Source organism: Phyllobates terribilis, unplaced genomic scaffold, assembly GCF_046119375.1.
Source record: "Phyllobates terribilis strain yellow unplaced genomic scaffold, ASM4611937v1 Scaffold_1__5_contigs__length_1240528914, whole genome shotgun sequence".
NCBI classification, from domain to species: domain Eukaryota; kingdom Metazoa; phylum Chordata; class Amphibia; order Anura; family Dendrobatidae; genus Phyllobates; species Phyllobates terribilis.
Genome location: NW_027362761.1, coordinates 770,766,238 through 771,919,670, shown reverse-complemented (window position 1 = coordinate 771,919,670; position 1,153,433 = coordinate 770,766,238). Strand labels below are relative to the sequence as shown.

The window sequence follows — 1,153,433 nt, the reverse complement described above, 5'->3', positions numbered from 1 at the left end:
TGAGTAAAGGCCCTGAACTGCATCACTGACTCCGTGTCGTTACTGCTGCTGCCCTGCACCATCACCCCCATCCTCCGCATACACTGCCCTGAGGCTATACTCCTCCCGTGGGGAGTTATGCTACGCTCTGCTGCACCCACAACACCAGCCTTAGCGGTCTGCCCTGTAGCGGCGGTTCACTCTGACCGCAATCCACGGGTGGCGTAGTCGGACATTTAAACATCAAAACCACATAAATAGTTCCGCCACTGGTTTGACCGCCCTGAGCCACGGAACCGGATCGCCGCCACGAAGACTACAACCACCAGCATCCACCAAAAAGGGTCCGGCTCCGGGTGTCCCAAGGCCCAGGGGGTGCGTCAGAACATTTTCATCACCTTTCACAATCACCAATGGGACAAGGCAGGGATGTCCTCTGTCCCCTCTCTTATACATCCTAGTGACGGAGCACCTGCTCTCATCAATTCGCCATAACCCCAATATTAGGTGGATTGAGGTGGGAGGCACCGAGTACAAGTGCTCTCTATTTGCTGATGATGTCCTAGTATATATCACTCAATCACATATATCCATCCCTGCTGTTATGGCTGAAATAGATCACTTTGTTACATGGTAAAATTTTAAAATCAATGCAGCGAAGTCTGAGGCCCTCGATGTCTCCCTCCCTAAATCCATATAGGATTCCATCCAGTCCAACTTTCCCTTTGCCTGGCCCTCACAGGGTATCAAATACTTAGGAATTCCTATTCATAGAGACCTCTCCCATCTATGTTATCTTAATTTTGGGCCCTTTATTGAACAATTCCATACAGACCACGGTTGGCAAGTTAGAACTGTAAGATTCACTACGTGAACCACTGGTGTTTTGTGGAAAAGCACATGTACACCGCGTTCCAAATTATTATGCAAAAAGTGTTTAGGAGTGATAAGGGAAGAATTTGTTTGTTTGTCAGTTAAACTCATTGATGGTGATGTGTGTCAGGGCTCTTTATATCACTGTAAGCAATTGCAGACACCTGTGCTAATTAGTTTGGCAGGTGTGTCCAATGAAAGGCAAGACTACTTAAGAAGGCTCTCTCACATTATTAAGCAGCCTACATTTTCTGCCAAAATGGGAAAGAAAAAGGATGTGTCGGCTGCTGAGAAGCAACAAATTGTGGAGTGTTTAGGTCAAGGCATGACTACAATCAACATTGTGCGATGATCAGGATGAAGTGTCTTGGCAATCAAGAAGTATGTAGCTGATTCACAGTACACACGTGTGCGTGCTGATAAGGGCAAATTGAGGACTCTTTCCTACAGGCAATTACGTCAGGTTGAAACAGCAGCGGCAAAAAAGCCTTGTCATAGCAGCAGACAAGTTTTTGAAGCTGCTTGTGCCTCCAACGTCCCCCGAACAACAAGATGCAGGGTCCTTCAGAGGTTTGCAGCTGTGCATATGCCATCCTGTCGACCTCCTCTATCCACTTCACACAAGCAGAAACGGCTCCAGTGGGCCAAACATTACATGAAGACTGATTTCAAAACTGTTTTGTTCACGGGTGAGTGCCGTGCAGCGCTCGATGGTCCAGATGAATGGAGTGGAGGATGGCTGGTTGATGGACACCCCACGCAAACACGGCTACAGCGCCAACAAGGAGGAGGTGGAGTAATGTTTTGGGCTGGAATCATGGGGAGAGAGATTGTCGGCCCCTTTAGGATCCCTGAAGGCGCTAAAGATGAACTCCATAATGTATGTGGATTTTCTCAAACAGCACTTCCTGCCATGGTTCAAGAAGAAGAACCGTGTATTTCACAGCAAGATCATTTTTCTGCATGATAATGCACCATCTCATGCTGCACATAAAACATCTGCATCTCTGGCTGATATGGGCATAAAAGGGGACAAACTTATGGTGTGACCCCCATGCTCCCCTGACCTCTGCCCCATTCAGAACCTTTGGAGCATCATTAAAAGGAGTGTCTATGATGGCGGGAGGCAGTTCACATCTAAGCAACAGCTCTGGGAGGGTATTCTGTCCTCATGCAAAACAATTGAAGCAGAAACCATCCAAAACCTGACAAATTCAATGGACGAGAGAGTTCAGAAGCTCCTTTCGAACAAGGGGTCCTATGTGAAAATGTAACATCACCTAGAATAAAGTTTTGAGTTGAAAACTGTTTGATTTCAGTTTCTAACAACCTGCTAATGCTTATAATTTCAAAAATGACCATTTTTTTGGTCTTTATTAAAATGAAAAGGTTGATCGAAAAGTTTGGGGGATCTAAGAGTGTGGCAACCCAGTAGTCATGATTACTTCGAATTCTGACAATATGAGGGTCATGCTGCAGGTAGTGCAGCAAGAAGGCACTTATGTGTCTTGCGCATCTCGGAGCCCCAAAATTATTTTCCGGGCTAGATGCAGCTAAAAATTATTTTTAATTTTAAATCTGGTGAAGCTTATTATAGATGGCCTAATAGGATCAGTGCTGCACACTGCTACAAAGCCCAAATTATTTTCCAGTCAAGATACAGATAAACATGATTAGTAATTTGAAAGCTTAAAACGGTTGGTAGGGTGATTTTAACCAATCATCAAGCTTTTACTCTCCCCAGGATGACACAGGGGTAGAAAAGTCGTTTCGGATCCATGATTTGTTCATCTTTATGAACGTGAGTCTGTCTACATTATCAGTGGAGAGCCGCGTGCGCTTATCTGTCAGCACACCACCAGCAGCGCTGAACACACGTTCAGACAGAACGCTGGCTGCGGGGCATGACAAGATCTCCAAGGCGTAAGTGGCTAGCTCCGGCCATTTATCCAGATTGGAAGCCCAAAAAGAGCAAGGGTCCAGTGACACAGTCGTGGCTTCAATGTTTACTTGGAGATACTCCTGTACCATCGTCTCTAGGCGTTGACTATGTGTCACACTTCTTGTCTCCTGTGGCCTTGCAAAGGATGGGCTAAAAAAGTGGTGAAATGATTCCGCAAAATTGATGTTACCAGCAGATACTGTGGTTCTGTTACGGTTTGAGTGCTGAACACTTGACGGTCCCACGGTTGGCAAGTTGGAACTGTGAGATTCACTACGTGCACCACTGGTATTTTGTGGAAAAGCACATGTAAGATTCTGCAACAGTCTCTGCTGATACTCCTGCATGCGTGCATCCCTTTCTATGGCAGGAATAATTTCTGCAAATTTACTTTTGTACCGGGGATCTAACAGTGTGGCAACCCAGTAGTCAGGATTATTTCTAATTCTCACAATTCGAGGGTCATGTTGCAGGTAGTGCAGCAAGAAGGCACTCATGTGTGTTGCGCATCCAGGAGCACCAAGTCCCTGTTGTGTTGGTGGCGAGGTAACAATCATGCTTCCTTCCTCTGTCCTCTCCCCCCAACCTCGCACAACAGAAATGTGATCAAGGTCTCCCTCATCTGATGAGTCTTCCATCAGTTCGTCCTCCACTTCTTCCTGGGCTCCTGCACCTTCCTCACTAGTTTGGCTGCTACCATGCGCCCTGGTAAAACCATCTCCCCCACCCTCACATGCCTGCCGCCTTGGTGCTGCCGACCGTCTGGACCTTGCAGATGTTAGCCCTTCCGCATACAACTCCTCCTCCTCTACTTCCTCCACCTCCTCTTGTGCCACCACCTGACTCTGAATTCTGTTTAACATGTGCTCCAGCATGTAAATCACCGGAATAGTCATGCTGATAATGGCATCGTCAGCACTAAACATCTTCGTCGCCATTTCAAAACTGTGCAGAAGGGTGCATAGGTCCCTGATCTGAGACCACTCCTCCAGCGTGATTTGCCCCACCTCTGAATCTCGTTGGCCCAGGCTATACGTCAGAACGTATTGCACCAGGGCTTGTCGGTGCTGCCACAGTCGCTGCAACATGTGCAGAGTTGAATTCCACCGGGTACGCACATCGCATTTTAGCCGGTGAAGTGGCAGGCCCAACGACTTCTGTAGAGATGTAAGTCGCTGAGCTGCGGGATGCGAACGGCGGAAGTGAGCACACAGCGACCGTGCCCTCTGCAGAAGGCCATCTAGTCTGGGATAGTGGGCTAAAAATTGCTGGACAACCAGGTTCAACACGTGAGCCATACAAGGCACGTGTGTGACATTGCCCCGGTGAAGGGCCGCACCCAGGTTTGCAGCATTGTCGCACACGGCCTTCCCTGGTTTCAGGTCCAGTGGAGACAACCATTCATGAAATTGGTTCTCCAGAGCTGACCACAACTCCTCAGCTGTGTGACTCACATTTCCCAGACATTTCAATGTAAAAACCGCCTGATGACGTTGAGCCCTACTGCCAGCATAGTAAGGAGGTGTGCAGGATCCCTTCTGCGCAGTTAGAAAGCTTGTGGCATGACCAGACAGGCTTTGGGTGCAGGTGGAAGACCGAGAGGAGGTTGAGGAGGCAGAAGCAGTGGAGGAACTTTGACATAAAGAGGATTGACGCACAACTCGTGGGGACGGCAAGACTTGGACAGCAGCCCCTTGTCCTGCTGTCACCATAGTTACCCAGTGCCCAGTCAGCGACATGTAACGCCCCTGTCCATGCCTACTCGTCCAAGTGTCTGTGGTGAAATGCACCCTGTCACACACAGAGTTTCTCAAAGAAGCGGTGATGTTGTGTGCGACATGCTGGTGGAGCGCAGGCACACCTTTCTTTGAGAAGTAGTGCTGACTGGGCATCTGGTACTGGGGCACTGCGACGGACATAAGGTCTCGAAAATCCTCTGTGTCCACCAGGCGGAAAGGCAGCATTTCTGTAGCCAAGAGCTTGCAGATGGTGAAATTCAACCTCTTAGCTTTCTCATGGCTAGGAGGAAATGGTCTTTTACTTGTCCACATCTGAGGGACCGAGGGCTGGCTATTGTGCTTAGACGGGGTTGATAAGGGTGTCCCCGGCAAACTGCCGGTCTGTGAGGAAGATGCCGGCGGACATGTTAGGTTGCCTTGATCCAAAGGTGGTGCTATCGATGTCGGACAGCGCTCAACACCAGCTGGTGTTACCACCTCCAAAGAAAATGATGACCTGCCAATCACGCTGGCTGTTGCGGGTAAAGAGGTGGCAGGTCTGCGCCCCAAAACAGGTGTGACTGCTGTCCCCCCAGTCACAGAGGATGAAGAGGCCGCGGATGCACAAGATATGGCAGACGGTGATTGGCCCGGCCGGCTAGGCCGCATTGTAGCACACTGAGCTTCCCACTGCAACTTATGCTTCATGTCCATGTGCCGGTTCATGCATGAAGTACTCAAACTATGTATTTTTTGGCCTCTACTTAGCTTTTGCTGACAAATGTTACAGATAACACGAGTTGGGTCATCTTTATCGATCTGAAAAAATGCCCAGGCTATGCAAGGCTTAGCACCCATGCGACCTGAAGAGCCACCACGACTTGTGGTGAGAGGCAGAGTTGTGTTTGAGGATGCAGTTGTTGACGTGCTTCCAGTACTACGTCTCTGTCCAGGAAGGCGCAACCTGACCTCGTCGTCACTAGCATCTTCCTCCACCTCCTCTGCTGACCTCATCTCTTGGCTGACTGTGGGTTGACAGTAAGTGGGATCTCCGACCTCATCATCATCACCCTGTGCGTTATCACACCCGTCGTCCTCAGAGCCAACCTGTTCCTGCCCTGACAAAAAACTAAAGTTGTCGCTCCAATCAGGTATTTGAGTCTTATCATCGTCTTCCTCATTGTCTCCACCAACAGGAGTTACAGTTTGGGAACGAGGGTCTACATTATGGTCAGAACCTTCTGCGTCTGGTCCTGGATCCGACTCCTAAAGATTCTGGGCATCAGTGCAGATCATTTCCTCGTCTGGATTCACAGAAGCGCTGGAGTCGACCTCTGATTCCCAGGCTATAGTATGAGTAAACAGCTCTGCAGACTCAACCATCTGTTCTACCTCATACTCAGACGGGCAGCTGGAGATTTGGGAGCTGTGAGGAAGCAAGTGCGATTTGGGTGACACCTTTGAGGACTGGAGTATTTGTGATGTTGAAGTTGATGTGGAGGAGAGCCCACTTAAAGGAGCACTTGATATCCGTTGAAGCACCTGCTGTTTTTGTGCCTCATCTGGAATTTGTAGCGATTGGCGTGGCCGTAAGAAAGGGATCTTATCACATTGTCCGCTAAAAGAAGTAGACATTTTAGTTTGGCTGGAAGATGGTCTTTCTTCTGCAGATGTTACTGTTGCTTTAACACCTACCCCACGGACACAACCTTTTTTCCCCTTCCCAACACGCCTATTCCCCTTTCCACCAGCAGCAGGCCTTTTTCCACTCATTTTGGTGGTTAACTAATTCACAACTCTGGAGTTGTTTGCACAAAAAAAACAATGGATGGTAACCGAGCAGAGCTGAGTGGCCAAACTGTGGTATTAGGCCAAAACTATTGGCTGGGTTAGATGCAGAAAAAAATTATTTTGAATTTGCAACCTGATGGAGGTCAGTATAGATGGACTAATACAAATAGTCCCACACACAGCTAGAAGCCCAAATATTTTTTCAGAGGTACTGTAGATGCAGATAAAAATTAGTTTTAATTTGCAACCTGATGGAGGTCAGTATAGATGGACTAATAGAGAAAGTCCGACACACTACTAGAAGGCCAAATATTTTTTCAGAGGTAGATGCAGAAAAAAATATATTCAGTTTGCAACCTGATGGAGGTCAGTATAGATGGACTAATACAAATAGTCCCACACACAGCTAGAAGCCCAAATATTTTTTCAGAGGTACTGTAGATGCAGATAAAAATTATTTTTAATTTGCAACCTGATGGAGGTCAGTATAGATGGACTAATAGACCAAGTCCCACACACTGCTAGAAGCCCAAATATTTTTTCAGAGCTAGATGCAGAAAAAAATTATTTTTAATTTGCAACCTGATGGAGGTCAGTATAGATGGACTAATAGACCAAGTCCCACACACTGCTAGAAGCCCAAATATTTTTTCAGAGCTAGATGCAGAAAAAAATTATTTTTAATTTGCAACCTGATGGAGGTCAGTATAGATGGACTAATAGACCAAGTCCCACACACTGCTAGAAGCCCAAATATTTTTTCAGAGCTAGATGCAGAAAAAAATTATTTTTAATTTGCAACCTGATGGAGGTCAGTATAGATGGACTAATAGACCAAGTCCCACACACTGCTAGAAGCCCAAATATTTTTTCAGAGCTAGATGCAGAAAAAAATTATTTTTAATTTGCAACCTGATGGAGGTCAGTATAGATGGACTAATAGACCAAGTCCCACACACCGCTAGAAGCCCAAATATTTTTTCAGAGCTAGATGCAGAAAAAAATTATTTTTAATTTGCAACCTGATGGAGGTCAGTATAGATGGACTAATAGACCAAGTCCCACACACTGCTAGAAGCCCAAATATTTTTTCAGAGCTAGATGCAGAAAAAAATTATTTTTAATTTGCAACCTGATGGAGGTCAGTATAGATGGACTAATAGACCAAGTCCCACACACCGCTAGAAGCCCAACTATTTTTTCAGAGCTAGATGCAGAAAAAAATTATATTCAATTTGCAACCTGCTGGAGGTCAGTATAGAAGGACTAATAGAACAAGTCCCACACACTGCTAGAAGCCCAAATATTTTTTCAGAGCTAAATGAAGAAAAAAATTATTTTTAATTTGCAACCTGATGGAGGTCAGTATAGATGGACTAATAGACCAAGTCCCACACACTGCTAGAAGCCCAAATATTTTTTCAGAGCTAGATGCAGAAAAAAATTATATTCAGTTTGCAACCTGATGGAGGTCAGTATAGATGGACTAATAGAATGATGCTATGCCCAAAAGATTTTACTTCACTAGGTGCAATAAAAAAATTGGTATTCTATACACAGGTGTTGTATCTTGCAACACAGATAGGCTACTCCACTGACTAACACACTCTGCAATAGGCCAAAAAGGATTAGCTTTGCTAGATTCAGCCAAATGCTGTGAAAAAAACTTGCACAGCACTGGCACAGACCTGCCTGGCAAAAACTGATAGGAACTCATGTAACCTAGTCCTGAAAAGGACTCCAATTACAATTAGTCTTTACTCCCACAACCTATCTATTTAAGAGCACAGACCTCCCTGATAAAAGTCGTAGGAAATGCTGTAACCTAGTCCTTAAAAGGACTGCAATCACAACTATTCCCTACTCCCAAGCTATCTGTATATTTGTGCGAAAATTGGCTTGAAATTAACAAGGTATAGCGCACACAGCAACAGCGGTGCCGTCTAACACGCAGCTGCAGCAGTGAGAAAATGGTGGCGACGGGGAAAATGGCTTGGTCTTATAGGGCAAGGACATGTGACATACACTGCCAATCACACATGCCCTTGCTTGTGTGAAAAAAAGCACTTCGCTCCGTGTGTGCGCTGCTGATAGGCTGACAGATTGCACCTCCCCACTGCAAATGCGGGAAAGAAAAAAAAAAATGGAGATCTTCATTGTTCCTGCAGAGATCCATCCCCTGCCCCTCCCCCCACCCCACTGTACACTCAAACTGCGTATTAACATTAATTTTCATCATTACTGAGAAAAAATCCAGTTATGATTTTGGTGCACGAACAGTTATCGAACATAACCTCGAACAGCCGAATTTTTCTCAAATTGTTCGTCCGGCTCGAACACCGCCCAAAACAGCTCGAATTTGAGATTGGCGAACAGTTCGAGTAGAACAACGCTCATCTCTAGTGATAAATGCAGAATTGGTGACTTGTTTCCCAATCCTGAGAAAAAATACTGACTGAATTATCAGTGGAGCCGTGGCCTTAGTGTCAGATAGTTGCGGGCGCTCAGTAATTTTTCTTCAAACACGACATCCGCTCTTGATTCCAGCCAATTTTGCGTTCAAAAAGTTAAATTGTGCACCTTCACTTTCGAGCCCTGCTGTGTGCCCAAACAGTGGTTTCCCCCACACATGGGGCATCAGTGTAATTAGATTTTTTTATTTTCAAGGCTCTATGATATAAACTTCTGTGAAGCATCTGAGGGTTCATGGTGCTCACCACGTGATCTATTTCAAGTGTTTATTTCTGTTAAGGTTGATGATTATTGCTTACAGACAATGAAAACACAAAAGTCATTATCTCAGTAAATTAGAATACTTTATAACAACAGCTTGAAAAATGTTTTTAAAATCCGAAATGTTGGCCTACTGAAATGTATGTTCAGTAAATGCACTCAATACTTGGCTGAGGCTCCATTTGCATCAATTACTGCATCAATTCGTCGTGGCATGGAGGCGATCATCCTGTGACACTGCGGAGGTGTTATGGAAGCCCAGGTTTCTTTAATAGCAGCCTTCAGCTTGTCTGCATTGTTGGGTCTGGTGTCTCTCATCTTCCTCTTGACAATACCCCATAGATTCTGTATGGGGTTAAGGTCAAGCAACTTTGCTGGCCAATCAAGCACAGTGATACTATTGTTTTAAAACCAGGTATTGGTACTTTTGGCAGTGTGGACAGGTGCCAAGTCCTGCTGGAGAATGAAATTTCCATCTCCAAAAAGCTTGTCCGTAGAGGGAAGCATGAAATGCTCTAAAATTTCCTGGTAGTTGGCGGCGCTGACTTTGGTCTTGATAAAACACAGTGGACCTACACCAGCAGATGACATGGCTCCCCAAACCATCACTGATTGTGAAAACTTCACACAAGACCTCAAGCAGCTTGGACTGTGAGCCTCTCCACTCTTCCTCCAGACTCTGGGACCTTGATTTCAAAATGAAATGCAAACTTTAATTTGCATTTACTTAGTGTCAATGACTGCCTTCTGCACATCTGTCAAGTCAGCAGTCTTTCCCATGATTGTGGAGCATACTGAAACAGACTAAGGGACCTTTTTAAACACTTCGGAAGCCTTTGCAGGTGTTTCTTGCTAATTATTCTAATTTACTGAGATAATGACTTTTGTGTTTTCATTGGCTGTAAGCTATAATTATCAACATTAACAGAAATAAACACTTGAAATAGATCACTCTGTTTATAATGACTCTGTATAATATATGAGCTTCATAGAACTGAAGAACTGAAATAAATTAACTTTTTGATGATATTCTAATTTTGTGAGAAGCACCTGTATATCTCTGATTTAAGAGCGTAAAAATTCAGAGTTTGAAAATTGCGAAATTTTCAACATTTTCATCACATTTCCTATTTTTGCACAAATAAACGTAAGTCATATAAAAGAAATTTTGCCACTATTATGAAGTACAATATGTCATGAAAAAACATTCTCAGAATCAGTGGGATCTATGAAAGTGTTCCAGAGATATTACCTCATAAAGTAACACTGGTCAGAATTGTAAAATTTGGCCTGGTCATAAAGGTGAAAACAGGATTGGGGGGTGAAGGGTGAAGGGAATGTGTCCCTAACAGCCACGGGTGAAATCGCGATCCACCCACGGCTGTTAACATGTTCAATGCCGCTGTCAAACTCCGTCGTCATAAGACCCGTCCAGCAGTGTTCACATGATCGCGGGCCGCCGATAGGTTGGCATGACAACCCAGGGTCTGCAGGAGGCCCCTGTGGTTGTCATAGATGATCTGCTATGAGCGCCACCCAGCGGTAGGTGTTCATAGCAGATGAGCATTTTTGTTACACATAGCCGGGCTGAAGCCCTGCTATGTGTAACACAAATGATCGGACGATCACAGCTTCAAGTCTCCTAAGGAAACTATTAAAACATTTAAAAAGTAAAAAAAAATGTTTTTAAAAATATAAAAAAAATTTAAAAAATATAGCTCACATCACCCCCCTTTTGCCCCATTCAAAATAAAACTATTTAAAAAAAAATCAAAAATACACATATTTGGTATCACCGCATTCAGAATCGCCCGTTCTATCAATGTATAAAAATAATTAATCAGATTGGTAAACGGCGTAATAAGAAATAATATCAAAACACCAGAATTACGTTTTTTTGGTCACCGCAACATTGTAATAAAATGCAATAACGGGTGATCAAAACATCGTATCTATCCCAAAATGGTATCAATAAAAACGTCAGCTCAGTGCACAAAAAATAATCCTTAGCCAGCTCCAGATCGTGAAAAATGGAGATGCTACGGGTCTCGGAAAATTGTGCCATTTCTTTTACAAACTGTGGATTTTTTTTCATCACTTACAGTTGAAACCAGAAGTTTACATACACTATATAAAAAGACACATATGCATGTTTTTCTCAACATCTGACATGGAATGAGAATAAACCTTTCCCGTTTTAGGTCAATTAGGATTACCATAATTTTTAATATTTTGCCAAATGCCAGAATAATGAGAGAGAAAGAATGTTTTAAGGCATTTTTATTACTTACTGCAAAGTCAAAAGTTGTAAGTAAGTGCACCTAATGTGCTGTCTTTGTCCGTTACATACCACTTGGTAATTTCATTAATGCACTTATACTTACAAGTATAGTCAGTTTTCCTGAATATAGGGAGAGAAATCTCTCTTATGCACTTGCACTTTATGTTTGGATAAGAATGGATTAGATCTAATTATTTACAGCACTTTATGGCCAGGAAGGGAGTGCAATAGAGTCACCTCTGACTTTTTTTGGGCATGTTTTATAAATGACATATCATTGTATGAAATTGTAGCCAGTATGGAGGTTTGAATTAATGAAATCTGAAGGCACCTGTTTTTTAAAAAAAAATATGTTTTTTTTAACTTTTGAAATAAAAATAATCTATTTTAATGAATTTGTATTTTATCTTCCTTTAAGCCGGGCCCATGTAGCTCGTGTTTGTGTGGTAAATATCTAATTGGGAGGTGTAATTGTTGACCTTTTTCATATACAAAGTCAAAAGTTTACATACAGTAAGATTACTATGCCTTTAAATAATTCTGTACTGCACATATGATGATGTCATGTGTTTGGAAGCTTCTGATAGTTTTTTTGGCAACATCTGAGTTAATTAGAGACACACCTGTCAATGTATTTTAATGCACACCTGAAACACACTGCTTTTTTGTGTAGCATCATGGGAAAGTCTAAAGAAATCAGCCAAGATATAAGGAAGAGAATTGTGGACTTCCACAAGTCTGGCTCATCCTTGGGTACAATTTCAAAATACCCGAAGGTGCCTTGTTCATCTGTACAAACAATTATACGCAAGTAAAAACAAGATGGGAATGTCCAGCCATCATACTGCTCAGGAAGGAGACGGGTTCTGTGTCCCAGAGATGAATGTGCTTTGGTCTGACATGTACATAGCAGCCCAAGGACAAAAGCAAAAGACCTTGTGAAGATGATGGTGGAAGCTGGTAAGACTGTGTCAATATCCACAGTGAAACGAGTACTATATCAACATGGGCTGAAAGGCCACTCTGCCAGGAAGAAGCCATTACTCCAAAAGAAACTTAAAAAAGCCAGATTAATGTTTGCAAACGCACACAGGAACACAGACCTTAATTTTTGGAGACATGCTCTGTGGTCTGATGAAACTAAAATGTAACTTTTTGGGCATAATGACCATCGTTACGCTTGGAGGAAAAAGGGAGAAGTTGGAAGCTTAAGAACACCATCCCAACTGTGAAACATGAGGGTGGCAGCATCATGTTGTGGGGTGGTTTTGCTGCAGGAGGGGCTGGTGCACTTCACAAAATAGATGGCATCACGAGAAAAGAAGATTATGTGGCAATACTGAAGCAACATCTCAAGACATCAGCCAGGAAGGTAAAGCTTGGATGGAAATGGGTCTTTCAAATCGACAATGACCTGACATACTGCCAAAATGGTAATAAAATGACTTAAGGATAACAAAGTCAATGTTTTGGAGTGGCCATCACAAAGCCCTGATCTCAATCCTATTGAAAATTTATGGGCAAAGCTGAAAAGGCAGGTGCAAGCAAGGCGACCTACAAACCTGGATCAGTTACACCAGTTTTGTCAGGAGGAATGGGCCCAAATTCCGTCTAACTATTGTGAGAAGCTTGTGGAAGGATATCCCAAACCTTTGACCCAAGTCATTCAATTTAAGGGCCATGGTACGAAATACTAATGAAATGTATGTAAACTTTTGACTTTGCAGTAAGTAATAAAAATGCCTTAAAACATTCTCTCTCATTATTCTGGCATTTGGCAAATATTAAAAATTATGGTAATCCTAATTGACCTAAAACGGGAAAGGTTTATTCTGATTCCATGTCAGATATTGAGAAAAACATGCAGATGTGTCTTTTTATATAGTGTATGTAAACTTCTGGCTTCAACTGTAAATAAAAAAGAACCTATACATGTTTGATATCTAGAAACTCGTAATGACCTGGAAAATCATAATGGCAAGTCAGTTTTAGCTCACTCTTTGAAGAAGCACATGTGAAATGCGCGTTGGAATGAGGGGTGGCGCGGATACATCTCCAGCATGAATTTGGGTCAGTATACTTTCAATACTCCCTCTTCATTTTTGCACATTTTGATGTTATATTTGACCTTTATGTAGGTATTCTCTTGATTAGGTGTATTTCAGGAATCTCATTCACTTTGCTTGTACTGTAAAATGCTGCATATTTTTCTCAATAAATCCGTGTGGAAAAAAATGCAACAAAAACGCAATGTGTGCACATAATCTTAAAGTGAATAGAGTGGAGAGTCACAGGTTTGTAAAACAACCTCCTTTAGACTATAATCTCACATTCGTGTGATATGTTTGTGTGCTGCGAGATTTTTTTATCATACAGCACTCAAACTCATAGAGTTTTATAGATCCATTCACATATCTGTGAAAATCACGAATCCGAGAATGAAATCTGCAAGTCTCTGAGCATATCCTGTTCTGATCAGAGAATCAGAATCAGAATACGACATTCTCAATGGGTCTGTGTGCTGTCCAAGAAAAAAATCAGGCAGCACACTAACACATCAAATGGATACAGGAATGTTGCCTTATTATGTATGGTACCGCTCCTTAGTACAGTCATATGAAAAAGTTTGGGCACCCCTATTAATCTTAAGCTTAATGTTCTATAAAAATTGGTGTTTTTGCAACAGCTATTTCAGTTTGATATATGTAGTAACTGTTGGACACAGTAATGTTTCTGCCTTGAAATGAGGTTCATTGTACTAACAGAAAATGTGCAATCTGCATTCAAACAAAATTTGACAGGTGCATAAGTATGGGCACCTCACCAGAAAAGTGACATTAATAGTTAGTAGATCCTCCTTTTGCAAAAATAACAGCCTCTAGTCGCTTCCTGTAGCTTTTAATGAGTTCCTGGATCCTGGATGAAGGTATTTTTGACCATTCCTCTTTACAAAACAATTCCAGTTCAGTTAAGTTTGATGGTCGCCGAGCATGGACAGCCCTCTTCAAATGATCCCACAGATGTTCAATGATATTCAGGTCTGGGGACTGGGATGACCATTCCAGAACATTGTAGTTGTTCCTCTGCATGAATGCCTGAGTAGATTTGGAGCGGTGTTTTGGATCATTGTCTTGCTGAAAGATCCATCCACTTTGTAACTTCATATTTATCACTGATTCTTGAACACTATTGTCAAGAATCTGCTGATACTGAGTGGAATCCATGCGTCCCTCAACTTTAACAAGATTCCCAGTGCCAGCATTGACCACACAGCCCCAAAGCATGATGGAACCTCCACCAAATTTTACTGTGGGTAGCAAGTGTTTTTCTTGGAATGCTGTGTTTTTTTGCCACCATGCATAACGCCTTTTTGTATGACCAAATAACTCAATCTTGATTTCATCAGTCCACAGGACCTTCTTCCAAAAATAAATTGGCTTCTCCAAATGTGCTTTTGCATACCTCAGCCAACTCTGTTTGTGGCGTGCTTGCAGAAACGGCTTCTTTCGCATCACTCTCCCATACAGCTTCTCCTTGTGCAAAGTGCCTTGTATAGTTGACCGATGCACAGTGACACCATCTGCAGCAAGTTGATGCAGCAGCTCTCTGGAGGTGGTCTGAGGATTGTCCTTGACTGATCTCACCATTCTTCTTCTCTGCCTTTCTGATGTTTTTCTTGGCCTGCCACTTCTGGCCTTAACAAGAACTGTCCCTGTGTTCTTCCATTTCCTTACTATGTTCCTCACAGTGGAAACTGACAGGTTAAATCTCTGAGACAGCTTTTTGTATGCTTCCCCTGAACAACTATGTTGAATAATCTTTGTTTTCAGATCATTTGACAGTTGTTTTGAGGAGCACATGATGCCACTCTTCAGAGGAGATTCAAACAGGAGATCAACTTGCAAGTGGCCACTTTAAGTAGCTTTTCTCATGATTGCATACACCTGGCTATAAAGTTCAAAGCTCCATGAGGTTACAAAACCAAAAAAAGTGCTTTAGTAAGTCAGTAAAAAGTAGGTAGGAGTATTTAAAACAAGAAAATGATAAGGGTGCCCATACTTATGCACCTTTCAAATTTTGTTTGAATGCAGATTGCACATTTTCTGTTAGTACAATAAACCTCATTTCAAGGCAGAAACATTACTGTGTCCAACAGTTATTACATATATCAAACTGAAATAGCTGTTGCAAAAACACCAATTTTTATAAAACATTTAGCTTAAGATTAATAGGGGTGCCCAAACTTTTTCATATGACTGTATATAGTGTACTTTCTTGTTATATATACAGTGGCATGTAAAAGTTTGGGCACCGCTGGTCAAAATTTCTATTATTGTGAACAGTTAACCCCTTTAAAGCCCATGACGTACTAATACGCGTCTGTGCCCTGGGACTTAAGAGCCTGACCAGTATTAGTAAGTCATCGCGATCGCGCGCGCACACAGGCTGTGCGGGCGCGATCACCGCCGAGTGTCAGCTGATTGTCACAGCTGACAACTGGTATTATGTGCAGGGAGCGGTCCCGCACTGCTCCCAGCACATTAACCCCTGCAATGCTGCGATCGAAGTTGATCGCAGCATTGCGGTGGCTAAGGGGAGGTGATTGCAATACTCACCTCCTCTTCCGGCCTCCAGCGCTGTCTGCCGCGGCTTCCCGGGTGTTGCCATGACGACCCGATGTCGTCATGACAACATCCGGGTCACCAGACAGCAGGAAGATTGTTTGGTCGTGCGCAGTGCATTACCAAACAATCTTATTACTGTGCAGCGCTGACTGCCTGCATAGCACAGGGATGGTGCTCCATCCCTATGCTATGCAGGCGATCAGAATAAAAAAAGTGAAAGTCCCACAGTGGGACAAAGGAAAAAAGTAAAAAAACTTTCAGAAAGTGAAAAAAAAATTGTAAAAATATTAAAAAAAAATAAAAATAAATAATCCATCAAAAATAAAAATATAATGTACCCATCAATAAATATTATTATGAAAAAAAAACCAAAACAATAAAAGTTCACATATTTGGTATCGCCGCGTCCGTAATGATTTGACCTATAAAACTGTCCCACTAGTTAACCCTTTCAGTGAACACGGTAAAAAAAAAAAAAAAAAAACAAAGCAAAAAACAATGCTTTATCATCATACCGCCAAACAAAAAATGGAATAACACGCGATCAAAAAGACTAATATAAATAAAAATGATACCACTGAAAACGTCATCTTGTCCCGCAAAAAACAAGCCACTATACAGCTCCATCATGCGAAAAATCAAAAAGTTATAGCTCTCAGAATAAAGTAATGCAAAAAAATATTTTTTTCTATAAAATAGCTTTTATTGTGTAAAAGCGCCAAAACATAGAAAAACTATATAAATGTGGTACCGCTGTAAACGTACTGACCCAAAGAATAAAGCTGCCTTATCAATTTTACTACACGCGGAGTAGAATAAAAATTAAAAAAAAAAAAAATTCCTGAATTGTTGGTTTTTGTTTATTCTGCCTCCCAAAAGCTGGAATAGAAAGCGATCAAAAAATGTCACGTGCCTGAAAATGGCACCAATAAAAACGTCAACTCATCCCACAATAAACAAGCCATCACATGACTCTGTCGGCCAAAATATGGAAAAATTATAGCTCTCAAATATGGCGATGCAAAAACTAGATTTTACAAAATGTGTATTTTAGTGTGTGACAGCTGTCAATCATAAAAACCCGATATCATTCTGGTATCTCTGTAGTCGCACCGACCCGAAAAATAAGGTCGTCTAATCACTTATACCGCACTAGGAACGGCGTAAAAATTAAACGCTAGGGCTGGGGTTGGGATTAGGGTTGTGTTTTTTTTCAAAAGTAAAAAAAAAAAAAGATGACGATATGGCAACTAGTGTTGAACGCAAGTGCTCGCTACTTGAGTTTGCATCGGGTGCTCGGGTATGCATTGAGTATCGCGGGTGCTCGAGTCTCTGCCCCATATGCTACGCGGCCAAAAAAACCTCATGGGGATTGCCTGCCATGCACGAGCGATCCCCGCATGTTTTTTTTGGGGTGTCTAATAACCGTGAAACATGCGGGCGGGGACTCAAGCATTTCACTTGAGTACCCGTGATACATGGTGCATACCTGAGTACCAAATGCAAACTCAAGTAGCGAGCACTTGCGCTCAAGACTAATGACAACTTATTCAATATGATGACCTAATGTCATCAAATTCTGTGTCGTACCTCTGGGTTCAAAATGTTCACTATACTCCTTGATAAAATCCTTGAGGGGTGTAGTTTCCAAAATGGGGTCACTTGTGGGGGGTTTCAACTATTTAGGCACTTCAGGGGCTCTCCAAACGCGACATGGCGACCGCTCTCGATTCCAGCTGATTTTGCGTTCAAAAAGTCACACAGTGCTCCTTCCCTTCTGAACTCTGCCGTGCGCCCAAACACTGTATTTTCCTCACATATGGGGTATTGGCGTACTCAGGAGAAATTGCACAAAGGTTTTGGGGTCCATTTTCTCCTCTTACCCTTGTGAAAATAAAAAAATTGGGGCTAAAACATCATTTTTGTGGAAACAGTTTGATTTTTTTATTTTCATGGCTCCATGTTATAAACTTCTGTAAAGGACTTGGGGGTTCAAGGTGCTCACCACACATCTAGATAAGTTCGTTGAGGGGTCTAGTTTCCAAAATGGTGTCACTTGTGGGGGTTTCCACTGTTTAGGCACATCAGGGGCACATCCGCTAATTATTCAAGCAAATTTTACATTCAAAAAGTCAAATGGCGCTCCTTCCCTTCCGAACCCTGCCGCGCGCCCAAACAGTGGTTTTCCCCCACATGTGGGATATCTGCTAACTCAGGAGAAATTGCACAACAAACTGCATAGTGCCATTTCTTCTGTTACCCTTCTAAAAATGCAAAAGTGGGGGCTAAAAAAATTTTTGTGGGAAAAATGTGAAAATTTTATTTTTACGGCTCAATGTTATAAACTTCTGTGAAGCACCTTGGGGTTCAAGGTGCTCACCACACATCTAGATAAGTTCCCTGAGGGGTCTAGTTTCCAAAATGGTGTCACTTGTGGGGTGTTTCCACTGTTTAGGCACATCAGGGGCTCCCCAAATGCAACATGGCGTCCGCTAATTATTCAAGCAAATTTTATATTCAAAAAGTCAAATGGCGCTCCTTCCCTTCCGAACCCTGCCGTGCACCCAAACAGTGGTTTTCCCCCACATATGGGGTATCTGCTTACTCAGGAGAAACTGCACAACAAATTTTGGGGTCCATTTTTTCCTGTTACCCCTGCGAAAATAAAAAAAATTGGGTCTAAAGTAACATTTTTGTGAAAAAAGTTAAATGTTAATTTTTTTCTTCCACATTCCAAAAATTCCTGTGAAGCACCTGAAGGGTTAATAAAATTCTTGAATGTGGTTTTGAGCACCTTGAGGGGTGCAGTTTTTAGAATGGTGTCACTTTCGGGTATTTTCTGTCATAAAGACTCCTCAAAGTGACTTTAAATATGATGTGGTCCCTAAAAAAATGGTTTTGTAAATTTTGTTGGAAAAATGAGAAATCGCTGGTCAACTTTTAACCCTTATAGCTCCCCAATAAAAAAAAATTTGGTTCCAAAATTGTGCTGATGTAAAGTAGTCATATGGGAAATGTTATTTATTAACTATTTTGTGTGACATATCTCTCTGATTTAAGGGCATAAAAATTCAAATTTTGAAAATTGCAAAATTTTTAACATTTTCGCCAAATTTCTTTGTTTTTCACAAATAAACGCAAGTGATATCGAAGAAATTTTACCACTATCATGAAGTACAATATATCGCGAAAAAACAGTCTCGGAATCAGGGGGATCCGTTGAAGCGTTCCAGAGTAATTACCTCATAAATTGACAGTGGCCAGAATTGTAAAAATTGGCCTGGTCATTAACGTGCAAACCACCTTGGGTTGTAAAGGGGTTAAGCAAGTTGAAGATGAAATGATCTCTAAAAAGGCCTAAAGTTAAAGATGAAATATTTCCTTTGTATTTTAGGAAAAAAATATATATATTGTTATTTTTTACATTTTAAAAAATACAAAAAAGGAAAATAAGCCGACGCAAATGTTTGCACACCCTTCGAGATTTGGGTGCTCAGATAACTTTGACCAAGGTTTCAGACCTTAATTAGCCTGTTAGGATTATAACTTGTTCACTATCATTGTTAGGAAAGCCAGGTGATGCAAATTTCCCAGCTTTATAAAAGCCTTCTCTAACCTTGTGCCAAAGAACAGCAGCCATAGATTCGTCTAAGCAGCTGTCTAGCACTCTGAAAAGGAAAATGGTGGAGGCACACAAAGCAGGAGAAGGCTATAAGAAGATAGCAAAGTATTTTCAAGTTGCTCTTTCCTCAGTTTGAAATGTAATTATGTAATTAAGAAATGTCAGTTAACAGAAACAGTGGAGGTCAAAATAAGGTCTGGAAGACCAAGCAAATTTTCAATGAGAGCTGCTTGTAGGATTGCTAGAAAGTCAAACCAAAATTCCCGCTTGACTGCAAAAGACCTTCAGAAAGATTTAGCAGACTCTGGAGTTGTGGTACATTGTTCTACTGTTCAGAGAGACCTGCACAAATATGGTCTTCATGGAAGAATCATCAGAAGAAAACCTCTTCTCACCATAAGATCCTGTGGAACGATAATAATTTTTATTTCTATAGCACTACCACTAACATATTCCGCAGCACTTTACATTTTAGAGGGGAATTGTAGAGACAATAAAAGACATTACAGAATAACAATCACATAAATCAACAGATACCAAGAGGAGTGAGGGCCCTGCTTGCAAGCTTACAATCTATGAGGAGATATGGGAAACACCAAAGGTGGATTGTAACAATTGTTTGTATTGCATGGTCAACCATCAATGTAATAAATAGGGTATTCACCTAATGCTGAATGAACTAGTCACAGTACAGTATAGACACAGAGGGCTATTAAGTGCATGAAGGGTGTGTGAACAGATGATATGAGGGTCCTGATTTGGAAGGAAATTTTGTATGGGAAAAACAGGGATAGTTAGATAAGTGTGGCGAGGCGATAGACCAATCTAAAGAAATGCATTTTTCGGGCATGCTTAAAACTGTGGGTATTGGGGATTAATCAAACTCTTTGGCTACAATGATCAAAAGTATGTGTGGAGAAAAAAGGGCACAGAATTTCGGGAAAAGAACATCTCGCAATTCATTAACCCTTTCACCCCGATGCCTGTTTTCACCTTCCTGACCAGGTCAATTTTTTTAATTCTGACCACTGTCACTTTATGAGGTAATAACTCTGGAACGCTTCAACAGATCCTGGTGATTCTGAGATTGTTTTTTCGTGACGTATTGTACTTCATGATAGTGGTAAAATTTATTTGATATAACTTATGTTTATTTTTTAAATAATCCGAAATTTGGCGAACATTTTCAATAGTTTAATTTTTATGCCCTTAAATCAGAGAGTCATGTGACACAAAATAGTTAATAAATAACATTTCCCACATGTCTACTTTACATCAGCACAATTTTGGAAACATTTTTTTTTTTTTGTTATGAAGTTATAAGGGTTAAAAGTTGACCAGCGATTTCTCAGTTTTACAACAAAATTTACAAGACCATTTTTTTAGGGACCACATCACATTTGAAGTGACTTTGAGGGGTCTATATGACGGAAAATACCCAAAAGTGACACCATTAAAAGAACTGCACCCCTCACAGTGCTCAAAACCACTTTCAAGAAGTGTATTAACCCTTCAGGTGTTTCACAGAAATTAATGAAATGTGGAAGGAAAAAATAAACATTTAACTTTTTTCACAAAAATTTTACTTTTAGACCCTTTTTTTTTTTTTTACTTTCACAATGATAACTGGAGAAAATGGACCCCAAAATTTGTTTTACAATTACTCCTGAACACACCGAAACCCAATATGTGGGGGAAAACCACTGTTTGGGCACACGGCAGGGCTCGGAGGGGAACGAGAACCATTTGATTTTTTGAATGTAAAATTTGCTGGAATAATTAGCGGACGCCATGTCATGTTTGGAGAGCCGCTGATGTGCCTAAAAAAACCCCACAAATGGCACTATTCTGGAAACTAGACCCCTCAGGGAACTTGTATAGATGTGTAGTGAGCACCTTGAATCCCCAGGTGCTTCACAGAAGTTCATAATGTTGAGTCACGAAAATAAAAAAACTCACAATTTTGCTCAAATATGATTTTTTAGCTCCATATTTTGCTTTTTCATAAGGGTAACGAGAAGTTGCACCATGCAATTTGATGTGTAATTTCTTCTGAGTACGTTGATACCCAATACCCAATATATGGAGGAAAACTACTGTTTGGGCACACGGCAGGGTTTGGAATTTAAGGAGCGCCATTTCACTTTTTGAATGCAAAATTTGCTCGAATAATTAGAGGATGCCATGTCGTGTTTGGAGAGCCCTTAATGTGCCTAAACAGTGAAAAAACCCACAAGTGACACCATTTTGGAAATTAGATCCCTCAGGGAACTTATCTAGATGTGTGTTGAGCACTTGTAAACCCCAGGTGCTTCACAGAAGTTTATAACATGGAGCCGTGAAAATAAAATATCACATTTTTCCCGCAAAAATATTTTTTAGCCCCAAATTTTGCATTTTTACTAGGGTAACGGGAAAAAATGGAACCCAAAATTTGTTGTGCAATTTCTCCTGAGTACAAAGATACCCTATATGTGGTTGAAAAGTACTTTTGAGACATAGTGCAAATCTCAGCATGGAAGAAGCACTATATTGGAGTTCAGATTCTGCTAGACTGGTTTGAGGGTGCCATGTCACATTGGTAGAGCCCCTAAGGTGCCAGATCAGCCGATCACCCCATAAGTGACCCCATTTTGCAAACTACACCTCTCAATGAATTCATCTAGGGGATTATATTGACACCACAGGTGAGTGACAGCATTTATACCATTGGACAGTGAAGAAAAAATAACTAAATTTTTACCACCAAAAATTTGTTTTAGCCCCAGATTTTACATTTTCACTCTGGGAAATGGGTAAAAATGGCACCAAAATTTGTCCCACAATTTCTGCTGAATTTAGAAATACCCCACATGTGGCTGTGCAGTACTGCTTAGCCATACTGTGAGACTCAGGAGGGATGGAGTGCTTTATGCCACCCGGAGCACAGATTTTCCTAGAATAGTTTGTGGACTCCATATACAGAGCCCCTATGTGCTAGAAGAGCAGAATCCCCCCTCAAGTAACCCAATTTTGGAAATTATACCCCTTTGTGAATTTATCTTCAGGTATAGTGACTATTTTGACTCCATGGGTGTTTTCCAGAAACAAGCAGTAGTGGATGTTGCTATGTGAAAATTGCAAACTGCCTTTGTAGTGACCAAAATGTTGTAGTGACCAGTAAGTTGTAGTGACCAGTACGTTATGCCCAGCTCGTGCTTCTGGAGACATGCTCCTGTAAATTAGGCAGGCTCTCATTGCTACAGGAATACCAAACATGTGGACCCTTTCTGTGGTTTAGGCACACTGTGGAGCTCAGAAGGGAGGGGGACATTTGGATTTGGGAGTGCAGAATTCGCTGGATTTCTTTTGGAGGGCAGGGTGCTATTTCATTTTTCTAGAGTCTTTGTGCTACCAGTAACGTGGAAACCCCCTATATTTACTTTAACAGATGACGGACCTGAGTGGGGGCTTTTTTTGTGAATGGAGTTGTAACTTTTATTGGGAATATTTTACATAACATTTGGGATTACATTTATCCTGCTTGCTACGCTGAGCACTTATATCGGGGTTTCTATCTAAATCTCTGAGTGACGTGATTCAAATGAAACCTCCGAGGGATCCATTCACTATAATGAGGCAGCAAAGTTACTCTGGATTCCGTCTGGCCTCTGTTCAGCGTTGTCCTTCTTTTCAGAAGTGCACAAAACTGTGGCTGACGTCACTTTTATGCACGCGTAATAAAAAGATGGACACCGCCGGATCATAGGCCAGACGGCATCCACAGTGTCTCCATTTGCCTCATTGTAGGGAATCTTCCGCCGGGGTTTATGTCTGAATCACGTACTTCAGAGATTTACACAGAAACCCCAGTATAAACGCTCAGCGTAGAGCACAGGATAAATGTGAGCTGAGCCTTACTGTGATCTTTGGGAGGCAGAATGAATAAATCAACATAAGGTGTAAAATGAGTTTTATTTTTTTTTACACAGTTCCTCGTATGATATAAGTAATTAGGCGACTTTATTCTTCGGGTCAGTGCGATTACAGCGCTTCCAGATTTAAATCAAGTTTTTATTACTGGCAGCTGTCACACACTAAAAGACGCTTTTTATTGTAAAAACAAGTTTTTGCATCGCCATATTTTGATGGCTATAATTTTTCCATATTTCTGCCGCCAGAGTCATGTGATGACTTATTTTTTTGCGGGTTGAGTTAATGTTTTTATTGGTTCCATTTTTAGGCAAATTACATATTTTGATCACTTTTTATTCGCTTTTTGGGAGGCAGAATGAACAAATAACAGCAATTCAGGAATTGTTTTTTTGGGATTTTTTTATGCCGTTTTGCGTGTGGTAAAATTGATAAGGCAGCTTTATTCTACAGGGCAGTACGATTACAGCGATATCACATTTATTTCTTTTTTATGTTTTGGTGCTTTTAGACAATAAAAACTATTTTATAGAAAAAATAATTATTTTTGCATTGCTTTGTTCTGAGAGCTGTAACTTTTTCACTTTTTCGCTGACGGAGCTGTATGGTGGCTTGTTTTTTGCAGGACAGGATGACATTTTCTATGATACTATTTTTATTTACATTCGTCTTTTTGATCACGTTTTATTCCTCTTTTTGTTTGGCGGTATAATGATAAAGCATAGTTTTTTGCCTTGTTTTTCATCTATTTTTTACGATTTTCACTGAAGGGGTTAACTAGTGGGACAGTTTTATAGGTCGGGTTGTTCTGGCGATACTAAATATGTGTACTTTTTTTTTTACACAGATAAATGTGTTTTATTGGATTAATATTTTTTTGTTTCTGTTTTTGTTCTTTATTTTGTGATTTTTTTTTAATATTTTTTAATTTTTATTAACTTTTTTTTAACTTTATTACATTGTCCCATTATGGGACATCAACTTTCCCTGCACTGGTCACTGATCTAATACTCTGCAGTGCATCTGCACTTCAGAGCATTAGATCAGGGTCTGACAGGCAGGAAGGAGGCGTCTCAGCTCCTGCTCTCTGAGCATGGGCTGAGTGGCCATCTTCCTGCAGGACCCTGAAGGACCCCACCGCCATCTTGGGACCGGGGGTCTCCATTGAGACCATCAGCACAACGCAAGGGAAGGCGACAGGGAGCTCATTCCTTGTGCGATGTCGGTGTCACTACTGACAGTGGCATTACAGGGGATAAACGCTCGCGATCAGTGATAGCATGCACTCGCATAGTGCTGACACCCACACCCGATCGTGGCGGCGCTCAGCGTGAGCCCACACGATCGAGTCATCATATATATACGGCGCTTTGCGGGATCGCAGCTCCCGCAGAGCAGTGTATACACGGCGCATGTTGGGAAGGGGTTAAGCATGGGGGGGATCAATCATGCTTTGGGCTTGTATTGCAACCAATGGCATGGGAAACATTTCATGGCTAGAGGAAAGAATGGATTCAATTTTTGATGCAAACATACAGTGGGTACGGAAAGTATTCAGACCCCTTTAAATTTTTTACTCTTTGTTTCATTGCAGGCATTTGGTAAATTCTAAAAAGTTCATTTCTTTTCTCATTAATTATTGGATTATGGAGGCCACTGGGCTCTTAGGAACCTTGAGTACTGCAGAAATTCTTTTGTAACCTTGGTCAGATCTGTGCCTTGCCACAATTCTGTCTCTGAGCTCCTTGGGCAGTTCCTTTGAGCTCATGATTCACATTTGGTCTGACATGCACTGTGAGCTGTGATGTCTTATATAGATAGGTGTGTGCCTTTCCAAATCAAGTTCTGTCAGTTTAATTAAACACAGCTGGACTCCAATGAAGAAGTAGAACCATCTCAAGGAGCATCACAAGGAAATGGACAGCATGTGACTTAAATATGAGTGTCTGAGCAAAGGGTCTGAATACTTATGACCATGTGATATTTCAGTTTTTATTTTTTTAAGAAATTTGCAAAAATTTCTACATTTCTGTTTTTTTTCAGTCAAGATGGGGTGCAGAGTGTACTTTAATGAGAAAAAAATGAACTTTTTAGAATTTACCGTGGCTGCAATGAAACAAAGAGTGAAAAATTTAAAGGGGTTTGAATACTTTCCATACCCGCTGTAACCTCATCTGTAAAAAATCTGAAGTTGAAAAGAATATTGGTTCTACGAATGGATAATGAATGATCCTAAACACAAGTCAAAATCCACAATAGACTACCTTAAAAGGCACAAGTTGAAACTTTTACAATGGTCCTCACAGAGCTCAAAATAGCAGTGCAAGCAAGACGACCCTGGAATCTCACAGAGCTAGAAGAATTTTCCAAGCAAGAATGGATGAAAATCCCTTAAACAAGAATTGAAAGACTCTTGCCTGGCTACTAAAATCATTTACAAGCTGTGATACTTGCAAAAGGGGGTGCTACTAGGTACTTACCATGCATGGTGCCCAGACATTTGTATCTGCCCATTTTCCTTTTTAGAATTTTTAAAATGTTAAAGATGAAAATATCTATATTTTTGCCTAAAATACAAAGAAAATGTGTCATCTTTAACTTTAGCTCTTTTACCGATAATTTCATCTTCAACTTGCTTAACTGTTCACAATAACAGTAATTTTGACCAGGGGTGCCCAAACTTTTACATGCCACTGTAATGCCATTCTTAATTACATAGTTTCCTCTTACCATCCCTTATAACATAGAATCCGCTCTAGTTATAAATGGCGCCATCCTTTATTATACCATGGTACCAAGAGGGCTTGTAAAAGACTTATGGGAATAGACAAAAGCTTAGAATAGTAACAGTCCGAGGTCAAAGTATAAGGAAAGTAGCGGATCAAGACAAAGGGGTAAGTCAAACAGAAGGTCAGCAACGGAGATCAGAATGCAACTTAGAGTACAGGGCAAGCACACACACACCTCTTCAGCAAAGGTATAATTGGCAAAGGTCTGGCATTTGTCAGAGTGCTAAATAGCCCTGTAATCACTCAGAACAGATGACACCTGCAGGAGATCCCCCAGACCCAGCCAGATAGGATGGCAGAGCTGTCAATCATTACCCAAACACCTCTTCATCAGATGGGGTAGCAGAGCTGTCACTCACAATCCTGACAGCTCAGCCAGCCCTCAATCTCGTGGGGCGGCAGAGCTGTCATTCACTGCGTCCCTCAGACACTGTGAATGGTGGAATCTTGACAAATAACAGGACAATCCGATATGTGTGGTACGGTGCTGTACATAACAAGGGAGGGCACTATGTAATAATGGATGGTAATATACATAATAAGAAATGAGACTATGATATTGAGTATTGAGATGTATATATGTAATATATATATATATATATATATATATATATATATATATATACAGTACAGACCAAAAGTTTGGACACACCTTCTCATTTAAAGATTTTTCTGTATTTTTATGACTTTGAAAATTGTACATTCACACTGAAGGCATCAAAACTATGAATTAACACATGTGGGATCATATACTTAACAAAAAAGTGTGAAACAACTGAAAATATGTCTTATATTCTAGGTTCTTCAAAGTAGCCACCTTTTGCTTTGATGACTGCTTTGCACACTCTTGGCGTTCTCTTGATGAGCTTCAAGAGGTAGTCACCGGAAATGGATTTCACTTCACAGGTGTGCCCTGTCAGGTTTAATAAGTGGGATTTCTTGCCTTATAAATGGGGTTGGGACCATCAGTTGTGTTGTGCAGAAGTCAGGTTGATACACAGCTAATAGTCCTACTGATTAGACTGTTAGAATTTGTATTATGGCAAGAAAAAAGCAGCTAAGTAAAGAAAAACAAGTGGCCTTCATTACTTTAAGAAATGAAGGTCAGTCAGTCTGAAAAATTGGGCAAACTTTGAAAGTGTCCCCAAGTGCAGTTGCAAAAACCATCAAGTGCTACAAAGAAACTGTCTCACATGAGGACTGCCCCAGGAAAGGAAGACCAAGAGTCACCTCTGCTTCTGAGGATAAGTTTATCCGAGTCACCAGCCTCAGAAATCGCAGGTTAACAGCAGCTCAGATTAGAGACCAGGTCAATGCCACGCAGAGTTCTAGAAGCAGACACATCTCTACAACAACTGTTAAGAGGAGACTTGGTGCAGCAGACCTTCATGGTAAAATAGCTGCTTGGAAACCACTGCTAAGGACAGGCAACAAGCAGAAGAGACTTGTTTGGGCTAAAGAACACAAGGAGTGGACATTAGACCAGTGGCAATCTGTGCTTTTGTCTGATGAGTCCAAATTTGAGATCTTTGGTTCCAACCACCGTGTCTTTGAAAAGGTGAATGGATGGACTCTACATGCCTGGTTCCCACTGTGAAACATGGAGGAGGAGGTGTGATGGTGTGGGGGTGCTTTGCTGGTGACACTGTTGGGGATTTATTCAAAATTGAAGGCATACTGAACCAGCATGGCTACCACAGCATCTTGCAGCGGCATGCCATTCCATCCGGTTTGCGTTTAGTTGGACCATTATTTATTTTTCAACAGGACAATGACCCCAAACACACCTCCAGGCTTTGCAAGGGCTGTTTGACCAAGTAGGAGAGTGATGGGGTGCTTCGCCAGATGACCTGGCCTCCACAGTCACCAGACCTGAACCCAATCGAGATGGTTTGGGGTGAGCTGGACCGCAGAGTGAAGGCAAAAGGGCCAACAAGTGCTAAGCATCTCTGGGAACTCCTTCAAGATTGTTGGAAGACCATTTCCGGTGACTACCTCTTGAAGTTCATCAAGAGAATGTCAAGAGTGTGCAAAGCAGTCATCAAATCAAAAGGTGGCTACTTTGAAGAACCTAGAATATAAGACATATTTTCAGTTGTTTCACACTTTTTTGTTAAGTATATAATTCCACATGTGTTAATTCATAGTTTTGATGCCTTCAGTATGAATGTACAATTTTCATAGTCATGAAAATAGAGAAAAATCTTTAAATGAGAAGGTGTGTCCAAACTTTTAGTCTGTACTGTACTGTATATATATATATATATATATATATATATATATATATATATACGCACAGTGGCTTGAGTAAATATTCAGCCTCCCCCCGCCCTCCGACTTATTACCTATTTTGTTACATCACAACCTTTGTTCAAAAATTTTTGCAATCAGATTTGTGTGTGAAATATGTGTGAGAAAAATATAGGCAGAAATTAAATTTATAGGATCAAACAACTACCAATTGGCATGTGCATATGTATTCACCCCTTTTGCTTTGAAGCCCCTAAAAATTTCTGGTGCAAACGATTACCTTTATAAGTTACATGCTTAGTAAAAGGAAGTCCACCTGTGTGCAATCTAAGTGTCACATGGTCTTTTCTGAAACGCCACAGAGGCTGCAACACCATTAAGCAAGAGGCACCACTAACCAAACAACACCATGATGACCAAGGAGATCTCCAAACAACAAGTCAGGGTTGGGTTATAAACAAATATTTCAATTTTTGATGATCCCCAAGAGCACCATCAAATTCATTATTATCAAATGGAAAGAAGATGGTACCACATCAAACCTTCCAAGAGAGGAGCGCCCACCAAAACTCTCAGCCTGGGCAATGAGGGCATTAATCAGAGATGCAGAACAGAGACCAAAGGTAACCCAGAAGGAGCTGCAGAGTTCCCAAGCCGAGACTGAAATATCTGTCTATACGACCATAATAAATCATACACTCCATGGAGGTGACCTTTATGGAAGAGTCAGCAGAAAAATGCCAATACTTTCACACAAAAATTGTAAGGCTCATTTTGAGTTTGTCCATAGACATGTGGGAGACTCCCCAAATGTGAGGAAGGAGCTGTGGTCAGATAAGACCAAAATTGAACTTTTTGGCCACCAAGGTGAACGCTATGTCTGGTGCCAAACCAACATAGCTCATCACCCCAAGAACACCATCCCCACAGTGAAACATGGTGCTGGCTACATCATGCTGTGGGGATGTTTTTTGGCAGCAGGGACAGGGAAAATGGTCTGAGTCTAGGGAAAGATGAATGGTGCGATATAGAGGGATATTCTTCAGCAAAACCTAAAGGTGCTTCTCACTAAATTAGAATATCAGCAAAAAGTTTATTTATTTCAGTTCTTCAATACAAAAAATGAAACTCATATATTGTTATGGATCCGGGTGGTGGAACCTCTGTGCTGCGGTGCAAGGAGGGACCCAGAGGGGCATAACTAAGTATCAACCCGGATCGACCCTGGTCGTACGGCGGCTAACGACTCCATGACCAGGGAGGGACCGAGCAGAGGGACCAGGTGCTACTCTGGGGACGACCTTGTAAGACAGCAGGTGACTCCCACGGTACAGATGGCAGGGACTGACCGGAATTGCAGATGGGCACAGCAGGCAGGCTGGCGAGCAGAAGCCTCCAGGTAGGCTATCAGGTAGACACGGCAAGTGACGGCAGGAGTCTCTAGGTAGGCTGGCAGGTGGTCATGGCAAGTGACGGCAGGAGCCTCCGGGTAGGCACGGCAGGTAACAAGCGGGTAACAGGCAGGTAACAGGCAGGTGCTCCCAGGTGAGCGGGCTGGCAGGCATGGCAGGTAACAGGCAGGTAACAGGCAAGTGCTCCCAAGTGAGCGGGCTGGCAGGCACGGCGGGTAACAGGCAGGTAACAGGCTGGCGGGCAGGACTGGTAGTCAGGCTAGCAGCGGGACCTGAGGGCTGAAGCAGAGGTAAGAAACACTGTGCAACAACTTTTGCTTGGGCACCTCCATTTTGGAAGAGGTGCCTTATATATGGGAGGGCCCTCGGCTATTGGCTGGGGACTCCTTAGGACGGCGCACGCGGCCCCTTTAAGAGGGGGGGAGCGCACGCGCCCTAAGCACAGTGCCCGGGGGAGCTGCGCGCGCCGACAGCAGGAAGAGGAGCGCTGGAGAACGCAGAGCGGGGAGCGCGGGGAGCGAGGAGGTGAGTGGGACGGCGTCTCTGCCTTGCGGGGGGCAGAGACGCTGATGCTACATATATTATATGTCTGTCCCTCTGTCTAAAACTGAATCTGTCAAAAACTGAACTACTTGTATTTCCTCCCTCCACTAACCTACCTGTGCCCGATATTGCCATTTCCATTTGTGGCTCAACCATTACTCCCCAGCAACAAGCCACTGTCTTGGGGTCATTTTTGATTAAGATCTTTCCTTCACTCCTCACATTAAATCACTCGCTCGTTCATGTCATCTACACCTCAAAAACATCTCAAGAATCAAGACTTTTCTCACCTTTGACTCGACAAAAACTCTTACTGTAGCTCTTATTCATTCTCGTCTTGACTATTGCAACTCTCTACTAATCGGTCTCCCTCTTACTAAACTCTCCCCTCTCCAATCCGTCCTTAACGCAGCAGCCAGGATCATATTCCTCGCCAACCGCTACACCGATGCCTCTTCCCTGTGCCAGTCATTGCATTGGTTGGCCATCCAATATAGAGTTCAATTTAAACTTATCACGCTTACCCACAAAGCACTCCATACTTCAGTACCCCCCTACATCTCCTCCCTTGTCTCAGTCTACCACCCTACACGTGCCCTCCGTTCTGCCAATGACTTAAAACTAAAATCCTCCATAATCCGAACTTCCCACTCCCGTCTCCAAGATTGTTGCGCCAATTCTTGGAATGCACTACCCAGGACAGTTCGATTAATTCCCAATACCCACAGTTTCAAGCGGACCCTAAAAACCCATTTCTTTAGACTGGCGTATCGCCTCAACACACTATCTGGCCGTCACAGTTTTCCCCCATATTAAAATCTTCTTCAATTTCAGGTTCATACCATCCATGCACTTAATAGCCTCGGTCAGGACTGTACACATATTGGCTGGTGACCAGTCCATGTATTATTATTTATCCTATTTAGTATATCAAGGCTGCAATATACAATATATGTACATTTTACCTTTTGTGTCTCCCCCATTTCCTCATAGACTTTGATTTGAGATATGCTTATTCTGTATTGTTTGTATAAGTCCCCCCTAAAATTTTAAAGTGCTGCGGAATAAGTTGGCACTATAAAAATAAAAATTATTATTATTATTATTATTATTATATACAGTCATTACAAACAGAGGGATCTATTTCAAGTGTTTATTTCTGTTAATGTTGATGATTATGGCTTACAGACAATGAAAACACAGAAGTCATTATCTCAGTAAATTAGAATACTTTATAACAACAGCTTGAAAAATGTTTTTAAAATCCGAAATGTTGGCCTACTGAAATGTATGTTCAGTAAATGCACTCAATACTTGATTGGGGCTCCTTTTGCATCAATTCCTGCATCAGTGCGGCGTGGCATGGAGGCGATCAGCCTGTGGCACTACTGAGGTGTTATGGAAGCCCAGATTGCTTTGATAGCAGCCTTCAGCTCGTCTGAATTGCTGGGTCTGGTGTCTCTCATCTTCCTCCTGACAATACCCCATAGATTCGGTATGGGGTTAAGGTCAGGTGAGTTTGCTGGCCAATCAAGCACAGTGATACTGTTGTTTATAAACCAGGTATTGGTACTTTTGGCAGTGTGGACTTTTTTCTACCACACTTTTTCCTTCCACTCAACTTTCCATTAATATGCTTGGATACTGCACTCTGTGGACAGCCAGATTCTTTAGCAATGACCTTTTGTGGCTTACCCTCCTTGTGGAGTCTGTCAATTACAGCCTTCTGGACATCTGTCAACTCAGCAGTCTTCCCCATTATTGTGGAGCCCACTGAAACAGACTAAGGGACCTTTTTAAACGCTTCGGAAGCCTTTGCAGGTTTTTTGGTAATTATTCTAATTTAATGAGATATTGACTTTTGTGTTTCCATTGGCTGTAAGCCATAATCATAAACATTAACAGAAATAAACACTTGAAATATATCACTCTGTTAGTAATAACTCTATATAATATATGAGTTTCACTTTTTGAATTGAAGAACTGAAATAAATTAACTTTTTGATGATATTCTAATTTAGTGAGAAGCATCTGTATTTCAGTCTGTCAGTGATTTGAGACTGGGATGGAGGTTCACCTTCCAACAAGACAATGACCCAAAGCATACTGATAAAGCAACACTCAGGTGGTTTAAGGGAAATGTGTGAATGTTTTGTAGTGTCCTAGTCAAGGTCCAGATCTTAATCCAATTGAGAATCTGTGGTCACAGTTGAAAATTGCTGTTCACCAGAGGAAACCATCTAACTTAAAGGTGCTGGAGCAGTTTTGCCTTGAGGAATGGGCAAAAATCTCAATGGCAAGATGTGGAAACCTCATAGAGACTTATACAAAGCGAATTGCAGCTGTAACTGCTGTAAAAGGAGGCTCTGCATTGGACTGACTTTAGGGAGGTGAATATTTATGCACAAGGAAGTTTTCACTTATTTTGTCCTATTTAATGTCTGCTTCACAAGAAAACCAAATGCTTACAGTTGTAGGCATGTTCTTTACATGAACTGATGCAATGTCTCAAAAAAAACTGTGAAATTCCAGGTTGTGATGTAGAAAAACACGAAAAATACCAAGGGCGGTGAATACTTTCACCAGCCACTGTAGTCCTCAGAAGAGGATGATGAAGAGCAGCCTCTGGTGTTGGGATCTTCTCTCTATTGGATGGTACTTGGTTCCACTCTGCGAAAGTGGGTAGGGGCATTTCCCTATTATTTTCAAGAAAAGCTACTATAAATCCATTGACTCTTCTCCCAGAGACCTGTATAACACCACCCAAGGTCTAAGGATAAGCATTTCCCTTCAAGTTGAACAGATTAAAGAGTTCTGACCTTGTAAGGCATCCTCACTTCCTGTTTCCTCCTCCCTGTCTCCTGTGCACAGTGCACAGGCTTCTGGCGGTGTGCCTAGTGCACGCACGCGCTAACCTGTTCTTAGAGGGACAGAATACCCTTTGAAAAATGCCCACAGGCAATAGCTGGGAGCCATTTAGTATAAAAGGCACCCTCCCCATTAGGGAGGTGCCTGAACAACCTCTGTAGTTTCCCTATATTGTGTTTGTGCAGCTGTATGTTGACAGGTCCCTCATCCTGTCTAGTTAAAGTTAGTTTGTTATCCTGACCTTGTTCCTGCAATCCCGTTTAGTGTGTACATACCCTGAAGAAGCTCCAGCAGGACCTGAACACTGAAGCTGCTCTAGCGGTACCTAAACTCTGACGCCGTTCCGGTGGTACCTGGACTCTGAAGCCACTCTGGCGGAAAGTAAACTCTGAAGCCACACCGGCGGACCCTGAACCCAAAGCCGCTCCGGCGGTACCCAAACCCTCAAGCCACACCTTTCTGAACAGGCTCCGAATCCAGCTTTGTCTGTGACTCCTAATCTAGTCCCTATCAACAGCTGCAGTACTGGGACTGCCTAGGAGTGGTACCTGTAGGCTACCAGGAGCTCAAATCTGACTCTACCATAAGGAGCTCCAGTGAAAACCATATAGCTGCTTAACTATGCCCCTCCTAGGCAAGCCCTGCACTGTGGCACAGTGGGTCCATGAATCACGTGCGCCACCTGTGAGTGTGATATAATTGATCAGTTGCTCTGATCATCGTGAATGTTGTACAACTTTACCGCTTTCTCTGGGTGACCCTTGGGACATACGTTTACCAGACATATCTTTACACAGTACTTCTCCACCGACTTCTCTGCATGAAGGTGATTCTGTGGTAAAACTTGCTGATTGTTCTGCATCCTCCCTGCCATGGCTTGTGGTGGTAGAAGCTGTAGGCAGGGTAGGGTTATGTTGGGATGGACGGAATGTGTTACGCGCACGTCGCCTAAGTTTAGATAGGGATGAGACAGGTTTCATGAATTCTTTGGAATCCTGGGGGAACCGTTACTCAGGGCGACCATAGACTGCAGCTCTCTCAGTCATACAGGGGTATTGACCCTCAGGCACAGACACGTAGATGGATTCACTTGCTGACCAGACAGATTTGACAAGAGTCCTCATGAACAGTGGAAAACTAGCATTTAATGAAGCCGCACGACCAGTGCAGTTTAAGTCTCTTGAGCAACAGGCTCAAGTAACAAACAGTTTCTTCTTAAAGGCACATTAATAAATAGTCTTTCTTAGTAGCACAGTACAGCACAGATTAAGTCTCTTTACAAGCACACTTCTGGCCACCCACAACCACAGGCTTTTCCTTCACAAAGGCACAGTAGTACACATCATTATTTATCCTGCCTTGAGATGGAGGGGGTGGAGGGTTTGATGAGGGAGATGATCCCTGTGACACAATTCCTTCTGCTCCTTATCTTCCTGCCCGATGATGATACCCTGCACTGCTAGTTCAGGAAGTCTATCTGACCTGTGCTCAGCTTCACGCTTGACTTGAATCCTGTTCCCTTGCCGGCAGTTCTGTGAGATACTGATCACAAGCACCACTTTTCCCTTCGGATGCAGCCGGACTAAACAACAAGTTCCCCACAATCCCCCTGGGGCTCTGCTAACCACTCCCTGTCTACTGTGACTGTGTTAACCCCTCTAGTTGCTGGATGCTTTTGAAGCAACAGCACTACTTTTGACTTTATATACAAATTGGCATTGTCAAATTTGTATAACATTTATAAACATTGATAACAACCTATTCTATGACCTTTTTCTTGTGGGACTCCTGTAAGTAATAAACAATTAACAAAATCAGCCTCTCTTCAGCTGGAGCTTTTCCTACGTCTTCAACCAGCTCTCTCTCTCACTAGGCCTTAACAGTTCTTTGTTTCTACAAAGTCTTTTAAGGAAAATCAAAGCATGAAAACAAGTCTTTACACCAGGCAACATCTTCCATACTGCCTCTCGGTGGTAAATACCACTCAAGTGGGCTTACCTGGTCCATAAGCAGAGATACCTGTTTCCAGTCGACAGTCCTTGGCACTTGACTCGGTTCACCAAGTGTCTCGTACGTCAGCATCACGGGCCTCCTCACTTCTCGAGTCAACGTCCTCCTGGTGGGTTGTTCCTCAGATACCACGGGTTCTTCGGTTACAGGAGTTTCTTCCGCCACACTAATTTCTCGTGTTTCCTCAGATGCTCTTGGAGCTGCCTCTGTCAGTTCCTGTACTTCTCCTGAATCGCCTGTTTCCACACGGTCTGGTAATTCCGCTCCTTCTGAGTGTCGATTGGTCTCTTCAATGACCGGTATTCCATCATCAGATCTGAATTGGACTTCATCTGTTCTCCTTGGTACAAACTCTGGAGCCTCGGGACTTAGTTCACTCTCCTGAGGATGGTACATGGCTCTCCTTGCCGGTCCGAGAAATACAACGGTGTGTTCTTCTCCATCGGAACTTTCAAGTTAACTATCCACCTCTGGAGCTTCAGTCTGTGGTGGTCCCTTAGTCGATCTCGGTCGATGTCGGTCTGCTTCTGGGAAGTCTTGTTGTGGTGGGAGATAATCACAGGGTAGTAATAAATTCCGATGGACTATTCTGGTTTTCTTGTCCCCTGTTTCCAATCGGATTTCATACACTGAACTGTCATCGGCTTTCCTCTTTATGACCACATACACCTTGTCTTCCCAGTACGAATAAAGTTTTCCTGGACCACCTTTTTCACGTACGTTCTTGATGTCAATTCTGCTCCATAACATTTTCGATCTTAGTACTCCTTACTCTTGCTCTGCCCTTGCGTAACTACTTCGGACGCTATGTTGTATGCCTCTGCCATCTGTTCCTTCCATTTCCGAACGTACTCTGGAAACGTTTTGTAAGTCTCTGACACCAGAGTATCGAACATGATGTCGATCGTCAGTCATGGCGGTCGTCCATATAATAGGAAGAAAGGTGAGTAACCCGTTGCCTCGCTCTTTGTACAGTTATAGGCATGTACCACTTTTGACAGAGAACTCTTCCAGTCTTTCTTCTCGTCAGCTGTTAAAGTGCGCAACATCGACAATAATGTCTGGTTAAAAGTTCCACTTGTTCATTACCCTCTGGGTGATAGCGTGTTGTGTGGGATCTCTGAATTCTACAGTACTTTCCTAACTTGGCAAAGAGCTGGTTCTCAAATTCTCTTCCTTGGTCATGGTGTAACCTCGTAGGGAACCCAAACTTCAAAGCAAAATCATTGAAGATCTTCCCTGCCGCTGTTCGACCTGATTTATTGGTAGTGGCATATGATTGAGCAAATCAAGTAAAATTGTCCTTCACCACCAATATGTATTCTTAACTGCCCTTGCATGTCTCGAGATGTAGAAAGTCTATTGAGACCATCTCAAACGGATACGTAGTTTGGATGTTGCCCATAGGTTCCCGGGTTGATGTGTTGGGACGTTTATTTTTCAGACACCCACACTCCCTGGTCATGTACCTCTTAATATCTCTCTGCATGTACGGCCAGAAGAAACGTTCACGGATCAAGATTGCTGTCCTTTCCACTCCCAGATGTCCCAGGTTTTCATGAAGTTCTTTGAAGACCAACCTACGGAATACTCTGGGTAGTGGCAACTGCCGATTTTGTCCTCCTTTACGATACAGGATACCGTCTTCACTGAGGTAGAGCTTTGTCCATTCTTTAACTAAAACCGATACTGCTGGTGACTCGTTATCTCTCTCCCATTTACTTGGAAACCGATTTTGGTCCACATAAGGTAGTATTCTGCCAATTATCTGATTTTCCCGTTGTGCTTTACGGATTGTTCCTTTTGGTACTTGTTGAATGGACAGGGGGTGATCTTGTTCTTTTGCTTTTACACTGGTTTCCACTGTCAACGGACACCACAATCGTGTGTCTTCCTCTTGATCAGCTTGTACTGCTTGGGTAGTGCTCTCAATAGCTTCCAGACTGACTTCCTCTGAGCATTCTTAAATGAACTCCTCAGGCTCTAGTGGCATTCTTGACAATCCGTCAGCATCCGAATTGCATTTTCCTGGCCTGTACTTGATACTGAAATTGAAGTCAGCTAGTTCAGCGACCCATCTCTGACCCGTTGCATTCTGTTTGGCTGTATTGAGGACATAGGTCAAAGGGTTGTTGTCAGTGTATGCCTCAAACTCCTTGCTGTAATAGAGATAATCTCTAAATCGTTCACAGATAGCCCATTTCAATGCCAGGAACTCCAATTTTCCGGAATGTAGATGGTAATTCTTCTTGGCGTCTGTCAACGTTCTGGAACCGTAACCGATGACTCTCAATTTCCCATCTTGATGCTGATACAGGGCGGCTCCCAGTCCAACTTGAGAAGCGTCACAATGAAGAACAAATGGTAAGTTGAAATCAGGATATCCCAAGATGGGTGGTATTACCAGGTAATCTACTAGTTCTTCCAATACCTCCTAGTGGTCTGCTGTCCTGAGAATGGGCTGCTGGGACTAAATGGCGTTGTTTATTTTAAGCCCAGTTCTGCCCAATTCTTCTGTTTCTCCATGGGTGTTATTGACTCTGTCGTTCCCCCCAAAAGGAGGTATAGTGGGGAGTCAATCCTGGAGAAGTTACGGACGTACTGTAAGTACGATAGTAGGAGAGGAATCACAAGATCTGCCTTAACTCCCCGACAGTAGAGAGCCGCTTGTCTTTTAAGGCCAGTACCGGAGCGATTTCTGCTGGGTCCATGGTATATCCTTCTCCTTTTCCCTAGAAATCGGACTTGACTTTTGAACAGTTCACACTTCTTTGAGGTCAACTTAACTCCGTGTTGTTGATACCGCTGGAGTACAGTCCTCACGTGTTCAACATGGTCCTGGAAGGTTTTGCTGTGTACCACATTGTCATCCAAGTACGGCTGGCAGATATCGTCCCTCAATCCTTCTAAACATGTCTCCATGCTCCTCTGGAATTCTGCTGGAGCTGAATGGTATGCGGATCCACTCATATAATCCCCATGGTGTGATGAATGCTGTCAAGGGTCTACTGGACTCTTTGACAAACCCTTGGTGGTATGCCTTACCCTGATCAAGGACAGAGAACCAGGTACTTCCAGATAGGCTATCCAGCATATCTTGGATTTTTGGTATCGGGTGTCGATCAGGTACTGACTTTCGTTTTAGTTTAGGAATAAAATGACTTTGATTTTTGGACCCAACCTCTGTTGATTAGATCTTGTAAATACTCTTTCACTTCACGGTGTAATGGTTTCGGCACAGACATGTAACTTCTGGCTACTGGGGTCGTGTCTTTCAAATTGATTTTCAAATGCAGCGACGGGATACAGCCTATATCAGAGTCATCTTTGGAGAATGCATGACACTCTTCTCTCAGCATCTGTTTTGCTGCCGCTAGATCTTCAGACAACAAGTGTTCCAGGGGTACTAGGGGATCCCATGACCCCGAGATGGGTTGTGCAATTTCCTCCCCTGGGAAACTCCTGTTCCTTGGTGGGGAGACTGAATTCACGGTAAACCCCTGGGCTGGTCTCACACTGGCTGGATATACCGTTTTAACGGTTTTGATGTGACCTAAAACTGTCTTTGGATCAAGTCTAATTTTGTGTTTCGTAGTATTTATCACCGGTACTGTCACTCGAGCAAACCCACCAGTAGGAATCATAAGCACAGTCTCACCTTGAACTAGGCAGTCCGGAAGTTCTGAGGAGTCTTTTGGAACGAACAGTCTTTTCTGGACTTTTCTTCCCGATTCTATCCGGACCCCACACTTCACCCCCACCATTTGGTTTGCAAGAATGATGGTTGGGCGCAAGCCTACCTTGACTTCTTTTAGGTCCATTGTATTCTGTGTTTTCTTTACTCTATGAATCATGTTTTCCGCCACGGCGTTGGGTATGGCGAGCAATATGGCAATTGCATCCACCACCAGCGTCCCTGACTTGTGTTTCGTGATTACATTATAACCCAGGATAGGATCCTCTGCCACGTTCTGATCACTGGTCACGAGAAAAGGTACCAAAAGCTTGATGGTGTTGCTGTTCATTGTGGCCCTTAGTTGGAAAGTCACTTCCACCCAGTCTATGAAAGGAATTCCGGTCTGGTTGACGGCTTTGCTGTGGAGTTCCACTGGACCTAAGAGTTCTTTGAGCGATCGAAGGCAGGTGTGTGGCAGGTAGCGCCTTCGCCATTCTTCATTTTAAAGGCTCGCTTGGGCTCCTGTGTCCCATAGTGCTTTTACCAGGAGTCCATCTAGCTGGCACTGTATAAAGCACCTTTCACCGATTAGGCTGATGAGTCTATTTTTACTGACCGAGGAATCCTCCTCCCAGGAGTACATCGTTTGACCTCCGCACTGGGCATTAAGTAACTGATGCGCCTGTCTCTCTTGCAGTAGTTGTAGACCGGAACATACTTGGGGATAGTGCTGACACAGCCGTTTTACCTCATGCGCTGTTCTGGGGGTTGGTGAGATTTGGGTTTGCATCTGGGGCCTCCTCCGTGTCGCGTCCGTGTCGCGGTTACTAGTCACCCCGCACTGGCAACCTCCTGTCTTTTAACCCAAACGACCATGACCATTGGCATTCTTTGCATAATGTCCTTCCTCATCACATCTTAAACAGTGGACACATACCGTACTCTGATTTGATGAACGACACGCCTCACAAGCTGGGTATCTTCTGTGTTGGAACACACTCCTGGGTCTGAGAGGTACAGATTCTGGCCAGGAACGAATCAGCTTTTTCACCTCAATCAACTCAGCTCGCAGTTCTCCTATTACTTCTTCCCAGTAAGCACTGGCTGTCCTCTCTTTTGTTGGTGATTTAAGGTTCTCTCTCGGAGAGGGTACTGGAGGGTCTCCATGATGATCTTCGGACTGGCCTCCAGGGGTCTCCAACTTCAGCTGACTCATTTTGGTGAATTTAGCAGCAGAGTCTTTCTTTAACTTCTGTTCGCTCTCTGACTCCAAACTAGCTGCCTCATTCATTTTTTCAATTAGGACTTCGCCCAGAATGCCAGGATCTTCTAGGTACTGTTTCAGCTGCAACTTAATATCTTTGCTGATTAACCCTGTTCCCAATGATCTCAAGAACTTCTTCTGGACTAACCCAGCATCAAACTTCTCCTCTGCTTCTACATCTCTGGATACAAACAACAGTCTATCCTTAAGTTCAATCCCTCTGAACAAGAAACTTTGGGGTGATTCGGTAGTGTTTCATGAGATGTTAATGAGTCAGTGGAACAATTCTGAAGTACTCTCTTCTTTATAGTGCCCTATTAAAATCATCTTCAGCTGTTGTAAAGTCAATTGACTTTTCATTTCTAGCATACTACGGAGGTTCAGTCCTGGGGTGATTGCTTTCAGCACCCCCTCAATGATCTCGTCTGGCTAGTAGCCTTTCTGTAATCCTGCATCGATCTGGTATAACAAGTTCATATAAGACAGTTTCTCTTTCTGCTCACACTCTCCAATCTGTCCCAGGATCAGATTCTTTTCCTAATGGTGATTTGTGGTGCTAGAGAGGACTGTCTTCCTGATTTATCTAACCTGAGCGGGTTAAATGTTCTGTCAGAGTCTGTCACCCGTTCAGAGATTTTGGTTGATTCCTGCAGGGCTGTTAAGGCTTTGAATTGTTCTTTCAATTCCTGTAGTTCTATCGGCGGACGGAGATTACTCCTCTTAGTAATTGGCGCCGCCCCTCCATTCTCCAACTTCAACCAGGTTAGAAATGTGTTAGCTCCTGGAGGAATGTCCCCATGACGTCTTCAGCTTCTTTCTCCCCCAGCTCATCCTTCTTTGCATTAATGGTGGCTAAAAGTTGTCTGCGGTTGCATGCTTTAGACTGATTGTAGGGTATTAACTATTGCCTAACAACATGTCAGAGCAGCTCCTATTAGGAAGCTCTATATAGGTTGACTAGGATCCCGTGTGTCTCTATTTTTCATTGTGATGCACATTTTATCACCTTGTTTATAGTGCCACTGCAGTTATTTCTCTCATTCCAAACTATTTTAAACTGATCTTCTCTCTATGATGTATATCGACTATATTTAATAAAATTTATTACTTTCTTACAAACTGATCCCACAGTTTGCTTTAATTCCCGTCAATCCCCAACAATATACTATATGCTGTATCTTCAGGTTGGTGATATTGATTTGGGAATGTTGTGTTTTTTGGTTCTTCATTCCATTTAGGACTGTTTTCACTTTTTAGTGAGACTTCTATAGGTTTATATGCTTTAGAAATCTGTTCTTCTGACATCTTTATATGTTCTGCTACTGTTCTCAGTTCTTCACAGGTTAACTGAAGAAGCAGCTCACTAATTCTGTCCATTTGTATTTCCACATCCATTGCTACTAGTGAGTTTTTTTTAGGGCTGGTCCCTTTTAACTGGTGTAGCAGAATTGGGTTGAATTGAGGTGCTGTGTTGCTGTGTTTTTCCAGACCCTTTGCCTCTTTTCCCTCTACACGCTGATTCCCGCTCAGGAGTTCCCGTATGGGCCACCAATGTTACGCGCACACCGCCTAAGTTTAGATAGGGGCGAGACAGGTTTCATGAATTCTTTGCAAACCTGGGGGAACCATTACTCAGGGTGACCATAGACTGCAGCTTTCTCAGTCATACAGGGGTATTGACCCTCAGGCACAGACACGTAGATGGTTTCACTTGCTGACCAGACACATTTGACAAGAGTCCTCATGAACCGTGGAACAGTAGAATTTGATGAAGCCGCACGGCCAGTGCAGTTTAAGTCTCTTGAGCAACAGGCTCGAGTAACAAACAGTTTCTTCTTAAAGGCACATTAATAAACAGGCTTTCTTAGTAGCACAGTACAGCACAGATCAAGTCTCTTCTATGCACCCACAGCCACAGGCTTTTCCTTCACAAAGGCACAGTAGTACACAGCATTATTTATCCTGCCTTGAGATGGAGGGGGGGGGGTTTAATGAGGGAGATAATCCCTGTGACACAATTTCTTCCAGTCCTTATCTTCCTGCCCAATGATTCCCTGCACTGTTAGTTCAGGAAGTCTATCTGACCTGTGCTCAGCTTCACTCTTAACTTGAAACCTGTTCCCTTGCTGGCACTTCTTTGAGATACAGATCACACACCACCTTTCCCTTTGGTTGCAACCAGACTAAACAACAAGTTCCCCACAATCCCCCTGGGGCTCTGCTAACCACTCCCTGTCTCCTGTGACAGTGTTAACCCCTCTAGTTGCTGGATGCTTTTGAAGAAACAGCACTACTTCAGCATGTCACAAATGCTTGTACATGGTCCTCACTTGCACACTCCAAACACCTAATCGTAATTTTACAGCCTTTAGCAAAGTGTTCAGTGGAAGCACAACATCTGTAACTTACTCCAAACTTCTTTAGTATCTCCTTGCGTTCCTGGAACAGTTTCTTTCTGAAGCCGATGCACTTCTTTAGCGGATGTGGTTTCTTATGAATGAGACACAGACAATCTTTTCAGCTATGTTGCTCTCAACTAGACCTGATGTAGGTCTGGCAAGAATATCAGTCTTTTTGACTGACACTGAACCTCTGTGGTTTCTGTTGATAGAATGTGGACTCACATATTTAGGAGGAGGTAAATTGAGGCCGCTGGGTTCTCCATAGGAAAATCTTGGGTCAGTCTTATACTCCGCAGTATTCTTGATAAACTCACAGAAGTAAGAAAACTGAGGAAAATAGGCTTGATTTTCTATTTTGTATCATTCTTAACCCAAGTGTGACCCACCTTTCTTGAATATTGTAGGGTAGCTTAAAAACTATTGGGTTTACCCCACAAGCAGTATCCAGCTAGTTGAGGCCAGGTAGGTTCGTGTGTGCCTTGGCCAGCTGGAACTCTAAAAGTAAGTCACTAAGCTCTTGGAATTTTGAACTGTCCTTACTGGATATTTTTGGAAAATCCTGTAGTTGTTTGAACAGTGCATTATCTATGGATTTAAGAGTAACAAAGCTTCATTCAAGTATCTCCAATGCAGCCATGATGCCAGCCATTGGATTATTGATGTGGACAGATTGGAGTCTCTAAACCCGGTCTATGGATTGTGGTCCGAGCCATCTGATCAGCAGATCCAGCTCTTAAGCAGCAGTGATGCTGAAGTCACTAATTGCAGTTCTAAAGGCACATTTTCAACCTCTATAATTCTCAGGTTGATCATCGAACCTTGTAAAACTGGTCTGTGAAGACTCGGGGTCGTCCGTGAGCATAACGCTACTCAGACAACACAGAGTGAGGGTAAAACAGTGTGGCATTACTTTATTGAACCAAAAAGCGGACAATAACACACAGAACAGTCACAGCAAATACCCAAGATGGTACAACATTACACAGTGTCACCCTTCTCTGGCCCCCACAGAGAGAAGGTAGTTGCAAGCTTAGGAAGCTATCATCGGGCCAGGTGACTTCTTTGTCCCAATCCTGGTCTCCCTAAAATGTATCCATGTCTCTCTGTTAATGGAGCAGATCCGTATCTTTCCAGTCAGGGCTGTACCCTTAGGCTAGAATCATATAGAATTCAAATCTGTGTCTCTTTGGGTAATGCCATGCAATCCATCTACTGTCCTGATGGATGTCTCTCATTCTCCTTGTAACGTCTTTCTCCAATCTCTGCTTCAAGTCTGACTGCTACAGAAGCACATGTCCTTTCTAAGTACACATCCACAGGTCAAGGGTCATCAGTCACATGTCAGAGGTAAAGGTACAGGGCTCAGCTATCATTGTTTTAGCTAATCTATTTACATAGTTGGTATCACAGGGGCTGCTGCAAACAAACATCTAGCTGACCCATAGTACAATTTGTCATTAGCATAGTAAACATGATTGTTTCCAAAGGAATATAATTCAACATTCAGAGTTATACAAATACTGGTCTGTTCTTATTGACCAGACACAAATACACAAAGATAATAGGTCCAAAAATGTCCAGCACATCTTCTTAATGTTTAAAAAATGTTTTTGCTTTATTCAAATCCTCATAAAAACATCTGTAGAGATCAAGACAGACAGGGATAACTAATCCCACATGAAACTTTACGCGTTTCGACCCATGCATGGGTCTTAATTATAAAGATTTAAAGATCATTAAACAAAAATAATAGGGTACTTCTCTTGGATTAACAAATCTAAATGTCTGGCTTATTAAGATTTTATGCTGTATCATCACATGGTCTTAGTAAGTTTACTGCAAACTATACACCTTGCAAAGTCAGACATGTCATGTCTGATTTTGGGAAGACAAATGTTGGCTGAGTAGTGTTATTCATATGGTCAGTAGCTTATTGACCTAGAAACACAGGAAAGATGGCGCAGCATAGGCATTTAGTCCAGTAACTAATATAATGTGCAAAGTTTTTGACTGTGTGGCTGTCCAGAATGTGATGACTTGCTGGCATATTGGCTTGCACGTGGACATCTGTGTATTGGGTTTGCTGCGATACAGAGGCCTTGTACGTTCTGGTGCATGAAGGAGGTTCAGGATAAGGTATTGGCAGCGCATTGTACTGACCTTTAATGCAGAGTGTTAAGAAAGGATTTACATCCTGTTACTTTGGAAAAATGTCTGTACTGTCAGGAACAATTGTAGCAACCAGGGGTGCATTATCCTGACTTAATACATAGTTTCTTGTGTGCTTAAAAGAGTATCTTCTGAATGAAAATCACTAAAACTGATGCTGTCTCTTTGACTCCCATTGATAGCTTGTTCCAGGACCTTTAAACTTCCCATGGCTGTGGCATGCTCACATTCCTTTTCTAGGACCTCTTTTTCTGCCCTACTGCATGTTGCGCTTGCTTCCATTTCTGCCTTCTTGCTCTCTGCTTCGACTTCCATCTCTGCTTTCTTTTGCACAAAGGGGGCTTGTATCTTAGTAGCCTGGGCTTCTCAACATGCTCTTATAAGTTGCTCACTGAGAGTTTAAGATTTTGAAGATCGTGACTTAGATGATCATCTTGACTGCTTGTTGGACCCAGAAATGCGAGATGACATCTCTCGTATTTGTACAATTCTTGCTTCTGTCGTAGACTTAATATCACATACTGTGTGGTCTCTCTCAAAATTAAGTTGCTGGAAACTTTGCAGTTCTTCTAGAGAATTCTGTGTATTAAGTCTTTTAAGGAGTTATAATGTATTCCTGACTTTTTCTTGTGTAATCCTCATATACTGCACACATTTTTCCTAGAGCTCCCACTAGTGGTGGTTTGCGAGAAGCAGGCTGAGAGATGGTGGAGATGTGACCCAGCAGTTTTTTCCATATGTCTGACACATTACAAGAAACTTCATGTTTAATACTTTCAAGGTTTTCTCTAACCTTCCATGTAAGCTTGACAGAGCATTTAGCTTTCTCACTGGACTGAGGATTAAGATCCCTACATTCTTAATCTGACTGTGGCTCTTGCAAAGACTGTGCAGTCTTCCTTTCAGCCATTGTACCTCACAGGCAGAGTGGATCTGTATAGAGATGTGAGCTGCAGGTTACTAGCAGGAAGTATGGTAAGGGAATTCTATAGTTCTATGTCTGTGCTGTATCTCTATAGAAGCTGTAAACTGGCTTTACAGATGTATCTGACAGATGTCTTTGTTACTATTCTGACTCCATAACTAAGCTATCTGATGAGATTGTTTTATTAAAAACTTGAAGGACATCTTCTTGATCACCAGCTGTGCCTGCCTCTTTTTATGCATACTACTAATAGCAGCAAATCATGCTGTCACTATGGGGCCATGAGTTGGGGGGGTCAATGGGGACAGATACAGCCCCCTTCCTCCAGCCGGTGTCTGGATTTCAACAATATCTGCAAATTCAAAGCAGCAGACCTGATGACATCATTAAATTGCGCCTTCTCCATGGAGCCTCAGTCCACACACTGGACAGGCTGGAGCAGTGCATCTGGGGAACGGGGTTAGGTGAGTATTTATTTTTATTTTGCCATCTTACTGTGTGGGAGAGGGAGCAGTGGAAGCATCATACTGTTTGGACCAATTGTGGGGTCCATCATACTGGGTGTGGGGGACTGTGGGTGCCATTAAACTGTATATGGGAGATTGAGGGACCATCATAGTCTGTGGGGATATCATACTCCGTGGGGAATGTGGGGGCACCATATGGCATGTGGAGGACTGTGGAGGCCACAATACTTTGTGTGTAGGGCTGTGGGGTTTATCATACTGTGTGTGGGTGGCTGTTTGGGCCATTATATTGTACGAGTGGCTGTAGGGACTATAATACTGTGGCTGGGGCCACCTTATTGTCTGTGGAATTATAATACTGTCTGTGGGCTGAGTGTAGTGACATCCAACTATGTGTGAGCGACTCTGGGGCCATCATGTTGTTTGGGGGAACTATGGGGACCATCATACTGTTTAGGGTTTGCGGGATTATTAGATTGTGTGGGGGACTGTGGAGGGAAGAGCTCTGAGGACATCATATTGTATGGGGAGGTAGCGGGAATTATACGTTTGGGGGGATAATACTGTGTAGGGTACTGTGGAGCATCATACTCTGGGAGGGTAACTAGGGGGATCATAATGTGAGGGCATAATAATCTAAGGGAGCCAGTGCAGAGACCTCATAATGTGTGTGGTGGAACTGTGGCAATATCATGCTGTGTGGGGAAAGCACTGTAGGGGCATCATAATGTGTTGGGGCACTGTGGGAACATTATACTGTGTTGTGGGCAATGTGGATGAATCATATGGTATGGGGGTACATTTTGGCGGTCATTATACTCTATGGAGGCCATGAAAGGGGTATTGCAGTGGTTGAGAACATTGAGGGGCCCTTGTAGAGGTACGACCTCTGCTCTTTCTATGTACTGTAAGGTGGCTAATGGTCGCATAGTCGATTGGAGGTATGTGTCACAGAGATGGCTGTCCTCTGTGATGTAGCCAGGAGTGTTTCTCTATTGAACGTAAGCACTAAGGGGTTTGTTTGGTGCACCTGGGACCGGGTTACCGGTAGCTGAGAGAGTTGTGCGGGTCTAGATGACCACATACCTCACCTCTGGGTGTGGTTAACAGCCTATAAAATGGATGCCGGCACATGGTCTGTGTGTCTGGAGGGAAAAGGCCTCCAGTGTGTGGTTGTCTCCAGACTGAGCCGTGTACTGGATGCTTGCCAGCCTGTGTGACCACAGTGCTGGTAAATCAGAGACTTTGCTCACAGGACTGTTTTCTTTTATTTTGCCTGCACTAAAGGCTGTTTATTGCATTTTACTTTTGGTTCTGTTTATGAAGCCAATAAACCGTTATGAACATTTAAAGGAACATGCCTCCTGTTTGCCTCCCATCGCAACCAAGTGAGTACGATCCATACAGTACGTATTGCAAGACATGGTCTTTCCCTTTCTTTAAAAGCTGAGAAGTATAATAATAATAATAATAATTATAAATTACTATAAGAGATTAAGTCAGAAATATTCTTTAGTTTTATAGATGAATATTGCAGTGTTGAATATGCAGATAAAATAAAAAGAACTTGCCACCTCATCTTTTTCATTCTCATGTAGCCTTATCAAAGCAGAGAAAAAAAATTACCAGACCATGCATAATCATTCTGACAGCTTGCTCTCTGTTAAAGCCCCGCATTATTATATTTGTAACTGCCAGCCGCTGAACTTCCTGCAATGTGCTTTTCATTGTACCTTCTAGCTGATAATTTTGTGACTATTTTCATTATTTTATATTCCATTACCAAATGACATGCAGAAAAATATAGGTTTAAATCCTAATAGCTATAATAATAATAGAATACATCAGAAGCTTGACAGACAGAAATTCTGAAAAAGAAGCACAAGGAATATGTCCGCCATCTAGTGGAGAAAGTAAGATGGACTGATGTAAATGGGATGACTTAAAAAGCCAAGGTGAGCACCATTGTATAATTTCACAACTTAATTTTGTTTTCAATAAATTGATGAACTGAAGATTGCATAAAATGTTTGGAACAAAAACTACAAAGACAATGTAAGTAGTTAAAGCCAGCATGACTGGTGGTGTATTGTATTTAACAGGTTAATATGGGAACCCTGGCTGTCTTCTTAAAGGGTGATGATAATGATGCCAGCATTACTAATTGTATATGTAAATGTGTTATTGATAGCATCAAGGATAGTAAGGGGACTACTGCAGAAATCTCTGCTGGTCTAAGGCTATGAGTAGGACAATGTCTGATACCTGGTGGGTTAAGTCACCTCTTCTAGCTATAGTGATATCTCTGCCTGAACCAGTTATGGGCACACTACCCGTTTACTCAAAAGTTTGCAGGGGCTTTACACTTCCAGTTAAACAAATCCAAGCCCGACCAATATAGATTGGGTAGCCACCCTTTTCTTATTTTGACACATATACCAATATATTGCACTCCAATAAATGTATTTAGGGAGCTTATGCAAGCACTTGTGAACATGCAGCAGTACAGAGGACATGGACCCAGTGGTTATAAGAGAACATATTATTATTTATTAAACTATTTATAAAATGAACAAGACCAGCAAAAATGTTAGAAAATGACAACTTTTGCGCTAATAACAGTTCATGTTATCTGGCATTATTACTACCTGTGGCTACCAGTCTTGCCCTACTCCTGGCCCTGGGTCCCTTAGGGCTGCCCTAGAAAACAACAAACCCAGAGCTACCGCACTTAAAAGTGTGACGCCGCTATCCTACTCGTGGACTACCAGTTCCTGTCTGACCCTTAAACAAGCAGCCACTGGCTTTTCGACACACTGAACTTTGTTCTGCTCAACCAACTCTGTTGACCTTACGCCAACTCACTATATGATGTACATTCAATATGAAACTAAGCTAAAACAGCAGTATTACCATAAGACAAATACAGTATACATGGGTTTGTCAATAACCGGGTTAATGCATATTAACATGTAGATATAAGGATACAGTAATCTGTCTTTTGACAATGTCCACGTTGAAACCGCAGGGTTTAAGTCAACCCACTCCAACTCCTATTGACAGTCATCACACCAGGACCCCAGCGGGAGTCTCTCAACTACTTATGCCACTAGCCGCAAGCCTCGGCCTGGCCTCACACTGCAGGCTGCAGGCTGTTCTAGTCGTTAACAGACCTTCTCTTTCTGTCTACATTCTTCGGGGAGATTAACTCACTTTTGGCACTGCTCACATGACCAAGCCCACTGCTCACACGATCGAAGCCACTGCTGTCTTGTATCTTAACTCTAGTACATAAGACGTCTTATCTTCTGGAAATGCTTTGCGTGCCTTGATTAGTCCATGGGAGCACTGAGACTTAACTATAAGCCTACACAGTCTTCTTCTCTCCACTGGTAACTGGTGTGACAGAGTCACTGGTGAGATATATGAGGGGAGGTATGTGTCACTCAGGTTGCTCTCCTGTGTGAACTGAAACCTACTAAATTTCTGCAAGCATGTTATATGCTGGGGGTTAACTCTCTTAAAGGGTGTGGTTTTATGGGAATGGCAAAGAGGGTGGGAGGCCATTCCCCTACCTCCCATCAGGGTGTGGCTGGGCAAGGTTTAAATGCTTAGTCCTGTTTTTTTTTCTGTTGTTGGTTTGGAGAGGCAAGTCCCCAGGCTGTGTAACTTCAGCTCAGAGAGGAGTTGAAGGTGCTGCAAACTGGTGCAGGGCAAACCTGCACACATATGGACTGTGTTACCATTTGTCTTTTGTTTTACCTTTATGTCAGCAAGACTGAGTTCTTTTTTGGTGAAGTCTGCAGTGCTTTATGCTGACATAATAAATCTGCAGATGAAACCATTCCTGTGTCTACTTCCGACTGCAGCTGAGTGAGTCATCTTGCCACACTGGGTACAAGTAAAGGCAGCAACTTACTGTCTCTGCTGATCATTGCAGTTTTTTATATTTCTGTCCTGCACCAAAGCTGTGTAACTTGTCTCTTGTGTGTCTGGACTCTTGTTGTTCCTCCTGCCACAAATCTCTTGTCTTTTAGTTCCGTTACTTCTCAAGTACCTACACCGTCTGTTTATGTCCACTAGATGGCAGCATCTACTGTACATAAAAATGCTTCATAGCACCATTCTATTGCATTGGTCTTTTCAGATCACTTACACTTATCTACCCGAGAGTCCTATGAACTGTGTGATGGAGTGGCAGTTTACATCAGTGCTGGTAACAACTAATCGATGGCCATACTCTGCGTCATACCCCAGCTGATCAGATATTGATGACTAGAGGATAGCAAATTGATTCAAAGCAAATTCATTACGAATTTCACAAAAAGTTTGGATTCCCCAGAATTATGCTATTTGTTTCACTTGAATCTATTTACTAGGCTCTTTTTCAGGCGACGAAAGGTGTTAATGACGCGCCCCCAGGGCCGTGGGGTACTCAGCAGCCGGGCCTCTATGGATGCCGGTGGGGGATATCACGGTGGCTGGCCTGGTCCGTGACCCAGGGCGGTCAATAAAAGGGGGGTTTCAATTTATAGGGGATTTGTAAAGTTTTTCGTGACGCCACCTGTGGAATGCGGCTAAAGGGTGCCGCCGCTGCGGAGCAGTCCTCTGGAGCTGGTGTTACGGCAGCAGGGATGGTGTGGCTCTCCACAGGTAGAGCTAGCTCCAGGGCAGTGTAGGATGTGTAAGTTGCGCTGGGCGTTGTAGTGCCGGGGAGGGGGCAAAAGGGGCGCAGATGAAAGAATGGACGGAGGCAGTACGGTGCAGTCATCCGAGTCTTTACTCACAGTTCTTATGACAGTTTCACTGGTGCACTGTACGGGTGCCGGCCTCCCACGTCGCACTGCATTCACCAGGCAGGGGTTCAGCTCTTCCTCAGGCAGATTAGGAGCACCTGACAGAACCCCACTTTCTTGTGTTCCTAGCTAGACCGTCTTCACGCTGGGTCTTCTCCCTCCTGCCCTACGCTTCCCCACTCTCAATCCCGCTCGGGTGCTCTGAGGTCCCTCCTGTCTTGCTGGAGTTCCCAGACCTGCTTGACCTTCACGGGGATTAGAATAAGGCTGCGGCAACTGATCTAAGAAAGCCAGAAGCCTCCGGTTTTTCCAGCCGAGGCTTGAAGTTACACGACTGGTCCAGGGGCCGGTCCCCTTCTTGCAGCCTATGATCCCTCTGTCTTCTGACAGATTCGGGGCGTACGGGTGCCGTCCTGCACTCGCCGTACCCCCTAGGATCCCTTCTCTATATCGGAGGCTACTCCTCTGATCCCCACCTGGGCCTCTAGGACTGGACCCTACTTGTGGAGCAGAGCTCCTAAAGAGACTCTGCTCCCTGACTGACTTCTTCCTCTTACTGACCTGCCACCCTAAGATGGCTTCCCTTTTTATATCTCACTCTATAGTGCTCCCCTAAACTGCTTCCTCCACCCACACCCACTACTGGTTCCCCCTACCTTTGGGTTCCCCCCACTCCAGCCAGGGACAGGGCTCAGCAGGAAAACACATTGCATCTTGCCCTTCCAGCCGGCCTGGAGCAGTGTAGTGTGCAACGGGGGTCAGGGTGGCAGTCGGTGGTGAGTGGCATGTCAGTTTCAGTGATTAAACCCTCACCCTGGCCCGCTACAGAAAAAGGGGACTTGGAGCATCCCTGGGTGTGTGTGTGTTGTGGTGTCTCCATGGAGGATACCTCCATACTCACTTCTGTGTCGCCGTCCCGGTTGTTGAGTCTTTTAGCCTTCAGAAGGAGTAAACCAGACCAGCTTAAAAACGTAGAAACTTCTTTACTTGCAGCCACAGTTACATACAGGGAGTAACAAGTAATACTGTCTCTTTGTGATCTCTTCACATACAGCGGCACTTTACAAGTGATGAAAGACACAGACACCGATTTGGATATGAAGAATAATGCCGAATGCGCCAGCTCTCTGGGTAACTCCATTCTCTGTCCCGCTGCCTGACCTTCTTGGATCCACCCCCCTGATGAGGCTGTCCTGTCTTGGCATGTAAGGTAAAGTTCCCACATTGACCTCTCCATGTACATCTGTTCTTGTTGTCCCCGCTGTTTAGACTGTTCGGATTCACCGTCCAAATAATGTTGTCCAAAAACTCCCAAACTGTGACACACACACACCTTTCTCCTGTACTTTCTCCTGTGTCCTCCTGACACTCTTCACTAGTCATTGTCCCTCACTCAACTCGAACTCTCTGCAATCAGGAAGTGTCTCAGTTCTTCACTGAACCTGCTCCTCCCACACTGAAGCAGCTCACAAGACTATTAACTGTTTCAACTACTATAGTGCCTAAATCTGTACTGTCATACCTAACCTCTAGCTGTCTCTTAACACAGATCTTAGGCACTAATCTCTACATGTGATACAAACACATTATGCATTTAGCAGAAGACATATTAAAGCAGTACTTTAACTGTGTAACTTTAGTGCTTATGAGATTCTATGCAGAAGGTATAATTCTATTTAACACACAATTTTATAACCATTTTTCCTGCTTAAGGAGGGAACCTGCGACCGCATCGGTCATTAGATCATATGAATGCTCATATATAAACATAAAACACAGCATTATGTGCATTAAGAGGGAAGAGGAGCATGACCGTCCTGGTCACCCTCTTACATAGTGTTGGGTGCAGGTGTTGGGGTTCCGGGGAGCACTCCCTCCTTACCTGAGACAAGGGGATACCACACCTCTGGGTGAGGTGCAGTACCTCTGAGGCGACTGAACCCTCAGGGGCGCCACATTAAAAAATAAAATATTATACTCACTTTGCGCCTCACCCTTCCTGCCGTCACAGCTCCCCCCTTGTGCTCCACTCGTTCCGTCTGGTCTTCCAGCGTTTACTCACAATCCTCTAATATGTTGCACCTCACACTGTTTAGGCCACAAACATGTCAATGACTTTTGTGATGTGTGTTACTCCACATCATTACATCATATATGTCATGTGCAGCCTAATCAGCTTGAGATGTGATAGAGGCAGAAGAGTCAGTATCGAAAAGGCCAGAGTGAACAAGCAGAGGACTGGTGGGAGCCATCATGGCAGGACAGGTGAGGGGTGAGTATAATATTTTATTTTTAAACCCTTCCGACCCTCCATTTATTAGAGATAATAGTAATCTTATTCAGCCAGATTAAAATTTTGGGTGATTTCATCATCTCTAGCCTAAGGAAAATGTGTAAGATTTCATACTGAAAAACAACCCCTTAAATTATTTCATAATTTATTAGAATACCAATAGCTCTCACATTACAAGATGCACTCACCAGAGCCTTAATATGTATGGCTGGGTCAAAGTTACTTACAATGCCATGCAAACTATTCTGGCATATGATTCATATTACCAAAATCATGAGACATTTTCTACTCAAATGAATTGATTGGAGAAGAATGCTAGCATTTTATGTAAGATAAGTACAGGAACAAAGTGACTAGTGTATTTATAATCTCACTAAATGATGCTTATTTGAACCTATAAGCCTGTAAAACGGAGTCTATAGACTTGAGATGACTCAGACTTGAGATGAATTAGTAGCATGTGATATTCATCACTCCGTGTAGGGGTGATACTCGAGTAGGGGGTCCAATCCTTGATGCAATATTATGAAAGACTATTGGTGCCATTAACACAGCGATGGTTGTCATATACCACGCGTACAAGTGTACCCTTCCTTTCTTTTGCAGTCCGCAACGTTTCTAATGAAGGTCTGGATGGTAGACCGAAACATCAATTGTTATATCACGTTCCACTATTTTGGATTGCACAAAATAAACTTTTCATCTTTTTAACTTGTATACTGACGAGTGCCGATTATGGTGAACAATCTAAGGTGGAACCGAATGGGTTAATTCCTGCGCTACCTGGACAGGGATAATGTTGACAGATGGAGTCAACGCATTTCGAAGAAGCACACTTCTCCCTCAGGACAAACCACAGTGACCAGGCAGCACAGAAAATATCCACCTATTCGGTTCCACCTTTGATTGTTCTTCATCCTGAGAGTCTGCAGCAGGGAATTAAGTGCATTAAGTGGCTGCGTGAACACAACCCTGCCAGGTGAGCAAATCTCCCTTTATTAACATTTTTCTACCCAGATAAGACCCTATTTGCATTATTGTCATTCCAGTTTACCTACCCATACTATTATGGTGGACATTAACTAGACATTCTATTGTCGCCACATTTGAAACTTGGTCTATGATATTTTTTATTGTGAGATGGGATTAATGTGTATATTGATAACACTTTCTCACTGTCAGCAGCAACCACTAGGGAAAGCTTACTTTACATAAATTTACTATTGAGTTAAAAAAAAAAGAAAAATCCCTGTAGAAATCCCTGAGCAGAATGCTCCTTCAAGAATTGGTTGCATGCAGCCGTATATTTTTTTTTAGTTTAAGAAGCAGTTCCAGAAAGATTTTTTCCCTTTCCCAAGTAATATACATAATGTGCGTACCGCCCATAGTGACAGACCACACAGCCGGTATGGGGTCGGTGAGTTGGGGGGCCTGCCCGTCATCACAATCTCAGCCATATCCGCATCATCAGGATACAGATACTGTTTAATAGAATAGTGGCTCCCTAATTTATGATTCAACCTGCACCTATGAATCTGAGATATCATCACTACGTCACGCCTCCTTTATATAGCCTACAGAAACACTTGGAGTTTTTTTCACTCAGTAAAATTTTATATTTATTGAAACTTAAAATAAAATAGCAATGAAAACAATAAAGATAAAAATATGGAGGTTAGATCAAGAAAAAATGAAATGCAGTCCCTAAAGGTTTGCCGACAATATAAACTTGGTTGCTGTATGATACATAGAGTAAGTCTAGCTATAGATACAATGGAAATCTGTTGCGAATACACACATGCATGTAAAGAGTTTCTCAATAGGTCTGAAGTATCAAAAATTAATTAGTTAAACTCACATCAGTACAGTGAAATACAATTCTAAAGCACGTCAAAAAATCTAAAGCGTCTCTACAGACTAATCCTATTATTATCATGTAAACATGCTAATTGGATTCACTGACCGAAAATCCAGTGTGAAGTTACACTAGAGATATAAAATCAGCCTACCCATATTAAGGTTGTGCTGAGGGAGAGAACACCTTGTTAATGCGCATTTCACGTGAGCTTTATCAAAGCAAGGTACCGACCTAGATATGTCTCTGCCTTTAAACAGTATTATACCTAATGGACACCAGGTGAGTTGCGCATGCGCGTCGCCGTGTACCGCGGAAGTGCAAAATTCATTCCCAGCATTCATTGATGGCGTACGTCATGGAGAAATCTCCGATTGACACACTCGTATATTGAAGCCGTTAAGGAAAATCACCAGCAGGAATTGTGAGGAGCATGCGCCATTTGGCGGCCGTTTTTTTTTTGAAGACTTACTACGGATTATAGAATGTTATACGGAAAAAGGTAAAAGAGAGGTCATATAAAAAACTCCCCAAGCATGTGAAGTGTAACACTATAAATCAAATAGCATCATATTTGGTCATTATGCACAAGCATAAGTGCAAACAAATGATAATACTATACATAGTACAGAGAAATTTAAAAGAGGATGAGGGATTTCCAAAGAAGTCTTCAGGCATTCAGGATGATACATTCTTCTCCAATAGTTCCGTTGGAAGGATATTATAGGGCAGAATTCCTATCAAGGAACCAGTACAGTCGGACTATTAAAGAATCTTCCCATTATAAAGCTAAAATAAAACCAGAGACATATATGTGGCGCCCCTGCGGGTTCAGTCTCCACAGAGGAACTGCATCTCACCCAGAGGTGTGGTATCTCACTCTCAGGTAAGGACGGAGTACTACCCGGGACCCACACACTTGCATCCATTACATCCCATTTCAGAGGGAAGGGCGAGATTGCTCCTAAGGAAGAGCACAGTCCCTGCTCCCTAGCTGGAGGGTGGAACCATGTAGTGGGTGTGGGTGGAGGAAGCTCGCAGGGGAGCACTTCAGCAGGATATAAAAAGGGGAAGCCATCTTAGGAGTTCAGTTCAGTGCAGTTCAGTCAGAGGAGGACAGTGAAAGGAGCAGGAGCTCTGCAGGAGCTCTGCTCGAGAGGAGCGGGCCTGAGTGAGAGAGGCCCAGGAAGAGAGACTGAAGGGAAAAGAGGAGCAGGGAGAAAGGCTCCAAAAGGAAAGAGTGGAAACTAGGGGTACGGGGAGTGCAGGAGGCCACCCGTATGCCTGAATCTACCAGGAGTGGAAGGATCAGGCCGCAAAGGGGACCGGCCCCTAACTAGTGGGAATTATAACATTCAGCTAGAAACCGGAGGCTTCTATATTTCCAGGGTGTAGTTGCCACAGCCGCAATTAATCGCCAAAAAGGTAGCCACACAGGATCCAGGGAACTCCAGGTTGCCCGCCAAGATATGAAGTTACCGGCTTGGGACACTGTTTGCGAGGTGCAGGGCAGGAGGGTGAGAGCCAGCGCAGGAAGACGACCAGGAGAGGCACACGGAAAGGGGTCCCGTTAAGTGCTCTTGAATTACCTGAGGGATTGCTGAACCCCTCCCTGAGTATTCACTGGACGACGTGGGTGGTTATGAACTGCAGTTGTAACCAGGAGCAACGTGATAATCGTGAGTAAACCCTGAAGACTGCACCCCACTGTCTCTGTGAATTATTGCTGCGCCATCATCCCCTGCACCACACTGCACAACAACATCTACCTCATCTATAATCACCACAGCAACGCCATGGAGCTTAGCTCTACCTGTGGAGAGCTGAACCAACTCTGCTGCATTACCAACAGCTCCAGAGGATCAGCACCGCAGTGGCAGCTCCATATAGCCGTATACCACAGGTGGCGTCATGAACATTAAACATAAAAACTATATTCCTTTTCTTTAAAACCCCTTTTCTTGACCGCTCTGGGTCACGGACCGGGTCACTACCACTGTGACATCTCCCCTAGCAACGACCGGACCGGCTACCGAGTACCCCATGGCCCAGGGGGCGCGTCATATACAGTACAAGTAAAAATAAAAAAGAAATTAGTATAATCAAAGACATGTAAGAATATCTTAGCATGATCACAAAAAAGGAACAAAACTAAATTTTTCATTGAGTCCTGTGGGAGACATGGTGCCCATAGTCACAATCCACTGGCACTCCATTTGTGAGATTTAAGTTACCTCCTATGATGCCGCACTGGAGGCAATCAATACCCCTGATCTGTAGATACTTCGGATCACAGTCATGAAAGATTCGGAAATGCTTTGGTAAGGTTTTTCATGTAGACACTTCTTCCACTTTCTGGGCGTTAATAATATCCTGAACGTGTTCACGAACGAGTACACAAAGCTATTTTGAAGTTAGTCTGATATAAAGCTTAGAACAGGGACACGTAGTGTAATATATGACGTGTGTGCTATTGCAAGAGATGTGATGAACAGTATCTAATTTTCTCTATCTGCAGATTCAAAGTTTGGACTTTTAATGATGTTTTTATTCTTGCAAGCCAAACAGTCACTACATGAGTAACATCCTCATTTAGATTTCCTGTTATCTGGGTTTAAAGGATTGTTTTGGCCATATAGTGACTATCCACTAGCAAGTCTCTAAGATTTTTACCTTTCTTTGCTGTAAATAGAGGTATATTAGACAAATGAACAGATAAAGTGGAATTGGTCATTAATATAGGCCAATGTTCCTGGATAATGTTCTAAACTCTGTTCCACTGACAGTTGTATGTTGAAATGAATCTGACATTGGGATTAGAATCAGCTCGACTCTTAGATTTAAATAACATATTCTGTCTAGGGGTATTTTTAACTCTTATATATCCTTTTGGATGGTATGATTTCCGTACTCTCCAGACCAGGGGTCTCAAACACGCGGCCCTCGGGCCGCATGCGGCCCCTCCGGCTGCTTCATGCTGCCCACAGACACCATAGACCCCGATCGCGGCCCGGTCCAGGAGCCGCCGACATCATCGCTGTAGTGCAGTGTATTGCCGTGCAGAGACCAGCTCTCTGCACAGAAATACCAATGCCAGCCGCCGGTCTATCAGAGGCCAGCAGCTGACATCTGCGTCCCAGCGCAGCGGCGTATGAAGTCACTGCCATGCGCAGATGTCAGCTGCTTGCCTCTGATAGGCCGGCGGCTGGCATTGGTATTGCTGTGCAGAGAGCCGGTCTCTGAGCGGCAATACACTGCACTACAGCGGTGATATCGGCGGCTCCTGGAACGGGCCGCGATCGTCAAGGGGTCTATGGTGCCTTCTGGCTGCAAGTGCAGAAGGACGCAGAGGGAACGGAGGACAGGTGAGAAGAATATTTTTATTTCTCTGTTATGTGCACTATGGGCACCTGGATAGGGACATATGGGCACCTGGGTGAGCACATATGGGCACTATGGGCACCTGGATGGGGACGTTTAGGCACCTGGATGGGGACGTATGTGCACCTGGATGGGGACATATGGGCACCTGGATGGGGACATATGGGCACCTCGATGGGGACAATCCTACAATATGGGGACCTGGATGGGGGACGTTACGACAAGATGAAGACCCGGATAGGACATTACCACAAGATGAGGACCAGGATGGGGCATTACTTCAAGATGAGGACCAGGATGGGGCATTACTTCAAGATGAGGATCAGGATGTGGCATTACTACAAGATGAGGACCAGGATGTAGCATTACTACAAGATGAGGACCAGGATGGGGCATTACTACAAGATGAGGACCAGGATGGGGCATTACTACAAGATGAGGACCAGGATGGGGCATTGCTACAAGATAAGGACCAATTCAAAAGGTGTATAGAAAAAAAATGATGTCACTAAAAATGTCACTTTGTCATGCAAAGAATGCTCAAACCTCTCATTAGTTGAACAGATCCGCTTCATCCTGAGAAACTGTCCAACTGGGACGGCCTTTACGGTATGATAGGTGTGTAAGGTATTAACAGAAGTTTCCTTTCTATATTCATCAGTCTGAATCATACCGTCATTATCTACTTCTAGGAGGATGTAAAGAAACTTAATCTTACTCTGATGTGCATTGAATGTCAATCTTATATTAAATGGATCACTCCTCCTTTGCGGAAGCCTCAGTACTCACACTACACTACACTTGAGAAGAGTGCTGGGAGAAGGGGGTGAGGTGAGTAGTGTTTATTTATTTTTTAAATGTGAGTAGTTGTGAGAGCCATTATACTGAGTGGTGGCAGTGGAAGTCATCATGCTGCATGGGGAACTGTAGGGGCCATTTTACTGAGTGTGGGACTGTAGGGGCCATCATACTGAGTGGGGGTGGGCTGTGGAGGCCATCATACTCAGTGAAGGACTGCGGGGATATCATACTGAGTAGGTTGCTGGAGGGGAGTCATCATACTGAGTGGGGAGATATAGGGCCCCCCATACTGAGTGGTGGGTTGTGGGGCCTCCATACCAAGTGGGGGACTGTGAAGGCCATCATACCAGTGCTGTGGGGGGCCATCACACTGCATGAGGGGTATCATACAGAGTGGGGGCATTATATTGTTTATAACGGTTGGGAGATATGACTTCGTTGAATGTATTTATACCAGCTCGGACTGGACAACAGGTTAACAGATGAATTTCCCGGTCGGCCCCTATGCAGGAGTAAGCTACTTACCCCCCAACATGATCTGTAGTTGGAACAATACATTTGATTCACTGTGTTCAGACAAAAGCAGCATCTCATCATTCATCCAAGTAAATACCCAGCATATTGTTATATAGAAGTAGAGGTAAATCTGTGAAAGTAATGTAAAATTTGCATGAAGATAAACTGTGGGCCATCAGAGTACATGTTACTGGTGGGCCCTTCCCACCCCAGTCTGACACTGTGTTTGTGTGTCTGTCCGCCTCCTGCTGGACCTGTCCTCTGCTTTTGACACATTGGACCATTCTCTATTACTACAGAATCTTTCATCTCTTGGCATCACAGACTTGGCCCTATTTTGGATCTCGTCATACCTAACAGACCGGACATTCAGCGTCTCCCACTCACACACCATATCCTCACCTCGCCCCCTATCTGTCGGGTTCCCGCAAGGTTCAGTCCTAGAGCCCCTGCTTTTCTCCATCTACACCTTCGGCCTGGGACAGGACATAGAGTCCCATGGCTTTCACTATCATCTCTATGCTAATGACATACAGATCTACCTCTCTGGACCTCATATGACCTCCTTACTAACCAGAATCCCACAATGACTGTCCGCTATTTCATCCTTCCTCTCTGCTAGATTTCTAAAACTTAACATGTACAAAGCAGAATTCATCTTTCTACCATCTCACTCAACCCCCCCAATGAACCTATCCATTAAAGTAAATGGCCGCTCACTCCCCCCAGTCCCGCAAGCCCTTTCCACTTCCTGCTGACTCCAGCTCAAAATATCTCCTGGATCTGCACATTCCTCAACCAAGAATCTGAAAATACCCTAGTCCATGCCCTCATCATCTCCTGCCTCTTCTACTGCAACCTCCTGCTCTGTGGCCTCCCTTCTAACAGTCTGGCACCCCTCCAAGCTATCCTAAACTCTGCTGCCCGACTAATCCACCTGTCCCCGCGCTATTCCTTGGCCTCTCCCCTCTGTCAATCCCTTCACTGGCTCCCCATTGCCCAGAGACTCCAGTTCAAAACCTTAACCATGGCATACAAAACCATCCACAACCTGTCTCCTCCATACATCTGTGACCTAGTCTCCCGGTACTTACCTGCACGTAACCTTCAATCCTCACAAGATCTCCTTCTCTACTCCCCTCTTATCTCCTCTTCCCACAATCATATACAAGATTTCTCCTGTGCATCCCCCTACTCAGACTCTCGCCTACTGTGGAAACCTTCAAAAGGAACCTGAAGACCTACCTCTTCCGACAAGCCTACAATCTGCAGTAACCACTGCTCCACCATTCCAGCTTTACACTCACCTACTGTATCCTCACCCATCTCTTGTAGATTGTGAGCCCTCGAGGGCAGGGTCCTCTCTCCTCCTGTACCAGTCGCTGACTTGTATTGTTTGAGATTATTGTACTTGTTTTTATTATGTATACCCCTTTCACATGTAAAGCACCATGAAAAAAATGATGGTATAATAATAAATAACAATATATGTATATATATTGTGACAAAGTCACTGGTATTGTGTACCACATAAACTTACTGAAGCCATGGCGAGACAGGGAGCTGGTGGAAGCTCCATCCCTAGGGGCAAATCCTGAAGCCAGGGTCGAGGACGTTACAGTGGCAGAGACACTGTCACCGGCCCAGAAACAACAGTGCCGAGAACTCTTGCAGAGAAACGGAGACCTGTTCTCAGAATTGCCTGGATGTACGCAAGTTGTGGAGCATGAGATACTGACGGAACCGCACGTAAAGGTGAACCACAGGCCGTATCGAATTCCCAAAGCCCGCCGTGAGGTGATCTACAAGGAGGTGAGGAGAATGTTAAGCCTGGGCGTTATCAAAGAATCTAAGAGCGGTTGGTCCTGTCTGATTGTTCTTGTGCCTAAGCCAGACGGAGAATGGCGGTTCTGCAACGATTACAGGAAGCTAAACGACGTGTCCAAGTTTGATGCCTACCCGATGCCCCGGGTCGAGGAGCTTATTGAGAGGCTGGGGCCTGCCATGTACATCAGTATCCTGGACCTAACAAAAGGGTACTGGCAGATTCGCCTGGCCCCATGGGCCAAGGAGAGAACGGCCTTCTCTACACCCGACGGATGTTTTCAATACACTAGGATGCCGTTCGGGCGAAAGGGAGCCTCAGCTACCTTCCAGAAGGCCATGGACCAGATTCTGGCTCACATAAAAAATACGCTGCCGCTTACTTGGACAACATCGTGATTTTCAGCCCAGATTGGGGAACCCACCTGCAGAAGGTCCAGGCAGTACTGGATGCATTCAGAAATTCCGGGTTTATCATAAACCCAAGAAAATGCACCATAGGAAAGGAAGAGGCGAAATACATGGGCTACATGTTTGGAAGGGGCAAAATAAAACCGCAAATGAACAGTGTGGAGGCAATCCAGAATTGCCCGCAACCGGCCTCCAAGAAACAGGTACGGGCCCTTCTAGGTATCGTGGGGTATTATCGGCGGTTTAGTCCGAAATTCACCACAATAGCTGTACTCCTAACTGACTTACTTAGAGCTACGAAGACGGCGATGGCTGAGTGGTCTTCTGAGGCAGAGATAGCGTTCCAGGAGCTGAAACGCGCCCTTTGTAATCAGCCGGTCTTAATAGCACCTGACTTCCGGAAAGAGTTTGTGCTTCAGGCGGACACCTCAGACGTCGGCATAGGAGCCATCTTATTGCAGGAGATAAATACGGAGGAACACCCCATTCCGTACCTGATCAGAAAACTCTCGGCCTGCGAAAAGAATTATGCAATCGTGGAAAAGGAGTGCCTGGCTGTCAAGTGGGCGGTTGATACCCTTAGGTACTACCTATTAGGCCGCAAATTCAGACTTGTCTCAGACCATGCACCCATGAGATGGATGAGGGATGAGGGAACGGTTGGGAAAAAATGCCCTGGTGACCAGGTGGTTCCTGGCCCTCCAGGACTTTAGTTTTTTGGTAGAGCACAGGCCCGGGAAACTGCATGCTAATGCCGATGCCCTGTCCAGACTTCCCTGTCTAGTGAGTAAAGGTGCCAAAACCCCCGGATTTGATGGTAGAGGGGGGGAATATGAGACAAAGTCACTGGAATTGTGTCAGAAGGGAGGTATGTGTTGCTGAGACTTTTAGCCTCAGTGATGTGAAAACATGCAAGTTCTCCTGCACAAGTGGGCGCAGAAAGAGTTAATAGAATCAGATTTACAAGGAAACGTTTTCAGTGGATAACGAAGTGCAGGGTTTTGTATTTTGTTTTGTCTCTTTAGCCGAATGGGCGGTGTTTTCTTTATGGACTCCAGGGTAGTTTATGACAGCTAAATAAACTAACTTGAAAATTTAAAGAGACAGTATCCCGTGTTTTACCTCCGCATACAGCCGAGCTTGTCAGAATTATACATTTTCTTCACTAGTGTCATAACTTGAAGCCCCAATGCAAAATCTCCAATAGGGTCCCCAACCATCACAGCTCTTTAGTATTTTTTGTCTTCTCATATGGGTCAAAGGAAGCTATTGGGTCCCCCTAGACTTCAGGGCACAGATGTGACTGGAGCATATGTACCCACTATAGTTATGCCCCTGGTTTTCATTATTGACCTTAAGTAATTGCCGCTATTCATTTCTATGACGGTCAAATCTCTCTTATGGGTAAGAGTGTTCTTGTTATGTACATGTGAATTGGTACATACAGTATGTGCAGAGTGGGACTGTCAATAAAAGTTCTTGGAAGTCATTACGGCTCACTCACTGTGTAGTGAGTGCTGGTTGTAAGGCTATGTGCCCACGATGCAGAAATGCTGCATATTTTTTACGCTTCTCCCTGGCAGGAAAAACGCATGCGTTTTTTACATGCGTTTTTCCTGCCAGGTAGAAGCGTTTGTCAAGCGTTTTTGCATGCATTACCGCATGCGGGTTATCAAGCACTTCTCCAAGCGATTTTAGCATCACTTGGAAAAGTGCTTGACAACTTGTTCACACTATATAAATCCATGCAACTGGCATGGATTTATAGTAGTGTGACCAAGTTACTTAAAAAAAAAGGAATAAGAATGGTAAAAAATAAAAAAATAAAGTTTTTACTCACCTTCCGGTGTCCTCCCGGTGTATTCTCCATTGCGTCCGGTGTGTTGGGCGGCTCGCGCTGCTGTGAAGGACCTGTGGTGACATTATTGAGCCATGTGATGGGTCACATTACTCAGTGACGTCATGGCAGGTCCTTCACAACAGCGTGAGCATTGCAAGAGACCGGACGGAGCAGACAAAACACTGGGAGGAAATCGGAAGGTGAGTATAAACTTTATTTTTTATTTTAAATTCTTTTTTTCACAGTTTCTATGGTACCCAGGTCTGGAGGAGAGTCTCCTCTCCTCCAGACTTGGGTACCATCCGCACATAGAAACGCATAATATCCGTGTGTACAAATGTACTGACATGGATATTATGCGTTTCAATGCAAGTCAATGGCGGCGATTACGCTGCGTGTCCGCAAAATTAATGGTCATGCTGTGGATTTTTGAGCGCAGCATAAACGCTGCGGAAAAATCCGCAGCATGGGCATTGACATTGCGGCTTGTCATTGGGGACCATGGGGGGCGGATTACCAAGCGTTTCCCAAGCGTTTATGCTGCGGAAATTCCGCAGCATAAATGCTTAGAAAACGCATAGTGGGCACACAGTCTAACAGCTCCTTGCACCGCCTCAATGGCTGGAAGTGAGTGGTGGCAGGAGAGAAAAAAAATTCATTTTCCCCTTGCCTCACTATCATTAAGCTGGTAAACTAGGCTTTAAACGCTATTTACCTTCAGATTTAAAGGGCATTTATACTGCAAGATAATCGTGAACAAGCGTTGTTAAAAATGCTCGCTTCACGTTTATCTTGCTGTGTAAACAATCTGCCGATCATCCGATGAACAATTGCTCATTCATTGGGTGAAATTATGCTTTGTGCAGCACAAAAAAGTAATCGTTCTTGGTAATGCATTGTCCTGTATAAACAAGACTCCACTGCTGAGAGCAATTGCAGCCTATACACACTGAGAATTCTATCTAATATAGATTACAATCAGTGTATGTTGTTTGCTTTGGTCTGCTTGTGTACCGAGGCATTCAAACTACTGCCAATCTGTAAAAGTTTACCGATCTGTGTAAATGGACCCTAGTCCTACAGTAAATAGCATTTCTCAAGGTTGACAGGTTCCCTTTACATACAGATAGGTGTCCAGAACATTTGTAGAATTTCACATTTATAGAATATTGAAAAAAAATGTTTACTTTCCCACTCTCTTCTTTAATTACATTTTTAAGACATTTTTAGAAATAATTACATGATTTGACAAAATATGTCTATATTTATATCAATGGATATAAATAAGAAGGACCTGGGCGTCTTGGTTAATAGCAAATTAAATTGGAGTGCCCAGTGTCAGGCAGCAGCTGCGAAGGCAAATAGAGTCATGGCATGCATCAGAAGAGGAATAGGGGCATATGATAAGAACATTGTTCTTCCTCTGTATAAAGCGCTGGTAAGGCCGCACTTAGAATATTGTGCACAGTTCTGGGCTCCGGTGCTCAGGAAAGACATATTGGAGCTACAGAGGGACCAAAGGAGGGCGACTAAGGTAATAAAGGGAATGGAGGGACTAGAATACCCAGAGAGGTTGTCAAAATTAGGCCTATTTACGTTGGAAAAGAGAAGGCTTAGGGGAGACCTCATAAACATGTATAAATACATCAGGGGGCAGTACAGAGATCTCTCCCATGACCTGTTTATACCAAGTATGGTGACAAAGACGAGGGGGCACACTATGCGTCTGGAGGAAAGGAGGTTCCTGCACCAGCATAGAAGGGGATTCTTTACGGTCAGAGCCGTGAGACTCTGGAACTCTCTGGGAGAGGCAGTGGTGATGTCCAACTCACTTAATGAGTTCAAGAGAGGCCTGGACGCCTTTCTTGAGAACAATAAAATTACATTTTATGCTTAATTAATTAATCCAGGGATTTAATCTGACTGCCAGATTGGTGTCAGGAAGTGAATTTTTCCTCAATGATGTAAATTGGTCTATACCGCATGGTTTTTTGTTGCCTTCCCCTGGATCAACGCTGCGGAATAGCTGCAGTGCACAAGAAATAGGCTGAACTGGATGGACGCTTGTCTTTTTTCGGCCTTATAAACTATGTAACTATGTAACTATGTAACTTTTCTTAGATGAGAACTCTAGAATTATATCACTTGTGCATTTTGTGCTCAATTAAGTAAAAGATCAAATTTTCTTTACAAACTTTAAAACCTCCCAACATTCAATATGAAGGTTTTTTCACTCAATCAGTCTAAACATAGTGAGGCCATTGTACAGTATGAAATACTTGGCTTTTTGGCTCCAGCTGGATACTATCTAAATCATAGCTCACTGCTTATCTGTCTTGTGTGATCCTTGAATCTTGGAAAGTTCCCAAGAACTGCAGAGAAAATACAAGGATGATTACAGAAAGTCATGTGAATGAAACCCTTGTAAATGTTTGAGGTGACGGATGAAGCTGAAATTCAGTCCTCTCTTCTTCTCCTGCACACACAGCTCTACCACAGACAAAAAGTGAGTCTGTTAGCTGTTAAGAGAGGTTCTGTCACCACCATTTGTCCCTATTAAACAAATAGGAGAGTGTAAAAATCCTCTATGCAATGCTAGGTGTTACTAGCTGGGCTCTGAAATCTTACCTGGAATAAGGATGCCTGTCTCTCAGAAAGGATAACACCTGCTGACAGATTCACTTTAAAGTTAATAATTGGTCTATTACGTTTTTATCTATTCCAAAACACCACATCTACTTTCCTTCTAAGTTTGCTTTGTTTTATCTGTATTATATATTTTTCTTTTCAGTGTTTTGCATCACTGAAAACATTACAGGAAAGACAGATATTTTTCTGAAAACTTACACTACTATGCTCCCCACTTTCACACAGCAAGTAAAAGTTAAAGTTCTTGGAAGTAGCAATTTGAATAATAGAAGCAATCCAGAGACGAGTGAGAACAGTCTGGTTAAGACAGTTCGCAGGAGCTAGACACTGTAGCGTCGGCGACTCTGCTTCCTACCTGGCAGAGACGCCGACCCCCTTAGCACCGCTGCTCTGCTCCGGCGTCCTCCGCTCCCCCAGCTGCGAGGGCCCGGGGTGCGCGCAATGCGCGCAGATCCCCAGACACTGTGCTTAGGGCACGCGCACTCCCTGCTTCTTAAAGGGGCCGCGTGCGCCGTCGTAATATGTCCCTAGCCAATAGCCAGAGGACAGCTGATATTTTAGGCACCTCCTCCAAAATGGAGGTGCCTGTGCAATGTTGTAGTTTGTGTGCTAACACTCTCTTCAGCCCTCAGGTCCCAGTCCTGTCCGCCAACCTGTCTATCAGCCGTTCCCGCCAACCGGTCTATTAGCCGTTCCCGCCAGCCTGTCTATCAGCCGTGCCCGCCAGCCTGCCTATCTGCCGTGCCCGCCAGCCTGCCTATCTGCCGTGCCCACCAGCATGTCTATCAGCCATGCCTGCCAATCAGCCTGCCAGCCGAGCCTGACCGTCAGTCAGCTCCGTCCGCCTGCCTACCAGACATGCACATCTGTCTGCCCACCTGTCCTGCCAGTCCGCTTCGGCTATCAGCCCCGTGAGAGTCGCCTGCTTTCACATGAGGTCGGTGCCAGAGTGGCACCTGGTTCACCTTCCCGGTCCCTCCTTGGTTCACTTAGTTGAATAAGCCACCGTGTAGCCAGGGCTGGTCCGGGTAGGCACTTAGTTACACCCCTCTGGTCCCTCCTTGTACCATGACACAGTGGTTCCACCATCCGGACCCGTAACAGTTTGCACAGGCCATGGAATCCGGTGGCTCCCAGGCTCCCTCGCTTTCAGACCTGTATCAAGAGGTCTCCCGCCAGAGATATCAACACTATACTATCCTGTCCTACCTACAGACTGTAAACTCTCGTCTAGATGCACTGTCCACCCCGGCTGCGTCCGCCTCTTAGCAAGCAGCATACGCTCCGGCGGCACCTCTTCCCAGCAGCAGTGTGGCACCCAGCGTTAGACCCCGACTATCTGCTCCTCCACGTTTTGGCTGTGATCCCGCTCTATCTTGGGGCTTCATCAACCAGTGCACGCTGCACTTTGAGCTCCTGGCTCATCAGTTTGCTTCTGACCGGGCTAAAGTGGCATTCATTATGTCTCATCTCACCAGAGAGGCGTTGGCGTGGCTTAACCCCCTGTGGGAGAGAGGGAATCCTCTGGTGTCCGATCTCCAGGCTTTTCTTGCGGCTTTCTGAAGGGTGGTCGATGAGCCCGGATGCACATCTTCGACTGCCTCCTCCCTCCTTCGACTCTGCCAAGCGAGTCTCACTATGGGCCAGTACGCTGTGCGTTTCCGCACCCTCACGTCAGAACTTGCCTGGAACAACGAGGCTTTGGTGTCTACCTTTTGGGAGGGCCTTTCTGGGTGGATCAAGGATGAGCTAGACGGTCGTGACATACCCACCTCTCTGGACGACCTGGTGTCATTGGCCACACTGATCGACATCTGGTTCCAGGGGCGTTCAAAGGAGGTGATCCATGAGAAAAAGCCTCTGCACCTTGCACCAACCTTCCAAAGGCCAGTCTTTCAACCTGCCTCCTCCCCAGAGTCTATGCAAATAGCCCAAGTAAAGATGGTCAAGTCTCGCCAGGAGGTCCGTCGCACCGAGGGAAGTTGCTTTTACTGTGGCAGTACTAAGCATCCAATCCGTTTTTGTCCAGTGAGACCGGGAAACTCTAGTGTTTAGGATCGCTTGGAGAGGTTTTCCTAGGCAAAAATTCTTCCTCTCCACCCCTGACTCTGTCTGTATCGATCACCTGCGGTAAGACACACTTCTTCGAGACTGCCTATCTGGATTCTGGTGCTTCTGGGAATCTCATCCAACAGGCCATTGTGGAGCAGTATCAGATCCCTATCCAATGTCTTGCGGATCCGTTAGCGATCTCCTCCGTGGATGGGAAGCTTTTTTCTGAATCCATCTTGTTCGGCACTGAGCCTGTAGTTCTTCAGGTAGGAATGCTACACTCTGAGAAAATCTCCTTCTACGTACTGTCCGGCCTCTCCCACTCATTACTGCTTGGTCTACCCTGGCTTCAAACACATGAGCCGGTCTTGAATTGGAGTTTGGGAGAGGTGCTCCATTGGGGTCAGGAGTGTCACAGGACCTGGCCGTACGCTGACGTCTTTGACAAGAAGAAGGCTGAGACACTACCACCACATAGGCCGTATGACTGTCCTATTGACCTCATTCCTGATGCTTCACCTCCCCGAGGTCGAATTTACCCCCTGTTGGTGGCCGAGACCCGAGCCATGTCCGAATACTTCGAGGAGAATCTTGCTAGGGGATTTATCCAGAAATCCACCTCTCCGGCTGGAGCAGGATTCTTCTTCGTCAAGAAGAAGGATGGCTCTCTTCCCCCATGTATCGACTATAGGGGCCTAAATCAAATCACTATCAAAAATAAGTATCCTCTGCCTCTCATCTCCGAGTTGTTTGACCGCCTCAAGGGCACCAAGGTCTTTACTAAGCTCGATCTCCGTGGCGCATACAATCTTATCCGAATTCGTCAAGGTGACGAGTGGAAGACGGCATTCAACACCCGGGATGGCCACTACGAGTACCACGTGATGCCCTTCGGACTCTGCAACGCACCAGCAGTCTTCCAGTAACTAGTGAATGATATATTCCGAGATCTTCTGTACTCATACGTGGTAGTGTATCTGGATGACATCCTGGTGTTCTCTTCTGATCTTCCCTCACATCGTAGAGATGTTCGATGGGTACTGCAGAGGCTCAGAATCGTCTATATGCAAAATTTGAGAAATACGTCTGTAAAGATGTACGGTTGTGGGTTGTAAGTAATCACCTAGGCAGATTAACGATGCAACAATATTTTATTAATCACATCCATGGTAATGCAGCAATTCCTGGTAAATGGCCAAAAAACAGTTCTCTCAGTCCTCAAATTCCCATTCTGGGTTCAGTAGTTCCACTGGCTTTGTATAAGGCCATACTCACTGTCTCCATCCTCTTCCTTTAATCCTTCCACCCAACTCTCCTAAAACATGTCTGTCCTTTCTTCCACTGGGCTCAGTCCCCTCCCAGGTCAGAAGTGATCACACCCTCCCCCTTAAACATTCACTGTTCACTAAACAATGAAGAATATTCTAGAAGCCTTCATCTGAGACTGCATGCAAGACCCCCTGTAGGGACGGCTCCACTGTGTCAACAATCTACACACACATAAGGAGATTATTGGCTATTGGAACAATGGTTAGATACTCCTGAGATACAGATTAGTGGAATGCTGGACATTTTACAAGTGAATCTAGTGCACATACTGACAGGTTAGCAGAACTATATAAAACATAACAAGTAAATCACTAATAAAACACAATAATAATATTAACAAAAATGGTGGTCCGTTGCTGGAAAAGTATCATAGTCTTTAGAAAATGGACAGGTCCTCACAGCGTCTTTGAACGGACATCTCTTCCCTTCCTGGGATACATAATCTCGGAGACCAGGTTTAAGATGGATCCTGAAAAGGTGTCTGCCATTCTAAAATGGCCCTGACCGGAGGGGTTGAAGGCTATTCAGTGGTTTTTGGGGTTTGCTAATTATTGCCGCCTGTTCATCCCTCACTTTTCCTCCCAGACAGCTCCCATCTCTGCTCTGATTCGCAAAGGGATTAACCCCAGGAAATGAACTCCTGAGGCGGAAAAAGCCTTTGTATCCTTGAAACAAGCTTTCTCCTCTGCTGCGGTGCTTCATCGTCCTGATGGTAAAAAGCAGTTCTTCCTGGAGGTTGACGCCTTTTCCTCTGGGGCCGGAGTAGTTCTCACCCAGAAATTCTTGTGCTTTTTTTAATTCTCTTTTGCCCTGCTATCTTGGATTTATGGATGAGTTTTAATACCCTTTAATCTCACAGTTTCTGGAATATAGATGCAATGATTTTGAGGTAATTTATTATGAAAGGCAAGAGATATATCATCTTATGGGTCTGTCTCGTATGCTTCCCATATAACGTCAAGTAAATCTTTGTTATGGATCATGCCTAGGAAGTTGGACTCAGACAGAATAGTTGTTGTTGGTGCTGTTGGAAGGGAATCTTTGGAGAACAAACTAGATATAGCATCAGCCTTATTATTACTGAAACCAGGTCTGAAAGAGATTACAAAGTTGAATCAATTAAGGAAAAGACTCCATCAAGCTTGGTGGGAGGACAAACACTTGGCAAAACTGACAAGTTTAAGGTTACTATGGTCAGTTAGAACAGCAATTTGTTGAGCTTCTCCTTCTGAATGGTGTCTCCAATCCTTGAAAGCTGCAATGACGGCTAGGAGCTCCTTGTTCCCCACATCATAGTTGCTTTCTGACATGGTCAAACTTTTGAAAAAATAAGCATAAGAATGTAATAAATCTTGTTCTCCTGTTCTTTGTGATAAAATGGCCCCAACTGTACCATCTGAAGCATCCACTTTTACAATGAAGGCATGTTTAGTATTGGGATGAATCAGTATAGGATCTGAAGTAAACTTCATCTTCAGGCAAGAAAAAGCATCTTGTGCTTGAGCAGAGCAAACGCCTTTCTTTGTTAATTGGATGATTGGTACAATAATGCCTAGAAAATTCTTAATTAAATGTCTGTATAAATTAGCAAAGTCCACAAACTGTTGGAAGTCTTCCATGTTTTTCGAGATTGGGCAGTCAATGATAGCTTGAATCTTGTTAAAGTCCATTTGTAACCATTGAATAGAGATTATATAACCCTGGAACTGGATCTCTGATTGATTAAATTTACGTTTCTCCAGCTTAATATAAAGATGGTGGGTTTTTAGATGCTCCAACACAGTTTTCACAGGATTCTGATGTTATTCTGCAGAACTACAAAAGATTAGTATGTCATCCAAATAAATGACCATAAAATTGTTCAAGCAAGTCTCTGAAAATGTTATTCACAAAATGCTGGTGTGGCACCCTGCTACAACAGGTACCACAGGACCCAAAAGGGTGCATGGATGAACTTCTCCACAAGAGGCCCTCATTACAAACAGACACCTTCACCCTTCCACCTCATACCACCAGAGGGAGCCCTGTTAGGGATATATATATGGAGGGTGGAGTCAGGCAGCTCAGTTCAGTCAGAGAGCGTGCTGGCGCTTAGACCAGTGAAGAAGCAGCACGTGACCTGCTGTGTTCTGAGGGAGCCGAGTGTGGCCGGAGGCAAAGAGGAGAAAGGAGTTAAGGGGGCAGAGGAGCATCACAGGCTCACCCCAAGACATAATCCGGACACCGGGTCCGCGCCTACAGGGTCCTCTATACCCAGTAGGAACTACCAGTATACCAGGAGGATTACAAATCCCTGGTCGACCTGAAGCTAAACCCTTTACAGGACTAGGAACCACGAAGGCCCCGGCATCCAGGGATAGTGGTTGCCAGAGAGAGGTCCTACTACCAAGCGACAGGTGAGAGAAAGACACAACACAGAAGCTAGGCCCAGTTGCAGGCTGGCCAGGTGTTAGAACTCTCCTGTTAGGTTTTTTCTACTATGCTGGTCACATGACCGTTTTTGCCTATTTAATCCTGCTCCGCCCTTCTGGCCTTGCTGGACTTCATTGTAATTTCTACTCTTAAGCTAGCCAGGTGCTTTGTTACCTTTCTCAGTCAGTTTAGCTAGGTCTTTTGACCTCTATGTTCTATGTTGTTTGTTTGTCTTTTTACTGCTACAATTTCTGCTAGGAGGTGTCCATCTTTCTCCCAGTCCCTAGTTCTTGTAGGGATCCCTCCCTCACATCTATAGGTCTTCGTTCAGACTAGCTGAGGACTTTAGCGGGTCTGATCGCAGGATCAGGTTTCATGTTACATCGTAGGGATCTAGCTTAGTTCTATTGTAGGGACAGATCTCCTGTCTTTCCTTAGTGCTTGTAACAAATCATAACAGTAAGTCCAGCCCAAAAAATTTCTCTTAGGAAAGACCTCCAGTTTCCATCATGGTGTCGGTTCAGGATTTGGCTCAACGCCTGCAGGGACTCTCTCTGGAGGTGGCCGAGCTCCAACAACACGTGTGTAGCTGTTCTGGAGCGCATTTTGTGGAGCCAAAGGTACGATTGCCTGATTTATTTTTTGGTGAACAACAAGATTTTTTTTCCTTTAAAAATGCTTGTTTATTGTATTTTCGTTTGAGACCCAGATCCTCTGGTGATGAATGTCACTTTTGCGCAAAGAACCTCAGGGATGGGCCTTTTCTCTCCAACCTAGTGATCCGTGCTTTAGATCAGTGGATAGTTTTTTTTCTGCTTTGGGGATGTTGTATGATGATCCTGATCGTGTCTCATCAGCTGAGACGGAATTGAGACATTTGAGGCAGGGATCAGGTAATGTGGAAAATTATTGTACTCACTTCCGTCGGTGGTCTGCTCAGGTAGGGTGGAACGATTCAGCTCTGAAAAGTTTGTTTCTTGCTGGGCTAGGTGAAAGGGTTAAGGATCTGCTGATTGCTTATCCTACACCTGGAAACTTGCAGGAGGCAATGCAATTAGCTATACGGGTGGACAGGAGACTGCGTGCAAGGGTTAATGAGAGTAAATCCTCTGCCATGTCAGCTCCGAGTCTTGAGAGGGTCTGTACTGACACTGGAGAGCCGATGGAGATTGGGGCGATGTCACCACGCTCTCAGGAAAAAGACCGCAGGTTTTCTGAAGGTTTGTGCTTTTATTGCGGCAAGTCTGACCATTTCATTAAGAACTGGGTGCTTCGTATGAACAAAGAAAAAAAAAAGGTCAGTTACGCCCGTATAGCCTGTTTAAACACTAAGGGTGTATTTCTTTCTGCTACTACCACAGCTCAGGAAGAATTAATTGAATTTCGGGTATTTGTGGATTGTGGTTCAACTCTGCATGTGATTGATGGGGGATTCTTGGTAAAACTTAATTTAAAACCCAAACCTTTGTCATCCCCTATTGCCGTGGTTTCTGTCGATGGCTCTCCCTTGAAATGTGTTACTCACAAGGTTTATGAATTTCCCCTCACTATTAATGGTATTCACCAAGAAAATTTGGATTTGGTGGTATTAAATAATTTGCCTTCTCCAGTAGTTTTGGGGTTGCCCTGGATAAAATTGCACAATCCTGTACTGGATTGGTCTACCAATGAAATTAAGTCCTGGAGCCCTAGACGTTATGATAAGTGTTGTAACGGGCGCATTGCTGCTGTGGATAAAGGGGAATTACCTGTACCTATTCAGGATTTTTGGAAAGTTTTTTCTGAGGAGGAGTCGCAAATTTTGCCTCCCCATAGAGACTGCGATTGTACCATTGAATTTGTCCCTGGAGCGACTCTTCCTAAAAGTCGTTTATTTAATCTGACTATTCCTGAGAGAAAGGCTTTGGAGGAATACATACAGACCAGCTTGGCCGCCGGTCATATCAGACCCTCTAAGTCACCTGTGGCTGTTGGATTTTTTTTTGTTAAAAAAAAGGACGGCGGTTTACGTCCTTGTTTGGACTTTCGCGAGATTAATAAAATTACTGTACGCAATCCCTACCCACTGCCATTGATTCCTGATTTGTTTAACCAGTTAGTGGGGGCCAAGTAGTTCTCTAAAATTGATCTCCGGGGGGCATACAATTTGTTGCGCATAAAGGAGGGTGATGAATGGAAGACTGCTTTTAACACTCCTGTGGGTCATTTTGAGAATTTGGTTATGCCTTTTTGTCTTACCAATGCACCAGCATTTTTTCAGAATCTTATTAATGACATCCTTAGACCTTTGATCAGCAAAAATGTGGTTGTGTATTTGGATTACATTTTGATTTATTCGCCTGACCTGGAGTCTCATTGGCGGAGCGTACGTGAGGTATTGCAGTTATTGATTGACAATTCGCTTTTTGCTAAGCTGGAGAAATGTGAGTTCGCTGTACAGAAAATTAGTTTTTTGGGCTACATTATCTCCAGCGAGGGCTTTGAGATGGACCCAGTGAAAGTTCAAGCTGTGCAGGAATGGCCTAGGCCTATTGGTTTGAAATCGATACAGAGGTTTTTGGGTTTCGCCAATTATTACATAAAATTCATTAAAAAATTTTCTATTATTGTTAAACCACTGACCGATCTCACCAGGAAAGGTTCTAATACGGTTCAGTGGACTACTGAGGCCATTGAAGCTTTTGTGTTTCTAAAGGAGAGGTTCAGCTCTGCCCCCATCCTTATGCAGCCTGATGTGACTAAGCCGTTTTTGGTTAAGGTTGATGCTTCTTCTGTGGGGGTCGGTGCGGTGTTGTCTCAGGAAAACAAGGATGGAGTACATCCCTGTGCCTTTTTTTCAAAAATTTTTTCTGAGACTGAACTTAATTACGATATTGGTAATCGGGAATTGCTGGCTATTAAACTCGCATTTGAACACTGGCGTCATCTCTTGGAAGGTGCTGAATTTCCCATTCAGGTTTTCACTGATCATAAAAATCTGATCTATCTTGATGCTGCCAAGCGCTTGAATGCCCGTCAGGCTAGGTGGGCACTTTTTTTTTCGCGGTTTAATTTTTCCGTTACTTACATCCCGGGTACCAAGAATGTTAAAGCTGATGCTTTGTCTCGCAGCTTTTCTCCCATGGTCGGTGCTGAGGAGGAGGAGAGTATTTTACAAGAAGGTGTTGTGATTGCTGCATTGGACTCCGTTTTGGAAGATGAGATTCTTAAAGCACAGGAGAATGCCCCATCTAACACTCCCCATGGGAGGTTGTTTGTGCCTAGGACCTTTAGGAGAGATTTGTTTGTTGAGTGTCATGAGTCTCGGTTGGCAGGTCATCCTGGAATTTCTGAGACCAAGAGACTTGTGGGTCGCAGTTTTTGGTGGCCTGGATGGCAGAAGGAGGTCATTAAGTGGGTGCGTCAATGTACTGTGTGTGCTAGATCTAAGTCTTCACATACTCCTGCTGCGGGGTTGCTTTGCCCTCTGGAGGTTCCTAGTGCACCTTGGACACATCTGGCTATGGACTTTATTACTGACCTTCCCCCCTCTGAGGGTTTCACGGTCATCTGGGTGGTCGTGGACCGTTTTAGCAAGATGTGTCACTTGGTTCCCTTCATCAAACTGCCCTGCGCTAAGACACTCGCTAAGGCCTTTGTCAAGGAGATTGTCAGACTCCATGGTGTTCCTACTGACATTGTTTCTGATAGGGGACCTCAGTTCGTGGCTCGTTTTTGGCGTGCCTTTTGTGACAGGTTGGGAGTTCATTTGTCATTTTCATCTGGATATCATCCTGAGTCTAATGGCCAGACAGAAAGGAAGAATCAGGATGTTGAGCAGTTCTTGCGTTGTTTTGTGGCAGACAATGAAGAGGGGTGGTCTGAGTTTCTGCCGCTTGCTGAATTTGCTCTTAACAACCATACATCCTCTTCTGCTGGGTGTTCGCCTTTTTTTTGTTGTTCTGGAAGACATCCGTCTTTTGGGTCATTCTCCAAATTGGTATCGGCTGTACCTGAGGAGGAGAGTTTTTCCGGTGATTTGGAAAGAGTTTGGACGGATGTGCGTGGTAATCTTCAGGAGGCTAACAAAAAATCTAAGAGGTACTTTGACAGGAAACGTCAAGAGGTTTTGTTTACGGTTGGTGACATGGTTTGTTTGTCCTCTAAGAATCTGCGGTTGAGGATTCCTTCTAAAAAATTGGGTCCCAAGTTTGTAGGGCCCTTTAAGGTGCTTCAGGTAGTTAACCAATCTGCTGTTAGGTTGGAGGTTCCTACCTCCTGGAAGATTAATCCGGTGTTTCATGTTTCTCTATTGAAAAAAGCTTATGTATCAGATAGAGACGCCACTGCCACTGTTCCTCCGGTGGTGGAGGACGGGGAATATGAAATTTCCCGCATCCTTAATTCGAGACGGTATAGAGGGAGTTTGCAGTATCTCATCGCTTGGAAGGGTTTTGGTCCCGAGGATAACTCATGGGTGAGGGCAGATGATATTTCTGCTTCCAGACTTGTCAGAGCGTTTCACAAGAGGTTTCCTGATAAGGCTGGGCCGAGGGGATCCGGAGGATCCTCTTAGAAGAGGGGGTACTGTTAGAACTCTCCTGTTAGGTTTTTTCTACTATGCTGGTCACATGACCGTTTTTGCCTATTTAATCCTGCTCCGCCCTTCTGGCCTTGCTGGACTTCATTGTAATTTCTACTCTTAAGCTAGCCAGGTGCTTTGTTACCTTTCTCAGTCAGTTTAGCTAGGTCTTTTGACCTCTATGTTCTATGTTGTTTGTTTGTCTTTTTACTGCTACAATTTCTGCTAGGAGGTGTCCATCTTTCTCCCAGTCCCTAGTTCTTGTAGGGATCCCTCCCTCACATCTATAGGTCTTCGTTCAGACTAGCTGAGGACTTTAGCGGGTCTGATCGCAGGATCAGGTTTCATGTTACATCGTAGGGATCTAGCTTAGTTCTATTGTAGGGACAGATCTCCTGTCTTTCTTTAGTGCTTGTAGCAGATCATAACACCAGGAGCTTAGAGAGAGAGGGAGAAACGGACCAGGAGGCCTTATACCTGCTCACTGGGGAGAGTCCAGAAGTGCACCCTTCCTACCGAGCGCCCTGGACCATACCTGACATCCGCACCAGTAAAGGTACTGAAGTGAATCTCCTGTCTCTGTCAGTTACTCCTGCTGCGCCATCTCTTCTGCACTGCAACGCCCAGCATCACCATCTGCACCTACACTGCCCCGGGGGCCCGCTCCACCTGTGGGGAGCAGAAGCATCCCAGCTGCCATCCTATCACCCCCGGAGGTCTGCAGCAGCGCCGGTAACTATTACCGGAAACCACAGGTGGCGTCACGAGACAAACTGTACACTAAAACCCCCTTTTCAAGAGAGACCCCAGAGTACGGGCCCAGGAGCCGACTGCCGTGACATCCTAAACAAGGTAAAAGGCCCGGGTACCGAGTCCCCTATATCCCCCTGGGCGAGACACTCTTCCTGGCGTCACAAACAGGATTTCGTGCCCGTTGCCACCGGGTACTGTGTGCCGTAATTGAACTGTGTTTAAACTGTGGTGAACATCGCCGCCATTACCGCGTCGCCGCACGGGAAGAAGAGGGGCATAACCGCGGGAACCAGAGAGGCGTGACTATTGGTAGCGCGCGAAGCCCAGGCCCCGCCTCGCGCCTCGACGTCAAACCAAGAAGCGTCAGGTCCTGGAAGGAGACCGTCGTCAAATGTACGCTCTGGCGTCAGCCGTGAGGGAGACGCAAGGTCCTGGAAAGAGACCGTCGCCTGCGGAGCTGCGGCCTACCCGATCAAAAGTAAAGGAGGTACGCTACGGTTTACTAGGGGGGCGCAACCATGGCCTACGACCAGCAAAACGCCGGACCACCGGTTAACGTGCCTGATGGTCAACTCGCGCCCGGCGCTGCTCAGGCCGGAGCAGCCGCCCCACCAGCAGGGGTCGCCATTCCAGTCATGCCCATGGCCTTGCCGTACATTTCCGGAACGAAATGGCTTCCCCAGTATGCTGGCAAACCAGACACCCTGTCTGGATTCAAAAGGAAAATATGCGGTGTACTGGATATGTACTCCATGACTGGTAAACAGAGAGCCGCTGTTGTGCTGGGGCAATTGACTGGTGCCGCAGAGCGGGAAGTTGAAACCTGGCCAGCCGCAGACCAGGAATCAGTATCCATTATATTTAAGAGACTGCAAACTGTCTTTGAAAACCGCACTGACACAGATCTCCGGATAAGGTTCTACCACTGTACCCAGAAATCTGAGGACAGTATTCGGAACTATGCCTGGCGTCTACAAGAGGCACTGCGGGCCCTGAAACAGGTAAGTACAGCCAGCATACAAGATGAGAACAAAATGCTGACAGAACAATTCATCTGGGGGTTGAGGTCCCCGGAGAAGAGCAGAACTGTACGGTGGTGGGCCTTAGATCATCCAAATGCCACCTTTGACACCCTGAAGGACATGGCTATTAAGGGTCTGCAGCCCCTGGAACCATCAGATACGGCTATCCAGCGTTACCAGGGTGGGGCCACCCCAGTGCCCGCACCACCCACTGCTCCTTCATTAACGCCTGAAACAAAAATGCAAACAGTGCCCCCTAGCGAGCTGGACAGCCTGCGCTCTGAAGTGCGTCAGCTGAGTAAAACCCTGGCCACTGTCCTGAGCACCCTGCAGCTACAGACGGAGCCCGAGCCGGAAGGAAGGATCCTACTTGCCGACTGTCCCGAGGATGTCCTCTGGATGAGGAGAAGAAGGAGGACAACGCCACACCGCAGGAGATCAACGCCACCCCGTGGGAGGACCAGCGACCAACGTCGCCCTCAAAGAGAATTCATCTGCTACCGTTGCCACAAGGCAGGCCATACCACCCGGATCTGTCCTTTAAACGGGCAAACCCTGGGGCCGAGGGCCGACACCCAGGAGTAGACCAACCAGGCCCATCAAGCTGGTACCACCGGTTTGTAGGAGGAAGGCCTTTCCTGTCCATCGTGCTGGACGGTATAGCAACACCTGCACTACTGGACACCGGGTCGCAGGTAACCATCATACCTGACATGCTCTACAAAAGGTACTGGTCCCTAGATGAACTCCATCTGCCAGCCCCAAATCTCTCTGTGTATGCATCCAATGGCCTTCCTCTTAACCTAGTAGGGGTTAAGGATGTGACAGTGAAGGTGGGGAGAGCGGAACTAAAGGACCAAGGGCTGATTGTAGTGGAGTCTAACCCTGGTGATACAGACTTGTATATGATACTTGGTACAAATGTAGTTGGTAACTGTTTGGGAGAAGTGTTGTTCTTACTCCAACAGATGGCTGACACTGCCAAACCGGGGCAGAGGAAGGTGCTCAAGAAGGAAATTCACGCCCTCCTGTACCAGCAACAGGTAAAACTAACAGGTGGTGAGATTGGTAATGTACGGGTGACAGACCCGATACCCATTGTGATTCCCCCAATGAGTGAAATGCTGATTTGGTGTAGGGCAGCAATCGGTCTCAAGGGACAGAACTACCAGGCGGTAGTGGAGCCCATCAGTTCAGAACACAGACCTACACTCCTAACTGCTAGAGGGGTAGTTGATGTACGCAATGGAAGGGTACCCGTACGCCTCCTAAATTGTGGGGAGGAGGAAGTTAAATTGCCATGATGCGCCACTGTTGCCAGATTATATACTGTGAATAATGATACCATACACACAGTGGAATCCTTGACCCCACCAGATACAGTGGAGGACAATGACTCCGAAGCTCAGCTGGAGGAATGGTGTCAACAGCTCCATGTTGGGACTGACGCCACTCCTGTCCATCAGAAACATGGTGTTTACAGAGTGGTTCAGGAATATGAACAGGTGTTTAGTAAACACCCACTTGATTTTGGAAGGGTTAAAGGGGGTACAACACCACATACCCACCGGTAACCATCCACCCATTAAGGAGCGTTACAGACCCGTACCACCAGCACATTACCAAAAAGCCAAAGAAATGTTGCATGATATGAAAAAGGCAGGGGTAGTAAGGGATAGCTGTAGCCCCTGGGCAGCTCCCCTGGTCCTGGTCAGGAAAAAGGACAGTAGCATGAGGATGTGTGTAGATTATAGACAAATTAATCGAATAACACATAAAGATGCATACCCTTTGCCCCATATAGAGGAATCCCTGGCTGCACTAAAATCTGCCAATTATTTCTCTACATTGGATCTCACTAGCGGGTACTGGCAAGTCTCTGTTGCTGAGGAAGACCGGGAGAAGACAGCCTTCACCACCCCGATGGGATTGTGCAAATTTAACAGCATGCCGTTTGGACTCTGCAACGCACCCGGAACGTTCCAGAGGTTGATGGAGTGTTGCTTGGGACACCGGAACTTTGAGACAGTGCTGCTATACCTGGATGACGTTATCGTGTACTCGAAGACGTATGAAGACCATCTAAAGCACCTGGCGGAGGTATTTGAGGCATTGTCCCGGTATGGGATGAAACTAAAACCTTCCAAGTGCCACCTGCTCAAGCAGAAGGTTCAGTGCCTGGGACATGTGGTCAGCTCAGAGGGAGTAGCACCAGACCCGGAGAAGGTCACTGCCATCCAGAAGTGGCCTGAATCGAGACACATCAAGGAAGTACGTCAGTTTCTGGGACTGGTCGGGTACTACAGGAGGTTCATAAAGGATTACACCAAAAAGGCAGCACCTTTACAAGATCTACTGGTAGGACAGTCCAAGAGAGGTAAAAATCCCCCATTCCAGTGGGGTAAGGAACAGGCTGAATCCTTTGCAGTAATGAAGGAAGTCCTAACTGCTGAAGAAATCCTGGCTTACCCTGACTACAGCCAGCCTTTCCTGTTGTATACCGACGCCAGCAACGAGGGACTGGGAGCTGTGTTGTCCCAGAAGCAAAACGGCAGAGAAAAGGTAATTGCCTATGCCAGTAGGAAGCTTCGCCCTACTGAGAGGAACCCAGAGAATTACAGTTCCTTCAAGCTGGAGTTCCTGGCCTTGGTCTGGGCTGTCACTGAAAGATTCAAGCATTACCTAGCCTCAACTAAGTTCACAGCCTTTACTGACAATAATCCCTTGACACACCTGGAGACAGCCAGGTTGGGAGCCATGGAACAGCGTTGGGTGGCCAGACTGTCGAATTATCAGTTCACAATCAAGTACCGGGCAGGTCACAAGAATACCAATGCTGATGCCTTGTCAAGGATGCCCCACTAGTCAGACACCGAGGATGAAGTGGATGATCTCGAAGAAATTGAACTACCTGCTTTCCACAGAAATGGAATGGTCCACGACGAGCGCGCCTCCAGAAGATGTCATGGTAGGACGCCAAACCCGCTACCTCATCACAGCTGGAAGGAGACCCAGGACAGTGACCCGGTTGTCAGCCTCATCAAAAGACTGATAACCCAAGAAGGTTCTCACCTGGAGAAGAATGCTCCCCCACAAGCCAAACACCTGTGGAATGAGAGAAGCCGACTGTTCATCTACAGAGAGAAGCTGTGCAGAAGGTATGTCAACCCCAAGACCCATGAAATGGTGTGGCAGATTGTTGTACCCAGGACGGATATCCAGATGGTGTTAGAGGCCTACCACGACCAAGCAGGTCACTTTGACTGGAAGAAGCTGGAAACCCTGCTGAAGGACCGATTCTATTGGGTTGGAATGCGGAGTTCCATAGAAAGGTGGTGCCGGAATTGTGGGCCCTGTAGCCTCAGAAGGAAAGACTATGGCAGCCAGAAAGCACCCTTGCAGTCCATCAAGACAACTCAACCCCTGGAGATTGTCGCTCTGGATCACGTCAAACTGTCACCTAGCAGATCAGGCTATTCCTATGCCTGACCATGGTGGATCACTATTCCTGGTGGTAGCCCCTGTCAAGGATCTGACAGCAGAAACTGCAGTAACAACGTTTCAAGCCTACTTCTGCAGACCCCATGGGTATCCAGACAAGGTGCTAATGGATCAAGGCCCTGCTTTTGAAGCTGAGCTATTCAAGGAATTCTGTCACCTGTATGGATGCAAAAAGATCCGGACTACGCCATATCATCCGCAAACCAACGGTATGTGCGAGAAAATGAATAACATCGTTATAGACATGTTAAAAACCCTACCTTTGGAAAGGAACCAGTGGCCAGAAAATCTACCTGACCTAATGGACCTGTATAACCACATACCCGTGAGTTCTACAAATTGTACCCCAGCGTACCTTAAAAGAGCAAGACCTGGAAAATTGCCCATGGACCTGGAGCTCGGAGTGGTAGAACCTGCTGCAGATACGTCCACTGAAGAATGGGACACAAGTCGGCAAGAGCAGTACAGGAAAGTACAGGCCTGTGTCGAAGACAGTCTAAACAGAGTAAGGGAAAGGCAAGAAGAACAGTACAATAAGCATGGCTAAGCAGAACCCTTGGCTCCTGGAGAAATAGTGCTAAAGCGGAAAAGAAGAGGTCACAAGCTCGATGACCAGTGGGAAAGAGCCCTACACCATGTTAAACTCCAGATTTGACAACAGTAAAACCTGCCTGATCAGTAAGGATGGAGGTAAGATGACCGCAACAGTCTCAAGAGACCACTTGAAATTGTGCCCAGGTCTACTGAAGACACCGGAAGAAGAAGCACCTCTTGTAATACTGGAGAAACCCGAGGAAGATCTACTTCATACAGTTCTAGGAGACTTCCCTGCGGACTGGCCTTAACTTGATGGAGCAGTTATCATACCAGTGATACACTTCTATCAGCAACCAGAAGAACCTCAACCACCAGTAGAACCTGTAAGTGCCCTAGAAGAACCTGCTCAGGAACAGGAAGAGTCCCCAGTAAGAGGAGGATCACCCGTTGAAGCAGAGCCTGAAGGCCCAGTAATCAGTGTACTTGCCAGTCCCATAGAGAGATTGAGGCAGTTTTATGACTTACCTACACGTAGACCTGAAAGGTTAGCGGATAGTGTATGCACAACCACCAGTACCACTCCAGTGCTACGAAGGTCCACACGCAGCACACAAGGCCAAATCCCTGCCAGGTATAGGGAATAAGTACAAAGTGCCTACATTGTAAATAGTTACCCAGTTGGGTATTGCCTACTGTTATTTATTATGTGAACTGCAAATAATGTACTCATTTAGTTACCCATAAGGGTATAAAGACTTGTAGGCTGAGGACTGTGAGCAGCCAAAAACTTTCATTGTAAATAGTTGCACTTATCAAAGTGCCTCCTTATTTTTTGCATATAAGAAGACCACAGAACAAAAACCCGTTTGGCGTGGCCGAAGATGTGGTCCAACACCTGGATCACTTATGCCCTGTAGCCACGCCCAGGGCCTACGTTGAGGGTTTTCAGGCGGGTCCCTCATGTTACCCTTGTTACACCTTCATCAGCGAAATGGACACCTGGTGACGGGACTTATTGTAAGATTGTTGCTGTAGTTATTATTGTTATTACTATTGTTATTGTTGTTACCTGTTTTAAAAAATGCTTCAGTCCAGGAGTACTGAATTGTACTAGGGGGGGAATGTGGCACCCTGCTACAACAGGTACCACAGGACCCATAAGGGTGCATGGTTGGACTTCTCCACAAGATGCCCTCATTACAAACAGACACCTCCACCCTTCCACCTCATACCACCAGAGGGAGCCCTGTTAGGGATATATATATGGAGGGTGGAGTCAGGCAGCTCAGTTCAGTCAGAGAGCGTGCTGGCGCTTAGACCAGTGAAAAAGCAGCACGTGAGCTGCTGTGTTCTGAGGGCCCCGAGTGTGGCCGGAGGCAAAGAGGAGAAAGGAGTTAAGGGGGCAGAGGAGCATCACAGGCTCACCCCAAGACATAATCCGGACACCGGGTCCGCGCCTACAGGGTCCTCTATACCCAGTAGGGACTACCGGCATACCAGGAGGATTACAAATCCCTGGTCGACCTGATGCTAAACCCTTTACAGGACTAGGAACCATGAAGGCCCCGGCGTCCAGGGATAGTGGTTGCCAGAGAAAGGTCCTACTACCAAGCGACAGGTGAGAACACGACACAACACAGAAGCTAGGCCCAGTTGCAGGCTGGCCAGGAGCTTAGAAAGAGAGGGAGAAACGGACCAGGAGGCCTTATACCCGCTCACTGGGGAGAGTCCAGAAGTACACCCTTCCTACCGAGCACCCTGGACCGTACCTGACATCCATACCAGTAAAGGTACTGAAGTGAATCTCCTGTCTCTGTCAGTTACTCCTGCTGCGCCATCTCTTCTGCACTGCAACGCCCAGCGTCACCATCTGCACCTACATTGCCCCGGGGGCCCGCTCCGCCTGTGGGGAGCAGAAACATCCCAGCTGCCATCCCATCACCCCCGGAGGTCTGCAGCAGCGCCGGTAACTATTACCGAAAACCACAGGTGGCGTCACGAGCCAAACTGTACACTAAAACCCCCTTTTCAAGGGAGACCCCAGAGTACGGGCCAGGGAGGCGACTGCCGTGACATCCTAAACAAGGTAAAAGGCCCGGGTACCGAGTCCCCTATATCCCCCTGGGCGAGACACTGGAATGTTGCAGGAGCATTGCTCAGTCTAAATGACATGACTAAGTACTCATAATGTCCATACTGTGATCTAAATGCTGTTTTACATTCATCACCTGATCTAACACAAACCAAGTTACAGTATATGCCCCTCGAAGATCCAGTTTAGTAAATACTGTATCTTTGCATGACAAACTCTGTCTAGCAACTCAGGGGTCAAAGGCAGAGGGTAACAATTCTTTATAGTAATTTTATTTAATCCTCTGTAATCAATGCTGGGTCTCAAGGAACCATGTTTCTTTTTGACAAAAAATATAAGTGCACCTGCTGGTGATGAGCATGGACGAATAAACCCTTAGGCTAAATTTTCAACAATGTATTTTTGAGGGTTTTGAATTTCTACTCGGCCAAAGGATAAAAGCTTCTAAAGGGTATAGCTGCTCCAGGCAGTAAATCAATTGGACAATCACATAGTCGATAAAGAGGAAATTTGTCAGCATGTTTCTTGTCCCATATATCATGAAATTCTTTATAAACAGGTGATAGTTTAGAAGATGCTTTAGGATCCTCTATAACCTCTTCAAGAGGTAATTTTGGTAAAGTCTGTACGGAGTGGACAACCAATGGAAAAGACACTTCTTTGGTTTTCCAGTTAATTGTGGGATTTTGAGCTTGTAGCCATGGCAACCACAGGATGACTGGGGAATGTGGATATGAGATTAACAAGAAAGATAACACCTCATTGTGATTAGATTCCATGATTATATCCAAGGATTCATTCTCTTGGTTAACTGGTCTTGAGCTCAGTGTCGATCCATCAACAGTTTTCATAGTTAGCCTAAGTACCCACGATGCAGAAATGCTGCATATTTTTTCCGCTTCTCCCTGGCAGGAAAAAGGCATGCGTTTTTACATGCGTTTTTCCTGCCAGGTAGAAGCATTTGTCAAGCGTTTTTGCATGCATTTCTGCATGCGGGTTATCAAGCGCTTTTCCAAGCGATTTTAGCATCACTTGGAAAAGTGCTTGACAACTTGGTCACACTATATAAATCCATGCAACCAGTATGGATTTATATAGTGTGACCAAGTTAATAGTTAAAAAAAAAGAACAAGAATAGTAAAAAATAAAAAATAAAGATTATACATACCTTCCGATGGCCCCCGGTGTTTTCTCTGCTACGTCCGGTCTGTTGTATGGGTCGCGGTGGTGTGAAGGACGTGCGGTGACATCATTCAGTCATGTGACAGGTCACGCGACCGCTGACGTCGGCGGTCGCGTGATCTGTCACAAGACTAAATGACGTCATGGAACGTCCTTTTAGACTATCGCGAGCCGTACAAGAGACCGAACGCAGCGCTGAGGAGACCGGGGGCCATCAGAAGGTAAGTATAATCTTTATTTTTTATTTTAATTCTTTTTTTTACAGGTACTATGGTACCCGGGTCTGGAGGAGAGTTTCCTCTTCTCCAAACCCGGGTACCATCCGCACATTGAATCGCAGAATATTCGCTTGTGCAAATGTGCTCATACGGATATTATGCGGTTCAATGCAAGTCAATGGCGGCAATTACGCTGCGTGTCTGCAAAATTAATGGACATGCTGCGTATTTTTCCACAATGATAATCCGCAGCGGAAATTTCCGCAGCATGTGCACAGCACATGCGGATTATCATTGGGGTCCATGGGGCACGTATTACCAAGTGTTTTTTAAGCGTTTTCGCTGCGGAAATTCCGCGGCAAAAAGGCTTGAAAAATGCATAGTGGGCACGCAGCCTAACATGTGCCTGTTATAAGAGGTGCCGCATGTCCTGGGTGAAGGCGGCCGTAAGCCAGCAAGTGACACCGAAAAACATGGAGGACCTGCTTAAGCATTTGTTGCAGGCACAGCAAACGTGGCACCAGCAGAGCATGCAGCAGCACCAGCAGAGCATGCAGCAGTACCAGTAAAGCATGCAGCAGCACCTGCAGAGCCAGCAGAACATACAGCAGCAGCAACGGGAGCAGTAGCAGGAGACAAATAAACTACTGATGCAACAACAGCAGCAGCAACAAGACCAGTTCTGTCAACAGCAGCAGCATCAACAAGACCAGTACAGACAGCAGCAGCAGATTGAGCTACTTGCAGAGGCGGTTCGTGGGATGCCGGCAGCCCCTGCCCCAAGTCCAGGTGATGATTCGTATGTCTGGAAAGCGGTAAGACGGGCCATGCAGAAGATGACCCCCTGGGATGATGTAGAAGCCTTTCTGACAGTCTTTGAGAAGATGGCTGATCAGGAGAGACTTCCACCAGAACCGGGGGGGGCTGAGGTTCTGGCTCCATATTTGTCGGGTGAACCCCAAAAGGCATATTATGACTTAGCACTGCAGGATGCGAAGGAATATGCCAAATTAAAGACAGAAATCTTTCGCGCCTGGGAGTGAATATGGCAATGAGAGCCCAACGAGTCCACCACTGGGCGGAAGCTGGTGACAAACCCCCTCGTTCACAGATGTTTGACCTGCTGCACCTCGTTCAGAAGTGGTTGCAGCCAGAGTCTTCCCCTCCTGCCCAGATGGTGGAGCGGGTGGTGATTGATAGGTTCATACACTCCCTTCCTAAGTCGGTACAGACTTGGGTCGCCCAAGGCGATTCCCGGAACTCAGACTACTTCATCGGCCTAGTAGAGAGGTACCAGGTCGTTGAGAAATCCCTCGGGAAACCGGGTATAGTCACTTCCCCATGCTGGGATACCCAAAAGGGGACGGGTTCACCACGGAAGGGGTTCAGAGGCACAACTGGGGGGCATCCCACTTTCTTTGAAAGTGTCGCAAAGACTGCTGTGAGGGATATCGTTTGTTGGCGGTGTCACAACCCTGAACACGTACCACCTGTTGTCATATGTCCCCTGATCCAATGGACTGCAGCCTAGGCAGACGGTATTCATATTATTCTTATCCAGCCTGCAGTGTGGACGGTCAACCTGGCGGGGGGCCGCAGTCTTGTGCCGTGTCCATTAATGGAGTAAGGGTGCTTGGACTATTGGACTCTGGGAGTCTGGTGACCCTAATCAGGGCCACCCTTCCCCACCAGCTGATTCCTACCAAAACTTTGGGCGTCCGCTGCATACATGGGGATGCCAAGAATTACCCAGTGGCCAGTGTGACAGTCGGAACAGACTGTGGCGCCCAATCCCATGAGGTTGGGGTGGTCAGGGACCTGATACATCCTGTCATATTGGGGTGCGATTTTCCTTTATTCTGGGACTTGTGGGGGAAGGGATTCAGACTGAATCATGTGGACAAAACCCACGACCCAAGAGAAATATCCCGATCGACATCCGAAGTAGATGAGTTCCCAATGTGTGTCCTTGCAGGTGACTAGGACGAGACTGTGACTGAGGTGGCCGACCTCCCTGAATTAGAGGTACCCGGAGAGAACTTTGGGACAGCTCAAGTTCAGGACTTGACCTTGAAAGGGGAGTGGAACAATGTTACTCTTTGTAATGATGTTGCTCAGGAGCCAGGGGCGGACACCAGGTACCCACACTTTGCAGTTCAAGGGGAGCTATTATAACAGGGAACTAAACTAAAAGGTGAAGAGGTAGTGGAACAGCTGTTGGTTCCAGGGCCATTGTTAGAACCCTCCTGTTTGTTTTTTCCATCTTGTGTTTTGCGGTCACGTGACCATCTGCCTTTATATTCCAGCTCCGCCCTTTTGGCTGTGCTGGACTTCAGTGTTTGACTGTTTCTCTAGCCTTTCTCTGTCAGTTCGTTTGGTCCTTCTGGGACCTCTAGTACCTTTTTGTCTTTTTGTGTTCTGCAACAACTTCTCTGTTTAGGAGGTGTCCCATTTTTTGTTCCAGTCCTTAGTTCTTCTAGGGACCCCTCCCCTAATGCTATAGGTCTTCGTTCAGACAAGCCGAGGACTAAGGCAGGTCTGTTCGCTAGGAACAGGCAGCCAGCTACATCGTAGGGATTCAGCTTAGTTTTACTGTAGGGACAGTTTTCCCTTATCTTTCCTTAGTTCATGTTGCAGATCATAACAGCCATACCGTCGGAGGGTGTTGGACATGACCCACTCATATATTCTGGGAGGACACCTAGGGGTTGAGAAAACCCAGGAGAGAATAATGAGGAGGTTCTATTGGCCAGGATGTTACCGGGAAATCTTAGACTATTGTAGGTCCTGCCACATCTGCAGTTAACCGCACCCACCTCCCATTTCCATAGTCGCTTAGTTCCACTACGGGTGATAGAGGTCCCCTTTGAGAGAATTGCTATGGACGTAGTGGGGCCCTTAGTCTAATCAGTCCGAGGCCACCAATACAGTCTGGTGGTCATGGACTATGCCACCCCGTATCCAGAAGTAAGTGCATCAAGTAAGTGCATAGCCAGGGAACTTGTCCATATATTTTCCAGGACCGATCTGCCGAAGGAGATACTAACTGATCAAGGTAATGAAGGAGCTGTGTAGGTTCCTCCAGATTACCCAGCTGCGAACTTCCGCTTACCATCCGCAGACAGATGGCTTAGTAGAGCGCTTTAATAAAACCCTAAAAGCGATGCTCAAGAAGGTCGTAGAGAAGGATGGACATGACTGGGACTACCTGCTGCCATTCCTGCTCTTTTCAATAAGTGAGGTTCCGCAAGCCTTCACTGTTTTTTCCCCGTTTGAATCATTGTATGGACGACATCCACGAGGGCTCCTGGATATTGCTAAGGAAACCTGGGAAGCCGAGCTTTCACCCCACCGAAGCATCATTGAACATGTCGCCCAGATGCAGGAAAATGGCGAAAGTGATGCCTATCATGATGTCGCATCTCCTCCAGGCGCAGGAGGCACAGGCAAGGGTCTATAACCATTCAGTGAGGCCGAGGCACTTCCAGCCTGGGGACCATGTTTTGGTCCTGATCCCTGTTGGCATATACAACAGATTAGAACTTATTATAAGTGAAAGGAGGACTTTATACTTACCAGACAGCAGATGGCGATAGTGTGTAAAGTTATATGCTTGCTGTATGGTGGGAGGAAAGCTCTCAATTGTTGGTTGTTTTTACTTCCTGTGTTTTTCTTTCTTTCCTGAATGTGCTATGTAAGCAGCACAGGGACTGTGTGACACTGAATTGTATCTCATGTTTAACCAGTATGAAGTAAATACTGTTTACTCAAGATATCTTGCTGATTGAAGCTCTTGTAAGTACAGTGGTGACTGTAAGAAGATGCACTCTGCGACAGGTTATGGGCCCAGGCCGGAACCCAGACACTAAAGCCCAGACACTACAGGCCCGCACTACAAGAGAATCCTGGTTTATAACCCCAGATAACGGAGCACACAGATAAGCTCTGTAAACAGAAGGAAATAAATCCAGATACAGAGTGACAAAGGAATTCATGATCCCAGGAGCTGGATATAATTACAGAGAATTCAACACAGGCAGGACATACAGGAACTATCAGCAAGAAGAAAAAACAGGAGAATATCTTCAGTGCAACTCTCTAAACAGGTAAGACTATATAAGGATGATGAGTAACACAGAACTGAAATTCACAGTAGCTAAACTGAATAGTGAAAATTATCAGTTATGGAAATTCAAAGTAGAGATGTTGTTATCGAAGGATGATTTATGGGAAGTAATTGTTACAGAAAGACCAGATCAAGATAATCAGACATGGGATAAGAAGAATAGACAAGCGAGAGCCACCATTAGCTTATTAGTGGATGATGCTCAATTAATACATATAAGAAATGAAAAAACAGCTAAAGGGATGTGGGAAGAATTAAGAAAACTGTATGAAAGACCTAGCTTGAATCACAAGTAGTGTTGAGCATTCCGATACTGAAATATCGGGTATCGGCCGATATTCGCGGTATCGGAATTCCGATACTTAATTCCGATACTTTTGCAATATCGTATACCGGAATCAGAAGTTCCCATAATGCAATGAGCCATTTTCATTTTATTCAGCCAATGAGGATCCTAAGAAGTGTGGGCACATCCTGTTAGGCATGTAGGCATCTTAACTAATGGCATGGCTGTGATTGGCTGCTGAAATGATGTCATGATGCACTATAAAAGCCGCCGCCGCCATTTTGAGCTCACTCTGCTGTGAATTCAGTTAGGGATAGGATGCTGTTGTTCTGAGGGACAGTTTTAGCTACCTATTTGGTCTATTCTGCTTTACCCAAGCTACTTTATAAATCGCTGTGCCTTGCAGTGCTAGTGCACAGTTCTCTGTGCTGTTCACCGCTGTCTGCAAGGTCTGGTGTGTGAGTGCAGCTCACCCCGTAGTGTGTGCTTCAACCACGTCTGGTTGTAGTGCACTCAGTGTGTGTCACTGCCTCATACATTGTCCTTTTTTGCCAATTCATAATTTTTCCTGATATGTCCTATTAGTGTGGTGGTTCCATCCGTATTCAGCTAAATTGGTTCCAAACACACTATATAGGAGTAGATAGAGAATTTTTTTGGTCTTGCAGCGCTAGTGCACAGTGCTCTGCATCTGTACTGTTCACCGCTGTCTGCAAGGTCTGGTGTGTGAGTGCAGCTCACCCCGTAGTGTGTGCTTCAACCACGTCTGGTTGTAGTGCACTCAGTGTGTGTCACTGCCTCATACATTGTCCTTTTTTGCCAATTCATAATTTTTCCTGATATCTCCTATTAGTGTGGTGGTTCCATCCGTATTCAGCTAAATTGATTCCAAACACACTATATAGGAATAGATAGAGAAATTTTTTTGGTCTTGCAGCGCTAGTGCACAGTGCTCTGCATCTGTACTGTTCACCGCTGTCTGCAAGGTCTGGTGTGTGAGTGCAGCTCACCCTGTAGTGTGTGCTTTAACCACGTCTGGTTGTAGTGCACTCAGTGTGTGTCACTGCCTCATACATTGTCCTTTTTTGCCAATTCATAATTTTTCCTGATTTCTCCTATTAGTGTGGTGGTTCCATCCGTATTCAGCTAAATTGGTTCCAAACACACTATATAGGAGTAGTTAGAGGAGCCTTTCTGCAGCATTGGGCCCTGCAGCCCCAGACATATTAGTATTAGCCTATTTTTTGTAGCCTCATCTATTGCATTGTAGGTTACCTTCCTACATTGTAATAGCCACAAAAAGTTTGTGATACTATCGTTATTACATCTTTAGGCACATCCAGTGACTTTTTGTGACATAAAAAACCTAAATAAAGTTCACCAAACACTCCACTTTACAGTTGTGTAGGCCACATTAGCTCATATTAAAGTCTAGTCCACACTTTATAAAATTAGTGTTTCTTATACTTGTTAGCAGCTGTTCAGGAATAAGCACACTAAGCCCTTAGTACTTTTCTGCCTATCTTTATCAGTCTACCAAGATGAAGAAGGCAGGGAGTAAGGCATGTGGTCGTGGGCGTGGGTGTAGAGTTTCTGCAGGGAGAGGACGTGAGGATTCTGTGCCTGCAGGGAGAGGACGTGGGGATTCTGTGCCTGCTGCGGGCACCAGTGACTCAGCATCCCCCAGTTTTACCAGGGAACAGTCCTTTATGCGCAGCTTTGTAGGAGCTAGCCGTACCCCACTGCTGCGGGAGGACCAAATTGAAGCCGTTGTCGGATGGATGGCAGCTAACGCATCGACTTCAATTAGTTCCAGATCCTCTCAGGTCCTGAGCACTGAAGAGCACCCATCTGTCTCTTCACCACCTGCCAAATTGCCCAGGCAGTCAGAGAGCCCTGGACAGGAGCCATCTCTACTTCTGTTCTCTGAATCTCTTGGCTTGGAAAGAGGGGGCCAGCCAAGCAGAATTCGAGAATTTGAAGAAGAGGTAGTATGCAGTTATACGCAACCGTTTTGTCTCTCTGAATCTGAAGAGGCGGGTGGGCCAGTGCCTATGGTCAGCAGCACACCTCAGTACGCATCTGATGATGAGACTCAGGTGCCACTTTCTGGTGCGTACTGTGCTGTCGAGACTACCCAGGAGAAACAGTTGTTTGAAGAGGGTGGTGTAGATGATGAGGTCCTTGACCCATCATGGCGTGAGGGACAGGAAGGTGGTGGGAGCAGCTCTGAGGAAGAGATTCCCCGAACAGCCCAAAAAGGAGGGAGAGGGAGGGGGCAGACTTGGTTGCCTGTAGCCTCCACTTCGGCACCCATTAGGAGCATGGCTCTTCCAAAATCCAAAGCGGGCGCTCCCAAGACTTGCAGTGCCTGGTCCTTTTTTGACACAGTTGCAGATGACATTTGCTTTGTCAAATGCAAGCTGTGTAATCAGAAGGTGAAAAGAGGGAAAAGTGTCAGCAACCTCAATACCACAAATATGTGGAAACATGTGCGGACCAAGCACGTGGTGGAGTTACAAAAACACACTGAAGACCTAGGCCAACCTACAGCGCCACCTACCACCTCTTCAGCTCGTGTTGTAGCCTCTTCCTCCAGCTCACACACAGCTGGTTCGGCTTCCTCACAGGATCGCCATGGAAGAATCTCTGGCACTGTTGTACAGAGACACAGTGTAATTCCACCCACAGCACCACTTTCCCAGTCATCCTCACACTCCCAGGCCAGTCTACAGCCATCGTTAGCACAGGCATGGGAGAAAAGGCGCCCATACTCGGCAAACCACCCCCGAGCACAGGCTCTGAATGCTGGCATTGCTAAACTACTGGCCCTTGAAATGCTATCATTCAGGCTGGTGGAGACTGACACATTCCGTAACTTTATGGCATTGGCAGTCCCACAATACAACATGCCCAGCCGCTTTTATTTCAGCAGGCAAGCCGTCCCTGCCCTGCAACATCATGTGGAGGGAAAAATTAAACATGCGCTACAAAACGCCGTCAGTAGCAAGGTCCACCTGACCACCGATGCGTGGACCAGTAAGCATGGACAGGGACGATACCTTTCCCTCACTGCCCATTGGGTAAATGTTGTGGAGCCGGGTACAGATCTTGAGAGTGGCGCTGTACGTGTTCTGCCAACTCCAAGGATTGCAGGAATCCAGTCTGTACACATTGACTCCTCCTCATACTCCAGTTCCTCTGAATCAGCGCTGCAGGAGCCGTCACGGTCTACCTCCACATCGACCCGTGAACGGTTACCTGTTATGATGACCAATATGAGCACAGCCGTGGCCAAACATCAACAGGCCGTATTAAAATTAATTTCTTTGGGGAATCGAAGTTACACAGCGCAGGAGCTCTGGAATGCCATCAAGCAGCAGAGCGACGTGTGGTTTGTGCCAGCGAATCTCCAGCCAGGCATGGTAGTGTGTGACAATGGCCGAAATCTGGTGGCAGCTCTGGGCCTAGGCAACCTCACTCACATCCCATGTCTGGCACATGTGCTCAACTTGGTCGTGCAGAGTTTTTTGAGGGACTATCCGGATCTTGATGCACTGCTTCACAAGGTCCGCATAGAGTGCGCTCACTTGCGGCGTTCCAGCAATGCAAGATCACGCATTGCAGCTCTGCAGCGCCGATTACGTCTTCCGGAACATCACATCATATGTGACCCACCCACCAGGTGGAATTCAATGTTACATATGTTGGAGAGGTTGTGTGAGCAGCAGGCAGCAGTAATGGAGTACCAGCTGCAGCAGGCGCAAGCAAGTCGCAGTGCGCGCCGTTCACACTTCACCACCACTGAGTGGGCCTCTATGAAGGACATTTGCCACGTTTTGCGTGCCTTCGATTATTCCACGCGGATGGCGAGTGCAGATGATGCACTAGTCAGCATGACTATCCCCCTTATCTGCCTGCTTGAAAAAACACTGCAAGCACTAAGGGACGAGGTTTTGGAAGAGGTGGAGGATGAGGAGTCACAAATGCCATCTGCTTCTCTACAGTCTGCGCAACGTGGTTCCTCACAAAGGCCTAGGCAGGGGACACTTTGTGAGGAGGATGAGGAGGAGTCAATGGATGAGGAAGACATCTGTCCAGAGGAGGGAGGTACACAATGCTCTAGTTTTCAGTATCTAGAGCGAGGGTGGGGTGATGCAGAGCAGGCAGAGATCACACCTCAAGCAGGGGACAGCGTTTCTTGGCCAGTTGGCAGTCTGCAGCACATAGTTGATTTCATGCTGCAGTGCCTGAGAAACGACCGCCGCATCGCCCACATTCTCAACACGGCTGATTATTGGGTGTCCACCCTCCTAGATCCTCGCTACCGGGACAACTTACAAAGCCTCATAACACCGTTGAACCGGGAGCGTAAAATGCGGGAGTACCAAGACGCACTGGTGCATTCCATCATGTTCTCCATTCCAACCGAGAGCAGTGCTGCTAGTGCTTTACAAAGCAGCTCAGTGCGTCGAGGCAGTGGAGGAAGCTCTGCACAAAGAGGGAGCAGAAGCAGCGCCTCAGCACAAGGCAAGACCAGTATGGCCGAAATGTGGCAAAGTTTTGTGTCCCCGCCGCCACAAATGTCTACACCATCACAGATGGCTCCAGTCAGCAGGAGGCAACGTTTCCGTCAGATGGTGACAGACTACATGTCTTGCCCTCTTAGTGTACTCCCAGACGGCTCTTCTCCCTTCAAGTTTTGGGTCTGTAAGCTGGATACATGGCCAGAGCTTAGTCAGTATGCATTGGAGGTGCTAGCTTGCCCTGCTGCTAGTGTATTATCGGAACGCGTCTTTAGTGCCGCAGGTGGTGTACTAACAGACCGTTGCATGCGACTATCCTCCGATAACGTTGACCGGCTTACTTTTCTCAAAATGAACAAGGCCTGGATCTCTCATGAATTTGCCAGTCCTCTTCCAGAATAAATAATTGATTGGCAACATTATCCGGGTCTCCTGTTCTGTTCATGTTTCTACCACCTGAACTGTAATCCCTGAGCTCCAACACCGCCAGTTGACGCTCGGAAGTGCCGTCTGCACAGTCAACACTTGCTGCCCTGTCATTGGGGTTCAGTAACGTCAGCTGTTCCCCGGCTGTGCGGACGGCAATTTCTCCTGCTCTGTCCACATTCTCACTACTACAGATTTTAAAGTTGCTCCAATTACACCTCTGGCTCCTCTGTTTTCAGTATTATCCCTGAGCTCCAACACCGCCAGTTGGCACTTGGAAGTGCCGTCTGCACAGTCAACACTTGCTGCCGTGTTATTGGGGTTCGGTAACGTCAGCTGTTCCCCTGCTGTGCGGACGGCAATTTCTCCTGCTTTGTCCACATCCACTGTACTACTGATTTAAAACGTCCTCCAAATACACCTCTGGCTCCTCTGTTTTTAGTATTCACCCTGGGCTCCAATACCGCTAGTTGCTGCTCAGAAGTGCCATCTGCACAGTCAACGCTTGCTCCAGTGTTATTGGGGTTCAGTAACGTCAGCTGTTCCCCTGCTGTGTGTCCGGCAAATTCTCCTGCTTTGTCCACATCCACTGTACTACTGATTTAAAACTTGCTCCAATTACACCTCTGGCTCCACTCTGTTTTTAGTATTTACCCTGGGTTCCAGCACCGCCAGCTGGTTCTCGGTAGTTCCATTTGCTCTTGTACCTTCTACTACCAATCCGGGTTCCAGTACCGTCAGCTGGTTCTCGGCAGTGCCTTTGGATTAGGTGCCTCCTTCTCGGTATCCAAGTTCCACCAACGTCTGCTGGTTCTTGGTAGTGCTTTCTGGCACAGGTACCTCCTGCTTAGTAACCGAGTTCCAGTACCGTCAGCTGGTCTTCGGCAGTTCCATTGGCTCTTTTACCTTCTGCTACCCATCCGGGTTCCAGTACCGTCAGCTGGTCCTCGGTAGTTCCATTTGCTCTTGTACCTTCTACTACCCATCCGGGTTCCAGTACCGTCAGCTGGTTCTCGGCAGTACCTTTGGATTAGGTGCCTCCTTCTCGGTATCCAAGTTCCACCAACGTCTGCTGGTTCTTGGTAGTGCTTTCTGGCACAGGTACCTCCTGCTTAGTAACCGAGTTCCAGTACCGTCAGCTGGTCTTCGGCAGTTCCATTGGCTCTTTTACCTTCTGCTACCCATCCGGGTTCCAGTACAGTCAGCTGGTTCTCGGCAGTGTCTTTGGCACGGGTACTCCCTCCTGCCCAGCCTGGTTCCAGCACGCCAGCTGTTTCCGGGTAGTATCAACGTCACTTTGCCTCCAATGCGTTGTCCTGTCGTGTTGCGGTCGGGTTAGCCGACTCTATGGTGCCTGCAGTTTAGGTGACTCCTATGTGGGCTGCGGGATCTGGCAATGAAGGCTGGTTCCATAGTGCCAATAGGACAAGCACCCCCTGTAGGACTGTGGGTTTTGGTAACTGCGGCCGGCTCGCGGCCTTGAACTTTTTTTTACATGGGTACCTTCTGCTACCCATCCGGGTTCCAGTACCGTCAGCTGGTTCTCGGCAGTGCCTTTGGATTAGGTGCCTCCTTCTCGGTATCCAAGTTCCACCAACATCTGCTGGTCCTTGGTAGTGCTTTCTGGCACAGGTACCTCCTGCTTAGTAACCGAGTTCCAGTACCGTCAGCTGGTCTTCGGCAGTTCCATTGGCTGTTGTACCTTCTACTACCCATCCGGGTTCCAGTACCGTCAGCTGGTTCTCGGCAGTGTCTTTGGCATGGGTACTCCCTCCTGCCCAGCCTGGTTCCAGCACGCCAGCTGTTTCCGGGTAGTGTCAACGTCACTTTGCCTCCAATGCGTTGTCCTGTCGTGTTGCGGTCGGGTTAGCCGACTCTATGGTGCCTGTAGTTTAGGTGACTCCTATGTGGGCTGCGGGATCTGGCAATGAAGGCTGGTTCCATAGTGCCAATAGGACAAGCACCCCCTGTAGGATTGTGGGTTTTGGTAACTGCGGCCGGCTCGCGGCCTTGAACTTTTTTTTACATGGGTACCTTCTGCTACCCATCCGGGTTCCAGTACCGTCAGCTGGTTCTCGGCAGTGCCTTTGGATTAGGTGCCTCCTTCTCGGTATCCAAGTTCCACCAACGTCTGCTGGTCCTTGGTAGTGCTTTCTGGCACAGGTACCTCCTGCTTAGTAACCGAGTTCCAGTACCGTCAGCTGGTCTTCGGCAGTTCCATTGGCTCTTGTACCTTCTGCTACCCATCCGGGTTCCAGTACCGTCAGCTGGTCTTCGGTAGTTCCATTTGCTCTTGTACCTTCTACTAACCATCCGGGTTCCAGTACCATCAGCTGGTCTTCGGCAGTTCCATTGGCTCTTGTACCTTCTGCTACCCATCTGGGTTCCTGTACCGTCAGCTGGTCCTCGGTAGTTCCTCAGCTTTCTTGTACCTTCTGCTACATTTCCAAGTTCAAGCTTTTTGAAATGGTTCTTTGTAATCACTCTGGATCTCCCTGACGAGGACCCTGAAGATGAGGACCCTGAAGACCAACCCTAAGAAGACGAGGACCCCGAAGACGACGACCCTGAAGACGAGGACCCTGAAGACCAACCCGAAGAAGACGATGACCCTGAAGACCACCCCGAAGAAGACGAGGACCCTGAAGACCACCCCGAAGAAGACGAGGACCCTGAAGACCACCCCAAAGAAGACGAGGACTCCAAAGACGAGGACCCAGAAGACCAACCCGAAGAAGTCGAGGACCCCGAAGACGAGGACCCCCGAAGACGACGACCCTGAAGACCACCCCGAAGATGACCAAGAAGATGACCCTAAAGAAGTTGACCAAGAGGACAAAGAAGAGAAGACAAGCACCAAGATACAGAAGAACAAGAGACAGAAAACCAAGAAGCAGAAATACAAGAAGCTGCAGAACAAAAAGCGGAAGAACATTAAGCATAAGACTAAAAATCACAGCAAAAGATAATATCTAAATTATAAGCAGAAGATGACTAAGCAGTGTATGGGGGTGAGTCCGTTCCTCCTCGTGGTGCCCCTGGAAAAGACCTGCTGCTGCAGGCCAAACTGAACGCGGACAAATCCTGTTGTAAATCTTTTGTGACGGGCAGAACAAAAGGTGTAATGTCCAACGTTTTATAGATAACAACTACAGGAATGCCTGTCACAAATAAGAATATGATGAAGAAGAAGAATATGAAGAAGATGAAGAAGTAGAATATGAAGAATGTAAAAAAAAAGAATAATACGAAGAAGGTGAAGAAGAAGTGGATGAAAAAGATGCTGAGGATGATGAAGGAGAAAGTGTGGGAGAAGTAAAAAAGAAGGTGAAGAGCATGGAAGTAGTGAAACATAAATATCTGACAAAATATAAAAATACTTAACATAGTCAATATTTCCGTAACTCAGAACATCTTAAAAAAAATATTAATTCCTGCTATTCCATTTGATTGGGCTAAACCTCTATGCCTTTATTGTCTCCCCCACCTCCCCCAATACATTCTACATTATTCTTAGTTGTTTTCCTTCATGTAGAATTAACCTACAACGAAAGAAAGGGTTTATTTTCATTCCGATATTTCTGTCCCATTGACTTGCATTGGTTTCCGGTATCGGAATCGGCGATATCCGATACTTTTTCGGTATCGGTCCGATCCAATCCGATCTGATATTTCCCGATATCGGAAGGTATCGCTCAACACTAATCACAAGTTATTTTTATTAAGAAAGCTTTACGGTATGAGATTGAGTGCAAATGACGACATGCAGAAGCACATATTCTCAATGATAGAAGTGATATCACAGCTAAGATCTATTGGTGAAGACATTAAAGAAAGTCATGTAGCAGCAATATTATTGTGCAGTTTACCAGATTCGTATACAGCTTTGATAAATGCCCTTGAGACGAGACCAGAAACTGACATTACATTAGATTTTGTGAAAACAAGACTAATAGATGAATATCAGAGAAGAAAAGAACAAAGAAATTATTCTTCTACTGAAAAGGACAGTGAAAACGCTCTTAAAGCTACAGAATTTAAAAAACCCTATAATAAAAGACAAGAGAATGCTTCAGATGTAAGGAAAAAGGTCATTTAAAGAAAGACTGTACCATATGGAAAGCAGAACAACAAAAATTACAACATAAAAAGCATACACAGAAAGTAAAAAACACAATTTCCGATTCATGTGAGAATAATTGGAATGGCACATTTAAAGTAACAGACAAGAAATCATCACTTGGTTGGTTTATTGATTCAGGAGCAACGAGTCATATGACAAGTGACAAGAGAATTTCTTTACTGATCTTGATTTAGAAAGAAGCCATTTATCTTGCAGATGGAAGCAAAATAACCGCAGAAGGTATCGGACAAGGTATGCTAAATTGTTCAAACAAGTTTGGACAAGATTCAAAAATACTTGTACAGGATGTGTTGCATGTTCCAAAATTGGAAGGCGGATTATTATCTGTGAAACGTTTAACAGCAAAAGTAAAATTCAAAGACAATGAGTGTGCAATTATTGCAGGAAACAAGGTGATCACCAAAGTCAAGGCAGATGAACAATTATATCATTTTGACACACCAAAGGAACAGATGAAGGTATGTACACATGATCACAAAAACTGTATTCACATGTGGAATAGATGTATAGGACATAGACACCCTGACAGTATAAGGGAACTACAGAGAAAAGAATTGACAAAAGATTCAAAGATATCAGATTGCTCAATTACTGTGAGATGTGAATGTTGTATAAAATCCAAAGCCACAAGGATATCTATTCCAAAAGAAAGTGAGATGAAAAGCGAAAGACCACTTGATTTGGTGCATACTGACGTATGTGGACCCATGAAAGTGACTACATCAGGAGGCAATAGATACATGTTGACTTTTATAGACGACTACTCAAGATACACAGTCACATACTTAATTAAGAACAAAAGTGATGTTTTTGATAAACTTGTAGACTATGTAACAAGATCAAGTAACAAATTTCAAAGGAAGCCAATTGTCATCAGAAGTGATAATGGAGGTGAATTTACAGGTCACAGAATAGAAGACTACTTAAGACAAAATGGAATAGAACATCAGAAAACTGTTCCATACACACCTGAACAAAATGGAGTAGCAGAAAGGAAAAACAGAACTCTAACAGAAATGATAAGATGTATGCTGACGGATTCCAAACTACCAGAGAAATATTGGGGTGAGGCAGCAATGACAGCTACATATCTACAGAACCGACTTTTTTCCAGAAAACTGATGAAAACTCCATATGAACTATGGCAAGGTATGAAACCAAGTGTCAATCATTTAAAAGTTTTTGGATGTAAAGTTTTTATATTCATTCCAACAGAAAAACGTTCCAAACTTCAAAACAGATCCATGGAAGGAATATTCGTTGGATATAGTGAAAATTGCAAAGAATATAGAATCCTAGATCCCAAAACAGACAGAGTTACGGTGAGTAACAGTGTGACATTCATTGAAGATTTAAATGAAGACATTATGATTTCAGTTAAAACAAAAAATGAGAAAAACAATAGTGACTTACAGTACAGACCAAAAGTTTGGACACATCTTCTCATTTAAAGATTTTTTTGTATTTTCATGACTTTGAAAATTGTACATTCACACTGAAGGCATCAAAACTATGAATTAACACATGTGGAATTATATACTTAACAAAAAAGTGTGAAACAACTGAAAATATGTCTTATATTCTATGTTCTTCAAAGTAGCCACCTTTTGCTTTGATGACTGCTTTGCAAACTCTTGGCATTCTCTTGATGAGCTTCAAGAGGTAGTCACTGGAAATGGTTTTCACTTCACAGGTGTGCCCTCTCAGGTTTAATAAGTGGGATTTCTTGCCTTATAAATGGGGTTGGGACCATCAGTTGTGTTGTGCAGAAGTCAGGTGGATACACAGCTGATAGTCCTACTGAATAAACTGTTAGAATTTGTATTATGGCAAGAAAAAAGCAGCTAAGTAAAGAAAAACGAGTGGCCATCATTACTTTAAGAAATGAAGGTCAGTCAATCCGAAAAATTGGGCAAACTTTGTTGCAAAAACCATCAAGCGCTACAAAGAAACTGGCTCACATGAGGACCGCCCCAGGAAAGGAAGACCAAGAGTTACCTTTGCTTCTGAGGATAAGTTTATCCGAGTCACCAGCCTCAGAAATCGCAGGTTAACAGCAGCTCAGATTAGAGACCAGGTCAATGCCACACAGAGTTCTAGCAGCAGACACATCTCTACAACAACTGTTAAGAGGAGACTTTGTGCAGCAGGCCTTCATGGTAAAATAGCTGCTAGGAAACCACTGCTAAGGACAGGCAACAAGCAGAAGAGACTTGTTTGGGCTAAAGAACACAAGGAATGGATATTAGACCAGTGGAAATCTGTGCTTTGGTCTGATGAGTCCAAATTTGAGATCTTTGGTTCCAACCACCATGTCTTTGTGCGACGCAGAAAAGGTGAACGGATGGACTCTACATGCCTGATTCCCACCGTGAAGCATGGAGGAGGAGGTGTGATGGTGTGGGGGTGCTTTGCTTGTGACACTGTTGGGGATTTATTCAAAATTGAAGGCATACTGAACCAGCATGGCTACCACAGCATCTTGCAGCGGCATGCTATTCCATCCGGTTTGCATTTAGTTGGACCATCATTTATTTTTCAACAGGACAATGACCCCAAACACACCTCCAGGCTGTGTAAGGGCTATTTGACCAAGAAGGCGAGTGATGGGGTGCTACGCCAGATGACCTGGCCTCCACAGTCACCAGACATGAACCCAATCGAGATGGTTTGGGGTGAGCTTGACCGCAGAGTGAAGGCAAAAGGGCCAACAATTGGTAAGCATCTCTGGGAACTCCTTCAAGATTGTTGGAATACCATTTCCGGTGACTACCTCTTGAAGCTCATCAAGAGAATGCCAAGAGTGTGCAAAGCAGTCATCAAAGCTAAAGGTGGCTACTTTGAAGAACCTAGAATGTAAGACATATTTTCAGTTGTTTCACACTTTTTTGTTAAGTATATAATTCCACATGTGTTAATTCACAGTTGTGATGCCTTCAGTGTGAATGTACAATTTTCAAAGTCAAGAAAATACAGAAAAATCTTTAAATGAGAAGGTGTGTCCAAACTTTTGGTCTGTACTGTAACTGAAGAAATATCTGATGAGAAAGAAGTAGAAATCAATGAAGAACAAAATACTGAAAGTGAAGAATCACAACTACAAACAGACACAGAACCAAGACGTTCAATGAGAGAGAACAAAGGAAAACCACCAAAACGTCTCTCATACAAGACAAGCATAAGAAAAATCTTGGGAAGACATATCTAAACTTCCTGAAGAAGAAGCTAATAAATGGATAGAAGCAACAGAAACAGAAATTAAATCCATGCATGATTCAAATACATGGACACTAACAGATTTACCAGAAAGAAGAAAAGCCATAGGATGTAAATGGATTTTTAAAGTAAAATACCAAACAGATGGCACAGCTGAAAGATACAGAGCAAGACTCGTAGCTAAATGGTATTCTCAAAAATATGGAGAAGACTATGATGAGACATTTGCTCCATTTGTCAAACACACTACAATAAGAATTTTACTTACAGTTGCAGCAATGAAACAGATGGAACTGAGACATCTGGATGTAAAGACAGCTTTTCTGAATGGAGATTTTACAGAAGACCTTTACATGGAACAACCTCCAGGATTCAAAGATGAAAGAAATCCAAACAAAGTTTGCAAACTACAGAAAAGCATATATGGTTTAAAGCAAGCAGCTAAAGCGTGGAATGACAAAATCAAGGAAGTACTTAGAAATGAAAAATTTCAAAGAAGCAAAGCTGATCCATGTTTGTACACAAAAAGACTGATTAATAGATGGATTTATGTACTCATATATGTAGACGACATTTTGATTTGTTTTAAACAAGAAAGGGATAAAGAAAACATTCTAAAAATCCTGAAGCAACATTTCGAAATCAAAGACTTGGGAAATGTGAAACAGTACCTAGGAATACAGGTAAAGAGAAGGAGACAGAAGTTTCCTACTGAATCAAAATCACATGATTCAAGACATAACAGAAAAATTTGGATTAAAGGATGCAAAAACAGTAAAGTCTCCAATGGAAACTAATTATCTCAAAGAGATGAACAGTGAAAAAAATATGCTACCAAATAATGAAGAATACAGAACAGCAATAGGAAAACTACTGTATCTAGCGACCGTTACAAGACCAGACATCGCAGCAGCAGTAGGAATCCTGAGTAGAAAGGTATCAAAACCAATTAAAGCTGATTGGAATGCCGTGAAGAGAGTAATGCGTTATTTGAAAGGAACTAGCAATGTTAAGCTGAAATTACCCACAAGTGATAATTGCATTTTAACAGGATATGTTGATGCAGATTGGACTGGAGATCCAACTGACAGAAGATCTACCAGTGGACATATTTTTTTCTCTCAGGTGGACCAATAAGTTGGACAAGTAAGAAACAGTCAATTGTGACACTGTCTTCAACAGAAGCAGAATATGTTGCCGCAGCACATGCGAGTCAAGAAGTACTGTGGTTAAGACAATTGTTGACAGAATTAGGACAACCACAGTTGGAACCAACAAAAGTGAAAGAGGACAATCAAGGATGTCTTGTTCTTGCTCAGATGGAAAGAGTCAATCCAAGAACCAAGCATATTGATGTGAAATATCATTTCTTGAGAGATCATCAGGAACAAGGAGTCTTGAAGTTAGAGTATTGTCCTACTGAAGAAATGACAGCAGACATCTCCATGAAGACGTTGAATGCTGATAAGCACCAGAGACTAATAAAAAAGTTGGGTTTGATTGAATAAGTCCTTACTGTTGAGAAAGGGTGTTGGCATATACAACAGATTAGAACTTATTATAAGTGAAAGGAGGACTTTATACTAACCAGACAGCAGATGGCGATAGTGTGTAAAGTTATTTGCTTGCTGTATGGTGGGAGGAAAGCTCTCAATTGTTAGTTGTTTTTATTTCCTGCGTTTTTCTTTCTTTTCTGAATGTGCTATGTAAGCAGCACAGGGACTGTGTGACACTGAATTGTATCTCATGTTTAACCAGTATGAAGTAAATACTGTTTTCTCAAGATATCTTGCTGTTTGAAGCTCTTGTAAGTACAGTGGTGACTGTAAGAAGATGTACTCTGCGACAATCCTTACCGTCGAGAGCAAGTTCCTGGCCAAATGGCAAGGCCCCTATGAGGTGGTGGAGAAAAATAAAGTCCACCAACCTAGGCCGAAGAAAGCCGCATCAAATGTACCATGTGAACCTGCTCAAGCCATGGCGAAACCGGGAACCTGTGGAAGCTCCTTGCCTGGGAGCCGCTCCCGAAGGCTAGGTGGAAGAGGTCATAATAGCAGAGACTCTATCACCGGCCCAGAAGCAACAATGTCGAGAACTGCTACAGCGGAATCGTGACCTGCTCTCAGAGTTGCTGGGGCATATTAAGGTGGTAGAGCATGACATGCTAACAGAGCCACATATACGAGTGAACCTGAAACCCTACAGGATTCCTGTAGCACACTGAGAGGTGATCTCAATCGAGGTGAAAAGGATGCAAGACCTCGGAGTGATAGAGGAGTCGAAGAGTGGATGGTCAAGTCCCATCGTCCTCGTGCAAAAACCCAGCGGGGAGTGGAGGTTTTGTAATGACTTCCGCCGGCTGAATGAGGTGGCCAAGTGTGACGCATACCTGATGCCCCGCGACGACGAACTCATCAAGAGGCTTGGACAGGTGTATGTGATACGTGTGACGGAAAATCACAGTTTTAAATAGCTGCCCTGTAGGTTACTATTTTTCACAGTGACCTGGTGTCAATAACTTCACTAACACACTGCAACAAAATTTACATGGAAGCCAGAAATGGCTGAATTTGAAGTGAACTTATATGTAATACTTGTGACGGAAAACAACAGTTTTAAACAGCTGGCCTGTAGGTTACTATTTTTCACAGCGACCTTGTGTCAATAACTTCACTGACACACTGCGACAGAATTTAAATGGAGGCCAGAAATGGCTGAATTTGGAGCACACTTATATGTGGTCCGTTTGACGGAAAACCACAGTTTTAAAAAGCTGGCCTGTAGGTTACTTTTTTTCACAGCGAATTCGTGTCAATAACTTCACTGACACACGGCAACAAAATTTAAATGGAGGCCAGAAATGGCTCAATTTGGAGTGCACTAATATGTGATACATGTGACGGAAAACCACAGTTTTAAAAAGCTGGTCTGTAGGTTACTATTTTTCACAGCGAATTCGTGTCAATAACTTCACTGACACACGGCAACAAAATTTAAATGGAGGCCAGAAATGGCTGAATTTGGAGCGCACTTATATGTGATACGTGTGATGGAAAACCACAGTTGTAAATAGCTGGCCTGTAGGTTACTATTTGTCACAGCGAGCTCGTGTCAATAACTTCACTGACACACTGCAACAAAATTTAAATGGAGGCCAGAAATGGCTGAATTTGGAGCGCACTAATATGTGATATGTGTGATGGTAAACCACAGTTTTAAATAGCTGGCCTGTAGGTTACTAACAGCGAGATCGTGTCAATAACTTCACTGACACACTGCAGCAAAATTTACATGGAGGCCAGAAATGGCTGAGTTTGGAGCGAACTTATATGTGATATGTGTGACGGAAAACCACAGTTTTACAAAGCTGGCCTGTGGGTTACTATTTTTTACAGCGACCTGATGTCAATAACTTCACTGACACACTGCAACAAAATTTAAATGGAGGCCAATATTTTCCACATTCACTACAAATTTCTGGATTTTTATTGCTGTAATATGGAAAGGATTTGGCTGTATTCTGAAATGGCAACAAGCAAATGGAGCAGAAAAACAGTGTTCTCTGGATTGCTTTTTAAGCAAATAATCAGGATTAAGATCAAAAATAAAATTATCCCTGGCCCCTGATACCTGAGGCTATTTCTAGAAATATCTGTAACAGCAGCAGCAGACTGAACTGAAATGGAGCCTCTTGTGCTGTATGTGTGGCACCCCAGGGGTCCGGTTGCCACAGTGGCATTGCCTCCCTCACAAGAGGTGATGCCATGCCTGAAAGCAAGCAGGGGTCCCCTAGTCAGGTATAATAGCATGCAACACTTTCCTGGCTCCAGACCAGCAAGGGGAGCTCCTCCTCTTAGCAACTGGGATCTGGAGGCGGGGTTAGTTAGAGTTAGTGAGAGAAGTTGAAGACAGGACAGCGAAGAGGAAAGACCTAGGGAGTGGAGCTGCACGGCAGTTCACCCCAGAGAGGAGCGTAGAAGAACCGGACACCGCAGTCAGAGGTTGTGGGGCACTGAAGGCCCAGCAGCAGAAACCGGAGGGCAGAAGACTGCAGGTCTCCTGGCCCCATCAGACGCCCAGGCTCAGCACATAGGGCCCAGCACCGCCACGTGGGAGCGACACTCCAGGAAGACCCAAGCTGCCTGCCATACGGGTGAGCACAAAGACGTTTTACTCAGGGACAAGGGCCACAGCACAGCTATAAGCAGCAGCCCTAAAGAGATTAGCGCAAAAGGGAAGGCCTCCAACTTCACCTGGCGAGGTGGATTCCCAACTTGCTTCCAGGCCGCCCGGATCTCTACTACCAGCTAGTACCCGTGCCCCGGTCTGCCTAACCACCGCAAGTAAAGATAAGAGGAAACCGCCATTAAGTTGTGGACTGGTTATTATCTGCGCTATCCCCTGCACTACACTTCACAGCAACATCTACAGTGCCTACAAGTAGTATTCAACCCCCTGCAGATTTAGCTGGTTTGATAAGATGCAAATAAGTTAGAGCCTTCAAACTGCAAACGAGAGTAGGTTTTATGAACAGAAGCATAAATCTTACAAACCAAAAAGTTATGTTGCTCAGTTGAATTTTATTAAATTTTAAACATAAAAGTGTGGGTCAATTATTATACAACCCCTATGTTTAATATTTTGTGGAATAACCCTTGTTTGCAATTACAGCTAATAATCGTCTTTTATAAGACCTGATCAGGCCGGCACAGGTCTGTGGAGTTATCTTGGCCCACTCCTCCATGCAGATCTTCTCCAAGTTATCGAGGTTCTTTGGGTGTCTCATGTGGACTTTATTCTTGAGCTCCTTCCACAAGTTTTCAATTGGGTTAAGGTCAGGAGACTGACTAGGCCACTCCAACACCTTGACTTTTTCCCTATTGAACCAGGCCTTGGTTTTCTTGGCTGTGTGCTTTGGGTCGTTGTCTTGTTGGAAGATGAAATTACGACCCATCTTAAGATCCTTGATGGAGGAGCAGAGGTTCTTGGCCAAAATCTCCAGGTAGGCCGTGCTATCCATCTTCCCATGGATGCGGACCAGATGGCCAGGCCCCTTGGCAGAGAAACAGCCCCACAGCATGATGCTGCCACCACCATACTTGACTGTAGGGATGGTATTCTTGGGGTTGTATGCAGTGCCATCCAGTCTCCAAACGTCACGTGTGTGGTTGGCACCAAAGATCTCGATCTTGGTCTCATCAGACCATAGAACCTTGAACCAGTCTGTCTCAGAGTCCTCCAAGTGATCATGAGCAAACTGTAGACGAGCCTTGACATGACGCTTTGAAAGTAAAGGTACCTTACGGGCTCGTCTGGAAAGGAGACCATTGCGGTGGAGTACGTTACTTATGGTATTGACTGAAACCAATGTCCCCACTGCCATGAGATCTTCCCGGAGCTCCTTCCTTGTTGTCCTTGGGTTAGCCTTGACTCTTCGGACAAGCCTGGCCTCGGCACGGGAGGACACTTTCAAAGGCTGTCCTGGCCGTGGAAGGCTAACAGTAGTTCCATAAGCCTTCCACTTACGGATGATGCTCCCAACAGTGGAGACAGGTAGGCCCAACTCCTTGGAAAGGGTTTTGTACCCCTTGCCAGCCTTGTGACCCTCCACGATCTTGTCTCTGATGGCCTTGGAATGCTCCTTTGTCTTTCCCATGTTGACCATGTCTGAGTGCTGTTCACAAGTTTGGGGAGCGTCTTAAATAGTCAGAAAAGGCTGGCAAAAGAGATCTTTAATCCACACATGTGAAGCTCATTATTCTTGGTGCCTGAACTACTTCTTAATACTTTAGGGGGACCAAACAGAATTCTTGTGGTTTGAGGGGTTGAATAATAAATGACACTCTGAATTAACTTTTTACGTTTAAAAAAAAAAAAAAAAAAATTTGCTGCAGTGCATTTCCCACTTCCAGGCTGATCTACAGTACAAATGTCACAATGCCAAGTTAATTCCGCATGTGTCAACCAGGTAAATCTGCAGGGGGTTGAATACTACTTGTAGGCACTGTATAACATCACCATTTCCTGCCCTGGAGCTAAGCTCTGCCTGTGGATAGCTGTTCCAACTCTGCTGAGTCATTATCAGCTCCAGAGGATCTGCACCGCAGCGGCGCCTTCATATAGCCGCATACCACAGGTGGCGTCACGAACATTATATAAAAACTATAATCCTCTTTTATTGACCGCCCTGGGTCACGGACCGGGTCACTGCCACTGTGACATCCCCTGCACCGACCGGCCTGGCACCGAGTACCCCACGGCCCTGGGGGCGCGTCATACTCACTGCAGTCTGCCACACACACTGCCTGCCTGCCTTGCTCTGATATATACACTGCTCAAAAAAATAAAAGGAACACTCAAATAACACATCCTAGATATGAATGAATGAAATATTCTCATTGAATACTTTGTTCTGTACAAAATTGAATGTGCTGACAACAAAATCACACAAAAATCATCAGTGGAAATCAAATTTATTAACCAATGGAGGCCTGGAATGGGAGTCACCCCCAAAATTTAAGTGGAAAAACACAGTACAGGCTGATCCAATTTTGATGTAATGTCCTTAAAGCAAGTCAAAATGAAACTCAGTATTGTGTGTGGCCTCCACGTGCCTGTATGACCTCCCTACAATGCCTGGGCATGCTCCTGATGAGGTTGCGGATGGTCTCCTGTGGGATCTCCTCCCAGACCTGGACTAAAGCATCCACCAACTCATGGACAGTGTGTGGTGCAACATGACGTTGGTGGAAGGATTGAGACATGATGTCCCAGATGTGCTCAATCGGATTCAGGTCTGGGGAACGGGCGGGCCAGTCCATAGCTTCAATGCCTTCATCTTGCAGGAACTGCTGACACACTCCAACCACATGAGGTCTGGCATTGTCCTGCATTAGGAGGAACCCAGGGCCAACCGCACCAGCATATGGTCTCACAAGGGGTCTGAGGATCTCATCTCGGTACCTAATGGCAGTCAGGCTACCTCTGGCGAGCACATGGAGGGCTGTTCGGCCCTCCAAAGAAATGCCACCCCACAACCTAACTGACCCACTGCCAAACCGGTCATGCTGAAGGATGTTGCAGGCAGCAGATTGTTCTCCACTGCGTCTCCAGACTCTGTCACGTCTGTCACATGTGCTCAGTGTGAACCTGCTTTCATCTGTGAAGAGCACAGGGTGCCAGTGGCGACGTTGCCTATCCTGGTGTCCTGTGGCAAATGCCAAGTGTCCTGCACGGTGTTGTGCTGTGAGCACAACCCCCATCTGTGGATATCAGGCCCTCATACCACCCTCATGGAGTCGGTTTCTAACCGTTTGTGCAGACACATGCACATTTGTGCCCTGCTGGAGGTCATTTTGCAGGGCTCTGGCAGTGCTCCTCCTGTTCCTCCATGCACAAAGGTGAAGGTAGCGGTCCTACTGCTGGGTTGTTGCTCTCCACCGGCCCCCTCCACATCTCCTGGTGTACTGGCCTGTCTCCTGATAGCGCCTCCAGCCTCTGGACAATTGTCTATTCTATTTGCACAACAGCATGTGAAATTGATTGTCAATCAGTGTTGCTTCCTAAGTGGACATTTTGATTTCACAGAAGTTTGATTTACTTGGAGTTATATTCTGTTGTTTAAGTGTTCCCTTTATTTTTTTGAGCAGTGTATATTGTGGAATACCTAGACGAACAGGACGTTCAATGAACCCTCTTGCTATATGCACTGCAGTCTGCCACATACACTGACTGCCTGCCTAACTCCTGCTGTCACCACTGAATAGATGCAGCTGGATTTGTCCTCAGAAGGACTATCAGTTCAGATGGATATACAGTACAGACCAAAAGTTTGGACACACCTTTTCATTTAAAGATTTTTCTGTATTTTCTTGACTATGAAAATTGTACATTCACACTGAAGGCATCAAAACTATGAATTAACACATGTGGAATTATATACTTAACAAAAAAGTGTGAAACAACTGAAAATATGTCTTATATTCTAGGTTCTTCAAAGTAGCCACCTTTTGCTTTGATGACTGCTTTGCACACTCTTGGCATTCTCTTGATGAGCTTCAAGAGGTAGTCACCGGAAATGGTCTTCCAACAATCTTGAAGGAGTTCCCAGAGATGCTTAGCACTTGTTGGTCCTTTTGCCTTCACTCTGCGGTCCAGCTCACCCCAAACCATCTCGATTGGGTTCAGGTCTGGTGACTGTGGAGGCCAGGTCATCTGGCGTAGCACCCCATCACTCTCCTTCTTGGATAAATAGCCCTTACACAGCCTGGAGGTGTGTTTGGGGTCATTGTCTTGTTGAAAAATAAATGATGGTCCAACTAAACGCAAACCGGATGAAATTGCATGTCGCTGCAAGATGCTGTGGTAGCCATGCTGGTTCAGTATGCCTTCAATTTTGAATAAATCCCCAACAGTGTCACCAGCAAAGCACCCCCACACCATCACACCTCCTCCTCCATGCTTCACGGTGGGAACCAGGCATGTAGAGTCCATCCGTTCACCTTTTCTGCGTCGCACAAAGACACGGTTGCTGGAACCAAAGATCTCAAATTTGGACTCATCAGACCAAAGCACAGATTTCCACTGGTCTAATGTCCATTCCTTGTGTTCCTTAGCCCAAACAAGTCTCTTCTGCTTGTTGCCTGTCCTTAGCAGTGGTTTCCTAGCAGCTATTTTACCATGAAGGCCTGCTGCACAAAGTCTCCTCTTAACAGTTGTTGAAGAGATGTGTCTGCTGCTAGAACTCTGTGTGGCATTGACCTGGTCTCTAATCTGAGCTGCTGTTAACCTGCGATTTCTGAGGCTGGTGACTCGGATAAACTTATCCTCAGAAGCAGAGGTGACTCTTGGTCTTCCTTTCCTGGGGCGGTCCTCATGTGAGCCAGTTTCTTTGTAGCGCTTGATGGTTTTTGCAACTGCACTTGGGGACACTTTCAAAGTTTTCCCAATTTTTCGCACTGACTGACCTTCATTTCTTAAAGTAATGATGGCCACTCGTTTTTCTTTACTTAGCTGCTGTTTTCTTGCCATAATATAAATTCTAACAGTTTATTCAGTAGGACTATCAGCTTTCAAACTTTGCCCAATTTTTTGGACTGACTGACCTTCATTTCTTAAAGTAATGATGGCCACTCATTTTTCTTTACTTAGAATTTGTATTATGGCAAGAAAAAAGCAGCTAACAGTCTATTCAGTAGGACTATCAGCTGTATATCCACCAGACTTCTGCACAACACAACTGATGGTCCCAACCCCATTTATAAGGCAAGAAATCCGACTTATTAAACCTGACAGGGCACACCTGTGAAGTGAAAACCTTTTCCGGTGACTACCTCTTGAAGCTCATCAAGAGAATGCCAAGAGTGTGCAAAGCAGTCATCAAAGCAAAAGGTGGCTACTTTGAAGAACCTAGAATATAAGACATATTTTCAGTTGTTTCACACTTTTTTGTTAAATATATAATTCCACATGTGTTCATTCATAGTTTTGATGCCTTCAGTGTGAATGTACAATTTTCATAGTCATCAAAAATACAGAAAAATCTTTAAATGAGAAGGTGTGTCCAAACTTTTGGTCTGTACTGTATATAGATGTTGTGTTATACCTCTACTAACTAATAAACCAGCAAATCTCCCCCTAGCTCAGTAGCATCTTTCCCTACACATCCTGTTTCCATGTTAGACTGTGACGAACATGTCAGCACCAGGTCTTATATAGACCTGATGATGCTATGCAGCCAGCCACTCACTGTAATGCCACAACCAACATGGCTACGGCATTACAGTGTGTGGCAGGCAATCCCTGCATGTTCATTGGCTCTCTATAGAGCACCAAACATGCAGGGAGGGGACCCGAGCTCCCGCCCGAGCAACCTGGAAATACTCGCAGAGCGCCGAGCATCTCGAGCAGTGAGATGCTCTGGCGAGTACCAAGCAGTGGCAAGCATGTTCGCTCATCACTAGTAGCATGGATTTATGTCTTTCTACATCAACTAAAGAATCTACATGAAGCAAAATGAAAATAAACCCTGCTGTAAATAAGTAAAAAACAAGTGCATTTAAATAAAATAGGGTTGTTAATAACACTGTTTTTGATCAAAAATAGTATATAAGCAATCTCACCATCGACAAGGTGAACCCGTTCGGGACGGTCCTACACTGTCTAATATTAAAAACCTTACCATATCAAAGTTGACCTCAATGTGTGAATAAGGGCAGACAAAGTACTGAGTCCCAAAATGTGAACACCAGACTAGGGAAGCTTTAAATGTATTATCTAGCTCTAGGAAGGGAGGCCACACCCATGTTTGCACTGAATGCAAAAAACTACAAAGAAAAAACACAAAATTTGAGCTTGGTTTAAGTTGGTATAAATGCAGCACATAAATGCATGTTTCACAAAGTCCATGAATCAAAAAAACCTACAAGAAGCAAAATGAACATAAACCCTGCTGCAAATAAATAAAAAGTAAGTGCATTTAAATAAAATAGGGTTATTAGTAACACTGTTTTTGATCAAAAATAGTATATCAGCCATCCTACCATCGAAAAGGTGAACCCTTTCGGGACGGTCCTACACTGTCTAATATTAAAAACCTTACTGACTCGCCCAGGGGTATATGGGGGGGACTCGGTACCCGGGCCTTTACCTTCTTGGGATGTCACGGCGGATGGCTCCCGGGCCCGTACCCTGGGGTCACTCTTAAAAAGGGGGTTGTTGCTTGAAGGGACGATAAACGGTTTTGTCTCGTGATGCCACCTGTGGTTCCTGGTAATGAGTACCAGCGCTGCTGCAGGCCTCTGGAGCAGATGTTAGGGCAGCTGGGTTGGTGCGGCTCTCCACAGGCAGAGCTCAGCTCCAGGGCAGTGTAGGTGCAGATGGTGATGCTGGGCGTTGTAGTGCAGGAGCGATAACATGGTAGAAATGACTGACAGAAAGAGTGGGGTGTAGTCATCCGAGTTTACTCACAGTTATTTAGGTTCCTCAGGTGGCACTATACAGGTGACCGTCTCCCACGTCGTGCTGCGTTTACCAGGCAGGGGTTCAGCACTCTCTCAAGTATCTCAAGAGCACTTAACGGGACCCCTCTCTGTATGTTCCTTTCTTACGGCCTGATCCCTCTACCGCCTGTCAGATTCGGGCGTACGGGTGCCGTCCTGCACTCACCGTACCCCCTGGGATCCCTTTTGTTCCTGGAGCCTTCCTCCCTTGCTCCCACTCCTCTGTCAGTCTTGGGCATGACAGGCCGAGCCTGCCTCCCGAGCAGAGCTCCTGAAGAGCCTCTGCTCCCTTCGTCCTCACACTCTCTCTCCCTCCGTACGACTCCCTAAAAAAATGGCTTCCCTATATATATATATTCTTTAAGTGCTCCCTTGGTCTGCGTCCTCCACCCACACCCACCACATGGTTCCCCCTCACTTTTGGTTCCCCCCACTCCAGCCAGGGACGGGGCAGAAGAAGAAGTGCATAATGCCCTTCCAGTTGGCCTGGAGTAGTGTAGTGTTGAGTGCAGGTGTTGGGGTCCCGGGCAGTGCTCCATCCTTACCTGAGAGAAGGAGATGCCACACCTCTGGGTGAGGTGCAGTACCTCTGTGGCGACTGAACCCTCAGGGGCGCCACATTCCCCCCTGGCAAAACACAGCACGTCCGCGGGCTGGAACAGAGTAAAACATGGTATATTACAGACATGCAATTTTTAGATCCATCACATATAAGAGTATAAACAAACGCTTTCTTCCCTTTATGGGAGGCACTTTTTCTTTAAACATTACTGGTTACTTTTATCAAAAACATTATAAAACTTTCTCCAAGTATAAAAAACATTTTCATATAAGACATTCTTCTTAAAGTTACAGTGAGTCCCATAACCAGGTGTCCATCTCACTGGTGAAGGTGCAACAGGAGTAGCATGAGGGACCCGTCTGAAAACCCTCAACGTAGGCCCTTGGCATGGCTACAGGGCATAAGTGATCCAGGTGTTGGACCACGTCTTCGGCCACGTCAAACGGGTTTTTGTTCAGTGGTCTCTTAATTTAAAACCAATAGGGGGCACTTTAATAAGTGCAACTATTTACAACAAACAGTTCTCGGCTGCTCACAGTCCTCAGCCTGCAAGTCTTTATACCCTTACGGGTAACTAAAGGCACACATTATTTTCCAGTTCACACACAAAAACAAATTTTCTTCTGTACCCTTACGGGTAACTATTTACAATGTTCAATCCCACTTACTGTTGCTTAGTAGTGGTGTCCCCGCCGGGGGGGGGGGTACTCCTGGTTTTTACCGACTGACCCAGCCGGGTCATCAGCCTCAGGCTGCAGGGGCATGTCCTCTTCCTCCTCGACCACACGATGTACTTGGAGGGCATACCACCCGCATTCCCCATGGTGTCTGGTGTAAGTGACACGATCACCGGGATACAGGTTTCGGTCGGGATGGCCCTGTTCAAGGTGGGGCTCGAGATCCCGCCGATTAACAAAGATGTCCCGGGCAAATTGTGGGTCCCGTACAAAGCCCCATCCGGCTTCCAGGTCAAATTTAATGATGAGCCCTTCCTCCTGGGGACTGGGCTTGATGGACTCGGCCTGGCGGACTTTAGCCTTGGCGGACTTATTCCGGGACTCCATTTGTTCCCAGCGCAGCCGCCGGGTGCGCCGTTTTTTCTCCAACTGCAGGAGTTCTTTCCAGCAGTAGTCCTCCCTCTAGAGAGCCTGGGCCTGGGTCTCCTGTGGGAACTCCATGAGGTCCCCCCCGGTTGTCCGACCTAAATACTTCTCCTTTCTGGCAGGCAACCAGGGATGCTGATGTAGGTGCTAGAGGGGGTCCCTGCTGGTCCTCGACTCTGGCGGACCATTCATAGGAGGGGGTCTCGTACACCCACTCGGGTGCGGGGACCGGCGGTTCCGGAAGGGGGCCGAGCAGCAGGTCTGTGGAGTAGGCGCCCGGGGTTAGAGATTCTGGGCTCAGAAGTTGCTCTATGGCGTGCGTGCCCGTGGATGGAGGGTTCTGCAGGAGTTCCAGGAGCAGGTCAGCGCTTTCAGCGCCTGGGAGAGGGGAACTTCTCCTACCTGCTCCTGTGCTGCACGCTGCCTCCTGGCACTCATCAGACTCCGCCGGGGCTGGGATGCTGCTGGTGACACGTAGCGCTTGCTGCCGCTGGGCTGAGATTTTCTCGAGCAGCTCCTCTTTCCACTTTGCCACCGCCACCCGCTGGGCCTCCTCCACTTTGCGACTCAGCTCCTGCACCTCTGCTTGGAGGAACTCGGTATCCTCCGGGGACAGCTTGGATATCTCTCCCTCCAGGGTGAGGGGGGTCTCGTGTCGCTGCAGGCCAGGGGCGGAGGCTCGGTCCTGGCTTCCGTCCATGCTGGCTGCCGGGTGCGTTCTGTCTAGACTGGTTAAGACCACACCCTGTCTCCACTGCTTCTCTCCTCCTCCTCTCCCCTTTCGGGAGCGGTTCCATGGCAGCCTGTTGTCGGTCACTCCTAGGGGCGGCCCCCCCACTTTGATAGACATATCTACATACATGGTCACTGTTGCTCGGGGTGGGCCTCGCTTTTGGCGCCACTCTGGGACCCGGCCCATGATGGGAGGTGATTCCTTGTTGTCTTTGAGAACACACATAATGGCGCCCGTTGTTCTGGGGTGGGCGCCACATTCAGTAAAGAAAAACAGTCTCTAGGCGCACAATACCCGGTGATAACGGGTTTTTTCGAATCCTGTTCGTGATGCCAGGAAGAGCATGACTCGCCCAGAGGGATATGGGGTGGACTCGGTACCCGGGCCTTTACCTTCTTGGGATGTCACGGCGGACGGCTCCCGGGCCCATACCCTGGGGTCACTCTTAAAAAGGGGGTTGTTGCTTGAAGGGACGATAAACGGTTGTGTCTCGTGACGCCACCTGTGGTTCCTGGTAATGAGTACCAGCGCTGCTGCAGGCCTCTGGAGCAGATGTTAGGGCAGCTAGGTTGGTGCGGCTCTCCACATGCAGAGCTCAGCTCCAGGGCAGTGTAGGTGCAGATGGTGATGCTGGGCGTTGTAGTGCAGGAGCGATAACATGGTAGAAATGACTGACAGAAAGAGTGGGGTGTAGTCATCCGAGTTTACTCACAGTTATTTAGGTTCCTCAGGTGGCACTATACAGGTGACCGTCTCCCACGTCGTACTGCGTTTACCAGGCAGGGGTTCAGCACTCCCTCAAGTATCTCAAGAGCACTTAACGGGACCCCTCTCTGTATGTTCCTTTCTTACGGCCTGATCCCTCTACCGCCTGTCAGATTCGGGCGTACGGATGCCGTCCTGCACTCACCATACCCCCTGGGATCCCTTCTGTTCCTGGAGCCTTCCTCCCTTGCTCCCACTCAGTCTTGGGCATGACAGGCCGAGCCTGCCTCCCGAGCAGAGCTCCTGAAGAGCCTCTGCTCCCTTCGTCCTCACACTCTCTCTCCCTCCGTACAACTCCCTAAAAAGATGGCTTCCCTATATATATATATTCTTTAAGTGCTCCCCTGGTCTGCGTCCTCCACCCACACCCACTACATGGTTCCCCCTCACTTTTGGTTCTCCCCACTCCAGCCAGGGACGGGTCAGCAGAAGAAGTGCATAATGCCCTTTCAGCCAGCCTGGAGTAGTGTAGTGTTGAGTGCAGGTGTTAGGGTCCCGGGCAGTGCTCCATCCTTACCTGAGAGAAGGAGATGCCACACCTCTGGTTGAGGTGCAGTACTTCTGTGGCGACTGAACCCTCAGGGGCGCCACATTACCATGTGTCAAAGTTGACTTCAATGTGTGAATAGATAAATAAAAATCAATAAAAGAAAAAAGAATAGATCTACCTGTGGCCAAACATTTTTGTATCCCTGATCACAGCATCATGGTATGAAAATACTGGTATTAAAAGGTAACTTCAAATCTCAGAGAGACAGAAAAATATGGGAGTATTAACTTATGGCAACCTTTGATACACTCAATGCAGGAATGAATGTGTGGCATGGATTTATGTCTTTTTATATCATCTAAAGAATGTGCTCCCTAGAACATTTGGGAGTATCACAACCATTGACCAGACCTCAATCACAGGACAATAAAACTTTCACACTCCTTATCTATGAACTGTTCCAATATTTAAGGCCACAACTGTTTCTCTCTTTCCCTTACTGATAGTTCAGCTTCATATCACTTGGCTTATCTATTGCATTATTCCAGTGTCCTGTTGTGCATAAATATGTGACTCTTCAGAGAGTAAAAATAGGGGTTAAAGGGCAAGCAGGTATGATCAGCTGCCCCTGATTTTTTGTAAGAATGTTCAGTGATCAAATGACATGGGAACAGCATGGGGAAAACCCTTGGAAGCATTTCTGACTCCCAGATCACTGCTGTCAACAATGTTGTCAGAGGTATTACGCCACTTTTACGGACTCACAATAAAACATACAAAAACAAAAACCAAAATGGATTTTCCTGGGAAATATGTTAAGGAAGGGTAATGACTTGTATGTAAGGCAAAATGAATATACAAAAACAAAAATGCTCCTCCACACGTTGGGCTCTGTTCACACGTAGTGTTTTTGATGCGTTTTTGCACTTTTGCATTGCTTTCAACCAAGACAAATGCATTCACCAGAAAATGTCATTTTAACATTTTACAACCTTATCTGGCCATGTGGTGTGTGACACATCATCAGACACATCCTGTTTCATTTATGATGGAAGGTCTCTGAAAGTCACAAAGCCTAATTTTATGGGGTCATCAGGCGGCCCTTACTATTCTTAAAGGGCCAGCAGTCGGCCCTAGCTATTGTTAGAGAGCCATCAGCCGGGTATGCTTTGTTGTTCCCATTATTAACGAGTGGGTCTCCTAAACTGTTATTGCATGTGCAGTGACTGCAAGGGCTGCCAAAAATTTAGACGCAACCCAATACCCCTTTGAAGAGACATAGAGGAGGGTCTCAGTAAAAAAAATGTTCCTACTATAAAGGAGCGGGTCTCCTATAGTGGTAATGCTGTGACTGCAAGGGCTGCCAAAATTTGGGAAAAACCCCACTAAGAATATAAAGACACATAGAGCAGGGCCACAGTAATGACAAATTCCATTTAGAAAGGAGAGAGTCTGCTATACAGTTATAGGGTATGCAGTGAGTCCAACGGCTGACCAATTTTAGGAAAAGCCCCACTAAGAATTTAAAGACACATAGAGCAGGGCCACAGTAACAAGGTACGACATGTTCCCATTAGAAAGGAAGGGGTCTGCTATACAGTTATAGGGTATGCAGTGAGTCCAACGGCTGACCAATTTTAGGAAAAACCCCACTAAGAATTTAAAGACACATAGAGCAGGGCCAAAGTAACAAGGTACGACATGTTCCCATTAGAAAAGAAAGAGTCTGCTATACAGTTATAGGGTATGCAGTGAGTCCAACGGCTGACCAAATTTAGGAAAAACCCCACTAACAATTTAAAGAGACATATAGCAGGGACACAGTAATGACAAATTCCTATTAGAAAGGAGAGTGTCTCCCATAGTGTTGGCCTATGCAGTGAATGCAAGGGCTGCCAAAAATTTGGAAGCACTTCAATGCCCCTTGGAAGAAACGTGGAGGAGGGCCTCATAAAAAAATGTTCCCATTAGAAAGGAGAGGGCCTCCCATACTTGTAATGTCCATGCACTAAGTGTATGGGCTGACAAACATTTAGCCCTGGGGGGTATACATGAACATATTGTATAAAAAAAATTTTTTTACGGGCATCATAAAGACCCTTTAAAAAACTTATGTGGGTGTTGCCTCACGGACCACAGTCACCCTGGTGAAATGGTGGTGGAGGATGAGGAGAAGGAGGAGGACAAGAGCAAATAGCCAAAATCAGGAAGCGTATACCCATGTGTGGGTGTCAAAAGGTGCATGGGAATACACCTCCCAAGAAAAGACACTGGATTTGAGTTTATTTTACGCTGCTATCATTCGGTGGTGTTGAGAAGTCTGTCAAGCATTTTCAGTTGACAGGCGGATGTTCTTATCAGTTATAATTCCACCACGCTGGCGGCAGGGCAGGCCAGGACCTCCAAGGCATAGAGAGCCAGTTCATTCCACGTATCCAGCTTGGATACCCAATAATTATAAGGCACAGCGGAATCACGGAGGACGTTGGTACGGTCGGCAAGGTACTCCCTCAGCATCTTCCCAAACTTTGCACTCCTTGTGAGAGTACCCTGCGCCTCAGGGTCTGAGAAAACTCTCCCAGAACTTTGACAGTGTTCCCATGCCTCTGCTGGATTGAAATTGTGTCTCTCTAGCCTATACTCCTTGGTTGTCCAATGAAGTGTGCCCTCTGCTGCCAGCATTTTCAGATGGGAATTTTTTTAGTAGTTCCGCAACAAGGGCCTTCTGGTACAGCCCCAATTTTGTAGACCTGTGCGCCTCAGGAATAAGAGATATAAAGTTCTCCTTTTAGCGTGGGTCTAGAAGTGTCACCAACCAGTAATGACTGTCACCCAAAATTTTGAGAACGCGAGGGTCATGGGAAAGGCAGCGTAACATAAACTCAGCCATGCGTGCCAGACTACTAACAGGCAAGACTTCCGTGTCCACACCAAGAGGATGACTGACCATGCTCTCCTCCTCCTCCTCTCTGTCCTCTGGCTATTCACGCTGAACAGACGGTATGACAGCTGTGCAGGTAGTACAATCTATAGTGCATGAAACTAGCTCCTGTCCTTCCTCCTCCTCCTCTTCCTCATTGTCACCCAATCCACGTTGGGATGAGATGAGGCTTGGCTGTGTGAAATCACCCTGTATGGTTCCTTGCTCCATCTCATCGTGCTCCGCCTGCAATGCATCCTCTTTGATGGTGATACTAATTATGGCGTCATCGCCGCTCACCATCTTGGTGGAGTCCTCAAAGTTTTGGAGGATGGTACATATGTCTGACATCCATGTCCACTCCTGAGGTCTTATGTGTGGAGTCTGAACTGAATACCGACGGCCTAGTTGATGCTGGTACTCAACAACTGCCCGCTTCTGCTCACAAATCCTTCCCAACATCTGCAGTGTAGAGTTCCAACGCTTGGGGACATCACACACCAGTCTGTGAGTCGGAAGCTGCAAATGCTGCTGAAACGGCAAGGGCTGCGGAAGCTGTAGCTGACTTTCTAAAATGGGCACACAGGTGGCATACTTTAACAAGCAGATCCGGCAGCTCCGGGTAGGATTTGAGAAACCACTGAACCAAGAGGTTAAGCACATGGGCCAGGCATAGTATGTGTGTGAGCTCTCCTCGCATCAGAGCCACCACCAGGTTCCGGCCATTGTCACACACGACTATGCCTGGCTGTAGGTTCAGCGGTGTGAGCCACAGATCTGCCTGCTCTTTCAGAGCTGTCCACAACTCTTCAGTATTGTGCGGTTTGCCACCTAAGCATATTAGCTTCAGCACAGCCTGTTGCCGCTTGGCCGAGGCAGTGCTGCAGTGCTTCCAGCTTGTGACTGATGTGGTCATTTCAGAGGCGGAGGCTGAAGAGGAGGACGAGGCTGAGGAGGGTGAGGTGCAGGAGCTGTAGACCACGGGGGCAACCCTGATTGACCTAGGGCCCGCAATCCTTGGCGTCGGGAGGACGTGTTCCGTCCCAAAGTCCGACTGGGTCCCGGCTTCCACTATGTTAACTCAGTGTGCCGTCAGCGAGATATACCGTCCCTGCCCACAAGCACTTGTCCACGTGTCCGTGGTTAGGTGGACTTTCCCCGTAACTGCGTTGTTGAGGGCACGGCTAATGTTTTGGGACATGTGCTTGTGTAATGCGGGGACGGCACACCGGGCGAAATAGTGGCGGCTGGGGACTGAGTACCGAGGGACGGCTGCTGCCATCAGGTTGCGGAATGCTTCCGTCTCCAAGAGCCTAAAAGGCAACATTTCAAGCGCAAGCAGTCGTGAAATGTGAGAATTTAGTAGTGTGGCCTGTGGGGCGTTGGCTGCATATTTGCGCTTGCGTTCCAAGGACTGGGGTATGGACAACTGAACGCTGAGCTGGGACAAGGACATGGATGTGCTTCCTGATGCTGCTACTTGAGAGTGCGCAACGACAGGTGCAGGGCAGGAGGCATCTTTGCATGCACCATGGACAGGGGATTGGCTTGCATGCACAACAGCGGAAGAAGCAATGGTGCCACCTGAAGACACTGTTCCTCGACCCTGGGGTTCGGCCCACAAAGTCGGGTGCTTTGCTGCCATGTGCCTGGTCATGCTGGTGGTGGTCAGGCTGGTCGTTTTGCCACCCCTGCTGATGCTGGCCTGGCAAGTGGTGCAAATGGCCTTTTTGGGGTTATCGGCAGAGTCTTTAAAAAACAACCAGACTCGGGAAGACCTAACAGTTGTACTGGCAACTTCCTTCGTGTTGGTGTTACAAGGAACGGTTGTCTGCCTTCTGTCTGCGGCCACCACACTGCTTCTTCCTGCCTCTTGGGGTGCTCTGCCTCCCTCCCCCTGTGTGCTGCTGTCCTCGCTATGCATATCCTCCTGCCAGGTTGAGTCAGTTACTATATCATCCACCACCTCGTCTTCCACTTCCGCACCCTGGTCCTCCTCCTGACTTTCTGGCAATTGTGTCTCATCATCGTCCACCTCTTGTGACACTTTCCCACAGTCGCCTTTGTGTGACCGTGGCTGCTCAAATATTTGGGCATCGCTACATGCAATCTCCTCTTGCCCCGCTTCAAGTGGACCGGGCGAGAGGCCCGAATCTATAAATGGAAAAGTGAACAGCTCTTCAGTGTGTCCTGCCTGTTGGGGTGCTCTGCCTCCCTCCCCCTGTGTGCTGCTGTCCTCGCTATGCATATCCTCCTGCCAGGTTGAGTCAGTTACTATATCATCCACCACCTCGTCTTCCACTTCCGCACCCTGGTCCTCCTCCTGACTTTCTGGCAATTGTGTCTCATCATCGTCCACCTCTTGTGACACTTTCCCACAGTCGCCTTTGTGTGACCGTGGCTGCTCAAATATTTGGGCATCGCTACATGCAATCTCCTCTTGCCCCGCTTCAAGTGGACCGGGCGAGAGGCCCGAATCTATAAATGGAAAAGTGAACAGCTCTTCAGTGTGTCCAAGTGTGGGATCATTTGTCTCCGGGCACTCGGCATGGTGGGAGGAAGGAGGATCAGGGTGAGGAATATGCGGGCCAGACTCACGGCTACTGAGACTTGACTGTGTGGAAGACAGGGTGGTGGTGGTGGTGGCGGCTAAGTGACTGGAAGCATTATCCGCTATCCAACCAACAACCTTTTGACACTGCTCTGGGTTCTATAGTGGTGTGCTGCGGTCCCCTAGGAATTGGGACAGGAAGGTCAGGCGAGAAGATGTGGGTGTTTGTTGTGGCACAATTTCAGCTTGCCCAAGGCCTTGTACTCGGCCTCTGCATGCACCATCACCATCACGTCCAGTTCCCCGTCCCTTGCCACATGCCTTGCCCATTTTAAATGGAGGACTGTATCTTCCACACTCACTACAAATGACTGAGTTTGGAGTGAATGTATATGTGATCCGTGTGACGGAGAAAACAGAGTCTTAAATACCTGGCCTGTAGATAAGTAGTTTGAACAGCAAACTGGTGTGAATTGCTTCACTGACACACTAAAGGAAATTTTTAATGGAGGCCAGAAATGGCAGTATTTTCTGACAACGTATATGTGATCCATGTGGCAGAGAAAACAGAGTTTTGAATACCTGGCCTGTAGGTAAGTAGTTTGAACAGCAACCTGGTGTGAATTGCTTCACTGACACACTAAAGGAAATTTTTAATGGAGACCAGAAATGGCAGTATTTTTTGTCAACGTATATGTGATCCATTTGACTGCGAAAACAGTTTTAAATAGCTGGATTTCTAGCGCTGTAATATGGAAAGGACCTGGCTGTATTCTGCAGTGCCAACAAGCAAATGGCGCAGAAAAACGGTGTTCTCTGGATTGCTTTTTAAGCAAATAATGAGGATTAAGATCCAAAAAAAATTATTCCTGGCCCCTGAGACCTGGGCCTTTGTATAGAATGTATAGAAATATCTAACAGCAGCAAAAGGCAGAATTGGAATGGAGCCTCTTGTGCTATATGCACTGCAGTCTGCTATATACCCTGCCTGCCTATATACAATGCCTGCCTGATATCTCTGCAGATGGATTAGTTAGTCCTCAAAAGGACTGTTTGTTAAGATGGATATGTGTAATGTACGGTTTTTCTCCCTACACTACCTAATACACAAGCAAATCTCTCTCTGACGCAGCAGCACCTCTCCCTACACTGTCTGATTCTGGAGTGACTGTGACGAGCATGGCGGCGCCAGGTCTGATATAGACCCGATGACGCTGTGCGGCCAGCCAATCACTGCAGTGCCACAATCAACATGGCTACGGCATTACAGTGAGTGGCAGGCAATCCCTGCATGTTGATTGGCGCTCTAAAGAGCACCAAACATGTAGGGAAGGGACCCAAGCTCCCGCCGAGCAACCCCGGAAATACTCGGCGAGCGCCGAGCATCTCGAGCAGTGAGATGCTCAGGCGAGCACCGAGCAGTAGCGAGTATGCTTGCTCATCACTAATTCCGAGGTGTCACCTTCAAGAGAACTGAAACTAACCGTATAGATGTTTTTTTTTTTTTTTGTTATCCTTCCTGTTTTTTCTCGTTAGTTTATACCTGGGAGTAGAATAATCTGATCTGATATTTTTACAGTTGTACACGAAATTATTTCTATAGTCCTCTAGATTCTTTCTGAAGTTTTTGTTTTTTGTTGCCATAATAGCTTCTTCCAACTTAGATACTTTTTCTTTAATAACTTTTTCCTGGTATAATGTCCTCCATCCTGTGCCCCTTCTTGGTGTAATGTCCCCAATCCTGGGCCCCTTCCTGATATATTATCCACCATCCTGGGTCCCTTCTTGGTATTATGTCTCCCATCCTGGGCCTATTCCTGGTATAATGTCTCCGATCCTGGGCCCCTTCCTGGTATAATGTCCCCCATCCTGGGCGCTTCCAGTAAAAATTTATCCCCATCCAGGGCTCCTTGAAATAAAAATGTCCCCCATCCTGGGCCCCTTTCAGTAATAATGTCCTCTATCCTGGGCCCCTTGCAGTAATAATGTCGCCCATCCTAGGCCCCTATGAGCAATAATGCCGCCCATGCTAAGCCCCTTGTTGGCATAAAGTCCCCATCCTGGGCCTGTTTCTGGTATAATATCCCCCATAATGGGCATCTTCCTTGTATAATGTCCCCAATCCTGGGCCCCTTCCTGATATAATATCCACCATTCTGGGCCCCTTCTTGGTGTTATGTCTCCCATCCTGGGCCTATTCCTGGTATAATGTCTCTGATCCTGGGCCCCTTCCTGGTATAATGTCCCCCATCCTGGGCGCTTCCAGTAAAAATGTATCCCTATCCAGGGCTCCTTGAAATAAAAATGTCCCCCACTCTGGGCCCCTTTCAGTAATAATGTCCTCTATCCTGGGCCCCTTGCAGTAATAATGTCGCCCATCCTAGGCCCCTATGAGCAATAATGCCGCCCATGCTAGGCCCCTTCCTGGCATAAAGTCCCCATCCTGGGCCTGTTTCTGGTATAATGTCCCCCAATGGGCCTCTTCCTTGTATAAAGTCCCCTATACTGGGCCTTTTACTTGTAAAAATGTCCCCATTCCAGGTTCCCTTCCAGTAAAAATGTCAGCCCATTATGGGCTACTTTCAGTAATATTGTCCCCCGTCCTGGGCCACTTCCTGGTATAATATTCCTAATCCTGGGCCCCTTCCTGGTATAATATCCCCCATCCTGGGCCCCTTCCTGGTATAATGCCTGGTCCTCAGATGCACATCCAGCTGAAATAGGCAATGGTGTCAATGGGCCAACTCCATGCCCCTGACCGATTGTGGTCGCATCCTCTGCACCAGCGATCATTAGGCCCATGATAGTGATTGGAAAGGAGTTGTTTGACAACCCCTTTAAATCGTAGTTGCTCTAGTTAGCTATAGGATTAAATAAATAAATCCTTTGAGCACAGAGAAACCCATTTCCTTATTTTGGAATGAATAACAGTATATGGATGCCAGTTTTTAGCTGACTATTAAGTCAATTGTACAATATTGAGATAGTAAAGACTAGACCAGAGGACACAATTGACCCCTGGATTATCAGCAATAGCTACATTTCTGAACCACCAGCAAAGAACACTAATCAACTTAACCAACTGTAAATTATGACCAATAGGTCATAACAGGAGCACACAAATAATCTACTGTGATACAAAGGGTAATAACTCCATAGATGTTGTTGGGAAAACAATAACTAATAGGCACCAAACCACGAGATTATAATGGATGAACTATCAGTCACGTGATGAACATCAAAAAGGAGTAAATGACTGGGCCACTAAGGAATCTCATAGAAAAAAACAGAGGATCTGCAAGGACACATTTTTTCTTGATTAGAGTGGAAGAACCTACACCACAGTGCATTAGTAATTCAATAGGAACGGAATGGCATTTCTTGGCAACAGCCACTAACAGTATACAGACCAGTGGTGTCCTGCTTCCAATACTGTTTCCACCAGAACTGATAGCAGTTGATCAGTGGGGGTGTCAGATATCAACTCCCCACTGGTCTGATATTGATGACGTGTCCTGGAGACCTGTCACCAATACCAATGTAGTAGACAATCACTTTAATGAATATAATGGAAGTTTCATACACATGGTTATAAATGTAGGGCCTTTCAAACAAAAAGGTTGAGGCATCTCTATGGTATATATAAGATATGGACAAAAGTATTGGGAAAACATTGTTAATCACTGAATCCTAGTGCAGTGCTATGATAGGATGCCACTGTTGTAACAAGTCAGTCAGTCCTTCCCTTTTTAAGTATTCCATGATGAATTGTGAGTGATATATTGAAAGTGGAAACGTTTAAAGGGAACCTGTCAACAGGTTTTTCCCATATAAAGTAGGACCAGCACTTGTAAGCACTCATATAAAATTCAAGAATGCTGTATATATGTCCCCAATGTGCTCTGCATAACACAAAAAAATTGCTTTTATTATACTCACCTACAACGCGGTCCAGTCAGATGGGCGTTGCTGGTCTTCTTCCTGCTCTACTGAGCAGAGCAAAATATTGTAGTGCGTATGTGCCGGTGCTCTTTGCACTTTCCCCACACATGCGCATTACAGTACTTTGCTCTGCCCTCGGCAGGGCAGAGAGAAGTGCGGCTGTGCAGGAGCGCGACGGGGAACACTGTGTGGATGACGTGGGACGCATCATCCACACGAAACCAGAAGGAGGACAGAGATCAGAAGAAGAAAGGAGGCGCCTGATAAAGACCAACAACGCCCATCGGACCGGACCGCGCCTTAGGTTAGTATAATAAAAGCTATTTTTTGTGTAATGCAGAGCGCATTGGGTACTTATACAGTGGTGGCCAAAAGTATTGGCACCCCTGCAATTCTGTCAGATAATACTCAGTTTCTTCCTGAAAATGATTGCAATCACAAATTCTTTGGTATTATTATCTTCATTTAATTTGCTTGCAACTAAAAAACACAAAAGAGAATGAAGCAAAAATCAAATCATTGATCATTTCACACAAAACTCCAAAAATGGGTCAGACAAAAGTATTGGCACCCTCAGCCTAATACTTGGTTGCACAACCTTTAGCCAAAATAACTGCGAACAACCGCTTCCGGTAACCATCAATGAGTTTCTTACAATGCTCTGCTGGAATTGTAGACCATTCTTCTTTGGCAAACTGCTCCAGGTCCCTGATATTTGAAGGGTACCTTCTCCAAACTGCCATTTTGAGATCTCTCCACAGGTGTTCTATGGGATTCAGGTCTGGACTCATTGCTGGCCACCTTAGAAGTCTCCAGTGCTTTCTCTCAAACCATTTTATAGTGCTTTTGGAAGTGTGTTTTGGGTCATTGTCCTGCTGGAAGACCCATGACCTCTGAGGGAGACCCAGCTTTCTCACACTGGGCCCTACATTATGCTGCAAAATTTGTTGGTAGTCTTCAGACTTCATAATGCCATGCACACGGTCAAGCAGTCCAGTGCCAGAGGCAGCAAAGCAACCCCAAAACATCAGGGAACCTCCGCCATGTTTGACTGTAGGGACCGTGTTCTTTTCTTTGAATGCCTCTTTTTTTTTCCTGTACACTCTATGCTGATGCTTTTTCCCAAAAAGCTCTACTTTTGTCTCATCTGACCAGAGAACATTCTTCCAAAACGTTTTAGGCTTTCTCAGGTAAGTTTTGGCAAACTCCAGCCTGGCTTTTTTATGTCTCGGGGTAAGAAGTGGGGTCTTCCTGGGTATCCTACCATACAGTCCTTTTTCATTCAGATGCCGACGGATAGTACGGGTTGACACTGTTGTACCCTCGGACTGCAGGGCAGCTTGAACTTGTTTGGATGTTAGTCGAGGTTCTTTATCCACCATCCGCACAATCTTGCGTTGAAATCTCTCGTCAATTTTTCTTTTCTGTCCACATCTAGGGAGGTTAGCCACAGTGCCATGGGCTTTAAACTTCTTGATGACACTGCACACGGAAGACACAGGAACATTCAGGTCTTTGGAGATGGACTTGTAGCCTTGAGAGTGCTCATGCTTCCTCACAATTTGGATTCTCAAGTCCTCAAACAGTTCTTTGGTCTTCTTTCTTTTCTCCATGCTCAATGTGGTACACACAAGGACACAGGACAGAGGTTGAGTCAACTTTAATCCATGTTAACTGGCTGCAAGTGTGATTTAGTTATTGCCGACACCTGTTAGGTGCCACAGGTAAGTTACAGGTGCTGTTAATTACACGAATTAGAGAAGCATCATATGATTTTTCAAACAGTGCCAATACTTTTGTCCACCCCCTTTTTTAGGTTTGGTGTGGAATTGTATCCAATTTGGCTTTAGGACAATTCTTTTTGTGTTTTTTCATGGAATACAAATTAAATGAAGATAATAATACCAAAGAATTTGTGATTGCAATCATTTTCAGGAAGAAACTGAGTATTATCTGACAGAATTGCAGGGGTGCCAATACTTTTGGCCACCACTGTATATACAGAATTCTAGAATGCTGTCACATAGCGCTTACAGGTGCTGGCCCTACTTTATATGGGAAAAACCTTGTGATATTTTTCCTTTAAAATCCATCGCAGCTCAAAGTGAAGACCAAAGATGGTTACAGAGGGGGATTGCCTGAACGATAAAGCACATAGTGCATAAAAGTCATCAAAACTCTGCGTTCTTCATATTTATTGGTATATACACTTGCCACTTTGTTGGTTCTATGGTCTATGCTTTATATATTTAGTCACTTTTCAATTTATTATACAGTGCTGGGAAAAAGTTTGGACATACCTGTTCATGCATTTGTTCTCCTTGTTTTTATTGAAATGTGAACATTGTAGATTTAGACTAAAGGCAGCAAATACATATGGAAACAGGGAGCAAAGGAACACGTGAGATACAAACTAAAATATTCGTTAAACCTTAGATTCCTCAATGTAACTGTTATGATCTGCAACATGTACTAAGGAAAGATAGGGGAAAGCTGTCCCTACAGTAAGACTAAGCTGAATCCCTATGATGTAGCGGGCTGCCTGTTCCTAGTGAACAGACCCGTCTTAGTCCTCGGCTAGTCTGAACGAAGACCTACAGAATTAAGGGAGGGGTCCCTAAAAGAACTGAGGACTGGGACAAAAATGGGACACCTCCTAAACAGAGAAGTTGTTGCAGAACACAAAAAGACAAACTGACAAAAATGTACTAGAGGTCCCAGAGGACCAAACGAACTTGACAGAGAAAGGCACCGAAGCACCAGGCTAGAGAAACAGTCAAACACTGAAGTCCAGCACAGCCAGAAGGGCGGAGCTGGAATATAAAGGCAGATGGTCACGTGACCGCAAAACACAAGATAGAAAAAACAAACAGGAGGGTTCTAACAGTAACCCCGGTTATCTGATAAAGCTGCTTAAAAGAATACCAAGGGGGTGTAACGTGGTCATCAGAGTTAGTCAATTGGAATGACTTTCCAACAGTCTTGAAGGAGTTTTCAAAGGTGCTGAGCACTTGTTGGCTGCTTTGCTTTTGTTGGGTATGTGGGCCTTTTATTTGGATTAAATCACCAACAGTGTCATCAGCAAAGCACCCCCACAAGATCACACCTTCCCCACCATACTTCACGGTGGGCATCACTTACATAGAGACCATCTTCTCACCTTTAAAGCATCTCTCAAAGACATCAAAAATCAAAAATTTTGACTCCTCAGACAACAGTACAGACTTGCACTGACCTAATCTCTAGTCCTTGTGTTGCTTCTTGTTAGTGATCTTAAGATTTCGCTTCTCTGTAGCAATTGCCAACTGCTTCTCTGAACAGTTGATGCTGAGTTATGTCTGCCACTTGATGTCAGTGCATCATTTTTGAGCGTTGTTATCTGAGAAGCTATCAATTTTCTTTTGCTGAGGCTGGTAACCCAGATGAACTTCTCCTCTGCAGCAGAGGTAATTTTCGGTCTTTCTTTCCAGGCACATCCTCATAACAGCTAGTTTCATCATAGCGATTGATTGTTTTCATGACTGCACTTGAAAATGCATTCAAGGTTCTAGCAATTTTCAGGATTGACTGATCTTCATATCTCATTACAAGTAATGATGGATAGTCATTTCTCTTACTTAGTTCTGTGGTTCTTGCCATATTCTGACTTAGAAAATTTTGGACTAGTACTAATTGTGTGGAATTGTGTACCATACACATAAGAACACATCTCAAGGTTGTAAATATTTCTGAAATGTCCTCTTGACACACCACATCTCTTCATTAAAACTCGTTCCAGGTGATCTCTTGGTGAAACATGAATACAATAGAACCGGACTGTATGGAAGGACACCATATTATATACACAGGGTATTCCTACTAAAATGCATAGCCTATAAAGATATATGGAGTATGACCCCCCAAAAAAAAGGGTATGGAACAATATTGAATAATATTAAAAAGACAAATTTTATTCAGTATAAATATTAAAATCAATATACTCTTAACAAATTAGTAGGTCACCGGGGATGGAAAACACAGATTGAAAGCGACAGTTCTGTATAGACATACACATGAGATCATCTGACAACATATGAACAGGGGTTACACTCTGATATAAGTGTGACTAGCCACATGAAAGGAACGTACATAGATAGTCTAACCAAATGGTAATATATATAGTCAAAAGAACCCAAGAGATGGCATGGAATCTATAGGTATACAGGTTCAGTAACCATTCCAGCCATTCTCATAGCAATGTAAGACAATCATAGTGGTGTGTTCAGTAAGTCAAATGACTCACCCATGTGCAATGTAAACTCCACTGTCGCGTTGAAGCCCCGACGCGCGTTTCGCGTGCTGCTTCCTTGGGGGGCTGATCTCTTGGTGAAGCAGCTTGAGAAAATTCCAAGGGTGTATAAAGCTTCAGTTTGAATCTACTGTGTGCATATTCCAATAAAAACAATGTTAATCATTACGTGAACAGGTGTGTCCAAACTTTTGACTGATCCTTTATATGTAACCAATATACCGCTTTTGTGTCATAAGTACTACGTTCCATACAATTAGACCCCCGGCTCTGTGTTTTCTGTCAGTTTTTCCACCTTTATATGTGTTTGTTTTATAATTTTTTTTAAACAAAACTATATTTAATAAAATTACTATTTTAACCTGCTGTAGTGTATGGGATCTAATTTGGGGTGTATTCCCAAATCCTTGAAAATTAAACTTAACACATATAAGACATTTTGAGACATTTGTTTATTTCTGCAAGAAATCGTCAGACATGTATCACAATTCCCATATGGAATTGCTTATCCCATTCCATAAACAAGCCTTTCCGTTGCTTTCTCCTTTTTCTTTGTAGGTTACATAAAGACAATATATCACAGACAGATCTCTAAAAATGTAAACTTATATCAGACATTAGGAATTAAGGTTAGACTAAATTCTTATGAGCAAAAAAAGTCTTATATTTAAGCACAGCTCTATGAAAAGTGTTGCTCGTCTTCAAGGACATTTTGTTTCTCCTTTATGACATTTAATTTGGGCTACTATTAATTTTTACAATTGGGTTTCATTAAAAAAAAATGTAATCGTCTGCCTCCAATAGTCTCTGTATTACACTGTCTATTGACGGCTACAGAAAGAGTTCATTGAGAATCTGTAAGTCAGCTGGTAACAATGGCCTGGTGAGGAGTTTGTAACTCTTTTATATCTTTTTATAAGTTCCTCTCAGCTGATTTATGACCACAGACCACATCAAAGTTTAACGTGCCACAAGACAAAAAGGACAACATTTTTTATAAAACCCAATTGCAAAAATGACATTTAGCCCCAAATACATACATTTTAGAAAATAAAATCCCAGAATGTTTAGAGGCGTGCAGTTTTTGTTTTTTTTGGGCATATACAGTGCCTACAAGTAGTATTCAACCCCCTGCAGATTTAGCTGGTTTGATAAGATGCAAATAAGTTAGAGCCTTCAAACTGCAAACGAGAGTAGGTTTTATGAACAGAAGCATAAATCTTACAAACCAAAAAGTTATGTTGCTCAGTTGAATTTTATTAAATTTTAAACATAAAAGTGTGGATCAATTATTATTCAACCCCTATGTTTAATATTTTGTGGAATAACCCTTGTTTGCAATTACAGCTATTAATCGTCTTTTATAAGACCTGATCAGGCCGGCACAGGTCTGTGGAGTTATCTTGGCCCACTCCTCCATGCAGATCTTCTCCAAGTTATCTAGGTTCTTTGGGTGTCTCATGTGGACTTTATTCTTGAGCTCCTTCCACAAGTTTTCAATTGGGTTAAGGTCAGGAGACTGACTAGGCCACTCCAACACCTTGACTTTTTCCCTCTTGAACCAGGCCTTGGTTTTCTTGGCTATGTGCTTTGGGTCGTTGTCTTGTTGGAAGATGAAATTACGACCCATCTTAAGATCCTTGATGGAGGAGCGGAGGTTCTTGGCCAAAATCTTCAGGTAGGCCGTGCTATCCATCTTCCCATGGATGCGGACCAGATGGCCAGGCCCCTTGGCAGAGAAACAGCCCCACAGCATGATGCTGCCACCACCATGCTTGACTGTAGAGATGGTATTCTTGGGGTCGTATGCAGTGCCATCCAGTCTCCAAACCTCACGTGTGTGGTTGGCACCAAAGATCTCGATCTTGGTCTCATCAGACCATAGAACCTTGAACCAGTCTGTCTCAGAGTCCTCCAAGTGATCATGAGCAAACTGTAGACGAGCCTTGACATGACGCTTTGAAAGTAAAGGTACCTTACGGGCTCGTCTGGAACGGAGACCATTGCGGTGGAGTACGTTACTTATGGTATTGACTGAAACCAATGTCCCCACTGCCATGAGATCTTCCCGGAGCTCCTTCCTTGTTGTCCTTGGGTTAGTCTTGACTCTTCGGACAAGCCTGGCCTCGGCACGGGAGGACACTTTCAAAGGCTGTCCTGGCCGTGGAAGGCTAACAGTAGTTCCATAAGCCTTCCACTTACGGATGATGCTCCCAACAGTGGAGACAGGTAGGCCCAACTCCTTGGAAAGGGTTTTGTACCCCTTGCCAGCCTTGTGACCCTCCACGATCTTGTCTCTGATGGCCTAGGAATGCTCCTTTGTCTTTCCCATGTTGACCATGTCTGAGTGCTGTTCACAAGTTTGGGGAGGGTCTTAAATAGTCAGAAAAGGCTGGCAAAAGAGATCTTTAATCCACACATGTGAAGCTCATTATTCTTGGTGCTTGAACCACTTCTTAATACTTTAGGGGGACCAAACAGAATTCTTGTGGTTTGAGGGGATGAATAATAAATGACACTCTGAATTAACTTTTAACGTTTTAAAAAAAACAAAAAAAAAAAAAACAAAAGCAAAATTTGCTGCAGTGCATTTCCCACTTCCAGGCTGATCTACAGTACAAATGTCACAATGCCAAGTTAATTCCGCATGTGTCAACCAGCTAAATCTGCAGGGGGTTGAATACTACTTGTAGGCACTGTAGACTTTCTTAGAATTTGTAAGTTTTGCTAAAAAAATGAAAAAATTTGCTAAACATTTTAACCATTCTAATTTCCTAACAATATAAAAGAGAGTTTCAAATATGATGCAGATGTACACTAGAAGGGCATAAAAATTAAAAGTTTGAAATTTGCTAATTTTATTTCAGTTTTGCCAGATTCCTAATATTGTTATAGATAAACACAAAGCTTATCAACGTAAATTCACCATTATCATAAAGTACAAAGTGTCACCAAAAAAAATCTCAGAATCACTGTGGTATAGGTGATTATGTGGATAGGTGATAACTTGTTTTCACTGGGGAACCCTAAGTGCATCTCTGCCATTATCTAATTGGATGTCACAGGACAGGGAGAAGTTAAACTTTTAAGATATCAAATCATAGATGTCCATAAATTAAGTTATGTGTAATAATGAGAAATGACACTGGGAAAAAGTATTGAACACTAGTGATGAGCGATCATACTCCAAGTACTCGGTACTTGCCCAGGCATCTCAGTACTTGAGATGCTCGGAGCTCGCTGAGTACTTGCATGATGCTTGTGCGGATGCTCGGGTCCCCTCCCTGCATGTTTGGTGCTCTTTACAGAGCCAATGAACATGCAGGGATTGCCTGCCACTCACTGTAATGCCGCAGCCATGTTGGTAGTGGCATTACAGTGATTGGCTGGCCGCACAGCGTCATCACGTCTATATCAGACCTGGCGCCGCTGTGCTCGTCAGTCTACTCCGCAATCAGACAGTGTAGGGAGAGGTGCTGCTGAGCTAAGCACAGATTCGCTAGTTTATTAGGTAGTGTAGGTAGAACAGAAGTATATTACACATATCAATCTCAACAAACAGTCCTTCTGGTGACTAATCCATCTGCAGAGATATCAGGCAGGCAGTGTATATAGGCTGGCAGGCAGGGTATATAGCAGACTGCAGTGCATATAGCACAAGAGGCTCCATTCCAGTTCTGTCTGCTGCTGCTGTTAGACATTTCTAGACATAGGCCCAGGTCTCAGGGGCCAGGAATAATTTTTTTTGTATCTTAATCCTCATTATTTGCTTAAAAAGCAATCCAGAAAACACAGTTTATCTGCGCCATTTGCTTGTTGGCACTGCAGAATACAGCCAGGTCCTTTCCATATTACAGCGCTAAAAATCCAGCTATGTAAAACTGTGGTTTGTCCGTCACACATGTAACAACCAGTGTGTCAGTGAAGCTATTGACACCAGTTTGCTGTTAAAAATAGTTACCTACAAGCCAGGTATTTAAAACTGTGGTTTCTCCGTCACACGGATCACATATAATTGAGCTGAAAATATTGCCATTTCTGGCCTCCATTGAAATTTTGTTGCAGTGTGTCAGTGAAGCTATTGACACCAGTTTGCTGTTAAAAATAGTTACCTACAGGCCAGGTATTTAAAACTGTGGTTTGTCTGTCACACAGATCATATATAACTTCGCTCCAAATTCAGTCAATTGTAGTGAGCGTGGAAGATATTGTCCTCCATTTAAAATGGGCAAGGCATGTGGCAAATGAAAGGGAACTGGACGGTGATGGTGCATGCAGAGGCCGAGGCCAAGGCCGTGGGCAAGTTGAAATTGTGCCACAACAAACACCCACATCTTCTCGCCCGACCTTCCTGTCCCAATTCCTAGGGGACCACAGCACACCACTATTGAACCCAGAGCAGTGTCAAAAGGTTGTTGGTTGGAATGCAGAAAATGCTTTCAGTCACTTTGCCACCACCACCACCACCCTGTCTTCCACAGGGTCAAGTCTCAGTAGCCGTGAGTCTGGACTGCATATTCCTCACCCTGATCCTCCTTCCTCCCACCATGCCAAGTGCCCGGAGACAACTGATCCAACACTTGGACACTCCGAAGAGCTGTTCACTTTTCCATTTATAGATTCGGGCTTCTCGTCCGGTCCACTTGAAGAGGGGCAAGAGGAGATTGCATGTAGCGATGCCCAAATATTTGAGCAGCCACGGTCACACGAAGCCGACGGTGGGAAAGTGTCACAAGAGGTGGACGATGATGAGACACAATTGCCAAAAAGTCAGGAGGAGGACCAGGGTGCGAAAGTGGAAGACGAGGTGGTGGATGATATAGTAACTGACCCAACCTGGCAGAAGGATATGCAGAGTGAGGACAGCAGCACACAGGAGGAAGGAGGCAGAGCACCCCAAGAGGCAGGAAGAAGCAGTGTGGTGGCTGCAGACAGAAGGCAGGCAACCGTTCCACGTAACACCAACACGAAGGAAGTTGCCAGTACAACTGTTAGGTCTTCCCGAGCCTGGTTGTTTTTTAAAGACTCTGCCAATAACCCCAAAAAAGGCCATTTGCACCACCTGCCAGACCAGCATCAGCAGGGGTGGCAAAACTACCAGCCTGACCACCACCAGCATGATCAGACACATGGCAGCACCCAACTTTGTGGGCCAAACCCCAGGGTCCAGGAACAGTGTCTGCGGGTGGCATCATTGCTTCTTCCGCTGTTGTGCACGCAAGCCAATCCCCTATCCATGGTGCATGCGAAGATGCCTCCTGCCCTGCACCTGTTGTTGCACACTCTCAAGCAGCAGCATCAGGAAGCAGGTCCATGTGTTTGTCCCAGCGCAGCATTCAGTTGTCCATACCCCAATCCTTGGAACGCAAGCGCAAATACACAGCCAATGCCCCACAGGCCACATTACTAAATTCCCACATTTCGCGACTGCTTGCGCTTGAAATATTGCCTTTTAGGCTCGTGGAGATGAAAGCATTCCACAACCTGATGGCGGCAGCCATCCCTCGGTACTCGGTCCCCAGCCGCCACTATTTCTCCCGGTGTGCCGTCCCCACTTTACACAAGCACGTATCCCAAAACATTAGCCGTGCCCTCAACAACGCCGTCCACCTAACCACGGAGACGTGGACATGTTTTTGTGGGCAGAGACGGTACATCTCACTAATGGCACACTGGGTCAACATAGTGGAAGCCGGGACCCAGTCGGACCTTGGGACGTAACACGTCCTCCCGACGCCAAGGATTGCTAGCCCTAGGTCAATCAGGGTTGACCCCACAGTCTATAGCTTCTGCACCTCATCCTCTTCAGCCTCCTCCTCCTCTTCAGCCTCCATCTCCGAAATGACCACATCAGTCACAAGCTGGAAGCAATGCAGCACTGCCTCAGTCAAGCAGCAACAGGCTGTGCTAAAGCTAATATGCTTAGGTGACAAACCACACAATGCCGAAGAGTTGTGGACAGCTCTGAAAAAGCAGGCAGATCTGTGGCTCACACCACTGAACCTACAGCCAGGCATGGTGGTGTGTGACAATGGCCGGAACCTGGTGGCGGCTCTGAGGCGAGGCGAGCTCACTCACGTACCATGCCCATGTGCTTAACCTCGTGGTTCAGTGGTTTCTCAAATCCTACCCGGAACTGCCGGATCTGCTTGTCAAAGTACGCTGCCTATGTGCTCATTTTAGAAAGCCACCTACAACTTCCGCCCCCCTTGCCATGTGTCAGCAGCGTTTGCAGCTTCCGGCTCACATACTGGTGTGTGATGTCCTCACACATTGGAACTCTACAGTCATCGCCGCTATAATTAGCATTACCATCCCGCTTCTCTGTCTTCTGAAACGCTCTCTGCTCACAATTAGAGGATGCAGTTCAGGCGGAGCACGATGAGATGGAGGAAGGAACCATACAGGGTGATTACACACAGCCCAGCCTCATCTCATCCCAATGTGGATTGGGTGACAATGAGGAAGAGGAGGAGGAGGAGGAAGAACAGGAGCTAGTTTCCTTTGCTATAGACGGTACTACCTGCACAACTGTCATACCATCTGTTCAGCGTGGATGGCCTGAGGACAGAGAGAAGGAGGAGGAGGGAGGAGGAGAGCATGGTCACTCATCCTCTGTCTTGCCTGTTAGTAGTCTGGCATGCATGGCTGAGCTTATGTTACGCTGCCTTTCCCATGACCCTCGTGTTCTCAAAATTTTGGGTGACAATCATTACTGGTTGGTGACACTTCTAGACCCACGCTACAAGGAGAACTTTATATCTCTTATTCCTGAGGCGGACAGGTCTACAAAAATGGGGCAGTACCAGAAGGCCCTTGTTGCAGAACTATTAAAAAACTTCTCATCTGAAAACGCTGGCGGCAGAGGTCACAGGTCGTTGGACAACCAAGGACTACAGGCGAGAGAGACACAACTCCAATTCAGCAGAGGCAGGGGAACACTGTTAAAGTTCTGGGAGAATTTTCTCAGCCCCTCTCATCGCACAGGCCCTGAGGCGCGGGGTACTCTCACAAGGAGTTAAAGGTTGGGAAGATGCTGAGGGAGTACCTTGCCGACCGTACCAACGTCCTCCGTGATTCCTCTGTGCCTTATAATTATTGGGTATCCAAGCTGGATATGTGGATTGAACTGGCTCTCTACGCCTTGGAGGTCCTGGCCTGCCCTGCCTCTAGCATTTTATCAGAGCGGGTTTTTACTGCCGCTCGTGGAATTATAACCGATAAGTGCATCTGCCTGTCAACTGAAAATGCTGACAGGCTGACTCTTATAAAAATGAACAAGTGCTGGATTGGGCCAGACTTCTCAACACCACCGAATGATAGCAGCGTAACATAAACTCAAATCTAGTGTCTATTTTTGGGAGGTGTATTCCCATGCACGTTTTCACACCCACACATGGGTATACGCTTCTTGATTTTGGCTATTTGCTCTTGTCCTCCTCCTTCTCCTCATCCTCCACCACCATATCACCACCATATGTACCATATCAACATATCTACGTCTCTTGCAAGGGGCATCCGTTATGCAACACCCACATAATTTTTTTAAAGGGTGTTTATGATGCCCGTAAAAATTTTTTTTTATACAATCTGTTCATGTATACCCCCCAGGGGTGAATGTTTGTCAGCCCATACACTTACTGCATGGTCGTTACAAGTATAGGAGACCCGCTCCTTTCTAATGGGAATTTTTTTTATGAGGTCCTCCTCCACGTCTCTTCCAAGGGGCATTGGAGTGCCTCCAAATTTTTGGCAACCCCTGCATTCACTGCATAGGTAAACACAATGGGAGACCCACTTCCTAATAATGGGAACATTGTTTTCAGGAAGCCCTCTGACCTCCACATCTCTTCCAAGGGGCATTGGAGTGCCTCCAAATTTTTGGCAACCCTTGCATTCACTGCATAGGCAAACACAATGGAAGACCCACTTTCTAATAATGGGAACATTGTTTTCAGGAGGCCCTCTGACCTCCACATCTCTTCCAAGTGGCATTGGAGTGCCTCCAAATTTTTGGCAACCCTTGCATTCACTGCATAGGCAAACACAATGGGAGACCCACTTTCTAATAATGGGAACATTGTTTTCAGGAGGCCCTCTGACCTTCACATCTCTTCCAAGTGGCATTGGAGGGCCTCCAAATTTTTGGCAACCCTTGCATTCACTGCATAGGCAAACACAATGGGAGACCCACTTTCTAATAATGGGAACATTGTTTTCAGGAGGCACTCTGACCTCCACATCTCTTCCAAGGGGCATTGGAGTGCCTCCAAATTTTTGGCAACCCTTGCATTCACTGCATAGGCAAACACAATGGGAGACCCACTTTCTAATAATGGGAACATTCTTTTCAGGAGGTCCTCTGACCTCCACATCTCTTTCAAGGGGCATTGGAGTGCCTCCAAATTTTTGGCAACCCTTGCATTCACTGCATAGGCAAACACAATGGGAGACCCACTTTCTAATAATGTGAACATTGTTTTCAGAAGGCCCTCTGACCTCCATGTCTCTTCCAAGGGGCATTGGAGTGTCTCCAAATTTTTGGCAACCCTTGCATTCACTGCATAGGCAAACACAATGGGAGACCCACTACCTAATAATGGGAACATTTTTTCATGAGGCCCTCCACGTCTCTTCCAAGGGGCATTGGAGTGCCTCCCAATTTTTGGCAACCCTTGCATTCACTGCATAGGCAAACACAATGGGAGACCCACTTCCTAATAATGGGAACATTTTGTTTTCAGTAGGCCCTCCTCTACGTCTCTTCCAAGGGGCTTTGGAGTAGTTCCAAATTTTTGGCAGCCCTGCCACTCACTGCATACGTGATAACAGTATAGGAGACCCTCTCTTTAGTAATGGGAACAACAAAGCATAGCCGGCTGATGGCTCTCTAAGAATAGCGAGGGCTGACTGCTGGCCCTTTAAGAATAGTAAATGCCACCTGATAGCCCTATAAAAATAGGCTTTGTGACTTTCAGAGTCCCTCCTTCATAAATGAAACAGGATGTGTCTGATCATGTCTCACACACCACATGGCCAGATAAGGTTGTAAAATGTTAAAATGACATTTCCTGGTGAATGCATTTGTCATGGTTGAAAGCAATGCAAAAGTGCAAAAACGCATCAAAACGCCACGTGTGAACATAGCCCAAGGTGTGGAGGAGTATTTTTGGTTTTTGGCTATTTATTTTGCCTTATATTTAAGGCATTACACTGGAAAGGATGTTCCTTAACATATTTCCCAGTAAAATCCATTTTGGTTTTGATTTTGTATGTGGCCGTAAAAGTGGCGTAATACCTCTGACAACATTGTTGACAGCAGTGACCTGGGAGTCACAAATGCTTCCAGAGGTCTTCCCCATGTTGTTCCCATGTCATTTGAGCACTGCTCCCATCGATTTGGGCAATTTTTAGACCCTCTGCAGACCACCGGGGGGGAGCCACCTGAAAAATGCTTGAGTTTCTCATAGACTTACATTGGGCTCGTTGCTCTGGTCGAGCACCCGAGTATTCCAATGTGCTCAACCTGAGCAATGAGCACCTGAGCATTTTAGTGCTTGCCCATCACTATTGAGCACATGAAAAAAGCAAAAAAGCTATGGAAAATCATGACTCCACCTGAAATCTACCAGTAATTAGAAAGCAATCCTGCCTCTTAGTGAAAAATAATATCAGCTAGTTCAACTGATGGCCTATAAAAGGTTTCTCATTACCAAGGTGTCACACAAGAAACATCTGGCTAAAAACAGTGAGCTGTCTCAAGACCTTTGGAACCTTATTGTTGCAAAACATAAGAATTTCTAAACTACTGAAGGCTCCAGTAAGCACTGTTGAGGCCATAATCCGGAAGAGGAAAGAACATAATTTCACCATGAACTGGCTACGACCAGGTGCTCCCCACAGGATTTCAGACAAAGGACTGAACAGAATTATCAGAAGAGTTGTCCAAGTGCAAAAAACCACTACCTGTGGAGACCTATAAAAAGACCAGAATGCTATAATACACACCATGTTTGGAGGCCAAAAGGCACAACATATCACCCCAAAAGCACCATACCAACAGTGAAGTTTTGAGGCGGGAACATCATGGTCTGGGGCTGTTTTTCAGCACATGCCACTGGAAAACTTCATACAATTGAAGGAAGGATGAATGGACAAATGTACCAAAACATTTTTGTTAAAAATCTGCAGCCATATACCAGGATGATAAAGATGAAACGTGTGTGGATATTTCAGCAAAACAATGATCTCAAACAAACAGCCAAGGAAACTCTCACTTGGTTTCAGAGAAAGAAAATAAAGCTGCTAGAATGGCCCAGCCAATCACCTGACCTGAATCCAATAGAAAATTTATGGAAGGAACTAAAGCTCAGAGTTCATAGAAGGAGCTCACAGAACCTTCAGGATTTGAAGAGTGTTTGTGTGGAAGAACGGGCCAAAATCACATCTGTGCAATGCATGCGACTAGTTTCTCCATACAGGAGGCGTTTTGCAGCTGCCATCACCTACATAGGCTTTTGTACAAAGTATTAATGAAATTTCAGTAAGAATTTTCAATACTTTTTTCTTGTGTCATTTCTCATTATTACGCATAACTTAATTTATGGACATCTATAGTTTGATTTCTCTGCCTGTGTGTATTGGATGGGCTTTTACTGCCATCTGGTGGGAATTTCAGGTCAATAGCACCTTTAGAAATATATTTCCTTAGAAAAATTGGTGACGTGTTCAATACTTATTTCACTCGCTGTATTACCACCACAGCCGAATAATATCACATACAAGGAACAAATATTGTCACAGCATTACTAGATTATATATTACCACCAACACATAGTGACCGAATAATACCACATATAAGGGACAAATACCATGACCAGACCACACCATAAGCAGACCATATACAGTGGCGACCAAAAGTTTTGCATTTTTTTAAAAGTGTGATTACTTCTGACTGGTTGTCGTGATGCCATTTTCCTGGTTATTTTAGTAAACCGGAAGCAAATGGTTGTCAGCTATATGGACAAAAACTGTTTGACATTGTTTTATCCCTTTATATGTTAGTTTTCAAAATTTGCTGGGCCAAATGTTTTGCATCTTTTGTCATGGGTAGTCAAATTTTGCCTAATTTTTTTTTTATGTGTGTGTGTTTTTAGTTTAAAACATGGCAAAGACAAAGCCAAATTTATTACCAGTTGTCAGGAAGATTAATATTCTGAGAGTGAAGTCAGGCAAAAGCCAAAAAGAAACAAGTGTCACGTACATTTAAGAAAGAAAAATAAGGTTATGGAACAGCTGACAAACCTAGTGGACGACCATGGAAAACTTCCTTCAGATTTGATCACATTATTAATAGTGTTGAGCGAGCACTAAAATGCTCGGGTGCTCGAAGCTCGGGCCGAGCTCATCGTGATACTTGGGTGCTCGACCGGAGCAACGAGCCCAATGTTAGTCTATGGGAGACCCGAGCATTTTTGCAGCGGCACCCCCGGCAGTCTGTAGAAAGCCTAAAAAGTGGCCAAAACGATAGTGACAGTGCTCAAAATGACATGGGGACAGCATGTGGATCGCCCCAGGAAGCATTTCTGACCCCCAGGTCACTGCTGTCAACAACATGGTCAGAGGTATTAAGCCACTTTTACGGGCTCACAATAAAACATACAAAAACAAAGCTGAAACTGTTTTCCTGTGAAATATGTTAAGGAACATCCTTTCCAGGGTAAAGACTTGTGTATAAGGTAAAATAAATAACCAAAAACAAAAATACTCCTCCACACCTTGGGCTATGTTCACAAGTAGCATTTTTTATGCGTTTTTGCACTTTTGTATTGCTTTCAACCATGACAAATGCATTCACCGGGAAATGTCATTTTAACATTTTACAACCTTATCTGGCCATTTGCTGTGTGACACATGCATACAGTGCTAAAAAAAGACCCCTGGAAGCATCTCTGACAACCAGGTCACTGCCTAAAAGTGTGCCCATCAGAAGTGATCCTTGCCGCATCAGAAGATGCAGACTTGCAACTATCCCCGTTCAAGTCCTTGTTCCAGAGCAGTGTTCAATTGTACCTACGCCATTCCTTGCAATGCAAGCGCAAGTATGCAGCCTGCCACCCACCCACCCCCAGGCTGCAATACCATACTGCTTGCTTGTACTTGAAATTGGGCCTTTTAGGCATGTGGAGGCGGAATCTGGCTACCACGTCATGGCTGCGTCGGCGGCCTGGTATCCATACTCAGTCCCCAGCCGCCCGGCGGCCGGGTGTCCACACTTGGTCCCCAGCTGCCCCGCTGCTGGGTGCCAACACATGGTCCCCAGCCGCCTGGGGGCAGCCGGGTGTCCATAAACGGTCCCCAGCAGCCTCTATTTGTCCCGGTGCGCCTTATACACAAGCGCGCATACCAAAATATTACCTGTGCCCTCCCCAGTGCATTTAGTGGGAGGGACAGCCTCGGTACAAACACGTGGACCAGTGAATGTGGCCAGGGATGGTCCATCTCACTGACGCCTTCACACTGGGTTAATATTGTGGAAGCCGGGACACAGTTGGACACTGGGATGCAACACGTCCTCCAGACATAGAGGATTGCGGGTCCTGGGTCAATAAGGCTTCAACGCAAAGTTCAGAAGGTAGACAGCAGCAGTGGTCGGTCTCGTACACAACGAGTAAATTATTCATGATCATGAGGCCATCCATCTACCTAGCTTTCTGTTCCTTGGAATGCAAGTGCATGTATGTAGTAGCGGCTAGGCCTGAGGTGGTCAGCCTTTTGGCGCATATCCTACCTCCTCGAGGATTGCTGGATGTTTTCCTGCTACTATCCCAGTTCTATGACTCCCATTAAAACAAAGCTTCAGGTGATGAATGATGGAAGAGGTGGTGGCAAAGGAGAAAGAGCAGGAGGAACAGGGACCATTCACATCAATATCAGGCCAGTCAACCACACATGTCTTGTAGGATATGTTTCTGTACCAAAAGGAGCAGTTCGGCTACACAGTTATAGGGCATATAGTTGAGGCACTCCAATGCCCATTGGAAGTGACATGGAGGTCAGAGGGCCTTAACTAAACCATTTTTTCCATTTATAGCAACTGGGTCTCCTGTACACTGTTGGCCTAAGCAGTGAATGGAAGGCTTTCCAAAAATTATGAGGAACAGCAATGCCCCTTGAAACAGACGTGGATTACAGCGTACTAAAAACCTTCTACCCATTCTTGGGGAGTGGGTCTCCCTTAGTGTTCACCTATGCATTGAAAAGCAAAAGCTGACTAAAATTAGGAGGAAATGCAATGCCCATTGGAAGAGTCATGGAGGTTAGAAGTAATTAAAAACAACATTTCAATGCCCCTTGGAAGAGCTGTGGAGTTCAGAGTGGTTTAACAAGACGATTTTAATGCCCCTTGGAAGAGACGTGGATGTCACAGTAAATTAACAAGACGGTTTTAATGCCCCTTGGAAGAGACGTGGAGTTCAGAGTGGTTTAACAAGACGGTTTCAATGCCCCTTGGAAGAGACGTGGAGGTCCCAGTGGAATAAAAAGACAATATCTATGCCCCTTGGAAGAGTGGTGGAGGTCCCAGTGGAATAAAAAGACAATATCAATGCTACTTGGAAGAGTGGTGGAGGTCGCAGTGGAATGAAAAGACAATATCAATGTCCCTTGGAAGAGACGTGGAGGTCACAGTAGCTTAAAAGACGATTTTAATGCTCCTTGGAAGAGACGTGGAGTTCAGAGTGGTTTAACAAGACGGTTTTAATGCCTCTTGGAAGAGACGTGGAGGTCACAGTAGCTTAACAAGACGATTTTAATACCCCTTGGAAGAGACGTGGAGTTCAGAGTGGTTTAACAAAATAGTTTTAATGCCCCTGGGAAGAGACAAGGAGGTAACAGTAGCTTAACAAGATGATTTTTATGCCACTTGGAAGAGTGGTGGAGGTTATAGTAGAATAAAAAGACAATATCAATGCCCCTTGGAATAGTGGTGGAGGTCGCAGTGGAATAAAAAGACAATATCAATGCCCCTTGGAAGAGACGTGGAGGTCACAGTAGCTTAACAAGACAATTTTAGTGCCCCTTGGAAGAGACGTGGAGTTCAGAGTGGTTTAACAAGACGGTTTTAATGCCCCTTGGAAGAGACGTGAAGGTCACAGTAGCTTAACAAGACGATTTTAATGCCCCTTGAAAGAGACGTGGAGTTCAAAGTGGTTTAACAAGACGGTTTTAATGCCCCTTGAAAGAGACGTGGAGGTCCCAGTGGAATAAAAAGATAATATCAATGCCCCTTGGAAGAGATGTGGGGGTCGCAGTAGCTTAACAAGACGGTTTTAATGCCCCTTGGAAGAGACGTGGAGTTCAGAGTGGTTTAACAAGATGGTTTTAATGCCCCTTGAAAGAGACGTGGAGGTCCCAGTGGAATAAAAAGACAATATCAATGCCCCTTGGAAAAGTGGTGGAGGTTACAGTGGAATGAAAAGACAATATCAATGCCCCTTGGAAGAGTGGTGGAGGTCGCAGTGTAATAAAAAGACAATATCAATGACCCTTGGAAGAGCTGTGGAGTTCAGAGTGGTTGAACAAGAAGGTTTTAATGCCCCTTGGAAGAGACGTGGAGGTCACAGTAGCTTAGCAAGACGATTTTAATGCCCCTTGGAAGAAAAATGGAGTTCAGAGTGGTTTAACAAAACGCTTTTAATGCCCCTTGGAAGAGACGTGGATGTCACAGTAGCTTAACAAGACGGTTTTAATGCCCCTTGGAAGAGACGTGGAGTTCAGAGTGGTTTAACAAGACGGTTTTAATGCCCCTTGGAAGAGACGTGGAGGTCCCAGTGGAATAAAAAGACAATATCAATGCCTCTTGGGAGAGTGGTGGAGGTTACAGTGGAATAAAAAGACAATATCAATGCCCCTTGGAAGAGTGGTGGAGGTCGAACTGGAATAATAAAACAATATCAATGCCCCTTGGAAGAGACGTGGAGGTCACAGTAGCTTAACAAGACGATTTTAATGCCCTTGCAAGAGACGTGGAGTTCAGAGTGGTTTAACAAGATGGTTTTAATGCCCCTTGGAAGAGACGTGGAGGTCACAGTAGCTTAACAAGACGGTTTTAATGCCCCTTGGAAGAGACGTGGAGTTCAGAGTGGTTTAACAAGACGGTTTTAATGCCCCTTGGAAGAGACGTGGAGGTCACAGTAGCTTAACAAGACGGTTTTAATGCCCCCTACAAGAGTTATGCAGTACAGCATATTAAAACATTATTCCCATTATTGGTGAGGGGGTCTCCCATAGTCTTTGCCTATGCCCTCCAAGCAAAAGCTGCCAAAAATTAGGACGGAGGAACTTGCAATGCCCCTTACAAGAGCCATGCAGTACAACATATTAAAAACATTATTCCCATTATTGGGAAGTGGGTCTCCCATAGTCTTTGCCTATGCCTTCGAAGCAAAAGCTGCCAAAAATAAGGACGGAGGAACTTGCAATGCCCCTTACAAGAGCCATGCAGTACAGCATATTAAAAACATTATTCCCATTATTGGGGAGTGGGTCTCCCATAGTTTTTGCCTATGCCTTCCAAGCAAAAGCTGCCAAAAATTAGGATGGAGGAACTTGCAATGCCCCTTACAAGAGCCATGCAGTACAGCATATTAAAAACATTATTCCCATTATTGGGGAGTGGGTCTCCCATAGTCTTTGCCTAGGCCATCCATGCAAAAGGTGCCAAAAATTAGGAACTTGTAATGCTGGCAACACGGACCACGGTCACCCTGGTGGTATAGTGGTGGTGGAGGCTGAGGATATGGAGAAGAGCAAAAAATAGCCGAAATGAGGAAGCATATACCCATGTGTGGGTGTGAAGCGGTGCATGGGAATACACCTCCCGAAATAACACAGTGGATTTGACTTTATGTTACTCTGCTGTCATTTGGTGGTGATGAGAAGTCTGGCCCAATCCAGCCCTTGTTCATTTTGATAAGGGTCAGCTTGTCAGCATTGTCAGTTGACAGGCGAGTGCGCTTATCAGTTATAATTCCCCCAGTGGCACTAAAAACACGCTCCGATAACATGCTAGCAGCAGGGCAGGCCAGGACCTCCAAGGCGTACAGAGCGAGTTCATTCCAAGTGTCCAGCTTGGATACCCAATAATTAAAAGGCACAGAGGAATCACGGAGGACGCTGGTAAGGTCGGCAAGATACTCCCTCACCATCTTTTGAAACTTTCCACTGCTTGTGAGAGTACCCCGCGACTCAGGGCCTGTAAGCTGGGTGGGTCTGAGAAAACTGTCCCAGAACGTTGACAGTGTTCCCCTGCCTCTGCTGGATTGGAGTTGCGTCTCTCTTGCCAGTACGCCTTGTGGGGCGTTGGCTGCGAATTTGCACTTTCGTTCAAAGGTCTGGGATATGGACAATTGAACGCTGCGGTGGGACGTTGACGTGGACATTGATGCTGTTTCTTGAGAAACTGCCATAACAAGTGAAGACTGAGAGGAGGGTGCATCTTTGCATGCAGTATGGACAGGGGATTGCCTTGCACGCACAAAAGGGGGTTCTGTGACATACACAACAGTGGAAGAAGCAGTGGTGACACCCGCTGACACTGGTCGTGGACCCTGGGGTTCGCCCCACAAAGTCGGGTGCTTTGCTGAAATGTGCCTGATCATGCTGGTGGTGGTCAGGCTGGTAGTTTTGTCACCCCTGCTGATGCTGGCCTGGCAGGTGGTACAAATGGCCTTTTTGGGGTTATCAGCAGAGTCTTTAAAAAAATTCCAGACTCTGGAAGACCTACCGGTTGTACTGGCAACGTCCCTCGTGGTGGTGTTACGGGGAACGGTTGCCCGCCTTCTGTCTGTGGCCACCACACTGCTTCTTCCTGCCTGTTGGGGTACTCTGCCTCCCTCCCCCTGTGTGCTGCTGGCCTCGCTCTGCGTGTCCTCCTGCCACGTTGGGTCAGTTACTAGATCATCCACCACCTCCTCCTTTTCCACTTCCGCACCACGGTCCTCCTCCTCACTTCGTGGCAATTGTGTCTCGTCATCGTCCACCTCTTGTGACAAATTGCCAGCGTCGCCTTCCTATGGCCGTGGCTGTTCAAATATTTGGCCATCGCTACATGTTATCTCATCTTCCACCACTTCAATTGGAGCAGGTGAGGGGCCCAAATATGGAAATGGACCAGTGATCAGCTCTTCAGAGTGTCCAACTGTGGGATCAGTTGCTGTCTGACGATACTCGGCATGGTGGGAGGAAGGAGCATCAGGGTGAGGAGGAGTATGAAGTCGAGACTCACGGCTACTAACACTTGACCATGTGGAAGACAGACCGGAGGTGATGGTGCCCAGGTGACTAGATGTATTATCTGCTATCCAATTAATAACCTGTTCACACTGATCAGTTCACAATAGTGGTGCTGTTGTGTGTTTCCCTAGTAATTCGGTCAAGAACTGGGAGCGAGAAGATGTTGGTTGTGGCACATTTTCACCTTGGCCATGGCCCCGTCCTCTGCACGCACCATCATGAGAAAGTCCAGTTCCACGTCCCTTGCCACGTGCCTTGCCCATTGTAAATGAAGTAAAATAGCTTACACTTGCACTATCAATGGCAAAAGGGTAATAAAAAGGAGATTTGAACCGTGGAAGAGGAAAAGCACAGTTCTATTTCTCTGGCCTACACCAGAATCTTTTAAACAGATATATTTGTGTCTGAACAGTCAGCGAGACACTGAAACTGTTTTTTTTTTATGCAAAAAGGTGGATAACACCCAGATTTGAAATGTGGAAGAGGAAAACGACAGTTCTATTTCTCTGACCTACACCAGAATATTTTAAACAGATATATTTGTGTCTGAACAGTCAGCGAGACAATCAAACTGGTTTTCTTTATGCAAAGAGGTGGATTACACCCAGATTTGAACCGTGGAAGAAGAAAACCACAGTTCTAGTTCTCTGACCTACACCAGATTCTTTTAAACAGATATATTTGTGTCTGAACAGTCAGCGAGACACTGAAACAGTTTTTTTTATGCAAAAAGGCGGATAACACCCAGATTTGAACCGTGAAGAGGAAAACCACAGTTCTATTTCTCTGGCCTACACCAGAATCTTTTAAACAGATATATTTGTGTCTGAACAGTCATCGAGACACTCAAACTGTTTTTTTAATGTAAAAAAGGCAAAAAGGTGGATTACACCCAGATTTGAACCGTGGAAGAGGAAAACCACAGTTCTAGTTCTCTGGACTACACGAGAATCTTTTAAACAGATATATTTGTGTCTGAACAGTCAGCGAGACACTGAAACTGTTTTTTTTTATGAAAAAAGGCGGATAACACCCAGATTTGAACCATACAAGAGGAAAACCACAGTTCTAGTTCTCTGGCCTACACCAGAATCTTTCAAACAGATATATTTGTGTCTGAAAAGTCAGCGAGACACTCAAACTGTTTTTTTTATGTAAAAAAGGCAAAAAGGTGGATTACTCCCAGATTTGAACCGTGGAAGAGGAAAACCACAGTTCTAGTTCTCTGGCCTACACCAGAATCTTTTAAACAGATATATTTCTGTCTGAACAGTCAGCGAGACACTCAAACTGTTTTTTTTTATGCTAAAAAGGCAAAAAGGTGGATTACACCCTGATTTGAACCGTGGAAGAGGAAAACCACAGTTCTAGTTCTCTGGCTTACACCAGAATCTTTTAAACAGATATATTTGTGTCTGAACAGTCAGCGAGACACTCAAACTGTTTTTTTTATGGAAGAAAGGCAAAAAGGCGGATAACACCCAGATTTAAACCGTGGAAGAGGAAAACCACAGTTCTAGTTCTCTGGCCTACACCAGAATCTTTTAAACAGATATATTTGTGTCTGAACAGTCAGCGAGACACTCAACCTGTTTTTATTATTTAAAAAAGGCAAAAAGGTGGATTACACCCAGATTTGAACCGTGGAAGAGGAAAACCACAGTTCTAGTTCTCTGGCCTACACCAGAATCTTTTAAACAGATATATATGTGTCTGAATAGTCAGCGAGACACTGAAACTGTTTTTTTTATGCAAAAAGGAGGATAACACCCAGATTTGAACCGTGGAAGAGGAAAACCACAGTAATATTTCTCTGGCCTACACCAGAATCTTTTAAACAGATATATTTGTGTCTGAACAGTCAGCGAGACACTCAAACTGTTTTTTTATGTAAAAAAGGCAAAAAGGTGGATTACACCCAGATTTTAACCGTGGAAGAGGAAAACCACAGTTCTAGTTCTCTGGCCTACACCCGAATCTTTTAAACAGACATATTTGTGTCTGAACAGTCAGCGAGACACTCAAACTGTTTTTTTTATGTAAAAAAAGGCAAAAAGGTGGATTACACCCAGATTTGAACCGTGAAAGAGGAAAACCACAGTTCTAATTCTCTGGCCTACACCAGAATCTTTTAAACAGATATATTTGTGTCTGAACAGTCAGTTAGACACTCAAAGTGTTTTTTTTATGGAAGAAAGGCAAAAAGGCAGATAACACCCAGATATGAACCATGGAAGAGGAAAACCGCAGTTCCATTTCTCTGGCCTACACCAAAATCTTTTAAACAGATATATTTTTGTCTGAACAGTCAGCGATACACTGAAACTGTGTTTTTTTTTTAGCAAAAAGGTGAATTACACCCAGATTTGAACCGTGGAAGAGGAAAACCACAGTTCTAGTTTTCTGGCCTACACGAGAATCTTTTAAACAGATATATTTGTGTCTGAACAGTCAACGATATACTGAAACTGTTTTTTTTTATGCCAAAAGGCGGATAACACCCAGATTTGAAACGTGGAAGAGGAAAACCACAGTTCTATTTCTCTGGCCTACACCAGAATCTTTTAAACAGATATATTTGTGTCTGAACAGTCAGCGAGACAATCAAACTGTTTATTTTTAAGCAAAGAGGCAGATAACACCCATATTTGAACCGTGGAAGAGGAACAGTCAGCGAGACACTCAAACTCTTTTTTTTATGTAAAAAAGGCAAAAAGATGGATTACACTCAGATTTGAACCGTGGAATAGGAAAACCACAGTTCTAGTTCTCTGGCCTACACCAGAATCTTTTAAACAGATTTATTTGTGTCTGAACAGTCAGCGAGACACTGAAATTGTTTTTTTTTTATGCAAAAAGGTGGATTACACCCAGATTTGTACCGTGGAAGAGGAAAACCACAGTTCTATTTCTCTGGCCTACACCAGAATCTTTTAAACTGATATATTTGTGTCTGAACAGTCATCGAGACACTCAAACTGTTTTTTTTATGTAAAAAAGGCAAAAAGGTGGATTACACCCAGATTTGAACCATGGAAGAGGAAAACCACAGTTCTAGTTCTCTGGCCTACACCAGAATCTTTCAAACAGATTTATTTGTGTCTGAACAGTCAGCGAGACACTGAAACTGTTTTTTTTTTATGCAAAAAGGTGGATTACACCCAGATTTGAACCGTGGAAGAGGAAAACCACAGTTCTATTTCTCTGGCCTACACCAGAATCTTTTAAACTGATATATTTGTGTCTGAACAGTCAGCGAGACACTCAAACTGTTTTTTTTTATGTAAAAAAGGCAAAAAGGTGGATTACACCCAGATTTGAACCGTGGAAGAGGAAAACCACAGTTCTAGTTCTCTGGCCTACACCAGAATCTTTCAAACAGATTTATTTGTGTCTGAACAGTCAGCAAGACACTCAAACTGTTTTTTTTTATGCAAAAAGGTGGATTACACCCAGATTTGAACCGTGGAAGAGGAAAACCACAGTTCTATTTCTCTGGCCTACACCAGAATCTTTTAAACTGATATATTTGTGTCTGAACAGTCAGCGAGACACTCAAACTGTTTTTTTTATGTAAAAAAGGCAAAAAGGTGGATTACACCCAGATTTGAACCGTGGAAGAGGAAAACCACAGTTCTAGTTCTCTGGCCTACACCAGAATCTTTTAAACTGATATATTTGTGTCTGAACAGTCAGCGAGACACTCAAACTGTTTTTTTTATGTAAAAAAGGCAAAAAGGTGGATTACACCCAGATTTGAACCGTGGAAGAGGAAAACCACAGTTCTAGTTCTCTGGCCTACACCAGAATCTTTCAAACAGATATATTTGTGTCTGAATAGTCAGCGATACACTGAAACTGTTTTTTTTTTATGCAAAAAGGTGGATTACACCCAGATTTGAACCGTGGAAGAGGAAAACCACAGTTCTATTTCTCTGGCCTACACCAGAATCTTTTAAACTGATATATTTGTGTCTGAACAGTCAGCGAGACACTCAAACTGTTTTTTTTTATGTAAAAAAGGCAAAAAGGTGGATTACACCCAGATTTGAACCGTGGAAGAGGAAAACCACAGTTCTAGTTCTCTGGCCTACACCAGAATCTTTCAAACAGATTTATTTGTGTCTGAACAGTCAGCGAGACACTCAAACTGTTTTTTTTTATGCAAAAAGGTGGATTACACCCAGATTTGAACCGTGGAAGAGGAAAACCACAGTTCTATTTCTCTGGCCTACACCAGAATCTTTTAAACTGATATATTTGTGTCTCAACAGTCAGCGAGACACTCAAACTGTTTTTTTTATGTAAAAAAGGCAAAAAGGTGGATTACACCCAGATTTGAACCGTGGAAGAGGAAAACCACAGTTCTATTTCTCTGGCCTACACCAGAATCTTTTAAACTGATATATTTGTGTCTGAACAGTCAGCGAGACACTCAAACTGTTTTTTTTATGTAAAAAAGGCAAAAAGGTGGATTACACCCAGATTTGAACCGTGGAAGAGGAAAACCACAGTTCTAGTTCTCTGGCCTACACCAGAATCTTTCAAACAGATATATTTGTGTCTGAATAGTCAGCGATACACTGAAACTGCTTTTTTTAGCAAAAAGGTGAATTACACCCAGATTTGAACCGTGGAAGAGGAAAACCACAGTTCTATTTCTCTGGCCTACACCAGAATCTTTTAAACAGATATATCTGTGTCTGAATAGTCAGCGATACACTGAAACTGTTTTTTTTTTATCAAAAAGTTGAATTACACCCAGATTTGAACCGTGGAAGAGGAAAACCACAGTTCTATTTCTCTGGCCTACACCAGAATCTTTCAAACTGATATATTTGTGTCTGAACAGTCAGCGAGACACTCAAACTGTTTTTTTTAATGAAAAAAAGGCAAAAAGGTGGATTACACCCAGATTTGAACCGTGGAAGAGGAAAACCACAATTCTATTTCTCTGGCCTAAGCCAGAATCTTTTAAACAGATTTATATGTGCATGAACAGACAGCGAGACACTAAAACTGTTTTTTTCATGCAAAAAGGTGGATTACACCCAGATTTGAACCGTGGAAGAGGAAAACCACAATTCTAGTTCTCTGGCCCACACCAGAATCTTTTAAACAGATATATTTGTGTCTGAACAGTCAGTGAGACACTGAAACAGTTTTTTCTTTATGCAAAATGGTGGATTACACCCAGATTTGAACCGTGGAAGAGGAAAACCACAGTTCTAGTTCTCTGGCCTACACGAGAATCTTTTAAACAGATATATTTGTGTCTGAACAGTCAGCGAGACACTCAAACTGTTTTTTTTTATGCAAAAAGGCAGATAACACCCAGATTTGAACCGTGGAAGAGGGAAACCACAGTTCTATTTCTCTGGCTTACACCAGAATATTTTTAACAGATATATTTGTGTCTGAACAGTCAGCAAAACTCTCAAACTGTTTTTTTTTATGGAAGAAAGGCAAAAAGGTGGGTAACACCCAGATTTGAACCGTGGAAGAGGAAAACCACAGTTCTATTTCTCTGGCCTACACCAGAATCTTTTAAACAGATATATTTGTGTCTGAACAGTCAGCAAGACACTCAAACTGTTTTTTTTTTATGTAAAATGGTGGATTACAGCCAGATTTGAACCGTGGAAGAGGAAAACCACAGTTCTAGTTCTCTGGCCTACACCAGAATCATTTAAAAAGATATATTTGTGTCTGAACAGTCAGTGAGACACTCAAACTGTTTTTTTTTATGTAAAAAAGGCAAAAAGGTGGATTACACCCAGATTTGAACCGTGGAAGAGGAAAACCACAGTTCTATTTCTCTGACCTTCACCAGAATCTTTTAAACAAATTTATTTGTGTCTGAACAGTCAGCGAGACACTGAAACTATTTATTTTTATGCAAGAAGGTGGATTACACCCAGATTTGAACCGTGGAAGAGTAAATCCACAGTTCTAGTTCTCTGGCCTACACCAGAATCTTATAAACAGATATATTTGTGTCTGAACAGTCAGCGAGACACTCAAACAGTTTTTTTTTTATGCAAAAAGGTGGATTACACCCAGATTTGAACCGTGGAAGAGGAAAACCACAGTTCTAGTTCTCTGGCCTACACGAGAATCTTTTAAACAGATATATTTGTGTCTGAACAGTCAGCGAGACACTCAAACTGTTGTTTTTTATGCAAAAATGTGGATAACACCCAGATTTGAACCGTGGAAGAGGGAAACCACAGTTCTATTTCTCTGGCCTACACCAGAATCTTTTGAACAGATTTATTTGTGTCTGAACAGTCAGCGATACACTGAAACTGTTTTTTTTAAGCAAAAAGGTGGATTACACCCAGATTTGAACCGTGGAAGAGGAAACCCACAGTTCTATTTCTCTTACCTACACCAGAATCTTTTAAACAGACATATTTGTGTTTGAACAGTCAGCGAGACACTCAAACTGCTTTTTTTTATCGAAGAAAGGAAAAAAGGCGGATAAAACCCAGATTTGAACCGTGGAAGAGGAAAACCACCGTTCTAGTTCTCTGGCCTACACCAGAATCTTTTAAACAGATATATTTGTGTCTGAACAGTCAGAAAGACACTCAAACTGTTCTTTTTTATGGAAGAAAGGCAAAAAGGCGGATAACACCCAGAGCTGAACCGTGGAAGAGGAAAACCACAGTTCTAGTTCTCTGGCCTACACCAGAATCTTTTAAACTGATATATTTGTGTCTGAACAGTCAGCGAGACACTCAAACTGTTTTTTTTTATGTAAAAAAGGCAAAAAGGTGGATTACACCCAGATTTGAACCGTGGAAGAGGAAAACCACAGTTCTAGTTCTCTGGCCTACACCAGAATCTTTCAAACAGATTTATTTGTGTCTGAACTGTCAGCGAGACACTCAAACTGTTTTTTTTTTATGCAAAAAGGTGGATTACACCCAGATTTGAACCGTGGAAGAGGAAAACCACAGTTCTATTTCTCTTGCCTACACCAGAATCTTTTAAACTGATATATTTGTGTCTGAACAGTCAGCGAGACACTCAAACTGTTTTTTTTATGTAAAAAAGGCAAAAAGGTGGATTACACCCAGATTTGAACCGTGGAAGAGGAAAACCACAGTTCTATTTCTCTGGCCTACACCAGAATCTTTTAAACTGATATATTTGTGTCTGAACAGTCAGCGAGACACTCAAACTGTTTTTTTTATGTAAAAAAGGCAAAAAGGTGGATTACACCCAGATTTGAACCGTGGAAGAGGAAAACCACAGTTCTAGTTCTCTGGCCTACACCAGAATCTTTCAAACAGATATATTTGTGTCTGAATAGTCAGCGATACACTGAAACTGCTTTTTTTAGCAAAAAGGTGAATTACACCCAGATTTGAACTGTGGAAGAGGAAAACCACAGTTCTATTTCTCTGGCCTACACCAGAATCTTTTAAACAGATATATCTGTGTCTGAATAGTCAGTGATACACTGAAACTGTTTTTTTTTTATCAAAAAGTTGAATTACACCCAGATTTGAACCGTGGAAGAGGAAAACCACAGTTCTATTTCTCTGGCCTACACCAGAATCTTTCAAACTGATATATTTGTGTCTGAACAGTCAGCGAGACAGTCAAACTGTTTTTTTTAATGTAAAAAAGGCAAAAAGGTGGATTACACCCACATTTGAACCGTGGAAGAGGAAAACCACAATTCTATTTCTCTGGCCTAAGCCAGAATCTTTTAAACAGATTTATATGTGCATGAACAGTCAGCGAGACACTAAAACTGTTTTTTTCATGCAAAAAGGTGGATTACACCCAGATTTGAACCGTGGAAGAGGAAAACCACAATTCTAGTTCTCTGGCCCACACCAGAATCTTTTAAACAGATATATTTGTGTCTGAACAGTCAGTGAGACACTGAAACAGTTTTTTCTTTATGCAAAATGGTGGATTACACCCAGATTTGAACCGTGGAAGAGGAAAACCACAGTTCTAGTTCTCTGGCCTACACGAGAATCTTTTAAACAGATATATTTGTGTCTGAACAGTCAGCGAGACACTCAAACTGTTTTTTTTTATGCAAAAAGGCAGATAACACCCAGATTTGAACTGTGGAAGAGGGAAACCACAGTTCTATTTCTCTGGCTTACACCAGAATATTTTTAACAGATATATTTGTGTCTGAACAGTCAGCAAAACTCTCAAACTGTTTTTTTTTATGGAAGAAAGGCAAAAAGGTGGGTAACACCCAGATTTGAACCGTGGAAGAGGAAAACCACAGTTCTATTTCTCTGGCCTACACCAGAATCTTTTAAACAGATATATTTGTGTCTGAACAGTCAGCGAGACACTCAAGCTGTTTTTTTTTAATGTAAAATGGTGGATTACAGCCAGATTTGAACCGTGGAAGAGGAAAACCACAGTTCTAGTTCTCTGGCCTACACCAGAATCATTTAAAAAGATATATTTGTGTCTGAACAGTCAGTGAGACACTCAAACTGTTTTTTTTTATGTAAAAAAGGCAAAAAGGTGGATTACACCCAGATTTGAACCGTGGAAGAGGAAAACCACAGTTCTATTTCTCTGACCTTCACCAGAATCTTTTAAACAGATTTATTTGTGTCTGAACAGTCAGCGAGACACTGAAACTATTTATTTTTATGCAAGAAGGTGGATTACACCCAGATTTGAACCGTGGAAGAGTAAATCCACAGTTCTAGTTCTCTGGCCTACACCAGAATCTTATAAACAGATATATTTGTGTCTGAACAGTCAGCGAGACACTCAAACAGTTTTTTTTTATGCAAAAAGGTGGATTACACCCAGATTTGAACCGTGGAATAGGAAAACCACAGTTCTATTTCTCTGGCCTACACCAGAATCTTTTGAACAGATTTATTTGTGTCTGAACAGTCAGCGATACACTGAAACTGTTTTTTTTAAGCAAAAAGGTGGATTACACCCAGATTTGAACCGTGGAAGAGGAAAACCACAGTTCTATTTCTCTTACCTACACCAGAATCTTTTAAACAGACATATTTGTGTCTGAACAGTCAGCGAGACACTCAAACTGCTTTTTTTTATCGAAGAAAGGAAAAAAGGCGGATAAAACCCAGATTTGAACGGTGGAAGAGGAAAACCACCGTTCTAGTTCTCTGGCCTACACCAGAATCTTTTAAACAGATATAATTGTGTCTGAACAGTCAGAAAGACACTCAAACTGTTCTTTTTTATGGAAGAAAGGCAAAAAGGCGGATAACACCCAGAGCTGAACCGTGGAAGAGGAAAACCACAGTTCTAGTTCTCTGGCCTACACCATAATCTTTTAAACAGATATATTTGTGTCTGAACAGTCAGCATGACACTCAAGCTGTTTTTTTTATGCAAAAATGTGGATCACACCCAGATTTGAACTGTGGAAGAGGAAAACCACAGTTCTAGTTCTCTGGCCTACACGAAAATCTTTTAAACAGATATATTTGTGTCTGAACCGTCAGCGAGACACTCAAACTGTTGTTTTTTATGCAAAAAGGTGGATAACACCCAGATTTGAACCGTGGAAGAGGGAAACCACAGTTCTATTTCTCTGGCCTACACCAGAATCTTTTGAACAGATATATTTGTGTCTGAACAGTCAGCGATACACTGAAACTGTTTTTTTTATGCAAAAAGGTGGATTACACCCAGATTTGAACCGTGGAAGAGGAAAACCACAGTTGTATTTCTATGGCCTACACCAGAATCTTTTAAACTGATATATTTGGGTCTGAACAGTCAGCGAGACACTCAAACTGTTTTTTTTTATGTAAAAAAGGCAAAAAGGTGGATTACACACAGATTTGAACCGTGGAAGAGGAAATCCACAGTTCTATTTCTCTGGCCTACACCAGAATCTTTTAAACAGATTTATATGTGCATGAACAGTCAGCGAGACACTCAAACTGTTTTTTTCATGCAAAAAGGTGGATTACACCCAGATTTGAACCGTGGAAGAGGAAAACCACAGTTCTAGTTCTCAGGCCTACATCAGAATCTTTTAAACAGACATATTTGTGTCTGAACAGTCAGCGAGACACTCAAACTGTTTTTTTTTTATGCAAAAAGGTGGATTACACCCAGATTTGAACCGTGGAAGAGGAAAACCACAGTTCTAGTTCTCTGGCCTATACCAGAATCTTTTAAACAGACATATTTGTGTTTGAACAGTCAGCGAGACACTCAAACTGTTTTTTTTTATATGTAAAATGGTGGATTGCACCTAGATTGGAACTGTGGAAGAGGAAAACCACAGTTCTAGTTCTCTGGTCTACACCAGAATCTTTTAAACAGATATATTTGTGTCTGAACAGTCTGCGAGACACTCAAACTGTTGTTTTTTTTATGGAAGAAAGGCAAAAAGGCGGTTAACACCCAGATTTGAAGCATGGAAGAGGAAAACCACAGTTCTATTTCTCTGGCCTACACGAAAATCTTTTAAACAGATATATTTGTATCTGAACAGTCTGCGAGACACTCAAACTGTTGTTTTTTTTTATGGAAGAAAGGCTAAAAGGCGGTTAACATCCAGATTTGAACTGTGGAAGAGGAAAACCACAGTTCTAGCTCTCTGGCCTACACGAAAATCTTTTAAACAGATATATTTGTGTCTGAACCGTCAGCGAGACACTCAAACTGTTGTTTTTTATGCAAAAAGGTGGATAACACCCAGATTTGGACCGTGGAAGAGGGAAACCACAGTTCCATTTCTCTGGCCTACACCAGAATCATTTGAACAGATATATTTGTGTCTGAACAGTCAGCGAGACACTCAAACTGTTGTTTTTTTTATGGAAGAAAGGCAAAAAGGCGGTTAACACCCAGATTTGAACGGTGGAATAGGAAAACCACAGTTCTATTTCTCTGGCCTACACCAAAATCTTTTAAACAGATTTATTTGTGTCTGAACAGTCAGCGAGACACTCAAACTGTTTTTTTTATGCAAAAATGTGGAATACATCCAGATTTGAACCGTGGAAGAGGAAAACCACAGTTATATTTCTCTGGCCTACACCAGAAAATTTTAAACAGATATATTTGTGTCTGAACAGTCAGCGACACACTCAAACTATTTTTTTTTATGCAAAAAGGTGGATTACACCCAGATTTGAACCGTTGAAGAGGAAAACCACAGTTCTAGTTCTCTGGCCTACACCAGAATCTTTTAAACAGATATATTTTTGTCTGAACAGTCAGCGAGACACTCAAACTGTTTTTTTTTATGCAAAAAGGCGCAAAACACCCAGATTTGTACCGTGGAAGAGGAAAACCACAGTTCTATTTCTCTGGCCTACACCAGAATCTTTTAAACAGATATATTTGTGTCTGAACAGTCAGCGAGACACTCAAACTGATTTTTTTTTATGGAAGAAAGACAAAAAGGCGAAAATAACACCCAGATTTGAACAATGGAAGAGGAAAACCACAGTTCTAGTTCTCTGGCCTACACGAAAATCTTTTAAACAGATATATTTGTGTCTGAACCGTCAGCGAGACACTCAAACTGTTGTTTTTTATGCAAAAAGGTGGATAACACCCAGATTTGAACCGTGGAAGAGGGAAACCACAGTTCTATTTCTCTGGCCTACACCAGAATCTTTTGAACAGATATATTTGTGTCTGAACAGTCAGTGATACACTGAAACTGTTTTTTTTATGCAAAAAGGTGGATTACGCCCAGATTTGAACCATGGAAGAGGAAACCACAGTTGTATTTCTCTGGCCTACACCAGAATCTTTTAAACTGATATATTTGGGTCTGAACAGTCAGCGAGACATTCAAACAGTTTTTTTTTATGTAAAAAAGGCAAAAAGGTGGATTACACACAGATTTGAACCGTGGAAGAGGAAATCCACAGTTCTATTTCTCTGGCCTACACCAGAAGCTTTTAAACAGATTTATATGTGCATGAACAGTCAGCGAGACACTCAAACTGTTTTTTTCATGCAAAAAGGTGGACTGCACCCACATTTGAACCGTGGAAGAGGAAAACCACAATTCTAGTTCTCTGGCCTACACCAGAATCTTTTAAACAGATTTATTTGTGTCTGAACAGTGAGCCAGACACTCAAACTGTTTTTTTTATGCAAAAAGGTGGATTACACCCAGATTTGAACCGTGGAAGAGAAAAACCACAGTTCTATTTCTCTGGCCTACACCAGAATCTTTTAAACAGATATATTTGTGTCTGAACAGTCAGCGAGACACTCAAACTGTTTTTTTTATGCAAAAAGGTGGGATACATCCAGATTTGAACCGTGGAAGAGGAAAACCAGAGTTCTATTTCTCTGGCCTACACCAGAAACTTTTAAACAGATATATTTGTGTCTGAACAGTCAGCGACACACTCAAACTATTTTTTTTATGCAAAAAGGTGGATTACACCCAGATTTGAACCGTTGAATAGGAAAACCACAGTTCTAGTTCTCTGGCCTACACCAGAATCTTTTAAACAGATATATTTGTGTCTGAACAGTCAGCAAGACACTCAAACTGTTTTTTTTTATGCAAAAAGGCTGAAAACACCCAGATTTGTACCGTGGAAGAGGAAAACCACAGTTCCATTTCTCTGGCCTACACGAAAATCTTTCAAACAGATATATTTGTGTCTGAACAGTTAGCGAGACACTCAAACTGTTGTTTTTTATGCAAAAAGGTGGATAACACCCAGATTTGAACCGTGGAAGAGGGAAACCACAGTTCTATTTCTCTGACCTACACCAGAATCTTTTAAACAGATATATTTGTGTCTGAACAGTCAGCGAGACACTCAAACTATTTTTTTTATGCAAAAAGGTGGATTACACCCAGATTTGAACCGTGGAAGAGGAAAACCACAGTTCTAGTTCTCTGGCCTACACCAGTATCTTTTAAACAGATATATTTGTGTATGAACAGTCAACGAGACACTCAAACTGTTTTTTTTATGTAAAAAAGGCAAAAAGGTGGATTACACCCAGATTTGAGCCGTGGAAGAGGAAAACCACAGTTTTAGTTCTCTGGCCTACACGAGAATCTTTTAAACAGATATATTTGTGTCTGAACAGTCAGCGAGACACTCAAACTGTTTTTTTTATGCAAAAATGTGGATAACACCCATATTTGAACCGTGGAAGAGTGAAACCACAGTTCTATTTCTCTAGCCTAGACCAGAAGCTTTTGAACAGATATATTTGTGTCTGAACAGTCAGCGAGACACTGAAACAGTTTTTTTTTATGCAAAAAGGTGGATTACACCCAGATTTGAACCGTGGTAGAGGAAAACCACAGTTCTATTTCTCTGGCCTACACCAGAATCTTTGAAACAGATATATTTGTGTCTGAACAGTCAGCAAGACACTCAAACTGTTGTTTTTTTTATGGAAGAAAGGCAAAAAGGCGGATAACACCCAGATTTGAACCATGGAAGAGGAAAACCACAGTTCTATTTCTCTGGCCTACACCAAAATCTTTTAAACAGATATATTTGTATCTGAACAGTCTGCGAGACACTCAAACTGTTGTTTTTTTTATGGAAGAAAGGCAAAAAGGCGGTTAACACCCAGATTTGAACCATGGATTAGGAAAACCACAGTTCTATTTCTCTGGCCCACACCAAAATCTTTTAAACAGATATATTTGTGTCTGAACAGTCAGCGAGACACTCAAACTGTTTTTTTTATGCAAAAAGGTGGGATACATCCAGATTTGAACCGTGGAAGAGGAAAACCAGAGTTCTATTTCTCTGGCCTACACCATAAACTTTTAAACAGATATATTTGTGTCTGAACAGTCAGCGACACACTCAAACTATTTTTTTTATGCAAAAAGGTGGATTACACCCAGATTTGAACCGTTGAATAGGAAAACCACAGTTCTAGTTCTCTGGCCTACACCAGAATCTTTTAAACAGATATATTTGTGTCTGAACAGTCAGCAAGACACTCAAACTGTTTTTTTTTATGCAAAAAGGCTGAAAACACCCAGATTTGTACCGTGGAAGAGGAAAACCACAGTTCTATTTCTCTGGCCTACACCAGAATCTTTTAAACTGATATATTTGTGTCTGAACAGTCAGCGAGACACTCAAACTGTTTTTTTTTATGTAAAAAAGGCAAAAAGGTGGATAACACCCAGATTTGAACCGTGGAAGAGTAAATCCACAGTTCTAGTTCTCTGGCCTACACCAGAATCTTATAAACAGATATATTTGTGTCTGAACAGTCAGCGAGACACTCAAACAGTTTTTTTTTATGCAAAAAGGTGGATTACACCCAGATTTGAACCGTGGAATAGGAAAACCACAGTTCTATTTCTCTGGCCTACACCAGAATCTTTTGAACAGATTTATTTGTGTCTGAACAGTCAGCGATACACTGAAACTGTTTTTTTTAAGCAAAAAGGTGGATTACACCCAGATTTGAACCGTGGAAGAGGAAAACCACAGTTCTATTTCTCTTACCTACACCAGAATCTTTTAAACAGACATATTTGTGTCTGAACAGTCAGCGAGACACTCAAACTGCTTTTTTTTATCGAAGAAAGGAAAAAAGGCGGATAAAACCCAGATTTGAACGGTGGAAGAGGAAAACCACCGTTCTAGTTCTCTGGCCTACACCAGAATCTTTTAAACAGATATAATTGTGTCTGAACAGTCAGAAAGACACTCAAACTGTTCTTTTTTATGGAAGAAAGGCAAAAAGGCGGATAACACCCAGAGCTGAACCGTGGAAGAGGAAAACCACAGTTCTAGTTCTCTGGCCTACACCATAATCTTTTAAACAGATATATTTGTGTCTGAACAGTCAGCATGACACTCAAGCTGTTTTTTTTATGCAAAAATGTGGATCACACCCAGATTTGAACTGTGGAAGAGGAAAACCACAGTTCTAGTTCTCTGGCCTACACGAAAATCTTTTAAACAGATATATTTGTGTCTGAACCGTCAGCGAGACACTCAAACTGTTGTTTTTTATGCAAAAAGGTGGATAACACCCAGATTTGAACCGTGGAAGAGGGAAACCACAGTTCTATTTCTCTGGCCTACACCAGAATCTTTTGAACAGATATATTTGTGTCTGAACAGTCAGCGATACACTGAAACTGTTTTTTTTATGCAAAAAGGTGTATTACACCCAGATTTGAACCGTGGAAGAGGAAAACCACAGTTGTATTTCTATGGCCTACACCAGAATCTTTTAAACTGATATATTTGGGTCTGAACAGTCAGCGAGACACTCAAACTGTTTTTTTTTATGTAAAAAAGGCAAAAAGGTGGATTACACACAGATTTGAACCGTGGAAGAGGAAATCCACAGTTCTATTTCTCTGGCCTACATCAGAATCTTTTAAACAGACATATTTGTGTCTGAACAGTCAGCGAGACACTCAAACTGTTTTTTTTTTATGCAAAAAGGTGGATTACACCCAGATTTGAACCGTGGAAGAGGAAAACCACAGTTCTAGTTCTCTGGCCTATACCAGAATCTTTTAAACAGACATATTTGTGTTTGAACAGTCAGCGAGACACTCAAACTGTTTTTTTTTATATGTAAAATGGTGGATTGCACCTAGATTGGAACTGTGGAAGAGGAAAACCACAGTTCTAGTTCTCTGGCCTACACCAGAATCTTTTAAACAGATATATTTGTGTCTGAACAGTCTGCGAGACACTCAAACTGTTGTTTTTTTTATGGAAGAAAGGCAAAAAGGCGGTTAACACCCAGATTTGAAGCATGGAAGAGGAAAACCACAGTTCTATTTCTCTGGCCTACACGAAAATCTTTTAAACAGATATATTTGTATCTGAACAGTCTGCGAGACACTCAAACTCTTGTTTTTTTTTATGGAAGAAAGGCTAAAAGGCGGTTAACATCCAGATTTGAACTGTGGAAGAGGAAAACCACAGTTCTAGCTCTCTGGCCTACACGAAAATCTTTTAAACAGATATATTTGTGTCTGAACCGTCAGCGAGACACTCAAACTGTTGTTTTTTATGCAAAAAGGTGGATAACACCCAGATTTGGACCGTGGAAGAGGGAAACCACAGTTCCATTTCTCTGGCCTACACCAGAATCATTTGAACAGATATATTTGTGTCTGAACAGTCAGCGAGACACTCAAACTGTTGTTTTTTTTATGGAAGAAAGGCAAAAAGGCGGTTAACACCCAGATTTGAACCGTGGAATAGGAAAACCACAGTTCTATTTCTCTGGCCTACACCAAAATCTTTTAAACAGATTTATTTGTGTCTGAACAGTCAGCGAGACACTCAAACTGTTTTTTTTATGCAAAAATGTGGAATACATCCAGATTTGAACCGTGGAAGAGGAAAACCACAGTTATATTTCTCTGGCCTACACCAGAAAATTTTAAACAGATATATTTGTGTCTGAACAGTCAGCGACACACTCAAACTATTTTTTTTTATGCAAAAAGGTGGATTACACCCAGATTTGAACCGTTGAAGAGGAAAACCACAGTTCTAGTTCTCTGGCCTACACCAGAATCTTTTAAACAGATATATTTTTGTCTGAACAGTCAGCGAGACACTCAAACTGTTTTTTTTTATGCAAAAAGGCGCAAAACACCCAGATTTGTACCGTGGAAGAGGAAAACCACAGTTCTATTTCTCTGGCCTACACCAGAATCTTTTAAACAGATATATTTGTGTCTGAACAGTCAGCGAGACACTCAAACTGATTTTTTTTTATGGAAGAAAGACAAAAAGGCGAAAATAACACCCAGATTTGAACAATGGAAGAGGAAAACCACAGTTCTAGTTCTCTGGCCTACACGAAAATCTTTTAAACAGATATATTTGTGTCTGAACCGTCAGCGAGACACTCAAACTGTTGTTTTTTATGCAAAAAGGTGGATAACACCCAGATTTGAACCGTGGAAGAGGGAAACCACAGTTCTATTTCTCTGGCCTACACCAGAATCTTTTGAACAGATATATTTGTGTCTGAACAGTCAGTGATACACTGAAACTGTTTTTTTTATGCAAAAAGGTGGATTACGCCCAGATTTGAACCATGGAAGAGGAAAACCACAGTTGTATTTCTCTGGCCTACACCAGAATCTTTTAAACTGATATATTTGGGTCTGAACAGTCAGCGAGACATTCAAACAGTTTTTTTTTATGTAAAAAAGGCAAAAAGGTGGATTACACACAGATTTGAACCGTGGAAGAGGAAATCCACAGTTCTATTTCTCTGGCCTACACCAGAAGCTTTTAAACAGATTTATATGTGCATGAACAGTCAGCGAGACACTCAAACTGTTTTTTTCATGCAAAAAGGTGGACTGCACCCACATTTGAACCGTGGAAGAGGAAAACCACAATTCTAGTTCTCTGGCCTACACCAGAATCTTTTAAACAGATTTATTTGTGTCTGAACAGTGAGCCAGACACTCAAACTGTTTTTTTTATGCAAAAAGGTGGATTACACCCAGATTTGAACCGTGGAAGAGAAAAACCACAGTTCTATTTCTCTGGCCTACACCAGAATCTTTTAAACAGATATATTTGTGTCTGAACAGTCAGCGAGACACTCAAACTGTTTTTTTTATGCAAAAAGGTGGGATACATCCAGATTTGAACCGTGGAAGAGGAAAACCAGAGTTCTATTTCTCTGGCCTACACCAGAAACTTTTAAACAGATATATTTGTGTCTGAACAGTCAGCGACACACTCAAACTATTTTTTTTATGCAAAAAGGTGGATTACACCCAGATTTGAACCGTTGAATAGGAAAACCACAGTTCTAGTTCTCTGGCCTACACCAGAATCTTTTAAACAGATATATTTGTGTCTGAACAGTCAGCAAGACACTCAAACTGTTTTTTTTTATGCAAAAAGGCTGAAAACACCCAGATTTGTACCGTGGAAGAGGAAAACCACAGTTCCATTTCTCTGGCCTACACGAAAATCTTTTAAACAGATATATTTGTGTCTGAACAGTTAGCGAGACACTCAAACTGTTGTTTTTTATGCAAAAAGGTGGATAACACCCAGATTTGAACCGTGGAAGAGGGAAACCACAGTTCTATTTCTCTGACCTACACCAGAATCTTTTAAACAGATATATTTGTGTCTGAACAGTCAGCGAGACACTCAAACTATTTTTTTTATGCAAAAAGGTGGATTACACCCAGATTTGAACCGTGGAAGAGGAAAACCACAGTTCTAGTTCTCTGGCCTACACCAGTATCTTTTAAACAGATATATTTGTGTATGAACAGTCAACGAGACACTCAAACTGTTTTTTTTATGTAAAAAAGGCAAAAAGGTGGATTACACCCAGATTTGAGCCGTGGAAGAGGAAAACCACAGTTTTAGTTCTCTGGCCTACACGAGAATCTTTTAAACAGATATATTTGTGTCTGAACAGTCAGCGAGACACTCAAACTGTTTTTTTTATGCAAAAATGTGGATAACACCCATATTTGAACCGTGGAAGAGTGAAACCACAGTTCTATTTCTCTAGCCTAGACCAGAAGCTTTTGAACAGATATATTTGTGTCTGAACAGTCAGCGAGACACTGAAACAGTTTTTTTTTATGCAAAAAGGTGGATTACACCCAGATTTGAACCGTGGTAGAGGAAAACCACAGTTCTATTTCTCTGGCCTACACCAGAATCTTTGAAACAGATATATTTGTGTCTGAACAGTCAGCAAGACACTCAAACTGTTGTTTTTTTTATGGAAGAAAGGCAAAAAGGCGGATAACACCCAGATTTGAACCATGGAAGAGGAAAACCACAGTTCTATTTCTCTGGCCTACACCAAAATCTTTTAAACAGATATATTTGTATCTGAACAGTCTGCGAGACACTCAAACTGTTGTTTTTTTTATGGAAGAAAGGCAAAAAGGCGGTTAACACCCAGATTTGAACCATGGATTAGGAAAACCACAGTTCTATTTCTCTGGCCCACACCAAAATCTTTTAAACAGATATATTTGTGTCTGAACAGTCAGCGAGACACTCAAACTGTTTTTTTTATGCAAAAAGGTGGGATACATCCAGATTTGAACCGTGGAAGAGGAAAACCAGAGTTCTATTTCTCTGGCCTACACCAGAAACTTTTAAACAGATATATTTGTGTCTGAACAGTCAGCGACACACTCAAACTATTTTTTTTATGCAAAAAGGTGGATTACACCCAGATTTGAACCGTTGAATAGGAAAACCACAGTTCTAGTTCTCTGGCCTACACCAGAATCTTTTAAACAGATATATTTGTGTCTGAACAGTCAGCAAGACACTCAAACTGTTTTTTTTTATGCAAAAAGGCTGAAAACACCCAGATTTGTACCGTGGAAGAGGAAAACCACAGTTCTATTTCTCTGGCCTACACCAGAATCTTTTAAACTGATATATTTGTGTCTGAACAGTCAGCGAGACACTCAAACTGTTTTTTTTTATGTAAAAAAGGCAAAAAGGTGGATTACACCCAGATTTGAACCGTGGAAGAGGAAAACCACAGTTCTAGTTCTCTGGCCTACACCAGAATCTTTCAAACAGATTTATTTGTGTCTGAACAGTCAGCAAGACACTCAAACTGTTTTTTTTTATGCAAAAAGGTGGATTACACCCAGATTTGAACCGTGGAAGAGGAAAACCACAGTTCTATTTCTCTGGCCTACACCAGAATCTTTTAAACTGATATATTTGTGTCTGAACAGTCAGCGAGACACTCAAACTGTTTTTTTTATGTAAAAAAGGCAAAAAGGTGGATTACACCCAGATTTGAACCGTGGAAGAGGAAAACCACAGTTCTAGTTCTCTGGCCTACACCAGAATCTTTTAAACTGATATATTTGTGTCTGAACAGTCAGCGAGACACTCAAACTGTTTTTTTTATGTAAAAAAGGCAAAAAGGTGGATTACACCCAGATTTGAACCGTGGAAGAGGAAAACCACAGTTCTAGTTCTCTGGCCTACACCAGCATCTTTCAAACAGATATATTTGTGTCTGAATAGTCAGCGATACACTGAAACTGTTTTTTTTTTATGCAAAAAGGTGGATTACACCCAGATTTGAACCGTGGAAGAGGAAAACCACAGTTCTATTTCTCTGGCCTACACCAGAATCTTTTAAACTGATATATTTGTGTCTGAACAGTCAGCGAGACACTCAAACTGTTTTTTTTTATGTAAAAAAGGCAAAAAGGTGGATTACACCCAGATTTGAACCGTGGAAGAGGAAAACCACAGTTCTAGTTCTCTGGCCTACACCAGAATCTTTCAAACAGATTTATTTGTGTCTGAACAGTCAGCGAGACACTCAAACTGTTTTTTTTTATGCAAAAAGGTGGATTACACCCAGATTTGAACCGTGGAAGAGGAAAACCACAGTTCTATTTCTCTGGCCTACACCAGAATCTTTTAAACTGATATATTTGTGTCTGAACAGTCAGCGAGACACTCAAACTGTTTTTTTTTATGTAAAAAAGGCAAAAAGGTGGATAACACCCAGATTTGAACCGTGGAAGAGTAAATCCACAGTTCTAGTTCTCTGGCCTACACCAGAATCTTATAAACAGATATATTTGTGTCTGAACAGTCAGCGAGACACTCAAACAGTTTTTTTTTATGCAAAAAGGTGGATTACACCCAGATTTGAACCGTGGAATAGGAAAACCACAGTTCTATTTCTCTGGCCTACACCAGAATCTTTTGAACAGATTTATTTGTGTCTGAACAGTCAGCGATACACTGAAACTGTTTTTTTTAAGCAAAAAGGTGGATTACACCCAGATTTGAACCGTGGAAGAGGAAAACCACAGTTCTATTTCTCTTACCTACACCAGAATCTTTTAAACAGACATATTTGTGTCTGAACAGTCAGCGAGACACTCAAACTGCTTTTTTTTATCGAAGAAAGGAAAAAAGGCGGATAAAACCCAGATTTGAACGGTGGAAGAGGAAAACCACCGTTCTAGTTCTCTGGCCTACACCAGAATCTTTTAAACAGATATAATTGTGTCTGAACAGTCAGAAAGACACTCAAACTGTTCTTTTTTATGGAAGAAAGGCAAAAAGGCGGATAACACCCAGAGCTGAACCGTGGAAGAGGAAAACCACAGTTCTAGTTCTCTGGCCTACACCATAATCTTTTAAACAGATATATTTGTGTCTGAACAGTCAGCATGACACTCAAGCTGTTTTTTTTATGCAAAAATATGGATCACACCCAGATTTGAACTGTGGAAGAGGAAAACCACAGTTCTAGTTCTCTGGCCTACACGAAAATCTTTTAAACAGATATATTTGTGTCTGAACCGTCAGCGAGACACTCAAACTGTTGTTTTTTATGCAAAAAGGTGGATAACACCCAGATTTGAACCGTGGAAGAGGGAAACCACAGTTCTATTTCTCTGGCCTACACCAGAATCTTTTGAACAGATATATTTGTGTCTGAACAGTCAGCGATACACTGAAACTGTTTTTTTTATGCAAAAAGGTGTATTACACCCAGATTTGAACCGTGGAAGAGGAAAACCACAGTTGTATTTCTATGGCCTACACCAGAATCTTTTAAACTGATATATTTGGGTCTGAACAGTCAGCGAGACACTCAAACTGTTTTTTTTTATGTAAAAAAGGCAAAAAGGTGGATTACACACAGATTTGAACCGTGGAAGAGGAAATCCACAGTTCTATTTCTCTGGCCTACATCAGAATCTTTTAAACAGACATATTTGTGTCTGAACAGTCAGCGAGACACTCAAACTGTTTTTTTTTTATGCAAAAAGGTGGATTACACCCAGATTTGAACCGTGGAAGAGGAAAACCACAGTTCTAGTTCTCTGGCCTATACCAGAATCTTTTAAACAGACATATTTGTGTTTGAACAGTCAGCGAGACACTCAAACTGTTTTTTTTTATATGTAAAATGGTGGATTGCACCTAGATTGGAACTGTGGAAGAGGAAAACCACAGTTCTAGTTCTCTGGCCTACACCAGAATCTTTTAAACAGATATATTTGTGTCTGAACAGTCTGCGAGACACTCAAACTGTTGTTTTTTTTATGGAAGAAAGGCAAAAAGGCGGTTAACACCCAGATTTGAAGCATGGAAGAGGAAAACCACAGTTCTATTTCTCTGGCCTACACGAAAATCTTTTAAACAGATATATTTGTATCTGAACAGTCTGCGAGACACTCAAACTCTTGTTTTTTTTTATGGAAGAAAGGCTAAAAGGCGGTTAACATCCAGATTTGAACTGTGGAAGAGGAAAACCACAGTTCTAGCTCTCTGGCCTACACGAAAATCTTTTAAACAGATATATTTGTGTCTGAACCGTCAGCGAGACACTCAAACTGTTGTTTTTTATGCAAAAAGGTGGATAACACCCAGATTTGGACCGTGGAAGAGGGAAACCACAGTTCCATTTCTCTGGCCTACACCAGAATCATTTGAACAGATATATTTGTGTCTGAACAGTCAGCGAGACACTCAAACTGTTGTTTTTTTTATGGAAGAAAGGCAAAAAGGCGGTTAACACCCAGATTTGAACCGTGGAATAGGAAAACCACAGTTCTATTTCTCTGGCCTACACCAAAATCTTTTAAACAGATTTATTTGTGTCTGAACAGTCAGCGAGACACTCAAACTGTTTTTTTTATGCAAAAATGTGGAATACATCCAGATTTGAACCGTGGAAGAGGAAAACCACAGTTATATTTCTCTGGCCTACACCAGAAAATTTTAAACAGATATATTTGTGTCTGAACAGTCAGCGACACACTCAAACTATTTTTTTTTATGCAAAAAGGTGGATTACACCCAGATTTGAACCGTTGAAGAGGAAAACCACAGTTCTAGTTCTCTGGCCTACACCAGAATCTTTTAAACAGATATATTTTTGTCTGAACAGTCAGCGAGACACTCAAACTGTTTTTTTTTATGCAAAAAGGCGCAAAACACCCAGATTTGTACCGTGGAAGAGGAAAACCACAGTTCTATTTCTCTGGCCTACACCAGAATCTTTTAAACAGATATATTTGTGTCTGAACAGTCAGCGAGACACTCAAACTGATTTTTTTTTATGGAAGAAAGACAAAAAGGCGAAAATAACACCCAGATTTGAACAATGGAAGAGGAAAACCACAGTTCTAGTTCTCTGGCCTACACGAAAATCTTTTAAACAGATATATTTGTGTCTGAACCGTCAGCGAGACACTCAAACTGTTGTTTTTTATGCAAAAAGGTGGATAACACCCAGATTTGAACCGTGGAAGAGGGAAACCACAGTTCTATTTCTCTGGCCTACACCAGAATCTTTTGAACAGATATATTTGTGTCTGAACAGTCAGTGATACACTGAAACTGTTTTTTTTATGCAAAAAGGTGGATTACGCCCAGATTTGAACCATGGAAGAGGAAAACCACAGTTGTATTTCTCTGGCCTACACCAGAATCTTTTAAACTGATATATTTGGGTCTGAACAGTCAGCGAGACATTCAAACAGTTTTTTTTTATGTAAAAAAGGCAAAAAGGTGGATTACACACAGATTTGAACCGTGGAAGAGGAAATCCACAGTTCTATTTCTCTGGCCTACACCAGAAGCTTTTAAACAGATTTATATGTGCATGAACAGTCAGCGAGACACTCAAACTGTTTTTTTCATGCAAAAAGGTGGACTGCACCCACATTTGAACCGTGGAAGAGGAAAACCACAATTCTAGTTCTCTGGCCTACACCAGAATCTTTTAAACAGATTTATTTGTGTCTGAACAGTGAGCCAGACACTCAAACTGTTTTTTTTATGCAAAAAGGTGGATTACACCCAGATTTGAACCGTGGAAGAGAAAAACCACAGTTCTATTTCTCTGGCCTACACCAGAATCTTTTAAACAGATATATTTGTGTCTGAACAGTCAGCGAGACACTCAAACTGTTTTTTTTATGCAAAAAGGTGGGATACATCCAGATTTGAACCGTGGAAGAGGAAAACCAGAGTTCTATTTCTCTGGCCTACACCAGAAACTTTTAAACAGATATATTTGTGTCTGAACAGTCAGCGACACACTCAAACTATTTTTTTTATGCAAAAAGGTGGATTACACCCAGATTTGAACCGTTGAATAGGAAAACCACAGTTCTAGTTCTCTGGCCTACACCAGAATCTTTTAAACAGATATATTTGTGTCTGAACAGTCAGCAAGACACTCAAACTGTTTTTTTTTATGCAAAAAGGCTGAAAACACCCAGATTTGTACCGTGGAAGAGGAAAACCACAGTTCCATTTCTCTGGCCTACACGAAAATCTTTTAAACAGATATATTTGTGTCTGAACAGTTAGCGAGACACTCAAACTGTTGTTTTTTATGCAAAAAGGTGGATAACACCCAGATTTGAACCGTGGAAGAGGGAAACCACAGTTCTATTTCTCTGACCTACACCAGAATCTTTTAAACAGATATATTTGTGTCTGAACAGTCAGCGAGACACTCAAACTATTTTTTTTATGCAAAAAGGTGGATTACACCCAGATTTGAACCGTGGAAGAGGAAAACCACAGTTCTAGTTCTCTGGCCTACACCAGTATCTTTTAAACAGATATATTTGTGTATGAACAGTCAACGAGACACTCAAACTGTTTTTTTTATGTAAAAAAGGCAAAAAGGTGGATTACACCCAGATTTGAGCCGTGGAAGAGGAAAACCACAGTTTTAGTTCTCTGGCCTACACGAGAATCTTTTAAACAGATATATTTGTGTCTGAACAGTCAGCGAGACACTCAAACTGTTTTTTTTATGCAAAAATGTGGATAACACCCATATTTGAACCGTGGAAGAGTGAAACCACAGTTCTATTTCTCTAGCCTAGACCAGAAGCTTTTGAACAGATATATTTGTGTCTGAACAGTCAGCGAGACACTGAAACAGTTTTTTTTTATGCAAAAAGGTGGATTACACCCAGATTTGAACCGTGGTAGAGGAAAACCACAGTTCTATTTCTCTGGCCTACACCAGAATCTTTGAAACAGATATATTTGTGTCTGAACAGTCAGCAAGACACTCAAACTGTTGTTTTTTTTATGGAAGAAAGGCAAAAAGGCGGATAACACCCAGATTTGAACCATGGAAGAGGAAAACCACAGTTCTATTTCTCTGGCCTACACCAAAATCTTTTAAACAGATATATTTGTATCTGAACAGTCTGCGAGACACTCAAACTGTTGTTTTTTTTATGGAAGAAAGGCAAAAAGGCGGTTAACACCCAGATTTGAACCATGGATTAGGAAAACCACAGTTCTATTTCTCTGGCCCACACCAAAATCTTTTAAACAGATATATTTGTGTCTGAACAGTCAGCGAGACACTCAAACTGTTTTTTTTATGCAAAAAGGTGGGATACATCCAGATTTGAACCGTGGAAGAGGAAAACCAGAGTTCTATTTCTCTGGCCTACACCAGAAACTTTTAAACAGATATATTTGTGTCTGAACAGTCAGCGACACACTCAAACTATTTTTTTTATGCAAAAAGGTGGATTACACCCAGATTTGAACCGTTGAATAGGAAAACCACAGTTCTAGTTCTCTGGCCTACACCAGAATCTTTTAAACAGATATATTTGTGTCTGAACAGTCAGCAAGACACTCAAACTGTTTTTTTTTATGCAAAAAGGCTGAAAACACCCAGATTTGTACCGTGGAAGAGGAAAACCACAGTTCTATTTCTCTGGCCTACACCAGAATCTTTTAAACTGATATATTTGTGTCTGAACAGTCAGCGAGACACTCAAACTGTTTTTTTTTATGTAAAAAAGGCAAAAAGGTGGATTACACCCAGATTTGAACCGTGGAAGAGGAAAACCACAGTTCTAGTTCTCTGGCCTACACCAGAATCTTTCAAACAGATTTATTTGTGTCTGAACAGTCAGCAAGACACTCAAACTGTTTTTTTTTATGCAAAAAGGTGGATTACACCCAGATTTGAACCGTGGAAGAGGAAAACCACAGTTCTATTTCTCTGGCCTACACCAGAATCTTTTAAACTGATATATTTGTGTCTGAACAGTCAGCGAGACACTCAAACTGTTTTTTTTATGTAAAAAAGGCAAAAAGGTGGATTACACCCAGATTTGAACCGTGGAAGAGGAAAACCACAGTTCTAGTTCTCTGGCCTACACCAGAATCTTTTAAACTGATATATTTGTGTCTGAACAGTCAGCGAGACACTCAAACTGTTTTTTTTATGTAAAAAAGGCAAAAAGGTGGATTACACCCAGATTTGAACCGTGGAAGAGGAAAACCACAGTTCTAGTTCTCTGGCCTACACCAGCATCTTTCAAACAGATATATTTGTGTCTGAATAGTCAGCGATACACTGAAACTGTTTTTTTTTTATGCAAAAAGGTGGATTACACCCAGATTTGAACCGTGGAAGAGGAAAACCACAGTTCTATTTCTCTGGCCTACACCAGAATCTTTTAAACTGATATATTTGTGTCTGAACAGTCAGCGAGACACTCAAACTGTTTTTTTTTATGTAAAAAAGGCAAAAAGGTGGATTACACCCAGATTTGAACCGTGGAAGAGGAAAACCACAGTTCTAGTTCTCTGGCCTACACCAGAATCTTTCAAACAGATTTATTTGTGTCTGAACAGTCAGCGAGACACTCAAACTGTTTTTTTTTATGCAAAAAGGTGGATTACACCCAGATTTGAACCGTGGAAGAGGAAAACCACAGTTCTATTTCTCTGGCCTACACCAGAATCTTTTAAACTGATATATTTGTGTCTCAACAGTCAGCGAGACACTCAAACTGTTTTTTTTATGTAAAAAAGGCAAAAAGGTGGATTACACCCAGATTTGAACCGTGGAAGAGGAAAACCACAGTTCTATTTCTCTGGCCTACACCAGAATCTTTTAAACTGATATATTTGTGTCTGAACAGTCAGCGAGACACTCAAACTGTTTTTTTATGTAAAAAAGGCAAAAAGGTGGATTACACCCAGATTTGAACCGTGGAAGAGGAAAACCACAGTTCTAGTTCTCTGGCCTACACCAGAATCTTTCAAACAGATATATTTGTGTCTGAGTAGTCAGCGATACACTGAAACTGCTTTTTTTAAGCAAAAAGGTGAATTACACCCAGATTTGAACCGTGGAAGAGGAAAACCACAGTTCTATTTCTCTGGCCTACACCAGAATCTTTTAAACGGATATATCTGTGTCTGAATAGTCAGCGATACACTGAAACTGTTTTTTTTTTATCAAAAAGTTGAATTACACCCAGATTTGAACCGTGGAAGAGGAAAACCACAGTTCTATTTCTCTGGCCTACACCAGAAACTTTTAAACAGATATATTTGTGTCTGAACAGTCAGCGAGACACTGAAACAGTTTTTTTTTTTATGTAAAATGGTGGATTACAGCCAGATTTGAACCGTGGAAGAGGAAAACCACAGTTCTAGTTCTCTGGCCTACACCAGAATCATTTAAAAAGATATATTTGTGTCTGAACAGTCAGTGAGACACTCAAACTGTTTTTTTTTATGTAAAAAAGGCAAAAAGGTGGATTACACCCAGATTTGAACCGTGGAAGAGGAAAACCACAGTTCTATTTCTCTGACCTTCACCAGAATCTTTTAAACAAATTTATTTGTGTCTGAACAGTCAGCGAGACACTGAAACTATTTATTTTTATGCAAGAAGGTGGATTACACCCAGATTTGAACCGTGGAAGAGTAAATCCACAGTTCTAGTTCTCTGGCCTACACCAGAATCTTATAAACAGATATATTTGTGTCTGAACAGTCAGCGAGACACTCAAACAGTTTTTTTTTTATGCAAAAAGGTGGATTACACCCAGATTTGAACCGTGGAAGAGGAAAACCACAGTTCTAGTTCTCTGGCCTACACGAGAATCTTTTAAACAGATATATTTGTGTCTGAACAGTCAGCGAGACACTCAAACTGTTGTTTTTTATGCAAAAATGTGGATAACACCCAGATTTGAACCGTGGAAGAGGGAAACCACAGTTCTATTTCTCTGGCCTACACCAGAATCTTTTGAACAGATTTATTTGTGTCTGAACAGTCAGCGATACACTGAAACTGTTTTTTTTAAGCAAAAAGGTGGATTACACCCAGATTTGAACCGTGGAAGAGGAAAACCACACTTCTATTTCTCTTACCTACACCAGAATCTTTTAAACAGACATATTTGTGTCTGAACAGTCAGCGAGACACTCAAACTGCTTTTTTTTATCGAAGAAAGGAAAAAAGGCGGATAAAACCCAGATTTGAACCGTGGAAGAGGAAAACCACCGTTCTAGTTCTCTGGCCTACACCAGAATCTTTTAAACAGATATATTTGTGTCTGAACAGTCAGAAAGACACTCAAACTGTTCTTTTTTATGGAAGAAAGGCAAAAAGGCGGATAACACCCAGAGCTGAACCGTGGAAGAGGAAAACCACAGTTCTAGTTCTCTGGCCTACACCAGAATCTTTTAAACTGATATATTTGTGTCTGAACAGTCAGCGAGACACTCAAACTGTTTTTTTTTATGTAAAAAAGGCAAAAAGGTGGATTACACCCAGATTTGAACCGTGGAAGAGGAAAACCACAGTTCTAGTTCTCTGGCCTACACCAGAATCTTTCAAACAGATTTATTTGTGTCTGAACTGTCAGCGAGACACTCAAACTGTTTTTTTTTTATGCAAAAAGGTGGATTACACCCAGATTTGAACCGTGGAAGAGGAAAACCACAGTTCTATTTCTCTTGCCTACACCAGAATCTTTTAAACTGATATATTTGTGTCTGAACAGTCAGCGAGACACTCAAACTGTTTTTTTTATGTAAAAAAGGCAAAAAGGTGGATTACACCCAGATTTGAACCGTGGAAGAGGAAAACCACAGTTCTATTTCTCTGGCCTACACCAGAATCTTTTAAACTGATATATTTGTGTCTCAACAGTCAGCGAGACACTCAAACTGTTTTTTTTATGTAAAAAAGGCAAAAAGGTGGATTACACCCAGATTTGAACCGTGGAAGAGGAAAACCACAGTTCTAGTTCTCTGGCCTACACCAGAATCTTTCAAACAGATATATTTGTGTCTGAATAGTCAGCGATACACTGAAACTGCTTTTTTTAGCAAAAAGGTGAATTACACCCAGATTTGAACCGTGGAAGAGGAAAACCACAGTTCTATTTCTCTGGCCTACACCAGAATCTTTTAAACAGATATATCTGTGTCTGAATAGTCAGTGATACACTGAAACTGTTTTTTTTTTATCAAAAAGTTGAATTACACCCAGATTTGAACCGTGGAAGAGGAAAACCACAGTTCTATTTCTCTGGCCTACACCAGAATCTTTCAAACTGATATATTTGTGTCTGAACAGTCAGCGAGACAGTCAAACTGTTTTTTTTAATGTAAAAAAGGCAAAAAGGTGGATTACACCCACATTTGAACCGTGGAAGAGGAAATCCACAATTCTATTTCTCTGGCCTAAGCCAGAATCTTTTAAACAGATTTATATGTGCATGAACAGTCAGCGAGACACTAAAACTGTTTTTTTCATGCAAAAAGGTGGATTACACCCAGATTTGAACCGTGGAAGAGGAAAACCACAATTCTAGTTCTCTGGCCCACACCAGAATCTTTTAAACAGATATATTTGTGTCTGAACAGTCAGTGAGACACTGAAACAGTTTTTTCTTTATGCAAAATGGTGGATTACACCCAGATTTGAACCGTGGAAGAGGAAAACCACAGTTCTAGTTCTCTGGCCTACACGAGAATCTTTTAAACAGATATATTTGTGTCTGAACAGTCAGCGAGACACTCAAACTGTTTTTTTTTATGCAAAAAGGCAGATAACACCCAGATTTGAACCGTGGAAGAGGGAAACCACAGTTCTATTTCTCTGGCTTACACCAGAATATTTTTAACAGATATATTTGTGTCTGAACAGTCAGCAAAACTCTCAAACTGTTTTTTTTTATGGAAGAAAGGCAAAAAGGTGGGTAACACCCAGATTTGAACCGTGGAAGAGGAAAACCACAGTTCTATTTCTCTGGCCTACACCAGAATCTTTTAAACAGATATATTTGTGTCTGAACAGTCATCGAGACACTCAAACTGTTTTTTTTTTATGTAAAATGGTGGATTACAGCCAGATTTGAACCGTGGAAGAGGAAAACCACAGTTCTAGTTCTCTGGCCTACACCAGAATCATTTAAAAAGATATATTTGTGTCTGAACAGTCAGTGAGACACTCAAACTGTTTTTTTTATGTAAAAAAGGCAAAAAGGTGGATTACACCCAGATTTGAACCGTGGAAGAGGAAAACCACAGTTCTATTTGTCTGACCTTCACCAGAATCTTTTAAACAGATTTATTTGTGTCTGAACAGTCAGCGAGACACTGAAACTATTTATTTTTATGCAAGAAGGTGGATTACACCCAGATTTGAACCGTGGAAGAGTAAATCCACAGTTCTAGTTCTCTGGCCTACACCAGAATCTTATAAACAGATATATTTGTGTCTGAACAGTCAGCGAGACACTCAAACAGTTTTTTTTTATGCAAAAAGGTGGATTACACCCAGATTTGAACCGTGGAAGAGGAAAACCACAGTTCTAGTTCTCTGGCCTACACGAGAATCTTTTAAACAGATATATTTGTGTCTGAACAGTCAGCGAGACACTCAAACTGTTGTTTTTTATGCAAAAATGTGGATAACACCCAGATTTGAATCGTGGAAGAGGGAAACCACAGTTCTATTTCTCTGGCCTACACCAGAATCTTTTGAACAGATTTATTTGTGTCTGAACAGTCAGCGATACACTGAAACTGTTTTTTTTAAGCAAAAAGGTGGATTACACCCAGATTTGAACCGTGGAAGAGGAAAACCACAGTTCTATTTCTCTTACCTACACCAGAATCTTTTAAACAGACATATTTGTGTCTGAACAGTCAGCGAGACACTCAAACTGCTTTTTTTTATCGAAGAAAGGAAAAAAGGCGGATAAAACCCAGATTTGAACGGTGGAAGAGGAAAACCACCGTTCTAGTTCTCTGGCCTACACCAGAATCTTTTAAACAGATATATTTGTGTCTGAACAGTCAGAAAGACACTCAAACTGTTCTTTTTTATGGAAGAAAGGTAAAAAGGCGGATAACACCCAGAGCTGAACCGTGGAAGAGGAAAACCACAGTTCTAGTTCTCTGGCCTACACCATAATCTTTTAAACAGATATATTTGTGTCTGAACAGTCAGCATGACACTCAAACTGTTTTTTTTATGCAAAAATGTGGATCACACCCAGATTTGAACTGTGGAAGAGGAAAACCACAGTTCTAGTTCTCTGGCCTACACGAAAATCTTTTAAACAGATATATTTGTGTCTGAACCGTCAGCGAGACACTCAAACTGTTGTTTTTTATGCAAAAAGGTGGATAACACCCAGATTTGAACCGTGGAAGAGGGAAACCACAGTTCTATTTCTCTGGCCTACACCAGAATCTTTTGAACAGATATATTTGTGTCTGAACAGTCAGCGATACACTGAAACTGTTTTTTTTATGCAAAAAGGTGGATTACACCCAGATTTGAACCGTGGAAGAGGAAAACCACAGTTGTATTTCTATGGCCTACACACGAATCTTTTAAACTGATATATTTGGGTCTGAACAGTCAGTGAGACACTCAAACTGTTTTTTTTTATGTAAGAAAGGCAAAAAGGTGGATTACACACAGATTTGAACCGTGGAAGAGGAAATCCACAGTTCTATTTCTCTGGCCTACACCAGAATCTTTTAAACAGATTTATATGTGCATGAACAGTCAGCGAGACACTCAAACTGTTTTTTTCATGCAAAAAGGTGGATTACACCCAGATTTGAACCGTGGAAGAGGAAAACCACAGTTCTAGTTCTCTGGCCTACATCAGAATCTTTTAAACAGACATATTTGTGTCTGAACAGTCAGCGAGACACTCAAACTGTTTTTTTTTTATGCAAAAAGGTGGATTACACCCAGATTTGAACCGTGGAAGAGGAAAGCCACAGTTCTAGTTCTCTGGCCTATACCAGAATCTTTTAAACAGACATATTTGTGTTTGAACAGTCAGCGAGACACTCAAACTGGTTTTTTTTGTATGTAAAATGGTGGATTGCACCTAGATTGGAACTGTGGAAGAGGAAAACCACAGTTCTAGTTCTCTGGCCTACACCAGAATCTTTTAAACAGATATATTTGTGTCTGAACAGTCTGCGAGACACTCAAAATGTTGTTTTTTTTATGGAAGAAAGGCAAAAAGGCGGTTAACACCCAGATTTGAAGCATGGAAGAGGAAAACCACAGTTCTATTTCTCTGGCCTACACGAAAATCTTTTCAACAGATATATTTGTATCTGAACAGTCTGCGAGACACTCAAACTGTTGTTTTTTTTTATGGAAGAAAGGCAAAAAGGCGGTTAACATCCAGATTTGAACTGTGGAAGAGGAAAACCACAGTTCTAGCTCTCTGGCCTACACGAAAATCTTTTAAACAGATATATTTGTGTCTGAACCGTCAGCGAGACACTCAAACTGTTGTTTTTTATGCAAAAAGGTGGATAACACCCAGATTTGGACCGTGGAAGAGGGAAACCACAGTTCCATTTCTCTGGCCTACACCAGAATCATTTGAACAGATATATTTGTGTCTGAACAGTCAGCGAGACACTCAAACTGTTGTTTTTTTTATGGAAGAAAGGCAAAAAGGCGGTTAACACCCAGATTTGAACCGTGGAATAGGAAAACCACAGTTCTATTTCTCTGGCCTACACCAAAATCTTTTAAACAGATTTATTTGTGTCTGAACAGTCAGCGAGACACTCAAACTGTTTTTTTTATGCAAAAATGTGGAATACATCCAGATTTGAACCGTGGAAGAGGAAAACCACAGTTATATTTCTCTGGCCTACACCAGAAACTTTTAAACAGATATATTTGTGTCTGAACAGTCAGCGACACACTCAAACTATTTTTTTTTATGCAAAAAGGTGGATTACACCCAGATTTGAACCGTTGAAGAGGAAAACCACAGTTCTAGTTCTCTGGCCTACACCAGAATCTTTTAAACAGATATATTTTTGTCTGAACAGTCAGCGAGACACTCAAACTGTTTTTTTTTATGCAAAAAGGCGCAAAACACCCAGATTTGTACCGTGGAAGAGGAAAACCACAGTTCTATTTCTCTGGCCTACACCAGAATCTTTTAAACAGATATATTTGTGTCTGAACAGTCAGCGAGACACTCAAACTGATTTTTTTTTATGGAAGAAAGACAAAAAGGCGAAAATAACACCCAGATTTGAACAATGGAAGAGGAAAACCACAGTTCTAGTTCTCTGGCCTACACGAAAATCTTTTAAACAGATATATTTGTGTCTGAACCGTCAGCGAGACACTCAAACTGTTGTTTTTTATGCAAAAAGGTGGATAACACCCAGATTTGAACCGTGGAAGAGGGAAACCACAGGTCTATTTCTCTGGCCTACACCAGAATCTTTTGAACAGATATATTTGTGTCTGAACAGTCAGTGATACACTGAAACTGTTTTTTTTATGCAAAAAGGTGGATTACGCCCAGATTTGAACCATGGAAGAGGAAAACCACAGTTGTATTTCTCTGGCCTACACCAGAATCTTTTAAACTGATATATTTGGGTCTGAACAGTCAGCGAGACATTCAAACAGTTTTTTTTTATGTAAAAAAGGCAAAAAGGTGGATTACACACAGATTTGAACCGTGGAAGAGGAAATCCACAGTTCTATTTCTCTGGCCTACACCAGAAGCTTTTAAACAGATTTATATGTGCATGAACAGTCAGCGAGACACTCAAACTGTTTTTTTCATGCAAAAAGGTGGACTGCACCCACATTTGAACCGTGGAAGAGGAAAACCACAATTCTAGTTCTCTGGCCTACACCAGAATCTTTTAAACAGATTTATTTGTGTCTGAACAGTCAGCCAGACACTCAAACTGTTTTTTTTATGCAAAAAGGTGGATTACACCCAGATTTGAACCGTGGAAGAGAAAAACCACAGTTCTATTTCTCTGGCCTACACCAGAATCTTTTAAACAGATATATTTGTGTCTGAACAGTCAGCGAGACACTCAAACTGTTTTTTTTATGCAAAAAGGTGGGATACATCCAGATTTGAACCGTGGAAGAGGAAAACCAGAGTTCTATTTCTCTGGCCTACACCAGAAACTTTTAAACAGATATATTTGTGTCTGAACAGTCAGCGACACACTCAAACAATTTTTTTTATGCAAAAAGGTGGATTACACCCAGATTTGAACCGTTGAATAGGAAAACCACAGTTCTAGTTCTCTGGCCTACACCAGAATCTTTTAAACAGATATATTTGTGTCTGAACAGTCAGCAAGACACTCAAACTGTTTTTTTTTATGCAAAAAGGCTGAAAACACCCAGATTTGTACCGTGGAAGAGGAAAACCACAGTTCCATTTCTCTGGCCTACACGAAAATCTTTTAAACAGATATATTTGTGTCTGAACAGTTAGCGAGACACTCAAACTGTTGTTTTTTATGCAAAAAGGTGGATAACACCCAGATTTGAACCGTGGAAGAGGGAAACCACAGTTCTATTTCTCTGACCTACACCAGAATCTTTTAAACAGATATATTTGTGTCTGAACAGTCAGCGAGACACTCAAACTATTTTTTTTATGCAAAAAGGTGGATTACACCCAGATTTGAACCGTGGAAGAGGAAAACCACAGTTCTAGTTCTCTGGCCTACACCAGAATCTTTTAAACAGATATATTTGTGTATGAACAGTCAACGAGACATTCAAACTGTTTTTTTTATGTAAAAAAGGCAAAAAGGTGGATAACACCCATATTTGAACCGTGGAAGAGTGAAACCACAGTTCTATTTCTCTAGCCTAGACCAGAAGCTTTTGAACAGATATATTTGTGTCTGAACAGTCAGCGAGACACTGAAACAGTTTTTTTTTATGCAAAAAGGTGGATTACACCCAGATTTGAACCGTGGTAGAGGAAAACCACAGTTCTATTTCTCTGGCCTACACCAGAATCTTTGAAACAGATATATTTGTGTCTGAACAGTCAGCAAGACACTCAAACTGTTGTTTTTTTTATGGAAGAAAGGCAAAAAGGCGGATAACACCCAGATTTGAACCATGGAAGAGGAAAACCACAGTTCTATTTCTCTGGCCTACACCAAAATCTTTTAAACAGATATATTTGTATCTGAACAGTCTGCGAGACACTCAAACTGTTGTTTTTTTTATGGAAGAAAGGCAAAAAGGCGGTTAACACCCAGATTTGAACCATGGATTAGGAAAACCACAGTTCTATTTCTCTGGCCCACACCAAAATCTTTTAAACAGATATATTTGTGTCTGAACAGTCAGCGAGACACTCAAACTGTTTTTTTTTTGCAAAAAGGTGGGATACATCCAGATTTGAACCGTGGAAGAGGAAAACCAGAGTTCTATTTCTCTGGCCTACACCAGAAACTTTTAAACAGATATATTTGTGTCTGAACAGTCAGCGACACACTCAAACTATTTTTTTTATGCAAAAAGGTGGATTACACCCAGATTTGAACCGTTGAATAGGAAAACCACAGTTCTAGTTCTCTGGCCTACACCAGAATCTTTTAAACAGATATATTTGTGTCTGAACAGTCAGCAAGACACTCAAACTGTTTTTTTTTATGCAAAAAGGCTGAAAACACCCAGATTTGTACCGTGGAAGAGGAAAACCACAGTTCTATTTCTCTGGCCTACACCAGAATATTTTAAACTGATATATTTGGGTCTGAACAGTCAGCGAGACACTCAAACTGTTTTTTTTTATGTAAAAAAGGCAAAAAGGTGGATTACACACAGATTTGAACCGTAGAAGAGGAAAACCACAATTCTAGTTCTCTGGTCTACACCAGAATCTTTTAAACAGATTTATTTGTGTCTGAACAGTCAGCGAGACACACAAACTGTTTTTTTTATGCGAAAAAGATGGATTACACCCAGTTTTGAACCGTGGAAGAGGAAAATCACAGTTCTAGTTCTCTGGCCTACACCAGAATCTTTTAAACAGATATATTTGTGTCTGAACAGTCAACGAGACACTCAAACTGTTTTTTTTATGTAAAAAAGGCAAAAAGGTGGATTACACCCAGATTTGAGCCGTGGAAGAGGAAAACCACAGTTCTAGTTCTCTGGCCTACACGAGCATCTTTTAAACAGATATATTTGTGTCTGAACAGTTAGCGAGACACTCAAACTGTTTTTTTTATGCAAAAAGGCGGATAACACCCATATTTGAACCGTGGAAGAGGGAAACCACAGTTCTATTTCTCTGGCCTACACCAGAATCTTTTGAACAGATATATTTGTGTCTGAACAGTCAGCGAGACACTGAAACAGTTTTTTTATGCAAAAAGGTGGATTACACCCAGATTTGAACTGTGGAAGAGGAAAACCACAGTTCTATTTCTCTGGCCTACACCAGAATCTTTTAAACTGATATATTTGTGTCTGAACAGTCAGCGAGACACTGAAACTGTTTTTTTTTATGCAAAAAGGTGGATTACACCCAGATTTGAATCGTGGAAGAGGAAAACCACAGTTCTAGTTCTCTGGCCTACACGAGAATCTTTTAAACAGATATATTTGCGTTTGAACAGTCAGCGAGACACTCAAACTGTTTTTTTTTATGCAAAAAGGCGGATAACACCCAGATTTGAACCGTGGAAGAGGGAAACCACAGTTCTATTTCTCTGGCCTACACCAGAATCTTTTTAACAGATATATTTGTGTCTGAACAGTCAGCGAGACACTCAAACTGTTTTTTTTTATGCAAGAAAGGCAAAAAGGCGGATAACACCCAGATTTGAACCGTGGAAGAGGAAAACCACAGTTCTATTTCTCTGACCTACACCAGAATCTTTTAAACAGATTTGTTTGTGTCTAAACAGTCAGCGAGACACTCAAACTATTTTTTTTTATGCAAAAAGGTGGATTACACCCTGATTTGAACCGTGGAAGAGGAAATCCACAGTTCTTGTTCTCTGGCCTACACCAGAATCTTTTAAACAGATATATTTGAGTTTGAACAGTCAGCGAGACACTCAAACTGTTTTTTTTAATGCAAAATGGTGGATTACACCCAGATTTGAACCGTGGAAGAGGAAAACCACAGTTCTAGTTCTCTTACCTACATCAGAATCTTTTAAACAGACATATTTCTATCTGAACAGTCAGCGAGACACTCAAACTGTTTTTTTTATGGAAGAAAGGAAAAAAGGCGGATAACACCCAGATTTGAGCCGTGGAAGAGGAAAACCACAGTTCTATTTCTGTGGCCTACACCAGAATCTTTTAAACAGATATATTTGTGTCTGAACGGTCAGCGAGACACTCAAACTGTTTTTTTTTATGTAAAATGGTGGATTACACCCAGATTTGAACCATGGAAGAGGAAAACCACAGTTCTAGTTCTCTGGCCTACACGAGAATCTTTTAAACAGATATATTTGTGTCTGAACAGTCAGCGAGACACTCAAACTGGTTATTTTTATGTAAAATGGTGGATTACACCCAGATTTGAACCGTGGAAGAGGAAAACCACAGTTCTAGTTCTCTGGCCTACACCAGAATCTTTTAAACAGATATATTTGTGTCTGAACAGTCAGCGAGACACTCAAACTGTTGTTTTTTTATGGAAGAAAGGCAAAAAGGTGGATAACACCCAAATTTGAACCATGGAAGAGGAAAACCACAGTTCTATTTCTCTGGCCTACACCAAAATCTTTTAAACAGATATATTTGTATCTGAACAGTCAGCGAGACACTCAAACTGTTGATTTTTTTATGGAAGAAAGGCAAAAAGGCAGTTAACACCCAGATTTGAACCGTGGAATAGGATAACCACAGTTCTATTTCTCTGGCCTACACCAGAATCTTTTAAACAGATTTGTTTGTGTCTAAAAAGTCAGCGAGACACTCAAACTATTTTTTTTTATGCAAAAAGGTGGATTATACCCTGATTTGAAGCGTGGAAGAGGAAATCCACAGTTCTAGTTCTCTGGCCTACAAGAGAATCTTTTAAACAGATATATTTGAGTCTGAACAGTCAGCGAGACACTCAAACTGTTTTTTTAATGCAAAATGGTGGATTACACCCAGATTTGAACCGTGGAAGAGGAAAACCACAGTTCTAGTTCTCTTACCTACATCAGAATCTTTTAAACAGACATATTTGTGTCTGAACAGTCAGCGAGACACTCAAACTGTTTTCTTTTATGGAAGAAAGGAAAAAAGGCGGATAACACCCAGATTTGAACCGTGGAAGAGGAAAACCACAGTTCTATTTCTCTGGCCTACACGAGAATCTTTTAAACAGATATATTTGTGTTTGAACAGTCAGCGAGACACTCAAACTGGTTATTTTTATGTAAAATGGTGGATTACACCCAGATTTGAACCGTGGAAGAGGAAAACCACAGTTCTAGTTCTCTGGCCTACACCAGAATCTTTTAAACAGATATATTTGTGTCTGAACAGTCAGCGAGACACTCAAACTGTTGTTTTTTTATGGAAGAAAGGCAAAAAGGTGGATAACACCCAAATTTGAACCATGGAAGAGGAAAACCACAGTTCTATTTCTCTGCCCTACACCAAAATCTTTTAAACAGATATATTTGTATCTGAACAGTCAGCGAGAAACTCAAACTGTTGTTTTTTTTATGGAAGAAAGGCAAAAAGGCGGTTAACACCCAGATTTGAACCGTGGAATAAACATCTTTATTTGTGTCTGAACAGTCAGCGAGACACTCAAACTGTTTTTTTTATGCAAAAAGGTGGATTACACCCAGATTTGAACCATGGAAGAGGAAAACCACAGTTCTATTTCTCTGGCCTACACCAGAAACTTTTAAACAGATATATTTGTGTCTGAACAGTCAGCGACACACTCAAACTTGTTTTTTTTATGCAAAAAGGCAGAAAACACCCAGATTTAAACCGTGGAAGAGGAAAACCACAGTTCTATTTCTCTGGCCTACACCAGAATCTTTTAAACAGATATATTTGTGTCTGAACAGTCAGCAAGACACTCAAACTGTTCTTTTTTATGGAAGAAAGGCAAAAAGGCGGATAACACCCAGATCTGAACCGTGGAAGAGGAAAACCACAGTTCTAGTTCTCTGGCCTACGCCAGAATCTTTTAAACAGATATATTTGTGTCTGAACAGTCAGCGAGACACTCAAACTGTTGTTTTTTTTATGGAAGAAAGGCAAAAAGGTGGATAACACCCAAATTTGAACCATGGAAGAGGAAAACCACAGTTCTATTTCTCTGGCCTACACCAAAATCTTGTAAACAGATATATTTGCATCTGAACAGTCAGCGAGACACTCAAACTGTTGTTTTTTTTATGGAAGAAAGGCAAAAAGGCGGTTAACACCCAGATTTGAACCGTGGAATAGGATAACCACAGTTCTATTTCTATGGCCTACACCAAAATCTTTTAAACATCTTTATTTGTGTCTGAACAGTCAGCGAGACACTCAAACTGTTTTTTTTATGCAAAAAGGTGGATTACACCCAGATTTGAACCATGGAAGAGGAAAACCGCAGTTCTATTTCTCTGGCCTACACCAGAAACTTTTAAACAGATATATTTCTGTCTGAACAGTCAGCGAGACACTCAAACTATTTTTTTTTATGCAAAAAGGTGGATTACACCCAGATTTGAACCGTGGAAGAAGAAAACCACAGTTCTAGTTCTCTGGCCTACACCAGAATCTTTTAAACAGATTTGTTTGTCTCTAAACAGTCAGCGAGACACTCAAACTATTTTTTTTTATGCAAAAAGGTGGATTACACCCTGATTTGAACCGTGGAAGAGGAAATCCACAGTTCTAGTTCTCTGGCCTACACCAGAATCTTTTAAACAGATATATTTGAGTCTGAACAGTCAGCGAGACACTCAAACTGTTTTTTTTAATGCAAAATGGTGGATTACACCCAGATTTGAACCGTGGAAGAGGAAAACCACAGTTCTAGTTCCCTGACCTACACGAGAATCTTTTAAACAGATATATTTGTGTCTGAACAGTCAGCGAGACACTCAAACTGGTTATTTTTATGTAAAATGGTGGATTACACCCAGATTTGAACCGTGGAAGAGGAAAACCACAGTTCTAGTTCTCTGGCCTACACCAGAATCTTTTAAACAGATATATTTGTGTCTGAACAGTCAACGAGACACTCAAACTGTTGTTTTTTTATGGAAGAAAGGCAAAAAGGTGGATAACACCCAAATTTGAACCATGGAAGAGGAAAACCACAGTTCTATTTCTCTGGCCTACACCAAAATCTTTTAAACAGATATATTTGTATCTGAACAGTCAGCGAGACACTCAAACTGTTGTTTTTTTTATGGAAGAAAGGCAAAAAGGCGGTTAACACCCAGATTTGAACCGTGGAATAGGATAACCACAGTTCTATTTCTCTGGCCTACACCAGAATCTTTTAAACAGATTTGTTTGTGTCTAAAAAGTCAGCGAGACACTCAAACTATTTTTTTTTATGCAAAAAGGTGGATTATACCCTGATTTGAAGCGTGGAAGAGGAAATCCACAGTTCTAGTTCTCTGGCCTACACCAGAATCTTTTAAACAGATATATTTGAGTCTGAACAGTCAGCGAGACACTCAAACTGTTTTTTTTAATGCAAAATGGTGGATTACACCCAGATTTGAACTGTGGAAGAGGAAAACCACAGTTCTAGTTCTCTTACCTACATCAGAATCTTTTAAACAGACATATTTGTGTCTGAACAGTCAGCGAGACACTCAAACTGTTTTCTTTTATGGAAGAAAGGAAAAAAGGCGTATAACACCCAGATTTGAACCGTGGAAGAGGAAAACCACAGTTCTATTTCTCTGGCCTACACGAGAATCTTTAAACAGATATATTTGTGTCTGAACAGTCAGCGAGACACTCAAACTGGTTATTTTTATGTAAAATGGTGGATTACACCCAGATTTGAACCGTCGAAGAGGAAAACCACAGTTCTAGTTCTCTGGCCTACACCAGAATCTTTTAAACAGATATATTTGTGTCTGAACAATCAGCGAGACACTCAAACTGTTGTTTTTTTATGGAAGAAAGGCAAAAAGGTGGATAACACCCAAATTTGAACCATGGAAGAGGAAAACCACAGTTCTATTTCTCTGGCCTACACCAAAATCTTTTAAACAGATATATTTGTATCTGAACAGTCAGCGAGACACTCAAACTGTTGTTTTTTTTATGGAAGAAAGGCAAAAAGGCGGTTAACACCCAGATTTGAACCGTGGAATAGGATAACCACAGTTCTATTTCTCTGGCCTACACCAAAATCTTTTAAACATCTTTATTTGTGTCTGAACAGTCAGCGAGACACTCAAACTGTTTTTTTTTTATGCAAAAAGGTGGATTACATCCAGATTTGAACCATGGAAGAGGAAAACCACAGTTCTAGTTCTCTGGCCTACACCAAAATCTTTTAAACAGATATATTTGTATCTGAACAGTCAGCGAGACACTCAAACTGTTGTTTTTTTTATGGAAGAAAGGCAAAAAGGCGGTTAACACCCAGATTTGAACCGTGGAATAGGATAACCACAGTTCTATTTCTCTGGCCTACACCAAAATCTTTTAAACATCTTTATTTGTGTCTTAACAGTCAGCGAGACACTCAAACTGTTTTTTTTTTATGCAAAAAGGTGGATTACATCCAGATTTGAACCATGGAAGAGGAAAACCACAGTTCTATTTCTCTGGCCTACACCAGAAACTTTTAAACAGATATATTTGTGTCTGAACAGTCAGCGAGACACTCAAACTATTTTTTTTTATGCAAAAAGGTGGATTACACCCAGATTTGAACCGTGGAAGAGGAAAACCACAGTTCTAGTTCTCTGGCCTACACAAGAATCTTTTAAACAGATATATTTGTGTCTGAACAGTCAGCGAGACACTCAAACTGTTCTTTTTATGCAAAAAGGCGGATAACACCCAGATTTGAACCGTGGAAGAGGGAAACCACAGTTCTATTTCTCTGGCCTACACCAGAATCTTTTTAACAGATATATTTGTGTCTGAACAGTCAGCGAGACACTCAAACTGTTTTTTTTTTATGGAAGAAAGGCAAAAAGGCGGATAACACCCAGATTTGAACTGTGGAAGAGGAAAACCACAGTTCTATTTCTCTGACCTACACCAGAATCTTTTAAACAGATTTATTTGTGTCTAAACAGTCACCGAGACACTCAAACTATTTTTTTTTATTCAAAAAGGTGGATTACACCCTGATTTGAACCGTGGAAGAGGAAATCCATAGTTCTAGTTCTCTGGCCTACACCAGAATCTTTTAAACAGATATATTTGTGTCTGAACAGTCAGCGAGACACTCAAACTGTTTTTTTTTATGCAAAATGGTGGATTACACCCAGATTTGAACCGTGGAAGAGGAAAACCACAGTTCTAGTTCTCTTACCTACACCAGAATCTTTTAAACAGACATATTTGTGTCTGAACAGTCAGCGAGACACTCAAACTGTTTTTTTTATGGAAGAAAGGAAAAAAGGCGGATAACACCCAGATTTGAACCGTGGAAGAGGAAAACCACAGTTCTATTTCTCTGGCCTAAACGAGAATCTTTTAAACAGATATATTTGTGTCTGAACAGTCAGCGAGACACTCAAACTGTTTTTTTTTATGTAAAATGGTGGATTACAGCCAGATTTGAACCGTGGAAGAGGAAAACCACAGTTCTAGTTCTCTGGCCTACACCAGAATCTTTTAAACAGATATATTTGTGTCTGAACAGTCAGCGAGACACTCAAACTGTTGTTTTTTTTATGGAAGAAAGGCAAAAAGGTGGATAACACCCAAATTTGAACCATGGAAGAGGAAAACCACAGTTCTATTTCTCTGGCCTACACCAAAATCTTTTAAACAGATATATTTGTATGTGAACAGTCAGCGAGACACTCAAACTGTTGTTTTTTTTATGGAAGAAAGGCAAAAAGGCGGTTAACACCCAGATTTGAACCGTGGAATAAACATCTTTATTTGTGTCTGAACAGTCAGCGAGACACTCAAACTGTTTTTTTTATGCAAAAAGGTGGATTACACCCAGATTTGAACCATGGAAGAGGAAAACCACAGTTCTATTTCTCTGGCCTACACCAGAAACTTTTAAACAGATATATTTGTGTCTGAACAGTCAGCGAGACACTCAAACTTGTTTTTTTTATGCAAAAAGGCAGAAAACACCCAGATTTAAACCGTGGAAGAGGAAAACCACAGTTCTATTTCTCTGGCCTACACCAGAATCTTTTAAACAGATATATTTGTGTCTGAACAGTCAGCGAGACACTCAAACTGTTTTTTTTTTTATGGAAGAAAGGCAAAAAGGCGGATAACACCCAGATTTGAACCATGGAAGAGGAAAACCACAGTTCTAGTTCTCTGGCCTACACCAGAATCTTTTAAACAGATATATTTGTGTCTGAACAGTCAGCAAGACACTCAAACTGTTCTTTTTTATGGAAGAAAGGCAAAAAGGCGGATAACACCCAGATCTGAACCGTGGAAGAGGAAAACCACAGTTCTATTTCTCTGGCCTACACCAAAATCTTTTAAACAGATATATTTGTGTCTGAACAGTCAGCGAGACACTCAAACTGCTCGCCCGAACAGTAGTGAGATGCTCGGGCGAGTACCGAACAGTGTCGAGCATGCTCGCTCAACACTAATTATTAAGAAAAAGTCAGTATCTGATGTCCATAAAAGTACTGTATAGATTTTGCAAGAAATGAATGAAGAATATGGGGTCAAAGTGAGTCGGCAAACTGTGGTGCGACGGCTAAGAGCAGTAGGGTTGAATGCACAAGTTCCAGTCAAGAAGCCTTTCATCTCTGCAAAGAACCGGAAGATCCGACTTGAGTTTGCCAAAGAATATAGCCAATGGAAAGAGACAAATTGGTCTAAGTCGTGGTCGGATGAATCCAAGTTCAATCTGTTTGGTAGTCATGGCAAGCACTATATATACTGCCCAATTATAAAACGTAATGATGTAAGGTACCAAACACCTACAGTGAAACATGGTGGTGGCAATTTCATGGTTTGGGTCTACTTTTCTGCACCTGCTATTGGCCCTTTAAAACCAAAGTAGGCAGGAGATGGAAATTCCAGCAAGACAATGATCCTAAGCACACTTCCAATTTAGTCAAAAATTGGTTAGCAAAGAAAAATGTTCGCCTGTTGCAATGGCCAAACCAATCACCTGATTTAAACCCTATAGAGCACCTTTGGGATGAGTTAGAGTGACGAGTTTGGGCCTGTACCCATAGTAATAAAGATGAATTGTTAGCAGATTTTCAAATGGAATGGAACAAGATCCCTCAAGATGTCTTGATTACCCTAGTGGCTTCAATGCCCCGTCGGTGTGGTGCAGTAAGCAAGAGGTTATGCTACAAAATACTAAGTTATGGCATTGTAAACAATGTATTACTCTCTATGTTGTGATCAATACATAGTATATGCAAAACTTTTGGCAGTCAGTTTTCTTTAATTAAATGACCATACCTATATTCCAAAGCATTTTGGTTAAAATTGATGACAACTTCATGCACTTTCAATTCATCCCCAGTAAAATGGCATCACAACAACCAGACAGAAGTAATCACGCTTTTAAAAACAAATGCAAAACTTTTGGTCACAACTAGTGATGAGCGAGCGTGCTCGTTTAGCCCTTTCGCCGAGCACGCTCGGGTGCTTTCCGAGTGTCTTTGGCGTGCTCGTATATTAAGTTCGAGTCCCTGCATCTGCAAGATTTATGACTGTTAGTCAGCCTCAACTCATGCAGTTTGCTTATTTGTTAGGGAATCCTCACATGTATTGAGGCTGACTAACAGTCATAAATCATGCAGACACAAGGACTTGAACTTAATATACGAGCACTCCGAAGATACTCGAAAGCACCCAAGTGTGCTGGGCAAAAGCGTTAAATGAGCACGCTTGCTCGTCATCACTAATCGACCACTGTATTACAGCAAAATGACAAAATAATAATATGGTGCTGATCATTACAAAAACCAGAGTACTAGCACTAATATTACCACCAGTGACATTATACGCATGAGTTCTGGAGATAGTATATAGTGTAAGTGTACAGGACTAGTACAGTGATCATAGGTGACATTACACACAGGAGGTCTGTAGATAGTATATAGTGTATAGTGTAAGTGTACAGGTAATACAGTGATCATCGTTGACATTAAACAAATGAGCTCTGTAGATAGTGTATAATGTAAGTGTACAGGTAATATATTGATCACCAGTGACATTATACACAGAAGCTCTATAGATAGTGTATTCACAGGACTTCTGTAGATAGAATATAGTATGTAGTGTATAGTGTACAGGTAATGCAGTGATCACTGATGACATTATACACAGGATCTCTGTATATAGAATATAGTGTAAGTGTAAATAGTACAGAAAAATTCAATGATTCACAGGCCATCTTTTTAGTTGAAGTTATTCATCTTCACTTTTCTTCTTTATTTGGTGCAGACTGCTCTGACTTCTTTCAGCCACTACTCATCTCTACTGTATAGATTGAAACACACAGACATACATGGCTGATCCCTTCTTGAGCATCCTTCCTACTTTCCCCCCACTTGTACACTGCAGCAGATGAAAATAAGTGACATATGCCTTCCTGCTCAGTAACAATACCTCCCTTTTATTTCCCTTATAGTAACAGCAGCACCAAAAATAAAATATATTACAGTTGTAATGATTCCCTTTGTGACGCTGACAGTAGAAATGTCTTACCTTCTGGGCATCATATACAGTATCATTGATACATATGTCTCCTTTTGTGGGTCCATTGCAATAATAAATCACTCATTCTGCCCCCATAGGCGCAATGCAATGATGACATTATGCCATCTGTGACTTCACTCGCTGCGGCTGGTGTTTAAAGCTAATGCAGAGCAGGATTTATTTGCTCACTGCTCCACAATTCATTTTAGCTGGATGTACATCTGAGAACATACACTCAGCTGAAACTAACGCTGATACCAGCAGGCCTCTTCTGTAGTGGGCCTGGTTGTGGTCACACCACCTGATTCCATTATCAGTATGCCCCAGCTTAGGAGTCAACCAAGGAGCCAGGGGCCCACCGGGGATTTCCCGGTCTCATGGCAGGCCAATCCGAGGTTCTGCAATGATGTGTACCTGCCTGGTGAATGCAAAAAGGACACGACCAGTGTAGTATATGGACATGTATAGCATATGCATCAGAAGTATTGTCCTGCATACATCTTGAACATGAATGCTGAATATAAGGTGAAAACTTCATAAATTGAAAGTTTTTTCTGATGTACAGAACATTTAGATTATTCATCATAGACATGATGTTGATTGACCTCGAGTTGCCAGGTCTAACTACTGCAGGATATAGATTAATTTTTGCATTTAGGATTATATCTAATAGTGATTTAACAAAATCCACTGTAAACACTTTCATCATTTGCTTTTATTTTAGCTCAAAACTTGCATTACATGGGATTATATTTCTAAAAAAGTTTTAAACTGTACCTCTCCAATTGGTGCAAATATCAGTCTAACATGTCACTATTATCATAGTCTGTAACTTTCTATTTCTTCTTTGAGTTATCAGCATTTTGCTAGCACTATAGGTGTTGAAACTTCTCTTCCCTTATTTCCCATCATGCATTGATCTTGGGATAGTCCAATGGATTGTCTGCCCTGAAGCAAAAGCTTGCCTCTCCGCTTGGCCTGTGTGCAGTTAGACAGGAGAACAGGAGCAGAGATACAAAGAAAAGACTCCATTTCCTGTAATCAATTTTGGTATCTCTGTTGCTAGAGACAGATTAAAGGTAATAAAAGGGAGAAAGTTAGAAAGAAGGGAGAAACCAAGTAGTCAGCACTTTGGAGTGATTTTTCAAGGGTAAGAATTGAGTTTGTACAGGGTTCCTTCTGGCATGCTGGTTTCTCCAACACCACAAAGACATACTAATAAGGAATTCAGATCATGAGCTCCACTGGCAACAGGGCATAATGACAATATCAGTAATGTTTGTGCATGCTATGTTGGTGCTAAATACACAACAAAAATGAATAACTCATTTTTAAATGAAATGATATGCATATTTCCTATTTTGCGTATTATCTATTGTCTGAAAGTGGAGTGACTACTTAAAGAAGCGCTCACATGAAATGTTTTATGCCCTAACCCTGAATAAAAGCGAATGTGTAAGTGTGGTAATATACAGTACTTACCAATTGCCATCTTTCCCAGGTTCCAGCGGCACACCAGTCCCCTTCTCCCCTTCTTACTCACATGACTGTAATTCTAACTCGCCGGATCACACAGCCAAAGCTTTCCCACAGAAATCACACTAAGGTAATATACCTACATCCATGGGTTCCCACCAGAAGCATAGCTAGAGTTTTGGTTCGGTGGGAGGAACGAAATTTCGAAGTGGGTCCTTAACCAGGTAACCCTGATTATAACTACGGTGGCGCAGCCTAATAGTGGACGTAGAAGATGATGGTGCTGTTACTAAAAAAAAATCTCTATGCAAAGACCAACACTGATATTACCGCCATATAGTGAACATATAGTGGTAGATACCAGTCTTGCAGAACATATAAGAGATCACAGTACAGTTATTGATGGTGATTTACAGCTGACATTCTTTCTTATGGAATTGTTCACTTTTCCCGTCTTTTCCATCTGGCCCAGACCATTTGATGCCCAACACTGTACCAAGGCCCCAACACTGTACAAAGGCCCGACATTAGCTCCCGTACTGTATGATGGCCCCATAAATAGCCTCCATATAGTATAATGCACTCCTCATAGGCTTCGACACAGTATAATGCACTCCTCATAGGCCTCTATACAGTATAATGCACTCCCTATCAGCCTCTATCCAGTATAATGCACTCCCCATAGGCCTCTATACAGTATAATGCACTCCCTATAAAAAAAATATATACAACACTCACCTCTCTGCTTTGTTCCCCATAGGTCTCTATACAGTATAATGCACTCCCTATAAAAAAAAAATATATACAACACTCGCCCACACATCTCAGCACAGCACGTGCCATGTAGTGACATCATCACTCCTGCTGTCAGTGTCTGTGTCAGTAATTCAACCGATACAGTTGAACTTGCGATGATGGGTGGGGGACCCGGTACTGGGCCCCCACCGTCTGGCTCAAGGGCCCCACGGCGGTTGCGTGGCAGTGCAGGGGGATCATGTCTCCCTGCTCTGTTGGACAGTTTAACTATATCAGAGAATGTTGATACAGTTTACAGTAGCATAGCTCTGGTAGGGCCCCTAAGAGTGCGGGGCCCCAGGTAACTTCTCCCTCTGCCCCTCTGGTAGCTACGCTACTGATTCCCACCTTACCTCCATTCAGTATTCTTGCATCAAGGGCTTCCACCGCACTGTCACATCCAGCTTCGACAGCTAGGATCATCCTTCTTCAGCTTACCATACGTAATTTATCTGTCCAACTTCAAGACCATTATATGTGCATTCAAATATGCTCTTCTGTGGGGGGCTACTCACAAAAGTCACCATCTGGAGACTGACTCTGCATAGCTGTTTGCTAGACCTGGTGCTAATGCATCAAGCTGACAGTTACCAGCCACAGATTATGGGCCCACGAGCCATATGTAGCTCCCGAGCCACAGGTAGGCAACCTCAGGTTTAGTTAAGAAAAATAACTCTTTGAGTTGAATATTTTCAGTTATTACTGTATAGTAAGTATAGTATATTACTGTGAGTAATGTGAGCTGTCACATGAACGCTTTCATAATCATACGGAATACGATTATATTGAGGCATAGTAACATGACCTTCATTTATAAGAACAGATTCTTTCAAAATTTTCTGAAACGTTTCATGTATCGTAACTGACTGACATTGTATTAAAGTGTGGGATATAATTAGAATGCATATTAATGTCAGTGTATGCCAGAAAAAAGAACAGGAAAGTATTCCAGACATATTTATCCTTGTCACGCTCCTGCCCATGAAAGGATATATTTTGTAAACTATAAATGCCAGGTATCTTAAATCTGCTTAAACTTGTTCAGGTGCCTGTATCATTGATCCGGTGTATGCATGATAACTATATAACTCTTGATTCATGACTCTTGACTGATTTATATAAAAATATACAGCAGTTATTAAGATTCTAGAGCAGTCATTGTAAGGCAGCTAATTCTTTACAGAGCAGATTTCGCAGTGACACTAACAGGCTCTTTCCTTCTATCAGAAGACAGAATTAATAGCAAGTGAACCTCATCAGATCGGCCCATGCATGTAGCTTGAAATATTCCATCATTGGCAACCTTTTATTATTCCTGATGATGAACATTAAACTTTTAGAAAGTTTGCCACAACCAATATATCTGCTCTTATCTTACTGGTGCTTCATATAGACGTATGTCATTTGATACCTGGTGTAAGTGGTATACAGTATATTTCTACATTTATGCCTACACATACAGTAGATACGGAAAGTATTCAGACCCCTTTACATTTTTCACTCTTTGTTTCATTGCAGCCATTTGGTATATTCTAAAAATTTCATTTTTTTTTCTCATTAAAGTACATGCTGCACCCCATCTTGACTGAAAAAAAACAGAAATGTAGAAATTTTTGCCAATCTATTAAAAAAGAAAAACACATGGTCATTCAGTATTCAGACCCTTTGCTCAGACACTCATATTTAAAGGGAACCTATCACTAAAATGTGTATTATTTATATTAAAAGCTGATGTAATATAATTAACAACTTCACAAAAATCTCCTAAGCAAAGTATATAACAAACCTGAGAAAAACCCCTCTTCATGGCACGAGCCCCTCAGTCAGATGAGACAACTCAGTTGAAGTCGCCTCCACACTGCCCTGCAATGCTGACGTCACTCTCCCATGATGATCAAGGAAAGTGACTATGTGCTGTAAGAGCAGCGATCTCTCCAGTGTGGCTGACAGGCCTAGTGCCCACGATGCAGAAATGCTGCGGATTTTTCCTGAGCATTTCTGCATCTCCAAAACGCATGTAAAATTCGCATGCGTTTTTTCTGCCAGGTAGAGGCGCTTGTGAAGCGTTTTGAACATGCAAATTCGCATGCGGGTTGTCAAGCGCTTTTCCAAGCGATTTTAGCATCACTTGGAAAAGTGCTTGACAACTTGGTCACACAACATAAATCCATGCAACCGGCATGGATTTATGTTGTGCGACCAAGTTACGATGCTGGAAATGAAGGATCAATAGTAAAAAAAAAGAATAAAAATTTTGAAAAATAAAAAAAAAATCATACTCACCTTCCGATGGCCCCCAGTCTCCTGTACGGTGCGTCCGGTGTCTTGGGTGGCTCGTAGTGCTCTAAAAAGGACCTTACATGACGTCATTTAGTCATGTGACAGGTCACGCGACCGCCGACATCAGCGGTCGCGTGACCTGTCACATGACTAAGTGATGTCATGGAAGGTCCTTTTACACCACCGCGAGCAGCCAAAGAGCCAGCAGCGCCGCCGGGAGCAGACAGGGGACCATCAGAAGGTACGTATATGTTTTTTTTTTTTTTTAAATTATTTTTTAACTACAGGTACTATGGTACCCGGGTCTGGAGGAGAGTCTCCTCATTTCCAGACCTGGGTACCATCCGTGCATTGAATCGCATAATATCCGCATGTGTACGTGTAGTCATGCGGGTGTTATGCAGTCCAATTCAAGTCAACGGCGGCGATTTCGCCGCGATTCCGCAAAATTAATGCTTGTGCTGTGGATTTTTCCGCAATGATAATCTGCAGCATGTGCACAGCACATGCGGTTTATCATTGGGAAACATGGCAGACAACTTAACAAGCGTTTTCAATGCGTTTTCCCGGTGGAAATGGCGCCGCGGAAACGCATTAAATCCGCATCGTGGGCACGCAGCCACACTCTGATTCTCAGCCCGCAGTCCTGCTCTGTAAACAGAGGCGCAAGATGTGTAATCAGCAGCCGGCTGATAAGAAGAGCTGGCAGAAGTGGGACAGGGAAGAGGTGATGGCTTCTACACAGATCTGCTCCACACATGTCTGAGAGCTGCTGCCTCCTCCACTGAACTCATACAGTGTACAGGGAGCAGGTATCTGGTGTACATGCAGGAGGATGGCTGTATGGGTGCAGTATGTGTTATCTAGGAGCAGGACTTCTATGGAGGGGGAGGCTGCAGCTCCTGCAAGACAGAAGAGCAATGAGTGGAGCAGAGCACTGCAGAAGTAATCACCTCTGCTGTGGAAGTCCTGCTGTGCTGCACTAGTTAATAGCTGTGCACTTTCAGAAGAGGATATACTGTACACAAAGACATCTATATAGATATCCATTGATTATATCTGCATTTATTAATATATATATAAACACACATATACATACAGACATATATATACAGTGCATTGTGAAAGTATTTGCCCCCCTTGAACTTTTCTACCTTTTGCCACATTTCTGGCTTCAAACATAAAGATATAAAATTCTTATTTTTTGGGGAAGAATCAACAACAAGTGGGACACAATCGTGAAGTGGAACGAAATTTATTGGATATTTTAAACTTTTTTAACAAATTAAAAACTGAAAAGTGGGGCGTGCAATATTATTCGGCCCCCTTGAGTTAATACTTTGTAGCGCCACCTTTTGCTGCGATTACAGCTGCAAGTCGCTTGGGGTATGTCTCTATCAGTTTTGCACATCGAGAGGCTGAAATTCTTTCCCATTCTTCCTTGCAAAACAGCACGAGCTGCCAAGAGTGTGCAAAGCAGTCATCAAAGCAAAGGTGGCTACTTTGAAGAACCTAGAATATAAGACATATTTTCAGTTGTTTCACACTTTTTTGTTAAGTATATAATTCCACATGTGTTAATTCATAGTTTTGATGCCTTCAGTGTGAATGTACAATTTTCAAAGTCATGAAAATACAGAGAAATCTTTAAATGAGAAGGTGTGTCCAAACTGTATATGTGCGTTTCTATATGTAATCTCAAGAAATGCAGCGTTAGCCACATTAATCAATCTATAAATAAACATACACTTTACATTTATTTCTATGTGTGCACTATTTGTGGTATTTATTAAAGAAGTTGCCAAGGATTTAACCCCTTCATGACATGGCTATTTTCCTCCCCTTTTCCCAGAGCCATAACGTTTTTAGTTTTTCGTCCACATAGCCGTATGAGGGCTTGTTTTTTTGCGAGATGAGTTGTACTCTTTAATGACACCATCCATTTTATCATTTGATGTACTGGAAAAAGTCCAAGTGCTTTAAAATTAAAAAAGAAGTGCAACTCCATAACTGTTTCTTGTTTTTTTTCTCTACCATGTTCACTTTACAGTAAGGCTATGTGCCCACGATGCAGAAATGCTCTGGATTTTTCCTGAGCGTTTCTGCATCTCTCTGGCAGAAAAAAAACGCATGCGGATTGTACATGCGGATTGTACATGTGTTTTTTCAGCCAGGGACAAGTGTTTGTGAAGCGTTTTGATCATGCGATTTCGCATGTGGGTTGACAAGCACTTTCCAAGCGATTTTAGCATCACTTGGAAAGTACTTGACAACTTGGTCACACTATATAAATCCATGCAACCGGCATGAATTTTATATACAGTGACCAAGTTAGTTAAAAAAAAGAATAAAAATAGTAAAAAAAAACATTATACTCACCTTCTGATGGCCCCCGGTCTCCTTATCCAATGCGTCCGGTCTCCCCGGTGTCTCACGGTGGTGTAAAAGGACCTTCCATGACGTCATTTGTTCATGTGACAGGTCACACGACCACCGACGTCAGCGGTCGCGTGACCCGTCACATGACTAAATTACATCATGGAAGGTCCTTTTAGACCATCGCGAGCTGCCGGGGAGCCAGGACGCATCACTATGGAGACCCGGGGCCATCAGAAGGTGAGTATAATGTATCTTTTTATTTTAAATTCTTTTTTTTTTACAGGTTCTATGGTACCCGGGTCTGGATAAGAGTCTCCTCTTCTCCAGACCCAGGTACCATCCGCACATTTAAACGCTTAATATCCACATGTGCACATGTAGTCAAGGGGATATTAAGCGACTCAATGCAAGTCAATGGCAGCAAAATAACGCGATTACGCAAAATAATTGGTAGTGCTGCAGATTTTTCCGCAATGATAATCCGCAGCGGAAATTTCCTCAGCATGTGCACAGCACATGCAGATTATCATTGGGGAACATGGCAGGCCTTCTACCAAGCGTTTTTTAAGCATTTCTGCTGCAGAATTGCCACTGCGGAAACGATTAAAAAACGCATAGTGGGCACACAGCCTAAAACTAACTTGGCAATATGACTGTCTAAGTTAGTACGAGTACACAGACAAACATGTATAGGTTTTTTTTATTTAAGTGTTGAAAAATAAATTCTGAAATGACGTTGTTATTGATACCATCTTGAGGTACATACAATGTTTTGATCGCCTCCTATTGCATTTTATTGCAATGTTGCAGTGGTTAAAAAAACATAATTCCGGTGTTGATTTTTTTTGTGTTACACATTTTCTGATTGGATTAATCTATTTTATATTGTGGTAGATCGGACTTTAACACTTTTAAGAAAGCAGCAATACCAAATATGTGGATTTTTTTTTTTTTTTTTTTAATGGGGCAAAAGGTGGGTGATTTGAACTTTTGTATTTTTTGTTTTTGTCATATTTTTAAAAACACTTTTTTTCACTTTTTATAGTATTTGTTAGCCCACTTAGGGAACTTGATGCTGCAATCATTCGATCACATGCACTATACATAGCAGTTCAAAATTACGGTCTCCTATAAATGGCAGCTAAACGCTGGCTTGCACAGGACAAGCAAGATTGACAAGAGATTGACAGCGGCATTTAACATGTTAACAGCCGTGGTCGGAGCTCCGCTCCTCCCACGACTGGTAGAGGCACGTGATGGCTGAATAATTCAGCCATCATCTGCAGGGAAAGATGCAGGTTCTGCTTACAAGCCTGCATCAAAGATCCGACATATGAAGTAACTGTACATCATATGTTTGGAAGGGGTTAAAAAAAAACTAGTAGCAGGAAAAAATATAAAATAGTTTTTAAAAAAAATCAATTCTCACCTGGCAAATCCATGCCATTCTAGCATTTCTACTTGTTGTTCTGAGTAGAGCTCAGCTGCATCAGTGAGTCAGTCTACGCTCTGGCCGGCACTGTGACATTGGTAATACTGTATATGCTGATTGCTTTTGATGTTCAGTTAGGGATATGTGGTGTTTACTGCACTGAGTAAGCTGCTCCACTCCCTATGGCTAGGGACATACTGACTAATGCATTGACTGCTGAGTACTAACCAGAGGAATAAGTAGCGCAGCCCTCAGTTCCCTGCACCAGGAGGCAGCGCCACTTATAATTTGGAGATGCCACTTATTCATGTCAGAAGCACTCACTATATACAGTTTTAGCGCTCTCACAGTGCCGACCAGTGCAGTGCAGTGCAGACTGACTGCTGTGTTGATAAGCACTCAGAACTGGACTGGTATAGAGATTCCCTCAGGGAATCCCTCCGCAAGCAAAGCACTGAGAAATGTTCATTAGCGCAGCAGTCAGTTTGCACCCTGACCAGCACTGGGTACCTATATTGCATATGCTGAGCAATGCTCAGCCCTTGTTACACTGATTAGCGGTGGGCTGGTAGACTGATTCCCTCTATCAGCCCAGCACTGAGTGCTCATCAGTATTGCAGCAGTCAATGCATAAGACTGGAATCACACAAGCATATAGCATCCGATGCGGTATGCTAATGACATTCGGCTCCAGCTCTGCTGTGAGCATGAGCTGAGAGTTTGTGCCCTGTGCTCCAAGAGAATGTGTTTGAGAGAAACGCAGCACAGGTGTGGAGAAGACGGAGAAAGTAATTTCTCCATCTCCTCCATAGTCTGTCTCAGCAAATATCGGGCTGCACAGTGATTACATCAGAGTGCAGTCAGATGTTTCACACACACCCATAGACTTGTATTGCTGCGTGTGAACCGAGTCACGCTGCAATTGTTCTCTCATGCCGAAATGGCATGAAAAAATAATGGCAGATTTGAGCTGCTCCATAGAATAACACTGGTCCGAGGGCTATGTGATGTTTTATCCCATAAGACTCGGCTGTGTTATACGGCAGTGTGACCCCGGCCGTAGTAAGGCTCTAGCCCCATGGATTGAACCACTTATGCCGTGCAGTAAACACCATTTATTCTTGTCAGTAGCGCTCAGCATATACAGTACAGTGCCAGCCAGGGCGCAGACCAACCAAATCCCTCTACAAGCCCAGCGCTGATCAGTCAGTGTGCTTCCTGACCGGCACTGTGATTGTACCTATACTTTATATGCTGAGCAATGCTGACAATAGTGCACAATAAATTGTAGGGATATTAATATATGTCTATCTCTACAAATAACTGCTCAGTGTACAGTATTTGTATAAGAATAAAAACAGAAAAATAGCAAAGCTGCACTAATCTACAAAATGCTGGTGATCATTGGATGTCAAAGTACAAAAATAAAAAAGTATCACTTGTTTCAGAGAAAGAAAAGTTATTTATTCCAAGCCAAAGTATGCAACATTTTGTCTCCAGCAATAAGCCCTTTATTAGTAAAAACTAAGGGGCTTCCGTATTGGCACTATTTCTGTGTACTTGATATATACAGTATGTGTGTGTCCTATCTATCTTCCTATTATCTATCTATCTATTTATCTATCTACCTATTATATATCTACCTCACAGTGCATGTCAGACCAAATGATAATCATGAGCTCAAAGGAACTGCCCAATTCTCAGAGACAGAATTGTGCCAAGGCACAGATCTGGCCAAGATGACAAAAGAATTTCTGCATTACTCAAGGTTCCTAAGAGCACAGTGGCCTCCATGATCCTTAAATGGAAGAAGTTTAGGACCACCAGAAGTCTTCCTAGACCTGGCCGTCCAGCCAAACTGAGCAATCGTGGGAGAAGAGCCTTGGTGAGAGAGGTAAAGAAGAACCCCAAGATCACTGTGGCTGAGCTCCAGAGATGCAGTAGGGAGATGGGAGAAAGTTCCACAAAGTCAACTATCACTGCAGCCCTCCACCAGTTGGGCCTCTATGGCAGAGTGGCCAGAAGCCTCTCCTCAGTGCAAGACATATGAAAGCCCGCATAGAGTTTGCTCAAAAACACATGAAGGACTCCCAGACTATGAGAAATAAAATTCTCTAGTCTGATGAGACGAAGATAGAACTTTTTGGTGATAATTCTAAGCGGTATGTGTGGAGAAAACCAGGCACTGCTCATCACCTGCCCAATACAATCCCAATAGTGAAACACGGTGGTGGCAGCATCATGCTATGGGGGTGTTTTTCAGCTGCAGGGACAGGACAACAGAGATATCCTGGATGAAAACCTCTTCCAGAGTGCTCTGGACCTCAGACTTGGCCGAAGGTTCACCTTCCAACAAGACAATGACCCTAAGCACACAGCTAAAATAACAAACAAGAGGTTTCAGAACAACTCTGTGACCATTCTTGACTGGCCCAGCCAGAGCCCTGACCTAAACCCAATTGAGCATCTCTGGAGAGAGCTGAAAATGGTTGTCCACCAACGTTGACCATCCAACCTGACGGAACTGGAGAGGATCTGCAAGGAAGAATGGCAGAAGATCCCCAAATCCAGGTGTGAAAAACTTGTTGCATTATTCCCAAGAAGACTCATGGCTGTACTAACTCAAAAGGGTGCTTCTACTCAATACTGAGCAAAGAGTCTGAATACTTATGACCATGTGATATTTCAGTTTTTCTTTTTCAATAAATTGGCAAAAATTTCTACATTTCTGTTTTTTTCAGTAAAGATGGGGTGCAGATTGTACTTTAATGAGAAAAAAAATGAACTTTTTAGAATTTACCCAATGCCTGCAATGAAACAAAGAGTGAAAAATGTAAAGGGGTCTGAATACTTTCCGCACCCACTGTATGCAACATTGTACAACTACCATTTAAAAAAATAATGCACTGTATGCTTTTTTTACATAGTAAATTATTATTTTCATTATGTTTGGTCAGATTCTGTAGTGTATACCAGCCAAACATAAGCCAAAAGGAAACCTTTCTGTCATAAAGGATGGGAGATTTTCTTGGCGTATACTCCAATAGGACACGACAAACATAGTGTGAAATGAGCCTTCACATGACATTATCATGCTATACATACATTCTGGATCCAATTCATCAAGACTTAAAGTGAATTTGTCCCTTCATCTGAGCTAGGTAAATCATTAATATGAGCATACAGGTTATAGAGTGAATAAAAAAGTGATACCTGTCTCTCTCATATCTTATGTCTTGTAACAGAAAAATCATGTTTTATGACTTTATGATAATGAGCTCTTTCAGGCTATTGGCAGACTGCTGTCAGGAAGAAATATCTTCTCTGCACTTCATTAGCATGTGTTTCTTCCCCCATCATTCTTCATATGTCCCTGTGAAGTTAAGTGCTTGCACCTGTGCATTCCATCTCCTGTTGTTCCTCCTCAATGTTCTGCCTTTCTAAGGGCATAGGCTTAACTTTCCTTCTAGGCAGGTGCCAGCAACTCACTGATACTTCCACTCCCAATGTCAGGAGTGTACCTTTTCTGCATGCCAGAGAACACTGGGAGCGGAAGTACCACTGACTCACTGGAAACTGAGCAGAAGGAAAGTGATGCCTATATCCTTAGAAGGGTGGGTCATTGAGGAGAAATGAAGGGAGATGGAATGTGCAGGCGCTATTTTATCTCAAGCACACAACGTCATAGGGATGCAGGAATGATGAGAGAAGGAGAAACATATGCTAATGAAGTGCGGAGGCCATGTTTTCTTCCGGACAGCTGCCTGCCCAAAGCCTGGAAGAGCTCATGAAAATAAACTCATAAAATATGATTTCTCTGCAACAAGAAATAAAATATGAGACAGACAGGTGTCACTTTTTTTATTCAGTCTATAACCTATATGCCCATATTAATGGTTTTCCTAGGTCAATTGTAGTGACAGATTCCTTTTAAAGGGGTTGCCCAGGCTTGAGGTTTAAGTCTGTAGTCACTTTGACTGCATTGTCATGAAACCCTCACAGCACGCTCTGTGCGCGCTGTCAGGATTTTCCACTACCGGCATCGGGAGCAGCTAGTCACATTACTGCAGGTATGTGATTTGCATACTTCCGGCCACATTCTGACTAGTCGACTATGCAAATCACATACCTGCGATCACACGCCCACCCCCAGAGACTCCTGACAGTGTGCACACCATGAGGATTCACACTTCTGCAGTTACTTAGAGTGGCTGCAGACTTGAACCCGAAGCCTGGACAACCCCTTTAATAAAAGGTGAATTGGTGTAAAATGTGGCAAATTCATTCACTGTGCAGCGCTAAAATAAGTGTACCCAAGTTAGGGAGATTTCTGCTTTAATGTTCGCCATGAAAGTGATACATTTATTGACTGTGCTTGGCCATGCCCCTCACAGATAAGCTCCACCCACTTAAAAAAATTGCCACAGCTGGCCAAGTCTGATCAACAATTTTACACCAGAAAAACTGTTTTGATTAATCCGGGCCTCCATTCAGTTGCATTTTTTTGGTCACCTCTATATTGTAGCTATTTTGGTTGTTACATATTGCAACTCAGTGCAAACTAAAAGTATCTGATATCCTCATACCATCTACTCTAGTTAAGAATTTTATTTTCCTGCTGTCTAATTATCAGTGAACTTCCTTTTTATAAGGGGTGATTCTACTAAAATCATTATATGAAGAACATATAAAGAAACCACTTTGCAATCTGTTTATAATTACTGTTTTACAGAAATGCTTGAAAGTTTATGAAGCGTTAATAATTTACCTTATTTCTGCGTAACTTTACCTAAAACTCCATCAGATTTTCACACAAATGCTAAAAATAGATAAAGAGAACCAAATCAAACAAATGAGTCAAAAACTTTGCTATTTTTTTTAATGAGGAAAATGATCCAATATCACATGTCTCTGAGTGTAGAAAGTATGTGAACCTTTAGGATTAGAAGATAATTTGAAGATAATATTACTGTAAACTCTGGTGTTTTCAATCCATGGTTTGACAAACAGTGATCAAAGTCTGATCTTCACAGCATGTTTGTGGAAGTGTATCAAGGTATGAACTAAAGAGATTACTGAGAACCTCAGAAGAAGAGTAGTTGATCTTCATCAGGTAAGAAAAAGATTATAAAACCATTTCTAAAGGGTGTGGACTCAACCAATCCACAGTCAGACAGATTCTGCACAAATGAAGGAGATTTAAGACCACTATTACCTTTCCCAAGACTGGTCGACCAAAAAAGATCACTCTAAGAGAATGGCATATAATAGTTCATGAGTAGAGATGAGCGAACCCAAACTTAAAAGTTCGGGGTTCGTACCAGACAGTTAGTGTACAATGTTTTTTTCCAGATCCAAAGTTCGGGTCGCCATTGTTTTCAATGGGGTTCAGGTTCTGGTTCAAGTTCGGGTACAGTTATGGTACCCGACCCGAACTTTGGACTAAAGTTCGGGTCGGGTACCAGAGCCCGAACTTCCACGGGTCTGCTCATCCCTAGTCATGAGGTCGCAAAATAACCCAAGGTAACCTCTAAGCAACTAAAGGCCTCTCTCACATTAGCTAATGTTAATGTTCATGAGTTCAACATTTGGAGGACAAAGGTGTGTGTGACAATGGTGGGTGTGGACCCACTGAGCCACTGGAAGGGCTTACCCTGGGGGGGGCGCAACTAAGTTACTACCTGGTCTTCACTAGAGTCTCTGATGGAGAGGATAGGTTTGGGCCTTTAGGGTAATCACCAGGTGCCACTCCAGGGCAGTCCCCGGACCTGCAACAGCTGACCAGCTGGTCAAAGGCATAAATACGAGGCACAGAAGGCAGAGACACAGGCATGTTAAGAAAGTGTGAGAACAGGGAGGGCAGCACAGGTTCAAAATATGAAGCCGGGTCAGGAGCAGAGAGGTCAGACAAAACAGGTAAACAAGCCAGATCAGTAAGAGGAGAGTCAAAGCAAAAATGCACTTAGACAGGGAACTAGTGACAAACTGCAGCTAGAAACTAAGCTCAAGCAAGGTGTGCAGGGAGGAGCTGCCTAATATATCCGCAGGGGATAGGCCAGAAACTCTGCAGAACACAGTGGTTTTAAATTCCTGCAGAATCTGGCCGCAATTCTCAATAGTCGGGTGGAGACTCTCCAGCAACAGGAGGATGTAACAGTGCTGGAAGTGTTTGCACAAGGCAGCTCAGCAAAATGGTCTGACACTGGGAGAAGCAGAGAAGTGCAAGCTGTGAGTAGGACCAACCCTGTGAGTCACCGGCATGACAGTGTGCAAGGCAGAATTGCAAATAGAAAGCCACTGCTGTCCAAAAAGTACATTGCTGCCCATCTGTAGTTTGCTAAGGATCCCTAAACTATTGAGTTTAAATGATGCATTATGTTTAGAGAAAGAAAAACACTGCATTACAATATAAAAAACACTTAGCATCTGTGAAACAAGATGGTGGTAGTTTATTAATTTGAATCTGCTCTGCTGCATTTGGGCCAAGTCGGCTTGCCATCATTGATGGAACAATTATTTCTGAATTACATCAGCAAATTCTAAAGTAATATGTCAGGACATCTGTCTATAACCTGAATCTAAAGAGAAAGTGGGTCAAGCAATAAGACAAAGACAACGAACCGAAGCACAAAAGTCATTCAGCAAAGAAATGGTAAAGAAAATAAAATTAAAGTTTTGAATTGGCCAAATCTGACTTTAATCATATACAGTTGAAACCAGAAGTTTACATACACTATATAAAAAGACACATATGCATGTTTTTCTCAATATGTGACATGAAATCAGAATAAACCTTTCCCGTTTTAGGTCAATTAGGATTACAGAATTTTTAATATTTACCAAATGCCAGAATAATGAGAGAGAAAATGTTATAAGGCATTTTTATTACTTACTGCAAAGTTTACATACATTTCATTAGTATTTGGTACCATTGCCCTTAAACTGAATGACTTGGGCCAAACGTTTGGGATATCCTTCCACAAGCTTCTCACAATAGTTGGTGGGAATTTGGGCCCATTCCTCCTGACAAAACTGGTGTAACTGATCCAGGTTTGTAGGTCGCCTTACTTGCACCTGCCTTTTCAGCTTTGCCCATAAATTTTCAATAGGATTGAGATCAGGGCTTTGTGATAGCCACTCCAAAACATTGACTTTGTTATCCTTAAGCCATTTTATTACCATTTTGGCAGTATGTCAGGTCATTGTCGATTTGGAAGACCCATTTCCATCCAAGCTTTACCTTCCTGGCTGATGTCTTGAGATGTTGCTTCAGTATTGCCACATAATCTTCTTTTCTCATGATGCCATCTATTTTGTGAAGTGCACCAGTCCCTCCTGTAGCAAAACAACCCCACAACATGATGCTGCCACCCCCGTGTTTCACAGTTGTGATGGTGTTCTTAGGCTTCCAAGGTTCTCCCTTTTTCCTCCAAACGTAACGATGGTCATTATGCCCAAAAAGTTATATTTTAGTTTCATCAGACCACAGGACATGTCTCCAAAAATTAAGGTCTTTGTTCCTTTGTGCATTTGCAAGCATTAATCTGGCTTTTTATGTTTCTTTTGGAGTAATTGCTTCTTCCTGGCAGAGTGGCCTTTCAGCCCATGCTGATACAGCACTCGTTTCACTGTGGATATTGACGCAATCTAACCAGCTTCCGCCATCATCTTCACAAGGTCTTTTGCTTTTGTCCTTGGGTTGATATGCACATGTCGGACCAAAGCACATTCATCTCTGGGACACAGAACCCGTCCCCTTCCTGAGCGGTATGATGGCTGGACATTCCCATCTTGTTTGTATTTGCGTATAAATGTTTGTACAGATGAACGAGGCACCTTCAGGTATCTTGAAATTGTACCCAAGGATGAGCCAGACTAGTGCAAGTCCACAATTCTCTTCCTGATATCTTGGCTGATTTCTTTAGACTTTCCCATGATGCTACACAAAAAAGCAGTGTGTTTCAGGTGTGCAATAAAATACATCCACAGGTGCGTCTCTAATTAACTCAGATGTTGCCAAAAAAACTATCAGAAGCTTCCAAACACATGACATCATCATATGCGCAGTCCAGAATTGTTTAAAGGCATAAGAATCTTAGTGTATGTAAACTTTTGACTTTGCAGTAAGTAATAAATATGCCTTAAAACATTCTCTCTCATTATTCTGGCATTCGGCAAATATTAAAAATTATAGTAATCCTAACTGACCTAAAACAGGAAACGTTTATTCAGATATTAAGAAAAACATGCGTATGTGTCTTTTTTATATAGTGTATGTAAAGTTATGGTTTCAACTGTAGAAATGTTGTGGAAGGACCTGAAGCGAGCAGTTAATGGGAGAAAACCCACCAAACATAACAGAGTTGAAGCTGTTTTGTATGGAGGAATGAGCTAAAATTCCACCAAGCTGATGTGCAGGAAAAATGAACAATTACCAAATACATTTAGATGCAGTCAGTGCAAAAGGGGGTCACACCAGATACTGAAAGCAATGGTTCACATACTATTGCCACTCATAGACATGTGAGATTGGATCATTTTCCTCAATAATAAATAATTGCAAAGTCTAATGTTTTTTAATAATTTGCTAGACTTGGTTCTGTTTATCTACTTTTAGGACTTGTGTGAAAATCTGAAGTAGTTTAAGTCAATTTTATGTAGAAATATGGAAAAATCTGACGGGTTCACAAACTTGCAAGGACCACTGTACATTCTGAAATATAGGTTGAGCAATTCACCGCACTCTCTTGGGAGTGAAGTAAGCAAAGTATTTTATTTGGTGTACAGCAAACATGCAGAAAAACCGTAAGTGGTGTTGGGAGGTGAACGACATAGGCTTAAGATGTTTTAACGTACAGCTAACATGCAGACGCCATTGACGCAGGCGCAGGAGCGCCACATATCCTCATCCACTAAAGTAACTATTGTGACAAAGACCGAGGAAGGGTCAAAACGTCTTAAGTCTATGTCGCTCACCTCCCAACACCACTTGCTGTACGCCAAATAAAGTACTTTGCTTACCTCACTCCCAAGAGTGTGCGGTGAATTACTCCACCTATGACTCTGGGATATACACCCTGCTCCACCATCGCCTCAACGCCTCGACCGAGTGCACTCAAATCTTGCTTCCTTCCATACTGAAAAATAGGTATATATTCCTGGGAATTAAAGTGGCAAGCTGTTTTCAGTTCTACTTTCCTTAAAATAGAGTTACAGATATACTAAATCAGTCCTCTTGCCCGAAAACAGAGCAGCTATTAATATCCAGCACATAACTGATATGCTGCTTGTAGGAGTACAGAAATTTTGAAGCACAGAAATAAGCCCTCCCACTCCTCATTGGGTTTCCTGACTCGTTCCACAGCCTAAGCTTCATTTAGTCTCTTTTCTACTTGGTCAGTCCCTATTGACTTGTTTCATTCATTATAAGAATGTGTGAAAGGACTCTTCTCTAAGGAAGATGTAGTCTGCAGTCCAACCACGAAAAAGGGATCGTATCAGGCGCTCCTCAACAAGTAAGTTTTTTTCTTCACTTTAATGGATATTCTTTTGGTGCCATATGAATGTTTAAACCATTTCCATGCCGCGGGAAGTCGACTGAAGAGAGTTTTTCAACTTGTGGGGGTTTCTTTGTATTTTGCTTAAATTCCAGATGTTTCCCATTTAGAAAAGTACCTAATAACCTTTAGCTGGACTCAGTACTGAGAGCTTATTCACACAGCATGTTTATGTCCAGGAGCCAGCACATGAATTATGAAGGAATATGATAATAAATGTGCATGTGATGTCTACAAAGAGAATAAACATGTTGTAAAAGATTCTAGTGGACCCCTAGGTAATAACGTATTTTATGTTTCCGCCTCGTTTGCAGCTTTTGTTTTGAAGGAATTGAAATTTAGCAATTTGTTGTTTTTGTAAGTTCGAAAAACTGTTGAAATGCTAATGTTGTTACATGACTTGTTAAAGTACATTCTGCTTTTGTAGGTACTTCGTTTTTACAGGCGAGATTTTACTGCAGAGTTTATATTAGGATATCATTCATAAAGCGCCTCATGATGCTTCATAGACCTCATAGCACTAAATAATATAATAATATTTATCCATATTCTATTTTTGTTTTAGAGACACTAAGTAGCATTTGGATTTCTATTTTAGGAGCAAAACTTGAAAAAGGAAGTCATGATTTATGCCTTTTTTTTTAATAATATGAATATGAATATCAAAAACCTATGTAAGGCAAATGAGATATTAAATTATGTTTGCGATATATCCAAAAGTATTTATGCCCTACAAGTATTTAATGATTCTTTCTTATCTTGCATATAAAAATGATCGTAATTACAAACACATAAATTCTCTGGTTTCTGCAGGAGCCAGAATTAAAGTATAAGTGAATGTGTACAAACCCCTTTCCGCTGAGACTTTCCTTCTTTTCAAGTCATAACTTTATTTTTCTGTAGAAAATTATTTATTATGCATTGCTTATATGGCGCCATCATATTCCGGAGCACTTTACAGGCATCATCGTTACTGTCCCCATTGGGGCTCACAATCTACATTCCCAATCAGTATGTCTTTAGGGTGTGGGAGGAAATAAGAGTACCTAAAGGAAACCTACGCAAACACGGGGAGAACTGCTTGCTGATTTTATCCTTGGTGAGATTTGAACCCAGGACCCCAGGGGTGCAAAGAAACAGTGCTAACCACTGAGCCACCATGCTGCCCCATGTAGACATATGAGGGCTTGTTTTTTTCACAGAATGACTGGGAGTAGTTTTGAATGACACCATTCATTTTTCCATACCGTAGGACAACGTGAGGCGAACAAAAAATGGCAATTAAGGCTTTTTTGTTGTTGTTGTTGCTTTAGAGATTTTGCCATTCGGGTTAAATAATTATATTATATTTTGCTTTTGATTTTACTTTTGCAGATATCAAATGTTTTTTTATTTCTTTATTCTCTTATTGGGGAACAGCGAGTGATTCAAATTTTTATTTATTAATGTTATTTATTTTTTAAAATGTTTGTTTTACTTTTTTTTAGTTTCCATAGGGGTATTAAACCTTAGGATTGCGTGATTGCTTATTCCAGTGGGGGACACAGACAGAATAGGACCCCTCTTTGTGTCTGTGACAAACGCTGCTTACTTCTTTAGAGGTGGAAGTGGGCCCCCTTACCTCTTGGGCCCCTGTGCGGCTGCTCAGGTTGCACCAATGCTGTGACTGGCCCTGGCTTGTTCTATTTACTGTAATACCATGGTGTTGCAGTGTATAGTGTAACATATAGCCTCTTATGAAGCCCAGGCACAGGGTGGTCTTGTTAGGAGGAAAAAGATGGCAATGACAGGGGCCATCAATAGGTCCTTGACTGCCATGGCATCCCACAATTGTATTGTAAAGGGGAATATCGTATTCATATTCCATGCAGAAGCGCTTCTGCAAGTAAGCTATTTAGGTGCTGCTGTCAGTGATTGACTGTGTGAACTAACAGCAATTTGAGCAAGCTTTACCTATAGCTAGGGAATAAACACATTAACACTGCCACCACCTGCCATATATGAAGCTCAGGTCCTGAGCTCACTCACTCACACCTGACATGCACCATACATATATGGCGGATGTTGGGAGGGGTTAAAGAGAATGTAGCGCCTATATTTTTGTTTTCCAAAATAAAACCAGATACTAATGCAAAGTCTTTTCTTTTTACTGATCAGTTTAATTTTCTGCTTGTAGATGTTTTATTTTCTGCTTGTAGTTATAAGCCATCTTGCATTTAGAGATATACATTACACCACACACATGGACTATACACTGCAATAGTCTGTAGATTTCTCATTGACTTGTAAATGAGAGATTTCTAGGCATGCTCTGTGATCTATGCAGAGGTCATTGTACAGGGAGGGAGAGGGGAGCTGTGTCCAATACCTATTTTGAATAGTGTGATACTGTGTAATCTATACTACTACTTGTAATCTATGTTTAATGATCTCCGCAGAATAGAATGAAAACTGTAAGATTTCAGGTTTCTTTTTAACATTAATAGTGACTTGAAAAATGCAAAGAAAAATCACCAAAATATTTTAGAAAAATATGGTCAATATAAATAAATATTCTGCTGTAGGAGTTTCTTGGTAGTTTTTAGGTATTTTGTATTTTTAATATATATAAATAGCTGGCAATTCACAATATTATGTCTATTATAGCATGTTGTGACGTGTCAGCTGATATTGGCGCAGTGTGGTACTACAATATATCTAGCTCTAGTCATCCTGCCATAAGGACAACCATGTATGAACTGAACTTTAATGGGATACCAAAAAAGATGTCTAGGACAGCAGCAGTTTGTGTCAGCAGCTCTTGACATAACTTGATTTTATTTTTTTACAATCAATTTTATTTTAGGATTCCTTCACCAGCAATACTACAGGATCAGACAGTAGTGCAGTACATCAAGTGCAAGTATTTCTGCCTCTCAAGGTCTAATCACTGGCACTGCTTCTGAGCTTTTGGGAGCCAAAAGTAGGAGGAAGGACACCAACTTGTACTAGAGCTGAAGAACTAAAGTCAGTAAATCCAAGGAAAACAGTCAACTGAGCTCTGTGTAAGCAGGATTCAAATAATGCTCAGATCCAGGGGTTAGACAAGGAGTATTTTTGGTAGAGGTGCATGGAACTGTATGCATACATTTGCATATTTATATATATACCGTATTTTCCAGAGTATAAGATGACTGGGTGTATAAGACGACCCCCAACTTTTCCAGTTAAAATACAGAGTTTGGAATATCCTCTCCGTATAAGACTACCCCTCTTCTAACGCACATATGGTAAAAATTTAAAAAAAATCAGATTTGTTTCAATATGGTAATTTTAAAGTGATGAACCTTACCGGCGATTGGCTGGTTGTTGTATACAAATCCTGCTTGGATTGGTCAGCTCTCCCTGCCTGCCCAGCCCTCCCTGTCTCCAAGACTATCAGAGCGGTAGCACATCCCTCTGGCCCGCTCTTGTATCCTATTACTGGTACCTCCTTCTCTGCCTCTCTGATCTCGCTCCTGAGGACTTCAGTGACGAGGTGAGAGGGCGCCTCACCGGGAAGGTGTAAGTGAAGCAAGCTGCAGGCATCTGGGATGCCCGGGGTATGGAAAAAAAAGAAAGAGCGGCGCTGTGCCCAGAAAAACAAGCCTCTTTCACTCGTCTGGCCCGCCCTTGTATTACCTCCTTCTCTGCCTCTCAGATGGAAAAACACACTACAGGCTGATCCAACTTTGATGTAATGTTCTTAAAACAAGTCAAAATGAGGCTCAGTATTGTGTGTGGCCTCCACATGCCTGTATGACCTCCCTACAATGCCTGGGCATGCTCCTGATAAGATTGCGGTTGGGCTCCTGTGGGATCTCCTCCCAGACCTGGACTAAAGCATCCGCCAACTCCTGGACAGTCTGTGATGCAACGTGACGTTGGTGGATGGAGCGAAAAATGATGTCCCAGATGTGCTCAATCGGATTCAGGTCTGGGGAATGGGTGGGCCAGTCCATAGCTTCAATGCCTTCATCTTGTAGGAACTGCTGACACATTCCAGCCACATGAGGTCTGGCATTGTCCTGCATTAGGAGGAACCCAGGGCCAACCGCACCTGCATATGGTCTCACAAGGGATCTGAGGATCTCATCTCGGTACCTAATGGCAGTCAGGCTACCTCTGGCGAGCACATGGAGGGCTGTGTGGCCCTCCAAAGAAATGACACCCCACACCATTACTGATCCACTGCCAAACCGGTCATGCTGAAGGATGTTGCAGACAGCAGATAGCTTTCCACAGCTTGTGCAGACTCTGTCACGTCTGTCACATGTGCTCAGTGTGAACCTGCTTTCATCTGTGAAGAGCACAAGGCGCCAGTGGCAACTTTGCCAATCCTAGTGTTCTGTGGCAAATGCAAAGTGTCCTGTACGGTGTTGGGCTGTGAGCACAACCCCCATCTGTGGACATCGGGCCCTCATACCACCCTCATGGAATCGGTTTCTAACCATTTGTGCAGACACATGCACATTTGTGGCCTGCTGGAGGTAATTTTTCAGGGCTGTGGCAGTGCTCCTCCTGTTCCTCCTTGCACAAAGGCGGAGGTAGCGGTCCTGCTGCCGGGTTGTTGCCCTCCTACGGCCCCCTCCAAGTCTCCTGGTGTACTGGTATGTCTCCTGGTAGCGCCTCCAGACTCTGGACACTACGCTGACAGACACAGCAAACCTTCTTGCCACAGCTCGCATTGATGTGCCATCCTGGATGAGCTGCACTACCAGAGCAACTTCTGTGGGTTGTAGAGTCCGTCTCATGCTACCACGAGTGTGAAAGCACAACCAACATTCAAAAGTGACCAAAACATCAGCCAGAAAGCATTGGTACTGAGATGTGGTCTGTGGTCCCCACCTGCAGAACCACTCCTTTATTGAGTGTGTCTTGATAATTGCCAATAATTTCCATCTATTGTCTATTCCATTTGCACAACAGCATGTGAAATTGATTGTCAATCAGTGTTGCTTCCTAAGTGGACTGTTTGATTTCACAGAAGTTTGATTTACTTGGAGTTATATTCTGTTGTTTGAGTGTTCCCTTTATTTTTTTGCAGCAGTGTAAATACAGCTTTGGCAAAAATTAGGAGACCACTGAACAGTTTTCTATTGGAAAGCATGGAAAGACTGGTGGAAAGCATGCCAAAATGAATGAAAGCTGTGATTAAAAATCATGGGTAGTCCACCAAATATTGATTTCTGAACTGTCCTGAGTTAAAACATGAGTAATTTGAGGTCTGAGAGCACTGTTTCTTTTTTAGTATTTTGACGCTTTATCATTTGCTGCAAATAAATACAAAATTTTTAGCTTTGAATTTCAGAGACATGTTGTCAGTAGTTTATAGACTAAAACAACAATGTACATTTTACTCAAAAATATACCTATAAAGAGAAACTGAAAATTTTGCAGTGGTCTCTTAATTTTTTCCAGAGCTGTATATAGATATATTTATATATATCTATATCTATATATATCTATCTCTTTCTCTCTCTATATATGTACAGTACAGACCAAAAGTTTGGACACACCTTCTCAGTTATAGATTTTTCTGTATTTTCATGACTATGAAAATTGTACATTCACACTGAAGGCATCAAAATTATGAATTAACACATGTGGAATTATATACTTAACAAAAAAAGTGTGAAACAACTGAAAATATGTCTTATATTCTAGGTTCTTCAAAATAGCCACCTTTTGCTTTGATGACTTCTTTGCACACTCTTGGCATTCTCTTGATGAGCTTCAAGAGGTAGTCACCAGAAATCGTCTTCCAACAATCTTGAAGGAGTTCCCAGAGATGCTTAGCACTTGTTGGCCCTTTTGCCTTCACTCTGCGGTCCAGCTCACCCCAAACCATCTCGATTGGGTTCAGGTCTGGTGACTGTGGAGGCCAGGTCATCTGGCGTAGCACCCCATCACTCTCCTTCTTGGTCAAATAGCCCTTACACAGCCTGGAGGTGTGTTTGGGGTCATTGTCCTGTTGAAAAATAAATGATGGTCCAACTAAACGCAAACCGGATGGAATAGCATGCCACTGCAAGATGCTGTGGTAGCCATGCTGGTTCAGTATGCCTTCAATTTTGAATAAATCCCCAACAGTGTCACCAGCAAAGCACCCCCACACCATCACACCTCCTCCTCCATGCTTCACGGTGGGAACCAGGCATGTAGAGTCCATCCGTTCACCTTTTCTGCGTCACACAAAGACACGGTGGTTGGAACCAAAGATCTCAAATTTGGACTCATCAGACCAAAGCACAGATTTCCACTGGTCTAATGTCCATTCCTTGTGTTCTTTAGCCCAAACAAGTCTCTTCTGCTTGTTGCCTGTCCTTAGCAGTGGTTTCCTAGCAGCTATTTTACCATGAAGGCCTGCTGCACAAAGTCTCCTCTTAACAGTTGTTGTAGAGATGGGTCTGCTGCTAGAACTCTGTGTGGCATTGACCTGGTCTCTAATCTGAGCTGCTGTTAACCTGCGATTTCTGAGGCTGGTGACTCGGATAAACTTATCCTCAGAAGCAGAGGTGACACTTGGTCTTCCTTTCCTGGGGCGGTCCTCATGTGAGCCAGTTTCTTTGTAGCACTTGATGATTTTTGCAACTGCACTTGGGGAAACATTCAAAGTTTGCCCAATTTTTCGGACTGACTGACCTTCATTTCTTAAAGTAATGATGGCCACTCATTTTTCTTTACTTAGCTGCTTTTTTCTTGCCATAATACAAATTCTAACAGTCTATTCAGTAGGACTATCAGCTGTGTATCCACCTGACTTCTGCATAACACAACTGATGGTCCCAACCCCATTTATAAGGCAAGAAATCCCACTTATTAAACCTGACAGGGCACACCTGTGAAGTGAAAACCCTTTCCGGTGACTACCTCTTGAAGCTCATCAAGAGAATGCCAAGAGTGTGCAAAGCAGTCATCAAAGCAAAAGGTGGCTACTTTGAAGAACCTAGAATATAAGACATATTTTCAGTTGTTTCACACTTTTTTGCTAAGTATATAATTCCACATGTGTTAATTCATAGTTTTGATGTCTTCAGTGTGAATGTACAATTTTCATAGTCATGAAAATACAGAAAAATCTTTAACTGAGAAGGTGTGTCCAAACTTTTGGTCTGTACTGTATATACATATACAGGGTGGTCCAAAAGTAGGTGGACAGAAAGTGTAATAAGGTTATGAAGGGGGAGATTTATCAAACATTGTGTAAAGTGAAACTGGCTCAGTTGCCCTTAGCAACCAATCAGATTCCACTTTTTATTCCTCACAGACTCTTTGGAAAATGAAAGGTGGAATCTGATTGGTTGCTAAGGGCAACTGAGTCAGTTTCACAGATCTAGTTTTCACAGATAGATCTCCCCCAAATTGTTTTCTTTTCAGATAACATAATGGCAAATAATTTAAATACAGATCAAAGAAAATAGATTTTAATTAGAGCATTGGAAATCTCAAAATGCTGAAACTGTTAGAGCAAATTGGGTTGAAACATTTGGTACTCAAGCCCCAAAGAGACAAACCATTTGCCGCATTCGTGACAAATTCAATGCCACTGGCTCAATCCTTAATTCTCCAAAAACTGGTCGACCCAAAACAGTCTGTACAGAAGATAATAAACAACTTGTTGCTGAAACATTTGTTCAGAGTCCAAGAAAGTCCACCAGAAGAGCCTCTGTGGAATTGGGAATTTCACGAGCTTCTATCATGCGAACCCTGAAATCTACACTGTGTTCCAAATTATTATGCAAACAATATTTTCTCAGATTTTCCCAAATTACCTATATGAATTGCAGTCATTGTAATTTTCCAGTCAAATAACTATTAGAGTACAATTGAAAGGTTTTTGTACAAACTGCCTATGATAACAGTATATTTTTAAAAAAATAAAAAACTCAAGCTGCACTCAAAATGCATGTTCCAAATTATTATGCACAGCAGAGTTTTCAACCTTTTCATTTTAATAAAGAACAAAAAAATGGTCATTTTTGAAATTATAAGCATTAGCAGGTTATTACAAACTGAAATCAAACAGTTTTCAACTCAAAACTTTATTCTAGGTGATGTTACATTTGCACATAGGACCGCTTGTTCGAAAGGAGCTTCTGAACTCTCACGTCCATTGAATTTGTCAGGTTTTGGATGGTTTCTGCTTCAATTATTTTGCATGAGGACAGAATACCCTCCCAGAGCTGTTGCTTAGATGTGAACTGCCTCCCGCCATCATAGACACTCCTTTTGATGATGCTCCAGAGGTTCTCAATGGGGTTGAGGTCAGGGGAGCATGGGTGCCACACCATAAGTTTGTCCCCTTTTATGCCCATAGCAGCCAGAGATGCAGATGTGTTATGTGCAGCATGAGACGGGGCATTATCATGCATGAAATGATCTCGATGGTCCAGATGGATGGCTTTCTAGGTCAGTGTTAGTACTTTGAACTAGATATGCAGGGAATTGGAAGCCAGCAGATAAATTTGAAGAGGGCAGAGGAGTAGCAAGTAGATTAATCACGCAACTGTGTCCAGGACAAACTGGAGAGGTGCGACAGTGTTAGTCGGAAGGTCATAGAGGAGGCAGCAGTCAAGCCGGGAGATGATGAGGGCATGCACTAATATTTTAGTAGATTCTGGGTTGAGGAAAGGACAGATTCTAGAAATATTTTTTTTGAGTTGGAGGCGCCTGTAGTTGGTAAGGTATTGGGTGTGTGGTTTGAAGGACAGGGAAGAGTCAAGGGTTACTCCGAGGTAGCGAACTTGTGATTCAGGATAACGTGTGATATCATTTAATGTAATATATAGATCAGGTTTGAATTGGATGGAGGAAAGATGACGAGGGACGAGTTGAGTTGTAATGTATAACTACTGTAAATACCTTTAAAGGGAATCTGTCAGATGATGATGTAGGGGCAAAGATCTTGATTCCACTTACTTTACTGGACTGCTTGGTGCAATTTTGATTTAAAACTGTTTTATCTGTGGCAGATCTACCAGTTCTCTGAATGCTGAGCTCTGTATAACCCCGCCCCACCGATTGGCAGCTTTCTGCATAGGCAGAATCAGTGTTGGGGGCATGGTTGGACTTCCTGACAGCTGGTTGACTAGTGCTCTAGTTATAATCTACTCTTGATAAGAAAAACATTTTTATAAAAATGACAGCAAGCAGCTCAGTAATTGACACATCACTGGAATCACAGTTGCTTACAGTATATGTGTATGTTCTTTGAAGTATTTGATCTCTTTCCTTAACTGCTTTCAGATTAGGTAGCAAAGACCTGGTGACAGCTTCCATTTAAGTAAATAAGTAAATTTAATGATAACATTGTGTATAAAGAGCCCCCTACTATGTAATGTATGTCTTAGAGGACTTACAATATAATGTTTTTAACATGTCTTAAAAGATTTACTAAAGATTGATCATATCTGTGTACACTTTGGGATGAGGACAAGTGAAACATTTATTTGGTGCCAACAAGCCATTTTGCCTTACTCAGCGTATTTTGACAGTAGGTTACGTCAAGTACCTGAATTAACAAAAGCCTAGTTACAAAACTGATCAATTAGGTTATACAACTGGACATGTCCCCGAATTGAGGCAGCTGGTTCTGACACATTCACACTGCAGTATGTTTAGTCTGTAATTTTTTGTTTTTCCAGTACTATTGTGTCTAGTACCCTGCTAGGATGAACTTTCAGTTCCTGTACAATATGTGGGCTTTTTTTAATTCTTCTTAGGGTTAAAGTGTCCAGTTTTTCCTGCAATAAGATAAAAAACTGACCACTTTTGACCTGGTGACAGGTCCTCTTTATTGCACACAGACTACAGACACCCTAGGATTATCTTTATGTTGTGTGAGGCACTGACCGGGATCGTATGCGAGGGACGTTATATATCCCCCAGAATGTGTGCAGAGACATATTAAACCCATTGGGGTGCATTGCAGTCACAAACTCACCTGTGGTTGCAATGCAGGAATGAAGGTGAGCATTGACCTGGTCAGGCTATCTGGCTAAGGCAGATTAGTAAAACCTGGCAGGGCCTTCATTTCTTGGGGGAGGCTACAGGAAGGCAGTGGGGCGGCCTCCTCCCTCCAACCCGGGTTTTCCAGTGGCTCTTGCCACAGGTCCTTTAAAAACCCTGCACTAAGGATTAGTGTTGTTCAGTGTTGGGACCTACTAGGAGGATAGCAGGAAAACTCGGCAGGACTGTGTATAGCTGAACCCACGCCTGGGAAGGCTCTGCACCCGTCAGGCTCTAAGCGGTCCGGCGCGGCCGTTACCCACGGCAACCATTGTGTATGGACTTTCTATTAACCCGGCTGCGAACTGGAGGACTTTCTGTTAACCCGTGAGCTGCTGAAATAAAAGCTGTTTATGTTGAACTTGCTTGGGTCACTGCCTCAGCTACTGCACGGTGTGAACACCGCCGCCTTACAGCTTGCTGGAGAATGCGGGCATAGTGACTGAGGCATACCCCACTGGCCGCTGCATGACCACAATCCGGCCGGCCACCTTTCCGCCTCACCCCGTGGACAAAATGGAGGAGCTCTTACAGCAGCTGGTACTTACCCAGCAGCAGCAGCTGCAGTCTCAGCGGCAACAGCAGGAGCAGCACCAGAGTCTCCAACGGCAACAGCAGGAGCGGGAACAGCAGCATAATCATCAGCAGCAGCTACTGCACCAGCAGCACCAAAAAACAAACAAACTGTTGCTGCAACAGATTGCTGCCCTGCGGGAGACGCCGACAGCACCAGCCCCGGAATGTCAAGAGGCCCGGGACAAGATTCGTTCAGCGTTGAGGAAGATGGGACCGGAAGGACGATGTGGAAGCCTTCCTGACCATTTATGAGCGCACAGCAGAGCGGGAAAACCTACCGGCCGGCCAGTGGGCAGAAGTGGTGGCTCCGTTTCTGGTCGGCGATGCCCAAAAGGCCTACTTCGACCTCAGTCGGGAGGACGCCCAGGACTACCAGAGGCTCAAAGGTGAGATCCTTGCCCGACTGGGAGTCAATATATACGTGAGGGCTCAGCGTGTATTTTCATGGGCCTATGTGGAGAACAGACCCGCCCAGTCTCAGGCTTATGACCTCTTGCAGCTGGTAAAGAGGTGGCTCCAGCCTGAGACTTTGTCTCCAGCCCAGGTGGTGGAGAGGGTGGTGGTTGACTGGCTGGTGAGGACTCTGCCAGCCACTATCCAACGTTGGTTGGGGCAAGGGGACCCCGGCACACTCGACCAGGTGGTCAGCCTGATCGAGCTCTACTCGGCCACTCGGGACTTTATCCGGGACTCTGCCCCCTCGCGGCTGTCACGCCAATCCCTGCCAACCCAGGAACCGGGAAAGGGGTCGCGTCCCTCTGCTGAGGACAGTCAGCACCATACCCGTGCTGAAGGGGTACCCCATAATGAGAGTGGCAGGAGACCGGTTCCCTCCCAAACAGTCATAAGACCTAACAGTACCTCCACCATTAGGTGCTGGCGGTGTCAGGGACATGTGGTTGCTAACTGCACACTGACTACGGAACCCATGGACTGCGGGTTTATCCGCCGGGTCTCAATGTACGCCCAGACTGTCTGCACTGCGAGCGCTGACCCCACGGACAGTGAACCCCAACTGTGCCAGGTACTGGTTAATGGGTACCCCACGGAGGCCCTCCTAGACTCAGGGAGCCTAGTGACTTTGGTGCATGGGTCGCTGGTGGCAGGAGACAACCCCAGTGGACGAATTGTCGGGGTTGTGTGTATCCATGGGGACCTCCGAGAGTACCCAACCGCGGAGGTAGTTTTGTCCACACCATGTGGAGACATAAAACGTGGTGGGGGAGGTAAAAACTCTTCCCTATGGGACAGTGTTGGAAAGAGACTTGCCCCTCTTCTGGACTCTGTGGAAAAACAAAATCCACTCTCCCCCGGTAAAATGTATTACTGGCGCTGTACCTGACGAACCCGAGTCAGGGGTACCTGCCGTAGGGGTGTCCAACCTAGGGACAGAGTGTGACCCCGATAGGTTTCCCCTAGAGGTGCTGGCAGGAGAGGTCAAGGAGACCCCATCGATCCCCGAGCTGGAAGTGTCCCGGGGCACGTTTGGGACAGCTCAGCTACAGGATCCCACTCTGACTCGTGCGCGGGAAAGGGTGTTAGAGGTAAATGGCGTAGGTCAACAGCCCGGTGCATATACTGTATTTCCACACATGGTAGTCAATGGTGAGTTGCTCTATAGGGTAGAAAAAATCAGAGACCAGGTCGTGGAACAGTTAGTTGTACTTCAGTCGTACCGTCGGGTGGTTCTGGAGTTGGCACACACACACCTGCTGGGTGGACACTTAGGGGTTAAAAAGACGCAAGAGCGTATCTTGCAGTGGTTCTTTTGGCCGGGGATTTACGCTGAGGTCCAAAATTACTGCGAATCCTGCCCCGAATGTCAGTTGACCACACCCACCCCAAGGTTCCGTAGCCCATTGGTACCCCTGCCAGTGATAGAGGTACCTTTAGAATGGATTGCAATGGACTTGGTAGGGCCCATTGTAAAATCCGCTCGTGGCCACCAACATATACTGGTGGTCGTCGACTATGCCACCCGGTGCCCGGAAGCTATACCGCTACGCCACACCTCGGCAAAACTGATTGCATGGGAGCTGTTTGCCCTGTTCTGTCGCCTTGGACTACCTAAGGAGATCCTGACGGATCAGGGGACCCCTTTTGAGTCCAAAGTGACAAGGGAACTGTGCAAACTGCTAAAAATTAAACAATTGCGCACCTCGGTGTACCACCCTCAAACCGACGGGCTAGTAGAATGGTTCAATAAAACCCTCAAGTCCATGTTAAAAAAGGTGGTTTCTAAGGATGGAAGGGATTGGGACATGTTGCTACCCTATTTGATGTTCGCCCTCCATGAGATACCCCAGGCTTCCACAGGGTTCTCTCCCTTTGAGTTATTGTACAGCAGACACCCTAGAGGTCTGTTGGACGTAGCCAAAGAGACGTGGGAACAAGAGCCGACTCCACATAGGAGTATAATTGAACACGTGGCTAGTATGCAGGACCGGATTGCGACGGTCATGCCCGTCGTGAAAGAACATCTGTTAGATGCCCAGGCAACCCAGAGGCGCACATATAACAAAAGAGCCAGAGTCAGGTATTTTAACAAGGGCGATCGGGTGTTAGTACTGGTACCCACAGCCGAGAGTAAGCTCATGGCCAAATGGCAAGGGCCATATGAGGTTCGAGAAAAGGTGGGGGAGGTAAATTACCGGGTGTATCAGCCCGGAAGGAGGAAACCTGAGCAGCTTTATCATGTAAACCTGCTAAAACCTTGGAAAGATCGAGAGTGTTTAATTACAGACGTCACTCCGGGCATATCACCAGAGAGTTCTCTACCTTCAGCCAGGGATGCATCCGGGGGAGAGGTCAGGATAAGTGATGCTCTCACTAAACAGCAGCGATGGGGGCTCGCTCACTGGTGCAGCAGAATACCGACGTGTTCTCAGAGCTACTGGGTAGGACTACAGTTCTCCAACATGACATTGTCACCAAACCTGGGGTAAGGGTGCGAATGAGACCGTACCGGGTACCCAAAGCCCGGAGGCAAGCCATCACGGCTGAGGTAAAACAGATGCTCCAGTTAGGCGTCATCGAGGAATCACGGAGTGAGTGGGCTAGCCCCATCGTACTGATTCCGAAACCAGATGGATCGTTACGCTTCTATAACGATTTCTGGAAACTAAATTAAGTGTCGAAGTTTGACCTTTATCCAATGCCCAGGGTGGATGAGAAAGCTGATTGAGAGACTGGGGCAGGCCCAGTACTTTACCACGCTCGATCTCACCAAGCTTTACTGGCAGGTACCTCTCACGAAATCGGCGAAGGAAAAGATCGCCTTCATAACTCCGGAGGGTCTATATCACTATGTGGTCTTACCTTATGGGTTACATGGGGCCCCGACTACATTCCAGAGGTTGATGGACCTAGTGCTCAAGCCTCATCAGGAGTACGCGTCCGCTTATCTAGATGATATTATCATCTTTAGCACCGACTGGCATACGCATCTATCCCAGGTACAAGCAGTGCTGGATTCTCTCAGAGCCGCGGGGTTTAACGGCAAACCCAAAAAATGTGCGATAGGGCTAGAGGAATCCCGATATTTGGGGTATGTGATTGGCCGAGGAGTTATCAAGCCCCAAATCAATAAAGCTGAGGCCATAAAAAAATTGTCCTAAACTGTCAAGTACAAAGCAGGTGAGGGTGTTCCTTGGCGTCTTTGGGTATTACCACCGGTTTATACCTAATTTTGCTGGGAGAACGGCGGCCCTGACCGATCTCTTAAAAGGAAAAAAATCGGTAATGGTTCGGTGGAACCCTCAGGCAGAAGAAGCCTTTCAGTCCATGAAGTTGGCACTGTGTGGACAGCCGGTCCTCATCAGCCCCAACTTCAAGGAAACCTTCATTGTACAGACAGATGCCTCGGAGGTAGGCCTAGGGGTGGTATTGTCACAAAAAGTGAATGGTGAAGAGCACCCGGTCACCTACTTGAGAAAAACTATAGCAAGGTAGAGAAACCGTGTTTGGCTATTAAGTGGGCCTTGGAATCGCTACGTTATTATTTACTCGGTCGCCAGTTCTGCTTGGTGATGGACCACTCACCCTTGGTATGGATGAGAAATGCCAAGGAGAGGAATGCGCGAGTCACCAGGTGGTTCCTGACACTGTAAAATTTCAGTTTCTCTGTAGAACATCGCCCTGGGAAGTCACAGGCAAACGCGGATGCCCTGTCCCGGGCACCCTGTATGGTGTCAAATGTTCAACCCCACAAGTTTGAACAGAGGGGAGGGATATGTGAGGCAGTGACCGGGATCGTATACGAGGGACTTTATATATCCCCCAGAATGTGTACAGAGACCTATTAAATCCATTGGAGTGCATTGCAGTCACAAACTCACCAGCGGCTGCAATGCAGGAATGAAGGTGAGCATTGACCTGGTCAGGCTATCTGGCTAAGGCAGTTTTAGTAAAACCTGGCAGGACCTTCATTTCTTGGGGGAGGCTACAGGAAGGCAGTGAGGTGGCCTCCTCCCTCCAGCCCAGGTTTTCCAGTGGCTCTTGCCACAGGTCCTCTAAAAACCCTGCACTAAGGACTAGTGTTGTTCAGTGTTGGGACCTGCTAGGAGGATAGCAGGAAAACTCAGCAGGACTGTGTATAGCTGAACCCACGCCTGGGAAGGCTCTGCACCCTTCAGGCTTTGAGCTGCTCGGCGCGGCCGTTACACACGGCAACCATTGTGTATGGACTTTCTGTTTACCCGGCGGTGAACCGGAGGACTTTCTGTTAACCCGGCTGCGAACCGGAGGACTTTCTGTTAACCCGTGAGTTGCTGAAATAAAAGCTGTTTATGTTGGACTTGCTTGGGTCACTGCCTCAGTTACTGCACGGTGTGAACACCGCCGCCTTACAGTTGTTACTCCCATTGAAGCAATACTTCACTGAGTTAATGATCTATGCAACTAAATATCTTTAACATAATTATATGCATGTTGTCTTCAGTTGAAATTTAATACAGTAGCTTGCAGAAGTATTCACCCCCTTGGTATTTTTTGAGTTTTGCTACCTCACAATCTGGAATTTCACTGTTTTTTTTAGGGTTTGCATCAGTTCATCTAAAGAACATGTCAACAACTGTGAACATTTGGTTTTCCTTTTTTTTGTATGAAACAAACAAGAAATAGGACAAAATAACTGAAAACTTCAGTGTGCATAACTATTCACCCCCCATAAAGTCAGTACTTTGTAGAGCCTCCTTTTGTGACAATTACAGCTGCAAGTCACTTTGGATAAGTCTCTATGAGCTTTCCACATCTTTCCACTGTGATTTCTGCCCATTCCTCAAGGCAAAATTGCTCCAGCTCCTTCAAGTTAGATAATTTCCTGTGGAGAACAGCAATCTTTAAGTCTAACTACCGATTCTCAATTGGATTAAGGTCTGAGTTTTGACTAGGCCACTACAAAACATTTACACAATTCCCCTTAAACAACTCGAGTGTTGCATTAGCAGTATGCTTTGGGTCATTGTCTTGTTGGAAGGTGAACCTCCATCCCAGTCTCAAACCACTGACAGACTGAAACAGGTTTTGCTCAAGAATATCCCTATATTTCGCACCATCCATCTTCCTCTCGACTTGGACCATTTCCTTGTCCTTGCTGTTGAAAAACATTTTCACAACATGATACTGCCACCACCATGTTTCACTGTGGGGATGGTGTTCTTGGGGTAATGAGCTGTGTTGGTTTGGCACCAGACATAGCGTTTACTTTGGTGGCCAAAAAGTTAAATTTTGGTCCCATCTGACCACAGCACCTTCCTCCATACATTTGGGGAGTCTTCCAAATGCTTTTTGGCAAACTCAAAACAAGTCTTACAATTTTTGTGCGGAAGTAAAGGCTTTTTTTCTGCCCACTCATCCATAAAGGCCACCTCTATGGAGTTTATGGCATATTGCGGTCGTATGGACAGATACTCCAGTCTCTGCTTGGGAACTCTGCAGCTCCTTCAAGGTTACCTTTGGTCACTGCGCTGCCTCTCTAATTAAGGCTGAGAGTTTTGGTAGGCAGCCCTCTCTTGGCAGGTTTGTTGTGGTACCATGTTCTTTCAATTTGATTATAATAGTTTTTATGGTGCTCTGGGGATCATCAGAGATTGGGATATTTTTTTATAAACCAACAATGACTTGTACTTCTCAACAACTTTGTTCATGACTTGTTTGGAGATCTGCTTGGTCTTCATGATGTTGTTTGATTAGTGGTGTCTCTTGCTTAATGGTGTTGCAGCCTCTGTGACCTTTCAGAAAAGGAGTGTACTGACAGAACATGTGAGACTTAGATTGCACACAGGTGGACTTCCTTTTACTAAGCATGTGACTTATGAAGGTAATTGCTTGCACCAGAAATTTTTAGGGGTTTCATAGCAAAAGGGGTGAATACATATGCACATGACATTTTTAGTTTTTTGATCCCATAAATTTAATTTATGCCTATATTTTTTTCACTTCACTGCCCCAGCTTAGACTATTTAGTGCTGATGCATGACACACAAATTGGATTAAAAAAAAATGTAAACACGGGTTGCAATGTAACAAAATAGATAAAAAGCTAAGGGGTTGAATACTTTCGCAAGCCACTGTATATGCTCATAGCTTGGATGATCTGCATTAAGCTCTGTACACACTGCGTTTCCCCTGCACATTTAGCAAAGACATCGGGAGACCTTGGGGCATACATAAAATGTGTCCGTAAGTTACTTCCCCTTTCACGCAATGACAAACAAAAAAAATTGTCAATTTGGCCAGCGACAAACTAGTATGTGTCTACATTACTTTTTTTATTTTGGGAGTGTTCTGTATTGGAAGGTAATGAAAAAAAAAAGAGGAAAGACACGTACAAAAGATCGGCTGCCCTTCCTAAATGTAAACAATGTAAATCTTTATTATGTAACAAGCACCAAAGCCTAGACAAGACAAATTAAAACATTTAAAATTGCACATATTGCACTAGACCCTCTTTCCTAGGACAAAAATTGGCACTGGGATACAACTCATATGACCAGCAAGATAACCAATAGAGCCGTGTAAACATGATGGATATCTGATATAAGTATGAATGGACAATAGCCCTAACATGATGTCAAGTAGGATTCAGTAAAGAAGAAAGGTGCAATGCACTTGCACAAGCAAATAATAATGGATTATCAAAAATATATACAGTACAGACCAAAAGTTTGGACACACCTTCTCATTTAAAGATTTTCTGTATTTTTATGACTGAAAATTGTACATTCACACTGAAGGCATCAAAACTATGAATTAACACATGTGGAATTATATACTTAACAAAAAAGTGTGAAACCACTGAAAATATGTCTTATAGTCTAGGTTCATCAAAGTAGCCACCTTTTGCTTTGATGACTGCTTTGCACACTCTTGGCATTCTCCTGATGAGCTTCAAGAGGTAGCTGTAGTACCCTGAGGATTCGGCTGCTACAGGGGTATTACACCTCAAGCCAGAGGTGTGGTATTCCACTCCCGGGTAAGGATGGAGTGTGGAACTGAGCTCAGTAGGCTGCATGCACTACACACATCCCATTTCCGGGGAACAGACCGATGGTACTCCCACTAGAGAAATGTGCAGGTACGACAGTGTCTGTTCCTGGCTGGAGTGGGAGGGGGGTGGAACATCCCAGTAGTGTAGGGGCAGATAGGGGGAGCAGTCTGGGTAGTGCTAGGAGCTCATTGGGTGCTGGTCACCTGAGCTCACACATAGAGGGAGTATATAAGGTGGGCACCATCTTAGATCAGGGTCAGTCAGTCAGTCTGAGAAGCAGAGCAGAGGAGAAGAGCAGCTCCAAGGCCAAGAGAGAGAGAGGAGAGAGAAAGACCCAGAGTGGGAGAAAGAAGGAACTCCAAGAGCCCAAATTAGACCAGAGGGTGAAGAGTTGGCAACAGGGTACCGGATCCCAAGCTGGCAGAGGCTACAGCACACCTTAGCCAGGAACCGGAGGTCGTGGGCAGGATCTGCCACGATCACCCACTAAATCCACCCGGAAGGCAGACCAGGAATAGGGTCAGGGAACCCAGAGACAAGGGTTTACCACCAAGAGGCCCGAGGGAGCCGGACATAGGTGGATCCCTGGTGGGGAAGGCCAGAGAAGAGGACAGGACAGAAAGGGAGCTCAGGACCACGCTCCAGAATCACCTGGGGGTTGGCTGAGTCCAGGACCTGGTGGACGCAGCACGGCTCGGGTGGTCACTTAAGGCCGGAGTGACCAGAACAACTGCAGTAAGTAAACAAACCCTGAACTGCACAGCCCGACTCTGAGTCTCATTTCCATCCTCGCTGCACCACCACAACCCCCATCCTCTGCAACTGACCCCCTGAGGCTATACCCCTCCCGTTGGGGGTTATACTACCTGAGCTGCACATACATCACCAGCCTCAGCGGACCCTGCTGCAGCAGCGGCCGTATTGACCGCAATTCAACGGGTGGCGTAGTCGACACAAAAGAACATCTAGTAACATCATAAGGACTGCCACACACTGAGCTTGACACCCTGGGCACGGACCGGGTCACAGCCACTCGGAGACTACAACCCCCATCTGATCCGGCTCCGGGTATCCCTAACAACACTAGCCCAGGGGGCGCGTCAACTTTGGCGTAGTCGGCAGGATTACGTGCCCGCAACAACCGGGTACTGCGTGCCTGAAGAGAAGTTCACCGTTACCTTAACAAGAAGTCTCCCGCCGGTTCCGGAGGGTCCCCGCCATCGGGCCCCATCACAGGTCGTTTCCCGCCGGTTGTCCGCCATTTGCAGATTTTTCCCGCCATCCATGGAGTTTCCCGCCACTGGGAGACGATTCCCGCCATTTCCAAGGATTTCCCGCCTTGGGGGAGCGGACGCCATTATGGGCGTGCCAGAGGGTGGCAAAAGGCCACCTCCCATCGTGGGCCAGGTCGAAGAATGGCGCCAAAAGCGGAAACCGCGCCCACCAACAGAGACTGTGATGCTGGAAGTGTCCATCAGCGTAAGAGAACTGCCCCTGGAACTGAAGTTGCCCCGGGACCACCCTCGATGTGGGCGGAGACAGAAGAAGAGAACAAAGATGGGTGTCGCCTGGAGCAGTCTGGAGAGAGCGCACCCGGAGACAAGACGTCTGGAAGAGAGTCCAGAGAGAGCCTACCCGGAGATGGAGGGAGAGTCAGGCAGCACCGACCCAGTGGTCAGGAGCCTGTTGCAGGTCGCCACTCCAGAAGGCCTGCTGGAGATCCTAGCACAGCTCCCCCGAGACCGGGAGTGTGCACAGACCGCGCTGGAGGGCCTCGCACGGAGGTTGGCCCGGGTGCAACGAGAGACGTTGGCGGAGTGGAGCCGAGAGATGGCCCAGCAGACCGAGACTCGTCAGCGGAGCACGCCACCCGAGACGAGGAGACAGACCGCCTCTGAGGATGGCGCAGGAGGACTGAAGGCCGGAGACGGCGCCAAGAAGGGAGCCGAACGAATGGAGGCAGGTAAAGGGGACGTCACTACCCCGAGCCGGGAAACCGCGTGCCTGCCCCAGCTCCCCGTCGCAGAGCCCGAAGTACCCCCTGCCGTGCCCGTCGCTGCAACGTCACCGCCGCAGACTAGGCCTCAAACGGAAGCCGCGACCCCTGTGACGTCACACGCCTCGACCCCGAGCGTGGCCAAGCAGGAAGTACCATCGGCCTGGTCGCAAGGCCTAGTACCCCCGGGCGCCGCAATACCAACAGCGCCCCCTACCTCCACGGAGCCCCCGGCCTGGTCGCAGGGCCGAATAACCACGGGCGCCGCCGTTCTTACGGTGCCCTTTTCCTTTAGCGTGCCCCAAGCCTGGTCGCAAGGCCTGGTTAACCCGGGCGCCGCTACCACCACGGCGCCCATAACACCTAAAGTACCGCACCTGGGTGAGGACCTGTTCGCCCAGCATACGTGCCCGGATGGGCAGCCCTTCGTATGGCCCCAGGAATACATCCAGCTGGAGCTGCAAAAAGCAAGGGCCATGTGCGAACCCCTGATCCCGGCTCCAAAGCCCATAAAGAGGATCTTGCCCCCGCTAGAAGAGACCCAGTTTGAGTGGGATCCCACCGGAGAAGACCTCATGGGGTTCACTCAGGAGACTCGGGCAGCCGCAGCGGAGCGTGCAGAGTGCTGCCGCCAGCAGCTCGAGGTCTTCGAGAGGGAGCGGAGAGAGAGGCGGGTCTGGGAACAACAAGCCCAAATAAGGAGCGCGGAGCAGAAGAGCCGGACCAGGAGAAACCCCCGTGCAGCGCATGGTCCCCGTACCATCGGGACTGTGATAAAGTTCAATCTGCAGCATGGGTGGGGTTTCATCAGGGATCACCGCACCCCAGGCGACGTCTTCGTGACCAGGAGAGACGTTGAGTCCCACCTACCGGAGGGACACAGAGGTCGTGACCTGTATTTAGGGGACGAGGTCACCTTCACCCGGCACAAGTGTGCCAAAGGACCCTACGCTTTCCATGTGCATCGCCTGACGGAGGAGGAGCTGCGGTGTGAGGAGGAGCAAGAGGACCCGGACGGGTCTGAAACTGAAACTGTCCACAAAGAAAGAGCAGGAGGACGCCGTCGTTGAGTACGGTAGAGAAGAGACTGTACATAGTTACCCGTCAGGGTATAAGAACTGTTCTAGTTAAAATTTAGTCCCCGTTGGGACCAGCCAAGAGTGAACTGTTAACCCCGTGTGTCCCTATTCCCACTGACCGAGGACTGAGAGCGGTCAATCCTCCCTAATACCTGGCCGAGGACTGGGAGCGGCCATATCCCCTTGTATATAGTTGCGCTTCCTAAAGCGCCCCCTACCGGTTTTATAGGAAACTGATTTCTTCCAAAAGAGACTGTCGCACTTTTCCCGGTCACAAGTTGCACCGTGGCCGGAGGAGCAAGAGTGTTGACAAGAATGTTTATATGAAAAGTTTATTGCTGCTGATGATGTTTTATATGTTTTCTATGTTTATGTTTATGAAAAAAAAATGTATGTTTGTGGATGTTTATATCTTACAGCCCGAGGGCGTGCTGTGATTTACCAGGGGGGAATGTAGCACCCTGAGGATTCGGCTGCTACAGGGGTATTACACCTCAAGCCAGAGGTGTGGTATTCCACTCCCGGGTAAGGATGGAGTGTGGAACTGAGCTCAGTAGGCTGCATGCACTACACACATCCCATTTCCGGGGAACAGACCGATGGTACTCCCACTAGAGAAATGTGCAGGTACGACAGTGTCTGTTCCTGGCTGGAGTGGGAGGGGGGTGGAACATCCCAGTAGTGTAGGGGCAGATAGGGGGAGCAGTCTGGGTAGTGCTAGGAGCTCATTGGGAGCTGGTCACCTGAGCTCACACATAGAGGGAGTATATAAGGTGGGCACCATCTTAGATCAGGGTCAGTCAGTCAGTCTGAGAAGCAGAGCAGAGGAGAAGAGCAGCTCCAAGGCCAAGAGAGAGAGAGGAGAGAGAAAGACCCAGAGGGGGAGAAAGAAGGAACTCCAAGAGCCCAAATTAGACCAGAGGGTGAAGAGTTGGCAACAGGGTACCGGATCCCAAGCTGGCAGAGGCTACAGCACACCTTAGCCAGGAACCGGAGGTCGTGGGCAGGATCTGCCACGATCACCCACTAAATCCACCCGGAAGGCAGACCAGGAATAGGGTCAGGGAACCCAGAGACAAGGGTTTACCACCAAGAGGCCCGAGGGAGCCGGACATAGGTGGATCCCTGGTGGGGAAGGCCAGAGAAGAGGACAGGACAGAAAGGGAGCTCAGGACCACGCTCCAGAATCACCTGGGGGTTGGCTGAGTCCAGGACCTGGTGGACGCAGCACGGCTCGGGTGGTCACTTAAGGCCGGAGTGACCAGAACAACTGCAGTAAGTAAACAAACCCTGAACTGCACAGCCCGACTCTGAGTCTCATTTCCATCCTCGCTGCACCACCACAACCCCCATCCTCTGCAACTGACCCCCTGAGGCTATACCCCTCCCGTTGGGGGTTATACTACCTGAGCTGCACATACATCACCAGCCTCAGCGGACCCTGCTGCAGCGGCGGCCGTATTGACCGCAATTCAACGGGTGGTGTAGTCGACACAAAAGAACATCTAGTAACATCATAAGGACTGCCACACACTGAGCTTGACACCCTGGGCACGGACCGGGTCACAGCCACTCGGAGACTACAACCCCCATCTGATCCGGCTCCGGGTATCCCTAACAACACTAGCCCAGGGGGCGCGTCATAGCCACCGGAAATGGTGTTCCAACAATCTTGAAGGAGTTCCCAGAGATGCTTAGCACTTGTTGGCCCTTTTGCCTTCACTCTGCGGTCCAGCTCACCCCAAACCATCTCGATTGGGTTCAGGTCTGTTGACTGTGAAGGCCAGGTCATCTGGCGTAGCACCCCATCACTCTCCTTCTTGGTCAAATAGCCCTTACACAGCCTAGAGGTGTGTTTGTGGTCATTGTCCTGTTGAAAAATAAATGATGGTCCAACTAAACGCAAACCGTATGGAATAGCATGCCGCTACAAGATGCTGTGGTAGCCATGCTGGTTCAGTATGCCTTCAATTTTGAATAAATCCCCAACAGTGTCACCAGCAAAGCACCCCCACACCATCACACCTCCTCCTCCATGCTTCACGGTGGGAACAAGGCATGTAGAGTCCATCCATTCACCTTTTCTGCTTCGCACAAAGACACGGTGGTTGGAACCAAAGATCTCAAATTTGGACTCATCAGACCAAAGCACAGATTTCCACTGGTCTAATGTCCATTCCTTGTGTTTTTTAGCCCAAACAAGTCTCTTCTGCTTGTTGCTTGTCCTTAACAGTGGTTTCCTAGCAGCTATTTTACCATGAAGGCCTGCTGCACAAAGTCTCTTCTTAACAGTTGTTGAAGAGATGTGTCTGCTGCTAGAACTCTGTGTGGCATTGACCTGGTCTCTAATCTGAGCTGCTGTTAACCTGCAATTTCTGAGGCTGGTGACTCGGATAAACTTATCCTCAGAAGCAGAGGTGACTCTTGGTCTTCCTTTCCTGGGGCGGTCCTCATGTGAGCCAGTTTCTTTGTAGCGCTTGATGGTTTTGGCAACTGCACTTGGGGACACTTTCAAAGTTTTCCCAATTTTTCGCACTGACTGACCTTCATTTCTTAAAGTAATGATGGGCAGTCATTTTTCTTTACTTAGCTGCTTTTTTCTTGCCATAATACAAATTCTAACAGTCTATTCAGTAGGACTATCAGCTGTGTATCCACCTGACTTCTGCATAACACAACTGATGGTCCCAACCCCATTTATAAGGCAAGAAATCCCACTTATTAAACCTGACAGGGCACACCTGTGAAGTGAAAACCATTTCCGGTGACTACCTCTTGAAGCTCATCAAGAGAATGCCAAGAGTATGCAAAGCAGTCATCAAAGCAAAAGTGGCTACTTTGAAGAACATAGAATATAAGACATATTTTCAGTTGACTCACACTTTTTTGTTAAGTATATAATTCCACATGTGTTACTTCATAGTTTTGATGCCTTCAATATGAATGTACAATTTTCATAGTCATGAAAATACAGAAAAATCTTTAAATGAGAAGGTGTGTCCAAACTTTTGGTCTGTACTGTATATAAAAGAAAATAAGCAATAACTATGTGCAATAACGTGCCATGTGCATAGTCACCATTTAAATTGGCTCATAGAAATAATATCATATGGGAAAGGGGACCCCAGGCATATCGTCACAAGAGGTGGCTTCCTCAGGGAAAATTGGAATGCATAGTTTTTAGCTTTTATATTTTTTCCATGAATCTGAGATTAGGCTCACCATTTTGAATAATTTTGAATACTTCTACTGTATCCTGAAAAATGACACCAGCTGCAGGTTAGAAATGCCCTTTTATATAGGCCGCTACCATTTTTGTAATGACCCACTGCTTGCGCATAACTTTTGTAAAAGATATCACTATAATTAACTAGGCACTTTTTCAGCCAAAAGGACACCAGTGAGGTCGGAGCAAGACAAAGTTCAATAAAGTGGTCCAACATGCTTCACAGTAAAAACAGATACAATTGACACATCAACAATCTTTAGAGGAGAATCCACATAATCCAGAATCCTTCTTCTTCATCACACTTCCATTGTCAGTGGATTCATTCAATGATGTTGCTATCAGTCCTGCTGAGACCAGTAGTTCCACAAGTGATCACAACCAACAATAATATCATGAATTTTCCTTAAAAAAACATCTGGATATAAACCAGTACTGCCAGACAATTAACTTCCAATTGAGTTTTTTTTGTATGCTTACAAGAATAAATTAGTTAAAAATGCATAAAGTATCTCAAATCCGTGCCCCTTTTTGTAAAACTGAATGACTCTGAATGTATTCCAAAGTGTATATACTATATTGAGCTAGAAGTTAGCAGACAAACAAGTTATTTGATCACAAAAACCATAATAATTACATAACAGATGCTGAATTATTCATGTATTTGATTCAAAGAATTAAGAGTCTTCTTAATGTTAATAACTGATTGCACCATTTTTACGCAGCTTTCTTTAACTACCGTACATTATGGGAATCATAGTCCAATTTTCTTTACAAACTGCTTTAATTCCAAAACACTTATTTCAGGTCTTGTGAAATCAACTCTATTAAGTTGTGGTTTCAGGCTTGGTTTGAGCCAATTTTAAACTTTCATAGGGATGTCTGAGTTTTAATACCTTATGAAGGAATACTATATAATTATAATGGGTAAGGTCCTCATTCTGGACCCTCATTTATTGTCCAGAGGAGGGAGTGGGTACAAAGAGTCTCTAAGTGTCACCCAACACTTCATACTGTATTGACTTCAGCGGGAACTGTGTAATGCTTCATTGCTCCTGTAGTGGCTCTATAGGGTGACTCAACACATAGTGCTAGATTCCCCCACAGACTGACTACAGTCGAACACTGGGGATAACAGTTTGATCCCCTGTGATCAGCTGATCATCAGGGTCATCTTGCTTCTTCCCGGACTTGCTTTTGTGCTTTGTATCAGTGTGTTTCTGAATACTCCATTTATGCTTTCAGAATCCTGTCTTTCAATCACAGCACATGCTCTCTTATAGTCAGAGCGATGGGTCTTCAGGCAGCCCACAGGGCTATCAGTCTTAATACAGTGCTGAAATTGCTGGTGTAATAGTGATGCTCCCGAACAACAGTGAACTATTGGCTCCCTTTTAACAGTCCCTGACACTCACCAGATTTTTCTCTATGGGTTAGTTCAGATGAACATGGTAATTTGCTGGCTAGCTCATCTGCATTGCAGAGGGATGAATGAGCTATGTGACATACAGCACATTTGAGACTAATACAAAACTAGTGCTAGGTGCTCATTGGAATTAGCACATCAATTTATATTGGTGAGTGTGGTGTCCTTGTGGGGTTTGTTGGGCACACAGACTGCACACTGAACACAACACGTTCATCTGAGTGTAGACTATCCTTCGGTGACCATTCTGTCTTCAACAACTGCAGCACATGGTATCACACAATAGGGCACATTGACACTTTCAATAGCACATTATAACACAACATAGCATATTGAACTGTAATATGAGCATATATGTATATGAGCTAATTAGAGATGAGCGGATCTGACAGAGTTCAAATTTGCCAAATTGCGGAGATTTTCCTGAGAAATTCAATTTGCACTAAAGTTATTCTCCTTATATTGAATGTCTCTTATTGTGCTCTAGGATTTCTCCGGACCCCAGAGCATAATAAACATGAGATGTAAAAAAATCCTATCATACTTAACTCACTGCTCAACTGTTCAGGACTTCCGCTACTGCCGTCCCACTGTCTGGTTCTCCGCGCCTCCGTCACACCGCATCTAGACCAGGACTACTGCCCCATGAGCAGGCACCAGGCATGTGCAGTGGCCTTACAGGGCCTTCCTTATGGTCAGAAGTGAACATCAGGCCGTAGATGTGCAAAAACAGACCACGGACAGGGAGAGAGGAGCGGTGAAGTGAGAATCTTTTTTGTTTTTTTACCTTTTAAAGAAAACTTGCACTTACTGCTCCCCTCTCCAGCCACCCCCGGTACTTCCTGCCCACTGGCAGGTTCTCAGCTCCTCTGTCATGCCGCATCTCCGGTCCAGTGCTTATTTAAGCCCGGGAAGTCCATCTGCGAATAGACTCCAGTGGTCATTGCACTTGCGCATTGACCTCACTGGGTTTTCTGAATTGGCCTTAGTAGGCCTTAGGTGATTATGAAATGTGAGCGAGGAACGGTCACAGGACGAGAGGTACAGCAACAATCAGCAGACATGCACAAATATTAAATAATATATTATAAATATTTACTGAACAGTTTATTAAAAAAAACAAAGGAAAGGATGGTAGGTAAACAGCGTATATATAACAAATACAATGACAGCAGTTACTCTAAATAACACCAACCAGGAGTATACACAGGTACAGTTAACAGAATTAACAGTTATATGCCAGTAAAAATATATGCGATTAACCCTTTCTATGCATAAAGCCATAAAACAACAGTGTTGTGCCAGTACTCTAGTAATCGCCTACTCGAATCAGTGTTTGAAGTGTCTCTTACAGAAGAGGCCTTTTTTCCTAACTAACTAGACCTCCAAAAGTTATTTATATATGTGCATATATATATATTCAGATGTAAGATGGTACCTGTACGTTCTGAGACTGAAGTGGACGGTTCCTTGCTGGGCTGAGTCCCAAATCATCAGAAACACTGACTGGAATCTCTTAGAGAATGCAGATCTCACTAATGCAGGGCTTCTCTAATTCCTTAGAAATAAGGCCTCACGTGGCCTAGCCCAAGATGCTGTGTCCTTGATTGTCCTCACCAAGTCGGCTCATGTCAAGCCGAACAACGAGTCCCAGAGTCACCAAAAACAGATCCAGAGTCGCACCGTTCTATACAGACCTTTTTCCACTGATGCGTAGCTTCACTGTCCTTGAACTCTCCTAGCGACAGTCACCAACTGCCAAACCCCTGCGCTGCAACTCTGGCCTCACTGCTGCCCTCTACTGGCCAGATCATATATTACATCACAAATCTTCAACAATACAGTAAACTGTGATTAACTCTTCCATTCCACTAACATTTTGACATCTCGGCAGAAACAGCACCAACTGAGATCTGGTCCCACTCCAAGTTGTTTTGGAGGTATCTTTGTGGGGGGGGGGGTCACATGCTGTGAGACTCTATGATCTACACAAGCCAGCAGGGTCAAAGGACTCTATAGGGCCCTGTCACGGGTGTGTCAGAGGTGACAGACAGTCACCCTACAGTGGGTTGCAGGAGAGCTCTATGTTTGGCATTGCAGACAGCCTCTTAGATAAGAGGCTATCTTTAGGACCGAGCGGCTACCTCTCTCTTGCTAATTATCTCTCTGCCTGGGTGTATATATACCTTGTGTGTCTGAGAAGGAGTCGCCGGCTATATCCATTTCTACTTGTGAAGCTTAGCAGAAGCAGTACTTCGTCCTCTCTGGAGCTTGAGGCCGTGTGCTTATTTGGAGTTCATCTAAAGCTAAGCCGTTTCCCCTGTTTTTTCCACCCTTGTTGTCTATAGAGTTTAGTGGAGATTGACTAGTGCTCATCTCCTTCCATCCCTAGCCATAGCCTTACGCCAGGGAGAGTAGGGCGAGGCACGAGTGTGGCAATTGCTGAGGAGGCAATATAGGGACATTAGGGGAGACAGGGTGATGCTAGACCAGACTAGGAGGTCTCCACTTCCCCCTTTCCCTAGTGTCTGGGCTCCCTTTCCCTTTTCCCTCTGTGTTGCACTAAGTCTTTCCCACACCTGGCGTGACAGGCCCTCAGCTTCTCTCTCCCTTTGTAGCTAAGGCTCTGGTTCAAGTGCGAGATCTGTACTGTCCGTTAAGATCGGCGTCACTGGTACAGTCCACCATTCGTCATCGTCAAAATCTTCCACTAGGGGTATGTTGTTCCTGCTGGACTCAGGCCGAGGTTGTCCCGGGGGGTTCATGGAATGACAGAGGTTAAGCATGTTCCGCTGTAGTTGGTGTACCAGACCGGATATGTCTTCTCGCTTTACATCGTACACTGGTCCATTCGGAATTATCTGCTTCAACACCTTGCAGGGGTACGACTCCAAGCGAACATCCAGCTTTCTAATGGTAGTTTTTACACAGACCAGCATTCTGTCTCCAGGTTTGAACGGTTCAGTTTGGACTAGACTACGGTCTTGGGGTAACTGATTTTGTTGCTTGTCTCCTACGAACTGGTTAATAATTTTCAGTCTGATTCGGTGCTCCTGCACCCATGAGTCTGGAGTGCGGTGTTTTTCTTCAGTTTGAGTACTCAAGTTAAGCTTGGACACTTCTCTTACTGACTGTCTGAATAATAACATGTAGGGAGTGTAACCAGTACTGCTTTGTACTAGGTTATTGTAGGCCCAGACAGTTAAGGCAAATATTCCAGCCACCGCAATTTATTGTCTCCCTCTAACGTTTGAAGCATCTGCAGGTGTTTCGAATAAAAGCGCTCACAGGCGCCATTTCCCTGTGGGTGATACGGTGTTGTTTGGGCAGATAATTCTGAGTCCAAAGGTTGCCAAAATTTAGGAAAAACCCCAATAACAATTTAAAGAAACATAGAGGTGGACCACAGTAATGACATGTTCCCATTAGAAAGGAGTGGGTCTGCTATACAGTTATAGGGCATGCAGTGAGTCCAACGGCTGCCAAAATTTAGGAAAAACCCCAATAACAATTTAAAGACACATAGAACTGCGCCACAGTAACGACATGTTCCCATTAGAAAGGAGCGGATCTGCTATACAGTTATAGGGCATGCAGTGAGTCCAACGGCTGCCAAAATTTAGGAAAAACACCAATAACTATTTAAAGACACATAGAGGTAGGCCACAGTAACAACATGTTAATGACTCGCCCCCTGGGCCGTGGGCACGCGGATCCGGGCGATAGGGGAACGATGGGGGTAGTAGTGGCGGCCCGGTCCCGCGGCTCAGGGTGGTCAGACCAATGGTAGTCTGCTATGCACTTTAGACAATGTCCGACTACGCCACCCGTGGATTGCGGCTATTAGGAACCGCCGCTGCAAGGCAGTCCGCTGGGGCTGATGATGAATGCAGCTGGGATGGTGTGACTCCCCACGGGAAGAGTGCGGCCCCAGGGCAGTGTAGTGGATGGTGGGAGTGATGGTGGTGAGAGTCCCAGTACCGGTAGTGCTGGAGGCGCGAAGGAGCACACAGACAACAAGTTACAGTCCAGGGTCTTTACTCACAGTTCATTTGTTCCGGGTCACTTCTGTCAGCAGTGACCGCCCGAGCCGTGCTGCGTCCACCAGGTGTGGGGCTCGGTCAACTCCCAGGCAGGTCAGGAGCATGGCACAGGACCCCCTTTAATCCCTTCTCTGGCCTGCCTCACCAGTGACCCACTTTTGTCCAGCTGCCACGGACTTGTGCGGTTAAACGTGGGCCCCATCCTCCGCTGTCCTATATGGTGCCTTCCTAGCAGGTTTGATGAGGTGTCGCACCAATAGATGATCACGACGACCGGTCTTTGGCTGAGGGTAGTTTCTACTCCACCAACTTGGGATCCGGTACCCTTAATCTGCCTGACCCTTCACCCTGGATTCTCGTGGGTTGTTAGGGTCCCTTCCACCTTCTTGTTCCTGAGCCCTTCTGTTTCTCTGTCTCTTCTTCTCTTTCTCTGTTCCTTTCTGTTCCTTTCTCGTGGAGCTGGGATGAGACTTAATCACAGCTCCCTTTCACTCCCTCTCTCTCTTCTCCGGCCTCTCTCTAGGCCCGCTCCTGAGTGGAGCTCCTACAGAGCCTCCACTCCCGGTCTTCTCCTCTGACTGAACGAACGAACCTATATCTAAGATGGTGCCCACCTTTTATACCTCCCTCTGACCATGAGCCCAGGTGACCAGCAACCAATGGGCTCCTTCCTACGCTCAGGAACCAACCCCTATCTGCCCCTACAGCACTGGGTGTTCCACCCCCCTCCCCACTCCAGACAGGGACATAGTCGGTCGTGCCTGCACTTCTGTCTAGTGGGAGCACCGTTGAGCTGTCCCTCGGAAATGGGGTGTGTGTGCTGTATGCAGCTAACTGAGCCCTGGTCCATACTCCATCCTTACCTGGGAGTGGAATATCACACCTCTGGTCTGAGGTGCAATACCCCTGTAGCGGCCGAACCCTCGGGGCGCTACATTAACATTAGAAAGGAGCGGGTCTCCCATATTGTTCTTGCGTATGCAGTGAATGCAATGGCTGCCAAAAATTGGTAGGCACTCCAATGCCCCTTGCAAGAGACGTAGAGGAGGGCCTCTTGAAAACAATGTTCCCATCATTAGGAAGTGGGTCTACCATACTGTTTGCCTATGCAGTGAATGCAACGGCTGCCAAAAATTTGGAGGAACTCCAATACCCCTTGCAAGAGACGTAGATATGATGATATGGTAGATATAGTGTTAATATGGTGGTAGAGGGTGAGGAGGAGGAGGAAAAAAGCAAATAGACAAAATCAGGAAGCGTACACCCATGTCTGGGTGTGAAGACAGAGGTGCATGGGAATATAGTTAGACCTCCCAAAAAGACACTGTATTTGAGTTTGTTATGCTGCTATGATTCGGTGGTGTTGAGAAGTCTGGCCCAATCCAGCCCGTGTTCATTTTTATAAGAGTCAGCCTGTCAGCATTTTCAGTTGACAGGCGGTTGCGCCTATCGGTTATAATTCCACTAGCGGCACTAAAAACCCGCTCTGACAAAACGCTAGCGGCAGGGCAGGCCAGGACATCCAAGGCGTACAGAGCCTGTTCATGCCACGTGTCCAGCTTCGATACCCAATAATTCTAAGGCACAGAGGAATCACGAAGGATGTTGGTACTGTCGGCAAGGTACTTCCTCAGCATCTTCCGAAACTTTTCCCTTCTTGTGAGAGTACCTCTCGCCTCAGGGCCTGTGCGATGGGAGGGTCTGAGAAAACTGTCCCAGAACTTTGACAGTGTTTCCCTGCATCTGCTGGATTGCATTTGTGTCTCTCTCGCCTGTACTCCTTGGTTGTCGAACAAACTGTGACCTCTTCAGCCAGCGTTTTCAGATGGGAATATTTTTAATAATTCCGCAGCAAAGGTCTTCTTGTACTGCCCCATTTTATTAGACCTGTCCAGCATGGGAGTAAGAGACGGAAAGTTCTCATTATAGCGTGGGTCTAGAGGTGTCACCAACCAGTAATGACTGTCACCCAAACTTTGGACAACGCAAGAGTCACGGGAAAGGCAGCATAACATAAATTCAGCCATGTGTGCCACACTGCTAAAAGGCAAGACTTCCGTGTCCTCATCAAGAGGAAGACTGACTATGCTCTCCTCCTCATCCCCCTCCTCCTCCTCCTCCCTGTCCTCAGGCCATCCAGGCTGAACAGACGATATGACAGTTGTGCAGGTAGTACCATCTATAGCGCAGAAAACTAGCTCCTGTTCTTCCTTCTCCTCCTCTTCGTCATTATCACCCAATCCACATTGGGATGAGATGAGGCTGGGCTGTGTGGAATCACCCTGTATGGTTACTTGCTCCATCTCATCATGCTCCACCTGCAATGCATCCTCTTCAATTGTGAGCAGAGAGCGTTTCAGAAGACAGAGAAGCAGGATGGTGACACTAATTATGGCGTCATCGCCGCTCACCATCTTGGTGGAGTCCTCAAAGTTTTGGAGGATGATACATATGTCTGACATCAATGTCCACTCCTGAGGTTTTATGTGTGGAGTCTGACCTGAATACCGAAGGCCTTGATGCTCATAGTCAACAACTGCCCTCTTCTGCTCACAAATCCTTCCCAACATCTGCAATGTAGAGTTCCAACATGTGGGGACATTGCACACCAGATGGTGAGCTGGAAGCGGCAAATGCTGCTGAAGCATGGCAAGGGCGGCGGAAGCTGTAGCTGACTTTCTAAAATGGGCACACACGCGGCATACTTTGACAAGCAGATCCGGCAGATCTGGGTAGGTTTTGATAAACCGCTGAACCACGAGGTTAAGCACATGGGCCAGGCATGGTACGTGTGTCAGCTCACCTCGCTTCAGAGCCACCACCAGGTTCTAGCCATTGTCACACATGACCATGCCTGGCTGTAGTTTCAGCTGTATCAGCTACAGATCTGCCTGCTCTTTCAGAGCTGTCCACAACTCTTCAGCATTGTGCGGTTTGTCACTTAAGCATATTAGCTTCAGCACAGCCTGTTGCTGCTTGGCCGAGGCAGTGCTGCAGTGCTTCCAGCTTGTGACTGATGAGGTCATTTCGGAGATGAAGGCTGAAGAGGAAGAGGAGGAGGAGGTGCAGGAGCTGTAGAATGTGGGGGCAACACTGATTGACCCAGGGCCCACAATCCTCAGCATCGGGAGGACATGTTCTGGGTCCTGGTTTCCACTATATTAACCCAGTGTGCCGTCAGCGAGATGTACCGTCCCTGCCCACAAGCTCTTGTCCACATGTCCGTGGTTAGTTGGACTTTCCCAGTAACTGCATTGTTGAGAGCACGGCTAATGTTGTGGGACACGTGCTTGTGTAATGCGGCGACGGCACAACGGAAGATAGTGGCGGCTGGGGACCGAGTACCGAGGGACAGCCGCCGCCATCAGGTTGCGGAAAGCTTCCATCTCCACGAACCTAAAAGGCAACATTTCGCAAAATGTGGGAATTTATTAGTGTGGCCTGTGGGGCGTTGGCAGCCTGCACAACAGCGGAAGAAGCAGTGATGTCACCCGCAGGCACTGTTTCTGGACCGTTCTGTTCAGCCCACTTAGTCGGGTACTTTGCTGCCATGTGCCTGATCATGCTGGTGGTGGTCAGGCTGCTAGTTTTGCTACCCCTGCTGATGCTGGCCTGGCAGGTGGTGCAAATGGCCTTTTTGGGGTTATCTGGAGAGTCGTTAAAAAACAACCAGACTCGGAAAGACATAACAGTTGTACTGGCAACTTCCGTTGTGTTGGTGTTACGGGAAATGCTTTCCCACCTTCTGTCTGCGGCCACCACACTGCTTTTTCCTGCCTGTTGTGGTGCTCTGCCTCCCTCCACCTGTGTGCTGCTGTCCTCCCTCTGCATGTCCCCCTGCCAGGTTGGGTCAGTTACTATATCATCCATCACCTCATCTTCCACTTCCACACCCTGGTCCTCCTCCTGACTTTCTGGCAATTGTGTCTCATCATCATCCACCTCCTGCTACAGTAATTGCACTTTCCCACCGTCGCCTTCGTGTGACCGTGGCTGCTCAAATATTTGGGCATCGCTACACGCATTCTCCTCTTGACTCACTTGAAGTTGGCTGGGCGAGAGGCCCGAATCTACAAATGGAAAAGTGAACAGCTCTTCTGAGTGTCCGAGTGTGGGATCAGTTGTCTCTGGGCACTCAACATGATAGGAGGAAGGAGGATCAGGGTGAGGAACATGCGGTCCAGACTCACGGCTACTGAGACTTGACCATGTGGAAGACAGGGTGGTGGTGGTGGTGGCAAAGTGACTGGAAGCACTTTCTGCTATCCAACCAACAACCCTTTGACACTGCTCTGTGTTCAATAGTGGTGTTCTATGGTCCTCTAGTAATTGGGACAGGAAGCTGGAGCGACAAGATGTGGGTGTTTGTTGTGGCACAATTTCAGCTTGCCCACGGCCTCGGCCTCTGCATGCACCATCACCATCACGTCCACTTCCCCGTCCCTTGCCAGGCACCTTGCCCATTTTAAATGTAGGACAATATTTTCCACGCTCAGTACAAATGACTGGATTTGAAACGCTGTTATATGTGATACGTCTGATGGAAAACCACGGTTTTAAATAGTGGGCCTGTAGGTTACTATTCTTCACAGCGACCTCGTGTGAACAGCTTCGCTGACACACTGCAACAAAATGGAGATGGAGGCCAGAAATGGCTGATTTTGGAAAGCAGTTATGTGATACGTCTAAAGGAGAACCACGGTTTTAAATTGCATCCCTGTAGTTTACTAATACTATTCTTCATATCAACCTCATGTGATCAGCTTCGCTGACACACTGCAACAAAATGGAAATGGAAGCCAGAAATGGCTGATTTTAGAACGCAGTTATATGTGATCTGTCTGACGGAGAACCACGGTTTTAAATTGCAGGCCTGTAGTTTACTAATACTATTCTTCACAGCGACTTCATGTGAATAGCTTTGCTGACACACTGCAACAAAATGGAAATGGAAGCCAGAAATGGGTGATTTTGGAATGCAGTTATATGTGATACGTCTGATGGAAAACCACAGTTTTAAATTGCAGGCCTGTAGTTTACTAATACTATTCTTCACAGCAACCTCTTGTGAATAGCTTCGCTGACACACTGCAACAAAATGGAAATGGAGGCCAATATTTTCTCTGCTCACTACAAATTACTGGATTTTTAGCACTGTAATATGGAAAAGATCTGGCTGTATTCTGCAGTGCTAACAAGCAAATGGAGCAGAAAAATTGAGTACTCTGGATTGCTTTTTAAGCAAATGATCAAGATTAGGATAAAAAAAAATTAGCCTTGACCCCTGATACCTGGGGCTATGTCTACAAATATCGGTAATAGCAGGATCAGTCAGAACGTGCAATGGACCCTCTTGCACTATATGCACTGCAGTCTGCCACATACACTGCCTGCTTGTCTAACTACTGCTATCACCACTGGATATATGCAGCTGGATTAGTCCTCAGAAGGACTGTTAGTTCAGATGGATATATATATATATACATGTTGTGGAATACCTATACTAACTATAAACAAGCAAATCTCTCCTTATCTCAGTAGCATCTGTCTCTACACAGCCTGTTTCCGGGGTAGACTGTGACGAGCATAGTAGCGCCAGGTCTTATATAGACCTGATGATGCTGTGCGGCCAGCCAATCACTGTAATGCCCACAACCAACATGGCTACGGCATTACAGTGTGTGGCAAGCAATCCCTGCATGTTCATTGGTTCTCTAAAGAGCACCAAACATGCAGGGCGGCGACCTGAGCTCCTGCCCGAGCAACCCGGAAATACTCGCCGAGCGCCGAGCTTGTCGAGAGTGATGCTCGGGCGAATATCGAGTAATGACGGCACGTTCGCTCATCACAAGATATTATATATGGGATATTTTTCTATCATAAAAATTCAAAAATAATTTAATGTTTTAAAAAAAAAATTACATGAACCCTTTTCTAATCAAGCACTTGCTTACATAAAACAATAGATAACATGATGCAAATATTTGCAAGTAAACATTTTACATAAGGGGGAATTCATTAGAGTTTATACATACAGCGTTTTTGTGAAAACATGTGACTGACATGTTTTGCTTTTTAAAAGTGACAAGAAAAATAGGTGGAGTTGACAAAAAGGTACTTCCTTTCAAAATGTGCAAAGGGGAGTGACATCATATTTTCGGATAAAAGTGCTTTCTACTTTTATGCGCTTCAATAAATCACATCTTCCCAGTTTCCTTTTTAGGGTATGTCCACTCGACTTCTCCTTCAGGTGGATACGCGCTGTAATCTGCCTAAAAAATGCTAAATAGACACTAAAAAGACTGAACATATTCATTTATATGTAAAAACATCTTGTGTACATATAATCCATTCTTTTGAGCTTCTTTTAACAGCTTCAGGTTTCCAAAGAAGCGAAGCAGTTAAAAAAATTGGACTAACCCTTCTTCCGACTGTGTCTGCTTAGTTTATACAAGTAAAAAAAAAACGGCACCGGCCAAAGACATTGCAAAAAGCGCTAAAGAAATGGCCGAAAAGACGCATAAATAGAAGATTCAAGACAAAAGACACCAGCGAGTCCTGAAGCATCCTCCTCCTGAAAAACTTGGTGGTTTCGCACACATCTAAAAGACATCATGTGTACATACTGTACCCTTATAGTGCAGTCATAATGAATGAGCCTAGAATGGTCACGAGTGCTATGGATGTTCTTCTGAGATGGTTTTAATGTCTCAGCACTCTTGAAGTAATTCTGGCAGGTCAGCGCCTCTTGTGACTATTCCAAATCTTCTTAATTTGAAAATGATGTCTCTCACTGTGTCTTAATTGACTCCTGAGACATTTCTATGTCTTTGAAACCCTTTCAACCCCTTTTTTTCTTAACTCATCTGGTGTGGTGACTACGTCCTCTGAGGGTTCATGTTCAAGTTAAGTGAAGTTTTGGATTGAACAGGATTGACGGCAATCAAGTCTGACTAAATTATATGTTACTCCGGTTCATTACATCTAATAATACCAATGAAACCATTCATTATGATATTTTTTTCTAAATAAATCCAAGATATATGAAAAGGGTAAAAACATTTTGCTATTGTAATACTGAAACTGTTTTTCCAAGTGATCTTTCCTGTTTTATTGTAAATGCACAGATTAAGTCAAACCAGTTGATATTCATATCTTTTCATACAATAATATACCGTAAGTGAACCATAAAGATTTGTGTATCCATATTCTATTACAATGAAACCAAAAGCAGAAGAACAAGAACAGTTTCATATGATAAAGGAAAAACTGCTACATAATTGTAATATAAAAGTGTACAAAGTGTGCACAAAGCTTGAGCAGCTTGCCTTTCTTCATTTATTGAAGTCCAACTGGAAGTTCAGCTGTTGCAGTATGATAAGATGCCATAAAAGAAGTAAACCCCAACAAAAATTTGGGTGGTATCATTCATATGTTCAAAGTAACACTGTTATCTCATGAATTAATTGCATTGTTCTTCATATTGGAAAATTAAATAGACTAATAAAATCCACAAAATTCTACCATACATGGTCACTCTCAACCAGTAAACCACTGGAACCATAATAGTTGAATTTGATTTCCAAGAAATCTGTTTGTGTTGCTGTGTAATACGCTATAATCGCGGACCTATAATAGTAGTAATAAAAAGGAAGTGTTTAGCAAATGTTATTTTTTGAGGCATGGAATGATACTTCCATGTCAAGCAGACAGTGGTATTTAGATTGGCATTTATGTTACGTTCATATGTTGTAAATGTGGTTAGATGGGTCATGTGCTTGGATGGTTTTAAAACTGGTGTTGTCTTTGGATGTGGTTCAAAAATTCTGTTCTTAACAGAGACCCTTATTCTCCTAAGGTTCCTGCAAATAGGATAGACAGGGTAGGATTGTATACTTTCAGTCTGTGCACACCTTCAGAAAGTTAGAAATGTAGTCTGAAGCTTAGAAGATGCTCAGGTGAAGTTTCATGCAATATGAAAGCAGGGTTGTACAAACAGTACTAAGATGACGCACATTTTTATATCTTTAGTTGCAATCATTTGCATACTCTGTATGAGGCTTAGATATAAAGCAATTAATAAATCCAATCTTTTAAATGCAATATATTTTGTTGATCTTTATCTATTCAGGGAACATGTTCAGTATTTTATTACTTTTGTCAGAGCACTAAAGATAAGGCCTCATGTATTGGTCGCTGCAGGCCCATGAAGCTACTTGATCAGATTTCAAATGGATCTTTAGAAAATCAATGTAAATTGATTGCTTATTGGTAATGATCACACGGTTCTCCACTGGAATGCAGATGTGAAAATCAGCCCACGCTACGCCTACATACAGAGCCGGCCTTAGGTTGAATAGTGCACCATGCAAAATTGCTCCCACCCATTATATTTTGCTAAGTTTCGCCAGGACATGTGCATAGACAGTACGCTATCATCCATCCACAGGATATACTATAAATGTATGGTAGATGCTGATCCCACTAGTGGTCCAACATCTCAAAGATGAACCTTGTTGTATGCTGTTTTTGTGGAGAGATGGTGGGAATTTTTATACACGTGAATGGGAATTCTTGCCATCTCTTGGCTGAGATCATCACACATCAGGGCCCCATTCTTGAGATACATGCAGGTCCCACTGGTGGGATCAGCATGTAAACTGTACCATAAATGTATGAGATGGGAATAAATGTACAAGGTAGAAATACCCATTGTGAGGCTGACCTAGTGAAGTGGACCCACTAAGCCCTAGGTCTGGGTGGGTACAATTGCACGTGGGGAGCAAGGATGTGACACACTGAGGAATTTTGGTAGCAGCGGGACTGAAGAAGTCAGCAGGGAATGAAGCAAGTTAAATCACAGTGGTGCACATAAAGTGCAGAACACCAAACTGAAGGCTTAAATCTCAATCCTAGGATACAGGTGTGTGTCCTAATGGGCCTTAAATAGGATCATAGAGATGACATCACTGATCCACCCTGGGCAACCTGCAAAACCCAATGTGGAGCACAACAGTGGGCATTGGACCAAGTGAAGGAAGCAGAGCCTGGGCTACCCAGGATATGTGTGTAACACCCGTTAAAGCTGCTCATGTATGATGTAACTGCCTAGAGACCCCCCTATGCATTTCCTCAATATCAACAAGTCAAACATCAAAATGCTCCCTTTCCCTTTCATCAATTAATGCAGATGTTGAATTATAAACAGCACCATAACTGTCCTTGGGTTATATTTGGTATTACCTTTAAGCTTGATTGACCTGAACAGGGATGAGGTACACAAGTGTAGCAGGCACCGGAGCACAGGATGGATGGGAACCCTCCAGTATGCCAGGCATGGGTCAGATCCTCTCTGTTGTTCATGGTAATATGGTCGGTGGTGGCCGTGCACGGCAACTGGCGTTTCGAAAGTCACTATTAAGGATACACGGCTGCGGGTGTGTCGGGGATAAACGCCGTTGTTATTGTTCACTCTGGGCTGTGAGATGTTGGTGGCGTTCCCCGTGATGCTAGGTGCAGAGGGACAACATGAGATGAGGTGAGTTGAGAGAGTCACAGAGGCAGGTTAACGTTGAACTGGTTAACGCTTTACTTCACACAGCCTTAAACGGTGACAGCCATAGATGGTACAGTATAAAGCACATAGTAAATCCAATTTCATGCCAACAAATATGTACCAAATTGTAGAAATTATGTAAGTAGGCACCCAAGCAAATGATAAGTCATGGCTAAAAATCAGAACAAACCCAAAAGATGCAAAGCCAATAAGACAATAAAGTAAAGTTTATTAATAACTTCAAAGTAACAAATGATACAAGGGAACAGAGAGCAAACACTAAAACGTCAGGAACAAACAGGAGGAGATGGAATACATATGTGTAATAATGTTAAGCCATGGACTCATAAGTGTGTGGGGGATAGGACTATATAAGTGCTTATTCTCAGATAAATATAGCACACCAATCCTAAATGTAGCAAAAGTAGTGATAGAACCATGGTGAAAGAAATCATAAACATACCTGTGGCCACCTCTTCCTGCTGCTGAACCGACGCCAAACAGCCCCACAGACAGGTATGGCGCTGTTTTTGGAAGAAAGCAGATATAATAATCCTAAATAACCCCTTTTTAAAAAAAAAATGTAGGTTCAAACGAGTTAGAATTGCTGCAGAAAATTTTGCAACAATTTAGACCAACAGTTAGCAGGGAAATGTATTAAGCAATTCCACATCAAGTCAAGGTGCAGATTTGACGCTTTTGATATTCTTGTGTGAAAAGAAAAAATTATTTTAGAATCCACAGTAAAATATACAACAAAACATAATGGTACATAATACACATGTCATTTACTGCAGAGCCTCATATTATACATGTTAGCTGCTGCAAAACCTCAAAGTACACTCCTCAGCTGCTGCAGAACCACATAAAACACACCTTAGCTGCTGCACAATAGCATATTATGCAACTTAGCTGCTGCACAACATCATAATACCCACTTCAGCTGCTGGAGAATCTCATAATATAAAATTCAGAGAATCTCAAGATCCAGTGCTCAGATGCTGTAGAACATCACAATGTACCTTTCAAAGTCTGCCGAACCATATAATACACACCACAGCTGCTGCATAATATCATAATGCACGCTTCAGAGGTTGCATTGTAAGAAGATGAACAAATTAGAGTACACATACAGTATAACAGTGTTTAAAGCCAAGTACAACCTCTGGCAAAAATTATGGAATCACCGGGCTCGGAAGATGTTCATTCAGTTGTTTAATGTTGTTGAAAAAAAGCAGATCACAGACATGGCACAAAACTAAGCTCATTTCATAGTTACATACATAGTTACATAGTTTATAAGGCCGAAAAAAGACAAGCGTCCATCCAGTTCAGCCTATTTCTTGTGCACTGCAGCTATTCCGCAGCGTTGATCCAGGGGAAGGCAAAAAAAAACAAAAAACCATGCAGTATAGGCCAATTTACATCATTGAGGAAAAATTCACTTCCCGACACCAATCTGGCAGTCAGATTAAATCCCTGGATTAATTAACTAAGCATAAGATGTAATTTTATTGTTCTCAAGAAAGGCGTCCAGGCCTCTCTTGAACTCATTAAGTGAGTTGGACATCACCACTTCCTCTCCCAGAGAGTTCCAGAGTCTCACGGCTCTGACCGTAAAGAATCCCCTTCTATGCTGGTGCAGGAACCTCCTTTCCTCCAGACGCATAGTGTGCCCCCTCGTCTTTGTCACCATCCTTGGTATAAACAGGTCATGGGAGAGACTCTGTACTGCCCCCTGATGTATTTATACATGTTTATGAGGTCTCCCCTAAGCCTTCTCTTTTCCAACGTAAATAGGCCTAATTTTGACAACCTCTCTGGGTATTCTAGTCCCTCCATTCCCTTTATTACCTTAGTCGCCCTCCTTTGTACCCTCTCTAGCTCCAATATGTCTTTCCTGAGCACCGGAGCCCAGAACTGTGCACAATATTCTAAGTGCGGCCTTACCAGCGCTTTATACAGAGGAAGAACAATGTTCTTATCATATGCCCCTATTCCTCTTCTGATGCATGCCATGACTCTATTTGCCTTCGCAGCTGCTGCCTGACACTGGGCACTCCAATTTAATTTGCTATTAACCAAGACGCCCAGGTCCTTCTCCATGTCAGATTTCCCCAACGGTTTCCCATTTAATATGTATGGGTGACTGCTGTTTTTCTTTCCCATGTGCATGACCTTACATTTATCGGCATTGAACCCCATTTGCCATTTTTTGGCCCAACTCCCCAATTTATCTAAATCCTCCTGTAGCTGTGCCCTATCCTCATCTGTATTAACTACTTTACAAAGTTTAGTATCATCTGCAAATATTGCTATTTTACTATGCAACCCTTCCACTAGATCATTAATAAATATATTAAATAATATAGGGCCCAAGACAGACCCTTGAGGCACCCCGCTAGTAACCCTGACACACCCTGAGCTTACTCCATTGATAACCACCCTCTGCTTTCTATCACTCAGCCAGCTATTTACCCACTTGCACACATTATCCCCCAGACCAAGCATTCTCATTTTATATACCAACCTTTTGTGTGGCACGGTATCAAACGCTTTGGAGAAGTCAAGTCAAGTAAAGTTGCCATTTCAAATGGCAACTTTAGGGCTTTAAGAAACACTAAAAGAAATCAAGAAAAAAAAATGTGGTACTCAGTAAGGGTAATTTTTTTCAGACAAAACAGAGGGAAAAAAATATGGAATCTGCTTTTTTTCAACAACATTAAACAACTGAATGAACATCCTCCGAGCCCGGTGATTCCATAATTTTTGCCAGGGGTTGTATCTGTGGGCAAAAACCACCAACCAGTGAACAAGGACAAAAGAGAAAGAGAAAGCAAAATGAAATGTAATAGACGGCCAGTGTGACGAGCACACTGTATACACAGTGACGCACATATCTAGGACTTGCGGCCTAGTGGGAAATACTGGTGACCCCCGATAGGGCCAGTGTAACTATAAGAAATGCTTAAAGAGACTACGATGGAGACGGGCCTAGTATTGACAGTGGCGCCCGTTAAGCTGAGACATAAAGGCTAAGCATTACTCATCAACCGTCATTTAACTATTAGATAATGAGGACAGTGTACATAAATAGGACGATGAATAGATATTGTATTTAGTCGCATAGCTGTGTTATGACAGTGTCATAAGATACCGTATTGACCTTGCTATCGTTAACCCCAATATAGTGCTTAATTTTATATATATACTGATAGATAGATTTTCTTTGTGTGTTTCTCAAATAAATAGTGTTGATTAAGTACCACAGTCTCCTCATTGTCTGCACTGTTGCATCCAAGTAACCTCTTTACAGCATCACCTCTCGAGACAGGCCAATGTCACTGATGCAAGACATGCAATGTATAAGAACAGACTTACAAGTATTTTATGCAATTTACATTTGCTAAAGGAATTTAATTTTTTCAATTTTTTTTTTTTTTTTTCAAATTTATTTAAGTGGTGACAGATTCTTTGTAGGATTTTCCCCTTTCATCTTTTTTCACAAATTTGTTGAAGCTGTATTAAAAATAATATAATCATCTGGTACTTGTCTTCCCCATGACCAGCACTGCATCTCCACTTGCTGCTCTGGCTTTAATGATTGTTTACATCCCAGGTGCATAAACAGAACCCTGGTGAGAACCTAGAGGGGTCTGATTTGGGGATCAGTGTAATTTTTAAACCACCATGTGATGTATGAAACTATTTGGAAGGATTCTAAGACCCTAAGAGTGTCACGATTCCACCCCTCAGTGTGTCTGAGATGCAGTTACTAACAGCTCAGCAGTCCAATCTGGTGCAGGGGTGTAAGGAGCTGTCGGAGTTTTGATTGACAGTTCGGCCATCCAATCTGAAACTGGGAGGTGCTATGTAGCCTTGAGGTGTTCCCTGTCCCAGGTGATTGCCCTGCTACTTAGCTGGGCTGTCAGTCCCAGATCTCTGCCAGACATAGTTTCTCTGTGGCTAGTGCTTAGCTTGTGGATCTTTTTGCTTTCGGACTTCGGACCATTACCTGACTATGTCTTTGTCTTTTCACTTTGTGTACTTATGATGTACCCTCCTCGCTCTTAACCTTGGACTCCTTGACTACCCTGACTCATGGCTTATCCGTGAGAAGTAACTCAGCGTAACATTACGTCTGGCAGATATGTTTTTCTTTTTCACCAGTATGGATCCTGTTGACATACTCTGTGACCAAGTTGCAAATTTTACACAGATGATGCAGGATCTGGCTAAGGAATGGTAGAATCTGGAATCATCAATATATCAGTTGCAGGATCATATAATTAGTTTTATGAAAGCTTCCTATAGCCCTCCACTGCCCGCAGTGGCTGTGACGTCAATATCCTCTGACTTACCGCTGTTTTTCCCCGAACCTGAAATGGCCCTCCATGATAAATTTTCAGGAGAGAAAAAACAGTTTTGGGTGTTCAGGGAGAGCTGTAAGCTATATTTTACCCTGTAACCCCGGTCATCAGGGGATGAGTGCCATTGGGGGGAATAATCATGTCCTTACTGCGAGGGGGGCATTTTTTTTGTCCCCACAAGAACGGTCTTCTGTAGACACTAGTGTTGAGCGAGCATGCTCGACACTGCTTGGTACTCGCCCGAGCATCTCACTACTCGGGATGTTCGGCGACCACCGAGCATTTTCGGGTTACTCGGGCGGGAGCTCGGGTCTCCGCCCTGCATGTTTGGCGCTCTTTACAGAGCCAATGAACATACAGGGATTGCCAGCCAGTCACTGTAATGCCACAGCCATGTTGGTTGTGGGCATTACAGTGATTGGCTGGCCGCACAGTGTCACCTCGAGTATTTAAAACTGGGCGCCGCCATCTTGGACACAGTCGCTCCAGATCAGACAGTGTAGGGAGAGTGCTGCTGAGCTAGGGAGAGATTTATACTGCGAAATAGGTAGTGTAGGGTATCTAAAGCCTGCAAAATCAAGCAAACAGTCCTTCTGAGGACTAATATCCATCCCTAATATCAGGCAGGCAGGCAGGCTGTATAGGAGACGCAGTGGTTATACCAACAAACACTGCATTACAGTCCTGTGTGCTGCTGCTCCTCAAATTGCTAGACTTAGCCCCAGGTCTCAGGGGCCAGGAAAAATCCTTTTTTTTTCATCTGAATCCTCTCTTTTTTTTTTTCTTCAGTCAGACTGTACAAATACCCATCTTATTAACCTTTTGGTATTTTTTCCTCAAAAAAAAAAAAATTGAGTGTGTCTGTGAGTGTTCAGACACAAATATATTTGTTTAAAAGAGTCTGGTTTCGGCCAGATAACTAGAACTGTGGTTTTGCAGTTTTACGGTTCAAATCTCTGTATTATCCACTTTTTTGCCTTTTTTCGATAAAAAAAAACAGTTTGAGTGTCTCGCTGACTGTTCAGACACAAATATATCTATTTAAAAAAGTCTGGTATAAGCCAGGAAATTAGAACTGTGATTTTCCTCTTCCATGGTGCAAATCTGGGTGTTATCCACCTTTTTGCCTTTTTTCCATAAAAAAAAAACAGTTTGAGTGTCTCGGTGACTGTTCAGACACAAATATATCTATTTAAAAAAGTCTGGTATACGCCAGGAAATTAGAACTGTGGTTTTCCTCTTCCACGATTCAAATCTGGGTGTTATCCACCTTTTTGCCTTTTGTCCATAAAAAAAACAGTTTGAGTGTCTCGCTGACTGTTCAGACACAAATATATCTGTTTAAAAGATTCTGGTGTAGGCCAGAGAAATAGAACTGTAGTTTTCCTCTTCCACGGTTCAAATCTGGGTGTAATCCACCTTTTTGCCTTTTTTCTATAAAAAAAAACAGTTTGAGTGTCTCGCTGACTGTTCAGACACAAATAAAAGATTCTGGTGTAGGCCAGAGAAATAGAACTGTGGTTTTCCTCTTCCACGGTTCAAATCTGTGTGAAATCCACCTTTTTGCCTTTTTTACATAAAAAAAAACAGTTTGAGTGTCTCGCTGACTGTTCAGACACAAATATATCTGTTTAAAAGATTCTGGTGTAGGCCAGAGAAATGGAACTGTGGTTTTCCTCTTCCACGGTTCAAATCTGGGTGTTATCCACCTTTTTGCCTTTGTTATCCACCTTTTTGCCTTTTTTCTATAAAAAAAAATGGTTGAGTGTCTCGCTGACTGTTTAGACACAAATATATCTGTTTAAACGATTCTGGTGTAGGCCAGATAACTAGAACTGTGGTTTTCCTCTTCCACGGCTCAATTCTGGGTGTAATCCACCTTTTTGCCTTTTTACATAAAAAAAAAACAGTTTGAGTGTCTCGCTGACTGTTCAGACACAAATATATCTGTTTAAAATATTCTGGTGTAGGCCAGAGAAATAGAACTGTGGTTTTCCTCTTCCACGGTTCAAATCTGGGTGTAATCCACCTTTTTGCCTTTTTTACATAAAAAAAACAGTTTGAGTGTCTTGCTGACTGTTCAGACACAAATATATCTGTTTAAAAGATTCTGGTGTAGGCCAGAGAACTAGAACTGTGGTTTTCCTCTTCCACAGTTCTCAGTCCGGGAAGAGAAATGAGGAATGAAGAGGCAGTAATAGTTAGCGAATCCCAGGAACCGCTGAATAGCCTTCAGCCCCTCAGGTCGGGGTCATTTTAGGACGGCAGACACTTTTTCGGGATCCATCCTTAGTCCTGTCTCCGAGATTATGTATCCCAAAAATGGGAGAGAAGTCTGTTCAAAGACGCATTCCTCAAATTTGGCATACAGACGATTCTTCCTGAGCCTCAGCAATACCTGTCAAACGTCCCTCCGATGTGAAGGCAAATCAGGGGAGAACACCAGGATATCTTCCAGGTACACTACCACGCATGAGTATAGGAGATCTCGGAAGATGTCGTTCACCAGCTCCTGAAAGACAGCTGGAGAATTGCAGAGACCGAAGGGCATCACGCAGTACTCGTAGTGGCCATCTCGAGTGTTGAATGCCATCTTCCACTCGTCTCCCTGGCGAATCCGGATCAAATTGTATGCGCAACAGAGATAGAGTTTAGTGAAGATCTTTGTGCTTTTTAGGTGGTCAAACAACTCCGAGATGAGAGGCAAGGGATACTTATTTTTGATCGTAATCTGATTTAGACCCCTTTGGTCGTTACAAGGGTGAAGAGAGTCGTCCTTCTTCTTGACGAAGAAGAATCCTGCTCCAGCCGGAGGGGTGGATTTCTGGATAAATCCCCTAGCAAGATTCTCTTCAATGTACTCAGACATGGCACTGGTCTCAGCCAGTGACAGGAGATAGATTCGACCATCAGGAGGTGAAGCACCACGGATGAGGTCGATGGGGCAATCATACGGCCTATGAGGAGTTAGTGTCTCAGCCTCCTTTTTGTCAAAGACATCCGCATATGACCAGTAAGGTGCCGGCAAGCCAGGTAAGTTAGCTGGAGTGGACGGAGGTCGAGCAGGACGGACAGGAACCAATCAGGTCTTATAACATTCTTGACCCCAGCGGAGCACCTCACTCGAGCTCCAATTCAAGACTAGCTTGTCTCTCTGTAGCCAAGGCAGTCTTAGCAGCAAAGGATGAGAGAGTGTAGCATTCCCATCTGAGGAGCTACAGGATTGGTGACGAACAAGATGGACTCTGAAAGAAGCTTCCCATCCACGGAGGAAACTGATAACAGATACGAAAGACGTTGAATAGGGATCTCATACTGCTCCACAATGGCCTGTTGGATGAGATTCCCGGCGGCACCGAAATCCAGATAGGCAGTCTCGAAGAAGTGTATCTTCCCAGGTTATCAATACCGACAGAGTCAGGGATGGAGAGGAAGAATTTTTGCCCAGAACGACCTCTCCAAGCAATCCTAGGCACTGGAGTTTTCCGGTCTCTCCAGACAAGAGCGGATTAGATGTTCCGGGCTGCCACAGTAAAAACATCTGCCCTCAGCGTGGCGGATCTCCTGGCGAGACTTGCCCATCTTAACCTGGTCTACCTGCATAGCTTCAGGAGAGGATGCCGAGGTAGGGGCCTGTAGGGAGACTGGCCTTTGGAAGGTTGGTGCAAGGTGCATAGATTTTTTCTCACGGATCACCTCCTTAGAACGCTCCTGGAACCGGATGTCGATCCGTGTGGCCAAAGACACCAGGTCGTCCAGAGAGGAGGGTATGTCACGACCGGCTAGTTTGTCTTTGATCTATCCAGAAAGGCCCTCCCAAAAGTTAGACACCAGGGCCTTGTTATTCCAGGCCAGTTCAGACGCCAGGGTCCGGAGCCGCACCGCATACTGGCCCACATTGAGACTCCCTTGGTGTAGACGAAGAAGAGAGGAGGCAGACAAGGATTTCCAGTCGGGTCCATCAAAAACCCCGCGGAAGGCTGCAAGAAAAGCCTGAAAATTCGTCACCTGGGAATCCCCTCTCTCCCCTCTCCGGTGAAATGAGACATGATAAATGTCACTTTAGCCCGGTGAGAAGCAAACTGATGAGGCAAGAGCTCAAAGTGCAATGTGCACTAGTTGATGAAGCCCTGACATAGAGCGGGATCACCGCCAAAACGTGATGGAGCAGATAGGCAAGGTCCTAAGCCGGGTGCCACAGTGCCACTGGGTTGAGGTTCCACTGAAGCGGATGCCGCTTGGTTAGAGGCGGACACAGCCGGGGTGGACACTGCATCCAGGCGGGAGTTAACAGTCCACAGATAGGACAGGATTGTATCCTGTTCAGATCTCTGATGGGAGACCTCTTGGTACAGGTCTGAGAGCGAAGGAGCCTGGGAGCCACTGGATTCCATGGCCTGTGCAAACTGTTACAGGTCCGGGTGGTGGAACCTCTGTGCTGAGATACAAGGAGGGACCAGAGGGAGTAACTAAGTGCCTACCCAGACCGACCCTGGCTACACGGCGGCTTAATCAACTCTGTGAACCAATGAGTGACTGGGAAGGTGGACCAGGTGCCATTCTGGGACCGACCTCGTGTGAGAGCAGGCGACTCCCACGGGACTGATGGCCGAAGCCACAGGCATGACAGATGAGCATGGCTGGTAGGAAATGCAGGTAGACAGGCAGACTTGGCGTGCAGACTGGCAGGCGGACACGGCTGATAGACAGGCTGGTGGGCACGGCTGATAGACAGGCTGGTGGGCACGGCTGACAGACGGCTGGCAGGCACGGCTGACAGACAGGCTGGTGGGCACGGCTGGTAGACAGGCTGGCGGACACGGCTACGGCTGGTAGACAGGCTGGCGGGCACGGCTGGTAAACAGGCAGGCAGAACTGGGACCTGAGGGCTGGAGAGAGTGTTCAGAACATAAACAGCAACTTTGCACAGGCACCTCCAATTTGGAGGAGGTGCCTTAAATAGGGGCAGTCATCATTGGCCGGGGACTTTTTAGAACGGCGCACGCAGCCCCTTTAAGAGGGAGGGAGCGCGCACATGCGCCCTAAGTGCAGTGCCCAGGGATCTGCGCTCTGTGGCGGGCAAACACTGCAGTGAAGCCAGAGGGAAGAACGGGGTGTGCCAGACCGGTGCCACAGCGGTGAGTGGATCGGCGTCTCTGCCGAGCAGGAGGCAGAGACGCCGACACTACAGAAATCTCAATCCCTCTTCCCAGATGGCCAGCCAATGCTATGTGCCAAGGAACAGTGGGAGATATGCATCCCAGGGGGAACACAATTCTTAACCTCCTTTAGTAAGACGACTCACTCGGCTGTTTTCAGAAGTAGGCTCTGGACACGGTCGCCTCTGCAGGTTTATTGTATGGCATAAAGCTCTGCAGATTCAGCAAAATAAACATGGCCTTCCTGGCATAACGGCAAAACAAAAGATAAATTATAGCACAGTCCACAGGAGTGTGGGGTTTGCCCACAGAGGTTGTAGCACAGCCTTCAGCTACTCCTGACCTATGGCTTAACAGTCTGGAGACCTTGCCTCTCCAAACACACAACAATGGAAAGAAAAATAGTGACTGAGCATTTAACCTAGCTCAGCCACACCCTGAGGGGAGGTAGGGTGAATGACTTCCCACCTTATCTCTATGCCATTCACACAAAACCACTCCCTTCACAATGATGATTACACCCCCAACACATAACATGCTGGGGAAAAGTTATAGGTTCAGTTCAAACAGGCTAGCAGCCATAGTGACACATACTTCCCCTCACATATAACACCAGTGACTCTGTCACACTCCGTTTCCAATTGGATAAAGTATCCACAGTTTTAGCCTTCGCAGACCCATATTCACAGAGTATACATTCATCCCCTGCAAGTTATATCCAAGAATTTTTTGAGAGAGCCATGATATACAAAATAAGAGAAAAACATGAAAAAAATAATAAGAATTTTATATATATACAGTGAAGGAAATAATTATTTGATCCCTTGCTGTTTTTGTAAGTTTGCCCACTGACAAAGACATGAACAGTCTATAATTTTAAGGGTAAGTTAATTTTAACATTGAGAGATAGAATGTCCAAAAAAAAATCAAGAAAATCACATTGTATAAATTAGATACATTTATTTGCATTTTTCAGTGAGAAATAAGTATTTGATTCCTATGGCAAACAACACTTAATGCTTGGCAAAACCCTTGTTGGTTGGCCAGCACAGCAGTAAGACTTTTTTTGTAGTTGATGATGAGGGTTGCGCACATGTCATGAGTAGTGTTGAGCGAGCATGCTCGACACTGCTCGGTACTCGCCCGAGCATCACGCTACTCGGGATGTTCGGCGAGCACCGAGCATTTCCGGGTTACTCGGGCGGGAGCTTGGTTCTCCGTCCTGCATGTTTGGCGCTCTTTACAGAGCCAATGAACATGCAGGGATTGCCAGCCAGTCACTGTAATGCCACAGTCATGTTGGTTGTGGGCATTACAGTGATTGGCTGGCCGCACAGCGTCACCTCGAGTATTTGAAAACGGGCGTCGCCATCTTGGACACAGTCACTCCGGATCAGACAGTGTAGGGACAGCACTGCTGATTTAGGGAGAGATATATCCTGCGAAATAGTTAGTGTAGGGTCTGTAAAGGCTGCCAGATCAGGCAGATATCAGGCAGGCATGCGGGCAGGCTGTATAGGAGATGCAGTGGTTATACCAGCAAACGCTGCATTACAGTCCTGTGTGCTCCTGTTGCTGAAATTGCTGGACTTAGCTCCAGGTCTCGGGGGCCAGGAAAAATCCTTTTTTTTTCATCTAAATCCTCTTTTTTTTTTTTTCCTTCACACTGTACAAATACCCGTCTTATTAACCTTTTGGTGTCCCCCCCCCCCCTAAAAAAAAAAAAGTGTGTCTCTGATTTTTCAGACACAAATATATCTGTTGAAAATAGTCTGGTGTAGGCCAGAGATATAGAAGTGTGGTTTTGCAGTTCCATGGGCCATTTGTATCTAAAAAAAACAGTTTGAGTGTGTCGCTCACTGTTCAGCCGCAAATATATATATTTAAAAAAGTCTGGTATACACTAGTAAATTATAACTGTGCTTTTGCTGTTCCACGGTAAAAAATCTCTATTATCCTGCTCTTGGCATTTTTTGCCGTAAAAAAAAAAATAATAGTGTCTCCCTGATTTTTCAGACACAAATATATCTGTTGAACTAGTCTGGTGTAGGCCAGAGAGACAGAAGTGTGCTTTTGCTGTTCCATGGTAAAAAATCTCTATTATCCTGCTCTTGGCATTTTTTGCCGTAAAAAAAAAAATAATAGTGTCTCCCTGATTTTTCAGACACAAATATATCTGTTGAAAATAGTCTGGTGTAGGCCAGAGAGACAGAAGGGTGCTTTTGCTGTTCCACGGTAAAAAATCTGTATTATCCTGCTCTTGGCATTTTTTGCTGTAAAAAAAAAAATAATAGTGTCTCCCTGATTTTTCAGACACAAATATATCTGTTGAAAATAGTCTGGTGTAGGCCAGAGAGACAGAAGTGTGCTTTTGCTGTTCCACGGTAAAAAATCTTTATTATCCTGCTTTTTGCATTTTTTGCCGTAAAAAAAAAATAATAGTGTCTCCCTCATTTTTCAGACACAAATATATCTGTTGAAAATAGTCTGGTGTAGGCCCGAGAAATACAAGTGTGGTTTTGCAGTTCCACGGTTCAAACCTCTGTATTATCCACTTTTGGGCCATTTGTATCTAAAAAAAACAGTTTGAGTGTGTCGCTCACTTTTCAGCCGCAAATATATATATATTTTAAAAAGTCTGTTATACACCAGTAAATTATAACTGTGGTTTTGCTGTTCCACGGTAAAAAATCTCTATTATCCTGCTTTTAGCATTTTTTGCCGTAAAAAATAAATAGTGTCTCCTGATTGTTCAGACACAAATATATCTGTTGAAAATAGTCTGGTGTAGGCCCGAGAAATACAAGTGTGGTTTTGCAGCTCCACAGGTCAAATCTCTGTATTATCCTGCTTTTCGCAATTTTTGGCCGTAAAAAATAAATAATAGTGTCTCCTGATTGTTCAGACACAAATATATCTGTTGAAAATAGTCTGGTGTAAGCCCAAGAAATACAAGTGTGGTTTTGCAGTTCCACGGTTCAAACCTCTGTATTATCCACTTTTGGGCCATTTGTATCTAAAAAAAACAGTTTGAATGTGTCGCTCACTGTTCAGACGCAAATATATATATATTTAAAAAAGTCTGATATACACCAGTAAATTATAACTGTGGTTTTGCTGTTCCACGGTAAAAAATCTCTATCCTGCTTTTAGCATTTTTTGCCGTAAAAAATAGTGTCTCCTGATTGTTCAGACACAAATATACCTGTTGAAAATAGTCTGGTGTAGGCCCGAGAAATACAAGTGTGGTTTTGCAGTTCCACGGGTCAAATCTCTGTATTATCCTGCTTTTCGCAATTTTTGGCCGTAAACAATAAATAATCAAATATATCTGTTGAAAATAGTCTGGTGTAGGCCCGAGAAACAGAAGTGTGGTTTTGCAGTTCCACGGCTCAAACCTCTGTATTATCCACTTTTGGGCCATTTGTATCTAAAAAAAACAGTTTGAGTGTGTCGCTCACTGTTCAGCCACAAATATATATATATTTTAAAAAGTCTGGTATACACCAGTAAATTATAACTGTGGTTTTGCTGTTCCACAGTAAGAAATCTCTATTATTCAGCTTTTGGTATTTTTTCCGTAAAGAAAAACAGTAATATTTTCTCCCTGATTGTTCAGATTGTTTAAAAGAGATGGGTGTAGGCCAGAGCAATAGAACTGTGGTTTTCCTCTTCCACGGTTCTAATCTACTTTTTATTACCCTTTTTCCATTGATAGTGCAAGTGTAGGCTATTTTACTTACTTTACAATGGGCAAGGGGCGTGGCAAGGGACGTGGAAGTGGACGTTCTGGTGATGGTGCGTGCATAGGACGGGGCCGTGGCCAAGGTGAAAATGTGCCACAACCAACAGCCACATCTTCTCGCTCCCACTTCTTGACCGAATTACTAGGGAAGCACAGAACAACACCAGTATTGCGAACTGATCAGTGTGAACAGGTTATTAATTGGATAGCAGATAATACTTCCAGTTATCTGGGCACCACCACCTCCGGCCTGTCTTCCACATGGTCGACTCTTAGTAGCCGTGAGTCTCGACCGCATACTCCTCCTCACCCTGATGCTCCTTCCTCCCACCATGCCGAGTGTCATCAGACAGCAACTGATCCCACACTTGGACACTCTGAAGAGCTGTTCACTGGTCCATTTCCAGATTTGGGCCCCTCGCCTGCTCCGCTTGAAGTGGTGGAAGAGGAGATCCCATGTAGCGATGCCCAAATATTTGAACAGCCATGGCCACAGGAAGTCGACGCTGGCAATTTGTCACAAGAGGTGGACGATGACGAGACACAATTGCCAGGAAGTGAGGAGGAGGATCGTGGTGCGCAAGTGGAAGAGGAGGAGGTGGTGGATGATCTAGAAACTGACCCAACGTGGCAGGAGGACATGCAGAGTGAGGCCAGCAGCACACAGCAGGAGGGAGGCAGAGTACCCCAACAGGCAGGAAGAAGCAGTGTGGCGGCCGCAGACAGAAGGCGGGCAACAGTTTCCCGTAACACCAACACGAGGGACGTTGCCAGTGCAACCGGTAGGGCTTCCAGAGTCTGGTATTTTTTTAAAGACTCTGCTGATAACCCCAAAAAGGACATTTGTACCACCTGCCATGCCAGCATCAGCAGGGGTGACAAAACTACCAGCCTGACCACCACCAGCATGATCAGGCACATGGCAGCAAAGCACCCGACTTTGTGGGGCGAACCCCAGGGTTCACGACCAGTGTCAGCTGGTGTCACCACTGCTTCTTCCACTGTTGTGCATGCAATAGAACCCCCTGTTGTGTGTGCAAGGCAATCCCCTGTCCATACTGCATGCAAAGATGCCCCCCTTTCACTTGTTATGGCAGTTTCTCAAGAAACAGCATCAACGTCCACGTCCACGTCCCACCGCAGCGTTCAATTGTCCATATCCCAGACCTTTGAACGAAAGCGGAAATTCGCAGCTAACGCCCCACAGGCCACAGTCCTAAATTCGAACATTTCATGACTGCTTGCGTTGGAAATTCTGCCTTTTAGGCTGGAGGAGACGGAATCCTTCCACAACCTTATGGCGGTGGCCGTCCCTCGGTACCCGGTCCCCAGCCGACACTATTTTGCCCGGTGTGCCATCCCCGCACTACACAAGCAGGTGTCCCAAAACATCTACCGTGCCCTCAACAACGCAGTTACTGGGAGAGTCCACCTGACAACGGACACGTGGACAAGTGCTTGTGGCCAGGGATGGTACATCTCCCTGACGGCACACTGGGTAAACATAGTGGAAGCCGGGACCCAGTCGGACCTTGGGACGGAACACATCCTCCCTACACCAAGGATTGCGGGCCCTATGTCAGTCAGAGTTGCCCCCACAGTGTACAGCTCCTGCGCATCATCCTCCTCCTCCTCCTCATGTTCAGCCTCCATCTCAGATATCACCACATCAGTTACAAGCTGGAAGCACTGCAGTACTGCCTCCGCCAAGCGGCAACAGGCTGTGCTGAAACTCCTAAGCTTAGGTGAGAAATCTCACACTGCTTGTGAGTTGTAGACAGCTGTGAAAGAGCAGGCAGATCTGTGGCTGAGACCGCTGAACCTACATCCAGGCATGGTCGTGTGTGACAATGGCCGTAACCTGGTGGCGGCTCTGAGGCGAGGCGAGATCACACACGTACCATGCCTGGCTCATGTGCTTAACCTCGTGGTTCAGCGGTTTCTTAAATCGTACCCCGAGTTGACAGATCTGCTCGTCAAAGTACGCTGCCTGTCAGCTCATTTTCACAAGTCGGCTACAGCTTCAACCGCCCTTGCTGTGTTGCAGCAGCATTTGCAGCTTCCGTCACACCGACTGGTGTGCGATGTCCCCACACGTTGGAACTCTACCCTACAAATGTTGCAAAGGATTTGTGAGCAGAAGAGAGCAGTTGTGGAGTACCAGCTGCAACAAGGCAGTCAATATTCAGGTCAGACTCCACACATAAGACCTTAGGAGTGGACCTGGATGTCTGACATATGTACCATCCTGACAAACTTTGAGGAGGCCACCAAGATGGTGAGTGGCGATGACGCCATCATTAGCGTCAGCATTCCACTTGTCTGTCTTTTGCAACGCTCTCTGCAGAGAATTAAAGAGGAGGCATTGCAGCCAGAGTATGATGAGATGGATCAAGAAGCCGTAGCGGTCGATTACACACAGCCCAGCCTCATCTCATCCCAACGTGCATTGTGGGACGATGAGGGAGAGGAGGAGGAGGAGGAAGAACAGGAGCTTGTATCATGCGCTGTAGAGGGTAGTACCTGTACAACTGTCATACAGTCGGTTCAGCGTGGGTGGCCTGAGGACAGGGGGGGGAGGAGGAGGAGGAGAGCATGGTCAGTCGTCATCTTGGTGAGGACACGGAAGTCTTGCCCGTTACCAGTCTGGCACGCATGGCTGACTTTATGTTACGCTGCCTTAACCATGACCCTCGCGTTGTCAAAATGTTGGGTGACAGTCATTACTGGTTGGTGACACTTTTAGACCCCCGCTACAAGGAGACCTTTCACTCTCTTATTCCTGAGGTGGAGAGGTCTACAAAAATGGGGCAGTACCAGAAGGCCCTTGCTGCAGAACTGTTAAAAAAATTCCCATCTGAACACGCTAGCGGCAGAGGTCACAGTTCGTTGACCAACCAAGGCGTACAAGCGAGAGAGAGGCAACTCCAATCCAGCAGAGGCAGGGGAACACTGTCAACGTTCTGGGACAGTTTTCTGAGACCCGCCCAGCTTACAGGCCCTGAGGCACGGGGTACTCTCACAAGGAGTGGAAACTTTCAAAAGATGGTGAGGGAGTACCTTGCCGACCGTACCAGCGTCCTCCGTGATTCCTCTGTGCCTTTTAATTATTGGGTATCCAAGCTGGACGCTTGGAATGAACTCGCTCTGTACGCCTTGGAGGTCCTGGCCTGCCCTGCCGCTAGCGTGTTATCGGAGCGTGTTTTTAGTGCCGCTGGGGGAATTCTAATTGATAAGCGCATTCGCCTGTCAACTGACAATGCTGACAAGCTGACCCTTATCAAAATGAACAAGGGCTGGATTGGGCCAGACTTCTCATCACCACCAAATGACAGCAGAGTAACATAAAGTCAAATCCACTGTGTTATTTCGGGAGGTGTATTCAGATGCACCGCTTCACACCCACACATGGGTATACGCTTCCTCATTTTGGCTGTTTTATGTTCTTCTCCTTATCCTCAGCCTCCACCACCACTATACCACCAGGGTGACCGTGGTCCGTGTTGCCACTATTGAAAGTTCCTCCGTCCTTATGTTTGTCAGCTTTTGCTTGGAAGGCATAAGCAAAGACTGTGGGAGACCCACTCCCCAATAATGGGAATAATATTTTTAAGATGCTGTACTGTATGGCTCTTGTAAGGGGCATTAAAAGCGTCTTGTTAAGCTACTGCAACCTCCACCACTTTTCCGAGGGGCATTAAAAGCATCTTGTTAAGCTACTGTGACCTCCACCACTTTTCCGAGGGGCATTAAAAGCGTCTTGTTAAGCTACTGGGACCTCCGCCACTTTTCCGAGGGGCATTAAAAGCGTCTTGTTAAGCTACTGTGACCTCCGCCACTTTTCCGAGGGGCATTAAAACCGTCTTGTTAAGCTACTGTGACCTCCACCACTTTTCCGAGGGGCATTAAAAGTGTCTTGTTAAGCTACTGGGACCTGCACCACTTTTCCGAGGGGCATTAAAAGCGTCTTGTTAAGCTACTGTGACCTCCACCACTTTTCCGAGGGGCATTAAAAGCGTCTTGTTAAGCTACTGTGACCTCCACCTCTCTTCCAAGGGGCATTAAAACCGTCTTGTTAAACCACTGTGAACTCCACGTCTCTTCCAAGTGGCATTAAAAGCGTCTTGTTAAGCTACTGTGACCTCCACGTCTCTTCCAAGGGGCATTAAAATCGTCTTGTTAAACCACTCTGAACTCCACGTCTCTTCCAAGGGGCATTAAAAGCATCTTGTTAAGCTACTACGACCTCCACCACTTTTCCGAGGGGCATTAAAAGCGTCTTGTTAAGCTACTGTGACCTCCACCACTTTTCCGAGGGGCATTAAAAGCGTCTTGATAAGCTACTGTGACCTCCACCACTTTTCCGAGGGGCATTAAAAGCGTCTTGTTAAACCACTCTGAACTCCACAGCTCTTCCAAGGGGCATTGAAATGTTGTTTTTAATTAACTCTAACCTCCACGACTCTTCGAACGGGCATTGCATTTCCTCCTAATTTTTGTCAGCTTTTGTTTGGAAGGCATAAGCAAAGACTATGGGAGACCCACTCCCCAATAATGGGAATAATGTTTGTAATATGCTGTACTGCATGGCTCTTGTAAGGGGCATTGCAAGTTCCTCCGTCTAAATTTTTGGCAGCTTTTGCTTGGAAGGCATAAGCAAAGACTATGGGAGACACACTCCCCAATAATGCGAATAATGTTTGTAATATGCTGTACTGCATGGCTCTTGTAAGGGGCATTGCAATTTCCTCCATCCTAATTTTTGGCAGCTTTTGCTTGGAAGGCATAAGCAAAGACTATGGGAGACACACTCCCCAATAATGCGAATAATGTTTGTAATATGCTGTACTGCATGGCTCTTCTAAGGGGCATTGCAAGTTCCTCCGTCCTAATTTTTGGCAGCTTTTGCTTGGAAGGCATAAGCAAATACTATGGGAGACCCACTCCCCAATAATGGGAATAATGTTTGTAACATGCTGTACTGCATGGCTCTTGTAAGGGGCATTGCAAGTTCCTCCGTCCTAATTTTTTGCAGCTTTTGCTTGGAAGGCATAAGCAAAGACTATGGGAGACACACTCCCCAATAATGCGAATAATGTTTGTAATATGCTGTACTGTATGGCTCTTGTAAGGGGTATTGCAAGTTCCTCCGTCCTAATTTTTGGCAGCTTTTGCTTGGAAGGCATAAGCAAATACTATGGGAGACCCACTCCCCAATAATGGGAATAATGTTTGTAATATGCTGTACTGCATGGCTCTTGTAAGGGGCATTGCAAGTTCCTCCGTCCTAATTTTTGCCAGCTTTTGCTTGGAAGGCATAAGCAAAGACTATGGGAGACACACTGCCCAATAATGCGAATAATGTTTGTAATATGCTGTATTGCATGGCTCTTGTAAGGGGCATTGCAATTTCCTCCATCCTAATTTTTGGCAGCTTTTGTTTGGAAGGCATAAGCAAATACTATGGGAGACCCACTCCCCAATAATGGGAATAATGTTTGTAATATGCTGTACTGCATGGCTCTTGTAAGGGGCATTGCAAGTTCCTCCGTCCTAATTTTTGACAGCTTTTGGTTGGAAGGCATAACCAAAGACTATGGGAGACACACTCCCCAATAATGCGAATAATGTTTGTAATATGCTGTACTGCATGGCTCTTGTAAGGGGCACTGCAAGTTCCTCCGTCATAATTTTTGGCAGCTTTTGCTTGGAAGGCATAAGCAAAGACTATGGGAGACCCACTCCCCAATAATGGGAATAATGTTTGTAATATGCTGTACTGCATGGCTCTTGTAAGGGGCATTGCAAGTTCCTCCGTTCTAATTTTTGGCAGCTTTTGCTTGGAAGGCATAAGCAAAGACTATGGGAGACCCACTCCCCAATAATGGGAATAATGTTTTTAAGATGCTGTACTGTATGGCTCTTGTAAGGGGCATTAAAACCGTATTGTTAAGCTACTGCGACCTCAACCACTTTTCCGAGGGGCATTAAAACCGTCTTGTTAAGCTACTGTGATCTCCACGTCTCTTCAAAGGGGCATTAAAAGAGTCTTCTTAAGCCACTTTGAACTCCACAGCTCTTCCAAGGGGCATTGAAATGTTGTTTTTAATTACCTCTAACCTCCATGACTCTTCCAACAGGCATTGCATTTCCTCCTAATTTTAGTCAGCTTTTGCTTTTCAATGCAAAGGCGAAAACTAAGGGAGACCCACTCCCCAATAATGGGTAGAAGGTTTTTAGTACGCTGTAATCCACGTCTGTTTCAAGGGGCATTGCTGTTCCTCATAATTTTTGGAAAGCCTTCCATTCACTGCTTAGGCCAACAGTGTACAGGAGACCCAGTAGCTATAAATGCAAAAAACGGTTTAATTAAGGCCCTCTGACCTCCATGTCATTTCCAAGGGGCATTGGAGTGCCTCAAAATTTTTGGTAGGCATTGCACTCACTTTATGCCCTACAACTGTGTAGCCGAACGGCTCCTTTTGTTAGAGAAACATATCCTACAAGACATATGGCCTGATATTGATGTGAATGGTCCCTGTTCCTCCTGCTCTTTCTCCTTTGCCACTGCTTCATCCATCATTTATCACCTGAAGCTTTGTTTTAACGGAGGTCATAGAACTGGGATAGTAGCAGGAAAACATCCAGCAATCCTCGGAGGAGGTAGGATATGCGCCAAAACTCTGACCACCTCAGGCCTAGCCGCTACTACATACACACACTTGCATTCCAAGAAAACAAAGCAGATGCTAACTTCTATCATCATCATCATGCTCCTCACCTTGGCACTCTCAACTCCCCTGATGGAGAAGCCAGGGTCCACCGGAGGAGTCTGGTTCTCTGGTGGGCTCGTCCAATGCTGCCCTAAAGCAGGCCGGGCTAAGAAAAGTGTGTGGGGGGAAGTTCCAAGGAGAAATAGGGGCAGCTGGGGACCATTTATGGACACCTGGCTGCCCCCAGGCGGCTGGGGACCGTGTGTGGACACCCGGCCACGGGGCGGCTGGGGACCGAGTTTGGACACCTGGCCACCCCCTTGCAGCTGAGGACCGAGTGTGGACACCCGGCCGCCGGGTGGCTGGGGACTGAGTATGGATTCCAGGCCGCCAACGCAGCCATGACGTGGTGGCCAGATTCCGCCTCCACATGCCTAAAAGGCCCAATTTCAAGTGCAAGCAAGCAGTATGGTATTGCAGCCTGGGGGTGGGTGGGTGGTTGGCTGCATATTTGCGCTTGCATTGCAAGGAATGGGGGAGGTACAATTGAACACTGCCCTGGGACAAGAACTTGCACGGGGATAGTTGCAAGTCTGCATCTTCTGATGCGGCAAGGATCACTTCTGATGGGCACACTTTTAGGCAGTGACCTGGGTGTCAGAGATGCTTCCAGGGGTCTTCCTCATGCTGTTCCCATGTCTTTTCAGCACTCTATGCATGTGTCACAGCACATGGCCAGATAAGGTTGTAAAATGTTAAAATGACATTTCCCAGTGAATGCATTTGTCACGGTTGAAAGCAATACAAAAGTGCAAAAACGCATAAAAAATGCTACTTGTGAACATAGCCCAAGGTGTGGAGGAGTATTTTTTTGGGGGGTTATTTATTTTACCTTATACACAAGTCTTTACCCTGGAAAGGAACTTCCTTAACATATTTCACAGGAAAGCAGTTTCAGTTTCGTTTTTGAACGTTTTATGGTGAACCCTTAAAAGTGGCTTAATACCTCTGACCACGTTGTTGACAGCAGTGACCTGGGGGTCAGAAATGCTTCCTGGGGCGATCCCCATGCTGTTCCCATGTCATTTGAGCACTGTCACTATCGTTTCGGGCACTTGTTAGGCTTTTAAAAGACTGCCGGGGGTGCGGCCGCAAAAATGCTCGGGTCTCCCATAGACTAACATTGGGCTCGTTGCTCGGGTCGAGCACCCGAGTATCACGGCGAGCTCAGCCCGAGCTTCGAGCACCCGAGCATTTTAGTGCTCGCTCAACACTAGTCATGAGGAATTTTGGTCCACTCCTGTTTGCAGATCATCTCTAAATCATTAAGATTTTGAGGCTGTCGCTTGGCAACTTGGAGCTTCAACTCCCTCCATAAGTTTTCTATGTGATTAAGGTCTGGAGACTGGCTAGGCCACTCCATGATCTTACTGTGCTTCTTTTTGAGCCATTCCTTTGTTGCCTTGCTGTATGTTTTGGGTCATTGTCTTGCTGGAAGACCCAGACACGACCCATTTTTAATGTCTTGGCAGAGGGAAGGAGGTTGTCACTCAGGATTTTATGGTACATGGCTCCATCCATTCTCCCATTGATGTGGTGAAGTAGTCCTGTGCCTTTAGCAGAAACACCCCCAAAACATAATGTTTACACCTCCATGCTTGACAGTGGGGACGGTGTTCTTTGGGTCATAGGCAGCATTTCTCTTCCTCCAAACACGGCGAGTTGAGTTAATGCCAAAGAGCTCAATTTTTGTCTCATCTGACCACAGCACCTTCTCCCAATAACTCACACAATCATCCAGGTGTTCATTGGCAAACTTCAGACGGGCCTGCACATGTACCTTCTTGAGCAGGGGGACCTTGCGGGCACTGCAGGATTTTAAACCTTTAAGGCATAATGTGTTACCAATGGTTTTCTTGGTGACTGTGGTCCCAGCTGCCTTAAGATCATTAACAAGTTCCCCCATGTAGTTTTAGGTTGATCTCTCACCTTCCTCATGATCAAGGATACCCCACGAGGTGAGATGTTGCATGGTGCCCCAGATCGATGTCGATTGACAGTCATTTTGTATTTCTTCCATTTTCTTACTATTGCACCAACAGTTGTCACCTTCTCATCCAGCGTCTTACTTATGGTTTTGTTGCCCATTCCAGCTTTGTGTAGGTCTATGATCTTGTCCCTGACATCCTTAGAAAGATCTTTCGTTTTGCCCATGTTGTAGAGGTTAGAATCTGACTAATTAATTGAGTCTGCGGACAGGAGTCTTTTATACAGGTGACTATGTAAGACAGCTGTCTTTAATGCAGGTAACGAGTTGATTAGGAGCGTCTAACTAGTTTGTAGAAGCCAGAACTCATAATGGTTTGTAGGGGATCAAATACTTATTTCTGACTGCAAAATGCAAATAAATGTATCTATTTTATACAATGTGATTTTCTTGATTTTTTTTCCTATTCTATCTCTCAATGTTAAAATTAACCTACCCTTAAAATTATAGACTGTTCAAAAACAGCAAGGGATCAAATAATTATTTCCTTCACTGTATAAAAATGAAAAAGACATGCAGATATGAATATCTTTGAATCTTCAGTGATGGGATGAGTCATATATCCCAGATAACTCCACGGCAGTCGTGTTACCTGGAAAAAATAAAATAAAAAAGTAAAGAAAATTAATACCTAATTGCTATGTCATAAAAGAAGAGAAAGTTCTATGTTAGTAATCAGGGGCAAACAGAATTACCTATAAAGTAGCTTCCAATTTAAATTCTACATTTAGTCCGTATGGTTTCAGTGTGTTTAATCTTCTGATCCATTGAAGTTCTTTTATTTTTAAGTACCTGATTCTGTCCCCACTAACTGATATAGTTATCAAAAGTCTTCTGAAGAGCCCCAAAAAGAAAGTACATGTAAATATTCTATAAATATAAAGTGATGAGGGGTCACTAAAAACTTTTTTAACCCCTTAACAACCACTGATATGTATAAAAATGGCGGCGGCTAAGGGGCCTTATTCTCTCATTGCCGTTTTAAAACTTCGATTGGGAATAAGGTAATAGCGCCCCCCAGAGTCTGAAAATCTCCAGGGTCTCACCTACCAGATGTAGCTGAGACCCAGGAAAACATGATCTTGTGATCGCCGTTATTCAGCAAATAACGGCAATCACATAAACAAAAAGTGTGATCCGGTATAAAAATCATTTCTCTCTCCTCTGACATGATATAACATGTCAGAGGAGAGAGAAATGATGTCCCCAAGCCCCTCACAGTACCTCGGTATCGGTGACGCCATCACACGGCTCTCCTCCTCTTCATGAAGCAAAATGGCAGGAGCTCTGCGCGCCTGCCGAAACCTGCCTGCCTACACCCAACAACCGTAGGGATTTTTCTATTGGTTAATGGCTTTGCAGACTAGTAAATAGGAGTATTTGGGCTGTGCCTCGCTGTGCACCCCTTTGATCACCTTCCACCCGCGTCATTACACTAGTCAAATTAAAAAAAATATTTTTAAATCTGTATTTCTTTCATTCTCTGTCATTAGGGTTAGGCTTAGGGTTGGGGTTGGGTTAGGGATTTTTAAGAAGTTAAAAAAAAAGATGATGATATGACAACATATTCAATATGACGAACTAATGTTATCAAATTCTGTGCAGTACCTGAATTTTCAAAATGCTCACTATACCCCTGGATAAAACCCTTGAGTGGTCTAGTTTCCAAAATGGGGTGACTTGTGGGGAGTTTCTGCTGTTTAGGCACCTTAGAGGCCCTGCAAATGCGACACGGTGCCCTCCGTCTCTTTCCGCCAAATTTGTGTCCCAAAATTCAAATATTGCTCCTTCCGTTCCGAGCTCTGCTATTTGTCCAAACAGAACTTTTTGACTACATGTGGGGTATCGCTGCACTCATAAAAAAGTGGGTAACAAACTCTGGGGTCCACTTTTTGGTGTTACCTCTTGCAAAAGAGAAAAAATTGGGGCTAAAGCAACATTTTTTAAGTAAAATTTAAATGTATTTATTTTTCATTCCACTTTGCATTAATTCCTGTGAAACACCTAAAGGGTTAAAAAAAAATCCTGACAGTTTTGAGGTTTTTGAGGGGTGCAGTTTTACAATGTTATCACTTTTGGGGCGTTTCCAATATATAGGCCCCTCAAGGTCCATTGAAATCTGAATAGGTCCCTAAAGAAACAGGTTTTGTAAATTTGTTGAAAAAATTAGAAATTGCTGCTCAATTTTTAACCCCTCAAACATCCTAACAAAATAAAATGACATTTGAAAAATGATGCAGATGGAAAGTAGAGTTTTGGGAAATGTTATTTATTAATTATTTTGCACAGCATGACTAACTGGTTTAAGGATATAAAGATTGAAAGTTTAAAAATTGCAATTTTTTGCAAAATTTTGACCAAATTGCGATATTTTTACAAATAAAGTAATATCGAACAAATTTTACCACTATCATGAAGTACAATATGTCACGAAAAAACTTTTTCAAAATTATTGGATTATGCTGAAGAGTTTCAGAGTTATTATCACATAAAGTGACAGTGGTCAGATTTCTAAAACTTGGCCTGATCATTAAGGTCAATATTAGTTCAGTCACTAAGGGGTTAAAGCCATCATGACCTATTTTTCGTTTTTCTTCTCCCTCTTCCAAGAGCAATAATTTCTTCTGCCGAGATAGCCGTTGTTTTTTTGTAAGAAAAGTTGTAGTTTTGAATAATACCATGATGCATATAAAAAAATTCAAGTTGGGAGGAATGGTGAAAAAAATGCAATTACACCATTGTTTTTTGTGGTTGTCTTTATAGCATCTATTGTGCAGTAGAAAATACCTGGCAACATGATTCTCCAAGTCAGTATTATTACGGCAATACACAATTTATACGTTTATACAGTACAGACCAAAAGCTTGGACACACCTTCTCATTTAAAGATTTCTCTGTATTTTCATAACTATGAAAATTGTATATTCACACTGAAGGCATCGAAACTATGAATTAACACATGTGGAATTATATACTTAACAAAAAAGTGTGAAACAACTGAAAATATGTCTTATATTCTAGCTTCTTCAAAGTAGCCACCTTTTGCTTTGATGACTGCTTTGCACACTCTTGGCATTCTCTTGATGAGCTTCAAGAGGTAGTCACCAGAAATGGTCTTCCAACAATCTTGAAGGAGTTCCCAGAGATGCTTAGCACTTGTTGGCCCTTTTGCCTTCACTCTGCGGTCCAGCTCACCCCAAACCATCTCGATTGGGTTCAGGTCTGGTGACTGTGGAGGCCAGGTCATCTGGCGTAGCACCCCATCACTCTTCTTCTTGGTCAAATAGCCCTTACACAGCCTGAAGGTGTGTTTGGGGTCATTGTCCTGTTGAAAAATAAATGATGGTCCAACTAAATGCAAACCAGATGGAATAGCATGCCGCTGCAAGATGCTGCGGTAGCCATGCCTTAAATTTTGAATAAATCCCCAACAGTGTCACCAGCAAAGCACCCCCACACAATCACACCTCCTCCATGCTTCACGGTGGTAACCAGGCATGTAGAGTCCATCCGTTCACCTTTTCTGCGTCGCACAAAGACACGATGGTTGGAACCAAAGATCTCAAATTTTGACTCATCAGACCAAAGCACAGATTTCCACTGGTCTAATGTCCATCCCTTGTGTTCTTTAGCCCAAACAAGTCTCTTCTGCTTGCTGCCTGTCCTTAGCAGTGGTTTCCTAGCAGCTATTTTACCATGAAGGCCTGCTGCACAAAGTCTCCTCTTAACAGTTGTTGTAGAGATGTGTCTGCTGCTAGAACTCTGTGTGGCATTGTCCTGGTCTCTAATCTGAGCTGCTGTTAACCTGCGATTTCTGAGGCTGGTGACTCGGATAAACTTATCCTCAGAAGCAGAGGTGACTCTTGGTCTTCCTTTCCTGGGACGGTCCTCATGTGAGCCAGTTTCTTTGTAGCGCTTGATGGTTTTTGCACCTCACTTGGGGACACTTTCAAAGTTTTACCAATTTTTCGGACTGACTGACCTTCATTTCTTAAAGTACTGATGGCCACTCGTTTTTCTTTACTTACCTGCTTTTTTCTTTCCATAATACAAATTCTAACAGTCTATTCAGCAGGACTATCAGCTGTGTATCCACCAGACTTCTGCACAACACAACTGATGGTCCCAACCCCATTTATAAGGCAAGAAATCCCACTTATTAAACCTGACAGGGCACACCTGTGAAGTGAAAACCATTTCCAGTGACTACCTCTTGAAGCTCATAAAGAGAATGGCAAGAGTGTGCAAAGCAGTCACCAAAGCAAAAGGTGGCTACTTTGAAGAACCTAGAATATAAGACATATTTTCAGTTGTTTCACACTTTTTTATTAAGTATATAATTCCACATGTGTTAACCGCTTCCCGACCGCCCACTGTACATAAGCGTAGGCGCTTGCTGGGCTCTGTGCAGCGCCGACGTTTATAAACGGTCAGTGGTCCCGCAGCCCTCGGGACCCCCAGGGTCCTGCAAGAACTGCGGGTGCAGTGCAGAGAAACAGTTCTGACAGGGGACATCATCGGGACCTGATTGGATCAGGTCCCAATGATGTTAACACTTTGCTATCTTCTATATGCCGCAATCTATAGTGAACGCGGCATTTAGAAGATAGTGAGAGGAGAGGGGGTCGTCCACTTACCTCTCCGACTGCCCCCTGATGTCTGACAGGACCTGCCGTTGTCATGGCAGCCGGAGGTCACAAGACCGCCTCCGGGTCTGCCATCTACAGTGTCCTGCTAGGCTCAGCCTGCAGCTGAAGTCTAGCAGGAGACACAGACAGTGTGAAACTGTCAGCAAAGCTCTCATGCAATGCAATACATGTCTATTGCATTGCATGAGAACAGTGATTAGAAAAATAAAAATTAATGTCCCATACAGGACTAAGTAAAAATGTAAAAAAAAAGTCTAAAAAATGTTTTCAAACTGTTAAAAAAAATCACAAAATAGATAAAAATAAATAAATAAAATATTAAACCAATAAATCCGTATATTTATGCAAAAACAAAAAAAGTACACATAATTGGTATCGCCGCGTCCGAAACAACCCGATATATAAAACTGTCACACTAATTAACTCCTTCTGTGCACACCGTAATAAAAATAAATAAAAAACGGAGCAAAAAACTATGCTTTTTTATCATATCGCCAAACATAAAGTGGAATAAAATGCGATCAAAAAGCAAAATGGAAATAAAAATGGTACCGCTGAAAACATCATCTTGTTCCGCAAAAAGAAAGCTGCCACACAGCTCCATCAGCCGAAAAATAAAAAAGTTATAGCTTTCAGAATAAAGCAATGTAAACAAAATATTTTTTCTATAAAATTGTTTTGTGTAAAAGCGCCAAAACATTAAAAAAAAATATACGGTAAGTGTAGTATCGCTGTAAACGTACTGACCCAAAGAATAACGCTGCCTTATCACTTTTACCACACGCAGAACGGCATAAAAAAACCCTCAAAAAACAATTCCTGAATTGTTGTTTTTTGTTCATTTTACCTCCCAAAAAACGGAATAGAAAGCGATCAAAAAATGTCACGTACCCAAAAATGGTACCAATAAAAACTCGTCCCGCAAAAAACAAGTCCTCGCATGACTCTGTCGGCCGAAATATGGAAAAATTACAGCTCTCAAAATATGGCGATGCAAAAACTAGATTTTGCAAAAAAAAAAACGTCTTTTAGTGTGTGACAGCTGTCAGTCATAAAAACCCGATATAAATCTGCTATCGCTGTAATCGCACCGATCCGAAGAATAAAGTAATCTCATCACTTATACTGCACGAGGAACGACGTAAAAAATAAATAAAATAAATAAAACCAATTCTTCACCTGCTACTGATTTGTTTATTATGTCTCCCAAAGATCGCAGTATGGCTCTGCGCTGAGCACTTACACCAGAGTTTCCGTGTAAATCTCTGAAATATGTGATTCAGACGGAACCCATGACGGAAGATTCCCTGTAATGAGAAATTGCACAACAAACTTCATGGTGCAAACTTCATGGGGGGTTTCCACTGTTTAGGCACATCAGGGGCTCCCAAATGAGACATGGCGTCCGCTAATTATTCAAGTAAATTTTACATTCAAAAAGTCAAATGGCGCTCCTTTCCTTCCGAACCCTGCCGTGCGCCCAAACAGTGGTTTTCCTCCACATATGCGGTATCAGCTTACTCAGGAGAAATTGCACAACAAATTTCATGGTGCAATTTCTCCTATTACCCTTATGATAATGCAAAATTAAGGGATGAAAAACGTTTTTGTGAGAAAAATGTGAAAATTTTATTTTTACAGCTCAATATTATAAACTTCTGTGAAGCACCTGGGGGTTCAAGGTGCTCACCACACATCTAGATAAGTTCCCTAAGGGATATAGTTTCCAAAATGGTGTCACTTGTGGGTGGTTTCCACTGTTTAGGCACATCAGGAGCTCTCCAAACGCAACATGGCGTCCGCTAATTATTCAAACAAATTTTACAATCAAAAAGTCTAATGGCGCTCCTTCCCTTCCGAACCCTGCCGTGCGCCCAAACAGTTGTTTTCCCTCATATATTGGGTATTAGCGCGCTCATGAGAAATTGCACTACAAATTGTGTAGTCCATTTTTTCCTGTTACCCTTGTTAAAATAAAAAAATTGGGTCTAAAGTAACATTTTTGTGAAAAAAGTTAAATGTGCATTGTTTTCTTCCACATTCCAAAAATTCCCGTGAAACACCTGAAGGGTTAATAAACTTCTTGAATGTGGTTTTGAGCACCTTGAGGGGTGCAATTTTTAGAATGGTGTCACTTTTGGGTATTTTCTGTCATAAAGGCCCCTCAAAGTCACTTCAAATAAGATGTGGTCCCTAAAAAAAGTTTTTGTAAATTTTGTTAGAAAAATGAGAAATCGCTGGTCAACTTTTAACCCTTATAGCTTCCTAACAAAAAAAAATTGGGTTCCAAAATTGTGCTGATGTAAAGTAGACATGTGGGAAATGTTATTTATTAACTATATTGTATAACATATCTCTCTGATTTAAGGGCAGGAAAATTCAAAGTTTGAAAATTGCAAAATTTTCTAAATTTTCGCCAAATTTCCGATTTTTTTCACAAATAAACGCAAGTGATATCGAAGAAATTTTACCACTATCATGAAGTACAATATGTCACGAAAAAAAATCTCAGAATCAGGGGAATCCGCTGAAGCGTTCCAGAGTAATTACTCCATAAAGTGACAGTGGTCAGAGCTGAAAAAATTGGCCTGGTCACGAAGGTAAAAACAGGCTCTGGCACGAAGTGGTTAATTCATAGTTTTGATGCCTTCAGTGTGAATGTACAATTTTCATAGTCAGGAAAATACAGAAAAATCTTTAAATGAGAAGGTGTGTCCAAACTTTTGGTCTGTACTGTATATACACAAATTAAAAAAATGAGAACTTTCTAAAAAAAATAGTTTTGTGTCAACTTGATTTATGAAACTTTTTTATTTTCCATTGATTGTGCTGTTTAAGGTCTTTGTTTGCTCTCTGAGCTGACTTTTTTATTTATACAATTTTGAGGAAACGTACAACATTTTGATTGCATTTGATTGCATTCATTGGAAAAAAATGGAAATTCAGGCACCTTGATTTTTTTTTTCTCTTCGGTGTTGAAATAACTTTGATTGACCGGGCTTTTATGAACACAACAATACCAATTTATGTTTTGGGGATTTTTATTTCTATATTTTTGAACTGGGAAAAAGGGTGAGATTTAAACTTTTATATTTTTTTAATCTTTTAATATAAAAAAACAAGATTTTTTTATTTCTACTTTTTCTTTTAGCTCCTTTGGGGACTTGAATCTGTGATCATTTTATCGTTTATACTTTATACTCTATTATAGTATTGCAGTATATGGTTCAATTGACATTCTCCTATGAAGACTAGCCTAAGGAGCTGGTCCCCAGGTGCCATGGTGATCCATTGTCACCTCGCAAGCGTCATTTAAATGCTGCGGTCAGTGAAGTGATTGACATCTAAACGGTAAAACACAAGTCATCAGAGCTAGCTTAGGGCTAGTGTTACAGGTAGATGCTGACTGTGTAACACAGCCAGCATCTGATTTGTATGGAGCAGGCTCAGCTCAGCCATACACACTCATTATTTTTGTGATGTACAGATACATCATGGAGCACAAAAGGGTTAAGAGGGAAAGCTAGATCGTTCTTGATTAAATAGTCATGCGATTGGGGAAGCTTTAATTTGTATTCATTTTTATTAATATTTGACAAGATAGAGCTAAGAAGAGAAAGAGAAAAGAATAAAAAAAATATGAAGATGGAGGGGCACTAGTTTTAGGAGTGGAATTTTAGGAAAAGTAGGAAGGCATGAATGTTAAAGTAATGAGTTCTTTATTTCCAGTTCAAATTGGAAAGATCTTATAACCACGTAGTGATTTTGGGGCTGACAAACTAATTGACCAGGTTCTTCAATATTTGACATATTTGTCATTGTCCCTTGCTACCACCTGTTCTATGAGCAATAAATGGTTCATCTCCAGAGCCCACTCCTGAATTGTGGGAACTGTTGAGGTTTCAGTGTATAATCCGCTCTTGGTTACAAATAAGGGTCCAGGAGTAGCAGAGTGCAAGACAGTTTGCAAGTACTTATCACCAAAGTCTTAAAATCATGTCCACATATTTCAAAGATTTCATCCCAAAATGAGCAAAAGAGAAAACAACTTCAGTAAATATATAGCCTAAACAAATTTTGGTTCCAAAGCATCTACAGAGTTCAGAAAGTATTATCGTATAACCCCAAAGGCAATTTTTCATTTTTGAGCTTTCGTTTTTCTCCCCATCTTCCAAGAGCCACAATGTTTTATTTTTCAGTTTACATAGCCAAATTAGGGCTTGTTTTATTGCGGGATGAGTTGTAGTTTTCAATTACATGATCCATTTTACCATAAAATGAACTGGAAAAAGGGAAACAAATTCTAAGTGAGGTAAAATTGCAAAAAAATCCCAATTCAATCATTATTTTTGGAGTTTCATTTTTACGGAGTTCATTGATTGGTAAAAATGACCTGGTATCATGACTCTCCACCTCAGTACAATTACGGCAATTCGAAACATGACTTTTTTATTATTATTATTTAAAGGGATTGTCCATCTTTGGGGACATTTTTTTTTCTTTAATGCATGTTATTGGAGTGAAAAATCATTTTTGCAATTGGGTTTCATTAAAAATGTTGCACTATTTGCCACCTATAACCGCCATATTATACTGTGTATTGCTGGCTGCAGAATGAGATAATGAGGTTGGCCACATTATGTTTATTTTAGCAAAATTGAGTTTGTGAATACCGCAGCCGATCCCGATGAAACAGCTCATCACTAAGGAGTTAATAAGTGGGGGTTAGTCACAGATTTATTCCAGTTTACCAATACAACTTTTTTCAACCGTTAGAGATACCATGGGTCGAATGCTCATATCCAAGATACCAGTGGCATGGAACCCATTGTAAACTATAACTACCATACCAAAAACAGCAATAGCCGCCAGCTGTGGCTTGGATAAAAATCTGGGTAAATATATATTAAACATAATATTCATCTGTCTGATTGAATATTATTAATTTTATAATTACATTTTTTTTATGATTCAGATCTATACCATCAGGCCTCATTAGGCAACTATTGTACATTTGAGCTGCTTGTGCCGCACCACCACACTTCTCCTGCCTCTCACGAAATGGGAATTGTAGATATTCACCTCATATGCACCACCACCCCAGCATCCGTGGCACCTTGATATACAAGCCTCGGGATGACTTTTGATGATACAAGGAGTAGCTTTAGGAAAATACAGCTAAAGCGCTCAATATCTATCTTCATTAAAGACAGAAGCTACCCCAAAGAGACAAAACATCTTGTTGCCCCCTGTGTGCAAAACTATGATCACCAGGCCTTTTGAGCCCTGCTGACATTCACCACCTCCGGGAGCATCTATAACTACTGGAGGCCCCAGATTCCTCTTCAAAGGATTTCCGCTTATTGGAAGCTGAGTCTCCTTCCATCTGAGTAACATTTACCCATCTGTGCAGACTAAAATATGTAGGAGTATCCAGTGACCCAAGCATTAGGTAGACCTATAAAAGAATTGCTAAGATCTGGACTTATATATTAAGTGTAGCAATGGGACCATCATCTGCCTTTGCGCATCGAGGGTGATTCCAAAAGGCCTCCATTCCCACACCAGTCCAAAAACATTTAGTACTATATTTGCTGGGGTCTACGCCTACCATGGAAAAGCACTTTGAAAATATCTCTGAAAACTGGTGTAGCGTTGTCCAAAGAACACCGGAAGTCAGGATTCAAGTTACAAAAATATGCTCCAGCTATGGCAATGAAAGCTCAATAGAACAGTACCCATCAAGTTTCACAAACTACTCTAAGCTAATTCTCTAGCTGGCTCTCCGCTATTCGGGCCACGCTGATACAACGTCCTTACTAAGGGAAAACTACTAGTGATGAGTGAGCATGCTCGCTATTGCTCGGTGCTCGCCCGAGCATCTCACTGCTCGAGATGCTCGGCGCTCGCCGACTATTTCCGGGGTTGTACGGCGGGAGCTCAGGTCCCCTCCCTGCATGTTTGGCGCTCTTTACAGAGCCAATGAACATGCAGGGATTGTCTGCCACTCACTGTAATGCCACAGCCATGTTGGTTGTGGCATTACTGTGATTGGCTGGCCACACATCGTCATCAGGTCTATATCAGACCTGGCGCCGCCATGCTCGTCACAGTCACTCCGGAATCAGACAGTGTAGGGAGAGGTGCTGCTGAGCTAGGGAGAGATTTGCTTGTTTCTAGTTAGTGTAGATATATCAAACTATATTAGAGACACATATCCATCTGAACAAACAGTCCTTCTGAGGACTAATCCATCTGCAAAGATATCAGGCAAGCAGTGTATATAGGCAGGCAGGCAGTATATTTAGCAGACTGCAGTGCATATAGCACAAGAGGCTCGATTCCAGTTTTGTCTGCTGCTGTTAGATATTTCTAGAAATAGGCACAGGTCTCAGGGGCCAGGAATAATTTTTTTGGGGGGGATCTTAACCCTCATTATTTGCTTAAAAAGCAATCCAGAGAACACAGTTTTTCTGCGCCATTTGCTTGTTGGCACTACAGAATACAACCAGGTCCTTTCCATATTACAGCACTAAAAATCCAGCTATTTAAAACTGTGGTTTGTCCGTCACATGGATCACATATAATTGCGCTGAAAATACTACCATTTCTGGCCTCCATTAAAAATTTGCTTCAGTGTGTCAGTGAAGCTATTGACACCGGTTTGCTGTTCAAAATAGTTACCTACAGGCCAGGTATTTAATACTGTGTTTTCTCCGTCACACGGATCACATATACGTTTTCAGAAAATACTGCCATTTCTGGCCTCCATTAAACATTTGTTTCAGTGTGTCAGTGAAGCTATTGACACCAGTTTGGTGTTCAAAATAGTTACCTACAGGTCAGGTATTTAATACTGTGTTTTTTTTCATCACACGGATCACATATACGTTTTCAGAAAATAATGCGATTTCTGGCCTCCATTAAAAATTTGTTTCAGTGTGTCAGTGAAACTATATTGACACCAGTTTGCTGTTCAAAATAGTTACCTACAGGCCAGGTATTTAAAACTGTGTTTTTTCCGTCACACAGATCACATATATGTTTTCAGAAAATGCTGCTATTTCTGGACTCCATTAAACATTTGTTTCAGTGTGTCAGTGAAGCTATTGACACCAGTTTGCTGTTCAAAATAGTTACCTACAGGCCAGGTATTTAAAACTGTGTTTTCTCCGTCACACGGATCACATATACGTTTTCAGAAAATACTGCGATTTCTGACCTCCATTAAAAATTTGTTTCAGTGTGTCAATGAACCTATTGACACCAGTTTGCTGTTCAAAATAGTTACCTACAGGCCAGTTATTTAAAACTGTGGTTTGTCCGTCACATGCATCACCTATAAGTTCGCTCCAAATTCAGCCATTTGTAGTGAGCGTGGAAGATATTGTCCTCCATTTAAAATGGGCAAAGCACGTGGCAAGGGACGGGGAACTGGACGTGATGGTGATGGTGCATGCAGAGGCCAAGGCTGTGGGCAAGCTGAAATTGTGCCACAACAAACACCCACATCTTCTCACTCGACCTTACTGTCCCAGGTAATAGAGGAAAGCAGAACACCACTATTGAACACAGAGCAGTGTGAAAAGGTTATTGGTTGGATAGCAGATAATGCTTCCAGTCACTTAGCCACTACCACCCTGTCTTCCACATTGTCAAGTCTCAGTAGCCGTGAGTCTGGACTGCATATTCCTCACCCTGAAGCACCTTCCTCCCACCATGCCGAGTGCCCAGATACAAATGATCCCACACATGGACACTCCGAAGAGCTGTTCACTTTTCCATTTATAGATTCGGGCCTATCGCCCGGTCCACTTGAAGCAGGGCAAGAGGAGATTGCATGTAGCCATGCCCAAATATTTGAGCAGCCACGGTCACACGAAGTCGATGGTGTGAAAGTGTCACAAGAGGTGGACGATGATGAGACACAATTGCCAGAAAGTCAGGAGGAGGACCAGGGTGCGGAAGTGTAAGACGAGGTGGTGGATGATATAGTAACTGACCCAACCTGGCAGGAGGACATGCAGAGCGAGGAGAGCAGCAAACAAGGGGAGGGAGGCAGAGCACCCCAACAGGCAGGAAGAAGCAGTGTGGTGGCCGCAGACAGAAGACAGGCAACCGTTCCCAGTAACACCAACACGAAGGAAGTTGCCAGTACAACTGTTAGGTCTTCCCGAGTCTGGTTGTTATTTTAAAGACTCTGCCGATAACCCCAAAAAGGTCATTTGCACCACCTGCCAGGCCTGCATCAGCAGGGGTGGCAAAACTACCAGCCTGACCGCCACCAGCATGATCAGGCACATGGCAGCAGAACACGCGACTTTGTGGGCCGAACCCCAAGGTCCAGGAACAGTGTCTGCGGGTGGCACCACTGCTTCTTCCGCTGTTGTGCATGCAAGCCAATCCCCTGTCCATGGTGCATGCAAAGATGCCTCCTGCCCTGCACCTGTCATTGCACACTCTCAAGTAGCAGCATCAGGAAGCACGTCCATGTCCTTGTCCCAGCGCAGCGTTCAGTTGTCCATACCCCAGTCCTTGGAATGCAAGCACAAATATGCAGCCAATGCCCCACAGGCCACACTACTAATTTCCCACATTTCTCAACTGCTTGCTCTTGAAATATTGCCTTTTAGGCTTGTGGAGACGGAAGCATTCCGCAACCTGATGGCGGCGGCCGTTCTTCGGTACTCGGTCCCCAGCCGCCGCTATTTCTCCCGGTGTGCCGTCCCCGCATTACACAAGCACGTGTCCCAAAACATTAGCCGTGCCCTCATAAAATCAGTTACCAGGAAAGTCCACCTAACCACGGACACGTGGACAAGTGCTTGTGGGCAGGGGCGGTACATCTCGCTGACGGCACACTGGGTTAACATAGTGGAAGCTGGGACCCAGTCGGACATTGGGACGGAACACGTCCTCCCGACGCCAAGGGTTGCAGGCCCTAGGTCAATCAGGGTTGCCCTCACAGTCTACAGCTCCTGTACCTCATCCTCCTCAGCCTCCTCCTCCTCTTCAGCCTCCATCTCCGAAATGACCACATCAGTCACAAGCTGGAAGCACTGCAGCACTGCCTCGGCCAAGCGGCAACAGGCTGTGCTGAAGATAATACGCTTAGGTGACAAACTGCACAATGCTGAAGAGTTGTGGACAGCTCCGAAAGACCAGGCAGATCTGTGGCTCACACCACTGAATCTACAGCCAGGCATGGTCGTGTTTGACAATGGCCGGAACCTGGTGGCGGCTCTGAGGCGAGGCGAGCTCACACATGTACCATGCCTGGCCCATGTGCTTAACCTCGTGGTTCAGCAGTTTCTCAAATCCTACCCGGAGCTGCCGGATCTGCTTGTTAAAGTACACCGCCTGTGTGCCCATTTTAGAAAGTCACCTACAGCTTCCGCCGCCCTTGCTGTGTTTCAGCAGTGTTTGCAGCTTCCGGCTTACAGACTGGTGTGTGATGTCCCCACGCATTGGAACTCTACACTGCAGATGTTGGGAAGGATTTGTGAGCAGAAGAGGGCAGTTGTTGAGTACCAGCATCAACAAGGCCGTCGGTATTCAGTTCAGAGACCACACATAAGACCTCAGGAGTGGACATGGATGTCAGACATATGTACCATCCTCCAAAACTTTGAGGACTCCACCAAGATGGTGAGCGGCAATGACGCCATAATTAGCATCACCATCCCGCTTCTCTGTCTTCTGAAACGCTCTCTGCTCACAATCAAAGAGGATGCATTGCAGGCGGAGCACGATGAGATGGAGCAAGGAACCATACAGGGTGATTACACACAGCCCAGCCTCATCTCATCCCAACGTGGATTGGGTGACACTGAGGAAGAGGAGGAGGAGCACTATAGATGGTATTACCTGCACAACTGTCATACCGTCTGTTTAGCGTGGATGGCCTGAGGACAGAGAGGAGGAGGAGAGCATGATCACTCGTCCTCTTGGTGAGGACACGGAAGTCTTGCCTGTTAGAAGTCGGGCACGCATGGCTGAGTTTATGTTACGCTACCTTTCCCGTGACCCTCGCGTTCTCAAAATTTTGGGTGACAGTCATTACTGGTTGGTGACACTTCTAGACCGACGCTACAAGGAGAACTTTATATCTCTTATTTCTGAGGTGGACAGGTCTACAAAAATGGGGCAGTACCAGAAGGCCTTTGTTGCGGAACTATTAAAAAAATTCCCATCTGAAAACGCTGGCGGCAGAGGTCATAGTTCGTTGGACAACCAAGGAGTATAGGCGAGAGAGACACAACTGTCTGTGGGTGAATTTTCTCAGCCCCTCCCATCACACAGACCCTGAGGCGCGGGGAACTCTCACAAGGAGTGTAAAGCTTGGGAAGATGCTGAGGGAGTACCTTGCTGACCGTACCAACATCCTCCATGATTCCTCTGTACCTTATAATTATTGGGTATCCAAGCTGGATACGTGGAATGAACTTGCTCTCTACGCCTTGGAGGTCCTGGCCTGCCCTGCCGCTAGCGTTTTATCAGAGCGGGTTTTTAGTGCCGCTGGTGGAATTATAACTGATAAGTGCATCCGTCTGTCAACTGAAAATGCTGACAGGCTGACTCTTATAAAAATGAACAAGGGCTGGATTGGGCCAGACTTCTCAACACCACCGAAAGATAGCAGCGTAACATAAACTCAAATCCAGTGTCTTTTTTTGGGAGGTGTATTCCCATGCACCTTTTCACACCAACACATGGGTATACGCTTCCTGATTTTGGCTATTTGCTCTTGTCCTCCTCCTTCTCCTCATCCTCATCCTCCTCCACCATATCACCAGGGTGACCATGGTCCGTTATGCAACACCCACATATTTTTTTTAAAAGGTCTTTATGATGCCCGTAAAGAAAATTTTATACAGTATGTTCATGTATACCCACCAGGGCTAAATGTTTGTCAGCCCATACACTTAGTGCATGGGCATTACAAGTATAGGAGACCCGCTCCTTTCTAATGGGAACATTTTTTTATGAGGCCCTCCTCCAAATCTCTTCCAATGGACATTGGAGTGCCTCTCAATTTTTGGCAGCCCTTGCATTCACTGCATAGGCCAACACTATGGGAGACCCACTTACTAATAATGGGAACATTTTTTCACGAGGCCCTCTACGTCTCTTCCAAGGGGCATTGGAGTGCCTCCAAATTTTTGGCAGCTTTTGCATTCACTAGGCAAACAGTATGGGAGACCCTCTCCTTTCTAATGGGAATTTGTCATTACTGTGGCCCTGCTCTATGTGTCTTTAAATTGTTAGTGGGGTTTTTCCTGAATTTTGTCAGCCGTTGGACTCACTGCATACCCTATAACTGTATAGCACACCCGCTCCTTTTTAATGGAAACATGTCATTTCTGTGGCCTTGCTCTATGTGTCTTTAAATTGCTAGTGGGGTTTTTCCCAAATTTTGGCAGCCCTTGCAGTCACAGCATGGGCATTACCACTATAGGAGACCCGCTCTTTTATAATGGGAACATTTATTTTACTGAGACCCTCCTCTATGTCTCTTTAGAGGGGTATTGGCTAATGGCTCTCTAACAATAGTGAGGGCCGACTGCTGGCCCTTTAAGAATAGTAAATGGACCTATAAAAATAAGCTTTGTGACTTTCAGAGTCCCTCCATCATAAATGAAACAGGATGTGTCTGATGATGTGTCACACACCACATGGCCAGATGAGGTTGTAAAATGTTAAAATGACATTTACTGGTGAATGCATTTGTCTTAAAAAAATAACGCAAAAAAAAAAAAAACAGTAGGATCTTTCTTTACTTTAAAAAACAGTTGCCAATGTAACCTCAATGTAATCACACTGTTCAGCTCCTCCTCCACCTCAGAAATGACCACATCAGTCACAAGCTGACAGCACTGCCTTGGCCAAGCGGCAACAGGCTGTGCTGAAGATAACATGCTTAATGCTTAGGTAACAAACCGCCCAGCGCTGCAGAGTTGTTGAAAGCTGTAACACAGCAGCCTGATCTGTTGCTCTCACCGCTGCACATACAGCCAGGCATGGTCGTGTGTGACAATGGATGGAACCTGGTGACGGAGAAATGACAGTCGGAGTAGATACGGTTTCCCTCTATGCCAGTCCTTTCACCGAGCTAAAGAATATGGCTATGGTGAAATACAACTCCCACTGAGAAGCTGATTCAGATTGAAAAACATTGGGCCCACCAGAGGATTTGATTCCGAGGGCTCACCTTTCTCCCTCGCTCAAGAGCCCCATAGCAGCTGGAAAGGTTGCATGAACTCTCCTCATGTAGAAGCCAGGGCACACCAGAGGATTCTCTGTTGGGACCGTCCAACCCTGCAGAGAAGCAACCCTGGCTAAGAAAAGTGTGTGGGAAGGTTCCCGGACACTCTATGGCTGCTTTTTTACTGAGGTGGAAACTCACGCAAACACAGGGAGAACATACAAAATCCTTACAGATGTTGTCCTTGCTGGGATTTGAACCCAGGATCCCAGATCTGCAAGGCTTCAGTGCTAACCACTGATCCAATGTGCTGCCGTTCACCCTCTGATATCTAACAGGCTGGAGAAACTTTTACCTACTGCCACTCTATCTTCAGCTCCTTTGTGAGAAATGAATGTATTTGGGCAACCACTCAGTCTACCAAATAAAATTCCTGAGAAGGAAATTGGGATGGCTTCGCTACTGGTACTGGGGGCAGTACTAATACCATGGCGTCGTACCATAGTTTACTGGAAATATTCCAGGCTGGTAGGTGGCAAGCAGATTCCCACAGAAAAGTACCAGCAGTAATGTTCAGGGACCCGTGCTTGTAGAAGGCGGAGACAATACCGGGAGAAATAGTGGCGGCTGGGGACCGAGTATGGACACCTGGCTGCTGCCGGCATGAGGTGGTGAAAAGCTTCCGACTCCACGAGCCCAGAAGGCCACATTTCAAGTGAAAGCAGCTTTAGAGGACTTCCTGGGAGAAATGACAGCTGGAGTAGATATGGTTTCCCAAGTCCTTTCACCAAGCTAAAGAATATGGCTGTGGTGAAATACAACTCTCAGTAAAAAAAGCTGTGGACTGGCTCCGTACCATCCCTGGCCACATTCACTTGACCACGTGTTTGTGGTTAGGCGGTCCTTCCCAGTAAGTACACTGGGGAGGGCATGGGTAATGTTGTGGGACCCATGCTTGTGGAAGGTGGAGACGATACCGGGAGAAATAGTGGTGGCTGGAGACCGAGTATGGACACCCGGCCGCCGCTGGCATGAGGTTGTGAAAAGCTTCCACCTCCACGAGCCTAAAAGGCCACATTTCAAGTGCAAGCAGCTTTAGAGGACTTCCTGTGAGAAATGACAGCTGGAGTAGATACGGTTTCCCAAAAGTCAGTCCTTTCACTGAGCTAAAAAATATGGCTGTGGTGAAATACAACTCACCGACAAGCTGTGGACTGGCTCCGTAGCGTCCCTGGCCACATTCACTTGACCACGTGTTTGTGGTTAGGCGGTCCTTCCCAGTAAGTTCACTGGGGAAGGCACGGGTAATGTTGTAGGACCCATGATTGTGGAAGGCGGAGACGACACCGGGACAAATAGTGGCGTCTGGGGACCGAGTATGTATAACCGGTCGCCGCCGCCATATGGTTGTGGACAGCTTCTGCCTCCATGAGCCTAAAAGGCCACATTTCAAGCGCAAGCAGCTGGCAAAAATTTGGCAGTATAGTATTGCAGCCTGTGGGTGGGTGGGTGGCTGGATGTATACTTGCACTTGCATTCCAAGGAATGGGGTAGGGACAGCTGAACGCTGCACTGGGACAAGGACATGGACGGTGATTGTTGCAAGTCTGCAATGACAGGAGCATGGCGGGAGGCATCTTCGCATGCGCCAAGGATCACTTATGATGGGCACACTTTTAGGCAGTGACCTGGGAGTCAGAGATGCTTTTAGGGGTCTTCCGCATGCTGTTCCCATGTCTTTTCAGCACTGTATGCATGTGTCTGATGATGTGTCACACACCATATTGCCAGATAAGGTTGTAAAATGTTAAAATGACATTTCCCAGTGAATGCATTTGTCTTGGTTGAAAGCAATGCAAAAGTGCAAAAACCAATCAAAAACGCTACGTGTGAACATAGCCCAAGGTGTGGAGGAGCATTTTTGTTTTTGTATGTTTATTTTGCCTTATATACAAGTCATTACCCTGGAAAGGATGTTCTTTAACATATTTCCCAGGAAAATCCGTTTTGGCTTAGTTTTTGTATGTTTTATTGTGAGTCCATAAAAGTCGCGTAATACCTCTGACAATGTTGTTGACAGCAGTGACCTGGGAGTCAGAAATGCTTCCAGGGGTCTTCCCCATGCTGTTCCCATGTTATTTGAGCACTGTTCCCATCGATTTGGGCAATTTTTAGGCCCTCTGCAGACCGCCGGGGGGAGCCGCCTGAAAAATGCTCGAGTTTCCCATAGACTTACATTGGGCTCGTTGCTCGGGTCGAGCACCCGAGTATTCCAATGTGCTCAACCTGAGCATCGAGCACCCGAGCATTTTAGTGCTGGCCCATCACTAAAAACTACACTTAACCCTAACACAGTTCAACACCGGTGAGTCACTCACAATTGCACAGATCAGACGCAGATGGCGCCGCCGCATGTTTTCGGTGTAACTGTCCTGAATCAATTTACTTGAGTCCTTTCTCCTGTATATTGGATCTCTTTTCCCTGCAGGCAGGCAAATCTTGTTTTACTTTCACTATTGAGGAATGGCTGACATTCTGTGTTGTCTGTTGCATCAGATCACAAGTCTTCAGGAAAACCGTTTTTCAACAAGGGATGAATTTCTCTACTCTTTGACACAATCCTGGCAACAAATCTTTCTAAAGTCCATACTCTTATCTCTCATATATTAACATTTTCTTTTTATAACCTCTCCTTATCAGGGAACCCACAGCAGTCTCTCTGTTCCCTCAGACACACACGAGGTCTCTCTGCTTCCTGGTTCTTCATCTCTCTCAGCACACCCCAAGCAACCTGAGGGGGGAGGCTACTAGTCCAAAAGCAGAAAACCCAGAGGGGCGCATTGTTTCTTAAAGCCACAGTGCATTCAATGTCCAGTAAGGGCTGATCCCCTACACTGGTACTAGTCAAGGGTGATAAGCAAGCATGCACGAAAACTGCCTGAAACTGAAAATAAGAAAAACAGGAAGAAATCTAACTTGTTTTTTTTGAACACCTGAAACATGATGAGTTAAGAATCAAATTTTCCTCTCACACCATTGTACCAGATGTCTAAGAAGGCTGAGAACTGCAAGAGAGGAAGATGATAAGCATTTAATAACATGTACTACACCAAGGTAGTCAAACTAAAAACAAATTATTTTATTTGCGAGGGCTTGTTACCAAATTTCAACCACCACCACTATGGGGAAAATTTTGAGCAAGAGCATTCTCTTACAAAAACCCACATTCCTCCAAATTTGAGGCCAGACCTGGGAGCACCCATTTGTCCCAGAAATGGCTCCAAAAGCCCAACGCATTGGTCTACAAGGCAATACCTTTTAGTTAAGTAAAAAGGTTTTCCAAACTAGAATATGTTGTTTAAATTGCTTTGTAATCCTGATCCTGTAACCCAGGGTGCCTAAAGATCGATGGTGGGAAAAAGTGGCCAATAGGCATTATCCAGCAGGCAAAAACTAAAATCCAAGTAAGGACTGCAGCTGAAGCAAGGTCAACTCTTTCACACTGCAATAACCCGATATCAGATCCAAAAGGAGGACAGTAGCCTTACTATCTAGTTAGATGCCCAGAAAGGATATTCATGTGGAAAGACCCTGGAACGTGAAACTGGACATAAGGAAAGTAAATTTGTCCAACAGGAACTTTGGTCTTCTTTCTTTTCTCCATGCTCAATGTGGTACACACAAGGACACAGGACAGAGGTTGAGTCAACTTTAATCCATGTTAACTGGCTGCAAGTGTGATTTAGTTATTGCCAACATCTGTTAGGTGCCACAGGTAAGTTACAGGTGCTGTTAATTACACGAATTAGAGAAGCATCACATGATTTTTCAAACAGTGCCAATACTTTTGTCCACCCCCTTTTTAGGTTTGGTGTGGAATTATATCCAATTTGGCTTTAGGACAATTCTTTTTGTGCTTTTTCATTGAAGACAAATTAAATGAAGATAATAATACCAAAGAATTTGTGATTGCAATCATTTTCAGGAAGAAACTGAGTATTATCTGACAGAATTGCATGGGGTGCCAATACTTTTGGCCAGCACTGTAACCCTCCAAATTGTATGATGGTCCCCACAAAATACTCATTGAGTAAAAAAAAATACTCACCTGTCCCCAACCCCGTGCTGTTCTAGTCTCTACAGTGTATGGCCTGAAGCTCTGCACAACGGGCATGATGTAATGATGTCATTGTGCCTGCTGCCCTGAGACGTCACACACCCAGGGAGAATGATGGAGGAGGAAGCTGACGCCTCTCTTTTCCATCATTGCTTTCAACTGCAGTTGCATCCAGTGTAATGATGGGGGGGGGGTGGGGGCTGGCACCAGGCCTTCCTGACTCACGTGCCCCATAGTGGCTGCATGGTCTGCCCATATTACTGGTACACCACTGCTGTAGGGATTTACTGAGTAAAAGTTATAAGTACATGTGTATTAATACTATAAAGCATCTAAAAGTCTAATAATATGTTTTCTTTCCACTAGATGGTGCTGTACACCATTAACATGCTGGATAGAGTTTTAGATTTAACGTTGGTCCAAGTTTTTCAAGTTTCCCATAATGGAACATTTGAATCTATTAATGACTTTGCCAGTTTTGTCTAGGTGATGGAAAACAGTTTTCCTATTTATCACCAAGTTACTTTCCAATAACAAACTATATTTTGATTTGAATGTTAGGATAAGCTTACTATAACTCGACTTTCTCGTGTTTCTTCTTCTTTTCGCCATTAGTGGACTCCAGTAGACTGGAAAACTTAATTCAAAGGCTCTAGATGGCATAAATACCTGCACAATGTATTAGTAACATCAGAGAACTAGAGATTTATAATATATGAAAACATGGTTTTACTTTATTATGATTATTACATATATATTTATGAAAATATTACAAATTTGATCTTACTTTTAAGTTTATTTTTATTTTACCTTTATTTCTGTTTGGTTTTACGCACAGTAACATTAGTTGAGATAGTATAAAAGTTTATGGATATTAAAGGGAGCTTGGCAGTTGATCGATGCTGCTCGAACCACAGGCACTAGCTGCGTTATTGCAGCTTAGTATGTTTTACTTACATGCATTAGAGAAAATAGACAATAAAACAGCGGCCTGAGACAATGTGACAAGGATGTATTGTTCAAGAGGCCGCTTGCCACTGGCCTCTCCAGCACTGGGTCATAGAGGACCTGTTACCAGCATATTAAACATCATGGAATGGTGGCTGCAGAGCTAAACAAAAACAAATTTTGTTATAAATGTAGCTAAATAATAGTAGCTCTGTGATAGCAGTGCTGCAAGAGGTGTTTGTAATGACCTTCCTCCACACTGACAGTGCCTTGAGATGATAACTGCAGATGTAGATGTGTTTGAAACGCCACACTGCTGTCACAGAGATACCGCGACAGAGAGGGGTCAGAAGATCACGGCGTCTGCATATACGTGCACCTGCACTGGTTGGATCTGCTTTGCCTTCCAGTTAGCTATGCAAATTTCCTTTTGCTGTGTTGTTGCAAGGGTTAAACAGTTCTGTTTGTCTCCTAGAGCTCTCTGTCCTGAGCTATCTCAGTTATTCTGCCAGTGATAGCTTGCTATAACCTGGTTTGGAGCTGGAGGTGTGAGCTGTGTGAAGAGAGGTCCTCTAGGAGTCATCTCTAGAGATATCTGTCACCATATCTCTACCATATCTCCTATTCTGTTAGCCTCACCTTTTCCTTCCCCTTTCTTTAGTCTGGGAGCGCATTGAGTGATTGCGGTTTCTTTTATCCTTGTCTTTTTCCTTTTGTATCTTTTGTTTCAATGGTTTTTATTAAAAGGCTGAACAGGCAGGGAGCTGGGTAACAGTTAGAAGGGATAGAGGGAAGAAGTATAGGAAGGCTGGTTCAGAACCGGCATTATTGGAGCACGACAGATCCTCTGACCGCCGGGGGAGTGTATGCTCCAGTAATGAAGGGGAGGGAGGAAGTGTAGGGCAGGCTAGACAGGTCCTGGTAGTGGGTGACTCTATTATTAGGGGGACAGACAGGGCAATCTGTCACAAAGACCGGGATCGCCGAACGGTGTGCTGCCTCCCTGGCGCTCGAGTCCGGCACATCGCGGATCGGGTTGACAGGTTACTGGGTGGGGCTGGCGAAGACCCAGCGGTCATGGTCCACATTGGCACCAATGACAAAGTGAGTGGTAGATGGAGGGTCCTTAAAAATGATTTCAGGGATCTAGGTAGGAAGCTTAGGGCAAGGACCTCCAAGGTAGTTTTCTCAGAAATACTACCAATCCCGCGAGCCACACAGGAGCGCCAACGGGAGGTTAGGGAGGTGAATAAGTGGCTAAAGAGTTGGTGCAGAAGGGTTTGGGTTCATGGAGAACTGGGCCGACTTCGCTGTCGGCTACAGGCTCTACCGTAGGGACGGGCTGCACCTCAATGGGGAGGGTGCAGCGGTGCTGGGGAAGAAGATGGCTAATAGGTTGGAGGAGTTTTTAAACTAGAGACGGGGGGGGGAACCAAGGAAATAGGTGGGATGTGAGGCAAGCAAGGGGGAAGGGGAGAAGTGAATATAATGAGGGTGGAGAGGGGGGTGGGGATAGTACAGTTAGATCGTTAGAGAAGAATAGGATGCTAAATAACCCCAAAGTTTTATCTTGCATGCTGACCAACGCAAGAAGCCTGACCAATAAGGCGGATGAGCTGCGGGCGCTTATATCGGAGGAGAGGTATGACATCGTAGGTATAACAGAGACTTGGCTAGACGATAGCTACGACTGGGCGGTAAATTTAACAGATTATAGTTTATTTAGAAGGGACCGGAAACAGGGGAAAGGCGGAGGAGTCTGCTTATATGTAAAGTCACGTCTAAAGCCCAGACTAAGGGAAGATATAGGAGAGGGAGAAGAGGGGGTCGAGTCCATGTGGGTAGAGATAGAGGGGGCAAAAAATAATAATAAAATATTACTGGGGGTCTGCTATAAGCCACCCAATATAACAGAGGAGAATGAGAAACTGCTATTAGGACAAATAGACAAAGTAGCAAAACATAATGAGGTGATTGTAATGGGGGACTTCAACTACCCGGATATTGACTGGGAAACAGAAACCTGTAGATCGCAGAAAGGAAAAAGGTTCTTGACAAATATCAAGGATAATTATCTCTCCCAACTAGTGCAGGAACCAACGAGAGGGAAGGCAGTGTTGGACTTAATATTGACTAATAGGCCTGATAGAATAACTGAGGTACAGATAGGGGGGCACCTAGGTAATAGCGATCATAATATTATCGACTTCAAAATGCCCTTCAGTAGGGTTATCAATAAGGGAACAACAAAAACATTAAACTTTAGGAGGGCGAAGTTTGATCAGCTGAAAGAAAACCTTCAACTTATAGACTGGGACAAAGTTCTTAATCAAGGAAATACGAATAGTAAATGGGAAACCTTCAAAAGAATTCTGAATACTCAGTGCGAGAGGTATATACCGTATGGGAATAAAAGGGCCCGAAATAAGAGGAAACCAATATGGTTGAATAAGAACGTAAAAGGGGCGTTAAATAGCAAAAAAGAGGCATTCAAGAGATTAAAACAGGAAAACAGCAAGGAGGCACTAATGTGTTACAAGGAAAAAACGAGAACCTGCAAAAAACAAATAAAAATAGCGAAGGAGGAAACAGAGAGACGTATTGCTAGGGAAAGTAGATCAAATCCCAAACTGTTCTTTACGTATATAAATAGTAAAAGGATTAAATCGGATAATATTGGACCGATAAAAAGTGATGAAGGCAAAATCATAGAGAAAGATGAGGATAAAGCTAATCTATTAAATAATTTTTTTTCGTCAACTTTCACAAAGGAAAAAGAACTAACAGGCGAAATGAGAAGTGACAAACTTAATCCTCCACTAAGTATGACAAATCTAACCCAAGCTGGGGTACAGAAACGACTCAGTAACATTAAAATAAACAAATCACCAGGACCTGATGGCATACACCCACGGGTACTAAGGGAACTAACTAATGTGATAGACAGACCGTTATATCTTATATTTAAGGACTCTGTTGAGACTGGGTCTGTACCACTTGATTGGCGACAGGCGAATGTAGTGCCAATATTCAAAAAGGGAGCGAAAAGTGACGCCGGAAACTATCGGCCGGTGAGTCTGACGTCCGTTGTGGGCAAAATTTTTGAAGGCTTTATTAATGAGGCAATTACGGAGCATCTTGATGCTAATAATCTATTAACCCCGAGCCAACATGGATTCATGAGGAATCGCTCCTGCCAAACAAACCTGATTGACTTCTACGAGGAGGTTAGCTCTCGAGTAGATCAGGGGGAACCAGTGGATGTCGTGTATCTCGACTTCTCAAAAGCGTTCGATAGCGTGCCACATAATAGGTTGGTATACAAAATGAGAATGATGGGGCTGGGGGAAAATGTCTGCAAGTGGGTAGCTAACTGGCTAAAGGATAGAAGGCAGAGGGTGGTTATAAATGGAATATACTCAGATTGGGTAAGCGTCACTAGTGGGGTACCACAGGGGTCTGTACTAGGCCCAATGTTATTTAATATCTTTATTAACGACATAGTCAACGGGATAAATAGTAAAATATCAATATTTGCAGATGACACAAAGTTATGTAAAACAATTAATACAAAAGAGGACAGTGCAGACCTACAGAGGGATTTGGATAAGCTGGGTAGGTGGAGCATTAAATGGCAAATGAGGTTTAACGAGGAGAAATGTAAGGTCATACATATGGGAAGGAAAAATGGAAGTCACCAGTACTCACTGAATGGGAAATCATTGGGGAATTCAGAGATGGAGAAGGACTTGGGCATCTTGATTGATAGCAAACTAAATTGGAGTGCCCAAAGTCAGGCCGCTGCTGTAAGGGCAAACAGGGTAATGGGATGTATCAGAAGAGGTATAGCTGCAAAGGAGGAGAACATTGTTCTTCCACTGTACAAAGCACTGGTCAGACCACACTTGGAATACTGTGCTCAGTTATGGGCCCCAATATATAGAAAGGATATAAATGAGCTTGAAAAGGTACAAAGGAGGGCAACAAAATTAATAAGGGGAATGGAGGGACTGCAATACCCAGAGAGGTTGGCAAAACTAGGACTATTCAGCCTGGAAAAGAGAAGGTTGAGGGGGGACATAATAAATGTGTACAAATATGTTAGGGGACAGTATAGAGATCTTGCCCGGGATTTGTTCAAAAGGAGGGATATTACGGTAACAAGAGGGCACTCACTAAGACTGGAAGAGAAAAGGTTTCAGCACCAGCATAGGAAGGGGTTCTTTACGGTAAGAGCAGTGAGAATATGGAATTCACTGAGTGAGGAGACGGTAATGTCAGATTCACTACACCAGTTCAAGCGGGGACTGGATGCATTTCTAGATACCAGGCAGATTTCTGCATATACTTAAAAATAAAATAAAATAGTAGGTTGATACAGGGATTTATTCTGACTGCTGGTTTCAGAGTCGGGAGGGAATTTTTCCTCAGGTGAAGATTGGCTAAATCATTTGGGGTTTTTGCCCTCCTCTGGATCAACTTTAGCAATTACAGAACTAACAGGTCGAACTTGATGGACGCAAGTCTTTATTCGGCTTTACTAACTATGTAACTATGTAACTATGTAAATTTTAATATATACATAGGGAAGAAAGGGGGAAGAAGAGAAGTTAAGGAAAAAATGGAAGGATAATTTATTGGGGGGGGGATAAGGTAAAGTGAAAGGAAGGGAAAGGAAAGAAAGGAGAATTCCGATTATATAAGAACTCCAAAGTTTGACACAAAGAATACATATAAAACAGATAAACACTAGAATAACATTGATTAAACATTCACGGTAAAAACAGCACTAATGAAGAAGGTTTAACATTCACAACTAATACAACATAGTGCCACTTTAGACACTACTCACAGGGAAAACATTGGTCCAAAGTCCCCATTTTCTCTTATGCTTTTCATACAAGTTGTTTGCAATACCATGTTTACATTCATAAAATGTATGAGAAGATATCTTTCTTAAAATGTCAGGAAAATTGGAAAAAATCATTTTTTTCCTATAGGCCGCTATGGAATTTTAAACTACAGAAAAAATATGAATTTTGTGTCTATATGTTAGCATTCCTGCTGCCCTACGTACTAGTCAGGGTCGTTCTCAGGGTAAGACAGGGATATAATAATAATAATAATGTAGGGATCGCCGCACGGGGTGAAAGAACTCGTCTAGGGACGCTAGGGAGCTTAGGGTAGCACAGAGCAAGAGTCAGGGGTGCTCCCCTTTAATCTATTCCTAGTGGCAAAGCTCTCTTTCTTGCCGTGCACTGTCTTGCTTCTGGCAGCACTGTGGCAACTGCTCTGCACTGCTCCCTTCCCTTGTTGTAATCACAATAGATTCTGGCAATGAGATGAGTGTGGAAAGCATGGTTATGTGTCATTACAAGTCTCACCATATCACACAGAAAAAGCCAGTCTGACATTCTCCAATGATGTGTTCTTATTTTTCCCTGCATGACGCCTCTTGCTTATGAGTGGACAATGTCATACGCAGGAAAAAAGTCAACACCCTCAGAGAAGAATCTCTGCTAACGCCCCCTTGGTTTTAGTTGAAAATACAATCTAAAATTTACAAGCCAATGTCTATGCAATGGAGATGAGAAAGTAAAAAATAAAAATTGTGTTTTTTGAGCTCTGTATCCACTATTTGATAGCTACCTTTGATGAAAGGTCCTCTTTAAAGATATTTAACAGCCAACTGAATATATTGTCTTAGCAACTAATGAAACTTAATGATGCTATTATACATACATATACAGGTTGATTATAAAAGATACATCGGATTTCAAAGAGGTATATTTTAAAATGTATTACATGCATAATAGTGAATGGCACATGATAACGAACATAAACTCTCCATGTTTAGCACATATTTACAGATGTTCTATGTGCCCTCCTTTTGTTACACGACACATCTATGCAGTAACCCATTTCAACCCAAACCCGCTGCAGCATGTCCCCATCGATAGTCATTAGATTGGCGGTAATGCGGTCCCGGAGCTAATCCAGTGTTGCTGGAAAAGGCAGCACATCAACAATGAACCTACCCCTAAGGGAAGAATTTACACACTGTCAGATCGGGAGACCTGGAGACCATCTGGAGAGTGCCAAGTCAACACCAGTACAGCGCCCAATCCACTGGTTTGGGACCTCCTTGTTGAGATAGCGATGGACCTCTGAATGCCAGTGGGGTGGAGCTCCATCTTGTTGGAAAGTGAAGTTTCTGGAATCAAATGTCAGTTGGTGAAACAACCATAATTATAACATCGAGGTATGATGTGCCCTTCACAGTATTTTCAGCAAAGAAAAAAGGCCTGTACACCTTTGCTTTCGAGATTGCACAAAAAACATTTACTTTCGAAAAATCTCTTTGGATTTCCACAGTGGCAATGGAATTTTTCGTTCCTCATATTCGGACATTGTCATGGTTCACCTTTCTGCTTAATTGGAAGGTTGCCTCGTCACTGAACACTAGCCAGGAAGCGAATTCGTCATCTTCCAATGCTGCCTGAAAAAGTGCACAGAATTCGTATCAGGTGCCTTAGTCAGCTGGCCGTAAATGTATATAATGCAATAGCTTTATGCAATATAGTTTCTGGTGCAATCGCCGTCGCAGAATCTTGCAAACAATCGGCTGAGGAATGCCAAGTTCACGACTTGCACGAAATGTTGATTTTTGCAGGCTATGTGCAAAGGTCTCTCGAACAATCTGCACTGCTTCGCCTGTAACACTCGGTCGTCTGAGGCTTTTATATGTACACAAAAATCCTGTCTCCTTAAATTGCCAATACCACCACAGAATGCTCTGGTGACCAGGTGGGTCACTTTCATACTGTCTTCATAACAATTGCTGCACAGTAACAATTGTTTTACACTTCTAATACTCTAAAACACAGAACGCTTTCTCTGGCATAGTCACCATTTTGGGATCTGATGCCGCCCTGCCACCTGGTGAGTTACAAGCGAGTCTGTGCCCACGAGTTACAAACTCTGAGATGTGATCTTTTGATATGTTATTATTACAAACAAGTGAAATTTATATCTTTGCCGTACTATGAATGAAGATCCCGAAACTCAAAAATGACGTGCACAAATGTTACACATACAGATATAACATGCATTTCAGCAGTCATACATATATATATGTGTATATTATTAAGTTACTAGAGCTCATAGCTGTTGGCTACACTATTATTTGTCCAAAAACTATAATACTAAACTTCAGATTAGCGGGTAGCCCTGCATTGGGTACAAAAAGACATTGTCCTGTCCCTGGAAATCAGTCTAAGCTAATGTTGATGAAAATTATGTTAGAAACTGTAAAAACAAGAAACCTAGTTATTTTTACTTGAGAGAGGAAGTTAGAAATAATTCAAGTCTTCATGTTCAAGATAAGATAAATGCAGCTATTTATATATGATAAATGCTGCCTGGAAAAACGTCATCATGGGGGTCTGCCTGTCTGCATTGTCTTTTGTTGTCTTGGAGACATTACCAAGGGGAATCTACTGTAGATTACACCTGATGCCCTTATTTCACAAGTGCCCAGAATTCAATAATGGTTGTGATTTCAGTGCTTTGTACAATGATCAAGCTTTGTACATTTCTCCAGAAAATAGCAATCCCATATGAAATTACTGATAACAGTCCATTTTTTTTATAAAACGCTAACTTAAGATGCAGATTTACAAACAATCTGAGCAACAGAAAGTGAACAAGAGGAAACATGGGTGACACAAGAGGTAAAATTACTTGAATGTGGTATGAAAGATTCTAAGGAATAATCCAAAAAGTGGTGTTAACAGGAAAGTAGAGTAGCTCAATTAGGAAATTAAATGTATTAGACATTGATAAAATGTGTTTTTCGGCATGAAAAAAATTAGTATATTAAGAATGGTAGAGCACTAGTCATGGACGAGCACTAAAATGCTCGGGTGCTCGTTGCTCGGGTCGAGCACATTGGAATACTCGGGTGCTCGACCCGAGCAACGAGCTCAATGTAAGTCTATGGGAAACTCGAGCATTTTTCAGGCGGCTCCCAGCGGCGGTCTGCAGTGGGCCTAAAAATTGCCCAAATCGATGGGAACAGTGCTCAAATGACCCCGGAACAGCATGGGGAAGACCTCTGGAAGAATTTCTGACTCCTAGGTCATTGCTGTCAACAACGTTGTCAAAGGTATTACGTCACTTTTACGGACTCACAATAAAACATACAAAAACGAAACCAAAATGTATTTTCCTGGGAAATATGTTAAGGAACATCCTTTCCAGGGTAATGACTTGTATATAAGGTAAAATAAATAACCAAAAACAAAAATACTCCTCCACACCTTTGGCTCTGTTCACACGTAGCGTTTTTGATGAGTTTTTGCACTTTTGCATTGCTTTCAACCGTGACAAATGCATTCACCAGGAAATGTCATTTTAACATTTTACAACCTCATCTGGCCATGTGGTGTGTGAGACATGATCAGACACATCGTGTTGCATTTATGAAGGAGGGACTCTGAAAGTCACAAAGCCTATTTTTATAGGGCCATCAGGCGGCCTTTGCCATTCTTAAAGGGCCAGCAGTCGGCCCTCGCTATTCTTAGAGAGCCATCAGCCGGCTATGCTTTGTTGTTCCCATTACTAAAGAGTGGGTCTCCTATACTGTTATTGCGTATGCGGTGAGTGGCAAATCTGCCCAAAATTTGGACGCACCCCAATACCCCTTTGAAAATTTGGACGCACCCAATACCCCTTTGAAGAGACTTAGAGGAGGGCCTCCTGAAAACAATGTTCCCATAATTAGGAAGTGGGTCTCCCATACTGTTTGCCTATGCAGTGAATGCAAGGGCTGCCAAAAATTTGGACCTACTCCAATGCCTCTTGGAAGAAACGTAGAGGAGGGCCTCCTGAAAAAAAATGTTCCCATTATTAGGAAGTGGGTCTCCCACTGTGTTTGCCTACACAGTGAATGCAAGGGTTGCCAAAAATTTGGAGGCACTTCAATACCCCTTGGAAGAGACGTGGAGGTCAGAGGGCCTCCTGAAAACAATGTTCTCATTATTAGGAAGTGGTTCTTCCATTGTGCTTGCCTATGCAGTAAATGCAAGGGTTGCCAAAAATTTGGAGGCACCCCAATGCCCCTTGGAAGAGACGTGGAGGTCAGAGAGCCTCCTGAAAACAATGTTCCCATTATTAGGGAGTGGGTCTCCCATAGTGTTGGCTTATGCAGTGAATGCAAAGGCTGCCAAAAATTGGGAGGCACTCCAATGCCCCTTGGAAGAGCCGTGGAGGTCAGAGGGCCTCCTGAAAACAATGTTCCTGTAATGCACACGCCCGGGCTGAGCGGCGTGTGCGTGTGATTACACTGGACCGTGCCGGAGAGTGAATGCCTGGAGGGGCGTAACTAGGTATTCACCCGATCCGACCAGAGTCGCACGACGGCATACGACGCCAGTGCACCAAGGAGGAACCGAGCAGAGGGACCAGGTGCTACTCCAGGACAGACCCCGGACACGGCTGTTGACCCACACAGGGGAATACAGGAACAGACTGGTAGGCTGGCACAACTGGTATGCAGGCAGGCGGGTATGCAGGCAGGGGGGTACAGGCAAGCACGGCTAGAGTGCAGACAGGAAGGCACTAGCAGGTAGGAACACAGGCGGGATAGGACCCAGTACACACTGGGACTCTGGAACAGAACCACAGATGTGGCGGACAAACACAGCAGAGTGAGGCCGCCCAGAGAGGTGAGCGAGAGCAGGGCAGGACGAGACCGCCCGGAGCGGTGAGCAAGAGCAGGGCAGGACGAGACCGCCCGGAGCGGTGAGCAAGAGCAGAGCAGGACGAGACCGCCCGGAGTGGTGAGCAAGAGCAGGGCAGGACGAGACCGCCCGGAGCGGTGATCAAGAGCAGAGCAGGACGAGACCGCCCGCAGCGGTGATCAAGAGCAGAGCAGGACGAGACCGCCCGGAGCGGTGAGCAAGAGCAGAGCAGGACGAGACCGCCCGGAGCGGTGAGCAAGAGCAGAGCAGGACGAGACCGCCCGGAGCGGTGAGCAAGAGCAGAGCAGGACGAGACCGCCCGGAGCGGTGAGCAAGAGCAGAGCAGGACGAGACCGCCCGGAGCGGTGAGCAAGAGCAGAGCAGGATGAGACCGCTCAGAGCGGTGAGCATGAGCAGAGCAGGACGAGACCGCCCGGAGTGGTGAGCAAGAGTAGAGCAGGACGAGACCACCCGGAGCGGTGAGCAAGAGCAGAGCAGGGCGAGACCGCCCGGAGAGGTGAGCAAGAGCAGAGCAGGACGAGACCGCCCGGAGCGGTGAGCAAGAGCAGAGCAGGACGAGACCGCCCGGAGCGGTGAGCAAGAGCAGAGCAGGACGAGACCGCCCGGAGCGGTGAGCAAGAGCAGAGCAGGACGAGACCGCCCGGAGCGGTGAGCAAGAGCAGAGCAGGACGAGACCGCCCGGAGCGGTGAGCAAGAGCAGAGCAGGACGAGACCGCCCGGAGCGGTGAGCAAGAGCAGAGCAGGACGAGACCGCCCGGAGCGGTGAGCAAGAGCAGAGCAGGACGAGACCGCCCGGAGCGGTGAGCATGAGCAGAGCAGGACGAGACCGCATGGAGCGGTGAGCAAGAGCAGAGCAGGACGAGACCGCCTGGAGCGGTGAGCAAGAGCAGAGCAGGACGAGACCGCCTGGAGCGGTGAGCAAGAGCAGAGCAGGACGAGACCGCCTGGAGCGGTGAGCAAGAGCAGAGCAGGACGAGACCGCCTGGAGCGGTGAACAAGAGCAGAGCAGGACGAGACCGCCTGGAGCGGTGAGCAAGAGCAGAGCAGGACGAGGCCGCCTGGAGCGGTGAGCAAGAGCAGAGCAGGACGAGGCCGCCTGGAGCGGTGAGCAAGAGCAGAGCAGGACGAGGCCGCATGGAGCAGTGAGCAAGAGCAGGACGAGGCCGTCTGGAGCGGTGAGCAAGAGTAGAGCAAGACTGCCGGAGCAGTGAGCAAAAGGATAAGAGCGGAGCGAGACTGCCGGAGCAGTGAGCAAAAGGGTCAGAGCGGAGCAAGGCTGCCGGAGCAGTGAGCAAAAGGGTCAGAGCGGAGCAAGGCTGCCGGAGCAGCGAGCAAAAGGGTCAGAGCGGAGCAAGGCTGCCGGAGCAGCGAGCAAAAGGGTCAGAGCGGAGCAAGGCTGCCGGAGCAGCGAGCAAAAGGGTCAGAGCGGAGCAAGGCTGACGGAGCAGCGAGCAAAAGGGTCAGAGCGGAGCAAGGCTGCCGGAGCAGTGAGCAAGGCAGAGCAGGCTAGAACCGCCGGAGCGGTGAGCAAGGCAGAGCAGGGGGGACAGGGCTCTGTTCACACGGAACAGACAGGAAGGGAATGGCAGAGCCAGATACCCACAGGGTACTTGCAGAGAAGTAGCGAGTGGACCACAAACTCACAAACGGGAGTACAGAGACAACAAGCAGGAGTTAGGTACGAGTTCAGACTCTGCAGAAAAAGGAAAGGAACGGACATAGAGAAAAAACAGGTAAAAGATAGGAGAGAGTTCAGACTGGAACTGAGTGTACGGAGGAGACCGACACTGCAGCGGAATACAGGAGCGGGTCTGGGAATACGGCCCCCAGAGAGGCGGGACGAACAGGCAAGGAGCGTGTTCAGACAGGACAGACAAGATACAGGAGCGGGTCTAGGTAATCGGCCCCTAGAAGGCGGGAGGAACAGGCTAGGAGCGTGTTCAGACAGGCCTGGAAATACAGCCTCCAGGATAGGCAGACAAGAGAACACAGAACGGGACCTGGCACCTTCAGAGTGAAAGCACACACTGAATGAAACACAATGCTCAGGCAGGGATTGATTGGGGCAGCTGGGTTAAATACCAGGTGACAGACAGCAATAGGCTGAGGACGCACAAGGGGTGTGACCCACAGCAGGTACAAAAAGCAGGAAGTGATCGGGTGCCGCCCTTAAGCAGCAGAAACAGACACAAACAGACAGCATGGAGGGAAGCCAGAGAGACATTCTGGACTGGAGATCAAGTGCGCGCTCTTGCACAGTGGGAGATGGACCACTATGCAAGGACGCCGCCAGGTATGTTACAGTTCCCATTATTAGGAAGTGGGTCTCCCATAGTGTTGACCTATGCAGTGAATGCAAGGGCTGAAAAAAAAATTGGGAGTCACTCCAATGCCCCTTGGAAGAGATGTAGAGGGCCTCAGGAAAAAATGTTCCCATTATTAGGAAGTGGGTCTCCCATAGTGTTGGCCTATGCAGTGAATGCAAGGGCTGCCAAAAATTTGGACGCACTCCAATGCCCCTTAGAAGAGATGTGGAAGTCAGAGGGCCTCCTGAAAACAATGTTCCCATTATTTGGAAGTGGTTCTCCCATAGAGTGGGCCTATGCAGTGAATGCAAGGGCTGCCAAAAATTGGGAGGCACTCCAATGCCCCTTGGAAGAGACGTAGAGGGCCTCATGAAAAAATGTTCCCATCATTAGGAAGTGGGTCTCCCATAGTGTTGGCCTATGCAGTGAATGCAAGGGCTGCCAAAAATTTGGAGGCACTCCAATGCCCCTTGGAAGAGACGTGGAGGTCAGAGGGCCTCCTTAAAACAATGTTCCCATTATTAGGAAGTGGGTCTCCCATAGTGTTGGGCTATTCAGTGAATGCAAAGGCTGCCAAAAATTGGGAGACACTCCAATGCCCCTTGGAAGAGACGTAGAGGGCATCATGAAAAAATGTTCCTATTATTAGAAGTGGGTCTCCCATAGTGTTGGCCTATGCAGTGAATGCAAGGGCTGCCAAAAATTGGGAGGCACTCCAATACCCCTTGGAAGAGACGTAGAGGGCCTCATGAAAAAATGGTCCCATTATTAGGAAGTGGGTCTCCCATAGTGTTGGCCTATGCAGTGAATGCAAGGGCTGCCAAAAATTGGGAGGCACTCCAATGCCCCTTGGAAGAGCCATGGAGGTCAGAGGGCCTCCTGAAAACAATGTTCCCATTATTAGGAAGTGGGTCTCCCACAGTGTTGGCCTATGCAGTGAATGCAAGCGCTGCCAAAAATTGGGAGGCACTCCAATGCCCCTTGGAAGAGACGTAGAGGACCTCATGAAACAATGTTCCCATTATTAGGAAGTGGGTCTCCCATAGTGTTGACCTATGCAGTGAATGCAAGGGCGGAAAAAAAAATTGGGAGGCACTCCAATGCCCCTTGGAAGAGATGTAGAGGGCCTCAGGAAAAAATGTTCCCATTATTAGGAAATGGGTCTCCCATAGTGTTGGCCTATAAAGTGAATGCAAGGGTTGCTAAAAATTTGGACGCAATGCCCCTTAGAAGAGACGTGGAAGTCAGAGGGCCTCCTAAAAACAATGTTCTCATTATTTGGAAGTGGTTCTCCCATAGAGTTGGCCTATGCAGTGAATGCAAGGGCTGCCAAAAATTGGGAGGCACTCCAGTGCCCCTTGGAAGAGACGTAGAGGGCCTCATGAAAAAATGTTCCCATTATTAGGAAGTGGGTCTCCCATAGTGTTGGCCTATGCAGTGAATGCAAGGGCTGCCAAAAATTTGGAGGCACTCCAATGCCCTTGGAAGAGACGTGGAGGTCAGAGGGCCTCCTTAACCCCTTTACCCCCAAGGGTGGTTTGCACGTTAATGACCAGGCCAATTTTTACAATTCTGACCACTGTCACTTTATGAGGTAATTACTCTGGAACGCTTCAACGGATCCCCCTGATTCTGAGATTGCTTTTCGTGACATATTGTACTTCATGATTGAGGTAAAACTTCTTCGATATCACTTGCGTTTATTTGTGAAAAGAAAACGAAATTTGGCGAAAATTTTGAAAATTTTGCAATTTTCAAAATTTTAATTTTTATGCCCTTAAATCAGAGAGATATGTCACACAAAAGAGTTAATAAATAACATTTCCCACATGTTTACTTTACATCAGCACAATTTTGGAACCAAAATTTTTTTTTGTTAGGGAGCTATAAGGGTTAAAAGTTGACCAGCGATTTCTCATTTTTCCAACAAAATTTACAAAACCATTTTTTTAGGGACCACATCACATTTTAAGTCACTTTGAGAGGTCTTTATGACAGAAAATACCCAAAAGTGACACCATTCTAAAAACTGCACCCCTCAAGGTGCTCAAAACCACATTCAAGAACTTTATTAACCCTTCAGGTGCTTCACAGGAATTTTTGGAACGTGGAAGAAAAAAATGAACATTTAACTTTTTTCACAAAAATGTTACTTTAGACCCAATTTTTTTTATTTTTGCAGGGGTAACAGGAAAAAATGGACCCCAAAATTTGTTGTGCAATTTCCCCTGGGCATGCAGATACCCCATATGTGGGGAAAAACCACTGTTTGGGCGCACAGCAGGGCTTGGAAGGGAAGGAGCGCCATTTGACTTTTTGATTGTAAAATTTGCTTGAATAATTAGCGGACGCCATGTTGCGTTTGGAGAGCCCCTGATGTGCCTAAACAGTGGAAACCCCCCACAAGTGACCCCATTTTGGAAACTAGACCCCCCAAGGCACCTATCTAGATGCATAGTGAGAACTTGGAACCGCTAGGTGCTTCACAAATTGATTCGTAAAAATGAAAAAGTTTTTTTTTTTTCCACTTTTTCATTTTTACGAATCAATTTGTGAAGCACCTGAGGGTTCCAAGTGATCACTATGCATCTAGATTAGTGCCTTGGGGGGTCTAGTTTCCAAAATGGGGTCACTTGTGGGGGAGCTCCACTGTTTAGGCACATCAGGGGCTCTCCAAACGCAACATGGTGTCCGCTAACAAATTGAATGGAAAATCGGCTCAAATTGTTAGCGGACACCATGTTGCGTTTGGAGAGCCCCTGTGTGCCTAAACATTGGAGCTCCCCCACAAGTGACCCCATTTTGGAAACTAGACCCCCCCAAGGCACCTATCTAGATGCATAGTGAGCACTTGGATCCCCCAGGTGCTTCACAAATTTATTCGTAAAAATGAAAAAGTGGAAAAAAACAAACACTTTTTCATTTTTATGAATCAATTTGTGAAGCACCTTGGGGTTCCAAGTGCTCACTATGCATCTAGATAGGTGCCTTGGGTGGTTTAGTTTCTAAAATGGGGTCACTTGTGGGGGAGCTCCAAAGTTTAGGCACATAGGGGCTCTCCAAACGCAACATGGTGTCCGCTAACAATTTGAGCCGATTTTCCATTCAATTTGTTAGCGGACACCATGTCGCGTTTGGAGAGCCCCTGATGTGCCTAAACAGTGGAGCTCCCCCACAAGTGACCCCATTTTGGAAACTATACCCCTCAAGGATTTTATTAAGGGGTATAGTGAACATTTTGAACCCAGAGGTACGACACAGAATTTGATAACATTAGGTCATCATATTGAATAAGTTGTCATTACTCTGCTCGCTACTTGAGTTTGCATCGGGTACTCAGGTGTGCACCATGTATCACGAGTGCTCAAGTGAAATGCTCGAGTCCCCGCCCGCATGTTTCACGGTTATTAGACACCCCAAAAAAAACATGCGGGGATCGCTCGTGCATGGCAGGCAATCCCCGCGAAGTTTTTTTGGCCGCGAAGCATATGGGGCGGAGACTCGAGCACCCGCGATACTCAGTGCATACCCGAGCACCCAATGCAAACTCAAGTAGCGAGCACTTGCGCTCAACACTAGTCGCCATATCGTCATCTTTTTTTTTTTTTTTTTACTTTTGAAAAAAAAACAACCCCAACCCTAACATTAGCACAACCCCAGCCCTAGCGTTTATTTTTTACGCCGTTCCTCGTGCGGTATAAGTGATGAGATTACTTTATTCTTCGGGTCGGTGCGATTACAGCGATACCAGAATCATATCGGGTTTTTATGATTGACAGCTGTCACACACTAAAAGACACATATTTTGTAAAATCTCATTTTTGCATCGCCATATTTTGGCCGACAGTCATGTGACGGCTTGTTTTTTGCGGGATGAGTTGACGTTTTTATTGGTGCCATTTTCAGGCACGTGACATTTTTTGATCGCTTTCTATTCCTATTTTTGGAAGGCAGAATAAACAAAAACCAACAATTCAGGAATTGTGTTTCTTTTACATTTTTTTATTCTGCTCCGGGTGTGGTAAAATTGATAAGGTAGCTTTATTCTTCGGGTCAGTACGTTTACAGCGGTACCACATTTATATCGTTTTTTATGTTTTGGCGCTTTTACACAGTAAAAGCTATTTTAAAGAAAAAATTATTCTTTTGCATCGCTTTATTCTGAGAGCTGTAACTTTTTGATTTTTCGGATGATGGAGCTGTATGGCAGCTTGTTTTTTGCGGGACGAGATGACGTTTTCATCGGTACCATTTTTATTTATATTCATCTTTTTGATCGCGTGTTATTCCATTTTTTGTTTGGCAGTATGATGATAAAAAAAAACAAAGCAAAAAACAATGCTTTGGTTTTTTTTTACTGTTCACTGAAGGGGTTAACTAGTGGAACAGTTTTATAGGCCAGGTCGTTACAGACGCGGCGATACCAAATATGTGTACTTTTATTGTTTGTTTGTTTTTTTTCATAATAATATTTATTGATGGGTACATTATATTTTTATTTTTAGTGGATTATTTTTTTTATTTATTTTTTTATATTTTTACAATTTATTTTTTATTTTTTTTTTCACTTTTTGGGAGTTTTTTTTACTTTTATACTTTGTCCCACTATGGGACTTTCACTTTTTTTATTCTGATCGCCTGAACAGCATAGGGATGGAGCACCATCCCTGTGCTATGCAGGCAGTCAGCGCTGGATAGGGAGAAGATAGTTTGGAGATGCACTGCGCATGTCCAAACAATCTTCCTGCTGTCTGGTGACCCGGATGTTGTCATGATGACATTGGTTCGTCATGGCAACACCCGGGAAGCCGCGGCAGACAGCGCTGGAGGCCGGAAGAGGAGGTGAGTATACCGATCACCTCCCCTTGCCACCGCAATGCTGCGATCGACTTCGATCGCAGCATTGCGGGGGTTAATGTGCTGGGAGCGGTGCAGGAACGCTCCCTGCACATAGTATCGGGTGTCAGCTGTAACAATCAGCTGACACCCGGCGGCGATCGCGCCCGCACAGCCTGTGTGCGCGTGCGATCGCGATGACGTACTAATACGGGTCAGGCTCTTATAGCCCAGGGCAATGACACGTATTAGTACGTCATGGGCTTTAAAGGGGTTAAAACAATGTTCCCATTATTAGGAAGTGGGTCTCCCATAGTGTTGGGCTATGCAGTGAATGCAAGGGCTGCCAAAAATTGGGAAGCACTCCAATGCCCCTTGGAAGAGACGTAGAGGGCCTCATGAAAAAATGTTCCCATTATTAGAAGTGGGTCTCCCATAGTGTTGGCCTATGCAGTGAATGCAAGGGCTGCCAAAAATTGGGAGGCACTCCAATACCCCTTGGAAGAGACGTAGAGGGCCTCATAAAAAAATGTTTCCATTATTAGGAAGTGGGTCTCCTATAGTGTTGGCCTAAGCAGTGAACGCAAGGGCTGCCAAAAATTGGGAGGCACTCCACTGCACCTTGGAAAAGATGTGGAGGAGGGCCTCATAAAAAATGTTCCCATTAGAAAGGAGCGGGTTTCCTATGCTTGTAATGCCCATGCCCAAGTGTATGGGCTGACAAACATTTACCCCTGGGGGGTATACATGAACATACTGTATAAAAAAAATTTTTTATGGGCATCATAAATAGTGTTGAGCCACCCCCGTAGTGTTCGAGTTCGGTTCGGTTCGTCGAACACCCGTGTGTTCGTCGAACTGTTCGTCGAACACCTTCGAACACCGTTAAAACCAATGGCAGGCAAACAAAAACACATAGAAACACATAGAAAACACCTTCAAAGGTGTCCAAAAGCTGACAAACTGCTCAGAAGACACAACTAACACATGGAAAAGTGACAAGTACATATAGTCATGCGAAAAGAAAAGAGGTGGAGGAGTAAAAGGAGGGGGAGACACAGATATAGGCATGTCATGCCCTTCTAAAATCCAAAAAGTGAGAAGCCGAGACGGCCAGTCCGCTCCTGCCCGTGCCACCTCCGTGTCGCCGGGTTTGTGCCAGAGCCGCGGTGAACCCTGACGGCCAGCCCCCCTCTCCCAATACTGGTGCCTGTCCGCTGGTGGGTCGAGAGAGCCCCCCTGTGGTGGAGGCAGCTCTAAGCTTTTTAATTTAAATTGTCCCTCTAATTTGAATGAATACACTTTAAATCCATTTACAAGGATCTATTGGAGGGCAAGTCTCATGCCAGCAGCCGCGTAATTCCAGCTCCAGTAGCGTCCACTAAAGCTGCTGCAGTTAAAAAGCTTTTATAAGGATCGAGCTCGGCTGTCCACCGCAAGGCATCCTAGTGCCAGTCCCAGACCCTATGCCTTGGGGTGCCTCCTGATGCTCTTCACTAAGTATCCCGTGGTCCCGAAGCATTTCCTTTGAAAAAATTAAGTGTCCAAACTACAGGTGGTGTAGCTTGCTTAACAGCCGGGATAATCCGCTGACTAGCAGACACTGCTACTAGGCACAAAGTATTTCCTGGGCTAGATGCAGTTAAAAATTTGTAAGTAGATACTCTCGTTGGATGCTGAGAAAGCATTCCATAGAGTCTCCTGGCACGCCATATATGATTCTCTTAAAAAGCTTGGGGTAGGGGTCTAGGGGACCCTTTTATAGCCAAAATCATGGCCCTGTATCACAATACGTCACCTAGGCTGAAGATAAATGGAACTGTAGCACCGAGGGCTCGGTTGCTACAGACGTATTGCACCTCACCCAGAGGTGTGATATCTCACTCTCAGATAAGGATGGAGTGTGGATCAGGACCCGACACCTGCATGCATTACACCACATTGCCATGGGGCAGGGCGACCAATATGCCCCTGAGATGGGCACGACAGTCCCTGTCCCTGGCTGGAGTGGGGGGAGGGAACACTGAGGAAGGGGAACCCTGCAGTGCAGGAGCAGGGAGGAAGCAGTTCCTGGGTGCATTGAGAAGGGAGTATAAAAGGTGGGCACCATCTTAGTTCAGTGCAGAGAAGTCTGAGCAGAAGTGGCAGGGAGCAGGGGCTCTGCATGAGCTCTGCTCCGGAGGCGGGCCTAGTAACAGAGGCCCAGGCCTGCAAGAGGGAGAAGGAAGGAAGAGGAGCGGAGAAGGCTCCAGGAACGAGGAATGAAGGGATCCCAGGGGTGCGGACGGGCGAGTCGCCACCGCACGCCCGAATCCACCTGCGTGGAGGGGTCAGGCCAAAGGGGGAGACCGGTCCCCGAACTAGTGGAGGCAGGAAACGACCCTCAGCTAGAAACCGGAGGCTCTGACATTTTATGTGGCGCAGCCCCTTGCTCCACCCGCTAGGAAGGCACCACATAGGGTCAGGGAAACTGGCGCCAAGTTTACCAAGAGGAGGCCCGAGGCAGCCGGACAGAAGTGTTGGTAAGAAAGGCCAGACAAAGGACACACAAAGGGGGTCCTGTGAAGCGCTCCAAAGTTATCTGGGAGTTGTCTGAGCCCCTCACCTGGTGAGCACAGTACGACGTGGGCAGCCGTTACCTGCAGACGTGGTCTGGATAATAAGAACTGTGAGTAAAGGCCCTGAACTGCATCACTGACTCCGTGTCGTTACTGCTGCTGCCCTGCACCATCACCCCCATCCTCCGCATACACTGCCCTGAGGCTATACTCCTCCCGTGGGGAGTTATGCTACGCTCTGCTGCACCCACAACACCAGCCTTAGCGGTCTGCCCTGTAGCGGCGGTTCACTCTGACCGCAATCCACGGGTGGCGTAGTCGGACATTTAAACATCAAAACCACATAAATAGTTCCGCCACTGGTTTGACCGCCCTGAGCCACGGAACCGGATCGCCGCCACGAAGACTACAACCACCAGCATCCACCAAAAAGGGTCCGGCTCCGGGTGTCCCAAGGCCCAGGGGGTGCGTCAGAACATTTTCATCACCTTTCACAATCACCAATGGGACAAGGCAGGGATGTCCTCTGTCCCCTCTCTTATACATCCTAGTGACGGAGCACCTGCTCTCATCAATTCGCCATAACCCCAATATTAGGTGGATTGAGGTGGGAGGCACCGAGTACAAGTGCTCTCTATTTGCTGATGATGTCCTAGTATATATCACTCAATCACATATATCCATCCCTGCTGTTATGGCTGAAATAGATCACTTTGTTACATGGTAAAATTTTAAAATCAATGCAGCGAAGTCTGAGGCCCTCGATGTCTCCCTCCCTAAATCCATATAGGATTCCATCCAGTCCAACTTTCCCTTTGCCTGGCCCTCACAGGGTATCAAATACTTAGGAATTCCTATTCATAGAGACCTCTCCCATCTATGTTATCTTAATTTTGGGCCCTTTATTGAACAATTCGATACAGACCACGGTTGGCAAGTTAGAACTGTAAGATTCACTACGTGAACCACTGGTGTTTTGTGGAAAAGCACATGTACACCGCGTTCCAAATTATTATGCAAAAAGTGTTTAGGAGTGATAAGGGAAGAATTTGTTTGTTTGTCAGTTAAACTCATTGATGGTGATGTGTGTCAGGGCTCTTTATATCACTGTAAGCAATTGCAGACACCTGTGCTAATTAGTTTGGCAGGTGTGTCCAATGAAAGGCAAGACTACTTAAGAAGGCTCTCTCACATTATTAAGCAGCCTACATTTTCTGCCAAAATGGGAAAGAAAAAGGATGTGTCGGCTGCTGAGAAGCAACAAATTGTGGAGTGTTTAGGTCAAGGCATGACTACAATCAACATTGTGCGATGATCAGGATGAAGTGTCTTGGCAATCAAGAAGTATGTAGCTGATTCACAGTACACACGTGTGCGTGCTGATAAGGGCAAATTGAGGACTCTTTCCTACAGGCAATTACGTCAGGTTGAAACAGCAGCGGCAAAAAAGCCTTGTCATAGCAGCAGACAAGTTTTTGAAGCTGCTTGTGCCTCCAACGTCCCCCGAACAACAAGATGCAGGGTCCTTCAGAGGTTTGCAGCTGTGCATACGCCATCCTGTCGACCTCCTCTATCCACTTCACACAAGCAGAAACGGCTCCAGTGGGCCAAACATTACATGAAGACTGATTTCAAAACTGTTTTGTTCACGGATGAGTGCCGTGCAGCGCTCGATGGTCCAGATGAATGGAGTGGAGGATGGCTGGTTGATGGACACCCCACGCAAACACGGCTACAGCGCCAACAAGGAGGAGGTGGAGTAATGTTTTGGGCTGGAATCATGGGGAGAGAGATTGTCGGCCCCTTTAGGATCCCTGAAGGCGCTAAAGATGAACTCCATAATGTATGTGGATTTTCTCAAACAGCACTTCCTGCCATGGTTCAAGAAGAAGAACCGTGTATTTCACAGCAAGATCATTTTTCTGCATGATAATGCACCATCTCATGCTGCACATAAAACATCTGCATCTCTGGCTGATATGGGCATAAAAGGGGACAAACTTATGGTGTGACCCCCATGCTCCCCTGACCTCTACCCCATTCAGAACCTTTGGAGCATCATTAAAAGGAGTGTCTATGATGGCGGGAGGCAGTTCACATCTAAGCAACAGCTCTGGGAGGGTATTCTGTCCTCATGCAAAACAATTGAAGCAGAAACCATCCAAAACCTGACAAATTCAATGGACGAGAGAGTTCAGAAGCTCCTTTCGAACAAGGGGTCCTATGTGAAAATGTAACATCACCTAGAATAAAGTTTTGAGTTGAAAACTGTTTGATTTCAGTTTCTAACAACCTGCTAATGCTTATAATTTCAAAAATGACCATTTTTTTGGTCTTTATTAAAATGAAAAGGTTGATCGAAAAGTTTGGGGGATCTAAGAGTGTGGCAACCCAGTAGTCATGATTACTTCGAATTCTGACAATATGAGGGTCATGCTGCAGGTAGTGCAGCAAGAAGGCACTTATGTGTCTTGCGCATCTCGGAGCCCCAAAATTATTTTCCGGGCTAGATGCAGCTAAAAATTATTTTTAATTTTAAATCTGGTGAAGCTTATTATAGATGGCCTAATAGGATCAGTGCTGCACACTGCTACAAAGCCCAAATTATTTTCCAGTCAAGATACAGATAAACATGATTAGTAATTTGAAAGCTTAAAACGGTTGGTAGGGTGATTTTAACCAATCATCAAGCTTTTACTCTCCCCAGGATGACACAGGGGTAGAAAAGTCGTTTCGGATCCATGATTTGTTCATCTTTATGAACGTGAGTCTGTCTACATTATCAGTGGAGAGCCGCGTGCGCTTATCTGTCAGCACACCACCAGCAGCGCTGAACACACGTTCAGACAGAACGCTGGCTGCGGGTCATGACAAGATCTCCAAGGCGTAAGTGGCTAGCTCCGGCCATTTATCCAGATTGGAAGCCCAAAAAGAGCAAGGGTCCAGTGACACAGTCGTGGCTTCAATGTTTACTTGTAGATACTCCTGTACCATCGTCTCTAGGCGTTGACTATGTGTCAGACTTCTTGTCTCCTGTGGCCTTGCAAAGGATGGGCTAAAAAAGTGGTGAAATGATTCCGCAAAATTGATGTTACCAGCAGATACTGTGGTTCTGTTACGGTTTGAGTGCTGAACACTTGACGGTCCCACGGTTGGCAAGTTGGAACTGTGAGATTCACTACGTGCACCACTGGTATTTTGTGGAAAAGCACATGTAAGATTCTGCAACAGTCTCTGCTGATACTCCTGCATGCGTGCATCCCTTTCTATGGCAGGAATAATTTCTGCAAATTTACTTTTGTACCGGGGATCTAACAGTGTGGCAACCCAGTAGTCAGGATTATTTCTAATTCTCACAATTCGAGGGTCATGTTGCAGGTAGTGCAGCAAGAAGGCACTCATGTGTGTTGCGCATCCAGGAGCACCAAGTCCCTGTTGTGTTGGTGGCGAGGTAACAATCATGCTTCCTTCCTCTGTCCTCTCCCCCCAACCTCGCACAACAGAAATGTGATCAAGGTCTCCCTCATCTGATGAGTCTTCCATCAGTTCGTCCTCCACTTCTTCCTGGGCTCCTGCACCTTCCTCACTAGTTTGGCTGCTACCATGCGCCCTGGTTAAACCATCTCCCCCACCCTCACATGCCTGCCGCCTTGGTGCTGCCGACCGTCTGGACCTTGCAGATGTTAGCCCTTCCGCATACAACTCCTCCTCCTCTACTTCCTCCACCTCCTCTTGTGCCACCACCTGACTCCGAATTCTGTTTAACATGTGCTCCAGCATGTAAATCACCGGAATAGTCATGCTGATAATGGCATCGTCAGCACTAAACATCTTCGTCGCCATTTCAAAACTGTGCAGAAGGGTGCATAGGTCCCTGATCTGAGACCACTCCTCCAGCGTGATTTGCCCCACCTCAGAATCTCGTTGGCCCAGGCTATACGTCAGAACGTATTGCACCAGGGCTTGTCGGTGCTGCCACAGTCGCTGCAACATGTGCAGAGTTGAATTCCACCGGGTAGGCACATCGCATTTTAGCCGGTGAAGTGGCAGGCCCAACGACTTCTGTAGAGATGTAAGTCGCTGAGCTGCGGGATGCGAACGGCGGAAGTGAGCACACAGCGACCGTGCCCTCTGCAGAAGGCCATCTAGTCTGGGATAGTGGGCTAAAAATTGCTGGACAACCAGGTTCAACACGTGAGCCATACAAGGCACGTGTGTGACATTGCCCCGGCGAAGGGCCGCACCCAGGTTTGCAGCATTGTCGCACACGGCCTTCCCTGGTTTCAGGTCCAGTGGAGACAACCATTCATGAAATTGGTTCTCCAGAGCTGACCACAACTCCTCAGCTGTGTGACTCACATTTCCCAGACATTTCAATGTAAAAACCGCCTGATGACGTTGAGCCCTACTGCCAGCATAGTAAGGAGGTGTGCAGGATCCCTTCTGCGCAGTTAGAAAGCTTGTGGCATGACCAGACAGGCTTTGGGTGCAGGTGGAAGACCGAGAGGAGGTTGAGGAGGCAGAAGCAGTGGAGGAAAAATGACATAAAGAGGATTGACGCACAACTCGTGGGGACGGCAAGACTTGGACAGCAGCCCCTTGTCCTGCTGTCACCATAGTTACCCAGTGCCCAGTCAGCGACATGTAACGCCCCTGTCCATGCCTACTCGTCCAAGTGTCTGTGGTGAAATGCACCCTGTCACACACAGAGTTTCTCAAAGAAGCGGTGATGTTGTGTGCGACATGCTGGTGGAGCGCAGGCACACCTTTCTTTGAGAAGTAGTGCCGACTGGGCATCTGGTACTGGGGCACTGCGACGGACATAAGGTCTCGAAAATCCTCTGTGTCCACCAGGCGGAAAGGCAGCATTTCTGTAGCCAAGAGCTTGCAGATGGTGAAATTCAACCTCTTAGCTTTCTCATGGCTAGGAGGAAATGGTCTTTTACTTGTCCACATCTGAGGGACCGAGGGCTGGCTATTGTGCTTAGACGGGGTTGATAAGGGTGTCCCCGGCAAACTGCCGGTCTGTGAGGAAGATGCAGGCGGACATGTTAGGTTGCCTTGATCCAAAGGTGGTGCTATCGATGTCGGACAGCGCTCAAGACCAGCTGGTGTTACCACCTCCAAAGAAAATGATGACCTGCCAATCACGCTGGCTGTTGCGGGTAAAGAGGTGGCAGGTCTGCGCCCCAAAACAGGTGTGACTGCTGTCCCCCCAGTCACAGAGGATGAAGAGGCCGCGGATGCACAAGATATGGCAGACGGTGGTTGGCCCGGCCGGCTAGACCGCATTGTAGCACACTGAGCTTCCCACTGCAACTTATGCTTCATGTCCATGTGCCGGTTCATGCATGAAGTACTCAAACTATGTATTTTTTGGCCTCTACTTAGCTTTTGCTGACAAATGTTACAGATAACACGAGTTGGGTCATCTTTATCGATCTGAAAAAATGCCCAGGCTATGCAAGGCTTAGCACCCATGCGACCTGAAGAGCCACCACGACTTGTGGTGAGAGGCAGAGTTGTGTTTGAGGATGCAGTTGTTGACGTGCTTCCAGTACTACGTCTCTGTCCAGGAAGGCGCAACCTGACCTCGTCGTCACTAGCATCTTCCTCCACCTCCTCTGCTGACCTCATCTCTTGGCTGACTGTGGGTTGACAGTAAGTGGGATCTCCGACCTCATCATCATCACCCTGTGCGTTATCACACCCGTCGTCCTCAGAGCCAACCTGTTCCTGCCCTGACAAAAAACTAAAGTTGTCGCTCCAATCAGGTATTTGAGTCTTATCATCGTCTTCCTCATTGTCTCCACCAACAGGAGTTACAGTTTGGGAATGAGGGTCTACATTATGGTCAGAACCTTCTGCGTCTGGTCCTGGATCCGACTCATAAAGATTCTGGGCATCAGTGCAGATCATTTCCTCGTCTGGATTCACAGAAGCGCTGGAGTCGACCTCTGATTCCCAGGCTATAGTATGAGTAAACAGCTCTGCAGACTCAACCATCTGTTCTACCTCATACTCAGACGGGCAGCTGGAGATTTGGGAGCTGTGAGGAAGCAAGTGCGATTTGGGTGACACCTTTGAGGACTGGAGTATTTGTGATGTTGAAGTTGATGTGGAGGAGAGCCCTCTTAAAGGAGCACTTGATATCCGTTGAAGCACCTGCTGTTTTTGTGCCTCATCTGGAATTTGTAGCGATTGGCGTGGCCGTAAGAAAGGGATCTTATCACATTGTCCGCTAAAAGAAGTAGACATTTTAGTTTGGCTGGAAGATGGTCTTTCTTCTGCATCTACCCCACGGACACAACCTTTTTTCCCCTTCCCAACACGCCTATTCCCCTTTCCACCAGCAGCAGGCCTTTTTCCACTCATTTTGGTGGTTAACTAATTCACAACTCTGGAGTTGTTTGCACAAAAAAACAATGGATGGTAACCGAGCAGAGCTGAGTGGCCAAACTGTGGTATTAGGCCAAAACTATTGGCTTGGTTAGATGCAGAAAAAAATTATTTTTAATTTGCAACCTGATGGAGGTCAGTATAGATGGACTAATAGACCAAGTCCCACACACCGCTAGAAGCCCAAATATTTTTTCAGAGCTAGATGCAGAAAATTTTTTTATTCAATTTGCAACCTGATGGAGGTCAGTATAGATGGACTAATAGACCAAGTCCCACACACTGCTAGAAGCCCAAATATTTTTTCAGAGCTAAATGAAGAAAAAAATTATTTTTAATTTGCAACCTGATGGAGGTCAGTATAGATGGACTAATAGACCAAGTCCCACACACTGCTAGAAGCCCAAATATTTTTTCAGAGCTAGATGCAGAAAAAAATTATTTTTAATTTGCAACCTGATGGAGGTCAGTATAGATGGACTAATAGACCAAGTCCCACACACTGCTAGAAGCCCAAATATTTTTTCAGAGCTAGATGCAGAAAAAAATTATTTTTAATTTGCAACCTGATGGAGGTCAGTATAGATGGACTAATAGACCAAGTCCCACACACCGCTAGAAGCCCAAATATTTTTTCAGAGCTAGATGCAGAAAAAAATTATATTCAATTTGCAACCTGCTGGACGTCAGTATAGAAGGACTAATAGAACAAGTCCCACACACTGCTAGAAGCCCAAATATTTTTTCAGAGCTAAATGAAGAAAAAAATTATTTTTAATTTGCAACCTGATGGAGGTCAGTATAGATCGACTAATAGACCAAGTCCCACACACTGCTAGAAGCCCAAATATTTTTTCAGAGCTAGATGCAGAAAAAAATTATTTTTAATTTGCAACCTGATGGAGGTCAGTATAGATGGACTAATAGACCAAGTCCCACACACTGCTAGAAGCCCAAATATTTTTTCAGAGCTAGATGCAGAAAATTTTTTTATTCAATTTGCAACCTGATGGAGGTCAGTATAGATGGACTAATAGACCAAGTCCCACACACTGCTAGAAGCCCAAATATTTTTTCAGAGCTAGATGCAGAAAAAAATTATTTTTAATTTGCAACCTGATGGAGGTCAGTATAGATGGACTAATAGACCAAGTCCCACACACTGCTAGAAGCCCAAATATTTTTTCAGAGCTAGATGCAGAAAAAAATTATTTTTAATTTGCAACCTGATGGAGGTCAGTATAGATGGACTAATAGAACAAGTCCCACACGCTGCTAGAAGCCCAAATATTTTTTCAGAGATAAATGAAGAAAAAAATTATTTTTAATTTGCAACCTGATGGAGGTCAGTATAGATGGACTAATAGACCAAGTCCCACACACTGCTAGAAGCCCAAATATTTTTTCAGAGCTAGATGCAGAAAAAAAATATTTTTAATTTGCAACCTGATGGAGGTCAGTATAGATGGACTAATAGACCAAGTCCCACACACCGCTAGAAGCCCAAATATTTTTTCAGAGCTAGATGCAGAAAAAAATTATATTCAATTTGCAACCTGCTGGAGGTCAGTATAGAAGGACTAATAGAACAAGTCCCACACACTGCTAGAAGCCCAAATATTTTTTCAGAGCTAAATGAAGAAAAAAATTATTTTTAATTTGCAACCTGATGGAGGTCAGTATAGATGGACTAATAGACCAAGTCCCACACACTGCTAGAAGCCCAAATATTTTTTCAGAGCTAGATGCAGAAAAAAATTATATTCAGTTTGCAACCTGATGGAGGTCAGTATAGATGGACTAATAGAATGATGCTATGCCCAAAAGATTTTACTTCACTAGGTGCAGTAAAAAAATTGGTATTCTATACACAGGTGGTATATCTTGCAACACAGATAGGCTACTCCACTGACTAACACACTCTGCAATAGGCCAAAAAGGATTAGCTTTGCTAGATTCAGCCAAATGCTGTGAAAAAAACTTGCACAGCACTGGCACAGACCTGCCTGGCAAAAACTGATAGGAACTGATGTAACCTAGTCCTGAAAAGGACTCCAATTACAATTAGTCTTTACTCCCACAATCTATCTATTTAAGAGCACAGACCTGCCTGATAAAAGTCGTAGGAAATGCTGTAACCTAGTCCTTAAAAGGACTGCAATCACAACTATTCCCTACTCCCAAGCTATCTGTATATTTGTGCGAAAATTGGCTTGAAATTAACAAGGTATAGCGCACACAGCAACAGCGGTGCCGTCTAACACGCAGCTGCAGCAGTGAGAAAATGGTGGCGACGGGGAAAATGGCTTGGTCTTATAGGGCAAGGACATGTGACATACACTGCCAATCACACATGCCCTTGCTTGTGTGAAAAAAAGCACTTCGCTCCGTGTGTGCGCTGCTGATAGGCTGACAGATTGCACCTCCCCACTGCAAATGCGGGAAAGAGAAAAAAAAATGGAGATCTTCATTGTTCCTGCAGAGATCCATCCCCTGCCCCTCCCCCCGCCCCGCTGTACACTCAAACTGCGTATTAACATTAATTTTCATCATTACTGAGAAAAAATCCAGTTATGATTTTGGTGCACGAACAGTTATCGAACATAACCTCAAACAGCCGAATTTTTCTCAAATTGTTCGTGTTCGCCGACCGGCTCGAACACCGCCCAAAACAGCTCGAATTTGAGATTGGCGAACAGTTCGAGTAGAACAACGCTCATCTCTAATCATAAACACCCTTTAAAAAAATTATGTGGGTATTGCATCACGGACCACGATCACCCTGGTGATATGGTGGTGGAAGATGAGGATGAGGAGAAGGAGGAGGCCTCGAGTAAATAACATAAACTCAGCCATGCGTGTGTGTCACCCCAGGCCTGGATGCCACAAATATTAAAGGCTGTGTCTGAGAGCAGGAGGGAGGTTCCCTGGCCAGGGACCATTAGCATGCAGCGCCTCCTGTCCCAGGCCAGTAGGGGGAGCAGGCTGCCCCTATAAAAGCTGGAACTGAGGGCAGGGTTAGAGAGACCAGGACCCACTTCTGAAGCATCCAGAAGGGTTCCCAGAGGAAAGGGACAGGTCAGCAGCAGCTGAGGAGTCCGGGAGGCAGAGGAGGAACAGCAAGCCAGGGACAGAGGCGACGAGAGCCGGTCCTGGCTGAGAGAGAACTACACAACCAGACACTGGGGTCCGAGGCTGTCAGGGTTGCAAGCCTGGCAGCAGATAACCGACCTGCGAGGGATTTCAGGTCCCTTGGCCTGAGAAGCCTGGAGGCTCCGCCACAGAGAGGGACCAGTACAGCACGGAGAAGCAACAGGTACCTAAGGCCCGAGTCGCAAGCCATACAGGCGTAGTACACGGCCAGCTCAGGGACGTGGGCTATCACACCACGAAAAGGGGGATAGTCAGCAAGGGCAGAGAGAGAACGGTAGGCCTACACACTCACCCTGACCAGTGGGGCTCGCCCGAATGCTCTCAGACCCCCAGGCCCATTCCTACCCTGTACTCCTGTGGGGTCATTAGTACTACCTACAATAAAGACCCTGGACTGTTTGAAGCAGACTCTGAACCCTTATTATTGCGGCCTGCACCATCACCCCCAGCATCCTATTACACTGCCCTGAGGCTACACTCTTCCCGTGGGGAGTTATCCTATCCCTGTGCTGCATACCAACATCAGCCTCAGCGGTCTGCCTTGCAGCGGCGGTCATCCCTGACCGCAATCCACGGGTGGCGTAGTCGGACATTCAAAACCCTACAAATAGACTGCCACAGCATTTGGTCTGACCACCCTGAGCCACGGGATCGGGTTGCCACTACTACCCCCAACATTGCACCGAAGCCCGGTTCCGGGTGCCCCACGGCCCAGGGGGCGAGTCACGTGCCAGACTGCTAACAGGCAAGACTTCCGTGTCCTCACCAAGAGGAAGACTTACCATGCTCTCCTCCTCCTCCTCCTACCTGTCCTCAGGCCATCCACGCTGAACAGACGGTATGACAGTTGTGCAGGGAGTACCGTCTATAGCACATGAAACGAGCTCCTGTTCTTCCTCCTCCTCCTCCTTATCTTCCTCATTGTCACCAAATCCACGTTGGGATGAGATGAGGCTGGGCTGTGTGTAATCACCCTGTATGGTTCCTTGCTCCATCTCACTGTGCGGGATGGTGACGCTAATTATGGCGTCATCGCCGCTCACCATCTTGGTGGAGTCCTCAAAGTTTTGCAGGATGGTACAGATGTCTGACATCCATGTCCACTCTTGAGGTCTTATGTGTGGAGTCTGAACTGAATACCGACGGCCTTGTTGATGCTGTTAGTCAACAACGGCCCTCTTCTGCTCACAAATCCTTCCCAACATCTGAAGTGTAGAGTTTCAATGCGTGGGGACATCACACACCAGTCGGTGAGCCGGAAGCTGCAAACGCTGCTGAAGCATGACAAGGGCGGCGGAAGCTGTTGCTGACTTTCTAAAATGGGCACACAGGATGTGTACTTTAACAAGCAGATCCAGCAGCTCCGGGTAGGTTTTGAGAAACCGCTGAACCACGAGGTTAAGCACATGGGCCAGGCATGGTGCATGTGTGAGCTTGCCTCGCCTCAGAGCCTCCACCAGGTTCCAGCCATTGTCACACACGATCATGCCTGGCTGTAGGTTCAGCGGTGTCAGCCACAGATCTGCCTGCTCTTTAAGAGCTGTCTACAACTTTTTAGCATTGTGAGGTTTGTCACCTAAGAATATTAGCTTCAGCACAGCCTGTTGCCGCTTGGCTGAGGCAGTGCTGCAGTGCTTTCAGCTTGTGACTGATGTGGTCATTTCGGAGATGGCGGCAGAAGAGGAGGAGGAGGCTGAGGAGGAGGAGGTACAGGAGCTGTAGACTGTGAGGGCAACCCTGATTGAACTAGGCCCTGAAATCTGCAGCGTTGGGAGGATGTGTCTGACCCAAGGTCTGACTTGGTCCCGGCTTCCACTATGTTAACCCAGTGTGCCGTCAGCGAGATGTACCATCCCTGCCCACAAGCACTTGTCCATGTGTCCGTGGTTAGGTGGACTTTCCCGGTAACTGCATTGTTGAGGGCACAGCTAATGTTGTGGGACACATGCTTGTGTAATGCGGGGACGGCACACCGGAAGAAATAGTGATGGCTTGGGACCGAGTACCGAGGGACGGCCGCCACCATCAGGTAGCGGAAAGCTTCCATCTCCACAAGCCTAAAAGGCAACATTTTGAGCGCAAGCAGTTGCGAAATAAATGTGGGAATTTAGAAGTGTGGCCTGTGGGGCATTGGATGCATATTTGCGCTTGCATTACAAGGACTGGGGTAGGTATGAACAACTGAACGCTGCGCTGGGACAAGAACGTGCTTGCTGATGGTGCTAGTTGACAGTGTGCAATGACAGGTGCAGGGCAGGAGGCATCTTCGCTTGCACTGTGGACAGGGGATTGGCTTGCACGCACAACAGTGGAAGAGGCAGTTGTGTGACCCGCAGACACTGTTCCTGGACCCTGGGGTTCGGCCCATAAAGTCGGGTGCTTAGCTGCCATGTGCCTGATGGTGGTCAGGCTGCTAGTTTTGCTACCCCCGCTGATGCTGGCCTGGCAGGTGGTGCAAATGGCCTTTTTGGGGTTATCGGCAGAGTCTTTAAAAAACAACCAGACTCAGGAAGACATAACAGTTGTACTGACAACTTCCTTTGTGTTGGTGTTACGGGGAACGGTAGCCCACCGTCTGTCTGCGGCCACCACACTACTTCTTCCTGCCTGTTGGGGTGCTCTGCCTCCCTCCCCCTGTGTGCTGCTGTCATCGCTCTGCATGTCCTCCTGCCAGGTTGGGTCAGTTACTATATCATCCACCACCTCATCTTCCACTTCCGCACCCTGGTCCTCCTCCTGACTTTCTGGCAATTGTGTCTCATCATCGTCCCCCTCTTGTGACACTTTCCTACCGTCGCCTTCGTATGACCGTGGCTGCTCAAATATTTGGGCATCGCTACATGCGATCTCCTCTTGCCCTGCTTCAAGTGGACCAGGCGAGAGGCCAGAATTTATAAATGGAGAAGTGAACAGTTCTTTGGAGTGTCCAAGTGTGGGATCAGTTGTCTCTGAGCACTCGGCATGGTGGGAGGAAGGAGGATCAGGGTGAGGAATATGCAGTCCAGACTCACGACTACTGAGACTTGACCGTGTGGAAGACAGGGTGGTGGTGGCTAAGTGACTGGAAGCATTATCTGCTATCCAACCAATAACCTTTTCACTTCTCTGTGTTCAATAGTGGTGTTCTGCGGTCCCCTATTAATTGGGACACGGTCGAGGGAGAAGATGTGGGTGTTTGTTGTGGCACAATTTCAGCTTGCCCATGGCCTCGGCCTTGGCATGCACCATTACCATCACGTTGAGTTCCCCATCCCTTGCCACTTTTCTTGCCCATTTTAAATGGAGGACAATATCTTCCATGCTCACTACAAATGGCTGAATTTGGAGCGAACTTATATGTGATCCGTGTGACGGACAAACCACAGTTTTAAATAGCTGGCCTGTAGGTAACTATTTTTAACAGCACCAACCTCGTGTCAATAAGTTCACTGACACACTGCAACAAAATTTCAATGGAGGCCAGAAATGGCAGAATTTTCAGCGCAATTATTTGTGATCCGTGTGACGGACAAACCACAGTTTTAAATAGCTGGCCTGTAGGTAACTATTTTTAACAGCGCCGACCTCGTGTCAATAAGTTCACTGACACACTACAACAAAGTTTCACTGGAGGCCAGAAATGGCAATATTTTCAGCGCAATTATATGTGATCCGTGTGACGGACAAACCACAGTTTTAAATAGCTGGATTTTTAGCGCTGTAATATGGAAAGGACCTGGCTGCATTCTGCAGTGTCAACAAGCAAATGGCGCAGAAAAACAGTGTTCTCTGGATTGCTTTTTAAGCAAATAATCAGGATTAAGATAAAAAAAAAATATTCCTGGCCCCTAATACCTGGGGCTATTTCTTCAAATATCTGTAAAAGCACCAGGAGACAGAACTGGAATGGACCCTCTTGCTATGAAAACTGCAGTCTGCTATATACCCTGCCTGCCTGCCTAGCACTGATATCTCTGCATCTGGATTAGTCCTCAGAAGGACTGCTAGTTGAGATGAATATGTAGAGAATCTTATAAAATACCCACACTAACTAATAAACAACCAAATCTCTCCCTAGCTCAGCAGCAGCTCTCCCTACATTGCCTGATTGCGGAGTTGACTGTGACGAGCATGGCGGTGCCAGGTCTGATAGAGACCTGATGACGCTGTGCGGCCAGCCAATCACTGTAATGCCACAACCAACTTGACTGCGGCATTACAATTTGTAGCAGACAATCCCTGCATGTTGATTGGCGCTCTAAAGAGTGCCAAACATGCAGGGAGGGGACCCGAGCTCCCGCCGAGCAACCCCGGAAATACTCGGCAAGCGCCGAGCATCTCGAGCAGTGAGATGCTCGGGTGAGCACTGAGCAGTAGCGAGCATGCTTGCTCATCACTATAGAGCATTCTATAGAACTGGTGCAGCACAAAATAAAATTGTGGAGACGAGAGTGGAAGAGTGTAGATATGGAAAATAATATTTGTAGGTCATTAGTGGAACATACAGCAGTAGACAGTCGAGTTGAAGGAAGCGATGTATGGAGGTGCAGCACTGTGGAGAGCACTATGAACGAGAGTTCGAATTCTGAATCAAATTCTAAAGGTAGAAGGCAACTAATGTGATGAATGATACAGTGTAAAAGGCACTTGTAGTAGGAAAAAAAGATGATCCTGGTAGCAGCATTTAGGATACACATGGATAGGGCAGTTTAGTGAGGGACAGGCCATCAGTAATAAGTGACTGCAACTAAGGTGAAAGAGTCATCACAGCAAATAGAATAGAGCACATTCTACAGATGTCTACTGTATAGGGTGTAGGTGAAATAAATATGCAAGTGATTGATGAGGGATGATAAAGTACAGATCTAAAAAATACCAAAACAGGGAATGTAGCAGTTATCTTAAGTTTTGTTAGGCCGGGGAACCCAAAAAGTTCTGTTCTTATAAAAGAGTCGAATTGGTCAAGGTACAACGTTGCAACCCCAGGCACCAGTGAAACGGGTTCCTCTGAGTTTGTGTATGTTGTTAGTACATTCAGATGTTCTGCATTCAGGCCATATACCTTCAGATGGTGCAGGAATGCCCGATGTATCACAATCACAGGAAGGAAGCAGTTAGCCATTTATTTTAAAAAAATAAAACAGTCTTTATTAATGAAACTAGCATTACGCATATACAAGAGATAGCAGGCACAAAACTTAGTGTTCAAATCTTTATCTGCTTTACGCAGAGGCATAGGCATATCAGTTACAAGTGGCGGCAATTCATTTATAAATGACATTTCAGCAATATGACTTGCCTGACTTGAACACTGTATTCCTTTTGTCTGTCCTTCACTGACCACAGTCCTCTACTGTGACACCCTTGCCCCAGCATGGCAAGTCCAGTATTTATTCACTATGACTCTCAAGTCTGGCATACACATTGCCTTCTCTTCAGCCCCACTTTGCCTGTGCTGTCTCAGGGTTACCCACTAATTCACAGCTCTACCAACTTGGGACTCCTGGCCTAAGCCACTGAAGCTGAGCTCCTCTTCTGTTTCTAATCCACATCACCATGCAAGGTTCAGGATTCTCCAATCATATCAGCCTGTCACTGGATCCAGTTACAGAATCTTGCTATCTATATTCTGCTTCTTCCCTTCACACACTCCTCATTATGCTGCCTAGTCTGTAACACTCCCTGTGACTGGTTTAACTTTACTACTAAATGCTGACTCCTTGTAACCAGGAAGTAGCTTTCTTCTTACTCCCAAGCACTCCTCCCATTTGCTGGGCTGGCAAACTGTTAACTCTTTCTTTTCCAGCTTTCTGATCTACTACAGCTATAAAGGTAGACATTACATTAAATTCAGCATAAAACAGTGTTCAACAATAATACATTTTATAACAACACATAAAAGTCTTCAGGGTGGTATCAGACATTTTCTCACTACTTTATACTTAAAAGACTGACTTTCAAATGGAGAGTGGACATGAAATAAAATGAAGAAATATACTATAATTGGATCTTATCAATAAACATTCTTTTTATCCACAATATGAGCACAAATTAATATATTTGTCCAAAAAATAGAACATAGCCTACAATACAATCACATATAGGATACAGCATTTAAACTTTTATTTACCAGGCACCCTCCCTTCATGACTACCCATAGGCTTTGACCTACTGTGCAAATAGGAACATTTAATTTGTATTTACCTCTCACATCGTCTCAATTCTTAAATTAAACCATAAGTGAGAGTTAGTTTAAAACTGTGTTCTTTTATATGATGATAAGAAGACATTAAGAATAATGGTGTGAAAACAAAAACAAAATACGGTAGCTAATGAATATATTAATACCATTCTTCTCAAAATTCTATTTGCCCAACTAGACTGAAGCAATTATGGCTCTTGAAAACCTTGTTTGATTCAGTGTTAAGTGTGCCTGCATCTTTAACCACTTCGCGCCAGAGCCTGTTTTTGCCTTCGTGACCGGGAGAATTTTTTCAATTCTGACCACTGTCACTTTATGAGGTAATTACTCTGGAACGCAATTTCTCCTGAGCACGCTGATACCCCATATGTGGTGCAAAACCACTGTTTGGGCGCACGGCATGGCTCGGAAGGTAAGGAGCGCCATTTGACTTTTGGAATGGAAATTTGGCTGGAATCAATAGCGCCATGTTGCATTTGGACAGCCCCTGAGGTGCCTAAACAGAGGAAACCCCCAACAAGTGACCCCATTTTGGAAACTAGACCCCTCAAGGAACTTATCTAGATGTGTGGTGAGCACCTTGAACCCCCAGGGGCTTCACAGAATTTTATAATGTTGAAGTGTGAAAATAAAAAAACACATTTTTAACACAAAACTGCTACTTTAGCCTCAATTTTTTAATTTTCACAAGGGCAGCCAGAAAAAAATGAACCCCAAAATGTCTTGTGAAATTTCTCCTGAGCACGCTGATACCCCATATGTGGTGCAAAACCACTGTTTGGGCGTATGGCATGGCTATGAAGGTAAGGAGCACCATTTGACTTTTGGAATGGAAAATTGGCTGGAATCAATAGTGGGCACCATGTTGCATTTGGAGAGCCCCTGAGATGCCTAAACAGAGGAAACCCCCAAAAGTGACCGAATTTTCCAATCTACTCCTCTGTATAAATTAATCTAGTGGTGGGAAAATAAGTAGATAGGTAAATGGTCACTAAACCCATAGATGAATTCCCAGAGAGGTGTCATTTCCAAAATGGGGTCACTTCAGGGGGGATTCTGCTGTTCTGGCACTTTTCAGAGCCGCTAATTACCAGAACTAAAGAATACCCCCTGAAGTGACCCCATTTTGGAAATGACACTCCTCTGGGAATTCATCTATGGGTTTAGTGACCATTTTAACTCAATGGATGATTTCCAGAAACAAGCATGCAATGGAAGGTTTAGATTCTGGAGAACCCCCCCCCCACCACCACCACCACCCCACCCCTGGAAATTAAGTGAGCTCTACTCGAATGTGTCATTCACTAAATGAACTAAATATTTGAATGACAAAATGGGATACATTTTTACAGTTTAAAAACGTGGGTCTGTGTGGAAGATTTTAAAGCAGTTAGTGACGCATAAGGCTGGCAATGATGGGCATTGTGGGCAATAGTAGCGGGTATCACGCCTCATTCCTCTCTTAGTACATACACAACATTTTTTCTGGGGGTTCCTTCTCGTTTCCGTTGCTGGAATAAGTGCAATAAAATGTCGCTCAGTGAGTCTTTTCACATCCTCAGATTCTAATGGATGAGCGGGGCTGACACTTTCAAAAACAAGATTTTCAATTACCTTTTCTTGATAATCAAGAAAAGGATCTGAATTTCCTGCTTTTTTGTACAACACAAAAGAATTGTATGTGGCCACCTGAAACAAATAAATAACCAACTTTTTATACCAAGTATAGGACTTTCTGGATACCAGGTATGGCTGTAGAACCTGGTCTGCAAGGTCCACACCCCCCATGTGTTTGTTGTAGTCAATGACTGACACAGGTTTTTGCTTCAGAGTAGTGGATCCTAGTTCTACAGTGGCCCTTGTGGCATCTGTGTGGATCGAGCTGAGGACAAAAATATCCCTCTTATCCCTATACTTCAGGGCAAGCAGCTCTCCGTTGCGTACAGCCCCTGACTGCCCCTTTTGGAACTTTTGGTTGACCAATGGTTGTGGAAACCCCTGACGTTTTTTACGAATGGTCCCACAAGCTCCGATGTTGTGTTCAACCAGACTTTTAAATAGGGGTATGCTGGTGTAATAATTGTCCACATATAGATTGTAGCCTTTTTGAAAAAATGGACTTATCAGCTCCCAAACAATTTTTCCAGATGTCCCCAGATAAGTAGGGCATCCTGGTGGGTTTAGTTGGCTATCTTTCCCCTTATATATGCGAAAAGCGGATTTGCATCCGGTTGAACTTTCGCACATTTTATAGAGCTTTATTCCAAACCTTGCCCTTTTAGATGGGATAAATTGCTTGAGGTGCAGTCTTCCTTTGAATTGTACAAGGGACTCATCTATAGAAATATTTTGTGTTGGGGTGTAGAGCCTACAGAATTTTTCTGACAAATTTTCAATAATGGGTCTAATTATATATAACCTGTCATTTTCTGGGGCATTTCTGGGCAGGCATTGACTATTGTCGTTAAAATGCCAAAACCTCATGAGCATTTCATAATGGGTCCTAGGAAGAACGACTGAAAACATAGGGGTGGCTTGAACAGGGTGCTTGGACCAGTAGGATCGAATGCTCGGTTTTTTAACAAGCCCCATGGCAAATGTAAGTCCTAAAAAATTTTTTATTTCCGGGACATTAGTTAGTGTCCATAAATTTGCCCTAGCATAGTAAGATCGGGGATTCTGGCTTATGAATTGGGACGCGTATAAATTTGTTTGCACGACAATATGCAAGCTGTCTGTAAAAAAAAACAAATTAAAAAAATGAATTGGTCCAAAATCTTCCACCTCCACATTTATACCAGGAATGGCGTTGAAATCAGGGCTGAATGGAGCAGCCGAATCCGAAGCCTCCCATCTGGGAAATGCTATATCCAGTGGTAAAGCCCCTTGTACACTGGCGTGCGCCAATTCACTAGTAGCAGGGACAGCGCTTGTACTGGGCAGTGTTCCCTGATTTGGAGACATTTCTCCAGTAGCGCTATTTGCCCCTATTGTTGTACTGGTCCTTGGGCTTGAGGATGGACCAGAATCACTGCTCATTTCTGAGCTCTCAGTGTCGCCGCTACTAAAGCCCTCAAAATCCACATCTCCATCTGAGATTGCACTGTCGTCACTGTCAGAACAGAGCAGGGCATACGCCTCCTCTGCGGTATAAGTCTGATGGGCCATTTTATTTGTTTTAATATTTTTTGACTGGACTGACCGGACTGGACTGGACTGACCAGACTGGACTGACCGGACAGGACTGGACTGACCGGACTGGACTGACCGGACTGGACTGGACTGACCAGACTGGACTGGACTGACCAGACTGGACTGACCGGACCGGACCGGACTGACTGACTGACGGGACTGACTGACGGGACTGACTGACAGGACTGACTAACCCTAAGGCTAACCCTAACTTTAGCCTAACTCTTACTTTCTTTTTTTTTTTTTTTTTTTTTTTTTTTACTGTCACAGTGGCAAGGCTGACACAGCTCTTGTCACAGTGTTTCTCCTCTGCTCTCTCACTGAGATCTGAGGGGAAACAGTGTATTTATCAGGCAGATCGCCCGGGAAAGTTTGTTGCTAAAACAAACTTCCCTAGTGATCTCTCTGATTGGCTGGTGTGACGATGACATCATCGAGACCTGAGCCAATCAGGTCTCGATGAGGTCAGAGGTCACAGCACCGGGATCCCCTCGCTGTTAAGGTATGTGGGGGTCCCGATCACCGACCACCGTCTGTCACTATCTTTTAAATGCTGCGATCGCTATGGATCGCGGCATCTAGAAGATAGGAACGGGTTAACATCATGGGGACTGATCCAATCAGGTCCCCATGATGTCACATGTCAGAGGTATCGCTCTGCACCGGAACCACAACGCTTGCAGGACCCTGGGGGTCCTGAGCGCTGCGGGACCACGCACCGTTTTAAACGTCGGTGCTGCACAGAGCCCAGGCAGCGCCGACGTTTATGTACAGTGGGCGGTCCTGAACCGGTTAAAGTCCATTTTCTATCTTTGTCTTTAGCACAGTTATAGCTCTATGAGTCATGGAGTAAATTGAGTGCTGCTAACCTTTCTTATTTTATTTTCATCTAAGGAAACAGAATTCAAATATCTGCTGAATGTGAATAATTACTACAGGGACTAGAATCACATTAAGTGCTTATGGATTCCCATGACATTACTAACATTAATTGCACAGGTGAATAGATGTTTGCAGTGAAAGCTTTGCCATATTGTAGTCCTGACATGTTATATATGCTTAAAGCAGCACAATTTTTTTGTTATTTTATGCTTTATCTGTAGTACAGTATACTTCTTTTTTTCTTAGTTTGCGGCGTTTGGCCTTCCACCTATGCATATCAATAACAATCCAATTGTGCATACAGAAGAAACACATACAGTGCCTACAAGTAGTATTCAACCCCCTGCAGATTTAGCTGGTTTGATAAGATGCAAATAAGTTAGAGCCTTCAAACTGCAAACGAGAGTAGGTTTTATGAACAGAAGCATAAATCTTACAAACCAAAAAGTTATGTTGCTCAGTTGAATTTTATTAAATTTTAAACATAAAAGTGTGGGTCAATTATTATACAACCCCTATGTTTAATATTTTGTGGAATAACCCTTGTTTGCAATTACAGCTAATAATCGTCTTTTATAAGACCTGATCAGGCCGGCACAGGTCTGTGGAGTTATCTTGGCCCACTCCTCCATGCAGATCTTCTCCAAGTTATCTAGGTTCTTTGGGTGTCTCATGTGGACTTTATTCTTGAGCTCCTTCCACAAGTTTTCAATTGGGTTAAGGTCAGGAGACTGACTAGGCCACTCCAACACCTTGACTTTTTCCCTCTTGAACCAGGCCTTGGTTTTCTTGGCTGTGTGCTTTGGGTCGTTGTCTTGTTGGAAGATGAAATTACGACCCATCTTAAGATCCTTGATGGAGGAGCGGAGGTTCTTGGCCAAAATCTCCAGGTAGGCCGTGCTATCCATCTTCCCATGGATGCGGACCAGATGGCCAGGCCCCTTGGCAGAGAAACAGCCCCACAGCATGATGCTGCCACCACCATGCTTGACTGTAGGGATGGTATTCTTGGGGTCGTATGCAGTGCCATCCAGTCTCCAAACGTCACGTGTGTGGTTGGCACCAAAGATCTCGATCTTGGTCTCATCAGACCATAGAACCTTGAACCAGTCTGTCTCAGAGTCCTCCAAGTGATCATGAGCAAACTGTAGACGAGCCTTGACATGACGCTTTGAAAGTAAAGGTACCTTACGGGCTCGTCTGGAACGGAGACCATTGCGGTGGAGTACGTTACTTATGGTATTGACTGAAACCAATGTCCCCACTGCCATGAGATCTTCCCGGAGCTCCTTCCTTGTTGTCCTTGGGTTAGCCTTGACTCTTCGGACAAGCCTGGCCTCGGCACGGGAGGACACTTTCAAAGGCTGTCCTGGCCGTGGAAGGCTAACAGTATTTCCATAAGCCTTCCACTTACGGATGATGCTCCCAACAGTGGAGACAGGTAGGCCCAACTCCTTGGAAAGGGTTTTGTACCCCTTGCCAGCCTTGTGACCCTCCACGATCTTGTCTCTGATGGCCTTGGAATGCTCCTTTGTCTTTCCCATGTTGACCATGTCTGAGTGCTGTTCACAAGTTTGGGGAGGGTCTTAAATAGTCAGAAAAGGCTGGCAAAAGAGATCTTTAATCCACACATGTGAAGCTCATTATTCTTGGTGCCTGAACTACTTCTTAATACTTTTGGGGGACCAAACAGAATTCTTGTGGTTTGAGGGGTTGAATAATAAATGACACTCTGAATTAACTTTTAACGTTTTTTAAAAAAAAATAAAAATTTGCTGCAGTGCATTTCCCACTTCCAGGCTGATCTACAGTACAAATGTCACAATGCCAAGTTAATTCCGCATGTGTCAACCAGCTAAATCTGCAGGGGGTTGAATACTACTTGTAGGCACTGTACCTAAAATACTAGAAAGTATTATATGCTGTAGGGTGAACTGCCAATTTTTAAGAATATAATTCCTACAAAACAAAGGGAGTCTGCCAAATAATATTTCATATAAAAATATCTACTTTATTAAAAATTAATCAACACAGGACAAGATTAAAACTGAGTTACTCTGTGGAAGAGGCGACTGAAACATTAGGAGGAGATGGCGTGGCAAAAAAATCAATGCACAAAACCTGCAATACAATGGTACAAAGCCAAATGAAATATCAATACCGGACAAATATGCATAAGGCACCTTGGTCAAAAGTCAACAAGAAATCAACAGATCAACAATTGTTTTTGTAATGGTAACCTTAAAGGGGTTGTCTAGCTTTGGCATGAAAGTCTGCAGTTACTCTATGTGACTGCAGACTTGTGAATCCTCACAGCAACATCACACAAATGAATTGAGCAAGACTGCGCATGTCTAGTCGGAATGTGGCAGAAGTATGCATATCACATACTTGCAGTCACATGATCGCCCGGTCTTGCAGCCAACACCAGAGAATCTTAGCACTGTGCCGATTCACAAGTCTGCAGTCATATAGAATGATTTTAAACTTTCATGCCAAACCTGGACAACCCCTTCAGCACCACATTCATATCCATAAATATGTACTTCTCCTAGGATTAGGCCCACTCCAACAGGTGTTTCCGTATGTCAGTACTAGTGTTGAGCCACCCCCGTAGTGTTCGGGTTCGGTTCGGTTCGTCGAACACCGGGATGTTCGAGGAACTGTTCGTCGAACTGTTCGTCGAACACCTTAGAACACCGTCGAACACCGTTAAAACCAATGACAGGCAAACAAAAACACATAGAAACACATAGAAAACACCTTCAAAGGTGTCCAAAAGCTGACAAACTGCTCAGAAGACGCTTTCTTTAAAAAAGCCGGCCGGCAATTCAGCAGCGGCATACACCGGTACCCGACAATTTAGACAAGAAGGAATAGAGCCTCACACATAGATTAGATAGATAGAAACATGTCAGTCACATATATATGAAGTACAGTGACAGTGTTGCTTACTGTACTTGTCATTTAGTGTAAAGGATTTATTAAAAAATATAATAGTGTTTTCATGCACTGTCTCTTTAAAAAAGCCGGCCGGCAATTCAGCATCTGTACCCGACAATTTATAACAGACAGAATAGAGCCTCACACATAGATTAGATAGATAGAAACATGTCAGTCACATATATATGAAGTACAGTGATAGTGTTGGTTACTGTACTTGTCATTTAGTATTAAAATAAAGGATTTATTATTAAAAAAAATTGGCGTGGGGTTCCCCTTAATTTTAGTCTCTAGCGGAGGTTAAGCAGACAGCTGGGGCAGATGTTTGAAGCCTGGGAAGGGGGTAATACCCACGGAGCTTCCCAGGCTACTAATATGAGCCCCCAGCTGAATACATAGCCTTTACTAGCTATTAAAATGGGGGACCCCCCAAAAAAAATGACGTGGGGTCCCCCCTAATTTAATAGCTAGCAAAGGCTAGGCAGACAGCTGGGGGCTGATATTAATAGCCCAGGAAGGGAGCCATGAATATTGGCCTCCTCCCAGGCTAGAAACACCAGCCGTCAGCCGCCCCAGAAATGGCGCATTCATAGGATGCGCCAATTCTGACACTTAGCCTCGCTCTTCCACGCTGCCCTGTAGCGGTGGCAGGGGGTAATAGGGCTGGGGTTGATGTCAGCTTATAATGCCAGCTGACATCAAGCCCAGGTTAGTAATGGAGAGGCGTCTATAAGACACCCCCATTACTAACCCCATAGTCAAAGTTAAAAGAAAACACAAACACCCAGAATAAAGTCCTTTAATTGAAATAAAGACACAATCCTTTATTGTTCTAAATTAAACCATACTTACCATCACGCCCATTCCAGCTGAAGCCAACGATCTCCTGCAATAAAAGAAAAATAATAAAGCAACATCATCCTTACCTTTCCATGGTTCCCACGACAGCTTCAGCTCTGCTACATCGAGATGACAGGCTGGACCGCAGCAGAACGCCGCCATCCAGCCTGTCATCCCGCAGACACTGAGAAGAGCAGGCATGCTTGCGCTCTGCAGTGTCTGGCTGTGACGGCATAAAGATGAGACGAGTTCATGTCCAATGAACTCGGCGCACCTCATGCACGTCACTGACAGCGTGGGAAAATTCTCACGCTGAAGCGCTGAGTGCAGGAGAATTCTCCCACGCTGTCAGTGACGTGCATAAGGTGAGCTCATGTCCAATTAAATCAGCTTACCTCCTGCACGTCACTGACAGCGTGGGAGAATTCTCCTGCACTCAGCGCTTCAGCGTGAGAATTCTCCCACGCTGAAGCGCTGAGTGCAGGAGAATTTTCCCACGCTGTCAGTGACGTGCATAAGGTGAGCTCATGTCCAATGAACTCAGTTCACCTCCTGCACGTCACTGACAGCGTGGGAGAATTCTCCTGCACTCAGCGCTTCAGTGTGAGAATTCTCCCACGCTGAAGCGCTGAGTGCAGGAGAATTTTCCCACGCTGTCAGTGACGTGCATGAGGTGAGCCGAGTTCATTGGACATTAACTCGGCTCATCTGGATGCCCTCACAGAGAGACACTGTGGAGCGCAAGCAAGCCTGCGCTTCTCAGTGTCTGCGGGATGACAGGCTGGATGGCAGCGTTCTGCTGCGGTCCAGCCTGTCATCTCGATGTAGCAGAGCTGAAGCTGTCATGGGAACCATGGAAAGGTAAGGATGATGTTGCTTTATTATTTTTCTTTTATTTCAGGAGATCGTTGGCTTCAGCTGGAATGGGCGTGATGGTAAGTATGGTTTAATTTAGAACAATAAAGAATTGTGTGTTTATTTCAATTAAAGGACTTTTCTCTGGGTGTTGTGTTTTTTTTAAATACTTACTAGAAATTCATGGTGGTCATGTCTAATATTGGCGTGACCCCATGAATTTTGGGCTTAGGGCCAGCTGATAATGCCAAGCTGGCCCTAACCCCTTTATTACCCAGTGAGCCACCGCATCAGGGCCCTGGATGAGTTGGGTACAGCGCCAGAAGATGGCGCTTCTATGAACGCGCCATTTTCCGGGGTGGCTGCGGACTGCAATTTGCAGCGGGGGTGGCCCAGAAAGCTTGGGCCTCCCTGCGCTGCGGATTCCAGCCCCCAGCTGCCTAGTTGTACCTGGCTGGACACAAAAACAGGGCGAAGCCCCACGTCAATTTTCTTTAAATTATTTCATGAAATAATTAAGAAAAAAAGGGCTTCCCTATATTGTTGTGTCCGGCCAGGTACAAATAGGCAGCTGGTGGTTGGGGGCAGCCCGTTCCTGCCTGCTGCACCTGACTGGACACAAATATAGTGCGAAGCCCCACGTCAATTTTTTTTTAATTATTTCATGAATTTCCTGAAATAATTTAAAAAAATTGAAGTGGGGCTTCGCACTATATTTGTGTCCAGCCAGGTACAGCAGGCAGGAATGGGCTGCCCCCAACCACCAGCTGCCTATTTGTACCTGGCCGGACACAACAATATAGGGAAGGCCTTTTTTTCTTAATTATTTCATGAATTTCATGAAATAATTAAAAAAAATTGACGTGGGGCTTCGCACTATATTTGTGTCCAGTCAGGTGCAGCAGGCAGGAACGGGCTGCCCCCAACCACCAGCTGACTATTTGTACCTGGCCGGACACAACAATATAGGGAAGGCCTTTTTTTCTTAATTATTTCATGAATTTCATGAAATAATTAAAAAAAAAAATACGTGGGGCTTCGCCCTATTTTTGTGTCCAGCCAGGTACAACTAGGCAGCTGGGGGCTGGAATCTGCAGCGCAGGGAGGCCCAAGCTTTCTGGGCCCCCCCCCGCTGCAAATTGCAGTCCGCAGCCACCCCGGAAAATGGCGCGTTCATAGAAGCGCCATCTTCTGGCGCTGTACCCAACTCATCCAGGGCCCTGGTGCGGTGGCTCACTGGGTAATAAAAGGGTTAGGGCCAGCTTGGTATTATCAGCTGGCCCCAAGCCCAAAATTCATGGGGTCACGCCAGTATTAGACATGACCACCATGAATTTCTAGTAAAGTATTTAAAAAAAACACAACACCCAGAATAAAGTCCTTTAATTGAAATAAAGACACAATTCTTTATTGTTCTAAATTAAACCATACTTACCATCACGCCCATTCCAGCTGAAGCCAACGATCTTCTGTAATAAAAAAAAAATAATAAAGCAACCTCATCCTTACCTTTCCATGGTTCCCACGACAGCTTCAGCTCTGCTACATCGAGATGACAGGCTGGACCGCAGCAGAACGCTGCCATCCAGCCTGTCATGCCGCAGACACTGAGAAGAGCAGGCATGCTTGCGCTCCTCAGTGTCTCGCTGTGACGGCATCCAGATGAGCCGAGGTCATGTCCAATGAACTCGGCTCACCTCATGCACGTCACTGACAGCGTGGGAAAATTCTCCTGCACTCAGCGCTTCAGCGTGAGAATTCTCCCACGCTGTAAGTGACGTGCATGAGGTGAGCCGAGTTCATTGGACATGACCTCGGCTCATCTTTATGCCGTCACAGAGAGACAATGTGGAGCGCAAGCAAGCCTGCTCTTCTCAGTGTCTGCGGGATGACAGGCTGGATGGCGGCGTTCTGCTGCGGTCCAGCCTGTCATCTCGATGTAGCAGAGCTGAAGCTGTCGTGGGAACCATGGAAAGGTAAGGATGAGGTTGCTTTATTATTTTATTTTTATTACAGGAGATCGTTGGCTTCAGCTGGAATGGGTGTGATGGTAAGTATGGTTTAATTTAGAACAATAAAGAATTGTGTCTTTATTTCAATTAAAGGACTTTATTCTGGGTGTTTGTGTTTTCTTTTAACTTTGACTATGGGGTTAGTAATGGGGGTGTCTTATAGACGCCTCTCCATTACTAACCTGGGCTTGATGTCAGCTGGCATTATAAGCTGACATCAACCCCAGCCCTATTACCCCCTGCCACCGCACCAGGGCAGCGTGGAAGAGCGAGGCTAAGTGCCAGAATTGGCGCATCCTATGAATGCGCCATTTCTGGGGCGGCTGACGGCTGGTGTTTCTAGCCTGGGAGGGGGCCAATATTCATGGCTCCCTTCCTGGGCTATTAATATCAGCCCCCAGCTGTCTGCCTAGCCTTTGCTAGCTATTAAATTAGGGGGGACCCCACGTCATTTTTTGGGGGGGGTCCCCCATTTTAATAGCTAGTAAAGGCTATGTATTCAGCTGGGGGCTGATATTAGTAGCCTGGGAAGCTCCGTGGGTATTACCCCCTTCCCAGGCTTCAAACATCTGCCCCAGCTGTCTGCTTAACCTCCGCTAGAGCCTAAAATTAAGGGGAACCCCACGCCAATTTTTTTAATAATAAATCCTTTATTTTAATACTAAATGACAAGTACAGTAACCAACACTATCACTGTACTTCATATATATGTGACTGACATGTTTCTATCTATCTAATCTATGTGTGAAGCTCTATTCTGTCTGTTATAAATTGTCGGGTACAGATGCTGAATTGCCGGCCGGCTTTCTTAAAGAGACGGTGCATGAAAACACTATTATTTTTTTTAATAAATCCTTTACACTAAATGACAAGTACAGTAAGCAACACTGTCACTGTACTTCATATATATGTGACTGACATGTTTCTATCTATCTAATCTATGTGTGATTCTCTATTCCTTCTATTCTAAATTGTTGGGTACAGATGCTGAATTGCCGGCCGGCTTTTTTAAAGAGACGGTGCATGAAAACACTATTATTTTTTTTGATAAATCCTTTACACTAAATGACAAGTACAGTAATCAACACTGTCACTGTACTTCATATATATGTGACTGACATGTTTCTATCTATCTAATCTATGTGTGATTCTCTATTCCTTCTATTCTAAATTGTCGGGTACCGCTGCTGAATTGCCGGCCGGCTTTTTTAAAGAGACGGTGCATGAAAACACTATTATTTTTTTTGATAAATCCTTTACGCTAAATGACAAGTACAGTAAGCAGCACTTTCACTGTACTTCGTATATATGTGGCTGACATGTTTATATCTATCTAATCTATGTGTGAAGCTCTATTCTTTCGGTTCTAAATTGTCGGGTACCGGTGTATGCCGCTGCTGAATTGCCGGCTTTTCATGTTTCACTGTTGGCACTGTTCCCATCGATTGGGGCAATCACTGTAATGCCACAACCACCATGGCTGTGGCATTACAGTGAGTGGCAGACAATCCCTGCATGATTGGTGCTCTAAATAGCACCAGACATGCAGGACACGCTTTTGGTGCACGAACAGTTATCGAACATAACCTCGAACAGCCGAATTTTTTGCAAATCGTTCGGGTTCGTCGAACAACTCGAACACCGCCCAAAACAGCTCGAATTTGAGATTGGCGAACAGTTCTAGTCGAACACCGCTCATCTCTAGTCAGTACTAAATTACAAAAATCTTGGGTTGGTGGGTCCTTTTAAGCATTAAATTGTTGTAATTCTGATTTCCACATATTTCATCTAACTCCATGCTCATTAAAAATATGCCATTAAAAATATAGTTTGGGTTTGAAATAATTTGGATGTGTGCATAACTAGTGCAATATTTGGGTTTACTAGGTGTAAAGAAATAAAGAACAAAAAAAATGACAACAAATAAAAATACTGAGTGTCAATGAAAATTTTGTTCAGAGCAATGCTTATTGGGTCTGATTCATCAAAACTGGCTTAAAGTATGGGCACAGTTTAATTGCTGCAGACTTTTCTACTGCAAATACTGAAGTGTTGGCAGGAAAAACACAGCATAAAATACTGTGAATTTTTGCCTCATTTTTCACTGGCTTTTTTCATGCGTTTTTTATGTATTTTTTCCTCTATTTATTAGAACATGTGAAAAATGCTGCAAAAATGCTGAAATAATTGACATCCTGCAGATTTCAAACTGCTTCAAATCTATAAAAAAGAAAAAAAGAAATAAAAACGTGTGCATGAGACTTCACTTTGTTGGTACTAGGAAATCCTTCAGTTCTTGTGATGAAACTGAGTGGAAAAAACGGGACAAAATTGCATCAAATACTTAATGTGTGCACATTCTCTTGCGGTAAAATTAGGAAAGGTTTATAAAATGAATCCCCAAACAGTGCTTATTCAAATTCATGTCCAGAATATTGAATGTTCATTTTTTCATTATTCTGATCACAGCAGACAAGGTAAACAGAGTTTTTTCTGATTTTCCTAAGTATAATTACTTTTAGAATTCTTCAGCTTTAGAAGGTCTCCACTCTTCCATTGCCCAGGTCTACCATGCATCTGTATTTAAATGTATGCGTGATGGAGAGCATGTGAGTAAACCAGTTGTGATGTGACATGTCACTGCAGCAGGCTGTGAATAAAAAGTCGGTTTATGTGATTGTCATCATGCAGCAGTTTAAACAGATGCAGTTTGTGATGGTGGCAGTGTGGAAAATATTTGTTTTTGTTTTATAATTCGAGTTAGTTTTTTATAAATGAACTTTGCAGGAATGTATGATGCCCAGGGTGAAGGCATCATTTTATAATTGGCTGTTATCTAAGTGTACATTTCACAGAAAAAAATGATAATTCTAAGGGCTGGCAGCTAAAATGTAACTCAGATTAGTTATTTGATATAAAATTACAGAATGGTGTTAACAGAATAACAAAACAAAAGTTAAATATGTGTTTTATCTGGCTGAGCTTCAAGGAAACAGAAAAATAAGCTCAGCTTGTCAAAATTATGCATCATTCTTTGTCAGCCTGACTTAAAGAGGTTGTCCACTACCTTAACAATGATGATGTATCCTTAGGATAGATCATGAATATCTGACCAGTGAGGGTGTGACAAACGCACCCCCACCGATCAGCTGCTCAGTGTCAGTGGCTGCCGGAAGTGCTCAGTTACGGAGCTGCTCCATCTACTGATAGCGGTCACGGCTGGGTACTACAAATCCGCCCCATATTGACTTAATAAAGGGCAGATGTGCAGTACCCGTCCGCCCTCAAAATTATTTCAGTTAGGCTCCAATGATCCTCATCCAATTTAAAGAGCCCTTTGAACGTATACTCTGAACAGTCATAACATTAAAACTACCTATCTAATATTGTGTCTGTCCTTTGTTGTTCAAAAACAGCTCTGACTCAGACTCTGAAGGTGGTATCTGAACTGAGGAGTTGGTCGCAGATTTCTTTTAGTATACAATGTACACAAAGCTGCCAATCAATGGTTTGAGTGGGTTTATACAGAGCTCAGCATTCAGAGAACTAGGAAATCTGCAGCCGATAAAACAGGGATTTTATCAAAACTACAGCAAGCAGCCCAGTAAGTGGTACACTGCAGGAATCAGGGTCTCAGCTCTTACATCATGCTGCAAGAACCTGGTGACAGATTCCTTTTAAAGGTAACCTATTAATGATGTAACCATTAATTTTATTTCCTTAACCTATTCATGTTTTATTGCAAAAAAAAGTTTTGCATTTTTTTTAAAAGTGTGATTACTTCTGTCTGGTTGTTGTGATGCCATTTCCCTGGTGATTTTAATAAACCGGAAGCAAATGGTTGTCAGCTATATGGATGAAAACTGTGTTTGACATTGTTTTATCCCTTTATGTGTTAGTTTTCAACATTTACTGGGCCAAATGTTTTGCATATTTTGGCATGGGTAGTAAAATTTTGCCTAACATTTTATTATTTTTTTACATGTGTGTTTTTAGGTTAAAACATGGCAAAGACAAAGACAAATTTATAACCAGATGTCAGGAAGCTTATTATTCTGAGAGTGAAGTCAGGCAAAAGCCAAAAAGAGGTAGCTATGGAATTCAACTGTTCAACTGTCCTCAGAGTCAAGTGTCACGTGTATTAAAGAAAGAAAAAGAAGGTTATGGAACAGCTGACAAACCTAGAAGTGGACGACCACGGAAAACTTCCTCCAGAGTTGATCACATTATTAAGAAAAAGTTAATATCTGATGTCCATAAAAGTGCTGTACAGATTTTGCACAAAATGAGTGAAGAATATGGGGTCAAAGTGAGTCGCCAAACTGTGGTGCGTCGGCTAAGAGCAGTAGGGTTGAATGCACGAGTTCCAGTCAAGAAGCCTTTCATCTCTTCAAAGAATCGGAACCTGAGTTTGCTTATGAACACAGCTAATGGAAAGAGACAGATTGGTCTAAGGTGTTGTGGTCAGATGAATCCAAGTTCAATCTGTTTGGTAGTGATGGCAAGCACAATATATACCACCCAACTGGAAAACGTAATGATGTAAGGTACCAAACACCTACAGTGAAACATGGTGGTGGCAATGTCTTGGTTTGGGGCTGCCTTTCTGCATCTGCCATTGACTCTCTGCATAGAATTGATAGAAATATGAATGCTACCTACCATGTACAAGGATATACTGGAGAACGTAATGCTGCCACATGGTAAAACCAAACTAGGCAGGGGATGGAAATTCCAGCAAGACAATGATCCTAAGCACACATCCAATTTTATCAAAAATTGGTTAGCAAAGAAAAATGTTTGCCTCTTGCAATGGCCAAGCCAATCACCTGATTTACACCCTATAGAGCACCTTTGGGGTGAGCTAGGGTGATGAGCTGGGGCCTGTACCCATAGTAACACAGATGAATTGTTTGCAGATTTGCAAATGGAATGGAGCAAGATCCCTCAAGATGTCTTGAATACCCTAGTGGCTTCAATGCCCTGTCGGTGTGGTGCAGTAATTAAAGCAAGAGGTTATGCTACAAAATACCAACTTATGGCATTGTAAACAATGAATTACTCTCTAAATAGTATATGCAAATTTTTTGGCAGTCAGTTTTCTTCAATTAAGTGACCATAGTTATATTCAAAAGTATTTTGGTTAAAATTAAGGTCTTGCATGATGACAACTTCATGCACTTTCAATTCATCACGCGGAAAATGGCATCACAACAACCAGACAGATTTTATGGTATTTATTCTTATCTGGCAAACTGCGATGTGATTATCGATATTGTAGATATTTTAGGTATCATATATTTGATTGTCATTGACTGCTGTACATTGCTGGGGAATGCATTGATTCATTTGGTCAGTGGAATGAATGTGGCCTCCTTTACCAAGTTGTTTCCATTGTTATGCATTTGTTCTACCTGTTGTCTTGATTTTATGTGATTTCCCTGGGGACTGGCACGTATGCGTGTCTTGTCCTCCATGCGCTCCCGGCATCTCCTTGTGAGGACATATGGGAGTCACGTGATTCCACGTGACTCTGACGCGGGACTCCCGTGACGCCCCGGACCGCCGGGATTGTCATGACGCGGCATGTGTCATCAAGATCCTTCAGGCTTCTGATTCGCGGTGACACATTTAAAAAGGTTTTCTGCACTATATTGCACCACCCTCTAATGAAGGCTCGCCGAAACACTCGTTGGGGCGGACGTGCACCCACCCAGCTCGCCAAGCATCCCCAGATCTTCTTATTATAGGTATAAAAGACTCTGCACATTATACTAATGTTGGTGATAGATGCACTGTCTTCTATAGGCACCAGTAGGCAGAGGTATTGATAATGGGGGCTTGTAATTATTGGTTCTATTGCATGTTCATGCTTTGATACATTTTCTAACTGGCTGTTGACCGCATGTCCTTTTGGCATCTGCACGTGGGATCCGTGTCCGTTGTCCAGATATTTTGTCACATATATTTTTGTAATCTATGTGTTTAATACATTTTCTAATTTTCATATGACATAATTTGTGAGGACTTTTTTGATCGTCTCTTTTCTTCAGCTCGCATAACAACCAGACAGAAGTAATCAGACTTTTAAAGAGAATGCAAATCTTTCAGTCGCCACTGTATCAGTGATTTATGCTTACTGCTGATTCTGGTTAAATGGTTTTGATAAGTAAGATGCACTGTGTTTCTAGAAATATCTAGCCTGTGCAGCAGCTCTGTAGATACCATCATATTACCTGACATTGGAAACTTGTCCATTTCATTATAATCCCTTTTCCCTACCACTTGACTTATTTAAAAAATGACATGTAGGAATTTCATGAAAAAACTAACATATTTTAACTAGAGCAGTTATGTAGGGCAGCCCCTTCTTGTCCTAAATTGCAGAGAGAAATAGGTGTCACTAAAGACTTCTATTAATTGGTGTTCTAATTAGTCCATGGCCTATTTCTGAAACATAACTTCAATAATCTCATGGAGATTGCTCTTTGTGGAGTCAGACCTCTAAATTATTTCTGTAGGTATAATATTGCAATCCACATTAGGCTTAAAAGTTGTCTTCTATAGATAAAATATCTATACAGGGTTTACAGACTTTAGACAGGCATTTCAATAAAAACAAAATATAAGCTTTTAGAAAATCCACTTAACTTCTTATGGACCACCCATAGACTTTAAACATCTGGGCAGTCCACTCTTATCTCTGCACTGACATTCTAAAACATGAATGCAGTCTAAGCAGCTAGCACAAGATTGCATGCCTGTCACACACAGCCAGACTCCCCACAGAAAAGGGAAAAATGTTTCATTACCATGCTTACCTGTTCGATCGTTGTATACAAAGCACTGAACTAGCGTTTGTGTATATACAGGTGCATCTCACTAAATTAGAATATCATTAAAAAGTTAATTTATTACAGTTCTTCAATACAAAAAGTGAAACTCATATATTATATAGAATCATTACAAACAGTGATCTATTTCAAGTGTTTATTTCTGTTAATGTTGATGATTATGACTTACAGCCAATGAAAACACAAAAGTCATTATCTCAGTAAATTAGAATACTTTATAACAACAGCTTGAAAAATATTTTTAAAATCCGAAATGTTGGCCTACTGAAATGTATGTTCAGCAAATGCACTCAATACTTGGTCAGGGGTGGTTGATTATGGCTGACAGCCAATGAAACCACAAAAGTCATTATCTCAATAAATTAGAATAATTTAGAGATGGAATAATTTGGAGATGGAAATTTTATTCTCCAGCAGGACTTGGCACCTGTCCACACTGCCAAAAGTACCAATACCTGGTTTAAAAACGACAGTATCACTGTGCTTGATTGGCCAGCAAACTCGCCTGACCTTAACTCCATACAGAATCTATGGGGTATTGTCAAGAGGAAAATGAGAGACACCAGACCCAACAATGCAGACGAACTGAAGGCTGCTATCAAAGCAACCTTGGCTTCCATAACACCTCAGCAGTGTCACAGGCTGATCACCTCCATGCCACGCCACATTGATGCAGTAATTGATGCAAAAGGAGCCCCGACCAAGTATTCAGTGCATTTACTGAACATACATTTCAGTAGGCCAACATTACCGATTTTAAAAAAAAATTTCAAGCTGGTGTTATAAAGTATTCTAATTTACTGAGATAATGACTTTTGTGTTTTCATTGGCTGTAAGCCATAATCATCAACATTAACAGAAATAAACACTTGAAATAGATCACTCTGTTGGTAATGACTCTATATAATATATGAGTTTCACTTTTTGCATTGAAGAACTGAAATAAATTAGCTTTTTGATGATATTCTAATTTAGTGAGATGCACCTGTAGATTTAGGAGCACTTACCATGCTTTCTCCTATGGACCCAGCGGTCATGTGATCGTAGGGTGTAAGAAGTTAGCAGGAGCGGGAGGGCCCTAGGATATGCAGGAAAAAAGGTGTTTTAAGTCCTTATGGGGACACAGTGTATAAAATAAATTAAAAAAAATAGCAAAAATAAAACAGAAAGAAATCAGAAATAAAAGAAATAAAGAAAAATAAAAAAAGAGACACTGCCAATTTAAATTGCTTCCATCAAAAAAATATGTATACGAAAAGGGGAGTGCAATTTAAAATGTTTTTAATGGTCCTTTGTGGTCATTAAAAAAAAATAAAAAAATAAAACAATGTGAAAAATAGATACATATTTCCTATTTTTCTTTTGATTTTCCCTTGCCTAAAAAAAGGAATATGGGATATAAAAATAAAGGTCCATGAATTGCGGAAAAAAAGAGCCAAAAACCATTTGAATATCCAAATGAGAAAAAATTATAAATACCTTAATAGTGCATGTATAATAAAACCCAAAAATGTGACTGGTGAATTAATGGTCCAGTCACGAACTAGTTAAAGAGCTTTGCATTATGTAACTTAAGAAGTCAATGAATTATCAGTTTGCTTGTTCCCATTTGTGAAACCTTTCAATATTCTATTTATCTGTTCTTGTGAAATACACTAAATGTACAAAAGTAATTGGACCCATTACACTTATAGTAGCTTTATGATATCCCATTTAAAATTCATAGGCAGTAAGCCTTCCATAATTCTGGGAAGGCTTTCTGTAAGATTTTAGAGTGTGTCTGTGGGAATTTTTGACTATTCATCCAGAAGAGTATTTGTGAGGTCAGATACTGATATTGGACAAAAGGGCCTGGATCATAATCTCTATTCTAGTTAATAAAAAGTTTCAAGGAATCCGAGGCAGTAAAAATAACGTAATCTTTATTCTATCCTTAAGATAGTATGGCAACAATAAAAAAAACAAAGTAGACAAGGCAACATTTCGGCTATTTCTGGCCTTTTCAAGCCAGAAATAGTAAAAATGCAGCTCCATTCTAGTTCATCTCAAAGGTGATCGATGCGGTTGAGGTCAGGGATCTGTGTGGAACAGTCAAGTTATTCCACAGCAAACTCCCCCAACCATGTCTTCATAGACCTTATTTTGTGCACTGGAGCAGAGTCATGCTGGAACAGAAAAGGGTCTTCCCCAAACTGTTTCCACAAAATTGGAGATACAATTGTACAAAATGTCCTGTTGTGATGAAGCATTAAGATTCGCATTCACTTAAAGTATGGGGCCTAGACCAAGCCCTTTAAAACAACCCATATCATTATCCCCCCTTGACCAAATTTACAGTTGGCACAATGCATCCAGAAATGTAACGTTCTTTCAACATTTTATAAATTCAGACTTGTCACTCACACAGCCAGATAGAGAAGTGTAATTCGTCGGTGTGACGCGAGTCACTACAGAAATAACAGTCTCAGAAGAGGAGCGAAGAGACTAATATTACTGAGAGAATTATTATGTAAGTACTACTTACTGGATAAGCAGAGGGAGGTCAAACGATCCAAAGTCAAATTCAGGAAAATAGCGCAGTACAACAAGGAGGAGTCAGAGACGTAATCAACTACACAAGCCGGGGTCAGGAAAACCAGAAAGACAAGGCAGTGCACAGGGAGCAGACAAAAGAGTAGTCAGATAACAGGCAAATGGTCACAATCCAGGTAAGGGAAAATAGTCAGGCTGGGTCAGGCATAGAGCACAGAGAGATCAGTCCTACACAGGCAACAGCAAGTGTACAATTGACACTGGGTGAAGGAGCTAGCATGCTTAAGTAGAAGACTAATTAAAAGAAGTGAACATAGATGATTGCGGAACTGACCCAGCAAAACCAAAACAGACTGACAGCCTCCACACAATAGTAACATAGCAGACAAGGAAAGTGTGGAGACCGTGACAGTAGGATTACAGATCACATTTCCACTTCTCCAGAGTCCCGTGGCAGTGTTTCTTACACCACTCCAGCTGATGCTTGTGTTTGGTAATATAAGACTTGCATGCAACTACTCCACCATGGAAACCCATGCCATGAATCTCCTGGCTCACAGTTATGCTTTAATGTGAATGGCAGAGGAGGTTTGGAACTCTGCATTGGCAACTTTTAAGTACGTTGCACCTCAGCACTCGGCAAAGACCCTCAGCAACTTTATGTGGTCTGCCACTTTGTGGCTGACTTGCTGTGGTTGCTAAACAATTCTACAGTGCAATAATACATATAATCATGAAATATTTTGGAGAGAACTTTCACGAACTGACTTGTTACAGGTGGCATCCTATTACAGTGCCACACTCAAATTTAGAAAACACTTTAGAATAATTGAGTCATTTATAAGTGAAAAGTAAAGGCAGACTGCTTGGTTAGGTACTTGTTTTTCTACATCTGTGGCACTGAGACAATAAAAAACCTGAATTCAATATTTAAAAGGTGTCTCAATACTTTTCTCCATATCATTTATCTGTTACTGGGAGAGCTAGTTGACCACCAGTTAAGACACAAATACTACTATAACCAATGTTGTCAGACAGATTTTTGAGACTCCTGACTTTTGAGACTCCTGACTACTGATTTTTCAGACTGATTATACACATATCTGTAGATGTATAGTAGATGTATATGTTGAGTGTGGAACTTTAAAGGGAATCTGTCAGCAGGTTTTTGCTACCTCCACTGAGATCAGTATGATGTAGGAAAAGAGACCCTGAATCCAACAATGTATCACTTAGATTACTGGGTGCAGCCATTCTGACACAATCAGAGTTTTTAGATTTTGCAATGCAGCAGAGCTGAGAAAGCTAACCCCGCCCACACCAGGCTCTGTAAATACAATGTCCATAGTCCATGAGCTGCTTATCACAGATTTAGTCCTGCCTTTATTAGAACAGTAAGCAACAAGTACACTATATCTACAAGTGACAGGGAAAAGGTAGCCCTAGGTGTAACTTCTTGCAGACCGCCCATAATCTTTAAACCTCTGGGAACATCTGGGCAGTCTGCATTCTAGTCTGCAGTGACATTCTAAAACATTACTCCATTGTAGGGCAGCTGCACATAATAGAGCAGTTGCCAGAGCAGGGAGCTGGCTATCAGATACTGTTGAGCTTCCCATAGAGAAAGTAGGGACGGTCTGTTGCCATCTCTGTCTTCTCAATTACTGTAAAAACTGTGCTGAATAAGCACTGTGCATAAAATAATAGGAATCACTAATAGCACTTCCTCCTCCAGACCCAACCATTATGTGATCACTAGGTATAGGTAGGCAGCAGGAATTGCTGAGTTCTAGGAGACTTATTCTCACACATCATTGGTGCAGTAAGTGATGTCACCGGAGCTCATCAGCTTATCATCAGCTGGTGAACTCATGTGAACTCTGTCCCGGCAGCTCAGCGCTATACAATGACAGGATTGATTACACGCCTGTCAATGAATAGAGTGCTGTCCTCTAAAACAATCACATCAGTGATTGTTGGTGTGACTGCACTAGAAGTGTCCCAGATCTTCATGGGACACTCTGGATTATGTCATCACGTTGGACAGGTGAGGGATATGGTTGTTTTTTATTTTTGTTTTTTTACAGGTGACAATGGCTTCAGCGGATTAGGCGTCAGGTGAGTATTTTTGTTGTTAATTATTTTCTGGTTTTTTTACAGGTGACAATGGCTTCAGCGGATTAGGCTTTAGGTGAGTATACAGTGTTTTCTATTCTTAAATAAATTGTTAAAACCGTGTGGACTTTAATTTCAAATAAAGGATTTTTTCAGGCCTTACGTTTATTTCAAAACCTTGACTATGTGGTTAGTAATGGGGGCATCTTATTGTCATCTCTCCATTACTAACCTGGGCTTCATGTCAGCTGACAATACAAGGCTGACATGAACCCCCACCCTATTACCCCACTAGCCACCACACCAGGGCAAGTGGGAAGAGCGAGGCTAAGCACCAGAATTGGTGCATCTTATGGATGCTCCATTTCTGGGGCCACTGAGGGCTGATATTATTAGCCTCGGAGGGGACCAGGATCCATAGCCTCTTCCCTGGCTATTAATATCAGCTTACAGCTGTCTGTTTAGCCTTTGCTAGTTCGATTTTATAGGGGGACCCCACATCAATTGTTTTCTGCGGTTCCTCTGTAATCTAGCCAGTAAATTATAAGCAAACAGCAGTGAGCTATTATTAATAGCCAGGGAAAATCTTTGGCTAATGACCCCTTCCCTGGCTAGTAATATCAGCCCTTAGTGGTTGGCTTTCCTTCTGCTGGTTATGAAAATGATGCGTGATCCCACGCCATTTTTTAATTTAATTCTTCATTTTCTTTTCATTTATAAGAAATCCTATGCTCACTGTACTTGTTTTTGACACTACATAAACTGAGCATGTCAATTTTACTGCAACTTTTGACTGATTGAAATGTCATTACATGCGGTGGATCTGCATGTACTGACAAAACAAGTGCCGCATTAGAATACAGCATTTTGGATGAGTCAAAGATACGCTGCGTCCAAAGCGCTGCTGGTTGCTGATTGTGGGGACATAGCGGCTAACCAAACAGCTGTGAGCTGTTATTAATACCAGGGAACATGTAGCACTAATGGCCCCTTCCTAGGCTAAAAATAGCAGCCCTCAACTGTTCCAGAAATGACACTTCATATTTGAATGGGATTAGGGCTAATGGGATTAGGGTTTATGGATTAGGTGTCACTGACACCAAATCCTTGGTTTAGTGATGAAGAAGTGTTAACCAGACACCCTCATTACTAAACGTGTAAGTAAAGAGTTAACACCCACACAGAGAATAAAACACTTTATTTGAAATACAACAGACATATTCCATTCCTTAATCATTTCAATTAACCAATATTCTCACCTCAGGTTCGACAGTAATCCAAGGGTTAAAGCGATGTCCCACGTTTCTTTTTTCAAATATCTTTATTGAGCTCCAAAAAACATTAATTTCTGTATAAAAATGCATCAAGAAACGCATGAAAAAACGCACCAAAAATGCATTAAAATAGCTGCAAAATGCCATTTTTTTCCACAGCATTTTTGCTGCCAAAAGATACAGAAACCCTACAGAAATTTCTGAAACCAAATACTCAACAAGCGCATATAGTTACATAGTTACATAGTTACATAGTTAGTAAAGCCGAATAAAGACTTGCGTCCATCAAGTTCGACCTGTTAGTTCTGTAATTGCTAAAGTTGATCCAGAGGAGGGCAAAAACCCCAAATGATTTAGCCAATCTTCACCTGAGGAAAAATTCCCTCCCGACTCTGAAACCAGCAGTGAGAATAAATCCCTGTATCAACCTTCTATTTTATTCTATTTTTAAGTATATGCTGAAATCTGCCTGGTATCTAGAAAAGCATCCAGTCCCCGCTTGAACTGGTTTAGTGAATCCGACATTACCGTCTCCTCACTCAGTGAATTCCATATTCTCACTGCTCTTACCGTAAAGAACCCCTTCCTATGCTGGTGCTGAAACCTTTTCTCTTCCAGTCTTAGTGAATGCCCTCTTGTTACCGTAATATCCCTCCTTTTGAACAAATCCCGGGCAAGGTCTCTATACTGTCCCCTAACATATTTGTACACATTTATTATGTCCCCCCTCAACCTTCTCTTTTCCAGGCTGAATAGTCCTAGTTTTGCCAACCTCTCTGGGTATTGCAGTCCCTCCATTCCCCTTATTAATTTTGTTGCCCTCCTTTGTACCTTTTCAAGCTCATTTATATCCTTTCTATATATTGGGGCCCATAACTGAGCACAGTATTCCAAGTGTGGTCTGACCAGAGCTTTGTACAGTGGAAGAACAATGTTCTCATCCTTTGCAGCTATACCTCTTCTGATACATCCCATTACCCTGTTTGCCCTTACAGCAGCCGCCTGACTTTGGGCACTCCAATTTAGTTTGCTATCAATCAAGATGCCCAAGTCCTTCTCCATCTCTGAATTCCCCAATGGTTTCCCATTCAGTGAGTACTGGTGACTTCCATTTTTCCTTCCCATATGTATGACCTTACATTTCTCCTCGTTAAACCTCATTTGCCATTTAATGCTCCACCTACCCAGCTTATCCAAATCCCTCTGTAGGTCTTCACTATCCTCTTTTGTATTAATTGTTTTACATAACTTTGTGTCATCTGCAAATATTGATATTTTACTATTTATCCCGTTGACTATGTCGTTAATAAAGATATTAAATAACATTGGGCCTAGTACAGACCCCTGTGGTACCCCACTAGTGACGCTTACCCAATCTGAGTATATTCCATTTATAACCACCCTCTGCCTTCTATCCTTTAGCCAGTTAGCTACCCACTTGCAGACATTTTCCCCCAGCCCCATCATTCTCATTTTGTATACCAACCTATTATGTGGCACGCTATCGAACGCTTTTGAGAAGTCGAGATACACGACATCCACTGGTTCCCCCTGATCTACTCGAGAGCTAACCTCCTCGTAGAAGTCAATCAGGTTTGTTTGGCAGGAGCGATTCCTCATGAATCCATGTTGGTTCAGGGTTAATAGATTATTAGCATCAAGATGCTCCGTAATTGCCTCATTAATAAAGCCTTCAAAAATTTTGCCCACAACGGACGTCAGACTCACCGGCCGATAGTTTCCGGTGTTACTTTTTGCTCCCTTTTTGAATATTGGCACTACATTCGCCTGTCGCCAATCAAGTGGCACAGACCCAGTCTCAATAGAGTCCTTCAATATAAGATATAACGGTCTGTCTATCACATTACTTAGTTCCCTTAGTACCCGTGGGTGTATGCCATCAGGTCCTGGTGATTTGTTTATTTTAATGTTACTGAGGCGTTTCTGTACCCCAGCTTGGGTTAGATTTGTCATACTTAGTGGAGGATTAAGCTTGTCACTTCTCATTTCGCCTGTTAGTTATTTTTCCTTTGTGAAAGTTGACGAAAAAAATGTATTTAATAGATTAGCTTTATCCTCATCTTTCTCTATGATTTTGCCTTCATCACTTTTTATCGGTCCAATATTATTCGATTTAATCCTTTTACTATTTATATACGTAAAGAACAGTTTGGGATTTGATCTACTTTCCCTAGCAATACGTCTCTCTGTTTCCTCCTTTGCTATTTTTATTTGTTTTTTGCAGGTTCTCGTTTTTTCCTTGTAACACATTAGTGCCTCCTTACTGTTTTCCTGTTTTAATCTCTTGAATGCCTCTTTTTTGCTATTTAACGCCCCTTTTACGTTCTTGTTCAACCATATTGGTTTCCTCTTATTTCTGGCCCTTTTATTCCCATACGGTATATACCTCTCGCACTGAGTATTCAGAATTCTTTTGAAGGTTTCCCATTTACTATTCGTATTTCCTTGATTAAGAACTTTGTCCCAGTCTATAAGTTGAAGGTTTTCTTTCAGCTGATCAAACTTCGCCCTTCTAAAGTTTAATGTTTTTGTTGTTCCCTTATTGATAACCCTACTGAAGGGCATTTTGAAATTGATAATATTATGATCGCTATTACCTAGGTACCCCCCTATCTGTACCTCAGTTATTCTATCAGGCCTATTAGTCAATATTAAGTCCAACACGGCCTTCCCTCTCGTTGGTTCCTGCACTAGTTGGGAGAGATAATTATCCTTGATATTTGTCAAGAACCTTTTTCCTTTCTGCGATCTACAGGTTTCTGTTTCCCAGTCAATATCCGGGTAGTTGAAGTCCCCCATTACAATCACCTCATTATGTTTTGCTACTTTGTCTATTTGTCCTAATAGCAGTTTCTCATTCTCCTCTGTTATATTAGGTGGCTTATAGCAGACCCCCAGTAATATTTTATTATTATTTTTTGCCCCCTCTATCTCTACCCACATGGACTCGACCCCCTCTTCTCCCTCTCCTATATCTTCCCTTAGTCTGGGCTTTAGACGTGACCTTACATATAAGCAGACTCCTCCGCCCTTCCCCTGTTTCCGGTCCCTTCTAAATAAACTATAATCTGTTAAATTTACCGCCCAGTCGTAGCTATCGTCTAGCCAAGTCTCTGTTATACCTACGATGTCATACCTCTCCTCCGATATAAGCGCCCGCAGCTCATCCGCCTTATTGGTCAGGCTTCTTGCGTTGGTCAGCATGCAAGATAAAACTTTGGGGTTATTTAGCATCCTATTCTTCTCTAACGATCTAACTGTACTATCCCCACCCCCCTCTCCACCCTCATTATATTCACTTCTCCCCTTCCCCCTTGCTTGCCTCACATCCCACCTATTTCCTTGGTTTCCCCCCCCCGTCTCTAGTTTAAAAACTCCTCCAACCTATTAGCCATCTTCTTCCCCAGCACCGCTGCACCCTCCCCATTGAGGTGCAGCCCGTCCCTACGGTAGAGCCTGTAGCCGACAGCGAAGTCGGCCCAGTTCTCCATGAACCCAAACCCTTCTGCCTTGCACCAACTCTTTAGCCACTTATTCATCTCCCTAACCTCCCGTTGGCGCTCCTGTGTGGCTCGCGGGATTGGCAGTATTTCTGAGAAAACTACCTTGGAGGTCCTTGCCCTAAGCTTCCTACCTAGATCCCTGAAATCATTTTTAAGGACCCTCCATCTACCACTCACTTTGTCATTGGTGCCAATGTGGACCATGACCGCTGGGTCTTCGCCAGCCCCACCCAGTAACCTGTCAACCCGATTCGCGATGTGCCGGACTCGAGCGCCAGGGAGGCAGCACACCGTTCGGCGATCCCGGTCTTTGTGACAGATTGCCCTGTCTGTCCCCCTAATAATAGAGTCACCCACTACCAGGACCTGTCTAGCCTGCCCTACACTTCCCCCCTCCCCCTCATTACTGGAGCATACACTCCCCCGGCGGTCAGAGGATCTGTCGTGCTCCAATAATGCCGGTTCTGAACCAGCCTTCCTATACTTCTTCCCTCTATCCCTTCTAACTGTTACCCAGCTCCCTGCCTGTTCAGCCTGCGCTTCCCCACTAAGCTCCACCCCCAGTGTTGACCCATTGAGTGTCTGCTCGGTGAGCAGCAAACTCCGTTCCATGTTGTCGATGCTCCTCAGTACCGCTATCTGAGCACTTAGATCCAGGATTTGGGCTTCCAAGTGCACGATATGCTCACATCTCTCGCAGCAGTATGGATCCCTGAGCGGTAGCTCAGGGAATGCATACATTGCGCAAGATGTACACTGCACGGCTCCGGCCAACATGGACGTCATTCTAAATATGGGGATACAGTCAGTATATATGTACAAGTACAAAACACAATTATTTATATATAGGTGTATGGACGGGGATCAATTAGGGATGTGCAAGTGTATCGATTAGATATCGGCGCGGGATCAGTTAAGTATGGACGGGGGATCAATTAAGTATCAATTAAGTATGGACGGGGGATCAGCTGAGTGGGTCAGGTGGATTAATTAAGTATGGACGGTGTGTCAATTAACTATGGACTGGGATCAATAAGTATGGACTGGGGAAATAATTAATTGTGGACTAGGGAATCAATCAATTAATTATGGACAGGGGGTTTAATTAAATAGGATGGGGGGTAAAGCAAATAAATAGGTATGGACGGTGGGTCAATTAACTAAGGACTGGGGATCAATAAGTATCAATAATATCAATAAATATGGACTGGGGAAATAATTAATTGTGGTCTGGGGAATCAATCAATTAATTATGGACAGGGGTTAATTAAATATGGTGGGGGATAAGGCAAATAGATAGGGACTGGGGATGAGTAAAAGTGGACAAGGGGAATCTATTAAATAGGACAAGGGGGATCAATCAATTATGGGCTGGGGGGGTCAATCATTTAAATGTGGTCAGGGGGATCACTTTAATATGGACGGGGGGTGGTCAGAGAATCAATTAAATGAGGACGGGGGGGTCAATTTAATGTGGTCAGAGGGATCAGTTAAATATGGACGGGGGTGTTCAGGGGAATCAATTTAAATATGGACGGGGTGATCAATTAAATATGGACGGGGGGTAATCAATTAAATATGGACTAGGGAATACAATACAATTACAATACAGATACAAATACAATACAGTACAGTACACACTTGGGTTCAGTAGGGCCGCTTATCGCGGCCTCCTGCCCCTCACTCACTTCCTCTAGGGACGCTGCACGCTATCACAGCGCGCTTGTCCCTCCGGTCGCCTCTTACCGGTCCTCCTGATCACCACCACCTGGCACCCTCCGCTGGCCGGCACTGCACGCTGCCACAGCGCTCTCTTGCGCTCGTCCCTCCGGTCGCCTCCTACTGGTCCTCCCGGTCCGCTCGGTCACCTCCGCCTGGCTCTCCTCCCTTCCCAGGAGCTCTCTCCACACACAGCACAACTCTTGCAGCACACGGCAGGCTCCGCCTCCACCACTTCCTGAGCCTTAGCATTGGCTTGAATTTGCACAATTGATTTAAATTTGGAACTATTCACTCAAACCTTGACTAAATGATACATTATCCTGAACAACAGTTGATAATAATACTGGGAGAAAACTTCAAAAGATAAACTCCAAGAAGTCATACATTTGCACAGTGAGTAAAAGTCCATAGTATATGACCATGTACCAAGTGTGCACAGCAAATACTTTCAAGCCATGTTGGCAGTCTATGGATATACAAGATGGTTCAAAACTCAATCATAGTAAGATGAAGATAAGTATACTAGGGCAGAAATTCCTGAACAAGACATAGACAATTATAGTATGTAAATAAAATAGTTACTCATAATAAATGTGTCAATGTGTAACTCTCAAAAGTGCTCAAAACCACATTCAAGAAGTTCATTAATCCTGCACAGAAATACAGAAATAAAAGCAATGTGGAAGGAAAAAAATCAAAATTGTCATTTTTCCCCAAAAAATGTTGCTTTAGCCCCAAATTTTCAATTTTCACAAGGGTAACAGGAGAAAATGGATTTTACAATTTGTAGTGCAATTTCTTCTGAATACACCGATACCCCCTGTTTGGGCAGATGGGAGTGCTCGGAAGGGAAGGCGCACCATTTGGCTTTAGGGATGCAAAATTGGCAGGAATAGATAGCGGACGACATGTCACATTTGCAAAGCTCCTGATGTGCCTAAACAGTGGAAACTCCCCACAAGAGACTCCATTTTGAAAACTACACCCCTTAAGGAATTTGTTTAGGAGGTGTGGTGAGCACCTTGAACCCGCAGGTGTTCAAAATTTTATAACATTGAGCCGTGGAAATGAAAAAAATACATTTTTCCCACAAAAATGTTGCTTTAACCCCAAATTTTTCTTTTTCACGAGGGTAACAGGAGAAAATGGACCCTAAAATTTGTTGTGCAATTTCTCCTGAAAACTACTATTTGGGCACAAGGCAGGGTTCGGAATGAAAGGAGCACCAATTGAATTCTGAAGCACAATTTTGAATAGAATAGATTGTGGATGCCATTACAAATTTGAAGAGCTCCTGACATGCCAAAACATCAGAAACCCCAACAAGTGACCCCATTTTGGAAACTACACCTCTCGAGGAATTTATCTAAAGGTGTAGTGAGCATTTTTAACACTCAGGCGATTCACAGAATTTTATAACATTGGGCTGAGTCAATGGAAAATTACCATTTTTCCCACTGATGTACAATAAAAAAATGATATTGTGGTATCATGTCAGTCAGAAAAATCGATGTAAATACATTTATGCCCAAAAATGACAAAAGTATTATAGGATTGATAGTTTGTTACCTTTATTAGCTAACCAGAAAATTTATATTTGCAAGCTTTTTAGAGACTCCTTCTCAGGTAGGTTTAAAAAAAACTGCCTGAAGGAGCCTCTGTGTTCTGAAAGCTTGCAAATATAAATTTTCTGGTTAGCTAATAAATGTATCAATCCTAGAATACTTTGGTCACTTTTGGGCACAAACGTGTTTACATAATTTTTTCCACTAAAATCTTGCTTTGACGCCAAGTTTTACATTTTCACAGGGAATAATAGGAGAAAAGGAACTGTACAATTTGTTACACAATTTCACCTGAGTATGTCAATATCCTATATGTGGTCGAAAACTACTTTTGAGGCACAATGCAAAGCTCAGAAGAGCAGAAGCGCCATATTGGACTTCAGATTTTGCTGGAATGGCTTTAAGGTGCCATGTCACATTGGCAGAGCCCCTGAGGTGCCAGAACAGCAGAACCCCTCTGTAAGTGACCCCATTTTACAAACTACATCCCCCAATGAATTCATCTAGGGGTACAGTGAGCATGTTGACACCACATGTGCCTCACAGAAATGTATGCCACTGGGCAGTGAAGAAAGAATAATTACGTTTTTACCACTAAAATGTTGTTTTAGCCTCAAATTTTTAATTTTCATAAGGGCTAATAGGAAAAAATGGACCTCACAGTTTGTTGTGTAATTTCTCCCTTCTCTATCTGTAATCGGGAACTACTTTTGAGGCACAGTGGAAAGCTCAGAAGGGAAGGGGCGCTATATTATAATGTAGATTTTACTGTTATGGTTTGCAGGTGCTATGACACACTGGGAGAGCCCCATTTTACAAACTACACCTCTCAATTAATTCATTTAAGGGTGCAGTGATCATATTGACACCACGAGTGTGTCACAGAATTTTATACCATTGGGCAGTGAAGTAAAAATAATTACATTTTTACCAGAAAAAAAATAGTTTTAGCCCCAGATTTTACATTTTCACACAGGGAAATGGGTAAAAATATCACCAAAATTTGTCACACAATCACACAATTTCTGCTGAGCTTGATTTTCTTCCTAAAATTTTTTTTTGCACAGAATAAAAAGACAATTCATGAAGCAAATTTCTTCACAAATAGAGGAAATACAGTCATTTAAATTCTTTACGTTTTTCAATTACTGTAAAATAGTTCCTAATGTGTCAATTTTAGTACTATTGTGTAAATCATGTTATATTTCCTGATATGATGTTTAGATATCATGATAGCTCATCCCATATTATCATCTAGTTGTTTCCGTTTCTGCTTTTTTCACATTTCTAGCAACACAAACGTTTGTATAGTCAATAGCAGCATAAGGACAGAGTTAGCAGGATGGACTGAGTTTTTTTGTAGTAAAAAGGAGGATACTTCCTTTATATTCCTCGTTGCCAAAAACAAGATATGTTGAAAGCACAGTAAAATCAACCATTGTATGATAGCTTCCAGTTCTGTATGGCAGAGTTTTATATCATACTAGAAGAGTTACGGTTGACACTGGTCTATTTGGTTTATGCGTGTGGTTAAAAACATTGCTACTGATATGAAGCTGATAGTTGTTAGGCATAGAAATTTTATGTCTCTCTAGTGATATTCCGAAGAGATTTTTATTAATACTAGCTGTACCCGGCCACGCGTTGCTGTGGCTCAGTCTGGTTAAGTGGAAAAGAAAGAAAAGAGAAAGCGCATGTTTCTAAAATATTTAATTTCACAATGCTTGATAGTTGTGCCCATCAGGCAGGCATGGTGGCAGCATGTACCCTGCGACCTCTGCAGGCCTGAACTCTGCACAGGTGACTAAAGAGGTCGGTACTTGCGGTCAGGTGTCACAGTGGAGCCAGTCATGTCAGGGATTGCTAGTTATGCAATTCCCTAGTACAGAGGGAATGTGACAGGAGGGAACGCAGAGATGTAGACAGGCGGCAGAGGAGGTGGTGATCCGCTTGACGTATCCCGGGCTGGTACCGGCCAGATCACAGCGCCGCTCCCGCCGGTGGCACAGTGGGATTTGCACTCGCTCGCTATCTGCCCACTGCTATGAGGCTCAGGCCCATCTCAGTGCCGAGAGCGGAGGCCGTGGTCTGCGCCTCTCCGTGCAGCCTCCCTCTCTCCTTCACTCCCTCCTCTGCTTGTTGTTGCGCAGTCAGAAATAAGACTCACCTGCAGGAGAAGAAGCCGCAGCAGTGCCAGAGACCAGAGGCGGCTGCCTCTCAGGCGGTGGCGGTGATGAGCAGCAGTGTATTTCGGCCTCGAATAGATGGTTTCGTCCTTCCCCTTCCTCCGAACACCCACAGGGGACACGAAAGGAGCAGAGCACATGCAGCGGCTGGGGCGAATGAAGGAGAGGGAGAAGGGTTTATGAATGAGATGTCACTAAGGAGGGGAGAATGCTGGGCGGCCAGGGAGAGCCTGGGACTGAGCTTGTAACACCCCCTCTCGCTGTTGCTTTTACATCCAACAGCAGGTATATAAAAACAAAGTAGGTATATAAAAACATGCATGTATTCGAATGCAACGTTGTGTCAAAATTTCAAAGCAATCGGTGAAGAACTTTCGGAGATTTAAGATTTTGAACAAACGAACATTTACATTTTTATTTATATAGATTTGGTTCTGGAATTCATTTTTTTCAAACATATCAAGAACCGTAGATCGTAGAGAGTTGAAACCCTGTCTAAAACTATCTTAAAAGGAATCTGTCAGTAGGATCAACCCCCCTAAGCCATCTACAGTACAGACCAAAAGTTTGGACACACTTTCTCATTTTAAGATTTTTCTGTATTTTCATGACTAAGAAAATTGTACATTCACACTGAAGGCATCAAAACTATGAATTAACACATGTGGAATTATATACTTAACAAAAAAGTGTGAAACAACTGAAAATATGTCTTATATTCTAGGTTCTTCAAAGTAGCCACCTTTTGCTTTGATGACTGCTTTGCACACTCTTGGCATTCTCTTGATGAGCTTCAAGAGGTAGTCACCGGAAATGGTTTTCACTTCACAGGTGTGCCCTGTAAGGTTTAATAAGTGGGATTTCTTGCCTTATAAATGGGGTTGGGACCATCAGTTGTGTTGTGCAGAAGTCAGATGGATACACAGATGATAGTCCTACTGAATAGACTGTTAGAATTTGTATTATGGTAAGAAAAAATCAGCTAAGTAAAGAAAATAGAGTGGCCATCATTACTTTAAGAAATGAAGGTCAGTCAGTCTGAAAAATTGGGAAAACTTTGAAAGTGTCCCCAAGTGTAGTTGCAAAAACCATCAAGCGCTACAAAGAAACTGGCTCACATGAGGACCACCCCAGGAAAGGAAGACCAAGAGTCACCTCTGCTTCTGAGGATAAGTTTATCCGAGTTACCAGCCTCAGAAATCGCAGGTTAACAGCAGCTCAGATTAGAGACCAGGTCAATTCCACACAGAGTTCTAGCAGCAGACACATCTCTACAACAACTGTTAAGAGGAGACTTTGTGCAGCAGGCCTTCATGGTAAAATAGCTGCTAGGAAACCACTGCTAAGGACAGGCAACAAGCAGAAGAGACTTGTTTGGGCTAAAGAACACAAGGAATGGACATTAGACCAGTGGAAATCTGTGCTTTGGTCTGAGGAGTCCAAATTTGAGATCTTTGGTTCCAACCACCGTGTCTTTGTGCGACGCAGAAAAGGTGAACGGATGGACTCTACATGCTTGGTTCCCACCGTGAAGCATGGAGGAGGAGGTTGATGGTGTGGGGGTGCTTTGCTGGTGACACTGTTGGGGATTTATTCAAAATTGAAGGCATACTGAACCAGCATGGCTACCACAGCATCTTGCAGCGGCATGCTATTCCATCCGGTTTGCGTTTAGTTGGACCATCATTTATTTTTCAACAGGACAATGACCCCAAACACACCTCCAGGCTGTGTAAGGGCTATTTGACCAAGGAGGAGAGTGATGGGGTGCTATGCTAGATGACCTGGCCTCCACAGTCACCAGACCTGAACCCAATCGAGATGGTTTGGGGTGAGCTGGAACACAGAGTGAAGGCAAAAGGGCCAACAAGTGCCAAGCATCTCTGGGAACTCCTTCAAGATAGTTGGAAGACCATTTCCGGTGACTACCTCTTGAAGCTCATCAAGAGAATGCCAAGAGTGTGCAAAGCAGTCATCAAAGCAAAAGGTGGCTACTTTGAAGAACCTAGAATATAAGACATATTTTCAGTTGTTTCACACTTTTTTGTTAAGTATATAATTCCGCATGTGTTAATTCATAGTTTTGATGCCTTCAGCGTGAATGTACAATTTTCAAAGTCATGAAAATACAGAAAAATCTTTAAATGAGAAGGTGTGTCCAAACTTTTGGTCTGTACTGTATATAGGCATGTAGGTCATAGGAAGCGGAATAAAATGATAGCTTGATATCTCCAATCTGATATCTTATTCCAGAGAAATCAACATTTTTTTATTATGCAAATGAGCTGTTAAGATCTATGGGTGGGACAAAGATCTCCCTGACAATCTGCCTCCAGAGCTTATTGTATATGGAAGGGCGCGTTACCAATGTGAGAAACGTAGATCAGGAGACCAGACTGTCAGTCATTACATGCCTCAAATTGGCAACGACACCTTTCATATAAAATAAGTTCTGGAGACAGAATTTCAGGGAGGATATTAAGAAAAATGTAGATTTCTTTGGAATAAGAGTTCGGATTATAGATATTAAGGGATCATTTTATTCAACTTCCTATGACATACATGTCAATATAGACGGCTTAGGAGGGTTGATCTTACTGCCAGATCTTCTTTAACCCCTTTAAAGCCCATGACGTACTAATACACGCCCTGGGCTTTAAGAGCCTGACCCGTATTAGTACGTCATCTCGATCGCGGGCGCACACAGGCTGTGCGGGCGCGATCGCCGCCGGGTGTCAGCTGATTGTCACAGCTGACACCCGGTACTATGTGCAGGGAGCGGTCCCTCACCGCTCCCAGCACATTAACCCCAGCAATGCTGCGATCGAAGTCGATCGCAGCATTGCGGAGGCAAGGGGAGGTGATCGCAATACTCACCTCCTCTTCCGGCCTCCAGCGCTGTGACAACATTCGGGTCACCAGACAGCAGGAAGATTGTTTGGACATGCGCAGTGCATCTCCAAACTATCTTCTCCCTGTCCAGCGCTGACTGTCTGCATGGCACAGGGATGGTGCTCCATCCCTATGCTGTGCAGGCGATCAGAATAAAAAAAGTGAAAGTCCCATAGTGGGACAAAGTAAAAAAGTAAAAACCTCCCAAAATGTGAAAAAAAAAAAAAAAATTTGTAAAAATATTTAAAAAAAAATAAAAAAATAATCCACTAAAAATAAAACTATAATGTACCCATCAATAAATATTATTATGAAAAAAATAAATAAAATAAAAGTACACATATTTGGTATCGTCGCGTCCGTAACGACCTGGCCTAAAAAACTGTTCCACTAGTTAACCCCTTCAGTGAATATGGTAAAAAAAACAAAAAAAAACCCAATGCTTTATCATCATACCGCCAAACAAAAAATGGAATAACACGCGATCAAAAAGACGAATATAAATAAAAATGGTATCGCTGAAAGCATCATCTCGTCCCGCAAAAAACAAGCCACCATACAGCTCCATCATCCGAAAAATCAAAAAGTTACAGCTCTCAGAATAAAGCGATGCAAAAGAATAATTTTTTCTATACAATAGCTTTTATTTTGTAAAAGCGCCAAAACATAAAAAAAGATATAAATGTGGTACCGCTGTAAGCGTACTGACCCGAAGAATAAAGCTACCTTATCAATTTTACCACACCCGGAGCAGAATAAAAAAATGTAAAAAAACACAATTCCTGAATTGTTGTTTTTTGTTTATTCTGCCTCCCAAAAATAGGAATAGAAAGCGATCAAAAAATGTCACGTGCCTGAAAATGGCACCAATAAAAACGTCAACTCATCCCGCTAAAAACAAGCCGTCACATGACTCTGTCGGCCAAAATATGGCGATGCAAAAACTAGATGTGTCTTTTAGTGTGTGACAGCTGTCAATCATAAAAACCCGATATGATTCTGGTATCGCTGTAATCGCACCGACCCGAAGAATAAAGTAATCTCATCACTTATATCGCACGAGGAACGGCGTAAAAAATAAACGCTAGGGCTGGGGTTGGGGTTGTGCTAATGTTAGGGTTGGGGTTGTTTTTTTTTTTTCAAAAGTAAAAAAAAAAAAAAAAAGATGACGATATGGCGACTAGTGTTGAGCGCAAGTGCTCGCTACTTGAGTTTGCATCGGGTGATCAGGTATGCACTGAGTATCGCAGGTGCTCGAGTCTCCGCCCCATATTCTTCGCGGCCAAAAAAACCTTGCGGGGATTGCCTGCCATGCACGAGCGATCCCCGCATGTTTTTTTGGGGGTGTCTAATAACCGTGAAACATGCGGGCGGGGACTCGAGCATTTCACTTGAGCACCTGTGATACATGGTGCATACCTGAGTACCCGATGCAAACTCAAGTAGCGAGCACTTGTGCTCAAGACTAATGACAACTTATTCAATATGTTATCAAATTCTGTGTCGTACCTATGGGTTCAAAATGTTCACTATACCCCTTAATAAAATCCTTGAGGGGTATAGTTTCCAAAATGGGGTCACTTGTGGGGGAGCTCCACTGTTTAAGCACATCAGGGGCTCTCCAAACGCGACATGGTGTCCGCTAACAAATTGAATGGAAAATCGGCTCAAATTGTTAGCGGACACCATGTTGTGTTTGGAGAGCCCCTGTGTGCCTAAACATTGGAGCTCCCCCACAAATGACCCCATTTTGGAAACTAGACCACCCAAGGCACCTATCTAGATGCATAGTGAGCACTTGGAACCCCCAAGTGCTTCACAAATTGATTCGTAAAAATGAAAAAGTGTTTTTTTTTCCAGTTTTTCATTTTTACGAATCAATTTGTGAAGCACCTGGGGGATCCAAGTTCTCACTATGCATCTAGATAGCTGCCTTGGGGGGTCTAGTTTCCAAAATGGGGTCACTTGTGGGGGGGTTTCCACTGTTTAGGCACATCAGGGGCTCTCCAAACGCAACATGGTGTCCGCTAACAATTTGAGCCGATTTTCCATTCAATTTGTTAGCGGACACCATGTTGCGTTTGGAGAGCCCCTGATGTGCCTAAACAGTAGAGCTCCCCCACAAGTGACCCCATTTTGGAAACTAAACCCCCCAAGGCACCAATCTAGATGCATAGTGAGCACTTGGAACCCTCAGGTGCTTCACAAATTGATTCGTAAAAATGAAAAAGTGGAAAAAAAAATACTTTTTCATTTTTACGAATCAATTTGTGAAGCACCTAGGGGTTCCAAGTTCTCACTATGCATCTAGATAGGTGCCTTGGGAGGTCTAGTTTCCAAAATGGGGTCACTTGTGGGGGGTTTCCACTGTTTAGGCACATCAGGGGCTCTCCAAACGCAACATGGCGTCCGCTAATTATTCAAGCAAATTTTGCAATCAAAAAGTCAAATGGCGCTCCTTCCCTTCCGAGCCCTGCCGTGTGCCCAAACAGTGGTTTTTCCCCACATATGGGGTATCTGTGTGCCCAGGGGAAATTGCACAACAAATTTTGGGGTCCATTTTTTCCTGTTACCCCTGCGAAAATAAAAAAAAATTGGGTCTAAAGTAACATTTTTGTGAAAAAAGTTAAATGTTCATTTTTTTCTTCCACATTCCAAAAATTCCTGTGAACCACCTGAAGGGTTAATAAAGTTCTTGAATGTGGTTTTGAGCACCTTGAGAGGTGCAGTTTTTAGAATGGTGTCACTTTTGGGTATTTTCTGTCATAAAGACCTCTCAAAGTGACTTCAAATGTGATGTGGACCCTAAAAAAATGGTTTTGTAAATTTTGTTGGAAAAATGAGAAATCGCTGGTCAAATTTAACCCTTATAGCTCCCTAGCAAAAAAAAATTTTGGTTCCAAAATTGTGATGATGTAAAGTAGACATGTGGGAAATGTTATTTATTAACTATTTTGTGTGACATATCTCTCTGATTTAAGGGCATAAAAATTCAAATTTTGAAAATTGCAAAATTTTCAAAATTTTCGCCAAATTTCCGTTTGTTTCACAAATAAACGCAAGTGATATCGAAGAAATTTTACCACAATCATGAAGTACAATATGTCACGAAAAAACAATCTCAGAATTAGGGGGATCCGTTGAAGCGTTCCAGAGTAATTACCTCATAAAGTGACAGTGGTCAGAATTGTAAAAATTGGCCTGGTCATTAACGTGCAAACCACCCTCGGGGGTAAAGGGGTTAAGTGCCAGATTTACTTTTATGGTAAATTTGGGGTCAGATATGGTCAATTTGTCAGCCAAAAGTTAATATTTGCTTTTGTGTTCATTTTTTAATAAATACATTGAGAACAGAAGATCCTAGAAAACTGAAAACCAGTGTATGTCCTTCCAAAGTGCCAGATTTACCTACGTGGCTATATTGGGGCAGATTGGTTGTAAATTAATATTGGGCGTTCAATTTTTTGGTAAATATCTTGAGAATGGTAGGTCCTAGAGAGATGAAACTTGATCTAAAACCTTCAGAAACACCTGCTTTACCTATGTGCCAAATTTGGGACAGATTGAAAAAAGTTGTTTGGCAGTAAATCAATATAGGCTTTCATGTTTTATTTTTTTAGTAACTATCTCCAGAACACTTTTGTATTCTCTTTTTTTATGAATATACATTGAGAACAGTGTGTCCTAAAGAGCCTAAAGGTCCAGTTGTTTGACTGTGCATAAAGAACGGACATCTGAAATTACTGGTGGATCACACATAATCAGCCATTTACAGTTAATATATAAATTGGTTTATGCAAAATGTGATAGAAAATAGACCAGTGAGTAATTCACAATACAGTGGTTGACAAATTATGTCTCATACTTGTCAATGAGCCATATTACTATTTTTAACTTGCGTTACACATGTTAATTTCATAGTGCTTGAAATATGTTGGTCCCAGGAGAGAATTTGTATGTGGAGTTTAATAGGAAACATATTAGGGCAATGTCATTGGCCAGAAGCAATGACAGTTAATTATCTCACTGGTGTCCTTAGATGCACTTTCTGCTGATTTTCTACTATTGTCACTTGCTGCTGGTACAATAGAAACGATTTGCATTTAATATGTATTAAATGTAAGAAATAATATTGAGAAAAAAATCCAATGTGTAACAAAGCATGAGCTACATTTAGCCAATCTCTAGTTCCACACTTATTGGAGTTATCCCATCAGGGTATATGGCACCACTTGAGGTTGCAGCTATGAGCCAGAACCTGCATTCCCACGTCATCCATCATATATGTGGACTGTTATCTATATATTTGTGTCAGCTCATAGCAGCTTCTCCCAGATAAATCAGCTGTTTTCTAGTCTTGGAAACCTGTCTGTGATGCCACAACGTTTTTTAAAATGCAGGAGCTTAGATGAAATATTTTCTTGCAAGACATACTTTTTTGCATCAAAACTGCTGATTATGTCAAAGCTAGAAATGACTTAGTTGAACATATTCTTAATGTTATTGGGACCTTCTGGCCTCATTAAAATTAATAATTTAGGGCTACAGAATAATTTAAATACTAATTCCCTAGTCCCGATGAAATTCGCCAGTTTTCTCTGATAAACTAAAGTTGGATAGGGCAACATCTCTTCATGCTCAACCACTGTTCAGTTCAGTTCCTTTCCAGGTATTCTACTGGGAAGGTCAGAGGGTTCCCCATTCTAGTAGTCCGAATGTCATTGGCTGAAGGGAGCTTGTTAGCCCAAACTGACAGTTTAAAGTAATCAAAAAGCCTTGTAGAGGATATAGTCCATGTAAAAAACACACCTTTGTCTTTTAATTGTCTCCTCCAATCCCCAGAAAATGTAGGGTGATCAAATATGCAAATTAGCGTGCACAGTGCACAGTGCACCCTTAACATGGCTTAGGTTCAGTGACCCATCCTCCCAAAGATTTTGTATAAGTACACCTCTGTTGATTAATAGCGCTGGCTGAAGCTTTGTCTGCAGATAGCTCTCAGTCCTGGGAAGCCATTGCTGTTTTTGGTGTAATATTCATGTACACTACTCCCTTTAAACCCATGCTCATGTGGGGCAACTCTCCATTATATTGCCGGACGATCCAACAGAAATTATCAAGTCACCCGGTATGTTTCTCAAATAAATTTCTTTATTGATCATGGCATATAAAGGTAAAACTGCAAAGTTTCAGTCACAGACAGGCTTTGTCAAGCCTTAGACTGGAAAAGTAACATACATGGAAAAGTAGGATTTTCAATTCTATGGAAAAGTAAATAATGTTGCAGTTTTACCCTCCAAATCACACCTCACCACCTGCGAACTTGACCCAATCCCATCCCACCTCATCCCTAACCTTACCACAGTCTTCATCCCAACCCTAACCCACCTTTGCAACCTGTCACTAACAACCGGTTTCTTCCCCTCATGTTTCAAACATGCCTCAATCACACCCATCCTCAAAAAGCCCTCCCTTGACCCATCCTCTCTGACTAGCTACTGCCCCATATCACTTCTCCCCTATGCCTCAAAACTACTAGAACAACATGTCCTCCTTGAACTGTCCTCCCACCTCTCCTCCTGCTCCCTCCTCGAACCGCCGACAATCTGGCTTCCGACCGCATCACTCGACTGAAACTGCCCTGACCAAAGTCACCAACAACCTACTAACTGCCAAATCCAAGCGACACTACTCCATCCTCCTCCTTCTGGACCTGTCATCTGCCTTCGACACAGTCAACCATTCCCTCTTACTACAGATTCTCTCATCTCTTGGCATCACGAACTTGGCCCTATCTTGTATCTCCTCATACCTAACAGACAGGACATTCAGCGTCTCCTACTCACGCACCACCTCCTCATCTCGTCCCCTATCTGTCGGCGTCCCCCAAGGTTCAGTTCTAGGACCTCTGCTCTTCTCCATCTACACCTTTGGCCTGGGACAGCTCATAGAGTCTCACAGCTTTCAGTATCACCTCTATGCTGATGACACACAGATCTACCTCTCTGGACCCGATATCTCCTCCCTACTAACCAAAATCCCACAATGTCTGTCCGCCATCTCATCCTTCTTCTCTGCCAGATTTCTAAAACTCAACATGAATAAAACAGAGTTCATGATCTTTCCACCCTCTCATTCAATTCCCCCATCTGACCTATCCATCAACGTCAATGGCTGTTCACTCTCCCCAGTCCCACAAGCTCGCTGCCTTGGGGTAACCCTGGACTCTGATCTCTCCTTCAAACCACATATCCAAGCCCTTTCCACTTTCTGCCGACTCCAACTCAAAAATATCTCCCGGATCCGTGCATTCCTCAGCAAAGACTTTGCAAAAACACTAGTGCATGCCCTCATCATCTCCCGCCTTGACTACTGCAACCTCCTGCTCGGTGGCCTTCCTTCCAACACTCTTGCGCCCCTCCAATCTATCCTAAACTCTGCTGCTCGACTAATCCACCTGTCCCCCCGCTACTCCCTAGCCTCTCCCCTCTGTCAATCCTTTCACTGGCTCCCAATTGCCCAGAGACTCCAGTTCAAAACCCTAACCATGGCATACAAAGAAGAAGTTACTTTTCCAGTCTACAGCTTGACAAAGGCTATCTGTGGATACAACATCGCTGTTTTAACTTTATATGTCATGAACAATAAAAAAAAATTTTAAGGAATATACCCAGTGCCTTGGATCTTTTCTGTTGGGAAGTCAGTACTATCAAATCTGAAATTTGTAAAAAAAAAAAAAAAAAAATTGGCTTGGGATATGGGGCTGTGTGAGAGCTTATATTTTGCTCCCTGAGCTGACGTGTTTATTGATACCATTTTGGGGTACATACAATGTTTTGATCGCGGCCAAAAAAACATAATCCTGGCGTTTAGATTTTTTTTTCATTACACCGTTTAACAATCGGATTAATTTACTTTATATTTTGACAGATCGAACATTTCTGAAGTCAGCAATATCAAAAATCTGTATTTTTTTTAATTATTTTATTTTCAATGGGGCAAAAGGAGGATGATTTGAACTTTTGTGTTTTTTTATTTTTTTTATATTTTTTAAAACTTTTGTTTTTAACTTTTTACTGACTTCAATAGTCTTCTTAAGAGAATTGAAGCTGCCATCATCCGATCACCTGTGCTATACATTGCAGTGCTGCAGCACTGCTATGTATAGCAAAAATTCCAATCTCAGGCCCTGACTGACAGCCGGCCCCAATGCAGCGCTAGTGTCAGTCAGGGCTGGAGGGCATGGTTACAGCCGCCACTCTGTATTCTGGTGATTGAACCAGTGCCCACGCTGCCCCATGACTGAAACCGAATGCTGCTGGGGAGAAAAAAGTTAATTTTCTCCCTGCAGCGTTCAGCTAAATGCAGGCACTGGGAAAGTTAATAATGCTATTAACCTCCAGATTAACAACATATCTGCAGGTTAATAGAGCTTTTGCTAGCGACAGGTTTCCTTTAAATCAATCATCAAGTACAGGGAAAGATGTGGGCAACCCCATTAAGCAATAGGACAATGTCCAAGAATCCAAGAGAGTGAATATTTCTATTATTATTAATACTGTACAGTATTAGGACTAATTATTTTCTCAAATTTACAGCTTTTCTCCTATAACTTTATAACTTGAATAAAAAATATAGACTTTCAATGTATTTGCTGCTAACTACTCTCTCAAGTGTCTCATCTTTCCTTCAGTGAGAGATTCTGGTTCAGCATAATTTATATATATGCAATGATGTGCAACGATATCAGCTGGCATAAGGGCTCTAAAGAACAAATTAGGACAAATTGTTCTTCCTACAGTGATTTTTTTTCATTTGACAATTTCCTTCCTGAACTGGAAAGTTACAATCTTTCTATTGAGCATTTTCTACTGAATTCAGTGTATTCAATTATCAAAAACTTAAAGGGAATCAGTCAGCAGTTTTTTTTGTAACTCATCTGAGAGCAGCCTGATGTAGGCAAAGAGAATCTGAATCCAAAGATGTATCACTTAGTTTACTGGGCGCAGCCGTTCTGACACAGTTTTTAGAATTAGCAATGCAGCTAAGCTGAGGAAGCTGCCCCCACCCACACCAGGTTCTGTATACACAATGTCTATAGACAGTGAGATGCCTATCACAGGAGGGGGCGTGTTGGACTAGCATACACACCCTGCCCTGTCTCAGCAAAGATAAGCTCCTGGTGCTAAAACAGTCATTCAGGCAAACAAAATCCTGGAGCTTGATAAGAGAGACATCACTGAAATCTGTATTTTAACCCCTACCTCATGTTGTCTTCAGATTACATAGCAAAAACCTGCTGACAGATTCCTTTTAATTGAGAAAAGAAACAAGTTTATCAAAAGGATGTTTAGGATGTTTAAGCTTAAGAAGTGAAGTTAGAGTTTTTAAGAAGCCATAATGTGGGTATATATTGGTGTCCATATTGCTTATGACTCGCCCCCTGGGCCGTGGGGTACCCAGAATCGGGCCTTCTAGTGTACGGTGCTGATGGGGGTAGTAGTGGCAACCTGATCCCGTAGCTCAGGGCGGTCAGACCAAATGCTGTGGCAGTCTATTTATAGATTTGTGAATGTCCGACTACGCCACCCGTGGATTGCTGTCAGAGATAACCGCCGCTGCGAGGCAGACCACTGAGGCTTGTGTTGGTGTGCAGCACAGGGGTAGGACAACTCCCCACGGGAAGAGTGTAGCCTCAGGGCAGTGTAGGTCTATGCTGGGGGTGATAGTGCCGGCCGCGATAGTAAAAGTCCAGAGCCCGTTTCAAACAGTCCTGGGTCTTTATTGTGGATGTTATTAACCCCTTAAGCCCCGAGGGTGGTTTGCACGTTAATGACCAGGCCAATTTTTACAATTCTGACCACTGTCACTTTATGAGGTAATTACTCTGGAACGCTTCAACGGATCCCCCTGATTCTGAGATTGTTTTTTCGTGACATATTGTACTTCATGATTGTGGTAAAATTTCTTCAATATCACTTGCGTTTATTTGTGAAAAAAACGGAAATTTGGCGAAAATTTTGAAAATTTAGCAATTTTCAAAATTTGAATTTTTATGCCCTTAAATCAGAGAGATATGTCACACAAAAGAGTTAATAAATAACATTTCCCACATGTCTACTTTACATCAGCACAATTTTGGAACCAACATTTTTTTTTGTTAGGGAGCTATAAGGGTTAAAAGTTGACCAGCGATTTCTCATTTTTCCAACAAAATTTACAAAACCATTTTTTTAGGGACCACATCACATTTGAAGTCACTTTGAGAGGTCTTTATGACAGAAAATACCCAAAAGTGACACCATTCTAAAAACCGCACCCCTCAAGGTGCTCAATACCACATTCAACAACTTTATTAACCCTTCAGGTGCTTCACAGGAATTTTTTGAATGTGGAAGAAAAAAATGAACATTTAACTTTTTTCACAAAAATGTTACTTTAGACCCAATTTTTTTTATTTTCACAGAGGTAACAACAAAAAATGGACCCCAAAATTTGTTGTGCAATTTCCCCTGGGCACCCAGATACCCAATATGTGGGGAAAAAACACTGTTTGGGCGCACGGCAGGGATCGGAAGGGAAGGAGCGCCATTTGACTTTTTGATTGTAAAATTTGCTTGAATAATTAGCGGACGCCATGTTGTGTTTGGAGAGCCCCTGTGTGCCCAAACATTGGAGCTCCCCCACAAGTGACCCCATTTTGGAAACTAGACCCCCCAAGGCACCTATCTAGATGCATAGTAAGCACTTGGAACCCCCAGGTGCTTCACAAATTGATTCGTAAAAATGAAAAAGTGAAAAAAAAAACACTTTTTCATTTTTATGAATCAATTTGTGAAGCACCTGGGGGTTCCAAGTGCTCACTATGCATCTAGATAGGTGCCTTGGGGGGTCTAGTTTCCAAAATGGGGTCACTTGTGGGAGAGTTCCAATGTTTGGGCACACAGGGACTCTCCAAATGCAACATGGTATCCGCTAACAAATTGAATGGAAAATCGGCTCAAATTGTTAGCGGACACCAAGTTGCGTTTGGAGAGCCCCTGTGTGCCCAAACTTTGGAGCTCACCCACAAGTGACCCCATTTTAGAAACTAGACCCCCAAAGGCACCTATCTAGATGCATAGTGAGCACTTGGAACCCCCAGGTGCTTCACAAATTGATTCGTAAAAATGAAAAAGTGAAAAAAAAACACTTTTTCATATTTATGAATCAATTTGTGAAACACCTGGGGGTTCCAAGTGCTCACTATGCATCTAGATAGGTGCCTTGGGGGGTCTAGTTTCCAAAATGGGGTCACTTGTGGGGGAGCTCCAATGTTTGGGCACACAGGGGCTCTCCAAACGCAACATGATGTCCGCTAACAATTTGAGCCGACAATTTGTTAGCGGATACCATGTTGCATTTGGAGAGTCCCTGTGTGCCCAAACATTGGAGCTCCCCCACAAGTGACCCCATTTTGGAAACTAGACCCCCCAAGGCACCTATCTAGATGCATAGTGAGCACTTGGAACCCCCAGGTGTTTCACAAATTGATTCATAAATACAAAAAGTGTTTTTTTTTTCACTTTTTCATTTTTACGAATCAATTTGTGAAGCACCTGGGGGTTACAAGTGCTCACTATTCATCTAGATAGGTGCCTTGGGGGGTCTAGTTTCCAAAATGGGGTCACTTGTGGGGGAGCTCCAATGTTTGTGCACGCAGTAGCTCTCCAAACGCAACATGGCGTCCGCTAACAATTTGAGCCGATTTTCCATTCAATTTGCTAGCGGACACCATGTCGCGTTTGGAGAGCCCCTGTGTGCCCAAACTTTTTTATTTATATTCGTCTTTTTGATCGCGTGTTATTCCATTTTTTAGTTGGCGGTATGGTGATAAAGCATTGTTTTTTGCTTCGTTTTTTTTTTTTTTACCGTGTTCACTGAAGGGGTTAACTAGTGGGACAGTTTTATAGGTCAGGTTGTTCCGGACGCGGCGATACCAAATATGTGTACTTTTATTGTTTTTTTTGTTTTTTTTTATAATAATATTTATTGATAGGTACATTATATTTTTATTTTTGGTGGATTATTTTTTTTTTTTTTTTTTTATATTTGTGCAATTTTTTTTTTTTTTTTCACTTACTGACAGTTTTTATACTTTATTACTTTATCCCACTATGGGACTTTCACTTTTTTTTCTCTGATCGCCTGCATGGCACAGGAATGCAGCACCATCCCTGTGTCATACAGGCTATCAGCGCTGCACAGTGAGAAGATTGCTTGGAGATGCACTGCGCATGTCCAAACAATCTTCCTGCTGTCTGGTGACCCGGATGTTGTCATGACGACATCGGGTCGTCATGGCAACACCCGGGAAGCCTTTGCAGACAGCGCTGGAAGCCGGAAGAGGAGGTGAGTATCTGCGATCACCTCCCCTTGCCCCCGCAATGCTGCGATCGGCTGCGATCGACTTCGATCACAGGGGTTAATGTGCTGGGAGCGGTGCAGGACCGCTCCCTGCACATAGTACCGGGTGTCAGCTGTGACAATCAGCTGACACCCGGTGGCGATCGCGCCCGCACAGCCTGTGTGCGCGCGCGATCGCGATGACGTACTAATACGGGTCTGGCTCTTAAGTCCCAAGGCACAGGCGCGTATTAGTACGTCAGATGTTATTAAGGGGTTAATGACCCAACAGTAGTACCGGTTAGGAATGGGCCTGGGTATCTGAGAGCATTCGGGCGAGCCACCCTGGTCAGGGTGAGTGTGTAGGCCTACCATTCTCTCTATGCTCTTTCTGACTATCCCCCTCTTCGTGGTGTAATAGCCCACGTCCCTGAGCTGGCCGTGTACTTCTCGCCTGTATGGCTTGCGACTCGGGCCTTGTGTACCTTTTGCTTTCTCCTCGCTGTACTGGTCCCTCTGTGTGGCAGAGCCTCCAGGCTTCTTAGGCCAAGGGACCTGAAATCCCTCGCGGGTTGGTTCTCTGCTGCTGGGCTTACAACCCTGACAGCCCCAATGTCCGGTTGTGTGATTCTCTCTGCCAGGACCGGCTCTCGTCGCCTCTATCCCTGGCTTGCAGTTTCTCCTCTGCCTCACGGACTCCTCGGCTACACCTGAACTGTCCCTCCTTCTCTGGGACTAGTCTCAGTCCTGAGCTAGGTCGTTCAGTTCTCTCTAACCCTGCCCCCATCTCCAGCTTTTATAGGGGCAGCCAGCTCCCCCTACTGGCCTGGGACAGGAGGTGCTGTATGCTAATTGTCCCTAACCAGGGAACCTCCCTCCTGCTCTCAGACACAGCCTTTAATATTTGTGGCATCCATGCCTGGGGTGACACACTTACATACTTTGAAAGGTATTTGCCAGTTTAAAGGGGTTTTCCTCTTTTTTTCACACTGCACAACATTGAAATTGCAATATCAAAAAGTCATAGAATCGTATACAGGATGTATAGACATGTTAACGATATGCAAATGATTAAAAGATCGAAACAACATTTTTAAATATATCGATTTGTTTAGTATCAAATGTAAGCACTGTGCATAGAAATGTATGCACTGAATGCACTTGGGCACAAAAATCTTCAAGAACGACTGCTAGCAGTTCCCTTTACAATTTCCCACCAATAATAATGTTGCAGGCCATTATAGCACATTTAGGTCTTGCAGGCTGCTCACAGTAGCATGAGAAACATACAGCCTAGCTTAGATGGAGCTCTCTCCATGGTAGCCTGGTAGGTCTTAATAGGGCTTTGACATCATAGGTATGGGGAGAACCCAGCGTATAATGACGGGAAAAGGGGAGGAAGCCCTACAACTAGAGAAAGGGAGAGTGGAGACCCCTAAATAGATCTACCGACAAAACCTGACTTCCCTATAGATCCTAAATAGGTTCTGCACCTATCGCCGAGCAGGAAACCTGGTCCTAGATTACCCTAAGGCTAGGCCCTAGGTAGGGAGCGGGAGGTGTGAGCACTAAGTCACTACAAACTAAAGTACACACAGGGGAAACAAACAGGGGAATACACTTAGCTCCAAGATGACATCGGAGAAAGCACGGAAACAATCCATGAAGGAACTCCAAGGTAATTCTAGTCAACTACTAGAATCCCAGGCCTGAATAGATATAACACGCTATCACCAGCAACTCTCTGAGGATCTGAGTGTATTTAAGGACACAGCAAGGAAGTGCTAATTAACAGCAGAAAGGCGAAGATACCTCAGGGTCCGAAAGGGAAAGGTATAATCCTCAAGCAAGGTGAGGATCACCACTGGGTCCTAAAGAGAGAAGAATCATAAAAGGATCAGGGAGATGTTTGTAAGGCCAAACGCAGTGACCTTCTACAGCCGGACACCGTATGTCTGTCAACCCTGACACACCTCCTCAGGAACTCCCGAAGCCCCTCCACCACTAAAGGTGCCAAACTGCAGATGAAAACTGTATGCACCAAAGAAGAAACCTTCCAGTAGACTCTTGGTGACGATTGTTCATAGCGAACTCTACCAACGGTAAGCAAGATGCCCAATGCTCCTGGTTCTCGGAGACAAAACACCTGAGGTAAGTCTCCAAATTTTGATTTTTGCGCTGAGTCTGTCCAATCAACTGAGGATGGAAGGCAGGAGAAAAAGATAACTGCACCCCCAGTCGAGTGCAAAAAGCTTTCCATAATTTAGAAACTAACTGGGTCCCCCGATCTGACACCACATCGGAAGAAACCCCATGAAGCTTCACAATCTCATTAATGAATACCTGAGCCAGAGTCTTGTCATTCGGAAGTGCCGGTAATGCTATGAAATGTACCATCTTACTGAACCTATTCACAACCACCAAAACCACAGTCTTTCCTGCAGATACCGGTAGGTCAGTAATAAAATCAATGGACAAGTGTGTCCATTGTCTACTAGGAATAGGCAAAGGAAGAAGAGAACCAGACGGATGAGTATGTGATACTTTAGAATGCGTGAAAACCAGATACATGGTCAACCATATACTGACGCAACCCCGGCCACCAAAAGCGATGGGAAAGGAGGTCCACAGTTGTCTTACTACTTGGATGACCAGCAAGCACAGAGTTGTGATGTTCCCTAATTACAGTGGGTACGGAAAGTATTCAGGCCCCTTTAAATTTTTCACTCTTTGTTTCATTGCAGGTAAATTCTAAAAAGTTCATTTTTTTCTCATCAATGTACACTCTACACCCCATCTTGACTGGAAAAAAACAGAAATGTATAAATTTTTGCAAATTTATTAAAAAAGAAAAACTGAAATATCACATGGTCATAAGTATTTAGACCCTTTGCTCAGTATTGAGTAGAAGCACCCTTTTGAGCTAGCACTGCCATGAGTTTTCTTGGGAATGAAGCAACAAGTTTTTCACACCTAGATTTGGGGATCCTCTGCCATTCTTCCTTGCAGATCCTCTCCAGTTCCGTCAGGTTGGATGGTGAACGTTGGTGGACAGCAATTTTCAGGTTTCTCCAGAGATGCTCAATTATGTTTAGGTCAGGGCTCTGTCTGGGCCAGTCAAGAATGGTCACAGAGTTGTTCTGAAGCCACTCCTTTGTTATTTTAGCTGTGTGCTTAGGGTCATTGTCTTGTTGGAAGGTGAACCTTCGGCCAAGTCTGAGGTCCAGAGCACTCTGGAAGGGGTTTTCATCCAGGATATCTCTGTACTTATCCGCATTAATGTTTCCTTCAATTGCAACCAGTCGTCCTGTCCCTGCAGCTGAAAAACACCCCCATAGCATGATGCTGCCACCACCATGTTTCACTGTTGGGATTGTATTGGGCAGGTGATGAGCAGTTCCTGGTTTTCTCCACACATACGTCGGGCCACTCTGCCATAAAGGCCAGACTGGTGGAGGGCTGCAGTGATAGTTGACTTTCTCTCATCTCCCTACTGCATCTCTGGAGCTCAGCCACAGTGATCTTGGGGTTCTTCTTTACCTCTCACCAAGGCTATTCTCCCACGATTGCTCAGTTTGGCTGGACAGCCAGGTCTAGGAAGACTTCTGGTGGTCCCAAACTTCTTCCATTTAAGAATTATGGAGGCCACTGTGCTTTTAGGAACCTTGAGTACTGCAGAAATTCTTTTGTAACCTTGGAAAGATCTGTGCATTGCCACAATTCTGTCTCTGAGCTCCTTGGGCAGTTCCTTTGAGCTCATGATTCTCATTTGGTCTGACATGCACTGTAAGCTATGAGGTCTTATATCGACAGGTGTGTGCCTTTCCAAATCAAGTCCTATCAGTTTAATTAAACACAGCTGGAATCCAATGAAGGAGTTGAACCATCTCAAGGAGGATCACAAGGAAATGGACAGCATGTGACTTAAATATGAGTGTCTGACCAAAGGGTCTGAATACTTATGACCCTGTGATATTTCAGTTTTTCTTTTTTAATAAATTTGCAAAAATTTCTACATTTCTGATTTTTTTCAGTCAAGATGGGGTGCAGAGTGTACATTAATGAGTAAAAAAAATGAACTTTTTAGAATTTACCAAATGGCTGCAATGAAACAAAGTGAAAAATGTAAAGGGGTCTGAATACTTTCCATACCTGCTGTATTTTACAGCCCAGATTAGATGGCACAAACAACCTCCCCGAAGGACAGGAGACAGGGGCATCCCCCTGAGCCTCCAACACCTCCCCTTCCAGGTCAGGGTACAAGGCGGAAATGACCACACCCTTCTGCCAAATTGGGACTGGGTTCTCATGGTCACTACCACCAGGGAAGCTCCGGGACAACGCATCAGCCTTGATGTTTTTAACCCCTGGACGGAAAGTGACAACAAAATTGAACCTAGTAAAAAAGAAAGACCATCTAGCCTGCCTAGGGTTGAGATGCTTAGCATGGAGATATGACAGGTTCTTATGGTCCGTGATAACAGTAACAGGAGAGACTGCCCCCTCCAACCAATGTTGCCATTCCTTGAAAGCCAATTTAATTGCCAAAAGCTCCCTATTACCCACATCATATTTTCCTTCGGCCGAAGAAAGCTTCTTTGAAAAGAAAGATCATGGACGCCATTTACCAGGAGACGGATCGAGAGACAACACAGCCCCAACCCCCACCTCCGACGCATCAACTTCAACCACGAAAAGTTGAGAAACATCGGGTTGACTGAGTATAGGTGCCCTGGCAAAACATCTCTTTCCAGAGGAAAAATCCTGCTGGGCGGCATGGCATTCGACCAATTAGAAAAATCCGACCCCTTTTTTGTCATGTCAGTGAGGGGTTTCACTATTACTGAATTATTTTGGCTAAATTTCCGGTAAAAATTAGTAAATCCCAGAAAGCGCTGGAATGCCTTCAAGTTCTCAGGACGATCCCAATAAAGTATAGCATGGTTCTTCTCTGGGTCCACCCAAAAACCCGACGGTGACAACAGGTACCCCAAAAATTGCACCTCGTGGGCAGCGAAAACACATTTCTCCAGTTTGGCATAATGTTTGTTATCTCTTAATATGCATAGTACCTTTTTAACATGACCATGATCTCTATAAATCAAAATATCATCCAAATAGACCACCACAAACCTGCCCACTAAATGGTGGAAAATATTGTTTACGAAATGCTGGAAAACCGCAGGTGCATTGGTGAGATCAAAAGGCATAACCAGACTCTCAAAATGCCCCTCAGGGGTATTGAAAGTTGTTTTCTATTCATACCCTCTCTGATTCTAACCAGATTGTAGGTTCCCCTTAAATCCAACTTGGAGAACACTTTAGCTCCCACAATCTGGTTGAATAAATCCGGAATCAGAGGAAGAGGATACGGATCTCGGAGGGTAATTTGATTAAATTCCCGAGAAATCTAAACAGGGACGGAGACCCCCATCTTTCTTCTTAATGAAGAAGAACCCTGCAGCCAAGGGGGCATAGAGGAGGGCCAGATATGTCCCTTCTCCAGACTCTCAGCAATGAAATCCTTCATGGCTTGTCCCTCAGGACCAGAAAGATTATACAGTCTGGACTAGGGTAGTTCCAGGAATCAGGTTAATGGGTCAGTCATACGCACGATTAGGAGGCAAATCCTGACACCCCTTCTCAGAAAATACATCCTCAAAACCAGACAGAAATGCAGGTAAGGTCTCCGTAGAGACCACAGAAAGAGAAGTCCTCAAGCAGTTTTCATGGCAGTAATCTCCCGATTCCACAATTTTCCTGGATTGCCAATCCACTACTGAATTATGTTTCACCAACCAGGGTAGACCCAGTACAAGAGGAGTGGGAAGGCCCTTCAGGACATAAAAAGGAATTACTTCATAATGAAGGGGCTCCAATCTATGTCAGACATAGTAACATACATAGTCTTCCTTCAACCTTAAAAACTAAGTCCATCTAGTTCAACCCATAGCCTAACATGTTGATCCAGAGGAAGGCAAAAAAAAACATGTAGCAAACACTAAGCTCCACATTGGGGAAAAAAATTCCTTCCTGACTCCATACGACAAGCAAACCAGTTCCCTGGATCAATGCCCTCCTTAAATTTTAGTAGTGAATTACTCATTACAACATCATGCAGCAAAGAGTTCCACTTCCTAGTCTCACTGCTCTTACAGTAAAGAATCCGCGTCTGGGATTATGATTAAACCTTCTTTCCTCCAGACGTAGAAGATGCCCCCTTGTCCCCGTCTCAGGCCTCAGAGTAAAATGATCAGTAGAAAGGTCTGTACTGTCCCTTATATACTTGTACATAGTAATAAGATCACCCCTAAGCCTTTGTTTTTCCAAACTAAATAACCCCAAGTGTAATAACCTGTCTTGGTATTGCAGACCCCCCAGTCCTCTTATAACCTTGGTCACTCTTCTCTGCACCCGCCCTAGTTCAGCTATGTCTTTCTTATACACCAGAGACCAGAACTGTACACAGTATTCTAAGTGTGGTCGAACTAGTGACCTGTATAGAGTAAAATTATGTTCTCCTCATCTATGCCTCTTTTAATGCATCCCATTATTTTATTTGCCTTTGTAGTAGCTGCCTGACACTGGCCACCAAACGTGAGCTTGTTGTCCACCAATACACCCAGGTATTTTTCAGTTACAGTTTTGTCCAGTGTTTTACAATTAAGTATATAATTATACATTTTATTTACTCTGCCCAAGTGCATTACCTTACATTTATCCTCATTAAAGCTCATTTGCCATTTATCAGCCCAAGCTTCTAGTTTACATAGATCCTCCTGTAATATAAAATTGTCCTCCTCTGTATTGATTACCCTGCAGAGTTTAGAGTCATCTGCAAATATTGAAATACTACTCTGTATTCCCCCTACAAGGTCATTAATAAATATGTTAAAAAGAAGTGGGCCCAATGCTGACCCCTGTGGTACCCCACTGTTAACTGAGACCCAGTCTGAGTGTGTTCCATTAATAACCACCCTTTGTTTCCTATCACTGAGCCAGTTTTTAAGCCACTTACATATATTTTCCCCTATCCCCATTGTTCTCATTTTATGTATCAACCTTTTGTGTGGAACAGTATCAAAAGCTTTTGAAAAGTCCATATAGACCACATCCACTGCATTTCCTTGGTCCAGTCCGGAACTTACCTCCTCATAAAAGCTGATCAGATTAGTCTGACAGGAACGGTCCCTCGTAAACCCATGTTGATATTGGGTCATAAAGTTATTTTCAGATACTCTAGTATAGCGTCTCTTAGAAAACCCTCCAGGATTTTACCCACAGTAGAGGTTAAGATTACTAGCCTATAATTTCCAAGTTCAGTTTTTGTCCCCTTTTTGAATATTGGCACCACATTTGCTATACGCCAGTCCTGTGGTACAGACCCTGTTATTATGGAATTTTTAAAGATTAAAAATAATGGTCTATCTATGACGTTACTTAATTCCTGCAGTACTCGCGGGTGTATCCCACCCGGGCCCGGGGATTTGTCAACTTTAGTGATTTTTAGATGCCGCAGTACTTCCTGCTGGGTTAAGCAAGTGACATTTAATGGAGAATTTTTGTTATCACTGGTCATGTTTTCTGTCATGCGATTTTCTTGTGTAAACACGGTTGAAAAAAAATCATTTAGCATATTGGCTTTTTCCTCATCCTCATCCACCATTTCACCCAGACTATTTTTAAGGGGGCCAACACTATCATTTTTTAGTTTTTTACTAAGAAAGTGGCGCTGAGTCGATGGCATAAATTGGGGATGGGTTTAGTTAACATACTGCAAGTAAGCCCACGAGTTCTCACAAACCCAGCATCAACCATTCTGACTCCAGCTCCACTGTTCAAAAACACAGAAATTTTTTCAGTCCTGCTCTTTAGCACCATCTCTGCCGTCAGGACAAAATGAGAGCTGCATGTCGAAGACAAACACACCCCCTGATTATCCAACCCCACGCTACCAAGGGTCAATTGAGTTCCAGATGTTCCTTTTTGCTTAGGAACCGAGGGACAGACCCCAATAAAATGTCCCTTTTTACCACAAAAAACCACAAACCCTTTCTCTTGCGGATTTCAGGGAAATTATACGACGCATTAGCTCCCCCTAACTGCATGGGCTCCTCCAAATCCATGAGTATAGGTTCACTCCCAGACCGCCCTCCCCCGGGAATGGGGTGTTGCCCTGAAAAAGGGGCTTCAGAGAAAGTGGTCTCAAACTACTGTCCCAAAGGCGTCTACCTACGCATATAGCCAATGACATGGCAGCCTCCAAGGACCCAGGGGTTTCATAAACTGCCAAGGCATCCTTCAATCTTTCTGAAAGACCCTGACAAAATTGGCTTTTAAGAACCCGGTCATTCCACCTGGTATCAGTTGCCCATCTACGAAATTCAGAACTATAAGTCTCTGAGGACCAATCCCCCTGCTGAAGACGACGCAGCCTGGATTCAGCCAATTAGATTGGGTAAGGATCATCATAATAAGGGCCAGAGCCCCGAAAAAGACTTCAACCCATCGGAGGCAAGCAGAGCCCTGTGGCAAAGAGAAAGTCCAGGATTGAGGATCTTCTTGTAATAGTGAGATCACAATTCCCACTCGCTGCTCCTCATCTCCAGAAGAGTAGGATCGAAGCTTAAAGTATAATTTACAAGCTTCTTTAACCCCTTTAAAGCCCATGACGTACTAATACGCGTCTGTGCCCTGGGCTTTAAGAGCCTGACCCGTATTAGTACGTCATCGCGATCGCACGCGCACACAGGCTGTGCGGGCGCGATCACCGCCGGGTGTCAGCTGATTGTGCAGGGAGCGGTCCCGCACCGCTCCCAGCACATTAACCCCTGCGAAGTCGATCGCAGCCTTGCGGAGGCAAGGGGAGGTGATCCAGCGCTGTCTGTCGCGGCTTCTCGGGTGTTGCCATGACGACCCGATGTCGTCATGACAACATCCGGGTCACCAGACAGCAGGAAGATTGTTTAGACATGCGCAGTGCATCTCCAAACTATCTTCTCCCTGTCCAGCGCTGACTGCCTGCATGGCACAGAGATGGTGCTCCATCCCTATGCTGTGCAGGCGATCAGAATAAAAAAAGTGAAAGTCCCACAGTGGGACAAAGTAAAAAAGTGTAAAAACTCCGAGAAAGTGAAAAAAAAATTTAAAAAAAATTGTAAAAATGTAAAAAAAAATGTAAAAAAATAATCCACTAAAAATAAAAATACAATGTACCCATCAATAATTATTATTATGAAAAAAAAACAAAACAAAACAATAAAAGTACACATATTTGGTATCGCCGCGTCCGTAACGACCTGGCCTATAAAACTGTTCCACTAGTTAATCCCTTCAGTGAACACGGTAAAAAAATAAAATAAAAAACTAAGCAAAAAATAATGCTTTATCATCATACAAAAAATGGAATAACACGCGATCAAAAAGACGAATATAAATAAAAATGGTACCGCTGAAAACATCATATCGTCCTGCAAAAAACAAGCTACCATACAGCTCCATCATCCGAAAAATCAAAAAGTTACAGCTCTCAGAATAAAGCGATGCAAAAGAATAATTTTTTCTATAAAATAGCTTTTATTGTGTAAAAGCGCCAAAACATAAAAAACTATATAAATGTGGTACCGCTGTAAACGTACTGACCCGAAGAATAAAGCTACCTTATCAATTTTACCACACGCAGAACAGAAAAAAAAAAACAAAAAGAACAACTCCTGAATTGTTGGTTTTTGTTTATTCTGCCTCCCAAAAGCTGGAATAGAAAGCGATCAAAAAATGTCACATGCCTGAAAATGGCACCAATAAAAACGTCAACTCATCCTGCAAAAAACAAGCCATCACATGACTCTGTCGGCCAAAATATGGCGATTACGAAATATGTGTCTTTTAGTGTGTGACAGCTGTCAATCATAAAAACCCGATATGATTCTGGTATCGCTGTAATCGCACCGACCCGAAGAATAAAGTAATCTCATCACTTATACCGCACGAGGAACGGCATAAAAAATAAACGCTAGGGCAGGGGTTGGGGTTGTGCTAATGTTAGGGTTGGGGTTGTTGTTTTTTTCAAAAGTAAAAAAAAAAAAAAAGATGACGATATGGCAACTAGTGTTGAACGCAAGTGCTCGCTACTTGAGTTTGCATCAGGTGCTCGGGTATGCACTGAGTATCGCGGGTGCTCGAGTCTCCGCCCCATATGCTTCGCGGCCAAAAAAAACCTTGCGGGGATTGCCTGCCATGCACGAGCGATCCCCGCATGTTTTTTTGGGGGTGTTTAATAACCGTGAAACATGCGGGGGGGAACTCGAGCATTTCACTTGAGCACCCGTGATACATGGTGCATACCTGAGTACCCGATGCAAACTCAAGTAGCGAGCACTTGCGCTCAAGAGTAATGACAACTTATTCAATATGATGACCTAATGTTATCAAATTCTGTGTCGTACCTCTGGGTTCAAAATGTTCACTATACCCCTTAATAAAATCCTTGAGGGGTCTAGTTTCCAAAATGTGACCCCATTTTGGAAACTAGACCCCCCAAGGCACCTATCTAGATGCATAGTGAGAACTTGGAACCCCTAGGTGCTTCACAAATTGATTCGTAAAAATGAAAAAGTATTTTTTTTCCACTTTTTCATTTTTACGAATCAATTTGTGAAGCACCTGAGGGTTCCAAGTGCTCACTATGCATCTAGATAGGTGCCTTGGGGGGTCTAATTTCCAAAATGGGGTCACTTGTGGGGGAGCTCCACTGTTTAAGCACATCAGGGGCTCTCCAAACGCAACATGGTGTCCGCTAACAATTTGAGCCGATTTTCCATTCAATTTGTTAGTGGACACCATGTTGCGTTTGGAGAGCCCCTGATGTGCCTAAACAGTGGAGCTCCCCCACAAGGGACCCCATTTTGGAAATTAGACCCCCCCAAGGCACCTATCTAGATGCATAGTGAGCACTTGGAACCCTCAGGTGCTTCACAAATTGATTCGTAAAAATGAAAAAGTGGAAAAAAAAATACTTTTTCATTTTTACGAATCAATTTGTGAAGCACCTAGGGGTTCCAAGTTCTCACTATGCATCTAGATAGGTGCCTTGGGGGGTCTAGTTTCCAAAATGGGGTCACTTGTGGGGGGTTTCCACTGTTTAGGCACATCAGGGGCTCCCAAACGCAACATGGCGTCCGCTAATTATTCAAGCAAATTTTACAATCAAAAAGTCAAATGGTGCTCCTTCCCTTCCGAGCCCTGCCGTGCGCCCAAACAGTGGTTTTTCCCCACATATGGGGTATCTGCGTGCCCAGGGGAAATTGCACAACAAATTTTGGGGTCCATTTTTTCCTGTTACCCCTGCGAAAATAAAAAAAATTGGGTCTAAAGTAACATTTTTGTGAAAAAAGTTAAATGTTGATTTTTTTCTTCCGCATTCCAAAAATTCCTGTGAAGCACCTGAAGGTTTAATAAGGTTCTTGAATGTGGTTTTGAGCACCTTGAGGGGTGCAGTTTTTAGAATGGTGTCACTTTTGGGTATTTTCTGTCATAAAGACCTCTCAAAGTGACTTCAAATGTGATGTGGTCCCTAAAAAAATGGTTTTGTTTATTTTGTTGGAAAAATGAGAAATCGCTGGTCAACTTTTAACCCTTATAGCTCCCTAACAAAAAAAAATGTTGGTTCCAAAATTGTGCTGATGTAAAGTAGACATGTGGGAAATGTTATTTATTAAATCTTTTGTGTGACATATCTCTCTGATTTAAGGGCATAAAATTTAAAATTTTCAAAATTTTCGTCAAATTTCCATTTTTTTCACAAATAAACGCAAGTGATATCGAAGAAATTTTACCACAATCATGAAGTACAATATGTCACGAAAAAACATTCTCAGAATCAGGGGGATCCGTTGAAGCGTTCCAGAGTAATTACCTCATAAAGTGACAGTGGTCAGAATTGTAAAAATTGGCCTGGTCATTAACGTGCAAACCACCTTGGGTTGTAAAGGGGTTAAACACTAAAAACTTGTCTCTTCCTCCTGAAAACCTGTTTGGGAGGGCAATTTTGCTCTCAAGCTGGACCGGTCTACCCGCAGAGTCCCCAATATTAGAAGTCTGTGGCCGCTGCTGAACAGCTGATTGAAGGTCAGCTACCTCCAGTGACAAACTCCAAAGCTGCTACGCCACAAAAAAAAACAACAAAAAAAAGAAAGTCAGGTTTTTTTTTAACTCGCTGGTGATATTGTCACGCTAGCTATGGGGAGAACCCAGCATATAATGACGGGAAAAGGGGAGGGAGCCCTACAACTAGGGAAAGGGAGAGTAGAGACCCCTAAACAGATCTAATGACAAACCCTGACTCCCCTATACACCCTAAATAGGTTCTGCACCTATCGCCGGGCAGGAAACCTGGCCGTAGCTGACCCAAGGTAGAAAGCAGGAGGGGTGAGCACTAAGTCAGTCCCACTACAAACTAAAGTACACACAGGGGAAACAAACAGGGGAATACACTTAGCTCCAAGATGACATCGGAGAAAGCACGGAAACAATCCACAAAGGAACTCCAAGTTAATTCTAGTCGACTACTAGAATCCCAGGCCTGAATAGGTATAACACATTATCACCAGCAACTCTCTGAGGATCTGAGTGTATTTAAGGACACAGCAAGAATGTACTGATTAACAGCAGAAAGGTGAGAATACCTCAGGGTCCTAAATGGAAAGGTATAATCCCCAAGCAAGGTGAGGATCCTCGCTGGGTCCTAAAGAGAGAGGAATCATAAAAGGATCAGGGAGATGTTTGTAAGGCCAAAAACAGCGATCTTCTACAGCCGGACACTGTCTGTAAACCCTGACACACCCGTGACAGCCTTTCACAGACAGGCTTTGTACAAGCCACTGCAATTAGCAGAACCCAGTTCAGACTAGGAAATGCCCTTCTCTGTACCTGTTCTGTACCTGCCTGGCCACGGAGGTTGGCACCCTAAGATAATATAATGGCGCCCCCACTCGACGGCGGCTTTCCCTGAATGTCCTTAGCAGCTCCTTGGATCGCTAGAATTGCAGTTCCCTAAGGAATAAAGGAATCACACAGAAAACAATTGCAACCAACACAAACTACAGCTAAATGAATGAATCAAACAAAGTCTATCGCCAGCAGGAAACACCAGTAGGGGAAGGTATTAAAAGTTGCACCCAAAAGGTGATTGGACAGACAAACAGATAACATGAAAAACACCTGTTACCCAAAATCAACAGAAACAAAGATAACAGAACTAAAACACCCAAAGAAAAGGGGACTCTGCTGTGGCTCAGCAGAAAGAGAAGCCGACCACAGAACACAGAATCAAGGGTTTGAATCCAGATGCATGACGCCTAGTTTACGTCCACAGAACTGCTGGCTGGTGGAGTTAGCTGGCATAGAGATGGATTGTAATGCTGAGCTGCTGCAGTCAGTGCAGGAGGCGCAGTTACAGTCGCCGTTCTCGGTACACAAAGCGGTGACTGAACCAGCGCCGCCACTACCCCAGAGAATAAAGTTCATGTCCTCCTGGCATCGGGGGTCTAAGTGCAGGCACTAGGCAGGTTTAGAACACTATTAACCTGCAGATTAACTCCATATCTGCAGGTTAATAGCTTTTTTTCATTTGACAGGTTTCCTTTAAGATGTCTTAGAAACAAATGGTATTGATAGCTCTCATTGTGGTTTTATTTACAAGGAAGTTTAGAGATGTCCTGTTCCTTAACTCATGTGGAATTCCCCTTAACTATATAACATGTATCCTTTTTTGGAGCAAGGGAACAGTGTGACTGTATGTAATTTGGTTATCCTCTGTGAGCTAAACACTGAAGGAAATGAAGAGGACAGAAGTGGAATTTGTGCTAATGATATATATGTTCAGCTCACAGAAAATTTACTACACACAATTGTAGCAAAGCCTACAGTTCACATTGTGTTATCGTTGCCATTCAGGGCTCCTTTGTGGGCTTCAGTCTGAATGCCTGAAAAGCGGAATGCAGATGTTCCTCCAACGGAGCCATTGAATTCAATGAGGCAAAGTCCAAAACGCAATAGCATGGTACACTTCACTGTTATGTCCAGTTAAAAAGATGAATACTACCACAAAGTAGCTCAAACTGAGTCCAAAGTTTCATATTTTGGACTTTGTTTATCTTTGTTGAATTTAATAGTTTTTTTCAGTGTCTAAATAGTATTTCTTCTAAAATCACAATAATGTCTATAGTGATACATTCTCTGCTCACTTCATAATTGTACAGATTTACCTGAAAAACCTCTCTGGCAACACCAACAGATCAATTGTAATGTAGTTCAATATTTATAGTCAGTGGTTTAGCGTGGTTTGACAGGGCCCAGGGCAAGGTAATATTTTTCACTCCCTAACCCATGAACCATTTGTGCTCTATGAGTCCCTTCCGCCAGTCCAATATTGAACCCCCTTATTCCCCAAGCATATATTTTGTAATTTGAGGAAAATATTGATGTTAATATAGTTTGTGCTTTTATGTCCGAGTTTTTTTCTGCTTTTTGCTGAAACCAGACATAACATTTTTAAAATACTAAGTTATACATGGTATATATATATATCTTTTTGCATTATATTTTTTAATGTACCAATTTTATTACCTTAATTCTATTTCTAACTTTATCCTTAATCCTAACCATAACGTGATCCCTAACCATATATCAAAAAATATCAAAAAACTGACCGGCTTTTCCAAACAGAAAAAGACTAGTGTGAACAGGTGCAAGCTAAGAGAGCCACTCTATACAACTAACAAATTAAAGCTGCCCTCTGAAATCCTATAATATGTAAACATTAAATATATAAAATTGGAACTGCATTACTGCTGTAGAAAACATTTTAAAAAATGAAGGTACTTAGCGCACAAATTGGCCAATTTGTACGAGCCCAATAGCCAAAGACAAAGCTTACCCCTTTGTTGGGAACCTAAACTGAACATGATACCTCTTCTGGGTAAAAGAGGTATCATGTTACTTTTAGGGTTCCAATAAAAGGGTACGCCTTGTCGTTGGCTTACTGGAGCAGTTGCTGCTTGATTTCAGTCATTGTGGCACTGTAGGGAGAAGTTGCAGTCATTGCTCACAGTCTGCACACACGCCTGAGAGCTGGTTGTAAATCAATGTGCCGGGGATGATTACAGAAGCTTCACAGTATAGTGATGACTGGAAGTGAGTGGCTGCAGGGAGAATAAAACTCCATTTTCTCCCTGCAGCCACTGCTCCAGTAAACCTGCCACACATGCTTTTAAATGCAATTTTTGTCTGCAGATTAACACTATATCTGCAGGTAAATAGTGTTCTTGGAGGTGATAGGTTCCCTTTTATGCCTTGGAAAAAGAGTAAAGCCACTTAGACACTTACATATTTTAGTTAGTATAGTGACCAAAATACAATAGTGTGAAAGTAGCCCAAGATCTGACGACTTACATTTACAGATTTTTTAATTTATTGAGAAATGCTTGTCACATTTATAATTGAAAGTGTGTTCTCAGAGAATAAATCGCTCTTATTGGGAGTATTGGTATAACAAAACATATTCCTTGTCACTTTAGGTATGCGGTGTTCAGAAGATGAGGATTTCAGGGTGGTCTCGGGAAAGGTTCGGTACTTTTCCATGGTAGGATATACTACTGTCCCTTGACAAGTTCATGCTGAGGAAATGGCAGAGCAGCAGCAGATGAAAACTTCCTTCCTCTATATCCAGCTGAAGTCACCAAGCAAATGTGCTGAGCGATCACAGGAGGCGTGCTGCTTGGCAGAGGAAACTTTCTTAGCTGCGAGCAGAAAGGCATGTGACGCTAGGAGGCCAAATTCTCCTGTGAGAGAAGACACACAGCCTGCCTGTAGCAAACTCAAGACTGAGGCAGGCTGTTCTGCCCAGAGTACAGTGTCATGTTTAAACATCTGCACAGCAATGAGCAATGGCACCAAGGAAAGCAAAAATACTGCCCAAGGGAAGACACTGGCATCTGCCACTGCAAGAGATACAACTTATCTTCACAATCGCGGGGCTGGATTGTGCAATCAAATGCAAAAAAATGGAACCTTCGGATCTGATGTCCCCGTGACAAGCCATTACGTGCCTGATCCAAATTGCTGTCCCTACAACAGTCACAGCTATGTTTCGAGCCGCTGGAATGTGATGGATCAACATTACAATCCAGGGAAAGAAAAGATGTGGTGGAAGGTGGAAGTGTGCAACCCCATGGTGACAGGCACTCCAATTCTCTGTAGAAGTCCTGACTTTAAAAGTTTCCGAAATGCAGTGGTAGAAAAATCTGCCACATTCATAGGATTGAACGACAGCTATATGGGGCAACGCTTAGAAGGAAAGAGGCTATCCACCAAGTATCCCATGTCAGTTATTACTGCTAGTCCGGTCAAACTGGAAAAGGTAAGTCAGCGAACAAAATCTGCATGTTACAAAGCGAATCAATGTAAATAATAATTATAAGGCTGTTTAATGCTAAGATTATTATACACAATGTTTGGCCTTATACTTGCAATAATGTCCTTGCTCTATCCCAGTTATGCTAAATACATTAATACAATGTCGTAGTTTTTGCATCTACCAGTAATTTGAAGTGAACCTTTGGTTCTCAGCCCTTTAGCTATGAGGAAATTGATTATTGTTGTATTGTTATTATTATTTTATGTTCATCATCATATTGCCACAACTCCTAAGTAAACTCCATTCATTGAAGACAGGCAGCTATAAACTTTAAGTTTTGTTTTGTTGTACAAAAGTTTATATGCAGTAGTCTCATATGCAAGGAGTGAATGTAGTTTCTGTAGAGGATTGGGAAATTACAATGATGAAATCTGTATTTGGAGTCTGAAACAATTCTTTAGAAATGAGAGAGTTACAAAAGGATCTCTTTCTTAAAGAAGCCCTCCCATGGGTATTTTTTTTACTAAATCTATGTACATGGTGGGCCATTTATATGGATACACCTAAATTAAATGGGAATGGTTGGTGATATCAACTTCTTGTTTGTGGCACATTAGTATATGGGAGGGGAAAACTTTTCCAGATGAGTGGTGACCATAGCGGCTATTTTGAAGTCGGACATTTTGGATCCAACTTTTTTTCAATGGGAAGAGGGTCATGTGACACATCAAACTTATTGAGGATTTCATAAGAAAAACAATGCTGTGCTTGGTTTTAACGTAACTTTATTCTTTTATGATTTTTTTACAAGTTTATGACCACTTATAAAATGTGTTCAAAGTGCTGCCCATTGTGTTGGATTGTCAATGCAACCCTCTTCTCCCACTCTTGACACACTGATAGCAACACCGCAGAAGAAATGCTAGCACAGGCTTCCAGTATCCGTTGTGTCAGATGCTGCACATCTCGTATCTTCACAGCATAGACAATTGCCTTCAGATGACCCCAAAGATAAAAGTCTAAGGGGGTTAGATCGGGAGACCTTGGTGGCCAACAGTTGGATCCAAAATGGCCGACTTCAAAATGGCTGCCATGGTCACCACCCATCTGGAATAGTTTTCCCCCTCTCATATACTAATGTGCCACAAACAGGAAGTTGATATCACCAACCATTCCCATTTAATTTAGGTGTATCCATATAAATGGCCCACCCTGTATATGTGTATGTATTGTAGTGTGTGTTAATATACTCACCTACCGCTACCTTCTCCGTTATCCAGCGCCATTCCACTCCTCTGCTCAGTGACGTCACTGCTCTTCAGACTCTCGGATCACACTGTGCTTTGTGTGACATGGAAGTGTCTTTTACAATGTAAGTCTATGGAGCGTCCAAACAAGGCTTAGATTGTAGAACAGACTTCCGGCACACGTATAGAGCACAGTGTGACCCAGAGTGTCTGAAGAGCAATGATGTCACTCAGAAGAGGAGCATAACGGCGCCGAATACCAGAGAATATTGCGGTAGCTGAGTATACTAACACACACACACTACACACCATAGACATATACACCAATTTAGTAAAAAAAAAACTTCATAGGAGAGCTTCTTTAAAGGGAATCTGTCAGCAAGTAATCTGAAGATAGCAGGAGATAGGGGATGAAACACAGATTTCAGTGATCTATCACTTACTAGGCTGTGTGCTGTTGTTTTCTTACAATGAAGGCTTTATCATCTGGAGATTATCACTGCCTGGACTAATGCTCATGTGACTGCTAGACTGACCACGCCCGCTCCTCTGATTAGCAATTCACTGTCAATATACAATGTACATAGAGAGCCTGGTGTGGGTGGGGTTAGCTCTCTGAGCTCTGCTACATGCTACACCTAAAAACTCTGATGATTGTGTCACAACTGCAGCACTCAGTAAACTATGTGATACATTGTTGGAATCAAGGTCTCTTTCCCTACATCATACAGCTCTCAGATGAGGTAGCAGAAACGTGCAGACAGATTCCTTTCAATTGCCTTACCATTGCAATAAATACACTAGCACAAATAAGAATTTAGGAGTAACAGTTCTGGTTGTATTATAAATAGTGTAAAATTGACACATATTGCAGCTATGTATCCAGGCCATGGAAGTGGTCATGGTCATGTTTCATAGCATTGCATTAGAAATAGCTATATTATAATAGCAGCAGAAGCCAAGGATGGACGTTGGATTTATTAGTATTTTTAGATGGTATGAAGTTGTTGTACTCATTGTAAAGAACAGCTTACATTGCGTTATACTCACAAAAATGCTTTGGTTTTGTTTACATGGTGTAAATGATGTGTTCCTAATAAAATTCCCATGATGTGAGTGGGTGTTAACAGCTAAGTATTAACTCAGAGAAACAGATGACTAAAAGCAATGTCTTGCCTCCCTAAGTAGAAGTCAGCAGGACTTAATGGCTTTACTTATTCTAGCAAATTAATGAATTGGTGTAACTACTTATACAGATGCATGTCACAAAATTAGAATATTATCAAAAAGTTAATTTATTTCAGTTCTTCAATACAAAAAGTGAAACTCATATATTATATAGAGTCATTACAAGCAGAATGATCTATTTCAAGTGTTTATTTCTGTTAATGTTGATGATTATGGCTTACAGCCAATGAAAACACAAAAGTCATTATCTCAGTAAATTAGAATACTTTATAACACCAGCTTGAAATTTTTTTTTAAATCCGTAATGTTGGCCTACTGAAATGTATGTTCAGTAAATGCCCTCAATACTTGGTCGGGCTCCTTTTGCATCAATTACTGCATCAATGCGGTGTGGCATGGAGGCGATCAGCCTGTGGCACTGCTGAGGTGTTATGGAAGCCCAGGTTGCTTTGATAGCAGCCTTCAGCTCGTCTGCATTGTTGGGTCTGGTGTCTCTCATCTTCCTCTTGACAATATCCCATAGACAGTGATACTGTTGTTTTTAAACCAGGTATTGGTACTTTTGGCAGTGTGGACAGGTGCCAAAAGATTGTTGGCAGAAGGAAGCATGAAGTGCTGTAAAATTTCCTGGTAGATGGCTGCGCTGACTTTGGTCTTGATAAAACACAGTGGACCTACACCAGCAGATGACATGGCTCCCCAAACCATCACTGATTGTGGAAATTTCACACTAGACCTCAAGCAGCTTGGATTGTGTGCCTCTCCACTCATCCTCCAGACTCTGGGACCTTGATTTCCAAATGAAAATTGGAACTCTGGGACCTTGTGGAGTGTGTTAATGACTGCCTTCTGGACATCTGTCAAGTCAATAGTCTTCCCCATGATTGTGGAGCCTACTGAAACAGACTAAGGGACCTTTTTAAATGCTTAGGAAGTCTTTGCAGGTGTTTTTTGTTAATTATTCTAATTTACTGAGATAATGACTTTTGTGTTTTCATTGGTTGTAAGCCATAATCATCAACATTAACAGAAATAAACACTTGAAATAGACCACTCTGTTGGTAATGACACTATATAATATATGAGTTTCACTTTTTGTATTGAAAAACTGAAATAAATGTACTTTTTGATGATATTCTAATTTAGTGAGATGCACCTGTATGTCTTCTGGCACATTTTACTTGTTTTTGCAGTCTTTATTTTATTTTGTGTTTTATTCGTGAAAGCGAAAACCTTATTTGAACTGAGAGTTTTCTGGGTATGTTGTATCTCATTGTTGTACAGTATCTTCTAAATTCAAAAATATATGGCACATTTAGGTAAACAGATGGTTACATTTTGTAACTGAATTAGCTAAAGTCAATCACTCAGTTAGCTCAGCTCATCAGTCCGATAGCAGGATAATGCTACCCAAGCACAGTATATAAAGTGTATTATAGTCTGGGATAGTGCTACGCCAATATTAGAGAGAAGGTAGAGAAACCCAAGAGCTGGATCGGTTACAGAAATATACAAAAGGAAGTCACCAGTCAACTTTAAGAAACATTCTCTAAATAATATTGTATTTTTTGTCAACCCAGGGGATCACTTAAAGGGGCTCTACCTTTTAACATGTAATTGTACCAATAGGGGTACAGAGGTCTAAAATAAGAAACAGAGCTGTTACTCACCTTCCATGGATCTAGCACTGCCCCAAAGCCTCAGCAGTGACCTCATGTCAACAGCACTCGTAACTACTGCACCCAATCATTGGGCTCATAAGATATTGCTATCCACATCAGCAGAGCTGCTGATTGGCTGCAGAGGTTACAAGTGTTTTCAACGTGACTTTATCACTGTGGCAGATGAATAAAGACTGCCGTAGAAGAGAGACATTTGCAAGCAAAAAACAGGTGTAACCTTCAAAGAGAAAAACTACAGTGGTGGCTAAAAGTATTGGCACCCCTGCAATTCTGTCAGATAATACTCAGTTTCTTCCTGAAAATGATTGCAATCACAAATTCTTTGATATTATTATCTTCATTTAATTTGTCTTCAATGAAAAAACACAAAAAGAATTGTCCTAAAGCCAAATTGGATATAATTCCACACCAAACCTAAAAAAGGGGGTGGACAAAAGTATTGGCACCCTTTGAAAAATCATGTGATGCTTCTCTAATTCGTGTAATTAACAGCACCTGTAACTTACCTGTGGCACCTAACAGGTGTTGGCAATAACTAAATCACACTTGTAGCCAGTTAACATGGATTAAAGTTGACTCAACCTCTGTCCTGTGTCCTTGTGTCTACCACATTGAGCATGGAGAAAAGAAAGAAGACCAAAGAACTGTCTGAGGACTTGAGAAAGCAAATTGTGAGGAAGCATGAGCAATCTCAAGGCTACAAGTCCATCTCCAAAGACCTGAATGTTCCTGTGTCTTCTGTGCGCAGTGTCATCAAGAAGTTTAAAGCCCATGGCACTGTGGCTAACCTCCCTAGATGTGGCACTGTGGCTAACCTCCCTAGATGTGGACGGAAAGGAAAAATTGACGAGAGATTACAACGCAAGATTGTGTGGATGTTGGATAAAGACCCTCGACTAACATCCAAACAAGTTCAAGCTGCCCTGCAGTCCGAGGGTACGACAGTGTCAACCCGTACTATCCGTCGGCGTTTGAATGAAAAGGGACTGTATGGTAGGATACCCAGGAAGACCCCACTTCTTACCCCGAGACATAAAAAAGCCAGGCTGGAGTTTGCCTGAGAAAGCCTAAAACGTTTTGGAAGAATGTTCTCTGGTCAGATGAGACAAAAGTAGAGCTTTTTTGGGAAAAAGCATCAACATAGAGTGTACAGGAAAAAAAAAGAGGCATTCAAAGAAAAGAACATGGTCCCTACAGTCAAACATGGTGGAGGTTCCCTGATGTTTCGGGGTTGCTTTGCTGCCTCTGGCACTGGACTGCTTGACCGTGTGCATGGCATTATGAAGTCTGAAGACTACCAACACATTTTGCAGCATAATGTAGGGCCCGGTGTGAGAAAGCTGGGTCTCCCTCAGAGGTCATGGGTCTTCCAGCAGGACAATGACCCAAAACACACTTCCAAAAGCACTATAAAATGGTTTGAGAGAAAGCACTGGAGACTTCTAAGGTGGCCAGCAATGAGTCCAGACCTGAATCCCATAGAACACCTGTGGAGAGATCTCAAAATGGCAGTTTGGAGAAGGCACCCTTCAAATATCAGGGACCTGGAGCAGTTTGCCAAAGAAGAATGGTCTTCAATTCCAGCAGAGCATTGTAAGAAACTCATTGATGGTTACCGGAAGCGGTTGTTCGCAGTTATTTTGGCTAAAGGTTGTGCAACCAAGTATTAGGCTGAGGGTGCCAATACTTTTGTCTGGCCCATTTTTGGAGTTTTGTGTGAAATGATCAATGATTTGATTTTTGCTTCATTCTCTTTTGTGTTTTTTCCTTGAAAGCAAATTAAATGAAGATAATAATACCAATGAATTTGTGATTGCAATCATTTTCAGGAAGAAACTGAGTATTATCTGACAGAATTGTAAGGGTGCCAATACTTTTGGCCACCACTGTATACTAGAAAGATTTGTACTTCTACCATGGTTTTAGCTGACTTCTCATTTTGACAAAAAATACTAATGCAAAAAAAATCACCCCAAACCGCCATTTTGGCTATTATCAATTAACATATTGTCAAGGGTTTACCACGACAGAGAGGGGCCAGAAGACAGCAGAGTCTGATTTTATGTACTTCTGCACTGAACATAAGCACTTCTCCTTCATATTAAATAGTGCAGGTTTCTGTTAGCAGTGTAGGGGTTAATCTGTTAAGTTTGGAGTCTCTGAACCTTCACAGCTTGGATGATGTCAGCTGTTCAGTATTGACCATTCTCCTATATATACTCGCCTCTGGCAATCTAGATTGCCAGTGTTAAGTCTTGTACTACCTGGTAAGGAGCCGAGGAGTCGATTGTTGGTAGAGGCATTTTGGAGTGTTTATCTTTGACTGTTGCTTGGTGTTATGGTTGTATGCATAGTCCTCATCCTCTCCTATTTAGGTTTCCTACCTTTTCTCCCCTGTGTTTGCCTCTGTTGTCTGTGAGTGCATATTTGTATGATTGGTATATTCATTTATCCCTGTACATCTTCCCTTGTTTGTCTGGTTTGTGTATACATATACTATTCCTCTCCACTTCCCTGGGTGGGGGAGGGGACAGATATAAGGCTAATTCCAGAGTTCGGCAAGGTACGTGGCCCCAGCATATTCACCATATGAAGTAACCTGGGGAGCAGGGATAGCTAGGACCCCCCCTAACGTTAGGGACAGGGAAGGAGCCCCTGGCCCAGGGTAATCGAACAACAGAAACGTGACACATTAAATGAAAAATTAATTGAAAATTGACTATTTGAAATCTACGATGAAGCCTATAGAGGATATTTGAAATCTACGTAGATAAGCAAACTTGCATGGCGTAATGCCACATCACAGCCACATTACAGCTGCTTCACTATGTCTGAAACAACCTTCAGCTGATGTTTCTTATGACTGTCTACCAATCTATGACATCGAATGGAAGAATTATTTTCAGCTTTGCAATATTTAAAGCATACATGTCATTTCAGGTGACCATTCTGAATAAGCTGTGTGTTGTACATCAGGAATAACAAGATTCCTAAACAATATACAACACACATTCTGCATTTTTCACCAATTTTTCTTCTGTAGACTACTGTATATTTCTAATTTTCAGTTGTGTAAACTGATGGGTGGAAACTAGCTGCTATGTCGTCTCCCATACATTGCACACATAGACATGAGGGATTCCAGCTCCCCTGTCTCTATGTAGCAAGTGCTCAGAAGTAGTAGCACCATCATGGAGGAGATTACACATCAGTACTGATTAGGGTAGCTGTGAATCCAGCACTGGGATGAGATAAATCAACATGTGGAGGAAAAAGTGTTTCATAAGTGGAGAAACAAGTTTATTTGTTTGATAAATTACACAATTTCTGATATTCGCTTGTACTATTGATTTACGCAAAGTGTTTTGAAACGACAGTGACCATTTACACAGTATTTTGATTGGAATAATATAGAATATTACAACTAGAGTCTCAATTGAATGACAAAGAGCAAAATATAGTAGATGTTTCAGATCCAAATAAGGCCTCATGTGCATGGCAGAGGCATAACTAAGTTGAATGGGGTCACATGGAGTCTGCAGGGATGCTGCGTGCCACTGTGTGGCACTTTGTTTTGCTTGTGGGACATGCGCATATGTCTATAATAATGCATAGGATGAAGTATGCCACAATGTAATTGGCACAATGTAACATTATTATTTTTTATTCATATTTTTCACTCATTTAATTTTTATTCTTTTTTTATTCACAAATAGGCTTATTGTAACATGTATTTGTACTAGTAGCAGCTAATCAAAACCATGTAATTCATTGCTTTTTGTAACGTTTTTATGAGGCCTCCTACACACGTTCATATAAAACACGTATGTGAAAAAACGGTACCGGTGTCATAATTGTTTTCCATCAGTGTGTCATCCGTGTGTATGTTTTTACCAGCAGATGTATCTTGTGTAATGAGACACCTCTTTATAGGCCATCAATTGATAAAGCTGATATTCTTTTTCACTAAGTGGCAGGATTGCTTTCTAATTACTGATAGATTTCAGCTTGGTGTTGTAGTGAGCTGGCCGGCTCTGGCTGTTCTGTGATAATTGATATAGAGCCTGTTACAGAAGTGATTACACAGGATGATGTTGCCACCTTGTGGCCAGAGGTTGCACCTGCGCAGGGTGTGATGACAGAGAAAAAGACTGAGCCTCCTGTGTCCCGCCCTAGAGAGTCACGTGACCAAAGTGGGAAGCAGGAAAAAGCGCGCGAAGAGTCTGCTGTGGTCTGTAAAAAGAGCCAGGACGGTGTGCAGGCCCTCGTGTGTGGCGCAGGAGAGACTCTCAACGTGATTTCTTCTATCTGACACCATATCCTCGGAGCCTTCCCCAGCTCCTGCACTGCTGAAGGATTCAGCTGTTACACTCCCTGCTACTGGAGTGTGGACTTCATAAGGGGATCCACAAGAGCTTCTATCCGGATCAGAGAGACTGTAAGCGGGACCTCTGGCGAGAGGCCGAAGTATCCCTTCCTTTCTTTCCGCGAATTCTGCTGTTCCTGTTTTTTTTTCCGTCTGGGACGCCCTCCTGCAAAGACAGACAGGCCTGCGACGGGGGACACATCCTTCTGGAGTAAAGGACTGGTAACGTGTGAGTAGGGACAGTGAGGGTCAGCTTATCAGTACACGTTATTACTGTGCATATTTACGGTTGTCATTTATTGTTTTTCTTTGCTGTGTTAAAAATGTATACGAGTAAAGATACGGTTATCAAGATAGAGTCTGTGTGTGGGGATCTTGCTGGGCCAGATCATAGATACCAATGCGCGGCCTTGCCCGCGGTCACTTCAGTGTCATGACTTTCCATGGCTTTTTGCACCTCTTTCTTCATGTGTTCAATACTTTTTCCCTTTGTTATCAGTAGTTTGATTTCTTTGCCTGTGTGGGTTGAATGGGTTGTTACCGACATCTGGAGAGAATTTCATGTCAATAGCACTTTTAGAAATATATTTACTCAGAAAATTGGTGACATGTTCAATAATTATGTCACCCACTGTATATTTGTGTGCGTGTAATGTGATTAAATATGTATTTTTAACTTAAATAAACATTTTATTTTTCAGGCGTGTTGTACTCTCTTTGTAAGATTTATGATTTATTTGTACGCACCCATTTATTTGTTTTGTAAATTGTTTATCAGAATGGCAATCTTGATTGTTTTTTTGCAGTTTTGCTGCATTTTTTATGTGTTTCCTCCTTATTTGATGCGTTTTTGGTACAGAAATACTTTGATTCTGCACTTAAGAAAATCAGCGGCGCTTTTTTATATACTTTTTTTAACATGCGTTTTTTTTCACACTCCCCATAGAAGCCTATAGAAAAAAAAAGGCATCAAAGCCACAGAGTTCAGTAGCGTCTTTAGATGCACCAGGGGCGGAACTACCGCCCGTGCAGCCGGTTCATTGAACGGGGGCCCCGAGGGAGAGGGGGCCCCTCCAGCCTCCAGCAGGGCCGCCATCAGGGCATGACTGCCCTGACTCCAGTATGGGGCCCGGCCGGTAGGGGCCCCCTCGGGGGCCCCCCTCTTGTGCGTCTCTCTCCTCATGGGGCCCCCGGCCCCATGCTATGCGCCGGGTCCGGGACATTTCAGCGCTGAGCTGTGCTGTTGCAGCAGCGCCTTCATGATTCCCCTGACTTCCGGTCATGTGACGGTGCCGTCACATGGCCGGAAGTCAGGAGAACCTGCTGTCAGCGATTTGGACGAGCGCCAGGATTCTGCAGGGATCGCATGGGGGTAAGTATAACAAGTTTTATTTTTTTTAAAATACAATTAACTAGGAGTGGAGAGATGGGAGAAGCACATGTGTGTGTGTGTGTGTCTGTGTATGTGTGTGTGGGGGGGAGATGGGAGATGCACATGTGTGTGTGTGGGGGGGGGAGATGGGAGATGCACATGTGTGTGTGTGGGGGGGGAGATGGGAGATGCACATGTGTGTGGGGGGGGAGATGCACATGTGTGTGGGGGGGGAGATGGGAGATGCACGTGTGTGGGGGGGGAGATGGGAGATGCACATGTGTGTGGGGGGGGAGATGGGAGATGCACATGTGTGTGGGGGGGGAGATGGGAGATGCACATGTATGTGGGGGGGGAGATGGGAGATGCACATGTGTGTGGGGGGGGAGATGGGAGATGCACATGTGTGTGTGGGGGGGATGGGAGATGCACATGTGTGTGGGGGGGGATGGGAGATGCACATGTGGGGGGGGATGGGAGATGCACATGTGGGGGGGGGATGGGAGATGCACATGTGTGTGTGGGGGGGGAGATGGGAGATGCACGTGTGTAGGGGGGGAGATGGGAGATGCACATGTGTGGGGGAGATGGGAGATGCACATGTGTGGGGGGGGAAATTGGATAATGCACATGTGTGGGGGGGGAGATGGGAGATGCACATGTGGGGGGGGATGAGAGAGGTGCACATGTGGTGGAGGGGGATGAGAGAGGGGCACATGTGGGGGAGGGGGATGAGAGAGGGGCACATGTGGGGGAGGGGGATGAGAGAGGGGCACATGTGGGGGAGGGGGATGAGAGAGGGGCACATGTGGGGGAGGGGGATGAGAGAGGGGCACATGTGGGGGGGAGGGGGATGAGAGAGGGGCACATGTGGGGGGGAGGGGGTGAGAGAGGGGCACATGGAGGGGGATGAGAGCTGCACATGGGGGGGTTTGAGAGCTGCACATGGGGGAATTGGGAGTAGGGGGATAATGAGCTGCACATAACGAATGTGGGGTGGGGGAGAGTAAATGATAAATGATGATGGGGTGGGGAGAGCACGGACATGATATAATGAATTGGGGCAGGGGGTGCATGTAAATATTGAATGCGGGGAGCAGGAAGTATAGAGTAGGGGGCGTTGCGGATGCAGGAGTGTGACTGGTAACAAATTGGCGGAAAGAGTAGAGGTTCTAATTAAATTATATATTAAGTGCCTATTTACAGTTAATGGGGGCACAGTGGTGGATTACAATTTATATTTGGAATGGTAGGTTGCCTAATAACTAACCATATATTGATGGTGGATGCACGTCTGTATTCAGCTGCGTAATGTAGAAGTTGGGGAATGTGCTCTAGATAACTGTGTTATTTTATGCAGAGACGAGTCCTGGCTGGAAGACGTGATGGCGGTCTGTGCTGGATGAAGGAGAAAAGCGAAGATGAAGGACTTCACCTAGAGACGTCACCGGTGAGTCAGTCTATTACATGTACACTGTGTATAATGTCACTGGTGATCACTGTATTACCTGTACACTGACACTATATACAGAGCTCCTGTGTATAATGTCACTGGTGATCACTGTATTACCTGTACACTGACACTATATACAGAGCTCCTGTGTATAATTTCACTGGTGATCACTGTATTACCTGTACACTGACACTATATACAGAGCTCCTGTGTATAATGTCACTGGTGATCCCTGTATTACCTGTACACTGACACTATATACAGAGCTCCTGTGTATAATTTCACTGATGATCACTGTATTACCTGTACACTATATACAGAGCTCCTGTGTATAATGTCACTGTACTACCTGTACACTGACACTATATACAGAGCTCCTGTGTATAATTTCACTGGTGATCACTAGATTACCTGGACACTTACGTTATACATACCATGTATAGAGCTCCCGTGTATAATGACACTTATGGTAATATTAGTAATGTGGTGGTAATATTAGTAATGTAGTGGTAATATGTGGTCTGGTCATGGTGTGGCAGTTTTTCTCCCTTCTGTGTGGTATAATTCGGTCACTATGTTGTGGTAATATGTGGTCTGGTCATGGTGTGGCGGTATTCCCTGTATGTGGTATTATTGGTCATTTAAAAAAAAAATGTATATGACACATTCCCTTAAAGAAAACTAAATAAAAATATATCTAAAAAGAGTATTGGATATTTTAAGAAAATTTTAATAGGTTAGAGTAGGGCCCGCCCAGAAGAGTCTACCTTATCGTGGTGGCGGCTTTAAAAATCTTTTGGCCAAAACAAAAGCTGATGGCTATGTATGTGGCGCCGTCACATGGCCGAACGTCAGGAGAACCTGGTGGCAGCGACGTGGACGAGCGCCAGGATTCTGCAGGGATTGCATGGGGGTAAGTATAACAAGTTTTATTTTTTTTAAATACAATTAATTAACTAGGAGTGGGGGGAATCAGAGATGCACGGGGGGGATGAGAGATGCACATGGGGGGGGTGAGAGATGCACATGGGGGGGTGAGAGATGCACATGGGGGGGTGAGAGATGCACATGGGGGGGTGAGAGATGCACATGGGGGGGTGAGAGATGCACATGGGGGGTGAGAGATGCACATGGGGGGGTGAGAGATGCACATGGGGGGGATGAGAGATTCACATGGGGGGGATGAGAGATGCACATGGGGGGGATGAGAGATGCACATGGGGGGGATGAGAGATGCACGGGGGGTGAGAGCTGCACATGGGTGGGATGAGAGCTGCACATGGGGGGGTGAGAGATGCACATGGGGGGTTATGTTTACATAACTTTGTTGCCTTATGAAGGGCAGGGGGGGCCCCCCAAAATTTCTTGCACAGGGGCCCACTACAGTCTGTGTCCGCCCCTGAGATGCACAGTGGGTAGCAGTTTTCATGAACTGCATCCATAAAATCAGTATTTCTTATATCACATTATTAAACCCCTGTGTCTACACTTACGTTTTCAACATAAAATTAAACTTATTTTAAGACGTTGAGCAATCAGTCCATGCAACACAAGGCTAGGATAACAGGCACAGTGCCAGACTATGTCGGTTGCCACTTAAGGCTTTATTCAGACTTCTATTTTTCGTGTACATGTTCTGTCCATGTTTTTTATTGTAAGAATACAAACCAATCATGATCAATGGGCATGTCTGTTTTTTTCGTGGCATGAGTACAAAAAAAAATAGGAATATGTTTGTTTTTTAATAGGCTTATGACACTCATGCATTCAAGTGTCGTTCACTTGAATTCTTGAGCTTCATAAGCACTTTGATGCCATCTGTGTGCCATTCATGCATGTGTTCTTTTTACAGTTTAATGGATTGGAAAAACGTGCATTTATTTATTTTTTTGTACAAAAAAGGGGTATCATTGATGGTAAAAATAAATACATAGACCAAAAATGGATGAGAATTGGATCCAGCACACTAAAAAAAAAAGTTTTTTCTAACATGCAAAAAAATGCACATTTTAATGAGGCCAGGGGCGTAAGTACAATAGGTGCAGAGGTTGCAATCGCACCCGGGCCCTGAAGCCTAAGGGGCCCAAAAAGTCCCTGACGCACCACCTGGGGCCGTGGGGTACTCAGTAGCCGGGCCAGTCCTTTTCGGGTTAGTCACAGTGGCAATCACCCGGTTCGTGGCCCGGGGCGGTCAAATAAACGAAAAGTAAAAGTCAATTTGGGGAAATAAAGTGTTTGGGGATAAAAGTTTGTGACGCCACCCGTGGTATGAGGCTATATGGGGCCGCCGCTGCTGTGCAGATCCACTGGGGCTGATGGTGACGCAGCAGAGTTGGTTCAGCTCTTCATGGGCAGAGCTAAGCTCCAGGGCAGTGTAGATGATTTGATGAGGTAGATGTTGTCGGCAGGGACAGTGTCGTGCAGGGCTGAGGGCGCAGATAATGACCAGAAAACACATCAATGGCGGTTTCTTATAACTTTACTTGAGGTTTGACGAAGCAGACCGGGACACTGGTAATAGCTGGTGATAGAGATCCGGGCAGCCTAGAAGCATTTCGGGGATCCACCTCGCCAGGTGGAGTTGTAGGCCTTTCCTCTGCGCTATCCTCTTTGGCCCTGCTGCTTAAAGCTATGCTCCGGCTCTCGTTACTGAGCAAACTTCTATTCCTCGCCTGTATGACAGGCAGCTTGAGCCTTTTTTAGGCGTCGCTCCTTCGTGGCGGCTCCGGGCCCTCATATACTGCCGCCGGGCGTTTGGTGGAGCCAGGAGACCTGCAGTCTCCTGCCATCCAAATTTAGCTGCCGGGTCTGCAGTGCCCGAACAACCACGGACTCCGGTGTCCAGTTTCTTGCGCTTTCCTCTAGGGCGAGCTTCGTCACAGCTCCCTTCCCCAGGTTCTCCCTCGTCGCTCTTCTGTCTCCAACTCCCTTTTCTCCCTCCAACTGACTTTTTCTAACCCCGCCTTCAGGCTCCAATTTAAAGGGGAGGAGCTCCCCCTTTCTGGTCTGGAGCTGTGTAATGTGTTGCATGCTGCTGTTACCTGATAAGGGGACCCCTCCTTGCTTCTAGGCATGGCATCACCCCCTGTTAGGGAGGCATGGCCAATGTGGCATCCAGACTCCTGGGCTGCCACATTCCCCCCTTGTTAAATTCCCCCCTTGTTAAATTCAGTACTACCGGACTGAGGACACCTTTTAGAATTAAACAATTAACAACAATGACAATTTATATTGCCAAAAATTTACAAAGACTCAAAAAGGAAAAAATTGTAGAACAACAAAAAAACAAACAAAAATTGGGAGCAGTCACTGCGGCACTTAGTATTTACGCCGCTATCCGGGAATTGTCTTTTTTCCGATACTTGAATGTTGGTTGGTGGGAACCCCCTCAACCCACTTCGTGTATCGTCCCTGGGCGTGGCTTCAGGGCACTCTGTTGGTGGACCTGGTTTTCGGCTAAACCCGCAGTTTATTTTCAAGGCCAGCAATTAACTTTACTCAACATTGTTCTGACCACATCTAGTCCTGTGGTCCATTTGTCCATAAATATAATAACTATATACACTCACGATTGCTTAAAGGTTCTTACTGGAAGTCTCTGTAGGCTCTCATACTTAACGGTTGCTGACCTCTGGTACTACGGGTTGATCTACGCAGTACTGTTGCTGCCAATGACCTACCCGGGTCTCTAGTGTCTGCCGCTGGTATGGTGGGAGCACTAAGGACTACACTACGGTTAGTCTGACGTAACATCAGTAGGATTGGTAGTCTTCTGCGACCTCTTTGACTCACCATGGGCGCGACAGATTCACCGCTAGCATGGGGTGGATTCACTTGTACCACTGCGGTTGTGTCATCTGTTGCTGGGGCCGCCTGGTCTCCCAGCTGTTCTGGAGTCTCTGCGGCTTCCGGTAAGGCTACTTGGGGAAAGATCAGGACAGGTACCACGATTGCTTGATTCACCTGCGTCCAAGACCGGGGAAATTCTCCAAGGATGGTTTGAACCGTCTCTTCCACCTTTCTATGTGCTGGGGGCTGTTTTGGTCTTCCTCTTGGTGTCTCAATTGATCAGGGCATATCTTTAGGTGGTCTCTTGAGACTACCGCCGAAGTCTCTCCTCCATCTTTACTGATGAGGCATACCTCGGTACTGTCGAAATTTGAAGGTAAGACGGTGTATGGCTCAACCTCTCACTGATAGTCTAATTTGTGAACTCGACTCTTCCTTTTGAGTACCTGTTCTCCAGGTGACAAGGGAACTGCAGGTGCGTACGGATTATAAGTTCTTTCCTGCCTCTGTCTCGCCTGGGACAAACTTCTCTCTACACATTCTTGCATCTTGCGGTATTGTTGCTGCCGCTCCGTATCCCAGTCAGCATCTGGTGATGTCATCTCAGGTGTTAAAACTCCCATGTCTAAGTCAATGGGTAACTTGCCAGGTCTTGCCCTTCATCAGGTAGGCGGGTGTACAGTTGGTGGAGTTCACCGGGATGTGGTTATATACTGTAGGTCAACCAAATCCGGTAACTTCTCTGGCCACAGGCTACGTTCTTCAAGGGGCAATGTCTTCAACAGGTTTATTACCACCTGGTTAATTTTCTCGCACAACCCGTTGGTCTGGGGATGATACGGCGTCGTCCTTATTTTCTTGCAGCAGTACAAGTTACAGAATTCCTGAAACATTTCTGTTTCAAAGGCTGGTCCTTGGTCGGTAAGCACTCGTTCAGGGTAACCGTGCGGGCAACAAAAGTGTTGTTGAAACGCTTTGGCGGCCGTTTTAGCCGTCTGATCCTTCACTGGCACTACTACCAGGAACCGGGAGTAGTGGTCTACTATGGTGAGAGGGTAGACATAGCCTGACCGGCTTGGGACTAGCTTTACGTGGTCCAAGGCTACCAGTTCAAGTGGTTGTTTGATGATTATGGGCTGCCGGGGAGCGCTCTGGCAATCACGGTCTTTCCATCTCAGGTTGCATGCACCACATTCTCGACACCATCTCTCAATTGCTTTCCTCATGCCAACCCAGTAGAATCGCTCACGTAGCAGGACTTCCAACTTCTTCCACCCGAAGTGTCCTGCTCCATCGTAGTACTCCTCTAAGACCATTGGCGCATCCCGCTTCGGGACTACCACCTGCCAGACCAGTTCGTGTGTCCAGGAGTTGATGCTTCTTCGACACAGCTTTCCCTCGTAGATGAACAGCTTGCCCTTCTCCTTCCACAACTGTTGGGTCTCCTGTGGAGCATCTGGACCAGGGTGCGAGTCAGCTTGTGTCAGCAACCACTTTACTAGGTGGACAGCCGGGTTGCTATCCTGCATCTCTGCCCATCCATGGTGGGGCAATGGGTTAAACGTCGTCTCTCTGTTGGCGGAGCACTTGTCCCTCACACAGTGGGAGCACTGGGTAACCCCATGACGATGGAAAGCCGGTAGCTCTATCTCCTACAACTCTTCCGGGTCTTCTCCCCCATCTGGCAAGTTGGGAATCCTGGACAGCGTATCAGCATTAGCGTTTTTATGCCCCGCTCGATACTTGATGGTAAACTTGTAGTTGGACAGCCGGGCCATCCATCGCTGCTCTAGCGCACCTAGCTTCGCCATGTCAAGGTGGGTCAGCGGATTATTGTCTGTGAAAATTGTAAACTTCGCTGAAGCCAAGTAGTGTTTGAAGCGCTCTGTTACAGCCCAGACTATGGCTAAAAACTCCAACTAAAAGGAACTATAGTTGTCGGGATTCCTTACAGTGGGACGGAGCTTCCTGCTGGCATAGGCAATCACTCTCTCTCTGCCCTGCTGTACCTGGGAAAGCACCGCTCCCAATCCCACGTTGCTGGCATCCGTATAGAGTATAAAGGGTTGGCCATAGTCAGGGCAGGCCAGGACTTCGTCTTCCGTAAGAGCCACTTTCAGTCGAGTGAAGGATTCATCTTCTGTTTTACCCCATTTGAACGGAGGATTCGGGTTCTTGGCCTTCTTGGACTGGCCCACTAAGAGGTCCTGCATGGGTGCCGCTATCTTGGTGAAACCCTTGATGAATATCCTGTAGTAGCCTACCAACCAGAGGAACTGCCGCACTTCCTTGAAAGTGGAGGGTCTTGGCCAGTCTTTGATCACGGTGACTTTTTCAGGGTCTGGTGTTACACCTTCGGTGCTTACCACATGGCCTAGGTACTGCACCTTGGGCTTCAATAGGTGGCACTTGGACGACTTTACTTTCAGGCCAAAACCAGACAGGGCTTCGAACACCTTGTCTAGGTGCTCCAGGTGGTCTTCGTATGTCTTTGAGTAGATGATTATGTCGTCTAGGTACAGCAGAACGGTTTTGAAGTTTTTGTGTCCTAGGCAACACTTCATTAACCACTGGAATGTTCCCGGGGCGTTGCAGAGCCCGAATGGCATGCAGTTGAACTCGCAGGGGCCCATTGGTGTCGTAAAAGCGATCTTCTCTCTGTCCGCCTCTGCCACGGGAACCTGCAAATACCCACTGGTGAGATCTAAAGTGGAGAAATAGTTAGTGGATCTCAGTGCAGCTAATGATTCCTCAATTCTGGGTAATGGGTAGGCATCACATCCTCATTGTACCATCTTTCTTTTTAACGAGGACTAATGGAGCTGCCCAAGGGCTACAACTATCTCTGATCACCCCAGCCTCCTTCATCTCCCGTAACATTCCCTTGGCACATTGATAGGGAGCTGGGGGTGCAGGCCGGTACCTCTCTTTAATGGGCAGATGATCTCCTGTGGGGATATGATGTTCGACCCCTTTTACCTGCCCAAAGTCTAGTGGGTATTTGCTAAAGAATCGCTCATATTCTTGGACCACCCAGTACACCCCATGCTTTTGGTGCAAAGGAGTGGAGTCAGTGCCTACTTGTAGCTTCTGACACCAATCCTCATTCTGCCCCTTGGAGCCATTGTCTTCCGCCTGTTCGGACGGAGGCAAGGGTTCCACTGCCTTTATTGCGTTGTTACTGACAGTGAACAGCTTAGCAAGGGTAGCATACCGGGGTAACTGAACCTCTTTCTCCCTACAATTCAGGATGTGTATCGGTACTCTCTCCTTGCAGACATCGACTACCCGTGGGCAACAGCCGTGGCGGGCCGCTCAGAGCCTGACAGGTGCAGAGCCTTCCCAGGCGTGGGTTCAGCCACACTCAATCCTGCTGATCTTTCCTGCTATGCTCCTAGCAGGTTCCAACATAGAACAACACTAATCCTTAGTGCAGGGTTTTTAAAGGACCTGTGGCAAGAGCCACTGGAAAACCCGGGTTGGAGGGAGGAGGTCGCCCCACTGCCTTAATGTAGTCTCCCCCAAGAAATGAAGGCCCTGCCGGGTTTTACTTAATCTGGCTTAGCCAGATAGCCTGACCAGGTCAATGCTCACCTTCATTCCTGCATTGCAGCCGCAGGTGAGTTTGTGACTGCAATGCACTCCAATGGATTTAATAGGTCTCTGTACACATTCTGGGGGATATATAACGTCCCTCGTATACAATCCCGGTCACTGACTCACACTCCCCAAAATTCAGGATGGGGAGGGAATGGATCACTCACTCTGACACTGCCGACTTCTCCACCAGACAGCTCTACCTGTTGTCTCTGCATCAGGGCTTTGATCTCCTTCTGCAGAACTCGCTGCTGACTAGAACTGGCAGTCTCTGCGACCTGTTGCAACAAAACAATAATTTCCCCAAGACAATTCTCTATCACATTGGTGTCTAAGGTTATCATAGGATGGCTTTCTCAGCTATCAATATGTACAATAATAAACCCTTGTGATAGCAGTTCTATTCGGCCAACCTTTATGGTCACCTCTTTGTACCCCACCTCAGGCAAGGGCTGACCATTGCTGGCAAAGATGTTAATATGTTCATCTGGACTGCGGGTAATGTCTGAATCAGTCCAGTATAATTTAAAAAGGATATATGGCATCGTTGTCATCTGGGAACCAGTGTCCACTAACGCGTTCATCGGGATGCCATCAAGCACGACAGGTAGGACCGGTCGCCCTCCCACGTACTTGTCTCGCCAGCTTTGTGGGCCTGGTCATCTTACTCCTGGAGGTTGACCCTCTGCCCCAGGGGTTGCTCGTTTAAATCGCATAATCTTGCGAGGTGCCCCGCCTTTTGACAGCGGCGGCAGATGGGTTGTCCATTCTGGTCGTAGCTATCGCTGTCTCTCCCTCTGGTCGGTGGAATTCTTCTCTGCCGTCGCCACGGGACGTCTTGTGGGCTGGAAACCAGCTGAATCCTTTCCTTTGGAGACACTTGCATGGCTTGCACGGTTTTGGTTAGTGTAGACACACTTTTGGTCAGCTCCTGGACCTGAAGGCGTAGGTCTGCAGAGGGGTCATTATCTAGGGTCTGCACGTCAGCCTCCACTGGTGCCGAGGAAAAGGACGCAGCCTCCTGGTGGTATGTGATAGCTGGGCACCGGAGGGGTGCAGTGCCACTTGGGGCTGATTCTCGCAGCACCCGGATGGCCCCGTCTTTAAATTGCGTAAAGTCCAGATCAGGGTTTTGCAGAGCCATAATGCGCAGCTGTGTCCGGTGACCATTAGACAGGAGCCCCTCGATAAACTGTTCAGTTAGCAATCTGTCCTTGTCTCGCGCACTGTCGGAGTCTACCTGTTTAATGGCCCGCAGCGCCTCCTGCAGGTTTAGAGCATAGTCCCGTACACTGTCCTGCACCCTTTGTTTGAACCCGTAGAGCTTCATTTTAATCTCCGCTGCTGTGCGGGTGTCAAAGGTATCCTTCAACCTGGCCAGAATTTGGTTAACAGTGCTTTTGTCCCTGCCCGGCAAGGACTTCACTTCCCTCTGGGCTGCACTGATTAGCTGGCCTATAAGGATGCTGACTTTCTGCTCCTCAGAGACGGGGTACACTTGGAACAAACTGCGCAGTCTCTCCTCAAATTCGCTCAGGGTGTGCGACTCCCCTGAGTACTGAGGCAACCACGCCGCCCCTGGGATATGCGGCATGGATAAAGGCATTACTGTGGCGGCGGCCGCGCCTGCAGCTGGATCCTCTTCCAGGTTGGGCATCTTCCTCCCCCCTAGTGAACCTCAGTCAGGTCCTGGGTTTCTGCTGGCGTACCAGTCTGCTGCTCTGCCGGTGAGAAGGATCGGTTACCCGGCGGTTCCGGATCGGGGCCTCCTGCTTCCCCTCCGCTGACGTCAAATGACGTGATTATACAGCTCAGCAAAGTCTATGGCACACAGTACCCGGTTATACAGGGCTTTGAATCTTGTTCGTGTTGCCACATCTCTTTGATCTATATGAAAAGACCAATAATATTAAAGTCTTGCAATAATTGGGAGCCCCTTTGAGCTTTTCCATTAGGGCCCATGAGCTTCAAGTTTTGCCACTGAATGAGGCCTAATGCTTACTATAAGGTTACGTTCAGTATTTGGTCAGTATTTTACAGGTGCATCTCACTAAATTAGAAAATCATCAAAAAGTTAATTTATTCCAGTTCTTCGATACAAAAAGTGAAACTCATATATTATATACAGTCATTGCAAACAGAGTGATCTATTTCAAGTGTTTATTTCAGTTATTGGTGAAGATTATGGCTTACAGCTAATGAAAACAGAAAAGTCATTATCTCAGTAAATTAGAATAATTAACAAAAAACACCTACAAAGGCTTCCTAAGCGTTTGAAAAGGTCCCTTAGTTTGTTTCAGTAGGCTCCACAATCATGGGGAAGACTGCTGACTTGACAGATGTCCAGAAGGCAGTCATTGACACACTCCACAAGGTCCCAGAGCTACAGTTTTCATTTGGAAATCAAGGCCCCAAAGTCTGGAGGAAGAGTGGGGAGGCACACAATCCAAGCTGCTTGAGGTCTAGTGTGAAGTTTCCACAATCAGTGATGGTTTGGGGAGCCATGTCATCTGCTGGTGTAGGTCCACTGTGTTTTATCAAGACCAAAGTCAGCGCAGCCATCTACCAGGAAATTTTAGAGCATTTCATGCTTCCCTCTGCTGACAAGCTTTTTGGAGATGGAAATTTCATTCTCCAGCAGGACCTGGCACCTGTCCACACTGCCAAAAGTACCAATACCTGGTTTAAAAACAACAGTATCACTGTGCTTGCTTGGCCAGCAAACTCGCTTGACCTCCCCATAGAGAACCTATGGGGTATTGTCAAGAGGAAGATGAGAGACACCAGACCCAACAATGCAGATGAGCTGAAGGCTGCTATCAAAGCAACCTGGGCTTCCAGAACACCTCAGCAGTGCCACAGGCTGATCGCCTCCATGCCACGCCACATTGATGCAGTAATTGATGCAAAAGGAGCCCCGACCAAGTATTGAGTGCATTTACTGAACATACATTTCAGTAGGCCAACATTTCGGATTTTAAAAACATTTTTCAATCTGTTGTTATAAAGTATTCTAATTTAGTGAGATACTGACTTTAGTGTTTTCATTGGCTTTAAGCCATAATCATCAACATTAACAGAAATAAACACTTGAAATAGATCACTCTGTTTGTAATGACTCTATATAATATATGAGTTTCACTTTTTGTATTGAAGAACTGAAATAAATTAACTTTTTGATGATATTCTAATTTAGTGAGATGCACGTGTACATCAGTATTCGTAAGCCAAAACCAGGTGAGGAACAGGGGAAAAGTATAATGGAAACACGTCACCACTAATGTATTTAACACCCACTCCTGGTTTTGGCTTAGAAATACTGATGTAAACTACTGACCAAATACTAAACATGTGAACATGGCCTTAATGATACACAGTAGAAATAGTAATTACATATTGTGACTGTCCCACCTACCACAAACTGAATAACAGACTGGACGGCATTTTCTACATGTGATCTCTTTAGTAATATGTCTTCATAATATAGCTAAAGATTTCAACAAAGATCTAATATTTATGAACTGTGTGATGTTTTCACTATGTGGCTTTTTATTACTTCATTTTGCTGTTTACATATGATTTAATTGTTAGCCTAACTGCCTGGTTAGCATTTTATAGTGTTAGTCTGAGTAAACACATGAGGTAGGAGCAAAGCCATTTCTGTACTTCTCTACTGAACAGAGGTATAGTGTTCATTTACAACTGAATGAAGACTTTGCATTACATCAGGCAAGTCTATTTATAAAGGAAATGAAGTCCTCAGATGGGTATATGAAAGCTTTTATGAAACGCTGCAAATTTAGCACATGCTATTAATGTTGAGGTTTAAATGCTGAGAAAGGAGAAATGGAGAGAATGAAAGAAGTGTGCTAAAAGTGTACTCTGCCAAGGACAAACAATAATAGGAAATACTTAGAAGAGGCATGAAGGAACCACATTTTAGAAAAGAATATACAGTTAGGTCCATATATATTTGGACAGAGACAACATTTTTCTAATTTTGGTTCTAGACATTACCACAATGAATTTTAAACAAAACAATTCAGATGCAGTTGAAGTTCAGACTTTCAGCTTTCATTTGAGGGTATCCACATGAAAATTGGATGAAGGGTTTAGGAGTTTCAGCTCCTTAACAAACCCTTCATCCAATTTAACAAACCCTTCATCCAATTTTAATGTGGATACCCTCAAATGAAAGCTGAAAGTCTGAACTTCAACTGCATCTGAATTGTTTTGTTTAAAATTCATTGTGGTAATGTCTAGAACCAAAATTATAAAAATGTCGTCTCTGTCCAAATATATATGGACCTAACTGTATGTGACATGAGGATTTTTCCTTAGCTGCATACAGACTGGGGAAACAGTGCTTGCTGCATTGATAAGTGGCTGTAATGTAATAGGGTGCGTTTAGTAAGGAGCAAGGCCGAACTGGGTCAAAAAAGCAGCCCTGCCACACAAACCCCACCAGCCCACATACTATAAGGGTATGTGCACACGGTCGGTATTGGCAGCGCTTTGGATGCAGCATACTTTATGCTGCGTCCAAAGCGCTGCACGCAGGAGAATCCACATGTGTTTATTGAACCATGTGGATTCACCGCATCCTATACATTGCAGTGATCTAATTTCTCTAGTGGAGACTAGCGACTGAGCAAGAGAAATTGATATGCTGCGGTCTGGAAAGACGCGCTACATATCCATGTCCGCGGGTGATTCGCAGGTGCACGGAGACGCATAGTGGGCATGGGATTTCTACAAATCCCATCCACTATGCTGTAACATCTGGCCGTGTGCACGTACCCTAACACTCATTACCCCTGATCAGTGAATTTTGCTTTACTTTGTCATTCCCCTCACTCTTAAAAGGAGTTATTTGAAGAGCCTCATGTGAATGGCGCCACAGTGCATTTGATCAGCCACTGCTCCATTTACATGGTTCTCTACAGAGCTCCAATTCTCAGAATCATGGGGGTCCCAACAGTCGGATCTCCAGCGATTGGACAGTTATCCCCTATCCAGAGGAGAGGGGATTACTTGGGATAATCAATTTAAACAGGTTTTCCAATATTTATTTTTATTTGGCCATAGTATTATTGAAAATACTAAACAAATATTGACGTCTCTCCGACAACAAGACTGGAGAAGTGGTACTGTGCAGTGTATATACAGGACAGGAGAAGTGGTACTGTGCAGTGTATATATACAGGACAGGAGAAGTGGTACTGTGCAGTGTATATATACAGGACAGGAGAAGTGGTACTGTGCAGTGTATATATACAGGACAGGAGAAGTGGTACTGTGCAGTGTATATATACAGGAAGGAGACGTTGTACTGTGCAGTGTATATATACAGGAAGGAGACGTTGTACTGTGCAGTGTATATATACAGGACAGGAGAAGTAGTAGTGTGCAGTGTATATATACAGGAAGGAGACGTTGTACTGTGCAGTGTATATATACAGGACAGGAGAAGTGGTAATGTGCAGTGTATATATACAGGAAGGAGACGTTGTACTGTGCAGTGTATATATACAGGACAGGAGAAGTGGTACTGTGCAGGGTATATATACAGGAAGGAGAAGGGGTACTGTGCAGTGTATGTATACAGGACAGGAGAAGTGGTACTGTGCAGGGTATATATACAGGAAGGAGACGTTGTACTGTGCAGTGTATATATACAGGACAGGAGACGTTGTACTGTGCAGTGTATATATACAGGACAGGAGAAGTAGTACTGTGCAGTGTATATATACAGGACAGGAGAAGTGGTACTGTGCAGTGTATATATACAGGACAGGAGAAGTGGTACTGTGCAGTGTATATATACAGGACAGGAGAAGGGGTACTGTGCAGTGTATGTATACAGGACAGGAGAAGGGGTACTGTGCAGTGTATGTATACAGGACAGGAGAAGTGGTACTGTGCAGGGTATATATACAGGAAGGAGACGTTGTACTGTGCAGTGTATATATACAGGACAGGAGACGTTGTACTGTGCAGTGTATATATACAGGACAGGAGAAGTAGTACTGTGCAGTGTATATATACAGGACAGGAGAAGTGGTACTGTGCAGTGTATATATACAGGACAGGAGAAGTGGTACTGTGCAGTGTATATATACAGGACAGGAGAAGGGGTACTGTGCAGTGTATGTATACAGGACAGGAGAAGTGGTACTGTGCAGTGTAGGTATACAGGACAGGAGAAGTGGTACTGTGCAGTATATATATACAGGACAGGAGAAGTGGTACTGTGCAGTGTATATATACAGGACAGGAGAAGTAGTACTGTGCAGTGTATATATACAGGACAGGAGAAGTGGTACTGTGCAGGAGAAGTGGTACTATGCAGTGTATATATACAGGACTGGAGAAGTGGTACTGTGCAGTGTATATACAGGACAGGAGAAGTGGTACTGTGCAGTGTATATATACAGGACAGGAGAAGTGGTACTGTGCAGTGTATATATACAGGACAGGAGAAGTGGTACTGTGCAGTGTATGTATACAGGACAGGAGAAGTGGTAGTGTGCAGTGTATATATACAGGACAGGAGAAGTGGTACTGTGCAGTGTATTTATACAGGACAGGAGAAGTGGTACTGTGCAGTGTATATACAGGACAGGAGGAGTGGTACTGTGCAGTGTATATATACAGGATAGGAGAAGTGGTACTGTGCAGTGTATATACAGGACAGGAGAAGTGGTACTGTGCAGTGTACATATACAGGACAGGAGAAGTGGTACTGTGAAGTGTATATATACAGGACAGGAGAAGTGGTACTGTGCAGTGTATGTATACAGGACAGGAGAAGTGGTACTGTGCAGTGTATGTACAGGACAGGAGAAGTGGTACAGTGCAGTGTATATATACAGGACAAGAGAAGTGGTACTGTGCAGTGTATATATAAAGGACGGGAGGAGTGGTACTGTGCAGTGTATATATACAGGACAGGAGGAGTGGTACTGTGCAGTGTATATATAAAGGACAGGAGCAGTGGTACTGTTCAGTGTATATATACAGGACAGGAGGAGTGGTACTGTGCAGTGTTTATATAGAGTACAGGAGAAGTGGTACTGTGCAGTGTATATATACAGGATAGGAGAAGTGGTAGTGTGCAGTGTATATATACAGGAAGGAGACGTTGTACTGTGCAGTGTATATATATGTGGCACCCCTGAGGGTTCAGTCGCCACAGAGGTACTGCACCTCACCCAGAGGTGTGGTGTCTCCCTTCTCTCAGGCAAGATGGGAGTACTGCACGGAACCCCAAAATACCTGCATTCAACACTACACTGCTCCAGGCCGGCCGGAGGGGCAAGACGCAATGTATGTTTCTGCTGAGCCCTGACCCTGGCTGGAGTGGGGGGAACCCAAAGGTAGGGGGGAACCAGTAGTGGGTGTGGGTGGAGGAAGTAGTTTGAGGGAGCACTTTAGTAGGAGTATAAAATAGGCAAGCCATCTTAGGGTGGCAGAACAGTAGAAGAGTTCAGTAGTGGAGGAGAGTCAGGGAGTTGTTCAGGAGAACAGCTCGGGACTGTTCAGAATAACAGTCCGGGAGCAGAGTCTCATTAGGAGATCTGCTCCACAGTTAGGGCCAGGTCAGAAGGCCCTGGAGGGGAGCAGGGAGTAGGCTCCGTTCTACAGAAAGGATCCCAGGGGGTACGGCGCGTGCAGGATGGCACCCGTACGCCCCGCATCTGTCAGAAGACAGAGGGATTGCTGCGGCATTCTAATCCCCCAGGAGGGTCAAGTAGGTCCCGGATCCGACGTACAGGAAGGACTTCAGAGCACCCGAGCGGGATTGAGAGTGGGCAGCGCAGAGCAGGAAGGAGAAGGACCAGAGTAAAGACGGTCAAAATAGGAACACGAGAAAGTGGGGTTCTGCCAGGTATTCCCAAGTTGCCTGAGGAAGGATTGAACCTCTGCCCGGGGAACGCAGCGCGATGCGGGAGGCCTTTACCTGTATAGTGCACCTGTGAAGTGTCTAAAGAACTGTGAGTAAAATCTTGGATGACTGCACTGCACTGCCTCAGTCCATTCTTCATCGGCACTATCGTTCCCCCTGCACTACAACACCCAGCGCTACCCACTCTCTACTACTACACTGCCCTGAGGCCTGCTCCACCTGTGGGGAGCCGTCCCATCTCAAGCTGCCCTAACATCTGCCTCAGAGGACTGTTGCAGCGCTGGTGGTCCTCACCAGGTACCACAGGTGGCGTCACAAACTTTCCCAAATCCCCTATAATATTGCCCCTTTTGAGTGACAGCCCTGGGTCACGGACCGGGCGAGCCACCGTGATATCCCCTATACAGGCAACCAGAGGCCCGGCTGCCGAGTACCCCACGGCCCTGGGGGCGCGTCATATACAGGACAGGAGAAGTGGTACTGTGCAGTGTATATATACAGGACAGGAGAAGTGGTACTGTGCAGTGTATATATACAGGACAGGTGAAGTGGTAGTGTGCAGTTTATATATACAGGAAGGAGACGTTGTACTGTGCAGGGTATATATACAGGAAGGAGACGTTGTACTGTGCAGTGTATATATACAGGACAGGAGAAGTAGTAGTGTGCAGTGTATATATACAGGAAGGAGACGTTGTACTGTGCAGTGTATATATACAGGAAGGAGACGTTGTACTGTGCAGTGTATATATACAGGAAGGAGACGTTGTACTGTGCAGTGTATATATACAGGACAGGAGAAGTGGTACTGTGCAGTGTATATATACAGGACAGGAGACGTGGTACTGTGCAGTGTATATATACAGGAAGGAGACGTTGTACTGTGCAGTGTATATATACAGGACAGGAGACGTGGTACTGTGCAGTGTATATATACAGAACAGGAGACGTGGTAGTGTGCAGTGTATATATACAGGACAGGAGACGTGGTAGTGTGCAGTGTATATATACAGGACAGGAGACGTGGTACTGTGCAGTGTATACATACAGGAAGGAGACGTTGTACTGTGCAGTGTATATATACAGGACAGGAGAAGTGGTACTGTGCAGTGTATATATACAGGACAGGAGACGTGGTACTGTGCAGTGTATATATACAGAACAGGAGAAGTGGTAGTGTGCAGTGTATATATACAGGACAGGAGACGTGGTACTGTGCAGTGTATATATACAGGAAGGAGACGTTGTACTGTGCAGTGTATATATACAGGACAGGAGAAGTGGTACTGTGCAGTGTATATATACAGGACAGGAGACGTGGTACTGTGCAGTGTATATATACAGGAAGGAGACGTTGTACTGTGCAGTGTATATATACAGGAAGGAGACGTTGTACTGTGCAGTGTATATATACAGGACAGGAGAAGTAGTAGTGTGCAGTGTATATATACAGGAAGGAGACGTTGTACTGTGCAGTGTATATATACAGGAAGGAGACGTTGTACTGTGCAGTGTATATATACAGGACAGGAGAAGTGGTACTGTGCAGTGTATATATACAGGAAGGAGACGTTGTACTGTGCAGTGTATATATACAGGAAGGAGACGTTGTACTGTGCAGTGTATATATACAGGACAGGAGAAGTGGTACTGTGCAGCGTATATATACAGGAAGGAGACGTTGTACTGTGCAGTGTATATATACAGGACAGGAGAAGTGGTAGTGTGCTGTGTATATATACAGGAAGGAGACGTTGTACTGTGCAGTATATATATACAGGAAGGAGACGTTGTACTGTGCAGTGTATATATACAGGACAGGAGACGTTGTACTGTGCAGTGTATATATACAGGACTGGAGAAGTGGTAATGTGCAGTGTATATATACAGGATAGGAGAAGTGGTACTGTGCAGTGTATATATACAGGACAGGAGAAGTGGTACTGTGCAGTGTATATATACAGGACAGGAGGAGTGGTACTGTGCAGTGTATATATACAGGACAGGAGGAGTGGTGCTGAGAGTAGCAGCTGTCTGTGGAGCTCAAGCACTTCCAGGAGGAGGGTTGTCGTCTGCCTCTCTTCTCCCCAGGGAGAGGCAGGCTTACTGGGAGGCCGGCATGGCTTCCCAGCCTCCTATCCCCCGGTCTATGCCGGCGGGGGAGAAGGAGCCTCAACAACCGGCCCAGGAGGGAGTGAGGAGATCGGGAAGGGTGAGGAAGAATACATCCACCTGCTCCAACCCCGAGACTGTTCACCGCCAGCCCAGAGAGGGAGACCGGGGCACCCCAGGCCCCAGGAACAAGAGCCCAGCAAGATCCTGGGGGGAGATGAGCTCCAGCGAGTCCACAAGTTCCTTCTCCTCCCGAGTGGTCGCCACGTTGCGAGAGTACGAGGACGCCGGCAAAGCACTAACCCAGCTGAAAGAGGAGCTGAGGGAGGCCCGGGTCCTGAACACCCGGGCGTCCAACAAGGAGAGACCCGCGACCTCCCAGAGGGTTAAAGCCCTCAGAGACGAGGTGGTCAGGTTAGTGCTCCTCCGGGAGGGGATTGAGAAAAGCGCAGGTCCCTTCCTGGAGAGGTTTAAGAACCAGCGGCGGTTCTCAGAAATGAAGGGGTTAAACACCTCAGGAGAACCGCCAGCCGGCGTCCTTAGTGAAGAGGAGGAGGAGGATGAAGAGGTGACTGGAGTCTCAGTTGCTGGAGCCAGTGAGGGGCAGAGCCGGAGCTCAAGTGGTCTCCCTGCAGGGCAGAGGACTCCCACAGCAGAGGCTGGAGTGTCGGGGGAGGAGGAGGAAGGAGGACTGCTGAGGGAGATCCGACTGCTGGAGTCTCCAGTGGACCTGACGCGGTTTTCCTTCGGTGAGGACAAACCAGTGGAGGAGACAGGGAAGAGGAAGAAGAAGAAGACCGGAGGAGCTGCACAGGAGGTGGTGAGTTATAAGTATGTACCAATGTCTGATATTGCACCTGCCACCTTCTGTTTAAACCCCACCAAACCTAAAGGCACGGGCTCTGCAGTGGGCTCGAGGCAGAGGCAAGGTGGGGAGAGGAGGCGGACGTCCGGCGATGCTGCCATCTGTGCGGGGAACAGTGCAGGGGGCGAGGCTGTGGAGGTACTCACAGCGCCGGACATAGGGAGTTCTGTGGAGTTTCCCACCCTGCCCTCTGCGGCTAAGCCGGTTATCACCGGGGCTGGGGGGGCAGGGAAGGATGTGAAAAACACATCAGCAAAGAACACTGGGCACACTGCTGCGACAGGGGGGCAGTGTGCCCCAGCGCCCAAAAAGGACACTAAGACCCCAAAGTCTGTGGGTGCAGGGCGGGCAGAGGTGCCGAGAAAACAGTCTGGCCAGAACAAGGACCAAAATGCTGCAGTAGGGGGGCGGGGCGCTCCAGCAGACGACCTGCAGAAAGCCAGCAGCAACCAAAGGGAAACGGGTGTGGTGCTGCAGGGAAAGGAGTCTCTGGAAGTGCTCCCCTCCCCCGGCCCAGCAGGTGTGAGTGCAGAGACACCAGACACAAGGGAGGAAGGAATGGAGGTGACTGTGGAAGGTGCAGAGAACAGCAGAGGTAATGGGGTGACAAGTAAAGAGAATAGAAATAGTGGTGTAGTGAATGATGGGAGTAATGGTGGAGCAGATGGTGAGAGTAATGGTGGAGCAGATGATGAGAGTAGTAGGAATGGTGGAATTAGTGGTACAGTGAATGATGATGCAGCAAATGGTGGGGGTAGTGGTGCAGTGAATGATGATGTAGCAAATGGTGGGGGTAGTGGTGGAATGAATGCTGGGAGTTGTGGGAATGGTGGGAGTTGTGGTGTAGCAAATGTTGGGGGTAGTGGTGTAATGAATGGTGGGAGTAATGGTCCTGCGAATGGTGTGAGTAGTAGTGGAGTGAACGATGGGAGTAATGGTCCTGCGAATGGTGTGAATAGTACTGGAGTGAATGGTGGGAGCAGCACTGGTGTTGGTGGGGGGGAAGTAGGTGCTGGTCCCGCTGCCCCCCCAGCATTGGCAGGGGCTTCAGCCCAAAGCTATTCAGAAGCTGTCAGTGCTGGGGGTAGTAGTGCGCCCTCGTCTGGGGGCCCTGGGGATGGTGACTTGCAACAGCAGCTCCTGGACGCCCTGAGGAGAGGGGAGAGCTCCATCACTGTAGAGGGGAGGGAGGTTGATCTGTCTTTCTGGATAGAGAGACATGGTCTTTCAGCCTTCCGAGATAGAGGGGCAGAGACTGTCTGGTCTCTGCCGACAACGGGGCAGAGGAGTAACCGTAGGAACGTGGTCCGTCTCCAGTGGGTAAGCAAGGATGCCTGTCCTGATAGGTCGAAGGTGGTTGAGCTCCTGCTGGGGATGGGCTTTGCGGCATATGACATCTTTGCCTTGATCCATCCCTATGGGACCTCCTACTTCGATGTCAGCTTCGTGAGACCGGAGGGCCTTGAGCTTTTCTGGTCTCGCCATGAGCTGGCTCGGAGTCGCCCCGAATGGCATGGTCTCTTTCCCCTGGCAATAACTCGCCAAGATTCAGTCAGGAAAGTGACCGTTCTGACTAGTAACGAGTCGCTTTCCTGTATGGACATTACCACCTGGGTGAGTAGATACGGAGAGGTCACCAATATTCCCGAAAAGAATCTGGATGACCATGGTATCTGGTCAGGGGCCTGGACCTTCATGGTGAGATTGAAGGTTTCGGGAAACACTGTTACCCATATCCCCTCCTCAACCTTTTTGGGGAGGGATAGGATCTTGATTTTCTACCGGGGGCAGCCTAAGGTCTGTCACAGGTGCGGTAGCCCCACACACTTCAGTGCGCAGTGTACCACCCAGAAATGCGCACTGTGTGGGGACCTCGGTCATCTTGCTGCTGCCTGTCGCAGGATTAGGTGTAACTTGTGTGGTGACCTCGGTCACCCGTTCAGTCGCTGTCCGCGTTCCTTCGCCAATGCGGTCCTGAAAGCGGCAAGTGTGGGACAGGCGCAAGCCGGGACTAATCTTGCCGGTGAAGGGACCAGTAGGGGCGGGGGAGGCAGGGATCCGGTGAGGAGCAAGCTGCCGCCATCCACCATCAGGCGGCAGGAGAAGCGCCGTGGGGACAGGGGGCAGGGAGTAATGTCCCTAAACTCTGACCCAGGTACTTCACTTGCAGCTGAGGATCCTAAAGACAGTGAATTGAGCGAGGAAGTCAAGAGACTTGAAAGGGAAGAGCGAGAGGACGCCACGTCTTCCCAGGAACCCTCTTCTGGTGACAGTCTAGATGAGGGAGAGGGGGAGTGGTCACAGAAAAAGAAAAAGGGTAACAGGAAAACGGCCAGAGGTAGGAGGGGGACCAGGTCTCGAGCTGCCTCTTTGGAGTGCGACCCCTCTGACTCTCTGGCCATGATCCAAGCGCCATTGGAGGGTTCAGCCGCCCCCCCTCTGGTGGATCTCTCCAACCGGTTCGGGGCTCTCCAGGACCTCCCTCTGGAGGGGGGAAGTGGGGGGCCGGAGGTTGCGGACAAGGTGGTTGGGGCTCAGGAGATGGCTGGGTCTTCCTCTCGGGGGGCAAATACAAAGCCCTCTGGGGGGATGACTAACCCAGGACCACCAGACGAGGGCAAGAATCTATGTAAGGAGAGAATGGATGAATCTATTTGTCTTAAGCGCACTAAAAACCCGTCATTATCAGAGGAAGAGGTTGGGACTGTCAGTGGTGGGAAGAAAAAGGCTATCTAATTCAATCAATCATGATGGCGGCACCCACCCCGTTGACGCTGGCAACTATTAATGTTTGCAGCATAAAGTCAGATGCGGCAAGGTACACGGCCTTTCATTTTCTCGGCCAACTTGACGCCGACATTTTGTTTTTGCAGGAGACCAGGTTGACCGATATATCAACCTTGCATAAAGCAAGGCGGGAGTGGAGGCATGGGCCCTCCTACTGGTCTCTTGCGGCCGAGCCGTATAGCGGGGTGGCGGTCCTTTTTAAGACCGCAGCGGTTGAATGCAGACGAGTGATCGAATTAGAAATGGGGAGATGCTTGATCCTAGATGTCTCCATGGGGGGACAAGAGCTTCGGCTCATTAACATCTATGGTTCCCAGTCCAAGTGGGACCGCAAATGTCTCTTCCTGAAGATCAAACCTTTTTTATTTTCGAGTCGGCAGGTGGTCTTCGGAGGGGATTTCAACAATGTCACGAGATCCTGTGATAGAGGAGGTTCCGGAGACCGGCTGGCTTATGACTGCGTCGCGTTAAACAGGATAGTGAGTGAGGCTCGCCTGGTGGATGTCCACATCCGGCACAACCCGGGCGACACGGGATTCACCTTTTTTAGAGGTAGTCAGTGCAGGTCTAGGCTAGATAGGTTTTATTTGAAGGAGGAGGCCGTCTCTTCGCCGTTGTCGGTTGTGGAGGTGGAGTTCTCCGATCACTGTTTGATTATGTTTTCTCTCAACGTTACAGAGACTCCTCGGATGGGAAGAGGCTATTGGAAGCTGAATTCATCACTCCTTGAGGAAGAAGCTGTAAGACAGTCTTTTGAGGAATTCTTTCAGAGCCAGGTACCATTGCTGGGCCTAAGTAACACTAAGTCGGAGTGGTGGGAGATGTTCAAACATCGGGTGGCGAGATTCTTCCGGCAGCTCTCGAACCTCAGAAGCCTGAACAGGGATCGCCTGTATCAGAGCCTGAGGAGGAAACTCGAGCATCTTGTCTCGACTGGAGGTAGCCGCGAGGAGATCTCCAGAGTGAAGTCCTTGCTGAAGAGGTGTCAGTACGATAGGCACGCATCTTTGGTTTTCGAGAGGGACTACGGGAAGTACTGCTCGCCCGACCCTTACAGAAACTGTAAGATGTCAGTGAATAGTAAGATAGTGACGGGGCTGGTGGACAGTACGGGGTCCCTGAGAAGGTCCAGATCAGGGATCTTGGAGGTTGTCAGTTCCTACTACTCGCACCTCTTGGGAAGGAGGGAGCTTGATCGTGACGGGATGTCGGCTTTCCTGGCTGAATCTGTTCCTGAGCCAGGGGCTGACCTCTCGCTGGGCGATTTGGCAGAAGCGATCAAAGAAGAGGAAGTGAGACTGGCGATCGATGGGCTTAGGCCCAAAAAGTCGCCAGGTCCGGATGGCTTAACATCCGAGTTCTTTAGGACCTTTAGGGACTCTTTGGTCCCCCTCTTGACTCAGGTGTTTAACGAGTGTCTCTCCTCGGGCACTCTGCCGAGATCATTAAGGAGGTCAGCTTTGATCATTTTGTCAAAGGGTAAGGATCCGTCACGCATTGAGAACTGGCGTCCCATAGCACTTCTCAATGTGGACAGGAAGATTTTGGCTAAGACACTTTTCAACAGGCTGGTGAAGTTTGCACCCCGGCTCCTTTCGGAGGTTCAGCACTGTTGCGTTCCTGGCCGTAGCACTTTTAGTGCTGTTCTAGGTGTCCGAGAGGCCGTGGAGCAAGGCAGGGCGGGCCTCTGGAAGGGGTTCTTGCTGACCCTGGATCAGGCAAAAGCCTTTGATCGGGTTAACCACGAGTACCTCTGGTCCACTCTTTTGAGGTATGGTCTGCCTGGAGGGTTTGTGGACTGGCTTAAGACCTTGTATGCAGGGGCTGAGACTTTCCCTCTGGTGAATGGGTGGATTGGACGACCTTTTGGGGTAGGATCCGGTGTCCGTCAGGGCTGTCCTCTTAGCCCTTTGCTTTACGCGTTTGCGATCGATCCCTTCCTCAGAAGGATCGATTGTAGACGGTTGGCGGGGGTGCGGATGGGCGGGGCGGCGCCGGAGACTATCCTGAGGGTGGTGGCCTACGCGGACGATGTCACCGTCTTTGTTTCTTCGCAAGAGGAGGCAGCAGCGGTGATGTCAGAAGTGGAGCGCTACTCGGAGGCATCCGGGTCCAAGGTCAGCCAGGATAAGTGTGAGAGTCTCTGGCTGGGAGGCGGAGATCCCGGGTTTGATCTTCCGGACACCCTCCCCGAACCCCAAGAACATGCCAAAGTCCTGGGCATCGAATTCGGCCAGGGTGATTACCCCACGAAAAACTGGGAAGGCAGAATCAAAGGTGTCGCCCAAAGAGTGGACCAATGGAGGGGTTGGTCTTTGACCCTGAGGGAAAGGGTTGGCCTGTGCAAAGCTTTCCTGCTCCCCTTGCTAATCTACCTGGGCAGCGTCTGTGTCTTGCCAGAGCCTCTCTGGACACGGGTCTACAGTCTGTTCTTCCAGATGTTATGGGGGAACAGACTGAACCTAGTCAAGCGGGAGGTCACTTACCGCACGAGGAGACTAGGGGGTTTGAATATGGTGAACCCCGTGGTGTTCCTAGTGAACACTTTCTTGAAGGTGAACGTGGCAAACCTCTGGAAAGAGAGGGCTCCTCCGTGGGTATTCTCCTGCAAGGGATGGTTTCAGCCTTTCTTCCAGGAATGGGAGACAGGGGGAAGATTGAAGGATCTTCGCACACCACACGGGCATCTCCCGGCTTATGTTACCCCGGTTCTGAAAATGATCCGCCGGTGGGGTCTGGGAATGTGGGAGGTGAGGTCCCTCCCGAGGAAACTCCTCGATATGAGGGTCTTGCTTTCTCATTTTCAGAGTCCATTGGCCCTCAAAGACTGCCCAAGTCGGGATCTGGAGGTTGGGTTGAGTTTGTTAAATTCTACCAGGATCCCCGAGAAGTACTGGGACTTGACTTGGCGCTGCTTCCATGGTAAGCTGTATGTGAGGGACAATTTGAAGTACAGGAGCTCCGAGGACAGGAATTGCCCCCGTGAGGCTTGTGCTAACGTGCTGGAAAGCATGGAGCACTTCCTGCTTCATTGTCCCTTTAATACAGAGGTGTACAACAGGGTGGGGGCTTCCATTGGTTGGCCGCGGCTGGCTACTCTGTCCTACGCCGGGTGGGCCTATGGAGCGTTCGGAGACCTTGGGAGAAGGGACCGAGACACTTTATTCATAGTCAGCGCAGTGGTGAGGTATTTCACGTGGAACGCACGAGTTTTAGTCTCGACGCAGAGTAAAATCCTCCATGTAGATGAAGTCTGTAGGAACATCCTAGGTGACCTGGTGAAGGTACGTTCTCTGGAGTATGAAAGACTGGGTGCCCGGAGGGCGGCCCGTCTCTGGAGGGGCTTTTCCTTCAGGGTGCCTTAGTCCGGTAGTACTCCTATATCCTGGTGGTGGGCCGATGTCTTTTCACCCTAGATTTTTGTTTTGTATTTCTGTCTCCTGAATAGAAGGTTTGCCGGCATCGAACTTGAGCCTTGGATGGTGAGTGTGTAGGTTGTGTTCTGTATATATTGTATATAATGTATAATAGGGGGTTTTAGTTAGGTTGGGTGGGGGATTTGGGGGGGTTTTCATCGGCGGTGATAAGAGGACTGATCTGGCCTGATCCAGGCCCCGCCTGGGGAAAAACTTTGGGGCCTGATCCTAGCTCGGAGTAATCCTGAACTTTGTGGCCAGAGCTGGATCAGGGGTGGTGGGATAGTTAGTGTAGGTCTGTGTTTTATGTATATATATTAAAAATTACAAAAAAAATATAAAATATAAAAAAAAAAAAAAAAAAAAAATTGTTCATGTCACTATTGTATATATTGTTATTTTTGTTTTTCTGTGGTGTGAATGAGGTGCGGTAAGGGGGTGACTAAGGTCAGGCAGTGGGACCAGTAGGTTAGTGTTAGTTCCCGGTTGTATATACGTTATATTAGGTTTAGTGTTTTATTGTATATAATCTTGTATATAGGATGGTGTTTTATGTGTATATAGGACGGTGTGAGCGTTGTGTGGGATTGTATATAGTAGTATGAATGAAGCTGGGCCGGGGGTTTTATAGATTTTATAATATTTATTTCCTGTATATATATATATATTCCTGCGGTGATTTATTTTGTTTCTATTTTCTGTGATTTGTCGTCTTGTTTTGTTCTTATGTTCGGTGTCCTGTAATGTATTATTGTTCTGTCATGCACTGTACTTATTCTATCAATAAAAAAAAGACCTGCAGTGTATATATACAGGACAGGAGAAGTGGTACTGTGCAGTGTATATATACAGGACAGGAGAAGTGGTACTGTGCAGTGTATATATACAGGACAGGAGAAGTGGTACTGTGCAGTGTATATATACAGGAAGGAGACGTTGTACTGTGCAGTGTATATATACAGGAAGGAGACGTTGTACTGTGCAGGGTATATATCCAGGAAGGAGACGTTGTACTGTGCAGTGTATATATACAGGACAGGAGAAGTAGTAGTGTGCAGTGTATATATACAGGAAGGAGACGTTGTACTGTGCAGTGTATATATACAGGAAGGAGACGTTGTACTGTGCAGTGTATATATACAGGACAGGAGAAGTGGTAATGTGCAGTGTATATATACAGGAAGGAGACGTTGTACTGTGCAGTGTATATATACAGGACAGGAGAAGTGGTACTGTGCAGGGTATATATACAGGAAGGAGACGTTGTACTGTGCAGTGTATATATACAGGACAGGAGACGTTGTACTGTGCAGTGTATGTATACAGGAAGGAGACGTTGTACTGTGCAGTGTATATATACAGGACAGGAGACGTTGTACTGTGCAGTGTATATATATAGGACAGGAGAAGTGGTACTGTGCAGTGTATGTATACAGGACAGGAGGAGTGGTACTGTGCAGTGTATATATACAGGAAGGAGACGTTGTACTGTGCAGTGTATATATACAGGAAGGAGACGTTGTACTGTGCAGTGTATATATACAGGAAGGAGACGTTGTACTGTGCAGTGTATATATACAGGACAGGAGAAGTGGTACTGTGCAGGGTATATATACAGGAAGGAGACGTTGTACTGTGCAGTGTATATATACAGGACAGGAGACGTTGTACTGTGCAGTGTATGTATACAGGAAGGAGACGTTGTACTGTGCAGTGTATGTATACAGGACAGGAGAAGTGGTACTGTGCAGTGTATGTATACAGGAAGGAGACGTTGTACTGTGCAGTGTAGATATACAGGACAGGAGAAATGGTAGTGTGCAGTGTATATATACAGGACAGGAGAAGTGGTAGTGTGCAGTTTATATATACAGGAAGGAGACGTTGTACTGTGCAGTGTATATATACAGGAAGGAGACGTTGTACTGTGCAGTGTATATATACAGGACAGGAGATGTTGTACTGTGCAGTGTATATATACAGGACTGGAGAAGTGGTACTGTGCAGTGTATATATACAGGACAGGAGAAGTGGTACTGTGCAGTGTATATATACAGGACAGGAGAAGTGGTGCTGTGCAGTGTATATATACAGGACAGGAGACGTTGTACTGTGTAGTGTATATATACAGGACAGGAGACGTTGTACTGTGCAGTGTATATATACAGGACTGGAGAAGTGGTACTGTGCAGTGTATATATACAGGACAGGAGACGTTGTACTGTGTAGTGTATATATACAGGACAGGAGACGTTGTACTGTGCAGTGTATATATACAGGACTGGAGAAGTGGTACTGTGCAGTGTATATACAGGACAGGAGAAGTGGTACTGTGCAGTGTATATATACAGGACAGGAGAAGTGGTACTGTGCAGTGTATATATACGGGACAGGAGAAGTGGTACTGTGCAGTGTATATATACAGGACTGGAGAAGTGGTACTGTGCAGTGTATATATACAGGACTGGAGAAGTGGTACTGTGCAGTGTATATATACAGGACAGGAGACGTTTTACTGTATAGTGTATATATACAGGACAGGAGACGTTGTACTGTGCAGTGTATATATACAGGACTGGAGAAGTGGTACTGTGCAGTGTATATACAGGACAGGAGAAGTGGTACTGTGCAGTGTATATATACAGGACAGGAGAAGTGGTACTGTGCAGTGTATATATACAGGACAGGAGAAGTGGTACTGTGCAGTGTATATATACAGGACAGGAGAAGTGGTACTGTGCAGTGTATATATACAGGAAGGAGACGTTGTACTGTGCAGTGTATATATACAGGAAGGAGACGTTGTACTGTGCAGGGTATATATACAGGAAGGAGACGTTGTACTGTGCAGTGTATATATACAGGACAGGAGAAGTAGTAGTGTGCAGTGTATATATACAGGACAGGAGAAGTAGTAGTGTGCAGTGTATATATACAGGAAGGAGACGTTGTACTGTGCAGTGTATTATATATACAGGAAGGAGACGTTGTACTGTGCAGTGTATATATACAGGACAGGAGAAGTGGTACTGTGCAGTGTATATATACAGGAAGGAGACGTTGTACTGTGCAGTGTATATATACAGGAAGGAGACGTACTGTGCAGTGTATATATACAGGACAGGAGAAGTGGTAGTGTGCAGTGTATATATACAGGAAGGAGACGTTGTACTGTGCAGTGTATATATACAGGACAGGAGACGTTGTACTGTGCAGTGTATGTATACAGGAAGGAGACGTTGTACTGTGCAGTGTATATATACAGGACAGGAGACGTTGTACTGTGCAGTGTATATATATAGGACAGGAGAAGTGGTACTGTGCAGTGTATGTATACAGGACAGGAGGAGTGGTACTGTGCAGTGTATATATACAGGAAGGAGACGTTGTATTGTGCAGTGTATATATACAGGAAGGAGACGTTGTACTGTGCAGTGTATATATACAGGACAGGAGAAGTGGTAGTGTGCAGTGTATATATACAGGAAGGAGACGTTGTACTGTGCAGTGTATATATACAGGAAGGAGACGTTGTACTGTGCAGTGTATATATACAGGAAGGAGACGTTGTACTGTGCAGTGTATATATACAGGACAGGAGAAGTGGTACTGTGCAGGGTATATATACAGGAAGGAGACGTTGTACTGTGCAGTGTATATATACAGGAAGGAGACGTTGTACTGTGCAGGGTATATATACAGGAAGGAGACGTTGTACTGTGCAGTGTATATATACAGGACAGGAGAAGTAGTAGTGTGCAGTGTATATATACAGGACAGGAGAAGTAGTAGTGTGCAGTGTATATATACAGGAAGGAGACGTTGTACTGTGCAGTGTATTATATATACAGGAAGGAGACGTTGTACTGTGCAGTGTATATATACAGGACAGGAGAAGTGGTACTGTGCAGTGTATATATACAGGAAGGAGACGTTGTACTGTGCAGTGTATATATACAGGAAGGAGACGTACTGTGCAGTGTATATATACAGGACAGGAGAAGTGGTAGTGTGCAGTGTATATATACAGGAAGGAGACGTTGTACTGTGCAGTGTATATATACAGGAAGGAGACGTTGTACTGTGCAGTGTATATATACAGGACAGGAGAAGTGGTACTGTGCAGGGTATATATACAGGAAGGAGACGTTGTACTGTGCAGTGTATATATACAGTACAGGAGACGTTGTACTGTGCAGTGTATGTATACAGGAAGGAGACGTTGTACTGTGCAGTGTATATATATAGGACAGGAGAAGTGGTACTGTGCAGTGTATGTATACAGGACAGGAGGAGTGGTACTGTGCAGTGTATATATACAGGAAGGAGACGTTGTATTGTGCAGTGTATATATACAGGAAGGAGACGTTGTACTGTGCAGTGTATATATACAGGACAGGAGAAGTGGTAGTGTGCAGTGTATATATACAGGAAGGAGACGTTGTACTGTGCAGTGTATATATACAGGAAGGAGACGTTGTACTGTGCAGTGTATATATACAGGAAGGAGACGTTGTACTGTGCAGTGTATATATACAGGACAGGAGAAGTGGTACTGTGCAGGGTATATATACAGGAAGGAGACGTTGTACTGTGCAGTGTATATATACAGGACAGGAGACGTTGTACTGTGCAGTGTATGTATACAGGAAGGAGACGTTGTACTGTGCAGTGTATGTATACAGGACAGGAGACGTTGTACTGTGCAGTGTATATATACAGGACAGGAGATGTTGTACTGTGCAGTGTATATATACAGGACTGGAGAAGTGGTACTGTGCAGTGTATATATACAGGACTGGAGAAGTGGTACTGTGCAGTGTATATATACAGGACTGGAGAAGTGGTACTGTGCAGTGTATATATACAGGACAGGAGATGTTGTACTGTGTAGTGTATATATACAGGACAGGAGACGTTGTACTGTGCAGTGTATATATACAGGACAGGAGACGTTGTACTGTGTAGTGTATATATACAGGAAGGAGACGTTGTACTGTGCAGTGTATATATACAGGACAGGAGACGTTGTACTGTGCAGTGTATGTATACAGGAAGGAGACGTTGTACTGTGCAGTGTATGTATACAGGACAGGAGAAGTGGTACTGTGCAGTGTATGTATACAGGAAGGAGACGTTGTACTGTGCAGTGTAGATATACAGGACAGGAGAAGTGGTAGTGTGCAGTGTATATATACAGGACAGGAGACGTTGTACTGTGTAGTGTATATATACAGGAAGGAGACGTTGTACTGTGCAGTGTATATATACAGGAAGCAGACGTTGTACTGTGCAGTGTATATATACAGGACAGGAGAAGTGGTACTGTGCAGTGTATATATACAGGAAGGAGACGTTGTACTGTGCAGTGTATATATACAGGAAGGAGACGTTGTACTGTGCAGTGTATATATACAGGACAGGAGAAGTGGTACTGTGCAGTGTATATATACAGGAAGCAGACGTTGTACTGTGCAGTGTATATATACAGGACAGGAGAAGTGGTACTGTGCAGTGTATATATACAGGAAGGAGACGTTGTACTGTGCAGTGTATATATACAGGAAGGAGATGTTGTACTGTGCAGTGTATATATACAGGACAGGAGAAGTGGTACTGTGCAGTGTATATATACAGGAAGGAGACGTTGTACTGTGCAGTGTATATATACAGGAAGGAGACGTTGTACTGTGCAGTGTATATATACAGGACAGGAGAAGTGGTACTGTGCAGTGTACATATACAGGACAGGAGAAGTGGTACTGTGCAGTGTATATATACAGGACAGGAGAAGTGGTAGTGTGCAGTTTATATATACAGGAAGGAGACGTTGTACTGTGCAGTGTATATATACAGGAAGGAGACGTTGTACTGTGCAGTGTATATATACAGGACAGGAGATGTTGTACTGTGCAGTGTATATATACAGGACTGGAGAAGTGGTACTGTGCAGTGTATATATACAGGACAGGAGAAGTGGTACTGTGCAGTGTATATATACAGGACAGGAGAAGTGGTGCTGTGCAGTGTATATATACAGGACAGGAGACGTTGTACTGTGTAGTGTATATATACAGGACAGGAGACGTTGTACTGTGCAGTGTATATATACAGGACTGGAGAAGTGGTACTGTGCAGTGTATATATACAGGACAGGAGACGTTGTACTGTGTAGTGTATATATACAGGACAGGAGACGTTGTACTGTGCAGTGTATATATACAGGACTGGAGAAGTGGTACTGTGCAGTGTATATACAGGACAGGAGAAGTGGTACTGTGCAGTGTATATATACAGGACAGGAGAAGTGGTACTGTGCAGTGTATATATACGGGACAGGAGAAGTGGTACTGTGCAGTGTATATATACAGGACTGGAGAAGTGGTACTGTGCAGTGTATATATACAGGACTGGAGAAGTGGTACTGTGCAGTGTATATATACAGGACAGGAGATGTTGTACTGTGTAGTGTATATATACAGGACAGGAGACGTTGTACTGTGCAGTGTATATATACAGGACAGGAGACGTTGTACTGTGTAGTGTATATATACAGGACAGGAGACGTTGTACTGTGCAGTGTATATATACAGGACTGGAGAAGTGGTACTGTGCAGTGACAAACTCTTCAGAGCAAACTCTGCAGTTAGAGGCGTTAGAAGCTATTAATTAGTGCACAATATACAAGACCAGGTTTTCAAAGTCAAATCTGTGTCTGGATTGCCCATCCTAAACTCTAAAGCCCCCGTCTCACATAGCGATATCGCTAGCGATATCGCTGCTGAGTCACGGTTTTGGTGACTCACCAGCGACCTCACCAGCGATGTCGCTGTGTGTGACACTTTGCAACGATCAGGCCCCTGCTGTGAGGTCGCTGATCGTTGCAAAGTGTCCTGGACCATTTTTTGGTCGTTGCCCTCCCGCTGGCCAGCACACATCGCTGTGTGTGACCAGCGGGACCAACGATCTGGCTGGTAACTATGGTAAACATCGGCTTACTAGGGGCACGCGCGCACTTAGTAACCCGCTGTTTACCATGGATACCACTCTGCTACGGTGCACGGAGGCTCCCGCGCACCGTAGCAGAGTGGTATCCATGGTAAACAGCGGGTTACTAGCGGCACACGCGCGCTTAGTAACGCGATGTTTACCATAGTTACCAGCCTGCTCCTGCTTGCAGCAGGCTGGTAACGGGAGCAGGACATCGTGGAACGATTCTTTCCACGATATCGCTGCTCCCCTGATCGCTGGTGAGCCTGCCTGTTTGACAGCTCACCAGCGATGTATTAGCGATGCAGCAACGATCCCTGACAGGTCGTATCGTTGTCGGGATCGCTGCTGCATCGCTTAGTGTGACGGGGCCCTTAGAACTCTGAGTTGTCCAGTGATTTCTTTATCTACCATAAAGATAGATAAGCAGATTACCTCAGACTTCACACAGAATGCATGACTCACATACACTATGGTACACAGACAACAGTAGTCAGGCAGCCCATTTTATGACCTAACAGACCAGCCCACCCTGCCTGATAAGGCAGATTAGCAGGCCTGGTAAGGAGCATTTATTTATTTACTTATTTATTTAGCTATTTGTTTCACAGAATTTGCATTTGAGAGTAAATGAAGCAAAAGCGCTCCTAGTGTATTACCACTAATACAGGATTGGAGAGAGGTGAGTGGTGGAACTCACCTGTTGCCGTTGTGCATGCAGACACAACGCTGTGGAACACGTAGAATGGTAGAGTTGGAAGGGACCTGTAGGGTCATCCTGTTCAACCTCCTGCTCAATGCAGGATTCACTAAACCATCTCAGACAGATGTCTGTCCAGCCTCTGTTTGAAGACGTCCATTGAAGGGGAACTCACCACCTCTCGTGGCAGCCTGTTCCACTCATTAATCACCCTAACTGTCAAAAAGCTTTTTCTAATAGAATCATAGAATGTGAATGGATGGATCTGCTCTCCCTTTAGGCTGCAGCAATATACGCTGCTCCGGTCCAGTGTGTACCGGAACTGAATGAGGAAAATTGGTTTAGAAAAAAATGGACTGATCAAGCGCTGCCAGGAGAAGGGAATCCAAAGGTGAATGAAAATTGGCTTTACTGAACTACGTGTTTCGGAACCGGTCTGGCTTCTTCATCAGGTGTGTAATGACAGGATATTTCTCATAACCTTTATATATTTCTGTAGTGACGTAATAAATTGATATTACATAAGTTACTATGCACAAAAAAACACATTTAAAATTGTATTATGAAAATCCCCTATTACAGTCATGGCCAAAAGTGTTGACATCTTTGAGATTGTTCCAGAAAATGAGATATTTCTCCCAAAGATTATTGCAATTACACATGTTTTGTTATATACATGTTTATTTCCTTTGTGTGTATTGGAACAACAGAAAAAAAAACAGAGAAAAAAAGGCAAATTGGACATAATTTCACACAAAACCCCCAAAATGGCCTGGACAAAATTGTTGGTACCCTCAAATTAATATTTGGCTCCACACCCTTTCGGCCTTGACTGTATATACAGGTATTATGCTATAAAATAAAAAAAAGTAAAAAAAACGACTACCTATAATGATACATTATAATATAAGAAATGCATTAACATACCCTTACAGGGTTAATGGGGGCCGGACACAGAATGGAAACCTCAATTTAACCCTTTCTTAGTTAGTGTTTTCAATGCACTCATTCAGACCATCGGGTGTTAGCCTTGATAAAAATCCAAAAAGATTCTTTATTGATGAGTTTCTGATAATGGTTAGTGATGTTGTCCGGTATTTGCTCTATTATTATGAATTTTAGATCGCTCGGGTCTTTATGATGTTCCATCGAATGATGTCTTGTTAAACTATGGGTAGTAATCTATAATATAATCGTAGATGCATCCCTCTGTCCGAAGCCTTTATAGACTGAGCAAGCGCAACGCACCTGCGCAGTCTGGCTCCAGACAGAAGCACGCATCGAGCCGTTACAGGTAAGAGGAGTGTATGGCGCCGGAGATCGCGCTATGCGTAGGCACTGAACGCATAGTGCAATCTCCGGCGCCATACTTACATACTTACCTGAGGGAGGAGTGTTGCTGCAGCGCCTGTGTTCTGGCCGGAGACTGGGGCAGGAGTGCGGCGTCGGAATTGGCATAGCGCACTATCCGGCACCATTTTACTGAAGACACATTTGCAATGTGTCTTCAGAAAAATGGTGCCGGACAGTGCGGTATGGGCACGAAGGTACTCAGGCACCACACTCCTCCCCCGGCCTCCGGCAGAACAGGACACAGCAGAGCATAGGGAAGAAAGGTGAGTAGAAGTGTTTATTTTTTGGTGTGTGTGCAGCGTGATAGGGATGAGGGGTACCATACATACCAGGATGAGGGATGGGGTACAATGCATACCAGGATTTGGGATGAGGGGGTAACATGCATACCAGGATAGGGATGAGGGGTGCCATGCATACCAGGATAGGGATGAGGGGTGCCATGCATACCAGGATAGGGATGAGGGGTGCCATACATACCAGGATGAGGGATGGGGTACAATGCATACCAGGATTTGGGATGAGGGGGTAACATGCATACCAGGATAGGGATGAGGGGTGCCATGCATACCAGGATAGGGATGAGGGGTGCCATGCATACCAGGATAGGGATGAGGGGTGCCATGCATACCAGGATTGGGGATGAGGGGTGCCATGCATACCAGGATAGGGGTGAGGCATGCCATGCATACCAGGATAGGATGGGGCAGCACATAACAGGATGGGGGAACAGGATTGGGCAGCACAAATACCAGGATGGGGGCAGCACATAACAGGATGGGGGCCCAGGATGAGGACAGTACATAACAGGATGGGGGCAGCACATAACAGGATGGGGGCAGCACATAACAGGATGGGGGACCATATACCAATAAAAATGCTCGCCACCCGGGCGTAGCTAGTTCCATTATAATGTTATACCTATGTTTGTTCATCCTGTTATGTACTGACTGTATAGTTTCACCTACATATTGAAGATTGCACTTACATTGTAGCATATGAATCACGTAACTCGAGTTACAATTTAGGAATTGAGTTATATTAAAACTTTCTCCAGTGACCCGAGACTTGAACTCATTACATCCCTGTTTTATCATATTCCAACATAAACATTTGGCTCCCCCACAACGGAAGAATCCTACAAAGGAAAATTACATTGATGGCTGGATAGATGTTATATTTTATAGATTTATAGGTAAAATTTCTGATAGAATAGGATCATTTTTGATCATTGGCCAATATTTAATTACAATACCCCTTATACTCTTATGAGATTTGTTGAAAGTGGTAATGAAACTATATTTGATTTTCATATCTATTTCAGGTCCCTTCTTTTTCACTTGTTTATCATTTCCCCCATAAAGGCAAGCCGCTTGATTAAACTTTTTATGTCTATATACATTATTCAAAATCCAGTTTGGATATTTTTTCTCCTCAAACCTTTTTTGTAGGATGCAAACTTCTTTTTTTAAATCTATATCTCTTGTGCAGTTATTTTCTGATGCGCCAATATGGGATATTCCTAATCCACTTTGGATAGTGACCGCTGGAGAACTCTAAATAGCTGTTAACGTCAATGTTTTTGAAATAAGTATTGGTGATTATTTTGCCTGGTTCCCCTTTGGAGATTACTAGATCTAAAAATTCAACCTGAGCTGTAGAAAAAGAAAAGGAAAACTCGAGACCCGCATGGATTACTATTCAATTTGTCTACAAATCGTTTCGCCACTTCAGATGTTCCTGTCCATATGAAAAATAGATCATCTTTGTAAAATAAGATGTGGCCCACCGACAGGAAGGCTGAGCTATATATAGGGACTCAAAACGCCTCATGAAAAGGTTCGCATATCTTGAGGCGAAACGAGTACCCATAGCACAGCCCCTCAACTGGAGATAGGACATACCCTCAAAGAAAACACATTATGCTCAAGTACAAAAGCAATACTACGTATTATGAATTATATCACTACTGATATGTATAAAAGTCATGACTGATATCCTGTCATTACACACCTGATGAAGTTGCCAGACCGGTTACAAAACACATAGTTCAATAAAACCAATTTTTATTCATCTTTGGATTCCCTTCTCCTGGCAATGCTCGATCAGTCTGTTTTTCTCTAATCCAATTTGACAGAGTTTGCATTGGCAGCATATTGTGAAGCACTGCATGCAAAATGTTCTTTTTAGTGGTAAATAAAAACAAGATGTAGATAGACAATCCCCAAACTTAAAGTCTGTCACCCCCAAAATGCCCTTTAGACAAATTATACAGTGATATAGTGGACTTCACCCCTTTAATAATCATACTAACACTGTACCTGTTACTTGGTACAGTGCTTTAATCCATATGCAAATGAGAGGGCTTCAGTGCACCCATGGTATGGCCATGAGCTGGGTGCACCATTACGCCCCCACAATTGCCCATGAGCTGGGTGCACCATTACGCCCCCACAATTGCCCATGAGCTGGGTGCACCATTACAACCCCTCAATTGAGAACTGCCTTAGCTGGCGATGGACAGTACCCACTCCTAGAGCAAATGTTGCCCTGCATGTGTGCGCATACACACTGATAGTGGCTGCGCTGGCGGTGCACGCACAGAGTGGTTGGGCGCGTTGTCCTTCCGGGTTCCTCTCTGCTGATGCCACTTGTACACCAGGAAGTGTAACAAGCGAACTGTGCAGAGAGTGAGGTAGAAGAACGTGTCCAGCTACTGTGTACACTAGCGGCTGGCACAACCACTCTCATTGTGCATGCACACATATGTGAGGCAGCGTTCATTCTAGGAGTCAGCACCACTGTCCATCACAAGCTAGGGCAGTTCTTAGGGGGAGGAGGTAAAGGTGCACCAACGCTATGGGTGCACCAAAGCCTTCTCATTTGCATATGGATTAAAAGTTATTTTCACAAGCACTTTAACAGTAACAGGTACAGTTCTAGTATAATTTTTATAGGAAAGAAGTCCGTATATCAAGGTAGAGTTAGTGTAAGGTCAGGGTCAAGCGTAAAAATCGAATGAGTGCTATTAGATATTTTTATCGGATAGCACGCGGACCAATGGTAATCAATAGGGCAGTGCTGATTTCCAATTTTTTTTCACTGACAGAATCTGTCTGTGAAAAAAATTGCAGCATACTGTAATTACACTCTGAAATTAGAAGACACCCATTCAAGTCTGTGGGTGCGTGGAAAACATCAGACTGCACTCAGATGACATTTGAATGCAGTCCAATTTCTGTGAACTCACACAATGGAGAAGATGGAGAAATTTGGTTATCCATCTCCTCACAGTGTGCTACGGTTCTCTCATCCAAGAGTGTTGGATCACAATAAGCTGAGACTGAGCAAACCTCTTCAAAGTAGTTTTGAAGAGGTTTTTAAAGCGTTATCAGAAAAAAAAACTTATCTGGATTTCACATTGAAAGAGTATTCAGTGTATTTCAAGCATTTTTTTATGTGGATTTTGGTGCTGGATTTTAAAACGGTACACCTAGGTCTGTACATCAACAGGACAAAGGTTATCTTATTTGATCATCATTAAAAAATATATATATTTTTTAAAGGGAATCTGTCAGCACGTTTCTGCTACCTCATCTGAGAGCCACAGAGAAGAGCAAAAGGGTAACAATGTTTTGAACTTTTGACTTTCAGGCTCCATATTTCACGATCCACTACTGCTTTTAACGTGAGACTTTCATCTTATCACAGACCTTCATCTTGGCTATCTCATACATAAATTTGACTTACACCTATTTAGGATATGATTAGTTATTCAGATTGTTGGGCTGCTGCAGTGGTGTCCCACACTGGTTTACTATGGGTAATAGACTGTTCTAAGACTGCTATTATCCATGTGATGTAGGATTTAATGTTTGGTACCAGATACTGACATACTGTAGCAGTCGCTATGAGCGAATATTTTGAGCACTAGCACTTTAAATTGAATACACTAACTACATGTGCTCTTCCCAGATATTGGATATTGTTTCAAGCAATGTTACACAAGTCTTGAATGGTGAGTCAAAATAGGTGAAGAAACTTCAACTTGAAAAGTTCAAAACATTGTTATTTGCTCTTCTCTGTACATAGTCTATAGACAGTGAGCTGCTTATCAGAGGAGGGGGCGTGGTTGGACTTGCAAGCGCCTGCCAGCTAGTCACAGCAATGACAATCACCAGCTGATAAAACCTTCATTGTAAATAAACAACAGCACACACAGCCTGATATTTGACACATCATTGAATTCTGTGTTTTAACCCATACCTAATGCTGTTTCCGTTTGCTGTGGGCCGGAAATGAGTTCTCTTCGCTCTGAAACCCTACTTCTAAATAGGAATGAGAGTGGAGTGTACTGTGTTGTGGGATTCGTTTCTTACTCACTGTTACTTTGGGAGTCCTCATTACCTCCCCGTCCATTGGACCCGATCCGGCTGCAAACAAGACCGGAGACCTTGGGTCCGGGTTAACAGGTTTGTCTTTACTGTGCAATTCATTTACACATGGCTGCAGCATACAGATTAAGACAGAGTCATTTTGTAGTGATGGTGTTCTCTTTGTTTTGTGTCGTAGCAGTCTTTGTCCCCATCCTGTCCTGAGATCCACTATCTTTCTCTCCTACTGCGACCCGGCCGACATCTTCCTCATCAGGGGGACAGAGGTCTGCTTCTCAGAACCTCTTCCGGATTTCAAGTCCAAGACTGTCCCGGCGTCCAGATTGAGTGTTAAACGTGTTCCCATTCTATTCATAAAACGCCCACCGACAGAAAACTTTATTTTCCCACTGTAGCTACTTCTAGAAACCTGCTTTCCTGGCTGTTCAGCCTTGCTTCTGACTCGCCCCCTGAGCCGTGGGGCACGCGGATCCGGGCGATAGGGGAACGATGGGGGTAGTAGTGGCGGCCCGGTCCCGCGGCTCAGGGTGGTCAGACCAATGGTAGTCTGCTACGTGCTTCAGATAATGTCCGACTACGCCACCCGTGGATTGCGGTTATTAGGAACCGCCGCTGCAAGACAGTCCGCTGGGGCTGATGATGAATGCAGCTGGGATGGTGTGACTCCCCACGGGAAGAGTGCGGCCCCAGGGCAGTGTAGTGGATGGTGGGAGTGATGGTAGTGAGAGTCCCGGTGCTGATAGTGCTGGAGGAGCGAAAGAGCACACAGACAACGTACTGCAGTCCAATGTTGTTTACTCACAGTTCAGGTACTCCAGGTCACTTCTGTACAGGTAGTGACCGCCCAAGCCGTGCTGCGTCCACCAGGTGTGGGGCTCGGTCAACTCCCAGGCAGTTCAGGAGCATGGCACAGGACCCCCTTTAATCCTTTCTCTGTCCTGCCTCACCAGTGACCCACTTTTGTCCGGTCGCCGCGGACTTGCGCAGGTAAACGTGGGCCCCGTTCCCCGCTGTCCTTTATGGTGCCTTCCTAGCAGGTTTGATGAGGTGCTGCACCAATAAATGGTCACAGCCTCCGGTCTTTGGCTGAGGGTTGTTTCTCCTCCACCAACTTGGGATCCGGTACCCTTAATCTGCCTGACCCTTCACCCTGGATTCTCGTGGGTTCTTAGGGTCCCTTCCACCTTCTTGTTCCTGAGCCCTTCTGTTCCTCTATCTCTCCTCCTCCTTTCCTGTTCCTTCTTCTCCTGTTCCTTCTTCTCCTCCTGTTCCTTCTCTTCTCAGGCCCCGGCCTCTTCTCTAGGCCTGACTCTGGAGCAGCACTCAGCCTGAGCTGCTGCTCCCTGTCAGCTCTCCTCTCAACCTCTCCTCACAGACTGAACCTAGATCTAAGATGGCTCCTCCCTTTTATACCTCCCTCCAGAACATGAGCCCAGGTGACCAGCAACCAATGGGCTCCTACCTACGCTCAGGAACCAACCCCTATCTGCCCCTACAGCACTGGGTGTTCCACCCCCCCTCCCCACTCCAGTCGGGGACATAGTCGGTCGTGCCTGCACTTCTGTCTAGTGGGAGCACAGTTGAGCTGTCCCTCGGAGATGGGGTGTGTGTGCTGTATGCAGCTAACTGAGCCCTGGTCCATACTCCATCCTTACCCGGGAGTGGAATATCACACCTCTGGCAGAGGTGCAATACCCCTGTAGCGGCCGAACCCTCGGGGCGCTACACTTCTCCCACTCCACTCTCTTTAGAGAGCCTACACTGATACTGTGCTGTGTGAGTCATGGACTCTGATTAGACTACTTGTATGAGTTAGAGACTCTAAAGCCCCCGTCTCACATAGCGAGATTGCTAGCGAGATCGCTGCTGTGTCACGGTTTTGGTGACGCAACAGCGACCTCATCAGCGATGTCGCTATGTGTGACACTTTGCAACGATCAGGCCCCTGCTGTGAGGTCGCTGATCGCTGCAAAGTGTCCTGGACCATTTTTTCGTCGTTGCCCTCCCGCTGGTCAGCACACATCGCTGTGTGGGAGCAGCGATCAGGCTGGTAACCATGATAAACATCGGGTTACTAGGGGCACACGCGCGCCTAGTAACCCTATGTTTATCATGGTTACGAGCCTGCTAAAGTGAGCGGTAACCTCCCGCTCACCGTAGCAGAGTGGTAACCATGATAAACAGCGGGTTACTAGGTGTGCGTGTGCCCCTAGTAACCCGCTGTTTACCATGGTTACCAGCCTGCTCCTGCTTCAGCAGGCTGGTAAACAGGAGCAGGGCATCGTGGAAAGATTCTTTCCACGATGTCGCTGCTCCCCTGATCGTTGGTGAGCCTGCCTGTTTGACAGCTCACCAGCGATCACATAGCGACGCAGCAACGATCCCTGACAGGTCGTATCATTGTCGGGATCGTTGCAGCGTCGCTAAGTGTGACGGGGCCTTTACTAACTAACTGCCTCCATCCCAGAAAAACCTTTTCTATAAACTGTACTAACCCCTCCCATACTATGAGCTAATCCCAATGTTAACTATTTAATGTACTATGTGTGTAACTATGTCCCTATCTGCTGTATGGTTCCCCTAGTGGGCTAACATCCCACATACCCAGGGACGGCCTTAGGCAAAGCCTATAGGAGAAGCGGCGTACAACAACAGCCATAGGGAAAAATATAACACACTGTTTATCACACAAACAAATAACATATCACAGCACACTTAATAAAATATAACTTGCAACAACACAATTAACCCCTATGTTGCCATTGCGTCTTCTTCAGCTCGCCACCCTGCTTCACTGTCCTCAGATTACATAGCAAAATCCTGCTGACAGATTCCTTTTAACTATATATAGTCTTTTTAGATATCCATAATCCAACATGAGAAAACTAAGCAGCAAGAAAATAAATTAATGGCAAAGTAGAAAGATTAATATTTTGCATTATTTATTTCCAAAACACAAAAAGAGAAGCAAATGAAGTAACATACCTCAATTCTTAGACAAGAGTTTCACATTTTTGCTTTTGCCTGTGCATAGTAAGTTTTAAAGGGAATGCTGTGGATGCAGTCCAGTCTGTGGACAGCATGGTATAAAGAAATGGAAGCTGAGCAGAATGATATGTAGGTTTGTTGGAAAAGATTCAATAAAACTCATATTTTATATATTGAAATCACTGCACTTTCTATGTTTAGTAGTGCAATGGGCGGTCATACTCAATGATTGACAATTATCTAGGAATGCACAATCATGTAGGAAAAACTGTCAATTAGGCTAGGAGCAGGCGACCGTAGATTCTCTTATCCGAGAGTTTCGGGACGAATATGCAAATCACATTAGAGTTTTGTCAGAGTGTGATCATAGTGTGATCCAATTTTCTCGGATGAGAAGATGAAGAAAAAATTTCTCCATCTTCTCCGTTCTGTCAGTCCGAGGAAAAAATCTGACATGTGTACTCCTCCATAGAATAACATTGGTTCCAGTGCAATCCGATGTTTTGTCGGATCACACTTGGACCGAAAATATAGCCATGTGCACAAGCCCTTTCTTAAAGGGAATCTGGCACTTGATTTTTGCTACCCCATCTGTGAGCAGCATGATGTAGGGGCAGAGACCCTGATTCCAGTGATGTGTCACAGCATGAGGTCTTTTAGAGAAATTTCACAACAAATTCTGGAGTCCATTTTCTGCTTTTACCCTTGTGAAAATGAAAAATTTGGAGCTAAAGCAATATTCTCATGGAAAAAAAGTCATTTTTTCATTCCACTTACATTAATTCCTGTGAAGCACCTGAAGGGTTTGCAAACCTTCTGAATGCAATTTTAAATACTTTGAAGGGTGTTGTTTTTAAAATGTGGTCTTTGGTGGTTTTCTAACATATAGGTGTGGCACCCCTGCGGGTCCAGTTGCCACAGAGGTACTGCATCTCACCCAGAGGTGTGGTACCCCACCCTCAGGTAAGGAGGGAGTACTACCTGGGACCCACACACCCACATCCAACACTACACCACTCCAGCTCAGGAGGAGGGGCAAGATGCACTTGTCCACTGCTGAGTCCTGCCCCTGGCTGGAAGGGGGGGAACCAAGAGAGGGGGAACCATGTAGTGGGTGTGGGTGGAGGAAGAAGTTCAGTGGAGCACAGAGGGTAGGAGTATAAAAAGGAGGGTAGAAGGTTCTAGAGAGAGTTCTGAGTCAGGAGAGACTGGAGTTGAGTTGGGAGCCGGAGCTCAGGAGGAGCTCTGCTCCGGAGGAGTTGAGAGAGGAGTAGGGCCCAGTGAGAGAGGCCCAGGAGAAGGAAAGAAAGAAGAGAGGCTCTGTGAGGAGGGCTCCAGGAAGATAGAGGGGATCCCAGGGGCACGGGGAATGCGGATGCCACCCGTGTGCCCGAATTCACGCTGACGTGGAGGGATCAGGCCACAGAAGGGGACCGGCCCCAAAACTAGTGGAGATCAACCAGGCTCAGCTAGCCAACTAGAGGCAGCAGAATTTTCAAGGTGTTGCAGCCAAAATCCACAATTACATCGCCGAAAAGGTGGCCGCATAGTACCTGAGAGATTGCTGGATCCCTACCCCGGAGGACACAGGACGACGTGGGCGGTTACACACCGGTAACTGTAACCTGGAGTTTTGAACAACTGTGAGTAAAACCTGAAGACTGCACCCCACTGTGTCCTTTAATAATTGCTGCACCATCACCAGCCCTGCACTACACAGCACCAGCAACATCTACCTCATAAAATCATCATCCACACTGCCCTGGAGCTTAGCTCTGCCTGTGGAGAGCTGAACCATATGGGGCCGCCACTCCAGTGGATCTGCACCGCAGCGGCGGCCCCATATAGCCACATACCACAGGTGGCGTCACGAACATTATCCCAAAACTTTATTCCCCTTTTCTTTAATTATTTGACCGCCCGGGGCCACGGACTGGGTCACTGCCACCGTGACTACCCCAAAAAAGGACCGGTTACCGAGTACCCCACGGCCCCAGGGGGCGCGTCAACTTGGCGTCACGAACAGGATCTACCGACCCGTTAACCGGGTCCTATGTGCCACAAAGACTGTGTATAACTGTATAAACTGCAGCCATTACTGCACATGCAGAGTTAATGATATGTGGGGGTCCCATCGTGGGTGAAGCCTCGGAAATGGCGCCAAAATAGGCCCCTCCCACTTGCATAGACTGTACCAGAGTTGTCTGTCACTCAGGCTGAAAGGTGCCAGCCTTCCCCTTTGCATCAGACTGAGGGGGGAGATTGTCGCCTCCCCCTGCAGAGGGCTGTGTGATCCCATCCATCCAGCTGCTGCAGCTCTGTGCTGTGTGATTCCATCCCATCCATCCAGCTGCTGGAGCCCTGTGCTGTGTGATCTCATCTATCCATCTGCTGCAACCCTGTGCTGTGTGATCCATCCACCCATCCGACGATCTCAGTTGCCGCAGCTCTGTGAATACAACTCAAGTGAGAGAAGCAGTGCAGCAAGAGTGCAGCTGTACAGTGACCAGCAGAGCAGTCTCAGTGACCGGCTGTGCAAGGAGCGACAACATAAGCATCCGGAGCGGTGAGTCCTACCCCAGCAAGGGTGAACTAGGAGGGGAGAAAGATGCTCAACTTAGGCGAAGCTCCAACAGAGGGCTCCCCCGCAGCCCCCATAATGCCACTGTCTATCTGTCTATGCCATACATCCCAGGAGCGGCCTGGTTACCACAATACTCAGGAGAGAGGGGGTGGCACGCGCTTGATGTGCGGAAGGCGAGCGCGGAGGACATGCCCCTGACTTCTGGTGTTGCTGACCCTGGCTGTCCACAATCAGCTTCTGCTTCGGCTGCAGCTATGTACCCCGGAGACAGAGTAACCTACACCCGTTATCATGGAGAACGTGGGTGGTACGCCCTACATGTTCATAGGGTGGTGGAGGAGGAGAGCATACCCCTGCCATCTAGAACTGATGACCCAGCTGGGCCATCTAGTGGTGGACAATTGTTCCCCCGGAGGGAGCACCACTGTTAAACTGCACTAGTTAAAAAAAAAAAAGTTTAAAAACTGTATATAGTTACCCGGAAGGGTATTGATAATCATTTAAAGAGTTTAAAAAAGTTATTGTTTGTCTATAGTTACCCTGTTAAGAAAAAGACTTATAGGTTATGGATGGTGAGCAGCCAAAAAACTTTATTTGTAAATAGTTAGCACTTCTTAAGGTGCTCCTTGTTGGTTTTATAAAGAGCACTGAACAAAAACCCGGATCAGCTTTGCCCTGCAGCCACGCCCAGGGCCTACGTTGGGGGCTTTCGGATGGGTTCCTCATATTGTACTTTTACCAGTGAGATGGACACCCGGATAAGAATCTCCCTGTAGCCTGTTGAAAAATGTACTATGTGAAAAAAAGAAAAAAAAATGTTATTAAAAGTGTATTTATAATGTTTTATATACTGATAGAAACATGTAACATTCAAGGAAAGTGCCTCCCATAAAGGGAAGAAAAAGAGTACTACCCGGGACCCACACACCCACATCCAACACTACACCACTCCAGCTCAGGAGGAGGGGCAAGATGCACTTGTCCACTGCTGAGCCCTGCTCCTGGCTGGAAGGGGGGGAACCAAGAGAGGGGGAACCATGTAGTGGGTGTGGGTGGAGAAAGAAGTTCAGTGGAGCACAGAGGGTAGGAGTATAAAAAGGAGGGTAGAAGGTTCAAGAGAGAGTTCTGAGTCAGGAGAGACTGGAGTCGAGTTGGGAGCAGGAGCTCAGGAGGAGCTCTGCTGAGGAGGAGTTGAGAGAGGAGTAGGGCCCAGTGAGAGAGGCCCAGGAGAAGGAAAGAAAGAAGAGATGAGCAGTGAGGAGGGCTCCAGGAAGACAGAGGGGATCCCAGGGGCACGGCGAATGCGGATGCCACTTGTGCGCCCGAATTCACGCTGACGTGGAGGGATCAGGCCGCAGAAGGGGACCGGCCCCAGCCTAGTGGAGTACAACTAGGCTCAGCTAGCCAACCGGAGGCAGCAGCATTTTCAAAGTGTTGCAGCCAAAATCCACAATTACATAGCCGAAAAGGTGGCCGTATAGGGTCCAGGGGACTGAGAGCACGTCGCCCGACAAGGCCCGAGGCCACTGGCTTGGGACACTGATTGTGAGGCGCAGGGCAGGAGGGCAAGAGCCAGCGCAGTGAGACGACCGAGAAAGGTACATAGAACGGGGTCCCGTCCAAGTGCTCCTGAGATACCTGAGAGTTTGCTAGATCCCTTCCCCAGAGGACATAGGACGACGTGGGCGGTTACACACCGGTAACAGTAACCTGGAGTCTTGAACAACTGTGAGTTAAACCTGAAGACTGCACCCTACTGTGTCCTTGAATAATTGCTGCGCCATCACTTGCACTGCACTGCACTGCACCGACAAACATCTACCTCTAAAAATCACCATTTACTGCCCTGGAGCTTAGCTCTGCCTGTGGAGAGCTGAACCAACTCTGCTGTGTCACCATCAGCTCCAGTGAATCTGCACCGCAGCGGCGGCCCCGCCACAGGTGGCGTCACGGACATTATCCCAAAACTTTATTCCCCTTTTACTTTTCCTTTAATTGACCGCCCTGGGTCACAGACCCGGTCCCTGCCACCGTGACATCCCCCAGCACCGACCAGCCCGGCTACCGAATACCACACGGCCCAGGTGGCGCGTCATAGGCCTCTCAAAGTCACTTGAAAAATGAAGTGGTACCTTTATAAAATGGGCTTTGTAAATTTTGTTTAAAAAATTAAAAATTGCTGCTAAAGTATTAAGTTTTAATCCTTCTAACTTCATAACAAAAAAATATCTTTCAAAAATGATGCTGACATAAAGTAGCCATGGTAAATGTTATTTATTAATTATTTTGTTTTGTATTACTATATGCTTTACTGACATAAAAATTACAAGTTTGAAAATTTATTTATTTTTTTACATTTTAATCAAATTTCTGCTCTTTTAATAAATAAATGCAAATCATATAAACCTAAATAGGATATGTAAAAGCATTTCAGAGTTAATACCACATAAAATTATACAGGTCAGAAATTTTAAATTTGACCTGGTAAAGAAGGTGACAACTGGTTTTGGTGAGAACCAATTAAATGGAATGTGTCATCTGATACACTGAATCAAAGGCAGCATAAATAAAACACTTGCTGTGTTATTGCAGCCATGTATGTTTTACTCTGAAGTGCTGCGACATTTCAAAGAAAACATACTTTGAAAAGCCAGATGGGGTCTATGGCCCCAATACATTAAGACTGGAATTTCACCAAGCAAAGAGAGCAGAGACAGGCCCGCCCCAAAACAGATGTCACTTTTGGGGGTGGGGCAGGCCCCTGATCGCCGCATTTTCTCCTTACAATGCGCACTGACAGTGCACTCTCTTGCCGGTTCATCACTTCTAATTAGAGCCAGTGAGGGAGCGCACTGTCACTGTGCACTGAAAATAGTATTGCACAGTGACAATGGAAAAGACAGCTGATGCATGCTCAGTACAGCAGGGTCTAATTCAGCCCTTGAAACAGATGTCACTGATAACCCTTTATTTCAGGGTGGGGACACAGTCTGTGGCAATAATCAAAGTCTCTACCCACTGATGACACTTCGTTTGAGTATCCCATCATGCACTGGGGATTCTCAAACAAAATGTCATCAAAGCTTAAGTATATCCTAAAGGAAAAAAAATAAAGCAGATAGATAGATTAGAGAGGGTACAGTAGGGACTTTTTAATTTACAGTGGCAGGTAAAAGTTTTTGTGAACAGCTAAGCAAGTTTAAGATGAAATGATCTCTAAAAGGACTAAAGTTAAAGATGACACATTTCCTTTGTATTTTAGGCAAAAAAATACATATTTTCATCTTTTACATTTTAAAAATTACAAAAAGAAAAATGGGCCGATGCAAAAGTTTGGGCACCCTGCATGGCTAGTACCTGGTAGCACCCCCTTTAGCAAGTATCACAGCTTGTAAACATTTTTGTAATCAGTCAAGTGTCTTTCAATTCTTGTTAGAGGGATTTTCATATATTCTTCCTGTTCTGTGAGATTCCTGGGTCATCTTGCATGCACTGCTATTTTGAGGTCTAGCCACAGATTTTCAATGATGTTCAGATCAGGGGACTGTGATGGCCATTGTAAAACCTTCAGCTTTTGAGGTAGTCTATTGTGGATTTTGACTTTTTTAGGATCATTATCCATTTGTAGAAGCCATCCTCTTTTCAACTTCAGCTTTTTTACAGATGCTGTTATGTTTGCATCAAGAATTTGTTGAAATTTAGTTGAATCCATTCTTCCCTCTACCCGTGAAATGTTCCTAGTGCCATTGACTGCAATACAACCCCAAAGCATGATTGATCCACCCCCATGCTTAATGGTTGGTGAGATGTGCTTTTCCTGAAATTCTGTGCCCTTTTATCTCCACACATACCTTTGATCATTGTGACCAAAGAGTTCTACTTTAACACATATTTGTTATTTCAGCAGGTGTCTCTGAAGAGTAGAACAATGTACCATAACTCCAGAGTCTGCTAAATCTTTCTGAAGGTCTTTTGCAGTCAAGTGGGGATTCTGATTTGCCTCTCTACCAATCCTACGAGCAGCTCTCACTGAAATTTTGCTTGGTCTTCCAGACCTTATCTTGACCATCACTGTTCCTGTTCACTACGATTTCTTAATTACATTTCGAACTGAGGAAAAGGAAACTTGAAAACGCTTTGCAATTTTCTTATAGTCTTCTCCTGATTTGTGGGCCTCCACCATTTTCATTTTCAGAGTGTTAGGCAGCTGCTTAGAAGAACCCATGGCTGCTGTTTTTTGGCACAAGGTTAGAAGAGGCTGGGTTTTTATAAAGCTGGGAAATTTGCATCACCTGGCCTTCCTGTTCCTAACATTGATAGTGAACAAGCCATAACCCTAACAGGCTAATTAAGGTCTGAAACCTTGGTCAAAGTTATCTGAGCACACAAATCTCCAAGGGTGCCCACATTTTGCATCTGCCCATTTTCCTTTTTGTAATTTTTAACATGTAAAAAATGACAATATATATATATTTTTTGCCTAAAATACAAAGGAAATGTGTAATCTTTAACTTAAGCCCTTTTAGAGATCATTTCATCTTCAATTTGCTTAACTGTTCACAATAACAGTAATTTTGACAAGGGTTACCCAAACTTTTAAATGCCACTGTAAGTATATTAGAAAAGCAATTGCATTTACAATAAATAGACATTTAGGATTAAAATCAATATTAGTTTTGGACAGTCCATTTAAATCAGGAATGGCATGGCTGAATTTCAATCGAAACTAGGAAAGCTTTGTGCGATTTCATACAAAGACCAGTAGATGGCATTATAACAATAGCAATCTATGCCCAGCTACTGGATACCTTCAGTTAGGAATATTTCTTTTGTTTAATGGATGGTATAGGAAGTCACTAGTAACACATTTTGTTTATCAATGCTATATTTGCTTTCTTTGGGTATGTGCACACGATGCAGAAATGCTCAGGATTTTTTCCTGAGCGTTTCTGCATCTCTCTGGCAGGAAAAAACGCATGCGGATTGTACATGCGGTTTCCTGCCAGGGACATGCGGAAATGAAGCGGTCTTCACTTTCATTTCCGCATGCGGGTTGACAAGCGCTTACCAAGCGATTTTAGCATCACTTGGAAAGTGCTTGTCAACTTCACACTATATAAATCCATGCAACCGGCATGGATTTATATAGTGTGTGATGTCAAAAAATAAAAAATAAATCTATACGTTACCATCTGATGGCCCCCGGTGTCCTGCTTCATCGGTCCCGGCTGCCGGCAGTGAAGACTGTAGGACCTTCCGACGTCAGTGTCATGTGACCCGTCACATGACTCTGACGTCAGCGAAGGTCCTTCATTCAACCGCGAAGTGCGCGGGAAGCCGGCAGGACGCAGCACGGGCCGTCAGAAGGTGAGAATATATATATTTTTTATTTTATTCTTTTTTTTTTAATGGTACCTGGGTCTGGATGAGAGTCCTCTCATCCACACCCGGGTACCATCCGCACATTAGACCGCATGAAAAGCGCATCAACATATACAGTGATGCGGATTCCATGCGGTCTAATGCAAGTCAATGGCGGCAAAAGAGCAGCGTTTCCGCAAAATTAATTGACATGCTGCGGATTTTTGACCGCAGCGTTTACGCTGCGGAAAAATCCGCATCATGGGCACAGCACATGCAGATTTCCATTGGGGAACATTGCTGCCCTTCTACCATGCGTTTTTCATGCGTTTCCGCGGCGTTTACGCAACTGCAAAAACGCCGCGGAAACGCACGAAAAACGCATCGTGTGAACTCAGCCTTTCTGTATTTTTCTTGTTACCAGTTGAATTAGAATCAATAACTTCGCTGCATGATTCACCACTGGTGACTCATGTTCCAAACAAAAGTGTATTCCCTACCAGGAGCAAAACACCTCAGGAATTTCTTAGTTTCCCTGGAAACTGGACACTCTCAAAGAACCTATCTCTTAGACACCCCTAGGGGTATAATACACATTTAGGTATATCTGTAGGTGCAAGGAACTAGAACTGAAGGGAATTAATGGAAAGGATAATTTTCACAATGCCAGCAGCGCACCAGGCTCCAATTTGTTGGAATAGACATATTTTACAGCAGATTACTTCATTCTTGTCTAAATCAATGTTCTAGTTTGTAAGATAAACAAGAAAATACTTGAGTGTCTTTGTAATTCTTAAACTTTGAAACACAGAAATGAAATCCATGATGTATAAATTGTAAGTTCAAATTCGAATGCTGCTTCATGGTGTATATATCGATATAATGTGCACATAAATTTAACACTAAACACATTACTTCTCTACTGATCATAAGTTACTCCATGCACTATTAGATATACTCACAGTTCTTCTAGATTTATACAATGAACAAGCTTGTCACTAAGTAAGAATGTGGAAAGAACAAACAACCATCCTGAAGACCTTATAGTGCTCATATGTGTATTATTGCGGCATTTTCAATATGTTGATGTTTCATGCAATTGTTTAATGTGTGATTAATGCCCCTATATGCACTTGTGGTGGGAAAGTCAAAGTAACAGTGTAGATGCAGGGCAGAGAAGAATTCACGATTAGCCACCTCTGCAAATGAGAAAAGTTTTTCCTGGTCAGAGGAATCAGCACTTAGTAGTGAAGCCATTCACAGGGGGTATGACAGACGAGGCTGGATACCACAGGTGAACACATATTTAAAATGACGATGATGCCGCCAAAACTCCGCCCACCCATGGCTGAAACCTTGCCCACTCGCCATTAGCCAATTAAAGTTAAGAGTGGGCTGAGTTTGGTTCAGGTGGGCAGAGTCATGTCTGACAAACACCGGAATTTTACGCTCAGTGAGAGCCATTCACAGAAGTTAGTGGCTCTCACTGGTGTGCCGGCTCCCATCATTCACAGCAGCGAGCCGGCTCTTTGTGTTGGATCGTTCGCGACCAACACATCACTATTTCTGAGGTAGTAAGCCCTGTAACTCTATTGGATAAAGTGGCAATTCGGATCCTAATATGGCCAGAACATCCTAAGTTCAGCTGCAGTGGATACAGCCAGAAGCCCAAGGGGTATAGTGTGTTGTGGGTAACCCTGAAACAGCACAGGCAAAGTCGGGCTGAAGAGGCAGCATGTAGGCCAAACCTGAAAGTCTTTGTAAAGAAATACCGGAGTTGCCAGGCCAGTGCACAGGTACTGCAGAAGAGAGCTGTGGTCAATGAAGAACAGGTAGTGAAGATGGGATATGCAAGCCTCGCATGCTGTATTACAGAAATGTTGTTCCTAACGAGTGATGTGCCATGACCTGTGACCGCTAAGTCTGTACCTCTGTGTAATACAGAAGATGTGAAAACCAAGCTTTGTATTTGATACCTAGTGTGCATACTGTATGTTTCATCAGTTTCAATAGTAAAGTTCAATTTATTTTTATAAAATGGACTTCTTTCTTCCTTTTGCTCAGGGCCATATCTATACAGAGCAGGCCGGGCATTGGCTCCTAGCACATTCAACAGGGGGCACTGCTGGGCCACCCAATGCAGTGGTCTGACGTGTCTCCCAAGCAGCATTTTGCTACTCCTTTGGAGTTGGGTTCAGATGTACTCTGAAGTGGTTGTCAAACTGACAGGGGGCTCGATACTCACATATTTCAAGCGCAAGTACAACTGAAGCTCTTACTGCCAGCACTTCTGGGTCAGGGTGACAGCAGTATTGTGATTGGTTCAGCTGTTTACGCTGCTGATATTACTCATGAGCTGCAGAGGAGGTGAACGGTGGTCAGATAGGCACTCAAATGGAGCCGAAGAAACGGGGGTTATAGGGGGAAGAATCTTATGAAAGGACAGAATGTGGGTAAGTGTGGGGGAACAGTATATTGTGAAATGTGAGGGGACAGTATGGAGGACATGTGAGGAGATAGTATGGCGGAGCAGTGTGAGGAGACAATATGGGGGAAATTGTGAGAGGATAGTGTAAGGATGTGACAGAGACTGTCATGTACCTACGCCTGAAGACAACAAGTAGTGTGAATATTAACTTGTGGTTTCATTGCATTTTATGGTAACATATGAAGTCTAATGTAAGTAATGTATAACTACTGTAAAGGTAATGCCTGACGTGAGTAGTAATGTATACTGTAGGATGTGATATGTTGAGAATTGCCATGTATTGTGTTATGGTAATGTACAGTGTATGGGTAAGGTAAAGAGTTAATGTATAATGTATAAGCAATGCTTCATACTGTATGTAGTGCAGGGTAAGCATAGGGTAAGATATTGGTTAGGCTTTAGGACCCAATGTAGTGACAAATAGGACAGAATAGATAGTGAGGCTGTGTGCACACGATGCGTTTTTAATGCGTTTCTGCAGAGTTTTTGCAGCTGCGGAAACGCATTAAAAACGCATGTTAGAAGGGCAGCAATGTTCCCCAATGATAATCCGCATGTGCTGTGCACATGCTGCGGAAATTTCCGCTGCGGATTATCATTGTGGAAAAAAACGCAGCACTACCAATTATTTTGCGGAAGTGCTGCGTCTTCGCCGCCATTGACTTGCATTAGATCGCATGGATTACACATCACTGTATATGTAGATGTGTAATCCAAGCGTTCTAATGTGCGGATGGTACCCGGGTGTAGATGAGAGGAGAGTCTCCTCCACACCCAGGTACCATTAAAAAATCTGTAAAAAAAGAATAAAATAAAAAATAATTGTATACTTACCTTCTGTCGGCCCGCGCACCGCTCCTGCTTGGTTCCCAGCACTTTGCAGTGAGTTGAAGGACCTGCGCTGACGTCAGAGTCATGTGACGGGTCACGTGACGCTGACGTCGGCAGGTCTTTCAATTCACTGTTGCCGGCAAGGGAGAACGGAGTGAGCGGGACACCGGGGGCCATCTGAGGGTAAGTATACATTTATTTTTTTATTTTTACCATTCTCTCGGGTCACTCTATATAAATCCATGCTGTTTGCATGGATTTATATAGTGTGACCAAGTTGTCAAGCACTTTCCAAGTGATGCTAATCGCTTGGAAAGCGCTTGTCAATCCGCATGCGGAAATGCCAGTGGGTAACCACTCCATTTCCGCATGTCCCTGGCAGGAAAACGCATGTACAATCCGCATGTACAATCCGCATGTACAATCCGCATGTACAATCCGTATGTACAATCCGCATGTACAATCCGCATGCGTTTTTTTCTGCCAGGGAGATGCAGAAACGCTCAGGAAAAAATCCTGAGCATTTCTGCATCGTGGGCACATAGCCTGATAGGCATTCAATACCAACAATGAATTTGTGCCAAAAAGTCTCATAAAAGGTATATCTTTAGTTAAATATATAATTAAACAAAAAGTTTGATATATACAAAAAAGCAGAAAGCCCTATAGACCACTACATTACTCAGTGCATGAAGGTAATAAAATGATAGGTACATAATTCAAATATCCTAACATATGCAAAAGGTATATCCCTGGACTTCCTATGAGGACAGTGTCTATTCAGTAATACAGTTGCACTTACATCATGTGATGCTACAGACAGGATAGGTGCAGTGTGGTAAGATAAACCCCAACTCGCGTTTCACCCTTGCTTCGTCAGGGGGTGTGTCTAATACGGAGTCATGTGTGGGTATTTATGGGAAAGGAAGTAAACATCAACCAAAGAGCATGAAAGTTGCACGTCTGAAGATCACCAATCAAAGACACAGATATATGTTTATTTGAAATCATGAATCATGGGACCGAAGAGGAATATCCAATGTATATTTGAAGTCTGGAGCAAACTGCTATCCTATCAGAGTGTGGGGCGTTATGCTAATATTGTCAGGTTGCTAACCATTGGAGGTCTAAAGAATGTGGGTGTACTCCCAAGTTATGTATAAGGCTAATGGAAATGGACTGCGTTATGTGAGAGGGGTGTGCTGCTATGCTGGAGACCACATGGGAGGCGCATGTGCGGTTGGTATCCTAAACAGAGGAGAACTTCTGCTCACCGGGGCTGGAGATCAGAGATGATAGGCATTGTAAGTGTAATATGCTTGCTTAGTGCATATTGTTAGGAGACAGTGACTGTACTTAAGTAGGCAGTGTGTGTGCGGGCAGTAAAGAGAGGGGCAATGTAAGGGCACATTATTGAGGGGACAGTATGCAGTGGGGAGGGGGAGTGTGAGGAGAGAGCTTGGTATAGAGACTCAGCAACTATGTAAGGATGTCCACAGAATACTGAACATTATGGAAGTCCGCAGAGGAGTCTGGAAAACATGGAAAGTAAAAGAAAAAAACTGCAATCAGAGAAGATGTCACCTCTAAGGTGCCTGGATGTAAATATCTATTTGTGATACTGACTACATCTAATTAGTATTGTGGTTCCTATATCGTCCACAGTCTGATGATGGCTGGTATCAACAACTACCAGTATCTACTTACTTTTGTTCAGAACATACTGGAAGTTTTAGGTTAATGCAATACAATTGTATATGGGGCTGACCTGACACTGCAATTGATTGCTGTACTAAGCTTTGGTGATGTATTCCCATACTGATGGTGGTTCCGGTGCTGCTATATTCCTGCACTGATAGTGCTTCTGGTGATGTTTTCCTGTATAGCTATTGGCTTTCATCCTGTACAAAATGCAAGGCTATGTTAATAAAGTATTGAGCCGTCTGACCAGTTAAGGGCTACTACATCTGTATTTATGTTAGGAGTATTAATTATAAAATTAAGCACTGTAGCATGACAAATCCTAAAAGCATGTAAGATACTAACTGTCAAGATTTGGTTTTACTTGCCAGTTCCAACGGTCATCCCATGATCACTTATATTTCATTTTTATTCTTACTGGCACGTGCCAACTGGCTTCTCTTCTTGCTTCTCTCAATGAAGCAGGTGCTGTAGTTTTTTCAGAGAACATGGAGAGAATTAGGAAGAGCAGCTAGTTGACACATGACTGTAAGTACGGAAATCACATATGTGAAGGAAAACCTAGATTTGCTTCTATTTATGCTTGTGATACACCAAGGTTTCCTGTACCATGTGAATGTATGCTCCTTGAATCTAAAACATCTGAAGGAAACAACACCACAAACATACTCAGAGGAACCCATCTCACTTGTGGCTAGGGTCACGACAGAACACCTTGGCTCATGCAACCCTTAAAACCAGACATTTCCCTTAAAGCACTGAGCTGTTACAACGTGGTAGAATAACTTGTTTTCATTACATCATATCACTGTAGTTTATGTTGTATAAAACTGATGCTTTCCAGAATGCAGATCAACAGAGTTAAAGAGGTTTTCCACTTTTAGGAAGTAAACCCCAAACACTGTAAGATATCTAAAATACCAAACAAAGCAGGTACTCACCCTCGCTGGATCAAGCACTGGCTCCCTAACACTTTTTTGGTCTCAGTGTTTTAGCTGCAGTGGTGACGTCACATCAACAGCGCACATCACCACTGCAGCCAATCACTGAGCTCAGTAGCTTGTGCTGATCTTGGTGATTAGCCACAGCGGTGATGTGTGCAGATGATATGACGTCACCACTGCAGTCAAAACACCGAGAGTGGGGCAGCAGGGAGGGAGAGCTGGAGCTGGACCCAGTGAGGGCGAGTACCTGCTGTGTGTATTATTTTAGGTACTTTAGAGCGTTTGGGGTTCACTTACCAGAAGATGGACAACCCCTTTGACTCTGCGCAACCAATAAAGGATGCTAGAGAACTTTACTCTGAAGCCTTGTTAACATAGCTTTGTACTATATTATAGACTGTAACGCAGGATCAGTACCAGAGATGTAATGCAATACATTTACAAAGTCAATTAATGTTCTCGTAGATTAATTCCACAGTAATACATATATTGTAAAGTATTGCTGAAATGTAGATATTCCCACTTTTTTTAATTGCAGTGTCTGGCTCATCACTTTCCAGTCAGCATCAGTGATCGCAGTGGGCAAAGAGTCCTATCGAGGAATGCCCTGAAACTCTGTTTTTTGGATATGACCCAGTTGCAATCAAAATTATTCAACCCCCTCTTCATATTATGTTTATTAGCAAACTATTTAAATAGCTCAAAATAACTATTATAACAAATGGTTTCTCCAAATTCAATACAAAATACCAATTTTAATGACTTCTGCATTATTCAACACCTTCATGACAGGTAGCTTAAGAACGTAGTAGAGCCCTTTTGTTTGTTGAGACCTGCTACAAATGAGATGCATAGCTAACGACCAGCTACTGGCAGTGTTCCTGGGTAATCTAAGCCCATTAGTTATGGACAATGGCCTCGAGTTCAATAATGTTCTTGCCTTGTCAAGAAAGTTGTCCAAAAAGTTTAGAAAATAAATCATTGGTTCACATAAACAGGAAAAGGATACAACATACTGCCACTGTTTCCCTGTATTCCCTGTGTGGGTGAGAAGTCATGTGACCGCATGGTGTATGTCATTTGCATTCTTGTGGTCACGTGCCGCCTTGTCTCTCCCAGCTTCTCTCAATGGCAGAGAACTGAGAGAAGCACACTAGTCTAGTTGGCAACTGACCACAATTATGCAAATCATATACTTGCAGTCATGTGATCTCCCACCCAAAAGGGTAATAAAGGGGAATCTCAGCATCGCACACAAGCATAATTCAGCAGTATACAGTCACAGTGACTACAGAGTTTTCTACTGAGACTGGATTATCCCTTTGAAAGAACACTGGCTAGATTACCTGGACGTTGCAGAAATCGGTAACTATTACCGCTTTCCACAGGATTTCTGAGGAGCACTTTGCTAATAAATAACCTTGAGTGGCTGCAAACAATCAGAAGCAAGATTTGGTGACAGCAGGCACTGAGGTTTTAAATTGCACATTAAGGTGCATACTAAAAGCTAAAGGTCTTTCTATACCTGAACTCCAAAACAAACCCCTAAGAAAGAAAATTCAGCTCCAATATGGTTAAAACCATATAAATAAGGCACAGAAGTTTTGAGATTCTGTTCTTTGGAGTGATGAAACAAAACTGGAACTTTTGTGTCCTTTGGATCAGTGGAATATTTGAAGGGGGAAGAATGAAGCAAATGCTGATAATAATACCCTGCCTGCAGTGAAGAATGTCGGTGACACTGGAAACCTGCAAAGATGGATTCCATCAAGTATTGGGTGATCCTAGGCATAATGCCTTCTGTGAGGAAGCTAAACCTTGGGTTTCATTAGACCTTACAACTGGACACTGATCCTAAACATATGTCATTCCAAGTCCACAAATGCTTAGTTTCAGAAGTACTGGAGATTCTGGACTGGCTTTCACAGTCGCCTGACTTTAATCTTATTGAAAATCTTTGGTAAGAGTTGAAGAAGATGGTTGCATATTATGGAGCCAAGAATATTATTGAACTGAAGGCCATTGCCCATGAGTAATGGGCTAAGATTCCTCAGGATAACTGCAATAAGGGGGTGCCTGGCTATGCATCATGTTTGCAGCAGGTGATAACAGCCAAATGGTGCTTTAATAAGTTCTAAAGATGATTGTCATGAGGGAGGTAAATAATTCTGACACTGTAGTAGTCATTAAAATTGACATTATGGAGAAACCACTTGTATTAGTTGTGCTGAGCTATTTACATTGTTCTTGCATCATTGGTTTCTTGCAAACAGCAGTCTAAGGGTGCACTGTACCGGGAAGTCCGACAGGTTTCAATAGGGCTTTTACACATAGGCTTTGCTCAAGCGACTCCACCTAGCATCCCTGGCCTTCACAAATTAAACCCTGTAAATGAATCTGGGCATACTCCAGGCCCTTTGGGTTACATCCACGAAGTGATTGCTGGCCGGTATAGCAAACAGGCAGATGACAAGTCAAAAAAATCCAAGGACAGAAAGAAGTAACAGAAGAGTCAAGAAATATTGATTCACAAAGCAGACCAGGGTAAGTTACAATTTATAACTGGCATCTTGTACCAAACTACTGAAGGTTTAAATAGTGTGAGGACTCACTAACAGTAGACTGTTCTTGCATCTTCCAGTTCCATCCTCAGTCTAAATGTATGCGCTCATGTATTATAAGAATACAAAGAGGGATAAGTAAATGTTTTAAATAATTTTTGCCAGCCCTTATATAAGTGTAAGTTTAACAATGAAAACATATTAGGTTATGGGTGGAACTTGACGGACTTCTGTCTACATTCAACCTTAAAAACTATTAAACTAAATTTCTAACTATGGGGAAAATGTATATAAAACTATTAATCAGTATCTATTAAATAGATATATGTCTAACATAAAAGTAACATTTGGTAAAGTATCTGCTCTAATATAGTAATTTGCAAACAATATTTTAAACTAACAATACAATACACTAAACTAGTTAGACCCAAAAATTATTTAGATGATTGCAACCGACTTGTTGCTGGCTACAAAGAATGTATTATACTTTCTGCAGTCTATTTGCCAATAAAACAACATCACATTAAAGCCAAACATAACAAATCCCACTTGAATATGAAGACGCGTGGTCACTTTTACCATGGAACAATGCCTATTTTATTTCAATAATGTGCCCAGGCTTCAGCATTTATGGAAGAACTTTTGTTTCCAGCTCTACATTCCAACAGCCCCCTAGTGGATAATATTAGAACAATATCCTTATTGTCTTTTCAAAAACTTGTATAATCTGTGAAATAAATGTGAGAATGAAACGTTTTCTGTCTTTAGGTAAATAAATCTACTCTATTTTGCGTTTCTTGCTTTTTTCTCTTTCAAATATATGTGACTACATCTTGAAATTTGGTCTGCTATAGTCCTAAACAACATGGCCTAGTTTGGACCTCAAAGTGACTAGCACATTAGGCATTTATTGTCCATCCACAGGGTAAGTAATAGATGTACAATTGCTTGAAGTACATTGCTGGTCTTCCATAATCATTAAAACAGGGGTCTTTGTGTCCACTGTGTGAATTGAGCATGTTTGACCACCACTTCATTAACTTTTACGGGATTGATGAAGACACCAATTAGACCTAGCTCCATCAGTGTCACAGAAGTTAATGGAGCACTGATCACACATGTGCACCACCTCTTCATTCGATCAGGGAACTCATGGAACACTGCTCTCCATCAGTGAAGGATCCAGCGATGAGACCCCCAGTGAACATACAATTTTATGAAAGAGTGATAAATGCTTTTTGTGCTTTAAAGATCCAGCATTAATCACATCATTTCTTTGATTGTTTTTTATAAACAGCCACGGGCCAATGGCTTTTTTCATCTTACAAGTTGTATTTTTGCGTACATTTATTGAACAATTTTTAATAATTTTTGGGGGGACCAAAACTGCTTTTTTATATAATTTTTTTCTGTGTCACTATATTCTGAGAGCGATCAAATTTTTCTGTTCCCACTATCGACAGAGCTTGGTGACGGATTATGTTGAGTTTTTTGTTTTTATTATATTTGAAGGGGGGAAGGGAAATGAGCAAAAAAACAGCAGTTTGGGCAATATTTTTCGATTTTTTCATTTATGTGCGATTTATTGTGTGAGTATTGTTGTGTGTTCCAAAACCAATTATGTTTAGTTTTAATTTTTCTCCTATCTTTTTCTGCAATAAAGCATTTTGTAGTGGAAATAAATACTTTTGGTACTTGGGATTTGTATTCTCTAAACGTTATTCATCTTATTTTACTTGTTTAAGTCTCACAAGGTGTATTGAACAAGTGATCTTCTTATCACTGCTATAAACATTGCATTTCTTTTCTGCTGCAATATATAATGCCTTTCAGAGTTCTAAAACATGGCAGACCTTGGGGGCGTTGGTTAGGCCCCCAACTGGGACGGAAACTTATTGGCACCCTTAAATCATATCATAGGGCACCATTTAGGTGCCTAGTGTCTATTGACTTCAGCATCTCAGGGATGAAATGGGCGAAATACAGTCAGTATCCGCATGAGTCCCTGTCCCCAATTAGGCTCTCAATATAATTTCCCTATCTCAGACACACTCTAGGTTAAATTTCATAGAAAACCAATTAACCATTCAAAGTATATTTGAAGAGTGAGGAGACACAGAAAAAGAACATCATAATTCATTGATGGGATTTATATTATGAATTCATTTAAATGGGGTAATGCATAAAATAAAATTGTACCATACTCCAATAGCGCAATATATGATATTTAGTAGCACTGATGTCGCTCCTTCTAATTGAACCATGATACAGGACCTCATACTAGACCACATAGGTAACAATATGTTTGGCGGTATGATTCCATATTGCACATCAAGTTACAGTCCGAAATGCAAAAGTCCCTAATTTCATTCTAGCTCTCAGCGAGAACATGTGAAAACCTTTCGCATCTTTAAACAAACATTTATCTGGTTGTTACATGTGAAGTAACACTGAAACAATTCCTCATCTAGGAAAATTCTTAAAGGGAATCTGTTATCAGGTTTTTGCTATGCAATCTGAGAGCTCCATGATGTATGGGAAGAGACCCTGCTAACAGCTATGTGTCACTTACTAGGCTGCGTTTTGCTATTTCACTATAATCAGTGCCTTACCAGCAGGAGATTATTACTACAGGACAACTGGCCTTGTGCCTCCTAGTCCAACCCTGCCCCCACCACTGATTAGCAGCATTCTGTCAATATACACTGTACACAGAAAGCTGCAAATCAGTAGTGTGGGCGGAGTTATACAGGGCTCAGCATAAATTAACTTTGTTCCTCCCAGCAGCCTTGAGCTTTCAGTCATAGAGGCCGGTGCAGCTTCAGTCACTGCTCAGTACATAGTGAGCAGCAGCTGTAACCGCACCCCCGCACTGACTGACAGCTCTGCAATGCAACAGTACAGAAACAAATCGGCTCTAAATTAGTCAGGGCAGATTAAACATCAATGTCAATGTCCCTTTATGTATTTTTTTTGTTCACTGACTCCCAGAGTATTAGAATAAAATAAGTAATTTTGTATTTGTTTCTTGAAGTTTTCAGTCCTCACTCTTAGGGCTCATTCACACGACCGTTTTGACAGCATTTCCGAGTGCTGTCTGTGAAAAAAATGAACCTCACTCGGACCAATGTTATTCAAAGTGTCAGTGGGTGTGAGCGATTTTTACCATGATCGAATCTGCGTGTGAAAAAAGCATGCATTCGTTTGGTCCATAAATCAGATGAGACTCACTCATCTAAGTCTATGGTTGTATAAAAAAAAATCGGATGCCATATGGGACATAGTATATCATTCCGGTTTTACGGATACATTGCAGTAATGTAATATAGGAGACTGTAAATGGTCCTGTAAATGATTAATAGCTGCTAAGTATAAAAACGGATTTTATGTGGACTGCACATGGATGACAAGTGAGAAAAGAATCGCCCCACTCATGTGAGCCTACCCTTTTGAGGGTTGTCCAGGCTTATAATATTGGTGACCCTTAATTGAGATATGGCATCAATATTAGATTGGCGGAAGTCCGACACTGACGCAAAGCAGTGAAAAGAAGTGAGTGGACTATTCTTCAGGTGTTTTCCGCTATGGATCCGCTTAATACTGTACATTAGAAGTGAATGGGAAAGCTAAAAAAAATGCCCAGAAGACGCCGGGGGGGCGGTTGCATGGATTTTTATAGTGTGACCAAGTTGTCAAGCACTTTTTCAGGTGATGCTAAAATCGCTTGGAAAAGCGCTTGATAACCCGCATGCGAAAATGCATGCAAAAACGCTTGACAAACACTTCTACCTGGCAGGAAAAACGCATGTAAAATCCGCATGCGTTTTTCCAGCCAGGGAGATGCGGAAAAAATATGCAGCATTTCTGCATCGTGGGTACTTAGCCTAAGTGGAAGCCACTTTAAGGAAATGTACCTACTATGGGGAGTTTTTTGAGGAGTTTATCATTTCTAATTTTAAAAGAGTTTTTCAAGTGTTTTTGTTTCGTTTAAGGGTTTTTCAAGTGTGTTTGTTTTGTTTTTTTAATTAGACAGTGTTTGAAGCATTTTCCATAAGAAGATGCTTCAGAGAAGTGACATGTACTTTCTAATATCCCACAAGGCGTTTTTCAAAATATGAAACCAACGAAAAACTCTAAAAAGACTGAACATATGAACAGCAAAGTGGTCTTGTAAGAATCTTTCAAACATTTTTTTTTGTGATTTTTCCGGAATATTTTGGAGAGTACCCGCACCAAAAGAATACTCAAAAACTATGTGAGCACATACCTTAAAAATAGGGAAGAGACTTGATTTCCTGGTCTCTTAATCTTTTTTTTCTCACGATATAAGACGATCTTTAAACTTGCAGATTTTCGCTGTTGATTCATTTAGTCTTACATTGATACATTATACTCTGAGTCCATATCAGCAGAAAGGGTTAAAACCTTGTGAAAAATAAATGCTTGATGATTCATAGGCTTAAATCAACAATCAGATTCAATCAGTTTAGTGCAAGTTAGAGCTTGATCACACAATCATACCTCATTATGCATAGTTATATTGTGACAGAGGGAAGAAGGCTTCAGATTTCAGGGAAATTAGAGTAGAATACCAATGTGTTGTACTATGTTATATCTATAAGGTAAGAGCTGTAATATGGTCATTTGAAGCCCCGATTTGGTTTTGCCACATTGGCGGCCAGATTTAAGGCCCATTTACACATGTAGACAACTTGCCTGTAAAAAACGCCAATCATTAGTATTCTCATTTGTTTCTATTTTATATGGAGTTATTATAGGATGCATGTTCAGATGAAGTATTGTTAGTGTGAACGTTTGTCCCTCCATAGCTACATTTTGTTAGCAGCTCACTCCCTATGCACAAGGAAGGATGTGCGGCCGATAGTGATGGGCCTAATTTTTATGTTATTTTCATATTTATTTATTTTTTCAATATTGGCAGATATCGGTGGGAAAATATAGGAAATACATGTCTATTTTTCACTTTTTTATCCATTTTTTTAGAACCATAAAGGATGATTGAAATAGTTTTAAAAAATTTGCTTCTCTTTCAATAGCAATTATTTTTATATATCAGACACGTATATTTTTCAACGGATGTGGGGCTAGTAAGAGCAATTTGGATTCGCAGAGGCTTTTTTTATTTTTTTTCACTGCTTTTTATCTTTTATGTATTTATTTACTTATTTTTCATTTATGTAACACATTGTGACCCCCATAAGGTCATTAAAGGCCTTTCGGGGAGCTGTAGTAGAGGCAAGAGAGCCTTTAAGAGAATTCTTACATGATGCTTCAAAGATGGAGAGAGATTGCCTGCTGGTCAGGCACAGTCAAGCGGAACCAAGATATGCAAGGGAAGTTGAAGGGGGAGCAGATTTAGACGCTGGACCCAGTCAGGTGACTTCCAGGAAGGAGTTCCTGGGTATAGAAGGCCAGCGCCAAGCCTGAAGTGGTTTTGGCGCCAAGCAGCAGAGAGGAGCAGATGTGCTCCCTACATGCTTAGAAGCCCCGCGTGGCAGGCCTAAGCCAGAGGCCACCGCAGATTCATTAAAGACTTTGCTAAGGTTGCAGTCCCGATCAATGAATTGCTGAGAGGAACGGCGAGGGGAGCTAATCGGCAGCTCATTCAGTGGGGCCCACGACAAGAAGAGGCATTCCAAGCCTTGAAAATGATGCTAATGGATGCCCCAATTCTGGCCTATGCTGACTTTTCGCAGCCTATCGTGTTGTACACTGACGGAAGCTTGCATGGACTGGGAGCAGTGCTGGCTTAAGTGCAAGGAGGAAAAGAGCGGGTGATCACGTATGCCAGCAGGTCGCTCCGAGATACGGAGAAGAATCCGGACAACTACAGTTCGTTCAAGCTGGAGCTACTGGCACTGGTGTGTGCCATGACCGAGAAATTTGCTGAGTACTTGTCGGGGTCAGAAGTGCAAGTGCGGACAGATAACAACTCTTTTTAACCCACTTGGAGAACGCCAAGCTGGGTGCGTTAGAGCAGCGGTGGATCGCAAGGATGTCCAAATACCAGTATAAAATCACCTATCGGTCCAAGGCCCTAAACACTCATGCAGGTGCCCTGTCCCGGGTCACTCAGACGGGGCCGAAGAGGGACAGAGATGAAGAGCTCGAAGGCGACGAGATTCTGAATTTCAGCCAGTTCGCCACTGCCGTGGTCGACGCCCAGGAGACCAGAGAGGAGCCGAGGCCCACTGAAATTCTGGGCCGCTCAAGAGAAGAGTGGATACATCTGCAACAATCTGACCCAGAGCTGGCAAAGCTGAGAGAATGGGTCGTCCTGGGTCAAAGACCCGACCAAGAAGCCATGGCCGCTTCACTCCCAACTACCCTACAAATCCTAGGCCAGTGGGAGAGGCTCTTCCTGAACGATGGCTTGCTATGCCTAAGAATCCAGCTACCTCGAGAGTTTGATGTTACCTGGCAAGTAGTTGTTCCAGAAGCACTGGTAACGCAGCTAACCCAGGAAGCTCATAGAAGAGGTGCTCACTTCGGTGTGGAGCAGACCATTCGGTGGTTACAACGGCTGGTGTATTGGCTTCAACAGCGGCAAGAAGTCAAAGGGGTCTGCCGAACATGTCGCCAGTGTGAGTTGAATAAGACCCCGGAACAAAGAGCTCCCATTCAGACCATCCGAACTTCTGCAACCTTGGAAGTCCTGATGATTGACTACCTGATGATCGGAACTTCATACAATGGTTACAGACACTGTTTGCTAATGACTGATCACTTCACCAAGTTCGCAGTGGTGACACCTACCCGAGACCAGACAGCAGAAGCCACAGTTAAGGCCATCTGTCAGGATTTCATCCGGATTTATGGGTGCCTAAAGCGAATACATTCTGACCAGGGGTCCTGCTTCCAAGGACGAGTGATGGATGAACTATACCGTATCTATGGGATCGACCGATCCCGAACAACGCCCTACCACCCTCAAGGGAACGGCGCATGCGAGCGCTTCAACCGAACCCTGTTGCAAATGTTGCGAACGTTGGAAGCGGACAAAAAGATGAAGTGGCCCGAATTCGTGTCCGAGCTGGTGTGGGTGTATAATAATCGAGTTCATGCGTCTACTGGCTACACCCCTTACATGTTGCTGTTTGGAAGGAGTGGGCGAGAAATTACTGAACTAGAGCTAGACTCAGAAGACTCCAGCCCGGGTAGTAGCCCGAGTACCTGGATTCGAGAACACAAGCGACGGCTTCATACAGTGAGAAGATTGGTTGCGCAGAAGTTTCAGGAAGTAGAGCATGCAGATCGGCCCCCGACTTCGGGGAGATCACTCCAGCCAGGAGACCGTGTGCTGGTAAGAGTCAAACGATTTGGGAGTAAACTGGACCATCATTGGGAGGCGATACCATATAGGGTGGTGAAGAAGATTCACCTAGACAACCCAGTCTACGAGGTTAGGCCCGAAGGGGATGACGCCGCTACACCCAGGGTGTTGCACCGCAATATGCTGCGACCTTGCTCCTCTGAAGCAGAGGCCTTTAACGGAGTTGGGCCTTGAAACAAATTGGCTGAAGTGCCACATGCAGGAACCGTGGGGGATGAAGAAGGATGGGCCACAATGCAGTTGGGCCCGTCAGAACCGTCGATGCCAACCCCGATTGGGACCCAGAATGAATCTGGAAGTGACTTGCAATCCCCAGTGGTTGATTCATCGAATATCCTGGAGTCACCTCCGCAGGAGGAGCCCCGCAGAACTGAGCGGGCTAATGCCGGAATTCCTCCTAACCGGTATGCTCAAGAAGAGTTCATCTGGTCTCAGATCCAACAAAAAAAGGAGGAGTGTGCCCAACTGAACTTGCACTGCCTGGAAAGAGACATCAATCCCGAAAGAAATCCACTCGCCCGAGGACTGGCGAACAAAAAGGAGGGAGGAATGTAGTAGGGGCAAGAGAGCCTTTAAAAGAATTCTTACATGATGCTTCAAAGATGGAGAGAGATTGCCATCTGCTGGTCAGGCACAGTCAAGCGGAACCAAGATATGCAAGGGAAGTTGAAGGGGGAGCAGATTTAGACACTGGACCCAGTCAGGTGACTTCCAGGAAGGAGTTCCTGGGTATAGGAGGCCAGCGCTAAGCCTGGGGTGGTTTTGGCACCAAGCAGCAGAGAGGACCAGACGTGCTCTCTACGTGCTGAGAAGCCCTGCGTGGCAGGCCTAAGCCAGAGGCCTGCGAGGTGGCACAGCCGGACAGATGTGACCCGAGTGCTGTGCCTACTGAGGAGAGTCGGAACCTGCTTGCGGTGCTGAATGAGTTCGCAAAACCCGACGCCGCCCACCGACAAACGAGTGTAACATACCTGGCGGCGTCCTTGCATAGTGGTCCATCTCCCACTGTGCAAGAGCACGCACTTGATCTCCTGTCCAGAATGTCTCTCTGGCTTCCCTCCATGCTGTCTGTTTGTGTCTGTTTCTGCTGCTTAAGGGCGGCGCCCGATCACTTCCTGCTTTTTGTACCTGCTGTGGGTCACACCCCTTGTGCGTCCTCAGCCTATTGCTGTCTGTCACCTGGTATATAGCTCAGCTGCTCCAATCAATCCCTGCCTGAGCATAGTGTTTCATTCAGTGTGTGCTTGCACTCTGAAGGTGCCAGGTCCCGTTCTGTGTTCTCTTGTCTGCCTATCCTGGAGGCTGTATTTCCAGGCCTGTCTGAACACGCTCCTATCCTGTTCCTCCTGCCTTCTAGGGGCCGATTACCTAGACCCGCTCCTGTATCTTGTCTGATTTGTCTGAACACGCTCCTTGCCTGTTCGTCCTGCCTCTCTGGGGGCCGCATTCCCAGACCCGCTCCTGTATTCCGCTGCAGTGTCGATCTCCTCTGTACACTCAGTTCCAGTCTGAACTCTCTCCTATCCTTTACCTGTTTTGCCTCTATGTCCGTTCCCTTCCTTTTTCTGCAGAGTCTGAACTCGTACCTAACTCCTGCTTGTTGTCTCTGTACTCCCGTTTGTGAGTTTGTGGTCCACTCGCTACTTCTCTGCAAGTACCCTGTGGGTATCTGGCTCTGCCTTTCCCTTCCTGTCTGTTCCGTGTGAACAGAGCCCTGTCCCCCCTGCTCAGCCTAGCCTGCTCTGACTCCTTTGCTCACCGCTCCGGCGGTTCTAGCCTGCTCTGACTCCTTTGCTCACCGCTCCGGCGGTTCTAGCCTGCTCTGACTCCTTTGCTCACCGCTCCGGCGGTTCTAGCCTGCTCTGACTCCTTTGCTGACCGCTCCGGCGGTTCTAGCCTGCTCTGACTCCTTTGCTCACCGCTCCGGCGGTTCTAGCCTGCTCTGACTCCTTTGCTGACCGCTCCGGCGGTTCTAGCCTGCTCTGACTCCTTTGCTCACCGCTCCGGCGGTTCTAGCCTGCTCTGACTCCTTTGCTCACCGCTCCGGCGGTTCTAGCCTGCTCTGACTCCTTTGCTCACCGCTCCGCGGTTCTAGCCTGCTCTGACTCCTTTGCTTACCGCTCCGGCGGTTCTAGCCTGCTCTGACTCCTTTGCTCACTGCTCCGGCAGTCTTGCTCCTCTCTTGCTCACCGCTCCAGGCGGTCTCGTCCAGCTTTACTCTTGCTCACTGCTCCGGCAGTCTTGCTCCACTCTTGCTCACCGCTCCAGGCGGTCTCGTCCTGCTTTACTCTTGCTCACTGCTCCGGCAGTCTCGCTCAGCTCTGACCCTTTGCTCACCGCTCCTGGCGGCCTTGTCCTGCTCTACTCTTGCTCACCGCTCCAGGCGGCCTTGTCCTGCCCTGTTCTCGCTCACCTCTCTGGGCGGCCTCACTCTGCTGTGTTTGTCCGCACATCTGTGGTTCTGTTCCTGAGTCCCAGTGTGTACTGGGTCCTATCCCGCCAGTGTCCCTACCTGCTAGTGCCTCCCTGTCTGCACTCTAGCTGTGCTTGCCTGTACCCCTCTGCCTCTATTGTTCCTGAGTCCCAGTGTGTACTGGGTCCTATCCCGCCTGTGTTCCTACCTGCTAGTGCCTCCCTGTCTGCACTCTAGCTGTGCTTGCCTGTACCCCCCGGCCTGCATACCCGCCTGCCTGCATACCAGTCGTGCCTGCCTATACCCACCAGTCTGTGCGCCAGCCTAACCAGCCTGTTCCTGTATTCCCCTGTGTGGGTCAACAGCCGTGTCCGGGGTCTGTCCTGGAGTAGCACCTGGTCCCTCTGCTCGGTTCCTCCTTGGTGCACTGGCGTCGTATGCCGTCGTGCGACCCTGGTCGGATCGGGTGAAAACCTAGTTACGCCCCTCCAGGCAATCACTCTCCGGCACGGTCCAGTGGAATCACACGCACACGCCGCTCAGCCCGGGCGTGTGCATTACAGCATGCTCAGGCCATGGTTCCCGTTGAGCCCCACGGCCTTCGCTCTCTGAGAAGTTTTCCAGCGAATACATGCATTAAAATAAATAAATAATTTTTTTTTCCCTTTAGCTGAGTTCCAGGCGAATTACGCACCCGTCCAGATGGATCTATCTGCTCTCGTTCCTGCAGATCCGCTACGTTATTATGGGGATCCAAGACAAAGTCGTGCATTTGTGGAGCAATGCATGCTACACTTCAAGTTCTACCCTCTATGTTTTCCCACCGATCGGGTTAAGGTGGCATTCATTATGTCTTACCTGGCGGGTGATGCCTTGGAATGGATCAACCCCCTATATGAAACACAGGATCCGATCCTCCTGGACCTAATGGCCTTCCTGGTGGCCTTTCTAATGGTCTTCGATGATCCTAACCCGGAGGCTCCTGCTGAAGCTTCACTTCCCAATATCCCGGAGCAGCCCCAATGGGTAATGTGTGTGGGTAGCGCAATAGTCCTCCAGCCCAATGAGACTACTGCCCACCCAGAATCCTCACAGGGTGACTACGCTTTCCGGAATACTTCTCCCAACCTCAAGAGGCAGTCCAGACGTGCTAGACGTAGAGGCAAGCCGTTACGCCAGGGTCTGTCCTCCCTCAGACCTCCTGACCCCAACCTTGAAGTCCCTACTGAAGCTTCATCTCCCTGTATCCCGGAGAAGCCCCAACGGGTAATGTGCGTGGGTAGTGCACCAGTTCTCCTGCCCGAAGAGACTTCTGCCCATCCAGACTCCACACAGGAGAACTTCCTGCACCCGGCATCAGATGCTTCACCCACTTTAACCGGTGTGCATGTCCAAGGATGCTCCAAAGCTGTGGTTACCTCAGAGTCTGTGCACCTCTACTACCTGGCGGAGGACCCCCTGTTGCCTCCTGAATCCTCCGGGATACCACTCGATGACAAATGGAGAGAGACTTCTCTACACCCGGTACTCGATACTTTGTCCGCTTCGTCCTGTGAGCCTGACAATGGGTACCCCAAAGTGGTAGTTACCCCCGAGTCTCTACACCCCTCCGACCAGGCGGAGGACCTCCAGTTGTTTCCTGAATCCTCCGGGGTACCACCAGATAACAAAGAGACAGTGACTTTTCCTCTTTATGTACCTGATAACCCGTCTATTTCATCCTGTGAGCTTGACAAGATGTACCTCGAAGCAGAGATTACCCCCAAGTCTCTGTCCCCCTCCAACCCGGTGGAGGACTTCCATTTGTCTCCTGTACCCTCTGGGGTGCCACCTGAAAATATGTGGAGAGAGACTTCCTTGTGTGCTGTTCCTGGTGCTCCACCCGTTTCGTCTGTTGCTAAGGGTGGCTGGATGGGAGGTAGCATCCTAGCTACCCAGAGGAGACCAGTTTTTCCGGTGGACAGTGGAAGTGATCTCTTCGAAGTGAAGAATTGGCCCTCAAATTCCCTGCGGAAGATTCTGGCAGGCCTGAAGAAGAGGGGGCGTAAGGGGGGGGTACTGTAACATACCTGGCGGCGTCCTTGCATAGTGGTCCATCTCCCACTGTGCAAGAGCACGCACTTGATCTCCTGTCCAGAATGTCTCTCTGGCTTCCCTCCATGCTGTCTGTTTGTGTCTGTTTCTGCTGCTTAAGGGCGGCGCCCGATCACTTCCTGCTTTTTGTACCTGCTGTGGGTCACACCCCTTGTGCGTCCTCAGCCTATTGCTGTCTGTCACCTGGTATATAGCTCAGCTGCTCCAATCAATCCCTGCCTGAGCATAGTGTTTCATTCAGTGTGTGCTTGCACTCTGAAGGTGCTGTTATGTTCTGCTACCAGAGCTAAGGAAAGAGAGGAGATCTGTCCCTACGATAGAACTCAGCTTTATCCCTACGATGTAACAGGGGACCTGATCCTGCGATCAGACCTGCTAAAGTCCTAAGCTAGTCTGTACGGAGACCTATAGATGTGGGGAAGGAATCCCTACAAGTACTAAGGACTGGGAGGAAAATGGGACACCTCCTAACAGAAATAGTAGCAGACAGACAAACAAACAAAATATATAGAACACTGAGGTCCGTAGACCAAGCAAACTAACAGAGTTAGATACAGAGCACAGGCTAGCTAGAAAGTAGTTATACAATGAAGTCCAGCAAAGCCAGAAGGGCGGAGCAGGATTAAATAGGCCAACAAGGTCATGTGACCAGCAAAGGAAAAAACCTAAGAGCAAGGTTCTAACAGTACCCCCCTTCTAAGAGGATCCTCCGGATCCCCTAGGACCAGGCTTATCAGGAAATCTCCTGTGAAACGCTCTGATAAGTCTGGACGCGGAAACATCATCTGACCTCACCCAAGAGTTATCCTCGGGTCCGAAACCTTTCCAGGCCACAAGACACTGCAAACTACCTCTATACCGTCTAGAGTTAAGGATGCGAGAAATTTCATATTCCCCGTCCTCCACCACCGGAGGAACAGAGGCAGAGGCGTCACCATCCGACACAACAGCTTTTTTTAACAGAGAGACATGAAATACCGGATTAATTCTCCAGGAGGTAGGAACCTCCAACCTAACAGCAGATTGGTTGATAACCTGAAGCACCTTAAAGGGCCCTACAAACTTGGGACCCAATTTCTTAGAAGGAATCCTCAACCGCAGATTCCTAGAGGACAACCAAACCATGTCACCAACAGCGAACAAAACCTCCTGTCGTTTCCTATCAAAGTAGTCTTTAGATTTTCTGTTGGCCTCCTGAAGATTTCCACGCACATCCGTCCAAACTCTCTCCAAATCACCGGAAAAATTCTCCTCCTCAGGCACGGCAGATCCCAACTTGGAGAACGACCCAAACGACGGATGTCTCCCAGAACAACAAAAAAAAGGCGAACAACCAGCAGAAGAAGATGTATGATTGTTCAGAGCAAATTCAGCAAGTGGCAGAAACTCAGACCACCCCTCTTGATTGTCTGCCACAAAACAACGCAAGAACTGCTCAACATCCTGGTTTTTCCTTTCTGTCTGGCCATTAGATTCAGGATGATATCCGGACGAGAACGACAAATGAACTCCCAACCTGTCACAAAAGGCACGCCAAAAACGAGCCACGAACTGAGGACCCCTATCAGAAACAATGTCAGTAGGAACGCCATGAAGTCTGACAATTTCCTTGACAAAGGCCTTAGCGAGAGTTTTAGCGCAGGGCAGTTTGACGAAGGGAACCAAGTGACACATCTTGCTAAAACGGTCCACGACCACCCAGATGACAGTAAAACCCTCAGAGGGGGGAAGGTCAGTTATAAAGTCCATAGCCAAATGTGTCCAAGGAGCACTGGGAACCTCCAAAGGACAAAGCAACCCCGCAGCAGGAGTATGTGAGGACTTAGATCTAGCACATATAGTACATTGACGCACCCACTTAATGACTTCCTTCTGCCATCCAGGCCACCAAAAACTGCGACCCACCAGTCTCTTGGTCTCAGAGATTCCGGGATGACCTGCCAACCGAGATTCGTGACACTCAACAAACAAATCTCTCCTAAAGGTCCCAGGCACACCAACCTCCCATGAGGAGTGTTAGATGGGGCATTCTCCTGTGCTTTAAGAATCTCATCTTCCAAAACGGAGTCCAAAGCAGCTATCACAACACCTTCTTGTAAAATGTTCTCCTCTTTCTCAGCACCGACTATGGGAGAAAAACTGCGAGACAAGGCATCCGTCTTAACATTCTTAGTACCAGGGATGTAAGTAACGGAGAAATTAAACCGCGAGAAAAACAGTGCCCACCTAGCCTGACGGGCATTCAGGCGCTTGGCAGCATCAAGATATATCAGATTTTTATGATCCGTAAGAACCTGAACGGGAAATTCCGCACCTTCCAAGAAGTGGCGCCAGTGTTCAAATGCGAGTTTAATAGCCAATAATTCCCGATTACCAATATCGTAATTCAGTTCAGTCTCCGAAAAAATTTTTGAAAAAAAAGGCACAGGGATGTAATCCATCCCCGTTATCCTGAGACAATACTGCGCCAACCCCCACAGAGGAAGCATCAACCTCAACCAAAAACGGCTTAGTCACATCAGGCTGCATAAGGATGGGAGCAGAGGTGAACCTCTCCTTGAGATACACAAAAGCTTCAATGGCCTCAGAAGACCACTGAACCGCATCAGCACCTTTCCTGGTGAGATCGGTCAGAGGTTTGACAATACTAGAAAAAATTTTTATGAATTTTCTGTAATAATTGGCGAAACCTAAAAACCTCTGTATCGATTTCAAACCAATAGGCCTAGGCCATTCCTGTACAGCTTGAACTTTAACCGGGTCCATCTCAAAACCTTCGCTGGAGATAATGTAACCCAAAAAACTAATTCTCTGTACAGCGAACTCACATTTCTCCAGCTTAGCAAAAAGCGAATTGTCCATTAACAACTGTAATACCTCACGTACGCTCCGCCAATGAGACTCCAGATCCGGCGAATAAATCAAAATGTCATCCAAATACACAACCACATTTTTGCCGATCAAAGGTCTAAGGATGTCATTAATAAGATTCTGAAAAAATGCAGGAGCATTAGCAAGACCAAAAGGCATAACCAGATTCTCAAAATGACCCACAGGAGTGTTAAAAGCAGTCTTCCATTCGTCACCCTCCTTCATGCGCAACAGATTGTATGCCCCCTTAAGGTCAATTTTAGAGAACCACTTGGCCCCCATTAACTGGTTAAACAGATCAGGAATCAATGGCAGTGGGTAAGGATTGCGTACAGTAATTTTGTTAATCTCACGAAAATCCAGACAAGGACGTAAACCGCCGTCCTTTTTTTTTACAAAAAAAAATCCAACCGCCACAGGAGACTTAGAGGGCCTAATGTGACCGGCGGCCAAACTTGTCTGTATGTATTCCTCCAAAGTCTTCCTCTCAGGAATAGTAAGGTTAAATAAACGACTTTTAGGAAGAGTCGCTCCAGGGACAAATTCAATAGAACAATCATAGTCTCTATGGGGAGGCAAAACCTGCGATTCCTTCACAGAAAAAACTCTCCAAAAATCCTGAATAGGAACAGGCAATTCTCCCCTATCCAAAGCTGCAATACGCCCGTTACAACACTTGTCATAACATTTATGGCTCCAGGATTTAATTTCACTGGTAGACCAATCCAGTATAGGATTGTGAAATTTTAACCAGGGCAATCCCAATATTACTGGAGAAGGCAAGTTATTCAAAACTACCAAATCCAATTTCTCATGGTGAACACCATTAATAGTGAGAGGAAATTCACAGACCTTGAGAGTAATATTCTTCAAAGGGGAGCCATCCACAGAAACCACAGCAATGGGGGATGATAAAGGTTCGGGTTTTAAATTGAGTCTTTCCAAGAATCCCCCATCAATTACATTCAGAGTAGACCCACAATCAACAAACACCCGAAATTCCATTAATTTTTCCTGAGCAATCGTGGAAGCAGCTAAAAATACACCCTTGGAATTTAAACAGGCAATACGGGCATGACTGACCATTTTTTTTTCTTTCTTCATACGAAGCTCACAGCCTTTAATCAAATGACCAGATTTTCCGCAATAGAAACACAAGCCTTCAGAAAATCTACGGTCTTTTTCTTGAGAGCGAGGTGCCACCGATCCAATCTCCATCGGTTCACCACTGTTAGTACACACATTCTCATAACCAGAAACTGACATAGCAGAGGATTTGCTCTCATTAACCCTTGCACGCAGTCTCCTATCCACCCGTATAGCTAATTGCATAGCCTGTTGCAAATCTTCAGGTGTAGGATAAGCAATTAGCAGGTCTTTAACCCTTTCATTGAGCCCAGCAAGAAATAGACTTTTCAGAGCAGAATCGTTCCACCCTGTTTGAGTAGACCAACGACGGAAATGAGTACAATATTTTTCCACATTACCTGATCCCTGTTTCAAACGTCTCAACTCAGTCTCAGCTGATGCGACACGGTCAGGATCATCATATAATAGTCCCAAAGCAGAAAAAAAACTATCCACTGATCTGAAGCATGTATCACTAGGTTGCAAAGAAAAGGCCCACTCCTGAGGCTCTTTGCGCAAAAGTGACATTATGAACCCTATGCGCTGGGATTCATCCCCAGAGGACTTGGGTCTCAAACGAAAATACAATAAGCAAGCATTTTTAAATGAAAAAAATTCTCGGTGTTCACCAAAAAATAAATCCGGCAAACATACCTTAGGCTCCAAGAAATGTGCTCCAGGACAGTTACTCACGTGCTGACGGAGCTCGGCCACCTCCAGAGAGAGTCCCTGCAGGCGTTTAGCCAAATCCAGAACCGACACCATGATGGAACAGAAAAATCTTTCCTTAGAGAATTTGCAGGCTGGACTTACTGTTATGTTCTGCTACCAGAGCTAAGGAAAGAGAGGAGATCTGTCCCTACGATAGAACTCAGCTTTATCCCTACGATGTAACAGGGGACCTGATCCTGCGATCAGACCTGCTAAAGTCCTAAGCTAGTCTGTACGGAGACCTATAGATGTGGGGAAGGAATCCCTACAAGTACTAAGGACTGGGAGGAAAATGGGACACCTCCTAACAGAAATAGTAGCAGACAGACAAACAAACAAAATATATAGAACACTGAGGTCCGTAGACCAAGCAAACTAACAGAGTTAGATACAGAGCACAGGCTAGCTAGAAAGTAGTTATACAATGAAGTCCAGCAAAGCCAGAAGGGCGGAGCAGGATTAAATAGGCCAACAAGGTCATGTGACCAGCAAAGGAAAAAACCTAAGAGCAAGGTTCTAACAGGTGCCAGGTCCCGTTCTGTGTTCTCTTGTCTGCCTATCCTGGAGGCTGTATTTCCAGGCCTGTCTGAACACGCTCTTAGCCTGTTCCTCCTGCCTTCTAGGGGCCGATTACCTAGACCCGCTCCTGTATCTTGTCTGATTTGTCTGAACACGCTCCTAGCCTGTTCCTCCCGCCTTCTAGGGGCCGATTACCTAGACCCGCTCCTGTATCTTGTCTGTCCTGTCTGAACACGCTCCTTGCCTGTTCGTCCTGCCTCTCTGGGGGCCGCATTCCCAGACCCGCTCCTGTATTCCGCTGCAGTGTCGATCTACTCTGTACACTCAGTTCCAGTCTGAACTCTCTCCTATCCTTTACCTGTTTTGCCTCTATGTCCGTTCCCTTCCTTTTTCTGCAGAGTCTGAACTCGTACCTAACTCCTGCTTGTTGTCTCTGTACTACCGTTTGTGAGTTTGTGGTCCACTCGCTACTTCTCTGCAAGTACCCTGTGGGTATCTGGCTCTGCCTTTCCCTTCCTGTCTGTTCCGTGTGAACAGAGCCCTGTCCCCCCTGCTCAGCCTAGCCTGCTCTGACTCCTTTGCTCACCGCTCCGGCGGTTCTAGCCTGCTCTGACTCCTTTGCTCACCGCTCCGGCGGTTCTAGCCTGCTCTGACTCCTTTGCTCACCGCTCCGGCGGTTCTAGCCTGCTCTGACTCCTTTGCTCACCGCTCCGGCGGTTCTAGCCTGCTCTGACTCCTTTGCTTACCGCTCCGGCGGTTCTAGCCTGCTCTGACTCCTTTGCTCACTGCTCCGGCAGTCTCGCTCCGCTCTTATTCTTTTGCTCACTGCTCCGGCAGTCTTGCTCCTCTCTTGCTCACCGCTCCAGGCGGTCTCGTCCAGCTTTACTCTTGCTCACTGCTCCGGCAGTCTTGCTCCACTCTTGCTCACCGCTCCAGGCGGTCTCGTCCTGCTTTACTCTTGCTCACTGCTCCGGCAGTCTCGCTCAGCTCTGACCCTTTGCTCACCGCTCCTGGCGGCCTTGTCCTGCTCTACTCTTGCTCACCGCTCCAGGCGGCCTTGTCCTGCCCTGTTCTCGCTCACCTCTCTGGGCGGCCTCACTCTGCTGTGTTTGTCCGCCACATCTGTGGTTCTGTTCCTGAGTCCCAGTGTGTACTGGGTCCTATCCCGCCAGTGTCCCTACCTGCTAGTGCCTCCCTGTCTGCACTCTAGCTGTGCTTGCCTGTACCCCCTCTGCCTGTATTGTTCCTGAGTCCCAGTGTGTACTGGGTCCTATCCCGCCTGTGTTCCTACCTGCTAGTGCCTCCCTGTCTGCACTCTAGCTGTGCTTGCCTGTACCCCCCGGCCTGCATACCCGCCTGCTTGCATACCAGTCGTGCCTGCCTATACCCACCAGTCTGTGCGCCAGCCTAACCAGCCTATTCCTGTATTCCCCTGTGTGGGTCAACAGCCGTGTCCGGGGTCTGTCCTGGAGTAGCACCTGGTCCCTCTGCTCGGTTCCTCCTTGGTGCACTGGCGTCGTATGCCGTCGTGCGACCCTGGTCGGATCGGGTGAATACCTAGTTACGCCCCTCCAGGCAATCACTCTCCGGCACGGTCCAGTGGAATCACACGCACACGCCGCTCAGCCCGGGCGTGTGCATTACAACGAGGTCTTGACCCACCTATCCAGGGCTTGAGAGACTGCCTCCAACAGCCAGGAAGAAAGGAGTTGGGAGATGGCTGCGCCAGGAAAGTCACGCCAGTGAAAGCAGAGGAGCTGCATACATGAACAGGGCCATCACTTCTCCTGTTCACTCACGGTACCGGGGCCAGTTGGGTTTAGGTACTCAGGTTGGGAGGGGAACAGTTGGGGCAGAAGAAGCTAAACGTGATTTAATTGATTTTGTCCAGAAAAGACTTTCGGCCAAGCGGGAATAACCGGTGACCCCCGCTAGGGCCATATACAGAGTTAAAGAACTGACATGGTGACTCCCATGATTGGGTGCACCACACTACCTTGAGAGACTTCATATTTTGTTAATATTTCAATTTACCATTCATTACCCCTGTTGCCATTCCCTTGTTCAGAATACCTGTTATATCTATATATAAACTGTTTATATTCATCTCTGACTGTCCTCGCCTTGTGTCTCTGTGTGTTGCATTCCGGCACCTGCATTACAGGGCATTTCAACCTTCAAATATTTTTTTTTTAAAATCTGATTTTTTTCTGAAAGTAGGGCTAATTTTCTGAAATTAGACACAGTTGTAGGGGAAATTCAGCCTCCTGCCCGTAGAGTAGAGCTGACTCACTTCCAACACCCGTGATCACTGAGTCTGGAGGAGGAAGCGCTATCAGCACTTCCAATTCTGTATATACATGTGTGTACATGAATAGGGAAGGCAGAGACAGTTATAAACCTTCTCTGTCTTTTCTATGGGTCATCCAGCTCCCTACTCCCACAGCTGCACAATCTCATGAAGCTGTTCTACTATGCAGTTATGTTTTGGAAGTTCACTGCAGAGTGGAACAGGGACTGCATGGACATTTATAGTCTATGGGAAAACTATGCTTTACTCACCCTTTCTGTGTCCAGCGCTGAGTCTCCACCGCTGATGCTGATGTTTGTTATAGTCCGCAACACAGATGTCATGTATCTGTCAGCTTGTGCAAACTATTTGGGCGAAGCCGCGGAGCTCACCGACTGGCTGCAATGCTGTTGACATGATGTCAGTGTAGAGGGGAGCACACGGGCCTCTACCATCACGCTGTGTGCTGGAACTATCTTTTCTTCACCCAATGCTCCCTCTACTATTAAGGACTGAGATCGGAGTGTGTGCTGCAATGGAGAATTTGCTGTACTCACTGTTACACCATTCATGGAACAGACACCGATTTCAAGCAAGACTGGGTTAACAGACTCACTTTTACTGTGCAATTCTCCCATACACGGCTGCAGTATACAGATCAAGATAAGTTCTTTGGTTAGTGAAGCACCCTTGGTAATGTGCTTTTTCAGTGTTTGCTCTTGTCCCTACCTGAGACCCAACATAATCCACTTCTTCTGCAACCCAGCTGAGAATCTCCCCTCTAGGGATATAGAGGCCTCACCTTGAGCACCTCTGACAGGCCATGAGCCTAGGACTGTGCCGGCGTCCAGATCCCGTCTCAAATGTGTCCTCATTCTGTTCTGATAACATGCACTAGTAAAACACTTCTTCATTGCTGCTACTGCTGATGGAGTCTGTTTTCCGGTCTGCTCAGTCTTCCTCCACACTCTGTCTCTCTCTGTACATGGGATAGAACCTACACTGGTACTGTGCAATCGGATCTTGAACCCAAGAATGAGGTGGCCTGATACAGGCCTCCCCTAATGGCAGGCGTACACTGTCTAATTCTCCTCACTACTCATTCTCCCCCAACTGTCTGCAACCCTGAAATGATTTTCTATAAAAACTGCTCTAAGGCTGTAACTCCTCCAAGCTAATGATGTAACCCCTGTCTTAACTCTCTAGTGTCTAAGCAGTGTAGTGCAGCTGAGTCCCTATCTATTGTATAGTTCCCCTTCTGGACAGACCTTCCGCATTCCAGGGACGGCCTTAGGCAAAGCCTATCGGAAAATCGGCATACAATAATCGGCCATAGGGATTTCACATCAAACACTTTATCATAAATCACATAAATATAAAACAATTAACAACCCCTTCTTGACCCGATGTCTTCATCACCCAACAGCCCCCTAAATCAGCGCTGCAGACAATAACAGACATCAGTAGTTTTGACGGAGACTCAGCGCTGGACATGTAGAGGGTGAGTAAAGCATAGTTTGTTTTGTTTTTCTACATAAACTGAGCCTGGAGACAGGTGTTTTTGAAACCTGAAAACCCCTTTAATTTCCATTATCTAACTATAGCCCTTAGAGGCGTATAGGGTTCTTGTTAGTATCTGGCAAGATTAATGCACAAAGGCTGCATTGTTATGTGTATATGTGTATAACCTGGTTATGGATTATTGAAATTTGACTTCAAGTTTAACAGTGTTATTAAATGGGCTGTCCGGTACTTTTTTTAAGTTGCCCAATGTATTCAGCATGTGGGCATAAGTATCTCTGTAAATACCTTGTGTTGCAGATAATTCCTGTGAGCGGCGCTATCACTGGCCACTCACAGGCATCACGTGACCCCCGGCTGCAGCCGGCTCCGACATCCGCTGATGTCACATCAAGTCCAGGCGGCAGCCGAGGGTCCCTCTTCCACGTTCCACCGGTGGCTGCTGGGTTGTGGGCGGGATTATTCCCCTGCGTCACACCCGGCATCCACCGCGCACTCTCCCTCTCCCCATTCATTGGGAAAGCGCGCGGTGGATGCAGGGTGTGACAGGGGGAATAATCCCGCCCACAACCCAGTCGGAACCGCGGGGAACCCAGCGCTGAGTCACTCCTCACTTGTCATGATGTCAGAGCGGGGTCACCTGATGCCTGTGAGCGGCCACCGATAGCGCCACTCACAGGCTGAAACAGCACCACAAGGTATTTACAAATATACTTATGCCCACATGCTGAATACATTGGGCAATTTAAAAAAAGTACCAGACAACTTCTTTAAGAGTAAACATTGATGCCCTATACTTAACATAGGCCACTGATGCCAAATAGGTTGGGGTTCGATGCTTATCCCCTTTAGTTTTTGTTCTGTGCTTTAAGTAGTTGTGCCTGGAATTACATCTCAATCTCATCCACATGAAAAGACAAATTTGTAATAATGTGTAATTTCAGGCACAGTCAAAGCTAAAAGTAAAGAACTGTGCCTGGCAGGGGCGGACACAGACTGTAGTGGGCCCCTGTGCAAGAAATTTTGGGGGGCCCCCCCTGCCCTTCATAAGGCAACAAAGTTATGTAAACATAACCCCCCATGTGCATCTCTCACCCCCCCATGTGCAGCTCTCATCCCACCCATGTGCAGCTCTCATCCCACCCATGTGCATCTCTCATCCCCCCCATGTGCATCTCCCATCCCCCCCATGTGCATCTCCCATCCCCCCCATGTGCATCTCTCATCTCCCCCATGTGCATCTCTCATCCCCCCCATGTGCATCTCTCATCCCCCCATGTGCATCTCTCATCCCCCCCATGTGCATCTCTCATCCCCCCCATGTGCATCTCTCATCCCCCCCATGTGCATCTCTCATCCCCCCCATGTGCATCTCTCATCCCCCCCATGTGCATCTCTCACCCCCCCATGTGCATCTCTCACCCCCACCATGTGCATCTCTCATCCCCCCCGTGCATCTCTGATTCCCCCCACTCCTAGTTAATTAATTGTATTTAAAAAAAATAAAACTTGTTATACTTACCCCCATGCAATCCCTGCAGAATCCTGGCGCTCGTCCACATCGCTGCCACCAGGTTCTCCTGACGTTCGGCCATGTGACGGCGCCACATACATAGCCATCAGCTTTTGTTTTGGCCAAAAGATTTTTAAAGCCGCCACCACGATAAGGTAGACTCTTCTGGCCGGGCCCTACTCTAACCTATTAAAATTTTCTTAAAATATCCAATACTCTTTTTAGATATATTTTTATTTAGTTTTCTTTAAGGGAATGTGTCATATACATTTTTTTTTAAATGACCAATAATACCACATACAGGGAATACCGCCACACCATGACCAGACCACATATTACCACAACATAGTGACCGAATAATACCACACAGAAGGGAGAAAAACTGCCACACCATGGCCAGACCACATATTACCACTACATTACTAATATTACCACCACATTACTAATATTACCATAAGTGTCATTATACACGGGAGCTCTATACATGGTATGTATAACGTAAGTGTCCAGGTAATCTAGTGATCACCAGTGAAATTATACACAGGAGCTCTGTATATAGTGTCAGTGTACAGGTAATACAGTGATCACCAGTGACATTATACACAGGAGCTCTGTATATAGTGTACAGGTAATACAGTGATCATCAGTGACATTATACACAGGAGCTCTGTATATAGTGTCAGTGTACAGGTAATACAGGGATCACCAGTGACATTATACACAGGAGCTCTGTATATAGTGTCAGTGTACAGGTAATACAGTGATCACCAGTGAAATTATACACAGGAGCTCTGTATATAGTGTCAGTGTACAGGTAATACAGTGATCACCAGTGACATTATACACAGTGTATATGTAATAGACTGACTCACCGGTGACGTCTCTAGGTGAAGTCCTTCATCTTCGCTTTTCTCCTTCATCCAGCACAGACCGCCATCACGTCTTCCAGCCAGGACTCGTCTCTGCATAAAATAACACAGTTATCTAGAGCACATTCCCCAACTTCTACATTACGCAGCTGAATACAGACGTGCATCCACCATCAATATATGGTTAGTTATTATGCAACCTACCATTCCAAATATAAATTGTAATCCACCACTGTGCCCCCATTAACTGTAAATAGGCACTTAATATATAATTTAATTAGAACCTCTACTCTTTCCGCCAATTTGTTACCAGTCACACTCCTGCATCCGCAACGCCCCCTACTCTATACTTCCTGCTCCCCGCATTCAATATTTACATGCACCCCCTGCCCCAATTCATTATATCATGTCCGTGCTCTCCCCACCCCATCATCATTTATCATTTACTCTCCCCCACCCCACATTCGTTATGTGCAGCTCATTATCCCCCTACTCCCAATTCCCCCATGTGCAGCTCTCAAACCCCCCCATGTGCAGCTCTCATCCCCCCCATGTGCACATCTCTCACCCCCTCCCCCACATGTGCCCCTCTCTCATCCCCTCCCCCACATGTGCCCCTCTCTCATCCCCCTCCCCCACATGTGCCCCTCTCTCATCCCCCTCCCCCACATGTGCCCCTCTCTCATCCCCCTCCCCCACATGTGCCCCTCTGTCATCCCCCTCCACCACATGTGCACCTCTCTCATCCCCCTCCACCACATGTGCACCTCTCTCACCCCCCCCACATGTGCATCTCCCATCTCCCCCCCCACACATGTGCATCTCCCATCTCCCCCCCCACCACATGTGCATCTCCCACCCCCCCCCACACACATGTGCATCTCCCATCTCCCCCCACCACACATGTGCATCTCCCATCTCCCCCCCACACATGTGCATCTCCCATCCCCCCCCACACATGTGCATCTCCCATCTCCCCCCACACACACATGTGCATCTCCCATCTCCCCCACACACACATGTGCATCTCCCATCTCCTCCCACACACACATGTGCATCTCCCATCTCCCCCCCACACACATGTGCATCTCCCATCTCCCCCCCCACACACATGTGCATCTCCCATTTCCCCCCCACACACACACATACACACACACACACACACACACATGTTCATCTCCCATCTCTCCACTCCTAGTTAATTGTATTTTAAAAAAAATAAAACTTGTTATACTTACCCCCATGCGATCCCTGCAGAATCCTGGCGCTCGTCCAAATCGCTGACAGCAGGTTCTCCTGACTTCCGGCCATGTGACGGCGCCGTCACATGACCGGAAGTCAGGGGAATCATGAAGGTGCTGCCGCAGCAGCGCAGCGCTGAAATGTCCCGGACCCGGCGCATAGCATGGGGCCGGGGGCCCCAGGAGGAGAGAGACGCACAAGAGGGGGGCCCCCGAGGGGGCCCCTACCGGCCGGGCCCCATACTGGAGTCAGGGCAGTCATGCCCTGATGGCGGCCCTGCTGGAGGCTGGAGGGGCCCCCTCTCCCTCGGGGCCCCCGTTCAATAAACCGGCTGCACGGGCGGTAGTTCCGCCCCTGGTGCCTGGTTAAGAACAAAGTGCATGCAGTACTTATTGAAGCAGCCTCTGTATAAGCTGTCAATTTTGCAATCACAGATAACCTCTTTGATTGCATTAATATTAGTATAGAATTAAAATATATCTGAAAGAGCTATCCCAAAAAATCTATTTATTTCCTATTCATAGGATAAGGGTCAACTTGTTTATCGTTGAGGGTCTGACCACTGGGAGGCATGCACGGCCTGTGCTCCATTTATTGTCTATGGAACTGACAGAAATAACGGGCAGTCCCATAGACAATGAATGGAATGTAGGCCACTCATGTGCATCTTAGCTTCATTCAGGCCATAAGATTAACCAGTTTGTGACCAAAAAAAAATATTTCTCATTCAGATATCAAAATATATATATCTTTTTTTTCTTAATGGAGCTCATTTTTTACAGAATTTTTATATACTTTTTTGTTGTTGTTGATGCTGATATTAGGGAAAAATATAAAGAAAAAATAAAATATATGTCTATTTTTCACATCTTTCTTTTTTTTAATTACGACCGCAAAGGACTCCTGAAAAGATTTTAAAATGTCTTCCTCTTTATGTAGAAATAATATGTAGAAATAATATTTATATTGGATATATTTTTTTTCATTGGGATGGGGTTGAAAACAACGATTTCGACTGGCATTTTTTTATTTTGGTTCATTTTTTATCATGCTTTTCTTTTTATTTACTCATGTATTTTACACACTATATCAACCATCATGTCTTATAAGACCTATGGAGGCATTTGAACACATTAATACATTTGTTTTATTGCTGATTTCCACTGTAACTGGGGGCTAGTATTACAGGAGAAAATCTTTTTTTTTTTTTTCCACAGCGCTGATTGGGTTTCCTAGGACCCAGCAGATCCTTTACTTTCCCTACACACAGAGATCACATGATATTTGGGTCCTAAGGAGTAAGCATATGCTTTTTAATCTCTTACTGATCTGATGTCAAGGACACCAAAGGCTGATAACACTTGGGGGCGAAGGCTGGCCTGTTTGGTGTGACCCCCATAAAAGAGCTACTAGAGCACAAATTGCTACAAAAGTTAATACTGGCTATGACAGAAATGTGTCAGAAAACATAGTATGCCCATCTATCGAAAGCTCCTTCTATTGGGACATAAACATCAACTAGGACCATGGTGCAATGGAAGAAGATGACCTAGTCTGACAAATCATTTGTTCTTTGCTTTGCTCATTTCTAGTTTTCCTGTGCATCATGATACGCTAGGTGAGAAAATCAAGCCGTAGAAGTGTGATACTCTGGCAGAGTTCTGCTGGGACAATTTGTGTCCTGACATTTATTTTGATGTTACCAGTTTGGGCGCCAGATTGAGGTTTGCACCTTTTAGGCTACATTTCCACAATGAGCTTTTGGTAACCTATTTTACTTAATGCATACAGAAATGGTGCAGATAATCTACATCAGGGCCGGCGTCAGCACCCGGCGCACCCAGCTGGGCTATGGACGGAGGAGAGCGGTGTCAGCGCCCGCCCTTCTCCCCCGCTTGCTCAGGGCCCCAGCAGCCCTCTCCCCGTGCCTCTGCAGATCCGCTGTCTTCCTGCTCTGCGCTCCCTGTGACGTCTCAGGTCAGAGGGCGGGACGTCTTTCCACCGCGCGCTCCCCTGAGCCGTCACAGGGAGCGCAGAGCGGGACGACGCCGGCAACGCTGGACTCCGGACCCGAGCAGCGGGCAGCAGGTGAGGAGGAGGGAGGTGAGTATTTGATTTTTATTTTTTTTTAATGTATGGAGGCATGGGGCATATTATGGGGGGGTGACATCCTGCATGGGGCATAATATGGGGGGGTGACATCTTGCATGGGGCATTATAAAGAGAGGGGGTGACATCCTGCATGGGGCATTATAAAGAGGGGGGGGTGACATCCTGCATGGGGCATTATAAAGAGGGGGGGTACATCCTGCATGGGGCATTATAAAGAGGAGGGGTGACAGCCTGCATGGGGCATTATAAGGGGGGGAACAGCCTGCATGGGGCATTATAAGGGGGGGACAGCCTGCATAGTGCATTATGTGGGGGGAACAGCCTGCATGGAGCATTATAAGGGGGGGACAGCCTGTATGGGGCATTATGTGGAGGGTAACAGCCTGCATGGAGTATTATAAGGGGGGGGGGGCAGCCTGTATGGGGCATTATGTGGGGGGTAACAGCCTGCATGCAGCATTATATGGGGGCCAGTATCCTGTATGGCGCTTTATAAGGGGACCAGTATCCTGTATGGAGCGTTATATGGGGGCCAGTATCCTGTATGGAACTTTATAAGGGGACCGGTATCCTGTATGGAGCGTTATATGGGGGCCAGTATCCTGTATGGAGCTTTATAAGGGGACCAGTATCCTGTATGGAGCGTTATATGGGGGCCAGTATTCTGTATGGAGCCTTATATGGGGGCCAGTATTCCGTATGGGGCCTTATATGGGGGCCAGTATTCCGTATGGGGCCTTATATGGGGGCCAGTATTCCGTATGGGGCCTTATATGGGCGCCAGTATTCCGTATGAGGCCTTATATGGGCGCCAGTATTCCGTATGGGGCCTTATATGGGGGCCAGTATTCCGTATGGGGCCTTATATGGGCGCCAGTATTCCGTATGAAGCGTTATATGGGGGCCAGTATTCCGTATGGGGCCTTATATGGGGGCCAGTATTCCGTATGGGGCCTTATATGGGGGCCAGTATTCCGTATGGGGCCTTATATGGGGGCCAGTATTCCGTATGGAGCCTTATATGGAGTCCAGTATTCTGTATGGAGCCTTATATGGGGGCCAGTATTCCGTATGGAGCCTTATATGGGGGCCAGTATTCCGTATGGGGCCTTATATGGGGGCCAGTATTCCGTATGGGGCCTTATATGGGGGCCAGTATTCCGTATGGAGCCTTATATGGGCGCCAGTATTCCGTATGAGGCCTTATATGGGGGCCAGTATTCCGTATGGGGCATTATATGGGGGCCAGTATTCCGTATGGGGCCTTATATGGGGGCCAGTATTCCGTATGAGGCCTTATATGGGGGCCAGTATTCTGTATGGAGCCTTATATGGGGGCCAGTATTCCGTATGGAGCCTTATATGGGCGCCAGTATTCCGTATGAGGCCTTATATGGGGGCCAGTATTCCGTATGGGGCATTATATGGGGGCCAGTATTCCGTATGAGGCCTTATATGGGGGCCAGTATTCCGTATGGGGCCTTATATGGGAGCCAGTATTCCGTATGGGGCCTTATATGGGAGCCAGTATTCCGTATGAGGCCTTATATGGGGGCCAGTATTCCGTATGGGGCATTATATGGGGGCCAGTATTCCGTATGAGGCCTTATATGGGGGCCAGTATTCCGTATGGGGCATTATATGGGGGCCAGTATTCCGTATGAGGCCTTATATGGGGGCCAGTATTCCGTATGGGGCCTTATATGGGGGCCAGTATTCTGTATGGGGCCTTATATGGGAGCCAGTATTCTGTGTGGAGCGATTCGCTCGTTTCTGAGCTATTGTGGAATTTACAATAGATATCACTCATGTAATGTAAGAAGTGAAATCTTTGGCATTGTACTATATATATATTTCTCTGCGGTATCTGTGCATCATGAATCGTGGTATGTATTAAAGGGGCCACTGAGACTCTTTCGCCTGGGGCCCAGAAAAACCTGGAGCCAGCCCTGATCTACATCATCAAAAAATCACCAAAAGCTCATTGTGGGAACGTTGCTTTAATAAATTATATGCAATTTCAGTCAATTCTCCTTTTCAATTTGAATGGTGCAAATGATGTTGTTCTAAAATATGGGCTGTTATGTTTGAATACAAGTAGATCTGCACCTTAAAAATCCATCATTTTTATGGCTCTTCTTTTTTTTCATGTGTCTTTTTGCTTGAGTGATGTTCCAGGGCCAAAAAGAGCAGATGTTATTTCTCGTGGATTGCAGACATTTGGAACAAGAGCTGTGATTCATCTGGTCACTTTTTTTCCAGTTCCCATGTTGCACAGCAGATTTATCATCTACATCATTCACTTTATTTGGAGGATGCCAGTAAAACACACATTTTCCAGAGAACCAAAAAAGCAGAGCCAGCATATATTAATGAGTACATGGAATTATAAAGCTGTTTTCATGGTTTGTGATGGCACTTAAAGGGGTTGTCCGGTTACATCAATCAGAGATCAGTGGGGTCACAACATCTGGCACCCCCCCCCGATCACCTGTTATTTTGCTCCATACAGATTGAATGAAGTTGCATTTTGCAGCTTCGTTCAAAGTGTTTAGACGGTGCAAATAAAAGCTGATAGGAGGGGGAGCTGGATGTTGTACCCCACCGATCTCATATTGATGGCCTGACCTATCATATGGATAGAGCATCAATATGCTGTGATTGAAAAACCTCTTTAATCTGGACTGCACCTAGATACCTACATAATAATAGCTTCACTTTTCTATTCTAGGTAATTTTGTTTTCCCTTTAGGTGTTTTCACAAAGATTAAAACAAACTGAAGGTGACATTTAAAAATGTATTTAAAAAAAAAAATATTCAGTTTAAATCTATTTATTTTGTAAGACAGCAAGTGTTAACCGAGAAATATAACTAAACTTTTATCACCCCGATTCTGCAGTTTTCAGAAATATCCTATATGTGACCATAGCTATTTATAAAAAAAACTTCAGAAGTAAAAGAAGCATGTGGTGAATTTTGGGTCTTCTTTTTGTTACACTTTCCAGGCACCATTTAAAGGGAACCTGTCACCAGGTTTTCCCCATATAAAGTAGGGCCTGCACATGTAAGCCCTATGTGACAGCATTTTAGAATACTGTTAATATGTCCACCATGCGCTCTCCATAAAACAAAAGATACCTTTTATTATACTCACCTACGGTGCGGTCCGGTCCGATGGCCGTCGCTGGTCTTCATCCGGCGCCTCATCTCTTCTTGCTTCGTGTGGATGAAGTGTCCTACGTCATTTACATAGTATCCTCAGCATTGCGCTTCTGCTCTGCGCAGGCGTTGCTGTAACGCACAACTGACACAAACTGCCAATGTTGCCCGCTCAGCTCCTGAGCCTGCTCTATCATCAGACTATCTATCCATATAATGAGTAAAGAAAATGAAAAATAGCGTAGCACCAGCAGTAGAAAAAAATGCAGATAATGGGTCCTCTTTTTTAACTCTTTACAGATCACATGCACGAGAATTATGACTCAATCCCACCTTATTATCTATGTTGTAAATGAAAATGAACTATCTAGATAAAATAAAATGGTTGCTTCATAGTTTACTATAATGATTTTGATTGAATTATGACATTTTGATTGTTGCTCTAAAATTATTTGAATATGATTGATTGATATGTATACTGTCTCTTTAAAACATTAGCAGCATATGCCATCATGAATTGATGAAGAAATAATGAATAATTGTGTATTATCAGTCATATCTAAACTTTATTAAGCTAGTTATATATTAGGTTAATGGTAAAAATATGGAGCCACATTTGATTACAAGGCTATGGAATTAGGTTGAATTAACAATGTATGGATTGCGCATAGACATGCGCTGTAAGCAGGACTACGGCAAAATGGAGCTGCAAGCTCCAGAATGGCCGGACGCATGTGCACTAGAATGTTAATTGTTACCTCTATGGTGAAAATGTTAGTGACATGTGCAATAGCATTTCCGGGACGCCGGTAAGCTGCGTGTATGGTTTACAATGCGGTGGGGTGAGTCATAATCAAATAGAAATATTTTGCACGTGTGTCACTTTATATACAATTAGGCCACAGCCCCACTATCAGTATTTGGTCAGTATTCGGTCAGTATTTTTTCTCAGGAGTGGGAGCCAAAACCAGGTGAGGAACAATCAGAGAAAAGGTATAATAGAAACAAGTCACCAATTCCGCATTTATCACCCACTCCTGGTTTTGTCTCCCACTCCTGAGAAACAATACTGACCGAATACTGACCGAATACTGACCGAATACTGATAGTGGGGCTGTTGCCTTAAGCGGATTATATGATGGCATTTATTCTATGCATTATTTTAGAACGTAAAGGGCATGCTTAGTGCTGCATTATCATGATGGATATGTGAATTGCACTATAATGCACTTTATTGAGAAATTGCACTAAGAAAGTTTATAAGTTTATAAATTTATTAATTGATATTGTAATTGATGTAACTATATATATGTCACATGCATAGCATTGCACTGCTTCATAAAGTTCCACACTTGGAACGAAACGTCGCCATCAGAAGGGGTCAATAAAACCTGCATACTTTGAACCTTGGAGTGCTGCCTCTATTTGGTTGGACATATAATGAGTAAGATTGGAGGAGACGACTATTTACATTGGTGTGTAGGCCACCCAAAGCCCGCTTTAGACTAATGGCAGCTATATCTGCCAATATTTATGACAATATTGACAAGCAGTTGGCTCACAGTCTAATGTGTAGTGGGGGGCCAACCCCCTGATTGTCAGGGAATATGTAGATCGGGCACACGCTTGGTTCTCCAGGAGATAAGCCGCCGGTAGAGATGTCTGTTAGTGGTTCTCTCATGGAAGGAGCACTTGTATGAACGAGAGAGGTGGCTGAAATGACTGTTTGCCTGAACGATCATTTGACAGACAGCCATATAATGTGTGTCGGAGTCATAAAGGGAATCTGTTACCAGGCTTTTGTTATGTAATCCGAGAGCATCATGATGTAGGCGCAGAGACCCTGATTCTAGTGATGTGTTGCCTACTAGGCTGCTTTTTTGTAGTTTCAATAAAATCTGTGTTTTATCAGCAGGAGATTATCACTACAGGACTAGCCGTCTCATGCCATGTAGTCCTCCTGCTCTGTATATCCCTACCCACACCACTGATTGGCAGCTTTCTGCCAATTTACAGTGTACACAGAATGCTGCCAATCAGTGGTGTGGACAGGGTTATACAGAGCTCAGCATTCAGAGAACTGCTAGATCTGCAGCAGATAAAACAGGGATTTTAGCAAAAAGAGAGCAAACAGCCCAGTAAGTAATACATCACTAGAATTGAGGTCTCTGTCTCTACACCATGCTGCTCTTGGAGTACAAAACAAACACATTGTGACAGACTCAGAAAAGAACAAAAATGAATATGATGATCTGGATCACGCATTTATCACCAGTATAGTGATCGTCTTTGCTGATTAGTGCCAGAAATAGTCAAAACCAAAGATACTTTCCACAGCTCTCTTGCTGCCATAATATATATTAATTATATATCTATGAAATATTAGAAAATATGCTCAGTTAATTACCTAACTGGATGTGAACCCTTTAACTTAGATGTTCTAGTAATGACTAAGTCATGACTAATTAGTTTGGACCTCTAGCAATTCCGGGATTATTCAAATGTTAATATTATAGGATTAAACAATGTTAATTGGTCTTTAATATATAATCACTATTTCTCTTTCAGGCATCATTTTGTATTCAGTGAATATTAGACTCCAAAGGGAGATATTTAAGAAGTACTGAATTAATATATCAATATAGGTTTTCATGTTAAATATTTTTAAATGAATGCATTTATTGATTTTAGTTAACTTGTACTCCAAAAACTTTGCTTTTTAGAGTACATAGTTATAAGTTTTGTCTATGTATAAAGTATATTATCAGCATATGATCTAAAGATGATCTGTCAGCTTATTCAGCTGTTGTGTCCATGTGGCCTAAAGGGCAACCTATAGAGGTAGCCAAAATATATGGTATAGTGTCCTATCAGTAGCGCTTTTACCTTGTAAAGCCTAAAGACTTAATCAAAATCTCACTAACTGGCCTTACAAGGTACGACTTTTACAATGTGCCATCATAGAGTCTCCCAAGTAGGATACTATAAAACATGTTTTTTTCAATATATTTATCCCTTTAAATATTCACTGTTATATACTGTCCCTTTGTAGAACCAAATGGAAACTTTAAAAATACAAGAATCAATGATATCTGGAAAAAATAGTAAAAAAACACTCCATTTATCACAGGCTCAAATTACCCATTTAATGAGGGTTAACAATATTTCAACTATATAGTTTCAGCTACTGAACTATGACGGCTGCCATGGTAATTTCTCTTCACCACAACTTCAATTTTTCTAATTTGCATTTTTTTTAACACACGATTAGGTTAATGTGAAGGTCTCGTTACTATGAAAGAGTAAATTGATTTAAAGATTGATTCATCATCCAGGTCACTGAGCAGCTTTTATACAGATGAGTGCAGACATGAAACAAAAACCTTTGAGGGCTTTAATCTTAGGCCAAATTCACCAAATCCAAAGATGTGCTAAATGCATTAACAGGCACACATCTCTTAAAGGGAATCTTTCAGTAGGATCAACTTTCCTAAGCTGTCCATATGGGCATGTAGGTCATAGGAAGCTGAATAAAATGATTCCTTGATATCTGTGATCCGATGTCTTATTCCAGAGAAATCCACAATTATCTTAATGTAAATGAGCTGTTCCAGGCTATGGGCCAGACATAGATCTGAATGAGAATCTGCCTCCAGAGCTTATTTTACATGAAAGAAGGCATTACCAGTCTGATATGTAATGGCCGCTCTCTGCTCTCCTGGTCTCACTGCAGAGCTGTGTGTGATTATACCTGACACATCTGCAGGCTCCTCTCAGTGCTTCAGCTTCCATCTCACAGGCAGCATGGGTTGTAATACAGCAGAGCTGTGAGAGCTGCAGCAAATGTGCTTGTAAGGAGACAAAGTTCAGTTCTACTATTCTGTGTTAGTTACATGTCTCACACTGGTAACGGCCCCTGTTATTAAAAATAATCTCTGGAGGCAGATTCTCATGCAGATCAGTGCCCTACCCATAGTCTGGAACAGGTTATTTGCATATTAGGAAAAATATGGATTTCTCTAGAAAAAAAAAAATCAGATCACAGATATCAATATAACATTTATTCAGCTTACTATGACTTGCATGCCCATATAGATGACTTAGGAGGATTGACCCTATTGACAGATGCCCTTTAATGAATATGGCACATCTTTTAGCTACCCGTGTGCCACCGTCAGAAAATGTTCTCTATCAGTAGACTAGCATTAATTTCTTCTCATATCTGCCACATTAGTGGAATAAATTATAGTGAATCTGTCAGGTTGCACTAGTCCATGTCTTCTTCCACTAAGCACTGCTCACCGGCCTCTTAGTTTGCATGGCCACCCTTATTTTTACTAAAAGATGACCATGTGGCCAGCTGGTAAAAGTTATGTGGAACTGAAACAAGACAAATTGTCAAGAACTAGTCAAATCATAGTGATATGCCAATGATATCTATGCTTGACTAACCCCTCTATTAGGTAGCCCCATTATTGCTGGAATCACTTTATTTAAAGGGATCCTGTCATGCACAGAAATGCTATTTATCTGCAGGTATAGGGGTATTCTGCAGGTAAATATCAGAAATCCTATGTAGCTGCCTTACTGGAGCAGCAGCTACAGAGAGGAAATGGTGCAGGGAGCAGTTACAGTCACCGCTTACTACACAGTGAGTGCATCGTGGGCGGCACGGTGGCGCAGTGGTTAGCACTGCAGCCTTGCAGCGCTGGGGTCCTGGATTCAAATCCCACCAAGGACAACATCTGCAAGAAGTTTGTATGTTCTCCCTGTGTTTGTGTGGGTTTCCTCCGGGTTCTCCGGTTTCCTCCCACACTTTAAAGACATACTGATAGGGAATCTAGATTGTGAGCCCCGACGGGGACAGCGACAATAATGTATGTAAAGCGCTGCGGAATATGTTAGCGCTATATATTATTATGATCTGCAATCAGTCCCTGGCGCTTTGATTGACAGCCTGCTCTGCAGCAGTTGTGCAGAGCCATCAGTCAATCAAAAGGTGCCAGGGAGTGATTACAGCACTCTCACTGTAAAGTGAATGGTGACTGTAACAGCTCCTTGTATCACCTTCATGACTGGAAGTGAACAGCTGCAGGGAAAATAAAGCTTCATTTTCTTCCTGTAGCCGCTGCTCAAGGAAGCCAGCTAGACAGAGTTTATACTCAATATACCTGCAGATTATCGCCATGTTTGCAGTTAAACAGTACTTCTGGGTATGACAGGTTCCCTTTAAACTGGATTTTTTTTTTAATCAAGCAGAGTAGAGAATGTTTTAAAGCAATGAATAAGCATTATTTACCTTTTAATTCCCCCGCTTATTGCATTGATACCTACATTTATGGTATGTAACCACTGAGATACCAGATGCAACCACCAAAGTAGCAGTGCTAGAGTGGCAAGGAACTCAAGGGCTGTCATGCTTATGTCATTATTTTAGAATATTCCCTATTCTTTGCCTAATTTTGGAAAATCATGGAAAAGTCCTTTGAAGGGAACCTGTCAGATTCACCAATACATTTAAACGGCCCTCATAACCTTTTAGACCTTTATTACAGCATTACATTAATGTATGTGATGTTAAATATAAATGCACATATTTGTGGAAAATCAGTTTAAATATAGATGCTTACTGTATGTAAATTAACCAGGACTAGTCCGGCGAGGAGTTTACTCACTTAGACTAGTCCGGGCTCAGTTGCTGCAGTCCCACCCTCCTGGCCATAATTGACATATATAACACAGGCCCCAATTCATCTAGAATGGTGATTTTTTATCCCGCCGGCCTTGATGAGGGGACGTGGTGGAGTCAGATGCTCCTGATTCATGAAGAGGTATACGCGTCTTCATGACTCTGGAGTGTCTGATATGTAGTGTGCTCCTCCAAGCGCTATGCCTGAAATCTTTCTCCAGTCAGGGACTAGAGTGAAATTTCTTTCGTACGGAATGCCACAGCTCATCATGAATTAGATGATCTGTGACATTATGCCCCCACCCATTTTGGTGGAGCTGGGAGAGACTGACATGAAAACACCAAAAGTTGCAAAATTTTCGCCAACTCCCGACTTTTCAAAGCTTTTATGCCACTTTTTTGGTGGAAAAACTTTAATGAATCAGGATCATAGAGGAGAAGAATGTCAATCACATTCAGTGGGCGTGACTTCAGCTAATGAGCCCAGATTAGCCTTGGTGAGTAAACTCTTCGCCAGTCTAGTTCTCATTCATTTTTATATGGTGAGCAGCAGTATATAAATTGATTTTCTACAAATATGTGCATTTGTACACTGTGTTCCAAATTATTATGCAAATAATATTTTCTCAGATTTTCCCAAATTACCTATATGAATTGCAGTCATTGTAATTTTCCAGTCAAATAACTATTAGAGTACAATTGAAAGGTTTTTGTACAAACTGCCTATGATAACAGTATATTTTTTAAAAAATAAAAAACTCAAACTGCACTCAAAATGCATGTTCCAAATTATTATGCACAGCAGAGTTTTCAACCTTTTCATTTTAATAAAGAACAAAAAAATGGTCATTTTTGAAATTATAAGCATTAGCAGGTTATTACAAACTGAAATCAAACAGTTTTCAACTCAAAACTTTATTCTAGGTGATGTTACATTTGCACATAGGACCCCTTGTTCGAAAGGAGCTTCTGAACTCTCTCGTCCATTGAATTTGTCAGGTTTTGGATGGTTTCTGCTTCAATTGTTTTGCATGAGGACAGAATACCCTCCCAGAGCTGTTGCTTAGATGTGAACTGCCTCCCGCCATCATAGACACTCCTTTTGATGATGCTCCAGAGGTTCTCAATGGGGTTGAGGTCAGGGGAGCATGGGTGTCACACAATAAGTTTGTCCCCTTTTATGCCCATATCAGCCAGAGATGCGATGTGTTATGTGCAGCATGAGACGGGGCATTATCATGCATAAAAATGATCTTGCTGCGGAATGCACGGTTCTTCTTCTTGAACCATGGAAGGAAGTGCTGTTTGAGAAACTCCACATACATTATGGAGTTCATCTTTACCCCTTCAGGGATCCTAAAAGGGCCGACAATCTCTCTCCCCATGATTCCAGCCCAAAAAATTATTCCACCTCCTCCTTGTTAGCGCCGTAGCCATGTTTGCATGGGGTGTCCATCAACCAGCCATCCTCCACTCCATCCATCTGGACCATCGAGATCATTTCATGCATGATAATGCTCCATCTCATGCTGCACATAACACATCTGCATCTCTGGCTGCTATGGGCATAAAACCTTTATTAAAATGAAAAGGTTGAAAACTCTGCTGTGCATAATAATTTGGAACATGCATTTTGAGTGCAGTTTGAGTTTTTTATTTTTTTTTAAATATACTGTTATCATAGGCAGTTTGTACAAAATCCTTTCAATTGTACTCTAATAGTTATTTGACTGGAAAATTACAATGACTGCAATTCATATAGGTAATTTGGGAAAATCTGAGAAAATATTATTTGCATAATAATTTGGAACACAGTGTATTTAAGATCACACACATTACAGTAATGCTTCAATAAAAGTCTAAAAGGTCATGGGGCTGATTAAAGGTGTTGGGAGATGTGACAGGTTCCCTTTAAAGTACACACTGCATCTGTGTGCTGAGCTGGATGTATATGCCAAGCAAAGCTTCTGACATATAATTATTACTTTGCTATCCTTTTGGCTTCCAACTGGCTGGCATGTGTCTGTATGATGAACTGATGCCACAGAATCCATCCAGATTGTAGCCAGTGTCGGGCATATACCAGATGAGCACATACATCAAACAGCCAGAAACGCATTTAGCCTAATGCTACTATATATGTGGCACCCCAGGGGTCTGGTTTCCACAGTAATGCAATGTTATGTCTGAGAGCAGGTGGGAGGTCTCTTGGTCAGGGATCCTATGCATGCCACACCTCCTGCCCAGTCCTGGGAGGGGAAGAACTTCCCCTGTATAAACCTGGGGCTGAGGCAGGGTTAGAGAGTTCAGAGGGAGAGTTGAGCCAGGAGGGCTGACAGGGAGCTGTGGCTCCGGCTGGGCCCAGCTCCTGGGCCATGCCAGAAGTAGAGAAGAGAAGCAGCATAGGAAGAAACAACAGGAGCTCTGTGGGAGCAGTGTTACAAGGAGTCAGGGGCTGGCAGCTGCAGAGCTCGCCCTGACTGAGAAGATTTCTTACCGGACCCGGAGTCCGAGGCTGTGGGGACTAACTCCTACCCAGCAGCAGAATCCGTCAGGCAGGGGATTTCAGGTCCTCTGGCCAAGAAACCCGAAGGCACGGTCACACGCATGGGACCAGCACCGCCGTCATGGAGCGGAAGCTACTAGAAGGCCCCGAGTCACCGGCCATACGGGTGAGCACCACACGGTACACTCAGGGACGTGGGCTACTTATACCCGCCTCTAGCAAGGTAGCCAGAAGAGTACAGTCAGTTTGGGAGGCCTACAACTCCGCCTGGCCAGGGGAGATCCCATCTGCTCAAGGACTGACCAGGCCCCGATCGCTAGCCAGTACTCCGGGAGGGTCTATCTTTGTCACCAGTAAAGACCCTGAATCACACCGCATCGTCTCTGAGTGATTCCTGCTACCCCCATCATCCACGTCGGCTGCCCTGAGGCCATACCCCTCCCGTTGGGGGTTATACTGACGCACCCCCTGGGCCATATTCTTTAGGGGAATACCCGGAGCCGGATCAGATGGGGGTTGTAGTCTCCGAGTGGCTGTGACCCGGTCCGTGCCCAGGGTGTCAAGCTCAGAGTATGTGGCAGTCCTACAGATGTTATAAAGTTCTTTATGTCGACTACGCCACCCGTTGTATTGCGGTCACTACGGCCGCCGCTGCAGCAGGGTCCGCTGAGGCTGATGGTGTTGGTGCAGCTTTTGATAGTATAACCCCCAACGGGTGGGGTATAGCCTCAGGGGGTCAGGTGCAGAGGATGGGGGTTGTGGTGGTGCAGCATAGATGTAATTAAAGACAGAGTCAGGTTGTGCAGTTTAGGGTATTTACTTACTGCTGATGTTCCGGTCACTCCAGCTTCAAGTGACCACCCGAGCCGTGCTGCGTCCACCAGGTCCTGGATTCAGCCAACCCCCAAGCAAGTCCGGAGCGTGACCCTGAGCCCTCCTTCCTGTCCTGTCTTCTGGCCGTCCCCACCAGGGATCCACCTAGGTCCAGCTCCCTCGGGCCTTCTGTTGGGAGACCCTTGGCCTTGGGTTCCCTGACCCTTCACGTGGTTTGCCTTCAGGGTGGATGTGGTGGGTGGCCGTGGCAGATCCTGCCCACGGCCTCCGGTCTCTGGCTAGGGTGTGCTTTAGCCCCCACCAGTTTGGGATCCGGTACCCAGTTGCCAACTCTTCACCCGGTGATGGACTTTGGGTTCTCAGAGTCCTTTTCTTTCACCCCCTCTGGGTCTTTCTTTCTCCTCTCTCTCTGGGGCTGCTCTGCTCCTCTTCTTTCTTCTACTCCTCTGCAAAGACTGACCCTGATCTTAGATGGTGCCCACCTTAAATACTCCCTCTATGTGTGAGCTCAGGTGACCAGCACCCAATGAGCTCCTATCTTTACCCAGGCTGCTCCCCCTATCTGCCCCTACACTACTTGGGATGTTCCACCCCCCTCCCACTCCAGCCAAGGACAGACTCGGTCGTACCTGCACATTTCTAAGTGGGAGTACCGTTGGTCTGCCCTCCGGAAATGGGATGTGTGTAGTGCATGCAGCTCTCTGGGCTCAGTTTCACACTCCATCCTTACCCGGGAGTGGAATATCACACCTCTGGGTTGAGGTGCAATACCCCTGTAGCAGCCGAATCCTCGGGGTGCTACATTCCCCCCTGGTAAACCACAGCACGTCCTCGGGCTGTAAGAGATAAACATCCACAAACATACATTTTTTTTTTTTTTTCATATAAACAACATAATAAAAACATATAAAATATCATATATATATCAGCATCATCATAAAACTTTTCATATTAATAACATTCTCGTCGCCTCTGGCTCCTCCTCCGGTCACTGTGCAACGTGTGACCGGGTAAAGTGCGACAGTCTTTGGAACTCGTGGCTTTCCTATAAAACCAGTAGGGGGCGCTTTAGGACGCGCAACTATTTACAAGGGATATGGCCGCTCTCAGTCCTCGGCCAGGTATCTAAGGGATAAACGGGTAAACAGTTCACACTTGCTGGTCCCAACGGGGACTATATTATCAGCAACAGTTTCTTTGGTACCCCTACGGGTAACTATATACAGCTTCTACTCTGCCGTACTCAACGACGACGTCCTCCTGCTCTTTCTTTGTGGTTACCTTTAGCTTCAGACCCGTCCGGGTCCTCTTGTTCTTCCTCCTCACACCGCAGCTCTTCCTCCGTCAGGCGATGCACATGGAGGGCGTAGGGTCCTTTGGCACACTTGTGCCGGGTGAAGGTGACCTCGTCCCCGATGTAAAGGTCACGACCTCTGTGTCCCTCCGGTAGGTGGGACTCAACGTCTCTCCTGGTCACGAAGACGTCGCCTGGGGTGCGGTGGTCTCGGATGAAGCCCCACCCATGCTGCATGTTAAACTTGATCACAGTCCCGGTGGTGCGGGGACTATGCGCTGCACGGGGGTCTCTCCTGGCCCGGCTCTTCTGCTCCGCGCTCCTTATCTGGGCTTGTTGTTCCCGGACCCGCCTCTCTCTCCGCTCCCTCTCAAAGACCTCGAGCTGCTGGCGGCAGCACTCTGCACGCTCCGCTGCGGCTGCCCGAGTCTCTTGAGTGAACCCCATGAGATCTTCTCCGGTGGGGTCCCACTCAAACTGCGCTTCTGCTAGCGGGGGCGAGATCCTCTTAACGGGCTTTGGAGCCGGGATCAGGGGTTCACACATGGGCCTTGCCCTCTTTTGGAGCTCTTGTTCGTAGTACTCCCTGGACCAGACAAAGGGCTGCCCGTCCGGCCATGTGTGTTGGGCGAACAGGTCCTCACCCAGGTGCGGTACTTTAGGTTTTATGGGCGCGGTGGTGGTGGCGGCGCCCGGGTTGCCCAGGCCTTGCGGCCAGGCCTGGGGCACCTGGAAAGTGAAGGGCACCGTAAGGACGGCGGCGCCCTGGGCTACTTGGCCCTGCGACCAGGCCGGTGGCTCCGCGGAGGTAGGGGGCGCTGTTGGTATTGCGGCGCCCGGGGGTACTAGGCCTTGTGACCAGGCTGGTGGTACTTCCTGCTTGGTCACGCTCGGGGTCGAGGCGTGTGACGTCACAGGGGTCGCGGCTGCAGCTTCCGGTTGAGGCCTAGTCTGTGGCGGTGACGTTGCGGTTACGGGCACGGCAGGGGGTACTTCGGGCTCTGCGACGGGGAGCTGGGGCAGGCACGCGGTTTCCCGGCTTGGGGTAGAGACGTCCCCTTTACCTGCCTCCTTTCGTTCGGCTCCCTTTTCGGCGCCGTCTCCGGCCTTCAGTCCTCCTGCGCCATCCTCAGAGGCGGTCTGTCTCCTCGTCTTGGGTGGCGTGCTCCGCTGACGGGTCTCGGTCTGCTGGGCCATCTCACGGCTCCACTCCGCCAACGTCTCTCGCTGCACCCGGGCCATCCTCCGTGCGAGGCCCTCCAGAGCGGTCTGCGCACACTCCCGGTCTCGGGGGAGCTGTGCTAGGACCTCCACTAGGCCTAGTGGGGTCGTTGCTTCTAGCAGGCTCCTGACCAACGGGTCGGTGCTGCTCTGCTCTCCTTCTGCTGTTTCCAGCAGGCTCCTGGCCAGCGGGCCGGTGCTGCTCTGCTCTTCTCCCATCTCCGGGTAAGCTTCTCCTGGACTCTCCTCCAGAAGTTTTGTCTCCGGGTGCGCTCTCTCCAGACTGCTCCAGGCGACACCCATCTTTGCTCTCTTCTTCTCAGTCCTCCCCCTTCGAGGGCGGTCCCGGGGCCACTTGGTGACTGTCAGCTCCAGGGGCAGTTCTTTCACGCTGACAGACACCTCTAGCATCACAGTCTCTGTTGGTGGGGGCGGTTTCCACTTTTGGCGCCATTTTCGGTCCTGGCCCACGATGAGAGGCGGCCTCTTGCCATCCTCTGGCACGCCCATAATGGCGTCCGCTCTGACAAGGCGGGAAACCTTTGGAAATGGCGGGAATCGTCTCCCAGTGGCGGGAAACTCTGCAGATGGCGGGAAAAAGCTGTTAATGGCGGACAACCGGCGGGAATCGACCTGTGATGGAGTCCGATGGCGGGGACCCTCCGGAACCGGCAGGAGACTTCTTTTTGAGGTAAACTCGTTCTTTTCTTCAGGCACGCAGTACCCGGTTGTTGTGGGCACGTAATCCTGCCGACTACGCCAAAGTTGACGCACCCCCTGGGCCATATTCTTTAGGGGAATACCCGGAGCCGGATCAGATGGGGGTTGTAGTCTCCGAGTGGCTGTGACCCGGTCCGTGCCCAGGGTGTCAAGCTCAGAGTATGTGGCAGTCCTACAGATGTTATAAAGTTCTTTATGTCGACTACGCCACCCGTTGTATTGCGGTCACTACGGCCGCCGCTGCAGCAGGGTCCGCTGAGGCTGATGGTGTTGGTGCAGCTTTTGATAGTATAACCCCCAACGGGTGGGGTATAGCCTCAGGGGGTCAGGTGCAGAGGATGGGGGTTGTGGTGGTGCAGCATAGATGGTAATTAAAGACAGAGTCGAGTTGTGCAGTTTAGGGTATTTACTTACTGCTGATGTTCCGGTCACTCCAGCTTCAAGTGACCACCCGAGCCGTGCTGCGTCCACCAGGTCCTGGATTCAGCCAACCCCCAAGCAAGTCCGGAGCGTGACCCTGAGCCCTCCTTCCTGTCCTGTCTTCTGGCCGTCCCCACCAGGGATCCACCTAGGTCCAGCTCCCTCGGGCCTTCTGTTGGGAGACCCTTGGCCTTGGGTTCCCTGACCCTTCACGTGGTTTGCCTTCAGGGTGGATGTGGTGGGTGGCCGTGGCAGATCCTGCCCACGGCCTCCGGTCTCTGGCTAGGGTGTGCTTTAGCCCCCACCAGTTTGGGATCCGGTACCCAGTTGCCAACTCTTCACCCGGTGATGGACTTTGGGTTCTCAGAGTCCTTTTCTTTCACCCCCTCTGGGTCTTTCTTTCTCCTCTCTCTCTGGGGCTGCTCTGCTCCTCTTCTTTCTTCTACTCCTCTGCAAAGACTGACCCTGATCTTAGATGGTGCCCACCTTAAATACTCCCTCTATGTGTGAGCTCAGGTGACCAGCACCCAATGAGCTCCTATCTTTACCCAGGCTGCTCCCCCTATCTGCCCCTACACTACTTGGGATGTTCCACCCCCCTCCCACTCCAGCCAAGGACAGACTCGGTCGTACCTGCACATTTCTAAGTGGGAGTACCGTTGGTCTGCCCTCCGGAAATGGGATGTGTGTAGTGCATGCAGCTCTCTGGGCTCAGTTTCACACTCCATCCTTACCCGGGAGTGGAATATCACACCTCTGGGTTGAGGTGCAATACCCCTGTAGCAGCCGAATCCTCGGGGTGCTACATTCCCCCCTGGTAAACCACAGCACGTCCTCGGGCTGTAAGAGATAAACATCCACAAACATACATTTTTTTTTTTTTTTCATATAAACAACATAATAAAAACATATAAAATATCATATATATATCAGCATCATCATAAAACTTTTCATATTAATAACATTCTCGTCGCCTCTGGCTCCTCCTCCGGTCACTGTGCAACGTGTGACCGGGTAAAGTGCGACAGTCTTTGGAACTCGTGGCTTTCCTATAAAACCAGTAGGGGGCGCTTTAGGACGCGCAACTATTTACAAGGGATATGGCCGCTCTCAGTCCTCGGCCAGGTATCTAAGGGATAAACGGGTAAACAGTTCACACTTGCTGGTCCCAACGGGGACTATATTATCAGCAACAGTTTCTTTGGTACCCCTACGGGTAACTATATACAGCTTCTACTCTGCCGTACTCAACGACGACGTCCTCCTGCTCTTTCTTTGTGGTTACCTTTAGCTTCAGACCCGTCCGGGTCCTCTTGTTCTTCCTCCTCACACCGCAGCTCTTCCTCCGTCAGGCGATGCACATGGAGGGCGTAGGGTCCTTTGGCACACTTGTGCCGGGTGAAGGTGACCTCGTCCCCGATGTAAAGGTCACGACCTCTGTGTCCCTCCGGTAGGTGGGACTCAACGTCTCTCCTGGTCACGAAGACGTCGCCTGGGGTGCGGTGGTCTCGGATGAAGCCCCACCCATGCTGCATGTTAAACTTGATCACAGTCCCGGTGGTGCGGGGACTATGCGCTGCACGGGGGTCTCTCCTGGCCCGGCTCTTCTGCTCCGCGCTCCTTATCTGGGCTTGTTGTTCCCGGACCCGCCTCTCTCTCCGCTCCCTCTCAAAGACCTCGAGCTGCTGGCGGCAGCACTCTGCACGCTCCGCTGCGGCTGCCCGAGTCTCTTGAGTGAACCCCATGAGATCTTCTCCGGTGGGGTCCCACTCAAACTGCGCTTCTGCTAGCGGGGGCGAGATCCTCTTAACGGGCTTTGGAGCCGGGATCAGGGGTTCACACATGGGCCTTGCCCTCTTTTGGAGCTCTTGTTCGTAGTACTCCCTGGACCAGACAAAGGGCTGCCCGTCCGGCCATGTGTGTTGGGCGAACAGGTCCTCACCCAGGTGCGGTACTTTAGGTTTTATGGGCGCGGTGGTGGTGGCGGCGCCGGGGTTGCCCAGGCCTGGGGCACCTGGAAAGTGAAGGGCACCGTAAGGACGGCGGCGCCCTGGGCTACTTGGCCCTGCGACCAGGCCGGTGGCTCCGCGGAGGTAGGGGGCGCTGTTGGTATTGCGGCGCCCGGGGGTACTAGGCCTTGTGACCAGGCTGGTGGTACTTCCTGCTTGGTCACGCTCGGGGTCGAGGCGTGTGACGTCACAGGGGTCGCGGCTGCAGCTTCCGGTTGAGGCCTAGTCTGTGGCGGTGACGTTGCGGTTACGGGCACGGCAGGGGGTACTTCGGGCTCTGCGACGGGGAGCTGGGGCAGGCACGCGGTTTCCCGGCTTGGGGTAGAGACGTCCCCTTTACCTGCCTCCTTTCGTTCGGCTCCCTTTTCGGCGCCGTCTCCGGCCTTCAGTCCTCCTGCGCCATCCTCAGAGGCGGTCTGTCTCCTCGTCTTGGGTGGCGTGCTCCGCTGACGGGTCTCGGTCTGCTGGGCCATCTCACGGCTCCACTCCGCCAACGTCTCTCGCTGCACCCGGGCCATCCTCCGTGCGAGGCCCTCCAGAGCGGTCTGCGCACACTCCCGGTCTCGGGGGAGCTGTGCTAGGACCTCCACTAGGCCTAGTGGGGTCGTTGCTTCTAGCAGGCTCCTGACCAACGGGTCGGTGCTGCTCTGCTCTCCTTCTGCTGTTTCCAGCAGGCTCCTGGCCAGCGGGCCGGTGCTGCTCTGCTCTTCTCCCATCTCCGGGTAAGCTTCTCCTGGACTCTCCTCCAGAAGTCTTGTCTCCGGGTGCGCTCTCTCCAGACTGCTCCAGGCGACACCCATCTTTGCTCTCTTCTTCTCAGTCCTCCCCCTTCGAGGGCGGTCCCGGGGCCACTTGGTGACTGTCAGCTCCAGGGGCAGTTCTTTCACGCTGACAGACACCTCTAGCATCACAGTCTCTGTTGGTGGGGGCGGTTTCCACTTTTGGCGCCATTTTCGGTCCTGGCCCACGATGAGAGGCGGCCTCTTGCCATCCTCTGGCACGCCCATAATGGCGTCCGCTCTGACAAGGCGGGAAACCTTTGGAAATGGCGGGAATCGTCTCCCAGTGGCGGGAAACTCTGCAGATGGCGGGAAAAAGCTGTTAATGGCGGACAACCGGCGGGAATCGACCTGTGATGGAGTCCGATGGCGGGGACCCTCCGGAACCGGCAGGAGACTTCTTTTTGAGGTAAACTCGTTCTTTTCTTCAGGCACGCAGTACCCGGTTGTTGTGGGCACGTAATCCTGCCGACTACGCCAAAGTTGACGCACCCCCTGGGCCATATTCTTTAGGGGAATACCCGGAGCCGGATCAGATGGGGGTTGTAGTCTCCGAGTGGCTGTGACCCGGTCCGTGCCCAGGGTGTCAAGCTCAGAGTATGTGGCAGTCCTACAGATGTTATAAAGTTCTTTATGTCGACTACGCCACCCGTTGTATTACGGTCACTACGGCCGCCGCTGCAGCAGGGTCCGCTGAGGCTGATGGTGTTGGTGCAGCTTTTGATAGTATAACCCCCAACGGGTGGGGTATAGCCTCAGGGGGTCAGGTGCAGAGGATGGGGGTTGTGGTGGTGCAGCATAGATGGTAATTAAAGACAGAGTCGGGTTGTGCAGTTTAGGGTATTTACTTACTGCTGATGTTCCGGTCACTCCAGCTTCAAGTGACCACCCGAGCCGTGCTGCGTCCACCAGGTCCTGGATTCAGCCAACCCCCAAGCAAGTCCGGAGCGTGACCCTGAGCCCTCCTTCCTGTCCTGTCTTCTGGCCGTCCCCACCAGGGATCCACCTAGGTCCAGCTCCCTCGGGCCTTCTGTTGGGAGACCCTTGGCCTTGGGTTCCCTGACCCTTCACGTGGTTTGCCTTCAGGGTGGATGTGGTGGGTGGCCGTGGCAGATCCTGCCCACGGCCTCCGGTCTCTGGCTAGGGTGTGCTTTAGCCCCCACCGGTTTGGGATCCGGTACCCAGTTGCCAACTCTTCACCCGGTGATGGACTTTGGGTTCTCAGAGTCCTTTTCTTTCACCCCCTCTGGGTCTTTCTTTCTCCTCTCTCTCTGGGGCTGCTCTGCTCCTCTTCTTTCTTCTACTCCTCTGCAAAGACTGACCCTGATCTTAGATGGTGCCCACCTTAAATACTCCCTCTATGTGTGAGCTCAGGTGACCAGCACCCAATGAGCTCCTATCTTTACCCAGGCTGCTCCCCCTATCTGCCCCTACACTACTTGGGATGTTCCACCCCCCTCCCACTCCAGCCAAGGACAGACTCGGTCGTACCTGCACATTTCTAAGTGGGAGTACCGTTGGTCTGCCCTCCGGAAATGGGATGTGTGTAGTGCATGCAGCTCTCTGGGCTCAGTTTCACACTCCATCCTTACCCGGGAGTGGAATATCACACCTCTGGGTTGAGGTGCAATACCCCTGTAGCAGCCGAATCCTCGGGGTGCTACATATACCATCTACGCTGCACTATCCTACCACCGGCCTCAGCGGTCTGCCCTGCAGCAGCAGCTCCATAGCTGCATTCAACGGGTGGCGTAGTCGTCCTACATCTACCGCTGATACAGCGCCACTTAGTCTGACTCCCTGGGCACGGACCGGATCACCGCCACGAAACTACAACCCTCAAGAGATCCGGCTCCGGGTAAGCTCCCGCGTGCGCAACGCAGCGCGACACAGGCCCAGGGGCGCGTCATATACATTTAATACATTATATTGTCTATTTTTTTTTCATTCATACCAGTACATGTGAATACTGCTCTGAATGTAAGAGAAGCTTGCATTGTTCTGACACGTAACCACTTACTAATCTACAGGAATATATCAGAAGTATGTCTTCTCTAATAACAAAAACTAAATGGGAACTGTATGCACTTTAACCTTTTGTAACCCACAAGGGCCAATAGGTCCAGCATTACACTTAGTTCATATGTCTGTCATCTGTGTTAACTTTCTGACTGTTTGACTCCCAACTGCGCGGAGTACGAATTTAGATACCAGAAAGGAAGTAGAGATAATATTATCTACTACAAAGAAACAGAAAATAATAACCAGTGCCGCTGATTTTGCAATGAAATAAATGTAATATTATCTCTACTTCTTTTCTGGAATATAAATTTGTACTCCATGCAGCTGGGAGTCAAACAGTCAGAAAGTTAACACAGATGACAGACATACCAATTACCTGTTCCTCACTATTTTATAAATATTTTTTCATTGCATGTACTAATAAAATGTATACTTTTTAATATATATTTTTTATATGTCTCTTTTTTGGTCATTCTCTCCTTTGGTGTAGTCCAATTACCTGTTCTCCAACATCGGAAGCAGGGAAACCCTGCAAGTAGGCTAAATCTGATTGCATGTATTCTGTTTTGGAAGACGCCTTGTGTTTGATGTTTCTTTCACTAGATATTCATTAAAATGTATTTTAGAAATGTACCAGATGGAGAACAGAGTGATGTTTGTTGTTTTTTTTTATTCTAGAAAATCAAGTCAGTTGAGCTAAACGAGGCAGTATTCATATATTAGCAGGAAATGTAATTAAAACACTGCAGCTCCTACTTACAATGCTGTCTTTATCCATCTTGCCATATTTTGCTAATATTTAGCTAATGAGAAAGAAAACAGACCCTTTCCTACCATTACGTAAAATGTACAATATATTATCATGTGCTCATTTATATTGGTACAATATAAAAACAGTATATACCTCTTAATTATGACATATAAATGACATCTTGCATCATTTTCAATGTATCACTTTAGACTCATCGCTAAATATGACTATAAGAATATTAAAGGTATACATAGGATTTCAGCATCTCCTTGCTTTCATATGAACACAAACAAACACAAAAGGCTGAAATTCCGTTTTTGTGAATCTTAAAGTGGATCATAGGTCATAGGTCTCTTAGACCTGATGAGGCTGGTGCACTCATCATGTCTTTTTTGAAAATTTCCCCTTGTGATATTAAAATGAGTCTAGCTCCAGCAGGATTATACAGCCAGTCTGACATGGATTTTCAGCATAAATACATCAGCCTGATCGTGTCTAAGAGAGCTATTTAATAATGTATGCAGTTTGCATTGTAAAATCTGATCACACAAAGAATTATTGTGCAGTATGGATTATTTATTTATCTAGCTTACTGTATATAGCGCCATTAATTCCACAGCGCTTTACAGACATTATCGACGCTGTCTCCAATAGGGTTCACAATCTTATTTCCCTATCAGTGTGCCTTGGGAGTGTGGGAGAAAACCACAGCAAGGAGGAAACCTATGCCAGAGGTGTATCTAGGTTTTCCGTGACACCAAGGGCAAGAATTCAGTTTGGCACCCCCCACCCAAGCACATATGCGATTTGCACACTTTCACTCACGTGCCGACGAGCTGCTCTCCCTAATTCTCTCAATGTTCAGTAAAAAACAGAGAAGCAGGAAGAGAAGCTCGTTGTCACATGACCGCGAGTATGAAAATCACATATGAATGAAGTGGCCATTGGATGACTGCTGGAACCAGCAAGCAGAGCTGAATCCTGACAGTGAGTATATTTCACGCTGTTAAGATTGGCTACAGGACTTCATTTTATGATTAAAGGGCTTGTCCAGGTGTGAGATGAAAGTCTACAGTCACTCTATGTGACTGCAGGCTTCTGAGTTCTTACAGCGCATGCACTGCACACTTTTAGGATTCTCCCTTGCTGGTGGAAAGAGTGGATGGTCATGTGAGAACAAGTATGCGATTTGCATACTTCTAGCCACATTCCAACTTGACGTGTCCGGCTCGCTCAGTTCATTTTCATTGAGGCCACACATGTCTAGTCGGCACGTAACCACATGTATGCAAATCGCCGGCACCAGAGAATCCTGACAGCGTGTAGTGCGCACTGTGAGAATTCAGAATTCTGCAGTCACATAGAATGAAACTTTAAAGAGGTTGTCCACTACACTACATGATGCCCTCATCTATTTAAACAGTGGAAAGTAGATTTTTTTGTAATTACCTTCCATTGTTTTTTTTGCCTGTGAGCGGTGCTATCGTTAACCGCTCACTAGGCATCATGTGACCCAGCTGCAGCCTTGGCTGACATCCCCTGATGTCACGTCAAGTTCCGGCTGCAGCCAGGCGTGACCCAGTGACGCGCTTCCCCCTGATTGATGGGCAGTGGGCTGAGTTTCACCGCACGTCACAGCCCAGCATCCACCACGCGCTTTCCCTCTCCTCTGCATTTGTTGGTAAAGGGAGCGCTGGATGATGGACTGTGACGTGCGGTGAAACCCCGCCCACTGCCCATCAATCAGGGGGAGAGCGTCACTGGGTCACGCCCGGCTGCAGCCGGAACTTTATGTGACATCAGCGGATGTCAGCCAAGGCTGCAGCTGGGTCACATGATGCCTAGTGAGTGGTCAGCAATAGCGCCGCCCACAGGAAACAAAAACAATGGAAGGTAATTACAAAAAATCTTCTTTCTATTGTTTAAATAGATGAGGGCATTATGTAGTGTAGTGGACAACCTCTTTAATGCTCCTAACATAAATAAAAACATGAGCATTAGTCAGTATCACAAATAACATTTACAGTACATCCAGGTACCTTATAGATTACATCTTCTCTGGAGTCATCTCTTTTTATTCATCTTCATCTTGTCCAGACTCCATTATGACTTTTCTCATCCACAGATCGTCTCTGCAGATTTCCATCTTCTCCGGTCTTTTGCAGCACATCCCCATACGATGCCCTTAAAGATAGCAGAGTCATTATAATGCGCCTGAATAAAAATATCTGCCCTGTACTGAGTCCCTGAATAAATAATTGCCCCTCACTATATTCCCTGCACAAAATATGACCCCCACACTGTCCCTCTTATGGTACATGCCCTCTACACTGCCCTCTACTATACTGGGCTCCCCTCTTCATACTGTCCTCTCACACTGTGTCCCCCCTATAGGGCTCAGTCTCTATACTGTGCCCCCTCATCACACTCACCCTCCTTGGCTTACTGTCCCCTCCTGGGTGTGATCTTACACTGTCACCCCATGCTACCCCCCCCCCCTATACTACTCAGTCTCTATTCGGTGCCCACTCACACTTTTCTCCCCCCGTACTGTCTCCTCACACTATTCCACTCAATATTCTCCTCACACATTTCCCCCTCCCTCCTCATGCTGTCTCCTCTCACATCCCCCCTGCTAACCATACTGTTTCCTTAAATATTTACCCCCTCGGTCTCCATACTTCCGCCTCCCACATCCCATCACCCTCGCTCCCCATACTGTGTCCACACACATCCCATCACCCTCGATCCCCATATTGTGTCCACACACATCCCATCACCCTCGCTCCCCATACTGTGTCTGCATACATTTTTCACCTCGCTACTCATACTGTGTCTACACCCATCTTCTCACAGAATAATTCTCCCCTACCCACAGAATAAATCGCCCCCACACACACTGAATAAATCCCCCTCACACTGAATAAATCCACCCCCACACACTGAATAAATCTCTCCTCCACACAAAATAAATCCTCACACACTAAATAAATCCACCTATACACTAAATAAATCCCCCCCACACACACTGAATAAATCTCCACACACCACACACACTGAATAAATCCCCCCACACACTGAATAAATCTCTACACACACTGAATAAATCCCCCCCACACACTGAATAAATCCCCCCACACACGGAATAAATCCCCCCACACACACTGAATAAATCTCCACACACCACTCACACTGAATAAATCCCCCCACACACTGAATAAATCCCCCACACAATGAATAAATCTCCACACACCACTCACACTGAATAATTCCCCCCCACACACTGAATAAATGCATACGCGCACACACACACACGCGTGTGCGCACACACACACAGAATAAATCCCCCCACACACACTGAATAAATCCCCCATATACACTGAATAAATCCCACACACACTGAATAAATCCCCCATACGCACTGAATAAATCCCCCACACAATGAATAAATCTCCACACACCACTCACACTGAATAAATCCCCCCACACACTGAATAAATGCATATGCACACACACATACACACACACGAGCGCACACACACACACACACACACACACACACACTGAATAAATCCCCCACACACACTGAATAAATCCCCCACACAATGAATAAATCTCTACACACCACTCACACTGAATAATTCCCCCACACACACTGAATAAATCCCCCATACACACTGAATAAATCCACCCCCACACACTGAATAAATCCCCCATACACACTGAATAAATCCAACCCCACACACTGAATAAATCCACCCCCACACACTGAATAAATCCCCCACACGCACTGAATAAATCCCGCACACACACTGAATAAATCCCCCACACAATGAATAAATCTCCACACACCACTCACACTGAATAATCCCCCCCCACACTGAATAAATGCATACGCGCACACACACGCACACACGCGCACACACACACACACGAATGCGTGTGCACGCATGCACACACACAGAATAAATCCCCCCACACACACTGAATAAATCCCCCATACACACTGAATAAATCCCACACACACTGAATAAATCCCCCACACACACTGAATAAATCTCCACACACCACTCACACTGAATAATTCTCCCCCACCCACAATGAATAAATCGCCCCCACACACACTGAAAATAAATTCCCCCCACACTGAATAAATCCACCCCCACACACTGAATAAATCTCTCCTCCACACAAAATAAATCCCCTCACACACTAAATAAATCCACCTATACACTAAATAAATCCCTCCCACTGAATAAATCCCCCCACACACTGAATAAATCTCCACACACCACACACACTGAATAAATCCCCCCACACATTGAATAAATCTCCACACACACTGAATAAATCCCCCCACACATCGAATAAATCCCCCCACACACGGAATAAATCTCCACACACCACACACACTGAATAAATCCCCCCCCACACACACTGAATAAATCCCCCCACACACTGAATAAATCTCCACACACACTGAATAAATCCCCCCCCCACACCACAAATAAATCCCCCCACACACGGAATAAATTTCCACACACCACACACACTGAATAAATCCCCCCACACACACTGAATAAATCTCCCCACACACGGAATAAATCCCCCCATACACTGAATAAATCCCCCACACAATGAATAAATCTCCACACACCACTCACACTGAATAAATCCCCCCACACACTGAATAAATCCCCCCACACATGGAATAAATCCCCCCACACACTGAATAAATCCCCCCACACACGGAATAAATCCCCCACACAATGAATAAATCTCCACATACCACTCACACTGAATAAATCCCCCCACACACTGAATAAATCCCACGCACACATACACACACTGAATAAATCCCCTCCCACACACTGAATAACTCCCCCACACTCTTAATGAATCCCCCCATGCGGAATATTCGATGTCTTCAGCTCCACAGCCACAGGAGCACTTACCACAGATGCTCTTCTCTCTTCCACGTGCCGGCGAGTGGCGTCAGCACATGACCTGATCACACTGCTGACCACCACCAGAATGCCACCACCCGGGAAGACACTTTGGACCACCGCATTAGGCAGCCCGATGGCACCACCATGCCGGCTCCGCCCAGGGCACATGCCCCGCCTGCCCCCCTGAATACACCCTGCCTATGCAAACATGGAGAGAACATAAAAACCCACTGCAGATGTTGTCCTTAGTGGGATTTAAATCCAGAACCCCAGGGCTGTAAAGCAAAAGTGCTAACCACTGAGCCACCATGCTGCCCAATTATACACAATATTTTCTAGAACCATATTTGCTTTGAGAACATAATACGCATTTGTTCACCAGTCCTTTTAACTCTTTGTTACATAACCAGCACCCAACAGCAATTGATGCAATTGTGACACAAACTGTGTTTTTTTTGGGAATTTTTAACCTCTAAAACATAAAAAAAAACCTTATAAGTCTGATATAGTGTAATTATACTGATGTGGAGAATCATGTTGTCAGGTAATTTTTACTGTACAGCTTACTCCGTAAAAAATTAAACTAAAAAAAAAAGGCAGAATTGCATTTTTTTACCAATTCACTGCACTTGGAATTTTTTTTCCATTTGTTGCAGTACAATGTATGGCAAAATGAATGGTGTAATTCAAAACTATACAACTCATCCCTCAAAACACAAGCCTTCATATGGCTATGTCAAGGTTAATAATAAAAAAGTTATGGCTCCTGGAACAAGGGATGAAACAACCGAAAGCACAAAAGCTAAAAATCGCTGGTTCTTAAGGGGATTAGTAGTGAAACCTAAGAATAATGGTGATGAACCCAAGGTATTAAGGAAGAAGGTTGGAAATAGAAGGTAAAATAATGAATGAAATGGTAAGATTAGGCATAAAAATCAATGATGGAGTCAATGTGTTGAAGAAGTAGAGAAGTCCCACCACTATAGAATAATTTAAAGTGTTAAACATTGTCAAATAGTACTCGTAAAAAAACGCACTTTTTCAATTTACTGCTTATTAATTTGCAGCCATTCTCGAGCTATTAACACTTTTGTTTACAATTCATTGCCTAGGAGACCGACCACTGCTGCTGTCTAGTTTGTATGCAATATTGTATGGAATGGACCAAAGAACTAATAACTGTGGCTAAACCTGCCAATGAAAGCGGTCTATAACAACAACTGTCTTTGTTACCTATAGGAACCAATCACAGAATAGCTTTCATGTTAAAAAAGCACTATAAGAAATAAAAGCTGTGCTGTGATTGGTTGCTATGGACAACACAGACAGTTTTTCTCTTTTAAACAGTCTCATAATGTTCTAGGCCTTGATTCATGAAACAGTTTTTGACAGAATTCTGGCATAAAGCTGTGTCAAATGTCGCAGTTGGAAATGCCTCTTAATAAATTTGGCTTATCTTAAAGTGCAGACGTCAACAAGACTGGTGTGAAAAACACCAGTCTTGGTGAATCGGGACCTCCTTATATTAACATCATGGCCTCGTTCACACAGCTGTGTTATGGATGTATGTTGTATAATCCTTTATATGGCACTGATAGCTGGCTGTGTGCCAATACTATACCTCCAAATACAATTAGGTTCATGTTAAGGAATAAAGTACGTAAGAAACAATCTATGGCTTCCTCTATGTGCCATACTTCTTTAATAGATACATTGCACGAATATATCTGATACAGTGCCGTATGGAGAATATGTGCATAAGCTCTAAGGCTGTGTGCACACGTTGCAGATTTGGTGCGTTTTTGCCATGCAGATTTGTGACTAAACCTGAAGCAAAACCTGATACCAGCAAAGTGAATGAGAATCCTGAAGTGTCATGCACACGTTGAGTATTTTTGACTTGTAGATTTGGTGCAGAAAATAATCTTCAGCATGTCAATTCTCTGTGGGTCTTTGCCTGCGTTTTTCACCCTTTGAATGCACTGAAAAAATGCAGCAAAAATGCAGTAAATAAACGGCAAAAACGTAACGTTTTTGAGGTTGCGTTTTCCTGCCAAGAGATTTGGAAATGGTGCAGAAATTTCTGCACACAAAATACTTAACGTGTGCACATACCCTAAAGGGTATATGCACAAAATGTCTTTTTCAGGTGCATTCCTCTCCGAAAACTGCCTAAAAAAATGCAAAATAAATGGTGAAAAGAATAAACATTTGCATGTAAAAACGATATAGGCTATGTGCCCACGATGCAGAAACCCTCAGGAAAAATCCGGAGCATTTCTGCATCGTGGACACATAGCCGGATTTTTCCTGAGCGTTTCTGCATCTCCCTGGCAGAAAAAACGCATGCGGATTGTACATGCGGATTGTACATGCGTTTTCCTGCCAGGGATATGCGGATGTAAAGCGTTCTTCACATGCATTTCCGCATGCGGGTTGACAAGCGCTTTCCAAGAGATTTTAGCATCACTTGGAAAGTGCTTGCCAACTAGGTCACACTATATAAATCCATGCAAACGGCATGGATTTATATACTGTGACCGTAAAGAATGGTAAAAAATAAAAACAAACCTATACTTACCTTTTGATGGCCCCCGGAGTCTTGCTTCGCTCCGTCCTGGCTTGCCGGCAGCTCGCGGTACACTACACTGAAGAACCTGCCGTCACATGACTAAATGACGTCAGCGCAGGTCCTTCAGTCCACCGCGATCTGCCGGCAAGCGAAGACAAGCACACCGGGGGCCATCAGAAGGTAAATATAATATTTATTTTTTATTTTATGCTTGTTTTTACAGGTACTATGGTACCCGGGTCCGGAGGAGAGTCTCCTCTCCTCCAGACCCGGGTAACATCCGCACATTGAAACGCATGTAATCCGCATGTACAGATCCAGTGATGCTTAATCCATGTTTTCCAATGCAAGTCAATGGCGGTGAAAACACAGCGCTTCCGCAAAATAATTGGTAGTGCTGCGGATTTTTCCGCAATGATAATCCGCAGCGGAAATTTCCGCAGCATGTGCACAGCACATGCGGATTATCATTGGGGAACATGGCAGACCTTCTACTATGCGTTTTTTAAGCGTTTCTGCAACGAAATTGCCGCTGCGGAAACGTTTAAAAAACGTATCGTGGGCACACAGCCTTACTGTCTTTTGAGTTTTAGGTCTCCAAAGACGCCAAGTAGTTAAAAGAAGTGAGCTGACCAGTCTTCAAATGTTTTCTGTTCTGATGATGTTCTAAACTTTATTATAGAAGTCAATGGGAAGGCTGAAAAGTTTTTTTGAGCATTTCATCATCGTTTTTGCTTGAAAAACTGCTAGTAGTTTCATGATTATTGAATGGAGTTAAAAAAAACAAAAAAACAAATGGAAAACACTAATAAAAAAAGCCAAAAAAATGCTGGAAAATGCTTCTAAAAACATCAGCAAAAACATCGAAAAAGCCCCCAGAAAATGACCCAAAACATGATTAAAAATAAGATGCTTCAGGTAACAAAAACAAAACAATGGGGCTTCCTGAAGCGTGTTCCTCTTGAAAAACTCGGTGGGTTCACACTCCTGAAAAAGACATGGTGTACACATACACATCACGGAGACCGGAGAAATAAAATAACGTTATCCTAGACAAAGGCAGAGCATTTAGCTTTAGTGTAGCAGATGAGTTTGAGATGTTTGGGGAGTATTCACACTGCTGTCTATATTCCCTTGGCTATAGACCACTAATTCTAACAAATTACTTTAATTGTTATGGAGATTGGTTTGTTCACATCTATTTGCATAAACTAAATCATAATGGCTGTTCTCACACACAGAAGTTTCATTTTTAACATATGAAGTCTATAATGACATAAAATAAACATTATCAGTGGCGTTATCATGAATTATTAACGGAAACATCATTAAACATCTATTTGTGCATCGGGTTAAATGGGAAATGCTTTTTTAAAATGTAATATAAAATAACAATACATTGTTATGGCCTGGGATGTCAAGCTTACCTCTGAAAGAAAAGGAAAACCTGAATAGAGGTGTTCCTATAAAAGCAGGAATTCTTTGTAACTATACAGAGTTAATTTACAGAGAGGTCTATACTCAGCAATGTATTTTTTACTGCAATTTAGATCCTGCTGTTCTATTCTGTAGAAGCACTTTGCTGCCTACCGTTCCCTTTGGCAACGAGGTTGTTTCATTTGCATCAGTTAAATAGAATGATTCACAAGGTAGAAACTAGGATAATAAGGTAAAATTACATCAGTCAAAAATGTGTCATTTTTTCTTAGCTTTTTATTTTTATTCATGGAGTTATTGTGGTGCACAGTTCGAACAGCAGGAGCTGTTTATTTGAGTCACTGAAATGCCAAAAAGATAGAACTCGAGACATATCTAAGACAACGCCTTTACTGAAGTCAAGACTGCTTCCTTATTTGGCTAAGGAGGGGGCGAATAAAGTCCAAAGAGTTGCACACCTTTTCATCTCAGAGTTGATGGAAAAGTTTGTTGATACTATTCTACACAGGTGACCACAACTATGCTTAATTATAATCTATGCTGGCATTATGTGATCAACTGAATACAAACTGCACAGCCATCAAGTGATCACTATACACAGTGTACACAATCATCATGTGATCACAACTATGCACAGTCTACACCGTCATCATGTGATCACAACTATACACAGTGTACACCACCATCATGTAATCACAACTATACACAGCCAACACAGCCATCATATGATCACAGCTATACAGGGCCGGCTCCAGGTTTTTCTGGGCCCCGGGCGAAAGAGTCTCAGTGGGCCCCTTTAATACATACCACGATTCATGATGAACAGATACCGCAGAGAAATATATATATATATATAGTACAAAGCAAAGATTTCACTTCTTACATTACATGAGTGATATCTATTGTAAATTCCACAATAGCTCAGAAACCGGCGAATGCTCCACACAGAATACTGGCTCCCATATAAGACCCCATACAGAATACTGGCCCCCATATAAGGCCCCATACGGAATACTGGCCCCCATATAAGACCCCATACAGAATACTGGCCCCCATATAAGGCCCCATACGGAATACTGGCCCCATATAAGGCCCCATACGGAATACTGGCCCCCATATAAGGCTCCATACGGAATACTGGCCCCCATATAAGGCCCCATACGGAATACTGGCCCCCATATAAGGCCCCATACGGAATACTGGCCCCCATATAAGGCCCCATACGGAATACTGGCCCCCATATAAGGCCCCATACGGAATACTGGCCCCCATATAAGGCCCCATACGGAATACTGGCCCCCATATAAGGCTCCATACGGAATACTGGCCCCCATATAAGGCTCCATACGGAATACTGGCCCCCATATAAGGCTCCATACGGAATACTGGCCCCCATATAAGGCCCCATACGGAATACTGGCCCCCATATAAGGCCCCATACGGAATACTGGCCCCCATATAAGGCTCCATACGGAATACTGGCCCCCATATAACGCTCCATACAGGATACTGGTCCCCGTATAAAGCTCCATACAGGATACTGGCCCCCATATAACGCTCCATACAGGATACTGGTCCCCTTATAACGCTCCATACAGAATACTGGCCCCCATATAATGCTGCATGCAGGCTGTTACCCCCCACATAATGCCCCATACAGGCTGTCCTCCCCTTATAATGCTCCATGCAGGCTGTTACCCCCCACATAATGCCCCATACAGGCTGCCCCCCCCCCCTTATAATGCTCCATGCAGGCAGTTCCCCCCACATAATGCACTATGCAGGCTGTCCCCCCCCTTATAATGCCCCATGCAGGCTGTTCCCCCCCTTACAATGCCCCATGCAGGCTGTCACCCCCTCTCTCTATAATGCCCCATGCAGGCTGTCACCCCCTCTCTCTATAATGCCCCATGCAGGATGTCACCACCCCCTCTCTTTATAATGTCCCATGCAGGATGTCACCCCCCCATATTATGCCCCATGCAGGATGTCACCCCCCCTCCCCATATTATGCCCCATGCCTCCATACAATAAAAAAAAAAAATCAATACTCACCTCCCTCCTCCTCACCTGCTGCCCGCTGCTCGGGCCCAGAAACCAGCATTGTCGGCGTCGTCCCGCTCTGCGCTGCCTGTGACGGCTCAGGGGAGCGCGCGGTGGAAAGACGTCACAGGGAGCGCAGAGCAGGAAGACAGCGGATCTGCAGAGGCACGGGGAGAGGTAAGTATCCGGCTGCCGGGCCCTGAGCAAGCGGGAGGGAGCGGGCGCTGACACCGCTCTCCTCCGCCCATAGCCCAGCGGGGTGCGCGACCGCCAGTGGGCCCCCCTGCCTGCTCAGGGCCCCGACACTTGCCTGGGTGCGCCGAGTGCTGACTCCGGCCCTGCAACTATACACAGTATACACAATCATCATGTGATCACAACTATGCACAGTCTACACTGCCATCATGTGATCACAACTATACACAGTCTACACCGCCATCATGTGATCACAGCTATACACAGCCTACACCGCCATCATGTGACCATAACTACACACAGTCCTACACCGCCCTCATGTGATCCAAACTATACACAGTCTACTCAGCCATCATGTGATCAAAACTGTACCCAGCCCACACAGCCATCATGTGACCATAACTACACATAGTTTCACACCGCCATCATGTAATCAAAACTATACACAGTCTACACAGTCATCATGTGATCACAACTATACACAGCCTACACCGCCATCATGTGATCACAACTATATACAGCCCACACAGCCATCATGTGACCATAACTACACACAGTCCTACACCGCCATCATGTGATCACAACTATACACAGCCATCATGTGATCACAACTATACATAGCCCACACAGCCATTATGTGATCACAACTACCCACAGTGTACACAATCATCAAGTCATCACAACTATGCACACTCTACACAGCCATCATGAGACCATAACTATACATAGTCTACATAGTCATCATGTGACCATAACTATACGCAGCCTACACAAAAATCATGTGATCACAGCTATACACCGCCAACACAGCCAGTATGTGACCAAAGCTATACACAGTCTACACAGCTATTATGTGACCATAACTATACACAGTCCTACACAGCCATCATGTGATCAAAACTATACACAGTTTACACAGCTATCAAGTGATCAAAACTATACACAGTCTACGCAGCCATCATGTGATCACAACTATACACAGGCTATACAGCCATCATGCGACCACAAGTATACACAAACCACACAACAATCATGTGACAACAACTATACAGAAATTATGTAACTACGGCTATACACAGTCCATGCAGATGTCACATGACTAGAAGTAGCATTCAATACGCTATTTAACACCTTCTTTTTTGCAGTAATACTGGCAAGATATGGTATGTGGCTCAAGACCTTGCTGATTTCAAGATTTATTTATTTATTTATTTTACTCACTTAAATTATGCCATTAATTCCACAGCGCTTCACAGACATTATGGTGGTATCTCATTTCATGACAGTCATTCCAGATAGGGATGAGTGGACCTGTGGAAGTTTGGGTTCTGGTACACGACTCCAACTTTATTCCAATGTGCGGCTCGGGTACCAGAACTGTACCAGAGAACCTGAACCCCATTGAAAACAATGAGGACCCGAACTTTTAGGCTGCGTGCCCACGTTGCGTATTACAAGCGTATATGCTGCGGAATTTCCACAGTGTAAACGCTTGTAAAACGCATGTATATCCGCACCCCATGGTCCCCAATGGCATTCCGCAATGTCAATGCCCATGCTGCGGATTTTTCCGCAGCGTATATGCTGCGGTCAAAAATCCGCAGCATGTTCATTCATTTTGCGGAAGCGCAGCGGAATCAATGTGCGGATGGTACCCAAGTCTGGATGAGAGGAGACTCTCATCCAGACCTGGGTACCAAAGAACCTGTTAAAAAAAAGAATAAAATAAAGTTTATACTTATCTTCTGATGTTTTCCCTCCGTCGCGCTGTTGTGTGAAGGACCTGCCACGTCATTGAGTCATGTGACCCATCACATGACTCAATGACTTCACCGCAGGTCCTGCACACAACAACGTGAGCCGCTCAAGACTCCGGACGGGGCAGAGAATGCATCGGAAGGTGAGTATAAGCTTTATTTTTTTATTTTTTACCATTCTGATTCTTTTTTTTTAACTATTACTTGGTCACACTATATAAATCCATGCCGGTTGCATGGATTTATATAGTGTGAACAAGTTGTCAAGCACTTTTCCAAGTGATGCTTAAATCACTTGGAGAAGTGCTTGATAACCCGCATGCGGAAATGCATGCAAGACGCTGCAAAGACGCCTCACAAACGCTTCTACCTGGCGGGAAAACCGCATGTAAAATCCGCATGCGATTTTCCCGCCAGGGAGAAGCGTAAAAAATATGCTTCAGTTCCGCAACGTGGGCACTTAGCCTTAAGCTGGAAAATCTCTCTCTCTGCAATGGACTTTACCCGGAACTACGAACATTGCAAGGGACTTCCGGGTAAAGTCTGTGTTCGGAGTTTAGCACCGGACACTAACTGTCTGGTACGAACACAGAACTTTTAAGTTTGGGTTCGCTCATCTCTAATCCCAGATTGGCACAGCTCTCCAAAATCAGGTACCCGCAGCTGGCATATACCTCAGTGATATGCTGTGTTCTGACATCTTCTATAATAAACGTATAGCAGGTGAACCTGGCTGTAAATGCATACATCAGGCTGAAGGCTACATATTGCTCTGGAGATAGCAATCAGCAGAAAAGCTCCGTGGTCTCTGACATCCTTGTGGTTAGGTTTCTCATGGTAAATATGCCAGTAAACACTTTAAATGACTCGCATGGCAATGCCTAGTTACCACGGGGCACACATAGTAGCACGTCACTGGACTAGAGGCACTAGGTCTATATTCTATTCCATATCTTTGTTTGCAGGATGTTATTGTATACTGGCCAGATGGAGGACAAAATCACACTTTTTTGGTCTTTGTCTGACAGTGGAGGCCTATGGACACATTTATTATATACGTTGGGAGCTTTCCCAGTGTACATGCTAAATGTAGAAAAAAACTAAAACATGAAGAGATCCCTAGTATTAAAAAGAACCTGCCAGCAGCATTTTACTAAGTAAAGTACAGACAGGGCCATATTGGCGCTGTTATACTGATTAAAATGATATCTCAGGTGAATAAAATCTGTTTTGTATATTTTCTTTAATCTCTGTTTGAAGTTTCTTTGTATTCATAACTTCGTGCATCAGGGTGGGCCTGTGGGTGGGTCTGTGGGTAGGGTCTGCAGCTTTGTTCTGTCCCCTCTGCTGTGTCTTTGTGTCTTTTCTTCCTTATTTAAGATTTGTTCCGGCTCCGTCCTAGTCGCAGGCAGCGCTTGCGCAGATATAGCTCTTGGAAGTATTCAGGAAAATGGAGCAGGCGGCTGCATATGCGTAGATTGCTCAGTGCAACCAGTGCCATTTTACTGAAGCCCACATCTAGTCCTAGCTGTGGGCGACACTTGTGCAGATTGATCTAATTGTGGGCGTCAGTAAAATGGCATCGGTAGCACTGAGCAATCTGCGCATGTGCAGCCGCCGGTGCCATTTTCCTGAAGAGTTTCAAGAGCTCAATATGTGCAAGCACTGCTTGCAGCTACAGCACCGCCGCAAATTTTTAAATAAAGAAGAAAATAAACCCAGATACAGCAGAGGGGAGAGAACAAAGCTGAAGACCCTACCCACAGGGCCGCCCCGATGCATGAAGATATAAATACAAGGAAACTTCAAACAAGGATTAACCCCTTTCAAGCCCAAGGCATACTAATACGTACCTGCGCCCTGGGACTTAAGAGCTTGATACATATTAGTATGCCTTGGCGATTTCGCCCGCACACAGGCTGCGGGGGCGAGATCTCCGCCGGGTGTCAGCTGATTGTCACAGCTGACACCCGGTATTATGTGCAGGGAGCGGTCCCGCACCACTCCCTGCACATTAACCCCCAAAATGCTGCGATCGCTAATGATCGCAGCATTGAGGGAGCAAGGGGGAGGTAAGCGCAATACTTACCTACTCTCCGGCGTCCCGCGGCTTCTGAGTCCGGTCCCGGATGTTGTCATGGTGACCCGATGTCATCATGACAACATCCGGGTCACCAGGAGGCAGGAAGTTACTTTGGTCATGCGCAGTGCATGACCAAAGTAACTTCTCCCTGTGCAGCGCTGACAGCCTGTATAGCACTGGGATGGTGCTGCATTCCTGTGCTATACAGCCGATCAGGCTGCAAAAAGTGATAGTCCCATAGTGGGACAATGTGTAAAAGTAATAAAAATGTCAGAAAGGGATAAAAAAAATAAAAAAATATTTAAAAAAAAATTATATATATATACAGTACAGACCAAAAGTTTGGACACACCTTCTCATTTAAAGATTTTTCTGTATTTTCATGACTATGAAAATTGTACATTAACACTGAAAGCATCAAAACTATGAATTAACACGTGGAATTATATACTTAACCAAAAAGTGTGAAAAATACTGAAAATATGTCTTATATTCTAGGTTCTTCAAAGTAGCCACCTTTTGCTCTGATGACTGCTTTGCACACTCTTGGCATTCTCTTGATGAGCTTCAAGAGGTAGTCACCGGAAATGGTTTTCACTTCACAGGTGTGCCCTGTCAGGTTTAATAAATGGGATTTCTTGCTTTATAAATGGGGTTGGGACTATCAGTTGTGTTGTGCAGAAGTCAGGTGTATACGCAGCTGAAGGTCCTACTGAATAGACTGTTAGAATTTGTATTATGGCAAGAAAAAAGCAGCTAAGTAAAGAAAAACGAGTGGCCATCATTACTTTAAGAAATGAAGGTCAGTCAGTCCGAAAAATTGGGCAAACTTTGAAAGTGTCCCCAAGTGCAGTTGCAAAAACCATCAAGCGCTACAAAGAAACTGGCTCACATGAGGACCGCCCCAGGAAAGGAAGACCAAGAGTCACCTCTGCTTCTGAGGACAAGTTTATCCGAGTCACCAGCCTCTGAAATCGCAGGTTAACAGCAGCTCAGATTAGAGACCAGGTCAATGCCACACAGAGTTCTAGCAGCAAACACATCTCTACAACAACTGTTAAGAGGAGACTTTGTGCAGCAGGCCTTCATGGTAAAATAGCTGCTAGGAAACCACTGCTAAGGACAGGCAACAAGCAGAAGAGACTTGTTTGGGCTAAAGAACACAAGGAATGGACATTAGACCAGTGGAAATCTGTGCTTTGGTCTGATGAGTCCAAATTTGAGATCTTTGGTTCCAACCACCGTGTCTTTGTGCGACGACGCAGAAAAGGTGAACGGATGGACTCTACATGCCTGGTTCCCACCGTGAAGCATGGAGGAGGAGGTGTGATGGTGTGGGGGTGCTTTGCTGGTGACACTGTTGGGGATTTATTCAAAATTGAAGGCATACTGAACCAGCATGGCTACCACAGCATCTTGCAGCGGCATGTTATTCCATCCGGTTTGCGTTTAGTTGGACCATCATTTATTTTTCAACAGGACAATGACCCCAAACACACCTTCAGGCTGTGTAAGGGCTATTTGACCAAGAAGGAGAGTGATGGGGTGCTACGCCAGATGACCTGGCCTCCACAGTCACCAGACCTGAACCCAATCAAGATGGTTTGGGGTGAGCTGGACCGCAGAGTGAAGGCAAAAGGGCCAACAAGTGCTAAGCATCTCTGGGAACTCCTTCAAGATTGTTGGAAGACCATTTCCGGTGACTACCTCTTGAAGCTCATCAAGAGAATGACAAAAGTGTGCAAAGCAGTCATCAAAGCGAAAGGTGGCTACTTTGAAGAACCTAGAATATAAGACATATTTTCGGTTGTTTCACACTTTTTTTTTAAGTATATAATTCCACATGTGTTGATTCATAGTTTTGATGCCTTCAGTGTGAATGTACAATTTTCATAGTCATGAAAATACAGAAAAATCTTTAAATGAGAAGGTGTGTCCAAACTTTTGGTCTGTACTATATATATATATATATATATATATACAGTACAGACCAAAAGTTTGGACACACCTTCTCATTTAAAGATTTTTCTGTATTTTCATGACTATGAAAATTGTACATTCACACTGAAGGCATCAAAACTATGAATTAACACATGTGGAATTATATACTTAACAAAAAAGTGTGAAACAACTGAAAATATGTCTTATATTCTAGGTTCTTCAAAGTAGCCACCTTTTGCTTTGATGACTGCTTTGCACACTCTTGGCATTCTCTTGATGAGCTTCAAGAGGTAGTCACCGGAAATGGTTTTCACTTCACAGGTGTGCCCTGTCAGGTTTAATAAGTGGGATTTCTTGCCTTATAAATGGGGTTGGGACCATCAGTTGTGTTGTTCAGAAGTCTGGTGGATACACAGCTGATAGTCCTACTGAATAGACTGTTAGCTGCTTTTTTCTTGCCATAATACAAATTCTAAGTAAAGAAAAACGAGTGGCCATCATTACTTTAAGAAATGAAGGTCAGTCAGTGCGAAAAATTGGGAAAACTTTGAAAGTGTCCCCAAGTGCAGTTGCAAAAACCATCAAGCGCTACAAAGAAACTGGCTCACATGAGGACCGCCCCAGGAAAGGAAGACCAAGAGTCACCTCTGCTTCTGAGGATAAGTTTATCCGAGTCACCAGCCTCAGAAATCGCAGGTTAACAGCAGCTCAGATTAGAGACCAGGTCAATGCCACACAGAGTTCTAGCAGCAGACACATCTCTACAACAACTGTTAAGAGGAGACTTTGTGCAGCAGGCCTTCATGGTAAAATAGCTGCTAGGAAACCACTGCTAAGGACAGGCAACAAGCAGAAGAGACTTGTTTGGGCTAAAGAACACAAGGAATGGACATTAGACCAGTGTAAATCTGTGCTTTGGTCTGATGAGTCCAAATTTGAGATCTTTGGTTCCAACCACCGTGTCTTTGTGCGACGCAGAAAAGGTGAACGGATGGACTCTACATGCCTGGCTCCCACCGTGAAGCATGGAGGAGGAGGTGTGATGGTGTGGGGGGGCTTTGCTGGTGACACTGTTGGGGATTTATTCAAAATTGAAGGCATACTGAACCAGCATGGCTACCACAGCATCTTGCAGCGGCATGCTATTCCATCCGGTTTGCGTTTAGTTGGACCATCATTTATTTTTCAACAGGACAATGACCCCAAACACACCTCCAGGCTGTGTAAGGGCTATTTGACCAAGAAGCAGAGTGATGGGGGGCTACGCCAGATGACCTGGCCTCCACAGTCACCAGACCTGAACCCAATCGAGATGGTTTAGGGAGAGCTGGACCGCAGAGTGAAGGCAAAAGGGCCAACAAGTGCTAAGTATCTCTGGGAACTCCTTCAAGATTGTTGGAAGACCATTTCCGGTGACTACCTCTTGAAGCTCATCAAGAGAATGCCAAGAGTGTGCAAAGCTGTCATCGAAGCAAAAGGTGGCTACTTTGAAGAACCTAGAATATAAGACATATTTTGAGTTGTTTCACACTTTTTTGTTAAGTATATAATTCCACATGTGTTAATTCATAGTTTTGATACCTTCAGTGTGAATGTACAATTTTCAAAGTCATGAAAATACAGAAAAATCTTTAAATGAGAAGGTGTGTCCAAACTTTTGGTCTGTACTGTATATTGTACCCATAAATAAATAATCTTATGGAAAAAAATAAACCAATAAAAGTACACATATTTGGTATCACCGCGTCCGGAACGACCTGACCTATAAAAATGTCCCACGAGTTAACCCCTTTAGTGAACACGGTAAAAAATAAAAACAAAAAACGAAGCAAAAAAGTATGCTTTATCATCATACTGCCAAACAAAAAATTAATAAAACGCAATCAAAAAGATGAATGTAAATAGAAATGGTACCACTGAAAACGTCATCTTGTCCCACAAAAAACAAGCTGCCATACAGCTCCAACGGACGAAAGATAAAAAAGTTATAGCTCTCAGAATAAAGCGATGCAAAAACAATTCTTTTTTCTATAAAATAGTTTTTATTGTGTAAAAGCACCAAAACATAAAAAAAATATAAATATGGTACCGCTATAAACATACTGACCCAAAGAATAAAGCTGCCTTATCAATTTTACCACACGCAGAATGGCATAAAAAAAAAAAAAAAACAATTCCTGAATTGCTGGTTTTTGTTTATTCTGCCTCCCAAAAATCGGAATAGAAAGCGATCAAAAAATGTCACATGCCCGAAAATGGTACCAATAAAAACGTCAACTTGTCCTGCAAAAAACAAGCTGTCACATGACTCTGTCGGCCGAAATATGGAAAAATTATAGCTCTCAAAATATGGCAATGCAAAAACTAGTCTTTGCAAAAAAAAGGATTTTTTATTGTGTGACAGCTGTCAATCATAAAAACCCGATATGAATCTAGTATCGCTGTAATTGCACCGATCCGAAGAATAAAGTCGTCTAATCACTTATACCGCACGAGGAACGGCGTAAAAAATAAACTCTAGGGTTAGGGTTAGGGTTGTGCTAGGGTTAGGGTAGTGCTAGGGTTAGGGTTGGGCTAAAATTAGGCTTGGGCTAGGGTTAGAGTTGTACTTGGGTTAGGGTAGTGCTAATGTTAGGGTTGTGCTAGGGTTAGGGTTGCGCTAGGGTTGCGCTAGGGTTAGGGTTGGTCTAGGGTTAGGGTTGGGGTTGTATTAGGGTTGGGGTTAGGGTTGTGTTGGGATATTTTCAGAATTAAAGAAAAAAAAATAACGACGATATGGCGACTAGTGTTGAGTGCAAGTGCTCGCTACTTGAGTTTGCATCGGGTGCTCGGGTATGCACCGAGTATAGCGGGTGCTCGAGTGACATGCTCGAGTCTCCGCCCCATATGTTTTGCAGCTGTTATACAGCCAAAAGAACCTCGCAGGGATTGCCTGCCATGCATGAGCAATCCCCGCATGTTATTTTTTGGGTGTCTAATAACCATGAAACATGTGGGCAGGGACTTGAGCATGTCACTTGAGCACCCGCAATACTTGGTGCATACCTGAGTACCCGATACAAACTCAAGTAGCGAGCACTTGATCTCAAGACTAATGACAACTTATTCAATATGATGACCTAATGTTTTCAAATTCTGTGTCGTACCTCTGGGTTTAAAATGTTCACTATACCCCTTGATAAAATCCTTGAGGGGTGTAGTTTCCAAAATGGAGTCACTTGTGGGGGGTTTCCACTGTTTAGGCACATCAGGGGCTTCCCAAACGCAACATAGCGTCAGCTAATTATTCAAGCAAATTTTACATTCAAAAAGTCAAACGGTGCTCCTTCCCTTACGAACCCTGCCGTGCACCCAAACAGTGGTTTTCCCTCACATATGCAGTATCGGCTTACTCAGGAGAAATTGCACAACAAATTGCATGGTGCAATTTCTCCTGTTACCCTTATGAAAATGCAAAATTGGAGGCTGAAACACATTTTTGTTGGAAAAATTTGAAAATTTTATTTTTACAGCTCAATGTTATAAACTTCTGTGAAGCACCTGGGGGTTCAGGGTGCTCACCACACATCTATATAAGTTCCCCGAGGGGTCTAGTTTCCAAAATGGGGTAATATGTGGGGGGTTTCCACTGTTTAGGCACATCAGGGGCTCTCCAAACGCAACATGGCGTCCACTAACTATTCAAGCAAATTTTACATTCAAAAAGTCAAATGGCGCTCCTTCCCTTCCGAACCCTGCCGCGCGCTCAAACAGTGGTTTCCCCCCACATATAGGGTATCGGCTTACTCAGGAGAAATTGCACAACAAATTGCATGGTGCAATTTCTCCTGGTACCCTTATGAAAGTGCAAAATTAGAGGCTGAAAAACATTTTTGTTGGAAAAATGTGAACATTTTATTTTTACAACTCAATGTTATAAACTTCTGTGAAGCACCTGGGGGATCGGGGTACTCACCACACATCTAGATAAGTTCCCTGAGGGGTCTAGTTTCCAAAATGAAGTCACCTGTGGGAGGTTTCCACTGTTTAGGCACATCAGGGGCTCTCCAAACGCAACATGGCGTCCGCAAATTTTACATTAAAAAAATCAAATGGCGCTCCTTCCCTTCCGAACCCTGCCGTGGACCCAAACAGTGGTTTTTATGCCCCACATGTGGGGCATCAGCATGCTCAGGAGGAATTGCAAAACAAATTGCATGGTGCAATTTCTCCTGGTACCCTTATAAAAATGCAAAATTGGAGGCTGAAATCCTTCCCTTCAAACAGTGGTTTTCCCCCACATGTGGTGTATCGGCTTACTCAGCAGAAATTGTACAACAAATTTTGGGGTTAATTTTTTAATGATACCCTTGCGAAAATAAAAAAATTGGGGTCTAAAGTAACATTTTGTGAAAAAAGTTACATTTTTCATTTTTTTTCTTCCACATTCCAAAAATTCCTGTGAAGCAACTGAAATGTTAATAAACTTCTTGAATGTGATTTTGAGCACTTTGAGGGGTGCCGTTTTTAGAATGGTGTCACTTTTGAGTATTTTCTGTCATAAAGGCCCCTCAAAGTCACTTAAAATGTGATGTGGTCCTTAAAAAAATGGTTTTGTAAATTTTGTTGTAAAAATGAGAAATCGCTGGTCAATTTTTAACCCTGATAGCTCAATAACAAAAAAAAATTTTGGTTCCAAAATTGTGCTGATGTAAAGTAGACACGTGGGAAATGTTATTTATTAACTCTTTTGTGTGACATATCTCTCTGATTTAAGGGCATGAAAATTCAAATTTTGAAAATTGCAAAATTTAAAAAATTTTCGCCAAATTTCTTTTTTTTCTCACAAATTAAACGCAAGTGATATCGAAGAAATTTTACCACAGTCATGAAGTACAATATGTCACGAAAAAATAATCTCAGAATCAGTGGGATCCATTGAAGCGTTCCAGAGCTATTACCTCATAAATTGACAGTGGTCAGAATTGTAAAAATTGGCCTGGTCATTAACGTGCAAACCACCCTGGGGGGTAAAGGGGTTAAAGAAAATCTACAAAATGGATTTCTCCACCTGAGGTATCATTTTAATCAGTATGACAGTGCCAAATTGGCCTTATCTGTACTTAGTAAAATGTTGCTGACAGGTTCTCTTTAAGTCATTTTTACTTTTTAAGTGTAAATTCTGTGTACATTTTCAGAAAAGTGCAAGTGTACAAAGACGGTAACAACCTTCTGTGTATGACTTTGATGCAGAATAGGTGCACTTTGTTGGAGAGTATACTGTACTTTATACTACTTTTCAACCCTGGCATATTTGCATTTTTAATGTGCCAAGTTCAATAAACTTTATATCAATATACAACACCAGTTATATTTATGCAAAACTACATGTTGCTCTATATTCAGATGATTATATTTAACCTGCACATTTTAATTTATTCAGTTGTATAGTATCCATTTGCCCTTAGGAACATTTTTGTGGAGCCAGGTGAACTAGTCAGTAAATATCTTGTTACAGTCTGTGAACATATTTTGGAAACTTGTGCCCATGCTGGGCATTTTCTGGCACTGAGATGGGTTGCATTAATTACAGGTTGGCTTGTTCTAGCAGAGAAACGAATGTGTCAGTAGACATTTATTTCTAGAGTATTCTTTTTGTTATAATTGTGTTTCCATAACTCGAGTACAGGTATATACAGGAAACTTTGTAATGTAACTTAGCAGAAAGTTGCACCTTTCTTAACCTTTCAGCAGCATGCAGTTCTCTTTTCACTATCTCTGTAATTGTTTATAAACATCCTCAACACTTGCAAAATTAGAGTATTCATAGGTTCACACATTTGTGTTTCGTAGTCCGAGTATGGACTGCAATACACGGACCAGCTGCGGGTCTCCTGTCCCGAGCTTGCCAGCCTCATATATGCCTTTTGAGTTCAGGTCAGGAAACTCACTAATGGTCCATACATCAGTCAGAGCATGGATGTGTGACTCTTGCCTTAAAGGGGTTTCCAGGTTTGGGATGAAACGCTATGTGACTGCAGACTTTTGAATCCTCAAAGCACGCGGACCACACGCTGTCAGTATTCTTCAGTGCTTGTCGCAAGAGTGGGCAGTCATATGACAGCAAGTATGTGATATGCATAATTCTGGCCACATTCCGACTAGACGTGTGCAGCCTTGCTCGATACAAGTCAATTAAGCGAGGCCAAGCACATGTAGTCAGCACGTGACCGCATGTACAGTATGCAAATTGCATACTTCGGCCATGTGACAGCCCACTCTCACTGTCGACTCTGGAGAATCCTGACAGCACGCACTGTGAGGATTCAGAAGTCTGTAGTCATTGAGTGACTGCAGAATTTTATCCCAAATCTGGACAACCCCTTTAATTAGCAAATATTTGAGAGGGAAAAAGGGGGCTGTGGAAGCGGTAGTTTTCTTTTTGTCTGAGAGGGTCAGTTTACACCACCGGCAGCATGATATGACTGATAATCGGTAAACTCTTACCAATTAGCGTTGGTTTAAAGGGGTTGTCCGGTACTTTTAAAAAAATGGCAGTGTGTTTTAATGATAAATACAACCTTCTTTCTAATTACCTTGCGCTGCTGATACTGTCTGTGAGCGGCGCTATCGGTGGCCGCTCACAGGCAGCATGTGACCCCCGGCTGCAGCCGGTGCTGACATCCGCTGACGTCACAACAAGTTGCAGCTGCAGCCGGGGGTCCCTCTTCCATGTTCCACCGGTGGCTGCTGGGTTGTAGGCAGGGTTATTCCCTTACGTCACACCAGGCATCCACCGCGCGCTCTCCCTGTCCTCATTCATTGGCAGAGCGCGCGGTGGATGCTGGGTGTGACGTAAGGGAATAACCCCGTCCACAACCCAGCAGCCACCACGGGGACCCCAGCGCTGAGTCACGCCTCATTTGATGTGATGTCAGCGCAGGTTCACGTGATGCCTGTGAGCGGCCACCGATAGCGCCGCTCACAGGCAGTATCAGCAGCGCAAGGTAATTAGAAAGAAGCTTGTATGTATCATTAAAACACACTGCCATATTTTTTAAAGTACCGGACAACCCCTTTAAATGCCTGTTTACCGAGGCAGACACAGGACAAAGTACCTCTGACAACGATTATTTTTTAGCTGTGCAAAAGATCATGTCAGCCGATGAAAGAGTGTTTTGCTCATTTACTGGGTGATCAACAGCCTGTTTAAACTGAAAGATTATCATTCACGATTATCTTTCAGTGTAAATGCAGCTTAAAGAGGTAGTGCTATAATCTAAACTATTTTCTAGTATACTTGAAACAAAAATTCCCTATCCTTCGCTAACTACACTATCTAGCTGCTTTTCTTCTTTTTTTTTACTTTCTTTTTGATGACGCTTTGTTTGAAAATTCAAAAGCATGCGTCATCCGGGGGCAGAGGCTGTGGTCACTGCTGCAGCCACTTCCCCCTCCCTCGTTTCAGGGGCTGAATCAGTTCCAGCGTGATGAGTACTGTGCAGAAAGACTGCACGCTCTCAGATCAGCAGTAGCGAGCCAGTAACAGAGCGCGTTGTCAGAATACCCGGCATGCAGAGACCAGTGACGTCACTTGCAGGGATGATGCGGATCTCTGCATGCTGGGTATTCTGACAATGCGCACTGACAGCATCTGCCCCCTCATAACACTGTGTTTGAGTATCCCAGCATCCACTGGGATTCTCAAATGAAGCATCAGTAAAAAAAGAAAAGCAGTTAGATAGTGTAGTTAGGGTAGAACACAGAATTTTTAATTCAAGTAGATGTCATGATCTTGCCATTCACGAGGTCATAGGGACACAGTGAATGATATAGAATGCAGGGGCATGCTGGGCTGTCAGTTTTGTGAATGACAACACCCAATCTGTGGCAGGGGCATGCTGGGCTGTCGGTATTGTGAGTAGCAGCCCAGAAGCCCATTTAGTTCAGGCCTGCTGGATTTCATCCAGGTGTCTCCCGTTCTGAATTATAACCTGGCTATTTAGATTGCTGACAATGTTTAGATCATTGCCAGTCGTAGCTTTAAATTGGTGGTGTGTATGCTTTGTTCTGTAGTGCTCTGTTATTCTGATCTTTTGCTTCCCGACCTTGGACCTTGCCTTTGACCATCCATTTGCCTAGCCCCTTTATCTAGATCCACTACCTCCCCGGAATTCTGACCTCGGACTGTGACCTTTTTACTCCTTTGTCTTGCCCCTCTGCTTATGACCAACTCTCTTGGTATTTGACCCTGGACTGTTGTTGCAACATGTACTAAGGAAAGATAGGGGAAAGCTGTCCCTACAGTAAGACTAAGCTGAATCCCTACAATGTAGCGGGCTGCCTGTTCCTAGCGAACAGACCAGCCTTAGTCCTCGGCTAGTCTGAACGAAGACCTATAGCATAAGGGGAGGGGTCCCTAAAAGAACTAAGGACTGGAACAAAAATGGGACACCTCCTAAACAGAGAAGTTGTTGCAGAACACAAAAAGACAAACAGACAAAAAGGTACTAGTGGTCCCAGAAGGACAAAGCGAACTGACAGAGATAGGTACCGAAGCATCTGGCTAGAAAAACAGTCAACAACACTGAAGTCCAGCACAGCCAGGAGGGCGGAGCTGGAATATAAAGGCAGGTGGTCACGTGACCGCAAAACACAAGATGGAAAAAACAAACAGGAGGGTTCTAACACGGACCTCTTGACTCCCCTGCCTCATGGCTTGTCAGTGAGAAGTGACGTTCACAAGCGTCACAGAAAATAGCTTACATTATGGTACTAAATAGATAGGGATTTAGGAGGAAAATTACTTTGGACTTCATACCACCCTTTTAACACTCAATACTGTGAAAGAGTTGGGGAGCAGATGTGGGGAGATATGTGACTGGATTAGATTCTTTAGGACAGTACTATCATCACACCATGAAAAACTTGACCAAACAGGCAGGTTCATTCTTTGGAGATTGAAAGGTAAGCAGCTGCTAGCCCCTGTTGTTGCTTATCTCAGTGAAACAAAAGATTGAAAAGTTCATATTCATCCTGCCTGGTCCCTGTTTTCTAGAAAGGAAAGTGTGGAGAGACTAACAGCTTCTATTATTGGGGAACAATTTTGAACATAACTTTTGTTGAGTTTGATTTTTCTGATGCTTTAAACTAAAATAGGTGTGCTGATTTCCAAACTGCAGTTAGTTTTCTTCTATCATGTCAGTTTTTTTCTCTACAGCTTATCTTAATGTGATTACTCTAGGCTGGATCGAGGGTAGAAATAGTGCTCTCCTATTGGCAGAGAGCAAACCACCCTCGAGTGGGGAGGGGTGGAAGGCGACCTTGGCGACCAGCAACAGGTTATATATCTAGGCCAGTGATTTTCAACCAGTGTTCCGCGGCACACTAGTGTGCCGCGACACATGGTCGGGTGTGCCGCGGGGAAAGTTCCCCAAACTATGGTGCCCCCTGTGTTTTGTTTCCCGGCAATGCGCTCGATGAGCAGTCACGCCTTCTTACAATGTAGGAGACGTGTACAATAACACATGTGCCAGCTTTGAACCTCGCGCGACTTAATGACGTCACCGAGGCCGGCGCGTCATCCTGAGAGCAGAGAGACTCTCGCATTTGCCCGCCGCCAAGGTAATGCCCGCCAATAATGCTGACTATATGAGCTTTTGCCTGAGTATATGAACTGTTGGCAGAATACTCAGCATATGAGCTGGTACTTTTAGTACTCCAGCAGTATACTGCATATAACAATGAGAAATGTAAAATGAGAAATACTATAGTCATGAGGCTGGAGTACTACAAGTACCAGCTCATATGCTGAGTATATGAGCTGGCACTTGTACTCTGGCCTCATGGCCATAGTACTTCTCATTGTACCCCTTTATATTGCAGTATATGAGCCACATAATAATCAGCACCATATACTGTGGCGCTGTACAGTGCACATCACCACAGTATATGATGCTGATAATCATGTGCTCATATACGTGGGACTGTATTTATGAGGTTACATGAGATTGAATATATGAGGGGGTTATCCTTTTTTATTTCACTTTTTTAAAATAAATAATTTATTGAAAGGACCTCTGCCAGGCATATTTCACTCTTGAGGGCTAAAAAAGTAGATCTTGTGGTGGTAAGAAGCTGATTTAAAACCCCCAAGAGTGAACTCCGTGAGAGTTGTATGTATGGAATAATAAATGATATTAGTACCGTTCTTCAGCAGTCATGTCCTGCTTGAATTGACTCTAGTGGCGTAGCACTTGGCAGCCGGCTCTATTCTACTTATAGAGAAAGCTGAGTGCTACGTCACTAGTGTCAATTCAAGCAGGAAATGCAGACCGTAGTAATAGAAGTTATTATCACACACATACAGCTCTCGCGAAGTTCACTCTTGGGGGGTTTAAATCAGCTTCTTGTCACCACGAGAGCGGCTTTTTAATCCCTCGGTGTAACGGGTCTGGGAGGCGGAACCTCTGAGCTACTATACAAGGGGGCGGTCCTTGTAAGGGAGTGGGTGGCGACCAGGGAAGACGGGCAGGCAGTCACAGCAGGTGACCGGGACAGTCTCTGAGTGAACGGGCAGGAGGTCACGGCAAGTAACCGGGGCAGTCTCTGGATGAACGGGCAGGAGGTCACGGCAAGTGACCGGGGCAGTCTCTGGATGAACGGGCAGGAGGTCACGGCAAGGGACCGGGGCAGTCTCTGGATGAACGGGCTGGAGGTCACGGCAAGTGACCGGGGCAGTCTCTGGATGAACGGGCAGGAGGTCACGGCAAGGGACCGGGGCAGTCTCTGGATGAACGGGCAGGAGGTCACGGCAAGTGACCGGGGCAGTCTCTGGATGAACGGGCAGGAGGTCACGGCAAGTGACCGGGGCAGTCTCTGGGTAAAGGGTAGGTACGACCTGTGATGGCAGAGCCTCCAGGTAGGCTAGCAGGCAGATGGTAGAAGTGTGCTCCCAGGTGAGCAAGCGAGAGTCTCTGGAATGGCAGGTGGTCACAGCACGTGACGGCGGAGCCTCCAGGTAGGCTAGCAGGCAGATAACAGGTGTGCGCTCCCAGGTGAGCGGGCAGGAGTCTCTGGAATGGCAGGTGGTCACAGCACGTGACGGCGGAGCCTCCAGGTAGGCTAGCAGGCAGGTAGCAGATGTGCGCTCCCAGGTGAGCGGGCAAGCTGGTCCATAGACAGACTGACAGGAGTTGGAGGGCAGACCGTCGGACCTCAGGCTAGCAGGCAGGTAGCAGAGGAGCACTCCCAGGTGAGCGGGCAAGCTGGTCCTTAGACAGACTGACAGGAGTCGGTAGGCAGACCGTCGGACCTCAGGCTAGCAGGCAGGTAAGCAGGATATCAGGCAGGAATCAGACAGCAAACTGGCAGGAATCTGGCAGGTAACTGGCAACGGGACCTGAGGGCTGAAGCAGAGTAGTGAACAGTGCAACAACATTGCTCGGGCACCTCCATTTTGGAGGAGGTGCCTTATATATGGTGAAGTCCTCCGGCCATTGGCCGGGGACTCCTTAGGACGGCGCGCGCGGCCCCTTTAAGAGGGAGGGAGCGCGCGCGCGCCCTAAGCACAGTGGCCGTGAAGGAGCGCGCGCTGCCAGAAGAGCGGGAGGAGGACGCCGGGCTCGGAGCAGAGGGGTGAGGGGAACAGCAGGGACGCCGGCGCTACAGTACCCCCCCCTTTAGGCACCCCCTTTTTTAGGCCAGAGAGAAATTTAGCTAGGATGAGAGGGGCATGGATGTTCTCCCGGGGCTCCCACGTTCTCTCCTCAGGACCAAACCCCTTCCAATCTACTAGAAAAAAGGTCTTCCCTCTTACCCTTTTGGTGGCCAGAATGTTCTCTACCTCAAACTCGTTTTCAGCGGAAACCGGAGCAGGAGGCGTACCTGTAGACTTGGAAAAAGAGTTAAGTACCACAGGTTTGAGGAGAGATACATGGAAGGAGTTAGGGATCCGCAAGTTGGCCGGGAGTTTCAATTTATAGGCCACCGGGTTGATCTGACTGATGACCTCCAGAGGACCGATGAACCGAGGCCCTAACTTATAGGAAGGAATCTTGAGCCGGACATACTTGGACGAGAGCCAGACCTTATCCCCTGGACGGAATTGAGGAGGATCCAGACGTTTTTTGTCAGCAGTTCTTTTCATACGCTCGGATGACAGAAGGAGTGCGGATCGGGTACTCTCCCATATGGAGGAAAATTTGTTAACAAGAGATTCCGCAGCCGGATTGTCCACCGAGGTGGAGACGGGAAATGGGATCCGAGGATGCTGACCGAAGACAACAAAAAACGGGGATTTGGAGGAAGATTCGCTCTCGTGATTGTTGTAAGAAAATTCGGCCCATGGCAGGAGATCCACCCAGTCTGAATGGTGGGCATTAACGAAGTGCCGGAGGTAACTGGTCAGGTTCTGATTGATCCGCTCCACTTGACCATTAGACTGTGGGTGGTAAGCGGAGGAGAAGTCCAGGGTGACGTCTAGCAGTTTACAAGTGGCTCTCCAGAAGCGTGAGGTGAACTGTACCCCACGATCCGACACGATGTGGAGGGGCAGGCCATGAAGACGGAAGATGTGGCGGATAAAGTCTTTAGCCAGCTCGGGTGCAGACGGGAGGCCTGGCAGGGGAACGAAATGAGCCATCTTGGAAAAGCGGTCAGCGACCACCCAAATGACCGTACAACCGGCAGAGACGGGGAGATCAGTTATAAAGTCCATTGCTATAAGCTGCCAGGGGGCAGCAGGTACTGGGAGCGGAAGGAGGCGACCGGCTGGCAGATGTCTCGGAACCTTGTTGCGGGCGCAGCACACACAGGCAGAAACAAAGTTTATTACGTCCTTGTGCAGGGTAGGCCACCAGTAGTGCCGGGTAATAAGCTGGAGGGTCTTTTTCTGACCGGCGTGGCCAGCTAGTTTAGACGAGTGACCCCAGTGTAGGATCTTCTCCCGATCAGGTACTGATACGAACGTCTTACCGGGAGGGAGACGATTTAGACTCACGGGAGCCACCTGCATTACTCTGGCGGGATCGATGATGTGTTTCGGTTCCTCCTCGAGATCAGACACCAGAAAGGATCGGGACAAGGCGTCCGCCTTGATGTTTTTGTCAGCCGGGCGAAAATGAAGAATAAAATCAAAGCGAGCAAAAAACAAGGACCACCGAGCTTGGCGCGGGTTAAGTCTCTGGGCATGCTGGAGGTAAGCCAAGTTCTTGTGGTCAGTGTAAATTATTACCGGGTGAAGAGCCCCTTCGAGCAGGTAACGCCACTCCTCCAATGCCAGCTTGATGGCCAATAACTCTCGATCTCCTATGGAATAGTTGCGCTCAGAAGAGGAGAAGAGTTTGGAGAAGAAGCCACAAGTTACCATTCTCCCGGAAGATGATTTTTGGGTAAGTACCGCTCCGGCTCCAGAGGAGGAGGCGTCAACCTCCAGGAAGAACTGCTTGTTGCCATCTGGGCGATGCAGCACCGGGGCGGAAGAGAAGGCCTGTTTTAAGGAAAGAAAGGCCTCCTCTGCTTCGGGCGGCCACTCTCTGGGATTAGTGCCCTTACGGGTGAGCGCGGAAATTGGGGCAGTCCGGGAAGAGAAGTGCGGTATGAAGAGGCGGTAGTAGTTGGCGAAGCCCAGGAACCGCTGGATGGCCTTCAACCCCTCCGGTCGGGGCCATTTCTCGATGGCAGACAGCTTCTCTGGATCCATTCGAAGGCCGGTCTGAGAAATAATGTAGCCCAAAAACGGAAGCTAGGTCTGCTCAAAGAGGCACTTCTCATATTTAGCGAAGAGGTGATTCTGCCTGAGCCTGAGCAGGACCTGACGAACGTCTCTCCGGTGAGTCTGGAGATCCGGAGAGAAGACCAAGATGTCGTCCAGGTACACCACTACGCAGGAGTAGAGAAGGTCCCGGAAGATGTCATTGACCAACTCTTGAAAGACGGCAGGAGCGTTACAGAGACCAAAGGGCATTACCAGATATTCATAGTGGCCGTCCCGGGTGTTGAATGCAGTCTTCCATTCATCCCCTTGACGGATACGGACCAGGTTGTACGCCCCACGGAGGTCCAGTTTGGTGAAGATTCTAGCCCCCCTCAGACGATCAAATAATTCTGGAATGAGCGGAAGGGGGTACTTATTCTTCACCGTGATCTGGTTAAGGCCTCTATAGTCTATACAGGGACGGAGAGAGCCGTCCTTCTTTTTTATGAAAAAGAAGCCTGCTCCCGCCGGGGAGGTAGATTTCCGGATGAATCCCCTGGCCAAATTCTCCTCAATATATTCGGACATCGACCGGGTCTCAGCAGCGGACAATGGGTAAATACGCCCACGGGGAGGCGTAGTACCGGGTAACAGGTCGATAGGACAGTCGTATGGTCTATGAGGGGGTAATGTCTCTGCCTCCTTTTTATTAAAGACATCAGCAAATGACCAATAGGGAATCGGAAGTCCAGGTAGATTAGTTGGGGTAGGAGAAGGATGGGCGGGATGAACAGGAACCAAACAAGTCTTATGACAGTCCTGTCCCCAGCGAAGGACTTCTCCGGTCTGCCAGTCAAGCACGGGTGCATGTCTCTGGAGCCAAGGTAGACCTAGTAAGAGGGCGTGAGAGAGTCCAGGCAGAACATGAAAAGAGATGCTCTCAGAATGCAGCATTCCCACCTGCAGAGTTACGGATTCGGTGATGAGTTGGATGGGACGTGGTAAGAGGCCCCCATCCACAGCAGCGACAGATAATGGTATAGCCAGAGGTTTGGTGGGAATGCGGTATTTTTCTACCAGGGACTGTGAAATAAGATTCCCGGCCGCTCCAGAATCAAGTTGGGCTAGTTCGAAATAACGATTCTCCCCGCAGATAATTGAGACTGACAGCAGCAGAGATGGAGAGGATTTATTCTTGTCTAGCTCGACCTCTCTGAGCGAACCTAGACACAGGCGTTTCCCGACCTCTCCGGGCAGGTACGGATCCGGAGCTCCTTACTGCCACAGTAGAAGCAGCTCCCCTCGGCACGGCGTAAATCCTGACGGGTTTTGACCATCTTGGTCTGGTCGACCTGCATAGGCTCAGGAGAGTGTACCTGGGGAGAAACGGAGGGAGTGACGGATCTCTGAAAAGTAGGAGCTAGACGTGGAAACCTCCTCTCACGGGTGACTTCTTTGGCACGCTCCTGGAACCGTAGGTCAATCCGGGTGGCAAGAGTTATTAGGTCATCGAGAGTGGTAGGAATGTCTCGACCGGCAAGTTCATCTTTAATACGGCCGGACAGACCCTCCCAGAAGACAGATACCAGAGCGTCGTTATCCCAGGCCAGCTCCGAGGCAAGGGTACGGAACCGTATGGCATATTGGCCCACGGTGAGACTTCCCTGACGGAGGCGTAGCAGAGAAGATGCGGATGAGGTCTTCCGTCCAGGTTCGTCGAAGACTTTCCGGAAAGCCGTGAGAAAGGCAGGCAAGTCGGACACCAGGGGGTCTCCTCTCTCCCATAGAGGATTTAGCCAGGCCAGAGCCTCCCCGGTGAGATGGGACATGATGAAGGCAATTTTGGCCCGGTCGGAGTTAAACTTATGGGACAGGAGTTCAAAGTGCAGGGTGCACTGATTTATAAAGCCCCGAGCCTGAGCGGAGTCGCCTCCGAAGCGAGGAGGTGCAGAAAGCCGGGGTCCGGGGTAGGATACCATAGTATTGGTGGGCAGCGGAGCTGCCGGATTGTGAGTCATGGCTCTGGCGGTGGTTGCTGGTGGAGCAGTCAGAGTGTCCAGGCGAGTATTGACATTCCGCAGGTGACCCAGGATGGACTCCTGTTGGGACCTCTGACGGGACAGTTCATGACACAGGTCCGAGAGTGAGGGAGCTTGGGTGCCACCGGGTTCCATGGCCCGAGCAAACTGTAACGGGTCTGGGAGGCGGAACCTCTGAGCTACTATACAAGGGGGCGGTCCTTGTAAGGGAGTGGGTGGCGACCAGGGAAGACGGGCAGGCAGTCACAGCAGGTGACCGGGACAGTCTCTGAGTGAACGGGCTGGAGGTCACGGCAAGTGACCGGGGCAGTCTCTGGATGAACGGGCAGGAGGTCACGGCAAGTGACCGGGGCAGTCTCTGGATGAACGGGCAGGAGGTCATGGCAAGGGACCGGGGCAGTCTCTGGATGAACGGGCAGGAGGTCACGGCAAGTGACCGGGGCAGTCTCTGGGTAAAGGGTAGGTACGACCTGTGATGGCAGAGCCTCCAGGTAGGCTAGCAGGCAGATGGTAGAAGTGTGCTCCCAGGTGAGCAAGCGAGAGTCTCTGGAATGGCAGGTGGTCACAGCACGTGACGGCGGAGCCTCCAGGTAGGCTAGCAGGCAGATAACAGGTGTGCGCTCCCAGGTGAGCGGGCAGGAGTCTCTGGAATGGCAGGTGGTCACAGCACGTGACTGCGGAGCCTCCAGGTAGGCTAGCAGGCAGGTAGCAGATGTGCGCTCCCAGGTGAGCGGGCAAGCTGGTCCATAGACAGACTGACAGGAGTTGGAGGGCAGACCGTCGGACCTCAGGCTAGCAGGCAGGTAGCAGAGGAGCGCTCCCAGGTGAGCGGGCAAGCTGGTCCTTAGACAGACTGACAGGAGTCGGTAGGCAGACCGTCGGACCTCAGGCTAGCAGGCAGGTAAGCAGGATATCAGGCAGGAATCAGACAGCAAACTGGCAGGAATCTGGCAGGTAACTGGCAACGGGACCTGAGGGCTGAAGCAGAGTAGTGAACAGTGCAACAACATTGCTCGGGCACCTCCATTTTGGAGGAGGTGCCTTATATATGGTGAAGTCCTCCGGCCATTGGCCGGGGACTCCTTAGGACGGCGCGCGCGGCCCTTTTAAGAGGGAGGGAGCGCGCGCGCGCGCGCCCTAAGCACAGTGGCCGGGAAGGAGCGCGCGCTGCCAGCAGAGCGGGAGGAGGACGCCGGGCTCGGAGCAGAGGGGTGAGGGGAACAGCGTCCCTGCCTAGCAGAGGGCAGGGACGCCGGCGCTACACTCGGGAAGGAAATATGCCTAGCAGAGGTCCTTTAAGTGTGGCAGATAATGTAATACTCTTCTATTTTAGTGTGTGGCTGCGCACACTATCTCAGCTGTGATGGAGAAGTATTTGAGAATGAAAAAGGCAAATGCCGAACAGGACCCTGGACACAATTCTAACCCAAATGAAGGCCCTAGTATGAGAGTTCGACAAAAGAAAAAAGACAAGACGGTGAGCTCAAGGCAATACAGTGAAAGCTATCTTTCATTTGGATTTGCTTCCGCTGGGGATGCGACAGCACCAACACCACTGTGCTTGGTGTGTAGTGAGAAGCTTTCCAATAGCGCTATGGTGCCAAGCAAACTTAAACGCCATCTCCAAACGAAACACCCTTCCGTTCAAAATAAACCGATGGAGTATTTTGTACGCTTACGTACAAACAATGAGAAAGGGGCAACTTTTTTGAGAAAAAGCACAAAGGTAAATGAGAGAGCCCTCAAAGCTAGCTACCTTGTTGCTGAACTCATAGCTAAATCAAAAAAGTCCCACACTGTGGCAGAAACATTAATACTACCAGCTTGTAAAGCTATTGTAAATGAGATGCTTGGCCCTGAAGCAGCTAAAGAGATAGCTAAAGTGCCTCTCTCTGATAACACAATTGCCAGACGGATTGATGACTTGTCTGCGGACATTGAAACAGTTGTTTTGGAAAAGGTGCGCATCAGTAAGAAATTTGCCTTGCAACTTGATGAGTCGACGGATATCATGGACATTGTCAGTTGTTGGCCAATGTGCGTTTTGTGGATGGTGAAGCCATTAGAGAAAACTTCCTATTTTGCAAGGCACTGACAGAAAAATCAACAGGAGAGGCAATATTCCAAGTCACATCGGAATATCTTGATAAAAGTGGACTTACATGGGAAAACTGCACAGGTGTTTGCACTGATGGAGCCGCAGCCATGGTCGGGCGCATCAAAGGCTTTGTAAGTAGGGTTAAAGAAAGAAACCCAGATGTTCTTGCTACCCACTGTTTCTTGCACCGTGAGGCCCTCGTTGCAAAGACCTTACCAGCAGATCTAGCTCCTGTGTTGGATGATGTGCGCATAGTGAACTTTGTGAAGACGCGACCTTTGAGATGTCGCTTATTTGCGTCTTTGTGTACAGAAATGGGAGCGGAACATAAAATCTTATTGCTCCACACGGAGGTCAGGTGGCTGTCAGGCGGCAAAGTGCTGGCCCGTGTGTATGAGTTGCGAGAGGAACTTAAAATATTTCTTACAAACGAGAGGTCCGATTATTCAAAGCTGCTTGCAAGTGATGAGTGGTGTGCAAAGCTGGCATACCTGGCTGATATATTTCAATATCTGAATGAACTAAACACACGGATGCAAGGTCGAAATGAAAACCTGCTTACAAGCACTGATAAAATGAACAGATTCCGTTTAAAGGTGCAGCTCTGGCAACAACATGTGCAGGGTGGCAACCTTCAGATGTTCCCACTCACCGAGAAACTGCATGATGACAATACTGTGCAATGTGCGAAGCGATTGGCAGACATTTGAAAACTCTTGAGGAGAAGTTATCGTTCTATTTCTCTTCAGCCTTCACAGAATGCCTTGACTGGGTTAGGGACCCATACAGCTCATTATCCGTTGCTGGAAAGGACATGACTTTAAAGGAGCAAGAGGAACTCGTTGAACTGAAGCAAGATCGCGGTTTAAAGCCAAAGTTTGCTGATCTTCCTTTGGACAGTTTTTGGTTATCTGTTGCCAAGGAGTTCCCCATTCTGGCCAACAAAGCTATTTTGACATTGCTCCCATTTTCAACCACATATCTATGTGAGCTGGGCTTCTCAAGCTTGACTGCGATAAAAACTAAAAACAGGGAGAAACTGAGAACTGTTGAGGAAGAGCTTCGTGTGTGTCTTTCCACCATTCCTGCCAGGATATCCCTTTTGTGTTTATCGAAACAGGCCCAGTTTTCACACTGAGTGAGTAAAATAAATTTAGAATCTATATTATTAACTATATGTATAATATGACTGTTTTAGTGTCATTTTGTGCTATTTTGGTTGGTGGTGTGCCCCAGGATTTTCTAAGTATAAAAAGTGTGCCGCGGCTCAAAAAAGGTTGAAAATCACTGATCTAGGCTATTCAGTTAATCATGAGACAGTGTGATGAGAGGTTGTGTGCTGCTCTATATAGTGAAAGGTAATCCAAAAGTCTGTATACAAGGGGTTAGAAGAATTGTTTTTTATTTACACACTTGCTTACGTCTTGATCACCAAAGCGGATACACCAAGTATCCATGTTTTCTGTGCAATTTGTTAAAGCTTTGCCAACTGAAGGAAATAGTTCCAAGTACCATATTTTTCAGATTACAAGATGCACTTTTTTCCTCCAAAATTGGGAGGAAAATGGGGGTGCATCTTATAATTTGAAGGTAGCTTACCGGGAAGGGGGAGTGCGGCAGCAGTGGAGTGGGGTCACAGGAGGCAGGGTCGCTGCTTCAGGAGGCCGGCGGCGGCAGGAGTGGGGCGATGCTGCGTGCCCTGGGCTCTCATAAGATGTCGGCGCCGGTGAGCGGAGTCCCCTTTCTCATTGATTTCCCTGTGGTGGGCTTCGGGAAAATGGCCACAGGCGGCAGCGCTTCCGCAGATTGAGATCTCGGGAGACAAAGAATTACAATGAAGGATTATGACCTGACACTGACCAGTAGATAATGTAATATATGGTTGGAAACCTAAAACTGAACAGAGCTATTGATATTTAGTTGCAACGACAATATGAATTATTTTATCAATAACTGATGACAGATTTGTATTTTCTCAGCATGTTTAATCAATAACAGTAACAATTCTACCATTGGTTTCTAAGAAACAATTTTAAAGCCTCCATACATAAAGAATAAAAATACAAAAAATATATTTCTAAATCACTACAAAGGCAGATTGTGGCATAGCCTACAGTTAACAGTGAGTGATGTAGTTTATATAAAATGATTATTCTCATATAAATGAAATCGGATGTCTCCTTTCCATCCCTCACCCCTGTATTGTCTGTGTAAGGGCTCATGCAGACGAGGGTATAAATCGGACGTGTCCTTTCTGATTTTTGATTGGATAGCACACGGACAGCGCACTGACCCATGTTATTCAATAGGGATATTCAGATGTACGATTTTTTTCTCGGTCTGATTGTCCATGCAAATAAAATTGCAGCGTGTACCATTGACTTATGAGTCTTGGATGAGACATGCCCATTCAAGTCTATGGGTGCGTAAAAAAAAGCAGATTCCACACAGAACATGCATGTAGCAATTGATTTTTACAGATACATTTCCATTATTAACCTGGAAAACTGTATAATCTACATTTTATAATGTAAATGTATGAATACGGCTCTTACGTCAAACAGATGTCACATCGACGTAAAAAGTGAACACAGATGTCACACACAGATGTCACACGGATGAAAATCTCACAAGTTTTCCAGATAAAACTCGGATGATTTTTCATACCCTCGTCTGCAGCCGGCATGAGAGCGTAAGCTCTTGACCGAGTACGGCCAGTACGGCTTCTTCCCGTATTTTACCTTGTTCCATCTTCTCCAAACGTTACTCCACCGAATAAAACACTTCACCAATGGATTCTTTGGATAAATTTGGCCACAGAGGCCATTTTATTAACATACAAACATTAACATATTAACAATAATACCAGATAAAATAAGAGGGGAGGGTTCTTGGAGCTAATAGGTCTGGCTTTTTATAACACGAAAGAAATCCAACCACCATCTTACCCTCAGCCGTGCACCACCAGCTTGAGGGCACCATACTTCCACAATACGTGAAAGATTAATCAGCTAAGAGCTCCCAGGGTAAGACCCCGTCCAGAGCCCTGAACCAAAAAATTGCCAGACCACCCCCCATGTAACTTCAAACTGCCCGGAATTCTCACAAATTCCTTGTACCGACAAATCAGTACCAACTCCAAGAACCCCACCCCCCGCCAATCCAGCCACTGTGACAGCGCTAAGCATTACTACCCATCTGGAACCTCCCTATACCAACTGGCCCTATTCCCCACATTACTAAAACTTATAAAGAACGCAGTAGAGAAGAGGGTGGGTGGGTCTTCACAGTTCTATTTTTGCCGCAGAATGGCAGCTTCCCACACTATTCCTACAGTCCACCCCCACCTCTTTTAATGCCAGCCCCCTTACACATCCTCACCCAATCCTAACCCCCCGTATCTTACAAACTTGGCTCCTCCCGGCCAATCCCAGTCATGGGGGGCTTCCTACTAGCTATGTCCGTCTCCTGCCCCCTCATTTATTTCCAGCAGAGTATTATGTAACCTGTACTTAATGCACCCAGGCGCTCTCTGTATTTTCTGTATTTTTTTGTGGCTGTTACAATTGCTATTTGTGACACAGCTTGTCCAAACCTCAATAGGTTTGTCTTTTTAAAGAATGGAGTGAGCGAGGTTGTGATTATAAAAGAAGTGAATAAAAAAGAGAAAACTCTAGAAAAATATACAGCTTCCTATGTTAATTTCCCAAAATGCTTGTTTCATCTGGCATTACTGTATAGCAGTGTCGGACTGGGGTGTTGAGGTCCCGCCACCAGTAACCAGCTCCAGGGCCCCATTTTTCAACTACATATAAATGTGACGTTATTCTCAATCACAAATTTCTATAATAATGAACTGGGTAGATTGTGAAATGAATAAGATGCTGGCTTTGTCTGTACATAGTGATTCAAGTATATAGTGTTAATTGTTGCTCATATAAGAGGGTGGGGGCTCACTCCTGCATAGGGGCCCACCGGAGGATTCTCCTGTTCTCCTGTGGGTCAGTCCAAGCCTGCTGTACAGTAACAGTTTAGCTCTCCATCACTGTGAATGACTGAAAGCTTCTCCAGACTGCCTTCTGTCCTTAGAGATGGTGATAAGAAATAACTAAGCAGTGATCATTTTCTCCATGTGCAATACAAATGCCTTATCACGTCAGATGCTCCTGATTCATTAACTCTTAAAGGGCATCTATCAGTAGGATCAACCCTCCTAGGCCGTCAACATGGACAAGCAGGTCATAGAAAGTTGAATAAACTGATACCCTGATATCTGTGATCCAATATTTTATTCCAGACAAATTCATGTTTTTCTTAGACCTATGGGCCTCTATACCCATATAGATGGCTTAGGAGGGTAGATCCAATGACAGATTCCTTTTAATGAATCAGGATGGTCTGACAAGTGTCCTACGCTTCCGTGCACCTCGCCACAAATCTTAGTCCAGTCAGGGACTGGAGTGAGATTTCTGGCATAAAGTACACCACAGCTCTTTATGAATTAGATGAGTAGTGGCATCACGCCTCTGTCTCGGCTCCCTCTCGTGCAATCGCTGCCCATTTTGTTGAATTTGGACAAAACTAGCATGAAAACGTCATAAGTCAAATTTTTGCAGAACTTCTCGCGATTTTTGAACAGTTTTTACATCAGAATTTTGACATGAAAGCTTTGATGAATCAGGGTCATAGAGTTTAAAGGTTTGGAAAAGATAATTTTTGGTAGTCCAGTTTACTTTCATCACTTTTCCTAGAATGATGCAGACTTAGGATGATGAAAAACTGCACTTATAGACACAGCGCAGTACAATAATGGTGCCATTCCTGGAAAAAAGATCCTTTTTGCAATCTCAGACAACCTCTTTAGACAATAAATGAAAGTCATTATTAGAAAAATGCTTTTTCAAATGAGTTTCTGATGTGGAATACTGTAAGAATGAAATATGAAATGAATGTTTATGGTCATATTATAACCTGAAACAGCAGTGACCTCACAGCAGTCAGCAGACACACAACACTAGGCAGCCAGTGTTGATATTACAGATAAGTTGTAATAAAGTACTGGAGACTCTAGTGCATAACCTTCCTAATGTTTGACACATCATGCCAAGTTTTATTCTGTTAGCTATGGCTATAGGAAAAGCAACTATAAACAAAGCACAGATAAGAATTGGAAGGCTTGGCACTATGAGGAATCTGGCGCCTATAAATTGTAGTTGACTTATTCTGACCTTCAATGGAAGCGAAAAGGAAATAGCTGCCATCTCTTATTCACATTTCTGCATTGGAACGTATTGTTAATCCTCCAGGATATTTTTTTTTACTACTTTCCTGATTGCAAATGAGGTCAAGAGTACTTGTATTTAAATAGCGCCTGTCACCAGGTCAAAAGTGTCCAGTTTTTCCTTTCATTTTATTCCTGCAGCTCCCCTGAATATGACATTTTTTTTAATTATGCCAAAGCGTTCCAGAGATATGATCCTTTTCATTCAGTGCTAATTTTTATGTTCTCCACCAAGGGAGCGGTGCTCACAGGATTCTCTGGAATCACCCAGGGCAGCAGCAGGAATAAAATAATTACAAATATTGACTACTTTTGTCTTAATGAATGACATGCCCTATTTTTTTAGTTCTTGTGTCTTGGTGACCATAGTAGAGGACAAACAATAAGAAGATATTCCCTGTTTCTTGTAGCTCACTTGCCAGCTTTGTTGGTGTAGTCTCGGACAAGGAACAAAGTCATAGATAAGGCCGAGCAGCAACATTATACATTCATAAGGCTCTGTACTTATCTCACTCATCTTTTTTTGTTCTCTCGGGGTCGGAGCTGTTCTTCATTATTTCCTAGAGACTACAATATTGAAGATTTCTATGTCGATTGCATCCCAATCATTGCAGCTGCCATAAAGCACATCTTCAGCTGTCTGTGACCTAAAACGGGAAAGGTTTATTCTAATTTCATGTCAGATATTAAGAAAAACATGCATATGTGTCTTTTTACATAGTGTATGTACACTATGTTCCAAATTATTATGCAAATAATATTTTCTCAGATTTTCCCAAATTACCTATATGAATTGCAGTCATTGTAATTTTCCAGTCAAATAACTATTAGAGTACAATTGAAAGGTTTTTGTACAAACTGCCTATGATAACAGTATATTTTTTAAAAAATAAAAAACTCAAACTGCACTCAAAATGCATGTTCCAAATTATTATGCACAGCAGAGTTTTCAACCTTTTCATTTTAATAAAGAACAAAAAAATGGTCATTTTTGAAATTATAAGCATTAGCAGGTTATTACAAACTGAAATCAAACAGTTTTCAACTCAAAACTTTATTCTAGGTGATGTTACATTTGCACATAGGACCCCTTGTTCGAAAGGAGCTTCTGAACTCTCTCATCCATTGAATTTGTCAGGTTTTGGATGGTTTCTGCTTCAATTGTTTTGCATGAGGACAGAATACCCTCCCAGAGCTGTTGCTTAGATGTGAACTGCCTCCCGCCATCATAGACACTCCTTTTGATGATGCTCTAGAGGTTCTTAATGGGGTTGAGGTAAGGGGAGCATGGGTGCCACACCATAAGTTTGTCCCCTTTTATGCCCACAGCAGCCAGAGATGCAGATGTGTTATGTGCAGCATGAGACGGGGCATTATCATGCATGAAATGATCTCAATGGTCCAAATGGATGGAGTGGAGGATGGCTGGTTGATGGACACCCCATGCAAACACGGCTACGGCGCCAACAAGGCGGAGGTGGAGTAAAGTTTTGGGCTGGAATCATGGGGAGAGAGATTGTCGGCCCTTTTAGGATCCCTGAAGGGGTAAAGATGAACTCCATAATGTATGTTGAGTTTCTCAAACAGCACTTCCTTCCATGGTTCAAGAAGAAGAACCGTGCATTCCGCAGCAAGATCATTTTCATGCATGATAATGCCCCGTCTCATGCTGCACATAACACATCTGCATCTCTGGCTGCTGTGGGCATAAAAGGGGACAAACTTATGGTGTGGCCCCCATGCTCCCCTTACCTCAACCCCATTGAGAACCTCTGGAGCATCATCAAAAGGAGTGTCTATGATGGCGGGAGGCAGTTCACATCTAAGCAACAGCTCTGGGAGGGTATTCTGTCCTGATGCAAAACAATTGAAGCAGAAAACATCCAAAACCTCAAAAATTCAATGAATGAGAGAGTTCAGAAGCTCCGTTCGAACAAGGGGTCCTATGTGCAAATGTTACATCACCTAGAATAAAGTTTTGAGTTGAAAACTGTTTGATTTCAGTTTGTAATAACCTGCTAATGCTTATAATTTCAAAAATTACCATTTTTTGTTCTTTATTAAAATAAATAGGTTGAAAACTCTGCTGTGCATAATAATATGGAACATGCATTTTGAGTGCAGTTTGAGTGTTTTATTTTTTTAAAAATATACTGTTATCATAGGCAGTTTGTACAAAAACCTTTCAATTGTACTCTAATAGTTATTTGACTGGAAAATTACAATGACTACAATTCATATAGGTAATTTGGGAAAATCTGAGAAAATATTATTTGCATAATAATTTGGAAAACAGTGTAAACTTCTGTATAATTCAACTGAGCGTTACATTTCTTTAAGCTCTGTGGGCATGTACTATGACGCTCTCCAATGATAAAAAGGTATTGTCACACGGATGAAAAGGTAGTTGAACTGTATAACACAGGAAAGGGATACAAAAAGATATCCAAGGAATTGATAATGCCAGTCAGCAGCATTCAAACTGTGATTAACAAATGGAAAATCAGGGGCTCTGTAAAAACCAAACCACGGTCAGGTAGACCAACAAAAATTTCGGACACAACTGCCAGGAAAATTGTTCGGGATGCAAAGAAAAACCCACAAATAACATCAGCTGAAATTCAGGACTCTCTGAAAACTAGCAGTGTGGCTGTTTCAAAATGCACAATAAGGAGGCACTTGAAGAAAAATGGGCTGCATGATCGAGTCGCCAGAAGAAAGCCATTACTGCGCAAGTGCCACAAAGTATCTCACCTACAATACGCCAAACATCACAGAGACAAGCCTCAAAACTTCTGGAACAAGGTAATTTGGAGTGATGAGACCAAAATTGAACATTTTTTGGCCACAACCCTAAACATTACATTTGGTGAGAGGTCAACAAGGCCTATGATGAAAGGAACACCATTACTACAGTAAAGTATGGAGATGGATCGCTAATGTTTTGGGGATGTGTGAGGTACAAAGGCACAGGAAACTTGGTAAAAGTTGAAGGAAAGATGAATGCAGCACGTTATCCAATACTGGAGGCAAATTTGCACTCATCACCCTGGAAGCTGCGCATGGGACATACTTGGACGTTCCAACATGACAACGATCCAAAACACAAGGCCAAGTCGACCTGTCATTGGCTACAGCAGAACAAAGTGAAGGTTCTGGAGTGGCCATCTCAGTCTCCTGACCTCAATATCATTGAGCCACTCTGGGGAGATCTCAAGCACGCAGTTCATGCTAGACAGCCCAGGAATTTACAGGAACAGCCCAGGAATTTACAGGAACTGGAGGACTTTTGCCAAGAAGAATGGATAGCTTTACCATCTGAGAAATTAAAGAACCTCATGCACAACTACGACAAAAGACTTCAAGTTGTCATTGATGTTAGATGGGGCAATACACGGTATTAAGAACTGGGGTATGTGAACTTTTGATCAGGGTCATTTGGATGTTTTTGGCTGTCATTAAGATTTAAAAAGAGAAAGCACATTAGTTTGACAATAAATGGCTTCACCCAACCAATAATCATGAATGGAGAAAAAGTTGTTTTGTTATCATTCATATTCTCTGAAACAAGGCCAAGAAAAGAAAAATTCTGCCGGGGTATGTAAACTTTTGAGCACAACTGTACATTAATAGAGAGTGTTAACGGTGCTGCTTCCTCCTGACCTACTGGTCATGTGATCGCTGGGTGTAGGAAGGGAGCAGAAGCTGTTGGGTCCTCGGAAACCCAGTAAGCTTTGTTATGCAGGCAGGAGGTTGAATGTCCTCTGTAACTGGGGCTAACATACCAGCCGCAGCTACAGGAGAAATCAGATTAATATAAAGCATTTCAGGTGGAAATGTCGCCAGAGGTCTTTAATAAAGTTAATTCACAATAGTGAAATAAGTGAAAAATATTTAAATGTAAAAATAAATATCAGAAATTTTTTGATAGATAGATAACAGCCACTGCCATTCCAAATCCCTGTTGCCCGCCCCAAACCCGTTGAAAAAACAAATGTAGTCGATATGTAAAAAATATTTCTATGGAAACAGGGACAAATTTTAAAATATACTTCAGGGGTCCATTATGGTTAGAAAGAATAATAAAAAAAACATGTGAATGTGATATCACCCGATAGCAACAAAAAAATATAAAAAGAGAATATGAAAAATTACCTAAAAATTAGGAATTCGGTATCATAAAAAAGAGAAGCAAAAGTGATTTGAATATCTAAACGATGAAAAATCTTACAGTTACTTATGTACGAAAAACCCAAAAATGTGTCTGGTCAGGAAGGAGGCAGAATGGCTCGGTCCTAAATTTGTTAAGATGTCCATACAAATTAGATGATTGGTAGCCGATAAGCTGACTATTTACAGTGTATTAGATGGTCAGTTGCTATATAAGAAAATTGTAGAACATTTCATATATACAATATACTAGTTATATTTTTTGAACCGGTAATGCCTCTGATATTAGGTTGGTCAGCGCTGTTCTAGACTATGCTGGCTGGTCAAAGTCCACAAATTCTGATAATTCTGGTCATTTGTAAAGCAGCAAATTTTACAATAGAACATTAAAAAAAATACTGTTTCTTGGAAACAATGTGAAACATAAACTGAATTCAAGGAGATATCCAAGATTTATAAGCAACTGTATCTGTAGAAATTCTGTATACATCTGGTTTTGGTCCCTATAGGCTGTAGTACGTATCAATAGAAGCAGGAGTCGTGGGAAAACCGGGAAAGTTCAGCATTCTGCAAATCAGTGCGGCTTCAGAAGCTTCTTTTCATGTATACAGTGCTCTTCTGAAAACTGTATATAATGTTGTGCCATTAATATCGCCGTGCACAGTAGTGTCAATGATGCCTGTAACAGAAGTTTATTATTCATCGTCACTTGTGACAGGAAGTTGTGAAGTTCTTGTTTGGACCTGCTAGTTATTTCTATTTTATATCACACAAAGTAATAATAATAATCCATGTTTGTTGTGTGTCAACACATTCTGTACAGTTTACAACTGATGACGAAAAAAATTGCAAACTATCAGAATAAGTAAACAGACAAAGACAGAAAATTAGATAATTTACACGTACTGATATGAACTGGGATGTCCTCACTTTACAGCTGGCCATATGTGAAGACATCTCCTATTACCATGCCATCTGCTGAACAAAAAAATGGTAGAGAAGCTGGACACCTGGGGTACAAATGTTCCATCTTCTGTAGGGAAAGATTACATAATCACACATTCTATATCGACTACTACTGATATTCAGATATTCTCCCTCTATTGCCAGTTCTTCTTGGTGCATCAGAATTGTTACAATTGAGGAGTTTATTTTATTTAGAAGTGATAAATATAATTCACAGAATACAGGTAATTCCTTCAGGGCCGGTGTAAGGCCGGTGTAAGGCCTCTTTCACACTCATGCTTGTTTTTCTTTGTTTTAAAACTTATATAAAAAGACTCTAGGGTCCCAATTTATCAAATTGTTTTTGACAGATTTCTGGCGTAAACCACTTTGACAAGTCATGACATTTTTGTGCAACTTGAAGTTGCGCAAATATTTTAAGACTTTTGGCATTTTCATATGAGACCAGATGCGCCAAAATGGGAGCAGGGCATGGTGAATGCTACCCAACAAATTCTTCAAAAAATTGAGCCAGAAATGTTCTCCTGTCCCCACCTAGGGTAACATTCTGGCGAGGCACACAGAGGAGCACGCTAGTAATAAGTTGCGCCGAATTCAATCAGTGGCATATGCCTCTTAAAGGGATTGTCCCGTGAACAAAGTACATTTTAATCAATAGGTCTTGGAAAAAAGTAAGTTCCACAATTAGATGTATTAAAAACATGTTCCTGTGGTGAGATAATCTTATAAATGTGCCCCTGCTGTGCACTGTGTAATGGCTGTGTCTTACCGAAATGCCAGTCTTAATGAATCGGGCCCCAAGTGAAGCCAACTCTTGCAAATCATGTTTGCAAATCAGGGGCGTGAAAACATGCACAGAGGAACCACTAGTCTGGAGAAACCTACCCATTGACTAGTCAGAAGGCTTGTTAGCATAAGAAAAACTGATTTTTCTAAAGCATTTTTTTAAACATGGGTTTAGGAAGCTAACAGTATAAAGGGCTGGTTAGGCAGGGAATTCAGCAATAAATATACAAATGCTGGTGGTTTGGAGGGAATGGGGGACATGACAGGTTCCCTTTAAGAGGTGAGCCGGGGCAATAACATCACAGCTACTGATACCCTAATTCTACAGAATTTTTGGTGTTATTATTTTGGGACATTTTCACAGTCTTGTCCTTTAAAGAAGCCTTAGAAAAGAGAAAATAACACCATATAGCATGCTGCATGTGTAGACTTTACAATATATTACTATATAAATATCAATTGATTTGGTCCTAATCTGATAAATAAGTCAGAGACCAAATCCATTCAGCACACATGAAATTTTATTGATTAAAATACATAAATGAGAACAAAACAAGATAAAAAGCACCTCCAAGCTATGAGGGATACCTCCATACATAAAGGTTAATCGCTTCTCCGCTTTCTCCACGCCCCCTGAGGAAGTCTAACTGATGAAACGTGCGTAAGGGTAGAGGGACGCTGCACGATACGGTTAGCCTGCTATATAAGCTGCTCTTAGGTATGTTTACCAATCTTCTTATTTTTTGTTTGCATTCGCACTGTTAGAGTTGTTACACTCACAAGTCGCAGGATAGCACTATATGGCAGCATACTAATCTAATTTTCATTACATACAATAAGATTAGGCTACTGTACTTGATACTTGATCCCTCATAGCTTGGAGGTGCTTTTTATCTTGTTTTGTTCTCATTTATGTATTTTAATCAATAAAATTTCATGTGTGCTGAATGGATTTGGTCTCTGACTTATTTATCAGATTAGGACCAAATCAATTGATATTTATATGCTATGCTGGTTCAGCAACTATACCTGTTATTATAGGACTTTAATTGTGTTTTTTTGATATGTAAATATATTACTATAGACTGAAAAATAGACTGTCAAAGCTATACAGATAAACACTCTGGTTGTCCCTATATGTGGTACTACTTCACTGCAGAGGTTGGCACTCAATGATAAGCGCAAATACCGCCCTGTTCACTGTCATCTGCCCCTATGGTGTCCTAGAAATTCCCAGGTAGATATGCAATATTGTTCAGACCCATTCCTTATGTCTCTAAGCATAGCATGACAAAATCTAATACCCTACCAAATGAAAAATCTCTGTATTGCAGACAAAGCATAACAGGGAGAGATGCTTGCATATCATAGATATATTTATATATCACAGATAGTTGGGAGTTATCTGCTGGGCAGCATTAATTTTTTCTAGTGAATACCTGTTACGGTTCCTCCACTCAGTGTGGTGAGTGGCAGCTCAGCTGTCCAATCTTTGGCAGGGGTCTGCCGAGCTGTCGTTATCGTGATAGACAGCTCAGCCGTCCAAGCTGAGGCTTGGGTGTGCTGAGCTGTCAGTGTGGTGAGTGACAGTCTAGTCGTTCAATCAAGGCATGAGCATGCTGGGTTTCCTACAGGTCTCTCCTGTTTGGAATGATTCCCAGGCTATTTAGCTGGCTGTCTGCCTCTGATCTCTGCAGGTTGTAGCTCTGCTCAAGTGGTGTGTGTTACTCTGTACTTTGAATTCTAGTATTCTGATCTTTGTTGCCCTACCTTGGATTTGCCTTTGACCATCTGTTTGCCCAGCCCCTTTGTCTTATCCGCTGCCTTATTGGAATTCTGACCCCGGACTTTGACCTGACTATGCCTTTGCCTCACCCCTCTGTTTATGATGTACCCTCCTGGCTTTTGAACTCGGACTCCTTGACTTCCCCACCTCACGGCTAGTCCATGAGTAGTGTCTACATCACAGTACAACTGGGCTAAACATTTGTCTTTTTCGCCAGTATGAAACTTGTTCACACGCTTTATGACCAAGTGGCGAATCTGATTCAGTGATTCAGGATCTGTCTAAGAAATGCAAACGTACATAAAAAGGAAATATAAAAAATCACCAAATGTAACAGCCTACAAATATAATCAGATATTAAATCTACAAAACCTATATTCAAAAATTAGGCAAAAAGTTATTCTGTACAATGTTGGTATATGCAACAGTTGTGGACTTCTTTGTTTGTGTGAAGGAGGACTTTATGCTGATCTAACAGTAGATGGTGATGTTGTGTAAAGTTTCCTTGTTTACTGCATTGTAAAAGAAAAAAGTCTCTCTTGTACTTTCTGTTTTGTTCTTACTTCCTGGTGCAGTACTGTGTAACTGTGCGTTTTTTTCCTTTACCTCATGTTCTGAGAAGTAAAAGCTGGTTATCCCATGTAATCTGCTCTGTGAAGTTTTCTACTGCAACTGTGAATATCCAGAAGCTGTGCAACAGGTTATGGCCCCAGGCACCGAGGACCCCAGACACCCAGGACACTGGAACTCTCAGCAAGACCCTGGTGAATGCAGAAGAATTCTTCACTACAATTCTTTCCAAACAAGTAAGACAAGTTAAAGATGACAAGTAGCACAGAGCTAAAACTCACAGTAGCTAAACTGAATAATGAGAATTATCAGTTATGGAAGTTCAAAGTAGAAATGTTATTGTCTAAAGATGATTTATGGGAAGTAATCACTACAGATAGACCTGATGAGGATAATCAGACATGGGATAAGAAAAATAGACAAGCAAGAGCTACCATCATCCTATTAGTGGATGATGCTCAATTAATCCACATAAGGAATGAGGATACAGCAAAGGGAATGTGGGAAGCACTAAGAAAGCTACATGAAAGACCCAGCTTAAATCACAAGTTATTTCTGCTAAGAAAGCTTTACAGTATGAGACTAAGTGCAGACAATGACACGCAGAAGCATATAGTCTCTATTGTGGAAGTGATATCACAGCTGAGATCAATTGGTGAAGATATTAAGGAAAGCCATGTAGCAGCAATATTATTGTGCAGTTTACCGCATTCATATACTGCTTTGATAAATGCACTAGAGACAAGACCTGAAACAGACATTACATTAGAGTTTGTGAAGACCAGACTCATAGATGAATATCAAAGAAGGAAAGAACAAACAAATGATTTTCCTACTGAAAAAGATAATGGAAATGCTCTTAAAGCTACAGAGTCAAAAAGACCCTATAATAAAGAGACAAGAGAATGTTTCAGATGTAAAAAAAAAGGACATTTAAAGAAAGACTGTACTATATGGAAAGCAGAACAACAGAAATTACATCATAAAGAGAATACACAGAAGGTGAAAAACAAAATTTTTGATTCATGTGAAAATAATTGGAATGGCACATTTAAAGTGACTGATAAGAAATCATCGTTGGGTTGGTTTATTGACTCAGGAGCAACAAGTCAACTTCTTTACTGAACTTAATTTAAATAAGAAGGAAGCCATTTATCTTGCAGATGGAAGCAAAATAACTGCAGAAGGTGTTGGAGAAGGAATGATAAATTGTTCTAACAAGTTTGGGCATGATTCAAAAATACTTGTACAGGGTGAGTTATATGTTCCAGGATTAGAAGGAGGATTGTTATCTGTAAAACGTCTAACAGCTAAAGGACTTACTGTAAAATTCAAAGATGATGAGTGTACAATCCTAGCAGGAAACAAGGTAATAACCAATGTCAAGGCAGATGAACAATTATATCATCTAGACACATTAAAGGAACAGATGAAGTTGTGTACACATGATCACAAGAATTGTATTCACATGTGGCATAGACGTTTAGGACATAGACATCCTGAAAGTATAATGGAGAAACAAAGGAAAGAATTGACAAAGGATCTATTGATATCTGATTGCTCAATTACCGTAAGATGTGAATGTTGTATAAAATCCAAAGCCACAAGGACATCTATTACTAAAGAAAGTGAAACGAAAAGCACAAGACCACTTGATTTGGTGCATATTGACATATGTGGACCCATGAAAGTGACTATATCAGGAGGCAATAGAAATATAGTGACTTTTATAGATGACTACTCAAGATACACAGTCACATACTTGATCAAGAACAAAAGCGAAGTTTTCAATAAACTAGTAGACTACGTGACAAAGTCAAATAACAAGTTTCAGAGGAAGCCAATTGTCATTAGAAGTGATAACGGAGGTGAATTCACAGGACACCAAATAGAAAACTACTTAAGAAAAAATGGTATAGAGCATCAAAAGACTGTTCCATACACACCTGAACAAAATGGAGTAGCAGAAAGGAAAAATAGAACTCTGACTGAAATGATAAGGTGTATGCTGACAGATTCCAAACTATCAGAGAAATATTGGGGTGAAGCAGCAATGGCAGCTACATATCTACAGAACCGACTTTTTTCTAGAAAACTGAAAAAAAAAAACATATGAACTGTGGCAAGGTATGAAACCAAGTGTAAATCATTTAAGAGTTTTTGGTTGTAAAGTTTTTGTATTCACTCCAACAGAAAAACTTTCCAAACTTCAAAATAGGTACATGGAAGGAATATTTGTTGGATATAGTGAAAATTGCAACGGATATAGAATCCTAGATCCCAAAACAGACAGAGTTATTTTGAGTAACAGTGTGACATTCATTTAGGATCTAAATGAAGACACGATGATTCCACTGGAAACAAAAAATGAGAAAAACAGCAATGATATAGCTGAAGGAATATCTGATGAAAAATAAGTTGAAATTACTAAAAAATAGAATACTGAAAGTGAAGAGATACAACTACAAACAGACACAGAACCAAGACATTCAATAAGAGACAACAAAGGAAAACCACCAATACGCCTTTCATACAAGGCAAGTACAAGTAAAATTTATGAGCCTACCTCTTGGGAAGACATATCTCTGCTTCCTGAAGTAGAAGCCAATAAATGGATAGAGGCAACAGAAATAGAAGTAAAATCCATGCATGACTCAAAAACATGGACACTAACAGAATTACCAGAAGGAAGAAAAGCTATAGGATGTAAATGGGTTTTTAAAGTAAAGTACCGAACAGATGGCACAGCTGAACGATACCGAGCAATACTCATAGCTAAAGGTTATTCTCAAAAATATGGAGAAGACTATGATGAAACATTTCCTCCAGTTGTCAAACATACTAGAATAAGAACTTTGTTTTCAGTTGCAGCAATGAAACAAATGGAACTGAAACATCTGGATGTAAAGACAGCATTTTTGAATGGAAGTTTAGCAGAAGATATTTACATGGAACAACCTCCAGGATTCAAAGATGAAAGTAACCCAAACATGATTTGCAAATTACAAAAAAGTATATACGGTTTAAAACAAGCTGCTAAAGCGTGGAATGATAACATCATGGAGGTGCTCACAAATGAAAAATTGAAAAGAAGCAAAGCTGATCCTTGCCTGTACACAACGAGACTAATGGACAGATGGATCTATGTACTCATATATGTTGATGACATTTTATTTTGTTTTGAAAAAGAAAGGGATAAAGAGGACATACTAAAAATCCCGAATCAACATTTCGAGATCAAAGACTTGGGAAATGTGAAACAGTACTTAGGAATACAGATAGAAAGAGAAGAAGATGGACGTTTCCTACTTAATCAAAATCACATGATTCAAGACATAACCGAAACATTTGGATTGAAGGATGCAAAACCAGCAAAGTCTCCAATGGAAACTAATTATCTTAAAGAGATGAATAGTGAGAAAAATGTGTTACCAAATAATGAAGAGTACAGAATGGCGATAGGAAAATTACTGTATCTAGCGACTGTTACAAGGCCAGACATTGCAGCAGCAGTAGGAATTCTGAGTAGAAAAGTGTCCAAGCCAAATAAAGGATTGGAATGCTGTGAAGAGAGTAATACTTTATTTAACTAGAACGCATGACTATAAAAATCTACTTTTTCACATGCCTGGGGCCTTTTAGGCCCATGTGCAAATAACATGGAATAACTCAAACAAAAATGACAAACAACTATATACCTGAGGAATACCTAGAGTTTCAAAATTCTAACTAAAGTAATCTTGCAGAACATAGAAAACAATTAACAGGGCGGGCCTGCGAGGCCCCAGGTATGCGTTCTAGGGTTAAAAGGAACCAGCAATGTTAAACTGAAACTGCCTTCAAGTGATAAATGCATTTTAACTGGATACATTGATGCAGATTGGGCTGGAGATCCAACTGACAGAAAATCTACCAGTGGCTATCTTTTCTTTCTCTCAGGTGGACCAATTTGTTGGACTAGTAAAAAACAATCAATAGTAACGCTGTCGTCAACAGAAGCAGAATATGTTGCAGCAGCACATGCGAGTCAAGAAGTTCTATGGTTAAGACAATTGCTAACAGGACAAGCATAGTTGGAACCAACAAAAATAAATGAGGACAATCAGGGATGTCTTGTTCTTGCTCATATGGAAAGAGTTAACCCAAGAACCAAGCACATTGATGTGAAGTATCATTTCTTGAGGGACCATCAGGAACAAGGAATCCTGAAATTGAGTCATTCCATGTCAAGTGGACCAGTGGTCCCCACTCGACCTTCTCCGATTTTGCTGAAAATTTATAAGGATGTACATGTATGTTTGAAAAGAGGTTCTGTAAATTTTTAGGGCCAGTTCTCAAATACATTGGGCACTGTTGACCTTTCACTGGAGGTTCCACCAAGCCTGAGGCTTCAGCTAAGAGGATTTTGCAAACTTTGGCACATAGCCATTAGAGTTCTATACTGGCTATGATGCTGAAATTTGGCATACTAGCTCAACTTTTGCTGCTAAACACGATAAAATTATTACCGGCTATGACAAAACAATATTTCGGCCGCAATTTTGTGTCAAAGTAGCTTGTAAAACGTGTCGCATAAAATTTATGCCAAACTTTGCCCATATATAACTCAAGACCAAAAACCAATAGTAACTGGTGCTTTGCCCTGTACACCAAACATCTACATGACTTTGCATTGCTGCAATATCACGGTCAAACCATATGTATTTGTGGAAATATTCACACCCACATATGATGAAAAACTTAAAAAAAACAAATTTTACCTATTTACCAAATTTCTCAAAAAGGGTACCCCTAAAATATATTAATTCTGATATCATTAGAAAGAGCACATTTTCTCTACAAGGATCATTGTTTTTTTTTTTTGAGTCTCTCAGTTTAAGAAAAGAAAAATGCCACTGAACATGGTGTTATTTATTAATAAGCAATGAATGGTAACTGCACTATTCAAACCCTTGCGTTGGTCCATGGTGGTTATACCACAACCAATTCCCTAAGAATTGGTATTATAATCCTATTAAGAATTGTAATAATGCGGTCTTTCGAGAATTGGCAGCCCCATCGCCTAGGAGCCATGGCCGATAGCCGTGCAAGGCCAGCCGCGGGCGGTCTCTTTATCGCAGGTTCCGAAGCCTGAGGGTGGGTGTCTTTGCCTAGGATCCCAAGCCTAATATTGGGTATCTTTTGTTGGTTCCCAAGCCATAATGTTCAGTCTAAGTGGTCTGGAATTGTTGCTGAATTTGCAACATAATCGGTTCAGAGAAGCTGTATTGTCGGCCCATTGCTGTTGCAGCTGGTGCTGGAATTATTGCAATGATTGACTGCTCGGGAATCCTGCATGTATCATTTCTCACAGGCCAGTGAAAGAAGCTAGCTGGTCCATGAGGATGCATAAAATTTATTAATGCATCATGGTCATCGACTGAAATTTCAGAAATATTTCCAATCCACCAGTTCCTATCGTAAATGCAGGCAATGTATTGCCCTGGCTGGAGGATTGCAATTGGCACAAAAGGCATTTCTGATCTGACAGATCTATCTACATGGGCAATGAAAGATGATGGGTCATTTGACACCCTTGAAATGTGAATCTTTTTGTCATCAATTGGCACAAACTGGTGATTTTCTCTTGTTCCAGCAATTGTATGTCCATCTTTGAACCTTTCCTCTTGAACTACCCGTATTTCGTCAATTTTTTCTTTTGGAACAAAAAAAAATTTGATTCCATGCAGTTGCTCGTTGCAAAAGTTGAATAAATTCACTGGGGTCAGTATTTGGTTTTCAGTTGGGCGTTGAAGACTGGCACGAGCTGCCAACCTCTTTGCTGTCCCTCCAATCCCATCACAGGGCGACTTTCTATGAATGGTACCAAAAAAATTCCATTCAGCGCTGATATTGAAATCAGCATTGTGGTGGCACAAGTTGAGAAAATTTTTGAAATTTTTGTACTGGGCTGCAGATCCATCGCTGAAGTAGTGGATATGACGAATCCCATAGATGAGAGTCTTGAGATACTCCACAATTACTGTTAAGAAAGTGTGGACTGCAACTGTGTCATGTCGTGAGCAATCACTGATTATGCACAAGCTGATGTTCTGCGCAGCTTCACCATTTAACTCCTTGAAGTAAATTACAAATGGGTGTACTGTAGCTTGACTATTTTCCCAGTGGAAACCTTGAATGGCATCTTGAACAATAAATGAGTAACTTTCAGCAAAGTCCATAAGGATCACAAGCTCTCCAGGTCTCAGATTTTCCTTCAACGATTTCAAATAGCTACTTTGATGCTTGGCGATGTAGTGATGGCTACAAAGTTTAGAAATTTTCAAAACCAATTCTTCAATGAAATCTTCTATAGTCAGTTGTTTGGTATCAAGCGTGTCTCGATCAGTGTGAATCCATTGTTTGAACTCAATAATATCTTCAGGGTCACTGTTGACAAACACATTGACTAGAAATTCTTTTAAAACTTCAGGACCCGGGCATTTATCACAACGGCCAAGCATACAGTCCTTGGATTCAATTCCACAGACCATTTTGCATATGAGCTCTTTGTAGTCATCATTGATTGGGCATGCTGCAAGCATTAGTTTGACATTTTGGTGAATGGTACACACACAAACGGAATGTGTTCCAGCAGATCCAACGGTTACGCACCACTTTGGCCGAAGCTCACAAAACTTGGAAAATCCAATTTCAGGGCCATTCCGATCCCGATAGGCAACAAACATTTCCCTCATATTGCTCAGTAATAGTCGCTTTTGCATCTGCTTTTTTTCCCCTGCTATTCGCACTGATACATAGTCTTTTTTACCAGGGCACATTCGACTGAATTCATCATCCTCAAAAAATGCCTGCACCTTTTTCTTCACTTCCTCAGAAACTTTCTTGCCACACTTGATTCTAGGTAAGGCTAAGATCCCATGTTCACATTTAAGCTTTCGAGCTTGTTTGACCATTCATTCAGAGACACCGAATTCGTCTGATATAGCCTTAATGGACCAACTTTTAGGTGCCAATGTCAAGATTTGGACCTTTTCTGCCCGACTGGACACCTGCAGCTTTTGCTTCAAATCTGCCAAAAGGTGATTGTAATCCAGACACATTTTGCACTGTGCTGTTTTTGTTTGCTCAATGTCTTTCGGCTCAAGCCCTCCAATTAAAGCAATCTTGCTAGAAAATGCATTTTGTACCTGGCTTATCTTTCTCCTTGCATATCCAAGTGAATCCCGCTGGCTTACCCGTGGATATTTCAGAGGAGAGATGCCAATGGATGTTAAGCTTGAATTTAGACTTTCAGGAGAACATTCCATTCCATCTGGATCTGATTCAGAGGAAACTGGATCAGCTGATTTTTTCCTGTTAGCAAATTCTTTTCGACATGATGCACACATCTTCTGGCCAGGCTTCACATCATTCTTTGTAAATTCGTTCAACTGGTCAGCTGCTAACAAATTGATAGCTCGCAAATTCTTTTTGGTGTTATGACCTTTCTTCCCAAAAGGATTGCAACACGATTTTTGCAAATGCTCATATTTGGTCAAGAATGAAGCTTCATGGTGTAAACAGATTTGTGAATGTTCGTCAAAATTTAGTCCCACTCGTCGACGCAGCAATTTCTGTTCATCCAATCCAAAGCTTGTAAACAATTTCAACTCATCCTTGCTATGGGTGAATGTCTTAAGGTGGCACTTCGAATTGTTCGCAAGGCCGATAGAGCACTGGGCCGATTCTTCATCAATTTCATTCTCCATCGCTAAAAAATAAATAATATATGCATTAAAATGTAACAATAGTCAATAACTTTTCATAAATAAAAAGGTTTATAGGTTTTTGATTATAATAGACATTGCTAGCAACAATACAACTCTGTAACATGTGATAAGAATCTGAAAATCAAACACAAAATCAATGCATTACGCGCATAAATAACACCATGTTCAGTGGCATTTTTCTTTTCTTAAACTGAGAGACTCAAAAAAAAAAAACAATGATCCTTGTAGAGAAAATGTGCTCTTTCTAATGATATCAGAATTAATATATTTTAGGGGTACCCTTTTTGAGAAATTTGGTAAATAGGTAAAATTTGTTTTTTTTAAGTTTTTCATCATATGTGGGTGTGAATATTTCCACAAATACATATGGTTTGACCGTGATATTGCAGCAATGCAAAGTCATGTAGATGTTTGGTGTACAGGGTAAAGCACCAGTTACTATTGTTTTTGGTCTTGAGTTATATATGGGCAAAGTTTGGCATAAATTTTATGCGACGCGTTTTACAAGCTACTTTGACACAAAATTGCGGCCGAAATATTGTTTTGTCATAGCCGGTAATAATTTTATCGTGTTTAGCAGCAAAAGTTGAGCTAGTATGCCAAATTTCAGCATCATAGCCAGTATAGAACTCTAATGGCTATGTGCCAAAGTCTGCAAAATCCTCTTAGCTGAAGCCGCAGGCTTGGTGGAACCTCCAGTGAAAGGTCAACAGTGCCCAATGTATTTGAGATCTGGCCCTAAAAATTTACAGAACCTCTTTTCAAACATACATGTACATTCTTATAAATTTTCAACAAAATTGGAGAAGGTCGAGTGGGGACGATTTTTAAAACTGGTCCACTTGATGTGGAATGACCCAATTAGAATATTGTCCAACTGAAGATATGAAGCAGACATTTTCACAAAGGCATTGAATGCTGAAAAACATCAGAGACTAATGAAGAAATTAGGTTTGACTGAATAAGTCCTTACTGTTGAGAAAGGGTGTTGGTATATGCAACAGTTGTGGACTTCTTTGTTTGTGTGAAGGAGGACTTTATGCTGATCTAACAGTAGATGGCGATGTTGTGCAAAGTTTCCTTGTTTACAGCATTGTTAAAGAAAAAGTAAAGAAAAAAGTCTCTCTTGTACTTTCTGTTTTGTTCTTACTTCCTGGTGCAGTACTGTGTGACATTTTTTTCCTTTACCTCATGTTCTGAGAAGTAAAAGCTTGTTATCCCATGTAATCTGCTCTGGGAAGTTTTCTACTGCAACTGTGGGTATCCAGAAGCTGTGCAACATACAAATCATGTAGCTTTTATTAATTATATTAAAAACACAGACCACAAAAAGCTAAAAATGGGGGAATGGAAAAAGCGGGTAGGAAGGAAATAAAAGGGAGGAGGGGAATGGATGTGCAAGATGTATAAAATATATCAATAGTACATACAACTAAATGACAATCAAATGGCCAAAATGTTTGGTGACATTATATAGCACCATATAAGAAGTCATATTTCACATACAATACAATGAAGAAAGTGCGCTGGGTAAAAATACTTAATCAATCAATAATAAATAGTAATAAATTAATTATTTAGAATAATCAGATATTGCACAGTAAAGAAATGTATGGCTCCCATAAAAAGGGACTGAAGTTCTATGAATGATGCCAGCTCTCATGTGCCAGTTCCGCAAAGGTCTTTCCGAGACTCTCAAATAAGCTCTAGTTCTTTATGATTCCCCTTGTTCTCTGGCAGAAGCCATGACCCAGGCCATACAGATGGACCACAGAATCTGTGAGAGACGTGGTGAGCGACAGGGTGCCCGTTATATTCCTCAGAAGATCCATTTACCGGTGGAACTATATGATGTGGGAGTTGCTAGCTTTTGTGTTATGGAAAAAAAGACATAGACAAGATCTTGGACTCTGTCTATTCTATGGTTTCGCAGGACTGTCCAATTCACCCTCAAGCGAACAAGCTGTTGGGAAACGTCTCAGATAAAGTTCTGCCTAATAAGGTTTTGTCCTTCAAGAGTGAGATATTGCCAGCATTGGCTTTCATTGACTACGGGTCGGCAGCTAACTTTATTGATTTGGGACTGGTTCTGAAATTAGGATTAGGGACAGTTAGTCTTCAAGTTGGAGCACTTCACTATGAATCCATTTCCTGTTTTGTCTTGGATAATTTACCTGCTGGGGTGGTTCTGGGGCTTTCATGGCTACTTATTCACAATCTTGTTATTGATTGCTGTCAGAAGGAGATTGTTAAGTGGAGCCTCAAATGTCATAAGAAATGTCTCATTTCTGTACAAATATGCTTCGCTAGTTAGTCGGGAGGGTCTGCTGGGCTACCTGAAAGACTTCTGTGATGTGTTTTTGGAAAGAGAGGCGGACATTACCTTCCCATCGTCCTTATAAATGTGCTATTCCCTATGCAGGATGTCACCCCTCATATAATGCCCCATGCAGGATTTTACTGCCTCCATATAATGCCCCATGCAGGATATCACTTCTCCCCTCATATAATGCCCCATGCAGGATGTCACCCCCAATATAATGCCCAATGCATGATGTCACCCCCCATATAATGCCCCATGCAGGATGTCACTCCCCCCATATAATGCCCTATGCAGGATATCACTTCTCCCCCCCCATATAATGCCCCATGCAGGATGTCACCCCCCATATAATGCCCCATGCAGGATGTCACTTCTCCCCCCCATATAATGCCCTATGCAGGATGTCACCCCCCATATAATGCCCCATGCAGGATGTCCCTTTTCCCCCCATATAATGTCCCATGCAGGATGTCCCTTTCCCCCCATATAATGCCCCATGCAGGATGTCCCTTTCCCCCACCATATAATGCCTCATGCAGGATGTCCCTTTCCCCCCCATATAATGCCCCATGCAGGATGTCCCTTTCCCCCCATATAATGCCCCATGCAGAATGTCACCCCCCCTCTTTATAATGCCCCATGCAGGATATCACCCTCATCTCTTTAAAATGCCCCATGCAGGATGTCACCCCCCCTCTTTATAATGCCCCATGCAGGATGTCACCCCCCCATATAATGCCCCATGCAGGATGTCACCCCCCCATATAATGCCCCATGCAGGATGTCACCCTCCCATATAATGCCCCATGCAGGATGTCACATCCCCCCCATATAATGCCCCATGCCTCCATACATTAAAAAGAAAAAAAATCAAATACTCACCTCACTCCTCCTCCTCACCTGTTGCCGCTGCCCAGGACTGGACTCCAGCGTCGCCGGCGTCTTCCCGCTCTGCGCTGCCTGCGACGCCTCAGGGGAGGGCGCGGTGGAAAGACGTCACAGCACCCTCGGACCTGAGACGTCACAGGGAGCGCACAGCAAGAAAACAGGCACAGAGAGAGGTAAGTATCTGGCTGCCGGGGCCCTGAGCAAGCGAGGGAGAAGGGCGGGAGCTGGCACCGCTCTCCTCCGCCCATAGCCCGGCGGGGTACCCAACCGCGAATGGGCCCCCCGCCTGCTCAGAGCCCCGGCACTTGCCTGAATGTACCTCTATGAAAAATGATGTAAATACAAATTTACGAAGGCGTCATATCCATCCTTCTCCTCCCCTGTAGCTGCTGGATTTTTCTTTTTAAAAAAGAAAGCTGGTGGCCTCCGTCCTTGCCTCATTTCCGAGAACTGAACAAAATCACGGTTAAGAATACTTACCCACTTCCACTCAACCCCGACCTATATAATCCGCCTATGGGAGCTAAATGGTTTTCTAAACTTGACCTTAGAGGGGCTTACAATTTGATATGCATCAAGAAGAGTGATGAGTGGAAAACTGCGTTTTTAACATCCGAGGGTTTATTTGAAAACCTTGTCATGCCATATGGGTTAACCAATGCACCAGCAGTATTTCAAAACTTTATGAATGACATTTTTTCTGATTGCATTGGGAGATTTGTTGTGCTTTACCTTGATGATATTTAATTTTTTTCGCCTGATTTGGATTTTCACCAGGAACATGTCTGTGTAGTATTACAAAGGTTGAGGGAGAACTCTTTGTTTGCTAAAATTGAGAAATGTATTTTTTCTGTTCAGGAAATTTCATCATTCCTGGGGTTAATTTTATCGGCTGATGGGTTTAAGATAGACCTGGAGAAGGTGCAAGCCATAATAGATTGAGTCCAACCTAGTGACCTGAAAGTGTTGCAACATTTTCTAGGATTCGTCAACTACTATAGGAAATTTATTAGGGTTTTTTCTCTGATTGCTAAACCTCTTGCAGACATCACAAATAAATCTTTGTTACCCGACCTTGGATTTTGTTTTGACCATCTGTTTGCCTAGCCCCTTTGTCTTATCCGCTACCTTCTTGGAATTCTGACCCCGGACTGTTACCTGACTACGCCTTTGCCTCACCCCTCTGTTTATGACGTACCCTCCTGGCTTTTGACCTCCGACTCCTTGACTTCCCAACCTCACGGCTAGTCCGTGAGTAGTGACTACAGTCACAATACCCTTCTCTCCATGGGCCTTCTGATGAACTACTTCTCGGACGGGAAATGTGCTGACGAGCAGTATGTGGACTGATAAGATTGATAACCAGTGTGTAAACTCCTAAAATCAAACTGACCTTGCACAGCTCACCTATATTACACTAGTGTAACTGAAAACTTGCCTTTTATGTGACCTTGACAGTCCAATTTTACAAAACGATCTGAATAAGATGTCAGAATGGGCAAACACTTGTCAAATGAGATATAATGTTGATAAATGTAGAGTAATGCACCTAGAACAGCGTAATCATATTGTTGCTATAAATTAAATGGAAGTATACTTGGGACTACAGAACAGGAGAAGGACTTGGGTATTCTGGTTACAAGTAACCTGAGCGGCAGTACTCCATGTCAGGCAGCAGCCGCAAAAGCAAACAAGATTTTAGGGTGCATAAAAAGAGAGATAAAATCTAGTGATCCTAATGTATTGTTACCACTTTATAAATCACTTGTAAGGCCACATCTAGGATATGGGATCTAGTTTTGGGTATTTTAAAAAGGTTATTCAGAAGTTAGAGCCAGTTCAAAAGTGGGCAACTAGATTATTACAAGAGTTGCAAGACCTCTTATATGATGATAGGTTGGTAAAATTAGGCTTGTTTAGCTAGGAAAAAATACATTTCAGAGATCTTATTTATATGTATAAATACATGTTTGGTCAGTACAAAGGACTGGCACATGACTTACTCCTTTCAAAGACCATACTAAGGACCAGGGGGCACTCATTACGGGTGGAAGAAAGGCGATTCCAGCAGCTAAACAGGAAAGGGTTCTTTACAGTCAGAGCAGTCAGAATGTGGAATGCCGACCACAAGAGGTAGAGATGGCTGACACTATTACAGCTTTCAAAAAAGGGCTGGATGATTTCCTCGCTACACATAACATTGTGGGTTATAGATAATTTAGTGACAAAATGTAAAATTGATGGAGAAAGGTTGAGCTTGATGGACCAAGGTCTTTTTTCAACCTATGTAACTATGTGCCCCTTTGACAATGAGCTGCTATGCTTATGTGTAACCGCTATGCTCAAGTGCCTCTTTGGCAAAAGTTAAGAGATAAAAGATTGCGGATAAGAACTCAGTTACTTCAGCCAAATGTAATAGAAGGAGAAAAGTCTTTCAGAGAATCAGTGCAAGATGTATGTAATAAGGAGAAAGAGCGCCATCTGGTGAGCATTTCAAGTTTGGACGCTGGACCCGGTCAGGTGACCTCCAGCAGAGGATTTCAAAATTTAACGGTTGAGCGCGCAGGGCCTGAGGTGATTTTGGTGCCAGTCACAGGGAGAGACGTGACGCAGACCGGACGCGCTGAAGGAACCAGCGAGAGAGACCAGGGTGAGAGACCCATAAGGCAAGACGGGTGGCTGCCGGTGAACGAGTGCGGGATTCAGCGCAGCGGTCCCTCGGGTGTCACGGCTACGGAAGAGGACCTGGACTTGGATATGACATTAAGGAAATGTACAAGACCCTCCTACCCACGACGTGGTAAACTACCCTGATTGACAGAACAAAGAGAGGATAGAAACGAGTCATGCCGGAGAGATCACGTCAGCAGAAGCCGACGAGTGTCATCACTGAACTCGGCTGTCACTTCAACCGCTCCATCACGGTACCGGGAACAATCGGGTTTAGGGTATCAGGTTGGGAGGGGGACAGGTGAGGTGGAATAAGCCAAACGGGATCTGATTTACTTTGTCAGAAAAAGACTTAAAGGCCTAGCGGGAATAACCGGAGACCCCCGCTAGGGCCATTTGCAGAACCAATGGACTTCAGTGCTAATCCCATATTTGGCCTAGATACAGTATTTTAGAGAAGGATTTTATTGCTATTTCAGAAGTATTTGTTATTGTTCTCATTACTAACCCCTGTTGCAATCCCTGTCAGCTTTGTTTAATATATATACATATATAAATTGCTATTTATAGCTATTTGACTGTCCTCATTTTGTGACTCTGCGCGTTGCATTCTGACACCTGCATTACACAAGCACCATATTTTCCTCAGCTTCGTGTTTCATCTGCTGTACACACTTTAAGCAGAAGTCTCTTTAGCCGATATTCTTACTACTCTTGCAGTATTATCCAGAGATGCACGGTGGCTCAGTGGTCAGCTCTGTTGCTTTGCAGCGTTGGGGTCTTAGGTGCAAACCTGCAAGGAGTCTGTATGTTCTCCCCGTGTTTGCGTGGGTTTCCTCCAGGTTCTCCGGTTTCCTCCCACACTCCAAAGACATACTGATAGGAAATCTAGATTGTGAGCTCCGATGGGGAGAGTGATGCTGATTTCTGTAAAGCTCTGTGGAAATTAATGGCGTTATATAAGTGACATAATAACATTTCACTGCTAAGGATGTAAGTAATACGTCTTGATTTAAAAAAATATATATCGTGTGTTAAAGGGGGTGTCTCATCGGAGTTTACATGTTATTTCTAAGTTGTCATCTTATTTGGGGCAGGTGCAGAGAGAGAACTGATAAGACACCAGGGAACACAGATTATTGTAGCTATCCTATTTCAGTTCAGCACGGATCTAAACAAAAGCCAAGTCTTGAGTCGTGCCGCTGACATCAGGAAAGCTTTTACTGAGCAGCGCAGCTCCCGAGACGTCTTTTATGAATAGTCTGTCTCAGGGCAGGACGGAGACCGGTGTAATGCACATGCCCAGAGGCTGCACTGGGCAATACTAAAAGGACCTGGGACTGGACGGCCGGGTGTTCATTGTGAATGCACTTTCTCCATTGCTCTGAAGTGCTGGGGGACAGCTCCAGTGGCAACATAGAGAAGCAGGAGACCCCCCAATGGACCGTGAGTAGTGATTTATGGACGAAGCATTTTAGCCTTCAGATGATATCAGGATCAAAGCTTTCTGGGCAATATTCAGGGTGCAGCACTTGTCTGAAGTCAGGGAGGAGGAAGGACATGTTACTTCCTGGATCAGTGTGTGTGAGGGAGGGGGACCTGCAAGTGACAATAGAAAGAAAGAGCCCAGCTCCTACCATTATCTTCTCCCCTGGTGCAGCCTCCAGGGCTGTGATACAAGGACGGATCCTAATGTTACCCATCAGAATAGGTGCTCTCCGAATTTGGTCTCTTCAGTTCTGATGATTTCTTTGAACCTATGTCCATGTTCAGTTAGGCATAAGCGGCATGCATGTTATCTGCACATCTTGACTTTTATTTTTAGCAAGTGTTGTGAGTCTAAGGTCTCATTCAGAAGTCCATGCAAATTGGTCCACTAAGTCACGGACTGGCTGCGGGTCTCCCAACCGGAGCATGGCAGCTTAAAATATTTCTCTGAAGCTCTCACTCTCGGGTCTGGAGACCCGCAGCCAGTCCGTGCATTGCGGTCCGAGATCGGACAGAGATGTCTGCATGAGCCCTAAGGCTGGGTTCAGACCAGCAGATGCAAAATTGTACTTTTTCATCCCCCAAAAAACTGACAATTTTTCATCCATATAGCCATCTGTATGCAATCCGTATGGCATCAGTGTGTCCATTGTTTACGTCCGCATGCAATCTATATGTCCAGTCTGCACATCCTTATTCCACCATTTTTTTACATGCACAATTTAATAAATAATAAAGGACAGATACAGTTTCCTATCTTTATAATTGTAATGTAACTGTTAAAAACGCGTGACATGCAGATGATAACCCACATGTGATCTGTGTTTTACTCACCCATTGACTTATAGTCTTATCTGGATAAAGATCAAAGTAGCGCATACTGCGATTTTCTACACATGGATCATCAATGCACTTTTCAAATTTGCAGCATGTCAATTGTTTCAGTTTTTGCAACATTTTTTACCCATTGAATGCATAAAAAAACACATAAAAAAGTGTGTAATACATGCAACACTGTGTTTTTCATGTGGAAGAAAATGCTGCAAAAAGCACTATGTGAACATACCCTTAAGCATGAAACTTGAAACTAAATATATTGTTAGCAATTAAACTTTTTCTCGATACAGCAGCTTGGTGAAATACCTCTTTCATATATAATGTCCATGTTTTCCACACTAAAGCTAGAGCTACATGACAACTTTGGTCACAACTCACAACACCTCACAAACGCAATATCACATTACATTACATCTAATATTAGTCAACGTAGTCACATTGTAAAATGCTATGACGGTAATGCGACAGTAACAACAAATGCAAAACTGGCTTTGCACAAGCTGCTTTGCCTCCGTAAAATGTCAATGTAAGTCAAGTGCGAGTGCAACTCTCTTGTGGTATGTCTGCGATTTTGCAAAAATGTAACCTAAAAACAGTTGCATGTCAATGAAACACTGAAGAATTGCACATATTTTTTGATCATAAGAGTGTGAAAAATATTGCAGCATGCACTAGTTTCTTCCATGTCGGAGACTTGCCTATTCAAGTCTATGATGTGGGCAAAAAAAATCGGATACCGGACGGAACATCTATATAGCATCTGATTTTTACAGATACATTACAATGCAGAAAACTGTATTTGGACTTTTAAATTTTAAGAACTAATAATCTATAAAAATGGATGATATACGGATGTCACAAGGACGTAAAAAACGAACATACAGTACCTGGGATTTCACGCGGATGGCGATATGGATGAAAATTGGCTAATTTTTCTGGATGAAACTAGGGTCCATTTTTTATACACTCGTGTGAACTTAACCTAATAGAAATTTACAAAATATGTGGATGTTGTAAAGGACGAGTCTGTGTAATAACCATACTGGTTTAATAAATAGCCAACAGCCAAGAAAGATTATTATGAGGAAAGTCAAAGCTAGCATTTACATTACTATGGTCGGCAAATTGTATTTATTATGTTGTGATAGAACTTATAAACCAAGTTCATGGATGGCATAACAGTAACTGAGAGCTCAATCTCTCAGATGTTTGAATCTGTGTTCAGCCCTGTCAGAGGTTCTGTCACTTATTACTGCAAAAATATACTGGCCATCAAAATGGTGGATTCAGTTGAATGCCAGTGGACCCCATTATACGTCAGTTGGGTCTGTTGTACTCTGTGAGGATCGACAACATCTAAATAATTTCCATTATGAAAGGCAGACATAGCACAGATCAAACCGGTTCTTTGCAGTAGCAATCAAGAGCGTTTATGGCCATATCTGAAATAGCACAAAGCTTTTTTTAGGGATTATTCTGTGAAAAATCAGCAGAAAAAAAAAGGCTGCAAAAAGTAGCATTTTTCCTGTGTATATACAGTGGGTACGGAAAGTATTCAGACCCCTTTAAGTTTTTCACTCTTTGTTTCATTGCAGCCATTTGGTAAATTCTAAAAAGTTCATTTTTTTCTCATTAATGTACACTCTGTACCCCATCGTTACTGAAAAAAACAGAAATATAGAAATTTTTGCAAATTTATTAAAAAAGAAAAACTGAAATATCACATGGTCATAAGTATTCAGACCCTTTGCTCAGTATTGAGTAGAAGCACCCTTTTGAGCCACTACGGCCATGAGTCTTCTTGGGAATGATGCAACAAGTTTTTCACACCTGGATTTGGGGATCCTCTGCCATTCTTCCTTGTAGATCCTCTCCACTTCCGTCAGGTTGGATGGTGAACGTTGGTGGACAACCATTTTCAGGTCTCTCCAGAGATGCTCAATTGGGTTTAGGTCAGGGTTCTGGCTGGGCCAGTCAAGAATGATCACAGAGTTGTTATGAAGCCACTCCTTTGTTATTTTAGCTGTGTGCTTAGGGTCACACAGCTGGACTCCAATGAAGGAGTAGAACCATCTCAAGGAGGATCACAAGGAAATGGACAGCATGTGACTTAAATATAAGTGTCTGAGCAAAGGGTCTGAATACTTATGACCATGTGATATTTCAGTTTTTCTTTTTTAATAAATTTGCAAAAATTTCTACATTTCTGTTTTTTTTCAGTCAAGATGGGGTGCAGAGTGTACGTTAATGGCTGAAATGAAACAAAGAGTGAAAAATGTAAAGGGGTCTGAATACTTTCCATACCCAGTGTATATGAAGGCATCCATATGGTGTTATTTCCCTCTTTGAAACAATGTTAAATAGAAAATAACCTTGCTTCGTAGTGTGATCCCTGCTGAGGAAGACAATTTACATGATACACTGGTGCTCAATGGTACAGCTCTCTTAATAAGGCTAAGTTTACATGATGCTATTTTCTGTCCAAGTGCTGTCCGTGGAAAATATTGACAGCACAAGGACCAATGTTACTTAACAGGGCTGTTCAGATTTACTGTTGTTCTGCGTGAAAAAAAAATCTCAGCATGCACTAGTCGTCTGCATATTTTGGATGACACTTGCCTATTCCATAAGGATCATCCATATAGCATCCAAATTTTAAGTATACATTGCAATTTTTTAACTGTTCATGGCCTTGTAAGTTTTAAAGAGAACCTGTCAGGCAATTCATGTTGCCCCATACCACAGGCAGCATGAATCCGCAGCCTGGCAGTAAAATTGAATCCGGGTATATTATTCTCTGAAATGCTCCAACGTTTCTGAGAAAGTATATTTTAAAGATCCCGTTATAGCTAGCACCATAGCCAAAGACAAGAGTAGTCCGGCGCCCCCAAGCCAGCTTCTCCCAATGCCATTGCAGGTGTTTGAGAGGTCTCTCCCTCAATTGTACTTAGGGAGAGACCTGTCAATAAACTGTAGCAGCGCTGGGAAATGCCAGCAGGGGGCAGAGCTGGACTAGTCTCCTGCTATGGTTCCTTGCTGGATTTTCAAAGTATAATTTCTCAGAAATGCTCGAGTGTTTAAGAGAATAATATACAAGCTGCAATCACACATTCATTCTGCTTGTGGTTTGGACAGTGTAACGGGTCTGGGAGATGGAACCTCTGAGCAACTATACAAGGGGGCAGTCCTTGTAAGGAAGCGGGTGGCTCCCAGGGAAGACGGGCAGGTAGTCACGGCAAGTGACAGGGACAGTCTCTGGGTAGAAGGGCAGGTAGTCACGGCAAATTGACAGGGACAGTCTCTGGGTAGAAGGGCAGGTAGTCACGGCAAGTGACAGGGACAGTCTCTGGGTAGAAGGACAGCAGGCTGGTGGCTGGTGAGCACTCCCAGGTGAGCGGGCGAGAGTCTCTGGACAGGCAGGTGGTCACGGCAAGTGACGGCAGAGCCTCCAGGTAGGCTAGCAGGCGGGTAGCAGGTGAGCGCTCCCAGGTGAGCGGGCAAGAGTCTCTGGACAGGCAGGTGGTCACGGCAAGTGACGGCAGAGCCTCCAGGTAGGCTAGCAGGCGGGTAGCAGGTGAGCGCTCCCAGGTGAGCGGGCAAGAGTCTGTGGACAGGCAGGTGGTCACGGCAAGTGACGGCAGAGCCTCCAGGTAGGCTAGCAGGCAGGTAGCAGGTGAGCGCTCCCAGGTGAGCGGGCAGGCTGGTCCATAGACAGACTGACAGGTGTCGGAGGGCAGACCGTCGGACCGCAGGCTTGCAAGCAGGTAAGCGGATATCAGGCAGGTATCAAGCAGGAATCTGGCAGGTGACTGGCAGGTAACAGGCAGGAATCTGGCAGGTGACTGGCAGGTAACTGGTAACGGGACCTGAGGGCTGAAGCAGAGTGAAGGCTTTGCAACAACATTGCTCGGGCACCTCCATTTTGGAGGAGGTGCCTTATATATGGGAAGTCCTCCGGCAATTGGCCGGGGACTCCTTAGGATGGCGCGCGCGGTCCCTTTAAGAGAGGGGGAGCGCGCGCGCCCTAAGCACGCTGCCGGGGAAGGAGCGCGTGCCGGAAGCAGCGGGGAGAGAAGCGCTGGAGGACGCCGCGCCAGGAGCGGGGAGGTGAGAGGGACGGCGTCTCTTCCTAGTACGGGGCAGAGACGCCGATGCTACAGTACCCACCCCCTTTAGGCCCCCTCTTTTTTTGGCCAGAAAGAAATTTTTCAAGAAGCGGGGCGTTGATGTTCTCCCTGGGTTCCCAAGTTCTCTCCTCAGGACCAAACCCCCTCCAATCTACCAGAAAAAAGGTCTTTCCTCTTACCCTCTTGGAGGCCAGAATACTCTCTACCTCAAAGACGTCATCAGCGGAAACCGGAGCAGGAGGGGCACCTGGATTATTGGAAAAAGAGTTAAAGACAACGGGTTTGAGGAGAGATACCGTACAGACCAAAAGTTTGGACACACCTTCTCATTTAAAGATTTTTCTGTATTTTCATGACTATGAAAATTGTACATTCACACTGAAGGCATCAAAACTATGAATTGACACATATGGAATTATATACTTAGCAAAAAAGTGTGAAACAACTGAAAATATGTCTTATATTCTAGGTTCTTCAAAGTAGCCACCTTTTGCTTTGATGACTGCTTTGCACACTCTTGGCATTCTCTTGATGAGCTTCAAGAGGTAGTCACCGGAAATGGTTTTCACTTCACAGGTGTGCCCTGTCAGGTTTAATAAGTGGGATTTCTTGCCTTATAAATGGGGTTGGGACCATCAGTTGTGTTGTGCAGAAGTCAGGTGTATACACAGCTGATAGTCCTACTGAATAGACTGTTAGAATTTGTATTATGGCAAGTAAAAAGCAGCTAAGTACAGAAAAACGAGTGGCCATCATTACTTTAAGAAATGAAGGTCAGTCAGTGCGAAAAATTGGGAAAACTTTGAAAGTGTCCCCAAGTGCAGTTGCAAAAACCATCAATCACTACAAAGAAACTGGCTCACATGAGGACCACTTCAGGAAAGGAAAACCAAGAGCCACCTCTTCTTCTGAGGATAAGTTTATCCGAGTCACCAGCCTCAGAAATCGCAGGTTTACAGCAGCTCAGATTAGAGACCAGGTCAATGCCACACAGAGTTCTAGCAGCAGACACATCTCTACAACAACTGTTAAGAGGAGACTTTGTGCAGCAGGCCTTCATGGTAAAATAGCTGCTAGGAAACCATTGCTAAGGACAGGCAACAAGCAGAAGAGACTTGTTTGAGCTAAAGAACACAAGGAATGGACATTAGACCAGTGGAAATCTGTGCTTTGGTCTGATGAGTCCAAATTTGAGATCTTTGGTTCCAACCACCGTGTCTTTGTGCAGCGCAGAAAAGATGAACGGATGGACTCTACATGCCTGGTTCCCACCGTGAAGCATGGAGGAGGAGGTGTGATGGTGTGGGGGTGCTTTGCTGGTGACACTGTTGGGGATTTATTCAAAATTGAAGGCATACTGAACCAGCATGGCTACCACAGCATCTTGCAGCAGCATGCTATTCCATCCGGTTTGCGTTTAGTTGGACCATAATTTATTTTTCAACAGGACAATGACCCCAAACACACCTCCAGGCTGTGTAAGGGCTATTTGACCAAGAAGGAGAGTGATGGAGTGCTACACCAGATGACCTGGCCTCCACAGTCACCAGACCTGAATCCAATCGAGATGGTTTGGGGTGAGCTGGACCGCAGAGTGAAGGCAAAAGGGCCAACAAGTGCCAAGCATCTCTGGGAACTCCTTCAAGATTGCTGGAAGACCATTTCCGGTGACTACTTCTTGAAGCTCATCAAGAGAATGGCAAGAGTGTGCAAAGCAAAAGGTGGCTACTTTGAAGAACCTAGAATATAAGACATATTTTCAGTTGTTTCACACTTTTTTGTTAAGTATGTAATTCCACAAGAGTTAATTCATAGTTTTGATGCCTTCAGTGTGAATGTACAATTTTCATAGTCATGAAAATACAGAAAAATCTTTAAATGAGAAGGTGTGTCCAAACTTTTGGTCTGTACTGTACGTGGAAGGAGTTGGGAATCCGTAGGGTGGCGGGGAGTTTTAATTTGTAGGCCACAGGGTTAATTTGCCTGAGGACTTCGAAGGGACCGATGAATCGAGGGCCCAACTTGAAGGAGGGTACTTTGAGCCGCACATGTTTGGACGAGAGCCAAACCTTGTCTCCCGGACGGAATTGAGGTGGATCCAGACTTCTCTTATCAGCATATCTCTTCATCCGCTCAGAGGACAGAAGAAGAGCGGACCAGGTACTCTCCCAAATAGTAGAAAATTCGCTGACAAGAGACTCCGCAGCAGGGTTGTCCACAGAAACGGAGACAGGAAGTGGAATCCGGGGATGTTGGCCACCGACTATAAAGAACGGGGATTTGGAAGAGGATTCGCTCTCATGGTTATTGTAAGAGAACTCGGCCCATGGTAGGAGATCCACCCAGTCCGAATGGTGTGCATTAACGAAGTGCCGGAGGTAACTGGTCAGGATCTGATTGATCCGCTCCACTTGACCATTGGACTGTGGGTGGTAAGCGGAGGAGAAGTCCAGGGTGATGTCTAGCAGCTTACATGTGGCTCTCCAGAAGCGTGAAGTGAACTGAACCCCACGATCCGACACGATGTGGAGGGGCAGGCCATGGAGACGGAAGATGTGGCGGATAAAGTCTTTAGCCAGCTCGGGTGCAGATGGGAGACCAGGCAGGGGAATGAAGTGGGCCATCTTAGAAAAGCGGTCAGCGACAACCCAAATGACTGTACAACCGGCAGAAATAGGAAGATCGGTGATAAAGTCCATAGCAATGTGCTGCCAAGGAGCAGCAGGTACGGGAAGGGGCAGGAGATGGCCGGCTGGTAGATGTCTGGGAACTTTGTTACGGGCACAGGATGAGCAGGCCGCGACGAAGTCTACCACATCCTTATGCAGGGTAGGCCACCAGTAATGCCGGATAATGAGTTGGAAGGTCTTCTTTTGGCCAGCATGGCCAGCTAGTTTAGAAGAATGTCCCCAGCGAAGAACCCTCTCCCGATCTGGTACAGCTACAAACGTCTTACCGGGTGGGAGACGAGTCAGATCCAAGGGGGCCACATTCATCACCTTGGAGGAGTCGATGATGTGCGTAGGCTCCTCCTCTTGATCGGAGGACAGGAAGGACCGGGACAAGGCATCAGCTTTGACGTTCTTGTCTGCCGGACGGAAATGAAGAATGAAGTCGAAGCGGGCAAAAAACAATGACCACCGGGCCTGGCGAGGATTGAGTCTCTGGGCATTTTGGAGATATGCCAGGTTTTTGTGATCCGTGTAGATAATTACCGGGTAGAGAGCCCCTTCAAGCAGATAGCGCCACTCCCCCAGTGCCAATTTGATGGCTAACAATTCACGGTCTCCTATGGAGTAGTTGCGCTCAGACGAGGAGAAGATTTTGGAGAAGAAGCCGCAGGTTACCATTCTCCCGGTAGAAGATCTTTGGGTGAGTACCGCTCCGGCTCCAGAGGAGGAGGCATCAACCTCCAGGTAGAATTGTTTATTACAGTCCGGACGGTGCAGGACGGGAGCAGAGGCGAAGGCTTTCTTTAAGGAAAGGAAGGCCTCCTCGACTTCAGGCGACCATGTCCTGGGATTAGCCCCCTTACGGGTAAGTGCAGATATGGGAGCAGTCCGAGACGAGAAGTGTGGGATGAAAAGACGATAGTAATTAGCGAAGCCCAGGAATCGCTGTATCGCCTTCAAACCTTCAGGACGAGGCCATTTTAGAACGGAAGAGAGCTTCTCGGGATCCATTTGCAGACCTGTCTGGGAGATGACATAGCCCAAGAACGGTAGGGAGGTCTGGTCGAAGAGGCACTTCTCGTATTTGGCATAGAGGTGGTTCTGCCGAAGCCTAAGCAGGACCTGACGAACATCTCTTCGGTGTGTGGGGAGGTCCGGAGAGAAGACCAAGATATCGTCCAGGTATACCACTACGCAGGAGTACAGGAGGACACGGAAGATGTCGTTGACTAGTTCTTGAAAGACAGCGGGAGCATTACAGAGACCGAAGGGCATCACAAGGTACTCATAGTGACCGTCCCGGGTATTGAATGCCGTCTTCCACTCGTCTCCTTGACGGATACGGACCAGGTTATATGCTCCTCGTAGATCCAGCTTGGAGAAGATCCTGGCGCCCTTGAGACGGTCAAACAATTCGGAGATGAGCGGCAGGGGGTATTTGTTTTTTACTGTGATGAGATTGAGTCCTCTGTAGTCAATACAGGGACGTAGCGAGCCATCTTTCTTTTTGACAAAGAAGAATCCGGCTCCAGCCGGGGAGGTAGATTTTCGGATAAATCCCCTAGCCAGATTCTCTTCAATGTACTCAGACATGGCCCGGGTCTCGGCTGCAGACAACGGGTAGATACGCCCACGGGGAGGAGTGGTGCCAGGTACCAGGTCGATCGGGCAGTCATATGGCCTATGGGGTGGCAACATCTCTGCTTCCTTCTTACCGAAGACGTCCGCAAAGGGCCAGTAAGGAGCCGGGAGACATTGGTAAATTAGCTGGAGTAGGCGGAGGGCGAGCTGGGCGGACCGAAACCAGGCAGGTCCTATGGCAGTCAGGACCCCATCGGAGTACTTCACCGGAACGCCAGTTCAATACGGGTTCGTGTGTCTGGAGCCAAGGTAGACCTACCAACAGGGAGTGAGAAAGTCCGGACAGCACATGCAATGAGATTTCCTCAGAGTGCAGCATTCCCACCTGCAGGGTTATGGGTTCAGTGACGAGCAGGATGGTCTCCGAGAGAAGTCTTCCATCCACGGAGGCGACTGACAATGGTTCAGCCAGGGACTTGGTGGGAATACGGTATCTCTCTACCAGAGACTGGGAGATGAGGTTTCCAGCAGCTCCAGAATCCAGGTGGGTGAGTTCAAAGTGACGGTTTTCTCCCCAAGCAATAGGGACCGGTAAAGTCAGAGACGGAGAGGGCTTACTTTTGTCTAGGACGACCTCTCCGAGCGGTCCTAGACACTGGCGTTTCCCGGCTTTTCCGGGCAGGAACGGATGAAGTGCTCCATACTGCCACAATAGAAACAGCTTCCCTCGGCTCGGCGAGATTCTTGGCGAGATCTGACCATCTTGGTCTGGTCGATCTGCATAGGTTCAGGCGAGAGCGCCCGCGGAGTGACTGGTTGAGAGGCAGGTCTCAGGGAAGTAGGAGCAGAGCAAGAAAAGTCTTTCTCCCAGGCAGTCTCTTTGGTACGTTCTTGGAACCGGATGCCAATCCGGGTAGCTAGTGACACCAGGTCATCCAGAGTGGTAGGAATGTCCCGACCAGCTAACTCGTCCTTAATCCGACCGGAAAGACCCTCCCAGAAGATGGACACCAGAGCCTCATTTTCCCATTTTCTCAGAAGCGAGGGTGCGGAACCGTATGGCATATTGGCCCACGGTGAGGCTCCCTTGGCGGAGACGTAGCAGAGAGGAGGCAGAAGAGGTTTTCCGTCCAGGTTCATCGAAGACTTTCCGGAAAGCAGCGATGAAAGACGGCAGGTCGGACACCAGGGGATCCCCTCTCTCCCACAGGGGATTTAGCCATGCCAGTGCCTCCCCAGTGAGATGGGACATGATGAAGGCCACCTTGGCCCGGTCGGAGATGAACTGGTATGCCAATAGCTCAAAGTGCAGGGTGCACTGGTTTATGAAACCCCGAGCTAAAGTAGGTTCGTCGGCAAAGCGTGGAGGTGCCAGAAGCCGAGGTCCATAGTCGGGCACCATGAAGGGACTGGATTGCGGTACCGCAGGAATGGGAACGGCTGGACCAGAGGTAGACATAGACGAGTCACACAATGCGCCTAGACGAGAGTTAACGGACCGTAGATAGGACAGTACCACCTCCTGCTGAGTTTTCTGACGTAAGACTTCCTGGTGCAGATCGGAGATCTGGGGGCCACCGGGTTCCATGGCCCGAGCAAACTGTAACGGGTCTGGGAGGTGGAACCTCTGAGCAACTATACAAGGGGGCAGTCCTTGTAAGGAAGCGGGTGGCTCCCAGGGAAGACGGGCAGGTAGTCACGGCAAGTGACAGGGACAGTCTCTGGGTAGAAGGGCAGGTAGTCACGGCAAGTGACAGGGACAGTCTCTGGGTAGAAGGGCAGGTAGTCACGGCAAGTGACAGGGACAGTCTCTGGGTAGAAGGACAGCAGGCTGGTGGCTGGTGAGCGCTCCCAGGTGAGCGGGCAAGAGTCTCTGGACAGGCAGGTGGTCACGGCAAGTGACGGCAGAGCCTCCAGGTAGGCTAGCAGGCAGGTAGCAGGTGAGCGCTCCCAGGTGAGCGGGCAGGCTGGTCCATAGACAGACTGACAGGTGTCGGAGGGCAGACCGTCGGACCGCAGGCTTGCAAGCAGGTAAGCGGATATCAGGCAGGTATCAAGCAGGAATCTGGCAGGTGACTGGCAGGTAACAGGCAGGAATCTGGCAGGTGACTGGCAGGTAACTGGTAACGGGACCTGAGGGCTGAAGCAGAGTGAAGGCTTTGCAACAACATTGCTCGGGCACCTCCATTTTGGAGGAGGTGCCTTATATATGGGAGGTCCTCCGGCAATTGGCCGGGGACTCCTTAGGACGGCGCGCGTGGTCCCTTTAAGAGAGGGGTGCGCGCGCGCGCCCTAAGCACACTGCCGGGGAAGGAGCGCGTGCCGGAAGCAGCGGGGAGAGAAGCGCTGGAGGACGCCATGCCAGGAGCGGGGAGGTGAGAGGGACGGCGTCTCTGCCTAGTACGGGGCAGAGACGCCGATGCTACAGACAGCATGATTTGCCTGACAGGTTCCCCATAATAACAGCTGATATATAAAAATGTATGTCATACTGATTGCATATTGATGACAATATAGGTGAAAAATATTGTCCGTTTCTTCTGGATGAAAATCATACAATTTTTTATATGCACTTGCCTAAATTCGACCCAATAATACATTTGGAGTTTTAAGGTTAATTCACATGTAACAAATTTGTTGCGGAAAATTATATAATAATTCACAAAGTAATCTATAGTTACAAATCCTTACAAATTGTGGGGATTTTGATGTTGGTTTTGCGGCTGGCTTCCCTGCGGAAGGGTGCAAAACAAAAACGCCATATTCACTTTCTCATGTGTTTCCATGATTCTTTACTTCATGGTCCCTTGACCAACAGAGGATTAGCTAAGGGACTCACTGTGGTGCCAGGACAAACAAGAGTAATGTTTTTTTTTTTTATCCTATTTGCAGTTTCAAAGTGGTAGTCAAATCTGCATAAAAAGTTGCAAGATTTGATCCAGATTTGCCGCTGTAATGTGTATTTGTAGTTTCTGGCAGAATTGCTGCTGACATTTTCCTGAATGAGTTGGGGATGTCCACAATGTGACCAAGAGTATGCAATGTAACAAACTAATAAAAAAAAAATTATTATCAACCCACTGAATCCCCCGCTGCTCCAGTCCTGCAGCCCCTTTGGTCTACGCTGATCCTGCGCTGGTCAAATTCCGTACATCATTCATAATTGCTGCCAATTACTGGCCTCAGTACTGACATGTACATGTATAGATGTAGCAGAGGTTATCATGGCTTAATTGGTAGCTTTTCACAGAAGGGTATCATAATTAACAGGATTAAGAGAATTTAACATTGCACTAGTCATTGATTGATGTCAAGTTACTGTAGGTGTCAAATTACCCATTTTTCTGCTGTTTATCGGTGCTATCTGAGTCAATGTAACGATTGCTAGATCTGTATATCACAGGGCCTGTGATAGGCTGCAGCAGTCACATGAATGAGGGACAGATGTAATTAATAGATGCCTGATCGGAGTGGCAATGCTGGAGGGTGAGGGATTAAACAGTTAATGGGCGTTTCTAAGGACTCATGCAGGGGACCATATTTTCGGTCCAACTGCTATCCGACAAAACATTGGATCGGACAAATGTTATTCGATGTGGCCGTGTATAATAAGTCCAATTTTTACCTCGGACCGAGAAAAGAATCATATCATGCCCGATTTGCATCTGTACATCACATCGCACTCGGTCATGCAAGTCAATGAGTCTGTAGAAACCATTGGACCGGACTCTGGTGACATCTGAGTGCGGTCTGATTTTCACGGACTGACAGAATTGAGAAGATGTGCCACTATTCCACCATTCACAGTGTCCTAAGGATGCTGTGAGTGACAGATCAGCCGCCCTATAGGATCAGAGACGTGTTAAACTCTCAGAATTGTGAGTGACAGCTCAGCCGCTCAATCTGAGGTATGGGTGTGCTGAGCTGTCAGTATTGTGAATGACAGCTCAGCTGTTCAATCTGACCTGGCCTGTGAGGTTTCCACCAGATGTCGCCCATTGTGGGTGATTACCTGGCTATTTAGTTGGCTGGCAATGATTAGAAAATTGGCAGTTGTAGCTTAGCTTAAGTGGTGTGTATTCTGATATTCAAATCTCTGTTGCCCAACCTTGGATTTACCTTTTACCATCCGTAAGCCTAGCCACTTTTTCTTGATCCACTATTTTCTTGGAATTCTGGCTCGGGACTGTGATCTGAGACGCGTTTGTCTCACCCCTCTGTTTATGACGTATCCTTCTGGCTTATGCCGTCAGACTCCTTGACTTCCCCAACTCATGGCTTGTCTGTGAGAAGTGACTCAGGATCACATTATGGAGACATTTTTTTCTCCATCGCATCATCTGAGAAAATCGGAACACATTGTGATCACACTCTGATCAGAGTGTGATCAGCATGATCGGACCTATTTTCTCTAATGAGAGAAAATATGGTCGTGTGACCCCAGCCTTAAAGGGGTTGCCCACTACTAGGACAACGCTTTCTCGATCTGAATGGTGCAGATAAAATAAAAACACATACTTCCCACCCGTTCCAGTGGTGTCGGCACTCCTCTTGTGTGGTTGTTATGACATATGAGCCCTAAGCACAATCAGCACTGGTGTCACTGTCCTCACCTTCAGATAAATAAACTACCTCTTGATGTTCAATTTGTCTTAAGGCAGGAACAGTGACACCAACGCTCATTGGGCGCTGGGCTCATGTGTCATAAGAACTGCACAGGAGCCCCGGGAACGCGAGTACCGACACCATTGGAACGGCGCCAGCACAGGAGGTGAGTGTTTTTTATTTTATCAGCTCCAAACATTCAGATTGAGAAGGGGTTGTCCTAGTAGTGGATAACCCCTTTAATCTTATTACATTCCCTCTTCTTGGCCAAGTTGTGTAAAATCACGGTAAACTCTTTTTTACATCTTTCCAAGACCAATTTATAGTATTAGTATGTTTCCATTCTTATTTTGATTCCTGTAGAAAACTCATTTCTCCCTCTATTAGACCCCTTGCACTCATAGACATTTTTTTTCTTGTATACAGTGGGGAAAAAAAGTATTTAGTCAGCCACCAATTGTGCAAGTTCTCCCACTTAAAAAGATGAGAGAGGCCTGTAATTGACATCATAGGTAGACCTCAACTATGAGAGACAAAATGAGAAAACAAATCCTGAAAATCACGTTGTCTGATTTGGAAAGAATTTTTTTCAAATTTTGGTGGAAAATAAGTATTTGATCAATTACAAAAGTTCATCTCAATACTTTGTTATATATCCTTTTTTGGCAATGACAGAGGTCAAACGTTTTATGTAAGTCTTCACAAGGTTTGGCACACACTGTTGCTGGTATGTTGGCCCATTCCTCCATACAGATCTCCTCTAGAGCAGTGATGTTTTGGGGCTGTCGCTGGACAACATGGACTTTCAACTCCCTCCAAAGGTTTTCTATAGGGTTTAGATCTGGAGACTGGCTAGGCCACTCCAGGACCTTGAAATGCTCCTTACGAAGCCACTCCTTCGTTGCCCTGGCGGTGTGCTTGGGATCATTGTCATGCTGAAAGACTCAGCCATGTTTCATCTGACCATATGACATTCTCCCAATACTCTTCTGGATCATCCAAATGCTCTCTAGCAAACTTCAGATGGGCCCGAACATGTAATGGCTTAAGCAGGGGGACACGTCTGGCACTGCAGGATCTGAGTCCCTGGCGGTGTAGTGTGTTACTGATGGCAGCCTGTGTAACGTTGGCTACAGCTCTCTGCAGGTCATTCACTAGGTCCCCCCGTGTGGTTCTGGGATTTTTGCTCACCGTTCTTGAGATCATTTTGACCCAATGAGGTGAGATCTGGTGTGGAGCCCCAGATTGAGGGAGATTATCAGTGGTCTTGTATGTCTTCCATTTTCTAATTATTGCTCCCACAGTTGATTGATTTCTTCACACCAAGATTCAGTCTTCCCAGCCTGGTGCAGGGCTACACTTTTGTTTCTGGTGTCCTTTCTTTGGTCCTCACCATAGTGGAGTTTAGAGTGTGACTGTTTGAGGTTGCAGACAGGTGTCTTTTATACTGTTAACAAGTTCAAACAGTTGCCAGTACTACAGGTAATGAGTGGAGGACAGAGGAGCCTCTTAAAGAAGAAGTTACAGGTCTGTGAGAGCCAGAAATCTTGCTTGTTTGTAATTAACCAAATACTTATTTTCCACCAAAATTTGAAAAAAATTCTTTCCAAATCAGACAATGTGATATTCAGGATTTGTTTTCTCATTTTGTCTCTCATAGTTGAGGTCTACCTATGATGTCAATTACAGGCCGACCTCATCTTTTTAAGTGGGAGAACTTGCACAATTGGTGGCTGACTAAATACTTTTTTTCCCCACTGTAAATCAACAGAAAGAAAAATGTGCTATGCTCCATTAACAGTTTTAGAGAGGTATGGTCCTATAGAAACAATGCTCTTTGGTTAGAATACCTCTGTTTGATATCACACAGTATTTTTTGTCAGATTCATGATATATCAGAGATTCAGTGAGACCTCCTTCATTGTTATGGAGTTTGTATGGAGCCGGGGCCTTACAATATCAGCCTCCTACTTGCAATACAGGTATCTTAGCAGATAAGTGTAATATCATGTCAGTGAATAAAACTGATTGTTGTAATTTGGTTGCTCTCCCAATTTCCTGACAAATACCCTTAATCTGAGAATATTTTATACATGGTTAGCTTTTGAATGGAGTCTGCTAAAGGGATTGCTCTTTGTGCAGAAATTTCTATACGCTCCCATTGGTCTGCGTGTCATACTCTGCAATGAGCCAGTTTCCTCAGGCAATTCCTAATTATATCTGAACTGAACATGTGGAGAATGCATTTACAAATTGGATCCTGTATTTATTGAATAAACACATTACATTCATGTCTGTCTGTATTCCCAAAGTGCCTGTAATATATGCATTTCCTGTGCGGCAGCTTTAGTCTATGTGCGGCTCTGTATACCGTTCAGAGCAGAGGTTTACGTCATTCATGTTCACATCTTCATTGCATGATAGTTACAATACCTTAATATTGTGATTTTGGAAAATGTCTGATTTACTTATTGCTTATTTCCTAATATTTTCTATTCTGTTTTTGGTCAGTGGCCAGTTGTATAAAATGTATCTCTTTTGTAGCATTTTCCAGCAACATAAACATTGTACATTTTCCAGATGTGACCCTTATGGAGATACATAGACATAATTTTTTTTTGTAGTGTAAACTATGGTAGACCTGCAAAAAATCATTTAAAAGGTTTCAGGGTTTAAGCCAAATTTGTGCAGTCACTATGTGAGTGCAGATTGCTGAATCCTGACAGTGTGTATTGTGCACTCTGCTAGGATTCCGCAATGATTCCTGCTCGAGTGGGCAGTCACGTGTCACCTTAGTATGAAATTTGCATAGCTGCAGTCACGTGTTTTCTAGCAACTTGACCTTGTCTAGCAACTATATCATTGACCATACATGACAAGTACTTTTTACCTATTATGCCCCCCTATTTCCTAACATATTGTAATGTTGCGAGCAGGGCCCTCACTCCTACTGTACCTGCTGCACTATGTGTTACTCAGTAATGTCTTTGTTGTCTATACATGTCAGCACTTACTGTAATTGTAAAGTGCTGAGGAATATGTTAGCGTCACTGGTGTAACTAGAGTCTGACAGGCCCGGTGTAAAGTTTGGACCTGGGTATCCCCTGCATTTTGGTCAGATGTATGGACCCTTGTAGCGTTCTAAATCCTATAAGGATATACGTTTTGTCCACCACTTTCCCCCCATTATGTAGTTATGTCTCCCATCCTGTACTAATGTCCCCCATCCTGGGCCCATTCTGGTGTATATCTCCCCCATCCTGGTATATATGTCCCCCATTCTGGGCCCTTTCCTGGTATATATGTCTCCCATCCTGGTATATATATATTCCTCATCCTGGTATATATGTCTCTCATCCTGGTATATGTGTTCCTTATCCTGGTATATGTGTCCCACATCCTGGTATATATGTCTCCCATCCTAGTATATATATATCCCCAATCCTGGTATATATGTCTCCCATCCTTGGCCCATCCTGGTATATATGTTCCCCTTCCTGGTATATATGTTCCCCATCTTGATATATATGTTCCTTACCCTGGGCCCCATCCTGGTATATATGTCTCCCATCCTGGGCCTATCCTGGTACATATATCCCCCATCCTGGTACATATGTCCCCCATCCTGGTACTGTATATATCTCTCCCATCATGGGCCCATCCTGGTACATATGTCCCCCATCCTGGTATAAATGTTCCAAATCCTGGGCCCCATCCTGGTATACATGTCCCCCATCCTGGTATATATGTTCCTTATCCTGGTATATATGTCCCCCATCCTGGTATATATGTCCCTCATCCTGGCCCCATCCTGGTGTATATGTCTCTCATCCTGGGCTCATTCTAGTATATATGTCTCCCATCCTGGGCCCATTATAGTGTATATGTCTCCCATCCTGGGCCCATCCTAGTATATATGTATCCCATCCTTGGCCCATCCTGGTATATATGTCTCCCATCCTGGGCGTGTCCTGGTATATATGTCTCCCATCCTGGTCGTGTCCTGGTATATATGTCCCCCATTCTGCCGCTCAGAGATGTGTCTAGGTTTTCCAGCACCTGGGGTAACAATTCAGTTTGGCGTCCTCCCCATATCCCAAGCACATATAAGATTTGCACACTTAGTCACGTGCCGACGAGTTGCTCTTCGTAATTCTCTCAATGTTCAGTGAAAAACTGAGAGAAGCAGGAAGAAAAGCTCGTTGTCATGTGACCGTAAGTGTGAAAATCACATATGAGTGAAGTGGCCATTGGATGAATGCTCATCCTCATACTATCTCCTCTGACACACCCCGGCTAACCATACTGTCTCCTTATATACAGTATTTACCCCCTCACTCTCCATACTGCCTCCTCACACATCCTCCTGACTCCCTATACTGTGTCTGCACCCATCCCATCACCCTCGCTTCCCATACTGTGCCAGCTTACATTCTTCCCCTCGCTCCTCATACTGTGTTCACATACATTTTCCCCCTCACTACTCATACTGTATCCGCACCCATCCCCCCACTCACCATACTGTGTCCTCATTCATCCCCCCATTAACCATACTGTATGTGCACCCATCCCCTCCCTCGTTTCCCATACTGTGTACGCACCCATCCCCTCCCTCGCTTCCCATACTATGTCTACATATATTGCCTCCCTTGCTCCCCATACTTTGTCCACACCCATCCTATCCCTCTCCCTCCCAAAACTGCGACCGCTCACATCCCCTCCCTCGCTCCTCATACAGTGTCCACATATGTTTCCTCCCTCGCTCTCCATAATGTTTCCGAACCCATTCTCCACATTCTGTGTCGGCACTAATCCCCCCTCATACTATTTCCTCATACATTCCCCCCTCATACTATTTCCTCATACATTCCCCAAATTTCTCCCACTTCCCATATTGTGTCTGCACCTGTCCCTTCCTTGCTCCCAAAACTGTGTCCTAAAATCTGTCCCAACCCCCCGTTACACTAAATCTTCCCCACCACCCCCCGTTGCACTAAATCTTACTCTCCCCCCATTACGCTAAATCTTTGGAGTCTTCAGCTCCACTGGAGCACTTACCACTGTTCGCGCCTCTGCAGCGCCGGAGAGTGATGTCAGCAGCATGATCATATGACCTGATCACGCTGCTGACGTCATCCTGACCCAGCAGTCAGAGTTTCAATGGTACTCGCATCTGAAAGACGCGAGTACATTTGATCACTGGGAGCCGGTGCGCTGCACCTTCTCTGAGCCGGCTCAGAGAACGGCTGACTCCCAGTCGAGGGAGACACCTTGGACTGCCGCACCAGGCGACCCGGCTGCGCCCCCTACCGGCTGCACCCGGGTAGATGCCCTGCCTGCTCCTCCCTTAGATACATCTCTGCTGCTGTTCTTTAATACATAAAAAAAATAAACGATTCTACTCACCTTCCCCTGCTCACATGCCATGCGGCATCCTCTTGTTTAGCTAGTGCAGAGGCCAACAGCTGACTTCAGTGTGCAAGCGGTGGGCAGCGCATGATGTCACTACTGTGCGCCGCCAGTGACTTGCACGACAACATCACCCCGGTGGGTCTTCTTCTGCAATTCAGCAGCATGTGCGTCCCCTGGAATATGCGCTGGCATCGGCGGGCCCCTTTCTGCATGGGCCCAGTTGCACTCTATGTGACTGTGATCGTTACTGCCCTGGTTGGCGCTATATAAATAAAATTATTATTATGTTCTACTGAGAGAAGCAGATGAGAAGCTAGTTGGTACATAACCACCAGTATTCAAGTCGCATGCCAGCCCATTTGAGCAGGCAACACAGCAAAATCCTGAAAGTGTGCACATTGCTAACTGTCAGGAATCAGCAGTCTGTAATCACATAGAGTGACTGCCGAAATTTAGGTGAAGCTAGGAAAACCTCTTTAGCTAAGCAGTGCAACACTTTGTGGCATTGCAATGAATGACAGTAGAAACATACAAAACTTTGGAATATATAAAGTATGGCAAGTAAGTGAAGATTTCTTTCCAATGCATGAGAATAAAATAGCCAGTTTTTAGTGTAAAAAGAGCCCCCAAAAGCCGCAAAATGTACAAAAAGAGTTAAATTGTACCAATTTTTTTTCTGTATTTGTTGAAAAAGTGGACGTGTTGTACAAGGAGGGGGCATAGTCAAGACATATGGTATTTACTAGGTTTAACACCAGAAAATGTTAAAAATTTTGGTGCAAATCTGCACCTGCTCATATACTGTACATAAATCACATTTTCTGTCTAGAGTATTCTAAGGCTATACAAAATTTACTACGTGGCATGTGCCTTTTAATAACTTTTCCGCTATTCATTCTAATGATTTTTTTTTAAAACAGGCATTTAAAAGGGCCGTCTTTATAAATCTGCCCCACAGAATTGACTCGTGAAGCATGATGTCTGAAATGTCACAAAATAAATAGAATATTGATGAGAATGTGTGACATTTCATCTAATTATAGACATTTATAGCATTTCTACCGGATAAATGTCTGATAAGTGTGGGTCTCAGCTTTGAGACCTGGACTTAAGTGGCCCAGGCAAAAAGAGATACAGCAAATATGGTGCACATACATGGTCCACTTACCACTTCAAATTGTTTTTCTCGCCAGTTATTATAAATATGTCTTTAAGGAGATAAATTACCTGAAGTCCCACAACATTGAGATCTGCTTGCCTCCCTATTACAAACCTAGCCATGGCAACACCCAAAAATGCGGTGAAATGTTACAGCCACTTTTTCTTAGTGTTCTTTTTTCGATTCAGACTATGTGTATTTTTTTTAGAACTTAACTTCATTATCAACCAATTTAAAGAAGGCATTACAAGGCAGAAACTGTTTTGCCTACTACAATCTCAGATTGTTATTATTAGGAGCTTCTTATTGATCCAGTTTTAGTGTCTCTGCTATAAAGCATTACAAGAAAATGTACTAAACTTTAGCACAGTTTCAGTAACAGGAAACATTACTTGTATCGTGGCAGTAAAGTGTTTGTAACTCGTGTATTATTATTTAAAGATCTTTCACCAGTTTAAAGGGGTACTCCGGGGAGACATAACATTTTTGTACTGTCTCTGCCCTCATAAACTACAAGGATGAGATGCCTCTTGCAGTTATATGATCTTTCTAACCATTGTAATTCAGTGTGATTGGAGCTGCTTCTCACTGCTCCTCCCTCTCTACTGGGTCAATATGTCACACAGCAGTGTGAAGCTCCCCACTGTGAGTAACAGCCAGCCTGAGAAGAGGGAGTGAGGTGGTAACATGCTGCTCCTGGTTTTTAGTAGCAGCAGCCAGTCCCCTGATGTCTCATTCACTGCAGCACAAGATGAGGGGGCGGGCGGGGGCGTGGCATGCCTCCCTGGCTTTTAGCAGCCAGACCCCTGAAAATGTCTCCTTCACTGCAGGGCTACTAGCAGGGAGCAGGCCGCACCCCCTTATCTCAGACTGGCTGTTACAGCGGGGAGCTTCACACTGCTGTGTGACATATTATCCCAGATGGGAGGGGGGAGCAGTGAAGAGCAGCTCCTGTCACACTGAATTACAGGTGTTATAACGATAATATAGCTGCACTGGGCATCTCATCTTTATAGTTTATGAGGGCAGGGACAGTAGATATTTTTTTTTACCTCCCCAGAGTACCCCTTTAATCATGTTAAATTTGCCACATTGTGGAATAGTGATGAAAGAGCTGAATAAAATTTTTTGATTTCTCATCTTTGTTGTGGAGATGTTAGCTATAATTTATGGTAAGTCCAAGGAGCCGTTATTAGAGATTCTTCTGTACTTCATCCTCTGCATGACGTTGACCAATCATAAGAGGAAGCGCCGTGCAGGGGAATAAAGAATGTGACCCCAGAAGGTCAGAAGAATATGATACACTGGGGGGCACATACATCACAGGAGACACTGGGGAATATATGTCACAGGAGGGGCTGGGGGCATATATACATCACAGGAGGGGCTGGGGACATATATACATCACAGGAGGGGCTGGAGGCATATATACATCACAGGAGGGGCTGGAGGCATATACACATCACAGGAGGGGCTGAGGGTAAATACATCACTGGAGACATGAGGGCTGTCGCTGCTGTTGTTGTTGGTGGACTGGAGCGCGCTGACTGTGCCCACAAAGTACGTTCTGATGCAGGACGTAATCCTTTATTCCACACGCCGCAGCATTCAGTAGTGAACTCATCATGCACGCAGTGTCAGGAGCGATTAAAGAGATGGCGTTTTCTTGAACGCCAGCCCGAGCAATGCGCTCCCTGGCCTGAACACTGTGGTCCCTGGGAATCTGCCCAGGGGCTGGAGAAAAGAAGGGAGTTCCCCACCCCTGGTCTAAAAGGAGTCCCAGAGTAAACCGCGATGTCCAGACGACAACTTGCCACGGGTCTCCTGAACTGAACTCATAAGTCTCAAATATGCCTATGAGACTATAAGTTGGGACAGAAGACCAGCAGCTGGTCCAAACAACTCGGTCCGTACTCAGACCATGAATGCCAGATGTGTAAAACTGGCTATAAGGCCCCCATATACATTAGAGTAATGTTCAACCTACAGCCTAAAGTTTATAGGGCCTGCCTGATCATTAGGGAAGCTGTCGATCTGGCATCCAATTCTGGCTGCCAATCACATTGTTCTCCCGCAGATAAACATGTCAGCTGGTGTCTTCTCATAGAGAACACAGGCGCGCTTGGCCAAACAATCAATCCTGTGTATGGCAGATGTGGCGGTTGGCTGAACGATCGGCTGAAGCATTGTTTGGTCGTCAGCCATTATGGCCAGCTTTAGGATCAGTGAAATCCACTGCACTTTGCTTACTCTGTCTCACAACCCATTCATGGCTTACATTCAGTGTGCAATTTTCAAAACAGCTAATAAATGGACACTCCAGACACACAGTTTATTTATTGTATAGCTGTATTCCACTGTTAAAATAAAAAAAAAAACATTAAGACACAGTATACAAATAGTGGTGGTATACCCATATATCAAAAAGTGTAGTCGACTATAATTTTTAGTACAGTTGAAAAAAAATGGTTTGCTGATAAGTAGAGGCAAAATAAATACCCAAATGACATTTCCTCAGCAAACAATTTAGTAACAGAAATCTACCGGCATGTTGGTGCATACGTTAATAAGTGCTCCTGAGCATACCTCACCAACATTCTGTGAATAGAAGCCCTAAATGTTAGTGCCAGACAGGGTTGGACTTGGTTAGTAGAGTAAATGGTTCAACAAAAGACAACTCTCTTGTAGTAGTTTTTACAGTGTATTCAGGACATATTTCTTATTGGGTTATTCACAAATAACATATTATTTATTATTAATATGTGTCTTTTGTGTGCAATCATAACAACAATGACTACAAGAACATGAAAAGTACCCAGACAAATGTTCAGTATAAAAAAGGAATAGGCCATCAACATGTTTTTCACTGGTGGGCTCAAGGGACCTCAGTACAACCTCAGTATTTAAAGGGAATCAGTCAGTAGATGAAACTCTCCTAATGGACATGCAGGTCACAGGAAGTTGTATAAAATGATACATTGATATCTGTGATCCGAAGTCTCATTCCAAAGAAATCCACATTTTTTTCTTATATGTAAATGAACTTTTAAGATCTATGGGCAGAACACAGATCTGCATAAGAACCTTCCTCCAAAGCTTATTTTAAATGACAAGGGTGAGTCACCAGTGTGAGACATGTAGATCAGGAGAGCGAGCTGTCAGTCATTACATGTCTCACACTGGCAACTCCCCCCTTCATTTAATATAAGCTCATGAGGCAGATTCTCAGGGAGATCTATGTCCAGCCCATGGATCTTGACAGCTCATTTACAGTACATATTAAGAAAAATGTGGATTTCTCTGTCACAGGACATTGGATATGAAGGTATCATTTTATTCAGCTTTCTAAGACCTGCATACCCATATAGACGGCTTAAGGGGGGGTGATTCTACTGACATTACACTTCTCTTTAAAAGGAACCTGTCATTCGATTCATGCGGCCATGAACCACATACTACACGATTGTAGACAGGCATGTTTTTCTCTGAAAAGCAGCAGCATTTCATAGAAAACATAATTTAAGAGCTGACCAGGGCCATGGGCAGAGACAAGACTAGTGTCTGTACATAGGGAGAGAACTGTCAATTACATGTTGCAGCGTGGGAAGAAGCCGGCCAGGGGTGGCGCCGGACTAGTCTCTCCCTATAGTCCCCTGCTGGCTCCTCAAAGTATAGTTTCTCTTAAATGTTGTAGCAGCTCAAATAAAAACATTCTTTCATCCATTCTCCCTTGGAAAATTCTTCCTGTTCTGTGAGATTCCTGTGTCGTCTTGCATGCACTGCTATTTTGATGTCTAACCACAGATTTTCAGTGATGTTCAGATCAAGGGACTGTGAAGGCCATTGTAAAACCTTCAGCTTGTGACTTTTGAGGTAGTCTATTGTGGTTTTTGACATGTTTAGGATCATTATCCATTTGTAGAAGCCATCCTCTTTTCAACTTTAACTTTTTACAGATGGTGTAATGTTTGCATCAAGAATTTGTTGAAATTTCATTGAATCCATTCTTCCCTCTACCCGTGAAATGTTCCCCGTTCCATTGGCTTCAACACAACCCCAAAGCATGATGATCCACCCCCATTAGTGATGAGCGAGTATGTTCGGTTAACCCTTTCGCCGAGTATACTCGGCCGATCACCGAGTGTTTATAGAATGCTCGGGCTTTCGTCACTCCGTGAACATGATTTGCGACTGTTTGACAGATTTAATACATGTGAGGAATGCCTGTTTTTCCAGCATTCCTCACATGTATTAAATCTGTCAAATAGTTGCAAATCATGTTCACGGAGTGACGAATACTTAAAGCCCGAGCATTCTATAAATACTCGGTACTCGGCGAAAGGGTTAACTGAACATACTCGCTCATCACTAACCCCCATGCTTAATGGTTGGCGAGATGTTCTTTTCCTGAAATTCTGTGTCCTTTTTTCTCCACACATACCTTTGATCATTGTGACCAAAGAGTTCTATTTAACCTCATCGATTCACTGGACTTATTTAAAAAATGCAACAGGCTTGTTTAGATGTTCTTTTGCATACTTCTGACGCTGAATCTTATGGTGAGGATGAAGGACAGGTTTTCTTCTGATGACCCTTCCATGAAGGCCATATTTGAGCAGGTATCTCTGAACAGAAGAACAATGTACCCTGCTTTGTGGGCCTCCACCATTTTCATTTTCAGAGTGCTAGACAGCTGCTTAGAAGAACCCATGGCTGCTGTTTTTGGAACAAGGTTAGAAGAGGCTGGGTTTTTTATAAAGCTGGGAAATTTGCATCACCTGGCCTTTCCTAGCAATGATAGTGAACAAACCATAACCCTAACAGGCTAATTAAGGTCTGAAACCTTGGTCAAAGTTATCTGAGCACCCAAATCTCCAAGGGTGCCCAAACGTTTGCATCCACCCATTTCCCTTTTTGCAATTTTTAAAATTGCCTAAAATACATAGGAAATGTGTCATCTTTAACTTTAAGCCTTTAGTGATCATTTCATCTTCAACTTGCTTAACTGTTCACAATAACAGTAATTTTGACAAGGGTTGCCCAAACTTTTACATGCTACTCTAGATGAGTACATTCACCCTTCCCCCAGCCTCAGATTATATAACGTTATCCAGTAACATCCCCATTAGTATTTTGGATGTATGGCGCTCTCTTGTTGACAGACATACAGTAGCATGCTTGGGAATACACATTTCAGTTATCTAACCTCTTCATTTGTCCTTATGGGAAGAACACGCGCTGATAAATCTGTCATTGTTCTCTGCCCTCTATCCGTCCAGCTGTCAGCCAGTCACTCCCTCTGCCTTTTGCTGAAGAGGGAAAGGGGTCTGTCATCCCTAATTTTCACAAGTGTTATTACTTGCTCCCTTGAAAATCTTAAGTGGTTTAGGGCGGTTCTCGCCTGTGTCCAGCTTAGTGCTAAGACATGAGTAAACTATTACCTGTCAGTGTGCTCTGTTCCCAGGTATGACTTTAATCTCTAAGAGCTAGCAGTTAGCGAATGTTGGGTCACCGATGTCACGTCAAGTGTGAATGACTTTGTTAGAATGCATGGTGGATTGCAGAAGCTAAGAAGGGGTGAGTACTCTGAAGCCCGGCCCATCCTCTCACAATTTAATAAAATGTATTATTCTTTTTTTCTGTGTAATATGCCTCTGTTTTACATGATGATAATACACAAAGTCCTGTCTCCAGCATTAAAATGAACAAAAAAAAAATCAATGCTCTTAAGGGCTCACTCACACTCATTCAGGCTAGAAAACAATGCCAGAGTGGAGAAGTATCAAAGTTGGTAGGGCTCTGTCCACACTCCCTTTTTTGCTTTCTGTCGGATGTATATGTCAGGACTATTTTCCAATGTATTAATCTGTTAAAATGCTACATCATACAGTATGTCACCGTATAGGCATACAGTGGAGTACGATACCAATGGGATTCCACAGTAAAAAACGGGATGCCTCAGTATAGGAACCTGTAGGAAATGCATATAATATGCATATATAATATTTGATTGCATATGATTCTTCTATCATGTGTAAAAGTGGCAGAATCTACAGCAAAAAGTTTATATTAGCACATGTGGAATTAGCAGTGACATATCTGTAATTTCTGCTAGGGCTCATGTTCACGACCATTTAAATCGGATGAGTGCTATCTGGGGTTTTCATGGGTCACACTCATGCCCATTTTATTCTATGGGGCTGAGCACATGTCCAATTTTTTCCTTGGACCGAGTAGACTGAGGAAAAAAAAAGTGCAGCATGCGCGATTTGCCTCCGAGAATCGGGTGGCACTGGCCCATTCATGTCTATGGGCCCGTGACCGAGTACGGTCCGATTTTCACGGCCTGACATAATGGAGAAGGTGGAGAAAATGTTTTGTTTTCTCTCCACCTCCTAGAAAAATCGGATCCCATTGTGATCAAACTCTGATCAGAGTGTGAATATCATAATCGGACTGATTTTCCCAGATGGAGAGAAAACGGTTGTCTGCACCCAACCTTATAGTGTACAATGGCTTTTTTTTACAGCACCTGCAATATTAGAAAATGTATCTTTTTTCATAGCACTGCAGAAAGCAGTAATGTTAGGCTGAGTTCACACGATGCGTATTTCATGCGTTTCCGCGGCGTTTTTGCAGTTGCGTAAACGCCGCGGAAACGCATGAAAAACGCATGGTAGAAGGGAAGCAATGTTCCCCAATTGAAATCCGCATGTGCTGTGCCCATGATGCGGATTTTTCCGCAGCGTAAACGCTGCGCTCAAAAATCCGCAGCATGTCATTTAATTTTGCGGAAACGCGGCGTTTTCGCCGCCATTGACTTGCATTAGAACGCGCCAATTCCGCAAGACTGCATCTGTACTTGCGTTATTGGCGCGTTCTAATGTGCGGATGGTACCCGAGTGTGGAGGAGAGGAGAGTCTCATCCACACCCAGGTACCATTAAAAAAGCTGTAAAACAAGAATAAAATAAAAAATATATATATACTTACCATCTGTCGGCCCGCGCAGCGCTCCTGCTTGCTTCCCGGCACTTGCAGTGAGTTGTAGGACCTGCGGTGATGTCAGAGTCATGTGACGGGTCACGTGACGCTGACGTCGGCAGGTCTTTCAATTCAAAGTTGCCGGCAGCCGGGAGAACGGAGTGAGCAGGACAGCGCGGGCCATCGGAGGTAAGTATATACACTCTCTCGGGTCACACTATATAAATCCATGCTGTTTGCATGGATTTATATAGTGTGACCTAGTTGTCAAGCACTTTCCAGGTGATGCTAAAATCGCCTGGAAAGCGCTTGTCAATCTGCATGCGGAAACGCATGTGAATCTGCATGTGGATCCGCATGTATTCTGCAGGAAAAACGCATGCACAATCTGCATGCGCTTTTTTCTGCCATGGAGATGCAGAAATGATGCAGAAATTTTCAGCTTCATTTCTGCATCGTGTGCACATAGCCTTATAGGGAATCGGTCATCACATCTTTGCTATGTCACTTGAGAGCTGCATGATGTAGGGGCTGAGACCTGGATTCCAGCGATGTCACTTGCTGGACTGCTTGCTGTCATTTTGATAGAATCACTGTTTTATCTGCTGCAGATCTACCCATTCTCTCAGTGCTATGCTCTGTATAAACTCACCCACACCACTGATTAGCAGCTTTATGTGTACACTATATATTGACAGAAAGCTATCAAACATTGGTGGGGGCAGGGTTATGCAGAGCAGTTGACTAGGAGGCATAAGACACCTAGTCCTGCAGTGATAATCTCTTGCTGATAAAATATTGATTTTATTGAAAATGGAACACACCGCTTAATAACTGACACATCTCTGGAATCAGGCTTTCAGCCCCTACATCATGCTACTCTCAGATAACATAGTAAAAACCCTGCTGACAGATTCCTTTTAATACATAGTATGCAGTGGGGGAAATAAGTATTTGATACACTGCAGATTTTGCAAGTTTTCCCACCTACAAAGAATGGAGAGGTCTGTAATTTTTATCGTAGGTACACTTCAACTGTGAGAGACAGAATCAAAAAAAAATCAAGAAAATCACATTGTATGATTTTTACATAATTAATTTGCATTTCATTGCATAAAATAAGTATTTGATAGAAAAACAGAACTTAATATTTGGTACAGAAACCTTTGTTTCCAGTTACAGAGGTCAGACATTTCCTGTAATTCTTGGCCAAGTTTGCACACACTGCAGCAGGGATTTTGGCCCACTCCTCCATACAGATCTTCTTCCACATCTTTCAGGTTTCGGGGCTGTCACTGGGCAACATTGAGCTTCAGCTCCCTCCAAAGATTTTCTATTGGGCTCAGGTCTGGAGACTGACTAGGCCACTCCAGGAATTGAAATGCTTCTTATGGAGGACAGACATAAGAATTGGTGCAGCCTGTGAAGTCACATGGGGGCCCAAGGGTTAAGGAGGCCCATTTCTATCTCCAATGCAGGTGGAATTGTGCATTATAACGAGCAACTATAGTGACGATACGCATGGGGGTTTCCCTCCCCACTGTCTATCTAGGTACTCACATATAGGTGACTATCTCTTTGTGCCAACAATAGGTTGCTCATTTGTTGTGTGTCATTTATTATTATTATTATTCATTATTACAGCGCCATTTATTCCATGGCGCTTTACATGTGAAAGGGGTATACATGCAAAAACAATTACAAAGATCTTTAACAAAACGTGACGGCGACTGGTACAGGAGGAGCGAGGACCCTGCCCGCGAGGGCTCACAGTCTACAAGGGATGGGTGAGGAGATAGTAGGTGAGGAGACAGTAGGTAAGGATACAGTAGGTGAGGATACAGTAGGTGAGGATACAGTAGGTAAGGAGACAGTAGGTAAGGATACAGTAGGTGAGGATACAGTAGGGGGGGATGGGAATATCTTCTATTGTTGTTTGCTGACTGTTGCATATGGTAATATTCTCCATTGCCGGACAGATACTCGGTCCACTCTTTTATGTATTTAAATATTCACATTCTTGGTCTGTATTTCATGTTTATATAAACTAATTACCAATTATCTTATGGGATTGGTGTTTTCTGTTTTATTTGTCAGTCCTTATTGGACTGGCAACATTTGTGTGGGTATTTTACAAGTTACAATTGTTATTCACCATTTAAGATCTGGACAGTGGAGATCTTGTTTATATGGCAACATTTGTGTGGGTATTTTAGAAGTTACTATTGTTATTCACTATTTAAGATCTGGACAGTGGAGATCTTGTTTATATGCTACAGCCAGTTGAGCTTTTTAAATGGTTTTAATCTTTCTATGTTTTTTGGCTTATCTGTTTTTCTAATAAAGATGTAATATCCATTAATTTTTGGTGTATCCCTGAATTCATAAAACGTCTTTTTCTCTTACATGTACTATTTACTGGTATGCGATAGGTTGACCCCCATGTCTATTTTGAGTGGTGTCCTCTACTACACATTCCATGGTGCTATCATTATAGCTGCTGCCGCGGAAGGTGTGGTTTGCATTTTTCGAGCATGGTTTGCTGATCTTGTGAACACCATCTTCATTATAGCAGATAGATGGGCATGAGGATATGACTATATGAATTACTTACAGCTTCCTTAATCAATTTACAAGTAGTAATAATAAGAGTTTAGTCTACCTAATTTCATAGATTAGGAAAGGTTGTGTGGTTGATACAGTCCAGGTGCTGACCACGAAAGGTCAGCTGGGAGCAGAGCTCTTGTATAATGTACCAGCATTGTCTGCCATTACTCGCTGCTGTATTGCTAAATGTCAATGAAAATCAGGTTAGCAAACTCCATGCTCTGTCTGATTATACCCCCAGGCTTAACCATATGCCTGACTCCTAGCCCTCATTATCATCTAAGGGTGTGCAATCTGTCCAAGGTAGAGGGACTGAAGTCTTCAGTACAGTCATGGGCAAAAGTATTGAGAATGAGACAAATAGTAATTTTTCCAAAGTTTACTGCTTCATTTTTTGTAATGGCAATTTGTATATACTCCTGAATGTCAAAGAGTGATCAGCTTAACAGCAATTACTGTACTTGCAAAGTCAATATTTGCCCAGAAAATGAACTTTAACCCCCAAAACACATTTCAACATCATTGCAGTCCTGCCTTAAAAGGAGCAGCTAACATCGTTTTAGTGATTGATCCATTAACACAGGTGTGGGTGTTGATGAGGACAGGGCTGGCGATCAATCAGTCATGATTAAGTAAGAATGACATCACTGGACACTTTAAAAGGAGGCTGGTTCTTGGTATCATTGTCTCTCTTCAGTTAACCATGGTTATCTCTAAAGAAACACGTGCAGCCATCATTGCACTGCACAAAAATGGCCTAACAGGGAAGAGTATTGCAGCTACAAAGATTGCACCTCAGTCAACAATCTATCACATCATCAAGAACTTCAAGGAGAGAGCTTCCATTGTTGTCAAAAAGGCTCCAGGGCGCCCAAGAAAGACCAGCAAGTGCCAGGACCGTATCTTAAAACTGTTTCAGCTGCGGGATCGGACTACCAGCAGTGCCGAGCTTGCTCAGGAATGGCAGCAGGCTGGTGTGAGTGCTTCTGCACGCACTGTGAGGCGGAGACTCTTTGAGCAAGGGCTGGTTTCAAGGAGGGCAGCAAAGAAGCCACTACTCTCCAGTAAAAACATCAGGGACCGACTGATATTCTGCAAAAGGTACAGGGAGTGGACTGCTGAGGACTGGGGCAAAGTCATTTTCTCTGATGAATCCCCTTTTCGATTGTTTGGGACATCTGGAAAACAGCTTATTCGGAGAAGAAGATGTGAGCGCTACCACCAGTCTTGTCTCATGCCAACTGTAAAGCATCCTGAAACCATTCATGTGTGGGGTTGCTTCTCAGCCTAGGGAATCGGCTCACTCACAGTTTTGCCTAAAAACACAGCCATGAATGAAGAATGGTACCAGAATGTCCTCCAAGAGCAACTTCTCCCAACCGTCCAAGAGCAGTTTGGCACCCAACAATGCCTTTTCCAGCATGATGGAGCACCTTGCCATAAAGCAAAGGTGATAACTAAATGGCTCATGGAACAAAACATAGAGATTTTGGGTCCATGGCCTGGAAACTCCCCAGATCTTAATCCCATTGAGAACTTGTGGTCAATCATCAAGAGACGGGTGGACAAACAAAAACCAACAAATTCTGGCAAAATGCAAGCATTGATTATGCAAGAATGGACTGCTATCAGTCAGGATTTGGTCCAAAAGTTGATTGAGAGCATGCCAGGGAGAATTACAGAGGTCTTGAAGAAGAAGGGGCAACACTGCAAATATTGACTTGCTGCATTAACTCATTCTAACAGTCAATATAACCTATTGGTACTCATAATATGATTGCAATTATATTTCTGTATGTGATATAAACATCAGACAAACACTAATAAAAACCAGAGGCCAGCAGATCATGTGAAAATATAATTTTGGTGTCATTCTCAAAACTTTTGGCCATGACTGTACAGTGACTCATTGGAAAATGCTGGTAGACCTTTATTTCAGGACAGACCCTAATGGGTAAATTCCTTCTTCATGTTTTCATATATAGAATAATAGTCTAATACCATTGTCTATCCAGATATCCTGTTTCCATTCATGACAATTTTAGTTACGCTCAGTTGATTGTCATGCCCCCAATGCACTTCAAGACTCATTTGCCTTTTTGCTTTAAAGTTTGTTTTCTCATCACTGGTACATAGGATGTCTACAAAACAGGTATCATTTTTATTCTTGAACTAGTACCCATGCAGTCATAACACTAGTCTTAGTATTAAAATCTTCCTGACAGGTTCCTTTTAGATGTGTACAGCACAATCTGCCCTGTGTGCACAAAAAATGTGTCTGCTGCCCATGGGCCGTGTTCAGTATTGCATCTCAGGATCACCCTGCAGACGCTTTTTATGTAATCGAGACAACCCCTTTCAATGTCTCTTACAATTTAGAGACCCGATGAGTTAGAAGTATTCTCACTGGTTTCCTGAATTTAGATCACTATCTGGTTTTCATGACAAAAGAAGAAAAATAGGAGTGAGAACAGATCCATTCATTCCATTGTATGATGTATGTTCCATATTGACAAGTTTTCCAATGCGGATTTAATTTAAATGGAGAATAACCTCACATGGGCAATCACATGTCCATAGATGATATGGACCAGGAAGACAGAGATCCACAGGGTCCCCATCTCCCAGACCAGAAACTCACCATGACACCCTTAAATCTAATCCATTGCATCTATTGAATTGTTAACATCCAGCTTAAAAGTAAATGTAAAATTTAAATATTATTTTTATTTCAGGTTTTTTTCCCTTTACATTTCCCAGGAGTCGCTTGGCAAGGACAAGTATCCTTAGAGATCACAACAACTATAATGCCATATAGACACTTAGAGCATCCTAAGTTGTTTCATCTTCAGCGTGCTCCTAAGTGACTATCAGCATTGATTTCACAGCAATGTCACCCTGATTGAACCACACTGGAGACTGGATCTAGATAGCACTAATTACAGTACATGCATAAGATGCCAAAATTATATTATCATTTAGAATAGTTTTCTATGTATTTGACATGTGAGTGAACTGTACAGAAAACTGCCAAAAGCTCTTTGTAGGAAATGTTATGGATCAAAATTGATTGGCTCACCACCATAGTTTTATATCAGTTGGCTATTTGTAATGTCTTATAGTGTATGTATGCTGTTAACATGGGATAATCATTTACTGTAATGGTGATCAATGCCTTATTATTTAGAGCAGTGATCCCCAACTTTTCTTACCTCGAGAGACACATTAATCTCAGAGAGGGTCGTGGGCACATCCAGAGCCCCCCAAATAGTGACATCAAGCTCCTGCCCCCTCCCCCCCACACAGTAATAACACCCAGAGCCCGCATTATCGGCATAGTGACAGCCAAAGCTTCCACATAGAAAACGCACCAAGGCACTATACTTGCATCTATTTGTTCCCACCTTACCATCATTAGGTGTTTTTCACATCAAGCACTCCCACCATACTATCAGATCCAACTTCAAGCACCCCTTTCATCTGGCTGTATCATCCTATATCCAGTTTAGCATTTACATAATTTCTCTCTCCAACCCCAAAGCTAGTATATGTGCATCCAGGTCTGGTCTTCTTTATGAGCCTACTCACAAAAGTCACCATCTGGAGACCAGCTCGCCATAGTTGTTTGCCAGACCTGGTGCTCCAATTGGCAGAAAGCCACGAGCCATACATCATTGTCCTGTGAGCGCTCCAAAGCCATAGGTTGTGGATCCCTGATTTATAGGGTGTTCATATGTGGTCAATTTTTGGGACTGAAATTCAGATTCGCTCATCTAAATGGGGTTATTTCTGCAGCAAACACACACTTTTCTATAAGTCCTACTCCGGTGCATAGGATGGCACAGAAATTTCTGCAAACAAATCTTCCTTCTGTCAATTCAGGGAAGCATTTTGTCTCCTGTTTCCCTCTTGTTGTTCTAGTTTTAATATTTGCAAGTCAAGCGTTTAAAATAGGACAGCTGCACAAAGCGCTCCGTATACCGTGTCATTCCAAATCTGTTTAGCCTGATAGATAAAAAGTAAGCTGCATCTGGTTAGACGCTCCAGCGATTTGTGGACCTGTGAAATTGGCTAACTGCATCATATGTTATTTACTAGGAATAACAAAAAAGGACTGGATTTATGTCTATACGATTGGAGAGTGCACAAAGCCAATAGGGGCAGATAGAAATGACATTCTGGGTGTTCTCTAAACTGACCATTCACAATAGATAGCTGTCAGACGAATGGCTATAATCCTGCGCTTTTGGCTTACCTTTATTTCTCATTATTACACCCAAGGGTATGAGGCTCAGCCACCCACCATTCCTCCCAACTTCACCCTAAGGCCTTAATCAGATATTAGTGATTTTTCACGTATGTATAAAACAGGCTGAGTGTTATCAGTGATTTTCTCGTACGGATAAATAAGTAAATTAAAAAGCTTCTGTTATTCATTACATAGTTAATAACGGACCGCACACAGACTGCACACAGATGCCATCTGTGTGCAGTATGCGATTTTCACGGACCTATAGACTTAAATGGGTAATTTTGATCCAAAAAACTGATATGTTCCTCTGATTTTTTGCAGGCTCACTGTCGGCAAAAAAACAAGAACAGCCCAATAGACTAGAAATAGGTACATGGATGTATTTTTGGACGTATTTCTCTACTTTTATGTACGGAGTATAAAATATGTGATAACATTTCAAAAGAAAAAATAAATATTGTATAAATTTCTCTGTGTCTGTACTGTACAGATACTGGCTGGTGACAGCTTCATGCAGCGTTATGTGCTTACCCGATTTAGTATATTATGGCTGTATCGTACAATACAAGCACATTTTACTATTATCTTTTCATGTTCCCCCTATTCCCTCACTCCTCTTGGTATCTGTGTTAGTCTGTAATGTCTTTCTGTCTGTACAAGTCCGCTCTAAAATTGTAAAGTGCTGCGAAATATGTTGGCGCTATAGAAATAAAGATTATTATTATTAACTGGCATTGCATTAGTTCTTGAGCAACACATTTTTCCCAAGATACCCACTAAACCTCTAGATGGGAACCTAAAGAGAGGTTTTATTGGGGTCACTATTTATTTATTTTACTCACTATTATAACGCCATTAATTCCACAGCGCTTTACAGACATTATTATCACTGTCCCCATCAGGGCTCACAATCTACATTCCCTATCAGTATGTCTTTGGAGTGTGGGAGGAAACTACACAAACACGGGGAGAACATACAGACTCCTTGTAGATGTTGTCCTTGGTGGGATTTGAACCCAGAACCCCAGCGCTGCAAAGCAACAGTGCTAACCAATGAGCCACCATGCTGACTATATGTTGCTTTTTATCATCATTTTGGCAGCTCAAATTCTCTGAAAAAAAAACAGCCAAATGGGGGATGAAATACATTAAAGCAAAGCAATGTGCCTCGAAACCACATAGTGCACTTTCCCATTTGAGCTGTGAATTGTCCCTATATTGGGCCAATGAGGGTACACCTAAGCACAGGAGTAATAAAACAATAAACGTTGTGAAGCTTCCCTTCGATTTCAAAATCTTATGTTGACATTTCTACAATGTTTTTGCATTGGTTCCCGAAAAAAAAATGTTAGGTAAAATACTCATTAGACCTCTAGATCAACAGCTTATGGAGGTTGTCCAACTTCCAAAGATACGCTTACTGGTTTTAACCGCTGTCACCCCAACGTAGGCCACTCAGAGCAGAAAGGATGACATCTCGTTCTTTGACCACTTGACCGTTAAGTATAGTTGGGCATATTGACTTGTTAGAGTCCACTCCATTAGCCAGGTAAACAGTCTCTGTCCACGGGTCTCATTCTTTGGTCACTTGACCGTTAAGTATAGTTGGGCATCTTGAATTGTTGGCGTCCACTCCATCGGCCTGGTAAGAAGTCTCTGTCTGTTGGACAGGAGTCCAGTGAATGTCTTGCTTTTCGGAATCCCCAGCATGGCTTTTATATTAGTTGGGCTGCCAGGACATCATGTTTGTGGCATGATGCACAGATGATGTCATGCCAACCCAGCTAATCAAATGTCGCACACAGGATCTCAGAAAGTAAGAGATTCGTGTGCTTCCCATCCAGCAGCCACCAGAGACTACCGACCTGGCTGATGGACCAAAGTCCAGCAAATCGATCCGCCCAACTCTACCATTAAGACCTATGATTGAAGCCAATCTTAGGCCTCAGCAATCAGGTAACTGAAGAACAAGGCGTCATTTCCTGTCCCAGTGGAGATCACTAGAATCGCGAGTGCTGGATTATAACAGTATTTTTCACATCGTTTTTATTGCCACTTTCATTTAGTAAAAAATGCTGTGACCTCGTGTTCTTTAACCCCTTTTCAACATAGTCACTTTGCCATTTTTTCTATCTTTCCTTCAAAAGCCATAACTTTTTAATTTTACACTTAATAATATTGTTTAGTATTTTTTTATTTTTTGGAGGTGAGCTGTAGTGGGACACCAGTAGTACGGCTCGTGAACACTGAGGCAACTGATTGGCTGCAACAGTTGAATGCCAACAGCTTGTAAGCAAAGAGTTAGGCTGGGTTTACACGACAGAGACATGAGTTGGAGAACTGCAATTCTGTGACAAGTCACGAGACCAAAAATCTTTGTGCCACTTGTCTGCGACTGTTTAAAGCTTTAAATCAAAAGTTTCAGACAAGACGCTTGTAAGTAGCATATGATTTACTTTAAAGTTTATGGGAAGTCTATTGCATGCATCCTTGCGACCAGCAGCAGAAAGTCCAACACATCTGGAAGTAAATGTGACTGTCACAGTGGCAGGGCTATATATTTTGTTAGACACTAAAATTGCACAAATTGCAACACACAGAGACGCAAATGTCTCCAAATGTGTTGGATTTTCTGTCTCGAGCATCACACTTGCCATAGGCTTCGATGCACGCCGCACACGATGCAATTTGTCTGTTTAATTTACAGCAAAATCTCAGCTCTAAAAAAGTTGGGCAAAGCAAGTCTCACCACTAGTCAGAGAACGGCTGTTGTGCGACACATGTCACACATGTAACCCTAATCCTAAGGTGCCACCACTTTTGTGGAAAGAAGAGGTAAACATACTTCCTTTTTTGCTTTATCACATTTGACCCTTTTCTTTTGGGATAACCCCTTGAGAATGAATATGTCGTAGCTCAGTGACCAAGCAATTAGACTCTTTTTACATGAACTGAGTTCTTTGTTGCCCCGTCTCTGAATGTTTGCATAGACGGTTATTTAAAGCTGTGCATTACTACACTCTGGTAAATATTAGTCTCACATTCCAAGTTTCATATGGGAATTCTAGCACTTTTTCAACTAAAAAAAACCCCATGTGTTCCTAAGGATGAATGACTCTTTGTACTGACATATTGGAGTCACCCAGCAGAGAACGTTACATGTAGTATCTGTTGAGTAGACGCAGAGGAGCAGTTAGGCTGCATGGAAACTCCCTTTTTACATGAAGTTCTTCTAGACAATAGGCACACAGCCATATTTATTTAAGAAGCTGTGTTAGGCAATTTCCAGACATTCTCGTCATCAATCCATGGTAAAATTTGCATGTGTTACACGCATCATTACTGGTTTGCCATGGATTCCACCCTTTGTATTGATTGGAGAGGGTGAAATTCGCTGTGAAAACCCATGATATTTTCTCGACTGAATGAGCATGCTACAAAATGGAAAATACTAAGTGCACCCTGATATCAAAGGAGATTTGTTATTTATTTATGAAAACTACAACAATTTGAATTGTACAATAAATTGTTGCAGATTTTTGGAAATGTCTGTTTCTAGGTTTTTGAGAAGTTTATACTTTATTCCTACAGTAATGCCTTGGCTACACTGTGACGTTTGATCACTTGTGAATTAAAATATTTTATTCTTGGGATGAGTCATCAATATCAGATAAGAGATAGATATGTGTCATCTAGGACTGAGAAGATATGCAGGGCTCTGGTCTGGTGGCCAAGGACTAGACAGGCTGATCATGTGTTAACAGGTACACAGATGCAAAAGTGCACACAATGAGGAGACAGTGGTACTCAAAGGGAACCTGTCAGCAGGATTTCGATAAGTAAACTGCAGGCAGTGTCATGTTGAAGCTGCTGCACTGATTAATATGATACCTGAGGTGAAGAAATCCGTCTTGTGGTTCTTGTGTAATCCCATATTTGCAGTTTTGAGTTAATGAGATGCCTGTGCTCCGGGGCAGGACTGTAGGCAGGAGCAGGTCTTATCTTGCTGATCTGGCCAAGAGCACCAGGATAAGACCCTGCCTACAGTCCCTCCCCAGAGCACAGGCATCTCATTAACTCAAAATTGCAAATATGGGATTACACGAGACTGATTTCTTCACATCAAGTATCATATTAATCAGTGCAGCAGCTTCAACATGACACTGCCTGTAGTTTACTCAGCAAAATCCTGCTGACAGGTTCCCTTTAACAAACAATTATTTATTTAGCTTACACAAATATCCATTTATATGTAGGCACGGTGTCAAGGGTAACAGTGAACAATGATAGTACAGTAAAATGTGGCACAATCAGAACACAGTAATACAATTAAACAGCATATCTATACAGCGATATATAAATGCACACGGTTCCTTATGGTTACAGTTAAGTGACTGGTGTGGTAAGTCTTGTCTAGTCCTAAAGCCCCAAACTCTTACTACTGGGCCCATCACAATTGTCTTTCCTCTAGAGGGCCGGAATAACCCAGGCCCTAGCGGGGGTCAACGATACTGGCAGCTAGTCCCAGATAGATGAATTACTTGGTATATGGTACACTTGTCACACTGGCCACCTCCATTCCCTGAAGCTCGGCCCCGGTCCCCACTCTATACCGTACATCTACTGTGAAAGTAACGGCTCACACAAACGTCCTTAATCTGTGGCTTGGTGTCTCTCTTAGCTGTGGCTTGGATCTCCCAGATCTGGCCTCGGATCACCCGGATTTAGTCCCGCAGTTCTCCACTTGCATCTGACTACTTGGGTCGGCATTTTACTTGCATCTGGTCTCTCATAATGGCGGCTTTTAGGGCGTTTGCTCTGTCCATAAACCTTATTGGGGTTTGTAAAAATCCTTACACATGCTGCAGAAGCAGCTCTAGTCGTGTGTATGGAAACATTTTATGGAAAATCTGGTTTATGTGAAATTTAATCATTGTGCATTCAATCATAATGTCTAGCAAAGGTTTTGACCTAAAATAACGTACTAAAAATGGCCAAAAAGCATATAAAGTGCAATGTATGACCACGCTGTAATTCTTTGTTCTAGAAATGAACTGAAAGAAAGCAGCCGAGGCAAAGATGCAAGGTATTGTTCAATGCTCCAGATATTCACGGTATTTCCAGCCTCTTACCATGGAGCAATTATAAACGGCTGAACCATCTTATTACATGGCTGCTATTTTATAGACACGTCGCAGTGTTCTAACAACTCCATCACTTTCCCCATCAGTACCAATATCCTTCAGGCTGTATAATGACAGTAGATCTACACCAGTGAACACACAGCTGGTAACAATATTCCTCTTTGTGCCTCAGTCCTTTGTGAAAGCTTCCCTGCCTCATTCCCTCACTATTGTGCCGCTAGCCTGAAGTCTGCCATCTGCTGGTGAAAGGGGAGCATTACACGGGAGATACTCACTTTCACCAGCAGATGGCAGACAGCAGTACACACAGACAGCAGGCAGGTTGGATTGCAGGGAGGGGGAGAGCTTTCTCCCAGCTTCAGCGTGTCCACATCACTTCTGGCTGGAGATCAAAGAGCGTCAGGGCACCCAGTCCTGTCCTGCTGCTGTGCCCACCCTCTCTGTCCTAGTCACCATCTCTACATTGGCTCTCCACGGCAACACTGGGAGGGGGCAGGGAGTAATGGCCCCTGCTACTTCTGGAGACTGTCTTCATGAAAGAAATCCAGCAGAGCAGGTAAGAGTCTGTATGTGTGTTCATGTATATGTATATATATATACACGTGTGTGCAGAGCAGATGGTGACTGGGGCGAGGAGTGGCCACAGCAGGACCGGCCGGTGTGCCCTGACGTGCTCTTTGATCTCCAGCCAGCAGCAATGTGCAGACACTGGAGCTGTGATAGACCAGCCCCTCTACTCTCTGACCTAGCTGCTCTCTCTCTATCTCCAGCTGTCTGCCATCTGCTGGTGAAGGCTGGACACCTCCTGTGTAATGCTCACTACTACCTCTAGATGGCAGACAGCATTACATACACACTGAGCCAGGGGCAGTCACAGAGGTGTGGGGGCACAAAGGGCTGCTGTGTCCAGTGTGTGCCCCTGTCTGTATGGTGGCAGTGTGGGCTGACATTGTCTACCTCACAGTAATATATACAGCTATACACACACATGCTCTATATATATATATATATATATATATATATATATGTATACACACGTATGTATATGTATAAATAGATATATGCACTGTATGTGTGTATAAATATATATGTATAACCTGTCTCCTCCATACATCTGTGACCTAGTCTCCTGGTACTTACCTACATGCAACCTCCGATCCTCACAAGATCTCCTTCTCTACTCACCTCTTATCTCCTCTTCCCACAATCGCATACAAGATTTCTCCCGTGCATCTCCTCTTCTCTGGAACTCTCTACCCCAACACGTCAGATTCTCGCCTACCGTGGAAACCTTCAAAAGGAACCTGAAGACCCACTTATTCCAACAAGCATACAACCTGCAGTAACCACTGCTCCATCATACCGCTGCGCGACCAGCTGTACCCACACCTACTGTATCCTCACCCCTCCCTCGTAGATTGCGAGCCCTCGCGGGAAGGGTCTTCTCTCCTCCTGTACCAGTCGCTGACTCGTTTTGTTAAGATTATGTAAATGTTTTTGCTATGTATATCCCTATCACATGTAAAGTGCCATGGAATAAATGGCGCTATAATAATAAATAATAATAATAATATATACTGTGTATATATATATATATATATATATATATATGTACTGTATATGTAAATATATGTATTGTATGTGTATGTATTATACGGTATATACTGTATATGTATAAATAGATATATGCACTGTATATATATATATATATATATATATATATACTGTATATACATATATATATATATATATATATGTGTACTATATGTTTAGTGTTTATATCAGTAATATCTGTGTTACATGGTGGCATTTTTGTGTTCAATGTATCTGTGCCATTGACCTATATATGACTGTATTTGAGATTGGTCTATGGACCTCCTACATTTATTATTTGTATTTATTTCACTCACTTATATAGCACCATTAATTCCACAGTGCTATACAGACACCATTGGGGCTCATAATCTAGATTCCCTATCAGTAAGTCTTTGGAGTATGAGAGGAAACCCACCCAAACACAGGGAGAACATACAAACTCCTTGTAGATGTTGTCCTTGGTGGGATTTGAATCTTCAAAGTAACAATATTAATACTAACCTCTGAGCCACTGTGCTGCCCCAATATACTGTGTGTATATATATATATATATATATATATATTACTGCATCACTTACCTTTTCAGTACGTCATAGAGACATATGGAGTGTTCATTCATATATAGTGTCTGTGAAAATGACTTTTCATTAGGTGCCCGCAGCTTTGTAGTGTGTTTCTACATGTCCTTGGACCTTGTATATTCACATGTTCCTGTCTGTCACCTCTCCTCATTTATATGTCCCTGGTTCTTCATTAGTGATATTGCCTGCAGTTATACATCAGGATCCTTACTCGGCTCCCAACTCTTCTCTCCATCGCTTCCTATCTGTTACAAGAGCTGTCCTTGTGTGCCGTGCCTTCAGCAGTTAATGGGATTTTGCTGCCTGCACATTCTACATATATGGTATAACCAGGTCCCAGCTCTCCTCGTGGCACAAAGATGCTTCACGTTTCCTTTGCACACATTTTGGATAAATTGCACAGTGAACCCATCTTGTGTCCTTTTGGGAAGTCGGTGTGAAACGCCAATGCCTATCTCTTGCGGGATTGTTGGAAGCTCATATTGGTAGCTCGGTTCTCTCACTCTATTTCTTGAACGGGCGTCTAACACCATGGAATTTGCAGCTTCACAATTCTTCTCTCGTTATGAATATTATTAAAATTCCAGACTTTCTAGGGACATGTAAACTAATAGACAATTAGAGGTGGGAACATGTACCTTCATGTATGGTTATGAGCATGTTTTTCATGCTTTTTAGCTCTTTTATTCAGGGCTGTGGAGTCAGAATCGGTATAAAATGGACCAGCTCCAACTCCTAAAATATATAATAAATTGGGTACAGTAGTTCAATGCAGTTTGTGGGAAATATTTTCCATAAGAATTTGGGAAAGTTACGAAATGTCCTATAAATGTCTGTCCTATTCCTGATCTAAGGGTCTAGACTTTTAGCTGAGATGAATCTGTGCTACAGTAAACTTATCACTTAAACATGAGCCATGTATGAGGGAGTCGGAGTCGTGGAGTCTGTGTCATGGAGTCGGAGTCGTGGAGTCTGTGTCATGGAGTCGGAGTCGTGGAGTCTGTGTCATGGAGTCGGAGTCGTGGAGTCTGTGTCATGGAGTCGTGGAGTCTGTGTCATGGAGTCGGAGTCGTGGAGTCTGTGTCATGGAGTCGGAGTCGTGGAGTCTGTGTCATGGAGTCGGAGTCGTGGAGTCTGTGTCATGGAGTCGGAGTCGGTGGCATGGAAACTGCAGAGTCGGAGGTTTGGCTTACCGACTCCACAGCCTTGCCTTTTATTATGTGTTTTAGACACATTGTAGGTACAGTTTCAGCGTGCTCAACAAGGGCTTGACGGAGAAACAGTGTAGTCTAAATTACATCTTGTGCAAGTAAATTACTTCAAAAATTGTGGACTAAATTAAGACCACTAAAAAAACAGCATCACATGAGACAAGACTGTTTAACGATGCACCAGATTTATCAACAGGCGCGAGACACTTGGAAAAACTGGCACATCTTAAGACTGCCCCGTCTAGGGCCTGTTTCACACATTGGAGATTCACGGTCTGAGTATGGACCTTAATATCCTGGCCGGCTGAGGATCTTTTGATCCCACATTCAACAGACATAAGTATAAGGCAGTTAAGTTTGGCTCAAGAGACCCTTGGCCGGTCTGGACTGAGAATATCAGACAAAACAAAAAAGCTGAGCTGGACTATAAGCTGGTATACGTGCAGAGTGTAAGAACATGTTCACACTGTGGCCATTTCTTAGACAAAAACCAAGAAAACCAACAAAAATGAGCATATACCCTACAGAAATTAAATCAGTAAATGATGATAATACATGTAAATAACATAGGGTACTTAGCTAACTCTATTTTGATCAGAAAAGCATAAAAACCATCCCACCACGTCAAGGTGTACTCATTGGGGTGGTCCTAACCTGTCTCTAGAATTAAAACCTTACTATGTGTCCAACAATGTCAATGTGAATAAGGGCAGAGAAGGACTAGACCGAGACACCCATCCAGCTTACAGTCCAGCCCATGAATCCATTAGAGCAAGTGTCAGTGCCCATGGGCAATTTTTCAGCATGCACTACTTTGGTCTGATTTACGGATCATACTAGTGCATGTATATAGCGGGCATCTCCTGGACTTGCAGACGAGCGCGTGGAGCTGCACATGGAGCCAGGTATGTTTGCGATTTGGATGTGACAGACCTTAGTTTTACTACGGCCGTCTGAACCCAGGCCTAAAGGACAGATTATATCCTGTAGATCAAACAAGAAAAAAGTATACCACATGTTATATTACTTTTTGACTTCTTTTACCTTGTTAGCCTAAGGAATGTGTTTGACTGTATAGTATAGAGTAGGCTATGTCGGAGGTAAAGATCAAAAGTATTCAAATGCCTTTAAAAGGACCTTAAATCCGCTCTATCATTCCAGAGATAAGGACCTTTTTATTTAGTGCTAATTTTTATGGTCCTCGGAGGCGTGGCTCACAGGATTCTTTGGGGGCATGTCTTTAGACTGCTATGTATTATTACCCTGTAAGAAACGCCCCCTTAGTAAAGACCATAAAAATTACCACTAAATTTAAAGGACCACATTTCTTGAACTGTATTACAGATGTAAAAAAAATACTCAGGGGAGCAGCAAAAATGAAATAAGAGCAAAAACTGGTCATTTCTGACGTACTGACATATCCTCTTTAAATGTTTAAACGTGATGTGAACAGAGTCTCAAAGAAGGAAAAGTATAGTAGCTGTATTTTCCTATCTGTTCAAAAAATGGTACCTGGATCCAATATCATTTACTATGAGAGTGAATTTGCTAGATTTCCAATTTTTATAATAATATAAAGGAGTAATGCAATTGCTTTATTTATGGTTTCTTAACAGGCAGAAAGGTATGTTTGGGTGAACAACACGTCAGCTCACTCCCAGAATGTCGCAAAGGCAAAATACGAATTTTTATTCGGTGAGACCAAGCCGACAACAGAGGACAGCGCTCCAGGTAAGCATGTTTACTCATCTATATAGTGATATGTGAATGTAATATTAAACTTATATTCATTTTATTTGTATTTCTAATGGACACATTGTTCCAAAATGACTAAAAATACATTTGTCCTATTTCTACTTTTTAAAGTTCCAAAATTCACACTAAAAGTGATATACATGGTTCCCCATTATTTCTCACCTAGTTATAGTATAATTAAAAGGATGCTGTCCCCAGGTTGTTGCTACCTCATCTGATGTGTTACTTACTGGGCTGCTTGCTGTAGTTTTTGCTAAAATCACTTTTTAATCTACTGCAGATCTATCAGTTTCCTGAATGCTGAGCCCTGTATAACTGCAGCCCACATCACTGATTGGCAGCTTTCAGTGTACACTGTGCATAGGTGGAAAACTGGGGTGGGGTTATACAGAGCTAATGAATATGGAGGACTAGATGGCAGCAGGTTTATTAGTCTTCTATTGATGATTTTTTTTATCAAAACGACAGCAAGCAGCCAAATAAGTGACACATCACTGGAATCAGAGTCTCTGTCTCTACATTATGCTGCTCTCAGTTTATTTGGCAAAAACCTGGAGGTAGGGATAGTGCTTCCCAAAACGTGTCAGAGTTGCTGCTACTTATGCTGAATTTGAGATGATTTCTACTACGCACATGTGATGGTTGCAGCCAATAACTGGCCTCAATCATGCCAGCGTCACTGCTAAGTGATTTGCTGCAGCAGTCATATGTCAGCTCTGAGGAACAAGGAAGACCAGCAAGCCCAACTTAGTGGCAGAACAGGAGTGGCTGGCGAGTCACTGGGTGATTATAAGTTATTGTATCATACTCCTTGCTATAAGTACATAAAAAAAATCTTGGATAACCCCTTTAATGGCTGTAAACATACCCTCATTCCACATTCCAGAGGCACACCCCTTTAACTTTACTGTCCTATATATCCTGCATTAGTTAATGTAGATCTGTCCCTATTTTGGGGCAGGATATCATTGTGACAGGTCTGCTAGGCTGGTATACTAAGTGTCGCTAAATATATTGCGCTGTTTGTATAGTAGCCTCTAAGAAAGAATACCACAGACTCGTGCCTATGCTCACAAGTGATTGACATGTGCTGTATATCTATCAGTAGGATCAACCCTCCTAAGCCATCTATATAGGCATGTCAGTCAAAGGAAGCTGAATAAAGTGATACCTTGATATCTGCTATGAGATATCTTAATCCAGAGTAATCCACGTTTTTTTAATATGTAAATGAGCTATTAAGATTTATGGGCCGGACACAGATCTCCCAAAGAATCGGCCTCCAGAGCTTATTATAAATATAAGGGGAGTTACCAGTGTGACACATGTAACTAACACAGTACAGTAGAACTGAACTTTGTTCCCTTACAAACACATTAACAGCTGCTGCTCTCACAGCTCTGCTGTATTGCATCAATATTGTAACACTGGCTGCCTGTGAGATGGAAGCTGAAGCACTGAAAGGACACCTGCATATAGGAAAAACGTGGATTTCTCTGGAATAAGACATCGGATTGCAGATATCAAGGTATCATTTTATTCAGCTTCCCAAGACCTTCCTGCCCATATAGATGGCTTAAGAGGGTTGATCCTACTGACAGAATCTCTTTAAAGACTTTTTTACAGAGGTCAGAATTCGAGTAAACGAGTATTTGCAAGTATTCTCATTCCCAATGATTGGCAAGCATTCTTGCTCGTCGGACGATCACATCATTTATGCAGTATAAAAAGTATAGATTGTTGGCAGCACATCTCCTTGGAAAAGCGCTGCCAATTAAAATTTTATTAGGAGAAATGATCGTATCGTCTTCATACTGTTTGCATTAGCCCCTGTAAAAGGGCCTTTAAATGAGCACCCCAAAACTCAGCAATTTTCCTACCTAGAAATTAGGAGTACTATTTTAAATATTAGTATACAGAAGTCACAGTTATTCGTATTATGAGATCACCACCTCCTGCAGTCAGAATAATACATTAGAATTGGCTGTAAATTTCAAGGTTTACATCATCTTGAGTGACGGACTATGAAATGTGCTTGTCCATCATGCCAGTTAGTAAGGAAATCAGGGTTTTTCCTTTTACACATGTATTATTTAGTTCACTAATGTATATCCTTTATGTAAGTTATGAGGGCTAACAGATTGTAAATGGGTGTCCTTACATTGCACAAGCTGTGGGGGAGGGTGGCAATGTACTGACTTGATCGATATTGTCGATTTTACATGCAGGCATGCTCGGCTCAAGTAACATCTGAGAAATCAACGTTTTAATTTATATGCTAATGAGGAAGGAAGTGCTTTGGGCATGACAGAGCACTTAAGCAGCCGCTGCCTTCCAAGGCTGCTTCCCTGCCTATTGCCATCCTCTTTAGTGTGCTTAATAGCTCGCTGCCTGTTGTTATTGCCTGGTGCCTGACATCACATAGATAGTGAGGTATCAATTAAAGCACACCTGTCAGCAGGATTGTGCTCAGTAAATTGCATACACTGTCAGGTGGGTGACATTACACTGATTAATATGATACCTTGGTTGATGAAATCCGTCCTGTGGTTCTTGTGTAATGTTTACTTTCAGTTTGGAGTTAATGATATGCTCGTGCTCCGGGGCGGCCTGTGGGGGGCGCTCTATCTGGTGCTCTGATTACTTATTCATCTGTATGCTCTTATGACAGCTCACTGTGCCTTCACTGACCTGCCTCCTATTTTACATAATGCATCTAGTAGTGCGGGGCTAGGATGTCATAGACCTAGTGGAAAAGAGAAGAATTAGCTGGGTAGAAGGGTAAAATGAGCAATTGTAAGTACACGGTGCTATATAATATGATGATTTCAATATATTAAGAGGATAAAAATTTTGACGGGAGGAGTGCTTCTTTAAATGCATTTTTCTTAATTTTTAAATTGTCAATGTGACTGCATCTGTGTGTAGCTGATCTGCTTCGTGGACAGGCACATGAGATATGTGCACAATTATAACCAGCACTATCTTTTCAGCAAAACTGAGAGGCTAATGTACAGTGCTCAGGATAAATGAGTACACCCCAACAGACTTGTCAGAAAAACTTTAGTTTCCTTTCAGCATCAACATTTTCTTTGTGATACCATACTACAAAATGTTTCCACAAATGTGGGCCATTGATTGCAAACAAGATTTGTTAGAGTACACCCCAATAAAAGTCTTAGGAGGAAAGATAAAATTTAGACTACAAGATTATAATTAACAAGAATTCAACCATAGGTAAGTCTAATTATTTATTAAACAGGTGTCCAGCAGATAGTTGACTATAAAAGGGCGTTACATAATAAAGGAAAGCCCTTCCCATTTCATGCTGTCAGCAATGACACCACATGGAAGAGAAATGTCACAAGACCTGAGAAAGAAATTATTTATACAAGAAAGGTGAAGACTATAAGAAGATCCGCAATACTTTACTTATCAATCAGAATACTGTTGCAAAAGTGATTTTAAACATTTAAAATTTTAACAAAGATGGAACTGCAACCATTTCACAGGGACATCCAGGCCAACCATGGAAGTTAACAACTAAACAGCAGCGTCTTCTGATGAGAAGGATTGAAGAAAATCAACATGCAAATTCACTACAGTTAGCTAAAGAAGTAGAATGCTAAACCGGGGTGAGTGTTTCCCATAACACAATACGGCGTAGACTGCAGAGGAATGGCATGCATGGGTGTCGTTCACGAAGGAAACCTCTCTTATAGCCCACCTACAATTTGGCAGGGCCAGTGCTGAAAAATAAGAAGACTACTGTGACTCTATCCTCTGGAGTGATGAGACCAAGACAAATGTGTTTGGAACTGATGGCTTCAATACTATATGTCATCACAAAAGTAAGAGGTACAAAGAAAAATTCATGGAGCCTACAGTGAAACATGGTGGTGGCAGTGTCATGTGGAGTTGCATGAGTGTTGCTGGCGTCAGGGAGCTGCAATTCATTGGTATCATGAATTCGCAGATGTACTACTCTATATTGAAAGAGAAGATGCTACCATCACTCTGTGCCCTTGGTAGACATGCACTTTTCCATCATGACAATGATCCAAAACCCACATCTAAGGTCACTGTTGTATTTCTGAAGAAGAACAGACTGAAAGTGATTCAGTGGCCAAATATGTCTCCTGTTCTCAACCCAATCGAACACTTATGGAGAATTCTGAAGAGACAAGTTGAGCATCACTCTCCATCCAGCATCCTGGCTCTAAAAGATGCCATTCTTAAAAAATGGAAAATGATAGATGTTGCAATATGTCTCCAACTTAATTCCATGCCTAGAAGACTTGGTGCTGTCCTTAAAAATCATGGAAGTCATACAAAATACTAGATGTAGTAATTTTTGATGTTGGGTGTATTCATTTTTGCATTGACTAATTTGAGTAAAACTGAATATTTTGTAATGAACGTTATATTATTATCCTTACTTTCTTCATGCTATGGGTTAATAAAATGTTCTATGAAATTCAGTCTTGTCAAAATTTTAAAAAATAGTTTTTGTGTTCAGTGACATATTGATTAAAAAATGTTCAAAGGGGTGTACTCATTTATGCTGAGCACTGTATGCTGTGTTTTTTTCCACAATTTCCAAATTGCTCATGTGAATTGGCCCAATTACTTACATGGATTGGTTCACTCTCTGTTCACATGGATCGCACATGTGCAGTGTGATCAGTAACTCTCGGTGCTGTATACTTTGTATCAAGTAACGGATCAAAAGAAGGAACGAAAAAAAAAAATCTACTAATTGAAAGTTTTGGGCGAGATTGCGCTGCTTACCTCTGATGGGTATCTGTTTTTGTGTATATATACAGCACTTAGACTGGGCAATGATACAAGAATGTCAAATACTGCTTTTATTGGATTTGGGCACAGTCCGATGTCCATCCTTCTATAAGTGTAGACAGTAAATAAATAAGACTACAGTATGAAAAATGGATTTATAATTTGAGGGGATTGGTGGAGAAATGTACGCAACTATGGGGTTGTGTTTAAACACTTTCATCCCAGTGGCTGTGAGTGGGCAAAGGGGTCGTAATTGGGTTTATATTGGTATACTTTTGTATATTTGTATGTGTTTTGGAAGCAATCACTTAAAAATGAGTCAGATGCAGATCTGCAAAAGGAGATGGGAGTGCTGCAATAAGGAATGGGTCTTAAAGGGAACCTGTCATCAGGATTTACCCTTAGAAGGTATTGGGATCACTTTATCAGCCTCCTAATACCCTTATTAATGATGCCTGTATTGACAGGTTCCTTACCCCGACCCACTGTAGATATACATAGTGTTATCTGGAGCTGCTAGGAGCAGATTTGTGGGGTCTGCACTGCTGAAAGACTCCCGTATACTGGATGTTCCTTCTTACAGAACAGTAAAACTCCTGAACAATAAAGCACTGATCATCACATGTGTAGAGCAGCCCACAGGACTTTGTGTGCAGCGTCAGGGTCCATTGAGACCCTGTTCTGAAATGTTACACATCTGTGATCCTGCATGCCTGACTTGTCTTCTTGTATGTACTGTATGATATAAAACACAGAAGCCCCAACCTTTTTCTTGGGCATTTTTGTGTATTGTGGTTTTCAGAATGATGACGTAAAATGTCTACGAAATATTGTCAACCACTTTTACTGATCTGCAACTACTGTCCCTCTTTTGCTACTTACTGTGTATTCTGTAAGACGCCCAAAAAAGAAATCATTGTAACTAGACGGACACTGAATTTAGGCACTCAGTACATACTTGTAGGGGAATTAAAGAGGGTGATGATGGCAGCCCCCTGCACTAGGAACATTGATCCAGTCAGAAGAAGGGATTCTAAAGCAAACTAGATCCATATACACTATATGAATAAAAGTATTGGACATACCTCTTAATCATTGAAGTCAGGTTTTTCATTCAGTCCCATTGCCACAGATGTATAAAATCCAACATTTAGCCATTCAGTCTGCCTTACTTATAATTGTGAAATAATGACTTATTCTAAAGAGCTCACTGAATTTTAGTGTTTGATCCTGTAATAGGATATCACCATTATAATGAGCCAGTTCATGGAATATTAAGGGGGGAAGAAATTTCATGGTCAACTGCGATTGTTAGTAATGAGAACTGGAAATGTAAAGTGATAGACCATGTAAAGATACAGAGCGGGGCCACCGAGTCCTGAGGCTCATAGTGCATAAAAGTCATCAATGTTCTACTAACTTCATAATTAGACAGTTCTAAATCTCCTCTATCATTAATATCTGCATATAAACTGTGCTATGGAAGTTTCATGGTATGCGTTTCCATGTCCAAGCCACTGAATGCAAGCCTTACATTACCAAACACAATGCCAAGCATCGCGTGAAGTGGTTTAAAGCATGCTGCTACTGGACTCTGACATAGTGGAAATTTGTTCTGTAGAGGGACAAATCATGCTACTCTATATGGTGCCCTGATGAACGAGTCTGGATTTGGTGACTGTAAGGAGAATGGTATATGCCCAACTGCATTGTGCCAACTGTAAAGTTTGGTGGAAGAGGGCTAATGCTATGGGGTTGATTTTCAGAGGTTGTGCTAATCCCCTCCAAGGGAGTATTCCCAAAGTCACAATGTGGTCTTATAGTAACGTACACATATGGGCAGCACAGTAGTTTTGCAGCAATGGGATCCTGAGTTCAAATCTCTCCAAGGACAACATCTACAATAATCTTTTTTGTTCTCCCCGTGTTTGTGTGGGTTTCCTCTGTGTATTCCAGTTTTCTCCCACAAAGACATACTGATAGGGAATCTAGATTGTGAGCCCCAATGGGGTCAGTGATGATGATGTCTTTAAAGCACTGTGGAAATTAAAGGCACTATATAAGCAAGTAAAATAAATAAAATATATTTATTAATTTGTGCCCATGTAACCCGCTTTTAAATCTGCCTACTTTTTCACATATCACCCCTAAATATGAAGGATGGCCCCCAGGCTCTATTTATCCTTCAGTTGCCATTAGAACCATCCTTGTTACCAATAAAGGTGTGCTCTGGAATGTGTCTAGAACTGAGCTTATACTGTGAGGGATGATGTTATGGAAAGGGCTGGAGCCTCCATCATTACAGTGAATAGCTCATACCAGAAGCAGCAGCGTGCCTATGTGCTGGCAATGTTCTGCAGAATGGGCAGTATACAAGTGGCTGATAGGACAAATATACTGCATGAGGGGGTTCTGTGTACAGGGGCTGATAGGAGAGATATACTACAGAAAGGGGCTCTTTATGGAGGGGCTGAGATTAGCGATATACTGCAGGGCAGGGATTTGTATAGAGAAGCTGAGATGAGGGATGTACTGTAGGAGGGGGTTTGTCCACAGGGGATAAGATTAATAGAGCTATGTCTGATAGTTGCTGAGAGATGCTGCTCTATTGATGCATATGATAGAGGATTATCTTCTGCTGTATGCATCAATAAAGCAGCATTTTCAGTTTCACAAAACTGATTTGTCAGCAGCAGGCAACAAACATAGCTCCACAATGCCGTTGTGGAGGACTGCTGGACAGTCGAGCACTGCTAGAATCAGCTAATGATGTAAAACCACACAGCAGATATACTGACGTAGATGGCAGAACCAAAAATCCATCAGGCAGGGTACTATACAAGAGCTGAGAGTACACAGAAACATAAGGGGAATTCTACACTTAGATTAGTTTGATGATAACTCAGGGAGGGGTCTGCAGCACTGATTAGAAGCAAGTGCTGCTAGGAAATGTAGTTTAGGAGGTAAGAATAGGCTGGTCTATACTGGTATGTGAAGCTGGATGCACCGAGGGGTAGATAAAGACGAAAAAAGACATAAAGGTACAAGAAGGAAGGAAACTTTATGTTGGGCTTTGTGAAAAATAATACCATTCTGGGAATAGCACTTTAATTCACTTGAAGAGAAATCTTAATTCTTCAGCATAACAAGACATTTTGGACAATTGTATGTTTCCAACAGAAGGCCTTTCTTTGTTCCAGCATGATTGTGCCCCAGTGCACAAAGCAAGGTCCACAGAGGCATAGTTTGTATGGAAGAACTTGACTAATCCACAAAGAGCCTTAACCTCAACCGTAGCAAACACTTTTGGAATGAACTAGAATGAAGATTACAAGTCAGGTCCCCTTGTCCAACATCAGTGTCACACAAAAATTCCCACAGACAGACTCCAAAATCTTGTAGATAGCCTTCCTAGATGTCCTCCTATACCTGCAATGTTTAGCGGTCACCTTACTTTTGTCCATAAAGTGTTTGTAGATAGATCTGTAGATAACTGTGCCCTTCATGTCATTTCAGCTTTAAATTCCATTAGTCCATGTGTTTATAGCTAAATATATACAGCATAATTAGTCTGCTTGCTGAGTGAAAATCCAATACATAGCTCTGAGGCATGGCACAATGGCATGGAATATTGTGTGTCACCAATGGTGATGGAGTCGTCATTGGGTGTAGTTCTGGGCATGTGTCCAGTTCTGCAAATACGACAGACACCATTTCAGTTCTGCAATGAAGGATCGTTTGAAACAAAGTCTTCCAGCCCGCAGTTACACATGGTCTGCTAGTCCGTAGTTACACATGGCCTGCTGGTCCGTAGTTACACATGGCCTGCTAGTCCGTAGTTACACATGGCCTGCTGGTCCGTAGTTACACATGGCCTGCTGGTCCGTAGTTACACATGGTCTGCTAGTCCGTAGTTACACATGATCTGCTGGTCCGTAGTTACACATGATCTGCTAGTCCGTAGTTACACATGATCTGCTGGTCCGTAGTTACACATGATCTGCTAGTCCGTAGTTACACATGGTCTGCTGGTCCGTAGTTACACATGATCTGCTAGTCCGTAGTTACACATGGCCTGCTGGTCCGTAGTTACACATGGTCTGCTGGTCCATAGTTACACATGGTCTGCTGGTCCATAGTTACACATGGTCTGCTGGTCCATAGTTACACATGGTCTGCTGGTCCATAGTTACACATGGTCTGCTGGTCCTTAGTTACACATGGCCTGCTGGTCCGTAGTTACACATGGTCTGCTGGTCCATAGTTACACATGGTCTGCTGGTCCATAGTTACACATGGTCTGCTGGTCCGTAGTTACACATGGCCTGCTGGTCCGTAGTTACACATGGCCTGCTGGTCCGTAGTTACACATGGTCTGCTGGTCCATAGTTACACATGGCCTGCTGGTCCATAGTTACACATGGTCTGCTGGTCCATAGTTACACATGGTCTGCTGGTCCATAGTCACACATGGCCTGCTGGTCCTTAGTCACACATAATATGACCAGTCTTCTTTTTCAAAGGCAGGATGCATACCTCTATATTCATCACACACACCTCAGCTGCATCAGCATTCTGCAAAGAAAATTTGGAAGAGGTTAATCAGATGGAAACAAAAAAATCTAGGTGGAACAACATGGATAGAAAGTGCTGAATTTTGGCACATTGTCCCTATAAGATGACATAATTTCTCTCTGCGCTGTAACACACCTTCTGCTTCTTTTACATTTATCTCTGGCTATTAAAAATGTCTAAACTGAGCAAAATAGATGTAGAGGCTGCTGAAAGACACCTTGAAGACTTATTATTACTGGGGAGACTGTTATCTTCCACTTCTGATAATGTATGAATAGTTATCCTACTTCAATATATTTCCTCTGTACAGCCTAGCGATGAATTAATAGGATATACAATTTTCTGGTGCTGACATTACCATGACAATGAACAACAAACTACACACGTATAATTCTCTGTGTTCTACTCTTGAATGTACTTGTATATTCTTGTAATACTCTCTTATTGTTTGTTGTCATCTTGTCTTATAGATTTGAAATAAAATAAGAGATGTGTTATTGCTTGCTATTTCTAGTAAGAACTTTATTTTATCTTATTTTATGAAGTAACCTCAAATATTCATATAATTTGATGCCGTAGATCTGTAGTGGTTATTAGATAAATCATCAAGGTTAATCTGTAGGCTAATAGCGTTATTAACCTGCCCGGCGCCCGTATGAAGCCGAACGCTGCAGGGAGAAAATTTACTTTATTCCCTGAGGCAGCATTCTGGTTTCAGTCATGGGAGTGGCACCGGCGCGGGTTCAGTCACCACTTTGAGTATACAGAGCGGCAGCTGTAACTGCGCCCTCAGGACTGACTGACACTCGCTCTGCGTTGGGGCTGCCTGTCAATCAAGGCCAGGGGGGGGCGGTTACAGCCACTGCTTTGTATACTCGAAGCGGTAACTGAACCCGCGCCGGCGCCCTCGTGACTAAAACCCGAACCCTGGCTGGGGTAATAAAGTTAATTTTCTCCTTGCAGCGTTCGGCTAAGTGCAGGCGCCGGGCAGGTTAGTAACGCTATTAGCCTGCAGATTAACCCCATATCTGCAGGTTAATAGTATTTTTTCTGGTTCCCATTAAATGGAATCTGTCAGCATGATTTCACTCCCCAAACTATTTATATGTGCACATAGCTCTTTCAAAGACAAGTCCAGCAATACCTTTACATGGCCAGTCTGTTCCTGTGTTACTGATAAATCTGTGTTTGAAATGATATGCAAATGAGGCTGAGGATCTATTTGTAGATCTGAAGCCTCTGTCACTCCAGCTCTATTCTCCACCCAGCACCCCCTCCTCCAGCTTGACTGACGGCTCCTTTGCCTGAAATCACATAAGGGGAATAGAGCTGGAGTGACAGAGGCTTCAAGTCTACAATAGCTCTTCAGCTTCATTTACAAATTAATTCCAACACTGATTTCTCAGTAATGGAGCAAAGGACTGGCCATGTAAAAGTATTGCTGGACATATAAATAATTTTGGGTGTGAAATCTTGATGACAGATTCCCTTTGAAGGGATTGTGCAGGACATTGATATTGATGTCCTATCCAACACAACGTATGGCCACTACATAGAGTGGTGGTGTTCCAGACAAGTATACAGTTTACTTACTGTTGCCATGAGACCTGATCATGGGAATTCTCGGGTATCAGACCTATCCTGTTCTATGTTTTTCATAGATAGAACATGTACCCATTACAGTCTATGGAGCTGTTTAAATGTCCTTGTTTTTTTTGCGAACCGAGCGATATGCTAAAAAATCACAACAACATTTCCGTTTTTGGTGTGACCCATACAAAATCTATAGGTCCGTGAGTGAAAATCATGGACAGCAGACATTGAAATCTATATGCAATCTGTGTGCTGTCCATGATTAACATTATAACGGGTAGAGACGATTTATTTATGTTTTCATCAGTGAAAATCGCTGCTGAAACACTGGTAGAAACTGATACTGACCAAACACTGATGACACTAAGATCCAAAACACTGATGAACAACGGTCCATGTTTTTACATACCTTAAAAATCACGGATGTCTGAGTGAGGCCTATGTTTGGGATCACGAACCATGTCCTCCTTGAAATAAACCCTAATCTGCAAGCTCGGTACCCTCTTATGCATAAAAGAATTAAAGGTAAATTGTAGATTTCTGCATTGCTCGGTGCCAGGGCTGGCTCCAGGTTTTTCTGGGCCCCGGGCGAAAGAGTCTCAGTGGGCCCCTTTAATACATACCACGATTCATGATGCACAGATACCGCAGAGAAATATATATATAGTACAATGCAAAGATTTCACTTCTTACATTACATGAGTGATATCTATTGTAAATTCCACAATAGCTCAGAAACGAGCGAATCGCTCCACACAGAATACTGGCCCCCATATAAGGCTCCATACAGAATACTGGCCCCCATATAAGGCCCCATACGGAATACTGGCCCCCATATAAGGCCTCATACGGAATACTGGCCCCCATATAAGGCCTCATACGGAATACTGGCCCCTATATAAGGCCCCATACGGAATACTGGCCCCCATATAAGGCTCCATACAGAATACTGGCCCCCATATAAGGCTCCATACGGAATACTGGCCCCCATATAAGGCCCCATACAGAATACTGGCCCCCATATAAGGCCCCATACGGAATACTGGCCCCCATATAAGGCCCCATACGGAATACTTGGCCTCCATATAAGGCTCCATACGGAATACTGGCCCCCATATAAGGCTCCATACGGAATACTGGCCCCCATATAAGGCCCCATACGGAATACTTGGCCTCCATATAAGGCCCCATATGGAATACTGGCCCCCATATAAGGCCCCATACGGAATACTTGGCCTCCATATAAGGCTCCATACGGAATACTGGCCCCCATATAACGCTCCATGCAGGATACTGGCCCCCATATAAGGCCCCATACGGAATACTGGCCCCCATATAAGGCCCCATACGGAATACTGGCCCCCATATAAGGCCCCATACGGAATACTTGGCCTCCATATAAGGCTCCATAAAGAATACTGGACTCCATATAAGGCTCCATACAGAATACTGGCCCCCATATAAGGCTCCATACAGAATACTGGCCCCCATATAAGGCTCCATACAGAATACTGGCCTCCATATAAGGCTCCATACGGAATACTGGCCCCCATATAAGGCTGCATGCAGGCTGTTACCCCCCACATAATGCCCCATACAGGCTGCCCCCCCCCTTATAATACTCCATGCAGGCTGTTACCCCCCACATAATGCCCCATACAGGCTGTCCCCCCCTTATAATGCTCCATGCAGGCTGTTCTCCCCACATAATGCACTATGCAGGCTGTCCCCCCCCTTATAATGCCCCATGCAGGCTGTTCCCCTCATTATAATGCCCCAGACAGGCTGTCACCCCTCCTCTTTATAATGCCCCATGCAGGATGTACCCCCCCTCTTTATAAGGCCCCATGCAGGATGTCACCCTCCCCTCTTTATAATGCCCCATGCAGGATGTCACCCCCTCTCTTTATAATGCCCCATGCAGGATGTCACCCCCTCTCTTTATAATGCCCCATGCAGGATGTCACCCCCTCTCTTTATAATGCCCCATGCAGGATGTCACCCCCCTCTCTTTATAATGCCCCATGCAGGATGTCACCCCCCCTCTTTATAATGCCCCATGCAGGATGTCACCCCCTCTCTTTATAATGCCCCATGCAGGATGTACCCCCCCTCTTTATAAGGCCTCATGCAGGATGTCACCCCCTCTCTCTATAATGTCCCATGCAGGATGTCACCCCCTCTCTCTATAATGCTCCATGCAGGATGTCACCCCCTCTCTTTATAATGCCCCATGCAGGATGTCACCCCCTCTCTCTATAATGCCCCATGCAGGATGTCACCCCCTCTCTCTATAATGCCCCATGCAGGATGTCACCCCCTCTCTGTATAATGCCCCATGCAGGATGTCACCCCCCTCTCTTTATAATGCCCCATGCAGGATGTCACCCCCCCTCTCTTTATAATGCCGCATGCAGGATGTCATCCCCCTCTCTTTATAATGCCCCATGCAGGATGTCACCCCGCCTCTCTTTATAATGCCCCATGCAGGATGTCACCCCCCCTCTTTATAATGCCCCATGCAGGATGTCACCCCCCCTCTCTTTATAATGCCCCATGCAGGATGTCACCCCCCCATATTATGCCCCATGCAGGATGTCAACCCCCCATATTATGCCCCATGCAGGATGTCACACCCCCCCCATATTATGCCCCATGCCTCCATACATTAAAAAAATATATATATCAAATACTCACCTCTCTCCTCCTCACCTGCTGCAGCTGCTCGGGTCCGGACTCCAGCGTTGCCGGCGTCGTCCCGCTCTGCGCTCCCTGTGACGACTCAGGGGAGCGCGCGGTGGAAAGACGTCACCGCGCCCTCTGACCTGAGACGTCACAGGGAGCGCAGAGCAGGAAGACAGTGGATCTGCGGAGGCACGGGGAGAGGTAAGTATCCGGCTGCCGGGGCCCTGAGCAAGCGGCAGAGAAGGGCGGGCGCTGACACCGCTCTCCTGCGCCCATAGCCCAGCGGGGTGCGCGACCGCCAGTGGGCCCCCCTGCCTGCTCAGGGCCCCGGCACTTGCCCGGGTGCGCCGGGTGCTGACGCCGGCCCTGCTCTGTGCGCTAAACAGCCTGGACTCCAGACCGCTAGTCTGTTACTATCAGTGAGATTTGTACAGCTGCTGCTCATGTGTTTAGTTCACAGGACATTGCATAGACTGAAGATGTTCTTGGAACATGCTTACCTTACATTCACAGAACACATTTCTCACTAACAAGACTATGGCTGGTAATTTAACTCTTCATTCTGAATAAAAGTAAAAAAAGGCTTTTTTAACAAAATAATATAATAATTCCATAAAAAAAGAAGTTTTGTGGGAAAAAATTCTGTATAAATGGCAGAATAAAATTGACGACAGAGCTTTTGATTATAGCACTATATTTCTTCTAGGATTTCATGCAATAACTCTGCATTTTAGGGGGCTCAGAAGTCCTCCCCAGTATGTATGCACTCTGCAGAGTCCATGATATTCGTGATCTGTGCCTTCCTCCGCCCCTGCCGCTGATTGATTGCTCTCTCTCTAATTTTATGAAGAAAACCATCAGTCAGTATTGAGGAAGGAGGCACAGATCATGAATACCAAGGACTCAGCGCTGCAGGATGAAAACAACTACTGCGTGCAATCCAGAATTAATACTGCGTTAGTTTCTTTGCCACCAGTTTTATGTTCCCCCTAGATAGGGAAGTATAAAACTGGTGACATATTCCATTAAAACCTCTGCTTATTATGGGCCATGGAGTCCAGTGGGTGGTGCTGCTCAGTAACTGATAGCCTTTCCTGTGTGAGTGTTTACTTAGATAGCTATTAATAACTAGGACCGCTGTCACGGGTGTGTCGCCACGAAGATCGTCGCGATTACACAGCCTGACTTCTCGCAGCTGAGTTTTTGGTGCTTGGTGTTTTTCGGCAGGGAGGGAGTTAATTCTCTCTCTCTGTGCTAGACGAGGCCCAGCCTCGCCCAGCTGCAGTTAATTCTGCAGTATTGGGACTCCTTCAAATACCTGCCGTTCTGATAGGGTAGTTGTCGGTGAAAGCTTTTCATGCAGACTATCAGAGTGATACGTGGTATTGTGGAGTTAGGAGCGAAGTGTACTCGGTGTGGTTTTTTCCCTTCCTCGCTTTATTCTTGATCCCCTTACCCGTTGGTGTTCCCTCCGTTGTAGTGGTGTAAGTTTTTTGTATGCGAGGTGGTTTTTGGTTCGCCCCTTGTACTGTCTCGTTCGTCTTGTACTGTGTTTGGCATATACGGTCCTGTCCCCAATTGTTGTGATCGGGGTCCTTCTCAGGACTAGATTACTGAGGTTCAGGGATTCTCAGGAGGTAGGTTTACGCTGGTGGCCTGGACCTCTTTACCATCAACAGTACCTCCAGGTAGAGGGATTAGGCAGGGCCCCAGTGTAGGGTCAGCATAGGCTCCTGACCTCCTGAACGCCGAGACAGCGTGACATTTTCACCGACCACTGAAAGATTCTCTCCAGCCACCATGGATCCAGTAGCCAATATAGCTCGGCAGTTGCAGAGTTTGTCCTTGGAGCTGGCGGACGTTAAGTCCAAGGTTTTGTATCCCCTGGAGCAAGCCGGATCAGAACCCAAAGTAGCTCTCCCTGACAGGTTCACGGGGGGGCGGGACAAGTTTTTTGTTTTCCGGGAGGCATGTAAGTTGTACTTTCGGCTGCGGCCTCGGTCATCGGGGAGTGAAGAACAAAGGGTGGGAATAGTCATCTCGCTCCTTCAAGGGGACCCCCAATCTTGGGCGTTCTCTCTTCCCCCGGGCTCTCCGGACAGTGGATGGGTTTTTCTCTGCTCTGGGTCTTGTATATGATGACCCGGATCGGATCTCCCTTGCTGAATCTAAGTTACGTAGGATCCAGCAGGGAGATCGTCCTGCGGAGGAATTCTGTTCAGAGTTCCGTAGGTGGGCCACGGACACCCAGTGGAATGACCCGGCTCTTCGGAGCCAGTTTTGTCAAGGTTTATCTGACAAATTAAAGGATATGTTGGCACAGTATGACTCTCCCGCGTCGCTGGAAGCCGCTATGGCCCTTGCTATTCGCATTGACAGACGGCTTCGGGAGAGGTGCGGGATAACTCCACCCCCTGTGATGACTCCACCTTCTACATGGGTCCCTTATATGGAGGTTCCCCTGGTCAGTCCAGAGGAGCCTATGCAGTTAGGAGGGACATCCTTTCGGGGGAGGGGACCGGCGGTGCGCCACAAGACAGGAAGGTGTTTCTTCTGCGGGAGAAAGGGACATTTTATTGGGGGGTGTCCTTCCCGTCCTTCGCAGAGCAAAGAGTCGTCGGAAAACTATTGATCCCAGGTAGTGTGGTGGACGGCAATCTGGGAGTAGGTATTTCGTCCCTAGGTTCGTCTCAGTTTCTTGTACCGGCGGAGGTGGTGGTGGGTACGAGAACTGAAAGGTTATCTGTTCTTCTGGATAGTGGGGCCGGGGCTAATCTGGTGGACACTCGGTTTGCTCAGGTTCAAGGTATGCGATTGAGTGTGTTAGCTAAACCCATTCCCATATTCTCGATCGACGCCAGGCCGCTCGGTCAGGGAAGTTTTTCGCAAGCGGTGCATAACATAGATCTTCAGGTGGGGGCGATACATAAAGAACTGTTGTCTTGTTACGTGTTGGAGGGTCTTCCCACTCCTATTGTGTTGGGCCTTCCTTGGTTAGCTAAGCATAACCCGGTTATTAATTGGCAATCTAGAGAGATAAGCCAATGGAGTGAATTCTGTAAAAAAAACTGCATGAATACGGTCATCGGTACGGTCGCTCCTAGGGTCTTACCCCCATTTCTGGCTGACTTTGAGGATGTGTTCTCGGAAAGAGGGTGTCAGGAGCTACCTCCTCATCGCGTGTATGACTGTTCGGTAAAACTGCTTCCTGGGGTCAAGTTACCTAAATCTAGGTTGTATAATTTGTCTGGTCCGGAGAGGCAGGCCATGAAGGATTATATTTCAGAGAGTCTGGCTAAGGGGCATATTAGACCTTCATCTTCCCCGGTGGCCGCGGGGTTCTTCTTTGTGAAGAAGAAAGATGGTGGCCTACTCCCTTGCCTGGATTTCCGTGAACTTAATCGGATTATGGTCCGAGATCCGTATCCGCTCCCACTTATCCCCGATCTCTTCAATCAGATCGTGGGCACCAAATGGTTCTCTAAATTGGATCTCAGGGGGGCGTACAATCTGATTAGGATGAAGGAGGGGGATGAGTGGAAGACGGCTTTTAACACTCCGGAGGGACATTATGAGAACCTTGTCATGCCATTTGGTCTGACTAATGCCCCGGCGGTGTTCCAACACTTTGTTAATGACATTTTTCGCTGCCTGGTGGATCAGTTTGTTGTTATTTATCTGGATGACATCTTAATTTACTCGCCTGATCTTGTGTCTCATCAGGAGCATGTTAGGCAGGTGTTACAGATCTTGCGGGATAATAAACTGTACGCCAAGTGGGAAAAGTGTGTGTTCGCCGTTCAGGAACTCCAGTTTCTAGGCTTCCTGGTGTCAGCGTCTGGTTTTCGTATGGACCCTGGGAAAGTGCGGGCAGTTCTTGAGTGGGATCTGCCAGAGAATCTTAAGGCACTACAACGTTTTCTGGGGTTTGCTAATTATTACCGGAAATTCATTCGTAATTTCTCGTCCATGGTTAAACCTCTCACAGACATGACAAAAAAAGGGACGGATTTTTCTAGGTGGTCTGACAAGGCTTGTCAAGCTTTCTCCTCCTTGAAAAAATGTTTTGCCTCGGCACCCATACTCATTCAACATGATGCGTCACAGCCATTCATTGTAGAGGTAGACGCTTCTGAGGTAGGGGTAGGGGCAGTATTATCACAAGGTTCGTCTCCTGGTAAATGGCGTCCGTGCGCTTTTTTCTCTAAAAAATTGTCGTCCGCTGAGAGGAATTACGATGTCGGCAATAGGGAACTCTTGGCCATTAAGTTAGCTTTTGAGGAGTGGCGCCATTTTTTGGAGGGGGCTATCCATCCGGTCACCGTCATCACCGATCACAAGAACCTGCTATATCTGGAGTCCGCAAAATGTCTGAATTCCAGACAAGCTAGGTGGTCATTGTTTTTTACCAGGTTTAATTTTGTCGTCACATATCGTCCTGGATCAAAAAATGTAAAGGCGGATGCCTTATCTCGTAGTTTCCCTGGGGCCGGGAATACGGATGACCCGGTTCCTATCCTTCAGGAGGGGGTGGTGGTGTCGGCAGTATTCTCTGAGCTTGAGGAGGAAGTATTGGAGGCTCAGGGGGACGCCCCTGTTGGACTTCCTGGGAGACTGTTTGTTCCAGATCAGTTGCGACAAAAGGTGATCGAGGCACACCATAACTCAGCTTTGGCAGGACACCCAGGGAGTAAAGCAACTGTGGATCTCCTTTCGCGTCGGTTTTGGTGGCCTAATTTACATAGGGAGGTGGGAACTTTTGTTGCGTCCTGTGGGGTTTGTGCGCGCTCTAAGACCCCACATACCCGTCCGTCTGGGGCTCTCTTACCTTTGAAGATCCCGGAGCGTCCTTGGACTCATCTGTCTATGGACTTCATTACGGATCTCCCGCCATCTTCGGGTAAAACGGTCATACTCGTTGTAGTGGACAGGTTCAGCAAGATGGCACATTTTATCGCTCTTCCTGCTCTTCCTAATGCTAAAACTCTTGCGCAGGTGTTCATTGGGGAGATTGTAAGGCTTCACGGTGTACCCTCTGATGTGGTGTCTGATCGGGGGTCTCAGTTTGTGTCCAAATTCTGTAGGTTCATTTTGTACTCGGCGGGGGATGCATTTATCGTTTTCTTCAGCTTTTCATCCTCAGACCAATGGAAACATATCTCCGGTATTTTGCGTCAGAGAACCAGGAGTACTGGGCTTCTTTCTTACCTCTGGCGGAGTTTGCTCTTAATAATAGGCGGAGCGAGTCCACTGGTAAGTCCCCGTTTTTTGGGGCATATGGTTTTCACCCCCAGTTTTGTACTTTCAGTAGGGGGGGCTCTTCGGGGGTTCCTGAGGAGGAACGATTTTCGTCATCACTCGCTTCGATATGGAAAGGGTTGCTGTATAATCTAAGTTCTATGGGGAACCGATACAAACGTATGGCTGATAGGAAGAGCGTGTCTGGTCCGGACCTAAGTGTGAACGATCGGGTATGGTTGTCTACCAAGAATATAAAACTTAAGGTTCCCTCCTGGAAACTGGGTCCCAGGTTCATCGGGCCGTATAGGATCTGCTCTATAATTAATCCGGTGGCATTTCGTCTTGACCTCCCCTCTACTTTTAAAATTCACAACGTGTTCCACAGATCTTTGCTTAAAAGGTATGTGGCGCCGGTGATACCGTCACCTTTACCTCCTCCTCCTGTGGCGGTCAATGGTAACTTGGAGTTTCAGGTATCGAAAGTCACCGATTCACGTTTTAATCGCCGGTCCCTTCAGTACCTGGTTCATTGGAAGGGGTATGGTCCTGAGGAGAGGATGTGGGTTCCTGCGTCGGATATTAACGCAGACCGATTAATTCGGGCCTTCCACACGACTCACCCGGATAAACCTGGCCCTGAGGGTCCGGAGGCCCCTCGTAGAAGGGGGGGTACTGTCACGGGTGTGTCGCCACGAAGATCGTCGCGATTACACAGCCTGACTTCTCGCAGCTGAGTTTTTGGTGCTTGGTGTTTTTCGGCAGGGAGGGAGTTAATTCTCTCTCTCTGTGCTAGACGAGGCCCAGCCTCGCCCAGCTGCAGTTAATTCTGCAGTATTGGGACTCCTTCAAATACCTGCCGTTCTGATAGGGTAGTTGTCGGTGAAAGCTTTTCATGCAGACTATCAGAGTGATACGTTGTATTGTGGAGTTAGGAGCGAAGTGTACTCGGTGTGGTTTTTTCCCTTCCTCGCTTTACTCTTGATCCCCTTACCCGTTGGTGTTCCCTCCGTTGTAGTAGTGTAAGTTTTTTGTATGCGAGGCGGTTTTTGGTTCGCCCCTTGTACTGTCTCGTTCGTCTTGTACTGTGTTTGGCATATACGGTCCTGTCCCCAATTGTTGTGATCAGGGGCCTTCTCAGGACTAGATTACTGAGGTTCAGGGATTCTCAGGAGGTAGGTTTACGCTGGCGGCCTGGACCTCTGTACCATCAACAGTACCTCCAGGTAGAGGGATTAGGCAGGGCCCCAGTGTAGGGTCAGCATAGGCTCCTGACCTCCTGAACGCCTACTATGAGCTATATGTGTGGGTGCTCAGCATAAATGAATACACCCCCTTTGAAAAGTAAGATTTTAATTAATATCTCACTGGACACGAGAACAATTTCCAAAAAATTTAACAAGATTGAGTTTCATGCAACATTTTTTAACTTATAACATGAAAGTAAGGCTAATAATATAACTTTTATTACACAATCTTCAGTTTTACTCAAATTAGGTGATGCAAAAATGAATACACCCAACATTAAAAACAACTACATCCAGTATTTTGTATGACCTCCATAATTTTTAAGGACAACACCAAGTTTTCTATGCACGGGATGAAGAAGGTGGCGACATACTGCAACATCTAGCTCTTTTCATTCTTCAAGTATGACCTCTTTTACAGTCCTGGAAGCTAGATGGCGAAGAATGTTCAACTTGTCTCTTCAGAATTCCCCATAAGTATTCGGTTGGGTTTAGATCAGGAGACATACTTGGCCACTGAATCACTTTCACCCTGCTCTTCTGCAGAAAAACAACAGTGGCCTTAGATGTGTGTTTTGGATCATGGTCAAATTGGAAAAGTGCATGTCTACCAAGGGCACAGAGTGATGGTAGCATCTTCGCTTTTAATATAGCGCAGTAGTACATCTGTGAATTCATGATACCATCAATAAAAGGTAGCTTTCTGTCACCAGCAGCACTCATGCAGCCCTACATAAGGACACTGCCATCTCCATGCTTCACTGTAGGCACCATGCATTTTTCCTTGTACTTCTGATCTTTGCGAAACCATACAAGTTTGAAGCCATAAGTTCTAAAAACATTCACATGAAACACTCAACCCATTTTGACATATTACTACTTTAGGCAGCTGCAGAGAACTTGCATGTCAATTTTTCTTCAGAAGACACTCTTGTTTAGGCGTTGACTTCCGTGATCGGCCTATAGATCTCTGTGAGATGGTTGCAGTTTCATGTTTGTTACATTTTTGTATCACTTTTGCTACAGTATTCTGACTGATATGTAAAGCTTCTTCTTGTAGCCTTCACCTTTCTCTAGTAAAGAAATTATTTTCTTTCTCAGAACTTGTGACATTTCTCTTCCATGTGGTGCCATTGCTGGCAGAATGAAATGGGGAAGGGTTTTCTTTGTTAAATAATGCCCTTTTATAGCCAAATATCTGCTGGCCACCTGTTTAATGAATTCTTAGACTAACCTGTGGTTGAATTATTGTTAATTACAATTATGTAGTCTAAACTTTAGCTTTGCTCCTACGACTCTCATTGGGGTGTTGTCACAGGTGTGTCAGATGTGACAGACAGTCGCCCTGCAGTTGGTTGCAGAAGATCTCTTCGTTTGGCATTACAGACACCTTCTTAGCTGTTGCACTCTAGGACCCAGCGGCTACCTCCTTCCTGTTAATTGACAATTTGGCCTGGGTGTTTAAATAGTTTCACGTTGCAGCAGGAAGGTGCCGGTGATACTCACATGTTTCCTTAGGAATGCTTGGAGCTCTCAGACTGCTATCTTCCTCTGTGGTGCTAGGAGGACGCTTGGAGTTATCTCTCTGAAGTCGGCTAAAGCTAAGCTACTTTCCCCTGTGTTTGTCTCTCTTGTTGTCTTTAGACGTTTGTGGGGATCGACGAGTGCCCCCCCCTTCCCTATCCAGGGCCAAGTGCTAGGAAAATACAGGGTTTAGGTTCGCATGCGGCAATTGGTGAGGAACCAGTATAGGGACGTTAGTGGAGACAGGGTGATTTCAGATCAGCCTAGGAGGTCTCCACTCCCCCCCTTTCCCTAGAGTCTGGGCTCCCTTTCCCCCTTCCCTTTGTGTTGCACTTAGTCTTTCACACACCTTGCGTAGCAGGTGTACACAATTTTGCAACATTGTTTTGAATGAATTTGTTAGGAAAATTACTTTTTCGAGTGTTCAAAATAACAAATCTTGTTTGCAGTCAATGGCTTACATTTGTGGGAGTATCTTGTAGAATAATATCCCACAAAAAATGTTGTTTCTGAAAGGAAACTAAAGGTTTTCTGACAAATATATTGGGGTGTCCTCATTTATGCTGAGCACTATATATATATATATATATATATATATATATATATATATATATATATATATATATAGTGGTCACATGTATGTATGTGTATGTATGAGTGTATATACCATACAGACCAAAAGTTTGGACACACCTTCTCATTTAAAGATTTTTCTGTATTTTCATGACTTTGAAAATTGTACATTCACACTGAAGGCATCAAAACTATGAATTAACACATGTGGAATTATATACTTAACAAAAAAGTGTGAAACAACTGAAAATATGTCTTATATTCTAGGTTCTTCAAAGTAGCCACCTTTTGCTTTGATGACTGCTTTGCACACTCTTGGCATTCTCTTGATGAGCTTCAAGAGGTAGTCACCGGAAATGGTTTTGAGTTCACAGGTGTGCCCTGTCAGGTTTAATAAGTGGGATTTCTTGCCTTCTAAATAGGGTTGGGACCATCAGTTGTGTTGTGCAGAAGTCTGGTGGATACACAGCTGATAGTCCTACTGAATAAACTGTTAGCTGCTTTTTTCTTGCCATAATACAAATTCTAAGTAAAGAAAAACAAGTAGCCATCATTACTTTAAGAAATGAAGGTCAGTCAGTCCGAAAAATTGGGCAAACTTTGAAAGTGTCCCCAAGTGCAGTTGCAAAAACCATCAAGCGCTAAAAAGAAACTGGCTCACATGAGGACCGCCCCAGGAAAGGAAGACCAAGAGTCACCTCTGCTTCTGAGGATAAGTTTATCCGAGTCACCAGCCTCAGAAATCGCAGGTTAACAGCAGCTCAGATTAGAGACGAGGTCAATGCCACACAGAGTTCTAGCAGCAGACACATCTCTACAACAACTGTTAAGAGGAGACTTTGTGCAGCAGGCCTTCATGGTAAAATAGCTGCTAGGAAACCACTGCTAAGGACAGGCAACAAGCAGAAGAGACTTGTTTGGGCTAAAGAACACAAGTAATGGACAACAGACCAGTGGAAATCTTTGCTTTGGTCTGATGAGTCCAAATTTGAGATCTTTGGTTCCAACCACCATGTCTTTGTGCGACGCAGAAAAGGTGAGCGGATGGACTCTACATGCCTGGTTCCCACCGTGAAGCATGGAGGAGGAGGTGTGATGGTGTGGGGGGTGCTTTGCTGGTGACACTGTTGGGGATTTATTCAAAATTGAAGGCATACTGAACCAGCATGGCTACCACAGCATCTTTCAGCGGCATGCTATTCCATCCGGTTTGCGTTTAGTTGGACCATCATTTATTTTTCAACAGGACAATGACCCCAAACACACCTCCAGGCTGTGTAAGGGCTATTTGAGCAAAAAGGTGAGTGATGGGGTGCTACGCCAGATGACCTGGCCTCCACAGTCACCAGACCTGAACCCAATCGAGATGGTTTGGGGTGAGCTGGACCGCAGAGTGCAGGCAAAAGGGCCAACAAGTGCTAAGCATCTCTGGTAACTCCTTCAAGATTGTTGGAAGACTATTTCCGGTGACTACCTCTTGAAGCTCATCAAGAGAATGCCAAGAGTGTGCAAAGCAGTCATCAAAGCAAAAGGTGGCTAGAAAAATCTTTAAATGAGAAGGTGTGTCCAAACTTTTGGTCTGTACTGTGTATATATACAGTACAGACCAAAAGTTTGGACACACCTCATTTAAAGATTTTTCTGTATTTTCTTGACTATGAAAATTATACATTCACACTGAATGCATCAAAACTATGAATTAAAACATGTGGAATTATATACTTAACAAAAAAAAGTGTGAAACAAGTGACAATATGTCTTATATTCTAGGTTCTTCAAAGTAGCCACTTTTTGCTTTGATGACTGCTTTGCACACTCTTGGCATTCTCTTGATGAGCTTCAAGAGGTAGTCACCGGAAATGGTCTTCCAACAATCTTGAAGGAGTTCCCAGAGATGCTTAGCACTTGTTGGCCCTTTTGCCTTTACTCTGCGGTCCAGCTCACCCCAAACCATCTCGATTGGGTTCAGGTCTGGTGACTGTGGAGTCCAGGTCATCTGGCGTAGAACTCCGTCACTCTCCCTCTTGGTCAAATAGCCCTTACACTGACTGGAGGTGTGTTTGGGGTCATTGTCCTATTGAAAAATAAATGATGGTCCAACTAAACGCAAACCGGATGGAATAGCATGCCGCTGCAAGATGCTGTGGTAGCCATGCTGGTTCAGTATGCCTTCAGTTTTGAATAAATCCCCAACAGTGTCACCAGCAAAGCACCCCCACACCATCACACGTCCTCCTCCATGCTTCATGGGGGGAACCAGGCATGTAGAGTCCATCCGTTCACCTTTTCTGCGTCGCACAAAGACACGGTGGTTGGAACCAAAGATCTCAAATTTGGACTCATCAGACCAAAGCACAGATTTACACTGGTCTAATGTCCATTCCTTGTGTTCTTTAGCCCAAACAAGTCTCTTCTGCTTGTTGCCTGTCCTTAGCAGTGGTTTACTAGCAGCTATTTTACCATGAAGGCCTGCTGCACAAAGTCTCCTCTTAACAGTTGTTGTAGAGATGTGTCTGCTGCTAGAACTCTGTGTGGCATTGACCTCGTCTCTAATCTGAGCTGCTGTTAACCTGCGATTTCTGAGGCTGGTGACTCGGATAAACTTATCCTCAGAAGCAGAGGTGACTCTTGGTCTTCCTTTCCTGGGACGGTCCTCATGTGAGCCAGTTTCTTTTTAGCGCTTGATGGTTTTTGCAACTGCACTTGGGGACACTTTCAAAGTTTGCCCAATTTTTCTGACTGACTGACCTTCATTTCTTAAAGTAATGATGGCCACTCGTTTTTCTTTACTTAGCTGCTATTTTCGTGCCATGATACAAATTCTAACAGTCTATTCAGTAGGACTATCAGCTGTGTATCCACCAGACTTCTGCACAACACAACTGATGGTCCCAACCCCATTTATAAGGCAAGAAATCCCATTTATTAAACCTGACAGGGCACACCTGTGAAGTGAAAACCTTTTCTGGTGACTACCTCTTGAAGCTCATCAAGAGAATGCCAAGAGTGTGCAAAGCAGTCATCAAAGCAAAAGGTGGCTACTTTGAAGAACCTAGAATATAAGACATATTTTCAGTTGTTTCACACTTTTTTGTTAAGTATATGATTCCATATGTGTTAATTCATAGTTTTGATGCCTTCAGTGTGAATGTACAATTTTCATAGTCATGAAAATACAGAAAAATCTTTAAATGAGGTGTGTCCAAACTTTTGGTCTGTACTATATATATATATAGATAGATAGAATTATTTGATCCCTTGCTGTTTTTGTAAGTTTGCCCACTGACAAAGACATGAACTGTCTATAATTGTAAGGGTAGGTTAATTTTAACATTGAGAAGTAGAATATAAAAAAAAATCAAGAAAATCACATTATATAAATTAGATAAATTTATTTGCATTTTGCAGTGAGAAATAATTATTTGATTCCTCTGGCAAACAACACTTAATACTTGGTGGCAAAACCCTTGTTGGCAAGCACAGCAGTCAGACTTTTTTTGTAGTTGATGATAAGGGTTGCGCACATGTCAGGAGGAATTTTGGTCCACTCCTCTTTGCAGATCATCTCTAAATCATTCAGATTTTGAGGTTGTCGCTTGGCAACTCGGAGCTTCAACTCCCTCCATAAGTTTTCTATGGGATTAAGGTCTGGAGACTGGCTAGGCCTTAATGTGCTTCTTTTTGAGCCACTTCTTTGTTGCCTTGGCTGTATGTTTTGGATCATTGTCTTGCTGGAAGACCCAGCCTCGACCCATTTTTAATGTCCTGGCGGAGGGAATGAGGTTGTCACTCAGGATTTTACGGTACATGGCTCTATCCAGTCTCCCATTGATGAAGTGAAGTAGTCCTGTGCCCTTAGCAGAGAAACACCCCCAAAACATAATGTTTCCACCTCCATGCTTGACAGTGGGGACGGTGTTGTTTGGGTCATAGGCAGCATTTCTCTTCCTCCAAACACGGCGAGTTAAGTTAATGCTAAAGAGCTCAATTTTTGTCTCATCTGACCACAGCACCTTCTCCCAATAACTCACAGAATCATTCAGGTGTTAATTGGCATACTTCAGACGGGCCTGCACATGTGCCTCCTTGAGCAGGGGGACCTTGCGGGTACTGCAGGATTTTAAACCTTTAAGGCGTAATGTGTTACCAATGGTTTTCTTGGTGACTGTGGTCCCAGCTGCCTTGAGATCATTAACAAGTTCCCCCCATGTAGTTTTAGGCTGATCTCTCACCTTCCTCATGATCAAGGATACCCCATGAGGTGAGATTTTGCATGGTGCCCCAGATCGATGTTGATTGACAGTCATTTTGTATTTCTTCCATTTTCTTACTATTGTACCAACAGTTATCTCCTTCTCTCCCAGCGTCTTACTTATGGTTTTGTAGCCCATTCCAGCTTTGTGCAGGTCTATGATCTTGTCCCTGACATCCTTAGAAAGATCTTTGGTCTTGCCCATGTTGTAGAGGGTAGAGTCTGACTGATTAATTGAGTCTGTGGACAGTCTTTTATACAGGTGACTATGTAAGACAGCTGTCTTTAATGCAGGTATCGAGTTAATTTGGAGCGTCTAACTGGTCTTTAGGAGCCAGAACTCATAATGGTTTGTAGGAGATCAAATACACTGCTCAAAAAAATAAAGGGAACACTTAAACAACAGAATATAACTCCAAGTAAATCAAACTTCTGTGAAATCAAACTGTCCACTTAGGAAGCAACACTGATTGACAATCAATTTCACATGCTGTTGTGTAAATGGAATAGACAATAGATGGAAATTATTGCCAATTATCAAGACACCCTCAATAAAGGAGTGCTTCTGCAGGTGGGGACCACAGACCACATCTCAGTGCCAATTCTTTCTGGCTGATATTTTGGTCACTTTTGAATGTTGGTTGTGCTTTCACACTCATGGTAGCATGATACGGACTCTACAACCCACATAAGTTGCTCAGGTAGTGCAGCTCATCCAGGATGGCACATCAAAGAAGGTTTGCTGTGTCTGTCAGCGTAGTGTCCAGAGGCTGGAGGCGCTACAAGGAGGCAGGCCAGTACACCAGGAGACGTGGAGGGGGCCGTAGCAGGGTAACAACCCAGCAGCAGGTCCGCTACCTCCGCCTTTGTGCAAGGAGGAACAGGAGGCGAACTGCCAGAGCCCTGCAAAATGACCTCCAGCAGGCCACAAATGTGCATGTGTCTGCACAAACGGTTAGAAACCGACTCCATGAGGGTGGTATGAGGGCCCGACGTCCACAGATGGGGGTTGTGCTCACAGCCCAACACCGTGCAGGACTCTTGGCATTTGCCACAGAACACCACGATTGGCAAAGTCGCCACTGGCGCCCTGTGCTCTTCAAAGATGAAAGCAGGTTCACACTGAGCACATGTGACAGACATGACAGAGTCTGGACACGCCGTGGAGAGTGATCTGCTGCCTGCAACATGACCGATTTGGCAGTGGGTCAGTAATGGTGTGGGGTGGCATTTCTTTGGAGGGCCGCACAGCCCTCCATGTACTCGCCAGAGGTAGCCTGACTGCCATTAGGTACCTAGATGAGATCCTCAGACCCCTTGTGAGACCATATGCTGGTGCGGTTGACCCTGTGTTCCTCCTAATGCAGGACAATGCCAGACCTCATGTGGCTGGAGTGTGTCAGCAGTTCCTGCAAGATGACGGCATTGAAGCTATGATGTGGCCCCCCGTTCCCCAGACTTGAATCCGATTGAGCACATCTGGGACATCATGTCTCGCTCCATCCACCAACGTCACGTTGCACCATAGACTGTCCAGGAGTTGGCGGATGCTTTAGTCCAGGTCTGGGAGGAGATCCCACAGGAGACCATCCGCAACCTCATCAGGAGCATGCCCAGGCATTGTAGGCACGTGGAGGCCACACACAATACTGAGCCTCATTTTGACTTGTTTTAAGGACATTACATCAAAGTTGGATTAGCCTGTAGTGTGTTTTTCCACTTTAATTTTGGGGGTGACTATCCAGAATGCAGCTGCCAGGATCATATGTCTGTCCAACTGCTACACCGATGACCCCACCCTGTGCTGTCATTGCACTGGTTACCCATCTGCTATAGAGTACAATACAAACTCCTACATCTCCTCCTTCATCCCTGACTACCACCCTACTCTCCAATGCATTAATGTTTAAAACCAACATCCTTTATAATAATAATAATAATATTATAATAATCTTTATTTTTATATAGCGCTAACATATTCCGCAGCGCTTTACATACATTATCATAGCTGTCCCCATCGGGGCTCACAATCTAGATTCCCTATCAGTATGTCTTTGGAATCCGAACCTTCCACTCCCATCTCCATGTCTTCTCTTGTGCTGCAATAGTTTTCTGGAATGCACTACTTTCACGGGTAATCCGGTTAATTCCCAGTATCCACAGTTTTAAGCGTGCCCTAAAAACACATCTCTTTACACTGGCCTATCAGCTCAGTAATCTAACTAACTATTCCCTGTTCTCCCTTCCACTTCCATGCACTCAATAGCACTTTGTACTTGTACTTGTACACACACTGGCTGGTCACCGGTTCATGAAGCATTATGTGAATACTATATTTGTTATACTGCTGGCTGTACCATACAATATAAGCACTTTATTTTTACCTTTTGTGTCCCCCCATAATTATTAATAGTGAGCAGGGCCATCACTCCTCTTAGTATGTGTTGAACTATGAGTTACTCTGTAATGTCTTATTTTATTTGTACATTTTCACTCTGAATTGGAAAGTGCTGCGGAATATGTTGTCGCTATAGAAATAAAAATTATTATAAAAAATGATTATAAAAGTGTCCCTTTCTGCCACTTATTTTCAAAGTGGGCAAGCAAGTAATAAAAGTTCCTGTGATTTTAGGCTTTTGGCCATTTTTGTTAGAAACGGGAGAACCTTTGGTACTTTCTGGAGAAAATGATTACCAGTAATTGCAAGCAATGCAGCAAGGAATGAGATCCACTCCAGGTCTTCAGGCTGCGATGGTGTGTAGGAGGAGGGGGAGCAGTGCTGCAGCTGCTATTCAGTGCCAAGAAAAAAACATGTTCCTTTGTAGGGAACTTAAATGAACTAAAAATAGGTTACAGTGATGGTGTGGTGTAAAGCTGATCAGAAGTCTCATTTCCTACAAGCTTTAAGCAATATTTCTTCATGATAAACGTATCAATGAGGAAAATACGATGGAGTGATTCCTAACGTAAAAAAGATTCTTCCTTCTTCATTTGTCTTATTAATTCATTTGTAATTCTGCCTGAAGAAGGAGCCTGTGTGCTCCGAAAGTTTGCATATACAGTACAGACCAAAAGTTTGGACACACCTTCTCATTTAAAGATTTTTCTGTATTTTCATGACTATGAAAATTGTACATTCACACTAAAGGCATCAAAACTATGAATTAACACATGTGGAATTATATACTTAACAAAAAAGTGTGAAACAACTGAAAATATGTCTTATATTCTAGGTTCTTCAAAGTAGGGCTATTTGACCAAGAGGGAGAGTGATGGGGTGCTACGCCAGATGACCTGGCCTCCACAGTCACCAGACCTGAACCCAATCGAGATTGTTTGGGGTGAGCTGGACCGCAGAGTGAAGGCAAAAGGGCCAACAAGTGCTAAGCATCTCTGGGAACTCCTTCAAGATTGTTGGAAGACCATTTCCAGTGACTACCTCTTGAAGCTCATCAAGAGAATGCCAAGAGTGTGCAAAGCAGTCATCAAAGCAAAAGGTGGCTACTTTGAAGAACCTAGAATATAAGACATATTTTCAGCTGTTTCACACTTTTTTGTTAAGTATATAATTCCACATGTGTTAATTCATAGTTTTGATGCCTTCAGTGTGAATGTACAATTTTCATAGTCAAGAAAATACAGAAAAATCTTTAAATGAGAAGGTGTGTCCAAACTTTTGGTCTGTACTGTGTATATATATATATATATTTTTTTTTATTATTATTTATTTTTTTTTTTTTCTGGTTAGCCAATAAAGATATCACTCCGAGAATACTTTTGTCATTTTTGGGCATAAAAGTATTTCTAATGTAAAGAAGAAAATGTCTAACTTATCACCTTAATGGTAGATAACAAACACTATCTGTTTCCGTGGGGTCATTGAAAGAAAACATGGGGGCCGATCCACTATCTGTCTTTTTTTAAGTCACTTTTCTTTTTTAATCTTGTGATTTTCACTGACGGATACTGTGCTAAGTTGGTTAAAGTATAGAAAAGTAAATCTATACATACCTGTATGGCCATAGTAGAGGTCTGATTGCAGAAAAAAGCGCTTTAATCAATTCTATTTTGTACATGCTTGGCATCCGGGGGACGCCAAGCAATCCCCGCATATGTACTTATTACTCCCCCAAATCCCCGCCTATATGCTTATTATTCCCCCAAGTCACCACCTCTCTGCTTAATTATCATATCCCCCCCCCTCCACTGCACGTCACATGGCCCTGTGACGTGCACTGTGCTCCCTGACTTCCCGGGCATGCACAAAGCCCGCTCACATAGAGCTCACATAGAGCGCGCTTTGCTTCATCCCGGCCTGTCTCTCTGTGCACTGCGCTGCAGGGTTCTATTGCGCAGGCGCCAGGAAGTGTCAGTGACTCCCCGGCGCCTGCGCAATAGAAACCTGCGGCGCAGTGCACGGAGAGACGGGCCAGGATGAAGCAAAGCGCGCTCTATGTGAGCTCTATGTGAGCGGCGTGAGCTCTATGTGATCGGCGGTTTGCGCATGCTCGGGAAGTCAGGGAGGACAGTGCACGTGCAGGGGAGGGGGGGGGATATGATAATTAAGCATATAGGTGGGGATTTGGAGAAATAATAAGCACATAGGCGGGGATTGCTTGGCATCCCCGACACCAAGCCTGTACAAAATAGAATTGATTAAAGCGCTTTTCTCTGCAATCAAACCTCTACTATGGGCCATACAGGTATGTATAGATTTACTTCTCTATACCCTGTATGGCCATAGTAGAGGTCTGATAACGCTAAAGTGGTGACAGATTCCCTTTAACCATTTTGGCAATTTTTATAGCAAAAAGTCACGTTTTCCAAAATGCTGCAAAAAAATTGCTGGCATACAGAAAATCACTCCAAAGGAGGACTTGAGTACATTTGCTACAAATTTTGCAACTATTTGAAAAGTCACATATAATGAATCAGGTGAGAACATCCGGAAACCCTAAAACTCGCCCACAGTAGCGAACTAAAAAAAACAAACAGACCAACACATATAATAATAGACTTTAAAAATGGCACAAATGGAATGATGAATTTGGTGCAAATTAAAAAGAATAAAAGGCTCATCACACCAAAAACTTGAGAAAAAACAGACACAACTGCAATAATGAATCCGGTCGATGATCTGTTTGTTCTCAACCCATCCAGAGCACTATCAGCGAAGTCATCCACAGCATCAGATGACCCTTATCAGCCAATCGGCAGCACTATAACCAAACCCACGAATAAAATCTATTTGAGAAGTATGCTAGTGTGCTAAAGGGGTATTTTGAAGTTATTAAATTACTTTAAATAGTTAGACATATTGAAAATAAATCTTCCTGCCCCCCGCCTAAAAGGCACAACTGAAACTAGAGCTGGTCATTCCCTCCTCTTTCAGGTTGTATTCACACATCCGTGTGAAATGTCCGTGTACGGCCCGTTTTTTAATTATCAGATAGCACACAGACCGATTTTGGTACAATGGTCGTATGCAGATATCCATTAAAATTATGGTTCCTTCTAAGAAAGAAATCCTCAAGACTCTGAGCATGTACTATTCTGACCTGATTTTGAGGATCAAAATCGACCCTGACCCAATAAAAAATTGGACAGCACAGAGACATATTAAATGGATGTGTGAATGCAGCTCTAACCCTAAGTTTCTGCTTCAACTTTTCTTCCTTCCTTCTCAATAGAGCACAGATTTCTAATTGTTGAAGGGGTTATCAGGGACTAATTTATTTTTTACTATTGGCATAAGAACAGGTAGGTAGTTGCTAACTACCTGCCTGTTCTGCCCAGTGCTGATCTCTGCTGGCTCAGAGTGGTCACAGACCGCTCCTACCGGCGATTCTATGGCTTCTGCTAACATCACGTTGACAGAGCAGGTTATTCTCTTCCGCTCTGCTCTGTTGACAGGGCATGACTGCAGATATCATGCTGATTGACAGCCAGCTTCCCGCTGCCTAAGGCCTCTTTCACACGTCCGGATATGTCTGGTACTGGAAAAACCAGTACCGTAGATATCCGTGTCCGTGTGTATGATACATGTGGCAACCGTGTGCCGCCCGTGTGCCACATCAGTATTACACATACTGGCACCTGGAAATCAGCAGTACAGTTAGCGCTGTTCCCATGCACTGGGTGCTGAAGGAATCTCTCCTCATTGTCCCCTGCCGGCGCTGCGATCAGCGCCAGGAGGGGGCAATGGTGAGACTAGTAGTCTGTTCCCGTTGTGTCCAAAACCTGTTAAAATAAGAATAAACTAAAAAAATCCTTATACTCACCTGTCCGAATTTATCCCCCGCTGTAATCCATCTGACTGCTCACGCTGAGGTTCCAGGGAGAATGACTCACTTCAGCAAGTGGGCCTCTACTCTGTGCTGAGCTCACCGAGTTTTGTCCTGTCACTCACTGAGCTCAGCACAGTGCAGGGGCCCGCTCGCTGGAGCGAGTCATGCTCCTCGGCATGAGTGGTCAGATGGATTACAGCGGGGGACACCTTCGGACAGGTGAGTATAATGATTTTTTTTTATTTTATTCTTATTTTTACACCAGGGCACAGTGGGAGCAGAATACTACTCTCAACATTGTCCACTGCTGGCGCTGATTGCAGCGCCAGCAGGGGACAATGATGAGGGCAGCGTTCAGCACCCGGCACTTTGGAACAGCGCTAACTGTACACTGATTCCCAGGCGCCGGTACATGGCGGAACGTTTGTCCGTTTGTTATCCATGTGTCATCACTGTGCACGTGTGTGGGACGTTTTGCGTGTTTTGTCCATGGACACACGGTCCGTGGAAACACACTAACATGTGCACAGACCCGTTCATTTGAATGGGTCTACGTGTGTCCGTGCCTCCAGTACTTGTAGAAACGGACACCACACATACTCGAAACACGGACGTGTGAAAGAGCCCTAACTGTGGGAACCCGGCTGTGAATCAGCATGACGGCAGTCAAGCCCTGTCAACAGAGCAGTCTGGAAAAGGAAGAGTTGCTCTGTTAACATGAAGCAGCAGAATTGGCCGCAGGAGCGGTCAGTGACCACTATGATCTGGTGCCAGGTAGAAACTACCTGACTGTTAGTTCTTATGCCCATAGTCAAAAAATAAAATAGTCCTGGATAACCCCTTTAAGGTAAGATATTTATTTATTTCTAGCAGGTTCTACACTATGTATAATAATGAAAAGAGAAATCCAAGCACTAGAAAAAGTAATATTGTGCAATATTGCATTTATTACAGAATGCAAAACTCTATCCTTGAACATGGATTATATCACTGTTAATTTGCATTTTTGAACTTGAATGTGACCAAGGTAATATACAGTACAGACCAAAAGTTTGGACACACCTTCTCATTTAAATATTTTTCTGTATTTTCTTGACTATCAAAATTGTACATTCACACTGAAGGCATCAAAACTATGAATTAGCACATGTGGAATTATATACTTAACAAAAAAGTGTGAAACAACTGAAAATATGTCTTATATTCTAGGTTCTTCAAAGTAGCCACCTTTTGCTTTGATGACTGCTTTGCACACTCTTGTCATTCTCTTGATGAGCTTCAAGAGGTAGTCACCGGAAATGGTCTTCCAACAATCTTGAAGGAGTTCCCAGAGATGCTTAGCACTTGTTGGCCCTTTTGCCTTCACTCTGCGGTCCAGCTCACCCCAAACCATCTCGATTGGGTTCAGGTCTGGTGACTGTGGAGGCCAGGTCATCTGGCGTAGCACCCCATCACTCTCCTTCTTGGTCAAATAGCCCTTACACAGCCTGGAGGTGTGTTTGGGGTCATTGTCCTGTTGAAAAATAAATGATAGTCCAACTAAACGCAAACCGGATGGAATAGCATGCCGCTGCAAGATGCTGTGGTAGCCATGCTGGTTCAGTATGCCTTCAATTTTGAATAAATCCCCAACAGTGTCACCAGCAAAGCACCCCCACACCATCACACCTCTTCCTCCATGCTTCACGGTGGGAACCAGGCATCTAGAGTCCATCTTTTCACCTTTTCTGCGTCAAACAAAGACACGGTGCTTGGAACCAAAGATCTCAAATTTGGACTCATCAGACCAAAGCACAGATTTCCACTGGTCTAATGTCCATTCCTTGTGTTCTTTAGCCCAAACAAGTCTCTTCTGCTTGTTGCCTGTCATTAGCAGTGGTTTCCTAGCAGCTATTTTACCATGAAGGCCTGCTGCACAAAGTCTCCTCTTAACAGTTGTTGTAGAGATGTGTCTGCTGCTAGAACTCTGTGTGGCATTGACCTGGTCTCTAATCTGAGCTGCTGTTAACCTGCAATTTCTGAGTCTGGTGACTCTGATAAACTTATCCTCAGAAGCAGAGGTGACTCTTGGTCTTCCTTTCCTGGGGCGGTCCTCATGTGAGCCAGTTTCTTTTTAGCGCTTGATGGTTTTTGCAACTGCACTTGGGGACACTTTCAAAGTTTGCCCAATTTTTCGGACTGACTGACCTTCATTTCTTAAAGTAATGATGGCTACTTGTTTTTCTTTACTTAGCTGCTTTTTTCTTGCCATAATACAGATTCTAACAGTTAATTCAATAGGACTATCAGCTGTGTATCCACCTGACTTCTGCACAACACAACTGATGGTCCCAACCCCATTTATAAGGCAAGAAATCCCACTTATTAAACCTGACAGGGCACACCTGTGAAGTGAAAACCATTTCCGGTGACTACCTCTTGAAGCTCATCAAGAGAATGCCAAGAGTGTGCAAAGCAGTCATCAAAGCAAAAGGTGGCTACTTTGAAGAACCTAGAATATAAGGCATATTTTCAGTTGTTTCACACTTTTTTGTTAAGTATATAATTCCACATGTGTTAATTCATAGTTTTGATGCCTTCAGTGTGAATGTACAATTTTCAAAGTCATGAAAATACAGAAAAATCTTTAAATTAGAAGGTGTGTCCAAACTTTTGGTCTGTACTGTATTTTATATGGTTGCATCGTGTTTCCTTCTGGTTCTTGGATTGTTCTTTGGTTTCCTTATACTCTCTAAAAACATACAAATGGCTTCCTAGTAAATGACTCTAGTGTTCTTTTAAATTACGCTGAAGACAGTGCGGTAGTTTACATTGCATTACAGGAGCTCAGCAAAGTAGTTGGTTATGTGTTTCCTGCAAAGAAACATATCCACATTAATGCTTTAAAGGGAATTTGCACCAGTGTTTTTCACCTAATCTGAGAGCAGCACAATGTAGGGGCAGAGACCCTGATTCCAGCTATGTGTCACTTACTGACCTGCTTGCTGTAGTTTTGATAATCTGCTGCTGACAAAATAGTATTGTTATCACTAGAGCAGGGTTCCCCAACTCCAGTCCTCAAGGCCCACCAACAGGTCATGTTTTCAGGATTTCCTTAGTATTACACAGGTGATAATTGCATCACCTGCACAGGCAATAATTCCATCACCTGTGCAATACTAAGGAAATCCTGAAAACATGACCTGTTGGTGGGCCTTGAGGACTGGAGTTGGGGAACCCTGCACTAGAGCACTAGTACACCTTCTGTGTAGTAGTTCTCTATATTGATGAGTTCTGCATAACCCCACCCCCACTACTGATTTGGAGCTTTCTGCCTATGCACAGTATACAAAGAAATCTGTAAATCAGTGGTGTGTGGGGGGTTATACGGAGCTCTGTATTCAGAGAACTGCTAGATCTACATCAGATAAAACAATTTTTAACCACTAAGCAGCCCAGTAAATGATACATTGCTGGAATCAGGGTCTTTGACCTCATATCATGCAGTTCTCAGTTAGGTAACAAAAATCTGGTGATAGACTCCGTTTAAAAGCTACATCAAAGTCGTTCACTTTTTGCTTATGTGCTGATTTTGTTACAGAAAATTCTGCAGCTGAAAATGTGCTCCATTTATCTGAATGGGACAATTGCAGAACTTTCCACAAACAAATCCTTAGCAAATATACAACATGTGAACATACCCTATGGGTCTGTGCCAAATGAGCAATGGATTTTCGATTCGTCACTGCATATGAGATTTTAAGAAAATGATTGGCTGCGGATCTGAATGGATCTGTCACCGCAGATTCACCCTTAGTAATGCAAAGTGTGAAATGTGCACTGTATCTGTGCACTCAGCCTACAATATACACCAGGGAGCTTTTCCCAGCTAATTCTGTAGCAATGCCATAGGTCCTTATTCACTAGACACAGGCCAAATCTGTGTCCTTTCTGCTTCCCTCTGCCACTTGCATACGCTGTAACTGTATAGGAAAGTGTAGCAGACTGCTCTTTCCTAAACAGAGGGCTACTGAAAAGAAAAGTATATCATATGGTATACATTTCTTTGTAATGGTTCCCTATGCTGTACAGATGTTTCTGCACCCATCCTGATTGTGGCCACTGTGAGGTGCATACCTCCTGAGTGTATGCATCCAATAGTGGCCACAAATGCAATGTGCACCCAGACTAAACTGCATCACTTCTGCTTCAAAATCTGTTTGATTTTACTGCAGACTTTGGCACTGCGGGAGGTCTGCATCAGAAGTGTCCTGGGTGCCTTACTGGATTGCTGCAGTGACCTATGCATATAACTATATAGTAACATTTATTAAAGGACTTCTGCTTTACTCTGTGATATATGATTGTACATTTACATAGCACGGCGCTGAGCAAACCCAGCGGACAGGTCAGCCAGGGCACCTAGAAATATACTGCTGTTGATGACGTTTCTGGGTTGTTTTCTGCTGATGTCTGTGGAAATTCTTTTGGCCAGAACGGAGTCCTTAAAGGGGTAGTCCCATCTCCAAGATCCTACCACAACATGAAATAGGTATAATAATAATAATAATAATAATAATAATAATAATAAGAATAATATTAGCAAATACCTCCAATTAGAAATGGAATATAGTTCTTCTGATTTGCTGTCTTTCCTCATGTGCCGGCATTGCAGGACCTTAGGTATCCATGGTTACGACCACTGATATAGTGACAGTTAGTTTGCAAGTTGCAAATGGACCATGGATACCTAAGATCCTGCAATGCGTGCACATGAGGAAAGAGACATAGCAAATCGGAAGAACTATACTACATTTCTAATTGGAAGTATTTAAAGGGGTTTTTCCATGAACAAAACTTAATTTTAATCAATAGATCTTGGAATGATAATAACTTCTGCAATTGAATGTGTTTAAATAAAATGTTCCTGTGCTGAGATAATCTTATAAATGTGCCCCTGCTGTGTACTGTGTAATGGCTGTGTCTGACTGTGTCGGGACATGGTCTGATCATACCACATCTCCTGGGCAGGGGAGAAAAAGCGTATACAGACATTACAGCACGGGATCACAGCTGATTCTTTCTTCGAAGTAAAACATTGCTGAAAAACAGGCAGGAAAATATTTTACCTGACAAAAAGAATCAGCTGTGATCCCTGCTGTAATGTCTGTATAATCTTTTGCATCCTCCCCTGCCCAGGAGATGTGGTATGATCAGACCATGTCCCGACACAGTCAGACACAGACATTACACAGCAGGGGCACATTTATAAGATTATCTCAGCATAGGTACATTTTATTTAAACACATCCAATTGTGGAAATTATTATTATTCCAAGATCTATTGATTAAAATTAACTTTCGTTCATGGGAAAACCCCTTTGAGTTATCGAACTGCTTTCTACGTTCTGCAATACCTTACTTAAAAAGTACCCATCGTTATAGTTTTATTTCAGAAATCAAATGTAAACACATTACAAAGTTTCTTATTTTCATACCTTTTGAGAGAAATCCCCTCCTTTCTCCCACTTGACTGATCTTTCAATCTCAATTTCTCGGGTAATATTTGTCTTCAGTGAAAACAGACTTTCCCATTACTGACATAGGGAATTACAGTTTGTGCTCATAAAGTTTTATGGATAACTGTAACTGTCGTTACAGGAGACCATGCAGCAGAATGTCTGTATCTGTCTCTATCTACTTCCTGCATAGAATTTTAAAAGCACCAACTGTCACCTATCTCGGTAATTGGAAAATCTGTTTTCACTGAATTCAGATTTTACCCATGAATTGAGAGTAAGGCCACGGCCCCACTATCAGTATTTGGTCAGTATTTTTTCTCAGGAGTGTGAGACAAAACCAGATGAGGAACAACCAGAGAAAAGGTATAATAGAAACAAGTGCACCAATTCTGCATTTATCACCCACTCCTGGTTTTGTCTCCCACTCCTGAGGAAAAATACTGACCGAATACTGACCAAATACTGATAGTGGGGCCGTGGCCTAAAAGATTAGTCCAGGAGGAAGTTGCTTATTTTCATGTGTACTATTGGTTCATGAAATAAAAAATAAAATGATGGTTACTTTTTAAAAGGTCCGTCCCTTCAAAAGCCCTGTATTGCATTGTAGCTAAAACATGCAGGCAGGGGAACAAAGTGGATCAAAGGACTTTTAAGGGGATGTGCAACCTTTTTTTCTTTTTACATGGACTTGAGATCCCGGAGTGCGAGTTTACAATGTACTGTGTGGCAGGTAATTATATACCAGTGCCTTTGAGATTTTTGGTGCCAATTTTATTTCCTTTATTATAAATTAGCCTACACTTTTCCTGATCCTGCTAATCCCTAAATGTGTTTTTACTTCACTCCCTGTGACGTTTCGTTTGAGGGGAGTCTCAAACGATGCATCATCAGGAGGCTGGGGCTGCAGTTACTTCTCCCTCCTATCACCTCACCTGGAACACGATGTCATCAAGGGGCGGAGTTGCAGTTACTTACCTCTTACCAATTTCTTTCATTGCCGCCCTTGGAATATGTGCTGAATCCATGGCGCTGAGAAGTGATTGAGACGCAGGCAATCTGTTTCTGTCCCCGCAGGCTGCAATCTCTTACTGTGAAAGGAGACGTTATCATGGGATGGTGATAAAAGCAGTAGCGCTGCTCCCAAATGACAATTAATTAATGGGCAGTGATGAACGCAGAGTCAGTGACAGCAGTGCCGCACCACAGGTTCTATCACCACCTCCTGATGACATTTTGTTTGAGGGCTGTGATAGAAGCTGTGGGGTGGTACTCCCGTCACTCACCCAGCCTCTATCACCGTCCCCTGATGACATCTCCTTTCACAGTAAGAAGCTGCGGCTAGTGGTGACAGAAGAAGATTTCTGGCGCTTTGGTCACTTCTCCTACAGCTTGTATCAGTGCCTTTGATCCAGGACTCTCCAGGACCCTCTTCAGAGAGTAGCGATGAATGAATCTGTAGTAAGTAACTGAAGCGCCGCCCCCTGAAAAAGTCTTCTTCCAGGCGGGGTGATCAACACTGCTGGGAAGTGAGTGCAGCCCCAGCTTCCTGGTTACATTTGAATCCTTTCAAATAAAACATCACAGGAAGTGAAGTAAAAAAAACACATTCAGGGATTAGATAGATCGGGAGAAGTGTAGGGTATTTTCTAATAAAGCTAATTACAAAAGTGTATAAGGCATAAAAATAGAGATTTATAAAGGACATTTAAATTGTAGTCACAAAAAGACAACTTGTCATTTCAAAAAAAGGCAATGTGTGCAGGCCAGTGTCGTGTTGTACTTATTGTTGACAGTGGGACTGTCCAAGATGTCGCTGTGCACAAACATCCGCTTTGTAACAGATCACTTGCACTAATGCACAGACACAAAGTCTCATACATACATCATGTCTGTGGAAACATTGTGTTACAAGACTGGGGGCTGTGTTCAGTGCTCCTCAGCAGTATAAGAGAGTAATGATACATATGATAGAAAACCAATCTCTGCCTATATCACACGTAGACATTACCCGTGAAGCTGTGGGACGGAGATGCGGTACATATGATTTATTTATATGAGCTATGATCCTGCTTCTTAATTTGCAAACATAGTTGCAGATTTTTTTCCCCCATTTTATTTTATTGGAGCAAAATGTGACACCGACTAAGAAGTGTTCCCAATGCTTGGGTCTTGTTTGTTTGTAATATATCCCCTTGCATTATTAAAAAGAGCAGCATTAGCAGCAAGCGGTGCGTAGATATGATGCCCTAATGTTATACATTAGAACATCCGGCCCGTTTTCCTCCTGCTTTAAGGTTGGACAGAATGAGTCTGCAGCTCCCTCCTCGCTCCCATAATGCTACCATTTACATCACTGTGTGCAGTGCTGGACAGGAGAGTGCCAGGAAATTTGAAACTAGTATGCATCCAGTTTTGTGGAATCGCAGAGCATGAATTAGCAGCGTCTCCTCTAAGCTAACTTCATGCAAGCTATGTGCTGATGACGCCCCATGCAATCCAATGATCAATGGGTAACTGCTGCAGATGCCACTGCTACTGTAAGTAATCTCTTTAATCACCTTTTACATGGGTTCTCAAGCAAAGACACAAGATCTCAGCGACTGTAGGGGTTTTCGGAACAATCTGCTGTTCTTCACCTTGAGAGCCATGCATTCCTATAGGATGTGATGTACATCTGCCTGCCAGGACTACATACGGATCCTATGTATGCAGAAGGAAATTTGTTCCATCGTTTTTTCTGAAACTCCCTCTGCGAGGAAAGAACGATGGATGATTTCATTCTGCCTCTTCCCGCATCCCTATAAAATGCAGTGTCAGCTTGATTCCCACACAAAAGCCTGTGCTGTGCTGCATTAACGAAGCAGGCGCTGACGGCTCGGACTTACCTGCTGGATGCGGCTTTCCTCACTTGATATCAGATCCAGCCTGACCCTCAATATAATCCACGACAGATTTCCTTCTATGCTTTTTCCAGAGAAAACAGTCACAATGGGAGGAGTCTTTGTTAAAGGGCACACTGCTGTATGGTGCAGCCCTGGTACCTTGGTGGAAGGAGCAGGCTGTGCTGATTTTGGGTGGATTCCTATGTGCTTACAGTATGCTATGCGGCTGCCTTGCCTGACTCTTAAGTGACTGCACATGTTACAGGGAAAGCAAATGTGTTGGCAATAATCCTGCCTGCTCGCCACAGACTTTTGTTCTTTATGTACACATTCCACGTGGACAGACAGCGTCCTGACTGCTCTGTATTCAGATGTTGCTTCTGACTTGAGCTTGATGGATTTTGCAGTCTATTTCGGGGATGCTCTTGGATGAGTTTGAGCCTGGAGTTCTATTTTAACCTCCAGAGACCCAGCGTATATTTAGCACGTTTTCTTTCCAGAAAAGAATGGCATGACTGCTAACATCATGTATTATCACAGCGGCACATGTTTCCACTTTTACTAAGATTTTATAGGCTTTCATTCCCTTTTCCTGCAGGCTTTTCAATATTTTCTTTGTGATTGTGGTAGTAGGCCTGTAATGTGTCTTTTGCAGTCATTCAGTTCTAGAGTGAAATTCAGAGCGAAAGTTGAAAATTCTTTAGAAGCCCTACCAAGGCCAAATGGTTTAATATTGTTGGTTGCTGCTGATGAGCGGAGACCCCGGTGTCTTCCGGCAGCCCTCTGCGAACACCTTTATTGGGGCATGTTATTAGATATGAGATAGATAGGCAGATATGGGATAAATAGATATAGGATAGATAGATATGGCATAGAAAGATAGTTAGATATAGGATAGATAATAGATAGATAGATCACTATATATAGATACATGTTTATGATAAGGATAACATTGCCAACTTTTGGTGATGAGTTTCAAAGGGATTCATCCCATTAGCATTCATAGTTTATTGCATTTTTTTTAAGTCTAAGCTACATTTCTTTTGGTAGACGAGGTTGCCAACTTCACTTCTTATTCTTTCTGGACATCTTACCAAAAAATCACAGACAGGCAGTATTTTTTACAAACACATTGGAAAAGTGATAAATGTCTTCAGCCTATAATTCCAATATGAAGACATTGGCTGCATTCACTGGAAATTGTAAAAGGATGATAATTACAATCAAAATAATCTTTATCATTTTTTTCAGCTTCAAAAAAATCACGGATGCCTTAAGAAGTTTTTACGGTCAAAAAGATGCCCTATTTTTACAGACTAGCAGAATTCCTGGACGGTTGGCAACCCCTCCTCACCATGTATCTCTATGTTAGCCATCTAATGTAAATGATGAATTCCCTATATATGTACTATAGCAGTAACTATTAATGTGCCACAGTCCGGTTCTATTAGCAGACCATATGCTACCTTATTTTGCGGGATGTTCTCATGAAGGAGGTGCTGTGTATGGAGGTTGGTGCTCTTCCATAGCTGGAGAAAGGCTTTTTGGCATTTCCTGATGAGAACAGATAACCCCTTTTATCGCGTACATTACGAGCTTATGATTTCTCCCTGCCCTGGTCTCCCACTCACCGTTGAGGCTAGGGCTGTGGAGTTGGTAAGCCAAACCTCCGACTCCAACAACGACTCCTTAATTTCCATGACACCGACTCCACGACTCCGACTCCCTCATACATGGCTCATGTTTAAGTGATAAATTTACTGTAGTAAAATAGTGACGTCAGGCTTTTAATCATTATTATGATACAATAATCAAGCTATTTAGATAGAACATAAAATATATTTTTTGGAATACAACTTTAGAACAAAAAAACTTTTGCATATTTACAATTTATTATACACTATGCAGTAAGTAGAAAAAAACAGTTTTCAACAAAAACGCACTGAATAACATTTGTGCAGTCTATGAATTTGTTCTGAGAAATGGTATCGCCTCCATCAGTTCCTCCTTCATAGATGACCTCAAATCTGACCTAATTATTTTGAGGCTAGAGAACAACCTCTCTACACTGACTTGGGTTGGTGTCAAAGCAGTAACCACATGGCCAACATCTCTAACAATTTCGGGGTATAAAGGAATTGCCTCGTGCACAGTCCGTTTTGATGAACGATTGAACTCTTCTACTTTTTTGATAGCAAGTAAAAAATTTTGTAATTCCACAATTGCCCCTTTTCCAGCATGTCTCTTCAAGATGAAATCAATTTTAGGGGTCCTGGCAGCAATAGCCAATTTCCTCACTTTGCTAATCAGAGTTGCAGCATGTCCCTCTTGCAGACTATCTCTTATTGTCAGCTGCAGAGTGTGCACAACACAGCGCATGTGATGAATAGGAGAGAGGTGTGAAGCAGCTTCAACAAGATCATCTAATTGTAAACAATCATTTTGCTGTTCTTCTCTAGTAATACCTGTTTGTTCCTCCATTATGGGAACAGGACTGTGGCCTTCCATCTCCAACATACTGAATCTGAAATGTTCTTCTACCTGCTGTTCACCTTCATTATGCTCATTCATCAGTTTAATTGTACTTATCATGTTTGAAACACTACTAGTTATAATAGCAAGAATCTGTTCTTTTTTGTTCTTAATCCTGCTTTCCTGTTCACTCCAGCAGTTCTGAGATGAGTGCAGGCATTCCTTCCCTGTGTTTTTTTTCTCTTATCTGTAGAGGGGAGCTTCACTACTTACCATGTACATAAACTGCAGCACAGATTCATCTCAGCTAAAAGTCTAGACCTTAGGCTAGAAAACTTAGGCAAGAAAGTGAAAGAATTGGGAGCGCAGGTGGTCTTCTCATCCATCCTCCCAGTGGATGGCCATGGAACAATGAGGTGGAATAAGATTCTACAGGTGAACAACTGGCTACGTCGATGGTGCCGTCAACAAGGATTTGGATTTCTGGATCACGGAATGAATTACCTATATGATGGACTACTTGCTAGAGATGGGGTGCACCTTACGAAGACTGGAAAACATGTATTTGGAAGTCGCCTTGCTACACTCATCAGGAAAGCTTTAAACTAGAACAATGTGGGAAGGCAAAAGGCCAGAAAAAGCCATACAGCTGACAAATACTATTGAGATCTCTGCTATTGGAAGTGGAAAGAAAGAACAAATACAAAAAAATCTAAGTAATAAAAATATGGGAGGAAGAGAAACCAATCACAAACTAAAATGTTTTTATACAAATGCACAAAGCATGGGCAACAAACAAGGAGAATTGGAACTACTAACGCAGGAAAAGAAATATGATGTCATTGGAATCACTGAAACTTGGTGGGACGATACACATGATTGGAATAAAAGGCTAAAAGGATACAACTTATTTGCAAGAAACAGACTTGATAAACGAGGAGGAGGTGTCGCATTGTATGTTAGAAAAGCGTATATCTGCACAGAGATTGAAGCGTCAGAGACTGGGAGTTCTGTGGAAACTGTTTGGGTAAGAATACAAGGAGAGAACAACGGAAAGGACACCATTGTAGGCATTTACTACAGGCCACCTGGGCAAACTGAAGATATGGATGTACTCTTTATGTATCAAATGACCAAGTTCTCCAAAAAATATGACGTAGTGGTCATGGGAGATTTCAACTATCCAGACATTTGTTGGGAATCTCTCTCAAGTAAAACTAACAGGTCAAGCAAATTCTTATCCTCTCTTGCTGACAACTTTATCTTCCAAAAGGTAGGGGAGAAAACAAGGGGATCTGCTACTTTGGATCTAATCCTTATAAACAGGGTGGAAATGGTTGAGGAGGTAAAAGTGTCTGGGACCCTAGGAGGCAGCGATCATGCTATTATAGAATTTTGGATAACTAGAGGAGGAAGACATGTGAAGACTAAAAATTCAAGGTTAGATTTCAGAAAGGCAGATTTTAAGCAACTCAGAAAGAGAATAGGAGGGATCCAATGGCTGGATGTCCTTAAGGACAAAAATGTCCAGGAAGGATGGGAAATTTTTAAAAATGAGATTCTCAAAGCACAATCGTTAACAATCCCGAAAAGTAGGAAGAATGGGAAGCATTTAAGGAAACCAGGATGGATGAACACAGAACTTAAACACGTGCTAAAAAGAAAGAAATGTTTATCAAATGGAAAGAGGGAGGCATATCTGAAGAAGATTATAATGCAGTCTGCAGAACCTGTAGGGCACGTATCAGGTTAGCTAAAGCTGACAATGAATTTAGGCTTGCAAGAGATGTCAAAAGCAATAAAAAAGGATTTTGGGGGTATGTCAAAAGTAAAAGAAAAGTCAAAGATGCTATAGGATTTTTACAGGATGAAAATGGTGAAATGGTAAGAAAGGATGTTGAGAAGGCCGAACTTTTTAATTCCTATTTTGCATCAGTTTTCTCTCAGAAAGAAAATGTAACATCAACTGATCTTCACTGTCCTATTAAAGGAATAGAAGAATCCAGGTTATCTGTAAACAGAAAGATTGTGAGGAAATATTTAGCTAACATAAATGAGTTCAAGTCTCCAGGTCCAGATGAATTACACCCCAGAGTACTGAAGGAGATCGTAGAAGAAATTTTAGAACCACTCTCCATAATCTTTGAAAATTCTTGGAGAACAGGAGAAGTCCCAGAAGACTGGAGAAGAGCAAATGTTGTTCCTGTCTTCAAAAAGGGGAAGAAGGTGGACCCAGGGAATTATAGGCCGGTGAGTCTGACTTCTATACCAGGAAAGATCTTTGAACAAATTATTAAACTACATGTATGTAAGTACCTGGATAAGAATGAAGTGATTAACCAGAGTCAGCATGGGTTTGTAACTAACAAGTCATGTCAGACTAACTTAATTTCCTTCTATGACAGAATCACTGACTGGGTGGATCAGGGAAATGCTGTAGATATAGTATATCTTGACTTCAGCAAAGCATTTGACAAAGTATCTCACACCATCCTTATTGAAAAAAATGACCAAGTATAGAATGGACAAGGCAACTGTTAGGTGGATTCATAACTGGCTTAGTGATCGGACTCAAAGAGTGGTCGTAAATGGCTTCACATCCAGTTGGATGAATGTCTCAAGTGGGGTACCACAGGGCTCTGTCCTGGGACCTGTATTGTTCAACATCTTTATCAATGATTTAGATGAAGGAATTGAGGGTAAACTGATTAAATTTGCTGATGACACAAAGCTAGGAGGGACAGCTAACACTAGAGAAGAGAGAGAGAGGCTTCAAAAAGACCTAAATAAACTGGAGCAGTGGGCAGAAACTAACAGAATGTTTTTTTAACAGGGAAAAATGCAAAGTACTACATCTGGGCAATAAAAATGAAAAAAGCATATACAAAATGGGAGGAATAGAGCTAAGCAACATTACATGTGAAAAAGACTTGGGTATACTAATAGATCATAAACTGAACATGAGTCAACAGTGTGATGCAGCAGCAAAAAAGGCAAATACAATTCTGGGATGTATTAACAGAAGCATACAGTCTAGATCACGTGAAGTCATTATCGCACTTACTCCCCTTTGGTCAGACCTCATCTGGAATACTGTGTCCAGTTTTGGGCACCACATTTTAAAAAAGACATCGACAAACTGGAGCAAGTTCAGAGAAGAGCGACCAGAATGGTGAATGGTCTGCAAACCATGTCCTATGAGGAACGGTTATAGGATTTGGGAATGTTTAGCTTGCAAAAAAGAAGACTGAGAGGAGACTTAATAGCTGTCTACAAATATCTCAAGGGCTGTCACATTGTAGAAGGATCATCTTTATTCTCATTTGCACAAGGAAAGACTAGAAGCAATGGGATGAAACTGAATGGGAGGAGACACAGATTAGATATTAGAAAAAACTTTTTGACAGTTAGGGTGATCAATGAGTGGAACAGGCTGCCACGAGAGGTGGTGAGTTCTCCTTCAATGGACGTCTTCAAACAGAGGCTGGACAGACATCTGTCTGAGATGGTTTAGTGAATCCTGCTTTGAGCAGGGGGTTGGACCAGATGACCCAGGAGGTCCCTTCCAACTCTACTATTCTATGATTCTATGACCTTTAGATCAGGAATAGGACAGACATTTATAGGACATTTCATAACATTCCCAAATTCTTATGAAAAATATTCCCCACAAACTGCATTGAACTACTGTACCCAATTTATTATATATTTTAGGAGTCGGAGTCGGTCCATTTTATACCGACTCCACCAAAATGGACACAGACTCCAACTCCATGACTCCGACTCCACAGCCCTGGTTGAAGCTAGAATATATGACTTGGCCCATCCACCAGAATGTCCTTAGGTCTGGTGTTGTGGCCATAAAATGGCCTTGGCCTACGTTCACACTGGCTGTTGCATTTATCTGACCAGTTATATCTGCATATTGCAGATGTGAATAGCTCTGTGTGCTCATCCACATGGTGAATGGGTGTAGGAGCTTCCTGCTAGTTACATGCACTGTTCTCTTCCATAAATCAGATCAGAGTAGCCACATGTTGCAAATATTTTGGTGTGAGAAACAGCCTAGGTGTAACATAGACTTTAGAACAAAGACTAATCTTAGGTCTGTGTGTGGGTTGTTCCTCATAAGGACTAAAAGTAAGTTTGTGTGAATATAGCCTTACATGAATTGTTTGAGGGAAGTGTGATTTTGAACTAACCCCTTTTTTATCCAAAGTTCAAGCTGTTCTTCCTCATGCTTTATAGTGGAGATGTCACGGTACTGTTGCAGAATATCCCAGGGTTAGGGGCTCCATCCCTATCCCTCAAGTTAGGGGGCACCCTAGTATATCCCTGCTCCCCGGATTACTTATGATGGTGAGGACCAGGGCCACGTGACTTGCTGTACTCCTATATCAACCCTAATCTGTCCCATCCACCACCCAGTGAAGTGGGGAATAGAAGTGCATAAGAATACACTAATGTAGAAAAAATCCAGCTTCTTAAAATTTCGAAAATTTATTTAGAAAATAGATAAAAAATCAGTGCATGGTATTTACATATGCCGCAACGCGTTTCAAATGCACACAGCGTTCTTTCTCACAGCCTGATTGATTTTTTTATTTATTTTCTAAATAAATTTTCGCAATTTTAAGAAGCTGGATTTTCTCTACATTCGTGTTAAAAGTGGTCCTTTGGATTCCGTGCTTCCACACTCATAGAGCCTGGGTGAGCTGGTTATTTCTCTTTTTCTACTTAATACACCAACCAGACAAACAAGCGAAGACAGACAGGGTTAAATGAAAATACTAATCATATAAAAATGCACTCACAAAAAACTGAGTGGAATACCGGGGAGTTAAAGAAGTTGTCCACTACTTGGACAACTCCTTGTCATACCCCATGCTTGGCCCCGATAAAATAAAAAAGCTCACACTCACCTCACATGCTGGCGCCGTTCCCACGGTGTCGGCACTTGCTCTCCCCTTTGGCGCCCGTGCTGCTGTTGTTGTGACACATGAGATCAGCTGCAGCCTGGATTTCCTCTTCATGTTCGATTTGTCCGAAGGCGGGGACAGTGACGCCAGCGCTGATTGGGCACCGGGTTCATGTGTCACAACACCCGCTTGGCAGCCCCAGGACGGCGAGTGCTGACACTGTTGGAACGGCGTCAGCAGGGAGGTGAGTATAAGCTTTTTGATTTTATCAGCCCCAAACATTTAGATCAAGAAGGGGTTGTCCAAGTAGTGGACAACCCCTTTAAGAAAGGAGAAACCAAATAGGAGAGGATGAGGATATGCACACAGACAAACACCAAGCAACAGTCTTCTGAACCACTCTTCAAATGCCACCTCCAACAACCAACACCTCCAACTCCAAAGCCAGGCAGTATAAACTAACACTGGCAATCCCTGATTAACAGAGGGGAGTATATATAGCAGTGGGGAGTGGCCAACCCTGAACAGCTTAAGCAATCAAAGCGGGAAAAAGCTCCAGGAGCTCTCAACTGTACAGATTAACCCCTGCACTGTTAGCAGAAACCTGCACTGTTTAATGTGATGGCGAAGTGCTTCTAATCAGTGAAGGAGTACACAAAACTAGACACCACGGTCTTCAAGCCCCTCGGTGTCGAAGGTAAACCTGTGACAGCAGCTATGTTTAAGATTGTGAGTGTAAAACTATCACAAGTCCACCGGGAAATGAATGTATTAATTATGTGGCTGCCTGTGATTGAGCATAACTAATAGTTACCCGGAGACATAATTATTTGGTTGGCGGCCTATTGGTCACACTTCATGACTGGTACACTACATTCAGCTACCCAATTTGTTTTTGGCTGCCATTAAAAGCACTCTTCTGGGTTACTGGTTTCCATTGATGAGATCCAATTGCTGTATGGAGTCTTACAAGCAATGCTCCATAGGAAAAAGTATGCAAATTAACTTTCCTCCAGAAAGAAGAAAACTATCTCATATTAGCCAAATCAGTGACCAATCTGTAGATGGCTACTTCAGGGGAGATTTTGCCCCTCATTATTACAGATCAGGGAACTGCTTGGCTGGATGAGTTGCCTTTCATGCAGCAAGATAGTCATGATATCTTGCTTTCCCCGCAGAGAATGGAGTTTTGTAGCTCATAATGTCATATATACCCATAAGACTAGTGGTACCGATTAATCAACAAAACAAGTTTATGAGTAACTTTCTTATCAATCAATACCTACTTAAGGTCTTGTAGTGTATGAAATAGGATTTCACATTTAGGTTTATTTTTATCTAATAAAAGCTGCTGTCTACCCCTGAATCTAAACAATGATTATTATCATATCCAATAAGACAAAAGCATGGCAAGGAATAGAATATACCTAATCTTAAAGGGGTTCTCCAGTCTAAGAAGCAAACTTTGCAGTCACTCTATGTGACTGCAGACTGCTAAGTCATGACACTGTGTGATATGACTCTATCATGATTCCCCACATACGGTGACTGCAGACTTTTCTTTTTAGGTCCCTTTAGGCTAAGTGCCCACTTTGCGGAACTGAAGCATATTTTTTACGCTTCTCCCTGGCGGGAAAATCGCGTGCGGATTTTACATGCAGTTTTCCCGCCAGGTAGAAGCGTTTGTGAGGCTTCTTTGCAGCGTCTTTGCATGCATTTCTGCATGCGGGTTATCAAGCACTTCTCCAAGTGATTTAAGCATCACTTGGAAAAGTGCTTGACAACTTGTTCACACTATATAAATCCATGCAACCGGCATGGATTTATATAGTGTGACCAAGTAATAGTTAAAAAAAAAGAATCAGAATGGTAAAAAATAAAAAAATAAAGTTTATACTCACCTTCCGATGCATTCTCTGCCCCATCTGGAGTCTTGAGCGGCTCACGCTGTTGTGTGCAGGACCTGCGGTGAAGTCATTGAGTCATGTGATGGGTCACATGACTCAATGACGTGGCAGGTCCTTCACACAACAGCGCGACGGAGGGAAAACATCAGAAGATAAGTATAAACTTTATTTTTTCTTTTTTTTACAGGTTCTTTGGTACCCAGGTCTGGATGAGAGTCTCCTCTCATCCAGACTTGGGTACCATCCGCACATTGATTCCGCTGCGCTTCCGCAAAATTAATGAACATGCTGCGGATTTTTGACCGCAGCATATACGCTGCGGAAAAATCCGCAGCATGGGCATTGACATTGCGGAATGCCATTGGGGACCATGGGGTGCGGATATACATGCGTTTTACAAGCGTTTACGCTGCGGAAATTCCGCAGCATATACGCTTGTAAGCGTGCCCACGTTGCGTATTACAAGCGTATATGCTGCGGAATTTCCGCAGCGTAAACGCTTGTAAAACGCATGTATATCCGCACCCCATGGTCCCCAATAGCATTCCGCAATGTCAATGCCCATGCTGCGGATTTTTCCGCAGCGTATATGCTGTGGTCAAAAATCCGCAGCATGTTCATTAATTTTGCGGAAGCGCAGCGGAATCAATGTGCGGATGGTACCCAAGTCTGGATGAGAGGAGACTCTCATCCAGACCTGGGTACCAAAGAACCTGTAAAAAAAAGAAAAAATAAAGTTTATACTTCTGATGTTTTCCCGGTGTTTTCCCGCCGTCGCGCTGTTGTGTGAAGGACCTGCCACGTCATTGAGTCATGTGACCCATCACATGACTCAATGACGTCACCGCAGGTCCTGCACACAACAGCGTGAGCCGCTCAAGACTCCGGACGGGGCAGAGAATGCATCGGAAGGTGAGTATAAACTTTATTTTTTTATTTTTTACCATTCTGATTCTTTTTTTTTAACTATTACTTGGTCACACTATATAAATCCATGCCAGTTGCATGGATTTATATAGTGTGAACAAGTTGTCAAGCACTTTTCCAAGTGATGCTTAAATCACTTGGAGAAGTGCTTGATAACCCGCATGCGGAAATGCATGCAAAGACGCTGCAAAGACGCCTCACAAACTCTTCTACCTGGCGGGAAAACCGCATGTAAAATCTGCATGCGATTTTCCCGCCAGGGAGAAGTGTAAAAAATATGCTTCAGTTCCGCAACGTGGGCACTTAGCCTGATACGCAACGTGGGCATGCAGCCACTATTTTTTAATTGATAACCTGTCCTTAGGATAGGTCATCAATGTCTGATCGGCCGAGGTCCTCTGTCGATCAGCTGCCAACCGTTGCGGCTGCCACCTGGGAGTACTCGCTTGCACAGCCGGCTGTCTTCTGATAGTGGCCGCTGCAGGGTACTACACATCCGCCTCCTATTTATTTGAATAGCAGGCTGATGTATAGTACTATTTGGCGGCCACTATCAGAAGACGGCCAGCTCTGCAAGTGAGTACTTCCGGCCTACACCGATAACAGATGATCGGCGGGAGTGACTGGTGTTGGACCCCGGTCGATCAGACATTGATGATCCATCCTAAGGATTGGTCATCATTGAAAAAGTAGTGGAAAACCTCTTTATAGTATTATTGAGAAGGACTTCCTTGTGAGAAAAGTCTCAAAGTAGGGTACAAACTGCTTATCATGGGATCCATGAATACATTTTACAGCCTGAATCTTAGTGCACCTCTTCTAATTCAAACTGACTACTAAAATACGGTATGTAAAAAAAAATCACCTTTTCCATAGTTCCATAGTACAACACCAAATAAAATAAAAAGAGCAAGGTTATTTTAGTTTTGCTTTTTGTGAACAGGTGTTTCTAATGCACACAAGTAACAGCAAATCTTTTTTATAGTATCGGTGTGATGAGATCAGTATCTGCTGATACTTATACTTTCAGCTTCTCGTCTTAGTAAACGGCACTGGTTTCTGCTCTGCGGTCTTGGTTGGTTGATATATGAATGGGATGTGTAGCATTCTCAGCTGTCTGCAGCCAGTTTACAGAATTGGCCCTGCTTGGATATGGCCGGGATTCATGAGCTGGGTGGCTGACATGCTACAATAACAGTTTACATTCCCAAGGATTCTCTGAATGGTGCTGCATTCGGTGTCCGCATAGACAGACTCGTCAGCTCTACTACTCTAGGGCCTGGAGGCTTGAATATAAACGAGGTGAGAAAAAGTCATGGCTCCACATAGGAAATTAGAAAAGGTGGAGTGCTTTTATCTGCTATTCATGGACATACAGTATGATAAAGTTGGTTTCCCATTCATTTAGGCCAGGGGTCCTTAAACTTTTTAAACAGGGGGCCAGTTCACGGTCCCTCAGACCATTGGAGGGCCGGAATATAGTTTTAAAAAAAACTATGAACAAATTCCTATGCACACTGCACATATCTTATTTTGAAGTAAAAAAACGGGAACAAATACAATATTTAAAATGAAGAACAAGAAAAGTTAAATCAACAAACTTATCGGTATTTCAATAGGCAGGTAAATGTCACCAATAGGCAGGTAAATGTCCCCAATAGGCAGGCAAATGTCCTCAATAGGCAGCATAGGTCCCCAATAGGCAGCATAGGTCCTCAATAGGCAGCATAGGTCCCCAATAGGCAGCATAGGTCCTCAATAGGCAGCATAGGTCCCCAATAGGCAGCATAGGTCCTCAATAGGCAGCATAGGTCCTCAATAGGCAGGTAAATGTCCCCAATAGGCAGCATAAGTCCTCAATAGGCAGGTAAATGTACCCAATAGGCAGGTAATTGTCCCCAATAGGCAGCATAGGTCCTCAATAGGTAGGTAAATGTCCCCAATAGGCAGCATAGGTTTCCAATAGGTTAGTAAATGTCCCCAATAGACAGCATAGGTCTCCAATAAGTAAGTACATGTCCCCAATATGCATGATAGACCGGACCCAGTGTTAAAAATAAAAAAAATACCAGTACTCACCTATGTACCCCACTGCTCTGAATAGGCGCCCGCTCGATTCCGTCAAATTCTGGCACAGGCGCATGACGTCATCATGTCATGTGTGCTGTATACGGAGGGCCGCAAGTCTTCCAGAGTGGCAGCTCATCGCCTTTACTCACCGCCTCGTTCCGCCCACGATTACAGGGCCCGTCGGCATTGAACTGTCGTCTGCTAAGCAGGACAGGCAGCGGCGCCAAAACACCCGGCGGGCCGGATAAAAATCTTCGGCGGGCCGCATGTGGCCCGCGGGCCGTAGTTGGAGGACCCCTGATTTAGGCTATAGAATAGTGATAGGATATTGTGCAGCTCCTCGGAAAGAGGAATGAACGAGCAGGTGCAAATCTGCTGTAACCTCAGTGCAACAACAAGCAAGAAGCCGGACTCTAAGATATCAGCAAATCATTCATTCTTTACTTGTTTCAGATTGCATTACTGCCATATTTACTGTGGAATAAAGCACAGGCAGCATGTATCAGACACTAGCTGTATGATTTCCGTCACATAAAGAGTAATCGTCGTTTTAATTGTTATTTCATAAATCAATAGTACACATGAAAACAAGCAACTCAGTAATATATATCGTATCAGAAAAATTAGCTTATTTCTCTTGCAAAATTGATCAGTCATTATGAAAATTTTCAATTCTGAGGTGCAAATTGTCTCTTCAGAGAGGAAGAGAACTAGAACTCTAGTGCCACCTATAGGAAGTAGCAATCCTAAAAGTCAATATCGACTCTTCAAGGAGCCTTATCACATGACTTAGGATAATAGCCAAAACCAAAATCTCAATTTGCAGACACTGTGTTTCGGGGTACTGCCCCTCGTCAGTGCAAAGTGTGAGATATGGTTTGACTGAGTGAGAGGCGGTTGACCGGCTTAAAAGTCTCCTCACCTTGACATGCTTAACATGTCATTCTCCGCAAGGAGAAACGTTACCCCTTGGATATCAGCTCTGAGGTAAAATCTGTATTCAGTGAAGACAGACTTTCCCATTACTGAGATAGGAGATGGCTGCTGTTACTGATTCTATGTAGAGAGGAGGGAGGAGCTCTGTCTCACATACCCCGATCTAGAGCATCCCAAACATGCTCAATGGATGACATGTCTGGTGAGTATGCTGACCATGCAAGAACTGAGATGTTTTCAGCTTCCAGGAATTGTATACAGATCCTTGTAACATGGCGCCATGCATTATCATCCTGTAACATGCGTTGCTGGTCGTGGATGAATGGCACAACAATGGGCCTCAGGATCTCGTCACAGTATCTCTGTGCTTTCAAAATGGCATCAATAAAATGCACCAGTGTTCGTTGCCATAACATATGGCTGCCCATACCATAACCCCACCACCACCATGGGCCACTCGATTCACAATGTTGACATCAGTAAACTGCTCACCGACACAATGCTATACACGCAGTCTGCCAACTGCCCTGTACAGTGAAAAACGGGATTTATCCGTGAAGAGAACACCTCTCCAACGTGCCAGATACCATCGAATGTGAGCATCTGCCCACTCAAGTCGGTTATGACGATGAACTCCAGTCAGGTGGAGACCCTGATGAGGACGACTATCTGGATTCAGGTGGAAACCCTGATGACGATGACAAGAATGGAGATCAGCTTCCCTGAGACGGTTTCTGACAGTTTGTGCAGAAATGGAAGTTCTTTGGTTATGCAAACTGATTGTTGCAGCAGCTGTCCGGGTGGCTGGTCTCAGACGATCATGGAGATGGAGATGATGGATGTTGAGGTCCTGGACTGGTGTGGTTACACGTGGTTTGCGGTTGTGAGCCCGGTTGGATGTACTGCCAAATTTTCTGAAACACCTTTGGAGACGGCTTATTGTAGAGAAATGAGCATTCAATTCACGGGCAACAGCTCTGGTGGACATTGCTGCAGTCAGCATGCCAATTGCACGCTCCCTCAAAACTTGCGACATCTGTGGCATTGTGCTGTGTGATAAAACTGCACATATTATAGTGGCCAGCCTAAGATACAACTGTGCAATAATCATATGTCTAATCAGCATCTGGATATGCCACACCTGTGAGGTGGATGGATTATCTCGGCAGAGAAGAAGATGTCACTTAACACAGATTTCGACAAATTTCTGAAGAATATTTGGGAGAAAAAGCCATTTGTGTCCATAGAAAAAGTCTTAGATCTTTCAGTTCAGTTCATGAAAAATAGGAGCAAAAACAAAAGTGTTGAGTTTATATTTTTATTCAGTGTGTATGTGTATATATATATATATGCGCGCATGGCTATTGGGAGTGTTTTACTATGTGGTAATAGTAACGTGGGAGAATGTGTCATGAGCTCCCTCTGGTGGTTGAATTCAGTCATTATTCCTATTTACCATTGCATAGAACACATTCCCATATACCTTGCATGAAAAATTTTCTATTCCCTTTTAAGAAAGTCAGAATTAAAATATTTTTTTCACATCACTTCCGTTTAACAAATAAATGAAATCAAATAAATGGTATAATTTTTAAAGGTCAATTCTGCAATATTATTCTGAGAGTAGATATGGTATTTGTAAGTCTTTTATATGTACGCACCTTGCATTGGCCACGGCACTAGAACTCTGGCTTGGATTGGTCTTTAGCCTGGGCATTGTTGTACTTGGAAATATACAAAAGCTATGATTATTTTTGTTTGGGACATCAGAAAATAGTAAAATTGGAGAATTACTTTAATACATAACAGCTGGTGACAGATACAGTATATTCACATTCCATCTGTCAAGCAAAAGCTGAAACCGAGCATTTATGTGTAAAACCTGCCTTAAAGGAGCACCGAACATGAAATCCCAACCCAAGCAGTACGTACATACATACACAATGAATATATATATATATATATATATATATATATATTTTAAACATATTTATACATCTATGTATCCGTATATATATTACTTATTTTTAGAGCACCATTTATTCCGTGGTGCTGTACATGAGATATGTGTATATATATATATACACGGATACATGGATGTATAAGTATGTTTAAAAAATATATATATACATATATATTTATATATACAGTATATATGTACAGTACAGACCAAAAGTTTGGACACACCTTCTCATTTAAAGATTTTTCTTCATTTTCATGACTATGAAAACTGTACATTCACACTGAAGGCATCAAAACTATGAATTAACACATGTGGAATTATATACTTAACAAAAAAGTGTGAAACAACTGAAAATATGTCTTATATTCTAGGTTCTTCAAAGTAGCCACCTTTTGCTTTAATGACTGCTTTGCACACTCTTGGCATGATCTCAAGAACGGTGAGCAAAAATCCCAGAACCACACGGGGGGACCTAGTCAATGACCTGCAGATAGCTGGGACCAACGTTACACAGGCTACCATAAGTAACACACTACGCCACCAGGGACTCAGATCCTGCAGTGCTAGACGTGTCCCCCTGCTTAAGCCATTACATGTCCGGGCCCGTCTGAAGTTTGCTAGAGAGCATTTGGATGATCCAGAAGAGTATTGGGAGAATGTCATATGGTCAGATGAAACCGTAGAACTGTTTGGTAGAAACACAACTTGTCGTGTTTAGAGGAGAAAGAATGCTGAGTTGCATCCAAAGAACACCATACCTACTGTGAAGCATGGGGGTGGCAACATCATGCTTTGGGGCTGTTTCTCTGGCAAGGGACCAGGACGACTGATCAGTGTACATGAAAGAATGAATGGGGCCATGTATCGTGAGATTTTGAGTGCAAACCTCCTTCCATCAGCAAGGGCATTAAAGATGAAACGTGGCTGGGTCTTTCAGCATGACAATTATCCCAAGCACACCTTGTGAAGACTTACAGAAAACATTTGACCTCTGTCATTGCCAACAAAGGATATATAACAAAGTATTGAGATGAACTTTTGTAATTGACCAAATACTTATTTTCCACCATAATTTGAAAAAAAAGGATTTTCAAATCAGACAATGTGATTTTCAGGATTTGTTTTCTCATTTTGTCTCTCATAGTTGAGGTCTATCTATGATGTCAATTACAGGCCTCTCTCATCTTTTTAAGTGGCAGAATTTGCACAATTGGTGGCTGACTAAATACTTTTTTGCCCCACTATATTTATATATATATTGTCCCCACATAGCATATCTCGGCATATGTATTGTTTACGTTCATGAGAAAGTCTGGTAATAAAACTGACGAGGTGACCGCAGGCTATGTTACCCTGATGTAAATGGGTAGATATTGTACATATAAGTATGACAGCGGCATTGTGTGTATCTTATATAGCTAATTTGCCTTATACCACAGGTCATTAGAGCTTTACCAGACTGCAGAATGCCAAATCTGCCCGGTTATGTATTAATATGCTTCTGTAGAACAGCTAATCAGATTTGTTATTCAGGGGTCTTGGACAGCTGTGTAAGAACCACTGTGTAACTATAATGGACCCCACTAAAGCCAATTCTGCCTAATTCCTCTACATTGTAGCATAGGTAAACAGATTTGCCATTGAGAGTGCTGACAAAGCTTGGTAACAAAACGCGTGGGCCTTTTATAGAGACAGAATGCTAAATCCTCCTCCTTGCTCCCAAAGAGTATATTAGCTAAGCAGAAATCAGATTTGCCTTTCAGGGGTCTGGGAAAGCTGGGTATCAGTGAGGATATGGTCACACTTTGCTTTTTATAACCTACTAACAGCTCATACTAAATCAGTACAATGGAAATGGAAAAAAAAATGATAGGGAACCTAACAGCTGATACATGCTGCCCAATCCACAGGCTCACATGGAGTGAGAGAACTGTCACTCCAAGGCAGCGGGAGGGGAGAAGCCGCCTGTCTGACTAGTCTCACCACAGCATTTCAGAGTTAAACATATATGGCTGAAATCATGCTGTCGGTGGCTGATACATGATGCCTGAAGATCGGGCAGCATATATCAGCCGTCAGGTTTCCTTAAAAAAAGCATCTATTTGAAGAGCACTTCAGTTCTTTCCGTGGAGTTGTACTGATTCCTTACTTAAGGTTCTTCTACATTGTACAGCTATTTGCGTCCAGTATGGTCAATGGCAACAAGCCAAACTTCTGGTTTTAGCTGTGATGTCATGGACGTGCACACTCTGAAACCGAAATACCTGCTGGTCTGTAGCCAGGGATGAAGGAGGCTGAGAGGGAAGTGCTCCCTCTTTGTCTGCAATACTTCTGCAAAACTGCTAGATACTACTGCTTATTGAAAGCCTTGCAGGTTTATACAGTATGTAGGAGGCTTTTTATAAATGTACTTTTATCTATTAGTTATGGTTTTTTATGGTTTAGTGTCTTTTTAATACATAAATCACAGTTGTTGAGTTATAATGCTATTTCTGTTCATTTTAACAGATGACCCAGGAAATACAAGATTGCTTCCTCAGACTGCTAGTGTCAATAATGAATTCCCTGAATATGGAACCACGGAGCACAGGGAGAATGACACATTTCGAGCTGCATATGGACAATTAGGTGAACAGCCACAATGCCCAGCAGATATACGAGGACTGGAGGAGCTCTGCCCAGTTACACACGATGACAATTCTGAACACTGTTTACATGACACATTAAGGAGCAGGTCTCAAAATTCAGAAGGGGATGACGGTGGGGACAATAATTGCTCCCTAGGCCCTCAACAAACATCTCCGCACTCTAACAGACACTCTCAGCCAGAATGCTATTTGATAGCTGATGATAGTGGAAATAATGTTTACCAGCCATTAAATACCATAGATGATGTTATGGTTCCAAGTCAAGAAGAGCCAACAACACTTGCCTTGGTTGCTCCAGAAAGGAGATCCTATATGTATGTGGAGAGAGAATTACCAGCCATTTCCGAGGAAGAAACGCTCTCGGAATCTTCTCTATCACAAATCACAGAAATCGCAGATTTTCCCAAATCCCAAATTTATTTATCTTCACCCATCATGGACCCTAGTGATGGTCCAGTGGAAAGAACTGTTTTAACAGGAGGTGGTGGAGAAGAGAATGGTGGTGATTCTCTACAGTCTCCTAATTTGTCGGTATGTTTAGAAAATGCTGCTATTAACGGTATAGATATTTCAACGGTACAAACAAAAATGGCTGAAAGATGGGAGGACAATTCTCCATCTACAGTTGATGGCAAACAAAATGATATGACGTCCCTCATATCGCCAGGAACAAGCAGTTACATTCCCAAACATGAGAGGACTAGAAGTTTAGTAGGGGCAACATTTCCTTCTGTGATCCAGAGGCCGAGGAGTGCCTCTGACTCGTGTGCTCAAGATGGGGTAGACAATGAAGTCTTCATAAAGGATCCGGAACATGGTGATGGCATTTTAGGACATGTTCAAATTCCCCAAAGGTGAGTCCTAATCAGTTTCTCTGGAAGATTTCTGAGCATGTTTATGGAAAATGATATATGGTGCTATCAGTTTTTTCCATGAACAGCACTTGGACCAAAGTTATTCATTAGGGCTGTTCAGATGACTGTTTTTTTTCTGGCGCAGACCGAATGGCCGCATGAAAAAAATTTCAGCATGCGCTATTCTCTTCCGTATTTGAAATGAGACTCGCCTATTTAGGGCTGTGGGAGCGCAGAAAAAATCTGATCCCATAAGGATCATCTGTATAGCATCTGATTTCTACCAATATATTACCATTATTAACCTAAGAAACTGTATTTGGTCTTGTAAATTGTATTCACTGATAATATATAAAAGCAAATGCTATACAGTACAGATGACATACTGATTGCATAAGTGTGGCATACTGATGACAACACAGAGGAGAAAATGTTCATTTTTTTCTGGATGAAAATCGGATGCTTTTTTTTTAATAGTGATGGCCTGTTTAACCCCTTCTTGACATATGACATATTTATGTTGTGTCCTTGACTTTGATGTGAGCTCCGATTATAAGCCTGCATCTTTCTTTGCACATGACAGCACATGGAGTAGTGAATAATAATTCTCTTTACTAGCGGGCACAGTGTTAGCCGCAGCCACTGCAGGAGCTGACACTGTGCGCTATTAATGAGAATGAATATTCACAACTTCATACGCCCATGGGCTTGGGGAGCAGTGAATATTCATTTTTTTTAACAGTGGGCACAGTGTTAGCTGCAGCAGGTGGCTCTTGCCTCCTGTGCCTCGCTCTTCTGCCGCTTCCCCCACACCACCCGCCATCCTCAGCCGGACTATAAGACGCACCCCCCACTTTCCTCCAAAATTTTGGAGGAAAAAAGTGCGGCTTATAGACCGTAAAATACGGTAGTTTTTTTGAGGGAGTTGTTTTGGGTTTTTTTGTAAAGGAGCTGCTCTAGTACTTTCCTGCATTTCATTATTTCAAATGCTAAACAAAACAGAATAAATCGCCTTAATGGAGATTTGTCCATTTAAAAGAATTAATGGTATTTGTATCTTTTATTAGTTCCCAAATTAAAGGTAATTAGTTGGCTGTAATCCTTTAATCTTCAGCTATCATTAGAACTAATGAATACTTGTAACCTGTATCTGGAAAAGTCTCAAAGAACCTATGTCCACCGTTTTGGAGTTAGAATTACATTGTGCAAACAATATATTTTTGAAAGCATAATAGCGAATTGATGTTTGAAAGGCTGCGTTCACACATTGTGGCCATTGCAGTTCTCCTGCTGTTGCAGCCAAAAAGAAACAAAACATATATAAAATGGAAATGCTGCCTTAGGCCATGTTCACATGTTCAGTATTTGGTCAGTATTTTACATCAGTATTTGAAAGCAGAATCCAGGAGTGGGTGATAAATAAAGTGGTGACATGTTTCCATTATACTTTTCCTCTGATTGTTCCACTCCTGATTTTGGTTTACAAATCCTGATGTAAAATACTGACCAAATACTGAACATGTGAACGTGGCCTTACTTTAGAGAATGTTGTATTTCAACATTCATCTAACCTGTTTTACCACCTAACTCCTTAAGGACCAGGTGTGTTTGGGCTTTATAAACGGACTTTTTTTTTTCTTTCCTTGTTGCATTTCAAGAGACTTTTTTTTATGATTAGGGCTTGATCTTTGTTGGATGATTTGTTTTTTTTTTCCAAAGAACCATTTTGAGATGCATATAACTTTTGTTTTTATGTTGCTTTTTTCTGGCTTTCTTAAAGGGAATCTGTCACCACTTTGGAGTTATCAGACCTCTACTATGGCCATACAGGGTATAGAAAAGTAAATCTATACATACCTGTATGGCCATAGTAGAGGTCTGATTGCAGAGAAAAGCGCTTTAATCAATTCTAATCTTGTACAGGCTGGGTGTCCGGGGGACGTCAAGCAATCCCCACCTATGTGCTTATTATTCCTCCAAATCCCCGCCTGTATGCCTAATTATCATATCCCCCCCTCCCCTGCATGTCACAGGGTCCTGTGACGTGCACTGTGCTCCCTCTACTATGGCCATACAGGTAGGTATAGATTTTCTTCTCTATACCCTGTATGGCCATAGTAGAGGTCTGATAACGCTAAAGTGGTGACAGATTCCCTTTAATTTCATCAATAAAGATATGTACAGACTTGTTATTTGTAGAATGACTTGACGTTTTCTCACAATTATTTGAGTTGGGGTTGAATGAACTAAAAACAGCAATGTCACTGTTTTTGGGGAGTTTTGGCATGCGGTATGAATTATGTGTTACCTTTATTCTGTGGATCAGTACAATTATTGTGATACCAGATCAATATAGTTTAAGGTTTTACCAATTTTACAGTTAAAAACAAACAAACAATATAAGCACTTTAAAACCATACCATATCTATATTTTCCTTCAATGGAGCCTAGTGAGGGCTTGATGCTTGTGGAGCGAGGTTTAATTTTTAACTGCAATTTTTAGATACACAGGATTTTTTGATCACTTTTAATCTATGCTTTAGGAGCTGGGACAAGCAAAAACAGCAATTCTGTCATTTTTTATTCATTAATCTATTTTACATTGTTCATCAAGTTTGATAAGGGGGTCGTTGCGGAAACGGTAATACCAATGATGTGAATTTTTTTACAGAATGATTTTTTGTATGGAAAATTAGGGTTTTTTTTGTTTTGTTTTTACTTTTTCCCTTTTAAAGTGAGGTCATAGAGCAGGAAAGTCAGATGTCAGCATGCAGAGAAACCTACTAAATTATGAATGACTGTGAAACAGGGTCAGAGCCACTTATCATTTTTATAAAAATGAAATAGGATTTAAAAACACATGGGCACACGATTTAGAAAACATTCATATAGTATAGAAGGTTTTTGTTGTCTTTTGTTATGCCTTATTCATGATTCAAACTTTTTGCTTAAACCCATATTACGGTGAATATAAATAATGTTGTGTTACATCTTATCAGAGAAATCAACTTTCTTTCTCCACTTGTGAGCCACTTCTCCTCCTCCTTGTCTCCTTGCACGCTGGAAAAAAAAGTTAAACTTCGTCTTGTTCAAGACAAGACAGACTTCCAGTAAGGTGTTGGGTTACACTGCCTATTATACTCTATGGTGGGAAAGGAGCAGGGAGAGAAAACAGACTGATGGAGACACAGAAAGATCATGCTAAGCTTTCTAAAAAGTATTTACCTTACTCCAGTGCTAGATTCACATTCACACAGTTTGCAACTGCTATATAATTTTCTGTTGCTTCTGTGTTAGCAAAGGGGAAACGAGCATGCTGTGGAATGTATCAAAGATCTCATAAAACTAGTTTCTTTCCACTTGCTCAGAGTCAATTGCAAATTAGGAATTAAAGGCTATAATGAGGAAACTGGTGAAAATGGAATATACAAGACATTGTTCAGGAATAATATTACTAATCTTGTATACACACAATTTATTCTGAAAAGTTACTTGAAAGTAGGGTTTCTGTTAATATTTCTTCATAATTTAGTAATTGTTAATATCAGTCACAGTGTAAACTTTTAACTAGTTTTCTCTGTTCAAGTCCTAGGATTGTGATTGATGACCAATATGAAGACACAAGATCAAAGCGATGCTCTGAGGACTCCACAGATCTGTACAGCTCCCAGTTTGAAAACATACTGGACAATACATCTTTGTATTACAGCGTGGAGTCATTGGACACCTTGTACTATGAGCCAGATAGTTTTTTCAGTTTTGAGATGCCACTCACACCAATGATTCAGCAGAGAATCAAGGAAAGCAGTCAGTACTTGGAGAGGAATGCGTCTGTCGAAGTGGAACAGGAGTTTCTTAAAGTTGACTCTGGCAGTGGAATAACCATGGGATATGGTAGCGATGCCATCAATGGGTTGGATGATACGACAGAAGTAGAATTAAGTAAAACAAGCGAGGAGCTGGATATCTCAGGAAGGTAAGGCTTATCTTATTTTGTTTCCGTTCATGATGACAAATCACAAAATATTAAAATGTATCATTTATTTTTTGTGATGACTTTAACATTCCATCACTTGTGCTTAGATAACAGGAGCGGAGTGTCTGACATAATACAAAATGTTCTTGTGAGAACAGTTAGTGTGGGAAAGATGCATGTGAGCAGAAGAAAAGAAGGAAAGAATGTATGTTATGCAAGGAGTGATAATAACATGATTTTGAAACAAGCAGACAAAATGGAGTTGCTATAGCATGAATATCAATATGTCCTTTACATTTTCCCCCCTAAAAATTATGTTATTATCAACAATAGAGGTGCTTTCCCAGGGTCATGCTTTGAGCCTGAGGGACATTGGTCTTCACTCAATTAGTGCCCTTGTTACCAATCGAGGCTGTCGCGGCATGTCCATCACCCCTTGTTAGTTGATATAATCATAAAGCTCTGATCTTCAGACATGAGGTTGTTTGGGGCAAGCGGGTAAAGGTCATCTAAAGGTCATCATTCCCTTGTCATCCAGGTCCTCAATGCTGGTTACATCTGGGAGGTCCGTGTATAGTAGCACTGGATGTTGGTTGACAGCGTCCTCCTTGCTCTCTGATGACTGGCAGGTTTTCCTCATGCAAAATGGGATACAATAAAAGACTAGTTTTAGTAAGACATATATTAACAAGATGCAAGCAACAATATGCAACATTCCTTGTAATATTCCAGCAATCCATCCACCAATCCCTTTAAACCAATTAGCCTGATTTAAAAAGGAAAACGTATCAGACCACCTATTGTCTTTGGTCAATTCATTATGTTTGTTATACTCTTCCCTGAGTTTCCTAATGTCTTCCATTTTAGTCTTTAACCGTATGGTAGAGTCGGGGTCAATATAGTGACAACAGGCTGGGCATATAACCTGACACATCCCTCCTTGAGCTGCTGTCAAATAGTCCAGCACTAAAGTATGTTGATTGGCCACTATAATAAGTTGATTCTGCACTGCAACAGTAGTATTAATTACTTCCAATACACTCCAAATCTGGTCATCTAAGTAATCAGTGACTTCCACTAATTTGTCCCACATTTGTGTTACCATAGGGTAGAGGAAGACAGTACTGGCTATCTTATTGGGTATACTCATTTGTACTAAATGAGGTCTTCCTGATGGGTGTGGGGTGTTGTCCTTAGCACATTTATAGATGGTGTGAAGAAGGATGGTTCTCATATCTACTTTACTATGGGGAATAAGATAAGTGGCTGGAGTTAGCCGGGCCAACGTACAAGTCCCCCCTACTCCGACTGGGAGCCATTTATACGCATTATTCCCACAGACCCAATATGTGGCTGATGGCAGGTCCCATAAAACCGAGTGCTGTAATACTAATTTATGTACCAAATCGATAAAAACGGTGTTATTTGATAACATACACCATGAAGGCATTTGTCCCAGGGGGCTACAATATCCAACATTCGGATTGCCACATGTTGGATCACTAGACTTATATTCAGAGAATTCATGTTTTACTGCTGTTGGGGTTGTCAGGAGCACTTGATATGGTCCGTCATACAATGGTTCTAGTCCATGTTTCCGAACAAGCTTCTTCACATTCACATAATCTCCAGGCTTGAGGGTATGACAACCTTCTGCATCAGCTGGATCTGGAATAGAAGATGATACTAACGCATGGGTGTTAGTTAAGGCTTTGGCAAGCTGAATCACATATTGCACAACATAATCTGTTTCTTCTGATAATTGTTGTGGGGTAAATCGAGCTATAGCTGGTTGTGACCTAAATAATATCTCATAGGGTGACAGTTTGTAATTCCCTATGGGGGTGGTGCGTATGTGATATAGTGCAATGGGAAGGAGCTCAGGCCACTGGGCCGTAGTCTCCGACATCATTTTGGTTAACTGCCTTTTCAGTGTGCCATTCAATCTCTCCACCTTGCCGCTTGACTGTGGATGATAAGGAGTATGCAGCGCCACTGTTGATCCGATCATGGTAAGTATTTCTTGATATACACATGAGGAAAAGGCTGGTCCTTGATCACTTTCGATAATTTCTGGAACTCCATACCGGCGAACAACTTCAGAGACCAGCTTCTTGGCAGGGGTAAGGTTGCAGCCTCTACCAATGTATCTTCAGTTGTGACAGCATATCCAGTATCCAGTATGAAAACTGCCAGAGGTGTCAACATATCTGGATCCATCCAAATATAACGTAAGTTCTGGATCATCCAAGGGTACTTCCCCCACTAGAACAAGTGGAGTTGACTCCGCAGTAATTTGTTCCAGACAATCATGCGGTGGAGCCTCTTTCCCCTCTCCTTCAGGTGCTGGTAGCAGGGTGGCTGGGTTGATGGTGGTGCACCGGTGTAATTTCACATTTTCTGGCAACATCAACGAACACTGCAGCCGCAGGTGTCTCTGTGTGGACAGATGTTTAGGTTGCTGTACAGCCAGAACAGCCGCAATATCATGTGGGGCATAAATGTGAGTCTCATGTCCAAGGATGATGTCCGCCGCCGTCTTCTCAAGTAACTGCTGTGTGGCGTGAACCGCTCGTAGACAGCTGGGGGAGGCCCAGGCTACCGGGTCCAGATGCGCTGAGTAATACCCGACTGGGCGCTGCTTTGTACAGTGTCTCTGCGTGAGTACTCCGGCTGCATGTCCTCCTGTCTCAGAGACATACAAATGGAAAGGTTGAGCATAGTCCGGATTTCCAAGGGCAGGGGCTGTCATTATCCTTGACTTTAGTTGTTCAAAGGCTTGTTGCAGCAGTTCTTGGTGGTCCTTGTTGTTTACATATGCCATAGTGTCTTCTTTTAATGCATCATATAGGGGCTGCATCAGACGTGAGGCGTCTGGGATCCATTGTCTGCAATATGTACATAGTCCGAGGAACCGTTGTAGCTCTATGGGATCTTTTGGGAGTGGTAGTGCGTAGATGGCCATCTTCCTTTCGTCTGTGAGATGTCTGGCACCCTGAGTAAGGCAATGGACTAAGAAGACCACTTGACCGAGGCAGAACTGAAGTCTCGAGGCTGAGACTCGACAATTCAGTTTTGCTAGATGCTTGAGGAGGCGAACACTGGCCCTGATGGACATTCTCTCATGAGTCTCGTGGGCCGGACGTCCTATTTCTAAATAGGGGGGCTTGGGGGGTGCATTGACTAGCAGGGGTGTGACAGTCCCTTTGGAAGTGTCCTGCTCGGCTACATCTCCAACACAGAATACGGGAATTCACTACTGGTCTTCTCCCGGGATACATTACTCGCTGATCAGGCACTGCCATGGGGTAGTAGTGGGGCTATACGGGAGGACACTGTGGGGGCAAGGGGGAATACTGGGGGGGCAAGGGCTGTAAGGGGGTACACTGTGCTGCAGGTACTGGGGGTGCAGCAACTGCCACTGCAGCGGGTTTAGATTTAGGCTTAACCGCAGAAGCTGCCCGGGCGACACTTTTCTGGAAACTTTTTGCTACTTTTAGGGCATCTCCTGGGGTGGCTGACTCAACATCCGGCCGTACAGCCAATATCGCGTCCTTGATTTCAGTACGTAAACCCTGGATAAAGGCGGACACTAACAGCTGGCAATGAGTTTTAGTATGTAATGAGAACCCTTATAGACCTGCAAAAGGCGCCCATAAAACTTCTCAGCCAACTCTTCCTTCTCTTGAGTAACATCTGTGAGAATAGTAGATTGATCAGCCAGCTTATCCTGAGCCCATATTTTAAGGGCTCGACAGAAGTCAACCCCACTCTCATACGTATTGGAGTCTAATGCTCTGTTATATGGGATAGCAGTCTCTATCATGGGATAATATCCTTCACCGACTTTTACACGGATCAGGTGTAAAAGATCCTGCCTTGTTGTTGAATATATCTCCCTGTTTGCGGCCATGCCCCTGTAAAAAGCCGTGGGGGAATGTTCGGGATCTGGGAGATGATTACACAGAATATCCGTCTGTGCTGGGGTGAACGGGGTATATTTGGGTGGGCTGGTATTCTGGCCCACTTCCTCCATTTCCTCCAACTTTGTGAGAGGGGGTGGAGGTGGAGGGAAATCAGGGGGAGGGGGGAGATCAGCATGAGTACTGATTGAGGGGAGATCTCGGAGGTAGGGAAACGTTGGGGGAGACCAGATATTGGATCCGATCATGGGTTCGATTAGTTGAGCGGCATAATCGACTAGATCCCTGTCAACGGCCAAGAGTCTTATCTCTCTCAATTTAGTTGGATGCGTGGCAGTGTATTGCTTTATAGTCCTGACTATTATTTTGGCCGCATCCTGTTTTGGATATCTAAAATTACCGGTGGAAATAAATGGCAGGGCTAGGGTTGGGACCACACGAAGCTGTGATGCGTATGCTATGGTGTGCTGGATTGTTTCTGTAAGCAGGTGTTGTGACCTGGGTATATCCAGGGGATCATATCTTGGTACCACCGCATGTATAACATACTGACATGATAGCTGTCCGGCTCTTGTAGCCATCACCTCTCCTTCTCTTAACGGACCTTTGTCACGGATATAATCGTTGGACGCAATTTGTATTGCAGGACCCCCAAGACGACATATTCCTGCAGCTAGCCCCCCCCCCCCCCCCATGCTGTAGTCTTACATTTGCTGCATTTACAATGATCCCAACTTCCTGTTGCGGTATACTCCCTATGCCTATTCTCAGCATAGTGGAAAATTCTGAAGGGCCATTCAATAAAACAGACGCCACCTCCTGATACTCGTGTCTATGGTCTATTCCCCCAGTTTGGGAGAGGGTGAATAGGGTAGAATTCGGAGGACCCTGGGTCTCTCTGAATGGAGTGTGGACCTTGGCGGGGGCAGGTGGGGGCAATGGTTTGTAATACCCACCGTCAGCGTTAAGTAATGGGAAGGCTGGTGCTGCAGCACCGGGTCTGTGTGCTCCACAATTATAGCACGTCTCACACCATCCTGGGTTATATGATGGTGGCTGGCCACCAGTGGGAAGTGTAGGGTATTTAATCTCCTTAGGTAAAAATTGCTCAGTTTCCGGATTGAGGGGCTCGGGTACTGCTACATTTGTGGGGGTAGGGGATGCTTCTTTAGGGGCTTCGGAGTTGGTTTGTGGACACATAAGTTGGGAAGGGGAATCTACTTCTGCCTCTATTTTTACCCATCAGCTTCATTTTGGAACACAAAACAGCCAGTCTTCATTACAGGGCTAGATAATTTCCCCTTCTTTACATAAAAATAATTGAAATAACCAGGCTTCCTCTCCTCAGCTATTTCTACATATCCTTCATCACAAATCTCATGTGCGACTTTCCTGAACTTCTCAGCGTCTTCCAACAATCCACAGTCAACTAATCTACCCCTTTGCTGCCGGATGCCTTCATCCCACAACACAGGCTGAAGCCTCCCCTCCACAGGAAAATTTAATACCTTAAACACTTTTGGTGCATTCTTAAAAGATCTTTTCCCTTCTCAACCGATCATGATATTCATCACATCCTCCCCCTCCTGCAGGGGAGACAAATTTTTTCTGCTCCACGGAAACATTGATTAATCACTACAACTGACAAAAAAAATCCTTAATTTGTGCACAGCACGAGTCCGGACCTCAGCTGCTGTTTCACTGACTTTATTTCACCCCTTCCCGTCGGGGAGTCTTGAACAGCCAGATAAAAGGAGGAGAACTCTCGTCCGCAGTTCCCCGGACACTAGATATATGTATATCTGTGTGCGTGTCCTACCCGATGTTCGATCACCTGCCGCGACCGAACCTAACAGTGTTCAGTCTCCTAAGGATTTTTGTCAGAAGTTGAGAAAGATTCACACAATATTCACTTGTCAATCTGAGGTGATACTGCTTTGAAAGTAAATAATATCAGACCCCTAATGGGACTACACCCCTTATAGTCTCACCTTTGACTATATCCAACCAAGATGTCCGGAGATACTGCAAACAACCACACACCACGTGGAAACCACGCCAAACGGTCAGTGTCACTAGTAAAGAACTTGTGCACTTACCGTGGCTTTTTGTGGGGGATGATCAGTCCCAATTCCAGTGGGGGAGGCTGAAAGCAGGTCTCTCTTTGTGGACGTCCAGAGGTGGAGGGGCGTCCCTGGTTAGGGATCCGAGTCACGGCACCAGCTGTTGAGGGAGGGCAATGGCCCTTCAAGGTTGACCAAGTGAGTGTCAAATTATTATGTTGATTGCGCAATCCAACAGAAAACCAAACAGAGGCAATGCGTGCTCTGTATTGGGAGGATTCAAAGAATCTCTGATCCCGTTTATTTTGCTTAGCATTTTATATTGTTTTGAGTATTTTAATAGCCAATCAACTCTGCAGCCATACTACAGTACTATAGGCTAACCAATGTTAGTACAATTATTACGGAAACACATATATGGTCATATTATCATCGTTAGTTCAAAGCACTATGGAAATTTTACAAGGTCAATCCTGGCCTAAACTAGTTAGATAACAGGAGCGGAGTGTCTGACAAAATACAAAATGTTCTTGTGAGAAAAAGTTTGTGGGAAAGATGCATGTGAACAGAAGAAAAGAAGGAAAGAATGTATGTTATGCAAGGAGTGATAATAACATGATTTTGAAACAAGCAGACAAAATGGAGTTGCTATAGCATGAATATCAATATGTCCTTTACACTACTACAGACAAGGTGGGGAGGCTTCTGCTTCAGCCAGTTGTATTACAGCCAGACAGAGGACAGTCATGAGAAGGAGGACATGGCTGACCAGAAACCTAGAAAAGATTTTTTATATATTGGACCAAGCTGCATGGTAAACTACTCAGACAGACAGGTTCCAGGTGGATTCTCCACGCTGACTGCCCTGGATTGATAGGTCTCTCCCTGTATGCATGTAAGGGGAGTGGGTGGGAGAAGCTGCTGGGGATCTGCCTGTCCGACTAGTCTCTCAGGCGGCTTTTAAACTATGATTTTCTTTTAAACGCATTTTAGAATTAAATATACAAAGCTGAAACCATACAGTCAATGAATTATACCTGCTGCCTATGGATCCGGCAGCATTTATTAGCTGTCAGGTTCCCTTTAAACAACAATTAAATATCCTCATGTGTTTTACTACTGGGAACCTAACCATTGATCAGACAGTGGCTTAGGCTGTAGGATCTAATGGACTGGAATAAATGACTGAGGTAGCCGGGAGATAGTGAAGAGTCATTATTGTTTTCAAAAGGGGAGTTCCCATTGTGTAGATTGGGACATTTTAGCATGTCTACAACCACTACCTGTTCTTATGGACTTGATTTCGTCTGCGTGTCTTCCTCTCACTTGCCTGTCACGGAGGGGCAGTCGGTATCAGTAAGTTTCATTCTTCTCTCTGAGCTTCTCTATTTCTCGCTATCATTGTTGGTAATGAGACCTGTGGTGGTGACTTAAAACTGTGTTGGACATTTAGTAACTTCTCAGGATGTGTTCTGCATTCAGGTTTTCGGCACAGTTTATAATAGTGAATAGGGTGAACACACCTATTTTACGTGGTATAATGCCCCTGCAGGACGTAATCCAGACCTCATGCTTTTTCAGCTGACCAAACTCTGTTACTTTAAGATTACTGTTCTAACTGCTAGAGATACCTTCAAGGCTATTATTATCATCAGTGGGCATGACGGGAATGTGGGCAGGAACAGAGCGTTGGTGGCTTTGATTATTAAAAGATATCACATGCCATCTCCAGAATAGTTGCACATTCTTCTTGTCATTCACTCTTTGCTAAGCTCCTTCGTAACCACCTTTGAAGTTGTCCACATTGATAATGATCTTCCCGTCTATGCCCAGCTTGTCTGAGATAGCAGAGCTGGCATGGTTGGCAGTTACTGAGGTCTAGTTGCTGCGATTCTTCTGTGACCGTTTTTTTTTTTTTAGAAATTAGTGGTGTGTAATTAATGTCCAAATACCGGGATATCCTCCGTTCATATTGTAAGGAATGGGATTTATTTACTCATTTACAAAGTCGATACATACAGTACCTGTATCTGTACTTGAACTTAGCGGTGTAGTTGTGGGGTTGGTCTATTTGCATTTCTGATCTTGTCCCTATGAATAGGAGGGTCCAAGGACACCTCCATACTATATCTCTTGACTTTCTGGCTGACTAGTGAATCTTTTTATGCTTATTGTGCTTGAAGATTGGTCTATTGTATATATTGCTATAAAGTGACATCTATTTTCTGGTTTGGTGAGGGATACAAGAATATTCCCTATGATTATTTTTGTTACTAATACACATATACTTTTTCTGTATTTACAGCCAGATTGAGATCTATATACAGTATTATTGTATTTACAGCCAGACTGAGATCTATATACATTATTATTGTATTTACAGGCAGATTGAGATCTATATACAGTATTTTTGGTTGTCTGATGATTGATATCCTCTTGAGCATCTGGGCAATTAAGATAATTGATCGTTAGGAAATGAGTACTCAATAATTTCCTATTTTTAGATTCACCACACCTGTACACTGCAGGTACAGGGGTGGTGGCCAATTTGTCTTGTAGATTTAGGCTATGTGCCCACGATGCAGAAATGAAGCAGAAAATTTCTGCAGCATTTCTGCATCTCCCTGGCAGAAAAAACGCATGCAGAGTGTGCATGCGTTTTTCTTGCAGAATACATACGGATTCACATGCGTTTCCGCATGCAGATTGACAAGCGATTTCCAGGCGATTTTAGCATCACTTGGAAAGTGCTTGACAACTAGGTCACACTATATAAATCCATGCAAACGGCATGGATTTATACAGTGTGAACCGTAAAAATTAAAACAAATAAAGCTATACTCACCCCCAGGGGTGGATTAAGAGTAGCCAGGGCCCCGGGCAGTTTAGAAGGCGCGGCCCACCCCCCCCCAGGTACCCGATGTATCATGTGACCTGTCACGCGATCCCCTTTAATACAGTGCAGTTTGAAAGTATTTGGCCCCCTTGAACTTTTCTACCTTTTGCCACATTTCTGTCTTCAAACATAAAGATATAAAATTCTAATTTGTTTGGGAAGAATCAACAAGTGGGACACAATCGTGAAGTGGAACGAAATTTTTGGGATATTTTAAACTTTTTTAACAGATTAAAAACTGAAAAGTGGGGCGTGCAATATTATTCAGCCCCTTTACTTTCACTCCAGAAGTTCAGCGAGGATCTCTGAATGATCCAATGTTCTCCTAAATGACTGGTAATGATAAATAGGATCCACCTGTGTGTAATCAAGTCTCCATATATATGCACCTGCTCTGTGATAGTCTCAGGGTTCTGTTTCAAGTGCAGAGAGCATCATGAAGACCAAGGAACACACCAGGCAGGTCCGAGATACTGTTGTGGCGAAGTTTAAAGCTGGATTTGGATACAAAAAGATTTCCCAAGTTTTAAACATCTCAAGGAGCACTGTGCAAGCGATCATATTGAAATGGAAGGAGTATCAGACCACTGCAAATCTACCAAGACCCGGCCGTCCCTCTAAACTTTCATCTCGAACAAGGAGAAGACTGATCAGAGATGCAGCCAAAAATCCCATGATCACTCAAGATATCCATAAAAAGTCTTGTTTAAATTTGCCACAAGCCACCTGGGAGACACACCAAACATGTGGAATAAGGTGCTCTGGTCGAGATGAAACTAAAATCAAACGTTTTGGCCGCAATGCAAAACGATATGTTTGGCGTAAAAGCAACACAGCTCATCACCCTCAAAACACCATCCCCACTGTCAAACTTGGTGGTAGCATCATGGTTTGGGCCTGCTTTTCTTCAGCAGGGACAGGGAAGATGGTTAAAATTGATAAGAAGATGGACGGAGCCAAATACAGGACCATTCTGGAAGAAAACCTGTTGGAGTCTGCAAAAGACCTGAGACTGGGACGGAGATTTATCTTCCAACAAGACAATGATCCCAAACATAAAGCAAAATCTACAATGGAATGGTTCAAAAATAAACGTATCCAGGTGTTAGAATGGCCAAGTCAGAGTCCAGACCTGAATCCAATCGAGAATCTGTGGAAAGAGCTGAAAACTGCTGTTCACAAATGCCCTCCATCCAACCTCAATGAGCTCGAGCTGTTTTGCAAGGAAGAATGGGCAAGAATTTCAGCCACTCGATGTGCAAAACTGATAGAGACATACCCCAAGCGACTTGCAGCTGTAATCGCAGCAAAAGGTGGCGCTACAAAGTATTAACTCAAGGGGGCCGAATAATATTGCACGCCCCACTTTTCAGTTTTTAATTTGTTAAAAAAGTTTAAAATATCCAATAAATTTCGTTCCACTTCACGATTGTGTCCCACTTGTTGTTGATTCTTCCCAAAAAAAATAGAATTTTATATCTTTATGTTTGAAGCCAGAAATGTGGCAAAAGGTAGAAAAGTTCAAGGGGGCCAAATACTTTCACAATGCACTGTAGGTCATGTGAGTAATACACAGGTGATCTTGTACACCTTGTGTACAGCACTATACATAATAGAGTGGGGAATAGATTAATTTTCCCAAGGGGCCACATGAGACCGTGACTGTTGAGGTGGCCGAACCAATAGGCAGAAATTAATTCTGCTCAATATTAATATTCATGAGAGGTTGGAAGGATCCGGCTTCCGATCCAAGTATATTGGCAAAAAGTTAGAAATATTTTACAAAAAGATGAAGAAATGCATACCAACAATCTAAGATGTGAGGGGGGAACTTGGGGGTCTCATCACCAGACATGTTTGAGCGCTACCTGCACTCTTAGACTTGGTTTGAACAAAACATGTACTGTGCAGTGTATATATACGGGACAGGAGAAGTGGTACTGTGCAGTGTATATATACAGGACAGGAGAAGTGGTACTGTGCAGTGTATATATACAGGACAGGAGAAGTGGTACTGTGCAGTGTATATATACAGGACAGGAGGAGTGGTGCTGTGCAGTGTATATATACAGGACAGGAGAAGTGGTACTGTGCAGTGTATATATACAGGACAGGAGAAGTGGTACTGTGCAGTGTATATATATAGGACAGGAGAAGTGGTACTCGGAGCAGAACCAAATCTTCAGCAGTTGACTCTATTAGTTAGCCCATGTGACGACATTTCAGTTCCATAACAGAGAAATGTTCTGTTGTGGATCCGAAACATTATCACATGGGCTAATAAGGAGTCCTCCACTTTTTTGACAATTAATCGGAGTGCTTATATATCTACATACAGTTATATGAAAAAGTTTGGGCACCCCTATTAATCTTAAGCTTAATGTTTTATAAAAATTGGTGTTTTTGCAACAGCTATTTCAGTTTGATATATGTAATAACTGTTGGACACAGTAATGTTTCTGCCTTGAAATGAGGTTTATTGTACTAACAGAAAATGTGCAATCTGCATTCAAACAAAATTTGTCAGGTGCATAAGTATGGGCACCCTTATCATTTTCTTGTTTTAAATACTCCTACCTACTTTTTACTGACTTACTAAAGCACTTTTTTTGGTTTTGTAACCTCATTGAGCTTTGAACTTCATAGCCAGGTGTATGCAATCATGAGAAAAGCTACTTAAAGTGGCCACTTGCAAGTTGTTCTCCTGTTTGAATCTCCTCTGAAGAGTGGCATCATGGGCTCCTCAAAACAACTGTCAAATGATCTGAAAACAAAGATTATTCAACATAGTTGTTCAGGAGAAGGATACAAAAAGCTATCTTAGAGATTTAACCTGTCAGTTTCCACTGTGAGGAACATAGTAAGGAAATGGAAGAACACAGGGACAGTTCTTGTTAAGGCCAGAAGTGGCAGGCCAAGAAAAACATCAGAAAGGCAGAGAAGAAGAATGGTGAGATCAGTCAAGGACAATCCTCAGACCACCTCCAGAGAGCTGCAGCATCAACTTTCTGCAGATGGTGTCACTGTGCATCGGTCAACTATACAACACACTTTGCACAAGGAGAAGCTGTATGGGAGAGTGATGCGAAAGAAGCCATTTCTGCAAGCACGCCACAAACAGAGTCGGCTGAGGTATGCAAAAGCACATTTGGAGAAGCCAATTTCTTTTTGGAAGAAGGTCCTGTGGACTGATGAAACCAATATTGAGTTGTTTGGTCATACAAAAAGGCGTTATGCATGACGGAAAAAAAACACAGCATTCCAAGAAAAACACTTGCTACCCACAGTAAAATTTGGTGGAGGTTCCATCATGCTTTCGGGCTGTGTGGCCAATGCCGGCACCGGGAATCTTGTTAAAGTTGAGGGATGCATGGATTCCACTCAGTATCCGCAGATTCTTGACAATAATGTTCAAGAATCAGTGACAAAGTTGAAGTTATGCAGGGGATGGATCTTTCAGCAAGACAATGATCCAAAACACCGCTCCAAATCTACTCAGGCATTCATGCAGAGGAACAATTATAATGTTCTGGAATGGCCATCCCAGCCCCCAGACCTGAATATCATTGAACATCTGTGGGATCATTTGAAGAGGGCTGTCCATGCTCAGCGACCATCAAACTTAACTGAACTGGAATTGTTTTGTAAAGAGGAATGGTCAAAAATACCTTCATCCAGGATCCAGGAAATCATTAAAAGCTACAGGAAGCGACTAGAGGCTGTTATTTTTGCAAAAGGAGGATCTACTAAATATTAATGTCACTTTTCTGGTGAGGTGCCCATACTTATGCACCTGTCAAATTTTGTTTGAATGCAGATTGCACATTTTCTGTTAGTACAATAAACCTCATTTCAAGGCAGAAACATTACTGTGTCCAACAGTTATTACATATATCAAACTGAAATAGCTGTTGCAAAAACACCAATTTTTATAAAACATTAAGCTTAAGATTAATAGGGGTGCCCAAACTTTTTCATATAACTGTATATAAGAGCAGTTACTAAGAATTACCCCAAGTATACAGGACAGGAGAAGTATACACAGCTCCACAGTATATACTACAATCAGTTATATACATATAAATATATACTGTACAAAAGAATATAGAGTGGAGCTGTGTGTATACTACATCGTATATAGTGTAGAGATGTGCCAGTATATATAGTGGGGATTCCACACTATATACTATAGTATATACACAGCATCATACTATATAAACTTCTCTACACTATATATATATATATATATATATATATATATATATATATATTATATATATATATATATATATATATATATATATGTACATACACACACACACACAACTCTACGTTATAATTAAGACCGCATTATACTATATACTATACATCACGTAGGAGACACCACGACTGCTAAATATATATCACAGAGACTGCTGCATATATATTATATAGGTGATACTGCAGCTATACACAGTTGCAGTATCACTTATATATTGTGTGTATATATAGCAGTCGAAGTATCACCAATATAATGTATATACTGTTGTATATACATTATATAGGTGACACTGTGACTGCTGTGTATACACTGTATATACTGCAGTCTCACTATCACCTATATAATATATGTGATACTGTGTTTGCTGTGTATAATTGCAGAATCACCTTTATGACATATATACAGCAGTATCACGTATATAATGTATACACAGCAGTCACATTATCACCTATATATTGTATACAGACTGCTGTATATGCATTATGTATGTGATAGTGCTACTGCTGTGAATACATTATATACGTGATATTGCAATTATTCACAGGAATCACAGTATCAGCTATGTAACATATATACAGTATCAACTACGTAATATATATACAGCAATCACAGTATCACCAATATAATGTATATAGACTGCTGTACATACAATATACAGGTGATACTGTGATTATATACAGCCATTGTAATATCACATATATAATATATATTAAGCAGTATCATCTATATATTGAATATACAACAACTGTATATACACATTTAAAAAGTTTCCATGTTGGCACTCACTCACCAGATCCCTGAGATGGAGGAGGATGAAGAGCTCCAGGTGTGCATTAGTGGATCCCTGGGATTGGTCAGGACTCAGGTGAGTAGAGTTTAATGCAAGGCCCGCCACAGTGCTGCAGACAGGGCCCTCCTCTGCCTCTCAGGACACAGCGCTGCAGACAAGGCCCTCCGCCACCCGGGACACAGCGCTGCAGACAGGGCCCTCCGCCACCCGGGACACAGCGCTGCAGACAGGGCCCTCTGCCACCCGGGACACAGCGCTGCAGACAGGGCCCTCCGCCACCCGGGACACAGCGCTGCAGACAGGGCCCTCCGCCACCCGGGACACAGCGCTGCAGACAGGGCCCTCCGCCACCCGGGACACAGCGCTGCAGACAGGGCCCTCCGCCACCCGGGACACAGCGCTGCAGACAGGGCCCTCCGCCACCCGGGACACAGCGCTGTAGACACTTGCCCTCCGCCACCCGGGACACAGCGCTGCAGACAGGGCCCTCCGCCGCCGCTCAGGACACAGCGCTGCAGACAGGGCCCTCCGCCGCCGCTCAGGACACAGCGCTGCAGACAAGGCCCTCCGCCACCCGGGACACAGCGCTGCAGACAGGGCCCTCCGCCGCCGCTCAGGACACAGCGCTGCAGACAAGACCCTCCGCCACCCGGGACACAGCGCTGCAGACAGGGCCCTCCGCCACCCGGGACACAGCGCTGCAGACAGGGCCCTCCGCCGCCGCTCAGGACACAGCGCTGCAGACAGGGCCCTCCGCCACCGGGGACACAGCGCTACAGACAGGGCCCTCCGCCACCCGGGACACAGCGCTGCAGACAGGGCCCTCCGCCGCCGCTCAGGATACAGCGCTGCAGACAGGGCACTCCGCTGCCCGTGACACAGCGCCGTAGACAGGGCCCTCCGCCGCCCGCCACAGCGCCACAGACAGGGCCCTCCGCCACCGCCGGGACACAGTGCCGTAGACAGGGCCCTCCGCCGCCCGCCACAGCGCCACAGATAGGGCCCTCCGCCACCGCCGGGACACAGTGCCGCAGACAGGGCCATCCGCCGCCTTGAACACAGCGCCGCAGACAGGTCCCACCGACGCCCGCCACAGCGCCACGCCCGCCACAGCGCAGACAGGACCCTTTGGATCTCCCGCGCTCTGTGTCATGAAGGCTGATGGCTGCGCATAGCGTGGTGCATGACGTAGCCGCGACTGCTATGCAGTGATGCCGCCGGCGGGGCACAGCGGCACGCAAGAGCACAGTGCCGGCTGGCGGCTGCTAAGACTGCAGACCCCTCAACAACTGATCGGGGACCAGCGCAGGAGATCCGGGGCTGAGGCGCGACACCACTTGCACCAACAATGGTGGCGCACAAAACATTATAGTGAGGTCAATCTGGCCGTGGGCCCCCCTAGGGCCTCGGGCCCCGGGCTGTAGCCCAGATTGCCCTCATTATAATCCGCCTATGCTCACCCCCGAGGCCCCGGCGTGGCTGGTTCCCGGCTGCCGGCATATCGCGAGACAGAGCGGTGAAGGGCCTGCGGTCACATGACTGTGACGTCACCGCAGGTCCTTCAGCGATGCCGGCATTCAGAGAGAAGCCTTCGGAAAGGTGAGTATAAACTTTATTTGTTATTTTATTCTTTTTTTTACAGGTACAATGGTACCCAGGTCTGGATGAGAGTCTCCTCTCCTCCAGAACTGGGTACCATCCGCCCATAGAGACGCATAGAAGCCGCTTGTACAAATGTACAGTCGCGGTTTCTATGCGTCTCAATGCAAGTCAATGGCGGGAGTTCCGCTGCGCTTCCGCAAAATGAAATGACATGCTGCGGATTTTTGTGCGCAGCATAAACGCTGCGGAAAAATCCGCAGCGGAAAAATCCGCAGCATGTGCATAGAACATGCGGAATCCCCTTGGGACCATGGGGGGCGGATTACCTAGCGTTTCACAAGCGTTTACGCTACGGAAATTCCGCAGCATAAGCGCTTGAAAAACGCTACGTGGGCACCCAGCCTGAATGGTGATTACCCTCTTGTGGCCCCCTACACTGATAATTGACTCCCACCACTCTCACCTAATCAGAGACTTATAGGGTCCTTTAGGTTGAGCCGACAAGGAGCAGGGGCGCCATTTGCGTTCAAGAGGGTGCCAACCTCCGCTGTGAGGTAGGGACAGATTAGGGGTCAGTTTAGGGCATTGCCCCTTCCCCACTTTACGATGATCTCTTTTTGGGCTGAGAATACTTTACAGCCTTTTTAACTATTTTTGGTGTTTTTGCTTGTTTTTTTGAGGGTCAGTTACATTTGAATTTTTAATGACACCAATAAACATAAATTTAGGTGTATTTTTTTCTGTGAAATTGTTTAAATACTATACACTTCCATTATAATCTGTGATTTTGTACAAAGCCATTGTCCCAGTATATTCCTGAAGGCTGGTTTTCTGGGGACTGTGACCATTGCTTTAGCCCACAGATTACATTTTTATTTATTTTCTGTATTATGGCATTTACTAAGCTGCGGTACAGTAAAAGCCTTGAATGCTATCCTCAAATCAATAGATGGCATCTCAGTATAACATGCTACAGTCTCTGTGATGACAGCTGCAGTGCAATGTGGTGTCACGCAGGCTGCTGTCATTCCTAATACAGTAGATGGCACATTTCACATACTAGTAGTATTGTCTCGTTGAGCCGGAGTATGTCACCACTTTTCATTGTCTGTGGATCATAAATGAATATCTACTTCTGCTTGTGTTCTATATTTATGCTGTCATTGCATCGTACTTTCAATATTATAACCAGCAAATAAATGATATCATATGCTCACTCCAATAATGCAGTTCTATGGGATTTGCCAAATCAATGTGAAGCATTGAGGAATGGTTCATGATCATTTCTTTATTGGTGAATCCACTGCAAAAAATTGGGTCGCTCCTGCATTTTACATCTTGGACAACACCTGTCAATGTGTATACAATCGCACTAAATAATTGAGATTTCCCACAAATAAGTTAAGATTCTACAAAGATATTTTAGTCAAACTCCCCACATTTTTATATACTTTGACTCAAAAGGTATACTCTTTCATTTAAAGAGAATAATTACCTAGAAAACTATTTAATAACTCTAGCTGATCCTTTGTTGTTGTTTTTTTTTACACTCAAGAAAGGGTTAACTCAGGATTTCACCTCTATAGACACACACATAGGAAAGGAGAAGTTTAACAAGTGGTTACATCTCTATAGAAAGATTACTATACACCTTCAGCTTTCATAGAGAAGTGAAATTACCTTATAGAGGAATGTGGGTTAGACTAGTGCTTTAGATAATGAGCTAGACTTACTAGTAGGCCACACGTTCAGTATTTGGTCAGTATTTTACATCAGTATTTGTAAGCCAAAACCAGGAGTTGGACAATCAGAGGAAAAGTATACAGTCATGGCCGAAAGTGTTGACACCCTTGAAATTGTTTCAGAAAATGAAGTATTTCTCCCAGAAAATTATTGCAATTACACGTTTAGTTATACACATGTTTATTTCCTTTGTGTGTATTGAAGCAACACAAAAAAAACAAGAAAAAAAAAGGCAAATTGGCCATAATATCACACAAAACTCCAAACATGAGCCGGACAAAATTGTTGCCACATTTCAAAAATTGTGTGTAATCAACTTTGTTTCACGCATGCGATGCTTGTTCAAACTCACCTGTGGCAAGTAACAGGTGTGGGCAATGTGAAAATCACACCTTAAACTAGACAGAAAGGGGAGAAGTTAACTCAATCTTTGCATTGTGTGTCTGTGTGTGCCACACTAAACATGGAGAACAGAAAGAGAAGAGAACTGTCTGAGGACTTAAGTACCAAAATTGTTGAACAGTATCAACAATCTCAATGTTACAAGTCCAAGTCCATCTCCAGAGATCTTGATGTTCCTTTGTCCACGGTGCGCAACATAATCAACAAATTTTCAACCCACTGTAGCTAATCTTTCTGGACATGGACAGCAGGGAAAAATTAATGAAAGGTTGCAACGCAGGATAGTCTGGATGGTGGATAAGCAGCCCCAATCAAGTTCCAAAGAAATTCAAGCTGTCCTGCAGGCTCAGGGTGTATCAGTATCAGTGCAACCTATCTAACTACATTTGAATGAAATGAAACGCTATGGCAGGAGACCCAGGAGGACCCAACCTGCTGACACAGACATAAAAAAGCTAGATTGCTGTTTGCCAAAATGTACGGGAGTAAGCCAAAATCCTTCTGGGAAAGCGTCTTGTGGACCGATGAGACCAAGATAGAGCTTTTTGTTAAAGCACATCATTCTACTATAGCTACCAGGATGGTGAGCTGACTGCAAACTATGTCCTATGATGAATGGTTAAAGGATCTGGGAATGTTTATCCTGCAAAAAAGAAGGATAAAAGGAGACACAGTAGCTGTCTACAAATATCTGAAGGGATGTCACAGTATAGAGGGATCATCCTTATTCTCATTTGCACATGGAAACACAAGAAGCAATGGAATGAAACTAAGAGGGAGAAGATACAGATTAGATACACTCCCTGACAGAAGTTATGTCGCTTATCCATGTTATGTAAATAAAGGCTTATAACCTGACGTTAAATTCATCTATTGGTTTTGTAAATTATTCTTTTGAAAGCTGAAACCCTCCCAAATTTGGTATAGGTTAAGAAAATAAATTGGCATCAATGCTGAAATATTGATCATTTAATGAACACAGAATGGTCAGATTTTGGCAAGACAAAAGTTTTGTCGCCTGGTCATATAATGCACCCAATCCTAGTTTACATCCTCACCAGTGCTCAGTAAATGATCGGTTAATTAGTGGGTTTGTTTAAAAAGAAACCCAGCACCCCAGACCTTCACTTGAACTGCAACTTGAGCTCTGACAACATGCCAAAAATCCCCCCTGCGACCAAAGCCTTGACTATCAAGAGGCTGTAGACTAGATCCACTGCAGAAGTGGCTGGCACCTTTAATGTGTCTCAGCGTCAAGTACAAAGAATTAAAAAAAGATTTGAAGAGACTGGAGATGTGTTTGACAAGCCCAGGTCCGGCAGACCCCGCAAGACAACTGCTCAGGAGGAACGTTTGTTGGTTAGAAAATCCAAAGCAAGCCCCTCTTCCACTGCAGCAGAGCTCCAACAGGCCTGGTCACCTCAAGTCCCTGTGTCAACTAGAACAGTTTGTAGGATTCTGTCTCAAAATGGCCTCCATGGTCGAATCAGTGCCCAGAAGCCAGCACTAAACAAAAGGCAAATAAAAAACCGTGTGGCATTTGCAAAGTCCCACAGCCTGCTAAACAGATGAACGCTGGACAAGTGGCAGAAGGTGGATTTCTCTGATGAATCTTCAGTAGAATTACACCACAGCCGCCGCAAATACTGCAGGAGACCTACTGGAGCCCGTATGGATCCAAAATACACCCAGAAAACAGTTAAATTTGGTGGTGGAAAGATCATGGTCTGGGGTTACATTCAGTATGAGGGTGTGCTAAACATTTGCAAGGTGGAAGGCAATATCAATAGCCTAAAATATCAAGAAGTATTAGCTACCTCTTACATTCCAAATCATAAAAAGGGGTCAAATTCTGCAGCAGGATGGTGCTCCATCTCATACATCCATCTCTACAACAAAGTTCCTCCAGGCAAAAAAGATCAAGGTGCTCAAGGACTGGCCAGCCCAGTCACCAGACATGAATATCATTGAGCATGTTTGGGGTAGGATGAAAGAGGAAACTTGGAAGACAAAACCAAAGAATCTAGATGAACTCTGGGAGGCATGTAAGACTGCATTCTTTGCTATTCCTGATGACTTCATTAATAAATTGTATGAATCGTTGTTGAACCGCATGGTTGCAGTCCTTCAAGCTCATGGAAGTCACACAAAATATTAAATATGACTCTAATAGCACCACAACTTCATTCACCAATGTTATGCAACATATATTTGTATTTTAAGATAATTATTTGTTTGAATATCACATTACTTTCTGTGGGCGACAAAACTTTTGTCTTGCCAAAGTCTGACCATTCTGTGTTCATTAAATGATCAATATTTCAGCATTGATGCCAATTTATTTTCTTAACCTATACCAAATTTGGGAGGGTTTCAGCTTTCAAAAGAGTAATTTATAAAACCAATGGATGAATTTGACGTCAGGTTATAAGCTTTTATTTACACAACATGGATAAGCGACATAACTTCTGTCAGGGAGTGTATTAGGAAAACAACTTTTTGACAGTGAGTGTGATCAATGAGTGAAACAGACTGCCACGAGAGGTGGTGAGTTCTTCTTCAATGGATGTCTTTAGAGGCTGGACAGACATCTGTCTGAGATTGTTTAGGAAATCCTGCATTGAGCAGAGTATTGGACACAATGATCCCGGAGTACCCTTCCAACTCTATATGTTTACCAAAAACAGAATGAGGCCTGCAAAGAAAAGAACACAGTACCTACAGTCAAATATGGTGGAGGTTGTTTTGCTTCCTCTGGCACTGAGTACCTTGACTGTGTGCAGGGCATCATGAATATTATCAAAGGATTTTGAGTTGCAGTGTAGTGCCCAGTGTCCGAAAGCTGGGTTTGCGCCCTAAGTCATGGGTTTTCCAGCAGGACAATGACTCCAAACATACCTCAAAAAGCTCCCAGAAATGGATGGAAACAAAATGCTGGAGAGTTCTGAAGTGGGCAGCAGTGAGTCAGGACCTAAATTCCATTGAACACTTGTGGATAGACCTGTTGGGAGAAGGCAGCCTTCAAATATGAGAAACCTGGAGTAATTTGCAAAAGAAGAGTGGTCCAAAATTCCAGTTGAGAGGTGTAAGAATCTTGTTGATGGTTATAAGAAGCGATTGATTGCAATTATTTATGCCAAAGGATGTGCAACCAAACTAAGTTGAGGGTGCCAACAATTTTGTCCGACCCATTTGTGTGAAATTGTGTCCAATTTGCCTTTTTTCAATTTTTTTGTGTTGTTCCAATACACACAAAGGAAATAAACGTGTATAACAAAACATGTGTAATTGTAATAATATTTTGGACGAAATACTTTGTTTTCTGAAACAATTTCAAGGGTGCCAACACTTTCCGCCATGACTGTAGAAGAAACACATCACCACTTCTGCATTTTTCACCCACTCCTGGTTTTGGTTTTGGTTTACAAATACTGATGTAAAATGCTGATCAAATACTAAATGTGTGAACGTTGCGGTATACTGATTAATCCACCGCAAACTGACTTCAGGTCGAATTTCCTGAAATACGCAGGTCTCGGTGAATTTGAGCAATTTGCAGTTTTATTTGTGAGGATCACAAAAAAATGTCATGTGCCTTTTCACATTTTGTTGAGTATTGTATCAGCCAGAGAGCAGGCTCATAACGTCAGGCGCGGCCACATTGGTTTCACCATAATGAATTGCAGCTATCACATCACATGGTCTAATGCAGCCAGTTTGGAGGACTATCACAAAGACTATAAAAGATGAGGGCCGGCCAATCCGCATCATTTTAGGATTTTACAGCTTAGAAGTAAGAAGTCTGTGCACATAGCTCATTACATATAGGGAGATAAAAAGGCCTATATCTGTGGTGTACTACTGCAGTGTTGGAAAACATTAAAAGATGGTAGTGCTGTCTCATTCTGTGAATAATAATAAAAAGTTTCAACTGATAGGGAGGTGCCGAACCTGCAGAGTCAGTGTGACATTGCATTGATTGATCGGTGATGTAGTACATTACAACATTTTTTTATTCTTCTTGCACTGCAAACAAGGAAGGTAGCTTAATACCCCTCTGTCTTAATTTTGCTACTGAAGAAAAATCTTCAAACCAACGCTTGTGTGTCATAGAAAGTGTGCTTCCTGAATTGTGAGATGGGCAAGCCGTAGAAAGCTATTTTTTTTGCCTTTTTTTTTTAATTCTCCACATTACGTGTCTCGCCGAAATCCACTTGTAAGGCTGACTTCAGTTTTCCATTTACGGTATATAATAAACCCACCTACAGTACAGACCAAAAGTTTGGACACACCTTCTCATTTAAAGATTTTTCTATATTTTCATGACTATGAAAATTGTAGATTCACACTGAAGGCATCAAAACTATGAATTAACACATGTGGAATTATATACTTAACAAAAAAGTGTGAAACAACTGAAAATATGTCTTATATTCTAGGTTCTTCAAAGTAGCCACCTTTTGCTTTGATGACTGCTTTGCACACTCTTGCCATTCTCTTGATGAGCTTCAAGAGGTAGTCACCGGAAATGGTCTTCCAACAATCTTGAAGGAGTTCCCAGAGATGCTTAGCACTTGTTGGCCCTTTTGCCTTCACTCTGCGGTCCAGCTCACTCCAAACCATCTCGATTGGGTTCTGGTCTGGTGACTGTGGAGGCCAGGTCAGCTGGTGTATCACCCCATCACTCTCCCTCTTGGTCAAATAGCCCTTACACAGCCTGGAGGTGTGTTTGGGGTCATTGTCCTGTTGAAAAATAAATTATGGTCCAACTAAACGCAAACCAGATGGAATAGCATGCTTCTGCAAGATGCTGTGGTAGCTATGCTGGTTCAGTATTCCTTCAATTTTGAAAAAATCCCCAACCAGAAAAGCACCCCCACACCGTCACACCTCCTCCTCGATGCTTCACGGTGGGAGCCAGGCATGTAGAGTACAATCCGTTCGCCTTTTCTGCGTCACACAAAGACATGGTGGTTGGAACCAAAGATCTCAAATTTGGACTCATCAGACCAAAGCACAGGTTTCCACTGGTCTAATGTCCATTCCTTGTGTTGTTTAGCCAAAACAAATCCCTGCTGCTTGTTGCCTGTCCTTAGCAGTGGTTTCCCAGCAGCTATTTTACCATGAAGGCCTGCTGCACAAAGTCTCCTCTTAACAGTTGTTGTAGAGATGTGTCTGCTGCTAGAACTCTGTGTGGCATTGACCTGGTCTCTAATCTGAGCTGCTGTTAACCTGCGATTTCTGAGGCTGGTGACTCGGATAAACTTATCCTCAGAAGCAGAGGTGACTCTTGGTCTTCCTTTCCTGGGGTGGTCCTCATGTGAGCCAGTTTCTTTGTAGCGCTTGATGTTTTTTGCAACTGCACTTGGGGACACTTTCAAAGTTTGCCCAATTTTTCGGACTGACTGACCTTCATTTCTTAAAGTAATGATGGCCACTCATTTTTCTTTACTTAGCTGCTTTTTTCTTGCCATAATACAAATTCTAACAGTCTATTCAGTAGGACTATCAGCTGTGTATCCACCTGACTTCTGCACAACACAACTGATGGTCCCAACCCCATTTATAAGGCAAGAAATCCCACTTATTAAACCTGACAGGGCACACCTGTGAAGAGAAAACCATTTCCGGTTACTACCTCTTGAAGCTCATCTGAAGAATGCCAAGAGTGTGCAAAACAGTCTTCAAAGCAAAAGGTGGCTACTTTGAAAAACCTAGAATATAAGACATATTTTCAGTTGTTTCACACTTTTTTGTTAAGTATATAATTCCACATGTGTTAATTCATAGTTTTCATGCCTTCAGTGTGAAAGTACAATTTTCATAGTCATGAAAATACAGAAAAATCTTTACATGAGAAGGTGTGTCCAAACTTTTGGTCTGTACTGTATATCTGTAGCTTTGTCGCAGTAAAAGGAGGGGGGCCCCACACACATTTCTTGCACAGGGGCCCCACGCTGTCAGTGTCCGCCCCTGCTGCAATATATATATTTTTTTACACTTGAACCTTAAGACTTAGGCCACGACCCCACTATCAGTATTTGGTCAGTATTTGATCAGCCAAATTGGATATAATTCCACACCAAACCTAAAAAAGGGGGTGGACAAAAGTATTGGCACTCTTTGAAAAATCATGTGATGCTTCTCTAATTCGTGTAATTAACAGCACCTGTAACTTTCCTGTGGCACCTAACTGGTGTTGACAATAACTAAATCACACTTGCAGCCAGTTAACATGGATTAAAGTTGACTCAACCTCTGTCCTGTGTCCTTGTGTGTACCACATTAAGCATGGAGAAAAGAAAGAAGACCAAAGAACTGTCTGAGGACTTGAGAAACCAAATTGTGAGGAAGCATGAGCAATCTCAAGGCTACAAGTCCATCTCCAAAGACCTGAATGTTCCTGTGTCTTCCGTGCGCAGTGTCACCAAGAAGTTTAAAGCCCATGGCACTGTGGCTAACCTCCCTAGATGTGAACGGAAAAGAAAAATTGATGAGAGATTTAAACGCAAGATTGTGCGGATGGTGGATAAAGAACCTCGACTAACATCCAAACAAGTTCAAGCTGCCCTGCAGTCCGAGTGTACAACAGTGTCAACCCGTACTATCCGTCGACGTCTGAATGAAAAGGGACTGTATGGTAGGATACCCAGGAAGACCCCACTTCTTACCCCGAGACATAAAAAAGCCAGGCTGCAGTTTGCCAAAACTTACCTGAGAAAGCCTAAAACGTTTTGGAAGAATGTTCTCTGGTCAGATGAGACAAAAGTAGAGCTTTTTGGGAAAAAGCATCAACATAGAGTGTACAGGAAAAAAAAAGAGGCATTCAAAGAAAAGAACACAGTCCCTACAGTCAAACATGGCGGAGGTTCCCTGATGTTTTGGGGTTGCTTTGCTGCCTCTGGCGCTGGACTGCTTGATCGTGTGCATGGCATTATGAAGTCTGAAGACTACCAACAAATTTTGCAGCATAATGTAGAGCCCAGTGTGAGAAAGCTGGGTCTCCCTCAGAGGTCATGGGTCTTCCAGCAGGACAATGACCCAAAACACACTTCCAAAAGCACTATAAAATGGTTTGAGAGAAAGCACTGGAGACTTCTAAGGTGGCCAGCAATGAGTCCAGACCTGAATCCAATAGAACACCTGTGGAGAGATCTCAAAATGGCAGTTTGGAGAAGGCACCCTTCAAATATCAGGGACCTGGAGCAGTTTGCCAAAGAAGAATGGTCTACAATTCCAGCAGAGCATTGTAAGAAACTCATTGATGGTTACCGGAAGCGGTTGTTCGCAGTTATTTTGGCTAAAGGTTGTGCAACTAAGTATTAGGCTGAGGGTGCCAATACTTTTGTCCGGCCCTTTTTTGGAGTTTTGTGTGAAATGATCAATGATTTGATTTTTGCTTCATTCTGTTTTGTGTTTTTTCCTTGCAAGCAAATTAAATGAAGAGAATAATACCAAAGAATTTGTGATTACAATCATTTTCACGAAGAAACTGAGTATTAGCTGACAGAATTGCAGGGGTGCCAATACTTTTGGCCAGCACTGTATGTGGGATTTCTTGCCTTATAAATGGGGTTGGGACCATCAGTTGTGTTGTGCAGAAGTCAGGTGGATACAGAGCTGATAGTTCTACTGAATAGACTGTTAGAATTTGTATTATGGCAAGAAAAAAGCAGCTAAGTAAAGAAAAACTAGTGGCCATCATTACTTTAAGAAATGAAGGTCAATCAGTGAAAAAAATTGGGAAAACTTTGAAAGTGTCCCCAAGTGCAGTTGCAAAAACCATCAAGCCCTACAAAGAAACTGGCTCACATGAAGACCGCCCCAGGAAAGGAAGACCAAGAGTCACCTCTGCTTCTGAGAATAAGTTTATCCGAGTCACCAGCCTCAGAAATCGCAGGTTAACAGCAGCTCAGATTAGAGACCAGGTCAATGCCACACAGAGTTCTAGCAGCAGACACATCTCTATAACAACTGTTAAAAGGAGACTTAAGAGAGCAGGACTTCATGGTAAAATAGCTGCTAGGAAACCACTGCTAAGGACAGGCAACAAGCAGAAGAGACTTGTTTGGGCTAAAGAACACAAGGAATGGACATTAGACCAGTGGAAATCTGTGCTTTGGTCTGAGGAGTCCAAATTTTAGATCTTTGGTTCCAACCACCATGTCTTTGTGCGACGCAGAAAAGGTGAATGGATGGACTCTACATGCCTTGTTCCCACGGTGAAGCATGGAGGAGGAGGTGTGATGGTGTAGGGGTGCTTTGCTGGTGACACTGTTGGAGATTTATTCAAAATTGAAGGCATACTGAACCAGCATGGCTACCACATCATCTTGCAGCGGCATGCTATTCCATCCGGTTTGCGGTTAGTTGCCAAGAGTGTGCAAAGCAGTCATCTAAGCAAAAGGTGGCTACTTTGAAGAACCTAGAATATAAGACATATTTTCAGTTGTTTCACACTTTTTTGTTAAGTATATAATTCCACATGTGTTAATTCATAGTTTTGATACCTTCAGTGTGAATGTACAATTTTCATAGTCATGAAAATACAGAAAAATCTTTAAATGAGAAGGTGTGTCCAAACTTTTGGTCTGTACTGTATATATATAGCCACACATATTAATATATATATATATATATATATATATATATATATATATATATATACACTGCTCAAAAAAATAAAGGGAACACTTAAACAACAGAATATAACTCCAAGTAAATCAAACTTCTGTGAAATCAAACTGTCCACTTAGGAAGCAACACTGATTGACAATCAATTTCACATGCTGTTGTGCCAATGGAATAGACAATAGATGGAAATTATTGGCAATTATCAAGACACACTCAATAAAGGAGTGGTTCTGCAGGTGGGGACCAAAGGCCACATCTCAGTACCAATGCTTTCTGGCTGATGTTTTGGTCACTTTTGAATGTTGGTTGTGCTTTCACACTCATGGTAGCATGAGAAGGACTCTACAACCCACAGAAGTTGCTCAGGTAGTGCAGCTCATCCAGGATGGCACATCAATGCGAGCTGTGGCAAGAAGGTTTACTGTGTCTGTCAGCGTAGTGTTCAGAGGCTGGAGGCGCTACCAGGAGACAGGCCAGTACACCAGGAGACGTGGAGGTGGCCTTAGGAGGGCAACAACCCAGCAGCCGGACCGCTACTTCTGCCTTTGTGCAAGGAGGAACAGGAGGAGCACTGCCAGAGCCCTGCAAAATGACCTCCAGCAGGCCACAAATGTGCATGTGTCTGCACAAATGGTTAGAAACCGACTCCATGAGGGTGGTATGAGGGCCCGACGTCCACAGATGGGGGTTGTGCTCACAGCCCAACACCGTGCAGGACGCTTGGCATTTGCCACAGATCAGCAGGATTGGCAAAGTCGCCACTGGCGCCCTGTGCTCTTCACAGATGAAAGCAGGTTCACACTGAGCACATGTGACAGACGTGACAGAGTCTGGAGACGCCATGGAGAGCGATCTGCTGCCTGCAACATCCTTCAGCATGACCGGTTTGGCAGTGGGTCAGTAATGGTGTGGGGTGGCATTTCTTTGGAGGGCCGCACAGCCCTCCATGTGCTCGCCAGAGGTAGCCTGACTGCCATTAAGTACCGAGATGAGATCCTCAGACCCCTTGTGAGACCATATGCTGGTGCGGTTTGCCCTGGGTTCCTCCTAATGCAGGACAATGCCAGACCTCATGTGGCTGGAGTGTGTCAGCATTTCCTGCAAGATGAAGGCATTGAAGCTATGGACTGGCCCGCCCGTTCCCCAGACCTGAATCCGATTGAGCACATCTGGGACATGATGTCTCGCTCCATCCACCAACGTCACGTTGCACCACAGACTGCCCAGGAGATGACGGATGCTTTAGTCCAGGTCTGGGAGGAGATCCCACAGGAGACCATCCGCAACCACTTCAGGAGCATGCCAAGGCGTTGTAGGGAGGTCATACAGGCACGTGGAGGCCACACACAATACTGAGCCTCATTTTGACTTGTTTTAAGGACTTTACATCAAAGTTGGATCAGCCTGTAGTATGTTTTTCCACTTTAATTTTGGGGGTGACTCCAAATCCAGGCCTCCATTGGTTAATAAATATTTCCATTGATGATTTTTGTGTGATTTTGTTGTCAGCACATTCAACTTTGTACAGAACAAAGTATTCAATGAGAATATTTCATTCAATCAGATCTAGGATGTGTTATTTGAGTGTTCCCTTTATTTTTTGAGCAGTGTATATACCTTACATAGTCTATATACTAAGGGACTGTGCTATACATAATAAGGCTACATTCCTGTATCCTTGTGCAGTGTCGGTGCGCTTCCCGCTTTTACAGATGCATTGAGCATGTCCTATTCTAATCCTCCAAATCAGATCATAACAGGACATTCTCTGACCCTCACAGTTCTCATTCTCAGATCCATGATATTCACGGATGTGTGAATGAATCTATAAAACTCTACAATAAAAAAATTTGGCAGCACACGGACATTTGACACAAATGTGAGAATGCAGCCTAAGGGATTTTACATGTAACATTTTCACTCCCAGTCCTGTAGAGCAGATACAGAATAATATTTACATCCAGGCACTTACCGCTGACGTCTCATCTGATCATAATCTGTTTCTGCTGTTTCTTCTCCATCTGGTCAGACCTTCATGTCGACATCTCCCAGCCACGACTCGTCTTGTCACGGTCATCTCCAGCCTAGAAAATAGCAAGGTCACATATATTGTATACATACATGCGTCTCCTACACACTTTGGAGGTGGGAGAAGACGTTATCACCCCCACCCTCATCATTGTTCTCCCACACCACCTCCATCATTGCTGTCCCACACCATCCCCATCGTTGCTGTCGCACACCACCCCCATCATTGATGTCTCTCACCACCCCCATCATTGCAGTCCCACACCACCCCCATCATTGCTATTCCACACCACTCCCATCATTGCTCTCCCCCATCACCCTCATCATTGCTCTCCCCCATCACCCCCATCATTACTCTCCCCCGATCACCCTCCTCATTTCTCTCCCCCATCACATCCATCATTGCTCTTCCCCATCACCCTCATCATTTCTCTCCCCCATCAGCCTCATCATTTCTCTCCCCCATCACCCTCATCATTTCTCTCCCCCATCAACCTCATCAGTGCTCTCCCCCCACCACCCCCATTACTGCTCTCCCCCATCATCCTCATCATTGCTCTCCCCCATCATCCTCATTATTACTGTCCCCCATCATCCTCATCATTGCTCTCCCCCCATCACTGCTCTCCCCCTCATCATCCTCATCATTGCTGTCCCCCATCATTGCTGTTCCCCCATCACCCTCATCATTGCTCTCTGCTCTCCCCCCATCATCCTCATTATTACTGTCCCCCATCATCCTCATCATTGCTCTCCCCCTCATCATCCTCATCATTACTCTCCCCCTCATCATCCTCATCATTACTCTCCCCCATCATTGCTCTCCCCCCATCATTGCTGTCCCCCCGTTACCCTCATCATTGCTCTCCCCCCGTCATTGCTCCCCCCCATCATCCTCATCATTGCTGTCCCCCACCATTGCCCCAGTGTATTGGATAAAATAAAAAAAAACAAACTTACCTCTCAGCCCTCTCCCCTGCTGCATTGTCCTCACCAGCAACTTTCTCCCTGACACAGGTGCGGGCTGCTTGTTGACGTCATCAAGCAGCGCGCGTCTGTGTTACACAGAAGGGGCGGGCGGGCAGGAAGCAGAGGACGAATCCCTGCAGCTCTGCTGCCATTCTCTCCTATAGGCAGTGCAGCTGCAGGGATCGCTCCCAGCTCGCCGCACAGGATGAGGGCAATCTGGCCATGGGTCCCCGGGAGCCTTGGGCTCCGAGAAACTGGCCAGATTGCCCTCATTACTATCCACCCTGCAAGGGCCCCTCTGCACCGCCGGGCCCCGGTGCAGTTGCACCGGCGGTATATCCGCCCCTGTATTGCAGCATGTCTTATCTGTATAGGGCTGTGTTCCCACAATGAGCTTTTGGAGAGTTTTTACACAGTGTCTTACAGTTCTAGCAAATCTCATGCCCATGGTGCGTTTTTTTTTAACTCCACACAGTGCGGTGCGTGTTTCATATTCGCAACATGTAAATTTTTCTTGCACTATGTTTTCTGGGCTATTTTCCCCATAGAATTTCAATAGGTGAGGAAAATTCTCAGTTAAAAAATACATGTATCTTTAGTGTGTTTCATGCACTAAAAACGCATGTCATCCCACAGTAATGTCTGTATCAATAAAGTTTTGTCAAAGCCAAATACCAGAAAGTATCAAAAACAAAGCAGATTTATTTAAAACATGACATACCAACAAGAGACAAAAACCACAGCGTCAAAACGCTATTAATGCACTGAAAAACGCAATGCATATGCTCTCTCTCTTATCTGCTTAGTCGAGTACGACTCCTGGTCATTCTTTGAATCATCGCTCGCCAGGCAGTTCTACAACAGCTTGCGAAAGTATTCAACACCCCACCCAGGCATTTTTCATGTTTTGCTACCTCACAATCTGGAATTTCACTGGGTTTTTTGATGGATGCATCAGTTCATGTAAAGAACATGCCTACAACTGTGAATATTTGGTTTTCTTCTTATTGTGAAGCAGACAACAAATAGGACCAAAAACTGAAAACCAAATAACTGTTCACCCCCCTAAAGTCAGTACTTTTAGAGTCTCCTTTTCCAGCAATTACAGCTGCAAGACTATTTGGATAAGTCTCTATGAGTTTTCCACATCTTGTCACTGGGATTTTTGCCCATTTCTCAGGGCAAAACTGCTCCAGCTCCTTAAAGTTAGATGGTTGTTCTCTATGGTGAACAGCAATCTTCAAGTCTGACCAGGGATTCTCAATTGGATTAAGGTCTGGGGTTTGACTAGGCCACTACAAAACATTTACACATTTCCCCTTAAACAAGTGTTGCTTTAGAAGTATGCTTTGTGTCATTGTCTTGTTGGAAGCTGAACCTCCTTCCCAGTCTCAAATCACCGACAGACTGAAACCGGTATTGCTCAGGAATGTCTCTGTATTTCGCACCATCCATTTTCCCCTCGACTCAGACCATTTTCCCTGTCCCTGTTGCCGAAAAACATCCCCACAGCATGATGCTGCCACCACCATGTCTCACTGTAGGAATGGTGTTCTTGGTGTAATGAGCTATGTTGGTTGGGCGCCAGACATAGCGTTTATGTTGGTAACCAAAAAGTTAAATCCAGTCTCTGCCTGGGAACTCTGCAGCTCCTTCATTATTACCTTTGGTCTCTGTGCTACCTTTCTAATGAATGCACTCCTTGCCCAGGCTGAGAGCTTTGGTGAGCGTCCCTCTCTTGGCAGGTTTGTTGTAGTACCATGTTCTTTACATTTGATAATAATGGATTTGATGGTGCTCCGTGGGATCATCAGAGAATGGGATTTTTTTTATAACCCAATCCTGATCCAACCGTGTTCATGGTGTTGTTTGGATAGTGGTCCCTCTTGGTTAATGGTGTTGCAGCCTCTGTGGCCTTTCAGAAAAGGTATGTATATACTGACAAACCATGTGACACTTAGATTGCACACAGGTGGACTTCCTTTCACTAAACATGTGACTTATGAAGGTAATTGCTTACACCAGAAATGGTTAGGGGCTTCAACGCAAAAGGGGTGATTACATATGCACATGACATTTTTTAGTTATTTGAGTCCATAAAGTTAATTTATGCCTATATTTTTCTCACTTCGCTTCACCAACTTAGACTTTGAAATAAATCAGATTTCAAAAATATTTAAACACAGGTTGTAATGTAACAAAGTAGGTAAAAAGGGGGTGAATACTTTCGCAAGCCACTGTATCATATGTTGCTTCATTCAGTTTACCAATGGTCATTCCCATGTCGTTCTTGATGGTGTTGAACCAGCGGATTCTTGTACGTCCTCTTCTTTTTCCACCAGTGACTAATTCAAGCAATACGCCTTTCTTCAACTACTGACTCCACATAATATGGCCAAAATAAGCACATTTTTGTGTGCTTATCTTAGCTTCCAGTGACAGTTTTGGCTTGACTTGGTTCAAGCTGTCTCTGTTGGTGATCCTCTCTGTCCTTAGATTCAATAGAAGCCTCCTTCAGCACCAAAGTTCAAATGCGTCAATTTTCTTCTTGTCAGCCATCTTGAGTGTCCAGGTCTTGCATCCATATATTGCAATCGGGAAGACAATTGCGTTGACCAATCTGCATTTGGTAGAGACTTCTCCTGAAGATCATCCAACAGCGCCATATCTATCGAGAGGGAGCTAACTGAGGTAGAGGGAGCTAATTGACGTGCAAACTGGATTCGAAGGGAAGAGGCACCCGCGACCACATCACCACGACTGGGGGATTATGGGAAAAGCTAGAGAATACCAGAAGAAGCTATTCGTGTGTTTCATTGACTATCTACTACTTTTGACAGCATTGAACACAACTAATTGTAGAAGTGACTGCTAGAAATGGAGACGTCACAGCACCTTGTCCGTCTTATAAGATCACTTTACCAAAATCAAAAAGCGCTAGTAACCTAAATTACGTAATAGGTGCAGAAATGCTGTAGGAATTGTCGGAATGTAGTCTTGTGGCTGAGACGTTGCACGTTTCAACAGCAGGTAGCTCGTGCCCTTGTCCATGATCCAGACACACGTACAAAACGGGCATCAAAAACAATTACATCTGCAGTTCGCGAATGTGACTGGGCTGAAAATTTTAGCGCTGTCTATGAATAACGTTCTACCACTTTTTTCATGACAGCAGAAGAGTTCCTTAATTGAACTTCATTTGCAAGCTTGTTTTTTTTTTCACTTGAAATAAATAAATGTTGAAATCTCCCTTTTTTCACTTGAACTGTCTGAAATGTAAAAATTGCCTGGTTTTTGGTTATTTTTTGTTTTAGGTTTTTATTTGATGCTATTTTTACAGTTGAGACAGTGAAGGACGGATATCAGCAGGTAGCTGGAGCTCGACTGACAGGACTTGAATAAATCAGCTACAATAACCAAAGGAACAAAAAGCAGTTATAGGGAAGTAAAAGTGCCAATTCCTCAAAAAAGGAAGTGGAAGCAGAATATGAATATTGCAATGCAAGATTTTATTGTTCAGAATATCTGTAGCAAAATAGTTATTATAAATTAGATCTCATTCTTCTTTTTAAAGGGGTTTTGGACTTCTAGATATATAAAGCATATTCATTGGATTCTCAAAAGTTCTGCTACTTTCTTTTGTCTGTCAATCTGAAGATCTCTGCTTGCTGTCAGTAAAAGGGAAATAACTGACAGTAGCCTATCGGTCGACAAAAAATAACAAATGAATGCTGTATTAAAAAAAAAGAAATGTTGAATATTACAAAGTTGTAAAAATGTACACAATGTGAACTATTCAAAAAAGAATTACAAAACTGCAAAAAAGCTATTTTTATTTATTGCATTTTGTAAATTATTTGCTCAGTATGTGCTTTACTGTCAACCTGAGCTACCCGGTAAAAGATAGGACATGATATACAGTTAGGTCCATATATATTTGGACAGAGACAACATTTTTCTAATTTTGGTTCTAGACATTACCACAATGATTTTTAAACAAAACAATTCAGATGCAGTTGAAGTTCAGACTTTCAGCTTTCATTTGAGGGTATCCACAAGAAAATTGGATGAAGGGTTTAGGAGTTTCAGCTCCTTAACATGTGCCACCCTGTTTTTAAAGGGACCAAAAGTAATTGGACAATTGACTCCAAGGCTCTTTCATGGACAGGTGTGGGCAATCCCTTCGTTATGTCATTCTCAATTAAGCAGATAAAAGGCCTGGAGTTGATTTGAGGTGTGGTGCTTGCATTTGGAAGGTTTTGCTGTGAAGTAAACATGCGGTCAAAGGAGCTCTCCATGCAGGTGAAACAAGCCATCCTTAAGCTGCAAAAACAGAAAATACCCATCCGAGATATTGCTACAATATTAGGAGTGGCAAAATCTACAGTTTGGTACATCCTGAGAAAGAAAGAAAGCACTGGTGAACTCATCAATGCAAAAAGACCTGGGCGCCCACGGAAGACAACAGTGGTAGATGATCGCAGAATAATCTCCATGGTGAAGAGAAACCACTTCACAACAGCCAACCAAGTGAACAACACTCTCCAGGAGGTAGGCGTATCAATATCCAAATCTACCATAAAGAGAAGACTGCATGAAAGTAAATACAGAGGGTTCACTGCACGGTGCAAGCCACTCATAAGCATCAAGAATAAAAAGGCTAGACTGTACTTTGCTAAAAAACATCTAAAAAAGCCAGCACAGTTCTGGAAGAACATTCTTTGGACAGATGAAACCAAGATCAACCTCTACCAGAATGATGGAAAGAGAAAAGTATGGCGATGGCGTGGTACAGCACATGATCCAAAGCATACCACATCATCTGTAAAACACGGCGAAGGCAGTGTGATGGCTTGGGCATGCATGGCTGCCAGTAGCACTGGGTCACTAGTGTTTATTGATGATGTGACACAGGGCAGAAGCAGCCGAATGAATTCTGATGTATTCAGAGCCATACTGTGTGCTCAGATCCAGCCAAATGCAGCCAAACTGATTGGTCGTTGTTTCATACTACAGATGGACAATGACCCAAAACATAAAGCCAAAGCAACCCAGGAGTTTTTTAAAGCAAAGAAGTGGAATATTCTTGAATGGCCAAGTCAGTCACCTGATCTCAACCCAATTGAGCATGCATTTCACTTGTTAAAGACTAAACTTCAGACAGAAAGGCCCACAAACAAACAGCAACTGAAAACCACCGCAGTGAAGGCCTGGCAGAGCATCAAAAAGGAGGAAACACAGCGTCTGGTGATGTCCATGAGTTCAAGACTTCAGGCAGTCATTGCCAACAAAGGGTTTTCAACCAAGTACTAGAAATGAACATTTTATTTACAATTATTTAATATGTCCAATTACTTTTGGTCCCTTTAAAAACAGGGTGGCACATGTTAAGGAGCTGAAACTCCTAAACCCTTCATCCAATTTTAATGTGGATACCCTCAAATGAAAGCTGAAAGTCTGAACTTCAACTGCATCTGAATTGTTTTGTTTAAAATTCATTGTGGTAATGTCTAGAACCAAAATTATAAAAATGTTGTCTCTGTCCAAATATATATGGACCTAACTGTACATTTTCCAGCAGACCTTGGGTGTGGTACAATTCTTATTTTCCAAAAACCTTTATTTACTTGGCTGCAGCAACCACGTGCTGACTACACAAGGGAATACAGCCAGGTAAATTCAGACCTGTGAGTATCAATGGAGCAATGGTCTTGGAGCAACAGTAACACACACGGATGCAGACTGTAAGGGCTCATACTCATCTGCATTAAAATCGGATTCTGCTCTGACTAGTGTTAGTCAATGATTGTGTTCACCTGCGATTTTTTTTCTTAGCTTGGATCAGACTGAGAAAAAAAATTGCTGCATGTAGCGAATGGCCGCGTATATTGGATGAGACTTAGCAATGCAAGTCAATGGGTTCAAGAAAAAAATTGCACGGTACACGGACCATGCGTGTGTTGTGCGATTTTTACGCCCACATCTCATAGGAAACCGGACATTTCATCAGCCGAATACAGTAAATTCACAGCGTGAACCATCAGAATAGAATAGATTTCTAAGAATAAAATAAAAAAATGGCGTGTGGTCCCCCTTAATTTTTTTAACCAGCTGAGGGAAAGCAGACAGCTGGTGGTTGATGTTTATAGCTTTTGGAAGGGGGTAATAAACATGAAGCTTCCTAAGCTATTAATATCAGCTCACAGCTGTCTACTTATCCTTTACTGGTTATTAACAAGGGATGAACCCGCAAAAAAATGGCCCCCCTATTTTTAATAACTAGCAAAGGCTAGGCAGACAGCTGCAGGCTGATATTAATAGCCTAGGGAGGGGCCATGGATATTAGCCCCCTCCCAGGCTAAGAATATCCGCTCTCAGCCGCCCCAGAAATGTCGCATCCATTGGAATGTTCTCACGCAGCGAGCGATGACATTAGTGAGGTGACCGGAGTTCATCGGTTATGAACTGCAGTCACCTTACTGACGTCAGCATTCAGCACTGATGCTGCGTTCTCACTTTTGCTGGTTATTAAAAATAGGGACCCATAAGCCATTTTTTTGTGGTCACCCATTGTTAGTAACCAGTAAAGGCTAAGTAGACAGCTTAGGAAGCTCCATGTTTATTAACCCCTTCCCATACTATAAACATCAGCCCACAGCTGTCCGTTTTCCCTCAGCTGGTTAAGAATAATATAGGTGGCCCCACGCCATTTTTTTCTTTTAATCTTTTATTAGCTAAATGCATGTACAGTAAACTACACACGCACTGCACTAATTATATATCTCACTGACATATTTCTTACTATGTATGTATGTATGTATCTATCTGTCTGTCTAGTAAAGAATTACTGAATGTAAATGCTGATGTTAAAAATGCATTGCATTGGATTGCATACGCATGTCATACAGATGCTAGGTGAGAAAAATCGCATTATACTCACATGACACTCGTCCTACGTTTCAGGAACAACATCGGACCGATTTTATTTACACTAATGAGTGCGAGCCCTTTTTCAGACTTACTGTATATACTTGAGTATAAGCCGACCCGAATATAACCTGAGGCACCTAATTTTACCACAAAAATTGGGAAAACTTATTGATTCGAGTATAAGCCTAGGGTGGGAAATTCAGCAGCTACTGGTAAATTTCCCCATCCTGGTAAGCATTGCCCACTCAACCCCAATCCTGGTATCCATGGCCCCCTCTTCCCCAATCCTGGTATGCATGGCCCCCTTTTCCCCAATCCTGGTATGCATGGCCCCCTCTTCCCCAATCCTGGTATGCATGGCCCCCTCTTCCCCAATCGTGGTATGCATGGCCCCCTCTTCCCCAATCCTGGTATGCATGGACCCCTGTCCTGGTATGCATGGACTCCTGTCCTGGTATGCATGGACCCTTGTGATGGTATGCATGGACCCTTGTCCTGATATGCATGGACCCTTGTCCTGATATGCCTGGACCGCATACTGGTATCCATGGCCCCCCATCCCCATCCTGGTAAGCATGGCCCCCATCACAGCATACATGACAAAAATAAACACTTCTACTCACCTTCCTCCCCTCTGCTCCAGCGCTGCATCCTTTTTGCCAGCTGATCTCAGCATCTGAGCAGCACATGACGTCACTACCATGCGTCCTCAGATGCCGAGGTGAGCTGCGGGGATATTCACTCCTCTCCACGCCGGGACTATGGGGATGGAGAGGAGTGAATATTAATTTTCTTTAATAGCACACACTGTAGTCGCAGCCACCGGCTTCCTGCTGCGGCTCAGCTATCCTGTGTGCCCGCTATTAAAGAGTATAAATATTAATTTCCTTTAACAGCGGGCACACGTGGTAGCGGCAGCAGCTGGCTACTGCATGTGCCCCACTCCTCCGCCGCCGCAACACCCCCCACATCCTTCAAAAGCCGGAATAAGTATAAGTACACTGCTCAAAAAAATAAAGGGAACTCTCAAATAACAAATCCTAGATCTGAATGAATGAAATATTCTCATTAAATATTTAGTTCTGCACAAAGTTGAATGTGCTGACAACAAAATCACACAAAAATCATCACTGGAAATCAAATTTATTAACCAATGGAGGCCTGGATTTGGAGTCACCCCCAAAATTAAAGTGGAAAAACACACTACAGGCTGATCCAACTTTGATGTAATGTCCTTAAAACAAGTCAAAATGAGGCTCCTTATTGTGTGTGGCCTCCACGTGCCTGTATGACCTCCCTACAATGCCTGGGCATGCTTCTGATGAGGTTGGACAGTCTGTGGTGCAATGTGACGTTGGTGGATGGAGCGAGACATGATGTTCCAGATGTGCTCAATCAGATTCAGGTCTGGGGAACGGGCGGGCAAGTTCATAGCTTCAATGCCTTCATCTTGCAGGAACTGCTGACACACTCCAGCCACATGAGGTCTGGTATTGTCCTTCATTAGGAGGAACCCAGGGCCAACCGCACCAGCATATGGTCTCACAAGGGGTCTGAGGATCTCATCTCGGCACCTAATGCCATACAGGCTACCTCTGGCGAGCACATGGAGGGCTGTGCAGCCCTCCAAAGAAATGCCACCCCACACCATTACTGACCCACTGCCAAACCCGTCATGCTGAAGGATGTTGCAGGCAGCAGATAGCTCTCCACGGCGTCTCCAGACTCTGTAACATCTGTCACATGTGCTCAGTGTGAACCTGCTTTCATCTGTAAAGAGCACAGGGCGCCAGTGGTGACTTTGCCAATTCTGGTGATCTGTAGCAAATGCCAAGCGTCCTGCACGGTGTTGGGCTGTGAGACAACCCCCATCTGTGAACGTCGGGCCCTCATACCACCCTCATGGAGTCGGTTTCTAACCATTTGTGCAGACACATGCTCATTTGTGGCCTGCTGGAGGTCATTTTGCAGGGCTCTGACAGTGCTCCACCTGTTCCTCCTTGCACAAAGGCGGAGGTAGCGGTCCTGCTGATGGGTTGTTGCCCTTCTACGGCCCCCTCCACGTCTCCTGGTGTACTGGCCTGTCTCCTGGTGGCGCCTCCAGCCTCTGGACACTACGCTGACAGACACTGCAAACCTTCTTGCCACAGCTCGCATTGATGTTCCATCCTGGATGAGCTGCACTACCTGAGCAACTTCTGTGGGTTGTAGAGTCCACGAGTGTGAAAGCACAGCCAACATTCAAAAGTGACCAAAACATCAGCCAGAAAGCATTGGTACTGAGATGTGGTCTGTGGTTCCCACCTGCAGAACCACTCCTTTATTGAGTGTGTCTTGATAATTGCCAATAATTTCCATAGATTGTCTATTCCATTTACAGGACAGCATGTGAAATTGATTGTCAATCAGTGTTACTTCCTAAGTGGACAGTTTGATTTCACAGAAATTTGATTTACTTGGAGTTATATTCTGTTGTTTAAGTGCTCCCTTTATTTTTTTGAGCAGTGTATATACTCGAGTATAAGCCGAAGAGGGCTTTTTCGTGCTGAAAAAGTTGGTTTATACACGAGTATATACGGTATTTATTTATTCCCATGTAGCATTTCCACTGCAGACCTCACACACTGAAAATGCCACAGCAAAATGTTTTACTGCGGAAATTGTTACATATGTCTCTAAGCTGCTGGTATTTTCCCTGTGGGTGCACAATATTTCTGAAACTCTTATACATGGTGCTGCTTATATAAGGCTATGTGCCCACGATGCAGAAATGCTCCGGATTTTTCCTGAGCGTTTCTGCATCTCCCTGGCAGAAAAAACGCATGCGGATTGTACATGCGGATTGTACATGCGGATTGTACATGTGGATTGTACATGCGTTTTTCCTGCCAGGGACATGCGGAAGTGAAGCGTTCTTCACATGCATTGCCGCATGCGGGTTGACAAGCGCTTTCCAAGCGATTTTAGCATCACTTGGAAAAAAAGTGTTGACAACTTGGTCACACTATATAAATCCATGCAAACAGCATGGATTTATATACAGTGCTGGCCAAAAGTATTGGCACCCCTGCAATTCTGTCAGATAATGCTCAGTTTCTTCCTGAAAATGATTGCAATCACAAATTCTTTGGTATTATTCTCTTCATTTAATTTGTCTTCAATGAAAAAAAACACAAAAAGAATTGTCCTAAAGCCAAATTGGTTATAATTCCACACCAAACCTAAGAAAGAGGGTGGACAAAAGTATTGGCACCCTTTGAAAAATCATGTGATGCTTCTCTAATTCGTGTAATTAACAGCACCTGTAACTTACCTGTGGCACCTAACAGGTGTTGGCAATAACTAAATCACACTTGCAGCCAGTTAACATGGATTAAAGTTGACTCAACCTCTGTACTGTGTCCTTGTGTGTACCACATTGAGCATGGAGAAAAGAAAGAAGACCAAAGAACTGTCTGAGGACTTGAGAAACCAAATTGTAAGGAAGTATGAGCAATCTCAAGGCTACAAGTCCATCTCCAAAGACCTGAATGTTCCTGTGTCTTCCGTGTGCAGTGTCATCAAGAGGTTTAAAGCCCATGGCACTGTGGCTAACCTCCCTAGATGTGGACGGAAAAGAAAAATTGACGAGAGATTTCAACGCAAGATTGTGCGGATGGTGGATAAATAACCTCGACTAACATCCAAACAAGTTCAAGCTGCCCTGCAGTCCGAGTGTACAACAGTGTCAACGTCTGAATGAAAAGGGACTGTATGGTAGGATACCCAGGAAGACCCCACTTCTTACCCCGAGACATAAAAAAGCCAGGCTGGAGTTTGCCAAAACTTACCTGAGAAAGCCTAAAACGTTTTGGAAGAATGTTCTCTGGTCAGATGAGACAAAAGTAGAGCTTTTTGGGAAAAAGCATCAACATAGAGTGTACAGGAAAAAAAAGAGGCATTCAAAGAAAAGAACACGGTCCCTACAGTCAAACATGGCGGAGGTTCCCTGATGTTTTGGGGTTGCTTTGCTGCCTCTGGCACTGGACTGCTTGACCGTGTGCATGGCATTATGAAGTCTGAAGACTACCAACACATTTTGCAGCATAATGTAGGGCCCAGTGTGAGAAAGCTGGGTCTCCCTCAGAGGTCATGGGTCTTCCAGCAGGACAATGACCCAAAACACGCTTCCAAAAGCACTATAAAATGGTTTGAGAGAAAGCACTGGAGACTTCTAAGGTGGCCAGCAATGAGTCCAGACCTGAATCCCATAGAACACCTGTGGAGAGATCTCAAAATGGCAGTTTGGAGAAGGCACCCTTCAAATATCAGGGACCTGCAGCAGTTTGCTAAAGAAGAATGGTCTACAATTCCAGCAGAGCATTGTAAGAAACTCATTGATTGTTACCGGAAGCGGTTGTTCGCAGTTATTTTGGCTAAAGGTTGTGCAACCAAGTATTAGGCTCAGGGTGCCAATACTTTTGTCCAGCCCTTTTTTGGAGTTTTGTGTGAAATGATCAATGATTTGATTTTTGCTTCATTCTCTTTTGTGTTTTTTCTTTGCAAGCAAATTAAATGAAGAGAATAATACCAAAGAATTTGTGATTGCAATCATTTTCAGGAAGAAACTGAGCATTATCTGACAGAATTGCAGGGGTGCCAATACTTTTGGCCAGCACTGTACTATGACCGAAAGAATGGTAAAAAATAAAAAAATAAATCTATACTTACCTTCTGATGGCCCCCGGAGTCTTTATTCGATCCGTCCTGGCTTGCCGGCAGCTCGTGGTACACTGAAGGACCTGCCGTCACATGACTAAATGACGTCAGCGCAGGTTCTTCAGTCCACCGCGATCTGCCGGCAAGCGATGACAAGGAGACTGGGGGCCATCAGAAGGTAAATATAACATTTATTTTTTATTTTATTCTTTCTTTTACAGGTTCTATGGTACCCGGGTCCGGAGGAGAGTCTCCTGTCCTCCACACCCGGGTACCATCCACACATTGAAACTCATGTAATCCGCATCTACAGATCCAGTGATGCGGAATCCATGCGTTCCAATGCAAGTCAATGGCGGCGAAAATGAACCGCTTCCGCAAAATAATTGATAGTGCTGCGTTTTTTCCGCAATGACAATCCGCAGCGGAAATTTCCGCAGCATGTGCACAGCACATGCGGATTATCGTTGGGGAACATGGCAGGCCTTCTACCAAGCGTTTTTTAAGCGTTTCTGCAGCAGAATTGCCGTTGCGGAAACGCTTAAAAAACGCATCATGGGCACACAGCCTAAAACTCAGATTTTGGAAAAACCACTGCTTTTTTCACTATGTCTGAAAGTACCATAAAGGTATGTTCACACTGCGTCTTTTTCTCTGCCTTCAAAAAATGGTTTTTGAAGGAGAAGATGCTTCAGAAAATTTCCTTTTCTCTGGAGTTTAGTAAACCTAAATAGCTTTTTGGTCATTTCCTCTGCATCGGTGTTTATTTCCAGGGTTTTTGGATTTTTTAGGATGGTTTTTGTGACCCATAAAGAAATGAGGAAAGTGCTAGCATTTATTTTTGCAGCGGAAATGCTGAAGAAAAAAACTACCTAGGCGTCTCCAGGGTGTTTTTTTTTTAAGCCTTCTCAATTTATTTGTATTGTAAAGCGTTGAGCGTCGTCTTAATTGAAAATGCCTGAAGATGGACGTGTTATTACTTTTAACTGCTTGTCGTCTTTTGAAAGCCTGAAGCGTTTCAAAGCAGCTCAAAAGCCTGAACATGTGAACAGCATGTTATTTTTGGATAGAAATGAATATCTTCATTCTTTTCTACATTTTGTTTGGCGTTTTTGCTGTACTTTCCAATGGTGTGAACATACCCTTAGGCAATACTCTTAGGCAACAATGTAGCTATTCAAATTAATGTGCATGTCATTTTATCATCTGCGTTGCTTCAATTCATGTTGCAGATATATTGCACCTTTATTGCAGAATTTCCACTTTGAGTTAAGTGGAGGAAGTTAAAATCTGAAATAAAGTACATTTTTTGCTGATTTTGTTGCTGATTACCCACCCATGGGTGCATTGCAAAAGCCTTTGGTCCAGAATTGGAAAACAAAAAAAAAAAGAAAAGTTAATTAAAGAAAAAAAAAAAATCCCCAATATTTACCTCTGCTGCTGATCTCTCGCCCACTAGCAGGCAGATGCTAGTCTTGGTGTTTCCCAGCCACCTGGATTGACTTTCTGTTCCATGCTATTGTTAATCAGAGGAGGACGGGGTGAACCATCACTGGCATAGAAAGCTTGTTAGGAGATGAGAAATCAGCAGTAGTTTTTTTAAAATAAATAGATAGAAAAAAAAACAAAGCTTTTAGTCGGTAGGGAGGTTGGCAGCAAGAACAGCATAATTTGGTGTGATTGTGTCAGTTCAGATACTTGTGGATTTGTTATAGACCTCACTCAGACGTCCGTGTTGCACATACATGTTCTCTCCGTTTTTTTCCTGGATAAACATGTACCCTTTATAATCTATGATGCTATTCACATGTCCCTGTTTATTCATGGGCCGAGTGTCTGTGCAAAATTCACAGAGACATTTCAGTTTTTTTGCAGTATTATGGATTAAAAGTGCCAATACAAGTCTATAGATCTGTGAAAAAGATATCAAGCACACGGATGGCATCAGTGTACAATCCATGTGCTGTCCGTATTTAACATTGTAAAGTATAGGAGAAGCTTTGTCATTTATCCAAAAAAAAACACTGATGACACACTGATTGTAAAATGGACACACGGACTGTACACTGATGAGTGATCCAAAACACTGAGGACACACTGATGACACACTGATGGTAAAAACGGACACACAGACCATACACTGATGACACACTGATGGTAAAAATGGGCACAGAGACCATACACTGATGACACACTGATGGTAAAAATGGGCACAGAGACCATACACTGATGATGCACTGATGGTAAAAATGGGCACAGAGACCATACACTGATGAATGATCCAAAACACTGAGGACACTAGTACCAGGCTGTACCGAGTGTCCAACATGGGAAAATACCCTAAGGTCTCATTCAGATGTCTGTTATTTTTAGTGTATATGTTTCATCAGTATTTGGTCAGTGTGTGAGATTTTACCATCATCGTGTCATTATACACTGATGCCATCCATGTGCTGTCCTTGATTTTCATAGACCCATCCACTTCTATGGATAGTTTTGATCCGTGATCATAAACGGACTTGTCTCTCTCATCTTTTGCAGACAAAAAATCTGGATATGTTAACAACCCCACAGATTATAATGGTTAGATGGTCTATCCGTGAAATACCCGTATATGACTCACAGACGTCTGAATAAGGGTACAGTGCCTACAAGTAGTATTCAACCCCCTGCAGATTTAGCTGGTTGACACATGCGGAATTAACTTGGCATTGTGACATTTGTACTGTAGATCAGCCTGGAAGTGGGAAATGCACTGCAGCAACTTTTTTTTTTTTAAAACGTTAAAAGTTAATTCAGAGTGTCATTTATTATTCAACCCCTCAAACCACAAGAATTCTGTTTGGTCCCCCTAAAGTATTAAGAAGTAGTTCAGGCACCAAGAATAATGAGCTTCACATGTGTGGATTATAGATTTCTTTTGCCAGCCTTTTCTGACTATTTAAGACCCTCCCCAAACTTGTGAACAGCACTCAGACATGGTCAACATGGGAAAGACAAAGGAGCATTCCAAGGCCATCAGAGACAAGATCGTGGAGGGTCACAAGGCTGGCAAGGGGTACAAAACCCTTTCCAAGGAGTTGGGCCTACCTGTCTCCACTGTTGGGAGCATCATCCGTAAGTGGAAGGCTTATGGAACTACTGTTAGCCTTCCACGGCCTGGACAGCCTTTGAAAGTGTCCTCCCGTGCCGAGGCCAGGCTTGTCCGAAGAGTCAAGGCTAACCCAAGGACAACAAGGAAGGAGCTCCGGGAAGATCTCATGGCAGTGGGGACATTGGTTTCAGTCAATACCATAAGTAATGTACTCCACCGCAATGGTCTCCGTTCCAGACGAGCCCGTAAGGTACCTTTACTTTCAAAGCGTCATGTCAAGGCTCGTCTACAGTTTGCTCATGATCACTTGGAGGACTCTGAGACAGACTGGTTCAAGGTTCTATGGTCTGATGAGACCAAGATCGAGATCTTTGGTGCCAACCACACACGTGACGTTTGGAGACTGGATGGCACTGCATACGACCCCAAGAATACCATCCCTACAGTCAAGCATGGTGGTGGCAGCATCATGCTGTGGGGCTGTTTCTCTGCCAAGGGGCCTGGCCATCTGGTCCGCATCCATGGGAAGATGGATAGCACGGCCTACCTGGAGATTTTGGCCAAGAACCTCCGCTCCTCCATCAAGGATCTTAAGATGGGTCGTAATTTCATCTTCCAACAAGACAACGACCCAAAGCACACAGCCAAGAAAACCAAGGCCTGCTTCAAGAGGGAAAAAGTCAAGGTGTTGGAGTGGCCTAGTCAGTCTCCTGACCTTAACCCAATTGAAAACTTGTGGAAGGAGCTCAAGAATACAGTCCACATGAGACACCCAAAGAACCTAGATAACTTGGAGAAGATCTGCATGGAGGAGTGGGCCAAGATAACTCCACAGACCTGTGCCGGCCTGATCAGGTCTTATAAAAGACGATTATTAGCTGTAATTGCAAACAAGGGTTATTCCACAAAATATTAAACATAGGGGTTGTATAATAATTGACCCACACTTTTATGTTTAAAATTTACTAAAATTCAACTGAGCAACATAACTTTTTGGTTTGTAAGATTTATGCTTCTGTTCATAAAACCTACTCTCGTTTGCAGTTTGAAGGCTCTAACTTATTTGCATCTTATCAAACCAGCTAAATCTGCAGGGGGTTGAATACTACTTGTAGGCACTGTATATGCACACGTTAAATGTTTGCAGCAGAAATTTCTGCACCAAAACTCTGCAATTTACACTGCTTATTTTTTCCTTGCAGATTGAAAGCAGTTTTAGATCTGCAGCATGTCAATTCTTTTAGCATTTTTTGCAGCGTTTTTTACCCATTCAATTGAGTAGGGAAAAAATGCTTCAAAAAGCATGCAAAAAATGCATGTATTTTACAGTGTTTTTCCTGCCAAGAGATGTGTTTTTGGTGCAGAAATTTCTGCTGCAAATACTTAACGTGTACACAGACCTCTTGGGCTTGGGTCACACATCAGTATTTGGTCAGTATTTTACCTCAGTATTTGTAAGTGAAAACCAGGAGAGGGTGATAAATACAGAAGTGGTGACATGTTTCTATTATACTTTCCTCTGATTGTTCCACTCCTGATTTTGGCTTACAAATACTGAGGTAAAATACTGACCAAATACTGAACATGTGAACTTGGCCTAAGGGTGTCTGCAAACATTATAATTACGGTAGATAATTTATTCATGGGTATGGCTCCACATAGTGACAGTCCATTTGTTTTTCTGCCCATAATTGGCTGTATCCTAGGTGTGTACTGTCTCTTAAAGCCTAATATAGAAAGTAAAATATATTTTGGCTTTTATGACTTGGTGAGGTTTTCTCATGAAGAAAAACCCTTCCCATATGCTCAATAACATATAGATGTGGCCATACTATGTGCCCCCAGCAGAGGTCACTGCTGAGGAAATATGTGGTTGGGTGCAGGTTCCCATAGTGCTCACCATTGATTTTTATAGGGATCTCTAGGGGTCAGTGAAGCTGGACCAGGGTTTTATGTAAAATGGGGCCCTCTGTGTGATATTCATTTTGATATACCACTAAGAAGATGTGTGTCATCACTATGACAATTTGAGAAGAAGAGAGCTGTAGTGTAGTGTTCACAGTGAATTGTGTTTTTTTTAGCCACCATATTGTTTTCCTAAAAATGTTCTTTCTCAGTGGAGCAGCATTTTTTTTTTAGTTCGGTGCTTGAGTGTTGCCACTAATCTAAGTTTCCTGCCCTTAGCATTACACTCCCTAACTGCCATAAGTATTACGCTCCCCAACTGCCGTATTACACTCCCCAACTGCCGTCTTCAGCTTCAGTACTGGCCGGCGGCGCCATCTTGTGACTGCAGCTCCTGACCAGAAGTCTGAGGTAACGGTCACAAGCTCTCAGTGTAAGTCTATGGGAGCCTCGTTCTTGCCTCGTTCTGGCTCTCATAGACTTACAATAAGTTGTGATTTCCGGCTCATTTCAGCAAACACTGGAGCGATGGGGCACAACCTGCAGAAGACGACTGGAGCGATGCCGGTAACAGAAAAAGATGGCGGCTGGTGAGTATACGACTAGCTACAGGCAGGGAACTTATATTAGTGACACCACTCCAGCAGTAAAATAAAAAAAAAACACGCTGGAGTGGTGCTTTAAACGAAATTGTCCAGGATTATAAAAAACATTCCTGCTTTTTTTTGATAACCAGCACCTATCCGGACCTTGGGTTGCCATTGGTATTGCAGCTCATCTCCATTTCATTCTGTGTGTCTTGGTATTGTAACGTCGCTCCAATCTGTGGTCAGGGTCGGAGCTGATTCTGAGAAAAATAAGCCATGTTTTTTTTAATTCTGGACAACCCCTTTAACTTTTCTGCAGTCCTTCAATCACAACTGCTTATGAGTTCAACAGTTATAATTTGCAGTAATATTTATGATCACTTTCCATTGTGACACTCAGTTGTATAGCAATAAATAATCTGTACCCCGGCAGGCTCAGTTAAAGGGGTTGTCCAGTGTCTACAAAATGTTTTCAAATGGCAGAGGATGCAATAACATAAAAAAATGAGATTAATTCACTGGGTTTAAACCCTGTGGATCAAGTGATTCAAGTGACCAAACAGCAGGATGTCATTGCTGAGTTGTATTTATGATCACTTTGATGCCTTTAAGTGGTCCTTAATGCTGTCTTAGAAGTGCATCGAATGTAACTAAAAAGGACAGAAGTGCGACAATTTTGAGCGTAGTTGCCTTACATAAAAGAAGAACGTCATACATGTCAGGTTACCTACCAAGTATGTACAGGCGTTAAGGCCTCATTCAGACGTCTGTGATTTTTGTCATATGTGAAAACAGGGACCGTTGTTCATCAGTGTTTTGGATCTGAGTTTCATCAGTATTTGGTCAGTGTGTCAGTTTTTTTGCCATTAGTGATTTTCACTAATGAAAAAATAAATAAACTGCAAAGCTTCTATTATCTAATATATATAATTGTCTTATCCCGTCCGTCTGTCTGTCCTTCTGTCCAGGAAATCCCACGTCGTTGATTGGTCCGGCCGCGGCCAATCAGCGACGCGGCATTTCAGAAAAAGATGGCAGCCATTAGCGACTTATCTGCCGCACCGAGGTCAGCGGCGATGCAGCCGGGAGATGCAGCCGGCTGCTCACAGCATAAGTCCCCCGACTGGAGGCGCCGCTGACTTCTATGCGGCTACCGTCGGGAGATCAGCGGCTACGGCCGCTTATCTCCCGACGGCAAGTGTGACACCCCCCTCCCCTCTCCTCTCCACTCCTCTTCCCTCCTCTCCCCTCTCCTCCCCTCCCCCACTCCCCTCTCCTCCTCTCCCTACCCGGCGCCATACTTACCCCTCCCCGTGCCTCCGCAGCAGGTCCTGTGTCTTCCGCTGCAGCTCTGTGACGTTTCAGGTCAGAGGGCGCGGTGACGTCTTTACACCGCGCTCTCTCCTGAGCGGTCACAGCACACAGCGGGAAGATGCCGGCTACGCTGGAGTCGCGAGCAGCAGCTGAGAAGAGAGGTGAGTATTTTTTTTTTTATTGTATGGGGGCATTGGGCATTAAATGGTGGGGTGGGGTGTGTGACATTGTGGAGGGGCCATTATAAGCGAGGGGGGGGGGGGTGACATCCTGCATGGGGCACTATGGGGGGGGGATGTGACATCCTGCATGGGGTATTATATAAGGGGGATGTGACTTCCTGCATAGGGCATTATAAGGGAGGGGGGGATGTGACACCCTGCATGGGGCATTATATAGGGAGGGGAGTGACATCCTGCATGGGGTATTATATGGGGGGGGGAAGTGACATCCTGCATGGGGCATTATATGGGGGGGAATGACATCCTGCATGGGGCATTATATAGGGAGAATGTGACTTTCTGCATGGGGCATTATATGGAGGGAGAGGTTACATCCTGCATGGGGCATTATAAGGGAGGGGGGGATGTGACATCCTGCATGGGGCATTATATAGGGGGGGTGACATCCTGCATGGGGCATTCTATAGGGGGGATGTGACTTCCTGCATGGGGCATTATATAGGGGGGGATGTGACATCCTGCATGGAGCATTATAAGGGAGGGGGGGTGTGACATCCTGCATGGAGAATTATATAGGGGCGGGGGGATGTGACATCCTGCATGGGGCATTATCCTGCATGGGGCATTATAAGGGAGGGGGGATGTGACATCCTGCATGGGGCATTATAAGGGAGGGAGGGATGTGACATCCTGCATGGGGCATTATAAGGGAGGGGGGGATGTGACGTGACATCCTACATGGGGCATTATATGGGGGGGGGAGTGACATCCTGCATGGGGCATTATAAGGCAGGTAGATGCTCCCCGGTCCTCACTAACACGGTTCGCTGATTGGTCGCAGCCACCGGCCGCGACCAATCAGCGATATCGGCGCCAAATTTAAACACGGTCTCCGGACAGTTGGCGGCAGATTTAAAATAAGTACGGCACCGTCGGGAGACATATTCTAGAATACCCGATGCGTTAGAATCGGGCCACCATCTTGTTCATTACATTACATAGTTAGGCCTCGTTCAGACGTCCATTTTTGAAGTATCTGGTTTTTTTTGCAGACAGAACACGTACCCATTAACATCTATAGAGCTGTTCACATGTTTATGTTTTTGCGGACCATGTGTAAACAAAAGAATCACGGCGTTACGTTTCAAAATTGCCCATACAAGTCTATAAGTCCATGAAAATCATGGACGGCACACGGATGGCATCAATGTGCAATCCATGTGCTTATACTACAGGTCTGCAGTCACTATATGTGACTGCAGACTTGTAAATCCTCACATTGTGCGCACTGCATGTTGTGAAGATTCTTGGGCGGCGGGCGCGTGGCCGCAAGTTTGTGATTTGCGTACATATGGTCACATGCCGTCTAGACTTTTGCGGCTTCACTGAGTGCAAGTGTATTGAGCGAGGTCGGACACGTCTAGTTGGAATGTGGCCGAAAGTATGCAAATCACATAGTTTTGGTCCCATGACCTCCCGATGCCAGCATCGGACAATGCTCACAGTGTTCACGATGTGAGGATTCACAAGTCTGCAGAAGTCACATAGAGTGACTGAAGACTTGTAGCTTCACACCAGACAACCCCTTTAACATTGCAGTGAATAGGAGATTTGCATTTTTTTATTCATACTGTATGTGAAAATGACTGATGAAACACTTGATGGTAAAAACTGACACTGACTAAACACTGATGAAAATCAAATACAAAATACTGCTAAAAATTATACATTTTTGTGCCTGTGAAAAATCACTGACGTTGTTATGAGGCCTAAATCACGGACAGCACACGGACTGAACACTGATGCTGACCATGAATTTCACGGACCCATAAGACTTGTATGGTTACTTTTGATCTGTGACTTTGTTCAAAGACATCTCCGTGATTTCTGGGAATCACTCAGAACTAGTGTTGAGCGATACCTTCCGATATCGGGAAATATCAGATCGGATTAGATACCCGATACCCAAAAAATATCGGATATCGCCGATTCCGATACCGGAAACCAATGCAAGTCAATGGGACACAAATATCGGAATGAAAATAAACCCTTTCTTTCCTTGTACGTTAATTCTACATGAAGGAAAACAACTAAGAATAATGTAGAATGTATTGGGGGAGGTGGAGGAGACATTAAAGGCATAGAGGTTTAGCCCAATCAAATGGAATAGCAGGAATTAATATATTTTTTTAAGACTTTCGGAGTTATAAAGATATTGACTATGTTAAGCTTTTTTATATTTTGTCAGATATTTATGTTTCACTACTTCTATGCTCTTCACCTTCTTTTTTACTTCTCCAACACTTTCTCCTTCTTTTTTACTTCTCCCACACTTTCTCCTTCATCATCCTCAGCAGCAGAATCTTTTTCATCAACTTCTTCTTCACCTTATTCATCTTCTTCTTCTTCACCTTCTTCCTATTATTCTTTTTTTTTTACATTCTTCATATTCTTCTTATTCAACTATTATTCTTCTTCATATTCTACTTTTTCATCTTCTTCATCCTCTTCTTCATCATATTCTTATTTGTGACAGGCATTGCTGTAGTTGTTATCTATAAAAAGTTTGAAGATTACACCTTTCGTTCTGCCTGTCACAAAAGATTTACAACAGGATTTGTCCGCGTTCAGTTTGGCCTGCAGCAGCAGGTCTTTTCCAGGGGCACCACGAGGAGGAACGGACTCACCCCCATACACTGCTTAGTCTTCTTCTGCTTATAATTTAGATATCTTTTGCTCTGATTTTTAGTCTTATGCTTAATGTTCTGCTTTTTGTTCTGCAGCTTCTTGTTCTTCTGCTTCTTGGTTTTCTGTCTCTTGTTCTTCTGTATCTTGGTGGTTGTCTTCTTGTTCTATGTCCTCTTGGTCATCTTCTTCAGGGTCGTCGTCTTCAGGGTCGTCGTCTTCGGGGTCCTCGTCTTCTTCAGGGTGGTCTTCAGGGTCGGCGTCTTCGGGGTGGTCTTCAGGCTCGTCGTCTTCAGGGTCATCGTCCTCTTCAGGGTCCTCGTCTTCTTCAGGGTCGTCGTCTTCTTCAGGGTCGTCGTCTTCAGGGTCCTCGTCTTCTTCGGGGTGGTCTTCAGGGTCGTTGTCAGGGAGATTCAGAGTGATTACCAAAAACCATTTCAAAAAGCTTGAACTTGGATATGTAGCAGAAGGTACAAGAAGGTTGAGGAACTGCCGAGAACCAGCTGACGGTACTAGAACTCGGATGGGTAGCAGAAGGTAAAAGAGCAAATGGAACTACCGAGGACCAGCTGACGGTACTGGAACCCGGTTACTAAGCAGGAGGTGCCTGTGCCAGAAAGCACTACCAGGGACCAGCAGACGTTGGTGGAACTCGGATACCGAGAAGGAGGCACCTAAGCCAAAGGCACTGCCTGGAACCAGCTGACGGTACTGGAACCTGGATGGGTAGCAGAAGGTACAAGAGCCAATGGAACTACCGAGGACCAGCTGACGGTACTGGAGAAGTATTGCCTCAGGGCAGCTAATGTGGATGATGGTGGTGATGGTGTGAGTGTCCCAGTACTGATGGTGCTGGTGCGGCGAGGAACCACAGAGACGTGCAGTTGCAGTTTTCAATGCTTTACTCACAGTTCTTTATCAGGTCACTTGTGCGCAGTTAGGACCGCCCGAGTCATGCTGCGTCCACCAGGTGAGGGACTCTGTCAACTCCCAGGCAATTCCGGAGTGTGGTTCAGAGCTCCCTTTTCTTTCCTTTCTCTGGCCGTCCCCACCAGTGACCCACCTTTGTCCAGCTTCCTCGGGCCTTCTGTTGGCGAAACCTCTCTCCGGTTTCCCTGACTCTATACGGTATGCCTTTCTGGTGGATGTAGTGAGGGGTCGCACCAAGATGTGGTAACAACCTCCGGTCTTTGGCTGAGGAATCTGTTGCCTCCACCAATTTGGGTTCCGGTACCCTGTTCTGCCAACCCTTCACCCTGTATCTCCTCTGGGCATATGGGGTTCCTTCTGTCCTCGTGTCTCTGGGCCTTTCTCTGTGTTCCTTGCTTCTTTTTTCCTCTGTTCCAGTTCCTTTCCTACTTTCCTTTCTGTTCCTTCTTCTCTCTCTCAGGCTCCAGCCTCCTGACAAGGCCTGCCTGCAGAGCAGAGCCCATGCAGGGGCTCTGCTTCCTGTCTTCTCCTCAGACTGTCTCCACTGAACTGAACCCTGATCTAAGATGGTGCCCACCTTTTATACCTCCTTCTGACACCCGAGCCCAGGTGACTTGCAACCAATGGGCTCCTGCCTATGCCCAGAGACCCACCCCTATCTGCTCCTACACCACTGGGTATTCCACCCCCCTCCCCACTCCAGCCAGGAACAGATGCTGTCGTGCCTGCACTCTTGTCTCGTGGGAGCACCGTTGAGCTGTCCCTCGGAAATGGGGTGTGTGTGGTGCATGCAGCTAAACGAGTCCTGGTCCACACTCCATCCTTACCCGGGAGTGGAATATCACACCTCTGGTCTGAGGTGCAATACCCCTGTAGCAGCCGAGCCCTCGGGGTGCTACATTCCCCCCTGGTAAATCACAGCACGTCCTCGGGCTGGAAAAGAGCAAAGACAATTCAAAAACATGCAATACTTTTTCAAAACTTTTCACATTAGAAACCGGCCGGCATTATTCAACTTCCCTTTATGGGAAACACTTTCTCTTTACTAGACATTATACTGCACTTTTATATTACTGGAACTCTTTTGTCATATAACATTTTCTAGCAGCATATAAAACTATTCAGCATATCAAACTTTTTCTGGTAAAACATTTTAGTAGATTCTCTTCTTCACTGGCCACTGTGCAACTTGCGACCAGGTAAAGGTGCAACAGTCCATTTAATTCCGAGGTAGGCGTTGCAGTTTTTGTATAAAACCAGTAGGGGGCGCTTTAAGAAGCGCAACTATATACAAGGGATGGCCGCTCTCAGTCCTCGGCCAGTGGGGATAGGGGAATGGCTGCTCACAGTCCTCAGCCTGGTTAGGGATTAGGGGCACACAGGTAACAGTTCTTTAACAGTTCCATACTAGTCCCAACGGGGACCACACTTCAATCAGCAACAGTTCTTGTACCCTGACTGGTAACTATATACAGTTCCACTTTACCGTTCACTGGTAACGGTGTCCTCCTCGCTCTTCCGGGTAATCTTCTGGTCCGTCCGGACCCTCGGTGTACTCAGTTTCTGGGCGGTACTGTAGTTCTTCTTCCGTGAGCCGGTGAACGTGGAGGGTGTACGGTCCCTTGGCACCCTTGTGCCGGGTGAAGGTGACCACATCACCCGGGTAGAGATCGCGTCCGCGGTGTCCCTCTGGCAGGTGGCTCTCGACGTCCCTGCGGGTGACAAAGACGTCGCCGGGGGTTCAATGGTCTCGGATAAAGCCCCCGCCATGCTCCAGCTGGAACTTTATTACGGTCCCGTTGACTCGGGGACCGCGGGCGGCTCGGGGGTCTTGTCGGGCCCTGCGCTTCTGCTCCGCGCTCCGGGCCTGCAGCTGTTCCTCTCGGATTCGCCTCTCCCGCCATTCCCTTTCAAATGCCTCCAGCTGTTGACGGCAGCTCTCCTCACGCCGGGCTGCGTCCTCCCGGGTCTCCTGGGTGAACCCCATGAGATTCTCACCGGTGGGATCCCATGCGAATTGAGTGTCCTCCAGCGGGAGCGGAGCGATTTTGGCGGGCTCCGGAGCCGGGATCAGAGGCTCACACAGGGGTCGTTCCCTCTGGAGACGGGGGTTGACGTACTCCGGTGGCCACACGAAGGGCAGCCCGTCCGGGCTGGTATGTTGCGCAAAGAGGTCTGCGCCCAGGGGTGGCACCACGGGCCTCGGTCGGGGAGCAGCGCCCGGGGGCACTCGGCCTTCCGACCAGGCCGGGAAATTTCCGGTTGGGTCTGGGGGCGGCACTGTTGAGGAAGAGGGCGCTGGAGGGGCAGCGGCGCCCGGGTTCACCAGGCCTTGCGACCAGGCCAGTGGTACTTCCTCTTTTGCCGCGCCCGGGGTCGAGGGGCGTGGCACGGAACGGGGCGTGACCGCGGCTCCTGCCGCTTGAGGCCTAGTTGGGAGCAGTGGCGGCGCGGCAACGGGTGTGGTGAGTAGGGCTTCGGGCTCTGCGACGGGAGGCTGGGGCAGGCTTACTGCTGCTGGGCTCGGGGTGATGACGTCCCCATTACCTGCCTCAATCCTCGCGGCTCCCTCCGCGACGTCGTCTCCGGCCTTCATCCCTCCTGCACCATCCTCAGAGGCAGGCGTGCTCCAGGTTGCGGGTGGCGCCTCCTGCTGGCGGGTTCCAGCCTGCCGGGCCATCTCCCTTCTCCACTCGGCCAGCGCATCCTGCTGTGCCCGGACCATCCTCCGGTCCAAGTCCTCCAGCGCAGCCTGTGCACGCTCCGGGTCTCTGGGGATCTGCGCCAGGATCTCCACCAGGCTGTCCGGCGGTGCGGCCTGCAGCAGGCTCCGGACCAAGGTGTTGGCACTGCTGGAGGCTTCCTCCATTTCCGGGTGCGGTCAGTCCAGACTGATCCAGACCGCGCCCTGCCCCACAGTTTTCTTCACTTCCCGCCCCCATTGGGGGTGGTCCTGGGGCAACTTGGTGACAGTCAGTTTCAAGGGCAGCCCTCCCACGCTGATGGACATCTCCACTGCTGCATTCATGGCTGGTGGGGGCGGGCTCCTTCTTTGGCGCCACTCTGGGACCTGGCCCACGATGGGAGGTGGCTTCCTGCTGTCCTTTGGTGCGCACATAATGGCGTCCGCTCTGCCAGGGCGGGAAAAACGGATGAAGATGGCGGGAAACGGTCCAAGATGGCGTCTGATGGCGGGAATCGGCTCCGGATGGCGGGAAACGACCCCGGACGGCGGGAAACTTCTGGAAATGGTGGGAGACTTCTTTTCAAGGTACATGCACAATCTTCTTCAGGCACGCAATACCCGCTTGTGGCGGGTTGGTAATGATCCTGCTGACTACGCCAAAGTTGACGCGCCCCCTGGGCCTGTGCTGTGCAGGGGAACCCGGAACCGGGCCTGTTGTAGGATGCTGGGGGTTGTAGTCTCCGTGTGGCGGTGACCCGGACCGTGCCCAGGGTGGTCAAACCAGTGGCAGTCTTAATGTATAGCAAATGTCCGACTACGCCACCCGTGGATTGCGGTCAGTGGGGACCGCCGCTGCGCTGCAGACCGCTGAGGCTGATGTTGTTTGCGCAGCTGAGTATGGGATGACTCAGGGCAGCTAATGTGGATGATGGTGGTGATGGTGTGAGTGTCCCAGTACTGATGGTGCTGGTGCGGCGAGGAACCACAGAGACGTGCAGTTGCAGTTTTCAATGCTTTACTCACAGTTCTTTATCAGGTCACTTGTGCGCAGTTAGGACCGCCCGAGTCATGCTGCGTCCACCAGGTGAGGGACTCTGTCAACTCCCAGGCAATTCCGGAGTGTGGTTCAGAGCTCCCTTTTCTTTCCTTTCTCTGGCCGTCCCCACCAGTGACCCACCTTTGTCCAGCTTCCTCGGGCCTTCTGTTGGCGAAACCTCTCTCCGGTTTCCCTGACTCTATACGGTATGCCTTTCTGGTGGATGTAGTGAGGGGTCGCACCAAGATGTGGTAACAACCTCCGGTCTTTGGCTGAGGAATCTGTTGCCTCCACCAATTTGGGTTCCGGTACCCTGTTCTGCCAACCCTTCACCCTGTATCTCCTCTAGGCATATGGGGTTCCTTCTGTCCTCGTGTCTCTGGGCCTTTCTCTGTGTTCCTTGCTTCCTTTCTCCTCTGTTCCAGTTCCTTTCCTACTTTCCTTTCTGTTCCTTCTTCTCTCTCTCTCTCTCAGGCTCCAGCCTCCTGACAAGGCCTGCCTGCAGAGCAGAGCCCATGCAGGGGCTCTGCTTCCTGTCTTCTCCTCAGACTGTCTCCACTGAACTGAACCCTGATCTAAGATGGTGCCCACCTTTTATACCTCCTTCTGACACCCGAGCCCAGGTGACTTGCAACCAATGGGCTCCTGCCTATGCCCAGAGACCCACCCCTATCTGCTCCTACACCACTGGGTATTCCACCCCCCTCCCCACTCCAGCCAGGAACAGATGCTGTCGTGCCTGCACTCTTGTCTCGTGGGAGCACCGTTGAGCTGTCCCTCGGAAATGGGGTGTGTGTGGTGCATGCAGCTAAACGAGTCCTGGTCCACACTCCTTCCTTACCCGGGAGTGGAATATCACACCTCTGGTCTGAGGTGCAATACCCCTGTAGCAGCCGAGCCCTCGGGGTGCTACAATAGCATTTCAAGGGCCAGTAGTTTTGCAATGCCAGCATTCAGAGCCTGTGCTTCGGGGGTGGTTTGCCGAGTATGGGCGCCTTTTCTCCCATACCTGTGCTAACGATGGCTGTAGACTGGCCTGGGAGTGTGAGGATGACAGGGAACGTGGTGCTGTGGGTGGAATGACACTGAGTCTCTGTACAACAGTGCCAGAGGTTCTTCCATGGCGATCCTGTGAGGAAGCCGAACCAGCTGTGTGTGAGCTGGAGGAAGAGGCTACAACACGAGCTGAAGAGGTGGTAGGTGGCGCTGTAGGTTGGCCTAGGTCTTCAGTGTGTCTTTGTAACTCCACCACGTGTTTGGTCCGCATATGTTTCCACATATTTGTGGTATTGAGGTTGCTGACACTTTTCCCTCTTTTCACCTTCTGATTACACAGCTTGCATTTGACAAAGCAAATGTCATCTGCAACTGTGTCAAAAAAGGACCAGGCACTGCAAGTCTTGGGAGCGCCCGTTTTGGATTTTGGAAGAGCCATGCTCCTAATGGGTGCCGAAGTGGAGGCTACAGGCAACCAAGTCTGCCCCCTCCCTCTCCCTCCTTTTTGGGCCGTTCTGGGAATCTCTTCCTTAGAGCTGCTCCCACCACCTTCCTGTCCCTCACGCCATGATGGGTCAAGGACCTCATCATCTACACCACCCTCTTCAAACAACTGCTTCTCCTGGGTAGTCTCGACAGCACAGTACGCACCAGAAAGTGACACCTGAGTCTCATCATCAGATGCGTACTGAGGTGTGCTGCTGACCATAGGCACTGGCCCACCCGCCTCTTCAGATTCAGAGAGACAAAGCGGTTGCGCATCACTGTATACTACCTCTTCTTCAAATTCTAGAATTCTGCTTGGCTGGCCCCCTCTTTCCAAGCCAAGAGATTCAGAGAACAGAAGTAGAGATGGCTCCTGTCCAGGGCTCTCTGACTGCCTGGGCAATTTGGCAGGTGGTGAAGAGACAGATGGGTGCTCTTCAGTGCTCAGGACCTGAGAGGATCTGGAACTAATTGAAGTCGATGCGTTACCTGCCATCCATCCGACAACGGCTTCAATTTGTTCCTCCCGCAACAGTGGGGTATGGCGAGCTTCTACAAAGCTGCGCATAAAGGACTGTTCCCTGGTAAAACTGGGGGATGCTGAGTCACTGGTGCCCGCAGCAGGCACAGAATCCCCATGTCCTCTCCCTGCAGGCACAGAATCCCCACGTCCTCTCCCTGCAGAAACTCCATGCCCACACCCACAACCACATGCCTTACTCCCTGACTTCTTCATCTTGATAGACTGATAAAGATAGGCAGAAAAGTAGTAAGGACTTAGTGTGCTTATTCCTGAACAGCTGCTAACAGGTATAAGAAACACTAATTTTATAAAGTGTGGACTAGACTTTAATATGAGCTAATGTGGCCTACACAACTGTAAAGTGGAGTGTTTGGTGAACTTTATTTAGGTTTTTTTTGTCACAAAAAGACACTGGATGTGCCCAAAGATGTAATACCGATAGTATCACAAACTTTTTGTAGCTATTACAATGTAGGAAGGTAACCTACAATGCAATAGATGAGGCTGCAAAAAATAGGCTAATACTAATCTGGCTGGGGCTACAGGGCCCAATGCTGCAGAAAGGCTCCTCTAACTACTCCTATATAGTGTTTTTGGAACCAATCTAGCTGGATACGGATGGAACCACACTAATAGGAGAAATCAGGAAAAATGTTCAATTAGCAAAAAAGGACAATGTATGAGGCAGCGACGCACGCTGAGAGCACTACAACCAGACGTGGCTGAAGCACACACTACAGCGTGAGCTGCACTCACACACAGAGACCTTGCAGACAGCGGTGAACAGCACAGAGAACTGTGTACTAGCACTGCAAGGCACAGCGATTTATAAAGTAGCTTGGGTAAAGCAGAATAGAGCAAATAGGTAGCTAAAACTGTCCCTCAGAACAACAGCATCCTATCCCTAACTGAATTCACAGCAGAGTGAGCTCAAAATGGCGGCGGCGGCTTTTATAGTGCATCATGACATCATTTCAGCAGCCAATCACAGCCATGCCATTAGTTAAGATGCCTACATGCCACAGGATGTGCCCACACTTCTTAGGATCCTCATTGGCTGAATAAAATCACACTGGCTCATTGCATTATGGGAACTTCCGATTCCGGTATACGATATGCTAAAAGTATCGGAACTCAGTATCGGAATTTCGATACCGCGAATATCGGCCGATACCCGATATTTCAGTATCGGAATGCTCAACACTACTCAGAATGCAAAAAACGCAGCCAATAGGATGTAATGGGTACATGTTTTATCTGTGAAAGACATAAAACTCTTTGCTTGAAAAATGAACATCTGAATGAGATGTAAGCATGGGGATTTATTTTTCCAAATCCCAAAAAAACGTGATATTCTTGAAGCCAGAGGTGACAATGGAGATGATTGTGACTGTAATTCTCGCCATGCTATAGATCTCAGTCATTTCTGTTTTTGAGAGCACATATGAGCTATTTTACTCATAATTCAGACTAAAAAGAAAAAGTCAGGAAACTGTAAACTATTGTAATCACACGGCCGGGCCGTGAAAGGGTTAATGGGATCCTGGCTGCAGAATGAAGTGGCTTGTTTCACATGACTTTCTGGTGTCCTGGCAATGAAGCGGTTAGGCCAGTGCAGCAGGCATTGTGACCACCAGCCTGTATCCGCCTCATGTGCAGCCAGGTCTTGGATGGAGGGGGGAGGTCACAGGGTGCTGGAATGAGTAAGAGGGTGGATCTCTTTGGGAGTGGATAGAGGGGAAGTTGTTCAACTTTTCTTCTTTTTTTTGAGTTGTGCTCCTTGCCCTGAGCTCTGTGTGAGCATTCTGGGAAAATGTCAGAGCAGATAGTACATCTCTGTGGATGAGCCCTACAGACAGTAGCAACAGAATGCAGCGCTTCCTTGCACAAGCAGAAAGTTTGGAGAGGACTCGCACTAACATGGGATGACTGCATGGTGTGATGTAGGAGAGGTAACTATACTGCTTTTCTTCATTATTCCTCCTCCTTATATTCTATCAGGGATAGTACACTACTGACGAGCAAGGGGCACTGTTTTGGTGCCCAATTGTTGGATTAACTTGCATTTTTACTATTGTTACTTGTCTTGTGTATGTATGGGGTGGTAGTTATTAGGATGATCTGGTCTTATCATTAGACTAATGCTGTGTGCGGTGGTCACTTGCTCTGAGCATTGTCTGCCTGACTTGGATTATTCTTGTTTGTTTAGTTTTCACATATATTTTACAGTATATGTGATTTTTATACAGAAATACCTGTTTGTATAATTTTTCATGTGTAATTGTAGAAGTGAATGACTAATATAAGAAGCAGAAGCTGCATTTATCGGTAATATAACGTAAAAGTGAGCAGATACCATATCACAAAGACTGTGTGCTTCTAGATCTTATTAGCCACAGACTGCACTAGTGTATTGTCACAATCCGATGCATTTTATTACATTAGCTATAGCAATTATGTGTTCTAAGGGAGTTAGGGCCAGTTTTTTTTTTCCTTAAAATTTTTTGCAATTGGGTTTCAATAAAAATATTGCCTTCTATAACCTCTGTGCTATACTGTCTATTGCTGCCTGCAAAGTGAGTTAACTGTGAATCCATCATCAGCTATGACTAGGATAAAAGCATTACAAACTCTCGGACCCTCTTTTTCTGAGCTCCTCTTACTGATTTATGAGCACAGACCACATCAAAGTTGAGTGCACAGGGATGTAAAGAGCAGTAAAGGCAAAACGTTGCAAAACTTTTAAGTAAAACCCAATTGAAATTTTTTTTTTCAGTCCCAAATACATACATTTAAGTATAAAAAAATAAAGTCCCCAAAAGTGGACAATCCTATATTGTGCTAGGAAAATGAATATTTCATATGAACATTGCTTTTACTTCTCCATTATGTAAGGGATAGGACAGTGCAGAGCTTATAGATGATTCTGTCCAATCAGACCGATGTCACGCTAAATCGGTGTCTTTAAATGTCTCATTGATCTTATAGGTGAGGAATGATCTGAGGGGCGTAAAAATGTATCTGACAGTCACAATGACAGAATATATGTATATGTACATGTCCAGCTCACACTATCTTCATATGTAAAATCAGTCAAATTGGACAGAAATCTGTGATTGTAAACCCAGCTTTACTGGGGTGCTGTATAACTTCTGCACCCACTTGGTCTGACTCTGTATATAGAGATATTCTGCATCTAGGGAAGAACACCTATGTACGTACAGAGTCCAGAATTCTACAGAAAAAATAGACACATGCCTGGGAACTTTGAATCTGCTTGGTCTATCTTGGATTACTAATGGCTGAATTCACACTTGGGGTGGCTGATCAATGACCGATGCCTCGACTGAGCATATTATATCATGTCTGATTCTTGTGCTGAACTTCTAGGCTTATTTTGTGATTCTAAAGTAAACCATTGTCTCAGCTCAGCTGCATAGTATAGATCTGTGACAGGGAGGTGTCTCCTTTCTTGGGTGGGCTTCGGACATTTCTAGGTGAGGTCCATTGAAAATTCAGAAATGTGTGAGTCAGCGTTTCCCAGTTTCCGCTTTGGAATAATGTTGACAGATGAAAAGAAAACATATTTGCTCTGGATATCTTCAGTAGAAAGGCAGAGATGTACAGTAGTTGCTATAGATATCTACACCATTGTCTAGGTCTCCTGTCTACATGTGTTCCTTCCCCGAGGTGTGTGGGCAGATTGCAGCAATCGGAAGCCTGTAGTTTAGTAAACTGCTACTGTCCGTTAAGTATAGCATCTGTGGTCGCTCACAAGTGGTTTCACATGTACGTTTCAAGTCATTTGGTGGAGAAGAAAACTGCTTATACTATTTTTGTCCTGCTGCATATAAGAATCTCTGTGTTAGTTACGCCCTGTTCACACGCTCAGGATTCTATGTGGATTTTAGTGCGGATTCTCTGCCAAAATGTGCATAAAATCCGCAGTTATTCCCATTTTTGTTAACATTTCTGGGAATGTTGAAGTCCCTCACCTCTTGGGACCGCCACCAACCTCTCCCGGATTTTACATCACTCTCACCCACTTGCGGTCCAGGAGATCTAGGACAATTGGCAAATATCCATTCCGGATCCTAATCATACGAATTAGGTTACCGCAATCCCATTTATTTGCTTTAAAGAAAATGTACTCACATGGAAAAATCCCTCACAGATCTATTAAATAGCAGAAATTCGAGTGACTCCTGCTACAAAGGCTGTAGTGGATACATCATATTTGGAACATATGATCTGACACGTGATCAAACATTAACGCTATAGTATTTGTTCATTTTACATTTTGCTTGAAAATACATGTTATTTTAATGTCTAATTAAAGTCTTCCTATTTAGTATATGTAATTGGTGTACATGGCAGTCTACACTAATCTCAGGTAAGCAGACGCAGGCTTGGTGTGTAGAATGGAGATGTTTGCTTGCGGACTAGCATGACCCTCTTTTACAATGGCTCTATTGTTCAGTTAGCAAAGAAATGCTGCCACTCAAGAAACAAAACCGCACTATATTATATAGTTAGTATTCGTCAGGCCATACACAAGAGCTAGTTATTTGACAGACAGCTGTTTCTCCCTACTCCACCACTAACATGCTGCTTTCCAGTGAGAGATGAGAAAACATTGCTGCCCTATCCCTCTGGTGTTCAGCAATGAATGAGGAGTCAGCTCAGTGAGTTATCAGTTTATTCCTTATGTACTGGGGGACTGGACAGGGTTAGAACGGTTAATAAATATTCATGAGCAACCATTTTCATAATAGTGGTTGTATTATAAAGGAAACCATATGTCCTATTAAATGTGATAGGTGATAAATGTCTGATCACCGTGACACTATCGATCACTAAAACATACAAGACAATGCTGTCAGGAGGTCCAGGAGAGTTCTAGGAAATAGGCCGAACTCTTGGACTCCCAAAAGAGTTGGATCATCTTCTAGTCCTTGACTAAAATCAATTCTAACTGATTTCTTGTGCCATGGCGTCTCATGGACATATAATTAGGTGATAACTTGTTGATCAGTGGGGATCCAACCCCTGGAAAAATAGATCGGCAAAATAAAGAATAAATAAAGAACTTTTATCCCTGTTAGAATGGAGCAGCAGATTACATGCACGACCACGGCTCCATCATCATTTCTGGAAGCCCAATAGAGAATGAATGGAGCTGGGATAGAAAATTCGCTGATCTGCCAGTTGTTACAGGTCCCAGCAGTGGGATACCCACTGATCAGCAAGTTATCACCTATCCTCCAGCTAGGAGATAACTTGTTTCACCAGACAAGGAGTTTTCCAAGTTCGGATGAATATCTTGTTGGGTGGGCGCAGTGACTCAGCCCCTGGGCTGATCATCTGTTTGTAGTGGCAGAAGTTCATGCCATCCGCTGTAGCCTTTTCTACTCTGTTCTCGTGCACACCTTCTATATAGTTGTGACTGTGTTGGGTGTTGCAATGTTGTCCTGTGCACTTCAGTGGAACAAAGGAGTATCTGCAATGTGTCATTTATTGTTTACTGTTTTTTTTCGCTCCTCTTTATTGTTAATTGTTGTACCTACAACTCGGAGGTCCGAGTGTCTCCAATGTTTTGATTTATTGTCTATATATCACCAAAAGGAAATATAAAAATATTTTAAAGGAACCTGTCAGCAGGTTTTTGTTATGTAATCTGAGGACAACATGAGCTAGAGGTTAAAAGACAGAATTGAAGGATGTGTCACTTATTAAGCTGTGTGCTGTTGCTTTCTATCAGTGAACGTTTTATCACTCAGACATTATCATTGCAGTGACTATCTGCTGAGTGTCAGGCTGGCCAACTCTGCCCCCTCCTGTGATTAGCAGCTCACTGTCAATAGACAATATACATACAGAGCCTGGTGTGGGCGGGGCTAGCTTTCTCAGCTCTGCTGCATTCTAAATCCAAAAACTCTGTGTCAGAACGGTTGGACCCAGTAAACTAAATGATACATCTTTGGATTCAGGGTCTCTTTGCCTTCATCATGCTGCTCTCTGCATGGTGACTCAGTGGTTAGCACTGCAGCCTTGCAGCGCTTAGGGTTCTGGGTTCAAATCCCACAAGGACAACATCTGCAAGGAGTTTGTATGTTCTCCCCGTGTTTGTGTAGTTTCCTCCGGTTTCCTCCCACACTCCAAATATATACTGATAGGAAATCTAGATTGTGAGCCCCAATGGGGACATTGCCCATAATGTCTGTAAAGCGCTGTGGAATTAATGGCGCTATATAAGTGAGTAAAATAAATAAATAAGGAAAAATCTGTTGACAGATTCCCTTTAATAAAAAGCAAAAAAAAAACAAAAAACAGTTTTCCACAAAGATGAGGGGCTGTTGAATTTCCTTGTAAATTAGATCATTAAGATTTCACTACAATGGAATAAAGAGTTGTGATCAAAACAGAGGATAAAAGTTCCTGTAGACCACCTATTACAGGCGGCACAGCACATTTGTCCAGGAAGCTTATTATTGTATATATCAAAACTAGATTCATCAATCAGTCTTTCATATGATGAAGCATGTTTAATGCATTGCATGAAAGTTCATCTGTGGTCATAATTAATAGCTGGCATGGTGTATTTGGTACATGACCATTGTGGTCTTATAGATGTATGATCTATAGCAGTGCAGGTGAATTATAGATTTATCACAGTAAAATGGGGGATATTTCTTTTACATGGAGTGACCTGTTTAATTACTTTTAGTCTGTTCATAGTTTTCCTACCGGCAGTCATTCACGTTGACCTGTAACCTTCACATCCATCCGGTCCTTGTTCTTAGCCGAGCATTACGCCGCTGTGCACATGTATATTGCTAATGTTATTTCCTTTATTGTTAGATAATGTCTGTAGTGTTTTCCACCCCCGTTTGCCAGTCTCTTAGCACTATGCTTGGCCGTTAGTAGACTTGATGTGTTTTCTCTGTGTGCTGCATATTCGGTGCCGGTGCCCTTCTCTGCAGCACATCTGTTAATCCAGTGATGTCATTTAGAAAGAAACCATTTAGTAACAACAGGAGGGGAAGCGGGAGCACGATTCTCACAACTTGCTTTTATTCCTTTGTCGCTGGTGTCATATTTTTTTCTCCTCTGATAACTTTCTTGTATTATTTAGCATCTTTGCCAACATGAACTATTTTATATGAATTACATACATGCCAAGAAGAGACGTGACAAAGACATTACAAAAATATGGGAGTAAGGGCAGGTCGAGGGTACCATAGTACTATATTAGTGTAATCTCTGAGGATTATTTTACCCCTGTGCCGAATATAGGCATCATATTTGTTCACATTATGCCCTGTGTCACCCGCTCACAGTTGGCTGTTTCATTCTCAGAATTGGTGGTCGGACCACCAGCCATTATTAAAAGGGGGTTTCACTATTCTCATATTGATGACCTACCTACAGGATATCAGATCAGTGGGAGTCTGACACCCAGCACCCTACCGATTGGCTGTTCTCAGCACTAGCTGCAGCCTGATGTAAACGGTTGTGTAGCTCCATCAACTGTTTAGTGGCAGCTGCCAGCTACTGCAGATCAGCTTCTATTCTCAGGAACTGAAGTCAACTAATTGGTGGGGATGTTAGACCTAGCCTGATGAGATATTGATGAGCTATTCTTGAGATGGGTCTTCAATATCATAATAGTTAAATACCCTTTAAAGAGAATCTGTCAGCAGGTTTTTGCTAATTAATTCAAACCAGCATAATATAGAGCAAGAGAGCCTGATTCCAGGGATGTGTCACTTATTAGGCTGTGTGCTGTAGTTTCAATACAATCAGTGTTTTATCAGCAGGAGGTTATCACTGCCTGACTAGGTCTCAGGTGCAGAGCAATCAGGCTAATCTATGTAACTCCGCCTCACCATTGACTACCAATTTGCTGATACAATTTGTGCTGTGTACACAGGAAGCTGCCAATCAGAGTTAAGAGTTATGGACGGGGTTATACACAGCCCAGAAGTCTTAGCTCTGTTACATCTACATCAGAACAAACAGGGATTGTATCAAAACTGCACTAGGCAGCCCAGTAAGTGACACATCCCTAGAATCAGGCTTTCTTGCCTATGTTATGCTGCTCTCAGATTATATAGCAAAAACCTGCTGACAGATTTCCTTTAAAGTGTAGCAGCCATGTCAAGTAAACTTACAGGTGCATGTCTCCAGCTCCTACCACTGGTAAACTGTTATTGTAGTAAATCAGGCACATATTCAGATTTATTTTTTTCTAAGCGTGTGAATGGGGTATAAAATGCAGCATAAACAGGTATTACCAGCGTAATGTTAGGCTAATCATAACAGAATTCTTAGTGAGTGATGGCTTATTTATTATGCTTTACTTATATAGCGTCTTCATATTCCACAGCGCTTTACAGACATTATCATCACTGTCCCCATCGGGGCTCACAATCTACATTCCCTATCAGTATGTCTTTGGGAGGAAACGGGAGAACCTGGAGGCAACCCATGCTAACATGTGGAGAACATACAAACTCCTTGCAGATGATGTCCTTGGTGGGATTTGAACCCAGGACCCCAGCGCTGCAAGCAGCAGTGCTACCCACTGAGCCACCGTGCTGCCCCATTGCATTTATCACAAATAGGGGGTCTTATGGAATGTAGCTCAGTCAGTATTCATAGCCTGTAATACTATGGTTTATTGTTGGGGTATATCATAGGTAAGTCCCTGTCTATCTCTGTGTACTCCTGATCACCCACTGTACTGTAAAAAATCAACTGAAAGGGGTCTTGCTGTGCTCCTGTGTACAGAGAGTGGACGGGTATGTCACTGTGAAGGGGGCCACAGTGTGTAAAGGGGTAATCTCATGAATCCCATTCAATTTAAGATGTCAAAGCAAACCAGTATGTATGTTACATCAATTTATACCACATCAAAAATGTGATGTACTGAGATCTCATTATTATGTTGTTATAGTGCTCTCTAGTGCGGAGTCTCTTCACCCTTCATTGCGCCCAACGTGGACATGTTGGGCTGGTGGACATGCATGTGCCATCCCTGCCGCAGCCCCTGATACAAAGCGTCATCTAGTCCCTGCTCTGTCACTGTGTAATGTGCACAAAGATAGTGTGGCTCAGATCAGTAGTAATGATCATACTTTTTTTTCCTTTTATGAAATGTTAATTTTTTTTCCTTGTCCTGTAAGGTGTCTTTTGATAAAGAGGCATACTCAGTGGCTGCTGATACTGAAATGATGGATGCATTGTTCTACCTGTCTCCACTCTACATTTACTGATATAAACTGCATATTGTATATGAGGGATCTTCTTTGTGGAGGTGAATTAGTTGAGGGCTGCAGGTATTGTGTGTTCACTATTATTGGTAATGCTCCCATTAGTAAGATCTCATTACCTGTATATGATTCAGTGCACATTATCTGTCATAGTAATCAGCAGAACCTGGCGTTGACGAATGGGAAATTACATGCACTTGAAAGAGTCACCAGTTACCACCGGTCGTGGGCTGAACACTACATTGGGCTTATTAATAAAGGGTAAAGAATAGGATAAGAAAATTAAATGTTTAACTTTGTAAGAACATTTCCCACTTTTTCGATATTTTTAGGGTGCAGTCAGACGGCCGTATAACACGAACGATGATCACATCGCAATGCTGGGACTGGCCTGCAGCACTTCTGACCCAAGCGTGACAGTAATACGCTAGTGTGACCTGGCCTAACACGGCTGAGTGCTTTGTGATAAAACATCGCATACACTTGGCCCAGTATTATTCTATGGGGTAGCTCACATCTGTGATTATTTTCTCATGCCAATTCAGCATGAGAGAACAATGGCAGCGTGCTGATTGGCAGCGAGATTTGGCTCACTTGCACCCATACAAGTCTATGGGTTCGTATGAAACATCAGACTGCACTCGGATGTCATCCAAGTGCAGTCCGATATACGCCGAGTCATGCCATGGAGGAGATGGAGAAATTACTTTCGCTGTCTCCTCCACACCGGTGCTGAGACTTTCTCATACGAGAGGATCAGAGCACAGAGCACTGACACTCGGCTCCCGCTCGCAGCAGAGCAGGAGCCGAGTGTCATTAGCATATCGCATCCGATGCTATACACTAGTGTGATTCCAGCCTAAGTATTTCTATGCAGCTGTCACGCTTGGGCCAGGAGAGCCGCCTGCCGGTCCGTGCACTGTGATGCGCTTCTCGTCCATGTTATATGGCCGTCTGATTACGCCCTTATTGCCATCATTTCCTAGTACATATTATGTATTGTATGACTTTTGTTAAATGGAAGGGTGGAATAAAGCCACAAATCCACCTTTTTTTTAATTTATTTTATTTTTTTACTGCATATTCTTTGCACTGTAGATGACCTAATAACTTTTTAGTATGTTTAGTACAATTACAGTGATACCAGTTTCTTTTTTTGTGTGTGCTTTTCTACTGTTGCAGAATATACATTCTTTTGGGGGAGGCTGGACGAGTGAATGAAACCAAGCTTTTTCGCATGATTTTAATTTTTTATGTTGAATAATTATTGTTATCCATTTACAACCAGGAAAATGTTACTGACAAGTACATTGCTGCTCAGTGGGCCAGTTAGAGAACAGTGTACAGCTGTTTAGAATGGAATATGGAAATATCCATGTATCATTGTGGCATTTTGTAGGCTCATTCGGCTCCAGAAGCACACATATTAGGCCTGGTGAAATATAAGACTTATGTTTATTCCACATGCATAAATTCACATATCACATGTGCATTAGGCCAAGCATCTTTTTATTATAGGTTGAAAAATGCGCATCACTTTTGTAATCATAATATTTAAATCCATCCTTAAAGGAGTTGTCCACAACTGGATGACCATTTGACCCCTTTTAAATGCCCGCCCACACTGCTGCATTGAATAATAATAATAAAAAAGGATATGTACCTTCTGCACATTAAAGATGTTTTCCGGGTATAAGTCTCCAGCCTCCCTGGGTCCAGCACTACTTCTCCGCTGTTTCTCCAGTCTGTTTACTGGCTGCAGTGGTAATGTCACAACTACATGCACATCACCGCTTTTGTCAATCATTAAACTCAGGGCCATGGTGATGTAGACAGCACAAGCTCAGTGATTAGCTGCAGAGGTGAGGAGGTGATGTGTGCTGTATTCATCACATCACCGCTGCAGCCAGTAAACAGAGACTGGAACAGTGGCAGAGAGGCCTCGCTGGACCCAGGGAGCCTGAGTAGCATCAAATTTAATTTTTTTTAACCCATCACATGCCATTAGAGGCCAGAAACATATAATCAGAAAACACCTAAGGTGCAATCTCGGGGCATTTAAAAAGGTTGACATCCAAATAGTTGACAATCTCTGTAAAGTGTGTAATGACGCAAATATTTTTTTCTGTCCATTGGGTTGTGCTGCATGAAAATAACTAAAGGAGCAGTTACTCACCTTCCACTGCTCCATCAGCGCGTATCCGTGACATCACGACTAGGACTAATAGTTCAACCTATTGTTTTGATCCTCCACAACAGTCCAAGTTTCTCTTGTGGCCCTTTAGAATATTAATTGCCCACCCTTGTTCTAACATGTAATATATATTTTAAATGCCTCAGGAGTTTCTTATAAGCGGAGATATGTGAAATGATGATCTTTTTCTATATTTCCGGTCTCTAATCCTATTGAACTCTACAAATAGCCTCTCCCCATAGTCATAAAAATGTCATCCATTGATGATATATGTTCTATAAATATTCAATACTATGAAAGCATCTTTCGGATGTGCGGATTCTTTGCCATGATTTGTAAGGCAGATTTCACAGACACGAGGGGCATTTTTCTGTCTGGTTGATAAAATGTGTATTTTTGCAGGGTTAATCTTGGAATGTAGCTGCATACCATACTGGAAGGAATTCATGCCTGCAGTCTGCCAGCACAATCTGCTCACTTGTCCCAAGATTAAAGTATGGGGATTGTATAGCGCACTATCCTTTCATGTCTTCCATATAAGATGTTCAGCAGTTCTACATGCCATTAGTTATATGCGGCTTCAGTTCTGTACGGCTTTCAGAGCGGGAAACTTTAGGAAATTCTTTTGTCAAATGGTACATGTCCTTATGCTAGTGGTGGTACTCGGTATGTGCCGGTCGTGTGTTCAAACCAAGCTATATACGTGCCAATCTCTTGTCTTACAAGGGCCCATATGCTCAGGAAACCTTGCCTGCAAACTTAGCTGCCAAGATCAACATGTCGTTTTTTTACTGCCATTAGCTGAAGAGGTTTTTGACATTACTCTTAAAATCCTACACGATGGAAGAAACCAAAGAATATTCTCACCCAGAGCTAAAAAGCACAAAATGTCCATCTGAAGATGAATGAGTTTTTAATTTTTTTTTTTAGATGGGCTAATACAGTCCTTTTAGTCTTTGATTTTGGGGAGCTTTTTATTGAGTTGATAGAAATACGCACCCTACAATCTTGGTGCAGACTTACAATTGGGGTCCAGCGAGCGTTGTGATAGACCAAACTCAGTCACTCACATCGATAATATTTTGCAGTCTATGTAGGTCACACTTTTTATTTTTTATCCTAAAATGGTAATTTAAACTTATTTGTCTGGATTCAGTGTTTGGAAGAGAAAAGCAGAATGCCAAATAGACACAAATGTCATAATGCCTGTGTACTACAGCATGAAGAATTGAACGCCGTTCTGTAGTAAGGTCAATTCTTGGCCAGCATTATTTCCGCTCTGTCTCTCATAACTAAACTGAAATGCAGTCTATTAGGTACTACACCACTACAAAGTTCATGTTTGACGTTATACTTGAAGCATTTTTTCTATAAATTAAAAACCAAAAGAAATGAACTGGAATATAAGCTAGTATGCATGCAGTGGGTAGGTGCAAGTTCACACTGGCCACTAAACAAACAAAACCTAGGATAAAAACAAAATGAGCTAATATCCTGCAGTAAATACCGTATTTTGCGGATTATAAGACGCACCCCAAATTTGGGGTGCGTGTTATAATCCGCAAAATACGGTATTTACTGCAGGATATTTGCTCATTTTGTTTTGGGGAGAAAGATAGGAAATTTTTTTTTTTCATAAAATGGTGGTGCGTCTTATAGTCTGCTTTTACGGTAGCTTACTTGGGATGTGGGTGCGGCGGTGGTGGAGCGGGGTCCCAGGAGGCAGGGTCCCTGCTGCAGGAAGCTTGCAGGGGCAAGAGTGGGACGATGCAGCGGGCCCCGGGCTGGGAGGAGGGGGTGTTCAGCAATGTGATGCTTCGGCATGCTTCGGGCTTTCAGAAAATGTTGTGAATCCCCACACTTCCCATCCTTTTTACTGCAGGAAAATTGCCGGCAGGTGTAAGAAGATGGCCACTGGAGGTGACGCATGCACAGATTGAGATCTCTGTTCCCGAGATCTCAATCTGCAACTCTGCCTCCTGGGACCCCGCTCCACCGCAGCCGCCCCCCCAAGCCACATTCGGATTATAAGACGCACCCCCATTTGCCCCCCAAATATGGGGGAAAAAGTTGCATCTTATAATCCCCAAAATACGGTAAATAAATAGCAATAGTGCATGAAAATGATATAGGGTACTTGGTTAACATAATTTTGATCAAACAGTCCTAACCTCTAGTATTAAAACCTTACCATATGTCTAATGACGTGAATGTGAATAAGGGGCCTCGGTCCTTCTCAGCCTTTATTCACATTCACGTCATTAGACACATAGTAAGCTTTTAATACTTTGTGTGAACATGCGCCTACACTCTACCTGTATTCCAACTTATATTTCAGTTAATTTCTTTTGTTTTTTGTTTCAGGTTTTTTACTCTGTGCAAATAAGGGTGCGGCCTCCCTTTTCCTTGAGCTGGACATTTACGTTTATATAGCACCCCATTGCTCGGTGTTCATTAGTCGGGGCCTCAGTCCTTCTCGGAAATTAATCACATATACGTAATTAAACAATTCGTAAGATTTAATACAAAAAGTTAGAACCTCCCGAATAGGGTCACCATGATGTGGTGGGATGGCTTTTACTTTTTTTTTTAAATCAAAATTATTTTAACCAAGTACCCTATATTATTTTCAGGCACCATTGCTATTTATTTATTGCAGGTGTGAGGCAGTGACTGGGATCGTATACGAGGGACGTTATATATCCCCCAGAATGTGTACAGAGACCTATTAAATCCATTGGGGTGCATTGCAGTCACAGACACAGCTGCGGCTGCAATGCAGGAATGAAGGTGAGCATTGACCTGGTCAGGCTATCTGGCTAAGGCAGATTAAGTAAAACCCGGCAGGGCCTTCATTTCTTGGAGGAGGCTACAGGAAGGCAGTGGGGCGGCCTCCTCCCTCCAACCCGGGTTTTCCAGTGGCTCTTGCCACTTGTCCTTTAAAAACCCTGCACTAAGGATTAGTGTTGTTCAGTGTTGGGACCTGCTAGGAGGATAGCAGGAAAGCTCGGCAGGCCTGTGAGCAACTGAACCACCGCCTGGGAAGGCTCTACACCCGTTAGGCTCTGAGTGGCCCAGCGCGGCCGTTGCCCCCGGCAACCGTTGCTATGGACTTGTGTTAACCCAGCTGCGAACCAGAGGACTTTCTGTTTACCCGTGAGTTGCTGAATAAAGCTGTTTATGTTGGACTTGCTTGGGTCACTGCCTCAGTTACTGCACAGTGTGAACACCGCCGCCCTACACAGGGTATTTGCTCATTTTGTTTTTATCTTAGGTTTTTTCTTTGAATGAATCTAGACATTTTCAGAAGCCTCTTCACTACCTAGCAATTTGTCGTTGTTTTTGTTTTTTCCTCCCTTCTTCTAAGAGCCATAACTTATAACTTTTTTTTGCCATATAGCTATATGAGGGCTTGTTTTTTTGCGGGACGAGTTGTACTTTTGAATGATACCATTGATTTACCATATAGTGTACTGGAAAAGGGGGAAAAAAATCTAAGTGCATTGAAGTTGCAAAAAAAAGTGGTATTCCACAATTGTTTTGGGGTATTTTATTTACCATGTTCACTATGCGGTAAAACTGGCCTGGCAATATGTTTCTCCAGGTCAGTATGATAACACAGATACCAAATGATGACATTTTGGGGTAGATATGATGTTTTGATCGCCTCTTATTGCATTTTATTGCAATGTTGCGATTGCTAAAGAAACGAAATTCTGTCGTTTTGATTTTTTTTCTCATTACGCTGTTCACTTATCACATTAATTTATTTTATATTTTGATCTGACTTTTCTGAACGCATCAAAACTAAATGTATAATTTTTTTATTTATTTTTTTATGGGGCAAAAGGGGGATAATTTGAACTTGTTACTTTTTTTTCATATTTTTAAAACCTTTTTTTTTTTTTTTTTTTTTACTTTATACTGAATTTAGTAGTCCCCTTAGGAGACTTAAAGCTGCAATCATCCGATTGCTTGTGCTATACATAGCACACACAGCATTGCTAGAAGTGATCAAAATATCATATCTATCACAAAATGGTATCCATAAAAACGTTGTCTTTCACTGCAAACATTTTTCAAATTTCCTATATTTTTTTTTTACCACTAAAATAAAAAAAAAAATTGGACAAGTTTGATGTCGCCATAGTCGTAAAGGTGAGGAGAGTCAGAACTCCAGGTCATTTGTATCACATAATGTACATGGTAAAAACCATTTCCAAAAATTATCAGAATTGTTTTTTTTTTTTTCACAATTTCAACGCACTTTTTTTTTTTCCTGTTTTCTAGTACACTATGTGGTAACGTGAATTAAAGGGGTTTCCCACGAACAAAAGTTGACTTTAATCAGTAGATCTTGGAATAATAATAATTTCCACAATTGGATGTGTTTAAATGAGATAATCTTATAAATGTGCCCCTGCTGTGTACTGTGTAATGGCTGTGTCTGACCGTACAGGAACTTAGTCTGATCATACCACATCTCCTGGGCAGGGGGGGAAGGAAAAGAGTATATAGACAGGACAGCAGGGGATCGCAGCTGATTCTTTATGTGAGATAAAACATGTCACTGCCTGTTTTTCTGTTTTTAAACAATGATTTACCTCAAAGAAAGAACCAGCTTTGATCCTGTGCTGTAATGTCTGTATACTCTTTTGCATCCTCCCCTGCCCAGGAGATGTGGTATGATCAGACCATGTTCCTGTACAGTCAGACACAGCCATTACGCAGTACACAGCAGGGGCACATTTATAGGATTATCTCAGCACAGGAACATTTTATTTAAACACATCCAATTGTGGAAATTATTATTATTCCAAGACTTGATTAAAATGAACTTTTGTTCGTGGGAAAACCCCTTTAAATCATTCAACGGTACAACTCATCCCTCAAAAAACAAGCCTTCATATGTCTTTGTGGATAGAAAAATAAAAAAATTATGACTCTGGTAAGAAGGGGAGGAAAAGCGAAAACAGAAATTGGCCATGTTAGGAAAGGATTACATAATGCAGGTATTCATTACATCAGTCAGTTCCCATTTACAAGACCAGGTTCACATAGGACTTCATTGCCAGGATGCCCTGGATAATCCATTCCAGAGGATCTTTAGCTGGACGCGGTTGAGTTGAGAAATTATATATCCAACATAGAAGATATTCATTTTAGTTGTCTTGTCAGGCAACAACTTTAACATTGTATTATCTCGTTAATTTCCGTTTTAGGGGGTAGTTTTGTGTGCGGGATGGTGGTTAACGTAATAACCATGTATGAGTGAATCTTTGAATGCTGGTTAAATTATCAAAATTTCATTTATTTAACAGATTTATTGAAATTACATATCAAGCACTATGACAAGATTTCCTACCAAAGTAGTCCTGATTGTAATCATCATCATCATCATCATCCTATAATGTGGCCTCCATTAATCAAGCGTTAATGATGATGTCATAAGAGTGAACTTAGTTCTTAGCATCCTATAACCGCTCATCACTATTGGGTAGCCACCAAATGCACTGTACAATCAGTGTGTACAATTAATGTGTAAGCCAGCTTGAAAGTAACATGTGAGATTATTTTTTCCCCATTTATTCAATTGAAAATGTGGTTAAAATCCATATATTATAAAAAGGAAAAGCCACGTGGCCGTGGACTTATCAACTCTGTCAGGTTAGTATTTTTTTGGTCGTTGTGCCGTTTCTTTTTCTGTCGTTTCAGAATTTTGAATGTTAAATTGTGCTCAAAGGTAGAAATGTGAAGTTCATTATATCTATCCATAGTAGAAGTGTGATAATTCAGATTTTTCGAAAGCTTTTCCACAGCGAATTATGGCACATTGTGATATCTAAAATGTGTACTTTAGCTAAACTTGACTTCAGACTTGCATACCTAAAAACATGAACAGGATATTTTGTTGGTAAAGAACATTTTCCATCATTACTTTTCAATATTGGGATATGGACCATTTTGAATTTCGGTTTGAGGCTTTGATATTTATTGCACCCTTGATTTGGCCTTCGACAAAGATGGTAGTAGATATCAGAATGTGTACACTGGTCATACTACACCACATGTAACTTTTCTCTACTGAGCTGCAGTAACCGACATAGCCCATGGACAAATGTAGTGATGTTTCTAGAAAGATGGACATTCATGTGAAAGAGTGATTCACTCTCTACTTTACCTGGAAAAATTGCTGTAACTTCTAAAAGAGACTATCATGCTGAAATTTGGACTGTACATACTTTGGTTCATGAGGAACTGATGTTTTAAAGCAGATGTTGAAAATGTCCACCGTTCGCACCCCTGCACCCGCTGTTCCTTATTGTTGAATGTATTTCGCAGGGCATCTGGGGTCATAGCCTAAATTTCTTGCTGTACATTCTTTCGGAGTGCCTGTAGTGTTCATGGCTTGTTACTGTACACCCGACCTTTCAAAAATGAAAAAATCCGGCGGTGTTAAATCAGTAGAATGACTCTCTACTGGCTAACACGACCTTTCTTGGCCGCTCATTGACATCTGGAATACGACTCGCCTGTCTCCTGGGAAGGCCTGTGCAACGATTTACGTGGAGATGCCAGAAGTCGCTGTTTCACACCTTGAATTGTTTCATCAGACATTTTCGGATGTCCTCCATCATACCTACAGTGGGTACGGAAAGTATTCAGACTCCTTTAATTTTTCATTCTTTGTTTCATTGTCGCCATTTGGTAAATTCTAAAAAGTTCATTTTTTTTTTCTCATTAAAGTACACTCTGCACCCCATGTTGATTTATTAAAAAAGAAAAACTGAAATATCACATAAGTATTCAGACCCTTTGCTCAGTATTGAATAGAAGCACCCATTTGAGCTAGTACAGCCATGAGTCTTCTTGGGAATGATGCAACAAGCTTTTTACACCTGGATTTGGGGATCCTCTGCCATTCTTCCTTGCAGATCCTCTCCAGTTCCGTCAGGTTGGATTGTGAATGTTGGTGGACAGCCATTTTCAGGTCTCTCCAGAGATGCTCAATTGGGTTTAGGTCAGGGCTCTGGCTGGGCCTGTCAAGAATGGTCACAGAGTTGTTCTGAAGCCACTCCTTTGTTATTTTAGCTGTGTGCTTAGGGTCATTGTCTTGTTGGAAGGTGAACCTTCGGCCAAGTCTGAGGTCCAGAGCACTCTGGAAGAGGTTTTCATCCAGGATATCGCTGTACTTGGCCGCATTCATGTTTCCTTCCATTGCAACCAGTCGTCCTGTCCCTGCAGCTGAAAAACACCCCCATAGCATGATGCTGCCACCAACATGGTTAACTGTTGGGATTGTATTGGGCAGGTGATGAGCAGTGCCTGGTTTTCGCCACACATACTGCGTAGAATTATCACCAAAAAGTTCTATCTTTGTCTCATCAGACCAGAGAATCTTATTTCTCGTAGTCTGGGAGTCCTACATGTGTTTTTCAGCAAACTCTATGCGGGCTTTCATATGTCTTGCACTGAGGAGAGGCTTCCGTCGGGCCACTCTGCCATAAAGGCCCGAATAGTGGAGGGCTGAAGTGATAGTGGAACTTTCTCCCATCTCCCTACTGTATCTCTGGAGCTCAGCCACAGTGATTTTGGGGTTCTTCTTTACCTCTCTCACCAAGGCTCTTCTCCCACGATTGCTCAGTTTGGCTGGACGGCCAGGTCTAGGAAGACTTCTGGTGATCCCAAACTTCTTCCATTTAAGGATTATGGAGGCCACTGTGCTCTTAGGAACCTTGAGTAATGCAGAAATTCTTTTGTAACCTTGGCCAGATCTGTGCCTTACCACAATTCTGTCTCTGAGCTCCTTGGGCAGTTCCTTTGAGCTCATGATTCTCATTTGGTCTGACTTGCACTGCGAGCTGTGAGGTCTTATATAGACAGATGTGTGCCTTTCCAAATCAAGTCCTATCAGTTTAATTAAACACAGCTGGACTCCCAATGAAGGAGTAGAACCATCTCAAGGAGGATCACAAGGAAAAGGACAGCACGTGACTTAAATATGAGTGTCTGAGCAAAGGGTCTGAATACTTATGACCATGTGATATTTGAGTTTTTATTTTTTAATAAATTTGCAAAAATTTCTACATTTTTTTTTTCAGTCAAGATGGGATGCAGAGTGTACTTTAATGAGAAAAAAAATGAACTTTTTAGAATTTACCAAATGGCTGCAATGAACCAAAGAGTGAAAAATTTAAAGGGGTCTGAATACTTTCCTTACCCACTGTATCCAGTAATGTTCTTGTACGTTCCAGCTTATTCACCAATGACAGGATACACAGTTTGGATGGCGGATTTTGATCTCCAAACTTCTTTAGAAACTCTTTTGGCCTCTCTTTAAGGACTCTGTTTTCCAATAAGTCATATTGCACGACTCTTTAAAGGGTTGATTGTGACTTGTAGGATCGCTACTTCCAATAGGTGCCGCTATAGAGTACAAGTCCTCTTTTTCTCCGAAGAGGCAATTTGCATATTAAATTTCCCAGAGAAGCATTGCATGGCGAATAATCCTCTTTACCTTGACATGCCAGAGCTGGTATGTCACTCTCCATAAGGAAAAACGTTACCCCTTAGACCTCAGTCCAGAGCCTGTCACCTAGCCAAATCAGTTCTCATACTTTGCACTGACGAGAGCCAACAGCCCGAAACACCGTGTCTGCAAACTGAGATTCTGATTTGGCTTTTATCCTAAGTCATATTGCATGACTCGTTAAAGGGTTGATTGTGACTTGTAGGATCGCTACTTCCAATAGGTGGTGCTATAGAGTACAAGTCCTCTTTTTCTCCGAAGAGGCAATTTGCATATTCAATTTCCCAGAGGAGCATTGCATGGCGAATAAGCTTCCTTACCTTGACATGCCACAGCTGGTGTGTCACTCTCCATAAGGAGAAACGCTACCCCTTAGACCTCACTCTCCTCCAAACTGTAGCTGTACATCGTTAGTAAATGAAGAAGGAGTTTGACAGGAGTGAAATGCAAGCGCCACACATAAATTACAGACACGCAGAAAGGCGTGCAGCAAGAGTTTCTCGTAGTGGAGACGACCGGCGGGGCGACAAGTCGGCGAGACTACTCAGCACGAGGATGTTTCTCCAATCTGTCACTGTGGTTCATTGTACTCTTACTTCTCAAGTGCCAAAGTAGGTACAGTCCAAATTTCAGTACGGTCGACCTTCTCTTTTAGAAATTACAGCATTTTTTCCGGGTAAATTAGCAAGTGAATCACCCTTTATCTGTCAACAGCAAAAGTTCTAATTGAACATTTTCCAGGCTTCTCAAAACAGATTATGAGAAAATCTAATTATGGTAAATTTTATAATGCAAATTCACAGTATCATTTTCTAATTCTAAACCCCTCCCATCATGAAGCACGTTGACTCAGAAGCTGAGGCCGCATTACACAATGCAGGTGCCGGCTGGGTCATGCAGCCAGAATCTATCTCTAACAGTAACGGTCAGACCTAGCTCCATTTCCTGCTGTTTAACCTCTCTGACAGCAACATTTATGTGACTAGATTTCATGACGGACCTTAAAGGTAACTTGTTACCAGTGTTTTCATGTCTGAACTAGCACCTTAATCAGCACCTGTGCTTCATTCCATAAAGGAGTATATAACACCCTGACTCCCCATGTTAACACCCCAAAATTCTTTTGAAATTATCCCGTGCTCTATCTAAATCCTGCGAGGCCGGTCCGATAAGCGTCCTTGCTGAGGCGTCTATCCCTTCTCCCAGTTTCTGATCACCGTCCTCCTTCTCTGATTGACATAGATGACACCTCTTGCGTCATCCATATAGCCGGGTAAAATATTGCACCTGTGCAGAGACAACGCCAGCTTGTGCTAGCGCACTTTGCTCTGCCCTACTGCGGGCAGAGCCTGAAACATAATGGTGCATGCACTTATGTTTTAGACTCAGCCCGCTATAAGGCAGAGCAAAGTCCGCTGGAGCGACCCGGCCGGTGATGTCTCTGCGCAGGCGTGAGAATTTTCCCAGCTATGTGGATGACGCAGGAGGCCCAAAGTTGGGGGTTTTGGCACCTTCAGACACCAAACAAGGAATCCAGGAGAGTGCATCCACGTTACCATATAACTTTCCGGGTCTATGCTCTACTTGGAAATTAAAGTCCTGGAGGCCTAAGAACCACCTAGTCACCCGGGCATTTTAACCCTTCTTTTCCCTTAACCATCACAGGGGTGCATGGACTGACACTAGTTTAAACTTACGGCCTAGTAGGTAATAGTTCAGCGTTTTCATGGCCCATTTTATGGCTAAACGCTATTTCTCAACAATGGCATAGTTTTTATTGCAGGAAGAGAGCTTCCGGCTCAGATACAGGATGGGGTGTTCCTCCCCATTTACCTATTGAGACAGCAGGCTCCCAACCAGAGTTCCGAAGCATCCTTCTGGACCACAAATTCTTTGCTGAAGTCCGGTGCGATCAGAACCGGATGTTTACACAGAGACATCTTCAGCTTTTGAAATGCCATCTCTATGTCAGCAGTCCATTTGGCCATCGTTGATTTGGTAGCTTTAATGAGATCGGTCAGAGATGTGGCAATTATAGCGAAATATGGGATAAATCGCCGGTAATATCCTACAATTCCAAGAAACGCCCTCACCTGTTTCTTGGAAAGCGGTTGCAGCCACTTCTGTGTTGCCTCGACCTTGTTTACTTGTGGCTTGATTTTGCCTCTCCCGACTATATAGCCTAAATACTTGGCCTCTTCCTTCCCTTTTTTTCGGATTTATAGTTAAACCTGCTTTTCTCAGAGCATCCAAAATAGCCAGTTCCTTTGATAGATGACTACCCCAGTCTAGGCTGAAGACCACAATGTCATCGAGGTAGGCTGTGGTATACTTCTTGTGCGGAGATAGGATTCGATCCATGGCCCTCTGAAAGGTGGCTGACTTCTCATTGGCACTCTGGGACATGGGGATCTGCCAGTAGCCCTTCGTCAGGTAGAGGGTGGTAATGTACCTCGCAGGTCCAAGCCTCTCAATGAGTTCATCGACGCGGGGCATCGGGTACACGCCAAACTTGGACACTTCATTCAGCCTACGGTAGTCATTGCAAAACCGCCAACCACTCCCCGTCAAGCTTTGGCATGAGGACGATGGGACTTAACCATCAGCTTTTTGACTCCTCTATCACACTAAGGTCTAGCATTCCCTTCATCTTGCTTGAGATTACCTCATGGCGTGCCTCGGGAATCCTATATGGCTTAAGGTTCACCCTTCTATGTGGCTCTGTCAGCACGTCATGCTCCACCACCTGCGTATGCCCTGGAAACTCCGAGAACAGGTCACGGTTCCACTGCAGCAGTTCTCGACACTGCTGCCACTGGGCTGGCGATAGAGCCTCCGCAAACCTGACATCCTCCACTTTGGCTTTGGGACAGGTTCCCAGACAAGGAGTTTCCAGCGATTTCCCGATCTCGCCACGGCTTGAGCAAGTTCAGGTGGTATACTTGGTGAGGCTTTCTTCATCATGGCTGGTGGACCTTGTAGTTAACCTCGCCCAGTTTTTCCACCACCTCGTATGGGCCTTGCCACTTGGCTAAGAACTCGCTCTCGACCGTGGGGATAAGCACCAGCACGCGGTCCCCGGGCTGGAACTGCCTCAGCCTTGCTGATCAGTTATATACTCTTGCCTGTGCCTCCTGTGCTTGGAGAAGATGTGCCTTCACAATAGGCATCACTTCGCCATTCTATCCTGCAACTGGGCAACGTGCTGTATAATGCTTCGGTGGGGAGTGACCTTGGCTTCCCAGATTTCCTTGGCGATGTCTAGGAGTCCTCGCGGATGTCGACCATTCAGGTGCTCGAACGGAGAGAAGCCAGTGGAGGCTTGAGGAACTTCTCTGACGGAGAAGAGCTGAAACGGAAGCAGATAGTCCCAGTCTCGACCGTCCTTCTCGATAACCTTCTTGAGCATGGCGTTTAAGGTCTTGTTGAAACGCTCTACTAGGCCGTCAGTCTGTGGATGGTAGACTGAGGTTCGCAGCTGGCCAATCTGGAGGACTTTACACAGCTCCTTCATCACTTTGCTCATAAAGGGGGTTCCCTGGTCCGTCAAGATCTCCTTTGGCAGGCCATCCTGGCAAAAATATGGACAAGTTCCTGGGCTATACTCTTGGCTAAAGAGTTCCTTAGTGGTACTGCTTTTGGGTACTGGGTTGCATAGTCCATGACCACTAAGATGTATTGATGCCCCCATGCCGATTTAACTAAGAGACCTACTAGGTCCATGGCAATTCTCTCAAATGGATCTCTATCATGGGTAATGGGAATAAGGGACTGCGGAAGTGAGAAGACGGAGTGGTTATCTTTCAGGTGGGGCAGGACCTACAATAATTTAGGATCTCCCAGTAGAATCTGGGCCAATGGAACCTCTATTATCCTCTGAGTTTTCTCTACACCCAGATGTCTCCCCAAAACATGCGAATCACCTCCCCTCAGTTTGGTTACCCGATACAATAACTCCCCATTAACTGCAAAGTGTGGGAATCTGGTGTCTGCCCCTGGCTCTTGTCAACCCTGTTACAGACGTTAACATTGCTAAACTCCCCCTTTAAGGTTAGGTCGCTAACTTGAGACAGCCCCAAAGTTCTCTCTGGACACTTCTAACTCAGGGATGTTGGGCTTCTCAGTCACTGTCTCGTCCTCCTCACTGACAAGGACACACAAGGGAAACTCATCCACCTTTGTTTTCGATGGAGTTTCTTCCCAAGGGATCTGGCTTTTGTCCGAGACATTTGGTACAACCCCTTTTTGCCACAAATCCCAAAACGAGGAAAAGTCTTGCACCAATATGAAAGGATGTAACAAGTCCTCATGGACTCATATCCCGACCTCATGGGTCTGGGCACCACAGTCTGTTCCCACGGTTACTCTGGGCACAGGGTAGTCCTTGGCGTCTCTGTGTATACAGCGAACTCTCACGGACTTGGCAGGTATCAGAGTCTCCAGACTTCCCGAGTTCAACAGTCCAAGTACCATGACCCCATTAATTGATATGGCACATGCCTGCAGCCCCTTGCAGGTTGACAGTCCACACCATAGGCGGGATAGGCGTAATAGGCACAACGTTGCCCTATGTTGCAGTCCATTGGTTCAGGGGATATATCACATCGGGCAGCTCTGTGTCCAGGATTGTGACACCGCCAACAGACTACGTCCTTAACAACAGCCTTTGCAGGACCCTCAGTGGGATTGGGATGCCCTTTGTTTGTGGCTCTAGGCCCCCCTACGTGGTGAGCTTGCCCCCCTTTAGGTATTCCAGTACGGGAAAGTGGCGATGTCTGGTTTCCCGAGGGATTTCTCAAAAACCTGGTACCTCTCTGCTAGGCCAACTAGGTCGTCCGCGTTCCGAGGGTCGCCCTGGGCAGCCCAAGTCTGTACCGGCCTGGGAAGGAAGTAGATGAATCTGTCAATCAGCACATGCTCGATCATCTGGGCAGGAGTGGAAGACTCTGGCCGGTTGCATTGATTTATATAGTGTGACCAAGTTGTCAAGCACTTTTCCAAGTGATGCTAAAATCGCTTGGAAAAGCGCTTGATAACCAGCATACAGAAATGCATGCAAAAACGCTTGACAAACGCTTCTACCTGGCAGGAAAAACGCATGTAAAATCCGCATGCGTTTTTCCTGCCAGGGAGAAGCGGAAAAAATATGCAGCATTTCTGCATCGTGGGCACATAGCCTTAAAAGAAGAGGAGGAAAATTGAAAGTGTAAAATGAGAATTGACAACGTCCTTAAGGTGTTAGTTTTTTTTTAAGCAGATTCCGCCTGGACCCTGCCTGAGTAAAAGTGCTCAACAAACATGAAAAATAGTGAATATATGCACAGCAATGTTGCGCGTCTTTTTTCACTTCTTTTAACCGTGTCAGGCTTTGAAAGTCGTGAAGTAGCTAAAGGAAATAATCTGACTAATCTTTATTATTTATATGTTTTACTCACTTACCGTATATATATTAATTCCACAGCGCTTTTACAGACAGCATCATCACTGTCCCCTTTGGGGCTCACAATCTAGATTCCCAGTAGTATGTCTTTGGAGTGTGGGAGGAAACCAGAATATCTGGAGGAAACCCACACAAAACACGGGGAGAACATACAAACTCCTTGCAGATGTTGTTCTTGGTGGCATTGGTGGGATTTGAACCCAGAACCCCAGCGCTGCAAGCAACAATGTTAACCACTGAGCCACCGATTCTTTAGGCGGCTACTGCCTGAAAGCCGCCACTATGCTATAAATGAAAATTTAATTTAAAAAATAAAGCTTCCGCAATGGCATTGCATAAGACGTCAGAGAAGGTGCTTCAAGAAAAACATCTTGGGCTTTTTCTTCTGCTTCAAAATCTATGCAGGTACGCAAGATGTGTTAGTGTACATGCACACAATGTCTTATAGACATGCCATGATTAAGGATGCTTGCTTGCATCCGAAACTAGTTTGTTTTTTTCTACTATTTTTCCACTTGGATTATGAAGTTTTCATTATATCAATAAAAAAGCATTATTTTGACCCTCTGGAGCTGGAACAATTTTTATGGATTAACATGTACACTAACACATCTTACGGCAGCAACCCTGATTGATCAGGAGGATCAGTTTGCTAAACTTAGTCATCGATAATTTAGCATCACAGGTAAGGATTATAATGGAATCTAATTCCTCTCTGGTACATCATTACCTTATTACCAGAATCTATAAATTACTCCAAATCATACTTGACTATACTATGACTCTACCCTAACCAAATTGCAACTGGATGCTCCTCCACGGACACCTTCCACTATCCTATTTGCATTGGAACAAGCATGTAACCATCTCACTGCAGCCAGATATCTAAATATACTTCTACATGTCTGCCACAGATCATACCTGATAGCATCCAAGGGTTGAAAAATTAGAGTCTGCCAAGTGGTTGCTTGTTTTCATTGTGAGACCTCAACAGTAAACCTATTCAATTGCCTATGGAATATAACTATAAATATAATTATTCTGGTCAAAGTTCATAATTTGGCTTACATGTATTTTATTAATTTTGTTCCCTGTAAACCATTATGGTAATTTTTGGGTATAAAGACCCTGACAAATCCCAGTGCACTTTCGGCTCTTAACAAAAAAAAAATACTCTACCTGGTGGAGGCCATCATTCAGGCATGGCTAAACACTGTTTTACTAACTTTCAATCATTTTTGTTGATGAACTTTCCTTTATCTTTAAAACGGTTTGGAAGGACACATCATTGCACGAATAGACGAAAGTAAAAGCTTTTTAACACTTGGAAAAGTGTAATTGATATCCTACAAATTCATTTTACACAAGCTATAAAAACTGTGTAGCCATCACAAAATCTGTGATGGAACCTGTTCATATATGTGAAGAGAGCATTAGCCCCTTGGTGACCAAGCCCAAGTTTTCACATCTGACATGTGTCAGATATGTAGTAATAAAATGTTTCAACATACACGTGATACTGACATTGTTATTTTTTTTTTCATGACACATTGTACTTTATGTTAGTAGTAAATTTACTTCGATATGTTTTGTATTTATTTATAAAAATATTGGAAATTTGACAAAGTTCCAAAAATTTGCAATATTCAAACCTAGTTATGCTAGTTCTAGACAAAAAAAGTTCATAACATTTCCCATATGTCTACTTAATGTTAGCATCATTTTTCAAACATACTTTTATCTTGTTAGGATGCTTTTAGTAGGGTTAAAAGCAATTTTTTTTTCAGTCTTGAAGTGACTTCGAGGGGCCTATATATTGGAAATCACCCAAAAGTTATACAATTTAAAAAAAAATCCTCAAAATATTCAAAACTCTTGTCAGGAAGTTTAACCCTTCAGATGCTTATTCTCTTTCTCATCAGGTCAGTAAAAAGGTGTATTGGTGGTAATTAAAGGGGTTTTCTCATGGTACTTAATTAGTTATCATGAAAATAAGCAAGTTTGCAATTTACTTGCTTTACTTATCTGCTTTCATTCTTCTGCTAATGAAAATAAGCAAGTTTGCAATTTACTTGCTTTTCTTATCTGCTTTCATTCTTCTTCTACTAGAGCTTTTATTTTACATAGTGTACAGCATTTTTTATGGAGCTCGACCACCAGAGCCTGGCGGAGTGTGTGCACTAGTTACATTCCAGGAGAGGAGGTAACTCCTAACATACCAGCGAAATCTCTCCAGCCCATTGATTTCTATTCAGCAGTTAGCTGCTCACCAGGCTACTCTTCCCTCCCAGCTCCTGACAGGGCTCTTATCAGTCCTGCATATACGAATACCACACCTTCCAACTCCCCCACGGCACCCAGAATCAGTAGTTTTCGCAGCAGTTTACCTAATCACGCTCAGCTGAGCGTTCATGTGTTGACAGTGGTGAGAGATAAGAAATCCGCTGCCAAATACTTCTGGCAGCATTATATGTCCTGAAAACAATGGGGTCGGTCTTTGAAATACCAACGGGAGGCCTCCATGCACATTAGATTGTTGGCTGGTCCTGTTGCAAATTGGCGGGTTGGGTCTAATTTCATCGAAGATGTTTGGGGTCCTTTAAAAAGGAGGGATTTGGTTTTATAACTCCATGTTTACCCCATTTCTTCTCCTCCTTTTGTGTTGAAATTATTTCTTTTTATGTGAATACCAAATAAAACCTTCTGATCCGGGCTCTTGTTTGTAAATCAGGTTGTTTTTATGGCAGTTGCAGGTGGTCTACTGTATGTACCAAGTTTAAAATGTTTTTGTTTCCTTATATTGACTTTAAAAGGGTTTTTCCACTAACAAAGTTAATTTTAAAGTTGATTTTAATCAATAGATCTTGGAATAATAATAATTTCCACATTTGGATGTGTTTTAAAAAAATTTTCCTGTGCTGAGATAATCTTATAAATGTGCCCCTGCTATGTACTGTGTAATGGCTGTGTCTGACCGTGCAGGAACATGGTCTGATCATACCACATCTCCTGGGCAGGGGAGGAAGCAGAAGAGAGTATACAGACATTACAGCAGGGATCGCAGCTGATTCTTTTTGTGAGATAAAGCATTTCCCTGCCTGTTTTTAAAATACGTTTTCTGTCAAAGAAAGAATTATTTGCGATCCCCTGCTGTACTGTCTGTATAGTCTTTTGCGTCCTCCCCTGCCCAGGAGATGTGGTATGATCAGACCATGTTCCTGTACGGTCAGACACAGCCATTACACAGTACACAGCAGGGGCACATTTATAAGATTATCTCAGCACAGGAACATTTTACTTAAACACATCCAATTGTGGAACTTCTTATTATTCCAAGATCTATTAATTACAATGGACTTTGTTCATGGGACTACCACTTTAATGGTATTTGCAGTTTGGATATCTAAAGAAATTGATCTAAATATGCTGTGTACAATATAATATAATTGTGTTTGGTTTTGTATTAATATTCATAGGGATGCTGAATAATAACTTTTGCATACTGCTTAGAAGCCTTCTCCATATGAATATTAATACACCATCCTTCACACATCAATAAATATGAATAGTTTCTTTCAGATTACTCTTCATAACTTAGCTGAGCGGACGGCCATTAGTCATTAATCTTTAGCCTTTAACTGAACCTTCTTCAGAGGTGACACAGATCATTGTGAACGCACATCTGAAGCTGTTAATAGGCACAGTAGCACTTATTGCTTTACACGATCACGTTAGTGTTTAGCGTAGGTTGTCTATTTTACCTTGATTTATGATAAGTCATATTAGAGCTAATATTTATTTATTTATTTATTTTACTCACTTATATAGCACCATTAATTCCACAGCGCTTTACAGGCATTATCAGCCCATTGGGGCTCACAATCTACATTCCCTATCAGTATGTCTTTGGAGTGTGGGAGGAAACCGGAGAACCCGGAGTAAACCCACACAAACACAGGGAGAACATACAAACTCCTTGTAGATGTTGTCCATGGTGGGATTTGAGCTCAGGACCCCAGTGCTGCAAGGCTGCAGTGCTAACCACTGAGCCACCGTGCTGCCTATCTGAAAAATGCAGGTTTGATCTTCGTCTGTGCTGCCTTATGGAGATTAGGACAGGGCTATAACAGTCATTAATATTATGCATTATGGTAAATGATTGATATACTGCTTGTTTTATTGTATAAAAGGACACATTTACCCTTTGCATATACCTTTATTGTTTGCGGCACGTATTTATATCACAGGTGTGGTTATATAGTGTATATCATACATTTTATTTGCTTATATATACACTGATTGCTTTTTGACATGTAGCATAAAGGATTTGTTATATCTTGTTTTGCAGTGATGCGGGACCCAGCAGAAGATCTCTAGAGGCCTCACATGACATGGGCAGCACTGAAATCCTTGAAAAAGGAAGCACTGAAAACCTCAGCAATGGGACCAATAGTAATGTACAAGCTGCTAAACGCTTGGCCAAGCGCCTCTACCAGCTGGACGGATTTAAGCGCTCTGATGTTGCAAAGCACTTGGGGAAAAAGTACGTATGATAACAAAAGACGTATAATGAGGTCAGAAACACAACATGCATGTAACTGACTGCAATACACTTTCCTGGCTTGTAGCTCAATGACTGGCTGGAATTTTAGCTACTGATATGAATTAGTTTCTACTTGGCAAACAGCATCTGTTATGGAAATTCATATAATATGCAGATGGCTTCAGGAGCATTGTAAGAATTCCTCCCAACTGTATAGGCCGCTTTGGCTGATCAGTGTGAAATCCTATGCGTTAAGCAAGAAAAAAGCTGCTAAAAAACACACGTTTTTGATGTGGTTTTCCCCATTCATTAAAATGGGTGAAAACCGCTGAAAAATGCGGCAAAAGCGTAATGTGTAAGCAAGCTCATAGAGATTCTTGACAATTTTTTTTCAAGGTTTGATGCAGCTTTTATACTATAAGCTAATGCTAAAAGAGAACAAAAGTATGTAGGAAAAATCCTACTACTCCTTTTTAAATTTGCTTCAGCTTTTGGTTTCAAAAATCCGCAAGTCAAAAATTCTTAGAAGTTAGGAGACAGATGAGGCCCATAGAGTTTATGATGTTTTAAAAATTTCTTTAGAAAATAAAAGTAAGTAAATATTATTTAGTTATGTGCTGACCTATGTGTCTTTATGGTGCAGGATACATAACCTGATCCTGAAGTTAGAATCTTTCACCTGTGCATTGTTTCTTGTTGACCTTGCCCAGTGTAACTTAGCAAGAAGTATGGACAAATTTGGCTGCAGAATTAACCAGAGAGTTGACTTTTAGCTAGGAACCATGGAGACACATACGTCTGTACAGGAGTTGTACACACAACTATTTGCAAAGTTTATTCATTTAGGGAATTTAAGAAAAATGTATTTTGGAATCTAAAACTCTTAATTCTGAAAAAATTGAAGCTCCTAAAAGGGTCCATATCAGGCGGATTTCACCCCCCAAACTATAAGTCCATGTAGTTCTCTCAGAGACAAGTCCAGCTATACCTTTACATGGCCAGTCTGTTCCTCCATTACTGAGAAATCAATGTTTGAATTGATATGTAAATGAGGCTATAGATCAGAAGCCTCTGTCACTCCAGATCTATTCCTTGCCTGGTCTTTGAAAGAGTGATATGGACAAATAGTTTGAGAGGTGAAATTCTACTGACCGATTCCATTTAAGGCTACGTTCACACGTTCCGTATTTCGTCAGAATTTTACATCTATTCCACTCCTGCTTATGGCTTACAAATACTGATGTAAAATACTGACCAAATACTGAACATGTGAACGTGGCCAACAGAGAAACTTTGAACCATAGCTAAAGTGCCCCATATGTTTCATTATGAAATTTATGTATCTGTTACCTGTTCTTTTTCTTGCTGTTTTTTCCCTATCTTTTTCTTTCTCAGTATCATACTGGAATGGCAATTGCAACCACCAGAAAGTCCCGTAAGATGAAATCACTTAGATTGTCCTACTATAAAGGGTGGATAGTCACACTTTCAACCAGGAGACAGGAAAAGTACTTAATCCAGCTGCCCATCTGATTCTATGATGATGCATCATGAGATGGATAGTCTAAAAAAAAAAAGAAAAAAAAAAAAAGAAAGCTGGTTGAAGCCTAAAATTCAAGATGGTGCCTGATCAGTAGCAGCCAACAAGAGCAGCCATAGGGAAGTGAATAAAAGATAGCCAAAGTGTGGTAGACCCTAAGCAATAAACTAATAGGGAGTGAAATGATGGAAAGTTATTTAATTTAATCTTCTTTAATTCATACTATTTATCTTTTTTTTTACATAGAAAGTAAGGGGACCCTGTGTAGCAAAAGTGTATGGGCCCCTTGCTTTTCAGCTGACTGTCAATTTTTAACTGAAAATTGTCATATTCCTCTATAAAATTACATACTGGTGTAGCCCAATCAATCTGTGATTGTAAGCCATTGGAACCAATAGTACAGTACATTGTATGCAGGGCACTTTTCAATTGGATGCACTCATTTTTTTTAAAGGTAAAAGTGCTGGACCCCTGTTGAATGATTCACTTTGCACTTAGGGAAATCTGTGATCCACCAAGTGCACAGATACAGTATGCAACTAATGTGATGATGATGATATGGAGTGTATTATTAATGGGATTATCCAGGACGATTTCATTTTTTTTTTTTTACTATGGGCCTAAGAACTTACAAGCAGGTAGTTAGCAAAAAAAAATTAAATCATCCTGGATAAACCCATTAGCCTGTTGTGCCTTGTGCCGATCTCTGCAGGCACAGAGTGGTCACAGACCACTCCTGTTGGTGATTCAGCTTCTGCTGACGTTTTTCGACAGAGCAGCGGCTTCTCTCCCGCTCTGCTCTGTTGACTGGGCATGACTCCTGACGTCATGCTGAATGACAGCCAGCTCCCCGCTGGCTAACTGTGGGGAGCCCACTGTCAATCAGCATGACGTCAGCAGTCACGCCCTGTTGACAGAGCAGCTGGAAAGGAGAAGAACTGCTCTATTGACGTTAAGCAGCTGAATTGCTGGCAGGAGAAGTCTGTGGCCACTTTGAGCCAGTACCGGATAGAACAGGCAAGTAGTTGCCTCTGTTAGGCCCATAATGAAATAATGAAAAAAGATATGAGTCCGGGACAGCCCCTTTAAGCATGTCCTTTATAGAGACTCTCAGTGTGACTGGAAGCCAGAAAATGAACTTTTCTCATCATGATGGGATGCCCTGTTCTCAAGGCCTCTGGCAGGAGCTGCAGCATTGAACAGTCACCGTAGTAATAATGCCCACTGTTACTTTATTGATGTCCCACATGCCAGCTTCACAAAGCTAAAGTAATAATGCAAACTACTGTATACTCTCCTGGCAGTAGTCATAGTGTGGCTTGAGGCTTCTGAAATAATAGAGGTTGAGAGAGGCACATTTACTAACCTATTTTAATGGTTTATATAGTACATGTGCAGTTAGATGCCAAGTAAGTATTGATAAGTCAGATGCCAATTATTGAACTGTATTTATTTCTGCTGTTAAGGCAAGACCACAAGGCTGCATTCAATCATTGTGTCCGTGTTGCATTTTTTTGCCGTGATTGTGGTAGAACCACAACTGTAGCAAAAAAACAAACAAAAATGCAACACTGCTACAACGTATATGAACACATTTTTAGAAATAAGATAATCAGCCCTTACATAGAAGTTGTCAGCACAATTTTGTAATGTGAAGACATAGCTGTACTGCTGCTGTAATACAGATTACATTGATACCTTTGGTGAAGAAATCCGCTTTGTGGTTCTTCTTTATCAGCATTTGAAGTTTTCTGCTAATTAGATTTCGGTGCAGAGGGGCCGGACTGCACCCTGGGTCTTCTCCTCCCTGTCTGTGATTCCACAGCCCCTACGCCTGCCCCTGGTCTGTGATTCCCCGGCCCCTCAACCTGCCCCCAGTCTGTGATTCCCCGGCCCCTCCGCCTGTCCCTGGTCTGTGATTCCCCGGCCCCTCTGCCTGCCCCCGCTCTGTGATTCCCCGGCCCCTCAGCCTGCCCGCAGTCTGTGAGTGACAGGTCACTGCTGAGATTTCCAACAGACCGGATGCAGGTCATTCACAGACCGGAGGGGCCGGAGAATCACAGCCAGGTAGGAGAAAACTTCAAATGGTGATTAAAGAACAACAACAAAGCGGATTTCTTCGCCACAGGTACCACTGTAATCAGCGCCATTACAGCCATGTCTATACTTTACATTGCAAAATGGTGCTGACAGGTTCTCTTTAAGACCTTTAATTGGCACATTTAATGTGACCAATCATCCAGGAATTACATTCCCATTTTTGCATGTCTTTTCAACACTGAGGACTTAGCACTCGAATGCTTAGGTGGGTTGATCCAAGGGGGAGTTATCTAATTGACCATTGAGTTAGGACCACTGATGTGGGCTCGTATTCATGTACAATTATGCATTGCTGGGAACTAATATCTATAATAAACCATTCTTTACTTCAAACTGAACATAATGTTTTGCTAACTCTTCCTACGCTGAAATGTCTGTGTGGGTTTATGTAAAACTTTATTGAGGCACAAAAGAACAGAAGGGTTAAATATGAATGAGCCATAATTTCAGTATCTGCAAATTTCATGACTCATTCGTCCATAGTAATTATATTTTTATATAGTCTATTTTCTACCTTTGTTTAAAATCTGCTGCTCTGTAATTTGCCTGCAGCTCTTAATTATTGTCAAAAGAGCTCTTTAAAGGAAGTTGTTTCTAATTAAACAATGAAGAGTGAAAATCACAAACACAGTCATTGCTTTCTTTCAGTAATGATTTCAGCAAGCTTGTGGCCGAAGAATATCTCAAATTTTTTGATTTCACGGGTTTGACCCTGGATCAGTCACTCAGGTAAGTAAAAATTGGTCCTTAAAATTCCTTTATAAACTTAATTTTCAAGCTAATATTTTTCTTTTTTGTTTTTGGTGCAACATAAAAATGTGTTATATTTATTAATTTATAGTTAGTACTAATTTATTGGTTCTATATTTGTTTCTTATGCTCATCATGATAGATACAAGTGCTTCTCACTAAATTAGAATATCATCAAAAAGTTAATTTATTTCAGTTCTTCAATACAAAAAGTGAAACTCATATATTATATAGAGTCATTACAAGCAGAGTGATCTATTTCAAGTGTTTATTTCTGTTAATGTTGATGATTATGGCTTACAGCCAATGAAAACACAAAAGTCATTATCTCAGTAAATTAGAATACTTTATAACAACAGGTTGAAAAATGTTTTTAAAATCCGTAATGTTGGCCTACTGAAATGTATGTTCAGTAAATGCACTCAGTACTTGGTCGGGACTCCTTTTGCATCAATTACTACATCAATGCGTTGTGGCATGGAGGTGATCAGCCTGTGGCACTGCTGAGGTGTTATGGAAGCCCAGGTTGCTTTGATAGCAGCCTTCAGCTCGTCTGCATTGTTGGGTTTGGTGTCTCTCATCTTCCTCTTGACAATACCCCATAGATTCTCTATGGGGTTAAGGTCAGATGAGTTTGCTGGCCAATCAAGCACAGTGATACTGTTGTTTATAAACCAGGTATTGGTACTTTTGGCAGTGTAGACAGGTGCCAAGTCCTGCTGGAGAATGAAATTTCCATCTCCAAAAAGCTTGGCGGCAGAGAGAAGCATGAAGTGCTCTGAAATTTCCTGGTAGACGGCTGCGCTGACTTTGGTCTTGATAAAACACAGTGGACCTACACCAGCAGATGACATGGCTCCCCAAACCATCACTGTTTGTGGAAACTTCACGCTAGACCTCAAGCAGATTGTGTGCCTCTCCTCTCTTCCTCCGGACTCTGGGACCTTGATTTCCAAATGAGATGCAAAATTTACTTTGATCTGAAAACAACACCTTGGACCACTGAGCAACAGTCCAGGTCTTTTTCTCCTTAGCCCAGGTAAGACGCTTCTATTGCTCATGAGTGGCTTGACACAAGGAATGCGACACTTGTAGCCCATGTCCTGGATACGTCTGTGTGTGGTGGCTCTTGAAGCAATGACTCCAGCAGCAGTCCACTCCTTGCGAATCTCCCCCAAATTTTTCAATGGCCTTTTCTTAACAATCCTTTCCTTTCAAGGCTGCGGTTATCCTGGTTGCTTGTGCACCTTTTTCTACCACACTTTTTCCTTCCACTCAACTTTCCATTAATATGCTTGGATACAGCACTCTGAACAGCCAACTTCTTTAGCAATGACCTTTTGTTACTTACCCTCCTTGTGGAGTGTGTCAGTGACTGCCTTCTGGACATCTGTCAAGTCAGCAGTCTTCCCCATGATTGTGGAGCCTACTGAAACAGACTAAGGGACTTTTTTAAATGTATCGGAAGACTTTTCAGGTGTTTTTTGTTAATTATTCTAATTTACTGAGATAATGACTATTGTGTTTTCATTGGCTGTAAGCCGCACTCATCAACATTAACAGAAATAAACACTTGAAATAGATCACTCTGTTTGTAATGACTCTATATAATATATGAGTTTCACTTTTTGTATTGAAGAACTGAAATAAATTAACTTCTAAATTAAATTCTAATTTAGTGAGAAGAACGTATAGATAGAGCTCTATTGTTACCTTTTGTAACATACCTGGCGGCGTCCTTGCATGGTGGTCCATCTCCCACTGTGCAAGAGGGCGCACTTGATCTCCTGTCCAGAATGTCTCTCTGGCTTCCCTCCATGCTGTCTGTTTGTGTCTGTTTCTGCTGCTTAAGGGCGGCGCCCGATCACTTCCTGCCTTTTGTACCTGCGGTGGGTCACACCCCTTGTGCGTCCTCAGCCTATTGCTGTCTGTCACTTGGTATATAGCTCAGCAGCTCCCTTCTATCCCTGCCTGAGCATAGTGTTTCCTTCAGTGTGTGCTTGCACTCTGAAGGTGCCAGGTCCCGTCTCTTGTCTCCTGCTTTTTGTATCAGTTCCCGTGTCTGAACTGAGTCCTGTATGTCTCCTGCTTTGCGGTATCAGCTCCCGTGTCTGAACTGAGTCCTGTATGTCTCCTGCTTTGCGGTATCAGCTCCCGTGTCTGAACTGAGTCCTGTATGTCTCCTGCTTTGCGGTATCAGCTCCCGTGTCTGAACTGAGTCCTGTATGTCTCCTGCTTTGCGGTTTCAGCTCCCGTGTCTGAACTGACTCCTTTCTGTGTTCTCTTGTCTGTCCTGTCTGAACACGCTCCTAGCCTGTTCCTCTCGCCTTCTAGTGGCCGATTTCCTAGACCCGCTCCTGTGTCTGGTCTGTCCTGTCTGAACACGCTCCTTGCCTGTTCGTTCCGCCTTCTAGTGGCCGATTTCCTAGACCCGCTCCTGCGTCTGGTCTGTCCTGTCTGAACACGCTCCTTGCCTGTTCGTTCCGCCTCTCTGGGGGCCATATTCCCAGACCCGCTCCTGTATCCCTCTGCAGTGTCGGTCTCCTCCGTACACTCAGTTCCAGTCTGAACTCTCTCCTGTCCTTTACCTGTTTTGCCTCTATGTCCGTTCCCTTCCTTTTTCTGCAGAGTCTGAACTCGTACCTAACTCCTGCTTATTGTCTCTGCAAGTACTGTGTGAGTATCTGGCTCTGTCTTTCCCTTCCTGTCTGTTCCGTGTGTACCGAGCCCTGTCCTCCCTGCTCAGCCTTGTCGGCACTCTAGCTGTGCTTGCCTGTAACCCTCTGCCTGTATTGTTCCTGAGTCCCGGTGTGTACTGGGTCCTATCCCGCCTGTGTTCCTACCTGCTAGTGCCTCCCTGTCTGCACTCTAGCTGTGCTTGCCTTTACCCCCCTGCCTGCATACCCGCCTGCCTGCATACCAGTCTGTGTGCCAGCCTACCAGCCTGTTCCTGTATTCCCCTGTGTGGGTCAACAGCCGTGTCCGGGGTCTGTCCTGGAGTAGCACCTGGTCCCTCTGCTCGGTTCCTCCTTGGTGCACTGGCGTCGTATGCCGTCGTGCGACCCTGGTCGGATCGGGTGAATACTTAGTCACGCCCCTCCAGGCATTCACTCTCCGGCACGGTCCAGTGGAATCACTACCAATCCCACGCACACGCCGCTTAGCCCGGGCGTGTGCATAACAGCATGCTCAGGCCATGGTTCCCGTTGAGCCCCACGGCCTTCGCTCTTTGAGAAGTTTTTCCAGCGAATACATGCATTAAAATAAAATAAATAAATTTTTTTCCCCCTTTAGCTGAGTTCCAGGCGAGTTACGCACCCGTCCAGATGGATCTATCAGCCCTCGTTCCTGCGGATCCGCCACGTTACTATGGGGATCCAAGACAGTGTCGTGCATTTGTGGAGCAATGCATGCTACACTTTAAGGCCTACCCTCTCTATTTTCCTTCCGATTGGGCTAAAGTGGCCTTTATGATTGACTACCTAGCGGGTGATGCCTTGAAATGGGTCACCCCCCTATGGGAAGCATGGGATCCTGTCATCCTTGACCTGCAGGCCTTCCTGGTGGCCTTTCGTATGGTCTTCGAGGACCCTAACTCTGAAGCCCCTGCTGAAGCTTCACTTCCCAATATCCCGGAGCAGCCCCGACGGGTAATGTGTGTGGGTAGCGCAATAGTCCTCCAGCCCAATGAGACTACTGCCCACCCAGAATCCTCACAGGGTGACTACGCTTTCCGGAATACTTCTCTCAACCTCAAGAGGCAGCCCAGACGTGCTAGACTTAGAGGCAAGCCGTCACGCCAGGGTCTGTCCTCCCTGAGACCTCCTGACCCCAACCTTGAAGTCCCTACTGAAGCTTCATCTCCCTGTATCCCGGAGAAACCCCAATGGGTAATGTGCGTGGGTAGTGCACCAGTTCTCCTGGCCGAAGAGACTTCTGCCCATCCAGACTCCACACAGGAGAACTTCCTGCACCCGGCATCAGATGCTTCTTTCTCTTTAACCGGTGTGCATGTCCAAGGATGCTCCAAAGCTGTGGTTACCTCAGAGTCTGTGCACCTCTACTACCTGGCGGAGGATCCCCTGTTGCCTCCTGAACCCTCCGGGATACCACTCGATGACAAATGGAGAGAGACTTCTCTACACCCGGTACTCAATACTTTGTCCGCTTCGTCCTGTGAGCCTGACAATGGGTACCCCAAAGTGGTAGTTACCTCCGAGTCTCTACACCCCTCCGACCAGGCGGAGGATCTCCAGTTGTCTCCTGAACCCTTCGGGGTGCTACCTGGTAGCGAAAGGACAGAGACTTTCCTATACTCTGTACCTGATACCTCGCTCGCTTCGTCCAGTGAGTCCAACTTAGTGTACTCCGAAGCAGAGGTTACTCCTGAGTCTCTACACCCCTCCGACCAGGCGGAGGACCTCCAGTTGTGTTCAGAATCCTTCGGGGTGCCACCTGGTGGTGAATGGACAGAGACTTTCCTATATCCTGGATCTGATACCTCGCTTGCTTCGTCCAGTGAGTCCGACCTAGTGTACTCTGAAGCAGAGGTTACCCGTGAGTCTCTACACCCCTCTGACCAGGCGGAGGACCGCCAGCTGTCTCCAGAACCCTTCGGGGTGCCACCTGGTGGTGAATGGACAGAGACTTTCCTATACTCGGTACCCGATACCTCGCCTGCTTCCTCCAGTGAGTCCGACCTAGTGTACTCTGAAGCAGAGGTTACCCGTGAGTCTCTACACCCCTCTGACCAGGCGGAGGACCGCCAGCTGTCTCCAGAACCCTTCGGGGTGCCACCTGGTGGTGAATGGACAGAGACTTTCCTATACTCGGTACCCGATACCTCGCCTGCTTCCTCCAGTGAGTCCGACCTAGTGTACTCTGAAGCAGTTGTTTTCTCTGAGCCTCTGCACTCTTCTGACCCGGCGGAGGACCTCCAGTTGTTTCCTGAATCCTCCGGGATACCACCAGATAACAAAGAGACAGTGACTTTTCCTCATTATGTACGTGATAACCCGTCTATTTCTTCCTGTGAGCTTGACAAGATGTACCTCGAAGCAGAGATTACCCTTAAGTCTCTGTCCCCCTCCAACCCAGTGAACGACTGGCCCTCGAATTCCCTGCGGAAGATTCTGGCAGGCCTGAAGAAGAGGGGGCGTAAGGGGGGAGGTACTGTAACATACCTGGCGGCGTCCTTGCATGGTGGTCCATCTCCCACTGTGCAAGAGGGCGCACTTGATCTCCTGTCCAGAATGTCTCTCTGGCTTCCCTCCATGCTGTCTGTTTGTGTCTGTTTCTGCTGCTTAAGGGCGGCGCCCGATCACTTCCTGCCTTTTGTACCTGCGGTGGGTCACACCCCTTGTGCGTCCTCAGCCTATTGCTGTCTGTCACTTGGTATATAGCTCAGCAGCTCCCTTCTATCCCTGCCTGAGCATAGTGTTTCCTTCAGTGTGTGCTTGCACTCTGAAGGTGCCAGGTCCCGTCTCTTGTCTCCTGCTTTTTGTATCAGTTCCCGTGTCTGAACTGAGTCCTGTATGTCTCCTGCTTTGCGGTATCAGCTCCCGTGTCTGAACTGAGTCCTGTATGTCTCCTGCTTTGCGGTATCAGCTCCCGTGTCTGAACTGAGTCCTGTATGTCTCCTGCTTTGCGGTATCAGCTCCCGTGTCTGAACTGAGTCCTGTATGTCTCCTGCTTTGCGGTTTCAGCTCCCGTGTCTGAACTGACTCCTTTCTGTGTTCTCTTGTCTGTCCTGTCTGAACACGCTCCTAGCCTGTTCCTCTCGCCTTCTAGTGGCCGATTTCCTAGACCCGCTCCTGTGTCTGGTCTGTCCTGTCTGAACACGCTCCTAGCCTGTTCCTCTCGCCTTCTAGTGGCCGATTTCCTAGACCCGCTCCTGTGTCTGGTCTGTCCTGTCTGAACACGCTCCTTGCCTGTTCGTTCCGCCTTCTAGTGGCCGATTTCCTAGACCCGCTCCTGCGTCTGGTCTGTCCTGTCTGAACACGCTCCTTGCCTGTTCGTTCCGCCTCTCTGGGGGCCATATTCCCAGACCCGCTCCTGTATCCCTCTGCAGTGTCGGTCTCCTCCGTACACTCAGTTCCAGTCTGAACTCTCTCCTGTCCTTTACCTGTTTTGCCTCTATGTCCGTTCCCTTCCTTTTTCTGCAGAGTCTGAACTCGTACCTAACTCCTGCTTATTGTCTCTGCAAGCACTGTGTGAGTATCTGGCTCTGTCTTTCCCTTCCTGTCTGTTCCGTGTGTACCGAGCCCTGTCCTCCCTGCTCAGCCTTGTCGGCACTCTAGCTGTGCTTGCCTGTAACCCTCTGCCTGTATTGTTCCTGAGTCCCGGTGTGTACTGGGTCCTATCCCGCCTGTGTTCCTACCTGCTAGTGCCTCCCTGTCTGCACTCTAGCTGTGCTTGCCTTTACCCCCCTGCCTGCATACCCGCCTGCCTGCATACCAGTCTGTGTGCCAGCCTACCAGCCTGTTCCTGTATTCCCCTGTGTGGGTCAACAGCCGTGTCCGGGGTCTGTCCTGGAGTAGCACCTGGTCCCTCTGCTCGGTTCCTCCTTGGTGCACTGGCGTCGTATGCCGTCGTGCGACCCTGGTCGGATCGGGTGAATACTTAGTCACGCCCCTCCAGGCATTCACTCTCCGGCACGGTCCAGTGGAATCACTACCAATCCCACGCACACGCCGCTTAGCCCGGGCGTGTGCATAACACCTTTTTCATAGCTTTGTTTGGTCTCATCAGCTGTAACCTATAGGATACCTAGTGATCATGTGTCTTATGCATTTAAAGTTATTGGCACTTATTTATTGTTTCGTATATTTAAAGGGGTTCTTTGGGCATATGATATTCATAACTTATCCTTAGAGAAGGTCTTTAAGGGATATCTGTCACCAGGTTTTTGCTACCTCATCTTAGAGCAGCCTAATGTAAGGGCAGAGACCCAGATTCTAGTGATGTAGCATTGATTGGGCTGCATTCTGCGGTTTTGATAGAATTTTTATTTATTTATTTTACTCACTTATATAGCGCCATTAATTCCACAGATCTTTACAGACATTATGGGCACTGTCCCCATTGGGGCTCACAATCTAAATTCCCTATCAGTATGTCTTTGGAGTGTGGGAGGAAACACAAATTCTAACAGTCTATTCAGTAGGACTATCAGCTGTGTATCCTCCAGACTTCTGCACAACACAACTGATGGTCCCAACCCCACTTATAAGGCAAGAAATCCCACTTATTAAATCTGACAGGGCACTCCTGTGAAGTGAAAACCATTTCCGGTGACTACCTCTAGAAGCTTATCAAGAGAATGCCAAGAGTGTGCAAAGCAGTCATCAAAGCAAAAGGAGGCTACTTTGAAGAACCTAGAATATAAGACATATTTTCAGTTGTTTCACACTTTTTTGTTAAGTATATAATTCCACATGTGTTAATTCATAGTTTTGATGCCTTCAGTGTGAATGTACAATTTTCAAAGTCATGAAAATGCTGAAAAATCTTGAAATGAGAAGGTGTGTCCAAACTTTTGGTCTGTACTGTATATAAAAAATACACACGTGTATATATAAACATATATTTTTTCACTTAGGTGTGTACTCACTTTTGTTGCCGGCAGTTTAGACCTTAATGACTGTGTGTTGGGTTATTTAGAGGGCACATCAAATTTACACTGTTGTGCAAGCTGTACATTGACTACTACTACTACTACTGTACACTGAATACTACATTGTATGAAAGTGTCATATCTTCAATGTTGTCCCATGAAAAGATATAATAAAGGGAACACTTAAACAATAGAATATAACTCCAAGTAAATCAAACTTCTGTGAAATCAAACTGTCCACTTAGGAAGCAACACTGATTGACAATCAATTTCACATGCTGTGGTGCCAATGGAATAGACAATAGATGGAAATTATTGGCAATTATCAAGACACCCTCAATAAAGGAGTGGTTCTGCAGGTGGGGACCACAGACCACATCTCAGTACCAATACTTTCTGGCTGATGTTTTGGTCACTTTTGAATGTTGGCTGTGCTTTCACACTCGTGGTAGCATGAGACGGACTCTACAACCCACAGAAGTTGCCCAGGTAGTGCAGCTCATCCAGGATGGCACATCAATGCGAGCTGTGGCAAGAAGGTTTGCTGTGTCTGTCAGCGTAGTGTCCAAAGGCTGGAGGCGCTAACAGGAGACAGGCCAGTACACCAGGAGACGTGGAGGGGGCCTTAGGAGGGCGACAACCCAGCAGCAGGACCGCTACCTCCGCCTTTGTGCAAGGAGGAACAGGAGGAGCACTGCCAGAGCCCTGCAAAATGACCTCCAGCAGGCCACAACTGTGCATGTGTCTGCACAAACGGTTAGAAACCGTCTCCATGAGGGTGGTATGAGGGCCCGACGTCCACAGATGGGGGTTGTGCTCACAGCCCAACACCGTGCAGGACGCTTGGCATTTGCCACAGAACACCAGGATTGGCAAAGTCACCACTGGCGCCCTGTGCTCTTCACAGATGAAAGCAGGTTCACACTGAGCACATGTGACAGACGTGACAGAGTCTGGAGATGCCGTGGGGAGCGATCTGCTGCCTGCAACATCCTTCAGCATGGCCGGTTTGGCAGTGGGTCAGTAATGGTGTGGGGTGCCATTTCTTTGGAGGGCCGCACAGCCCTCCATGTGCTCACCAGTGGTAGCCTGACTGCCATTAGGTACCGAGATAAGAACCTCAGACCCCTTGTGAGACCATATGCTGGTGCGGTTGGCCCTGGGTTCCTCCTAATGCAGGACAATGCCAGTCCTCATGTAGCTGGAGTGTGTCAGCAGTTCCTGCAAGATGAAGGCATTGAAGCTATGGACTGGCCCGCCCGTTCCCCAGACCTGAATCCGATTGAGCACATCTAGAACATCATGTCTCGCTGCATCCACCAACAGACTGTCCAGGAGTTGGCGGATGCTTTAGTCCAGGTCTGGGAGGAGATCCCACAGGAGACCATCCTCAACTTCATCAGGAGCACGCTCAGGCGTTGTAGGGAGGTCATACAGGCACGTGGAGGCCACACACAATACTGAGCCTCATTTTGACTTGTTTTGAGAACATCACATCAAAGTTGGATCAGCCTGTAGTGTGTTTTTCCACTTTAATTTTGGGGGTGACTCCAAATCCAGGCCTCCATTGGTTAATACATTTGATTTCCATTCATGATTTTTGTGTGATTTTGTTGTCAGCACATTCAACTTTGTACATTACAAAGTATTCAATAAGAATATTTTATTCATTCAGATCTAGGGTGTGTTATTTGAGTGTTCCCTTTATTTTTTTGAGCAGTGTATATACTGTGGTAAAGCGACTTGCTTGGTTCTCTAGAGGCAGACACAGGGGACACGGTTCGGGTAAACTTCCTGCGGGTTTATTGTGTGGCATAAACTTCAGTGTCCCATAAAAATAAACCGTCCCTCTCGGGGTTAACGGGAAAACAAAAGATAAAGTATAACAGAGTCCTTTACCCGCTCCAGGTAGTACAGTGAAGTCTCAGCAACACCAGTCCTCCGGTGTTGCTCTCTCGCTTCAGCCCAACACAGCCTGGAGACTTCACTCTCCAGACTACATACTACAGACAGGAAAAAATAGTGACTGAGCATTTAAACCTTGCTCAGCCACACCCTGAGGGGATGTAGTGTGAATGGCTTCCCACCCTCTTTGCCATTCACAAAAAAGCACACCCTTTAAGTGAGTTAACCTCAAGCATATAACATGCTGGCAGAAATTTTGTGGGTTTCAGCTCACACCGGTTAGCAACCTGAGTGACACATACCTCCCCTCATATATCACACCAGTGACTCTGTCACAATACACATACATGCACACACACTCTCTCGCTTTCTCTCTATTTATCTATCTATCTATCTATCTATCTATCTATCTATCTATATATATATATATATATATATATATATATATAATATATGCACAGTGGGGAAAAAAAGTATTTAGTCAGCCACCAATTGTGCAAGTTCTCCCACTTAAAAAGATGAGAGAGGCATGTAATTGACAACTATGAGGTACAAAGATGAGAAAACAAATCCTGAAAATCACATTGTCTGATGTGGAAAGAATTTTTTTCAAATTTTGGTGGAAAGTAAGTATTTGGTCAATTACAAAAGTTCATCTCAATACTTTGTTATATATCCTTTGTAGCCAATGACAGAGGTCAAATGTTTTCTGTAAGTCTTCACAAGGTTTGGCACACACTGTTGCTGGTATGTTGACCTATTTCTCCATGCAGATCTCCTCTAGAGCAGTGATGTTTTGGGGCTGTCACTGGGCAACACGGACTTTCAACTCCCTCCAAAGGTTTTCTATAGGGTTTAGATCTGGAGACTGGCTAGGTCACTCCAGAACCTTATAATGCTTCTTACGAAGCCACTCCTTCGTTGCCCTGACGGTGTGCTTGGGATCATTGTCATGCTGAAAGACCCAGCCACGTTTCATCTTCAATGCCCTTGCTGACGTAAGGAGGTTTGCACTCAAAATCTCACAATACATGGCCCCATTCACTCTTTCCACCCCCATGCTTCACAGTAGGTATGGTGTTCTTTGGATGCAACTCGGCATTCTTTCTCCTCCAAATACGCCGAATTGTGATTCTACCAAACAGTTCTACTTTGGTTTCATCTGACCATATGACATTCTGCCAATACTCTTCTAGATCATCCAAATGCTCTCTAGCAGACTTCAGACGGGCCAGGACATGTAATTGCTTAAGCAGGGGGACACGTCTGGCACTGCAGGATCTGAGTACCTGGTGGCATAGTGTGCTACTGATGGTAGCCTGTGTAACGTTGGTCCCAGCTCTCTGCAGGTCATTCACTAGGTCCCCCCGAGTGGTTCTGGGATTTTTGCTCACCGTTCTTAAAATCATTTTGACCCCACAGGGTGAGATCTTGTGTGGAGCCCCAGATCGAGGAAGATTATCAGTGGTCTTGTATGTCTTCCATTTTCTAATTATTGCTCCCACAGTTGATTTCTTTACACCAAGCTGCTTTCCTATTGCAGATTCAGTCTTCCCAGCCTGGTGCAGGGCTACAATTTTGTTTCTGGTGTCCTTCGACAGCTCTTTGGTCTTTACCATAGTGGAGTTTGGAGTGTGACTGTTTGAGGTTGCAGACAGGTGTCTTTTATATTGATAACAAGTTCAAACAGGTGCCAGTACTACAGGTAATGAGTGGAGGACAGAGGAGCCTCTTAAAGCAGAAGTTACAGGTCTGTGAAAGCCAGAAATCTTGCTTGTTTGTAATTGACCAAATACTTATTTTCCACCAAAATTTAAAAAAAAAATTCTTTCCAAATCAGACATGTGATTTCCAGGATTTGTTTTCTTATTATGATGTCAATTACAGGCCTCTCTTATCTTTTTCAGTGGGAGAACTTGCACAATTGGTGGCTGACTAAATACTTTTTCCCCCACTGTATATATGTATATTGTGACAGAGTCACTGGTTTTATATGAAAGGGGAGGTATGTGTCACTCAGGATGCTCTCCTGTGTGATCTAAGACCTACTTAATTTCTGTCAGGAAGTTATATGCTGCGGGTTACCTCTTTAAAAGGGTGTGTTTTTATGGGAATGACGTAGAGATGGGAGGGAAGTCATTCCCCATACCTCCCCCCCCAGGGTGTTGCTGAACAGGGTTTAAATGTTCAGTCAGTTTGTTTTCCTGTGTGGAGTGTGTGGTCTGAAGATTGAAGTCTCCAGGCTGTGTGTGGCTGATGCCAGAAAGCAACACCGGATGACTGGTGTTGCTGAAACTTCACAGCACTATCTGCAGCCGGCAAAGGCTTTGCTGGCTAGAGGACTCTGTTATATTTCATCTTTTGTTTCCCGTTAACCCCAAGAGGGTCTGTTTATTTTTATGGGATGCTGCTGGAGTTTATGCCGCACAATAAACCCACAGGAAGTTTACTCAAACCGTGTGTCCTGTGTCTGCCTCCGGAGAGCCAAGCAAGTCAATTTACCACAGTTGGTGTGAGAGTGTTGGCAAAGATCCAGGAACACGTGTACCTGCCACAGAAGAACGGTGGATGTCCTGCGTGAAGGCCGTCAGCCAGCCAGAGATGTCTGGAAACATGGAGGAGCTTATTAAGCATTTAGTCCAGAGCCAGCAGCAGCAACATCTGCAGCATCTGCAACAATTACAGCAACATGTTTATTGGTTTTGCTGCCTTCATTCTGAATCTACAACAATTTTCCAATAAGAAAAATAATTGCATGAACAGGTGTGTCCAAATTTTTGCCTTCTACTGTATGATAGGCTTATTATGGGTCCAGTTTGCAGGTGGTCTTTGTTCACATACATTCTAAGTGGTACTGCAGAATTAAAGGCACATATCCCGCACCACACCTTACACTCTCCACCAACATACATTCTGATAAAGTTACACATGTCAATCAGTAAGAAATAAGTAAGTGACAGGGAAAGAAGTAATGGCAAAAAAACTGACTTATGTTAACTTGTATTTTGCTTGTAAGTTTATGTTTGTTCTGTCTTTTTAACAGGAGTTTCTTTAAAGCCTTCTCACTTATTGGGGAAACTCAGGAAAGGGAGAGAGTATTAATCCACTTCTCCAACAGATACTTTCAATGCAATCCAAATACAATATTTTCTCCAGGTATGCAATATCCTAATATTGATGTGTTTCTGTTATATTCAATACATGAAAACATTGTTTTAATCAAATACTTGCTAATATTATATTGATTCCATATTGGGAAACTTTCTTCAAAGTGTCATCATTAACCTGTTAGAATTATATTACATGTTAGGGCCATTAATTATTTTACTCATGTCCCTGACATACAACTTTCCAATGTACTCTGCTATTGGTTCTGAACACAATAGGAAATTACAAGATTTCTGCATGTTACTGCGCCTTGTAGGAGAAGTTTCCAAAATGATGACCCTTTTCTCGCATTCTGCATCTACTGGTTGGAGTTGTACTATTATCTGGCTGCTTTTTGTATTTACGCTGCACAAAATAATGGTATTACAGAGAAACCTGCTTCATTTTAGCTGTTCACTTCTGCACTTAGACCAGAAATAAGTGCACGTTTTCTAAAAGAAAGCAGAGAGATCTAAAATTAACAATATCAGACTCTGTTTACACCAAATTTTGGTTTATGTTCAGTATATTTGTCAGCAAAATGTTCTAACCTGCATAGCAAACCTAAATCCCCATTGTAGTGTACAGTTGCATACATTGCGAATACTGCAGAGGTGTATCTAGGTTTTCATAGAATGTTAGTGTTGGAAGGGACCTCCAGGATCAATGCCGAATTCACTAAACCATCTCAGAAAGATATAAAAAAAATATATAGCTGCACTCTAGGTTGATAGAATGGTAAATTTAGACAATTGGAACTGCATTACTGCCATGAAAAATAGATATTTGCTACATTATGTACATGTGGAATTTTGTAAAAATGGAATAGCAATATTGCTCTAGAAAAATTTACAGTAGAAGGAAGGTACTTAGCACATAAATTGGCCAATGTGTATGAGCCCAACAGCCAATAGCAAAGCATACCTTGTTGTTGGGTCCTTGTCCTGATAAAAAAATCCCTGTCCTAATGAAAAACCTCTCTTGGACTAAAAAGCCTACAATTTATGGGGCAGGAAGGAATCAGCTAATTAAAACAACCTACGGCTGATGGGAATAGGAGTGCACAGGAGTTTGCTACAAATAAAATAACTGATCAGCACCTCCTAGCTAGTGTCAACAGGTGCCAGCTAAGACAACAGTTATGAAAACTAGCTAGGAGGTGCTGGTCAGTTTTTATATTCATCTCAGACAGATGTCTGTCCAGCCTCTGTTTGAAGACGTCCATTGAAGGAGAACTCACCACCTCTCGTGGCAGCCTGTTCCACTCATTGATCACCCTGTCAAAAAGTTTTTTTCTAATATCTAATCTATGTCTCCTCCCATTCAGTTTCATCCCATTGCTTCTAGTCTTTCTTTGTACAAGTGAGAATAAAGCTGATTTCTCTACAGTGACAGCCCTTGAGATATTTGTAGACAGCTATTAAGTTTCCTCTCAGTCTTCTCTTTTGAAAGCTAAACATTTCCAAATCCTCTAACCGTTCCTCGTAGGACATTGTTTGTAGACCGGTCTCTCTTCTATGAATTTGCTCCAGTTTTTCCATGTCTTTTTTAAAATGTGGTGCCCAGAACTGGACACAGGATTCCAGATGAGGTCTGACCAAGGAGGTGTAGAGGGGGATAATTACTTCACATGATTTAGACTGTATGCTTCTGTTAATGCAATCCAGAATTGTGTTTGCTTTTTATGCTGCTGCATCACACTGTTGACTCATGTTCAGTCTGTGATCTATTAGTATACCCAAGTCTTTTTCACATGTGCTTAGCTCTATTCCTCCCATTTTGTATCTGCTTTTTTTTCATTTTTCTTGCCCAGATATAGGATGTTGCATTTTTCCCTGTTAAAACCATTCTGTTAGTTGCTGCCCACAGTTCCAGTTTGTTTAGATCTTTTTGAATCCTTTCTCTGCCTTCTCTAGTGTTAGCTATCCCTCCTAGCTTTCTATCATCAGCAAATGTAATCAGTTTACCCTCAAATCTTTCATCTTAATCATTGATAAAGATGTTTAAGAACACAGGGCCCAGGACAGAGCCTTGTGGTACCCCACTTGAGACTTTCTTCCAACTGGATGTGCAACCATTTTTCTGGCACCCAGGGAAAGAATTCAGTTTGGCGCCCCACACCAAAGCACATATGCGATTTTCCACTTAGTCACGTGCCAATGAGCTGCTCTCTCTAATTCTCTCAATAGTCAGTGAAAAACAGAGAAGCAGGAAGAGAAGCTCGTTGTCACATGACCATAAGTATGAAAATCGCATATGAATGAAGTGGCCATTGGATGACTGCTGGAACCAGCAAGCAGAGCTGAATCCTGACAGTGAGGATATTACACACTGTTAGGATTGGCTACAGGACTTATAATTAAAGGGCTTATCCAGGTTTGAGGTGAAAGTCTGCAGTCACTGTATGTGATTTCAGTCTTCTGAATTCTCACAGCGCATGCACTGCACACTTTTAGGATTCTCCCTTGCACAAGTATGTGATTTGTATACTACTGGCCACATTCCGACTGGACTTGTCCTGCCTCGCTCAATTCATTTTCATTGAATGAGGCCACGCATGTCTAGTCGGCATGTGACTGCATGTATGCCAATCGCCGACACAAGAGAATTTTGACATTGTGCAGTGCACAATGTGAGAATTCAGAAGTCTACAGTCATGTAGAATGACTGCGGATTCATCACAAACGTGGACAACCCCTTTAATGCTCCTAGCATAAATAAAAATATGAGAATTAGGCAGTATCACAAAAAACATTTACATCTAGGTACCTTATAGATGACGTGGTTTCTGGAGTCGTTTTTTCTTTCTTTTCTTATTCATTTTGTCCAGACTCCATGATGACTCTTCACACCCACAGCTTATCTCTGCAGACTTCCATCTTCTCCAGGCTTGTGCAGCACATCCCCACACAATGCCCTTAGAGATAGCAGTGTCATTATAATGCTCCTGAATAAAAATATCTGCCCTACGCTGAATCCTTGAATAAATAATTGCGACTCACTATATTCCCTGCACAAAATATGACCAGCACACTGTCCCTCTTATGGTACATGCCTTCCACACTGCCCTCGCCTTTCCATATTTGGACCCACTTCACACTGTCCTCTCACGCTATGTCCCCCCTATAGGGCCCAGTCTCTATATTGTGCCCCCTCATCACACCCCCACCCTCCTTGGCTTACTATTCCTTCGTGGCTGTGCCCTTACACTGTTCCCCCATGCTACCCCCCCACACTACTTAGTCTTTATTTTGTGCCCACTCACAATTTTCTCTCCCCATACTGTCTCCTCGCACTATTCCCCTTAATAGTCTCCTCACACATTTCCCCCTCCCTCCTCAAACATTTACTCTCTCACTTTCCATACTGCCTGCTCACTCATCCCACTACTCCCCATACTGTGTCCGCACCCATCCCATCACCCTCGCTCTCCATAATGTGTCCGCATACATTTTCCCCTCGCTCCTCATACTCTGTCAGCACCCACCCCGTTACTCACCTTGCTGTGTCTGCACCCATCCCCCTAAACATGCCCCACATCTCACCCCTCATATTGTGTCTTCAAATTTCTCCCGCTCTCCATATAGTGTCTGCACCTGTCCCTTACTTGCTCCCCAAACTTGTGTCCTCAAATCTCCCCCAGTCCCGTTACAGTAAATCTTCACCACCACGGTAAATAGCCCCCACACTCTGTAAATAGCCCCTACACACTGTAAATCCCCCTCCCCGTTACATTTAATCTTCGGTGTCTTCAGCTCCACTAATGTGGAGCACTTGCCACCAATGTGCGTCGAGGAGTGACATCAGCAGCGTGATCACATGACCTGATTACGCTACTGGCTTCACTCTAACATGGCAGTCAGAGCTTCAATAGTATTTGTATCTGAAAGACGCAAGTACAATTGAATACTGGAAGCCAGCTGTCAGCTTGACAGCCGGCTCAGAGAACTACCGACTCCCAGTCCGGGGGAACAGCAAAATGCAGCCGCTGGGGGAAACACTTCAGACCGCCGCATTAGGTGGCCTGACTGTGCCCCCCTGCCGGCTTCACCCGGAGCACATGCCCCGGGTCGGCTGCTTCCCCGTAGATATGCCTCTCGCGAATAGACTCTCATGTCTTCATTTTTGGTTAATTTTATTGAATGCTTGAAATGCAGTCTTATACATCCAATGACCCAACATATTTGTGACACTAGTCACTACTCAAGGAAAAGCCATGAGGCCAGGGTAGTCAAGAGATCCTGGGTCAGATACCAAGAGAGCTCATTGTAATCTAAGGGGAAAGTCAGGTCAGGGTCCCAGGTCAGAATTCCAGGAAGGTAGCTGATCAAGAAAAAGGGGCTAGGCAAATGGATGGTCAAAGTCCAATCCAAGGTTGGGCAATAAAGATCAGAATATAAGAACTTAGAGTACAGAGTAAACACACACCACTTGAGCTAAGCTACAACTGGCTGTAATTGGATGGCTGAGCTGTCCATCAAAATACTGACAGCAGAGCATGTCCCAGCCCTAGATTGGACTACTGAACTGTCAATCACCACGTCCAGACACACCAATAGGAGGAATCGTGACAATATGTCTGAATAATGTCCTTTCTGCTTAAGTTTGGGTGGTATGTGGTGTATAGTGTTATATTAAGAAGGGTACTTAATTGCTCAGAGGCTTCTAGCTTTTTTAAGATTCTGTAGTGGTAAAGGGGTTGTCTGGGATCAACAAAATTAACTCAAGAGGGAAATTCTGTATGAGAATGAAAGATGTATTATTTACCTGCTAAATCTTTTGCAACTTCAACACTCCCTGACAGGTTTCCTGTGCTGCATAGATGACGTCACATCAATGCATATGATCGCTGCTGCGAGGCGTTTTCAGGGATAATCCGATCTATAGATTACATTCTACAGCATCTTTTTATACCTCTGTGTCTTCTTTTTATCTCTTTTTCACCCTAGAAATGTATGAATAAATTAAAAGGAACCTGGCAACATGAGTAAGTGACTTGCTCTGTTGATACTGTCAGGTATATTTTCTTTGAAACACTTTGATGGAGGACTATGTAGGAAACATACAGTGTGGGGGTCATTATACTGTTTGTAGGGCTATATTGGGGCCATTGTACAGTGTGGGGGCCTATTATTATAGGAGCCATTATATTGTGAGGGGGGGCTTATACTGTGGGGGGTATTATTCAGTGTGAGGATCATTATACTATGTGGGGATCATTATATTGTGTGAAGGGCTGTAAGAGGCCATTATACAATGTGTGGGGCCATTATACATTGTGGAGGGCTGTGTGAGGACATCATACTCTGTATGGAGGGCTGATTGGTGGCCTTTATTCTGTATGGAGGGCTGTGTGGGGTCCATGATACTGTATAGAGGGCCATGATACTGTGTTTATGGCTGAGTAGGGGCCATCATATTGTGTGAACGCTGTGGGAGCCTTATACTGTGTTGGGGTCACTGTGGGGGCCATCATACTTGTGTTGGAGTCACTGATGGCATCATACTTTGTGAGGGATCTGTGGGGGTAGCATACTTTGCGGGGGAGGGTGGGCACTGTGAAATTAACATACTGTGCGTATGGAGGAATTCACTGTGGGGGTATCATACTGAGTTTGGGAGGCACTATTATTGGCATCATACTTTATGGAGTGGGAATACTAAGGGGCTTCAATAGGATCAAAATTACATTGGAATGGCTGCAAAGTTGTGAAATATAGCCCCCATGAGATGCCGCAGAATTTTTTATTTTTTTTCAGGGGGCCCTATTAGGCTCTATGATATTTATGTACACTCCTGACTTACGGGTGTCTCTTTATACAGTACACATAAATAGCAGCAGTTGGATCCTGTCTCTGATACATGCTGACCATAGTTTGGGCACCCACCTATTTGTCAATTTATACATACATTTTAGGAGAAAAAACATTTTTACTAGAAATGACACAACACGGAATTATAAGTAAAGGTGCTCCAGAATTGTTATTTCAAAGTAATACAATTATTTACTATAAAAGATGTCAGCAGAGCCCTTTTCCGAGGCGTGTATTTCTACAATAATGTGTCTATTTCCATATTTTGTAGATGGCATCCACTGTCTTACCTGTGCAATTATGCTTCTCAATACTGATCTTCATGGACATGTAAGTATTCGCATGAATAATACATCATTGTGGCTTCAAACATAAGAATATTAATTCTTCAGACACAAGACAAAACACAAACAGGTGTACTGTCAGCTGCCTAGAGACTGTCTGGAAGGAAAATCACTTGTGAAATACTTGGAGTTTATGATAGCAGATATGTAATTGCAGTCAGAAACATCAGGAAATTGTGAGGCTGAAGCGGTATTCTAGTAAATACCTTTCATATCTGAACTTGGAGATTCACTTCTTACTTTCCTTCCCTTCTGTTATTCTAATAATGAGAAGCAGGATCTCCTTTATCCGGGAATATATAAGGGTCGTGTGTGTGGTCGGAAAAATGATGTAGGACTAAGGCTGGGTTCAGACAGATGGACTGTATTTTCAGTTCTTGTTCTCATTGTATAGCACACTGATCCAGTAATAAACAGTGTGCATCTGCACACCAACAAAAAACCACGGCATGCACTAGTCTAGTCCGATTTATGGACCAAAATAGTAGATATCAGTAACAGGCTACTCCTGAGGATGAGCACACAGAGCTTCACACTGTGCCAGTCATATCCGCAATTTGCGGACATGACTGGCCCAGGTTTTATAGGGAATCTGTCAGCTGGTTTTTGTCATGTAATCTGAGAGCAGCATTATGTAGGGCAAGAGAGCCTGATTCTAGGGATATATCACTTGGTGTAGTTTTAATAGAATCCCTGTTTTTTTCAATTACCGTATATACAGTGTGGGAAAATAAGTATTTGATACACTGCCGATTTTGCAAGTTTTCCCACCTATAAAGAATGGAGAGGTCTGTAATTTTTATCGTAGGTACACTTCACCTGTGAGAGATAGAATCTAAAAAAAAATCCAGAAAATCACATTGTATGATTTTTACATAATTAATTTGCATATTATTGCATGAAATAAGTATTTGATACAATAGAAAAACAGAACTTAATATTTGGTACAGAAACCTTTGTTTGCAATTACAGAGGTCAGATGTTTCCTGTAGTTCATAACCAAGTTTGCACACCCTGCAGCAGGGATTTTGGCCCACTCCTCCATACAGATCTTCTCCACATCTTTCAGGTTTCAGGACTGTCGCTGGGCAACATTTTCAGCTCCCTCCAAATATTTTCTATTGGGCTCAGGTCTGGAGACTGGCTTGGTCACTACAGGACCTTGAAATGGAGCCACTCCTTAGTTGCCCTGGCTGTGTGTTTCGGGTCATTGTCAGGCTCAAAGACCGAAGCCATGACCCATCTTCAATGCTCTTACTGAGGGATGGAGATTGTTGGCCAAAATCTCACGATACATGACCCCATCTGTCCTCCCTTCAGTACAGTGCAGCCATCCTGTCCCCTTTGCAGAAAAGTACTCCCAAAGTTTGATGTTTCCACCACCATTCTTCATGGTTGGGACAGTGTTCTTACACTTCTTCCTCCAAACACGGCGAGTGGAGTTGATAACAAAAAGTTCTATTTTGATCTCATCTCACCACATAATCTTCTACCATGCCTCCTCTGGATCATCCAGATGATCATTGGCAAACTTCAAGAGGCCAGGACATGTGCTGGCGTGAGCAGAGGAACCTTGCATGACCTGCAGGATTTTAATCCATGATGGCGTAGTGTTTTACTAATGGTAATGTTTGAGACTGTGGTCCTAGCTTTCTTCAGGTCATTGACCAGGTAGTTCTGGGCTGATTTCTGACCTTTTTCAGAATCATCCTTACCCCACAAGGCGAGATCTTGCATGGAGCCACAGACCGAGGAATATTCACAGTCATCTTATGTTTTTTCCATTTTCTAATAATTGCGCCTACAATTGTTACCTTATTAACAAGCTGCTTGCCTATTGTCCTGTAGCCCATCCTAGCCTTGTGCAGGTCTACAATTTTGTCCCTGGTGTCCTTAGACAGTTCTTTGGTCTTGGCCATGGTGGAGAGGTTGGATTTTGATTGATTGAGTGTGTAGACAGGTGTCTTTTATACAGTAACAAGTTCGTACTGGTGCAATTAATAGGTGTAATGAGTGCAGAGTAGCAGAGCTTCTTAAAGAAAAACGAACAGGGCTGTGAGAGCCAGAATTCTTGCTGGTTGGTAGGTGATCAAATACTTATTTCATGCCATAAAATGCAATTTAATTATTTAAAAATCATACAATGTGATTTTCTCGTTTTATTTTTAGATTCTGTCTCTCACAGGTGAAGTGTACCTACGATAAAAATTACAGACCTCTCCATTCTTTGTAGGTGGGAAAACTTGCAAAATCGGCAGTGTATCAATTACTTATTTTCCCCACTGTATGTAGCAGTGGTCATAATGCTAAGCTGTATATAACCCCGCACACACAACTGATTGGCAGCTTTATGTGTCAGCAGGCTGCTAATCGGTGGTGGTTGCAGAGTTACACAGATTAGCATGACAGACGTGTATGTGACACCTAGCCAGGCAGTGATAATCTCCTGCTGATAAAACACTGATTGTATTGAAACTTGTAACGTCCATTGCCGTGCATACCGCACAGGCTTTCGGCAGCACACCTAGTGCGCACATATGTGCTCCCCTGCTCTTAAAGGGGCAGCGCGCGCACCTGCAAAGATGCTCCAAACCAATAGCTGGGAGGCATCTTGTATAAAAAGCACCCTCCCGAATAGGGAGGTGCCTGAGCAACCACTATAGTTTGTTAGTGGTAGTGTTTGTACAACTGTATGTTGATGTTGCCTGGTGCCCTGTCCTTAGTCCATTATAGTAATTTCCTTATCCAGTGTCGTTCCTTTAGTCCTTGCATCGTTTTCTGAGACCTGTGTGTCTGAACAAGTACCTGTCTCCAAGGTCCTCGTTGTTTGTACTGTCTGTCAGTCTCCGAATCCTTCCTGTCTGTGATTTTGCTCCCATGTTCTCGTCCAACGATTCCAACCCCCTGGGATCAGCAGCTGCGGTAGCGGGGACTGCCTAAGATTGGTACCTGGTGGCTACCTGCTGCTCAAGCCTGACTCCACCTTCAGGAACTTCAGTGAACACCAGGTAGTCGCTTATCTACACCCCTCCTAGGCAAGCCAGGGCCCGTGGCACAGTGGGTCCATGAACCATGTGTGCCACCGGCGAGCATAACAAAACTACAGCACGCAGCCTAGTAAGTGACAAATATGGTAGCTGGAATCAGGATCTCTTGCCCTATATTGTGCTGCTCTCAGATGAAAGACGCATTCCCATCAAAATTCTAATGATGACTCATGCAATGAAGGAGACTTTCTGTTTCTATATAGAGCTCAGAAGGATTCAGCTAGTCTGTTTTTTAATCATGTGATGTCATCGACCTAATGGAAGAGAGAAGAATTAACTGGATAGAAAGGCCAAAAAGTACACAGTGCTATATAATATGATTGTAATTTATTAAGAGGATAAAAACTTTGATGGGAGTGCTTCTTTAAATTGTAAATACCTGCTGACAGATTCCCTTTAATATGGCTGTCTAAACCCAGCCTGCATAAACGTTTGTATGAATGTAAGGAATAACTGCATAGCTGAATGCAAAGATAATCATCTCTAAATCTGCCCTTCCCATAACTGCATACCATTACCTATACTGGAACATTAGAAAGCAGGTGAGAAATACAAGATAAATAAACTAATTTGGTATCTTACTTTTTTTTCCTTTATCCTTATGGTTGTCTTTTTGGACTTCTTGTGTTACTTTAATCTCTAGGTGGTAAGTTGAATATTTTTATATCTTGTAATATGTCTGTCTCCCACACAATCCCCATGTAATCATTTCATATAATAACATGTAACTATTATATAAACATGCATGAACATACATTAGACTTCATAACCTTAATATTCTGCAAGTGTGCGAGAAGTGTTTGTCCCACAATAGACCGTTATCGCCTAGCCGCAGAATAATGCTAAATGCCTGATCTCTAGGGATCCCGCTGATGGCACCTCCACAGACTCTAGAACAAGGCTCTTGTGCCCCAGCTGTGCCACCAGGAGAGTTTATGGGTCAAGCATGCTCCAACTAAAGTTAATATCCTGTGTTCTACTTAGACCCATCCAGAATTTTGGGAAATTACTGTTCAAGCTATTTTCTGATGTTTTCTAAATTGCAGGTTCTCAGTGAATCTCTGAGTTAATATATGAAACTGAGTGAGAATAAAAAAAAACACCGAAAAATAGTTGTACATAGTAAATTCTATAAATGGTATAACGATTATTAAGTACTCATTCTGTTTTCACATACTGTATGATAACTTGTGCTACACCATTGACATTAAAATGCATTGTGATCAGTCACTTGTCCTACCTCAGAGCCCCGGTCTATTAGGAGAGCTGGGGTCACCCCCGCTGCTCTCAGTGTCTGTTATTATCTGCAGTTCTGATGAGATGGTGACAGCGCTGCAGCCAAAAACTGAGCTCAGAAACTCAACTGCTCATGCCGTCAACTCAGGGAGTGATGCTGAGCTTATGTATTGGCAGCTGCGCTGTCTACTCGACGTCAGCACTGCAGACAGTAATAGATATCGGGAGCAGCGGACCTGAGGAGGGTGAATAAAGCAAAGTTTTTGATTTTTTTATTTTTTTTATTTTAAATCTTACCCCTGATGAAGCACGTTGTGCGGAACGCGAGTCGGGCTGTCTGGACATCTTGAGCTATCCTTTATTTCTTGTTTGTATTATGGTCCCTGACTATGTATTGCATGTGCATATGTTTTTCATCATCATGACTACCACCATGAACAATTGTTTATGGTGGCATTCTCCAGCATTACTATTGTGTGTCAGCATAATATGGGTTTTGTTAATGATTTATATATTTCATGACACTGCCTGGCACCTGACATATTTTATACGTTCTGCACACTTTATTGCATATTTTATACGTTCTGCACACTTTATTGCATATTTTATACGTTCTGCATACTTGTGTTTTTTTTTTAAAATATATACAGTTGAAACCAGAAGTTTACATACACTATATAAAAAGACACATATGCATGTTTTTCTCAATATGTGACATGAAATCAGAATAAACCTTTCCCGTTTTAGGTCAATTAGGATTACCATAATTTTTAATATTTGCCAAATGCCAGAATAATGAGAGAGAGAATGTTTTAAGGCATTTTTATTACTTACTGCAAAGTCAAAAGTTTACATACACTAAGATTCTTATGCCTTTAAACAATTCTGGACTGCGCATATGATGATGTCATGTGTTTGGAAGGTTCTGATAGTTTTTTGGCAACATCTGAGTTAATTACAGACATACCTGTGGATGTATTTTAATGCACACCTCGCCCTATGTATGATCATCTGCACATTTCTGGACCCAGACCTATCGTTCATGCGCAGTCTACTTAGGAAGGTGTTGCCAACCGAAACGTTTAATGATTGTGCTGATACTGCAATTAAAATATCATATACAATTCAATCTTTGAGTGCCCTGTTTTACTTGTTACTACAATTGGCGATGGACCCTACTGGTGCACCTTACCAGCAGTGCTACGGTTTCCCTTGTGTCAGATCGAAAACAGACATGTTACGCACACATGGTCCTCAAAAAAACAGACTACGTAGATTATAAAGGTGTGTGTTCTATCCGTGAGCACCTACGTGATTCACAGATGTCTAAAACTCATTTTTTTCATATAGTGCTCCGATATGTGATGCTTCATGTGCCATCCCACGCAGTAATTTGATCACACAATCCTGTGTTATATCTGAGTCTAGATCATGGATTAGATCTTGGATTTTTTTCTTGTATTGCTCTCTATACCACAATTCCCTTTTAAAGGGAATCTGTCACAAGGTTTTCGCTACCCCATCTGAGAGCAGCTTGATGTAAGAGCAGAGACCCTGATTCCAGTGAATGTGTCCCTGAGCTGCTTGCTGTCGTTATGATAAAATCCATGTTTTATGTGCTGATCCAGCAGAATGCTGAGCTCTGTATCACCCCGCCCACACCCCTGGCAACTTTCTGCCCATGTACAGTGTAGTTAGAAAGCCGCCAATCAGCGGTGGGGGCTGGGATATACAGAGCTCATGAATATGCTTGACTATTTGGTAGCAGGTTTACTAGTCCTCTATCGATAATCACCTGCTGATAAAACAGATTTTATCAAAACTACACTAAGCAGCCCAATAAGTTACACATCACTGGAATCAGGGTCTCTGCCCCTACATTATGCTGCTCTCAAATTAAGTGGCAGAAACCTGATGACCGATTCCCTTTAAATCGCAGAATTTAAATGTCTGTGATGAAGAAGAGGGATTTATGTCTTTCATTGTTGCCTTCACATTGTATAGCATTGTTTTTTTTCTTTTTGGTGTGCACAGTAATTACTAACTCGGGCAGATCTGTTCTCCCCTTAGGAGGAAATTGTCAGCAGTTTTTCCCATCTCAATTAATGGTATTGTTATCCCCCCTACACAGAGTAAGGCAGAAAGCATCCCTCAGATACCGCAATGCTTTTCAGCTTATATCCAAAGACTAAAAAAATGAGAACAATTGTCATTGTCTGCATGGAGACGGCATTTCTGTACCATTGCACAAGACGTATATGAGATAATTTTCTACAGCAGTTTCTGTTTCTAAGGATTATGCCTTGTTTTAATATGACTGCTCCTGGCAGACATCGGATTTAGGCCAATTTGTTAGCTTGCTGTGTACATGGGAGGGAATGGATTGCAGCGTGCTCATTAATACAAATGTGCAGATGATCGTAGGAAGGTGTAAGATGATTAAGGTGCAAACCTGCTGTCAGAGAAGGGACTCCAGTCACAATTATCTTGGCTGATCGTTATTAATTCATGAAGGCTGGGAACGCTGTGATCTGCCGTTACTATCTCTGCTATATACAGGATCAGCTGCAGCATTGGATATGAATGAATATATTTTGAAGTCATGTCATCAGTGACTGTAAATCCATGGGTTTTCTATCCCATGCTGTTTTGCTATCCCTATTGCCATCTATTTTCATATAGTCCTTCATATTTAGAGAGCACATCCCTTTCTTTCTTTCCTTGCTTCCTTAGTTGGCCACTTGGGGGCAGCAATGTTCTATGGTAGGCACTGATAGAAACGTGATAAAAACTTGCACTTTTTTAAGGATGCTCAAGCTATTTGTAAAATGACGTGCATTTTCTTTGACTTTCGGCTCATAAACATAGTCCTCGAGATTGTGCTTCGAAGCTATGGAATGGATGGATAGAGAACATCTTTCTATTCTGATGTGCGCCTGGGCTGGTAATGCTTTTCTATACTAGAGATAGGCTTTGAGAGCCAGCACTGGGTATGGTTTTTTGCGCTGGCTTGTGAGCATGCTTTGTAATAATTGATTTTAAATGCACATCAATTACAGTATCTAGAGAAAATGCAGGTGATCTATTAATCACAAAACAGCCGAAATTGCCTGCCCTTTAAAGGTTATTCCATTTATTAAAAAATTGGTGTAAATAAAGCTAGTCGTGTATGTTGTTCATCAAAGTTTTAATTGGATAATTGTAATGCTTGGCTCCTTGCCCCACTGCCTACAATATATCTCTTCTTTATACAAAGAAGCGTGTTGCTCTTCAGCTTAGTGCAGGGGGAATCTGTAGCTAAAAAATAAAAAGGATCGGCTATTTTCACATTTTATATTGTTTTGATTGTATTTTTCCGATAGGTCCCAGATTGAGGCACTTTATAATGCCATTTACAAGTAGGACAATATGGTGTGTAATAAAGGCACTAGCAAACCAATTAAAGGGAATCTGTCAGCAGGTTTTTGCTTTGTAACCTGAGGGTAGCATGATGTAGGGACAGAGACCCTGATTCAAGAGATGTATCACTTACTGAACTGCTTGATGTAGTTTGGATAGAATCCATATTTTCTCTGTTGTAGATGTAGCAGTGGTCAGAATGCACTGACGTACTGCTGAGCTGGCTGTCAGTCAGTGTTGAGGTGTGCTACTAAGTGGTGACTGAAGCCACGCCTCTATGACTGAAAACCGAAGGCTGCCTCGAGGAATACAGTTAATTTTTTCTTGGTAACTGGCTTCCAGTGCGACATCCACACAACTTTAGAATGCTATTAACCTGCAGATTAACCCCATATCTGCTGGATAATAGCGTTTTGGAACATGACAGGTTCCCTTTAAGTCAACCAATAGCTCTGGGCTATTCACAAAAATTGCCCCTAAAATACTTGCTATATACACTGCTTCCTTACTGTGAAACTGTCAGATACATATATTGTTAGCAGACCAAAGTTATTGCCTTGGGCCCCAGGCATCCGACTACAGTGGACATATTCTAATTTGCCAATGTATGAGAAAGACCATTGATCTGCATTCATATGGAACGACTATATGCTATTATAGTATGATAATGCTGTTCCAAAGTTCCCCTTTCAAAATGGTGATCAGAAATATAATAAACGTTCTCCTTTACCTGTACCATCATAGAATGAGCATCAATGTCATAATATAGATCCATTATGTCATGTAGGTATTCAATGCATCAGTGCATCCACACAATTGAGGAAAGGTGTATAAGTGACACGCTGACCTTTCAACTTTTGACAGATTAGTTTACTCCTCTCCTTCCCCCGATATTCATTGGACACCTTCTCCTTTCACCCTTCAAACAAATCTCGCCCTTTAATTATTAATGTCCACTCTACATGCACTTGACCTTGGGTCATGCACTTTTAATTCACACACTGGTACTCCTATGTCGCTTTTACATATATCTCTTGTTTCAGTTGTAGGAGTCTATGTGCAGGTGTATATTACATGTACAAGTATCCCATTATGTTTTTTTGTCCTAGTGCTGTTTGCCCCTTCTGTAATAAAAGAACAATCTTAGTCTTAATTCCCAAAGTTCCCCATATGTACCATTGTTCAATGAAGACAATCTAAGGCTTTATTCAGATGTCAGTGATTTTTCTCGTACGTAAAAGCACCAACCATATTTCATCAGTGTTTCCGGTCAGATTTCCACCAGTGTTTGATCCGTCATTTCCTCGTAATTAAAAAATAAATATAATACAAAGCTTCTCATACAAAGCAAGTTACAACTGGACAGAACACGGATTGCACATGGATGGCCATGTGTGCGGTCTGTAATTTTCACGGACTCTTAGTCTATATTCACACGTCTCGTTTTTCCAGCACGCTATAGATACGAAAAATGCAGCTTTTTACAGTCCCCATGAAATAAATGTGATTCCTGAAGTCTCATGCACATGTTGCTGATTTTTCCTTTGCATGTCTGCAACATGTCAATACTTTCAGCTGTTTTGCAGTGTTTTTCACCCTTTCTAGTAAAAATATGCATGAAAAAAATACAAAAACACGTTTTTATGCGTTTTTCCCCCCTGCAAAAAGACGAAGAAATCTCTGAAGCAAGTACTTATCATGTGCATATACCCTAAGGCTTGTATGTGTAATTTTGATCCCAGACATGGATGAAAAATGGACCTGCGGACATGTGAAAAAACAGATGTGAATAGCACAATAGACTTTAATGGGTTCGTGTTTTATCCTTGAAAATCACAAATAGATCCCGTACTTGATTCACAAACATCTGAATGAGGCGTTGAACCGGTCAGTCGATTCATGCTGGCCAAACCCCGGGCAGCATGTATTAGAGCCTGGACTACACGATTGGTGGTATGTTGTTCTCCGAAATTCCCTGGTGTTTCACAGAAATCAGTTTAGGGATCCGGCCTCGGACCACAGGGAGAGGCTTCTTCCCGCACACTCTATTGACCGGTCTCTCCCATGTGTGTGTATATAGGGAGAGACCTGTTAATCACCTGTAGCAGTACAGGAAGAACCCAGACAGAGCAGCACTAGACCAGTCCGATCTCTCACTATGGCCGGAGCTTTAACCCTTTCGCAACCCTGGGATTTTCCGTTTTTGCATTTTTGTTTTTTGCTCCCCTTGTTCCCAGAGCCATAGCGTTTTTATTTTTTGGTCAATATGGCCGTGTGAGCGGTAATTTTTTGCGGGACGAGTTGTACTTTTCAACGCCATTACTAGTTTTACTATATCATGTACGGGAAAACGGGAAAAAAATTCCAAGTGCGGTGAAATTGCAAAATGCCATTATTATTCTCCAGGTCATTACGAGTTCGTAGACACCAAACATGTATAGGTTCTTTTTTATTTAAGTGGTGAAAAAAAATTCCAAAGTTTGCTAAAAAAAAAATGGAGCCATTTTCCAAGACCCGTAGCGTCTCCATTTTTCGGGATCTGGGGCCAGGTGAGGGCTTATTTTTTGCGTGCCGAGCTGAAGTTTTTATTGATACTATTTTGGGGTAGATCCGATGTTTTGATTGCCCGCTATTGCATTTTATTGCAATGTTGCAGCGACCAAAAAGCGTAATTCTGGCGTTTGGAATTTTTTTCTCGTTACGCTGTTTACCGATTGGATTAATTCTTTTTCTGTATTGATACAGTGCCTACAAGTAGTATTCAACCCCCTGCAGATTTAGCTGGTTTGATAAGATGCAAATAAGTTAGAGCCTTCAAACTGCAAACGAGAGTAGGTTTTATGAACAGAAGCATAAATCTTACAAACCAAAACGTTATGTTGCTCAGTTGAATTTTATTAAATTTTAAACATAAAAGTGTGGGTCAATTATTATACAACCCCTATGTTTAATATTTTGTGGAATAACCCTTGTTTGCAATTACAGCTAATAATCGTCTTTTATAAGACCTGATCAGGCCGGCACAGGTCTGTGGAGTTATCTTGGCCCACTCCTCCATGCAGATCTTCTCCAAGTTATCTAGGTTCTTTGGGTGTCTCATGTGGACTTTATTCTTGAGCTCCGTCCACAAGTTTTCAATTGGGTTAAGGTCAGGAGACTGAGTAGGCCACTCCAACACCTTGACTTTTTCCCTATTGAACCAGGCCTTGGTTTTCTTGGCTGTGTGCTTTGGGTCGTTGTCTTGTTGGAAGATGAAATTACGACCCATCTTAAGATCCTTGATGGAGGAGCGGAGGTTCTTGGCCAAAATCTCCAGGTAGGCCGTGCTATCCATCTTCCCATGGATGCGGACCAGATGGCCAGGCCCCTTGGCAGAGAAACAGCCCCACAGCATGATGCTGCCACCACCATGCTTGACTGTAGGGATGGTATTCTTGGGGTCGTATGCAGTGCCATTCATTCTCCAAACGTCACGTGTGTGGTTGGCACCAAAGATCTCGATCTTGGTCTCATCAGACCATAGAACCTTGAACCAGTCTGTCTCAGAGTCCTCCAAGTGATCATGAGCAAACTGTAGACGAGCCTTGACATGACGCTTTGAAAGTAAAGGTACCTTACGGGCTCGTCTGGAACGGAGACCATTGCGGTGGAGTACGTTACTTATGGTATTGACTGAAACCAATGTCTCCACTGCCATGAGATCTTCCCGGAGCTCCTTCCTTGTTGTCCTTGGGTTAGCCTTGACTCTTCGGACAAGCCTGGCCTCGGCACGGGAGGACACTTTCAAAGGCTGTCCTGGCCGTGGAAGGCTAACAGTAGTTCCATAAGCCTTCCACTTACGGATGATGCTCCCAACAGTGGAGACAGGTAGGCCCAACTCCTTGGTAAGGGTTTTGTACCCCTTGCCAGCCTTGTGACCCTCCACGATCTTGTCTCTGATAGCCTTGGAATGCTCCTTTGTCTTTCCCATGTTGACCATGTCTGAGTGCTGTTCACAAGTTTGGGGAGGGTCTTAAATAGTCAGAAAAGGCTGGCAAAAGAGATCTTTAATCCACACATTTGAAACTCATTATTCTTGGTGCCTGAACTACTTCTTAATACTTTAGGGGGACCAAACAGAATTCTTGTGGTTTGAGGGGTTGAATAATAAATGACACTCTGAATTAACTTTTAACGTTTAAAAAAAAAAAAAAAAAAAAAAAATTTGCTGCAGTGCATTTCCCACTTCCAGGCTGATCTACAGTACAAATGTCACAATGCCAAGTTAATTCCGCATGTGTCAACCAGCTAAATCTGCAGGGGGTTGAATACTACTTGTAGGCACTGTAGATCGGGCGATTCTGAACCCGGCGATACCAAATATGTGTATGTGTTTTTTTTTTTAATTATTTTATTTTGAATGGGCGAAAGGGGGGTGATTTAAACTTTTATATCTTTTTAATTTTTTTTATATTTTTAAAAACATTTTTTTTTTTTTTCACTCATTGCTTGCTTCAATAGTCTCTATAGGAGTCTAGAAGCAGCACTTGTCTGATCGCCTCTGCTACATAGAGATGATCAGCAGATCACCTCTATGCAGCAGAAATGGTCCTGTGCTATGAGCGCCGACCACTAGGTGGCGCTCATAGCGATCAGCTCATGACAACCACTGGAGTCTGCTGCAGACCCAGGGTTGTCATGCCCACGTATCGGTGACCCGTGATCATGTGACGGGGTCACCGATGGCGGGGTAAGTGACGCGCTTCCGGTTCGGCGCTCTAAAATGCCGCTGTCAGAGATTGACAGCGGCATTTAACATGTTAACAGCCGCGGGTGGATCGCGATTCCACCCGCGGCTGTTACGGGCACATGTCAGCTGTAAGAATCAGCTGACATGTGCTCCGTTCAGTGCGGGCTCACCACCAGAGCCCTCACTGAACCGGGAGTTACAGCCTTGTTGCGTACAAATACGGCACAGGCTGTAAAGGGGTTAAATGGTTTTCTCTGAAACGTAGGAGCATTTCCGAGTAAACCATATCTGGCTGCAGTCATACCGCCTGTTGTTTGGGTAGCATGAATCGACTGACAGGTTCCCTTTTTAAGGCGAATTGACCTTTGATATTCCAGCTAGAAATTAGGTAAAATTGTATCTTTAGAGATGTTATGCAATATTTACCCTTAATCGTTGCACAGTAATGAAAAAATGTGATTCGCCAGCAAACAAGTGTCAATTTAATGACCCCAGGGCATCCAGTGTCTCACAGTGTTACTTATTGAAAAGAAATGTGAATTTTCTTGTGGCGAAGACTCAGCTGCCATCCAACAGGTTTAATTATAGGCATCTTGAGAACACAAGTCGTGCAGCAATAACAAAACAAATCATCAAGATGCCTTCTAAAGGATCTTGGTTGGCTCATTGCGAGAGAAAATAATTAGTGATTACCTGGACATGCTAGATTCTTTAAGAAGAGGATGAGGCCGCAATCCCCCATGGCCTTCACCAAAATAAAGATTGCTTCATTAACAGACCATAATTAAGTCTATGTCTATAATGCTGGATTATTCTACAAAGTCTATAATTCTAGATTATTCTACAAATACCTAACCAATTTATGACTTGCTATACTTTTCTATTAGCATTGCCGATTGTTATACAATACTACAGTAGAAAATGTTTGTTCAGTATTGACGTTTCACCTTCTATATCTTGTTCAGTGGTGGTCAGGTTTTAGCCTTCCATACCTTGGCCATGTCTCTGAGCACTGAACATCTTGTACTTCTGGGCACTCCAGGGAGGTTGCAGTTCTGGAATATTAGCGCTCTGAAGGATACTGGGTTCCTGATTGCTTCACGTTTGATTCTTCCCAACTCTTTGGCCATGAATATGCGTTTATTTTTCCTAACAAAAATAACAAAGCAACAAAGCTTTTGATGGTTCTCTGATCACTCCCCAATATCTTAGCAATTTCAAAAGTGCTGCTTCTCTATGTAAGACTTGTAACAATTTTTGACTTTTCAGAGTCAGGTAAATCTCTTATTTTGTCCCATTTTGCCTGAGGAAAACAAGCGGCCTAATAATTCTCCACACCTTAAAGGGAATCTGTCACCCCCTGGGACCTATCAGACCTGTAATATGGGCATACCAGTGATAGAAATGTAAATCTATACCTACCTGTATTCCCCATATTAGAGGTTTGGTTGCTTTGAAATGTCTTTTTATTAAATCTGTTTTCTTATGCTTGCGGGCCGGGGAACCGGAAGAAATCCCCTCCTACGTAGTAAATTTCAATGTCCGTCCCCCCCCTTCCCCTGCACGTCACAGGGCCCTGTGATGTGCAGTTTCATAGCCAGATCCCGCGCCTGCGCAATTTACCTTGTACGCAAGGCGCACGTCTTCCTCCAGTCTATGGTCGGGTATGTTGTGTGCAGGCGCCGGCGAGTCACAGTGACTCCCGGGCCCCTGCGCACAAGATCAATACTTGAAAAAATATAGCTGGGAGAAAAAAAAGGTATGCCTTGCGTTATAGGTGATGTGCGGGATCTGGAAGACGAGACTGCACGTCTTGAATTTCACTACGTAGGAGGGGATTTCTTCCCATCCCCTGACCCCCAAGCATAAGAAAACAGATTTAATAATAAGACATTTCAAAGCAACCAAACCTCTAATATGGGCCATACAGGTAGGTATAGATTTACATTTCTATCACCTGTATGCCCATAATAGAGGTCTGATAAGTGCCAGGGGGTGACAGATTCCTTTTAATAAAGGGTGTTGATATCATTAGGCTTCACCCCTCCTCATTACACATATACACATCACCTGATCATCCAATAAACATTCACGTTTATACTGCTTGGAGATGGAAAAATCTGCATAAAAATGTTAGTCAAAATACTCGCTATTAATTCATCTTACAGTGTGTGTGCTCTAGTCAATCAGAAACACAATGCAGCCAAGTATCTTGTAGTGAAGAAAATAACTGGCAGTTGAGCATTAGGCTATGTTCACACGTTGCGTTTTGTAGTGTTTTTTTTTTTTTCAGGGTCTTTTTATGCAAATTAAAAGCTGTTATTTACAGTACCAGCAAAAGCTATGAGATTTTCAAAAATCACATGTGTACGCTTGGTGTTTTTTTTCACGCATAGAAAACAGAGTGTGCAAAAACGCTGCAAAAAACGCAACCAAAGTGTAAACATAGCCTTACCCAGTTTTTGAGTAGCTGAAATTCACAGTAAAGGCAAGTTCACCACTAGGATTTGAGCAATTTTTACACTATGGGCAACACCTTTGTCACTTTTTGTACAATTTCATCTATTTTGCTTAGTTGCAGGCCATTGCAGTGCGTCAAAAAGGATTAGAATATTTTTCCCTGGGAAATACACTGTGTTCCAAATTATTATGCAAATAATATTTTCTCAGATTTTCCCAAATTACCTATATGAATTGCAGTCATTGTAATTTTCCAGTCAAATAACTATTAGAGTACAATTGAAAGGTTTTTGTACAAACTGCCTATGATAACAGTATATTTTTTTAAAAATAAAACACTCAAACTGCACTCAAAATGCATGTTCCAAATTATTATGCACAGCAGAGTTTTCAACCTTTTCATTTTAATAAAGAACAAAAAAATGGTCATTTTTGAAATTATAAGCATTAGCAGGTTATTACAAACTGAAATCAAACAGTTTTCAACTCAAAACTTTATCCTAGGTGATGTTACATTTGCACATAGGACCCCTTGTTCGAAAGGAGCTTCTGAACTCTCTCGTCCATTGAATTTGTCAGGTTTTGGATGGTTTCTGCTTCAATTGTTTTGCATGAGGACAGAATACCCTCCCAGAGCTGTTGCTTAGATGTGAACTGCCTCCCGCCATCATAGACACTCCTTTAATGATGCTCCAGATGTTCTCAATGGGGTTGAGGTCAGGGGAGCATGGGTGCCACACCATAAGTTTGTCCCCTTTTATGCCCATATCAGCCAGAGATGCGATGTGTTATGTGCAGCATGAGACGGTGCATTATCATGCATGAAAATGATCTTGCTGCGGAATACACGGTTCTTCTTCTTGAACCATGGCAGGAAGTGCTGTTTGAGAAACTCAACATACATTATGGAGTTCATCTTTACCCCTTCAGGGATCCTAAAGGGGCCGACAATCTCTCTCCCCATGATTCCAGCCCAAAACATTACTCCACCGCCTCCTTGTTGGCGCCGTAGCCGTGTTTGCATGGGGTGTCCATCAACCAGCCATCCTCCACTCCATCCATCTGGACCATCGAGCGTTGCACGGCACTCATCGGTGAACAAAACAGTTTTGAAGTCAGTCTTCATGTATTGTTTGGCCCACTGGAGCCGTTTCTGCTTGTGTGCAGTGGATAGAGGAGGTCGACAGGATGGCTTACGCACAGCTGCAAACCTCTGAAGGACCCTGCATCTTGTTGTTTGGGGGACGTTGGAGGCACCAGCAGCTTCAAAAACTTGTCTGCTGCTATGACAAGGCTTTTTTGCCGCTGCTCTTTTAACCTGACGTAATTGCCTGTAGGAAAGAGTCCTCAATTTTCCCTTATCAGCACGCACACGTGTGTACTGTGAATCAGCTACATACTTCTTGATTGTGCGATGATCAGGATGAAGTGTCTTGGCAATGTTGATTGTAGTCATGCCTTGACCTAAACACTCCACAATTTGTTGCTTCTCAGCAGCCGACACATCCTTTTTCTTTCCCATTTTGGCAGAAAATGTAGGCTGCTTAATAATGTGGGACAGCCTTCTTAAGTAGTCTTGCCTTTCATTGGACACACCTGACAAACTAATTAGCACAGGTGTCTGCAATTGCTTACAGTGATATAAAGAGCCCTGACACACATCACCATCAATGAGTTTAACTGACAAACAAAAAAATTCTTACCTTATCACTCCTAAACACTTTTTGCATAATAATTGTTATGCAATTTCCCTGACTCCTGACTCCGACTCTATGATTTCGACTCTGACTCCACAGCACTTCCTCACTACTGAGCATGTACATAAAGTGTAGAACAGAATCATCTCAACTAAAAGCCGAGATCTTAGATCAGGAGGAACAGAACAGACATTTATAGGACATTTCATAACTTTCCCAAATTCTTATGAAAACTTTTACAGCACATCTTGCATTGAACTACTGTACCCAATTTATTATGTATTTTCAGAGTCAGTCCAATTTATATAGACTCCATAGCCCTGGTGGCAACACCTTTTTGAATTTATGTATTTTATAGTATTGATATTTTGACACGTAATTTAAATGTTTTAGAGACATACTGTATGGTCAATAGATAGTCCTATAAATAATCAATATAAAGGCTATAAGACAACTACCGTATTTTTTCGGATCATAAGACTCACTTTTTTCCCCCCAAATTTGGAAGGAAAATGCGGGGTGCATCTTATGGTCCGAAAGTAACTTACCGGTGGTGGTTGAGTGGGATCGCGGCAGCAGGCCACAGCGGCAGCAGACGAGGTGGTGAAGCAGGCCAGTATCTGCCTGGGGACCGGGGCCTTGCCGGGTACAGGGGCCGGTGTCATGCTGTGAGCGGTGTGAGCCCCTTCCGGTGCGCGCGGCCATCTTTCTGAAGCTGTGATCTACAGGAAAATGACCACTGGAGCCGGTGCGTGCGCTCTGCCACGCTGGCGCCCATTTTCCTGTAGAAAAGATGGCCGCGCGCACCGGAAGCCGCTCACGCCGCTCTGCCACGCCACTCACAGCAAGACACCGGCCCCGGTACCAGGCCCCCAGCGCCTGCCACCAGGCCCTTAGCTCACCAGTGCCTGGCCCCTACGCCAGCCACCAGGCCACCGGTGCCAGGCACCCAAGCCCCGAGCGCCAGCCACATGGCCCCCAGCCTCAGGCCACCAGTGCCAGGCCCCCAGTGCCAGCCACCAGGCAACCAGGCCCCCAGCACCAGGCCCCCAACCCACCAGTGTCAGGTCCCCAACCCCAGGCCACCAGTGCCAAGCACCCAGGCCCCAAGCCCCCAGCGCCAGGCTACCAGGCACCAGTCCCCCAGCGCCAGGCCCCCAGCCCCAGGCCTGGCTTCCTGAAGGACCCTGCCTCCTGTGACCCCCGCTCCACTGCCCCCACCCCAACCCCCCTCCCCGGTAAGATACCTATTCAGACTATAAGACAGATCCCCGTCTTATAAAAAATATTTTTTTCCTGTTTTTCCTATCACCACGACAGCACCCACTGAGAGAGGGGATCCGCCCACAAGGACAGGCGGTCCCCCTTGCCTCCTCAGTTGGTTTCTTGTCCTTATCGGAACCTGCATCATGTGGCCTGGATCCTGATGCCTCTGTGCGGTACCTGTGGGGACGGCAGAGTCCGGGTTTCCAGTTGCAGCATCGGGAGAGCCCTGCCTGTCAGACTCCCCCCTCCACTTGGAAGGATGGCGCGATCCCATGGTCCGGGTGGTGCCGCCATGAGTTGCGTGGGTGAGGTGCAGAGGATTCCCCTGCATACATCCGGAGGTCGCAGGGTGTGAGCATTGGCCGCCCTTTGCCATTTTCAGGCCGGTTCCAGGTGTTTGCTGACCTGATGACGCGCCCGATAACCCGGAAGTAGTGGATAACTTCAGGGGGGACCGGGGAGGTGCATCAGCCGGCGGGAAAGATGGGGGCGCGGCCTATAGATGAAATAGGCCAGCGTTCTAGCACACCCTGTGCTTCACTATGTCTTCCGGAGATGCGGAGGAGCACCCACAGGTAGCTAAACAGCACAAAGGTAGTGCCAGGAGCAGCGATGGTGGTCGCCCTAAAGGCAGCGATACCACCAGCAGGAGTGAGCAGTGCCTTCAGTCCAAGCCCTCCAAACCCAGCGCTATGCCTCCACCTTCAGAGACGGTATCCCATTGACAAGCTTCAGATGGTCAGTGTATCTATGTGACCACCTGGTGAGCTGATTCCCCCTTCTTTTCTATATGCCCTTAGGCTAAAAAGAAGCCATCCAAGAATAAGCATAAAGAGTGTGCTTTGTGTATGCAGCCCCTCCCTGATGATTATCTCAAACTTTTATGTCAGCCTTGCATCTCTCAGACCCTGGACGAGGAAGCTCCTGTCCGTAATGCGGACCTAAAGTTATTTATTAGGGAAGAAGTCAGGAACACCCTTAATAACGTGCATAAGCCTAAGAAACAGAAGGCTAGCCAGGAAGTGTATGAATGCGAGTCTGAATCCGTGGTAGAGACACAGGAAGAGGGATTAGTAGAATTCTCCCAATCATCGTCCTCATCCGATGAGGAAGGGAGATCGTGTTTCCCTATTCAGGATATAGACTCTCTAGTAAAATCTGTTCGTTCTACTATGGGTATAACAGATCCCAGGGAACCAAAATCAGCTCAGGAGTTAATTTTGCAGGCCTGTCTCAGAAAAAGCGCAGGTCCTTTCCAGTCATTGATGCAATAAAGGATCTTGTGCGACAGGAGTGGGAGAAATAGGATACCAGCGGGTTCCTTCCCTCATCATCAAAATATAAATACCCCTTTGATGATACCCAGTTGTCTGAATGGAGCAAGGTCCCAAGAGTCGATGCGACTGTTGCTTCTTCCTCTAAAAGAAATGTACTACTCTTAGAGGACGGAGGTCTCTTTAAGGACTCATCAGACCGAATAGCGGAAACGTTACTAAATTGAGCCTGGAAGTCATCTTTGGGAACTTTCAAACCGGCAACAGCCAGTACCTGTATTGCAAGATCTATGCTGGTATGGATTGATCAACTGGAGGATCAGATTAAAACAGGAACACCTAGAGATAGCCTCTGTTTCTCAGCTCCGTTAGTGGTGCGGCCTATCTAGCGGATGTGTCAGCTGATTCGCTTAGATTAGCAGCCAGAACTGCTGGCTTATCTAACGCTGCTTGTAGCGCTTTATGGTTAAAAGAATGGAAGGGGGATGCACACGCTAGATCTAAATTGTGCACCATTCTGTGCAAGGGTGAGTACTTATTTGGCCCTGTACTCGATGACATTCTGGCAAAGGCTGGTGATGTCAAGAAAGGCTTCCCTAAACCATCTGCTCCTAATTTTAGGAAGGTTTTCAGAAAACGGTCGTTTGCACGGAGAAAGCCAGACTCCAGATGGGAGCCCAACGAGCAGAAGCTGAAAGGTGCCTACTCCAGTGGTTCCTCCTCGACGAAACGAAAAAACAAGAATCACTAATCCAAACCCCCCGGTTGGTGGTAGATTAAAATATTTTTATGATAAATGGACTCAAATCACCACTAGTAGATGGATTCTCGACCTAATTTCATCCGGGCTGAAAATGGATTTTCAGAGAATCCCTAGGGATTCCTTTCTTCAAACTATTCTATCTAACCCTGTCCAGCAATGTGCTTTAAAGGCAGAGGTTAGAGGTTTATTAAAGAGGCTCCTGGGGGTGCAGGAGGGGATAGGGTTTCATTCCACTCTATTCCTGGTTCACAAACCTGATGGTTCCTTTAGGACTATTATTAACTTACGGAAATTGAACTCCTTCCTTAGAACCCAAACTTTTAAAATGGAATCCATAAAGTCTACTATTCGGCTTCTGTTTCCCAGGTGTTTCATGGTCGTAATGGATCTAAATGATGCATATTATCATCTTCCTATTCATCAAGACCACCAACAGTTTCTAAGGGTTGCAGTGCATCTGGACGATGAGGGCAGGCACTTCCAGTTCACTGCAATGCCGTTTGGCCTGTCCATGGCTCCATGTATCTTCACAAAGGTGATTGCAGAAATAATGGCCCATTTGCGGGAAAGGGATACTCTGGTTATCCCATATCTAGATGACTTCCTAATATTGGGGAAGTCTGCAGCTCAATGTGCTTCCCGATTAAACCATATTATATCGTCCTTACAGGATCTGGGTAGGATCATAAACCTGCAAAAATCAAGACTGTCTCCATCAACCTTGCAGAGTTTTCTGGGTCTCCACCTAGACTCAATGACTCAGCACTGTTTTCTACCAAAAGAAAAACTGCTAAATGTTGTAAGCAAGGTCCGCATTGTAGTGCATAACCCAGAACTATCTTTAAGAGATGCCATGTCCCTGATGGGATCCCTGACCTCTTGTATCCCGGCAGTCCAATGGGCACAATTTCACTCTAGGGATCTAAAATACGAGGTTCTCAAGGCAAGCGAAATCTTGCAAGGCCATCTGGAAGGGAAGATGCGTTTGTCAGCCTCCACAGTAGATTCTCTATGTTGGTGGCTAGATCCATCTAATTTGTCCAAGGGGGTCCCATGGGTCATAACACCGGACATCGTAGTGACAACAGATGCCAGCCCCTCGGGGTGGGGGGCCTATATAGGCGATCACATAGCCCAGAGGCGGTGGACAACAGGCGATGCAATTGGTTCCTCAAATCTGAAAGAGTTAAAGGCGGTGAAATATGCCCTCTTCAGATTTCTGCCCATCCTTCAGAATTCCCATGTGCAAATGCACACCGACAATACCACAGTAGTTGCCTATCTGAATCACCAGGGAGGTACACGGTCCACCTTCTTTGATGTCCACGGCGGAAAAGATTTTCGTACTGGCAGAAAAACATCTCCTCTCCCTTTCAGCCCTGCACATCAGGTGGATAGACAATATCAAAGCAAACTCCTCAGTCGCCATTCTCTACACCAAGGGGAGTGGGCCCTGAACAAACAGATTTTTCAGCAAATAGTTCGGCTAGGGGGGGTTCCGGGCATAGACCTCTTTTCAACCAGAAGCAACAGAAAAGTCAGACTGTTTGCTTCACTGCTGCCATCGGATCACCCAGAAGTAGTGGATGCTCTACAGACTCTTACAATCTAGCCTATGCCTTTCCCCCATTGTGTTTGATTCCAATAGTCCTCAGAAAGATTAGGGAAGAAGGAGCGAGAGTGATCCTAATTGCTCCTTTCTGGCCCAGGAGGCCTTGGTTTTCTTGGTTGAAAGCCATGTCAGTAACCGACCCATTGATCCTGCCATCAGGTCCGGAGCTGCTCTCTCAGGGTCCATTCCGTCACCCTGAGGCAGAGGGTCTCCATCTGATGGCAGGGAATTTGAGAGGCAGCTGTTAAGGCAAAGAGGATTCTCTGAGTCTTTAGTGTCACCTCTTCTTCAAAGTAGGAAAGAAGTTACTACAAAAACCTACTGTAGGGTATGGAAAAAATTCCTACAATTCTATTCAGGCCCCCTTACTAACCAAGCGCCTATTCCAGCTATCCTAGAATTTTTACAGAAGGGGCGTGAGCTGGGTCTATCTACCAGCACTTTAAAAGTGCAAATCTCGGCTCTAGGTGCATTGTATAACTGCAGTATAGCGGCGGGACAGATGGGTCTCTAGGTTTGTACAGGCTTGTGAGCGTAGCGACCCTGTGTACATACCCAGGCTTCCACCCTAGGACTTAAACCTTGTACTAGATGCTTTGACGGGTCCTCCCTTTGAACCTCTGACTTCTGCCTCTATGAAAAATTTGTCCATAAAGACAGCCTTACTGGTAGCCTTAACGTCAGCTAGAAGGATGGGCGATATACAGGCTCTTTCAATAGATGCCCCCTTCCTTTTAGACTTTCAGGACAAACTAATCCTGAAACCTGATCCAGCTCATTTACCAAAGGTTGCTTCTAGATTTCATAGGAGTCAGGCGATATGTCTACCCTCCTTTTTATGAAAACCTGTCTACACCAGAGGAACACAGGTTCCATATGTTAGACATTAGAATAGCACTAGAATATATAGCTAGAACTCAGTCCTGGAGGAAAAGTAGGGCCTTGTTTGTGTCCTTATAGGGTCACAGAAAGGGGTCTGTTATCACAAAGAACACTCTATCCCGATGGATACGGGACGCGATCTGCACAGCCTACTCAGCCAAAGGTGAGAGTCCTCCGGACTGCATAAGAGCCTATTCTACTCGGGCCATGGCTTCCTCCTGGGCTGAGAGAGCTGATATGTCTATAGACTTAATTAGTAGGGCGGCAACTTGGGCCTCACCTTCAACCTTTTTCAGACACTATTGTCTTGATTTGTCTTCTTCCTCGGATCTTGATTTTGGGAGATCAGTTCTTAATACTGTGGTCCCTCCCAGGTGATGGTCTCTGAAAGTCTCTCACTGGGTGCTGTCGTGGCGATAGGAAAATCTGTGATTACTTACCGGTAATCGTATTTTACGGAGACCACGACAGCACCCACTCACTTCCCCCCCGTTATTATTACTCACCGGTTCTGCACTTAGAAAAGGTGTTTATTTACTTTTCACATTTACGGTGATAGTATTCTGATATACTAGTTAGGATGTTTATGTATTTAACCTGTTATGGCGGTTCCTCCTAAATTCTCTGTAACCAACTGAGGAGGCAAGGGGGACTGCCCCTTTTAACCTGTAGGTTTCCTGTCCTTGTGGGCGGATCCCCTCTCTCAGTGGGTGCTGTCGTGGTCTCCTTAAAATATGATTACTGGTAAGTAATCACGGATTTCCACCCCAAGGTGCGTCTTATGGTCCAGTGCGTCTTATAGTCCGAAAAATATGGTACATAGATTAATAAATAGATCCTTTTAGCAGGGCTGTGGAGTCGGAGTCAGTATAAAATGGACTGACTCCGACTCCTAAAATATAGAATAAATTGGGTACAGTAGTTCAATGCAGTTTGTGGGGAATATTTTTTCATAAGAATTTGGGAAAGTGATGAAATGTCCTATAAATTCCTATCCTATTCCTGATCTAAGGATCTACATTTTTAGCTGTGATGAATCTGTTCTACAGTAAATTTAGCACTTAAACATGAGCCATGTATGAGGGAGCCGGAGATTTGGCTTACCGACTTCACAGCCTTGCCTTTTAGACCAGAAAGGGGCTGGAGTATTAACTGAAAAAGGATTTTACTGCCATTCTGACTTTGATTTTCAAAGATTCTCACCTAATATTAAATTGAGCAATTTATAAGTACAGCTAGAAACTCAGACCTCATGAATCTCTTTCTCTTCTCACCCAGTCTGACTGAAAGCTGCAGCTTGTACTGAGCAGTGTAAGGTCTCAGCAGGGAGGAAGGTCACTGAGGAGCTATAAATTAGGCTAGGTTGGTCATAGAGAGCTAAAGGGAACCTGTCCCCTCCTGAAGTGCTGTTTACATGCAGACATAGTGGTAATCTTCAGATAAATATCATTTAAAATTATGCCTGGCTTCCTTACTGGAGCAGCAGGCACAGGGAGAAAATGAAGTTGTAGTCTCACTGCAATCGCACGCTTCTAGTCATTCGAATGGTGCAGGGGCCTATTACAATCAGTGCTCACTATACAGTAAACACACTGTAATCACTCCCCAGCACCTTGATTGACTACCATCTCTACTTTGAGCAGGCTGTCACTCAACGTGTCGGGATGTTATTACAACTCACTTACTGTATAGTGAGCAGTGACTTTAACAGCTCCATTTCCCGCTTTGATGAGTAGAAGTGAGCAGCTGCAGGGAAAATAAAGCTTACTTTTTTTCCCTGTAGCTGGAAGTCGTATATAATTTAAAGAGGTCAGCCACCTTCTCTTGTATGTGGTTTGTGAGGAAAGCAGTAACAAAAGAAAGTGGCCAACCCCTTTCATTGTTATTTACCTGTATATTACATTTTTCTGCAGGCAAACAGTATTTCTGAAGGTGACAGGTTCCCTTTAAAATTTTATAAATAATTATATAGCCATTTGGACATAAATTATCAAAATAAATGCCCCAACCTCATCAGGTCTGAGAGATCTATTTAATAATGTAATCATTTTGTATTAAAGGGGTATTTTCGTGTTATTAAATTACTTTAGTTAGTTAGAGCTTGAAAATAAGCATATTTGCAATTGACTTGCTCTTCTACCCACTGTCATTAACTTCTGACATCCGAGTCAGCTCTCTCTAACCCATTGATTTCTATCCTGCAGTTAGCTGTTTTCCCTGCCCCCCTTTCAGCTCCTGACCGAGCTGCTGTAATAAATCTTGCAAAATCACCTGCTTGCACCATCGGCTGCTTTCAAATCGCTTCTCCCAATCACGACTCTCACTTTCCAGAGCTGTGATTTTTCAAATGCAGTTATCTCTATATGAAAATACAGTGATACCAGTGTAGTCAAACCACTGATAGCGGTCTGTGTTGCAACATAACATGCTGAGCTTTATAGTGTTATTAATTCTATAGTTCGGCTACTCATCAGAACTGACACTAAAGGAGGATTGCCCACCCCATCAGAAACCAGGAAGTAAGGAGACTGCAGAGTTGTGAATGCTCAAGAGCCAATGAAAAAAAAACCCTTTAAGAATGAACAGTACATATGGTTTAGCCTCTGTAATCTGGTACCAGACCGCCAATGTATATAGTACTATTATAGAATGATCTTGAAGGGCTTTGCTTCTCTGGTAGATTAACATGGTTTGCAGCATCTACTAAATGTAAATCGAAATGTTACAGATTCCTTTGTACTTTGTTTTCACAATATTTCAAATAATTGTTATTTTAGGTAACATTCTAAATTATTAGTTCGACACCGGATATATAATTCTATGTAGATTATTGAACTCTGCTTTGACATGCATTTCTACCATGGTTGTAAATAAGCGTAATAGCTTTGGGAATTACTATTGACTGAATTCAGGAAGGAAATGTGAGCTGTTCTCTATTGTTGGCAGTGTTTGTGCTGTTTATGATGCATCTAAAGGCCCCATACACATGAATTTTTCTAAAGTGTATGATGGCCTTCTGAGATAAGGATCCGGCATGTCTGATTCCGGACTGCTGATCCTTCTGTTTTTGGCCAGATAATCCAATGCTTGAGGAGTCTGGCTGCGGCTCTCCTGTAAAGGACACAGGATCTCTCGGCAGATCAAATGCTCTTGTGTTTGGAGGAGTCGGGGGAGAGAGCTGCTGGCCGAATGGTTGGGCCAAACCATCGTTTCGGCCAACTGCTGTATATTGTGTTTGGGGCCCGGCCCCTAAGGCTAAGTGCACTATGCAATCTTGTCCCCACAAATTCTTTAACTTTACCTTAGATCCCTATTTATCAGACAGCACACATTATTATTATTTATTATTATTATAGCGCCATTTTTTCCATGGGGCTTTACATGTGAAAAAGGGGGTATACATAGCAAAAAACACTTACACACTTACAATAACCTTAACTGAACAAGTCAGCGACTGGTACAGGAGGAGAGAGGACCCTGCCCGTGAGGGCTCGCAATCTACGAGGGAGGGGTGAGGATACAGTAGGTGAGGGTAGAGCTGGTCGTGCAGCAGTATGGTGGAGCGGTGGTTACTGCAGGTTGTAGGCTTGTCGGAACAGGTGGGTCTTCAGGTTTCTTTTGAAGGTTTCCACGGTAGGCGAGAGTCTGATATGTTGAGGTAGAGAGTTCCAGAGTTGGGGGAGATGCACGGGAGAAATCTTGTATGCGATTGTGGGAAGAGGAGATAAGAGGGGAGTAGAGAAGGAGATCTTGTGAGGATCGGAGGTTGCGTGCAGGTATGTATGGGGAGACTAGGTCACAGATATATGGAGGAGACAGATTGTGGATGGCTTTGTATGCCATGGTTAGGGTCTTGAACTTGAGTCTCTGGGCAATGGGGAGCCAGTGGAGGGACACCAATGGGGGAGCCAGTGGAGGGACACTTTCGGCTTCCATCTGGATGGTATGTGTTGGCATGCAGTTATAGCAAGGTGCTGTAGACTGCATTTTCCAATTCAGAGGGTCACTATAGAAAATTGTATTTTGTTTTTGCAATGGCTCCCTGAAGTGATGCCTCAAGCCACAAGTGAAGTGTGTACACAGACTTACATAGCTAACTATTTTGTAATATCGCCAGATATCATTTTGCATGTCCAGAATATGATGTCTTCTTCAGCATAGTTTATCAGTAGTAATGTGTCCACTTCAGGTAATGATATTCATATCTTGTGACCGTTCTAAATTCACAGTTAAATACTTTTTGCATAGCATATAGAGCTTAGCACTCAAGCATATAGTATATAAGGGTACTATATGACACCGACACGCCAAGCAAGGTGCTTTGTTATGGGTAGTTCTGGGGCTCATCAGGATTCGGTATGATTTTATTTCATCGCTCTTCTCTTGATGAATGTTCCTTCCTGACAGATATGTTTTACCAAGCATAGCATTGTGGCACATGTCACAGAGCTGAAGTGTATCTAATGATTTATTACAGGCATAGGTTTGATTAGTCAAGGCCAGGTCATCTGTCTTGTTCAGTGGTGAACTCCCATCTTGGAGAAAGTTATGATTGTAATTTAGAAGAATGCCATCGGTCAGAGACATCTTAAATAAAGGCAGCAGAACGTTAAGTTTTACAATGTCCACGTTCATCCAATAATGTGCTGTCTTCCAGATAAGTATACCACATCAGGACAGCAGCTGTGGTAGCACGTGAATGCTTGCTTCCTTGCCCTTCTGTCCACATAAGGCTTTCGAGCTGTCTTCTCACATTCGTGTTGAGTTGCCCTTCATCACGTCTCATTGCACATGTTCTAACTACATATATGTGTTTAACACCAGTCATGTTTTTGAAAAAACCTGCAGTAGTTATAAAATCGTACTTTCAGGCAATCCATTTCGTATCTGTCTAGAACATTGCTTTGGTCACATTTTAATTAATGCGGGTACAAGGAAATAGATCATTTTTAATGCATGATCTTCCGTTTTTCAGAATATTGGAAAGAAGATGAGCTGTCAAGAATTCATTGCCAATCTTCAAGGGGTGAATGAAGGCACAGATTTCCCACGGGGGCTTCTCAAGGTCAGTCCTACTATTGGCGAATTTCCTATTTTAGCACTGTAATGGTTATGTAATGATGTCACTAAGCTATTCTGTCCTTATTATATTATGTACTTTTTAGTTATCATCTGCTATCATCATCTAGCGTCAAGGATATCATTTGATTTATGCAAAATGTGTCTAGATTACTACCATCCATCAGCTACTTACATTAGAGCGTTTTCTGAGATTTCAAAGTTCCTGTATGTAATGAGTGTAATACTTTTGTAACAATTGCTCATGATTCCCTCTTTCAGCCTCCATGGGTTACTTTTGTTCTAGTATTTCATTTTTGGCATGATGACATAACATCCATAGTGATTTCATGCCACATGACCTTTCTGTGAAGGCTCGGACTGGCCCACGGGGGAACAGATGAATCTCCTGGTGGGCCTCTAACACCACTATTTGAGCAGTAGTTGACACACTACACTTAATTCACTGTGTACAAACATAGTCATTCATTTAACTAATCATTCATTTGACAAACTACCCGGCCTATTACTATATAGTAGGTTATTTTGTGAATGAAGGTAATGTAATATTTGCATGTAGCTAAACAGTAGGTCCCCATAGTCGATGTGTGACTGGGTTACCAAGGGTCTATCAGTAACATTGTTTCCACTCATTTTACTATTGGCAAAATATCAGTTAATTTTTTTTTAATTTTAGGTATGCCCAACTAAATAGCACTCATCTTTAGTGTGTATAAATGTGGGAAATATTCTCGTTAGCGACAAATCTAGGTGAAAATAATATACAACATTCAAATAGTTGAAACTACTTTTGGAGTAATTACTAGTTCCCTTCTTTATCCCTTTTACCCTCACTTTTCTTGGATTGGAAACATGTTGTAGGCAGACAGAATTCTCCTATTAGCTCTGGAATGCTTCAGGCTCTTCACAGTTCACCACTGCACCTTCCAGTTAGTAATTGACCCCCACCAAATGGCATTTTGTCACTGATAGTAAGTTTATTTTTGCTGATTTTATGACCTTTTTTTTTTTCAGTGTAAAAGTTTAAAGTGTAGTGTCAGGGTCACATTTCCTAGAACAGTCCTTCAATCTGATAATTAAGGCTCATGAAGCCATATACTGAATTCTGAACTGTCTGCGTTATTGCTGGCTATTTTCCAAGGCCACAAAGATCTTGTAAAAGACACGCTGAGGATATTAAAAAGCGTATTATAAAAAGGAAATTAATGCTTCAGATAGTTTCCTAACTTTTTTAATTATGTAAAAAAAATCAATATCCAGTTAATGTATTTTGTTTTTTTTTCTTTTATTTTAGACAATATTCTGAAAACCTATATTTTTCTATTAATTGATTATTACCATTTGTTACTTTTGGACTGATGTATGCAAAAATATATATGAAAACCAAACAGATCACATTTTCTTGACTTATCTAAGTGTGTGCTTACTTGCAGCTGGATCTAAGGGGGAACATTTCTCCTTGAGAAAAGTGCTAAGGTGGCTTAAGGTGACTTATAGGCCATGTAATGCTCTTTTGGGAATTTAAATCTTCTAATAGCCTCTTCATAAGGAAGGACTTTATTTCTGGTGCCACCTATTGGATGTAGCAATCATAAAAGTTAATATTGATCCTTTAACGAGCCTTGCCACATGACATAAGATAAGTAGCCAAACCGGAAACTCCATTTGCAAACATGTGTTTCGGAGTGTTGTCCCTCCTCAGTGCAACGCAGGAGATCTGATTTGGCTGTGTGAGAGGCTTGTGTATGTGAACTTTCACTACTGCCCTTCCAGGATCTTTCACGTCATTGACAATCATAAGCAACACTATATTTTGCAGAACGAGGGAAGAAAAGAGGGACAGAAAGTGAACTAAAGGACCAATCCACCCCTTTACTAAATGGAAACTATCATCAGAAATTGACCTATTGTTTAAATCCGTTTATGTTTAATGTATTCGGAAAAAAAGCTTGGCATTGTGTTTTTTTTTTTTTTTCACTTCACAATCTTTATTAAAAAAAAAATTGAAATCTTACAATTTTAACACTTGTCACTGGGCTATCTAGACTCATACCTGTTTTTTACAGAAGTCTCACTATCATCACAAACAGGATTCCGATGTCATATTACACCTCTCTACACGGCTGATAACATAGGATTCACCATACACAATAGTGATATCATAGATGACCTTGACAATGACCTTTGCACACACTTGTTAAATGCTTCAACACAAAAGATCTGAGTCAGTAGGTTGCTGCAAAAATTAATGTGGATTTTCTGAAAGATCAGGAAGTATGAGTCTAGAAAAACCTCAGTGGCCAGTATGAAAATTGTAAGATTTCTATTTTTTATTGTTGATCATAATATGAAAAAAAAAATCCCAATTTTTAAAAAAAAGATAAATTGAACCTGATTTAATCAGTAGGCCATTTTCTGATGACACATTCTTTTTCAGATCTTTTAATTTAGCAAATCTGTATTTTACGGCCGAGCTGTGAAGGGATATTTCTGTTCCTCTGGAGCACTGGGAAGTTTCCAGTATTTTACTAGAAGGCAACTGTAAACCATTAACATATAAAGTATGTCATTTAGAAAGTGAATAGTTTTAAAAGTGAAAAGGATATGATATAAGGTCATATTTAACGCATTTATAGAAATTTCATGCCCACTATGGCTAGTTTTACCCTGCGTAAAATGAATTTGAAATAAATCAGCAACATGTCAATTTTTCTTATGGTTACACTGAGTTTTATGTACAAATTTTTCCTATAGATTTGCATTAGATGTGTTGTGTTATTTAACCATTAGTGTTTTTTCTTTACTCTTGCTCTTCTTAGGCTATGTTCACAAACTGCGTTTTTGCGGCATTGTTTTTTTATGCAAATTAAACACTGCTTTTTACAGTACAAGCTTTAAGATTTCAGAAATCCATGCACTGGCTTTTTTTTTTCCCTGACTGAATTGGAAAAGTGTAGAGATTTTTCACCCATAGAAAATAATGAGAGAGTGCAAAAACGCTGCAAAAAAACCAAAACCATGTGTTTTTTCTGCTTTCCTGCAGGATGTGTTTTTGGTGAATAAAACTAACCATTTTAAAAATGTACTATAGACAAAGCACACATATAATCTGCATTGCAAAGACCCAGCAAAACATGCTTTACTGCCAAGAGAGCAGAAAAACGCAACGTGTGAACAATGAACATACATAGCTTTAGGTTACAATTTAAAAAATAGCAATAGCAACTGATTAATGGCAGACTTCTTTTGAGAAGTTGAAAAAATATATATTTTCAGGTGAATATTTGAACCTGCTTTCTGGGGTTGTAACAATTGAACATGATCCCATTTTTACCTTCTGGACTCTTAATAATTATTAAGGTTATTATTCTATTCTATTGAGTTTAATTGGCAATTTGAATTCTGAAGCAAACAACATTTATTACATTTATTACTATTGGTTATTCACTGATCTAAAGCAAAATCAACAACTGAAAAAGCAAAACGTGAAGCCAATCACAGACTGCATCAATGACATGGGCCAAGATGTAGTTGCAGGAGGTGAAGTGGTACAGAAATCGGCAGTGGAGAAGGCAAAAGAGCCACAGATGTAAAAAGGAATTACATTATTACATTGTTATTTTTTTTTATAAATTTTTCCTTGTCCATTAGGGTGAACCAATTAATGGGCTTTCTTATTTTGCTGAGTTATTCACCTTTTATGTTTTATGCTTTGCCTGGAGCTCTAGATATTGTGTATAGAACAAATATTTTTGCTATCTCATAAAACTTCAATCTGTGCCAGAAATAATATCCTGCTGTTTAAATGGCCTAAATCATTCACATATGGAGGGTTTGTTAAAAAAAAAATGAAAAAAACATATGGTTCAACTTAATAATTTATCATCATATCATTAAGATACAGTAACAATATCTTCTTGGTTTTTGTTACATCTATAATAAGACAATGTTGCAGAACTGTTACAGTGATGTATTTATAGATCTTGACATAAAATTTGTATGTTGCATATATTAATTGTTGCTCATGGGCCAAATAATAGAGTTGATGTACACCATCAAATTACTCTTTAGTTACTCAAATGATTGAAGCAGTAGCATATAAAAGCTTTTAGGCGGTACATGATGCTATTTTGACGTTCTTATTTAAAAGCATATATTAGGAATTTCTGAGAAATACTGCAATAAAAGTTCATTATAACTTATCCATTTGGATATAAATAGAAACACACAAGAAACTTTGCCTAGGTAACCACAATCGTTAGAAATGCTTATTTTTATTCTGACATATTCTGCATCTTTGCTTCTACTGAAGCTTGCACAATAAAGTGTACCTGTCCTTCTAGGTGATTTTTCAGAAAAAAATTGTCTTGTCCATCTACATGAGGAATGCCACTATTACATGATTTGTATCCTGCATTTTTAAACACCTCTCCCTGCAGGCTCTACCTCTAATTTTAACCTATTCGCTAATGGGTGGACTACAGTGGCTTGCGAAAGTATTCACTCGTCAACATTTTTTGTGTTTTACTACCTCGCAAACTGGAATTTCACTGTGTTTTTTGAGGGATGCATCAGTTCATGTAAAGAACATGCCTACAACTGTGAAAATTTGATTTTCTTTATATTGTGAAGCAAGCAAGAAATAGGACAAAATAACTGAACACTTCAGTGTACCTAACAATTTGCCCCCTAAAGTCAGTACTTTGTAGAGCCTCCTTTTTCTGGGAATTACAGCTGCAAGTCGCTTTGGATAAGTCTCTATGAGCTTTCCATATCTTGCCACTGGGATTTTTGCCCATTCCAGGAAAAACTGCTCCAGCTCCTTCAAGTTAGACGGTTTTCTCTTGTGAACAGAAATGTTCAAGTCTAACCACAGGTTCTCATTTGGATTAAGGTCTGGGCTTTCACTAGGCCATTCCAAAACATTTACACGTTTCCCCTTAAGCCACTCGAGTTTTGCTTTAGCAGTATGCTTTGGGCCATTGTCTTGTTGGAAGGTGAACCTCTGTCCCAGTCTCAAATCACTGACAGATTGAAACAGGTTTTGCTCAAGAGTATCCCTGTATTTCACACCATCCATCTTCCCTTCGACTCTGACCATTTTCCCTGCCCCTGCTGCCGAAAAACATCCCCACAGCATGGGGCTGCCACCACCATCTTTCACTGGGAATTGTGTTCTTGGGGTGATGAGCTGTGTTGGTTTGGCACCAGACATAGCATTTATCTTGGTGGCCAAAAAGTTAAATTTTAGTCTCATCTGACCACATCACCTTCCTCCATACAATTGGAGAGTCTCCCACATGTCTTTTGGGAAACTCAGAATGAGCCTTACAATTTTTGTGTGTATGTAAAGGCTTTTTTCTGCCCACTCTTCCATAAAGGCCACCGCTATGGAGTGTACGGTTTATTGTGGTTATATAAACAGATACTCCAGTCTCTTCTTAGGAACTCTGCAGCTCCTTCCGGGTTACGTTTGGTCTCTGTGCTGCCTCTCTGATTAATACCCTCCTTGCCCTTACTTCGAGTTTTGGTGAGCGTCCCTCTCTTGGCAGGTTTGTTGTGGTACCATGTTCTTTGCATTTGATGATAATAGATTTGGTGGTGCTCTGGGGATCATCAGAGATTGGGATATTTTTTTTTATAAGCCAGCCCTGACTTGTACTTCTCAACAACTTTGTCTCTGATCTCCTTTGTATTCATAGTGTTGTTTGGGTAGTAGTGCCTCTTGCTTAATGGTGTTGCTGCCTCTGTGGCCCTTCAGAAAAGATATGTTTATACTGACAGGTCATGTGACACTTAGATTGCACACAGGTGGACTTCCTTTCACTAAGTATGTGACTCATGAAGGTAATTGCTCGAACCAGAAATTTTTAGGGGCTTCATAGCAAAAGGGGTGAATACGTATGCACATGACAATTTTTAGTTGTTTGATCCCATAAATTTATGTTTTTCTCACTTCACTTCACCAATTTAGACTATTTGGTGCTGATACATCACAGACCAATTCGATTACAAAAATATTTAAACACAAGTTGTAATGTAACAAAATAGGTAAAAAGCCAAAGGGATAAATACTTTCGCAAGCCACTGTAGCTGCTATGTCGTCTCCCATACCCAGATAAGAGGGATTCCTCCTTTCTGTTTCTTTTCAGCACCTATAGGGTGTCACCGACTTACAAACATCCGACATACGTTCAACCCCTACTTCTGAACTTCAGATGTGAAAAAAAAAAAACTACTAATATTCCCACATCACCACTGACTTCTCCAGCCACCATCTGGTCCTTTTATTTTTGCCGTCATATGCCGCATCTCTGGCCTCTTCACTATAGACCAGGACTCCCGGGTGTTAAGGCTGGAGCTCACTGCGTATCATAAGGTTGTGACATCATCGCAACATTATGATAAGCAGTAAGCTCCAGAGATGTGGTGCTCCCGACAATGGAAAGAAGAGGACTGGACGGCAAGGTTAGTACTGGTTAAAAAAAAACCTACTACTTCTCTGGCTGCCCTGCTGCTTGCCATTTGGTTCTCTTCTTTTCGCCGTCGCGCATTGCATCTCCAAGACTTCTAGCCACATCCAGGCTATTCAGATCACTCTGACATTATGACGTGCAGTAACCTCCGAGACCTGGACACAGACGCAAGTCCTGGTCTATAGTGACCATGGCCGGATGGTGGGAGGCCGGAGTGGTGAGGTATTACCTTATATACTCGAGTATAAGCCGACCCGAGTATAAGCCGAGGCACCTAATTTTACCACAAAAAACTGGGAAAACTTATTGAGTCGAGTATAAGCCTAGGGTGGCAAGTGCAGAAGCTGCTGGTAAATTTTCCCATCCTGGTGAGCATTGCCCCCTCATCCCCATTCCTGGTATGCATGGCCCCCTCATCCCCAATCCTGGTATGCATGGCACCCCTCATCCCCAATCCTGGTATGCATGGCACCCCTCATCCCCAATCCTGGTATGCATCGCACCCCTCATCCCCAATCCTGGTATGCATGGCACCCCTCATCCCAATCCTGGTATGCATAGTACCCTCATCCTAATCCTGGAATGCATGGCACCCCTCATCCCAATCCTGGTATGCATGGCACCCCTCATCCCAATCCTGGTATGCATGGCACCCCTCATCCCCAATCCTGGTATGCATGGCACCCCTCATCCCCAATCCTGGTTTGCATGGCACCCCTCATCCCCAATCCTGGTATGCATGGCACCCCTCATCCCAATCATGGTATGCATGGCACCCCTCATCCCTAATCCTGGTATGCATGGCACCCCTCATCCCTAATCCTGGTATGCATGGCACCCCTAATCCTAATCCTGGTATGCATGGCACCCCTCACCCCCAATCCTGTTATGCATGGCCCCATCACCCCCAATCCTGGTATGCATGGCCCCATCACTGCACGCATGAAAAATAAAAAAATAAACACTCATGCTCCCCTTCCTTCCCCCTCTGCTCCAGCGCTGCATCCTATTCTGCCAGCAGCAGCTCACCTCGCATCTGAGCAGCACATGACGTCACTGCCATGCGCCTTCAGACGCCGAGGTGAGCTGCGGGATATTCACTCCTCTCCATGCGGGGACTATGGGCGTGGAGAGGAGTAAATAGTCATTCTCTGTAATAGCACACACAGCAGCAGCTGCTGCGGCTCTGAGATCCTGTGTGCCCGCTACTAAAGAAAATGAATATTCACTCCTCTCCACGCCCATGGGAGTGGAGAAGTGAATATTCATACTCTTTAATAGCGCACACAGAGGATTGCTGAGCCTGCTGTGGCCGCTGCTGTGTGCGCTATTAAGGACAATGAATATTCACTCCTTTCCACTCCCATGGGCTTGGAGAAGAGTGAATATTCATTTTCTTTAGCAGTGGGCACATGTGGTAGCTGCAGCAGCGGCTAGTGCCTGTGCCTGCTCCTCCGCAACCCCCACACACAACCGGTGTATAATATATATATATATATATATACACTGTGTTCCAAATTATTATGCAAATAATATTTTCTCAGATTTTCCCAAATTACCTATATGAATTGCGGTCATTGTAATTTTCCAGTCAAATAACTATTAGAGTACAATTGAAAGGTTTTTGTACAAACTGCCTATGATAACAGTATATTTTTAAAAAAATAAAAAACTCAAACTGCACTCAAAATGCATGTTCCAAATTATTATGCACAGCAGAGTTTTCAACCTTTTCATTTTAATAAAGAACAAAAAAATGGTCATTTTTGAAATTATAAGCATTAGCAGGTTATTACAAACTGAAATCAAACAGTTTTCAACTCAAAACTTTATTCTAGGTGATGTTACATTTGCACATAGGACCGCTTGTTCGAAAGGAGCTTCTGAACTCTCTCGTCCATTGAATTTGTCAGGTTTTGGATGGTTTCTGCTTCAATTGTTTTGCATGAGGACAGAATACCCTCCCAGAGCTGTTGCTTAGATGTGAACAGCCTCCCGCCATCATAGACACTCCTTTTGATGATGCTCCAAAGGTTCTCAATGGGGTTGAGGTCAGGTGAGCACGGGTGCCACACCATAAGTTTGTCCCCTTTTATGCCCATAGCAGCCAGAGATGCGATGTGTTATGTGCAGCATGAGACGGGGCATTATCATGCATGAAAATGATCTTGCTGCGGAATACACGGTTCTTCTTCTTGAACCATGGAAGGAAGTGCTGTTTGAGAAACTCAACATACATTATGGAGTTCATCTTTACCCCTTCAGGGATCCTAAAAGGGCCGGCAATCTCTCTCCCCATGATTCCAGCCCAAAACATTACTCCACCTCCTCCTTGTTAGCGCCGTAGCCGTGTTTGCATGGGGTGTCCATCAACCAGCCATCCTCCACTCCATCCATCTGGACCATCGAGATCATTTCATGCATGATAATGCCCCGTCTCATGCTGCACATAACACATCTGCATCTCTGGCTGCTATGGGCATAAAAGGGGACAAACTTATGGTGTGGCACCCGTGCTCACCTGACCTCAACCCCATTGAGAACCTCTGGAGCATCATCAAAAGGAGTGTCTATGATGGCGGGAGGCTGTTCACATCTAAGCAACAGCTCTGGGAGGGTATTCTGTCCTCATGCAAAACAATTGAAGCAGAAACCATCCAAAACCTGACAAATTCAATGGACGAGAGAGTTCAGAAGCTCCTTTCGAACAAGCGGTCCTATGTGCAAATGTAACATCACCTAGAATAAAGTTTTGAGTTGAAAACTGTTTGATTTCAGTTTGTAATAACCTGCTAATGCTTATAATTTCAAAAATGACCATTTTTTTGTTCTTTATTAAAATGAAAAGGTTGAAAACTCTGCTGTGCATAATAATTTGGAACATGCATTTTGAGTGCAGTTTGAGTTTTTTATTTTTTTAAAAATATACTGTTATCATATGCAGTTTGTACAAAAACCTTTCAATTGTACTCTAATAGTTATTTGACTGGAAGATTACAATGACTGCAATTCATATAGGTAATTTGGGAAAATCTGAGAAAATATTATTTGAATAATAATTTGGAACACAGTGTGTGTGTGTATGTATATATATATATATATATATATATTGTGATGTAGCAGACATCCCTTTAATGGTTCAGTGTGTTTTGAATGACCATGTACCTTCCCCTTTAACTGACTGGTCACATGACTGTGACATCACACAGGTCCTTATGCACACAGTGGGTGTGGACACATGACTGTGACATCAGTTAAGGTCCTATCTGTGAGTGTGCTGCAAGATATATAAATCCTGTGTGTTCCTGTGTGGGTGTGTTCCGGTGTGTAGGAGTTCCTATGTGTTGGGAGCTCCTGTGTGGGCACCGTGTGAGAGACACGAGGCTGTTCCCTGTGTGTATGGGGGGAACACCGCTCGTGTGAGGCCTGGTGAGGTCTGGTGGACTCCAGTGGAGGTGAAGCCTGGATCCCTGTGTGTGTGTGTGTGTGTGGGATGCCAGTAAGCCTCGGAGTGCCACACAAGCGTCCTGGAGGGTGAAGCCTGGGTATGTGAAATACGCCAGTAAGCCTTAAGGGGTGGAGGGCTGGAGACCACGTGTGGTCAAGCCTTAGAGTCACAGTGGTGGCGGACTAAAAGCAGCTGAAAGCCGATAAAGGTAATACTCTTTATGTTATGGACATTTTCATGGACATTGTTTTATTACCTTGCGGGAGGCTGTAATTAGAGCCAAGTGGGCCGGTCTGCCACTTGGGCTCGTGGACATGTTGTATGGGAAATACGGTTTATGACGTGTAATAAACTGTAGATTGTGAAAAACGGCAAAGTAGTTGCTGGTGTGCAGTGATTGACGCAGCAAAGCGAGTATCCCCCAGGATAATGACAAGCGCTGCCTTACAATATATATATATATATATATATATATATATATATATATATATATATATATATATATATATATATATATATATATACACTACCGTTCAAAAGTTTGGGGTCACCCAGACAATTTTGTGTTTTCCATGATAACTCATACTTTTATTTATCAAATGAGTTGCAAAATGATTAGGAAATATAGTCCAGACATTGACAAGGTTACAAATAATGATTTTTATTAGAAAGAATAATTTTCTCCTTCAAACTTTGCTTTCGTCAAAGAATGCTCCCTTTGCAGCAATTACAGCATTGCAGACCTTTGGCATTCTAGTTGTTAATTTGCTGAGGTAATCTTGAGAAATTTGACCCCATGCTTCCTGAAGCCCCTCTCACAAGTTGCATTGGCTTGATGGGCACTTTTTGCGTACCATATGGTCAAGCTGCTCCCACAACAACTCAATGGGGTTGAGATCTGGTGACCGCTCTGGCCACTCCATTACAGATAGAATACCAGCTGCCTGTTTCTTCCCTAAATTGTTCATGCATAATTTGGAAGTGTGCTTTGGGTCATTGTCCTGTTGTAGGATGAAATTGGCTCCAATCAAGCGCTGTCCAAAGGGTATGGATGGTGTTGCAAAATGGAGTGATAGCCTTCCTTATTCAAAATCCCATTTACCTTGTACAAATCTACCACTTTACCAGCACCAAAGCAACCCCAGACCGTCACATTACCTCCACCATGCTTGACAGATGGCATCAGGCACTCTTCCAGCATCTTTTCAGTTGTTCTGCGTCTCACAAATGTTCTTCTGTGTGATCCAAACACCTCAAACTTTGATTCGTCTGTCCATAAAACTTTTTTCCAATCTTCCTCTGTCCAATGGCTGTGCTCTTTTGCCCATATTAGTCTTTTCCTTTTATTAGCCAGTCTCAGATATGGCTTTTTCTTTGCCACTTTGCCCTGAAGGCCAGCATCCCGGAGTCGCCTCTTCACTGTAGACGTTGACACTGGCGTTTTGCGTGTACTATTTAATGAAGCTGCCAGTTGAGGAGCTGTGAGGCATCAATTTCTCAAGCTAGAGACTCTAATGTACTTGTCTTGTTGCTCAGTTGTGCAACGGGGCCTCCCACTTCTCTTTCTACTCTGGTTAGAGCCTGTTTGTGCTCTCCTCTGAAGGGTGTAGTACACACCGTTGTAGGAAATCTTCAGTTTCTAGGCAACTTCTCGCATGGAATAGCCTTAATTTCTAAGAACAAGTATAGACTGTCGAGTTTCACATGAAAGTTCTCTTTTTCTGGCCATTTTGAGAGTTTCATAGAACAAACAAATGTAATGCTCCAGATTCTCAACTAGCTCAAAGGAAGGTCAATTTTATAGCTTCTCAAATCAGCCAAACCGTTTTCAGCTGGGCTAAGATACTGTGCAAGGGTTTTCTAGGGTTTTCTAAACATCCATTAGCCTTCTTACACAGTTAGCAAACACAATGTACCATTAAAACACTGGAGTGGTGGTTGTTGGAAATGGGCCTCTATACACCTATGTAGATATTGCAATAAAAACAAGACGTCTCCAGTTAGAATAGTCATTTAGCACATTAACAATGTATAGAGTGTATTTCTGATTCATTTAATGTTAGCTTCATTTAAAAAATAATGAAATTTGTAAATGACCCCAAACTTTTGAACGGTAGTGTGTGTACATATATATATATATATATATATATATATATATATATATATATATAAAGCATATACCCGAGTACAAGCCGAGGGGGGGCTTTTTCAGCCTAAAAAATGTGCTGCAAACGTCGGCTTATACTCGAGTATATGCGGTAGGTTTTTTTACCTTTACCAGCCTTGTTCCAACTTAAATACATATCCGGGTTATGAACAAAGCTACAGAACTATCTAGTTTGTAACTCAGGGAATGCCTGTATTCAGAAACGACAGCATCGAGGACATCATAAATCAGTACTGAGCAGTGTAGCTGTGGATGCAGCACTGGGGTGAGGTAAATACTTACTAGAAATTAGTAACACTATGTGTCCTTTTACTTCTGTACTTCACTTTTCTCTTTTAATTCCTCAGTATACTAATAGTTGGTCTTGTTTTGATCAAGGCAGACTTTACCAGTTTTTTAGGCCACATTCCCATGTTCAGTATTTGGTCCGTATTTTGTATTTTACCTCAGTAGTTGTAAGTCAAAAGCAGAAGTGGAAGAATCAGAGGAAAGGTATAATAGAAACATGTCACCACTTCTGTATTTATCACCCACTCCTGGTTTTGGCTTACAAATACTGATATAAATCACTGACCAAATACTGAACGTGTGAATGTAGCCTTAAGGCCCTGTCACACATAACGAGATCGCTAGCGAGATCGTTATTGCGTCACGGTTTTGGGATCGCTGGGGAGATGTCAAACGTGCAGAACTTCCCAACGATCTCGGCCGCCCCAGCGATCTAACCAACGAACTCGGCGGTCGTTGGGACGCTTTCACACAGCAGCTATTTCAACGATCCACACCTTGATAGGGACTGTACTGTGTCAGAAAGGCGTACATAAAATTACTTTTCCGCGCCCCCCTCATCTTCAATTGGAGAACGCTACTACATTCTGATTGGGTGGCCTTGGTTTAACACTGCGTCTCCGGTCAGATGGGATCTCCACTTCGTGTCCATTAAAAATGGAAACTCATTTGAGACCCCAAACAATACTTAACTCGCTAAAGATGCCTGATATCTTCAAAGTAGAGTCACAGCCGGAGAACGCTGGTGGGATCTGAAAAAAACAAGGACGCAGTAGCGACCACCAATCGGAAACGAGGAGCGCAGAAAAGTCCAATTTATGCACGCCTACATGTCTCAGTTCTGAATCGCTAACGAGGTCGTTGATAAGGTGTCAAATACAGCGATGCACATTGCCCTGCTGGATAGCAACGACCCAGGAATGGTCCAGGAAGCTTTGTAACGATCAGCGATCTCACAGCAGGGGCCTGATCGTTGCTACCTGTCACACATGACGAGATCGCTAGCGAGATCGCTATTGCGTCACCAAAACCGTGACTCATTAGCGATCTCGCTAGCGATCTCGTTATGTGTGACGGGGCCTTTAGAGTGACTGAGTAGTTCAGGAGGTGAAGAAATGGCTCATAATTGGAGAATGAAGCCTATTTCTCTGATGATATACATTACAAAGTTTATTATATTTGCTTGTCCTATTGGTTTATGCAACATATGTTTAAATGACAATGACCAAATAATTTTCCCACTACAATTTCTTGAAACAAATACTTTGTCTGGGGTCAAGCATTTGTGAAACGCGCGTTACTTTATTTTCACCTCTAATTGTTTGTGGGATATACATATACGTATACCCAAATACTACTGAATACTGCTTTTATGTACCTTTTTGTATACTTGTTTTGGGAATTGACTTATAGGTATATGCACATCTCAGTACCGTGGAATATGGATACATACAGGGTCGTGAAGTCTGAATCAGTGTCCATTTCGATGGAGTTGGAGTCGGTATAAAATAGACCGAATCAGACTCCTAAAATATATAATAAATTGGGTACAGTAGTTCAATGCAGTTTGTAGGGAATATTTTTTCATAAGAATTTGGGAAAGTTATGAAATGCCCTATAAATGTCTGTTCTATACCTGATCTAAGGATCTCGGCTTTTAGTTGAGATGAATCTGTGCTGCACTTTATGTACACGCTCAGTAGTGAGGCAGTGAGATGAATCTGTGCTGCACTTTATGTACACGCTCAGTAGTGAGGCAGTGAGATGAATCTGTGCTGCACTTTATGTACATGCTCAGTAGTGAGGCAGTGAGATGAATCTGTGCTGCACTTTATGTACACGCTCAGTAGTGAGGCAGTGAGATGAATCTATGCTGCACTTTATGTACATGCTCAGTAGTGAGGCAGTGAGATGAATCTGTGCTGCACTTTATGTACATGCTCAGTAGTGAGGCAGTGAGATGAATCTGTGCTGCACTTTATGTACATGCTCAGTAGTGAGGCAGTGAGATGAATCTGTGCTGCACTTTATGTACATGCTCAGTAGTGAGGCAGTGAGATGAATCTGTGCTGCACTTTATGTACATGCTCAGTAGTGAGGCAGTGAGATGAATCTGTGCTGCACTTTATGTACATGCTCAGTAGTGAGGCAGTGAGATGAATCTGTGCTGCACTTTATGTACATGCTCAGTAGTGAGGCAGTGAGATGAATCTGTGCTGCACTTTATGTACACACTCAGTAGTGAGGCAGTGAGATGAATCTGCTGCACTTTATGTACACGCTCAGTAGTGAGGCAGTGAGATGAATCTGTGCTGCACTTTATGTACACGCTCAGTAGTGAGGCAGTGAGATGAATCTGTGCTGCACTTTATGTACATGCTCAGTAGTGAGGCAGTGAGATGAATCTGTGCTGCACTTTATGTACATGCTCAGTAGTGAGGCAGTGAGATGAATCTGTGCTGGACTTTATGTACATGCTCAGTAGTGAGGCAGTGAGATCAATCTGTGCTGCACTTTATGTACACGCTCAGTAGTGAGGCAGTGAGATGAATCTGTGCTGCACTTTATGTACATGCTCAGTAGTGAGGCAGTGAGATGAATCTGTGCTGCACTTTATGTACATGCTCAGTAGTGAGGCAGTGAGATGAATCTGTGCTGCACTTTATGTACATACTCCGTAGTGAGGCAGTGAGATGAATCTGTGCTGCACTTTATGTACACACTCAGTAGTGAGGCAGTGAGATGAATCTGCTGCACTTTATGTACACGCTCAGTAGTGAGGCAGTGAGATGAATCTGTGCTGCACTTTATGTACACGCTCAGTAGTGAGGCAGTGAGATGAATCTGTGCTGCACTTTATGTACACGCTCAGTAGTGAGGCAGTGAGATGAATCTGTGCTGCACTTTATGTACATGCTCAGTAGTGAGGCAGTGAGATGAATCTGTGCTGCACTTTATGTACATGCTCAGTAGTGAGGCAGTGAGATGAATCTGTGCTGCACTTTATGTACACGCTCAGTAGTGAGGCAGTGAGATGAATCTGTGCTGCACTTTATGTACACGCTCAGTAGTGAGATGAATCTGTGCTGCACTTTATGTACATGCTCAGTAGTGAGATGAATCTGTGCTGCACTTTATGTACATGTTCAGTAGTGAGGCAGTGAGATGAATCTGTGCTGCACTTTATGTACATGCTCAGTAGTGAGGCAGTGAGATGAATCTGTGCTGCACTTTATGTACATGCTCAGTAGTGAGGCAGTGAGATGAATCTGTGCTGCACTTTATGTACATGCTCAGTAGTGAGGCAGTGAGATGAATCTGTGCTGCACTTTATGTACACGCTCAGTAGTGAGGCAATGAGATGAATCTGTGCTGCACTTTATGTACATGCTCAGTAGTGAGGCAGTGAGATGAATCTGTGCTGCACTTTATGTACATGCTCAGTAGTGAGGCAGTGAGATGAATCTGTGCTGCACTTTATGTACACGCTCAGTAGTGAGGCAGTGAGATGAATCTGTGCTGCACTTTATGTACACGCTCAGTAGTGAGGCAGTGACATAAATCTGTGCTGCACTTTATGTACACTCTCAGTAGTAAGGCAGTGACATGAATCTGTGCTGCACTTTATGTACACGCTCAGTAGTGAGGCAGTGACATGAATCTGTGCTGCTCTTTATGTACACGCTCAGTAGTGAGGCAGTGAGATGAATATGTGCTGCACTTTATGTACATGCTCAGTAGTGAGGCAGTGAGATGAATCTGTGCTGCACTTTATGTACATGCTCAGTAGTGAGGCAGTGAGATGAATCTGTGCTGCACTTTATGTACATGCTCAGTAGTGAGGCAGTGAGATGAATCTGTGCTGCACTTTATGTACATGCTCAGTAGTGAGGCAGTGAGATGAATATGTGCTGCACTTTATGTACATGCTCAGTAGTGAGGCAGTGAGATGAATCTGTGCTGCACTTTATGTACATGCTCAGTAGTGAGGCAGTGAGATGAATCTGTGCTGCACTTTATGTACATGCTCAGTAGTAAGGCAGTGAGATGAATCTGTGCTGCACTTTATGTACATGCTCAGTAGTAAGGCAGTGAGATGAATCTGTGCTGCACTTTATGTACATGCTCAGTAGTGACATGAATATGTGCTGCACTTTATGTACACGCTCAGTAGTGAGGCAGTGAGATGAATATGTGCTGCACTTTATGTACATGCTCAGTAGTGAGGCAGTGAGATGAATCTGTGCTGCACTTTATGTACATGCTCAGTAGTGACATGAATATGTGCTGCACTTTATGTACACGCTCAGTAGTGAGGCAGTGAGATGAATATGTGCTGCACTTTATGTACACGCTCAGTAGTGAGGCAGTGAGATGAATCTGTGCTGCACTTTATGTACATGCTCAGTAGTAAGGCAGTGCTGTGGAATTGGAGTTGGGAGTCAGGGAAATTGAGGAGTCTGAGTCGGTGGTTTGACTTGCCAACTCCACAGTCCTGGATACATACAGTCATGGCCAAAAGTTTTGAGAATGACACCAAAATTATATTTTCACATGACCTGCTGGCCTCTGGTTTTTATTAGTGTTTGTCTGATGTTTATATCACATACAGAAATATCATTGCAATCATATTATGAGTACCAATAGGTTATATTGACAGTTAGAATGAGTTAATGCAGCAAGTCAATATTTGCAGTGTTGCCCCTTCTTCTTCAAGACCTCTGTAATTCTCCCTGGCTTGCTCTCAATCAACTTTTGGACCAAATCCTGACTGATAGCAGTCCATTCTTGCATAATCAATGCTTGCATTTTGCCAGAATTTGTTGGTTTTTGTTTGTCCACCCGTCTCTTGATGATTGACCACAAGTTCTCAATGGGATTAAGATCTGGGGAGTTTCCAGGCCATGGACCCAAAATCTCTGTTTTGTTCCATGAGCCATTTAGTTATCACCTTTGCTTTATGGCAAGGTGCTCCATCATGCTGGAAAACGCATTGTTGGGCGCCAAACTGCTGTTGGACGGTTGGGAGAAGTTGCTCTTGGAGGACATTCTGGTACCATTCTTTATTCATGGCTGTGTTTTTAGGCAAGACTGTGAGTGAGCCGATTCCCTTGGCTGAGAAGCAACCCCACACATGAATGGTTTCAGGATGCTTTACAGTTGGCATGAGACAAGACTGGTGGTAGCGCTCACCTCTTCTTCTCCGAATAAGCTGTTTTCCAGATGACCCAAACAATCGAAAAGGGGATTCATCAGAGAAAATGACTTTGCCCCAGTCCTCAGCAGTCCACTCCCTGTACCTTTTGCAGAATATCAGTCGGTCCCTGATGTTTTTTCTGGAGAGAAGTGGCTTCTTTGCTGCCCTCCTTGAAACCAGCCTTTGCTCAAAGAGTCTCCGCCTCACAGTGCGTGCAGAAGCACTCACACCAGCCTGCTGCCATTCCTGAGCAAGCTCGGCACTGCTGGTAGTCCGATCCCGCAGCTGAAACAGTTTTAAGATACGGTCCTGGCGCTTGCTGGTCTTTCTTGGGCGCCCTGGAGCCTTTTTGACAACAATGGAAGCTCTCTCCTTGAAGTTCTTGATGATGCGATAGATTGTTGACTGAGGTGCAATCTTTGTAGCTGCGAAACTCTTCCCTGTTAGGCCATTTTTGTGCAGTGCAATGATGGCTGCACGTGTTTCTTTAGAGATAACCATGGTTAACTGAAGAGAAACAATGATACCAAGAACCAGCCTCCTTTTAAAGTGTCCAGTGATGTCATTCTTACTTAATCATGACTGATTGATCGCCAGCCCTGTCCTCATCAACACCCACACCTGTGTTAATGGATCAATCACTAAAACGATGTTAGCTGCTCCTTTTAAGGCAGGACTGCAATGATGTTGAAATGTGTTTTGGGGCTTAAAGTTCATTTTCTGGGCAAATATTGACTTTGCAAGTACAGTAATTGCTGTTAAGCTGATCACTCTTTGACATTCAGGAGTATATGCAAATTGCCATTACAAAAAATGAAGCAGTAAACTTTGGAAAACTATTTGTCTCATTCTCAATACTTTTGGCCATGACTGTATACATGTTTTATCATTGTTTGTTACCTGTATGTTACATCATGCATTGACTCTACCCAGTATTTTCTGGGATTTCCCACAAATGCTCACCCACCAATTTTAATGAATTTTTGTCTGTATTGCGGGGATTATTGCACCTATTTTTCTTATGAATTGTATTTAATAAAGATTATGATGTTTTAATATATTGGAATGATTATTTCCGTCCTGGCACATATTTTCTTTGTTTCAGTTTTTCCAATGCACAGCAATATCACAATAACATTGTTGTCCACAAAGTTTTGTATTATGCTACTTTTTTAATTGCTTCAGGGTATGCGACCTCTGAAGCGGTAAAAAGAAGTGACCTGTCCATTCTTTGTGGCGGCTTCATAGTAAAAAGATGCCAAAAGAACAACGACAAACCCGCCAGAGAAGCCACTTCAGAAAAGAGATTGCTGGTGTTTTCCTGAAGCGCCCTCCTGGGAAAACTCTGCGCGTCTGCCGGTGTCTAAAAAATGCTGTGTGAACATACCCTATTCATGGCTTGACTTCATTTGCTGTATAATAAGCGCATAGATAAAGAATAGATGTCATCCGCTCTGATCAGCTTCTCCTTTGTGGTAAAGGTGAAACAATGTCTTCAGGGCGTAGTTATTGCTTTGTTACATTGTTGCACTGTACCAAATGAAGCAGCGCCAGTTTACTCCAAATATGTCAGATGATTTTTACTTGTGTCCTTAACATAAACCAGCAACCTTGTGATTTTATGACCCAGCATTAATATTTAAATTGTTAAAATCCATATTATGTGACAAAGAACGCCCTGGGAATGTGCACTGTGCCGGCAACTCCACAATATATTTTCTCCTACATTAGGAGGAGGTTAGAGCTGTGGATTATGAGCAGAGCAAGCTATTACTTTGAACATAAATGTATTTTCCTTCTGAATAAAGATAGAGAGCTGTTTCTTTACAACGCAGGCAGATTGGATAAGTGGGTATGGTGACACATTTTTGGGACATAATCACTTTTGCTAATTTATTTATTCCCCTTTAGGCCACTTTGACTCTTGTCTTTTTTTTGATTAATGTGTTGGATCAGTTTTTGTAAGCTAAAACCATAAGTGGAACCTACATAGAGAAAAACTATAATGGAAAGATCTGTACTTTTTCTGTGTTTTGAAGCTAGTTAGCTTACAAATACTCATGCAGATAGTATTGTGCCTGTATTTTTATACTTAATAGCAAATAAACTTCCTTAAAGGACTTTTCCATACAAAATCCTGTTTACCTTTACAGCTATGTTTCCTTGACTTTGCTCAACATTTCCTGATATGTGGTTGGTGAGAGATTACCAGCTTTAAATGAAATAAAAATTGTGATACACTCTCATGAGATGTCTATGCTACATGTGCGTCTCTGTGGCCTCCCAGTGGTTGAGATGTGCGTTACACCCTGCCCACGGCTCTGCTAGCATGTTATAATATTGTATTGATTGTCTTTTATGAAGAATTGGAGTCTATCACCACATTTAAAAATGGTATTAGGAATCTAATGGTGGCTACCGTGTTCAGAGTGTTCATCACTTCACCAGAGTAAAGTAGAGAATAGTTATAAGGAGCTTTTCTTGCTCGGGAAGACCTGTCGTGTTATATATTCGAGAGACAATCCATTGACTTAAATAGACACTGTGTATTGCTTAACGTGTAGCTACCACATCCATGTTACCGGCCTGTAGGGTTCCCTTACACCACCATATTTATCATACAAGCGTTATCCGATTTGTTAACGGACAGCACTTGGACCAATGTTATTTTATGGGTCAATGCTGATTACTGATTTACTTGTGATTGCAAGTAAAGCTTCACCTTAAAGGGAATCTGTCACCAATCGTTTGCTACCCCATCGGAGAGCATTATGGTATAGGGGTGGAGACCCTGATTCCAGCAGTGTATCACCTATTGAACTGCTTACGGCTTTTTCGATAAAATCCCTGTTTAATCTGCTGCAGATTTACCAGTTCCTTGAATCCTGAGCTCTGTATAACCCCACCCACACCACTTGTTGGCAAATTTCTATGTACACTGTGTATAGGCAGAAAGCTACCAATCAGTGGTGGGGATGGGGTTAAACAGAGGTGATAAATATCAAGCACTACCTGGCAGTAGATTTACTGGTCCTCTAGTGATAATCTCCTGCTGACAAAACAATTATTTTATCCAAACTACAGCAAGCAGCTCCTTTAGTGACACATCACTGGAATCAGGGTCTCTGTCACTACATTCTCTCTCAGATTAGATATCAAAATCTTGGTGACTTATTTCCTTTAAAATGGTTCTAACTCATTTCGTTAATTCATCAAATGAAGTGGCCATCTACTTTGAGAAAACCACTTATCAATATAATTTTGGGTGGTCTCAAAGAGGTTATACTGTACCTGTAAAGAAGAAGGCTACTATAAAACATACTGTAGAGCCTGAACAGCATACAATAAAATGACTTAATCAACTCCAATTTTTGCACTTTGCTTATTGTGTAATATTTTTCAGTCTGCTTAAGTTTCTTTTTCATCAGGCCTTGGTTACATTTTTGCCAGACACAATAATCTTGTTCTGAAATATCATCTTCTATCCTCTTGATCCCGCATAAGAGATGGAAAAGCTGATAAAACTGACTGCTCAGAAAACAATAGCCTTTTCCCAGCACCTTTCTAGCATTTGTTCTTGTGTTAAGGTTACGGAGGAACCATCTTCTATTGTGCATAGACAGTAACTCTCACAAGTTGCGGGGAGAGTTTGCTTCCTGCTTCAAGATAATGTTGGCTGTCAGATTCTCATTACTGTACTGCCAGAGGAAGGCCAGCATGGCAGATCTGCAGAAAAGACAGTATAGTCCTAAACCTGCACTAGTGTAATGAAAGCTGTCAGTTAATTGTCTGCCTAAATAGTATTATTGATCCCTTGGAAAAGTATAGCTAGGGACTGCGCTATTATGCAGTTTTACTGAACACTGACTGTTAAAAAAAAAAAAAATTGAAGAATAAAGAATTTTTGCTTTTTTTATTAGGGAAACTAAAAGTGGCCATGTTTGATTAAATAAGAGAATGTGTTTTATTCTTATCTACTTACATGGCTGGTTTTACAACATTTAATATTCAGTGAAATAAGATGCAGTATTTAAAATGTATCTTAGACCAGAGGAGGCTAATGTACTTACTTTGAAAATCAATGATAGTATGGCCTGTATGATCCATTTTGAAATGACTTTTTGATATTTTTCTAAAAGTGCAAAACCTTTTTTATTATTAAAAGAGAAAAAGTAACACTGATGTAAAACAAAGCCGGATAGTACTTACCCTCCCCTACTCCAGCATTGGCTCCCCGCTGCTGCTCCATCTGTGTTTTGACTGCAGTAGTGATATGAGCTGTCAAAGTGACGTCACCACTGCCGCCAAAACACTGAGGATGGAGCGGGGAAGGGAGAGCACTATCTGGCTTTATGTCAGTGCTATGGTTTGGAATCTGCTTCTCTAAAAGTAGAAACACCAATAAAGTGAACATTTCATGAGCTCAGCTCTGACTGGGCTAACTCTAATATGATTCATATTAATACCAGGCAATAATACTTAGAATACCTTTGTTTTTCTCTGGACATAAAAGTGTATGTGTGTGTATATATATCTATCTATCTATCTATATAGATAGATAGATAGATAGATAGATAGATAGATAGATATAGATATCTCCCAGGCACAAAACTTTCAAAAATAATAAGTTATTTTCAAGGAACTTTGTAAATCATTGCAGATTCAGAGTTACAGCCTATGTTATAGTCCTTGTTGGCATGATATCTGTGATGAACCTGTAGCCGCCATCTTGGTAATGATAAATCATATCCAGGGATGGCCACACTTCAGCAGCCCCCACCCTTGGGACCTTCTGTTAAAACGTCAACTAGATAGTTTCCCCCCATCCAGGCTCCTGTAAGATAAGAAGCCTACTTAACACTTGAATGCTAGGAGCTTCAAAGACTTCGAGAGGAAACACAGCCAGCAGGGGGGGGTGCTTCGTCTATCTGTACCTGACCATTTGTCCCATAGGACTAGTTTCTTTGTCTGTCACAAGCATGGAGGCATAAGATATAGAAACATGAATAGTACACGCATGTTGCGTGGGATGGGCCAATAAAAAAATATCACGGCGTCCCGGAGCCATTGCGCACACAAGCCTCCGCGGTAGACGTTTGTACGTGCTCTGGAAGCCAAGATATAGCGCGGAGCCATTCCTGAGGACCGTATGGTATCATAATTGATATCAAAAGGTCGGTTACGGCGGCCCGAATCCATGGGAACCCCTGGGGGTATCCTGAGACCATCCCAGAAGAAGTTATTGGGTTCCTTAGAATTTGGGCTTCTGATCGAAGTTAGACCTGAGGGTGGAGACTGAGCCAGCTGACCTCACCAGCAGTGGGCGGGACGGGGCAGGTAAGATAGCAGGACAGACAAGAGACAAGTCAGTCTTGACCCAAGAGTGGGGTGCTGAACATCTGAGCACCAGCTGAGGCCACCAAGGGGAGGAGCAGTTTGACCATGCGGTGGTAGGCCTCAGCCTGTAACAAAGAACCGTGCCTGCGATCGCAGAATCCTCTCCCTGCGTCACAAGAACATCAAGAAACCGGTAACTGATATGCTGTGGTGATTCTGTGTGTTGTATTCCATTGTTGTATAGTTTAGCCTGACCTTATACCTGTGTATATTTAGTTGTATATCGTGTATCTAGTGTATTATTATAATCAATTACCTCAAGTAATTGTGGGCCTGCCTTTTATTCTGCATAACGAACGCACGTCCGTGTGAGCTCGGCTCAAGCCAAAAACGCTACCCAGGGTTGGTTCCTGACCCGATATAGGCCCATTCACGGACTGGGCGTATATCTAAAATAGGGACTGGTGGCAGCATACCAACTGGGGATTGGGGAAGGCTGGTAGTGACGGTTGGAGGTTCAGATATATATATTCCTGGCGCGGCCAAGGAAGATATATATACCGCCCTCACTACAGAGGGCCCCGATACCCAGTAGGTTACAGGACAGTCTCCCTAGCGAACGCTTATCCTAGGTGCAGTTCCTTGACTGACCTGAGGCTAAGAGGGCGCTAGCGAGTTGTGCTGTGTAGTGACGTTACGGTTTAGTGACGTTGAAGGGATAACACACTACCGTGTTCCCTGCGCTGGTTGCAGCTACCTGGCACTACTTTCTCTAGGTGCAGTACCTTGACTGACCTGAGAGGTAAGGGGGCGCCAGAGAGCTGCACCCACCGGCCGGCTTTCATCACATTGGTGGCAGAGCGGTGGGATTGCAGAATAATAGTGTTGTGGGACCCCTACTCCCAGGCACTAAAGACTGCCAGTGGTAACTTCCACTGCTGGAGTCTTAAGGTCAGCCCAACGTTAGACGGTCAGGCTAAAAGTATAACAAGGTGTGTGCAAACTCAGGGTTGCAGCGGTGTCGGTTACCAAGATGGCAGACGGCACCAGGAGCAAGACCCTGCAAGAGGCTAATGCTACGGTCCGTGTGGCAGGAGGGGAGGACATTGTTACTCATGGCGAGGAGGAGTCCAGCCCGGGCACCTCAGGGAGCCAGTCCCCAGTATACGGTCCCGCAGTGGGCTGCCCACCACCTACCCAGCCCAGCCTGTCCAGATCACAAGCCCTTTTACAAGCGGCTATGGCAAGTCTCCAGTCTCATGGCGATGCCGTCTACAAAACCCTCCTGGCAGCATCAGAGAAGGCAGCGGAGGAGGAGCGTGCAGAGCGGGCTGCGGAGCGGGCTGCGGAGCGGGCTGCGGAGCGTGAAGCTGCAGAGCGCCGGGAGGCTGCGGAGCGTGAAGCTGCAGAGCGCCGGGAGGCTGCGGAGCGTGAAGCTGCAGAGCGCCGGGAGGTTGCGGAGCGTGCAGAGCGAGCTGCGGAGCGCCAGCACCAACTGGACCTGGCCCAGCGGGGGCTTCCGCTAGAGCAACCAACCCATCAGGAGACCAAGTCGTCCAAAGTCCGAGCTGAGGACTTCCCTCTACTGGAGAAGGATGGGGACCTGGACTCCTTTCTGGTGGCATTTGAATGGACCTGTCTTCAGCACCATCTGGCCCGGGATCAGTGGGCCAGATACCTGACCCCCCGTTTGAGGGGTAAGTCCCTGGATGCCTTGGGGGACTTACCTGCCGGGGAGGTACAGAACTACGACTGCATCAAGCGGGCCCTGATCCGGCAGTACAACCTCACTCCCGAGTCGTACCGCCAGAAGTTCCGGAGCCTGCTGCGTGGCCCCAAGGACACCTGGACCGATCATATGCGGGCGCTGTTGAGAGCCGCAGAGCACTGGACCTCGGGTCTAGCGCTTACTACCCGCCAGGAGGTCCAGGAACTGTTCGTCACGGAGCAGTTCTTGTGGAACTGCCCAGAGGACCTCCGACAGTTCCTCCGTGACCGAAAACCAACAGGGGCTTCTGCTACAGCCGCCCTGGCAGACGAGTATGCCAATAACAGGGCGCCTGAGCTGAAGAAGTCTGCCAGCAGCACCTGGAGAGGGGGTAAGCCCAGTCATGCCCCTGTTTCCCCGGCCCCTAGAACACAAGGGGTGTATCCCCCTGTTGCCCTCTCCAGGCAAGGACCAGACGTAAGACGTTGTCATCTATGCAACAAACCAGGACACTTTAGGGCTGAGTGTCCCCAGCGCCAAAAGACCCCATCCCAGTCCCAGAGAGCGCCCAATGTTTTGTGTGTGGGAGGGGGTGGTGGTAGGTCCCTGGACAACATCCAACCCGTCACCATAGGCCGTTCTGCGGTCATGGGACTGCGGGACACGGGCGCTGAACGAACACTGGTACGGCCTGAGGTGGTGTCCCCCCAGGACTTGGTACCAGGAAAGACTCTTTCCGTCTCCGGGGTTGGAGGCGTGGAGCCGGCACTTCCCGTTGCCATGGTGTATTTGGACTGGGGTGCCGGAAGGGGGATGCGGGAGGTGGGAGTAACGCCAAATATTCCCGCAAATGTTTTATTAGGGACCGACTTGGGGCGTCTAGTATCGCAGTATGTACCCTCTGAACCCCCAAGTTCGGCCCCCCAAGAGTGTATTGATTTGTCTGCTGCTAATGCCAACCATGTTGTATGTAGTGTGTGTCCTGCTGAGGAGGAGGGAGTGAAACCTGAGGGTAACACCTGCACAGACACAACACAAACAGGGTTAGTGAAAGCAGGTGGGGAGTGTGGGGATGCCCGCAGAGGTGCTCAGCCGGCGTGCCGTGACCTCTTGTCCTCCGGTGAGGGAGGGGGCGGGCAGGATTCTGTAGAGGGAAGCTCAGGGATGGAGAGGGGGGCAGCTACCGGCAGTGTAGGGCTCCCAGGGGTATCCAGGCTGCTGAGTATAGGCCCACTGCAGGGGGAGGAACAGGCCATGGGGGGTGGGGGTGTCCCAAGAGAGGAGCCGCCAGGTAAGACCCCAGGGCAGGAGTTCCCCACATCCGAGATGTCCAAAGGCCTAGGAAGCCTGCCTGATCGGGCGGCTTGGTCAGAAACAGAGGGGAAGCGGGCACTACCCACGGTCACAGCGGTCATAGCCGCTGTCACCAGGAGTGGGAGCGCCGGAGCCCAAGGAGCCTTGCAGAGGTCCGACGGCTTCCCCACTTCTGACCAAGTGTCTGCCGGGTCAGACAGCGGCCAGGTGACATGCCCGGAGGGGCTGACAGAGGATGTGGCAGTTTCGTCGATTCTGGCCACATCAAGTCAGGAATTTCAGGCTGCGTTGGAAGCAGACGACAGCCTGAAAGCTCTCAAGGAACAGGCGGCACAGCCTCCCATGGAGTCAGACTGCGAGCGTGTGGTCTGGGACCAGGGACGGCTGTACCGGGTAACGGTCCAGCAGGGTTCACCGGAGGCGTGGCCCAGGGACCGACAGTTAGTGGTACCCTATCCGTTCAGGGCGGAATTGTTGCGGATCGCACACGAGATTCCGATGGCCGGACACCTAGGAATCGCTAAAACCAAGGCCAGGATAGCTCAGCATTTCTACTGGCCTGGGATGGGAGCCGCGGTGGGTGCCTACTGCCGTTCGTGTGACACCTGTCAGAGGGTGGGGAAGGCGGGGCCGCGCCCCAAAGCCCCACTGGTAACTCTGCCAATCATCGAAGAGCCTTTCTCGAGGGTCGCTGTGGATCTTATTGGACCTCTGTCCACTCCCAGCCACTCCGGGAAATGCTTCATACTCACGGTAGTGGACTATGCCACCCGGTACCCGGAAGCGGTAGCTTTGTCGTCCATTCGGGCCGACAAGGTGGCTACCGCCTTACTGGAGATCTTCTCCAGAGTGGGTTTCCCCCAAGAAATGCTCACCGACCGAGGGACCCAGTTCATGTCGCGGCTGATGGAGTCCCTCTGTAAGCAAATGCAGGTGCAACATCTGGTGGCCAGCCCGTATCACCCACAGACTAATGGCCTGTGTGAGCGGTTCAATGGCACCTTAAAGCAGATGCTTAAGATGTTGGTCGACTCCCACGGGAGAGACTGGGAGCGTTACCTCCCACACCTCCTATTTGCTTACCGGGAGGTTCCGCAGGCCTCAACGGGGTTCTCCCCCTTTGAGCTCCTGTACGGGCGACGGGTACGGGGCCCCCTGGCTCTGGTGAAGGAAGCATGGGAAGGGGATTTGGCCACCCCCGAGGTGTCGGTCATCGAGTATGTCGTGCGCCACCGGGACAGGATGATGGCCTTGGCAAAGCTGGTGCAGGACAATATGGCCCAGGCCCAGGCCGACCAGAAGCGGTGGTACGACCAGAATGCTTGTGAGAGGACCTACCAGGTGGGTCAAAAGGTGTGGGTACTGGTCCCCGTACCACAGAACAAGCTTCAGGCAGCCTGGGAAGGTCCCTACTTCGTGCACCAGAAACTCAATGCCGTCACCTATCTGGTCACCCTGGATCACGCCCGTGGAAGGAGGAAGGCCTTCCACGTGAACATGATGAAGGCTCATCATGAGCGGGAAGCGACTGCCCACCCAGTGTGCAACCTTCCCGAGGAAGGAGAGGTAGAAACCCTCCTGGATCTGCTCACCCAAGCCAAGGCGGGTGGGTCCATCGAGGATGTGGGGGTTGGCCACCAGCTCACGGAGGACCAACGGTCCCAGCTGGGGACCACCCTGCACCCCTTCCGGGGGCTGTTCAGCAGCCTGCCCGGAAGGACTGAGATGGCTGTCCACGACGTGGACACTGGCGATCACCCGCCGATCCGGCGTTCAGCATATCGGGTCTCTTTCGAGGTGCAGGGAAACATGCGCCAAGAGATAGACGAGATGCTGAAGCTGGGGGTGATCCAGGCATCCAGCAGCGCGTGGGCCTCGCCTGTAGTCCTCGTACCAAAGAAGGACCGAACTACACGGTTCTGCGTGGACTACCGGGGGCTCAACGCTGTAACGGCCACCGATGCGTTCCCCATACCACGCATCGATGACCTGCTCGATCGGATGGCCGGGGCTAAGTACCTGACCATCATGGATCTGAGCCGGGGGTACTGGCAGATTCCTCTGACCCCCGCGGCAAGGGAACGCTCTGCCTTTATCACCCCTTTTGGACTGTACGAGTCCACAGTGATGCCATTCGGCATGAAGAATGCCCCTGCCACTTTTCAGCGGATGGTCAATACGCTGCTTGAGGGACTTGAAGGGTACGCGGCTGCGTACTTGGACGATATTGCAGTCTTCAGTCCCACTTGGGAGGATCACCTAGAGCACCTGCGGCAGGTGCTCGGTCGGATCCACCGGGCAGGCTTGACCATCAAGCCGGAAAAGTGCCAGCTGGGCATGAGTGAGGTCCTCTACCTGGGTCACCGGGTAGGCGGGGGGGTTCTGAAGCCAGAACCGGGGAAAGTGGATGCCATCGCATCCTGGCCCACTCCTAGGACCAAAAAGCAGGTGATGTCCTTCTTGGGGACCGCCGGGTACTATAGGAGGTTCGTCCCACACTATAGCACCCTGGCCAAGCCCCTGACGGACCTCACCAAGAAGAAGCTGCCCGTCGCAGTCGACTGGACAGTCGCCTGCGAGACAGCTTTCGGGGCACTCAAGGCCGCCCTAAGTAGCTCCCCTGTACTGCAAGCTGCCGACTTCGACCGGCCGTTTGTGGTACAGACCGACGCCAGTGACTTTGGCCTCGGTGCTGTGCTAAGTCAGGTCAACACGACAGGCCAGGAACATCCTGTCTTGTACCTGAGCAGGAAGCTACTGCCCCGGGAGGTGGCTTACTCCACGGTGGAAAAAGAATGCCTGGCAATTGTATGGGCCCTGCAGCGTCTGCAGCCCTACTTGTACGGGAGCCATTTCACCGTGGAGACGGACCACAACCCCCTCAGCTGGTTACACACGGTCTCTGGGTCGAATGGCAGGTTGCTACGCTGGAGCCTCGCTCTCCAGCAGTACCACTTCTCCATTCGCCACAGAAGAGGCCGTGACCACGGTAACGCTGACGGGTTATCCCGGCAAGGGGAGGGTGCAGAAGGACGCACGGGGGAACACAGGAATGTGCTACCCCCTCGCGCCCTCGTATAGGGGGAGGTGTGATGAACCTGTAGCCGCCATCTTGGTAATGATAAATCATATCCAGGGATGGCCACACTTCAGCAGCCCCCACCCTTGGGACCTTCTGTTAAAACGTCAACTAGATAGTTTCCCCCCATCCAGGCTCCTGTAAGATAAGAAGCCTACTTAACACTTGAATGCTAGGAGCTTCAAAGACTTCGAGAGGAAACACAGCCAGCAGGGGGGGGTGCTTCGTCTATCTGTACCTGACCATTTGTCCCATAGGACTAGTTTCTTTGTCTGTCACAAGCATGGAGGCATAAGATATAGAAACATGAATAGTACACGCATGTTGCGTGGGATGGGCCAATAAAAAAATATCACGGCGTCCCGGAGCCATTGCGCACACAAGCCTCCGCGGTAGACGTTTGTACGTGCTCTGGAAGCCAAGATATAGCGCGGAGCCATTCCTGAGGACCGTATGGTATCATAATTGATATCAAAAGGTCGGTTACGGCGGCCCGAATCCATGGGAACCCCTGGGGGTATCCTGAGACCATCCCAGAAGAAGTTATTGGGTTCCTTAGAATTTGGGCTTCTGATCGAAGTTAGACCTGAGGGTGGAGACTGAGCCAGCTGACCTCACCAGCAGTGGGCGGGACGGGGCAGGTAAGATAGCAGGACAGACAAGAGACAAGTCAGTCTTGACCCAAGAGTGGGGTGCTGAACATCTGAGCACCAGCTGAGGCCACCAAGGGGAGGAGCAGTTTGACCATGCGGTGGTAGGCCTCAGCCTGTAACAAAGAACCGTGCCTGCGATCGCAGAATCCTCTCCCTGCGTCACAAGAACATCAAGAAACCGGTAACTGATATGCTGTGGTGATTCTGTGTGTTGTATTCCATTGTTGTATAGTTTAGCCTGACCTTATACCTGTGTATATTTAGTTGTATATCGTGTATCTAGTGTATTATTATAATCAATTACCTCAAGTAATTGTGGGCCTGCCTTTTATTCTGCATAACGAACGCACGTCCGTGTGAGCTCGGCTCAAGCCAAAAACGCTACCCAGGGTTGGTTCCTGACCCGATATAGGCCCATTCACGGACTGGGCGTATATCTAAAATAGGGACTGGTGGCAGCATACCAACTGGGGATTGGGGAAGGCTGGTAGTGACGGTCGGAGGTTCAGATATATATATTCCTGGCGCGGCCAAGGAAGATATATATACCGCCCTCACTACAGAGGGCCCCGATACCCAGTAGGTTACAGGACAGTCTCCCTAGCGAACGCTTATCCTAGGTGCAGTTCCTTGACTGACCTGAGGCTAAGAGGGCGCTAGCGAGTTGTGCTGTGTAGTGACGTTACGGTTTAGTGACGTTGAAGGGATAACACACTACCGTGTTCCCTGCGCTGGTTGCAGCTACCTGGCACTACTTTCTCTAGGTGCAGTACCTTGACTGACCTGAGAGGTAAGGGGGCGCCAGAGAGCTGCACCCACCGGCCGGCTTTCATCACAATATCTATCTAGTGCTTGCTTTGGTGATATGAATTCTGCGAAGTATCAATCTTTACTTCAGGAAATGTATAGTAATTAGATGTAGGAAGTGTTAATTGTCCTGCTATTTATCATCTTAGTTGTAAAATATGTTTGTATAAAGTAATTGTGTTCTAGAGAATAACTATTCAAATCTTAATGTAGTTTATAGTTATAGAAACTTTTAAAAAGTGTTCAAAAGTGTATATGTGGTTTATTTGACATTGTTCATCTTGCCGTTATGGTGGCTGCGAGCCCTGCACATATACAGCATCAAGGTAGCAGGTGGGACTTCAGGCAGGACATATTAGCTGATGCTCCAGTTCTAGGTTACTGTGCATCAGTGTTACTGAGTTCAGATGTTCCTTGTACTACATTCATCAGTAAACTCAATACCTGGTGTTGTGTATTCTGACTTCCCCTCCATCATTAAATAACCATTGTTAGCTAAAATACATGCAATGTTAAATTGGATAAGAAAACGAGTACATCATCAGTGTCACCACTGCTTATATCGCTGTTATTGTCACTGTGTGTCAGTCTATTTTGCTCCACCGGAATTATCATGTGATTCTTAGAAATACAGGTTGCAGTTCTCACCAAAAGTCATATTTATCCTGATGTTTTATAATATGACAGACTTTTCAATACAGGGGTGATTATAGTCCTACTGATCCTTTTTCAGATTGCTTCCTTTTGTGCCTTGGTTGATGACTCACATTGCCTCATGATTCTGTTACGGCCTTGTAATAACCTTCTCCCACAACCAATGATGTTTGAGGATCCAGGTGTGGTCCTATTTTACATTAGTCTGTCTGGGACTTGTAGTCCTGCTGTGACAGGGTGTCTTCTTGCTGCGGGGTGCTTGTTATCTGTTGTAATCAGCTCTTGGACAGGGCCTCTCCCTATTTAAACTCTCAGCAGCTACTTCTAGCTGCTAATTACAGTTTGTAACTACCCTGGTCTGTTGCTTGTCTACTCCAAGTATTCTGTCTTTTTTGGTACAACATTACACAGTCTCACCCTTCCGCTCCACCCACCTGGGATAGAATAGCTGCTACTTTGGGACTTCCAGGGTTAACTACCTCCACCAGTGCCCCCCGCTTCTGACGGGCCCCCACAGAGAGAAGGTAGCTTAGGAAGCTAACAGTCCATCAAGGTATAAGGCCAGGAGACCCGAGGGTCCCACCCTGGCCTCTCTGAGAGTTTCCATGGGGCCAGATCACCGATGTGTCCCAATCTGGCTTCTCCAAATGTCTCCATTGGTTCCAGGCGACCGGACGGTCCTGCCTGCCAACCCCACACAACATATCCATGTGGCCAGGTGACTTCATCGTCCCAACCTGGTCTCCCCAAATGTATCCATGGTCTCTCTGATGGTCAATGGAGCAGATCTGTATCTTTCCAGTCAGGGCTATATACCCTTAGACTAGAATCATGTAGTATCCAAATATGTGTCTCTTTGGGTAAAGCCATCCTGCCAAGCTGATGGTGTGAAGAGAGTCTGTGTGTCCTCTTGCTTCTCCTTGATTCTCTGTTTTAAATCTCTCTTCAGCAGGATAGATAAACCCTTTTTCTATTTACATATAAAGGTCGGGGTTAGAGGTAAAGGTGCAAGGCTCACTCAGGTCTCATTGTTTAAGCTAATCAATTTACATAGCTGGTATAACAGGGGCTCTTTAACATCATTGTTTCAGAATCAAAGAGGAGACAACAATCAGGGTTATACAAATACTGGTCTGTTCTTATTGATCAGGCACATAAATACACATGCATTCACAAGTCAGCAGAAACACAATAGTGTATTTCTCTTGGATTAACAAATCTAAACATCTGATGAAGATTTTAAGCTGTATCGTCACACAAGTGTGCACTTTGGAGTGGCTTGTGTAAGGCTATATTCACACACGTTGTGTTTTTTTGTTTTTTTTCTGCAGCTAAATCTGCTGACAAAAATTCAGGTTTTCCTGCTTTTATTTTATGCGTTTTTGCAACGTTTTTTTCACTGTCCTTCTGTCTCTATTTAGGCATGTACATAAAGTTCTGTGAAAAAAAAGAATTCTATTTTGCCATCAAAAACGCTGCAAAAACGCAGTTGTTTTTTTCTGTGGTTTGCACCGTTTTTTCACCACCCATTACTTCCTATGGGTGAAAAAATGCTGCAAAAACGCTGAAAGAAGTGACATGCTCTGTTTTCCAAAAACACAAGCAAGACAGAAAATACGCATCAAACAAAAAGCAACATGTGTGAACAGAGAATTCTGGTTTCTCATACACTTTGCTGGTACTGCAAGACGCATCTGAAAATTTGCATAAAAATCTGCTGCAAAATATGCAGCAAAACACAACGTGTGTGAACATAGCCTACAGTCTGTTTTTGGAAGCCTTTTTAACAGGTGCCAGGCTACCATGAGCAAAGCTCCACTACAGATTCTTGATTTTGCTCCTAATGGCGTTAAAAGTACTTTAGGAATGTTTTGATCCCTGTAGGAAACACTCACTTTCTTTTTCTATGGATATCCCTTTACTGCAGTGAGAAAACAATTTTTTGTGTGTTAATTATTTTTTAAAAAAAATAGCACAGATGCCATAGATTTTATAGATTTTATTGTAAAGTCAAGATGATTCTGACCTAAATAGTTAAATGTAAAGGAATTGCATACAGTGGGTACGGAAAGTATTCAGACCCCTTTAAATTTTTCATTCTTTGTTTCATTGCAGCCATTTGGTAAATTCTAAAAAGTTCATTTTTTTCTCATTAAAGTACACTGTGCACCCCATCTTGACAGAAAAGAAACAGAAATGTAGAATTTTTTGCAAATTTATTAAAAAAGATAAGCTGAAATATCACATGATCCTAAGTATTCAGACTCTTTGGTCAGATACTCATATTTAAGTCATATGCTGTCCATTTCCTTGTGATCCTCCTTGAGATGATTCTACTCCTTCATTGGAGTCCAGCTGTGTTTAATTAAACTGATAGGACTTTATTTGGAAAGGCACACACCTGTCTATATAAGACCTCACAGCTCACTGTGCATGTCAGACCAAATGAGAATCATGAGCTCAAAGGAACTGCCCAAGGAGCTCAGAGACAGAATTGTGGCAAGGCACAGATCTGGTGAAGGTTACAAAAGAATTTCTGCATTACTCAAGGTTCCTAAGAGCACAGTGGCCTCCATAATCCTTAAATGGAAGAAGTTTGGGACCACCAGAAGTCTTCCTAGACCTGGCCGTCCAGCCAAACTGAGCAATCGTGGGAGAAGAGCCTTGGTGAGAGAGGTAAAGAAGAACCCCAAGATCACTGTGGCTGAGCTCCAGAGATGCAGTAGGGAGATGGGAGAAAGTTCCACAAAGTCAACTATCACTGCAGCCCTCCAACAGTCGGGCCTTTATGGCAGAGTGGCCCGACGGAAGCCTCTTCTCAGTGCAAGACATATGAAAGCAAGCATAGAGTTTGCACAAAAACACATGAAGGACTCCCAGACTATGAGAAATAAGATTCTCTGGTCTGATGAGACGAAGATAGAACATTTGGTGATAATTCTAAGCGGTATGTGTGGAGAAAACCAGGCCCTACTCATCACCTGCCCAATACAATCCCAACAGTGAAACATGACATCATGCTATGGGGGTGTTTTTCAGCTGCAGGGACAGGATGACTGGTTGCAATTGAAGGAAACCTGAATGTGGCCAAGAACAGAGATATCCTGGATGAAAACATCTTCCAGAGTTCTCTGGATCTCACACTTTGCCGAAGGTTCATCTTGCAACAAGACAGTGACCCTAAGCACACAGCTAAAATAACATAGGAGTGGCTTCAGAACAACTCTGTGACCATTCTTGACTGGCCCAGCCAGAGCCTTGACCTAAACCCAATTGAGCGTCTCTGTATAGACCTGAAAATGGCTGTCCACCAACGTTCACCATCCAACCTGATGGAACTGGAGAGGATCTGCAACGAAGAATGGCAGAGGATCCCCAAATCCAGGTGTGAAAAACTTGTTGCATCATTTCCAAGAAGACTCATGGCTATACTAGCTCAAAAGGGTGCTTCTACTCAATACTGAGCAAAGGGTCTGAATACTTATGACCATGTGATATTTCAGTTTTTCTTTTTTAATAAATTTGCAAAAATTGCTACATTTGTTTTTTTCAGTCAAGATGGGGTGCACAGTATACTTTAATGAGAAAAAAATGAACTTTTTAGAATTTACCAAATGGCTGCAATGAAACAAAGAGTGAAAAATTTAAAGATTTTCTTGGGACATGGGATATTTTTAGGTAAGACCATTGCTGTCTATAGAGTTGAGTACAGATGATTCAAATCGATTCTCAGGACTCTGTCCAGCGACCAGGTCAGTATTCTGTGGCCATCGGATGGGCGCCCTGAAAACCGCTTCCTATTTCCTTGCATTTTTGGCTCTTTTTTTGATTAGCTGACCTGGCATGATGTCACATGTGTGTCACTCCATAATTATGACGACACACCAAGCTGGCTATTCAAAAGAGGAACTAGATATGGGGGTAAGAGGCGGCTCACAGGGCTCTCATCAGATGGCCACAGATTAGTGACCTGACCACTGGACTTTGTCCTGCAAATTGATTCGCATGACCTCTAGAGTTGAGCAAAAAGATTTGCAGAATACTGATTGAGTGGCAAGATCAGTAGGTCATGGTCATTGAACCAGAGCCCTGCAAAACTCCTACAGATTTGGCATTTTTGTCACCTCTTCAGATTAGTAGACCGGATGTGACATTATGGAAGTGTTGCTCTGCTAAGTAATGATGTCACAGGGCCTACAAATCAGAAAAGGTGCCAAAGATGCTGGTTGGTAGTAGGTTTGCAGTGCTTGGTTGGCCAAGAACCTGTGTCCTTCTAATCTTTTTGCTCAACTTTAATCATATCCCACCTGTGTTTTGCAAAGATGTCCCATGAATTTGTCTACAGCTATGAAAAACTGAAGAATAAGAGAAACTCCACCTCGTACTAAAGTTTCCCTTGTATTCTAATAAAGAGAACAGTTTAGGTGATCCATGCAACCTGTGCCTCGGACAGCATTAATCGGAGACAAGAAATTGTGTTCCAGTTTGAAGGCATGCTGCAAGAAATTTTGGGCCGCGGTCATGCCCCATTTAGGGGCCAATCCCTCCATACCTATACACCTCCCTCTTCATGTCTCTCTCCCCTCTCAGAGTGGTGGGATTAGTAAGTACCACTTGAGAAGGGGACAGGTCTGCTGTACTGAGTAGAAGCAAGTGCTATTGGGATATGTAGTTTTAGCAGGTAAGAATAGGGTCTCCCTTTTTTCTTTCTCTGGAGAATTTTGTGATATTTCCTTAAAGTGGTTATCTGGGACTTTTGTTTTTCTTTCTTATGAAGCTAAGAACTTACAGATATGTCATTGCTAACTACCTGCCTGTTCTGCCAAGCGCCCATCTCTGCCGGCTAAGAGCGGTCACGGACTACTCCTGCCTGCAATTCTGCTACTTTATTTGACCTTACATCAACAGAGCAGCTGTTCATTTTATGTTTTGCACTGTCAAAGGGGAGACACTGCCGACATCAAACTGATTGAGAGCTGACACCCTGCAGTTAGGCAGCAGGTAACGGCTGTCAATCAGCATGACATCAGCAGTTATTACCTGTCGACAGAAAGCTGAGTTTGTGCCCTGGGTCATGGGTCTTCCAGCTGGACAATGGCCCTAAGCTTACTTCAAAAAGCACCCAGAAATGGATCGAAAAAAAACACTGGAGAGTTCTGAAGTGGCCAGCAATCAGTTCAGATCTAGCTTGTTGATGGTTATAGGAAGCGATTGATTGCTGTTATTCATTCCAAAGAGTGTGCAACCAAATATTAAGTTGAGGGTGCCAACAATTTTGTCTGAACCATTTTTGGAGTTTTGTGTGAAATTATGTCCAGTTTGCTTTTTTTTTCAGCTTTTTTTTTTGTTATTCAAAGGCTATGTGCCCACGATGCAGAAATGAAGCAGAAAATTTCTGCAGCATTTCTGCATCTCCCTGGCAGAAAAAACGCATGCAGATTGTGCATGCGTTTTTCCTGCAGAATACATGCGGATTCACATGCTTTTCCGCATGCAGATTGACAAGCGCTTTCCAGGCGATAGCATCACTTGGAAAGTGCTTGACAACTAGGTCACACTGTATAAATCCTGCAAACAGCATGGATTTATATAGTGTGACCGTAAAAATAAAAAAAATAAAGCTATACTCACCCCCGATTCCCCGGCGTGTGCTGCAGCGCTCCTTCCTGTCTGGTTCCCGGCTGCCGGCATATCGCGTGACACAGCGGTGAAGGGCCTGCGGTCACATGACTGTGATGTCACCGAAGGTCCTTCAGCGCTGCCGGCATGCAGAGAGAAGACGTCGGAAAGGTGAATATAACTTTATTTATTATTTTATTCTTTTTTTTACAGGTACAATGGTACCCAGGTCTGGATGAGAGTCTTCTCTCCTCCAGAACTGGGTACCATCCGCACATAGAGACGCATATAATCCGCTTGTACAAATGTACAGACACGGATTCTGTGCGTCTCAATGCAAGTCAATGGCGGCGCTTCCGCAAAATTAATGAACATGCTGCGGATTTATGAGCGCTGCTGAAACGCTGCGGAAAAATCTGCAGCATGTGCATTGACATTGCGGAATGCCATTGGGGACCATGGGGTGCGGATTACCATGCGTTTTTGATGTTTTTCCGCTGCGGAAATTCCGCAGCATAAATGCATGAAAAACTCATCGTGTGCACGCAGCCAAACACACAATTTCAAGGGTGCCAACACTTTCGGCCATGACTGGTGAGGGTGACAGTTCAGTCTTCATGGCTCTATACTTTTACCTTAGTGAGGAGAATCCTTTTTTTTCTACTCTAAATGAGATCGTATACAACATGGCTTACATTACTCTTGAATTAGGAAGCCGTCCACAGCAGCAGGTTACTATGTGATTGGCGGCTTCCCGAGAATTGGCTAATTATTGATTAGTATTCAGGATAAGCTGTGTGGATTCACAGGGCTGGTAATTTAAGGTTATCACTGGAATGAATTACCGGGATGTGTAGGGAAATTAGGCTTATTTAGGGTAAATTGCAAGTTAACATCCTGAAAGCCAAAGCTGCTTCTCGTTTGCCTGACGACAGACACTTATTCTTTATCACATTTATTTTTGACAAATTCTGAAAAATAAATTACATATAGAAGAACATGAAAATGTATCTGTGCTTTAGACCCTGGACCTTGTTCGCAGGGTGTTGAATACATTGCAGCATATATTGTGCATCTGTATTCTTGTAGGATGCAGGGGCTGAATGTATATGCAATGCAATTTTACATGCCAATTATTTCTTTCATGGCTCCGATTCTCCCGCTCACATTAATAGCATACCTCAGCTTCTGTGTGGGAATGCTGCCTTTAAAAAAACATTTTATAATTACAAATAATTTAAATTCTAAGGGAGCGCGGTTTTTTAATACATCTACAACTTATTGTAATGTAAAAGAGATTAAGAGCCAGGCTCCCTGGTGAAGGCTTTTGTTGCTGGAGCAGACAAATAAATACGTCATTTTGGATCTTTTCATTTACATTGCAGATGAAAGACACACATGCTTGTTGGTTTAAAAAAACCTTAAGCTTCTGGATCGTCTTGAACAGGGAAAATTTCTAATACACTGCCACATTCTCTTTAGTCCTGCTGACATATTACTCCCACTGTGTGGGCAGAGTTAAATGTTAAAAAAAATATTCTTTCATCTTCCACCCACTTAGCTGCTCGGCGTTTAAATTCCTACATTGCTGTAGTGTGAAAGGGAAATTGTACAGAAGCTTAAATACTGCTCAGTAATTTTCAGTTTGTTCTTAGATTATAAATTAATTATTGGCAATCTTTGTACATAGTGCAGTAAATTATAGATACTGAAGTAAGCTATCATCACCCATTGAATAAATATAAATAATCAGAACATAAAAATATCAGTAGGCAAATGAACATCATTCCCTCCATGTACACCATATTGGCACTGATGATTCGCTAACCAATTGACTTGTCAGCACCCACAAGGAACTGAGGGCTCCAATCTCATCAACCATGATGTTTCACTCTCGTCACTGGCTCATCAGGGAGAAGAGAAGCAGCCTAACCAACATCACAAAAGCTCTCTTCAATGTATATCCACTTCCCTCATAATGGTTCCTCCTCTCATGACCAATTGAAGCTTACACCAAATGCCACTCCCCCTCGACAGAGGACAGATTTCCCTTCCATTGATATAATTATTACTATAGAGACCTTTTATGCTCGTCTCACCAGTACAAATACAATTAGAAAAATCCAATAAAAATTACCTAAGCTCAATCATACAAAGCATGAAGAAAAAGGAAAAGTCCTAGATGGCAGGTATGTGTCACCCAGGTGGCTGGCCTCGATGTAAGTCCTGAAATTGAAGGCTCCAGCTATGGTAGGTTTCTGAGTAGATTTTTATTGGGACAGGATTTTGGGTCTAGGGATTTAGGAGCGACTAAAAGAGTCTGGGTGGAAAATGTCACTCATATACCTCCAGTCCAGGCTTTGCAGGTCCTACAAAACGCAGCTGAAGTGGCTTAGGTGTGTCTAATGAGTGGGAGCTGTTTTTCAAATAAAGAACTGTGAAAGTTCAATAAACCTCACCCTGTTTTGCACAAGAATACGGTGCCGGTGATAACTATAGTGCCTACCTGAGAGCGTGAACCCCTACATTGGAAACACCAATTTTTTTGTATAAAAGAATCCGTTATGTTAAAAACAAGGTATTGCCATATGGATATTTAAAGTACCATCCTACATCATTTGGCTAGGTGAGAAGCCTCTGACAGAGGCTCTAAAGATTAGATTTCTGTTTATGAAGAGTCTCTAATAATTGCAGGGAAACTCACAGACCCTGCAATACTCCACTGAGAATTTTAAATATGTAGTCCACCTCTTCAGAGAGCAAGTGGGCAAGAACTCTTGTACTACCTATTGGAAGTAGCAATCCTAAGAGTCTAAACTGATCAATTCAAGGACCTTACAACATGACTTGGGGTAAAAAAAACAAACAAGCAAACCAGAAACTCAATTTGCATGAATATTTTATAGCAATTATCATAATAGATAGATTTATTTAATGAACACTGTAGCATTCATGCAAAATGCTACTGCTCAACCATTGAAGCCAATGTAATGCATTATATATACATTGTGGTGATCATATTCACCTCCCTGTCTTACCCTGAGTATCACCCTGGCTAATGAGTGGTATAGGAGGATCGCTAGTCCTGCTTAAACGTAAAGACACAGAGGGGAAACGGACAGGGATAAAAGAAAACCGCAATCATACAAAAAATACAAACAAACGAGTGGAATATAGGGAAGGACTAGGGGAGGCAAACTAAATATGAATAAGTGTAACAGGCTTACCACGACAGAGGTTCCAGAGAACTGCAGCCTTCTGGGCATATTTCACACACACTGGGCCGAAGCTCCTCTCCAGTTTATTAACTTATTGCTTTTTGCCAGCAGTGTGGGAGTTAATATGGGTTGCTGGGTTTTCCTGAGATGCTGGTCTCTCAGCTGATTTGGATTAACTACTCTCCCCTTCTATATAGACTCAACTCTGACTTCCTGGAGTGTCAGTGATCAGTTCTTTTGCCTGACTTGGAGAGTGAAGGAGGAACGTTGTGTATAGGAACTTGGAGGTTTACTTTGCTATGGTGGTTGCTGTTTTGCTGCGTGTTTACCTGCATTCTCTCCTTTTTTGGTTTCCCCTCCTTAACTCCCTTGTGTTTCCTCTGTGGCAGAGTGAGCATTTCGTGTGACTGATATTTCTGTTTACCCTGTCTGTATTTCCCTGTCTTGTCACAGTATCATTATCTTGTACTGTCTTCCTCCCTTGGGGGAGAGGGGGTCACTGTCAGGGCCTGCACAGGAGATAAGGAGATGCTGGCGGCTCAGGCCTCCTCACCATCAGAGGTACCCCTGAGATAAGGGAAAGTCAGGGCCCCCGTAGTGTGGCAGGGACAGGTGCGGGTCCCAACACTTAGCCATTTCCTGGTTTCACCATTTTATGGCGTGACAATAAGCTTAAGGAGACAAACGCCCAAACCAACTTGACACAGATATCTCCTGATACAACTCCAAACGCCTGTTCTAAACTCAGCTCACCCCTCCAACTCCAAACCAGGTAGTTGTGAAGCTATCGTGGCGAATCCCAAGTCCCAAGAGGTGAGCATGTATACCAGAGGGGAGTGGTCAACACAGAACAGTTAATACAATTCCGGACAGAGAGTTCCAAAAGATAAACAGAACTATTTAACCCTTCCAATTATAGAGCAAAGGAAACCTGCACTGCTAATAGGAAGGTGAAGCAGTTCTAATCGGTACAGGCTTACGTGTAACCAGATTCCGTGATCTACTGGCCCCTCTGTCACGGTATCCCCGTGACACCGCACCGATACATCAAGATCTGCACTTTTCATGCTGGTCTTGATGAGGAGATGGGCTGGAGTCAGACGCTCCTGATTCATGAAGAGGCATATGAGTGCCATACACTTCTGTGTGTGCCTTGCCACCATTCCTACTCGAGCCCCTGTTAGAGTAAGAATTGTGGCGTAGCGAAAGCCATCGCACACTTTAATCCTGCTGCGTGAGAATGCCAAAAGTCGCATAATTTTAGCACATACAACAGTCGCGACAAAAATTATGCAACTTTTCAAAGCTTTTTACAAAATACTTGCCTAAAATCTTTGATTTTTGCAACAATACCCTCACCACTGATCTTTTTCCTACTACCTTTCATTTTAATTAGAATGAGCAGTGGGTGTAACACATGACTGCAGGATCAGACTACACAAGATATATATATATATATATATATATATATATATATACACAGCACAGACCAAAAGTTTGGACACACCTTCTCATTTAAAGATTTTTCTGTATTTTCATGACTTTGAAAATTGTACATTCACACTGAAGGCATCAAAACTATGAATTAACACATGTGGAATTATATACTTAACAAAAAAGTGTGAAACAACTGAAAATATGTCTTATATTCTAGGTTCTTCAAAGTAGCCAACTTTTGCTTTAATGACTGCTTTGCACACTCTTGGCATTCTCTTGATGAGCTTCAAGAGGTAGTCACCGGAAATGGTTTTCACTTCACAGGTGCGCCCTGTCAGGTTTAATAAGTGGGATTTCTTGCCTTATAAATGGGGTTGGGACAATCAGTTGTGTTGTGCAGAAGTCAGGTGGATACACAGCTGATAGTCCTACTGAATAGACTGTTAGAATTTGTATTATGGCAAGAAAAAAGCAGCTAAGTAAAGAAAAACGAGTGGCCATCATTATTTTAAGAAATGAAGGTCAGTCAGTCCGAAAAATTGGGCAAACTTTGAATGTGTCCCCAAGTGCAGTTGCAAAAATCATCAAGCGCTACAAAGAAACTGACTCACATGAGGACCGCCCCAGGAAAGGAAGACCAAGAGTCACCTCTGCTTCTGAGGATAAGTTTATCCGAGTCACCAGCCTCTGAAATCGCAGGTTAATAGCAGCTCAGATTAGAGACCAGGTCAATGCCACACAGAGTTCTAGCAGCAAACACATCTCTACAACAACTGTTAAGAGGAGACTTTGTGCAGCAGGCCTTCATGGTAAAATAGCTCCTAGGAAACCACTGCTAAGGACAGGCAACAAGCAGAAGAGACTTGTTTGGGCTAAAGAACACAAGGAATGGACATTAGACCAGTGGAAATCTGTGCTTTGTTCTGAGGAGTCCAAATTTGAGATCTTTGGTTCCAACCACCGTGTCTTTGTGAGACACAGAAAAGGTGAACGAATGGACTCTACATGCCTGGTTCCCACCGTGAAGCATGGAGGAGGAGGTGTGATGGTGTGGGGGTGCTTTGCTGGTGACACTGTTGGGGATTTATTCAAAATTGAAGGCATACTGAACCAGCATGGCTACCACAGCATCTTGCAGCGGCATGCTATTCCTTGCATTTAGTTGGACCATCATTTATTTTTCAACAGGACAATGACCCCAAACACACCTCCAGGTTGTGTTAGGGCTATTTGACCAAGAAGAAGAGTGATGGGGTGCTACGCCAGATGACCTGGCCTCCACAGTCACCAGACCTGAACCCAATCGAGATGGTTTGGGGTGAGCTGGACGGCAGAGTGAAGGCAAAAGGGCCAACAAGTGCTGAGCATCTCTGGGAACTCCTTCAAGATTGTTGGAAGACCATTACCGGTGACTACCTCTTGAAGCTCATCAAGAGAATGCCAAGAGTGTGCAAAGCAGTCATCAAAGCAAAAGGTGGCTACTTTGAAGAACCTAGAATATAAGACATATTTTCAGTTGTTTCACACTTTTTTGTTAAGTATATAATTCCACATGTGTTAATTCATCGTTTTGATGCCTTCAGTGTGAATGTACAATTTTCAAAGTCATGAAAATACAGAAAAATCTTTAAATGAGAAGGTGTGTCCAAACTTTTGGTCTGTACTGTTTGATATTTAGAAAGTTTTTTTTCCAAGACACACTAGTGCAGTAAATATGGGTTAATTCCATACCTCAGTTTGCATTTTGTAGCTTTCTTGTATTCCGAATAGATGTAGCGACATTCTACACAAATATGGGAATTATGCTTGAAAAAAAAAGTCATATGTAGAAATGTTGTAATCTTAAACTTGGGTATAATCATGTAACAGAGAAGTGTGTGTTGTCATAGAAGAACAGTTTTACCATAGAGTGTGTTACTTTACGGTAACTAACCAGCGCTGGTGAATTGAAGTAAAGGCAGATGTCCGCTGACTAGACTTTCTAATTGATATTTAATTTTTTAGTAACATATAGCAGACAATGGCATTTTAAATGACTCTGGACAAGGGAGACTCGGTTTGTTGAAATGGATAGCTCTGTATATATTAAGGAAACGTTGTAGTAACAGGTTGAAAACGCAGCTCCTATCTATTCAATCAGGCTGGTCTCACATTACCATGGCCCTTGATATTTGACTGAACAAGTTGTTTCTTTTTTACCTTGATGCGTTTAGCCTTCAACGGGGCACGACTGCTTCTGTGTCTACTGCTGATAATTAAAATTAAATGTAGAGCTCCAAACTCCATCTGTTCTCAAGACCTTGCTGTGATCTCTGCCGCTGTAAAGAGAAAGATATAATATACTTCAGTTGATGACTTTTTTATTTCATTGCCACTTGGCTAAAAATGAAATAGAGTGTAAATATAGTTTTGCAAATGGATTACAAACCATGCTGCTGTCTAATGAAACATTGAAATCCATGCCATGAAAGCAGAGTCGTAGCTAGGGGTTCAGGTCAGGGGGGCAAAACAGCTAAGTGGGCCCCTAACCAGGTAACCGTGTGTACAACTACGGTGGTGAACCCTGACCGTGGATATAGAGGAATCTCAGCAGATCACCTCACTGTTACTCAAAATAAATCTCTACACAAAGACCAACACTGATATTATTACCATATGGTGACCATATAGTGGTAGATACCAGACCTGCAGACCATACAAGTAATTACAGTACAGGTATATATAGTAACTTAAAGCTGACGTTCTTTTTGGTGGAGTAGTTTTTTCCGTCTTTTCCATCTGGCCCAGACTGACATGACAACTTCTTCCAGTCAAGACTCGTCTACAGAGATTACAACAAAAACACATTTGACTTCGGACATTTCCAGCCCCGTCCTCATCTATTCCCAACCTGCACAAACTCCTCATCCTGCTGATACCACAATACTAAGCCGCTGCTTCCGTATGTGTCCCTATTACTGCACCTACTGTGTGATACAATAGCAGTGCTACTCTTACTATCTCAAATAATAATGCCACCACTGTGCCCCTTACATAGTAATAATGCTTTCTTTGTGCCCTCTAGATGGTAAAATTGCTGCCTTGAAAAGATTAATGTCCTGTTCAAATGCTCTAGAGAATTGTCCATATTTTGCCCCTTTTATGGTTACAATACTCTGAGTGTCCCATAACAATAATGCTTCTTAAGTGCCCACTTAACATTTAATAATGTCCACTGGGTCCCCAAATATACAGCTCCTCTATATACAGTGTAGTGGACACATAGCTCCCTTATACAGAGTATGATGTCCCCACAGCTCCCCTATACACAATATAATGCCCCACAGCTTCCCTATACAAAAAAATGGTGGGCCCACAGCTCCCATATACACAGAACCACCGTCAGTACATGAATGCAGCACCAGAACCACTATTGGTAAATGAATGCAGTGCTAGAACCACAGTCAGTAGATGAGTACAGCACTACAGCCACTTTTCCTCCTCTGCATACTACCCACAAGATACTATGCCTTCACATTAACATCCCTCATATACAATAAAAGTCCCTAAAACCTTCGGCACTTTAAGGCGCTTACTTTTTCCACTTCAGCAGCAGGGTGACAGTGGCAGCAAGGTGACAGCCACAGTAGGCAGAAAGGTGACTGCCTCAGCCAGGTGACGACCTCTGATCAGTTATGGTTTGGCACATTTGTACACGATCAGGACCACGGTCAGTACATGAATCCATTACCAGATCCACTGTCAGTACAAGAATACAACTTTTTCATACTGTGCCCCCACTTCTCCATATTGTCCCCAAAGCTCTCACCACTCCATAATGTCTCCCCATGCTCCTATCTCTACATACTGTGCCCCCACTTCTCCATATTGTCCCCCACGCTCTCACCTGTCCATACTGGCCCCCTTCGCTCCCATCTCTACATGCTGTGCCCCCACCTCTCCATATTGTCCATATTGTAGTGAGTGGTGGAGAAAGTTTAAGAGTCACGATTATTAGCATACAAATAGTGTGTGCTATAGTTTTAAACAATTTTTATTCTAGTTTCTGATGTAATCACAATTGTAAATGTCAACCAAACTGAGATGTTTATCTTAGAGTATAACATAATAACCACGCTGAGGACTCATACCAAGGTGTTCTAGGATCAAGTACAAAACAAGTCACCAGTTGTGAGTTATAAAACTTCAATGTCTTAAGGCCCCCATACACAATAAAATCAATGGAACCAACCAGCTGAATATCTAATAAACATGGGGTCTCCTGTCTCTTCCCTGACAGATGACCTCAGGTGACAGAAATATAGGAATGGCTGAATGTCAGCACCTGATCCTTTTGTTCTCCCTGCAGCATACTCCCCAGTCTTCATATACAACACATACACTATCAGCCATTTGGAGAGTACATGTTTATGGAGTGGTCTTGAGGAATAATCATTGATAGTGTATAGGTACATTTAGTCCTGCAGATGTTTCATAAATCTTACCTCTGAAGAGTTGCCCCGGTGTTCACTCATTAGCTGCTGTACAAATTTTTCAATAACTGGCTTCTTCCAGAGCTCCCTCTCAAGATTTTCCACACTGTCCCATATGCACGTAAGACGCGTCCTTTGCCGCTCTGCGGCTCAGTGATCTGACAGCAGTAGAGTGATGAGGTCAGCAGTGTGTGACCTCTTCACTCCACTGCACGTCGGGCCAGGGAGATGATGGGCTCTCCCAGCTGAGCGCTGCAGTGTTGCTCAGATGCATTCATGTCTAAGAGACATGAATACATCTGAGCACAGGGAAGAGGGAGCACTGTGCAGTTGTGGCTTTGCTCAAGTATATCGGCGCAGCGTAGCTCCGGGTGGGCGTCCCGTGTTGGGCCCCCCTGAGCATCGGGCCCGGGGCGACCGCATCCTCTGCCCCCCCCCCCCCCGGTAGCTGCGCTACTGCATGAAAGGAAAGATTAAGTAATTATATTTGGGTGATCATGCCAAGTAGTTCTCTTTACTGTTTATTTTAAAGTGTGTCAAGCATCTAAATTGTCTTCCAAAAATCCTTTTTCGAGACTACAATTTTAATTAAATGTCTACTAACCAGCTCATGCCCTTCTATACTGATGTAACTTGTATTCGCATGTTGTATCGTGGAGGTAAAACTTTCTGTGACGTGAGTTCACGACAAAACTAGGCTAACTTTACTAAAATTGGGTCCTAAGCTAAAGTCAAAGTGAGGCAGATATTAATTGGTATTTTCATAATGTTATGTTTTTGTCTGCATGTTGATTTGATAGGGGTATTCCTGTTACAAGTTATTAACTATCAAGTTCACACTTTTAGATGGGTGGGGATCAGACCTCTGAGACTCCCTTTTCAATGTAGGAGTTGTATCACACATGTTCTGCCGCGTCATTTAATTTTTATGGGACAGTTATAGATAGCTTAGTAAAGCACTCGGCTATATCTGGCAGCACCATTGGAGATAGTGGAGTGCTGCATCATTCATGCTTGACCGCCACTTAGTTCAACCAGGTAACGCGAGTTTACCATTTTGGCTATTGGTGTGAATTCAAACCATCAGACCATAACTGATCTATTAAATTTATTGGGAATAGAAGATAATCTTATTTTAAGTTGAATACCCCTTCTCAAGATTGAACATACTGGTGCATCCAATGTTGGGTCCTTGTGTAGAGTGCAGGCTAAGGACCTGAACCTGCATCATAACTGGCAGACACTAGCTATATTACATAGCCTGCTTTTGCATATAACAGCAGCATGTGAATCTGTTCTCCACCTGCTGCTAACTTTTTAAATGCCACTGTCAGTCTCTGACAACAGAATTTAGAGCACTCAATCCATAGGGCACGCCATTCCATGCTACGTGATTGTTGGGTGCTGATGGGTTGCCGTGGCCAGTAAAACATACTGAAGGTCATGACTGTGATCCCGTGATAACCAATCTGTTGCTAGTTTTCATACGACACTATGATTTGTATTATGTTTAACAATAATGTAGTATTAAGTTCAAGCGATCAAGACAATTGTTGGTTCAAGTCGCCTAAGAGAACCAAAAAATAAAATAGAAAAAACATGTTAAAAAATATATAAAAGTAAAAAATATATAACATTTCAAGTCACCATACTTTTCTCCCACTAATCATTTAAAACCAAATAAACTTAATGTCTGTAAAAGTTTGATATATCAAAATATAAAACTAATTAACCTGTATGCTAAAAGCTGTAAAGAGAAAAAAAATTGAAAGACCAGAATTTTGTTTCCTTCAGCAACTGCCAAAAGCGCAATTCAAAGCTATCGAAACATACTATCTACAGCAAAATGATATTAATAAAAAAAAAAAATTCCAATTTTTTTTCACTACTTAAAAAAATAACATACAAATTTAGTATTGACTATCATACTAACCTGTAGAATCCTATGGTTTATCATATTAGCAATTTTTACTGCTCAATGATCCCCATTAAAAACAAAACTCCTCAAAATAATTGTGTTTTTTTAGCAATTTCACAGCATGTAAGTTTTTCCCCATTTTCCAGTACATTGTATGGTAAAAGGAATAGTGTCATTCAAAATGAACGCTCATCCTACAAAAAACAAGTCCTCATACAGTTAATATAAGGAAATATAAAATAGTTTTGTCTTTTGGAAAAAGGGGAGGAAAAAGAAGGAAAGAGAATAATCAGAAAATCGCCCACTTGGGAAGAAGTCAACGAAGAAGTATTCAAAATTGCAGCCCCTACCTTTTTGTTCAGGTTTCCAGCTGGTTTTCTGATTGTAGAAAGCACATCTTCAAATACTCTAGTAGGAAATTGTGTTTTCAGAACCCTACAAAGGACAGCTCCTCACAGATCCTCTCTGTTATCTCATGGCAGAATTCTATTTGTCCAAGATTAAAAAAAACCTTGCCTATTTCCTTCAAGTAGTGGGACCACACCTGTGTGTAAGTTGTCTTTGCTATTGGAGCTTAGTTGCACGGAATATCACACATAAGCATAACCCATGGACAGTAAGAGTGTAGAAACTATTTTGTTGCACAATACTTTACCCGTCTTGGGACAGATCATCAATGTTGGTCCTGGGAGTCTGCGTCCACAAATGGGACTGGGCTGGAGTAACCAGCATAGACTTCAGTATAGACATGCCTATGGGCCAGTGTAAACATAGGCAAACTGTTATATATTATATATATATATATATATTTATGTACCTTATGTATGTGTGTTTTAGGAACTCCAGCATTTTTTGTCTAGTTGTTCAACAGAGTTTTTTCGTGACCTTATTTTTATGTAATATCTAATATATTGTATATACTAGAGTATAAGCCGACCCGAGTATAAGCCGAGGTACCTATTTTTGCCACAAAAAACTGGGAAAACTGATTGACTTGAGTAAAAGCCTCGGGTGGGAAATGCAGCAGCTACTGGTAAATTTCCCCATCCTGGTACGCATTGCCCCCTCATCCCCAATCTTGGTATGCATGACCCCCTCATCCCCAATCCTGGTATGTATGGCACCCCTCATCCCAAATCCTGGTATGTATTGCACCCCTCATCCCCAATCCTGGTATGTATGGCACCCCTCATCCCCAATCCTGGTATGTATGGCACCCCTTCATCCCCAATCCTGTATGGCACCCCTTCATCCCAAATCCTGGTATGTATGGCACCCCTTCATCCCCAATCCTGGTATGTATGGCACCCCTTCATCCCCAATCCTGGTATGTATGGCCCCCTCATCCCCAATCCTGGTATACATGGCCCCCCCATCACTGCACACATCAAAAAATAAACACTTCTACTCACCTACCTTTCTTCCTCCATTCTGCTCCAGCGCTGCGTTCTGTCTGCCAACAGCTCATGTCAGTATCTGAGCAGCGCATGACATCACTGCCATGCACCCTCAGGCGCCAAGGTGAGCTGCGGGGATATTCACTCCTCTCCACGCCGGGACTATGTGCTTGGAGAAGAGTGAATATGCATTTTCTTTAGAAGCGGGCACTGTCATCAGGAGCTGTGGCTCATTGCTCCTCTGTGCCCACTACTAAAGAGAATGAATATTCACTCCTCTCCACTCCCATGGGCGTGGAGAAGAGTGAATGTTAATCTCCCTTTAGCAGCAGGCACACGTGGTAGCTGCAGAAGCCGGCTACTGCTTGTGCCCCGCTACTCCGCCGCCGCAAACCCCCCACAAAAAAATGTGCTGAAAAACTCGGCTTGTACTCGAGTATATACGGTACTACAAGAGGCACTTTTTTCCTCCAAAATTTTGGAGGAAAGCGGTGGGTGCGCCTTATAGTCCGAATTTATATGTATACTGTGACTGTAGGTGGTGGGGGAGCCTACACTGTGCCCGCTACTAAAGAAAATGAATATTCACTGCTCCCTACGCCCATGGGCGTGGAGAGCAGTGAATATTAATTTTCTTTAGTAGCGGGCACACTGTACCCGCAGCGCGGCTCCTGCTGCGCTCAGCGGTCATGTGTGCCCGCTATTAAAGACCATGAATATTCACTACAACCCACTCCCATGGGTTGTAGTGAATAGTCATGCTCTTTAATAGCTGGCACACGTGACCGCCGTTCGCAGCAGGAGCCGCGTTGCGGGTACAGTGTGTGCGCTATTAAGGAAAGTGAATGGTCACTGCTCCCCACGCACACAGTCCCGGCGTGGGGAGCAGTGACTATTCCGGCAGAGCATCTGACAATGTGACGCCATGCGTGGCTCACACAGTGGGATCAGTGTCAGCAGCAGCGCTGGAGCAGAGAGGAGGTGAGTATAATTGTTTTTTTTTTGTGTGCAGCGTGATGGGGATCAGGGGGTGCCAAGCATACCAGGAAGAAGGATGAGGGAGCCAAACATACCAGGATGAGGGGGTGCTAAGCATACCAGGAAGAGGGATGAAGAATGCCATACATACTAGGATGAGGGATGAAGGGTGGCATACATACCATGAAGAGGTATGGGGGGTGCCATACATACCAGGAAGAGGGATGAAGAATGCCATACATACCAGGATGAGGGATGAAGGGTGCCATACATACCAGGACGAGGGATGAGGGGGCCCATGCATACCAGGATGAGGGGGGCCATGCATACTTGGATGAGGGGTGCGATGCATACCAGGATGAGGGGTGTCCTGCATACCAGGATGAAGGGTGCCTTGCATACCAGGATGGGGATCAGCGGGTGCCATGCATACCAGGTTGGGGGATTGGGGTGCCATGCATACCAGGATGGGGGATTGGGGTGCCATGCATACCAGGATGGGGGATTGGGGTGCATTGCATACCAGGATGGGGGATTGGGGTGCCATATATATCAGGATGGGGGATATTAACAGAATTGGGGGACATTACCCCTATAACAGTGTCAGCAGCAGGCCCCTTCCCCCTTAACAGTGCATCATACATTTTTTGCTTACATTTTTTTTTATTTTCCTCCTCTAAAACCTAGGTGCGTCTTATAGTCCGAAAAATACGATATATTCTTTTTTGTTTCTGCCGGTGTTGGCATATGTAAAGAATAAAAAGAAATGCATTAAAACAAAAAAAAAACAGTCATTAACATTAATTTTAATTGTTGTTCCACTTTCTATTGCTATTATTTTTATGTATCAGACATGTTTTTTATGCGTCGGGGGCAGGGTTAAAAAAAAAAGCTGTTCTACTGGCAGTGGCTTTCTTCTTTTTTTAATATTTGTTTTCCTTATTTGTTTTTACTTGCTTTTTTTTATCTTTAAATTTTTTTCACAAACTGTTCTCCCGGTAAGGTCATAAAAGACCTGTGTATTTCAATATTTAATTACATTTTTTTAATTACTTATAACCACTTGCGGTTTAAAGGGGTTGTCCAGTATTTTTAAAAATATGCCAATGTGTTTTAATGATAAATAGAAGCTTATTTCTAATTACCTCCTGGTGCTGTTTCTGCCTGTGAGCGGCGCTATCGGTGGCCGCTCACAGGCAGCATATGATCCCCGGCTGCAGCCGACTCTGACATGTGCAGCATTTGAAACTACGGATACTGGAAGCCTGTGCTAGCATTTCTTCTGCAGTGTTGCTATCAGTGTGTCAAGAGTGGGAGAAGAGGGTTGCATTGACAATCCAACACAATGGGCAGCACTTTGAACACATTTTATAAGTGATCATAAACTTGTGAAAACACATGAAAGAATAAAGTTACGTTAAAACCAAGCACACCATTGTTTTTCTTATGAAATTCTCAATAAGTTTGATCTGCCACATGACCCTCTTCCCTTTGAAAAAAATAAAGTTGGACTCAAAATGGCCGACTTCAAAATGGCCGCCATGGTCACCACCCATCTGGAAAAGTTTTCCCCCTCCCATATACTAATGTGTCACAAACAAGAAGCTGATATCACCAACCATTCCCATTTTATTTAGGTGTATCCATGTAAATGGCCCACCCTGTACTGTGTTACCAATGGAAATCACTTTGAACATTGTTTGTGTTAGTGTTATGTTCTCTTGGTTATGAATACTGAGGTTATATTTTTGACCCATACTTTTTGAATCACCCTGTGTATATGCCTATGAGGCTGTTAAGTTCGGATCGGGAGACATGCAGCCATTCCCATACATAATGGTTCATACACAGACCTTGTTCCACACAAGTCTTAATTTGTCTAAAAGCCTTTATTAATTAAGCGTTACCAGGACACTTTTTAAACCAATTAAAGCATATACAAAAGTATCAACTGGAACCTACAAACAGCAGTGTCATAGCCCCTGCAGTGTGCTGAGTCTCAGACACCCAGCGCAGGCTGTATGGTGGATCAAGGAGCATTTGGCTCCCTGATCCACCATTCTATTCAAGAGTATAAGATTGTTGAGGATGCGGATACTGCTGAAATTGGGCGAGGGAGAGTCCATAGCAGTGGCATGGTCTGACACTGTGGATAGTACTCCCCTGTCTACTGAACCTTACAAAATTAGTTTTAAGCTTTTTTTTAATATATATATTTTCTAGACTTCCATTTACAGTTATGGGACAACTTGTTCCAATGTCTTGTTTTCAGAAAATGTTGGTATCATTTAGTATTTTACGCCGTAATAATTAAGCTGTAAGTTAGCCATTCATGTTGAAGGGAACATCCAGGTATATTTTTCTCTAAAATGCTTCGGTGTTTCAGAGAAAATATACTTTAAAGATCCAGCCAGATAGTATGGCGGGAAACTAGAATAGTCTGGTGCCGCCCCAAGCTGGCTCTTCCAAGCACCATTGCAGGTGATAGGTTGAGAGACCTGTCAATCATCTTTAGCAGTGCTGAAAAGAGTATATAGTCTCTCTATTGCTAGAGCGTTTTAGAGAAAAATCTACCTGGCTGCCATCATAGAGTCCAAGCTCTGATTCATGCTGCCGGGGTTTGGGCAGCATGCATCGTGACAGGTTCTCTTTAAGGTATTTGTAATTGATTCACAGGCTTGTCCATACTTACTGAGCCTCATTTTCCATCCACTATACAATAATACAGAAATTTAATCCTAAAACTTTCGATAATTTGGGGATATTTTATGTTAACCCTGCATTGAGATAAGATGTGATGAATGTTGATTAGCAGGAACTCTGGACTGTTAGGTTCTATGTTAAAATGTGTTTCTAATTCACAGTGACAAATGTCCCCAATGAACTTGTTATGTGCATTGTTTTGCTTTCTCTAAATTTCATTCTTAGTACAATAAATTACAGAGTGTATCCATCATTGAGTAATTTTTTGGCAAGCCGCGCAGCTTCCAGAATCCTTACAGTATGTAATGTACACACTTTTAGGATTTGTCTCTGCTTGCCGGTTCCTATGGTCGTCATACGACCGCAAGTGGGTGCTCACTGGAGTCTCAGCCACTTCTCAGCTGCAGAAACAGGTAAGGGGATCCAAATCCAAACAGTATGTACATTATACATTGTCAGGATTCGGCAAGCTGTGCGGCATGCCAAAAATGTACTCTGGGGGAGACAATTCCTTTAATATGAAACCACATATTAAAACAGGGGAAAAAATGTTGCAAAGTTAATGTTTAAATGTGAATGACATTAATGTCTCAGCTTTAGAACAATAAGCAGTGCTTTCCACCTACACACTATTCACAATGACAGCTGATATACAGTATGCTGTTAACAGAGAGATGAGAACAAGGTCTTGGAAATAATAAGAATGAAGAATGAGAACAAAGGACTGTATACTTCTGAATTCTGTTCACATTAAGCTGCACTTACACTGGAAGATACTCGTGAATGAGCGTTCTCAAAAACGTTTGTTTCACAACTATCTTGCAGTATAAAAACGCTCATTCATTGGTTGAAATGATCTTTTGTGCAGTGCAAAAGATCATCATTCTCGGCGGTACATTCTCACACTGCCGAGAACCAGGGCAGTCTATACGCACTGCTCAATCTATAACAGATCGCTCACTGCACATCACTTCTTTTGGTCTGTTCCTGTTAAAAGGTTATTAAACAAAAGCTGAAACAGTTTACCAATCGTTGGTCCTATCACGTCGCCAGTTGGTCCATTAAAATGGACCTTTAGTTTTAGGGTTTGTTAAAATGTAGCAGAATGGCTGTTAACTTTCCGGCCAGAAATGTGCAGCAGAATATAGTAAAATCAAAGCAGATTTCAACAAATCTCATCCTTGCGCTTTGTGGAAACACTCTAGCGGTGCAGATTTTTAAATCCACAGTATGTGAACTTATGATGCGGATTGGACATGGACTTTTTCCATTGAATTCAATGGTGAAATCAAAAACCTATTGCACGTTTTGTTGCTGATTATCCTCAGATCCACTGTCTTTAAAAAAAAAAAATCTCTTCCTACCAAGTTTAAAATTGAAAATAACCATACTTGCCTACACTGACTACCTTAAAGAAGATGTTTCAGCGCTTTTTTTTTTATTAACGTACAGTGTCAGAAAAAGTGTTTGCCCCCTTCCTGATTTCTTATTCTTTTGCATGTTTGTCACACTTAAATGTTTCAGATCACAAAACAAATTTAAATATTAGACAAAGATAACACAAGTAAACAAAAAATGCGGTTTTTTAAGTATAGGTCTTTATTATTAAGGGAAAAAGAAATCCAAACCTACAGGGCTCTGTGTGAAAAAGTGAGTGCCCCCTCCCCCTTAAAACATAAATTAACTGTGGTTTATCACATCTTTGGAAAGCTGAGGTCAATTTCCCTAGCCACACATAGGCCTGATTACTGCCACACCTGTTCTCAATCAATAAATCACTTAAATAGGACCTGCCTGACAAAGTTAAGTAGACCAAAAGATCCTCAAAAGCTAGAAATCATGCTGCGATCCAAAGAAATTCAGGAACAAATGAGAAACAAAGTATTTAAGGTCTATAAGTCTGGTAAAGGTTATAAAGCCATTTCTAAAGCTTTGGGACTCCAGCGAACCACAGTGAGAGCTATTATCCACAAATGGTGAAAACATGAAACAGTGGTGAACCTTCTCAGGAGTGGCCGACCGACCAAAATTACCACAGGATCACAGCAACAACTCATCCAAGAGGTCACAAAAGACCGCACAACAACATTCAAAGAACTGCAGGCCTCACTTGCCGCAATTAATGTCAGTGTTCATGACTCCACCATAAGAAAGAGACTGGGAAAATTGGCATGCATGGCTGAGTTCCAAGACGAAAACCACTGCTAAGCAAAAAGAACATAAATAAACAGTTTTGCCAGAAAACATCTTGATGATCGCCAAGACTTTTGGGAGAATACTCTGTGGACTGACGAGACAAAAGTTGAACTTTTTGGAAGGTGTATGTCTCATTACATCTGGCTTAGAAGTAACACAGCATTTCATAAATGGAACATCATACCAACAGTAAAATATGGTGGTGATAATGTGATGGTCTGGGGTTGTTTTGCTGCTTCAGGACGAGAAAGACTTGCTGTGGTAAGTGGTACCATGAATTCTGTTGTCTACCAAAAAATCCTGAAGGAGAATGTCCGGCCATCTGTTCATGACTTCAAGGTGAAGCACATTTGGATTACGCAGCAGGACAATGATCCAAAACACACCAGCAATTGTGGCAGGAGGCCATGCTGTGCAAAGACCAGCAGGGCGACTGTCTTGGAAGCAAGAGAGCCTCTGAGGGGTCAAAGTAGATGTAATCTCAGAATATGCCAAAGTGTGTAAAATGATGTAGGCCATAATGGCATAATATTGTCGATTGTAAAACTAATTTTGGAATTATATATTTTTTTTTATGGAACCTTTTGCAGTTAAATCCATTTTAAAATAGTGATCAATAGAAATGAGTTTGCCTGCCATTTTAAAGTTTACGAGCTGTCGAGAATGAGATTTGATGTGAATAAGAATGACTGACACATTGTTTCGGTCACTCAGTATAGATGTCCAAACGTTGCAGCTGTGTACATCAAAATGATTGCAGGCAAGAAATAGGGTGGCCATTACCAGCCTTATCTTCATGATTTGTGAACTGCCACTTACAGCTGCAAAAACAAAAAGGTTGCGTTTCTAATCCACCTCAAGCAATGGTAGTTTTCTTGCACTGGGCATTTCAATCATTCAAGCAAAAACCGAATTCTCTTTGCAAATCTCATCGACGGGGAAAAAAAAAATAGCATGCACAGAAAAAGATTCATATTTTCAGTACACGGTTTCCATGGATTTGTACAAGATTGTAACCAGGCTTTGCAGATAGCATGAAATTAGCGCAATATGACCTTTGTTTGCTGCTGCACTTATCTAGAATTCCAGGGATTAGTACTTGTTTAACTCCTTAAGTGCTGTAACAGATTTTTTTTAATAGGTAGCTGCTATCTTCTATTCGCACTGTTGCTAAGCAGATGTCCAATAACTCCCAGCCTTCAAGTCAAGTCAGGAAATGTATGATTGACAGGTTGTCGTCACCTTTTCTGTTTACCACCATAGGTGCCACCGTCCATCATGTTAACCCGCTATTTTAACCTGAATAGAAAAGGTTCTTTCTGCCACGTAAAAAATTGAATACATTATTTTTTAGTTATCTAATTGATTATTGTATATGTGTTATCTCTTCCTTTTATATATATTTGTATTAGGATGGTTTTTTTTCTACAACCCTGCAGCACATTTTTCCCCACTGGGCCACATTCATAGTGAATACAATTTATAGATTTTTGGCAAAGCTCAGCTCAAACCTCCACAGCAACACGTCAAGATTTATTTGTAATGGTCGTAGAGTTGCTATTGCCCCTTTCTTTCTTTAGGGAAACATTGAAGTTGTCGGAATCCCAGAATTTGAACATAACTCACAATGAACACTCTCAGGGAGCTCTAGTCTTATAAGCTTTTCCATAGAACTGCTAAAAGCAAGGCTAGACTGGGTCTGAAATTCAGCCCTGGCATTTGAAAGCAGCCCCGCTACTCCCACTTCGCCAGATGGGGGTCTCTATTACAAATATGAACCTGCCTGACCCTGGAGAAAATCAAGATTTACTGCAAGACCAATACCAATAATAATACTGCTATATAACATGAAATACAGCCCCTCTTTGACCACATAATACCAACACATCGTGACTTAATAAGGCTAACAGACTGATTGTTACCAAAAGGACTATACCAAGGTCAATATTACCATTAATACTGCAATATAAGAGACAAATAATACTGTTCGACCATAACCAAATATTACCAGCATATACAGTAGTGATAATACTACAATGTTGATCATTAGCCAAGTCTACTGTACTAAGACTGATATTACCATCGTACAGTCGATGGTTATGGTAGATGTCAGGGGCTCACCGCTGACATCGCTTGTCATTGTCATTCACTTTCCCTTTTTTTTCTATTTGGTCCAGACGCCCACGACCTCACCTTCTATCCATGACCCTTCTCTACTTAATGTAACACATAAACATCTTTGGCTTATCACTTTTTCAGCACCCTCCTCACATTTCCTCACCTCTACACAAGCCACATAGTGCTATAACCAATACCCTAATCAGTAACATCGCCCCCTCTGTGCCCTGCACAACAATAGTACCCTCTTTTTGTTTCCCACACAGTACCAGTGCCCCCCATGCCTCCTTATAATGATAATGCGCCTTTGCATCCTTATAATAATAATGCCCCCCGTGCCTCCTTTTAATTTTATAGTGCCTCCCATCCATTTGATAATGACCTCTCCGTGTGCTTCCTTATGATAATGACCCACCAGTGTGCCTTCTTATGATATTGACTCTTTAGTTTGCCTGCTTAATGTAATGACCCCCCAGTGTGCCTCCATATGATAATAATCTCCCAATGTGCCTCACCTCCTATTGAAGATTACCTTTATGATAGTGATCACCCTAATGTGTGTACTTATGATTATGACCTTTATCAGTGTTTATTTCTATGATAATATTCTTAAAGAGGTTGGCCTGTCCAAACCGATAAGTCTGTGTCACTCTATGGGACCGGAGGTTATGTATGAGTTATACATACCCCCAGCCAATGGGCATGGCCTTGCTCTCCATACACTTGTAGGGCACCAGGCCGTTCCCTCTAGTTGGTCATGCCCACTGGACAGCCACGTCACTAGACTGGGTGTGGTCTCCGCTCAATACAAGTGTATGGAGCGAGGCTGCGCCCACCAGCCGGGTGTATGTATAACTCATACATAACCCCCCATATATAAAAGGTGCATCACACAAAATTAGAATATCATCAAAAAGTTAATTTATTTCAGTTCTTCAATACAAAAAGTGAAACTCATATATTATATAGAGTCATTACAAGAAGAGTGAACTATATCAAATGTTTATTGCTGTTAATGTTGATGAATATGGCTTACAGCCAATGAAAACAAAACAGTCATTATCTCAGTAAATTAGAATACTTTTTAACAACCGCTTGAAAAATTATTTTAAAATCCGAAACGTTGGCCTACTGAAATGTATGTTCAGTAAATGCACTCAATACTTGGTCGGGGCTCCTTTTGCATCAATTACTGCATCAATGTGGCGTGGCATGGAGGCGATCAGCCTGTGGTACTGCTGAGGTGTTATGCAAGCCCAGGTTGCTATAATAGCAGCCTTCAGCTCGTCTGCATTGTTGGGTCTGGTGTCTCTCATCTTCCTCTTGACAATACCCCATAGATTCTCTATGGAGTTGAGGTCAGGCGAGTTTGCTGGCCAATCAATCACAGTGATACTGTTGTTTTTAAACCAGGTATTGGTACTTTTGGCAGTGTAGACAGGTGCCAAGCCCTGCTGGAGAATGAAATTTCCATCTTAAAAGAGCTTGTCGGCAGAGGGAAGCATGAAGTGCTCTAAAATTTCCTGGTAGATGGCTGCGTTGACTTTGGTCTTGATAAAACACAGTGGACCTACACCAGCAGATGACATGGCTCCCCAAACTATCACTGATTATGGAAACTTCACACTAGACCTCAAGCAGCTTGGATTGTGTGCCTCTCCACTCTTCCTCCAGACTCTGGGACCTTGATTTCCAAATGAAAATTGGAACTTTGGGACCTTGTGGAGTGTATCAATGACTGCCTTCTGGACATCTGTCAAGTCAACAGTCTTCCCCATGATTGTGGAGCCTACTGAAACAGACCAAGGGACCTTTTTAACCGCTTAGGAAGCCTTTGCAGGTGTTTTTTATTAATTATTCAAATTTACTGAGATAATGACTTTTGTGTTTTCATTGGCTGTAAGCCGTAATCATCAACAGTAACAGAAATAAACACTTGAAATAGATCACTCTGTGTGTAATGACTCTATATAATATATGAGTGACTCTATATAATATATGAGTTTAGCTTTTTGCATTGAAGAACTTAAATAAATTAACTTTTTGATGATATTCTAATTTAGTGAGATGCACCTGTATGTATGTATGTATACATACCCTCCGGTCCTGGGTCTGAATCTGGCGAATCCCCGCAGCGCACAGTGCTTGCACTGGGGAAATTCATAAGTCTGCAGGGACCGGACAACCCCTTTAAGGTGCCTTCTTGTGTGTCTTCATATGACAGGGGTGGGTAATCTCCGGCACGCGGGATGTTTACAGCCTATAATGTCATGTGGCCCAGCCCTCGGGCAGATTCCAGGTGAGCTGCAGTGCTTAGGCCGCCAGCCCTTTCATTTTTCTGTAGAGTTTTTCCTCACTCACACAGTATTGACTACTTAACGCGTCCATGGGAACTCTGGATTACATCCGACTCTAGCCAGTGTCAGGATGTCCTTTGTGCGTAGAGTTAGCGTACTCTGCTCTCCCGTCCCCCTTTTGTTTATGTGATGTATGCAGCAATTGCAGTGAATCCTATGTGATGTATATACAGCAGTCTCGGTGTATTATGTCCGTTGTATACAGAAGTTTCATTGTATTCTATGTGATCTGTACAGCAGAGTCTCAGTGCGTCCTATGTGATGTATATAGCAGTTTCAGTGTATGCTATGTGTTGTACAGTATATACAGCAGTGTCTCAGTGTATCCTATGTGATATATACATGGCATTCTCAAATGTATACTATGTGATATTTTCAGCAGTCTCATTATGTCCTATATGATGTATATAGTAGTCTGTGTCTCCTATGTGATGTATATACAGCAGTCTCAGTGTATCCTATATCATGTAAGCACAGCAGTCTCAGTGTATTCTGTGTGATGTATAGCCAGCATTCTCAGTGTATCCTTCCTCTGGATCAGCATGTTAGGCTATAGGTTGAACTCAATGGACTTATGTCTACCTTCAAAAACAGTTTCAGTGTATGCTATGAGATGTATATACACAGCTGTCTCAGTGTCTCCTGTGTTCAGAGAATGGTGACACAAATTAATTTTTTTTTGCAAACTTCTTAATTTTTTTTTCACCATTTAAATACAAAAAATATGGTAGTTTGATATTGCCGTAATCGTACTGACGTGAATTAACACCGTAATAATAAAAAACAATGTCGGAATTGTATGTTTTTCACCTATTCACCCCACTTGAAATTTTTATCTCGTTATTCAGTACATGATATGGTAAAATGTGTGACGTCATTGAAAAGTACAATTTATCTCACTAAAAACAAGCCCTCTTATGGCTATTTCGACAGGGAAATAAAAAAGTTATGACTTTTGGAAGAAGAGGAGGAAAAAAAATGAAAGCGCAAAAATGAAATTTGCTCCGTCCTGAAGGAGTTAATCTTGACATTTGGATGCAGCTCAACTGGCAATCCTAATTATATTTCTGTAACCGCCGTCTCTAGATAGCAATGTGATCTCTAAACACCTGCCTGGTTTCTGGCCTTTTCGCTGACATCCTAACCCCATTCACGTCACTCTTCCTTTCATCTTTTCCCAGTAATTTTATTAGTTGTATATTGTAAAATCAATACATACATTCTGAAAAAAATAAGTAATGTGGTTCATTCATAGAATTAGCTTCACTGATAAGGGTGTGTAAAACACTTTATCATACAGCGCCAGTCTCTGAAATCTTTGTCTTAATATTTTGTAGGGATTCACTCTCTCAGGTAGGCATTAGGTAGAGTTCACACAGGCAATGCTGTTTGGTCCAAACTGGTGCAGTTTTATTGCTTTCATAAAACTCCCGAGATTCAAAACAAAAAACAGCATCTTCTGGGCACAAAGCTATCACCGCAAATAAACAGTTACCGTATTTTTCGGACTATAAGACGCACTTTTTTCCTCCCAAATTTTGGGGGGGGGGAGGGTAGGTGTATATATATGTTGAGTTGGGGGCAGCGGTAGCGGTGGAGGAGCGGGGCACAGGAGGAAGCAACCACCCGCTGCAGCCTACACTGTCCCCACTGCTAAAGAAAATGAATATTCAGTGCTCCCCACTGAATATCCATGCTCCTTAATAGCAGCGCTCAGTGTAGCCGCAGCACGGCTCCTGCTGCTGCTGGAACCACCTGTGCCCGCTGTTAAAGGGCATGAATATTCAACTTCTCTCCACGCCCATGGGCGTGGGGAGGCGGTGAGTATTCATGCCCTTTAATAAGCGGGCACACGCGATAGCCCGGCAGCAGCAGGAGCCGTGCTGCGGCTACGCTGTGTGCCGGCTATGAAGGAGCATGAAGTCACTGCTCCCCGCTCACACAGTCCCGGCGTGGGGAGCAGTGACTTTCGGCAGCTGATCTCTCCTTGTGAGCTGCGCATGGCAGTGACGCCATGCGCAGCTCACATGGAGAGATCAGTGCGGGCAGACAGGACGCAGCGCTGGAGGAGAGAAGAAAGGTGAGTAGGAGTGTTTATTTTTTTTTTTTTATGTGCAGCATGATGGGGATTAGGGGGACCATGCATACTAGGATAAAGATGAGGGGGCCATACATACCAGGGTAAGGATGAGGGGGCCATACATACCAGGGTAAGGATGAGGGGGTCATACATACCAGGGTAACGCTGAGGGGGGCATACATAACAGGATAAAGATGAGGGGGCCCATACATAACAAGATAAAGATGAGGGGGCCATACATACCAGGATAAGGATGAGGGTTACCATACATACCAGGATAAGGATGAGGGGTGCCATACATACCAGGCTAGGGATTAGGGGTGCCATGCATACCAGGATAGGGATTAGGAGTGCTATGCATACCAGGACAGGGATGAGGGGTGCCATGCATACCAGGACTGGGATGAGGGGTGCCATGCATATCAGGATAGGGATGAGGGGTGCCGTGCATACCAGGATGGGGATTGCTGTGCCATGCATACCAGGATAGGGATTGCTGTGCCATGCATACCAGGATAGGGATGAGGGGTGCCATGCATACCAGGATAGGGATTAGGGGTGCCATGCATATCAGGATAGGGATGAGGGGTGCTATGCATACCAGGACAGGGATGAGGGGTGCCATGCATACCAGGATGGGGATTGCTGTGCCATGCATACCAGGATAGGGATTAGGGGTGCTATGCATACCAGGATAGGGATGAGGGGTGCCATGCATACCAGGATAGGGATGAGGGGTGCCATGCATACCAGGATAGAGATGAGGGGTGCCATGCATACCAGGATGGAGGGGTTCCATGCATACCAGGATGGAGGGATGCCAGGCATACCAGGATGGGGATGGGGACCACGTATAAAAGGAAGGGGGAGGCATATATACCAGGATGGGGGATATTATCAGAATTGGGGGACCTTACCCCTATACCAGTGTCAGCAGAAGACCCCCTCCCCCTTAAAAGTGCATCATGAACACATTTTTTGCTTAAATTTTTTTTATTTTTATTTTCCTCCTCTAAAACCTAGGTGCGTCTTATGGTCCGGTGCGTCTTATAGTCCGAAAAATACAGTAATTTAACAGTGCACATATATGTCAGTGCGGACTCATTCGAACAGATTACAGTCCTTTCTCCCAGAGCAAACTTCATATACAGAAAAGGCATGATCCTATCAGTCTCCGTATACTTTTGCCCTGAAATCCAGCAGCTTACAGCACCAAACAAATATATTCAACTCCAGGTATGCTTCACGCTGAATAGGCTGCCGCTTCCACATGGTTCACTACACACACAGACTGCTCAGCTTTCCTAGCTGACACATGCCGTCTCCATTCAGAGAAAGACCCCTGCATGTCTCTCTCACAGCTATAGCTCACATTTTGGCTGGTCACTCAACAGCAGCACACTCAACTCTGCAGACTGACACACTTAGTGAGCACAGGCCCTGGTTCTAGTAAAAAGCTAGCCAGGTGCATTTGATCAAGACCTGCAGTACTAGGATTTAACCCAGTCCTATCTTGCTTTGCTACAATTTAAGTAGAAGACATTGGAAAGTTTCTTAACACTTAGGTCAGTGCAGCGGATACTAACTCTTACAATCATGGAAAACAACTAGAAGGAAATATGGAATGAATGTATTGTAATACTATTGTAATTATGCAATAAATATGGGCAAGTAAAAAAAGAATAATTCTGGTAATGTACAAGAATAATTTAGATTGATATTTGTATTCTTTTTTTGCTTCTCTTTTTCCATTTGGTAGAATTTGGTGATAAACTTTGCCTAATGGTGAATTTAAATGAGCCAACAATCTGTGAATGCACAAACATGCTGGCAATATCACCCAACGAATATGCAAAAGATTAATTTGTTAGATAATTGGATTGTTTATTCCAGCGTAAAAATCATTGGCAGAGCATCACTCTGTGTAAGCAGGTAACATGATTCTGTGTTGGGACAGAATGATTGTACTAAGGATCATTTTGTTCCCATCAGTACTTAGCCTGTGTAAACAGGCAAAGAGCACCAATTGATTAGTAAATATTCAATACACGGGTAATTATTGGCCCATCTGAAAGTGCCTTAAAGGGAACCACGGGTAGCGTATATCACAGCCTGGCTGCACAATTTCAGTCGAGTATGTTTTATTCTGAAACACCTTTGGCGTTTCAGAGTAATATCTGGCATTCCTAGCTGCAGTCGCACAGCGAAAGTCTGATTCATGCTGCCCAAAATTCGGGGCAGCAGGAATATAGTGGCAAGTTCCCTTTAAAGAGAACCTGTCATATCCCCTGTTGCTATTAACCCGCATACATGGCGTTAATCTTCAGGTTCATAGCATTCTAAAGTCGTACGGCCGCAGCACTGAAAGCTCGGCTGCCTGGAAGAAATTAACTTTATTTCTCCCTCCCGGTAGCCTGGCTTTTAGTCATAGAGGCTGGTGCAGCTTCAGTCACTGCTCAGTACATAGTGAGAGGAGGCTGTAACCACACCCCTGCACTGACTGATGCACCTCTAAGCCGCCTGTCAGTCAGTCAGTGGCGGGGCGCGGTTACAGCCATCAGTCACTATATGCTGAGCAGTGGTGACTGAAGCCATGGCTCTGACTGAAAGCTTGACGCTACCAGGAGGAATAAAGTTAATTTCTTCCCATTAGCTGGACTTCGAGTGCGGAGGCCACACTGCTTTAGAATGATATTAACCTGCATATTAACCCCATATCTGCAGGTTAATAATGTTTTAGGATATGACAGGCTCCCTTTAAACAAATTTGTGTTGGAAACTTGAAAAGGAAGTGAGAATGTTATTAAGCTGTATACAGCATAGTATTTTGTAAATACTTTCCCTATGAAATAACAATTCATAAATAGACTTCTGGGTGTTACTATTCGACTGTCAAAAGGGTGTGTCCCTACACCGTCTGACACTGTCAGCCTTGATTGGCAGTATCAAGGATCAAAGGGACACACCCCCAACTCATCACAAAGGTTTTTAATTTATTCAAAGGAGAATAACGAAAGAGCATCAAAGCACAAAGCTGTAGGACAGATGCTCCAGAATTGTTAAATCATGGGAAGTACAATTGTTTACTGAAACAAACTTGTCTGGAAAGGTGATTAGTGTTGGGGAGGCAAAATGACCTGCAACCAGGGCTGTGGAGTTGGTAAGCCAAACCACCGACTCCAACTCTGACGCCTCAATTTCCCTGACTCCGACTCCACGACTGCTATTCCACAGCATGGCCTCACTACTGAGCATGTACATAAAGTGCAGCACAGATTCATCTCACTGCCTCACTACTGAGCGTGTACATAAAATGCAGCACAGATTCATCTCACTACTGAGCATGTACATAAATAGCAGCACAGATTCATCTCACTGCCTCACTACTGAGCATGTACATAAAGTGCAGCACAGATTCATCTCACTGCCTCACTACTGAGCATGTACATAAAATGCAGCACAGATTCATCTCACTGCCTCACTACTGAGCATGTACATAAAGTGCAGCACATATTCATCTCACTGCCTCACTACTGAGCATGTACATAAAGAGCAGCACAGATTCATGTCACTGCCTCACTACTGAGCATGTACATAAAGAGCAGCACAGATTCATCTCACTGCCTCACTACTGAGCGTGTACATAAAGTGCAGCATAGATTCATCTCACTGCCTCACTACTGAGCATGTACATAAAGTGCAGCACAGATTCATCTCACTGCCTCACTACTGAGCATGTACATAAAATGCAGCACAGATTCATCTCACTGCCTCACTACTGAGCATGTACATAAATAGCAGCACAGATTCATCTCACTGCCTCACTACTGAGCATGTACATTAAGTGCAGCACAGATTCATCTCACTGCCTCACTACTGAGCATGTACATAAAGTGCAGCACATATTCATCTCACTGCCTCACTACTGAGCATGTACATAAAGAGCAGCACAGATTCATGTCACTGCCTCACTACTGAGCATGTACATAAAGAGCAGCACAGATTCATCTCACTGCCTCACTACTGAGCGTGTACATAAAGTGCAGCATAGATTCATCTCACTGCCTCACTACTGAGCATGTACATAAAGTGCAGCACAGATTCATCTCACTGCCTCACTACTGAGCATGTACATAAAGTGCAGCACAGATTCATCTCACTGCCTCACTACTGAGCGTGTACATAAAGTGCAGTACAGATTCATCTCACTGCCTCACTACTGAGCATGTACATAAAGTGCAGCACAGATTCATCTCACTGCCTCACTACTGAGCATGTACATAAAGTGCAGCACAGATTCATCTCACTACTGAGCGTATACATAAAGTGCAGCACATATTCATCTCACTGCCTCACTACTGAGCGTGTACATAAAGTGCAGCACAGATTCATCTCACTACCTCACTACTGAGCGTGTACATAAAGTGCAGCACAGATTCATCTCACTGCCTCACTACTGAGCATGTACATAAAGTGCAGCACAGATTCATCTCACTGCCTCACTACTGAGCATGTACAGTTATATGAAAAAGTTTGGGCACCCCTATTAATCTTAAGCTTAATGTTTTATAAAAATTTGTGTTTTTGCAACAGCTATTTCAGTTTGATATATGTAATAACTGTTGGACACAGTAATGTTTCTGCCTTGAAATGAGGTTTATTGTACTAACAGAAAATGTGCAATCTGCATTCAAACAAAATTTGACAGGTGCATAAGTATGGGCACCTCACCAGAAAAGTGACATTAATATTTAGTAGATCCTCCTTTTGCAAAAATAACAGCCTCTAGTCGCTTCCTGTAGCTTTTAATGAGTTCCTGGATCCTGGATGAAGGTATTTTTGACCATTCCTCTTTACAAAACAATTCCAGTTCAGTAAAGTTTGATGGTCGCCGAGCATGGACAGCCCTCTTCAAATGATCCCACAGATGTTCAATGATATTCAGGTCAGGGGACTGGGATGGCCATTCCAGAACATTGTAATTGTTCCTCTGCATGAATGCCTGAGTAGATTTGGAGCAGTGTTTTGGATCATTGTCTTGCTGAAAGACCCATCCCCTGCGTAACTTCAACTTTATCACTGATTCTTGAACATTATTGTCAAGAATCTGCTGATACTGAGTGGAATCCATGCGTCCCTCAACTTTAACAAGATTCCCGGTGCCGGCATTGGCCACACAGCCCCAAAGCATGATGGAACATTCACCAAATTTTACTGTGGGTAGCAAGTGTTTTTCTTGGAATGCTGTGTTTTTTTGCCGCCATGCATAACGCCTTTTTGTATGACCAAACAACTCAATCTTGGTTTCATAAGTCCACAGGACCTTCTTCCAAAAATAAATTGGCTTCTCCAAATGTGCTTTTGCATACCTCAGCCGACTCTGTTTGTGGCGCGCTTGCAGAAACGGCTTCTTTCGCATCACTCTCCCATACAGCTTCTCCTTGTGCAAAGTGCGTTGTATAGTTGACCGATGCACAGTGACGCCATCTGCAGCAAGTTGATGCTGCAGCTCTCTGGAGGTGGTCTGAGGATTGTCCTTGACTGATCTCACCATTCTTCTTCTCTGCCTTTCTGATGTTTTTCTTGGCCTGCCACTTCTGGCCTTAACAAGAACTGTCCCTGTGTTCTTCCATTTCCTTAGTATGTTCCTCACAGTGGAAAATTACAGGTTTAATCTCTGAGACAGCTTTTTGTATCCTTCCCCTGAACAACTATGTTGAATAATCTTTGTTTTCAGATCATTTGACAGTTGTTTTGAGGAGCCCATGATGCCACTCTTCAGAGGAGATTTAAACAGGAGAACAACTTGCAAGTGGCCACTTTAAGTAGCTTTTCTCATGATTGCATATACCTGGCTATGAAGTTCAAAGCTCAATGAGGTTACAAAACTAAAAAAAGTGCTTTAGTAAGTCAGTAAAAAGTAGGTAGGAGTATTTAAAACAAGAAAATGATAAGGGTGCCCATACTTATGCACCTGTCAAATTTTGTTTGAATGCAGATTGCACATTTTCTGTTAGTACAATAAACCTCATTTCAAGGCAGAAACATTACTGTGTTCAACAGTTATTACATATATCAAACTGAAATAGCTGTTGCAAAAACACCAATTTTTATAAAACATTAAGCTTAAGATTAATAGGGGTGCCCAAACTTTTTCATATAACTGTACATAAAGTGCAGCACAGATTCATCTCACTGCCTCACTACTGAGCGTGTACATAAAATGCAGCACAGATTCATCTCACTGCCTCACTACTGAGCGTGTACATAAAGTGCAGCACAGATTCATCTCACTGCCTCACTACTGAGCATGTACATAAAGTGCAGCACAGATTCATCTCACTACTGAGCGTGTACATAAAGTGCAGCACAGATTCATCTCACTACTGAGCATGTACATAAAGTGCAGCACAGATTCATCTCACTGCCTCACTACTGAGCATGTACATAAAGAGCAGCACAGATTCATCTCACTACTGAGCGTGTACATAAAGTGCAGCACAGATTCATCTCACTTCCTCACTACTGAGCGTGTACATAAAGTGCAGCACAGATTCATCTCACTAGTAACATACATAGTAACATAGTTTGTAAAGCCGAATAAAGACTTGCGTCCATCAAGTTCGAGCTGTTAGTTCTGTAATTGCTAAAGTTGATCCAGAGGAGGGCAAAAACCCCAAATGATTTGGCCAATCTTCACCTGAGGAAAAATTCCCTCCCGACTCTGAAACCAGCAGTCAGAATAAATCCCTGTATCAACCTACTATTTTATTTTATTTTTAAGTATATGCTGAAATCTGCCTGGTATCTAGAAATGCATCCAGTCCCCGCTTGAACTGGTGTAGTGAATCCGACATTACCGTCTCCTCACTCAGTGAATTCCATATTCTCACTGCTCTTACCGTAAAGAACCCCTTCCTATGCTGGTGCTGAAACCTTTTCTCTTCCAGTCTTAGTGAATGCCCTCTTGTTACCGTAATATCCCTCCTTTTGAACAAATCTCGGGCAAGATCTCTATACTGTCCTCTAACATATTTGTACACATTTATTATGTCCCCCCTCAACCTTCTCTTTTCCAAGCTGAATAGTCCTAGTTTTGCCAACCTCTCTGGGTATTGCAGTCCCTCCATTCCCTTTATTAATTTTGTTGCCCTCCTTTGTACCTTTTCAAGCTCATTTATATCCTTTCTATATATTGGGGCCCATAACTGAGCACAGTATTCCAAGTGTGGTCTGACCAGTGCTTTGTACAGTGGAAGAACAATGTTCTCATCCTTTGCAGCTATACCTCTTCTGATACATCCCATTACCCTGTTTGCCCTTACAGCAGCGGCCTGACTTTGGGCACTCCAATTTAGTTTGCTATCAATCAAGATGCCCAAGTCGTTCTCCATCTCTGAATTCCCCAATGATTTCCCATTTTGTGAGTTTTGTTGACTTCCATTTTTCCTTCCCATATGTATGACCTTACATTTCTCCTCGTTAAGCCTCATTTGCCATTTAATGCTCCACCTACCCAGCTTATCCAAATCCCTCTGTAGGTCTGCACTGTCCTCTTTTGTATTAATTGTTTTACATAACTTTGTGTCATCTGCAAATATTGATATTTTACTATTTATCCCGTTGACTATGTCGTTAATAAAGATATTAAATAACATTGGGCCTAGTACAGACCCCTGTGGTACCCCACTAGTGACGCTTACCCAATCTGAGTATATTCCATTTATAACCACCCTCTGCCTTCTATCCTTTAGCCAGTTAGCTACCCACTTGCAGTCATTTTCCCCCAGCCCCATCATTCTCATTTTGTATACCAACCTATTATGTGGCACGCTATCGAACGCTTTTGAGAAGTCGAGATACACGACATCCACTGGTTCCCCCTGATCTACTCGAGAGCTAACCTCCTCGTAGAAGTCAATCAGGTTTGTTTGGCAGGAGCGATTCCTCATGAATCCATGTTGGTTCGGGATTAAAAGATTATTAGCATCAAGATGCTCCGTAATTGCCTCTTTAATGAAGCTTTCAAAAATTTTGCCCACAACGGACGTCAGACTCACCGGCCGATAGTTTCCGGCGTCACTTTTCGCTCCCTTTTTGAATATTGGCACTACATTCGCCTGTCGCCAATCAAGTGGCACAGACCCAGTCTCAACAGAGTCCTTAAATATAAGATATAACGGTCTGTCTACCACATTACTTAGTTCCCTTAGTACCCGTGGGTGTATGCCATCAGGTCCTGGTGATTTGTTTATTTTAATGTTATTGAGGCGTTTCTGTACCCCAGCTTGGGTTAGATTTGTCATACTTAGTGGAGGATTAAGTTTGTCACTTCTCATTTCTCCTGTTAGTTCGATTTCCTTTGTGAAAGTTGTCGAAAAAAAATTATTTAATAGATTAGCTTTATCCTCATCTTTCTCTATGATTTTGCCTTCCTCACTTTTTATCGGTCCAATATTATCCGATTTAATCCTTTTACTATTTATATACGTAAAGAACAGTTTGGGATTTGATCTACTTTCCCTAGCAATACGTCTCTCTGTTTCCTCCTTCGCTATTTTTATTTGTTTTTTACAGGTTCTCGTTTTTTCCTTGTAACACATTAGTGCTTCCTTACTGTTTTCCTGTTTTAATCTCTTGAATGCCTCTTTTTTGCTATTTAACGCCCCTTTTACGTTCTTGTTCAACCATATTGGTTTCCTCTTATTTCTGGCCCTTTTATTCCAATACGGTATATATCTCTCGCACTGAGTATTCAGAATTCTTTTGAAGGTTTCCCATTTACTATTCGTATTCCTTTGATTAAGAACTTTGTCCCAGTCAATAAGTTGAAGGCTTTCTTTCAGCTGATCAAACTTCGCCCTCCTAAAGTTTAATGTTTTTGTTGTTCCCTTATTGATAACCCTACTGAAGGGCATTTTGAAGTCGATAATATTATGGTCGCTATTACCTAGGTGCCCCCCTATCTGTACCTCAGTTATTCTATCAGGCCTATTAGTCAATATTAAGTCCAACACGGCCTTCCCTCTTGTTGGTTCCTGCACTAGTTGGGAGAGATAATTATCCTTAATATTTGTCAAGAACCTTTTACCTTTCTGAGATCTACAGGTTTCTGTTTCCCAGTCAATATCCGGGTAGTTAAAATCCCCCATTACAATCACTTCATTATGTTTTGCTACTTTGTCTATTTGTCCTAATAGCAGATTCTCATTCTCCTCTGTTATATTTGGTGGCTTATAGCAGACCCCCAGTAATATTTTATTATTATTTTTAGTTCCCTCTATCTCTACCCACATGGACTCGACCCCCTCTTCTCCCTCTCCTATATCTTCCCTTAGTCTGGGTTTTAGACATGACTTTACATATAAGCAGACTCCTCCGCCTTTCCCCTGTTTCCGGTCCCTTCTAAATAAACTATAATCTAATAAATTTACCGCCCAGTCGTAGCTATCGTCTAGCCAAGTCTCTGTTATACCTACGATGTCATACCTCTCCTCCGATATAAGCGCCTGCAGCTCATCCGCCTTATTGGTCAGGCTTCTTGCGTTGGTCAGCATGCAAGATAAAACTTTGGGGTTATTTAGCATCCTATTCTTCTCTAACGATCTAACTGTACTATCCCCACCCCCCTCTCCACCCTCATTATATTCACTTCTCCCCTTCCCCCTTGCTTGCCTCACATCCCACCTATTTCCTTGGTTCCCCCCCCCCGTCTCTAGTTTAAAAACTCCTCCAACCTATTAGCCATCTTCTTCCCCAGCACCGCTGCACCCTCCCCATTGAGGTGCAGCCCGTCCCTACGGTAGAGCCTGTAGCCGACCGCGAAGTCGGCCCAGTTCTCCATGAACCCAAACCCTTCTGCCTTGCACCAACTCTTTAGCCACTTATTCACCTCCCTAACTTCCCGTTGGCGCTCCTGTGTGGCTCGCGGGATTGGTAGTATTTCTGAGAAAACTACCTTGGAGGTCCTTGCCCTAAGCTTCCTACCTAGGTCCCTGAAATCATTTTTAAGGACCCTCCATCTACCACTCACTTTGTCATTGGTGCCGATGTGGACCATGACCGCTGAGTCTTCGCCAGCCCCACCCAGTAACCTGTCAACCCGATCCGCGATGTGCCGGACTCGAGCGCCAGGGAGGCAGCACACCGTTCGGCGATCCCGATCTTTGTGACAGATTGCCCTGTCTGTCCCCCTAATAATAGAGTCACCCACTACCAGAACCTGTCTTGCCTGCCCTACACTTCCCCCCTCCCCCTCATTACTGGAGCATACACTCCCCCGGCGGTCAGAGGATCTGTCGTGCTCCAATAATGCCGGTTCTGAACCAGCCTTCCTATACTTCTTCCCTCTATCCCTCCTAACTGTTATCCAGCTCCCTGCCTGTTCAGCCTGCACTTCCCCTCTATGCTCCACCCCCAGTATTGACCCATTGAGTGTCTGCTCGTTGAGCAGCAAACTCCGTTCCATGTTGTCGATGCTCCTCAGTACCGCTATCTGAGCACTTAGATCCAGAATTTGGGCTTCCAAGTGCACGATATGCTCACATCTCTCGCAGCAGTATGGATCCTCGAGCGGTTGCTCATGGAATGCATACATTGCGCAAGATGTACACTGCACGGCTCCGGCCAACATGGACGTCATTCTAAATATGGGGATACAGTCAGTATATATATACAAGTACAAAACACAATTATTTATATATAGGTGTATGGACGGGGATCAATTAGGGATGTGCAAGTGTATCAATTAGATATCGGCGGGGGATCAGTTAAGTATCAAGTATGGACGGGGGAATCAGATAAGTAGGTCAGGTGGATTAATTAAGTAAAAAGTAAAGTAAAGAAAGAATGAAATACAGTCAGCAATTCAGTCCTAAGTCCTCCCTTCCAAACTCCCTGAATCCAAAGTCACTGAAAAACAAGTCACACACTTACTTTCGTTCGCACTTACGCTCCGGACACACGCAGCTCGTTCACACTCGCAAACTAAGAGATTTAAAGAGTTTTTTTTGTTTTTTTTTCTTCCTTTTCCAGCAATGTACCCTTCACCTCAATGCACTTCCAAAGGACTTGATGTCTAACCAGCTGCCCCTTATAAACCCTTAATTATGACCCCTTCCCCTTAATTAACCCCTTGTGAGTAAATCTACACCTCAGGATTTTATTGCAATGTAGTTAACCCTTAAATACACAGGTAGTAAACTAAGAAACTAAAACTGTAGTGAGAAAATAGGTTTTAAAAAGCCCAATAAATCTAAACAGGTAGAAAAGCACTCAGCAGGTCACAATGCAGCACTCACCGCAATTCACACAGGTATTTTCTGCAGGATTCCCAAATACCTCTTCACTGAAAAACAAGTCACACACTTACTTTCGTTCACACTTACGCTCCGGACACACGCAGCTCGTTCACACTCGCAAACTAAGAGATTTAAAGAGTTTTTTTTTTTTTCTTCCTTTTCCAGCAATCTACCCTTCACCTCAATGCACTTCCAAAGGACTTGATGTCCAACCAGCTGCCCCTTATAAACCCTTAATTATGACCCCTTCCCCTTAATTAACCCCTTGTGAGTAAATCTACACCTCAGGATTTTATTGCAATGTAGTTAACCCTTAAATACACAGGTAGTAAACTAAGAAACTAAAACTGTAGTGAGAAAATAGGTTTTAAAAAGCCCAATAAATCTAAACAGGTAGAAAAGCACTCAGCAGGTCACAATGCAGCACTCACCGCAATTCACACAGGTATTTTCTGCAGGATTCCCAAATACCTCTTCACTGAAAAACAAGTCACACACTTACTTTCGTTCACACTTACGCTCCGGACACACGCAGCTCGTTCACACTCGCAAACTAAGAGATTTAAAGAGTTTTTTTTTTTTTTTTTTTCTTCCTTTTCCAGCAATGTACCCTTCACCTCAATGCACTTCCAAGGTACTACTGAGCGTGTACATAAAGTGCAGCACAGATTCATCTCACTGCCTCACTACTGAGCGTGTACATAAAGTGCAGCACAGATTCATCTCACTGCCTCACTACTGAGCATGTACATAAAGTGCAGCACAGATTCATCTCACTGCCTCACTACTGAGCATGTACATAAAGTGCAGCACAGATTCATCTCACTACTGAGCATGTGCATAAAGTGCAGCACAGATTCATCTCACTGCCTCACTACTGAGCGTGTACTTAAAGTGCAGCACATATTCATCTCACTGCCTCACTACTGAACGTGTACATAAAGTGCAGCACAGATTCATGTCACTGCCTCACTACTGAGCATGTACATAAAGTGCAGCACAGATTCATCTCACTGCCTCACTACTGAGCATGTACATAAAGTGCAGCACAGATTCATCTCACTGCCTCACTACTGAGTATGTACATAAAGTGCAGCACAGATTAATCTCACTGCCTCACTACTGAGCATGTACATAAAGTGCAGCACAGATTCATCTCACTGCCTCACTACTGAGCGTGTACATAAAGTGCAGCACATATTCATCTCACTGCCTCACTACTGAACGTGTACATAAAGTGCAGCACAGATTCATGTCACTGCCTCACTACTGAGCATGTACATAAAGTGCAGCACAGATTCATCTCACTGCCTCACTACTGAGCGTGTACATAAAGTGCAGCACAGATTCATCTCACTGCCTCACTACTGAGCGTGTACATAAAGTGCAGCACAGATTCATCTCACTGCCTCACTACTGAGCGTGTACATAAAGTGCAGCACATATTCATCTCACTGCCTCACTACTGAGCGTGTACATAAAGTGCAGCACAGATTCATCTCACTGCCTCACTACTGAGCGTGTACATAAAGTGCAGCACAGATTCATCTCACTGCCTCACTACTGAGCGTGTACATAAAGTGCAGCACAGATTCATCTCACTGCCTCACTACTGAGCATGTACATAAAGTGCAGCACAGATTCATCTCACTGCCTCACTACTGAGCATGTACATAAAGTGCAGCACAGATTCATCTCACTACTGAGCATGTGCATAAAGTGCAGCACAGATTCATCTCACTGCCTCACTACTGAGCATGTACATAAAGTGCAGCACAAATTCATCTCACTACTGAGCGTGTACATAAAGTGCAGCACAGATTCATCTCACTGCCTCACTACTGAGCATGTACATAAAGTGCAGTACAGATTCATCTCACTGCCTCACTACTGAGCGTGTACATAAAGTGCAGCACAGATTCATCTCACTTCCTCACTACTGAGCATGTACATAAAGTGCAGCACAGATTCATCTCACTGCCTCACTACTGAGCGTGTACATAAAGTGCAGAACAGATTCATCTCACTGCCTCACTACTGAGCATGTACATAAAGTGCAGTACAGATTCATCTCACTGCCTCACTACTGAGCGTGTACATAAAGTGCAGCACAGATTCATCTCACTGCCTCACTACTGAGCATGTACATAAAGTGCAGCACAGATTCATCTCACTGCCTCACTACTGAGCATGTACATAAAGTGCAGAACAGATTCATCTCACTGCCTCACTACTGAGCATGTACATAAAGTGCAGTACAGATTCATCTCACTGCCTCACTACTGAGCGTGTACATAAAGTGCAGCACAGATTCATCTCACTGCCTCACTACTGAGCGTGTATATAAAGTGCAGCACATATTCATCTCACTGCCTCACTACTGAGCATGTACATAAAGTGCAGCACAGATTCATCTCACTGCCTCACTACTGAGCATGTACATAAAGTGCAGCACAGATTCATCTCACTGCCTCACTACTGAGCATGTACATAAAGTGCAGCACAGATTCATCTCACTGCCTCACTACTGAGTATGTACATAAAGTGCAGCACAGATTAATCTCACTGCCTCACTACTGAGCATGTACATAATGTGCAGCACAGATTCATCTCACTGCCTCACTACTGAGCGTGTACATAAAGTGCAGCACATATTCATCTCACTGCCTCACTACTGAACGTGTACATAAAGTGCAGCACAGATTCATGTCACTGCCTCACTACTGAGCATGTACATAAAGTGCAGCACAGATTCATCTCACTGCCTCACTACTGAGCATGTACATAAAGTGCAGCACAGATTCATCTCACTGCCTCACTACTGAGTATGTACATAAAGTGCAGCACAGATTCATCTCACTGCCTCACTACTGAGCATGTACATAAAGTGCAGCACAGATTCATCTCACTGCCTCACTACTGAGCGTGTACATAAAGTGCAGCACAGATTCATGTCACTGCCTCACTACTGAGCATGTACATAAAGTGCAGCACAGATTCATCTCACTGCCTCACTACTGAGCGTGTACATAAAGTGCAGCACAGATTCATCTCACTGCCTCACTACTGAGCGTGTACATAAAGTGCAGCACAGATTCATCTCACTGCCTCACTAGTGAGCATGTACATAAAGTGCAGCACATATTCATCTCACTGCCTCACTACTGAGCATGTACATAAAGTGCAGTACAGATTCATCTCACTGCCTCACTACTGAGCGTGTACATAAAGTGCAGCACAGATTCATCTCACTGCCTCACTACTGAGCATGTACATAAAGTGCAGCACAGATTCATCTCACTGCCTCACTACTGAGCGTGTACATAAAGTGCAGAACAGATTCATCTCACTGCATCACTACTGAGCATGTACATAAAGTGCAGTACAGATTCATCTCACTACTGAGCGTGTACATAAAGTGCAGCACAGATTCATCTCACTGCCTCACTACTGAGCATGTACATAAAGTGCAGCACCGATTCATCTCACTGCCTCACTACTGAGCATGTACATAAAGTGCAGCACAGATTCATCTCACTGCCTCACTACTGAGCATGTACATAAAGTGCAGCACAGATTCATCTCACTGCCTCACTACTGAGCGTGTACATAAAGTGCAGAACAGATTCATCTCACTGCCTCACTACTGAGCATGTACATAAAGTGCAGTACAGATTCATCTCACTGCCTCACTACTGAGCGTGTACATAAAGTGCAGCACAGATTCATCTCACTGCCTCACTACTGAGCATGTACATAAAGTGCAGCACAGATTCATCTCACTGCCTCACTACTGAGCGTGTACATAAAGTGCAGAACACATTCATCTCACTGCCTCACTACTGAGCGTGTACATAAAGTGCAGCACAGATTCATCTCACTGCCTCACTACTGAGCATGTACATAAAGTGCAGCACAGATTCATCTCACTGCCTCACTACTGAGCATGTACATAAAGTGCAGCACAGATTCATCTCACTGCCTCACTACTGAGCGTGTACATAAAGTGCAGCACAGATTCATCTCACTGCCTCACTACTGAGCATGTACATAAAGTGCAGCACAGATTCATCTCACTACTGAGCGTGTACATAAAGTGCAGCACAGATTCATCTCACTGCCTCACTACTGAGCATGTACATAAAGTGCAGCACAGATTCATCTCACTCCTGAGCGTGTACATAAAGTGCAGCACAGATTCATCTCACTGCCTCACTACTGAGCATGTACATAAAGTGCAGCACAGATTCATCTCACTACCTCACTACTGAGCGTGTAGATAAAGTGCAGCACAGATTCATCTCACTGCCTCACTACTGAGCGTGTACATAAAGTGCAGAACAGATTCATCTCATTGCCTCACTACTGAGCAAGTACATAAAGTGCAGCACAGATTCATCTCACTGCCTCACTACTGAGCGTGTACATAAAGTGCAGCACAGATTCATCTCACTGCCTCACTACTGAGCGTGTACATAAAGTGCAGCACAGATTCATCTCACTGCCTCACTACTGAGCATGTACATAAAGTGCAGCACAGATTCATCTCACTGCCTCACTACTGAGCGTGTACATAAAGTGCAGCACAGATTCATCTCACTGCCTCACTACTGAGCGTGTACATAAAGTGCAGCACAGATTCATCTCACTGCCTCACTACTGAGCATGTACATAAAGTGCAGCACAGATTCATCTCACTGCCTCACTACTGAGCATGTACATAAAGTGCAGCACAGATTCATCTCACTGCCTCACTACTGAGCATGTACATAAAGTGCAGCACAGATTCATCTCACTACTGAGCATGTACATAAAGTGCAGCACCGATTCATCTCACTGCCTCACTACTGAGCATGTACATAAAGTGCAGTACAGATTCATCTCAACTAAAAGCCGAGATCCTTGCATCAGGAACAGAACAGACATTTATAAGACATTTCATAACTTTCCCAAATTCTTATGAAAACATTTTCAGCACACACTGCATTGTACTACTGTACCAAATTATATATTTTAGGAGTCGGTCCATTTTATACCGACTCCACCAAAATGGACACAGACTCCGACTTCACAGCCCTGCCTGCAGTGCAAGTGCCCTTCACTTTATCACTACCATGGAAAACCTAAATTTCTGAGCACTTCCTTTGCCACTGGGAGTGACAGCATGACAAGCACACAGCATGACACCATAGTTGCTGGTGTTGTATATTATGGTACAGAGGTGGATAATGGCAATGTGAATCTGCTAAAACATAGTTGAAATCCCTACATTGCTAAGCAACCACAGCTAGCTTGTTAGCTGCCTGGATACACAAGTTATGATGGCATTTTCTGATCAACAAGCCAAAAGATGTGCACTGGCGTACAACGATCATCCCCGCATCAGATATGTGTAATCTTGAATTATTAGACATTCCCAGTCACTAGTGTTATTTTTGCAAAGTACCATATTTGATGTGAGGTGAGGTTAGTATGAAGAATTTTGTGCTGACCCCCTATAACACACTCTAAATGAGCCATACAACTATCTCATCCACCTCTCCCCCTCCCTACATTGGCTAAGTTTACTGGAATGTATAAAACATCGTTTGATTTCTCCAGAAAAAAAAAAACCTATTTTTTATCTCTATTGTCATCCGTATGGCATCCGTTTTTATATATCAGTAGTTATTAACATTTAAAAAACCAAATACAGTTTCCTGCAATGTGCAATGTGTCTGTAAAGATTGGATGCTATACGGATGATCCATACGGTATCCAATTTTTTTTTTTCACATCCATAAATTTAAATAGACAAGTCTCATCTGAAATACGGAAGAGATTAGTGCTGCTGCAATTTTTTTCATGCAGACAGTCAACTCATGTGAAAAAAAACGGTGTTCCAAACAGCCCTATCGAACAACATTGATCCTGTCTGTTTTTTCCTATGACAGCACTCGGACAGAAATTCTCCTCGAGTGAAAGTAGCCTTTGGCTGGACATACGTGTATTCTGAATAGTAAGAGTGCAAGAAGCTGCTGCCAGATATCTCTGCTGGACTTAAAAGATCAGAAATTGAAATTCACCATGTCTAATCCTTCTTTACCCCAAAACTATCAGTCCAGAGAGGGCCTTGAAGCATCAATACACATTAGATGGTTGGCCGAAGTGAGCGGGTTTGGCTGACCTTAATCTATTGTGTATAGTGGCCTTTATATGCTGCTCTTTCAATTTAATCAAGAATAAAGTGGTGTTTTTTTTTGATCATTTTAATAATTAAAGCTGTCCATAAGTAATGTTACAAATATTCTTTTCTTTTACAACTAACAGGCTTCATAGTATATACTTTAGATTCACTTAACCCTAAAACGCATACCTGGGACCTCGCAGGCCCGCCCTGTTAATTGTTTTCTATTTTCTGCAAGATTACTTTAGTTAGAATTTTGAAACTCTAGGTATTCCTCAGGTATATAGTTGTTTGTCATTTTTGTTTGAGTTATTCCATGTTATTTGCACACGGGCCTAAAAGGCCCCAGGTATGTGAAAAAGTAGATTTTTATGGCCATGCGTTCTAGGTTAAAGAAGTTGTCCACTACTTGGACAACTCCTTGTTATCACCCACGTTTAGCTCTGATCTATACTCACCTCCCATGCTGGCGCCGTTCCCGCAATGTCGGCACTCTTTCCTCAGGGCTCTCGTGCTGTTGTTGTGACGCCGGAACCCAATTAGAGCTGGCATCACTGTCCCCGGCTCCTGTCCAATTGACCATGAAGAGGAAGTCAGAGATCAGCTGTAGCCTGGACTTCCTCTTCATGTTTGATTTTTCCGAAGGTGGGGACAGTGATGTCGGCGCTGATTGGGCACCAGGGTCACGTGTCACAACAACCGCAAGAGAACCCCAGGACCGCGAGTGCTGACACCACTGGAACGGCATCAGCACGGGAGGTGAGTATAGGCTTTTTTACTTTATTGGGGCCAAACATTTAGATCAAGAAGGGGTTGTCCAAGTAGGGGACAACCCCTTTAATGACTGGTGGTGGACATTGATACTAGTATTGCATATTCCTCCACCTGCCTTTCTCTAATACCATCCTACTTTCAGATTCAGGGCTTGTGCACACTACTGAAGTTCTTTTACGAGTGCTATCCATGGCTTTCACGGATAGTCTATGGGGCTGTGCACATGTCCGATTTTTTTCCTTGGACTGAGTGGTCCGCAGAAATAATTGGAGACATGGCTGATTTTAATCCATTGCCGATTTTAATCAGACAGTCGGAAGTCTATGGGTCCATTAAAAAAAATAATCGGCCCACACGCGGATGTCATCCAAGTGCGGTCTAATTTTCCGAGTGGAGAAGGTGGAGAAACTTTTTTTTCCTCCTCTCTCCACGTTTGAGAAAAACTGATGTCACCCTCATCAAAGTCTGATCAGCGTAATAGGACGGTTTTTCTCTGATGTGGAGAAAATGGTCGTGTAACCCTACCCTCATAGTGAGAAACAAGCTCATGCTTCCCTTTCTGGTTGTGAGCCTGATGCTGAGGTTTAGTTTTCTGGACTTTGTCCAATCTTGTATGTAAATAACTGACATTAGTCTTCCAAAAGGGTTGGAGTGCAAGGACACGTTAATAGCTGACATCATACAAGACCAAAGTGAGTTCATTTTGATATGGGTATAGATATAACTGGAATGTCTTGGCCAACACCCAAATGTAAAGAGATAGACTCGCAGTCTATTAATAAGAGATGCTGTTTTGCCATTTACTTGATCTATTTGCATGTGAATATGTTTTGTCGTGATTAAAGAGAACCTGTCATCAGACTTCTGCTGCCCACACCACACGCACCAGGAATCAAACACTGGCTGTACAATTGCAGCCAGGTATGTTTTATTTCGAAATGCAGGAGCATTTCAGGGTAAACGTACTCAGAAAAGCCAGATGGGGACTATGATTCTCTGCTGATTAGTCCGAGGTTGGACCCAAGCCGGCTTCTCCTCGCTCTAGTCCCTTTGACTGACATGTCTCCCTATGTACACACACAGAAAGAAAGCTGTCTGTCAATTGGTGGGGAGAGGCAAGTTTACATTGGACTAGTCAGCAGATACGCATAGTCCTTGGCCGGCTTTTCCAAGTATGTTTACTCTGAAACGCTGCATCATTTCACAGTAAGGCATGGCTGACTTCAGTCACGCGGCCAGTGTCTGATTCATGCTACCTGTGGTTGGGGGCAGCATGAATTTGATAGCAGGTTTCCTTTAAGTTGGTTAAGGATTAGTAGTGGTTCATATGTGGTTAAGGTTTTGTTTGTGCTTGCCTAGCATTAATCTAATCGAAATGTAAGCTATTCCTAAATGCCACTCGAGGCTGAGCTGTCAATTCTGACTTATGCTCAGTATGAGCTCCTTGTTCTATTTTCCTTTTCAATGTACAGTGACAGTGCGCTCCCTTGCTATCTCTAATGAGAAGTGACGACAAGAGAATGCAGGCAAGCTTGGACTGGCCCATAGGAGAACAGGAGAATCCTCCGGTGGGCCCCTATGCAGGAGTGGGCCCCCACCCTCTTATATAGGCAGTACTTAGTACTATATACTTGATTCACTATGTACAGACATAGTCAGCATCTTATTTATTTAACAATCTACCCAGTTCATTGTATAAATTTGTGATTGTGGATAATGTCACATTTGCATGCAGGTGAAAAATGGGGTCCTGGAGTGGCTTTCTGGTGGGCCCTTGACACCTCAGTCCGACACTGAGTGCAGGTCTCAGAAATTGGCGACACAAAGCAACATTTTTTTTATATAAACTTCTGAATTTTTTTCACAATTTATATTTAAAAAAAATAAACACAAGTTTGGTATTGGTACAATTGTACTTACCTGCAGAATTATTCTGCTAGGTCAGGAAATGCAGCATTATACCACACTAAAATAACATAGGGGGAGGGAGGGGAAAAAAAATGTTTTGCAGGAGAGAAAAAAGCTTAACTTTATATATTGCAAACATATTTTGTTTCTTTTTTTTTGTTAGGGATGGTTCTAGAAACAGGATTTTGTACAGGCAGTAGATTTTGTTAATTTTATTTTTTTTCCAGAAATAATACATTTTTTCACTTATGTCATACATTGTGGCCCCCATAAGGTCATAAAAGGCACAATTTTTTTTTTTTTTTTTATTGCTGATCTCCCTTAAAACTGGGGCTGGCATATTAGTCCCAGTTACAAGGAAAGTTTCAGACTTGTCCTTAAACAATTGAGCTGATTTGGGTCTGATAGGGCCCCACAAATTCTTCCTATTTCAAGCACCTGGTGATCACATGATCTCTGAGATTGGAGGAGGAAGCGCCATTAGCGCTTCCTATGCTGTGTACACAATGCTATTTTAGTGCGGTGACTATAGCAGTCGGGAAGGCAGAGATGGTAATAAACCACCTCTGCCTTCTCTGTAGGGAGTCCGATGTCTGGTTCCAGCAGCTGCATGATTTCCATGCAGCTACTTACTGTCATGGTTCCACGCCTCACTGTGTCTGGGACGCAGTTGCTGATAGCCGTCCAATCTTGTACAGGGGTGTGCTGGAGCTGTCAGTACTGTGATTGACAGCTCGACCGTCCAATCTGGTACAGGGGCATGCAATAACTGTCAGTGTGGTGATTGACAGCTCGGCTGTCCAATCTGAGACTGGGAGGCACTGGCTATCTTCAGGTGTTCATTATCCCAGGTGAATGCCTGGCTACTTAACTGAGCTGTTTTCCCCAGATCTCTGCCAGACGTACATTCAGCTAGTGTGTGTGTGGTTTGTTCTCTGTGCCTTGAGTTCTGTTTCTTGATCTTCTGTTGCCTGACCTTGGACCTTGTTCTGACCATCTGTCTGTTTAACCCCTTCTGCTCTGATCTGCTTTCCTCCTGGTATTCTGATCTACGGAACGTTATCTGACTACGCCTTTGCCTCTTCCCTCTGTTTATGATGTACCCTCCTGGCTTTGAACTCGGACTCCTTGACTATCCCGTCTCACGGTCTGGCCGTGAAAAGTGACTCAGCGTCACACTTACTCAGCAATGACATTTTAAAACCTCATTGCTGAGTAATATGTGGACCGCCACAACATTTTAAGTCATTGGCAGTCTGCAAGTAGTTAATATTAATTGACGTCATACTTAAATGGGTACAAATAAGCTGTAAATAACTTCTAAATCAACCATGATCATTAGCAATGCCAGGTAAACTGCACAATTTGCAGTGTTAGCTGATAATACAAAGTTCACGTCTTATGGTAGGCAACAGTACAATTAAATAACAAAAAAATGTTTGCTTCTATGGAAGCAGAATAACTAGGACGTTTAAGATCCTAACGATCTGTACACATCAGATTTTAGAAAAAAAACTATAATTCTAGTTAATGTATGTGATAAAAAGAATATATAGCGTTATGTATTGAACATTTCTATAGTATTTGTAGCTCAGTGAGCACTAGTAAAACTCTGAGAAACATGTAGAAAGTGTCACAGGTTTTGTTTTGCGTGGCGAGTAGAATCTGGTGGAAAAAGTAAAGGCATCCTTTGAGACTTGTTCCTGTCCCCCACAATTTTCAGCTTGGCTTTTAGCCAAATTTATAAGGTGCGGTCAGCAAATATAAGGCACTCTTCACATGTCCGTGTTTGCATTACGTGTCGCATCCATTTTTTTCATGGATACCACACCTACCCATTATAATCTATGGTGCGCACACATGTTCGTGTGTTTGCGGAGACAAGTCGTTTTTTTTTACCAGCAGCACGGATGACAAGGGCCAATACAAGTCTATGGGTCCATGAAAAACACGTACAGCACACGGATGGTTTAACATTGCAAAGTATAGGAGAAGCTTTGGAATTGATTTTTCTGAAGCCATACCGAAAGAAAACGGATGGCACACTGATGCAAAACACTGAGGACACTGTATTATACGGACATGTGAAGGGGGCCTAGGGGTTATTTCTACATATCATCTTCTATACTAGACGGCCCCTCTTATCTTTTAGATCTGTCTCTCCTTTTATTAAGCATTAGGAAAATATTAAAAATACATAAAGCCCACGGTGACTGTAAAGAGAATAATTATTGTAGATGTAATATCTAGCATGACGTATCAGAAGACATCTCAGTGTAGAGTTGACATACTCGTCATTACTCCTTTTGCCTGGTGCTCCCCTATGCATATTGTGTATTTGCTTATGTTACTTGGTGACAATGTGTTTTTTTTTACTAATCTATCCCCAAAAATTAAATATTAATGTTTTAATCTCTTTATCCAACTATATGTCAGTAAATTGGATTAGATTATTTTGTGGAGACATATTTAATTTCCAATTTCTTAATGAAAGATGTGTTTTCCTTGAATAAAAGAATTTATGTTGTTAAGTTCCCTGCTGGTGGGATTACAGACGTGGAGAAGGATACGTCTGGGTGACCAAACACAGTTCTCCATTTACTTCTATTGTAAACTGGTAAAATGGCAACCACTATCAGACATTTAAAAGGAATCTCTCACCATTTGTATGCCACCTAATCTGAGAGTGATAAAATACAGAGACTCTGACACCAGTGATGTGTTACTTACTGGGCTGCTTTCTGTAGTTTTGATAAAGTCATTAGACGGACTAGATTATCACTAGATGACTAGTAAATCTGCTATCTTGTAGCCCTCCATATTAATGAGCTTTGTATTCCCCTGCCCCCACCACTACTGATTGGCTGTGTTCTGTGTAAATTGTGCATAGGTAGAAAGTTGCCAATCAGTGGTGTGAGGGAGGGGTTATACAGAGCTCAGCATTCAGAGAATTGCTAGATCTGCAGCAGATAAAACAGTGATTTTATCAAAACTGCAGAAAGTGATACATCACTGGAATCAGGATCTCTGCCCCTATTATCATGCTACTCTCAGATGGGGTAGCAAAAACCTGGTGACAGATTCCCTTTAAATGTCCGATGGTGGAGCACTAACTTCATAATGTCAATAGTGGAGAAAAGAGAATTGGATCCAATGTTTTAGATTCCTAAATAGGCAAACCTGTTCATCCATAGTACTTCAGAGATTCATCTGTACTGAGGAGAAGAAAATATTAAGAAGCACATGCTTTATTGTTTATGCAGCTAAGCATATTAAATAGACTGCATTTTAAATAATTAAAATATAACCGTTTACATAGTTGTGAATCTTTTTTCATCATAATTTGTTTTAAAATTTACCAATACCAAACACTGATGTTATATACAAATTTGCTTATATCTAGGCGTTGATTCCCTAGTTGATCAGAAAAAGTGTGAAGTACCATTATAGAGTCACACAACATACTAAGTACTCCATTTTTGAATTGTATGGTTTTGTTTGTTTCAGGACATAATTTACGTGGTGTACTTTATTTTTTCACACCTTCTGTTACATTTTGGGCTGTTTTTTTTATGAAATAAATAATGACACAGTGTAATTTCTCATCTAAGGTTGTATATACCTAATTCTAAGTCTTTCTTAGGACCAGATATTTTTTCTTTCTTATATCCTGATACATATCACTATAGAATTTAAAGAGGGTGTAGTTAGCTTTTCTCATTACTGAATATACTTTATGAAAAAATGATAAAATATAGATCTGTTTCTAATATAGCCTTATTCACTTGTATTCCTTGAAAAAAAAAAAAAAATTGAAAAGATAACCGTCACAGTCTCCATGCTTTGTCTGCTCTCTTCCTCGCCACAATTATTGTAATTTTCTATAATTAGAAAATTTGAGAAATTAGATTTTGTCATAAGAAGGAGCCAGTGAAGTGATCTGATAATGACGAGCAGAACCTTACATGAAAGCATATTCAATTTTAGCGAGCACTGCGGCATGTTGTCACCAGGCTAAGGGAGGTGTTACGGCTCCCGGCAGCTCGGTTATTAGTGATCAGCGTAGCATGCAGATTGCACATCGACTCCTGCAGGAAACTTGGTTTGGTTAATTCAGACTGCAGGTAAGATTAGAGGGATGGAGGCTCAAACTGCAAAGCTTCCCGTTTTATTATATCAGAAGGAAACATTGACAGCTGCTTCACCTGCTTTAGTGATCCATCAGGGAAACATTCAGCCTAGTAGCCAAATTCTAAAAGTGCTATATCACGTTTCTGGATCACCTTTTTAAAAAAATGATAAATCTATAAAGTGGTTTGTAGATCAGCCACAAATAATTGTTACCTGTACACTGGATAGATAAAAATTGTTATATTAGCAGGGGTCTGATGCTTGGGACTATTTTGATCACTAAAATAACTAACCTATGTTCAAACATGTTGGGTTTTTCAGTGTTTTTTTGCCGCAGATTTTTATGCAATTTTCAGCTGCGTTTTGCAGTACCAGCAAAATCTATGAGAAACCAGAACTCTCTGTTCACACATCATTTTTTTGTATGTTTGCTGCGTATTTTGTGCCTTGGTTGGGTTTATGGAAAATAGAGCATGTCACTTCTTTCAGCGTTTTTTCATCCATAAGAAGTAATGGGTGGTGAAAAAAACGCTGAAAACAAACGCAGTAGCGTTTTTGATGGCTAAATAGAATGGGGTTCTTTTTTTTCCACAGAACTTTACGTACATGCATAAATAGAGACAGAAGGACAGTGATAAAAACCCTGAAAAAACACAAAAAAATGCAGCAAAACCTGCGTTTTTGGCACAGCTGATTTCCTGCCAGAGAAAAGTTTTGCGACATAAAAAAACCCAACATGTGTGAACATAGCCTAAAACCAAAACAAGCATGCAAAAGGCATTTAAAAAAAGACTTGTCTCCTCCCCTAACATGTCAGGTTTAGTAAATAGTTGTTTATCCTTTCAAATAATTCTGCAGCATATTTTCTTATAACTCTCTATTGTGCTGTTCTTCTATTATTCCCCCTAGAAATATTAAAACCTTGGAGTTACCATTCCTCTTCTCAAAAGAGATGTGCCTTACAGTCCTGATTGATCACTGTCAGATTGTCCAGGGGCACAACTCAACTGGTAACACCAAGGTGTCAATTAATTTATATATTTCTAGGAAGAAAACGTTAAAATGTTGAGTTCTAAGAAAAAAATGTTTCAATTTAAAAAAAAAACAAAAAAAAAACGAGACAGATGCTAATTGCCCAATATTAGGCAAAAAATTCCTTCCTGACACCATATGCAGAAATCAAACTCTAGTTGCTTGAATCAAAAGTCCCATCATGGAAATCTACATCTGCATCCAGGCACTTTGTGAACTTGTGCTAGTGAACTGACCGTTACAACATCATAGAGTTCCATACTCTCACTGCTCTTACAGTAAACAATTGTCGTCAGCGTTGCCACCTGCCCAGAAATTCCAGGACAGTCCGTAAAAATAGGGCGCTTTTTTTGCCCTGTCAGTAAGAAAAATTTGAGACATCCATTATTTTTTTGAAGTTGGAGGAACTTATACAGATTATTTTGACTGTAATTATCATCATTTTACAGTTTACAGCTGATGGATCAGAATTATGGGTTGTAGACATCACTTATAATCATAATGATTTTTTATGATTTTCCAATGTGTCTGTAAAAAATATTGTGTCCGTGATTTTTTGATAAGCTGTCCAGAAAAAAAATAAAAAGTCAAATTGGCAACCCTCATAGTCATCTGTGATGATAATTAAAGACCCTGATTCCAGTGATGTGTCACTTACTAGGCTGCTTAGTGTAGTTTTGATCAGATCACTTGTTTTATCAGCAGGAGATTGTCATTAGAGGACTAGTAAACCTTCTACCAGGTAGTCAAGCATATTCATAAGCTCTGTATATCCCCCCCCACTGCTGCTTGGCAGCTTTCTGTGTACACTGTACATGGGCAGACAGCTGCCAATCAGGGGTGTAGGCGGGGTTATGCAGTTCTCAGCATTCAGAGAACTGCTATATTTGCAGCATATAAATCATGAATGGTTATCAACATAACAGCAAGGAGCTCAGTAAGTGATACATCCCTGTAATCAGGGACTCTGTTCCTATATTATGCTGCTCTCAGATGGGGTAGCAAAAACCTGTTGACAAATTCCCTTTAAATTACCCCTACTTGAACTTTGTAGTAAATCTGGGTCTTGATTGAAAGAAGTTTCCAAGCTTTTCCCTTTTTAAAAAGGAATGCAAGATACACAAATGATAACATTTTTTAAAAAGTACATGGTCTTCCTCAGCAGAAACCTAACAACAGTGTGAACAGTCTAGTGTGAAGATGAATTAGTGTATGGAGAAGATCATTTCTTGGTTGAACACAAGCTCTCCGATTTAGAAGATGGTTAGATGGTTAAAACTATAAGCATTTTAATTTTCTCCTCATTTTTACAGCACCCATGCCACTGGCACGTCTGCCTCATTTACTCCATAGCTGCTTTCATACAAAGCAATGTTTTTATAATTATGGCTTTAATATGCATCTAAACACATCGCCCCCACCAGAGATGACCTGCACAATAATTACTTACTGACTTACTGTACGTGTGCTTTGAAGTTCTGTAATTCTTTACTTAGATAATTGATTTAAGTCGTACTGCATTATTGGTCTGCAGGCAACGAGCGTATAAGAGCTGGGGAACGCATAAATGATCTGTAATAAAATAAAGAGCGCGTTATGTATTCTTTCAAGAATGGTTTCTTCTCTTATCCAGCAGATAGAAAAGTCTGCAACCATGCTGAACACTCTGCGTCACATTCTGTTATCAATATTTTTAATATTACAGGAAGAATGAACCCGTGGCTGGCAATGCATGCCCAGATATCCTTGAAATTTGACCTTGGGAAAATCTTTTTCATCACACGTTGAAAAAAGGAATGTCTTTTGGATGATTTTGCTTACTGCTGCTAAAACTTTGTAATGACCTGTATGACAATTTTGTCCCCCAGTATAAATCCATTTCCAGGGATGCCTGTTGTGTTTTTTTTTCTTAAGTATAGGCTTGTCCATTCAGTGATACTATGGATGCACTACTTGTGTAGACTTTAAAGAGGTTATCTGGGACTAAATTATTTTTTTTAACTATGAGGCAAAAAGCTAACAGACAGATAGTTTCTGACAGAAGCAATTACCTTCCTGCTCTATCCGGCACCAGCTTAGAGCACTACCTGTGGCGATTCAGCTGCTCCACGTCAACAGAGCCGCTCTTCTTCTTCCAGGCTGTTCCGTCGATGGCGAGTGACTACCATCATCACGCTGACTGACAACCAGGTTTGTACAGTTAGGCAGCGGGAAGCTGGCTGTCAATCAGCATGACATTGGCAGTCATGCCCCGTCAACAGAGCAGGGCAGAAGAGAAGCTGCTGCCCTGTCGACGTTACGTCAGCAGAAGCCACAGAATCGCTGGCAGGAGCGGTGAGTGCCGGCAGAGATCTGCACTGGGCAGATCAGGCAAGTAGTTCTTTAGGCCCACGGTAAAAAAAATAAAGTCCTGGATAACCCCTTTAAGGGGGTTTCTAGAACTGAAATATTAATTTCCTACCCCTAGTAGAGGTCCATCCTCCAGAGTTCTGGCTGATCATCAAATAAAAACATTAATTTCCTTCGATGTTTATTCTGACAAAGTGGCTTGTAGATAGGTGCATCTGTGTCTCATACTGCAGATCAGTCCCATATGCTGTAATGAGCTGCAGTACCAGCCATAGCTGCATGTAGGGATGAGGCACCAGGAGCGGATAAAGGCAGAAGAGAGCCCCTCTGCAACAACAGTATATGTGCCCTTAGCAGTCCAATAATGTGTCTGTGACAGAAGCTACTGGCTGCTTTGGGGATGGAATTGGGCCCCCTTACTTCTTGGTCACACTGGTTGCACCAATGGTATGTCCACCCCTATGAGGCACTGTGTCTGGCTGAGCAATTAAGGTCGCAGCGCTAGTTACTTATGGACAGTGATCCTGTAGGTCAGACGCCTTTGATCAAACATTGTTGGATATTAGTCTTTTAGTCCCTGTAAACTCCTTCTGTGTATGCAGCTTATCCAATGAGCCACTGTACTGAAATAGAGGTACACCCGAGGGATGGAGGTCTGACAGGCCTGATTCCCCACCTCACTTCCAGACAGCCTGTTGGATTTTATTTTTTTTGCTCATTGCCGATCTTGGTGAAGCAGAGAGCCAATTGTCGCTCTTAAAGGGAACCTGTCATGTTAAAAAAATGCTGTTAATCTGCAGGTTAATAGTGTTCTACCGCCATGTGGCCACCCACTGACAGCCCGGCTACTGGGAGGGAATTACCTATGTTCCTCCGGGCAGTCTCCGGCTTCCAGTCAGACAGGCGCGGCTTCAGTCACTGCTCAGTGAACGGCGGCTGTAACCACATCCCAGCATTGACTGACAGCCAGTCTGTGCTACGGCATGGTTTCAGCACTGAGAGGTGCCTCTATGACTGAAGGCCAGAAGCTGCTGGGAGGAATACAGTTAATTTCCTCCCAGTAGCCGGGCCACAGTTGCGGCTGCAGGGCTTTAAACCGCTATTAACTTGCAGATTAACCCACATGACAGGTTCCCTTTAATTGCTTATGTGTTCTTAAGACATACAATTAAATATAGCAGTGATGCAGAAAGCCATAATCTGTTCCCTGCTTTGCCTCTCAGGGTCTACTCTATGATGATGCGGTGAACAATGATGCTATTGTGCCGCTGGCAACCTTCGGTAGAGGAGCGGCTGGAAGATGGCGCAGGAAGTGTTTTATAATTGAGGCACAGACAAGGGCATATTAAAATTTCTAAGTAAACACAGTGGCATCATATTCATTCTATTAAGAGGATACAGACTGTGGCATATTCATTTTACTAAATGAGCACAGTAGCATCATATTCAGTTTAATTAGTATTAACTGAAAGAGTCATGTAAAATAGGCAAATGGGGCATAATCATTTTACTAAGGAAGCACAATGGGATATTACATTTAATTAGGGGGTACCGTGGTGGCTTCATATTATATTCAGGACACCGTGGTTTCCTGTATTATTTTTAGGGGGCACAGTGATGGCTTGATTTATATTAAGGAAGCACACTGGAGGCTAATATTATATTCAGGGGACACAATAGTGGCCTATATTATATTCAGGGGCACAATGGTGGGCTTATTTATATTCAGGGAGCACAGTGGTGGCTTAATTTTTATTCAAGGGGCACAATGGGTACGTTTATATAAACGGGGCACAGTGGCTAGTTATACACTGCTAAAAAAAATAAAGGGAACACTCAAATAACACATCCTAGATCTGAATGAATGAAATATTCTCATTGAATACTTTGTTCTGTACAAAGTTGAGTGTGCTGACCACAAAATCACACAAAAAGCATCAATGAAAATCAAATTTATTAACCAATGGAGGCCTGGATTTGGAGTCACCCCCAAAATTAAAGTGGAAAAACACACTACAGGCTGATCCAACTTTAATGTAATGTCCTTAAAACAAGTCGAAATGAGGCTCAGTATTGTGTGTGGCCTCCACGTGCCTGTATGACCTCCCTACAACGCCTGGGCATGCTCCTGATGAGGTTGCGGATGGTCTCCTGGCGAGCACATGGAGGGCTGTGCGGCCCTCCAAAGAAATGCCACCCCACACCATTACTGCCCCCCTGCAAACCGGTCATACTGAAGGATGTTGCAGGCAGCAGATCGCTCTCCACGGCGTCTCCGGACTCTGTCACGTCTGTCACATGTGCTCAGTGTGAAACTGCTTTCAACTGTGAAGAGCACAGGGCGCCAGTGGCGACTTTGCCAATCCTGGTGTTCTGTGGCAAATACCAATCGTTCTGCACAGTGTTGGGCTGTGAGCACAACCCCCATCTGTGGACGTCAGGCCCTCATACCACCCTCATGGAGTCGGTTTCTAACAGTTTGTGCAGACATATGCACAGTTGTGGCTTGCTGGAGGTCATTTTGCTGGGCTCTGGCAGTGCTCCTCCTGTTCCTCCTTGCACAAAGGCCGAGGTAGCAGTCCTGCTGCTGGGTTGTTGCCCTCCTACGGCTCCCTCCACGTCTCCTGGTGTACTGACCTGTCTCCTGGTAGCGCCCTCCAGCCTCTGGACACTACGCTGACAGACACAGCAAACCTTCTAACCACAGCTCGCATTGATGTGTCATCCTGGATGAGCTGCACTACCTGAGCAACTTCTGTGGGTTGTAGAGTCCGTCTCATGCTACCACGAGTGTGAAAGCACCACCAACATTCAAAGGTGACCAAAACATCAGCCAGAAAGCATTGGTGCTGAGATGTGGTCTGTGGTCCCCACCTGCAGAACCACTCCTTTATTGAGGGTGTCTTGATAATTGTCAGTAATTTCCATCTATTGTCTATTCCATTTGTACAACAGCATGTGAAATTGATTGTCAATCAGTGTTGCTTCCTAAGTGGACAGTTTGATTTCACAGAAGTTTGATTTACTTTGAGTTATATTCTGTTGTTTAAGTGTTCCCTTTATTTTTTTGAGCAGTGTATATTCATGGGGGGCACAGTAGTTATTTATATGTAGAGTGCACAGCGGCTACATTTATGTTCAGGGGGCTCATTGGCTAGTTATATATACATGGGGGCACAGTGGCTATATTTGTATGTAGAGTGCACAGCGGCTACATTTATGTTGAGGGGGCACATTGGCTAGTTATATATACATGGGGGCACAGTGGCTATATTTGTATGTAGAGTGCACAGTGGCTATATTTATGTTGAGGGGGCACATTGGCTAGTTATATATACATGGGGGCACAGTGGCTATATTTGTATGTAGAGTGCACAGTGGCTACATTTATGTTGAGGGGGCACATTGGCTAGTTATATATACATGGGGGCACAGTGGCTATATTTGTATGTAGAGTGCACAGTGGCTACATTTATGTTGAGGGGGCACATTGGCTAGTTATATATACATGGGGTACAGTGGCTATATTTGTATGTAGAGTGCACAGTGGCTACATTTGTGTTGAGGGGGCACATTGGCTAGTTATATATACATGGGGGCACAGTGGCTATATTTGTATGTAGAGTGCACAGTGGCTATATTTGTTTTCAGGGGGCACAGTAGCTAATTATATATTCATTGGGCACTGTGGTTAATAATATACATTTTGGAAGTCACAGTGGCTAATCATTTATGGAGGTGGAACGACGTAGGATAATTTATATTCGGAGGCTCATTGTTGGGTATATTTGTGCTCAAGGTGCAAAGTGAGGGGAAGCTTTTATTTCGAGCCACGTTTTGGGGCACATTTGTGCTATATTGTTGTGACATACAGTATAGAGGGGCATATTTGTATTTAGAGGCACAGTGTGGGGTATTTTTTTCATTCAGGGGGCATGTGTATAATTTATATGTGACTGTAATTTTCAGAGGTTATTTCTTAAACTGCTCGGTAAAAATGAAAGCTGTGCTGCAATTATTTGCTATACGCAGCAATACCAGACTTTATATATGAGCCATAGTTTATCATTAATATTGTTGCCACAGTTCCCACCTGAAATAGATTATGTTGTTACATATCGGCGTCCTAGATATGCAGTCATGATATTATTAGTAGAGCAGCGAGGAATAGACTTTCATAGATCGCCTATGGACTTCCTATCAATCTGTATACTGCTCACTGCGCTCCCTGAGGAGAACGAAGCCAAACAGAAATGGAGGTGGAAAGTGATCACTAGAGTAGTTCTTGCCCCTTTTGGTGATTCTTCAGGATCTCTGCACCTGGATAAATTGTTACTATGACATGTCACAAGCTTTTTTTTTTTTTTTTTTTTTTGATCTGACGGCAATATAGAGATAACCCATAAGGCAACCAAGAAAATAATGAAAGCAGCCATATATGTAAATGCATTCATTTTGAGTTATTTTGTCTATTGCAAAGTTAGGCCACGTGCACACCCTGAATTTTTGGTGAGTTTTTTACCTCAGTATGTGTAAGCCAAAACCAGGAATGGAACAGTCGGAGGAAAAGTATAATAGAAACACGTCACCATTTCTTATTTTTTCACCCTCTCCTGATTTGGTCTTACACATACTGAGGTAAAAAACTCACCGAATTCTGATGTGTCGAAAGAAGAATGAAGAATAGAGCCGATTGAATGTAATGCAATTAGTGCTGACACGGTAAGGCTTTTCCATGTGTCAGTTTTATCTCTGAACCTAGTGAACATGAATACGCAGGTGTGACTGCACTGATACCGGCATCCATGCAGTGTATATACAGTATGCTGTGCATATGGCTTGTCGTTATAGAATCCATTAATACTAATTTACTGGAACCTTGTGATGTACTATCCATATATAACACCTTGCATTTTAAGCAATATAATCCAGGATCATTTTTGTTGTTGTTGTTGCGGATTCAAGCATACAGGCCATTGATGGTTAATTTAACCTGTTTGTGTAGAATTCATACCTCCCTTCCTGGAAATTTGTAGCTATGGTTACAATTTTCTGCATACTTTAACAATGACAGGTGTTAACATGTGCACCGATGAAGGATGAAATGTTACATACATTACATGTTTTAAAATCTCCTGTGACATGTAGCAAAACAAATTCTTATTTCATGAAATTTGGCCTTTAAGAGCACATATCCCTTAAAAGGAGAATTTCATTGTTTTTATGTTTGTGTTTTTTTTTTTCTTTTACTTTTCATGCCAAAAAAATGATAGAAAAAAAAACCTGTTAAATAATAATTGTCCTTGGAGCTGTAAGAACTTAAATTGAAACTTGATAGACCAAGCACCTTCAATTCTAAATCCTGAAGTGCTCTGTTGTTCTGTTTGTTAAAGAAGCACTCCCATTAGGTTTTTTATTAATTAAATGTGTATGTAATGCAGTGTGAGTGTATTAATATACTCACCTACCGCCGCTCTCTCCGGTGTCCATCTCCGTTCTGCTTTTCTTCTCAGTGATGTCACCGCTCTTCAGACCATCTTGGCCACGCGGCGCTCTCTGTGACCCAGAAATGGCTTTTACAATGTAACCTATGGAGCGTCAGAACCAGGTTCCATAGGCTTTTATTGTAAAAGAGACTTCCGGATCACACATACAGCACAGCATGACCTGGAGAGTCTGAAGAGCAGTGACGTCACTCAGAAGAGGAGCAGAACAGAGCTGGACACAGGAGAGAGCGGCGGTAGGTGAGTATTAATACACTCACACTACATTACATGCACATACACACATTTAATGGATAAAAAAAACTTAATAGGAGTGCTTCTTTAAAGAGGACTTGTCACCACGTCAAAAGTGACCAATTTTTCCTCGTATTTTATTCCCATTGCACCCCTGAGTATTCTTATTTTTTAAATTTGCAATATGGTTGCAGAAATATGGGCCTTTTATTTCATGCTAAATATTAGTATTTCCCAGAGGAACGTAGCTGAAAGGATTTTCTAGGGGCTTGTTTGTAGGTTCATCTGTATTATTATACTATGACCAACGCCCCCTAGTAAGGTCCACAAAAATTGACTAAATAAAAAGGCCCATATCTCTGGAACCATATAGCGAATAAAAAAAAAAAAGTGGAACAGCGGGAATAAAATTAGAGCAAAAACTGGACACTTTTGACTTAGCATTTTGTCCGCACACCATATGTCAATGTGCCTGTGGCTCCTTACTATAGGAACGTCTTGTGCTGCCATACAGCCTTCTGCACGTATGTTGTTCATCGTATTGTGCACAACAATACAGTATAATGGAGTTCAATGATGCAAGTCCTGTCTTCACGTCCATTCTCCTTGCAATGGAAAAGAAATAAAATGAAACCCGTTTCAGTCTGTGGCGTGACGGAGCTAACCAGCTTGCATCTTGCTTTCTTGCATATCTCCAATTCCTCCTCTTCTGTTTAGAAACTGAACACTGCCTTTTGTGTTTCTGCCGCTTAACCTTCCTGGACTTCTACAGGCAGCACATAGCAGATCACATTTTCTAGCATTCTAAGCCATGGCTGTCCTTGCACTGTTGAGCATAGCCATGTACAGAAGCTTCCAATTAGATGGCAGAGTTATTAAGTAATATACAGTCAATGGCCTTGTGACAGCAGCTATAAATCAGACATGTGAGGCCATTAACACTGTCACTAGTCCGTAAAAATCATTATGTAGTAAACAAATGCCATCTAGTCTGATCAAAGACAGAGTATGTGGAAGCCATACAAATGTTATTTCCTATTATTATTTCCCATATTTTGTATGAAATGGATGCTTTTGCCTTTGACATAATGGCCTTTCTGTCCTCAAGGTTCAAAGGTTGCACATAGTCAATTATACCTAAACCAGGATTGCCCTGTTGATTGAAGGGCCTGCTCACTTGTCAGACTTTCTAATTCCAAATAATTTTTAGCTACTTGACTAATGGAGAGTCGGCCTGTTGAGAACCTAACTCCAAGTGCTATGACATTTGGGAAGTAATGTCAGGTATGATAATTATTACTATTAGAGCACTTTTGTATTGTCAAGGCTTTTAAGATCTATCATTATTTGTACCTTAGCACCAGGACTAATCTATTAATTAATTTTACTCACTTATATAGCTGCATCATATTCCACAATGCTTTACAGACATCATCACCACTGTCCCCATTGGGGCTCACAATCTAAATTCCCTATCAGTTTGTCTTTATAGTGTGGTAGGAAACCAGAGTACTTGGAGGAAATCCATACAAACTCCTTGCAGATGTTGTCCTTTATGGGATTTAAACTCAAGACCCCAGTGCTGCAAGGCCACTGTGCTAACCACTGAGCCACCGTGCATACACAAATCTGGCAGCAGCACATTTATGTATCACTCTTTTGTTCCACTCCACCACCAAAAATGTAGGTCGAGGTCTATGGTAGACCAAAGTCATCGAGGCCAAGTATACAAATATCAAACACCTAAACACGAGATTGCTACATATCATCTTACATAACATTTTCTAAATGTATGGGTTCGATTTATACTTGATAGTGTTCATGATAAAAACAAAGTACGATGTCCCTAGGCCTAAATCAAGAGACACACTAAAGCCTAGTCATGTATATGACTAACAGATTGCATTGCCTCGTAGCAGTAACATCTGGGAAGCATTATGAAATAGTTCAGATACCTTACCTGCAATATATTCTGTCTACACTAACATCTTAAAGAAGTCCTACTGTCTGAGCATAAAGCAAAACTTATCAAATGTCTTGATTATTTGTTAAAGAATAAATGTGGATTGTTGTACTTAGAAAAAAAATAACATTTATTCAAATATAATCATGTCATCACAGTCACACATATACAGTTGAAACCAGAAGTTTACATACACTTGTAGTGTGGCGGTGTTCACACTGTGCAGAAAGGAGGCAGTGACCCAAGAAAAGTCCAACTTAAACGGCTTTATTCAGCAAAGCTCACAGTTCAAAACAAAAGCTGTCCTCCGGATCACAGCCGGAATGTCCACACAGTTCGTCAGACCCTGTTGCCGTGGGAGAGGGCCGCACCGTGTCACTCAGGGTGCGTCATATGCGGAGCCTTCACAAGCGTGTACAGAGCGCTGCTTGCAAACCAGAAACTGACACACCCAAACCTTTGCTGCAGGTTTTAAACAGGAATCTGTGGCCATGAGCCACCTGTAAGACCCAGGCTGGAGGGAATGGACCACCCCACTGCCATTCCTGTAGTCCACTCCAAGAATAAAAGCCCACGCCAGGTTTTACCAATCTGCCTTGGACAACTAGTTTGACCATGTCCAAACTTACTTTTATTCTGCACTGCAATCACAGCTATCTCTGTGACTGCAATGCAGTCCAGCGGGTTTAGTATGCCACTATGCACATTCTAGGAGAAACATACCGTCCCTCGCATATGATTCCCGTCACTGCCTCACACACTTTATAAAAAGACACATATGCATGTTTTTCTCAGTATCTGACATGAAATCAGAATAAACCTTGCCAAAATAATGAGAGAGAGAATGTTTTAAGGCATTTTTATTACTTACTGCAAAGTCAAAAGTTTACATACATTTCATTAGTATTTGGTACCATTGCCCTTAAACTGAATGACTTGGGTCAAACGTTTGGGATATCCTTCCACAAGCTTCTCACAATATTTGGTGTGAATTTTGGCACATTCCTCCTGACAAAACTGGTGTAACTGATCCAGGTTTATAGGTCGCCTTGCTCGCACCTGCCTTTTCAGCTCTGCCCATACATTTTTAATAGGATTGAAATCAGGGCTTTGTGATAGCCACTCCAAAATATTGACTTTTTTATCCTTAAGCCACTTTGTTACCCTTTTGGCAGTATGCTTTCGGGTCATTGTCCATTTGGAAGACCCATTTCCACCCAAGCTTTTACTTCTTGGCTGATGTCTTGAGATGTTGCTTCAGCATTGCCACATAATCTTCTTTTCTCATGATGCCATCTATTTTGTGAAGTGCACCAGTCCCTCCTGCAGCCAAACAACCCCACAACATGATGCTGCTCATCAAGAGTGTGCAAAGCAGTCATCAAAGCAAAAGGTGGCTACTTTGAAGAACCTAGAATATAAGACATATTTTCAGTTGTTTCACACTTTTTTGTTAAGTATATAATTCCACATGTGTTAATTCATAGTTTTGATGCCTTCAGTGTGAATGTACAAATTTCATAGTCATGAAAATACAGAAAAATCTTTTAATGAGAAGGTTTGTCCAAACTTTTGGTCTGTACTGTACATATATACGTATATACACACTTTGCAAATATGGTACATACCAGCCTAGTTCCTCTAGACTCCTGCAGTTAAAGGACTTTTGGTGATATTATGGTCACATGACCGTGATGTCACCAAAGATCCTTAAAGGGGTTATCCGGTCAAAAGTAATAAGTCTGCAGTCACTTTGTGTGACTGCAGACTTATGAATCCCCCCAAGCTCACGCACTGTGCTCTGCGGTTATTTGCCAGTTTGAGTCTCGGTAACGAAGGGTATGTATGAGTTATACATGCCCCCGGCCAGTGGGTGCGGCCTCACTCTCCATATACTTGTATTGAACGAGGCTGTGCCTTCTAGTTGGACGCGCCCACTGGCCGTCCACGTCACTAGATGAGGCATGGCCTCGCTTCATACACTTATGCATACCTGCCTCCGTTATCATGATGCGTCCGTTATCAAGGCTTAAACCCGGTGAATCCCTGCAGTGCACAGTGTGTGCGCTGGGGGAATTCATAAGTCTGCAGTCACACAGAGTGACTGCAGACTTATCACTTTTGACCGGACAACCCTTTTAACTATCTGATTTCAGAATCTAAAATTTCAAAGTCTGAAAATTGCTATCTTATTAGAATTTTTTGACAATTTTCCAATATTCTGATAAATAAATGCAAAACAAATCAACGTAAAAATTTACTACTAACCAAAAGTACAATGTGTAACAAAAAAAAATCTCTATGGGAACATTGAAACAGTCAGATTTGAAAAAATGTGTTTGGTCACCAAGTGGTTAAACACCCCTAACCACAAAAAATATATATTATGGAGTAACTGCACTTGTATATGAATTTTACTGGTCTTAGTTTTTCCTAACACTGATCTTGTACTGTGTTTCTCCGAAAATAAGACCTACCCCTAAAATAAACCCTAGCATGATTTGCCAGGATTTTTGGAGTATGATTGAAATATAAGGCCTTCTCAAAAAAATAAGCCCTATTTATAGTCAGGGCCAGCGTTGGGGGGGAGGAAAACTGGGCAATTGCCTAGGGGCCCCACTCTCTTAGGGACCTTCAGCATTTATATTCCAAGGTTAAGATTGCTTAAAGGGGATATCTGGGACTTAAAAAAAAAATGTGCCTAAGAACTAACCGGCATGTAGTTGCTAATAGAGGCTACTACCTGCCTGTTGTACCCGGTGCCGGTCATTGACCCTCCTGCCAGGGATTCAGCTGCTCCCTGTTGACAGGGTGGGACTACAGACGTCATGCTGATTGACAGCCGACTTCCCCCAATTAGGCAGCAGAGAGCCGGCTGTCAATCAGCATGACACCTATTCAGACATAACAGAACGCATGGTAGAAATCATTCACGTGAGTCCTAGATTTATAGAATAATGTGAATAATGATTCCAAGTACTGCATGTAGGGCAAAATTACAGGAAATAGTTTTATCTGCGATTCATTTTATTCCCAATATCCCCAAATACTTTGATTTACTGAGTCTCTGCAAATAAGAACAATTTTCAGCTGGAGCAGGAAGATTGTGTGGAATTTATTTTCTGTCCAGGCTGTCAACAAGCTGCAAACTGCGATAAATGGTACCTTATAGCTTGCTGGTAGGATTCCTGCTCAACAAGAAGGCGGATTCGATTTTTTAAGGTTTTAGTTGCTTTTCTTAATTCAGACAATGAAATTATAAGAAATAATCACTAAAGGTTTTTTTTTTTACACAACTCATCTGGCAGCGTTAAACAACCACTGGTTGGTACATTTTCACCGATCAGGCAAACCATGGTCAACAATGCTCACTGAACGATCTGTTGTAGATTGCTCAGTACCGTAGTTCTCGGTAGCGATAGTCCACACACAGGACTATGTGCTGCCGAGAGCAATGATCTTTTTTGTTTCTTCAGAAGAGCATGTCATTCTAATTCATCACGTGATCGATTTACAGTGAAACAACACTAGTTCGCAATAATCTTTCAGTGTAAATGCACTTTAAAAGGGGTTGTCTTGGACTTCTATATTCAAGGCCTATCTTTAGGATAGGTTATCAATATCTGATTGGTGGGGGTGTAACACCCGGCAGCCCTGCCGATCAGTTGTTCTTGGTGCCACCAGCGGCCAAATGTGCTGAGATCGGAGGTGCACAACACTTCTCTGTCAACAGAATAGTGGCCGGGGCTGTGGACTACACATCCTTCCCCTATTTGAGTCAATCCTGGGCGGATATGCAGTACCTAGCCGCTGCCACTATGTAGTTGACGGAGCTGTGCTAGTCGGCACGTCCAACTGCTGTCTGCATCGGGAACAGCTACGGAAGGGGTGTCGGGTGTTCTACCCACACTGATTAGATGTTGATGATGTACCCTAAGGATAGGCCATCGATATAAAAGTCCTGGACAATCCCTTTAAGGGTTTAATCACAAAGATGTCATTGCATCTATTTTTATTCTTATTAATTATATGACAAGATTATAAAAACTTGGCTGCTTTCATCCAGCCACAGTGCCACATATGTGTATGGAAGGAAGTCCATATAAAGCAATTATAGTTGTTTGGTGGAAGAAATAAAGGGACTTGCCTCGCTTAGACAATCTATTCACTGCAATGCTAAGCTGTAGCCTCAGTGTCCATATCTCGGCAGTGGCAGAGCCTCTTTACTGTAAATACTTTGGGCTTGCTTTTGCAGTCGGTTTTGTAATTTAAATCATAAATGTCACCTCTGATTTCATGAGACAACTACCTTTAATTCGGACTGCCATAATAAATTAATACAGCCGGGCTGGTTCAACTTACAGGTATACATTGCCCTGACTCCTCATGAAGGCTGCTGAATTCATGTGAGCACATTCACAGCCTTGAGGTTGTAAATTACCATTTCTCCTTCCTTGGCTGAATAACTGCACTGGTAGATTTTGCCTGGTAGTTTTCACTTATTCGTATGCTGTTAGATACATGGATATGTTAGGAGATTTTGCATACTTCATATGTAATAAGTCTACCCTCACCTGCTGTATCCTCACCTATCCCTTGTAGACTGAGCCCTTGCGGGCAGGGTCCTCTCTCCTCCTGTACAGTTTCTCGTTTCGTTTTTGTTCAAGATTTTTGTAATTGTTTCTGCTATGTATACCCCCTTTTTCACATGTAAAGCGCCATGGAATAAATGGCACTATAATAATTATTAATAATAATAAGAATAATAATAATTTGAACCAATAGCAATCAAGTCTAATTGTGGATTTTTCTGGCCATATTCAGAAGATAAAGAATTGTAAAGTGCTGCATCTCAATTTAACCTATAACACGTATTTTTACTGCTCTTTGGTAAAATTTTAGTAAATACTGTTGAACCAACTGTGATTTAAAAGGACTTTATAAACTCCTCTTCATGCAGATGTGCAGTACTTGACTTCTGGGGAGTTTGTGTGCAGTTTAGGAGAAAAAAAAAAAGAACAAAATTGGTTTTGGATGAAAGGATAAGCTGTGGAGAGTAGTTGGAAGAAGTCAATTCAGCAAGCGGAGACAGAGGAACTGCTGACGAAAGATGATGTATCACCTTGACAGTTTCACAGAAAATGGAAATTAGGAGAACCCAGATTATAGTAATGGAATATTGCTTCTTTATTTGGTGAAGCGTAGTGTTCTTTATTACTTCTTTACAATTTGGAATATTTGCCTAACATGTTGCTCATTTCTGTGGACATCGTCCAGTACAACGTGACAACAAACAGCATATTGGTCCCTAGAAAGGTTTCGGTTGCACTAGTCAATAGTATGGTTGTTCGGTATTCTTGTGTTGTATACTGGTGAATGGGGCAGCACGGTGGCTCAGTGGTTAGCACTGTAGCTTTGCATCGCTGGGGTCCTGGGTTCAAATCCCACCATGAATAACATCTGCAAGGAGCTTGTATGTTCTCCCTGTGTTTGTGTGGGTTTCCTCCGGGTTCTCCGGTTTCCTCCCACATTCCAAAGTGATAGGGAATGTAGATTGTGAGCCCCAGTGGGGACAGCGATGATAATGTCTGTAAAGTGATGCGGAATTAATGGTGCTTTATAAGCAAAGTTTAATAAATAATGGTGCCTATTTGTGCCGGTGGTGTTCACTTATCGTCATATTGTCCAACACTGAAGTAGTATAGATATTCCATGTGTCATCATCCCTGGTAAATTTATGGACATCATAGCAATAGATAGATGAACACTAACGGCCTGGTAGTGACCCCGTCTCTTTTTTTTATTGTGGTGGTTTTTAATTCACATATAAAGGCACAGATTATAGCTCTTGGGCAGGATTTTAAAGTCTTAAATCTCTATTAATTTGAGAATAGAAAATAAGTTTTGCAGGCAAATAGTTTTTGGGACCATTCTTGGTTCTTCTGTTTTTTGTTTTGTTTTGTTTTTTTGCTTTTCACTTGTAGGGTTAAAAATGCAAATGACAGGAACACAAAGAGCCCATCATGTAACCATCTAGACCACCACTGAAGGGTGTCGAGCCGTTTGTCTATACAATTGTATTAAGTTACTTCCTCTTCAGGTTTTATTCTGCGAACATGTTGCAGTCTCGCATAACATGGATAGGATTTAAAGCTTCCTTGCTTTCCATTCTGCTTTCTGATGGAGTAGAGATTGACAGGGGATTTTATTTTCAGTGTCTGAGCGCAGACACTGAGCTGGCAACACAAGAGTTAGAATAGTGTTATTTGGATTGCAATTAATTACTTGCCTGGGTACCTGCCATTGCCTTCTGCATGTAGATTTAGGTGTATGTGTGTGTGTAAGAGACAAAAGAGGGGGAGTGGGGAAGAGGCTGGATTTCATTTTTTTTCTAACTTACAGCCAGTGACGTGAGATATGCCTGGAACGATCAGGCAGAATGAAAACAGTAGATTTGAAGATGCTGGCACAAGCAGCCTTGTGCATCTTAAGCTAATGCTGATCATCTCTGCATTGCAAGCTGCTCATGTAGAGTTTGTTTAGAGGGGTCTCCCGACTAACTCAATTGCTGAGGAGTAAATTGTGCCTTTTTGCACCTCTTTTATTTTCTTGCACCTGAGCTTTCCTATTTGGAAATGATTGGAGTTAACAGCGTCCAAAGCACAAGCAAGGTGCGGGTGAGAGCCACAGGCTCTGTGAAATATGCCCGGGAGGAATCTGTCCGACGTCAGTCCCACAGGTCCAAATCCCTTAAAATCTCCCATTCATCTGATTTCTCTACTGGACATGTCAAAGAGAGCAAGGTACAGTAACTTACACGTCTACCACTTCAGAATTGGGGCATGCTTTTATTACATGGCCAGATCAATTTGATGCATTCCTTTTTCCTAAATTTATGGTGTAGACTTCATATTTCAACTCTGATATCAATATGTAGATGTGGAAAAGGGCAATTTAAGTAGCGAGGATAACCCCAGAATATTTACAATAATGCGTGCAAAATTGGCTGTAATTGGTAATATTGTAATAGCCTTTATTAAGAGTCTACGGGAAGCAAAGACACATCTTTAGCTTTCTCACCACGTTCAATCGATTTCTGCATGTTCGATACTACAGAGCTTTATATGTGTTGTCTCTAACCAATGCTTGGACCGTTAGTTTTACTACCAAAATACTAATTAGTGTGTGTCATAGCGGGGAGCACATAATTATGCTACATTGTTAGCATCAATAGAATAATATTCTCTCTCATGTGAATGTAAGTAATTAAAACCAGAGTAGTCGTTGATAAAATGAATACGAGATCGGTTAATTATGTCAGTGAGACATATAGCAGTGCGGGCGGAGGTGGGGGGTCTCTGGTGTGGGGATGCTGCATGTGCAGACAGAATGGTGAATCTTTGTATGGGGATAGCCAAACAGTCCTGCATCTATTATGATCACAACTGTATACTAAGCAAACACTAGGCATGTTAACAAGCATTTAATTAGGGTGCACAGAGATATATCATGAAGACCGAACATCATAAGGAGCTGTGTGAAGCATTACAGACGGTCGGTATACTGTTTGCAGACTGGGGCTACTCCCTTTTATTTAATGCAACTCAAATAGTCATGTATTAATATAATATTGGCTTTCGATAGGGTGTGCAAATGAACATATAAGTGGTTGTTAATTATTAGAAATGAGTTGCATCATGGTATGCCGCTGAAAACCTTTTGTTAAAGGCGATGGTAATTCATAGAAAAGGGAAGACATTGGATCATCAATTTGAATAATGTGGTTATTTGTACTAACAAGATAACGCCGTTGACTCACCTGCCCCCAGGTTGTTGTGCTTGTTAAAAGCTGCCTTTTGCAAAGGTCATCGACATCCCTTTTTTTTTTTTTGGGCACCATGGAAGTAAAATGGCCACTGGGCACAACGCAGCTCTGGCAGTTAGTTAAAAGCATTAGTGTCATTGAAACAAAGTATTATTATTGCTTCCTCCTGGCAACCACATGGCTATATGCGTCACATGGCAAAATAAAAACATCTCCAGAATGTACGAAATGGAGAAATCCCCAGAATGTGAGCACATGCCAATGAACACCCTGCTGTCCCCATCTGGAGAGTCAACAAGACCTTCACTAGAGAAGTCATTCTTGATGATGAATGTGTTCGTCTTAAATTACCATAAAGTTTCAATAAAATTACAGTAGATGTTAGCAAACAACACAAGATTTAATGGATGTGTTCTTTAATGTTCATGTTTCTTCTGGTATGCTAAGCTGTCAATGATGTTCAACCAAATAAACTGCTTTTAGTGTCTTGGTTACCAAAACCAGCCCATACCTGCCTTTACCAAGGACATTAAAGGATCCGTTGGGATCCTGGAATTGCCATTCCTTTTAATTCCATAAAACAATTTACTATCTCTAATTGGAGTTTCATACTATGAGCACAATGTCAGCAAGGAATTATTGGTGAAAAGTCAAGACAAGGCACAACAGGTCCATCAATAATGTTGATATATTCATGTTTCTGTTACAAGGTAGGGCTAGATGAGATGTCAGCTTTGAATTTTCATATGATGCCTTGGATGGATATGTCATCACTTTAGTGTTTAGTAAAGAAGGGTGAATGGTGATCATAATTTACGATGGTAGAAGTCACCTTGGAATTGCCTTTATCAGGATGGCAGGGTGAAAAGAAAAATATGACTTTTAATGTCTATTGGTAGAGGATTGTACAGTTCCTTAGACCCAAATGGACACAGTATCTTTGAATGCTAGGGTCAGGGACAAAATTTTGATGCTGAAAACATGTTGACCTTTTCATCATAGGTGTAATTTTAAGAAGTTGTGCGGCAGCAGATACAGCCAAGCCTTTGTGCCTGAGAGAAACTAGAGGCCCTTCTTCCACATAAAACACACCAATATAAATGATAAAAAATATGAAAGGTTGCGGGCCCTGTTACAAATTTTGTATTGGGAGCCAAGAGCTTCAAAGAGTTCTGCAACATTGAAATTCTCTTATGTCTTAAGATGACAGGTTAGAGGGACCTTGAAGAATTCAGTATTGACTGTCTAATACATAAATACATTAATATACTCATTTTGTACGTATCCTGATTTCCATTATTCTTTACCAACCATAACCATTCTTCACCCTCTGATTTATTGCAGTTTTACTACATCAGTGAACTTGTGAAAAAAATCTAACTCTGATGAAGCATAAGCACGCAAATATTGCATTATAAAAACTGGGTGAAGCTGAAAACGTTAGGTTCCCATAGAAAATAAATATAATTTACTCCACAAAAATCAATATTAACCTGGCGGTTTCTAGTGATGATCAGCGTGTGTCCCCTGGTGCTCAATGAAGAATTCAGCACCTGGTTTCTTCTGACCATTGCTGTATTCAGCAACTTGGATTGAGCATATACCAGCAGATATGTGAAACATTCACCACCGTGTAATGTAGAATGCTTTGCTGCTATTATGGCCTGATGAAGGTGTTGCTTTAAGATGCATAGAGTATGTCTTTAATGCCATAATAAAATATTTGAACTGTTCTTTGGAATATGCACATTCTTTATTAGCAGCTCCCATGTCTCAGCTTTTCTCGGTTATCTACTCTATATAATAGTATGTCACTGTGGTATCATTATGATGGTATAATACTTAACATGGAGACTGTACACGTACCTTACCACGCATTTACCATACAGTACTGTGCAAAAGTTTTAAGCTGATGTGCAAAAGATGCTACAAAGTAAAAGTGTTTTAAAAATAGAAGTGTTATTTTTATCAATTAGGAAAGTGAATAAACAAAAGGGACATCAAAATCAAATCATTATTTGATGTGACCTCTCTTTGTCTTTAAAAGGAATCTGTCAGCGGGTGTTTGCTATGTAATCTGAGAGCACCATAATGTAGGGACATAGACCCTGATTACAGGGATGTGTCACTGGGCTGTGTTTTTCTGTCTCAATAAAATCAGTGTTTTATCAGCAGGAGATTATTACTACAGGACAACTGGCCTCCTGCTGCCTAATCCATTCACGCCCTAATCACTGATTAGCAGCTCTCTGTCACTATGTATTGTAGACAGAAAGTTGTGATGTGGGCAAGTTATAGATTGACCAGAGCTCAGTTGTTGATCTATCTACAGCAGATACTACTGTGACTCTGTCATAACTGCTGCACCCAATAAACTGATACGTCACTGGAATCGGGGTCTCTGCCCCTACCTCACGGTGCTGTCAGATTAAATAAAACAGCATCCGTTTTTGTAGGTACACTTGCACACAGTTTTTGAAAAAGCTCAGCAGGGAAGTTGTGCCTCACATCTTAGAGAAATAACCACAAATCTTCTGTGGATAAAGGCTTGTGCAAATCCTTCTGTCCTGCATGTAATCCCAGACAGACTTGATGATTTTGAGATCAGGGTTCTGGTGGGGGAATAACAGATCATCAGCTTCAGGATGGCCCATTCCTCTTAACAATGAAGATGGTTCTTAATGACATTGGCTCTATGTTTGGGGTCATTGTCCTTCCTGTACTTCTCAGCATTGAGGACACAATTCTGACCAAATCTAAAACACCATTTGCTGAAATGAAGCCCCAAACTTGCAAGGATCCTCCACAATGCTTCACTGCTGCCTGCAGACACTTAGTACTGTAAAGCTCTCCAGCCTTTTGGGGAACAAACTGTCTTCTCTAAAAGCCCAATATTTATAATTTTTGAATCCTCAGTGCTGAGTGCTTACTGCCATGTTTTTTCATCCCAGTTCCTATGTTTTCATGCATAGTTGAGTTGCTTGACCTTGTTTCCACGTCGAAGGTATTATTTTTTTATGTAATTCTTCTATGAAGACCACTTTTGGCCAGTCTTCTCCAAATAGTGTACGGGTGTAACTGTATCCCACTGGTTACTGCCAGTTCTGAGCTGATGGCACGGCTGGACATCTTCTGATACCGAAGGGAAGTATGCATGATGTCTCTTTCATCTGCTGCACTAATTTTCCTTGGCTGACCACTGTGTCTATGGTCCTCAGCATTGCACATTTCTTGGTGCTTCTTCAGAAGAGCTTGAACATCTTGAAACCTCAGTTTACTTTGAAATCTTTGCCTGGGAGAGACCTTGCTGACTCTCTGCTCAGTCTTCCAATTATATGTCACAGGTGTATGACCTGTGACATGAAACTGTCTTCCACAACCTCACCTTTGTAGCAGAGTTTGGCTGTTCTTCAAACAGTTTGAAGCCTCAAACACAGCTGTTTCTGTTTCATCTAATGACTGTATTTCAGTGTACACATGAAAATGATGATCCTTATCACCTGTTTGGTATAATTGGTTACTCATGCACCTGACTATAATCCAACAAAATCTCTTACTTTGTGCATGTGTATCTAGAAGAAAATATGCTGTTTTGAAGGCAAATGGTTGATCACACCAAATATTGATTTGATTTAGATTTCTCTTTTGTCTTTGCATTTTGTCAGTTGATAAAACTACATTATTAACACTTCTATTTTTTTAAAGCATTCTTACTTTGCAGCATTTTTTGCACACTTGCCTAAAGCTTTTGCACAGTTCTGTATATATACGCCAGTGGAGCTGGCTTGTCCCGGTTGGTGAGCAACATAGAAGTCACTAAATTCTGTCACTGAGTAATAATTGCTGATATCCAGATAATGATAAATAGAATGTCTGAGCTCTACATGACACGTACAGATACTTTAAGAAGGAAAAAACTTCATATGCTGGAAAGATAAACCTGCTACTCAACATAATACAAAGCTCCCTATAGTTATCGTTTATGGATCCTTTTGCCTACTAAAAGAGGTTTCCCAGAACCCATGTTCTGAAAATGGGTCAGGGCTGCAATTCCAGAAGCAACACATAGGGAAACCCAGCCATGTTTCTGTTAAAAATGTACCTATTTTTTAACGTGGTAAAGTTCCCTTATTGAAAATATATAGTATGAGAGATATTTTTCTTGAATCCGTTGCAGACAATGCTAAAAGTGATGATAGTGTAGTGCCTGAAATTGTCTCCATGTCATTATTGATACATCTTGTGTTCTCCAACAATGTCTGTAGATGCCATGAGGGCCCAGAGGGCCACTTAACATTTCATTGATTTGTTGCACCAGAAGGTGCACTTGTCTTGAGGTATAGGTTTCCTTTGTCCTCAGTACAGGTCTGGGCAGTGTCAAGTGAAGTAAGCAGCATTGATTATCTTGTTACAGTGGCACCTGTTAAAAGGTGGGGTATTTAGTGTGTAGGCTGCCAGTGAACAGTCATTCCTTAAACTCATGTGTTGTAAGCAAGAAAAATGGGCATTTTTGAGGACCTGAACAACTTTGCCAAAGTCTGTGATGGCTAGACAACTGGGTCAGAATATCTCGAAAACAGAAAATTTTGTTATGATGTGGTTTGTTGTGTCAAAAGTGAATCAAGGAAGTGACCCAAGGAAAGACAACTGGCAAACCAGTAATAGGGTCCTGGGCACCCAAAGGTTCATTGACAGAGGTAGTTCATCTGTTCCAGTCCCACAGAAGAGCTTCTTTAGCAAAAATGTATATATCGTTAATGCTTATGATAGAAAGGTGTTCAAGTACATCACAGCTTGCTGTTCATTGGTCTGCATAGCTGCGAAGAGGTCACAGTGCCCATGTTGACCATTGTCCATCACAAAAGCATCTACAATGGGCTGGTGAGCATCAAACCATGGAGTGATGAAAAAGGTGGCCTGGTCTGATGAATCCTGTTTTCTTTTACATCATTTGGGTGTCCAGTTGCATATGCTCAACTTACATGGGGAAGAGAAGCCACCAGGATGCACTATGTAAAGAAGGCAAGCCAGCAAGGTCAGTGTGATTCTCTGGCAATGTTCTGCTGGGAAAATTTGGGTCCTGACATTCATGTGAATGTTACTTTGATATATACCACCTAGCCTAACAGTGTTGTACAATAGTACCTCTGTATAGCCACAGTATTTCCTAATGCTAGAAGACATTTCAGCACTATAACTGCAAAAATTGTTTGGAACTATTCGGAGAAGGTGGTCATGCTTTTAAGGTGTTGACTTGTCCTCCATGCTCTACAGAGCTTAATCTGATTGAGCATATGTGGGAATATTAATGGGAGTCTGTCACCCCATTCTTACAGTATGATCTAAGCACATAGCTTTGTAAGGGACATATTCCCTATAAATATTGCACCTTTGGTGTTCTAATCGCCTCCTCTATTCTGTAGATACTGAAGTTTAATCAAATATGCTAATTGGGGTGCTCTGTGTTTTCTTGCATTGTAACAAGGGGCTTAATGCATCCTTCTGCATGCCGGCACTGTCAGTTATTAGTGAGGGAAGTGCAGCCATGCAAAACCAATTGGCGGATCAGTTCACTGAGCCGCTTAGCCACACCAAGGGTGCACCAAGCACCCTAATTAGCATATTTGATTACATGAAGTTCATGCAGAACAGAAGCAGCAATTAGAACAGTAAATATAAGTTCTTTTTATAGGGAATATATCCCCCACAAGATCATGTGCTTAGTTTATACTTTCAGTTTGGGCTGACAGACTTCCTTTAAAATTGATCCATGGAGGCAGCATACTGCCGCTAATGTCTTGGTGCTGGAAACCACAAACCACCTTCATTGATAGTTTTAATTTTATGATTGGCAATATTAATTGTTGTCATCTAATGTAGCATTTTCTTTCTTTGTATTGAATAGAGATTTTGGACCAATGCAAAGGCTCCAACTTAAGCAATTTTACTTATGATAATACACAATTCTTAAGTAGCTAGTCATGAAAGGGCCTATTCATTAAGACTGGCGGTGTGTACAACACTCTTAATGGAGGGCTCACTGAAGTAGGATGCACCAAATTTATTAAGAGTCTTAGTGATGTGCATGTTGTCAGAAATGCTACTCCAGTTTCTGTCTGAAGTAGCATTTGTTCCATAAGAAATTCTGGCACTTTTGCAGAATTCGACAGGCTGGTGTAGACACACCCCATTTTGCCCAAGCTCCTCTCCAGCTCTGCCCATTTTGGCAAAGCTGCCCGAAACTGAAAAGGCCAAAAGTCACAGAGTCCACTTTGTGCCAAAATTTTGCAACTTTTCAAGGCGTTTCATTCCAGTTTTCTGGCATAGAAACTTTGATGAATTGGCCTTAAAGTTTTATAACCAGATATTTCACACCTTACCCTCCTGATAAAGACTGGACAGAGCTTTTTTTAAATATTTTTTCTCATTATTAATAAATCATTCGCACCTATGTCATTCCTTTCTGAATGTGCAAAATATTAACATATCCAAATTATTTGCCCACAAGCACTGCATATTTGTCTGCCAAAAGATCTTTTAGTCGTAAATAGGATATCATCTTCCCCACATTACCATGCATATTTGCCTTGTATTAGGGTAGATCCTGTATTAGTAGCTGATAGACACCACTGTGCTGCCTTCCTTGCAGAATCCAATAGAATAAGACAGATGCTGGACACAAATTTGACAGCCCCATAGATTTACTGCATTTTATGACAAATTATGCTTTAGATCCATCTGACATAGGTAGGATTAGCAGCTGGTCGTGGTAGATAGTTTTAATGTGCTATTTTTTTTTGCATTTGTCTGACTAGTAAACAAATTGCATCATGGAAGCTGAACACCGTGCAGACGCTAGTTTCGTAGATGTATGAACAGCGGATGCAGTCAGAGTCATTTGCCATAAGATGTCACTGTAGACCTCTCTAATTGTGAAGAAATCTCCATCTTTCTCCAGTTCTTGAGGCCGGCTGATATTCTTTCCCAAATTGTTTACTCTCTATTCAAAGAAGTTTAACAATTAAAATAGGAGCAGTAGGAGAAAATAAGAGGTGCGTGAAACTGTGAAGGTAAGCAAGCTGCTTCATACTGGAGGCAGGCAGTGTTCAATCATCAGGGATGAAGGCAGCAAATCGAAATACTAAAATACCGTAATCACTGGGAATCAAAAAAGGGGGTCTCTGGGAATAAATGAGAGGAGAAAGAAATGGTAAGATGAAAAGAATGAAAATTCTAGAAGGATAGAAAAAAATAGATAAACTCATTTATTGGTGCTGTAGAGAAGCTGAATTAAAATAGTAGAATTAAAATGTTTCTTTGCACCTCTAGAAGTCAGGTGAAATCTACCTAGACTTCCTGTGTTATTCAGGCAAGAAGAATCTACCTGTGATTAATCCTTCTGCTGCTTCTAGGCGAAGGCACCATTAATATTGGTGCTGGAATACAGCGACCTTGAAGCAGTGTTTCAAATGATCTAACGTGTTGTTTTACTCATGAAACTCCCTTACACATTCACACATATCTATATGTTGCATACTAAAAAGGTCCTGTGAGATTATACATGAGCATTGGTATCCTTTTCTAGGCTCTAGATTCATTTCCTACGTCCCTACACTATTAGACCACGGTCACACGTTCAGTATTTGTTCAGTATTTTACCTCAGTATGTGTAAGCCAAAACCAGGAGTGGGACAATCAGAGGGAAAGTATAATAGAAACATGTCACCACTTCTGTATTTATCACCCTCTCCTGGTTTTGGCTTACAAATACTGATGTAAAAAACTGACCAAATACTCAACGTGTGAACGTGGCCTTAGTGGTATAGTCGGACCAGACAACTTTCACACATCATTATCCTCCGATTTCTATTCTGTAATAAAAGTTCTTAACAAAAACTGCTCCCTTAAAGCACTGGGATCTTCAGCTTGAAATTGATCAAAGGAAAACAGTATATGTTCTTCATGTTTGGGATTTCTTTGGATTCTTTGGTTTCACTCCACATTCCAAATAACCATACTGAGGTCAGCCTGTGATGTGGATTTGCAATAAAAACTAAATTAGTATGAACCCAGATTTGAATATAAATAATACAGTTCTGAGGAACACAGTGAATTGCCACTATATAAACGGGTTAATACAATATTTATTTTTCTTTCTTATATAATGCCATCATATTCTGCAGCGCTTTACAGACATCACTGTCCCCACTAGGGCTTACAATCTATATTTCCTATCAGTATGTCTTTGGAGTGTGGGAAGAAACCAGAGTAGCCAAAGGAAACCCACACAAACACAGAACATACAATCTTCTTGCAGATGGATTTGAACCCAGGACCTCAATGCTGCAAGGCTACCATGCTAACCACTAAGCCATCGTGCTGCGGATGTAGAGATACATCATGACAGGGTGACAGCCTGAGGAGAGAAGTCAAGAGCGCAACCTTCTTCACAAACTGTAGATGCCGGCTATATAACATATGAGACCGAAATTTTCACAATACAGTGGCTTGCAAAAGTATTCATCCCCTTTGGCTTTTTACCTATTTTGTTACATTACAACCTGTGGTTAAATATTTTTGTAATCTGGTTTGTGTGTGATGCATCAGCACTAAATAGTCTAACTTGGTGAAGTGAAGTGAGAAAAATATAGGCATAAATTAAATTTATGCGATCAAATAACTACAAATTTGCATGTGCATATGTATTCACCCCTTTTGCGGTGAAGCCCCAAGACATTTGTGGTGCAAGCAATTACCGTCATAAGTCACATGCATAGAGAAAGGAAGTCCATCTGTGTTCAATCTAAGTGTCACATGGCCTGTCAGTATATACACACCTTTTCTGAAAGGCCACAGAGGCTGCAACACCATTAAGCAAGGGGCACCACTAACCAAACAACACCATGAAGACCAAGGAGATCTCCAAACAAGTCAGGAACAAAATTGTTGAGAAGTAGAAGTCAGGCTTGGGTTATAAAATAATATCCAAATCTCTGATGATCTCCCAGAGCACCATCAAATCCATTATTATCAAATGGAGCAACACAGCTCATCACCCCAAGAACACTCCCAACAGTAAAACATGGTGGTGGCAGCCACATGTTGTGGGGATGTTTTTTGGCTGCAGGGACAGGGAAAATGGTCCAAGTCGAAGGGAAGATGGATGGTGCAAAATACAGAGATATTCTTGAGCAAAACCTGTTTCAGTCTGTCAGTGATTTGAGACTGGGCGAAGGTTCACCTTCCAACAAGACAGCGACCCAAAGCATACTGCTAAAGCAACATTGGAGTGGTTTACGGGGAATCGTGTAAATGTTTTGGAGTGGGATAGTTGAAACTTAAAGGAGCAGTCTTGCATTGAGGAATGGGCAAAGATCCCAGTGGAAAGATGTGGGAAGCTCATAGACATATCCAAATGGACTTGCAAATGTAATTGCTGCACAAGGAGGCTCTACAAAGTACTGACTTTAGGGGAGTGAATAGTTATGCACTCTGAAGTTTTCAGTTATTTTATCCTATTTCTTGTTTTCTCCACAATGAGAAAAAAAAAATATTCACAGTTGTAGGCATATTATTTACATGAACTGAAGCAAACCTCAAAAAAAACTGAAATTCCAGATTGTGAGGTAGCAAAATAAAAAAAAAATGCTAAGGGATGAATACTTTTGCAAGCCTCTGTATATTGCAATACACTAGTGTTAATCATTTAATATAAGCAATTGGGCGATCGCTAGTTGCCTAAAACAAAGTAGAAAAAGAATATTTAAAAAATAATTGAAAAATATCATTCTAACCACCCCCTATTAATAGTAAAGAAATTGAAAAACATATTTGGTATCACCATGTTCATAAAAGTCAAGTCTGCCAAAATATAAAATGAAGTTGCCTGATCTGTGTACACTGTAACGATAAATAATATCAAAATTGCAGATTTGCGGTCACCACTTCCCGTAAAAAACTGCAATAAAAAACAATCAAAATTTCATATCTACCCCAAATTAGTATCAAACCTTCAGAGTGCCACACAGAAAATAAGTCTTCACACAATTCCATGGGCCATAAAATAAAAATCTTACAGGTCCAGAAAATGGTAACAAACCAAGCATTTTTTATTTTTACTAACTTCTGATTTTTCTTGACCACTTACATAAAAAAGAAAAATCTACCAAATAAGTTTGGTATCACTGTAATCATACTGATCTGGATCATGAGGATTCAGAGTCATTTTTACCAAAAAATGAACGCCGTAAAAAAAACAACTCAAAAACAATTAAGGAATTTTTTTTTTCACAATTTCACAGCCTTTGGAATTTTTTTTCCCATTTTTCAATTCACTGACTGGTAAAATGAAAGGTATGATTCCAAACTATCAAAAACAAGTCCTCATTTGGCTACATTGATAGAAAAATAAAAAGATGTGGATTTTGGAAGAAGGTGAGGTAAAAATGCAAACATAAATGAAAATTAAAAGCTTAAAGTCGCCTGCCCTTTGATAAATGAACCATACTGGATGTAAGACACATGGATACCCCAGTGCAATTGAAAATTGAATGAGAAAGCGTTTGTTTACCTGTTATATTGTGAATCCACATTAAAATGGTAAAATTGAGATATCTGAGCAACTTTGAATGAGGCAGCAGTAGATTAGCTGGGGCCAGTAGCCAATCTAGAGAGGTTTTCCTGCGAAATCATGTAGAGAGTATACAGAGAATGGTGTGATCCAGGAAAAATATCCAGCAAAAGGAGGCCGTTAAAGGGAATCTGTCAGCAGGTTATTGCTACTTAATCTAAGAGCAGCATTATTCCAAGGATATGTCACTTACTAGGCTGAGGTGTTGTAGTTTCAATACAATCCATGTTTTATCATCTGGAGATTCATTGTTTGACTAGATCTCACATGTACAGCAGTGAGGCTAATCTGTGTAACCCTCCCCCACCACTGATTGCTGACAATCTACACTATACACAGGAAGCTGCCAATCGGTGGTGTGGGCGGGGTTTATTCACAGCTCACCATTATGACAACTGCTACATAAAACAGGGATTCTATCAAAACTACATCAAGCAGTCCAGTAAGTGATACATCCCTGGATTCAGGCTGACTTGCCCTATAATATACTGGTCTCAGATTACATAACAAAAACCTGCTGACAGATTTGCTAACAAAGGCGAGGATGTCAAGAATCGTTGTGATGAGCAGGCCGTGTATTGCCAAGCAAATTGCAGCAAAATACAACAGAAGCGCTGCAATTAATGGGTTTGAATGCACAACTTGTTAATTTGCAACATGGATGGGCGATAACCGCAGATGACCAGTGTGAGTGATATTGCCGTGAAATGGAAACAGAAAGGCAAGACTCCAGTGGGCAATGGAGAACTGAAATATACACCGCTGAAAACACATGACAATGAACACAGAATATTCTGCTGCATAGAGGAGGCAATTGACACCGTGGAGTCAATATAAAACACATGGAGATGGATATATTACATAATAGTCTGTGACACCTGTTCTTCGAGGATACTTTAACTAAAATGGTGCTTAGATTTCTCCATCCAGTCTTGCTCATGGTTGATCAATTTAGGAATAATAGTATAAATGTTTCATGGTCAAAGATTTATAACGCAGATGTAAAATTAACAGATTTTTTTGTTTCTTGTTTTTTTACCTGACGAAAGTGACTGATAATATGTGTTTTATGTCTTCCCCATACTCCTCCATAGTGCTAAACTGCAACAGTAGACAAATGCCACATCTGTGGCTTTCTCAAGTTGAAAAGTGTATTCTGTGGAAACAAAAGGACATAGAGAAAAAGAGCTTAAACATTTAATAATAATAGTATTTTACCCATCCACTTTTCTAATGCTGGTGTTCTGCCGATGATCCTTACCACAAGATACAACCTCATATTGAGTTACTCTAGTCTACAGCAGGTTTTCCAATCATTTCTATAAAGTAAAGTATAGCATATTATCATTTATTATATGTTGTAAAATAAAGTGTAATCCATCATTGACTAGTCCTGATAAATGCCAGATTAGCAAATATTCTGGATTACCCACTAATTTGGATAGAGATTGTTCAAAGTAAAATATATAAAATAGGGAGAAACTGGAGGCAAGAGACAAGAGGAAAGACTATTGGTACAAATCACATGAATGCACCACACTATTCCGAAGGTCAGCACAAACATTGCACCACTGCAAGTAATAATAAAACGGCATTCTAACAAATCAAAGACTTACGGTATATCAAGTCCAGCTTAAATTTTACTGCATCTAGTTTTTAACCACCTTAAAATACTAATACTTAAGAAACTAACTCAGACCCAAAGGTTAATCTACAAGTTCTTTTCTGGCCTTATGCTATTCTGCACTATTGTTTAAATGGGTTGTCCAGGTTCGGCAGCAAAGTCTGCAGTCACTCTATATGTCTGTAGATTTGTGAATTGTTACAGCTTGCATAGGGCTCGCTGTCAAGATTCTCTGGTGCCACCGCTGGGAGTGGGAATGTGGCCATAAATATGCATATCGCATACTTGCTGTCACATGGACTGCCCAGTCTTGTCACCGGAGAATCATGACAGTGCGCACTATTTCAGCTGTGAGGATTCACCAGTCTGTAGTCACATAGAGTGACTGCAGACTTTCGTACCAAACCTGGACAACCTCTTTAAGCCTAATTATGTTACAGAATAAGAGCCCATTGATTGCTCCATATCATAAAGACATTGACTGCTTTTAAAGTGGTGCCAGCATGTGACATGTTCTACATCTGGAAGCTCTGCCAGTATTGCCAAGTTCTAGGCACATCAGACTCACATAGTTTACAGCTGTCACTGGACCGGTCTGTAGAGCGTAACAGCGGCATAAAAATCTTTTTACAGCATAGTGTCCCACTGAGTACTGAGGCCGCAGAGGCTGGCTGCTGGAATACATTGCTTGGGGTTCTGGTAAATCCACTTTATATGCCCTTATGGGCTGTGAAACATTCTGCATCCATACTGTATATTTGTTGCTTAGTTGATAATAAGATTTAGGGTCTTGTTTGTTTCTGGTGGTAAGTAAATGATCCATTCTTGTTTCTTACAATTAGTAATTGGGCCTTTATATGTATATATGTAATTCTGCTCATCAGAGGATTGGGTGGAAAAAAAAAGTTAACCTTTTTAAATAATCTCAGACAACTCTGTCAACAGTCTAAGGGGTTCATCCACATTTTGGTAAGTTGTAAATTTTGAAGCTATGATCTTACACTGGCCTCATGGGCCTGGTTATAGCATCCAATAAAGTTGATATTGCAGTATTCCTTCCCTTCAATAAATCTATAAAAGGTCCAATCATATCAAGTGATAAATAGGCTTATAAATCAGGGCTGCTAATAACAAGACTGCTCTTAGAGCTAGCTAGATGTTGAAAGATATTTCTGCTAGTCTGTATGTGTTTGTATATATCAATGAATTCAGGTTTTTCATTAAGTCCCATTGCTACATATGGAGAATGTCAAGCACCTAGCCTCGGAGTTTGCCTCCATGACTGAGCAGCTGCATGCAAGCCTTACATCACTAAGCACAATGCCAAGCATTGGGTGAAATGATGCAAATCACACTTCTGTATCTGTGGACAAGTCTGGGTTTGGCAAATGATAGGATACCGTTACCTACTTGACTACATTGTGCCAAGTGTAACGTTTGGTGTAAGAGGGATAATGCTATGAGGCTGTCCTACAGAGCCTAGACCCCATAGTTACAGTGAAGGGAAGTTTTAATACTTCAGCTTGCCAAGACATTTTTGACAATTCTATACTTGCAACTTGGAAGGAATGGCTTGGGGAGGGATCTTTTGTGATCCAGCATTTCCTTGCACCAGAGCTCAAAGCAAGGTCCAGAAAGGCAAATGCGTATATATATATTGACAGACATATATTGAATTGGGATTGGCTCATGGGATTCTTGTTTTATAGGATAGAGGGGCAATATCGGCACTCCAAGAATGAGGTCCACTTCAGACAAGTTTGGTGCAACCAGTTTTGCTTCTAACGCGATCCAAGAAAACAAAATACAAGCAATAAAAAAAAAAAGCTCAGGCTAATTGTCTGATAACTGCACATAAAACTTGTAACTCTAGAGAGCCGGCCCTAGTGCACAGCCGCCCAAACAAAACAGCTGCTTTACTCGCAGCATCTTTACCCTGGAACAGAGAGCCATTAGCTTGTCCTCTTCTAAGGCAGATCTCAGCTCTGTAGATGATTAGCCACAATCACCCCGAAAACTTGGAGTGGCTAAATTGAGAAGGGAAATACAAAGAGTCTTTGCCACAAAAGAGCTAATGCTTTCAGAATGTGCAAGACAGGTGATCCTTACAAGTATGTTCTCAAGGAACTGAAGCATTGTGAAATTTCAGAAGCAATAATTCTGCTGCATAAACTGCACCGACTGAGTATTTTGTTGAAGAGTTGGATGCTGAATTGATCCAGATTCACCGCAGTTTCCACATCTGCATTCCAGGCCAGTTTTTGTAGTGGACTTTTTCCTTTGGAACATGATTGGTATTTTTTAAAATCCAGTCCACTTTGCTGGTACTGTGATATTTTCCACATACAAATCAGCAATGGAAAATTCACAAGGTATATGTCCTGTGGGAACATGCCCGCAAATCACATTGCTGCATAGCAGTGAACTCTCTGCAACCACAAGCATTTAGTTCTGAAGCTTCTTCCTTCTAGTGACAAGTGTTCTCACATCATATTACTTGTCTGAGAAAAGACAGCACATAACACAACAAGGTGAATACATTTGTAGGGAAGAAAGACGATGCTCTGGTGCTGTAGAAGACATAACAATTGACAGGAGCAAGGCTCTCTAGGTGTCTGACTTTTAGCACACAACAAGACCTGACAATGGGGATCAAAATGTTACAAAAGAGAAAAACCTTTAGCTGCAAAGGAATAAGAGTGTGCCAGGTTCAGCTTGTTCTTCTGAGGCTAAGAACATTGTCATGGTTGGTTAGCGAGAGCCACTTTGCTACTGCACTCTGCCTCCTCTGCTGGAATTACTGCAGCAGACCGCCGGACTCTCGCTGTATACACCAGCATCGTTTCCAATGATGAGTGAACCAATAAGAGAGTATGCCACGTGGGAGAATATATCCGTAGCATTTACAGGGTCACAAAAATCACATCTTACACTCATAAAAGGAATTCTAATGATATCCAGCATGATCTTTCTAAACTACAGTGCAAACTGTACAATAATAAATGCAGACTTTGAGTTTATTTTCCGAGTGCTTAGTGTTATTATTTTTTCTCTATTATGCCTATTAGTAATTACTGTACTTCAATTAAAGGAGTATTCAAATCTCATACATATATGGCATATTAACAGGATATGCCACAAATGTAAAGTAGGTGCGGAGCTCATGAATGTGACTTTCACCTATCTCACAAGCAGGATCCCATTGCATGTTGCTGTTAGTAAAGAGGTGGCCACAATTGTAATAGAAATTGATGGGAATTCCTGCCGGCTCTCTACTGCCTTAGGGTACTTTTACATTTACGGTGCCCCCGTCGGGGCTTACATCTGAACCCTCCGCCAATCGGCGGCCAGTAGGTGTACATGTCCAAAAATGATAAAACCAAAGATAAAAGCTAGATACTAGTGTTGAGCGAGTATGTTCTGTTAACCCTTTCGGCGAGTATGCTCGGGCCGAGCTCCGAGTATTTATAGCTGCTCGGTGATATGGTTGAATCGCTCCCGTGTGCATGATTTGTGACTGTTTGACAGTTTTAATACATGTGAGGAATGTCTATTTCTTACACATTCCTCACATGTAATAAAGCTGTCAGGTTTAGGTATATCACTTAAAATAGTTTATTAAGTGACTGTACAGTTTATTAAGTGACTGTCCCTGAGGAACACCACTAACCTCGTAGATTATTGGGGTCAGCGACCTACTCCGTTAAATATGTATTCTCCTATTCCATGACATGATTTCTCTTCCTTTTTTATACAGTTATGTAAATGTACTTACATTATGTCTTCAGCTTTTCCCAATAGCCTTATTAAATAAAAAGTGTAAATATAAGCTATTTCCTAAATGCAGTCTGCACTGCATTTTAAGTGTGGATATCAGCAATATTACATGTATTTTTATACTTATATAGCACCATCATATTCTGCAGGGCTTTACAAATATTCTCCTCACTGTCTCTATTGGGGTTCACAATCTACATTCCCTATCAGTATGTCTTTGGAGTGTGGGAGGAAACTGGAGAACTCAAAGGAAACCCACGCAAACACGGGAGAACATACAAACTCCTTGTAGAGTTGTCCCTGGTGGGATTTGAACCCAGGACCCCAGCGCTGCAAAGCAACAGTGCAACTATTTTTTGCTGATAACCCACAGCACGGAACGTCAGAAGTCTGTGCTGCAGGATACACTAAACTAGGCAGTGTCCTTCAGCTAGGCTACCATCTTCACTGAAGACTTAGCCTAGCAGCAGAAGAATGCTGTTTAGCTTAGTGTGGTCCACAGCACAGATGTCGTGGGTCCATGCTGCTCGTTTTTAGCAAAACTCTCTAATAGAGTGAGTTAAAAAAACAAATATTCTGCAAAGTCCTGATCTAAAATAATTTTCCCGTGAAAGTGGAGGTATGCTTTAAATAACCCTATGAAGAAACAAAATGTGAACCTACTCCATTGAGCAAAAAAAAGATAGATATTGACAGCAGCCTGTTATTTAAAAAAAAAAATCTAGTGATAATAGTCTATTCCCATGGTCCAAGTCACCTTTTATCACCAGATCATAAAAGAACCAACACCACTGTATCTCTTTTATTGCTTCGGTATTCCAGAACCAGCATTTCGGCTGGTCTGGGATCAAAGCCTAGTCTATTAGCTTGCTACCACCATTGCGATAGTGATGTCAGTGATCTCCTTTTCCATTGGAACATCCTGAATAATAGTCAATGGATTACTGTTTTTGTGAAACTGGAGAATCTGGAATGTCCCCAATAGTTTATTTATGGCATAGCTATTAAAGGGAACCTGTCAGAAACTTTACACCCCAATTTATTTTTATTACTATGTAGGCCTTTAAAAGATAAGCCAGTTAATCCCTTCATGACACCAAAGCACTGCTAAAGTAGTGAAAAATTGCATTTTGGAGTTGTGCCTTCAACTGCATTGGGGCGTGACAATTGGGGTGTCTCAGCCTCCCACTGGCTGATTGACAGATCAGGAGCCATGTACCAGAGCCATCATCCTGCAAGTTACACCCCAATGCACTTACAGATGCTACTTCAAAACAAGATTTCTAGATTTCTCTTTTAAAGGGAACCTGTCACCAGTTTTGTCATATAACAACTAAAACTATGACCTTATTCAGCGCCTGTGCTGCATTCCATAAATGCTTATATAACCCCCTGACTCCCCCTGTATACGCTCCAAAAACCTTTTTACTTTCTCCCGCACTGTATTGAAATCTCATCTGTCCTGTTCTTTGGGCATTGTTTCGGGCCTCTACATCCCTCCCCCCAGCTGCTGCTCGCCGTCATCCTTCTTTAATTGACGTGGATGACGCCTCACATCATCCACATTGCCAGGCGAAATCTTGCGCCTGCGCTAAGAAATCAGGGATTGCGCCTGCGCACTATGCTTTGCTCTAGTGCGGGCAGAGCCGAAAATACAAGTGCGCATGCGCCCGCAGTGGGTCAAGGCATAGTGCGCAGGCGCGGGCCGCGATTTCTGAGCGCAGGCGCAAGATTTCGCCAGGCAATGTGAATGACGCGATGGAGAGACTTGAAACCAAGCCCATCGGACCGACCCGATTTCCATACAACTTAAAAAGGGTTTTGGGAGGTATGCAGGGGGAGTCAGGGGGTAATATAAACATTTATGGAATGCAGCATTGGCACTGATTGAGATCATAGTTTTAATTTTTACATGACAAAACTGGTGACAGGTTCCCTTTAAAGGGCTACACTATCTGACAGGTTCCCCTTAAGGGTAGTGATTGCAGTTGGACAAAGTTGTAAAGGGCTTGTACAGATTTCAATTTGATGACTATCCAAGATGTTAGTTTTAGTTATCTACGAAAGTGTATGACATATTAAACATGTCCTAATTTTGCAGATCTGTTCATATATTCCCATTCGACTCGTGATGCAAATCCAGTATTATTGCTGTAGATTTTAAAATTGAGTTTCAATTGATATCTTGGCATCTTGCAGTTTTTCCTTGTGTCATTTTACCAATAGACAGAGATTTGCACAAAGTGTGCTGTGCTGTGTAGCAGGAATGGGGTCACAAAAGTCACATTCACAATACACATAATGGTAAAATACATTACGCTGCTGAGTTGGCAGCAGAAATTTTGTTCAGAGCATTATGCAGGTCGGTAACATGGGAAACATGTATTTCAGATATGGGCTTGTCATAAAACAGACTGAGAAATTAGTATACTGAATGGGTTACAGCAATGGTTATGAAATATTAATACATTGAGAAGGTGTATCTCAGCATCTACTTGTCCTTGTGATGTAGAGAATGAGAGCATAAGACAAAATGCCTCTATTCTTTCTGTTCCACGGTTCCCAAAGACAGATGCAATTTCCTTTTGGATTATGAAGGAAATAAGCCTTTCATTATTTATATGTGTATTTATCAATATTCTGCCGTGTTCAAGACTAAGCTGCATATTTTTTAAACCAGGTATGCTAAACCTTGTGCATACTAAGAGTACGGGACCTGAAGATGGTGTAAGGAATCTATTAAGAATGTACACAAATTGTAAAAATAAAAACTCTGTAGAACAGAGTACATGAATGGCAATTCCCTAATGTGATGCTGCTGTGTCTTTCGAAAGTGACTAGTGGACATAAATTATTAAAGAGGATGTCTAGAATTAGAAAAGAGTTTGAGTAAGGCAGTAAGCGGAGGGGGATTTCAGAGTAGGTATAAGGCAGCTGGTTAGCATATAAGTGTATTTCTGTTGAGGACAATAGTTAGGTTTAGATGTTAGGGAGAAATTCAGAAGATATTGAGAACATTGGGCATTAAAGGGGGCTGGAGTAAAATATTAAGGGTAAGGCATCTTCTGGCATGGCGCACTAGTGGAATGTTAGCTACCTGCCCTCCTTGATTTTTTTTGGGGGGTCTTTTATACTAGAACTTTCCTAGGGTTTTGGGGGTTGTCAGTTAAAGAACCCTTGGAAGCAAACAATTTAGGGAATTGAAAGAATAACACAGTATGTCTAAAGTGGAAATTCTCCCATTTACCTTCGAGAAGTGTGAAGCTGCAGCTATAGTTTGAATCATTGAAAGACAAAATCTGAAGAGTGTTAATGGTTTTCAAAATTGAGTTTGGTGGGCAAAGGGTGATGGTTAACCTCTTCTGGATTCCATGACGAATATATACACATGGCTAGGGTGTGTTGAGCGGACTCGTGAGCTCCACCTTGGGTAAATGCCATCTGTTTTAAACATTATCATCTGCCTCTAACGGCAACGATAAAAGCTGGCTCTGATCGCTAATGTTAACCACTTAAATGCTGTTATCAATCACAGACAAAGGTATTTAAACCACATGATTCTGCCGTGTGTCACTTCAGGTGGCCATTGCCTCTCAACCCTTGTGGTGTACCAATGGCTTGCCATGGCATCAAGAGACTTAATGATAGCCCCTGTTGCTGACATGTTGGTACTTCTGTGCAGGGCTGTGGAGTCGGAATCGGTATACTCCTAAAATATATAATAAATTGGTACAGTAGTTCAATGCAGTTTGTGGGGAATATTTTTTCATAAGAATTTGGGAAAGTTCTGAAATGTCCTATAAATGTCTGTCCTATTCCTGATCTAAGGGTCTGGACTTTTAGCTGAGATGAATCTGTGCTACAGCAAATTTATCACTTAAACATGAGCCATGTATGAGGGAGTCGTGGAGTCGGAGTCTGTGTCATGGAAATTGAGGACTCGGAGGTTTGGCTTATCGACTCCACAGCCACACGCCACCTGATGAATCTGGGTGAAACACGCGTTGGGGCGCAGGGCTACACACCTAACAGGGCTCCACATTATTACTATGTAAGTTTGCCTCCTGTACTCTTCTATCTGATGTATATGTTAACCATTAGGGAATGTACAGCAATAGAAATGTGTTCATACTAATTATATACTGTTTATAGCCATGGGAGGTTTGTTATTAGCCTTCCATGGAGCTGTTCTGTTTTTTATGAAATCTGTTATATTTTATATTTAATAAAGTTGATATATTTGTGAGATATTTTTATCACCATTTTTCTTTTGGTTTATCACATGATACTTTGGTGCATCTCTCTTATTCCGCCAGATACTTTTTGGTTATAGGAATATTGGTTGATCATAATAAAGTAGTATTGTAGTATATAGATCAATGTTCCCCTACTCCAGTTTGTAAGAGTCACAAACGGAAGTCTTGAAAGTATAATCTGTTGGTGGCTCTTGAGGACTGGATTTGGGGAACACTGATAAAGAGCAAACAAACCTGAGCTTACTTGATTTTAAGTTCACTGGTGGGACTGAAAAAATATATTTTAAAGTAAAAAAAAAAAAAGTTTTCAAAATATTGAAAAAAAAAATGGAAACTCAAAATTGCATTTATTTAGGCTCTCGGAAGAGGAAGAGAAAAAAAGTGAAGATGCAAATAGGAAAATTGGCTGTGTCCTTAAGGGGTTAAGAGAACGCTAATGACTAATATGGATTGTGAAGTGAATCGTTTTTGTAGACAAGTGGCACAATGTATTTATGTGGAATATATTAGATGGGACTGGCTGGTCCTCTTTCTTTACTATCTTTTTTTTTTATTAAAAATGGTGGAACTATTCTGCCATAAATGGTGCACAATGTTACCAAATGTGGTAGAAATAATTTTGTCATATTTTAAATTTGAACCCCAGAATACTGGAAGATGAGAGCAAAAATGATGGGGTGATTTTGCTCAGGAAAGGGCTGAAAGCTGGAAGATTTAAGGTGTGTAACCTACAGATTAAGTACTGACTGTTGCTACTACTACAAGTTATTTCCAAAATCACATTATTTTTATAAAGCACAGTAAATGCATGCTCTCAGCCCCCTCTATACAACTCAATCTGCATTGTATCTCTCCTCTCAGCCCCCTGTATGCAGATCATCCTGCAGTATTTCTAGTCTTTCCTTTCTGTCCCCTCTATATACAGCCCATCTTGCAATATATTTCTCCTTTCTGTCCCCTCTTTATACATCTCTATCCTGCAGTGCATGACTTTTTTTTGCCCCATCCTACAGTATATCTCATTTCTCAGCCCACATATACAACCCATCCTGCAATATATCTCTACTCTCTTCTTCTGTATACAGTCCCACCTGCAGTATATATCTCTTTCTGTCCCCTCAGTATACAGTCCATTCTCTTTTTTTGTTTTCTGTATATACAGCCCATTCTGCAGTTTATTTTTTCTTTCTGTCCCCTGTATATAAAGTCCATCCTGCAGAACATCGCCCCTATTATTTACTAGCACACAGACACACCGTTGCTTCCTTGTATGAACTCTTGGCATTATAATAAAGAAGCCGCCACACTTTTCACTGACATCATCCCTCACAATAGAAGCTTCGTTCTAGACCAGCACAGTTATGCTGGAAGGAATCAGCTGAGAGCGAGACTGTAGAGCGCAGGATCGACCAGGGCTCCTGAAATTGTAGAATGGTTCCACAGGCAGTTGAAGGGTAAATAGAGCCTAAAAGGGCATTCTTAGAGGGATGATATCTGCAAAACGGGGCAAATTAAAAAAATGTGCTATTATGGCCCAAATTAATAAGTACATAAACACGTGTAAATTATTATAAGACCACTTTGGCATTTTGGGAATACCCTTGTAAGGATTTGGGTAGGAGAGCAATGTTAAGACTTTTCTAAACCTGCCTAACCGGATTACAGCTTGGGCTCCACAGAAGAGCAGCATTAAAGGTAGCATTATTGTTCTGTACCAGCATTAAATTACGTTCTGGTGTGATCTGTAGCCAATATGGGATGTGATTAAATGTGATTGTGACTCAATAACTATGTGAGACTGAAACCCTAGAGTGGCCTGCAATATTACTGATCACTACCTAAAGCTTCATTGTACATATTGTAACAGGTAAGATGTGTTTTATTATTAGACAAAGGAGAAATAGAACATTTTATGGAAGTGTAAAACAGCAGAAATATGGCTGCGTATATAAACTAAAGACTGGGTTCACACACGTTTAATGTGTATGCTAGGAGAACTCTCAACTCACACGTGTCCATAGGGATGCATTAGCCTGACGGAGGACAAAACTGTGTCAATGTTGCCTCTGCCTGGGTAGATTGGTGGACCGTTAAAAAATAAATAAATAAATAAAGATAAAGAATATGCACTAAAAGAATATAGGACCCTATGGGATATGGATGCTACTGTATGTATTCATCAAGGTATTCATTGAACCTATGAGTACCAATGTATCTATAAAATGCAGGTGATCAGAGCCTTACAATGGTGAACAATTCTTTTCAGCTCAATTAATGATCCTTGTACAAATCCTTATGTCATTGGAATGGATGGACTTTCTCCCATCTGCCTACTGCATCTCTGGAGCTCAGCCACAGTGATCTTGGGGTTCTTCTTTACCTCTCTCACCAAGGCTCTTCTGAGTCTTCTCCCACGATTGCTCAGTTTGGCTGGACGGCCAGGTCTAGGAAGACTTCTGGTGGTCCCAAACTTCTTCCATTTAATGATTATGGAGGTCACTGTGCTCTTAGGAACCTTGAGTAATGCAGAAATTCTTTTGTAACCTTGGCCAGATCTGTGCCTTGCCACAATTCTGTCTCTGAGCTCCTTGGGCAGTTCCTTTGAGCTCATGATTCTCATTTGGTCTGACATGCACTGTGAGCTGTGAGGTCTTATATAGACAGGTGTGTGCCTTTCCAAATCAAGTCCTGTCCGTTTAATTAAACACAACTGGACTCCAATGAAGGAGTAGAACCATCTCAAGGAGGATCACAAGGAAATAGACAGCATGTAACTTAAATATGAGTGTCTGAGAAAAGGGTCTGAATACTTATGACCATGTGATATTTCAGTTTTTCTTTTTTAATAAATTTGCAAAAATTTCTACATTTCTGTTTTTTTCAGTCAAGATGGGGTGCACAGTGTACTTTAATGAGAAAAAAATGAACTTTTTAGAATTTACCAAATGGCTGCAATGAAACAAAGAGTGAAAAATTTAAAGGGGTCTGAATACTTTCCGGACTCACTGTAAGTCACTGCAGTATCATGTGCACATAACATGCAAACTCACTGGTTCTCCCTTGGGAAAGGAGCATGTTATAAGTATTAGATTGTGGTCTGCCACTAAATAAAGAGTCCATAGCATAGTGAAATGCCTGTAATACAACAGCAGCATCACATTTCCAGGATCGATCTGTTGCTTTGATCTTCAAAAATTGTGGTTTAATGTGATTTTTCTGTGGAACACAAGTATAGCATAAACAAAAATAGAACCAGGAGAAATCTAAAACATGAAGTATAATTTTGGGTTTTCTCACTCCTTGCAAAGATTTTTTTTTAATCTGTGGAAGAACACTTGAAAGTAAAGGAAATCTGTCACGATTTTACTACTCCATCTGAGAGCAGCAGGATGTAGGGTCAGAGACCCTGACTCCAGCCGTATATCACTTACTGATCTGCTTGCTGTCATTTTGATACAATCCCTATTTTATCTGTTGTAGATCTATCAGTTCTCTGAATGTTGAATTCTGTATAACCCCGCCCACACCACTGATTGGAAGCTTTCTGCCCATGTACAATGTACATCAGTGTTGGGGGCGGGGTTGGACCATATGGCAGCAGGTTTACTAGTCCTCTAGTGATAATCTCCTGCTGAGAAAACAGTCATTTTATCAAAACTACACTAAGCAGCCCAATAAGTGACACATTGCTGCAATCAGGGTTTCCCCCCTCTACATTATGCTGCTTTCACATTAAGTGGCAAAATCCTGGTGACAGATTCCCTTTAATAATATGCAGAAGGTCAATGCTTTGCTAAGACTATTCGTAAAAAAATATAATAAGTCACAATTTTTATTTTTTTGTATTGATTATTTGAACTATATTTTTCCTTATATTTATGATACATGTTTTGAACAAGTTCATGTGGTCCACAATAATGTCGATTTTTGCAATATTTTCAAGACAAAAGACGTTACCTTCCTGCCCTGCAGATGACTGCAGCATAGTCCGCGACCAATAAATCGCCAGCCTTCCTTGTACTGGAGAGATAAATCTAACCCACATAAATGGCAGTGTGATTCACGGTACAGAGGTGACTCTGATAAACGTACAGGATGTTGTTCTCAAATTTATTGGATAATTATGAGTGCCGCAGTCTTTTGACCTTCACAAATTCACCTCTCTTCATTGTTTTCTGATTTAGTTCAGACTTTTCTTTTAAGACTTGTACAATCCACAACCAATTACAATTTCATTTAAAGCAGCTCGGCTTCTGTGGAGCGGTGCGCCATTGTAGAAATTGGCTTGAGAATTCCGAGGTATTTGAAAATTATTAAGTACTTCTGTTGCTATTGACATTATCTGCCAAGATTACCTTACAGAGGTTTCTGTTGGAGGCAAAGTCTTTCTTGTTCCTATTATATTGCTTTTATAGCTAACAGGATTTTCATTATGAGAACAACTTCAACCATAATTTAGAATGTTGTTTTACCAAAGTATTTTAGTCTGTGACTTATTAATTTGTCCTTGCAACCATAAAGGGAACTTTAGCCTAAACTTTTAAGATGCCTATTAGGGTTGAGCGAGTATGTTCTGTCCGAGTACGCTCGGGCCGAGCTCCGAGTATTTACAGCTGCTCGGTGAGAAGGTTGAATCGCTCCCGTGTGCATGATTTGCAACTGTTTGACAGCTTTATTACATGTGAGGAATGTGTAAGAAATAGACATTCCTCACATGTATTAAAGCTGTCAAACAGTTGCAAATCATGCACACGGGAGCGATTCAACCATATCACCAAGCAGCTGTAAATACTCGGAGCTCAGCCCGAGCATACTCGGCGAAAGGGTTAACAGAACATACTCGCTCAACACTAATGCCTATACAACTTGGATAGCTGACAACCTGTACAAATTTAGCTTCCTCAAGCTCTTAGGTGTTTACAATTGGGGAAGGGTGTGCCAGAAACTTGTGGGAGAAAAATAGGATCGGTTGTTTGAAGTCAAACTTCTTTACCCTGACAATTATGATGGTCCTCTACATATTAGGACTCATTCTGGCATTCGTCCAAATCAGTCTGAGCACAGACCGCAATGGCCATGGGTCTGCCGACCCGATCGTGACAGCCTCATACATGAAGCGGTCATGACCCAGTTGGGAGATCCTTTGCCCATCCATGCATTGTGGTCCATGCTCAGACCGATTTGCACAGACATCTAAATGAGCCCTTAGGCTGCGTTCACACATTGCGTATTTTCGCGCGCTTTTTTGCTCGCGCTTTTTCAAAATATGCAATGTGCCTTGTGTCTGCCAGCAAAGTGAATGGGAAATTCACTTTGCCGCTCAGACACTGTGTTATTTTATGCAGCGCGAAAGCGCAGCTGCGTAAAGAATTGGCATGTCAATTCTTTACGCAGCTGCGTCCTGCGCTTTCTCCTATTGTGCCCATTATAAGCGATGGAATTACGCAGCGGTGTTCACACACTGCGTAATTCCATAGCTTTTTTATGGAGGCGCAGGAGAAACTATGGATACTCACCTATCCGATGGATGGGAGAGGCGTCCGCTCCGGTCCCGCGGCTTCCAGCATCTGCCGGAGAACCGTTCGGCTGACTGTAGCTTACCGGCTTGTAACCGGCTTCCGGTCAGCTGATTTACAAGCCGGTCAGCTGATCGCTTCACGGCAGATGCTGGAAGCCGCGGGACCGGAGCGGACGCCTCTCCCATCCATTGGATAGGTGAGTATCCATAGTTTTTTTCTTTTAAAGCAGTGTATGTACTGCAGCCAGAAGCTGTCTAGGGGGACACTCACACACACGACACATAGACGCACAGGACACACAGACACATACATTACATTACATACAGGTGTCAATGCTCCTCACACTTCATTTTCTCCTGCACCTCCGTAAAAAAACGCAGGAAAAAACGCAGTGTGTGAATGGAGGTGCTTTTTTTACCTGCGTAAAAAAACGCAGGTAAAAAAGCTGGAAATACGCGCGCATAAAAAAACGCAGGGAAATGCACAATGTGTGAACGCAGCCTTAGATGGTTTTCCAGTCTTGCCAAAATCTGTAGATTCAGTGTATAAGGGTGTTCAGGGAGGAATACGCTGGTTCTTCTCCAAAACAAACACATAGCAAATGTTAGACCATTGTGTGTAAAAGATAAGAAGCCAAATTTACTTGGTAGACCGTAGTGTTGGACAGCTTTTTAAAGGCGGTCTTCCACATTAGGTTTATGTTGGTTGATCTTGTTATTTCATCTAGCCTGACTGACCATATGATATCTGTCTGGGGGTGTCCTAACTATCCACTCTAGAAGAGTCGGGCTTGGTGAATCTCAACATGTCCAATCCTTTTCATCTCACAGGTTTTTGAGAACACAGCTGAGCATTCATTTGTAATGGGTGGGCTAAGACGAATAGCTGTTGGTCGTTGGTCGATTAAGCGTTTGGCCAACAGCCATCTGACTTGTATGGTGGCATCCTTAAGTACATCGCTAGTTTTACTTTTTCCTTGTAGTTACTTATCATATTTCTGCTTTATCTCAAGAGATTTGTCACCAAAACAGTTTAACAGCTGAGTACAATATCACAACAATTCTTAGCCTAAAGGTTCGCTCACACTGGCGAGTAGCCAGCATATAACTAGGACGAGTGCTAGCCAATGTTATACTATGGAGCAGTGTGGATTAGCATTTATTTTCTCATGATAAGTCGGCATGAGAAAAAAATTTGCTCAATGCTGTGATTGGCAGCGTATATCGGACAGCGCGCACCCATACAAACATATGGGTGTGTGCAAAACATAGGGCTGCACTCTGATGTCAACCTAGTGCAGTCCGATATACGCCGACTCACACTATGGAGAAGATGGAGAAATTTAAGTTCTCCATCTTCTCCACACTTGTGATCCGATTTTCGCATGCGAGAGAATCAGATCACAGTAAAATGACACACGGCTCACTTTCGCAGCAGAGTTTGAGCCGAGGGTCATTTGCATATAGCTTCCGATTTTTCCACAAGAGACTATCATCGGATGCTATAGACTAGTCTGAGCGAACCGTAATAGAAACATTAGCAGATTTTCTTTAAACAACTCCTTTGTGTTTTCATCTTAAGCACTATTTTTTAGTCATGACTAAAATTATCCAGTTTTTGAGGATGACTTTGCAAATCAATAATTTACGTTTTTTTCCTTTTTTTTTCCTTAGTAAAATTATTGAAATGTCTTAATTATATGTACAATAAAATACCTGAAGCTTGCACAAAGACATTAAGTTTGTATGGTTATGGTTATTGGACATTTTTTAATTAGGTTAAAGGACCTTAAGACATTTTTCACACTGCGTATATGGGATTTTATTGGAATTTTTTTTAATTAGGTTAAAGGACATCAATAAATTTTTCACACTGTGTATATGAGAACTAAAAAAAAAAATATTATTGACAGAAGAAAAGATATGGGGTTGTGGACTTTCCTATGAATGTATTTATAAAATGTAGTTATTTGCTTAAAGGATTTAAGTTTATATGGTAAATGGTCCTTATTAAAGTTCATAAGTTGTGCTTATTTTTTTCCCGCACCCACCATAATGGCAACAAATGTAAAGTTCAATATTTTTTTGGACATGCCAAAATACTTGGTGGCCGCTATATATGGACTGATTGGTGTAGACACTTTCTACATCACAACTCTCCTGGCTTGGTTAACTTCTTTGCCTTAAAGCATTTGTTCCTTTTTTATTGGTATCCAAGGGGTAACGTTTCTCCTTGCGGAGAGTGACATGTTAAGCATGTCAAGGTGAGGAGACTTTTAAGACACAATGCTCCTCTCGGAAATATGTAAATTGTCTCTTCAGAGAGGAAGAGAACTAGAACTCTAGTTGGATACCGGTCAGATGCCTCTCACTCAGCCAAACCATATCTCATACTTTGCACTGACTGGGTGCAGTACCCCAAAACGCTGTGTCTGCAAATTGAGATTTTGGTTTTGGCTATTATCCTAAGTCATGTGACGAGGCTCTTTAAAGAGTCAATATTAACTTTTTAGGATTGCTACTTCCTATAGGTGGCAGACACTTCCTATTTGCAGACACTGTGTTTCGGGGTACTGCCCCTCGTCATTGCAAAGTGTGATATCTGGTTTGGCTGAGTGAGAGGCGTCTGACCGGGATCCAACTAGAGTTCTAGTCCTCTTCCTCTCTGAAGAGACAATTTGCTTACTTTTTTATTGTTATTTATGCTGTATTATAGCACTTGATCAATCTCATTAGCTCCCTAAAATAAATGTCCATCTTAATAATGAAAAAAAATGTTCCTATTGAATACATTTTGAGACACTTTCACCCAGTTTTAAGCAATTTTTTTTAGCTTCTAGTTACTTTATGATGTGCCCTGCTTGCGTAAAATCATCATTTACATGACAAAGAACTTGCATTAGAAGCTGGGATTTTGAGATTGTGAGCCATTTACTAATAATTCAATCAAAGTTTATAACATTCCTGAAATTTTCATATAGATTAGTTAAACTCGAGGCAGTTGCTGGGCTGGATAGTCAGGTCAAAAGGGAATACATTAGGCTAATGGCATACACATTTCCATTTACAAATGTAAGGGATTTTTACAACTTAGATTTTAAATTCATGTACTTATCTGTGGTATGGAAGTGTATTGTGTATAGTATAGTGCCAACTCGTTGAAATCCAATGGCATTATAATCTAGATTTGGGATATACTACCTTTTATGTACTTAATTGGTTGCATATTATGTATTTTCTAGTAAAACATCTTTACAGGCATTTTAAAGGAAATCTGTCAGCAGGTTTTTGCTATGTAATCTGACAGCAGCATGAGGTAGGGACAGAGACCCTAATTCCAGCGATGTATCACTTAGTTTACTTAGAATAGCATCACAGTTTTCTCGGCTTCAGATCTAGCAAAGCTCAGTTGTTAATCCCACCCACATCACAGCTTTCTGTGTAGATTGTATAGTGAAAGAGAGTTTCTAACCAGTCCTGGGATTAGACTAGGAGGCACTAGGTCAGTTGTCCAGTAGTGAAAATCTTCTGCTAATAAAACACTGATTGTATTGAAACAGAAAAACACAGCCTAGTAAGTGACACATCACTGTAATTTGAATTCCATCATCTTGAATGCTTTTAAAAAATGTTGTCTGGGTTGAAGCTATTGGATAATAACCCCATAGGTGTATGGCGCTGTCAGCAGAATACAGCGGCCTATCAACCTATTCACTGCTGACAGAGGTTATTTTAGGGAATCTGTCATTAGGTTTTTACTACTTCATCTAATTGCAGCATAATGTAAGGACAGGGGCTCTGTTTCCAGGAATGTATCACTTGCTGGACGGCATGATGTCATTTTTCTAAAATCACTGTTTCATCTGCTGAAGATCTAGAAGTTCTCTAAATGCTGAGCTCTGTATAACCCCTCCCCCACACCACTGATTGGCAACTTTCTGTGTACTGTGCATAGGCAGAAAGCTACCAATCTGTGATGGTGTTGGGGTTACACAGAGCTCATGAATATGGATGACTAGATGGCAGCAGGTTTACTAATCTTTTATTGATAATTTCCGGTTGAGAAAACAGTGATATTATAAAAACTTCAGTAAGCAGCCCAGTAAGTGAATCACCACCGTAATCAGGGTGTCTGTCTCTACAATATTCTGCCCTTAGATTTGGTGGTAAAAACCTGGTGATCTATTCCTTTTAACGCCTGTAAGTCATGTATGCTTTTGATTCTCTGTTCCAAAGGAAATCATTCTGATGATACTGTACTGCTTTATGCAAAGATGTAACTTGAAGCTCTTGGACCAACATGCAAAATTTGTAACAGGGCCAGAACCTACCATGTGTTATTTATAAGGCAGTGGGGCCTTTAAGCCACCTGAGACACCTGGGCCAGCGAACAGCTGCTACTTTGTCACACCTATACCCCTGTTACTATGTTTCTGACGACTCTTAGGACATTTATGTTTTAGTGCACTCATCTATGAAATAATTCTGGGGCATCTTTTCTCATAATTCTATGTTTTGCCATTATTTTATTATTTAGTCTAGAAATGTATGAAAAAATTGAGATAATATCTGAGCATTTAATGCCCACCCCAGTTATGAATATATTTATACGTTTCTAGATGGAATAACAGAGGAACGGCTTAAAACTGAATTAAAAGAACATATGATCCAAAGTTGTTAACAATTATTTAAGAGAGCCGACAAGACCCCTTTTAAAATATTGAAGCATAGGACTGCAGTGGTCAAAAATTACAAATGGAGCTGTTACTTACCCTTCTAAGGTCCAGCGCTTCTCCCATCTTTCTTGATCAGTTGCAGAGGTGACGTCACCACTGCAGCCAATCACGTGGCTCAGCAGCTCTGCCAATGTAGAAGGCATTAGCTGTTGATAGTCACTTGCACAGAAAGTCCTGAACCATTTACTAATCTGATATGTTTTAACCAGTTCTTTGCAGATAATGGCAGAGAACGTGATCATATACTAAAAGCTATTATTGATGGACCTCATTGCACTCTACCTCTTAGATTACGAGTGCCTTCCTCTTCATCAATTCTTATATTTGTGTGTGGTCACAAGCGTGGTGTTTCACAATGTAAGTCGAGAGCTATTAATCCATGTTAATGAGCAATCTGCCGAAATGAAATGTTTATGACAGATAACACTACTTATTATGTAAATGCACAATGCGGCGTGTACAGTAATGGCACTCACATGCATAAGAAAAGAACGTGGTTGTTAAAATTAACCTTTTTCAGCCCGCTGAACAGGAAGATCCTTACTCAAGGCGTTAATTTAGTGGTAGTACACACTCTTAGATATACTGTTATTAGTGACATTAGTCCTAACGGTTACTTCCCAAACACTATAGTGTGAAAGGGAATTAAAGAAATCAGTTCCCTATAAATTGAATTATTAAGTAGTCACCATAAAAACATTGTATTAGTGTAACTACATTTTATTTAGTAGTATTTGCTTCCATAATTATATGTAATTACCACTACAGAATATTTAGGCACTTTTATGATATGCAGCCTCACCACCTACCCTGTTCCCATAGCTCCTTGATATCATTATGAAGCCTCATATTCTTGTTGTGTCTTTGCATTGATGGAACAACTATATTGACTTCTTATTTTTTTGAAAAAGCATTTCCATACAATCTAGTGTATGATAATTTTTTGTGGCTATTTCTTACATATGATAAGCACAAAGTACAAAGTCCACCTGCTCTCATAGATTGGCTGTGAAGATCCTCTACTTGAGATGCAGACAAAGCAAACGAAGATATCGTTTGGATATAAACCTTCTCCAATTTAAAAGTACAGCTTAAAAGGTTACAGGTACATTAAAAATATCACATCAAGGCAAAAACTGATGCTTTTTGGACATAGAACTGTCTTTGGTTATGGTATAAAACAATGAGTACGGACAGTTCTATTACCGAAATGTGTTGTTTTTTTACCTTGATGTAATATTTTTAAAGAGAACCTGTGGTGTGAAAAAATGATATTTAATCTGTAGGTTCTGAAGCCGTGCACCCACTCCACGAAAGCCAGCTACCAGGAGAAAATGAACTTAAGTCCTCCCGGCAGCCTCCAGCTTTCAGTCATAGAGGCTCAGCCTCAGTCACTGCTCAGTACATAATGAGTGTCAGCTGTAACCAGGCCCCGTGCACTGACTGACAGCTGGCTCTATACCAGTGTTTCCCAAACCCCATCCTCATGGCCCCCCACAGGTCATGTTTTCAGGATCTCCTTAGTGTCACCGAGCAGGAATAGGATTGGGGGTTTGTTTGCAGAGGATGTGAGCTGTTGGGATAGGGGCATTGAATTTTGGATTAGGCGTGGGAAGACAGATCAATTGGGCAGAGGCAAGCGGGTAGTATTGGGTGAGGTTAATGGATCTTTCATGTGTCCAAGGAAATGTTTAACGACGTACTGGCAGGTTTGGCTTGGGCGAGTGGGTCCCTTATTGTGCCATGAAAATGGGGAGTTTTTGTCACGTTTTCAATTCATAGCCGTATTTAAAAAAGGAGTTCGGGAGTTGGGCCTTCTCCCGGAGGTGTACGGCTCACACTCTTTCAGAATTGGCGCGGCGTCAGAAGCGGATGGTTTGGGTTTAAGCAAGGACGTGATAAAACGTATCGGGAGGTGGAGTTCTGATCGTTATCTGTCTTATGTACGGCATTAGGTAGGGGGGGGCTGGATTTGTTTTATCTTGATAAGTGTTGAACACCTTATGGTTGTTTGTTGCAGATGGCTTTCCGTTCTTAGCATGGGTTCTGGGACACTCTTTCGTCCACTGGGGGGCGCTGCGGGCAGACGTGAGGCCAGACAGTAGGCAGTTGGGTTTTAGCAGAGGGCAATTAGTGGTTTGGTGGCTGGGCTTTAGAGGGATGGTATGGCGAAGAGTGCTTCCTGAATTTCATAAGGCAGCCCGTTTGGACCGTACGCCGGATGTTTTGGTGGTACATGCGGGTGGGAATGATTTGGGGGCTCGCCCGGTTAGGGAATTGATTAGGGACATTCGATTTGATTTTTAAGGTTGTGGACATCCTTTCCTGAGGTGTTGACGGTTTTGTCTGATATTGTGCCAAGGCAAAAATGGAGGGGGGCTAGATCATTGAAGGGGATTAATAGGGCGCGAGTGAAGTTAAATAGAGCCATATCAGCTTTTGTGTCCAGGAACGGGGGAGTGAGCGTTCGACATTTTGAACTCGAGGCGGGGGTTGGAAATTTTTGGGCAAAGGATGGTGTGCATTTGAATGACATTGGGATTGATTTGTGGCCATTGGCTATACAGGAGGGGATTGAGAGGGCATTGGCGGTGTTGGGGCGCTCACAAGCCTGAGGTGATCAGGGCTGTTCGTTTGTGGCGGGGGGTGGGGTTCTTGGAGTTGGCACAGAAGTGTCGGTGGGAAGTATTTGGTAAAATTACAGGCAGTTGGTTAATTGGAGCGGGATCTGCCATTTGGTTTTTGGGCTCTGGACGGGGTTTTACCCTGGGAGCTTTTGGTGCCCTTGAGCTGGTGATGGGCGGCTGAGGGTAACATGGCGGTTCGAGTTTTGGTTTAATTTATGCCAGATCTATTTTTAACTCCAAGAACCCTCCCTTCCTATTTATTTTTAGAACATTGTTAATATTTAATGTTGTTTGTTAATTAAATGGCCGCTGTGGCCCAATTTATCCAAAGAAAATTACAGGTGTAGTGTTTTTTATTTGGTGGGAAAAGGTGAGTGTTGGAAGATGGAAGGGGTAATTTTAAAGGGTGGAACCCGGGTTGGCCGTACACGGTCATGTCTTGTATGCGTGTCTTTCCAACACTTGTGGAATACCTGCTGGAGAGCAATGAAATCACTTGATGTCTAGGACAGCCAGCACATGTACATAAGCTGTAGTGTTAAATGGCAATTTAAGAAGTGTTGTGACAGCCGTCACAATAAATATTAGAGTGCAATATGCGAGACTGTCTTCCCACTGCAAGCATAAGTGATGAGAGCTGACGGAGAGACGTTGTGTAGTGAGGAATGAATAGAAGGCAGGGGTGTTAATATTAACTGTGAAGAAATACGCATCTCGCATATCATTGTGGTGATTGATAAACTAGGCTATTAATAAACTGTAAATTTCATAGGGTACAAAAAGTGTAGACTCCACATTTACATCATTAAGGGGGCAGAGATTCCTGGCCACACCATGATTATAGATGGACCTTGGTCTTGATTTCCTTTTCTATTCTTTCTTTTATCTATGTCATCTAGTGTATTAAACTAGTCATCTGATGTATTAAACGTTAACTTGACATTTAACATGTTATCTACTATGATGCTGCAAACCTTAAAGGGAATATGTCACCATTTTCTTGCTACCACATCTGAGAGCAGCATAATGTAGAGGCAGAGACCCTGATTCCAGCGATTTATCACTTACTGATCTGCTTGCTGTCATTTTGATAAAATCAGAGTTTTATCTGCTGTAGATCTAGCAGTTCTGTATAACCCTCCCCCACCACTGATTGGCAGCTTCTGCTCATGTACAGTGTACACAGAAAGCTGCTAATCAGGGGTGGGGGTGGGAATATACAGAGCTCATGAATATGGAGGCAGCAGGATTACTAGTCATCTAGTGATACGCTCCTGCTGATAAAACAGTGATTTTATCAAAACTACACTATGCCACACAGTAAGTGATATATCTCTGGAATCAAGGTCTCCAAATTATGCTGCTCTCAGATTAAATGGCAAAACCTGGCGACAAATTCCCCTTAACAAATCACATGCCATTGAAAATGTTAGGGTAAAGTTTGCAACGCCATGGCATGTAACTAGTTAAATATCAATTCAAAGTTTGCTATATCTATGTATCAGATAAGCTACTGTGTATTTGAAAGGCTTTATTAACAGTATTGACTTTAAGTTGAAATTGTGACGCCAGACGGGTGATGGCGTGTTGCAGTGCCAGCGTCACGGGTGAAATATGATACCGGGCCAGTGTTTGACATGTGTGATTTATTTAGAGTATGTACAGTAAGGCACATATTTTAGGCCTCATTTAGATCTATTTTTTGTGTGTATTTTTTGGGTAAAATCTTCCGACATATAAGTTAGCCTTTCCATCGCAGGCATAGAAAGTCATGAAAATCTATTCAGTAGCTCATAATATAGATGGTATAACAGATGACATACAGGAGCGCTGTCACTCACAGGTTATCGGCTAAACAGAGGTAAATAAGAAATTCTTTTGGCCACCTTCTGACTAATGCACCATTATACACACAATTAGCCTGTACAACTGGAGAGTTCCCGGGAAACACGTAGATGTCAACAAAAGACGTAATGTGAATGGGGCCATAGCCTCCAACAAATCCAGCCATTCACTCTTTGCAGTGTACCATATACGTAACCCAGCATATTTGTATAAAGACACTAGATCCTACAAAGTGACTGGTGACTACTGCCACAATAGTGGTCAATTTGACGAATATGTGGGCCTCTTCTACATCTAATGCTTACAGTATAAATAGCATCATGACTCATGCAGTCGTCTCTAGAACATTGTGTGGCTCTGCTTTTGGGCACTTCAGTAGTCTCTCTGTCAAATAATAAGACACCAAAACTTTTAATAAGTTGGATTCCCCATTTAATGATAATTTTCACAATAAAATAATGTTAAAGTCCTTCTCAGTACCAATATGTTGTGGATTATTATTGATACTGCCGTATATCCACAGTGCAATTGCAAAAGATGAATCCGTACGGGTGTACATGACTTTTGGGTGTTTCAAAACTTTGGTCTTTAGAACTGAGTTATGTTAATCACAGAAGTAATTATTTATATGTACTATATTTATTTAGTTCATTTAGTTTATTTTTTCTGGCCATTTCCTTGATACTTTTTTAAGGCCTTACTAAAAAAAATAAAAAAAAAACCCCGAAAAATAAAATGCTTTACTACATATTATCTGATCAGAAGAGGTTGCCAAGGTTGGATATACCAAGGTTACACCTGAATTTTGACCTTCACAATTTTTTTCTCAATATTTCACAGCTAGCTGAATGATGCAGAACAAAACCCTGTGAAATCATCCTCACTTGCTAAGTGCCGTGTTTTATTTTTCACTGAACATGTGCCAAAGACAGTATTTTTTCCAAGTATTATTAATGTCAGTCAGATTTTCTCTACAGAAAACAAGACTATATTTTCCAAAGTGAGAAATAACCTCTGGAAGAACACGGTCCAAACCACTCTATTTGCAATATAAATCCTTTATGGACCCTTACGGTCCTAAAGGACCGTGCCCGATTTCTGTCTTTGAATCAAAGTTGTGCACTGTCTCCCTGTACTGGGCATAGTACAATGGATGTGTATCTTGTATATGCATATGATAGCAGTTTTTACTCGTATACTTTTTGTATTTCTTTGCATTCGCCAGTTATGGATCTTCCACCCTCATTTAAGAGACAGAATAACCTATAACAGCATAAACCATAATGATCCGGAGAATTATTTTCAAATGTCAGTTTGCTTTTTTCATCCAGATTGTAAAATACAAGACCTTTCTATAATCCACAGTAGGACCTCATCACGGCAGCTTTTCCATGTACAGCATTACATTCCCGGAAAAGTCAATGAGGTGTAATTTGCATGTGATGTGTAATATTACAGAAAGCTTGCAGCAGACTGGAATAATTATTTTCCTTGTCAGATCGTAGCTCTAACGAATGTGCCATCCATAATGAACCTATTTGTGACATGGCTATAAAACACTGCAGTGTCTGATCTTAAGGTTGACACATTCCCACTGGAGGGGAACAAAAACATATTCTGCTACTGCAGCTTTAGCTGAAATGTAATGGCTGGCGCAGTCACTTGTTAAGGGTTCTTTCTGCGTTTAATTAAATGTGACCCCTTCTCGCTTTGAAATATTTGCCTTATATTCGTTATTTGAAATACTCATTTCCATAATTTCCTGTAATAAAGACTCAGATTAGTAAAGTGGAATTATATATATATGTATGTGTATATATATATATATATACATGTGTGTGTAAATAAAATATATAAATATATGTAAATGAAAATGCATACATATATGTATCTAATTATATATATGTGTGTGTGCGTATGTGTAATATATTATACATATATTACACATACGCACATACATATATTACACATGCGCAACATACATAGATTACACATGCGCAACATACATATATTACACATGCGCAACATACATATATTACACATACGCACACACATAATATACGTATGTGTAATATATATATATATATATATTTATTATTATATTCTGTATATATGTGTGTCTTCTGAATTACCGGAATTACATAGTTTCTTCTGATTTCTTTGTAGGCTCTGTACAACTCTATCAAGAATGAGAAGTTGGAATGGGCTGCGTAAGTGTCATTTATTTGTTCTTTGTAAAGTCATAACGTTCCTGAATATCTACTGTTCTTTACACTGTATTTTAATGACACATTTGAGTGTATTGCCCCTTTGCATTGTCATTGCATCAATATGACTCCTACATCAGTTTCCCTTTTGTCTCTGATCTTCACCTAGTAGAGTTCTGATGTTAGATGCTCTATCACATGCGCTTTCCATATATTTTTGTTCCTATTCTTCTGCGGTTCTCTACAGTTGTGCACTTTCTTATCCAATGTACATAATTGGTATCTGGTGATGTTATGGATGAGCTTCAGAAGGGATTAAATGGATTAGCACACTGCAAGGCATTATTTATTAATCAATTTTCATATGATATGACGCTCAAGGTTCAGGTTGATTGTTATAGAGGAGTCTTGAAATTACTGGGATTTCTCTTCCTTCCTTTCCCTTCATCCTGTCCTAATTACGGTACATGACCATGTATTGCAGGCTATTATGATCTCATGCTTGGATGTCAGGGTATAGATGGGATTAAAATTTTCAACTGGTTCTCTACCTAAGGATACAGTATTATATCTTCAAGGGAGTGAAAATGTAGAGTGCTGCAGAAAATGATCTTTGCATCTGTAACTAAATAAACTAAATTCCTAATTTACCCGGTATGAATGTGAAATAAATTCGAAAAATGCCAAAAATAAAGAATATACCAAAGTATGCCAACTGAGAACAAAAAGAATCCAAAATACTCCAGTATGTATGTTCTATATAAAACATAACCCGAATTATGTCACCCTCCCCTTTGTTTGACCTTATATATACCCATGAGTTTCAAGGGCCTAGCTTCCCTGTTGTGGACTGAATGAAAATCTGCAGGTAGACTATGAGTTAAAATACATTTTCTTACATTTCTTATATGTTAATTTATTCTTGTTTTTAGTTTGCAGCCTTTTCAGTTCACAAACTGTAGTTTGAAACTGCATTCAAGCAGGTATATAACATGGTTTTGGTTTTCCCTAATAAAATATTGGGCACCGCTATTTACATCTTTTTTTTTTTCCTTGTTCTTATCTATCCCTTTATAGGAAATCTGTCAGCTGGTTTTAATATATAATCTGAGAGGTCGGAGAGCAGAGATCCTGATTCCAATGATGTGTCACGTATTAAGCTGTGTGATGCTGTTTTAATAAAATCCAGTGTTTTATCAGCAAGAGATTATTGCTACAGGACCAGTTATTTTGTGCCTCCTAGTCAACTGCCATGTGTAACCTCGCCCCAACCACTGATAAGCTGCTTTCTTTCAATGAACAGTGTACACAGAAAGCTGCCAATCATTAGTGTGGTTGGGGATATACAGAGCTCCGCATTCTGAGCACAGCTAGATCTGCAGTAGTGAAAACAGGGATTGTATAAAACTAACAGCAAGCAACCCAGCAAGTGACAGATCGCTGGAATCAGGGTCTCATCCCTAGAATCAGGGTCTCATCCCTACACCATGCTGCTTTGAGATTACATAGCAAAAACCTATTGACTGATTGTCTCTAACACTCATAACCAGTCTATTCTCTTAACCTCAAAATGATTCTGTATGGTAGTTATTTTCATAGAATCTATAATATAACCGGAGATGCGTATCTCTGTCTGAAGCCTTTATAGACTGCGCAAGTGCGACACGTCGTCTGGCTCCAGACAGAAGAACGCATGGAGCCATTATAGGTAAGAGGACAGCGCGGTATGGGCTCGCGGGTACTCCGGCACCGCACTCCTCCCCCGGCCACCGGCAGTATAGGACACAGCCGTCCTGGGCACAGGGAAGAAAGGTGAGTATAAGTGTTTCTTTTTTTGTATGTGTGCAGCGTGAAAGGGATGAGGGGTGCCATACATACCAGGATTGTGGGGTTACGGGACCATGCATACCAGGATTGGGTGGTGAGGGGGCCATATATACCAGGATTTGGGGATGAGGGGGGCCACATGTACCAGGATTGGGGGATGACGGGACCATGCATACCAGGATTGAGGGATGAGGGGTACCAAGCATACCAGGATTGGGAGTGAAGGGTACCATACATACTAGGATTGGGGGGTGAGGGGTGCCATGCAGACCAGGATTGGGGGATGAGGGGTACCATACATACCAGGATTGGGAGGTGAGGGGTGCCATGCATACCAGGATTGGGGGATGAGGGGTACCAAGCATACCAGGATTGGGGGATGAGGGGTACCATGCATACCAGGATTGTGGGTTGAGGGGACCATGTATACCAGGATTAGGGGATGAGGGGGGGACCATACATATCAGGATTGGGGGGTGAGGGGACTATGCACACCAGGATGAGGGGTACCACACCTACCAGGATTATGGGGTGAGGGGACCATGTATACCAGGATTGGGGGGTGAGGGGTGCCATGCATACCAGGATTGGGGGGGTGAGGGGTGCCATACATACCAGCAATGGGGATGAGGGTAACCATGCATACCAGAATAGGGATGAGAGGTACCATGCATACCGGAATAGGGATGAGGGGTACCATGCATACCAGAATAGGGATGAGGGGTATCATGCAAACCAGGATAAGGGATAAGGAATGCCATACATACCAGGATTGGGGATGAGGGAGCCATACATACCAGGATGAGGGATTTTGTGCCATGCATACCAGGTTTCTGGGATGAGGAGGCCATACATACAAGAAATGGGATGAGGGGTGCCATATATACCAGGATGAGGGGTACCATACATACCAGAATAGGGATGAGGGGTACCATGCATACCAGGATAGGAATGCGGGGTACCATGCATACCAGGATTGGTGATGAGGGGGCCATGCATACGAGGATTGGGGGATGAGGGGGCCATGCATACCAGGATTGGGGGGTGAGGCGTGCCATACATACCAGGATTGGGGGGTGAGGGGGTGCCATGCATACCAGGATTGGGGGATGAGGGGTACCAAGCATACCAGGATTGGTGAATGAGGGGTACCAATCATACCAGGATTGAGTGATGAGGGGTACCATGCATACCAGGATTGGGGGATAATGGGTACCAAGCATACCAGGATTGGGGGATGAGGGGTACCATTCATACCAGGATTGTGGCGTGAGGGCACCATGCATACCAGGATTGGGGGGTGAGGGGGGGACCATGCATACCAGGATTGGGGGGTGACGGGACCATGCATAGCAGGATGAGGGATGGGGTGCCATGCATACCAGGATGAGGGGTACCATACATACCAGAATAGGGATGAGGGGTACCATGCATACCAGGATAAGGGATGGGGTGCCATGCATACCAGGATTGGGGGATGAGGATTGCCATGCATACCAAGATAGGGATGAGGGGGCCATACATACCAGGATTGGGGATGAGGGAGCCATGCATACCAGGTTTCTGGGATGAGGAGGCCATACATACCCGGATTGGGGGATGAGGGGTGCCATACATACCAGAATTGGTATGAGGGGTGCCATGTATACCAGGATGAGGGTTATTATACATACCAGAATAATGATGCGGGGTACCATGCATACCAGGATGAGGGGTGCCATACATACCAGAATAGGGATGATGGATGCCATGCATACCAGGATTGGGGGATGAGGGGTGCCATACATACTGTAACGGATCTGGGAGGCGGAACCTCTGAGCAACTTATACAAGGGGGCGGTCCTTGTAAGGAAGCGGGTGACGACCAGGGAAGACAGGCAGGCAGTCACAGCAGGTGACCGGGACAGTCTCTGGGTAAACGGGCAGGAGGTCACGGCAAGTGACCGGGACAGTCTCTGGGTAAACGGGCAGGAGGTCACAGCAAGTGACCGGGACAGTCTCTGGGTAAATGGGCAGGAGGTCACAGCAAGTGACCGGGACAGTCTCTGGGTAAACGGGCAGGAGGTCACAGCAAGTGACCGGGACAGTCTCTGGGTAAACGGGCAGGTACGACCTGTGACGGCTAAGCCTCCAGGTAGGCTAGCAGGCAGATGGCAGATGAGTGCTCCCAGGTGAGCAGGCGAGAGTCTCTGGATAAGCAGGTGGTCACAGCATGTGACGGCGGAGCCTCCAGGTAGGCTAACAGGCAGGTAGCAGATGAGCGCTCCCAGGTGAGCGGGCAAGAGTCTCTGGACTGGCAGGTGGTCACGGCACGTGACGGCGGAGCCTCCAGGTAGGCTAACAGGCAGGTAGCAGATGAGCGCTCCCAGGTGAGCGGGCAAGAGTCTCTGGACTGGCAGGTGGTCACGGCACGTGACGGCGGAGCCTCCAGGTAGGCTAACAGGCAGGTAGCAGATGAGCGCTCCTAGGTGAGCGGGCAAGAGTCTCTGGACTGGAAGGTGGTCACAGCACGTGACGGCGGAGCCTCCAGGTAGGCTAACAGGCAGGTAGCAGATGAGCGCTCCCAGGTGAGCGGGCAAGAGTCTCTGGACTGGCAGGTGGTCACAGCACGTGACGGCGGAGCCTCCAGGTAGGCTAACAGGCAGGTAGCAGATGAGTGCTCCCAGGTGAGCGGGTTAGCTGGTCCATAGACAGACTGACAGGAGTCGGAAGGCAGACCGTCGGACCTCAGGCTAGCAAATGGGTAAGCGGATAACAGGCAGGAATCAGACAGCAAACTGGCAGGAAACTGGCAGGTAACTGGAAACGGGACCTGAGGGCTGAAGCAGAGTAGTGAACAGTGCAACAACATTGCTCGGGCACCTCCATTTTGGAGGAGGTGCCTTATATATGGAGGGATCCTCCGGCCATTGGCCGGGGACTCCTTAGGGCGACGCGCGCGGCCCCTTTAAGAGAGGGAGAGCGCACGCGCGCGCGCCCTAAGCACAGTGACCGGGGGAGAGCGGGCGCTGCAAGCAGAGCGGGAGGAAGCCGCCGGGCACGGAGCAGAGAGGTGAGGGGAACAGCGTCCCTGCCTAGCAGGAGGCAGGGACGCCGACGCTACAGTACCCCCCCCTTTAGGCCCCCCCTTTTTTAGGCCAGACAGAAATTTAGCAAGGATGAGAGGGGCATGGATGTTCTCCCGGGGCTCCCATGTTCTCTCCTCAGGACCAAACCCCTTCCAATCCACTAGAAAAAAGGTCTTTCCTCTTACCCTTTTGGTGGCCAGAATGTTCTCTACCTCAAACTCGTCTTCAGCAGAAACCGGAGCAGGAGGCGTACCTGTAGACTTGGAAAAGGAGTTAAGTACCACGGGTTTGAGAAGAGATACATGGAAGGAGTTAGGGATCCGTAAGTTGGCCGTGAGTTTCAATTTATAGGCCACCGGGTTGATCTGTTTGATAACCTCCAGTGGGCCGATGAACCGAGGCCCTAACTTATAGGAAGGAATCTTGAGCCGGACATATTTGGATGAAAGCCAGACTTTATCTCCGGGACGAAATTGTGGGGAATCCAGGCGTTTTTTGTCGGCGTGTCTCTTCATCCGCTCGGACGACTGAAGGAGTGCGGATCGGGTACTCTCCCAAATGGAGGAAAATTTGCTAACGAGAGATTCCGTGGCCGGGTTGTCCACAGAGGTGGAGACAGGAAAAGGGATCCGAGGATGCTGACCGAAGATTACAAAAAACGGGGATTTAGAAGAAGATTCGCTCTCGTGATTGTTGTAAGAGAACTCGGCCCATGGTAGGAGATCCACCCAGTCTGAATGGTGGGCATTAACGAAGTGCCGGAGGTAACTGGTCAAATTCTGATTGATCCGCTCCACTTGACCATTGGACTGTGGGTGGTAAGCAGAGGAGAAGTCCAGGGTGACGTCGAGCAGTTTACATGTGGCTCTCCAGAAGCGTGAGGTGAACTGAACCCCACGATCCGACACGATGTGGAGAGGCAGACCATGGAGACGGAAGATGTGGCGGATAAAGTCTTTAGCTAGCTCGGGAGCAGACGGGAGGCCTGGCGGGGGAATAAAATGAGCCATTTTGGAAAAGCGGTCAGCGACCACCCAAATGACCGTACAACCGGCAGAGACGGGGAGATCTGTTATGAAGTCCATAACTATATGTTGCCACGGGGCAGCAGGCACAGGCAGAGGAAAAAGGCGGCCGGCAGGCAGGTGTCTCGGAACTTTGTTGCGGGCGCAGGACACACAGGCAGAAACAAAGTCAATTACATCCTTGTGCAGGGTAGGCCACCAGTAGTGCTGGGTAATAACCTGGAGGGTCTTTTTCTGACCGGCGTGCCCAGCTATCTTAGACGAGTGACCCCAGTGTAGAATCTTCTCCCGATCGGACTCCGTTACGAACGTCTTACCGGGAGGGAGACGATTTAGGCCCACGGGGGCTACCTGCATTACTCTGGCGGGATCGATGATGTGTTTAGGCTCCTCCTCAAGATCAGACACCAGAAAGGATCGGGACAGGGCGTCAGCTTTGATGTTTTTGTCAGCCGGACGAAAATGAAGAATGAAATCAAAGCGGGCAAAGAACAAAGACCACCGGGCTTGGCGCGGGTTAAGTCTCTGGGCGCTCTGGAGATATGCCAAGTTCTTGTGGTCAGTGTAAATTATTACCGGGTGGAGAGCCCCCTCGAGCAGGTAACGCCACTCCTCCAGTGCCATCTTAATGGCCAACAATTCTCGGTCTCCTATAGAATAATTGCGCTCAGAAGAGGAGAAAAGTTTGGAGAAAAAAACGCAGGTTACCTTTCTTCCGGAAGAAGATTTTTGGGTAAGTACCGCCCCAGCTCCGGAGGAGGAGGCGTCAACTTCTAGGAAGAATTGTTTGTTGCCGTCCGGACGATGCAGCACCGAGGCGGAGAGGAAGGCCTGTTTTAAGGAAAGAAATGCCTCCTCTGCTTCGGGCGGCCATTCTCTGGGGTTCGTACCTTTACGGGTGAGAGCAGAGATAGGGGCGCTCCGGGAAGAGAAGTGCGGTATGAACAGGCGGTAATAGTTGGCGAAGCCCAGGAACCGCTGAATAGCCTTCAACCTCTCTGGTCGGGGCCACTTCTGGATGGCAGACAGTTTCTCAGGATCCATTTGTAGACCTGTCTGAGAGATTATGTAGCCCAGAAATGGAAGAGAGGTCTGCTCAAAGATGCACTTCTCATATTTAGCATAGAGGTGGTTCTGCCTGAGCCTGAGCAGGACCTGACGAACGTCCCTCCGGTGAGTAGGAAGATCCGGAGAGAAGACCAAGATATCGTCCAGGTACACCACCACGCAGGAGTAGAGAAGATCACGGAAGATGTCATTGACCAACTCTTGAAAGACGGCAGGAGCGTTACAGAGACCGAAGGGCATCACAAGGTACTCATAGTGGCCGTCCCGGGTATTGAATGCCGTCTTCTACTCATCCCCCTGACGGATACGAACCAGGTTATACGCCCCACGGAGATCCAGTTTGGTGAAGATTCTAGCCCCCCTCAGACGGTCAAATAATTCAGGAATAAGCGGAAGGGGGTATTTATTCTTCACAGTAATCTGGTTTAGGCCTCTATAGTCTATACATGGACGGAGTGAGCCGTCCTTCTTTTTGACAAAGAAGAAGCCTGCTCCCGCCGGGGAGGTAGATTTCCGGATAAATCCCCGGGCCAGGTTCTCCTCAATATATTCAGACATGGACCGGGTTTCAGCAGCGGACAAAGGGTAGATTCGCCCACGGGGAGGAGTAGAGCCGGGCATCAGGTCGATTGGGCAGTCGTATGGTCTATGAGGAGGTAAAGTCTCTGCCTCTTTTTTATTGAAGACATCCGCATAAGACCAATAGGGAACCAGAAGACCGGGCAGATTGGCTGGGGTAGGAGAAGGATGGGCAGGACGAACGGGAACTAGACAAGTCTTATGGCAGTCCTGTCCCCAGCGAAGGACCTCTCCGGTCTGCCAGTCAAGCACGGGTGCATGTCTCTGGAGCCAAGGCAGGCCAAGCAATAGTGCGTGAGAGAGTCCAGGCAGAACATGAAAGGAGATGCTCTCAGAATGCAGCATTCCCACCTGTAGAGTCAGAGATTCGGTGATGAGTTGGATGGGATGTGGTAAGAGACCCCCATCCATGGCGGCGACAGATAAAGGTACGGCCAGAGGTTTGGTGGGAATGTGGTATTTTTCTACCAGGGATTGAGAGATGAGATTTCCAGCAGCTCCAGAGTCAAGTTGAGCCAGTTCAAAATAGCGGTTCTCTCCGCAGAAGATAGAAACAGACAGCATCAGGAATGGAGAGGGTTTACTTTTGTCTAGGGCGACCTCTCTGAGCGATCCTAGACACAGGCGTTTCCCGACCTCTCAGGGCAGGAACGGATCCGGTGCTCCTTACTGCCACAGTAGAAACAGCTCCCCTCGGCACGACGTAAGTCTTGACGGGTCTTGACCATCTTGGTCTGGTCGACCTGCATAGGCTCAGGTGAGTGTGCCTGGGGAGTAACAGAGGGATTGACGGGTCTCTGGTAGGTAGGGACAAGACGTGGAATCCTCCTCTCACAGGTGACCTCCCTAGCGCGCTCCTGGAACCGGATGTCAATCCGGGTGGCAAGTGTAATCAAGTCATCGAGAGTGGTAGGAATGTCCCGACTGGCGAGTTCATCTTCAATACGGCCGGACAGACCCTCCCAGAAGACGGACACCAGGGCGTCGTTATCCCAGGCCAGCTCCGAAGCAAGGGTACGGAACCGTATGGCATATTGGCCCACGGTGAGACTCCCTTGACGGAGGCGTAGCAGAGATGAGGCGGATGAGGTCTTCCGTCCGGGTTTGTCGAAGACCTTCCGGAAAGCCGTGAGAAAGGCTGGCAGGTCGGACACCAGAGGGTCTCCTCTCTCCCATAGAGGATTTAGCCAAGCCAGTGGATCTCCCGTGAGATGGGACATGATGAAGGCTACTTTGGCCCGGTCGGAATTAAACTGGTGGGACTGGTGTTCAAAGTGCAGGGTGCACTGGTTAATGAAGCCCCGAGCTTGAGCGGAGTCGCCTCCGAAGCGAGGAGGTGCAGAAAGCCGGATTCCAGAGCAGGATACTATGGTATTGGTGGGCAGCGGAGCAGCCGGGCTGCGAGTCATGACACTAGCGGTGGTTGCTGGTGGGGCAGTCAAAGTGTCCAGGCGAGTATTGACATTCCGCAGGTGACCCAGGATGGACTCCTGTTGGGACCTCTGTCGGGACAGTTCATGACAAAGGTCCGAGAGCGAGGGAGCTTGGGTGCCACCGGGTTCCATGGCCCGAGCAAACTGTAACGGATCTGGGAGGCGGAACCTCTGAGCAACTTATACAAGGGGGCGGTCCTTGTAAGGAAGCGGGTGGCGACCAGGGAAGACAGGCAGGCAGTCACAGCAGGTGACCGGGACAGTCTCTGGGTAAACGGGCAGGAGGTCACGGCAAGTGACCGGGACAGTCTCTGGGTAAACTGGCAGGTACGACCTGTGACGGCTAAGCCTCCAGGTAGGCTAGCAGGCAGATGGCAGATGAGTGCTCCCAGGTGAGCAGGCGAGAGTCTCTGGATAAGCAGGTGGTCACAGCATGTGACGGCAGAGCCTCCAGGTAGGCTAACAGGCAGGTAGCAGATGAGCGCTCCCAGGTGAGCGGGCAAGAGTCTCTGGACTGGCAGGTGGTCACGGCACGTGACGGCGGAGCCTCCAGGTAGGCTAACAGGCAGGTAGCAGATGAGCGCTCCCAGGTGAGCGGGCAAGAGTCTCTGGACTGGCAGGTGGTCACAGCACGTGACGGCGGAGCCTCCAGGTAGGCTAACAGGCAGGTAGCAGATGAGCGCTCCTAGGTGAGCGGGCAAGAGTCTCTGGACTGGAAGGTGGTCACAGCACGTGACGGCGGAGCCTCCAGGTAGGCTAACAGGCAGGTAGCAGATGAGCGCTCCCAGGTGAGCGGGCAAGAGTCTCTGGACTGGCAGGTGGTCACAGCACGTGACGGCGGAGCCTCCAGGTAGGCTAACAGGCAGGTAGCAGATGAGTGCTCCCAGGTGAGCGGGTTAGCTGGTCCATAGACAGACTGACAGGAGTCGGAAGGCAGACCGTCGGACCTCAGGCTAGCAAATGGGTAAGCGGATAACAGGCAGGAATCAGACAGCAAACTGGCAGGAAACTGGCAGGTAACTGGAAACGGGACCTGAGGGCTGAAGCAGAGTAGTGAACAGTGCAACAACATTGCTCGGGCACCTCCTTATATATGGAGGGATCCTCCGGCCATTGGCCGGGGACTCCTTAGGGCGACGCGCGCGGCCCTTTTAAGAGAGGGGGAGCGCGTGCGCGCGCGCCCTAAGCACAGTGACCGGGGGAGAGCGGGCGCTGCAAGCAGAGCGGGAGGAAGCCGCCGGGCACGGAGCAGAGAGGTGAGGGGAACAGCGTCCCTGCCTAGCAGGAGGCAGGGACACCGACGCTACACATACCAGAATAGGGATGAGGGGGCACCATGCATACCAGGATGAGGGATGGGGTGCCATGCATACCAGGATGAGGGACGGGGTGCCATGCATACCAGGATGAGGGGTACCATACATACCAGGATAGGGATGATTGGTACCATACATACCAGGATGAGGGATTGGGTACCATACATACCAAGATTGGGGATAAGGGGTGCCATACATACCAGAATTGGGATGAGATGTGCCATGTATGCCAAATTTGGGATGAGGGGGCCATGCATACCAGGATTTCGATGAGGGGTGCAATGTGTACCAGATTTGGAATGAGGAATGCCATGCTTACCAGGATTGGGGTTGAGGAGTGCCATGCATACCAGGATTGTGAATGAGGGGTGCCATGCATACCAGGATGAGAGATGGGGTGCCATGCATACCAGGATTGAGATGAGGAGTGCAATGTATACCAGATTTGGAATGAGGGGTGCCATGCATACCAGGATTGGGGATGAAGAGTGCCATGCATACCAGGATTGGGGATGAGGGAGCCATGCATACCAGGATTGGGGGATGAGGGTGCCATGCATACCAGGATTGGGGATGAGGGGTGCCATGTATACCAGGATTGGGGATTAGGGGTGCCATGCATACCAGGATTGGGGATGAGGAGTGCCATGCATATCAGGATTGGGGATGAGGGGTGCCATGCATACCAGGATAGGGATGAGGGGTTCCGTGCATACCAGGATAGGAATGAGGAGTGCCATGCATACCAGGATTCGGATGAGGGACCATGCATACTAGAATAGGGATGAGGAGTACCATGTATACCAGGATAGGGATGAGGGGTACCATCCATACCAGGATGAGGGTACCATCCATACTAGGATGAGGGGTACCATACATACCAGGATAGGGATGATGGATGGGGTACCGTGCATACCAGGATAGGGATGAGGGAGCCATGCATACCAGGATAGGATGGTGGGGACAGGATGGGGCAACACAAATACCAGGAGGGGGGCAGCACATACCTTAGCATGGGAGACCATATACCAATAAAAATGCTCGCCACCCGGGCGTAGAATGGGTTCAATAGCTAGTCATAGAACGTTAAAGTTGGAAGGGACCTCCAGGGTCATTGTGTCCAGCCTCCCTGCTGGCTCTGGTTAATTACTGTATTCTTATCCAAGTACTTACATACACTCTGTTTTCACCAAACCTCTTCTTTAAAAGTGTAGTGCCGGCGTCCCTGCCCTCTGCTAGGCAGGGACGCTGTTCCCCTCACCGCTCTGCTCCGTGCCCGGCGTCCCTCTCCCGCTCTGCTGGCAGCGCGCGCTCCTTCCCGGCCACTGTGCTTAGGGCGCGCGCGCGCGCCCTCCCTCCCTCTTAAAGGGGCCGCGCGCGCCGTCCTAAGGAGTCCCCGGCCAATGGCCGGAGGACTTTACCATATATAAGGCACCTCCTCCAAAATGGAGGTGCCCGAGCAATGTTGTTGCACCGTTCTACTCTGCTTCAGCCCTCAGGTCCCGTTGCCAGTTACCTGCCAGTTACCTGCCAGTTTCCTGCCAGCTTGCTGTCCTAATCCTGCCTGATTTCCTGTTACCTGCCTGCCTGCCTGAGGTCCGACGGTCTGCCTTACAACTCCGGTCAGTCTGTCTAAGGACCAACTTGCCCGCTCACCTGGGAGCGCACATCAGCTACCTGCCTGCTTGCCTGAGGTCCGACGGTCTGCCTTACAACTCCGGTCAGTCTGTCTATGGACCAGCTTGCCCGCTCACCTGGGAGCGCTTCTCCGCTACCTGCCTGCTTGCCTGCCCGGAGGCTCCGCTGTCACGTGCTGTGACCACCAGCTATTCCAGACTCTTGCCCGCTCACCTGGGAGCGCTTCTCCGCTACCTGCCTGCTTGCCTACCTGGAGGCTCCGCCGTCACGTGCTGTGACCACCTGCTATTCCAGAGACTCTCGCTTGCTCACCTGGGAGCACACATCCTCCATCTGCCTTGCTAGCCTACCTGGAGGTTCAGCCATCACAGGTCGTACCTACCCTTTACCTAGAGACTGCCCCGGTCACTTGCCGTGACCTCCAGCCCGTTCTTCCAGAGACTGCCCCGGTCACTTGCCGTGACCTCCAGCCCGTTCTTCCAGAGACTGCCCTGATCACTTGCCGTGACCTCCTGCCCGTACACCCAGAGACTGTCCCAGTCACCTGCTGTGACTGCCTGCCTGGTCGCCACCCGCTCCCTTACAAGGACCGCTCCCTTGTATAGTAGCCCAGAGGTTCCGCCTCCCAGACCCGTTACAGTTTGCTCGGGCCATGGAACCCGGTGGCACCCAAGCTCCCTCGCTCTCGGACCTGTGTCATGAACTGTCCCGTCAAAGGTCCCAACAGGAGTCCATCCTGGGTCACCTGCGGAATGTCAATACTCGCCTGGACACTCTGACTGCTCCACCAACAACCTCCGCCAGTGCCATGTCTCGCAATCCGGCAGCTCCGCTGTCCACTAACACCATGATATCCTACCCCGGACCTCGGCTTTCTGCACCTCCTCGCTTCGGAGGCGACTCAGCCCAGGCTCGGGGCTTCATAAATCAGTGCACCCTGCACTTTGAACTATTGTCCCACCAGTTTAACTCCGACCGAGCCAAAATTGCATTCATCATGTCCCATCTCACCGGGGAGGCCCTGGCCTGGCTAAATCCTCTATGGGAGAGAGGAGACCCCCTGGTGTCCAACTTGCCTGCTTTTCTCACGGCTTTCCGGAAAGTCTTCGACGAACCCGGACGGAAGACCTCATCCGCATCATCGTTGCTACGCCTCCGTCAGGAAAGTCTCACCGTGGGCCAATATGCCATACGGTTCCGTACCCTTGCCTCGGAGCTGGCCTGGGATAACGACGCTCTGGTTTCCGTCTTCTGGGAGGGTCTGTCCGGCCGTATTAAAGATGAACTTGCCGGTCGGGACATTCCTACCACTCTCGATGACTTAATAACTCTTGCCACCCGGATTGACCTACGGTTCCAGGAGCGTGCCAGAGAGGTCACCCGTGAGAGGAGGTTACCACGTCTAGCTCCTACTTTTCAGAAACCCATCACTCCTTCTGTCTCTAACCAGGTACTCCCTCCTGAGCCTATGCAGGTCGACCAGACCAAGATGGTCAAGACCCGTCAGGACTTACGCCGTGCCGAGGGGACCTGCTTCTACTGTGGCAGTAAGGAGCACCGGATCCGTGCCTGCCCGGAGAGGTCGGGAAACGCCTGTGTCTAGGTTCGCTCAGAGAGGTCCACCTAGACAAGAATGAATCCTCTCCATCCCTGCTGTTGTCAGTTTCAATCGTCTACGGGGAGAACCGTTATTTCGAACTAGCCCAACTGGACTCTGGAGCAGCCGGGAATCTTATTTCACAGTCCCTGGTAGAGAAATACCGCATCCCCACCAAACCTCTGGCTGTACCCTTGTCTGTTGCTGCCGTGGATGGGGGGCTCTTACCACGCCCCATCCAACTCATCACCGAATCCATTACTCTGCAGGTAGGAATGCTGCATTCTGAAAGTATCTCCTTCCATGTTCTGCCTGGACTCTCTCACGCCCTCTTGCTAGGCCTACCTTGGCTCCAGAAACATGCACCCGTTCTTGACTGGCAGACTGGAGAAGTCCTTCGCTGGGGACAGGGCTGCCATAAGACCTGTCTGGTTCCCGTTCATCCCGTCCGTCCTTCTCCTACCCCAGCTAATCTACCTGGACTACCGATTCCTTATTGGTCTTATGCCGATGTCTTTAATAAAAAGGAGGCAGAGACACTACCCCCTCATAGACCATACGACTGCCCTATCGACCTGTTACCTGGTACTTCTCCTCCCCGTGGGCGTATTTATCCATTATCCGCTGCTGAGACCCGGTCGATGTCCGAATATATTGAGGAGAATCTGGCCAGGGGATTCATCCGGAAATCTACCTCCCCGGCGGGAGCAGGCTTCTTTTTCGTCAAAAAGAAGGATGGCTCTCTCCGTCCCTGTATAGACTATAGAGGCCTTAACCAGATCACGGTGAAGAATAAGTACCCCCTTCCGCTCATTCCGGAGTTATTTGATCGTCTGAGGGGGGCTAGAATCTTCACCAAACTGGACCTCCGTGGGGCGTACAACCTGGTTCGTATCCGTCAGGGGGATGAATGGAAGACGGCATTCAACACCCGGGACGGCCACTATGAATATCTGGTTATGCCCTTTGGCCTCTGTAACGCTCCTGCCATCTTTCAAGAGTTGGTCAATGACATCTTCCGGGACCTTCTCTACTCCTGCGTAGTGGTGTACCTGGACGACATCTTGGTCTTCTCTCCGGATCTCCAGACTCACCGGAGGGATGTTCGTCAGGTCCTGCTCAGGCTCAGGCAGAACCATCTCTACGCTAAATATGAGAAGTGCCTCTTTGAGCAGACCTCGCTTCCGTTTCTGGGCTACATTATCTCTCAGACCGGCCTACAAATGGATCCTGAGAAACTGTCTGCCATCGAGAAATGGCCCCGACCAGAGGGGTTGAAGGCTATTCAACGGTTCCTGGGCTTCGCCAACTATTACCGCCTCTTCATCCCGCACTTCTCTTCCCGGACTGCCCCAATTTCCGCGCTCACCCGTAAGGGTACTAATCCCAAAGAGTGGCCGCCCGAAGCAGAGGAGGCCTTTCTTTCCCTAAAACAGGCCTTCTCTTCCGCCCCGGTGCTGCATCGCCCGGACGGCAACAAGCAGTTCTTCCTGGAAGTTGACGCCTCCTCCTCTGGAGCCGGAGCGGTACTTACTCAAAAATCATCTTCCGGGAGAATGGTAACTTGTGGCTTCTTCTCCAAACTCTTCTCCTCTTCTGAGCGCAACTATTCCATAGGAGACCGAGAGTTATTGGCCATCAAGCTGGCGTTGGAGGAGTGGCGTTACCTACTCGAGGGGGCTCTTCATCCGGTAATAATTTACACTGACCACAAGAACTTGGCTTACCTCCAGCATGCCCAGAGACTTAACCCGCGCCAAGCCCGGTGGTCCTTGTTTTTTGCTCGCTTTGATTTTGTTCTTCATTTTCGCCCGGCTGACAAAAACGTCAAAGCAGACGCCTTGTCCCGATCCTTTCTGGTGTCCAATCTCGAGGAAGAACCTAAACATATCATCGATCCCGCCAGAGTAATGCAGGTGGCTCCCGTGAGTCTAAATCGTCTCCCTCCCGGTAAGACGTTTGTTTCAGTACCTGATCGGGAGAAGATCCTACACTGGGGCCATTCGTCTAAACTAGCTGGCCACGCCGGTCAGAAAAAGACCCTCCAGCTTATTGCCCGGCACTATTGGTGGCCTACCCTGCACAAGGACATAATAGACTTTGTTTCTGCCTGTGTGTCCTGCGCCCGCAACAAAGTCCCGAGACATCTGCCAGCCGGACGCCTCCTTCCGCTTCCTGTACCTGCTGCCCCCTGGCAGCATATAGCAATGGACTTTATAACTGATCTCCCCGTCTCTGCCGGTTGTACGGTCATTTGGGTGGTCGCTGACCGCTTTTCCAAGATGGCTCACTTTATTCCCCTGCCAGGCCTTCCGTCTGCACCCGAGCTGGCTAAAGACTTTATCCGCCACATCTTCCGTCTTCATGGCCTGCCCCTCCACATCGTGTCGGATCGTGGGGTACAGTTCACCTCACGTTTCTGGAGAGCCACTTGTAAACTACTAGACGTCACCCTGGACTTCTCTTCCGCTTACCACCCACAGTCCAATGGTCAAGTGGAGCGGATCAATCAGAACCTGACCAGTTACCTCCGGCACTTCGTTAATGCCCACCATTCTGACTGGGTGGATCTCCTACCATGGGCCGAGTTCTCTTATAATAATCACGAGAGCGAATCCTCCTCCAAATCCCCGTTTTTTGTAGTCTTTGGTCAGCATCCTCGGATTCCTTTTCCTGTCTCCACCTCTGTGGACAACCCGGCTGCGGAATCTCTCGTTAGCAAATTTTCCTCCATATGGGAGAGTACCCGGTCCGCACTCCTTCTGTCATCCGAGCGTATGAAAAGACACGCTGACAAAAAACGCCTGGATCCTCCACAATTTCGTCCAGGAGATAAAGTCTGGCTCTCATCTAAATATGTTCGACTCAAGATACCTTCTTACAAGTTAGGGCCTCGGTTCATCGGTCCTCTGGAGGTCATCAGTCAGATCAACCCGGTGGCCTATAAATTGAAACTCCCGGCCAACTTACGGATCCCTAACTCCTTCCATGTATCTCTCCTCAAACCCGTGGTGCTTAACTCTTTTTCCAAGTCTACAGGTACGCCTCCTGCTCCGGTTTCTGCTGAGGACGAGTTTGAGGTAGAGAACATTCTTGCCACCAAAAGGGTAAGAGGAAAGACCTTTTTTCTGGTAGATTGGAAGGGGTTTGGTCCTGAGGAGAGAACGTGGGAGCCCCGGGAGAACATCCATGCCCCTCTCATCCTAGCTAAATTTCTATCTGGCCTAAAAAAGGGGGGGTCTAAAGGGGGGGGTACTGTAGTGCCGGCGTCCCTGCCCTCTGGTAGGCAGGGACGCTGTTCCCCTCACCGCTCTGCTCCATGCCCGGCGTCCCTCTCCCGCTCTGCTGGCAGCGCGCGCTCCTTCCCGGCCACTGTGCTTAGGGCGCGCGCGCGCGCCCTCCCTCCCTCTTAAAGGGGCCGCGCGCGCCGTCCTAAGGAGTCCCAGGCCAATGGCCGGAGGACTTTACCATATATAAGGCACCTCCGCCAAAATGGAGGTGCCCGAGCAATGTTGTTGCACCGTTCTACTCTGCTTCAGCCCTCAGGTCCCGTTGCCAGTTACCTGCCAGTTACCTGCCAGATTCCTGCCAGCTTGCTGTCCTAATCCTGCCTGATTTCCTGTTACCTGCCTGCCTGCCTGAGGTCCGACGGTCTGCCTTACAACTCCGGTCAGTCTGTCTAAGGACCAACTTGCCCGCTCACCTGGGAGCGCACATCAGCTACCTGCCTGCTTGCCTGAGGTCCGACGGTCTGCCTTACAACTCCGGTCAGTCTGTCTATGGACCAGCTTGCCCGCTCACCTGGGAGCGCTTCTCCGCTACCTGCCTGCTTGCCTGCCCGGAGGCTCCGCTGTCACGTGCTGTGACCACCAGCTATTCCAGACTCTTGCCCGCTCACCTGGGAGCGCTTCTCCGCTACCTGCCTGCTTGCCTACCTGGAGGCTCCGCCGTCACGTGCTGTGACCACCTGCTATTCCAGAGACTCTCGCTTGCTCACCTGGGAGCACACATCCTCCATCTGCCTTGCTAGCCTACCTGGAGGTTCAGCCATCACAGGTCGTACCTACCCTTTACCTAGAGACTGCCCCGGTCACTTGCCGTGACCTCCAGCCCGTTCTTCCAGAGACTGCCCTGATCACTTGCCGTGACCTCCTGCCCGTACACCCAGAGACTGTCCCGGTCACCTGCTGTGACTGCCTGCCTGGTCGCCACCCGCTCCCTTACAAGGACCGCTCCCTTGTATAGTAGCCCAGAGGTTCCGCCTCCCAGACCCGTTACAAAAAGGTCCTCAAAGTCACCGTACAATGTACAGGTTTTTTTCCTAACACAAGAATTGTGTCTACGTTTACTATTCATGCAAAAATTGTCAGTTGTCACTGTCAATATAGCTGTTCCGATTAGCACTAAAGTATGATTTTGTACACAATTTTTCCTACTGGCGAAAATTAAGTGAAGGATATCAATTTTCTTCTAACTAATAACCCATGTTAATTTTACATCGTAATTATTCCTTGAGGATGTAGTCATCTTTTTAACGCTCCCAAAATTTCAATTCATTTGGGAACTTCACATAAACAAAAGCATCATCCAACATAATCATAAATCATTTTGCCTTGCTGAGTGTGAATTTTGCCCTAAAACCATGCTGGTGGTCTATAAGTAAACGTTATTTTCCTACCAGACATATTTGTGGTTTAGCAAATACTCTATACACTCCAAAATGAAATATCCCTGAGTTGATGGTAATTCGAGATAATTTTCAAAAACTTTTTTAATAACCTTCATTCAAATATGTTTTGGAATTATCCCATACATGGATGATACATCGGGTGTCTATAGCCAGCAATCATTTCCCCACTCATTCCTTTTAGTTGACAAATCACACTTGTGGAATCTTTTATGTACGTATTTTTGTATTTGTCCATATACACTCTCAAGTTGTCCGAGAGTGATCCTGTTCTGCACACAGAATCACAGGAAACTTTCATCAGATTTTGCTATGTAATCTGAGAACAACATGATATTGGGGCAGAGACCCTCCTGATTACAGTGATGTGTCACTTAGTAGACTGTTTCAATAAAATTAGTGTGATATCAGCAGATGAATGTCGCTAAAGGACTATGTGTCTTGTGCCTTCTGGTCCAACCATGCACCCTCTACTGATTTATCAGCTTTCTGTCAATATACAATGTACACAGAAAGCTGTGGTGTGGCGGAGTTATACACAGCTCAACAACTGAGCTCTGCTAGATCTGCAGGAGAGAAAACTGTGATTCTATCATAACTGTTGCGCCCAGTAAAGTAATTGATACATCACTGGAATCAGGGTCTGTAACCCTACATCATGCTGCTGTCAGATTACGTAGCCAAAATCTGATGACAGATTCCTATTATGTAGCGATTGATTGGAACTGGAGATGATCTGCACATTCAGTACCATAGATTTGTCTTTTAGTTAGGTTTTACATGTTTTAAAAACTGAGAAGCTGTGTGGCGTGTATCAGATTCAATTTAATTTACCCAAACCAACCTAATAACATACATACAGCATAATAACCAAGATTATAACATCTAATCAGAACCATACAACATAAGGTTGGTATATCTATATACCGTACTTGCATGGTCTTGAGATCCATAAATTAATGACACTGGCATCTTTACTGTGTTTTAATATGTTATGTCTTTGCTTCTTTTAACCAAACGTTATGTCAATAATTTAGTAAAAAGGTACTTTGCTTCTGCCTTCTGGGACATAAGGTTTTTTTAGCCTTATTCACAGTTAAAGAAGGTATCTCAGCATTTTGTCTCTCTATCCTCTCCTAATTATGTATGTGATGTAGTGTAAATGTCTTAAAATATTTACTGATGGCTGTCTTCCCCAATGTCCGACGCTGCTGCCGGTCCTATTCTGACCCGCGTGACTGCTCTTCAGTTTTGCTGGCTCACACAGTGTTTAGTGTGAGGAATAGTAGCTGCCTTCCCAGTGTAAGTCTATGAGACTCAGAACGATGCTTCCACTATCCCCTGTGTGGGCCGGCTAGTTTGATTTCAGGTCACTTGGTCGTGAAGTGCACTGGCGCGGCGCTGGAAACTGGGGAAAACAGTGATCAGGAATTATTTTTAAACAATTAAACTATATTCTATACATAATTGGGAAGGATTATGCAAAAAATAATGCTGAAATCTCTTCTTTAAAGATAATTAAGGACATTAATATTGTATAAGAAATGTTTAGCTTTTAATATTTTGTTTTTATTTTCTCAGTATATTCTGCTGACTTTATATGGGAAAATATATATGGCGTCAAATATGCTAAAAAAGAGAATGGGCAGAACCTCATGTTCAGTTATATATATTTTTGCCTAGCGGCATTAGATCAATGTATGATTTTTTGGAGGTGTGGTCCATGCTCTTTTTTTCAGCGTATATATGGAGTCCTATTAAACTGATGATAAAGACCTTTGAGCATCATCATTTTTCATGTGTGTCATCGTGGTTACTCTACAGCAGGGATACACAACCTTTTTTTAGTTGAAAGGCCTAAAAGGGTACCTGTCACAAGGTTTTCCCAATGTAAACTGCTGCCACCACCTTTAATGCCTCTTTTACAATATTCAAGCAAGATGTATCAAAGTGCCCAGCCCCCTCTGCATAGCCGAAAAAAATCTTTTATAATCCCCATACGGCACAGCCTGGTCTGATGGGCGTCAACGATCTTGCTTTGGTGCCTCCTCTCTTGTCGCAATCACCGTCCTCCTACCCTGCATCATGTGGATGACGTGTACTAAGTCATCCACACAATGTCCCCAATTGCACTCCTATGCAAACGTACTTCTCTCAGAGCAAAGCACTGTAGTGCGCATGTGCTGGGAGAGGCCAGTGACCCGAAAGTAAAGCCTGCACATGCGCATTACAGTACTTTGCTCTGCTCTCACCAGGGCAAAATGAAGTTCGCTTGCGCAGCAGCGAGATTGGGGGCACGGTGTGGATGATGTAGGACACGTCATCCACATGAAGCAAGGCAGGAGGACGATGATTTAGACGAGATAAGAGGCATCAAAGGAAATCCGGACCATGCTGAATGGTGGATTACAAAAGGTATTTTTTGAGCTATGCAGAGGGGGTTGGGGACTTATATTCATCTTGCTGGAATACTGTAGATGAGGCATTATAGGTGGTGGCTTTAGTTTATATTTGGAAAACCTGGTGACAGATTCCCTTTAAGGCCGCCATACATGTTAGACTAATGTCGGTCAAACACACGAATATCGATGGGTATCAGCTGATGGTCTTATGTGTATGGGAGCACTGGCTGACTAATGGTTGGGATAGATGGTGATCGCGCATGCGCTATTTCGGACTGCCAATCGTATCGTGCTCCCCAAGATTATCCGACGTGTTAGTCGGCGACTTTCTTAAATAAAACATAGGAGCGCTCAGCCGAGTGATTGCTCCTGTGTATAGGAGAATCCTCTGAGATGGCTGTTGGATGAGCGATCGGCCAAAGCATCACTCTGCCAATAGCCATCTAATGTGTACGCCCGGCTTTACACTAAGACCCTTAAGAGGCATTAAAGGTGATGGCTTTAGTTTGTATTGGCTTTTCTCTCAATCTCTGAAGAGGTATTATAATATGAGACATTTATGGCATATTGAAAGTAAATGCCAAATACCATAAATGTATGATTCAGTAGGTGCCGTTTCCACTCCTAGGGCTCCGACCTATTGGAAGAATAGAAGTCTTCCTTCCTCCTTTTGAATTCCTGAAAAGAAGAAACCATGCATGCGGCTCCTTCCATTGTAGTTTCCATGAGTTGCTGAAGCAGCTGAATATTTCACTACTGCTTTAACACAATGAAGATAGCCATGTGCATGTTTCTCCCCTAACCTACACTTTATTGGAGTGCCACCCAGGGGCTGGGAGACTGATATTCTGCTGATATATGGGTATCCAAGAGATGACCACACAGTGCACTAATAGCACTTTCTCAGCCCTCCGTATGGCTGTGTCCATCTTCTCACTGACATGGAAATTATATATCACACAAATAAGTACGGTATATCTATGATCAGATTATTGGGGCCAAAGAAAATGCCATCACAAGCCGTATGTTGTGCACCCATGTTCTAGAGCAATAGTTTTAAAGGGAATCTGTCACCACTTTGGAGTTATCTGAAGGTTTCTATTGAGCCGGCGCTGTGGAGTCACTGTCACTTCCCGGCGCCTGCGCAATAGAACCCTGCAGCGCCGTGCACAGGCAGACGGGGCCGGGATGAAGCAAAGCGCGCTCTATGTGAGCTCTATGTGAGCGGGCTTTGCATATGCCCGGGAAGTCAGGGAGCACAGTGCACGTCACAGGACCCTGTGACATGCAGGGGAGGGGGGGATATGATAATTAGGCATATACAGTAGGTGGGGATTTGGGGGAATAATAAGCACATAGGTGGGGATTGCTTGACGTCCCCCGGACACCCAGCCTGTACAAGATTAGAATTGATTAAAGCGCTTTTCTTCAATCAAACCTCTACTATGGGCCATACAGGTAGGTATAGATTTACTTCTCTATACCCTGTATGGCCATAGTAGAGGTCTGATAACTCCAAATTCCCTTTAATTGGAGACTTATTTTTACCTCCTCCTTTATGGGTATTATTTACCAGTTTCCGTGACCATTTCAGAAGTTTGATGTATAGATTGAAATATATGTTAAAAATATATTTTTTTTGGTGGGTGGGGGGGGTGGGATGAATTCTGTCATTCAAAACCTTTGGCGCTTACTTATCACTGTGCTGATATTGCCAAAGTTAAACAGGTGGCATCAAAACAAAAGGCACTAAAATGGTTTGCAAAAAACATTTGCTCTAATACTTTATTTGAAGGCGACAAACACATAAGTATGTCACAGGGACATGTTAAGCTTTATGGAAGCAACCATGTGAATTGTAGCTCCACAAATGAGTCACATCCGTCGAGGTTTAGAAGCTGAGAAAACGACCTGTTTTTAACATGAAAAGATCCTGGCTTTGCTTGACCACATTACTGGCCAGCATTCTCAAGTACTGCTAGTTGGCAGACTTGCTACATTGAGTGATGGCACTTGTTACGGTAGGAGACATTCATGCCAGAGCTTCTGTCGGAACAATTCTATTGCTTTAAAACTGATCTGTAGTGTGAAAATGTTCAGGGACTTGATTGAATATTCTTCTTTTAGTGGAGGCAGAAATGTTCACTCCAGGAAATAGCTCTCAGTATACTCCAGGCAAATGGAGCAAGTGAATTAGTTCTTATGTGCTCGCAAAGAACATTTGAAAGTTTGTGTGATGCGGCGAGGCAATATCCACTGGTTGATGGGGAGGAATGAGGCTTTCAGTCAGCCGCTGATTCTGTGAATATGCTGCTCAAACACTGTGTAGGTGGTCACTGTAATAATAATATACAATCACTGTCATTCCTGATAGCTTGATTGTGGGCGGCTGTTCTCCGATGATGGTTCAACGCTAATGTTCAAAATGTGCATTGTGTTTAACCTTTTAGTCGTCTACTTTCATGTCGATTCACTGGTAGTCAAAAAGCACATTATGGGACTGGTTCAGTGCAAAGGCATCCACATTTTGGAGGGCCAGATTTTTACATGACGCAAAGACTTCCAGTGTTGCCATAACTTCCAGTGTTCTTTTTAATACTGACTATTGGAATTATGATAAAGTCTTTGCCTTTATTAAGATTCTTTCAAGTATACTGATATCTGATTAACCCCCTGGCGCCATACACAATAGATAGCTGTCTCCAGTTGATGATTCAGCCAATCATTCAGCCAGCAGCTATCTCTCCCGACTCCTCATGCACTCTGGCTACAGCTTTTCTCAAAATCAGACATGCCAGTTCCTTATTTTCTCCAATATCATCTGTCGAGGGAGAGTCGAGAGGCCTCCTTAGATATTAGACTGCTGATATCAGCGAGTTTGGCCAACGTTAGTCTAATGTGTTTCAGGCCTATATAAGTATTAACAAGGGGAATTTATAATAGGAGTTGGCTGTAATCTTGGCTTTTTCATTGCTGGGGCATTTTATGTGGTCAGCACAGGGCCTAACAAAGACCCCTGTGAAAGTGGCAGATAGATGCATTCATTAAGAGCAAAAAAATAAGAAAAGGTAGACTATCCTAATGGAGACAAAATGTTAAACAAGATAAAGTAATTATTTAAAAAAATCACAAATTTAAAAGTAAATTAATACAATTTATTTGCAGTTTTATTCCATGCATGTCATAAATTGTAAAAACACTGTTTCTACTCATTTTAATAGCTCAGTAACAATGCAACACATGCAATTAAGTTAAAGGGAACCTGACAGCTGATACATGATAGGTATGTTTGAATCTGAAACGCTGCAGCATTTCAGAGAGAAGCATGTATTAAAAGCCACCAGGGACTGAGCCGCACAGGAGACTAAATACTAGTCAGACAGGTGGGTCCCCAGCGGCTTTTCCCCACCTGCTGCCCTGGAGTGACAGGTCCCTCCCTGCATGTATCCAGAAAGACCTGTCACTCAGGTGAAGCCAGGGACCCACCTGTCCGACTAGTCTCCCATGAGGTTTGGTCCCTTGCTGCTTTCATAGCATGTTGTTATCTGAAAAGCCACAGTGTTTCAGAGTTAATGGGGTTGTCCACAACTTTTACATGGGCATCAATGAATGATCGGCCGGGGTCCAGCATGTGGCACCCCCGCCGATCAGCTGTTATTGCACGCGGCACCCCCGCCGATCATACATTGATGCCCTATCTTGCGGATAGGGCATCAATGTAAAAGTAGTGGACAACTTCTTTAAATATAAATTGGCTGAGATCATACAGCTAGTGTCTGATTCATGCTGCTTAATGATGCAGCAGCTGTCAGGTTCCCTTTAAATGTTTTTTTATTGGTGAACAGTGTTGGAATTGATTCTCCCTTACCTTCCCATTAAGAGAGAAAATGCACCCTAAAATGGTAACTAATGTATCTTGTTCTTATGGGGTTAAAGTAGATGGTTGATAATATTGTAAATGTATTGAATGGGATTATATGCTTGTTATACCTCAAACCTGTTATCAGATAAAATCTTTTTTACTCTCTCAATGATGTTGCTAGGTGACATGTTACCGGAGATGAACTATAGACTGAATCTGCTGATACAATACATTGCTATCAAAATTCATAGTTTTACAGTTACAGGGGGTACCCTATTTAAGGGTCTCTTGAAAATAAATTGGTCACAATAAGCTGAAATCCCTGGCGATTGGCTGTTATCTATAGGGAAATAAGTGGTTAGTTTTCCTGCAGTGCCACCCCTTGAACAGAATAGAGCATTGCACATTGCACACTCAAGTCAATGGGTTGTCTATGTAATGCAGGACAGGACAGGTCCTCCAGGGGCACAGGTGCTCCTTATACCAGTCCTAGGAAGGGATTCCTCACTATTAACTCTCTGATATGTTATATACAGTATGAATTTGGATTTCATAAATAGACAGCTTGATTCTGTATTACATTTGCTCCTTTTTTTGTCTAGTTTTAGGTGTCTTTTGCTTGTTTTTCATTTGCACCTAATTCTTTTAATATGCGCCTTAAAGTGCATGCTATATGTTTTCACCTGTTTGTTTTTTTTATGTTCACCTTGTGAGCTGGGTTTGGGGTTTCCAGAGGTTCCTGGATGATTTATCGATCAATTGCGACTTTTTAAAAAAGGCACAAAATTTGGAGCAAATTTAGTCCATTCCCTCCCTCCTCTTATGTACGCTACATATTTTGGCGCAGTTTTTGCACTATTTAGGGACACGTGCAACTTTTACGGTAATAAGTTACAAGACCGATAGCAGATAAAAATGAACACCATTTTTTATATTGCGCAAAATTCATGAACCACATGCGCATTTATGAAGAATTTGATGCAAAAAACTGCAATGAATACCAGTAGACAAAAAAGAAAAGTGACTTAAAATCCCCCCTAAAATGATGAATCTATCTCATTTTTGAATTATGATGTTTTTAAATATTAAGGTTGTTCATTCTGAAACCAGGGACAAGTTTAACAGAATGTGAATATCTTTAATACACCATACCGCCGATACTAGCCTACAGATGCTTCTCTCTGTATTTTTCTGTAATTCCAGTGTCACTTGGGATAATTTTTTTCTTACCAGTACAAATGACTATGACCATTTCACCTTCAGTCAAACACCTTTACCAATTCCATCAATTGTTTTCCATAAATTCTGGTATTTACATTTTCCTACTTTGATACATGGAGGATACATCGTTACTTTGGACGCGACATAAGTATTACAGCCCAAGATCGCTATGTGCAACAAAATGTAAGTCAATAGGAAGGCATTGGGACCCACATTGTACTGCGACAAGAAGGACACAAAAAAATCCAACTAAGTTAGAATTTTTGCGACCTGCTTGTCATGGTCTCAGTACTCTAAGGGTTGTGATGCGACCACAGTTGCCGGCATTGCGGTTAAGTTGCCATCCAGCCCCAGGAATATTGTGCACACCAGAACTGTCTGGCAGCAATGGAGGGAGCTGGAAGAAATAACTTTTAGCCAACAGCTTTTGAAGGCGTATATGTACCTTTCAGCCTGTTTTTATAAGAATAATAGGATACTATGCAATCTCCAAACTCGTGTTGTAATACCATTGATACTTAGAAGTGGATCTAATACCAGAAATCACGATACAGATTACAAATATTATTGAATAAATCTTTACGACCTGATAACCCTGACAGCTTTAGGGCTCTTTCAGAAGAGCGTGTAATATGGACGTGTGCTGTTCGAGGAAAAATCGGATAGTACACTGAACAATATTGTTTAATAGGGCTGTTCAGATGACATTGTCATTATTAACCTAGAAAATTGTATTTGATCATTCAGATTTCAAACTGTTGTATGAAATCGGAGATCACATTTACGTAAAAAATGGACACACGGATTTCACATGGATGACAATTACTTGCTTTACATTGAAAACCCATGCCAAAATGGTGGTATAATCATGATATGAAGGTTTATGACAGGTTGACAGGTTGCTGAATTGGGGAAGCATGCTATAGAAATTTAGAAGACACTTAAAGGAAACCTGTCTTGTAAAAAAATGTTATTAACCTGTTGATATGGGTTTAGTGTGCAGGTTAACAGCATTCTGACGTCGTGCGGTCGCTGCACTGGAAGCTCGGCTGCTGGGAGGAAATTAAGTTTATTCTTCGTTGCAGCCTTGGGCTTTCAGTCATAGAGGCGCGGTTGGCGCAGCTTCAGTCACTGCTCAGTACATAGTAAGAGGCAGCTGTAACCGCACCCCAGTACTGACAGCCAGGTCATCAGTGCATCAGTGCTGAGCTGGCTGTCAGTCAGTGCTGGGGCGTGATTACAGCTGCCTCTTACTATGTACTGAGCAGTGACTGAAGCTGCGCCAACCGCGCTTCTATGACTGAAAGCTCAAGGCTGCCGGGAAAAATAAAGTTAATTTCCTCCCAGCAGCCAATAGTCCAGTGCGGTGGTCACACTGCTTTAAAACGCTATTAACTTGCTGATTGACCACCTACCTGCAGGTTAATAGCGATTTGGGACATGACGGTTTCCCTTTAAGACTAATGCAAGTCGAGTTCAGTTTGACTTCCTACTAAATACATTAAATGAGAGACCTCCACTAAAAGCCGACCCTCGTTAATTTCAGTGTCAGAGATAGCCAATGATTAAATGTGCAAAATGTATTTGCATAATGACTGTCACTCAGTTTTAATTGGCATTCTTGAACCAGCGGATGCTTTAACAATAATGCTGTGAGATTATAGATCATCTCAAGAAAATCTAAAGCTGAAGACACAGGCAGCACAAAGCTCTGTCCGGATAATTCACTACAAAGCAGACCTAATGTAACAAATATCAAACCTGTTCAGGATTTTCGGCCTCTAGATTAAACAAGAATGGTTCTATTGACTGATAGCAAGCAAATATTGGTTAGGCATCGCAACCGCTTTATATATAAAAGTGGACAACCACTTCAAAGCTGGCTTCATGAAAAAAAACTCCCATGGCAACACATCAGCCTCCCGCAATCGTGTAACGGGGAGCCAATGGGTGCACATCCCTCCTCTGGTCTGCACACCTTAAACCTTTTGTTGCTAGGGTTTTATTGATGTTTTGTGCCTCTGGTAGCCAGGACAATTATCGCACTTTTGGCGTGTGCAAATGAAACCTAAATTAGAGCACGTGCACACGATCAGTAATTGCTGCAGATAAGTTACAGCATATTGGATGGGATTTCACCCGCGGAGAAGGACATGCGGCGCGTCTTTACAGACCGCAGCATGTTAATTTCTCTTGTGGAGAAATTGGCTAAATTATTTCATTTAGTTTAGAATTGCTTTCATGTATTGGACTTTAACTACAGGTGTGAAAGGACATTTTTACCATTGCTCTTCACAAATGGTGTTTAAATATAGTCTGAGGCCTCATGCACATGGCCATATTGTGTATGAACCTGTATTAGGGCTCCCATAGAACTGCATCGAGCCACAACTGTAGGCTGATTTCCTACGAAGACATACAGATTTTTTTTTTCTGTAAGATTAAATCTAGAAAAAAAAAAAAGAATCATGGCATGTTTTATAAAGCATCTGTGCACATCTCTGCTGCGTGCATAAGCCCTAATGGATAAACCATTAAACACATATCTACAATCATTTACAATCTTTTTCTTCACATTCTCATTCCAATAAAGGTTTCCTTTTAAATAAATGATCCATTCCAAATCATTTGTTAAGGACAGTATGTATAATACGTTTAGACAATATTGGTTTATTCGCAACATTTGTTTAATCAAAATCAATATTACCCAAGCAAATTAGCTGTGTTATTCTGCCAGGCTGAACAAGCTTTTTAATCTAGACGTTGATTTATAGAGAAGGATGATGAGTATTTTTAGAAAGAAATGCTGGATTAAAAGAGATCAAATATATCTTGTGACCTTAAGTAGAGGCATAACCAGAAGTCTTGTAGATATGTAACAATTTTTCGCAGAATTTACAAGTTCCCAGTAGTATTAAGCTCTTGTCTTGCTGTCATATTAGATATATTTGCAAAAGTAATGACAGATGTTACAGACTATTATTATCCCTTGTGGTTAATGATACAATAAACATGGTGAAATTTTTGCACTTTTTGGCATGATCCCTGATGGTCCATTGACCAGGTGATAACTTGTATAGTAAAATGCATAATTATTTTTAAACTATTTAGGGAATAGGGAATTTTACAAGAATAAAACACAAATACAAAATTCAATTTGTTTGTTGTTCAACAGGAAGAGGGAAAAAAAAGATAAGAGGAGGTTAGAGGGCAAGGGGTACAAGGCAAGGGGTAAGAAACGAGGGGAAGGTTAGGGCAAAAGGGATCAAGGAGGTAGGTGTTATGGTCGTGACTGCATCAAGCGTCTAGGAAGTTGGTTGTGGCATCATAGAAGTCCCAGGAATCCCTGATCTGTGTAAATTTGTCCAGGGAGGCCGTAAGGTGTTCCAGTGAGTGGACTTCCTTTAGTTATCCATATAGATCTAGATGAGATGGAGGCACTGTTTCCAAGCTCTTGCTATCAGAGACTTAGCGCCTGTGCAAATGTATAGGAACTTCATACCTGACTTCTTTCCCAGTTCCCTAGAAGCAACATTGAGTAACTAATTTAGGGGATCCAGGGGAAGGCAAATGGAGAAGAGGCCCTCTACCAACACCCCCACCATATCACAGAAAGGGGTAATAAAACTACATTCCCATAAAATATTAATAAGGGAGCCAGTATGTTCTAAGCACCTCCAGTAGGTGGGTGGAATTGACTGGTTTAGGAAGTGAAGGACAGCCGGGGTATGTTACCAATGCATGAGTAGTTTGAATTGCGCTTCTTGTAGGAGTACGTAATACATAATTTTAACAATCTAGTTCTTTATCAGGATTTCATGTGAAGGAGTGTAGGTACCTCAATGAGATTTAATGAAAGTTATCAGTCGCATCATGCTTTCGCCATTCTGTTCCATGAGAGATCCGATCTCCCATCATGATCACCTTCAGACACATGCATTACACATAACCTAATTTAGTTAGACTTCTTATCTGTCACTGCCCACCATGGACTTCAGTACATAGAGATGATCCAGACTCCCAAGTTTTTGAATTTATTCTATTTTCTGTAAAAACATCATTGTAACAGTGACTTCTAAGAATCCAATGCCCTGCACATGGGGTAAGTGACATAGCGAATCAGAAGAACTATACTCCATTTCTAATTATTATTACACCTACTACATATTGGGATAGAATCTTGGAGATGGGAATACCCCTTTAACCATCGCTGTCTTCTGCTGAACGTCCAACGCCACTCCGGTCCATTCTAGCATCATATGACCGCAGTTATTACTTGTCGGCTCACACAGTGACTTCTCTGTGGATGGGAGGACACTTCCTCTCATAGCCTCTGACTAAGGCCATGGCCCCACTATCAGTATTTGGTCAGTACTCGGTTAGTATTTTTTCTCAGGAGTGGGAGATAAAATAAATGCAGAATTGGTGACCAAATCTAGAATTACTGACCAAATCCTGATAGTGGGGCCGTGGGCTAACATTGAAAGGAATCTGCAGTCCACATAGAAGATGCAGTGTGAGCCGGCAGGTCACAACTGCCGTCATATGATGCAAGAATGGATCATGCAGCTAATGGTAAATGTGTTAGAAAGTGTAAATCCATTAATATGCTAGAATTCATGCAACATAGAATGCTCCATACAAGTAAGAAATCCAGCACTGGGCGACAACTCCTAGTTGCTAGAGAATGCCTTCATGAGCCTGGCAACAACTGTAAAGATACTCCTGTACCGGTGGCCGAGACACCTATGTTTAGTGGAAGTTAAGGCTACAACGTTGTTATTTTATGAGTGGCATCTTTAATTAATAAGTGAGTGGATTCTGCTAATAACATTGCTGGATGCATGAAGTATATACGACATAAGGTACAAGGCGCCAGAGAATGAAGCAAGCACAGCACGCCTCTGCCGCATAGACAAGCCATTCCAAACTACCAAGTAATTAAGCAATTTGCTGACAATAACACCAGCAACCCACCAACAGTGTAGGCAAGAAAAGCTTCATGCACATAACATCATGTGCAAGGCTTAAATATATGTCTGATCAGTGGAGCTTGTATATCAGTACACAATTTGTTGTACAGACAGTGATAACCCTATTGCACCAGAGTTTATGCAATCCTATGCTGTGTTTGTTCATTTTACTATAGAAATACTACTGTATATATACTGTTTTCTGCAGCGACAAAAAGTCACACACCTACAATGTTAGAAGATATGAGATAAAGCTATAGAAATTACATAATTTATAGATGTGAAATACAATGATAGTTGTACAATAGATAGACTATAGGGGAAAATGGATAACTAAAACATTAATCTTTATTAGATACTCTTAAAATGCTCCAATATATAGGGCAGGTGCAGAGGGCCATTAATTCTCTCAGCCAAGAGAATGGGGTCAATTAAGAAAATGACACTCTGTTCAGAGCTTCATCAGAGTGTGAGCGTAGTGTAATCCAACTCTCAGATGAGGAGAAGATGGAGAAAGAAATGTCTCCATCTTCTCCATTGTGTCAGTGCTCGGAAATCGGATGTGCATCTCTCATCCCCCCCATGTGCATCTCTCATCCCCCCCCATGTGCATCTCTCATCCCCCTGTGCATCTCTCATCCCCCCCGTGCATCTCTGATTCCCTCCACTCCTAGTTAATTAATTGTATTTAAAAAAAATAAAACTTGTTATAATTACCCCCATGCGATCCCTGCAGAATCCTGGCGCTCGTCCACGTCGCTGCCACCAGGTTCTCCTGACGTTCGGCCATGTGACGGCGCCACATACATAGCCAGCAGCTTTTGTTTTGGCCAAAAGATTTTTAAAGCCGCCACCACGATAAGGTAGACTCTTCTGGCCGGGCCCTACTCTAACCTATTAAAATTTTCTTAAAATATCCAATACTCTTTTTAGATATATTTTTATTTAGTTTTCTTTAAGGGAATGTGTCATATACATTTATTTTTAAAATGATCAATAATACCACATACAGGGAATACCGCCACATCATGACCAGACCACATATTACCACAACATAGTGACCGAATAATACCACACAGAAGGGAGAAAAACTGCCACACCATGACCAGACCACATATTACCACAACATTACTAATATTACCACCACATTACTAATATTACCATAAGTGTCATTATACACGGGAGCTCTATACATGGTATGTATAATGTAAGTGTCCAGGTAATCTAGTGATCACCAGTGACATTATACACAGGAGCTCTGTATATAGTGTCAGTGTACAGGTAATACAGTGATCACCAGTGACATTATACACAGGAGCTCTGTATATAGTGTACAGGTAATACAGTGATCACCAGTGACATTATACACAGGAGCCCAGTACATAGTATATAGTGTAAGTGTACATGTAATACACTGACTCACTGGTGACGTCTCTAGGTGAAGTCCTTCAGCTACTCTTTTCTCCTTCAACCAGCACAGACCGCCATCACGTCTTCCAGCCAGGACTCGTCTCTGCATAAAATAACACAGTTATCTAGAGCACATTCTCCAACTTCTACATTACGCAGCTGAATACAGACGTGCATCCACCATCAATATATGGTTAGTTATTATGCAACCTACCATTCCAAATATAAATTGTAATCCACCACGGTGCCCCCATTAACTGTAAATAGGCACTTAATATATAATTTAATTAGAACCTCTACTCTTTCCGCCAATTTGTTACCAGTTACACTCCTGCATCCGCAACGCCCCCTACTCTATACCACCTGCTCCCCGCATTCATTATTTACATGCAACCCCCTGCCCCAATTCATTATATCATGTCCGTGCTCTCCCCACCCCATCATCATTTATCATTTACTCTCCCCCACCCCACATTCATTATGTGCAGCTCATTATCCCCCTACTCCCAATTCCCCCATGTGCAGCTCTTATCCCCCCCATGTGCAGCTCTCACCCCTCCATGTGCAGCTCTCAAACCCCCCCATGGCAAGCTCTCAAACCCCCCCCCATGTGCATCTCTCATCTCCCCCCCCACAGGTGCATCTCTCATCTCCCCCCCATATGTGCATCTCTCATCTCCCCCCCACATGTGCATCTCTCATCTCCCCCCCACATGTGCATCTCTCATCTCCCCCCCCCCACATGTGCATCTCTCATCTCCCCCCCCACATGTGCATCTCTCATCTCCCCCCCCCACATGTGCATCTCTCATCCCCCCCCACATGTGCATCTCTCACCCCCCCCCACATGTGCATCTCTCATCTCCCCCCCACATGTGCATCTCTCACCCCCCCCACATGTGCATCTCTCATCTCCCCCCCACATGTGCAGCTCTCACCACCCCCCCATGTGCACCTCTCTCATCCCCCCATGTGCATATTTCTCATCCCCCTCCCCCACATGTGCACCTCTCTCATCCCCCTCCCCCACATGTGCACCTCTCTCATCCCCCTCCACCACATGTGCACCTCTGTCATCCCCCTCCACCACATGTGCACCTCTCTCATCCCCCCTCCATGTGCATCTCTTATCTCCCCCCCACATGTGCATCTCTCATCTCCCCCTCCCACATGTGCATCTCTCATCCCCCCCCCACATGTGCATCTCTCATCTCCCCCCCCACATGTGCATCTCTCATCTCCCCACCCCCCCACATGTGCATCTCTCATCTCCCCACCCCCCCACATGTGCATCTCTCATCCCCACCCACATGTGCATCTCTCATCCCCCCCCACATGTGCATCTCTCATCCCCCCCACATGTGCATCTCTCATCTCCCCCCCACATGTGCATCTCTCATCTCCCCACCCCCCCACATGTGCATCTCTCATCTCCCCACCCCCCCACATGTGCATCTCTCATCCCCACCCACATGTGCATCTCTCATCCCCCCCCACATGTGCATCTCTCATCCCCCCCACATGTGCATCTCTCATCTCCCCCCACCACATGTGCATCTCTCATCTCCCCCCCCCACATGTGCATCTCTCATCTCCCATTCCCCCCACTCCAAGTTAATTGTATTTAAAAAAAAAAAAAACTTGTTATACATACCCCCATGCGATCCCTGCAGAATCCTGGCATTCGTCCAAATCGCTGACACCAGGTTCTCCTGACTTCCGGCCATGTGACGGCGCCGTCACATGACCAGAAGTCAGGGGAATCATGAAGGCTCTGCCGCAGCAGCGCAGCGCTGAGATGTCCCGGACCCGGCGCTTAGCATGGGGCCGGGGGCCCCATGAGGAGAGAGACGCACAAGAGGGGGGTCCCCTCTCCCTCGGGGCCCCCGTTCAATGAACGGGCTGCACGGGCGGTAGTTCCGCCCCTGATTATATAGATAGATATGAGATAAATGGATATGAGATTATCCATCTATGTATCCATCTATCATATATCTATCTATCTATCCATCCATCGATTCAACTATCTATCTATCTATCTATCTATCTATCTATCTATCTATCTATCTATCTATCATCTATCTATCTATCATATACAGTTGAAACCAGAATCTTACATACACTATATACAAAGACACATATGCATGTTTTTCTCAATATCTGACATGAAATCAGAATAAACCTTTCCCTTTTTAAGTCAATTAGGATTAACATAATTTTTAATATTTGCAAAATGCCAAAATAATGAGAGAGAGAGAGAGAATGTGTTAAAGGGAATCTGTCACCCCCTGGGACTTTTCAGACCGCTAATATGGGCATACAGGTGATAGAAATGTGAATCTATACTTACCTGTATGACCCATATTAGCGGTCTGGTTTCTGTGTAATAGCAGAAAAAATTCAATAAAAAAGCTAAGCTTCGCATCCCCCTGACGCCAAGAAATGCCCGCCTACTAGCCCTATTTCCATACTCACCCCACCTCCCCTGCACGTCACAGGGCCCTGTGACGAGCAGTTCCCGGCCGGATCCCACGCCTGCGCTGTTTCCTCTGTACGGACGGCTCTCTTCTCACTGCCGTCAGTGTAGTGTTTTGCAGCAGGGAACTTGTGCGCAGGCGCTGGGAAGGCAGAGTGACTCACCGGCATCTGCGCACAAGTTCCCTGCTGCACAACCAGTTTACATTCACTAAGATGCCTTTAAACAATTCTGGACTGCCCATATGATGATGTCATGTGTTTGGAAGCTTCTGATAGGTTTTTTGGCAGCACAATTAAGAGACACACCTGTGGATGTGTTTTAATGCACACTTGAAACACACTTTCTTTGTGTAGCATCATGGGAAAGTCAAAAGAAATCAGTCAAGATATCAGGAAGAGAATTGTGGACTTGCACAAGTCTGGCTCATCCTTGGGTACAATTTCAAGATACCTGAAGCTGCATCGTTCATCTGTTCAGCAAAAGAGAAGCATACCGTCACCACACCATCTGCATCAATCACTTGTGTTTGTCTCAGTCCATGTGCTCAAAGATTTCTCCGGCGGTGCAGAAAGCCAAGTAAATATATGGCATGAAAACTGGAAAATGTAAAGGCAGCACTCACCAAATCTTCTTAGAAAATGTCCTTTATTGAAGCCGTTTCGCAGCCTTCCGGCTTCAAGGGCCTGTTGAAGCGCCTTACATTTGGAGGAAAAAGGGAGAAGCTTGGAAGCCTAAGAACACCATCCCAACTGTGAAACACGGGGGTGGCAGCATCATGTTGTGGGGTTCTTTTGCTGCAGGAGGGACTGGTGCACTTCACAAAATAGACGGCATCATGAGAAAAGAAGATTATGTGGCAATACTGAAGCAAGATCTCAAGACATCAGCCAAGAAGTTAAAGCTTGGGCTGAAATGGGTCTTCCAAATGGACAATGACCCAAAGCATACTGCCAAAATGGTAACAAAGTGGCTTAAGGATAACAAAGTCAATGTTTTGGAGTGGCCATCACAAAGCTCTGATCTCAATCCTATTGAAAATGTATGGGCAAAGCTGAAAAGGCAGGTGCAAGTAAGGCGACCTACAAACCTGGATCAGTTACACCAGTTTTGTCAGGAGGAATGTGCCAAAATTCAGACCAAATATTGTGAGAAGCTTGTGGAAGGATATCCCAAACTTTTGACCCAAGTCATTCAGTTTAAGGGCAATGGTACTAAATACTAATGAAACGTAAGTAAACTTTTGACTTTGCAGTAAGTAATAAAAATGCCTTAACACATTCACTCTCTCTCATTATTTATTGGCATTTAGCAAATATTAAAATTGATGGTAATCCTAATTGACCTAAAACGGGAAAGGTTTATTCTGATTTCATGTCAGATATTGAGAAAAACATGCATATGTGTATTTTTATATAGTGTATGTAAACTTCTGGTTTCAACTGTATTTATCTATCCATATATCTACCTACCAACCGCTCCAAGGTGACCCCCCGTCTGATGGGTACTACTCTGCCTACATGCCTCTCTTGGGCTACAAGCCTACAACTCTGGACAAAACATGTCACTTCTGTAGGTGTTTTAGCCCAGAAGTGACACAGTTTTCTTATTATATATTACTATAGGAGGTTGTAACTGCCTCCTGTCTGACCTTGCACTCCCCCCATTTAACCAGCAGGTGATGTATATTCTGTTCTACCAGCCCATTTAAATTGTAGGTGTTTTAGCCCAGAAGTGACATGTTTTGTCCAGAGTTATAGGCTTGTAGCCCAAGAGAGGCATGTCGGCAGAGTAGTACCCACCAGACGGGAGGTCACCTTGGAGCGGTTGATGGGCACACATGAATTGGCCAATTTATGCGCTAAGAACCTCCATTTTTTGTAAGAAAAGCTTACTGAGTAATAACACATTTTAGATCAAATGTTTTTATTGTCTTTATGTATCTTGGCCATAATGGAGTGCTGCTGCCCTTTCTTTTTATGCATATATCTATCTATCTATAATAATAATAATTTTTTATTTCTATAGCGCCAACATATTCCGCAGCACTTTACATTTTAGAGGGGACTTGTACAGACAATAAAAGACTTTACAGAATAGCAATAATCAAATAAATCAGATACCAGGAGGAGAGAGGGCCCTGCTCGCAAGCTTACAATCTATGAGGAAATAGGGGAGACATGAAAGGTGGATGGTAACAATTGCTTGTATTGTACGGTCAGCCATCAATGTAATAAATAGGGTAATCACTAGTGTTGAGCGATACCTTCCGATATCAGGAAATATCGTATCGGATTGGATCGGGCCGATACCCAAAAAGTATCGGATATCGCCGATTCCGATACCGGAAACCAATGCAAGTCAATGGGACACAAATATCGGAATGAAAATAAACCCTTTCTTTCCTTGTAGGTTAATTCTACATGAAGTAAAACAACTAAGAATAATGTAGAATGACATGAAAAGCCGGCAATTCATCAGCGGCATACACCGGTACCCGACAATTTACAACAGAAAGAATAGAGCATCACACATAGATTAGATAGATAGAAACATGTCAGTCACATATATATGAAGTACAGTGACAGTGTTGCTTACTGTACTTGTCATTTAGTGTAAAGGATTTATTAAAAAAAATATTAGTGTTTTCGTGCACCGTCTCTTTAAAAAAGCCGGCCGGCAATTCAGCAGCGGTACCCGACAATTTATAACAGAAAGAATAGAGCTTCACACATAGATTAGATAGATAGAAACATGTCAGTCACATATATATGAAGTACAGTGACAGTGTTGCTTACTGTACTTGTCATTTAGTGTAAAGGATTTATTTAAAAAAATAATAGTGTTTTCATGCACCGTCTCTTTAAGAAAGCCGGCCGGCAATTCAGCATCTGTACCCGACAATTTAGAACAGAAAGAATAGAGAATCACACATAGATTAGATAGATAGAAACATGTCAGTCACATATATATGAAGTACAGTGACAGTGTTGATTACTGTACTTGTCATTTAGTGTTAAAATAAAGGATTTATTTAAAAAAAAATTGGCGTGGGGTTCCCCTTAATTTTAGGCTCTAGCGGAGGTTAAGCAGACAGCTGGGGCAAATGTTTGAAGCCTGGGAAGGGGGTAATACCCACGGAGCTTCCCAGGCTACTAATATCAGCCCCCAGCTGAATACCTAGCCTTTACTAGCTATTAAAATGGGGGAACCCCCCCAAAAAAATAACGTGGGGTCCCCCCTAATTTAATAGCTAGCACAGGCTAGGCAGACAGCTGGGGGCTGATATTAATAGCCCAGGAAGGGTGCCATGAATATTGGCCCCCTCCCAGGCTAGAAACACCAGCCGTCAGCCGCCCCAGAAATGGCGCATCCATAGGATGCGCCAATTCTGGCACTTAGCCTCGCTCTTCCACGCTGCCCTGGTGCGGTGGCAGGGGGTAATAGGGTTGGGGTTGATGTCAGCTTATAATGCCAGCTGACATCAAGCCCAGGTTAGTAATGGAGAGGCGTCTATAAGACACCCCCATTACTAACCCCATAGTCAAAGTTAAAAGAAAACACAAACACCCAGAGTAAAGTCCTTTAATTGAAATAAAGACACAATTCTTTATTGTTCTAAATTAAACCATACTTACCATCACGCCCATTCCAGCTGAAGCCAACGATCTCCTGCAATAAAAGAAAAATAATAAAGCAACCTCATCCTTACCTTTCGATGGTTCCCAGGACAGCTCCAGCTCTGCTACATCGAGATGACAGGATGGACCGCAGCAGAAAGCTGCCATCCAGCCTGTCATCCCGCGGACACTGAGAAGCGCAGGCATGCTTGCGCTCCTCAGTGTCTCTCTGTGACGTCATCCAGATGAGCCGAGTTCATGTCCAATGAACTCAGCTCACCTCATGCACGTCACTGACAGCGTGGGAAAGTTCTCCTGCACTCAGCGCTTCAGCGTGAGAATTCTCCCACGCTGTCAGTGACATACATGAGGTGAGGTCATGTCCAATGAACTCAGCTCACCTCATGCACGTCACTGACAGTGTGGGAAAATTCTCACGCTGAAGTGCTGAGTGCAGGAGAATTTTCCCACGCTGTCAGTGACGTACATGAGGTGAGCTGAGTTCATTGGACATGACCTCGGCTCATCTTTATGCCGTCACAGCCAGACATTGAGGAGCACAAGCATGCCTGTGCTTCTCAGTGTCTGCGGGATGACAGGATGGATGGCAGCGTTCTGCTGCGGTCCAGCCTGTCATCTCGATGTAGCAGAGCTGAAGCTGTCGTGGGAGCCATGGAAAGGTAAGGATGAGGTTGCTTTATTATTTTACTTTTATTGCAGGAGATCGTTGGCTTCAGCTGGAATGGGCGTGATGGTAAGTATGGTTTAATTTAGAACAATAAAGAATTGTGTGTTTATTTCAATTAAAGGACTTTTTTCTGGGTGTTGTGTTTTTTTAAATACTTTACTAGAAATTCATGGTGGTCATGTCTAATATTGGCGTGACCCCATGAATTTTGGGCTTAGGGCCAGCTGATAATACCAAGCTGGCCTTAACCCCTTTATTACCCAGTGAGCCACCGCACCAGGGCCCTGGATGAGTTGGGTACAGCGCCAGAAGATGGCGCTTCAATGAACGCGCCATTTTCTGGGGCGGCTGCGGACTGCAATTTGCAGCGGGGGTGGCCCAGAAAGCTTGGGTCTCCCTGCGCTGCGGATTCCAGCCCCCAGCTGCATAGTTGTATCTGGCTGGACACAAAAATAGGGCGAAGCCCCAAGCATTTTTTTTTTTAATTATTTCATGAAATTCATGGAATAATTAAGAAAAAAAGGGCTTCCCTATATTGTTGTGTCCAACCAGGTACAAATAGGCAGCTGGTGGTTGGGGGCAGCCCATTCCTGCCTGCTGTACCTGGCTGGACACAAATATAGGGCGAAGCCCCACGTCAATTTTTTTTAAAATAAATCCTTTATTTTAACACTAAATGACATTTGAGGAGTTAATAAAGATGCAGTCCCTAAATTATTATTTATTTTTTAATTAATTTTTCCCAAAACTTTTGACGTGGGCTTCGCCATATTTTTGTATGCCAGCCAGGTACAGCATCCAGCTTCTATGAACGCGCCATTTTCCGGGGTGGCTGCGGACTGCAATTTTCAGCGGGGGGGGGGCGGGGGGGAGAAAGCTTGGGCCTCCCTGCGCTGCAGATTCCATCCCCCAGCTGCCTAGTTGTACCTGGCTGGACACAAAAATAGGGAGAAGCTTCACGTATTTTTTTTTTTTAATTATTTCATGAAATTCATGAAATAATTAAGAAAAAAAGGGCTTCCCTATATTGTTGTGTCCAACCAGGTACAAATAGGCAGCTGGTGGTTGGGGGCAGCCCGTTCCTGCCTGCTGTACCTGGCTGGACACAAATATAGTGCGAAGCCCCACGTCAATTTTTTTTTAATTATTTCATGAAATTCATGGAATAATTAAGAAAAAAAGGGCTTCCCTATATTGTTGTGTCCGGCCAGGTACAAATAGGCAGCTGGTGGTTGGGGGCAGCCCGTTCCTGCCTGCTGTACCTGACTGGACACAAATATAGGGCGAAGCCCCACATAATTTTTTTTTAATTATTTCATGAATTTCCTGAAATAATTAAAAAAAAATTGACGTGGGGCTTCACACTATATTTGTGTCCAGCCAGGTACAGCAGGCAGGAACGGGCTGCCCCCAACCACCAGCTGCCTATTTGTACCTGGCCAGACACAACAATATAGGGAAGCCCTTTTTTTCTTAATTATTCCATGAATTTCATGAAATAATTAAAAAAAAAAAAACGTGGGGCTTCTCCCTATTTTTGTGTCCAGCCAGGTACAACTAGGCAGCTGGGGGATGGAATCTGCAGCGCAGGGAGGCCCAAGCTTTCTGCCCCCCGCTGAAAATTGCAGTCCGCGGCCGCCCCGGAAAATGGCGCGTTCATAGAAGCTGGATGCTGTACCTGGCTGGCATACAAAAATATGGCGAAGCCCACGTCAAAAGTTTTGGGAAAAATTTATTAAAAAATAAATAATAATTTAGGGACTGCATCTTTATTAAGTCCTCAAATGTCATTTAGTGTTAAAATAAAGGATTTATTTTAAAAAAAAATGGCGTGGGATCCCCCATAATTTTAGTCTCTAGCGGAGGTTAAGCAGACGGCTGGGGCAGATGTTTGAAGCCTGGGAAGGGGGTAAAACCCACGGAGCTTCCCAGGCTACTAATATCAGCCCCCAGCTGAATACCTAGCCTTTACTAGCTATTAAAATGGGGGACCCCCCCAAAAAAAATGACGTGGGGTCCCCCCTATTTTAATAGCTAGCAAAGGCTAGGCAGACAGCTGGGGGCTGATATTAATAGCTCAGGAAGGGTGCCATGAATATTGGCCCCCTCCCAGGCTAGAAACACCAGCCGTCAGCCGCCCCAGAAATGGCGCATCCATAGGATGCGCCAATTCTGGCACTTAGCCTCGCTCTTCCACGCTGCCCTGGTGCGGTGGCAGGGGGTAATAGTGGTGGGGTTCATGTCAGCGCCAGCTGCCATGAAGCCCAGGTTAGTAATGATGGGTGTCTATAAGACACCCCCATTACTAACCTACAAAGTGTTAAAAAGAAAAAACACACTACACCCAGAAAAAAATAATTTATTTGAAATAAAACACCATTTTATTTAATTCTTAGTTTACTAAAAAAAAATAGTTACCTGTCCACGTTCCTGCGCTGATCTCCCATGCACAGCTGTCACATCTGGAGATGGTGACAGCTGTGCATGGCTGCTGTAAGCTCACGCTGCCGGGAACACGTCCGCTCCCGGCAGCGGGAGCCACTGACTGAGGTTACCGGAGTGCATTCAGGCAGCGCAGCTCCGGAGACCTCCTTTACGGCAGTGCTGTACCGTGGGAATTTCTCACGATACAGCAGTGCCGTAAAGCAGCTAACCGGAGCAGCGCTGCCTTAACTCTGGTGAACCCTTACGGCCCCGTCATTCTAGCGGCGGCAGCGGTTCAGAGCGGTCACATTCTATGTGGCTGCTCTGAACTGGAGATCTTCGTGGGACACTCGTGGACTGCTACGGAGGGGTAAGGATAAGGTTGTGGTTTATTATTTTATATTTTATTACAGGAGATCGATGGCTTCGGGGAATTAGGTGTCTAGGTGAGTATAGGTGTAGTTTTTTATTTTTTACTTTATTTTAGGTGACGATCGGCGGGGACAGGTAATGTATAAACTAATTTCTTTTAGGTAACCACTGGCCACCAATGACATGTATCTAACATTTATTGGGGACACAGTAGGGCAATTTATATAGCAGGATCAGGCTGATGGGAACTACTGCTCCCATCGAGCTGATCCTGCTGGCACGAGTGGACGGGGGACAGACATAGGCCGATGGGAGTAGTAGTGTCACATCGGCCTATGTCTGCCTGCACGCACAGACACCCCGCACACACACACACCCCGCACACACACCCCGCACACACACACACCCCGCACACACACACACCCCGCACACACACACCCCGCACACACTAATCATGACGGGTCTGGGAGGTGAGGCTGACCTGTGCGGCCGTGGGAAAGTTCATGTGAGTTCATGCAGTCAAGCATGAACTCACATGAACCCTCTGAGGGCACCGCGGCTACTTCAAATGAACAGCTGATCGGCATCACCTGATACCTCAGCTGTTCATTTGAAATAACCGGCGGGAAAGCGCAGCACAGAACGGGAAAGCCGGCGGTGAAGTCTTTTCACTGCCGGCTTCCCCGCCCGGGTCCTTCGCTCCTTGGTGCTGCGCTCCCCGCCCGGTCCTAATTTACGATTGGGATTGGAGGTGGCGAGGGGAGCGGAGGATCGGGGTGGGAGGCTGCGGGGAAGCAGTATGGGGCTGTGTGATTGTTTAAAAGCCGGCGGCTTTTTACCGCCCGCCGGCTTTTAAACAATCAGGAGAATTCTCCCACGCTGGGATGGCATTCTGATGACAAGCTGGATCGCAGCTGAGCGCTGCCATCCAGCTTGTCATCCTTCACAGACACTGCAGAGCGCAGGCATTATGGGAACTTCCGATTCCGGTATTCGATATTATAAAAGTATCGGAATTAAGTATCGGAATTCCGATACAGTGAATATCGGCCGATACCCGATATTTCAGTATCGGAATGCTCAACACTAGTAATCACATAATGCTAAATGAACCAGTCACCAACCAGTATGTGAACAAGTACAGACACAGAGGACTATTAAGTACATGGGAGTGTGTGAACAGATGATACGAGGGTCCTGATTTGGAAGGAAGTGTTGTATGAAAAAAAAAAAAAAGGATAGTTCGATAAGTGAGGTTAGGCGATAGGCCAGTCTAAAGAAATGTGTTTTTATCGCACGCTTAAAACTGTGGATATTGGGGACTAAACGAAGATTCCTGGGTTGGTTCCAAAGAATTGGTGCAGCACGTGAGACGTTTTGGAGACGGGAGTGGGAGGTTCGGATTATTTAGGATGTTAATCTTAGGTCATTAGCAGAACGGAGGGCACAGGTAGGGTGGTAGACTGAGACAACGGAGGAGATGAAGTGCGGTGCTGAAACATGGAGTGCTTTGTGGGTAAGGGTGATGAGTTTATATTGAACTCTATAGCGGATGGGTAACCAGTGCAACGACTGGCACAGGGTAGAGGCATCGGTGTAGCATCAGTGTATCTTTCTATCCATCTATCTAGCTATCCCATATGTATCTAATTTTTATTATCTATATTTACATGGTGGGAGGGGCCTGACCTGGGAGGGCGACTCGCTCTCACCGTGCCACAGGCACCTGAAATGACCTCCACCAGGGGGCGTGTTTGGAATGCCAGGGATAGGACAGTGTATGCTAATGTGTTGACTTGTCCCTAAAATCTATTTCTAAATAGCCATGGTATTTAAATTGCTGCTGTTATGTACCATGAAGTGTATTAAGCTTAGCTTATTAATAAAAATCTTAATTAAACTACTATAAACCTTATATGGTGCATAATGGCATTTTCCCCACAGTAGAAATAGCATCTATCCTCATAAGTGTTTAATACACAGGTCTGAGCTTGCCAGTAAATTTCACATATTAAAGATGGCGATAGCACTTTTTTAGCGCTACTGCTCATGCGCGATCGCGCTTTGACCTGGCTGCAATTTGATTGGTTATTTGTGATCACATAATAGGACATGCACAGTGGCACTGTATAGAACACTGTGTATGTGAACAATGTACCCTATAGCAGGATTTATGCGGGTGAGTCATTTTTAATCATATAGAAAACACATGAACTAATTATGACACCAATTATGTATGAATACACTGAATAAATATGATGATAAACTTCTAGTATGCACCTTCTGACTAAAACACTTTATATCACCTGTATTGTCTACTAATAGACTTTGCACAAATTAAAATGTGATGTTTTTTAATGTTTTTTTGTAATGTATAAATTGCACAATGATGGACTGTATATATGTTTTATGCACAATGATGTCAATGCTTGAGAAAGATCATTTGAACCGAAACGTTGCCATGTCACAGGGGCTAAATAAAGTCCTCTTGGTTTGGTAACTATATGACTGCTGCCTACCTTTTTTATCTTTATCTGACTATCTATCCCATAATTTTTATTATCTATATTTCTGTCTCTCATATCTAAGTCAAACTATATCATATGTTTCTAATGTCTAATATCCATCTCTCATATCTATGAGATAGATAGAAAGAAAGATAGATAGATAGAGAGATAGATAGATAGATAGAGAGATAGATAGATAGATAATAGATAGATAGTTAGATATGGGATAGATAGAAAGATAGATAGAGAGAGAGATAGATAGATAGAGAGATAGATAGATAGTTAGATATGGGATAGATAGATAGACAGATATGGATAAATAGAAAATAGATGAATATGAGATAGATACATGGATATGAGTTACATAGATGGATAGATGTGAGGCAAATTTATAAATTGATGTAAGATAGATATTAGATAAATGGGTATGAGATAGATGAGTACAGGATAGATAGATACTGTAGATAGATAGATACTGTAGATAGATAGATAGATAGATACTGTAGATAGATAGATGGATAGATAGATAGCTAGCATTGCTGTCCTGGATATCACAGTATGAATACATGTAAGACATAATCATTTTGTTTCTTAACAGAGATGATGTTGATGCGATGAAGAAATCCCCATCCGACAGCAATGATGACAAATCCAATGGTATGGGATCCAAGAGTGTTAGTCGGATTGGCAGCAGCAGCAACCCATTCCTGGACATCCCCCATGATCCTAATGCTGCAGTTTACAAGGCTGGTTTCCTTGCGCGCAAAATCCACGCAGACATGGATGGAAAAAAAAGTAAGAAATTTAACGATGGTTTTAATTGTGTGCCTTGACCCAGTTCTGCTGTGCCTTTGGAAAATATATTTGCATTTTAATCGTGGCAGACTGGCAAATGAGATTGCGAAGCGCTGACTATAAGATGCAATGTGCTATGCTGGTGCTGTGAGAGCTTCATCACTGCTCTGGTTATTTGCCTTTCCCTAGTGCCGTTACACAGTAAAATGCAGTCATCATAACTGCAGTAATAAAAACATTCTATTTGCTACAAGACGTATGTAAATAGATTTAACTGACAAATATTCTGCTACCGCCGGCAATCGGTAACTTTTTCAGTTCAGTCCAGACTATCTGCGAACACTACACTATGTAGATGAGCTGCGTTGTGTGCTTCCTACACAACTTGGCACACCTGTTTGATTTATGGTGAATTGTGCAGATGTGTTCCTCCAAAAGAATCAGCCATGTAAAGATTAGTTTCAGAAAAAAATTATTTCATCTTTATGCCCTGCTTATTGTGACATGGAGACTCAGATGCTACTAAGAAAAAGCTATGACCACATTGTTTCAGCTTTCCTACTAGTCCCACATGTGCCCTTCGTTTGATAACATTGGACTTAAAGCACCACTTAGGCATTTTTTTTATTTCAGCCCTGGAGTGGTATAGCTAATGCATGTTCCCTGCCCGTAGTAACCAGCTTCCGTCTTCTGCTGTTCCCTGTGCCGCGCCGCTCCCGTTCTGCTAATTGTTACTAGCCGAATCGCTCTGATGTTTGTTGGGCAATCCAGAGGTCATCTCTCAATGTAAGTTTAGGAGATTCAGAGCGAGGTGGAACGGAACAGGAGCAGTGCCTAGATCAGAAGAAGATGGTGACTGGTAATTATATTACTAGGGGCAGGGAACATGCATTAGTGATACCACTCCAGCCGTGAAATAATAAACCAACGCCTTTGTGGTGCTTTTAAAGGGGTCATTCCACCACTTTCCATATGCCCTAGTGGGTAATATGAACATCAAATAGAGGGTTCTTTACTTCTGTGCCAGACTGAAGAGCAGCTAGAAAGAATCTTGATCTTGACAGCTAATGCTCAGGGTTAGAGTAAAACCATTTTAATCAGCTGGTTTTGAGGTACCTTAAAGGGATTCTGTTACCAAGTTTTTCCCACTTCATCTGAGAGCAACATAATGTAAAGACAGCGACCTTAATTCCAGTGATGTGTCACTAACTGGTCTGCTAAGTGTAGTTTTGATAAAATCACTGTTTTATCAGAAGGAGTTTATCACTGGATGACTGGTAAACCTACTGCCATGTAGTCCTCCATATTTATGAGCTCTGTATAACCTTACCACTGATTGGTAGCTTGCTGCCTATTCACAGTGTTCAAAGAAAGCTGCACTTAGTGGTGTGGGTGGGGTTATACAGAGCTCAGCATTCAGAGAACTGCTAGATCTGCAGCAGATAAAACAGCGATTTTACCAAAACTGCAACAAGCACACTGGTAAGTAATACATAGCTGGAATCAGGGTATCTGCCTCTACATCATACTGGTTTCAAATGGGGTAGCAAAAACCTGGTGACAGATTCCCTTTAAGTCTGAAGAGGTTATCTACTTAGGCAATCCTTTTAAAACATGGAGATAAAATGTATTTCCTGGCCTCTTTCACAGATTACTCGAGTTACAATTTGGCACAAACCTGCATATAAGAGTTACATCACGTAATGGACTAAAGTTGCAGAAATCTTGACTTATTGTAACAATTTCTGCTGAATTTGATGGTCTGCCAAGATCTAACTGTCAAAGGTGCTGTCAGCCAACAAGGTTTATCATCTCCATATTTAGCTAGTGCTAGAATGATCAGAGATGGCCTATTTTTACCCTTTGGAACTTCGCTGCCTCTAGTGCAAACATCAAGTATTCTACAGCTATTTTTTTTGGTGATTTGACAATCATATTATTCACCCAAAATTTGCAGTGAAGCAAGAACAAGCCAAAAAGCGTTTCTTCATTGTACCACAAATGAAAAAAAGCTATTTCCAACTGACAGCTCTACAAAATGAAATTAACCGTGGGCGCTTACTTGTATTCATGGATGAATTCGTCTAGATTATAATCAGTGACTGATTCCTAAGTCTATGAATTATAATGATCCCTGTCCTTGTGAGGAAGTGGCTAGTGCATACATCTAAACTCTCAAAATCATTTAATCTCTGTCAGCTATCTCCTGTTTTCCTCCTCACTGCCGGCCCTTCATCCTTTCCTCAAGAAACTGGCCGCTTAAAAGAGATTTTGGTCATTTGAAAAGACCAATTTAGACCATTTTCTGCTGACGATCAGCACCCTTTTGTGACAGATGTGAACCGATGGCAGATCGGTTGAAAAGTTGATATACCTTTATTTGATTTTTTCAGTGTTCTAGATAAAAAGTTGTTCATGATGAATAAAAGGTCTGCGTCTCAATAATGGAAGCCCACCCTAGGCCACAGATCATGGCAGAGATCAATCAGTAATTTATCATTGTAACATATGATATTGTTGTCCAAGATGACAACCAGAATACCGCTGTAGGAAGTCCCTAATGTATGGACATTTTAAGACTACAAACCATTTTCTTTTTAATCTTTCGATTGGTTTGATGTAATATAAAGGAGATTGTGTGGAGGAACTTGGCTTCTGTCCGACTGCAGTAATTACATGTGGCAATTAATAAAAACAGCAGATATAGTGGGAGTATTTTACAGGGAGTGAAATTACAAGGCCAGGGCATGAAATTAGAATTTCAGTATATAAACACAATAAATGAAGGCATAATTGGAGTTCCATTCCAGGAAACTTCCCCTGCAGATCTTCTAGTGGAGACTCTGTATAGTTAAAACTTGTGAGCATTGGAATTTAGCCTTTCTGGCTGTTTTAGACTATGTTCACACAGTGAGTTTGCACGTTAGGAATGATCGTTTGGCTAGCAGAAATCTCGACCTCGTCTCCCATACACAGGGGCACTTGCTCAGCTGAGCACTCCATTGTTCACATATGTTTCTGAGAATAGAATTGGACATGCTGGATCCTTATTTCCTCCAACATGATCTGTCAGAGGACGCCACACAATTAGACTAGCTGCCGAACCCTTTGATAATGGCAAATTTGGCCAACTTTAGCCTTTTGTGTATGGGAGCCATTACTCCACTGTAGAATTCAAAGAGGTTGTCTACTACTTTAACATTGATGTCCTATCCTTAGGATTGGTCATCAATGTCTGATCGGTTGGCTTGCGACACTCAGCACCACTGTCGATCAGCTGTTCTCGGTGCCTGCGGCGGTTGGAAGTGCTCAGTTACGGAGCAGCTACGTCTACTGATAGTGGGCGCAGCTGGGTACTGCACATTTGAATAGTGGATGGATGTGCAGTGCCTGGACGTGGCAAATATCAGTAGACAGAGCTGCTCCGTAACTGAGCACTTCCGGCTGCCGCCGGCACCGAGACTAACCGGCACGGATGCCAAGTGTCGCTCCCCCACCGATTAGACATTGATGACATATCCTAATGATATGTCATCAGTGTTAAAGTAGTGGACACCCTCTAAAAGGATTAGAAATGTAGGATTTTGTACTGCGTTTTGTTGAGGAGATTTGTAGGCAGATTGGCTCAGATGAAGTTCAATGGAGATAATCTGCTGCTTTTTAGTATAGAATCAGCATCAAACATGCTCTGGATTATACAGTCCATGACACAACCATTTTTCTGCACAGATTGTTTTCTGAAGCATGTGCATGGGACATTGTGCCTAAATCTGGACAGAATTCTCAAGGTGTGAACATGAGACAGAGGAATTTCTAAGGCTAGCTGAGAAAGTTGGGCGACAGTAACTTTGAGTTTATTTCACTTTTTAAGTCACTTTAGCTTTAGGCCCGACAAGTTGCCTGAATAGTTTTACTACATTAGAGCTACTAGAATACATTAGGACTAGAAAATATAAATGTAAATTATTCCTGCTGACTGCAGTTTTGTGGTTTGTTGCTTTATATTTTGCTGTTTACTCACCATTCGATGAAGTATAGATCATAGAGCAATGTAATAAAGGACAAGAAATATACAGTGGGGAAAATGAGTATTTGAAACACCACCAATTTTTCAAGTTTTCCCACCTACAAAGAATGGAGAGGTCTGTAATTTTTATCGTAGGCACACTTCAACTGTGAGAGACAGAATAAAAAAAAATCGAGAAAATCACATTGTATGATTTTTAAATAATTAATTAGCATTTTATTGCATGAAATAAGTATTTGATACAATAGAAAAACAGAACTTAATATTTGGTGCAGAAACCTTTGTTTGCAATTACAGAGGTCAGACATTTCCTGTAGTTCTTGACCAAGTTTGCACACACTGCAGCAGGGATTTTGGCCCCTTCCTCCATAGAGATCTTCTCCAGATCTTTCAGGTTTCGGGGTTGTCGCTGGGCAACATTGAGTTTCAGCTCCCTCCAAAGATTTTCTATTGGATTCAGGTCTGGAGACTGGCTAGGCTACTCCAGGGCCTTGAAATGCTTATGGAGCCACTCATTAGAAATTCTTCTTACAAAGCCACTCCTTAGTTGCCCTGGCTGTGTGTTTCGGGTCATTGTCATGCTGGAAGACCCAGCCACAACCCACTTTTAATGCTCCTACTGAGGGAAAGAGGTTGTTGGCCAAAATCTTGCGATACATGACCCCATCAATCCTCCATTCAATATGGTGCTGTCGTCCTTTCCCCTTTGCAGAAAACCACCCCCAAAATATGATGTTTCCCCCACCATGCTTCACTGTTGGGATGGTGTTTGTCCTTGTCTTTAGACAGCTCTTTTGTCTTGGCAATGGTGGAGAGGTTTGAATGTGATTGATTGACTGTGTGAACAGATGTTTTTGTACAGGTAATGAGTTCAAACAGTTGCAATTAATATAGGTAATGAGTGTAGAGTAGGAGGGCTTCTTACAGAAAAACTAACAAGTCTGTGAGATCCAGAATTCTTGCTGGTTGGTAGGTGATCAAATACTTACTTCATGCAGTAAAATGCAATTTTCTGTTTTTTTCTTTTTAGATTCTGTCTCTCACAGTTGAAGTGTACCTACGATAAAAATTACAGACCTCTCCATTCTTTGTAGGTGGGGAAACTTGCAAAATCGGCAGTGTATCAAATACTTATTTTCTCCACTGTATCGCATATTCATCTATTTTCTATCTATCCATCACATAGATATGAGAGATGGATAATAGACATTAGAGACATTTGATATAGTTTAATGTATCAAATCCTTATTTTCTCCACTGTATAAAGCTAATAAATACATGTTCCAGCAAATTTGACATGTTTGGGCAGAACAATTAAATGTTAAAGACCTATCTGTCAGAGGAAAATGATTCTAGTATAGTTCTCCACTGTGTAACATACCTGGCGGCGTCCTTGCATAGTGGTCCATCTCCCACTGTGCAAGAGCGCGCACTTGATCTCCTGTCCAGAATGTCTCTCTGGCTTCCCTCCATGCTGTCTGTTTGTGTCTGTTTCTGCTGCTTAAGGGCGGCGCCCGATCACTTCCTGCTTTTTGTACCTGCTGTGGGTCACACACCTTGTGCGTCCTCAGCCTATTGCTGTCTGTCACCTGGTATATAACCCAGCTGCTCCAATCAATCCCTGCCTGAGCATAGTGTTTCATTCAGTGTGTGCTTGCACTCTGAAGGTGCCAGGTCCCGTTCTGTGTTCTCTTGTCTGCCTATCCTGGAGGCTGTATTTCCAGGCCTGTCTGAACACGCTCCTAGCCTGTTCCTCCTGCCTTCTAGGGGCCGATTACCTAGACCCGCTCCTGTATCTTGTCTGTCCTGTCTGAACACGCTCCTAGCCTGTTCCTCCTGCCTTCTAGGGGCCGATTACCTAGACCCGCTCCTGTATCTTGTCTGTCCTGTCTGAACACGCTCCTAGCCTGTTCCTCCTGCCTTCTAGGGGCCGATTACCTAGACCCGCTCCTGTATCTTGTCTGTCCTGTCTGAACACGCTCCTAGCCTGTTCCTCCTGCCTTCTAGGGGCTGATTACCTAGACCCGCTCCTGTATCTTGTCTGTCCTGTCTGAACACGCTCCTAGCCTGTTCCTCCCGCCTTCTAGGGGCCGATTACCTAGACCCGCTCCTGTATCTTGTCTGTCCTGTCTGAACACGCTCCTTGCCTGTTCGTCCTGCCTCTCTGGGGGCCGTATTCCCAGACCCGCTCCTGTATTCCGCTGCAGTGTCGGTCTCCTCCGTACACTCAGTTCCAGTCTGAACTCTCTCCTATCCTTTACCTGTTTTGCCTCTATGTCCGTTCCCTTCCTTTTTCTGCAGAGTCTGAACTCGTACCTAACTCCTGCTTGTTGTCTCTGTACTCCCGTTTGTGAGTTTGTGGTCCACTCGCTACTTCACTGCAAGCACCCTGTGGGTATCTGGCTCTGCCTTTCCCTTCCTGTCTGTTCTGTGTGAACAGAGCCCTGTCCCCCCTGCTCAGCCTTGCCTGCTCTGACTCCTTTGCTCACCGCTCCGGCGGTTCTAGCCTGCTCTGACTCCTTTGCTCACCGCTCCGGCGGTTCTAGCCTGCTCTGACTCCTTTGCTCACCGCTCTGGCGGTTCTAGCCTGCTCTTACTCCTTTGCTCACCGCTCCGGCGGTTCTAGCCTGCTCTTACTCCTTTGCTCACCGCTCCGGCGGTTCTAGCCTGCTCTTACTCCTTTGCTCACCGCTCCGGCGGTTCTAGCCTGCTCTGACTCCTTTGCTCACCGCTCCGGCGGTTCTAGCCTGCTCTGACTCCTTTGCTCACCGCTCCGGCGGTTCTAGCCTGCTCTGACTCCTTTGCTCACCGCTCTGGCGGTTCTAGCCTGCTCTGACTCCTTTGCTCACCGCTCCGGCGGTTCTAGCCTGCTCTGACTCCTTTGCTCACCGCTCCGGCAGTTCTAGTCTGCTCTGACTCCTTTGCTTACCGCTCCGGCGGTTCTAGCCTGCTCTGACTCCTTTGCTCGCTGCTCCGGCAGCCTTGCTCCGCTCTGACCTTTTTGCTCACTGCTCCGGCAGTCTCGCTCCGCTCTTATCCTTTTGCTCACTGCTCCGGCAGTCTTGCTCCACTCTTGCTCACCGCTCCAGGCGGTCTCGTCCTGCTTTACTCTTGCTCACTGCTCCGGCAGTCTCCCTCAGCTCTGACCCTTTGCTCACCGCTCCTGGCGGCCTTGTCCTGCTCTACTCTTGCTCACCGCTCCAGGCGGTCTTGTCCTGCCCTGTTCTCGCTCACCTCTCTGGGCGGCCTCACTCTGCTGTGTTTGTCCGCCACTTCTGTGGTTCTGTTCCTGAGTCCCAGTGTGTACTGGGTCCTATCCCGCCAGTGTCCCTACCTGCTAGTGCCTCCCTGTCTGCACTCTAGCTGTGCTTGCCTGTACCCCTCTGCCTGTATTGTTCCTGAGTCCCAGTGTGTACTGGGTCCTATCCCGCCTGTGTTCCTACCTGCTAGTGCCTCCCTGTCTGCACTCTAGCTGTGCTTGCCTGTACCCCCCTGCCTGCATACCCGCCTGCCTGCATACCAGTCGTGCCTGCCTATACCCACCAGTCTGTGCGCCAGCCTAACCAGCCTGTTCCTGTATTCCCCTGTGTGGGTCAACAGCCGTGTCCGGGGTCTGTCCTGGAGTAGCACCTGGTCCCTCTGCACGGTTCCTCCTTGGTGCACTGGCGTCGTATGCCGTCGTGCGACCCTGGTCGGATCGGGTGAATACCTAGTTACGCCCCTCCAGGCATTCACTCTCCGGCACGGTCCAGTGGAATCACACGCACACGCCGCTCAGCCCGGGCGTGTGCATTACACACTGTATAGTAAATGAAAAGTGCTATGCAATTGTGCATTTCACTTTATAGTAAAACACATAGGGCCCAATTTATTTAGACTAGCGTTTTACACCACTGGAGTAAGAGGCGCATGCCTCTTAACTCATTCTCGACATGGCCGGTTTCTGATGGGCGAAAGTAATTTTATATTTTGGTAGATCGAACTTCTATGGATGCGGTGATTATTTTTTATTTATTTTAATGTATTTTATTTTTTTAATCGAGCGAAAAAGGGGGAATCTAGTTTTTATATGTTTATAAAAAAGTCATACTTTTTAAAACTTTTTTTTACTTTGTTTGTCACTTTAGTGGATTAGAACCCATTATCGCCTGATCGCTTGTGCTATATACAGCAATACCACAGTATCGCTGTTTAGAGTAAATATCACAGTCTCCTTTGAAGCCCAGCCACAGAGATTGACAGTGACATTTAATATGTTAACAGTCAGGGGCTCCGCTCCGCTCCACCCGCATCTGCTAGAAGCAGATCACATTATCTGCCGGGTATGAGCGGGTTCACGCTGTGATGTACATGTATGGCGGATATTAGAAAGAGGTTAATGAATTAGGCGCATTGTACAACTATCATAAACCAGAAATGTTATCAGAACTAGAGTACATTTCGGTGTAATTTATGCCACTAAAGTGGCATGAATTTTAAGGAATTGCTATGTTGGCTTCACAACGCCACTTCCCACTTGAGCTTTCCTCACTTTGGCAAAGCTGGCCGAAACTGGTGTAAAAACTCCAAAAGTCACAACGATTTTGCCCGACTTTGATTTTGCTACATTTTAAGTTGTTGTATGCTAGAAAACTGGCAAAAACACATTAATGAATCTGGTTCCCTGTCCTAGTGTTAATTGCCCGTCAGTAGTTTGGATTTGAAAAACACTTTTTTGACTTAATAAAAGTGTAAATGAGCAACATCATCCATCAGAAAGCCTTAACTCATGAAAATAAGTCAGATGGCCAGTAAATATGCATGTACCATTTACTACTCCACATCCACACGTAATTCTTCCCAATTAGAATCATGTTTGAATTTCCTGACGTGGTCATATGTTTACATTGTTGTGAAGAAGGCCTTAAAATGTTTGACCACCATAGTACTGACCACTATGTATGTAATGCACCTTAGCATTGGCTGCAACGATCAAATAACATGCCATGCTAGTGGGAAGAGGAAGCAACGGGAGCAGCGGGTGAGCTGTGGGGAATCAGTAGGCGCGTATAGAAATAAAAGGAAGTGGGAAAGGAAAAAGGAAATAATGTGACAATTATGCCCCATGGGAATGTGGCCTAATATAAGCTTTGGCCAATGAAAGCTTTGGCCAATGAAAGGGTCCAGAGAAAACTCTTATCTTGGTCACCGCTTTATCTCTCATGTGTGATTCAGAGAAACTACAGAAACAGATACAAATCTTTGTCAGTGATATCAGCTGCTTTTATTTGTCCACAATATACACAAGGCCCCCTTTACACGTCTGTGTTTAACCACGTATGTAAAAAACCGGCATCGGTGTCATCAGTTTTTTCCATTGTTGTGTCCATTTTTACCATTAGTGTGTCTGTTTTTACCATCAGTGTGTCATCAGTGTCTTCCATCGGTGTGTCTGTTTTTACAACCAGTGTGTCATCAGTGTCTTCCATCGGTGTGTCCATTTTTACCACCAGTGTGTCATTAGTGTCTTCCATCAGTGTGTCTGTTTTTACCACCAGTGTGTCATCAGTGTCTTCCATCGGTGTGTCTGTTTTTACAACCAGTGTGTCATCAGTGTCTTCCATCGGTGTGTCCATTTTTACCACCAGTGTGTCATCAGTGTCTTCCATCGGTGTGTCCGTTTTTACCACCAGTGTGTCATCAGTGTCTTCCATCGGTGTGTCCGTTTTTACCACCAGTGTGTCATCAGTGTCTTCCATCGGTGTGTCCGTTTTTACCACCAGTGTGTCATCAGTGTTTTCTATCGGTGTGTCCGTTATTACCACCAGTGTGTCATTAGTGTCTTCCATCGGTGTGTCCGTTTTTACCACCAGTGTGTCATCAGTGTCTTCCATCGGTGTGTCCGTTTTTACCACCAGTGTGTCATCAGTGTCTTCCATCGGTGTGTCCATTTTTACCACCAGTGTGTCATCAGTGTTTTCCATCGGTGTGTCCGTTTTTACCACCAGTGTGTCATCAGTGTTTTCCATCGGTGTGTCCGTTTTTACCACCAGTGTGTCATCAGTGTCTTCCATCGGTGTGTCCGTTTTTACCACCAGTGTGTCATCAGTGTCTTCCATCGGTGTGTCCATTTTTACCACCAGTGTGTCATCAGTGTTTTCCATCGGTGTGTCCGTTTTTACCACCAGTGTGTCATCAGTGTTTTCCATCGGTGTGTCCGTTTTTACCAACAGTGTGTCATCAGTGTCTTCCATCGGTGTGTCCATTTTTACCACCAGTGTTTCATCAGTGTCTTCCATCGGTGTGTCCATTTTTACCACCAGTGTTTCATCAGTGTCTTCCATCGGTGTGTCCGTTTTTGCCACTGGTGTGTCATCAGTGTTTTCCATCGGTGTGTCCGTTTTTACCACCAGTGTGTCATCAGTGTCTTCCATCGGTGTGTCCATTTTTACCACCAGTGTTTCATCAGTGTCTTCCATCGGTGTGTCCGTTTTTGCCACTGGTGTGTCATCAGTGTCTTCCATCGGTGTGTCCGTTTTTACCACCAGTGTGTCATCAGTGTCTTCCATCGGTGTGTCCGTTTTTACCACCAGTGTGTCATCAGTGTCTTCCATCTGTGTGTCTGTTTTTACCACCAGTGTGTCATCAGTGTCTTCCATCGGTGTGTCCATTTTTACCTTTAGTGTGTCTGTTTTTACCATCAGTGTGTCATCAGTGTCTTCCATCGGTGTGTCTGTTTTTACAACCAGTGTGTCATCAGTGTCTTCCATCGGTGTGTCCATTTTTACCACCAGTGTTTCATCAGTGTCTTCCATCGGTGTGTCCATTTTTACCACCAGTGTTTCATCAGTGTCTTCCATCGGTGTGTCCGTTTTTGCCACTGGTGTGTCATCAGTGTTTTCCATCGGTGTGTCTGTTTTTACCACCAGTGTTTCATCAGTGTCTTCCATCGGTGTGTCCATTTTTACCACCAGTGTTTCATCAGTGTCTTCCATCGGTGTGTCCGTTTTTGCCACTGGTGTGTCATCAGTGTTTCTCTGGTATTGATAAAGAAAGAAGTAAATTACAAAGCTTCTCCTATACTTTGCAATGTTAATGATGGACAGCACACTAATGTCATCTGTGTGCTGTACGTGTTTTTCACAGACCCATAGACTTGTATTGGCCCTTGTCATCTGTGTTGCTGGAAAACAACAGACATGTCTCTGTGTGTATTGTATAGACATGTGTATAGCACCATAGGTTATAATGAAATAAAAATATCTTCCTTTATTGTTTCCTTTAAAATAATCCTGAGTAGGACAAACACACTACAGCTCGATTTATGCGTTTCAACTTTAGCAAGTCTTAATCATGATCTATTTATTTTAAAGGAATCAATAAAGGAAGATATTTTTATTTCATTTTATCGCTGGACATTTTCTCTTTTTCCCTGTCCATTTGCCTGGCCCCTTTCCTATGCTTGGTATAGGTTATAATGGGTACATGTGTTGTTAGTGGGAAAAACGGATATCACACATACTGGAAATATGGACACGGTAATCTGTAACAGTTAGATGACAAGTTGGCATCTGGTACCTACCATGTAAGTGTGATCATTTGTTATGTTTGATGCAGCGTCAAACAGCGGCTCCTTACACTTTCCAGTATATAGTAATAACTACAATACTCAGCAATTCTCTTAAGAACAGTAGCATTATTTTTTTACGTAAATAATGACATTTGTTTTGTTTGAGATGAGCATTGAACCAAAGGTAAACTGAACAGTTCTTTAACGGTATCCTAATTTCCATTTATTTTTCCGTCTGCATCCCAAGATTCAGCAGCGTTCTTTGGTTTCGTAACTTCTGAATTCTGTTTACTTTCCATAATTGGTTTTGACATTTCTGCTTAGTCACACAGTTTGTTTTTTGATGCCCTTCAGCAAATAAATTGTATTGCAGTGAATGATGTTTGCATTAAATGCACTTTTCTTTGTCAGCTCCAAATGAAAGATGTGCGCTGAATGAAAGCCTTGAACTGTCTATTGTAGTTCCTCGGTACATAGTTATTTTTTCTTTATTACGCCACTAATCATTTGATAGTAATGTTGCTTAGTTCTACCCTCTTCACCGATTCCCATATCTAACATTACTGAATTCAGTGGCGTTAGGCACATACAGAATATCTGGGATGTTGCCTAGACTCCTGCTTGACACCACCACCACACTCCTGACCACCAATAAGAGGAGGTTTTCAGACTCCAGTCCTATTTCCATTATTCAAAAACATTTTCCACTCATTTGTTTGCCAACAATTCAGCACATTAGTTAAATTGTTTTCTATTCATGAAACATTTCTTAAATTAATCTCATCACCATCAGAGATGAATGATGTAAGGGCAGAGACCCTTATTCCAGTGATGTATCATTTACTGGGCTGCTTGCTGCAATTTTGATAAAATTACTGTTTTATCTGCTACAGATCTACCAGTTTTCTGAATACTGAGCTCTGTGTAACCGCACCTATACCACAGCCTTCTGCCTATACAGAGTGTACATATAAAACTGTCCATCAGTGATGGAGGCAGGGGTATTCGGAGCTCATGAATATGGAGGACACACTGCGGCAGGTTAGCTAGTCCTCTAGTGATAATCTCCTGCTGATAAAACCGTGATTTTTTTCAATACTACAGCAGGAAGCCTTGTAAGTGATGTTGCTGGGATCAGGGTCTCTGTCTGTACATTATGCTGCTCTCAGATTAGGTGGCAAAAACCTTGTGACCGATTCATTTCAAAAGCTTGGTTCCATGGAAGATGCGGTAGTGTGAAGATTTTTCGAAACTCATTTGTACTTCATGAATCGGTACATTGATTCACATTAATTTGTACCACATTATATTAGGTCTTCTTATAGGTGGAAAGGATATTACATATAGATGGGACTGTGGATCGTACGTATGAGTTGTAATTGTGAATATGCATTTTTTTTTATCCATTATCATAACTATTCCGTTTTGTATCATTCCTGAAAATAATTGTTTGCTTAAGAACACTTTCTACCATTAGTGAAACTCTTGGAGAAATCAGTGGGTTGAATTAATAAAATATTTGCAACTCTCCCAAAAGTTAATAGTATTTTGAGTTTACTCAGGAGATCAAACCATTCTCTTGGCCCATGGGATGCTTTCTTATTATTTTAGAGACTCATTTTCTAAGCAGAAAATCTGTTCCTGTCTCAGATGAGGATTATTGTGTTAAGGAAGGCCGTTCATACTGTCTTTCAACACAAAACAAAAAGCAACAAAATACTTTTGCAGAAACACTGAGCTAACATTATACATTATGCCACTAACTGTAAAGTTAGCATGAAATGTAATACAAGACTCGTGTTACTAACATACTACCTATAAGGACTAGGGCCAATAACACTGGTATATCAGGTATAAGATCTCATTGAACAGCCATTCAGATTGCAAGTATTGCCCAATTTATTGGGAGTTCATAGTACTGGTATTGAGCTCAGGCAAAGACCACCGGAGTGCGTTCGACACGCGTTGCCATTTTTTGTGACATGGAATCCATTGTAACCCTTTTTCAATGAAGTTCCGCATTTTAAGGAGCTCTAATCTATTTTTTCTACAGTATATTGGATTACTACATTTGATCACAAAGGAATCCTTTGCTCCTGCACGCAACGGTGAACAATTTTTCCTAGTTCATAGTTGGGGCAGATCTACATGGTGCATTTTGGCTGCTTACTTTAGCAATATGCAAGTACCACATATCCTAACAAGACTGTCCTACTAGGACTCTTGATGCCTCTGACAGGATGACCTTATTATAGTATAATCCTTATTTTTTATTAATATTTTTTACCTCCTGTTGACATATTTTAGATCAGAATAGATTATTTTTGCCTTTACTTTAGAAAAATAGGTAAAAACAGCAAAGTAATAACGGATAGCTTCAAAAAACGTTAGACCTTTGCTTACTTTCCAGTCAATGTTGTTTAGTGGTGAAGGTTCACTTTAATATGCCTGTTAAGACCTATTACTCCTATGATGGACACTCTTGGCCTGGTATTAATGTTATACACCTAATCCTAGCACAACAATTTTTTGCCAAATTTTCTTTGATCTGAGTGTGTGGAACCTGTCTTGCCCACGAAACAAATCACAGAAACTTATTTAGGCTAAGTGCCCACGATGCTGAAATGCTGCAGATTTTTTCCGCATCTTCCTGGCAGGAAAAATGCATGCAGATTTTACATGCGTTTTTCCTGCCAGGTAGAAGCGTTTGTCAAGCGTTTTTGCATTCATTTGCATGCGGGTTATCAAGCGCTTTTCCAAGCGATTTTATCATCACTTGGAAAAGTGCTTGACAACTTGGTCACACTATATAAATCCATGCAATTGGCATGAATTTATATAGTGTGACCAAGTTAATAGTTAAAAAAAAGAATAAAAATGGTAAAAAATAAAAATTACACTTACCTTCCGATGTCCCCCGGTTTCCTGTACAATGTTTCCGGTCTCTTGTACGGCTCGCGATGGTCTAAAAGGACCTGCGGTGACGTTATTTAGACATGTGACAGGTCACGCGACCGCCGATGTCAGTTGACTAAATGACGTCACCGCAGGTCCTTTTAGACCATCGCGAGCCGTACAAGAGACAAGACGCATCGTACAGGAGACCGGAGGACATCGGAAGGTAAGTGTAATGTTTATTTTTTATTTTAAATTCTTTTTTTTTTAACAGGTACTGTGGTACCTGGGTCTGGATGAGAGTCTCCTCTTCTCCAGACCCGGGTACCATCCGCACATTGAATCTCTTAATATCCGCATGTGCACATGTAGTCATGCGGATATTAAGCGATTCAATGCAAGTCAATGGCGGCAATTACGCTGCGTGTCCGCAAAATTAATGGACATGCTGCGTATTTTTCCACAATGATAATCCGCAGCAGAAATTTCCGCAGCATGCAGATTATCATTGGGGACAATGGGGCACGTATTACCAAACGTTTTTTAAGGCTGTATGCAATTCCGCTGCAGAAACGCTTAAAAAACGCTTGGTAGAAGGTCTGCTATGTTCCCCAATGATAATCCACATGTGCTGTGCACATGCTGCGGAAATTTCCACTGCGGATTATCATTGCGGAAAAATCCGCAGCACTACCAATTATTTTGCGTAATCACGGCCTTTTTGACGCCATTGACTTGCATTGAATCGCTTAATATCCGCATGACTACATGTGCACATGCGGATATTAAGCGATTCAATGTGCGGATGGTACCCAGGTTTGGAGAAGAGGAGACTCTCATCCAGACCCGGGTACCATAGTACCTGTAAATAAAAAAAGAATTAAAATAAAAAATATACATTATACTTACCTTCTGATGGCCCCCGGTCTCCTCAGCGATCCGTCCTGGCTTCCCAGCAGCTCGCGATGGTCTAAAAGAACCTGCCATGACGTCATTTAGTCATGTGACGGGTCACGCGACCGCTGACGTCGGTGGTCGCGTGACCCGTCAAATGACTAAATGATATCATGGCAGGTCCTTTTACACAACCGCGAAACACCGGGAAGACCGGACGCATTGGATAAGGAGACCGGGGGCCATCGGAAGTTGAGTATAATGTTTTTTTTTCATTTTTTTACCATTTTTATTCTTTTTTTTAACTAACTTGGTCACACTATATAAAATCCATGCCGGTTGCATGGATTTATATAGTGTGACTAAGTTGTCAAGCACTTTCCAAGTGATGCTAAAATCGCTTGGAAAGCGCTTGACAACCCCCATGCGAAATAGCATGGTCAAAATGCTTCACTTATGCTTGTCCCTGTCAGGAAAAACGCATGTACAATCCACATGTACAATCTGCATGTACAATCCGCATGTGTTTTTTCTGCCAGGGAGATGCAGAAACGCTCAGGAAAAATCCAGAGCATTTCTGCATCGTGGGCACTTAGTATTACACAAGAACATGGTTCTCTGTGATATATTCTACCCCAATACCATCCACAAGACCTCTGGATGCTTTCTTCAAACTGTGCATTAATGACATGAGAAAGAGTCCTTTGTTTTGGAAAGGCTTTCCTTCAGATGTGTGAAATAACCTAGAACTGTTTGCGTTAAGATGGTTCACGTCCTCGATAATTAAAGTCTTTCCAGACAAAAAATCATCTTGGGAGTCTGTAGAATCTTTAAATGATGTCTTCTACTGCATCTGGCCTTCCCAAATCACTGTGGTGACGCAACACATCATGAACTATAATAATTTACTACCCTCGTGGATCTATTGATCTCAGGGTCATGAGAGGGTTGACCTTTATTATTTCAGGATTCTCTTGGGGGTGTAATGAAGACTCGAAATTCATTAGATCACATGCATGGTCGGAGTGAGGGAAGGCTGGTAATCCAGCTGGGTCAGGGTATTCTGATGAAGATGCATTTTGCTATGGGGAAATCTACTGGTTTGTATAAAGCAACAAATCTACTGGAGCATGAATATATAATAGTATTAGTGATCTGCACACAGTAGACTAATAATAAAATAGTATTTATCTCCAGGTCAGATCAGCTGTGTTATCCCTGCTTGCCTTTTTTTCCTTAGTAATTCTCACATTTTTTTTACAACATGATAAGCCTGAACTTTTTTTTCTTCAAAATCTGACTTTGTTTCCCCAGAGTGACTTTAATAGCTTATACACATATCCACTTTGCATAAACCACATTTTATTTATATCTGCACAGAGCCATTTATGCTTCATTTAGAGCTTCTGTCACTTGCACAAGCTTTTCACATCTTTTATCTTCCTAAAAGCATAAACTCCTTTTTGTTACAACCAAGAACATTTGAACTGTGAAATGGAACATAACTGAGGAATCATTTTAATTATTTATGATTGGATAACAAAGCCGTTAACTAACTTAAGTAACACATTGCAAGGTCAACCGTTAACACTAAATTAAATTAAAGGGAATCTGTCAGGAGCCTTATAGAGTGCATTCATACTGGCCGATTATTGGAAACACTTTGTATACCGATAATTGGCAGGTGTAAACAGGCTGTCAATCACCCGACAAATGTGCAAAATGCTTGATCACCGGATGAATTTTTTTTTAGCTTGCTTAAAAATCATCTTTCTTGGCAGCGCAACATACTGTGTAAATATGGTTGTCTACTTGTGAAAAGTTCACCAACCCAAAGCATAATACCGTGCTAATCACCACCCCATGGGCTTCTTGTCAGTGACATTATGTCTTTTTGGGCAGAGACAAAGTGCCTAATGCCAATAAAGTGTTTGGAGAGAAGCCATCAACACTGTTTTAAATTGATTCATGTAACAAAAAATGACCGTGGTCCGAATGTCTTCAACGCTAAACCCTAGCATGTAGAAGAATGGAGGCAAATAGTAATGCTCAAATTCCGAATTTTTATTTGATCCAGTAGTACAATAAGCAGATATTGTCTCACGTTTCGACCTATGCAAAGGTGATCTGCATGATAGTCTGCCGGTGGAATGGTAGCAGATACCAGTGGTACTTTGTCCGCGATATATTGTTGTACCAGCCGGGAATAGGCCCATCATCAGTGCGGTTGAAGCGTCATTTACAATGCTGATTTTCCCAGTGCTAGAAAATCAATTTACAGCCAGGAAGCTTTGTTTGCCCACTAAACTAATTACATCGCTTGGTATGGTTATACAAAGTAACCCTACCAAGCGATGTAATTAGTTTAGTGAAAGTAAATAAAAAAGGATTGCTATCTCACCAAATATAGTAGTCCAGTCTGCACGGAAACACGATCTGACTCTTCGTGTAGCAACTGGGAAAAACATGAAAGAAACTCCAGCATCTGGTAAAAAATTCTTGAGACTTTATTCCATATAAAGATTAAAAACTATATTGAAAGCAGATATGTACAAAGCATTTTGAAGGTATACAAACAAGCATTTTGAAGGTGTATAAACCAAGGTTTGTATAGCCTGGTTTGTACCCTTTCGAAACGGGTTGCTTTGTACATATCTGCCATGGATATAGTTTTTAATCTTTATATGGAACAAAGTCTCAAGAATTTATTACCCGGAGCCGGAACAGATGAGACAAAAATGGAAGTTTTTAGCAAGGCACCTCAGCTCTATGTTCACAGATGGAAAAATGAAGCACATCAAGAAAAGAACACTGTCCCTACTGTGAAACATGGAGGAGGCTCTGTTATGTTCTGCGTCTGCTTTGCGGCATCTGGCACAGGGTGTCTTGAATCTGTGCAGGGTACAATGAAATCTCAAGACTATCAAGGGATTCTAGAGAGAAATGTGCGGCCCAGTGTCAGAAAGCTTGGTCTCAGTCGCAGGTCATGGGTCTTGCAACAGGATAATGACCCAAAACACACAGCTAAAAACACCCAACAATGGCTAAGAGGAAAACATTGGACTATTCTGAAGTGACCTTCTATGAGCCATTTTTATAGTAATCGCACATCCTAAGGGCTCGTGCAGCGAGAGTGATCTGACAAAGCATTGGATAGCACTCGGACCAATGTTATGATATGGGGCCCTGCACGTCCCATTTTTTCCTTTGTAACAAGAAAAAATTAAAGGCATTATTTTGTACAGTAAATTTATTTTTTAGTCATTATGAAGGGTAAAAAGCTAGTAATCATCAAATAAGGCCTACTATCAGAAAAGTGGAAAATTGTATTTGGCTGTTCACTGGCGTTGTAATTTGAATGTTATTTTAGTGCTTTTATTTTACTTATTTTACTTTTACTGCCCCATCATATTCCACAGTGCTTTACAGACATTAATGATCATCACTGTGCCCATTGGGGCTCACAATCTACATTCCCTATCAGTATGTCTTTGGAATGTGAGAGGAACCTGCAGTACTTGGAGGAAACCCATGTAAACTTGGGAAGAATATACAAACTAATTGCAGACGCCCGTGTATGCATCCTTGTCTGAAGGTTTTGTGGGGAACCCAGAACACATATTTATTTAAGAAATATAGATACTTCTCTAAATTCTAAAAAATAATTTCTTTGGTTGTTATACTAACTTGAAACTTTTTTTTTATAAGTTAAAACAACTAAGAGCTTCTAAGCCAGTGCTTAGAGAATAGGTCTTATACTTTCTACAATATAAAGATATATTATATGCGTGTATGTGTGTGTGTGTATGTATGTATGTGTATATATATATATATATATATATATATATATATATATATATATACTGTATATACAGTACATACCAAAACTTTGGACACACCTTCTCATTTAAAGATTTTTCTGTATTTTCATGACTTTGAAAATTGTACATTCACACTGAAGGCATCAAAACTATGAATTAACACATGTGAAACAATTGAAAATATGTCTTATATTCTTGGTTCTTCAAAGTAGCCACCTTTTGCTTTGATGACTGCTTTGCACACTCTTGGCATTCTCTTGATGATCTTCAAGAGGTAGTCACCGGAAATGGTTTTCTCTTCACAGGTGTGCCCTGTCAGGTTTAATAAGTGGGATTTCTTGCCTTATAAATGGGGTTGGGACCATCAGTTGTGTTGTGCAGAAGTCAGGTGGATGCACAGCTGATAGTCCTACTGAATAGACTGTTAGAATTTGTATTATGGCAAGAAAAAAGCAGCTAAGTAAAGAAAAACGAGTGGCCATCATTACTTTAAGAAATGAAGGTCAGTCAGTCTGAAAAATTGGGCAAACTTTGAAAGTGTCCCCAAGTGCAGTTGCAAAAACCATCAAGCGCTACAAAGAAACTGGCTCACATGAGGACCGCCCCAGGAAAGGAAGACCAAGAGTCACCTCTGCTTCTGAGGATAAGTTTATCCGAGTTACCAGCCTCAGAAATCGCAGGTTAACAGCAGCTCAGATTAGAGACCATGCCGCACAGAGTTCAAGCAGCAGACATATCTCTACAACAACTGTTAAGAGGAGACTTTGTGCAGCAGGCCTTCATGGTAAAATAGCTGCTAGGAAACCACTGCTAAGAACAGGCAACAAGCAGAAGAGACTTGTTTGGGCTAAAGAACATAAGGAATGGACATTAGACCAGTGGAAATCTGTGCTTTGGTCTGATGAGTCCAAATTTGAGATCTTTGGTTCCAACCACCGTGTCTTTATGCGACGCCGAAAAGGTGAACAGATGGACTCTACATGCCTGGTTCCCACCGTGAAGCATGGAGGAGGAGGTGTGATGGTGTGGGGGTGCTTTGCTGGTGACACTATTAGGGATTTATTCAAAATTGAAGGCATACTGAACCTGCATGGCTACCACAGCATCTTGCAGCGGCATGCTATTCCATCCGGTTTGCGTTTAGTTGGACCATCATTTATTTTTCAACAGGACAATGACCCCAAACACACCTCCAGGCTGTGTAAGGGCTATTTGACCAAGAAGGAGAGTGATGCGGTGCTACGCCAGATGACCTGGCCTCCACAGTCACCAGACCTGAACCCAATCGAGATGGTTTGGGGTGAGCTAGACCGCAGAGTGAAGGCAAAAGCGCCAACAAGTGCTAAGCATCTCTGGGAACTCCTTCAAGATTGTTGGAAGACCATTTCCGGTGACTACCTCTTGAAGCTCAACAAGAGAATGCCAAGAGTGTGCAAAACAGTCATCAAAGCAAAAGGTGGCTACTTTGAAGAACCTAGAATATAAGACATATTTTCAGTTGTTTCACACTTTTTTGTTAAGTATATAATTCCACATGTGTTAATTCATAGTTTTGATGCCTTCAGTGTGAATGTACAATTTTCATAGTCATGAAAATACCGAAAAATCTTTAAATGAGAAGGTGTGTCCAAACTTTAGGTCTGTACTGTATATATAGTAGTGTGGGGGTGTTCACACTGTGCGGTAATGAAGCAGTGACCCAGGAAAAATTCAAATCAAATGTCTTTATTCTCCAGAAACTCACAAAGTAGCGGTAATTGGCATCCTCCGGGCCATCAAAGTACAGTTTGTTTCCAGACCCGTTGCCGTGGGGACTGTGCTGCCGTATCACTCTGAGGTGCGTCAGAGTTTTGCCTTCTTGTGCTCTGTGTTCAGGTCACACAGACCAGTATTGCAGAGCCTCCAGCTCTGTAGCTTGCAAACACAAAACTGACACACCCAAACCTTTGCTGCAGGTTTTTAAATGAAAACTATGGACATGAGCCACTTGTAAGACTCGGCTGGAGCTAGTGAATTGCCCCACTGCCATCCGGTAGTCCACTCCAAGAATAAAAGCCCATGCCAGGTTTTACTAAATCTGCCTTGGTAAAATAGCTTGACCAAGTCCAAACTTACTTTTATTCTGCACTACAACCACAGCTATGTCTGTGATTGTAATGCACTCCAGCGGGTTCAATATGCTATATAAAAAGACACATATGCATGTTTTTCTCAATATCTGACATGAAATCAGACTAAACCTTTCCCATTTTAGGTCAATTAGGATTACCATAATTTTTAATATTTGCCAAATGCCAGAATAGTGAGAGAGAGAATATTTTAAGGCATTTTATTACTTACTACAAAGTCAAAAGTGTACATGCATTTCATTAGTATTTGGTACCATTGCCCTTAAACTGAATGACTTGGGACAAACTTTTGAGATATCCTTCCACAAGCTTATCACAATAGTTGGTGGGAATTTGGGCCCATTCCTCCTGACAAAACTGGTGTAACTGATCCAGGTTTGTAGGTCGCCTATCCTTAAGCCACTTTGTTACCATTTTGGCAGTATGCTTCTGGTCTTTGTCCATTTGGAAGACCCATTTCCGCCCAAGCTTTAACTTCCTGGCTGATGTCTTGAGATGTTGCTTCCGTATTGCTACATAATCTTCTTTTCTCATGATGCCATCTATTTTGTGAAGTGCACCAATCCCTTCTGCAGCAAAACCACCCCACAACATGATGCTGCCACCCCCGCGTTTCACAGTGTGGATGGTGTTCTTAGGCTTCCAAGTTTCTCCTTTTTTCCTCCAAACGTAACGATGGTCATTATGCCCAAAAAGTTAAATTTTAGTTTCATCAGACCACAGGACATGTCTCCAAAATTAAGGTCTTTGTTCCTGTGTGCATTTGTAAACATTAATCTGGCTTTTTTATGTTTCTTTTGGAGTAATGGCTTTCAGCCCATGTTGGTACAGTACTCATTTCACTATGGATATTGACACAATCTTACCAGCTTCCGCCATCATCTTCACAAGATCTTTTGCTTTTGTCCTTGGGTTGATATGCACATGTCGGATCAAAGCACGTTCATCTCTGGGACACAGAACCCATCTCCATCCTGAGTGGTATGATGGCTGGACATTCCCATCTTGTTTGTACTTGCGTATAATTGTTTGTACACATGAACGAGGCACCTTCAGGTATCTTGAAATTGTACCCAAGGATGAGCCAGACTTGTGCAAGTCCACAATTCTCTTCTTGATATCTTGGCTGATTTCTTTAGACTTTCCCATTATGCTACACAAAGAAGCAATGTGTTTCAGGTGTGCATTAAAATACATTCACAGGTGTCTCTCTAATTAACTCAGATGTTGCCACAAAAACTATCAGAAGCTTCCACATGACATCATCATATGGGAAGTCCAGAATTGTTTAAAGGCATTAAAACATTCTCTCTCTCATTATTCTGGCATTTGGCAAATATTAAACAGTATGGTAATCTTAATTGACCTAAAACGGGAAAGGTATATTCTGATTTCATGTCAGATATTGAGATAAACATGCATATGTGTCTTTTTATATAGTGTATGTAAACTTTTGCTTTCAACTGTATATGTTTGTGTGTGTATACATGTGAATATAAATATGTGTGCGCACATATACTGTATGTGGGGGCAGAATGTGTCCGGTGCGTCTTATGGTCCGCAAAATAAGGTACCTGCTTGTAAATTCTGATTCCATAAGCCGGTCACCATGAGACCAATGTATACCAGGTGAGAGTCACAGGGGGCTATTATTTACCTGATGTAAAAATTGTGTAAATTATTACCATGTCCATATTCATAATCTAAGGCCATTCTTCAGTTGACACACTACCCCTGAGAAAATAGGAACGGTGATATACGAGGGATTTCTGTGGTCCTGTACCTAAGGCCTCATTCAGACATCCATTTTCACATACATATTCTATCCATGTTCTTTGCATATAGAACATGTATCCATTATATTCTATGGGGCTGTTCACAACTCTGTCATTCTTTGTGGACCGTGCGTCTGCACAGCAAAATAATTAAGAATATGCAAAATTTTTGATCGAGTCACAAATCAGAATCACCAGTACAAGTCTGTCTATTGCCATTGTACTTATCTGTATACTGACCTAGTGTTTTGTTATTATTCTGGTCGCTCTGCTGCATTATTGGGTCAGTAGGAGATTGTGGGCCCTTTCTATTAGATGGCACCTTTGTGCTGTACATATATTTCATTTGTGTGCTGTCCTGATCTGATATGTATAGATACAGAGAGATATTCTGGAGAATACATTTGTTAGTGATTTCCTATATTTCCTGTTTGGCGTATGTAGTTCTGTTTTGAGGAGTGGAGAGCTCTTCCAGCAGCTATATTCATGACTGCGCGTTGCGCTCAGAACCTTTTTAGTGCTGCAATAGAAGAGGTTTCTTTCATTATTCTTATTGTCATGATTTTCTAGTGCTTTTACTTTTTGCAGGTTTCCAGTTTGGTCTACATCTGATTTGATGGAACACGTTGGACCCGCATGGGATCCATGCCTTTAATAAAATAGTCACAGAGGAGTGGTGCCAGGAGTGTTTTTTTTTTTTATTAATTAGTTTAATTTTTTAACACTTTATTACACAATTAGTAATGTAGCTGGCAGACAATTTTCCACTACTATTACAGGGACTTGGTATCTGCCAGTGTTGTTTTTTTGTTGCCCAAGTGCTGTTCCCCTCTTTTTTTTTATTTTTACAAAGTGCCTAAGAACTAACAGGCAGGTAGTTGTCCGATGCCAATCTCTGCCAGCACAGAGTGGTCACTGACAGCTCCTGACGGAGATTCTGCGGCTTCCACTGACGTCACATCGACAGAGCAGCTCTTGCTCTTCCATTCTGCTCTGTTGACTGATAGCCAGCTCTCCACTGCCTAACTGCGGTCAGTCAGTTGTTATTCAGCACGGCATCAGAAGTCACACCCCATCGACAAAGCAGCCTAGAAGAGAAACAGCTTACCTGTTAATGCGGAGCAATTGAATTGCTAGCAGGAGTGTTCAGTGACTGCTCAGAGCTGACGCCTTATAGAACAGGCAGGTAGTTAGTAACTACCTGCCTGTTAGTTTTTAGGCCCATAGTAAAAAGAAAATCCTAGATAACCTCTTTAACGACGCAAACACAGGGATATTGAGTAGCGTAGGGTTACCCTCAGAATTGGACCAGGCCCCCTCTGGAGTGACTGGCTGGTGTCTTCAAGGTGTGAACGGACCAATATCCGTGGACCCTTCCCATCCTGATAGTATCAGTTTGCTGATGTTGTTTTTACTTGTTTTGGTTATGTAGAATAAGCTGAACCCATATTATTTTTGTTTTCTAATTATTCATTTATGCAGAATTGAGTAGTTTGTATCCGCTATACTGGTTCCATTTTATTTCTATTTCTTTTGAATAGAAGGTAATTTTTGCCTTCTTGAGCCCCTGGTTACATTTTCAAGCTAACACAGGATAACATGTTGACATGTGAAACAACCTATTTTTTTTTTTTTTTTGTGGGTCCGCAGGGTAAGTACAGGTTAAGTATATTCCTATGTTTATGTGTAGGAGAAAAGTAAATTGTGAAAGGAGGAGAAGGTGATTTATCGAAAAGCAGAAGTAGAGAATGAGTTGTCAGTAGGAATGTTAAAATCATCTATAATGAAAGTCAGTATTTCACATGGCAAAGTGATCCAGAAAATGGCAAGGGTAGCCTAAGGGTACCCCTACACTACACAAGGAGAATGGGTGGACGAGTCTGAGGGTATAAACCTCAAAAGAGGGGAATGGGAGGAAGGGTACCAGAGAAATAACCGTATCTAAAATGGGTCAGCAATCTGCGGAACTCCAGCCATTGTAAAACTCTAAACTCCCAACATGGTAAGACAGCCAATTGCAGCTGCTGGAAGCTATGGGTTATGTTCACACTGCTTTTTTTGCATCTTTTTTTTTCTACACTGAAAATGCAGTGTGTTGGTAGGAAAAAACACTACGCACATTAAGCGCTTTGTGATGTATTTTTTATGAATTCATTTCAGTGGGTAAAAGAAATAGCAAAAATGCAGAAAGACTTAACATGTTGTGGTTTAAAAAGCACAGTATCTCAAAAGACACAAGTAAAAAAAATGAATAAAACTGTAGAAATTTAATTTATTTTGCTTGGACTGTAAAACAATGCATTTAAAAAAAACGTGCTGAAAAAAAAAACGAGGCAAAAAGTTACAGTATGTGGGTGAAAAAGCCCGTAGTTTCACAACAGATGACGTGCCAAAGGTTGATGACGACTGCCCTAGAGAGTGCATTGGGTAGAAAAAGAATGCCAACCCCTCCATGGTGTCTGTTCTTATATTTGAGGTATGAGAGAAGTGTAGCCCACCATGAGATAGAGCAGCAGGTGAAGGAGTATCAGACTGTTTAATCCATGAGAATAGATATTTCCTGCAGCTAGTGTCGGAGCATGTAGAGACACAGCAGATGGTTCCACCATTCATGTGAGTATTTTTGTTGCACAATGAAGAAAAATGGTTGAGCGTGAATTTAAGAAAGTGACTTGTATGTGCACACAAGCCAATAGACCTTTCAAGTAGATTGACATGTAGTGAATTACAGATCAAAAGTAGAGTTTTAATTATTTATGCTTATAGCAGAAAATAACACTACATGGACATGGCAGGTGTTAGCAGTAAAAATGACCAGCACGGTGGCTCAGTGGTAAGCAAATGATCATAGTTCAAGTATTCTAGGGGGACTAAAACATAGATTGAAAAATATAAAAAAATATAAACATTTGAATCATCCCTCTTTTCCCTAAAATGAAGAAATAAAAAAATAAACATATTTGGTATCAAAAAAGTCCAGTCTATTAAAATGTAAAAGCAATTACCGTAACCTGTACGGTAAATGCTATTTTGAAAAATCAAAATTACTTAATTGTTGCTTTTCAGTTAGCTAGCTCTCCATAAAAAAAATTACAATAAAAAGCGATTAAAACATCATATGTACCCCAAATTCATATAAATTAACCCATCAGCTCATAACACAAAAAAATAATCAATACAGCTCCAAAGATAAGTCTCAGAAAATAACTACAAAAGAAACTTTTTTTTTTTTCCTTAAGTGGTAAAAAACAATAGAAGGTTTGGTATTCTTGTAATCATACTGACCCGGAGAATCATATTTACAGGTAATTTTTATTTACTATATAATGTATACTGTAAAAACAAAATCCAAAAAACAAATTGGCAGAATTGCTTTTTTTCCCCCATTTCATCTCACTTGGAAATGTTTTCCCATTTCTTAGTAAATTGTATGGTAAAATAATGCTGTCATTCAAAAATACAACTTGTTCCTCAAAAACTAAGCCCTAATACAGTTATGTGGACAGAACAAGTCAAAAGTTATGGCACCTGGAAGAAGGGAAGCGCAAAAAAGAAGTGAATGGAGTTAAAAAAAAATCTCTCCTGACATGTTAGATTTTCCATCTCAGGTGGATGTCAATGAATTATTATTTGCTGTCATTGGAATGAAATGAAACTTCCTTTCATCTTCACAAAAAGGTTCTGCAGCAGCTGGGAATACTAGTTGTCACCTCAACAGTCTATGACTTGCATTGATGCTGAAAATCTCATTAGTAATTGTATTTTTCCTTAACTTTAAAAAAATGGGGTACAAAATACATATACTTGTGAACCTCCTTTTTATGCAACAAAAAAATTAAAAGTTAATAATAGTTGTGTGTCTTCTATTAAACCGTGTTTTATAAGCTCAGGAGAGGCCGCTGACTGCTTTACTGCAACTTAAGATACAGTATACAATTTCTTTAATTAAGGGGCACAATCTTCATTTATTGTGTGTGGTGCATGATATAATCTTTAGATTAATCTCTAATATAATATTTTCATTTTTAAAAAATGGAATTATTCTTTAGAAATTGGCTTCAAGGCTCCCATTGATCTGTAACATAGAGTAGAGATGAGTGGAATGATCCGCGATGAATCAACTTCAAGACGAATTTCCTGAAATTCACCAATCCCTACAAATTTAAACACTATGCAAATTGATTTGCGAGGATCGCCTAAAAAATGTCCTCTGTTCTTTCACACACTTCTGAAAACTAAGAGAGTGGGCTAATGATGTCAGACGCAGCCGCTAGGACTTCACAATAATGGCCTACAGATATCATATGGTCTATAGCAGTTAATCATGTTGGCTATCACAGCCAGTATAAAAGATGGTCGCTGGCCAAATAGCACCATTTTATGCTTGCACAGTTTGAGTGGGAGGGCAGAGCGCAAAACTCATTCCACATAGGGATCGCGGTGTGTTATTTCAGAGCTGAAGCTGATTGAAAATGGAAGTGATAGTCTCAGTCTGTGAATATTTTTTTTTTTATTTTACTCACTTATATAGCGCCATTAATTCCGCAGCGCTTTACAGACATTATGGGCACTGTCCCCATTGGGGCTCACAATCTAAATTCCCTATCAGTATGTCTTTGGAGTGTGGGAGGAAACCTGAGGACCCAGAGGAAACCCACGCAAACACGGGGAGAACATACAAATACCTTGCAGATGTTGTCCTTGGTGGGATTTGAACCCAGGATCCCAGCGCTGCAAGGCTGCAGTGCTAAGCACTGAAATGCTCTAGCTTTATGGTCACTCAGTGTGACTGTGAATAGCTTGATCTCAGATATACTGCAGTAACAGCACCTTATTCCTCACACACTACAAACAAGGAGGGCAGTATTAAACCCCTCAGTGCCAATTTAGCTAGTAAAACAAAATACTGAATCCAGTGCTTGTGTGTCACAGAAAGTGTGTTTTTATTAACATCTAAAAAAAGAAATCACCACCACTGCCACCACCAAAGGTTATCATACGTCTACATCTAGCCAGATAGGTTGAGGTCATTTGGACATCAATAAGGCTATGTTGGTATTACATAGCTCAAAAAAGACTCAATACACAGTTAAGCGACCTTAGCAATTACAGGCTCTTTAGTATCGTGATTCATAACAAAATTATTTGACGCAAATCAAATATTTGGGGAAAATTCAGCAAAGTTGGCAAATTCAAATTTCACATTTCTACTAAAGAGCATTATGTGGACTGTGAAAAGTAAAAAATAATCACTCATTGGACATGAATACTAACTACAAAAGAAATGTTTCATCAAAGGTTCATTTATAAATGTATTACTTTTGCATATTAGCTAACTACAATACACTGCCTCCAAACTAAATGCAAATAAATCCAAGCTACTCAACTGTACAAAATGACAAATGGATTCCCTGAGACATGAAATGGACCAACTTGAGGAATTGGTAGAACGTTAATTAGCATTTATCACTGATTACTCACATGCTGTCATTATAATAAGAGTTCCTTCTAAAGAAATAGGCTGCAAGCAAAGGAATGTATGTATTTGGAGGCGGAAAATAGGAAAACATTTTTTTTTAATAAAATGGTGGTCCATTTTATAGTCTGAATTTATAGTAGCTTACTGGGGGGGTGGGCGACGGAGGTGGAGCGGGTTTACAGGGGGCAGGGTCGATGCTGCAGGAGTGGGGCATGTTGTGGGCCCCGAGCTGGGAGGAGTGGGTGCCCGGGGGTGCAAGGCTGCGGGCCCTGGGCTTTCAGAAAACGGCGGCGGTGAGCGGAGTCCCTGTTCTGCTCATTGATTTGCCTGTGGTGGGCTGCAGGAAAATAACTACCGGAGGCGGCACATGCACAGATTGAGATCTCGGCTCCTAGATCTCAGTCTGTGCATGCGCCGCCTTCGGCGGCCATTTTCCTAAAGCCCATCGCAGGGAAATAAATGGGAAGGGGACTCCACTCGCCACCGACAATTTATGAAAGCCCAGGGCCTGCAGCCTCGCACCACTGGGAGAACCCCTCCTCCCTACATAGGGTCCGCATCACCCCACTCCTGCCGCTGCTGGCCTCCTGCAGCAGCGACCCTGCTTCCTGTGACCCTGCTCTACCGCAGCCGCCCACCCCCCGGTAAGCTACCGTAAAATTGGACTATAGGATGCGCCACCATTGTATTTAAAAAAATGTTTTCCTATTTTCCTCCCAAAAATTTGGGGTGCGTTTTCTAGTCCGCAAAATGTGGTAGGATATGTCTGGGTTTTTTTTCCCTGAAAAAAAGAAACTAGTGAAAAAGAATATTCTCTGTAATAGGTCCATGATCTATCTGCAAAAATGATGGATAGCACACTCACCAAAAAATTTGATGTGTGAAAGAGCCTTATTGACGTAGATGGGGGATAGGAGGAAGCCCTTAACCACTTATGGCTTTACTAATATAGAAAGAAAACTTTCTCCAACTCTCCACCATTATAGACTACTTATTGTACTCATGTACAATACGTCTTTAGCTGTCAGTGTGAGTGTGGGAGCCCTCATTTAATAAAAGATGATACGGGTGTTGTGGGATGGGGGCCCCCAGTCAGCCATAACTGATTGAGGGCTCCATCTCCTACCATATTACCCCTTACTGAATGAGGGCCCCCTCACTCACACTGATAGCTATACACACATTATACATAAGTGCTCTGACAAAGTACTAGAGGAGGCATATGTAGCACTGAGGTTGTTAGCTTCAGTAATATAAACCTAGGAAAAATGTTCCAGCACACGAAGTGCTGAAAGGTGTTAATCAGCCATGTTTAGTGTTAGGATGATTGAACAGTTGTAGAGTGGGAGGAGTCCAGAGGGTAAATGCCCAGCTTTCTAGAGCAGTGTGTGTGGGGTGGGTCTGGAGGCTCAAGCTCTGGAGCTGTATTGTCATGTTAAGGAAAGCTAAACCTTGGGTTGTTTTGTTCTTGAAGAGTTATGTTTTGTTTTCCTGCTAGGCTGGGAAGTCCATGTTTGTTTTGCTAACGTTGCCCTGGTTTATGCAGTACTCTTAATAAACTTGCAGGAAGATTTAAAGAGACGGTGTTTTTGTGTTTACCTCTGTGGACAGCCGATCTACCACAGTGCTTACACACAGTGTACACATATATGCAATAAACATATATACCCAATAAATATGCACACTTTACACACAAAAATACTTACTTTACAGCTGAGTTGCTGAGTGCAGGTAAAAAGGCTTCACTCAGTGTAACTGCAGACCCCCTTCCATTCTCTGCCCTTACAGCAAAGATGACAGTAGTTTGTGTGTCAGGAGGAAGGAAGAAAGGAGGTTTTAAGGTGGCACAGGTAGTTTTGTTAATGTAGTACTGCAAAACTCAATGTAGATGCCAGTACTACCTTAAATGATGCTTCAGCCAAAGTGCCTCTGCTCCAAACATACCGAAGCAAAGGGGAGGGCCCATCGGAGGCTCCTCTGGTTCTCTGCTGGGCCAGTCCAACACTGCTCCCAATTATATAATTCATCTTCCCACTGCCTATTTTGTTCTGATATTGATTCCTAAGGGCTAATTCACACACCCATGCCAATCTTTCTGAACATGGACTGCTAATGCATGGACTGGCCATAGCTCCAACCCAAGCGTGATAGCTTCATAGAATTACATGACACTGTCATGCTTGGTTCGGGAGAGCCTAGGCTAGCCCATGCAATAGTGGACCATGCTCTGACCAATTGGCATTGACGTCTGAATTAGCCGTTAGATTTTGTAGGCTTTCCGAGTGCAGTCCAGTAAATGCAGGTTCCTATTGAATGAAAGAAAGCATGCACATATATTTAAGTATATCGAAAAATACCTGTAACATTATGAAAACATTCCATTTACTGTATGAGTTGTTTTTTTTCTTACAGTTTTTTAATGGATAATGTTTTTTTTCATGTTTACTTTCATATGATAATGTCATTCAATGCAACTTTTCAAAACTGAATCAATATACTGTATAAAAGTCTGTGCTAATTTACATCAAACAAAAAGTAGCTTCCAAAATTCAGTATTATTACTTGAAAGGATTGCTTGCAATATACCAGCTGTGTTTTTTATGTGGTTTCTTTGTGTGTTCATAGTTTGATGAAAATTAGAAATGGCCTTACAGGAATGACTTTTTTTTATCAAATGGCTCTGTTTGGAAGACACTCCTTTCATCTACACTCACAAATATATACTTTACTGTGCAAAAGATTTAGGCAGGTATGGAAAACATGCTTTTAAGAAAGAATGTTTAAAAAAAATTAAAGCATTTATGGCTTATTTTGTATCGATTAGCAAAATGCAATGTGAATGAATAAAAGAGAAATCTAAATCAAATCATTATTTGGTGTGACCACCCTTTGCCTTCATAATAGCATCAATTCTTCTCGTTACGCTTGTACACATTTTTGAAGAAACTTGGCAGGGATGTTGTTCCAAACATCTTTGAGTTCTTACCACAGATCTTCTGTGGGTGTAGGCACGCACAAATCCTTCTTTTTTTCATATAATCTCAGACTGACTCAATGATGTTGAGATTAGGACTCTGTGAGTCCTATCATCATTTCCAGGACACTCTGTTCTTCTTTACACTGAAGATAGTTCTTAATGGCATTGACTTCACAGTAGTGTTCAAAATAATAGCAGTCCAATATGACTAACCAGATTAATCACTGTTTTGGTATGAATTATATTACCACATGTCAAACAATTTACCAAAAGAAAACCAACAGACTCGGCATTCATGATCTGCATGTTTTGAGTCTGTGTATTTGAATAATTAATTGAAAGAGGGTGTGTTCAAAATAATAGCAGTGCGGAGTTCAATTAGTGAGGTCAATCATTCTGTGAAGAAACAGGTGTACATCAGGTTGCCCTTATTTAAGGGTAAAGCCAGCACATGTTGTCCATGTATTTCTCCTTGAAAGCCTGAGAAATATGGGTCGTTCGAGACATTGTTCAGAAGAACAGCATACTTTGATTAAAAAGTTTATTGGAGAGGGTAAAACTTATAAAGAAGTGCAGAGAATGATAGATTGTACAGCTAAAATGATCTCCAATGCTTTAAAATGGAAAGCAAAACCAGAGAGACTTGGAAGAAAACGAAAGACTACCATTCGAATGGATCGATGAATAGCAAAAATGACAAAGGCTCAGCCAATGATCAGCTCCAGGATGATCAAAGACAGTCTGAAGTTACCTGTGAGTGACAGTTAGAAGCCTGTGTGAAGCTAATCTCTTGGCAAGAAGTCCCACTGTTAAAAAAAGACATGTACTGAAGTGGATACAATTTGCCAAAGAACACATCAACTGGCCTAAAGAGAAATGGAGAAACTTTTGTGGACTGATGAAAGTAATATTTTTCTTTTTGGGTCCAAGGGCCGCAGAGAGTTCATCAGACAACCCCCAAACTCTGCATTCAAGCCACAGTACATTCTGAAGACAGTGAAGCATGGTGGTGCAAGCATCATGATATGGGCATGTTTCTCCTTTTATGGTGCCGGACCTATTTACCGCATACCAGGGATCATGGACCAGTTTGCATATATTAAAATATTTGATGAGGTCATGTTGCCTTATGCTGAAGCAGATATGCCCTTGAAATGGGTGTTTCAACAAGAAACACACCAGTAAACAAGCAAAATCTTGGTTCCAGTCCAACAAAATTGAGGTTATGGAGTGGCCATCCCAATCCCCAGACCTTAATCCGATAGAACACTTGTGGGGTGACATCAAAATGCTGTTTCTGAGGCAAAGCCAACAAATGCCAAAAAATTGTGGGATGTAGTCAAACCATCCTGGGCTGGAATATCAGTTGACAGGTGCCAGAAGTTGGTTGACTCTATGCAACATAGTTGTGAAGCAGTTCAAAAAACTGTGGGTATACAACTAAATATTAGGTTAGTGATTCACAGTAATGCTAAATCCTCAACAAAAAAAAAAGTACATATTGTGTGTTTGTAAAGACAAATGCAGACACTGCTACACTGCTATTTTTTAGAACAGCCCAATGTTCATTTTTTGTTATTTTCTGTAAAGTAGTTAAAAAATATATACATTTCTCTTCGTGTTTTGAATTAGAAAACAGTGTGCAATGTCCCCAATGCATGGAAATAAAAACTAGTATAAAAATTGTGTGCTTAATGCATGTTTTTGAACACTGCTATTGTTTTGAACACTACTGTATGTTTGGGGTTATTCTCCTGCTGCTGAAAAAAATGGAGCCAATTAGAGGCCTCTGTGATGCTGTTGCATGATTGGGTAAGTATCTGCCTGTGTTTCTCAGCATTGAGAACACCTTTAATCCTGACCAAATGCCCAAATTCATTGCTGAATTGCAGACACTCATTATTGTACCGCTCTCCAGTCTTTCATTGAACAAACTGCTTTCAAATTTTGACTCATTAGTCAAGAGCATGTTCTGCAATTTTTAGCACCCCAGTTTCCAGGTATTCATTCATAGTTAAGTTGCTTGACTTTTTTTTATGTCAAAGGAATTACTTTTTGGCTGCAATTCTTCCATAAAGACTACTTGCCAGATATTTTGGAGCACTTGATGATGTAACTGGGCCCCAATAGATGTTTCCAGTTCTGAGATGATGGCACTGCTGGACATCTTCCAATTTCATCAGTAATTAAGCATGAGATGTCTTTCAATTGCTGCACTAAGAAACATTGGCCAATTACAACGTCTATGGTCCTGAGCCTTGAAAATTTCTTGGGGCTCTGTTAAAAGAGCTTTAAGAGCACAGTTTGACACCCCAGTCTGCTTTGACATCTTGATGTGAGAGACTTTGCTGATAAAGTAAAACAGCCTTGTATTTTATTGCTGTGCTCAGCCTAGCCATGGTGTATGGCTTGTAACATGAAACTGTCTTCCACAGCCTCACCTTTGTAGCAGAATTTGGCTATTCCTCACCCAGTTTTAAACCTCCTATACAGCTGTTTCTGTCTCAGTTAATGACTGTATTTCAACCTACATATGAAAATGAAGATCATTATCACCTGTTTGGTATAACTTGTTACTCATACACCTGACTATAGTCCTACACAATCCATGACTGTGCAAGTGTACCTAGAAGAATTGATGCTGTGTTGAAGGCAAATGGTGGTCAAATTAAATATTCATCTTTTGTTCATTCACTTTGCATCTTGTTAACTTCTAAAAATATAGCAACACTTTAATGTTTTAAAGCATTCTTACTTTGCAGTATTTTTTCACAGCGGCCTAAAACTTTTGCACAGTACTGTCTATATAAACATGTATATGTATGTATGTGTATATATATCTCTATATATAGTTATATAGACATTTATTTATATATAATTCAGTATAAGGTAAGTAGTAATTCAAGTAAGTTCAAATAGCTTGTGCCTCTACTTGACTACTTCATTATTTTGGCTTCTTTTGACGTTGGTCATTTAGGCAGAGGAGCTGCAGATCATTCATAGTTCTAGAAAATCTTGGGGCTGGGTGCTTTGTTGTTCTGTCTGTATAATATATATAATATAGTAACTCACAATTTTCTGAACTAAGTAAATTGAGAAGAGTTTTCTAAATATATTCCATTTGTATTTTCCCAGTTCTTTTATTTTAATTCTCAAAGTTCAATTTCCAGTACTACCTTATTGCTCATACAAAATGCATTACATCTTTTCTATGGATGACCTATTTTAACCCACTGTCAAGGATCTGGTAATGCATCTCTGAATTTTGGACAGCTCTGTGGTCTATGATATAATAATCTGATCTCGTGTCATTTAAAGCTAGGCTGTTTGTCATTACAAAGGGCTATAGATGTGCCAAGAATTTCCTTTAATCTGGAGAACTGCTTAGATAACATCAAAGTAGGCTTGAAGCTATGAAGTTGATGTGTTGCCTTATTATGAGGTGTGGTAGTCAGTAACCTATTGTTCTCAGTAAACAAGTGTCAAAGTTAAATGGAGACATTTAATCAGATGTGAAAGGCTGCCTAGCCTGTGGAAACCATGCTTTTAGATTTCCTACTTCAAAAGCCCTAGACTGTACAGTGGAAGTGTTTTCTGGTTCAGATCTGCTTACAGCAATTATTAACATTAATATGTATCTCACACCTTCTTCAGGAAATTAGATGCTATGCCGCAGTGTATTCTGCTTTTGCCCAAAGTCAGGCAATTTTACAATACATAGAAATTATATTTTATTATGAATATACCTAAACATTTTAACATTAGACATAAATTATTATTTCTATACTGTATTAAATATTGCTTTATGTGTATTTACCTGTATGATTCTGGTTGGAAAGTAACTTGAAATACACTATTAGCCTATTGATTTGTATGACACTGTTGTCTGAAGATCTTATTCTTTTCTTTTACAGCTCCAAGAGGAAAACGGGGATGGAAAACATTCTACGCTATTCTGAAGGGAACGGTCCTTTACTTGCAAAAGGTATGCATTTATACAACATATGGGTGCTCGTATGTGTTTTAATATTTCGGATTTTATTTGTATGTATATAAAGTACAAGTGTAGTTTTAGGCTGCGTGCACACGATGCGTTTTTCATGCGTTTATGCTGCGGAATTTCCGCAGCGGAAACGCATCAAAAACGCATGGTAATCCGCACCCCATGGTCCCCAATGGCATTCCGCAATGTCAATGCACATGCTGCGGATTTTTCCGCAGCGTTTCTGCAGCGTCTCATAAATCCGCAGCATGTTCATTAATTTTGCGGAAGCGCAGCGGAAGCGCCGCCATTGACTTGCATTGAGACACATAGAATCCGTGTCTGTACATTTGTACAAGCGGATTATATGCGTCTCTTTGTGCGGATGGTACCCAGTTCTGGAGGAAAGAAGACTCTCATCCAGACCTGGGTACCATTGTACCTGTGAAAAAAAGAATAAAATAATAAATAAAGTTTATATTCACCTGTCCGGCGGCCCCTGCAGCGCTTCTCCTTCCAGGACCTGAGATGACGTCACGGTCATGTGACCGCAGGCTGTCTCGCGAGATGCCGGCAACCCGGAAGAAGCCAGGACGAGCGCGACAGCACACGCGGCGGGGGATCGGGGGTAAGTATAGGTTTATTTTTTTATTTTTACGGTCACACTATATAAATCCATGCCTTTTGCATGGATTTATATAGTGTGACCTAGTTGTCAAGCACTTACCAAGTAACGCATGTGGGTACGCATGTGAATCCGGATGTATTCTGCAGGAAAAACGCATGCACAATCTGCATGCGTTTTTTCTGCCAGGGAGATGCAGAAATGCTGCAGAAATTTTCTGCTTCATTTCTGCATCATGGGCACATAGCCTAAAGGGAAACTGTCAACTGATTCATGCTACCCAAACCATGGGCATCATGAATCAGAGCCTGGGTGCACGTTTACAACCACCTATTCTTGTCTCTGAAATTGCTTGAGCATTTCAGAAAAAATATAGTTTGAATATCCTCACACCTCTCTAGTTGATTGACAGGTCTCATAGCGTACCTAGCCAAAGACCTATTAATCAACTCGAACAGCATTGGGAAAAACCGGCCAAGGATGGCACCAGACAAAACTTCATCTCCGGCATTGTTCCTTGGCTGCCTCTTCAAACTATCTTTTCTCTGAAACACTCTGACAATTGTGCAGCAAGGCTCTGATTCATGCTGTCCGTGGTTTGGGACGCATGAATCAGCTTTTTCCCTTTAAAGGGATATTCTAATATAATCCTTGCACCCGTTCTTTGGAATTTGCAAGATCTGCTCCAGCAGTCACTAAATCGTACCCTTTAGTCTGTAATTGTAAATGACGAAAGTCATTTTCAGTCATCCATGTGATGATCACAAAGATGTGTGGTTCTTTACGCCTGTGACAACTAACTGTAAAATGGAAATATTTAGGGTCCAATTCATCTTTGCTTTAGCGACTTTTTTTGTCTAGTTTGGTGGACTTTGTTCCGGTTTCATGTTTGAGCCATTTTCATTTGCGGATGTCACACAAATGCCATATGGATCTCAAAAATACACATACGGATTGCACAGATGGCAACATAGATGAAAAATCCATTTTGGGGGATATAAAATGGACAACTTAGCCTAAAGGTGTGATTTGTTTTAGGGGCTATATTCCCTACAATCTATGGGCTTAATTTATCTATGGGCAGTTATTTCAGAGGCAGATAGTCAGGGCAGAAGTCAGATAAACCAAACTTTAACTGCTTACTGTCTTTTAACTAGGTTTCTGTTAGTTTCCAATCTTTCACCTATAGTCATCCACTTTTTACTAGCCCCCTTAATCCCCACGCCCAGTAATGAACTCGTCATCTCTCCCTCAATCCTCCCCATCCATCCTCCCCATCCATCTTACCTCCTCCTCAGAACTATTCCTCAACATTCATTCATTTCTCTGCTCCTCCTCACTGCCGATGACATCTCTCTGAATCTTGGTCCTCCTCACCATATCCCCACAGTCACTTCCACCTCCCACCCACGATCTACCACAAACTCTCGCAACCTTTCTAACCTCATACCCATTCACCCAGTCCCCACTTCCCCAGTCGCACTAACAGGAGCTCTATGGAACGCTCGCTCTGTCTGCAACAAACTTTTCTTATACTCATGATCTTTTCATTACTAACAAACGTTCCTTCCTTGCCATCACTGAAACCTGGCTCACCCCCACTGATACAGCTTCTCCAGCTGCACTTTCGTATGGCAGACTCCACCTTTCCCACACCCCCCACCCCAGCACCAAACGTGGTGGAGGAGTAGGTTTTCTCCTGTCAGACACCTGTGCCTTCACCCAAATTCCACTGCCACCCTCCTTTACTCCCCCCTCTTTTGAAGTGCATTCTGAGCTCATCTACTCCAACCTCCAACTGACTGTCATTTACCGCCCCCCCAGGGCCAGCCACCACTTTCTTCGACCACTTCACCACCTGGCTGCTTCACTTCCTTTCTACTGATATCCCCACTATCATCATGGGCGACTTCAACATCCCAGTTGACACTTCCCTCTCGGCTGTCACTAAGCTTCTATCCCTCACTTCCTCCTTCAGCCTTGCTCAGTGGTCTTCCACATCCACTCATAAAGATGGCCACACACTGGACCTCCTCTTCAACCGCCTCTGTTCCCTATCTAACCTCTTTAACTCACCTCTCCCTCTTTCTCACCACAACCTACTTACATTAACTGCCTTCTCCTCTCCAGGTTCACAATCCCCACTACACAAACTTGCACACCCTCGCAGAAATCTCAAACACCTTGACCTACACTCACTCTCTGAATTCCTCCTCCTTCTTACAGATGTAGCACCCTGAGGATTCGGCTGCTACAGGAGTATTGCACCTCAACCCAGAGGTGTGATATTCCACTCCCGGGTAAGGATGGAGTGTGGAACTGAGCTCGGTAGGCTGCATGCACTACACACATCCCATTTCCGAGGAGCAGACCGACGGTACTCCCACTTAGAAATGTGCAGGTACGACCGAGTCTGTTCCTGGCTGGAGTGGGAGGGGAGTGGTGCATCCCAAGTAGTGTAGGGGCAGATAGGGGGAGCAGCCTGGGTAAAGATAGGAGCTCATTGGGTGCTGGTCACCTGAGCTCACACATAGAGGGTGTATATAAGGTGGGCACCAACTAAGATCAGAGTCAGATGCAGAGGATCAGATGCAGAGAGTCAGTCAGCTGCAGAGAACAAGTCAGGAGCAGAGGAGAGAAGAAAGACAAAGACCCAGAGTGAGAGAGGAGAAAAGAGAGAGACCCAGAGCACAGAAGAGAAGGACTCTGAGATCCCAACTCAAAGCACCGGGTGAAGAGTCGGCATCAGGGTACCGGAACCCAAGCTGGTGGGGGTAAAAACATTCCCCAGCCAGAGACCGGAGACCGTGGGCAGCGTTTGCCACGGTCACCCACTACATCCACCCCGAAGGCACACCACATGAAGGGTCAGGGAACCCAAGGCCAAGGGTGTCCCAACAGAAGGCCCGAGGGAGCTGGACCTAGGTGGATCACTGGTGGGGACGGCCAGAGAACGGGACAGAAGGAGAGCTCAGGGCCACGCTCCGGACTTGTTTGGGGGTTGGCTGGATCCAGGACCTGGTGGACGCAGCACGGCTCGGGTGGTCACTCGGAGCTGGAGTGACCAGTACAACATCTGCAATAAGTAAACACCCTTAACTGCATAACCCGACTCTGTCTTCACTGCCGTCTGCACTGCACCACCACAACCCCCATCCTCTGCACCTGTCCCCCCTGAGGCTATACCCCTCCCGTTGGGGGTTATCATCACAAGCTGCACCTGCACCATCAGCCTCAGCGGACCCTGCTGCAGCGGCGGCCACAGTGACCGCATCACAACGGGTGGCGTAGTCGACACAAAAGAACTCTTAATAACATCTGTAGGACTGCCACATACAACTGAGTTTGACACCCTGGGCACGGGGCCGGGTCACAGCCGCTCGGAGACTACAACCCCCCATCTGATCCGGTGCCGGGTATTCCCCTCAAAAAGGAATATGTCCCAGGGGGCGCGTCAACTTTGGCGTAGTCGGCAGGATTACGTGCCCGCAACACCCGGGTACTGCGTGCCTGAAGAAAAGTGCAAGTTTACCTCAGAAAGAAGTCTCCCGCCGGTTCCGGAGGGTCCACGCCATCGGACCCCATCACAAGTCGTTTCCCGCCGATTGTCCGCCATTTCCAACTTGTTCCCGCCATCTGCAGAGTTTCCCGCCACTGGGCGACGCTTCCCGCCAAAACCGCAGATTTCCCGCCTTGGAAGAGCAGCGGACGCCATTATGGGCGTGCCAAAGGAGGGCAGGAGGCCGCCTCCCATCGTGGGCCAGGACAGAAAATGGCGCCAAAAGTGGAAACCGCCCCCACCAACAGAGACTGTGATGCTGGAGGTGTCTGTCAGCGTGAAAGAACTACCCCTGGAGCTGACAGTCACCGAGTTGCCCCGGGACCGCCCTCGAAGTGGGAGGAGACGAAAGAAAAGAACAAAGATGGGTGCCGCCTGGAGCAGTCTAGAGCGAGCGCACCCGGAGGCAGGAAGCCTGGAGAGGAGCAGCAAAGAAGCTCACCCGGAGATGTCCAGAGAGCAGAGCAGCACCGGCCCGCTGGCCAGGAGCCTGCTGGAAGAAGAGCAGAGCAGCACCGACCCGTTGGTCAGGAGCCTGCTGGACACCACGACCCCACTAGGCCTAGTGGAGGTCCTTGCACAGCTCCCCCGAGACCGGGAGTGTGCGCAGACTGCCCTGGAGGGCCTCGCACGGAGGATGGCCCGGGTACAGCGCGAGATATTGGCGGAATGGAGCCGGGAGATGGCCCAGCAAGCTGAAACCAAGACGCAAGCTGAAACCAAGACCCGGAGCACGCCAGCCGAGATGAGGAAGGAGACCGCCTCTGAGGATGGCGCGGGAGGACCCAAGGCCGGAGACGGCGCCGAGAAGGGAGCCGAACGCATGGAGGCAGGTAAAGGGGACGTCTACACCCCAAGCCGGGACACCGCTTACCTGCCCCAGCTCCCCGTCGCAGAGCCCGAAAGTCCCCCTGCTGTGCCCGAAAACGCCATGTCACCGACGCAGACTAGGCCCCAACCGGAAGCCGCCGCCGCGACCCCTGTGACGTCACACGCCTCGACCCCGAGCGTGACCAAGCAGGAAGTACCACCAGCCTGGTCGCAAGGCCTAGTACCCCCGGGCGCCGCAATACCAACAGCGCCCCCTACCTCCGCGGAGCCTCCGGCCTGGCCGCAAGGCCAGGTAGCCCAGGGCGCCGCCGTATTAACGGTGCCCTTCACCTTCCAGGTGCCCCAGGCCTGGCCGCAAGGCCTGGGCAACCCGGGCGCCACCACCACCGCGCCCATAAAACCTAAAGTGCCGCATCTGGGAGAAGATCTGTTCGCCCAACACACATGGCCGGACGGGCAGCCCTTTGTCTGGCCCAGGGAGTACTACGAACAAGAGCTCCAAAAGAGGGCAAGGCCCATGTGTGCACCCCTGATTCCGGCTCCGAAGCCCGTGATAAGGATCTCGCCCCCGCTAGCAGAAGCGCAGTTTGAGTGGGACCCCACCGGAGAAGATCTCATGGGGTTCACTCAAGAGACTCGGGCAGCCGCAGCGGAGCGTGCAGAGTGCTGCCGCCAGCAGCTCGAGGTCTTTGAGAGGGAGCGGAGAGAGAGGCGGGTCCGGGAACAACAAGCCCAGATAAGGAGCGCGGAGCAGAAGAGCCGGGCCAGGAGAGACCCCCGTGCAGCGCATTGTCCCCGCACCATCGGGACAGTGATCAAGTTCAACCAGCAGCATGGGTGGGGCTTCATCAGAGACCACAACACCCCCGGCGACGTTTTTGTAACGCGCAGAGACGTTGAGTCTCATCTGCCGGAGGGGCACAGAGGTCGTGACCTCTACATCGGAGACGAGGTCACCTTTACCCGGCACAAGTGTGCCAAGGGACCTTATGCCCTCCACGTACACCGCCTGACGGAGGAGGAGTTGCGGTGCGAGGAGGAGGAGCAAGAGGACCCGGACGGGTCTGAAGTAACAACCAGCTGTAAGCAAAGAGCAGGAGGAAGACGCCGTTGAGTGCGGCAGAGCAAGTGATGTAAATAGTTACCCGACCGGGTACCAAAGAAACTGTTGATACATATATATATAGTCCCCGTTGGGACCAGCTGAGTGAACTGTTTACCCGTTTACCCCTTAATCCCACAGGCTGAGGACTGTGAGCAGCCATTCCCTTTCCCTCCTTACCTGGCCGAGGACTGAGAGCGGCCAACTTTCCCTGTATATAGTTGCGCTTCCTAAAGCGCCCCCTACCGGTTTTATAGGAAAACCAGTTTTTCTAAGAGACTGTCGCACTTTTCCCGGACACACGTTGCACAGTGACCGGAGGAGGAAACAAGAGACGACGAGAATGTTTATTATAAAAAGTTTTATTGATGCTGCTAATTTATATATATATAATGTTTTATATGTTTTATATGTTTATGAAAAATTTTGTATGTTTTGTGATGTTTATGTCTTACAGCCCGAGGACGTGCTGTGATTTACCAGGGGGGAATGTAGCACCCTGAGGATTCGGCTGCTACAGGAGTATTGCACCTCAACCCAGAGGTGTGATATTCCACTCCTGGGTAAGGATGGAGTGTGGAACTGAGCTCGGTAGGCTGCATGCACTACACACATCCCATTTCCGAGGAGCAGACCGACGGTACTCCCACTTAGAAATGTGCAGGTACGACCGAGTCTGTTCCTGGCTGGAGTGGGAGGGGGGTGGTACATCCCAAGTAGTGTAGGGGCAGATAGGGGGAGCAGCCTGGGTAAAGATAGGAGCTCATTGGGTGCTGGTCACCTGAGCTCACACATAGAGGGTGTATATAAGGTGGGCACCAACTAAGATCAGAGTCAGATGCAGAGGATCAGATGCAGAGAGTCAGTCAGCTGCAGAGAACAAGTCAGGAGCAGAGGAGAGAAGAAAGACAAAGACCCAGAGTGAGAGAGGAGAAAAGAGAGAGACCCAGAGCACAGAAGAGAAGGACTCTGAGATCCCAACTCAAAGCACCGGGTGAAGAGTCGGCATCAGGGTACCGGAACCCAAGCTGGTGGGGGTAAAAACATTCCCCAGCCAGAGACCGGAGACCGTGGGCAGCGTTTGCCACGGTCACCCACTACATCCACCCCGAAGGCACACCACATGAAGGGTCAGGGAACCCAAGGCCAAGGGTGTCCCAACAGAAGGCCCGAGGGAGCTGGACCTAGGTGGATCACTGGTGGGGACGGCCAGAGAACGGGACAGAAGGAGAGCTCAGGGCCACGCTCCGGACTTGTTTGGGGGTTGGCTGGATCCAGGACCTGGTGGACGCAGCATGGCTCGGGTGGTCACTCGGAGCTGGAGTGACCAGTACAACATCTGCAGTAAGTAAACACCCTTAACTGCATAACCCGACTCTGTCTTCACTGCCGTCTGCACTGCACCACCACAACCCCCATCCTCTGCACCTGTCCCCCCCTGAGGCTATACCCCTCCCGTTGGGGGTTATCATCACAAGCTGCACCTGCACCATCAGCCTCAGCGGACCCTGCTGCAGCGGCGGCCACAGTGACCGCATCACAACGGGTGGCGTAGTCGACACAAAAGAACTCTTAATAACATCTGTAGGACTGCCACATACAACTGAGTTTGACACCCTGGGCACGGGGCCGGGTCACAGCCGCTCGGAAACTACAACCCCCCATCTGATCCGGTGCCGGGTATTCCCCTCAAAAAGGAATATGTCCCAGGGGGCGCGTCACAGACATAAGATCCTTACACGATGCTGACGCTGCTGCCACTTTATATAACGCCACAACAGCTGCAGCTCTCAACTCGGTTGCCCCCCTCACACATACCAAAGCTCACACAATCAACAGGCAACTCTGGCACACCAGCCTGACTAAAGAACTGCAACCGGCCTCCAGGGTTGCTGAGCGCAGATGGAAAAAGTCCCACTCCAACGAGCACTTCATCACTTTCAAGCAATCCCTCACCATTTTCAAGTCCACACTCACTGCAGCAAAACAAACATACTTCTCATCTCTCATATCTTCCCTGTCTCACAACCCTAAACAGCTATTCAACACTTTCAATTCTCTCCTCCATCCCCCAGCGCCTCCTCCCTCTCCTCTCATCATAGCTGAAGACTTTGCCTCATTCTTCAAGCAAAAGATTGACAACATCAGACAAAGCTTTTGCCTAAAGTCCCAACAGCCACTCCTCCTATCTACCCAACCTTCCTCCTCCAAAACCCAACTTCTCCATCATTACAGAAGATCAAGTCTCCTCTTTACTCTCCAGATCACACCTCATCACCTGTGAACTCGACCCAATCCCGTCCCACCTCATCCCTAACCTTACCACAGTCTTCATCCCAGCCCTAACCCACCTCTTCAACCTGTCACTAACAACTGGCGTCTTCCCTTCATGCTTCAAATATGCCTCGATCACACCCATCCTCAAAAAACCCTCCCTTGTCCCATCCTCTCTGTCTAGCTATCACCCCATATCACTTCTCCCCTATGCCTCAAAACTACTGGAACAACACGTCCACCTTGAACTGTCCTCCCACCTCTCCTCTTGCTCCCTCTTCGACCGCTTACAATCAGGTTTCTGACCGCATCACTCCACTGAAACTGTCCTGACTAAAGTCACCAACGACCTACTAACCGCCAAATCCAAGCGACACTACTCTGTACTCCTCCCCCTGGACCCGTCATCTGCCTTCGACACAGTGGACCATTCCCTCTTACTATAGACACTCTCTTCTCTTGGCATCACAGACTTGGCCCTTACTTGGATCTCTTCATGCCTAACAGACTGGACATTCAGCGTCTCCCACTCACACACCACCTCCTCATCTCGCCCTTTATCTGTCGGTGTCCCTCAAGGCTCAGTTCTAGGGCACCTGCTCTTCTCCATCTACACCTTTGACCTGGGACAGCTCATAGTCTCACAGCTTTCAGTATCACCTCTATGCTGATGACATACAGATCTACCTCTCTGGACCCGACATCAACTCCTTACTAACCAGAATCCCACAATGTCTGTCCGCTATCTCATCCTTCTTCTCTGTTAGATTTCTAAATCTTAACATGGATAAAACTGAATTCATTCATCATCATCGGTGTAACCCTCGACTCTGATCTCTCCTTCAAACCACATATCCAAGCCCTTTTCACTTCCTGCCAACTAAAACTTAAAAATATCTCCCGGATTCGCACATTCCTCAGCAAAGACTCTGCGAAAACACTAGTGCATGCCCTCATCATTTCCCGCCTCAACTACTGCAACCTCCTGCTCTGTGGCCTCCTTTATAACACTCTCGCACCCCTCCAATCTATCATAAACTCTGCGGCCGGAAAAATCCGCCTGTCACCCCGCTACTCCCCGGCCTCCCCCCTCTGTCAATCCCTTCACTGGCTCCCCATTACCCAGAGACTCAAGTTCAAGACCCTAACCTTGGCATACAAAGCCATCCACAACCTGTCTCCTCCATACATCTGTGACCTAGTCTCCTGGTACTTACCTACATGCAACCTCCGATCCTCACAAGATCTCCTTCTCTACTCACCTCTTATCTCCTCTTCCCAAAATCGCATACAAGATTTCTCCCGTGCATCTCCTCTTCTCTGGAACTCTCTACCCCAACACGTCAGATTCTCGCCTACCGTGGAAACCTTCAAAAGGAACCTGAAGACCCACTTATTCCAACAAGCATACAACCTGCAGTAACCACTGCTCCATCATACCGCTGCGCGACCAGCTGTACCCACACCTACTGTATCCTCACCCATCCCTTGTAGACTGTGAGCCCTCGCGGGCAGGGTCTTCTCTCCTCCTGTACCAGTCGCTGACTCGTTTTGTTTAAGATTATTGTAAGTGTATTTGCTATGTTTACCCTCTTTTTCACATGTAAAGCACCATGAAATAAATGGCGCTATAAATAATAATAATATACTGTCAGTTTGGACAGACTCTCTTCCTTGTTTATTAGAAAATTTCTATATACTAAATTATGCAACCACAATACCCTTTCACACAGAGAGACCATAGCTTGAATGATAAGCTGCTCATTCTGAAAAAGCAATACCTTGCACAGCTAGGACAATCTAAAAGTGAAATAGATATATAACCCATACTACTAAGATGTTGTTGCCTTGTTCTCCAAAGAGTTAGTTAGAATATTTTTTTTTAATTTCTAGAAAAAAATAGGTTTGAGAATTGTTTACCGAGAATGAAGAATGAATTGTGTCATTTTTTTAAAGATATGCAATATGGAAATCTGCCTGTTGTAAATCACTTGCCTAAATATATCTCCTCACACCATGGTGAAAGGTCATTATCTTCTGTATTTCAGTGGTTAATATCAAAAGGACTCATCAACTTTGACTCTTTGCTCCCCTCTAATGAATAGGCGATGAATGATATCCTGTGCATTAATTGGCCTAATGTATTCTATTGTTTTGAATTGCTGTGCCATCAGAATTGAATTAGAACTCTGGAGTGAAGACCATTGATTTAATGCTGAGTGTCGTGTTTAAACAATGTCTTTATTCATTTCCCTATTCATTTCCCTTGGTATCCCAGATTGTAACAGCGCTGCTGATCTACAGAACATCCTTTGCTTGCATTTCTTATCAGAATTAATCATTTAATTAAAACTCCTGAATAATAGATTTTGGAATTGTTGTAAATCCACATTTTGTTTTTCATCATTCATCTCTTGAAGTCAGTAACTTAATAAATATTACCGACAGCCGAAGGAATCCTTGCTGCACCTAGATGGATCAGACAAGGCCATTATTAATGTTTTACCACACTTGGATAGATTCCTTTGGAAGGGATAAAGTAGAATCAGAGTCAATGAAAACATGAAGTAAACGTATGTGTGGCTGCGATCAATAATTTTATGCGGCCGCAACCTCCTGTCCATGATTTGATATATAAGCCTTAAGGCCCCTATGCAAATTAGACTAATGTTGGCTGAAAACACCGATATAAACGAGCTTGGCCGACAGCCCAATGTGTATGGGGGCGTTGTCCAACTGATGGTCGCGAGAGATGTCAATCACGCATGTCCCATTTTGGAAAGCCGATCGCAGCACTCCTGTGTATGCTGAGATGACTGATGGCCGAATGATCGGCCAAAGCATTGTTCTGCCGACAGCCATTTAATGGCCAGTCTTAGTTTTGCATGGATAAACTGGTTTTAGAAATTTTAGACCAAGTGTGAAAATAATTCACATTTGTATTAGGGGGAGAATTGTGCTACTTTTGATCACTCCCGGACTCAGGAGCATAACGATCGTGGGTGCTCGAGCTAAGGGGGCCCAAAAGGTCCCTTTGGCCCTTATGCGCAGACCAATAGTATTAAGGACCCATGAGATTCAAGTTACGCCACTGTAACATAATCATCAACGTGACTTGTCATAAAGAGACAATAAAGTGAAAAGTAACTTCTTCATGTGAGAGTCTATTTTTATACTTTATTTTATTCGCTTACATAGCGCCATTAATTCCACAGCACTTTACCAAAATTATCATCACTGTCCCCATTGGGGTTCACAATCTACATTCCCTATCGGTATGTCTTTGGAGTGTGGGAGGAAACCGGAGAACCCAGAGGAAACCCACTCAAACACGGGGAGAACATACAAACGCCTTGTAGAAGTTGTCCTTGGTGTGATTGGAACCCAAGACCCCAGAGCTGCAAAGCAACAGTGCTAACCACTGAGTCACCGTGCTGCCGACCTGTATGCTCAGGAATGTTTTTAGCTGCCAGTCCTTATGACATTATCTGATTGCAGTCTGTATCCTCTGTGTTCTCCTTATAATTCCTTTTATAACAGTACAATAGCCTGATATTACACCGTATTCATTGACCATGCCACTTCTTTGCCATGCCACTATGTGCACCACTAAATAAAGAATGGTATTCCTGTGCAGTTGCTTGGTACTTTCTTAACTAGACTCCTTTCTATCCATTCAAAATGTTCATGTGCTGTATAAAGTTGAGATATAGCTGTTTCTGTCAACTGAAACGTTCTCCCAGAATGGCAGTAAAAGCTCGAGAACATCCTGACAGCGGTAGTAGATCATCATGTATCGGCATCGTTTTGCATGAGCTTTTCTGCTGGAAGTATTGAAATGGTGGGATGAACTAGAGATTGCCAATTTGGCTCATGCGTAATTACAGAGTGAACAGTATTTTTAGGATTTCCACAACCATATCAAATTAAACAATGTGATGGTGGTGTGCAAACTGCGTCCCTCTGAATTTTATAAAACATCCACTGACAACATGCCCTCTTAGATTAAATGTAATGTCTGTCATACCAGTTTTATGGGTGGGCAGTAGGTTGCACACTGCTGATGTCGATACTGATCTGTAACTAGGCCCTTAATTCCCCTGTTTGCTAAATTTCAAAATTCAATATTATGTACAAGAGTGAATCAAAAATTTTCCGCAGTCTGGCTGTAGAATTTATTTTAATCAGCTTTCAGAAAAGATAAATGCATCATTTTTCAACAATAGTCTCCTTGCTTTTCAATACACATTGTCGGTCAACAAACTTTCGTAGTTCCTCATCAAAAAATATTTTCGGCTGAGCTGCAAGTCACGAATGCACCACTGTTTTCTCGTCTTCATCAGATGTGAATCTTCATCCTCACGGCCTCTTGATATTCTGATGTGGCAAGATCAGGACTATAGGGAGGATGCTTTAATGCACTCAATGTTGTGACGACTCAAATCAGTTGTGAAAGTGAATGGGCGTTCTGCTCCTTCATGGCTGACACCTGTGCCACCTTCCTTGAACTTCACTATCCATTCATACACACTTCTTCACAAAAAAAACCCATTTCCCCATACTGTGTACTAAGCCTTCGATAAATATCGGCACTAAACACACCCTCTTTATTCCTCCAAGGAGCCACTGGCTTTCAGTCATGAGGCATGTCGACGTGGCCTCAGTAGTGAGCGGTAGCTGTAAGCACGCCACAGCACTTTGACAGCTCACTCTGCACAGATGCTCTCCAAACCAAACTGTCGATCAATGTGCCGGGCATGCTTACAATTGTCGCTCACTGTGTAGTGAGCGGTGACTGTAGCTACTCCTGGCTCGCTTCTATGACTGAAAGCCGGCGGCTCCCTGGAGGAATCAAGTTAATTTCCTCCTAGTTGCCGCGCTTTCAATAAGGTGGTCGGACAACATTGCAATGCTCTCAACCTGCAGATTGACCCTAAATCTCTAGGTTAATAGCGTTTGGGTACATGACAGGCTCCCTTTAATGGTAGAACTGTAGGCTACTGTAAGAAAACTTTACTTATCTAAAGAAAACTATCCAACGTATGTTTTGTTTCTCCTAGCTGAACAGAAAGCAAATGTAAAATGTTATATTTTTGTCAGATGTCAGTGTGACCTTTGAATAACGCTTTGAATAAAGCACATTGTGAATTTGTGGGTTTTTTTTAACAGCGTATTCTTTCTATTTCAATGCATTGATGCCGTTTCATACGATCATACTTCATGATTGTTGACATTTCTCAAACAAGGTTGCTGTAATTATTTTTGTAAGGACAAAACACTGATCTTTTCCTGTAATTCTGATTGTGAACTTGGAACAATTATCACATTAGCACCACTAATTTGTCATGAATTGGAAGAGGTTGCCCACTACTGTTCCTGCGATGTTGGGACTGTGTCACCCGCCATGCACATAGCATTCTTGTCACATAACTGCTGCATCCCATCATTAAAGGAACGGTGCCACTCGGAGGGGGTAAGTATCAAGTGTTTTTATTGTATGATGATCACTGGAGCCATTAAGAAGGGGTTTCCAGTTATAGATAACCCATTTAATACTAATATTGATAACTACTAAACTAAAATTTTATCAATTTTACCTGAAAACTCAGATTACTTTTAGAGGCTATGATCACTTGTGCATCTTTATTTTCTCACAATGCATGTATTATGTGAAAAACAAAATTCTGTAATTGCTTTTAACTAAGAAATTGTAACAATTTGTACAATGTGATTACAGAATGACATTCAGTCCTGACAGCCGGGCTCCCTGTCGGCTTAGTTTTCTGCATCTCCTGTCTTTTCCTAACATCCAGTTCTGATCATATTATATCATATCAAAATTGACCCTACATTCATCTTCAGGGTAAGACAGAAGGGGCCGGGGACTGAACCAACGGAACCTCGCTGTCTGTATTGACAATAAACAACATTGAGCAGCTTGAAATGTTTTATGAAACAGTAAAATATTTTTAATGCAAGTCAATTTCCGAAAAATTTTATTTTTTCACATAATGCAAATAATTTTTAAAAAAGATGGACATGTGGTAGTAGACATGTGGGCTCTGATTTATCAAAGAATTTTCACCACAATTCTGGTGTAAAATTCCTTGAAATGTCCCAAAATTTTTACACAAAAATTTAGCAAATTTTCATGTTTTTATAGCAGTCTTTACCAACTCCAACAACTTTTAGAAAAGGGTCTGAGTGAAACAGTGTGTGGGGAAGCCCACCCAACATATTCACCTTAATTTATGCCACAAAAGTGAAATGTATGTCAGTTTACATGACTTGTACTTCTTCAAGGGTGCGTCGGCTCAGTGAAAGAGGGTGTGAATTAATAGGAAGTAGCACGGCCTAAAGTGTGACACAGTGTGCCAAAAAATTAGCTAAAATTGTGGCCAACTGGTGTAAATTTATACTAGACAGTCTAAAGATGCACCAGATGAACCACACTGTAAATCTGGTGCATTTTATGACTGTCTTGTCTAAGTTTGCATGCTCTAAGAAATGGTATCTATATATCTGTATGTCACATTGAGTTAGTTAAAAATAAATAAAAAGAGGAGCGCAAATAGTGCTGTTACCAGATTAAATCGTGAGAAAACAGAAAGAGGATTGCTCACCTTTTTGGGTTGTGAAATGCACAACACATGTGGTAGGTATAATGGACGGCTGCAGGCAGCACTGAATCCACAGAGGGATAAACGCCAGAAAGGATAAGAATGGTGCCAATTAAATCCCCGCTCCTCCACACATGGATAAGGAATCAAAGGTTCAATTAAAGTCCATCTTTTATTTAAGCCTAAAAATCACGTTTCGTGGATGTCCTGTCCACTTCCTCAGGTAAATAGCCAATACAGTGGCCTCCATAATCCTTAAATGGAAGAATTTTGGGACCACCGGAAGTCTTCCTAGACCTGGCCGTCCAGCCAAACTGAGCAATCGTGAGAGAAGAGCCTTGGTGAGAGAGGTGAAGAAAAACCCCAACATCACTGTGGCTGAGCTCTAGAGATGCAGTAGAGAGATGGGAGAAAGTTCTACAAAGTCAACTATCACTGCAGCCCCCCCACCAGTCGGGCCTTTATGGCAGAGTGGACCGACGGAAGCCTCTCCTCAGTGCAAGACATATAAAAGCCTGCATAGAGTTTGCTCAAAAACACATGAAGGACTCCCAGTCTATGAGAAATAAGATTCTCTGGTCTAATGAGACGAAGATAGAACTTTTTGGTGATAATTCTAAGCGGTATGTGTGGAGAGCACCGGGCACTTCTCATCACCTGCCCGATACAATCCCATCAGTGAAACATGGTGGTGGCAGAATCACGCTATGGGGGTGTTTTTCAGCTGCAGGGTCAGGACGACTGGTTGCAATAGAAGAAAACATGAATGCGGCCAAGTACAGAGATATCCTGGATGAAAACCTCTTCTGGAGTGCTCTGGACCTTTGACTTGGCCGAAGGTTCACCTTCCAACAAGACAATGACCCCTACGCACACAGCTAAAATAGCAAAGGAGTGGCTTCAGAATAACTTTGTGACCATTCTTGACTGGCCCAGCCAGAGCCCTGACCTAAACCCAATTGAGAATCTCTGGAGAGACCTGAAAATGGCTGTCCACCAACATTCACCATCCAACCTGACGGAACTGGAGAGGATCTGCAAGGAAGAATGGCAGAGGATCCTCAAATCCAGGTGTGAAAAACTTGTTGCATCATTCCCAAGAAGACTCATGGCTGTACTAGCTCAAAAGGGTGCTTCTACTCAATACTGAGCAAAGGGTCTGAATACTTATGACCACGTGATATTTCAGTTTGTTTTTTTTTTTAATAAATTTGCAAAAAATTCTACATTTCTGTTTTTTTCAGTCCAAAGCGTACTAATACATACCTGCGCCCTGGGCTTTAAAAGCCAGGTACGTATTAGTACGCCCTGTTGATTTCGCCCGCACACAGGCTGTGCGGGCACGATCGCTGCCGGGTGTCAGCTGATTTTCACAGCTGACACCCGGTGCTATGTGCTGGGAGCGGTCCTGCACCGCTCCCGGCACATTAACCCCCGCAATGCTGCGATCGAAATCGATCGCAGCATTGCGGGGGCAAGGGAGGTGATTGCGATACTCGCCTCCTCTCCCAGCCTCCAGCTCTGTCTGCCGTGGCTTCCCGGATGTTGCCATGACGACCTGATGTCGTCATGACACCATCCAGGTCACCAGACAGCAGTGCATGACCAAAGTATCTTCTGCATGTGCAGCGCTGACAGCCTGTATATCACAGGGATGGTGCTCAATCATAAAAACCCGATATGATTCTGGTATCGCTGTAATCGCATCGACCCGAAGAATAAAGTCGTCTAATCACTTATACCGCACGAGGAATGGCGTAAAAAATAAACTCTAGGGTTAGGGTTGTGCTAGGGTTAGGGTTGAGGTTGGGGTTGGGCTAGGGTTGGGGTTAGGGTTGGGCGAGGGTTAGGGTTTGGCTAGGGTTGGGGTTGGGGTTAGGGTTAGGGTTGGGGTTGTATTAGGGTTGGGATTTTTTTCAAAAGTAAAAAAAAAAGATGATATGACGACTAGTGTTGAGCGCAAGTGCTCGCTGCTTGAGTTTGCATCGGGTGCTCGCTGCTTGAGTTTGCATCGGGTGCTCGGGTATGCACTAAGTATCACAGGTGCTTGAGTGACATGCTCGAGTCTTCTCCCCATATGCTTTGCGGCCAAAAAAACCTCGCAGGGATTGCCTGCCATGCACGAGCGATCCCCGCATGTTTTTTTTGGGTGTCTAAGAACCGTGAAACATGCGGGTGGGGACTCGGGCATGTCACTCGAGCACGCGCGATACTTGGTGCATACCCGATGCAAACTCAAGTAGCGAGCACTTGCACTCGAGACTAATGACAACTTATTCAATATGATGACCTAATGTTATCAAATTCTGTGTCGTACCTCTGGGTTCAAAATGTTCACTATACCCCTTGATAAAATCCTTGAGGGGTGTAGTTTGCAAAATGGGGTCACTTGTGGGGGGTTTCAACTATTTAGGCACATCAGGGGCTCTCCAAACGAGACATGGCGTCCGCTCTCAATTCCAGCCAATTTTGCGTTCAAAAAGTCACACAGTGCTCCTTCCCTTCTGAACTTTGCTGTATGCCCAAACACTGTATTTTCCCCACATATGGGGTATTGGCATGCTCAGGAGAAAATGCACAACAGTTTTTGGGGTCCATTTTCTCCTCTTACCCTTGTGAAAATAAAAAATTTGAGGCTAAAACATCATTTTTGTGGAAAAAGTTAGATTTTTTTATTTTCACGGCTCCTTGTTATAAACTTCTGTAAAGCACTTGGTGGTTCAGGGTGCTCATCACACATCTAGATAAGTTCCCTGAGGGGTCTAGTTTCCAAAATGGTGTCACTTGTGGAGGTTTTCCACTGTTTAGGCACATCAGGGGCACATCCGCTAATTATTCAAGCAAATTTTACATTCAAAAAGTCAAATGGGTCTCCTTTCCTTCCGAACCCTGCCGTATGCCCAAGCAGTGGTTTTCCCCCACATATGGGGTATCGGCTTACTCAGGAGAAATTGCGCAACAAACTTGTAAGGTGAAATTTCTCCTGTTATCCTTAAGAAAATGCAAAATTGGGGGCTGAAAAACATTTTTGTGGGAAAAATGTGAAAATTTTATTTTTACGGCTCAATGAAACTTCTGTGAAGCACCTGGAAGTTCAAAATGGTGTCACTTGTGGGGGGTTTCCACTGTTTAGGCACATCAGGGGCTCTCCAAACGCAACATGTCGTCCCCTAATTATTCAAGAAAATTTTACAATCAAAAAGTCAAATGGCGCTCCTTCCCTTCTGAACCCTGCCCTGCGCCCAAACAGTGGTTTTTCCTCACGTATGGGGTATTTGCGTGCTCAGGTGAAATTGCACAACAAATTTTGGGGTCCATTTTTTCCTGTTACCCCTGCGAAAATAAAATAAATTGGGTCTAAAATAACATTTTTGTGAAAAAAGTTAAATGTTCATTTTTTTCTTCCACGTTCCAAAAATTCCTGTGAAGCACCTGAAGGGTTAATAAAGTTCTTGAATGTGGTTTTGAGCACCTTGAGTGGTGCAGTTTTTAGAATGGTGTCACTTTTGGGTATTTTCTGTCATAAAGACCCCTCAAAGTGACTTCAAATGTGATGGGGTCCCTTAAAAAATAGTTTTGTAAATTTTGTTGGAAAAATGAGAAATCGCTGGTCAACTTTTAACCCTTATAGCTCCCTAATAAAAAAAAAAATTGGTTCCAAAATTGTGCTGATGTAAAGTAGACATGTGGGAAATGTTATATATTAACTATTTTGTGTGACATACAGTACAGACCAAAAGTTTGGACACACCTCATTTAAAGATTTTTCTGTATTTTCATGACTTTGAAAATTGGACATTCACACTGAAGGCATCAAAACTATGAATTAACACATGTGGAATTCTATACTTAACAAAAAAGTGTGAAACAACTGAAAATATGTCTTATATTCTAGGTTCTTCAAAGTAGCCACCTTTTGCTTTGATGACTGCTTTGCACACTCTTGGCATTCTTTTGATGAGCTTCAAGAGGTAGTCACCGGAAATTGTCTTCCCACAATCTTGAAGGAGTTCCCAGAGATGCTTAGCACTTGTTGACCCTTTTGCCTTCACTCTGCGGTCCATCTCACCCCAAACCATCTCGATTGGGTTCACGTCTGGTGACTGTGGAGGCCAGGTCATCTGGCGTAGCACCCCATCACTCTCCTCCTTGGTCAAATAGCCCTTACACAGCCTGGAGGTGTGTTTGGGGTCATTGTCCTGTTGAAAAATAAATGATGGTCCAACTAAGCATAAACCGGATGGAATAGCATGCCTCTGCAAGATGCTGTGGTAGCCATGCTGGTTCAGTATGCCTTCAATTTTGAATAAATCCCCAGTAGTGTCACCAGCAAAGCACCCCCACACCATCACACCTCCTCCTCCATGCTTCACGGTGGGAACCAGGCATGTAGAGTCCCATCTGTTCACCTTTTCTGCGTCGCACAAATCACTGTGGTTGGAACCAAAGATCTTAAATTTGGACTCATCAGACCAAAGCACAGATTTCCACTGGTCTAATGTCCATTCCTTGTGTTCTTTAGCCCAAACAAGTCTCTTCTGCGCGTTGCCTGTCCTTAGCAGTGGTTTCCTAGCAGCTATTTTACCATGAAGGCCTGCTGCACAAAGTCTCCTCTTAACAGTTGTTGTAGAGATGTGTCTGCTGCTAGAACTCTGTGTGGCATTGACCTGGTCTCTAATCTGAGCTGCTGTTAACCTGCGATTTCTGATTCTGGTGACTCGGATAAACTTATCCTCAGAAGCAGAGGTGACTCTTGATCTTCCTTTTCTGGGGCGGTCCTCATGTGAGCCAGTTTCTTTGTAGCGCTTGATGGTTTTTGCAACTGCACTTGGGGACACATTTAAAGTTTGCCCAATTTTTCGGACTGACTGACCTTCACTTCTTAAAGTAATGATGGCCACTCGTTTTTCTTTACTTAGCTGCTTTTTTCTTGCCATAATACAAATTCTAACAGTCTATTCAGTAGGACTATCAGCTGTGTATCCACCTGACTTCTGCACAACACAACTGATGGTCCCAACCCCATTTATAAGGCAAGAAATCCCACTTATTAAACCTGACAGGGCACACCTGTAAAGTCAAAACCATTTCCGGTGACTACCTCTTGAAGCTCATCAAGAGAATGCCAAGAGTGTGCAAAGCAGTCATCAAAGCAAAAGGTGGCCACTTTGAAGAACCTAGAATATAAGACATATTTTCAGTTGTTTCACACTTTTTTGTTAAGTATATAATTTCACATGTGTTAATTCATAGTTTTGATGCTTTTAGTGTGAATGTACAATTTTCATAGTCATGAAAATACAGAAAAATCTTTAAATGAACAGGTGTGTCCAAAATTTTGGTCTGTACTGTATATATATATATATATATATATATATATAATATATAAAGCTGAATGTGTGTGTGTGTGTGTATGTCCGGGATTGGCATCTGCACCGTCGCAGCTACAGCCACAAAATTTTGCACAGTCGCACGTCTGGAACCCGAGAGCATCATAGGCTATGTTGTGAGGTGAAGTTTTAACCCCGCGCGTTCCAATTCACCAAAAATTTTTCCCCTATCTACATAATGGGGAAAAAGTGAAAGGAAAAGTGTTGGAGACAAATTGACAGCTGCCACGTGAACAAGGGAGAATTAAAGAATGAGAGCGATGGCGCCAAAGAGTATATACCGTACAGTTGCTAAGGTGGGGCCCTGACATGGGATACTCATACTCACCACACACGGGGATATGAACACACACACAAAATGCACCACACACTACCACGTGCTTGAACACATATACCACCCTCAGCACACACAAAACTCATCTCACAAAGATTTATCAGGCTGCCAATAGCAACCAATCACAGCTCAGCTTCTATTTTGCTACAGTTAATTAAACCTGATCTGTGATTGGTTAATATAGGCAACAAAGGACATTCTCAGTATAACAAAGCTTGTGTAAGGTAATAAGATGTCAGTTACAGTGTGTTGGTGGAAAGGCTGATGTCAGTCACATTACTTCTATGTGAGAGGATATAGAAACTGCCAGCTACAGACTATTTTTACCACAATAATGCCTCATAAGAAAAGGAATTTCATGGCACGAATGTCAGCTGATGCGAAAAGAAAAGCTGCATTACAGGCCAATGAAAAATGTGAAGACCGAGAAACAAGGCTGACACACATGAGAACAGCAGCTGCTTCCTCAAGAGCCAATGAACTTTCTGAGGAGAGGGAAGCGAGGCTTGCAGACATGAAAACAAGAGCTGCTTCCTCAAGAGCCAATGAACTTTCTGAGGACAGGGAAGCGAGGCTTGCAGACATGGAAACAAGAGCTGCTTCCTCAAGAGCCAATGAACTTTCTGAGGAGAGGGAAGAGAGGCTTGCAGACATGAAAACAAGAGCTGCTTCCTCAAGGGCCAATGAACTTTCTATCTATTTGTTTTGTGTGGAGAATAAATTTTTGTTAACACATTCTATTTTGCTAACAGCAGTTATTAACCCGGGCGAAGCCGGGCAGTACAGCTAGTATATGTATAAAGCTGTCTTTCAAATGCAATTTCATTTTGCTCTTAATGACCAAAGATAATTTAGCAATCTTGCTATGCCTTCAGGATAAACAGGGCTTTCTTTTACTGATATATATTATTTGTAGTATTCTGTATTCATTTTAAATAAACTTTTTACTTTTGTACGCCTCTAGCTTTTCTATTGTATTTGTTCTGAAGTTCTGATTACATGTTTACCAGATATGTTGATGTGGTTTTTTTTAGACTAGTAGGGATCTAAAAAATATGAATGCCTTTTACGTTTAAGAGGAAAAGGCATTGTTACTTTGTAGACCATAGCAAAATGTCAAAGAATAAATAATTCTAAAACACTTAACTTGCATATCTACAAACCTTAATGTACACTCATATGGTTATTGTTTGCCCTTTGGCCCTCTAGTTTTTTGGGGTTTTATTCAGAAATAAAATATTGAAAAAATGAAGTGTTCTACACTGTTTTAATAAGTATATTTGTATTATTTGTTTGTGTTTTTTCATGTCATTATTTTATAACTTTAACCTTAGACCTAACCTTAATCCTAACCTTTTTTTTTTTTATCTTCGGGAGACAGGTCCCTATCTTTCCGCTCGAAGGATTAGTGAGAGGAAGTGAGAAAAGAGGCGGGGAGGTTATCAGGAGGAAGCAGAGCTGTGGTCTTCCAAAGCTCTACTTCCTCTTGTTAACCTATCACAGCCTTCCTCCATATACCCTAGCTATAAGTTAACAGCCAGGAAGTGGAGATTTCTGTCGGCAGCGTGTTCTTATTAAGCTCCATTGTGAAAAAGGCTGTGCCTCAGAATAAGGCTCATTAATGACCACCTTAAAAGGCTAATAATATTTAGATGTTTGTGCGTTTACAAGATCTGAGAGCAAGGAATTTACTGACTTTTTATTCAGTGCAATGGTGAAGACTCTTCTTATGGGTATGGAAAGGCTCATCTTACTGACGTCTTGATCAATAAAAACCTCAATGGTCACTTTTCCCCACTGATGTAGCTATGATAGGTGTAGAGGTCACTGTTGCACCTGGATCCTGGTGCCTCAGAAAGTTCTAAGTCCCATTTGCCACAAAACATGATATAAGTACGGTATATAAAATGGTACCTGGTAGATGTGGGGAAGGAGGAGATTAAAGTTTTTGTATCATTTTCAAAAAAGGTTGCTCCATTGCTTTTATATTAAGACCCATCCTAAGGCTAGGGTCACATGATCGTTTACTCTTCGAGAAAATTGGTACGATTATGCTAATCAGAGTTTGACCAGAGTGTGATCTGATTTTCTCGGAGTTGGAGAGAAAAAAAAGTTTCTCCACATTCCCTATAATGTCAGTCTGTGAAAATCGGAACCCTATAGTTGAATGGGCTGGTGCCATTTGATTCTTGGAGGCAAATCTTGCATGTTGCGATTTTTTTCCTCAGACTGACTCGGTTCAAGAAAAAGATTGGACGTGCACAGCCCCATAGAATAGCATGGGGATGAGTGCTTCAAAATGACGGATTTCACTTGTCCGAGTTGTATGGTTGTCTGCATGAGCCCTAAGGATAGTTCATTAATACCGGCGAGGATCCAACACCGGACATCCCCACTGATCTGCTGCACTCAGTTCTAGTGGCAGGCTGGATGTTAGATGTTGTGGAGCTGAACACTACAACCCATCAATTGTGTAACGGATGTTAGATGTTGTGGAGCTGAAAACTAAAGCCCACCAATTGTGTAATGGAACTGCCAGGTACTGCAGATCAGCTTCTCTACATTTGATATGGGGGCCGATGTGCAGTACCCGGCCGCAGCTGCTAACATCCGTCACTTTGAACAGCTGATCGTGGGGGTGTCAGGTAAGATCCCTACCGATCTGGTATTGATGACATATCCTCTGAATAGGTCATCAATAAAGTATTGGAGTAACCCTTTAAATCAGGGCTGTGGAGTCGGAGTCGGTATAAAGTGGACCGACTCCTAAAATATATAATAAATTGGGTGCAGTAGATCAATGCAGTTTGTGAGAAATATTTTTTCATAGGAATTTGGGAAAGTTATGAAATGTCCTATACATGGCTGTTCTATTCCTGATCTAAGGCTACATTCACACACAGCGTTTTTGCTGCGTTTTTTGTGGATACGTTTTTCAGCTGCAAAAACAGATCAGCTTTTTAAAAAACCGCATCAACTGAAAGGTTTTTGAGCTCATAGATAATGTTTTCAATAGCAAAAGCAGATTAGAAAAACGCCGAACAAACTGACATGCTCATTCTTTGTGAGGATCCGTTTTTGAGCCCAAAAACGAATCCTCACAAAACGATGTGTCTGAATGTCATATCTTGAAACCCATTGACTTTGCTGGGATGCCCAGAGACACTGCATTTTACGGCAAAAAACGGATCCGCAAAAACGCTGTGTGTGAATCATGGCCGTAGCCAGTGAGGGGCAGGGGGGCAGCTGCCCCCCCCTAGAAGCAGGGGCACGCACCTATCAAAACTCACTTGTATGCTGCAGTGCTCTGGTCCTGCACTGGCTCCAGACTGCAGGGGGCAATCTCGATTCCTGGGCCCCGAGCTGGAGAAAGTGAAAGTACTACTGCTCATCTCTGTCACAGGAAGGTAACTAATGCTAATATTGTAGGTGATTATTATGTGCTCTCTGTACAATGTGTGTGAACTATATGTGCGATATGTGCAATGTACTATTTGCTGTCTGTAGCTGTCATCTGTCTATCACACTCTATCCCTCCATCTATCCCTCGATCTATCTGTCTGTCTATTCATCTATCCCTCCAGCTATCCCTCCAGCTATCCATCATTATATTCTATCTAAATATCTTGATTATTGTATCATAAAAATTATTAAATGTCTGATGTTCACATTGTACTACAATACATTTTTCACTTAAATATAAGCAATATATGTCGGAGTCGTGGAGTCGGAGTCGCAGGTTTGGCTTACCGACTCCACAGCCCTGCTTTAAATACCTCCAATTTATATAAACGACTGAAATATTCACATATTGTACTCTGCATAAAAGGAAAAGACTTTACAATGTCGCTTTTCAATTTATTGCTAAGCAACAAATAGGTACAACGGTGTGTAATTTATATTTCATATTGTGCACTTAACTATGCATAATTAGGACTTAAAACATGTAAATTACTTAAATTGCATATAATAGTTCTTCTGGCCTTTAAGAAAGTGTCCTCTAACTATCCTTTAGAGGAAAAGAGCATAACTACATAGGGGAGTACTTGTATAGGGGGTGACCTAGAAAAACCCTTTGACTACTGAGACTATGGGGAAACGGATGCAGTAGACAGAGATATGACATTGATCCATCACTGTGACAGATCAAACAAAATAAACCCTTTTCTGGAGGTGAGGGTGGGTCACTACTGTAAAGGACAGCGCAAACATGGTCAATAAATCATTGACATTTCTATTGAATTTCCTCGGTGTTATTTGAACCCGCATTCGCTTCTAGACTGCAGGGTGACATATGTGTTTCAATATCAGGGATTTCTTTACACAAACAGGGTTGAATGCCAAGAAGACGTCACCTCTGAATAAGAGGTATAGCAGTGAGTCCATATTGTCAGGGTATAGCCGTCAGACGTGTTTTACAATATTTGTATTGAAGTATCTGTATTTGCACTTCATTTGATGGCAGTAATTGCAATCCAGCTATATGGTATGTTCAATGGAGCCATTAATGGGAAGATATATCTTCACCTTATTAATAATAATAATTACAATAATAATAATTTTTATTTGTATTCCGCCAACATATTTCGCAGCACTTTGCATTTTAGTATTAACATATGTATAAGTTACTCTCTTGCTTTTCCAAATGCTCTAGATGCAATCACATACAATCCTCTAATATGGGTGATGTAATACTTACTAACCCGTGTATATTGTGCATTTGTCTTGCTAAGGATATGATTACAAATACTGATAGTTTTTATGCAAATTGGAATATTCAACATGTGGGTGTTTGGTCATTGGTTCTTGTTATACATACACAAAAAACTAAACTATAATCCATATAACGATCAAAGCAGCTCCCTAGCCACCTATACTGGGGTTATCCATTGAATTACCAATTGTGTGTTTTTTAATGAATTATTCAATAAAATTGTTATTGTTATATAGCTTTACGGACTCTTGGTTCTCCCTTTTTTATATATATATATTTTTGAGTTGCTATGCTGATAGGCAATTGACTTTCTGATCGATATGCAAATCTGAAATTATATAGGAATGGACAGAAATTTGACAATCAGTGGTGTGGGCGGGGTTATACATAGCCCAGCATTCAGAGAACTGCTAGATCTAGAGCAGATATAACTGTGATTTTACCAAAATGACAGAAAGCAGCTCTGTAAGTGACACATCACTGGAATCAGAGTTTCTGCTCCTACATTATGCCGCTCAGATGGTATAGCAAAATCCTGATGACATATTCCCTTTAAAGGGAACCAGTCATCAGGATTTTATACCCTAAACTAATACCATGTATGTACAGAGGCTTTCAGGCTGATTCAATCCTTACCTTGCTTGTAGAAAGCTTTTTTGACTACTACTTTTAAATTATATGTTCATGAGCTGCAATTGTAGCGGTTGTGATAAAGAACTTGCATCACTTCAAAAGCTCTTCCTCCTTATTCCCTGCCTGCCCCTGTCTCTGACTTACAGGTTACTCTTATTTCAGTGACCTGCTTTTCCTATTGAGATCTCTTGCCAGTGTCGTCAGTGCCTGCGGCAGTGCATGCAAAGTAAGGCCCTCATGATGCCACGAGACCCAATGAGTGGATCTAAACATACCCCCCCAGGCACTGACTACGAGATGAGAGAGATCTTGGTAGCTAAAGCAGGTCACTGAAATGAGAGTGACCTGTAAGTCAGAGACAGAGGGGCAGGCAGGGAATAGGTAAGCAGTACAGGAGAACTGTAAGTGCATTGTACCATCCCACTGCACTTGCGGCTCATTAGCATACAATTTGAGTTTCTCTAAAATGTGAAAATGATTTTCTATATGTGAGTTAAAGGGAATCTGTCAGCAGGTTTTTGCTATGTAACCTGAAGACTGCAGGAGATAGAGGCTGAGACACAGAGTTGAATGATGTGTCATTTATAACCATGTGTGGTGGTGTTTACTTACATGATGGTTTTATCACTTGTGATTAGCATTGCTGGACTACACTAGTCCGACCATGCCCCCTTCTGTGACAGGCAGCTCATTGTTAATAGCCATTGTATATAGAGAGTCTGGAGTGGGTGGGGTTAGCTTTCTCAGCTCTGCTGCACTCTACATCTAAACCCTGATTGTCTCAGAACAGCTGCACCTAGTAATCGAAATAATACATCGTTGGAATCATGGTCTCTTTTCCTACATTATGCTGTTCTCGGAAGAGGTAGCCAAAACCTTCTGACAAATTCCCTTTAAGGATGTAATCTGCTTTAAAGCATATTTACAAACATAGTATTAGTTTGGGGTATAAAATTATTATAACATATTCCCTGTAAAAGGGATTTGGCTAAAATGACTAGATTTACATACAGGTAAGAGAGAGCCATATTTCAGGAATACAGCAGTGCCAGCACAATACAAAACCAAGGCCAGATTCGGGAGCACAGGGACATTTACACAAAATATTAAATTATATATTCATATTAAGTAACTGGTCCTTTTTAAAGGGAATCTGTCAGTAGGATCAACCCTCCTAATCCGTCTATATGGACATGTAGGTCATAGGAAGCTGAATAAAATGATACCTTGATATCTGCGATCCGATGTCTTATTCCAGAGAAATCCACATATGACTTTTTTTCAGCAGTCTATATATAACCTGTATATATATATTCATTGTTTGTTTAGATAGGTCAAATATTGTGACAGATACCCTTTCAAGTTATAAAATTGGCATGATACCAATTCAATACAATCTTGCACCATTCAATAAAAAACATATACTGTAACCAGAGGTCAGAGGCATCTGTCACACCAATCCAGGATATTAAAGGTAACATATTTGGTCTTTTAACTTTGGAGCCTATGGGTGATGGTTTTGCTTGTTGTTTCCATGAAGTTGATATTGGAATTTTGTTGGCGGCAGAAGTTTTACACATTTTATAGGCATAGCTCCAGTGTAATAACATCATCCATTGGTTTTAACTCCCATTGGCAAACAATGCCCCATGCTGCTATGATTCTTGTATTTTATCATTCTGATGCGGTAAATAGGGAATTATTCTGGAAGATATCCTAGCCATCTTTAAGCAACTTCTTTACTTGTGTTTGAAATGCAGGATGAATATAAACCAGAAAAGGCATTGTCCGAAGACGATCTAAAAAACGCAGTAAGTGTACATCATGCTCTGGCCTCAAAGGCAACAGACTACGAGAAGAGGCCCAACGTCCTCAAGCTTAAAACTGCAGACTGGAGAGTTTTTCTTTTCCAAGCACAGTAAGTGTGTTATTGTTCGGATACAATGTAACAAATCAAGTATGCATTTGCCGTTTCTTTTATGTAGTGCTGTGAAATAGCACCGTAAAAGACAAAATTAAAATGTTTCTTAGAATTGTGTGACTTTAATATTTTCGATCAGACTATGAGAAATCTTGAAAAAAAAAATAGTTATATACAGTAAGTAAAATATGTAAAGGAGCATTAAACCAAGAAATGAATAATGAAGACAAGTTTGTCCTCACATGGTTGGTCGATATGCAGAATTTTATGCATGAACTAGAGGCTTGCCAGGACATAAGCCATGCCATTCTCCAGCTCGCTGTTGCATTAGCCATATTTTGGTGAAAATTTGGGGCAGTCAGACTTAAAAAAAATGCTAAAAGGCAGAATATATAACATAATATTAAAGTAACAAACTTTTGTTGCTCCAGCACTGCTTCTTCAGTGGTCTACTTGCGATTGAAAGTTATGATGTCCGATCTTCAGTCCGTTCTTCACCTGCTGATGCCAGGTTACTGAATTTGGCGTTCTACACTAACTAGCCCCTGCAGATGAGGTACACCATGTACACCATTCTGCTTTAAGGTGTTGCGATATGGGCTTGCTGTGTTTTTGCCACGCGTTTTTGCCTTTGATAAAATCACAACCTTTTACAGTACCAGCAAAGTGAATGAGATTTTGAACCATCAAAGAGTTTTTTCAAACTTGCACCATGTCGATTCTTTCCCCGTTTTTCACAACACATAAAAAATGGACATATTTTACATAGCGTTTTTCCTGCCAACACTCTGGTTTTTGCTGCAGCCAAATATGCTGCAAATACTCAACATGTGCACATACTAATAGGCTGTGTTCACATGAAGCGTTTTTGCAGTGTTCTTTTATGCATTTTACAGTACCAGCTAAAGCTTTAACCCCTTCACATTAAACTTACGTCAAGTCGATCATGCGGACACAGGAGCAGTGCCCACAGGATCGCTGCCAGGAGCTCGGCTTAAGTGAAAGCTGAGTCCCGGCTTTCACCGCCAGGAGCGATGCCCACACCACCCTGAGCCATTTAACCCCCTAAATGCTGTGATAACTTGCAATCGCAGCATTTAGAAGGCTGTGAGAGGGAGGGGCTCCCTCTCCCTTCAGATTGGCACCCGTGCGACATCATCACAAGGGCCCGATCATTGCTAAGTCATCATGACGACCTCCGTGTATGCCAGGTTCGGTGACCTGTTTAGACCATTATAGTAGCTTCTGTCAGTGCAGCAGTGACAGCTATAATGCATTGCAATGCATTATACCAGCCATCAAACTAATAAAAGTTAAAGTCCCATAGAGGGACTAAGTAAAAAAAAAAATGTAAGAATATTTTTTTCAAAATATCACGATAAATGAAAAAAAAATATTGTACCAATAAATTTGTAGATTTATGAAACAAAAGAAAATACACATATTTGATATCGCTGCTTCTGGAATGACCCAATCTATAAGAGTGTCACACTATTTAACCCCTTCAGTGAACACCGTAAAAAAGAAAATAATAAAATTTTGGGGTAAAAACTATACTTTTTCATCATACTGCCAAAAAAAGATGGAATAAAACCTGATCAAAAAGTCGAACGTAAATAAAAATGGTGTAGCTAAAAATGTCACCTTGTCCCGCAGAAAACAAGCCGCCATACACCTCCGTCAGCAGAGAAATAAAAAAGCTATAGCTCTCAGAATATAGCGATGCAAAAACAATTCTTTTTTCTGTAAAATAGTTTTTGTGTAAAAGCGCCAAAACATAAAAAAATGATATAAATGTGGTATGTCTGTAATCATACGCTCCACAAGGAGAATCATTACCTCTTAGACCTCCTTGATTAGCTGACAGTTTAGACCAGCAGTATTGTCACGTCTTTGGCCTGGACTGTGTTCTCCGATGCTGCAGGAATGCAGGGCACTGACTGGCACTGGATCAAGCAATCCAGCCAGCTTCAGAGCAACATTTACAAGCTCTTTTCAGAAAGTACTGTGATAGATGCGTTTTACGAATCTGGCCACTACTGTTATAGACTGTCGACAAGCAGTAAACAATAGAATAAAAAAAAAATCCTCCATTTATGATGATTTTTAATATCAATAAATTGCAAACAGGAGTTTGCAATCTTAACCATGATAGGATTAACTCTTTAATGCGGCTTTCTTTCCATGAAGAGTCACTGCAGAAGGATATGCCTTTCCACATGGTCCGTCACATTCTTGGCTTGCTCATTCCAATCTTTGTGTCTTGAACCAATTTGTTTCTTTAGGTTAGTGACAAGGATGTAGTATGTTTATCTAATAATTGAAGCACTGACGGATGGTTAAACACTCTTTTAATCATATATTCCACTCTAGCTTTCTTGATCAGAATAAAACCTAACCATTTACGAGTCCAGAGATTTGTAATTTATCGGAATTATAAATCTAATGAGAGACTAGTGCTGTCTAGGCTGTTTCTTACATGGACACGGGAATTGACGGATTAAATTTAAGCTATATATGTAATTTACAGTGTCCATTTTAGGACATGATCAGATATCAAAATCAAACATCAGAATGATGTCAGTTTTAGGCTAAATACCCTGTCTGACAAGTGATTCTGACAAGTGATCCTGACAAGTGATTCTGACAAGTGACTTTTACAATTGTAATGATAATTTAAAAAAAAAGCCACTGTTCGCTGATGGGACTTGAACCCAAAATTCTGTGTCTAGAAGCCAGTGCACTAACCACTGAGCTATTAGCTTAGTTGAAGAAACCTAGAAGTTCTATTTGGTTATATGATTTTCAGTGTGACTTTCTTCAAACATCAGAATCAGAATCACAATGACTTTTTGTCACCCTGAGTATTTTCATGGTTGATCTCATAAGACAAAAAAAAGCTGCCAGTTACTATCACTTGACTGGATAGCTCAATGGTAAGGCATTAGCCTCTGAAACTACGGTGTCACAGTTCATATCCCAATAGAAATATATATTTTTTTTTTTTAATTATGCCTGTTTAGCACACAAACTACAGGGGTGTTTTACTTTTAATATCTGACATTTTGATTGTCATCGTGACGTTTAAAGAGTTTCAGACACTCTGTCTATTTGCATGGTAAATTACATAGCCAAAGTAAATTGGGAGGCACTAATTTACTACATATCTATTTCTAAGTGACTGTAAATTTGCATAATTTCTTAAAGAGGTCTAATGATAAAATTTCTTTATTGTCAATTTTTCTTTCCATCCACCCAAGAACTGACTGCAAACTCCCAATTTACTTTTGCTATGTAATTATTATTATATATCACTACCTAAATAATCAAATAATGAACCTACAGTTTAATGGTAAGGAATCTGTGTCACATAGTTTTGGTTTGAAAGGATAATAATAATAGTAATAATAATAATTATAATATTACCACAAAAAAATGGGAAAACTTTTTGATTCGAGTATAAGCCTAGGGTGGAAATTCAGCAGCTACTGGTAAATTTACCCATCCTGGTAAGCATGGCCCCCTCATCCCCAATCCTGGTTTGCATGGCCCCCTCATCCCCAATCCTGGTATGCATGGCCCCCTCATCCCCAATCCTGGTATGCATGACCCCCTCATCCCCAATCCTATTATGCATGGCCCCCTCATCTCCAATCCTGGTATACATGGCCCCCTCATCCCCAATCTTGGTATGCATGGCCCCCTTATTCCTAATCCTGGTATGCATGCCCCCTCATCCCCAATCCTGGTAAGCATTGCCCATTCATCCCCAATATTGGTATGCATCGCCCCCTCATCCCCAATCCTGATATACATGACCTCCTCATCCCCAATCCTGGTATGCATGGCACCCTTATCCCCAATCCTGGTATGCATGGACCCCTCATCCCCAATCCTGGTATGCATGGCCCCCTCATCTCCAATCCTGGTATGCATGGCCCCCTTATCCCCAATCCTGGTATGCATGGCCCCCTCATCCCCATTCTTGGTGTGCATGCCCCCCTTATTCCCAATCCTGGTATGCATGGCACCCTCATCCCCAATCCTGGTATGCATGGCACCCTCATCCCCAATCCTGGTATGCATGGCCTTCTCATACCAATCCTGGTATGCATGGCCCCCCTATCCTGGTATGCATGGCCCTCTCATCCCCAATCCTTGTATGCATGGCCCCCTCATCCCCAATCCTGGTATGCATGCATGGCCCCCCTATCCTGGTATGCATGGCCCCCCATCACTGTACACATGAAAAAAATAAACACTTCTACTCACCTTCCTCCCCTCTGCTCCAGCGCTGTGTCCTGTTCTGCCAGCAGCTCGCCTCAGCATCTGAGCAGCGCATGACGTCACTGACATGTGTCCTCAGGCGCTGAGGTGAGCTGCAGGGATATTCACTCCTCTCCACGCCGAGACGATGGCCATGGAGAGGAGTGAATATTAATTTTCTTTAATAATGTGCACTGTCAGCAGCGGTCGCAGCAGGAAGCCGGCGGCTGCGATTGACAGTGTGCGCTATTAAGGAGAATGAATATTCACTCCTCTCCACTCCCATGGGAGTGACTATTCATTCTCTTTAGAAGCGGGCACACATGGTAGCTCCAGCAGCCGGCTACTGCCTGTGCACTGCTCCTCCGCCGCCGCAACACCATCCTCCACAGCCGGAATATACTATAATATAAGTATATACTCAAGTATAAGCCAAGGGGGGCTTTTTCAGCATTAAAAATGTGTTGAAAAAGTTGGCTTATACATGAATGTATATGGTAATCTGATAGCAGCATGATGTAGGGACAGAGACCCTGATTCCAGTGATGTATGACTTAGTTTATTGGGTGTAGCAGTTGTGATAGAATCACAGTTTTCTCTACTGTAGATCTAACAGATTTTGGAATGTTGAGTCCTGTATAATCCCGCCCACACCCCTGATTAGAAGCTTTCTGTGTACAATATATACACTGCTCAAAAAAATAAAGGGAACACTTAAACAACACAATGTAACACTTCTGTGAAATCTACCTGTCCAGTTATGAAGCAACACTGATTGTGAATCAATTTCTCCTGCTGTTGTGCAAATGGAACAAACAGCGGGTAGAAATGATAGGCAATTAGCAAGATACCCCCTATAAAGGAGTGGTTCTGCAGGTGGTGACCACAGACCATTTCTCTGTTCTCATCCTTTTTGGCTGTTTTGGTCACTTTATTCTTTTGCCATTGCTCTCACCCCTAGAGGTACAGTAGCATGAGGCGGTGTCTACAGTACAACCCACAGAAGTTGCTCTGGTAGTGCAGTTCATTCAGGGTGGCACATCAGTGCGAGCTGTGGCAAGAAGAGTAGCTGTGTCTGTCAGTACAGTGTCCAGAGCATGGAGCAGATACCAGGAGATGTGGAAGGAGCCATAGGAGGGCAACAACCCAGCAGCAGGACCATTACCTCCTCCTTTGTGCAAGAAGGAACAGGAGGAGCACTGCCAGAGCCCTGCAAAACGACCCCCAGCAGGCCACAAATGTGCATGTGTCTGCACAAACGGTTAGAAACCGACTCCATGAGGGTGGTATGAGGGCCCGACGTCCACAGATGGGGGTTGTGCTCACAACCCAACACCGTGCAGGACGCTTGGCATTTGCCACAGAACACCAGGATTGGCAGTGCTCTTCACAGATGAAAGCAGGTCCACACTGAGCACATGTGACAGACGTGACAGAGTCTGGAGACGCCGTGGAGAGCGATCTGCCTGCAACATTCTTCAGCATGACCGGTTTGGCAGTGGGTCAGTAATGGTGTGGGGTGGCATTTCTTTGGAGGGCCGCACAGCCCTCCATGTGCTTGCCAAAGGTAGCCTGACTGCCATTAGGTACTGAGATGAGATCCTCAGACCCCTTGTGAGACCATATGCTGGTGCGGTTGGCCCTGGGTTCCTCCTAATGCAGGACAATGCCAGACCTCATGTGGCTGGAGTGTGTCAGCAGTTCCTGCAAGATGAAGGCATTGAAGATATGGATTGGCCCGCCTGTTCCCCAGACCTGAATCCGATTGAGCACATCTGGGACATCATGTCTCGCTCCATCCACCAACGTCACGTTGCACCATAGACTGTCCAGGAGTTGGCGGATGCTTTAGTCCAGGTCTGGGAGGAGATCCCACAGGAGACCATCCGCAATCTCATCAGGAGCATGCCCAGGCGTTGTAGGGAGGTCATACAGGCACGTGGAGGTCACACACAATACTGAGCCTCATTTTGACTTGTTTTAAGGACATTACATCAAAGTTGGATCAGCCTGTAGTGTGTTTTTCCACTTTAATTTTGGGGGTGACTCCAAATCCAGGCCTCCATTGGTTAATAAATTTGATTTCCATTGATGATTTTTGTGTGATTTTGTTGTCCGCACATTCAACTTTGTGCAGAACAAAGTATTCAATGAGAATATTTCATTCATTCAGATCTAGGATGTGTTATTTCAGTGTTCCCTTTATTTTTTTGAGCAGCGTATATAGACCAAAAGCTGCTAATCAGTGCAGAAGGTGTGGTTTGATGCTGTTTCTGGAAAGAAGCAGCCATATTTTTCTAATCCTGGCCAAGCCCATAAGAACAGTATTTCACTTTGTGTATTTATTTTTTTAGTTTATTTATTTATTTTACTCACTTTTTTAGCGCTTTATACACATTATCATTACTGTCCCCATTGGGGCTCACAATTTAGATTCCCTATCAGTATGTCATTGGCGTGTGGGAGGAAACCGGAGAACCCAGAGGAAACCCACACAAACACGGGGAGAACATACAAACTCCTTGCAGATGTCCTTGGTGGGATTTGAACCCAGGACCCCAGCAAAGCAACAGTGCTACCCACTGAGCCACCGTGCTGCTTTGTTAATAGGATGTCCTAATTGCCACAGTCAGCTACTACTTTATTTAAATGGACTCCTACAAAAACGCTATTTAACTGCAGATATAGTGGTAATTTGCAGGTAAATTGTGTTTAATCATGTTTGGCTGTGTAACTGGAACAACAGCCATACAGGGATGTCAACCTGTAATACACAGAGGGCCAAACTTAAAAACTTGGAAAAAGTCACGGTCCAACCTTGATATTTGTTAGAAAAATGTCTATAATTGAGGACGTTTTTCCTTATCATCAAATACAATTATCAACCTTGTCATATGGTAACAAACTTAAAGGGGTCGTCCGACCAATATATGGAGCGAGGCCGCGCCCTCTAGTTGGCCATGCCCACTGACTGGCCGCTTCACTAGACAGGGCGCGGTGTATGGAGCGAGGCCAAGCCCACTGGCCGGGAGTATGTATAACTCATACATATCCTCCGGTCCCAGGTCTCATACCGGCGAATCCCTGCAGCGCACAGTGCCTGCGCTGGGGGGATCCATAAGTCTGCAGTCACAGACTTATATCTGTAGGTAAATAGCATTTTTTTTTAGTTGACAGGTTCTCTTTACATGTAGTGTAATACATCATCTTAAAATTATACATCATTGTGCATACAGTGGTGATTAAAAATTTGTGACTCCTTCAGAATTTTTTATATTTCTGCATATACTTGACCTAACCGGCATTAGATTTTCACACAAGTCCTAAAATTAGATAAAGAGAAGCAAATCAAACAAATGTATTAGACTTTTTCATTTTTTAAATGATCAAATATCACATGACTATGAATGGCAAAAGTATGTGAACCTTTGGTGTCAGTACATGGTGTGATAACTGCATACAAATTGTTGATTAGTTAGCACAATGGTTTGGAGGAATTTTAACCTATTCCTCACTACAACAAAAAGTTCAGCTCTGTTATGTTGGGGAGTCTTCTCCCATGAACTGCTCGCTTCAGGTCCTTCCACAACATTTCTCTAGAATTAAGGTGAGTCCTTTGACTTGGCTATTCCAAAAGTTTTAAGGAACATGTCATTCGATTCATTTTGCTCGAACCATAGGTAACATGAATCAGAGTCTGGCAGCGCAATTACAGCCAAACACTGCAGCATTTCGGAAAAAAAACGTAGTTTGAAATTCTCTCCAGAGACTATAGGGAGAGATATGACTAGTCTGAAAACATTCCCAGACAGTTTCTCTGCATCCTGGTCCAGTTGAATGACAGATCTCTCCCTTGTGTCTACATAGGAAAAGACCTGTCTATTAACTGAAGTCAGTAAGCTTTTCAAACAATGCTTTCTCTAAAACTCAGCAGTGTTTCAAAGTAAAGCACACTTGACTGCAAACGTAGTTCGGGCAGCATAAATGTAATGACAGGTTCTTTCTTTAACCATTCTTTTGTAGAATGCCTTGTGTGGTTTAGCTCATTGTCTTGCTGCATGACTCGCGTTATCTTGAGATTCAGCACAGATTGATGTCCTGACATTTTCTATCACAATTTGCTGATAAAATTAAGAATTTATTGTCCATTCAATAATGTTAAGATGTCCTGGCCCAGATGCAGCTAAGCAGGCACAAACCATGATACTACCACAACTGTGTTTCAAAGATGGAATAAGATTTTTATGGAGTAATGCAGTATTTTTCTTTTTCTAAACATAATACTTAAACCAAAAAGCTCTATTTTGGTCTCATCCACCCATGAAGCATTGTTCCAATAGCCTTTTGGCTTGTCCAATTGATCTTTAGCAAACTAAAGATGGACTGCAATATTCTTTTTGGAGAACAGTTGATTTCTCCTTGCAATCCTGCCATTCACACTTCAGTGTACATTAGCTAATGTGAGAGTGGCCTTTAGTTGCTTAGAGGTTACCTTGGGGTCCTTTATGACCTCATGAACTATTATTATATGCCGTGCTCTTGGAGTCATCTTTGTTGGTCAGCCACTTCTGGAGAGGGTAATAAGGAGCCTGAATCTCCTTCATTTGTACACAGCCTGTCTGACACTGAATCTCTAGAGCCCTAACACTTCAGACTTATCCAGTCTGATGAGCATCAACAACTCTTCTTTTGAGGGTCATCAGAAATTTCCTTTGCTCATACAACGATACACTTCTGCAAATATGTGTTGTGAAGATCAGACGTTGATAGATCTCTGTTGTTTAAATAAAACAAGTCGCCCACTCGCACAATTGTCATCCCTTTGATTCACAAACTCTAATTTCACTTTCAAATTTTCTGCTAATTCATATAGTTTCATATACTTTTACCATGTAATATTAGATCATTTTCCTCAATAAAAAAATGACAAAGTCTAATATTTTTGACTCATTTGATCGATTTGGTTATCTTTGAACAAGCACTCCCAAGAATTTTTTTTTTACTCCCTAAACCTGTCTAAATGTGTATCTAAGTGCAATAAAACACTTGCCGAACACTGTCCTTCCCATTTTCCAGTGCCGTTCCTTTCCTTTTCTTTCTTACTCGTGTGACATTCTGACTTACCGTATCATACTGGGGTTTATGTAAGTCTACAGAATATCAGAATGAGGCTCTATAGTTGGGTTGGTGTCAAAGCAGTAACCACATGGGCAACATCTCTAACAATTTCAGGGTATAAAGGAATTGCCTCGTGCACAGTCAGTTTTGATGAACGACTGAACACTTCTACTTCTTTGAGAGCAAGTAAAAAATTTTTTAATTCCACAATTGACCCTTTTCCAGCACATTTCTTCAAGTTAGAATCAATTTTAGGGGTTATGGCAGCAATAGCCAGTTTCCTCACTTTGCTAATCAGAGTTGCAGCATGTCCCTCTTGCAGACTATCTCTTATTGCCAGCTGCAGCTTGTGCACAACACAGTGCATGTGATGAATAGGAGAGAGGTGTGAAGCAGCTTTAACAAGATCCTCTAATTGTAAAGAATCATTTTGCTGTTCTTCTGTAGTAATATCTGTTTGTCTCTCCGTTATGGGAACAGGACTGTGACCTTCCATCTCAAACATACTGAATCTGAAATGTTCTTCTAGCTGCTGTTCACCTTCATTATTCTCATGCATCAGTTTAATTGTACTTATCATGTTTGAAGCACTATCAGTTATAATAGCAAGAACTTGTTCTTTTTTGTTCTTAATCCTGCTTTCCTGTTCACTCCAGCAGTTCTGAGATGAGTGCAGGCATTCATTCCCTGTGTGTTTTTTTCCCCTTTATCTGTAGAGGAGGAGCTTCACTACTTGTCATGTACATAAACTGCAGCAGATTCATCTCAGTTAAAAGTCTAGACACTTAGATCAGGAATAGGGCAGACATTTATAGGACATTTCATAACTTTCGCAAATTCTTATGAAAAAATATTCCCTACAAACTGCATTGAACTACTGTACCCAATTTATTATATATTTTAGGAGTCGGTCCATTTTATACCAAAATGGACTCCGACTTCACAGCCCTGGTTTACACTATGAGGGAGCTGTTCTCAAACTTAAAGGGTTTGTCTACTGATTGATTTTCAGGAGCACACCACTCCCCTGTCTACCTGTGCACTCCTGAATACAGTTCAGACCAGCGGCATTGTCTCACAGCTTGCATGAACTGTGTGCTCTCTGATGCTACGGGCAGACACTGCTTTGCCTGTGTGGCATCAAAGGATTGCAGTTGAACTGGAGCTTGCTGGATCCAGCAATCTGGCCAGCTTCAGACCAGAGCTTACAAGTGCTATAGAAAAGAGCTTAAAAGAGCTGTGCTCCTTGCCTAGGAGACTAGCCAACACTGACAACCTGGAGTGATACCCTAGACAATGAGAGGTACACTTTTTACATGCACATAGAAGTTTTCCCCATTAAATAACCATATACATTGCTAGTCCAGTATATCCTAGCTCCTGGAATGGTTGAAAGTATTGTTCTTTATTATGTTCATCTCAAGGTGACCTCAATATTTATTACAGGTAAATCAGTGACTTTTAAAATTAGTGCTGTAGAAAAATGACTGCATAGCAAATTGTAGAAATCAAAATACTAGTGATCGGTTCTTGTATGATGACTGCACACAGTGCTAATGCATTTTTCTCTTATAGGAGCACAGAAGAGATGGAATCGTGGATAAATAAAATTAATTGTGTGGCTGCAGTGTTTTCTGCTCCACCGTTCCCAGCTGCTATAGGATCCCAGAAGAAATTTAGCCGCCCGTTACTGCCTGCTACCACTACCAAGCTGTCTAAGGTTTGTGATTCAACCTGTGCCTTTGGCACAGATTGCTATGTGATAATGACATGCTCAGCTTTAATTAATCATTGAAAATTCTTCACTTAGAAAGTTATTTCAAGCCTGATTCGTTTTCTTCCCACATCTAAAGACATTTAGGAAAGAACTACACTTTCAGTCTTTAATGCTCATGCACTACTAATTCAGGACAATTTAGGGAAAATATTTTTTCTACGTATTTACTTTCTAGATTGTTCAGTAGTATCAATCTATTAACAAATACAGGATATACTAAAAAATGTCATTTTTTAATCTATTTTAATCATTGTTTTAAGTTTGTTCTTTGATATACATTACATGAACAAAAGTATTGGGACATCTAAACATTTCACCGTCAGTTGCTTTTATGACATCAAATTCTAACTCCATGGGTATTAATATAGAGTTTCCCTCCACCACTCTTCTATCAGCTTCCTATATTCTTGGAAGGCTTTCTATAAGATTTTGGAGGTGTCTGTGTGCAGTTTTTGACCATTCATCTAGAAGAGCATTAGTGAGGTCAGATACTGATATTAGATGAGAGTGCCTTACTGAAAATTTCTGTTTTAGTTCATCCCAAAGGTGATTGATGAGGTCAGGGCACGGGGCCATTCAGTCAGGTTTTTACACTGCTAACTCATCCAACCATGTCTTTATGGACCTTGCTTTGAGTACTGGGTCACAGTCATGCTGGAACAGAAAAGGGCCGTCCCCAAACTTCCCGCAACGTTGGAAACTTACAATTGTCTAAAATATCTTAGTATGCTGGAGCGTTAAGATTTCTATTCACTGAAACTATCCAACAAAGACAACTTATGAAAACAAACCCCATAGTATTAGCCCTCTTCCACCAAACTTTACAGTTGACACAGTACAGTCAGGTAGGTAACGTTCTCCTGTCCTTCGACACACCCAGACTCGTCCATCAGGTAGCCAGGCTGAGATGCATGATTTATCACGCCACAGAACATACAGGTTTTGGCTATTGAATCTGGAGATTATCACTAGAGGGCTAGTTGTCTCGTGCCATGTGGCCCTCCTGCTCTGTATATCTCTGCCCAAACCACTGATTAGCAGCTTTCTGCAAGTGTACAGAGTACATAGAAAACTGCCAATTAGTGCTGTGGGCGAAGTTATACAGAGCTCAGCATTCATAGATCTGCAGCAGATAAAACAGTAATTTTACCAAAACTACACCATGCAGTCCAGTACGTGTTACATCACTGGATTCAGCGTCTCTGTCCCTATATCATGCTGCTCTCAGTTTACATAGTAAAAACCATGGTGATTGATTCCCTCTAAGGATGCAGACGTTTTGTTACTTTTGCATTCCAAATTCCATGACTTTTTTTGTTTATTTTGCCATCAATATAGCCATATGAGGACTTGTTTTTTTCCTGAGATGAGTTCTTTATAATTGACAACATTTTGGTGTGCAGATGTAGCAATGGTGAATCTATTTGTATAGAATGGTCACTGTAAATTTTGGATTAGGGCAGTTGAGCTATGCAAATGGCATTCTGCCACTCGGTGTGTATAGCACGCTGCGTTTATCTTGCCCATTGCTAAACTGTACATGTAATATACTGAATAGTAGGGGACGATTAACTTGATTCCTAAAACCTTTGCGATTTTATTATTTTGTGCTTCCATTGCAATTTTATTTATCTTTTATAAGTTGCCACATTTTATGCAAATCCACAATATAATATTGTACCTGCGTGTTGAATGTGACAGGTTCGCTTTAAGTTCTCTAGCACCAGAAAACTCTGAAAATGAAATGAGAGTTTGCTAAATTGCTTTTTACATCAGTGAAATGTGACCTAAAGCATTAAAATAACAGTGAGATCATCTCATTTCAGGATGAACAGCTGAAATCACATGAAACAAAACTCAAACAAATCTCCACTGAGCTGGCTGAGCATCGCTCATACCCACCTGACAAGAAGGTAAAGGCCAAGGAAATAGATGAATACAAGATGAAAGATCATTACCTGGAGTTTGAGGTATGTACTTTATTAAAACAAAGTTCTGCAATATCCCCCTATAGATTAAAATTCTCGGGCGGACGTGACTGGGTCCGTGTGTAGCTCCATGCACTCATCCACATCGTGCACGTGTGCAGAAGATCTCTGCCATTAAAAATAGCACCGTCTAGTCTGCAAATTGGATGAGACTTGTGCATGCTGCAGTTGTTTTTCTGGAAAATCATTTATGTGCTCTTGCACATAGACTAACATTGGCCAGGGTGCTTTCTGCGTGCAGTCTATCGCGTTGACTGCAAGTACATTTGTGACAACATAGCCTTTGTTGTCTTATTTTTGCAGAAGCTACACTATTTTATTAGATGCGATCTTTAAAAGAAGTCCATCACCCCCAAAGTGCATTTTAAATGGGCTATGCTGTGCTGTAGGGGACTTAGCCCCTTTAACAACCGTATATGTATTATACCTGTTATTGAGACTGTGCCTGAGAAAATAACTTTTAATTCATATGGAAGCTTCAGTGCACCCTTGGTGTGGCCAAAAGCTTGGTGCATCGTTACGCCCCCTCATTTGCATATTGGGACTCTTTCTCCGCTTCTGATTGACTGTGCTTGCTTCCCAGAGCAAGCAACGTTTCAATGCTGCCAGCATGGCTACGGCCTCAAGTGCATGCAGTGGCCAGGCATGTTCTCATCTCGGTCTCCTTCTGATGACTCTCGAGGCATTTGAGTGTGTATTATTGTAGCGAGCGGCGTCAGAAGAAAGAAAGAAGGCAGGGAGTAAAACTTACTCTACCACCACATGCGCGCGTGGCCGCACACTTGCTGACAACATTCACACAGTGCTTGCTCTGAGAAATAAGCACTAGCAATCAAAAGTGAGAGAAGGGCCCCAATATGCAAATGAGGAGGCGTAACGGTGCACGGAAGCCTCCTCATTTGCATATGAATTAAGCGTTATTTTCTCATGCACTGTACCAGTAACAGGTACAATGCTAGTATGGTTGTTATACCCTTACAGCACTGTATAGCCATTTAAAATGCATTTTGGGGGTGACGGACTCTTTCACAATAGTTTCTTAATCTCTTGTTTTGTAAAGGCTACTCTTTTATGTAAGGTCATTTTTCTACTCTTCTACGTCCACTGATGCAGGGAATGATTCCATTAGTATGTACAGTATATAGTAAGAAATTAATGCTGTTGTGGTTACCAAATACCTGCAGATGTTAAGCCCCCCATATACTATATATAGCTAACGGCCAATCATTTGGTGGGACAGCTATCTCGGCCGACTCTCCCTTACACAGACCTCCTGTGTTCTCTATGAGAGAGCCGCTGCCAAGACATATCTGGTGGCGGCCTATCTCGGGGAGAAAAAAAGGATTTGCTGGATTCTTATCTCTCTCAATAATAATGGGACCCCTATACAAGTTAGACTGCGGCTGAACCTGTTAGTATTGACCGGTTCACCCGACATTAGTCTAATATGTATGGGGGGCTAAAAACAAACCTTATTGCAATGATGCACTTTGCGTAGCATGAGTTCTCATTCACTTTGTATTGGAGTGCCTTGGTATGCAACTTTTGTAGGAATGTTGTTTTGCACCAAATGGATATACTGTACAGACAGACGTTCATTAGGCACATAGCAGATCTATAACTGTAGATTCAATGTAAAAGCCATAGCATCTCTCCTTCATTGTCCAATATTCATGCATCTTTTTTTAGGACTACAAGTGTAGAATATGTCTCTTTAATAAAAAAAAAGTGCCAAATAGTATCTATTTAACATAGATAAGTAATAATGATTTCTACAGATGCTCTGTCTGACTATATGATGTATTCTGGTTGTTAATGAAAGCCTAATTAGTGAAATACTTGGTGTGAATATATCTATTCATGTTCCATGATAATTTAATTAGAATATAAATAAATTCTGTCTAAATGATCTGTCAATGTATTATTCATGCTATTCATGATGTGACAAACATCAGCGTTCATGTTAGCGGATTGTAGATTTGTAGGTGTGTGCATGTGTGTAATGTACCGTATATGTTGTATGCACATTGATATAAAGTATGTCTCCTTGTGTGCATTTATAGTAATTAAAAAGTAAGGGCTTTATATATATATATATATATATATATATATATATATATATATACATGTATACAGTACAGACCAAAAGTTTGGACACACCTTCTCATTTAAAGATTTTTCTGTATTTTCATGACTATGAAAATTGTACATCCACATTGAAGGCATCAAAACTATGAATTAACACATGTGGAATTATATACTTAACAAAAAAGTGTGAAACAACTGAAAATATGTCTTATATTCTAGGTTCTTCAAAGTAGCCACCTTTTGCTTTGATGACTGCTTTGCACACTCTTGGCATTCTCTTGATGAGCTTCAAGAGGTAGTCACCAGAAATGGTCTTCCAACAATCTTGAAGGAGTTCCCAGAGATGCTTAGCACTTGTTGGCCCTTTTGCCTTCACTCTGCGGTCCAGCTCACCCCAAACCATCTCGATTGGGTTCAGGTCTGGTGACTGTGGAGGCCAGGTCATCTGGCGTAGCACCCCATCACTCTCCTTCTTGGTCAAATAGCCCTTACACAGCCTGGAGGTGTGCTTGGGGTCATTGTCCTGTTGAAAAATAAATGATGGTCCAACTAAACGCAAACCGGATGGAATAGCATGCCGCTGCAAGATGCTGTGGTAGCCATGCTGGTTCAGTATGCCTTCAATTTTGAATAAATCCCCAACAGTGTCACCAGCAAAGCACCCCCACACCATCACACCTCCTCCTCCATGCTTCACGGTGGGAACCAGGCATGTAGAGTCCATTCGTTCACCTTTTCTGCATCGCACAAAGACACGGTGGTTGGAACCAAAGATCTTAAATTTGGACTCATCAGACCAAAGCACAGATTTCCATTGGTCTAATGTCAATTCCTTGTGTTCTTTAGCCCAAACAAGTCTCTTCTGCTTGTTGCTTGTCCTTAGCAGTGGTTTCCTAGCAGCTATTTTACCATGAAGGCCTGCTGCACAAAGTCTCCTCTTAACAGTTGTTGTAGAGATGTGTCTGCTGCTAGAACTCTGTGTGGCATTGACCTGGTCTCTAATCTGAGCTGCTGTTAACCTGCGATTTCTGAGGCTGGTGACTCGGATAAACTTATCCTCAGAAGCAGAGGTGACTCTTGGTCTTCTTTTCCTGGGGCGGTCCTCATGTGAACCAGTTTCTTTGTAGCGCTTGATGGTTTTTGCAACTGCACTTGGGGACACTTTCAAAGTTTTCCCAATTTTTCGGGCTGACTGACCTTCATTTCTTAAAGTAATGATGGCCACTCGTTTTTCTTTACTTAGCTGCTTTTTTCTTGCCATAATACAAATTCTAACAGTCTATTCAGTAGGACTATCAGCTGTGTATCCACCTGACTTCTGCACAACACAACTGATGGTCCCAACCCCATTTATAAGGCAAGAAATCCCACTTATTAAACCTGACAGGGCACACCTGTGAAGTGAAAACCCTTTCCGGTGACTACCTCTTGAAGCTCATCAAGAGAATGCCAAGAGTGTGCAAAGCAGTCATCAGAGCAAAAGGTGGCTACAGTGAAGAACCTAGAATATAAGACATATTTTCAGTTGTTTCACACTTTTTTGTTAAGTATATAATTCCACATGTGTTAATTCATAGTTTTGATGCCTTCAGTGTGAATGTACAATTTTCAAAGTCATGAAAATACAGAAAAATCTTTAAATGAGAAGGTGTGTCCAAACTTTTGGTCTGTACTATATATATATATATATATATATATATATATGTATATATATATATATATACATATATATATATACATTCAACCTTTATATATATATAAAAAACCTGTGTATGAGTGTGTAAACAATTTGAAAAAGGAGGAAATAATCAACATGTAGATGGTAATATGTGAGTCACACACTTGAGGTCCTCACTTTATTCAGAAGAGCAGGCAGCAACAAGTGGTTTTGTTGTTTTTTTCCCATTTTTTCCTGTTGAGATAGCATTCTCACCCCTTTGTTCATGCTGAGATACAGCAGCTAAGCAAGCATGTAACTATGCTGTTGCTAAGGCATCCAGCACTTCAGAATTCATCTTTACAGCATTTACTGATTTACAAATGTTAACCTGTTCTCATGTTTTATGGGGTTTTTTCTGCATGGAATGAAATAAGTTAGACACTAGCATTATGGCTTCTGTTTTCAATGGATACTATTCATTATTTGGGATGATGCTCTCCTGAATCGCTTGTACACACATTAGTTCCTGATTTATTGCTCTGTGCAAATCTGATCATTGATAGAACGACAAACAATAATTCACCCATTTGTCATTAATCTAATCTTTGATGTGTAGCAAACCCTCACCATAATTTCAAATTGTAATAGGACCGAAATTGTAATAGGATCAAAGAATTTGTCAGAAAACTCACATAAAAAGACTCTCAGTAGTCACAAAATTTTTGTGCAATGCGTTTCATAAGACTTTTTGCGACTTTTTTCACGCCAATTTGAAGTAGCTCCACCAAAATTGGTAGATGTGTGGAGAAGCCGGGGTGTGGCTACGCCTGTCAGTCAGTCAGGAAAAAAGGTTGGCATTGCTTACTCCACAAATTTTACGCCAGTCCTGACTAGAGTATCCAATCTGGAGAGGTAGATGGAGGCCACTGAGAAGCTGAGCCAAATTGATTAAGTGGCTTGTGCCTCTTATGGTACAGTCATGGCTAAAAGTGTTGGCACCCTTGAAATTGTTCTAGAAAATGAAGTATTTCTCCCTGAAAATTATTGAATTTGCACATATTTTGTTATACACATGTTTATTTCCTTTATGTGTATTGGAACAATACAAAACAACAGAGGAAAAAAGGCTAATTGAACATAATTTCACACAAAATCCCAAAAATAGGCCGGTCAAAATTTTTGGCACCTTTCCAAAAATGTGCGTAAACAACTTTGTTTCAAGCATGTGATGCTCGTTTAAACTCAACTGTGGCAAGTAACATGTGTGGGCAATATGAAAATCACACCTGAAACCAGATAACAAGGGGAGAAGTTAAGTCAAGCTTTGCATTGTGTATCTGTGTCTGCCACACTAAACATAGAGAACAGAAAGAGGAGAAGAGAACTGTCTGAGGACTTGAGAACCAAAATTGTTGAAAAATATCAACAATCTTAAGGTTACAAGTCCAACTTCAGACATCTTGATGTTCCTTTGTCCATGGTGTGCAAAGTAAGCAAGAAGTTTACAACACATGACACTGTAGCAAATCTCCCCGCATGTGGACAGAAGAGAAAAATTCATGAAAGGTTACAATGCAGGATAGTTTGGTGGTGAATAAGCAACCCCAATCAAGTTCCACAGAAATTCAAGCTGTCCTGCAGGCTCAGCACCCCACTGCTGACACAGAGACATAAGAAAGCCGGAGTGCAGTTTTCCAGAATGTACGTGAGTAAGCCAAAATCCTTCTAGGAAAGCGTCTTGTGGACAGATGAGACCAGGATAGAGCACATCATTCTACTGTTTACCGAAAACTGAATGAGGCCTACAAAGAAAAGAACACAATACCTACTGTCAAATATGATAGATGTTCAAAGATGTTTTGGGGTTGTTTTGCTGCCTCTGGCAATAGGTGCCGTGACTGTGTGCAAGACCTCATGAAATTTGAAGATTACCAAAGGATTTTGAGTCGCAATGTAGTGCCCAGTGTCAGAAAGCTGGGTTTACGTCCTAGGTCATGGGTCTTACGGCAGAACAATGACCCCAAACATACTTCAAGAAGCACTCAGAAATGGATGGAAACAAAACGCTGGAGTGTTCTGAAGTGGCCAGCGCCAGCAATGATTCCGGACCTAAATCCGATTGAACACCTGCGGAAAGATCTTAAAGTTGCTATTGGGAAAAGCCACCCTTCAAATATGAAAGACCTGGAACAGTTTGCAAAAGAAGAGTGGTCCAAAATTCCAGTTGAGAGGTGTCAGAAGCTTGTTGATGGTTATAGAAATCGATTGATTGCAGTTATTTATTCCAAATTGTGTGCAACCAAATATTATGTTGAGGGTGCCAACAATTTTGTCCTGCCCATTTTTGGAGTTTTGTGTGGAATTAATTCCAATTTGCCTTTTTTTTCTTTGTTTTTTTGTGTTGTTCCAATACACTAAAAGGAAATAAGCTTGTATAGCAAAACGTGTAATTGCAATAACTTTCTGGGAGAAATATTTCATTATCTGGAACTATTTCAAGGGTGCCAACACTTTTGGCCATGACTGTATGCTCACCTGATGTGTCTGTTTACCCCGGTTTTCTGGAATCAGTGTAAAAATTATTTAAATTGTCTCTTCAGTGAGGAAGAGGACTAGTACTCCAGTGCCAACTCACCCAGCCAAACCAGATCTCACACCTTGCACCGAAACACAATTTCTGCTATTTGTGATTTTGATTTTGGCTTTAATCCTAAGTCATGTGACAAGGCTTGTAGAGAGTCGATATTGACTTTTAGGATTGCTACTTCCTATAGGTGGCATTAGAGTTCTAGTCCTCTACCTCTCTGAAGAGATAATTTGCATATTTCCCAGAGGAGCGTTGCTGCTTAAAATTCTCCTCACCTAGGCATGTCAGGCTTGACATGTCACTCTCCACACGGAGAAACGTTAACCCTTGGATCTCTGTAAAAATTCTTAAAGTAATGTCAAAAAACACACAGTGAACATGTTGAATGAATATTCCCTTAAACTCCATTTACACACACAGATTTCTGACCAAGCAGTCGAAACTTAAGCCCCCCGTACACAATAGATAGCTGTCAGATGAATGAATAGCCGAAAGCCGTCTCTCTTGAGCCACCCATACACAGGAACGATCAGCTTAGCCAAGTGCTCCTGTTTTCTCTGTGAGACTGCCAGTGCCAGAGTCTGCTAGCAGACATCATTTGTTGGGGGACAGTTGGAAGACCCCCATACAAAATAGACTCATGGCCAATCCCACCTATATTGACAGCTAACATTAGTCTAATTTGTATGGGGACCTTTACAAATTATGAAATTGGTCTTAGCCATTTATATCAACAGATCTTCTCTTCTTCCTCATGTTAGAGTTTTACTCCATTTTATGCTTTTTTGTTCTTCAAAACATTATCCTTTGATGCAGAATTGCATGAATGTGCCCTTGATTGTGAAGTGCTGGATGACAGTTTCACAATGTCTGCTTTCAAAGTGTAGGGGTACGGGAGTTATACTGGAACACCAAGGCCCCAATTCATCAATACCATTGATTTTCATGATAGTTTTGATGAGGGGGCGTGCTGGATTCAGACACTCCTGATTCATTTAGACGTGCACGCCTCTTAATGAATCAGAAGCGTCTGACAGGTGACATGCGCCTTGCCACAAATCTTACTCCAGTCAGTGACCCACATCCAACCCCAGCTCCACCAAAATGGGTGAAACTGTCTTGATTACACTAAAAGTCACAACATTTTTGTTCATTTTAGAGTTGCGCACATTTTTTTGGGCTTTTTGTGCCAGTTTTCTGGCATATAAGCTTTGATGAATCGGGGCCTAACTGTATGAACACTATAATGTAGCCAATTAAGCTGATAGGATCCAGTATGTTCTATATAATGATCATGTCCCTCATACAGTAGGTATTGAATTTTTTGTTTTGCCTTCATTTTTTTTTGCAATTGAATTAATATCTCTGATTAAAATCGTTGTCCATGTTTAGTAAGATAAGAGTTTCAATTTGCTTTCTTTTCTTAAAGAAATGTTTTTGTCCTTTTTTCATGGACTATGGCTGTTTCTGTTCAAGTGAATGGGGATGAGCTGCAATACCAGACATAGCCAATGAGCACTGGTAGCACTGTTAGGTAAAAAAAAAAAAAAAAAGTAGCTCCTTTTTTGGAATACTGTCATCGGAGTGTGACCCGATTCTCTCACATGAGAGAATCGCAGCACAGGTGCAGAGAAGATGGAGAACTTAATTTCTCCATCTTCTCCATTGTCTCTGTGAACGTACATGGGACTGCATTCAGATGACATCAGAGTACAATCCGATATTTCACACGCAGCCATAGACTTGTATGCGTGATCCCATCATCAGATGCACTCGCAGCATGCTGCTATTTTTTTTTTCATGCCGAATTGGCATGATAAAATGCTCGCAGATCTGCACTGCCCCGTAGTACAACATTGGGCCAAGTGCTATCTGATAAAACATCGGATAGCACTAGGCCGTGTTATACGCCAGTGTGAGCGAGCCCTTAGGCTGTGAAAACAAAATGCAGTCTCATAGATACTGTAGATACTGATCTTTTAGCTTCTTTACCATGCTCTCAACTGTGGTAATCTCTTTGTTACAGTACCAGACAAGATATTCTGTGGTTTACATCACCATTCCCACTTAGCAAAGCGTATTGACATTATAGTAAAGCTGCAATCTGCTCTGTAAGCTCAAAAACACCATAAAATCACACATTTCAGTAGCTTGAATGCTAAAATATATGTTTGTAAAATGCACTGTTGTGACATTTGAACATGAAAAAATGTCACACGGGTTTCATTAATATGGCGCTTTACCCAAATTCCAATTGTAAAATTCCACATTTACAATGTATTAACTCCAATATGTTTGCTGTAAATACATTGATGAATTGACCCTATCGTGTTCATAAAAGCATTGGCAGTCCCTGCAAAAGAAAATGTATTGGATTGATTTATATAATTAGAGAATGCTGCAACAAGGTCGCCTACTTCTAGATAATTTTATTTTATAAGCATACATAAAGATGTTGATTGGGAGTAAACAAAATCAATACTGTTTTACAAGTCAGAGCATTAAATCCTAATAGACATCTACATACTGTTATGTTTAGCTTTACTGCGGTAAATACGACCCTCAGGTATCAAGGTTTGTTTGACAGCCAAAAATTCTGACTTTGTGAACAAAACTTCAAACAAAGGAAAGTGAAATATTTTAATAATAGAGCATATTTTTCCTGTTTAAGCAGAGCAAAAATGTTGCAATCAGTGAATGTTGATGCTAAAATTATTATTATTATATTAGATGTAGTACTACCAGAGAAAAAAAAGCGAAGACCGAATCAACAATTCTGTAGCAAAAAATGGTCAATATTTATTATAATACAAAGATCAGACATATACAAAGGTCAGTACAATATTATAAAAAAGGACAATAAAATCAATAACAGCCCTCTCCACATGTGACTCCACACAGGGACCCATAATATAGGTAATCCATAGCAGACCTAGATCCTATGTATTTACTTAGTTATATCATATCTGCTGTATATATAACACGTATAAGCATTGGAATGGATACTATATATGCTGATTACCCTCACTACTGTGTGATAGAAACCAATGGAAGTCATTTACCATATCACCCTCCTATTATCTACTATTATTGTCATGTGCAGTGCACTAGATGAATAGAGGGAACATAGGAGTCCCCATTGAATGCTTACCGCAACTCTCCAGTATCCAAATGTAATCACCAGGGGGCAATAACACTGTTAGGGGTCCATAATGGGGAGGCACATGTCGAGAGAGACGCCCCTACGCGCGTTTCGGCTGTTCCCTTCGTCAGGGGGCGTGTTCATTGCATCTCTATTGCTTGTTTTTATAGGCGCTGGAGCTGCCGTAAGACAGGAAATGATGTGTGTGTTGTCATAGTGATGAGGACGCCAGCAGGCCTCCGCATCACATGACCGCGGGTGGGCGGAGCAAAGTCCGCATCACATGACCACGGGTGGGCGGAGCTAAGTCACAACACCGTGAGACCGGACATGATGCGTGCGTCGTCATGGGGATGAGGACGCCAACTGAACTCCGCATCACATGACCATGGGTGGGCGGAGCTGAGGCACAACATCGATATCACCGCAGACACAGAGGCCGACCGGCACCCCCGCCCACCTGTATGTACGCAGCACACATTTTCCTCTATGCAAATGCACATCGTGATTGTTATCTCATAGCAGAGTAACATATATAGACTATGAACAATGGGAAAACATGTAACAATACAAAGACACAACATATAACGGAACAACAGGGGAAAGAAAGGGGGAAAGAACAAAAGATACGGAAGGCAGGGGAGGGAAGGAAAAGAGGGGGAAGGGGGGATGTGCCACATGTGAGGATGACAGATTCTAGGTAGAAGACCACCATAAGCAACATGTATAGTAGGAAAAGATCATATATACATCTATAGAGAGAGAAAATATATGGATCAGATGTACACCTTCCATATCTCATATCCAATGTATCATGATATCAGGCATATCGTCCTCATGGTACACCTATAATGAATATATATATATCCACATTATATCTACCCTCCACATGTATATCATTGATAATCCACAAAAAGGTGGTTGATTAGGGCCAATTACCCATATATCATATACTATATACATGTATGCATACCACAAAATGTCCACTACCTGTATGTATATTTTAGGGTCGAACCAAGGGGAAACCAATTAATCGGGACATATTCCATATCCAACGCGATGTCTACCTGATACACACATACATATAAACATGATATCTACAATCAGAGTCACCCACAGTACCCTCCCCAAGGATAGAAGTAATGCACATAGTACATATATTACATATCATTGAAACATATATACTGAACATAAACAGATATATATCTATACAGTTCACCCACCAACCCATGCACCCCATATATTACACCAGCATACATGAGTCCCACACAACATATCAAATACACCATATAAAAGTCAATATAGAGGCGAAGACAAATACACATTATAACAAATAGTAACATAGTGTAGACAAACAGAATCCCCGAAACTACACTAGTAGGACCTCAATATATGTATACAGTCCTTTTAGCTATAATGTTTAATGTCTCTCGCATCGACTTGTAGTCGGTGTTCCCTCGTCGTTATGTCAGGATCCAATGCGACATCACATCTAAGCCATTCTCACTCACCAGTAACAATCACCCTGCTGTCGACAAAAAGAAAGACGATCATAGATGCATAGAGAAATCCTGATAGATGCAAAAAGAGATAAAATCAATATATACACTTAATAAACATATACAGAATAAAATTGAACGTAGGTTGTAGAGGGCCACTAGCATAGAGATATTAATATACAGGTTTTAATATATGGTATGGGTTTTAGAGAAAGGGGGAATAACTAATGCTCTCATTAAGACCCTTCGGTTGTAGTGTACCAAGGGTCCAGATCCAACGAGATTCTGTTTGCGCCAATTTTTTATATTAGATGTAGTGTATAATTTTGTGTTTTTAAAACACATAGCAGCAGTGTAAAAATGCAGATTAGTCTGCAGATAAGAGAGAGTGCTTACAGCAGACAATTTCCAGCTGTTGGATTTGGCTAATTGAAAGAAAATATGGCCCGGACAATGAAGTTGTTAATTGAAACAATGATGAGGATTATACAATTTTTTCCTATATGGAAAGCTAAAGTCGCTCTCAAGAAAATATTTTTGCATTTACCGTATATTGGTAACTCACCAACAATAAATCTTGCTGTGTTATTGGTTTCATCCCAACTCAATTGCATCCATACATTTTCATCCTTTCATTATAGGCAACTGTGTCATGTGATCTCTAGTTTGACTACTGGTCAAGGACATGCTCCACAGTATGAACAGGAAATCAGTCTCTAACTTCCTCTGAATTACACAATGATATCTTAAAATTCCTCCTTGCAGCTTTCAGACACCTTCACTTCCACCATGCTTTACCATTCTTTGTCTTCTGTCATTTCTTTCTTTCTTTCTTTCTTATATACAGGAGCAACAATATAGTCCTGGTAGTGAGAAACCTATCACAAGCAGGAGGCAGGAGTGACAGGTTGAAGCTGGATTACATAGTACACTGTGTCTCTAGAGTATAAGTTAGGCTAAGTGCCCATGATGCAGAAATGCTCCGGATTTTTCCTGAGCATTTCTGCATCTTCCTGGCAGAAAAAACGCATGCGGATTTTACATGCGTTTTTCCTGCCAGGGACAAGCGTAAGTGAAGCGTTTTGATCATGCGATTTCGCATGCGGGTTATCAAGCGCTTTCCAAGCAATTTTAGCATCACTTGCAAAGTGCTTGACAACTTGGTCACACTATATAAATCCATGCAACCGGCATGGATTTATATATTGTGACCAAGTTAATAGTTAAAAAAAAAGAATAAAAATGGTAAAAAAAACAAAAAAAAGCATATACTCACCTTCCGATGGCCCCTAGTCTCCTTATCCGATGCGTCCGGTCATTACCGGTGTCTCACGGTTGTGTAAAAGGACCTTCCATGATGTCATTTAGTCATGTGACAGGTCACTCGACCGCCAACGTCAGCGGTCGCATGACCCGTCACATGACTAAATGACGTCATGGCTGGTCCTTTTAGACCATTGCGAGCTGCCGGGGAGCCAGGATGCATCAATATGGAGACCGGGGGCCATCAGAAGGTAAGTATAATGTATATTTTTTATTTTAATTCTTTTTTTTTTTACAGGTACTATGGTACCCGGGTCTGGATGAGAGTCTCCTCTTCTCCAAACCCGGGTACCATCCGCACATTGAATCGCTTAATATCCGCACGTGCACATGTAGTCATGCGGATATTAAGCGATTCAATGCAAGTCAATGGCAGCGAAAACGCCGCGATTACGCAAAATAATTGGTAATGCTGTGGATTTTTCCGCAATGATAATCACAGTGGAAATTTCCTCAGCATGTGCACAGCACATGCGGATTATCATTGGGGAACATGGCAGACCTTCTACCAAGCGTTTTTAAGCGTTTCTGCAGCTCCATTATTAGTGGTGAACTCTAGGAGACATTTTTGATTTAGGATTGTTCAGTTTACTACGGATAGACCTTGTTTTTGAAAGTTATTATAAGAATTCTAGTGAAGAATAGTCCTAGCGAGGTCAGATTTTACCATGACAAATCAGCAATTTCTTACGTGACAAATCTGTAAAATTAGAAAGTTTGATTCCTCTTTTCTTTCACTAACCTCACTGTAACAAAGTTGGCAACTTGGTCTTCCTTTTTTGATTGCACTTGTTAATATGTGAATAATATTTTCTTTCACTAAAAACCTCAGATCTTTACTTCCTTACTCTGAACACAAAGGTGACTTATACTGTCAACCATAATTGGACTTGAGGAAGATTAATAGGAGAAGCCTTGCTTTGTAACTATAGATTAAAGAGAGCAACCACATCTATGAAGCCACTTTACAGTGATCCATTTTAACCTTATTTGCAACACACAATCTCCATCATTGTCTATGTTCTCCACTAACATCAAATCTTATTCCTGTTTATATATTCATAGTAGATACATTTCTATAGCTTTTTTGGGTATGCCCATTTAAAAGCTTAGTTTGTTCTTTATTGCAACCCACCATCTTCTATTGTACTTTTCAAGAAATAAATTAATCTATTTTTAGTAATATCTACAGTATCATAACATACTCAAACAATAGGGAGCCCAATGCTAAACCTTTTATCATTTGACTGAATCCGTTAGAATATGTTACAAAACTTTTGTGTTGACACTAGCGTAAATGGAGTCTAAATGTCACATCACTTATAGGAGACAAGGGCAACATGGCCCATGTGTTGGTTATCCCCTTTCTTGAGTGCTAACCTTTCGTATAAGAGAGTGCTACCCTGATTGACATTGCAGGAAAGGGGCAAAGCTCAACTAGTTCTCCTTTGCTTTATCCACATAGCATTACAGACCTTCCCTCAAGAGGGATGTTTAGAATTAGAAAATATATCTGCTTTTTCCAGAAACAACAGTAAGGCCAAAACATTATTCTTAACCTTGTTCATGGGTCCTGTAAAAATAACTAATGACCACTTTGTTACCTCTATGGCTGTAAATGTTTGGCCTATTCTTTTACCCGATCCCCAACTTAGGCAAGTACTGACCTTCCAAGTATTACTTATAGATGAGGCAACAAGCTCTGATATGCTTGCCCGTAGTAATTTTACTAGCCAAGATAACTACTTGGTTAATAACTACATGGTTTTGGCATTGTTCTTTTTGCTGTTATATGCCAACTAAGAAATCATTTACCGTACTAGTCCAGTGAATCATAAAGCCTATAATTATAGATAGTTTATTGTCAATGTGCTAGGGTTGTGCATGGTGCAGTTTGTACATGTCCCAAAATATATGTTGGAAAAACTATCCAATAATTGAGAAAACAACTTTCTCAACATATTAGTCTTGTTAATACAAGGCCAGATAACACTCTTTCTCAGCATGTTAGATTTGTTCATGGTGAAAGTACTAAAGTTCTCAATTTTGGAAAATCTCTTTGATAAAGTTGGGGCCCTAGCATGATAATTTTTCATAAAAAATTGTTACAAGAGGAAGCATGGTGGATCTACCGACTGAAAACTCTTACTCCTGTGGTCTCAATGAAAGCTTTAATTTTGCTCCATTCCTTTGAAAAACTGTCTTTATTTTTGTTTTGTCCTCTATTTATATTGTTTAGTTGCAAATATTTTGTTACCTCAATAATTTTGTATAGTAAATATCAAAAAACTGACCGGCACTTCCATACAGAAAAAGACAGGTGTGAACTGGTGCAAGCTAAGAGAACCATTCTATATAACTATCAAATTAAAGCTGCACTCTGAAACGCTATAGTATGTAAATATATGTATAATATGTACGGTACAGACCAAAAGTTTGGACACACCTTCTCATTTAAAGATTTTTCTGTATTTTCATAAGTCAGGTGGATACACAGCTGATAGTCCTACTGAATAGACTGTTAGAATTTGTATTATGGCAAGAAAAAAGCAGCTAAGTAAAGAAAAACGAGTGGCCATCATTACTTTAAGAAATGAAGGTCACCGTCCGAAAAATTGGGCAAACTTTGAAAGTGTCCCCAAGTGCAGTTGCAAAAACCATCAAGCGCTACAAAGAAACTGGCTCACATGAGGACCGCCCCAGGAAAGGAAGACCATGAGTCACCTCTGCTTCTGAGGATATGTTTACCCGAGTCACCAGCCTCAGAAATCGCAGGTTAACAGCAGTTCAGATTAGAGACCAGGTCAACACCACACAGAGTTCTAGCAGCAGACATGTCTCTACAACAACTGTTAAGAGGAGACTTTGTGCAGCAGGCCTTCATGGTAAAATAGCTGCTAGGAAACCACTGCTAAGGACAGGCAACAAGCAGAAGAGACTTGTTTAGGATAAAGAACACAAGGAATGGACATTAGACCAGTGGAAATCTGTACTTTGGTCTGATGAGTCCAAATTTGAGATCTTTGATTCCAACCACCGTGTCTTTGTGCGACGCAGAAAAGGTGAACGGATGGACTCTACATGCCTGGTTCCCACCGTGAAACATGGAGGAGGAGGTGTGGGGGTGCTTTGCTGGTGACACTGTTGGGGATTTATTCAAAATTGAAGGCGTGCTGAACCAGCATGGCTACCACAGCATCTTGCTGCGGCATGCTATTCCATCCGGTTTGCATTTAGTTGGACCATCATTTATTTTTCAACAGGACAATGACCCCAAACACACCTCCAGGCTGTGTAAGGGCTATTTGACCAAGAAGGAGAGTGATGGGGTGCTACGCCAGATGACCTGGCCTCCACAGTCACGAGACCTGAACCCAATCGAGATGGTTTGGGGTGAGCTGGACCACAGAGTGAAGGCAAAAGGGCCAACAAGTGCTAAGCATCTCTGGGAACTCCTTCAAGATTGTTGGAAGACCATTTCCGGTGACTACCTCTTGAAGCTCATCAAGAGAATGCCAAGAGTGTGCAAAGCAGTCAAAGCAAAAGGTGGCTACTTTGAAGAACCTAGAATATAAGACATATTTTCAGTAGTTTCACACTTTTTTGTTAAGTATATAATTCCACATGTGTTAATTCATAGTTTTGATGCCTTCAGTGTGAATGTACAATTTTCATAGGTCATGAAAATACAGAAAAATCTTTAAATGAGAAGGTGTGTCCAAACTTTTGGTCTGTACTGTATATATATATATATATATATATACATATACTGTGGGTGTTGGGGCCATAATCCGGAAGTGGAAAGAACATCATTTCACCATAAACTAGATAAGACCAGATGCTCCCTGCAAGATTTCAGATAGAGGGGTGAAAAGAGTTATCAGAAGAGTTGTCCAGGAGCCAAGGATCAGCTATGGAGTGCTACATAAAGATCTGAAATCAGCAGGTACAATTGTGTCAATGAAAACAATAAGTAATACACTCAACCCCCATGGCCTGAATGGATGCTTTCCATTCAAGGCTCCATTGCTGAACAAAAAGAATGTGCGGGCAGAGGACTAGGGCCGCGGCGGTAAGGGGGTCGGCGTCTCTGCCGGGGTAGGGGGACACCAGCGCTACACACCTGAACTGAATCCAATAGAAAACTAAAGGAGCTAAAGTTCAGAGTTCATAGAAGATGCCCACAGAACCTTCCAGATTTGAAGAGTATTTTGTGTGGAAAAGTCAGCTGAAGCATTATTGAGCCGTGAACCATCTAGTGGTATGGCCGGCTTTAGTCTCGGTGCTACTAAGTGTGTGTTTACAGTTCGCATAACTCTTGCGGTTCAGGTGATTGGTTGTCATTGCGACTACCTTATAGTTTGTGGAGCGCACATAATTTTAGAGTTAATGCATATAAGTGCAGTGCTGTCTGGCATAATTCTCTATGATTTGTTACCATGAATGTCAGTGTTTTTCATCAAGAGGCTTTAAAAGCTCTGGACTTCATGTCTCTGTCATTTGCACCATTACTTCCGACAAAGCCAATGTGTATGGCGAAACATGTTCTGGGGGCATGTTGTCTTCTTTTAAATCATCAACTCATTGTTCTTTTTCCTATTTAATCTTAAAGATATGTACTGCTGCTGTGTCTTTCCTTTTTTATGGAGGTTAATAAACTTTAGATTAGTTTTTGATAATCACTGTTCAACAAGGTTTTTGTTTCCTGCATGAAATTGGGTGAATCTTATCGGAATTGTCATGCTGAGTTCAGAAACAACTTCAGAATTGCTCTATCACGTAAGATTTTTGAGAATAATGCAATTGTATGTATGCATTGAATACTGTCAAATTTGTAGAGGCATGTGATATTCCGAATGCAAAAGATAGCAACAGCGATCAAGTTTAGAAATGTTTTGCCATTGATTTTCCTTTATAATCACTGTCTGATGATTCACAGACAAGATTCCAACAATAGTCACTCAGTATCGAGGGACTCCACCTCCCCTGGTACCATTTCTCCATCTGGGAAATGTCTTGATGAAACCTTTCACCATGTTCATCACCTGCTGTGCCGAGGTTTGGTGGGAAAAAGTCAATGTGTGAATGAAGGAAATGTATTTTAAGTGACATGTTGTGCTTCATTGACTTGTAAGCCTGAAGAAGTCTTTCAACCTGTTCAGCATAGTTTGGTGCCTTGTAGTTGCCTAGAAAGTTGAAAACGACATTCTTGAATGCCGACCATGCGACATGTTCTGCACCATGCAGAAGACCATCAAAGTTACTATCATTTACTAGCTATCGGATTTGTGGACCAATGAAAACACCCTCTTTTATCTTGGCATCACTAATGCATGGAAACTTCTGTCGCAAGTAAGCAAAGGCTTCAGTTTGCTTGTTCATTGCTTTGACAAAGTTCTTCATTAATCCCAGTTTGATGTGCAAAGACGGAAGGAATATCATCTTTTCATCTACCAATGGTTCATGTTTAACATTCTTCTGCTCTGGAATCAATTTATTGCGTAGTGACCAATCCTTCCTGATATAATGCTAATCTCTTGCACGACTGTCCATTCGCAAAGGAAACAACAGTACTTAGTGTATCCCAGCTGTAAACCTAATAAAATTGCAGCTACCTTGAGATCACCACATATACAGTTAGGTCCATATATATTTGGACAAAGACAACATTTTTCTAATTTTGGTTCTAGACATTACCACAATGAATTTTAAACAAAACAATTCAGATGCAGTTGAAGTTCAGACTTTCAGCTTTCTTTTGAGGATATCCACATTAAAATTGGATGAAGGGTTTAGGAGTTTCAGCTCCTTAACATGTGCCACCCTGTTTTTAAAGGGACCAAAAGTAATTGGACAAATGAAATAATTGTAAATAAAATGTTCATTTCTAGTACTTGGTTGAAAACCCTTTGTTAGCAATGACTGCCTGAAGTCTTGAACTCATGGACATCACCAGACGCTGTGTTTCCTCCTTTTGATACTCTGCCAGGCCTTCACTGCGGTGGTTTTCAATTGCTGTTTGTTTGTGGGCCTTTCTGTCTGAAGTTTAGTCTTTAACAAGTGAAATGCATGCTCAATTGGGTTGAGATCAGGTGACTGACTTGGCCATTCAAGAATATTCCACTTCTTTGCTTTAATAAACTCCTGGGTTGCTTTGGCTTTATGTTTTGGGTCATTGTCCATCTGTAGTATGAAACAACGACCAATCAGTTTGGCTGCATTTGGCTGGATCTGAGCACACAGTATGGCTCTGAATACATCAGAATTCATTCGGCTGCTTCTGTCCTGTGTCACATCATCAATAAACACTAGTGACCCAGTGCCACTGGCAGCCATGCATGCCCAAGCTATCACACTGCCTCCGCCGTGTTTAACAGATGATGTGGTATGCTTTGGATCATGAGCTGTACCACGCCTTCGCCATACTTTTCTCTTTCCATCATTCTGGTAGAGGTTGATCTTGGTTTCATCTGTCCAAAGAATGTTCTTCCTGAACTGTGCTGGCTTTTTTTAGATGTTTTTTTAGCAAAGTCCAGTCTAGCCTTTTTATTCTTGATGCTTATGAGTGGCTTGCACCGTGCAGTGAACCCTCTGTATTTACTTTCATGCAGTCTTCTCTTTATGGTAGATTTGGATATTGATACGCCTACCTCCTGGAGAGTGTTGTTCACTTGGTTGGCTGTTGTGAAGGCGTTTCTCTTCACCATGGAGATTATTCTGCGATCATCCACCACTGTTGTCTTCCGTGGGCGCCCAGGTCTTTTTGCATTGATGAGTTCACCAGTGCTTTTTTTCTTTCTCAGGATGTACCAAACTGTAGATTTTGCCACTCCTAATATTGTAGCAATTTCTCGGATGGGTTTTTTCTGTTTTTGCAGCTTAAGGATGGCTTGTTTCACCTGCATGGAGAGCTCCTTTGACCGCATGTTTACTTCACAGCAAAATCTTCCAAATGCAAGCACCACACCTCAAATCAACTCCAGGCCTTTTATCTGCTTAATTGAGAATGACATAATGAAGGGATTGCCCACACCTGTCCATGAAATAGCCTTGGAGTCAATTGTCCAATTACTTTTGGTCCCTTTAAAAACAGGGTGGCACATGTTAAGGAGCTGAAACTCCTAAACCCTTCATCCAATTTTAATGTGGATACCCTCAAATGAAAGCTGAAAGTCTGAACTTCAACTGCATCTGAATTGTTTTGTTTAAAATTCATTGTGGTAATGTCTAGAACCAAAATTAGAAAAAAGGTTGTCTCTGTCCAAATATATATGGACCTAACTGTATTTCCATTTGTACCTTGAGTATTGAATGTGATTGAGCAGAAGCTTCATATTCTCATAGGTCTCCTTCATATGAACGGCATGTCCGATAGGTATCGAAGGGTAGACATTGCCATTGTGTAGCAGACAGCCTTCAAACTTAAGACCGATGAATCAATGAACAGTCGCCATTCCCTTTCGTCATGGTCAACTCCAAGGACAGAAAACAATCCAGTAATATCACTGCAAAAAGTGAGACTGTCAGCTTGACTGAAATATTTGGCCAAATCTTCATGACGACTGCGAAATACTGAAATTTTTGTACCTGGCTGCAACAGATTCCACTCTTGCAACCTTGATCCAAGAAGTTCTGCCTGACTCTTTGATAAACCCAAATCTCTGACCAGATTGTTGTGTCTTGCTTGAGATATTAAACGTGGAGCAGTTGATATTGATGGTTCGAAATATGAATCAGCAGCAGCTTCCATCTCTAATGAATCAACCGTCATTTCATCGTCATCTTCTATTCTCCACACTGGCGGTGGTTTTAGAACTGGCAGACTTTTATCGTGCGCCACTGGTCTAATTGCAGAAGCAAGGTTGGGATATTCAATAGACCTGTTCTTAGAAGAAAAACTGGATACATTCGTCATGCAGAAGTAACAATCGGTTATATGGTCCTTATGCTCCCTCTAGATCATTGGAATGGCAAACGGCATCGATGGTCGCACACCCTTCAGCCAAGACCCCAAACTCGTAGCGCAAGATGAGCAGCATATATGACGAGCCCATGCTCTGTCTTGGTCACCAATTTTTCATCCAAAATATAACTCATACGCCTTCTTAACAACTGCAGATATACTCCTTTTCTGGGCTTTAGGCCATGGCCCCACTATCAGTATTTGGTCAGTATTCGGTCAGTATTTTTTCTCAGGAGTGGGAGACAAAACCAGGAGTGGGTGATAAATGCAGAATTTGTGCACTTGTTTTTATTATACCTTTTCTCTGATTGTTCCTCACCTAGTTTTGGCTCCCACTACTGAGAAAAAATACTGACCGATACTGACCAAATACTGATAGTGGGGCCGTGGCCTTAAGGGTATAATCACCACATATATAACAAAAGAGGTCACTGCTATTGCGACATTCTGCAGCTCGTTACTTATTAAACAGTTTTGCTCCTTATGAAATTTTCTGAAAAACAGAAGAAACACATGAAGACTACAGTGTCGTTACTGCTGCTATTATATTATGCTACTTGGAAATAGACCAAAGTCTGACAGTTGTATCTGGGCATGCCTGAGAGTGCACAACTAATGCAATGCATGATTGGACAGGGCTTAAGTGCTGTATATTATAATAAAGAGAGTCCATATTATGAATTTCATTGGCTATTGCTACCAAAAATACACTTCTGAAATAAAAAAGTTTAATATAATAATACTAATCTTTATTTATATAGCGCCAACATATTCCGCAGCGCTTAACAATTCACAGGTTCATATACAACAGTCATAAGTAACATAGCTAAAGATAATACAATAATTACAGCAAAAATAATGACGACCCTGCTCGTAAGAGCTTACAATCTACAATGAGGTGGGGGTGACACAAAGTACAATGGCTTATTTACAAGGATGGTCCAGCCATCTTGAGGGGATGAGGGATAGATAAAGGCTGCATGAGCTCATCACCAGCCAGTATCTGTAGTGCTTTTGGGTTCGGTGGAGACTTATGTTTAGAGAAATAAGGGATGGGCTATAAGAAGATAAAAGGACTTTGATTAGGGAAGGTGATAGGCCGCCCTAAACAGGTGTGTTTTTAGGGAGCGCCTAAAACTGTGTAAGTTGTGGTTCATCCTAATTTCTTGGGGTAGAGCATTCCAAAGAATAGGTGCAGCTCGGGAGAAGTCTTGAAGCCGGGAGTGGGAGGTACGGATTAGTGCGGATGTTAGTCGAAAGTCGCTTGCGGAACGTAGAGAACGGGTAGGCCGATAAACAGAAATGAGGGAAGAGATGTAGGGGGGTGCCGCACTGTGGAGAACTTTGTGGGTGAGAACAAGCAATTTAAATTGGATCCTATAATTCATGGGCAGCCAGTTCACTGACTGGCACAGAGCGGAGGAGTCTGAATAACGGTTAGCCAAGTAGATGACTCTGGCTGCAGCATTAAGGATGGACTGGAGGGGGGAAAGTCGAGTGAGGGAGAAGCCAATTAATAGAGAGTTACCAAAGTAGTAATATAAGTGCCAATTTATTATGTACTATGTACAGTTCTTATCATTATAATCGTAAAATGAAAATATCTCGGAAACGGTACGTGCTACAGAAATTCTGATTACATTTGTGAAATCAGCGCCTCAAAATACATAAAGGCAACATATTTTAAAACAGGAAACAGAAAAAAAGTTAAAATTTGTTGACCAGTGTAATCAGTATAATTAGTAGAGCAATAAATAAGGTAGTCAGTTTGACATTTAGTAAAATGGCATTTTACAATAAAGAATGTAATATACCTATTGCCTACTAGGGTCCTCTAATTCTCTGTGGCAATAAGGGGACAAGTAAAGTAGCCATAGAAAATGATGAATGAAGACCTGTTTCTCAAAATCCAAAATCATGCTGCCATTGGCTTGTGAGCAGTGTTTTATCTGCGTGGCCAGTTGCACCCCAAACAACATTCCAGATCCTGGACACCTTTTTAAGAATAACTTGGGAGGGAGTGGAGGATTTTGCAAAGCTTAAAACTGAACATCAAGTAACTGGGGTCACAGCTCACTATTATACAATATATAGCAGCTTGCCTTTTCCCTCGCAAGATGCACATTTGACCGCTACAAAATCCCCCGTATACATTACAGTGACAGATTTTCACACTTTAATACTGTTAATCATGAGATGCGAAAGCTTTTTAAATAGTCCCTAAAAATCTGCTATGAAATCAGATTACCATATTACTGCATTGGAAATCTGCAGATGTTATATATATCAACTGAAAGCGTGAATCAATAAAACTATTACTATTCTGCAGAATATTGGAAATGTCTAAATGCCGCTGGGTTTGAGAAATGAGTAAGAAATGATGGCTGGCAACCTAACCATTAATAGTTGGACAAAAGATTGGTTCTTAGAGAAAGATTGCATCTACCCTAGGAACTCATTTCAGAATGGTAAATTAGAAAAGTATCGGATTAAACAGATATTAGTTTCCCAAATGCCCTCAAATGAATGCACACACAGCAGTGGTATAGGCCACTTTACATGCCAGGTTTACAGTCACAACTGAAAGTGTTGACACCCTTGAAATTGTTCCATAAAATGAAGTATTTCTCCCAGAATATTATTGCAATTACACATGTTTTGTTATATACATGTTTATTTTCTTTTTGTTTATTGGAACAACACAAAAAAAAAGAAAAAAAGGCAAATTGGACATCATTTCACACAAAACCCCAAAAATGGGTCGGGCAAAATTGTTGGCGTCCACAACTTAATATTTGGTTGCACACTCTTTGGAATAATTAACTGCAATCAATCGTTTCCTATAACCATAAAAAAAGCAGACAAAAAAACCCAAAACTATAGGTTTCAAACCACTGCCAAAAATAGTGTGTGTGAAGGTAGCCAGATGGATGCTATTTCTGCCCCTCAAATGTTTAAAGAATGCGACTTTTCTATAGGTTATTGTGGGAATTATGAACAAATATGCACTCTTCATTTACCTTTTCAATCTCAGAATTACAAGTAACGTACTAGCACATTGCTATCTTAGAAAATTCTAAACATATTTTGAAGTTCTAAAATTTATGGAAAAAAATACCAATTACTCTGACCTTCCATTAGACGGTGTCTGTGCATTTTACCATCCAAAATATCCAACAATGAAAAGGCTATATAAAATTATTTTGCAAACATTTGAAATGCGCCCCCTCACTGCTCCCTGCTGAATTCTCTGCTCATGCATTTTATGGACGGAGCTTTGAGCCCCGCACGAATGAATAGAGAGAGATTAGCTGCTGCAGAGCACCTTTGTATTAAAAATTATGATTGAATGTATGCTCAGGCATTCATTGGCAGCTCAGTAAAGTGCACCAACTACAGTTATAAAGCCTTTCAGGTACCTCTAGCTGTGATGACTGTTCTTAAACCCCGTGAAACTAAGTGCATTTAAATATGATTATTCCTCTGGGTCTCTTTGTTCCCGAAAGGAAAAGAAAAGAAGTCACAGGGCCACAACTTGGAAATTACAGTTGGCAGTAAAAATACTTTTGCATAGAACAAACTTCACAAGTTAACTATTCTTGCCTCACTTTATCTGAAGGAAAACAACTCTTTCTCTCTAGAGATGATACACCTTTCCATTTTCTGTCTAGGCTGCGTTGTGTATGTGTATATATACAGTACAGACCAAAAGTTTGGACACACCTTCTCATTTAAAGATTTTTCTGTATTTACATGACCTATGAAAATTGTACATTCACACTGAAGGCATCAAAACTATGAATTAACACATGTGGAATTATATACTTAACAAAAAAGTGTGAAACTACTGAAAATATGTCTTATATTCTAGGTTCTTCAAAGTAGCCACCTTTTGCTTTGATGACTGCTTTGCACACTCTTGGCATTCTCTTGATGAGCTTCAAGAGGTAGTCACCGGAAATGGTATTCACTTCACAGGTGTGCCCTGTCAGGTTTAATAAGTGGGATTTCTTGCCTTATAATTAGGGTTGGGACCGTCAGTTGTGTTGTGCAGAAGTCTGGTGGATACACAGCTGATAGTCCTACTGAATAGACTGTTAGCTGCTTTTTTCTTGCCATAATACAAATTCTAACAGTCTATTCAGTAGGACTATCAGCTGTGTATCCACCTGACTTTTGCACAACACAACTGATGGTCCTAACCCCATTTATAAGGCAAGAAATCCCACTTATTAAACCTGATGGGGCATACCTGTGAAGTGAAAACCATTTCCGTTGACTACCTCTTGAAGCTCATCAAGAGAATGCCAAGAGTGTGCAAAGCAGTCATCAAAGCAAAGGTGGCTACTTTGAAGAACCTAGAATATAAGACATATTTTCAGTTGTTTCACACTTTTTTGTTAAGTATATAATTCCACATGTGTTAATTCATAGTTTTGATGCCTTCAGTGTGAATGTACAATTTTCAAAGTCATGAAAATACAGAAAAATCTTTAAATGAGAAGGTGTGTCCAAACTTTTGGTCTGTAATGTATGTGTGTATAATGCCCCCATTGCGTTGTTAGTGATGCAATGTACATCACTAACACACTTTTTTCATTAAAATCGGCTTTAATATAATGAGTAAAACCCACTTTATATACTTATATCCTACCTGCTTGTTTAATCACAGGGGTGCCAACGATGACTAAAAGCGAGGATCACACCCTTGTGATTAAACAAGCAGGTAGGATATAAGTATATAAAGTCGGTTTTATTCATTATATTAAAGCCGATTGTAATGAAAAAAGCGTGTTAGTGATGCACATTGCGTCACTAACAATGCAATGGGGGCAATTTAGATAGTAGATAGGACAAGACAGGTTCCCTTTAAGTCTGTTTTTAGTATATGTTTAGACTTTTATTTTCATATCAGTGTAAAATTTAGATGTAAGTAGATTTTCAAGATTATGTCTGCATCCGAGCAGTTCAACATGTCTTAAAATATAGCAGTATCATCCCACATTTATAATAAAATGTAGCTATCGACAAAACATCCGTACAAACTGCTCATATGTGTCAATTGCTATTTCATCCTGCAATGAAATAATCCTAGTCGTTCTCTTCAAATACCTCATGGATAAATCTGCAACATAATAGTAATATTTGCACTATTCCTCATGTTCCGCTTCTAATGTGCTTCCATTTCAAAGGGCCAAATTCTGTGACACTACCTTTTTCTTCTGCCCTATGCTGCAGAGTTAAAGATGATGTGTCACTTGTTCAAAAAAATTAGGTTATATAACTGAACTCCCCTAATCCTGCCACTGTTTTTTGTTTTGTGCTCCGTCTCTCCATTGCAGATATTCACATTAATTGCTTTTGGAGCACAGTATGTGAAATCTCTTCTTGCAGTTCATCTGGGTGATTCTTCAGAGTCTTTTCTGAGAGCATGTTCTGTCACCCCTCTCTCACACATGCTGCCAATCACAGCTCGGCATCTGATCTAGCTGTCTCAGGAGATGCCTAGCTGAACTGTGATCTGCAGTGTCAGGGAAAGGATGGGTGAAAGAAACACCCAGTTGAACTACAAGCAGAGATTTCACATACTGTGCTCCAAAAGCAACAAATGTAAATATCTCTTTAATGGAGTGACGCAGTGCGATATGTAAAAGAGCATCAAAATCATTGATTTTTACAGGGTATTTAACTCAATTTTTTGTCTAAGTGACAGGATCTCTTTAAAGGGAATATTTAATGCATATTCAATAGAACACCCTCTTCCAATTCTCTCCTGGGGTTAAGATGTAAATGTATTTTACGGCATTCATTTCTTTCCACCGCTATCCCCTCCTCACATGCCCCTCTCTTTAATGTTTTTGTCTGCAGTAGACTGTGTGTCCTATTGAAATACAGCAGATTAATCATTATAAACTATATTAGTACACGCAGAACTATCTGAGATAATAATTTTTTGCTATAATAAATGGGTTATTTTGTTTTATCTCTGCAGAAAACTCGGTACGAAGTTTATGTACAGCTGCTGAAAGATGGTGGCAAGGAGCTGCTGGCCACTGGAGAAAATGATAATTCTGGCCTGAAAAAGTCCCATTCTAGCCCCTCCCTCACTCAAGATTCATCACCAGCCAGTGCCAAGATCAAGCGCAACATTTCGGAGAGGAAGGATTACCGGCCAGAGACGCCAAGCATTAAGCAGAAGGTTACTTAAGAGGCATGGGTTGAATAAAAGCTGGAGTCAGTCCGCAAGAGCAGCAAAATATTTTGTCCGTCACAATTGTTACTATCTGTGGTTCATTCAAACAACAAAACAAGTCTGTGACTGATAGGAGCTTGATAGCATTTTCTCTTGCACATTCCTTTTTGCTGTTGACTGCTCACTATATTGTAGATGTCTTTGTTCCCAATCTGCAGAGTGTGGTATTTTGGCTTATGACAACTCATGAGCTGCAGGTTCAATCCTGCACTGAAAGGCATTGCTAAGAATGCACCTTTCTCCATAGCGGGCCCCGAGTCCATCCATATTCACCTTCAGTCTGTTCTTAGTTCTTAAAGAGGGTACAGATGGGTGTTGGTTTACTACATTTTTGCTTTTTTTTATTAAATTATTATGACGCCAATTATGCAAAAAGTTTTAGTCTAAGTTGGAATTTCACATGTCATTGGATAGGCAATACATGCCAGACGAGAGTCCAACATCCTGACTCCTCAGTTTTAGCTGAAGTTAGCCTTTCGATATGTAATTGCACATTTGAGCTTACATTGTATGATCCATTTATTGAGAGGTACCATTTTGGCCAAGGCAGTGTGTTCAATGCTGGACTGGTTGGATACTGCACATTCAGTTTTCAGTCTGCACAATATATCACGTCTGCTAAGGATTGTTCAAGGCCAATCAATTCCTGAATGTACTGTACAGTCTTCATCTCAGCGGTCAACCAAGCCGGCATGCTTTGCGCTTCAGTGTCTGAATTGAATTTTTCCCTTAAGGAGATTTATAGGTTTGTTTCTCCCCAGTGCAGGAAATGGGGATAAATGGTAGCAGATCTCCCATTCAATAAAGACAGGCAGGTCTTTGCTAGTGATTTATGGTAAGAATAATTGAACTGCTGCTAATTACTGTACATGACCGCTGTGCATTTCATCAGCCCCCCTGCTCGTTTCACTCTATAATAGATGCACTGTATACCTAGTACAGGCTTCAAAGAAAGCTATCATTTCCAGCCTCATATTATGATATCTTTTTTCACTATCTCTGAACTTTGGAGTACATTCAAAATGTCGAGATGCAGAATCCAAAGTGTATAATTACTGACCGATCACAAAATATCTAAAATACATAGAAACGGAAAGTTCCGAAAATGATTATGGCTGAAATGAGAGGCCTGGGCATTGTGCTGGAATGATGTATCTTTATGAATTGGCTTGTATCAAGAAAAAAAAACCAAAAGAAAGCATTTTACAGTTTTTCATCATGACTCAGACAGTACAGTCACCCAGATGCATTTTTAATTTATGATACTCTTGGTATAATGAGATACTACATGTAAATATTCTGTTAATGGGCTTTAATAAGTAATTAAGTGGGTTATGTATCAAAAGCGTGATGAAATAGAAAATGAGAGTATTCCAGAAAGTCATCAGGTCTGGAATACACCATAACCATAGTCGCTGTTGTACATCAGAATCCAAAACAACCTTTAGAAAACTTCCTTCCTTCAGCTTGTTGTATAGGCTGACCAAAGCAAATGTCTAATTACGGTAGTTGCTGTTGGTTTCAACTAATAGCCACTAAGCCTTTAGCTTAATTTATATGTTCTTCTCTGCAAAAAGCATTTCACAAAGATTATAAAAGCGGCCAAGCAAGTCCATTTATAGAATTATTGTGTTTTTCAAATGTAGCAGTTTAAGATATATATTTCTCCTTATCCCTAAGCCAAAGCTATGGCAGTGTGATTAATGAAACCGCCTTTCCTTGCTCAGCAGCTTAGCTAACAGCATTCTGTATGGGAAGCACATTTAGACTAGACTCTGAACATTGGAGACCTGGCACTCACAATTGTATTACACATTTTGCTTGCTCCATCCAATCTAAAGAAACCAGTATATTGGATCTTGAGTTCATCTAATACGCAATATCATTATATTATTTTATCAGGCTACAGACTCCCCTAAGGGTTAAGAGCCGTGCTGTTGGTATCTGATATACATTCTATCGCTATGCATGTTGTAAATACGCGTTCCAGGTTGAGTGATGGACATCTTGAAGCAGAAAATAGGACAGATGAAAATGCATAAATGAAAAGGGCTTCTGTTATCGTCCTTTAATGTAGTTGTAGAATTCAGTCAAATTGAAGTATAGTACATGAACACTCCTACTTTTGACCTAATTATTTGGATGGGATCACAGAAGCATCACTCACAAAAGCTTCATAGAATCATAGAATGGTAGAGTTGGAGGGGACCTCCTGGGTCATCTGGTCCAACCCCCTGCTCAAAGCAGGATTCACTAAATCATCTCAGACAGATGTCTGTCCAGCCTCTGTTTGAAGACGTCCATTGAAGGGGAACTCACCACCTCTCGTGGCAGCCTGTTCCACTCATTAATCACCCTAACTGTCAAAAAGTTTTTTCTAATATCTAATCTGTGTCTCCTCCCATTTAGTTTCATCCCATTGCTTCTAGTCTTTCCTTGTGCAAATGAGAATAAAGATGATCCTTCTACAATGTGACAGCCCTTGACATATTTGTAGACAGCTATTAAGTCTCCTCTCAGTCTTCTTTTTTGCAAGCTAAACATTCCCAAATCCTGCAACCGTTCCTCATAGGACAGGGTTTGCAGACCAGTCACCATTCTGGTCGCTCTTCTCTGAACTTGCTCCAGTTTGTCTATGTCTTTTTTAAAATGTGGTGCCCAAAACTGTACACAGTATTCCAGATGAGGTCTGACCAAAGAGGAGTAAAGACCGATAATGACTTCACGTGATCTAGACTGTATGCTTCTGTTAATACATCCCAGAATTGTATTTGCCTTTTTTGCTGCTGCATCACACTGTTGACTCATGTTCAGTCTATGATCTATTAGTATACCTAAGTCTTTTTCACATGTACTGTTGCTTAGCTCTATTCCTCCCATTCTGTATATGCTTTTTTCATTTTTATTGCCCAGATGTAGTACTTTGCATTTTTCCCTGTTAAAAACCATTCTGTTGGTTGCTGCCCACTGCTCCAGTTTATTTAGGTCTTTTTGAATCCTCTCTCTCTCTTCTCTAGTATTAGCTATCCCTCCTAGCTTTGTGTCATCAGCAAATTTAATCAGTTTACCCTCAATTCCTTCATCTAAATCATTGATAAAGATGTTGAACAATACAGGTCCCAGGACGGAGCCCTGTGGTACCCCACTTGAGACATTCATCCAGCTGGATGTGAAGCCATTTACAACCACCCTTTGAGTCCGATCACTAAGCCAGTTATGAATCCACCTAACAGTTGCCTGGTCCATTGCATACTTGGTCATTTTTTCAATAAGGATGGTGTGAGATACTTTGTCAAATGCTTTGCTGAAGTCAAGATATACTATATCTACAGCATTTCCCTGATCCACCCAGTCAGTGATTCTGTCATAGAAGGAAATTAAGTTAGTCTGACATGACTTGTTAGTTACAAACCCATGCTGACTCTGGTTAATCACTTCATTCTTATCCATGTACTTACATACATGTTGTTTAATAATTTGTTCAAAGATCTTTCCTGGTATAGAAGTCAGACTCACCGGCCTATAGTTCCCTGGGTCCACCTTCTTCCCCTTTTTGAAGATAGGAACAACATTTGCTCTTCTCCAGTCTTCTGGGACTTCTCCTGTTCTCCAAGAATTTTCAAAGATTATGGAGAGTGGTTCTAAAATTTCTTCTACGATCTCCTTCAGTACTCTGGGGTGTAATTCATCTGGACCTGGAGACTTGAACTCATTTATGTTAGCTAAATATTCCCTCACAATCTTTCTGTTTACAGATAACTTGTATTCTTCTATTCCTTTAAAAGGACAGTGAAGATCAGTTGATGTTACATTTTCTTTCTGAGAGAAAACAGATGCAAAATAGGAATTAAAAAGTTCGGCCTTCTCAACATCCTCTCTTACCATTTCTCCATTTTCATCCTGTAAAAATCCTATAGCATCTTTGACTTTTCTTTTACTTTTGACATACCCCCAAAATCCTTTTTTATTGCTTTTGACATCTCTTGCAAGCCTTAATTCATTGTCAGCTTTAGCTAACCTGATACGTGCCCTACAGGATCTGCAGACTGCATTATAATCTTTAGATATGCCTCCCTCTTTCCATTTAATAAACATTTCTTTCTTTCTTTTTAGCATGTGTTTAAGTTCTGTGTTCATCCATCCTGGTTTCCTTAAATGCTTCCCATTCTTCCTACTTTTCGGGATTGTTAACGATTGTGCTTTGAGAATCTCATTTTTAAAAATTTCCCATCCTTCCTGGACATTTTTGTCCTTAAGGACATCCAGCCATTGGATCCCTCCTATTCTCTTTCTGAGTCTCTTAAAATCTGCCTTTCTAAAATCTAACCTTGAAGTTTGAGTCTTCACATGTCTTCCTCCTCTAGTGATCCAAAATTCTATAATAGCATGATCGCTGCCTCCTAGGGTCCCAGCCACCTTTACCTCCTCAACCATTTCCTCCCTGTTTATAAGGATTAGATCCAAAGTAGCAGATCCCCTTGTTTTCTCCCCTACCTTTTGGAAGATAAAGTTGTCAGCAAGAGAGGATAAGAATTTGCTTGACCTGTTAGTTTTACTTGAGAGAGATTCCCAACAAATGTCTGGATAGTTGAAATCTCCCATGACCACTACGTCATATTTTTTGGAGAACTTGGTCATTTGATGCATAAAGAGTTCATCCATATCTTCAGCTTGCCCAGGTGGCCTGTAGTAAATGCCTACAATGGTGTCCTTTCCGTTGTTCTCTCCTTGTATTCTTACCCAAACAGTTTCCACAGAACTCCCAGTCTCTGAAGCTTCAATCTCTGTGCAGATATACGCTTTTCTAACATACAATGCGACACCTCCTCCTCGTTTATCAAGTCTGTTTCTTGCAAATAAGTTATATCCTTTTAGCCTTTTATTCCAATCATGTGTATCGTCCCACCAAGTTTCAGTGATTCCAATGACATCATATTCCTTTTCCTGCATTAGTAGTTCCAATTCTCCTTGTTTGTTGCCCATGCTTTGTGCATTTGTATAAAAACATTTTAGTTTGTGATTGGTTTCTCTTCCTCCCATATTTTTATTATTTAAATTGTTTTGTCTTTGTTCTTCCTTTCCACTTCCAGTAGCAGAGATCTCAATAGTATTTGTCAGCTGTATGGCTTTTTCTGGCCTTTTGCTTCCCTTCCCACATTGTTCTAGTTTAAAGCTCTCCTGATGAGTGTAGCAAGGCGACTTCCAAATGCATGTTTTCCAGTCTTCGTAAGGTGCACCCCATCTCTAGCAAGTAGTCCATCGTATAGGTAATTCATTCCGTGATCCAGAAATCCAAATCCTTGTTGACGGCACCATCGACGTAGCCAGTTGTTCACCTGTAGAATCTTATTCCACCTCATTGTTCCATGGTCATCCACTGGGAGGATGGATGAGAAGACCACCTGCGCTCCCAATTCTTTCACTTTCTTGCCTAAGTCTTCAAAGTCTCTACAGATGGTTTCCAGGTCCTTTCTTGCGGTGTCATTTGTCCCCACATGTATTAGCAGGAATGGGTAGTGATCTGTAGGTCTGAAGAGTCTTGATATCCTGTCAGACACATCTTTAATTTTTGCTCCTGGAAGACAGCACATTTCTCTTGAGGTTATGTCTGGTCTGCAGATAGCGGCCTCTTTTCCTCTTAACGGGGAATCCCCCATGACCACCACTCTCCGTTTTTTCTTAACAAAATTCTTCTTTCTCCATCCAGGAGGATTCTGAGGGCTTACACGGTTATTCATTGCTGGCAAAGTCTTATTTTGCTGTATTTCTTCATGGTTCTCCTGCGTGAGAGCCTGGTACTGGTTCCTGAGCTGTATGGGTGCTGACTGCCTCTCGATCCTCCAGCTTCTGTGGGTCACATGCTTCCATTCCTCTGTTTCCTCAGGTGCAGTTCGAATTTCTTCTCTTTCTGAATCATGAAGAGATAATTCTGCTCTGTCTAAGAACTCTTCACCTCCCTTAATGATTTTCAAGGTAGTTAACCTCTCTTCTAGATTTCGCAACTTTTCCTCCAACAGGGACACAAGCTTGCATTTCTGGCATGTGAAGTTTGGCTTTTCCACTGGCAAGTCTGTGAACATGTATGACTTTGAGGACTTAGAGGACCTGTCACTTGCTCAAAAATTGAGCCAAATACCTTGTAAAAAATGCCTGAGCTCCCATGATTCTGCTGTTTTTCTCCTTTTTTGACTGCGTCACTCTGTTGCAGAGATATTCTCATTTGTTGCATTTGGATCACAGTATGTGAAATCTCTGCTTGAAGACCAACTGGAAATTACTTTTTTTTTTAGAGTCTTTTCTAAGGGTGTGCACTTTCTCCCCTTCCTCCCACAAGGTGCCTATCACATGTACTCACAGTTTAGCCATCTCAGACCCTGTCTGGGAGGGAGGGGTCAGAGTTCATGTCCCCAGAGAAGACTCTGAAAAAAAGTGTCCAATTAGTCTGCAAGAAATGTGAATATCTCTGCAATGGAGCGACACAGCACAAAACTGAAAAGAGCAGAAGAATCAGGGGAGCACAGAGATTTTTACACAGTATTTTGCTTATTCTTTTGAGCAATTGACAGGTCCTCGTTAAAGGGATTGTCCTGTATTCGAAAAATGGATCTTCTTTTCTAATGCAGCGGTAGTGTTATCCATGGTCTTTATATGGTATTATAGGTCAGTTTCAGTTACTGGGAAAAGCTGCAAAAGCTGCAAATGAACATGCAGTTTCTGAAAAATAGACCCTTTTCTCTAATACTCAACACAACAACCCTTTTCTGTATGCAGAATAAGACATTTTGGCGTGGAAAATGCCCAATATATTGAAAACCGCCTGTTAGTTGAATAATTCATTTAAAGTTAAGATGTGAGGCTCAGTTTTTAGGGTAAACCTTAATAGGCCAGGTCTCCTACATAGCCGGTATGATTAATACTTCTATTTATTGATGTTTTTTGTCTCACATGGCATTTTCTCAAGGTACGTGAAGCGTCATGTGTTGGTATTCTACACATGAGATGGCTTAGATGAAGGACTGATGGACTCTACACTCAGCGCAGATGTGATATGTATAATAATGTATATAAAGTGTTCGAGGGAATTATTTTTATTTTCTTTTAAATGGTACGATTCCTCAATAGTTTTACATTGAGGTTTATGAATCATGTTGGTTTACACAGGGCAGTTTTGCTCTTTTTAATTATTACTTTCTATTATTCAGTGCATCTGCTGCCTGATTTTCATGTTGTGTCCTGCCATTTATGTTTTTTAGCTTTATCTTTATTACTTTATACAACAAATGGGAATGAATATTGTTTGCCAGCTTAAATTGTTGGCTATCTCTCCACAATGTAGTGTATAGCAGAGCCTTCATTATATGTACAATATCAGTGGAAATTTTATACTCTCCTGATAATAAAAATCACTTTGTGTGTTATGGAATACGTTGGAAAACCTCCATAAGACATGTATTGATGCATATAAGTAAAAGTTTGTTAACACAGTGGGATCAAATCATGTTTTTTGCTGCAATTTTTGCACATTATGGCAAAATGTTGTGGTTTTGCAAAAAAAAAAAGTACTGCAAAAAAAAAACGTATTTGACTTCAATGTGTGAATAAACCTTTAATATGCTACAATACGTCTGTTTTAAATTACCTGATCAAAAGCTGAATTCACACATCCGTGTATGGATCACAGTGTCCAGACCAACTGCAGATCTCCTGACCCAAACAACTTCACTACTAGGCTAGGGTCACACAACAGTATTTTCTCTCATCCAAGAGAATCGAGATGATTGTGCTATTCACAGTCTGATCAGAGTGTGATCCTAGAATGGTCCAATTTTCTCAGATGAGGAGAAGATGGGAAAAAAAATTCTCCATCTTCTCCATTCTGTCAGTTCTTGAAAATCGAACCGTACTCTGATGTCATCTGAGTGCAGTCCGATTTTTTTCTATGGACTCATTGAATTGCATTGCCGAGTGCGATCCGAATATTGGATGCAAATCAAGCATGCTACAATTTTTTCATCAGACAGACTCTGTCCAAAGTAAAAAATCAGACATGTACATGACCCCATAGAATAACGCAAGCACTTAGGCTGATAGTTTGGGTTAGACCCTTATTTAATCTGGGCATTGCGGTCCATTTATGGATGTGTACGTTTAGCCTTGGGTGGGAAGGATTTTTGTGACTTTACCTTCACCTTATGAGTTTTCACTACAACCCATAGATATTATTACCTTATAAACTATCTTTATTTATTAAAAAAAAAACTATATTTAATTATTTTTAAGTACTTTAAGCAGACAAATCTGCCAAGCATTAGGGAATATCCACATTTGGGATGATGAGTAATGCTACAGGTGGAAGCAATGCATGTCAATATGTAGTAAGAGGATTTTCATGCAATTATTTATATTTATGAATCAATTTTATTAGTAGGTTTGGTTTACGCTGCTGTTTATACAATTTACTTTATATAATTTGCAGCAGTGATTACATGGCTTTAGTGTACTTTATACAAAGGGCATTATCTGAAGGTGCCCATTCTGAATGCTCGCTCCGGTAATAGTTATGTCTCCTGACTCCCTCGTACAAGATAATTATGTTATACTTCTCCAACGGGCTACCCATATACACAATGGTTGGTTGGCCTGTCCCATGAAATCCCGAGTGCAGCCAACTTTTATCCATTGTGTTTGGGGTCTTTCAGATAAACATAAGGTATGTGTAAGGCCAGGACAGTTCCTATCCGTATGCCGTTAGCGTGTCTGTGTTTAACGTGTGACATCCATATGGCATCCGTATTTATACATCAACAGGTTAAAATGTACATACTGACCCTAGAATCTTTTATCGTTATTATTTTATAACAATTATGAAATTCGGGAGACATTTCACATACTAGCTACATAAGACTGAGTAGACTATTAACTGAACTGTCCAGTAATTACCCAGGAACGTCACCCAGATAGCAGTGCCCATAATTATGTTAAAATAGCAAAGACTCATTATTTAAAGGATTTTTTTTGTAGTTGGGGAGCATATTTTCCAACATATATATAGTCACAGTGTCCATTCCTATATGACAATATAATATATACAGTATAAATATAATTCATATGTGCTATATACTTATATATCTAGTTTAGCTCCAATTATGGTACCAGTTTCACTATTTTCTGTGTACATTCTGACATTTCAATGATTTTGTAAACATTATTAGAATAAAATAGCAGCTTTAGCACAGGTAAAGTATGACGAACTGACATTGCTGTTCCCAGGAGATCTTTACTAAGTCTCCTTGTCATTAGCTAGAATTAATGGCACTTTCGGCAAATTTGACTTTCAGACTTGTTCTATACTTTGTGGCTCTATGGCAGGTGTTCCAGAATGGAAAGGTTGTTCATACCTTGTTCATTTCCTTCAGTTCTCATATCTGTTTATTGCCAGGTAGTGACACTAAATATAATATGTGTAGACTAAAAATTGAATTTAGCCAGAGAGAGCTTCAGAACATCGCACATTTGCGGAGGTTAGAGCTGCTGGTGCCATTAAGAGCTCACTCCTAAAATACTTAGATTTCTTTTCTATGTGCTGTAATGCAAAATTCTTTTAGATGTTCTCTTCACAAATTTCCATCAAGTGCCCCAAAGCTTTAGCAGAATATTACTTCACAGAGGGACTTAAAAACTTCAAGATGATATGCTGACACTTAGACAGATTTGGGCAATAAAAGTAACATTCATGAGTATTTATTTGGGCTCTTTATTATCTCTTTTCTGCCTTGCAGTAAATATCAGAAACTTCCTAATTTTATCTTAATTCGGGAATAGTTCTTGTTTTCTGTAGGGATCAGGTAATATACAGGGCAGTCACGTGCCTATAACAGGGCAGTTGTGTTCTGGCGGAGCGGACGTCACGTTGACCAGTCACTTGGTCTAGAGCCTCGTCAATGGGACATCAGCAATGGCGTGCTATTTCAGGGCAGGTTATTTTAGCATGAGTCTCTCTGCCTTGAGCTAGATTGAATGATGAAGCTCAGGAGAGGTTATCAGCATAAAGCTTAAACCTTCAACACACAGTCGGGATGTAAAAAATGATGCAAGGCAGGGAGGGTTTTACCTGTAGGAAAATCTTGTGTGCAAAAATGGTACGTACTTATTTAACGTGCGAGCAGTTGATTAGAGTTGCAATTTTTTTTTATTAAAGTTGGAATGTTCATTTAAGGTTAGGTATTTTTAATTCAGCACTTATATCTAAATGTCATCAGGAAAGCATTTGTGCTTATAGATTCCTGAGATATAAATACAGAATAGCTTTTACTCCTTACATTAATCCTGGGTCACATATCTCCTTATAGGGCAAATAACAGTATTCAGTATTCTATCCATCTTCTTATAATTAGAAGCATTGTTTTATTCCTGCAAATTAAGCTTGTGTTAATCGCATTGCTTAAAATATAGTGTATGTATGTATATATATATGTATATATATATATATATATATATATATATATATATATATATATTACATCAGTTAATATATAGTACATTCATCAAAGAGGTGGTATACATTGCCACTTAATAAAATGGAAAAAACAAAATGTATTTTAGGTACCAGACTAAACCCCAGGAATTCTCATGATGGTGACTTTGCAGCATCCACGTGAGCAGGCCTAGCTGCAGGCACTGTAGAGAGCAGGTCAGGCCAAGTGGGGCTGCACAGCGGAGCAATCTCAAGTACAATTTTAGCTACCTGTAAACACAGACTTGACTCTCTACGGGTCTGCGGCTGAACTGCCAAAAGCTAACGGCATGTTAATATTGTGCTTTATTACTTGGCAAGGGTGTAACTATACTAGGTGCAGAAAATGCAGTTGCATCAGGAACCTGGAACTTAGGGGTGCCCAAAAGGTCCCTTTGGCCCATAGAGGAAGAACAACACTGTTAAAGACCATTGATAGTTAGGGGATCTGTTGGAGAGCTTGCATTGGGGTCCACAAGCTTCAAATTACACCCATTGTTACTTGGGCTTCTCTAACCCCTCTAATCTGCTGCCTAATGAGTGAACTAGGTCAACTAAGATTTACCTAACATACATTTTTCTCTCTTTCGATGCTTCTTTAACTATTTGTAATGGAGCTGAAAGGACCCTGCAAATTCCCTACTCTAGATGGAAATTCACTTCTATATAGATAGAATACTGTTACTTGCCCATTGAGCAGACCGACTGCATGATAACCAAACCCTGTGACCTTTGTATGCTAATAGCATGTTTTCTGGCCTTTTGCAGTTTGACACTTATGCTGTTGTCACACTACGTGGACAGATCCATTTAGAAAATTCACACTTCTAAATCTTTAAAATGGGTAAGCATTAGGTTCTCTATGTGACATCTGATAATAGCACTTATTTCCCTTTAGATAAAACAGATCTCCAATTGTGCTTAAAGTATAAGATGGTAAATGTTACCATTGAAATGTGCTCAATGTGATGGTTCTAATCTAATCAAGGCAATGGTAGTCCTTTACTACACATATGATTGCATTTTCCCAGGGACCTAAAGTCTGTACTTTCTTTTTTAGTTATTCATTTGGGAGTCCTATAGGCTACAAAGTGAATAATTATTTGTACTGTTTTGCAGGCCAATATGTTAGTGCTGGTTATTTACATTAAAGCCCGACATACGCATTAGATGGCTCTCGGATGAACAATGCTTTGGACGATTGTTTGGCTGACAGCAATCTTAGCCATCTCTCACGTACACTGGATTGTTCCTGGGTTCTCTATGAGAAAGTCATTGACAGACATCTCTGCCGGGGGCTTATCTCCGGGAGAACAAAGCAATTAACAGTCCAAAATCAGACATGCACAAATTAAATTTCCCTGGCGATCAGTTGGATGGCATCCCCATACACGTTACAGTGTCGGCCGTACCTGACGATATCAGCAGGTTTAGCTGACTTTAGTCTAATGTGTATGGGGTCCTTAATATTAGTAGTCGGAACCACAGGAATATGGTCAGAGTGCTAGAAGGAGCAAAACAGAGGGTATGCAGGGTTGATATATCTCCCTGATATTTATTAAAGGGGTTGTCTGGGATATTATCATTGATGGCCTATTTCTAGGATAGGTCATCAATGTCTGAGTGGTGGGGGTGCGCACCTGGCATCCCCACTGATCAGCTGTTCCCGGTGTTGGTGGCGGCCGGGACTGTTCAGTTATGGAGCTGCACAGCACAGCTCCGTTGAAGGAATAGTGTCCAGGTACTGCATGTTCGTACCCTATTGAGTTGATGTACAGTACCATGCCACAGCTGCTATACAGTACAGTTTATGGAGCTTCTAAAAAATACCCCAAATTCTTAGTCTAAATAATATTGGTCTGTTTCTGAACCTTTTGGTTGTCTCTTCTGTTAGACTTTTCCCAATTAGACTAGTTTGACACATCCAACATTTATGGTACAAGTTTGGACCACCATATCCAGGCTGGCTGCGGGTCTCCAGATCCTAACTCAGTGGTATCATACATCCATGGGTCTATTGAGCTCAGATCAGGAATCCTCCGTTTTTTCTAATTATCATAATTCATAATCTGACCATGAATGTTGGACATGTAAAATCAAAATGAGAATACTGACAGGTCCATTAACAAAGTAGCTGCTATATTAATAAAAGTTGTAACATGGAACCTTATATATTTTTAATCATGTTTAATGGATGTTACACTTTATACAATCATCAGCACTAATTTTTTGAGGCATTTAATCAACCTTGTAAATCATGAATGTGGATCGTTTTATTTTAAGGAGCAGAATCAAGATATTCTAATGAAAACATAATTTTCAAGCAGTCATCTAGCATTTAATGGAAAACAGTAATTAAACGGATAGTATGTGTGGAGAGATGGATATTGGATGTTGATATGTGGGTACTAGATGGGAACAGAATGAAATTTAGGTTATGAAAATCTTATTTATTGAGTGCTGACAGGTTCCATTCTTGGATGCACAGATATTGTATTTCTTCTAGATCTTCATGTGTATGTTTCTCCACATCTTTTCTGAATTTTAATAGACCATTGGTTTGTCAGCTCAGCGCTGGTCTCACCATTCGTTGTAGCAGCCTATCATTCAGCTAGGCGTTTGACAGCTTCATGCAGCCTAATAACAATAACTCAGTGCATCCCAGCCGGCAAGCGCTAAGCCCCATCAGCGTATAGATACTGCATACTTAGAATTCATGTAAATAAAAAATTGAGCAACTTTGCATTACTAAAGTGATATTAATTGAGTTACAGCCTGTATTACAGTACGGAGCTGCATTCACAATTCTGTATTGCTGACTGTACAGGGCTCCGTTATGAGATCTCGACCCAGCACTTTACAGTAATTATACTGTATGTTGAATAAGTTACTGTCCTACCTTACAAGAGCTTGTTACGGGGCTTCTGTCGTCAAGCTAGATTCTAATAACAATCAGCAGAACTGTGAATACAGCTCTGGATTACAATACAGGTTGTACCTCAGAATCAGTGCAGTGACAATTATTTACTCAACTGTTGATGTGGATTCATTCTATATGTAAAGTGTAAAATGGTGTCCACCCTTTAAGGTCTTGCCAGCATTTGCTAAGAACAAAAAGTGGCTTAACTTGCATGTCAGTTTATCTGGGTCTGATGGCCAAGTAAGATAAACCAATAGCCATAACACTCCAATGTAGAATGCTATGTGAGTTAATGAGGGACGACTTTATTATAGTCATTGTCCTAAATTCCCGTCCGCTGTAAATCTTATTTTACATTGACTTTGTAGCCTTTGTCTGCCATTTCTTAGAAGACATAGAATACTGTATATATTTAACATATACAGTTATATGAAAAGGTTTGGGCACCCCTATTAATCTTTAGCTTAATGTTTTATAAAAATTGGTGTTTTTGCAACAGCTATTTCAGTTTGATATATGTAATAACTGTTGGGCACAGTAATGTTTCTGCCTTGAAATGAGGTTTATTGTACTAACAGAAAATGTGCAATCTGCATTCAAACAAAATTTGACAGGTGCATAAGTATGGGCACCCCACCAGAAAAGTGACATTAATATTTAGTAGATCCTCCTTTTGCAAAAATAACAGCCTCTAGTCGCTTCCTGTAGCTTTTAATGATTTCCTGGATCCTGGATGAAGGTATTTTTGACCATTCCTCTTTACAAAACAATTCAGGTTCAGTTAAGTTTGATGGTCGCCGAGCATGGACAGCCCTCTTCAAATGATCCCACAGATGTTCAATGATATTCAGATGTGGGGACTGGGATGGCCATTCCAGAACATTGTAATTGTTCCTCTGCATGAATGCCTGAGTAGATTTGGAGCGGTGTTTTGGATCATTGTCTTGCTGAAAGATCCATCCCCTGCGTAACTTCAACTTTGTCACTGATTCTTGAACATTATTGTCAAGAATCTGCTGATACTGAGTGGAATCCATGCGTCCCTCAACTTTAACAAGATTCCCGGTGCCGGCATTGGCCACACAGCCCCAAAGCATGATGGAACATTCACCAAATTTTACTGTGGGTAGCAAGTGTTTTTCTTGGAATGCTGTGTTTTTTTGCCACCATGCATAACGCCTTTTTGTATGACCAAACAGCTCAATCTTGGTTTCATCAGTCCACAGGACCTTCTTCCAAAAAGAAATTGGCTTCTCCAAATGTGCTTTTGCATACCTCAGCCGACTCTGTTTGTGGCGTGCTTGCAGAAACGGCTTCTTTCGCATCACTCTCCCATACAGCTTCTCCTTGTGCAAAGTGCGTTGTATAGTTGACCGATGCACAGTGACACCATCTGCAGCAAGTTGATGCTGCAGCTCTCTGGAGGTGGTCTGAGGATTGTCCTTGACTGATTTCACCATTCTTCTCTGCCTTTCTGATGTTTTTCTTGTCCTGACACTTCTGGCCTTAACAAGAACTGTCCCTATGTTCTTCCATTTCCTTACTATGTTCCTCACAGTGGAAACTGACAGGTTAAATCTCTGAGACAGCTTTTGGTATCCTTCCCCTGAACAACTATGTTGAATAATCTTTGTTTTCAGATCATTTGACAGTTGTTTTGAGGAGCCCATGATGCCACTCTTCAGAGGAGATTCAAACAGGAGAACAACTTGCAAGTGGCCACTTTAAGTAGCTTTTCTCATGATTGCATACACCTGGCTATGAAGTTCAAAGCTCAATGATGTTACAAAACCAAAAAAAGGGCTTTAGTAAGTCAGTGAAAAGTAGGTAGGAGTATTTAAAACAAGAAAATTATAAGGGTGCCCATACTTATGCACCTGTCAAATTTTGTTTGAATGCAGATTGCACATTTTCTGTTAGTACAATAAACCTCATTTCAAGGCAGAAACATTACTGTGTCCAACAGTTATTACATATATCAAACTGAAATAGCTGTTGCAAAAACACCAATTTTTATAAAACATTAAGCTTAAGATTAATAGGGGTGCCCAAACTTATTCATATAACTGTATAAGATGATTGTGGAAGCAAAACAAGTTTCCTTTGAAGATCCCATCCCATCTTTCTTCTGACTTGTTTCACACAATGGAGCTTCTGTGTATAATTGCAGTTCTAATAAAAGATTGTACTAGATTGAAGGTAGCTGTAGAAAGTAATTCTCACACCTCTTTCAATACATCACTGTTGACAGTTTTGTGGTGGCAGATTGCTTTGACTGGCCTTGTGAGACGTGAAAATATAAGCTTGAATTCTGTGTTACAATATCGAATTCTAGTTAAGTGCGGACATGACACGGGTGCAAAAAAGCTGGATGGAGCACTTTTTAAACCATAAAAATAATACTAGAATAGGACAGCTTATAGAAGCATCCTGTCATTTATCGCGTTTACATTTACATTGGTTTTACTTCAATTTCAGATGTACATTATGCCCTTTCCCTTTCAATTTATTGTACATTAGCTAACCAGTCCCCTTATATTTATAGAAGCTGTGATACAGTACATTTCTCTATTGTGTAAATGTTACTTTGTGTTTTTATAGGTTGGGATATTGTTGCTTTACAAAAACGAAATACAACAAATTTACAGCATCAAAAATGATTTTTATGTAACGTAAATCATCCAAATTAATGAAGGATCTAAACAAAGTGTGTATATGACATATGTATATGTACAAACTTTAGCAAGAAATAAAACAAATGTATTTCACCTGCAGTGTTGTCTGGCTTCTCATTATCTTTCCAGCTGCTCTCATTTGTATAGTTCAGGAGTTGTGTAATTTTAGCAAGATTGGGCCATTGCATGGATATGAAGCTGAAATACTAATGTTTGGTTATAATGAAAAAGTTTAAAATTTGACCATATTTTGTGGTGAATTGAAATCACAAAGGAAAATTGATGTTAAAATCAGGGCTGTATACCAAACCTCTGACTCCACTCCTCAATTTCCCTGACTCTCGACTCTACAGCACTGCCTCACTACCGAGCTTGTACATAAAGTGCAGCACAGATTCATCTCACTGCCTCACTACTGAGCATGTACATAAAGTGCAGCACAGATTCATCTCACTGCCTCACTACTGAGCATGTACATAAAGTGCAGCACATATTCATCTCACTGCCTCACTACTGAGCATGTACATAAAGTGCAGCACAGATTCATCTCACTGCCTCACTACTGAGCGTGTACATAAAGTGCAGAACAGATTCATCTCACTGCCTCACTACTGAGCATGTACATAAAGTGCAGTACAGATTCATCTCACTGCCTCACTACTGAGCGTGTACATAAAGTGCAGCACAGATTCATCTCACTGCCTCACTACTGAGCATGTACATAAAGTGCAGCACAGATTCATCTCACTGCCTCACTACTGAGCGTGTACATAAAGTGCAGAACAGATTCATCTCACTGCCTCACTACTGAGCATGTACATAAAGTGCAGCACAGATTCATCTCACTGCCTCACTACTGAGCATGTACATAAAGTGTAGCACAGATTCATCTCACTGCCTCACTACTGAGCATGTACATAAAGTGCAGAACAGATTCATCTCATTGCCTCACTACTGAGCATGTACATAAAGTGCAGCACAGATTCATCTCACTGCCTCACTACTGAGCATGTACATAAAGTGCAGCACAGATTCATCTCACTACTGAGCATGTACATAAAATGCAGCACAGATTCATCTCACTACTGAGCGTGTACATAAAGTGCAGCACAGATTCATCTCACTGCCTCACTACTGAGCGTGTACATAAAGTGCAGCACAGATTCATCTCACTACTGAGCATGTACATAAAGTGCAGCACAGATTCATCTCACTGCCTCACTACTGAGCATGTACATAAAGTGCAGCACAGATTCATCTCACTGCCTCACTACTGAGCATGTACATAAAGTGCAGCACAGATTCATCTCATTGCCTCACTACTGAGCGTGTACATAAAGTGCAGCACAGATTCATCTCACTGCCTCACTACTGAGCATGTACATAAAGTGCAGCACAGATTCATCTCACTGCCTCACTACTGAGCATGTACATAAAGTGCAGCACAGATTCATCTCACTGCCTCACTACTGAGCATGTACATAAAGTGCAGCACAGATTCATCTCACTACTGAGCATGTACATAAAGTGCAGCACAGATTCATCTCACTGCCTCACTACTGAACATGTACATAAAGTGTAGCACAGATTCATCTCACTGCCTCACTACTGAGCATGTACATAAAGTGCAGAACAGATTCATCTCATTGCCTCACTACTGAGCATGTACATAAAGTGCAGCACAGATTCATCTCACTGCCTCACTACTGAGCATGTACATAAAGTGCAGCACAGATTCATCTCACTACTGAGCATGTACATAAAATGCAGCACAGATTCATCTCACTACTGAGCGTGTACATAAAGTGCAGCACAGATTCATCTCACTGCCTCACTACTGAGCGTGTACATAAAGTGCAGCACAGATTCATCTCACTACTGAGCATGTACATAAAGTGCAGCACAGATTCATCTCACTGCCTCACTACTGAGCATGTACATAAAGTGCAGCACAGATTCATCTCACTGCCTCACTACTGAGCATGTACATAAAGTGCAGCACAGATTCATCTCATTGCCTCACTACTGAGCGTGTACATAAAGTGCAGCACAGATTCATCTCACTGCCTCACTACTGAGCATGTACATAAAGTGCAGCACAGATTCATCTCACTGCCTCACTACTGAGCATGTACATAAAGTGCAGCACAGATTCATCTCACTGCCTCACTACTGAGCATGTACATAAAGTGCAGCACAGATTCATCTCACTACTGAGCATGTACATAAAGTGCAGCACAGATTCATCTCACTGCCTCACTACTGAACATGTACATAAAGTGCAGCACAGATTCATCTCACTACTGAGCATGTACATAAAGTGCAGCACAGATTCATCTCACTACTGAGCGTGTACATAAAGTGCAGCACAGATTCATCTCACTGCCTTACTACTGACTACTGAGCGTGTACATAAAGTGCAGCACAGATTCATCTCACTGCCTCACTACTGAGCATGTACATAAAGTGCAGCACAGATTCATCTCACTGCCTCACTACTGAGCATGTACATAAAGTGCAGCACAGATTCATCTCACTGCCTCACTACTGAGCATGTACATAAAGTGCAGCGCAGATTCATCTCACTGCCTCACTACTGAGCATGTACATAAAGTGCAGCACAGATTCATCTCACTGCCTCTCTACTGAGCGTGTACATAAAGTGCAGCACAGATTCATCTCATTGCCTCACTACTGAGCGTGTACATAAAGTGCAGCACAGATTCATCTCACTGCCTCACTACTGAGCGTGTACATAAAGTGCAGCACAGATTCATCTCACTGCCTCACTACTGAGCATGTACATGAAGTGCAGCACAGATTCATCTCACTACTGAGCATGTACATAAAGTCCAGCACAGATTCATCTCAACTAAAAGCCGAGATCCATAGATCAGGAATAGAACAGACATTTAGAGGACATTTCATAACTTTCCCAAAATTTACAGCACATCCTGCATTGAACTACTGTACCCAATTTATTACATATTTTCGGAGTCACTCCATTTTACTCCAACTCCACCAAAATGGACACCGACTCCAACTCCACAGCCCTGGTTAAAATATATAATGGAAAACCATATAACAATAAGTTTGTGCATATATACGGCAGGTGAAATAAGTATTGAACACATCACCAATTTTCTAAAAAAAATATGTTTCTAAAGGTGCTATTAACATGAAATTTTCATTGGTATCAACTCTTCCAATCCACACAGACAATGAAATCAAGCTAGATATGTCAGTAAATTAAGTTATGAGTAATAATGAGAAATGACACAGGGAAAAAGTATTGAACACATGAAGAAAGAGAAGTGCAAAAACCCATGAAAAGTCATGACACCAGCTGAAATTTATCAGTAATTAGAAAGCAATCCTGCCACTTGGTGAAAAATATCAGCTAGTTCAACTCTTGGCCTATAAAAAGGTGTCTCATTACCAAGATGCCACACAAGAAACCTCTCATGATGGGTAAAACCAGTGAGTTTTCTCAATACTTTCACAACCTTATTGTTGCTAAACATACTGATGGCATTGGCAGAATAATTTCTAAAGTACTGAAGGTTCCAGTGAGCACTGTTGGGGCCATAATCCGGAAGTGGTAAGAACATAATTTCACCATAAAATACACACAACCAGGCGCTCCCAGCAAGATTTGAGACGGAGTGAAAACAATTATCAGAAGAGTTGTCCAACAGCCAATGACCACCTATGGAGAGCTACAGAAAGAGCGGGAACCAGCTGGTTCAATTGTATATAAAGCAGCCAGCACTCAAAAATTAAAAACTATGAAAAGTCCAGTAAAACTTTTTTTAATAAGCCATATGTGCAACAGGCAACGTTTCGATTCCACAGAGCCTTTCTAAAGCAATTCTCATGGTGCAACAAGCTGACATATAAAGGTGCAAGGGTTAATAGACCAAAAAGTCCAGTACGTCTGGCATAATTAAGAAGAAATTATGTGTTGTCACATCCAGGAATACGCCACTCAAAACAGCGTATCAATAGAGCACAAGGCTCATGTAACATAGAAAAATGAGATCCGGCATGAGGAGTGTATTTGGGGTTAGAAACCAATAGGGAATGACAGTGGAAAGCAGGAACACAAAAGGACATGTGACAGGCAGAAAAGGCAGAGGGAGGTAATTACAAAAAAGCTGCTTTTCATCACAAAAACGATTTGACATATTTTAAATAGTAGTGGACAACCCCTTTAAGCCATGAGAGGACATTTTTTAAAAGTGCATTCCATGATATAGCAATATAAAATAACAGCATAACATTATGCATAATCCTTTAAAGCATAGTAGAAAAGAATAAAAGGGAGCACATCAGCATTTATAATTAAGAACAAAGTGGTCAGGAAATATAAATAAAGATGTGAGATGGGTATCAACCAAGTTTTAAAGATACACTCAATTCCCAATCAGCCAGATTAGGATGCTTGAGGGTCTTATGGGCTTCTAGGGGGACAAAACCCTGGAAGAGAAGGCACTTCTCTGTCAATGTGACGTTATAGGCAGCAGGAAAATTGCTTGCTCAGCCAGGAGACATTGTCACTGGGCAGAACGGACAGATAGCAATTATCTACTGGTAAGTTCCGAGATCTGTAGGAAAAAAAACACAAAGTTTCAGATAACTCCTTTAATTAATAGTCATTTTTAGTTATTGATTGGTCTTGTTTAAAAAGGTACTTCTATCTGGCAAAGCAATCACATATTCATAGGATATGCCATAAATGTATAATAGACCTAGGACTCACGAATTGGACCGGCATCTCTCTCGCTGTCAGTCGAGAGATAGTTGCAATTTCCATTCATTCGAATAAGAGGTCCATCCACCTCTCCACTCACGGCAGCTTTGATGCAGCCCTCTCTTTGGAATATATACAGTTCCCATTTATGTGACATGGATCTATTATATACTCATGGAATATCTTGTGAGTATGCCATTAATCTATAAGATGGGAATTTAGCTTTAAACTATACTTGAGGAGAATGTACCTTGATAGTATTTATTAATGTTCCATGGCAAATTCTTTGCAAGCCCTGAACGAGGCACAACACAGTGTTCCTAGTTTGCCCGTAGTGTTTCTTTGGTTTATTTATTCTTTACACTAAATTGGTTATTTATTGGTTAATAAACATTGGGGAAATTTTATCAAAACTGTCATAAAAGAAAAAAAAATGTCTTTGTTGCCCATAGCTGTCAATAAAAATGCAGCTTTAATTTTACTAGAGTCATTTGAAAAAAGAAACCTGAGCTCTGATTGGTTGATATGGGCAGCAAAGACAGTTTATATTTTGGGTCCAAAACACTGAAAAAAATGCAGACTGTTCTTCAAACGTGATAAAAAAAAGGGATATACGAAACCAGCCTAAGGCTATGTGCCCACGATGCAGAAATTCTCCGGATTTTTCATGAGTGTTTCTGCATCTCCCTGGCAGAAAAAAACGCATGCGGATTGTACATGCGGATTGTACATGCGGATTGTACATGCGTTTTTCCTGCCAGGGACAAGCGTTTGTGAAGCGTTTTGATCATGCGATTTCGCATGCGGGTTGTCAAGCGCTTTCCAAGCGATTTTAGCATCACTTGGAAAGTGCTTGACAACTTGGTCGCTCTATATAAATCCATGCAAACGGCATGGCTTTATATAGTGTGACTAAGTTAGTTAAAAAAAGAATAAAAATGTTAAAAAATAAAAAAAAATATTATACTCACCTTCTGATGGCCCCCGGTCTCCTTCTCCGGTCTCCCCGGTAGCTCGCGATTGTCTAAAAGAATCTTCCATGGCGTCATTTAGTCATGTGAGAGGTCACGCGACCGCCAATGTTAATATGCGCATGTGCACATGTAGTCATGCGGATATTAAGCGATTCAATGCAAGTCAATAGCGTCAAAACACCGAGATTCCGCAAAATAATTGGTAGTGCTGCGGATTTTTCCGCAATGATAATCCGCAGTGGAAATTTCCGCAGCATGTGCACAGCACATGCGGATTATCATTGGGGAACATGGCAGGCCTTCTACCAAGCGTTTTTTAAGCGTTTCTGTGGCGGAACTGCCGCTGCGGAAACGCTTAAAAAACGCATAGTGGGCACACAGCCTTAAAGGGAAAGTGACATGGGCAGCATGTATCAGCCACTGGCTGTCCGATCATAGCCAGGTTTGTTTGACTCTGAAATGCTGCTGTGTTTCAAGAGAAAAACGTACTTTTAATAGCTGCCGGGGACCTAGTTGTGCGGCAGACTAGTCATGCAGTCACTGCTTCTCTCCGCCCAGGGTCGGCTCCAGGTTTTCGTCGCCCCGGTCAAAAGAGCCTCAGTGGGCCCTTTTAGCACATACCATGATTTATGATGCACAGATACAGTAGAGAAATGTAAGTATAGTACAATGCCAAAGATTTCACTTCTTACATTTCATGAGTGATATCTATTGTAAATGCTACAATAGCCCAGAAACCAGCAAATCCTCGCAGCGCACAGTGCGTGACCTGGGGGGGATTCAAAGTCTGCAGTCACACAGACTGACTGCAGACTTATCATTTTAGACTGGGCAATATGGTCCTCCATACAGTATAATGGGCACCACAGTCCTCCGTACAATATTATGGGCACCACATAGTCCTCCATACAGTATTATGGGCACCACATAGTCCTCCATACAGTATTATGGGCACCACATAGTCCTTCATACAGTATTATGGGCACCACATAGTCCTTCATACAGTGTTATGGGCACCACATAGTCATCCATACAGTATTATGGGCACCACATAGTCCTCCATACAATATTATGGGCACCACATAGTCCTCCATACAGTCCTTCATATATAACAAAAGATAAATGATAGCACAGTCCATAGCATGCAGGATTTGCTTACTCGGGTTGCCACCAACTTCAGCTCCTACTGAAGTTTCACACAGGAGACTTCCCTCGTCTCTAAACAGACAACCGAAAAAAACCTCAATTCTGGAGATTTAACCTCTCCAGCCACACCCTTTAGGTGTAGATATGGTGAGCAGGCGTCCCATCCATCTCACACCTGCTCACAAAAAAGCCAACCCAAGATGGCTGATTAACCTCTTCAACACCTAACATGCTGGAGACAAGCTTCTGGGTTTCACATTACGGAAGACAGCAACCTCTGTGATACATATCTCCCCTCACATACATGGCCAGGGACCCTGTCTCAATATATATATGCCAGGATGAGCGATATACACTGCTCAAAAAAACAAAGGGAACACTTAAACAACACAATGTAACACTTCTGTGAAATCTACCTGTCCAGTTATGAAGCAACGCTGATTGTGAATCAATTTCTCCTGCTGTTGTGCAAATGGAACAGACAACTGGTAGAAATTATTGGCAATTAGCAAGATACCCCCTATAAAGGAGTGGTTCTGCAGGTGGTGACCACAGACCATTTCTCTGTTCTCATGCTTTTTGTTTCTGCATAAACGGTTAGAAACTGACTCCATGAGGGTGGTATGAGGGCCTGATGTCCATAGATGGAGGTTGTGCTCACAGCCCAACACCGTGCAGGGCGCTTGGCATTTGCCACAGAACACCAGGATTGGCAAAGTCGCCACTGGCAGGGCCGTATTTGGAGTTTCTGCTAGGCACTGTCAGTGGTCGCCACCCCCCCGGTCATGCCCACCCTCACCCCCCGTCACGTCGTGCCCCCCTCGCATCCAATATCTTCCCCCCCCGTCGCGGCCGTTTCCCCAAGTTGGCCCGTATGCAATGCTGCAGTGCCTGATGCAGCCCATGTCTGGGATTCAGACCCCACTGTGTCCCTCCCTGCTGCTGCCTGCCATCATGTCTGACCAGTGACAACAGTCACAGACTAGTCAGGCTCCTCAGAGTCTGAGACTAGTCAGAGACTCAGGCAGTCTGGGCTCTGTCAGGCTGGCACTGCTGCCCGCTGGCTGTATTGTCTGTGCATAGCACAGAACACAGTACCGGCGGCAGCTGCTGACTGCGCTTCTACGCCTAAACTATGATCCCGCCTCCCGCCTCGCCACCTGCCACCCGATAATCAATTATGCTGCAGAGCAGACTGTCTGCAGAAGCGGCAGCTCCTCAGCCACCATCATGCACCGGCACCATGGCCCGGGTGGCAGTGTCGGCGCAATGGCACATCACAACAGGACACAATTATCGGCGCTGCCTGCTGAGATGAGCCGCCACCAGCGATGTGCTGCCCGGGCCTCCACGGGAACTTCAAGTGCCCGGGCTCCTCCTCTTCTTTCCAGATCGCAGCAGCAGAGCAGACTAGAGAGGTGAGGTGGGTGGCCGTGACCGGAGGGCGAGAGGGCGCGATCAGGGGTGGATTAAGAGTAGCAAGGGCCCTGGGCAGTTTAGAAGGCGCGGGCCCCCCCACACACACACACCTGATGTATCACATGTCACATGATCCCTGTGATAGATCATGTGATAGTTCACGTGGAATTAATTTGGCACAATATTAATTATAATAATTTTTTTTAGGCTGTGTGCCCACTATGCGTTTTTTAACCAATTCCGCTGCAGAAACGCTTAAAAAACGCTTGGTAGAAGGTCTGCCATGTTCCCCAATGATAATCCGCATGTGCTGTGCACATGCTGCGGAAATTTCCACTGCGGATTATCATTGTGGAAAAATCAGCAGCACTACCAATTATTTTGCGGAAGCTCGCCGCCATTGACTTGCATTGGAATGCATGTAATCCGCATCACTGCATCTGTACATGCAGAATCCCAGCCTTTCAATGTGCGGATGGTACCCGGGTTTAGAGAAGAGGAGACTCTCCTCCAGACCCGGGTACCATAGTACCTGTAAAAAAAAGAATAAAATACAAAATAAATATCATACTTACCCTCTGATGGCCCCCGGTGTCTTTATCCGATGCGTCCTGGCTTGCCGGCAGCTCATGATGGTCTGAAAAGGATCTGCCGTGACGTCATTTAGTCATGTGACTGGTCACGCGACCGCTGACGTTGGCAGGCCATCAGAAGGTAATTATATATTTATTTTTTGCCATTCTTTTACGGTCACACTATATAAATCCATGCCGGGTGCATGGATTTATATAGTGTGACCAAGTAGTCAAGCACTTTCCAAGTGATAATAAAACCACTTGTCAACCCACATGCGGAATTGCAAGTAAAATCCGCATGCGTTTTTTCTGCCAGGGAGATGCAGAAACGCTCAAAAAAAATCCGAAGCATTCCTGCATCGTGGGCACATAGCCTTACATTAATTGTATGACTCAATATTGAGCACACGTAGCCATCTATACACGGCGGGAGGCCGCACGGCGCCATCTATACACGGCGGGAGGCCGCACGGCGCCATCTGTACACAGTGGGAGGCCGCACGGCGCCATCTATACACAGCAGGAGGCCGCACGGCGCCATCTACACACAGCAGGAGGTCACATGTAGCCATCTATACACAGTGGGAGGTCGCACGTAGCCATCTATACACAGCAGAAGGCCGCACGTAGCCATCTATACACAGCGGGAGGCCGCACGTAGCCATCTATACACAGCGGGAGGCCGCACGGCGCCATCTATACACAGCGGGAGGCCACACGTAGCCATCTATACACAGCAGGAGGCCGCACAGCGCCATCTATATACAGCAATAGGCCGCACAACGCCATCTATACACAGCAGGAGGCCGCACAGCGCCATCTATACACAGCAGGAGGTCGCACAGCGCCATCTATACACAGCAGGAGGCCGCACTGCGCCATCTATACACAGCAGGAGGCCGCACAGCGCCATCTATACACAGCAGGAGGCTGCACAGCGCCATCTATACACAGCAGGAGGCCGCACAGCGCCATCTATACACGGCAGGAGGTTGCACAGCGCCATCTATACACAGCAGGAGGTCGCACAGCACCATCTATACACAGCAGGAGGCCGCACAGTGCCATCTATACACAGCAGGAGGCCGCACAGTGCCATCTATACACAGCGGGAGGCCGCACGGCGCCCCCCCAGAGACAGCGGGAGGCCGCACGCAGTCACGCACACACAAACATATACAGACATATACCGTACAGACCAAAAGTTTGGACACACCTTCTCATTTAAAAGATTTTTCTGTATTTTCATGACTTTGAAAATTGTACATTCACACTCAAGGCATCAAAACTATGAATTAACACATGTGGAATTATATACTTAACAAAAAAGTGTGAAACAACTGAAAATATGTCTTATATTCTAGGTTCTTCAAAGTAGCCACCTTTTGCTTTGATGACTGCTTTTCACACTCTTGGCATTCTCTTGATGAGCTTTAAGAGGTAGTCACCGGAAATGGTGTAGTTTCCAGACTTAAACTGTAACTGGACTCCTTACAGGCTTCAGACTTACTCCAGACTTCAGACAAGACTGAACTGCCTAGCTCCACCTTTCCTATTTATATGCCTAACGGGCTCCCTCTGGTGGTGTGAGGTGGAAGGTGGAGGTATGTGTATGCTGTGAGGGCCTCTTGTGGAGGAATCCGTCCATGCACCCCTCTAGGATCTGTGGCACCAATGCACAGCAGGGCGCCACACCATTAGGTACCGAGATGAGATCCTCAGACCCCTTGTGAGACCATATGATGGTGCTGCTCCTAATGCAGGACAATGCCAGACCTCATGTGGCTGGAGTGTGTCAGCAGTTCCTGCAAGATGAAGGTATTGAAGCTATGGACTGGCCTGCCCGTTCCCCAGACCACATCTGGGCCATCATATCTCGCTCCATCCACCAACGTCACGTTGCGCCACAGACTGTCCAGGAGTTGGCGGATGCTTTAGTCCAGGTCTGGGAGGAGATCCCACAGGAGACCATCCGCAACCTCATCAGGAGCATGCCCAGGCATTGTAGGGAGGTCATACAGGCACGTGGAGGCCACACACAATACTGAGCCTCATTTTGACTTGTTTTAAGGACATTACATCAAAGTTGGATCAGCCTGTAGTGTGTTTTTCCACTTTAATTTTGGGGGTGACTCCAAATCCAGGCCTCCATTGGTTAATAAATTTGATTTCCATTGATGATTTTTGTGTGATTTTGTTGTCAACACATTCAACTTTGTACAGAACAAAGTATTCAATGAGAATGTTTCATTCATTTAGATCTAGGATGTGTTATGTGAGTGTTCCCTTTATTTTTTTGAGCAGTGTATATACTAGAATGGAGGACATATACAGTGCTGCTCACCATTATATGCACCCATTCATTTTTTTCATAAACTGTACAATGTCTTCAGAAATAAATGGATATGTACCAAAGTTATATCCTCAGGATTTTTTAATTAGTGGTCTAAAGTAATACAACAATAAAACACTGTTTTTCAACTTTCATGTTGCAATTTCAAAGAAAAAAAAACTGAATAAACAGCATGTGCAGCAATAAAGGCACACCTAATTAATACTTGGTTGCACACTCATTGGCATTACTGACAGCCTCCAAACGTTTCTTGTAGCCATCTATAAGCTTCTTGCACTTCTCAGCTGGAATTTTCTCCCACTCTTCCTTTGCAGTTTGTTCAAGCTTTTGAATGTTTGCAGGGTTCTTTTTCCCAATGTCAGATTTCAGCTCACCCCAAAGATTTTCAGTGGGATTGAGGTCAGGACTTATTGCTGGCCATTTTATAAAACAGTTAATTTTTTCATTTTCAACCATTCCTGTGTACTTTTGGATTTGTGCTTTGGGCCATTGTCTTGCTGGAGGACCCATGATCTTCGACTCAAATCAAGTTTTCTTACACTGGGTGGGACATTTCGCTCTAAAATCTCTGGATAATTCTCTGGTTTCAGGATTCATGTGATACAGTCAAAGCCTCCAGTGCCAGACGTAGCAAAGCAACCCCACAGCATTATGGATCCTCCACCATGCTTAACTGTTGGTAAGGTGTTCTTTTCCTTATAAGCTTCATTGCACCGTCTGCAAACAAACTATTGCTTTGTATTGCCAAAAAGCTCTATGTTTGTTTCATCTGTCCACAGAACATTTTCCCAGAAGGATTGTGGTTTGTAAAGGTACTCTTTAGCAAAGATCAATCATTCCTTTTTATGTCTTTTCTTCAGCAATGGTTTCTGCCTTGGCCTTCGCCCATAAATCTCTGCTTGGTTTAGTGTGTGGCGTATGGTATTTGTTGAATCCATGACCCAGACTGTTCCAGGGTGGCTTTCAGGTCTTTGGATGTGTGATGTGGTGTTTTCTCCACCCTTTTGCACCAACCTTCGAAGACATCTTTTGTCAATTTTCCTCTTTCCCCCAAGTCCAGGGAAGTTCTTGACTGTTCCATGCTTGCCAAACTTATTATTAACATTGCGCACTGTTGAATCTCGGATACCAAGGTCTTTGGAGATGGCCTTATACCCTTTGGAAGTCTTGTGTTTGCTAATAATAGCAGTTCTGATGTCCTCAGACAGCTCCTTTGTATTCACCATTGTCACAAAGGAACAGGGCCTACCATGTGGCTTTTTACAACACTGAAGTCATCATGCATGTCACATGTGCACTAACAATTGATCACAGGTAAATCTCTTTTGTGATTTACCACAGGTGAGTCAAAATGTGTTTCCATACTAAATTAATGTAAAGGGCGCCAATACCAGTTACATAACAAGCTTTAGGTTTTTCTATTTTTCCCTCCCATTGTTTTTTTATTTAAATTATTGTTTATCATTTGCTCTTTTGTATTTAACACGAGTGCTCTATACAAAAAAACTGTTTCATTTGATTCATTTTTTTCAGGAGATATTCCACATTATGTACTTAAACATCATGGGTGCCAATAACGATGAGCAGGACTGTATCTACATATATACCAGGATAGGGAGGAGAGGCCCCGATTCAAATCTTGCACCAGGGCCCATCAGAATGTAGGTATGCCACTGTATGTAGGTTATGACATGATTCTGGATGCAGTTTTTCAGTAAGTTAGTGACCAAGCTTCAATAGGTTAACTTGACCGCTATACAACTGCTCTGCTCAGTGTGAACCTCACTAATCCCTAATACAGTCATGTGCATCAGACCTTCCATTGCCAAAATGTTTTTGACCTTCGGCTTCAGGTACCCAGTGTTGCGTGTAACAGTTCTATGTAGTAGGTTGCATATAGCAAGGACATACTGTACATGGATGCCAAAGATGATTTTATACTGTTTTGTTTTTAACAACTGATACATACAATGGGCCAGATTAATTCATGCATTTGCGCTTTTTAGTCGTTTTTAGTGTTTTGCATTTGTGCCTTATTCTTTTTTTTAAAGCATATTTTACATGTATTTGTTTATTCGCGACTTTTTAATAAGTTACAAAATTTGTTGCAAATGTACTGCAGTTTCCTCCATTCTGGAGTGATTTTGTGTACGCCAGTTATTATGACGCAAATTTTGACAATTTATTAAAACCACAACCTTTTCTGTTAAGGGTTCTCAAAACGGGTCTAAGATAAAAATAAAAAGCAGTTTTGATTTTGTGCTAAATTTATGAACCATGTCCACCATTTTGAGGAATTTGGCATAAAAATGTCAGTAAATATCACAAGGCAAAAAAGTGACTTAACCCCTTTAAAGCCTGGGGCATATTAGTACACCCCAGGCCATCACCCCCAGTTCAGTGAGGGCTCTGGCGCTGAGCCCGCACTGAACCGGGCATATGTCAGCTGATCTATACAGCTGACATGTGCCCGCAACATGTCCAGTTAAATGCCACTGTCAATCTCTGACAGTGGCATTTAACAATACCACGCCGGAAGCGCGGCATTAGCCCCGCCCATTGATGATCCCGTCATATGATCGCGGGTCACTGATGCGTGGGCATGACAACCCGGGGTCTGCAGCAGACCCTGTGGTTGTCATGTAAAGATTCATATGAGCGCCACCTAGTGGTCGGCGCTCATACCAAGTGAGCATTTCTGCTACACAGAGGCGATCTGTTCATCACCTCTATTTAGCAGAGGCAATCAGACTGCTGCTTCTAGTCTCCTATGGAGACTATAGAAGCAAGCAAAAAGTGTAAAAAAAATGTTTTTAAAAATATAAAAAAAATAAAAGTTTAAATCACCCCCCTTTCGCCCCATTCAAAATGAAAAAAAAAACACATACACATATTTGGTATCGCCACGTTCAGAATCACCTGATCTATCAATATAAAGAAAATAATTAATCCGATCAGTAAACAGCGTAATTATAAAAAAAATTCTAAACGCCAGAATTACTTTTTTTGTCACCGTAACAGTGCAATAAAATGCAATAACGGGCGATCAAAACATCGGATCTACCCCAAAATAATATCAATAAAAACATCAGCTTGGCGCGCAATAAATAAGCCCTCACCAGGCCCCAGATCCCAAAAAATAGAGACGCTACGGGTCTCGGAAAATGGCGCCATTTTTTCTTCTTTTTTTTAGCAAACTTTGAATTTTTTTTTCACCACTTAAATAAAAAAGAACCTATACATGTTTGATATCTATGGACTCGTAATGACCTGGAGAATAATAATGGCAGGTCAGTTTTAGCATTCAGTGAATGTGGAAAAGAAAAAAAAAAAAACAACAACTGTGGTATTGCACTTTTTTTGCAATTTCACCGCACTTGGAATTTTTTTCCCGTTTTCACGTACATGATATGGTAAAAACAGTAATGTCGTTCAAACGAACAATTTGTCCCACAAAAAATAAAAATGCTATGGCTCTGGGAACATGGGGAGCAAAAAACGAAAATGCAAAATCAGAAAATCCCAAGGTCCCTTAAAGGGAGTCTGTCAGTACAGAATGACTGTTCAAACCAAGTGCAGGTGCTTGGTGCATCCTTGGCATGGCCAATCATTTAAGGGGGTCTTCTAGTCTAGACATTCAATTTTTATACTATTTTTGTGATTTTGTTATGGAAAAGGTATTAGGATTTTTGGGATAGTTTTTTTTTTTTTACAATATATTTACACATGTTTGAAGTATGCTTACAAATTTTTATATCATGAAAAGTGCATAAATAAGTGGCCTTGATCCCAGCTGTTGTACTTGTCTGAAACCAAAAAAATAAAGCGATTTTTAATTACTATGATTGTCTCTATTTCCAGTAGCAGAATTAAAGAAAAAAACGTGAAAATTAAAAAAATGATGTCATGCTGAAAATTGAGTATTGATTTTTGGCACTTTTTGACATAATTGGAGGCCTGTAAAAATTGCAAAAAAAAAAAAAAAAGATTTCGACTTGATTGCGGTACAGGAGATAAGCACTTATAAACTGAAAATTTGTGCTCAAGCCTGACTCAACTAATCGATTGGTTCTGGAGATATTGTGGCCACTGTTTTGGAAAAAATGGTTTCAAGAAAAACACGTTAAAGTTTTTCGTACTCATTACATAGAGACACGTTTACGTAAGATCAGTCAGCTATTCCCGGACCATGAAGTGATACTTTCTCGTGCTCATCAAGTTCCTGCAGAGCTGCTCTCTCTTTTCTGCAATGAGATCTGTCATCTCGAACACAGTCAAACGCCGCTTCAAGCAACATATGACCCTCGTCCCGGGTGTGTATCACCGCTGGCTGATCCCATCACATCCCATCACGGCCATTACTTTAAGAATTGGCAGAAATCCCTCGCTAAAGATAATTATTGCCAAAAACGTAGCTATGGTCACAATCTTTGCACCCGAATGAAGATGTTTCAGAGCTAAAGTCCAAGTGAGTGAGCTGAGCGATTCATTGTTATTTGTTTTTTATAAAAAAGGTTCATTTTATTACAAGGAGTTCAACCTTTCTCAGATGTATACATAGTCTACTTTGTCAGTCTGGAATATTACATTTAAAATATAACATATCAATACATTTCTATATGATAATTCCCATTAAATGTAAAAACATAAATTCAAAATGCTGGAACAGAAAGAGCAGATGGTCCTAGTTAAAGTCTTTATTAAAATATCTCCTAGATGGCTCAAGATGATAAATGACTGGAGAGAGTAAGAATCCATATAGGAACGGTTCCTTACCAATATTTCATTTATATACATATTGTGGTTGTCATGGCAGTTGATCTAGATTATAATTTGATCTATCCGTAACAATTTAGCAAAAAATGCTTGTTTATGAATGCAAAATAATGCAATGTGATTTCAGACTGAGGAGTGTGGTGGATGGGAAAATTTATGAACCAATAGGCTATGTGCCCACGATGCAGAAATGCTGTAGATTTTTTACGCTTCTCCCTGACGGGAAAAACACATGCGGATTTTACATGCGTTTTTCCTGCCAGGTAGCAGCGTTTGTTAAGCGTTCTTCACATGCATTTCTGTATGCGGGTTATCAAGCGCTTTTCCAAGCGATTTTAGCATCACCTGGAAAAGTGCTTGACAACTTGTTCACACTATATAAATCCATGCAACCAAGTAATAGTTTAAAAAAAAGAATAAGAATGGTAAAAAATAAAAAATAAAGATTATACTCACCTTCCGATGGACCCCGGTCCCCTTCTCCGCTCCGTTCGGTCTCCCCGGTGTCTCGCGGTGGTGTGAAGGACCTGCGATGACATCATTGAGTCATGTGACAGGTCACGCGACCGCCGACGTAAGCGGTTGCGTGACCTGTCACATGACTAAATGACGTCATGTCAGGTCCTCACACCACCGCGAGCCGCCCAACACACCGCACGCATCGCTGAGGAGACCGGGGGCCATCAGAAGGTAAGTATAATCTTTTATTTTTTATTTTAAATTCTTTTTTTTACAGCTTCTATGGTACCCAGGTCTGGATGAGAGTCTGCTCTCCTCCAGACCTGGGTACCATCCACATATTGAACTGTGTGATATCCGCATGTGCAGACGCAGTGATGCGGATGTCACGCGGTCCAATGCAAGTCAATGGCGGCAATTACGCTGCGTGTCCGCAAAATTAATGGACATGCTGCGGATTGTTCCGCAATGATAATCCGCAGCGGAAATTTCCGCAGCATGTGCACAGCACATGCGGATTATCATTGGGGACCATGGGGCACGTATTACCAAGAGTTTTTTAAGCGTTTTCACTGTGGAAATTCCACGGCAGAAACGCTTGAAAAACGCATAGTGGGCACGCAGCCTTATAGTGGATATTAAGAGTCTAAAAACTTTGGGATAAATCATGAGTACATTTACATAGGACACGTAAGATGTAGGATATGCTTAGGAGTTCCCAACAGAGAAATCTTTTCCTACTGAGCAAGTATTTTTATCTTCTTTAGGGCTCATGCAGATAATGTATAAACTGGACGTGCCCTATCTTATTTTTAATTGGATAGCTCACGGATAGCACACTGACCCATGTTATTCAATAGGGCTGTTCAGATGAACAATTTTTTTCCCTTCAACTGTCCGTGAAAGAAAAATTGCAGTATGCACTACTTTCTTCTGAGTCTCGGATGAGACTCACCCATTCTAGTCTATTGGTGCATAAAAATAGGACAGATCCCACACGAAGCATCCAAGTGTGATCAGATTTTTAAGGATACATTTCTATTATAAATCTATTCTATTATAAATCTAGGAAACTATATTTGATGTACATTTTTTAACGTGTTGAATGAAAATGAATACACTTTTCTGGATGACACGCGGCTGATTTTTCATACTCTTGTCTGCAGCCGTCCTTAGGCCAGGATTCACACATCTGTGATTCTCAAACCGCGATGCACGAACCATTTTTGGTTCTTCTGACCTGAATTTAAAGCCTCATAGCATAAAAGCAAGGTTTTTAAGTAGGTAAGGCTACAATCACACAAAGTTTTAAGAGTTGTTCAAAAACAATGGTTGTTCATCAAAGCTTTTATGCCAGTATTGTGGCGTAAAGAGCTTTGAAAAGTCGCATAATTTTGGCCCAACTCGAGACTCAGCTAAAATTACAACTTTTGGGGTTCTCATGCCATTTTTGCCCAGCATCGACAAAATGGGTGGAGCTGGGTGGGGCAGTTGTGTGGCGTCATGATGAGTGGCAGCATTTGCTATTCCACAAATTTTACTTCAGTGGGGACTGGAATAGGATTTGTGGCGAGGCGCACACAGAGGTGTACAGCAATCCTCCACAGCTTCTGATTCATGAAGAAGGTTATGCCTCAGGAGCATCTGAGCAAATCTCCTCATTCAAGACCAGCGTGAACAATGCCAGTCTTGAATCGGGTCCAATGAGTTTTTCAAACATTGCTTCTTGGTACTTGTTATATCTGTCTATCTGGACTTTTATCAAGTAAACTGAGCAAAGAACAACTGTAAACATGTAAATAGCTCATCGGCACCATATGATGCTTCAATAGTGCTGCTGGAATTTTAGTATTCTCTGCCGAGTTCCTGTAATGCAGGTGTCTGGATGCAACGCACAGATAACACAAGGCAAAGACAGTCAGTGATCGATATAATTCTTATTTAAATGCAGTAGTAATTTTACAGTGATTTAAAGTAACTCTGAACAATTAGTGACAATAACAAGGCAAATGAACAATGAAACGAATAACAATAAGCTTGGAATATCAAATAAAGCCTTTCACTATATAACGTTAATTTTCCTTTCACAAAGGTGGTGCGCCCATTCGTGGGAGTCACCACATAAGCTCTTTCTGCAGCTCTGGCCCCAGCGGGGGTCACTGGGTTTATCCGCTAGGCCGCAAGTCTCTTTCTGACGTAGTCTATCAAAGCCCGTTGAACCTCCCACGCACCAACCGGCCCCCTCCCAACCTGTAATCCTAGTCCCAGACGACCCTGGTAGCGTAGGTGATAGCTGGAAGTGATGGCCCTGCTCAAGCACGCTGTCCCTCCACAATCACAGGCGTGCCTCTCCTGTCGCAGTCTCCTTGCGGATCTTCTCAGCTTGACTGTTGGTGGAAGTCTCTTGGGCTTAGGGCAGAACAGAATAGCCCTCAGCTCTTTACAGACGACATCTAGTCTCTGAGGCTTAACCGGCGTAGGGCGCGGATCCTGGTCCTGACCAGCGCAGATGTAACTCTGAGTCCTCCTGAGCAGAATCGGAGCCTTGCCAGGCGGTGACCAACACCTTGGTAGTATAGACTTCCCACTGAGGCCTGTCATGCTGGCTTCGGCGACATCCCTGGAGCGCGTCTGCTCCACTCTCTTCTCTGGCGCCAAATCTCCCTGTGGTTTGGCGCACAGGGCTTTCATCCAGGTCACCTGATCAGGTGCAGCACATGAAGTCGCTCCCCCTGCAAATCTTTCAGTAAAAATTGGTTCCGCTTGATTTCGCCTGGCCAGAAGATGGCAGTCTTCCTCCACTAATGTGGAGGGAAAAGGCTTACCAGGGACACCTTAGCTTCCCCTTAAATTCCCACACAGATCTCTTGGAGTTCCTACACACAATACGGTACAATCCGCTTATTATGGAGAGATCCTTTTTAGTTTTCATTCAGGCATCAGTTTTTACGCATGAGTCCTGTCCATTTTTTTCATGGATATCACTCGTACCTATAGTAATCTATGGGTTTGTTCACATGTCCATGATTCTTTACAGTGGTCCATGCAAAATCGCAGAGACATGACCGATATTGATCCGAGAGTCGGATCAAACTCGGCAATGAAAGTCTATGGGTCCGTGAAAAAATCGGACAGCACTGGGATGCCATCTGTGTGCTTCATGTTTTTCACTAACTGATAGAAGATGGGAAACCTTTTTTTTCTCATCAGTAAAAATAATGCTGATACCCTGACCAAACTCTCATGACACTGCTGAAAATCTGATGAAACTAGGTTTGTTTTTGCATACGAGAAAAATCACTGACATGTGAAGAGGCCTTAAAGTATGCCGTTATTCAGTGTGGATAAAACCCTTTAAGCATCTTTTACTGTGCCCTGTAATCAATACTAAATTGTTTTTAAAAAACCTACTTGGGAGGCTTCTCCTTTATGCTCTAATGAATTTGCAGAAGGTAATGCTGACTTGCAGCGCACTTGAATTCCACCCGTCCTCACTAGTAAAGAGATCTATTTCAATGAGCATCAACTGCCAGATACAATAGGAATGATTAATGTTTCCTGACAATTTCGACTTAATCAATTGTTCATGAACAAAAATGAATCTTCAACTTATCAAAAAAACGATTGTTCCAAGAGAAATGTTTGTTGGGAAAGTCGTGTCCTTTAGATCACTCCGAAGGAGCATAAATCTGCAAACTGATGTGTCGGAAAGATGACTGATTTGATGGAAAGAAATCAATGCTCAATATTATTGACGGATTCAGGCAGGTTATTAAGACTTTATATCCCTTAAGTGGATAATTAAATCTGGGGATTTTCAGCTAGCAATTTCAAATTAATTGAAGCTTGTATTAATATGTTTTTTAATTAACATATATTTTATGGAACGTTTAACACGTCATATTAAGCTAAGGGTGTCAATAGAATATTTCAAAACTCTACAAAACTAACTTCAGCCTCAATGTGAAATGTCAAATTGTTCCAAAATCGCATAACGAATGCAAAAAATGAACATTACTGGACCCTGGTTGAAAAAAACAGGAATAGATTTTCAGCACTGCTTAGAACATGTAGATCAGGGGTCTCAAACTCAGCTGGGAATATGGGCCGCATAGAAAAAATGTGAATTTGAAGGGTCGCATTCTTCTTTGCAGGACAAGATTACATTTTTAGTGATGCCATATTATTTTTTCTATACACCTACTGATAATTTTTTTTTAACATTTTTGGCTTGTTTTTTAGTTTATTCTCTTAAATGGCATTCATCCTATGGGATATGGTACAGTTTTATAGCTTTGGGGCGAAGATAACAAACGTTCACTTTTTTTGTTTACTTTAGTTTATACATAAAACAGCATTTTTAGCGTCAACACAAATTTTCATACTTTTATTTAGAATTGTTTTTCCTTTTTTACAATTTTTATTTCCTTTTTGTGTCCTCTAATTGGTCACAAACAGTAATTTTATCATAAAATTAGCACCATATAATAATTCTGATCAACATCTTATAATAATGTCCCCATCTTGTAGTAATATCTACATCCTGGTCCTCAGGTTATAGTAATGTCCCCATCTTGTAGTAATATCTACATCCTGGTCCTCAGGTTATAGTAATGTCCCCATCTTGTAGTAATATCTACATCCTGGTCCTCAGGTTATAGTAATGTACCCATCTTGTAGTAATATCTACATCCTGGTCCTCAGGTTATAGTAATGTCCCCATCTTGTAGTAATATCTACATCCTGGTCCTCAGGTTATAGTAATGTACCCATCTTGTAGTAATATCTACATCCTGGTCCTCAGGTTATAGTAATGTCCCCATCTTGTAGTAATATCTACATCCTGGTCCTCAGGTTATAGTAATGTCCCCATCTTGTAGTAATATCTACATCCTGGTCCCCCTCTTGAAGTAATGTTCCTATCTTGTAGTAATGTCTTCATCCCGGTCAGCACCTTGTTAAAATGTCCTTATACCGGTCAGCATCTTGTCAAAATGTCCCCATCTGGTCAGCATCTTGTCAAAATGTCCCCATCCTGGTCAGCATCTTGTCAAAATGTCCCCATCTGGTCAGCATCTTGTCAAAATGTCCCCATCTGGTCAGCATCTTGTCAAAATGTCCCCATCCCGGTCAGCATCTTGTCAAAATGTCCCCATCCTGGTCAGCATCTTGTTGAAATGTCCCCATCCTGGTCAGCATCTTGTTGAAATGTCCCCATCCTGGTCAGCATTTTGTCAAAATGTCCCCATCCTGGTCAGCATCTTGTCAAAATGTCCCCATCCTGGTCAGCATCTTGTTGAAATGTCCCCATCCTGGTCAGCATCTTATCGTAATGTCCCCATCTTGTAGTAATGTCCCCATCTTCTACTAATGTCCCCATTCTGTTCACCATCTTGTAGTAATTTCCCCAATTCTTCCGTGATCATCACTGGAGCTCCAGTGCCTGAGGGCCGCATGAAGCAGTCTCACGGGCCTCAGCCACGTGTTTGAGACCCCTGATGTAGATGTTGAACTAGTTAATAACTATGTCTTGAATATGTATAGTTCTTGTATAAAATATCACAGGAGACTTTTCATAATGGCTCCCAACTGAGGAAGGATGAGTTTTCCTTGCAATGTTTTGCCAGTCAGAAATCATCTATAGTCACAACCAAAGTTCCTAGAAAAGCCATAAAAAACAAATGGACCTAGTGTAGTTCTGTGCCGCCCATGGGGAATCCCTAACGTGGACTTGTGTCCTACATGATAAGAAGCGTTGTGAATATGAGTGCATAAAGTAAACCCTGTGAAACAACATGGTCTTGATTCAAATTGGTTGTAGTGCACATACCATTTCCATGAACTGTCCTGATTCTTGTGCTCTGTAAATTTCCTTCTGTCTTTTTGAGAGAGTAGTTTTTCTTTATCATTATTCTGCCAGCACCATAGGTGCCGGCATTGCTCCTGTCATTGTGCAGTGGCTTAAAAGCTCTGAACTGAAATTCCTCACTTCAAATATGTCTGTATTCAGTTTGGCAATTTGACAGACAGGAGTGAAGAGTCTTTCTTGGCAACTTCACAATTATTATCAACAGACTGCATGAACGCATTCCCTGACATGTAAGTCACACATTGGGTGTAAGGAGAGGGCTCAATAGCTGAGCCTGCTCCATGAAGGGCAGGTGATGGTTGCCATGTTATATAACTGTCACCAGATTTTAACAACAATCACGGTATCTTGTACCAAAAGGCCAATATATGAAAATGCGTAATGAATTAACTCTTACATTAAAAATTGTAACAATCGAAACATCAGAATTAACGTCTTACAGTCACTGCATCACCCCTAAAAAAATGCAATAAAAATATTCTATGTACCACTTTATGCTACTAATAAAAGCTACAGTTCACCACAAAAAAAACAAATCCTCACAGAGCTCAATTGATAGAAAGATGAAATAAAGAGTGACACAAAAAAATTGTTTTCACCATGTTTTTTAAAGGGTAATGTTTCATAATTTTTTTTGTCCACAATTAAAAAGAAAAGAAAAGTAAAGTAATAATGTTTTAAATTTTTTAAATATTTACATTTTGTAATGGTATAAAATATAAAAAATAATTAAAGCTTGGATATTTTCAACTTTGTAACACTAGGGGGAGCAGCTGCTGACATGTGACATGAAAACCAAGTGTACTCGCTCTACAACTGCAGTAAATGTGGGCGGAATCTGCTCACGTGTGTGACGTCACTCCTCCCCTCCTCTTCTGGGCATTTGCAAAAGGATAAAGGAGAGTTACACTTAGGATCACAATACGGAGACATTTTGTTGCAATGTGATACTGAAATGTGGACAGTATCACCAAGGGCAGCTGGCAGCGCTGATTCTGTTAGTTGGCGCTGTGCTCCTCAGTGTATCTCACATAATAGGATTCGATGTATGGCTCAGCGGACTCACACATGATAAGATTAGATGTACAGACTGGAACACACATGATAGAAGTGGGAATTGGATGTTTCGCCCCCAGCAGTTCGCCCCCAGCAGATCGCCCAGGGTACATTTCGCCCCCGCACATTTCGTCCCCAGCATTTGGCCCCCAGGATGTTTTGCCCCCGCACATTTCAATGTGCTGGGGCGAATCTTCCTGGGGGCGAAATGATAGGGGCGAAATGTGCGGGGGCGAAATGTACCTGGGGGCAAATTGCTGGGGGCGAACTGCTGGGGGCGAAACTTCCCATAACCGATAGAAGTAAATACACAGCTCAAGATTAGAAGCACAGACTGTATAACACATAACAGGAATAGATACATGGCTTAGCAGACTGTATCACACATGCTAGTATTGGATACATGGATCAGTCACTGTAAAGCCTCATTCAGAGGTTCCTGCATCACAGACATCTGAATGAGGCTTTCTTCTGTGTCTGCAAACACTAGAAGAAATGACTTTGTCAGTGGCTACTGAGCTCTATGCATTGAAGTTGAATATGCAGAGCGCAGTAGCCAGTGACAAAGTCACAACTCTTCTGATGCACTTTTCAGACACAGCAGTAAAGCCTCATTCAGTTATTGCTGTGGCACAGATGTCTGAATGAGGCTTTACTCTGGCATAGCAGAGCTGAGTCACTGTGTAGAACACATCAGTGTGATTGTTTCATTACTATTCTCTGAACACTGTGGTGACAGCGACGGTGAGCACAGGTCGGGCAGCCTGACATTGTACTACTACCAGGCTACCAAGCTGTTCTCCCCCCTGGAAGAAGCCACTGCCGCAGCCTTGCTCTCACTGCTCACAGCAGGACTGAACGGGTAAATTGTTGCAGTGGTGACAACAGCTCCGTAGCCTGGAATTAGCAGTACAATGCCAGGCTGCCCGTCCTGTGCTCACTGTCGCTGGCCAGGACCTCCCTTCACTGCTCATTGCTGAACATTGATACCAGGGGGAAATTATAGCTATACGCTCAGTGAAGGGCTACAATGAAATGGCTTCCGGCTCCACTTACACCCAAGGGGCTTGCTCAGTTCACAGATGTAACCTTTATTCTAGTGGACAGGATAAGTGGAGAGTCCATGAAAAAGTGTTGGCCTCCAACTTCTGTACACAGAATCCTCGTGGGCTTGAAGAAGAGGGTCTACTGTAACGCCACTCGCATGGCTCTCCTCCATGCAGGGACACTGACATTCTTACCGCCCTGGCCATGCGGCATGTCCCTCAGCTTTCTCCCTGCTTCCTGGTTCTCTGAGTTCCCGGAAGCATGCCTAGTGCATGCGCTCTGCCCTGTTCTTAAAGGTCCATAATGTTTCTCACATGTAATGTGCCGCCATTGGAAAACATAATGCACAAACCTTTGTCATGTAATGCGAAGAAAAAGCCAAGCATTGTTCCTCCTACCCTTTGTACATAAGTTCTAATGTCAGTTTAGAAGACTTTATTGTTGCAAAGCCGACTGGTTTATTCATCGGGAAGTTAAGGGGTCCAGTGCCGCACAAATTATACCAGAACTAAACCTAAAGGTGTTCGCAGCAGAAACAAAACCAAACGCACACACCCAGGGATCCCCTATGTAAGGTGTTTAGGTGAACGGAAATAGATGTCTACCAAATTCCCCCCTTACAAGAGGGCACTCGGGGCTTTACTATTTTTATAAGAGAGCACTTGCAGAATCATTACTTTATGAGGGAGCACTCAGGGAATTAAAGTCTTCGAAGGAGCATACATGGAGCATTATTGTCTAGAGTACAGAAAAAGGGCAAAACAATTACACCAAAATTTCTGAAATGTAATAGGGTACTGCAAAACACAGCAGTGGCAGCAACAGGCACAGAATTGGGGGTATCAGCAGGATAGACAGCCTGTGGAGATTTGAGAAGGAAAATGTGTCTGTTTTGCAAACTCTGCAAATGATTCATGAATGGGAAAAAAAGTCTTCATAACAGTCTGGGCCAGATTGAAAAGATAGGAAAAGTGAAGAACTCCAAGCAGAGAGAACATTTCATGTGAGTCAACATATACTGTATATCTATACTGTAATCACTTACAGTGAAGGAAATAAGTATTTGATCACTTGCTGTTTTTGTAAGTTTGCCCACTGACAAAGACATGAACAGTCTATAATTGTAAGGGTAGGTTCATTTTAACATTGAGAGATAGAAAATCCAAAAAAAATCAAGAAAATCACATTGTATAAATTAGATAATTGTTTTTGCATTTTGCAGTGAGAAATAAGTATTTGATCCTCTACAAACCATTATGAGTTCTGGCTCCTACAGACCAGTTAGACGCTCCTAATCAACTCGTTACCTGCATTAAAGACAGCTGTCTTACATAGTCACCTGTATAAAAGACTCCTGTCCACAAACTCAATTAATCAGTCAGACTCTAATCTCTACAACATGGGCAAGACCAAAGAGCTTTCTAAAGATGTCAGGGGCAAGATCATAGACCTGCACAAAGCTAGAATGGGCTACAAAACCATAAGTAAGACGCTGGGTGAGAAGGAGACAACTGTTGGTGCCAGAGTCACATGCATCTCTCCATACATCAGTTAACCACTTACTGAAATAGTACGGCTCTTCTGGCAGAAAACAATATTTATGCATGAAACAAGCTGGGCAAGAACCTTTAACACTGATGATTTAAAAACTGGAAACTATTGTGAGTGAGATAGTCTGATTCCCAAAGACATAGTAGATGCCATTGCACCTTACTGATATCACACCGGTGTTAATAAAACAATAAGATGAAATACTTGCATACTATCACTATATTATGCCAGAAAAATAAAGGGGTTGTCAGGTTCTAAGAAGCAGAGTCTACAGTTAATCTATATGATGCCCACGTCGTCACGATTCTTTTGTATGCCCCGTGTGAGTGGGTGGTCAT

General features: G+C 43.6%; 1 protein-coding gene across 6 annotated transcripts; it reads left to right on the top strand.

Moving 5' to 3' along the window:
• Positions 1–212,314: 212,314 nt before the first annotated feature.
• Positions 212,315–1,115,061, top strand: PSD3 (pleckstrin and Sec7 domain containing 3). Of its 6 annotated transcripts, XM_073636968.1 has the most exons (17): positions 212,315–212,441; positions 393,402–394,243; positions 618,833–618,947; positions 677,827–678,820; positions 682,407–682,796; positions 769,947–770,141; positions 774,430–774,510; positions 787,095–787,207; positions 793,283–793,341; positions 820,696–820,785; positions 962,786–962,829; positions 1,007,618–1,007,814; positions 1,043,275–1,043,345; positions 1,071,185–1,071,342; positions 1,082,305–1,082,449; positions 1,084,333–1,084,476; positions 1,110,749–1,115,061. In XM_073636968.1, the coding sequence occupies exons 2-17, from the start codon at positions 393,509–393,511 to the stop codon at positions 1,110,962–1,110,964; spliced, it is 3,747 nt and encodes a 1,248-aa protein (XP_073493069.1). In that variant the 5' UTR covers positions 212,315–212,441; positions 393,402–393,508; the 3' UTR covers positions 1,110,965–1,115,061. The 6 variants fall into 6 exon arrangements, with proteins under 6 accessions (XP_073493069.1, XP_073493070.1, XP_073493071.1 ...); XM_073636969.1 differs by lacking the exons at positions 212,315–212,441; positions 393,402–394,243 and adding an exon at positions 574,171–574,407 and having other exon boundaries at positions 793,283–793,343; positions 820,695–820,785; positions 1,110,749–1,114,018; XM_073636970.1 differs by lacking the exons at positions 212,315–212,441; positions 393,402–394,243 and adding an exon at positions 614,113–614,384 and having other exon boundaries at positions 1,110,749–1,114,016.
• The last annotated feature ends 38,372 nt before the right edge of the window (positions 1,115,062–1,153,433 follow it).

Bases quoted from the DNA above. Each gene is read 5' to 3' on its own strand.
- PSD3 (XM_073636968.1), top strand. From the start codon at position 393,509: ATGGCAGAGCAGCAGCAGATGAAAACTTCCTTCCTCTATATCCAGCTG. The intron at 394,244-618,832 runs GTAAGTCAGCGA...GTTTCTTAACAG, and splicing joins GTCCGGTCAAACTGGAAAAG to GCAGAAAGGTATGTTTGGGT. The intron at 618,948-677,826 runs GTAAGCATGTTT...TCATTTTAACAG, and splicing joins AACAGAGGACAGCGCTCCAG to ATGACCCAGGAAATACAAGA.